General features: G+C 37.4%; 14 protein-coding genes and 2 long non-coding RNA genes across 75 annotated transcripts; 7 read left to right on the top strand and 9 right to left on the bottom strand.

Moving 5' to 3' along the window:
• The first annotated feature begins 77,993 nt into the window (after positions 1 to 77,993).
• Positions 77,994 to 153,122, top strand: ADGRL4 (adhesion G protein-coupled receptor L4). 2 transcript variants are annotated; one of them, XM_090146458.1, is made up of 17 exons: positions 77,994 to 78,045; positions 78,642 to 78,702; positions 80,237 to 80,386; positions 116,873 to 117,025; positions 123,226 to 123,381; positions 123,927 to 123,997; positions 126,301 to 126,474; positions 126,555 to 126,738; positions 128,837 to 128,953; positions 130,055 to 130,248; positions 131,484 to 131,654; positions 133,182 to 133,385; positions 134,414 to 134,634; positions 134,734 to 134,800; positions 148,944 to 149,035; positions 150,574 to 150,742; positions 151,251 to 153,122. In XM_090146458.1, the coding sequence occupies exons 2-17, from the start codon at positions 78,681 to 78,683 to the stop codon at positions 151,311 to 151,313; spliced, it is 2,208 nt and encodes a 735-aa protein (XP_090002584.1). In that variant the 5' UTR covers positions 77,994 to 78,045; positions 78,642 to 78,680; the 3' UTR covers positions 151,314 to 153,122. The 2 variants fall into 2 exon arrangements, with proteins under 2 accessions (XP_090002584.1, XP_090002582.1); XM_090146456.1 differs by lacking the exon at positions 77,994 to 78,045 and adding an exon at positions 78,079 to 78,486.
• Positions 153,123 to 185,952: 32,830 nt separating this feature from the next.
• On the top strand, positions 185,953 to 227,689 carry LOC116236214 (vitellogenin-1). The gene is made up of 35 exons (XM_031604782.2): positions 185,953 to 185,992; positions 186,251 to 186,271; positions 186,487 to 186,638; positions 189,104 to 189,355; positions 191,384 to 191,545; positions 192,228 to 192,379; positions 194,676 to 194,826; positions 194,922 to 195,079; positions 195,187 to 195,352; positions 196,430 to 196,552; positions 198,104 to 198,322; positions 200,286 to 200,503; positions 200,589 to 200,686; positions 204,651 to 204,775; positions 204,861 to 204,962; positions 205,049 to 205,168; positions 205,427 to 205,616; positions 205,705 to 205,798; positions 205,911 to 206,096; positions 211,143 to 211,287; positions 212,880 to 213,099; positions 213,974 to 214,143; positions 214,810 to 215,535; positions 215,619 to 215,675; positions 216,489 to 216,719; positions 217,703 to 217,909; positions 218,820 to 218,962; positions 219,481 to 219,619; positions 220,819 to 220,957; positions 221,663 to 221,849; positions 222,256 to 222,353; positions 222,702 to 222,796; positions 222,902 to 223,061; positions 224,237 to 224,398; positions 227,372 to 227,689. The coding sequence occupies exons 1-35, from the start codon at positions 185,953 to 185,955 to the stop codon at positions 227,488 to 227,490; spliced, it is 5,727 nt and encodes a 1,908-aa protein (XP_031460642.2). The 3' UTR covers positions 227,491 to 227,689.
• LOC116236060 (uncharacterized) lies at positions 221,917 to 270,039 on the bottom strand. 2 transcript variants are annotated; one of them, XR_016469285.1, is made up of 4 exons: positions 269,967 to 270,039; positions 239,702 to 239,893; positions 237,836 to 237,913; positions 221,917 to 222,108 (listed from the first exon to the last, which is right to left on the bottom strand). It is a non-coding gene; the product is annotated as an uncharacterized LOC116236060 (long non-coding RNA). The 2 variants fall into 2 exon arrangements; XR_004168480.2 differs by lacking the exon at positions 221,917 to 222,108 and adding an exon at positions 230,388 to 230,585.
• Positions 270,040 to 279,898: 9,859 nt separating this feature from the next.
• On the bottom strand, positions 279,899 to 299,947 carry PTGFR (prostaglandin F receptor). Of its 3 annotated transcripts, none has more exons than XM_090146460.1 (3): positions 299,761 to 299,947; positions 297,877 to 298,403; positions 279,899 to 282,012 (listed from the first exon to the last, which is right to left on the bottom strand). In XM_090146460.1, exons 2-3 carry the CDS (start codon positions 298,342 to 298,344, stop codon positions 281,707 to 281,709), a joined length of 774 nt encoding a protein of 257 aa, XP_090002586.1. In that variant the 5' UTR covers positions 298,345 to 298,403; positions 299,761 to 299,947; the 3' UTR covers positions 279,899 to 281,706. The 3 variants fall into 3 exon arrangements, with proteins under 3 accessions (XP_090002586.1, XP_090002585.1, XP_031460449.1); XM_090146459.1 differs by lacking the exon at positions 299,761 to 299,947 and adding an exon at positions 299,443 to 299,491 and having other exon boundaries at positions 297,556 to 298,403; XM_031604589.2 differs by lacking the exon at positions 299,761 to 299,947 and adding an exon at positions 298,768 to 299,319 and having other exon boundaries at positions 297,556 to 298,403.
• Positions 299,948 to 306,446: 6,499 nt separating this feature from the next.
• Positions 306,447 to 329,957, bottom strand: LOC149916866 (uncharacterized). The gene is made up of 6 exons (XR_016468964.1): positions 329,856 to 329,957; positions 328,208 to 328,426; positions 325,710 to 325,778; positions 320,964 to 321,194; positions 320,182 to 320,305; positions 306,447 to 306,521 (listed from the first exon to the last, which is right to left on the bottom strand). It is a non-coding gene; the product is annotated as an uncharacterized LOC149916866 (long non-coding RNA).
• Positions 329,958 to 377,773: 47,816 nt separating this feature from the next.
• Positions 377,774 to 406,372, bottom strand: GIPC2 (GIPC PDZ domain containing family member 2). Its single transcript, XM_031600566.2, has 6 exons — positions 400,441 to 406,372; positions 393,421 to 393,606; positions 390,085 to 390,265; positions 386,957 to 387,066; positions 386,163 to 386,244; positions 377,774 to 379,017 (listed from the first exon to the last, which is right to left on the bottom strand). The coding sequence occupies exons 1-6, from the start codon at positions 401,080 to 401,082 to the stop codon at positions 378,863 to 378,865; spliced, it is 1,356 nt and encodes a 451-aa protein (XP_031456426.1). The 5' UTR covers positions 401,083 to 406,372; the 3' UTR covers positions 377,774 to 378,862.
• Positions 406,373 to 409,686: 3,314 nt separating this feature from the next.
• On the bottom strand, positions 409,687 to 430,865 carry DNAJB4 (DnaJ heat shock protein family (Hsp40) member B4). Of its 7 annotated transcripts, none has more exons than XM_031600577.2 (6): positions 430,730 to 430,865; positions 416,318 to 416,454; positions 415,785 to 415,976; positions 414,643 to 414,928; positions 411,527 to 412,101; positions 409,687 to 410,016 (listed from the first exon to the last, which is right to left on the bottom strand). In XM_031600577.2, exons 4-6 carry the CDS (start codon positions 414,851 to 414,853, stop codon positions 409,783 to 409,785), a joined length of 1,020 nt encoding a protein of 339 aa, XP_031456437.1. In that variant the 5' UTR covers positions 414,854 to 414,928; positions 415,785 to 415,976; positions 416,318 to 416,454; positions 430,730 to 430,865; the 3' UTR covers positions 409,687 to 409,782. The 7 variants fall into 7 exon arrangements, with proteins under 7 accessions (XP_031456437.1, XP_031456445.1, XP_031456454.1 ...); XM_031600585.2 differs by lacking the exon at positions 430,730 to 430,865 and adding an exon at positions 430,516 to 430,692; XM_031600594.2 differs by lacking the exon at positions 415,785 to 415,976.
• A 36-nt stretch (positions 430,866 to 430,901) lies between these two features.
• On the top strand, positions 430,902 to 467,605 carry FUBP1 (far upstream element binding protein 1). Of its 16 annotated transcripts, XM_090146484.1 has the most exons (24): positions 430,902 to 431,030; positions 431,135 to 431,284; positions 432,207 to 432,297; positions 433,241 to 433,303; positions 434,124 to 434,162; positions 434,510 to 434,549; positions 435,309 to 435,358; positions 435,450 to 435,521; positions 435,743 to 435,800; positions 438,331 to 438,493; positions 438,571 to 438,669; positions 438,753 to 438,854; positions 439,496 to 439,598; positions 439,676 to 439,776; positions 440,321 to 440,465; positions 441,861 to 442,021; positions 442,755 to 442,909; positions 442,996 to 443,075; positions 445,983 to 446,111; positions 447,189 to 447,263; positions 451,422 to 451,567; positions 453,118 to 453,215; positions 454,076 to 454,123; positions 455,011 to 456,670. In XM_090146484.1, the coding sequence occupies exons 1-22, from the start codon at positions 431,004 to 431,006 to the stop codon at positions 453,154 to 453,156; spliced, it is 2,088 nt and encodes a 695-aa protein (XP_090002610.1). In that variant the 5' UTR covers positions 430,902 to 431,003; the 3' UTR covers positions 453,157 to 453,215; positions 454,076 to 454,123; positions 455,011 to 456,670. The 16 variants fall into 16 exon arrangements, with proteins under 16 accessions (XP_090002610.1, XP_090002607.1, XP_031456321.1 ...); XM_090146481.1 differs by lacking the exon at positions 453,118 to 453,215 and adding an exon at positions 467,295 to 467,605 and having other exon boundaries at positions 454,076 to 455,150; XM_031600461.2 differs by lacking the exons at positions 453,118 to 453,215; positions 455,011 to 456,670 and adding an exon at positions 467,295 to 467,605.
• On the bottom strand, positions 455,699 to 484,512 carry NEXN (nexilin F-actin binding protein). 15 transcript variants are annotated; one of them, XM_090146471.1, is made up of 14 exons: positions 484,427 to 484,512; positions 473,779 to 473,860; positions 472,486 to 472,677; positions 472,260 to 472,341; positions 472,026 to 472,174; positions 470,642 to 470,683; positions 469,352 to 469,534; positions 469,099 to 469,272; positions 466,440 to 466,625; positions 462,338 to 462,541; positions 460,973 to 461,194; positions 458,909 to 459,094; positions 458,105 to 458,465; positions 455,699 to 455,787 (listed from the first exon to the last, which is right to left on the bottom strand). In XM_090146471.1, the coding sequence occupies exons 2-14, from the start codon at positions 473,803 to 473,805 to the stop codon at positions 455,759 to 455,761; spliced, it is 2,037 nt and encodes a 678-aa protein (XP_090002597.1). In that variant the 5' UTR covers positions 473,806 to 473,860; positions 484,427 to 484,512; the 3' UTR covers positions 455,699 to 455,758. The 15 variants fall into 15 exon arrangements, with proteins under 15 accessions (XP_090002597.1, XP_090002596.1, XP_031456347.1 ...); XM_090146470.1 differs by lacking the exon at positions 484,427 to 484,512 and adding an exon at positions 482,420 to 482,555; XM_031600487.2 differs by lacking the exon at positions 484,427 to 484,512 and adding an exon at positions 481,937 to 482,072.
• A 2,087-nt stretch (positions 484,513 to 486,599) lies between these two features.
• Positions 486,600 to 520,105, bottom strand: MIGA1 (mitoguardin 1). 3 transcript variants are annotated; one of them, XM_090146494.1, is made up of 17 exons: positions 519,925 to 520,105; positions 519,036 to 519,206; positions 517,567 to 517,744; positions 516,911 to 517,047; positions 515,455 to 515,581; positions 514,880 to 515,016; positions 514,083 to 514,206; positions 496,132 to 496,232; positions 491,395 to 491,513; positions 491,144 to 491,216; positions 490,714 to 490,800; positions 490,490 to 490,588; positions 490,071 to 490,205; positions 488,738 to 488,791; positions 487,346 to 487,462; positions 486,821 to 486,982; positions 486,600 to 486,689 (listed from the first exon to the last, which is right to left on the bottom strand). In XM_090146494.1, the coding sequence occupies exons 2-17, from the start codon at positions 519,132 to 519,134 to the stop codon at positions 486,636 to 486,638; spliced, it is 1,803 nt and encodes a 600-aa protein (XP_090002620.1). In that variant the 5' UTR covers positions 519,135 to 519,206; positions 519,925 to 520,105; the 3' UTR covers positions 486,600 to 486,635. The 3 variants fall into 3 exon arrangements, with proteins under 3 accessions (XP_090002620.1, XP_031456413.2, XP_090002621.1); XM_031600553.2 differs by lacking the exon at positions 486,600 to 486,689 and having other exon boundaries at positions 486,764 to 486,982; XM_090146495.1 differs by lacking the exons at positions 486,600 to 486,689; positions 486,821 to 486,982; positions 487,346 to 487,462 and adding an exon at positions 488,131 to 488,363.
• An 86-nt stretch (positions 520,106 to 520,191) lies between these two features.
• On the top strand, positions 520,192 to 556,451 carry USP33 (ubiquitin specific peptidase 33). Of its 4 annotated transcripts, none has more exons than XM_090146462.1 (25): positions 520,192 to 520,587; positions 523,838 to 523,892; positions 524,424 to 524,536; positions 525,584 to 525,637; positions 527,321 to 527,383; positions 530,031 to 530,180; positions 531,356 to 531,455; positions 533,450 to 533,519; positions 535,295 to 535,408; positions 536,100 to 536,178; positions 538,015 to 538,435; positions 538,852 to 538,992; positions 539,771 to 539,883; positions 541,105 to 541,277; positions 541,389 to 541,483; positions 542,028 to 542,061; positions 542,880 to 542,925; positions 543,642 to 543,822; positions 544,973 to 545,099; positions 546,321 to 546,490; positions 548,189 to 548,270; positions 550,956 to 551,064; positions 552,133 to 552,235; positions 553,001 to 553,069; positions 555,382 to 556,451. In XM_090146462.1, the coding sequence occupies exons 3-25, from the start codon at positions 524,456 to 524,458 to the stop codon at positions 555,537 to 555,539; spliced, it is 2,733 nt and encodes a 910-aa protein (XP_090002588.1). In that variant the 5' UTR covers positions 520,192 to 520,587; positions 523,838 to 523,892; positions 524,424 to 524,455; the 3' UTR covers positions 555,540 to 556,451. The 4 variants fall into 4 exon arrangements, with proteins under 4 accessions (XP_090002588.1, XP_090002590.1, XP_090002587.1 ...); XM_090146464.1 differs by having other exon boundaries at positions 541,413 to 541,483; XM_090146461.1 differs by having other exon boundaries at positions 541,105 to 541,276; positions 541,379 to 541,483.
• A 7,414-nt stretch (positions 556,452 to 563,865) lies between these two features.
• Positions 563,866 to 626,597, top strand: ZZZ3 (zinc finger ZZ-type containing 3). 10 transcript variants are annotated; one of them, XM_031600633.2, is made up of 13 exons: positions 563,867 to 564,123; positions 587,911 to 588,068; positions 589,692 to 591,250; positions 603,051 to 603,189; positions 604,604 to 604,751; positions 604,832 to 604,950; positions 605,237 to 605,308; positions 605,500 to 605,601; positions 608,392 to 608,487; positions 612,930 to 613,082; positions 616,160 to 616,294; positions 618,705 to 618,805; positions 619,177 to 622,159. In XM_031600633.2, the coding sequence occupies exons 3-13, from the start codon at positions 589,743 to 589,745 to the stop codon at positions 619,319 to 619,321; spliced, it is 2,718 nt and encodes a 905-aa protein (XP_031456493.2). In that variant the 5' UTR covers positions 563,867 to 564,123; positions 587,911 to 588,068; positions 589,692 to 589,742; the 3' UTR covers positions 619,322 to 622,159. The 10 variants fall into 10 exon arrangements, with proteins under 10 accessions (XP_090002632.1, XP_031456493.2, XP_090002629.1 ...); XM_090146503.1 differs by having other exon boundaries at positions 604,835 to 604,950; XM_090146500.1 differs by lacking the exon at positions 563,867 to 564,123 and adding an exon at positions 564,255 to 564,513.
• AK5 (adenylate kinase 5) lies at positions 622,570 to 708,977 on the bottom strand. Its single transcript, XM_031600668.2, has 14 exons — positions 708,320 to 708,977; positions 706,594 to 706,780; positions 705,419 to 705,586; positions 699,798 to 699,967; positions 699,557 to 699,670; positions 687,765 to 687,956; positions 665,397 to 665,487; positions 658,962 to 659,038; positions 643,791 to 643,833; positions 642,998 to 643,042; positions 635,707 to 635,870; positions 634,594 to 634,710; positions 631,399 to 631,587; positions 622,570 to 623,758 (listed from the first exon to the last, which is right to left on the bottom strand). The coding sequence occupies exons 1-14, from the start codon at positions 708,377 to 708,379 to the stop codon at positions 623,654 to 623,656; spliced, it is 1,722 nt and encodes a 573-aa protein (XP_031456528.1). The 5' UTR covers positions 708,380 to 708,977; the 3' UTR covers positions 622,570 to 623,653.
• On the top strand, positions 706,423 to 788,906 carry PIGK (phosphatidylinositol glycan anchor biosynthesis class K). Of its 3 annotated transcripts, XM_090146507.1 has the most exons (13): positions 706,423 to 706,513; positions 721,368 to 721,466; positions 724,011 to 724,086; positions 725,459 to 725,512; positions 727,683 to 727,774; positions 729,185 to 729,320; positions 730,303 to 730,414; positions 730,744 to 730,840; positions 731,185 to 731,302; positions 732,377 to 732,487; positions 739,155 to 739,327; positions 767,551 to 767,626; positions 787,867 to 788,906. In XM_090146507.1, the coding sequence occupies exons 2-13, from the start codon at positions 721,384 to 721,386 to the stop codon at positions 787,981 to 787,983; spliced, it is 1,245 nt and encodes a 414-aa protein (XP_090002633.1). In that variant the 5' UTR covers positions 706,423 to 706,513; positions 721,368 to 721,383; the 3' UTR covers positions 787,984 to 788,906. The 3 variants fall into 3 exon arrangements, with proteins under 3 accessions (XP_090002633.1, XP_031456550.1, XP_031456541.1); XM_031600690.2 differs by lacking the exons at positions 706,423 to 706,513; positions 721,368 to 721,466; positions 724,011 to 724,086 and adding an exon at positions 724,242 to 724,371; XM_031600681.2 differs by lacking the exons at positions 706,423 to 706,513; positions 721,368 to 721,466; positions 724,011 to 724,086 and adding an exon at positions 724,530 to 724,974.
• Positions 788,907 to 788,996: 90 nt separating this feature from the next.
• On the top strand, positions 788,997 to 808,984 carry LOC149916867 (uncharacterized). 4 transcript variants are annotated; one of them, XM_090146510.1, is made up of 7 exons: positions 788,997 to 789,150; positions 789,251 to 789,292; positions 790,064 to 790,166; positions 790,906 to 790,952; positions 795,213 to 795,321; positions 797,130 to 797,225; positions 807,905 to 808,984. In XM_090146510.1, the coding sequence occupies exons 3-7, from the start codon at positions 790,067 to 790,069 to the stop codon at positions 807,994 to 807,996; spliced, it is 444 nt and encodes a 147-aa protein (XP_090002636.1). In that variant the 5' UTR covers positions 788,997 to 789,150; positions 789,251 to 789,292; positions 790,064 to 790,066; the 3' UTR covers positions 807,997 to 808,984. The 4 variants fall into 4 exon arrangements, with proteins under 4 accessions (XP_090002636.1, XP_090002635.1, XP_090002638.1 ...); XM_090146509.1 differs by lacking the exon at positions 789,251 to 789,292 and having other exon boundaries at positions 788,997 to 789,218; XM_090146512.1 differs by lacking the exon at positions 797,130 to 797,225 and having other exon boundaries at positions 788,997 to 789,292.
• On the bottom strand, positions 797,220 to 862,034 carry ST6GALNAC5 (ST6 N-acetylgalactosaminide alpha-2,6-sialyltransferase 5). Of its 2 annotated transcripts, none has more exons than XM_031600703.2 (5): positions 861,793 to 862,034; positions 861,013 to 861,246; positions 809,367 to 809,776; positions 805,457 to 805,564; positions 797,220 to 798,245 (listed from the first exon to the last, which is right to left on the bottom strand). In XM_031600703.2, the coding sequence occupies exons 1-5, from the start codon at positions 861,856 to 861,858 to the stop codon at positions 798,014 to 798,016; spliced, it is 1,050 nt and encodes a 349-aa protein (XP_031456563.1). In that variant the 5' UTR covers positions 861,859 to 862,034; the 3' UTR covers positions 797,220 to 798,013. The 2 variants fall into 2 exon arrangements, with proteins under 2 accessions (XP_031456563.1, XP_090002634.1); XM_090146508.1 differs by lacking the exon at positions 861,793 to 862,034 and adding an exon at positions 861,460 to 861,698.
• Positions 862,035 to 921,694: the final 59,660 nt, after the last annotated feature.

Below are 921,694 nucleotides of genomic sequence, written 5' to 3' on the forward strand. Positions count from 1 at the left end.
ATATATATATTAAGCATCCAAACTCTCTAGACACTGAAGGAGAATGCTCCTCACAACTAAGAATAAAAAAAAGTGTAGAAAGAGGCAGTTAATACTTACTGGATGATGTGTTTATTTATTTATAAAATATTCCAGGGCTGATACTGTTCCTACACAATCTCTTAACTGTTTCTTTTCTGTGAGTAATTCTCCTATCCCTGGAGGGAGAGAGAGGACAGTAAAGAGATCCTGAGTCCTTCATCAAAATTTCCTATCACCACTCAGCACTTCACTTGGCTTAAATAAGCTAAATTAATGTGCCATGAGAGACTTGAAAAGCAGCTTCCCCAGAGCCCCCAGGTGTTCCTTCAGCTATAAAAAAAAAAATTTAGCCATGTTTTATCAGCAACATTAATAGTAAATGCTTACTCAGAAATCCTTCCTGGAAGCATATATTTAGTATACTTACTAACATGCTATGATGACTCTGATGGAAAGGTAACTTTTCCTTGATACGGGATCTTAAAAACCCAGATCATTGCTCTTGCTCTTATGGTGGCCTAAAATCAGGTTTACCTGGTAAGATGAGCTGAATTTACAGTATACTTGGACATACATATTCTGTAGCATGTTTCATTTTCAAGAACTATATATAACAACACTTCTTAAAATATATTTTACTTAAGGCTTATTAAATGGAACTGATTTATGGAAATAAGGAAACATCCATCTCCAGAAAGCAAGATTCCCTTGAAATGCATTATTTTGGGTACTGAGATAGTCTCTTCAAATACTTCTTCATTAAGTATCCTAAAATTCTTCTAAAGTATGATATTATTAACTGACCAAAACTTGTGTGATTGTTGGACAGGTTGGAATAGTGTGCACGCTTCTGTATTTCCATTGTAATGTAAGGATAATGGTTTGCAAAAGCTCATTTTTATTTGCTTTTGTATCTATACGCTTTTCAGTCTCACACTGTGGTGCCTGAAATGAGTAGGAGTTTAGAGCATAAACATCAAAACAAACAAAATATATATTGATGTGCATGTGTTCCTACTTTTTCAGGGTTTTTTTTCCATAGAGTTGGTATTTAAACTTTGTATTTTGGACACTGAATTTTTCTAGGAAGTTTATGGAAGTTTCTTTTAAAAATAATGAACTGTGAAATGTTTTTGTTACATAACTGCACCAAGAACACACTTCAGTGATCTACTGCATTTATCAGTGACCCATTTTGAAGAGTGTGAATGAAAGCTGATATCCAGGAATTCAGGAAATCTTAATACTGGATTTTAAGATGGTGTTAATGAGAAGAATCTGGAGAGGGAGAGGGGATTTTTCCCTTGGGACCTAGGCTCCTATGCATCTTTGATGTAGTCTCATCTTTTCTGAAACTAGATACATTGTGCTGAAATTTCTAGAATAGAAGCCAAAGAAAAAGATCTTTAGTATTATGGGCAGTTAGTGTTTCTTCATCATGGAATGATGGCAATCATGAAACAGTCTATCTGGTTAGTATGAAATCTTGGTGTATGACTGATTCTCAGGCAGCAAAATAGTCCTGATGGGTCTTGTACCTTGATGTCATGCTAGATCATCACTTTACCACTTGCCCAAGCAACTAAAAATCTGTTTCTTCTTCTTTTCTTCTTGTTCCAGGTAATTTAAGTGTTTTTAAACTCCTTGTGAAATTTTACTGGAGATAGATGGTTGAGAGAGTGAAGACTGATTATTTTGTTTTGTTTGTTGTTGCTTTGTTTGTTATGCCTCATAGATAATTGCTCTGGGCATTAAAGAATCTTTAAAATTTCATGTTCAAGACAATTACAACCAAGTGTCTGTATGAAATATGATGCCTAGTCTGTCTTGAATTGTCAAATAACAAATACTTGTTCTAAATATTTTAATAGAATTAATTTAAGCATGGTAAGGTAATGTAATTTCATAACAAATTACATTTATTGATACCAAGTGAGAACTTGTCATTAATGCAAAATGACAGGTCTTGTCAGATAACCACTGATTAATATTTGTAACAAGATTTGTGTACTGTTTGAGCAGCGAATATTCCAGATAATATAATTTTCTGATACTGATAGCTTGTCTATTTTAAAATGATATATTCCAAAGCAGTAAACATTCAGGTTTTTTTGTATATTAGGGCACAGAGCTGAGTCCTGTCCTGTAATGAGCTGTTTGCCATAATTTAAAGAGCTTAAGGCACTAAGTAAAGCAGTGCAGTGTTATGGGTAAACATCTCCATGGAAAACTAGGAATTGCGTTGTCTTTGTACAAATATAAGGATAACATCTAGACAATATAAGAATTAATTTACTTTACCAATGCTTCTTAACCAATCTGACTATTTTGACCTTTTATTATTCAAGTGATTCTGGGATCTTCTGAGGAACATCACACACATCATGTGTTCAGTGCCAGACTGCAAGAACTACAAGTTTGTGCTCAAACTGTGACATATAAGACAAATAGTAGAAATAAGCCAATATCTGCTCTGAAGACTTGATCATGCACCTGGCTCTGTGTATTTTGATTTCTCTAAAACTGCCAGGATTAAAACAAATCCTCGTTGGCAAAGACAGCATGGTTTACGTGATGTCTCTCGATATAGCTTTTGTGCATCTGGCACGTGACTCTCTCAGGCTCTAGTCTCTCTTAAATACAAGATAACACTTTTCCTTGTGACAGGTTTCTCATCTCAGGTGCTTTCAGCATAACAGCCCAGAATTTCTCCCTTGCCATTCTTTGAATCAATAACTTTAAAATAATATTGCTGTTCCCATTTGAATTCAGGTCCAAAGCTGCAATCCAATGTAAGATGAATTTCCAGGATGAAAAAGGGTAAAAGAAGGAGCTAACAATCATCAGATTAGTTCACTGAAATTGTAACCTGCATGTCTTTTTTATAATTTAAAAATGCAGGTGAATACAAAGTACAACCATTGCTATATAAGAGGCATTATAAAAGGTGAAGGGGAAAGTGAAACTTTTGCTTTGGATGTTTACAGAAATCTTTTAATCCCTTTCTCAGACTTCCTTTCTTGGGCAATTCCTTTGTTTTGGGACACTTTGTGCTCATTTGCTCCAAATAAATAAATAAAAGTTAAAAAAAATATATATATATAGGAAGTTCCCAGTAAGTTTACTTGTGAATAGTGTCCTCTTGGAAAAAATTGCCCTATCTGTGTGCATCTTCTGGAATTTTTGGACAGGGAGAAGGGGGAAGAAAAACAAGAAACAAAGACACTCTTTACTGATATATGGATGTCTTTCATCTGAAGTCAATGGAGTTTGATTTCATTAACTGAATAATTAACCCCCATGCCATAACAGGAAGGTCTATTTGTATGGCTATCATCTCATCTATCTATTGATGAGAGAGATTGAGAGAGACAGTGTGTTAAAAATCTGTGTTGTGTGACCTGTTTTTATTGAGATATCTCAGAGAAAGCTGTCTGGAGATGAGAGATGGAGTAAACCACAGTAATGAATCAAAATGTTGTCTAACCCTCATTCCTGCAATATGTCCAGTACTACCCTGCCTGGCAGTTCTGTTCCTGTTGTGGGGATGGGATGCAAATCCATGGAACCAGAACTGGCACTAGCCTGCAGTTTGAAACAGCCACAACTTCAGCTACCTAGACTATAATTTAACACTGGGGAAATAATGTCAAATCACAAGTATGGCCCAGCAAGTGACAGATAAAATACAGTGCTTTCATACTTTCTTAACATAAAGACTATGAGAAGCTGGTTCTGGTCTCAGTGCTCTGAGTTAGGGCAAGAAGGGCTGTACACATCTCAATTGCACCTGTCCTTAAGACTGCTTGGGAGGCAACAGATACAGACACAGATGGGGGTAGCTGCCAACAAACAAAACACAGTTTATTTCAGATACACCTTTGGTCCGTTGGATGTACCTGTGGGTGAAGGAGTGGCCAGGAGTGAGGTATGTCAGTGCTATTTCTACAGTAACTTTCTCAAGTGTGACAGATTTACACCTACCCTGTATTACTGCAGAAATCAGTATCTGTCCTAAAACATATTCCTGCTAGAATATGTTAGAAAGGGCAAATAAGTTACTGAACAATGATGTTGTAGTCATTACAAGAATATAATAGCCTGTTTCTGAAATGTACCTTTTAGTTTTAGCTTATTTCAGGTTAACTGGTTTAGCTCTTTACTTCTGAGGCCATTAGAGGAAAGCAGCAATTTACAGCAATAGAGTGTAACCAAATACCATTTTCTAAATTACTCATATTAAACACAGTTGGGCTAGGTTAGTGGGAAGAGAGAGAGATGAGCTTGGAATTGGTGACATTGATAGAAATCATGGAACCCCTTTATGTGAACAAAAGAAGTGAAGGACACAGTTTTAATTTGAAGTCTTCCAGATAGTAAACTGTAGTAAGATGTGACATCTAAGTGAAAAAGTGACTTCTACTGCAGCTGAAATGCATGCCATGCCACTGCACTGTGTCTTTTTATTGGAGATATAATTTGATATAACCATACATCAGAATCCCTCATCTGATTATATTTGGTAATGTTCTCTGTGATGGGTGAACCTCTGATAGATCAGCAAAGCTTAATCCTAAACTGTTTTACTAATTACAAGAACCCTTTGAGTTTCTTCTTCTGCCCATCTCATTGCAATGCCCTCTAGAAATTTGAGGTTTTGTCCCTCCCTTCTACTCGCCTAATCCTTCCAGTCACCATTATTTCCAGCTTCTTACAGTAAGCATTATCTGCCTACCTACATTCCTAAACAAGGCGGTTATCCCCTTTCACTGTACCTATCTATACTGTGTTGGATGCTGCTTTTTTTCTTGATTTTCTTTCCATCGCTCTCTTTGGTAATTCTTGAGAAAAGAAAGGTGCTACAGTTAGTTAAGATTATGGTTCTTGAAAAGGAACAAGCACAAGTCATAAATGTTTTAGTATGAAATGTTGGCTGAGAGGAGCAAATAATGGATCGTGTCAGAAAACTGAAGGTGAAAATTATACTGAACAAGAATAGATGCAGAAGAGAATAGTTGTATAGAAAGATGTGTAAGGAAAAGGTTTAAGAGGTACAAGGAACAAAGAATTGGAAAAGTGTCAGCAGGGATAGGCACTTTTTTGTGTGAACTAGAACTGGATTAATTATGTAGTCTAACATGCAGGCCATGGTGGACAACTGTCTTTGCACGTTATATTTACAAATACATTGCTTTAAAGTAAACATTAGCAGTTCTAGTAAAAAAAAAAAAAAAAAAAAAAAAAAAAAAAAAAAAAAAAACAGTTGTCTAGCAGAACCTGTAGGGCAAATGTTGTTTTGTTAGAGCAGAGGAAAGATCTGAGGCTCTTGAACTATGAAATTCCTGATTAACAGTATGACCACAGTTCTCTACATAAGGCACAATTAATCATTTTAATGATAATAAACTTAGCATAGCCAGTGCTCAAGACAAAGGCAATCACTTTCTAATAGTGACACTTTAGTGCTAAGTCTCTTGAATTACAACATAGTGAAAACATGCTTGTGGTTTGAAAAGGATGCCTTTGGGTTTGGGAGTTTTGTTTGCCACTTCATATTTTCTTTTTCTGTTATAAAAGAGAAGGTGAGACTTTGACCAATGTGGTATGACAAGTATTTGCTATCACATTTCACTGTCCTGCAATCGTAGTTCAAATGAAATCCAAGCTTTCTAGGCTCAGCCCACCCAGGCTGAACACTTCCATCTGTGACATCCTTCCAGTGTAGTCAGAATGATGCATCAGAAGAGTTGGTATATATGTAAGAAGAGCCAGGTTTTTGTAAAGGAGTCTTGAATTTTCAGTTAAGGATATCTGACATTCCCCCACATGGCTAACCTGAGCTCAGAACCGCATCATGGAATACATTTTTTCCAAGTCAAAGTAAACATAAGCAAACTTTGTTGAATCTAAGCATTTGAGATGGGTATCCAAATTCTTTTGTTTTCTGTTTTTCTTCCTCTGTCACAAGCAGAAAATGATTGCTACATGACAGGTAGTCTCACTAGCAGAAACACAATAAGAAATATTAAAGAAAAGTTTTGACTGTCTGTCAGTGTGTCCCCTTAGGAAAAACTGACACATAATAGCTGACACTGGTCCTAGCTCCACATATCTATGCCATTTGATTTGATGTGTAGCACAGTGAGTTGCAGCTGGCAGATATTATTGCAATATTGAAGTATTTTAGAGTAATGGTATACACAGACAGCATGGCATATTCGTAACAGTTTCTGTGTACTTTCAGTTCAACAGCATAATTGTGTATACAGATACTGAAGTGCTGTCTGTATTTAATTGACAAGATCTCCACAGTGATATACAGTACAGCATGTTACTGTACTTACCACTACTCAGGTAAACTGACAAGAGAAATATAATGAGTTTAAATTACAGACCACACATAAACCATATCAAAATCTTCAGAAGTGTATGGAGTAAGCTTAAAAGCTTGACACTTCATGAAAGGTTCATATAATCATTCAGGTTGGAAAAGACTTTCAAGACGATAAAATAAAGCTACCCACCTAACACTACGGTCTCCCACTAACCCATGTCCTTAAGTCCTCATCCACATATCAATTAAGTATTTCCAGAGATGAGGACATCACCACCTCCCTGGGCAGCCAATTCAAATGCCTAATCACCATACCCATGAGGAAATTATGTCTAATATCCAATCTAAGCCTTCCCTTCTGGAATGTGAGACCATCACTTTGCATCTCACTTGTCAGTCAAGAAGAGACTGGTATTCTCCTTGCCTGCAGAGCATAGACAAATGGGTAATACCTTCCCTTCTCCCACTAGCTGCACTATTTCTCACAGAAGCCAGGATGCCACTGGCTTTCTCAGCCATACGGCCATGCTACTGGCTTGTGTTCAGCCAGCCAGCTGCTGACCAGAGTCCCTAGGTCAGCCTATTTCTCCAGGCTGTGGTAAACACTATCAAACACATTGTTTAAACCTCAAGTAAACAGCACCCACTTAGTGGACCTTGTCACACTATCATAAAAGTAGATCAGGTAAATTAGGAAGGACCTGCCTTTCATAAACATGAACTGTCTGGGCCTGATCACCTGACTGTCCTGTAAGTGTCACATGATAGCACTCTTATTTTCTCTACGACCTTTCCTGGTATTGGGCCCAGACTGACCAGATAATACCCCAAATCCTCTTTCCTAACATTATTGTAGATGGTATCATATTCACTGCTTCCAGTCTCCAATTAGCCAGGGCTTTTTACTAAGTTATTGGAAGCAAATGGGAAAGCACCTCTTCTAGCTCCTTCAGCACCCTTGAACAGATCCCATCCAGCCTGAGAATGTTCTTGAAAATTTTCTGAGTAGGATCAGGACATAACTGTCTGGCACACAGACTTCAGCAATATTTCAATATTTCAACTTTTAGTTTTGGAAGAAAACAGAGATGGCAAAGCCAAAGATAAATGAAGCTTTAAAAACCTTGTCTTGATGTGGTTCTTTGCACACATTAATTCTTACAGCAAATGGTTCATCTTTGACCTATTTTTGTTTTTGTTTTTTTAATTTAGAGTGCTGCTAAGCTGCAGACCATTACCAAGGAGCACTATACTTCTTGTTTCTCTTATTAAGTGTTTAAAAGAGTGTTTGGCACACTCCAGCTCATTTTAAACTTTGCTATATAAATTATTCAGAAAAGTTGACTTATTCTAGTCTTCCAGACTAGAATATTTGAGAAAGCTGTCTCAAAATATGAGTCAACATAGTAGAGCTTAAGGTGTTTTTTTCCATTGAATTGTTCTTAATTTGTTCAGAGCAGTCCATTTCATTGCTCAAAGCAGACAGTATCATGTACCCAGCAAAAAAGCCTTGCTACTGAGGAAGTATTCTAAAGATGTCAAGTATAGTGGCTTTCAAGGGTCAAACTTCAACGGCGCTTATTCCATTCTACTGTTTGGAAACAGAAATAAAATGCTACTATTATTATGAACCAACATCTAATCAGATTGTTCTTTCAGCATTCATGCAGTGTTTGTTTTGGTAAGCTACTTCCCAAGCCTGAAAGCCAGAAAACCTGAGAGAAATGAAAGGAATGAGGAATCTAGAGATTACCAAAAGGTCAATAATTTTTCTTATGTTAAGAGGCCATGGGAGTGGGATGCTTTTGGCATTTGTGGAGGGGTAGGAGGAGGAATTAAAAGAAAATTACTTATTTGTACCTTCCTGAAGCCTGAAGTTTTGAATATTTCACACAGTGAGAGGTGTATTAGGGGAACAGTATAGCTAAATGTAAGAATACGTTGCTAGCTTGGCCAGGATGAAATAACAGCTGCAGGCTCGCTGTACATCAGTTTTTCCTAGTTTCTTTACTAGCTAAAACTTCCCTGAAATTTTCATGTTTGTGTTCATTGAAACATTAGAAAAAAGAATATAAATTTTAAAAAATAGGCACAAAATGAAGTGGTTTTTCTTTACCTCTTTTTACATTAAAACAAGTTGAAATACTTCCTCAACAAGTTGTTTCAATAATAATCCATCAAAAATTTAGAAAGGATCAATGTACGGCTGTGAAAAGTTTCAATTTTATCAAATCATCATTTTCTGTTGGAAAGACTGTTCCAGTAGAAAAAAACTTCTGCAAGCTTCAGTAGAAAAATCCCTGGACAATTATGCAGTCCAATAGCTCAGCAAGAGTCTCTCTCCTGCCATTTTATATTCTTTTGATGAAAGCTTCTGCCTCCTGTGGTTTTTGCAGTTTATTCTTCTACTTCTGCAGTGTGTCTGGTCAATAGAAGAACTGTTCTCTCTAAACACAAGAGAATACTCCAAAAAGAGAAATCTATGGGTATCTGTTTCAATTGTGCATGAAGTCTCTTTGGGCTAGCACCTTTCTTTGTGTTATCCTATTGGAAAGCAAGTTTTAAGGCTAAATATTCATGGAAAGGAAGTTTATAAATCACATGGGAAAGTGTTTTTAGGGAGAGTACGTATTCACTCCCTTCCTCACTGAACCGAGCAGACCCCTGACAAGCTGAGCAACCACAGCTAACCAATCCTGCTGAGATTCAATATATATTGTCATATTTTTGTGTAAACAGTTTGCTATTAGACTGTAGAAGAGGAAAAACAACTTGAATAAATCAAGGAAAACTCACATGGTCTCAGAAAGTGAGAGAAAAATACCCAATACTATATTGAATTTGTCAGGTAAACAAATCATTATAAACTATTTGCTCACGTCTGAAACTTTTCTAAATGTGGAGGGTGTTTGTTAAGGGTGTTCAGACTTCTTAAAGCCAACTTTACATAGAAGTTAGTAGTTAACTCTACAGTTAATATTGTGATTTATGTTTGTCAAGTGCTAACATGCCTTCTCACGCTAAAAATAATCACAGCACTTTTATTTAAACCTAGGAAATAAAAGCAGTTAACAATTTTGTTCATTAATTGTTAGTTCAGTTGATTTATCTTTATGTCTGTAAGGGGAGGATGTTTTTGTGTTTTTTTTTAAATGCAGAGCTTGTTAGATTACCTTCTCCAAATATTCTCTAAGTACTTTTCTGTTTATCTGACTTTTTCAGCAGAAGTAAATATCCTAATGAATATGAAAATCTATGTTACAAATGGCTTTTTTGACAGTAAATGAGTGAAAACTAGAATATCTGAAGCCCCTTAACCTAGTAGAGAAAGTTACTACTGAATAGAGTCTCATGAATGTCACAATCTTTAAGCTTAGGTCTATATCATTTTGGTTAGTGACTCTAATTTCATTCTCAATAACTCAACATTACTGCTCTGCTCTGTTCCAGTTTCTCTAGATAGTTACCTGTTGGAGAATAAATTAAGGAAGGAACTGACTCTGTAACCATGCATGGGGCATAGACCAACTCACTAGGAAGCCTGCTCTGGTGTCTTTACCATACAGGTGGTTAGACATTTTTTCCAGTCTGAACCTTCCCAGCACATTTCTGTGTCATTCCTGTGTCAGTGGTGACCAGGGAGGAGAGTCTGGCACCTCCCTTTGCTTTCCTTCCTCAGGGAGTTTCAGAGAGCAATGAGGTCACTTCTTGGCTTCCTTTTCTTAAGACAATCTAAGTGTCTGCATAGTGTGTGGATGTCCAAACCTCTAGATGCAGATATTCATGAAGAACAAATGCCACTCACCAAGGGAAGCCTTCTCATTCATAAGGGCAAACTGCATTAGGAAATGCAGGTTCACAAATGATGATTTGCTGGGTGGGAAAGCTAGGATGCTGAGGTCCTGCTGTTCAGGCCAAGCAGGACAACCAGCCTGGGGCACCACTTAAAGAAGTGGGAGCAGCTGGAAAGCTTTGAAACCAGTGAATATCATATCAAATAAAATCAAATCTCACCAGCCTCCAAGCAGGAAAAAGAGATAAAAATTAAATCCCTACTACTAAATGTGAACCTGCTGAAGCAGTCTGGCCTTGGGCTGTGGAGTGTGCAGCAAGGATTTACAAACCATGTAGCTTTCTCAGGGCTTCTTCTTCCCACTCCTTGTCTACTTGTACTATAGAACAGAGAGAATATTAACTAGTGTGTATCACTATACAGTTGTGAACATTTTCTGTGTAATAGTGCTGTCTATCAAAAGGAAAACTGACAGGTACTAGAGAGATATTCTGGAGATTATGTATTCAAGGCTGTTACTGTCAGCAGTGACGAGCACAGAAAAGTCAACAAATATGGTAACTACGTGTCCCACCCAAAGCACCTGGGCAAAGTCTTGAAAACAGCAGTGATTGCAGGGAAATAGGCTTCTAGAGTCAATGAAAATTTGCTGATGTCCATGGGGATTACAAGCCTGCATGTGTTTGAAGAGAACTACCTTTTTTCTCAAATTATTCACCCTGGGTTTGACTAAACTCAAGGGTAAGAATGGCCTCCTTTAAAAAGTGTAAGCTCCTAATTTTCTGATCAAAAAGCAAGAAAATGTCTGGAGAGAAAGTTAAGGTGTTGACTCTAGTCTTCGCAGAAGCATATACGTTTTCTTCCCTGACTCCCAGATGAATAAAGCACTTGCTACTGGGATATCTTACGATTTGCTATTTGGTCAGACAAAATTCACATTGAGTGCTTTTATAGCAATTGTGACGTACTGCAAACAGTCATAAAATTATAGGGAGCATATAAGCTTAGTATGCTTGAACTGAGAAATATATGAATAATGCGATATGTAGTGGCTTGTATTTTCAGTGAAGAATGATTATAACAATCTACTACCTATATTTGGATTCATGGGAACTGCACATATGTGCGCTGCTGCCTCCATAAACACTGGCCTGGCTTGCACTTCAGTGAGGAGGACTGTAAGAACAGACCTACTTTATTATTTCATTGATAGTACTGCAAGGCACTTTTGTAGAATGAGTTAAAGGATGCTTGGCAATTACAGCTGATCCCACATGTTTACTTTTCGTCCCTCAGTCCTTCCTAGATAATATCTAATTGTGTTTGAATTATCCTGTTTAACCTCAACAAGATGCTAGTGTTGATTGTGCAGGTTTACTATGTTGCTCAGTTCAGCTGTCAGGCTTATGACAGCAAAGAGGAATTAAAACCAAAAAAAAAAAAAAAAAAGAAAGGAAAAGGAAAAAAAGGTCTAATACATTTGCCTCACGAAGTGGGGATGTGAGTGATTCTACTGGGCAACCAAATGCCCAAGCTGTTCTGTTTATGCCTTCCATCATCCCCAGGAAATTGTCCCCATTTGGCCACATAGCTTATAGATGCACACGAAGAGGCAGATTTTGTTCTGTAGAAGAAGGATAAGACAATGGAATTTCTTTTTAAATTATTCTTCTGACAATAACTTAAAAAATAAAAGTAATAATAATTAAAAAAAAAAAACAACAACTGAGAGAACTAAATCCTTTTGATAAGAAAAATCACTATGATTTTATATCAGTATGTAACAGGCAACTAGGAAATTATTACTATTTCTGATTGTTTAAGGTGAGTTATCCCATAGGGTTTTGGCTCAGTTCTTTTGGAATTGTGCAATATTCTCTTGTAACAGAAGTTTGTAACTTGTATTTGAAGCCTCAGGAAAGTTCCAGTTGCGTTTCCTGTCCTGGAGATTGTGTGCATTGCTAAATTTTCCAAATGATCTGTGGGGCAAATATTTCTGTCAGCTTACTTCATACATCTAGTGAAATAAATGCGTGAGAAGAGAGAAATCATTTCTGATTTCTTTATTTCCACACTTGCATATAGCCATTAATCCTTACCTCGTGACTGCTTACAGTGTGTTATTACCTCACACTTGCTGGCCTGGGGATAGAGGAAGCTAAATTCTATTTTAAAAACAGATGGCTGAAACCATATACTTAGTAAAATATTAAGCAGAAGTCAATACCAATCTACCATCCCAACAGCTTTACCTTCTTGCTCTAATGGGATCTTTCCCTCTTGTGTATATTGCAGATACTGTATTGAGTACCATATGGAGGGTCCTCACTGTTCTTTCCTTCTTCCTTTTCAAAAGACTTTGCAGAGTTAGGGGATTTTGTTATGGTTGCAGCCTAGGCAGTCCTCTCCACAAGAGATCGTTTGCTTTTCAAGCCTAATATTTTCAATTCTGAAATGTTAATATTGCTGATTGATTAGCTAAAAAGGCTCCACAAACAAGAATAAATTGTTTATTTATAGAATAAATAAACAAGAATAAAAAGAATAAAACAAGCACTTCTAAGGTAAAAGTGAGTTTCTCTAAAGAGTATGTTTGGACAACATTTAAGGCAATTGTTGGATTGCTAATTTCTGTCCTTTGGCAGGAATGAACTCAGTATACAGTTCAGATGTGTGGCTATGCTTTATAGGAAAATACTACATAATGTATAAATTTGGCCATGAGGGAATAACTCTTTTGTAGTCCTTAAAGATGTTTATAAACATTACTTTATTATTTCTACTCTTTTGTATGGGCAAATTCTATGGATTCATAATCCCTGCAGAAAAGTCAGCCCCATCTCATCAGGTTCATCTTCTGTGGTTTCTCTTCCAGCCATTTTTTCTTCAAACTGTTTTGCTTTCAGACGTATTCAGGTTTTATAACTGTCAGTGAAAAGGAAAAAATGAATACGTTGTGGGGGGGAAATGGTTTGGAGGAAACCTAAGAGTGAAATATTTGCTAATAGGCAGTGACTTGGCAGCTCCGGAGCCAAGGAACATCAGTCTGAAAGCAAGCAAATAGCATGTCTATGAATATAGAAAGTAGAAGCCTGAAAGAGAAAAGAGGGACCCAGTCATGACAGCAAAGAGCAGAACCGAGAACAATTGATCTAATTTAATATTTTTTTCCTCTTGCATTTTCAAAGCTTGTCTTGAGCTAGAATGTGCAATTTCTTTCTCAGCACTTCTACACTTTTTCCTCCTTTAAAAGAAAGCCATGAAGTTCGAAGAAGAGGAGATGATAACAATCTCAAATGTTGTTAAAAGTGAGCACTTATTAATATTTTAAATAACTGAATATATTGCAAGTTCTGAAGAATTAAAATTAGTTTTAAGGCTCTACAGATCAAATTAATTTCTTGAGTAGAACTAGAAGTGTCCCTTTCAGGATAAGAAACCACTGAAAAATCTCCTTGATACTTTTCTAATTCTCCTCAATACTTTTCTTATTCTTCTCTTTCACTGAAGGAGATTTATCTTTTATTTAAATTGCACTAGATATGTTTCACATAGAAAACTAACTTCAAAAGTACCCAGCTTTCTTCTTAGCATCAATTATTAGAGCCCTCCAGGTGTTTAGTCTATGAATTTTTTTTTAGAAGAACTTGATCAGATTATTTTTTTTTAATAGATTCAGAAGGGTTTGGATAGCCAAGAAATTCACTTCCAAACTCAAAAGATCTATCTGCTCTATAGCAAACTGATTTCCAGCCATCCTCCTCCTCCTCTGTAAAGATCTCAAAAAAAAAAAAAAAAAAAAAATCACCAAAAACCAAAACATCATTATTGACATACTTTCCTGAAATCATGCCACAAACATAAAACTCTTGCAAATGGCAAATGTAAGGAATTTCATTATCATTAAAGGGAAGAGTGTGTGGGGTGTGCCACCCTGATCACAACCAGACCAGGGATGACTGATGCTTGATGTGCACACAGGGACAGCCTGGCTAAATGCTGGGGGAGTAAATAGAGGTGGTTTCAGTGAGATGAGTGCTTGTAGCACTGCTGCAGACACAACACCTCTGAAAATCAATTTGGACTTGTATTCTTTTTCTATTCTATTTCTTTCTGAGATTTATTTCAGCTGAATGGCTGCCAGTACTCTCTTTATTACCGTCCCTTGGAGCCTACAGCAACTTTAGTCAACCAGCCCTATCTAACCCTGTCTTCAGTGTGTTTTGAAGTTGTTTTGGCTGAAGGAGGAACCAATGATTATAGAAGAAAACTCTTTCTCTCCAATCCGATACTGGCCTTTAAATTTTCTAACGCTGGACTCAGATCAGAAAAGGGGAATGAGGGAGCACCCCAAAGCCATTTTCTGACACTTCTCTTCCTCCACCCCCATCACAGCTTGTTTGTGAATATGAGATTCTCTGAGATGCCACAGCTTCCCAACTAATGCCAGCAGGATCTGTAGAGTCCTGGCAGAAGCATGCTAATGTCTTTGGGATAGTTACTTTATGTTCATTTAAAATGCAATTAAACAGAACAAATACTGTGAGGAAATGGACAAGATTTTACATTTGCATACAGAAATTAGGGGGAAGATCTTTTCATCACATTATGAATTTTATATAAACATTTTGGAAAGGAAATATGTGGCGATAATGTAGACTGATATAATGAAATAACTGGAATGATAGTACAGTTGTCCACGGGGTCAAATGTTCTAGGAAAGAATTAATAATTTATGGAAGTATTTATCCCTGTAATTAAATATTGGAATTTGGAAGCACTTCCTGCTATGTTGTTTTAGTCTACAAAAATTTGTTCTAAACTCCAGAAAGAGAAATTTGAGTGGAAAAGTTCCTTTGGGATGTTATTGAATTTTCTGTCTAAAAGGAAGGTTCCTTTGCTCTTATTTGGAATGGGAGGCTTATTTTCACACAAACTCTGGATGCGAGTGAAGGAGAAAATGAAACTCATCATGAAAAGAGAATTGGAAACGAGGATCAGGTCTATGTTTTTATATTTCTAGTGTACTTGTATTTAAGGATAATAACATCTCTTTACAAATTTAAGGTCTGTAATGACACTTTGGCATTTCAAACACACCTCTCCAGCTATTAATACTCATGACAAAGTTCCTGGTTAGGTCCTTAATGAGCTTGAACGAGATACTTTCAGCACAAAGTTACAGAACTAAATTGTAATGGGAGGATATAATATTGAATAGCGTGTTCTAGGGACATCTTTTAAGCCAGTATCACCTATGTAGCTCTTTAAATAAGCCATGAGTTTAATTCTAATCCAAAGTAAAGGGCTGAATTCTCATTTCAATGAACTTTAGTTGAATGCAAAAGCAGAGGCTTAGCTTTTGGCAGGCTACCTCTCATATTTTTTTCTACCTAATGTTAATGAGTTTGATATTAGCATAATATAACCAGTGCATTTAATTTCTAACTTAAATAATTAAAAAAATAATGAAAGGAACAAAAGCTGGAGGCAGAACGATAACGGAGAAAGGGGAAAATGGCTTGAAATACAATTGCCATGACTTCAGCTCTTGGGAACTAATATTTCTTGGAAAGATGAATGTGCTGAGTTTGTTTGTGTGGTTGAACGTGTAGCACAGAACAGGTAAGCTGGGGCTGAAAATATGAATTCCCCCTTGCCATTGAGCCATTGGCCAAGCAGGTCAGCCCTACAATTCCTTATGCCCCATAAATCTACACAAAGGTAGGCACAGGGGAGAAATTATTTCTCAGGTAGCTGAGAAATATAGTAAGAGAGCCTGAAAATGCTGTATGCCTATGGGAGTAATGGGAAAAAAAAAAAAAAAAAAAAAAAAAAAAAAAAAAAAACTAAAGGACTGAATTCCTCACACTGTCTGTAGGTCTGGAAGACCATGGAGATGCATATGATACTGTAGGAGCCACAATTACTCAGGTGTGATCCATACAGATCACTGATATATATGGATATTAAGTCACGTCCTTCTTCATTACTGCTTCAGAAACACATTATTAGAAGTGCTGCAGATACAGACTATTAAAATTTTCTTTTTGTCCAGCAAGCACTGACTAAAACATAGCAATGTGTTCAGCATAGAAAATCCATTATTTTGAGTAGCGTAACACTTAAAGGCCAGCATGTACATTAACTATTTTAATTGTCAACTACAACAGCACTGTGGTGTAACATTAAAGGTGCTCTAGAGTTTGCTGTTTGCTGACAGTGCATGACAATTTTGCAGACCATAACACTTTCACAAATGTTACCTCAGATAGGCTACATATCTATATCTATATCTATATATATATACACACACATATATATATAGAATTAACACAATTTTGAGAGAAGATAAGATGGCTGGATTGCCTTTACTTCCATACACACACAATACTCATGTAGAAGGAATGTGAATTTAACTACTGAAAAATAAGAATTAGTCTTTTAAAAAATAACAATAATAATCTGATTCCACCAATTGGTTAAAACATTATTTTTATTTAATTTGATTGAAATTTCATAGAAACTACACTTGGTTCATTTTGTAATTGACCACTCCCCTTCCCTATAACCAGTCATGTTAGGTGTCACTCTCCTTATCTGCCTTTGGCCTTTTTCCTGAATGTCATATTTTGGAATCCCCTTTACCCTTAAAGATAGAATTTGTTGAGAACCTGCGTGGTTGTGTTCCTGCCCTCAGGTAATGACCCGCCTCTCACTCCACTACTTCACCACCCAGCACAACACAAAGTACCCTTGCTTTCTTTAAAACACGGAGTAAACCCTAACAGTGAATTTTTCTCTCTAAACGCAACCATTGTCCTTTGAGGTAGCATTCCGTCTTCACACAGGTCTTTCTGATTCTCTCTTTTAAATTTTGCAAACCTGTACTCAGATTTCTTGAGGTTTTAAATATTGTTACAAAATCATGCTGGCCAGTCAGTGTTTGCTAAGCCTGCAGGCTGTTCCTGCAGTCAGATCTAGCCTTCTGTCACCAGTGTCTTATAAAAGCCCTTTCTCATTGGTGGTAGCATCTGAATTCAGAGGTTGTTCTGTAGTTTTTTAGTGCTGATGAGATTATGGAAGAGATTTTCAAAGGCGTAAATCAGACTTGCATGTCCAAATCCCATTGGTTTTCAGTGGGAATGGTGGGTGCCAGAAAGTTTTTTGTCCTTGACAATCTTCCCCTATTTCTTAAATAAAGGTGGTACAAATGAAAGCTTCTTTCATTTTAGAGGAATTTGTAGAGATCATAAATTAAGGCTTAGATAGATAAACAATTTAAACCCAGTATACTTTGTAGTGGAACTGTGCCCCAGAGTGTACTGTGTACTAAGACCCAGAGCATACACAATGTAGCAGGGGCCTCTGCTGATGTACTGCCAGAAGTGCAGTCCCATGAGGATATCCTAATGCAGAGAGAGGCTGAGCAAAGAGTTAGCTGAGGTAGGACAGAGGACTGGCGAAGGACTCAGGGGTGGCAGGTGTCCAGTATCAGGAAATGAAATTTTTCTTGAGAAACCAGATGGAGTGAAGATCTCTATTCTTCTCTTGCTTCTCTCTTAATTTGAGGAAGTCTCTCTTTCTACGTTACTGTGTGATACAGAATTTGGCAGTTGTGGTGTGAGGAGACTGCAAAAAATATCAAACTTCTAGTATGTGAAAAAGCAATAGCATATGAGCTACCCGATCAGTTTTCTATACCTCTCACCTCAGCAGATTGAAGTACTTAGCCATATACTCTTTGCTAAGTAACATTCCACTGCTGAATTCAGTTTATCAGGTGAAGAGATGACTTTTTTTTTTTTTTTTTTTTTGTTACTGTTCCAATTAATTGGTGTTTCCTGTGCACTTGGGAAGAATTGCTAAGCTTTGATTCATCACAGTGAGTCCCCTGCTGCTGCAGATAATGGTGGAGTGGGGGTGGGTTTGGCTGACTAGTATGCCATAAATGCCATCTGGGCTATAAGCTCTCGAGCCATAATGATTTTTAGGTAGTCTGTCATGTGTCATAATGTCACATCACATAAGGTAAATATGACTCATGTAAACCAGTTTGATATGTTGCTATTAGAATATGCTGAATGTTTTTTTTTTTGTTTGTTTTTAATGCAGTAGAATAACCCATGTGAAGTGTTTTCCCCCTATGTTTTGTGCCTCCCATAGGAAAATTTTCAGGAAAGCTACCAGTTCTTCCTGTTAGCGTCAGACAGAAGAATCTCAAGAGCCTTTTCAGAGTCCCATGACATGTCCAAGTATTGCATGGTTAAAATGACTACTGAAAGCAGTATAGAAGTGGCAAGTTTTGACCCTCAGAAAGACAAAAGTATAGCTATTTTAAGAGAGAGAATCTCTTAAATCCCTCTAGTAAACAGCAGGAGTTGCAGTCTGTCAGCGTCTTGAAGTCTCTAAAATCTGCTGAACCATTTGGCACTGCTTCAGAGTTGGAAATATTTTTCTTCTTTGTATGATAATAGGAAAAGAGGGATATTATTGGGGTTCTTGGGTCTTTCTCTCTCTCTTTTATATTATTATTTAATGTCAAGGAGACACCTTACAGCATTAAGGAGTTGTTTCACATAGACATATTTTCCCCTTCCTCTTGCCAGGTAAACACAGTGGTTGTTTGTTGTTCTAGCTAACGGGAGGTAAATAGGGAAACAAGGAGGCATTTCAGTGAGGAGGTCACTGCTGTCTCTTAAAAGTGGTGGCCAAAAAAAGGGGGGGGAAGGAAAAGAAGCGAAGGCAGTAAGGCAGTACTTGCATAAACTTCTGGAACAATAGAGAGATTGCTATTTCCTCACCCACTCTGGAGGGGGTGGAGCCGCTGAGATGGAGCTGATACGGCAGCGGCAGGGCAGTGTGGCATTGCACAAACAACGGAGAACAGGCTGTGCTTTCCAAGGGGAGCCTTTTAATTGTTTGGAGTCCACCAGGAAGTCAACTCTGCCCTGATTTCCGACATGATTCAATAGACTATTTTCCAGAGATGTCTGGAGCCAGAACGCAACCAGCCTGATAGGGCCATGGAGAATATTCCCATGATTATAAAACCACGGAGGGACTAGTTGTTTTGAGGTGCACTGACAACTACCGATAAAACAGTGTATGTGTTAGCAGCAGATACTGTGTTCTTAAATAAAATGCTGATAATGCCCGGGCACATGGGGCTGCTTTCTACTTGCTGCTGTAAAGGGGCCACTCCTCCTGACTTCAAACAGCAGCATGTAATTCAGAAGAGAAACTCAAAGTTTTTCCCCTGAGCTTTATTTATTACAAATTTTCTCTCTGCTCTCCGCTCTTCAAACCTCACTGAATTCTTTGAGCTGGACTGTAGCCCTGTGCACTCCAAAGAATGGGTACAGTGTGAAGAGCTTTAGTGCCAAAATGCAATCTGATGTAGTTACAGGGGAGAGGATCTTCTGGCATCGGGCTTCCCATAGTGGAACAGGAAGCCACCAAGCATTGGAGCTGCCTGCCCTGCCCCTTCTGTCAGGGGCCCGATGTCACACAGGGTGGTCACAGTGTCCCCTCTCACTCCCTCTGCAGTCTTGGAAATTCCCACTGACCTGTGAATATCTGGGGTATTCATGACTGAGCTTTTTTCTTTTCCCTAGTGTTTATTTCTTTCATCTCTAATGCTTCCTGCCAGCTACACGTTATTAAAAGTAAAAGGCTTTTTAGGTATGAATACCTCGCCCTTGCCCATACTGACTTTACTTGCAGCCATTGTTATGGAGGCAACTGGATATGAATAGATCCATCTGACTCAAGTGTAGCAGTCTCAGTTCCTTCTACTTTGTTCACCTAAGTAGCTCCACTAAGTACTGCTCATAAAGTGCTGCTCCTTCAGACTGATGCTAATAGAATGAGGCTAAGTATGTAATACATTTTCCTTGTGGAGGTATTAATATATGCTGAAGCCCTGCTCCTTCCCACTTTGGGCACGAAAGAACTTAACCACTGCAGAAGTACTTTGTCTCTTCTGTACAGAATGGCTAAGAGAATAACAGGGATGCCAGAATATTTAGGAATGCTTCATCCAGAGAATAGGATTTAATGATATTTTTTACAACAATGCTGCACAGGAATATCAAGGATATTCAGTTCATCTGGTTATTTGGAGAGAATTCTTTGCAGCAGGATGGACTAGGATTACTTAGGTCACTGGAATATGAATTAGTGATTAGTATCCCTAAAATAAACTACTGGCAAAAAAAAAAAAAAAAAAAAAGAAAGAAAAGAAAGAAAAAAAAAGATTGTTCTGTCAAGGACATCTGCACAGCTCCAATTCAGAGTAGTAGTTATGGAAAGAAAATGAGAGTCTGGGCCAATGATGTCCATTATTGTGTGTGGTACTGAACAAAGGACAAAGCACAGGATTTTTTCTAACTAAAGCAAATTACATGATTCTGGTAGACATGTGGCAGGTATTGCATTCATTGTTTTTAATGTTTCTTTATTTCTCTATACATTTTAGCAAATCATTTTTTCAGCAAAATGTTAAGCAGTTTTGCACTGTCAGATTTTAATTGGGAGAATTTGATCAGCACTCATTAGTTCTAAGAACTGTTGATAGGGGTTTAAAAACTTGTCTGTTACCTCTGCCAAATACTTTTTAGAGGGTGGGGTGAAGAGGGGGAGAAAACCTGCTTCTGTTCTCACTGAAAGCAGTGGAAATCAGAGCAGTTCTGAAATCAATTTACTGTCTTTTGCAAAGATGATCAGCAGCAGAGCAAGTGGCTTTTAAAAAGACTGCTGGCGTATGGGCAGCACAAAGAAAGCTGCACGTTGTGACACTCCTAAAGAAAAAGAGGCGAGAGATTCAATGGTTGCTTTCCAGATCTCACAGCTGGACCACTGAGGTAGGAAACATAAGCAAGCTATCATGTCACTTTTACAGGAGTGGAGAAAAGCTTTTCTTCTTGTGTAGAGAAGCTGAAATGCTGCAGTAGTTTTTCTAATCTATGCACATCATGTATGGTGTTTGTGAGCTGAGCTTTGGCTTTAAAAATAAATAATAAAAAAAAATCTCAGATTCACAAAAATGCAATGTATTGCAGTGTGTATCTATATATATGTTTGGATAACAAAAGAATTTTTAGATGCCTGTTTTCTGCCAGCACACAACCTTGCTGCTGTGCAGCTTTAAAGGAGAAAAATAAAAAGGTTGCTGAAGGGTTTAAAAATTAAAAACCATGGTAAAATCTTCCATAACTAGACAACAGTTTTAGGCCTTGGTGCTCACATCTTTTCTGATTCTATGCTATAATGCAAATATGTAAGTGCTATACTTTCAGTGCAGAAGGGTGGGAGGTGGAACACCGTGGAACATGTCAGGAGAGTGATTAGTAGTAGAAATTAGTTAAATGTTGTGTTGTGAAAACTCTGAACTATTTCCATACTTGAGCAGAAGAATCTTTTGCTGTTATTTCCTTGGTATGATCGTGATCAATCTCAGCTGCACTATGCTGAGTGATAGAGATATAGAAGCAGTTGCAAACACTACTGTCTATTTTGTAGGAAGTTTCTGGAGGAGTTTTTATACCATATAGTGAGAAATGTTATGTACAGAATGTCGTTTTGTTCTTGTGCAATCTGTGAACAGAGAACACTCTCCATTATCAGTTCTGAGGATAAGTGTGTGTAGACTCAAGTACACGTACATACTTCTCTCAGGCCGACTGGTAATGTACTGTACAATTAAAATGCTTCACTTCTAAATTACTGGATGTCACTTCAGCAGAGTCTTCTTGTGACTCTGTGTTTTCATTCAGAATATTAGTAATGCCTTAGAAACTGTGAAAAACAAACAATTTGGCATTTATGATTTTCTTATTTGAAATGGGATTTATTTCTTAAAATTAGACATGGATTTGATCTTTTTTTCATGAAGACACAAAATGTGTAAGAAGGAAAAAATACTTTAGATGTTGCCTCAAACCTCCCTTCATGGTATCTTTCACAGATTTATTTTTCAGAGGCTTGTTTTTACTAAACAAATACAAAAAGCCATGTTAAAGAAGCCTAATCCTAGTACTCATTTTGTGTCTCTGAATGCTAAAAATTAATTATGCCCAGGATTCCAGGATTTAACAAACATCCACCTACAAAGGTAGCAGTCAGCCTGAACCTAAGTTAATCTACAATAAACATACAGAACTAATGGATATGAACAAAATAATTGCTTCTCCATACTTAAAATATAGCATAAACAGACTTAGTAACTTTGGTGTAGGTCAATTTTTAAATATGTACATACCAATCAGATATGTCACAGAAATTATGTCCCTATGAGACCTAAGTCTTGTAGTCAACTGAACTCAAGATACAGAATACGAAGTATAATTTTCAAATCTGATCAGAGTAGATGCATGTTCATGTTAGAAGCACATAGACAGAAATACTTATCAAGAAATGAGTCAAAATATTGACTTGAAAGTTAAATGAAAAGCAATAGCATTAATTTGTCTCTAGTTGACCTTAAAGGTCTGTGAGAAAGAGAGAGAAAATCTCCCAGTATAGGAATGTTTGTGCAGAAGGATTGAGGGGAAGGAAGTTCCGGATGAGGTGAATTAAGTGTTGAAACCAAAGAAAGTAAAACAATTATTTTTAATCACTTATTTTTACCAAATATACTTTCTTTTATAAGAAATCCCATAAATTTAAAGGGTTTGTGATGTTGATGCAAGTGAATCTGTGCTACCAAAGTAATGCTCACTTGGTGAAAATACCTTTTTTCAGCAAGGAAATTAAGCCAAATGTTAATGTAAACAATGTTAAAATGCACTGGATAGAATAAACAGGTCAATTGCAGTTGGGACATTGTGTTTGAGTGTATATGATGATAAAATTGAGTAATGTGTATGGAATAGCTACTGAAAGTCTTCACAGGAGCACAAAAAGCCCTGATTTCTTGAGGGAGAAGAGGATAAAAGTGAAGTTTTCTCCAGCAGATATGAAAACAAAACTTTTATGATAGTTGCATGCAGTGGCAGTTGGGGCAGGGAGCAAGGCTGCAGAAAGAGGCAGAGTGTTGTGTTGTCAGTGCTGAATTGCCTGCATGTCCAATGGAAGTGTTAATGGTTTCCACATCAGCTTGAACTTCTGCAACGTCTTCTGCCAGCCTGTTTGTTTGACACGAGTGTTTTACATGAGCACTTTTACCATCTCCTTTCATACAACTTGTGAATCTATTAGATTACATTCAAGTTTCTTTTGCATCCATACCATACACAGATGGCATGGATAAACTGTGCAAGCCTACATCCTGTTCTCCACATTAATTAAGAAACACAGCAGCTTTTCTTAGCATGCTGGTTATCTGGCTCCCAGTGCCTACCTACCACTTGCTCAGCATCGTGATCTAGTCACAAAGAGAGAACAGCTCTATTAAAAGATACCTTTCCCTAATTGAGGGTGAAGTGTCCCAGCCATAAAGGAAGGACACTACTGTGCAGACTCTCTGCCTCCAGAGCCAGATTATTCAGCAAAGCATTGGTCCCTAGATTTTTTTTTTTTTTTAACTTTGAAATCCTGCACTTATTCAAGAAGCTCAAAGTATTAGGAAAATGCTTCATGTTTCACCAAATGTACAAGAAGTTCAGGGGGCTGGCTACCACATTAAACAGTTACCCTGTGGCCTGTTCTGTAAATGAAGAGGAATAACAGCAGTTATTGAAACTTGTTCTACTTTGTCACAGAGCTATTGGAGCTGCTGGAGCTACGTTGCTTGCTTTTTGGAAACCCTAGAGGAGAATATGACCCAGGAACAATCACACCTTTGTAGTCCAATTGTTCCCATGCTTGCAAAAAAAAAAAAAAAAAAAAAAAAAAAGTGAAAGGAAAATGTGATCAGGGTAGAAATATTGTACAATGTGTCTGTTTTCAAGTTACTCAGAAAGTCTATATTCTGTTACATTGCTTTCAGGCACAATAAAAGTTATTAATCCTGCAATTATCCAGTCTTATCACCACTATCCACACAGGCTGGCTGGACTTCTAGATGATATTGTTTTCATTAGCACGATGAAAGAAAAAATTAATTAGAGACCCATCTCTCAAATAGACAAGTGAAAAATATAAGGATTAAGGAATTTATCCTAATACTTTAATTACATTAAGATATTTTGTCACTCTGAATGGTTGGGTTTTTTTTTTTATTGCTGTTGTTGTGATCAACTTTTCTATCAATTCATTTTTGTGGATTCAGAGCATTATTAATGGGAAGTGGGGAAAATGCTGTTCAAGACATCAAAAAGCATATCCTTCCTGTCAACTCTGAACATGGAACAGGAATATCTAATCAAAAGGGTTTGCTCTGGATCATATCAGTTCCTGATCACAAACTCTAAATCCACATTATAGGAGCAAGACAAAATGATCTACAGGTAACATAAATGGAAAAAATGAATTGACAGGGAGATCAGACTGTGACTAAATGAAAGCAGGGAGGCTGAAAGGCAGCATTTTAATAAGGAAAACTTTTGCATGGTTTTTCAGGTACAATTGAGCAGATTTGTATAAAACAATTTTATCCAGGAGACCATTTAAGTTTCATTGATAAGAATGCACTTCATTGCCTCATTTAGAAACTTCCACTGTGGGTTTTTTCCCCTGATTTGGATAAAAATAAGAACCATCTGTAGGAAGGAAAAAAAAAACATTAAAAAATCCACACAGCACACATCTTGTTTGCTTTGCTGTTGTTGCCTAGTTTTCTAGGAAACAGATGCATGTTTTTCATTTGGGGAAAGTATGCATCTGTTCTGCTGAATTCTCTCCAGAAATCCTTAATTTTCCACAAAGAGCTTATTCAATTACATTTGAAAATAAGAAACTTTCCCTTCTTCATCTTGTGTACACACAGGCCTGCATTAAAAGGAAAAACAATCATTTTGACATAGTGAGGTATTTTTCTCAGCCCATCCATAAGAGTTTGCAAAATGTTATAGTAATTTCTGTTAGAGGAATAAAAGAGAAAGTAACAAACTTACTTCTGTTCTGTGAAAGGTTATCTGCAAAATTGGAGCTATTATTATTACTGAGTGTGTCATTCAAGTGTGGAGTACAATTTAATAGGGATGAAACCAATAAAATTGTATAGAAATCCCTGTGTAAGATTTAGTAAAGGTAGAATTTCTGTCCACAGGTTATTTAAAATCATTCAGTGGAATTTGTAACAGGGATGTTGTTCTCTCTTATATTCTATGGGATGGCTTAAATATTTTATATGAAAGTTATCATTCTTTATTAAATTCATGGGTCTTCACCATGAGGGGGAAAGAGAAGCTCATTTTAAACGTTCTGAATATTAATCAACTTCAGGATTTTACAACAAAAATTACGTACATGGTTTACTACTTCTATTGCTTCTTATTTTGAAAAGAAACAAAATCTGTATTGTAATAGCAAACCCCATCCATATGTACCCATTTTAGGGTTCATACTGAAGTATCTTCCATTAAGGCATCTTCCTTTGACTGTGGGATTTTTATCTTCGGCTTAGGGATAGAAAATGAAGAAATTGTATAGCCAGTAGTCAAATCTCAGTGCAAAAGGGATCTAAGAGTATATCAAGTAGAGTAAACCTATTAATTTCTTCCCCTTCAGGGAAAAGATCCATCAGTAGAGATACATTTTGGAAATAATTTTGAAGCAGGTGGACAGAGCAGCAGGAGGGGTAGTATCAGGCTAATGCAGCAGGAGGGCAACACCAGGCAGTTAGAAAAAATGAATTGCATGGATTGTAGGGGATTACATATTAGAATTGCCAAGCTGAATATTTCCTATTGCATATCCTAAATAAATTAAACCTGTACAGAATATAGCTCCCCACATGACACGAATTGCAATGTAAATGAAAGTTGCCCATGTGTGCTTCAGTAAAATTCTGGAACTTCAGGTGGGGTGTCATTTGAATCCCACTTAAGCCTATTGCCATAAGCTAGGACTCTGGATAGATGTAAACATCCCTCTTGGTAATTTTCAATGATACTACTGGTGTTGTCTACACAGCAGTGAATATATTTCTTTGTGACACACAGCTCCCTCTGCTTTATTCCTTTCTAAACTAGATCTGGTATTCTCAGTAGGTGATGGTGGAGACAGATCTGCAGGAGCTGTGGTTGGGTCAGTCCAGCCAAGGGACTCTGCTACTGCTTGAGCAGGAGATTCTAACTTTGAGTTAAAAATGAGCACTTAGATGGGACTTGGGATCTTTCATGACCAGTGCCAGCCTAAGCATGAAATGTAGGTTAGCCACCCTGCATTACACATACAACATCCTGGCTGTGCACTTACTACCCTCAATGCCACCTAGAGCAGGATATGCCCAGTCTCTTTTAGCTTTAATCTTGCTAGAAGCTGCTCCCTTGGTCTGCCACACTAGCTAGTGTGTACCTGCTCGCATTAAATTGCATCAATTTGCATTTTACTATGCCTCTGCTGTTTTGCCTGTAGAGGTCTGTGATGTTGGCTCGTACTCCTTGGGAACCATTGTAATGCTTCCTGGATGTTTCCCACCTGCTTCTCTGTCCATAAATGACTAATATTTCACCTGCTGTCTCACTGGCTGTATCCTTTCTCTCTTCTGCATTAGCTGGCCTGGTTGTAGGTTCATTTGTTGCATGCACTCTTTTTCCTTCCCTGACTGCGTAGCTCTGGCTACAAATTGCACTCTGAATTTTTTGTTCCACAAGGGTGCTAAGTAAAGCATGTTGAACACAGCAGAAATCTCCTGCTGGCATCAATGAGACACTGAATCATATCCTAAATCACTGATGCTGCAGGGTTCACCAAGGAGTTTAACTCTGTACTCAAAATACAGTACTTCTGGGAATAGTTTCTATAAATTACTTTTTCCTAGAAAGGTCCCTGCTCCCTGTAATATTGAGGTTTCATGACATTTCTGATCATAGGCCTCATGTCCTCCTCTTTGCAGTACTGTTCATGAGAATGTCCTTCACAATTTCAGCCTGATGAATACTCCTAAAAGTTTCCTGGTCTACATTTCACTTTATTGTTTTTTCAGTGCAAAGGTTTTCTGCTTCTGAGGGAAATGTTCTTCCAAAGAAGACATCTTTCCTTTAGTCTCCCACTCATCTGAATTTTTTGAAAGAGCAAACTTTTCTATCAGACCTTTTGAAAGAGCTATTGGAGTTTGCAGACTCCTCTGGGGACTCTTGTCTGTCTTTCCAGTATATTAACAACTGACCAATGAGTTACTCAGCGTTTTTCACTCTTTTTCTGCTTTACTTCAGTGTGCCACAAAGGAACTCAAGGTATTGTAGAAATTTGTCCAGTTGGAATCCTAGGGGGGGAAGAGGTCTGTTGAAAGTACTGTTTAAATCATCGCAGGATTTTATTATTTAATCTTGCACCATATGTGTTGTCATGGTGGCCTTTTGATGAATTTCTTTCTGCTTTAATTAGCAGAGCATCAACATTTGTCTTCTACTCATGACTTCAGGAGAGGTTTAACACTGTTATAAAACATAATTTGAAAACTGACAGATTTTTAGTCAAGAAACATTTCTAAAACTTCAGTTAGCTTTGATTAGATTAAAAGAGGATAGCAATAGAGACTTCGTATAACTTTAGGTGTTTATTTTTTATTTCAATAAGGAAAAGAAGGTATGATCTAGGTTAATCAATCATAATAACAGTCTTGGGATTGTAGGGACATACCTTGTTGAGGCTCCTTGTGCATAGGAAAGAGTTAACACTGAGTATCTAATAAAACAATGTTTGTGTTGCATTGTGTTGGTGTAACTCATTTTTGCCATCTTCTTAAAGCAGGCAGCTGACCTTTTCTGTGCCCAGCTCAATGGGATCATTTTATCCCAGTAAATTCAGCTCAGCTATCTGCAATTTCCTTCTCTTCCTCCTGCCTCATGTTAGCTCTTCCAGCAGTGGTTTTTGGGATTTACTTTCTCTGGTAGTATAGTACTCTGCACAGGACCCTCCTTCTTGCACATAAATGTGGATGAAACAAACACTTTTGAAGGCATCTTAACATCTGCACCATGTATGCAAAGTAATCACAAGGGAAGAGGACATGAATACATTGCCATGATGATCTGGCTACTTGGCCAAATATGCAGGGAGAAGCAGCTTTGTAATGCTTATACTACGCAGAGACTTCAGCTCATCACATCCTTGCAACTCCACAGTTCACGCAGCAAGCAACAATGCCTGCAAAATAGAGGTAATTTAATTGCAGTCTTAACTGCAAGGACTTTGCTTCCTGGAAGCCTCTGTTCTCATACCAACTAAGCAATAAAAGAATTTGCTTAAATAGAGAAAGACAGATCTAATTTGTAATGTAGTCTGAGTCTTTTGGTTTCTCCAAGTAAGAAAATACCTAAAAATTGAACGTAAAAGAGATTATCTACCATAAATCAATTTTCTGTTCTTAAAAGCCATTCATTGACAGTGATCACTGATCATTGACCTTCCAGCACAAAAAAAAAAAAAAAAAGAAAAGAAAAAGGCATGAAGTTTTGTCTACCTCTCCACTACCTGCTTTATTTCTTTTAGGGTACGTACCTTTTTTTCTTTTTTTTTTAAAGATATTCAAATGATTGTTGCTCATGAAGCCTAGTTGCCAAAGTGTCCCAATTGGTCAATATTCATTTAATGATACGGTGCTAAAATAGATTTTGTTGCTGTTATTGATTTGTTGGGCGGGTGTGATCTAGACAGTAAAAGGATGTGTTTACTGCTCACTACCTAAAAAAGAGGCTTGCACTTTTCATACTTAAAGGAAGTTCTGCAGTGCGTGCAACTTCCTTTGTAGGTTAAATGATTTCTATGTTTTTTTCAGTATCTTTACTCACGGTATCTTTACTCGTAATACTGAGTAAATTGCTGGAAATGGTTTATTCTTTAATTTATTCCATTTCAACAGGACTAACTTGGTTAGCATGCAGGACTGAGTATATTATCTAGGAAGCAGAAAGTCAACTCTGCCAGTATTGTGAAAGAGCGTTGTTGGAAATAATGTGGATACAAGCTCCAGTTCATCTATGCCAGTCAAAAGAGCAATTTGGTACACTCACAAGAATAGACTAAGGAAATAGGATGAAAATGAAAGAGTTGGAATAAAAATCACCAAGTTAAACTCAACAAAACCGAAAAACTCAGATGAAGTAGGACTTTCTGTTTTTCAGAGTTCCTAAGATATAATGGATTAATAAAGGGTAGAAATCTAAAGTCCCTTTCTTCATCTGCAGATTGACTTCATCACTTGAAAAATATCCAAAGTTCATTGCATTTGGATTTAGATTAAAAATGCATGACATGCATATGCTAACATAGAAATTGAGCTTTTTATATCTAATATTTTTATTTTTCTTAAAAAAAAAAAAACAACAAACATCTTTAATAATTATTGATTCACTACTTTGAGAAGAATACAGAATTCTAAAAAGGTAAACAACATCAAATGTTATTTTTAACCTATTTTATTTTTTTTTTTCTAGATATTCTTACAATGACATAAGAAAACAGAAGTGCATGTAGTACTGTCACTGAATGAGAAAAAAAAATCACAAGTAGGGCACAGAGTTTATGAAAAATTTACCTTCTTCACCTGACACTTTATTATTGACTTTATCTATTTCTGTTATGATTGTTTTCCACATTAATAATATACAGTATCAGTAACTGAAAGCAGCACAAATTGAGTGCAAACAACATGAAAAGAGAAAGTCACCAGTCCAGTTAGTCAATAAAGATCACAGTTTTCAAGGAACATGCTTGAATCACTGCTATTAATCAGACTCCCAATTTATAACAGATGATATTCTGCAGTCGGTGACTGAAAATCCTTTTGGATGTAATGTATGTTCTTCTTTGAACCATGAAGACAGTTTGTGTTTGAGAACTCATAGATTGGTTAGCTCCACAGTTCACCAGCTGCCCAAATTACATTATATATATGTGTGTGTGTGTGTGCTTGAAGGAGGGGGGAACCAATTTGTGATATTTCTCTGCTCTGCTCTTTTTTCTTTCCATTTGGTACAGAGGTGAATTTGCAACACATTGAACATAAGCGTAAGAGCTATTAGAAGCAATTGTTCTATAATAAAACATAATGTTGCTAGAGCACAAACATCTGTCACTCAAGCAGACATCATCCTGTAAACCCATCTAACTAACTCCATTTTCTTTTCTGATTGTATCAGGGTAGCTTGCGGCGTGACAGTGATTTGAGTGACAGACGTCCAACCTGGAACAGTGCTATGCATACTTATGTTTGTTTATAGGGTGTCATCGTTCTTGTAGGATGTAAATTTTTAAATTTGTTTTTATTGGGAAAAGGAACAATGAGGAAAAGGTTGTTATCTTGGTGTGCAAAGTCAAAGTTATTGTAGGGCTCTAGCTTTCATAAAAATTTTACCAAGTTTTTAAATCATCTTTTTGCTTTTCTAATGAAAAAGAACATGAATAATTTAAACGTAGACTGCATTTTTTTATTAGCACCATACTATACCGATTCAACAAAAGAGACAACGCTCGAGATACAGCTTACCTTAATCCTTCTCCTCACAGACTTTGATTACAATCTTCAGGACAGCTATAGATCAGTAATAGTAATAAATGCAGGTTTTTTCTATCTTCCTATTAAATTACAGTTAAATTTCTGGAATGCAATCTTAATAAGTTTAATCAATGAAAATTTAATTTTTTAATGTATCTTTAGAACCATAACAAATAACGGCTAATTACTTAAAAATTCCAGTTAGAACACCAGAGATTTTTGCATTAAGATATAAGAAACCTTCTCCATGCAATTTTTGTGTTATGCATCTATTATAACAAATCAATTCCCAATTCTGACATGCCTGTAGAGAAACAGCATTGTTTGTGGTACAAGTATGACAATCCAAACACTCATACTTTCATTTCAGTCCTTTTTGACCATATCTTTAGTTTCTTTGTAGTGTACCAAACATAATGGGTCATATATCCTGTATAAACAAAGCTTTCAACCATGAGATCTGCAATGTAGGCGAAATATGTTCCCTCGCCAATAAAACCATGCTCTCTGTTTAATGATACCAATCTGTAAGTTGGCATTTTGCATTATGTGCTTATTTGTCAAGCAATAAATTGATTTGTTCAACTGGGAAAGAGAATAATGTGCAACCTAATAATCTTGAACTACTGTAGTGTACTACAAAAAGGTTTAGGTGCTTATTTTCCAAAGGTCATGCTCTCATTTCAAATCTCTGCTCTTTGACCTGAAATAAAAAAGAAAGGGAAAGAAAGGTAATTTCTACCTGATCACTGTTTCCCTATCCTGGGTGTTCTAATCTCATGTCCATCAGGCAATTGGCATGGTCAGATGACTTTTTTTTTTTTCAAAACAGCACTCATTTTCCATTTCTTGCTCATGATTATCTGCAGAAATATCCTGTATAGACCAGAGAAAGGTACACAAAGTATTGGTGAAATATTTTGCAAGGTATCTCTTTATGGAATTCTTTTTTTTTTTTTTTTTTTTTTCCCTAACGCAAAAGAGAATGCTGTCTTAAAGTTACTAAAAGTGAAAAATTTAATGGAATTACAGTTATGTTTAAACTATTTTAACCATTTGTTTTAAATTAGAGATGCAGTCTTTACATGACAGTATTTCATCTTAAACTTTTATCCAGGATTTTGGACCAACAGATATTTGTAACTACATATGACAATACTTTTTTTGTGACAACTACTGATGTTGTGGTGAGTGTTCCTTTTCACAGAAATAAGAAGCTTTTATCTTAAACAGTTATTTATTTTTAAGTCTATGTTACCTTAAATCAGGTATTAAATGACTAGTATTTGATTTTCCAGAGTAGTAATAACCCAGCCTTTCCCAGTGGCTCCTTCCTCCCCAAATCCCACTGATTTATGGACAATTCTAAAGCATGGATGTCTGCCATGTCTATTACTTATTTCTTTTATGTTATTGTAATTGTTGTGATAGAGCACAACGTATCTTGTAAACCCAACAGGCACTGGTTAAGAAAAGAAAACACCATCCTTTCCCTGACAAGTTTAAAATGACTCCATCTGAAGATAGAAACTATGTGAGGAAAACTAAAACCATAGTGAGAAATAACAACATAATAGTGGAATGATTATGCTTCCCATCAGAAAAGTAGTCCAAAATGTGAAATGTCATCAAGTATCTTGCGAAAGATTTTTTTTTTAAATTGCAGTCAGATCTACAGTCCAGCCAACAAAAGTGGAAAAATGAGTTATATTCTGACTTGTGCAGAGAAGAATAGCAGTCTCTTAACTGTTTTCTAGTCTGACAGGGAAAATATGGAACTGCAATTTTGTGATGGAATTAAAACATCCAATTTCCTATTTTTTTTTTCAAACTTTATCAGAGGAATAGCTAAATGTTTCTTTATTAGTCCTCATCTGAATCTTTATCTCAGGAGACTTTTAACATAATGAGTGTTAATTCTACAAAATTAATTGAGAAGTTGTTATTTTCATCTCTAAATGATCTTTGATTGACTGGTCAATGACAAGTCTCTTCTCATTTTTCCACTATAATAAGGCTATGAAAAGGAAAAGAAGTAGAATAGTTGGCCAATTAAGTTATACAATAATGACAAGGTCAGGCCAAAGAGAGTATATTGTGGTAGTTTACAAATTACTAAGACATTTGGATTTATCATGTTCCTGACAGAAATTGTAATGAAAATAGAAAGTGACACATGAATCCATTTATATGACAGCACAATAAAAGGGAGGAGAAATAATTTTAAGCATACAAGTATACATCAAAATAATTTGAAGGGATCAGAAACAAACCCACAAGAGAATTGTGATTCTTTCCAAAATAAGATGGTATGCCACAGAGAACATACATTTACCATTTCCTCCATGTCTTCCCTATGTCTTCCCTAGTTTTCTGTCTTTCAGGAAAGCTTTTTTTGTTTCTATCTCTTCAATCTGCTCTGTCTCTAAGTAAGTGCTTTGAGTAGTGTAATGATGGTTCAATTTATTGGAATCTTGTAATGTTGGTTCCTTGTGCTCTGATGAATTTGTTTCTTCGCTAAGGAAAGAGCAGCTCTCATCATCAAAATGTGTGAAGTTGTGCCAGTAAAAAGTGACATGTTTATAAGTAAGGAACAATGTAGTCGTATTGAACCTGTGTCTGCAAACATCCTGCATGTTACATCATTCTGGTTGGACTGCTTTACCCTATGGTCTTGTGGGACTTCTTTGCTGAAAGAGGAAAAATGGGGCTCCTGTCTTAAAATTTAGCAGAAATAAAATGTACTAGAAGAGATCTTTTCCAGTAGCTATTTCCAGTGTTTCCTATGGCTAAGGTACAATTATACATTGTGTTAATATAATTTTTTTTTTTTTTTTTTTTTTTTTTTTTTTTGAAGAATGCAACCATTATTTCATCTGAACATGCTATATAATGATGACCTCTTGGAACATCTGAGGGGTATTCTAGGTTTTCTAACAATAGTATTTCCTGCAACTGCATAGACAGTGATGTCGCCATGAATGTGTTAAGTGCATGGCCAAAAAAAGGAGAATGTGGGTGTCATGCTGACTTTCCCTATGATCCTTGTTAGAAATGAAGATGATCCCTAAAACATATAGCAAAATTAAGGGATCTTTTAAATTATACTACATGGGAGAAATTCTTCCAAACCTGCTGTGCTGGACTAGCATAGTTCTCTCTGTACCTAACCACTGGGCTCACCTTGTAAAGTTTCCAGAGATTATGGGAAAAGTGGAAGTCATAGTACTATCTACTATCTATCAAAGAAATCTTGTTGTCCTGTTAAAATTCTTCATCCTCTTGGCTCTGATGGCACAGTACAAGGGAGACAGCCAGGGTCTGACTTCAAGCGTACATTGAAGATATTTTCATGCTAGTGCTTATCTTATACTAGTATAGCAGCTTTTGTCTGAGGACCTTAGGTGATTCTGAAAAAAACAAAACAACAACAAAAAACCCACAAAAGCAAAACAAACAAAAAAATTGTGAGAGCAAAACAAAAACAAACTGCTTTAATTGTAGGTTTTGGCTCAATCTGATGCAATGAAATGCTGCTCAAGATGGTGTTTCACAAGGCCTTTTTATGGTTTGTTCTTGCCAGAGAATCTGTATGGTCTTCCAGACAACACAGCCATTGCTCCAACAGACAGTTGCTCCAGCCTGGTATAATTGCTTTCCTAGCAGCAGTGCTCTCTCTTGTTGCCTTATTTAAATATCTGTTGCCTGAGTGGTGAGCTAACCTTGCTGGTACTGTTGCAGGGTTTGAAAATAATAGGATGCATGGCTTTCTGCAAGCTGATTTTGGAACACATCCCATATGGGATGACACATTAGAGTGTCGGGTTTGAGACTGTTCTTGTGATAGCAGATTTTGTGGGATTTTGACACCTTGTCTTTTGCTGCCTCTCTATCTCTCATCCTTTCTAGCCTTATGGGAATGAAGTGGAAACTTTCAAACCCATGTCTCTGAGTAGATCACAGCAGATCTTTGAGACAGTCCCTCAACACAACTCATGAGAATTTTCTACACAGGAAGAACAATGAAATGTGGACTTTTTTTTTCCTGGTTTAATATTAAAAGAGCAATACATCTATTTATGTATCATCAGCAAAAGTCTTCATCCAGATTTTGTCTGTTTTTACTCACTTTGTGACCCCAAAGAGTGTCTGATAATCAGTTCTTTTAGTATATGCCTTTACCTCTATGGAAAGGATATTTATGTGCTGTCGTGTCTCATTATGATTTTAAGGATCTATGATTTCAGGGTAAAGACCATAAAGCATGATCAAAGTCTGCAGCTGCATTAAATCTAATTCTTTCTCCTAGGAGATTTTTGGAAAGTTTTCAAAAATGCATAGTAAACTCTGATCTCTAGATTACAGAACACTTGAGGTGGACAGAGACTTCTGAAGATTTGCTCAGAGCAGGGTCAGCTGAGCAGTTTCCTCAGGGAGAGGATGTTGTCTTACGTTTGAACAGAACTTCCTGTATTTAGGTTTGTGCCCATTGTCACTTGTCCTGTCACTAGGTACCGCCAAGAGTAATTTGGCTCCATCATCTTTATATTCTCCCATCAGATATGGCTTGTGGGGATTTTACCTGTGTATATTACATCTCTTCTTCAGGCTGAATGTTCCTGACTATTTTAACTTCTCCTCATTCAGGATGCCCCATCAGTCAAATTCATGGACCTTCACAGATATTTATAAAAGCAATAGGTTTATGTTACCATATTAGATACCAGTTAAGATTACATCCCTGACCGTTTATGCCTTTATCTGAGGAGAATGTGGCATCCAGAAAGGTTTAGGTTGCAGAGGATCAAATTTTTGCATTAGAATGAGGAATCTTTTTCTCCTAACAATCTCCATGTAAATACTGTACTCACAAAACTATGATCTCTACTTTGATAAGTGAATTCACTCATGCTTCCCCTAGAGTAGAGAGGCACAAATTAATATTTGTACCAATGCCTTATTTGATGATATTTTACATGTAAGAAAATACATTTTTTTTCCCTCCAAATAGTAGAAGAACGAAGAGCTGGATCATTGAGTCAGCATGAAGGGGTAAAACAAGCTTCAGCTGACAAAAGAGTTGGTCTGCAGTGTTCTTATCCAAGAACATATCCATATAATGATGGCAATAATGACCTATCACAACACATATCTTCAGAGTAATTTCCCTCTATACTCATCCAAACATTAAGAACCAAACACGGAAAGGAAAGGCAGAATCATTTATACAACCCAGGCTTTCTGACCCTCTCTTCCTGCTGAACACTGTCCTCTTCTAGGCATTCTTTGAATTATTTTTTCATAAATAATGTTTGTTAGATGCCTACTGAATACTCAATTGTGTTTTCATAGCTACTGGACTGCAGTAAAGAATGTTCTTTCTCCCAGGCAAGGCTGATAAAGAATGCAAAAAGGCAGCACCTCTCAATTCTCTGTCACTGCTGGCTTTCTGAGCGTGAGCTGACACACACCACGGACTTTGAAGATATAATGATTGAATCTGTGCAGAGTGGAGGGAAAGGATGTTGGAATTCTATAATCTATCATTGTCCTTAGCACTGGCTAATACAGGATATTAAAATTCACCATGTGTGAGAACTCGTGGTTAAATATATTATTTTATAAAATGTGTTTTGTGAGGTTCTGTTTATACAAAATAGAATTAGACATAAAACAATGTATCAGCCCGCTATCACTATATAGTGTGAAGTAGAATTGATGCACTGTGACAGAGAAGGCAAAAAGAATGCCAAAGGATAAATTTCTCACTAAACTGACTAATAGCACAGAAAAAGCTACAGGGAAAAAAAAAAATGGAAACACTGCTAACGATAGATATTTTCTGTATATTCAAATATGCTGCCATTGTGTACTCAGTAAGTCTAACACAGGGAATATTTGCAAAAAACATCTGCTTCTCCCATCCTTCATCTCAGTATTTTCCATAGATATTTTCTTATCCTCCACACATTTAATAATTTTAATTATTTCCATTATTGTGTACTCCATTAAGAATTTAGTTTCAGTAGATTAGGTTGAATCTAGTTTTCTTTCACTATTTTATATTTGTTCCACTTACAGCAAATTGTTCTCTTTGGTTCTTATTATTTTCCATTAAGCTCTTTGAATTCTATGGATCCTTTATTGAAATACCCAGCAATGCACATATATCAACTATGTCTTTTTTCACCAGTTATTTTATGCCTTTAGTTTTCACAAGGGAAAAACACAACCACAAAACAACACAACCCAAATGACAACATGGTTTAATTCCTCTGTTCTGTAAGCTAAAAACTAGTTGCTATTTTCCTGAAACATCACTTGAGGGGGAGGAAGAGGGTGGTGTGTAGCTGCCTACCATCCTTTTGCAACTGTTCCACTATATATATATTTTTTTCTTCTGCTTTGGTACAATAAGAATTTTTACATGAATTTGTATGTGCCTCATCTTGTTCCCTTAGCAGGTAATTGCAGTCAGGTTTTTGGACCCTAATCTAAAAGGCAATAGAAGACCCTCTAGGAAAGTAATATCACTTCTGAACCCACCATGTGACACATCCAACAATGTAGAAACAGAGATCCTCTGTTTTTCTCCAAGTATCTGAGATATCTGTGGTTGTCATCTTCTGTCAGATGATTCTTTTCTGAGTCCTGCTACAAAAAATGGCTATGTCTATACAGCTTCCTCTGTCTGCTGATAAAATAGTGGGCTGTTGTGCACCTGCTGCCTACCTGCAAGTCTCTATCTCAAAAAACTCTGATTTCCAGAGTTTGATGTCTTCTCTTGAACTAGCTTCAAGACAAGGTTCCTGGCAGCCCACCTGCCTCATAAAATGTAGCTGTAACTCCAGACCTCTTCAAGCAGGAGTCTTTCCTGGCCAGCCTGTTTTCACATGAGAGTTGATCCATGAATCAGATGTGTATAAACAAATGACTCCACTAACTATTGCAGCTTACTTGCCAATCTAATGAAATTCATCCTAGAAGGATTTTTTTTTCTGTAGCAGAACTGATTTTTCAGTCCGTTTATCATAGGCTTTGCATCTACTACTTAAAACAGAATTTAAAATACACAGATTATTAGCTTCTAAAATGCATTCTATAAATGTGGGTCCAGAGGGGCACTGATGATATGACAATACTGCTTATTCTCATTTGCCAAACACTGAAAGTTTCTGCAAAGCTACTGTACCTGTCATGAGTTTCTAGAGTGCCACACAATGATAATGTAGTATTTGTAGTGAAAAATAAGAGGAAAGGATGCAGGGTATGTACACTTAGTTAAAAATTCCTCAAAAATAACGGGTTTAAGTGATTAAAGAGTTTGAAAAAGTACAGTATGAACGCATGGCTTCATCTTGCTTCAGAACAGAGATAGGATTGACTGACTGCAGTACGCACAGCACAAGTCATCTTTGCAGATAATTTTTAATGGTGGCATTCATTATTTATCTTGTATGAGGCAGTCAACAAAGTATGAGTGGAAATTAAGTGTAATAAAATGGAAGAGAGCAGATTTAAGAGCAGAGTGGCATTTCTATGCAGATATTGCTAATGGTTTAATGTGAGATCATTCAAGCAAAAGGTACTAGGTGTGCCAGTAACGATTCAGCTCTCACCTGTTCATATCACACTGCAAAATGAGGTCGTTTGAAACAGAAAACAGACAAATGCAAAAACATCCTTGCAAATAACCAGTATATCTTGATTATACTGTTGGCTCAAAGCACATTCAGTCATGCATCAGAATTTTGGTAATGCATATGTAGAGTAAATACATGATTTCATACCAGTTTGATGTATCACAAAATGAAATAGGTTCGAAAGGACCATAAAAATCATCTAGTTCCAGCCCCCCCTGCTATGGGCAGGGTTGCCAATCACCAGATAAGGCTGCCCAGAATCCCATCTAACGTGACCTTGAACACTTCCAGGTGTTGGGCATCCATAACCTCTCAAAGCATTGAGGTCTTATCTAAGCCTTCTCTTCTCCAAACAAAACAAGCACAAATCCCTCAAAACTTCCTTCATAGGAGAGATGCTCCTGCGATCTGATCACCTTTGCTTTTCATCCACCAAAGCCCACATATCCTTCTCATTAGGGTTCTGAGCGAGTTTTTCTCCCAGCCTGTACGCATATATAGAATTGCCTCAACCCAAGTGCAACACTTACACTTGATCTTGTTAAACCTTGTTAGGTTTGTGTGGGCACACTTTTGAAACCTGTTCATGTCTTTTATTGGTCTGGTCCCTCATTTTAACCTAAAGCTCTCAATCTGGTCCTGGCTCTTTCTCAGCTGTAGCTCTTCATGTCTATCTTCTTCTTCATGTAGAAGCCAACTCCCCTTCCTGTCTTGAGCTGCCTTTCCCTTCTAAAAATCTTGTAGTCCTCAATCATATTAACCCTGTTGTGCAATTTGTCTCATCGTGTTTCTGTAATAGCAAGTACTTTATAGTTCCCTAAGTACACCATGGTTTCCATCTCATCCTGCTTATTTCTCATGTTTCATGCCTTGGTGTAGAGGCATTTCACATTATATTCTTGAAGGAGCCCTCCCAGATTCTTCTGGGAAATACCTGAGGTTTTCCTATGCTGTTTCCTAAGATATCTTAGCATTATATTGGTATTCTGTAGTTAATGTTAGAAAGAAGCTCTAAAATTTTGAGGATAAAATACTGTGCTTGTTCAAATGTGCTACTGATATTTTTTCCTGTGCTTCTATCTTGAAGGCCTGCTGTTACTGTTTCATGATATCAGTTTCATTGGATTCAAATTCTGGGTGTTCAAGGGTATAGCATCTAACTTCAAAATTCCTAATTACAACAGAACAATAACATCATCATAATATAGCAAAAACTGACAAACTGTAAATAGAACTGTCTCACAAATTTGCATCACTTCTTGCAGAAATTATTTCTATGTTAAGAGCAGCTTGCACAGCACAGAAACCAACCAGAACAGGTTTGCTCTATAAGGTATGTTATTGTACTGCAATAAAGTGTTATTAGGGGGAAGTAAATGGATCTGTGCTGTTTGAAGGACCAGACATAAACATTAACCTGTAAATTTTCTAAGTAAGCCAAAAAAGCTTGTGATGGGCTAATTTACAAATGTGAGTTTCTGACAAGACATTCAATTTATGTTCCATAGACTGTGCCACTTGGCAAGAAGAGAAATAGATTAGAAAGAGCAGAAGGGAATGTTCAAGTTTCCATGTCTCTTTAAAGGATAGGAAAGGGCAATATAACTTTGAGAGTGTGCTAAGAGGGTTAATTCAGGAGAAGTTCTGCAATTTATTCTCCTTCTCAGTAATGTTGGACCTTAGGGCTTAATGTAATGGAATGTGATTTAGAGTTCTGAATGTGCTAATTTTGTAATTCAGGTGTCCTGTGGAGAGGCTGTGTTCGTGCCAGCTGTCTGGGGAATTAAATGCAGCTGATTTGTGTTGGGGGAAAATGTGTGGTTTGCTTCAGGCCAAAATTGTTGTAAAACTCAAACCAATGTATTTTTCTCTCTCTTTAATTTAAAGTATGGGATACAGGTGGCCCTGGGGGGAATTACCAAGGGCTCCATGTACTTCCTGGTATTATGTATAGAAAATTCTCAGATTGTTAAAATGCACATGATAACAGTATAAACTAGTTTTAGTTACAACATTGCAATTCTATTTTCCCTTGGTTTTGCCTTGCTTTGGGGGTACTGTCTTCATCAAACACTAATTACAGTAGAATTTTGACTCATGCTCTCTGCAAGAACAAGGCATGTTAATCCAGTGCCTAATGTCACAAGAAACCCTAAATTTAAGTGTAAAGTATTCATTTAATTTTTTTCCAAAAGAGAGATCTGGGTTGGAGAAATGGTTTCCATGATATTCATGGAACAACAAACGTTTGTTGATATTGCTGTGAAATTGTGAGCTAAGAGTATCTGTCTGCTCTAAGGAGTGATGTGTTTGAGCATTAGCTTAGCAAAGAAAGTGGAGTTTTCCAGGTGAAGGGCGCAGCACACATTTATTTATTTATTTCAGCCCATATCCTCAGGATATTATGAAATGTGGTTCTGAGAAATAAAGAACCATGTCTTCAGCTTATGTAAATCAGAATTGCTCCATTTGCTTCGGTGAAACTATGCTGATTTTTGCCAGGAAAAGAGGTAGACCAACGTTCCTTAGGCTATAAAAATGCTTGTTGCTTTACAAATTACTCTGCATCTAAATGACATTATCGCACCATAACACCTGACCTGAGAGGTGGAATCAGTTACTTTTATTGAAATCAAAACAATTGTATTTCTATCTTCACTGGTTTCCTTCAGCTGCCTTGGGAAAACATTTTAAGAAAGAAGGAAAGCAAAATTTTCCTTGTATCCATTCTTGTAAGAGTACTGCCTTTTTAAAATATGGTGAAATACTCTTAAACAGAAATGTTTGTAAGCAGCAAATGAAAGGTGCTCGGTTTGTTTTCCTTCTTTGTCCCTCTACTGCATCTTTACAGAAATATGTGTAGGCAATTTATTTCAGGTCTGTTAATATTAAAAATAAAATGCTGGGAGGACAGAAAGCTTGGAGATGTTAATAGCATAGCACAGTGAATAAAAGCAGTCACTAAAAATAGCTTAAAAATATGACAGTTCAGCCACTCAATACATTACCTATGTCCCTCAGGCATATTTTATGACCCATGTGTAGCAATATTCTGTCTTTGTTGATTTTGCTGGAGGTGAAATTCCAAAGGAAGAGCAATATGGAAGCAATGTATGTGCTTCAAAGTAATATATTAAAATTAATTTCTGTTAGACTCAGAATAGATATAAAATCAATTTATTCTCTTTAAGCATGGCCTAAATTATTTTCTTCACAAAACCATTTTGATCACATCTGTATGCATGTGATCTGAGAATGTGGATACTTACTAATACTCCACTAATATCTGACAGATAAAATTTCTGAAAGGGCGATGCCTGACAGTGATACAAACAGCTCTTTCATAGTAGAGAAAATAGAGGATGGCAGATGGAAATCGAAATAAAAATTGTTTAAAATTGAAAAATGATCACTCTCTGACTCAAGTATAGTTCACAGAATTGCATGCCCACATATTTAGTCCCTGTCTTTAATTTTATTCCAAGTTCAAGAAACTTGTGATAATTCATCTACTTATTTCTGTACTGCCCATGGCTGGAGAACTTACTAATAGAGTAAACTGGATGTTGTTCTCTTGTTGCCACCTTCTAGACAAATTATCCAGTTAATAGATAAAGCAGGTAGGTGATGTGGCATTGATCATTCTCTGGGTGATTCTTGCACAGCCTGGAACTGTATACTTTTTTTTTTTTTTTTTTTTTTGCTGAATTTTTTGTCTTCCAGAGTTGTAAATTCAATCCAAATGTTTGACAAACTCATTTTCTGTGTTCAGAGAACAGAAGAGTACTAAGAATGCTGTGTCATTTCATTTTGACTTTGAAAATAAAGTATCAACATGCTGGAGTGAAAAAATATTAAAAAAGAAAATTCTGAATGATTACTGCCATTTCAATAGAAACAAAATGTTTTCTTCATCCTATAACAATTTCACTTTTTTGCTCATAAGTATGTGTTTGGCCAATGAAATTAGGACTTCAGATTTTGTTGTTATTCTCAATAACAAAAAGTAGATCTCATCAAAGTGTGACCATGAACGTAATAAAAATTTCTTCACATCCCACATTTGTAATGAACACTTTTTCTGTATCAAAAATGTCACTGAAACACTTCCACAGAAGTGAGATTACTATCAATCAACCACTAGTGGATGAGAGTTTATCTACGTGATTACCAGAAAATTAATCTGAATTATCCATTAAAATAGTGGAGCTAAATTACTTGCTTTGTCGACACTCGTATTTAAAGCTAAATTGGTATTAATTTGATTTGATTTTCTTTACTTCACAGTATGATAACACTTTTTTATGCCACTTTCTACTGTAATTCTATCAAGCATTCTAAATGGGCATAGAAATATGCTCCATTAAATGGTACTGGTTATTCAATGAGCACAATTTCAATATTTGGTTACTGTTAAATTAAAGCTATAGAAAACTATTTGGGATAATAAGCTATTGAGTGGGATTTGTAATGTAAAACATGAAATTGAGGTCTTGACCATTTTGCATAAAAGTGTGTATGGATTGTATCTTCTAACTGCTGTGGATGTTACCACTGGAGAATAATCTTCCCACCTGTTTATATTTAGAGGGTTGTTTCTGAGTTCCACACCAGGGACAGTTTTATTTCAGTTTGTAATTATCCTTCCTTTTCCTTTTTTTCCTTTTCCTTTTTTTCCTTTTCCTTTTTTTCCTTTTCCTTTTTTTCCTTTTCCTTTTTTTCCTTTTCCTTTTTTTCCTTTTCCTTTTTTTCCTTTTCCTTTTTTTCCTTTTCCTTTTTTTCCTTTTCCTTTTTTTCCTTTTCCTTTTTTTCCTTTTCCTTTTTTTCCTTTTCCTTTTTTTCCTTTTCCTTATGAAGTATGTATCTTTGTAAGACATTCTGGTGTCCTCAGAACAAAATAGCTATGAAAGTGCTATCTTCTTCCAGAAAGGACAGAGGGTGTCATGACCAAGATAATCTGATAACAGGAAGGATTTCTGCTTCTGACACGTGAGTTCATCAGAATGTATTTGTGTCATATGCTTCACATGCAAATCAGATCATAGTCTTAATTCAAGCCTTCTTATAAGAACTAACACATTTTGCCTTGAACCAGAAATTTACTGCTGCTACCATTGGTTATGCCCAAAGATTATTAATATTTGGCATCAAGGTCCATTTTATTCACTGGCTGTAGCAAAGATCAACCTTGTTTGATCACTTGCTTTTTCTTTGGGTAAATTAATTCCAAATGATGCAGCTGGATTGAAGAACTGAGAATGTAAATTTATCTTCTCTGTTGGGTAAAAGGGGATGTATATTTATAACACAAATAACAAACACTGTACATCCTGGCTTTCCGTATTTTATTACTTGCTGCAAGTACTTCAAGCTCCCAGCAACAGAATTTCCAGAGTTTGCCTTTTTGGTGGGTTGTTTTGCTTTTTTTAACTGACATATACTAGATTTAATACTCTAGTCCCAGAATTGATAAGGACATATTTTCTGCTTCTAAGATGAATTTCATAGTTAACTTGAATTGTATCATAAACAAGTGGAAAAAGACGTGCATTTTTTCCCATTATTTCTCTGTTCTTCCTGACATGTCAAAAGCATGTCCAGATTGTTTAAATGTAGTTCATGTACTGTTTGCTTTGTATGGTCAAGTATTGAAACTGACCTCCTTTCTCCATCTCCTTGAGAGCTTCAAATGAAAAAATACAACAATAAAAATTAGGTAGTAATATAATTATCACCTAATTTGGCCTGGAATATTAAGATTTATTTGTTCAAGTCTTATACAACATTCGTCACCTGAAGACTTTTTTCTTGTAAACTTCTCTTCTCTTCTGAGGTTACTTTGTCCATCTAGATTCATGTTTTCTTTCCTACAATTCCCATATTCAAGGTAGTAATAGCTATAAATAGCAGAAAGCAAAGTTCCCCACCACAACTGGACAGAAATACCTTGAGTATCTCCTGGGGCATGACTGTTCTGGTCTCCCACCCATGGGTGATCATAAATAGAGCTAGTAAAGGATGTAATTCCTACAAGTTCACTTACCTGGAAACAGACAGAAGAAGAAAAACTTCATCCTGGTGTGTTCTGGAAGTTGGTAAAGGGACTGTGTTTACCACCAACTGCCTGAGCAGACACTTTGCTTTTGTCCTAAATTCAGCAAATGCAATGTTCAGTCCTGTGCTGACATACCAGCAGTCAATACTAGTAATGATTTTAGGGACATCGTTGTTACTATTGATTAGAATAGTTTCTGCCACCTTTCCTCTCCTGGCAGCAGCATGGGGAGGAATGTATGGTTATTTAGAGGCCTTTTGACACTGTGCTTTTACAAAACATTCAGGCATTTTGAACACTTGACCCCAATCATCCATTTTTTCTGCATACACAGACTATTTTGGTCAGAACTACAAAACACTTTAGAAGTCTATAAAATCAATAGGACATTAAAGTGACAGGTTTCCAAGGTGTCTTTTTATTACTATGCTATGTCAGCCATGGACATGCCCACTACATTGTATAACTGTTGAGAAGATCTGCCTTAATGATGATGTTTTTATAAAAAGCATTTTGGATTTAGAATAATAACCACAATCTGCTGCAAGACAAATGTTGATGAAAAAAGGATGCCAGAAACAGAAAATGTAACAGAGCTGGAATTTCTAGCAGCAAAGCTGTTTACAGCAACGTTATTCACACTTTGAAATGCAATCTCCCTTGGATAGAACTGCCTTCTGATATGCAATATGGGCTTGATCCAAAGCCCGTTTAAGTCAGTGGACTGATTCCTGATGACTTTAATGGGCTTTGGATTACACCCTAATTGCAGTGATGTTCCCTTTACTAAAGCTTAGTTATAATGAAGTTCAACAATGCTCTGTTTGTTTTTTCCTCAGTTCCAGGTGCTAATATTTTCTCTCTTTCTACCTCAGTGAAGCCTCAATTATTAGGGAGGTGAAGAAAAAGCCCAAATCTTTCACCAACTGCAGTGATCTGCTGCACATAGTCCTCTAATGCTCAGTGCTGAGTCACAGCAAGCATGATGATGATCATCATATAAAGGCAGCTAATAAAAGCAAAAGCGCAGTGGCATTTCAAGCCTGATTTGACAATAAATGTCTCCATGCATGAATGGCCCACTCTAGTGAGAGAACGAATAATACCTATGAAATAGGAAACTACGGAATATCAAATGGGACCAAAGTTCAGTGGGAGGAAAGGTCTTGGATCAGTGATGGGTTTTTTCTTTTGCTGTAAAACCATAAAGAAAACAATTCTCAGTTCACAGGAACATTGGCAGTTTTTAGAACTTTTCTCTTAAAAGCATAAACAGCAAAAAAACCTGACTTGGTACATCTTTGAGGAGGCTTTCCAGCTGCTGGAGAAAAGAGCACTTCACCAGCAGGCGGTTCCATGGGATATGATTATATATCCATTTACTGTGAACAAAAGGTAGAAAGAATGCCTTCTTACCATGATTCAAGGAAGGATTTCTGAAATTTTACATCATTGAATTCTCACTTCATCTGATGAACAAAAATCAGCCTCCCACCAGTCCCTGGCTGCATTGGCTACTTTAGGAAGATAGGATAGTCCTGTGACAGCTATTTGCTAACTAAGCATATTGACAGAAGCTGTCTATAAATTAATTAGCTGCTTAACCAAATTAAGCAGATGGGAAATGGGGAATTGGTTTTGAGAGATGGATGGACAAATGGATTCAAACACACACCACCAAACCCTTTTCCTCTACAATCTCTCTAAGTCTTTTTTTTTCTTTTCTTTTTTTTTTTTTTTTAGGAGAGAATAGAGAAGATTCTAATTTTTGCTCGTCCAATAAACAAATAGAAACTGATAGAGTCCAGTGAAAGTGGGTGGCCCAATACCATACTACTAATTTTAGATTCTGACCATAGCTAATTACATGTAAGTGTAAATTTAACAGCAAATGAAAAATTACTGGAAAAGTATAATTCCAGGAAGACTAAAAAACAAAAAAAAATCTCTTTCTTTTTTCCTTACATTAAGCAAAAAAATTGCTTTTGTGCCCTCCTTCTAGATTATTTAATGTGTTATTCATTTGAATTAGTTTCAAAATAAAAATTCAGAAAGGTTAGTTTAGAAAAAGTGAAAGTGAAAGTTTTTGGCATTTCCAAAATAGAACATTTCAGTTTCAGAAGTGTCAAAATAAAATCGATAATTATTTGGCTAAAACTATTTCTGTAACAGTTTGAATTTCTTAACGGGGTCTCTTCTCCTACTCAGGATGTGATTTTTTGTTTTTTAGTAAATTTATTTTTCAACACTTCTTTCAACTCCAGATTTGATTCCATGTGTGTAATTGTTGCATAATATTATAATACTGTAATACTATTTTCCATACCAAGAGAGCATTTAAACAGGAGAGGGAACAGGTGTTTATGAGATTGATAGGACAAGGGTGGATGGTTTTAAACTGAGAGAGGGGAGGTTTAGGTCAAATATTAGGAGGAATTTTTTCACTCAGAGGATGGTGAAGCGCTGGAACAGGTCTTCCAAGTAAATTGTGAATGCCCTGTGCCTGGATGCATGGAAGGGCAGGATGGATGTGACTCTGGGTAGCCTGGTCTAGTGGTTGGTGACCCTGTCCATGGCAGGGGGTTGAAACTAGATGATCACTGTTGTTCTTTTCAACCCAGGCCATTCTATGGTTCTATTTTTCTTAGAGCAAATATGCTATCCGAATTTAGTAAACTTGATCTGAAAAAGCCAATAGGTGAGATGGGCAAACCAAATTTTTTTATTATCAAAGTATAAACAAAACCCATTTTACCTATAATGCCAAACAATTTATTCTTTGACCTGATTAAATTTCCATCTCTTAGTTCAGAATTTGCTCACAAAAGTTGACTGTATTGCACACACTATTTCTACCTCACAGACTCTATAACATGCTACTGTTTTGTAGTGCAAAAGGTAAAGTATTTGGAAAGCATTAGAAAAATAATAAATTACAATTTTCTCAAATAACCCTGGCAGTTGAAATAATTCATGAAAATTTACATCTTCAGAATCTCCACCTTGCAAAAATTAGCGGTGAAGCATTGTCCAGTAGCTTAGGATGACTCTTTGAACCCCTGATATTATTTCATTATGGTTGTTCTTAGAGGAGGAAGATGAATTAGGCTTTTCTGTGAGTCACCTGCTTTCACTTCCATGACCTACAGCTCTTCATTGTCATTTGCATTCACAGTGTGCACTTGTGGTGTCTCTTGTACAGTCATTTAGGGCTCCTGGATGGGTAATTAATACATTACTCATTTGCTTTATTGTTGGCCTGGAAGCTTTTTTAATTCTTTTGTATCAGTGGAAGCTAAGATGAGAAATTGAAGACTTTGTAGATTAGAGATAACTGATATCTGAACATTTCTATTTGATTTTAAAAGCATAAAAATGTTTAGTTTAGTTAAAATTGACAAACTATATTCCCAGTAACGCAGAAAGGAGTAAAGGGCTCATGGTGGATCACACAGTTAGTATGTTTTTTGTTTGATCTTGGCCATAGATGTATTACTATTTTGTTCTAAAGTGTAAGTGTAATTCATTTGTCAGGTTGAATGGTCAGAGAAAAAGTTGTTCACTGACCTGAAGAAATGTATAGTGTCTCCATGATGATGAAGAACATAAAAGACTCTTCTTCTTGGAAATATTAGAGTTGATAGGGAGTGTTTGAAGGAGAATGTGTCAAAGAGACTGACAGCAACATGAACAAAAGGAGGAAGGGAAATAGAAGATGAGAGGCTGAATTCATTCTCTTTGGGATTTCACGTTTAGGAATGTTAACAAAGAAAGGGTCATTATCTGGGCAGCATAACTTCCTGAACCTGGCTTTTATCTCTTCTTGTCCTTTTATGTAACTGAAAAAAAAGGGGCCTTTCACACAGAAGAACACTGGAGGAACTGCAGGAAACACGATGAACACTGGGGAAAATCCCTCAGTGCATGCTTTTTCAGTGCTTCTTCTCATGGGGTAGGATGTGGCAACATCTTCCTTGCACCCCAGGTTCGCTGTTCTTTGGAGGCTGATTACCTCTCTCTGAAGTTGTGAACTGTTTATTGTTGTCTTAAATGTTCCTCTCATTTTCTGCCAGTTGCTACACTTCTTAAGAACTGCACTAAGTCTTTCCATGAGCTCTTTGATCCAAATCTGCTCCTTTACTAATCCAGCTCTACTTAATCAAAGGGAAATTCCACCCTTCACTTATAATCCAATTATAATATTATGTGTTAAGCCAAATATTCTCTATACTGTATGGAATCCATCCATATATATATATGTATGTATATATAATTTATTTATTTATTCTCCATGGATGGGATTATTAGATTGGACACCCCCCTAAAGCAAGCTGTGAAAGGCAAATCAGCTTGGAAGTTACTTAATATTCTGCTGATGTATTATTTGTTCTTTCTTTCCCTGGCCTCATCCTTAAACCTCCCCACTATAAATCATAGGTTTCTTAATGTAGCCTAACACAACTCCTCACCTTTTGCCTGACTTGAGTCTGGAGGTTTCTAGCTTAATTCAAAGGAAACAACCCACATCACAGCGACAAAGCTCTTTGGGTAGGAACTGTTCTTCGGTAGGGAATTTGCCTATTGAAATAAAGAAGGGGAGTAACCGAAGGAGTTATGATGCTAAAAGCAGGTCTGTAAAGAACAGTGTCACAGCAGGCATGAAAGAACTTCATAATTGTCTCAGATTTTATCCAATTGTAGAAACAACTTTTTTAGTCCTTATGATTAGCTGTGGGTCAGCTTTCTAATTCTGTCACCCTGATATGCATCTGTACAAGAAAACAGTGTTATTTTCTTGTAACAGTTATGATTGCTCCATTTTTATGGATCAAAGCAGGCAGTTATAAAAACACACTATTCTAACACCAAGCTTTAATACAAAAATAATACTACATATGTGAAGAGCTGCTCAGCTCTGCACAGAAAAAAAAAAAAAAAACTGGAAAAAAAAAAAAAAAAAACTGGAAAAAAAAACCCAAAAACCAGAACTAGTGAACCCAGAAGAAAAAGAAATTATCTTCATCAGAAAAAAAGAGCCAGGATGAAGGGTGTCCTCTAAGTACAGCTAAAGTAGATTAGTTAGTTTAGGAAAACATCTGTTCATAATTCAGTATTTCTAGAATGGTCCATGTTGACCATACATTAGCCGGTAATAGACAAATATATGCACTATATATGTGCAGTTTGTTGGGACTGACAACTGTAAAACACAAGAAAATGACACAAAAGAAAAGCTGTTTCCTTTGCAATTTTCCTTTGCAAATATTTAATAACTGTGTAGTAAATATTTACTAAAGAATATAACAAGGAAAATTCTTCTCTGACGTTTGCTGTGCCAAATTTAGAGACTGCTCAACCATTAAAGTATGAAACAAGGGGATTTCAGCCTTGATTTAAATGCAAATCTCATTGCCAATCTTAACTCAGGAAACATTAGCAACACATGTTGTAAAAGAAACCATTCAGTATATTTACAGTGCTCATTTTTCCTACTATCCTTTGTCTTGGAATGTGCCATTCAGAAGGAAGGAAAGTTTTCTTGATAAGGTGCTGGTTAGAAGATGCTACTGGCCAAAACCCAATCTCAACATTCATGTCAGGTTTTATGACAAATTCTCCCACTTCTTCTGATAGATTTATTTTAACTGCTATATATATATTTGAAAACAAAATTTATGCTGGCAAGTATGGAGCAGTTATGTCTATTTTGTAACTTTAGAATTGCCAATATTTGTGCAAAAATATATCAGTTTTTGGTGTGAAATGCAAGTTGTATTTGTTACAACACATAACAGTTAAAAAATATTCATGACAGATGCTTCGCTCTTTCTTTTGTCTGAGGTTTTTGCTATGGATTGTTTCAGGACAGTATTTCAATGTTTGGCTGACTATTTAAATTTAACTGCTCAGTGCTGAGAAATCCATGCAGTTTAGATTCAGCTTCAAGTAAACAAGATGTGTAAGCATTCCTCTGACTTTCAGTACTGCATTTACAGATCTTTTTTTCTCATCTTAGCTGATCAATGAAGTGCAAACTCTTCTGATTGATTGTAAGTTTCTATTTGTATGACAGTCCGTTATACTGTTTCTTAGGGTCTTGACAACTGCTGTAGGTCAATCCAGGTGTAAAGCCAGATAGCACGAATTCAAGACTTTAAATGTAGATTTTTCTGTTTAATGCTCAATTAATTTCATGTGACAGTCTAATGGACTGTCCTGTAGTTTTTAGTGGATAGAGAAGCAGTTTCAAAAACTGCTCATGAAATGAAAAAGAAATACTTTAATGTGCTATGTGAGAAAGGAAAGAACTCAGTCAACCAATTACATGTTCCAGACCTGACGTGATGTACATGAATATACAAAAACTCATGGGGCTGTATTCTCTCTTACAAGGAGCTAAATTTAGTATCAAAGAGGGATGGTCCAAGGCAAGACAAGTGTAAGCACTTAACCTCACACTCAGTTTAATTCCTGGGATTCAGCTTCTGTGAGTTCAGAAGTAATATTCATTGGAAACACTGATATAAAGTAATTCAGTTTCCCAGGCTACTGGGCTGAAGTTAAGTTTCTAGAAGAGATAACAGTATTAGTATCTATCTGTCGTATTATATATCTATGTATGTATATATGCACATATAAAAGGAAAAAATAACAGGTTTATCATTATTTCAGTAGTACTAAGAATAGTTGTTAGCTGAGTTATATAGAAATCTAAGCTAAATGCTTGTGTTGCTCATACATTGCCTGCACTGAATGTAGATTTATTTAAGCTTCCTTTACGGACAGATTCATTACTTGAACACATTTATTCAGTTTTAATCAGTGTGTTTCATTTTAAAATACCTTTATGCTTTCCCTACATGCCAACACTTTATACTTTATTTACAAGTGAGTGATATAAGTGAATATCTGATTATGGAAACACACTGCAAAACACTGCCTGCCTACTCATTGTAAAAGCAGATCAAATATACAAACATGATTTTTAATAAAAGTTTGAGATCAAAAAGCATAGTGGCTATGTTCTTTGTGAAACAGCAAAGAATCCTTATTTTAATGTATTTGAATAGGGTAGATGTCACTAACAAATTACATTACGGTCCTGGGTAATGCAACAAGGAAAATAAGCAATAAAATATAGCTTGTTTGAACACACTGCTACAGTGAATGGTTGGCTTTGCTTTAAAAGCTTTGTCCTTGTCAATGCATTGTATTAAAGACAAAAATTGCTTGGCACCTGCTTGCAGCTTATGACCTTTTCTTTACAAATAAGAATTTTGTTTCTGTGATTCCAGCCTTAGTTTCTGCAAGGAACCAATGGATAGCTGTGTCTTAGCTAAATCATAGGCAAGCTACTGTGTACAGAAGCCTGCCTACATAGCAAGGTTTCCAAGCAGGGATGAGATAATAGGTTCTGGGTTCTCATTGGCTCCTGAGTTTCATCAAGGTTTGAATTTTTATCTATAGAGTTCCAGAAAATTTTGAATATTTCTAATTTCAAAATTCAATTTCCACTCCATCACAGCCATCACTGTGATCAGTGCAGTCACCACCTGCATCCCCAGAAGTTTGAATAGAGATGGCTGTGAGTGGAGCAGGCTAGGGAAAGAGGAAATCACTCTGGGACAGAAAATCCTGACGGCACACAAATGGAACATCTAGGGAAATGACAGAAGGTCAGTGGATAGTGTCTGAAGAGAGACAAGCTTGTTGTGAGCTAGCTTCATGATATGGATGGAAATCGGTTTCATTTTTTATGTAGGCAGGGTTCTTCTGAGCAACTGAAGTAAAAGATTATTTAGCTATTTCTGATTGTTGTTTGTGCCAAGGCTTAAGACTTTTTATGTTCTGGAGAGACAATGGATCCAGATAATTGTAGTAAATTACTGCTGACTGAGGGAGAATGGGAGAAAGAATGCCAGAATTTTATGTCATTACCATAGGTTTTTATGGAAATATTAATGTGTAATAGTTACATAAAATTCACTCACATATGCAAGATAAAAATATGCTACAAAAACAGTGAGCTATAAAAATAAATAAATAGAGATCAGCAAAATTGCACTTGATAAAAATGAACTGAAGCCAGAAAAATCTAACTTGACTCAAAGCCAAAATACTTCTTTACTTTGGATTCAGTTCCTAAATGAAGACAAAGGTAAAACAGATGCTAGAAATGTCAATTTAACACATTTTTCAATCTGTTTTTTATAATCTCTACCTCTTCATACGTGGGCAGACTTCTGCTTTTCAAATTATTACTATGCTTTCTTTTCTTTTCTTCTTTTCTTTTTTTTTTTGGTAAAGAATTATGTTACTTCCACAGAGCATGACTATGTTTAGCATGTTCTCATATGCTTGTTTTGCATGTTGTTTTCCATCCTTTAATAATTTGTTCAAAAAAAAAACCCAGTTATATTTTGTAAACAGTTCCACAGTGGGTAGTGCAAATTATTTCTACCACTACTGATAACCTACTTGCTTCTGTTTTATAAATATGAATTATGGAGTCTGATCCTGCAGTATCTGTTATGCAGACTCTTTGCAAGACAAGAACCTGAGGAAAAATACCTGAGAGACTTCAAAAATGTTATTTACTTTTCACTGTTTATTCTGTTTATTTCCTGTCTTCTTGGCCTGAACTATATTATCTGAGAATTCTGGCTTGTGTTCACTTCTCTGTTATACATTTCTTCTGAGAAAGTTTTGTGAAAGTTTTCTCAGGAATTTATACATCAAAACCTCAGAAAATTGGTTTGTTTGCTTTTTTTTTTTTTTTTTTTTTTTAGGAAAGACCTTTTGCAAAGTGTAAATCAGGAACTATATTTGATCTTTTCACTTGGCATTTTCTTTAGTTAAAGGAAAATTTATTTCTTAAGTAGAATGGCTTGATATGTTTGATGTTCAACATTTTTATAATAGCTGTGTACAAATGTAGTTGATTTCAGCACTTCTATACCATATAATGGGAACAGTGTATGTCTGGGTTGCTAAAAGAAGGGGAGGATAGAATGCACCTCCCTCTTTCCACCTCTCCTGTCAAGGAAAATGTACTGTAGAGTCCCATAGTGATCCACTCCAATATCTTGTAGCTCTGGGGAAAATTGGCCTAGGCCATCCAACTATTATTTGCAACTTGACTATTCACAGCTGGAATAGCTATGGTCTTGTTATTTGTAAAACATCCATGAATTTCACTGCAGGCCTTTCTAGCAATATTGAAGCATCTGTGAATCAAACTGTTCCCCAGCTGTTCATTCGCTACCTGCCGATTCCTCCAGCACCACTTCCCTATTAAGGCTGATGGTTACACTGCACTCCTGGTGAGCTCCTGCCACACTGCTCCACTCTAACTGCAGTTAGAGGCATTCATTTCCAACAAGAAGATGAGTGTTATTTCTTTCAATAAAAACTTGCCAATGATTGGAGTTCTAGCCAATATTTCACTGGCAGGCATCCATGTTTAAATTTCAACCATTTTTTGTTTCCATCTTTGTAAGCCAGTCAGAAGTACTCAAGGTGATTTCCTACCTTAAAAAAAAAAAAAAAAAAAAAAAAGTGTGTATTTCCACTAAGAGGGGAAAAAATTATTTAGAGGCTGTGGAGAATATAATAAATACCCACAAGTGTTGTTCTGGAGCTTATCTTCAAAAGAGCTAATCATCTCAGAAGTTCTTAATAAATGTATTTATCAACCTCAGAAATTATAATTTCTTTTTACAGTGAGAATACTGTTACAATTTTAATTAAAAGTTATTAGTGATGTTAAACTATTGTAATCAGTTATATTTTTTAGTTTATTTTTTAAAGAAATGCATCAAACTTCTAGATTGATTTAAAAAAGCCAAAAAACTATTTGAACCTTAGTTGGTTCTACAGTTAGATGAGGTTCTAGTTGGTTCTTTGTTAGATGAGGGCAGAGGAGACAGAACAGAGAGAAACATGTCTCTTCAGACTTGAACAGAATTCCTTAGCTTTTCAAATGCACATATAGTCATGTGAAACTACTAGCACATGATATCTGATGTTCAAGATGCTCAGATTACGCTTCAGAGTCTCTAGAAGCTTTCCCAAATATTACTAACCACACCTAAGGCTGTATTTTATTGCTAAATGTCCATTGTTATTGTATGCTTCATCCTGAAAGACACAGGAAAGTTTTAGCTTTATTTTAGAAAGCTTAAATTTAATTAGTCTATGTTGATCAGGGAAATATATGGCCTTCCTCTACAAGATGGAGTTCTAGAACCTCTGAGTATTGAAACAGAAACTTGCAATTTTATGACTCCCACTGTGCCTGAAGTGTAATGGAGTCACATTGACTTTAATGAAAGTTTTGCATTCAGCCATGATGGAATCATCATTTTCTTTGTTCTCAAGAGATCTGCAGGCTTTTTTAAGAAAAGACCTCACACCCTATATGCTAATTCATAATTTTAAGATACCTAAATCAGCCAAAATGTAAAAGTAATTAGTGAATTGAAAAAAGGTGAAATTGCTTTTTCATGTATGTATATGTAAATATATGTGTATATACATATATATATATTCAATCTTGCTTTCTATCTAATTAATTTTCTCAGGGGAGGTACCCACATCCTCTTGCTATTCATCTATATATCTGATGGGCAGAAAAGTGGAGATAACATATACATCTTGTCTGATACATCTTAAGATGTGTGATTATTTTCTTTTGCATGTGATCAAGTTTTAATTACTATTACCATTGCTGTTACTATTACTATTTCTATTGCTTATTACTACTACTTATTATATTACTACTACAGTAGTTTTTACTTACACTTATTCTGGAGGTATAAATTCACACAAATACTATGCCAATCATTTTATTCTGGGCAGTTAGCTTTGCGATGTCATTAAGGAGACTTAATACAGGGTCTTCACAGAGCTCTCTAAAATGTATTGATTTTTTTACTTCTTAAGACATATCCCCAACTGTTTTTGCTATAAACATTTGATATCTTCAGGAAGCACCATTATTTTAGGGGAAAAAAAAAAAATTGTGTTGTCTTTCTGGACTTCAATTCCCAGCGATAACTTACTACTAGAGAGGCTTCAGTTCTTAACATTCCATAAGAAAGAAATAACTAGCTGACAAAATCTGCCATATCTCAATTTTGGTTTTGATTTCTTGTTCTTGTTGTCACTAAAAATTGACTCAATCCTAATTATTTTGGTCTAGTTCTGCTGTAATCATACCTAGCTGATACTCTGCACTCAGATGATCTAACAAGTGGACTTACTTAGTTTGAAGTGGTCATTTGTTCACTTTTCAATTCTTTATGTTCTGACCTTCCACAGATGAAGTTGCCAGATGTTTTAGCTTAAGTTCTCCAGGAATTTTTTATATCATTTTTTATATCATAAGTAATTTCAGTGAATTCAAATCACTTCACTTTTGCTTCAGATTTTTAGCAAGTTAAATATTGCAATCATAAAAAACCAACTGGGATTCATGTAGTATTTTTCTTTTCTGTAACATTTCTGCTAAATCAAAACTTGTACAAAAATTGTAGCAAAACATATTCATGCAAGTTTCATCCATAGCTGCCTGGCATCACCTCTCTAATGCTGCACCCCCATCCACACCCTGCTGCTAGACCAGCGCTGCAGCAGTCTGTGCATGCCCCAAGGCCCCTTTCCAGGCTCAGTTAACAAGTATTAATGGCTATGCTAAGCTGAGTGTCTGCAGTGCTTAAGATAGCATCTTGGAAAAGTTCTTCATTTTTCAAAATGAATTAGTGAGATTTTTGTTCACTCTGTTTAGAAGTTGAAGATTAAGAGGTGCATCATACTGTAGGTATTATTAGACAAAAACGATGGATATTAAGCCATTATTTGTACATTAGCGAGATTTCCCCAGGTAGGTTTTATCACTTCAAGACATTTTGTTTTGTGGAGTTCCTTTTTTGTCTAATCACCTCTAAAATTATGAACACTCCAAGAATAAAACATCCTGAATAGCAAAGCGGCTTGAAATATTCATAACTAAGAATGCAACTGGTAATGCTCATAAACAAAGTTGTTTGGAGACCCCTTTATTAATTTTTAATTTATTTTCAGTCAATTCCTTATTACTTCCAAATTCCTGTAGGGGATTCTGTTAATTAATCATGTGTAAAATATTCATTAAAAACAGCTTCCTATTTTCTTCTTTTATTGCAAATTTACATTTCTAATCTCATAACCAAAATAAACGCCATTGGGTAGAGAGACCACATTAATTTTGATCAGCTTCTTGAAATAGAAACCAGAGAACAAAAGATATGGTAATAAAATTATGGTTACACTGTGATACCAACATGCTAGAAACAGGTATGAGTATTTCAGACTGTTGTCTACTTGTAATATAAGCAGCAGGAGTTTCAAATTATTTTTGATTTTTTCCCCTTCTCTAAAAATAAGATCAGTTTTCCATTGTCACTTTCCATGTGTATTTACCCTTCTGAATGTTATAGGTCTTGTTATTAAAAAAAAAAAAAAATGTTACTACTTTTGAAAGCTGGCCCAAACAATGGAGGCAAAAAGGTTTCCAAACAAACTGCAATTAAGTTTTTCTTCAATCTCACTCTTTATCTAATGACTAAATAGAGGAAGTGTGCTCTTGTGGTTCAGTTGAATGACTGGGTCTCAGCAGTCTGAATTCAATTTTACTTCTAATATACAATCACTTCCTGGAAAGTCATTTAATATCTCTGGACTTCATTTCTCTCTGTAAACCCTGACTCATATTTCTTGCCTTGTGAATTCTTTGGACTTACACTCAACCTTAGCTATCTTATGAGCCTAGTGGAAAAGCGTGATCTCTGTTAGTAGAAAGTTAATATATGCACAAATACTTTTGGGTCAGAATCTTTGAACTATCTGCTCTCAAGGGTAGTAGATGTTTCTGTCTTTTAGCTGTGTCAAGAAATGTGGAACATCACCATATTTGGAACTTATCAACTCTACCATGACACATTCTCTTGTAATATCATGTTTATAATGCAATTCCATTTTTGACTATGTATTATAATATAGGTCCCATCTATGTAGGTATGGCTAGAATAATATTTCTTCCCTTTCTCGCCTGCCTTGGTATTTATCAGCATAAGCATACAGGAAATATTCAGCCAAACCCTTAAGCATCAATAAAATTGGCAAATAAGAAGCCAAGCCTGTTGCCTGGAAAAGAACTCCATAAAATCAGGGGCTATTCTTTTCTCTCAACAGGGCACATCTCCCACTGATGTCAGGCATATGGTTAATTTTCTAAAATAAAGCCAGCTTGGCTTCTTTTTCTTTTATTGCCAGGATGGCAGACACTCCAAAAGAAAATGTTATTCTTTTCCATATTTCTGAAGAGAAAACACTAAAGAAATCAGGGAGAAATACCTCTGAAAATGTTACTTACTGTCATGCAAGCAACCTCTGAGGATATAGTTCATGGCAAAATATTGACCAAAGTCACAGTGTTTACTCTTTAATCTCTTTTTTACATTAAATACAGACAGGTTGTTGTGGTTTCCTGTCATGCAGAGAATACTGGAAAAAGTTAAAATGCATCCTGTTACAGGGATGGGAAAACAAAAGTCTGCATATCCAATGGAAAAAATCATGCCAACATAAAACAAAAATAAATATTCTAGTTCCAGCATTGGAACCAGATTAATTGATTTCTGATTGAACATATGGAGGCCCATCAGCATGATTTTTCTCCTGCCAGCATTTCCAGTTTTGAGAGGTTCTTCCCCCACCAAACTGATTCAGTTCTAAGATAGCAGGGCCACGAGAGATAGTAGGGCCTGTAGAGAAGCATCTGACAGCCAGAATAGCTGGAACATCCTTCAACTTTATGAGAAGAAAACTTTCCCCTATACTAGTATTAATTAATTATTTCATTCTCCAACTAACTATATACCTTAGTCTTTACTAAATACCAGCCCAGGATTGTAACGGTGGATTTAGGATGGATCTATATGGAATATTGTGATATTGTGATATTGTCAGGAAAAGTAGAGCATTTGTAGAGTTGCTCCGGAGAAGGATGGTTCAATTCCATCTAAACTAGGGAAATCTGCATTTTGTGTTAAATTTCCATTTCATGAAATGCATCTCCTTTTGTAAAGTCATTTACAAATACTTCCACTTGGACATAAAATTCACACTTTGTGGTTTTCTAAATGTAATAGCTTCAGAACCGCTCTGAAGCTTCTCTCTTAATCAGAAATGTTGTTGATCTAATTCTCCCACTCCGTATCGCAAGCAGTCTGTTGCACTCCAGAATTTGTTCAGAAGTTGCCAATGCTCCTATTTGGTAGGATTTTGTACTCAGTTCAAAGAGGTATGGATTGCTAGACAATAAATATGAGATATGTACCCAAGTATACATTGCAGGAGAAACCTGGCTTTTCAGTGGCCTTTTTATGTGCATTATTCCCCTTCTTTATCCACTGTTTTTTCTCCCTTCAATATCTTTGTAATCATTTTCTAAATAACGCTTAAAAATTGGTCTATAAATTGTGATTCACCCCCTCTCCTATTCCTTGACATAAGAGCTCATATAAATGCTGCTCAGTGGAGATCCAGAGTTCTCCTCAGAACCATTTAATGTACATAATATGAGCTCTAAGGAAATAATTATTTATTGCTGCTTCCAATTCCAACAGCAGATTTCATCAAGACCAAATTAATCACTGCCTTAAAATCATTAGAGATTATGTAGTACAGTGCTGGCTAGCTGAACCATGACTCAGCCTGATAATACTCTATCTTAAAACTAATCACCATCCACAACATCATCATCTTAAGCCAGCAATTCATCTTCATTATCTCAGTGGCTTTTCTGATTGTAACTGGATCAAAACATCTTGCTGAAGTCCAGATTAATTCTAACTTATCCTTTTTTTGCCCAATTTAGTATGTGGAAAAAGTCAATCAGTAACGTTAGCCTGAGATCAGCAAACTCAGGCCAGCCCCAGTGAGGTGCTTTCCACTCCATCAGTTCTCATAAATTAATTCCTCTGTGATCCTTTCAAGTTCTTCACCTGAAACAAAAGCTGGGTTAAAAGTTTATGTATCCAGGTCACTCATCCTTTCTTTACTGTTTAAACTGGAGTTCTACAATTTGTTCAACAAACTGGTAGTTGAGCCTGGCCTACAAAATCTGTGTGATGCTCCGGCTAACAACTCTGCTAGATTTTTTCCCCCAAGGACCACATCCTTTCAGAGCTCTTTTGTTACCTTTTCTTAAGTGTATGTGTACATTTTCTTTACTGAAGATTAATTTAAATTTTTTACTTTGGTTTCTTGAGTTTTGTTCCCAGTACACCTCTGCTTTCTTTTTAGTAGAAAAGAATTTACATGGAAATTTTCCATGTCTAAGTCCTCGGTGATTGTTTCTCTTCTGTTAGCCAGAAATCTTAATCTTGATTTTTTCTTCCCTGAATATTTTTGAAAATTCTCTTATCTTATTCATTTATTGATTTTACTTGTCTACTATTACAACACACAGGAGTTCATTATATTTTTAAGCATCTCATTTTTTTCCCTCACTTTTTGTCTTTTAGCTTGTATTTCAGTTGTATTAGGGATATTTTTAATCACATTCCCTCTATCTTTAGAAGTCTTACCCAAATCTGCTCTGTACTTAATATACTTGTGTTATGAATAAGGGTTTTAATGTTTTAGTTGAAATTCTTCACATAAAAAATCCACAATACTAAAATGTTAAATAAAATGAAAAGTGTTTGTGACTTCATATCAGAACAGAAATTTTAACAGGGGACTTCCAGCAGTCTCAAGGAAATAACTAAAGAAGAAACCATTAAATATACTATTCCTAAAGCAAAATTACAAAGTCTGTCTGTTTTGAGGCATTGTGTCATGTATTCACAGGGGAACTGGGATGATTTCTAATTAGACCTGTATTTTGATTCTTTTTCCTCACTGATCTTATAGACCAACATAGAGAAAAGCTGGTAGGGATGAGTGTAAGAATGTTTTCCTTAATTGTCTGATTGGGGTTTCTTTGGTGAATATTTTCATTCATTTTCATGCTTCCTGCACGTTACTGGTACCTTTTACCTACCTTCTTATTCACTATTGATTTCTAGGAGTACTAGGAAAATAATCGTGCAAGGAATTTCATGCAAAATGCATTATTTTATTTCTTATTCAGAGGTACTGTGCACGTGCTGTAGGCTATAATGGTTTTTTTTATTTGTTTGTTTGGTTGTTTTTTTTTGGAAGATTTCACTGAATCAGAATACTTAGATTCAAAATGATATGATATCATGCCCTCTAGAACTCCCAAGATGTATATGTAGATCCTGCCTTGCCAAAGGCTTACAATGTAAACTTAGCCTCTTCCTTCATCTGACTGTGGGTTCCCAGCTAAACTTTATTAGGACAGAAACACTCCCATCTTTCATTTTTCTTGGATAGACATGTTAAGTCTTTCGCTTGATTTTTCCCCAGAATGGTCATCTTAACTTAGTGGGGTTCACTCAATACATGAAAATGCTATCAAAGGCTCTGATTCTTTTTTCTAGCAATACAACTCATCGGCTGTTAAAAAAAAGTATATAGAGCTTTAAAGAAAATAATTTTAATGCTATTTGAATTATGATGTCTTCAGGAAGAAATTAAGCATGTTTGTAACTAGTATGTCATAATTATGAAGCTGCAATTAAATGAAATTATGCTCTGAAAAGGGACTAATCTGAAAATTTTCTCCTGCTTTGTACGAAAGGCATAAAATTTGAACTTTTCCCCTCTAAGCTTAATTCCTCTCATTTCGCCCCTAAGATCACTACCCAGTTGTTTTCTTTCAAAAGCGTATTTCCCTCTTATGAGAAGACATGTTATTTTTATCTGAAGAGCTTAATGTACCATATTGTTAAAACTTTCCCAAAACAGTCAATCTTCTGTCTTAAAGGTTATTTCACTTTATTGTGTAATATACCACAATTTCTGCTGCATTTGATCTATTTGAGCTGTGGAACTGGTAACATTATACTTGGTTTATACTGCATGGATTTTTAATGTTTCACACATTAGCATTTAAAAATTGTCTTCATATCCCTTATATTGATTTTTGTGGATCCCAACATAAAGAACTTGCGAATAGCTTTGCCATACCCTCCTGATGAAAAGAAGATATAAGAATCCCCAGTGGGGGCAAAGACAACCACAGATTAAAAAAAACCTGGCATCCAGTTGACCATTTTTCTTAAGCTTCATTGTAAGCTCTTTTTTTCCCTTTTTATGATGGCATGCACAGTATAACTGCCTAAGGGCATGCTTATTATAGACTGTATTTTGAAGCTGATTAAAAATAAATTCTTCATGCCTGTCTGAAACATATTCCACAGAGAATCTTGTTTTATATCAGACGAGTAAAAGGATCTGTTGCTTAGTTAACTAGGTTCACCTTTTACCTCAGCATATATTTAAAAACTCATATCAAATTTCCATTACACTTCATTTATTATCCAGTCTCTCTACTTTCATCAGAGAAAGCATTATAATGACTGTGACTTTGAAAAGTTTTATAACTATTGTATGTGTATATATATATTTATACATATTATATTTTATTTATAATCCGTATAAAAATTAGGCTATCGAGTCTGACAGGAAGATCTCTGTACCATAATAAACAGACTTGTCTTCACAATCACTCTGCGGTGCACAGGACTTGGCACACAGTCAGATGGAAGGATGGAGAAGTAAAGCGCAGAATCTGCAAATTCTGGCCCTGCACGTGGGAATAGGTTCTGGGCTTTCCAAGAACTCGTGGAGAAAATGAAACTTGGCAGGATCCGTGCAGAAATTCATTTCATCTGTTTTCATTTTACACTGTCTGTCATCTAGTTTTTGATCACTAAATGAAAAAGAAAAATGAAATTCTGCCATATGCATTCTATAAATTTCAATTTAGCTATCAGGTGTCACACCTGCCACAACTTTGCTTTTTGCTGTGTTTCAGACGTCAGACATAGTCGTTTGTTTGCGTTACCAATGTTGGTTTGGGAAAGTTTATTTATGGTCGTATTTGCAGTAAATCTGCTAGCTTCCAGCCATCGCTGTATAAACCTATCACTTGAAAGATAGACAGTTATGTCAGCTTGTATAGGAAACATATTGTATAATGTTAATTAAATGGCAATATTTATACTTTCTGCTTCTCTGCAGAAAAGCTCAGCCCTGAAAATGACTGCTCCAACATTTTGAGCGAAATCGCACTGTGCAGGTTTAAGGATGTGATTCCCCTACACAGGGAGGCACAGCCCACGTGTCCCATTTTTGGCTTGTGTCCCTCCTAGTACAGCCAGCTCTGTTGTGATGACCTTTCCGCAGGGTTCAGAAGCTGCAGGGTTCCACTACAAAATATTCCTCTGGACAAGGGCAGGGATGGGCTGGCTGCCTGGCTATCTGAAAATTTCATGTTGCTGTGGATGCTTTGGCAATGATGCTCTGGCTGGGACCAGTTCCTTCCCATGAGGGCTTTGATTTTTGCTCTCCCATGCAGCATCAACACCTTCCCTGCACCCACAAACTCCCAATACTGGCATGATAACAAGCCACTTTTTACTTAATCTCTCCAAAATTCACTCAGAAAGAGAACAGAGCATGGGGCAAATTTTCGCTGTTATTAGCCAAGAGGATTAACAGCAGCAAGTTATCTCTCCATGAGATGTCAAATATATTTATGCTGTTACTTCTTCCCCGGTCTTTTTTTTTCTAGAACATAAAAAATAAACTTGAAAAATGAGTGAAGAAATTAATCTTCTCACAAAGTGTCAGGAGAAAGCTAGAGGTAGGTCAGTTTTTGTTGGAAAACACAGATGCGGAGACAATGAATTTTTCCTTGGTTCCATTTCAATTTCTCTGAATTGTCTGTGTCAAGAATAGATGGATGGAAATTAAAATAAAAACAGAACCAGAAATCAAAATGCTCTGCTCTGATGCAATATCTTGATATTTCAGTACTTTAAATTGAAATTATTTTTCTATCTGAAGATTTTTTTCCTTACTATTCTAATTCTTAAAATGATAATATTCTGTTTTCAGTCAGCTCATGCTTTCTCATTTTGACTCAGGTTTTTTGGAACAGTTTCAGGCTTTTTGGAATGGCTGGAAAATCAGAAAAGCTTCTTGTGGTTATACACAAAGTACAAACATAAGCCTATAGATTTACCCTTTTTTATTTCCTCATTTCATATTCCCTCCTTTAAAGAATAAATCTCTGAGCTATAATGTGAGACCAGGTATGCAACAAAAAATGCGAACATAATCTATTAAATGTTTTTCCAGTAATAAAACATCACATGGCAGTCATATTAATGAATCAGCACAATATAAAGTATCGTGCTACATACCTGATTTTTGTTATTTCGTATTACAGGATTATGAAGTCTTTTTTTTTTTTTTTTTTTTTTTCCATGAGGGTTTCTTTTCGCCCCTTTTATTGGAGGTAGAGGGAAGATTCACAAATGCATTCTACATTCTAGTGCAATTTTAATTTGTTACCATAATTTTCAATAATATTTCACTGCAAGATTTTTTTACTTGCCCTTGGATAGGTAAGGATTTCATAAGCTTTCCATTAATTACTGTAATTTTGAAAAGTTCCAATACATGCTCTAATAAATGCTGGTCCAAGATTTGAGAAAAATATAATCTGCTTGAAGGAAAGAAGGGAGGGGATTTATAAGTTGGAAGTGAACATCTATAGAGGGACTGGATACAATTTTTGAAAATAATCTACTTGGGTTATAATGAGAAAACAGCTGTGGGGGAAACTGTCACGTTGCATACTGATAAGCATGTACAGATGGACCAGTGTTCTCCCTGCATACACCCGTACATTGTCATACCAATTGGAAGGTGAGTGTATAACTCAGAGTGTGATTCATAAATGTGTTAGCTTCCCAAGGCTGAGAAAGAAAATGTCATCATGTTAGTGCTAAAACTAATTTGTCAAAGAAATTAAAGCAACAATTAGCTTGAAGTAATATCCCCCACCCCTGAAGGCATTCAAGGCCAGGTTGGATGGGGCTCTGGGCAGCCTGTTCTGGTAGGTGGCAGCCCTGCCAATGGCAATGGGGTTGAAACTGGGTGGATTTTGAGGTCCCTTCCAAGCCAAGCCATTCTGTGATTCAGTGATAATTGTATGATACGTTTTATTGTAATTTCTTCTGTAGAATTGTGTCAGATCTCTCTACTTCAATGATATTCAGCTGCTGCCAGTCCAGCCTCTTTCTGTTGTGTGTTTTTATTGCCCCCAAAATTTAACAATGCTGATGCATCATTGCCAGGCATGTACCAGCTCTGTTTGTGAACCCCATGCCCTCCTTGCATGCCTTTCTTAGGAAATCCACTTCAGTGAAAAAATATAGTGTATTATACTTGCATCTCTGAGGATGCCAAAGTACCCTATACCTGTTAATAAAACTGTTGAGAGTCAAGTATATCAGAGCATGCATCTCCAGCTTTTTTAGACTCTGACTGATTTAATCAATTAAACTCCAACACTCTATTCATAGCTCAAATGTTTTATGGTACAGAGATTTGCATTCCAATTAGCACTTGCAAAGACATTTTTCATGTTAACCTGATCAGTAGTATTTCCCCCTCCTCCATGTCTATCTTATTCCATTGAGACAGCAACAATGTGTCAGGAAGAGCCTCTCTGTTACCTTATGATTGAACAAAACTCTCTTAGGCTTCCTTTGAAATCTTGAGGACTTGTCACTTGAGATGTTATTTTTTTAAGCATGAACAAATCTTGTCAGCCTAAGCTGAAAAATCAGCTGTATTTTATCAGCACTTTGGGATCGAACTTCACATTTGGTATTCCACACCGGGTGCTGTTTGTGAGACAAAACAAAGGGTTACAGTCTGCTTTAGGGAGACCATCTCAGGTGGCAAAGGATCAGTTTCTTACTGTTCACAAAAAATAGCTCAGATATTTCCATTATTGTAATGTATGAAGTGCTTAATATCTTACAACACTTGGTTATTTATGTAGGCCCATTATGTTGAATTAACTCCAGCTTCTTTGACTTAAAGTGCCTCGAATCCACATGCAACTTTTTAAAGAGAATTAATTGGCATCATAGGTCTATTGTAATTAATCCTCCTTAAGGCTGAGGTAATGCTGCTTTGCAGCAGGTCTATCATTTACCCAATTACACACTGATTGCTGCTCTCCCTAGTCTTCCATCTGGACATCTGCAGAGCTCTGGGAGTCAAAGAACTGGATGCTCAGTCCCATCTGGAGGACTGTCACTAATGCAAGCATCGACAAGATGCTTTTGAAGTAAATAAAAGAGATGGTTATTCCCACTTCTCCCAGTGCCATGTCAAAAGAAAAATGTTCAATGATAGTGGCTGAAGGCGGGGCAGGACCAAGCCTTAGTGCATGCTCCTACCACTTGCCCATCTTCATGAGAAACAGGGAGCATTTCAGCACACCTTTCTATCTGTGCATGTAGTGTGTCAAGAAATTTCTCACTATTGCTTTGATCTGACAGGCACCCAGTAAAAGGTTGCAGGTTTCCAAGGTACCATAAGGAATAGAAAAACAACCTTTCTATGTATATGCCGAAGTCTGGCCAGGAGGAGACTTATAATAACAATCACAAATTATATGACCTTGCAGGCAGGCAGGAGCACTTTGTGCAGGCATCCACAAGCTGTGCTGCAGAGCTTGTGAAAATCAAGCTGTGTCCCAGTATTGAGCTACAGATTCTGCAGTGGTGCAGAGGGAAAGCTGGGGCAGAGTCATTGCATTCCTGTCCCCTAGTTTGTGCTTTAGAATTGCTTCTCCTCTCCTTGCTCAGCAGATATCTCCTGTTATTCCCAGTTTGTCTGGAACAAGAGGCATGTCACAAGCTGACTGCCCTCCATTTCTGGGGGGGGGGGGGCAGGCTGTCCTCCAGAATTGCTGCCCTGTTTTGAACAAAATCTTTTTAACTTTAGATAAGAAAAGGAAAATCAGAATATATAGGTGTGGGCACAAATAGGCTAATGTTTGGTTTAGGAACAACCATTAACAAATCGTAATAATTGTTGAATATACTTGGTACTTTGAATGTGAAGTGAGATCTGTGGATGTTGTGAAGGAGCTCTTATGAAAAAGCAAATGGTTTGCTAGAGCACAGTGATTTCAAGACAGATTTTATCTTTAGACTTGTTCCTCTACCCAGGTTCACTTCCATTCCTAAGGAGGATCACTTCTCACCCAGTAGCAGGACTGTATAGTACAGGATGGTCTGAATTTGCCTAATGCCTGCTGGGAATATTCAAACCACACAGTACATTCCCTGCTTGCTGCTGCTGCCTTTCAAGTTTTTCCTCATTTGGTATTGTAGGCAATGAGGGTATTCCACTGCTTCAAGATCTGGAAAGAAAAGGGGTTTTCATGTGGATGTTCTATCACCTCAAATGAGTGCCAAGTGGCTTAGCAGGATTGTCACCTTCTCCATCATTAAATTCTTCAGCACTGCCTTTTTTCCCAGGATTGCATCCTACCAGGCATTCACAGCCCACCAAGTAAAGAAGCAGTGATGCACTTCATGAAAACATTTGCAGAGAAATGCCTCCAAGGGGAAAAAATAAAACAAAAAAGCAAACAAAAAAAAAACCAAACTGCTTTTTACTTCATCCTCCAGATTTCCTTCTCCAGAAACCATAATGCAACTCCTCCAGAGCTACAAAGCCAAATCCATCTGACTGTGTGAGTGCCAATACAAGACATTATCCTGTTTATATTAAAGACTGCTATAAGTGAGCAGTGTGTCTTCCAGGCTGCTCTCATGGCAGTTTAGAAATGGAGCTGGCAAAACACAGCTGAGTTATGGGAGAAAAATCGTGGCAGTTTAATACAGCAAGTCTCAGGCCTCCTGCCAGTTGTGGGAAGCATCTCATAAAGCACTGTGAGGAAAAATCACGGAGCTGTCACACGGAAGTTTGCACTGGGTTTCTGGCCAAAATTGCCAGCTATGAAGTCAAACAAACAGAATCTGCAACTCAAATGGTTAACATGGGAATTTCTGTACATCAGCATGAGGAAGTGGTGTGGAAGCACTTACTTCCATTTAATATACTTACTTCTTTTGCTCATTTTAAAGTCCTCAAGTACCAAGTTACCTTAAAGTTAAAAAGACTTTGTTTTAATCCAGAGTAGCTGAAATCAACTTATTTTGGCCTTTATACATCGTGTCAGAGAACAAGAAATATTGAACACTTCATATTTCAACTAGCATCTTGAGTACGTAATTTAAATAAATGCTCAAAACATATTTTTCTCATGATGTAGATCTGTTGAGAACTGAGAAAAGAATAAGTTACAAGCATGCTGAAAAACCACCTGCCAGTTTAAAAATCATGCAATGGCTAAGCATGAAGGGGATTGTTAAGGCATTATATGTGGAAGCAGTAACTCTAAAATTTGTATTAGTCTTAGTTTAAGTCCAGCTATTATCATTGTTTTTATATTCTGTTGAATAACAATTTGTCCACATCCTGGCTTTTATTGAAAGAACTGCTAATGCAGCATTTGTGCTGGCAATAATCTCTACTGCGGTTATGGTCACTTAATTAAACAATTTGGAAGTTTACTTCAGGTGACATTTAAAATTGAAATTTCAAGTGTGTTATTCTATGACGTTCTCTCTTGGTATTGTTCAGTAAAATGCTATATTCAGGGAAATCCATGAAATTACAATTGAAAGACTGTGATAGGAGTGGATTAGTTTTGTACCATTTTTAGCTCTTATTACACTTTTTGTTGCAATATAAGTCTACAGATTGAGTATAAAGTATATCAGGCTTTAAATTCAGCGATAAGTCATTGTCAGGACAGAGAATTTTGTGATAACACAGGCAGAAGATTAATCCACTCTGATGACAGCCTTACAAGTCTATGAGGAACAGAACACGGAGCAAGATTTATCCACCGTATTGACAAGGACAGCAAGGGGAATGGAAAATGGAACAAAATGAGTCTATTTGCATGACAACCTAAGACTATAATCATATGGTTCCACTCAAATCCTACAGTAATGGACCATAAAGAAAAAAGCATAAACAAGGCACATCATTTAAAACTATATTGTACTCATCAACCTTTCCAATGTCTGTAGAAAATATAATCAGGGAAGAAAAATTAATTTCAGTCTGCTAAATTACACTGCAAATGCAGAGGGGATACAACAGAATTGTTCAAACATAGTTATTCATGTGGCTTTCATAAGTTTGAATAAATTCATTCTGCTCTATATTCACAAAGATGAGACTATCAAACTAGATCCTCAGCTTGCATAAAGCAGCATAGTTCTTTTGACTTCAGTGAGCTCAAAATCTTCTCAAATCTCCAAGGAAACCCTCTTCTTGATAGTAAGGCTTTGAAAATACTGAAATAAAAGATAATTTGAGATACCTAGGGGAGAATTTTAAAGGATGGTGACTAGCAAACAATGTGAGATATAGAGGACTAAATTTACATGTGCATCTTTCACATCCCTCTAGTTTCCTGAAACATGCTGGAACACACATGTCCTTATGTGTACCCAGATATTTCCAGGGTCCTGCAATGCTGTAAGAATGGGATTTTTGCTCTGAAATCCAGCATATCACTGTTTGAAATAAAACAACTACAATGTATTGTAACTTATACAGTGTATCATGCATATACTATAAATCTACATTTGTTTTATTCATTAGGTAATTTAAACAATGTAAACTAAGGTATAGGCACCAAGGATATATGAAGTCATTATTGGAAAGTTCTTAACTGCTTTTTCTAAAGGTCAAATGCAGAATTACATTAATTTAGTTGTGAACTCTGCACTTTCTCATCTAAACAATGGAATCCCATTTTAATTTCCTTTAGCTTTAAATGCAGGTATTTCTGTGAAGGAAATTGCATATAAATTTCTGCACGTCTTCTCTCCTGCAACGTTATGAAAAAAGTTGTTGTATGGTATAGTAACGACTGACTATGCCACATACATACAGCAGTGGTCTTTGAAAATAGTATTTGCTTAAAATAGTTCATTCAAACACCCAAAATACTAAGTGAAGACTTCAGTGTACAAGTTCTAACAGTGCATAAATAGCTTCATTGTATTTCAGTCCTTTTAAAGAACAAGTCCTATGCCCATGCATAAGCAAAATTTCTGCTAACTTTAACTTGCAGACAGGAATTTATTTAGGAACTGCCTTGGCATACATAGGCATTTACATACTGAACTGTATGTATATATATTTCTTGCTGCTTTTTGAACATCGAAGACTGTATTCTGTTCTGTTTTCATCATTATACTGAAGTTCAAAACTGATCTCAGAACTATTTAAGCTAATCACCCAAAAGGCCAGTGGTTGTCTGAGTGTGTGTGTGGGTGGGTGAGGGCTTTGGCATTGCATTCAAGCAGAGCTTAGTGTGGAGCACAGATTTGAATCTGCTGAAGAGACTGAAGAGTCTTCTTGTCCTTATAGATGCACTTAATACTGTATCAGTGCTACTTAAAAATACTAAGGCAGAAAGGATGATGAAAATCAAAACAGCTCACCAGCTACCTCCATTCAACCTCTTCTTGGTGTACAGAAGTCAAGTCAATTTGATCCCTCTGTTACAGCAATGTTTCCCATGCATCGTGTCACACTGTTGCATATTATCTTCCTTATTCACAGGCTTTGCTTCTCTATTTTGCCTTTCTATCATCTTCATGGCTTTCAAAGATAACCTTGATCTAAGTTAGTGCTGCTGTGCAATACATAACAGAATCAGTAACAGGATGGACTTGTTCTTAACCACTATTATAAAATATCTCATTCTTTTATGACCTTGATTTATGGCAAATCTGACAATATTTTAGAAATATACAGGTTCACATTTAAAAAGCAACTGTGCCTCATGCAAGCAGAGCAGTCTCAGCTATCTGGATGAGATCAGTAGGGCTGATGTGCTGGCTGTGTAACTGCAGCAGAGGGGCAGTGTGCAACAGCCTGTACGACATAGCATCCATATAACCAAGCCCTCTGAGACTCCGTAATCCCTAACTAGATGGGATTTAACCAGAATGCTAGGACACATAGAATTGTCAATCTGTAAACCAAAATAGCTGGAAATATGGGATTGGTCAGGAGCCATTACAGACAGCAATGAAGAGCCACAGGACCACAAGTCTCTGCTTGGCATTGGGTCAGAGTGGATACAGATGGCAAATGGGATGTCTGCAATGCTATTCTCTCCTTACCCATCTTGTGTCAGATTGTCTCAGCACAACAAGAGAAGGGGTTGTCTAAACATACTGTTAGCTTAAGAGGCTATGCCCCTAACTAGAGATATCCCTTCTCTCCCTGAAAGGTGAGCTTTGCCTGTAAAAATACAGGTTGGAGGGATTATTTGTATACAGAAGAAAAACATGAATTTCTTGCATGCATTTGCACTAGTAAATCTTTAGAGCTCAACTGTTTGCAGAAAGTGAACAAGGAATAGTCACGAATGCTGTCAAAATGGAATTTGCTTTTAACTTCAAATGAATATTCATGAATAATTTCCTACGCTATTTGCTCACCACACATATTTAATGGTATGGGAAATGGGATGAATAACAAGGTACTGAAATTTGCTGACAATACATGATTATTTAAGTTAATGTAAAGCAGGGAGCCAAGTAAGTAATTTCAGGAAGAACTAATAAAACCTGAGTGACTGAGTAACAAGATGCCAGATTAAGTTCAGTGCAGATGAGTGCAAGATAATGAACATTGGAAAAAATCATGTACTTGTACATATTGATGGGGATGAATTAGCTCTAACCTATTTGAGAGAGATCCAGGTGTTTAGGATGGACACACTACCCAGAAGCAGCAAGCAAGGAAAAGGGCTGCAGCCTGCTTCTGGAGAAGGGTGAGTCTGAATCTGAAGGACCAGCTCAGTCTTACCTCAGACATAAGTGAAGCTAATGTCAGAGAGAAATAGAGACCTCTAGGCCTCTATGCAACCGAGGAAAGAACTCACTATATTTTTTAACTGAATTTACTTTCTCATATTGAGGACTGAATTAGACCCAGTTAAGCTAAAAGGCAACATTGAAATGACACAATAAAAACAAAAAAGCCCAAAGAAAAGGCAAACACGTGAAATATGACCAGAAAGATACAAGTTAAACAAACTGCTTACTTTCAGAGTCAAAAGAGCATCAGCAATGTACAAAATAATATGCAAATCTGTGGTGGGCATAATTTGATTTCCTTCAAGACATCCCACAGTCCAGCAGGAATTAGAGAACAAACTGAAAGGTTTAGCAGTGAATAATTAGGTTTAAATTAAGATGCTAAGCTTTTCATTAAAGTGACTGAAGCAAATTGTCTCAGTGGTGGTGTCTAGCAGAGGGTCAAACCAGCATAGTACAGCAATTTAATTTTACCTACTTCAACAGGACTCGCCAGAACTCAACCATCAGTGCATTAACACTGTAGAAACATGAAACTATCACATGAAGTGTGTGAGAATACAGCTCTATATCACCATCCTGTCAGCAGCGAAGACTGAAGTATTCTGCTGCTGCTATCAACTCTCTACTGTGCAGTACTGGGGTCAGGAGACCCTTTCTGGAGTCAATCCACATAAACAGCATGGCTTGCCAGGTGACCTGGATGCTAGAAAAATAATCAGGATAATAATAGCAGGGATTCATAAGGACCTGTTCCTCCCATTCCTTCTGCTCCATCAAAGCATCTTCTGTGTCTTCACTGAGTGGGATGACTAGTGCTTTGTGGGCTAGTGCTAAGTTTCCTTCTAATCTTTCAGCTTGTCAGTGAACTATGGTCCTGAAGCTTTGAATGAAGATGATGTAACAAAGTAATACTACAGGATAAGTAGTGTCATGTTACATGCATCACAGAGAGCCTTCTTCCTACGCAAAAATCAGTGATGGTACAGTTATTTTTAATGCAAGTGTTTGGTTTTTTTATTTCAACTTGTAGCACTCTTGGCAGTTCATAGAATGAACTTTCCACTCTAATGCCTAAATGATCATCCAATATTTTCCTCTTCTGAGTATTATTTTGTCCCCCAGCTGCGGTCGTGAAGCATTTTTCCTTCTGTGAGTGTTCTCAGATAGGAAATGCACAAATTCCTGAGGAGTCGCTGAGAAAAGCAAGGAAGTGATGCAGCAGGGCTGGGGGGAGGGGGAGCAACACAGGATTGAGGTCAGGGGAAAAGGGCTCTTGCCAAGACAGGACACTGAGAATGGGCACACACGGCTGAAAAGCAGCAAAAAGTCAGGCTACCAAGACATTAGTAACCTTGAGGAGCTGAGAAGATGAAAAAGATCATCTTCTCTTCCAGCACTGTGCATACTTCATCTGACCATGACCACCTCAATTGCTACTCCTCTGTAAGATATAGCCCCACAGAACATGAAGATTCCTGAGGAGTGTAGGAGCAAATCCCAACATCCTTGCTTAGGATCTACTCACTCCTCAGAAGACATTGAAGTTAATTACAAGAATGACTGAAACTCATATTATAAGGTAACCATGTTTAGCAATCTGTTACCCAAGGAGTAAAAAGACAAGGTGGTTTTGTAGGATATTGGCCTGTGTGGAATACTGACCTGTGTGTTTAGAAGGTAACAACCTGGGCACATTAAGACAGCAGCAGTCGGTACTTCGTGTCTAAGACTGTGTGTTAGAATAACAAGAATTCTCAGAATTCTTATTCCATGTAATAAAATAAAGAAGAGGAAATTGTGATCTTCTAGGAGCTAGTTTGGTTATCTCATGGTTAACATACTAACACCGCATTGTGAGAGGCCTTCATTTCTAGTGCTCTCATATAAAATGCATGTAGATTAAGAGCAACTGCTAATCTGGCATTTCATTGGTGTAATTATTTCTGGGGATCACTCTATTCCTCCTAAAAGAGTTGTGACTACCATTAGCACTACTGTAGAATGGCCAATCCCAGGAGAACATAACTAGACATGAAAACTGAGTTACTTTATCCCTTTTAGCTGTGAGGATCTTTATATCTGGTCTGTACATCTCTTCTGTATTATAGCAGATGGCAGAAACAGTCTCATTTTAGGGTAGTTAATCTGGCTATTAGAAACACTGCATTCACTTTAAATTCATTCATTCCATGACTTCACCTAAGGTAAAACAAAGAACAGCAAGAAACTGATTCTGAACACTAAAGTGTGCAATTTCTTTCAGATGGACATAGCTACACAGATTTAGTAGGATGTGTGCATGCATATGTTTATGTGTGTTTGTGTGTTTATTGCTTCAGAATTGCCTAGAGTTACATCATCCCAAGAGATATATTCAACCCTGGATGCTCAGATGGAATATGATGTTTGCACATAAAATGATAAGGTTTTGTGAGGCATTCAGACAGGAAGGTCAGGTGAAGCAGTTATAAAACAGATGCTAACACTGCTTTTGTGGCAGAGTCCTCCGAGGTAGGTTGCTGTGTGATAGGCTAGTCTGTGTTCTAAAAATATTTACCCTGGATTTTTTATTTGAAAATAACTTTAACCAACCACAAAAATTTGTTTATTTGAGATGACATTAAATACATTTTCAATTGTATGCATATTTTATTAACTAGGAAAATTGTTCTAGTGACTAGGATAAATGAAAGTAGCTTTAAGACCATCTAAATTCTTGCAGTGATTTGGTTTTGAACCAATAAATTAATTTGCTATTTAAAAAAAAAAAAAAAAAAAAGCAATTATCAGAGGGAAAGCTTTATCCAAGACATTTGTGTATCAATCTGTTCTATATCTCATTTTATTTTGGGCAGAAAACCTGGTAATTCAAGTGAACAATCATTTGCCCCCCTCCAAAAAAAAAAAGAAAGAAAGATCAGCATCACATTTTATTATTGGTATTAAACATTCATCACATTCAGTAAAGGATACATATATATGTGCTTATGTGATAATGATAAATGTGTGCTTGTGTGCATGCAAGTGCTTGTGCCTGTTGTGCACAGTCTGAGTGGATTATATTGAAGTACACTGCTGATGGGTTAGATACCAGAGTTGGAGGGATTGAATATAAGTGGAGCTGAATAGCAAGGAGGCTGAAGATATATGAACCTCATTGGATCTTTCAGGATCTCTCAATGCGATACACACTCTCACCATCCCCTCTCAAAATGATTCATAGTGGTCTGGACGTGGGGTCAGCAGCCTTTGGCAGATACATTTGTAAGATGCCCATCAGATGACATCTTTCATCTCTCACTAGGTATCTCGTGGAATACATAACAGATAATTTGAGAAAGAAATATATATACTGGTATACCACATGTTTATTCCCACTGTGATATAAAACTGCAAATGTGTTAATGCTTTTTGTATACATTCACCTAGCAGTCCAAATTTGTTTGCACTAAAGGCATAAATCTGTCTTTAATATAGGAGATCATGCTTATGTTCATTTGAAGAAAATAATACTAGTAAGAAAATAATACCTAGTACTAGCTTTGTTTGCTTTTTTTTCTTTTGTTGGTACTATAGTCAGTTTCGGTTACAAAAGCAGTTGCTTTATTGTTATCTTTTGAAAGCTACCTAAGGCTAAGTTCTGGGAAGTGTTAACTTTCTGCCCTCATCAGCTATCGGTGTTAGTTTCATAGAACAGTCTGCACAATCAGCATCCCAACTACCTTTAAAATCACTGTGAATAAATACATTTCTTCAAGATGCAAAGCTTGGAAAGTATCCAGTCATTTCTATGGGCGGATTGATGTCTTCCTGTTAGCTCACCATAAAAACCCAACTTGAGAATTCTACAGTCAGTCTTTTACAATATTTTAATCATGGTGATCAGTAATCAAAAACGTGTGGTTTGAAGTCAAGAATGTTAACCTGTGCATATTCACTTACTTATGCCCTCCTAACACAGACTTTTAAAGACAAATGGGCCCATTTATAAAATGAACTCCACATTTAAGTACGGGATTGGGGCTGTTTCCACTGCGTAATAATGAAAAAGCTTTTTTTTTTTTTTTTTTTTTTTTTTTTGAGTGTTTCCACAAAAACATTTATTTTTAATGCTTCTTTGTTTTAGTCAAACAGAGATAGGTTCTGCATTAGTGTCATTCAATGTTCTTGTGCCCATTTCATTTAGTTTTGACATATTCTCCAGTCTTCCAGGAATATGCATGTTTGTGCATGTTCCTCCTCCCTGCCTGTAAAGACAGGCACCCATCAATACTTCAGTTTTATGACACCTCAATATTTTTTTCTCAGTATATTTTGAAAACTTTGACAGCACAAATTTGAAAGTGTCTGCTTTCTCATGTGTTCACCTGCTCATCTCTTCTTGTTTAACTCCTTATCCTTATATGCCAATAGATAATATCAGTAAATCCCCGTGGTTTAATCTCCAAAATGTCTCAAAAATCTCCTCTTTCCTTTTCATTCTCCTCATAAAATCTTTGTCAAATCCATCCTTCTCCACATCCATGCTTACTGCGACCTTGCTGTCTTCAGCCTCTAACTGACACTCACATTAGCCAGTTTTTAAAGTAGTCTAATGCAAAAGTAATCCACTGCTCCCAGTATTGAGATCTCATTAAGATATTCCTAAATCCCCCTTCTTCGCTGTCTCCCTATTGCCTTCCAAATCTGATCGAAGCTCCTTTTATCACCCAGAGTTCCTCTTGACCTAACCTTCCTTGTTCTGTCCTTCTTGTACTGTTCTTCCTCATCTTCCGTCTTTGCATGCTTCCTCCTCACCCATTGCCAGCTACAATACAAACCATTTGCCAATTAGACTTGTGCACCTCATTTCACTTTGTCCACTGCACCCAAGAATAGGGTAGGTCAATAGTACTGTTCCAGATCACATATCCTAATGAAAGATTTGTACCTTTGACTGTCAAAAAGTGAGTTACCCCGCATTTTTCCAGCAAAAAATAAAAGAAGTTTTTTGCCTTCTTACAGTGAAGTTTTGTCCATCATCCACAATTTCTCCAATGTGCTTAGGCCTTGAATCAGAAAATGAATTCAAGTTCTCCCTATAAACATACCAACGCTATGATTCAAGAGACTGGTTTCCAACCCATTGATCTGAACATTACTTGCAGAAAGCCGCTGTCTAGGTGAAACTGAAACTTCCATCTCTGACTTTTCACATTTTCAACTCTTAAGACCTGAACCTTAAGTTGTAACTTTTTTCTGTCACTGCTTGCATGTTATTAAACACTTCTTAAACTGATCTGGGGAGTAAAGGGATAAATAGATGCAGTTCCTGCATTACAGGATTTCCAAACCCAGCCTTATGAGTCAGCTGAAATTCAGCAGCAAGAGTGGCAAGTTAGGACTAGCCAAGCTCTTGACAGAGCACATGCCGGCACAGAGGACAGGACATGCAGATCAAAGCTCCACTCAGTTTATCTGACTTTCTGTTCCTCTGTTTCTCAGTGCATCAGATTCCGGGAAAACTTAAGAAAACAAACTCCTAGTCCCTTCCTCTCTTCAAGTCCTCCCCAGTCCCAGCAAATAAATCAAAAAAGAGAAAAACATTCCTCTTACACCTGGACCCTTTGTTCATTATTCTGTGGTTCGTAGAAAACTAACATCCGGTTACTGGAGCTTCCTCTCTCCTTACCAAGGTGTGACATGAGTGCTTTGTGCCAACCAGACAAATACGTGCTATTTCTACATGCTTCACTCTTCCCTGGTCAGAGCAGAGGTTAACCCCATTGACTCTAGTGAGAAGTGATCATGAGGATGCTGGAAAACAATGAAAAGAAAACAGTTCATAACTGGCTTAGAAAAAATGTTGCCACACTCACAACTATGAATAATTTCTATAAGAACACTGATGCCTCCTCTTACCAAAATCAGTTCTCTACCAAAATTTCAACTTGAAAAATTAGTAATTATACCTGAGGTATTTTGGCAACTCTGACCATGGCAAGGAGATTGGAGCCATTGTATGATTCTATGATACTGTGATTTTAGTAACAATGACATTCTACAGCCCATATCCATTTTGTTTATCAGGTAGTTCTCTGGTCTTCCAGGACCATGTCCCTTTTTTTGCATCTCCCTCTGCTTTCCTCTATGAAGACTGACATACATCAATGCTGAAGTTTTACAGTGTTTCATTACATGAGATGTCCTTCCCAAGAAGCTGAGATAACTGGATTGTATACTGCCACGTCCATGGATAATATAAGCACATCCCAAAATCTCAGTTATTAGGATGCTATGAGGAGGATACAGTAGCTCACACATTTAGCACAGATGTGCCAAATGCTTTATCAAATTTGTTGTATCATAAAATCATAGAATTACAGAATGGGTTAGGTTGGAGGGGACCTTAAAGATCAGCTTGTTCTATCCCTGCTATGGTCAGGGCTGCTGACCAATTGATCAGGCAAATCATTAAATAAATGGATTAAATATGTCCTTTTATGCGACACCCTGCTTCATTCCCACTAATCCACAGAAACAGTCTCCTTCAGCTCCTGAGATTCCTGGCCATACAATTGCCTTCCTGTGCCTTTCCTCCCAGCCTGTATGTCTTTGTTTTTCTCACAAAGCACAGCTCAGTGGATTTCCTGTACCACCTCACAGGCCATCGCCCTTAAAGCAACACTGCTTGTCTGCAGTAAGGATCTATCTCCAACACAAAGAAAGCAGTTTGAAAATTGCAGTTATCCAGGGCTGCCTCCAAAAAAATGGCTCTTGGGGCTCATGTGTTCTCATCTCATTAGAAAAAGGTGGAAGGAAGCATGTAACCCATTACCTCTGAGCTCTGGCCAGTTACTAATCTCTTCCACACCTTCCTCATACTCCCTGATCTGCTCCACCATCCAGCAAGCTCTATTTCACTCTTTCCATCCTCATCCTCCCCCTTCCCTGAGCACTCTCCAAGCAGTTCCTTTAACCCATCCTCCTCTAACCCACTCATCCCTGCACCTTCTCTGATAACTCCTGTGAGACTTGACTGCAGCTTCTCTTTCATTTTCTCATTTATTCCCTTTTCGTTTATTCCCTACTGGCCAGAAGACCAGGTTCTCAGCCCCTCCCAGCCCTCCACGTTCTGCTTGTGAGTCTCAGGATCTTTTGGGAACGCAAAGCTTGGGAGAAAGGGCATTGTCAGGGCAGCGCCTATACCAGGACTTTGCTTTCCTAATAGGCATGTGCACATATTTTGCACATGATCATACATTTTAAGGCAGGAAGATTTTTTCTGTGACACAGGGGCTCAGCACCAGGCGCCACACAGCAACAGCATCACCAATGAAACTGCTGCCATTCCTAGGTAGGTAAAATCTTCTTCCCAGGGGAGCAATGGCAAGTGGGAAGGGAGCGGGGTCTAGCAAACAACCTATGGGGACAGAGATATGGGGCTGGAGAGAACGAGTGTGTTGAAGTTAATGGAAAACAACTGATACGAGGACTTAAAGTCCACACAGCTGTGACTTGTGCTGCTGGTTACAGGATTGAGAAGTCCCACTGTTAGGTTTGCCCTAAAACTGAATCCTAGAAATAACAATCTTTATTTTATTGTGGGTTTTATTCCATATAGACAGATTTATTATGGGTTTTGGTGTTTCCTTTTTTTTTTTTTTTAATTCCCACTGTCTCTCTGAGAGATTTTTAGATTTCACTTGTTAAGAACAATAAAGTGACAACAGACTCCTACAGGTTTCTGTTTTAATCTCTATGAGATGGTCTCCTTTCTTAAAAACAGAGAAGGTGAAACTTGATGATACATAAATTGGTTTGGATTATATGTAATTGTTAAAATTTGTGTGTAAGTTGTAGCCTTTTGAATTTTTCATATTTTTTTTTGTGTGTGTGTGTGAAAAAAATACACCTCGGTGAGATTTCATGAAGCAATGAAACCTATAATTGTAACACAAGACTAGCAAATATCCAAAATAATATCTGAGTAGGGAAAAGCAGAACTGCAGGGAAAGACAGGATCAAGAAGGAGCTTTGTGTTCTGCAACTTTCATTATGTCTAGCTAACCATTTATACAGTACAAATTCAGAAACTTACTTTCCTTTCTGAGTTAACTGCCTCTATTTCTAACCCATTATAGGGTGTGTATAATTATTCAGTGAGCTGTTAGTTTTCTCACAGGGAGAGGTTCTTTTTCTTCTTATGTGCTATACACATTCATACAATGGGAAAGTAGTTATATCATGTGGGATTTGTTCAGTGGATGGAAAAAAAGAGTACAGTATATTCATAACATGGAAATGGTATTTTAAGAGATTATTTTTAAATAATTTGGAGAAGATTTTAAAACCCTAATGCCACAATGTTGTAAATACCATGACATGTCAATTTAATCTCTCAGACCATGCGTGTGTATTAGCTGCATATGTATGGAAGTGCTTATAAAAATAAAAAATCTGATCTAGGGAATCCTCTGCGGTATTTTTCACTTGATATGTGTAGGGCAGTTTGGATTACACTCCATACATAATTCAGAGTGCAAATAAAAGTCTGTGCTTTATTGGAAAGTACTAGAAAGCTCTGAAAGCCTTTCAAATGTTTTCCCTAGATCACTGAGTAATTTCTACATTGCTTACTAGTTTGATATTGGTTGAATGTGTACACAGGTTCTCATCTCTAGTGTCTGCTATTTCTAGCTCCTGAGTGGTTTTACCAAAGAATATGCAGCAGCTGGTGGCCATCACCCCATTGTGCAATGCTGCTGACTCTGCGATAATATTGTGTTTACTGGGATATCCCAATTTCAAGGATACTTTTCACCCAGGTCTGATTTTAGAGCACATTATGAATTTTTTAAGTAAATAAATATGTTTTTTCTTTGTTCCAGTTTTGGTTTCCAGTCTGCTGGACTATGGCTATACTACAGGAAGCTGCAACATGACATGCCACAAAGATGCACGGTGTGAAGTTCAGGGTGGGACACAAGGCTGCTATTGCTCCCAAGGATACACGGGAAATGGCATTACCTTCTGTTACGGTAAACAGATTTTCCTTATGTGCATTTCTGATATCTGTTTTCTTGAAAAAATTATTCAAGAACCAATTAACTCAATGACTAAATTCTGTTACAACACCTTATGCTAATACACTCTCAATGCCAAACATTAAGAACTTGGCAGTTTCCAAGAAATTCTACAACTCAGCTTCAAACAAAGCTTCTCTCAATTGTACATAAACTGTTTTCCAGCTTTAGTCTTGGTGCATAGAGTCCTTTTCTACAGAAACGCTGAAACATCATCTCTGTTTTAGCTTCAGCAATTTCCTTTATGACTTTGGTCTTCTGAAGCTTGGGATTGGCACAACCACTACTTTACTACTCTCACAACTCATTCACACACACATAGCACTAGGCCACTCTTCTCAGCCTCTAATCATGATCAAAAAAATATAGCTCCTGAGATACTCTGGAAAACTGAGGAGGTGTGTGTACCATAGGGAAATGGTACGTGTGAAGCCAATATTCATTTTGTTTCACTACAGCTACAAGACAAGGAAATATGCTAGAAATCCTACACAGAGGTTGCTTCTGGATGCCTTTATGTTCCATCCAAAGAAAAGGCTATCTTCTCTGCCTTCAGTTTTGAGTTGTCCTATACTATGTGTAGTTCTAATACTTATCCGCACTATTAAATGTAGCTATGCTCAACTGCAGGCAGGCAGAAAAGTATATGACTTATGCTAGCTTTTAGTGTCCTGAGAAGTAGTTATGAATATTAACCAGCCATTTAGTCAGTTTTTGTGTTTCATGCATCTTGGTAAATTAAGTAATAACAAGCACATCAGTTTCATATAAGTGTAGACAAGCTGCCCACCTTTACTGTGGGTTTTTATGCTTCTTTTACCATGATCTACTTGGAAGTGTATTTGTTTTAGGGAAATTTAGAATGCAAAGACTTTCTGTCTGACAAACCTTTTATAAACTGGGAATGTTTAGGGAGAAACATTGCTGTTTAAAATAATAAGCAATGAAGAATCAAAAATTATAGGATAGTTTGAGAGAGAGCTCTGGAGGTCATGTGCTCTAGCTCTCACTCAAAGCAAGCCCTACTTAGAGAAGGCTTCTCAGGGTCTTGACCAAGTTTCAGTTATCTCCAAAGATGAAGATTACAGATCTCTCTGGGCACTCACTCTAGTGTTTGGCTACCACAATTTTATTTTTTATATTCCGATATCTAGTTGGAGGTTTTCTTGTTCTATCTTGTAGTTGCCTCTTCTGTGCTCTTTTCACTTACTGCAGTTCTAAGAATAGCTTATCTTCATCTTCTCTAGAAACTCCAGAACCATTAGGTAGCTATAGAAGGCAGTAAGATTTCTCCTTGATCTTCTCTTCTGTAGCCTGAACAATCCCAGTTTTCTCAACCTGTTCTTTGCATCATCATGTGTTGTGCAGTCACTAAATATGTTACTTGAATGTAATGCAAACCTTGCCATACGTATAGGTCGTTATTTGTGTATAGAGCTGGCCAAATTAAAATAAGAAGAAATGGCCTTTACCTCAATACTGTATTATTATCCATTGTATTTGGACTAATTTAATTTTACTACTATGAGTAAGCTTCTTGACTTGAATGTTAACTGCATATTTGCAAAATGCCTACACTTGTGAATAACACAGAGAAATAAGAAAACCAAGTGAATTTTTTTTTGCAGTAGTACCTGGAACAACTCAAACTAACACTTCCTGATGTTGTCCTTCACTGATATTACTGACATGATTAAATCCATACATTGTGCATGCCTTCTAAGGTGTTATTAAAGGATGGTGTCATATAGGGATGGATTTATCTTACCTTACATGTTTTTTTTTTCTCATGTGGTATCTTTTCCTCAATTTCATTTTTTCCCTTATTTTCTTAGGGAAATCTGCACTGAAAATCATAAAAACACTTATTGGTCATTTAAAGAAAAATTCAGTATGGCGAAACAGGCATGTTTGTTAATTACAAAGTTTATGAATCAACTAATTGTTTATTAATAATTGTACTAAATGTTTGGAAACTCAATCTTTAAAAACAAAATTTCCAATATTAGTCCAAGCATACCACTACTAGATTTATTTTTGGTGCTTTGCATTTCAGTGGCAATGCTTTGAAGCAAGCCTCAGTTCAGCAGATCAAATTTTTTTCTGGTAAAATACCTCAACAACAACCAAAGTCACTTACCCTACAGCTATGTAGCAAAGCTTGTATCAGAACAATATGGCTGTTGTCCCTGAAAGAAAGCCTATGTTTCTCTAGGGCAGTATGTTATACAGCACATTATTAATACTGTGCAGCAGATCTCTATTAGCATAAACAAGTAACTTGAATTTTAATTTTAATTGGGTAGCCTCTATAAAGGATCAGAAATATAGGCTGAACCCTATCATAAACACTTTAAAGCAATGAAAATGTAAAGTAAAGCCTCAGTTATTTAATGATGTATTAGATTTCACTGTTCTGTATGGAGAATGCTGCAGGTGTATTTGCTGTTCTACAGATAGCTACCCATTTTTCTTCAGTTAATAATCTTAGGCTTTTATAATGATAGTCCAGTCACCTTCAAAGGAGATCATCAATTATGTGCTAATACAGGCATTTTCTAAAGAGTATTTATGGCTTGCTATGTTTACTTTTGCCCTTTTTGTTATTTACATAGGTTGCAAGAGTCATAATTACTTTCATCAATGTTAATAATTCTACACAGTGTAGAACCATCTTCTTCACTGTAGGCAGCTAAACCACATAAGTGGTTGTTTAGAGAGTTTCTACTAAAAACAAAATTCTTTCTCCTTGTAAAAATGTTGAGCAAAAGAATTGCTAGTTTTCAGCTTATACAGCTGAAAAAGTGTCCCCTTTTATTTATAGAGACATTCTCAAAGTATTTAAAAGGTTTTTTCTACTTTTTCTCTATTTTTTGCTTGCTCATAACACCTCTTAAATGTTTGTAAAAGTTATTTCTTTACTAGCTCTGTCTTTTCAATGTGATACACATTTTCCCTTGAGTTTACTGTGCTGCAAAAGGCAATAATGCCCTGTTACATTTATTTCCTAGCACCATTATTGATGAATCATGAATCACTGATGTCAGCATACCTCAGGAATGGGGTTTGTTAGTTTTTACTTTGCTCCCTTTGCCAGCTGGCTAAGTGATTGCAGAGAGCTCAAGATTATTGGATTTGTTGTGTATAGATAAAGACACATAGATATGAATTTAATTTCCTGGTGTCAAAGTCATGGCTTTTAAAATAATTATCCTCTTACAGTCTTTCCCACAAGATTTCAACCACTTTAAATTAGGTGATGTTTTGGACTTTCTGAAGACATCCTTTGGACAGAGTAACAAAAAGCTAATCCTCTGTCGTTGTCTTCTCTAAGAATGTGTGCAGGAATGCACATAATCAGGAGAATAACTGATTGTAGGATCTGGCTTCTTGAGTGTATTGGAATTATGACCTACATAGCAATAAATTCCTTCTGTACAACATCTTCCAGAAAGCAATAAATGAGTCACCTTGTCAAGCTTTACACCTCTGAGGTAGAAAATACCATCCCATTCTTCTTTTGTATTTATATTTCTTCTTTTATGTAACATAAGACAAGAGAATGGCCTCTGAAAACTGTTTTCCTTTTAGGGTTCAGTTTTTGTGCAGATGTGTATTTTAAATGTAATTCATGAGGTTTTAACTTCATATTATCATGTATCAAATTGAAGTTAAACAGCTAAAGGTCTTGGCAAAAAAATAAAATATATCCAAACAGTACTGATTTCTAGATACGTTAACTTCCTCTTGTGTGAAAATGCCACAGATTTTGTACTAGCAAATAGCATATATTTGCCACTTCTGTAAAGTTATTCATGTGAAAAGTCAGCTGTATAAATTAGGTGTTGCCAAAATCCCAGTGTTCTTCCAAAACAACAAAATTAAAAGGAAACAAACAAAATTTCAGATCATACATAAAACTTTAAAGAAGCTCATATTTTATTTTTTAAACAGAAGGAAGAATGAGTTGGCATCTTTGATGCTTTCCCAAGCAGCTCTGCTGTTTCAATACTGGCTGCTTCTTGATTGCTGACTGCCAATTTGCTGATTTGCTGGCACACTGCAGGAAATTAAAGTAAACAGTGTGATCACAGTGTTTACTTTAACTTTGTAAAATATGGAAGGAAAATGAAGCAATGTTGTTTGTTCCAGGAGGGTAGGCAGGCAAGCAGGAAAAGTCTGAACACAATATTCCTCCCAAATAACCCTGAACAATTTTCCCTTGTAAATGCCACTTGCACACCATACTACAAAAATTAATCAGTCTCACTTGTAAAATACTTACAGATCTCCCAGAAATAGTGAGCAGGGACTTAGGCTATCGGGGAAACTTTGCACTGAAGTGGGACACTGACTGTCTTTTGAAGTGCAATGCAGTAGGATTTATGATTTTCCAGAGGCAAAAAAATACATCAGTGCAAAGTGGTATTTTATATCAAAATACAGAATCCCTCTGCGAATGCAGAACAATTTATGTAAACGCAACTGAATCAATTGAAAGCCTACTCCAAGTCTGAATGCAAACATATTTTCTTGTTTTACTGAGGGTCATACTACCAGCTCTCTTCTTTTGGCAGTTCTTAAAGAGGCTTTCTTGTGAGATATCAGCTTCTTGCTTTAAGGTGATGTTAATGCGTCCCACCACTGACTTTTATTGCCGGCACTGAGTTTGTTTTGATTCATCAGTGTCGCCATTCTACAGCATTCACTAGGTATATAATTTTAATGGAATTTCACCTTTCAAATTAACATGATCCTGTAAAACCACTCTATGTAATCACTGCATTCTACCCAGAAGTAGCAAATGATCTAATCCAAATGCTGGCTTACAAGTGGAAGTTTTTTTGTTACCAGCAGGCATACATCACAGGATGTCACTTCTGTGTTTACCAAATAGTCTGAAATCACTGATACGGAAGATCCAACCCACACGCTTCCTAAATTCATTTCACTACTATCAGTTACCACAAGCTATAAAAAGGCAAATTGCAGCTGCTCTAGCATAACACAGCAGGAGAGAGATATGCCTTAGCCAAACGCAAACAACAGGGCTCAGCACAGCGGGTGATAGCTTGGAAACCTTGGGATATGCTACTCAGGAGCCAAAGCAGACTCCTGATTCCCAGCCTGTTTGACATTCTCCCCATAATCTCTGCGAATGTCTCTCACTTTTTCTTATCATTTATCCTTTCCTCCCTCCTCCTGCATCTTCTAATCTCTGTTATTTTACCTCTAAATTCTGTTGCATATTTTCCACAGTTTCAGGTTTCAGTGTGGTAATACCAGAATGCAGGCTGTGTAAAAGGGCAGAAGTCATCTTCAAGTTCAGAATTCCTACTCTTGTGTTTAGGTGTCTGACTTTTTGGTGGTCCCAGGAAGTGTTACAAGGACCCTTCCTGTTGCTTGCTCCTGTAGTTATTATACTTTTTATTAAATCCATCCCTTCAGAGTTCCTCTTCAGGAGGCAGTAACTTTTCTTCCTGTCCGCATCTGCCTGGTCATAATGTAGCTGAGCGCTTTTCATCTTTTCCTGAAGACTGGCTGCTGAGCTTTGAGACATTACACAGCCTATGCATCTCAGTCAGATACTCATCATTAAATTTGTAGGCAAGCAGTTTAGGAAACTGGAAAGCCTGGGAAAATTAGCCTGGAGGATTAGATATTACCTGTCCTGTGCATAAAAGTCTACTTGCCTGGAAACAGATAATGCACAAGTTAATATAGCAAGTTCCTGGCCATTGGAGTCCTGTAGTGTTGGTGGTTCTTCTTGTGGAACTTTTATCTGTGTGTAGTTTCTGTCCTTCCCCTGCAAGACGTTATACTTTTGTGTGCATTAGAGAAGAGTTTAGTGGTTGTGATATATGTAGATGGCTGGAAACTAATTACAGTTGTATGGTTGCCTTTCAGTTGCAAAGAACTGAGATATGTTTATGTTCCAGAAAACAGCCATTCTCTTTAACATACTCAAGTGTTAATCAAATGGTATTTGTAAAGTTGACTTTACTTTTTATAAGTAAGCAAACTTTCTTACTGTAACAAGATACTATTGAAAGTATCTTTTAGTTGAAGCTTTTAAGAGTGGATCAGGAGTTTGAAAAGACAGAGGCTATGCATAATACCATCAGTCAGATGGAAAGCAGTGTAAGATACTGGAAGTAATAAAATGATCTTGCTGATTAAGGGACAGAGGAGGCTATCCTACTCCAGTTGTCTTACCTCCAGAAAATGGCTGTCCATAAATATTGGTCTTGAAAACAGCTTATGCATTCAAAGCAACAAATCCAGCTAGCTAACATCCACGAAGAAATACCTCCCATTTTCTCACTTAATGAGATAGAGAGAAACTTTCCAAGGGGTACCTTCCTACTGTCAGAAAATATAGCTTGCCTGGGAGCAAACTATAGAGCTCTATAGAGCCCAGTATAATCATTTATAAGAGACGAACCCTGACTTTAATAAGCCTTGCACCAAGTCCATGATAGACAGAATCATAAAATTCACAGATTTTAGCATACACACACACACAAAGTAGGAAAAAAAAACTTCAATCTTTTTTCCATGGTTTTTGTTTACATTTTCTTGACATGGTACTGTAAGTATAATGAAAATACAATAATGGACTTTTTGAAGGGGCTACGAAGAAAATGAACTTCTTCTCATTACTTCTTTAATCATATACAGTCTCTCTTTTAAATTAGACCCATTTGCATCTGAAGAGGTTTTAAAATATGTGTACATTATGTGGTAGAAAAAGAGTTAGTTATCTCTCTCAAAAATGTACCCAAACTTTCAAGTTGATTAGCTGCACACAGGCAGTTTCTTATTTGTTTAATTCAAAATGTGTTTTAACCCTTGCCAAATAACACTATCTTGCTTTATTGAGAGAATACTCTTTTCATCTTGTTTTATGGCCCTAGGAATCAATTGATATGTTACATGTTTAGAGGATGTAGGAAAATTCATTTAAAGAGCTTTAAACTTATTGTCTCAAAGTGTGCTTGCTATGTGCCTCCCAGAAACACGATTGACTTCCTGTTTCTCTCACATTTAAAGTAGTCCCAAAAGGTCCAGCAGTAACAATACATTCTTCTAATTTCCTGGTGAAAAGGCAAAAGGACAGAAGATATTTCCAGAACTTGTGTATACTCATATACAAATGTACACAAGAAGATCTATTTCTGTAAATGTATGTGAATAAAAAGCAAGCAGTAGAGCCCACTACAGCTATCGGATTCTGCATCTGTCTTTGGGACTGTGAAGTTAGCATGGGTCTCCTAACAAAGTATTATAAGGAATTACACACCTAACAGAGGTTGATATTACCTCTGTGTAACTATATTGATGTCCATACAGTATCCCACCACTATAGTATACTTATTTGTCTCCATTCAATAAATCATAGAGTTTAATTCCAGAAAAGTGTTCTCTGTAAGACTGTTGTTTTCCCCTGCTCTTCCAGCATAAACTGGCCACAGTGGTGAAGTTGTCTGTAACCTCATTTGAAATGTGTAATTTATCTGGGATGATATACTAGTGCACAATTTTTCTGTATAGGACTGTGAAAAATTGCCATCTGAGCTGCTGGCAGACAGAATATCAAACCCAACTCAATCCCGTATATATAAAAGATTTTAAGAAGGTAATTGACACTTTGGGCCTCTATTTGCCAAAGAAAGAGATAATGACATTCTCCAAGAAGATTAGAATCTAACCAAACACTGTGCTCTAAATATGGAGCACAAAGGCAGGTGATGTTTGTAAAAATGCTTCCTGGCTGCAAGAGGAGGAGGGGGCTGAAGGACTGCAATTTTGCAGTGTATATTTTTTAGGTACACAGATTTAATTTAGAGATTATGGCTTGAAAATGAAATTTACAGTATGTGTGTTTTTGGGTGATAAGAAATTGATTTTTTGACCTTGGTACACACTAATTGAAATATCTGGCACTGTGTTTTGCTAAGGTTAAAGGAAGCCATATATGCCTGGAACCGTATTCTTCTTTCACCTTGAACTGTGCAGTTAATCACAACCATAATCACTGGCAGGAAGGAACTGCCGTTTAGCTGTTCTACGAGGAAGCTGAATAATCTCTGTTCATTGTCTAATGGATAGGTTGTTGTGTGATTACTTCAGGCAAGGTTTAAGAGATTCATGATAACTTCAAAACAGAGACTTCTGGTGGCATTGCCATTTAGTGAGGGGCCAGATCTTCACCCAGAGCAGGGCAGAGTGCAGCACAGCAGGCAGCTCTGCATCGCTTATCCTTGGGGCTGCTCACTAAGCCTGGAACAGCTCTGTCCTGTGCCTTCTGCAAGGAAGTAATTTAGGGAGCAGGCCCGGTCATCCTCTTCTCCACACTGAGTCCAGTGGTGGAGAAGAGAGAGTAGCCCATGGACTGCTCTGTCATTGGACTGGTAGTTCTCAGTATCCCCTACTTTGAAAGGCCTTCTTGTAGCATTAATAGCTCTGCTTTATTTAGTGGAGTTTCTGTCTGAGCTTAGATTTGTACTACTGTGACAGTTAGAGTTGTCTATAAAGCAGTGTGGCAGGGTGTCCCATTATTTTGCTTATTACTTAATGTTACACATTTGTTAGGTTGGCACAGGATCATGTTTTTCAAAAAGGAAAATGAAAGCTCCTGAAAAGCCTTGACAATAAATGGTTATTTGTTCAGAAACAGCCGAGTCCAATCTTTGTTTATGTTAGCAGGCTTCATGTAATGGTGCTGCAATAAAGAAAAATAGCTCTTCAGGATATGTATTGGCTTTTATGTTTTATTTGTAATGAAAGCTATGCACATAGGCAGCAATCTACATAAGTTACATTGAGGGAGAACATAAGCATAGATGGTGACTTGCATGTTTATGTATTTAATATTTATTTGTGGCAAAACATCTGAATCTCAATTTTAAAGAATGTGAAATCAGGCTGAAGTACTGCAGTTTTCATTCCTAGGGAGTTACTGAAGGAAGACCAAGAGAAAAGGTGAGTTCACCACCCACTGGGAGCCTACTGCTTCCCTCCTGCCCATCTGTGCAGAGGAGCTGGAGGTCATAATCACTGCCTCATGTTCTATTTGATCCCAGGTTAGCAGACAGTCCATGGGTTCTGGGGGTTATTATATTGTGATCCTCACTGGTCTCCTAATGTAATAATGGTTTTGGGTTATTCCCAAAGTTCAGTGTAGCCCTGGGTCACAGCTTGTGTCAGGCCAGTAGTTAGTGCTGCAGCTATAGCCACATTGCACAACGAATTTCATCACAGATCTCTGTAACCTCAGGGGCCGTGAACAACTGCTGGAGAAATTCCCCAGTGCAGTTCAGGTACACTGACATGAGCTGAAAGAAGTTAAGTTAAGCTCTGCAGGCCTAAACAGGAGGTCTGAGCTGCTCAAACTTTACGATAGTTCTTTGTGGCAATGGGAAAGGAATAGATAGAAAGTCATGCTACAGTGAAGGCTTTGCCTTACTTTGTCTTGAATAAATCATTTTGGTGGGTAGCATTGATCCTGAGGAAGTTCTGCCTTTTCAAAATCAGCTTGCAAGAAGTTCAGAAGGGAGATTAGTGGAAGCTGGAAGTATACAGGTGAAAAGTTCAGGTCCTTTGTACCTATCCAAAATGTTTCATTATTCAGAGCTATGATGAAGCATGCATCAATTCATAAATATGACCCACTGTGCAATGTAAAAATGTCAATATTTCTATCACATTGTGTAAAGGATATCTGATGCATACAGAGAGAATTTCATCTCCTTAACAACCACAGAGAAAATAGGAAAGGCAAATAGCCTTCAAAAGTGTATTGACTTGAAAGCATAGCTAGAGAGAAGTTTCTAAAACCTAATATAGCTTTTCAGGTGGGCTAATCAAAATAGAAATGACACTAGATTGCACTTGTAAATTATGCTGAACTATGATTTGGCTGCTTTTTTAGGGTTGTGACATACATTACAATGTGCCCTATTGTGGTATGTTGGTTCCACCAAGCTTTCACCATATTCAGCTCTGTGGTTAAAATCGAGGAACTTCTAAGCAAAGCTGTCTTTAGAAGCTGAGGTCACTTTAGGCTTGCATCGCACAATATCGCCATTCTCACAGGAGAAGCTAGATAGATATTCCGCCCTATGTATACTGGGACACAGCAGTGGGCTACACAAGTGTTGGGCCTAGTTTGTATCATTTTGCATATAAGGCCTGGGAATTAGACAGATGTCAAAGGGGAAGCTGAATATTTACACAGCTGTGGACTGTAAAGAGAAAAACTCTTAACCAAACTTTTTGTACCTCCTCTTGAATAAACAGATAGTATGCTAATACTGCTAAATGCTTCTTGTTGGAGGGGTGGGAGGTGCTAAAAGGCCTCTGGGCTGTGTCCTCTGTTCCCAGAGAAAGGTTTTTTAGAGGTTTTATTAGCTGTAAAGTACTCTTGAATTATTACAGGAGTTTTGGCCTTCGATTGATCTACATTTGGAAAACTTAAAACCTTATGATGGCACATTGCCATTATGCAGACAGCAGCATTCACACTGGAGCTCAATATCCAAACTAACGATGGGTCCATGCTTTAGTATAGATATATGGTTTTGAGTGCTGCAACAAAAAATTCAACTGCAGGGTATTACTACTTCTGCTGGCAGTGTGGTAAAAATAGTGTCTTAATATACCTGCTCTTCTATTCTCATTGCAGCAAGCAATGGCAGGAGCACAGATGAGCACAATAACAGATTTTGTTGTACTTTCCTGCAAAAGAGATGATGCTGATGACTTTCCTGCGGTTGACTTCTGTGAGCTACAGTGGCTGTAGGACACAAAATCTCAGTTGGGGATGGATTTTTTCAAGGAAATGTTTGTTGAGAATTTTTGAGCTGTCTGGCTCTGTCTTAGGTGCCTAAAGGAGGACTGAGTTGTTTCAAAAGAATAATCTCAGTAGTGGGTGCTGAGTAATTGAAAATCTGCTCATGAAATGCCTTTTTTTTTTCCTATCTGTTGGCAGCTAGAGCTTTTGATTGGCTTACATTATTTTTTACTGCAAAGATCCTTTAATTAGGGAGGGGAACTATGTGAATGAGTTGGAGCTGCTGGTGGTAGTAGCTCCTTGCCATTGGAGACTGGGTAATTAAATAAGTAGATAACATCCTCCTTATTGAAGAGATTTAGAAAATCATAAGGAATTTGCATTATTACAGTGCTTAACATCAGCAGATGGAAGAAAAAAAAAACATAATGGCAATTTTCATTAGCTGCAATGCAAGTGGAGGGATCTTTTTCTTTCTCTGAACAGCCAAACACTAAACAATTCCTAAATCCCTCCTCATTAATTGTTTTTCTTTTTTGATGGTTAAAAAAACCCATAAAGCAGAAATTGAAGACTGGCTATTAAAATACTTGCTGGCAGCTTCATTCAAAACATCCTTTCAAATACTGATACCACATCCTGATTCATCTGTTATTCTGATATAGCTGCTTCAACAGCAAGTACCTTCCTTCATGGTTAGGGCCCATCTCTTTTCATTGGAAAATTCCTCCTTTAGGCACTTTATTGAATCCTTGCTGTAAACACATCTTTCTCTGGTGTTACACTGTTTGGACTACAGAAAATTTGTAAGCGCTCCCCCTGACCTCCCCAAAGAAAGTACTGTAATAGTTCATTGGGGATAAAAAAAGGAGATGGTCGTGGCAAAAGAAACACCTTTTTTTACCTTCTCACTGGAAAGATCTAAATGCAAATCTTGTGTGCCATTAGAACAAGTCAGGGTTGCTTGCTCAATGCAATCACCACGCATCACTCTGTAAATAGCACGTTGCTGTGCTGAACTGGCACACAGCCTCAGTGCTGTAGGCAGTTCTAAGCACCGACTCTCCCAGGGCCAGGTCTTCTCCTGGCATACAGCAGCACAGCTCAGTCGATGACAACAGTTAGTCAGTTCCCACCAGCTGAAGACTGAACCCAGGAACATCCCAGAGATTAAGTGGTCCCCAGTGAAGCAGGGTGAGTTTCACTCTCTGAGCTTGAAGTTGGAATTATTTACAGTCACTTTAACAGGACAACAGCTGCTCTTTACCTAAAGATGTGCCAATAGTACTGAAAGAATTTGGATCTAAATTGCAGATGGATAGATTTCAATTTGATTTGAGTAGCTGGACTGCATGATGCTGTACTGTAAACTCTCAAAGTCAGAGCTTGAGAGAAAAATGATTAATTTGGAAGCTGATACTCTGAAAGACTTTTATGAAGCAATGTATTTTCATAGCAGACACAGATCAATTTAAAAGTAGTAATCAGGGGCCATGTACTATGTGTTCACAGACAGAAAATGTAGAGAATTCAGCTAGAGCTGGACACTTAACATTCAGAGTAGTGCTGAGGATATTGCCTCTTTGGAAAATAGTATTGTACAGAATTAAAGTGTTGCGAATTTCTGAGATAATCACGATGCTGTGCAGATATAAGACGCTGCCAGAACACCACTGGAGTCAAGCACAACATTTTCTAGGCAAATTTGGGTTTCTCTTCTGTACAAATTTTGGTGGAAAGAAAAGACTGCAAATATTCACAGAAAAAAAAAAAAAAAAAAAGTTGAAATCTTGAGACAAAATAGAAACTTATAATTGGAGAATGTAGTAGAATTTAGTATCTTTCATAGTCATTCTTTAAATTCAAAGTAACTACACCACTTTTCATTAAATAAGACACAGGCTCAGAGGTTTTTCCCTTGCCAGTCCTAAAAATTTTATGAGATGCAACATTCCCTTCAAGAGTAATGCATCCACACAGAACTGTTTTATGTCATGCAAATGACAGCATTGTTCAAAACTGAAATTTATATTTGCTTGGATAATGTTACAACTAAAATCCTTTCGGATATTTTTAACCTTTCTCCTTAGTAGTAGTCTCTTTGGAAATATGTTTACGAAAGCATAGTGGCCACAGGAAGTGATAGATTGTTTCAGAAGGCTGAATCATTTCATCTTTCACAGCAGTCATTGACAGATTCTACCCTATGCCTGAAATCAGATCTTCATGCATTCAACATTCATACTTGTATCTGGCTTTGGTTTTGACACTCTGGCTGAAGTTGTCCTGCGTCATATCTTCAAGCAACCTGAAAGCATCTCTGTGTGAATCACAAACACTAGGTTGCTCTTTCTCCGTTTTCCATATTAGTCTTTACCAGCCAGGGAGGAAGGTGGAGAACAACAAAATACTTAATGAGTGGCTTTATTTTAGCTAAGATTAAAAGGTTGTCTGTGAGAGTGACATTGATATTATATCCTTCTCAATACCATTTGAACTTAGTTGACTTTCACCAAATCAGACAAATAAAAAATGTTAAGTTGAAAGTTTACTGTAAATATTCTCGTTTGAAAAGTTACACTGTAAATTCACAGTGAAGAAATCTTATGAAAGAGTTATTTTACTTCAGATTGAGTCAAGAGAAAATTTGATCTTAAGCTTGCATTTCCCTAGCCACCGAAGTCAGTAATTTCAAGATGTAAAATGGTAGGAAGCCAGTTCTTAACATTTTAAGGTAGTATTCAGTATTCAAAAGTATTCAGAAATATGCAAGTGTTCAGAAACATTTTTATGTGAGATGTTCTTATCTATTTAATTTGATTTAGTTTTGAGTAACATATCTTATCTTAGGAGGAAAAACTTTATTTTAACAGAAAAGCCTGGTTAGACATTGTTTATTTAGATTTTTCTACTACCTTGGCTATAAGGTTCTAGTGAGAGATTCTTTATAAGAACATAAGCATATAAAGACCATATTGTCTAAGTGTGTTTAAAAGGTATTCCTTTAGTCTATTTAACAGATTCAAAGCCTTAATTCATAAAACTTAGATCCATATCTATTTCTTCACATAAATGAGTTCTATAAATGCATAAAAAGGAAATAAATTAAATATGCTGCACATAGTCTCACTAAAAAAGCTAAAAACAATGAACTATTTTCATGGGTTTTTCCACTGCACATAGAACATAGTGTCTTCTTTTTCAATTGTGTAACATGGAATCTATTTAATCAGGTGATGTGAGTAGCTAGAGAATCTGGGGTAAAACAGTTGCTTGTGGAGAGTGAAAACCCTTAAAAAGCTTATTAACTCTGTTAGTTTTACTAGTTTTACTATCACTTCATGTTAATAGTGTAAGTAAGCAAGGTATACAAAAAATGGCAAGACTTTTACTACTGATTTTTCCTTGGTAAAGGAACATAATATACTGATGTAAAAACAGATGACTTTGTGCTATGTGAACATTGCTATCTATTGCTCTATGGCACTCAACCAGACAAAATCTAAAGAACTTCCAAATGTTGAAACTTACTGAGGCTTGAAAATGAGAGTGAAGTCTTTTCTGACTTGTTTTGTAAAAATGTTATAATCAGTAAGCATCTCCTAGCTGTTTTTGTTGTTACTTCTCCAGCCTTTGATAGACCAGATGTAAACTACTTCTGGCTGGTTTGTCAGTGGGTACCCATTATTATCGTTTGGGACATAAAACCCTCCCTCACAGATTTGTATAGGTAAATCTGATCACAGACTCTTCTCATTCCTATCCTCTCTGCCTTCTCTCTTTCTAATATCTCTGTCCTGAGTCATGTTAACAAAAAATAATAATTTAGTATCATCTGTGAATTTAATTCTCAGGCTATTCATCTCTTTTTGCAGAGCATTAATAAACATGTAAAATAAAACTGGGCTTAACACCAATTCCTGTGGCAACCCAACTGGATACCTCTTCACAGCTCAGTGCGGTGCTGTTTGTCATGACTCATTATCCTTTGTTTACATTATTTCAGCCAGTTTTCAATCCACATGACAGTGCCTTTATCCAAGACATTATAAATTATTTTTCTAATAAGATTTTGTGAGCCACTGTGTCAAATATTACAGCCCAGAAATATTGCAGCCACTCTGTTTCCTCCGTACACTAACCCAGCAAACAGTGAAAGAGCAATTATATTTTTTTGGCATGACCTGTTCTTTGAAAATATAAACTTTTTATTGGTCATGGTTCACCTGTTCTTCCAGATGATTTTTAGACTTGTAATATTTATCCAATTATGTCAGAAGAGATTGATAGCAATCATACCAGAAGATATCTGCAAGTTCACTCTCTCTCCCTTTCCTCTTTTCTTTAAAGCCATTCAGAAACAGCTGAGATTCACAGCTAGGATTTTAAGGCAAAAGGGGCAACATATCTCAAAAGTACGTCCTTCAGCAATGAGGAGTCACACATGACAAGTATTGCCAGGGAGGGTATCCTAGAGATGGAAGCAGCTATAATCAAGGGAGGAGAGGACTGCTATGAAGATTTGAAGAGATTAAAGGAGTAGGGAATGTGAGAGACATTCTCAAAATTGGGAGCTGGGGTGATGGGAGTGATTCTCTAGCAAAGGATCCCTATTCTGTCATTCTGGCTCTGACTTTGCTTGTCAAATCAAGGGCCGTGCTTTTCCTATAATCCTTATGATGCTGTTTTCGTGTCACTTGGGGCTTTGGAAAACAATTAAAAAACAACCCAGTTCTTCCATGCATTTTGGATTAGATGATCTTTTAAGGGTCCCTTCCAACTTGAAGAATTCTATGATTCTATGAATTGATGAAGGCACTTTGGATGTGTACTGTGCAGTTTGTATCTGCAGTCCATCTCTTCTCATGCCATCAAGACCACGTGGAATACTGGGGACAGGAGCTTTTGCCCTCATAACCATGTATTTGGGGCTTGAAATACATGGACAGACCTTGCACTGTCTTTACCAAGAGCTGTTCTTTCCTGGGAACAGCAGGATCACACCAAGGATCAAATCCTCTTTGTGGAAGGATTACACTTCCTGCCAAATATGTGACATAGTTCAGTTTCAAGCACATACAGAATAAATCTCTGACAAGACAGACATTTAACAGTGGATTAGTATCCAGGACTGTCGTGGAAGACAGCTCTCAGCATCAGATCTAGTAAGATCTTCTGGTCGATGACTGTATGATCTTGGGATCCTGCCACATAAAAAAAAAAAAAAATGGTAGAGATGGTGTCTAATGAAGTTTTAGTAAAAATGTTTATGTACTGCACTAGTGTGGATTAGTACAGCTAAATTATATGTGGAGCTGATACCTGAGAAGCCACTCTTAAAAAAAACAAGTTTTCCCTTTCTGCCAGCTCTTGTTATTGTTCTTCAACCCTTTCCTGTCTTTCTGTCACTTCTTCTTGGACTTTAAAATTCATTCGTCAAAGAGATAAGAGGTTTTCTTTTGCATATCACTAAAAATTATCCCATGAAAACAATGCTACTAAAAATCTGTGATGGCTGATCTATAAGATGTACATGGACATTTTGTAGATATAACAAAATTTTCAGTCCAACTCCTGAAAGCAAAAAACATAAACTCACTCAGGAGATTCCTGTTTCTTACAGTGCTGAATGCCGTATGCTCTGAAAAAAGAGAAAGCCAAACTTCCTGTCCTGAGGACAATAAGAGAGGCAGGTGCAGTCACTTCCACCCTGGAAACTAAGTACCAAGGTGGTTAATATTCTTTCAGAATGCTTACTTAGGAAAGTATGGGTAATAATTTCTCTTTGTACAGCTTTGCAAAAACAAAAGGAAAGAAAAAAAAGAAACAACGCAAAAACACATGATTAGAAAGTTTCAAACCAGATATGACAGCCTTAATGTTTTTGCATCATCTTCCTGCTCTGGAATTAAAGAATGTTTATAGGGGGCTTACTTGGGCTGCATCAGCATGGCTATATGATCCCAGAATCCAACCCATCCTTCAAGATTGTGCCATCTGGAATAATGCTCTCATGAATAAAATAATGCATGATAAAGTGTTGTTTATGATTTCTTTTCTCAGCAGATTAGCTGTGTACATCTTGTAACACAGGCTGGCTCTGTGGAATATCAAGAATGGCAAGAGACCTGCTAGAAAATGAATTACATTATCCAGCCAAAGCAATATCAGAAATGTCTCAGTCTACACTATCTTAATGTTGATTTAAAATCATATATTCATATTACCTTTTTATGTTTAGTAAAGCAATGTGATGGAGCCTTTCTTTTGCCAAAGTTATATTATCCCATTTCTCTGAGTTAGATAAAATGTAATGTGTCTGCTTTACAGATGGGTAAATTTAGCATAAAGGGAGGGAAGCCATTGTTTTCAGTCAAGAATGCCTAACCACAAGCACTTTCATCTATATTGGCCATCCACAGTGGCAATGGCTCTGCAAATGAGCCTCATTCCATTCATTTCTATGACAGATTATTTTACTTTAAACAATTCTTGGATAAAATACTTTAGGCACCCTGAGGGCAGGAACCTGAAATCAAGACTCCCACACAAAGATGCTTCCTGCCCAGTTGAAGGAATGTGCTCATGGGCTCAGGGTGATTCAATTGCCTATTGCCCGATGGAGTAGTTTCAGCAGGAGGGATGGGTTGCATTTCTGCATAGAGAGAGACAATGGGAATGTTTTTCAGGACCAGAGGACAGCAGGTTAGTTTAGGACTGCCTTAAACTCAAACACACTGAAATTGTTTGTGAAAGGACATTGCTACCAACTCCTTCTCTTTCTCCTTTTCTTCTTGTCTTTTAATAAAATAGCTGCAGCTGAGCTGAGTACAGAGCAGCTTCCCATCGGCATGTTAGACACACTATGACTAGGCCCTGTCTCAGATTATCCCTGGCAGAGCCAAGACTGTCCTAAGCTTTTGCCAAAGTCCTAATTTTGGTGCCAAAATCCGTTTGTTGAATTGGGACTAAGGATGTGGTCACAAAGCAAGGCACTAAATGAGTATCCTCATCAATAGCCAGTTTTTTCCAGCCTGCATTTTAATAAACATTGTATAAATTATAGTATAGGATAAATTATGTGTATATAAATTACAACTTGTAGCATGGAATATTGGACCTGCTGTGGGTTTTAGCCTACATACTATGGAATAGCCAACATACTGTTTCTATCATTTTAATAACCTTTACAGAACAGGTGGCTGTTGCATTTAATACAGCTATCATTTTTCTTTCCTCATGGGATTTGCTGTGATGACAGTTCCATCATTTCATTTTGGGTATTTAAGGCTTTTAGGAAGCATTTTTAAGCAATTATCTAGTATAGGTATTTTCAAGCATGCTTAAAGCATAGAGAGTCACTCCCTTTCACACTGCATATTTCTCAATAGGAATACAACATGCTTTATGTTAATCTGTGGCAAAACTATGGAAAAGATCACCAGCTGTGATAAACTATTTAATTTAGCTAGACGGAGTTATGCCCTTATATCCCAGATGAGGATCAAGCCCAACATTTTGCAATTGCAAAGATTTCAAAGATGTAAACCATTTCTAGGATTATTGCAATATATATTTTGCATTTCAAAGATAAAATACAGAAACCAATATTTCATCAAACCATTTAATTTTCTTCCAAGTTTGAAAGTAAATTGACAAGAGATCAGCAATTGGCAAGAGAACAAATGAAACATATTGAAAGAGCCAATTTGCTAGTATCGAGGGAGGCAGATGTGTCAGTTTTACATCTGCCAAAGCAGAGCCCTTGTTGCTGCTTTTTCCCTCCTTCTTTTAAAACATATACTTCATTACCTAAAGGTTTAATTGTTAGATAATTCAGTAATCCTTTATAATTGACCAAGGTGTAGTCTGTTCATTAAGAAGCCCCTTTCATCACAGTGCTGTGATTCTGGCAATTGCAGTTTGTTTGTGAAAGTTCTGCTTTCTTTTCTCCAAACTCGTCACACCTGACTCACACCAGATTTCAATTGCAGCTGAGTAGCTTCTTGGGCCCCAATACTCTAGATGCCAATTTACTGTGTCTTTCTTGAACTAGCTATTAAAAGAGAAGGAAGCAGAAATAGGACTGAGTTTTCTACTGACAGCCTGCTTTGAGATATAAGCAGAATAAAAAACAGACTTTTCTTTTTTTAAATTTAGACAAAGGTAAGTGCTTCTGTGTTTCACCACCAGCAGGGTGGACATGTATATAGTCATTTTCTCCTGAGAAGCAGGTAGGTAGAAGGGAGATCAATCCATTAGGTATAAAAGCTGTAAGTTGTTATAAGGTATTGTAGCAGCAGTAGTCTAAGAGAACAGATGTAGATAACGAAATGAGTAATTCTGTGCCCTTAGCTTTCCCAGTTAGTATTTGCTGGTTTCTGTTCTTTGTTAGTTTACTATATGTGATATTCTTAGGAGGAGGATTTAAAACTGCATTAGTGAAATGAGGTGGTACAGCTACGTAGCCCTTGATATTTTACTAACTTTCAAGAAGTCTGATATGTGATGTATCCAGGATACATCACACAAACTGGAGAACTAGAGAACTTGATATGACAAATGGTGGTACTTTTTGATTTACAGAGACTGTGTTGTTGTGGGTTATCTTTGTGAATTGGTTTTCATGTATGCATGCAACTTATAGATCAGGAAACTAGAAACAAAAAAAAAAAGGATTTTTTTCTTAAAGTTAAAAAAGAAGGGAATAGACTTTCTCTGTTGCTTGGTGAATGTTATATGTTTTGCTTATTTTTTTCCCTATCTTTTATAACATTTGAGTATTAATGAAATTAATGTGACTTCAAGTGTTAAAGCTTTGAGGACAAAAATACAACAGTTATTGCAGAGATGTCTGTGTCATTTTATGATGACATTAACAAAGCACTGAATACTTCAGCCTTGAGATGCCCATTTATGCTTGAAGACAACAATTCTGCTTAAAATAGACTATTGTAGCCTTCTATTGGTCACAGTTTTTATCTTCAATTCCATGCTAGACAGGATTTATTTTTTATTTTATTTTTAGGGAAGATTTTGGTCTTCCTGAGAGAGGTGCATTACTCTGCAAAGTAATATCTGTTGACCGCACCATGGTTCCTCTAGACCATCTCCTAGTACTCAGCAATGAGAACAGCAATGTGGGGCTTAGGAATAAGTGCATGTAGTGTGTAATTTCTCCAGGGTGTTAAAAGAGTTTTCAAGGTTAAATTTCCCAGTTATCTGAATCCTACCTCTGCTTCTAGCTCTGCCTTCCCAACTATGCAATGTATTGTTATGCAATCCTTCAATCAAAGGGAAAACAATCTGGAGAGCAGAGGAAGTTTCACTTTGCTTTATTTCTTAAGATTCATTATTTGATTTACACTACCCAAACAAATTAAAGGTGCCAAATGAGCTTGTATTGCTACAGAAGCCCTTGTGCCCTTTAGGATTTTGGATTTGTTTTGTTTAAATCAAAACAGACAAGAAATATTTTGTAGATGTGGAACTGAGAAATAGGTAGGTTAAGTGATTGCTCAGGTTTCCAGTCTGTAGTGAAGCTAATAACTGAACATGAAACCTGCAGATCTACCAAGGTTGTCTCTGCAATCTAGCTCACGAGCTCTGCTTCTGGATGTTGGTTCAGGAGTGTGGAAGGAGGTGGAAAGCCAGGAAAGGCAACACTTCTGTAAATGAAAGAGGAGAATGAACAACGCGGAGCAGGAAAAAAATATGGTAGAAGCTAATTTTTTTTTCGTTAACCTGTGTATTAGTGGTATACAGGGTGGGTGGGTGTGATCATTATGCACCTATCAAAATGCCTTGTAGTTTTCCAGAAATGAATATAGAATTACAGAGGTCAAGAATCAGAGAAGCTTGTACTTGCCAGCACATTCATACTTGCCTATTTTGCCCTTTGTTATTGGGCTAGCCACTAAAGATGAGACTTCCTGCTGGGCAGCTGGCTCTTAATTGTGCTGTTCCCACTATCCACCCCCGTATCAATTCTCAGTAGAAACTGGTGTGCTAGAGCACTGCTGAGATGATTAAAAAAAAAAAAAAAAAAGTATGGATGATATCTGCCATGCAGCCCACTGCAGAGGGCAAAGATCTTCCTCATGCTTAATATAGACAGGAGGCGTTTAGTAGCAGTTAGCAAATGTTGAATTATTAAATTGTGTCTACAGCACTTAATATAATTATTGTCCAGATGATAGAACAGTGAGTTAAGTTCAGTGTTGACAAGCAGACTTATCCACCTTCAGAGTTTGGCTACCAGACTTGCTGGTTTGGAATTCAAGAAAAATCTACCCTGTCAGAAAGGATTTAGGAAATCAAATGAGTTTGCAGATTTCTCTGCACGACAGGTTTTTTGTCTGCCTTCAAGGTCTGTATGATCTAACCAAGCATGTGAAAGTAAGATGCATATTTCTGAGTGCTGTAGTAGTTTTTGTTATTGTGGGGAAGTGTTAAATATAAGCATTAGCACTAAATAGTTATTTTAATCTATTAAGTATTTTGAGGATTAATAATAGTGTGTGTGCAGGCTGGAGAACTGCGATAGCTGAAATCATTTTGGGGTGGCTTCTCAATTGGCTATCTGCTCAGGAAATTCACTTTCTGATCTTTTTATCCTCAAGGAAGCAAATGCAGACAAAAGAGATAACTCCACACTTACGTCTTGACTAGAAATAACTACAGCAGAAAGTCTGTTTGCTTCTCTCATCTCTTACTGAGAAAGTGCAATTAGTACACTACTGTATCTGCTAGATGTTTGTAGGCAGTGTTACTGTGAAGGAACACAAGCTGCCACTGCAGTTCTTTTTAAACACACAGTAGAAACAGACAGCTCTGCTATGGTGACAGAAAACATCAAAGCAACAAAACACAGTATTTTATCTGATGGGGGTAACAATATCTCAGCTAATAAAATGGCTGTCATTCTTGCCCATTGTATAGATAAGGAAGCTGAGGACGTTTGGATGCTCTTTGTTGGCATGCCAAGTTGCAATTATCCTATGACAGAGCCCTTCTGGGCTATGATTGATGAAACATTTTCAAGGGGAAAATGCTTCAATAAGTGAATTTCACTGGATTTCATGATGACATTGCTTACACAATGGTTGGCAAAAAAAAAAAAAAAAAAAGAAAAACATTTTAAGCAAAACTCAGACCTAGGAAAACATGGCCTCATTTAATCTGCTAGGGATGTCCTTGCCATGTTCGCTTATTTGTATTGTATGTTGGATGTAAACAGCTCTAATTTTGAAGTTCTTGTGTTGACCTTTTCTGGCATTGAGATCAAAGAACCTTCTGCAATAAAGATGAGAAGACTTTAAAGACTTCACTGGTATGTCAGAGTAGGGTATGTTTAAACAAAAAAATAACAGTGCAGCCTTTGGCTGAAACAAGCACTGAATGAAGTTCTAAAGAAAGTCATTGCTCCTCAAGAAAACCATCATTATCTTGCAGTTTGGCCTAAAAGTGGGCCAGAGTTGAAAACAATTTTTCTTCCTTCTTCTCTGGGCCTTATCTCACACTGATACTGCTAGTTGTTTCTATCATATGTAATATAGATGTCACCAGTAAAGAGGACAAGCGTGCTCTTTCCTTTATTCAAATTCCTAGGTGAATGTGAGGTCTGGTGATGCCTATCTCTGAACAATAGCCTGTAAAATAGATTTTCCAAAGCATGGCATTACCCTTTTTGTGATGCTGTTCTGCTGTCTTATCACTGATGTGCCCTTTTTCCTAGCTCCAGCTGTCCCTTATCCCATATCTTTCAGTGGGCCTCTAGAAGAGGTCCTGGAGGCTGACTTTAAGTGCCTGATTTGGAGCCAAGGCAGCTGCAGTAAGAATTTAAACTCTAATCCAGTATGTTATTTACCAGCTTGACCATGTGAAAATAAATAATTTAAACACTACTTTTTTTTTTTTCTGTCTGTAGTATATATTTACTTTTGGAATATAAACTTAGTCTGAATAAATAGGAGAAATGTTTAATACTTACTACAACATGAAAATCACAACAAATCAAGTACAAAAAAAAAAGTCTTTCCCAACAAACTACTCCAGGATTTCCAGTAACTTGGAGCAAAACTAAGGATATCCTATAGAACTGCCTGTGCAGGTACATCCAGAAACAGGGCAGAGGACAAAAGGCAATGACATTCTTAATGACCAAAACATTTGATACATGATGTAATAGTTTCCCTGTATTAAAAATAAAGTAATAATTTTTACTATTGCTTTTTGCTGAACCAATTTCTTAGCCAGTATTTCTGAGAAGAGAAGCTGGCAGCACTTCTCTGCACGTTTAGAAAAAAAACCAATTTTTATGGTGTAGTGGCCATGCTGCAGAGATATACAAAACTTCCAGTGTCATTGAGTAAATTTGATAATGAAGATGTTTATTCATATTTGAACTTTGATTTAGGCAATTACTTAAGCTTTATTTTAATAAATTAATAACTATTTTTTTTTTTTTAGAGAACAATTTGCAGGGGAAAAAGTATTTAGGATTTCCAACTGTGCGTTTTGCAGTTAAGTAATGCTCACTACACTAGTAGTGAGACTTTCTGCAGCGTCCCCCTCTCTGACATGTCCTCAACACAGCAGTTTGTAGAGATCTGTTTTACACTACTTTATTTGGTATATTGTGGCAATCTTCCTTTTTTGTGGCTTTTTAGTACATAGATTATACCTTCACTTGAATCAGTGGCAACAGTATTTTCTCATTGTTTTGAAACTGAGACTTCCTCACTCAGAGTCTGCTGAGATAACACAACACAGTACTGGATAAGTGATGTCAAGCATCCGCAGCAGTGTGGCTGAGCAGCAAAATACTTCACCCAGGCTAAAAATTTAAATAAAGAGCAGTACTAACACATCATTGCTGCTTGTAGCACAACCTACTTCTGAGCTCCATATAGCCATCCATTGTGGTGCACAGACATATCTCTCTTGGCCAAAAGATACACAGCTTCATATAACACACACTCCCACCTGTCAGTATTTCCAGGCTTGAAATGCATGTAACACCTTATATTCCAGGCTGCATTATAGTAGGAAAACTTTTAAAGTGTTTTAAATTATTTTTGCTACATCTCAATGTTATTCCCTGCCCTATGGTAAGTACTACTTCTTTCCAGTTTAAAGACTTTTTATTTTTTTAATGGAAAAAGCGCTTGTTTTTGCCTACTAGATTGTTTCACATGTTTGGGCTAAGAAAGTCTTTAGCCTCTAAAGTGTGAATAAACACACTCAGGAGAAAATGACAAGGTTATGTAGACAACACTGATCATGAATATATAGAATGTTTCAAATTAGTGCATAATAATGGTGAAGAACAGAGCTGTTGGTATAGTCGCCAAGGGAAATGTCTTTTGAGATTGAGTTAGGATGCTATATATTATTCTCGCATTCAAAACTCATCAAGGGATCTCAGTTCATTAATTTGTACCATTTGAGTTGGGTCCAAAGTTTTCTGAATAGTATGCATCAGAAAGAAGGCTCCAGAAAGAGCTATTAAGACCACCTGGCATGAGGAGACCACAGGTTCTGTCACTGCAAAGCTGTAAGGTTCAGGAAAAAAATGTTGTAAAGGCTGAATTTCCTCTTTCAGACACCTGATTTCTGAAGGTATTGCTTCAGAAAGAATTGCTATGCTTTTCAAATAAACAAATTTCACTAAGCTATTGTATAGGAAAATAAGTGAGTACTCAAATCTGCAGCCTTTTAGCAGTGCCTGAGCAGTAAAATGGACCTGATTCTGCAGTATTTTAAAACCTGTAATTCTACTTGCATCATTATATTTAGCCCTAACTCACATCAGAAGATAAGAAATGAAAGCTGTATGTTTTCATAGTGACTTTTGTTACTGACTGTGGAATGCTGATGGCAGTCATGTTCCAGCAGACTGACAGTAGTTAAGACATTTTCACCATAGAGTTAAATGCTTACAGCATTGACAGTAGCTGGAAATACTTCAGTGGTTATTGTTGAAGTCATTAGTTGAGCTGAAGTAATGTTGGCATGTTTTCCCATTGGGTAGAATTCCTCTGTCTAATTGTCTCTCTCCTTCTTGCCAGACCATATTTGATATCTGTGGGTTTGGAGACTGGATGTTTTCCAGTAATTAATGGCTTTTCTCAGTAATAGATTAAAATGATTTCCTTTCATGAATTAGTCTATTATCCAGTAGTGAAGCTACTGAATTCCAGAGCATTCAAATGGGATAAGTTACAGAGATAATATATTAAACAAAAAACAGTGCCGCTATTTTGGAGGAAAAGTGAGTGAACCATTTTAGAAGATGCTTAGTTCACATGTGATTTTTGCAAGAATGACGGGAGGGGGGGGGGGGGGGGGAAAGAAAGCCATTATGCTACTGGGCTTATTTTCTTTTCATTACAAGAATTTAGTATTTACTTGGAGCAATGTAGTCTGTACATCTCCTAGACTATTATTAGGTCACCCTGTGTAACCCCCTGAATGGCACCAGCAATTAAATTTCATCAAGCTACTCTTGTGAGTACTATAACTTGAGTTTGACAGAAGTACATCATGAACTCAGTGTCTTTGATGCTCAGACTAGACCCCTTAAAGTACTTTGTCCACTCAGAGCATAATTAGTTTGTGGTTTCAGAAATCAATGAATAACGTTCCACAATGGAAAAAAAAATAACTTCTCTTATAGTCACCATTTCATGGCCATCCATATTATTTGAGCTATTATTTCTTTCTTAGAGCATTTTTGCTACATCTTCTATTGTATTCTGCTTTTTTAATCCAAAATAGAACTCAATACAGCTGTAAAAGTAAGGAACAATTTTAACTGTTTCTGATATGTTACAGCAGATTATTTTTCAAACAACAAAATGCATTTAAGATATCATAGCTGGATGACACCTGCATTTTTAACATATTTTAAGTAGCAGATTCAAAGACATGAAGAAGTACTTCCATTTAAATACAATGAGCGCAGGTTTCCTTTCTACATATAGATATGCTCTTGTTAACTAAATAAAGTTTTCCCACTAAAGCTCTTAAATCACATTATCTCATGATTTAGCAAAACTTATTGGTAAAGTTAACTTTCTCTTTTATCTTTGAAAAGTACTACTGAAGTGGTGCGAGAAAACTGGCAGTTTACATCTCCAAGGCTGGGAATGTAGTCTGGCCATGTGAGTCATGGGAACTTCATGTTTATACTGACTTCCAGCCTTATGTTTCACTTTTAGATGAGGTACTTTTGAAGAAGTCAGAGATCAAGAACTCTGAGTGATGACCCTTTTGTAACTGGCCGTAGAAAACATCCATCAAGGAGTCATTGGAAATTAGATATGGACAGAGTAATGCTGTTATAGTTATACTGCTTTTTTTAGACACATTTAACATCTGTTGGATGCAACTCAGATTTGGTGCATGATTATGTACAATCTCTTTGCAGCTACTGGGGAATGATTTCCTTTCAAAGAGTCCAGTTAAAAGTTTCTATTGTGAAATTCAAAAGGAAGTTTGGATTTAGACTAACAACAGAATGTAGAATAGTGAATTTATGTATTTTGACTCAAAAAAAAAAAAAATCTGCTTGTGGGGTTTGCAGAAATGAGTGTGGGAAATAACAAAAATCGGTGCGTTAGGAAGCGAACAGCAATTTTGAGTCCTATTTTCCTGAATGTTGTTATACAGTAGCTAGTGCAGTACTGCAGTGAGGATATGAGTATGCAGTAGAAATCATGGCATTTTTTTATATGAACTGTAAAAAGAGTTAAACAGTATAATCAGGATTTCAACCTCATATTCTGCTACATCTTCTTTCATGATACTGGTATAGAATCACCACTGTGGAAAATTAAATGAGAAGTCTGCAAGAAATTACAATGCAGATACTGTCTGGCTATGATATTATTATTATAGTTTCATTTTCATTTCTGAAACTGAATGTTTTCTTGGGCTGCATATTCAGTTCTATAGAGGCACAGTTATCTTCTGACAAATCCCTGTCCACAGGGAACTGCTGTTCTGCTCACTCAAAACTGTTCTCTGATTGTACGTGTGCTGTTTTACTTTTCAGTTAAAAGATAAGTTTTAGTGAAAGCAATCAAGTTAGCTGTAAAAATGAAAACTGTATTGGGAATGACATAATTTAGTAAAAGGGAAGTTTCAGAAACCCTTCTGCTGATAGCATTGAGAAAAAACACTGATGTCTGTGCACTCTTGGCAGCTTTAATCCAGCATATTCCCATTCAGCTGCTATTCACCTTGTTTAAATGCAGTGTTTCTGATGAAGGCAAACCAAAAAAACTGACAATGCATCTGAGTTGCATTCTGTGTAATCTTCAAGTTTGACACAGGGTGCCTGACAGGATGTTGAGGTTGGGCCCTAGTAATTAGATCTGTGTAGGGTGAGAGAAGGAAAAGCAGTGTGGTTTTCATTCTTCTGCTCTTTGCAACTTTTTCCTCTAAGAGTCTGCTTTTATAAAAGCAAAGCTGTAGGTTAATGGGAGCCATTCCTTTGACACATCAGTGAGCTCGAGGTCAGGCTCTGTTATGGAAGCAGACTTTTCACATGCTTAAGTAAAACATGAATGCGGTGCTGCTGTGCTCACTCACAGATAAGCAGAGAAACCAACCTGTTGTTTGAGGGCCTGCCACCAGAAAGAATGATGGACCAGGTTAGTTGGTAGACATGAACCTGAACTCGCCCTTTAGTTCAAGTCTCCCTGCTCTAGGGAGGAATTCTTCTTTATGTTCACTGCCACATGCTGTCTGTGGAGTGACCTCCTGTGCCTTGCTATGCCCCTGATGTTAGGCACTTGAAGCTGCCCTTGTGCTGTGGTAAGGCTCCAGACCAGGTTGGCAACAGTCCTCTGGCATTCCCAGCCTGGCATGGCAGGAACCCGGCACTGCTGGTGCCAGATGGTGTGTCAGAAGACTCCAAGATCATTCCAGGCCTTAGCCCTGAGTGTCTAATGGATAAATCCATGTCCTGACACAGAAGAGTGTTACTTCTGATCAAAGCTTTTGCTGCGTGCTTGTAGAGTGTTTGGTAAAGCTTATGATATGGTGTTTAATGTCTCTCTGCCTCTCTCAAGTTCTGTTGTCTCTTACTTACCCCCTTTTCCACATCTTATTTTACCATACCATAAGGACAGTGTTTTGCAAATATAAGCTGCAGCGTGGTGATGCATTTCCTGGCTGAGTTCAAAGTCTGGATAAACATCATCTTCTTTTGTACTGGAATCTGGAAAAGTGCTGTGTGGGATATTTTCCCCCCTTAATCAAGTTGTTTGCTGAGTTGTTTTCCCTCACTCTTACATCTTGCTTGGGAACAAAATGTTTAGGTCTGAGTAGCGATGGCATCTCATTCATTCACATCCTGTTGGATGGGAGCCTTGGGTTGTTTCAGTTCACGCTATGGATAACCAGTATGCATATGACTGGTAATTTAGATAGGATTATTGTTTTATCCTACTTAAGTGTCAATAATCCTGTTTTCCAGTGAATTAATCCCGTCATCACTCCTTGTATCCAAAACCAGGCTGAGAACTTCAGCACTTCATCCTTATCATTAATTTTGTCCTGCTTACCTGTAATTACTTTCTGTTTCCGATATTACTCCACTACAGTCTCCTCCTCTTCAGCTGTTTATTTTAACAGTTTGTCTGGCCAGGTGCTCAGCTAGCGAATTCATGTCACTTTCCTGGGGAAGGCAGACAGGGAACCTGAGTGCTTCACATGCAAGGAGGTCACGGTCTGCTTCCCCTAAGAGTGAGTGGCAGTTCCTGATCCCTCGTGCCTAAGTTGTGATGTTGTGGGCTGCGCTCTTCACCCACACCCCTGACAGCTGCCCTGGGACCCTGCTCACCACATCAGCAGGAGATGCTGGACCAGCTCCAAACATTTGTAATAGAAAGGGTTGCGAATTTTCAGAGTGCTTGCAGCCTTTCCTTCCCCGATGTTGTCAGAGAGGAAGTGCAGTGCAGATAATAATTAACAAATGTGGGAGGGGCACACCCAACTTGAAGCTCTCCACTTGCACCAGCACAGCTCTGGAGCTGTTGTACTGAACCTTCTTTGGTCACTGCAGCCCTGAGGTCTCCTCTGGGAGGAGTGGCAGGTCGTGTTATGGCTGTCTGCAATGCACGTGCATTGAGAAGAGGCAGTGATGGCAAAATAGTGCACAGGACCATTAAACAGCTATTTGCCCCCTCTTCCCCAGCTTTTGTTTCCCTCTGTTTCTCTAATTTGAGCACCCTGTTTCTTTCTGTTCTCAAAGTCCTGCAAACGCTTATCTGGGTGAATGTTCTGTTTGCAGTTAACAAGTAGAACTTCAAAAAATATATTTTTTTTCCCCATCTTATTCCTCACATATGAACAATCACAAATTACAAATTTATTGATTGATTTATATTTTGCAAGCATTGAAAAGTTAGGTTGTTCTGTGTGGCTAAAAAAATGGCAATTTCATCACTGACTCCCAATAGAATTTACAAATTAAGCAAAAATACTAATCAGAGATTAGGGAAAGCAGTTAAGTTAATATATTAACCTCTCCAGTTCTTTTTGCTTTCTTTAAGTCTCAATCTGAATGTATTTTTATATGTAGGAACATGACTTTGCTGCTTTTCCAGACCATTCGTCCCTCTTCCTTATAATGAGATTATGGGAGTTTTTTGTTGTAACGACCTTTAGTTCAGCCGGACTTGCAAGAACTGTTGATCTGAAATCATCTTTGCATATACACATAGCTTGTGAAGAATGTGAGAGAGAATGTGTTTGCTGATCCAAAGACTTCTGGGAGCCCAGCTAGCTGCAGAGCCTTTACATCCAAACCAGTTAAAAACCCCTGGCAAGATATGCAAATGTCCCAAGAAGGCATTGTGAAGGGATGTTACAAAGGGGTAGAGAATTATGAAATTCTAGCAAGATGGAGCTTTCAGTGACTAGATTTCCTGTTCAGCAACTGCATGGTCCCATGCCCCACTGTAGGACAAAGATGAATCCGGCCCATTATGAAAGCAATTCATATTTAAATGAGCTTTCCAGCCCAGTTCTGCAGTCTCAAGTGGTTTTTCTAAGCATCTGCTCTTTCATGCTGATTTAGACCAAACTTGAATGCTGAATCTTTGGAGAATCATAAACAAATTGTGTTAAATTACCATTAATGGAAACACATCACAAGGAAGGCAAGGCAAGGCTGTTAATGGTATTGCTGTTCTTAACTCAGGCTGTGATGGCTGTAGACACAGTCCTGCAGCACAGAAGTAATGTATGTAAGATCACCCACTGTTCTGAGACCTCCAGACAAGCTAAGCACAGCAGGGTGAGTAGCACTGGAATTTGTTTTACAGGAAGCCTTTCATTTCCTTGCTTTTGAGGGGTTAAGTGAGGCACTTCAAGTACTGTTCTCCCATGGGGGTTACACTAGGGAAGGGTAGTTTTAGTTTCCCTCAGGGGCTCCATAGCAGTTTTGGCAGCAGAGGCTGCTGTCGACAGAGAACAGCCGGATGCAATGAATCAATGTATTCCCTAGCCACCCCGACTGCATTTCTTTCCTACCCGGGTCTGTCCACTTCTCAGACTGCTGTGTGCAGTACCAGTCCCCAGCCCCATGCTGCCACGGCTGTTCTTGCTGGATAGGTCTTCCCCAGTGACCTCTGACCTCAACTTTTAAAGGTGTGGATTAGGGAGCAAAATTAGGAAGTTCTAATCATTTCTTTTTATGTCATCTGGGAAATGCATGGAATAGAACAGGTTGTGAATATATTGTAGTATATAGTAATGGCCTTGATATGGAGCTCTTTGAGGTCCTTAGTAACATCAAGCGCTCACTGAACATGAAAAATGCTGCTACACTTGCTCAGGTGTGGCTTTGGGAAAAAAATCAAAACCAAATAAATCAAGCCCTGTCAGGAATCTGTTGGCCTGCAACAGCCAGGTTTCAGCTGCCTCTGGAAACCTGTTGCCTCTCTGAACTGCCTGGCTAGGCTATCCATGTAGGAGCCTGCACAAGCATCCTGGCTGCAGCACTGACAGACTGTACTGCTCTGGGAACCAAGAGTAAGGCCTCTGCCGGAGAAGTAGAGGAATGAGAGCCCTGAGTGCTCAGCCCTTATCCAAGACCCCAGTAGAAAGCCTTGGGAAATGTTGATTAACTGGCAGATATTGACCTGAGACTTCTGAGAATTCTAGCTCCTGAAAAACAACAGTGACAACAAGGGAGAATTGATGTCAAAGGCTGTACAGCTCCAGGGCTGCCTTTCCAATGTGATGGGCTCCAAAGCTGCCCTGTTCTGTTGCTATGGGTCATCATGACACAGGAGTTTCATTAGATGACTATTATTACCAGTAAGCAAATTTGGGGTCCAATATTGCCTTTTTTTTTTTTTTTTTTTTCAGTTAGGTCACATCATCGCTTACTGCCATGAGTTTGGCTGCTGTCAACTTAACTCAATACCTGCCAGAGAGATCAGAATATATTCCTGATATGTAGTTTCACTTTTCTAAAAATCTGATTTTACATGGATTGATGAGGACCAAACATGCCCAGCTTACTCTATTTTCAGCCTTGCTTGTTAGTTAATTAAAGGGAGAAATAGTTTTCTTAAATTGATTTTAAAAAAGAAAAAAAAAAAAAACCATTCTGCTGTACAACTGTGAATCAATATCACAGGCTTCACCCCAAAACTAATTCTTCATATTACATGTCATCATATCATCATAACGTCTATCATGGAAAGGTACTCACTGCAATGGTAATCCTTTGAGGCTGTTGGTTTGACAAACTCACTGCCATAAGTTCCCCTTGTGACACTTTTTCATGTAAAATACGTAAACAGCATTACAGAAATCCTATATCTAGAGTTGATAAATCAAAGTGTTCTCTTGTGCTTGTCACAATAATAACAAATGGTGTCATTTTGTAACTGTAGTTGTCCCGGAGTTTTCCTATTGTAGATTGTAATTTTATAACTACCCAGTAATGAAATACTATGTACAAAAGGGTGAAACTTGCATTTTGGGAAAGATGTGGAGTATGATTTCAGTAATTTGCTCCATGCTTTATTCCTAAAAATCTTGTCATAGTTCTCTAGTTTCCAACAGCATCATGGTTTAAAATCCACAAATCATTTTTCCACTTAATTTCATACATTTTTAAATTTCTAAAAGGATGAAATGCTCAGTAAATGCTAACCAGAAATCATACACATTTTATTTTTCAGTGAACAATATTATGTATGTGATGTAAAAGAGGTTTTTTTGTTTTTGTTTTTTGTTTTTCCCCCTCAAACAACAATCCTCTTTGGCTTCCTCTGTGAACAAGAACTTCCATCAATACATGAACTTCCATGTGAGGCTACTTAATCCTAAATCAATTGTGTTCTCATAGTAATTACTCATACACTTTTAATACAGAAATACCAACCTCAGTTCAAAAGTTTGGAAGGAGCATATCACCTTTTCAGATATACGTGTGTACACACACACACACACACACACACACACACACACACACACACACCCCCCTTACTTTTTAGAACCTTCTACATTTTTGAGAGACCAGTAGAGAAATTCTTGCATGCAGCTATCAATTAGTTTGATCTAGCCACATTACACTTATGCAGAGTAAAATACACAGTTGCATTTTCAAGGTGGAATTGGAGAATTAGTTTTATTTTACACTTGTGCTATGTAAGCATCCTACCAACACTTCGGTGCACAGTAATTAACTTTGACATTTGACCAGTCTTGTTTCTAGAAGTCTCTGTTTTCTGTTGTTGTTTTTTTAATCAGAAGAAGAAATAAATAAATCTTTAAAGAAATGTGCGTTCCTTGAGTACTGCCTGCAGTGTTCAGTGGTTGTCTGTGCTGGTTGTGAATGCATATGCCATAATTAAATCACGTAGCAAGAAAGTAGGTGTTGTTGTCATTGAAGCTATACCCTCTCAGTGGAAAAATGTTTGTTAGAAAATTTTCTGTCCATAAATCCTTTCGGATTTTTTTTTTTTTCCTGACTTCCCTTAAATCACAAATCCAATAGTACTGTAAATTCTGTAAAATTTGTAAACTATCTTCAATCCCCTAAGCTTCACGTTAGCTGTTATCTGAAGAAGAAAAAAAAGTTTTGCCTATATCAACAACTAAAATATATTCATCAGTTTTAATGTTGTAAAATATTTTGTGTGAAGTCAGGCAGATTATTTAAATAATTTTTATTTAGTAAAACTGAATATAAAAAGTTTTCCTTGACTTTTTCCCTTGCTTGCCTTTCTCATTAATCTGCTAGTTTTTCATAGTGAGCACCATCCTGGGCCAACTTATGTCAGTGACTTTAATACCATTAATTTCAATGGAAGCAGGATATGGTCAGTAAATTACTCCCCAGCATGGTCTGCTCAGTATTAGATTAGATCATGGGAATAGCAAAAAGAAAACTGCTTATGAACTAAACTCTTTAAAATTTCCATTTCTGTGTTTACAATTTAAGATTCTATTATTCTGTTCAGATGTTCTTGATGTTTCTCAAATTATGTGATAATAAACAAGACCATACGTCCTTGACAGTACGTACAGCTGGTGTCTGGGAATCATGCCATAGTAAAGATGCGCTGGACTTCATTTTCTATAATTTAAGCATCTTATTATTTCTTTCTGAAAATGGAATAAAATTGCTACCCTTTCTGAATGTGGTAGAATTTTCAGTCACTTGATACGTCTCAGTATTTCTTAATAGAAGACTGACTACCTTATTGCATTTGTCTACATATTCCAAATTGAGCAATTCATAGTATGATTTCTAATTGTTGATCTTGTACAGTGTGCATATTTTGTACGTAACCGGAGAAAAAGCCTGTAGCATGAGATGAAACTGTGATCCATGTTCATTAATGAGAATGCTACGAGTACAAGAACATCATGTCCCTCCTCCTCAAAAATCTTAATCCTACCAATTCTCTGGCTTCGAGCCACTGAAGCAGGTAAACATTTCCTTAACTTTTGCCATGTGCGGACTCTGCCCTGTATTTTTCTTTTTTCTGGTACATAAAAGATGTTTCCTTTGCATTCCCACTTCTTTCATCTATACAATTAGACAAGAGGTAGCGGTCATAAGCCGTTGCAGGGGATGTTCATGTTGGATATTAGGAAAATTTTCTTCACAGAATGAGAGGCCAGGCATTGGAACAGGCTGCCCAGGAAGGTGGTGGAGTTACCATCCCTGGAGGTGTTCAAGAAAAGAGTGGATTTTGCATGTAGTGACATGGTCTAGAGCTGTCACAGGCATGGGTTGATGGTTGGTCTAGATGATCTTAGTGTCTTTTCATCCTTAATGATTCTATGATTCTGTTTAGGTTTTAAAAACAAACAAACAAAAAACACAAAAGACTCACAAAATCACTGCATTGAAGAAAAGGCTAAGCGAATATCCTTCTATTTGACATTGATAACACTACATGTAGAGTGACTATGCTAGCTATGCTAGCAGCTATGCTAGCTCTCACCATCAGTGAATAAAGACTGTAAAGCACATCTGGTTCACCCAAGCTTGTGTTGACAAGTGCATCAGACTCGGTTACTGAAAACAACATAGTTTTCTAAGTTAGCTGTAGAACAGACTTGTTTACTCTTAGAAAAGTAAGACAAGCCTATCCCGGAGGTTCTCTCAATAAGTATTCTAAGTCAATTTAGTCACCAATCTTACATATACCCTAAATATTGGGAAAAACAACAATAACCCAGTAAAGTTAATTAAACAGAGTTGTAAATATGATATTGATGATAATCGTGTGTTTCATTTTAATGTTTTCTACAAGTAGTTTGTCACGCTTGAAAAGTAGTAGTGCTGAGTGTGAAGACTTTGATTCTTATATTTGAGATCCTAGGAGACAAATCCAAAAGGGGAGATTTTGCATATATTCTGTACTTCTTATCTCCTCAGCTCTGTTGTTCCCCTACTTTGAGTAAAGACCTGCAGTGATCAGTGTCTCCACTTAGCTTCCACACCTTCTATCCCACAAGCTTTCCAAAGCCAATGCATGTTATTTTCTAGTAAGTATAATGCCTTCCCAATGCCATTTGCCAAACTGGACTTTTCATATTCCCATATACATGGGGATATGTTGGATGAAGCACTTTTCCCTCTATCTTACTTTCACTTAAACTAATTTAGATTTACCATTCCTTCCATCCAAATTATATACCTTCTCTCCTGTGTTTTCATGAATGCCAAAGCTGTAAAATAAATATTGTTGACGTGTTGGCAGAGTCCTTTTATACTTGGATTCCTCATTAAATTACATTCACTTTTAGTTATAATGAGTTTAATCCATTTAATACTGTTGACCCAAATTCCCCTGAGGAAAGCTGCCATTCTGAATTGATATTTGCACCTCTGAGTCAACTGAACAATATTCAAAATTATGTCAGACTTCAGTTCTGAAAAGCGTCCTGTGCCAGGGTTACTCTGGGAGTTGAGACTAAGTTACATTACAGAAATCTATTCCTGTAATGCTTTACAGCTCTTAACGTATGTTAATCTTACTACTTCCCTAACTTACACGACACTACACTTATCTGTATCCTATCTCCGAGAACACCTTGTGAGAACACTGGCCATTGGGAAGCAGAAGCACCTTTCTGAAATTCATCCTTGGGCATCTTTTCTGAAGTCATATTTCTTCTCCCTGTCATGCTCCTTAATCGTTCTTCTTCTGCAATAAATTGTTATTTCTCTCCCTGTTAGAATTCTTTCCTGTCATTCATCATGTTACGAGTACCTTTGACTTGAGAACAGGAACAAAATCCCAGCAGACTTCAGGAAGCCTTTAACTCTTTTACTTTCACAGGATGTAGAAAATAGAGAACTCAGTGTCTTCTTGTTTGAGTTTTGTTTGTTTGCTTCAGAGTTTTGAGGTGCTTGGGGAGAAATGGGCTATTTGGAAAGATATTATTAGTATTGTGAGTATTATTCCCAGTCTGATAAGCAGATGTGAAGATCAAGCCGGGAGTCTTGCTCATTAGTTTGTTAAGATCTTTGGGATAACTAAGAAAAAATGACAGCTCAGTCATCTAGTGGCTGGCAACCTTGCTCACAGTAGGAGTGCTGGAGTCTGATGATCTTTAAGATCCCTTCCAACGTAAGCCATTCTATGATTCAGTCAGTAAGACACACTTTGTAAGCTTGTTGTCTGGTACTGCTGAGAAATACCAAAGATAGTCTTCAACAAACCAGGAAAAAAAAATTCAATTTAGCTATATTGTCTGTTTTAATGTTAATGAATGCAGTGGGTTACTTCTTCCTTAGGGTGATTTTCTACCTGTAGATTTGTGAAGATCATTATGGGTACCAAAAATATTATCAAATCAACTATAGCAGAACATGCACGTGACTCAATCCTTTATTCCAGCTGAATATGCAAGATATTTGTTTCAGTACCCCATTGGTTTTCTCATTTATTAGCTCACTCAGGATGAGGGCAGAGAAGAGCTGCTGAACACCTGATTATATCCTTGGCAATGGGATATCTGTACAAACAGTGCCAGCTCAGCATTCAAACATTATATAAATAAAATACTGAAGGCCAAATTAAGTTTTTACTTCACTGTTTTCTTAAATCTGCAAATGCAAATGTATTTCTCCATAATTTGTGTCTTGACAGATGATAATGAATGTGAAAATGCTACTCAGCCTTGTGGAGAGCATGCCAATTGCACAAACACTGTGGGAAGTTATTTCTGCATGTGTGCACCTGGTTTCAAATCCAGCAATGGTCAAAAAACTTTTGTACCTAATGATGGAACCTCCTGTGTAGGTAAGTTATTAATGTCTTCCAACTAGTTTTACATTGTCACTCTTCTCTTACTGCTTCTGTTAATTATAGAAAACTAGCAAAACACATTTAGATTTGTGAGTGAGTCTGAATGTAAAATTCCAACAATTTGGACTGTTACAAAATTAATATTCTAGTTTTTGGGCAAATGTTTCTTACTGATAATACTGCAGCTGCCAGTGTTTTCAGTAACATTTCAATCTTTATGCAGTGTTCAGTTTTTTTCATCCACTTGTCATAGTTTTAGAAAATAGATATCTAGTTAAGGAGATACAGAAAAATCCAGCCTTTTATGCCACTGTTTGACTGGTCTGTGAGTAAGCTGGTAGTATTCTTAAAACAAAGCATTCTGCATTCAGGTTGCCCTTGACCAACACAATTCCTTACATGTATGACCTACTGTACTCCAAATATCTTTTTGTTTGGGGTCTCTGTTTTGGATATTTTCTGTAATTTTTCAAATCTAACCAAAAGCAATGAAAAAGATCAGTAATCCTACCTCTCATACTATCCATCAGCTTCTGTTTCTATAGCAGTTGAATGGATTGTGTTCAAGATTACAGGGGAAGAAAAGTTCTCCGGAAAAAATGTGGTGTTTGTTTTTTTGTTGTTGTTGTTCTGAACATCTATGCAATCCTTTAGGATTTTCTTTGAATGGAAGAACTATAACTATTTCTCTTTTTTCAAAGTTCTGGTAATTTTCTCTATATGTTGCAACAGTCCTCAGGGAATGGGAAAATGAGAAATAAATCTATTGCCCTTTACACCTTTATGCTGACTGTGTCTCATTCTAGATAGTCTCCTGTGAGCCTGTGAGTGCTGACAACCTCTCTTCTTCTTACTGCTCTTAATAACAGCAGAATGGCTGCATATTAAGCCAGAAAGTGATCTAATCAACATTTCTGGCCCATTGCTCACATCCATCTAAAAGAGCTCTGCTTTACCCAGCCACTATGAATTGTCCGTAAATTAGCTGAGATTGAGACTGTTAGCACATTGAGCTGTAAATATTCTCATGGTTTCTGGTCCACGCTTTGATTTTTACCATTTACAACATTTCCTCAGCTTCAGAACTTTTGTCTTCAGATTTATTTCTCTGACTGTTTTTGTGTCGCTTTTTACCACTAGCTTGCTAATTTCTTTTTCTTTTGCCCTCTTCTCTTTACAGGGCCGACCAACCTGTTTTTATTCTCTACTAAGGGTTAGTTAACTGCTTTCCCTTTTTTTATTTTGAAAATCCGTATGGGAGGAGCTGAAAGCTTCTAAAATTCACACTGAAAAAAAAAATTACCTGTGGGCACCTTTTCTCATTAAATGAGTGTATCAATTACCTTACCAAGCAGGAAGTCCTTAAGACAACCTTTTGATCCACAATTAATTTTCCACTTTATCAGTCAGGGAAGCTCTAATAAGATATTTTGTACCCAACGGACCTGCTGTTATAGGTAGTAGATATGACTTGCAGCTGATAGTAGTGTATCCAGGTTGTTCTATCTGCAGCTGAAGCTTACACCAGGTTGCAGTTCTGATCACAGTGCAAGTTAGTCAGTACAAATCAAAAGGCAAAGCTACCAAATATCCGTCCTACCCAAATAATTTCAGAATCTGTAGAGTCTTAAGTTTCCTTTTTAAAATTTATATCCTCATATAGAATGTATGTGCAAATGACCTTAAAATACAGCAGTGGAATTTTGGAGAGTGCAACATAATGCAACCTATTTGTTTATAGACGAATGCCATTAAACCTGTATGAAGCTCCCAGTGGTAAAAGTTTGTACACCACTGAGTATCTGAGTGCATTTCAGAGCCTACATGCATATACATACATGTGTATTCTTCTTTTCTTCAGATACTGATCTTCCAACTACAAAGCAACTATAAATCTCAAGGTAGTAAATCAAAAGTGAACTTAGGGAAACGTCAGTTCACCAGAATGTTAGGTTTTGTACTGTCAGCACTATTTCATTATGCTATGAGGTAGAATTGGTGAACAGATGACAATAAAGTATACTGACAAAGGAGAAACTGGAGAGTAGGAAGGGAGGGAAAGAAAAAGACAGAGAAGAAGGGAAATGGAGATATATGATATTTGTGAAGACATTTTTCTGTTGTCCTGAATAAGAAATCTATTTACTTTGTAAAAGCCATGTGGTTTTTTTTTTTTCCTTAGATTTCACATTGTATTGAACATTAAGCTTTGGTTAAGGTCTACCTTTTTTTGTCCCAGTCATTAAAGTAAAAACATGAAAATGGCCATATTTAAAATGAAAGTGACATCTGTGCCACTCAGCCTTTTCCAGTAACACACTACTAGGTCTCTTCAGCTTTTTGTCAGCTTCTTCAGAGGCTATTGGAAAGGTAGCCCTTCACCATCACATCCTTTACTGGGACAGGAGAGTTGTAAGGTGGGGGATATGGCATTATACCACGTTGCCAACCTTTCTTTTACCTGAGCCATCGTTAAGCTTTTTCATTTCTACTTTATGTATGATGCTGCCTTCTACAGTATGGAGACATGGGGAGGGACATTTAGTCCTTTGCAAATGGACTTTTCAGTCACTCACAAGCTACTAATAAGCAGAAGGTATAATGTAGACATCAAGCTGTCTTGACTGACTGGTGAAGAATCAAAGCGATGTAGGTACAATCCAGTAATTGGCCAGACTGAACATAATAACTGTTCTCAGTACTTTTAATTTAATTGGAATTTCCTTGCCTGCTGCAGTAAATGAGGAGTGACAAAGCACAGAAATAAAATAAAAGGTTATAAATCTTTTTTCACACTAGCCTAAGTGGTGTTGGTGATATCATTTTCTGATTGGAGCTATTATAAAAGCTTCAAAGTTCAGCTTTGGGATTTGTTTTGAATATTTACTAAAAAGCCAGGGCTTTTTGCAGAGCTATGGCAAATGCTCTTCTGTTTAAAAAGCTGCTATTCTTCAACCTTTGCTCAGGAATGTTGTCTGTGAAGACTGCACACACAAGCCTTGGCAGCCCACTCCAGCTCTTGTAGTAGATCAAGGAGGATGGTTTGAGGTCCTAGCCTGAAAGCTCAGGTGAAAATGAATTGCTGAAAGCACTGGCAAGCTGTTTGTGTGCGATCCAACAATTGCATGCTCTTTAAAAAAAAAAAAAAAAAGGCATAAGTACAAAATATAAAGAAACAAAAACCTAGAACTACAACAGAGTATTTCAAAGCAGGAACTTAAAAGCAACATGGCTGCAATTGTAACAAATTGATTGTCCCTGAAAATCTTATTGATTTAAAAGGAATATGAAGCTGATTACTACCTTTCAAGATCAGGCATATTGCCTTTCAATTTTGTCATCCAGAAGATTTTTTCTCTGGGAAACAGTAAATTAGTTAGGCATGATATGGACTCATTCCATATGGGCAACTGAACTGCAGAAAATCTATTTGCATATACTCAACGGGGTGTCTCTATCAGACTTTAAATAGCCATTCTGTTGCCAGAGATGTGTTTTCGTGCTTGAGTTTCTGCTGTTATTTTGGATAATCCTGCTTTCTCATTAAAATCTCCATTACACTTAATACGTGACATAATTACAAAAAGATGAGTAATTTGTATGAATGCCCAATAATGACAAATAAATGATTTATCAAACTAGATTCATGGAACGGAAATTATCATAATAATTTTGAAACACTTGGAACATTAAATCACATGGCAACCGGATAGCTAGCAATGGCAATCTGGACAGTATTCAAATATTTATATATTTAGAAGTCATTCTAAGTTTTAGCAAAGGTTGTTGTCATTTTCTGGTGTTTTGGAACTGTGTTATTTACTGAATTTCCCATTAAGACATGCATGTCCTTCTTCTTGTAGCTGACAAGGCCAGAGAAATCTTGGGATAAGGCTGATGTGTTTTCTTGTTACTGTTATTGTCGTGTTTTTCACCCTTGGCACTTCAAGTCACTCAAAGTTTGTCTGCCTCACACTGAGTCATGGAGCAGGGAACTGAGTGGCACTTGTTTCAAAAAGGGATTTATAATTTACTGGTGTGAGAAGTTATTTCAATGCCAGGAGTAGGAATTTTAGCCTTTATCTTTAATAACAGCATTTAATTATGTGGTAGCCTATGTGTAACACTGTATCCTATTTTTTCTCCACTTTTCTTCACTTTTCATTGATGTAAAATATAGCTGGCCCCATGATTACAAGTACTGAGGCCACAGGATAATGTGGATAAACAAATTTAGCTCATTAAAGAGAAACATTTGCATCTGGAGGAATTAGCAACCCAAAACCCTAATGCAGATAATAGTAATTTAACCCCATTGTGTAAGTTTCGTGCTTTTTCCCACTCACCCAAACATAGCCTTCTCCATAGCTCTCCCCGGAGGGCAGAGGTGGTTGTGCTGGAGGGGCAGTGGGATCCCAGCATCCTTCTCCTGTGCAGCACAGGCATTTGAGTGGCTCTACAAGGGGAGCATCTGAACTGCTGCTTCAAAATGCAGCCTTAGAGGTGCAAAGCAGGGCTATTGCTCAGTGAGCAAAATAGGGATGTGAAAGCAAGCTGTGGAACCTCAGGAAATCTTGAATGCTAGGGAGAGCTTTATGATTACAAGCAGAAAACGGAGCTGGGGAATTGCATAAAACAAGAAAAAGCATGTGTATATAGGAAATGTTGAGGTATTCCATTAAAAGTTCAAACACAGTTTACAGTTGCCTCATATTAGAAAAAAAAAAACAATAATAAAATCATTCTTCTGATTATAGAGACTCTTTTGCCATTAGTAAAGAATGTCTAAAAGAGAGATTGACAGGTATCTTTCAGACATCTTTTTGTAGTCCCTGGATCCATTCACAGGCATGCACTGTGTTTTTTTATTCTCCCACAATTTCTGATTCTCCAGCAACCTTGTATCACAAACATTATTGCTCATTTTTGTTTTATACCATTTTGAAAACCATCAGCAATTTTAGATCAAAACAAGAGCACAAAAATTGTTCCGGTATACTTGTGGTGCATTTTCAGTCTCCTGTGTCTGTTTTCTGTTGCTTGCTCTTAGAAGCTGTCTCACTGCACAAAGGCCTCCTATTGATTCAGGTATCTATATCCTCCAATAATCAGTTCATCAGTTCTTTTTTTCACCAGTTTCTTACCCAAATTCATCATCATCCTAATTCTTAACTCAGTTTGTCTTCCTCTCCTTGGATATCTCCAGTTCATCTATTTCCCCTTTCCAGCTTTACCTTAAGTTCTCAGCCTCTTCTCACTATGCTCCTTTAAATCTGTTCATGTGTCACTTCTTCATTTTTCAATACTTTTTGTCAAATATACCTGTCCCGAAAGTGCTCACATTTTTCTCCTTTCTAACACAGTATTTCACAGTCCATTACTTCATTCTTGAAAACTATTTGGTGTTGTTCCTACTTTACGTTCTCCAGTGAGTCCATTGAGTTTATTTGATCTCTACTGTCAGCCAGCCAACTAATGCAAAATAATCCCTATAGCAGCCAGCAGCAGCACACAGACCTCCTAAATTGATCAATTCATGGATTCTCTTACCAGAATTCATCAGGTTTGCTCTTGGACAGTGTCCCACCTGTTTATTGAATGTGTCTACCGAGCAGCAAATTATTTAGAAGGGCAAAAACCATGTTAGGCACATGCATTCTACCTTTGGATTAAAAAAAGAAGACCTAGTGAACACTTTAAAGGCACAGAGCTTAGATCTTAGATTAACGAGATAGATAGAGTGATTTTTTGGTAGCATCTTTTTAAAGCCATGACTTAAAACAAAAGACTGATGTTTTCTTTCTCTTTTCTAACTGAATACTAAGGCTGAGAAAATCTGTTTAGTCTAATCTCTGGAAAATGGATTTCAGATAATTTGCATCATGCCGAGTGTTTCGTTATGATAGAATTAACATTTAAGCTCATGGTTTTAAAATATGAACAATGCAGTATTATATAGTAAAACATGTGTGGTATGAAAATATGATCAATTATGATTTATCCTTCTAATCCCTAAGTATTATAATTGGCAGGTGTTTTGTCACTTAGTTTCCCTTTTTAGTTTTCACTTTTTTTTCTTCCATGAAATTTTATTATGAAACTGCTTGCAGTATGCAGGGCTATTATCAACAAAGCAGCAAGGTGTTAGTCTGTAAATACTTAATAAAAAATTCAATTTCTCACAATATTTGCAGATGTAGACGAGTGCAGCAATGAAGGAACTGTTGCCTGTGGAGATCATGCAAAATGTGAAAACGTGGATGGAGGGTTTAACTGCTCCTGTAAGGAAGGTTATCAACCATCCACAGGAAAATTGCAGTTTAAGCCAAATGATGGCACTTCCTGCCAAGGTACATGATATTATAAAGGTTTATGTGTTATTATAGAGCTACATCTTCTGAGAAACCCACCAGTGCCTCTTTATCTTCAGTTAGATTAATCAGCAAGACGTAAAAAAGAGGCAAGGCATTCACATCTACATTTCCTGGGAATAGAATCCTTTATAAATGTATTTTCACTAAACAGTGTTGAAACCCAGTTGAAATAATGGATGTCTCCTTACAGTCATCAAATCTGTATTTCTCTGTATAAATTCAAGCTGTTTTTTAACTTCTCCTGTGGGTGGAAGTCCCAAAGAAAAGGGCCAGACTCTCTTCCAAAGCAAAGCCAAAGCTCAGGGTCCAGCCCATTGCTGCTTTAGTGTTGTGTGAGCAGCAGCTGTGGCCAAGGCCAAGCCTTGGAGGTGGGAGTTTGAGGCTGGGGTGCATGTGAATGGGTTCAGAATGCCAGTGGTTTGGGGAACTACTGAGACAAGAGCTGTTACAGTGTATATTGGATATCAACTGAACTGCAATACATAATTAGATTTGTGTTTGTTTGTTTTTTTAATTTACAGAAAATCCAGAGGCCAAGTGTGAGTTATACAAAGACTGTGTAACAGAACACGTTAATAAAACTTTAGCAGAAGTAAGTAGCATTGGTTTATAGATTAATTTGTAAATCCTTTAATTGTTTCTGTCTGAAACTGTTACATCAAGTGGAATTGTTCTTAAGGAGCTTTCAACAAATGCTTGAAGCATAGAATTGAACTTAAACATGTTTACTGAAGTCTTTTAAATAATTTCAAATTATTTGAACTGAGTTATATGTTTAAATCATGGTAATAACTTGCTGGGAATCTATGTGTTCTGTTTCCAGCAAAGTAAGTCAGGATGCATGAAAAATTGAGAAGTGTGGTAATCACTCAACTCTTTTCTGCAATTTCTGACGATACACATTGCTTTATGTGCTGATGTGCAATTATTTGCTTGTTCAGAGTGGAAGGCAGCAAGATTGCTCACAAAAGTAATGTCAACAAATGACAAAATAGAAAATGGAATCACAGAATCACAGAATTGTAGGGATTGGAAGGGACCTCTAGAGATCAAATCCAATCCCCCTGCAAAGCAGGCCCCCTACAGCAAGCTATACAAGTGGGTCTCTCCAGAGAAGGAGAATCCAAAACCTCCTTGGTCAGCCTGTTCCAGTGTTCCATCACCCTTACTGTGAAGATGTTCCTTCACATACTGGTGAGGAATTTCCTATGCTCCAGTTTATGGCCATTTCTGCCTGTCCTGTCCTCACAGACTGATGAAAAGAGGTTGGCCACATCCCTTTGACTCCCATACTTAAGATGTTTATGAACATTAATAAGATCACCTCTGAGTCTTCTTTTCTCAAGGCTGAACAATAGACCCAGGTTGCTCAACCTTTCCTAGTAAGAGGTGCTCCAGGCCCCTTACCAGCTTTGTGGCCCTCTGCTGGACTCTCTCTGGGAGATCCCTGTCTTTTTGGTACCGGGGAGCACAGAACTGGATATAGTGCTCCAGGTGAGGCCTGACCAGAGCAGAGTAGAAGGGGAGGAGGATTATTACCTTGACTTGCTGGCCACAATCTTTTTAATGCACCCCAAGATCCCTTTGACCTTCTTGGCCACCAGGGCACACTGCTAGCTCATTGCAGACCTTCATCCACAAAAGAGCTATAACATCCTGGTATGCTTGTATATTCGCTCCTCAAAACTTAATATGTAAAGTGGTACAGACTTTATAGAGCCAGACTTAGGACTCTAGAATTTTTTCAGCAGAAACCAAGGTTTCCTGATGCAAATAAAAATGAATAAATAATGAATTAATGAGTCTACAACTATAATAATGTCTGATTTAAAAGGATAAATGAAACGTAAACATGAATAAATTAAAACCAATGATATACTTCCGCATTTTATATTAAGCAATTTGACCAAGTTACCAGAATTAAAAGCTTTTATTTGACTATTTTCTTAAAATGCTTTCTGTTTTAATCTGTGGCATAGTATATTATATTAACATGTTTCCAATGTTTACTTGCAAAGACATGGTGAATGCTAACACCAGGATGTTTCTGTAAGATTTTTTTTAAATACGTAGTTATACTAAAGTCAAAATAAAATAATATCTCTGTTTTATGTAAATAGCTGTACCAGATTTTAGCCTATTTTTTAGCCTGTGTTCTACTTCTGTACAGAGGCAATCAAAGACAAAGCAAATTCCACAAAATCTACTCAACAGCAGAGAATACAGATCTTACCAAATCCCATATTGAGGATTTTTCTTGGATTGATAGCATCTCATTAGATTTCAGTATTGTAGAGTATGAATTCTTTTCTTATTCAACCATGACACTGCAATCTTAATGTACATCTCACCCTCTTAACATATTACTTTTTAAACTAACTGTGTTATGTAAGTATATTTTTGTAGCTCATAAATTCAGTTCCCCTAAACTGCATGTTTTATAATCTGCATTTGGAAAAAAAGCATCACAAAATGCTCAAACACTGCCCATTTGCTCCCACTTCTTCAGGCAAATTTTAACAGAAAAGATTCTTCTTAGTTAACATATCAATTGACATTGAATTATTTGTGCACACTTACTAGTCCACTTTGGAGTATTATGCTAAATAAAACTGAGCTGCAGTTGTAATTAAATAAATAAGGGTGTAGTGATAGGCGATTTTTTTTTTTTTTTTTTTACCATACTTGCTTCTTAATGTTATACCAGTCATAACTTTTTTTTTCTTAGTTTTTCATTGCTTTTTATGTTAAACTCTTGATTCAAGTAGTGCCTCTTTTTATGCCCTTCTGTTCTTGTTAATTCACAAAAATCAGTTATTAGCATTGGGTTTATGTTCTCTCACAGAAATACAACTTTATTTCTCTCATTAATATGTGCCTTCCTGTATTTTTCAGATTAGACGTTTAAAAACACCCCTGGAGATGCTGCAAGAAATTAATAGGAATACTCTGGGACCACTTTTGCCTGTAGATGTGATTTCATATGTTGAAGCATTATCTTATTCATCACTCAATACCATGCAGTACTCAGTTCCTGACAATGAAGCGCTCCGTAACACAACCATTAACGTGAGCAGATCGAGCCTTAAAGCTGTGCTTTTCTCTTTATAAATAGTGTATGAGTCTTTAAAATATCCTTTTACTTACAGGTTTTGGTTAACACTGTGAACAATTTTTTACAAAAAGATAAAATCACCATCTGGGAAGAGCTTCCTGTTGATAACCAAAGACAGAGCCTGACTAAGTTGCTGCATACTGCAGAACAAGCAACACTTCTCGTGCTGCAAAACTTCAAAAAGACGACACAGCTAGATGCTAATGCAAGTGACATAGGTAAGATATAGAAAATTAATCTAAGGTATACTTTAGATGTGAATTACACTGAGGAGTTTTTCAGCACAATTATAGAGATTAGAAATGGTGTTACGTGCAACGCTCAGGTGTTAATTTGTATGAGTTTTATAACTAACACCCCACCTTTGGTGTAAGTATCATAATTTTCAAAGATTGAACATTTGAGCCCAGAAAAAAACTTGAGAGGCTGTAGGAAGCTATCCTTTCAGATTCTCTTTCAGTCTCTCATTATAGTTACACTTTTGTAGTGAATCTGGATTTATCTTATATGCACAAAAATATCTTGTATATCTTAAATTCATAGAAACAGTAGCAAAAGATGAATTTGCTCTTTAAAACTTTGTGTCTCTTTTTGGTTCAGTGAAAGTAATGTAAAAAAAATTGGAATAAAGGTCAGAAGTTAGATCTTGTGTGGCCTTAGTTTCAGAAAATTTCTATTTTAAGAGAAATTTCAGAGTAGTAGTTCCAACTACTATTTTTCTTTCCAACCTTCTCCCTGCCTACTGACTTCTTCATACCGGCTCTTACCCATTTTTCTGTGATTATGGGAGCTTTACTTTTTTTACAGAATAAGAAGCAGACTAAGGCCTTCTGAAGATCTGTAATCAAGTGTTGTTGATTCTTTTGGCAATTATCACTCATGTATTTTTGGTTTCTGGAGTGTACCCAAACTGGATCTGACCAGATTTCTACTCTCTCACCTCTCTGAAACTAAATTAGCAAAAGAGATTTTAAAAAAAGAAAGAAGGAAAGAAAGAAAACAGGAAGACATTTGTTCTATGACATAAGCACTGTGGAAAAAGATTTATGGATATATTTTAGTTTAGAGCACCTTTGGGTGTCCAGCAGATCCATAATGCTGCTGGGAGCTACTTCTAAAGCTCCTCTTCATCCACCACCAGTCTGAGGCACAGGCTCTCTTGTGACCATGGAGCAGAATCCATGAAGATGGAGAGAAGAGAGGAATCGGTTGACACCAGTCAACCAAAGTGACAAAAAGAAGCTAATTAGAAGAATGGAAAGGAATATCTACATTGAAATATGTTGATCATTTTCTAGCTTGCTTTAGTTCCAAAATAGGTAGTTCTGTGAGGTCTTTTCCATATGGGCTGCAAACATTATAATTGTTTTCTATCATATCTCAGCATGAATATGTTTTCTATGAGGCTCGTACACATCTCACACATGTATTTTGGGACCTACAACATTACCTCTCTCTCTCCAACACTTTTTATAGTGAAAGTTCCTGAACTGTATGCTTTTCAAAACTCCAGCAACAACAAAAAAATATTTCTTATGTCCTGACAAACATTTTCTGACAGCTGGTCTATTGAATAGCTCATATTATTTTTGTGTGCTGTGCTATAAGCAATGCAGATGGTTAGCTTAGTGATACTCCTCCATCAGTCAAGTTTTAGATTTGTTTGTTTTTGTTTAGCTCTGTTTTCTATAAAAGGCCTGATTGACTTTTTTTTATTCCCATCCTGGGTGACGGAAACTCAGCACTATAATGAACTGAGTAAAGAGCTCAATGTCCTCTAATGCAGTTTCCATTCTGAGGGGTGATGCTTGTTTGTTTTCTTCTTGACAAAACACATCATTATTTTATGCAATGTGCATTTGGTAGTATGGATAGATAACTATAAAATATATACATTTCAAAAATTGGCTTTTATCAAAACTTACTATTCAGTAGAGAATTTTATGTTTTGCTCTTTATAATTGTGATTTGTGGTTCCTTTCAGAAATGCATTTTTAATAAAGCAATAGCTCTTCCTAAAGTAACCTATATTATTCTTTCCAGTGCCTAATTTAATGCAAGGTAAATAAAAGACTATATTTCTCATGGAAAGAGTAAAAAGTATGAAAGCAAAATGTATGCATAGAAATAACAAAATCAGAAGTCCAAGCAAACATGCTGTATTAATAGCATTTTTTTAAAAATATTTGGTGCAATGATATATTCTTGAAATTTACAGTAATTATACAATTTGGTAGCACATTTATTAATCCAACTGTATATTATCTTAGACGTAATGGATAATGTGATTTTTACAGTATTTTTCTTCTTTTGCAGCACTCAAGGTTTTTGTTTTTGATTCTCACCATGTGAAACACATTCACCCACATGTATACACAGAAGGAGACTACATAAAGATCTCCCCAAAGAAGAAGGAGGAATATCAATCCAACGGTAGGAGACAACAATTAAAGAGCAGGGGTGTTAATAAACTCCTGGAATAGACTGTACCACTAGTAAACAACCAGGTGTGCAGTGTACTAGGACTTAGCTGTAGCCTTAACTACAGAGTCAAGGCACTTTTATCACCATTTCACCTACCCCCTTCTTGTTCTCAATACTGATTTTTCTACCATCATTTACACAATGACTATCTCACAGGGAGGACCAGTAAGTTTTAACACTGATTATTGATATCAGAGACCTGAATTTTATCCCTTTCTAAGCCATAGATCTGCTCTCTGACTTTGGATGATCAGTCCCCAACTCTGTGTCACTCCAAAAGTTAGTGCCACTTTTCTATTTAGAGAGCAGCTCCTTAATGCAAGAACGCATGTTCCCCAGGACCAAAACCAACAAGGTCCTGAATTTGACTTTGGACCTCAGAGCGCTATAGAAATGTCTTATAACTAGCAATAGTCCAGTACTAAAATTAAATGAATGTGGTTAAAAAGCTCCAGAGTTAATGCACCTAAACCAATAAACACACCAAAAAATGCTTTTAAGTCTTAATCTTCCAGCTAATCTGAGACCCACTACCTATCAGCATCCAGAAGTGTAGTTTATTGTGGTACAGGGAAGAAAAGTGTGACTTTTCTGATCAGCACTACATCCCAAAATACGTTTGGTTTCTTTTTCCCATTGCACCTTCCCCCCTTGTTTCCACTGTAATGAAAGTCAAAGCAAGCCACATGCTTTAGAGAGCACCAGGATTTAGCTGTCTTGGTTTATGAGACCTGATAACACACGTGAAGCCAATTGCGGAACAGCAGCACGCATATATTAGTTTAGAAAAAATAGGTATGCGTGCATCTAATTAGAATTTCCAAAGTGAACACATTTTTAATTCTAATGGCGGTTACATTGTTTTAAATAAAGCTATATTTCATTGTCTCTAAAACATTTTTATAAGTATTCCACAAAGATTCCATCTGGTTTGCATATTTTATGCAATAACAGTAATTATGTCTATTGTTTATTGTTTCCTTAATGTCTTCAATTTTGTTCGTCTATAAAAAACCTCAAACTACTAAATATGGTCTGTTTGATTGATAGGCACTGTTGCAGTTGTCTTTCTGCGGTATAGCAATATTGGTTCTTTGCTTTCATCGCCTAAAAACCGCTCCTCGAAAGATAGTTCTGAGCAGAGACAGACAGTAAGCTCATCAGTTATAGCTGTTGCAATTAGCTCAAATCCACCTACGCTGTATGAGCTCGAGAAAATAACATTTACATTAAAGTACACCAAGGTAAGATTTTTTTTTTTTTATGTTATGAACTTCAAAATAAAACAGTAGCTAATTATTGTGTGTGATGTAACCATATCTGCTGTGTATGATATATTCAGACACAATTCTGTTGTTTGCTATTGTTTTGAGTTTACTTCTATCAGAGAAATAAATAATGATCTCAAATATAGCATCTTCAGTGCTGAATATGATACTGCTAGAAAGTTCTACTAAAGTAAAGGCAGCAATGCCATCTTTGTTTGGCTGCAGTATGAATAAAATGCAATTGTCTGAAGCAATATTACTGGTTCCTGATTGTTCTATATTTAGGTTTTTATTTTTTCTTGAAAGTTTATCAGATGGCTACACATATATACTGCAAAAAAAGAAGAAATTAAAGCAAAAATTTAACAATTGCCTAAAAGGTAATAGAAGAACCCATAGCACAGCACCTTTGCTATTTCTGAAATTTGAATATATCATTCTGTAATTGGGATTTTTACTTTTACATAGATTTTGCTAGCTTCAGTTGTATGTAAAGAATCATCTTACATATCGCAAGGCAACAAGAAAATGACTCTGTGCAGGGAGGTGGGAGAAGGGTGAGGTGTTAACCTTGATTATGTAGGTTTTAAATTTGTTACTTGCCTTGTAATATTTGAGATAGAGATCAGCGTTCTATAAATTTGCATATATTTATACAGTATCTAGTACAATGGAGAGCTGATCTTTGACTAGTGTATATATGCACTATCAGTAATAAGTAATATTAATGGTCTTACTCATTGCTGTCATCACACCTGATATACCAAGTGTGATATGACCCTGACTTTCTCTGAGACTGCTTTGTAAAATGCATAGAATAACTTTCAGGTTTTGAGATGCTTATTTGAAAGGGACTACAAGCAATGTGACTGTAACCTTGGGGTTTAGTCCATGTTCAGCAGGTGCAGGGGCATATATAACAGTGTTTCCAGTAGGTAAAAATTCTAACACGTTGCTAAGTGCCAAATGGGTTCAGTAATCTGATTAACCTGCATGTTTGGTGAAGTGCTAACTGTGTGAATAAAGCGCTTCCATTCCAAGCCACATTTTAATTGCTTGGAATAGGCCTTACCAATGTGCTTTTTTGTTTCCCAGCCTTCCAATGGAAACATGGAATTTTTAATGAATTGCAGTGGGTAATGCAAGAGAGGTCTCTTGATGGGAAATATCCTGCTTTTTGCCATCAGTAAAACATCTTGTTTCTGTTCCAGACTGCAGATAAAGATATTAAATGTGCATTTTGGAACTACTCAGCTGACACAATGAATGGCAACTGGGCTACAGAAGGCTGTGAGCTGACGCATTCCAATTCCACTCATATCTCATGCAAATGTAATCATCTGACTCATTTTGCTGTTTTGATGTCCTCAGGTGGCTCTGTTGTAAGTGCCCTTTTAATTTATTGTTTTACTCGATACTTTCTTTTATCTTCATTTGTTATATTTTTATTGCAGTGCAATTTATGTACTTTTTTGCCTTTAGGTTGTTACTTATTTATTCAACAAACACACAATTTATTGTACACTGGGCAAACAAAATTCTTCCCCTATGTGTTTAAATTTCTGTGTGTCCTTTCTGCAGTATTGCCGAGCAGTGATGTAGCAAAGGATCTTGTTCCCAATACACAGTCTGTTGTGCTTATTTTTGGTGCATTGCTTTTAATTTTAAATCACACTTTAAGACTGCCATGGGATTTAACTGGCTTTCATTAGTGGTCATACGACCTACAGTTTCTCTCGAGCAAAGCTTTGCCACCCATTTGTCTAACTTTGGCATCTAAAAATCTCCTTTAAATGCTCTCCTGAGAGTTTGCAACAGCATTATCAGAAGAGCATCATCAACAGTAAAAGGAAGGAAGTTTATGACTATCAAACATAGACGCTCACTACAACAAAACTGTGAGAATGACCACTCAATTTCTATCCTTCTTACATTAAGAAGCCCCATAGATTTCCAGAGTCCACATGGGGATCTGCAGGAGCTTGTGTCCTGTCTCAGAAAGCAACTTTATACAGTATCAGAACTGACAGCAAGCAGAATATTAGCATGAATATACTGTATTGAGATAGTATTCTCACACTGTGAATTTCATGCTGATAGAGGCTGTTTCCTGCTTGCTAAATAGCATCCTAAGCCTTCAGTTCACATTTAAGACCTTTGCCGGTACTTATATGTTATTTGGAAAAGGGAGAATGGGAGGAGGATAATCTTTGGTCCTTTATTTAGTGAAGGAAAAACTTCAATACATTTTCTGGTTAGCTGAATGCTATCCTTATGCTGATGCACAGTCAGGTATTTCAGAGATTCTTTATGTGAATACCAAGCAGCAAACATAACCATGTTCCTATACAAAAATATTCACAACCAATATTAAAATACCCTGTGTTTCTTTAGAGAACATTCCTGTTAGGTATCTGGAAAAGCATTTGTTTGAAATGATTGCTATTTCAGAGTCTTGTTTTGATCATGTTGTAAGTTCAGTAAGATGCTTATTCAATTTTGCTTATCTAAGTCACTGCTGTGATAAGTCCTTTTATATTAGAAAATGTTCATGCCACATTAATATATGTTCTACTGCCAGTGTGTTTGTCATTCACTAAACGATATGATTTTTAAATCATATTACGAGATACTGGTGTTAATAAAGTTTTGCTAAGAAACCAGAAAATATACAGTTCATTATTAATTTCCTTTCATGTTATATCTGCCTCCCCCCACAAAAAAATAAAATAAAATCAAAAACATAATGCTTTTAAGATTATGCAAAGTTTGCATTTGCACTGTAACTCTGCAAACATATTTATTAATATTTTGTTCAAAATAAGAAAAAAACTGTATTATAGAATGCAATTTTTCTTGAGAACATACAAAGCTATTCTTTTTAATATTATATTATAATTTTCCCCCAGGGTGTTACAAATTATAACATTCTTACAAGAATCACTCAGCTAGGAATAATTATTTCGTTGATTTGCCTCTCCATGTGCATTTTTACATTCTGGTTCTTCAGTGAAATTCAAAGCACTAGAACAACAATTCACAAAAACCTCTGCTGCAGCCTTTTCCTGGCAGAACTTATTTTCCTGATTGGAATTAATATGAACAATAATAAGGTGAGTAGTTTCACTTGTGTCTCGAGTTTGTGTTGTAAAGCAAATATACAGTATGAGATACCATCTTCCCTTACTTCCAGTATTTTGTACTATATTTACCAGTATATAGTAGCCTAGTGATACTGACTTCCTGATCAAGTAACAGGAAATATAAAATGATCACCTGGACTTGCTGTAATCTATAGAAATAGAGCTGTCATCTGAGCTGATGCAAGTTGAATTTGGTCCATGAGTTTCATTTAAACTTTCTCACTTTAACTGACTGTGGTCTAAGTGCGCCTGACATTTTCACATCTGTTGAATGCTGTTTAGAGCAATGCTGGTGGCTCTCTGTGATGAAAATTTTTCCTAAAAGCCAGGTCAGAGCTGCAGTTCCAAGGTTGCACTGTTGGTGGGAGGGCCTTTGCTACCTAAATATGAAGTCTTGACTAATCTATGTTACTTTTCGTACAAGTAGGACTGTTGGTTCTTGCATCTCAGAATAGTTTTAGTAAATTAAATCATGCATAAATTATCAAGAAAGCTATATCATAAATTGCTGAATAGGATTTAAAATTACCTGAAAAAAGCATGAACTGCAATCCTTAAGGCTGCACTACAATATTGATTGAGCAATATCATCTTAGGAACATTTCATTGTATAAAGTTCCTTTAGAAATAATTGCTCATAAAGCTTATTTGTGTTGCTATCAAAATTATAAAAATAGGCTTCATCTAAATCAGCAAATTATGTAACCGTGATTTTCAGGTGTAGCAATGGGATCAACCTTGTCAATTTGTTAATGCAGTTTTTCTGGAAAGACATGCATTGATTTTAAGTTGAATGTCATCTTTTTATTTTAGCAGTTGTTATAGAAAACACTAATGAACAAATGTGCTTGTAGGTACAGGCCAAGATCTTGTCAATCAGCCTTACATATGTGCTGCTGTATTGCTTGAATATTGCTAGATTGCTGTGCATGTGCTGCAATATTAAGAGACATATTAATAGAATTGTGACTCTTGCTTTTCTCTGGTTGAATTTCTAGCTCGTCTGTTCAATTACTGCTGGATTACTCCATTATTTCCTTCTAGCTGCATTTGCATGGATGTGCATTGAAGGCATTCACCTCTACCTTATAGTTGTGGGAGTCATCTATAACAAGGGTTTCTTGCACAAGAATTTCTATGTCTTCGGCTATGTAAGTCCAGCTGTGGTAGTTGGCATCTCTGCTGCACTGGGATACAAGTACTACGGCACCACAGAAGTGTAAGTTGCTGTTTTTGGGTTCAAATCAATGTATGTGAGAATGCAATAATCACAACAGCCTTGCACAATTCAAGATGTTTTGTGCTGTTTATTTTTCAGATGTTGGCTCAGCACAAAGAATAACTTTATATGGAGTTTTATAGGACCAGCATGCCTAATAATTCTTGTAAGTATAATTTTCATTTTTATTGTAGTACATAAAACTGATAATAAAAGGTGTTTAATAATCACCCACCCATTGCCAGCATAGCTGTGAGTGCTAATTATAGGGCAGAATTGGCTAATTTAGATCCTTTTATAGTGTCTCTAAATTATTTATATGCTGTACATCTAAATAGCCTGAAAAGTGAATGTTGGACAGAAAAAAAAAAAACCTCACTATAAGATCAGAGCTTCTTTTTTCTCACTCGCTTTCTTCCTTTCAACCCAATGGCTTGAGAAAAGCATTTCTAGTTTGTAAGAAGTAGTATCTTTGTATGTCATTGGCATCTCAGCATGGCTCGGCAGGAGGTGTACACATACACCATCCTAGCAGACAGATAATCTGGTTTTTCAAATGTTGTGTGACTTAATCTCTTATCAGTGATCGGTCATCTTTGTAAGATTAGACTGTCATCTTTATGGTTTTATCACTCGCATGTACCCTGTCATCATCAAAGCTATTTTAAACTAAATTGCGACGTCAGAGAAAAGAACCCGCTATTTCACATGGGCAGACAAGTCAAGTATTGATAGCCCTATTTCAGCTGTGAAGAGGGCCTTTTTAATTCTTATTGGAAGTGGTTTCAAACCTGCAAATTTGGCAGGTATTATATGTTCCATTCTGAATCAAAACATTTTTGGTGCTTCAAGAGCATTTCTAAGTGCTATAAAGTTTAACAAACCATTCCAACTGTAATGGGGCGTTATTGTGTATGACTGGGTAGACAGTGATCGGGCAATAGCTGGAGCTAACAGAAAGAGAAGGTACAGTGGTAAGGCCTTGTGACATCTATGGTCATGTCAGTAATATCCCTTCCTTGCTATTAAAGCTGATGGTGATAAATGTGAGGATATGTAAAAAGAAGTGGCAGGGCCTAACACACACAAGATTATAGTTAAAACAATTTTATTTCAATGCATTAGCCACTTCAAAGCTGAATAAAGTGTTAAATATAACTCAGGCCCAGTTCCATCTCAAGTTCACGTTGTAGACTGGGCAGGCTGGGAAAAACATGTCAGATACAACCCCAGGTGACGCTCCCTACCACACCCGATGAGCATGGAGAGGCATGGTGCTACAGCTCCCTCTGTTCCACGACCCTGACTTCAGATGATATTGACAGGTTAATGCAGTAAAAGAAAATCATGGGGTGAAAGATCAACCTTTACTGGAAATTCTTAAGTTCTTAGGTTCAAGTTGGCAACTTCCTTTGTCCTCTTTGGACCTTATCTTTTTCTTCCAGGAAGGCAGCTTGCAGAGCTGAGATTTTTTCTTGCTGCTTTCCTTCCTATACTCACCTGCCTTCAGATGAAGATTTATGGGCAGTGACATATGTCTGTGCTGTCAGTATAGTATGTTATCAAAATATACAAAACAGAACGAATGTATGCATCTACAGCTTTGTTTTCATCTCCAGCTGACCTGTGCCTTATGCAAGACATTAGGCACACAGCACAGAGGCAGCAGATCAGTGCTTTCAATACAAGCCAGCCACAGAGGCACATCCTGAAAACTGGGTTTTTGCCTTTGCTTGAGCTCTCCACATCTTGCAGCAGGCAACATCCATGAAATAAAAGACAAATGGGAGATGGTAAAGTTGATCCTCTTCGTGAAGATTATGGGAAACGTTGTGCAAAAAGACATTAACTTAAGGAGATGAAGTGGGTGTTAAATGTGTGTTTCATAGGTCACATGCTTACTGCATTACATCTGTTTCATTGCCCATTCTCTCCTGAGTGCACTGCATGGGCACTGTGACAAAGTCTAAACACTTCCCAAAGTAGCAGCAATCAGGAAGTTCCTGTATTTAAAGATGCCTATCTCTTTTCAAGATATCCACTTTCCCCTTAGCTAATTAAAGCAAAATGAAAAAAAAAAAAAAGTTAATATAGTTCTTGGTTCTGGAATAACCAGATAGATCACCATAACCCTTATATGGAAAGCTACAAACTCTAGCAGCTTCAAGCACTCCTTTAATTCTGAGATTCATCTACTAATGAAATGATTCTGTGGATTTTCCAAGGTAGCTTGGAGAGTTTCAATACAAAAACTCTAGAGAACTGCTCATCGCAAATCTGATTCTTGCACAAAAAAATAAATCTTATTGTCAGCACAAAAGCCCACACACCCAAATGGTGCATTCTGTTTCTGTGAATTCTGTGAACCTCAGGAAATTTGTGGTTTGAATTATACTGTAATATACCTTTGAGACAGCATGTAAATGATGAAGAATAGAACTAATTCTGTACCAGTGGGTTTTCTGTCTCTAGGCACATTGTTTCAAATGCATCCTTGGGCTTTAAATCTGCAGTAATAATACAGAAGCATAAGGAGCTCAAGTATTTATCAGAAGTATAAACTAAGTTCTCCTCTTATTGCCTAAGCAGTAGCACTACTTCTGAAGGTGTTTGCTTATTAATATTATGATTCTATTAGAATTCTTAAGTGTAAAGCAATGGCCTTATTGATCCCACCTAAAAATTATTATTATTATTATTATTAGATTGGTGACTGTACATGAAAAGGAGTGGGTCAGAAGCTGTTTAGATGGAGTTAGCAAAGAAAGGGCATTTTAAACCTTTGTAAAGCAAGCTGCAAGCTAAAGATAATTTCCACAACTTATTTCTTTCTCCTAATACTTGTAATCTTTAGAACCACAACCATTTTAGCTAAAACTATGCAGTAGATTAGATCAAAGCATACAAGTGTGGAGAAATTATTTATAACAAGTATTTAAACTTTTTAATAGAAAAGTGAATTTATCACAAGCTTTAAGGGACAAACACTCCCACAAACTACAACCCGTGCCTGATTGAGGAACTTATATTATAAAAATATAAGTTCCAGAGATAAAAGGTAGGAAAATGAAAAAAAGAAAATCCCTAGAACATTTTCTTTTCTTTTGTAATACATTCTTACAATAATAATCTCCCTGTAATAGAAGTGTGTAGAATGGAAATAACCATTTTTCTGCAGGGTAACGCAGCTGCCATTTTAATGATTGTGTAATGTTAACTAAGAACAGACTCCTTGCTGTTGTATGGGGCGTTCTACAGCGCTTTTCCCACCTCTAACATGACAGCATACTCTGTCTTGAGTGGAAGCAGACCCATGTAAGGGCTTTCTTCCACGTCACTGACACTTGTGAGAACTTCATCTTTCAAACACCACAAACATAGGTTATATTCCTCCACTTATACCTACTGAGAGGAACAGCAATAGAGTAGATGTTCAGCTGGTCATAGAAATTAGGCTGCTTAGTAGTGGTATGAAAAGACCATTAATGCTGTACTTACCAAAAGTCTACAAGTCATTAAAAGCAAAATTTGGAAGTGAATCACAACAACTATGAGTGTAGCTGCAGAGGACCCTTTTAACATGCCCCTCTACAAGAACCTTCTCCCATTAAATCTGTTTAGTTGAACCTTGTGCAGCAAGTTTAAGGAGACACATGCTAATATGATTTGCAACTTTGCAGTATGGGCAGAAATGCTCGGACTTGACTATTCCACCCATTGTTTCTGCCACAATAAATTGGCATACTTCTGTGAGGTACCAGGACCCAGAAGTGTGATGTAACATTAACAGGTGTAATTTGCAATTTAACAGTATAAAACTATCAGTATTACTGTTGAGACTACTTCTGTAATGACAAAACACAGACTTGCTTTTCAAGACTGGAAAATTTCCAATATTACACACCATCCAAATAATCTTGCTTGTGGCTTCTATCCAAACATCCTAGCACACTGTGCAGTGAAGGGGTAACTTGTGTATGCTTCTCATTGTTTTACTATGCTAATGTATGTTTTCAGGGGCCTTGAAGGTGTCTGGCTCAGTTTCAAACTCCCATTTCTTGAAACAATTGGTAATTGTAGTGTTTGCAACTACAGAAATGACTTATAAATGGACTCTGCAATTTGCAGAGCGTTTTTGTTGACTTGGAACATACAAACCAAGAATAGTTCTTGGGAGAAGTGTCTTCAGAAAATCCAGATTCTTTTTATTAAGCATTTCTGTATACAATAAATGCAATGAATAATCAACTTTCAAGCAAAAATATTCTAAGAATTGCAGTGATTAATTAACCATACCGTTTTGAACTTCTCATGTATAAATGAATGGGTAAATGAATAAAATATACAGATTGCAGTTATAAAATACAAAAATAGTGACATGTGAGTGATGAAAGCAGGCTAACAGTAGAGTAATGCTTTTCATTAAAGAAATGCCTGCATATTCATTAGGGCTAGTCAATTACTTAAAAAATATATTCACCAGATAATTTATTTGATGAATTTTACTATTATTTGTCAAATAATTTATTCAACAAAAAAGGTAAAATTAATGGAATAGTGCATTCATCAAATCTTATTGGACAGCTCTAATGCTTATTCAGTTCTGTACTTTTAGGTTGATTCAGGATGCTGCAATCAGTGCACAAAACTTTCCTGGCAAATCCATTACTCTGTTTCTTTCTCAAATACTCACAAACTTCATGTACTTAATACTCTAATCTAGGCCATTCAAACTGAACATCTTTCATGTAGAGAAGTAAATATTCAAAGGGAAAAGCTTTACATTTTCCCAGACTTCAATATTGAGCATGATCTGACAGTCCATTATTCCCATTTAAACAAAAAATATAAAAAGAAAGGCTCCCCCAAAGCCAATCACTCCACACTAATGTAATTAGGTACACTGTCTCCTTAGGCTTCTTCACATTATTATTCCCGTTCTCAATGAAGAAGGTTGTATTCATTACTCTTGATATATTTTCATATTCTGCGGAGTATTATTGAAAAACTTGTTTGACCTCTGGCCTTCATCATAACAAATCATATCCAGCATCTCCACATTTTACTGAATATTTAGGCTTTTGAAAGTTCTATGTAGGTTTTCTTTTGTTTTCCTAGGGGTTATTTGAGACAAATACCTCATTATGTTTCTTAGCTAGATGAGGAAAGTATGCTCTGTAGTGTTTAGTGTACACTTTTCAGAAAATAGCCATTTAAAACATTTTTTATATCTACTCTTGTTCCTCAGTCTGCCTTTTTAGTGGAAATAAATTTCCTACTGGGACTAGCAATAGCTTTATTATTCTTTATGAAAAAATAATAGTCCCTTTTCATTAGTCCCTCTGTGGCTTCAGTTAATGTGTCTCCATTGCATTTCTTATGCCATTGTGGATAAAGTGGAAATAATTAATTACACAGTGGCATTAGAGACTGAGTCTGCAACTTTTCTTGAAACAGATTATTTCAAACTGCAGCATTGTTCAGCAACCAGCAATACCTGCTGTGCTAAATAATCACCGAGTCTGAAAGTACTGGCCCTGTTCTGTGGACAGGTGAACCTTAATCTTCAAGCCATAGCTTCTATATTGCCATGCCAATAGATACAATTTCCCAGCAAGGCCAGGATCTTCTAGGGAAAGAGGTTTTTTTCTTCCTTCCTTCTGTCCTACAAAGCTATTATCAAAGTCCATGTTCTGAAGCCCCTTGAAATACCCAAAGATAGGGGGCCATGGCCTATTTAGTCTACAAAATTAACATTATTTTCTCTTATGTCATTACACAGAAACAAACCCATCCTGCTATTCTAATCTATCCATGTATCCAGCTTCTGTGCTTTCAGTGATTATGCTGCTTTTATATAAGCACAATTACCATCAACATATATACTTACCCTAAACTGTTCATTGATTGGACTCAAAAGATTTGCTTTAGAAAGTTAACACAGGCTGATGGTGTCTTCTTAACACTTTCTTAATAATTACATACTGACTATATATACTTTGCATATTTTGTCAGTCAAAGTGCATTTTCTTTCACTCTCCTACTGCCCTTTCATTCATCAGTTGCAGGCATATAGGAAAATAAATTCATATTCACAGTAGCAATTGCATGCGACTGTTCTCCTTGGATGAGATGTGGTCATCGAAGGAGCTTTTTGTGGCTTGGAGTATGACCACAATTTTGTGACTATGTTCACACACAACAGAATCGTATTTGCTTCTAAAAGGCAAAAGGCCAAATCCTTTACAGGGTCCGGTGGGATGCGGAAGGTACCAAATGGCTTTCTGCCCACTCTTTTTATTTCCAAACTGGCAAATGTGTTCAGACTCAATGTCTTGGCCATAATCTTGATGCTGCTTCCATCCTGGTAGTTCTTCCATTCACTGCAGTTATTAGTGCTAAAATATAATATACAACTATTTCACACCTATTTACCAGTGGAAAAATATTTCTCTGGTGCATAGGTCTCCATGTACAGCATAAGACAGGTTTACATTTATGGAGGAAAACCACAAGAGAGGTCTAAGTAAGTCTGAATCTTTATGTACATGGAGTGAACGCATCAAACAGCCTGCTTTATGTCATTAACAGCTTCCAAGAAAAAATCCATCTTTTCACAGCTTCTTGGAAAAGGAGAAAGTGTACCTAATAATTAATTTTACTGGGAGCAAGATAGACCCTTATCCTGCTAGTTGGGCTAGGGTTTATGGCTAAGGTCAGCCACAGTTCTGTATTGGCTCATCCCTCCTCCCCTGGGCTGCAGAACAGAGGCTAAATAAAAATATTTAGGCCAGCATGCATTTAGCTTTTCAATCCAATAAGAAATGACACTGAACCCAGAAGAATGTGAGAAGCTGTTTAATCTGATAAAAAATATAAACCTCCTTTCTATTTCTTATTTATTTATTTAGAGCTTCCTATAACTGTTCTAAAAGCAAAAAGAAAGCTACTTAGTTATTAAATTGAGTCTAAATCTACAGCTGGAGATATGCAAAAGAACAACTCTGAAATATTCATGTATTCATATATAAAGAGCAAGTCTATGTGAAAATTATGTATTTTCTGAGACAAGGTCTGAAATAAACTAATTTAGCTGTGTTTTCACTTTTAAACAAGTGAAAGTATTAAAATCTTAGAATCATAAAATTCTAATCCCTCATTGTTGAAAATATTTCCCCAAAATACAGTCTAGAGTGGCTTTTTTAATGTTTTTGTTATATTTTCTATGTCTAAATAAGACTGCTTTTGTATACCTAAAGCATTCGAGAAGGTATATTAATGGGAGACACGATAATGAGATAAATCAGTCAGGAGACAAATCCAGACTGTTTGACTGCCAGCTTGTGTCCAATTTTATGCAATTAATATGGCATAAATTTTCATTTTGAAGCTTAAACTGTTGTATCATTAATAGCTTAATTTTGTTCTCCTCTGTCTGAAATAACGATGACCCATTGAATGTTGTCATTTTACCCAGACATTAGCCAGACAGACAGATAGAAATGTATTGCTCTCTCTGGCAGAATTCAGACCATCACAAGCTCATTAATTCAAATACTCATAATGAGGGTCATTGTAAAGACTGATACAGATACAGCTGCTCTGAACTTCAGACATTTTTTGAAAGAGCCAAATTCAATATGATATATGTAAAAAATTCAAGTATATGCCTAAGAGAGCAGCAGGAGAAATTTTCTCATTCTTTTTTGTGAGATCTGACATCAGCATATAGATGGTTTCATCAATTATTGAGACAGGGACTAAGAAAGGAAAAGGGAATGATTTGGGGGCTTCATTTTTTGAAGTTTGAATGTAAAGTGCTCAGACTGAATCAGAGCTAGTATGTCTGAATCTTTAGAATTAGCCGCTTCTTTCTTATACTAGCTCTTCTTTGTAACACTAGAAAACCTTAAAGAGCAGGTGTTTAAAGTGTTTTAATAGTTTTTGAAAGGCTGGAGTGTATCTTTTACACAAGAATACTGTACATGAAATAACCAATTCCTTTTTCATTCTATAAATATCTGTGTATTGGAAAGAGTCTCAAAACCTTGGTCTTGTATTAAACAATTACTCTGCTGTTAAAATAGTAATTGTCTTTAGATAGTCCTGGATGCAGAACTGTGGGATGAGGGAGATCCAGGTCTTCCTGCTCCAGTGAATGTTTAATTATCTATATGGCATGGAACAGCGCCAGCAGGGCTAATGGAGTGATAGTGGTGAATAGCTGGTATGGAGGCTGGAGGAACTAAGGGTCATATTATAGTCTGAATATTAAGTACAACAGAAAATTGTGCCTGTGTCTTGTACATCCTGGATAAATGCTCTATCCACAGGGATTTTTTGTTGTTCAGAAATGAATGTCCTTTCTGGTTTTAATCAGAACAATGCTGGTAGTAAGTTTACTTTTGAAAGTATAATCTAAATCAGTAAATATCTTAGTGCTGATGAACTGACTTTTTTTTTTTTTTTTTTTTTTTTTTCCTCAACAAAAATCTGTTGGAGAAAACGTTCTTGAATGCTTATTGTCCCAGTCTTTTATTTTGCAAGTTGTTCAGGTACTAACTGAACCATTAAAGCACCACTCCCCTCTGAGCATTCAAGTGCTCTTTTGTCTTGCTTAAAAAAAGGAGGGAGGAAGGAAAGGAAAAAAGATTTCTCAGTTGCAAAACTTGACAGCTGTCAGCTACCTTGATGGGGCAAAATGATGATATATCGCTTCACTCAGTATCTTACCATTTAATTGTAATTAATTATGAAAGAAACTACAACTCTTCAACATGAGTGCAAATATTTTTATTTGCAGGCAGATGTTTTGCATGCTTTATTGAATTTTGTATATTTCATACCATTCAGTGCTCAACTAAAAATAGCTATCAATCTGTACTTACAAAGAGAGTGTTTCATGCAGTGTGAAGCACTAACATCATATTTATTTGAGGATAGAACATTATGTTACTCTTCCAGTATGTAAAACACGTACATTTAACAGAGGAATTAAGGATCTATTTTAAATATAGCAGTTGCTAAGCAATGTGCTAATAACAGAGCTCCAACAGCTTGGAATATTTAGCATTTTAGGACCTATGTGTTCATTTTTATATTATTACTTAGTTTGCAAAATACAGTAATCAACAGGGAAGTTTGTAATTTGCTTAAGCAATAGACAAAATTGTTTCTCAGTGCTCTTCTGGATCCTCATCTTAATAATATCTACTAGATACTTCTTTATGTTTTGATATGTATACAGCACTATTATTTTCTTCTGCAAACTGTGTATGGGTAAAACGTTACTTTGGTGGTCCCAGAACTGCTAGGAGTGAAAGTCAAAGCAACAGCATCTTGCTCTGCCCATGCCCACTGTTGAGCAGTTTTTCTTCACTACAGAAGCATCAGCAGAGGGAGGAAGGCATCAGCAAAGAGATTTACAGAGCTATCCTAATTCTGGGCAAAGGTGGACTAACACCATACAAAGTGATACCTGTGAATCCCTTAAAATGCCCCTTTCTATCAGTTGTAGAGGAAAGGTCTTGACAACACTGGAAGCAGTGGGAGTTTTGCCATCTAACAGTTCTACCATTGGTATAATGAAGCCAGAAGTTACTCCAAAGTCCTAAATTTTCTTGACTCTTCACACAGATAACTTTCTAAGAAAAGATTCTCTGAGTATTTACCATCCTCTCTTTAAACATAGTAGTGTGTGTACAATAAAACCTACCTTGTGCAGCTCTATGGCTCCCTGGGAATCTTCCTGGGTAAAATAGATACACAAATGTAGTCGCCCATATGTACAAAATCCTAGTTTCAGGATTTCAGTTAAGACTTTTCTCTATTCAATATCTATTTCACATAAATATATTTTAAGTTTCCTACCATTTGCTTATAAATATACCACAACATTTCTAGAATTTAAGCTAAAAGCATTTTTAATACAAATATCTTTAAGGAGAGTTGATTCCCTGAAGATTCTTAGAAAGGAGGCTGCTACTGTATAAGCACTTGTATTTGATTAACCACTTAGAAAAAAAGGAATAGATTAATTATTAAAATGAGTCCTGTAGTGCACCTGAGCACTGAGTGAGTGCTGACTCCCACCAACATCGCAGGGGGGAGGGCTAAGGATGCTCAGCATCCCACAGGATTGGGCTGCAATGAGATAGCCAGAGACTTGTGGTACAATAACTCTGCTGTTTACCCAACAGCATAGAATCATGGAATTTAAACAGCAGTTTGAGGTGGTTTGTTAAAAAATGAAATAGTTCAGTACTGGGCTTGGAATCGCTGCAGTTCCCTTTTCGCCTATTAGCCTTGCCCAGCGGCCCATCTCAGGACATGCAGCAGCTTCTCTGACTGCTCAGCCATGTAATAACACTGAAACAAAGGCACAAGGACTTGCCCTGTCACGCTGTAAAATCGTTATTCACTTGATAAAACTGCAGTAGTGCCACTGTACTTCATGCCTTGGGCTTGCCCAGTGCTGCTGAGTGGCCATACTCATTACCCAGTAACTTCCCTCCTGGAGCAGACATGCAGCAGCCGCAGTCCCCAGGCTGGCCCTGGCCAGGCCTGCGCATCGCCTGCCCCAGCTCAGTGTCACAGCTGCCTGCACACGGTGCTCTGTTCTGCTTTGCTGCCTCTGTGTTTTGCTGTTCTGTTTCCATTCACCTTGCCTGTCACCTCCAGGCAGCTTTAATTATAACATCTTATAAAGCTTAGCCAACAAGAGCTGAAGAGTATGCTTTAATTACAAAAATCTAAAACGTGACTGCAACCAAAACACAATATTTAGCAGTAAGTATCTTCTGGAATCTTTTTTAGATGTTTCAGTGTCTCTTATCCCCAGTTTATTCCAGCCAGAGTATTAGACATCTACGGCTCTTTGTGCCTATCTATGAGGGCTGCTCCAAAAGTAATGCCTCCTATTTTATTACGTTGGCTCACAATGTCATGGGGATGTTGGTAGCCAGGCAATAGAGATTGAAGCTTCCCACCAATATTCCATTACATTTTGTTGCTGTGTGACAGATGGCAGCAGAGGGGCAGTCTGACAAAATGGTGTCTGACACAGACATGCTTTTGAAGCAAAGGTGTGTCATGGAATTCCTCTGTGCGGAAAAAACAGTACGCATTGACATTCAGCAATGCTTGCTAAACATTTATGGAGACCAAACAGTAAATGAGAGCACAGTGAGGTCGTGGATGGTGCATTCTAGCAATGGTAACAGTGATGTGAAAGAGAAGCCAGATGGCAACACAGACTTTTATGAGCACAGCATGCAGGCTCTTGTTCATTAGCACAGCTAATGGTGGTGACTATGCTGAAGTAGTGTTTTGTATCTGAGAACTTGCTCTGTCAAACAGTGTTCTTATGCTGTTTGTATCTATTGTAGTTTCCATGGAAAAAAAATAAAAGGCACTACATTCAGAGTGACCTTCATATATTTTAGAAGCCTTTTGTAGCCTACTACCTGCATTTATTCATTTGAATCTCACTTATTGATAAAAAGGAAAAATGTCTTAAGTGGTCGTATCTTATGCCAGGCAATTTGGGTGTTTCACTTCTCCTTCCATCTGTTGAAACACATATGGCTCTTTGAGGATATTAGATATATGAAGGCCATTTCCCCTTTAGTCCTCTGTCCAGCCATTGAACATGAACTTTTTACTCAGCATTTCCCAGAAATAGCTGTGATTACCAGCATGCCTATGGTAACAAATATGCAGGGTCTTAGGCTGAAGCATAGTGTGTTGAACTTAACATACTTGTTAGAGTACCAGTTTTCTGCACACTTGAATATTATTAGCATTATTAACATTATCTATGTTTCTCTTGGGTTTATGTATGATTTTCTGTTATTGATTTCCCTCAAGTGTTGCTGGATTTTCTGCATTGCAGGACAGTTACAACTACCTTACTGTTACCTATTTGAGGTCCTCCAAAGGACAAAGTGCTGTGCCAGAGTGCTCTAAGTTAGACTGAAAGAAAATTCCCTGAAACCTACTTTTTTGAGGCACTGAAGATTGTATGAAACAGCCTATGCACTTGGCTATGATATTTTTTATTAATGGAGTGCTTCTAAATGGGGTAAAAACGTACTTAAGGCTTTAATAAATCTTGGGAATGAGCGGGTGTTTCAGAAGTTAAGCTCGCTGCCATTACCCTGTAACGATACCTCCTGAGAGGCTACCTGAGACATGTCAGTGCGCTGTGCCTGCACTCTGCAGCTGGCTCTGAGAACTGGTGTTAACCTCTCCCGCTCCCCTGACACATTCAGATTATTCCCATCAGAATGAGTTGATGAATGAAAGGATCATAGTTAATGGGTATTACCTCAACGCAGAGGGCCAAATCCTATTATCCTGTGCTACAGACAATGTAAATAGTATTTGTGTAAAGGAGCCCCACTGGCATGAAGAGAAATGGAGACCTCTACCACGAGGCCCCACATTCCCCCTCCGCAGTCCCATCCTTGCTCAGCAAAACCTCCCCAGTTCTGCAGCTGTTTTCCATGACCAAAGGATAATGGAGTCTGGCTCACAGAGCTTCATAAAGAGCCTATTAGCAGCAATAGGAAGGCTCTCATTGACATCAGTGATGTCAGTGACGGGCCAGCAGGGAGGAGGCTTGGCTGCACGGTCGTGCTGACAGCTTCAGAAGAGGTACTGGGGTGCTTTCTCCGTGCTTGTGGTACTTTGATCACTTTTTTCAGATTACTTTAATAAGTACATTAGGTGGGTTACACAGATTACAGTGTGTGTTCCATGTTATTTGGTATATTATTCACCAACAAATATAAGATAAAAAAGTAAGTCTGCATATAATTACCCATAACTGCTGACTGACTTATAATTAACTTTGAAAAATTGCTGGTTTAGGAGATATTACAGATTACAATTTTAAATACAAAGAGCTTCGGAATAGCTCTCATGATCAGTGAAAGTACAAGGTATTCAGTGAAGGATTAATTCCCTAAACTGCTAATCAGCTCTATCTCCTGTCTTATCAAATTGTAAATACATTATGCTGTATTAAAGTATGAGCATGCAGCTAATTAAAGCAGAGCCTGAATTTAATATCAGATACTCCCACCCGACATAACAAAAATGTTCCAAAGACATACATAACAAGTGCTAACAAATGAAAGCAATTCTTTTAAAAGTGATGCTGTGTTTATATAGCAGGCTTTTGTTTTCATTTTGGAGTGGTATTCTGTGTTGTTTTTATTTTTAAGAGAAAGGAGAGAGGTAAACCACATTGTCTTTCTGGAGAAACAAGTTGGGGAAGACATTAATTCTATTTGGTTTGCAGCTGTAAGCCCACAGCAACCAATCAAAGGATTACAACCAAGGATTTACAAATATACATCCAGATAAAATTTGGTTCAATTATTAACATTGCAAATAGATTCTGATGTTAAATGCTGCAAACCAAAATAAGTGTTCTTTTAAAAAGCAAGAGAGCAAACTCATCTACATTGTTAAAGGAAAGCAATAGAAATTTAAATGAATATTCAGTGAAGCCTATCTGAGCAAGCAGAGGTTCAGAACCATAACTGAGCATCATTTACAAAACTACTTCCTTTAGTTGTTCTTTTGTTTGTTTCAAACTCAAATAAAGCAATATGATTATAAGGAAAGCAGAAAATGTACGCGCGCGCACACACACAGATTGTCCACCAATGAAACAAACATAAAATGGAGGAGAGAATACCCTGCATGGAACCTTTCAGCAAAGTTAGTTTTTTAAAATTTCTTTACATAAGCATCAAATATATTTATACCACTTAAAACTTTTTACACCCAAAAAAGCTCAGAACATACGATGTTATTAATGTGACGTTAATGTATTAATATTATATTTATGTAACAAAGATGTGCATTTTGTCAAAATCGATGCAGTACTGTATCATAGAAAATCCATGGCAGGAATCATCCTCAGGGATCCTCTCCCTCTCTTCTCCCTCTCCTCTCCCTCTCTTCTCCTCCCCATTTGCTTAAACATCTCTACTTACAGAAAAAAAAAATCAGACCATGAAATCAGAGATTTACCAATAAACATTTGCAGACTTTTGGTAGGGATACTATTGAGATAAGATAGCGTTATTACCTTGTTTGATCAATCTTTATTATGGGGCTCATATATTTTTAATGGACGTGGATCAGAAAAGAGTTTCCCTCTCCCCGCTCCATCACTGGATTCTCTAGGTTTTATGTACACAGAAACTTTATCTGACTTGTTCCGTTTAAATGTGTTACTGAAACTCAAAATCACTCCAGTTTGAACTAAAAGTTCTTCTCTTTACTCTCCCCAGGTTAATTTGCTGGCTTTCGGAGTGATTATTTATAAAGTATTTCGACACACTGCAATGTTAAAGCCAGAAGTTAGTTGTTATGAAAATATAAGGTAAGTTTGCCATTTAATACTATTTTAAACTTCTGTTTAAACAGAATAAAGCCAAATGTGAAATTAAGGATTCAAAAACAATAATTTAAACTTCTGGAAGATTTATGGAAATACTGAAGTGGTTTTCTTCTATTGTCATGTATATCTGGAGGTAAACTTTGCAGTCTTTCCTTCTCCTGACCAATGCCTCATGCAGTAACACTGGGCTTACTGGAGATGTATGAAAAACACTACAAGAGATCCATGTCAATCAAAGGGTAAAGGCTGAGGGGAGGGTTAAAGTAGTAATTGTACTTTCTGCAGCCTCTATACAAGTCAAAATATACCCGAATTAGGACCAAAATATTTACCTTGAAGTAACAAGGCGTACAGAAATCCTGTGATAAGAAAATCAGACCATTTTTATTAGTAGTAAAAAGCCCACAGTAGGGCATTGTGCTTCTATGGTGTTGAGGAGTGGGGGCTTCCTCTCCAGGATTTTTACTTTGCATGCTGTTATGATTTTTCCATCAACTCACTCTCTTTAAAACTGATTTATAGGAACCTTGAAAACCGTTTGTGCAGGAAAAGCTGAAGTGTACTACAGGGAACATTGAAAACAACTTACTGTTTGTGTTGCTTAGGAACACTCCTGCAGTTTCAATGCACTGCACTAAATTTATAGTTAGGATTTAGCAATTGTTTGATTGATTACTTTCTCTTATTCCTTACCCTTCATAGCTTCATGTGGTGAGCAGGTTTTAATGAAGTTGAAAATTATTCATTTTCCAAGGAACAGTGCTAAAAATGTCTGTTGTTCAAAGGAAGTCCTGCAATGACTAGGCTGAGAATGAGTAAGAAAGTAATCAGTGGTTTCATTTCCAAGACAACATGCTGCAATTTGCTTGAGCCCGTGAACAGGGCTTTACAGTATGTTGAAAAAAAAAATCATAGCCAATCAGTTCCTGTAATTTTAAAGCATCAATACAGTGACCCAGGAAATATTTGAGAGTATAAATGTTGTAAAAACAAAAATATATTTTTAAAAGGAGAAAGAATGAAAGCAGGAAAGTCTAGGTTTACAGCTGGCACCATCTTCTACAGTGAATCTGAGAGGCAGCCTAAGAACTCTTTGATGTCATGCACATGTACTGACCTAAGAGCATACTGTACATTTTTCTGGGTTATTTTTTGAGGAGGATAAGGGGGAGGAGGAAAAGCGAGAGAATGCTTCATAACAGACATATGTTTTTCCTTGGGGAATTACACTAACAGTAGATTTAAATCAAATCATATGGTGCTGCAGTACACCAGAGAAAACATATCTGAAGATTAAAGAAGCCAGTGTTTTAAGGCCCTCCAGTTTTACTCTTTTGCTCTTCTGCAGTGATTGTGTGAGCTTATTTGTGTCACAGTGCTACAGCACACCCTAAAGAACAACCCATGCATTTGCACTTCTAAGGCCTTCACAGAAAAAAAATAGATTGCCTAGACAGCATTCCCTAAGCCAAGCAGCAAAGGGATACGCAACATGTTTGCATTTGTCTACATTTCCCTAGGTCCTGTGCCCGAGGTGCTCTCGCTCTCCTGTTCCTCCTTGGGGCTACCTGGATCTTTGGGGTCCTCCACGTCGTCCAGGGCTCCGTGGTTACAGCCTATCTGTTTACAATCTTCAATGCATTTCAGGGGATGTTCATCTTCATCTTTCTTTGTGTGCTGTCCAGAAAGGTGAGTGTCCTCATAGGGAGCCACAGGGGCACTCAGGTGTGCCCAGGACAATACCCAGAATTGAAACAAAGTCGTGTGGACGGTTTTTCAAAGCAGGAAGAAACCCTTGTGCCTTTCATGGGAGTGGGAAGGAAAGAGGGGAAATACTGCTGTTGCCTTCTGGGAAGACAGAACATCTCTGTTCTTACCTTTGCACCTATTTTCTTCCTGTTTAAAAAAAAAGAAAAGCTTACAGAAGATTAAAAAATGAACTTGTAAAACTCACCAGTAACCAGATGAAGCAATGCAATGGATACAGTAAAGCTCACTTCCATTCTTTGCAGTTAGTAACAGCATTCACACTCCCCAAACAGTTTTGAGATTATCCAGTGTCCTGTCCTACAGTCACAAGCAGCCCCACCTTAAAATATGTAATGAAGTGATTAATACACAATTAGTTAAAACACATAAAGATACATATATAAAAAATTATCTATTTCATGTTTGGATTCAATATTTTTTTTTTCAGATTCAAGAAGAGTATTATAGGTTGTTCAAAAATGTTCCTTGTTGTTTCGGCTGCTTAAGATAAATAGAAGGAAAATCTGCATGAGCATCTTGGTGGAAAAGGGGAGCAACCTAGATCATGTCATTATGGATATTACAGGAAAAAGCGGTATTGTACAAGCATGAAATGACCCAGAGCAGGCATATTTCTTAAGTGATTTACTGACTGTTTTTGTACATATGTGTGCATTCAGGCAAAGCATTTATATTATGCTGTATACAAACAGTATATGAAACAAACTGGATTGTCGCAGAATATATATTAACGAAGACCAAGGAATAAGAAAATTTCAAAACCAGCTCAGGACTTTTCATGACTTAGGTTTTGTTTCTGGTATTGGAAATATCTTCAGCTCTTGGAAGAGAAATATCAAGAACCAGCTAGCACAGCAGATTTTATTAATTACTTGATAGTGGAATCATACTCATTGTCTGTCTGTAGTAATGAGCTTCTTACATTCAGTTGTGTATGACCATCTGCAGTGAATGGGTTCTATTAAAAAGTCAATAGATAAAGATCTGCTTCAGCACAGACTTTTGAAAACATTTCTTTTAATTTAAAGTAGATTTAAAAAGGAATTTGTTTAATATTATTCTCTTATCACTCTGAAATATATATCTGTATATTAATCAATTCTTTATTTTTATAACTTTCAAAGAATAGTTTAGATCTAAAGGAACTGAGGTCAGATCTGATGCAAGAATGGTATCAGTATGGAACAGCCATTTCATAAGTGAAAGATTATTTTGTGAATACTTTGAAAAAGATCTGGTTCTTGTTTTATTTAATTGCCAAAAAGACTGAGATCTGCTAAACTGGCACTATGATCTGGGAGGCACTGGGAAGGAAATACTTTATGAAGTTTGTCACTTGGTAAGGACACGTGGAATCCAAACCACATAGGATCAAATGGAGGATCAACTGAAAACTAGAGTGGTAGAATTCACCTGTGCAGAAAAGTACAGATTTAAATTCAAGATCATGTGCCTCCATGAAATTGTAATTACAGCAGTTTTCTCTATTTGTAGCACCCTTGAGTCAACCATTTCTCTTCCTCCAATGCTCCTGAATTTAGAACATTTGTCCTGTGTTTATCCTTTAGAGCATACACAGATCTGCTGAAATCAGAGAGAATTTGTTGTGGTGCAAGCTTTGCTGCATCAGGGCATAGATGTGTTACATCAGCATCTCCAGCTGTGCCATCATGCTCATGTTCTTTTTTAAAGTATGCTTTAATTTCATCCTTTTAGCACCTAGTTAATGTGAAGCACTGAGCCTCATTCCACGTTGCCTTCTAAGGAAGTGTCTAGGATCTCAGAAGAAGCCATTTATTTTTACCAGTCAGACACTGTAAATATGTAGTTGTTAATAAATCCCACTGTTGTTTTGTCTGTTAAAATAAAGTACACTCTGAATTTTATTTATATTAAAGGAATTCCTTTTTTACTAACGGTCAGATTTGTTTGGATTTTATCTTTTTTTCCATATACACAAGGCTTTCATTTTATGTACAGCAATGATGTGCTTTATTATGTATATTCCATGTCTCTGTCAAAATTTTGGAAACCTCAAGAGGAATCTCTTCTTTTCTGGAAAAAAAAAAAAGTATTTCAGATGGTCCTTTGAATGTAAAATATGTGAATAAACTGAAATGCTTAGCTTTCACATTTTAACATATTTCCCTTCATTTAAATAAATACAGTGGAAAAGTTCTCATGGTTATATATTATTTGCCCTGAATTATTCGCTGTATTTCCTTTGCTGCTCTGTATGTTCCCCCAGGTTTGCAAAAATGCAAATATTACTCAGCAGAGTCTTTTTAGAAGGATATCTATTAATGCATCATTTTTTAATCTCTTGCAGAAGTCTAACCTATACTAAGACTGGTTGGACAGAGTAGTATCTCTAACATAATGACTTAGTGCAATTGAAAAAAGTTTCCTTGGAAAGAAAATATGTCATGAAGTGTTTAGGTTACAATAGTCTTTTTAATGAAAGAACATCTTTTATAGGAAAACTGTGCACTCCAGTATCTGGGTCAGATCATCGTTGAAACTCTGTTTTCCTTACATGCAAAGATGAGATTTATGTTTTAATACAGAACATAAGAGCAGACAAAATTTGCTTAGATTCATCACCTTTGAGCCTGAAAGATATTGTTATTGTCCTCCCTAAAGCATGCAAATATACTGATGAGAAACAAAAGGGTTTATTTGTCACTGTCCTTACTAACACGAGCCCCAGCCCAGCAGAAAGGGAGGAGAAGAGGTAACCGGCATAAACTGAAAAAACCACGGATTTCAACATGACACCAGAAAAATCTTTTTCAGCATGAAGCTAATTGAGGATTGGAAATGGTGTTCCAGAGAAGTTGTGCAGCTGTGTTAAAATCTTTGGAGTTTTTAGGACTGGATAAAGCCTCTAGCAACCTGATCTCATACCTGACCCTGCTTTGAGCAGGAGAGGGGATGAGATACATTCTGAGGTCCCTTCCAGCCTGAATTATTTTATGAGTTTAGGATATCAAGTATCAAACTGGAAAAATAACAGTTGGGCATCAGTTACAGGCAAAGTAAGGAAACCTGTGCTCAAGTCATCCATCAGCTGAACAAGTTGCTTTCCCAAAAATAAATGTGACCTATTTGTCAGATCAACTGGTAACTAGTTGGCTGGTTTGATGTCTTCAGCATCTTTTCAGACTGCATTCTTTTGAGGGGAATATTACATCTTCAGGTGGGGCCAGCAGGAAAAAAAGACTCAAAACAGTGATTGACAAGACAGATAAAAGTAAAATGTTAAGGTTTCACTCTGAAAGCAAGTGCTTGCTGAAGAGAGAAATTGTTTTCATTAAACCAATCAAAGAGAAATTTGTGTTCAGTGTTGCATTTCGAGATGTGCTTCAGAATATAATAAATAAGGTCTGAATTAAAAATGACTAGTTTATTCTGAAATAATTATTTCTTCAAACAATAGGACGTATATTTCAAGGAAAAGGCAACATTTTAGAGTTAATTATCATCACAGCCTTTGGGGAGTTTCAGCTTGGCAGAGCTGTGCTGATGGCCAGCTGATCTTTACCTTCGATGAGGTAGGTAGGCTCTGACTGCCCGAAGTGGCTTCAGACTTTCCTCTGCTCATCAGTTTTCACAGTCCTCAGGACATGGTGATGCCTTGAAGTCAGGAATTTGTATACTCATGCATCTTTTCAACTAGACATTAAAAGGAATGTTGCACATGATGCCATTAGGCAGAAGGAGCAAATATTTGCAGGGCTGGTTCCAGCAGCTGCATCTCTCTTCACACCAATAATATCACCTTTTACATCTTTGTCATGATATTCCTTTACAGACCAACTCAGAACCACACTCTTGGCAGGTGTTTGTTAGTCACAGAAGTCCAGCATTCTTCTTTGAGAACTTTATAGATAAGATTAAAAACTGAAACTTAACCCATGAAGCAAGTTAAAACTTTTTTTCCTTTGGTAAAACAGGAGGAGGGGGAAGGGCCTCGAGACAACATCCTTCTGTGTTATTCTTTTCTCTCTGTTCTTATGCATTCAGGACACACAGCATTACTGTGCTGTGAAATTACAAAAATGAAGATATTACCTTACCGAAGTCATCCCCCAAAGCTATTTTTATATAAAATTAAGCCTGTAAGACTGATGCAGACTTGGAAACAGCTGGCCATCAGTACAGCAATTGTCCATTTAACCACAACCAAAACATCAAGTGCAAATGTGTGAAAGCATTTTCACAAGTTGCCTGGTTCCCTGCCAGCCCAGCCCTCATAGCCAATGCTGTGAGCAGCCCGACCATACAGACTGCAGCAGAGTGAAAGACCATGGCGCCTTTTTCAGACTCTGAATCTCCATGACAACCCATTGAACAAAACCATACGGAGAACCAAGAGCCCTCGAGCATCCAGGCTTTGCCAGGAGTCAAATACATGGCCACACATGGTACCTGGAGATCCTGGAACTGCTGCTTTAAAACAAGCCTCAAGATGTGACTGTGAGCACCATAATTCTGTCAGCTTTACTGTTACGCAGCACAATTGACAGCAGCAATTTTACTAGGTGGGAAAAAAAAAAAAAAAGACCAGAAACTGAAGGGAAAGAAAAAGAAATAAACAAAAAGTAGCAGTAAAACCAACTGCTGAGAATATACTAATGTTTTGCAATCTGAAGCCAAGGGAAAAGGTAAAAAAAAAAAAAAAAAAAAAAAGGCACAGAAATTATCATGACACTTAAATATGATTATTGACAAATTATATTTATGATAATAAGACCTTATTTTGTTTTTCTTGAGGCCTTAGTTTTACAGTTCACAATGTAGGCCTGTCCTTTTCCAGGAAATCCTTCTCCTGAGCTGTCCCTTTAAATTTGGCAGAAGCTGTGCTTGTATAGAAGTTGTTTTACAGCTCTATGCTTTTTCTCATCTTGCTGGTAAGTACTCAAATTTTATTGTGTTTACTCTTTTGGATTCCCAAGGAAATAGCATATTTTCATCAGGTTTCATAACATAGGGGAGTTTTTCTGTTTTCTGAAGCATTGCTGGATGTTCTAATTAAAACCAGCTCTAAGATTAGCCATCAGTCTTCACTACAATGCAACAGGCACTCCCTCCCATGTAAGCCTTTGTATTTATCATAGCTATTTGTATAAATGCTGTAGTCAGCTCTGAATCCACATAAACCTAACACCATTTAAATTAATTTTGGAAGAGTTTTGCGAGACACTGCTGAATAATTTAGTCAAATCTAAGATGATTACAACCAGTTCTTCTTTATAGTAACTAAGTAAGTTAGAACTCTTATGCAAAAGGTTTTTTTTGTTGCTGATTTTAAGAAGCAATTCTGTTTATATTGTAAAATTTTGTGGGAAGTACTTGGTTGCTAATATCCATAAATCAGTTATATTTTAGTCAGGGTAGGGATGTATTCCTCCTGTGTTAGGCCCATTATTATTGAGACTAATGGATTGAGTTAGAGGCAGCAATCTTCAAAATCCCTTTCCTCTCTCTTTGAATGTTTCTGCAATAAGCAGACTTCTGGCACCACCTTGGCTTCTGATGGGTTTCAGAAATAATTGTTGATGATACAGTAAATTTGTTTTCTATCCCTTGTGCTTAAATCCCAGTCTCACAAACACTCATGCATTTGCTTGGTTTTATGCACGACTAAGTCTTTGGCGTTAATGAGACCGCTCATGTGCATAAAGCTAAGCATATGTGCAAGTGTTGCATGATCAGGGTCTTAGGATGCCAATTTGCAGTAATAACAGATTTGCATAAACTCATGATCCCAAGCACTGTGCTCCCTGCTCGTTATCAATAGTGAAATTCATTTAGCTGTTTCTCATTCAGTGATGTTGCGGGTTTTGTTTATTTTTGCTTTTTTTTTTTTAAGGTGAATTTAAGGATGGTTTTCTTGCCACTAATGAGTTATTGCTGATTTCATCTTTATTTTCTGTCAATACATGGGAGCTGTTCTCCCTGTTTGCATATGTACAAATGCCCACTTTTCCCATGTTATCATCATCTCATTCATGCTAGTGATGAAAGATCAGATCACACTTTTAAAGCTGAAAATATGTTCCTTGCTGGATAAGAAAGGTGCAGAAACACCATGCACAAATTCCCAGCTAGGGCTCATCAAACTCCTGTGAACAAGTCATGGCTTCTGTCATCAAGGGGTTAGGCCCAAAATTAAATTAGTAGCAGCTGTAACCCATTTGGAATAGATGCCAGCCAAGGGAGAGGCAGCTTGAGCACCTCTTCAGCAGGTGGCTTGCATGGAAGCAGAGAAAAGTAAGTTTATCCTCACTGAAACTATAGCATGTGTTCTAGTGAGGGATAATCCTCCTTCTTACTCTCATCTCCAGCTTGTTTTTGTTATGATCTCCACTTAATGCCTATAATATAACTTCTAAAGACTTCAAAGTTCAACTCCTCCTTCTCAGAAGCAGTGGTGCATATAGAGCTTCTCTGAATGGATGGGGCAAGTACCAATGAGAACATACATACCTTTCAGAGAACCTCCCCTCCATGGTATGCCCAGTTCATATGCAGTTGTTTTCCAGCCCCAAGTCTAACCTGCAGAGGCTGGAGTGAGTGCATCATTTGACTTTGCAGTGGGGAATTGATTTTAGTGCTGCAAATGGCAGTGCTTGATGGGTGATAAAACAAAGGCTTGACTGTCTGCTAACTCAAATATGTGAAGTTTTCAAAGGTTGGGAGGGAGAATAGATTTGTGAACAAAATGGATGGCAGAAGAGTGATCATCCAGAGAACCACGCGCTTCTCTGTCTGAACAATTGAACTTGATAAAAAGTGAATAATACAGGGGAAAAGGAGGCAGTGTCATTTTAAGAAGGAGAAAAGAAAGAAAAAAAACAACCCAGATTTATGGATTATTGGGAAAATGAGAGAAGCATCAAATGGTAACAGCTTCCAAGGATGTATCCCCTGAAGCTAAACAAAATTGAAAAGGCATCAACTGAATCTTAAAGCAACTCTCAATGATGTTCTACATGCTACCTTTTTAATGAATGATTTGTATGCAACACTTCTAGGCTACAAATATTATGGGTTAGTGAATCAGACAGCACTATCCTGAAGAAGCATCAGGAAAAAGTTTACAATAATAGAGCAAGAGGGAAAGATCCTGTGGTTCTGCTCAGCTTCCATGAAACCATGTAAGCCTCTGAGATTTATATACACTATCACATGCTTTGAATGATCTTGTTTTTTTCTCTTTGATAAGTATGGCTTTCCTAAAAAAAAAAATAAAATTATATATATATGTAGCGGTACATAGACTGTAAGCCACAAATGAATCATAGAATGGCCTTGGTTGAAAAGGGCCTCAAAGATCATCCCTGCTGTGTGCAGGGTCGCCAACCACTAGACCAGGCTGTCCAGAGTTTCCTTCTGGGTCTGACAGACTTAGGGTACATACATCTCAGATACATCCTTTTCTTCATGTTATCTGCGCTGAGAAAGATGAGCAGGAGTACACTTTGTGCTTATGCATAGTCTACGATAGTAGAATAGTATAAAGCCTTTTTTTTTTTTTTTCTGGTGATCTGTACTTTCATGTTGTCAATGTCATTCCAGCTACTTGAAGGATCAAAGAGTTAGATTCTCTCAACTATGTACTGCCTAAGCCCTATCAGAAATGCTTATATGTTGCATGGTTATTTCATGGCTATTTTAGGCCTCTTCTCACAGATCTTCCCCCAGATCAGCAGTACTGATGGAAGACGTTGCAAGTGACAGTTTTGCTGTGTCTCTTCTGTGTACAAGCGGTGCTGGTGAAGGACTTTATGTAATGACAATGAAGTAATAGTATCTTCTCCAGGTCTTGTATAGTGCCAATACATGCTGACCTTGGAGGCCTTATTTGTCAGGTTCTGCAGATGAATATTAGCGACTGTTTGCCAAAGCAAACATCCTGACCAAGAAATGTCTGTGTTTGGGTCTCCCCTTTCTACAGTAGGAAGAATGGAAGGCAGTCCCAAACAGTGCATGGAGGTAGCAGAAAAATCTGCCTGCTGTTGTGATAAAAGCAATGATTGAGCCAGATTCAGGTTACTTCAGGTGTTTGCTGAGGAAAAAAAAAAAAAGGCTGATAGCAATATAGAATCAGTGTGTGGCTCCAGCCCTGCACAGACGCATGCACCCCTTGAGGCAGGAGGCTGGTGCTGTGCTCTGGAAAGATGGGCAGGACTTGGTCCTGGTGGAGAGCCCTGTCTAGAGGGCTACCAACGTGCCCACTGGGCTGAGAGAACCTGGGCATGCTGTTGCCAAACAGTACAAAGCAACCAGGAGGTCCCAGAGAAGGCTGCACAGGATGGCTGAGATAAAGTGGAGAGGGATAAGAAAAATGATGTTGTTGGTAATAAAGCCTCTTGTTCAGCATTACATGAAAGCATATTGTCTGTGATCTGTACTACTTATGCCTTTAAGAGTACTTCTGCGGATTCCTGAGATTTCACAATGCTTTACTTTAGTAAACCTAAATTTGAAATTGTAACTCCCACATCTGTCACTAATGAGGGCAGCAAAACTTCGGAGATTTCTGAAAGACATCTGGAGCCACAGAGAGCAAATTCTCTGGAGGCCAGCCCGGGAGGAAGGTATTAACCCTCTCAGTGCTTATGGAAAACAAGGAATGCTACTCTTACTAAATAAAAGAGCCTGTACATACCTGAAAGTCTTACTGCAATTATTTTCAGCGTAACACAGCTTCTCCACAAGCCCAGGACCCTTCAAAGTATAATCACAAAGGCAGCACATAAAGAGGTTGCCTTGTCCCTTAGCAGGCTGGAGCAAGCTGCGGCTACTAAGTACGGGGGTGGAAGTGGCAGACCAGAGTCCCGCCGTGTGCTCCATCAGAACGGAGTGACTCCTGCTCCTCAGACAGCTCTGCTCCTTGCATCTGGCTGTCGCAGCGCTCTGGCTTGGCTCCTGTGAAGTAGGCACTTGCGACAGACATGCCCGCTCCTCTACCACTTCTTTGTTTAAATGGGTTCAAAAGTTCTCCGTTTCCTGACAACTTTTTTTCCCTCTTTTGTTTTATACCAATCAGTTAATTTGCTAACATCACCCTCCCTATCTCCCGATCTTAGGCAAGCTGGCTGGGTTTACTGGTGTCTTTATCGTGCATTCCAGCCATCACTGAGGAATGCAGGTCGGGAGGGAAAGAAGGAGGGACGGCTCTTCTGAAACTGGGAAGGGAACGAGGTCAGGGTAGTGGGGCAGGCAGCAAGGGTGGAAGTGCACAGAAGGGAGGTGCTTTAAAAACAAATCCACTAATCCAACTGCTGCTCAGCTTTGTCCTGCTCTGCACTGCTAGAAATCTTTTTTGTTTTCCTTTCTCTTTTTGTTTTTAGTTCTTGTTTTGCCTGTTATAAAATCTTCAGGGCACAATCCTATTGTTCTTACATGCTTTACAAAGTGGTCCAGGTATTCCACACGACATGCTTTCATTAACTTCCTATCAAGGAGTCCATTTAATGGAAACATTAGAACTGCTTGGAAGCGGGAATGTTTTTCAGAAAAGATGATGGTTGTAGTTTTGAGACCACTTCACTTTGTAGGCAGAATTACTGTCCTAACCAACTACAGAGCTTTTTAAGCTCTCTTCCATAAGATTTACTGTTACTCAGATTTACAGGATTGTGAATGAATATAGAATGCAACTTTTGTCTTCATTACAAAAGGAACAGATACTTAGAAAAAAAATACTCATTGAGCAGATTTATTAAAATAAAATATTGTTGTTTTGCTTTGGTATTTTGAGCTTGTTTATATGAGTGAAATAATCAGAGATGCTGATGTTTTGGGGTTTTTTCCACTGCTGTGGATGTCCTACATGAGCAAGACAGTCCTGCTTTATCTCTTATAATATTCTTCCAGATCATGGTTGATCACAGAGGCATGACCATGAGGAAACTTGCCTTTACGTTTGCCAGCTGCATACCAATCGATAGAGAGAAATCCATTTTCTTTCTATCAAGCACTGAAGAAGAAGAAAGGGGCTGTCTTGTGTGCATGTGTCAGACTATACAAAAGTTTAAAGTAAACTCTTTCAACTAACTCTTTTTCCTGGCAGAACTTTCTCTGCCTTCTACTGGCTGAAGGGCATTGTAGCTCATGCTGTAAAAGGGGAAAAGATCTGCTGGCAGAGACTGTTTACTTTAAGCTTCTATTTGTTTTGCCTCCACTCTAGGAAAGAATGCAATATTTCTATGAAACTCTGATTATTGTTGTTCTGTTTTGTTTTGTTTCCCCTTTGACTGACTTGAGCACTGGCAAAGCTCTCAATTGACAAACAGGAAACTGAAGGGATTCTAGTCCCTGTAGGACAGAGACAGCAAGGACTGCTGCTCTGAGCTGATCCTCTGTGAGGGAACGACTGTCACCTGCCAATAACCCGCATGCTTAGGTGCAGATTTTCAAACTGCAGCCACCTAGGCTCAAGCACAGGCATTGAAATCAATGCCCTGACATTCAGGAGTTAGTAACCCACTTCAGCTTCTAATTTTAGAATAGAATAATGTACATAAATGCTGGACTGTGGGTTTAGCCAGCTGATCGCTGCTCTTGGAAATGCTGCAACTAAGCAGTTCCCACTTTGAAGAGCAGTATTTAAGGTTTCCATACCACTGACACCACGCTGACAGAGAGGGTGCATGCCACAACCAGCACCAGCTGAGAGCAGGAACCGAGAGACAGCAGGCCCAGGATGCTGCAGGCCGCAGCTATTGCTGCCTGATGCCATGCCACAATGCAGGCCACTGCTTCTAACTGCCTGCCCTAAAGCAGCTAAAAACTGAGCTTCCAGTTATTTCCTTTGTTATTTACTGTGGACTTTGAATGTGTATGTGCATGCTTTTGCCCTGACTGGATGAGAATGAAGCTGAAGACTTGGAAAGGGTTATTTGGATAAAATGCTCCGTGCAGAGTGGTGCTTTTCGGGGTGATGTGGTATCTGGCATTCTGTACCAGTTTTCCATATATAAGAACAAGTTTAGAAAAGGAGGATCATCTGTCCTATAAGCACAGAGGTGACTGCAGGAAGGCAATCACTGTTGTATGTGTTAGATCTAGTGTTTCTGAAATGTGACTTACATCCAGTTTCTTGATAACAGAGCAAGGGCTGTTTTTCCCTCTTGCTTGTTTTTTGCTGTTGGTTGTTTTATTGTTGTTGCTTGCATTTATATTGTGCTGCCACTAGGGATGAGCAAAAAGAGCAGGAGAATAGAAATGATGAAAGATGAAAAGCTGAGACTTCTCCCCTCCGCTGTATTAGCTGCACATCTCTGCAGCCATAGTCAGGTTCTCTGGTGTTCTCAATTGCAAAGCTGCTTTCTTCTCCTGTCTTCCCCTTCCTAGCTATTTTAGAAGAGTAAAGCTGATACAGTGGTGTTTTTGAGACATTTTGACATAGTGGCCGTAGCTGCTTGCTGGCCTTCCCCTCTGAACTACATTGCAGAGGCCCTGAGCATCACTCAGGCTCTGCATCACAGCAGGCTCAATGTAAAGGCTCTGCTCTATGCAGAGGCTTTAGCAAAGCTGGAGGTACTATATGGCCTTGGATCAGGTGAGAAGATAGCTGGAAAAGATGCTGAGGAGATTTTGGGGTCCTGATTTTGGTGTCTGGCATTTAAAGTTCTCCTTGATATGCCCCAGGCTTCTGTGAGATCTTATCCTAAATATTGATCTGGAAAGTAGTAGATTTATTTTGGCACTGTGAGCTCCATTTCCCAAGATGTACAGGAACATAGATCTTCAGAGCCAGAAGGGATTAAAAACTTCACCTCTTGTGTAACGAAAAACTAAGAGCCTTATCCAAAAATGTCTGCCTCAAGCTCCTAGCTGGTGTTGAGATATAGCAGGTCTCTTGAAATTCCAGGATCTCAAGAATTCTTGCCCATTCAGCCCCTTTTCCTTTCTCAAGTCTGCTGCAGCTCTCAAATAAAAAGCATCCAAAAATATATATGTAAATGTGGGGCATTTTACAACATGCTTGTGAAGCAGGCAAATGGGTTAGGCCTTTGAGGAAGCATGAATAGGTTAGGATTATAATTCATTGTAATGTCATGGCAAGCTACAATTTCAAAGGCGTAAGTCCTCCATTTTGTAGCCAATAAAAAATTTAAAGGGACAAAAACCCAATTTGCTTTATAATCAATAAAATGTACAACTTCTTTATCTTATTAGAAGAGGTTGTCGGTTGCAGTCAACCATTGTCAACAGGCCGTTTGATCTATCAGTGAAACAAATCATTACGAGGAACACAGCTCTGCTGCTGTGGTTTTGCGGTGTTTTTAATGAGGACTGGAAATACTTCTATTCCATTACGGGATTCAAAAGTGAATTTCTGGAGTCACACCCAGGCTCAGGGTAGGAGATTGAGTTTTAAAGTAATTAACTACACTATCCCAAGTACCTCAGTAGATTAAGGATTCATTCAGAATAGAGCTGCTCACTGTCTCTGTGCATGCATTTAAGCTAGGTTGTTATTATGTGCCTGTCTGTTTCAGCCGAACCTTGGAACTGCACAGGATTAGGGAGCACACACAGCTGCTCCCAGAGGGGCTAGCCAAGGGGAACCAAGACTTGGGCACTGCTATGAAGAGAGATAGAAAGGAGGAGAATACGTGACAGTGTGTGAGGGGGTGAGTGGCTGCTTGGCAAGTGCTTTCCACTGTAGCAGTCAGTCCCTTCAGTCAGCGCCACTGGACCCACACGTCTTTTGTGCCTTTGTGTTCTTTAAACTGTTGGGCCATATAGTAGCGTGCTGAAGGTGACTTAGGACAGGCTGAAGCTACAGATGTGGCTCCTTTGAGTGCATTTCCCATTAGGAGCCCCCAGCCCCAGGGCAGTCCCCCTGCAGTAACATGACCCACAAAGTCAAAGCGGGGCTTGGCTTACTTCCAACCCAAGGGGAAATGTGGGTCTCACAGAGGAGGAGTGCCCAGGGGTTCAAACCGATTTGAGCTTGAGATGGGAAAATCAGGATAAAAGCTTCTGTGAAAGATATTGTCTGAATTCAAAGGTGATGCTAATGGCAGGCATACCCTTAGGTCATATAACTCCTGAAATAAACTACAAAGTAGCCCAGTAAGTCAAGGAGAACAGATTTGCAGCTCCTCCTCCACCACAGACGGTGTTTTTGGCACTTAGCTCACAAGAAAAAAATCTCATCCACTTGGCAAAATACAAGGGGCTGGGAAAAACAGCACCTCCCTTGAGACCTCACTTCCTGATGGGGGGCTGCTTTGCAGAGCAGGTAGCAGTGCCTTAGGTAAGCGCTGCGGGGAGGTGGCTGCAGACAGCCAGCCTTGCCCTGGTTCCCCGGAGCACTGACTTTGGGATCCCCTTTGCAGCCTTTGGAGCTGCTTCAGAAGCTGCTTGAAGCTGGATGGGGCCCAGAATTGTCAACAATCTGAGTAGCCTCCCGCTGTCCTGCTGTGAACTGATTATCACATCTAACAAAATAATTTGCTGGAACAAATAACACTTCAGGCTCTGTTGTTTCAGGTGAAACTTAGTCCTAGTAAGTATAAATTTATAATACCAGCCACAGCATTATGAGTTTCCCAACAGTCAAGCTTAATTCAAATGCATATTTCAGATCCTTACGGGGACACTCTCATCTTCGTACATTGGGATTTGGAGATTTACACACATAATTCCCATTAACACTAATAGGAGTTACAGTATGCACATATATTCCCTTCTTGATGCAAAGATTCCCCCTTGAGGATAATAAAGACGTTTTAAATTCTGGTTCTGTGACGGTTTGCTATGATATTACATATGCTCAGACACCAGCCCCTGTTCTTTCCACAAGGGATGTCCCTCACAGTCCTCACAGTCACTGCTGTGTGCCCACCTCGGCTGAGGCATGATTTAGGGGTGGACGGCATGAAAGGGTTCACAGCGGATGCTGCTGATGATTTAAGCATAAGAAGCACCCGTTTGCCTCTATCCCAGGGATGAAAAAGGTGTTTGCAAGCAAACGCTCCATTCTTTGGCTGACAGCTCTGTGCCCCGCAGCCTGCCGGGGCCAGCGGCAGAACCTGAGTGCCACCTGCTGGGGACAGGGCTCCGAAGGAGGGCGGCAGCTGGACGCAGCTGGACAGTGGGTCCTGCACGAGAACCCGAGCCTGAGGGGCATGTAGAGGCGGAGAGAGCAGCGTGAGGTTCGGGGTGGTATAAATAAATGTGTTGGTGATGTAGTGTGAGGGAACGTGACTCTTGGTGGGAAAAGAAAATGCATATTTCCCTCTCAGTCTGAACAGAATTCATTTGAATATTTGGGAGGGGGAGGGGGAAAGAAAGTGAGCTTAAGGTTTCTTTGGATGGTTAGCTGAAAAAGGGAAATAAAATGAGAACTGACTGCGTTTTGTTTCCTGACGTTTATTTTGCAGCCATTAAGTGTACTGCTGAAAAACTTCAGTAAAGTACTCACTTAAACAGGATTTAACCTGATGTTTAAATGAGCTGCCCAATCAAGGCCTGCAGGGTACCAGAATATCCTCTCTGGAAGTGTACTCATTATACTCTGTTGCATTTGCAATGTTTTGCAAATGCCTGCTAGTCTAACAAAATATACTCACATAAAATGCATTTGTAACATAACGGCACTGGGAAAAAAAATGCCATAAATATTGTACCTTGTCTAACCAAAACTTACTCATTGCATTCAGTTCCCTTTTTAGTGAGCGTGAAGTTGACCCTGCTGAAATTAACAGCTTGATACATGTACAAACCATGTGACAGAAAAGTCAGATTATATAGCATTTGAAGGAACAGCTGGTTTTGAGAGGGATTTGAGTGATTGCTTGTTTGGTTGTTTTGTTGTTGGTTTTTTGTGTTTTTTTTTAATGCTGGTAGCTTTGGTGATAGGTGATGTACTGGTAGCTGTGGTAGCTCCTCTGACCACCCCACTGTGTTAGAGTCACAGTGCTCAGTGTAGGAGAGCTGAGGGCAGAGTCTCAGAGAGCCCTGTGCTGTGCCTGAAGCTGAGTTGCCGAGGTACCTCTTGTATATCTTTGCCTGCTGAACTGGTCCTAGCCATGCTTCTTCTACAACCTCAGAACTGCAGTTCTATTGTATGTATGAATTACTAGCAAGAGTTTACCATCATGGTGATTATGAAAGCCAGGATCCAAACCCTTTTCTCCATAGCTGTGTTTTAGGCTAAACTGGACTGTGAAGCCACAACCATTTTGTCATTTTCAGCACCTATGAAGATCTATCTTCAAACAGTTACCAAGTGGTACATGGAAGAGGTGTGTTCTCACATACGCTCACACACCAGATGTTCATCCACTCTTCATGCACTGAGCTTCTCTGCTTCATGTAATCTAACAATTTGGCCTTCTATGTATTTTTGTATCCACAAACAAAAATCTTGTGTTAATAAATCTCTTCTATATGCTGTGAAGTGCTGGAGTATCTCCCAGCTCATTGGAGTTATGTGTATTTTAGATCACAGGGCTGATGGCTTATACTTGGAGGCTCTGCAAAGAGTGTTGCATGCTATGCTAGTGACACAGCTTTGGCTATAAGCCCTGATCCAAAGCCAGTTGCAATCAAACAGTCAAAGGGCATGTCTACACAGCATAAAGAAAGTGTAATTGTAATTTGTCCTAGAATTACCCTTGGTAGTTTAATCCAGCTAGCATTAAAATTAATAACAGAAGCAAATGTATAATAAGGCGCTACCAGAATCCAGGGCTCTTTAATGTGGATTGCTGGTGTCTCCTGGAACCCATCTCCATACACAAGCAAAAACTTCCCAAGTCACATTTGTGGTCAGCACTGGCACTACCAGTGTGCCATGCTGCGTCTGTTCCTTCTTGGCAGCCCCATTCAGGGGAGCAGCAGGACCTCTGGCTACCACTCTGCTCCCAGGGCACCATGGCCACAGCTCCTGCTTCAATCTCCATGAATGACACAAGGCCATGAGTGCCAGAGCTAGTGTCCCAGCTGGCCCTTGTCCCAGGTCAGGATAAGGCTGTCTGCATACAAACTTAAAAAAGCTGACTGTAGGAAACCCAAGGATTGCAGCATGGTGCTAGCTGCAGTGAGAGGGTAGAAAAGCCTAATCTTCAATGCTGGAGGGAGGGAAAAGCTTGGGAACATGAAAAAAGTTTCAGAAAAAAAAAAGAGGTAGGAGGTACTTAAGAATAAAATATGTATTATTCATACTATGTTCATAAATACCTATTATACATGAAAGTATGTATATGTCTGTATACGTGTGCTTAAAAACACATTCAGGTATAATTCAATATGATTATACATATATGTACACTCATATGCATAAAGATGCATACATTGTGTATTACATGTTTATAGAAATATAGTACACTTAAATACTTTGCATGTTTTGTAAGCTCCCCTCCCTGTTTCTAGGCTCTGGATAATTATTTCAAAGCATGGGTCTTGCTTCAACAGCACTGTCTCTCTCCTTCCAATAGTGAGAAGCAGAAAGATAGAACTGGTCTTCTCCTGTTCCAGTGTCCAAACTTTTTGTCCTGGAAGGAAGTTACTTAATACCATTGCTCTAAGTTACTCTTCAGGTTGTATTTATGTTCTTACAGCTGTGGCAACAATCTTTTTATATCATTATGCAAAATCAAGGATATCTTTAAGAAGATAGAGAAAATACAATCTATTTCTGTGATACCTGCCTTAGAAATGAAAGAGCTTTGCCATGAATGCTGTTTGTGAATGCTGTTGGGTCACCCTGAAATTTGAGGGGAAAAAAAGAGAAAGAAAACAAAGAAGAGGAATAAAAGAAAGGAGAAAGAAGCTTTATATTGCTGACCCTTCTTGAAGGCAAACTTTGAGCAGATCACTTTGACCTGTCTCCTGTCTAGCTGTCAAACTGATTATTTGTTTTTTCTCAGTGCCTAGAACAATTGCAGGGTAAAGGTTTATTTACTCTTTTGCATCATATTGAAATCATTTACCTTTATAATTGTAGAAAGTAGTAAAAGGAGAGTTAGAGAAATAGATAGGAGTAAAAATGAGGAGAGCTGGAAAGACAAAGGACTTTTAAGACAGGGCACTGACCAGTTGTAATGCTTGAGATCATGTAACAAATTCTTATTGAACACCACATAACTTCAAATGATGGAAAGTAAATTATTGTTTGAATCAAATCTCTTTCCCACTAAAACAGTAATAACCATGAGCAGATACGTTTATCAATTACCCACACTTCTGTCAGAATCAAAGGCTTGGAGGAGGGAAGTGGTTACTAACAACTCTAGGACATGTATCTGTTTAGTAAATATCTGAACATCTCATTTAACATGCTGTAATCTCTTAGTCCTTTTCCGTGTTCGATCCTATGTAAACTATTGCAAAGCAAAACATAATACCCTGACTGAAATTTAATGTGAATGAGAGCTCTCTTTCAAAATCTCCTCTCCATTTCCCAGAGCTGTTTTCAGGATGCTGCTTTTTTGTTTCCTTTTTTCCCCCTGAGTCTTCCATTATTGTTTTCCATTATTATTTTTTATCATGTTGCATTGTTTTTAGAAGAAAGATGTTTCAAGAACACTAACCAAGTGTTTAGGAATAATGACTGCTGCCTTATGTAGGCACTACTGTTCTTTTCCACAGAGCCACGTGTCCTTTCCGTGGCAGTAAATAATAGAGAATACTTAAGAATGAGCTTAAGTAAAAAGGCAGCATATATATTTTCTCATTGCTGCCACCAGAGGCACTGGGTTTTTTTTGATTGAGGTGTAGTAACTTTGTACAAACCTCAATGGACATCTGTGTAGGAAACTTTCCAATTGCTTTTTTGTCATTACGGAAACTTTCAATGGCCATCCGCCTTGTGAGAAGGAGCCCCAAAGCTTAATAACGCATTCAGTAAAGTGTCTCCATCGTTTTGAAACTGCTACTTGCACTTTCATTTGATTTCCTTGTTTTCTTAAGAACAGTGGAACACGGTGGAAAATTTTTCTATCTAATCTTTCCATAATTAAAAAGTAATCAGATTGGATTGTTTTTTAACAGGAAAAACAGAATTCCCCCATGATACTTAGAGGTATTTTGTCCAGGTAGCTTTTTTTCACAAGTTCCCAAGTAAATTTGTGTTCAGCTGTGATATATACTTCTATTTGAACACCTGTCTTTAATTCTCCTTTAACTTCATCAGAATTGCACGTTGACTAGGAGTCCTGCATCAAAGCACTAAAGTGATTTATGCCAAATTAATCTCAAAAAATTTTTAGTGCTTGTTCTGTTTTGAATTGATTTTCTTTTTGTTTTAGAAACTCCCAGAAGACGGCAGGATTCTGCATTTCATGCACATGCAATGCTGTTTGTCAGTAGCCCCTTCCTTCAAGCTCCCGATGCTCCAATTTCTGGTTAGGCTCTTCAAAACGAATGACAAAAGTCTGCACAAATATTTCATTTACCTTATTTACAGAGCAGGTATATGAGAACACTAAAGCTCCGTGCCCTTATTGATTGGATTTTAGTGAAATCAGAGTAAAAATTCATGTACCAGATGATTTTCAGGCAGCTGCTAGCACAGAACATTTCACTGATGGATGTCACAAAGCAGGAGGTCACGCCGCAGCATATGCACTCGCTTGTGCTGTGGAGTGACTTCATTTGTATGCAGCAAGGACGGCGAAGCATGGGGCTGCCTCTGGAGGGAACAGTCAATCCTGCAAACATTTATGACACTGCAGGCTAGTCTGAGGAAGTTTACCTTGCCCTTGTCCATGTAAAATGTTTTGTCAATCAAGGTTATCTGGTCAGAGCTTTCCTGGAGTCTCAGCACTGCCAGTTTATGGAGTAAAGGGGTAGAGGGGCATTGGGAGACTTTTGCAGTGGAATATTTTTTGTAGAAAAGCCACTGAATCTGGACTTGGGATTTCTGACCTCAGTTTCAAGGGATTGCTTCAGACAAATGAGAAACCTTTAGCCTTTCTGTATCTTTGCCACAGCTTTAAAGCAGGATGCAGATCTCTCTCCATCATGTGGAGCAAGGTCATCTTTCTAATGCTGTTTAGTGTACACGGGATCCTGATCTCAGCTGGGATCTGTGGACATTATTTTGTAACAGGATAAATAATGAACAAGCAATCAAAATCTTGCTTACTATTTGTCTGAACAAATGACATGAGCATAGGAAAAGAGAGCTGAATTAGTGACTGTGCTACAGTGTTGGTAGAGGTGAAATTGCTTTTCTGTATCCTATACTTTGTTCCTGCTCTATTTTGTGAAAGGCATAATCATTACTTGTTCTTTTTCCTCAGTTTTTGCCTAAGTCCCTGTGAATCAAGCTTTTTGTTTTCATGTTCTTATTTTATTTTTTAAAGTCTCTGAGAATGCCTCAAATCAAAGTTAAAAAACAAATTCATATAAAAAATGAAATGTTTTTATTTAACCCCAAGCAATTTTTGTTTCAAATGTGGATAATATTGATAAAGTGAAATAAGAAAAAATAATAATAATAAAAAAAAGATCAGATTCAGGTGGGCATCAATGGTGAATCAGAAAAATCAATTATTTCTACAGATCTTTTCTTAGCTCTTTATTCATATAACCTGTACATCTAACATTCCTTTCTCTGTCTCTTTCATTTCTGTTCTGTTCTTGTACCTTCTCCTTTTCTCCCAGGATCATTTGTAAGTAGAGTCATTTCAGGTTTATATTTTCTGCTGTGCTGCTTGTTATCTTACCATCTGCAAACAAATAAGCATCTTTTATATCTCTTCTATCCCAAAGAGGTCAAGTGCTTAAGAACTGGAGCCACAGCAGCTTCTCTTAAATATACGTTCAGTGACAGGGGAGGGCTACTTATTTAATTCTTCATTTCTTGTTATCCAGAGAAAATAAAGTAACACTTCATTGAGTTTTACTGGGTATTGGTCACCCCCAACATGTTATCTTTAATGAAAGGCATTACATTTGTTTGTTGTTGTAAACCAGTAAAGGATTTTTGTTTTATTTTTGAGTTTGATGTGCAAACCATCAAAATGTATGGCATCAGCCATACAAAGTGAATACATTCTCATGATGAGAATGAACTAGAAAAAGTATCTGATGAAAAGAGCATAGACAAGGAAGTACAGCAGTCTGAAAAATCATAAATAGGTAGCGTGTATCTTTTTGTGTGTCTCTTTTCAAGACTTCCAGTAAATCACAGTTTTAATATAAAATCGATACTAATGAGTAGAAAACCAACCCCATATTTTAGAAGAGATCTCTTGTGTGGTGACATTAGTAACATTTTTCTGCATGCGTAAAGGTGCTCAGGTCCATTAAATCAAAGTGTTAATTTTGCATGAAGTACAGTCAGATTCCAGCCCAGGTGCAGGATGTGAGTGCCTGGATGTGGTCTGTGGCTTACAAAGACAGCAAATTTTACTGGCAGGAATCCACACCAGTCTAAGGTGCATCTACACACATGCATGTGTGGAGACTGAGCAAAAAATAGTCTGGTAAAGGGGGGAAATGCATCTGAGAATGGGTGACCCTCAAGGAAGGAAGGGGCATGCCAGAGGTGGTTTTTACCTCCCACTCAAAGTAATGCACAATGCACTGGGATTAGTTTATCTCTGCAGCAGCTCTCACTTGACAGGGTAGGCTGAAGACCATATATAGATTCCATTTCATACATTTCTGTTTTGTAGGCTCACAGCTACACTAAGTCTGGGCATTTGGATATCTGCTTGTGAGCTTTTTACTCACTTGGGAACAAAAGCACCAGGTTTGCTCATGGAAAGACATGAATGAACTCATTTGCAGGTGTAATCTTAATGTATTCTTAAACTGTTGGCTTGTTAGCCTTTTCCAGTTCAATTTTACAGGGTTTTGGTTTGTTTTAAGTAGTCCAGAGATGTTCCTTAACTAAGATCTTTTTCATCTCCCATAATCTTTCTGAGCTTGACTTGATTTGCCCAATACTTAACAGTGGCAAGGAGAGAGGGACAGAAGAGAAGAAAGTGCAGAGGGACCATTTGACCATTGGCAGTTGGTTCCCAACCACAGATCTGTATTCTTTGTTGTTTCTGGTAATGTAACTTTCCAATCATGTAAAGCACAGCATGCCATGACACACTGTAACAGATAATTTGTTTCTGTGCAGTTCCCAACTGCCAGAAGTCAAGGGAGCAAACAAGAACATAGTGTAAGCTACAGTTCATATGGCTTCAGTGCGCACCACGAAGGTTGCTGATTGATGCAGTGTGAGTTTACCCTCCAGGACACAGCTGAGGTTATTGGTGGGACAAGGAACTGGAGATTGTGTTGCAGCTATTGGCTTCATTCATGAATTGTTAATGCATAAGAATAAAAGAATTCACTCAAGGCAATCAATTCCCCTTTAAAAATACAGAAATTCACCCCCAAAAAGTGAAAGAAGGCTTAAGTGATAAATTGCAGGAATATTGCTTTCACATTTGACATCCATTAGCCCTGTTTTATATTGGGAAAATAGTATCATTAAGCAAAGTAGACAGTGCTTTACAACTATTAGCTTAAGAAAAGATTCAGCTACTACATAAAGATAACTGTTATTAAATAGGAACATTTTGCAAAGCATTTAAAGGATAAGAAGGAAGAAAAGTTGTCTTTGGTAGTACATGTCTTTTTCTACATGCTTTCACCATTTAAAAAAAAAAAAAAAAAAAAAAAAAAAGCATGTCTCACATCTTTAAGACAGAACAATCGGAGCTATTTGAGTTGAGAGGCACTTAATGGGAAGCTAGATTCCCTCAACAATAAATGCATAAGTCTGTATAAACTGAAGGAAGTTGCTGTCCTCCTCCAAAGGCATTGGAGTAGGGTAATTGCTGTGTGATTAATTCCTGTGGTGAAATGGCAGTGCCTATTGTTCTACCACTGAGCAGAAGCAGAGAGATCAGCATGCAGCTTGCCAGGGTGAAGGGCCAGGCATAACTACCCCCTCCATCCTTGCCAACTTTTCAGGCATAATCTGAAACTGCCTTCACCAGCAACCTCCATGCAATAGTCCTTTTCCTCTATAGATCATAAACACTCACTCAGTCTTAAAATACACTATCTTGTAAGCTGTTGAACTAAAAATATGTGACCAAGTTTCAAATCCTCTGCCAAACAACCCTTCCTCCTAATGCCCAGAAATTGCTGTCCTTTCTATCTACATGTCTACTTAGAGGCAGATAAAAACAACTTCTCACTATGCTTTATCCCTCTGTTACATGTCTTCCCACCACATTACACCCTAAAGGCCCTTAGGGAAGGAAAAGAATAAGGCTGATAGAGAGGGGGCAGTTCTTTCTCTAACCTATGCCCTCTCCATTCTGAACAAAAAGCATCTACATCTATTGAAACCATTAGACACCATCCCATGTGTCAGAGAAGCTGCAAAGCACAGCAGTGTTGCAGATGCAGGGATTTGTGAAAGGAAAGGATGAGTAAAAGTAGGATGGTGAGGGCTGCATGAGGCATCAAACAGAGGCACTCAGAAGAAGGGTTAGTTTATGCGTGGACTGCTGGCTAGAAAAAAAAAACTCTCACAGATCTCTTCCTTGCTGTTTCTTATGCTTTGTACCCTGCTTCTGAATTGTGGATATTTAACCCCATAATCAGTTTTCCCCTTAACAATTACCCCCATACTTTGTTTATCTCTGAGGTGAAAACAGCATTTTCTAATCTCCTGAGAAGATCCTATTCTAACTCACTCCACGTTTTTTTCTGGAAATTGCTAAGGATAAGCACTGATCCTTACTGATTCCAAGCAAAAAAAAAAAAAACCTGTCAAGCCTTTGTTCTTGACTTGTTAATGTGGAGAAGGAAATGCCTTTCATACAGCATGTGTGATTAACACAAACCTCTGCCTCTTGTTTGCCTGCACCCTATCTTCTACTTCAGCTCCACTGTTTCAACCACCACTTCCCTTGTTCCAAAAGTGGTCTTCAGGAGCAGATGTTCTTCACCAGAAGCCCACTAAAATACCTTCACCATCCTGTTTGGTTCCACCAGTTCCTTCTTCTTATTGTTTCTCTTACGTCTCTGGTTTATTTCCTTATTTTCCAGCATTCTTCTTCAGCAAACGAGAGCTGTCTGCTCCCAGCCTTGCAACATTGCCATATGCAGGAGAAAAACTGTATTCTGTCTCACATCTGAGTTAAGTTCCAATAACCAGAGCAGGTTGGGAAGAGACAGAAGTATTTGTTTTTATTATTGACTGATATTTTGAATACAGGGATACTTCAGCCTCTCAGTCTAGATAAATGCTCCTTTGAGGTAGATGCTGAGCCTTCACCTAGTGAGAGATATTTCCCTGCCTTACATTTTTATAGTCCAATAGGCATGACACACTACCCACATTTTGTATTAAGAGTGATTTGCTCCAAGAGCAACATGGAACCATAAATTGAAACCAGTTCTTCTCAGGTTTTATCTATTGCCACAACTACAAAACCAAATTTTCTAACTCCTGCAGGCTATTTAGGATTTGGAACTCAGAAATATTTCACAGTCTCTTTTTCTTAGTACCTATAAATTGAGTCTTGCTGAAGCCAAAAAGTTGTTTCCTTCTAGTGATGTTTGTAACTTTGCTGTATTTTGTCATGTTTGAATTCAAGTTCCTACACCACTAAGCATATTTTCCATGTTAGATAAGAATGAATTGAGCATACAAAATCTTGTATTCAAGCTTTACAGTTTTTAGGAAAGATGCTCCTTGGACTTTCAGGTGTCTGGACTTTAATATTGCTTATCTAGGTGATCCAGATTGTATCTTTTAATGTTATAATTGCGCTCAATGTCACCAATCTATTCCTTATGTTCATTCTGGTCACTTATCAAGGGAACAAGCACATTTTCCCCAGCCAAGTATTCATAGTTATGCTGCAAAGTCAAATTCTTACCTATCTCATATTCTCATACATTGTCTCCCAGTATTATTCAAGTTATCCATAGAACAGTTCTTTCCTGATCAAGGGCGTATATTATATTTGCAGTTGCCATTTGATTGGCAGCAGGGATACTATTAGGTGCTAAACAACCTGAAAAGTAGGTCACATAAATTCAGAGTTTAGATTGCTGAAGAACTGCACAGATTTACATATAGCACATTGTATGAACTTCTTTTGAGCATTCTTTTCCCATGTTGTGCTTTCAGAATGATGTGATGGATGGGAATGTTCTTCTAGAAAAACACCTTTCATAGTTTCAATAGGGCTATCCTGTAACGCTCCTTGAAATTTGAGCATGAGTTGGGAAGAGAGCATAGATGGAGGAGTGTTACTTCAGGGCCCATAAATATAGAAAAAAACATGGAAACATATACCAAAAGTGTAAAGAAAAAGAAGTTATTTCAGATTTATTCCTAATTAAGGACAAGCACAAGACCAAACTAAGACCCAGCCTAAGACTGCTGGTATAGCTCCAAAATATCTGGTTATTTAACTAACATGCAATAATCTACAGCCTATGTTACTAAAGCCACTAGTTTAGGAACCATAATGGTCTCTTTTAGCCTGTGATCCTTTGAAATGATCATTCTACTTTTTAAGGAAGACTCTTAAGCATGTTGAGGTCATTGCACTGGGTTACAATTGCAGATATAAAATGACCAGTAGCAAACCAAAAACATCTTTTCCCTTTTCTGAAACTTGCTTCTTATGTTGCAGACACTGCTTCTCTCACTCATTATAGTGAGATCCCTTATTGCCCAGTATTGCACTAACTCTGTCTGGTCTATTGTATTGTGATAACACTCCTTTGTCCATTGTATTAGGTTAGCACCTCCTTGGCTATAATAAGTATGAAAAAAATTCAAGGTTTAACTTGTCAAATGGAACTTTTCAGTGACTTATTAAAAGAACCCCTGCGGTATTACAAAATGCAGGTTTTCTGTCATCTAACTAAAAGATCCCTTTAGAAACCTTCATTTTTTATGTGTGTAAAGACAATTTCTTCTACTGAAACACTTTGATTCTTCTCTGAATGAAATCAAGTGTTTTAAAACTTTTTGAGGTGCCCCAAAGGCTCACTTCTATACTATGGAATGTGAAAGACTGTGAACCTCTCACATAATCGTCACATAGACACTTTGCAGTGTGCTCCTGGAAGCAATCATTCATTACATACTGCAGGCTTTCATAAGGGAAAAAAAAGAACAAAATTGAGGAAGAGAAAACTAGGAACTGTGTCTTTCTTGATCATGAGCATCTGGGGTAAGCAAAGATGGACAGAAAGCAGTTGTCACAGACTGTTAATGAGGTTAGGATTAGCAGCTGCTGGAGAGTTCTTACTTAATGAAATAGAGAACAAAACAGAAATGTGGAGATATCTTCCCTGTTAATATCCTTCAAGCAGACATACCTTGTGTTGTCTCTTGTTCTTCAGAACCAAAGAGCAACATTTATAGTAAAAGGGGCACTTCAAGCACAGACATCAGTGTCCATTCGTCTCCCCTTCCTTCTCTGCTTGGATCTCCTTCCACCCATCACAATATATGAATTATTAATATATATCGGGAAAAGCTGCTGCAAGAGAATCAGGTGCATGGACTTTGTCTTATGTATTTGCTATTTCTCCTTCTCTCTTGATCCATTTTTTTGTACTGGTGAGATGAAGATAGGCTTTTCCTTTTTCAGATTTCCTGAGGGACAACAGCATATTTCTAGGGACCAACATTTACATTTTACTATAGAGCAGCTAACATACATGGTAATTGGTAGAGCATACACACAGGGACAGGGAACATATTATACAAATAGCTCTGCCAATTTTTTTTCTTATGGCAAGCAACACCTGCCATAAACACAAGAACAGCTCTGTGAGACATTTGGGAAAAGAGTACCTCACGCACCTTTGTGTAAGTGCATAAAGCAGGGGAAGGAAGGGACAAGGGCAGAGTGTAAGTTTGTGGCAGGGGTATTGTCACAAACCATAAGAGAAGACAGCAGCACCTGAAGGATGGCTTAGATGGAGCTCCCTTTCCACTCTCCTGAGTTAAGGAGTACTTATAGTTCTATTCAGTCTTCTTCATAGTTAGTACAGTCCAAGTCCCTGTGAAGCAATGTAAATTACTGAGAGGTTTAGAGAACTACAGCATAGGCTGCTGTAGAGATCAAGGACCCATCTGAGGGCCATTGTTATACTGGGCTCCTTATTCAGCTTTGAGTTTGGGAAACACTACTATGCCTGTAATGCCACAAAGCAAGAGAGAGGCTGAAAATGGTGAGAAAGAATAACTTTTCCAGATAAGAAAGAAAAGCCAACTGAGAAAAGCAGAATATATGAAATTCAGGGGTCTTCCAGAAGTGCAAGATTAAGAAAAAGAAAACACCTGAAGCTCTCTTATATTGTTCTGAAGGATCCAGGAAGGGATCAAAGAGAAAAAATTTATTCTTGGTTCCTGTTTTTTCTGCATTTTACACTTGCTCCTGGCTTCAGATAAGAGACTGGAGTAGACACCTTTTCCAGCCTTCTCATCTGAAGAATTTTAAATGGGCTTCAGAATGGAAAGGTAGAATTTTCTATATATAGCGATCTTTTTTACTGTGTAGTTTCAAATTATTCTCAGTTGTTTCTAGTCATTTTTGGTGTGCATTTAAACTCTTTGAAATCTCTCTATTTTCTTTTGTTTACAAGGACAAATCCAAATCATTTTTTCTAAAGACCGAGAGCAAAAAATAAACTACTTAACACTGAGCTAATAAAACAGACAAAATACTACACGTTTCAATTGAAATACCTTTTCTCCCCATATTTTTTTTCAAACTGCCTATGAGGAGACTGAAGAATCTCTCTGTAAAAATAGTAGGTTTCCGATTAAACATAATTAGTGTGACAAAAACACCTGTCCTGGGTCAAAGACCTTAAAAGTCTCCAGAGCAAAATGAGTGACAATTAATGCAAAGTGCTAGAGCAAGAAATTGAACAACTCCCTCTCTGGGAAGACCAGAATCTCTTTCCCTACCTCCAAATAAATTTGAAGCTGTTGTCAGCTTCTGGTGAGTTTCCTACTCTTCAATGATGTGCACATCTGTTATCCCTCATGGTAGGGAAATCCTTGGAAAAATTTGCCTGCTTCCCTGATTCTGCCCTTTCATGTAGTTACCAAAGTTTTCCCTAAGCCTTCTGTCACCATTCCATTACAGGCGCCTCAGTGACACTTCCTCTCTTTCTGCCCCAATTTGTTATTGGTGGCAACCTTCAGCACCTTATTTCTCTCAGCTAGAGGTCCATGGGCTTAATCCAGGTCCGTTTTGAAAATCTGTCCTCAGGGCTCACCCTTCCTGTAAGGAAGAGTCAATTTACTGATTAATTGATAACAAACTCCCATTTACTGTACCTTCAGGGTGAAAAGACATGTTGTTTCAAGCCCGTATCTGAACTGCTGCTTGAAGACAAAGAAATGTCTCTAGAAATACCTTTAATGCTCTTTTTATATACTTTGATCCCTGTGCTTCAGTAATTACCTTCTTCAATGTTCAGATAGGCCCATGTACCTGTGGTTCCACATATACTGTAGACAGTTTTATAATTTCAGAGCCTATTAACCACTAACTTGTGAGTTTATGGTAGTTTTATTTCGTGAATGCTTTGTGAGGCTTGAGCTGATAGCCTATTTGCTTGTTTTCCCTTTTTTCTTGTTTCCCAGGTGACCGGCCTGGCTTTTCAACTGTACTCTGAGATCAGTTTCTTTTCCATGGTTCATTAAAACAGAGCATTTGTTTCTCTCTCTTCAGACATTGCCTAAGTCGTGGTACATGCACTGCTGTCACTCCCTTTTATCTTTTCCTATATGTTTCCCAATGTGTTGGGAAAGTGGAAATTTACAGATGCAGCTGCTGATGTGCTTTCATGTAGAGCATATTTTCTTTTACAGCTGTATGTCTCATATTTTAATTTCCCTTTGTTGTTACCAGCAGTTACTTTTATGCCTGGAAGCCAAACTGTTCCCACGCTCCTCCATAGCTTCTCCTGGCAACATTCCTTTGTAGATTGGTTGGTGAGGAGAGCTGAAAGGTTACAGGGATGCTACCTTCCAGAAACACTCTGAATTATTTAGTACCAACACTTCTACCTAAAATGATAGTTTCTTTAGACTCCAAGTTCAACAACAGCACTACGATAATCCATTAGAACAATGACTTGAGAGTGCTGCTACTACAGAAAACCCAAGAGCTTTTTCTAGAATCTAAACATGGCCAGATTTTTAAAAATCTTTGATGCTTATGGGTGTTAGTCTCACTGACAAAAGGATCTGAGCTTTGTATAGGTAGTCTGTGTTAAGGTTTTGGTTGTGTTAATAGTCAGTTCTGTTTTAATTATATGCGAGATGGCAACCACAGGCAACTGCATTGTAGAGTAGTTATTAATGTTGGGGTAAACTAAGCTAATTCCATGCATTGTGACTGAGCTGCTTAAGTGTATCACAGAAGAAACTTGGCCTGTGAATGAACGAATCACAAATAAATTGCTAGAGGATAAAGAGAAGCTAACCAAAACTGCAGAAAACATCCACTGAATATCTCCATATGACTTTATTCCCTTGCCTTCCCCGAAGAATTAAAAAAATTATCAAATTTCAAGCCAACATTGTTCAGTGATCAGTGCAAGAATTTCTCGAGAATTAAATGATACACCAAGAAAAGTAATAATCTTCCTAGTGTTCTCTTTAAAAAGTAAGATGATCAAAAGGAAGTGAATTTAGGTATTACTGTAAATACATAAATAAATATTTATTGAGCATTTAAGAAACAACATGGTTTTTGACATAAAATCTTAAAAGAACTTACAAGAACAGTCTGAGAGGTGCCTATGATAATGCAGATTTTTCAAACCCTACTCCAGTTGAGAACAGTTTTATTCCTTGAATGTTTGCACGGAAGTTTCAGAGATTGCTCTATGAGTAAATCCGTGTCGGTGTATAGTAGCTCCAGCTAAATTCAGTGAAAATCTTCATTGTGGAGTGGGAAGCATAGCCAGCCAACAGAATCTGTCTTTAATTGTTGCCTGTTTTCAGACTAAAAAGCTTTGAAAACAGTTTGAGCACCTACACACTCATTAAACCTGCACATGCCTTGCTGGAAAACAGAATTTGTAGCATTTTGATCATGTTAAATGCCTCTTGCAGCAAAAGGTGGTCTTTATCACAATAAATTATATTTGTGCCCAGTCATATGTGTAAGAAATTTTCTGCAGGAAAGGTAAAAATGCAATTGTTTAAGAGCATAAGGCACTGGCCAGCTAAAAATGGCAGACCCAAATCAGTGATGGGATCCCACATCTCCTGGATGTAGGAACTTGCTCAGTTTTCATTGTTTATATTGAAATGAAGAATTAAATTCTTCAGAGTCTTGTCCGAGGTGTGTCCAAGTATTGGTTCATCCTCTTGATATAGGCTGGTTTGTTTAGCAATAGGGATGTTTATAGGAAATGTGTACTTTTGAGGGTCCATACTTGCTTAATAAGATCAGAACATCAGTGTTCCATTTAGTGTTTTAAACTGTAACAGCTTTCTACAGAGATCAGAATTATGATTAATATATGCTATACAGGGAATAATAATATAGCTACTTTTCTTTCAAAGTAATGAAACATATGGTGCTCATTTTATTACTGAATTAACTTTCTCATTAACTTAAATTCAAAACTATGTTGTTATTGTTTGTATATCTAGACACTTTGTAAGGATAAACTCTGTAATCTTTGGGAGTCAGTCACCGATCAAATACTGGTAGGTGATTTTGCTCTGTTTTTTGTTTTTTTTTTTCAATGTGAGAGCAAAGCCAACGCCTGTTATTTGAACTGGCAAAGTATTATCTGCTCCTTCCTTGGGAACAATACACTACTTATCTTATCTGACCCATGACCTAATGTCACAGTGACCCTGTGCTGTGAACCTATGGTATCACACTCATATATTCTGTACAGAGATTAAGTTCTTATTGAGTTTCCTCCTGACATCATAAACTTACCTGACACTCTTAACACTAGAAAGTGATGATCCAGATCCATCATATTCTTGTAGCAGCTCTGTGGTGTGTGGGAATATGTCGCTAATGTGCAGGTCTAAAAACCAGAAAAATAGTCATCATTATTCCTGAGAATGTTTCCTCTTTTGTTTTTTTTCTTAAATAATAAAGTACTTTGGGGCAGAATCACAAAGTAAGTAACAATTTTCAGAATTCACTATGTATTGGTACAACTCTTCACTTGAAAATAATAAACCCACTTCCTTTCTTGTAGTCTGAATTTTTGCAGCCCTAATATGGCTTGGTTTAAAGACACAGAAAGGCTTGATATTTTTGTTTTCCTAAGACTCCCACAAATGGCTCAGGTCATATGCTTCAGAGAACAGAAAAGATTCCTCATAAAAGATTACAGAGGATAACGGGCCTTTTTCTGAAGTGACAATCTGTCTATAGTTCAGAGAACCTCCTGCAAAAGAGTTGCTGCAAGTCACTGCTAGGCCAGGTTAGGCTCCATCTTCCTGCAGTCCATCCTAAGGCACACAGGATAGTCTGGGTCTCCCTTACCTTATCTTGTAGTGACCTTTTATACAGACAGTATGTTGAAGTAAAGATTCCAGAGGTACTTTTTCCCTCTGGAAAAGGTATTTGCCATGGTAGCTCTAACCAAGCACACAATTGCAATCAGTAAGTACCCCAGCCTATAGGAGACTATTCAGTGCAGGGCACAGAGATCTCCGGTGTTCAATTTATGCAGTCACCATTTCATCCCTCAAATGACTGAGGTGGAGACATGATAAGGCTAAATTTCAGGGCTACCTGATTTCTCATCTGTACCAATGCCACAGAAGGTAATCATTGTGTGACCGTGAAGTCTAAATTAGGGTTAAGATAAACTTGGAGAAGTTATCTTCTAGTGCAATAGAATTACATAGCAAACACCAGTCCTCAGATATGCTGTGACTCAAATCTCAGATGACAAGTGGTCTGACATTTAATGCTACTGAATGACTTAGGAAATGGTATATACAGAAAGGGAGGGAAAGAATCCCCTAGCTACTTTATCAGTATGCAGTTGTTAAGTCAATGATGATAGCAATGACAGTGGACTGTTAGGCTTCAGAATCTGTTTTTTGTGTTTGAATGAAAATAAAACCTTTTGAACATCGTAGTTAAACTATGTTGTATCAAAACAGTTTGTTTTCAGGTTGAGAACACCATAGTTTGATTCCACGCTTCCTCTTTTTCTCACTTTCATTCTTTGTTGTGGAAATTACAGGTAAATCCAGGCTAGACATGAAGAACAATCCCTGAATTGTGCATTTCAATGATCTGCGAGTTCATTGAAATGCACAAAAGCGTGGCTTGGGTTTAACAGCATATATTAATGAAAAAATTATATATGAAAAAATAATTTACAGATATTTTATAGATCTAGATCAGCTGCATGTTTCAAACCCCAACAACTAGACATAATACAAATAGCATTTCTGCCTCTCATTTTGCAAACATCATATCTGATTCCCAAAGTTATCACTCCACTGGTAGTGTGCCAGCATCAAACTGGGATAACAGCAGGGAATTAGGCCTGTTGGTTTCTTTCTAGTAAAAGGCATGGAATTTTAAAAAAGAACAAAAAACCCACACTAAAAAACTGACAACAAAACAAAAAAAAAAGCACCATTTAAAGCAAGGTAGTGTAATAAAATCCCTTTGTGAATGTACTTGAATCAGCATATGGCAATTTTAGCCCAGCCCAGAACACATTCTTATTCATTAGACACTGTCCAGAGTCTCCAGAGAGAATATCAAGCATTATCTTGGAGGCTATGTGACAATAGCAAATCCTGAATATTATGAAAAAGTAAAATAAAATCAAGGAATGAATGTTAAATTTGAAACAGGTGGGAATTTTCTATTTTCATATTTTTAAGTAAGATTTCTTCATGTGTAGAAATAAGAGAAACTGAAAGGTAAAAATCACTTAGCTTAGCAACTGATTATGTCTATTTTAACCTGCTATGGTTGCTTGGGAGCTGTTTTGCTAATCCCTGCTTTGTCAGTAGGTTATATATTAGCAGGATGGAAATGGCATCTCTGCACCATAATTCAGCTACATGAATACAGAACAAGGAGAGAGCAGAGCTATCGGCAGCAGTACAACAGCAGATAATAAGACACTGTTATCCAAGCAGAATGTGTTATGTAAAGACAATTGCAGTGTAGAAGCAATAGCTCTAATCAGGTTAATTAGGCTGTATTCATGTTTCGTTTCTGGTGCAAGTGCCCTGTAAATTCAAAGCAGCCTACCTCATCTTGCAGCTCTTATACAGACATCATTCTCTGTCTACTGCTCAGTGTCGTATACACTCTTCTTTAAAAATAAAAAAATAAAGAAATCACAAGATATTTCCCTTTACTCTTTGAGAATTTATTTTCTTCATTTTTTATAGCTAAAAAAAATAAAATGCAGGTTTTGTATAAAGCACATGGCCATATTAAAGTTTCTTCCTCTTCAGCTAAATTAGACACATAGAATTTCCTTGTGGGAGGCCAGTTTAATAGTGTTCTATTTATTTATTTATTTATTTATTTATTTATTATTTCATTTCTCACTATCACAATATGTGGAATGTGTAAGAAAACATATTGGCTTTTAAAAGTGCGGCTCTCACCTTTCCTCCTTTGATCCTTTTTGTTAAAGTGATAGATGGCCTCTTTATTCTTTCAGCACCAGCTGGAAGGTTGTGTCTCCTTTTGAAAAAGGATTAGAGCCCAGTGCTGTGACCCTCAGATGATGCTAGCTGTGTCTTCTCCACTTACTGAATTTATTAGGTTGTCCCTTTAAAGTAATAATGGGCACAACAATTTTGAGACCATTTTCTCCTAGCCCTGAGTTCTAAAAGGTAGGTAGGAAGGGGCTATTCAAAAGGAAGAAGACATTGCAGATATCAGCACAGTAGCCTGCACAGTATTATTTTAGCTGTCTGGCAATCGGGTGTTTACATGCTAATTGCAAGCTCAGTCTCCTTCAATAGTTTCCATTAAAAAAAGAAATGTGGTATTTTCAGTATCCATGTAGAACAAATCTATTCATGTTATATCTTAATTAAAAAGCTTTTTATTAAAAAATTGAAAAATGTTATAGCTCTATATTAAATGTATGCTTGTCCCTTAGTCATTATTTCAATATGGTGTTAATAAACTCGTTTAGATTAATAGCCTCCTTTACATCATTTCTTTGCTCTATAAATGTGCCAGCCCAGTGCTGTGCAGGGGCCAAGCAGCAGTGCAGTGGGTAGCACTGAAAAGCAGGGCAGTGAGGCAGGGAGCAGGGCATAATGCCACTGACAGCCCTGCAGTGCTGTGCTGCATTTCCTTCCGCAGCACAGCTAGTTATAAGGCATTTCTGACTAGGTTTGATGGTGCATTTATGCCAGCCAAGATATGCTGGTGAATTTCATAGGGCCTGCAAGCTCTGTGCATCTCACTGTTTCTCACCCACTGGGACTCAAGGCTGTTAGTTAGCACCCTGAAGGAAAATATAGGGGAAAAGCCATCTGCATTTAATTTTTCACCATCCAAACCCACAGACAACAAATGCACCAATTATTAATCTCTAGTAACAGTTCATATATTTATCATATATTTTTCAATATTTTATTAGACACACATTCCATTCCACAGAAGACCTGACTACTCATCAAGATAGATGTCTTTCCCCTCATGGAAGAGAGCTACTGCACAGAAACTCTCAGGATTTTTGGAGGTGTGGGCAGCAAAGGCCCCAGTTGAGGCTGCCCTCATTCCTCTGATGACTGCCCCCCACTGTGCCCACCAGCATGGCCTGGCCAACCAGGTGCCCAGCGTAGCTGTCACCTTCCACCATAAACCAAGCTCAGGTGTGCTGACTCTGCAGTAATGAACTGCATTATTCCTTAGTCAGGTGGAATCACTCCAAGCAAATGAAGTAATTCAGTTAAGAGACTTTTGGATGGGGCCAACGGTAAGAGTATTCTCAGGCCTTGATGGTGGAAGCCTCAGGACCCGAGCTCTGATTTCACCCTTCTCCTTTCTGATGAATAGCAACAACAAATAAAGCCTTCCTCTCTTCTGGGAGGATAGAGTTCAGCTATGCCTGGCAATGTGCATTACTGGCACAGATGTTGTACTTTCCACAGCCTCAAGAAAATACCAGATACGCATTCCTGAACTATCTTTCCTGACCCTTCAATAACCCCTTTCATCCAGGTGGGCTGTATTTGATATTTAATTTACCATTTGAGCAAAAGACAAGCTTAAATTCTAACTAATATTAAACATTTAAAAGAAATATGTATAACTGAAGTTAGAGAGTGAACTTGCTACTGAATTAGTTTTGCTAAGGATTGGTCTAAATATTAGAAGTGAGAAATTCTGGGTACATCTTCCCCAGCAGCAAAAACCAGCTGAGAAGTCGCTGAGAAGAATGTGAGGCTCCCACCTCCCTGAGATCCTTCTGGAACTATAACTTTATTGCATTGTTTTCATAAATGCAGAAATTAATTTCTCTCCTGTTGTCAAAGAACATTCTTTGACCAGTAGCCAGAAACAAATGTGGAGATCACACTTCCCAGGTGTGGGCAGGAAGAAATGCATGCAAAGAGAACCCTGAAGGAAAGCATGGAAAGACAACTTCTCATTGCATGACTATGAGGTTAGTGCTATCTCAATCTTAAGTATGTAAAATCAATTACAAATTCTTCTCTAAAAGCAGAGTTGTGATGTGACAAAGCAATGAGTATCTTCAAAGATGTGATTTTGACTTGTTAGCAAGTTAAAATTATTAGGTCAAAAAAGGTACAACTAGAGAAAAGTTCAATTAATAGTGTTATTGTTAAGGTACTTTATTATTTAACTTTATATTTTAATGATAGTTTTACTTTATGGCTACATGTAGGGAAACTGGAAAAAAGTAGAAAGCAAGATATTTCAAAAGCAAAATTTCTATTTCACATAGAAAGTTGAAATCACCTCGTGATTTGAAGTTGTCAGCATCTATGCCCTCAGGAATGTTTGTTTTTTGATTGATCAATACCCATTCTAAAATGCATTTATTTGTCAAACCAACATGCCAAAAGGGACATGTGATAGCACATGCCTTTATAAAAGGGAAATCAGCATGTTCAATTCTACTTTATCCCCACCATGAGGGGCTTAACGTTAGCCCTGGTTGTAACCCTGGTGGGTAAGTAACTTATCTGTTTTAATAAACTTTATATGACAGTTTCAGGAGAATGTTTCAGAATCTCAGTATAATTTGCTTACAAAAGTTGTTTAGTAAAAGATACTTTTGGGTACATGTTGAATTACAAGTAAAGTTAATTGGAAAGACTTATGCCATATGTACAAGATGATATACAGCCTTTTACACTAAAATACATTAACATTTGGAATTATTTTTGCTTTGTCATTTATTGCTTCTTTTTCCCTCCTTCTCTTTCAGGGAGCCAGCATCTTAATTACCGTAAGTAATTTTCCTATCAGCCACTATAATTATAATGAGTGAAATTCAAAATAGAATCTGAAAAGTATATCAATGTTTAATACAATTTTACAGCAGCTAATTTTCCTCAGGTGCAATATAAAAATGAACAGATTTATCATTTTTGTTCTACATATTCTAATACAGGTATTTTAATATGTTCTCTATAATGTTTTATGAAAAACATTTCTTTGCAGGGCTTGATTTTGGTGAAAGTAAGTTTTATAGATACAATCATGAAAGCATATTTCTCAGTGGAATTCCAGAGAAAGGACTTGCAAGAGCTGGAATAAGGATAAGAAGTGAAGTGGAAATTAGTGGTATTGGACCAAAACTTTGTCTTATTAGGGTAAGAAAATTTATTCAATTTGAAAGGTAAAATTCTCTTGATACCAGTTTGTTTGTTTTTTTTTTAAGCTTTTGGGAAGTAATTAAGTTTCATCATATGTTGTGCTTACTCAGGCAGAATGTAACTAACACTACTGTTTTTTTATTCAGTGCTCTAAATTCTATTTGCACTTTGCCAGGTAATTCTCAGCTCAAGCCAACCTTGGGCTTGAAGGATTTCTTCTGCTTTGTGGCTAGGGAGACAATGGAATGTAATTTGAAATACACAATAATTTGTTATTGGATCAATCCAATTGTTCCAAACTGTACAACCTAGGATTATTTAATCAACTGATTTCGTAGCCAGCAAACGAAAGGCAATAAAACATACGACAGTAGCTGGATGTGATTCAATATTTAGCATAATTAATGTAATCTGGTGGCTTCTTTTTCTGCAGGGTCCCAGATGACATCCTTTGTCATCCTCAATTGTATATTTTTATTGCATGCTGAGTAATTGCTAAGAGTTCTGATTATGTGAAAAATGTTTTTGACTTTAACAGAAGCCTATATGAGTTTCTAATGAATGGATTGAAAAGCACCCCTCAATTGCTTTACACAAACTCAGTCTTCTATGCATGTGGAAGAAAAATGATCTTTTTAAAAGCTTTTATTTGGCAAATTGAAAAAATGCAGATTAAAAAGACTGGTGAATGTCTGATAAATGCCTGTACATTCTCTAGCCTTTCAGCCTGCATTAGCCTTCTGGGACTAGGTATTTCTATAAGTTCAAATTATAATAGAGCTAGACAGGACACATTGCTTTTCCATGACCTTTGCAAATGGCTGGATTTTTTTTTTTTTTTTCCAAAAAAAACCCCAAGGAAATAAAAGTCACAAATCTGTACTGGTGAGTAGAAGACTTCCTTGCCACAGCGGGGACAGAATTTTTGTCTTCGCCCCCTGTCCTCCATGTTAAAATGATTCTCAGTATGCTGAGTCTTCCCCCAAAATTGACTCCTGCTCCCTAAAACCTTCCAACAATGCTTCACCTGCCCCAGTAAACTTGTGAAAATATTTGTTTCAAATCTAAATACTTTTGGGGAAGAAAAGGATGAGAAAACAAAAAAAAGTCACAAGATTTTGGGGCAAGTTCTAAGTGAAAGGTAACAATACATTTTATTCCCGTCTGCTCCCAGTGCAGTTTACTTTGCTGCTGTTATATTTAAATTAGACTGTTAGTAGGGACAGTTCAGGGAATTAATCTTTCATCCGTAGCCTACTAGTTCTCATTTAGCCCAAGTAAAAAGCTGTGGTACCTGGTCCCAGCTGACAATTTTTTCATCACAAACACACAAGTAAGAATTGCCAGCTGTGTTCAAAACCAAGTAGACAACATAAGGCCTGCTTGGGCCCTGAGGGCTGGGAAAAACTGCCTTGCACTGACCCTGCAGAGCAGTCCCAGATCTGCCCGAATGCAACATGCCGGAAGCATGTCCAAGAGGCAACATAAGAGATTTACTCCGTAACAGCCTCCTCTGTAAGCTTCAGTTACTGGAGTTGGCAGTGATCTCCACCAACAATAACAAAAATAAATATGAAAGTGCAGTCTCCAGTGACTTACTGTATGAAGATTTAGTTTGTGTGGCTTTCTGAGAAATTAATCCATGGCTTGAATCACATTGCCTGCCTAAGGTGTCAGAGAAAAGCCTCTTTAAATTGTCAAAACATATAGGAGTGAAGGGTCCTCTGAGACACTAAGCTAAACATGCCCTGTTCCCATGGGGCAGAAATCATTTGAGTTATGCACAGTTTAGTACAACTTTCTACTTGCCTGGATGTGCCGCAGGTTGAGGCTAGAGTATGAAGTGTGGAGCAGGGCTGGAGCCAGTGCCTAAGCCTTTGGCTCTGCCACACCACTGCAAAACATGTAAGGAAGGACAATTTTTGTAATCTGCTCTCTGCTACTCTAACTAATTATGACTATCTGGCTGGCCCACCAGCCATGTTGTTATTAGTTTCTGACTGCTGTCTGTGCTCTGTGACCCCAACAAGAGAGATGACAGAGTTCACAACAGGAGTTAATGATGCTTTATGCAACATTAACTTTTTCCTGCGTTTTCCTGCAGATCTTCTGTACTACTTTGAGTAGCAACCTGCTTCTCTGGTTTATTTCTTCATATGAGTTGACCTTTGGCAATATGGATTATCACTGCAAAAAAGTAGAGTGTCATGAATTTGGAAATATAACAGTTATTTAAATTACTCTCTTCTATATCCTTGTAAATTCTATATCCTTTTAAATATGGAAATATGTATGTTTATATCAATTACTCTAAATGACATCCTCAGGTTTTCCATTTGTAGAGCCTTTATGTTATTTAAAAGTGTATTTTTGAAGCAAGTAAAACTTCAGCTGCTTACATGGATTGGCAAAAGACTAAATGAAAAATTTTAAAAGAAACTATATTTACCCTGTTTTTCTAGATTCACTCCATTGAAGCAGCAGAGTACAATGGCATCTGGCCTACAAGCTCATTCTCTCGATCACTCAAACTGACTCAGGCACTAACTGGACAACTTAGTCATCCTATAAAGTTTGAGTATAGCAATGGCCACATTGGAAACCTTATGGCTCCTGATTCTGTCTCGAATGATGGTCTGAACATCTACAGAGGAATTCTCAATATGCTGGAGCTCAGTATGAAGAAGATGCAGCATTCATACAGTTTACAGGAGGTGAGCATTTCGTCTTAGCCATTGTGGTTGCTGTATGAATAGATAAAATATCAGATTCTTCTATTTTATTTTCTAAATTCAGGTGTAAACTTCTATAAGAAGAAACATCTAAGCTTGGGTAATCAGCATTAGGTTACTCTCATGGAACAATATTTGATGGAGCTGTAGCTAAACAGGACAACAGAAGAGCAGATTTTTAATTTGTTTGGTGAAAGTATTTCAGTAAATGCATTTGCAGCATTAGAATCTTAGAAAATCTGGCTTGTGATTCCGAAAGTTTATTACTTTGAAAGCTGAAGCTTACATAAAATTTGAATACAGTATTAAACATACAATGCAAAATTCAAGCTAAAAACAGTTATTTGACTTTTTAACCAATCATATATACTTTAATCTCTTCTAGCTCCTCTATTAGGAGGGAAACAGAATATGCACTATGATATTACTATAATAGCTTTGACAGCTTCAGTTGGTACTCTGTTGGAATTTCCAGTCTTTTTCAGATTTTTATATCTTAGTCAAGATAAACCATCCAATATTGCTGTTCACTATAAAAATTGCAATGTGTTTAGTTTTTCTAAAACCATATTTTAACATTGATTAGACTTCATGTGATTCAGAGATCAGCAGAAAAGCTTGAAATTACTATCCTCTCATGTTGTCCTTATTGAAAATGCAGACCAGAATAGCTAACTTTTAAAGAAATGTATCTTCATATGGATAGAGGTTTTTTTCTGGAAAATGAGGTACATGACTTAATATCTTCACACTGCTTGTTGCACATTAAAAAAAATCCTGCAGTGCTACTTTCCCATATCTAGTTCTACATCTTCATTATTTTTAATTCAGGTAGCAATACGTCCTTCTCTCATAGCTGAACAGTATATGTGAGTTCACTTCCTAAAATAGTTTCCAAATGTTCTTTGTTTTTCTTGAACAGCAACTGATTAATGAGCATTGGCACCCTCACTTGACAATCTCAAGTCACACTGGAAAGGAAGAGAAACATTATTAGTCCCAAAAAATAAGTTGCAGACTGGTTTAAAGGACTATGCTGGGCAATTCTACTTCACAGCCTACAGTGTGTAGGGCAAGTGTATCTGTGCTGCCCTAGAAATCCTGTAATACATGAGTCTTAATTCATCCCACCAAGATCTATGGGCTGCATGTCCTCGTTAAAAGTTATATCTCTCTACTTCAGCTTGCAGTCTGCAGGGGAGCCCCACACTTGTATTTGCAGTCTCAAACCTTTTGGAAAGATTGACTCTGTGTCCTAGCCTTTCCTAAAGCCACTTTTTTTTCAGGAATGTTGCTAAATTAAAGATAGAGTGGGTATGTCTTGCCTTGCAACCAGCACGTGACCATTTTGCTGTTCTGACATAGCCCTGAGCTGCTCTCTGGAGTCCCTAAGCTATCAATAACAATAAAAAAATCATGAAAATAACCCTTCCTTCTAAAATGCAATCAAATATTTCCCTCTCCAAAACCCCTGCTCTGACTGAGGTGATTTAAGAGCTCTTATAAATATATATGCTTGAAATATTATTGAAAGTCTGAACTAAAACTGCAAACTCAAGAAAATCTACAATCAAAACTCTGCTATCCTGAAATTCTTTTTAATTCTTGCTGTTCATATTGTGACAGATGATCTGATATTCCAAGGCCTGTTCCATAGGCATTTATAAACTGTCTATAAAAGCAAATTTTAAGGGAAGAATGTCATCTCTATCTTTAAAATACTTTGCTGTTGCGATTTTTATTCTGAATGATCACATTATTCTGGCACTTTTTATTAATATTCCTCAAATCATATTTCATAATCAACAGCTCTAACTGGAAATCACTACCTATCTTTTCTGAGGCTCCAAATCTCATATAAATGAAATATAAAAAAAATAAAGAAATAAAAAGTATGCATTTCCATCAGGAATTGTGAAAATTCTGAATTAAGCAAGAGAGTCTACGTGAAGAATTGATGGAACTTTGTGGAGGTGTAAACTTCTCTGATCACATTCTTATTTTTGACAGGCTGGGATCGGAGGTATTTGTAACACAACATATGCAATTCAGGAAAACAAGAAAGCAAACCTAGTCTATGTGACCAAATCCAAGGATCTGAACAGTTGTGAAGAGAAAGTCCAAGTGGTCACAGGTTCAGCATACACTCAGCCATGCCAGACCTGTCAGCAGGTATTTTGTTCGCATATTTTATATTCTTATACAGAGGGTAATTTGACATCTGCTTTCTAATACCTAGACTGAGAGAAGGTATCAGATCAGATCTGTTCCATCTAGTAACTGGCATTTTTTTCGGTATGAAAATGAAATCCACAGGACAGCAGAGGTCCATGCTACAGATTGTTGTGTACTATAGGCATAACTCAACTGAGTTTAGCGGGCTGGCTTGGAAACCATTAATTATCAGCATGAGTTAATTTACCTCTTCTGTTAGGACAAAAAAAAAAAAAGAAAAGCTAAGCATGGTGTGCAGTTTCTACTATTCAAGATAGGTACTTCTGCACCTTATTAAAATTCTCTCTTTGATGTAAGAAATTGTGTAAATTTTTCCGCTGCTCTGCTCAGAAAATATGTCTGTTTCCCAAGGGAATAGTGACTGACTTACATTTGGGAAAGGAAAGAAAGCAGCTAACACTTAGTGGTAAAAATGAATGATCCAAGCAGCGTGCCTGACCTCTCCCGTAGAAGTGTGCAGGCACTGAGTTGTCACTGAGCAAAACAGCAGTGGAAAATAAGTGGCTTGAAATGGGTGATGATGTAATAGCTTCTAGGCATAGAATTTAGAAGATAAACAATTTTCTATGTTCTTTATTGTTGTTGATGTTGTTTTGTCTGTTGTTTGTTTGTTATAAAGAGAAACAAGAATTCCCGGGCAACTGCTACTTATAATTACAAAATTAAATACGCTCGTAATGAAGCTGTAATCACACAAGCTAATGTCGAGGAAATCCACCAGTTTGCACCTTTCAATGAGATGACAGGAGGAAATGTTATGGTGGAAGCAAGGTACTGTACATATGCCTTTAATTCAGCAGCTAACTCAGCATCTCAGTAGTCTGGTCAAACTCCATAACTGTAATAAAACCTTTACTTCTGTGTCCTATTGTTTGCTAGTATTTAATTACATGAAACCCCGAACAGTTCATAAAAACAACCTTCACTCTTTGTTGTAAATCTGAAACATGCACATCACTATCCAAACTTTGTTAGCTAAACTTGGCAGAGTTTGACTATTTTATTTCTCAGGGATATTTGATTTATGTCATAAAAGCCAAAACAAATGTAATTCCATCTGAAAAACTGTGAACTAATATATTTGTAGTAAAATACTTTGAAAGACAGTTACTCACTAAAACAGAGTTCCCTAGAAAATAATAATGCAGTAAGAGACCCTGGAGACTAGTTCACAAGAAAGCTAGATAGGACTTTGGATTCTGAAATACTTCTTAAGTACTGTGGCAGCTTGCAAAATTTCCATCAAAACTATTTATTAATAGGAAATTGTATTTTATTGCAAAAAGATTGAGAACACGAAGTGTAATATGTATTTGCTTTTCCACAGCAAATTTTGCATAGTTCTTGAACAGGTTTGAGGCAAAATGAGAAAGAATATTGTTGTCTGAAATTGAAACCTTTGCTAATTTTTAGCTCAAGCCCCTAGATTTTTGGTGTTTGACTTTGTTGATTTAAGGTCACTCTGTAAGCCTGCATAGACTGTCATCCTATTCTTCTTGAGGTTCAGAGCATCCAGAAAGGGTAGTACCTTTACTCTTCCACCTTTTCTCTGGCTTTCCTGTATTGCCTACCAGAAGGAGCCAAATATAAGGTAGCTCAGAAGATATTGATTTGTCACGTAGGTTTTCAGAAGTTAATTTTGCAATGCACTCTGTGTAAAATAAGTAAAGAGAGAAATCATCAAGGATTTAAAACACTTGGAGCTGATTTTTCTGTCCACTTCAGCATAAGACTCTTCAGCATCATTTTAAGCCTATCTTTAGTATTCGTTTGCTCTTCCCTTCAGTGTCTAACATTTTCCCATCTATTCTATGAAGATATATCTCTTCCCAAAACAGTAAAGATGGAGACATAACAGATTCATCATGCTTTTGAAGGGGGAGTTAATTCTGTCAATATGTACCTGATATTATACTTTCTAATCCAAATGCCCATTGAACAATATTGTGTAAAACTTCAACAGAGAGAAAAATATCTGCTGATTCTGTAGTGATTTCTATTCAAATTCTAGTGGCTTGTCTGCAAAATGGTTCTCTGATGTTTTCGGCAGCATTTCTCTGTAATCCATATGGAAGAAGTAGATAGAAATGATACAGAAGATCATTGTAGAGATTCTAAGATAAACAAGCCAATTTTCTAGAGATTTTGAAATGCTGCATAGTACGATAATATTGCTTTTGGAATATTTTCAGTTGTTAAATACAAATGCTTAACATCATTATTGTGTCCTAAATGACCTATTTTAAACATAATTGATGTGATAGAACACGTATTTAGTTGAAAATTCAGCACAGATAGGAACTGTTTACAAAGATATTCTCTCATCAGAATTATATTTAATTAAGAAAAAATTTATGGTACTCTGAAAAATTTCCAGAAACTTGAGTATTTTTCTAGAAAGTAATCCTGAATACATCTGGCCCTCTTCAAGTAGGAAATCCAATTGTGAACTTCATGAGAACCTTTTATCTTCTGTGATCCCCAGGGCATTCAGCTTTCCAGGCAAAGTGAAGAGAGAATTGGGAGAGTGCAAGTAAAAAGACTAATATTTCTTCTTGTTTCTAACTATTTTTAATTTGCTTTGGAGTTTCTAGGAGGCACATATATGTGAAAACTTTTATGAACTTCTTAAAAGGTTTAAACTGAGTTATAATTAAAGAAGATCTTTCTCATCAGTCATTTTTATTTATTTACTCATTAGGTCTCAACACACAATTCCTATGATCTTGTTCAGGCCACAGTTTCTCACCTCGCACATTTTCCTTAAATTCTCAGGCCATGTAATTCCCAAAGGAAGGCAAAAGCTGGCTCTGATCTGAGCCCTGTTGAGTAAAAGCACACTTTCTCAGAAAAGTTTTGAGCACTGTATACTAATTCATCAGCTTGTAAATAACTTTACCCCTCAATAATAAAACCATTCAGAAAAAAAAAAAAAAAAAGAAAGAAAAAAGGAAGGAAAAAAAAAAAAAACAGCCGCATGGCAGTGCAGAGAGGCAGAAACAATGTGTTCTTTAGGATTGGTACTCAACATCTTCATAGGTTCTCTCTCTGGTTTCCTCTATTTCAGGCAGAAACTTACATTGATTGACGTGCAAAAGCGAGTGGCAGAAATTCCATCAAAAGAATTCCAGAAACGTGGACCACTTCAGTACCAGTTTGACAGTGAATTGCTTCAGTTTCCTGTCCACTTACTCAAAATAAAAGATGTTGGAAGCCAGGTAAAGTTTAGCCACAGAGAGAATTTTGGCTGGAGATTAGAGTCAGTAAATGTGGGGAAAAAATATAAGTTTAATGCAGTTGAATCCTCCCACAGATAGAGGAAAGCCTGCGAGACTTAGTAGAGACTACATATGAACAGCTTCCCAGTGATGCACCAGCAAAAGCCCTCAAGCTTATTCACCTCTTCCGTGCTGCAAATGAAGAGAATTATGAGTCGATATGGAAACAGTTCTCAAATCAGCTAGCATACAGGTACAAAGAATAAAAGTGGTTATTCTTCTGCTGGGAAACTTTGTTGGAAGCCATCTGGAATGATTGTGTTCAAATGTAAATCTGGAAAATTGCTTTTCCCATTCCAGGAACTACATTTTGGATTTTCTTCATGCAGCAGCCAGTCACCGTTCACTGAGATTCTTGAGGCATAAAATGGAAAGGCAAGAGCTCACCAACTGGGAAATGGCTCAGACAGTGCTTATAGCTTTCCATTCAAGCTCACCAACTCAAGACGTGATGGAAGAAGCTACGGTACGATTCTTTAAACACTCTCAAATCACACTGATTTTAGCATCTGCTATATTTATTCCTTTGACAAGATTGCAAGGGCTTTGAAAATACAAAGGTTTTATATCCTCTGGTGAGGTTGAAAGGAGTTTATTTCCTGAGTGTCTCAGGGGAAGGAGAATGCAAACCAAGAGGGCAAAAATTAATCCAGAATAAAACAGAAAAGAGAGTAAAATACCTTCCTGTGACAGAGGTGGTTGTTGTAAGCTGATCTCTAGTCTTCATTTGTTCAAATGTGCTTTGTAGTTACATCAGATTGGATCTCTCTTGGAGTGTTTACAAAGACTAGGGAGTAAGAAATACATATTTGTCATAAACATGGATTTGTCCTAACTGACCTAGCAGGATGGATATAAATCAGAGCAGATCTGTGGAAATCAAGGGAATTATGCCAATATAGAGCCTACATCAGAGAAGTTTAGTCATTTTTTCAATTTTTCCCTCTTCTGCCATGTCTAATTCTGCCCGCAAAAGCAGGTATTTATCTACACTGAGAATCATGGTTTTTACCTAGGTTAGAGTTTTGCCTGCTGTAAAAGCTATGACATCCTGGGCATAGCTGTGTGGTAATGCTATGCTTTTCACTCAAAGAGGTAGTATGTTGTTGCTTCCTGCCATCTCCATGATTTAAATGAAATATTCATGGTAGCCCAAACTACTAGGTCCATCCACAATTGACTGCAATGTTTGTATCTATTGGTGAGGCTTATGTAGATACATCTATGAAGAACATTTTTTTGACTAATGTGTGCCCAATTAACAATCCACTCATTTCATAACTGGCTGATTTTATCCCTTTGGATTATGGTCCATTCCAATTTTATATTTAAAACACTGTAAAAGCAACAGATCTGCCTTTCAGAAGTTACTTGGAATTACTTTACAACTGCATTGTCAAACATAACACTATTCACTAATTGACTATAAATTCATAGATACGAAAATCTAAAAACGCTGGTATTGTCTTGTATTTGGAAGAAACAGTTTCTAATGCTGTTACCCTTCACTACTGGTGGTGACAAACTATTAATTTCTCCCCAGCTCATTGTGAAAAAACATTGTCCACGCTCAAGTAGTGTACTCGGAAAGGTTTGCCACCTCAGCTATGCATCACTGTGCCACAAACAGTGCTCTTCATCAGACTCCTGCTCTGAATGTCTCCAGGTAACCGGATTTTTATGTATCATTTAAAAGAAAAATTAAGCCTTGAGTACTTTCTTCGTTATTCAGAAATCTTATTTCACTTCAGTGCAGTGTTTCCTTGGGGGAAAAGAACCCCAGTTGGTTAAATACAGCATTTTTATCTTTAGATTAACACACGAAAGAAAGTGAGAAGAAGCAGCATATAATTCATGGCACTTTCTGAGTATCTCTGCTTTATTGCTGACTATTAATGAAGTCCCACAGCACCGCTCTGAAATACTGCTAAATATAGATGCTTAACAGATATATCAACTAAATGACACGAAAGCCCAGGGTTTTGTCCAAAGCTGTGTAGCCCAGATATTTTTCAGCCAGAAACAGTGCCTAGTAATCCAGGTAGAGTGTAAGGTTTTAATAACAGGAATATCATTCCTGTTCTGCACTACTTTTAGTTAACATGCCTGAAAACAGTTTAAATAGACAATAAATATCATTTCCGCATTAGAGATGTACATTATGCTTTACAGTGGTTGTCCACCTGGCCAGGAAAAGGGAAATAGGTATCCTCACTCTTGGTTACTGACAAGTCCCCCACCCTCAGTACAAGCAGGGCATTCCCAAAATATTCTGTCTCCCATTAATTTTTCCTGTAGTACACAGGCACGGCTGCTGTTCCTATGTCCATACCCTGTGTTATGGTTGCCACCAATCCTCTTGAGTTAATAAAATCGCAGAAACCTTGTGCCAGGAAGTGGAAATTCTTTCCCAAAGTGAATGATTGTGTAGGCTTATTCAACACATTTCATAATTTCATTAGATTAATAATATCAAATGCACTGTTTCTGCACTGCCAATGAATCTCAAATGTGATATTTTATAGCACAGGACCATGTTTAAAATATTCTACAATATCTTGTGCTTCTTTCCTAGAGATGGTTTTTATGTGGGTTTTATTTTTGTTTGCTTGTTTTTTGGTTTGATTTTTTTTTAATTGCTTTGCATTGCAAAAGCTTTCTGCTAGGATATAGTTATTTTCCCATAATCAGAACATACAGACAACTATTTCTAATCTTACCTTGTAAATACAAGTGTGATCCAGTTGTGCATGAGAATCCCAGCTATTACTGCACACTAAAAGGTTGTTGTTAGAGCTACATTGAAGAACACCACCCCTGACACATCCTGAGGAATCTTCTTTAAAGATCTGGAGGACTAAACTGTATACACATTTTTGCAGCTATCCTCTAGCAATAGGCAGAGATATTCAAACAACGTTCAACTCACTCTCAAAGGAAGTAGGAATTATGTCCTCTCCATTAATTTTGTCCTTAAAAATGTTACTCAATAACTTTAAGGCACAGTGATGAAAAAGCAGTTCGTAGCAACTTTCTTGGCTATATTTCCATGAATAAAATGTCCAGTTCATGAGGGAAAAAAAGAATTTGGGGAAAAACATGGAAATAAGCATATTGAACAAGCTGAAATTATCAAAGTCAAACTTCAAACATACTTGCAATCGGAGTGTAGATAAGAGCTGGAATTGGACTCAACAGATGTGTGGTTTTTTTTCAGCTACTCCATGGCTTTGCAGGAGAGGCACTGAGCAAATCTAACATAGAAGAAATCTTGCTGGCCTTGAAAGCCCTTGGAAATGTAGGACATCCAGCCAGCATGAAGCACATCAGGAAATTTTTGCCCGGCTATGCGGCTGGTGCCTCAGATCTGCCCCTCAAGGTCCATGCAACTGCTGTGATGGCCCTAAAAAGCATAGGCATGAGAGATCCAAAAATGGTAAGAAAACAAAGCTGTTTCCTTTGCACTTATGATAAGTCAATACATTGAAGCTAATCGATGACAGAAGAAGAGAGGAAAACAGTGGATTTATTTTCATATATAGCTGTAACATTGTGCATTTTTAAAAATCTTTCATCATTCCTGAGCTGTCATGTTTTATTCATTTTGACATTAACCTCTAGTGTTTCAGAAAGCGGCAGAAATCCTATTAAAGTCTTCATTATCCTATTTTTGAAGACAAACCAGTGTTTCCATTGCAAACCTTTATTTTACAAGGACATTAGACAGAAAGCTGAATTATTGACCAAAATGTGTTTAGTGCTACTTCAACTTTGGTATGTGAGAGAACCACAAAACAAGGTTTTCTGAAAATTGACACTTAATACTGAGTGTCACATTTAATCGTAATTCAAGACAGATCTTATTGAAAATAGATACTAGAAGTTTGCATCTTAATTACAAATTTACAGACATTGTGTGGGTTTAAGTCATAAACAGAGCATTTACTAAATGTGACTTTTGTCCCTGAATGAGGTAATGATTAGACATCACATACAATGGTTACATGGGCATAATCTCATACACCACAGACATCACTACAATCATTTTTCACCCTAAAGCAAGCCACTTTTAAAAGAAAACCTTACATCTTTTTCCCTGTTATATTTTTTTATGAGACCATTCTTAACATGAAAAGTAAAATTAAAAGCTTTAATTAACTATTCTGCTGTACTAATTTTTTCATTGTATTAATTTTTGCATATGATTGCCAGCTTGATTCCACATATTGATCCATAGACAACAGTGTGCTGGTTTATGCTTTTAAGCAACAGAATATAGAAACAATTTACTAGAGTGCAGGAGCTAGATGGGAAAAAGGGAGTGGGAGGGTGGAGAGACAGTAAGTGTAGAAATTAGGTTATTTGCTGGGGAAGGGAAAAGCTGATCTGGTGTTTGAAAACAATGCTGCATCTCTGCTTGTCCTTTGGCCTAGCTTTCCACATGTGACCCAGACTGCTGTTTAGTTCCATTTTCTATGCATTTGCTTTAGAGAAAATTGATCTGGAGCAGGTTAATGACTTTGACTGGATTTTGCATTGTTCAAAAAACAGTCAGTTTAATCCCTGGTTTGCAGCTAGCTACACACCCATATTTGCATTAAACAGACTTAATGCATGGCCTGTCATTTCTATTCTTTAATTTAAAAAAGCAGTTGCATTTAGAAAGAGGCTACTGCAGAAAAATACATAAAGCTTTCTCAATCATACTTTATATTAAAAGGCGTAGACATTAGAAGCAGAACAGGATTGTCCGGAGGATTGTGCCAAAATGGTTTTACTCCATTCCCAATCAGTTTGAAGCTGCAAACATTTTAGTTCCTCTCATGTAAGCTGGAAAGGTTCCAATAAAAAATTAGTCTCGATACTAAATACTGTACAGATCAAACACATTAGTTACAAGTAGTACTGTGAAAATTACATTTCTCGCATAACATTACAATTTTAAATTACCTACGTGGTAAAGAGATTTTCAGAAGTAAACTGTTTGTTATTCGAGTAGAATGGGTGCCAGAAAATCAAATGGCTTGAGTTAAGGCATATCTTTATGGGTGATCACTGAATTTATTTCTCTGGTATGCGACAGGTTCTTGAAATCACTTTTATCTAGATTTTGTCTTGGTTATGTTGCAGGTATCTTTTGCTATAGCTTAACAAGGGAAAGTAGATTTGATGTAGAGGTTATTCAGTGAGTTTTCTTGGCTTTGATTGCTTAAGAATCAGTATTACCATAATACTCCTTCCAGCCATCAAACTCTGAAACCAGGAACATTGTTGCCATAATAATTAAATAATACAAATTTTTACTGTACTAGTGATTAAGAGATCATTCATTGGTTATGAAAGGTTATTAGCAAAATGTTCAAATACAGATTAAGTCTGAAAGTACCAATTATTTTCAGGTCCAGGCTATTACCCTTGAGATTTTCCTGAATCACAAAATTCATCCTCAAAGCCGAATGTTAGCTGCAGTGGTTTTGCTTGAAACTAAGCCAGGTCTTCCAATCCTGATGACATTAGCTGATGCTGTGCTGAAGGATCCTAGCATGCAAGTGGCAAGTTTCATTTACTCTCACCTGAGGGCCCTGGGCAGAAGCACAGCTCCAGATCTTCAAATGATGTAAGGAAAATCTACTTCCCTTCCCTAGATGAGGAACTTGTTACAAACAAATTGAGGTGTTAATGAGCTTGCTGAATTTTTTCAGGGCTTCTGCCTGCAGAATGGCTGTCAGAGCATTAAGTCCCAAATTTGACAGATCTGGATACCAGTTCAGCAAAGTTTTCCGCTTCAGTATGTTTAAAGGTAAGGTACATACTCCTCCTTCCCTCCTATAGTAATCATCTGAAGATTTTTGGGGGAAATATAGTTAATTTCTATCTGTATATATATAGATATATATCACAGAGTAGGAGAGTCCAGTTGCACATAGCCAGCAGCCTCTATGTTCTCCTGCATTTAGTGGAAAACAAAAAAATAACTAAATCTTGTGCTCCCCATTTTTAGAGCATTTATGTCCCTGTGTATATTTTGCACTGTATGCTGCCAGTATGAAATTACCAGAGGGCTTGTGGGGCTCTAACCCTTCATTTTCATTAGCCAGTGCAGCACATATTCCTGTATAAAATGCCATAGTCTCAGTGATGCTTAACAATTTCCTAACACTGTTCAGCACCAAACAGGAGGGACCTAAGTTACTACTAAGTAGATAAATTTCTAATGGTGATTAACACATACAACTCTTGCTGAATTAAAATATGATGCTAAATTCTCTTCACCCAACAATAGGGCACAGTGAAACATAAAACTCTGCAAATGGTCAGCTGTGACAATTCATTGCATCCATGAGCAGCTAACTCAGGTTTGTTGTCTGAAGGTTTTTCCTATACCTTCTTACTAGGGTTATTTACTGGCATGCACAGATCCATGTGAGGGATTTTGAGACACATCAGTTACATCTCTGGGAATCACATATAAAAATCAAGAACACTGGTAGGTAGAGTAAAGAGGACGAGATTAGAAGACAGCCCTTGCTGGGTCAAATTGTAGCTATTTCCAGTTTCCATTTATGTAATTCTTCCCGGTAGGGATTTTTTCAGCAACTGCATGTAAATGACCATGACAGCCTCAGTGATTTGGCATATGTAGCTGACAGACTAGGGAGATTATATCTACAAACAGAGCCTCCTTACACATGCTGTTTATCTAAAGGACATAGATGTATTTCGCACTTTTGTTATCCACTGGTACACATAAAGATTCTTTTCAAAGTTATGAATAGAAAAAGAGACTTAAATGTCTGAAACCTGCAGTGCTAAGTGTGCAAGTACTTTTGCTTTCTTTTGGGGATGGGAGGGGGTTTCAGAAGACTTTTACAGATTTTATTGTTGCCTTTCTTGTTTCATGTTTTTTATATGACCATTTAGTTGAGTCTATAATAAAAATATGTATAATACATACCACAGCAGCCACAATGCCACATGCTTGTTGCTTAAGAGATGGCAACAGAGAGTGTCCAAAGAAATACAGTAGATAATGCACATCTTGTGAACTTTTGTACCATTAAAATGCATACACAGAGAGATACATTTTCCAGTAATAAGCAGATATGTGTTTCAGGGCTTAGATACTCATTTTCTTCTCTTATTTTTGCTTTTAAAATGGAGCTGCCTGATTTTTTTTGAACAGTGAGAAAGAAATGAGCAGTATAGATGAGGGTAGCTGGCAGGGGGCTGTGTAAAATGCATTATTTTGTTCTGACTGTACCCCTGAAATGCAACAGATGAATGAATTGTTAATTCTTAGTACCAGTATAAGAAATTTGGATACTACTTAAATAGGATGTTTAAGCCTCTCATCCTGAAGACTAAGGAACAAGACCACTTTCTAGACATGCTAGGCTTAGAGCTGGATAGTTCAGTTGGCTAAATGAAGTCCATTCTCCATCACACTTGTGTGGGAGGAGGCTCCAACTTTCTGATATGATTTGTTACCTCTAGCCACAGGTGAAATGTGTTTCAGTGAGTCCATTCTTGCGGAGTTACCATAGTGACAGCAGTAATGCTGTACCTATTTCCTTGCTAAAAACAAAAATATGCCCTCAGCTTCACAGTTTTTTGTGGTGGTACTAGGTGCTGAATTTTTAATGACAGTCACTAACGTCAGATGAATATGCTTCTAATTGACAATCTGTTATACATGGCCACCACGGATGGTGTTTCACAGTCTACATACTACCACTGAAATCAGCCCAGGTACTGCTCAATATAGAGACTGACAGAATCTGACTCTCAACATGCACATTTTTTTTTACAAATTTATGTTATAAAAATATGTGTACTAATATTCATAGGTACGAAAGGCTGCTTTCTTTGATCACTTTATTTTTGCTTTCCATCTTCCCTGAGGCAAGACATTTATTCAGATACATGCAGGTGCCCTCACATTCTCACACTGAAGCGGCTATAGTGTACCATCTGACCCTTTTAGTAGAATTCTTCTTTGGTAAATATTTTCTTACAGCACTAGAGCTGCATAACGTCTGAAGTATGGAAAACACCCCCTTTGTCTTCAAGCTGATGAATTTTATATAATCATTTATTAGCAACACTTCTTACTTAATATCAAGAAATATGTTTTTTCTTAACTAACATTTCTTGAGTTAGAACACAAACACACACAGATACACTCCTCCCCCCCCCAAAAAAACAAAAAACAAACAAACAAAAAAAAAACACAGAAAAACCTTTTAATGAATTTGCTATAAGTATCATATTTCATTGCAGTGGCCAATCCATGTAACACCCAGAACTGTTCTAGATAAGCTTATTTAGAGAAAAGCTGGAATCTGTCCTGAGAAATTAGAATTTAAAATTAGTCCCAGTAATCTGATAATAAACAACATAGTGTAAGAATAAAGAAGAGCCAATCCCAGCCTCGGTTGGCATGCATGAATTCATAAGAAAATAGTAGTTATTGACACACGCATGAGATTTTTTCTGAAATACAGAAAGTGGCACCAGAAAAATCACATGGGCCTGAGTGTTCATAAGATCCCACATTTGTGAACAAAAATAGACTTGTCTTTAAATTTTGGCTAAGTAATTTAATGGAATGTAGTCATTCCTTTTCTGGAAAGAGGCCAAGGTCTTACTCTCTCTCATAATGAATCCAGGAGTTGGACTTGATGATCCCCATGGGTTACCTCCAACTCAATATTCTATGATTCTGTGAACACTTGAAAACATATTTCCTACATTTCAATCATTTCTATACAGGTTATGAAATTAGAGGTCTACTTTTTCCAGGGCTCTGAAGTTATCCTGAATTTTGAAAGCTGATTTTGGTTGTGCTGTAATTCTAGGGCCAATTTAATCAGTATATGGTGACTATGTCTAATATAAGGATAAAAGAAACTTAACATAGGGAATCCTCAAATACTTCACTGTTCTCTGACTTGTGTTGGAAGAAGGAGGAGCACTGGAAGAAAGGAAGTGCAACAGATATACCTGCATACTGTGTTGCCCTTGCTCCTTTTGAAATCTAAGGAAAATTAGAAAAGCCTTGGGATTACTTTAATTCAGATAACAGAACTGTATAAAGCTGTGCCAAGTCCAGGAAGAATATGTAACTATCCTTTCCACTGATTATCTGTTCCTAAGAACATTATAGATGATAAATCTAAAGTAGAGAAAATAGATAAAAATTACCTTTGTTCTGAGTTTACACAATAGTTAACAATTACTTAACAATTAGTGCATTTTATGTAAAGAGTTACAGCATGTGGAATGAGACACATTAAATTGCCTCTGAGTCATCTGAGAAAGAAATCTACACCACCTCACCATCTGTACTTACAGGACATCTGTACCATTTTTCCTATAATGTTAGCAAAGGATGGTAAATCTGTTTTCATTTCTGACCCCCCCTCTTTTGTCAAGTTGCCTTAAACAATGTCTTGTAAAAGCATTTCATAGGTTGATATTATAGAATCTGACTGAATGTAAATTATATAGTAGAGGCAATTAGAAAAATAGCATAGTCACTGCATATTGAGCAGTGGACTTACAATTTTGCCAATTAATAGTTCAAAAAGGCAGAATATTCTGTTTATGGCTGTTTTATAATATTGGTTTTGTGGCTGATTTTTCTAGCCTTTCTCATATCATCTTGTATCAGTTGTGTTACACAATTAGTAAATTGTGTATCAATCTGCAAATGTGGCTTTAAAAACTGACTGGGCTGTGTTTTACTGCCTGTTTCTATACAGAGTTCCTTATGAGTGGACTGGCAGCTAAATATTTGGTACTGAATAATGCAGGAAGCTTAATTCCAACAATGGCAGTGTCCCAAATGCGGACACATTTCCTTGGAAGAGTTGCTGATCCCATAGAGGTAACTGGATGAATCTGCAGTTTGCTTCTCACACCTTTCTATAATCTTTATCCAACTGGCATTTCAATTTTACTTTGTCTCACAGGTGGGAATAGCAGTTGAAGGACTTCAGGAAATGTTTGTTAGAGGTTACTCTCCTGACAAGGACTGGGAGACTAAATATGACTTCAGGAAAATCCTAAAAAAGGTAAATTCTGGGGGAAGATAAAATCTGTCAAGTGTGGTTTCCCCAAATGTTATGAAGAAACAGATTTTCTTCCTCTTCTCATGCAGCTATCAGACTGGAAGGCACTCCCCACTGACAAACCCTTTGCATCGGGTTACTTGAAGATGTTTGGCCAAGAGTTGTTCTTTGACAGACTCGATAAAAACACCATCCAAAATATATTGCAGGTATCATTTCAGAAACACCACATAAGTATCAAAAGTATTAAAATGCTATTTCTTCTGCATTTTCCTTCCCTTCTCCTTAACTTTTTATTTCAAGAGATGTTTTTTGTCTTTAGTATTAATCAAGGCAAATAAATTCAAAATTTGATCAGGATTAGCTATAATCATTGTTCGCAGACATCCCCCTGAGGCACAGTTAATGACACGGATCATGATATTCAAGTTCTGCTTATTTAGACAAGTTGAACTCTGTAATTGCAGGCATGGTATGGACCTGATGAAAAAATCCCTTCAATTAGGAGATTAATCAGTAGCCTTCAAAGTGGCATAGGAAGGCAATGGACCAAGGCTTTACTATCCTCTGAGATTCGTCGTATCGTGCCTACCTGTATTGGATTCCCAATGGAGACCAGCTTCTATTACTCTTCTGTCACAAAAGTGGCAGGAAATGGTAATGTATTTCAAGACCTGAGCAATACATATATGATTATAAAGATTGGGCAGAATTTTTAACACTTTGCTTACTTTCTTTCTAATAGTTCAAGTGCAAGTTACACCTTCTCCAAGGTCTGATTTCAGACTGACTGAGTTATTAAATTCCAACATTAGGCTGCGTTCCAAAATGAGTCTGAGGTAAATATTTTGGGTAAATTAAAAAAATATTTTAAAGTGACAAAAGCCACAAAAAATTCAACAACTGTTTACTTTATGTATGTAATCTTACTCTCGCATTCTAATTTTTCAGCATGGCTAAACATATGACCTTTGTAATTGGGATCAACACAAACATGATCCAGGCAGGGTTGGAAGCACACACCAAGGTAAATGCTCATGTACCTGTGAATGTTGTTGCCACTGTCCAAATGAAGGAAAGAAGTATCAAAGCTGAAATTCCACCATGTAAAGAAGAGACTAATTTAATTACTGTAAGGTAAGCCACAACACTTATCTTTCTTTGTAGTCATATTGACTCTTTCTGAATTAAACAAAACATTTGCTTAGGGAGCTTGCCTTTGACTGACAGCTCGGGTAACTGGCAGTGATCAGTGTAGATTAATTTAAAAGAAAGGTATGTACGAAAGCTTTGTTTGAAAATATGTTTTATTTCCTGTGGTCTTGACCAGAAAATCACAATTTTTCAGACATGAGACTCATAAACTATTTGAAACTCATATGGCATAAAATTTCTACCCTAACACACACATTTATGTTGAAGACACTGGAGAAGATATGAGACAACTGGCTTCTATTATTTTTAAAAGATAACCCATCCATTTGGTGCCTGTAACCATAGAGGACTTGGTGTAACTTGTGCTTTTACTTTGTTTCCTGTGGCTGCCATTTGGTTTTCTTGCCTGTTAGGTATACTTGATTTATTATCAGTGTATGCAATTACAATACACTCTGGAAAACAATTGTAGCCAGATGCCAAACAAATGAAAACAGATGGAAATACAAGCACAAAGAGTGGGAGGAAACAGAAAGAATATGTCCAAGGAATCAAAGCAGTAGACCAAAGCCTTGAAAACCTTCATATACACATGAAAAAACAATGAGAAAGACAAGCTAAAAATTCATAACACAGGAAAAAGCACCCCTGACAACAAAAATCAGCTACTATACAAGCTGCAGAAATGTTAACAAGTTTCTGCTCTAGGAGTACAGCCATAACAAAAGAGCTCAGTTGCTTGATCCAGCTGCAATTAGCATTCATGGCTGCAGGCCCAGAGAAGCTCTGCAGGTCTCATCAGTTTAGCCACCACAAAGGCTAATCATTATTCTCCCTTGCTCTTCAGTGGTCACAGACCAGACTATTAGGCATTTGACATCACATCCTCCTCCCTAATATGATTCCTCAGATCCATCAATTCTGATTGTAATCAGGTTCTCCACGCAGAGGAGGGAGTGTTTCAGCAGTTCACAGAGAATCAATTTTCTGTGTGTAAGCTGCTGTGGCACGCAAACCAAACTATTTTGTTCATTTTCTTATGAAGACCAGGACAATTCACTCTCAAAGTCATCAGGGACAATAGGCACCTCTTCTCCCTAGCTCTTACTGCTGGATTGGGCAAAGTGGATATTAATGAAGTCAATAAGGATGTTGAACTGGAATGAGGATATTGAAGATAGTGATGGGAGTTTAGGGCCTCAAGGTGAGCTACAACTGTTGGCAGAAGGATCCTTCTGGCAAATCAAAATAATAAATATTTTTCCTCCTTTGAATGAAGACGGAATCAAATAAGAAACAAAGGTGTTAAATGCATTGAATAAGGCAAGACAGTATAAAAAATAGGGGATCACAGCCAAGGAGTCCATGAGTTCCTGCCCAAGCTCTCCTGTAGACCCTGCAGCATTATCATTTATAAAGTGAAGTAGTCAGCTGAAAATAGCTCTATAATGCCAAGTATATGAGAAAGCTAATGCTCACTGGCTAACTTCTAGCACTATCAATTTTTCTCCAAAAAGCATTCCTGTTCACTCTTACAAAACAAATGCTTGGTGGGAATCACACAGAGCAATGAAACAGCAATGAGTGCAAGTGAAGACAAAGCAATAACTAGAGAATGTAACACTGAAGTATGTCATTGAGAAGGTCAAAGAACAAGCAAAGTAAAATCTTAAAGCTATGAAGAGAAACAAGGAGGCATAAGGTGTTGAGAGAAAGTGCATGTATGTTCTAAATAGAATGAGTCCAAAATCGTAGTTTAATATAGACTTTCTCTTCCTTTGCCCAGTTCCACTAAAAAATAAGGAACCTATTGCATACAATATTTTAGAGGTATTCTGACACCTTCCTGTGTTAGCTTTAAGTGTTCTATTGAAAGAAATGATTCTAGAAAACCATTGCTCTTACAGTTGCTTGTAAACTCCGTTCAAAACATTTTAGTATTAAGCATTTTGTCTTGATGGTCACTGAGTTACCGTCTATACTACCATGTCATTACAGCTGGTCAGGATGTAATATTATTTTCCTTTTCATCTCTCACACCCAGACACAAGTAGTAAACAGTTTTCAATAGCATTTAGTTCAGTTATATTCTACATGCTGTACAGGTTATAACCTGTCACAGCTGTGGGATTTATATAAATTTCCAGGAGTGGAAGAGAAACTCAAGTGAGCAATCACAGACTTAAATAAAAAAATCCCAAAAACTTTGGTGACAGAGATTGCACACAGAGGACCCACCTTTCTTTATAGTAAAAATCAGAACACAATAATTAATCATACCATGGAGAGAATATATAACATGTGTTTCAATTCAATCCTATCAAAGTTAAATTTAATTAAAATAATAGTTATTTTTAAGGCTCTTTTAACATAATTATTTGGTATACTGCAGATGGTTGCTAAAACAGACTTTTAAACAAAATTTACAGGAAGAAGTAAAAATCAAATAAATTTCAGGGGAAATTAAAGCCCTGTGATTAAAGTACAAATATGGAGAGTTGCCAAAGAATTTGCACTTTGCATATATATCACATATTCATAATGATAGGCTACTGAAGTATCTACATAATCTTAAATAGAGCTCTTACCATGGGGCTTTTTCACTTGTTTTAACTGTAGGATAAGCAGAAATTGCTTCACATGGGCATCTTGTAAGATGAATTATAAAATTAAAATGCTGTATACAACATGTAATGAAAACTGCAGAAAAGTAAGTGTTTGTGTGTAGTATATGAGCTTTATGAGCTTTCCACACTCCTTGTCTGGGGAAAGAGGAGGGCAATGACTCGTGCTTCGAGCCTCTGTTATCATGACACCTTTGCACCAAGGTCAGAAGGATATGTGGTATTTCATTTCACCATAGATTAAAGGGAGCTAAAGATCTGGTTGTAGAATTGCCTCTTACTTCTCATTTCTTTAGATATGATGTCATGCTGTGCTTTAAAAACCAGAAAAATAGTTTTGAATGATCTTTTTGGTTATCAGTTTTGTTTTAAACAGACATTGAGCTCTTCTGTCTCCGTATTAGAGGGTACGTGTAAGGCCACATAACCCAAAATCAGTGGGCCCAACACAGCTGAATTGCTTGTCCCCTACCCCTGCAGTGAATCTGACTTATACTATAGCACAGCTTCTTCTCTCATCCAAAAAATACACTAATACATATTGGAAAATCTCCCTTTTATTTTCTTCTCCCTTGTGTGGGATCAGAGAGAACACATTCTTTCATACCATAGCTTTAGGCCTTCTTTGTGACTGTTTTTCTTGTTAAAGGACCAGAGCTGGCTCTTGCAGCCTATTTTTACAGTACTGTGTGATTCTGCAGACATTGACATGTGTCACCTGTGATGCAGCTACATTTGTCGGCTCTCTGTGCTCAACAGGGAGGAATCGATCCTCTACTTTCATTAGGTGGCAGGAGTAGACTATTGGCATAAAAAATACTAAAAAAAAAAATTGGAAAAGAAACCCCAGGGCTTTCTGCTTGGAGACCCAGACTGCTGTTCAGTGGTCATTTGAATTATTGAATGGGATTAAAATAAAAGCCATTTCCTTTTTTGTCCCTATACTCAGATGAACCATCTGAAATGCAAGTTGATTTGTATTTTCTTTTATCCCCTCAGCTTGTTAGGGAGAATATTTTATTTCAGATTCCATTCTTCAAGGTTCTCCTCTCACCCAGCGTGGAGCGTTGCTGTCATGTCCTTATCTTAAAAAAAAAGAGAGAGATGGAAAAGAAAACAAAGCCCACAGGTGACATACGTTTTATTGAGGTGTTCCACATGAAGTGCAATTGTGTGCTTTACAGTGCACACAGCACGGTAGGAGCCTTCAAGAGGAAGAGAGTTCTATCAAATGAATACAAATTCATCTTTCATATAGGTTAGATTGGAATTGCTCAGGTTAGTACAGTGTGGACCATATTAAAATAGAGACCATTTTGCAGACTATCTTTCCATTTATTGTCACAAAGGCCACCTTCATTGGTGGACCACAAAAGCCTAAGGGAAGGAGATCTTCATACATGAGAAACAGCATGTACAGAATTCTGAGTTGGATGTTAGCTCTGATAAATGACTAATAAGGTAGAGTTAGCTCAATGTTAAAAGCTCAGAGAAATAGGTTTTAATCTGTCAAAAGTATTCAATAGTCAAGACACTTCTCTGACCCAAACCAAAACTCATGGTTCTTGCAGCACTGAAACAACATACACAAAGATTATAGAGTATGAAATAAAGGGGTCAGGGTATGTGGCCACAAGAGTCTCATACCACTTATATCATTTGTTCTCTTAGCACCTTATATCTCTTGTCCTTGATTCTGACTAACACTTCTAAGCCCCACAGCACTGTAAACAAATTATGAAATACATATATGTAAGTAGGTAGTAGGTTCTTCACCTTCCAACAAATCTCCCCATGATATCTTTCTAACGCATGTGGATATACGAGTGCAGTTAGACAAAACTAGGAACATTTATTTAATTGTCCAAGGCTAAAAATATTGCACAGGAAATAGAATTTAGTGGCCACCAATCCCCTGCATTATTTTTTTTTTTTCCTGAATTATGGCAGTATGGTAGCTAAAGGACGTGAAAACCAAGTTTAGCAGTGAATGCACAAAATGCTTTAAGAATTAAAAAAAAAAAAAAGAAAGAGATTCAAAAATTTAATATTTATATTAAATAATATATTTATATTAAATAATTTAACCTATAGCCAGATTTCTAAGCAGGCTGTTCTTCAAGGCATTAGGCTTATGCAGATCCCATAGAGTACAGTTCTTTTAACTGATACCTGTGATTGTGAAAGCCTAACTGCAAGCTCTCTGGACTGAGATCAGTCAATGTATTTATTCAGTTTAAGCAGTCCTTGGAAATAAAGCTAGCAGGAAAGATGCTGTAAATATCTACAAAGCAATTTGCAATGTATGATACTTATTGCTGAGTACGTGCTATGTGGCATTATTCAGGTCTTTTCCTCAGCAGTGCTTTATCAATACAGGTTCCCTCTAATGTTTATTCTGCAGTTCTAAGACGTTTGCTGTTACACGAAATATTGAAGATTTGGCTGCTAGTAAGATGACTCCAGTTCTTCTACCTGAAGCAGTGCCTGACATAATGAAGATGTCCTTTGACTCGGATTCTGCATCAGGCGAGACTGATAACATCAGGGTAACTGATGTACTGTTTGACTATTTTTTGGCTTTTAATCAGGAGAAAACCATTTTTTTTCCCCATAGGAAAATGTACAATTCATCTCTGACCAGTGTTACCTTGCACAGAATAAGTCACATTCAATCTAATAACACAAATAGCCCTGTAGTAACATTATTTTAAGGTCTGGATTGTAATCACATCAGACTTACAACACTTTTTCAAAAGCAAGAACACTTGCTTTAGTAATTAATTTTACACTGCCATCTACAGGATAGGCCCACAATCTTTAAAACACTTTGCAGCCATAATACAATCATTACATTCTGGGACAGGCAATACTCCACAAGATGTTCCAGTATTCAGCTTGTAGAGCTAAATTTACTGCCTCTAGTTACCTTGATTCAAGGATGGATGGCAATTTGTGTGTCAAGTAAATGACTTCCTAAACTAAAGTTTTCCATAAAAGCAACTACAGGCTTTCTGTGATGGGCAGCATTGTGAAGGCCTCACCATAACATTTCCTTCAATGGAAAACTGACAGAGATGAGGAACATATTGTGCTGTTCTGGTTTCCTTGTTATCCTGCAACTCTGAAGTTTTTCAGATAAAATAAGAGATGAGGGTGAGTACAGCACTCTCCTATGGAAAAGTTGATGGGTAAACATATTGTCAGCTGGAACAATTTCCAGTATCCTGGAACAAGCAAAGATCTTTTTGCCTACATGCTCATTATGAACATTTATCACTCTGCAGTTATTCTTGAATGAGCAATAACTGAAAAATGGCACAAACGTGACCATTTCCCATTATCATTAGCATTCCCTTTGGAAAGAAAGGATTAGCATAAAAATTCCAGTTTTTCAGTGCTGTACATACAAGTTTGGAATTTTGTGAGATATGATGAACTGACTAAAAAATTAACTGCAAAATATGAAAAGAAAACTTACGGTCATGTTTCTTTTGCCATTTGCTTTATTTCTCATTTCATGGATTTGATTCTAATTTTTATTAATTTCAATCCACTCTTCCAAAAGCATCACTTAGTACATGTACCTGGTACACTTTTGAGTGAAAATTTCCAAGATCTGATATGCTGTGGACATCTAGGAAATTCCTGTGATCTTCTAGTTGATATATTCTCGCATCCAAGTCACATCACAAGTGAGACAGAATTTGCATAGGTATAGATGAAGGTTCTGTAGTTCTACCAAATTATAAAGCAAAGAAAAGAACTTCAGTCAGTCTAGAGCCACACTCACATTGATCGTGAATCTGTTAATGTAGTCTAATACTCTAGGAAAGCAAAATAAAATAATTACAATTATTTTGTGATGTAGTTTTCCACTCTTATGGACTCAAGCACTTTTTTTTCTTTTTCTTTTTTTCTTTTTTTTTTTTTTTTTTGCTCTAGATAGTCTAATTGAGCCATTTAGCTGATAATTTTGTCCAATTGAAAGCCAGGATGTTCTACATCACAGCCTTGCTATCTCAAACTGGTTAATACCTTCTGTAGAATAAATGCATGTATGACTGAAACAGAATTGATAGTATGTAACCACTTCTCTTATTGTTGCCTAGTTTTACTTGACAAGTGTATTATCTAACAGGACAGACCGTCTGTAGAAGATGTTTCATCAGGAAATTCCTTCTCCTTTGGACATTCTTCTTCCTGGAAGAAGCCATTTGTTCAGTCCATGTGCTCCAACGCAAGTACATTTGGGGTTCAAGTGTGCGTTGAGAAGAAAAGTGTACATGCAGCATTTATCAAAAATGTGCCTCTTTATTACCTTATTGGAGAACATGCCCTTAGAATGAGCTTAAAGCCAGGTAAATACAATTGTGCAAAAAAAAAAAAAAAGAAAGAAAGAAAGCGATGGATGAGTAGATGAATTGTTGTTGGTGTATACATATATATTTTTATACATACATATGTATGTCTTTTGTACCTCAAGCACTACTAAAACTACCATTAGAAATTTCAGCCTTGCCAATATTGTCAGCAAACTCCATTGCAGCATGAATCCACCTCTCCCCTCTCTGCCTGAGCAGCGATTCCCAGCTCTCCCAGAGAGTGGCCATGCAGTGCAGTGCCTCTCAGCATGGCCAGCATCACACAGAGCTGATCTGTACCTGCAGAGCGTGTCTGATGTGTCCTGAATCGTTGGATTTGGGATGCAAGCACAGATCAATTGGACATGGGCAACAGATCTAACACAGTGTCCTGTAGCTACAGTTTAAAAGCCCAGAATCTTAAAGGGAATTATGGATTAACCCTGCCTGGATCTAGTCCTAAATATCTTAATCCATGATCATAAGAATTGAAAGCACAGCAGGCCACTGAATTTAGGTCTGGCCTAACTATTGGGCCATTCTTTATAATTCAAGAGGAAAGCCCTCGATTCTGGTGCCTAACTCCCGTTCCTGTAGTGTTATTTAGCTAAGCAATCCAATTCACTGGATTTCAATCTTAGATTATTTTGTTTACTAACATGAAAAGATCCTACTATCATACTAACATTATAAAATTTTATTCTTGCTAGCATGTATTTTACCTGTTACTGAAATATTTTTTAAAAGTTACTCAATATGCAAACATTTCAGTAAATAATAGCAAAAAAAAAAAAAAAAAAAAAAAAAAAAGGCTTATTCCATTATTCAATTATTGCTATTAACAATAATACTAATTGTTGTAAAATTTCAGTCTATACAGATGTACCTATTGAAAAAATACAAGTCACAATTCAAGCAGGAGATCAAGCTCCTACAAAAATGGTACGTTTAGTGACATTTGAAGATCCAGAGACTCAAAGATCTTCCAGCAAAGAAGTGATCAAAAAAATGAAGAAAATCCTTGATGACACCGATAACCAGGTACTGCTGTAAAAACCCACTTCTAGGTTTATGGAAGGCTGCACACAAAGCTTAGTTATTCATATTTCTTTTACTTAGTAGCCTCCCTTTTTTAGATAGTAAACAAGAGTTGGAAAATCGAATCAGGCTTTCAGTGGGTCTTTTGCTTGAATTCATCTCTTTTGCAGTAGATGTGGTAAAGGACTTTAGGGAGAGCAGGTTGGTTTGATAGGTTTCTCTGAAGATCAGCCATGTAAGATCCAAAATAGATGTTGTGGGCCCAGAAGATAGCTAGCAGCTTCCAGTTACTACAACTGGAAAGGTATGACATCTTCCTACCAACCCAGCTTGCTCTGAGGTAAGCATAGTTACAGCCCTATCACTACGAACACTAGTCACATGTAACTGTATGATCAATAATATCTGCACAGGGATTTGGAGTATTGTTTTACTTATTTGTGTTCTTGGTACGTTATTATGTGTTGGCCTTACTGCAGTGTATTGCAAGGATGCTATCTCAGGCTTACATCTTGTCTTTTAAGGCAGCAGAGAAATTCATAGCTCTCTGTATCTATTTTGCCTACAGGCTTCTGCAGGGACAGAGAAAAAAAAAAAAAAAAAAAAAAAAAAAAGCTTTCTATTTCCAATGGTTTCTAATGGTTTTCATAATGGTTTCCAATTGACTAGGCAACAAGAAATTCCAGAAGCTCCTCATCCATTGCCAGCAGCATCAGTGAGAGCACTGAGAGTACGACGAGCACCCCCTCCAGCAGTGACTCTGACAACAGAGCATCACAGATTAATCTGAAATCAAGGCGATCCAAAGCCAAAGAAAAGAAATTCTATCCATTTGGGGACAGCAGTAGTAGCAGCAGCAGCAGTAGTAGCAGCAGCAGCAGCAGTAGCAGCAGCAGCAGTAGTAGCAGTAGCAGCAGCAGTAGCAGCAGCAGCAGCAGCAGTAGTAGCAGCAGCGATAGTAGCAGCAGTAGTAGTAGTAGCAGCAGCAAGAGCAAAAGCAGTAGCAGAAGTAGTAAAACCAATAGTGGTGGCAGCAGTAGCAATAGCAAAGGCAGCAGCAGCAGTAGTAGTAGTAGCAAAAGCAACAGTAAGGGCAGCAGGAGTAGTAGCAAAGCATCTGGTACAAGACAGAATGCTAAGAAGCAGTCCAAGACCACATCATTTCCACGTGCCAGCGCGGCTGAAGGAGAAAGAAGTATCCACGAGCAGAAACAGAAAACACAGAGTAGCAGCAGTAGCAGCCGAAGAGCCAGCAGCAGCAGCAGGAGCACCAGCAGCAGCAGTGAAAGCTCTGGTGTTTCTCATCGCCAGTGGAAACAGGACAGACAAGCTGAGACTAAACGTGTCAAGTCTCAGTTTAACAGTCACAGTAGTTACTACGTTTCTAATGAATGGGTAACATTTTTTAATGCTTTGACTTCTACTAGGAGGTTATCTTCACTGAGCTGTAGGTAATAGCTTCTTTTGGAATTTTGCAGGAAACATACCTGCCAAAAGTATACCGGCTCCGCTTCAGGTCTGCTCACACCCACTGGGTAGGTGCCTAATTCAATTGCACATTGCTATGGTGGCTGGAGCTGATATGATCAAGCATATTGCTGGAAGGCTTTGGTTCATTTCACTTGACCATTCCATATTGTCTAATAATATCACTCACTACTGACAAAATAAAAATAATTATCACTAAAATACTAGCTATTGTACTGCATCCCTCTGTTGCAGCTCTAGCAGCTTTTTGGTGAGGATACCTTTCAGCTAGGTGCTGTACAATACTCACCTAACAAAGACCATGAGAGAATTATAAAATATCAGGGCCTTCCTGTAGGATTAACTGCTTCTGTATTTTTTTAGGGAGTCATAGTAGAAGGACAAAATCATTTTGTATCAGAAGCCAGGTTCAGTATGCATTACTGCACAGGAGTGTGTTAAAGTACATCTAAGGATGTTAATGAAATGAATTTTGTAGGTGTTACCTGCAAAGTTATTATGCGTCCTGCTTATGAAAGAGAAAGATGATCTTTAGTGTTTTTAATTAAATATTAATATCTTTTTAAAATTTTTTCTAAATAATCACTTATGAAGTTCAAGTTTAGTTTTCCTTGTCATTAGAACTGGACAATACAATGTCACCATTTACAATCACTGTCTGTATGGCATTCCTATTTGCAGAGAGGTACAGGTGGATATAAGGAACACCCCTACCCAATTTCATGTCTGCTTTGTGAAAAAAGTCACATGCTGTCTATGTATAAGTTGCCTGTACAAGGAGGCTTATAGCTCTGATTATGATGTCTACACTAAAATTAGAGGTTATGCCATGGCTTTTTTAACCTATTTGTGTTTCATAGCATTCAGGCCACGGGACGTCAAGCAGCTCATCGTCATCTTCCTCTGAGTATGGAAGCAGCCACAGCAACAGCAGCAGCAGTGACAGCAGCAGCAGGAAAAGCCATATGAGCAGCTCCAGCAGCAGCAGCAGTCACCGTCATGGGGAAAAAGGTGCCCACAGCTCAAGGAGAAGCCCTGTGAGCAGAGGAGCCAGCACTCACCACAGGCATGAATCCAGCCTGACACACGAGGTAGTATCTCAGAAGTTGCAGACAGTCTCTAACCAGTTGAGCCAGGAGCACCAGGAAGTAGTCAAGTTTGTAAACTGGAAAGTAGAGTGCACTGAGATTCACTTTCTCCCTATAAAAGATTTTTTCCAAATTCCTTTCACCTTGGAGTTTTGTTTCTTGATTTCTGTATTGCATTGTCCTTCATTTCTAAAGGCATTAGGTGTATGTGAAAGCCCGGAGCAGAAAATGATTGAAGAAAATAAAGAGAAAGGGGATATAAATTAAAGGGGAAAAAAAAAGTTCTTTTCTTATGAAACTCCACAGTTCAAAAAAACTTAGAATCTAGGTAAAAATGCAAGTTAGAAGGATATAAGATTTATTTAAAGAATTAAAAATAAACAAGCAAAAAGCCCACCAACTTAATTTATCCTAGTTGTCATGAGTGCTTGCTGAGTATAAATAAAATCATAATGCCCATGGTCATTGCTGATTTAGGAAATTTAAAGTCCCATTAGGCAGTGATCATTCTTATCTTTAATACACACTTGATATTCTGGAACTGTATTGCAAATGCAGAAAATGTCTATGGGAACTCTGCCACAACAAAGAATTTCAGAATAATTTCATTGAAGAAGCGGTTGTATAGTAGAATACACTGTGAATGTGTATAATTCTATGAAGGTATCCAGTATGTACGTAGACAGCTATTCTGAATATCAAAATAATGCACAAAATCTTAAGAAGTGTAAAAAGATTGTATAGAAGATTCTTGGATCCTGTATGATAACAATCACATCCTTGAAAATTTCTCTTGTTAATGAAATGTCTAAGACTGAAACCAAAATTATTCGTAATTATTGGAGATAAAGATAAGATATACCATAAACTAAACTGCTGAAGGTTGAAGGATGCTACTTGCTATCAGCATACGTAAACTGGACTGTAGGCTCTTCAGTGAATACACTGAAATACTTAAGCACAGATGGTTGGGGGTTGTTTTTCAGCGCAACTTCCTGGGAGACATAATTCCACCTGGCATTACGATTGTGGCACAGGCAGTAAGAAGTGACAACAGAAATCAAGGTTATCAAGCTACAGCATATGTTCGTTCCGATGCTGCCAAAGTTGATGTGCAACTAGTTGTGGTTCAGCTGGCTGAAACCAATTGGAAAGCATGTGCTGATGCTGTAATACTGCCTCTGAAAGCACAGGTAAGTACACAGGCAGCTTTGCCAAGCGAGACATCTAAAAGGCCCACATTTTTTTAAACAGGCACAGTGCACCTGCTGGTTAGAAAGTCCAAACAGGGAATACATAAGTATTTTGAAATGTGCTCCAATTTTAGTAAAAAATCAGAAAATATTCATAAATTTCACTCTCCTTTTGAATTAAAACAAAAACAACACAAAATAAAAAACAGCCACTTCAAAATCTGACTCCCCCCAAATTTTTATCTTCAAGATGCATGAAAATGTTATTTAGAGAAGTATTTTAAAAGTTTGAAAATCTACTTATTATTTCTCATTCAATACAAGTTTGCTTTTCTGAAAATCTAACTGTTTTTCTCTATGTAACTCATTTCATAAGATCAATTACTCAAAGGCATTTGAAACATTCTATTTCTTGGGATTTACATGAGATAACAGAAAAATTAAGGTTAGATAATTGGTTGACACCTATGAAAACACAGATGAAATTATAGGTCTTTTCTTTTTTCACTCCTTCCTATGCTATGCTTCCAATGCACCTATAGAGGAAACAAGTCTTTGGATAACAATTTACAAAATTCTACGTTTTGCAGCAGCAGTTAACTAATTCATCCTGTCATTTCAGCATTAAAAACATAGAGGTTCAATACAGGAAGTACTGCAGAAGACTAATAGACATTTTAGTCCGATCTTCTTCTAGAACAAAATGTATACTGACTATTAGCTTACCAAATTTAAGGAAATCTCAGGAAATTACAACAAACCTTAGCCTCTCTAAGACTGAAAGAAAGACATGGAAACATAAAAGATCAATATGAAATTTCAGGAAAGAAGAAAAACGTATATTTTGAAATTACTAATGATGTTTCTGCGATTCTTTTCTGAAATTGGGTGTCTTTTCCTGTGTGTAAAGGCTAGAATGAGATGGGGCAAGGAGTGCCGAGACTACAGGATAGCAGCCTTGGCTACCACAGGCCAACTCGCAAGGAAGCCAGCCATGCAGCTGAAGGTGCAATGGGGAAATGTTCCTTCCTGGATAAAAAAGACAAGTACAGTGTACGTAATTTGTTCTTCCCTAAACTGTTGTGTTGCCTTTTTTATATTAGTTGGCATTATAAAAGCACTGAAAGAACTAGATGATTTTTTGAACATAGAAATTTTTGGAGAAAACACAACTTCCGGGGTACAACAATATTCTTTGAATGTCTTCTAGTTCCCCCACATGTTTCATATTAAAAGGCATCCTCCAAATATTTAAAATTTGACATGCTTAATTTCATTTCCCTTATTAAATGATTAGATATTTGAGTTCAAAATGCATTTTTGTTTTGAAATGTCCTTCTATTCAGTATTTAAAAAAAAAAAAACAACCCATAACTGTTAAAATGATAAAAATAAAAACAATGTGTTTCCTTAAGATAAAATCAACCATTTAGTTTTACCCAAAGCACTTTTTCTTTGACTTCAGTTTCCCCTTTTTTTCCTCCGATTTTTCAGAAATGCCAGCAATCTTCACCCTCCAATATCTGTCTTTGCTCACAGAGCTGAGTTTGTCTCATCTTATTTATCTCTAGATTCATGCAGTATGTTCCTGGTGTGGCACTCATGTTGGGCTTCTCTGAAGCACATCAGAGAAACCCATCTCGTGAACTTATTGTACGGGCAGCTGCAACATCTCCGCGAACAATTGATACAGTAATTAAAGTTCCTGGGGTATGTGTCAATTTTATTTTCTTTTTCCTTACAGTGAATGGATTTTCAACTTATTTGTTTTGATATTTACATATTAAAAAATAAAAAATAATCATATATTTTTAGAGGAGTTGTTATATACCTGATAACAAGAGTATTGAAATATGTGGTCTTTGATTTTGTACTGCTTTGGTGAAATAGGACAATAAGCAAAAGTAGAAAACTGTATAGCGAAATACTTTATTTCCATGCTGAGAACAGTGGTTAGGCCCAGACTGCTTCAAATATGACTGCTTTACACTTACAGCTTTTTTTTTAATCCTATGTGACAGTTTTGTGAAATGTATATGGGCCTGAGAGCAGATAATGGAGACTTTGAGAACATCCTGCACACCGCAACAGCCAAGTGCAGCATCTAATTATGTTTGTGCTTCAGTCCCACAGCTGCAGTTGACCACACTCTGTGAGACAGGTCTGAGCAAGTTACGACAGCCACATATAATTCTGTGGCTTTAACTCAGCTTTAACTAAACCGAAGCAGTTAGTTACACTCTCAGAGCAGATTGCACAGGCTGGATCTGCAGAATCCTACTGATTAATTGGTCCTTGTCCACCAAATCCCTGTGCACTGCTTTGAAAGTTTCCCCCTATGGATCTGTGGTAAATTAATAACAGCTCACTATTCATAAACAGAGAAATTAGTGTGTCTTTAACCTTCCGTTGTGCTTCAGAATTGCAGGATCTTTATTGCATGATAATGAAGAAGTAGGAACATTAGGCATTAAGTTGATGCTCTTGGTAAATGGCTTTTGTATCTAGAAAAGTAAGAAATCTTACCACCATGGCACATCATGCTATTTTTCAGCCTTTAATGGATGATGTTCACTTTGCCAAACACATCCATCAGATTAGTTACTTAAATTTTTAAATCGTTTTTTTTCAAAAGTCACATAATTATCATTTAAACTTCATCTACATAGGTTACTTTCTAATGTTCTTAACAATTTCTCATAAAAGTCAGGAATTGAGACCAGAAGAGAAAGTGATTGCTAAGAAAAGCCTGAGATATTTAGGCATATCCTAGAGAAACTAACACAACTACAGTTGTGTATCTTCAAGATATTTTTTGAGGATGTCTTTTTTGTTCGTCTCTTTGCAGTGATATCACAAGCAATATGGCTCAATATATCTTAATGTTTTTTTCATTTCTACTTTTTCAGGCAACACTTTACTATCAGGGATTCCGAGTGCCATTCACTTTGCCCTTAGGGCCATCATCTTCATCATATGAGACTAGAGATATCACTGCCTGGAATTTCCTTCCTGAAATAGCTTCACAAATAGCACAAGAAGATCAATGTAAGTACTACTTGTATGACTGTCTCATGAGGAAGCAATGTTTGTAGATCCATCCTCTGAGACGACTAGGACTTGTCCTTCCCCATATTGTTCTTCTAGAGGGAAGCTTAGTGTCTCCAACTCTGCTTTCTCAGCAGTTCATTTTATCACTTACATTTACTAGCAGGTGGATGAAGAGACTTTAAACTGATGTAAATCTTCAGAGTTCAGGAATCATTCCTATCTGCAAGCTGTAGAGGTCATCTTTTGCCCCTTCTAAGAAGGTGCTATCTCTGTGTTGAGAGGCATCATCTGATGGGTGTAAGACAAATAATTAATTTTCTGCCATGTTTATTATTTTATTTTAAAAAAAAATTATATGAGTTTTAAGTGATTGGTGTCTAACATTTCTGTGTTAGTTTCTGTAATGGTTACTACTTCTAGTTTCTGAAGACATTAGTAAGTTTTAGTCACTATACTGTCTTGAGTTTTGCTTTTAGCATGTCATCAAAATCAATACTAATATAGTCTACATCTGTTAGCAATTCTGTGGTGATATCCTATTCTTAGAGACTGGCAGCATCAAAAGATTCTGCCAAAGAGATGTTGAAGTTCTTTTTCTATTTGCTGTGTAGTCCAATCTCACAGAAGCAGTCTTCAGTACTTTGCAGCAATGCACCATGCCATTATCACATCTGCCATTTCTTTTCTGGTTTTGTTTTGCAGCCACATGTGAAGTCAGAGAGGAAGATTTCAAAACATTTGATCGCATGAGCTTTACATGTTCTTTCAATAAAAGCTGCAATGTGATAGTGGCCCAAGACTGTACCGAACATCCAAAATTCATCATTACTACCAGAAAAGTTGATCATCAGTCTTTGTCAAGAGAGGTTCACATAAATACAAGTTCAGTGTAAGTGTGGTTTATACTGAACACTCAATAATTAGATACAAAACTTCAGGGAGTTAGTCTGGGAAGGGAGATGTCTAGTTTGGGTGCAACTAGTTTACAGTCATATATTTGAAGATTTAGAGACTTCTCATCTGACAGTTTTTGTTTTCATTTTCCTCATATTCAGTGTTGCAGTCAGGATCTTATAACCTGCTCCATAAGTTCCCACACTGTCTTTTCTTCAGAGGTTGAATCTCAGCATCCAAAGTTCCAACACATTCTGCATTTTGAAATGAGAGCAGCTCAGTCACTCATTCACAATCCAAATGTTCAAATTAACTTTCTGCAAGCTTTGGCCACAAATATCTCTGCCTTACGTTTTAAATTAACTACTAGTTTCTTCTTTTTTTTCCTTTTTTTCCTATAGGAACATCACAATCTGTCCTGCAGCAGATTCATCTCTGCTCGTGATATGCAATAAAGAATCAGTACTATCAGGCAGTGGAGTTTCTGTGTATGAAAAAGGTGAGCTTTCATACCCACATTTCTAGGACTGATTCAGAAACCAAGTATCTTCAAGACTGTTTTTATAAGCTTCACAGAAACATCACAATGTTAAGAAATGTCTATTAAATCTTGAAATGAAAATGACTGGATACGGAAGTAAGTTCCAACTATAGGAAACCACAGTAGAACATTTTCACAAATAAACTGAATATTTCTTCTCTTTTTGATGTCTCCACAAAACAAAACATCAACAATTCCAAACCTTCTGATATACAAGAACAGTGGTAATTGTGAAGGAAAATGATGTACTTTGTGCTACTTATTTTCTCCATTACTTTAAAATTACGATTAACTATCTTTTTACAGACAATATTAAAATTTATAAAAATGGAACAAGAGTTATTGTGGAAGCACCAACACATGGACTGAAGAACGTGAATTTTGATGGTGAGATCCTTAAGGTATGGTGCTTTCTTTCAAAGTTACTGCCTTCCATCTGTTTAGTGCCTTGGCAATATAACAGATCATGACTTCAGTATTCACTAAAAGGATGCACTGTTTTACAGGTTACTGTTACTTCATGGATGAGAGGAAAGACCTGTGGAGTCTGTGGAAATAATGACAGAGAAAAGCACAATGAACTCCTAATGCCAAATCATAAGCAGGCACACAGCTGTTCCGCTTTTGTTCATTCGTGGGTATTGCTAGAAGAAACCTGCTCTGGTGGTGAGTAGATCTGAAAACAATTTATGCTTGGAGAGAATACAATTTCAGATTTCCTCTGCCAATAGCTGGAAATATTTTTTTCTTTTAAAAGCAATATTTTACCTAAAATGACAATAGTAGTATATATACATTTTAACTTCATTAACCACTGCCTGTGAACATAGAGATAATACAATACTGCAAGTCTTTGTCTCATATGCAATTCGATGTTAAATAATTGATTCTAACATAGTTTCTTACACTGAATAGCTTACTTCTTTGAGAGGCAAACTCAGACCTAAACTGACCTAACTGAAGTCAGTTTGATTTTTACTGCTGAGACAAAGCAGTTGTAGCTACTGTCTGTAGGCTTAATTTAATGAAACATTACATACTACGAATGTAGTGGGTCAAGTCTGAAGTAGATGCAAATTTTCAGAGTGCACAAAATTTGTTTTTGTCCTGCATCATCTGAGGGTGCAATTTCAGGAAAATGTTTAGAAATACAACTAAGGTAAAAGTTTCCTCTCACATGGAGCTGGAAGAATAATGATGGTCTCCCGTAACATCAATACAGTTTTGTTTTGTACATCTCCATTTACCTTGGACCTGAGACAACTTTATTGAAGTTAATGGCTGCTTTCTCCTTGACTTCAGTGGCAGCAGACTTGTACTTATCTGTATGTCAGGAAGCAGAGTCATAGCTGGGATCCCGTTAAGTTACATTATACCTTTCTAGTGAGATAATTACAGCATTATAAAAAACATCCAATACAAAAATTATCCTTGATGTTATTATATAAATGCTGCCTTTTTTTTTTTCTATCCATTCACTACAGTTGACATTTTTCCTAATGCAATGAAGTAGCCATTGTGCCTGCAGTATCTATTCTTAATAGCTTCCAGATATGAGAGGCTATTTTCTGTGTATTATATAGTTTTAAAAAACTAGGTATACACAGTTCCATTTGGGTTATATTGTGCAATTAGATTTTAAATATAGCTCCCCTTATAGAATCTTTCTTCAGTCCCCCAACTTATTATCATCCTATCTCGATAACCTTGCTACTGTGAAAATGGTTTGTCAGGGACCTGTGTTTTAATAAAAGCTGAAGAGAAAATATGGACTTTTATTATTGCAAGGATCGATTGGGATTTATTTCTACAATTTTAACTACCTTTCCTTTTCCTCTTAGGGTGCAAACTGCAGCACAGTTATGTGAAGCTGAATCGAAATCCTACTATTGATGGAGAGGAATCTACATGCTATTCTGTTGACCCAGTACTGAAATGTATGAAAGACTGTACTCCAATCGAAAAAACTTCTGTTAAGGTTGGCTTCCACTGTTTCCCAAAAGGTAAGATATTTTTCTTTCTGTGTCATGTACTGTAGGATCTCTGTCAGAGCACTCGAAAGAACAAAACACAGCACAGCCATACACAGAACTGCATGGCTCCAGCTCCTCTCTGAGCTGCTGTTTTAATCCCATTAGTATTTGCTATAAACACTGACAGCACTGGCTAGCTAAGAGCTAGTTTAGATGATGGCAGGTAGCGTCATCTGAGAAAAACATCTGAGGTGGTAAAAGGGGAAGAGGAGATCAATAAAATTTTTTTCACGTTTTCAGGATCTCCATAAAGTCATGATAAGCAACAGTAAGTCCTTTTATGCACATTACAGCCTGCAATTTTGTGTAGGCCAGGGCAAGCAAGGCAATTGAAAGTCAGTCAAGTAGTGTGACATGACTGCTGTGATTAGGCTGCCATGCTACGCCACTATGCAATACATCAGCAAAAAACACATTGCTGAAATGTTCTCTAGATTGCTCCAAAAATTGGTTTGTTTTTCAAAGGTATTTTATATACACAGCTTGTACTCAATATTTTTAAAAATACTGAGTCTTTCTCCTTTCATTTATATGAATTTGCCATGACTGTAATGCATGATTGCAAAATGCAGCTATACAGTACAGTCATACAAGTTTGAGAGGAGAATCCAGGCTTGAATCTGTAGGTATTTCTGGTACATTCCTTCCTAAATCTTTTTAATGGATCACTCAGTACATAGATACCATAGAAAGAAACCACCACTTGAGAATATCTGCTAAATTGATCTGTTCTCCATGCTAACCATTATTAGCCAAAACCACAGCTGGGATAATGCAGAGTAGTTTCTCTGAAACCAGTGAATTTCTATATTGAGTAATACTAGAGAGAAACACTATTATATTTCTGATTTAAAACATCTATCCAGAACTTTGCATTTTTTTGCTCATGTTATTAATATCTTCTATGTGCTGAATCAACCCCCAAAAGCAATGAATATCTTTCTATAATAGTCAACATTCTACTAGTCTATTTAACAAAGTGCTAATAGTTTTCTGACAACTCCCTGAGAAGTGAATAGATGCATCCTTTTAATAAAAGAACACACTTTCAACAACAGCAACAACAACAAAAAAAACTCTCCCCAAACCTTGTCATATCCATGCTTCACAGATTTCTTTTGTGCATCCAAGTCTATATCTCTGAAATGTCATCACCCCAGGCCACTCACTGCCTCAGAATATTAGGCTGTAATAAAGCTGTCTCATTCCCTCACAAAAATGTGTTAGAAAAAAAGAAAAACAGGAAAAAAAAAAAAAAAAAAGTTAGTTGCCACAGCACCTGCAGACTTCTCTGGTTCATTTACTGAACCAGAGTCTGGGAAGTGTGCTAACAGCACTTATAATCAAGGAGCTTATTTCCTCTATCTGGAAGAGGAGGAGGAAAGAAAGGAGGGAAGGAGAATAGTTGCTGTGTGAGGTTTTGTTTGTTTGTTTGTTTCTTAAACCAAGACTATTGTTTTTTCTCAAGCAAGAGATCAGTAGGATACAAGACCAACCCTTAAAAGCTGTTCTTTTTCTTTCTTTGTTCAATGATTTGGAGAATAAGCAGTAATCCCCATCTTTCCCAAGCAGTAAACATGTATTTGCATGCACAAAACAAAAACCTTTCCTCAGCTTTTTGTATGGGAACTCAGACCTGATAATCTACTGTCTCAAAAGACAAGGGCCCCTTCACTGTCACCAGTAAGGAAAGGACATATTATGAAGGACATGTCATAGTGTTATGAAGTTCAAGGCTACAGAAGAGCCCCCTATTGTCCTCATATCCATGAACTTATAGTCTTAGGATCTTGACTGCAGCAGACTTTACACCTTGCTTAAGTCGTCCATATGCCAGTTTACATGCCAAACATGCCACCAGTACTATCCATGTGGATGATAGCTTTCAGCCACAATCCAGTTTGCCCAGGGAACTATTTCCTATGTGGATAGACCCACAGCTTACCTTCATGCATAACAAGAATTAATGCTTATAAAAAACAGAACTCAGACTTCTATAGCAGATCTTATTTCACAGCTTGAAAATATGATGTTCTTTTAAAAAAGCATCTCAAGCATCTTTCTGGGAAATATTTGGCATCAAGATAATTATGAAAAAAATAACTGTGCTTTGGGTTGGACAGTAATTCACCAAGGAGAGTGCCAGCATTTCAGCAGATAAGTGACCAATATAGCCCAAACACAGCAGTCTCCAGCTTTTCCTGTGATGAAAGATGGCATGTTTTTAAATGTTTTGTCCAACTGAGGGATAAAAAAAAATTGGAAGTAAAACTATGAAAGCCTTACCCATTCTCATTATGCAAACTTAATCTAAATGGATGTCCTAATATTCTTCCAGATGCAATGATAAACCTCTAACTATCTAAGAATATTTATTGGGAGGATGAGTAGTATTATTCCATTTAGATTATTTCAGCATTAAGGGATATGGCTTATTCAAGCTGTTGATAAAGCAGTGTGGTAAGGTTAATACTGCAACTGGCAATGCTCTGTCAGATTTCACAATATATGGGAAACTTTAATTAGAAGTTTATGAACCTCTGAAAATTCTCCAAAGGGCTTATCCTTCAGGATGAACTTCAACAAATAGTCAGCTGAAATATGCAGTGATATGCAGCAATAACATTAAAAGAGATTGCTCATGTGTATCAGGACATGGTGGTCTTACTTTGAAAGTGGCTACCTCCAGCACTTTTACTGGCTCCTGCCTGTTGTCATTGTGCTTCATGAAATACTATTCATTTGGGTTTTAGGGAATTATTATAGTAATTGTATCATGGATGAAAATCCTGCTCCAAGTCAATGAGTCAGTGAGATGTCAGTTGTGGGGGTAGGATTTCTTTCTTTACTTGATGAGGGAGTTGACAGCCATCAAAACAGGAGTTCCTTGAAATGTATTAATTTGCTTGATGTTCGTTAACAATAGCTTCTCTCTTCTGACAGATACTGCTGTAAGCCTGTTGGAATGGCAGAGGAGCAGTGATAAGAAATCTGCATCTGAGGATGTTGTGGAGTCTGTGGATGCTGACATTGATTGTACCTGCACTGGTGACTGTAGTTAAGCTAAATTCTTTAGTGTTGTGCTATAGACATACTACAGAAATAATTGAATAGCTGGACAGATAAGAAGGAATGTGATAGCTGTAGTAAAATACTAAGAAATGTGCTTGAAGAAAGTAAGATTTCTCTAATGCATTTGACTTTGGATGCAATATGTACAGTCTGCACAGCTTAATAAATATGTTGTTCATTAAATAAGTATTCAAGTGGTCTCCCTCTTTATTTTTCCCTATCAACAAAACAATCAGACCAACTATAATATTATCCAGAAATTCTGCTTCTTTTTATCTGAAATATAATTATAGCAGTCCTCTCTTAAAATTATGTTCACTAGGTGATGAAAGGAAAACATGATTACAGCTACTGCTAACATTCCATTGTGTAAAGAATTTCATATTTAGCATACTAAAGACACAGTAAGCATTTGTTTTCTTTTATGTTTTTCGGGTAAAGAGAAAAGTCTGTTCTTGGAACCATTCTGCAAAAAATACATTTTACTCCCAGCAAGACCATTAGCCTTAGTACATTCTACAAAGGAATGAATTGGACTGCTAGACTCCCACTGTAGCTTTCCAGAGAGCTATAGTGTGTGACACAGTCCTCATTTTGATTTAAATTTCAATGGATGTGCTGTTACTTCGTGAGCTCAAAGTATGAATAGGATTTTTTTTTTTGGTTTACCATTTCTATTGTACGTCTATGAAAATGATGCCTTCAAAAAACTTCAGAGAACAATAATATATCCAAATACTCCAAAAAAATAATATATAGAAATTTATAAGATCAATAGCATCATAAAGCTAAAATAAAGGAGGAAAGAGCTAAAATAAAGGAGGAAAGTCATACTGTGTTTAACCAGTAGACTGTCAATCTGCTAGCTTTCACTAGGCCTACACAGAAAGGCAATTCCCTCCCACCCCAGGGGAGCAGGATTAGGTGGCATCTCCACACTTCATGCAGTGGCACAATATTCCTTCCCCTGTAGAGGAATCAGCCATGCAGTGAGCCGTGAGATGTGCTCCATAGCAGGCAACAGCAGCCACCAGCCAAGTGCCTAAGTATGGGCAAGGCAGTGTTGAACCCAAATGCTGCCAGGAAACTGTCATTAAAGAAAATACTTCTCTAAGTATAAACTGAGCTATCAGAAAGAGAAGAACTGAAGACTAAATAGCTGAACAATTACAGAATAACATTTCTCAAGGCTTTTTGTTCAGAATCAGAAACATACTCTTACTTTCTCTCACTAGCTTGAAACTAACTTGGAATTGGATAAGATCCACTCTTCCTCAGTGCATCACACCTACTTAACAACTAAATGAAGAAAATAAGCCATTATGAGTTTGTCCAAGCCCAGAGCCCCATGGGCTGAGCTCTGACACAGGGTGAATGCCCTATGGCAATCTGCTTGCTTCAGCAGCTCTCACCTCTCTGGAGAATAGAGAGCAGAGCAGGGCTACAGTATGCACAGAAGGATTACCAGTCTCTTCACACAGCCTTTACTTAATCTCTATGTTATATTTTAGAACCTTCATTATGCACTGACCCTTCAGTCAGATAGCCAGTACTCTACTAAACAGCTTTTTTTTTTTTTTTGCTCAAGGATGTTTATACTCAGGCCAATAGCATGTGTTTTTACACTGTGTTTTCATTTGTAATAAAGCATTCATAAATTCCCTATACAAAAGCTGTGTTTTGCTAACTCACTAGAAATGCTCCACTTCAGAAAAGGCAGCTGCAAACAAGAGGGAGATGATGCATTCCACCTTCCTTTAAAATCACACTAATATTGCACCTGGAGAGCCCTTTTCTTGCTGGCATTGTTTTCACTGTGGCTTATGGGAGATTTGCCATTGACTTTCATAGGATCAGACTGTGGTCTGTCATCTTTAATCCAATACCTTTCCCTTTAATCTGCTTGTTTATAAAAGAGAAACTTTTGCCAGTCAACCGCTCCAGATAAGTCAAAGGTAGTGAAGAAATGCAGTGAGGGAAGAAAAAGGAACTTTCACGCTCAATGAGTAGAATAGGAATTTAGTAGCAGCAAAGAGCCATTAGTAAGAGAAGTAATTCTGCTCACTGTAAAACACAGAGGCATGACACTAATTAACAATGATCAAACCAGAATGTACAGTACAACAAATACAAGCAGCTCGTAAAGTCAAATGTCTTCTCTCAGAAATTATTTACAAATTGTTAAAATCATTGGAAAAAAAAACTTCAGAGAGACTGATCAGTGGTTTTACATTAGCTTCTCCACACAGTGATGATATATAATAACAACAAATCCTGTGCAGTGTTAAAAGCTGCAGTGTGCCATGTCACACCTATCCCTGGTGAAGCACACCACTTTAGGTCCTGCTCTGGCACAAAGGCCACTCCAGCAACCCAGCCTCTAGAAGAGCAAATTCACTTCTGCTAATGGCAGAAAAAGGTGACTTCCTCATTGTACACCCCCACACATGCCTCTCACCCCCGCAGAAGCTACTCTGTTCACACTGGCTTTGCTTTTCACAAGAAGCAGATCTCCCACCAGCAGGATGCTGCCTGTGATAGCTTGAGACCAGCAATCCTAAAGAAAAGTCTGTTCATGCACTGTCCCAGATGCAAGGAAGAAAAAACAAACATGCCCCTCTACAGCAGAACACGAGCAGTGAATTCACAATCCATTTCCTTACTAACACAGCCAGGGCTTGGGAGGAGGCCCAGCCCAAGAAAGGCCAGGCACACATCTTTGCCTAGTGTTCAAGCCATGCATTAGACACAACTCTTCTTGCTTCCATCACCAAGGAGCAGCTTTCTTCTCTGTCCCATTCCAATTTGTTGGTGCCCTGTTGCTGAGGCAGATGGATACCTGTGTCTGACTCCACTCATGTTCCAGCTGTAAAATCCAAACTTAACAAAAGTTAGCAAAACCTGAGTTTGGCACCAGGCACTGAGAACTGGCCCATTTTGCCAATAGAATAAAGAGCAATAGCAGTATGAGTGCAAAAAAGCCCTTCTGGAGTGTCTAATGCACCACATAGACGTTTCCAATCCATCTGGGAGGATATCTGGACTCCAGATTTAAACCTCATTTGGAAGTCACGCCTGTCCTGTCCTATAAAGCAAACCACAGTTATGTTGCCTACCAAGTATTAAAATGCATATTTCACAGTCTGATCTCTTATATACTCAACTTTTCACTTCAAGTACTTCTCAATGACATGAACTAATGAACTTTGCTGTAGTAATCAAGGAAAATGACCACACAACTGTAACACTCCAGTGTTGTTTAAAAAAAAAAAATTGTCAGAAAAATGATGCAGGTTTAAATATGGGCCACACTCAAGTCCTAACCCTGCCTCTGTGGCTCTGCAATCTGGTTTTGCAAAGGATTGGAGTCTTCTGTGCCTTATTTTCTGTATCAGAATGATATGACTACTTACCTACTTGATGTAGTCAGAAATGCTTATGAATTTATAGTCCTGTAAGCCTTTCGCAAGTTCTTTGGTGATTCTAGAGATGAAAAATAATTTTTCCACTAGATCTCATAACCACAAATATATTCTATTGCTAGATGGAAGATGTTTATTTTCTGATTCATACAATAGTATAATAATGATACATTTGGAAAAAAATCAAAACAATGTACTTCATTTGTTCAAGGTCAGTTTTGGTTAAATGTTATTAGATTAATCATAAAAGCATAGAATTGGATCCTGCTATTACAGTGGAACATGCAAAAGGCTGCTGGAGCCTAGACAAAGGCAACCAACCTTTTGTCCATCAGACCGGGCTCTTTTGATTCACTAATTTTGAATGACACAGCGACTCTCAGCAAAGCATGGCTGTTGTGCTCCAGAGAAAGGAGCTGCGGTGTGAGAGGAAAGGATAAAGCCACTAATATCAGACCCCTCCTGGAAACGAAATGCCTGCTCCCCAGTACGAGCATCAAAAAAATAACTCATACAATTCTAACCCTACTGAATGAAGTCTGTGGTTAAACTCACCAGAGCCAGGCTTTTACTCAGCATGTTCAAATGAGTTATTAAATGAACTTTAGTTGTCCCTAAAAATAAATGTACTGTGCAGATCTAAGTGCAGCTCATGAATAAGAAACCTCGGGAATCTAGCAAATTCAGTAGCTAGGGCTAAACCCGGAGACAACACAGGCGGTTGCAGATGAGAGGAGCTATTAGCAGTCATCTGAGCTGGATGCTGAATACAAGGTCTCCTATGCCATCTACTGGCTTTTTTATTTACTAACAACGGTTTGAATCTCCAGGGTTTATTTATAGGTCTGGTACATTCCAGGCACTTTAATATAAATTCTAATCAAGGTTTGAGGTATTTTTTTTCGCCTCTATCCTCCATACTTGATTACTACATGTGGGGTTTCTTTTCCTGTAAGTACATTACAATTCTGTATCCAAGTACCATTTCACATTGTCTCTGGAGGAAAAAGACACTGCAAAACATATTCTCATTTCTGATATTTCTGGATAGGCAGTAATTATACTGCAAGGCTGAGAGAGCAGTTTGCTAAGAAAATCCAAAGATGTTCAAAAAGTACTTCCGGTCCTTCCTAAAGGAGTCTGAAAGGTTGTTATTACGGTACCTGAAAATACCATAACACAAAAAAACATCTTTCTTTCTCTTGCAGTTCACTTAGCTGCAATTCACATTGAACAAGCATGTCCTAACACAATTAAGTTAACTTTCAGATGGATTTTGAGAAGTAGCAATCATATACACATACAGATGGATACAATCACAGCATTCCCTTCATCATCTGTAGTGCATTTCTTCCTTCCATCCCTTTCTTTCCCCACTTACCATTGCCCAGTGGCCCATTCAGATTCTGTAAGCGGGACAAATGCGGGCATGCCAGCAATCTTCTGCCCAACCTATAGAAACAAGCCTCCAGAGGAGCAACCAGCTCAGCACCTCAGCTGGAAGTTACTCAGGCAGCCTCAAAATTCAGAAATCTGTGAAAACAGCCTTCTGGAGTTCTACAGACTTTCTTCTCACTGTTCTTTCACTATGTAGCTTCCACTCACCTGTGATTACAAACCAACTTAGGGCCCAGGACATTTTTTACACTAATCACAGTAAAGGTAAATTACTTTTGGCACAAATGGAGTTCAGGGCACATGAGGTGTTTGAATATCCAAGGACTCTATAGATTATCTTAAATACTCCAACTGCTGTCGACATAATCGAGGCTAACTTAAACCAAAATCTTGCCAGTAGCAGCTAACAGGGACTCATGATATGGCGCATAAGTCAGCTTTTGTCTTGTTATTAGATAGCCAAATTCTCTATCACCTTTGATACCCTTTGTCTTTATGTAAATTCTGTGCTTTGAAGATAGAACAATCCTTGGAGAGTCACTCCTAATTCCTGCATGAATTCTGCTAGGGTTACTATAACAAATACAGTGCTAAACTGGGGTACTGATATAACGACCCACTGGCTTTTGATATATCCATGCTTTATCTCACCAGGGAAATGGGTCAGTCTCTCTCAGTTCTGTGGTTTTAAGGCACCTCTATAACTCCTAAAATCTTCTGGGTAATAAAATTAATTTCAAAATATGGTAAGTAATAACAAACACACAAAATGCAGTGACTAGAACACAAACTAACCTCTTTTTTTTTCAGATTATTTTCTCTACATACCATCTTAATCTTTGCAAGTATAAATAATATCTATAAAGAATGTCGGGTTACATGAAAATATTAAAGTGCCTTGTTTAACAATGGTCATATTTGTCTCTCATATGGTAGAAAATTTACTCTAGCAAGAGATGCTTTGTTTTCTCACCAGCTGATAAAAAGACAATTATATCAAAAGAAATACAGTCAGGAATTTAAGCAAAATAATCTAACACTTATTCCTGGATTCCTGCTTATATGTTCAAAACAGAACTATTAATAATCAAAATTTGTTCTTGAGCATGAGATTTTGGGACTGATATACAGATCTGTGAGAAGACTGACGTAGACACAGGGTGGGGCAGGAACCAGCAGTGAAATGTTTACCTTGCCATGATCTCTATACATTACCTCAGACTCACTGCAGATATATTCATAACCATTAAACTTTGTAATATGGTTGGACCATTTCCATTTGATCCTAATTTGGATGTCTCCACAACATGCTCCATAGAACACCAATTGTTTCTTAGGACTTGCTGTATTACGTGTTGGAAATTTGTGTCTGAACACAGCTACAATTTGGGTTTCACATCTCAGGTGACTGTTCAATCCATTCATCATTGTAAGCAAATAGGTGGGAACTGTTGTATCACTAACTGTAATCACAGATCCTGCATTTTTTGTGGGTGTCACTAAATTAAAGGTACAGAGAGAAGAACCTTGAGTCTCCTCATCTGTCTTGTATATGAGACAGGGCTAAGGCCTGTAGCTATTACAGCACTTCTGAGCAGATGCAAGGATGATCTTTACTACTTTGTTAGAAGTTGAGAAAAATCAGGCAGTTACAGACTTTGCTATTAAGAGGTATAGGAGGGACTATTTGGGATTTCAACCTTGAGTATAAGCACCTACACTGTATCCAGATTTTTTACTTTCATCTGTGAAGGTAGGCATAGTTCTTTACAATGCTACTGCTTCACACTAAAAAATCTTGATACAACCAAACTGAAATGCTCCAGAGGAATTAATTGGTGACCTTGCCTGACAGACCAAAATAAATCTGGCAGGCAGGTTGCCCCTTTTGCCAAGTGCTCAGATCCCCAGCTGCAACTGCATGAATTACAGAGCTCCCAGGGCCAGGTAAGGCTGCCAGATCCCATCCAGCTCAGAGCCAGCTCCCGTGCTGCCTCCTGCCTTTAGTTTGGCTTTGCAGGCTCCTAAGCATGCCCAGGGCCAGCTGGTTAGCACCAGGCAAACAGGGAACCTGGCATTCTCCCCACCTTTGGGCCAGGTGGTAGATCAACAAAATGGATTGCTCCACTCATGAGAAATGCTGTGATGCTGACATCCCCCTCCTGCACAGAGGGAGAGGCAGAGTGACAACCCCAAGCCCCTGGGAGAGTTCCCTTGTGCAGAGATCACAAGTCACTCTCTGTTTCAGTCTTTTCACTTGTGCAGGGGACCGTGGAGCTTTTTCTGTACAGTGTTGTGGAGCTCCTATGATTCTACGATTCTACTTCATTTATTTTTATGAAGAGATCTGAGGCTAGCTATTTTTTTACATAATTCTGCATCCCTGTTAGTTCTCTAGTTATGGGTAAGCACAGACTAGCTAGGTTTAGGTACCAGCAGTGGCAAAACTCAGCGCTCTGTGGGACACACAGTCCTACCAAATCTGTATACTTACACAAAAAATACCTACAGAAAAAATCCTGGTCTGAAGTATTGATTTGTAAGATGATAACATACAGATCATAGAACCATTAAGGTCGGAAAAGGCCTTTAAATCATCTAGTCCACCTATTCAGCTTCTACCAATATTGCCCAGTAACCATGTCCCTCAGTACCACATCTACACAGTTCTTGAACAAATGTAATTGAGAAGAATTTCTCTGCTCTTTTAAGCTTCTAACACCAATTCTAAGGCTAAGTAATTTGTGGTGCAAATGCTTGAGTACCACTTTCATTCACCCAGACAGACATGCTGCATGTTTTCAGCACTCCAGTGAAGAGTGGTTGATAAATGGATATTTTTGCTTCCCTCAAAACCCTGCTTTACTGTTGGCATTGTTTTGGACATCATTCAGAGAATCACCTTGCCTAAAACCTAACACAAATGCTATACCTAAGCCCCATATTCACATGTTTGTCTGCTTATTTGTTCTTCTAATACTTTATAATGGAACTGGTTCATTTTAAGATCAGCTACCCAGGACAGTATGCCTGAACTGCCACATATATTGGCAATATAAATTTCTTTTGTGATTTTATCCACCCCTGCAGCATTGTTCCAGTCACCAGTTCTGTTTTAACTGCAGCTCTGTATCAAGTACTACTAGCTGCAATTGTAGTTGTGTATAACTAAAGTGCCAAAACTCATATTTTAGCTCTGGAAATCTTTCATCCAATAAGGCTGTCATTACACTCCCACAATTCAACAAGCACTTCATCCTAAGGCAGTTTGAAACTAACTGCCACAAGTCATTGGTTGTTTTGAATACAGATGAAGTGCAATCATCCGCAGCCAGCCCCCTCAGGAAGACACTTGATAATTTCCACATAACCCCATTCTTGAATTTCACTCTTTTCCTCAATATTTGCATTAACACCACCAAAATCATTGAGCTTCATCATTTTTCTCTACATTGGCATATTTCAAGAAAAAAATTTAAATAAATAAAAACTAAGCAAACGTGGGTAAATCATTTACAAAATCATATGAGAAACATAATACATAGCATAGTCTGCCATACCATGCCTCACATTTGAGAATGGCAGTATTTCTCCGGGTGAGAGACTGAGAGGCTGTTTTCTGGTTTATCACATGGCTATTTCACAGCTACTGGGTTTAATTACCTCCTTCTGTTCCCAAAAGATTTTTTTCATGTGAAAAGACCTCTCAGTTTTAGTCCAACTTTATGTTCTACTCTGTCTTAATTCCTGAGTATATTATTTGTAGGACTTTTTTTCTCTTGTTGTAATGCAGGGTTGTAATGAAAGAGCTTCATAATCGAGCGTGCTTCAACCAGCTGAATGTATTCATACACCAAAACCCCAGGGAACCTAACTGCAGCCTTCACTACTCCTACCAACAGCTGTTGGGTTTATCTCATAGACTAGAGAATTGCTGGACTCCTCTCTGCTTCCCTGCAGTGCAGCAAGGAAAGCAGGCTTGCTCAGACTTCACCCGACCTCTAGGTGAGAAAGTGTCCTGTCTGAACAGTTACACGCTCACAGTAGATGCTGATAAATAGACTGAATCATGAATCAGACAAGAGTGAAATGAAATCCATTAGCTATGTTCCCCACAGAGTGCCCTTCTTGCACTGCCTTCTGGGAGTCCACAGTTTGCAAATTTTGTACCACTAGAGGGCAAACTTGACCAAGCCATTACAAAATAAGTTTCTGTACATTAAGATATAATCAGTTTTAATTATGACTTAAAGTATGAGAAGAAGCTTTTTCATCTACCAGTACCTTTGGAGAAGATACAGTAACTGTATCATAGACCTTACATCAGCCATACTGAAAGTATTCACAGTTGTAGTTATGCTAAAACACATTGTCACTTCATTACATGTGACCCTAAAAATTTTATAAATAAAATTCAGCATTTTCCTCAGATATTCAGGTAAGTTCTGGTACATGCTGTGATAAGATTCAAACCAATACAGGTGAAAACAAACCAGATACATAACGATTTTGAAAGATATATTCCTAGTAATCAGTTTACCAGAAAATTGTTAGGAATTTTTGATTAAAGAAGTGGTACAATGGAAATGCACTTCTATAAATCTCTTGCCAGATTTCAACTCATTCTGAGTGAGCACACTGGCAGTTCAAGTCTGGTTCAATAGCTATTTACAGTGGTTTCAGAATCTGTTTCTGGAGCTAGATGTTATCACATAACATGGACACTTAGCTATACAGGAGGCAAGTTTTAGTGCAATAAAGGGAAAGGAAGAAAGCAAAAAGGATACAAAATGCATAGAGAATAACTCAATATGTCATTCAAACTACTAGGAGGAAGTAATGTGTTAGTTTTTTATATGCATAATTTCTTGACAAGTTTGCACAGGTGATTCTCCTAATGGAAAGAAATTACAGTTTTGGAAAGATCCTGCTGCCTTATTTAAGACTACAGAACTGGTATCAAAGCTCAAAAGAGGGCAACTCTCTTCTCCCTACACATAAAGAAGGCAACATATTTCATCAAAGGGAGGTCCAGCTTCAAAACTACAAGATGCAACTCTACTGATATCTCCGGAGTTGCATCTGCTTGTGGTAGCAGTAAATGTGACCCCCTCCAGTGCCAGGATTTTATAAAGATTAGGCCAGGAAGCACATAAAATATCAAAAGCTACAGGAAATTTTCAGCATTTTCCTTCAGCTCCTCAGAAGGGAAGTTGTCAAAGTAGCTGTCTGCTAAGCATATCATCTGCCTCACTATAGAAAAAAGGATGTCAACACTGCATGTCAAATCCAACCCTGAGATGTATTTTTTAATGGGCAGGATCTGATTTAGACTGATCCCAAATCTCTCTGCAATTACCTGCATCCGCAGGAAAGGCACAAAAGGATTTATCTTAAGGAGCTCTCAAACTGTTTTCCAGTCTTGCTTTTTGTGACAGAAGCAAAGTAAAAATCTTAGGAAAATATTTTCAGAAGCATTGTTTGAGGACATCATACATTTCAGTTGCTCCCATACCTTCATGCCACCAGCAGTGCCATACAGGTGCAAGAGGGGTGAAGGTTCTGACCAAGGATCACTTGCCCTCATCCCTACCTGCAGGTAAGAGAAATCACACTGGGTAGTTACGAGAGTCACCACATTTCATAGCTAGTTATTCTGCTGCTGCAGATGGTCACTTCAGTGTTGTATCCAGCCCATGTAGTTAATTAATTACTCTGTATTAGCCTGAGAGCTAGTATGCAGACAAAAATCAGTAATTACAGCAGTTTAGGATTGTGACATCTGACCCCTCACAGACTTCATCTCTTATTTACACCTACACAAAGTGCATGCAGAGCCCTAATATAGCTATTTACAAAAACATTGTGAACTCTCATTAATAAAATAATTGGAGAACCAAGCCGTTATGGTTAAAGGATATTTTTGCCTCATAACTAATCTCTTTTCACCCCTGAGTTGGGATTGCTGAGCATATAGTAAACGGGCTTAGGTCACCCATGAAAGTAAATAACTGGATAGGATTTTGTAAAGGCCCTTGTGTGTTCTCAGACAAGGAGTACCAAAGAACTGTTCACAGTAAAGCCAGCAGCTTGCCATCTTGAAAAGATGGGATGGCACATCAGCCACTTAGCTGGCACACACTGTTCCTTGTTATCGTCTCCCTTCTCCTCTCAGAAACCGGTAGGTTTAAAAGGATATGTATGATTTCAGTGCATCTTAAATTTTAAGAAAGGGAAAAAAAAGTCTTTGAATTATCATATTAACGTTTTCAGAGCATGTTGAAATGGGACACAAGTATGGCAGAAATGGAGTACCCCTACTTCTCAGCTGCTGTGCTCATGCATGTGGCCAGAGCACTTTCCTCAAAAGAAGAGAACATTTCCTTCCTTTAGAGGAAAGGACATTCTGTTGCTAAACAAATGGGCAACTTTCTAGGATCAATTCCCCAGACTGCCTCCCTGCAATTGCTTCTGATTGAAGATAGCACAAGAATTCTGTTTTGCACAAAGGCATTAGGTAGAAAGGCTTTAATTATTAAAAGAGTGTAAATTAAGCAGATACTGTGCTGCACCTACAGTGTCTTGGTGAGAAGGGGCTCTGTAAACAGAATTATTATTTCATCAACACAGTAGACTCCTCACTTAATGGCTCACTAACTGGGCCAGAGATGAGATTCGAGGCGAAGAAATCAATGACTCAAAGCAAGAGATTCGGCAAATATGAAACACCTAGTGCTTAGCTCTTAGGATTGCATATTGTCTCCAATGGAAGTGACTCGTATCATGCAGGGAGAAAATAACAGTCCTGCTGCTGTGCCCAACTGTATCCATAGGAGATAACACTGAACTGGTGCTTGCTAGCATTAGACTCCCATACTTTAGGTGTATTTTATTTGATTTTTGGTGTTCTCCTTCTGTGCTGTAGCTGCTAAATAAATAAGCATTGCTACTTCATTTTTCCAAAATGTTCTTAGTGTTATTGCCTTGGCTTTTCTTTTCTTTCTTTTTTTTTTTTTTTTTTTTTTTTTTGTAACTCATTACATTCAAGTCAGTGTGTTTCTTAGTAGTTGTAGCCTTATTTTGGCATCTGTCAGATGTATACACCAATCAGGTTGCTGCTCCTGTACTGCATGGTAGAAGCACTAACGGGCATCCTGCAAAATTAAACGGTGAGAATAATGCACTCCTTTGCAATTCCTCTCTGTTCTAACCATTATAACAACTCAAGAGAGCAGAGAAAAAATTTCTAACACTGCTATGGGTGCATGACTCTTCTTCAGACAGCTGGCCAGAGGGTAAATGGCAAGAGCAGCAAGTATCTCTATCCTCCCCAGGAGTGAGCACAATTCATGGAGGAAGAATACTTTATTTTTCTACTCACCAGCATACTAATGCTTTGCTGTGAAATTACTTCCTAAGTTTTCCTCTTCTCTCTGGCTCACTTTTCATTGAAGCAATCTCAGTTTCTCTTCCAGATTCCTGGGGACAATCTCAGCTTCATATTCATCAGTTCCTAATGCAAATCACTGAACCTGATTCTGCACAGAAACATTCTTGGTGTGATCAGGAGTATCTGCACAAAGAGGGAGTTAAATTGCACAGGATATCCTTCATTAGGAGTGCTAAAGGACTATACAGAACCTAAATAACTCTCTGAAGGAAGAAAGAATTAATATCCCATTTTACAGAGGGGAAGTGAGATACACTGCAGCTTCAGTTCTTCATTCCTACCAGTGGAGAGCTGGATTTGGCCAGAATCTCTATGTATGTGGTACTTTTATTTTTGTAGCTACAGAGGGAACAGTCCTTTTTTTTTTTTTTTTTTTTTTAATCAATCCAGTTGTTTAGAATGTACTGTTTCTTCTAGTTTGTACTTCTTTTCCCCCTATCATACATCTTTACTAAATAGGGCCATTAACAGTTAACGTGACAGGAAAAATTATAAATGACACAGAACATTGTTGAAATGAGACTGACACTTCGCATGTGTTTTTGAGGATAACCTGTCTTTCTGACACACTTCTTTGGCTGCTTTTGTTACTGGGGGGAATAAGGCAGCACAAAAATACACTGTTGAAAAATGGCAGCTTCCAATGCCTTTCTCAAAAAAACCCCAAAACAATAACCTTTTTCTACAAATAATTGCTCCAAATTCAACAAGAGCACATAATGGACAGGAATACAAAATGAATCACAGCATTACTATATGAAACAGCTGTTCCATGAACTGGCCAAGACGAATTTTGACTATATGACTGCAACTGCAGTTTGGAAACAATTAGCCAGAAGCAATTATTTATCTTGAGTTGTCATGCTTATTTTATCAGCTCTTTAGGGGGTTCTCAAAGAACTCGCAGAGCTGAAAAAGCACGATTTCCCTGCACCATTTGGACCAAGAAATAAAATGCAAATGAATGACAGCGAGTTTAAATAAAATTTCTACAATCTGATTTCATCCATCATTTTCCTCCTTTCTTGTTAAGAAAAAAATATTACATGCTCTCAAACGCTCAAGAGATCTCAAAATATATTTAGTACTCATGCCAGTATACAGGATTCGGAAGAATGCAAATAAATCCCATCCTTCATTGCCTTATACTTTCCACTCCTCTAATTTGCAGTGGTAAATTTGAAATCCGAATAGTCTCATTTTTCAGAAAGCACTGAGCACTCCCCAGTCTCTTCTGCAGCCACTGGGACACGCAGCTGTGACATTCAACACCTATGCAAATCTGGGCTGAGTTATCCGTAGTGAGACAACTAATGCAGCTGAGAAAAAGAGTTTCTTTGCCATCTCACAAGGGAATTGAAATCTCTATAGTGGTCTGCTGGTGCTGTTAGAGGTAACTGAACAACATTACAATAATGTAAGCAGCCTTAGGAATAGACTAAAAGTCATTAGGAGGTCGGTTTTCAGAGCATATCAGGAGATGACATATAGCAACATCATGCATTCCAGAAATCGCATTCAGGGTTTTATAAACCACAAATGCAAATAAGGCCTGGCAAGCCTTATACTGTGAACACATGAATAGATACAGCATATGTAAGACATTGTGTAGCTCAACTGGAGAATAAGTGCTGCTGAGGAGATGTCAATGTAATAACTTTCAGAGTAGATTGGGGTAATCATTGGCTGGGACAGTAATGTCAAGCTTTCTAATCACACATTTCTGAAACAGGAACCAAGGCACTCCTTACAGAAATGTCTTACTTATGCTATTCACAATAATCATCATTTTGCAGGACATCCATAATTGCACAAAAGTACCTGGCTGCTTAGATATTGTCCCCAGTCTCTATAGTTAAGTTCTTTGGGTATGCTTGGTTTTCAAATAAGAAGCACCCCTGCTTGGGAAGCTAGCAAGGTTTGGACTTTAATTGGTTAAGCATTCACTATAAAGCTATTTTCTTTCAGAGCTGAATTCAAACCATGCATTTGTGCTCACAAAACTTTTAAAAATTAACTTTTTAAATTTTATCTACAAGCTTTTTTCCTCTTTTTCTTACCTAGCGTGATTTTGAGCACACAAGTGTAGTAGGGATCTGGTCATGCTCTCTGTCAAAACAGCAGACTTCTGTGCTGAATCCTGACTCGCTACAACCCGCATGCTGCCAGGCCCATGCCCTCAAACTGCTAGAGCACTGGTCCTGCTTCCACTCTCTCTCCCTTAAGGGCACAAAACCTTTTGTAGAAGTTGGCTCTGCAGCCCAGGCACTGTAGGTGCACAGGACAGGCAAACAAGCTGAATAACACCTCATTCTGAATGCCAGACATGAATGCTCTGCCTCACAGCCCAGAGAGTAATGAAAACTGAAGACACAAAGGGATTTTGGACTAGATTTCAGAAAAATCCGAGCTGAGCTGACAATCTAAGCACTTCTCTGTCAACAAAGGCTGTTTGGGATTTACAAACTAGCTGTCCCTCCTAAAGATCCTGATTTATTTGGTGTGCTTTGAGCAACCTTAATGCAAGCCAAGTTTTGATTCACAGCCATAGCATTCTGCATAATACCCAAGTAGAGTATTTGCTTAGGAAGTAGTAGACCTGGATTCCAAGCTTTTCCCTGCTGAAAAGGGCTCAAACCATGGCTCCCACCTCCTGCAGGAAAACACAGAGGAATGGGGCCAGGCAGAGACTATTAATACTCTGTATCTGAGTAGAAGAGACCTGTGACAAGGTTTCTGCACCCTGAGGCTTCAAACATCTAATATTAGATGACATCTGGATTAAAAAACAAATACAAGCCAGAAATAATCAAGGACAGAGACTGTAACCAAGAATACATTGCTCTTGGTCAAGCACCATAATCACTACATTGAACAGTGATGCCAATCCTCTTGCAGACCTTATCTACAATGTGCTGAAGCAACTGTACTTTAGTGCTACATCAGCTTGATGCCCCTGGATATGCATCTCTGTGTTGGCCCTCCTCTGCACAGTTCAGGCACACCGTCCTCTTTTCTACTGAAGAGGCTTGGTACAAATTACCTCTCTGACTGAGGAAGTGGTAAGAAGTAACAATAGGTAACATTTTTATTACTATTGCTTCTTATGAATTTCTAAATTGGGATTGTATCCTTGGTATCCATGGCACAACCTGCTCTTGGAGCAAGAATCCATTCAAGAACATGCCATGGTTACAGCAGGCATCCATTTGATAGGGACACCATTCCCCCATTTCAAGTAATGTTTAATTTAGCTGTGGAAGAAGGAAAAAAAAAAACAGGAATCCCCTACCCAGAAATGAATACCCCAGTGTCATGAGGATTTTAGAGCAAAGGTGATTTGACAAGGAATAGTAAGATATTACAGTTCATCTGCCCATGTCTTTATTAACACAGCCATGACTGGCAATAGCAAGGTAACCATGGGCACTGTTCTTAACAAAGAAGAAGTAAAAAGTGACTTCCTAGTATTCTGAGGAAAGAAAAAAAGCTATCTACAGACACCTTCCCTTGTCCAATGCCACACTTTCTAGCAGTTACAGTAATATTGCCATAGTTTTAACTGTGGTGCTTAGGAACAGCAGCAGGTAGGTCAGAGCACTACCAGATCGGAATCCTTGTCATAATAGCTCAGCGTCACAACAACAATGAACAATACAGTAACAACAAAAACAACAAACACAATACCTAAAAAGAAAATTGATAATTAAAACTCATTGGATCCATCACTCCTGTACAAGCAAAGCTACATCCATGTCTTCACTACTAACCTGTTGCAATAGATTTAAATTTTGAATAAATATTTTAAATAAGAGTTTTTATAAAGATTGATCATAGAACAGAATGTTTGCTGATGTTTTTATTGTCTGAAAAAGCCTTATGAGTTCTGAAATCCTAGCAAATTGCATTCCTGTAAGAACACGCTTTATCTGTATATTTTCCAAGCTACATTTCTTTCTGCTCTTCGCATGAATGTCATAAACTGGTATTTGAGTTGACCCAACTCAAACCATCTGTTGGGTTTCTTCTTTGAATTACTTTCATGTCCTGCTTGTACCCTTTACCTTTCCCCATACTGACAGCTTTGCTAGAATAAATCTTTGCCATTCAGCCTGATGTGAAAATAGTCTGTTACCAAGGTTAGTGCCCTTTTTTGGTCAGGTATGCCTAGCACAGATTACACTAGTCAGGGCTTTGTATCAGACTGTTTTCGTATTTCTAATTCCGTGCTACCAAAACTTGAATTACTTGTAAACAAGCCAAAATTTTGATACTGATGCTATCAAATAAACCTGTATATGGCACTATGTATATACTTTGTGTTAAAGGTGTACAGCATCATCTCCCTTCAGTCGCAGATAATCCACACACAGGCAGAATAAAAATCCTAAAAGCCAATAACCTGTGGCTCACTGTGGTCCACAGAGCACTTCCTAGCACTTGAAGTGGCATCTGTGGCAATGCTGAGAGCTGCAGTTTGAGTTTACACCTGGAAATGAAGAACTATGGAGGAATTAGGAATTATGACCTTCACTGCCAAGAGAATGTTTTAATTCCCAATATCAGAGTCTTTTGAAAGTTCACCACCTAGCCTGCAGATGGAGAGAGAGGGCTGTGCTTAATGCACACTCATTGGTGTTCCCCAGGGTGCCTGAACATGGTCCAAACCCAGCCCTTCAGTTTTCACAGAGAAAGTAGAACATAGGCAAATGTATAACTGAATAAATATGTCCAAAGGAAATCTAGGCTTAGCCATACACCTTTAACTTGAGAGCATGCTTATGAACCTCTGTATATATTGACAAGAATGTTAGACCAAGGACTTTGTGCAAAGTATAAACTCCCAAGTGTTCATGCCATTGAACAAAGGAAGTCAGAAACAATGATATTTTCTTCTGTTTAGTGACTAATATTGCTCCACTGTTTTTATAAATCTGAAAGCCTGTTCAGCATCTCTGATAGTTCTGTTATTTCTAATGCCAGAGACAGCAGATGAGACATGCTGGTTAAAATAAACTAATTTTAAATTCATTTTTCTGATCACTTACAATTTTGATCACAAATATTGGTCAAAAAAAGAAATGATTAAAAGAAAGCAAACAACAATAGGAAAGGATTTACATACTAAACCTTCAAATTATTTTTTCCAAGAGAACTACTTGACTAAGTGTGTACTTATATATAGAAAGGAGGCAATAAACAATAAGGTTTGGTATTCTGACCCAAACAATCACTTTTATAGAGTGATTACATTATAGGTAACAGAAAAAGTTGAACTCAATGCACTCATAGACAAAGATGAGCAACAAGCCATGTTTGTTAAACTTTTCTTTATATTACACTCAGAGGGGAAAAAAAAAGGAAAGCACTGCTTTGAACTGAGGACTTAAGTCTCCAGTGGAGTTAACAAAATTCTCCTGCTGGGATCAGAAATTCATCTTACAAACACCAAAGTGACTACATCTGCAGTCAGCCCCTTTATTTTGTTATCACTTCACAATATGAGTGCGTGACACAAGCATGAGAGGGTAGCTGGATGTTTATAGTGCTCCTTCTGCTGACACTGTGCTATTGCATAGCTTAGACTTTTTAAATAAAGATATTACCTATTTTGTAATAAACCACATGCAATAATAAATTATCTCAGGCTATATAAGAAAACATTAGTTACATCGCTAAGAACACCCAATAAGAAACAACTGATTTCTATGTATTAATATTACCCAATATATCTAGAATGCAGATATTTCCTTTACAGGTTAATTAATACCTCACTGCTGTAGAAATAGTGGTAAGCATAACATCTTGGAAGTCTAGAGTCCCTCAGGAGGATGGAGGGAGAAACCTTATCCATTCAGACTTCACTTGCCACACAGAAGAGGACAGTATCTGCACACCAACTTGCTTGATACTGACAAATCTGTAAACATGTGCATTAAACACTGATGTGGCAATCAAGCTGCTCACAGCTCTCAATGTTCTGCTGCCCTTGTGTCCTCATTAATAGGTTCATCTTCTTCCATGCCCTCTGCCAGAGCTCTGTTCCCATAAAACGACAACTGTTGTTAACAGGAATCAGAGAAGAGATCACACACCTTTGTCTCCCCAAATTAATGTTTGAAGTGAGAAATAACAGGAAAGCCAGAAGTAGGAAAAGAAAAACAACACTTCAAGCAAATGCAGTCTGTGGAATTCACTGCCACAGGACATCAACAACTGAAATATTGCTGATAGTTTTACTGCTCGCACACCGTGCAAGCAAAAGCTAATCAGAACTCATGCCAAGCAATGCAAAATATCAGAGGTGAGAAAATGAACGTTTTCTGTATTGTGATGGTAAGTGCAGCAGTCCATGCAAGAAAGCTGCTTAACCTGAAGTGCCCTGTAGTGGTCACCTCCCAAAGATGTCACCAGGTTCATGGTTAGAACATGCACAGTGGTTCCTACTGCTCTGACCAACAGTTCTCAAAGAAAAATACACCACTGATTTAAGGAACAAACATTTGTAATGTAAAATTTAAGATTTGCTTTAATTTTCACTATCATGCCTATGATTCATCATCCCAGAATTTACCAGTACATTGCAGACTGTACTCCGTATTTCTAGTGCTTCATTTTTGGAATACATTTCAAATTCATGAAAGTAACTCAGCAAATAATACATTATAAACTACTAATACTATCATCAGTTTAAGAAGTAGGGAAAAATGCAATTTTTTTTTTTTTTTTTTAAGGTTTCACTAATCCACTTATATGCATCATTAGAAAGAATGAAGTCACACCCAGCATCTTTTAACAAAATGACTTAGAATTCTTCTAGTTCTTACTAATAAAAAAAAGAAAAATGGGGAGAATTATGAGTTAAAATATGTTTATTGTCTTCAATGCATTATTATTTTGTTTAGGTAACTTTGTGCCCTGAAGCTGAAATCTCCATTTTACAGTTTTCTCCCTGTGCTCCCATATTTTTTCTTGAGGTTTAGGTCATACCCTTCCTCCTTCTACTTCAGCTTTGATTTTGCCTAGGGACAGCTTTGTTCAGCAGCAAGCAGGCTGTCATTTTTATCTCTATACTCCTCCCTACCCCCACTTCTCAATTAGTATTTTACAGATATAAAGGAAACACCTTAGGTGAGTTGAGACACTATTCACAAGATCCTTCAGCCCACCCCCACTCCAATAACAATAATCAGAGACAAGGTGTCCTTGTTCTTTCCTTGCTACTAGAACATTCAGGATTGACAACTCTATATGGAGTTGCTCCGTTAATCATACATGTTCTGGTGGAAATTACCACCTTTATTACAAAGCCTTGTATAGATAGAGCTAAATGCCCATCTTTTCAATAAAGAATGTGCTCTTGTGTAAAATAATTACTCCATTATCAGATGTGCTTTAAGTATTGTGAAGTTGCTAGTCATTTTTCCTGTTCTGTAAGGATTATAAAAAAGAACTTGAATTTCCAAAGTACAGGATTTAAGACTATCAATTATTTCTTTCACAGGTCCCTCCCTTCCCAAAAGAAAATAATCTCCTCTGAAGAAGGTGTCATTCTTATGACAACAGAGGGAGTGCAATATCACACATTCAGTGAGAACTTCAGACCTGATTCAAAGCCCAGAATTCGAAGTACATGGAAAATATCCTATTAACATCAGCAAGCTGTTCATAAGATTCCCTGAATAAAAGCTTCCACTCAATGCCTTGCTGATAGCTGTCTCAAAAAGTTTTGACACCCTGGTTCCAGTTACATCAGCCTTTGTTTTATTGCTCTTCTCTACTGGTTACATATGCAGTTTGGGTAACTAGGGATAGGACAAGAGCTAATGGCTTTAAGTTGTGCCAGGGGGACGCAACTTAAGGGAAGGTTCAGGTTGGATATTAGAAAACATCTCTTGGAAAGAGTGGTGTTGCATTGGCACAGGCTGCCCAGGGAGATGGTGGGGTCATCATCCTTGGAGGTGGAGGTGTCCACGAATCATGGGGATATGGCACTGAAGGACATGATGAGTGGGAATGGTGGGGATGGATTGGGGTTGGACTGGGTGATCTCAGTGATCTTTTCCAACTTTAATGATCCTATGATTCTATGCAAGTCCTTGCTTCAGAGGCATGATTAGTAAAGTTAGCTTTTGGTAGTTACCTTTGCTTATTAAAATAACAAGCATCATAAGGACCATGCCAAAAATAATACAAAAAACAAAGTAATGTCCTTTTTTAAATGCTTAGATTTTTGGAATTGAAGAGTTTCCCTCATGTCTTGCAATCCATGTGATACTAAAACTTGAAAGAAATTGTGTAATTATCATTTCCTGCAAAAGACAATGACTAAAATAACTTCCAACACTGAATATTATATGTAGCTGAACTCATTTATGCTGTCAGAATCATCAGGAAGTTCTTTGATTTGATAAACACTTTTGAGAACTGATGGGCTAAACAAGACTTCCCTGCCAGGTGTCCTCTTTCATGAAATAAAGCATCACAGGAGCAAGTAGAGAAAAAACATAATTAAGACACTTATGAGCACCAGGTGTAGACAGAAGAGAAATGAATATCACAGGCAAGTACACAAAACAGGAAATCCAGGCAGGAAAATGACAGTTAATAACAGACCTTTCAAGTACAGCAGATAAAAGAAAGAAAAAGAGAATAACATATGTAAGACATCACGAAGGTGTCTTACATCCACTCTCGCAATCCAACTTTTTTTTTTTTTTTTTTTTTTTTTTTTTTGATTCAGAACCATCAGAGTAAAGGTTGCCATAGAAATAGAAGCTGCAATGGAAGCACAGCAGAAAAGAGAACTGCACTGGAAAATATTGCAGTTCAACTGAGTACTGAATATTTATCCCCAGAGGAGAAAGAGGCCCTATTCAAGACTAGTCCAAAACCCACAAACACTCAATCCTTTCTGCTAAAAGAAAACAAGCAGCAATAATTAACCTGCATGATCCAAGGCTGAAATATTTTCTCTGCCTGTGCCCCAAAAGAATTACAGTAAGAGATATGCAGCATTTTCCACTGGGGACTGATTTTTTAATTACTACCATTACATTCATAATGTAATGTTTGTAATACTGCTGCAAACTTCTCCCCACCACCCTCATACTCTACAGAAATGCAGTAAAAGTCAGGGGAAAGCAGGTAACTGCAGCTAAACTCAGTAAAGTCAAGCTGTAAAGGTAGCAAAAGCTATATTGTCCCCTCATTTTCATCACCAAAATAGGCCTGTTGAACCTGTCAATGTGTTGGATTAGACCATACTATCATGGCTGGACTGTTTCCATTTCTTTTGTTTCCTGGTGCTGCACTGAGATGTATTGTAATATTTTGGTATGGTATTGCAGTCATCAGAAAACACTTGTGCTTTGGAGCAAGGTGTCTTTCTGGACACATCAGCAATAGCATTCTCTGGATGGTCATCATTATTTTGAAGGACGTGGAGGTATTTTCATCCCAGATGAATGCATTCTTCCCCAGCTCATTAATGCCAATCTCTTCTACAATAAATAAGCTCAGTAGCTGGTCTTCACTGGCCTTCCCTAGATGATTTATGTCATCAGCTTGCAATAAGTCATGTTGAAGTTTCCCTGCCCTAGATTCTCTCCAACACTGTAACTAGTTTGGTGACTTCTCTCCAGTCTTTTATATCCATTATTCAGCAAGCTGGTGCTGATGATGCACTTTCAGCTAGGTTGCTTTCATCTTTCATTTTGTTAAATGCAAATTGGATTTGAAAACGAAGGTAGACACTGTTGTAATCATACTGGCAAGTAACAGTGTTATTCAGCTGTCAACAGAATTCAGCCTAAATAGATTGTGGCACAAGAAAGTAACTGTATCAATGACTTTGCTTTGCTTGTTTTTAAATATTACATCAAACCTACACTGTCACAGGGGACAAAGGGGGAGTGCAAATTGCAAACATAGCATTCTTATTCCACATCCTCTCTTTCCCCTTTCTCCTGCTCCTTAGCAAATCCAAAGGGAGTTCTTACAGAGATAAATTTGTGCATTGTTTGCCAAAAAGGTAGCAGGATGATAACAAACCATGCAGCACCAGTGCCACAGGGTCCTGTTTTGTGACTGGTTTCAATAAGCCAATTAATATGCATAGTCTTAAATAAGAGGGTTACAAGTATATTACTAGAAAATGCTACATATACTTGCCAATGGTATCAATTCTTGGTCAGTATGTCATTTATAATAGATAACAATGGTCTGTTTTTCTTAAAGTAACTATTAATTATTAATCAATTTCTGAACTATACATAATCATGTGCTTGACATAGAAAATGAGCAAGTTGTGGCATAAATTTCACTACACCCTGTTGATGGAAGCCCTCTTTGTCAGATACACAGATTGCTTTGAAAGTAATATCTCCTATTTATTTCCATGGATACTATAATAGGTACAGAGCATAAGAACATTATTTGACAAACCAAATTCTCAGCTACAAAAAACTATTCTTCAAAGTCACTGCCACCAACTATGCATTTCTGTAAGCAATGAAACACCTTTGTTTAATCTGCACTTCCATGTCAGAGGTCAATTTTCTAACTGCCACATTGCTACCATCTGTCATACAGCAACAAAATGTAATGAGATATTGATGGGAGGCTTCAACCTCTACTGCCATACCACCAACAACCGCATTACTTTTAGCAGCATTTCTTTCAGAGCAGCCCTCAAACACGACAGGACAAACTGTTCTTGTGACTGCCACTGACTTCACGAATCAAATAAATTAGCTTTCTTCTGAGAGTATTCCTTCACCAATTTAAAAGCACAACAAATTCATCAAGTTCCAGACATGCCCTCTTCAGTGTTTTTTTCTAAAATTGTGTAAATTCCTAGAATTGTGTGATCAAATTTAAGAGAGTGGCAATATGTGGTTTACTCATTTGGTTAACTCCATTTCTGATAAAAACACTATGTTTTGATAAAATTCCTTCTAGATTGCAGATGCTTAGGGGAAAAAAATATATCCCTATTTACTCAATAATATTTTTAAAATACAGGTGAGTGCTAACCAAATTTTTTTTTTTTTTTAATTCATTCAATAGGGCCTGGTTTCTGAATTGGACAGTGCTCATCTTGACTAAGTTTGGTAAGATTTTAATACTAAGGAACAAGTTCAATATTCTTTGTTATTAATACACGAATACACTAAGGCTTTACTTACAGAGGCTAGCAGACAGATTGTTGGCTGCATATTTTTGCAAAGGATTGATAATTCCCTACAAGGGGGAAGCAGTGTAGCTGTAGTTCCCACACAGAGCAATCCCTCTGAAACATCATGGTACAAGCTACAACATTTAGCACAAGCATGGATGGAAAAAAAAAATCTTGTTATTAAAATCACTTAAGAAAAATACAATTGGTAATGCAGTAAATAAAACCCCTACATACACAAGACTCAGAGGTTATTCTTTCCCATCTGTTCCCTCTGACTTTAGCTCCAGAAAACAAAACTTGTTCTTGCTGAGTTTCAGCATCCTAAGTGGTTCTCCCATCTAGGGAGCGCTGTCTTCAGCTAAGCCCCCATGTCTGTGCATTCCAGACATTTTTCTCATTGTGAGTTTGAATGGAAAACTCAGATTGGTAAAGTGGCAGACCCAGAAAACTCAAAATCATGGGATGGAGGGCTGAACATGTGCCCTCAGGTGGGGCAAGATGCATCCAGAGCTTTGGGTTTGATGATCTTTAAGGTCTTTCCCAACCTGAGCTATTCTATGATTCTGTTGTGTCAGAACCACTCTTTACATCTCTCATTAATATCTCATTATAGAAATGATAATAAATATTATTTATTAGCAGCCTTCCCACCCACTGAAGTGCTTAATTTTGCATTCTCACCATTCACTACAAATGCAATCAGAGACAATAACAAGCGCAAGAAATACTTAAATACTGACACTCTTTCTATTGAATCAATAAAACAGAAAGACAAATGTTTCTGCTGGTGCAACCAGTCTTTTGTCCTTCCTTTCACTTGGCCAAGGCAGAATATGCAGTGGCATCTGTCATGCACAGTCCCTCATAGCTAAAGGGTTTCAGAAGTGACGCTTCCATACACAGGGCCACTGCTTCCCCATTCCTCTGCTCAGGTTCCTTCCATCTGCTGGAGAAAAGTTCAACAAAGCAATAGGCAAATTCAGCATGAAGCCAAGTCCTGCACACTGCCCATGCACTCCAATGTCTTCACATCTTCAAGAAAGGAGAACTTTGTCAAAATGCCCCTGCTAGTTCCTACATGCACCTACAGTGAGTCCCAGGAGAGTTTGGAAGCAGTGTTTTGCAGTTAGAGGGATTTGATTGTTTCAGCAACAAAGCGAGGAAGCAATAGGACTTCGTATTTGTGTATGTGTGTGTACATATATATATATATCTTTCATTTGACCAAAAAAACAATATTGGAATCCATTCAAACCTGAAATTCTTCATGATCCCCATTTTATATTTTACTAGGACATTCAGGTATGCTGTGACCAATAGCTGTATACATGCATAGTGCACTTTCCACCAGACTGTGTATACCAAGTGTCAGATGAAGCCTCAGAGTTTCAGTGTCACAAGAAAACTTATGAATATCCCTAATAAGGACTAATACTTCCGTACTCCAACAGAGGAAAAAACAATCTTGGATTTTTGAAAGAATTCTTAAGTACCCTATAACACCACAAATCACTCAGCTCACAATCTCCTAACTGTACCAGGGATTTCTTTGCTCAAACTTCAGTCTTTGGGGCTGAACTAATGAGAACAGTTCCCCAGCTGATTTACATCAGGCAGAGCTCTGTTTTGATTTAAACCACGTCTCAGCAGCAGAGGGCACTGTGAAAGCACCAGAAGCTACATACAGACCTGCACAGAAAAAGCTGGAGAGAGCGATGGGAGATTCTACCCAGGGAACACGTGTTTATCTTATTTCCACTCCTGAAAGGTGACAGAAGTTTCTCCTCTTCGGTGCCTGCTCAGAGGGAGGCTCTTTTATGCTCCTAACAGCTGAGTCTTAACTGTACAGCTGATGATGATGAGATCATCTTCCAAGTGATATCTGTCTGAGATAGCTGAGATAGATGAGTAAAGAGAGCCCATCTCTCCAGACACCACAGCTAGTAGTACCACTAGGAAGATGGACAGAAAGCTATGGAACTGGGAGCTGGGAATCAAAGTGCACTGTAACCGTGAATGACCGGTGGCTGTACCACTGAAGACCTGTGGATACACTTACTCCATAAAATCTGCTTGGGACTTCGCTAACTTTCTAACATCCCTTAGGAGAGTCAACATTGTTAAATTGGGGGTTTTATAAATCACTTACTTTCACTTGGAAGTTGAAGACAGCTCTCCCTGCTTTCCTTTTACTTTCTGCACTAAAAGTCATTCCCAAGAACCCTACGAAGAGGCTAAGCCTGCAGACCAGAAACATTAGCAGCAGCGCTCATCGTGCAACATCTCTGAATCTATAAACAGCCCCTTGCAGGGGGAACCAGCCCTCTCTTTCTTCCTCTGCACAACTATTTCAGTTTTAAAGAACACTTTTAGAAATAAAATCAACTATTGCAGAGCCATTAAAAGAATTAAATAATCCATAAGCAGCAATAAAAATGGTACAATAAGGAACATTCAGTGTCATTAAAAAAAAAGTCAGTTTTGTGCAGGCAAAGGCTGACTGACAAATGAGAAAAGTATTCGCTATCATGGATCCATCACCGCTCCAGAGCCAACTGTACCAGATGATGGGACTGGTTTTTGTAAGTACTCCTCTAGAACCAAAGAAGCCCTATTAATCAACCATTGACAATGGCCCTATAAGCTGAGCAAAACTTTGCCTGGTAAGTGCTGTTGGCTCCCATCAGGTAAGAGTTTCTTTAAACTCTTGATCCTGGATTCTTCAGGAAGCATCTGGGTTCACTGGGAAGCCCTCCTAGAAAGGGAAAATGTAGTAATTCTAACTGTGGACTAGATGATGCAGAAAAGATCATATTCAACTTTCCATGTCTGAGATGGAAAACACATTTGATTTGCATAGACAGGCTTTGCTTTTATTTTAATAGCTTTGGTATTTCAGCCAGAACAGAGGCACACAGAGCTACAGCTATGCAGATAAGAGAATGGCCTCACACAGAGTAGGTTTGTTGGATGATAACCTTGAAAAAAGATACTGATTCTTTTAGTACTATTTTACAATTGCTAATAGCGTTCTTCACTCTAGCACTGTTGTGGTATTTAATCTGTGGAATTCAAAGAACTTTTCTACAACTTAAAGGGTGAAATAACTTTCCAAAACAAATAGGCATCAAATATTCATCAAGGGGAAGCTCTGACTGCAGCTCTTAGCCTGCAAAAACCTTCCCAACTCTTAAAATGCATGAATTCCTTATCAACTTAGCATCACAACTAACCCTGCTGTGATCACATGAGGATTAATGACCCAGCTAACAACCAACAGCAGCACAGCTTCATCAGAATAAAACTTCTAACAGCTGCAGCGTAGCTGACAGTATCTTCAGGTACTGTAAAAATATCCGGGAATATTTTTTTCCTCCTACATACAGAGAAAAAACTTCCTCTGACCACAAGATGGCCCCCATAGTATATCATCTGTGCTAAGGCATACCACTTCGCTGATTTATGATTCATAGATTGTAATAATTTGGCTTCACTTTTTTTTTTTTTTTTTTTTAAATAAAGTTTCTTTGTCTACAGACATCTTTTGCTGGTAGAAGGGAAAACAGGAAGGCTGAGTCTGTCAATTAATTCCCAGCCCCTGGGTGAGCGACATTGCCCTGGGCTGGACTTGCAGCATGTTGTCCCAAAACATGTGACTTCACGCTTTGAACCCAGACTGCCCTGGATGCATGTTGTCCCTGCACTCTGCGACCTCCACACAGCCCCAGTGTCACCTCTGAACAATTACAGCTAGTGTGAAAGAGGCAGTCTTGTGTTTCTGGAGAAAACTCTTCCCAGCACCTTGATCATGTATGATTTGATACAGTGAAAATCTTATGCAAAGTATTAGAGAAGTCCCAGTAACAATTCAGTTCTGGGAAAGATGAAAGAGACATCCCTAAGCAGGTCCAGAAAATTCAGCAAAAACATTAAGACATGGTGAAAAGATTATTGTGTGATTATTACCCAAACACAACTTGTATACAAAAGGAAAACACTACTGCATTAAAGAGCAAAAAAAATTGTCTCTGTAATGACAGAAATGGTTCTTTGTGGATTGATAACCTCTCAAAACAAGTTAAAGCTATGTAGTACAGTTATCCAGTGCTAAAGGAAAGGATGTAATAAAAATACACGTGTATATAGATTCATCATCATATTCTGGCTTCAGAGCATAGTTCTTTGTAGGCAACTATGGCAGGAAAGGCTGGGCCCTCACCCCACAGCACACCCAGCCTTGCAGAAAAGTCATTTTGACAGAGCCACCCCGAATGAGCTGCAAGTGAGGTGCCCTATGATCTTATAGCATGTGAAGCCAAAATTAAACCCTGGGAAATACCTGCATCTCTATGGAAAAAAAAAAAAAAGCGACAACTTCAATATTCCAGCAGCATCTATATCTATCAGTTACTTCCTTACTCTATGCCTTAAAAACCACAACCTTGAAGCTTAGCTGCAATCCTGACACCATTTTTTTCTATTTTACTGAACTTTTTTTTTTTTTTTTTTTTTTTACTCCAGTGCATCTGTTATTCTCCAGTGCTGTCATAGTTGCTGGCTGGTAACAGACCATGTTTTGCTCTTGCTTTGATGCTACTGGTGCATCAGAATGGATTATGTATTTTTCTAGGAGCAAAATTTGACCTGCTAAGAACCCATTACTAGTAAAGAAATAGAGAACAAGATTTTCTCCTGCCAAAAATGTACTTGCTAGGCTGGCAATTATAGGAAAAACAAAATTCTTTTTCATTTATATACTGAAGATTTTTGTCCTTAGCTCCTGGCACACAATATGAATAAATCCCTGAAACACATCTGAGATTGAAATTTGCCTTAACACAGTCAAACCATGGGGAAAAACCTTAGGCTTCAGTATTTCAAAGGAATCTTTCCTAAATTGCAATATATGTCCTTACTCTCTAGTCAGAGTAACCCTCAGAGGTCTCACACAAACCTGTTTAACTCCCTCTCAGACATGAGTAGGTAAATGGCATCAGTTTTTTCTTGAATATTTGATTAAACTGACTTCTCGGGCAATCCCCTATGCTAAGCAATTCATATAAGCAGAGGATTAAACCCTGTACAGTTCAGGGTGCAAAGACAACACATTCTGCTTCACCAAAGCAGGTCTCTCTAGGATATACTAAATATATCCTAATATCAGAAATCCAAAGTGTCCCTGCATAGCATATGACCTGTGAAGGAAATGTGCCAGAATAAAAATAAAAATTAACGTGCCACATAAAAATATTCTCCTTGCCAAACACAAGGTGGGGATTCAGACTGTTTCTTATTCCATTCAATAACTTCATAGTTAGAAGACTCAGAGAAACTAAACCTGAGCAAGGCATCAGAGAGATGCATCATGCTAAAAATGGGAGAAAGGATGTATCAATCACATTAAGAAAGTTCAGTGGAAGCCTCAGTGCTGCTATTTTCTTTGCTAGAATCCAGTATTCACAGAAAAATGTAAAGCATTGTTCTTCTTTAGGAAGTTTCTCACTTTTTTCAGAAATATAACTTAACTATGCCAAAAAAAGCTAACCACTTTCTGAAAATCAAACAGTTTGAAATATACACGTATGCTATTTTCTGTTCTGGCTTCTTTAGAGACAAGAACTTTGGGATCTTTAAATCCCAGAGTTCTGCAGAGAAATATTTTATGGTCATTATTTAGAGAAGCATGTACTTCTTTGCTCCTTCATTCATTTTGAGGTATATTGTATTATTTCTCACAGCTAAAAAGATGCCCAGAATGAGCCATTGTTACATCTATTTAATCACTGCTTTCAAAAACTTATCTTTTTCTTGGTGTCTTACGATGTAAAGAACTTCAGAATGCTGTAAAAGCTCACATAAGCTGTATTTTTTAAAAAAACATTCATCATCAATGCCCCAACTTTATGGTGTGTCACAGGCATGAGTTTCCCTCTGTAGCTACTCTCTTAAACCATTACTACATTACAGTGTTAATCGCAGCAAGTTCTTTTTCCTCTACAGAGAGACAGAATCACCAGGGTTGAAAGGGACCTCAAGGATCATGAATATCCAACCCCCCTGCCACATGCAGGGCCACCAACCTCCCCATTTAATGCTAAACCAGGCTGCCCAGGGCCCTATCCAATCTGGCCTTGAACACCTCCAAGGACAGGGCATCCACAGCCTCTGTGCAGCCTGTTCCAGTACCTTACCACTCCCTCCGTAAAGAATTTACCTCTGACATCCAACCTAAATCTCCCCTTCCTCAACTTAAAACCATTTTCCCTCATCTTGCAGTTATTAACCCTTTCAAAGAGTTGATTCCCCTCCCCTCTGTAGGCTCTACCTTAAACTCTTTCTTTTTCCTCATTGCATCTCTTTGTGGTGACCTCCCTGAGGTCAACCACTGTGTCCCCTGCTCCACGGGGGGGGGGAGGGGAAAAAAAAGAACAGCCCTCCTCCCAGCTCTGCATACATGGAGCACTGCAGAGATTTCTGTTACTTTCTAGCTCAGAGACAAGAAAGAGCCCATTTACCCTTGCTGCTCAAAGTGCATAGGGGAAATACTCAGTTGAGGCTGAGATGCTCTCATCATTTCAGTGTGATAAGCCATGGTTGTTTCCTTTTTTTCCTCTTTCAAGCATTTTAAGGAAGGCCAGAGGTCAGATTAAGATCTTTTTCTTTGGAAATGCTCAAATTTTTACAGAAAGCCTAATGGTTCACATGACTTAGTTCTGCCTCACAAATTAACAAATAAATGATCAGAGTAGCTGAATAGCTTTCCAGTGACCAAACCAATTCTTTTACCAGGCAGGGTCTAACTTATGAAGTTTTCTTTTGTGTATGGAAAGAAAAAGCATTTTTCTTTGTTAATTTAACAGGGAAACTCACCATTTCCAGGTTGTTACTGAGACTGTAATTACATGCTTTAGATTTAGGGCAGTGTTCTTAGTACTGTGAAGTTAACCTACCTCTGAATCTCCCCCATTTTCCTAGGATGAATCAAAAGGAAAAAAAAGAAACAGGAACATCATTCATTGGGAACTTTAAGGTTTTAACATTTGTTCTTGACAAACCTCCTCTAGGAAAAAGAGATTCATAACATTCTGGCAATAATACATTCACATAAAGTAGAAGAGACCCACACTTGATGTCCTGCTCTGTACTGGGATCTTGTTCTTTCATAAGCTCTATAGCTGTCCCCATTAGAGGACTTCTGACATCTTTCTGTACTATAAAAATTGTGCAGTGTTCTTAAGAAGACTTCCATGGAAAATATTCCTAAAATTGATGTGCACACTGAAAATGAAGTTATATAAGTGCAAAAATGTTTTAAAAAAACTACTTTTAAAGAAGGGGGGTGGGGGGAAGGACTTGCTGGCACACTGAATGCTTTTAATTGAAAATTTGGCAAAAACTAGAACAAAAGTACAGTTCCAGATGATTCTGCTCTTCCTATGTCTTGTCTGGGAGTGAGCCAACATGAAAAGGAAATATGAAAAGTAATGTAACTACATGTTTCCCACAATACAGGTCACAATAAAATTGACTGTGTTTCCTGATAATAGATGTACCCTGATTATGTAAAGTCCTCCCAGGAGGGAAGACTGAAAGAAGGAAGATTTCACAGGGCCCTACCCACTGCCAAAAAGAGCATCTAAAAAACAAAGAACTACAAAACAGATGTTAGAAAATTGTGTTTTATTTTTGAAATGCATCATTTGGGACCAACATGTCCTATGAGTTTTGAAGAATAGAGATATAAAGAAAATTGTATTAACATTAAGAAATATCAAGTTCTGTCATATTTTTCCTCTATCTCAGCATAGAAGAGGTAGATGAATGTTTTTAAGGTATAGTCATTTGCCTCAGTTCCTCTATAAGAGGCAGAATATCACATCTTAGTTGACATTAGAAGTTACAGTAATCTAACAGAAATATATTTAATCCAAATAGAGTATATGCTGTCTGTAAAAAGCTAACAGGTGTTAAAATAATTTGAGATCTGTACATTTAGGTAGCTCTGTATAGATTACTCATCTGGGCTATATTCCTTTTTCAGGAAGTATAACAACTGAACAGAAATGTTTATAGATGTGCATAACAAGTATACATTATAGGTGAAAAATAATCTCATTATAGTGGATTTTACTCTATAGTTGAGGGCAGAGTCCCCCCTATGCAGCCTATTTATGAGTTTAATTTATATCAGTCAGCAATACAGAGATGCAAAGATAAAAAAGCAACTCAAGTTACTCAGAACTGTGAGGTGAATGTTTTAAGGCATGTGATAGCACAGGATGCAGAGACAATCCCCAACCATTTCACACATTCAAAGAGTGAATCTTTGAATCATAAAATGATTTCAGTTGGAAGTGACCTTAAAGATCACTTGCTTCTAACCCCAGTGGAAAAAGTATTTGAACTAAAGTTTCCATACATCAGACTTGGCACTTTCAATGACAAGTACATTAAACTGCAATACCATAAGATGTACTTCCTCAAATAACAATAATGATAAGCCTCAGAGCAGGAAAGATTGAAATGGTTACCAGCCTGGAATATGGAGCTCCAAAGCACGCAGTTATGATTAATAATTTTCTGGGAATCGCCATTTTGCTAGGAATTCAATACCTATATTGAAGTCTTAAATATGTACTGAAGAAACAATTGTCAGTATTTGGGGAAATGGGTTGTATTGTGGAAGTCCTGACTATAAAGACAAGCTGAAAATAAGCTTTCTTTTATTATTAAAAAAAGGTAAGTCTAGCTTTTCTTGATCAAGAAACTTGAGCTGAAAATACAAGAGAAAAAAGCCTTACTCATTTTTCCTTTTTAGCAAGCTACTTTTGCTCTTTTGTGTCAGTGTAATTTCCTGGCTCATTAGAAGGTTTAAACTGCCTCATTTTTTCACGCTCCATTCTGTGCCACTGAAATGTGGTGTTCAGACATTCACTCCAGTGCAGAATCCAATTACCAAAGCAGGGAAAATGAAGGCTAAAACACTTGAAATGTATGAAAGTTGGATTCAACCTTGACTACATGATGTAACACCATACCTAGGGGAAAAACACTGCAAGATTTTCTTTCCTTGCAAACTACATACACAGTTGATGTGCGATGTGAACACAGTTCTGAAATATTTTCAGTCAAACCTTTGATCCCAAGCAAGACTACGTGCAGCAGATCAGTTTGCTTCTCCAGCAAAAAAGGCAGAAAAAAATGAAAACTGATTAAGAGTTGGAGATAGCACTGCAGCTGTCAGAAATAAGAGGAGATGGATCAGACTTGTACCCATCTGGTTGCAATGGTAAAGAAAACATTACAGATGTTCTCTCAAAGGCTTCTCCATTAAGCTGAACATTTAACACTCCATTAGTTCGGGCAGTAAAAAACACCATAAGACGTTTGAAAGTCCAACAGCTTCAGTTTTTTTGTTTTGTGAGAAATAAGTGTTTCACTGGCCACATTAGGCCAAGTATATCTGGAACTATCAGTACACTGAGAGCCTTTCACCACTGTGTTGTCCTGCAGTCAGTGTTGGCCCAGCAACAGTGTGAGTGAAGGGGACTATGAACAGTATTTGTGCCAACTGCGAGTCCAAATGTTACCACCTGTTAGTCATATGCCTCCAGTTGGGGAAAAGGAAAGAAAATCAGTACTGATTTTAAGAACTCACATGGAAGGACAAGATTAACACAGAAAAGCACAAAAAGAAACCCCAACTTTTTGGACATAAATAGCAGCCACTGAAAGACAGTAAATACCAATATTTTATGATCTCATCTCACTATTTTTCTTCTCTGTACCGCATCTCTGAAGTACCATGTTGAGTTTAAGAAGAGTCTCAGAACTGTTTTTGTATTAGCACTTTAGGGTAAAAAGCTATTTGGAGGACGAACACCAAAACATGAAACAAACCATTTTATTAGGAATTAAAAAGTTAGAAAAATATAACATCTCACATGGGTTCCTCTGTTAAGTAAATTACTTTTCTGGAAACAGTTCTTAAAAGCACAGCTCCAAGAAATGCTGACCATAAAAAACTATTTTATAAATATCAGAAACAATTCATTGTAAATAAGTACAGCCATGAGAATTAATAGGAATATTATTTCAGTCAAAGAATTCTGTGGCTAATGGTTTCAAGGTTTTTAAAAGGTTCAGTAACTGTTCAGAACATCTTGTGGTATGGAAGTGATCAAAGTTGTGATCACAACATAGACAAATCAAAGTCCAGAAGAGATGTCAGCAACATCTTCTTCCTGAAAACAGCAAAATCCGCAGCTATTCCCAACATGAAGGAAAAGTAAGCACAGCCAAAATGGACAAAGAGCAAAGTAAAGGGTGACCTTGACTTTTGCTTATAATGATAGCAGTGAGCAGAATATAAACCAAGACACACAGGAACAAGGAAGTTTTCAGACTCCTATCCACATGGCAATGAAACAGAAAGATCATTCGATACTAGTGTTACCACTTAAACACACACTTCAAATAGGTTTCTAAAATCATTTTCAGGTTTAAAAGGAAGTTCCTACCCAAGTCATGAATGAGATGTCACTGGCATGTCAATTCACTGACATTCAGACATTAGAAAGCAGGACTTTGTTTCTAAAGATCAAGTTCAGTGATAATATCACCCCCAGAAAAGAACTGGCCACTACAGCAGCCATATAACAAGTCTGTCTCAGGAATATTCTAGAGTCAGAGGTGATGCCAATATGTTTATTCCTTATTCCTTACATCATTTACCATTCCATTGCATGAAGCACTTGGCATCATTTGGCAGTACAACAGACACTCCCAGTACCATGACCAGGTTACTGCTTCCACCTTTAGAAATAAGGATTTAAAACAAAAAGAGACAGAATCTATAATCAAATTCTTTGGCCCTGTCTGTATGCAGACCGCCGTTCTGAATGGAATAGAAAGAAGAGTCAGGTCCCTGAAAAATATCACTAGTCATTGGGCCTAGCTACCAAACACCAGATGTGAAAATGTCACCAAGCCAGCAGGAGTGAGAGAGGTGATCATGCCTGTCTGTACTACATAACTATAAATTACCTGTGCATTTAAACAGCAGTCAGGTAAAATAAATAAAAAAGCCACATAACATATTTCCTATGAAAATCAGAGCAGGAAACAGCTCCCACAGAGGCTCACGCTTAATGGAGAGGAAAATCAGAGATGCTGCATTACACAGCCCATTCTCTAAGGAAGTCCCATGCGTGCTATTACACCAGCTACCACCAGAACTGAGGGTTTAGATCTCTCCTTCGCAATTATGTGACAATACTGCCACAGTGCTCACTAACAGTGACATGCAAATGCAGCATAACAAGCATAGCTGGCTTCCAATATATTAGTAAATAAACACTTTTGGAGAAATTCCTGACACTATTGTGTTAATATTTGAAATCATCTTTGGATACGTTTTTTTTTTTTTTTTTTTTTTTTTACATTTCACCTTACCTTTAAAGAAATAGTAAGAAACAGAAAAGCCATCAGATTAACTCTGAGGGGGTTTAACAAGGGCTTTAATAGCATATGAAGATGCAGGAGCTATTGGATTTCTGTTGTTTCTCTAAAGATCTTCCTAAGGCTTCGCACAGATGCCTGGAAAAATCTTTCCACTCCATCTTTATATAATGACAGTGTAGCAAAGAAAAGGGGAATGTTCTGTCATCCTCCTTCCTGAGGATGCACATCAAACAAGATAGCTTTCCTGTTCACAATCTATTTCTCAATTTTCAGAATTAACAACATCTGGGTTTCCCATGTCAACTCATAACATTTTAAAACTATTCTGAAATAAATGATCATTTTTCTACTGTTGAATATTCTGACCAAGGCCAAAGAGTAATTTCACAGTAATTGGAAACAAAACATTATTGATCGAGGAAAAAAATAGGAATTCAAAATTGAATTTTTTATTAAGTCAAAATGGATTTTGGTTTCAGTAATGTTACCAGAAAAGGTCAGCCTTCTCAGCGTAACTGGACTATTTCTGCCCAGGGCATGGTCCTATTTCTTACTTGCACTTCAGTCTCTTTCTGTAGATCACAAATGCAGGATTGGAAAGGACATTGTGATAAGCAGGTGAAAAATTACTTTATCACCTCTTAGTCTAATTCTTACAATTAAGGACAGAATAATTGGTTCAGTCTTTCTGATCATTCAGTTTTGATAGGTGAAATTGGTTTATCTTCATGGCTTTATTAAATGGACCACTTTGAAATTAACATCTAATAAATAAAAGCGTATTCTTACAGAAGCATAAAGCTTGTGTGTATGGCTTTATACCACAGGCTTCACAAATATTAGGCAGAACACCTAATTTAATCTATATCCATCCAGTTTGTTCAGAAATGAGACATGTGAACCTCATTATCTCAGCTCACTGAGTGGAAGCATCTCCAGCCTTAATAAATCTAGCTTTCATTTCTCAAGACAGTAATAAAGCACAGATCTCAGTAAACGAACCTTGTTTCATTAGCACAAATCCTTTGAATCCAGTGAAATTCTACCATTTTAAGGTTTTCCTCATGCAGAAATAACCTGAAACCAACGTTGCACAAATAGGAATGTTTCTCAATGTACAAACAGGAAGAAAAAAAAAATCATATCAGCTGCAGCAACTGCTACTTCACCAATAAGATATTTTTTCCAAAAATTATTTGAAACTGTTTTTCTCCTACTCTGATCCTGGTGAAAATGTGAAAAGTTATATCCTCCATCTGGATATCTCTTCTGAAATGATTTGCTATTGAATTACAGCCATCTTTGAAATTTTCTGATAAAATCAGATTTTTTTTAAATGAAAAAGAGGTTGCTCCTTTAGATTTCAGTAAGCAAGAGATACAGAAATTATAATGTTGCTATCAGGGCTTAGAAGAGTCCTTCATCAGTTTCGTATAAATGCTGTGCTTCCTTCTATGTTTTTGCTTCGGAACATAGAAAGCTACATTAAATTTCATTGTGACTTTTAAAAAGAAGTGTACAAAGATTTAGACAAATATTTCTCTACTTGAATTTCAGGGGGAAAAATAAGCATAAACATTCATCTGTATCCAAAACAACTCAGAATAAATGATACCACACAAGCTGTCACTAGTCCCTAAAACACCTCCAGACAACTCTTTTCTTTACAAAATCTGTAACAAAATGCAGAAATATCAGATGGTTACCAAGAATCAGATGCAATGTTTCTTAAAGATTCAAGCAGAATTGGAGCATAGTGGTCTTCTGATGGGCATTACCATTACTGGCAGTGCTTCACTTTCCTGGAAGCAAACTCTGGATACTTAATCTTTGTGAGAGCTAAGGAGTACCAAAGCTTTCAGTCAAAAATATATACCACAAATTATGTGAGAACTATTTTAGTAGGGATACAGGTAGTACAACAGACAAGATTCCACCCTTGTTCAAAATTACTATGCATAGAATGATGCATCATTTCATAAACAAGAAACTAAATGGACATAATACAGCATATAACTGTGTGCTAGCATCATAAGACATCAAAGCTAAAGTCTACATCTCCTACTCAGCCAGTAGTCATCACTGTGACTACTGAATGTGGACCATTCATGTACCAAGAGAATAAATAATCAACGAGAGCAAACAGAAAATAGTCACTGTATATGATAGCAAGAACTGACAATCCCACCTTCACTTCAAAAAGAGAATCTGAGCACAAAGTTGGTGTATTAAACACAAGTGTGATATCAAAACACCAAAAGGTTGCTAAGTCTGCTGTATCTGTGTAACATGTATTATATACAAATTTATATAAACATGTTTTTAGTGAAAAATTACCACATCTTTCTTCTGTTGCTTCTTTGGTCCTGAAGGACAATGCCTTCTACTCTAACACTGAAAAAGAGGAGCTGAAAACAAAGCAGGGAAGAGGTGAGAGAGCAAAGAGTAGGTAGGAAAGAGGAATGAGAAAAGAGAATAAGACAAAGTGAAATGGAGAGGGAAGAAGATAACTTGTCTTGATGTTTTCATCACTGCTGTTTCACTTCATTCTGGCTCCTAGCATAAATAACAAAATTGCTAGCTTTGAAGAGGAGGGAGGATGGTATGTTCACAGATGATTTGAAGAAGCTTTAGCCAGTTTTAGATTAGACAGAGGAGCAAACATGTAACTGAGCCTGCAAAACTAAGCCCTAGTGATAGAAGGTACACAGTAGAACTGTTGGCACATAGGACCTCTCAAAAAATCTATGAATACACTTACACAAAATAGAAAACCTATCACCATAACAAATAAAACAAAAGGTAATTATTCCATACACCTGTGTTCTGCTCATTAATTCACTGATTACACCCATGTGATTCAGTTTCGTTAGAAACCTGATACTCTCCATGACATCAGATATTTCCTGGCAAAACATTCACACTCAAGCGTGCTGAAATGTTGTTTTCTAATGCACGAATACATATGGAATAAATTTAGAATTTGAGCTTTGTGCCTTTGCTGCTGCTGTTCAAGGCCATGTTTTTGCTTCAAACTCAGGAATCAAGTAAATATAGACTCTGATTTCCTATTGGGTTTGCTTTATTATGGTTTTACTAATGCATTTTGTGCTGTAAGCACTTTCAAAGATGCATCTGACAACCTGTTCTACAGCAGAAGGTCCATTTATATGCCTTTCCTCAACAGTAGATTATTTGTGCTGAGGATGGCTTGCTCAAGGCGGATGTCTGCTCCTCTTTGTGAGGAGCAGTTTACAAATACTTAGGCTGGTATAAATTTGTATTTTAAAGGCCAGCTTCTCTGCTAATCTGTCAACTTGTGCCACTCCATCTCCTCTGTATGCTGAATGAATCAGAAAATAAAAGAGAACAACCAAACAGGAATTACATGTTGGCAAGCAGAAGTTAGTTTAATTTGAAGACTGAATGGTATCCCAACAACAAAAAACAACACAAAAAATTACAAATAATGAGGGAGATAAATACAGAAATGTGAATTTCAAACTTTAAGTCTGCAAAGCAAAACATAAGGGTAAAATATCACTAAACAAATCCCAGCTTTCAGGGAAAGATGCAAGAACTTCAAAGGATTCTATCGTTTTGCAAGAATTTGGGTATATCAACAGAGGTTTCACAGCATAAACAGAAGGGATAACAAGAGGACCAGTAACTCCAAGGAATTTTTCAGAGAAATGAAGAATAATATTAGAGCAGAAGATGAAAAGATAACATCTGAAAAGCAGTACAACTTATAAGTTTAAAGGCACACATTCTTGGCTTGACATTATAGAATACTCTAACACCCAAGCCAAGGGAGTAGTCAAAAGTGCCAAGAAGTTCCCAGATTGTAGCTGTGTTTTTCACATTTCTGCCACCTCTGGTTTTCTGGAATTCATAGTACTGTTGCTGTACAACAGATTTAAGCAACAAAGCTGTCCACTGATGCTTTTTAACAGTTCTTTTAAAAACTAAGTCTTAGTTAAAAGCAGATTCAAACTGGGAAATTGATAGTTTCAGCTATCTGCTCCCCAGCAATAAAAAAAAAAGGCAGCAGGAATGGGAATGTTAACTCTGAAGAATATATTACCTAAGATAACAGATTTAAACAAAGATCAAATATTATTTCTATGGGAATCCAAATGGTGCCATGGTTAAAGCACATAAGCAAGCATAAAAACACAATTCTTAAGAGAAAAAGAAAAAAGAAAAAGAAAAAAAAGGTAATAAGTCCTATATTATTTTTCCTTTACCCCCCAAAAAACAAATCAGAAATACACTACAACTAAGTGCTTGCCAGATATTATAGAACATCATGCAGTGGCATAATATTAAGCAGTTTTCATCAAAACATGGTTTAAGACAAATTTCTCCAGGTTATCTTTGACAGAGTTGATTGAATCACCTCTATGAACACACTAAAACATGCAGCATTACAAACTGCAAAGCTTAGTCCTAAAGTAAATACTGTCATTCGCTAAATCCTGATTTAACTGAAATCTCAAGTTAGGAATGCACTGTTTGCAAAGACTGGTAAAATTCCTGAGAAAATGCAAATGCAGAGGAAAGCAAAAATAAAACCCAAATAATGGGTGTCTGCACTTTAATGCTACTGTAGTACTCTATTTATTATACAACAGCAAACACTATCAGCGCAGATGGTAACAAAAGTTCGGCATTCCAGATAGATACAGAATTAATATATCCCTAAAACTGAGGAAGGATGAAGAAACATCAGTTTGAGAGTTGTGATCTCAAATGAGGACTAGCATACAGCATACTTAGCTGAGCAGAAAATCTAGAGGATTTATTTTCTCCTGACAGCTCTGAGGCTGTTTTAGGAACACCCCAGTTCCTCCCATGAGACGGGCATCACAGACAGTAACAGTCCATTAACTGGTAATTCAGGTAATGGAGTGCTTGTAAGCATTGTTAGCATTATGTGAGGAAATGCTCCCTTAAAATGCTGCTGGAGGGGAGCTGTGGAGTTGGCTATGATGGAAGGATACGCACACTAGCTCAATAATTTTTTTTTTACAGAAATTATCCTCCATAATGTCAGACTTGAACAGGTACACGATCAGTGAAGTTTTAAGTATTAAACCACTACCCATATTTTGTACACCAGGAACATTACTATACAGATACGTCACACAGACAACATTGTACTGGATACATACTTTCCAGGCTATGTAAAAGAATCCTAAAATAAAGTCAGGCCAAAAAAAATTCACCTTGGAGTTTCCCATTCCTTTTCAAAAAGGAAAAAAGTATTTCCTTCCAGCTGTCCTGTACAACTGCTTGCACAGTACATTAAGTTTCCAAACATCTCTTCTGTTAATTTGTTGACACAATGGCCAGCAAGATATTCTGAATCATTAACCAGGCCTAAACACTGTTTCTGTTTTATTTTACATAAACAAGTGGTTGGATGGTTTTATTTAATTCAGACACTCTAGAAATTATATGCTGTGCTTAAAGCATACTTGAGGGCAATTACATGAGACAGGATTTTCCTATTCTATGTTAAATCTATGGATCAGATGGAAAGCATGACCAGCTGCTTGTTTTCTTGTTCTGCTCTAGACCATGCCAGTCTTTTGAAAAAGAATTTTTCATTTTCCCCTTTCAAATATCTGAGGAACAGAGCATCTCTAGCTGTTACTGACATCACTCAGGCAGACATCAGCTGCTCCTCCCCACATGGGGAATATTACCATTGAAGCAAAATAAACCAGATGAACCAATGGCCCCACCAGAGCAGCATTTTGTGATTCCATCTTCCTTCATGGGTAACAGTTACCCATCAGGTGCTAGCTTCATAAACCCTTATGTCTCCATTGTACAGAGCTAGACTTTAAGCACTCTGTCATCATTTCAAAATTTAACAGATAAAGTGATTAGTTTGTACTGACTCCATCTGTTCATCTATGAACTTCTTCCTGCCAGGCTCGTAAAGCAGATGGGCAAGAACATTATACTCAATTGTTTTGGATTTTTCTACTGTTTTCTTAAAAACACCCAAAGCAAGCAGTAAAATTCATGCTGTTTACATCAAATACATGGGAGAGAATCCACTTATCCACTTACGATAATCTTGGAATGCAAAATTTGAAAAGGAAAATAGTGTAAGCCATTAGCAGATAAAAGCTATAATAAATATATAGTGAGTAAAATCTAAAGATATCACCTATCATAAACATACGTTCTAAGTAACTTTTTACTGTGCTTCCTCATGTCTTCAGAGGAAGTCCTTTAGATTTCATAAACAAAAGAAGTTCAGACATTGATGAAAGAGAAGTATTTGTTAGTATGACAAGCCCATTATTTAAAATGGCTCAGTTAATATTGAGCTCATAAGAATTCCTCCCCCACTTTCTCCCTCAGCAGGTTTTAACACGCATTAAGAAAACTGACTAAATCCCACAAATAATTTATCAATTCCTGTAATTTTGAAACATTAATAGAACTTTTACTCAATTAGCAATACCAATTCCTTTCACTGTGAATATAAATCAGTTTCAGTCACAATGCAAACCAAACATCAGGAATGTACTTTTTAATACATTTTTAAGCATAACTAATAAAACACACATAGTCCATCATATAAACATAAGTATCCAATACGAAACACCCCTTTAGGTCATCTTGATTACACAGCAATCTCAAGGATCTCCAGGCACACACAAAGGGAAGAAGAGAATGGCAGCTTCAACTCAAAGTTCTCCTATGTGGCTAGGGTAAACAGTTTGGGAGCAAAAATCATTTTATTGGAGCAGAACAGGAAGGAAGACCAGCAAACAGGCTCTCTGTAAAGTGCTTCCACCTATGAAAAGATGCCCTCTGGGCAGAGACTGCCTACTGGTCTGTCTGCAATCAGTACATCTCCCGTGAACTTAATGGGGTAAATGACACCAAACAGACTGGCATTCGTCAATAGCTCATACCTCTGCTTTCCATTGCTTGGGAGTGTGTAAATCTAGCCAAGAACTCTGTCTGCTTTAGAAAGTTGTATCTACTTTTACCCCTGACTTCATAGAGATCCACACTACCTTGTTTCACAACAAGCAGAATTTCCTCCACACCACATTTATGCTTTCTCCCATAAGTTTTTCCCATAGGACCTTCATAAGATTTTCCTTTATCACAGTCACAAATGCATTGTCATTCCAGCAAAAATTCTGCTTGGGTGCAAGCCTATGAAAGTCACTAGCTTATAGACACCTTTTCAGCTTACTTCTAATTGCATTTCATACTACATTTTTATGAGAGCAATGAAACCAAGGGCAAGCTCCTCTATTCCATCTATAAAAAATAAAAACTTTCATTAAAGACATAAAGTTTGTAAGGTTAAGCACTTAGAAGTTTGGGAACATTGAATTGATGCTTCCTTTACAGCCACAGCTTACATTGCACGTACATACACACTACAAAGCAACCTTGTAACAATTGGATAGATTAACATGATAGGAAAAGCTTTACAACAAAGCTGTGATGACAGAAAGACCAGCCTAATAGAAAGGTGCTACAAAGAAAAGGAAAAAGGTTACTCACTCATACTAGAAGATTCTGCATTCACAAGAGAAATCTTCACCAAGGAGGTATCTCCAGAAAGAGAAGCTTCCCCACTGGCAGTCAACCCTTAAAATGAGATCTGAGAGGTACAGCCAGATTCCATCCCTTCCAATCACACTGATGAATTGCCTACACCTGTGCTCCCAGGGTTGACAGGGTCCTTTCCCCAGGTGCTCAATCAGTGGTTCAGGCTATGACTCAACAGTTCCTGTACAAACCTTTAGCTATTCTTTCCACTGGCTTTGAGCCAAACGACATATCAATCTCCATCCCATCTCTACAGACAGCTGAGATGCTTCAGCTGAATTTTTCCAAAGAAAAACCCCCCACTGGAAGCCATTCAACATTATTTTTTCAAGTAAAAGATTAATATTTCAAACTCGCTTTAAAGCAAATGCAATTGGTTGTGCTTTGAGTTCTCTTAGATAGTCCCATTAAAAATCCTTTTACCTATTGTAAATATGTATGTAGACAACAAACTTTGCTGAGGATTCAAAGATACAGGAGTCATTAGGAGAAGAGGAAAAAACCAACAGCCAACATTTGCATACAGAAAACTAATAAAGGAAGGCATAAGAGCCACAAAGTTATTTCAGGACTAAAAGAGATCCTGCGGTATTTCTGATCCACATAGCTGCTCCTGATACCCACTTGAACAACCGTTACCCTAACTAATCATTTCTGGGATTTGCTTCAGATGCTGCAAATTCCCATTTAGCAGTGCTGACCCAATCCATGGTGTCCTGTTTCCTCTTCGAACTCAAGACAGAATACACTTACTTGCCCAGCAGGCCTGACTACCACCCATTTCTAATCTGTATTTCTGTTTTCTATTTTTCTTCCAGGCTAGGCATTCAACATAATACAACTGTTTCAGATTCACAGCAAAATAATAACCAGAGACAGGCATGTTTCTTCAGCTTTTTGGCCTAGGAACACGATCTAAATTCCTGCTCCATGTAACGCAATCTAGCAAGAGGTCTGTATTAAATTACACGAGAAGGATTTGCAAGAAAATCTCTCTTCTACAATTATTAAATCTACTACTAACTAATGTGATTGCAATATTATTTACATGACACAACTTTGACGTGTGATTACATAAAACTTTAGTATTTTAATTCCACTAATTGACCAGATTTTGAGTACACTTTTTCTTTCCATGTTCATTTCAACCAGACATATCAGTTCTGAGACAATTTCTTGAATTCAAGACCATCTACTGAATTCCATTTACAATACATGTGCTTACCTTACAAAGCCCTACTCTGCATTTACACTGCTTCTAGTACTTCTAATCTATTTGCAGTTAGATATCACTCCAGTTCACACTGCAGCATCAAGAGCTGGCATATCCTTAAACTATTGGGTTTTGATTTTTTTCCATTAAATGCTTTTATTTTCATCATTCTGAAAATAGAATCAAACCCACTAATCTTCCTGCAGATTTAATCATGCTTCCTTAGTTTCAATCATAATTTAAAATCATTCTAATACCTAATACATATCTTCCCAAAGAAAACCAATTTTTTTTGTCTTCAACATATCACAAAGGAGATTAAAAAAATTACCCTGCTTTATCAATCACAGCTACAGCTGAGGTACATATAGGCATCTGACAACAGTCAGACAGTATTTTGTTAATGGCTTCCAGGTAGCACATCCTTTTCCAGTTCCTTGTGGATTTTACAATTTGAACTCTGAGTTTATATAAACTGCTGTCATACAAACTGTTCGCCTCCTACCAAGAAACCACAACTTCAGTAATTGAAATACAGGTCTGAAATATATTCATCAATTTTATCTTTCAGTAAATAATGCTCTAATCACCATACAAATTCATTTCCTAACATGCAATTTCTTGTGAAAGCAACAGGGAGGTTAACTTCCTTTGAAAGAAGCTGGATTTAGCCTTCAGAGCCCTGTCATTCTCTGAGGTTCTTTGCATTTCAACTGCAAAACTTCACAGGGCTTTTTTAAGGCTAAGCTTAAATTATAGTGAAAAAATTAAAACAACATGAGCCTCTTTGTCTGTTTTAGCTTTATATCATTAAACATCTGTAGATTCATTATTGGTTTTACTGAGATACAGTTGAAGGTGGATTCCTTTGTCTTCTCATCAAGAATAATTATGTTAAGCTGAGATGCTCATCATTAAAACCTATCTGCATGGCTTCAGTGCTCAAAAATACTTCTGAACATTCAAGTGATTCAGAAGTGTTTATTTGCTCATAAAAATAAAATCAAATAAATATAAAATGTAAAAAAAAAAGAATGGCATCAATACAGAAGACAGTGCTTGAGTTTCCATTGTGGAGAATGCAGGTAAGATGCAGCAAAGTTGATATCAATCTCTTGGCCAAAGAGAAAGAAAGCCTTCCCTGTGATGAAAGTGATGATGCAGTTGTTATTTATGTCTCCCCCAGCAGAGAGCTATTTCTGTTCAGTATAGCCTTCCAATTGGTGGATGCCCCATCCTTAGAGACACTCAAGGTCAGGCTGGGCCTGACTCTAAGCACCTGTTCAAGCTGCAGGTGTTCCTGTTCGTTGCAGAGGAGTAAGACAAGTTGGCCTTTAAGAGTCCTTTCCAACTCAATGATTCTATGATACCTCAGTTTCTTCAAACACTTTTACCTTTCAACAGCAAATGATGAAGGTCTGGAGGTGAAACAGCTGATGAGACTGGGTACTGCTATATTCAAAACTGCTGACCAAACTGCAGTTTTACTGTCCTAAAGTACCCCAGGGCAGGAAATACCAGCATCTCAAGTAAATGAAGAACTCCTTATCTTCTGAGACCTGTAGCTACCTTCCACACTTGTTTGAGAGATTTGCCTGTTCTGACTGCTCAGAGTCAATAATGCCTGAGCTAACAGAAAAAAATTAGTTATTCCTCTCAGGTGGCCTTTAGCAACAAGGGTCACAAGAGGCATACCCTATTCTAATTGCCCTCTGGGTAGCATATTCTCATAGAGTTGTGTTTCAGGTGAAAAGATTCATTATTAAAATAAAAATTACTACATCAGAATTTTGTATCCTTCTTCACAATTAGAAGAACTCATATAAAATGCACCACCGCCACTTCAGAGCCACCTGTCAGAGCATAAACAAAAGATTTTGCCTACCTCAGAAATTGTGTAGTTGATCTACTGATGCTGGAGGCTTGCAGGGTTTTCATTTGCTCCATCCAGCCCAGTAGCTCTTCTCCCACTGGGGACAAAGCACATCATGCATTGCATGGCTGCTTAGCTTGACAGTGTCATCCTCTATAGAGCTTCCATGGTCCAGCCACTGGCACTCCCAGAGCATCACATCCTGGCCGCAGCAGTGTCCACAAGAGGAACATGAGAACTGACAAGCAGAACTTGCCTGGGGTCCTTCCAGAGCAATCTGCAGCATGAAGAAGATGGGGAAGAATTGCCATATTGCCTTGTGTCCTTGTGAGAGCAAAATCATGACTGGTGACTCTTGTGGTTTGAATTCTGCTGGCATGTGGATGACAACTATCATTTAACCTACTTTATACATTTTATCTCTAGCCAAGTTTTGTCCTTGTTTGGAGATGTGGATTAAGATATGGGGATATGCACCAGGCTCATCCATTCAGGCTGTGGTTCTGGACTTCGCTGAAAGCCATTTTGAAATCCAAGAAGACCACAACTGTAACATTATCCATCTGTTCTTTGCATTATTTCCCCAGGGTTAAGTGTGCTAGATGACATCACACTCAAGATTTTTACCTTTTATGAAGTTATGTTGGCTTGGTTTTATCATCCAGTATTATTCCATATGGTTCATGACCTCACTTCTTGTTAACTTACTCAGGATCTGAGCTTAGCACTAGCATTGAGATCATTCAGACATGTACTTACAACAGCCCAAGATCACTCTTGATTTATTTTTTATTTACATCTTCCAAGCTTCTCCTATGGAAGGAAATAAAAAATGCATGCAAATAATAATTTTTAATATCATCAGCTGTACCAGTTGATCTCACTGAAATGACTGCTTTATTACATTTCACTGCTCAATGTAACAGCAAGATGGCTGTAATTCTATATTTCTATGGAAAATATGAGTTGCACTGACACATATGTATTAGTTCTAGTCCCTGCTACTGACTCTATAACTCCAAAATTAGTAACTTTTCTCATTTTCATAGCTGAGAAAGTGAAATGATCTAAGCCAGTTGTGGCAGTATATATGACTGCACAACACTAATTACTGTACTGACAGGAACCACTGCCCCTTCCACCACAGTTCAGTTACCTTTAACATTTCCACAGCATTACACATAGTCTCTGGGGAATAAAACAAACCAAAAATATAAACAAAAACCAAACCACAAAACAGTCATTACTTATATTTCTGTGTAACCTTAAAAATACTTTGTCTCAAAATGTTATTTTTCTGCAACACCTGAAAATCAGTCCCTTCTGATGAACCACTGATATTTTGGCACTACCAGAACTATTTACAGCACAAGCTGTATAGAGCAAATAGTACATAGATGTAGTAAGTGACTTTTCCATCATCATGATGTCAGTTTCACAATATTTGGTGTTCTTGTTTGTTTGTTTCATCAAATTAGCATCCTTCTGAATTAGTTACAGTGACAAGAATAATTCTTAATAAGGAAAAAGTATGCGAGGTAGAAGAATAATTACTGCTTAAAGTAGTAAAACTTAGTAAAAATCTGCTGAAACTTAGTAAAAAGTCTAGTTTCTGCTTGATGATCTGAAGTGTCTTTAAAAGGAAAGCAACATTTTTATATATGAATAATGCTAACTTTCACTTGACAGTTGCCTCTTCTTACTTAGAAAACACAAATACTTTAAGATTATGAAAGTTCCTGTGAGAAATCCATTTCTCCTGCATTTACTGGCACACCATCACTTGCATTAATTTCAGATCACTGAATGCATATCAACTTTTCTTGGAAAATCAGTTATTTCCCAAGATTTCATGTAAGCAGAAACACACCTGCTAAACATGGAAGTGAGATGAAGCAGCGAGAGATATTTATTGACATCTACCTGTGTCAAGTTGCAACTTACTTAGTAGAAGGAAGTCATTTAAGCATATATTAATATTTTTTCAAACACAGAATGATTTACTGTAGCTCTGTTGAACTTTCTGGTACTGAAAACTTCCATCAAAGATATTACAAACTCAGCCACTGAATTTGAGAGGAACAAGATTGCAGTTAGCACTCCAAATAAAATGTGTGATTAAACATTACAAACACTTTAAAAATCACTTCACTGTTCCTGTTAAAACAAACCAATAAAACACTCCAGCCTAAAAATGTCAGTGTCTCACTGAAGTGGCTTAATGGTTTCTTGGAAGAAAAGATTACCGAAAGGATACACAAAAAGACTAATATTTCTGTAAAAAAAATAAAAGTATTTCTTGCATGAAATACATACATGAGAATAGTTTATCCAGCTTTGAATACTAAATAATCTAAACCACTATGCTTTATTCTGGTCATTAGCTCTTACTTATACACAATAGAAAGCTTACCCAAAAAGCAGGTGCACAGGCAATGTTGATATGACACAAAAAAGCATTGCCCTGCAACTATAATTCTTTGATCTTGCAGATTTCAAACAGCAGAAAATAATTAAAAGAGGTCATTTCTTTTGTGTAGTTTATTTTAAAATTTTTATTTTAATCTAAATAATTTTACTTTAACAGTTATTGCATTTTTTCTTGTAGATTTTTGTACAGTGCCCAAGATCTCTTTCCATTTGCATAATGTGAGGCCTTGCATGTTTCTGCAAAAGTGGAGGCAGGGGATCACTGCAATAATAAGGTGCTATTTACATCTTGTCAGGTTTAGACACCTCCAATTCTTTAAATGAAATGCTAAAGGACTATTTTATAAAGATCTCAGTGAGAAGGCAAGTTGCAGTTTTTACCATTGCCTTTCCAAGCACTACTAGTCTGCTGGTTTATGATTCTACTGACCATAACATAACAGTAGGAATTAAACATATTCACCAAGAAACACATAAAATGTGGGCACATTTGGAAGAGATAAATCTGAAGAAAGTTATTGTACTTTATAACAAATAAAATTGCCATCATGCTCCCTTAAAAAATATGCCTCATTTTCTGGAAGATGAGGCAAAATCATAAATAATGATTCTAGTGGCCTCTGTTATGTTTTAAGAACCTGGATGTGCAATCAAAAAAGATATTGGCTTTGGATCATCTAAAACTGATAATAAAAGGGATACCGGCTGATCTTCCACAGTAGTCTATTGGCTGGAAGAATAAGACATCAGATCTTTATGGAGTGCACCAACTTTTTTGTCAGAAGTAACAAATCTGTTGACAGAGTAAAACCAGCAACTCCAGATCCCATTTCATCAGACATATACATAGATGAAAGGATAAGCTGTACTGATGATGGACCTGACTTGGGACATACAGCTGAGAATATGTGCAAAAAGCATGAAATAGTGTAAGTTAGGAGTGATCCTGGTGGTCAACATGTCCACCTCCCAACTCAGAGCAAGCTTTTAAGCACTTTGTGCTTTTAAAACTTCATGGTATTCTGGAATTAAACACCATGGCAAAAGTGTCCTCCACTGGTAAGAGACAAGATGGAACAAGCAAGGGTGTCTGGTGTAGTGCAAGAATATCAGAGAGCAAAAGGAGCAAATAAGAAGGTCAAAGCACATGAATGCATCAAGACCTCACATTCACCAGTGGATTTGGTTGACATGAGATAAGTAACAAATGGACCCTAGGGCTCAGCACAGTTTTCTGTTGAGGGGTGAGCACTCCAGCCATGCATTACAGAGCCATGTTCCTTCCTTGCTCTGGGCTCAGTCACACTGGTTTTGGCAGATCAGAACATCTTCAACACAGATATTGGATTGTCATTTTAGGAAGTGGGTGTTGAATCAGTTCAGATCATGGATTAAAGTTCTGCCTTTCTCATTTTCTCTTCATTGTAAACGTGACTGTTTACAATTCCAGGCACTTGGGGAACTTAATGGTTGAAAATTAAGGCACCTTAAAAATTACAAGTCATTATTGGTAGGTATTATAAAAAAGAAAAAAAAGGAACCTTGATATGGAATTTAGACCTTATCAATTATATAGGTCATTTTGCAAAAAAATCACTATAGAATCCTGGCTGTTTTGGCATGATAGTTTTCCTGTTGGAGCCGTCACTTCTACACAGCTGTCGTCAGTGCATCTGAAGGAAAAATACTACTGCAACATGTACTGCAAGGATTTTTTTTCAGATTAATATTAATTTATAGCTGATGATAATAGAACTTAAAGTATTTTTCTTATGCTGGTTTCAGAAGAAAGTAAAACCACAAAAAAACATTTGCTGGGAATTATAGCTATTTGGTAGGGATGCTTTTCTGATAACAAATTTTAGCCTGAAGTATCTTAACTTGTCAAACTACTACTGGCAGTAGTTTAAAAAAAAAAAGAAGAAGAAGAAAAATAAAGAAAGAAATGGAATTATCTTTGCAAACTTCTGTAGCTAGTATTTATTTTGCAACCATGGTGCTGAAATTAAACAGCTAGACAGATACATGTTTATGTTCCTGAAATCACAAGACATTTTTCTTAAAAAAAAAAAAAAAAAAAAAAAAAAAAAAGACTCCATTGCAGTTTTACTAAGAAGAAAAACTCTGATTGTATCTGTAACACTTTATAACTCACCATAACTGCATACACTTTTTTAAAAAAATGCATCTGAAATTATATTTCTCATATTTAACCATTGTTCTATCACTTCAGACATCACACTGTTTACAGCAGACAATGGAAAAAAAGGAAGAAGTGAGGTACATAAATACATTCTCAAAGTCTCATCATCTGAAGTTGGTGAAACGTCCACCAGGAGTCTTCTTCCCCACAGGAAGATCAAATTTATTCTGACATGTTTGCAAAGCAATTGTAATTGACTAGATGCTTGGTATTTGTGTGTTTTTAATGTTGTTTGTTTTCTCATTTCTTATGAACAGATTGTACTGAGAAAGACTTAATGTTTTAAGTTTTGCAAAATATTCAGGCTCTACAATCAGGTCCCTGGGTTTCCATCAGGCATATACAGGTATATTCCTCAACTGCACCACCTACCCCTTCTAAATAGAAATCAGCTCTAAAAAAATTTCAGGCTATGAGCTCAGTAGCTCAGATCTCAGAAAGGGAATCCTGCTAGTAACAATTTGTATTCATCCATAACATTTAAGTTACCTAAATACAAAAGTGTGGGCCATGCATGTATGCTTATGCTCTGTATAAAAATGGAGCACAAGCTGTACTAGGGATCAGATATCTTTTCAATTCAGTAGACACTATTAAAGAGACAAAATGTAATAAAAAATACAGGTTACTACTTACCAAGGAAGTTTGGTGCTAGATGGCTTTGCTCTAACATTGCTGCTCTATCTCTCTTGCTCCTCAAGAGGCTGGGGTGAATAAAATGTGGTGAAAAAATCTAACAAGTTCATATAAGGACACAGAAATCGTGCACCAACTACTTTCATGGCCAAAACTCTCAGCATAAGGGGGATTAATATGACTTATTATCAGATAACTGTCTAGAGCAGTGAGAAACTAAAATCAAACTGAAATCATCTTTTGGACAATGGGTATTGGAACTCATAGTGACCTTTTTTCCTTGTAGTCATTCCATATCCCAAAGTGGTGGTTTCACAGTTATCAAGAAAAAAGGATGCAACTATTAATAAAATAACCCCTCCTTCCTCCATCTTTGTAACAGCATTATATTGTCAGCATTTAGGAGTTCTTAGCAAGTATTAAAATTAACTCATTCCTAAATTTACTAAAGTAAATATATGTATATATTTTAATCTACAAATACCTAAAAAAGAAAAAAGAAAACCAGAAAAAAAAAAAAAACCCACACAAGTAGTAGAAAGATGGACACTTTGTCTCAAGAATCAGATTTTTAAAAAACAATGTTGAACCTTGTTTTCTTTCTTTGCATAGAGGTAACAAACCACAGGTCATTGCCTAATCCCATGATGTGCAACTTGTTACTGAGGCCTTCTTTGCTTCAGCAGGCAGTTTCAGACTAGGCTGGGACCTTGTTTTAGGATAACTTGCTTTATTATACAGCCTGTCCTTTCTTAAGCTCCCTATTAGATTATAATATTTTCCCATTCTCCCACCCTGAAGATTTCCTCAGTCATTAATCAGAAACGAGATTCACTTTCAACTCACCAGACTGCTCCTGCCTGCTCTGGAGGCACTAATTGCTGCCCAGCAGCGAGCAGGCAGCCAGCCCCTGCAGAGCTCAGTGGCATAGCACAAGGCAGCCTGCCCTGTTCTTCCTGCCTGAGCATGCTTGGATCCTACTGGGAAGGTGTCCTGGTTTTTGTTGTTGTTTTTTTTCTATAATCTTATATTCTATAAAACATATAATTTGCAAGTCATACAACACAGCACATCTCCTATGAGACCAAACACAATGGTAATCAAATCACTTTCAGAGGTAACAGACTCATGGGTGGCTGCATCCTGAGCTGCCAATGGACAAGACAAAGTAGTAATAGCAAAACGAACATATTTTTTTCAGGACTTGCAGTGCATGTGAAACTAATCAGTATCTGTGTAACATGTTGGCAGCTGAATACAAACACTTCTACTTGCATTTTCTAAGCATGGATCATCAGAATTTGACCTCGTCAGCCTTAGGCCGCTGATTACATAGGGCTCTGAACATTCAGACCTATTATCTGTATCCTCACTGTCCTCCTTACTACCTTCACATTGCTGTCATGGTTCTGAATGGCACTGGTCAGTTTGAATTCAGGGGGGTTGTAATAAGGCTTACTTTAGCAACTTAGGTTCCCTTCTGCCGTACAAAAATATCATAACTCTCATGACATGGTTTAATAACTTTAATGAAGCTCTGCAATTTACAGTAGTTGCAATAGTTCACAAAATATTAGAAATCACATATACATATAAACTTTTTCTGTTTTACAAGTCGACCAGTATGAACTACACAAGCTACATTTACTCACATAACAAAATGAAACATTGATGAGCTTCATTCACTGATCAAACACCTCAACAATTTATAGACCAACATTTTTCTGCAGCTGCTAAAACAAAAACAAATAAGTTATGTCAACAGATACACTGACATCACATTCTACAAAATGAAAAGGCCAAATTGAGCGCTGACTGAATGCTCCCAGATTTCTGTGGAACTCACAAGAAATTACAGTGCTGAGCTTATACCAGCATCAAATACATACACATTTTGTAGTTTCTGTGATTGGCAAAATAAATCACAGAAAAAATCCTTAGGGTAAACGAAAGCATTTCATTTCATTATAAGCTTATTTAACCCATTAATTTTCTAGCCACTTTAAAACAAAAAATTGAAATATTTAAACTTCTTGAGTTTTTTTATTTTCCAACTCAAACTGTTCTCACAAACAATATGAATTGGTACTTTGCAAGCAGTTATGGTTTCTCAGACTGCCTTCCCAGTGAATCAATTTTTAACTATTTAATCCAAATGTGCTAACATTTCACTCATTATTTGAAGTTAAATAGGTAAAAATAAAATAGTTATATCTTAAAATAATCCTTCTCATTTTTGCTTCTAAACAAAGTACATTCACAAAAGCCAATGCTTCTTTTAGCAGCAATAGAGGTGAAGGGCCTCTTGTATAAAGTCCTTGAAATTTTTGTACACCTTCAGATATACTGCATGTACTCAGCGCTTCAGTCATGGATGCTGCAAATATCAAGTATGCAGTTTGTTTTCACAAATAAAAACCACACACACAGTGCAGTTCCCTACAACTGTTATACATGAGACTTGTGTGACCTTTTACAAATTGAGCACAGGTACCTTAGGAGTGTTTCTGTTTATTAACTACGGAAACCCTTCAAGGAATTTTCTTCAGTGTGGGGATAAAAAATAAAATAAAATAAGCCATACTGTTTATACAGACTAACCACAGCTTTATGTCTGTTAATTTCAATAAAATTTACTGAAAAGACTAACAACTCACCAATAGGTATAAAATGTAACTGTAAGCAAGCTGAGCTCATCTGCTTCTAACTGTGTTCCCACAGGGAACCTACTATTTTATCAGGGATTGGAAGGGACATATATGCTGATGAAGTTTGAGCTCTCCCAAAAATTCACGCAGTAATTAACTGAGAGTTCAAGTCAATGAACCAAACAAACTAGATTACTTAGTAAGCTAGCCACAAATAAAACATCTTTTATACATCCAATGGGAAAATGAATTGCCTAGAAGCAAAGAACATCCTTAGGGAAAGGATGGTGGATTTTATCCTAGGAAGCAATGACTTTGCAAAAGCTTTGGGAGTACTGGAATAGATGCAGCTACCCCTTTTAAAAAACTTAGAGATCATTTTCTCATCTGTATGTTTTTTTAAGAATCCTGCTAAGGTAAAGGATTTGGAACCCTGTTCTCTTCAGTATCTAGGAGAAATCTACAGAGATTTATCATTCTACAGCCAGTTTTGGCAGGGATATACACTAAAGTGAATTAAAACATTCAAATGCATCTTCTGGAGTAGCAATATCAAACTGATAACCAACAGGAGAAAATCATTCACAATTAAAAACAAATGCCAAACCACTGACCCTTAGAATTCATTGTAAAGTATTGCCCGTCTATGAGCATTGCTTCCATCATCTCTTCATATGCTGCGTCTGATTTTATTGCCCTGTCGTGCTGAGCGGCTGTAGATTTATTTGTTTGGAACTTACTGGTGACTCAGATATTGCTGCAACCTTTAAAGAATTCTTGATGGAGCTGAGTTCCCACATGTGTAAATTTATGATGTGCATGCCACAACATCCCCTTGTGATCTTGTACAGGTTTTTAAGTACGGCTTTCCGGAGAAGAATATACACCCAGGGATCTAAAATCTGATTCCATGTTGCCATTCTGAGAGCGAAAAGTATTGTTTCACAGTTCTCCTTTGAATGACTTGCATTTATCCCAATTCTGGCCATTGACACCTGAAAATTGAACGTTAAAATTATGCATCAAAAAATACAGCAAGAGAGCATGTAAATGAGTGAAATTTTTCAACAGTATCATTAAGCATTACATCTTCAAAGCATCAGTGTATCTCCATTGTGAAGTTAATACTTTCATGCATGTAACAGCTACTGTTCTATAAATTCTCTCATGTCTTACATAGGATGAATACATGTTTCTGCTGAACTACTGTGAAACTTAAATGAATGATGGTGACCAGACAGAGAAGAGCCTCCAAAAACAGAAACTGATTTGAGCAAGGAGTGAAAAATTAACCAGAACCTAAGCCAATAAGGCATGACAAAACTATTCCAGAGCTGCATTTTTTAAAGGACAGAGCACATCATTAGAACAAAACAATTTTACAAAGAATATTTACTTTTCATACCTTCAACGTGAAAGTCTGCATAAAGAACGTTTTAACACAAGGAATGCAACAGAATATGATTTATTTACCCTAGAGATATAAGATGGATTAGAGGTTAAGTTTCTAGGAAAATTTAAGCCACAGTGACATAGGCCACCAATATCCTTCCTCTTGCAAGCACAGCTGCTGAGAGTCTTCCTCACCTGCAAGGATGAAGGAAATACTGCACATGGACAGTTTCTCAGTCCAGCATAGCAGGATTACTTCTGGCAGAGGACACTCAATGGGCACACAAGCCCAACACAGCTCTATAAGATGTGGCTGGCCTCCAGCCTTGCAGGGCTGCAATCTAAGCGTTGAATCACCAGCCCAGCTGAAACATACAGTGTTGGAGTTCCTGCCCTGCAGAGACCTCTGTAGGCTTTCCGCCACTGAGGTTTTGTAACCTGAGTTCCTGTGTGAAGAAAGCCCAACTGTGTAAAGCCAGGAATGTGACAGAGGATGGTAAATTATCTCTCTCTATTATTAATGTTAAAAGCACATGAAGACTTTTTTGGTAGTAGGATGAAACACTGTACAGCTTTCAGTTCCAAAGCATTTAAAGTGATACAGTTAAGTAACTAAGAAACGAGATATTTTGCAACTGATGCTATGAGTACACTGATTTATTGACCGATGAGAGGTAGGGTCAGTCTGTACAAGAGCAGAGTCCTATTTTCACAAAGATACATTGTAAATAACCAACCAACCAAACAAACAAAAAAACTAAAAAAAAAAAAAAAAATGAATGAAGAGAAAAAAGCTACTGGTCAAGATTCTAGCAAACCCATTTTACTTCTTAAAGATAATTCTCAGTACTGCTAGGCCTGGTCTGCATCTTGCACGTCACCACTCCTGGGGATAAATTTCCATACAAAAGAGAGTGAATGCATAAAAGGAGACTGTATTTGCTTGGTTAGGCATTTGGTTAAGAGTTTCTGCATGGATAACTGTGGGAGCAGAGAGGAGAGCCCACAGGAACATTCCTAGGGAAGCTGGTAAGACTGGCAGAAGCACAGCTGGGAACCAGTGCGCGGAGGGGGAGGAATGTCTGAGCACCATGCCAATACAAATAACTACAAGTCAGTTTACTGAATCTGCCTTTCACCCCACAACTGTTGGGTGCATTCCTCTCTGACATCAGCAGCCCACCCAAACTTAGACAAGTCCTTTGACTTTTGCACTGAACGTTTTCTCAAGACAGTCCAACATTTTATTTATTAGAGATCCAGTACAAGCCAAATTCAGATGGAGTACTCCTTATTCGTGTAAGTAGAACTGGCAGCAAAGGACAACACAACATAGTTCAGACTAACATTCTTATCTGATATATAGCATGTTTGGCTTAATACAGATATACAGCTTCCTAATTTGCTTCTTGATGTTTCTCTGAGTACTTCAAAATTCCATTTGTTCTTCTCTCTCATTCTGCAAAGTTAATAAATGCCAAATCCAAATGAATTCTATGCCCAGAATAAAAGGCAGCAGAGGTGGTCACTTAAGAAGAGTAGCTGCATCTGCATTTTGAAAAAAAATATCATTTTCTTGCATGTCTAGCAAACTTGAGATTCCTTTCTATTTAGTATTAATAAATTCTAAGTGAATAAACTCATTTGTTGTTCAACTTGCTACCTAAACACTAAGTAACTCTGTCTGGATAATGGCTGTCCTTAAAACACTATCTAACAATCAGGAAATGTGATACATAATTTTACAGATTTTGATACTTGGATAAGCTTCATCTGGGACATTTAAGTTATGTCTTATGAACACTGGATGTACATAGAATAATGCATTTGAGTACAGGTAGTAAAGAGAAGATACAGCTTGTGCATGTAGCTCAATGCTTAAGCAAGTCAGCTGTGAATCCCAATATTGGAAGTATTGAGATAAAATATTATCTACAGATTTTGTTTCATAAAATAAGAATTTTCTTAAATTATTTAGGAGTATTATTCAAAAATAAGAAACTATATAAGAAACTATTTGGGGGGGAGGGGAGGCATAACTAACGCCATCATAAAGCAATATACCAACTTTTTGAAGATCTGTGGGGCTGGGAATTCTATATAGGCCTGGAGTAAGAATCTCAGTCCAGCTCCAAGCACAAGATAATCCTAAGTATTTTTATCCTAAAACACACGTGGCAGAATAGCAGCAGTGACAGAGTATTCTAGGTATGAATTGAAATAAATCCACCCCTCTAAACAGTTGGCACTGCTCAGGGAGCTCTTTTGTACATAAGACAACATGTAAGAAGGCTTCAGACATACCAACAGAGGATAAAGAGAAGAAATAAAGAGAAGAACATAGACTAAGTTCATTATAAATTATTACTATCACTTTAATATTCATCCTTATTTAATTTTAAATTCAAATCATTTTGAAATCATAAACAGTTAGAAGGCCTCATGCACTACCATCCCTTAAAGTTTTCAGTTGAATCAAAATCACAGTCTGTTTTTGCTCCATAGTTATGAGAAAGTCATACTGCTCAATAATTAGGTCCAAGCTGAGAAACCAATTTAAAGAACAATGTGCTTTTTTCCTTTCCTGCAGGACTATCAGGTTAATATTATTAAGGAATTCTGTTGCCTGTAGCCAGGAAGGAAGAGGGAAATGCAACATGTTTGGAATGGATGATCTTGTAGGTCTTTTCCAACCTTGATGATTCTGTGATTGTATCCTATCTGGTTGCCTTTGATCTATACAACTGATTTTAACAGTCATGCAAATTCAGCAGCATGACTCAAAAAATTAATTCCCAGCTGGTAAATAAGAAATGTAACTCATGACATTTTCTAACATATTTAGTAGTCTGAAAATCCAAAAAGTATTTTGCTGAGTTACACAATGCTTTTATGGTTACAGCTGTAATATGTCTCCCTGGCTTATGAAAAAATGGAAGTATTACTTGATATAACCAATACAATTCAAATGTTCTTTAGGAAAATAACTCTAAAAGCATTAGTTAAAAACACTGACTTTTTAAACAAAGTTTCTCTGACTCATGTGCTGGTTTGAATTATGACCAAAGAGCTCCCTGTACCCCAGAATAAATACAGACAAGTCCAAACTTGTGTCAAGTACAAACTTGACAGAATGCATTAAACTTCTCCATTATTTTTTTTCCAATTTTAGGTTTCTACTGCAAATAAAGCTTACTTTCCAAAATTCAAAATGTCACATGAAAAAGTTTTTAGAACATTTTGAAATTGTAGTCTTCTGCAACTGCATCTTTCATTTAGTACTAGAGAATTGGTATTTCCCTTAGGTACAGAGCTCAGTACAAGAAAATGGAAAAAAAAAAAAAGAAAAAAAAGAAAGAAAAAAAAAAAGCAGCTCCAGAGCTTCACACCACTTTCCAAATATAAACAGCATGTCTTTAATTTCCCTTTCAATTGGATCTCAATTATATGAGAATAACTAACAAGTTAAATGGCAGCGCTGATCGGTTACATTCCTGTGAAGCCTGAAGGACAGTCAGTCAAAACAAGAAGCAGACTCTAAAGCTAGTTAAGAAATAAGACAAACTTTAGTATTATTTTGATGCATTTCAGCTTGTAAACTCTAAAAACAGGTTCTATCCTTATCCTTCAGGAAACCAGATAAAAGCCCGTCACCAAAAGATTGGTATGGGAAGAGCAGACAGGCAAATTCTGTTGTTTGTAAACAAATATCAGAAATTGTCTTCCGCTGCAGGTCAACCTTAGTCTCCATTTCTTTGTAGGAGCCTTAGAAACCTTCCTAAACTTCTTTAGGATTCCATTGAAAGAATTTATGAGAATTTTCATCAAGGTAAGTCCATGTTTTTTTCAGTACTTGCAGTGTTGTTATATTTTGCCACTGTCACGGATGCCTATGTTGAATCCAACATGCAAATCCCCTCCTTCTAAACCACACTAGACACAGGGTAGCATTCCATGAACTGTGTTGCTCTCTATGGGTACGAAAAATATATATCTATTTCATTTTCTTTTAACTTCTGGAAGTTTTTGAAACTTCCATTGTTCAAGTACACTTCAAAGAAGTTGCAGTTTGCTGTAGGTAAGATCTGATTAAAAGACAATAATTTATAATATTCTCTATAATATTCTCTAAAGACAAACTAAAGAAAATAAATGCAAAGGAGAGGAAGAGAGAGAGTAGGAAATCAAAATTCCATGTACATTTGATGTACAATTTTGTATCACCTAAAAACAGGAAGAAACACTGAGAGCAGATTGCATACATAGTTTCATAAATACTGCAGTATATCAACTGAGTATTTGTTGCAACAAAGCTGAGTATGCTTCACTTTATTTTTGCCTCCATGTGTACAGTTTTGCAAAATCAGCTCTTCACAAGCAGAATTAAAATAAGAGATTCTCCTTTTCTGCCATACTTTCTGTAAAAAAAAAATAATAATAATAATATCATTTTAAATTAACAAAATGGATCTACTGGCTCACTATTCAGCTCAGGGAAAATCTGTGTCTACTTCTTGAAATCAAGTTCCAATCTATCACACATAAATCAAGAAAGGTGACAACTACCTGCCATATTACACATCCTTAACCATTCCTATTTATTTAATATTCCATTAAACGAGTCCAAGACATCTTCCCTGCCAGAGTCACAATCCTCTGTGGGAAAGACAGGACACAAACGAGGAGGAGACAGAATCTGAAAAGATTTGGACCAGAGGTAGCTGAAGTTGCAAAACCACCTGTGGCTGCTTATTTAGCCTCTGTGTGCTCCATGTATTTGTCATCTATAACACAGATCTATGTAAGCCTTATAGGTATTGTGAAGGAAAATACACTCAGAGCTCAGAATCTGCTTTAGCAGTGGGGGCTGGATTCGATTATCTTGAGACATCCCTTCCAATCCCTATGATTCTGTCATTCTGCAAAACATAATGCAACATTTTGTATGAAGCCTGTGAACATAATTTCAAATCTTTTTTTCTCAAACTCAGTTGATCCTATAATCAGTTAATTCTTCAAAAGTCAATGACACTGCCTCATGAATGTGAGTATCTCTTCTTCAGGCAAGATCAAAACCACTCTTGAAAACTGGTAGGTCAGACCTCACCTCAACTAAACAGCAAAGGACCACAGCCTGGCAGCATACAGACACCACCTGACCTTGCCTGATAACTACTCCTCGCTGAGGCCAATCAGCTCTTCTTGGCTTTCTGCTCTCCTCAAGCAGGCTCAGGTCTGCAGAGGACTTACAGTCTATTGCACTCTATTACTGTGCCACTAGAGCCAGGGGGATATTTTCACCATTTTGTTTTTACAGCTCCGGGCAAAATATTTATGCATGATAATATACTTTCTGAACAAACATTTAGAAGCATCATTTGAAATGACATTTTTATGTATGCAAGAATTTATCAAAATTACTGAATAAAATGTAGAGTGCCATAACATTATACTCACCATTTATATCCTAACTGCCTCTGGCATTATCATGCTCTCTGTAAGGCAGAAATGCAATGTTTTTGGTGTGCACATACTAGCAAATATTAGCTAAAACTAAAACCAGAGCTTTTATTTTCTGTCAGCTTTCCACTTGAAGAGTATCTACAATAACCTATATTCAGCTTGGCCTTGAATAAAACATTCCAGTCCGTTTCTCTTTGTTTCTTCAAAAGAATACAGATTTTTCAATATTAGACTGATGGTCTTTTTTCCCTTCTCTTCTCTCCCTCAAAATTACACATACTTTTGTTCAGCTAGCTGACAATATAATTACTCTAGCAGTTTAATTGATTAACTTACTTGAACTGAAAGAACAATGGATATGGATAGAGAAGAGTTTAGCATTGAAAACAGTAGATGACTCACTTCATACTGAAAATGCATAGACTGTGTTGCTGCCTAACAAGGCATATAGCAAAAATTTAGCATGGAAAATTAATTTTACAGATAAAATGAAAATATTTTTTACACAACAATGCTGAAACTTGAAGAACAACTGTGAGATCTCTCAGGACCGGAAAACAATAGAGTATTTATAAGGACTATCCTGAGAAACACAATATAGCAAAATAAGTGTTTAAAGATGTATGAGCTATACATATTCAGGATCCATCCCCTCTTCCAAGAGAGACAGCTGGTAAAACCTTCATAGCCAGGAATTAGTATATCACTTCTTTTGTATTGGATTTGCTTGCACACTTTCACAATCACTTGGAAAATAATCATATCTTTAATTGATTAAATAAATACTCTCACTGATTTACACAGAAGCCATATAACTTCACTGACTCATACAAATGCCCAAATAAAGAATCACAAGAAACAGAATACTGGGAAAAGGCAAACAACTGTGAGAATGGAGAAAGAAGAGACTACATACAGACAATCTGGAAGAGGAGAAAGGAGCTGCAAAGGTCCATAACTACACAATGAACTCAGCATTTACTGTTATGCAAGAGATCAAATGAATGCCTTAGAAGTAGATTGCCTTTCCAATTACCATCACATTCATGCCACTTCATTACTAAAGTTATCCTCCACTGGATTTACACATATGAGGAAAGATGCAATATAGATTCAGCACCTATTACCAACTAGAGGCAAACCTCTCACTTCTTCAAGAGCAGAAAAATGTGATCCTATAAAGGCTGCAGGCATTGCTGGTTGTCATGTTTATCATTCTCTCAGATTTCATAAGTCTAGGCTGAATTCTCCAAGGATTTCTTGGAGTAATCACTCCTTAAATTCAAAAATGCAGGCTTTTGCAGGTTTTCAAGGCAGATACAACTGAAATGACAGATACCTATACACAGTAGAAGCAGGAAAAAAAGGGAGAAGAATTCCACTCTGAGTATGTCATGACACATAGTAGCCTCTTCACCTCTTCTAGAATGCAGATGGCATTGATGTGCAACATGCCCACAAGGCCTCAAGTAATGACAGGTCTAAAAAAAGTAATGAACCTATTATCTATCAAAGGAGTCAGATCTCCTATTTAATGTTCTGAGAAACTATAGGCCTGATGACATGAGCATAGGAAAAAAAAAAATGTTAATCTGTAGTTATATTTTATGTTTATGTTTATGTTTATGTTTATGTTCACTATACATATAATTATATAATAAAGAAAAATGAGAACATTTTAAAATATGGACTGAAATGCTAGTTACTTCATGACTTCATGCTATCTGCTTTGCTGTATTTACAGATCTGGCTGGAGGAAAAGTAAGGTGTAAAGCATTCCCTTTCTAAAGTAACTTATTCTATATATCACTTGGGAGAAGTGCACTCAGAAGCTACGAACTGAACTACCAGAGCTAATAAATTTAAATTACATTTACAAAATTGGAATATTTAATTTAAAATATTTTTATTTCTAAGGTTGGCAAATAAATTAGAAGGGACTGCTATGCAGTTGGATAACCTTTTAGGTGAAGAAGAAACTAAAAATCAAATCTCCACTTAAGAGTGATTTATTTCCCAGTGCTTCTGCAATCCCACACTCCTGGTAAACATAAGTGACTATTACATAGATTCGCTTTTATTTCTAATACACTAACACACTGTAAATCGTACAACAAATTACTATCACTTGTATGGACTGTTTTAACACCATTTTATGCAGTCAGGTAGATGGGAGTGCTGGCAGCACACAGGTCTGAGATGGCAAGCTGAAGATCAGCCATTAACTTCTTGTTCTCCAATAAGAAAGTAATTCTTGGTTTCTGGGAGTTTAGTATTCAGCCTCCTATAGGCAATCATGCAGAAACAGTTCCAATGCTGAAACCTGCAGTTTGACACACACAGGTCTTCACACAGCTCACTAAGAGGATCTTGTAAGAAAAAAGCTTACTCTCTACCTCTCTCCTGCTCTGTCTCTGGTACATAAGAAGTATCCTTCAGCAAGAAGTGGTGTACTGCCTACAGCAGAACTCAGGTTCTCCTTAGTTATTTAATCTCATCCAATACAAGAATGAATCTGAAAAAATAAACTGCATTTACCAAAACTTCACCATAACTGTTGTGCAATGTCATTTTGGCAACATTCTGCTACCTGATCATTATGATTTCTAAGAGCAGCATTCACAGATCCCAGTATGGTGATGTGCTCCTGTTCTGCTCCACACTGTACATGCACACAATAAGCAGAACTTCCCCTTTCTGCAGGAGTTTATAATACAAGTAAACAGCTGTAATTCCTCATTTCCTGATTATTTAAATGTAAAATTTAAGTCTTAAAAGCAGGTGAAACAAGAATGGAAAGAACTGAATTAGAATTGCTCTATTTTAAACAGACTATTTCCCAAACATGGAACCAAAGTACTCTCTCAGACATTAACAGATTCTGCACTACAGGGATAAGTAACTTCTGCTAAAAAGTAGTATTTTTCATAGTGATTATAAATAAGAATTAACACCATAATAACACAATGATCATCTTACAAAATATATGAATGTGTATTGCACACAGAAGTCTGTCCTGTAAAACCTGGTGAGTTTCTGGAGTTACTCCATGTGGGTGTATTTGTCCCTGAGACTTTTCCACGAGAAGTTTACCATTTAAAGGCTTCTGATAGACAGAAAAAAGATCTTTCCTAAAATAACAATCCAAAAATGGTTATGCAGTGTATGACATTTTCCAAAAACGGTTATGCAGTGCACGATATTTTCAAGCAAAAAAGGCCTGAATAAGTGTCATACCTAGGCAACAGGGAGAGTCCACTCCTATTAAACAAAATTGGAAAGCACCTCTATATCTTTCTATATCTATCACAGCATGCCAATTGAACAAAGAAGAGGAGGTTAAGGATAGTAACTTAGTTAAGGTTTTCAGAATATGAATGGTAAATTCAAAGTTGAAAAAAAAAATCAAAATTTTCTGTGATAGCCACTGACATTATCTGGAATTAAATATTGTTTCAATTTATAGACTATTATGGCTTAATTCTGTAGTTAAAATTCAAATTTAAAAATTAAGTGGCAAGCAATTTTGAAAGAAAAGTGAAGTAGCGCATTATTTTGAAAATGCAGTGTTTTCACATGGTTGGAATTCTGCCTACCCTACTTAATCTCTCCAAAGCAAAGTCAAGTCATTGCATCCTGATGGCACTGCATTTTCAGAAAAACGCTTTACATAAGTTTTTCTAAACAGCACAAGTGAACATAAATAACAAAAACTATAATTATGCTTCTTCCAGTCTTTACTGGTAGAGGACAACCTGTCAGCCTTAGATCTTTCTTTCCTAGTTCCCATCCCTACCGCAGGACAACATGCTGACTACTGTTCATTTCTTCTTTACTGTTGAGAACTGCTCAACTGCCTGACTTCTGTGAGAGGGAGGCAAACATTTACATTTGCATTACAAACAGCCACATTTAATAGAGACTTTCTAAGTAGTCTATGATAAACTAAGTCCTGGCCCACAGTAAAAAACATTTTTAAAAAATGAATCATATTTCTCAGAAAGGCAAAGACATTAAGAGCTCTACAAACTGCAAAAGGTGAAAACATGAAGGAATGATTCTGAACACTATAAGAGTGTCTTTGAAATTCAATATTATTTTAGGTGGGCTTACTCATTTGAGCACTACTCACCCCAAATCAGTGTTCTTTTCCTCCCAGTCTCACTAATCTCTAAAGTCTGCAATTTATTTCACAGTATCTTTCAGCCTACAGTGAATGTTAGGAATGGCATAGCAACAGTTCAGCAATGCAACCCTGAGTGTCAGTTGTGGGTGCCCTATCTCTGGAGGTGCCCAAGGCCAGGCTGGATGGGGTACTGGGCAGCCTGATATTGTGGGGGGCACCCAGCCCATGACAGAGGGTTGGAATAGGTCTTTAAGATCCCTTCCAACCTAAGTAATTAATTCCATGATTCTAAGATTCATAGTGCCTGTGCAGCAAGCAAGCTCATGTAGGCTGCAGCTTTGACTGGCAACACCTATTAGCATAAGGAGCCACCCAGGAGAGCCAGGAGGCTGCCCTGCATTCAACTACAAGGGCCCCACTAGTGAGATATGGACCAGCATCCTGGGACTTATGTCTGCTGCATTTTCCAACTATGAAAATCACCAGCCAGAGAGCACAAGAGAACTTTTAAGTAACTTAAGTTCTTTAGTAGCCAACAAAACTTGAAGGCAAACAAACAGCACTAATAAAGCAATGAGCCCATATAAATGATCCCCCTTACTCATATAAGCATAACATTAGTATAAAGGAAAATCAGACAGCTTATAAAAGAACATGTTAAGACTCTTCAAGTGCAACTCGGGTATAAACTCCTGGCAAAGTATTGTTGTGCATGTATATATGTGAGTACACACACAAAAACATGAAAACGACACGCACAGAGGATTGCCTTCAACAGAAGAGTGCCTTCTATTATATGCAACAACATGGCCTAGAATTTAGTTACTGTAAAGCCTGCAATCCACCAACCTCCTTTATCACATACCAACCGTGAGCTTGCCTCAGTACCTGAAATATCCAGTGGTGGATCAGAGGCCAGGGTAAGGATATTGCACCGAGAGCCACCCCTTCAACACAGCACTTCCCTCCCTCACCTCCAGCAGTGTTTCCACTGGAGGACCACTAAGACTGGAATTCTGGTTGGACTGATTCAACAATCTGGAAACTGAGTGCAGCCCTAGACGCATAAAAAGCAACCACTGAACCTCTTTGCATTCGGAGGACACCAAGTCAGAGTTCAGACACAATTAGAATAACAAATTGGAAAGGGAACGGATGACATGAGATGCGACTGCTAGAAATTAACCTAGGTAGTAAAAATAGCAGCTGAACAACAGTGGATTTAATTATATGAAATAAACAACTGAGATTTAAAAAAAAAAAAAAAAGAAGAAGAAGAAGAAAGAAAGACAGAAGAAGAAGAAAAACAGAAGTGGCTATTTTCTGCAGTAAAGGGGAGGTGAAACCAGAATGAGAGGATTCGGATAACTGTATGGAAAAAAGATCTTAAGAAGAATAATTTAAATGTAACAGTATTTTTTGCATGCTAAGACACATTTCACACATGAAAAGAATTAGACTTTTCTCCATATCATAATTTGTTCTTGTAGACAAATTCTCTGTGAAATAAATCCCTCCTGTCCATAATTACAGGAAGTTCACTTTGCTTTCACAGAAATAGAATTTAAAATGTGTCTATCCCTTGAGCCCCAGAGAACCTGATGTACTGAAGTCAGGATCTGCTCAAATGAACATAGCTCCAGAGCCAAGCTGTTTCACGGCAGGCCAACTTTATAAAACAATTTATGTCATCAGAAGTGCTTGTCACAAAATGCTCCAGCTCAGCTATTTGCTTTGAGAATCCAAGCCCTCGGGACCAAATTTATCCAACAAAATTCACATATCCTAAGACAAGCAAGGATAAAAAACGATGACTTATTACACATGGAAGTCGATGTTACTATCTTTGGAACATATATTCCTGGAATTATCCATCACAAAACAAAATGATTTGGATTGTAAGAATAAATGTGCCTCTGTGAATCACTGACCACACAGATTATTGGAAAACTCATGAATTTCACTTGTCCTTTTGTGTCAGTTTTCTCACCCTTTCAGCTCCTCAAAAGAATATAAATGTTTCCTCATAAAGGAATAAGCAGGTTGTAAACTCCCAGCCAACATAACCCTTGCTGTCCATAATTAAGAATTATGGAAAAATTTAAGGAATAACATTCCTTAAATGATAAATTCCTTCTTCCTCTCACTCTCCAGTGGAAGGATTCCTACACAGTTGCAAAGAACTTGAGAAAGTTGCCCATTTTTGAGAAGCAAACAAGATAAAAGAGAGCCTCAAAAAAGAAATCAGAGGAAAGTCCCTGTCAAACAGTCCCAGCCAAACAGGCTCTGTTTCTGCAAAACGTTTCAGATCTCCAGGTGTCTTAATATGGGGATGGTGACATTATAATATTATGTATTTTTTGTATACACACCTGTTTCTGCAAGCTCATTTCCACACTGGGCACTGTGAAGGGTGATGTGTCTAATGCCATTTAAAGAGATTTTAAGAAAGGACAGTGACATAACTCCACTTCATATATATATATATATATATATATATATATATATATATGTAGAAATTCAGCAAAAAGTAAATCTGCACCAGACTACAATATTGGATAGACTTTTGTTATCCACGCATGTATGACAATTGAAGTAACACCAGACTAGATTGAAAACAGAAGAAAAATAAACAAAATAAACCCCTGTCGGATGGCGAATCACTTTGAATAAATTCCAACCCCAGTATTTGCAAACCACAAGTGGCATAAACTATCTCACCTTCCTCTGCTTTCTCTTCAAAATGTTTGTTTGGTTTCTAATTGTTTTGGTTTGGACAAGGGTGAGTCACTTTCAAATAACATTTTATCATATACGCCCGAAGGTCAGAGGGCATGGGCAAAATTCCCACTTTTGCAGACTGACACTGACTTCTAGATTTCACCTTAAGAAAAAATTAAACAAGCAAATGAATGCAAAACAATCATGTAATTAGATATTTTGTCAAATAATTTCATTTATGGATGCCTGAATATATTTATTTCAAGATAAACTTTTGTAGGTATACAAAACTGCCTAAACTATGAAATCTAAACTATTAATTTCACAAATTAAAAGCCCTGAGAGGTTTCAGATTTGAATCAGCAATTCACCATAAATCATACACCTTGATAAATTCTGGATCTCTTCGTTGCAGCACTTTAGCAGTACGTTCTTAGCAAAACTTTATTCCACTCAATCTGCATGCTTCACTGCTGTTCAATGAAGCTTGCTACATTAACACAGTACTTACAATTCTCTTCGTGATTTCCGAGCAGAATGCTTTCAAAGCGAAGAGAAAGTTGGTAATTTAGATCATTAATTTTGATGTATATTCTGCAATCCCAATAGCTAAGTCTACACCAAGAATCAGGTTTTGCTGCACTTCCCAAACTCTCTGCCTAACACACTAATTGTTCGCTTCCTTGAAACTTACTTCCAAGAAGTAAATCCTATCTTACACAGAATTTTTAAACTTCTCATTTCTCACATTTATTTGCTCATAGTGGAAAACTCTTTTCCATACTGATGGGCTGATTTTTGTGATAGTTTGGTGCACCTCAGTTCAAACAATGTAGGAGCAAAACACTGAGAGCTCGCAATGCACAGAAAGCATGAGACATTTACGCCATGAAATTTATACAGCACCTGATGAATAGACCAGAATTGGTCGTGCATCACCCTTCTATGCAACCCATTCTCAAAAACTACCAAGTACCAAATTTAAGGAAGAAACTATTCACTGTCTATATCACCAGGTGATGAGACCACCATGCTCTAAAAAGGCTCTGGAAAAAAAATCCTGCTGAAATAATAATTCACTGTAAACTACAGCCTAGATGAAGGTCAATATTTATAAGAAAAGTAGCTCTGTGATTTTATTAAAGATTGTCAACATTTAAAAAAATGGTTTTATAAATGAAAATTGAAAAGTATAAGAAATCACCCAAGCTACCAAGAGCAAACAGAATAGTTGCAACTCAGTGTTCCTTCAAATGCTGGATAAACACCTCTTTAAATGAAAAATACCCATAGCTCTTTTGACAAGCAACTGCAGCCTTTAAGGAAAGTTACTTTGTACGAAAATGAATGTCAGAGAAGGACAAAATATTGTTTACCCATGAAAATTAAAACTATCCTTTCTGTTGCTCTTCTTGATAACCATTCTTTGTCTTGTCCCAAATTAATTTTTGAAGTGTTGGAAGTTACTGGAAGTAAGGTCACTACATGAGCTTGCTGGACTGCTCTGATGACTTTATTTATGCTACATATTCAGCAATCAGGACACTGACAAAAGCTAACATGAATTTCAACTATGTGGTAGAGCAAGTCTAGAAAAATCAGTAGAGAAGCAGGGAAAATTCTGTCACAGTTGAACACAAGTGGCAGTTTTTGTGCCTTTCAGCGAGGCATAGGCATATCACTGCACTCTCCCTCATGTCTGTGACAGCGGGTTAATTGGCTGTTATCTGCCAGATGTACCTAACTGCTGCAGCCGTTGGAATCCTATTTAGAAGCAGTTCAGGTACCTCCACACTATACCAAAGCCAGTGAGAAGATGAGATATGACTGGATCCGATTCAGATCTCAGATTTAAATTTCTATTTTTGTAAACTCTAACCAAATTCAGTCCTTGTTCACGTCAGAGAAAAACTATCAGACGCTGTATCTAGGATACAAATTGAGCTTTAGTATTAATTGTTACTTAACCTCTCTCACCCTAGCAAAAAATTAAAACAGCTTCAGTTGGGTTTACATCATTAAACACCTTCAAAAAGCCATCATAACACAGGAGCCGTCAAATTCTTTGCCATATCGTAATCCCATTTCCATTGACACCACTCACTGACAGCACACAGTACCCTGAGCACCACTGACTGCTTTGGAAGAGTCACAGCACTTAATAGCACGGAGCCCTAAGTTACAGCCCGCACAGCTGAGAAAGCCCTGAGCGCACAGAGCAGCTTTGCTAGAGATCTGTCTGGATTACAAACACCGCTTGATCAGGTCTGAACCAAATTTTTACATTAACCTACTGCCAACTGCTGGTTTTTTTTACATAACTCTAAAGCAAAGCCTTTAATACCCTGCTAATGGAATGGAGAATTTTTATGTTCTTAACTGTTATCTTCTGTAGCATAGTTCGCAAGTAGCAGTAAACTGTAATAATAACAAAGAACAGGCTAGCATAAATAAAAACTGACAGGAACCACAGTACAGACTAAATAGAATTGCCACTCCAAGATTTCAGTGAATTTTTGGACGAGGTCAATATTTGTTTTAAATTATTCCACTACCCCTCTGCTACCACTGCCTGCTTCACAGCACCGGTATTCACATTCCCTACACATTTTATTTGCTCAGTGTACTTCACTTGTGACCAGAGGTAAAGAATAATTAGTAATTTTGATATAGAAGCAAATGTACATACATCACAGGCAACATTCTGTAAAATAAATACATTAAAATATGACTGGAGCTATTATAGCAGCTAAATCACCTTTAAACCTGGAGATAAAAAGTATAAGTTTTATACAGTGACATGCATTAAAAATTGGCAAACACATTAGGCTCTTACCAGGAATGGACTCCAGCAAATGCAAGAAACACACATTATAGCCAAGAGCTGAATGATCATTTCAAAATGATGCGATCTGCCTTGTCTTTGTTGACTTTTAAATTTGACCCTTAAGAGGGTAATTCCTGTGACAGCATTGCACAAGAATGAAATAGCAAGGGCCAGTAACCCAAGGCAAGAAAAAAGTAAGAGATAAAATCTGTCTTCCCAGTCCTCAACATGTTCTGTTTTATAGAAGCACCAGGTCCTCGATGCTTGAATTTGATAGGCTCTAAACCTAAGAATAGGCAGCAAAGCTATAAGAACAGCAAACAGACATACCATAGTCAACATCATTTTCACATGTTTAGAAGTCATTTTTGTGGAGTGAAATATTGGCTTGGTGACTCCAATGCAACGTTCAACAGCCATCACGCTGCCCAGGAAAAGTGGGCACAAACCAAAGAAAACCATGCAGATGCCAAAAACACTGCAAAGAATGTTGGACTGGTTAAACCGAATCCAGTCTTTGTCCGATGCATACACAAACACTGCGATGGCTCCGTTGATGAGGTGGCCAAAGAGATCGGTGATAACCAAGCCACTAGCAAGAAGCAAAAAAGAGGCTTTGGACTTCTGTCTAAATCTCTGATACGCTTTCATGAGAATTGCTATTGCGAGACTGTTGGACAAAATTCCCACCGTCATGAAAATTATTGAAAAGAAAACGGAAATCTTCTTCTCCGTGTGGCAGGTTGTGTTTTTTAAGATTCCAAATCCAGCCAGCCCTGGTGATTTTGAACTGTTCATGGTTAGGAGATGAGAAGCAGTGCTCAACACATTTCAGCAGCCTTGCAAGCAGAAGGCATCTGTAATTTAAAAATAATAATAATAAGACATACATAGTGCAAAAAGCATACTACCGTTCAAAAGACACCTGAAACAGAAATCCCATAATGTTTGTCTGTGGTACAAATCTAATTTTCCTATTCTCTGAGTGCTATGATATGGCATCATATTATAGAATAGCAGCCACAGGATAAAGTAATTGTCTGCATGCATTATTCAATACACGTATTTTACAGTACCTTGATACTTTCTGCAAGTATAATATATAATATACGTAATGTACACATACATCTGATCAGAGAAATAAGTATATTCTTACAGTTCAACTACATATATGAACAAATGTTTTTGTAACGTACTCTTAGAATGAAAGTATTCACCAACCTGAATGCAGTCAAAAATGAAATACTGGACTGGGAATGTTCTGAGATGATAATCACACTGTTTTTCTTCCCTCACTTTAAGCACTTACTTTCAAAACAATGTCCCAACATCTTCCAAGTCATTCTCCTCTCACAAGCCGATATTTTAAAGCTTTAACGCAACCGGCAGTGAAGCCTCCAGAGAATTTGTACCCTCCCTGAACTTGGACTTGAAGCGATCACTATAGAGTAGCCAATTCTGCGAGTTACTCTACACTTTATCTCTCATCTGAGGACATTCCTGATGGCAAAAACTCCCCATGCAGAAAGAACCAGTAGGTTTTAAAAGCGCATAACACAAAGAGGCAGTGAAGTGGCTCGGTTACTGAAACAGATCCGATGAAAGCAGCTGAGCCCACGCCAGCGGTATTACAAGCGTTAAGGACCGCCGACGGGGAGCGCAGCCGGCACGCACCCGAACCGAGTACCGTCCCCCCCCCACTTCCTTGCCCAAGGCTGCCAGCGCGGCAGCTCCGGCACCGCGAGGCTCCGAGCGCCCGGCACGTGGAGGGCAGCGGTGCCGCGGGGAAGCGCAACCGAGCAGCGCCCTTAAGAGTGCGGCGCCGCCGGGGGCGGAGCGCCCCACCACGCCGGCACGAGTGCCACCGCCGCTCCGCCACCGCCGCCCCCCGCTCACCTCCGTTCCGCCGCGCCGGGAGAGGCGCGGCGGCGCAGCGCGGTCCCCCGCCGGCCGCCGCCGCCCGGTCCGCAGCCACCGCCTCCCCCCGGCGACCGCCCGGCGCCGCCCGCCTCCCGTCCGCCTCCGCCTTCCCTCCCGGCCTCCCTCTCCGCCCGTCGCTGCCGGACCCGGAGAGGGCGATATCGGTGGTGCCGCCGACCGGGCGTGCAGCACCTGCCCCAGCCCAGCGTCGCCTTTTCCCAGCCCTCTTCGCCAATTCGGGCCTCGAAGACGCTGAGCATAGGCCCTACCTCTATGGCTCGAGACCGAACCCACCGACCGGAGAGATGCGGGAGAGTATCTCTCGCATGCCAGCCCAGAGCAGGTGCCGCCTTGCTGTGCCTGCGTGCAGATAGTGGTCCCTGGTAATGGGAGAGCCACATTGCCTCTTCACACTATAGCATCAGGCAACAATATCACTTGGTAGGATGAGCTGCTGCCCACGGCATTGCATCTGCAACTGCACAGCTCTTGTGGCAACTGAGAACCTGCATCTGTTGACTGCCAGATGCCCCTTTACTTTTCATCACTTCTGCACAACCATCCCTTCACAGTAGAGAGGGGGCTCAGGAACAGACAGCCCAGGGAATGTTGCATGGGATGCACATGTGCACATCTCTAGATGCATCCCTTGCACCTAACAGATCACTCAGTGCTAACAGTGTTGTGTAGGACATTTCCCCACTGGAGCAACAGGACAACAGCGTGGCCAGATGAGGGGCTAATTCTGTGACAAATAAGGCAGGAAAATCAAAGTGTTCCTGGAGTCCCAACAAATTCTCAGGTTGAATTTACAGATAATTTCTGAGTTCACTTTCATCCATCAGTGTGCAGGACTGAGTGGGAATTTTATTAAAAAAAAAAAACTCTTACTATAAAAATATGCCTAAATATAAAATGAAATTGTAAAATATTACAGAATTTGTCGTAAGGATGATGGAGAACTTGTATTTACTTACACTGAGAGACAGCATTCATTTATACTACTACCAGCACTATTTCAAAAGAAAATTTAAAAATGAAAATCCACTAACGTTATAGTTCTGCTTAGCTTCATGTTTTGAATATTGTAGATACAATTCACCTCTCCCTGATTCACCAGTGAGGTAATACGGGCCAGCTAAATCCTTTCATTCAAACAGTACCTGAAGTCAAATACCAAAAGAATTAAAAGTTCTCTGCACTGACCTTCTTCTGCTTGTCAGATTTAGGCATATTATCACACAACAAAAAAAAATGACCATTTTTTCCTGATGATACCTATAATTTCCCAAAAAAATTTTTAAAGATCACAGTAAAATATAAAAAATCTCAAAACATATTATTGTCATTAAAGTTCAGAGAAAATGGATTTATATTATGTTTCCTCCTCCAGAAGTAAAAGGAGACAGAGATTTTAACTACAAGCAGCTTGTGCCATGCCTTTCCTTTTTAGCTGGATGTCTTCACCCATCTTCCTCCTGAAATGAGGGGCAGTTCTGCTGGAAAGGAAGCAATGAATTCAAGGCCCTGATCCTGGCAGGCAGGAGTTACTGGGCAGCTCAAGCCAAAGAGAAAAGTCAGGAGAAGTGTCTCAGCGCATGGGTTAGAGTACGGAGGAAAAACGCAGGCTTGGAGAGTGCATACTAAGAAAAGCATTGGTCTGCCAAAAGGAGGCAGCGTGAAATTTCAGCATGAAATGGTGGAAAAGGATAAGAATTAGTGTTGGGAAAGTAAGTACATAAACAATCAAGTCTTTTTTTTTTTTCAGACAGCAGGCATAGAAGATAGCCCCTTCTTCTGCACAGCATGAGGAGCAGAAACTGCCACTACAAATTTAAGCATTTTTGTACTGATGAGGATCAGCTTTCCTCATTTCCTATTACTAATCAAACAAGTGACCAAAACTGCTGCACCTCAGCCCCTGCCATCAGACCTGGGGAAGCTTCTGCATCCCTGGGGAGCAGTCCCTGTCCAAGTTCTATTACAGAGCCACGTTGTGAGGATGGAGAGGAAGGGGTCACTGCATTCATAGAATCATAAAAGTTGGAAAAGACCACTAGGATCATCCAGTAGAAGTTGTGATATATCTCTTTAAAAATGTGGTCTCGGAATCATGGGTTTGCTCTGTTTTTGAAGGAAGCAGATAAAATACATGCAGTCAGTATCCTAGCATGTTCAAAATACTCATTTTAAAATATGTTAATACATTTCTATTAAAAAAGAAAAAAGTGTGGTTCATCAGAATGTACTGATCAGCTCAGATATGGCTTTGTCATTCAGTTAAATGCCACTCAGCCTTTTTTGTTTCACCATTAAGAAGTTGATAAAGCAGTCACAAATTATGGCTGAAGTGTTGCCTGAATTGAGACATTGTCCAGTGCAGTTAAAGGAGGAAATTCTTAGGTAGCTAAATATAAACCAACAGTGTTTTGTAACAAGCCCTGAATCGGCCCAGGAGGTTAGAAACACCAACATCCCAGCAGACATTCACTATCAGAGTGGAATAAAAACAAGAAGGGTCATCAGGAATCATAACAACTGTGCATCCTTCTGCTGACATTTCCACCCGCCGACATCTAAAAAAGGACTGTTTGCTCTTACTGGAAGTACAACTGTGGATAACGATATTTTCTAAACATTCCTATCAGCAAGGAAGTTCTATTATTTTCTTCTTGATAACAAGACGTGTCTCGTCAACTGCTGAATGAGGTGAGTGTTGCTTTGGATAGAAAAAAAGAGGAAAATTCTGTTTCTCTTGTGAAGTTTGAAGGGGGTGGCGTGGGGGATAGAGGTTTGCTACAATTTGGAACACTCATATTTGTATTGTGGATCTTTTCACCATGAGCAAAGACAGATTTTCTATCTTCATGTAGATCTTGATCCTGTCACAAGAAGTAGCCAAGAAGTCCATTCAGAGGCACTCCCTTCGCCAAAGAATTTGGCCTTCAAATGGATGATGAGCCTATTGATACCAAATAAACAGATTGTTACTGAGATACCAGCAGGCCTGCAAAGCAATTACTTAATGAGGTGACATTACACATGAGCTGAGGTGAATTCAACCACACTATCGCAGCCAGATTGCATTGACACAGAAGGACGAGCTCAAGCATCTATCATCAGCAGTCTAACACACAGACAAAACTTCAAGTGGAAAAAAATATCTAAACCCTGAAGTTTTGAGCCCAAGCCAGATTATGGAACACAAAATGAATAAATAAATAATTGATTATTTCCAGTCTTACTCACATTTGTTCTTAGTAACAATTGCATAAACATACAAATGAAGATGCTAGTTACTGATCAAATGATTCACCAGCAGATCATGCCAGCCAATGCAAAATATTACAATTGGCTACTGAAATTCATTACACTAATTTATTGATTTACATTCATTCCCACCTAGAGACAGATTTTTATCTTAATCATATACTGACAGCCTAAAATTATTTGATTACTATAGACAGTACCTAACTTGCTTATAACTGGAAGAACTGAGGGATATAATTCTCTTTCTTCTTCATTTGCATACCTTGTGTATCTGGTACTTTATTGACACCTTTTCTATTATATCATTGCATATATGTGCAATGATGCAAATCCTACTGTATGTAGTTCTTCCATATAGTTTTATGTGTTACTTTGTACAAGTCTTGCTCTTAGAAATGAGGCAAGAAGAACAAAGTAACAGCAAGGTGATCATAGAGCATGTCTGCCACTGAAACATTTTTTAACTACTTTTTAAAAATTGGCTACAGAAATAATCTGAGAGTGTAGTTCCTAAAAATCAATGAATTTTGAAGCATTCCATTGAAGAATATCTTGGAAGCTGGTGTGCATTTGGCTTGCTTTAATCAATATTAAATTTAACAATAGGAAAAATATTTTTTTGAGGTCCAGTATGACAATTCAGTCATAATAGAGGGATGTCTTCTTTATGATTGTATGAATTATTGACTTTTCTGTGGTTCCACAGACGCGCATCCTTCCATGGCCAGGGGAGACACACATCACCACTACCAAAATGACTCTTTACTCTTGAGGCTGGTGTAATTTGTAATGAGTGGGCTTAATCAAGTCTGGAACTACTGTTCTACTCATAACAGCAGCCTCATTTTCTTTTGTCCATCTTAAATATGGGGGACAAAATGTTCTCTCTTATGAGTCACCTCTTTAATATTCTGACACATAAGAATAAACAGCCTACAAAGCGATACAAAATACTGAACCATATTAACTCATTTTCTCTTCTTTTCTCCAGAATGGAGACAATGCAACACCATCCCAAAGAGATCTTTCGTCAAGAATTCTCTTCAATCATTCTGCTCAGGTCAAATTAAATAAAGAAATCATTTCCTTCAAATTGTCCTAACCTATTTTATTTATGCCATGTGACTTAATGGTCAAAGTAAGTCCATTACATAAATAAATCTCATTAGGGATATGCCAGCTGCATGCCTTCAAGATATGTGGTACTATTTATTTAGTTTCTTTGCTTGTTCAAGGACATAATAGGTGATGTTTTGACAGATTAAATATTTCTAATAATATTCTGAAATGAAAGATTCACATTTTTTCTGTCAGTTTCAAAAATAATTTCCACTATGAACTTAGAAGAAATAAAATACTGGAAATCAAAGACCCATAGTCATTAAGAGTTCCATAAGAGGTCCAGTAGTCATGCTGCTTATCCACCATTTAGTTTCTGGTCTAGACAACAGATAGAGAACTCTCTCTTCAGACATTACCAGGTTCATAAACAAGTTTTAAAAATTTGCATTCTCTCAATAAATAGTTGCAGTATGCTACACACTGCATGCACAGTTATGACCAGCTGTTTTAAAGAGACGTTCCTTTTTCTAAACCTGTGATTCTGAATGCCTTTGGGAAATGTGGTCTACGTATCACTTTTGTACAAAAAAAAAAAAAAAAGTGAAATTATGTTTAAATGGATCAAGCTTTCATCTAAAGCTTATGGTAAAGGGTGATATTATTGATAAAGGTAATTCAACAGAATAGCTATTAATCGAGGATAATTCAGATTAAGTTAATCAAGAAGAGAAGCACATATTTAAAACGCTATTCTGTAGGTTTTTTTTTTTTTTTTTTTTTTTTTTTTTAAGGAGTAATTCCTTTAAAACCACTTTTTTTTTTGCAATTTTTCTCCACTAACCAGCTATAATGGGTACCTGACATATCACTAAAACTTCGCTACCTAGAGAGCTGGATTCATTTTTCCTCTTCTCCAGGAGTCAATTCCACCCCAACAGGGCTGATTTATGAAAAAGTTTATGAAAATTAATGAGAAGAATGCTTCTATTTTCCTTCAGAACTAATTAGCTTCATGTTATCAGTGTCATATCTCCCTCATCCAACACAGAGAAAGACTCTTCCATCCTGTTTTTCTTACTATTTATGATAAATGTAGCCCATTAATTTTGTTAAAAGGGTGGAAACAAAATCTCAGCACTTACTGCTGGGCAGGTTCAGTGGTGTGCAGCACTTTTACAAGGGTTTCAGCAGTCTCAGCCCTACAGAAGGTACAGCTGAAGATCCATATGACTCCACAACATCCTTAATCCTGTTCCATAACAATTTGCACATGAAACAGTTTATATATTGTAAGCTGTGTAGTACCCCATATAAAACTTGTTGCTTCTTGCTAGTCAATGAAAAGCTAAAGAGTTTGGAGAAGATATAGGAGGAATGCAGATAACAAGAAAAAGCTTATCAGCTTATTTCACAGCAGTGCATGATCAGAATGGTAGGAACAGTAGAACTGGCCTCACTCCTGAAGAGTTTGCAATCTACATGAATAAATTGATAGAAGAGGCTGAAGCGATCTTCTCGGAAGCTTAAAAGCAGTCCTTGCACTTGACTCACTGTCAAGTGTCATCATCCGCTATGCCATGCTGAGTCCTGACAAGCTGAGCATCTCTCAGGCAATTAGGATGAAATATGATGCTCTCAGTTTCAGATACATCTATTCCAATTCGTGCAAGAATAAAAAAATATTTGAAACTTATAACTCACAAAGAAATAAAAAATGTCATCTCTCATTTCATGTGAGCAGATATTCATAGGCAATCAAAGCCATGACTGAGTTAAATCCTTCCTTTCTGGTTAATTACATGTAATTAATGCTGCTGTTTGTAAACTACGCATGATTTTCTAATTTCCAATTCCGTTACAAAGTCACAAACAGCACAGTTGCATTTAATAAAAAGAATCAAAAGCATCTTTTTAACATATAATTCTTTTGCATTTGCAAATGTGAAAGGAGATAAACAGATGGAGTTCTGTGGGTTAATAATATAAATTGTTTAACAGTTTCCTAATTGTATATTTTTTCATCTATGAAGATTTTCCAGCTTTTACATCTGCTGTCTTTGATCCTGGAATCCTGCAATTTCTATTTCTAACTTTGAGTTACTGCTCTAGAAATATGTCATCATTTCTTCTACATCAAAAACAGAGAAATCAAATTTTGGCAGAAATAAAATTTAATACATAAGTATAGAGAAGAGTTAAATAATTCTTGTAATCATTAATCCACAAAATGATATTTTTTCACCTTAGAGATATAATGGAAATCTGATAGTTACAAAATTAATACTGCCAGTTAAATAATCCTTTCTTATTAGTAATCTGTGTAACATAATGAGTAATATAATGAGTTAAAATAAAGCAGTAAGAAACAAGCATTTCTGAAGATGGCTGTCCACTTGTAAAGTTACTTTCCAGATAGAAAAAATAAAATTGGGATCACAACAGGAAAATTCCTATAAAAGTCAGTAAAAATGATGGAAGAGAGTTACTTGGAAACAGTCATCATTGTAACCTTTACATTTTTATATCATTAGATTTTTTTTATCCTCTTTCTTCCAAAATTCAATTTTAACAAATGTTTGGAGTGGTAGAGAAGTTATTTATGTTTTAATAATGAGGGGGAAAAAAAGGATCTATGAAGGTGATTATTACCCATCTGTTTTACATCGCAGAGTATTGAGCTTCCTGGCAGTTCACGCTTGGCAAAACTCTGCAGTGTCTCCAAGCTGTAGTCAAAGAAAATTAGACAACATTACTTTCCTCAAGAAAACAGAAAGATGTTAACAAATCAAAAATAGGATTTTGTAACTGATGTAAGTTCTCACCAAGACAATTCTCATCAAACTATGCAGTAGTATTTTTGTGTATTTTTATTAAAGATGTTAATATAATTCTTTCAATTACAAAATAAACTCAGCATTCAGGGTGCTGTCATTTAATGTTTCCCATGTAGTGAAATACTCAAACATTCTTATGTAACACATTGTAAAGCATGTATTTCACTACAAATCACAGAATATTTTGAAGAACAGTTAATTATCAATGGAATTTCCCCAAACCAGAACATATAATTACAAGTAGGTGGCTTATTTTTATTTTTGGATTCACTTTTTTTTCAACCAGATTCTCCTCTAAGCATTTTTCATATTTTTAAGAAAAAATATTTCTGTACTATTTTCATCAGAAAATAAAAATCCAAAATTCATTAAAAAGCGATGGGAAAATTTCCATTAACTTCAGGGAGCTTTGGGTTGCAAGCAATACAAATGCAACCTGATTAGCACAAAACACAATCTCACAGTGGATAAACATTACATTTGAGAGATGCATTTCTCTCTGAGCCATGCTACCACAGCTGCACTTCAACAGAAATGCAGGAATACATGGTTGCTACAGACAAATGATAAAAATGTATCCCCCACACTTTATCATCAAAAAATGTTGAGAAATATTTTTTTGTTTGCATATACCAAAGTAAACAGAAAGAAATTAAAATAAAGCAATAACATAGACATGCAGATTTAATTTTGGTAAGGGCTTTATATTTCCACAATCTTTTTTTCCTAAAATTACTGGTATCTTAAAGCAAAGTGTGATTTTTAAACTTTAGACTCAACAACAAACCACAGTCCTATGCAGGAACTCAGCCTCAAGGTTTCCAACCAAATGAAAGTGGTTGGGTTTCCTGGCAGAATGTAACGTTGGATGGAGAAATAGATTCCTCTTAATGAAAGTGAAAAACACTCAGTTATGATGTGGAGAAATCTCTCCGTAGAGATATTTAATTAAGAATGATCTAATTTTATTATGAGCAATTCTCACAGTGTTGGCTTACCTCGAGTAATATCTGTGCTGAAAGATTGTGGCAAACACGTTTATATCTTTAATTAGAAGAAATTTCATTTTCATTGTGATAGACAGCCACGTAGCCCATAAGCTCTTACTGAATTAATAGAATCTGTATAGATATAGCCATAAGCCAAGCAGATAATTTATCTCTGAAAACTCAATAAACCAGTCACACCTGATAACTAGCAGGGTTTGATAAAGAGCAAGCTAATGAGAGATCATATTTCCATAATTCCACTGCTGGAGTTCCACTGGAGAAAAGAGAGAAGAATGCATTTGGAGAGGGACTAGACTACCAAGTTCTGAGAGAATGTTATAAAAGAAGTCTTAAAGAGAAATTACATCTACTACAAGTCCTTGCACTGATTTTCTGCAGCTTACTTTGTTGAGAAGTAGAGGGTTGGATGTGTTAGACAGACAAGGAAAGCATTCAAGTTTACTAACAGACCTCTGCAAGACTGCATTGTCCAAAACAGTCTCAAATGCAGGGATTTAATAATCAGATGGGCACCTGTGCCTCATAGGACAATGAGGTAATAGTAATAGAGAAAAAACATCTGCTAATTACAGTTTTGCAATCACACTTTCCATGTACTTATGCTTGATGACAAAGTTTAGCTTTACCTATTCAGAATAGAAGCATGTCCAGACGTGTCATAAAGGACCTTAAAGGCTAGCCACATGCATTTGTATATAAAGATGTGACCTGATAGATGCCATAGCTACATATCTTTCTGTGCAAGCATGGAAAGAGCAAGTCTGACTTCTGGTGTTTAAAGGCTAAAAAACTGGACTTTCTCCATCAGCTTGTGACTCCATTAGTAATGCTACAAGTTGTTAAAAAAATAAAAATAAAAAAATCCAGCCTCACCTTGTCACTACTTATGATTGAATTTGACCAGCTTTTACCTCAGGATGGAGTACTTCTGAAAAGAATTTCCATGTATAAGAAACAGCAATTGAATTTAAAATAGGTTGAACTGGACTCACAATAGCACATAAAGAAGAAAACATCTGGCATACAGCTGGTCGAAGAAAAGTTGAATGTTCTTAGAAATGTGAAATGAACCCAAATCAAAACATGTTATGGATTTTTTCAATTCGTTACACTAATCAGTAACAAAAGCATTAGTAGCATTTAAACATTCTGATTGCCTGAAGTTATAGTTAGTTAATGATAAACCCAGGAAACTGTATGAGACTTCTATTTTCTAGCCTGGGAAGTAGCAGCAGGAATAGAGCTATTTACTGAGTACAAGTAAAACAGGTGAGAAATGAAATAAATAGAAAAATGGGTACAAAATAAATACTAGCACTATGCAGCACAGCAATAAAAACAAGACAGACCTTAAGTAACCTGATTTCAGACAGAAAAGTGCTGAACAAGGATGGGTCTGTACTACACAGTTACTGTAAAACTTTGACTAACCCTGATCAAATATCGGGACATTTATGTGACACTACTTCTCATCCAGAATAATGGCTTTGATCCCTTCATTTTCATTTTGAACATTAAGTATTTGGGCAGTGTGATGTGTGGTGTATTCTCTTATGGGAAATACTTAGTCCTTAGGATGAAGGCCAAACTTCTAGCTTTCATCACGTCAGGCCTTAGTGCATTTGATCTGTACTTAAGTAGTGAAATCTGCCAGCAAGTTCCCATTTTGAATGGCTTGTAGCCCTTTCATTTCTTTTTCAAGAGGATCTGCCTTTGCAACTATTTTTTGTTAGTTTTCATAGTTAACTATCCGCTCTCTTCTGACATCCTCTAAAGAGCTTATAAAAGCTGATTGGCAGAGGAATTACCTAGGAAAATATGTTACAATTTCCTCACTGATGACACTGTGGCTGGAAAAATACTGATTGCTATACCTTACTACAAAAAAAATCCAAGAGCTTTGAATGAAGTAAATAAAATGATTATGGGAATGGAATAACAAATAGGCATTTTGAGGAAATACTATAATGGGTAAATTAATTGGCTAACAAAAATAAAGTGGGATTATCTTCTGCAGAAGTGTAAGTACCAAAGAAAGAGGAAAAGGAACAGTTTAGGGTGAAGCCCAAGGAGACATAACTGACATGCTGTAGTAAATTGAGCAATGGAAAGTTTCAGAAGAATGCACTAAAGGTGAGAGGTGAATGTTTGTGAAGTGTTCTCGTAAAGGCACTGATGCAACCCTGCACAGGAATGCCAAGTCTGACAGCCTAGGTCAGTGAAGTTTATTCAGTAGATTTCTTTTTTTGTTTTTTTTTTCTTTTTAAACAATGTTTGAAGAGGTTTTTTGTTTTTTGATTCATTTTTCTTTGCCATTATGTCATTGTTTTCATTTAAATGTCAGATCTTCAGCTCAAGTGTCCATCAAAGTCAACAACGAGGTCTAGACTTCGATCGTGAACTGATATTCAGTAGATTAGATAAGGCATAATCTACAAAAGTAGACTTTTGGAATCCCCAGAACATCTTGCAGTGAAATAAAAAATGAATAGTGAGTGCAGGCAAGATTTGCACGAGTAGATTTTTCTATGTATGAGAATAGCGGGTAACATTTGTAGAAATACAGTCAGATTCATGAATATAACACAGACAAATAGGGTTTTTGGAAAGATACTAGCAAGCTATAAAAGACAAGACAAGAAACTTCAGCTCTTGAATACAGAAGAAAAAGTGGCAGATTTTTACTTCACATTTCCCTCTTTCTAATGCTAAGTTATCCATTTTTTAGAGATTTACATGTTAAGCAGTAACATCCACAACCTAAATATAAAGTACAGTGCATACATGAGCATAAATAGAGCTCTATTTGGAACATAAAAATCAATAACAGCAGTACAACTCTGTAAAATTGATTAGAGAACAGTTATTTTTTTCTGAGAGAGCATAAATATAAAACTATTTATTGTTTATTAAGTGTATTATGTGTCATATATTTTTCAGCAGCTCTACATTTCAAATGTATTGATTGAAATAAGCTATGTGGGTGGACAGGGGAGGTGTTTATGAGACTGTACATCCATACCAACAGCATCATAATTTATACAGCTACATGTTCAATAATTTCTTTTAAAAATTCCATATCCAAATGAAAAAAAAAAAAAAAAGAAAAAGAAAAATGAGAAAAAACAGCTGTATTAAATCTCTGCTTCATGACAACTTCAGAGTTGAATGGCCAGGAATAGTTACAGTTTTCCAATCTCATGTTTCCAGGTTTCATTTTGAAAATATTTTTTTCATAGTGTGAATATGAAAACAGCATATCCCAGCAACCCAGTAACTGCAGTAAATGTCAGAGGCAGTGTAGCACATATCATAAGCAATATACAATATTAGAAAAGAATAGGTCAAAGTGACTCAGGATTTTGTAAGAGTACTAAACACAGAATCCTTTCTTCGCCAGTGTCTACAGTGTGATCTGATATTTATCCTTCGTTTTGTACAGCAAGTGGATTTTAAACTTTTGGTCAAGCACTCTGTCTTACACTGACAACAGCATAACAAACTGGAGCTGAGTTGCTGAGGACCTATTTAGCTAGACAGTAATTTAGCAATATTCAGGGTTACCTGTGAATGCAATGTGTGAGTACCTGTGAAATGTTAGTATCTCTGTAAGACGTCTGTTATTTTTCTTGGGAATACATAAACTGCAACGGAATTCAAAAAGAGGAATAAGTTTTTGTAACTGACGAAGTAAAAATAAATAAATAAATAAATAAATAAATAAATAAATAAATAAATAAATAAATAGAGTAACAGGTAAAGGGACAACCCTCTTCCTAAAGAATTCAGATAGAAAAAGTTAAGAAAATACTAATGGTCCTACAACATATTGCTCATGCTCTTGCTTCATATTTTGCAAACAGCAAATTAATCTGCATATTCTTCAGACAATCATAGAATCATAGGATGGCCTGGGTTGAAAAGGACATCAAAGATCATCTAGTTTCAACCCCCCTGCCACGGGCAGGGTCACCAATGGCTAGACCAGGCTGCCCAGAGCCACATCCAGTCTTGAGCAATGCCCACAGCTGAACAACAGCATTCGTCCTGAGGCCTTTGAGCTATCAAGTATCAACATGCTTGTTCTGTGCATGGCACAGGTCTCTTGTTTGCAAACCATCAAACTATTGCACTGCTAACCACCTTGGTTTTAAAAAATGCTAACAGGAAGGAAAGAAGAAAAATACGAAAAATATGAAAATCTGTTAAAGGGTCAATTTCCTCATAATTAGTCATTCTGATTCAGAGAAAAACAAGTTACAGATCAGAACATGGGAAATAACCATGCAACATCTTCGCCATTGATTTAGGTTTTGTCAACTAAGTCATTACATAATTTATCTTTGCATAACTCAGCCCTCTCCAAAATTATAGCACATTTCACCAGAATGTATTGGGACAAACTGTACCCAAGAGTTTTGCTGGTGCAGAAAGTAGAAGAATCAATACTTTAATTTTTTTTCATTGAAACACTTGTGAGGAAGTTAGCCACTACTAAATTTCAGGTATGCATACAGACAATGAAACAAAGTATACAGAAATAATTTGGTTTCACAACACAGGACATCAACAACTGTTTAGCAACACCAGATCATTCACATTAAACAGTAAGTCAGCAAAGAAAAAAATTAAAGCTTATAGTTTATACAGAATTCATCTACCTGACCAGAATTTCTCATTTAAAAGTTCCATTATTTTTCATTTCTGCAAATAATTATTTGGCATAGTAAATTGCTTGGAATTTAATTGACTGTCCTCTACATAATCCTGCCCTAAGCTAATTTAATTTCTCTTGTCTAATTAAAATGATTCAGTAGGAAAGCAAATACTTTCTCACAATTTTTCACTATTGTGCATAACCACAATGAAGTCTACCTCACAGTGCCCTGATAAAACACAGAATCACAGAAAATAGTTTGGTGGGTTTTTTTGCTAAATTTCGAGCGAGTGCTTCCCCAGAGACAATGTGCCAGCACTGCAGCTCAAATGACCCTTCTCTCAGCTTAGTCACAGGCCTCAGCCAATGCTTTTCCTTGCATCAGATAGGTTTCACCCTACCACCAGTTCCATAACTTGTTCCAACTCTCATTTATTGATAAGAGCATTTTTTAATCTTGTCCTTTTATGGCTAGAAAAAGAAAACTTGTCTACCTGCTATGCAGCATAAAAATACTTTGGAATATTTCCTAGGGCAGGAAACTTCAGGAACAGAAAATCATGAGTGATATGAGCAAGAGAACCACACACTCCTGTTTGCTTGACTGCCTACAGTCAAACACGATCCTGTGCAGGCATTGTCTAGAACACCTCTGTCACATTTATCTATAAACTCACATGTGTTCCTATAGGTTGTAAATTCTTGCAATCTGAAATGTTTCTTCTGGTGTAGTTCACATTCTCCCAGGTGACCTAATTAAAGCAGATGTGCAAGCTACAAAGCCTAGGTAATTATAATACTGACAAACAATTTGTTCTTAGTTAAGCATGAGAGTTCAAGCTAAAAAATCAGAAGAAAAAAATATTTAAATCACTTAAAAGAATAAATATATAAAAATCCTCCTAAAATCTATCTAAAATTATAGGAAACACTGTATACAATATTACCTGCTTTACTAAACTATAAACACCCACTACTCATGAAAGATCATACCAAAATCAGCTAATAATGTTTGCAATTACACTGAAATGTAGTTAAGCTCAGATTCATACTGCTACATACTTGTCCCATGTGTATGATTTTGACAGGAGCATATCTGCATCAGAAATTGAATTTGTCTTTTTTTTTCCAAGTGGGCCTGCATTTGAATGAGTAATTCAGTCAGGAAGGAAGAAATCAGAATTCCAACACAATCTTGCTGCAACCAGTCACTGTTACTAATTTATATTTCATACTCCATTTTTCCTTCATGAAATTTATTTCTCTTACACTTCTACATTAAACTAAATCTGCAGACTGCAAAGAATATAAACACTTGAATCACATTCAGTATATTGTGAATTAGGTGCTCAGCAACACACCATTAATGAATTTAACCAAGTGTAGTTCCAGCAGCTTTGAATAGCGATATTTTACATCTAACCCTCTTACACTAAGTTTTGAAATGTAAAAAGTACATGATCTTTGGTGTTCTGAACTGATTATAAAATTAACCTCCATGCGGGTTTACAAGATAGCAGGCTGTAGCTTTTGCAATCAGAACTACTACACTGTAATAAGCCAAATAGTGCTTTTATTAAAACTCAAAGTCTGCCGTATGAGTAACTGGCATTACTATAAATGTCTGATTATCCCAGGTATGGAGAGGTTTTAGGTCTCCTTCACAAAAAACTAACTGCAAAATTGACTTGGTTATCTTCAGTCCCACAGTTTTAATCGAGCTTAGTTAAAGCATGTATTTGTCACCAAAGTGTGAAAGAAGTTGTTCCCATAAGTACAGAAATTAAAGTGCTGAAAGGTCTTGCCTTTGTTCTTCTTTAAATCTGGACTTAGCATATATAATAATCTGTAAACATAAATGGTTCTTTTGAGTCCTAAATATAAGGAACAGCAGGCTCCCAGATCAAATAAGATGGTCTGTTTCTGTCCCTTCTGCAGAGAAAGAACTTACGTCCAATGCTCTACCTCAGCTGCAGACTAACAGATTGCAGTTTCTATGGACATCTGACTCATGTTAGTTTGTTTTTGTGTTTAAAACTCTATATTGCCTACCTGTGGTCCAGTTTCTTTCACATTGGGAAATCTTTTGAATTTATACTGTGTCCCCCACTTACAAATTTCCTTTAATTTTTTGTTACAGCCTAATATTAGGCACGGAATCCATTTTTACCAAATTTAATTTTTTTCTTTGGAAATTTGTCCACTTGATAGTAGTAACAATCAAATGGTGAGGCATGAAGCAACTCCTGATTTCACGCGAATTACTATTTGAGTGAATGTTAAATGATTCACAAGACTGCACTCCTACTGAAGTCATTATCACCACGGGATCGAGCTGGTCAGTTGAATCCTATGGAAGTTAAAATATCACTTTAAAATAATGGATGTCTCTTATGGATTTCCCAACCAGCCTGTGTTCTGGGAGATCCTGATTGATTAGCTATGAACGCAATATAATTTCTATCATACCCGAGCAGAATCTCTATTTCTACATCCACATTACACCAAGCACCAAAGAAAACACACAAAATTTCCATACCAGTCTTACCAGAAAAATGAAAATCTCATTTTCAAAACTACTTGAGTAGACTGAGGACCTGACTTTTATCATAATAGCAATAAAGCAGCAAACTCATTTAAACACTTGAAAAATCCTACTGTTTTTCCAGTTCCACTCCAAGAGGTCAGCCATATCTACTTATCAAAATGAAGTTTCAGTATGTGCCTACATTCATGCTATCCCCCTTCTAAGAAGCAAAATTGCAATGCATTGCATGGGAATCCACAGAAATAAAAAGTACCAGATGGCACAGTCTGCTCTCCAATAAAAATTGCAGGTGTTCAGTTCCTGCCCAACTTGTTTGCAGTCAGTGTTGTTATACAGCTTTCCTTGCCACAGAGCACAATCTTTGTATGACCTGAAATATCCTACAACAACTGAAAAAAATTCTGCATTACAACATCAGCATCATAGTTGATAATTAATCTTTGCAATAAGCACTACTTTTGCCCTTAACAATCAAGATAAAGATCTGATATAAGAAAAAGGATTGAGACTTGACGCATTTTTTCATTACTTTTTTTTCCCCACTGATGAGGAAACATCATTTCTACTCAGAAAATAAAATTATCACCTTTAAACACAGCAGAACGCTCATCTTGGAAGACAAAGCAGATCTACAAACTGAGATTTGTACAAAACCAAGATTGATATAAAACAAGATGTTGGATAAAACTGAAAAATTACATTCTTGTATTGGAGCCTATTTTACTCTTGGAGATTGATGATGCATGTCTAGAACTCGTCTTCTTTTTTTTTAAGGGCTGAGAGAAAGAAATAGTTCAAGTACTAAAACTATACATAAGAAAACAAGGAAAAATAGCTGGACTAGAATAATCACCACCTACCTGCTAAAAAACAAAATAGTGTCCACATTGGTCTGATGCATCATCCTGCCTTCCTCAAAGTAGCTGTGAGAACAGCTTTAGGATATTATTCCCCTGTAATACATCCTGTCAGGTGTATTTAATGGGTCAGGACACGTTAAAAAAAATGACTATGGAGTCAAAAGCCTGGCAAAGACAAAAAATTATAACCAGAGAAAACAGAAAAGGATGTTAAGAGAAGAGCAAGTGAATGCACTAATATGGTGGGAGGAATCATATTGCCTTTGGTATTTAATTGAAGAGTAACAGGAACCAGGAAGTACACAGAAATATGTTGGAATGTAAAGGCAGTAAACTAGCAACAGAGTCAAAACTCCTTATGCTGTGAGTGAAAAGTTAGTGCAGCTAGGAAAAAAAAATGTTACAAATAAGTGAAAAGGTAGGAAACATTTTAAAAGAGTGGAGATATAAGATGATACCTGAAGTGTATTTCTACCTAGAAAAATATAAGAGAGAAGTTGAGAGTATCTATGCAGTTACCATATGTAAACCACAACCTAACTCATGTTCCAGGACATCTAATAGACACAAATAGAAGAGTCATTTGTCCTGGAGCTGATGTACAGAACACACTGTCACCCTGAAAATGAAAATCATCACTAAAGAGTTCAGAAGGTGGTAAAAAATACTTAGAATCTAATATGGATCCGTAAGACACTGCATAAAGTTTTCCTTTCCTTGCTTTAAAGGTACAGTTCTTTACCACCGATGACTTGAGCAACATACTTTTCAGAGGATAGGTTTTAGAAAGAACTGAGAAATGAAGGAAATGAGTAAAAATTTTAACACTGGCAGATTGTTTGCCTTTATGTAAACAGCCCCAGGGACTTGATGAGACACAGTATTCAAACAGCAGATTTTATTTCATAATAAATAAGCTTTAAAACTATTCTGGCATATTCAACCTCACAAACAAGTTTTTTACTAATACAGAAAAAGTTCTCAGAGTTTTATCAATTATTTTTTCTTGCAACATAATTTAACCTCATTCATCTCCTCAGATAACTCTTATTTGCCTCTTTCCTTAATCTTGCCATCTCATTTTCATCTTTAACCAATCCTGTCATTAGGATTTAGAGATTTATTAATCATTTCACTGTAATCATGGTGATGTATTTGTGATGTATTGAATTTAGCCTGTTTTGTTTTGAAGAAATATAAACGAAAGGGACTAGTTCTCTCATCTAATGCAATTTAGCAGTAGAAACTCCCACAGAGGGGAAATGAATTCTCCCATGGATGGCATATTTGTCTGGAACTCAAAAATTTCTGGTTTAGTTCCCTGTTCTGCTGCAGACTTCCTGGGTGTCCTTATGTGAATTTCTCTGTGCTTCTGATCTCCACGCATAAAGTGAAAAAATACCTGTTTCCTGATAACAGATGAAGAAAAATGAAACTAAACTGTAACAAGATTAATACCTATTAGCTCAGTTGACCCACTCTTATTCAGATTTTGTGTATGCTCACACTGTCACCTCATCTCTGTGTGCAGCTTTCTTGTATGAACTAGCCTTTAACCTTCTGCCTTTTTTGTTCCCTCAGTAGCCTTTTTGTCTCTTCTGTCTGTACTCTATACATCCTTGACTGCCTCATCCTTGACCACTGCATGTGTCTTCTTTCATCCCTAAACAAGCACCCATCATGGATAACCATTTTCAGGTACAAAAACAGGTAATTTTATAGTCTAATAAAGGAAAATGGTTCACTGTTTCTCTTCATGAGCTTCTGGGAACTATAATAAACACAAGACAAAACCAAATCTTTTAAACTAATTTCGTAAATTCAACTTAACCTAGCACACACTTCATCCTTCATTATGTAGTAATCAAATGTAAGGTGATTCTTTATAAATCCAATCACTTTTCATTCAGAGTTTACAAGGGAAACAAAACAGATTCTCCAACACCTTTTCTGTAAAAGTCAAATAGAAATCCAGACACAAGAGATGCATTTTTTTTCTACAGCAGACTTTGATCTATGTCCATGTATGACTGGTATTGCGTATGTTCTTTCACATTCTTAATCCCAGCTTCAAAGCTGTTGTATCTGTCAGAACTGTTGGCCAAGTATGCAAGGGCTCCAGGTATGCTTGCTGCCAATGGAGGTAATTCAAAATCATAGTGGAAAATGATGACTCAAACCCACAGCTAACATTTCTAACAATTCTATCAGATTAGATTAACATATTCTTATTTTATTTCAGAATGATCAGATTATTTTTACAATATATTCTTGATTATAAAAATCCAGAGAGATCTTAAGAATAATGCCTTCTGGAGTCTCAACTAGTACATTTTGAGGTGTGAACAAAAGTACCTTACCAAGAGTCTGGTAGAGTATTATGACTATTATTTGCTTGTAGTGTATGTAAGGACACTGAGTTTTCATGTTACATTTTCCATAAATAGTTGCATATGTATTAATTCTGCATTTTTATTTTCAAGGCATAAGTATTAATTTATTGTACGTCATCACTCACCCTCTTTTTGGTGATGTGACTCAGTGTGCAAAAAAAAACCCAACAAGCCAAAGGCTACTAAATTAAGATGATCATTAAATATCAGAAAGAATAACCTCAACTTCTTTATTTCCTGTGATTAAATACACACAAAAACACCCCGATTATTCCTTCTGCAAAGAGACATCAGTTCTGTTATTAATCTCTCGATTTTCTGACGAAAAACCCAAAATGTATATATTGTGCAAGGATCACTATATTATGAACGATTGCTCCACTCAAAGAAAAAAAATATGCTTAGTTTATTCTTTAGTGTAAATTAAAATTTCGCTGCAAGAGATAAAGATTTTAGGGGAAACTATTCAAGTTAAATTAAAAATATTAGGCAATTCTTTATATTGCTTGTCTTTCAAAATATTACCAGTCTCCTGCTTAGAGAAACTATGAAGCCTGAGTATTACTCTGTTTTCTACACACTGAGAATAAAATCTACTTACAAAATGGACAAATTATGCTTGAATAGTCAGATTATTTTCTTTATCTTTTGTGGAAAATATCAGAGCACTTAAAGAAAAGATATTGTATCGTCCCTTCAGCCCATCACTTCCTATGCATTATATTTTACCATACTTTATAATTATGGCTGTAACTGATCTGGAAATCCCATTTGAAGTCACCAAAGGTCGTACTGGCTTGGAAGTTGTAACTCTGATTCTGACTTAAAATATGAACCCCTAATCCAAAAAGCTATGCTGATATTTCAGAAGTTTAAAATTTGTCACAAAGTTTAAATCTAAACCTGCTGCTCACATTTTTTAATTCTGAGCCAGAGTAGGTCCATCACCTAAAAACAGATTAGTTTTAAAATCAAGAATGGATGTTGTAGTACTATGTCTATATATGATTAAAACAAACTCTGACTCTCAAGTAATATTGACTTTTAAAGCACTCTGATATGAATCCAGGTTGAATTCAATTGTATCAGAAAGAAATACTAAATAAACAAACTACCCTCACTTCTCTACTCTGGGATATTATTTGAGCTTGCTTTGGTTTTGATCTCTGGCTTCACATTTCACACTGGATTTCAGGTTCACACAAAGGCCTCTGCTATCCAGTTCTTCTGCAGCTGATGTTAAAACTGAAGCTATTTAAATAATTGATTTTTTTTGGTTCAGTAGTCAACAGGAAAAAAGAGTTAGTGGTTGTTGCTTTGGATCCAGCCCAAACTAAAATGTTTCCATGTACTCAGCCAATTAAAACAGATCATTTGAAATTGAACAAAACATTTAATTCAAGTAAGAACAAATCAAACATACTTAATAATGTCAACAAGCTAGAGTCAAAAAGCAATCATAAAAATAAAAAAGCTTTATGCCCCTGAGCCTTGTACTAGAGGTGGTGGTCCTATTGCAGTTGGGTTAGAATCAATTTGTAGACAGTCCAAGGGCCATTCTGTGCCAGCCCATGGTACATGAGGCTGGCTTTAAAGGAACAGCACTAGCTGCATGCACTGGACCCTTCTCTAGTAGAAGAAAGCAGCCAACATGGCCAACATTGCTTGCCTGGATTGGTGACAAGTGACATGTTCAGCCTCAGGGCACTGTTGTCAGATCCTGCCTGTGAAGTTCTTTCAGTTTCCTCTCCTCAGCTTTTGAGTTACAGCATTTTCACCTCTGATTGTGTGAAATATGCGGCTTAGCTCACAACAACAGCGAGTTTTGCCACTCCAACTATTGGGAAAATCATCCAAAATATGAGTGAGCTGAGAGTCAATACCGCCCAATTCATCCCAAGAAGAAATTTAAGCCTTGGTCATCATTCCATGGGTAAACCAGAACACCACAAGAACAAACCCTGTACACCAGACCTCATACTCAAAGTTATTGTTAAACAAGTTTAGAAATTAAATGTTACTTTTTGCATATATCATAGTCTCCTTCTCTGGAGATATTCAAGACCCGCCTGGACGCCTACCTGTGCGACCTGGTGTAGGGATCCTGCTTTGACAGGGGGGTTGGACTCGATGATCTCTGGAGGTCCCTTCCAACACCTACGATTCTGTGATTCTGTGAACATACTTTTCTTCATCCTGCGTTGTCTGAAATAGTGTGTTTTGAGAAGTAAACTGTTTTCCAAAAAGCAAAAAAAAACCCAAACAAACAAAAAAAACCCACATCAGTCAAGGATATTTTTAAAAAAATCACAAAAATCTTTAATTTTTTGTGATTTGAAGTTAACTAAAATGTGATAGCCCAGGTTTGCACAAATACTTCTCAGATGCTATTTAAATTTACTAATATTTTCATGAAGTTTAGTTCATAAAAATTTAGTTCTAGGGTTTTTCAAAAAGTTTGGCTGATCTTGCTGAACCCCCCACCCTCCAAAAGGAAAAAGCAGTCTCTTAGCCTAAGTCTGAGATTGATCTTTTTTTAAATTTCCTATGCCGCTGTTCCTTGAGAAAGTAAGCATTGAATTTGAAGCAATAAATAAACACATCAAGACCAGAAATGGAACCACCACCCGCAAGAGGTGAAGTTTGCAAGCCACAAAAAAAAAAAAAAAAAGCTACGAAGGAGAAAGGTTAGTACATCTATTTTCTCAGTGCAATAAAAGACATCACTCTTTCTCGGTCACTCCTTTTAGAAGTATTTTTGACGGCCAAGTTTTGTCAACTGTTGAGTTCGATACAACTGGAAGAAAATGGCATTTTCAAAGTTTGCTTATTTCTCAAAAAGAAACACAGATGTTCAACTCACCACAAATATCAACATTTTGTTTATTTTACAAAGAGCGTGAGGAATTCGTGTCTCTTTTCTGGAGTCACATTGCACTCTCCTTTCTGAGACAACACCCACTGATGTCAAACTCTCCTGGCTTGTGAGCTTGGCTAGCCGCTAACTGCACTGCACTAACTCAGAGAAGGGTTGTGCAGTTGCGGCGCTGTGAATAAGACAAGGTACATCTTCATGTCCACAGATAGCACTTTCCTAAAAAAGTAACAGCAGGGAAAGAAAATAAAGAATTAGGAGCTCAGCAGGAGATTAATTTTTTTGATGGCATAAAAAAAAAGATCATTTTTTTTGGCTTCCAAAATAAGTTTCAGAAGAAATTCAGAGTTATTATTAGAATTACCCATTATTAGTTTAGGTCAAAAGGCACAAAAAAAGGTGGAAGCTGTAAAAAAAAAAAAAAAAAAAAAAAAAAAGGCAGGCAAATCTGCCATGGCATTTCATCTATCAGAGACTTTTTGCCTCTTTTCTCCTATAGCTTTCCTCTCAAAGCTCTGTTGCAAATCACTGTAGGTAAAAACAGGTCCTAGTCCTTCCTTTGGACTAACAGCTAATGTCCTGAGGCCAGAAGTATATCAAAGGAGTACTGCAGTTATTTTATTTATTCCCCTTGTCTATCCTTCAGCCCAGAACCTTGAGCAACAAAATGTAAATTCTAAATAAAACAAAAATGCGAATGGAATTTTCATCATTAAGAATAAACGAATGATCTAGTCCATGGTCAGGAAAGCCTTCAACTATCTCAAGTAATTTTGCACTGGTTGAATACTGGGTGCTGTTCCTGCTGAGATGTACAAGCTAAGTTATTAAAGTAAGAGCACCACTTCACTACTGGGAAGATCAATTTCCAGAATAAGGTTCCTAATTCACATTCACCTTATAAAGGAGATGAGAATGAAACAGTCTAAGAACAGACATGTAGTTACAGGCAGCAAGTAAATGCATGCTGTAACATTACCAGATTTTGATTTTGCTTCCCACATAATGGAAATATTGCTTAAGAGTTGTTGAGCAATCTCCTGTAAGGAAATTCCCAATTATGAGAAACCTTTTCCTAAGGGATTGTCTATGTTTTGGAAGATGTTATGCACTGATTTGTGAGGTGTTTGAACTTGACATGTTTGGGGGTCGTAGTTAAGACTCTTGGTTTCAGTGCTTGTTTTTTTCATAGTTTTGTTGTTTGGGAGATTTCCTGCATTGTAAGCCCAATAAATGGTCATTTTCCTAAATTTCTTTTCCCCAAAGAGAGGTACTTCTGTTTTCTTATTGCCTCCTTGGTTGCACTGACAATTCAAAACTCAACACAAGGTGCATATTTGTACATTGTACAATTTCATGCACTCTTGGGATGCCACCACACTGCAGCCAATTCAGAAGCAAATGAAATCAAATGCCCTCATGGGGCTTTGGAAATGCTTGCAAGAATCATTTTATTAACCTAGTAAATCCCCCTGGGAAAACTGAAAGAACAGGAAATTAAAACACTCAGGTATTAAGATTGCACATTTCATTTCATAAGGATACTAGAAATAATGACATGTTCCCTATTAAAACAACTTACAAAGTAAAGGGTAAGGAAACATACCTTAGTCATTCTTCCTGGTCCTCTCTCCAGTTCCTCACCTCTGGGGAATTTTTCATTCATTTATTTATTTTTTTGTAATGTTATTTTAAGGCTAATCTCCATCTGGGAATTGTCTTACATGAAGGTATTTAAAAATACATAGCTCTGCCTTGTCTGACAGGTGTCTTCTTTCAGTGTGGTTTGCTCTTTGCTTACCACATCTTAGAGTGTCCAATTAAGGGCAGTCCAACTAAGGCATTGAGATAGCAGCCACATTTATACAACAGTAGTGAAGTTTATTCAACCTCTCACATTGTTTTCATTACTTCTTTTCCTCTAGCATTTTTCCTTTTCTATAACACAGCATAGCTGATAAAATAGTAAATAAAAACACTCACTAGTTCACCTAGAAGAAAAAAATCATTGAAGTGCTACAAATTTTGGTTTCAATCTACAGTAACTGCCATCAATTAGAGGTTGTCTTCTAAAACAAAGACAGGACTAAAGTATTCTCAAGACATTCAGGAGTTTAATGTTATAAAAAGAATTACCTAAATGAATACAAATTCATAAACATTTTCTCTTAGTCACTAAAACTTCAGGAACAAGCTCAGTGTATTTGCATAAAGAAGTATAGAAAGGAATGGCCTAGAAAACAATCTCAGGACCTTGAAATCAAACAACAGATTTTCATTTTTTTAATTGAAAACTCATCACTAGATTATTTGTGATCCTTGTGTTTGCATTCCATTCTTCACCTTAGTAAACTTCTGTACTTTAACATTCCCATAAATACAATTGTATTTTATGAAGCATTCAACAACCTATCTTTAAACTGTTTGGGACTAAACATTCACTCACAGGCTTGATTTACTAAAAGACTTGAATGCTGAGTACACTGATCCATTCAAGTGAAATGGCAACATGTGGGTGGGGTTAGAGACGAAGGAGAGAGAATAAGCACATGTTTCCCATGGGCTTTGCCTCTACGTCAGAATAATTACTAAAACTGCAATCAGTGCTCCAGCTTTCTGAGTCTGTAAATACATCCACAGCTGTTTCATTTTGGACACGATAACACAATCTATGCAAAGAATACTGTTTACAAACAATCTAGCAGCTAAACAAGTTAATCTCCCAAATTATCATGCTAGCTGGGGTGTTTCAGGAAGCGTTCAGGAAGACGTACACAACACTACTTATTTTTCCTAATTTCAGTAAGAAATCAAAATGAGAACCTCCTATTTTTTGGCAGTCCTTTGATAAGCAGCAGAAGAGATAAAAAACAGAAATTATTGTAAAAAAGATGTGATCCCGTGGGATTCTGTGATCATTCCCCTAATTCACAATATCTACACTAGAATTTCAAGATACAAGTTCTTTCCTGCTAAAGATGCAGAATATTTTCACTTAGAATTTACCCATACTGACCCTCCAGCTACCCATCAGGAAGCTTTTGATTCACCTAGAAAAGACATGTATATGTAGTACTTGCATCCTAGCTACCTAGTTAAGAAAATATTGATATCAGGTGCAAACATAGTCACTTCATACATCCTTTACAGCCAAAACTAGCAGAGGAAAAGCAAATTAATATCATTCAGTTCAGAAATGCATACCTCTCACCCACTTGTTTCCTTACTGAAAGAAACAACAGTCAAATTATTTTGATAAAAGCATCTGTAAAGAGAAGGATGTAGGGAAGAGAGGGAAAAAACATAAAACATTCTATAAATGTTAGTAGTATCAAAAAAAATCAGTCTTGTGTCTTACTGAAATATATCTAGTTTCAGCTAATAGAAAATTGGCAAGAATCAGAGCTTGGGAGGACTACAGGCTGTCGGCTAGAACTTAACCCTGTGCACTAGTTCCATGGTGAATGAAAGTACTGTGTCTCCTCATGCACTTCCTTAGCATGTCCTGAATTGAATAGTTGCTTCCTAAAGATAGCCTTGTCATGAACTAATTAGTTCTGCCATTTCTTTTAAAATATTTTCAGCTGAAGTATTGTTCTATAAAGAGCAGAATTTCAGACATGAACCGAATTATACCTACCACTTTCAGCTTCTACATCTTTTGAAAGATGAGGGCCGATGTCTAGAAATTAGTTATGTCAGAAAAAAAAAAAAAAAAAACAGAAATGAAACTCTGAGAACACTAGTATGAACAGCATGTAGTCCTTCCACAGAGACAAAGTTGTTTCTTGTGTCAGCTTCATAGCATGGGAGGGTTTTTACATAATGCTGTAAGCAAGCTATGGTGACAAATTCAAAATCACAGTGAACTCCTCTGTCTCTAAAGGATGCCATTAATAGGGGACTATGAGAGAAAATGGAAAGAAATGAAATGACAAAACAGAAATAAACCTTGCAAAACAGAGAAGGGAATATGGAAAAACATTATTGTCTGAAGGGGAAGTATTTTGTATTAGGATATCATGTTTGCTCCCACTTGCTTCTGAGCAAAGCAAGATCATCTGTACTCGTTGGCAAGAGTGCTGCAGAACTGCAGTGCTGCTGTCAGAACTGGGCTCTTTGGTGCTGTTCAGTGTTTTGGGTGTAGAAGAGAAAGGAAGGTTGTGCGTGAGCATCCTGCACTACAACAATCCAAAGTTTATGAGCAACCCCAAGCTGCCTAAGATTTGGCTGCTCCCTGTTCTTAATCTAAGACAAAAGATTACAGAAGCCTCTGGAGCAGAGTACTAACAATCATAAACACAAAGATTTTACTATTACAACATGGGATTATTCCTTGTCTTCCAAAAGCACATTTGGGGCTACTACTCTCTTGTGTGCACTCTCAGCATTGTGTAGCAGGCTTCACTGGCAATACACTTGGAGAGGAAAATCACTCCTAACGTGGAGCATTGCTCAACAGAATTCCACTTCTGTGGTAGTGATCAGATGCCAGTTATGTATCGTTGACTATTGTGTTTGGATAGTAAATCGGTCAGGCTCAGCTAAAATAACACAGCTTGTTTTACTAAGTCTTTATGTAAATAAAACCATTGTACGGTTCTGATTCCATACTCATTGCTTCTCCCTATGGGCCAGATTCTGCTTTTCTTCTACTGGTAAAAACCAATTTCACAAGTTTTTCATTAGTTTCACAATATATATTTCACAATATACAATACTCACAAATCTGACCTTTCTCCAGTTGTTTCCTGCAAAACTTCACTCATTTCCTGAGATACAGCCATTTCTTCATCACTTTCCCTAAAGGTAGAATAAAAAAGACATCCATCCTATGTCATTCATTTCCAAATGTACACAATATTTTCCTAACTAAATACAGTGTCATGATACATCAAGTTGGTGTCGTGGACTATTAAAGCACAAATGGAGTTCAAAGTCAGCACGAACTGTGCATACATGGTGCACCAAGCAACTCCATAAATGAACAAGTGCAGATCAATGGAAAATGAAATACAAATTAATTTAAATTAAGAAGTCACACACTAGGAACTATTACCAAACCAAGAAGATTCCCCTGCATTCCCAAAATGTAACAGAATTGTATATCTAATTCATTGCTAACCTCCTTCTCTAAATCTGAAAAAGCTGAAAAGGCAACGAAGCTGGGATTTTGTTGTTGTTGTTGTTTGTTTGGTTTGGTTTTTTGTGTGTTTTTTGTTTGTTTGTTTGTTTGTTTTTGTAAGGTCTACCTTTATTTACAGAGGTCACTGGCAAGATCAAGTGTACAGTGTACAGACTATACCTTTTGAACAGAAGATTTTCCTGTCAGATTTCAGTATGTACAGCAAGCAATCAGTTAAGAGAATATACAATATCTTGAAGGCTTATGAATGTCTTCAACACAGCATAATGAAATCTAACATTGAAAACAGCATGACTCGAATCACAAAGTTTGCACATCTAATAATCATAAGTTAGATGCAAGAAAAAAATACATATCTCAAAAATATTTGTTGAAGAGACGTACAGAAGGTTACCAAACACGTAGCTATATAGCAGTTTTGATAACTGCCCATTTGTGTACACTTCTGTGGCACTAGATCTATATAGACTATATAGACACAAATTTCCCAAGTAGGAATTTGCTCTGAGCAGTTCATCAATAGAGGTGCAGGAGGCTGATCACAAAACACACAGTAAAATCCTGTATCACAGCAGTAAGCTCAAAATCGCAAATGAAGTGACCATTCTAGGAAATGAATGGCACTTGGCAAGAGTGGTATTTGTAGCTGTGAAGCAGAAGACCTCAGTCAGTCTCTGCTTTATATCAAGAACCTCTTGTCCTATTTGTCTGCTGACAAAAATCAAACATCAACATTGCATTAGGCTCCCTCAATCTACTGAAGCAACCACTTTTAGTTAAAATATTTATGAATTGAAGGGGCTGTTGGGATAACTACAGTAGACACTTGGATGTATTTTTCAAGCAGTAATGTGGACATACTATACAAATATCATTAGTTAACAGTAGTGGAAAAAAAAACCCTAATTTTTCAATAAGTAGAGTCAGTCAGTCTCATTGCAAATGCAAGCAGAAGAGAATTAATGACAAAAGTAAATGTCCATATGCTTTAAAATATCTATTCCAAAGTCATTATGCATTAATTCAGATTAACCATTACCCAGATTAATTGTAAAGTGACTTTAATTCCTATTCCTGTCTGTTCAAATAGTTTCCCCTTTCCTGACAACTAAATCTCCAGTAATTTTACTTTCACGATCTTTCATATAATTTATTTCCCATATAATTCATTTTTAGCTTCTATTTACCACTTACAAGTCTTTGATTTCCTCTGACAGTGTTTCTCCTGTGTTTTGCCTTAGGTAACAAAAAAATTGCTATACTATGCCACTTGCAAAAGAGTAAATTCCTTATCTGAATGCAATTTGAGAAAAACAAAAAATTATCAGCACCTTTTAGAAATAACCTTTCTGACAGAACTTTCTTTCTTAAGAGAAATTCTCATTATGAGTCAGGTCTTTAGTTCTCAGTCAAATTATGTAGATATGTGACTCTCTTCAAATTTATATCGTGTGCATCTTATCCTGGTGCATTTTTGCTTCAATTTTTGTATAATCATTAATACAGATATATGAAGTTTAATGATCCTCAATTTTATTTATGTTGTGTAAGGCAGAGAATCTTCTGGATACCTGCTCACAGTCCTATAGCAATTACAGTGGGTCATACAGAGCAATGTGTGAAGTAATGGAAAGTATTCTTAATGTTATTAAGCAGTTTGGAAATATTAAATCACATATTTCCAGATCATTCTGGAGATTTAATTCTAATTTCCTCTTGAAACTTCAGATTCTCTCATGCTTATATTTAGTTTTTCTAGCAGTTCAGATAAAAACAATTCACTTTAAAATATGATATTTCTGAGTTCTTGACATTACATGACAATCTGAAACACATGAAAGTAGAATATATGTTTTTGACAGAATTTGGGTGATGTCTTGAGAAGAGTAAATCTTTTGAAATCTTTTTCATAGACAAAAAAGAAAATGGTTATTCCAAACTGCAGGATGAAAAATAAGAAAAAATAAGACAAAGGTCAGATTTAAATGAATTTAAACTCAAAATAAATTTTAGCAATCATTTGAGTCTTGTGGATATAAGTGACAAAGACAGCATAACTGAATATTCTTTCTCTGAAAATACTCACCCGTAGGGGCAGGAATTACACCATTTCCTAACACAGCATCCTGGGCAGCTGCTGTATTTCCATGGACCTCAGTGGCACAGTTTCTTGTAGAGAAGCTGGCTGTTGCTGATCACATTTCTTACAAATCTTTTGGCCAATGCACTCTGGAAGTGGAGGTTGAATATATGATGTTGGTAACTTTGCCAATGTGTCGGTTCTGAGGTAAGGCATTTATACTCCCTGTGAAGGATATTGTGAAGATGTTTTAGCTTATGGTGGTAAAGCAGTTGAACTGGAAAGCAGTAAAACAGTGCAAAGCATTATTATATTGCCCAAATTCCAGGGAGGTTTACTGAGTTTCTAAACTGACATTGGTGAAAATCTCCTGTGGTAAACCTAGGTAAAAATCCCATTAGTGTTTGGAAAGAATATCTGTTTTCATTTTGTTTAACAACTGTAGTCCTCCTGCACTGTTTTGTTGTAATGTGCAAATGAAGCCTGTGAAGCAGGAGGCCCTTTTCATTATGAAATATGGAAAACATCCATCCGAAAAGAAGTCATTCAGTCAGCATAGTCAAAATTTCAAGAAACAAAGAAGAAATTAAAGACTAACAAGAATATCTAGCATCTTCACGTTTAGAGTATCTACTAAATATATATAACATTAAAATGCATATAATATTAAAATATATTAGTAGTGACTTATTAACTGCATGTGGAAAAACTTTTTTTTTTTTTTTTTTTTGAGTCAAAGCATTTGTATACCAAATCCCAGACTCAGCAAAAACATCCATCTGGATCCCGCATTGCACAAGGCTGAAGCTGGAAGTTCGTGGTTGTGTAGGTTTCTGCAGAACAGACAATAGTACCAGGCAGAAACTGTATCCCTGAATTGGCCCTTTCAAATTAGACATTTGCTTCTAATCACAGTTGTCAAGTTGCAATAAAAGAAGAAAAATATGAGACTTTAAACAATGCAACGTAGCTGTGTAAAAGTTTTCTTTTACTTCATAGAACCTTACCCTCCATTCCTCTCTGATAAGGAAAAGGCAGAACAACCAGTTGTGTAATTTTTTTTTTTTTTACTATAAAAGTCATTTTTTAATCTCTGCCTCTGGTCCCAAACTGTAACATTTTCACACAGTATCTGTGACAGATCTGAAGAATTTCATTAACTTTGTATTCTTGTGAAATAAACTTGAACAAGAAAAAAAAAGGGGGGGAGCAACTTGAGAGCATCAAGCACTACCCATACCCAGAAAGAAGAGCATGCAAAAGTAAATGAAGTTCTTTCTACATATGGCCGTGAAGAAGTATAATAGATTTGCAGAGTCACAGAATCATTAAGGTTGGAAAAGTCCTCTAGGATCAAGTCCAACCATTAACCCATTTCCAGCATGCCGCTAAAGCACGTCCCCAGTCCAACTAAAAGGAAATGAAAACGTTGGACCGTGCTACTCTTTTTCTTTGCTCTTTTCTTACAACAGCAGCGGTTTTGGACCTAGCAGGGAAAAAAAAAAAAAAAATTGTATGTGTAGTGCAACATTATCTAAAGGTAACACAAACGTGAGATGCAAGACTAAGACCACCATGATATTTGTTCAGAAAAGCAACTGTAGCAGAGAAGAAATCAGATGACAGTTCATTTGCTCCGCCTTGTGTTGCTTACTTCTGCTATCTCATGAAGTGGTAGAAGAATTCATTGCACCAGCACACATCCTAGTGCACACAGCTTCTCACAGTATCCTCACTGCAACTACCTGGGGAATAAGTAAAAACTGACTTGAACACAGAACAATTGTAAATTAACATAGAGTAGACAAGCACAGCACTAACATGCTAATCACTGTCTGTTCCCCTGCCCCAGTTACTGAATTCCTGAGGGAAAGCAAAATAGCTTACAGCTGATGAGGTCTGAAGGCCACATATGAATCATTTCTTGTCTCTTGAGCATCCTGAGTCATTGTCATTGTGAACAAAACAATGTTATTTATTTATCACCCATCACTGTTAGCATCTGGGTGCCAAGCAGAGTTTAAAATCTTTATGTTGGCAGGCAGAGCAGTACAGCCCAAGCTCTAGATCATGTCCTATGGTTATTAGATGTCATTGTTGTTAACAGCAGCTTTTTCCTTTACTCTGTCTTCTGCTGCTGCTGTCACTCTGGCACTTACAGCAAATTGCCTTTCTTCTGCCATTGTCTGAGACTTTGGAATAAGGCAATCACAGAATCGCCAGGGTTGGAAGGGACCTCAAGGATCATGAATCTCCAACCCCCCTGCCACATGCAGGGCCACCAACCTCCTCATTTAATACCAGTCCAGGCTGCCCAGGGCCCCATCCAATCTGGCCTTGAACACCTCCAGGGACAGGGCATCCACAACCTCTCTGGGCAGCCTGTTCCAGCACCTCACCACTCTCTCAGTAAAGAATTTCCCCCTGACATCCAACCTAAATCTCCCCTCCCTCAACTTAAGACCATTTCCCCTTGTCCTGCAGTTATTAACCCTTTCAAAGAGTTGATTCCCCTCCTCTCTATAGGCTCCCTAAGGCAATGACTGTGCAGAGCTGAGAGCTGAGCCTAGGAGATAAGCAGAAAGCAAGAGCTGGGGGATTTGTTGTTAATGTATTTAGAAGTGCTGCCATGTTATCACCATTTTCTTACTGTCAGTCAGTTGCCACTGTCTATTGTTTTTATACTTATCATTCACAAGTATTTTAAATAAAGCTGAGTTTTTGCTCAGTGATTACCAATCCATTTACCTTTCACCTCATTTACACACTTAGTCATTCATATGATTAGTTGGAGAGCTGTTTTTTTTGTCTCAACAAGTCGTGCATTTCCTTTGGCAATGATTCCTCCTACATTAACAATGAAAACCATGTAGAGAGCATTTTACCTGTGTTAAAAAAAAATGACAAAAAAGCAACAGAGCATATCGAGAAATACCTATTTCATGAGATTTTCTAAATTTGTTATCTTATTAATCTGTATTTGTTGGATTTAAGCTTCTCAGCTTTCAGGTCAGTTAAGATGTTTGCCTCAAAGATGCTTTTAAAAGATGTGTTAAGTATCTGCAAAAAGCAGACCCAAAGAACAAAAGGACAGGCAATATTTCTGCTTCTAGGGAGTCTGAAACATGATAATCTCACCAGCCTTCATTAGCTCACTCACTTGGGTGTATATGACTTTTGGAGTGCTCTACTTGAATATTTATGGTTGGTTGTTGTTTTTTTTCCCCAGAACTTTTCAGTCCTGCTGAGTTTAATGGAAATCTATGAGTAGGTGTTATGTTCTTATATGTCAACAGATTTCCCACTAAAAAAACCAACAAAAAAAAAAAAACCACATCATAAGCATTAGCATGTTTGGAAGACAGTCAAAAAATTTGGACCTAAGTTATACAGTCCTCAGAAAAGACACTGACAACCCACAAATATGAGGCCTTTGGAAATGCTCTATATGCAAATCATTCCTCACACAGAAAATACAAGATAAATTAGTAACTATTCAGTCAGATTTTTAAGCCTTGAAGTCAAACAACCATTTGGCAAAACCAGAATTTCAGCAACAAAAGAAAGAATCCTGGGATTCTTACTTTACTTGCACGTAGAATGACCCTCATTCTCAAGTTTTAATTACAGATACCTAAAACTCAGAAGTTAAGAGCATTAAAAGAGCACCCAGAAAACTCACAGCTGAAGGAGCTGAGATGCCTGTGGGGAAATGTCAGCAATTTGTAACAACACTGCACTGGCAGAGAGTTGCAATCACATCTCTAATTTCAATTCCCACATGCATGTATCATTGTTCGATTTCTCTCACAGAGAGGAGCACAGGGCCCTGGTTGTAAGATTTATTTGTTTTTAACAACTGCTTCTGTCTGTATTTAATTACACTGGCACAGAAATTGCACTGTCACCTGAAGCTACTGTCACACCATCTATTGGTCCTAAAGGCAACGCAGGATAACTGGCTGTGAACAATGCTTCTGTAACAAGCTATTAGGCAAGGACATCAGGAATTGAGATTTCTCAAGAATTCAGTTATATTACACAGTTTCTTCCATCCACTGATCAGTGTGAGTATAGTAACTTCATCACAAAACACAGTAGAAAATTGTATATGATCTCTTTACTTAAGATGCAACCATTTTCATGTTATTCCAAAGGGTATCCAGGAATTAGGGAAAATGGAACAAATTAGTATGGTGACAGGAAATATGTGTAAAAGAGGATTAGGCCGCATATTCTCTGATGATTCCAACTAAATCCATTATTACCTTCTTTCTATACACTAGATGCCCAGTAGTAGATAACAAATCCTCTGCAAATCTCCATCCATCCAAAATAAATAAATAAATAATAAAAAATAATTTTAAGAATTTACCTCATTATTGCATAAAAAAGGGGAAAAAAATCTGCTGCGGGTATAAACGAACTCAACCAAAGGCAGAGACAGGGAAAACTAATGTAATAAGATATTGGTTAAAAATCCAGATAATCCTGTAGTTTTTATTGACTGTCAGCACATCTTACTGATAAGAGGTGAATTTTGTAGTGAAGATTTATTGTGAAGGTTACCCATGAAAATTTTCCCCGGGCAAGGAAAGGCAAGGTATTAATGTTAACTTGTGATAACATACCCATGTTTGACAAGAAAGGTAAATTTCCAGCCATGCGGAACACCTGAAGTATTTTGAAAGACGACAATGTTTTAATGGTTTATGTTGATCTAAAATTTTAATTTTATTTTGATCTATATTTTGTAATATAGATCTTCTTTGACAAAAACAAATCTAGAACTTCCACTTCAAAAATGTTGAAAATGCAAGCAACTGGTTTGCAGCCTCATTTCATGTTGACTGCCACTGGATTATTAATTGCATGTAAGTATGTGCAAAAATGCCTCATTATTAACATCTCAGTACAAAATATGTGGTTTCTCAGATGGTGCATGCGTGACAACTGTGCATGGAAATGATCAGAGAGCTAAACAGCTCTGCAGTAGGGTGCTCAATTACTCACCAGGAAAGCGTGATATAAATCGGGCTGCATGAGCCACGTGTACCAAGAGCTTGGCTCAGACCACAACTCCCATTCGGGCACTGTTTGTACTGAAACATAATTAGTTTGTTATATTACTGGTCTTCTAAACACTGTGTCCGTTACAGAGTTATACCCTCTACACTCAATGTTCTCTTATCTCTTGTTCTTTATTACCAAGTCCTGAGTACTCTATTCCGTCTGTCAACATGGAATATTATTTGCATTATTTAAACCATAACAGCAGGTTCAGCCCTTTCTGCATTCACCCTGTAATCTACAAGATTCACTCAGAAATAAATTACCACTGATTGTTTAAAAGGTTGTTGCCATAGCACCTGTGATGCCTTTCAGGGTCTTCATGGATATCAGATACATAAAATGCAAACTTACACATTATGGTAAATCACATAAGTAATGAAGAAAAAAAGGAATTTAGAGGAAATATATTCTAATATTAAAAAAAAAAAAAAAAAGAATATAAACAGGCTATTTACATTTTAGCAATTAGTGAACACAATAAAAAAAATTCAAGCATATGTTACTGGAAGCGTACCATACATGGAATTTTATTACTTTATGTATAATATCATATTATGTACATATGTCTGCCACTCCAAATTGTTTAGGAAGTTTAAGAGATATATTTTTTAAATACTGCATAATTCAAAATTATTTTCTTTTGCTTTGCTTTCATTTAAAAAGATAATTTTGACAACACATTAAAAGTTGGGTGAGGTTGGAGACCTGAATAATGTGAGGGATAGAATGCTTAGGAGTTTGCAATTCTTCTTTAACAGTACAGAACTGAAAACACAACAGATCACCTTCAGCAAAACCTCAGAAAACAAAACAGACTAACAGGTATAGACAAAAGGTAGTACAAGGTTTTTTCCTTGTATTACTCCTTATGTATTCAGACTCTCTTTAAAGTCACTTGACCTGGAATTAACAAGGTAACGCATGGTCACTTGATAGCACAGAAACTAAGTAGGTTAGCACTGGTAGTATTGTGAAAAGAAGTTGTAAAATACTGTCAGCCTTTGTTATGTGTTCTTAAAAGAGAATTATAGAAAACCAGGTAGGTCAGAAAAAGAGCCAACCCTGCCTGTTAGAACCCAACAGAAATGTCTATAATGCTTCATCAGCCTCAATCACACAGGAACTGTGCTACCAGGGAAGAGTTGTCAGTGTTACTAAATAAATAAATGTATCACTGTGTAAGACTGTCCAACAGCATCTATTCAGACATCTGCTAATAAAAAATAAGCAATCATGAGAAGATACTGCAAGGATATTTACAAAATTTGCTTGAAGCCGGTTCTTCAATAACTGAGGTGACAAAGGCAATTGAGAAAGCAGTGGAAAAGGCAGTGAATAAGTTTAGAAAATATACTGAAATTAAAATGGTTAATTAAAATTCTGGATCTTCTCTCTAGGCATCCTAATTCAGCCATATGAATTTGTAACAAAGCACACTCTTCTGTATTACTGTTTCTTGGCAGCAAAAAGTTCTAAGTAACACTGTGATACTGTTGTATGCCCTCTGCTTCATTCTTCATTGGCATTCCACTTTAAACAGCCAAGTCATTACTATGTGCAGTAGTAATAAAAAAAAAAAAAAGGTCTCTAAAGTAAGTTCCCCTTTAAAAGAAAGAAAATACCAGCAGATTGCATTGCCAGCCAGCTGTCCTGCAGCACCTCTCCAGAAACTCAGCACAACTTGATCCTACATATGTTGGGTGATTACTGATTAACTCATTTTCTGCTGATGAAAATGGCTCAGCAGGCACCATCCCAAAAATGCTTGTGTCAGGAGAAAGAGACCAAGGTCTCATTTTTGTGCTAACATTCTTCCATTGCCATATCAAGTGTCCATGTTATTTGAAGTTCAATGTGCACCCATTCCCACACTGCTGGAGGCTGCGACATCCCTTCACCAAGTCTTTCCCCATTCCCTGTTCCCCACATTCTGGCACTACCACGTCAGACACAAGACTGACTTGATTAGCCAAATCCACTTGTGATCCAAGTTTCCCAGGTTTTGGGCTCACTTCACTGTGAGGGTGGTGAGGTGCTGGAACAGGTTGCCCAAAGAGGCTATAGATGCCCAGTTCTGGAGGTGTTCAAGACCAGATTGGATGGGGCCCAGAGCAGCCTGGTCTGGTACTTAATCTAGCAGTTGGCAAACCTGCCTGTGGCAGGGGAATTGGAACCTGGCAATCCTTGAGGTCTTTTCCAACCCAAGCCATTCTATGATTCTATGGTTTCTCTATCTGGTTCAAGGCTTTGTGAAAGAATTCAAGCTAGTGAAAGTGAAACATTTGTCTCTGTTTTGTTACTGCCAACCCAGTATAAGCAGCAATAAGGAAAATGCAAAGGACTGTCAGACCAGCCTTTCTGTAGAAGCAAGCAGCTGTTTGCAGACAAGCCAGCGCTGACTGTTAGGATGGCCAGATAATTAGACACAGCTGAGATGAATATCCCCAAGACGCCTGTGAAGATAGCTGCATGCACAGAAGAATGAACCTACAGCTGAGAATCCAGTGTAGGACTTTTAACGGCACCCAATGACTCCCAGTTCCCACTGCTATTAGGACCAGCCTGGTGTATCTGACAGGATGCCTATAGCATTATACAGCTCTACCGACCACTCTCATTCTGTGAGGACTTTTCCCTCACAAGTACTAACCCACAGCCAAACATTTCAATTTGGAAAGCCCTTTGAAAGTATTTTAACCACAGAGGATGAACAATTACAGACTTCTTGGCCATTCATATTATTCTGCATCCAGGAATTCTCTACAGGAATAGATGGTTTCAGACAGTGTTTTCATAAATAAGACTGAACACAACAAGAAAAGAAAAACTAACCCACATACTAGAGGGAAATCCTTTTCTAGCTTAAAAATTGTCTCAAATTGGTTGTTAAAGCTTCTTTTCAGAACTTCTAGTATATTTTTCAAAGAAAACAGTTATCTTGTCCTATAAGCAGAAGAAGAAAGCAACCTCTTTCAATTAGTTTGGAGCAGAGTACATTTATTTAGCTTGTTCTAACATCTTTGAAAAGAGCTGAGTGAACGCCAAGGTGCTTGCTAACAAAAGGTAATTTTGTGCTGTATTCTGTACATAAAGCTTCATTTTAATTGGAGTAAATATTTCCAGTGAAGATATTAACTTTTACAGAATCTTTTCAAACAGTTTCAGTGATTGCATGTCAGTGGTCTGTTATAGGCTTGAAGTTTTCTTTCTTGACTTGAGGCGATATGATCTCTCCCCAGCTTTCAGTGCTGGTTTATGGAACTTGCAATATTTCCTAAGAGTACTCACACTATTTTTTTTCCAGAAATGCATAACTTCATGCCAAATCAAAAACAGAATCATTGAGGGACTAAGCCAACTTTGAATATAAATTTCTCCACTGGCACCAATTTATATAGCACCTGCTCCTAATCATGTCAGAAGGGAAAAGCTGCTTAAATGCAGAGAGATAGGCGGCATAATTGGTGCTGCACCAAGTCATAGCAACAGCCCAATGAAAAAGTTAAAGATGGACTTTTACTTTCTCTCAAATTCATCTGGCCCAGAATAAGAGAAAACCACCCCAGCTGTGCAGCGTAGTGTTGGAGCAAGAGGTCTGTTGTGGGACAGAAACTTCTGGGTACTTCATAGTTAGTTTCAAGGAAAATTTTCAGTTGTTAGAGTTACCTGGGCAGGTTTGCTTCAGTAAAATGAGACAGCAGTCACATTACCCAATCCGATGGCAGAGAAGTCAAAACAAGAATGAAGAGATAGAGGCTGAAGAGTTCTTTTACTGTAACAGTCAGACCAAAAAAAGAAGACTGTCTTCTGTAGTACTAGAGGTGCCTTCAATCCCTTCAGCATATGCTTCTGTTGATTAGATAATAAATCAAATCTAACTTAATCTTTGTTAGAATTACTCAATCTAAGTGCCACATTTCTGAAGATACAGCCACAAAGAGACATCAACATGTGCTGTCCACCCTGAGAAAAAATAAGCTCTTTGAGAGTACAGAATACATGACCTTGGTACTGCCATGTGACATAGGACAGGTTACCACATCTCTGTTCTTATTTTGTAATCTCTGTAATTAGACATAGCCACTTTGTGTACACAATGCCTTTTTACCTCACACCATTGTTTTACTGGGTACACATTCCCTCATATCTGCGGTCACACTGTCTGAAGCAGTCACAGAGTCTTGTAGTCTTTCCTTGTTGCATATTACAGCTCCTAGATACACTCCTAGTGTTATTAACATTGCCTCTGCTAACAAGCAGAAAGATGGAAAGCATTTGCAGGATGAGTAAGGCCAGAACAAAATGACAAAGCTGTTTACTGTTATTGGCTGTATTTGCTTGTGCAAAAAGATAATTGCCTGATCCAATCACGGGATGTCACTGACTTATTTTATCCACAAGCTGTGGATGTCAGAACACTGAAGAGTCTAGCAAACCACAACCAGAGCTACTGCCTGATTAGAGCAGCTTAGTCCCTAAAGATGACTTACTTCACACTTGGAAAAAAAGAGATTAAAAAAAAAGGAAAGGATTTTACGAATCCCATTTTGATTCCATCAACAAGACTTTTAAATAATAAATTCAACTTCCACCTTCAAATAGTATTTTGAAAATGGAACAGGTGTTGTTTTACCTGTATATAATGGATTTGGGAGAAGGACAGTAGCAGAGATTATTTGAACAGATGCTGCCCTCCATAACAGAAGGGCAATGATAGGATTTTAATCACTAGGCTAGTATATATTCCATGAAGTTTATTACCAGTATAGAAATCTGTAGGAGCACTGCACTGATTTCTGGAATGGGTTGTTACATCCATACTCACCTTTATTAACAATAATAGAGCTACACATAAACCATAGAGAGAATTCAGCATCGGAGAAACATGACATGTTGTATTTCATCTTTCTAGCAATATCATCCAGCATTTCTCATTCTTTCCTCGTTTTTCCAGTTGATTATTTTCATCTTCTGGCAAATTGACTGTCTAGGTACAAATCAGGCTACATCTGTCTTCCACATTAGGTTCCTGTGCGCTGTCAGAAGGAGAATATTTCCCTCTAAAATGCTCTCAAGAGTATCTACTTTGAAAACACAAATATTTCAGCCTTTTAGAGAAACATTTTTAATGCCTGAAAATTCATGTCATACGACGCAGAGCCCAGCTTTGCCCAACAAATCTTTGTTCTGAAAGTAAGTCTTACAAAACTGACACTAAGAAAATGCCAAATATTATTAATTTCTACAACTATTGGGTCAATGAGTTGCAGAAAAAATAACATTCACATAAGGTCATGAACTTCAGCACACTACCAGTAAGCTCCCCATAAGGCACTGTGACTCAGAGGTACACATGTGACACATAATTAGTATCACCTCCTTTCATTTCTTTCATACAGGCACATGTCAACTTTCAGCCCATCATGATCATCCTGCATTTTCTCTATTCTATGGGAAGTAAATTGAAGGACAGAAGGCAAAACTAAAAATGCTCTCATTAACCATGCCATCAGCCAAATGACTGGACATTTAACTGTATAGCATGCATGACATGTAAGAAGAAAAAGTTTTATCACTCCTTCTTGCACATAAATATGCGAACAGCTATTGGACAACTGTTCCCAAGTTCCTTTTTCTGACACAATATCTGACAGAATAAATTATTCCTCTGGTCATCACACCTCCTTTTAGGCATACAGCCTATTAATTACTTTAATCCTTCAGTACTGAGTTTGGCAGTTTAGAACCAGTCCCTATTTATTTTCTCCACACCATTCAAAATTGTATGACCTCTATCATATCCGCTGAGCATATGCGTCATACAAGTCAAAGTCCAGCCTTTTACAAGAAAATGTGTTTTTTAATTAACACCAGCCCTGGAAACTCAGCTCACATCCCTCAAAGGCAGCTGTGTTCTTTAGACCATACATCACTGAATTAAAGTGTTAATAGAACAAATACTAAGCATTATAAAGATACCACCAAATTTAGCAGGATAGTGTCCATTGGTCTAATTGGATTTTGGGTGCAATCTGTGAAACAAATACAGTAACTCGGTGCTACGTATGGTAGAATATAAAGCCAGTGCAATTACACTGGGGTACAGAAATCAGTGAATAAATCTTCTCAGAAGTGTACAGTGCTATGGGAGCTGTTCCACAACCCAGAATGGGATTCGTTCTGCAAGGCCAGTGGTGCTTAAACACACTAAAACAAGCATCTCTACCGGGGAATACCCACAGCAAGTTGAAACATTTGGGACTCATTTCATCCAAGTACTCTTCAGTGATGTAAATGTATGGACTCTGTGCTCTAATTCTATTCTTACACAGCTGTACTCTACAGTATTTTCACATTTCTGGGAAAATCTATACCTACTATGGTAACAGAGGTATATCTTGTGACTCTTCCTAGCTTCATAGATTTTCTTTCTTTAATCTCTGAGAAAAGGTTTTTTGGCTAAACACAACTAATGTCTGAAATGGTTGAAATGGCGCCTTCTTGTTGATTCGAATCATAGAATCATTTGAGCTGGAAGAGACCTTTAAAGTCCATACAGTCCCAACTTCCCTGCAATGAACAAGGACACTTACAGCTTGAACATGTTGATCAAGGTCCAGCCTGACCTTAAACATCTCCAAGGATGGGGTATTGACCACCTCTCTGGGCAACCTGTTCCAGTGCCTCACCACCTTACTGCAAAAAACTTCCTTTTTATACTCAACCTAAATCTCCCCCTTTAAGTTTGAAACCATTTCCCCTGTTCTATCACAACAGACCCTGCTAAAATGTCTGTCCCCTTCTTTCTTTCAATTCCTTTTGGATACTGAAAGGCTGTTTGCTTTTTTCAACTTCTGTTCTTGAGTGTATGCAAAAATGATCATTTTCCTCTTCAGAGGTTCATACAGTTATTATATGTCCAGAGTAAATTAGGCAATGTTATGTGACACACAAATTCAGGATTCAAAAATGCAATTTCCAATACGTTAAGGGATAGAATCATGGAATCATAGAGTTGTTCAGGTTGGAAAAGACCTTAAAGATCATAGAGACGAACCACAACCTAACCAAACTACCTAACTCTAATAACTCTCTGCTAAATCATGTTCCTGAGCATCACATCCAAACAGTTTTTAAATACATTCAGGGATGATGAGTCAACCACCTCCTTGGGGAGCCTATTCCAGTGCTTAACAATCCTTGCTATAACGAAGTTTTTCCTGATATCCAACCTAAACTTACCCTGGTGCAACTTGAGGCCATTTCCCCTCACCCTCTCACCTGTCACCAGTGAGAAGAGATCAACCCCACTCTCGCTGTAAGCAGCTTTCAGATATTGGAAGAGAGCAATAAGGTCTCCCATCAGCCTCCTTTTCCTCAGACTAAACAGCCCCAGTTCCTTCAGTCACTTCTCATAGGACATATTCTCCAAGCCCTTCACAAGCCTTGTTGCCATTCTTTGGACCTGCTCCAGCACTTCAGTATCCTTTCTGTACTGAGGTGCCCAGAACTGAACACAGTACTCGAGGTGAGGCCTCACCAGTGCCGAGTATAGGGGCAGGATTTCTTCCCTAGTCCTGCTCACCACACCATTCCTGATACAAGCCAGGATGCCATTGGCCTTCTTGGCCACCTGGGCACACTGCTGGCTCATATTCAGCTGTCTGTCCATCAGTATACCAAGGTTCCCTTCCATCAGGCAGCTTTCCAGCTACTCCTCCCCAAGCCAGTAGGGTTACCTGGGGTTGTTGAGACCAAAATGCAGGACCAGACACTTGGCCCTATTGAAACTCATACAGTTTACCTTGGCCCATCGATCCAGTCTATCCAGGTTCCTCTGCAATGCCTTTCTCCCCTCTGGCAGATGAGCACTCCCTCTCAAGTTGGTGTTTTCTGCAAGCTTACTGAGGGTGCACTCAGTCCCCTCATCAAGATCATTAATAAAGATGTTAAATAGAAGTGGCCCCAGTACTGAGCCCTGGGAAACACCACTCTCTTTTCTTCAAAAGGTCTTACTCTAGGTAAATTGAGCATCTACATTTCTCCCCTCCCTGACACTTTTGATGCTCTGGAAAAATACACTATGGAAAGTTCGCCATCACTTATTTTTATAGCCTGGTCTTCTCCTGTGTCTGCTTTTTCTTTTGTTCTATCAATACTTCTTTTCATAGATCTTTCTTGTTTCAACCTTCCTGGCTTGAGATCTTAGCATATCTTGCATACTACAAGCTGGAAACTTTTTCTTCCACACTCCCATCCCCTTCCGGCCTCAATCCCACTCCAACTCAGTGTTAAGAGTGGAATAAAGCAACTAGGTAACACATGAGAGTTAAGCATGTGATTAAAAGCCATTAAGAGATTTCAGTTGGCTTTCTTCCCAGTTTTTAAACAGTAAATCATTATACTTTAATTATGAAAATAATATATTGCCATTTTATAAGACAAATGCTTAGCTTTTAAAAGAGAAATGCTTTTTATAACCAAAAATCATAGCCACAAGGATATTAAACACACCTACTTATTTGACTTTGTACATCATATTTTTAATTCATAAAAACTGTCATACCATGAAAAGGGCAGTAGTCCAATAACACAAGAAATCCTAATAAGGTCTTTTGTGTTGAAGCTTGGATGCTAAGATTTGTTTGATCATTATGTATAACAAAAAATGTAACATACCACTTTATTTTTAGATATGTATATTTTTCTAAATATTTTTTTCCTCTGAGACACTGGAAAACTGACAGACTAAAAAGTGAAGACCAACATTAATGAAAACATTAACATGAAAGGACTCAGCCTTATTAGTTGCATTAGTACTTAATGTCTTAAGACACTGCTTTGAAACTTCCATTTTGGCAGGGCTCTCTGGCTATTTTGATAACAATAAATAAAATAAGGATCAGAAAAGAGACATTAAGCCCTAACCCACAAACACATGCACTGTTGAACTCTTGGCACACTCCCTGGCAGAGTTTGGACACTCAAAAATTAAGAACTCATGTTCCCAGACAGAACGTTAGTCCAGTACTTGCCACAGCCCACACTGAGGGCCACTACCAATGCACATTTTGGATGCCATCTTCCTGTTTACAAGAACACAATACCATCTGTGCTGCTTCAGGTCATCTAAGAGAATGGCTGAAATTTCCTTCCTGGAAAGACAACCTGTTGTGGTAGGTGAGTAACATACACAGACCAAGATTGCCAAGACAATTTACAACTTAAATACAGACACTTGAGAATCAATTAAGAGGGGAAAAAAAATTAATCTCCCATTTTAATAACCTCCTCATTCTTGGTCCAATGTTTTAGGCACTGCTACCCTCTTTGATCTGACTAATACTTTAAATTCCTTGCAACTCTGTCAACACACAAGATTTTCCAATTAACAGTGAGGCTTTTACATTTTTATGCATATAGTTTGATCCAAACAACCTCTTTTATATTTTATTTATATGTGCTTGGTCTTACCAAGTGCAAATAAAAAAAAATTGCTATGAAATCAGGGTCATTGCAAAATATCAGTGTCAAATGAAACAAAATCTAAGCTTCTTAATTTTTGTTAGCTCTTCAATTCTCTACTTAAGCACTCTTTCAGCATCAGCAGGATGAAGTGTGCAGGCTCAGAAGAGGCAAGTCAGTAACTCAAGCAGCATTTGCATATGTATTTAATTGAAATTCTGCACAAATCTTGAACAAAAACTGACATTTAAAAGAAAACCGCCTTGATTCTGCTAGCTTTTCTCATTTTAGAATGTCACCTATATGGTTAGCTTATTTTTATGATATAATAATAACATCCTTAAATTAAATCAGAAGCAGGTTAAAGTGAAATATGCTGTACATGGAAAACTAAAAGAATATATTTATTATCAGAGATTGCAAGAATAGACAGCTGTAAAGATAGATTAAAATAGTACCTTTCTTAAAGAAAAAAATAACTGAGGTCATAAAACTTAGACAAGTAAGGAGCAAAATTCTCTGACTGAGAAGGCAAAAAAACCTAGTGAATTTCACAGTAAAAGCATAACAAATGCAATTTTGAACCACTGCAATTACTGTAGATAATGAAATAAAGGATTGCAGCTATATTCTCTTAAGTAAAATTGCAGCTTAAATCAGCAGAAATTTTCTCTGGGGAAGATCTTGCAGTATTGGAACAAATTGAGAACATACTTTTGAAAAGCTCATCATGAAAGCAAGAAGAAATTGTTTTTTATATCAAAGTACCAAAAAAATCCTTAAACAGATCTGTTTTGAAATTGTTTTGAAATTGTTTCCAAATTACTGTTTTTATCCCTCCATCTTCACTTAATTAGTCATTATGGCCTTGATTTTGCTAAATCCGTACGCAAACTCTGCATGGAGAAAAAACAGGCCTCAGAAGCACTTATCCCCCATGCTAGATAGAATTTCAAAATAAGGACTAACATCTGAATTCAAGTGTTGTTAAGGCAAAGTGAGAGTCACTCCCTTGAAGTAAAAACTTAAAATAAATTCATCCCTGAAATAGTTGCCAAAGTAAATTTAGTATTTCTGTGAATTTGAGATCCATCCATACTCCGAGGAAAGTGGCTGTTATCTATCTATGTCAGAAAAGAATTAACTATAAGCAGTTACACATTCATCTCTACTTTACCCTTTCCTCCCACTAGGCCATCACGTCCTCTGACGGACCAGCTGTGCTTCTTTCAGCTTCCATACTGGAAATTTCCATTTCTTAAGATGCACAGTTTGTGAGAAACGAATATTTGCCATACATGGCTACAGGAAACTGCAGAAAGGAGGAGCTTTCTCGCTTCTTTAAGCTTTATTTTTTTGACCTGCATATAACTCCAGTGATGACTAAATCTGTTACATTCCGTCCTAAAAGGTCCCATTATTTACATCTTTTGTACAGCCTTTTATCCACTCACAACAACAATGCTCAAGATAGAATTCCCAATTTATTACAAAAAAACAGTTTTGTCTCCTTTTCTTTTATGGCTTGATCTCTAAGAAAAATCACTAAGGCCTTAATACTGCAAAAGAACAGAACAGCACAATCATTTTTTGTGTGGCATCAGGTCCCAGATTCCAATTTTTGAGGAAAAGCAACAAAATGAACACTAGATGTCTCACACTAATCTATTTTTGAATGCTCAGGAAATCTAACAAAGAAAAATGTTACATATTAATATCTTACTCAAAACTTTCTGTCTTCTCCAAGTAAACACTGCCATAAATCAGAGTAAATCCAAACCTAAATGACTGCAAACAACAAGTTTGGTCAATGAAATAAACATACTGTTGAAGGAAAAGCAAAAGAGATACCTTGCAAGAGTAAAATAGGCTGTTATAGGATATGTAATGCAGAGAATCTGTCTCTGACTTGCTGCTACTCATAGCCTAATGAGAAATGAGCTCCAACTTTTATACAAAATAATTGTGTGGTGTGTAACTAACCTCATTAATCATAAATATAAAGAGATAAGTAAGGCATACTAATACTAATAAGGTACATGATGAGAAAGTTTCGAGAATAGCCACAGTCTAAGAGAATAAAACAATTTCAAACTCATTGCTAAGTCATCAAGGCATACCTCAAATGAAATCTCCAGTGTGCAGCACTTTACTGCGCTCTGTCAGAGACAAGATCATCAGGCAGGCAGATTATTAACCTCGCTGGATATGGTAGAGGTTGCTCTAGCTTTGTTTCACATCTTCTACAATCTCAAGCTGATTTATATATCTTATCCACCAAAGACACTAAGATGAAGTCAAATGACATAGAGGTGAGTAAAGGCATTGCAATTCTATAAATGTGCATCTTTCTGATAAAGCAAGATTATTAATTTAAACTTGAACTAGAAGTGACCAACAAAGACTCCAATAGCATTCAGTCTGTGTTGCTGTTACTTACATGCACATGACTTTCTTACAGCAGCTCAGTTTGAAGAAACCATGACTTTTCATCTGCTTTAATAAATCAGGATTTGTATTGAAATCTTTACTGTTCTTACATTTAGAACCCCATGGAAAAAAACTGTAAGTACATTTACAAACTCATTCATCTTCAAGCTAGTAAAATCTGTTCCCATGTGCCTGATGTTAAATGCGTATAAAATATTTGAAACATTAGGGATTTAGGGAACAGTTGGATAACTGTAAAAATAGTGTTAGCACATAGTAAAAGTGAGCTTTAGCAGCAGAGTGAAAAGGAGCAGCCTAGATAATGGCTTGCTATTATGAAAAAAAGGTGATAATTCCCATTATCACTTAACAAGGTAAAGATCTGATTTTTGAGAGCATAAGCCTCACATTCTAAATTTACATCATAAAACCTCAGCACTGTACCTGAGAATTTGCTTTGACTTCATTTCTATTTCCATAGTATCTTTTTTAAAGAGAAGATTCTTATTACATCAAGATGTCTATTATTTTAAAACCATTTTAGATCATGTTAAACACAGGACTTTATCTTTTACATTTTCTGTGAAGCTACAATTTGATAGGAACAGATTTTTTTCTCCTGACACTTGTCAGAACTATCAGTGGATACAATTCCTGAATTATTTAAGGATTTAGTAAATGCTCTGTTAACTTTCTTTTTTTTAGTGGTGATCTGCCCAGACTGTCTGCTCCAACTGAGACAAATGGCATCTTCTCAGTCTAGCATTGGTTGTAAAACTATATACACAGTAATTAAGGAATGAATTAAAAATGCTTGTGCCAATTTAAAAAAATCTGATAGCTTTATCCAGATACATTAATTATGCACATACATCTACAATTAAAACATACTTTTGTAGCCAGTGCTAAAAGTACATCTGTTAATGGAACTAGATAAAACAACTGAGAATACTGTGCTGAGCTAGTCTCTCACTGAGAATCTCCTGCAATAGCAGGTTGCTTCCCTATAAAGAAACCACAGCTTAAGCACACCAAGCTTTACAGACCAACAAAAGCAGATTTCGGCAAAGCCAAAATGACAAGCTTTTCACACAATCCCCTTTCCGTGGTCTAGTTAATAAGTGTGGTGATCACCATCTGGGTGTTTCATACCACAGCAGATGCCTCTAAGCAATTGTTTTTTGTAGTTCCCTTTTGCAAATTTACACCAAGATGCTGTAGTAACTGCAGCAGCTATAATTTAAGTCTTCTATTTTTCCATTGAAAATCTGTGGATAAGTATTTAGTTCAGTTTAATATTTTCCAGCCTTTTTCCAGTCTAGTCTAGCATATTCAAAAACAAAACTGACACTAAATCAGAAAATATACACAAACATTGCTTTTCCTTAGGACAACGTGGTCCTCAGCGTTGTTCTGTCTTTTCAGACTGCTTCTTCCTGAACCCTTGAAATGTCCTCTGTGATATCTCTAAAATTATACTTACAAGTTATTACTATTCTTAGTTTGTATGAATTTGTATGGCTTTTACTTGGGTACTTTCTCACTTCTTAGGAACATTTCTTCAGTTGTAGCTGACCAAGGTCCCACAGTTGAGTTGTGCTGAACCCTCAGACTGAGGGTGAAGGAGCTGGGAAGTAGACCCAGCTTTATAGGAGGAAGCCTGAAATTTAGTCCAGATCTCTGAAATATTCATGTCACATTTGTTTGCAATACCGTATGGATATTTATCATAGATGAAGAGATAGGAAAAGTGAGGAACAAGATAAAATTCAAAACATTTTTCAATACTGATAATAGCTGCAGGTTCAACATTTTATAGTAAGCAGTGGTATAGCAGTAAAAATCACATACAGTAGAAAAACAAGCAATACACGTTTCTCTGCAAAACAGAGAAAGATCTTTGGAAAGAAGATCTAAGTGTGTCAGAAAGATGCTTCCCTTCAATGAAGCAGTCTGAGTTCCAGAATACACAGACCACAACTGCAGGCCTGATCCAGCCAGAAGTATATAATTAATAGTCCCAGTAATAACTGTATCATTCAATTTCTTTTCTCCATGCAATTTTTATAACTAATAAGAATGTTGTCCTTTACAAATGCCAAATAGCCTGTAGAGAATTTATTAAGTTCCAACTGGAACTGGAGTCTGATAATATTTTAGATAATGCTAGTAATAATGCTTCTTATTCTCTTGTAAAAACTGAAAGTTGATGTTTTTTCTTTTCTCAGCCACAGAGGCAAGGCTCAAGTCTTTCAATTATTCCACAAACAAAAAGTAATACTCTCTAATGCTAGTTGTATCTACTCCAAAGCCTCAGTGCTTGTCCCAGTTTTGTAGCTCTCTCCTCCTTTCTCACTCATCCCACCTAGTACCTGAGCTGCCTTGCTGTGGCTGAACAAGTGCAGGAAATCAGAGACAGCTTAATTTACACACAGAACATCCCTCAGCATAGGAGCAGAGGCAATAAAAGATGCCCAGACAACCCTGAGAAATAAATAAACACAGCAGGCAAGGGATCAAATCTGGTCTAACAAAGATAATACATGCTTTCGTGGGCCTCTACCCATCAAAGCATCAAATGTGTATTCATTTTAAGACACAGTCAGAATTAATAATGCGCTTGAATGCTTTGCACATAAAACAACTCTGGAACACTGACCCCAAGTTAGGTGTCAAAGAGCCTTACACAATCACGGAAAGAATGAGGCCCATCAGAGTGGATCCAAAACAACCAAATGGAGAAAGGAGCTTCTTGTGTAGCCAGGAGGAGTTCCAGGAATAGCAAACTCAAAGGAAAGTGCCTCCAGAAATCCTCCTTACACATGGGCTGTGTAATAAAATCCATTCAAAGGAGAGGAATTCCTAGGAACTGATGATACCAGGGGCCAGGAAGGAATAATCTTCTTAAGGAAGCAGAGACTGTCACAGCTGAGTACAACAAGAACAGGAGGTTCAGCAGGCAAAGGCAGATGACACTTCTGATCCAATGAGAAGAGCATGCAAGATGTGTATGTTCCTTCTATGCTAACAGCTTTCTGTCAGACATCAGCTTTGGTAAATTCTCTCAGAAGCTACCCTAAATCAAATTCCTGGACACATCAGTAATGTCCTACACTCGATGCAGCCAAGATCCTTTGGAACCATGCCCTGAAGTTACTCCACATGTTATCTATCGACTTGCGTATCCTGGATAAGAAACAGTGCTGCTTTATCTGTGCCTAATCAAACAAATTTGGTCCCAAAATGGATTTAGCACAGAATGACTATTGCCTCCTGCCTGATCAATAAACCTGTGAGAGGAGGGAATTAAAAGATGCAGATGTAGACATCTGCAGAGTTCTGAAATAGGAACCTAGATTCCATCTCAGTCCTGTTTTAGGATGACAGATTTTTCTCGGACTCACTCATATTGTGTAAAAACTAGTCATTAAACTTGTACAATATTCCCTCCAGCACCAGCTGACTCAGTAGGAGAGTTCAGTCAAATTTCTTCCAAAGACCAGCCATCTCCTTTTGGCAGCATGAAAATTATGCAGATGTTTGTGTAGTCTTCCCTCCAAATCAGTACTTTGAAAATCCAGGTGGCATATGAGCCTTGTTCAGAAGTGTGAAAGTATTAGCTGTTTGACACTACATCATAACTTCTGCTTCCTCAACCACACTTTTTAAAAACATTTTCTTTCAGCAGAGCTGAGATATAAGCTGACTGCACCAGGACAACATACATTCCATCTTGGGAATGGTTTCCAGGAGGCTATGCTCTGGTTCTCAATGAAAATACCAGAAACATGATCGTACTTCTCAAAGAAAGTAGAATCATGATCTTTAAACACTATTTTAAACTAAAAGGCTCTAAGGGAAAACTTTCCAGAAATCCTTTAACGGAACATCAAAAGTTTTCATGTGCAAACATACACATTACTTGTAATAGGAACCAACATTATAGCTTCTTGGAGCTCACCCAGGCTCACTCAAACACCAGACCACAGCAGCTCTGTGCACTCACAGTAACTCATGGACTAAATCAAATTCCAGCAACACTGAGCTTCTCTGATTACAGTGTGGTGGCTAAAATAATGTATCATTTCACATTGTTCCAGGAAGCCAGGGATTGTCCTATTTAGTTACTCAACATTTTGGCTAAGCTGCTCTTCCCCACACTACATTAATTTTTCCCTACCTCTCAGATGAACTATATCACCTAAGATAATATTGGGGAAGGAGGGATGTTACTGCAGACATGTTGTGACATTGCAGAGGTGAAAAATGACAGGAATTCATTTGTTCATCTAAGTTCTTTGTGCATATTGTATTAAGACATAAAGAGATCAACTTATGCTACCCTATTCCTCTTTTGGATGATGTAACAAGTCTTATTATCAGGGACAGCTATGGACAAAACACTGACTTTTGTCAAGCCACTCTTCATTGTTTCTGAAAAGTCATGGCTGTTAAGTAAAGTCCCTGGTGACTGGAAAGGGTAACATCACTCCCATATTTAAGAAAGGAAGAAAAGAAGAACTAAGGGATTACAGGCTAGTGAGCCTCATGTCTGTTCCTGGGAGGTGCATGAAGTGGATTACCCTGAAACATATGTTGAGGCACATGCAAGATGAGGACATGATCTGAAAGAGCCAGCATGACATAACCAAGTGCAAATTGTGACCAACATGGTGGCAACAGTAGACAAAAGAAAAACTGATGTATTCTACCTGGACTTGTACAAGGCCTTTGACATGGTCCTACACCACATTCTTACCTCTAAACTGAAAAAATATGGATTTGAAGGCTGTACTATTCAGTGGATGAAAAATTGGTTGGATGGTCATAGCCAGAAGGCCGTCATAATAGTTCTATGTTCAGATCAAGGCTGTCATGAGTGGTATCCCCCAGAGTTTCTGTCTTGGGACTGGTCAATTCCAGCATCTTTATCAATGATGTGACCAAATGCACCCTTAGCAGATTGCTGATGACATTAAACTGAGTGATTGCAGCTGACACAATAGAAGGGAGGAACATCATCCAGAAGGACCTGGGCAAGTTGAAAAAGTGGGCAAACAAGAATTTAATGAGGTTCAAGAAGGCCAAGTGCAAGGTTTTGCACTCAGGTCAGGGCAATTACAGATATGCGCAGGCTAGATCTGTAATTAACTCTATCATCCATGGATTTGCCATTCTACACCAGAATCAAACTAACAGGACCTCAATAGTCTTACACCTCTGGATGTCTGCCTGCCACAACAATTAAACACTGCAAAATAAAGCAGAGGAAACATCACTTCTTGAAAGACCATTCCCCAAAGCTCATTAAAGCATTTCACTTCATCTCAAGACAACATAATTTGTTACTTTTGACATAATCACAGTTCATAGCAAAAAAGGAGAAATGTTAAAGAAAGGATAAAAAATAAAAGCCATGATTCTGAAGGATTAGTTGTTCATAGTTAACTAATTAAGTATAGGGAGTTTTACATGAAAGTGAGAAGCCTTTAAGCGATGTACTGTCTTCTGTCCTATTTAAGGAAAAAAGCATTCTGGCACGCTTAGCATCACCCCAGTGAAATTCAAGCTGCTGAAACACAGAGGGCAGCCCTCACAAAATCAGATGAAAAGCCAAATACCTGTTATGCAGAGCAGCTGTGCAGTACCAACACCTAAAAGCTGTGTGAGTTCCTTTTAGGTTTTGAAAACAAATAAATAAATAAAAGGAAAGGAGGAAGAAGAATTCCATTAAAAGAAAAATAATTCCCTGTTCTTATTTGCTCTGTATGTCCATCTGTATTTGCACTGGTTGTTTCTTGGCAGCTGACAGTCTTCAAAATATTTATCCCCTCTGATGATTAACTGGAGGTGCCAAAAGAGATCTTAAATATAACACCCAGCAAGAATGTAAAAGAAACAAGAAGTAGCAGAATATTTTCCTCTCAAGAATAATGTTACTTTTCCATGACTATGGAAATAGAAGACCTCTATCTTCCAATGTTCACTAAACAGATAGAAAATCTCTTTCCCGCAGTGATACTGAAAATCGAGAGGAATCCCCCCACTCATGAAGCCGCAGCACTGACTTCACCACAGCCTTCAGCTCCACCGAGCTCTTCCCCAGAGCCTGCTGGCTGGACACAGCCCTCAGGAGCAGGGGGAAAAATTCCTGAGAACAGGATTCTGGGACAGACCTGTGCAAAAACAGAAATCCTGAAGACAGAGTTGGTCCCTGCAGTATAAAAGGAAAGGCTTACCCTTATGGTTACACTTTCTGCAAGTTGTTCTCTAGCTGAATAACGTGAAGCAGAAAACTTGCCCTTTTCATCCTTCCCAGCTCAATGAATATATCAACAACCTAATGTATTTCACGTTTCTGATCTGTTTTTTCTTAAGAGAAAGTAAAAGGCACATACTGTGGCTTTCAGGAACAAAGGAAGCTGTCAGTAATCAACCATGCACAGTATTATATCCAAGGATTAGCCCATTTCAGGCTTTATCAGGAAACTACACAACAATTAATTGGCCCATAGTACTGAGTTTTTAAACAAGGTTCAGGTCATGTTACAAGAAGAAAAACAGAGAAAGAACTTACTCCAGAGACCACTTAAGTCAGTAGGAGACTTTAGATCCTTATTCCTTTAACATAAAACTGACTTCCCACAAGTTTAATATAAAGACTGTTAACGTGAAATCAGTGGCCAGACAGTATTTATATGTAACACTGATATTTTCCAGATCTAAACTTTTATATTCCCAAAAAAACCAAAAGCCAGTTAATTTGAGGGATCCTCAAAGTAAACCTCAGTGCAGTTTATTCTCTAATGTTGTATTCTTTTTGGCAATGCTAACTTCAACACATAAACAATAGGGTTGTATCCCAGTGTGCCCTCAACCACAACTAAAAGCAATAGGAGCAGCGCATGCAGAGCACCTGGCAGAAAAAGTCCTTAATTAGCACCACTTGGAAAGCCATAGCATGAGATCACTCACTCTTGGCTCTTATGAAAAAATATGAGGTGGTCCAGAATGGAAAATTTACCCAAATCAAATACATGTGTGGATGCATACCATCACCCTGCTGATTTAAATAGAAAAGAGTTTATTCCTGAAACCATTCTAGAACTATCCTGTAACTTATAATTTATGTTCATCCTTAAGCACAGATTCTGTGCAGTTCAGAACCATGATAAAAATTCATAACTAGGTTTTATTCTAAAAAAGCCATGATGAATTTGACACAACTGTCCTTTTGAAGTTAATGGCACTGTTCATGCTTTTAAGCATATAAGTGCTAGAAATACAGAATCCTCTGCAGAGTCATTCTTTACATAAATGGAACTACCCTTTCTTGTCAAATAGAAAAAAAATAACTTAAAAGGAAGAAACAATGTAAGTGTTTGCTGTCCAATTCTCCTAAACAGGAAACAGATGCATTGAATTCAACATATTAATGCAGGTATTTTGTATGAAGGAAAAAATATTTTTTCAAAGTTAAGAAAACCTACATGCACTCATTCTAAAATAATGGAATATAAGTAACATGGGAACAAACTGCCGCTAAAAAGTTGGTCTGCTATACCTGTTAATAATGACATCTTTCACTAACATGGGAAGCAGTCAAATAACAAGTTGTACACAGGTCTTACAAATTACATTTTCTAAAAGGAAATAGAAGACAAAACTGTCTCTATTTACAGTTTTGACTCCCTCAAGCCTTCAATACAATTCCATTTTGATGTTACTGCATTCTACAGCGATGACCATCATTTTCCTCTATGCACTAGAATACTGCTGTACACTTGAAGTTATGTGATAACGTTTTCATTATGCTACTTACTTTGACTGAAAGATATAGATGACTCAGTTTCTTTGTAGTCTACATGGTGAACAGTTTCGTTTTCTGCAACAATTAAATGATTCACTATGCCTCTCATCCTGTACATGCTTAATTAAAAAGAAAGAAGAAAAGAAGGAAAGAAGGAACATTACCAAAATATATTTTCCTATGCCAAACACTGTTTCATTTTAACGACTTAGAATTAGAAATCTGGCAATTGGCCAGCCTGACTAGATGCAGCCAAATTTTCCTGTTTAGGAATATTCTCTTACAACTTTACACGCTACAAAGAAGCACAATTCAACCTCACGCCCAAGTTTTCATCAGCTTTTCTTATTGATGTTTTCCAGTGTCCATTATAGTGCTAACACCATGAAAAGGAAATGTAAATGCATGCAAGATCTTCCTTTAGAATAAAAATGCACATAAGCATAAATTATTTTAGCAAAGCATAATTTCAAAGTCTAAAATGTAGCAATCTTAAGAAGCATCTTGCTTCTTCAAAGCCCTAAATCCAATCAACTAATGACTTAATGTCATTAGTTAAGATCCACTCCTATTCAGAAGGCTTTTTGTAGTAACGATTTGTATTTGATTTCTGAAAAATATGATCAACAGCCAAATATGGTATGATCAGTTAGGTATTCTGTTGCCTACTGCATCAAACGCTACAAAAGGGAAAAATAAAGTAGGACTCTCAACACCATCATCACCACTACCTTGGAAATACTGCTTCCTTGGATACTACCATAGGCTAGTTATAGACTTAAGAGCCATTTAATACTGAACATCCTGTGAGACAGAACAGACATACCAGATTAAATTCTGAAGGCTACGTAAGGAGGAAGAAAAGGAAGAGAATGGTAAATAACAGAACATATAACATGAAAGAAAACAGTTTCCAGATCTAAAATTGGTCTTACTAGAGAAGCAAGGATATACTATATTCATTTAATCTCTACCTCAAGTTGTGTGGGGGGATCAGGGAAAAAAAACATAGAACGTAGAAAAAATGTAAAAATTCTTCACATTACTCTTGAATTAAGAAAAAAAAAAAGAGTGGCTGGTAGAATAGCTGTGAGCAGTAGAGAAGCTTTACATATTAAAGTTATGCTGCTGGACAAGTGTGACTCATCCAGGATCCACCAGGCGATATAATGAAAAAGTCATTAAGTGCTGTTAATTTTCATCTTTCCAATATAACACAGGGAGGAAACTGTGCACTGGGTAGATTTAGTCCTCTCTACCCCACTTCCATTAGTGTTTAATTACATGACCCATGCAGTCCTGACATTATCGTCATGGTAGAGTTCTACCAACCCCACACAAGGATCTCCCTAGATTGTTTCCACATTTGCTCACAGTAGTCTGCTCTCAGTCATTGCAACGGCACTCTTCCCAGTATGAAAAGAGAGAATTCTCTCACCATGAGATCATGGCTGAGCAGCCACAATCAGTGCCAGTACTCTTCCATGGTTATGACAGCTGAAGTTCAGATGGATGTTTCAGATTTCAGAACTATGGGTACTCAAGTCAAATGTCCAGATGTTTCACGATTCCTTTTGGATAAGCTCCCAGATCAAACTTAGCCTGAAAGAAGAAACTTTAAAAAAAAAAAAAAAAAAGAGTGGAATGTCCTTTACTACCATATCCCTTCTCTCTCACTGACTTTCTGATTATAAAGATGCCTGGTTGTAGTGCATGGCTTAAAGCATTCCAACAATTTTAACCAAGCTGAAATTTATGAGGATTTACTGCAAAGCTGGCCTATATTTGCATTGACAAAGTAGTTATTGACCAGCCTTCTGAGACGTAAGATGTGCGAAATAATTCTTTGACTATGTGTTTAGTGGCCACATTTGGTTTTTCTCCAGTCTCAGACACAAAATAGTGGGAGAAAGCACAGCAATGAAGACTCCTCAAGGGCAGAATGAAAGAATTTGCACTTCATTGTTTACATGGATGTTCTTCTTTCAAAGTAAAGATGTCACACACAGTCAGGAGAGCAGGTAGAGAAAGAATGGAGCTCAGAGGAGTGTTTTTTTTTTCCTAAAGTTTCCAAAGTTTTGATCTGGACAATACTGTCCATCAAACTTATGTGTGACAGAGCAGAAATACATCCTAATGACCTCAGTAAAATTTCCTCTGGTTTTAGAGAGTGTGCATGTGAGACAGAAACATGTTTGCAATAAGATGTTAAAATAGATTGTGTATAGTAACATTAAAAATACAGATTAGTCAACAAACTGCAAAGATACCACAAACAGAGACATTCCCCCAAACCAGTATTGCTAATAATTGTAATACCTAGTTTTTCATACAAATTTCCTTGAGATGTGAAAGTATCTTAAAATGAGAATTAATTTACTAACAATTTATACTTTTGTTCTTAAGTGACAGAGAAATAGGCATAATGTAGATTATCAAGCTAATTATATATATCTTAGGACATAATTGACAGAACTAGAAGTGTCATTGTATGCCTGAAACACAAGGTTTTTAGAAATAATTTTTATAAATGCTGCTTTCTATAATCCAAAACACATATCCCCACTTCAGCCTCATTTATAATTTAAACAACTTGATGTCTTTTGTGTAGCTCACCAAAGATTCTTTTCCTGTTTTCCAGTCCCAGTTTGAATTAATCTTGCTTAAGCAATAATTCTAAAAGAAGCAGATACTGTGATGGATGATGTCTTAACTGACAAGTACAACAAACTCTGATATTTCCTTGCCTTCACCAGTAATATACCGTCCTTAGTATTTCCAAGAAAGACTTTTGCACTTCATGGCTGTTCTCCATTCTTAGGTGAGTCACTCTGTGAGTGAGGAATAGTCAAGTTTTCCTTTTCCTCCAGCATGAGTGTGTCCAGCTATTCCCACTTTATAAAGGAAAACTAAGCACACAAACTTTGGCTTTGCTCTATTGGATTTCTTTCTGTCATTATCGCCTCCACACTCGAGGTCACCCAGTTCTTTTTGATAGTATTATAGTACTCTCTTATATGACTAAGACCTCACAAATTTGCACTAGCAATAAACTTCACTGACTTATTTACTTATTTCTTCTTTTTAAAGTTGTTAACAAAACATTGTATAAAACTAGTTGCCCTTCAGTCACTTTCAGATCCTTGTAAACAATCACTACATTATCTTTCTTCAATTCAATCATTTCATGTTCATATCACGCCCTACTGAAATTTATCAGAACTAACATGTTTTCCTTTATACCATGAAAATAAAATCTAGCTCTGTATATAGAATTGACACCTTGCTTAAAGGTGCCTTAGTATCTGTGCTCTATTTTTGTTTTTATCAACTGAATTCACCTTTTTGGCAGTACTAATGTTAATATGCCATCTTTGTGAATTATAACTGACTATTAACTACGTTGATCACAACCAAAGTGAATTAAAACAAAGCAACTAGTATAAAGCCATGACTGATAGCAAGCTCTATGTAGGACAGGACACTGCAGCTGATCTCCTCAAAAACTCAAGTAATAGCAATCAAGTCCTCACACTCTGCACTTTGCTGTCACAGAAAATATAAATGAATTGTAGATCTCAGCTCTTCTATGGTATGTACTCAGTCTCTCAAGACAGCTCAAGTGTGAAACTACTAAACATCTTTGGAAAAACGTTTGAAAACTGTTACTCTGGCTCCTCATTTTAAGATAATCCTTAGGGAGAAATGATGCCTTCTTAAGGAAAGCCTGGAAGCTGGAACTGAAATCTCTCACAAAATTCGCCATCCTTCACTTCAATGCAAAGTGTATATCTCCAGTCCAGGTCTCTAAAAACACTCCGCAAATGTTACATTAAATATCCCCAAGAGGGTGGCTGGAGAGAAAGAAGAAAACTACACAACAGTCTAGAAATTTCATTTAGCATGCTACTAGAAGTGTTTAGTTACATTGGTAGAACACATAATTAAATACACAGTTAAAATGAGTCATTGTTCTTCCTCGAAAGGATGTATCCAAATCTAAGTGCATATGCACAAAATTAGCTTCATCATTATGTACAACAGTGATACATTCCAAACCACTTAAAGCCGAAGGCAAGGCTCCTATTCATTTCAGTCAATTAAACTTGTCCCTGAAATTCTGAAGTTTGGAAGGGATTGGAATACAAGTTGTGGATACAAATCATATGGTGATACCAAGTAGACTTCCAAGTAAAAATAAAGAACTACCTGTGAGTAATGAAAAGCAACGATCTTTTTTGGAAACTGGTGGTTCGAAAATAGTGGGAAAAGTATCTGGGGCATTAGAAAAAGAACAGCCTAAGCAGACTTAGGAAATCTGTTTTTTTTAGACCAAGAATGCCAGAGAGTTTACAAATCTTTCAATGCCATTTTCACATAGGACTACTAGTGCACACTAAGAATTTTGGTTTGATTTTGGTTGTGTTTTCTTGTTGTTTGTTTACTACAGGCAGTTTAAGAAAAGCTTTCTCTCACTGTATTTTACTGAATAAAGATTGAACAATTCTTACTAATGTGTCACTGCATAGTAATTCAGCAAGAAATGAGTAATTTCGTACATACAGTGAGAAAACTTAATTCACATTACAAACATGTAAAGTAACATAGCTGTGAAGAAATTATGGGGTATATTCTTAGTGAGGCCACCTTCTTTGAGAAGCAACTCAACCAATAGATACTGTCTCCAAAAAGAATCCTGCATGACATAGGCTAAATCCATTCCTTGTCCTAGCCCACTTCTCTAGCTTTCATTTCCAAGTACAACATTACTACTAACAGCTAGTTAGCTTCAGACAAGGTAGAGGCTCAGTATTTTGTTTGAAATTAGGCAAGAGTGAAGTCAGAAAGTTTCAAATATCAGTACTGCAATCTATACAAATGAAAATTCAGACTTACTTTAACTTACATTTAAGTTTCAGAACAAGTTGGTTAACAGAAACATCAAGACAGAAGGCAGCCAGGAAGAATGGAAGGAAGACAGGAAATACAAAATTGATAGATGTGAAAGAGGACAATATAGACACAAGAATTTTATGCTAGATGTTATTGTAACTTACTATTTCATTAATTCAGTTAGATTTACTGAAAAGCACCCTAAACTTCATTTGGGATAAGTCCCTGTTGGGTGACAGTTATATTCTAGGTTCAGTGACTAAAGAAGATGAGCTACATGAAGAAGGAAAAGCATTACTGAGGTTACAAAACCAAACTCTCAAAAGTTAAGAAATGCCAGATTTAATGTTGCCTAATAGAGTTTTAAACACGTAATGACATTTTTTCCCTAAACCTCAAGCACACATAGGATGGATAGTTCTTCTGTCAGAAGCTCCTCAGTACTGTGTTTTATAGAATTTTTTTTTCCAAGATGTTAACTCATGACTTTACTCTATTATAAGGCCTTTGAACATTTCATGAAATAATTTTTATCACATTCAAAAAGGAGATATATCATTTTACAGCAACAGGCACATTAGCAAGGGAAAGCAGAAAGATTAAACAGTAAGGGTCAGACCCACAAAAGTAATTTCAGTGATTAAAATAAGAAAGAATTTAGGTGAATAGTCAAACCAAAATTAAATTAGAAAATTAAAAAAAAATAAAAGCCTGGCTTGCAGGTATACTAGAGACATTACACAGACCTTCATTTAACTAGAGACTTTAACTAGAGACCATATTTCCTTCTTCCTCCATTCTCTACTGATCATAAACTAAGAATGAAAATGATTGTGCTTGCTGAATTCATTAATGAATCAAAACCTGGAAACTTGAAACATGAAAGCTGAAGTCTGCTTGACTATGCTTTTGCTAAAGGTGATTTATTCTAGCATGATTCTGGAGGAGATGACATGTTCTTTCATTTTCTTTCTTTTTTTTCATGGAAGAGCTGCCTTCCCAGCAGGATTCAGTTCATCATAATTATATCAATCTGTGAGCTGTTTCTAAGGACTGCTTCCCTTCTGTTTTGTTGGAAGTGTGATGCATCTGAAGTAGCAGGCAAGATCAACACATGCTTTTTGGCAGGCCAAACGGCCCTGTGATCAAACAGAAGACATTCTATTACTGAGATTTTGAATTTCCTTCCTTTCTTTTCCTAGTGGTCAAATGTATCTTGAACAGCGTTTTGTACCTTCAACATTTAAATGTCTTTGTCTTTAAAAGATGAAGGAAGGAGAAGCAAACGGAACCAGTATTAGTCATTTGTTGGTATAGTGCTTCTAGGTGAGCACAGCCCAGCTGACCAAAGACAGCTGCAGAAAGCAGAGCAAGAGCAAATGAGGATGCAGCAGCATCTGCCTCTTGAAAAAGCACTTTATAGCCTGTCCCCATCTATCACTTTGAGATCCATTTTGCTTTTCAATTTTTAAAGCTTAGCAGAAGCAATTAAACACTACTATGTTAAGCATTTGCAGCGGGGGGGGGGGGAAAAACAACATTGCAGATGGATGAACTTTCTTAAATTTCTGATCTTTTCGCTGGTCATGCAAGGTGAATTTATGAAAGAAGTTGGTGTTCTTGGAAAGATAAATGCTCATTTACCCTTCTCAGTAGATGCTCTCACATATTCATTTTTATTTATTTTTTTCCATTCTAAAAACTTTATATCATATTAATATATCAAGTGAATGGAAGAAGGTAAGAAAATGTAATAGGGAAAAATATAACTTGGAGCCATATCAGACTATTATTTGTAGGTATGCTGTGCTCTGCCATTGCAGTACTGTAGACATGGGAAAGAGAGGGAGTTCTCCTGTTCAAAACATTCAGTGGTTCAATTATTTACTGTTTGATCAGTTGACTGAGTGAGAGCCAAGGAAGACTAGAAGGATGATGCTGCACTGTGATGGCAGGAAAACAATGTACTTTCCAGCCACGAGATCAAAGAGACTGCTGGCCATTTTTTCCAGGATCTGAAATGTGCCACCCTGTATCACTTCAATTACTTAAACTATAAATAATTATTTTTATTTTCCCTTCAAATATTGCTCAGTATTTGAACACCTGACTAAACAGAAAGGTCTGATTTATTGACTGTGTTGCTACATAAATATGTAGTACCATTACAGGAGAGAACTAAGAAAGTTAACAACAAGAAAATAAGAGCTGTGATTAGACCAAGGAAGTTTCAGAGATATGTGCAAGGCCATATTCTTTGCAGCAGCAAATTTTGTGCTGTACTTCAAGAATGTAACATTATGATTCAATATCATTGCCAAATTGAAATAATGTGTGAATCACCCACTGCAAAACAATTCCTACTTACCTTGAAATGGAGGAAAGAATAGAAATCTAAAAATATAAGGACATGTGGTTTCCTGTTTTTTGTTTTGTTTTGTTTTTTTGTTTTTTGTTTTTTGTTTTTTTTAATGCAATGCATTGCCACACAAATGGCAAAGCACAGAACTGAACACCGTGTAGGGGCACTAAATTTCAAATGCAGAGGGTGAAAAGCCAGTCGGTTATAAGCCAGGATTCATATCTAACATCCCTGTTTCTACTGAGTTAGACTCCCTACATGCATTCTTAAAAGCTGAGACAACAATTAAAGTAACTCTTTCTTCTTAATAAAACCACATTCACCTTCTAACAGGAAAAAAAAAATCAGAAATGAAAATCCATTCTAAGATACACTGTAAGTGGCTTTGAAAGATTCCACTTCTTTAGAGACCAACCTCCTTGAGACAGGATGGGGTGTTCATTTTTTTTCCTTTTTTTTTTTTTCAGAGAATAAATATAGCTCAACTCTGTTTTCATATTACACATACAAAGGCATGGATAAATTATCCTTACATCTACTTGAAAATTCATTTTCAGTTCTTGAAGGTAATTGATTTTTTTTTCCCCTTTATTAACTGAAAATAATAAGAAATCCAGCTGCCAGAAAGGAAATCTACCCAAATGTTTACCACATCAAAATAAAAACATTGAGTAAAATGATTTATGGTAAAACCTAAGCACAGCTGAATACAAAGGCAACACAAAGATGAACAAAACTCTATAATGATAAATACAAAGAATTGTAGGTGAGGAGAACTTCTCTCAATTACTTTGACACATTCTTAAGTTCTATACTGGTCATTGGTGCATAGGCAGAATATCATGACAAAACTGTACACAGTTTAAAGTATTTTTTCAAATTTTACCAGGCTGAAAAGGAAAAAAAAAAAAAAAAAAAAATGGATAGAGTCCATACAAAGTGAGATAACAAATACTTTTTAAAAATATTATAATGCTGCTCCTTAAACTCTTCCTACTGATTATATAGATGACATTTGAAATACTAAGAGGTATTGCCATTTAGCATCTGAGTTGGATTGCTCAGATTAGAAGATCAAGCTGTTTCAAAAAGGTCAGAGAAATCAGAAAAATTAATAAACAAAAGTTCTTTTTATTTCAGTGACATTGGGACCAAGACAAAGAGATGGAGGAGTGGCAATTAATTGATAGAGAATGGAAGGAACATCTGTTGATTCCTATCCCAAACCAAATTCCCCTCTTGATCTTTATTGATTTCTCACACAGAAGTTGCACATTGCTTCTCAGAAACCAGCACAGAGCAAGGTATGGCATTTGTCTGATCCAATACATTGACTTTGTTCCACGTGAGTCCATTCTACTCATAATTTACATTTTTAACCCATATTCAAGACTAGAACTTTTATCTGAGCTTTCGTTTTTGATCAGTGTGTCTTTATTTCCTGCATCTACCCAGAGATGCAGGAATACAGAAATATTGAAAAAAGGTTATTCCCATAGATAGCTGTTGGAAAATGCAATGTAGAGGGAGAAGAAAGCTTGAGGGAATAGCCTTTAACTTGAGGGAATAGTCTTTAAAGGATTTTAAGCTGCTGCTCCATTCCCCCAAAAGAAAGCACATATCAAGAACACATCCACATACCAACGCCTCTGCCAATTTGGTCAAGTCAGAAAATTCTCTAAGAAAATCAGTGCAGAGATTGGCATACCATCTCCTTCAGTGAGAAGATGAAAAACAAACCAAATAAACAAAACAAAACAAAGATAGCAGTTCCAGCACAAGTGGTAACAGCAAAAGGCTTCAAACTCACCTTTTCATTTCTGGATATTATATGCTTTCTGATCAAAATTATTTTTCAATTCTCTATAAATCAACATTGAATATTGCACAATGTTCTTCAAATGTGTTTTGTCAGAGGTAAGAAGTCTCAAAAAGATCAATGAACAGCACATTATTGCTATTTTCTTACCTTCTCCATCTCAAAAAAACAAGCAAGTTTCACATTGCTCAAATTGAATCTTCACTCCGATTTTTTTTTTAAACATTATAATCTGCAAGATACAAATGAAATTCAGCATTCCTTTCAATTGTGAACAAATCATTGCAAACAATTTTACTGAGCTCTTTCACCCTCATGTTTTTCTTTTGTTTGTTTTTAATGCCTAACAGCTCTTATTTAATGCACCTCTTCAGCTGCTGTGCTCTTCATGACTTCACTTCTTTTCACTCAAAGCTAAGTTTAAGCATATATATGACAATCACTCTCTCTAAGCAAAGGACCAAATGGAAGGTTCTACACTGTTAGCATTAAACACTCAGTACTGACCCAGTCTATTTCCAGAACATACTGCTTCCTAAAATTAGTGACATTCAATCCACATTTCACATTACCTCATCTCACTAAAGAGGCACACAATCATTTTTATTGAGAACAAAACCTTCTACAAGAGGTCAGGAATTAATTTTCCCTTCCTATTACCACATAATTGCCTTAAGATGTATGTGCAGCATTAAAGAACATTATCATCTACTGGATTTATTAACTAATTCACATGAACAACAATAAAAATAAATTGTGAACGTTTTTAGAAATTTAAAGTTGGGATCCCTGTTGCTTTTCAGTATGAAAACTGGAGTCACAGATTGAAGAAGGATCAAAATACCTATACTTGTGCCATAGATGTGGTATCAGGAATAATCCCTTCAGGGAGAATGGTGAGGCATTGGAACAGACTGCTCAGGGAGGTGGTCCTCATCCTTGGAAGTACTGAAGAGAAATGTAGATGTGGCACATGGGGACTTGTTTAGGAGTGAACTTACAACACTAGGTTGGTTGCACTTGATGATCTTAAGGGTTTTCTTTACAATCTAAATGAAGCTATGATTCTAATGTATTAAAACTAACAAGCCTCATCTCTGCTCGTCTCATCTGAACTACCTTGCAAGAACTGTCATGGTTTCCACAGTTCTAAGCAAGTTTCTTTAAATACAATTGTCATCATCATCATTTGAACTCTGATAGCACACCTTTTTTTTTTTCTAGCAGTGATCTTGTTTATGTATTTCAACAGAGCACAGAAACAGATCAGAGAGGAGCAGTGATGCACTAAGGAAGGGCAAGCTCCTGCACACATTTGCATTCTGTTAGATAACCCAGCACAGGAACCTCTACCTTTGCTTAGCAGTGCCTGGAAGATGCTTGCTACTGGAAAAACACATAGGAACACAATGAATCTCACAAATCAGCTGTATGAAGCTACATTAGTATTGCCTTCAGTCAAAAGCACAAAAATTCTGCTGACGTGGATTTTTAAAATTGTAAAATGAATCTAGTAACTGCCTTTTTCATTCTTGCTTCATAATGTCTCAAGATCTACGAACAGCATTAAACGTGTTATTAGCTCTTAGAATTATGAACTGATTCAGTGATGTAAAAACAAGAGTTGGAGCCACTGTCATTGTTTAGTACAGATAGAAAGACTAGAATCACAGAAGAAAAATTGAGAGCTATCTGTATAATTGATATATTTAGAGTTTGCGAAAGAAATAATCATTTTACATAGAAAAAGTCCACAGACCAACCACTGAGAAATTCTGCACAATAGAAGGATGGAATGGATTGTAACAATCTTCCCGTCTGACCTCTTGAATAAAATGTGCCATAGGATTTTTTCTGGATTCATCTTGTTAGAATTGGAGCTTTTCCTTCAGAAAAGCATGCAGTTCAGATTTTAAGATGTCCAGTAAGGGGGAATTTATTACAATCTTCATTAAATCATTCCATTGGCAAATTACCCACGCTATTTGTGTCTGCTTGGAATCGAAATTGCCTAACTTGAATCGCACTGTGTGGTTCTCATTATACCTCTGCCAGCCAGATAGGAGAGATGCTATTATCAGATCACTGATTCATATATGGTCAAAATGATCTTTAATCTTCTCCTTAATAAACTTCACTGGATCTCATGACATGGCAAAGGTTCCAAATCTCAGAGTTCCTCTCTTAGACCTCCCTGATTCATAAACTTCCAAACCTGCATGTGATATTCCAGTAACTGCTGTACTGTGGATAATTCTGAGTTGAATTACAGAGGAAGAAAAAAAAAACAAAAAAAAAAACCAAAAAGAACCACCTTTACAGTATTGTGCTGGGAGCTTCCACCCCACCCCCCAGAGTCCTTTTCTGAGTCACTGCTTCCAAAGACAGCCTTCCCTCATAGAAAAACATTTACTTGGATGGTTCCAGAAGCATAATCTTAGCTTAACCATATTAAAAAGCATGTTGTTAGTTATATCCAGGGCAAGACACGTTTATTATGTGTAAAAATAGTCCTGGTTGTATAGTCAGGCAGACATCCCCCTGTAACTGTGTGCACAGCATGAATTGGAAGCTTCTCAGCAAAGCCATGCAATCAGACATCCATGTCACCAAAGAGTCCCCACCAACCAAATATCCACGGTCCTCAGTTCACACTTTACCTTTAGTCTTTGTGTTACCTCTGTTCATTATTTGTAATTTTTTCTTCCCAGTCACTAATGGAAGTGTGAGAACAAAGGACTAAGAAGAAACTTCTTTGGAATCACATGGCTGTTCCATGAGAGCAACCCACCAACAGGCTCATACTGGGAGCAACCAGCTTTCTATCTCCTCATTCGTGCTATACTGATTTTCTCTTTTAGCTCCTGCAGAAGCCTGGCTATGTTAAATCAGTAGATGTAAATCTATTAAGCAAGTAAAGCAAGGAATACACCAAAAATGAGTTGAAAAGCATCGTCTGACAATTTGTCAGTGCTATTTCAGGTCCACAACTTCCTAACTCTGCATCCAGGAACACATCAGCATCAGGAGTGCAGAGAGAGTAGGAAAGCAGCAGGCGGTCATTGGCCATGGAAAACACTTGTCCTGGTCCTTTCCCAGACACCTGGCAGAAGGGAAAGTTCAGAGGTTTGGAAATCTCTCTCATGACCATAATAACCAAGATGAATGTGATTCATTTTTGGAAAAAAGAGAAGCGCTTCCTTGTATCTTATACAATGCTTCCTAAGCAGAAGTTATTGTCCTATCAGTGTCATACAAACGATTTAGAAAAAGCTCCAAGTGGTTATTACATATAAAGCCAAAACAAATAATTAACTAAAGCATGAGCTCACCAAGATTTGTTCTCAGAACTACAGTCCTTAAAATGTTGTAGTCAAATGAAAAACAGTTCTTCAAACTGGAAAATATTCATGGGAGGTTGAAAGAAAGAATTTGGAAGGAAAGCATTTTCATCTTGGATATTAGATGGCAGTCTTTTCCAAGTATACTGATTCTGAGATTCTATAAAATTGAAGCATCTACTGTCTGTTTAGAAAATATTTACAAATTCTCAACTTAAATTACTTATTTCAGAGTTTGAAATTTGTTCTGATTAATAAGTAAGCACAAAGACCAAAATTTTGTATTCATGAAATACTTATATACTCAATAATACTCAATATTTATTCTTCCAGTTTAATTAATCAGCAGTATACTTAGTACTAAGTATAAAACTCTACTGAACATTAATGTATTTACTTACTGTTTTGCCTATAAACATATATTTTTTAAAGGATAAGTAGTTTGAAAATAGGAAATAAAAGATTTTTTTTTCCTTACCATTAAAAAGGAATATATAAGATGGTCTTCTGAAGCAGAGATTTCTGTTGATTAAAATGCCAAGAACATGAAAAATCTCTCTTTATCTCTTTCCCCTATAATTTAAATTAAACAAGTCTTCATTATCTGGTAGGTATCGACAACATAATTAATGCTTGACAGATAGTGAGACCTAAAGTTCTTCATAAGTAATGGAAATTTTTCAGTGGGATAAAAATGCAACTGTAGTAATAACTTTACTGCTTCTTAAGTGCCAATTCTGAGAAAAAAATAATAATGGACAAAGCCTATTGTATTTCCATTAATTTACAAACATAGTCTTGGAAAAAATAACATGACTATGCACATCTTTGAATATTTCTTCTGGGAAAAAAAAAAAAAAAAGGACTGAAGGTCATGGACACTCACATCAACAGCAAGCAGAACAGCCTCAGCCTTCACTTGAACTCTTCCAAGACATAAGAGCTGCTCTCCAGAGGAATACATTGACATGTTGCTGTAAGCAAGGAGAACGATTTACTCAAGATCAGCTGCTGCTGAGCAGCCACCACTGAATGAAAAGCTTACTTTAAGGACCACTTGGCAGGTTTCTTTCTGATTTTCTTTAAGTTCAGATTCAAGTTTTTTTGAGTAGTACATCTGATCTTACTTCATTTAAAGAAGACCAAGAGTAAAGGCACAATCTATGCAGTAATGTAGATGTAATTAGATGTAACTAGAAATATTCAAAACACATGCTCTGGTGAAAGCAGCTGTAGTTATACTTCTGGGATACAGGAACTGATATACATAAATGTAAGACACTAATGTAGTATCACTATTAATTTTAAATAATGAGACATTAGCATATGTAGGAAGATAAAACAGGAAGAAAATTCTTGTAACAGAAAAATGCTCAAGGAGGATTACGTTTAGAAGTTGTATTTAAGCAGTCAAGAAATTGAACTTTATTTTCTCTTTTTAAATTATGAAGAGAATTAACTACTTGAAGTGTCTTACTTGGCAATGAAGTAGTTTCTTCATCTCCTGAAGCCTTTTAAATCCTACCCATATATTTCAGAGAGATGCTATGAGCTCAGCCAGAAATTATGGGATTGCTGCAGGAAGTGCCAGATAAGTACTAAAGTATGGAAGAGGCAAGAATTAACCAACTTTAAAAAATGATTTAAAGTAATTTTATTGCTGACTGGACCTGTTGATAGTGTTACTCTGAAGTTAGCACATTCAGTGAAACAACTCAGAAAAATGGACCTTCTTTCTATTTCTCGTCTTCAAATTTTGGCTGTCTCCGCTCTAATAAGAACCATACTTCATCATTTTTTCTTTTTTTTTATTTTTTAAACAAGCCTCTCTGTCTCATAGGCCAATACAGATTATTCTGCAAGACAGTTGTTCAGCTTATTCAGCCCTGTTATTGAATTTGTACGTGGTACACTTTCACACATTTGACAGCTTGCCCTTTTCCAGAGCACATTTTTCTGACCATGCTTTGTGTTTTTGATGCTTCGTATCTTTCTAATCTTTCTCTTATTTTTCTTTCCACTGTCAGTGGCTATTGTCCCAGCCTCTGGCTGCAGTACGTTCCCAATGGTGTTTCTCGGAAGACATCCTGATATACTTCTGGGCATTTGCCCACATAATCTGCCCAAATGGTTTTGCAACCAGATCTGGGTGTGAAAATGTGTCCAAAAAAAAAAGGAAAGAAAATCAACATTTTAATAGCAGTTCTACTTAAAATAAAAACAAGCCCAATATCTGGTAAGGGAAATATTCACACATTCTCCAAAATAAAATAAACTCATAGAATGGCTTCAGTTGGAGGCCTTAAAGATTACCTAATTCTAACCTCATGCTGTGGGGAGGGTAAATAAAGTTGCTGTAGTCTACCTGCTGAGGGGCATAATCGCTAGGCTCTCTTTTCTGTGACTATTATGATTAAAAAAATGAGGCTTATTAAGTGTAAATCCGAGGTAACTAGGCCTTCCAGGTAACTGAGCTATCCTGCTTTTTACAAGTAGTACAATATTTATTTCATCCAACTGACTATACCTCTCACTATGCAGTGACTGGCTGTCCCTTGGATGAAGGAGTGCTGACTCCCTTTACAACCAGAGTATCTCTAGCCAGCCATTCAAACAAAAAGGTTCTAGGAAAAGTTTTGACTTTGACAATCAGATTATTCTGCTTGAAGAAAAAAGACCATCAGACCAGATTTATCAAAAAGAACTCATCTGGTTTATCTATAGCCACCTCAGTCACTATCATTTCAGACAGAAAAGCACTTATCACACACCTTTTGAAATAGACACTGCCACACAAGAACATGGTGAATTTCACACGCACTACACTGGAGAAGTAGGAGAAGATGAGGCTCATGGGCCTCCTTACCACTTTCTATGATACCCTGAAAGGAGACTGTGATGGGATGAGTGTTAACCTCTTCTCTCAGGTAACAGTGATAGGGCAAACGGTAATGGCTTTAAGTTGCACCAACAGAAGTTCAGGTTGGATATTACGAACAATTTCTTCTCTGAAAAGGTGGGGAGACACAGGCTGCTCAGGGATGTGGTGGGGTCACCATCCCTAGAAGTGTTCAAGAACCATAGGGATGTGGCTCTGAGAACATGGTCAGTGGGCGTGGGGGGGTGGGTTGGGGTTGGACTGGGTGATCTTAGAGGTTTTTTCCAACAAAAATGATTCTATGATTCTATACACTAGGTATCCACATGCATTTTAAATATCCTGTTGCATTCACATGAGCGCTTGCAATCTATTCACAGCTCACTGCATTTTCCTCTTTGTAGCAATATATCCTTTATTTGTCACTAAGAATGTTTTACCTGCATAGAACAGAAGTAACTTTGCTCTGAGTCAGCAATTGTTCTGGTGAGGCTGTTAGCAGATATTTACTCCATGACCTTCTCAGCTGCACAATGTGGAGAGTGGTGATAACACTATTACAAAGCACTTCGAGATTTAACAGAGAAAAACATTTTAGAGGGCAAATTTTACAGAATGTGAATTTACATAATCCAGTGCTAATTAATGTTTTTGTGTATGGTTTGTGAAATACCTCATGGATATTGGGCCTCTTCCCATCACCTGCTGCTTTGGCTGCTGAGTCCTGGCTTGCATGGCCCTTGCCCAGCTCTCGGGTGCTGCTGAATCACAACCCAACCAGACCCCCCAGCACTGACCTTCCAGTCCCAGCTTCCTGTCCAGCTGGCTTTGGCCTCCAGACACGATGGACTCACTGCAGGAACTTGGCTGCACTGCCCTAAGTGCAGATGTCCCTTTCCCCAGATGCTCCGGATAGGATGTTCAATGTTACCTCATGCTCCTCAGGCCACCTGAGAGCTGCAAACATGTTTTTCCAGAGTTCCCATGCACAAGAAAAAAAGAGTTCCAAAAGATCTCTGTTGAGCAGATATAACCTGTTACAAGACCCAAGTTTAGTTGTGGGATTTTCCTCACGCAGAAAAACAAGTGTTACTGGCTTTTCAGTTTCATCATCTGTATTTAAAATAGCTTAGGGTAAAGAGGTGAAAGAAAACGTGCCCATGAGAGCATGAACTCTTAAAAAAAATTAATAGATAAAAATAAATCCATAAACTTCAAGAGGAACTAACGCCAATTAAGGGCAATCAAATGGCAAACAGGGCAGTGTGAAGCACTGATGGCTCTTGCACTGAGACTGAAGCTCAGAGGAAACAGTACTATTCAGTATTTGAGCCATTTTGGTACTTTGTCATACACACACCAGAAAAAGAAGGGTCTATTACTTTTTTTTTTTTTCTTTCTGCGTTTAATAATGCAGCTTGACTCCTTTGCTCTGCCTGGAAGCAAGACCAGTCTGCTGTGGTAAAAATGACATTAAAAAAAAGTGACATATGGGATTGAGGTTGAAACAAACAGGGCCAGGAGATGTCAATAGAGACACCAGCCAAGAGATAACTGCAGATTGGCTCTAATTAGATTTTTTTTTTCTTGTGGGGTGTGAGTTACTCCATGAGTCAAAGGAATATTTTTAAGTGACAAATTAAATGCAGCACAGGAATTAATTGTTGCATTCTTAACTGCTGATTAGTCATAAATATCACAATATGTGGCTGAGTGATGTCATCTCTCAAATTCTCATCTCAAACAAACATAACAAGAAGGTAATTACATGAAGTTGGCTGGAAGTCATCTAAGGGAAGAAGCACAAAGCAGAAACTGCTGAAAAGGTTATTCTAGCCTTGATCAGGCATGATTTTCAAGGAGAAATTATTTTACTTGCATCTCCATGAACTCTGACAAAGCAGTTCACTTCTTTGTTCCCATGTTTGTGAACAAATAGCATTTTTTCCTCATAAATCATAGTGAGTAATGAGAGTTGATCATACATTGCAGAGGAAAAATGGATTCTACGAAGAAAAACACCAGTGAGTGGAGATGAGAGCTGTGCTGATTGCTGTCCTGCTGTGCTGTGAGGGAAGCAAAATGGTGGAAATCATCATTCCCTGCAGAACTTGGATAACATTTACCATTAACATGCAGTTTTCAGTTCCCTAGTTAATTTGCATTATACTTTTGTCTAAATATAACTAGTCTTGGCTTAGTTTACACCATTCTCAGGACAGATCCTTAAGTATAGATTTATGCAGTCACTCTGACAACAGAGTCCTAGTAAGAAATCCCAGGTTTCCTACATTATAAACAAGAAAGAAGAGAATTTTGGCAGATAAAGTAAATAAATTTCCATTCTATACTCTGCTTAAATAGCAATATATATATATTTTCTGCTTGCTTAAGCTTTTCTGCTTACTATCAGTAATCATTGCCACTTTTATAAGTAATTCAATATGATGGGCTATAGAAAAAAAACTTCTAAAATTCATAAAATCTGCATTCATTGTATACTTAAATGTATCACAGGACCCATTTTCAATCTGCACATTTTCCATAGCAGTTACATATATAAATTTGGGTTTTTCATTGCTTTCAAGGCAGTTGCCATGGACCTTAAAGGATGTTCTGTGATTGTTTTTGAGGCTAATGTTTTACAGAACTATTTATGACAGTTGATGGTCTCCCATATCCATTCCCCACTCCAGACAAGCTCAGCTTTTTATCTATTTTTTTCACATGATAACATTTAAGAAGATAATCTCAGAACATTCATAAAGAAACAATATGAAATCTTATATCAGGGCATCCTGGAAGTGAGATCATGAGATGGACTATCACTGGCAAAAAAAAAGACAAGATTGCAATGCTGTTATCAAGTTTATAATATAAATGGTTCATTCATTCAAGTGTTCTCAGTAACAGAAGATTCAACTCTCTCTCTGCAGTAAAACAACTCACTAAAAGAAGTTTAGCACCAAGAGTAAAATGGTTGAATGATACCCATAGTAATGTCTGTCTCATACTAATCCTAGCAATCTTTTTGTGTGTGTGCTTTTAGGCTTTAATACTCACTGCAAGTATGGGAACGAAGATTTAATAAAGCACTTCCCAAAGTACTACTTGCCTTGGAGCTGAAACAATGGTATTTATTTTTTAAATCAGCTAATGTCTATGCTCTGATATTATCACCTACAAGGAATTCCAGACTTGAAAAAGCAGCATAAGACCATTCTTTCAGACTCACTGGCAGGAACACAGAAACCCTGATTAAAAGAAAGTTAGAAGGAATAGAAAAATAGGCTGCAGTGCAAAGCCTGAAAAAAATATAAGTTGCGGACAGAGACTCCTTTATTGTTCAGTGTTTTTTGGCAAGCCTATGGGCACAAACAAATGGAATGAATGCTATAAGCAAAAGAAAGTAAGACATGGTTGTGATATGGAGCAAAGATGCAGAATATAAAGCATGTTGGAAAAAAAACAGTTTGAAAACAATAAGCAAAAGAAATAAGCAAAAAGAAAATAAGAAAACTAACCACAGTCATCAAAATAAATCAGAAATTTATACTACCACAGCAAGGCTGTGAATATGTATTCAGGCCCCTCTGAATGCACGTTCTTGCTGAAACCAGCACAATCTGCAGGTGTTTCCATCAAGCTTATAAAGCTGTATTGTTATGCAATGAAGATTGTTGTCATCTAGAAATATGGATAGCTGATTATCACACATTCCACCTGTAAGTAATAAAGCAGCATGTCTGCAAATGCAGTCTCACATATCCAAAAGTCGTATAAAGGAGACATTTTGAAAAATATTCTCTTCCCTATAAATACTATTGAGACAGGCTATTTTCTTGCTTATGTATTAATGCATTTAATTGAAAACCCAAGGCAGCTGTTACACTGAGATTCATTTCATTATGGTCATAAAAACAACGGATGTTCAACACAGAGCTGAATACAGATTGCAGCCAAAGCTATTTACTAATTCCTTTTTCCCTGATTGTTGAGAACTAACCACAGATTTGAAAGGCCAAAAACACAAAGGAGAAAAACATCACAGTGAGTTTAGCAGGTACAAGCCTAAGTCATTTTTACTAGAGACTAGCAATCAAGAGAACACAGAAATTGGTCATCCAATCAACAGGCCACAGCACAAGCAATGGACACTGCATGGTCTGTTCTCTTTCTTCATTCAATCACAGCTAGAAGCTAAGCAGATCTTGGATCTTCATCTCATACAGCCTGGGTAATTCAGAATCTACCCCAGATGGCTGATCAGCACTAAAGCTGTTTTTGGAAATAAGATGAAGCTTCACCTGCTTCTGGAAAGAGGTCATATTTGTACATTTTAAGATTTGTTCTTATAATAGTTATACCCTTTATTTCCCCATTCTCCTTGAAAACATATCTACATTAAAACATGCTGCTTTGATTTTGATAACATAGAAAGAACAAGGTCCATTTCTGCTTTTGCAGCCTTCCATATAGACTTTGATCACTATTGAGTTTGGTCAAGCTAATGGCAAGTAGCCATTGGGCATTTCAGATATCCTTAGCAATAAATCCAAACTTTATTATTCTCTTGATCTGCTTCTGTTAACCAGAAGTTTAACTTGCCTAGAGATACCTCAAAAAAAGATGCACTGATCTCAAAGCCTAAGCTCATCAATTGAAATTACATGTAAAAATAGCCAATGGATTGTCATTTTGAAAACAAGGATGTGTGAGTGGTTTTGATAGAGATTCCAATACCATGAATGCCTAGAGAACACAAGTTGCAATGGATTTTACCATGCTCTCTTTTCTGTTTCAAGACTGAGACTGTTCTATGTATGAATAAAAAAAAAAGTTGCCAATTAAAGGAGTAAAAAAATCCCTTGTAGATCATCTAGGTTACAAGCACAACTTGTAATCATAAGTTTGTCATTAAAAGTTTTTTCCATTAAACTAAAAATTTAATCCCACACTTAGCCATTCACCATTCTGCAAGCCTAATTCCTTATTAAAAAAAAAACAAACAGACAAAAAATTCAGGAATACTTAGTTAAAACAATGTTTTTAGTAAACAGAGACTTGTCTGAGATATTACTTAAGTATTATGGTGTAACATGTTTCTCCAATTATAGTTCATCTTAAATTCAAATACCATCTTTCATTTAAGACATTAATTAATGCGGTTCATGCTCTAAGAAGAAACATTATTAGTAAGTATTTCGCTGAAGAAACATTATTAGTAAGTATTTAGCAGTTCATTCCCAAAAGAAGACCAGAAAAAAAGTAAATATGAAGAATATTCAGGAATTAAAAATTAGAACTTCATAATGAATCTCATTGTCATTCTCTCTGCCTCCATGAAAAGTTCACTCAGACGTGCAGTGCCTTCAGAAACAAAACAGAAAACCCACAGGGACCATTGTTTACAACCCTCAGGTTCAGTCAAACTTTTGTACAACAAGAAAATAAATTACACTTCCAAGATTAAAAAAAAAAAAGCTTACCACACATCAGGCATTTATTCATTAATTTACATTAGATTCATGAGCCCTCACTGGCAAACACTAACAGGGCAGGATACTGGGTACATCTCAGCAATTGGTCAGGGAACCATAGAAATATGTCTGCAGTGCAGAATCATTGCGGCTGAGAACCCAGCATTCGCATTAATCCTGCAACCAGCTCTTTGATTTAGAGCTGGTCTGACCTGTAGGCTCAACCCTTTTAGGGACTGCTCTGTGTGGTAAAGTTCTTTTCCACCCTGCCTACACTGCTGTAAGACCCATATAGTTCATGTATCAATTTCCAGAAACCAAGCTTGGGACACAAGTCTAGGACATCAAGTAAATTAAGTTAGATAAAGATTTAGAAAGAAAGATTTGGATTAATGCCTGTGGTCATTTTCTTCATCTGAAGTGTCAGGAAACACCTAATGTGGGCCACAAGCTGGGGCCACCAGGTGAACCTTTGAATATTCATTACTCTTTTTTCACACTGCTGAGTTCTGAACACTCTCCAGAGCATTCTTCTTACACACCGCAACAGAAATTACTAAGAAGTGGAACTGGTAGATACCCCCCTATTTCAAAGAATAAACATTTATTTCTCACTAATTTTTCCTCTTTCAAATACTGTATAGTAAAATTAAGTTTATGACAATTAGGAAATTTTTACTTGAGATTTTGCTACAAAGCCAATTGCTACAGAAACAACATGCAAAATTTTGTGAAAGAGCCTAGGCAGCAATAGAGATTCAACCTGCCACTATTTAAAGAAAACTGGAAAAGCTGCTTACAGCCTCTCTATGATTGCTTGCTACAAGCTAGTTACAAGCAGTTGGAGAGAGATCAGCCTAAATGCCTCAGGAGATTGCTTCTTGTCACTATACAGATCTTGTCCCATTCAGATTAAAGCCATTTCATGTTTCAGTGAAAAAAAAAAAAAAAGAAAAATGAAAGACACCTCCTGTCTCAATCTTCTTAATTTTCACTCCCTGAAACTCACACAACCAAATATATTTTTCCTGAGAAAGAAGCCTGTACTGCAGACTGCATGTTTTTTAATTATAGACTGTTATTATTTACAAGCTCCTTACAGAAACCAATAGGTGAAGAATATCTTAGCCTTTAAAGTCTGTAAATTTGCTTATACTCTTGTAAACTAAGTCACGGATCTTTCAGAAACTTGTGACATTTAAAGCAGATGTCTTAAAAACCATAGAGAGTCAAACAAAATGAAAACTGAATATAAATAATTGATTTAATCCAATTTAAGATGTTTTGAAGTTCACAGCAAGCATGCAGTAGGTTTCAGAGGGGCAGTTAACTCCCTGACATCAAACAATTCTCACGAGACATTCTCATGAAAAACAATATACAACACAAAAATCACAAGTTCACATTAAAAAACCTGCAATTTGCTTTTTTGTACTTTGCATATAATGCTTGAAAAGCTTTTCATTCTGTATTACATATTGCGTGATAGCTTTTCCTTAATAAGGTATTATACATTATTTTGACTTATTAATTTTTGACTCATTATTTGATCAATATTTTATTTTCAAATACAAAGGACAAAATTTTCAAAGTTTTATGATATCACAAAAACAAAAAAAGGAAATACGGAAATTGTGTAGAGTTACAAATTTGAATCCCAGACAAGATTTTCACAAATGCACAATTATACTAATAGCTATTTAAATACCCACAGCACTATGAATAGGGTTGCATAGAATCAATTCTGTAGCCAAAGTAACATCTGGCATACGCTAAAGGTGTCTCAAAAGATGTATGAGTAATTTTCAAAATTAGCTCATTTAAAATCCTGAAATATTCATTGCTGACTGTGTTTTTAAACTAATGAGCTCAGAACTTTATCATTTTATGAAATCCTATTTCTGCATCTAAAATCTATTGCTGATAGAGAAAAGTAGGGTGTAATTTCCATCATCTTGAATACAGCAGCATGCTGAAAGTAAAACCACAAAAAATTGCATCTATCTGCCAGCTGCCTGCAGACTGTGCACCGTATTATGAGAATTAGTTACTTTTCAAACAGCATTGAAGGCTGAGTTACTGTCTTCTCTCATTCCACTTCAGATTCTGGGAGAAAAAGATGAAGGCAGAAAGGACTATTTAGCATCTATCCAGTTATTATGGTTGGATTTGATGATCCTGAAGGTTTTTTCTGTCCTAGATAACTCGATGATTCTATATACTAAGAGCCAGATGCTTACACTGCTATTCTGATTAGTACTTATGTTGACTAGAACTTCAAATGAATTTGAGAAATTTTGGTAGCTACACGTAATGATATTTTCACCCTACAAAGCATACAAATAATTTATCATTGTTATTGACTGAGTTTTGGATGATCTGCAGGCTGTATATAATTAGTAAAACAACATCAATTTCCTACAGAAATAATTACAAAGAGCAAAAGTTATTTGCCATACTTTAGAACATAATGTGATTTTCACATGACATCTTACTCATCCATAACTGAAAAACGCAAGCAAACTATTAAATTTGGTACTGGTGTCATTATGCCATACGTGCTGGAAATAGTGCATGCACAAATATGAACTCAAAAAAATTAAGATATATCAGCATACTTTACTACAGTAAGTGTTGGTACAATTGCAATCACTATTTAAATCTCAGTTCTGCAATAAACTCCACAGATGATATGAGAGGTCAGTGCTTCAGAAATTGTGTTTCAGAAATTATCTTCCTATTTCAATAAATGTAATATTACAAATTATGGTTTAAGGATATAATTCTTGAGCATTAATTTTTCAAAATAAAATGAATAGCCAAAACACATGATGAGTTATCTGCTATAGATAATATTTTATGTATTATTTTGTAATACAATTCTACATAGTCCATTGCTCTTTAAGAAGGAATTCTTTAGGTTTTGTAATGAATACCATATTGATTATGGTTATTAATGTATATAAACTTCTTCAAACATTTTCACAGAGTTTGAAGTTTATGTAAAATAATTTAAATTTCACACAGAAGTAACACAAAATTTTAGCATTCAATTCTTGACAATTCAATTTTGTTCTTCACCTAAAAGAAGCTTACAGAATGATATGGTCCACAATACTTAAATGCTTCATTACCAAAAGTACCTTAGTTAGAGGAGTCCTGTGCAAGAAAGAGAGTGCTCAACTGCAACAGAAGATTGAGAGATCAGATTCACTGTTATTAAATATAGACAAAAGCTATTCAACCTGTACACTTTTCCCTAAAATTGCGCTTTTCAAAATAATATTCCCTTGTGGTCCCATTTCAGCAATGGGATATAAGGAAAATCACCTGTTTAGCAAGTTTCTTTATTTTCCTTTTAATGACAAATTTTCTAGTAAAACTATTTATACTTACTTCTCATAACCTGAGAATTGCCTGATTTTTTTCCAGCAATAGTGTATGTGTTACTATAGAAATTCATAATTATCACATGTACTTAAAGATACATGCATATTACATCCCTGGTAACACTGGTTATACAAGGCACCTGTACAATGCAATTTTGACACCTATGAACTTTCTAAAATACAATAAAATATCTGATCTCCATATGTCTTTGTAGTACTCATTTCATAAAAATGAACATCTATATTATACAAAAGCTTATCCTTAAATTAGAGATAGAGGAACAGAACACTCACAATGGTGTTTATAAAATTGATGACAATCCCCTTGAAGAGCATTACAAGACCTCAAATCAGGCACCATATTTTCGTTCAATTTCATTTTCAAGGATACTCATTGTGTTATTTGGCTAAAATGTAAATTGCATATATTTTTTCAAAAAATCAGAATTGCTACAAGTATCTCTTGAAAATTACATTTTCTACATAAATGAGCAAGTATGTCTTGATTACAACCTAACACAGTAATAACTGAAAAAGAATACACTTATAAATAAAAACAAAACACTGCTCTTCATTAAATATAGAGTGAACAAGAGGATAAATGCAGACATAGCAGATGTGTTAAGAGAGAGTTAATTTTTTAACAATCCAAGATTTATTAGTAAAACATTATCAGTTAAGATAAACATCTATGTACAGTATAATTTGAAATCCTAAAGTATAAAATGATATTAATTGAAGTTTTAGACATTCATTTTCATCCAAACTGCAGTTGTGATCATACTACTACATCTGCTGATTCTGAGCACCTTCTTAAATATCTCTACATTGCCATTCTGAAAAAAACAACAGACAAGATAAAGGGGGAACTTCACAGGATTTCAGCAAGGTGTTTATTACAAGCAAAGATAGGTGAAGCATTTAGTCAAGTATTACAGACTCCTCTGCCAGATCACAGATATTATCTAAATATGTGAATATTAATCAAAATTAACATTTGTTTCTTATTATGCAGTAGCGATTGTGATAATATGGCATCTGAATAAAGCAACAGATTCCTGCTCTAGGCATTTCTACTAAATCATTTCAGAAATACCTACTAGGCAGTGTGTGTTATGACCAAAAATGAGAGCAAGTTCATTTTAAAGTCATAGTTATTGGTTTGTTTTTTTTTTTTTTTTTCCCCCAGAGGAATTTACTTTTTCCTGAACATGGGTTCTCCAGAGGCAGGGTGGCTTCTTCTCATCTTTGTCTACTGAAAAGTCTACATCCAGGACAAACAGTACAGCTCTTGGCCTACTTGAATACTTAAGAACCAGCAGATCAGAGAACTGCAATGTGTTGATTATTTTTTAAAAATCAAGTTTATAAATCTTTCTTTAAAAAAAAAAAAAAGATAATCCAAAAAATTTTGCATATATCTATTACTTCTCAAAATAGATACCAAAGCACATAAAATGCATGTATAAATACATCTACTTGACCCTTCTCCTCTCAGTGATTTCCACCTTTGAATCAAATATTCATTCTACATGTGCAGTTGTTAGACCTTTGAGTTTATCTTTATTTCTTAGAAACTTCCCTTTGTAAAATAAAGTTTCTGATAAGAATACTTTTATAGAGCACCCCAGATTTATATCAATAAAAATATTAGTATTCTGACATACATATTTCAAAGTCACCTTATATTTTTGAATTGAGAATGATAAACTTCACAATTCTCATTCCAGTCGTCCTTGCTTAGCATCTCCTATTGCTCCCCATACATCAAAGACAAACTCATCTGGAAATGCAAAGTCTCCAAGAGTTTCATCCAATGCCACTGCAAATTCATCTGGGTTTTTCTTGTCTCTTCCTGCTTCCACCATTGTTGCAGCTGAAAACAAACAAACAGAAAGTAAAAAAATTATTCTCATAGAAGTAACAACTAACATTCGTCCAAGATATTTCTTGAGAGTTTTCAGAATCCAGTAATGTTAAGGGGATCTAAAGCTTACCTACTGAATCCTGAATTCATTAATATTTGTGTTCCCTTTCCCACAGTAGATACATTATGTTTTGCTAAATGGGAGAGCTTCCTTGGAGTGTTCATTATATATTCTTTTAATTGTTTGGGGATGTTAATTCAACCAGAGTTCATTTCTCTCTAACTAAACTATATTCACCATTCATTACTACACATGAAGCATGGGTCTAAAGGCAAGGTACAGGAAATTCCTGTGATAACAAGCCCCATGCTAATGCACAACCAATTTCAGTGAGTTTGATGTAGGCTCACTTATCTAAAAGGCATATTCAAATGCTTTTTTCCCCTCTAAACAACAAATAAAAGATCCCAGCAAGTCAGAGTTTAAAATAGCCAAATTTGTTGGGTTTTTTTGTTTGTTTTTTTTACAAAAAGTTTGAACATGGGAAAATGTTCCTATCTACCTATACAGTAGATACATGCAACCAAATTAGTATGGGTTTGCCAGAAACAGCTTCTAAGTTTGTGTTATAACCTGTATTTGGAAAAGAGCAATGATAAAAAAGTATAGAGAAAACACTTGAATACTTCAGGAAAAAAGGATTCAAATATTATGCACAGTCAAAAAAATCCATAAAAAAAGAGCAGAATGCCATTTGTTAGCAAACAGAAATAAACCGATATCTTGTTCATCCAGCAATTTCTCCTGTTTAACACATGAGAATCAATCTTTATCAAGTTTCAGACTCCAGTTTGGAAGCTGCTTTAGCCACTGGACAACTCCTCAGATTCCAGGACAAATTACAAGTCTATCACAAACAGCGCTCAACAGTGGCTGTAGGGGCATTAGTGCAAAGGAAAGCTGTGAGGGCTCAAAGCTCTCTCTCTCACAGCACCTGCACCTCCTGAAAAGATGAAAGATGTCAGCTCAGGAGAGACCAGCAAAGCTAAGCTAAGCCAGTAGGCTATCTTCATTTGAGGGGTGCAGAAGACTGTAAAACAGACTCAGCACAAAAGAACTGCTGAGTGAGTTTATCTTCTTAGCTGTACCTCTGCTCCACAGCCTCTGTTCATATTAACAACAACAAAAAAAGATTATATTGTACAATAGATTAAATCCTAAATCAAACTCTGATTTACTTCATTGTCATCTTTTACACCTGCCTTAAACTGCAAGATGATGTATAACAGAAGATGAAGAACAAGTAACCACCACCTTCTTCACGAATATATTAAATGCTAATGTCACATGTGAAGGATTTAATAACTCCTAGTCTTTTTTTTAGAGGGATAATTGAGTAGAAAAACATGTATTACAGTGCCTGAGAAAGGGAAGGAAATCCTGAAATCACATAAGACCATTTTCAGTAGGACAGTCTACTGCATACTTGCTATGTAATGCATGCAGTACATGGTATTGAAATGGCAAAATCTCACTGATAAATGTAAAATAAGCTTTCCCTGTTCTAATGTGTATTTAATATTATTTTATTAACCTGAAATTGTTTATTGATAGTTGGAACTGTCTGGAAAATAGAGCTGGTTATTATGCAAACTTTTAACAAGCTGAGAGCAAACTGGAGCCACATGCCACACTGTAGACGTCAGCAACAGCAACTCTGAAGAAATTCGATGTTTCAGTTTTAACTACATTCAGACGTGAGACTGCAAACAGGATCTCCATGCCAAACACCACAAAGAAGCCCAAAGTCTGACAAACAAACTGCTGTGCTCAAGAAAGCTTAAGCTTTACCCAGACTTCTGGCAACAGTACAGGATCTCAAGGACTCAAGATGTCTTTCCCTGCCAGAAGTAACCTATCGTTGTTGTGTGGATTCTTTCTGCATCCCCCATGGAGTCCCTGGGATACTGACTCAGAGCAGTCTAAAAGGGAAATGAGGTGAAGGACTTAATTTAACCTTTGCAGTCCTCCTGATATGAATGAGGATGTGAAGCTGCTCCATATAGACACTGAAACAAGGCTGGAGAGAGAGAAGGTGTGCAAGGTAAAAGACAATTTAGACATGAAAAGTATGCCTGGATACATTTCCTTAAGATATTAAAAAGAAGGTAGTCATCAAAAGAGTGAGAATCTAGACAAGTATTCCAGTGGAAAAAGTGGTAGAGCAAGTTCTGGACATAAACTGATACATGAAAGAGCCATATGATAACACATTCTTATATTAAAGTTCAACCGTCCTAGTTAAAACTTCGGAATTACACAGTCATTAACCAAAATGCTACTTCAAATATAAGGCTTTTTAAATATTGAGCTTCCCAAATTATGAAGTGACAATAAATCAAAATGTCACAGCCATTTGAGAGCAGCAGCCTCAAATAAAAACCTTTACAACCATATTGAACAATTGCAATCAGCACTACCACTACACTTAATGAGCTACGCTTGTTAATGCACACTCCCCTTCCCTAATTCATCTGGTTCAATAGAATACATTTACACAGAAAGTGCGAGATCTTTCTGTCTCCTGCATACCTTTTCAGTAGCATGGTGCTGACCTCTAGTGCCAGCAGCATTATATTACCGTTCAGCAAACGGCAACGTGAGATGCAAGCAATCCCTACTGGTGTTGGCACACTAATTCTTACCACCGATGCATACGAACAGACAAAGATGAACCCTGTATTCCACTAGTTTCATACACACAGAAGCACTAAGACAGAGTAGTTTCTCTATCATGCAGTGTACACGTTCTTACCCCCCTGGTTCTTACCCACGTGCATGTGTGGCATCCATGACCTCAGAAGCACAGCTGTAAAATTCTGTGCAGAATATGCATGCTTACATGGTGACAACTGCAATGCATAATTCCCAAGACAAATCAAAAAGTGCTTAGTTCAAGGGTATTTGGTAGATATGTGGCAATTGGAAGAGAACTTTACTGGCTCTCAGAGGACAACATCTCCATGTCAAATTAGCTCCACTCCCCTCTTTCTCCCACTGCTTCTCATGACAGCTACACAATAAGTGATTGCATAAATTTTATTCTAATACAGAGAATATTTTTCTTGACAATCCAGATAGTCCCATTGTCTTCAGAAATTTGTTTTAAAATCCCACTGCTAGCAATGCTCATACTTGAGAAAATTTCATAAAAAATGTGAGAAGTTCAGTGAACTCAAAAGCAACAGAAGAAATTTTCTTCTCAGCTTTAACCAAAGCAGCTCACTATCAGACTTCCCAGAACACAACCACCTTACATAGCAGTTTTTGCCACCTATTTCATCTTCTGTCACTTTCAGAAAAAAAAAAAAAAATCAGAAGCCTTAACAGACATTTCAGTTATTTATTTAGCTGTAATGATATCAGAAGTTTTGCTTTCATCAAAAGGTAACAAATATTAGTCTAGCCTAATAATTTAAAAGAGCTAAAATTATCATCCACACTCCTTATCAATATGACAGAAAACAAAGCATGCCATTAGAGTTTTCAGTGTTTAATACACCTTGGTGTTAGCTTCGTGTTGAACATTGTTACAAATTAATCAGTTTGAAGGGCACAGAACAAAAACTGGAGAAATACAATCCTTTGAAGAATTAAGTTTGGTGACAAGAGAAGAAAGCAACAGATTTGAGGAAAATGCCACTTCATTCAAAGCATTTCGAAATACAAATATCTATCCAGCATTGCTGGGATGTACAGATGATTAAAGAATAAAAGCTTAAGTGAGGAAAAGATTAAACTATATGGAATATAGTCATATTTTGAGTATATGGAAAGCTGGAAAAATAAAACCAGAAATTGAAAAGTAGATCTGAATTCTTCTAAACAGAATTGAGAATATGCTAAGGTATGTAATATCTGACAACATTAAGGGAACATCTGCAAGGAAACAATCATCCAAAAGCATAAAAATAGAACAAAATATTTATGAGTGAAGAGTAGCCAGAAGATGCTGGAACATCTCAACTTGGACAGGAAACTCTTTTGCAAAAGTTTTCCATTGATAGCATTCTGGGGTTGAGTACTGTAGATACAGGCTTTCTCCCATCCACAACCTTTGATGTCAAATAGAGCTTATCTCAATTCACTGATTTAAAAATAAATGCCATAAGAATTCTTCACTAACACTGCTTTCTGAAACATTCCAGTTAATCAGCTGTTCATGTTCCTGTATCAGAAAACACTGACAAGATTTAAAATAATCTTCAGCAGACCTCACTAATGCATTTGTATTTTAAAGAAAGCTGAAATCTTCATCCAATTTCTAACATGTGCATGAAGCTGAGGAGTACATTTCCAGAGCCAAATGCATCTCCTATGAATTAAGCCATTTTTCCCTAGTAAAATAGAGAGGTAGAAGTGCATTCATGAAGCAGATATGTAAATTTCAGTGTTTAGATACCTGAAAATAACCATGTTGCCACCCATCCAAAAAAAAATATATATGATGTTCAATTAAACAATTTAAAAGCTTTTCCTCCAACTCAGGGGCTCGTGTATATTTAGTCAGCCATTCTTGAAACTGCCAAGATACTTAGCAATTCAAAAATTAAGGGCTTTATCTCATTTTTAATTCTGTCTATAATTTTACATTATTTTTCTTTCTCTTCTTTCTAACTTCTGGCTCAAAATTAGGGCACTGTTTCAGAATTCAATCTCACTATGAAAGTGTCATTTTAGTGGAGATGAAAAAGCAATATTAACTGACAACCAGAGCTTCTGACAAACAGAATTGCATGGGAGTGAGCAATGATTGAGATCTTAATCACTTGTCGGCTGTCGCATTGTGATGACTTGCATTTTCAACTAATCTGGCTTGAGTAATGAGTGAAATTTCTAGCTGAGCAGTGATTGGCATTCTCTGAATGAATCCTTTCCTCATATTTCATCTTCATGGATGACTGATCACATCTAGTATATAAAAAAAACTGACATATGTTAATTGAACAGATTTGTGACAAGTGATTAGCTCTCCTTTCCTAAAGAGATCAAGAGCTGTTCAATTATTTAAAAGTGATAAAACTTTTTTTTTTTTTTTTTTTTTTTTTAACCATTATTGGCCCCTGACTAAGATTTGAACTTCAAGAAACAGCTTCAAGGATGCAAACTAGAGCTAGGTAAACCTGTTATCTTTGATTCATGACAATTTCTCTTTGTTTAACAGTCCTCTGGAGAGGAAGAGAAGAAAGAGGCAAAAGGCAAACCAACAACCCAGTTGGGAAGCACAGAGTAGCTTTGAGGACAAAGACCTGTCCATTCTTTGAGCATTTTTTAAAGGCATTCTTTAGGACTATCCAAGGTACATACTGAAAGATGCAATGACATTAGATCTGTTAAAAATATCAAGGAATTCATAGGACTATCAAGTGCTTGGCAATCATCAGAGCCAAGCTTTCACTACAAACTGAACTCTTCAGTCAATTGTACAAGAACCACCCAGTTATGGTAGTGAGAGTCAAAGAAAGGTAGCAATAGTTCCCACAGGAACTCTCGATCCTGTCACACAGCAAAGCACAGCATATCCTGAAGATCCAAAAAAACAAGCTCTAGCCTACAATCTCAGGAACCTGGGCTACAGATACCAAAACAAGAGCTGCCTGTTTTTATGGGGCAGGAGGCCTGGAGACCTTGGATGTAACTAACAAGGACAGAAGCCTTCAGAAGATTGGATCAAGCTGGAGTTTGCAGCAGCTGCAGGACAAAAACAGCTCCAGAAGGGGTGACTGGCACGAGACTCGGAAGCTTTGAAGTCTGAGCCAGAGGCTGTTTACAGTAAACCTAAACAGAGGGTCAGACTGCACCACCCAGGGCTCCTGAGAATGTATTGCATGTCAAAGGTATCACATACTAGAGTTGCTGGGAATAGAATTTTTAAGAACTGTTAGTTTCCTTAGAACTGGGAGGTTAATATCTGCAAAACAGCACTATCCAGTTCTATGCAGCTTCACTCTCGCTTCCGTGCCAGGAAGCCCACCTTTACCTTAGGCTGAGAGACAAATAGTAATTCGCCTACAATTTTTCCTGTGAAGAAATGTGTAGAACTGCCAATAAGATGCTTGCCAGTAGCAGCAGCTGGCAAAAGTCTTTTGGGTATTCAGATTATTTTCTATTGTTCTTATTCCTGCCTGCTAACTGCTGACTGTCCAAGCATTCTGCTTTACCCTTAGCTACATGCCAGACTTATCACCTCTATTGCTTTGCCTCTGCCACTTCTCTCATATAAAGGCTTTCTTTCAGTATTGTTTTCCACTTAGTTTGTCCTTTCCTAATTGTCTGATTTTTGATATTGCGATAACAAATAACTTCTGCCTTTGTTTCGGTGTTAATGATATCATATGAGGACTGCACCTAGCCACTGCTCCCACACTGGCAATTCTTAGTCAGCTAGACCACAAAACATGAACAGCTTCTTCCCTTACAAATGGAAATTCATATTTACGTGGTGTGAAATAAACAGAGAAACAACAGCTGCAGGAGCAAGTTTAGTGCAGTTTTAAGGAACTAATAATACTGATTTTCAACAGTTTCTTTCACTACAAATTGATTATTTTAAAGCTAGCAAATATAATGGAAAATTTCCCACATTCAGTAAACCAGCTTTAAAGAATTTGATAAACCTGCAATTACTCTATCAGTCCTGTTGCTAAATAGTTACTCCTTCACGGGAAAAGATCTGACTCTAACTTTATAATGATCTCCTTTAAAGCATTTAAGCCAAGGGATGAGAGAGAGGGAGAGGAAAAATGGCAAATAGACATGCTTGACCTTAACAATCCCCCAACTTCACATACTAGCTCTGGTAGAAAATATATGCCATAAAGAATGGCAATGACAGTTAATGGCAAATAATTAAATAAATTATTCAGTGGTGTATAAATAGTGGGCAGAAAGAAGATTAATTACATCATAAGGATTGTAGTGAGAAATTCTCCCCTTTATCAAACAGATATTTGGAAAAACATAGGCAAGGTTTTTGGTTTACATTCTAGATAGGTTTTGTTTTGTTTACACACACAGACTGAAACTATAAGTTATAGGCTAGACAGAATGAGAAATTACTGAATCATGTAGTAAAGCATTTGTTAAAACTCACCTAATTCAATATCTCTTATCCCCATGTATGTTTCAAGAAGTTCATCCACTTTTTTTACTGCTTTTTCTTCAACTTCAGACAGCTTTATTGAAATAAAGGTAGAAAAAGTGCAAAAGTATTACTATATCCTACACAGACTTTAAAACAACAAGAAATTGCCTACTGCTTATCCTCACTCTCATTAGCTGCTTAGACTTACAAAACCTAAAAGTAAATCATGTTATCCCTCCCTATTCCCTTGTTTTCACAAACTAAAATCATCCTACAAACTAAAAACCACATAACTTTTACACTGACCAAATAAAACACAGGCCTTTCAACAGATCTTTATCAAAGTCTCATCAGCTTTAGAGGATCCTGAAATAAGAAAAATTTCTTCTTCCAAACACTACTCCTGGTTTTACACACATTCATGTCAGCATAAGTTATTAGCCTCTTGTAACAACCATGCTTAAACTAGCTAAGTACACTTTGTGGTGTCAGATACAAAACTACATCTTCAGCCATTCCTTCTATTTTCTTTCCTTCTTTTCAATGCTCTTTGGTCTAATGCACTTTAACATCATCCATCTAGGTAAAGGTTCTCCATTTCCAAATTCTTGAGCCCCATCCTATCTTTCCTAGCCTTCAACTTTGCGTAAACATTTCTCCTTACAGAAAACAGTCTTCATCATAAGTCCCACAAGCTTTGTAATGTGGATTTTCCCTCCCTGCTTTACCTTCAAAACCTTGGGGAAGACTAAAAATCGGGTGCTAGAAGGTTGAACTATTGAAAAGCCACAAAATAACCTTACCATTTCCTCCACAGTGGCAGGGCCTTTATTTCTCAGTCGAAGTGTTTCTCTCCCTCTAGAGATTTTAGCCTCTGTCAGAGTCCCACCTTTGGACCTTGCTGCCACCTTTTCTAAAGTAAAAAAGAAAACAAACAAACAACAAAGCTAAGTATATACTATGTATACAATGCATCTGCTTCGCTGTTACATTACCTTCCGTTTTAATTCTAATCAAAAGCCAATAGGCATCTAAAACTTTAACCACAAATTAACTACATACCCCACATAGCTTTGCTGACAATTTCTTTTCTTCAAACTTTGATAAGCACTTTGACTATTGTTGAAGCTGGGATATCTATTGACAAATATATCTGTTGAAGCCTATTGCATTCAGTATTACATGTGCATTTCATATAATTTTACTTTCATGTTCTACAAAAACCACAAGTACTTATCAGATGATGTCTGAAGTCATCACCCAAATGCTGACTTTACCCTGCCCTTCATAGGCAGACTATATGGTAGCTGTAGTTTTGCAACATTTTCATCCTTCACCGAGGCTATGATGAAAACATCATTTCAAAATGTGTGATAACGAGCCACACAGTGGTGAATAAGTCCAACTGTTTCATGCTAAGCTATTTGATTACTATCAGTCACTCAGATGAAACTGTCTATAAGTAGTCCTGTGGGAGTTTTTCCACAGGTTTCAAGAAGGTCAGGATTTCACATCTAATAAGTCCCTGAAGAGAATGTCTGGTTTTATTTTCTTTACCTGAATTCAGTTTTCCTTGTTTATTATATTAGTAAATTGAGTATGAAATCATATAAGATATGTCCTAGAACATAAAGGCTGAGATGAGCCATAATTTCACATTCAGGATTGGCGAGGATTTAATTTACTTACTAACTCAGTAGTTAACTACTTAACTTGGAAAGTACCAGAAAGAATTTTGTAGAATTGTTTTCACTGTGCTATTTTATCCTCCAGACTATTCCTAGTTTTAGAAGAACTTATGCTGTATGCCTAGATTATTCTGCTAAAAAATCTTGAAATGTGAACTTTAATGAAATTTAATATATAGGTATTTGTTAATTTGTCCCAAAATATGTAATATGCATATTTTTCCAGTTCTGCCACCACTAGAAACTTAAACTATGACATAACCTTCACATGAAAGTGCTCTGGCTAACGCAGGAACTACTCCTTTTACATTTAAATTTATAGTCTGCCTTATGCTGTCTTTGCTTTGTTTCTATTAATTTTTCACCAATTCACTGAAGCCTAGCTTAAGATTGGCAAGGACAATTCTTATTCAGAGAAGTCTTCAATTTTGTACTTTAAGCCTTGCCTAGGGCAGCTAGTGCAGCATCTGCACACAAGATAGGAAGATATCCAACCAGTAAATTACAGTTGCATTTGCTTTCCACTAATAGGAAGGAAAATAAAAGCTGGTAATTTGACAGAGACTTGTCCCTCATTCCTACACTTTTACAAACATAAAGTAACCAGGTTTTGTTGAAATTAACAGGCATCCTGCATCTACTTATCCAGTAGGATCTGGATCTTGTCATCTCCTCTGTGGCTATTCTTGGCATACTGCAGCATAAACAATCTCACACAAATTTATGCCAAAATCTCAACTACCCCTAAGGCAAAAGCCAGGGTATTCTTAACCTGTCTCATATTGGACACCGGGAGTTTTAAGCCCATTTCTGTAGAATAAAAAATACATGCAGCTTTCAAAAATCTGTCCAATAAGCTCTACTTCACTCTTAATTTAATGTGAGATAAAAGGTATTGCCATGGAATTACCAAGTTTCCTTCTCTACATCATCAGCAGACAAAGAGGTAACTTAATCATCTTTGGAAAATAACTGCTATTAGATAATAGTTTAAGTCATCAAACGATGATTTACCCCACTCTTTACAAACAGACTAAGTAATAGGCTTAGCCCTGAATGCCCATATTAAAAAGATATTATTATATTGCTAATTGCAACACTGTACGTATGTACATTACAACACGAGTATTAACTTATGTCTCTAATATCACTGGATATATCACATTCTGTGCATATCACATTCACCAAAAGCAATCTTCAAATTTCTGTTTCAATTTCTGCTGTTATTCTGACACCAAGTGTCAAGATTGGTGTATGACAGCAGTTGTAAACTGCTAACAGAAAGAAAAAAAAAAGAAAAAAAATCAAATATTTTCCACTGTGGTGAAGAGACTGTGCACATGAAGTCATACATACTTAAAATGCAAAAGTATTTTGTACTTGTTAAAGAAAAATAATGCATGGATCAGGGGGAGAAACAAATCAAAACCTGAGAGAATAAAAATCAAAATTCAATCTCTATTTTAGCTTCCTAAGCTAACACAACATATTTTTATGTATTTTTACTGCATTGATAAAATTAATTTACATATGGATTAGCAGGAGGTATACATTTGTCCTATATAAGTATCACTTTCACACAGCAGTCAGGCACCAGGTAGACACAAGCTTTGTCTAACTCATTTCCTTCATTTGTAAGTATACCTGCTGTATAATAAAAGAATGAACAAAATGTTGGGGATAGCAGCCAAGGATATGCTCTGGGGAATCCTAGACTCTTCTCTGCTTTATTCTTCTGCATTAGATAGCTCAGTCCCACCTAAAGCTCACAAATAGAAAAATCTGATACACAGACGAACAGGATTCATATACAAGAGATGTAAAGGAAAGGAAGCTTTGGGGATCAGTGAAATGATTCATGCTTTAAAACCATGCCTATGAAACTTGTACATGTTCTGCATTGCCATGTGGTAGCAAAGAAATCAAGCAACTGAGACTCAGTGCTGAGTCAGCCCATACCAGGATAACTGCTGGAGAAAGCAGATGGAAGAAAATTTCTTCCTAAAATTCCCCACTCCAAGAAAAATATATATTATATATACATACATACACACACACACACACACACACACAAACAGACACACACACACACACATATATATATATGTATCTATTCTGTACATAGAACATTCCTCTCTTTTTGCAGCAGTTACATTACCTTGCCTGAAAACAAATTTATAGTGGAGTGCAATGTCAGGAGTTCAATATCCAGGGAACAAGGCAAACAGCCAAGCAACACTCACCAAATGACTTCATAGGCTCTATCAGCTTCAGCTTAAACACCCGACCTTTCTCCAGATCTTTTAGCATTTTGGCAACTTCATAATGCCGAAGATCTGACACATCTTTTCCATTTATAGACTCTATGTGATCACCAACGCAGATCATTTTGGTTTGGTCCATAAGGCTCCCTTCTCTGATTCGCTGTTGTTTAAAAAACAGAAAATAATTAGAAACATTTTTTTGAAATGGTAAGGAGGTGACAGATTCAAGAATGTCAGTTAAAAATATCAATAGCACTGAGTTTGTTTTGCCAGCAGGACATTTTGACTTTAAAATTTATGCCATAAAAGACATTTTAGAAAATTATTTTTAAACAAAGTACTTTAATATACATACATTGTATATAAAATCAACAATAGAAAAAAATGCAATCGTACTTCAGAAGTTAAGGCTTCTGAATAAGCTAATGTTTTGGGGGTTTAGGGGGGGAGGGGGAGCAGGTGGGGGGTTGTTTTGTTTTGTTTTTTGCTTTAAAACTGTACCCAATGTGCCAATAACGTGAATGTCTTCTTGACTTTTGATTTTATACTCTGACAAGCATAGGTACCAAACTTCTCTTGTATAGTCCTGGGACATACAAAAAAATGTGACATACTAAAAAATGAGGTACTATGTAAGTCTAAGCTTGCTAAGATTCATCTATACTGAGTAAACTTCTACAATTTTCCTCACTTAACTATATATGGTAAGTTATTTCCTGTGAAATAACAATGAAGGGCAATAAATGCTTCCAAATGTTATTTCAGGGAATACAAGTGGCATAGAAGCAGAGGTCATAAAATGAAACTGAATTTAGTATTCATAGTTTTTCCAAAGTTCAATTTAAAGTGAGGAAAAAACAATCATTAAAAGATCTCTATGATTTATCAAGTCAATTAAAGAACAATTAAGATTTCAGTGATTCAGTTTATTGTTGTTAAACACTGTCATATTTATCACGCTCCAGTCATGAAAGCCACTATCCTATTTAATATAAAAGCCATGACATTCTAAAATGTCTTCTATTTTTCAGAGACACAGATATCATTGAAAATCTTCCTAAATAATGTACATTTCAATAAAGACTGAGGCTGATTTCAGGCTGGCTTTGAGTTTACAACAAGACAAGGGAGATAAACATACTTCCACTTAATACTGTAGCACTTATCCTAGCTGCTAACTATCTTAAAAACCTGTTTCTAGTTTATGTGCACATGTCTAAGCCCACATATGTGCCTCTATCTGAGAGAGTAAGTGGGAAGTGTGATAGTGCTCACTGTCCTATAAGACACTGCAACAATTTTTAGCTTCACACAGAGCTTAACTCATTCTAGCACTTTTTGTTATTGCTGTTTAACCTAGATTAAAAACAAAGACTTCTGGTAAAAAAAGAGAGGCAAATTGTATACAAACAAGAAATCAGGTTCCAAATGCATTTCTATTGTCAGGGTTCAAAATTGTGTCCACCACACTTCATGTTTAGTTTAAGCATTGAATTCTTTCTACCTTTTCTTCTTCATTTGGATCCTACTACCAAGACTTTTGACTAAGTAGTATCACCTGATAATACCATTTGTGCAGCATTCAAACAATTTTTTCTTTCTTTTTTTTATTGAGACAGAGCACTCCAAGTTAACTGACTCAAGACAGTCAAACTATAATGTCATAGTAGTTAAGATGCAATTGCTATGCTTGTATTTCAAGTGCTCTAGAAAATGTGTAGAAGCTAGAATCCTTATTTCCTATGAAAATATAAGGAAATAATTCCAAACTATTTTTTAAGTAAAGTCAGTTTCTGCTTAGTGATGTAGCTAGCCAACTAAATATATAATATACACAGCTTTTATTTTTGCGTACATATATACATTCTGCTGTTTAATATTAGCCATGAGTTAAATATGCAACAGTAACAACCTTGCAGAAAATCTTTTAAACTGATGTGGAATTGCCTTTCCATGAAGACCACATCAGTTACACCTATTACTAGACCAATAGAGTGACAACATTACATGTAGTCAGACAATTCCTATACAATTTCCTGGAAACTGCAGCTTACTGATGTAGTGAGGGTTTTCCAGTCCACTCAAATTATACTGCAGTTAATGCAATTGCTGTTTTCCTCTTCCCCTATTACCAACCATGGACAGAGAAACTCATGCTTTACACAGTGCTGCACAAGTGAACTTGAAGCACTGCTTTCAATGTCTTCTTTTAAAATGCAACATAAGTAGCAGCGTGACAGAGTGTTATGGGCTGCATTAATACTACCACTGAAAATTCAAAGTTTCCTATCTATAAACATAAAAATGAGGATACAGTTTTGCCAGACTGCTTGCTGAAGCCTCCACTGCATTTCAATTTTGTCAAGAGCAATTTTTTTTTTTTTTTTTTTTTTTTTTTTTTTTTACAACAAGCAAGCCTACTTTTTATATCCATGGTAGCTAAGAAATAAATAGAGAATACAACCTCTACGTACAAGAAGCTCTGTTAATAATAGTAATAACGTGAACATTTGAGACAGCAATAATCAAAGGTAATTTCCAGTGTCTCACTAGTAACAGTTAATTGCAGTAGATTAAAGCAATGCACCTAGAAAGGCTGGAAAAATGGGGCAAGGTTCCTAATACCTAGTTTAGGAGGAAAGGTGCCATAATTTCCTCCATCTTTACTTGTCTCAAAACAAATGGCCTGGAGGTCATACAGCTGGTGAGGAGGAGAGCAGTTATGATTAACATTTTGTACGCGCTACTACCTATATTTTCTATGCAAGCTAATTGGGGTGAAGTCTGTTAATCCATCTCCTTGCCACCTTTTAATCCATCTTACTTAAGGCAATGCCAGTATTGGAAAGCTGAAAGCGCTCTGTACTTGCAGCTGCTCTTACAGAGCACGCAGGATTTTACCCCATGAACGCTTTAAGACTGAAAGAATACAGCTTGTTACAATGAATGACAGGTGTGCTATAAGGATCTAACCAATGATGTCAGAAAACTCACTAAAAAAAAGAGGAAGCAGACATAAGCAGTATGCAACACTTATCTTGGGATTGGTTACAGAAAAATGATCATATCATAAAGCCCATACACATCATGGAAGCAACAAACAAATGATCTAATTTAAAAATGACATGCAGTACAGAAATAGCTGAACTAATTTCAAATGATAAATCTAAGGAAAAGCAACTTTTTCTGGTAATTGCCATATGCTAAATGGCTTGATAGTTCCAGAGGGTCATTAAAGTAATAATAAACCTACCACAGTAACAGAAACTTCTACCAAAAAAAAAAAAAAAGCATTTAATTGGAAAATAAATTTACCTTTATAAAGGGACAGCCAGCTCCATTGTCTGTAACAGTAAGCCCAAGCAAATCATCAGATTTAAGAACTTCCACTTCTTTTCGTTGTCCTTTAACGTGGGCAAATATAAAATCTTCAAGGCCAATCTGTGCACCTAACAGCTTGTCCATATCAACTTTATGAGTGTTCAAAGTACAAAACATGATCTGTGCAGGAAGGAAAGAAACACATTACCTTGAAGTTTAACAGTTTATTAGGTTTGGTGAATTTGACAGGCTGATGGGCTCTTTTAAGGAGAGCATAATACCAGCCTCTGACAGATCCATAACTGACATGATAAAAACTCACTTTCTCCAGCTCCCTGCCCCAGGAGAAGTGACACTCTCCATCCACAAAAATGACAAGAAGCATCAATAGCTCAGACAGCATATATGAGATTGCAGGGAACAAAGGAAAGGGACGCATCTGTGCAAGCAGCCTCTCACAGTCTGCCACAGGGCACCAAACCCAGACACCAGCAGCATCAGCTGAACAGCTTAAGGGGGCTGAGCATACCACCTCAAGAGCAGCCATGATTTTGTTCTTTGTCATTTACCAACCTCCAACTTGTGGTATTGCTCGTGAACAGACAAGGGGTCTGCCCACCACAGCACTGTATGGAGGAATCAGGCCAGCCTAGGCAGGTGTTAGGCATTCTGATGTAGCACATGCTCAGAGGGAAAATAGTCTAGCCAAGAAAATACGAAACAAATCCCCCGTTCCATCTCACAGCTAGGGCAATTTCATCTGCAGGCTGCTTGTCAAGTTGAAGCCAGGCAAGAACAAGGCCTGAGGGCGGCCCACACAGCTTCCTCCCAGGCAGTGCCAGAGAGTACAGGGGTACAGGCCAGAGAAACTCCATCCCTAAGATCTATGTCTAAGGCAAATGATTCCCTCAAGACCATATTTCAAGTAGAAATGAAAGCAGGAGAAGAGGAGGAGGCAGCTTTATATTGCATTTGGCCTCTGTCACAGGTGCAAGCCACTGGCAAGGGACGTCATCATGTTACGTCTGCATTGCTGCCAGCAGGATGCATCTGACAGAAACAGCAGTGGGATGTCACAGTGTCCTACAGCTCTGCTACGGCTCTAGTGGCAGCCATATGTGAGGTCTAGCATGCTAGCCTAACTGCTCCTAGTCATAAGAATAAATCAGCACCTGCAGAACCCCTGGTGCTCTGATGGAAATGCAGGCTTCCCTTCTTTTCCCATTACATCTACAAAAGTTATGTGGATTTCAGCCTCAGAATGCTTCAAATGCCTTTTTCTTCACTCTAGTGCCACTGGATGATGGCAGGAAAAAAATGAAAGCAACCAAGCTATTCAGTTCTGTCCTAGAACAAATGAGGGTAAAATGTTTTTCCTAATGTATTTCAAAGAGAGCATTTTGTTTTCCTCATTTATATAGAATGTGGGGTCTATATAAATGTGTCTTTGCACCTTTGAAAAATGAAAGCTTAGAAGTGAGATGGAGATTCCGGGTTGGTGGAGTCTTCAGTTATTTCTTTACAAAAAAAAAAAAAAAAAGAACTAAAACAGTCTAATTACTTATCTGATAATCCAAACAAACACTCCAACCTAATGCTTTAATAACAACAGTCACAACAGCACTTAACAGACATCAGTTTTATTCTCTCAAGTAAGGCAAAAGTTTTTCAAGCTAATAAGCACTTACAAAATAATATAACCTAGAGAAATTCATATTGCTATAATCAGAATAATATATTTTATTTTATTAATAAAAATCACACCTAATCATTGACTTTTTTTTTACATGAAAAAGTTTCAATCTGAACAGATTATATAAAATCCATATATACACTCAGCTTTCTTGCAAGCTACGTAACTTGGCCAGTTTACAACTGCAACTTAGCTCTATTTCTTGCAATGAACAACAAGCCCTATGGCTTTACACTTTAGACATTAATATCCTTCATCTGACCTTGTCAAATAGACAATCATCTAGTAATCACTGTCACACCTTTGAAAAGATAAAACTGGCAACAGAGTAGAAATGTGATATTTAGAAACTTGATCCAGAGTTTCTCTTTTTAGACCTTCATCTGGATGGTATTCCCCACTACAGCCTATAAGTCTCCAGAATTCTCAGTGAGTCAGTTCCATACTAACCACAAGGCTGAGAGAACATCAACCAGTCAAAAATAACACTTAAATCATCCTTTATCCTCTTTAGAGAACAACTGCTTTTTCTCAGAACAGATATCTTCAAAGTGTAATGCACTAAAGATGCATCCACCCAGGATAATATACAGTTACACCATCAGTTATAGCATAGCTTTATTTGTACATGACTGAGGACTGCCAATGGAAAATTTATATTTTTTAAGTTTTATGTTAATATAGGTATCTCATAATAGCTTATATATCTAATTGAAGTGTACTACAGTAGCTGTTGTTTTGCCATCCACTCAAAACTCTGAGTATGAAATATAATTTTTAAATAGTAATTTTTTTACCCGGAAAAGAAACAAGAGAAAAATCAATGAGTAATTTTCATCTTAAAGTCCTTTCTTTCACCCTTAACCTTCATGTGCATTTGATCTTCAGCTCAGTGTAACAGTGCTGTGACATTTCATGCCAACTGTGGCAAGGTATTATAAATCATAGCTGCTGCACCAGTCCTGAAATATCTAGGATACCTCCTTCACTGAGTTATCTCACACAGCAGACAGAAGAAGGAAATTCCATTTGGCTGGCAGAGACCTCGTAAAATAGATTCATCAGATAAGATTACTAACAAATTATTTCCTGCATCCATATTTTCAATAGTAAGAGACACCAGTCAACAAAAAATGGGGTTATACTCTGTTATACAAAGTAAGAAACTGCATTAGATAAGGAAGTGGGTTATGCTATGTGTTATATAAAGTACCTATGTGGTAACGTATTGCGTATGCTTTATTAATCACCTTCTTAACTTCCATTAAGCCTAAACCTTAAAAGATTTCAAAAATAAGTTGATTGAGTGATAACATGATCATAAGCTATTAAAAGCACTTTTTGACTCAGTAGAGCTCGTATACCATTACAAAGGACATCATAATCATGTTACTTAAGAAGCTGAGGACTTCTACTTTTGAGCAAAATATAACACCCACTGACATATTTCCCTCTATACGTAGGTGTCATCTATATCAAGAAACCACCAACATGTTTTCTAGCTACCTTACTCATTTCATTCTCCCTGGGGAAAATGCGGGAGCCTCAACTTGTTGCAGCAACAAGAAGAGCAACCACATCTTCTTGGTTTCAGTGTGGTTTTGGTACTCTATCAAGAAGGCAACTTTGTCTCCCCAGATATATTCATAGTACTATAAAATAAGCTTTCAGTATTTTATTGTTTAAAAAAAAAAAAAAACAACTCCAGAACTTACAAGAAATAGAGCAAGTTTCTCCCTACAGCTACAAAAATACAGCTAAAAAGCATCTGAGAAGCAGATCATCAATGCAGCAAGCATCAGATGCACCATGGTATCAAATACAAGCACCTCAGGGAACAGCAATAAACAATTGTTGCCTATGGTTTGAAAGGAGGTGGTTTGGAGGCAGTGTCATCTTTGATCATTCAAATTTGCTTTGCTTCAATCTTTAGGCAAGATTGAGAGAATTCATTTCAATAGATGAGTACTCAAACTCCAGATATTTTAATAAATGTCACAAACTGATCCTTTTCTCTAATGTTCTAAACTATGTTTTAGCTTTTTTTTCCTCTTTTAAAAAAAAGTCACTTACTGAAGTTGCTTCAACACTATTGTTCAGTTTTGGCTGTTTTTCAGCAATTTCACAAAAGTTTAAATTGAACAGGTTTAAATCAAATACATCTATGAAAGTTTAATGTGGCTGAGCCTTACCGTATACTTAACTGTTTAGCATCAAGAGGCAGTACCACGGAACAGCAGCCTGGGCACAAGCTCAGCAGCCAAGTTCCTATTGCTGGAAGAGAGAGGCAGCTGCATTTCTACTCTTGGTGCTACTGGAAAGGCTTCCCTGTTCTTCTGTTCCCCTTATGATGTAGAAGTCCTTTCACCACATTAGATATCTCAGCCTTTAAGGCATTTGTTAGACGCACCCACCAAGCATTCAGTTCACCTCACCTTACAAAGCAAACAAAATAATCAGAAGTGTGAGCTATGAGTACACAAACTGAAAGCTTGTATAGCTATCATTTACCAGTCCCTTCCATCTGAAGAAGTAGTCGTCTCGCTACAGTTAGATTTTAATATTCATTTTCAAGTGCCTGGTTAGCCATTTTGAATAATTAAAAGCCCTACAATATACTGTCACAGGAGCACACCAGCAAATGCTTTAACAGATCCACATTGTCCTTTAGTCAGTGCTCATTTCTTTGCCATACAGGCTGCACTTCTCCTCCCCTGTGCAAAGAATCAGCTGATTTGAACCAAAAAAAAAAAAAAAAAGAAAATAGGCATGGCAAAACTGAGCAAGGTGAGCAGGAATGTAGGCCAAAAGCCAGGTTCAAAAGGGACAATAGGGATGTTATATCTTCAGGTGATGGATGAAGAATAAAATAACTGGACAAGAAGAGGTGAATATTGGGAAAGCCTCAGGAAACCACTGTTGGGGATCCTGTGAAGGATTGAACAGCTCCTTTGAATCTAGGCTGGTGTTGTCCAATACTCATCCTACCCTACTTTCAATCAAGGTCTGCACAAAAGTTTCTGTCACTCTGCACTGATTCTTCAGTGTCTGTCCAAGAAAAACTGTATTTTACATCAGGTTTGCTCACAGAGGCTGGAAAGGATTGTCCAGCAGAACTAAATGCAGCTTGTCCTGAAGGACACAAAGATACAAAGAGGAAACGAGGTCCTGCAACCATGCTGAGTCAAGAGAAGTGACAGCTTACAAGTATAGCTCATCCTGCACTGTGCCGAAATGCTTAAGTAGGAACTTATCCAAGAATCCATTCGCTTGCCTACATTGCAGTAAACTCACATGCCATGTTAAATGTATTAATTTCAGCGGTGGTTTGCCAACTGCTCTCCACACTGAGCTCCTCCCCTCACTCCTCTCCGTCTATTTTCCACCTTGGTGACTGCAGGGCAGAGATCTCTGTGATAGTGCCTGTTTCCAAAGGCATTCAGGTATCACACTGTCGGGCTTCAGGGCACCTGGGTCACTGAAACTTTCCTAGACAGATAACACCTGCAAGTGGCATTTGAGTATCTCAGTCTTTCAGCTTGAGGAAGTGTTGTTTCAGGCATTATGCTTTACACTAGACTATACAAAAGTAGCATTAATTAGTAGATAATACTATTTAAAATGTTTGGTATCCCCTTATTTCCAGCAAGTTTAGCAGCTGTCACAAATCCTTATGTTTTAAGGCAACACTTGCCACAAATCCATCCTACTTTTTCCTATCAGAATTTTGTCACATTAATCAGGTTCAGATTCTTCACTCAGTTCTGCCAACAAGAAATCATTTTTATTACTATTTTTGTTTCATTCAACATTGTTTCTTGAAGCCAGCTGAATTTCTTGAGTTAAAAACAAAAGTGTTAAGCATTGGAACAGATTGCCCAGAGAGGCAGTGGGTGCCCCATCCCTGGACACACTCAAGGTCAGGACAGACAGGGCCCTGAGCACCTGATGAAGCTGTAGGTGTCCCTATTCACTGCAGGGGAGTTGGACTAGATGACCTTTAGAGGTTTCTTCCAACTGAAGTGATTCTGTGATTCTAAGTTCAGTGTTGTTAGCACTATTTCCCCATCTGTTTTTACCAATAAACCACATTAAAAAAAAAAAAAAAAAAACCACAAAGAACATATAAGAGTGGGACAGTGAAGACAGAAAGAAAAAAGAAATTTCCAGTTTAGACTCTATTTAGTTTAATAAAGCCTGTAGAAGTGCCAGATTATCCACCTAGAAGGAGAAATGGGAAAAGCACCGTTCCTCCAGAACTGAATTTCCTGGTGAATGCTATTATTTGGAGTCAGCAGAGCCATGAGATTGGTAACAGAAGTTCATTAAGAACACAATTAAAACAGAAGCCAATCTGACAATTAGAGAACATTAGAGTTAAAGGTACAACTAGAGATTGAACAGAGAACAAAAGGGAACAGAAGCTCAGTATGGAAAGAAAACAGAGAAGCAGAAGGTCAGAGCAGCTGGGAAGGTACTGCTTAATTACTTAATGCAACAGTGACTGGTTAAACTGTATTCACTGTTACTGACACTTCTGTAATTTACTGTGTGAAATGCTGCTGGGTCAGAGCAGCCAGCCCCAGAATAAAGTCTGCAGCAGTCTATGGCACTTCAGAAGCAGCAGCCACACTGACACACGGGGACCTCTGGACACTTAAGCATTCTCTTTCGATTTGCCTCTCAGAAGTAAAGGTTCACAGAACCACGTAGGCACGGCGGAAGAACCTGATACGGCCACTGCCTTCCAGCTAAGGGAAAACAATGCGGCCGCAAACAAGTGAATCACAATCTAAACAAGTGTTCAAAGCTTAGATCGGATTAAAAATAAAACTTAAAAAATAAAACAAAACTTTAAAAGGCTTCAGAGTAAAAATTAAAATAAATTCTTATTACGAGTTTAAATAACCGCAATTAAAAGGACGCTGTTTAACGACCCGGCAAAGACTTCCCAGCCGTCGCCGCAGTTGCTCTCAGAGGCTGCGGGCTCCCAGCCCGGCACTCTGTGTCACCCCGCTGCCTCTCTGCAGGCACGGACCCCAGCAGCCCGCTGGTTTGTCCTCGATTGCGGCAAGAACGGCCGCAGCCAACAACCCCTCGCTGGAAAGAATTAATCCACCGCTCTCCGGCACGACCCAGCGCTGCGGAGCCGTGCTAGCAGCGGGCCGACGGGAAGTTCATCGTGACGGCAGACAGACCGAAGGGACCGTTTTTTTTTCCGCGTAGAAGTTAAACGCCCTTTCGCACGTGTAAACGCTCGCTCGGAAAGAGCAGTTTCGCCCGTAAGGGAACGCGAAGCCGCCCTCCCGCCGGGGCCCTACCTCGGTAGGGGCGATGCCGAACACCTCGGCGATCTTGGCGTACAGCTCGCGGGCGCTGCTGAAGCCCTCCACGCGGCCCGTGGGGCTGCCGTGCGCCAGCTGCGTGTGGAACTGCAGCCGCGAGGCGCTCGCCGCCGGGGCCGGAGCCTCCGCCGCGGGCGGTGGGGCCGCAGCCTCGCTGTCCACCAGCTTGGAGGTCTCCTTGGACTTGCCCTTCTTCCTGGTCCCCAGCCCCAGGGGCATCTTCCGCTCCTGCAGCGGGCTCCGGCCGCCGGGTGCTTGCGCTGGACTCTGCCCCCGGCGCCGCCCCGGCCCGGTGCGGCCATGCCGCCTCCAGGTGAGGCCCGGGCCTCCCGCCCCGCCCCGCCGGGCCGGGCCCTCCCGCCCCGCTCCCGGGGGGAGAAGCACCGCTGGAAGCGCCAGGGAGGGTAGCGACACCGGGAGCCCCCGGGCCGCAGCCCACGCGAAAGCAAAGTAACACGGACCCGGGACGAGAGCTATTCCTATCCATAAACAACGCTTCCTGTCCACAGGATTGATTAGGAAGGGTTTTTTTAGTAGAGCGCTTTCGGTAAGATCACACCAATGACAGCCACTCAGCCAAAGACGGTTCATGTTCCCTATACTGGCCAGCACAGACATCTTTTCATTTCGTCTGTTTGGATATTAAAAAGCATGTGCTATGAAATCTATTTATACATACCTTTAAAGTCTCTAATTTATACACAAAGCCATTTTGTAAGACTACCATCTTTCCAATGAATAGGCTCATGAATTTCAACATAGGAATGATTTCAATCATAGGAAGAAAGATGTGCTAAATATTGATCACACAGGTTTATATTCAGGTTATAGAAAAAACACAAAGTAGGTAAGGGCTTCTGCCAACTCTTTTCTACCTTTTTACCACAACTTGGTGTACTATAAACCTCCAGGAATTAACGCTGCTACAGCCATATAGGCAAGGTTTAAAGACACTGCTGTAATGGACAACAGCTTTGCAGTATTGAGATTTAACATGTTAGAAAACTATATTTTTCTAATATTTAGTGGATTTGAAGTGTTTCCATCACCCAGAACAGATAAATATATTCCATATAAGGACTTAGATACCACAGAAGACCTCTGCTGTGCTCCAGCATAGCTACACTCACCTCAGTGGAATAACTTCATTTTCAGTGGTACACTTACTCCACATCATGAATGGTCAAGATGTGAAGAGAGGAAGATTCCTGAAACAGCATCCAGCACTTCCACAGGAATCTGCTGTAAAGTTGCAGAGAGAAGCAGCACTGCTTTGCTTAATCTTCCACATCTTAGAAAACACAAAACACCCAGAAGAAACAGAAATGGATTCTGGTGTACGGAATGAGAGCAGATAGGTAGACTGAAGAAGATGATGAAGAGGCAGTCTGTAGTGAAATTCTAGAATAATTGTTTGGAGAGTATCTAGTGCTTATCAGAAAATAAATAAGATAGTTAAAATTCTGTTACTCGGGAAAGATAAAGGTTTTGAAGTCAGCTGGATTCGGGTCTTGCCAGATAGCACGTGATATCTTTAATTGAATAATCAAACACGTCTAACTTTTATCCAGTAAATTGAAGGTACTATTTTTCCAGCAATTCCCACCAGTAAAATACAGCAGAGAATAAACTTACCCATCACACTTTAATTGACCTTCCAAGACCAGTTTGAAACCAGAAAACTGAAAATTCAAGATTACTTTGAACCTACAAAACCGTATGAACCTTCCTTTCCAATACTGGAATAAAACTGAGAGCACATTAGCATAAACTGAGATTGTAGCGAGAAAAAGTTAAAAGACAGTACCAAACGGTTCATGTCCAAACATCCTGATATTTTGTTTTTTCACTGTTATGCTATTTTTCAATAAGGTATTTCTTATAAAACATGCCTTTGTCCACTTGCTAAAGTGTCAATGTCACTAATTCTTTTGTAACACAATTCTTGTCCCCACCGATCTTGATCTCTTCTAACTCATTCCTTATCTTCTGAAACCATAATTGAATCAATGTTAAAAATCAATTTCATTATTGATGTTAGCAATTCAGTTAAATGGAAACCACAGCAGAAGATGAGCAGATTTATATCACAAGCCTATGGACACTGATGTAGCCCTAATTTAGGAATGTTGCAAAACCTCCTCTCACTGAAATGTTATGCTTCCATGCATTGATCTATCTATAAAGGACAGACAGAAATAGGCAGCTAAACTTGTACCAGAATTAAGTTGATCCCACTTGGAAGAACAGCATCAGCTTTTAACCACAGAAAGAAAAAGCAATGAGAAACCAGCACAGCTGACCAAGTAAACTGAAGATCATATTGCACTGTTAATACAAATATGGAACATATATATACTATCATTATTTACATAAGAAGTAAAATTAAAGTGTTGAGTGCTTTTTGGTTCTTATTTTTTTCCCTTAAATCAGAAAAAAAAAGTACACATACGCTATGTTTTTCTTTAAAGCCAAATCTAGGACAATGTCTACGTTGTTACCATTAGCAGTTTCCAGCTTTGGCAAGAAATCATGAGGAAACATTCAACAGCTTCAGTTTCGCATGTGCTGCATGTACTTGTTTTTTGATGAGCTACAAATGCTACTTACTGATATCATTCTGATCATGAATTAGGAGCTTCAATCACTCAGATTTAACCAGTGTAATAGTGTGGACTGAGTGATCTGTGGACCTAGAAATGAGTCAGACTGCTGAGCACCTCAAAGAAAAAGAAAGCCTATAATGGGCACAAGACATTTTCTCCAACTACAAGCAGTTCTTTTCTCAGGCTTCTTCAAATATGTACCCACCAGGAAAATATCTGCCCACAGTAAGTAACACACATCATAACTAGGTCATGAATTCAAATAAGCTTTCAGCAGTTCAGGAAAGTTGAGATCCAAAAAGAACTTAAATTGCATTTTTAGTGACACTACAGAAAGTTAATCATTTAAAGTAAAATGTTACTCATTACTTGCAATAGTTTTATAGAAAGTAAAATCTCACACCAGGAAGAGAATTGGTTATATACCTTTTATCACATTCCTCAGCAAAAGTATTTTGGATGCAAGAACTATAGCATGCAAAAGCCATGTCTGTCAAGAAAGTGCTGGGAACAGAGCTGAGTCACACTACTAAGGATGAAATGCAACAGTGTTCTAATGCAATGTACCATCAGTGTATACAAAACTTGTGTTTCACCACAAATGATATATATGAAACTGTGACTTGAGGAGCGCTTATCTGCAAAAAAATCTTGTTTTTTTCTGGTCATTTACATTCCAAAAGTAAGAGCTTAAAAGGATTCTGACTACAGAACAAAGAACCTGTTTTATAAGATATTACAGGACCATGTCTTGCTTAGTTTAATGAAAATTAAGTTGAAAGAAAACAGAACTGTTCTAAGTGCTAGTACCTTGAGATCTGCTATTTAAATTTTAAAAAGTTATAATAGAAATGAAACTGAAGTTTCCTAGTCATGCTACAAAACAAGGCCTTTTGAGAAAACAGAGGATGAAATACAATTTTTAAGCCAGGAGCTTGAACAGGATTTCTTCTGTGACAGAAAGGGAATGAACTCCATTACCAGATTTTACTAACCTTCTGAGAGTATGGCCATAATGCATCAAATATTCATATTTTAGCTTTGGCATGTGAAAAACTGCAACTAGATGAGAGCATTTGTGAAAGTCCACATCACAGCAACAAACTCATTTTGTGCGCTGACTTCAAGTTTCAAACCGTGACTTAACAGAGGAAAAGAGCAGATCCCCAGAATTTGATCTCCACTACCTATCACTAAAGATTAATTTGGTGGTGCATGAACAAAATAAAAATATATGTAGTGCTCTTGGTTAGCACTGTTTTTCTTGGTCCATATTAGACTTACACCTAAGTCTTCTTTCATGGACTACTTCTCATCTAACTCATTCTCTCATCTCTTCTTTAAAGAAGAATATGCACAATTCAGACACTTTTGGAACGTTCCATTTGGTACATACACGGAAATGCAAGGTATTTCAAGAACTGGTTCGGTGCATATTGATTTTTTTAATTATGTAGGGCAGTAAGTGTGAAGATAGCTTGTCCTTGATAAAGAAATCAGGCATGACTAACAAGATTGTTGCTTGGGTAGGCTAGCACTTACAGTGGAACAAAACAAGCGACAGAGTTGCTAGACACAAGGGAGTAACAGTAGCCCTCTACTTTCAGTATTTACATAATGAAAGAATCTTATAAACACCAAGTCACTACAAAGTAGCAAAAACATCTTAAGACTTAAAGGTTTTTGGAATTAAAACATTTTGCCTATGTCTACTGAGTGCTTCAAAGAAGAAGAGAGGATGTAGATAAGTATAAGGACATACAATCTCAGTAAAGAGGAAGGAAAACAACCTTTGGAAACTACTATTGTTTTTCTCTTACCTCAAAATGTACGTCAGCCAGTTTGTCTCAAGATATTATTAACACAAAGCATGAGTAATTAATAAGGTAAATTTGTTTTACACAGGCATGGTGCTAGTGGCACTTAGCAAGAAGCAGAACTCACTCTTGGCAAAGTACATCACCACCATCTAGGGTGGTGATTTTATTTTTGTACAGATCCTACAAAAAAAGTTAATCCACAACTAATGGCAGATTATCCAAAAGACAACTGGATCAAGTTGGTGACATTCTCTCCTCCAACATCTAAGCAAAACTATGCAAGATTGAGAGTTTTAGGTGCACAGCTCAACCAGTGTTTTTATAATCAAGCCAGCTATAGAGTATTTCCTCATATGTGCTTTGGCTCATCAGCATTGAAGATGCAACCATTTTCAGATCTTTATTTATTCACTGTACTATGCATCAATCTTAGAGAGTCTCCCTATGCCTGAATTTTTGAGCACCCACTAAAAATACCAGAACTATCACACCTGAGACTCAAAACACTGCTAACCTATTTCACCAATTATCACAATACATATTGCCCATTTTCAGCATTGTTTGTAACGTTTGGATTGATGGCCATATTTAAAGTAGGTGGTGAATTATAAAAGAGGACACACAAATGAAGTCTACTTACACTTCATAAAAAATAAATAGGAGTAAGCATCCACAAAGTTAAAAGATAAAGGTGGAAAAAAATAATAGCAGAGACCCAACCCCAGCTACAAAGCATGTTACTTCCCTAAACAAGAAAATGGGTCATTATTCAAAACCATCCCCAAACCACAGCACTTTCTCAACACACCACAAACAGGCTTTACATAGTCTTCAATTATACAAGGAATACTGCAATAAAACAATGGAATGCTAATGTTCTTATGACATCAGAAAGCCTAAGAATGAACTTCTCTGAACTAACCAAATGGCTTTTGCTGTGTATGGCACTTAAACAACCTTCAGGATATTAAAAATATCATTGTCCTCCCAACTTTATGAATGTCGATTTATTTCCATGTATTTTAGTAGTTAAAGATATAGCAGGTGACTGAGTATTTGCCTCTGTCCTCCCACATAGCCTGTACTTAAAATAATCAAGCGGTTTTTAAAACATAACTTCTAATATTTCACTATTAAAAGTATCCTTCTTTCTTGCAAATCCTAGATTAATGCCCTCTCTCATATTTTGAAGTAATTTCATGTGCTATTTTTTGAAATGCATGCTTTGTTATCTCTCCATTAAAAAAAAAAATGGAAATTCATACCAATTCTACAGTTGTTCTGAATTTTGAGCATGAAAACAATTAGGAAAAAAAAACTTTTCTGTACATATGCCTCTAAATGCACAGGATACTGCAAATCCTGAATTGAACACTACTTTTAGTAGTACAGTAGTTACAAGAGATAACGTGCTGCAAGTGAGGGGGTTTTCTTCGTGTTTTTTTTTTTTTTTTTTTTTTTTTTTTTTTTTTTTTACAAGTTAGACTACAGTTACAAGATCCTGGATTACAAAATTTCAATTCCATTAACTTTTAAAGTAACATACACATATTTTAGGATGATACACTTCTTAAGTTATATAGATTTCAGCATCTGCCAACACAACAAAAGATGAGAGAAAATGAAAAAAACAACTTTACACTTTTTACTTAAAAACCACATAAGAAATGCAATACAGTACATATTGGGAACTTTTTCAACAAACAATATATAGTGTTAACAATACGCAGAAACATTAAGCAGTTAAGTTTGCCCTTTGCGATACTGCTCCAGCAATTGTTTCACTCCTTGTAGATCTACTGCAGTTGTAGGACTACAACTGACAACATACAAAGAGATCAGCAGTTGAAAAATTATTTGAACAGTATCTCCCAGAAGTTCTATTTCTTTGAGTAACAAAAATGGAATTTTTTTGTGCTCATTAAAAAGCTATTGTAAATTGAATCCCAACTTCCATATTATTTACTTTCCCACAGAAAAGCATTTATATGAAGTTAATACTGCTATTTCTTAAGCTACCTAACAAAGCAGGTAACTACTGAGTTTCCACAGTCAAAAGGCTAACAGCAAGTCCTATATATTTTCTTCTTATGAAGAAAAGCATTCTCTGAAACTGTTGCTAAAGCACTCTATTATATTTTAAACTCAAGTAACAAGAACAAATCTGCAAGGCATTTCTTCCACCAAAATGAAGGGAACCAGCCCTATTACAATATTACAAAACTAGACTATTACAGAGGGCTTTCCTTTTCCCTATGCACCTTTCAACTCTAAAGATAAGTAAGTCATATTTATATTCAGAAATTACTCAATGCAAGCATGTAGAAGTTTGTGGGCAACACCTATTTCATGTCTTTAGCAGACTTCTTACATTGGACCTGGGATTCTCCTTCTTTAAATTAAAATCTGCATTATTTTCAAGGTCTGAACTTGATGTCAACATGATCTTTAAATATCTGCTCTCCCGTGCACTTCTACAGTGTTCTTTATACATCTTTCCACCCAAAAACCTACTCCCTATGGATTCAAGCTGTCACATCAGCATCACCTATCTTTGGACTAAGCCTCATTTACAGAGCATGGTCCTTAACACTGTCTATTGAAAAAGGTTCCTAAGTCAGCGTACACAGAATCTTTTAGGTTGGAAGGAACCTCTGGTGATCACCCAAATCTCCTCTCTAGCCAGCTAGACCAGGCTACCCAGGACTGTGTCCAGTTTGGTTTTGAGCATCTCCAGGGATGGATACTCCACAGTCTTTTTCTGTGACCATCCTCACAGTATTAAAAAAAAATGTGTTAAGTTATCCCCATGCCTTTTGTCCCGATACTGGGTGATACTGAGAAGAGTCTGGCTCCCTCCTCATTCCCTCCTTCCAAATACTTGTACACATTTATAAGAACCCTCTGAGCTTTCTGTATTCCAGACTGAAGAGTTTTAGTTCTCTCAGTCTCTCATAGACTTGTTCCATCAAGCCACTGTCTTCCTTCTACTGGGGAGACTACAACAGGACATAGTATGACAGATGCACTAGTGAGTGCATCCACTAGTGAGGAACAGGGAAGGATTACCTCCCTCAATCTGTTCGCAAAGCTTCCCAGTGCAACCCAGGATACCATCAGCCTGTTTTGCTGCAAGGACATATTGCTAGTTCATGGTCAGTTTGTTGTCTGCCAGAAACTCAAAGCCCTTTCTCAGCAAAATTGCTTTCCAGACAGTGAGCCCCAAGACTGTACTGGCACCTGACTAATACTTCAGGGAGCAAGATTTTTACTCACTGAACTCTACGTTTTTTTCTCTGTACAGTTTTTTTGGACAACCAAAGCCCCTATTAAGGCCAGCACAATCAACACAGTGTTATTGGCCACTCCTCACAGTTCTGTATGATACGCAAACTTGCAAATGTCCATTCCATTCTACAGGTTTTTAACAAAGATGTTGAATATTACTGGCCACAGTATTGAGCATTTGCATACACCACTAATGACTTACCTCCAAGTGGACTTTGTAGCACTGATAACAAAACCTCTGTGCCCACTCATTGTCACTTTTTAATTCATCTCAATGTCCACTTATCTATCCTGTACTCTGTCAATTCGCCCACTGAAGTTGAGGTAAAGAACACAGACTGTTTTTCCATTATCCACCAAGCTAATCACCACACTGTAGAATGAAATCAAGTTGGTCAACCATGATTTCTCCTCTGTAAATCTATTCTGACTTTAAATCACATTACTGTCTTCCACATGTTTGAAAATGCTTTCTGGGAGGATATTCCTTCTCGCCTTCCCAGGGACTGCATTAAGGCTGACTTGCTGGTAATTCCTCATAACTTCTCTCTAGCTTTTCTTGAAGACAGGTTTCTACAGACTGGTAGGAAGCAAATATCACTCCTTTCTCAAATCAAAAGATAATTGAGAGGTCTTGCAAAGGCATTAGCTAGATTCCTCAACACTTCTGTATGCAACCTGTCAGGTGTCATGGACTTCTGCATATCTAGTTTAAATTCACCTCTATGGTGGTTCACCACCACTGAGGTTACCTCTTCCTTGTTTCAGGATTCCCTTCTGGTTTCAGGGGGCTGACTCCTGGTCAAGACTGTTTTACTGGTAAAGATTGAGGCAAAGAAGGCACTGAGTACCTCAGCCTTCTCTACATTATTTGTCACCCAATTTCCCTGTCCCATGTGACAGCAGGCCCTCACTTGCTGTATATGTACTTGTACAATCCTTTCTCGCTGTTCTGCCCGAAGCACGAGGAACCACTCAAACGGCTACTTTCTCTTCAAGATACATGCCCTTTCCTAGACTTGTAATGCAGATCCCTTACATTCTGATGAAATAAATACTTTCATTTCAATGGGGGGCAATTTAGGAGTCCAAGCTAATTCTCCCAGTCTATGCTTTGTGCAGTGGAAAGCAACATGCCAAATAGTATCCTTACTGTTTTGTAATTTAAAGTATTCGCATGTGTATATTTCTACTACCACATCCAATTTCTGTTTAAACTGTTTATGATAGATAGAGCAGGGATATAAGAAATAAAGTACTTGGTGGCTTGAGTACTTTATCAGAAATATGCATTGGCTTTGTAAAAACTGACTACGCTTTATATTAAGCAAAATACTGAATAAGGTTTTCTGATTAGGAAGATCTAATATAAAATATGAGTGGTTTTCCCTGTAAATTATACTGCAGAAGTCATCTGTATGACTCGTATTTAACTCTTTTCTTCTCATGCAGCATTACAATATTTCCCCCCACCCAACCCACAAACAAACAAAAAAAAAAAACAAATATTCCACTAGTTGTTACACATTGCACTTTTAAAGCACAGACTTGCCAGTCTTCTGCATTTCCAGTGTCCTGCTTAAACAGTTGACATAGTCCTCATTTTATGAAACTGGAAGATTTCGCCTAAGTACTTCTTTTGATGCTGGAGAAATGTTATCTGGGAAAATTACTTCAAACTCTATAATTAAGTCTCCACGTTGGTCAGGATTTTTGGGAAATGGCAAACCGTATCCTATAATTCTTCTTCTCATCCCAGGCTTTACAACTTCATTTACTGTCATGGGTATGGTTCTTCCTTCTATTGTTGGCACATTGATAGAGCTGCCACACAATGCCTAGAGAAAGATTGTATCATAAGAAAAATAGATTGGTCAGAACATTGTTTGTACCTACAATTGAATTTTATTTAGAAAAGACTAGCATTGTAAACAGAATACTTCCATTGTGAAGTGCAGAGATTTAGTATTAGTAAGTCTATTTGAATTTTGACAAGATATACTAATCTTCTGCAATACGTACTGAAGAGTGAGTTTATATATCCTTCCATAACTTTATCAAGTAGTATGGTAATTGACCCCAGGGCAAACACACTCTCCAATAGCAAATCTCTAGATACTTTACAATTTCTATTGGTAATTTAGAATCCTGTTAAATTTTTTGTTCACACTGCACAGGGATTTACTCTAATACTTCCATTAGCATATGTTACATCAAATAATACAACATTTAAATGTCTTTAAGTAGAGACAATCAAATTTAATAGTTGTCTTAGGAGAGCATTTGTGATGGTCAAAGAAAAACAAACACTATTTTAGAGTATCAAAATTAAAACATCATCAGGAAGATCGGGTTTCCTCCTGCTTTACTCAGTGGTTTGTTCTCATTACTAAGATTTCTCAAAGACTCTTCCAGCTTCACCTGGTCCTGTATACTTGGTCTATACTGATAGATGTTCAGTAATACATAACAGTGCAATAAATCCACATGGAATTTATCCATGAAGAAACTGAATTACCACATCATTAATTAGTTCTCTCCCTCCTTTACCCTGTTTTAAGAGTTTCATTTTACTTTAAATGTATTTTTAGATAGGAATCCTCTCAGAAGGGAGCTCATAATATGCACAAAGAGCTCAAAATGTATGTAAAAACTCATTCCTTCACCTAATACTAATTGAAAGAAAACACAAAACACACTCAGCTATGTTAATTTTTAAATTATGTCCACCGCACAGCTTCAGATTCTGAAAAACTCTTTTGAAAGCCAGTGTGTTTTGTTCTTGGAACAGAATTAAAAAAAAGCTATAGCATTTTTGTTGTTATATATAGCTCCTATAACACCTGTTCTCAATAATTTATCCTCATGAAATCAATCTCTACCTACTTCGAAATCACACTGAAATAACGTATGACATAAAAAGGCAGGCTTAGAATTTGCTGGCACTGAAAATAGTTAAGAAATTTCTACTTTGTCCCGTGGAAGCAATCACATCACACAATAAATGAGCATACTATATTGAATGTATTTATTGATTTAGCCTAACATTTTTATGTAGAAAGGTAAAGTACAAAGATTTAAGCCATATCAACTTTTACTTTCACTCTTCCATCCTCATTCTCTTCCACCTCCTCCATGGTAAACAGCTTGAAATAGTACTCCATTTATATCAAAACAGCTAGTGCTTCCACTATAAATAACTACATTCTGTAGTCACATTTTTATGAGAAATGCTTTCTTTAGAACAGAAGAAAACACTTCACCACTGTCATTTAGTTTTTGCTGTACAGCTATTGTACCACATTATAATAAGGTTGAACAATGAGTTCTACTAAAAGAGAAACTTACCTCCCTTAAACTGATCTTAACAGGATAGACAATATTTGATCCATCTCTCTTGAAATGAGAATGAGGTTTATCTTTTATGATAAAAACAATGTCAGCTGGAATTGTGTTGGGTGTTTCATCACCTTCTTTTGGAAAAGTGATTTTGGTGCCTTCTTTCCATCCTCTTTTTATTTCAATAGTGAGAATTTTGTCTTCTGTTCGGACACTTCTACCATCTGGGTTCAGCCTTTTACGCGAAATCCTCATCCTTTTTGTGCAGCCATGATATATCTCTTCCAATGACACCTTAAGCTCATGAATTACAGGGGGATCTTGTTTACGACGTAACTGGCTACCTACTGTATTCCTTTCTCTTGGAAAGCCATTCATACTGAAACTAGTGAACGATCCAAACGGATCACCATCCACCTCCATGTCTTCAGTGTCTCTACCACCAGGCATCCTCCTTCCAAAGAAGATCTCAAAAGGATTTGTGCCACCAAAGAAAGCTGCAAACGTAGCATGTGGGTCACCATGGAAGGAATACCGGAAGGTACCACCCTGTCCATCAGGTCCTCCAGCTCCTCCTTTCAGACCTAAAAAAGACAAATATGCAAAATTTTATACAAGAAAGCTTATTCTAATATTCCACTTATCAAAGAGTGGAAGAATAGATACCAGAATTGGCAAAGTGAAAAGGTCTTTGGGGTAGAGTGGAAGGACTCCTCCTCAATGAGGAAATACCATACTAAGTATCAACTATTAATTCAAATAATATTTCTCTCATTCTCCATTGTTCAACTCCAATCTATTGTTGATAAGCTTTACTTCTGTTTTCCTGCAATGAATTTTGAGAATAAAGGAACAGGACAACATCCAAGCAGCCATACTGCTTTAACATTCAGAGCAAAATCTCAAATTTATGATAGAAAAGGGAAGAAACTTGGGAGTATAATTCTATCCAGCCACAAAAAAAAACCCTCAGAAGTTCTTAAGACTTATTTGTGTATGAAAATCTTCTATAAACTGTCATTGTCTCTGTACAAAACAAACAAAAAAACCCCACAACCCACATTGTTCTCAAATAACTCTTCTCTACCTCTATCTTCCCTAGGAAAATATCTACATTTAATGTCTTCCTGGTAAGACTTCCCTTACGATTCTCACTGGCTGGTCCTTTGCACTTCCTGACTGGGTTTGCAGTAAGTTCTAAATGCTTTCTCAACTCCTACTAGTTTTTTGCTTTGATGCACTGACAGTTTCAGAATACCATCTCAGACCTCTAAGAAAAAAAATTGAAAAGTTTTTGTAGGACACTTAGTTCAAAACTCACAATGTCCAATTCTTTTTTTTGTTTGAAAAACCGTTTGAAACAGGTTTGGTGGTTTTTTTTTTTTTTTTTTTTTTTTTTTTTGTTCTATTTTGCTTAGAACTTCTATGCATAAGCCTAATACCAGTTACCAGCAGTAACTAAGAAAGACATCAGAATAAGGACAACTTCCTCCATCTCCATACCATGCCATTAAAAAGTACTTTACAAAGTGCAGTGCTATCCATGTAGCGCAGAACTGTTAATGGTAAACAATCTGATCAGTAGATCTATGAATCTATGATAATCTGTGGTAACAAAATGACACGTCCTGGAATAGCTGGTCAGAAGTTTTTATTGAAGGCACATCAAGGTTCTTCACTGTAAAAAACAATGATGTTTCCTGCTTCCTATATCCCACCTCCTCACCTTTTCCTCAGAACTACTAATTACACTCTGAAGCAATGGAAAAGCTTAGAGAACAACTGAGTCATCAAAAGGTATTTCAAGAGTCACCACTGCTACCTTTAACGTTTCACCCAAAATAAACAAACGTATGTTTTGAATCTTTAGACTCAAGTATATATGCTAGAACACAAAAGGCTACATGCTTTACTTCTGGGAAAAATAACAAAAAAATGCATCTTTGGGAAAGCCATTTGAGATGAGCTACTGTACAGAAATAAAAAAATCTCAAATAATTGCAAGGTAAGTAGTTTTATAATCATATACAGAAAAGAGGTGTGGAAAATGGGAAGAAATGCAAGGAGACAGAAGACCAAGAGGCAACGAAGGCCTCTGGTATCTAAAACTTTTTCCTAGAATGTTTCCAAAAAAAGCACTGAAGATTCTGGACACCCGCAGTAAAACAAAACAAAAAACACTGCACCATGTGCAGAAGCTAAAGGCCTTGAATTTATAACAAGTTTTTAACAAATTCATTAAGCCCCACAGATGACAGAGAGTCAAATTTCATATAAGAACTTGCAACTTCCTGCACAAAATAATGCTAGGTGTCCTTTCTTGCTCTCTCGAAAAAAGAGAGATGGAAGGTTTTGAATGAATGGCAATGAATGAGTGGACATACTTATTAAAACAGAAATCATGACTTCATCTGGAATTTCTGATAGTATAACTTTAAGGGAAGGGTTGTTAACGTCCTCCTCTGTTGTTCAATCATAAGACTGAGGCAAGTCATGTTGGTCAAAAATAAATTTAAAAAAAAATCCTCTCCAGATAACCATTTTAGGATAAATATGACATTTCTGAGGCCTCATTCTCTTGGCATGTTATCACTGTTTACAATTAAAGCTAAAAAAATGTTCTGGTATTTCATGACATCAGCCAAATTCTTTCCTCCCTAGGCAAGAAGCCAAGGACAACTACAGACTGGACACCTGGGCTTCTGCTCAGGACTGCCATGCTGAGATCAAGCAGAGTGCCCTTTAACAAAATCTTAAAACAGAATTCATCTCTGACTGCATCTCAAAAAGTGCTAGAGTAAGGGAAGGCAGCAGTAAGACGAGATCCCAGAAAGCTATTTATGGGTCATACAGACTTTTCCAGTCCAATGACTTTCTGCCTGTGAAGTAAGTATTTGGGACTTTAAAACATACAAACATTAACAGAAGAAATTAAAACTAGACCATCATTAAACCTGTGCAATACATTTTACATTATAAGTCTAATAGAAATGAGACAAAAATCAAAGTGGTACAGACATATTGCCTAAAACCAATACATGCTTCTATGCATCATCCGTGCTTATTTTGTTTCTTCCACCATAACGAAAGTGGCCCCTCACAAACTGTAACAGAGATATACATACCTTCTTCCCCAAACTGATCATAAATGTCTCTCTTTTTGGGATCACTCAGCACTTCATAAGCTTCTGCAATCTCCTTGAATTTTTCCTCTGCATGAGCAGACTTGTTCTTATCCGGATGCCATTTAAGCGCTTGTTTTCTGTAAGCCTTTTTGATATCCTCTTCAGAAGCCCCTTTTTCAATTCCCAGAATAGAATAATAATCCTTCCCCATCCTCAGTGTTACAGGAATTTAGACTTTCCTTGTTATAAAGAAACCAGTATCCAATGTCTCAGCAACACAGAGAAGCTAGAGAAGGAAAAATAAAGATCAAATTTGGAAATTAAGTAAACAGAACAAGAATTTTAAAAAAAATCAACAAACTCTGATACGCTAGAGAAACGTTAGACAGCTTATCTGCATTTCATTCCTTCCGCTATTGCTCATTTATAAATAATTATACACACAGGACAGGACACAGCCCTCTTCAGAGTCCTCCCATCTAAACTACGTGTCTCCGGCTCTTTCTAGAATGACAAATACTACAGGGCGTCACTTCCCCTGCTGAACAGTCTGCACAGTTCATTTGCTCTCAAGCACACACACACACAAACTGTTGAACTATTTCCTCCCTCCTCTAGCAACTAGAAAGTTCAAGCATTTAACAGTGCAATGCAGCGCCTTTCACCAGCACGGATGAACCCAACCATGTCTAAAAGACATAACCACTTCAACAGCAATTCAGTAGCTCATATGAAATAATTATAGCATTTTACTTCACAGCTTCTGTAGACACAACTGTACATACAATTGCTTTCTGAACATATAATCAACATGGGTTTGTACACTGTCCAGCAAAAACTGCAAAGTATTTGACACCAAAGCTAACAACAAAGCTTCAGAAAGACTAACTGCATTTCTTTAAAAATAAAATTAACTCCCTCTCAACTGCAGTTGACTGCAGCTGTACCATTAAGCAGTAAATCAAACATGAAAGAAGCCTTAAAAAAACAAACCACTAGAAGCAGATTAAATGTGTAGGGTATTTTTTTCTTCTTTTCCCCCTTTACCTCTCATTCTGTAGTGGCAGTATCAAGCCAATGCAAATATTGCAACATATCCAGACAGTATTAGTGTTGTCATATGAAAGCTAACAGAAAAGTACCTGATTCCTGCACATTTCTTTTACAACATGGAGTTCAAATTTTAATATTTAAGGTTTTCTAATACTCAGCAGAGGAAATGGTATCAAGTTTCAGACTGTTTGATTTCTTTCAGTTGTTATGAAATTATCCTTGTTTATCAGGATTGTAATAAACTTCAAAACTGATTAGCGCAGCTTGAAAAATGCTCCTTCCTTGAAAAAAAAGGATTAAAATATGCTAATTTTAGTCATATCTGGAACTTACTCATGAGAAAGCACCTCTCAGGCTCAAACTATCTTCCCTGTAGCATTGCAAAGTTTAAGAGGGTATAAATCAGATAAAGGACCCTCAAACTCAAGAAGAAAATGCTAATCTTTAGATTAACTGATTTTGTTCCTTTAAAGAAAACAGTTTCTGAAGTTGTTCTCCAGATTCTGCTCCAACTTCAAAGGAGACGAAATAGAGAAGATTGAAAATTTCTTCTAAAACAGAGAGTACTATAAAAAGAGATATCTCACCCCTCTATGTCATCACCCTATTCCCCACATCTTACCTGTTCTTTCTCACTGCGCTAGATTTGACCAGATTCCCTCAATGCATCTGGGATTTGCTTAGGCTTTTTTCTAATCTCCTTGGAATAGTAATAGGGATGAAAGATGACATTTCATCACAGCCATGGATTTTGCATACCTGTAATTAATATTCCAAAACCAACAGAGGTGAAAGGGCATTAGAAGAAAAATCTGATTTGTTTATCACTGAATCTCTCAGGACTGATTTAAGTTTCTGAAACACTGGGAGCCACAAGGTTACAGAATCAATTCTCTTCACAGCTGAAGGAATAAGTTGTTGTTGAGTTCTACGTGGAATAAAGCTAGTCTTGTACTAATTACCCTTTTCTCCCTATCTTTCTTTAAAAAACACTCGCTTTGTTAATTTACTCTTCCAGATAACATCTTGTAGATCCATGTCCTAAGTTGAGGATTTTTTCTGCTATCTAATCCCTAAGGCAAGAGGGGTATAACAGGATGAATTAAAACAACACTGATTTCATTCGAAACACACTACTGCTCCCTAAGAAGCAACTTATGTATGTTTTAGCGGGCAGCTTTAACTTTATTATGCTCAGGAAATAGCTGTGAATATGACAAATCATCATCCAAACTCAGCAGTCACAGTTACTCTGAATAACAATAGCAAGCAAACTTCATCACTATTGACAAAAACAAAATTCAGCACAGCCTAAAGTCCTCTTGCAAAACTAACAGTACAAGGAGTCACCATGCTCAGCTGTGCTGCCATTGCAGTGTCAAAGCCAGAACAGCGGGGTCACACCTTATATCACTTGCACTGTGATATAGTGCACTGAATAGGACCACACACCATTTGTGTGACCATGGTGATACATCATAGAATGTACAGAACAGCAGTACCTCAGACTAGCTGCAGGTTTGTCTTTCATTAAGTTTTGCAAAACCTCTGGTCAAAATGCAAGTGGTAGAGTATGCATACACTAGATTTAAAAGCAAAGTATAAAACCTTTCTCCCTGTTGAGAACATTATATTAAATAGTTACATCATTTAATTATCACAAGAATACCTAAGGAGTCACCATAAGCATGGCTTACACTGCCCCCCGCCATTTTGTAAGACACAGTAATTAATTTCGCAGGTTTCATTAAAAGATACAATAGTCAGGATTTCTCCTTAAATCAAAAGCTTCTTCCACCCAGGCATCAGAACTTAAGAAGTCACAATGAGAAATTTTGCTGACAATCACAGTGAGTAACTGTTCAGGCATCCTTTCTGTAGAGGGCCTACAGAGTTAAACACGCTCTTCCAGCCCTAGTGCCAAGTCATACTCTAATTAGGTAAGTTATTCTCTAAAATTAATAATAATGTAACAGTGAAGACTGAGTGAAATACACAGCAATGACTATTGCTACTTCTACTTCCTGCCTACTTTAAGGGACAACTGAAACACAAGGTTCTATAAATTATGTTCCTTCTTTCTCTCCATGCTTTTTATCTTTTTTATATAATTAGAGACCTTTTGTTGTTTTACTTATGTTCCCCCTTCAGTGTTGTTAAGAAGAAAATCCTCTGGGTAGTGTCCATAACATGAACTTCTGGCACCACATCTCCTTCAAATAAACACAGGTGAACAGAAAAGAAAACAGCTATTGAAAAGCCTCCTATAGATTATAGCATGAAAAACAAATATAAGTTTTTTTTTAATGCCTGAAGGAATATCCTGTGATCACTTAGGGTGGGACAGATGAATTCATTTATGGGATCATTTAGTTCTTTACAAGTATCGGCCTTTCTACTTCAAAAACTCTCTTCTGCAGTAGTATTTAGGACCATCACTAAGCATTCTGTCAGCAAGTGCTTCCCAGAGTCCTTGCATTAGGGTAACACAAAAGTGTTCTGAGGTTGGTGTTTGGGTTGGAATACCAGGAGGTACCTACCCTGCTTACATACCTGCCCGTGCCCACTATGTGCAGCACACCGGAATGCCAGCTCACCATATTCAGACTTTTAACTGAATTTTGCTTAGGGAGCAGTACCAGCACACAACCTAGTAGAACTTATGTAGCCAAGACTGGCCTCAGCTCCCTGTATGCGAGAAGTTAGCAGTACTTCATCCTGCAACTCAATGATGCCTCCCATAAGCAAGTCACTAAGCTAGGCAGCTATTAAAAAAAAAAAAAAAAAGAAAAACAGAAAAACTACCACCTAATGCTTTGATTCAGAATGCTCATGAACAAGCACCAAGCAAATTCTGAAACATACATCTCCAATAACACACTTGTCTATGATACCACCTCATACGCACAATACCATCTGCCAATTAGCTACCATTCTTCCTCATTCTACCATATCAACATTTCTGAATGCTAACCACCAAAACAAAAAGCTGATGGTTGATTCTTTACACAGCCAGATACAATAGATATGACAGTGACTGAATACAGCAAGTAGCATTTATGAAACAGCGCTTAGTCAATTCTGGAAAACCATTTTCTGCCAAACTATGCTCAATGATCACAATACTACAAGAAATATCAACGTTAATTGCCAAGTTTAGATCCTGGTAGAATCTCCTCTTTCTTCCAAGTGCCTCATTCCACGGTGGACTAAAAATAATGAAATGTTTCAAATGCCTGTGCAGCATGTGAAAATTGAAATACTGAAGAAGCACCTGAAACAGCTTGTGTGATGAATCCCAATTGTTAGAAAGTTGTAGTCTGTCCACTTTACATCCACATACTTTCAGGCAGCACATCACTTGGCAGACAAGAATGAAAGTAAGTTCTGAAACAATGCTCAGCATGAAAAGGCATACTTCCGTAGCAGAAGTTTTCTAAGCATTCATATATACGTAGGTTCTTCAGACATCCTCTACCCAAATAGTCCTATTAGCTTTTACTCTGAAGTATTATGTATACAGATTAGGTATTAACAATGCTTGACCACATGCTGCCATTAACATTGAATGAAGTCAGCTTCTGATGCTGTGTATATCACACTGAAGTACTAAAACGTCAAGCAGAGCAAGAATTTTATCCACAAGATATACATAATAAAAATCAGATCTCTTCTTTACAGTATATCACCACAAATGTTAGGTTTAATTTTCAAATAAAGTCTGTAGATATTTTTCCAGTTTTCCTAAATTCTAGTAGATCTAAAAGGTCTGATTGCTAAAAGCAGTAGTTCTCAAGGCTTGTTAGCTGATAACCAAGTATTCAGAAAGAGCAGTTCCCAGAAAACATCTCCTCCAATTCTTACAAGTCACATCAGGGAACTCAAATTCCAGATCAGTCATAAATTAGTACCAGTGTAAGTTTTGCTTAAGGAAAAGCTCCTAAGCAGAACTGTATCGTTCCTTGAAATAGCTGAAGTTGAACAAAAATGCTCATATCTCCTTTCAATTAAGGCTTTTAAAAATAAATTAAAAAATAAATTCCTCACATGTTAAAAGCTCAGACAAAACTGCAAGACAGGACTAGATCCAGAACAAGTTGAAGAGCAAATAAAACCACAAAGGCAAATTCCAGACAGATCACAACTATAAATATACATGTACACATAAATGTCAAAGCAGACGAGCCAAATCTCTACCCAGAAAAAACTTTCACAATTAAGTAGTATCGCATTGGAAAACTCACAAGAATGAATGCAATAAATTACCATCTGTTTAAAAGGGTTTGAAGAAAGCAGATCTATATATAATAGTAAGTTTTCTTTAAGACCATACATTATCTTCCAAGATAAAAGCATTCTGACAGTGACTTTTCTCCTCACCACCTCTAACAGCACGTAGCCATTCTCTGAGCTATGTTTATGCTTTGGGACTGTGCATAAAACCTTAGACAAGAATGAAAGACATACAGCCACATTCACAAATGCATTAAATAGTGTTTCACCACAGAAGCATTCAGTAGTTGGTCTCATCTACAGAAATAAACTTCAGTGTCTGTAACAGAAGAAACAGTAGATACATGTAACGAAACGTGACGGAGTGTAAACAGTTCTTTCTAACTAGTCAAAGGCCGCAGCTTCATTTAGTCATTCACATCACATCCAAGTAACTGCCCAGAAATTTCTTGGAATGAATCACAGAACATCTTGGGACCTCAAAAATCATCTAGCTCCAATGCCCGGCTGTCACCCACTGGATCCGGCTACTCAGACCTCATCGAGAGTGGCCTTGAATGCCTCCAGGGATGGAGTACCCACAGCTCTCTGAGCAACCTGGACAAAATTTAATAGTTTTACTTCTTTTCACTGCAGAAATACGTTGCTACTGTGATTTAAGTAGAAAGCTCACTGTAGATGTAAAATCAAACCCTGGTATCCTTATCTAAGTAATTATAAGAGAAAGCAAAGCACTGCACAGAAAATTTAAACTATTCATAGAATTACAAAGCTGCCATAGATAGTAATAGCATACTTTAGTAATGGCACACTCATTTTATATTTTTGTAGCCATAGATGGTGCCTTCAAAATACTCTGTTCAGAAAGAATTCAAAATGAAATGCACCAAGCAGCATTAACCATAGTTTAATGGGAAAGCAGGAGGGGAGTTGACCTAAGACTCAAGTAGATTTTACACCAAACATGGTTGCAATGAACACCAAAAGCACGAGCAGGCCGCTAATCATACACGTACCGATTCTTCACAACATAGCCAACTTGTAGGTCATTAACAAAGAATTGCTTTCTCATGCCTGATACTTGCCTAAGTTACAATCTCTACTACAGCTGAAAACCAAAAATACACTTGGAAGAATTTTCCAAGTTTCACCTCCCACTGCTGTGAAGGAACAGTCAACATCTTAAAGCAGGCAAAGTTCTTAGAACTCAGTTATGATGCATTATTTTGGCTGGAACTCAACCAACTAGGCTTACTTCAGAATGGCATGATTAACCACATCAGGCAAATGCACTTGGAAAAAAAAAAACAAAAGGAGAATCTCAAGTACGGTTGCAGAAGACAGGAAGTATTTTCATCTACAAATTAAGGATTCCCTAAATTCTTTTCAGATCCTTACAGACAATAATCATTTCAGCTTCCACTCACACAGAAGCGTGTGAACAAGGCCTCTTCTCCAAACACAAGTTGATAGATCAAGAACTAAAATAGCCAGTGATAAAAAACATTTCACAGATTCCTTCACATTACTAACAACACATTTATCACACACAGTTACAGGCTTCAGTGGATTATGATGTCATTGTCATGCCTTTATAAATATCTACGCAGAAAAATGCTCTGTGTTGGTAAGGAAAAATATTTTTAGTCTCCTTACTGTTGTTAAGGAGAAAAAAAAGGAAGCTAAAGTTATACTTCACTCAAGAAAAATGTTACATTTTGACAAATTCCACACAATCTACTACAAAGCTTATCAATTAACAGAAAGCAGAAAAATCCAGTAGTCAGAGATATGAAGATGTTCCCACATGAGAAACAACTGAGAAGACTTGTGGTCTTTGGTCTTTAAAAAAAAAAAAAAAAAAAAGATGTAAAGAAATCAGAGGTCTACAGAACAATGGAGAGTGCAGGAGGGTGAATAAACTGAGCTGTTCTTGACCTACTCTAACCTAAGCCAGAGCCACTAGGTGAAGCCAGCAGAAGACAGTTCCAAAAACAAAATTAAGAACTCCTGTAAGTGGTAGAATTCTCTGCCAAAGGACAGTGTAAACTCAAAAACAACAACAACAACAACAAAAAACAACCCATAAGGAGATGGAGATACCAGAGAGAAAAACAAAAACCACCACAACCACAGAAGAGATCCGGCCCAAGTTAATCAACAGAGAAGCCATGCAGGAATTCTCTGCAACAGGAAAGTGGAAAAGAAAAACAATCAGGTGCTTGCTTTATTCTCACTTCACCTAAAGCAACTAGTTAAGATCACTTCTGAATGCAAATCACTGGAATAAACAGACTGTTTAATGCAGTTCAGCATTCTCAGTATGAACAAACTCATTAAATTCATGAAAGTCTCAGTGCAATGTAATTCAGTGACTTCTATGCAAGAAATAAAGACTTTCCAGATCAAAAGCTTGAGTTGCAAGCATTGGCACTTTGCAATCAATCTCAGTTTCATATATATAATTGCTGTCAAAACATATGAGTTCAGCTGGGCACTAAAATTCTGCTCCAACTAATGTATTAGTAGAAAGAAATGTGTTTGGGTACTCTATATTATAAGAAAGCATGCTAGAATAACTATAGCATAGTTCTGTATGAGCAGTAACCTCATATCTATGTATACTTATTTATATTTCTTCAAAAGTACATATACCAGAGCACATTGTTTAAAACCTACTGGAAATTAATAAATTTGAGTACAACCAGCAACCACACTGCTTCCACCTTCTCACCCACCACCTTTCTATCTGTTCCTAAAAAACAACACATCAATTGCCTACAAGCTTTCAATCAACTCACAAAAACACATACAAGACCTTTAAGAGGTATGCAAGTAGAAAAATGAAAGTACAAATCTATCTGAATATGTTTATTATGCAAATGTTGGAAAATAATCAATTTATATTGTTTTCCACCTAAGTGAAGTGTTAAGGGGTGTTGTTTCTGATATCATTTGGGAAGAAAAAACAACGAGACATTCAGTTAGACTAAATAAAGATATCTCACTATTAATATTTTCAAGAAAAGTAAGGCTTAAGGTAACAGTGTGATCATTGGATTAAATCCTATTCTTGCAGCACAGAAGAAACAGAAGTTACCCTAAAACCATAGAAACAGATCAGTCAACTCATACACAACTCCTTCTGTAGTCTAGCATTCACCCCAGGGATTAGAGCCAGCTGGCACAAGCCAAAGTAACGCTTGCTTTGGGCCAGGCTGAGACTGGACAAGAGGCCAACCAGCTCAGAGGCCCTGGGAACCATGACTGGCTCTCTGCTAGTTCTTTCACCAAATGAGTCCTGGGGCAGGAGAACTGACCTAATCACAGTGGTATGTACTGATCAACAGGAAAAGAACAATGGAAAAACAGTGCTAATTTCCACAGTACCCCTAGCCGATTTTCCTTTAAGAAATTAGAATGGACAAAAAAATCTGAGAAAAAGGCATTTAAAGTAGATTTCAATAACCTACATATAGTTATCCCAACTACCTTATCACCCAGGAAACATTAGGATGAGTAGGCTGGCTCAATTAGAGATTCTCCATTTCAATGGCAGGAGTATACAACAGCTGGTAGTTTAGTCTTTATCTACAGTACATATACAAGCTGTAACAACCTCCTCATGTCCATATTAACTATGGCAACAGTTCTGTCTGTCAAAGAAAAACAGTCCTAAGGGGTCTCTTCCATCAAACAATAACCATTAACAAACTGTTGTCTCAACAAGGCAGCAAGTAGCAGAGAATTCAGGGCACCTAGTGAATATACAGTCCTTACATGTTTGCTTTCACTAAAAGTCTTCAGGAAGGTGGTACTGGCACAACTAGGATCTGGGTTTTGCTTTTGAATGGTTATCAGCCTATCACAAAAAAACCATGGTCAATTTGGAATACTTATTAGTGGAACTAATAGCTTATACATTATAGAAATATTTCCTTAAGTGAAGAAGATGCTCTACAGCTTTAAACTGAAGACTGTCAGGCACATCTAGTGTAGTCTACTACTAGTTCAGTAACGTTCCACCGCTAAGGAACAGAGAGAAGCTAAGTCTGCAAGTCATTTTTTCCTCTTACAAAAGCATCAGATAGTTGTTTTCTGGCATATCTAAAAAGTTATCATTAAACGAACAGCTGGAAGAAGAACACTGAACAGACAACACAAATCATACTTACATGTCACATGTGAGAAGGGGAAGGGGGAAAGGTAAATAGAAGTTGTGCCTGCACAACTATTTGGGAACTTTTTCCTGCAATAATAATTTTTAAAAAAATAAAAATCACAGAATAGTAGAATTGTTAGAGTTGGAAGGGACTTTTAGAGATCATCTAGTCCAACTCCTCTGCAGTGAATAGGGACACCCACAGCACAATCACATTGCTCAGAGCCCCATCCAGCTTGATCTTGAATGTCTCCACAGCCCTCAAAGCATCCACTACCTCTCTGGGCAACCTGTGCCACTGCCTCACTACCTTTATCGTAAAACAAACAAACAAACAAAACAAAAAAAACCACAAACAAACAAACAAAAAACCCTTTTTTCTTATATCCAACTCAAATCTCCCCTCTTCTAGTTTGAAACAATTTCCCCTTGTCATATCACAACAGATCCTGAAGAGTCTGTCCCCTTCTTTCTTATATCCACCCTTTGGCACTGAAAGGTTGCTATCAGGTCTCCCCAGAACCTTCTCTGCTTCAGACTAAACAGCCTCAACTCTCTCAGCCTGTCTTCACAATGGAGGTGACTTAGAGTTTTGTCCCCACTGGAACAGTACTATTTATTAATTTCTCCAGACCTCAGTAGGAATGGGAGTAAGTTTCCTGTGTTACACTTGAATCAGAGTTCAACTTAACTTTCATTTCACATCCTTGTTGCAATTGCAACACTTAATGTCAGAGGAAAAAAAACATTACATATTAAAAAAGACAATTAGATATTGTTTTGGGTTTTTTTCCTTTTTCTTTAGGAGGGTGGAGGGGTGGTAAAATTTTAGTCTCAGTGAAGAGAGAAACTGCAGGACAAATAAATCCACTTGAAAACAAGAGTCTCTGCTACACTGTATCGTTTTTTGATTGCTGTAAACAACCTTCATCTTGTTTGGCTGCAATGCTTCACCAAATAAGGAACTACAAGCATCTTAGCATTTTTTCTTTTTTGCCATAGACATGAGATCCTGCTGTTCTTACATAAGCAAAAGGAGATGGTCACACTAAATACTTTTTCCAGAATGTGTTTGTCATGATCCCACCCAGCTGCTCTGATTCATGCAGTTAGTTCCACATGTGAGGCTGAAATAGTTGTATAAAGACAAGAATTTGATAAAGAGACATCAAGAAGAATTTTGTTTCATTTGAAAGGAGAATATATGCCAGCATATTTAAAGTGACTTGATTTAAATTAAAACACTAAGAATATCCTGTTCACCTACAGGAGACAAAGACAGCCTGAGTTATATTTATCATAGTTTGCTGTAAGAGAAGTCAAAATAGCTGTTCATTGTCCTTCAAATATTTCTAACATCCAATTGCTCAAATCAGGTTTCTTAGTTGCTCTCCACCCACCTTCCAAGCTGAACCTAGAAGTTCTGGGAAAAGGAGGAAGGGACAAGTTTGATAGTCCTACTTTCAGTTCTCTCTTATAAGGCTTTACTTCTTCAGATGAACAAGTGCGTGCTGGCCTAAGAAGAAGAGACGATACAACATAGTAAGATGAACAATTAGGTAAGAAAATGTCTGGATGGAGTGGATTTTAAAAAGATGCAAATTCCAGCATCTGGTCTACTAACAGACTAGAAATTAATGAAAGTTATCAAACTAAACCAACAATGGAGGATTGAACTATCTTTCTAGGACGTGCTACTCTAGAAAGCATATTTTCTGAATATATAGTGCACCTGAATCTTTTATATCTTTTACTACCTTTATAGGTGCCTGAATGCACTTTCTTCAGAGTTCTGTTGATAGAAGAAAACATGAGACACTTCTGTCCCCTACAGCTACTACTGTATTAATTTTATCTTCCCTTTAGAAGTCCATCCCCAGTCTCCATCTCTGCCCTTCCTAATCCCCCTGTTCATATGCAATTTCCGTACCTAGCTTTACCAACCAATCTATTATATGCAAAGCCTTTCTCACTTCACCCCTCCTGGAAGAAGTTTTGCAGATATTAACAACAAGCAAATGCTCTGGGCTCTCAAAGCTTCTCTTCCCATGACATCCACAGAAAAACATGCAGGCCTGCAAACAGAGTAGGACACTGATGACCACGCTACCATGCTGACTAACATTATCCAGCAGCCTCTCTGCACTGCATTGTGCAGAGATCACTATATGATGATCTGTCTCATTGCATGCTTCAGCTGCATTTAAGGAAGAACTGCATGTTCTCTGATTTATCCTTCCATATTCGTTACACATCAAACACACTGGTGGCCAAATGCCATTTGGCTGCCTCCCGCTTGGTTTCAGTAGCAAGGCAACATTAATCTTTTGCTGCTAAACTATCTTCAACCCCAGAACTGGAGTTGGCTGGTAGACCTTAACTCCTTATCTTAAGGCAAAGAACTATTTTTCCCTTTTAAGTTTTTTTTTTTTTTTAAATTAGATTTCCTTTCATCTGCCTCATCCCACTTATAATCTTAATCAAAGACACATGAAGTAAGATTCAAAGAGTAAAATGTGTAAGATATGCTCTACAGCATCTACAATATCTACACAGCTTTTATTTAAATGCTTCATGTCATAAAACATTTTTGCTAAGAAAAACAGCACAACCAAATATAAGACAAAAAAAAATGAAGACTTTCAAGCTATTCTGAAGCTTACACTATTTTTGGTAGATACACAGGGACCAGATGTGGACTTAGGGAATAAGTTCACTCTTCCAACCAGAAGCCAAGAAGAAAGCTGATATCACTAAGTGAAGACAAATGGGTTCTGCTTTCACCAAGCTGCAGCAGAGCAGGTTGCCCTTCCCCTTCCATATTTCCTATCTGTTCTTTTTTTTTTTTTCCTTCCCATCCCATCAAATTCCTGAGAAAAAAACCCATGCCTCTGTACTTGTCTGGAATGAAGCACTACAGGAATATTTGCTGAATAGGAAGACACGTTGACTATCTGTTAGATCCTCCTGAGCATGCTGGGTAAGCAAATTCTGCACAGATTTCTATTTCCATCCTAAAAACTGTTCCTCTTCATCTCTCTTAAAAGAGAACTTAATCATGAGCACTGAAAAGATTTTGTAGTCAATGCTTTAGTTTTATCCACCACATTCTCTTTTAGGTGCAACTTGTGACTCTGAAATTCATAATTATTAATTCATTGCATACGTGGTAAGCATGAAAGCTCATGACAACGTGAACTGTTGTTTGGATGCAGAGCACATGCTGCAACTCCTCTCAGAAGTCACATAGGGAGTATTCTACTGATAGCACTGCAGATCCTGAATACCTTTCGCTAGAGCAGGAACACCAGCTGATAGTTAGGATTTGAGTCAGTTCACTTGAATCTCCTAAAGTACTGAAATCAGTAGAAACCAAATGCAAACTTCGCCAGATGAGCAATGATTTGAAGAAAGCGAAGTGGGTAAAACTAGCACAATGACTTAGAGACTATCATAATTTTAGCATACTTAGGCAAAGTTAAACAAATTTGTTCCTGAAGAGCAACAGGAACAAATATACAAGAAATTTAATTATTTAGCTTATGAGAGGAGTCCTATGTCCTTCTTTCAGGACTACCATATCCTTAGATCTGGTCACCATGGACCAGCAGAGTTGAAACACATTGTTTAAAAAGAAAAAACTTAGAACAGAAGCTAATGGAAGCATGCACTCAAGCACCCTACCATATGCAGAGAATTTCATACTATAATTCTACAAAACTGAACTATCTGATTTAGAACTTCCTCAAGTAGGTTTTTGTAGAAATAAGGACTCTTTCACACAGAAAATATTTGATTCGAGTTTCAGAACTCTCCAGTACTCAAGTTTGACTATCTATACTACTGTAAGTTTTCTGACTTGTCACTATTATTAATTGTTCACTATGTTCTAGACTGACGACTACTTTAAAAAAAAAAAGAGATACCTTTGGCCCAAATAGCATGAGATGTCATTAAGAAGCTTAGGAAACACACCTTCCTCCAACCTCCAAAAGAAATACTGATGGACATTTTTAAAGCTCCACATTATCTGTTACCTCTTATGTTATCTACTATCCATTAAAATTTCAAAGTGGTAGATTTCTCAACCACACAACCTTTCTTAGCAGTAGAACAAGTTACTGTAGAATAAAAGCTTATTTTACATGGCAAAACAGAAGTTCTCTTGCTCTAGAAGCACCATGCAAATATTTGTTTACCCATCTACTTTATTTCTTAGAAGACAGATTTTGAGAAAACACAGTAATTCTGCAAGTGACAAAACCATCACAGCTGTACATTACAATATCAAGTCAGGAAGGAAACTGAAAGAATGTTGCAGTTGGCACTGTTCAGGGTTAGCCTTCCCAAAAATGAGGACAAAAATTAATCCCACAGTGGTAATTATCTCAACAGAAGTGATATTTAACAAGGGAAAACAGAGGAAAGTGTGCTTCAGATGTATGGGTTTCAAGGAGATCAGAACTAAGTGTCATCAGGGGAAACAGAAACAACTCTAGCTATTGATCAAGTCATCAAATCAAGAATGATGAAAAAAGAGTCTAATACTTGTACAGAATAACACTTAAGATAGTATTCCTCTCTGATTGGCTAAGTTTAATCTTCTGGCTGTCTGAAAGGTCCAAGACTAAGAAATATACTGCCTTCAAGTATGTGAAAGACTGAAAACTCACATATACGTTAAGCATCTCTCCATTTTCACACGCACCACCTCAAACATTACCAAAAAAATTGGTAAAAAATTCCAAAATTAGCACTCACTTATCTTTAGCTGATCACAAACAGAACTAGAAGAGCACAATACTACACAAGTGTTTCCATTAGCCCAAGGCATTATACTCACTTTGTAGTCATTAGTGTTACATGCTACTGGCTTGTCCTACAGCTTAACAAAGAGTCATTATCCCATTTTATAATAAAAAGCCATTAAGGACACAGACATTTCACATCTTCAAAGAAGTGACAAAGACATGAAAGACATAGCCTGTAGTAACTTCAACACAACACAGTCAACAAGTATTAATTAACTTATTTATTTCAATAGCTGGCTGGTACACCTAGCCAACTTCTCAATAACAAAGGAAATAGAAAAAAAAAATAGTTCAAGCTCCAACCACTGTTTCAAAAGAACAAAGAGTTAAGCATGAAAACAAAGCTTACATTTTTCCCAAGCAATTTTACTTTTCCTCCTCCCCCAGTTAACAGAACTAAATTAACAGAAAGCATGTGCTAAATCTCGCAAACAGATCTTTTCCTTTAGAAAGTTTCACCTCACTCTAATTATACAGTGCCATTTACCTAGAAGCATACAGAAATTTCAACTTTGTGGAAACTAAATGCATTAGTCTTAAAACTCTTTTAAATTCCAAAGAGCTATATAGAGGAAAAAAACTAGCACGTGCTTTCAGTTTCCTTTGGTGGAGTTATTTGGATGGGAGACACAGGATAATCCGCCCTCAGCAGCAGCACTGTACCTCAAGGTGTTTCCGCAGACTTTCCTATTGCCTATTCTCATCATACTGCAAGGATCCTAATTATAAACAGCCCAACTGAAGGGACCAATGATAAACCTGGAACTTCTTAAGGCAGCATGGAACTACAAGGCAAGGAACAAGAGACAACAGCAGGGCACAGTTTCTGATGCAGCTCGTTCAGAGTTGCAGAGCTCAATGGATTCCCCCTCCCCACACACAGCCCAAAGCCAGGCCAAGCCCAAATCAACCATTCCTCAAATAAAGAGCTTATCCACATAAATACCATCACTTAAGGCTGAAAGAATCCAACCATCCCTCAGCTTAAAAGCACAGATTATTTTTTTAAGCACTGAGTTAACACAGTCTGTGAAGAAGGCAGTTTGATGGATATAGAGTAGAGCAAAGTGATCCCTTAGATGCTGCTGTACTGCTTAGCTTCCCTTTAGTCCCTAAGCTACAGTAGGTAAACAGACATTCTATGACCTTATCTAGAGGCGAAGCCTTTCCAGCACCGTCATCCATACTCAGCGTGTCAGTTCATTCCCAACTCGGTCACAAGACCCAAACAGGGCCCAGACAAAGCCCCGCTAACTCCCATTTTCCCTCATTAAAGCTTATGCTTGCTCAGCCACGAAAAACAAGTCCCCTCGCCCCTCACTTATCAAAACCGTGCAGCAACAGCGAGCCGTACAAGAACCGCTCAGAAATAGCCGCAGGAAGAGAACCGAGCGGCGGAAGAGAAAAGCCCGCCCCGCGGTGCCGTTACTCGGCACAGCCCCGCAGCCGTTCCGCCGAGTGACGCACCGCGCTGAACGGCTCGCAGCCCGGTATCGCAGCCCAGCTGGGATCCCTCCTACCGCCACCGGACCCCGAGGCTTCTCCCCCAGAATAAGTTTTTATTATTCTACACAGCTGCCCCGCCGCGAACGCACCGAACGACCGCGCACCGACCCGGCGAGCAGCACCAGAGCTCGGGGTTGAGGAAGGCACCGCCGCCACCCGCACCGCCCGCTCCTTCGACAGCCAGGAAACCCGTCGGGAAGGAACCGAGGCGCCAGGGCGCTGAACGTCTCCCCAGGCGCTGCCTAACGCTGGCGGACTGCCAAGCCGCAGAGCCGCCCGTCGCCCTCCAACCCCCCCCCCGCCACCTCCCTCACGCACTCACCAGTGACGCCGCCTCAACCACTCCCGGCCCTGCCCTGCCCTGCTCCCAGGGACCTCCGCGCGCCGCTCTTACTCGCGAGCCCGCGACGAAATCACGCGAGAGTCGCCCACGGCGCAGCTGTTACCACGTGACGCTTCTAGCCCTATCGCCGCGCGCCTGTTAAACCTCGCGTCGCTCTGGAAACATCACGGGCTCTTCGCCCGGCCGCCGCTGCTGAAGGGCACCCCCTGGAGGCCCCGCCGGCGGTTCGGAAGAGTAAGGCCGCACGCCTCCGATGAAATCTCGCCCTTCCCCGCCCCAGGTCTCGCGAGGTTCTCCCGCTCTTCCTCCCCCCTCCCCGAGCACGATGCAGCGCAGGAATGTGAAAGGCTCCCGCCCGCCGCCATTTTCTTTCTTTCTTGGCAGGCAGCGAGCGGGGCAGGAAGCGGTGGCGGAGCGAGTATGGCGGACTATTCTACGGTGCCCCCTCCTGCTTCGGGCGCGCCCGGGGGAGGCGGCGGTGGAGGTGGAGGAGTGAACGATGCCTTTAAAGACGCGCTGCAGAGAGCTAGGCAGGTGCGTGAGGAACGCGGCTGTGCAATCAATGGGCGCCCAGGGCAGCTCCCGGCCGGGCCTCGGCGCCTGAGCGCGGGGGGGCGGTGAGGAGGGGCGCTCCGCCGGCTCCTCAGCGTGGTGGGGGGTGGGGGAGCGGCGTCGTCCCGTGCCCGCGCCTCCCTCCGCGCCGCCAGTCCGCCTTCCTCGGGGTGGCGGAAGGTTTCCCGGCCAGCCTTCGGCCGCCTCCGCTCCGCCATTGCTCGCGGGGCTCCGCGCCGCCGCAGGGCCTGAGGGGAGGCGAAATCTCGGCGGGCGCGGCGCCTTATCGCGGCCCGGGCTCGGCGCGGGAGGGCGGCTCCGTTCTCGGCCCCGTATTGTGTCCCCCGAGGCGCCCGCGCTGCCCGCCGACCTGCTCAGACCGGTTGGGAAGGCGCGGACTGAGGGCTGCGATTCGGAAATTCTTCAGCCCGAAGTTCCCTTTGTAGTTGTTGCGCTACGGGCGATGCTTTCATGATTTCTCAGGCAAAATTTTCGCCTCGTCCGGTAATAACCGATCGCGGTTTGGGCAACGTTTGAAGAGCTGGCGTAGTCGGGACTGGCTCCAGCAGTCGAGCTCTCCGACGTGCCGCAGTGTTTCTTGAAGAACGGGCAGGAAAGGAAAAGCCCCTTTTAGGAGGGGAAAAAAAAAAAAAAAAAAAGTTATTTGAAGAGTAGGGGTTGTTTAACCGATTAAATAATATAGAAAGCTTTGACATTAAAGGATGACCGCGGTCTCCTGGAATACACTAAAAAAATTAACCTCTCTTTGCCAGAGCTGTTTTAGCAGCAGCCTTCCATTTACTTGTTTTGGGTCGTCGTAGTTGTATCATCTGAAGAGCTTAATGTTGTTCAGAAGATCTGCTTCTTGTTGTTGTTTTTTCCCTCATATCTGCCTTTTGTTTAGATTGCAGCAAAAATTGGAGGAGATGCTGGTACATCCATGAATTCCAATGACTACGGTTATGGAGGACAAAAAAGACCTCTTGAGGATGGAGGTATGCACTCCTTACTGCTGCATTTATTTTTGCTCAGTGTGGTCAGGGTGCCAGAAAGATTTCAGGTGCTGTTTTTTGTTTTGTTTTCCATAGCACAATACAAAAGCATTTTGTTCCCTTTATAGATCATGACATGCTTTTTCATTTTCAGTTCAATGGGGAAACTTCTTTTAAACCACTGCTTTAAAATACTTTAAACTGTGGCTTAAAATTATTAAGAAAAAAAATGTGTGCTGGGGAGGGGGGCAGATAATTTTGTGGCTGAGAAACGCTTGTTACAGGTATGTCATTGAAGTCTTCTGTTTCTTACATCCAACAGATTGCAGTTTCCGAATGGTAATTAGAATGAGAAGTGGCCATTCTTTGGGTTATTTCATATACTTTATTATCACACAGGTTCAATTAATAGTATTAATGAATTTTATTGTAAAAGCATAGGACTCTAAAAAAAGACAGGAAGGTAAATTTTCTACTTTGTAGACATTTTCACTTAGTCTAATATTAAAGTATATAATACATACGAGATCATAGTTAAGTCTCCTAGTTTGTTGCAGGTTTTTGGATTTCCTTTATACTGTAATAAAGATTTCTCCTGAAGTGTGTGTGTGTGTCCTCTTCTGTCTCTTACTAAGCAGCCAGTTTTAACTGAACAGGGTTTGATATGTTTAGTAAACTCTCAAAATCCTGGCTAAAATATGGAAAGAAATCTCTGAACTTGTTGAAATGTTCTCGTAGGTCTTACAAAAGGGCAATGCTTTTTTTTTTTTCCTTTGAGAGGATTGAAACTCAGTCTACAGAATGTAACTAAGGCTTTATATCAGGAGTTCTTGTGTCCTGTAATAAAGTTTTTTTTTCTATTGATGGTGAGGTTTTTAATATACAAAAATGAGCTAATGATGCTTCAGATGATATATGTAATGTATTCTTTTTATTTTATGTGTAGATGGCTCTTGGACAAGTCCGAGCAGTACAACACACTGGGAGGGAATGCCCTCTCCTTTTAAAGGCAGGAATTTTTATTTATTACCTGTGTTTAGTATGTAAACATGACATAAACTAGTGGATCTTTCTGGATAGACACAAATATTTCTTGGAATATGTGTCTTGAATTTTTGCTGCACATAAATTATGGTGGTTCATATAACCTATATTTTGGGGTGGGAAGGAAGCATCTGAAGTCTGTCCTTTCAGATAAAGGTTAATTATGCCTTTTATTCCTTTATTGTACAAAAAGGATTTGGATGGTAGTGATGTAGTTGCTTTGAATCTGCTTTTTTTTATTTTTGAAGTTTTATGCTATGAAATGCTTGGTATTTGGATAGGAGTTTTGTTCCAACATTCAGGTTGAGATTGCATTGCTATGTGATACTATTGCATTTTCAAATGTTTGATCTAGACTTGTAGCCATTGTCAGAATTTTTTCTTTAAATTGTTGTTAGTTTTTGTATGGATTTTTTTAAACTATAGAAGCATCATTAGCTTGAGCAACCAATAGACCTAAACTTTGTTCCTTGTCTTAGTTAAGTTTCAGTGACTGGGTATCTGAGTGATCTACTGTGTGTTCTAAAATCTCCACCTTTTGTTTAACTACTGAATAGATATGCAGAAAAACCTAACATCTTTTCAGCTGTACTAACCAAGTGCTGAGTGCTCGTGAGATTCTTTCTTCTATTCAGATGATCAACTCCCTGAAATTGGAGAAAAATAAAAAAGGAAAAATAAAAAAAGGGGGACTAAAATACACTGGAAAGTTGCACTTCACACTAAAAGGTGTTAACAGTTCTTGAATTTCTTGGCAAAATATTTAAAAAATCTTAATTTTGCAGATCAACCAGATGCTAAGAAAGTTGCTCCTCAGAATGACTGTAAGTAGTTTTTATTTTGTTGGAAAAAAAAAATCCTAAACAAATGTAGTATTTTCAGAATGACAGTTTCAAACTGTGTTCTGGTAGGTGCTATTTTAATCAGTGAGATCAAAAGAATGGCTGGGGGGTTATGCCTTCCTTCTTTCAAGCTGTGCAGATCTGCTTGGTGAAACTGAAAAGGATATGTTAGCAACAATTGAGAATGTTTTTGTTACATTTTTAAACTTCTTGATAAGACTTCTTAAAAAGACAGTTTGGACAGACGTCTGTGCGGATGAATTTTATCAAACAAAAAGCTGTGAGATATAGCATTTTCTGGAATTTAATTTTCAAAACTTGCTTTATAGCTTTTGGAAATCAGCTACCACCAATGCATCAACAACAAAGGTAAGAGTTAACGCTACGTCTTATGTAAACCTTTCCACTGTACTGAAAGAAAGCAGTTTCAAGAAATTCTTTTGGAAAAGTGATATCAATGCATGAAACAGTTACTCCATGTTTGTGTCATACATTGAAATTTAGCTGCAGAATTCCCACGCCAAACCTTTAAAATGCATCTGGTAATATCTTGTTGTCTGTCTTTTCTTGGCAGTCAATGCTGTGCATCTAAAATAGTAGGAGGAAAATGAATTGCTTTTCCTTAGTAGTGTTATCAAAAGTTGGAAGTAGATCTAAAGAGAAAGGAACTTGGTGCTGTCCTAGTAATAGATTAAAGCGGTAGATTTTAGGGGTAGAGTTAACACAGTTTATCATTCAGTCAGCTACTTTTGGTACAACTTAAGTTTTTGTTACTTGTCTGTAAACAAATGCATCCAAAGTATTCTGTCCTTTGCTGTTGAGGGACACATAGATGAAACTATTTTAATAATACACTGGCCTTTTCTATATTCCATGCCAGTTAATAAAAAGAATAAAGGAAAGAATCAACTGATTCATGTTAAATTTGTTTTGGTCACATTTGAATATTCTTAGTTTGCTTGCCACTATGCTTGTGTGTGACTTTTAAAGTTAGCGAGAGGCATGAATGCCAAGTCAATGGCTGGGGCACTGACTTCCTTCCTCTAGTTTAATGGGATGTTATCTCTGAATTTAGTGCTTTGGTGTCTGTATGCTCATTGTCTTTGTTTGATTTAACCTTCTGTACAGGTCTGTGATGACAGAGGAGTACAAAGTTCCAGATGGAATGGTTGGATTCAGTAAGTAGACTGACTATAGTATTGAGTTATAGTGAGGGATTTTAGCAGATGCCGTTAATACAAATATTTTTCTCTATTTTCTTTCTCCAAGTCATTGGCAGAGGTGGAGAGCAGATCTCACGCATACAGCAAGAGTCAGGATGTAAAATACAGATTGCACCTGGTAATTATTTGTTTGCTTTTTTTTTTGTCTGGTTGCCTTCATACATACCTTCATTTAAGGTACATTTTAATTCATGTGCTAATCACAGTTATCACAGATTAAAGAAGCACAAAGTAATGTAGTAGAAAGAACTCTACTTCAGTGACCTTCTGGTTTATGTATTATGTCTAGCTTCATCAACTCTTACTGACTGCTAAATTCATTTTATTTCATAACCCTAGATAGTGGGGGCCTGCCTGAAAGATCATGCATGTTAACTGGAACCCCAGAATCTGTTCAGTAAGTAAAATTCCTGATATTCATACTTAAATATGCAGTACATTTCATTTTTTAGATCTAAATGTAATGTTTAGGTACTGTTTGTTTCCATTCAAGAGGCTAACTATGTACAAAATCCCTGATACTGCAGTCAGGTCCCTCAGTATATTTGTGGCTTTAAGACAAGAGTATGTATATAATTACCAAACTTAAATTTCTAAGTCCAAAACATGTTTTTGGTAGTGTTTATCTAACTGTTACTTCTTGAGGATGAAATGCACAACTGAGTGATTAAAAAATAAAAATCTAATGTGCAAAAAATGAAACTCAATTGCAATTCAAAAGATTAAGGAGGAGAGTAATGTTTAAGAGAAGGGGTTACTCAAAGTGCGGTTTCACAGTTCTGAAGTATGTATTTGGTGTAAACTGTGTAACCAGAGGTACAAAAGTAATGCCAATCAGTAAAATACACTTCAGCTTTCCTGTGTTGAGAGGAGAAGGTGATAGTGAAATCATTTTTTTACTGGGACAGAAGTTTTATGCTTACTTGAAGACTTGCTTATCTTGGCTTAGCTAGGAATGATCTTAGCTGCCTTGGTGTACTTGGTAGTGCCTCATTAGCTGCTCCCACTTTATAGTTTCAGGTAAGGCCTACAGCTACATGTTGTTCCATTGTTAAAGTAGCATGGCATTCACCTTGTACCTTGCAGCTAAGTATGACGCTGTTCATAATGTCATTCCTTTATGGGAGTTTCCTTTCTAATTATAGTCTATTCGGCTCACGTGTTACAAGGAAGAGTTTGTAAGTGGTGTTAGTGCTGTAATAATGATTTTACTTTGGCACTTGATGATATGTGAGGTGTCTGCTTTTCTTGTAATGGTTAGAAGTGCCAATATCCTTACATTTCATGCAGAATTGAAAAGCAACTAAGACTGTACTGGATATTAATGCTAGGTTTATTATAGTCTTTTTTTAATTTCTTTTACCTTGTTTGTAAGTGTTAGTATCAAATACTCTAAAACTAGCTGCTTGTAGGTGAAAGAAAAAGTTCTCACACTCGGTTGCCCAAATTAATTAAGTAATTAATTAAGAGTAAAGTTAGAATAAGCTTTTGTTTTTTGTGATTTTCTTGCACTGGGCAAGAATAAACAGTGGCTATGTCAACTCCTCAATTAACAGTGAAAGTTTTAATAATATTTTTAAGGATGAGGTTTCCATCTTTTTTTCCTGAATTAAGTTTTCTCTGTGTAATTCTGGCAAAATAGTCATGTTTGAGGGGGCAACATTTACTTCTGTATTTGGTAAAGGAACACTATCTTGGGATGTTGGGGTGCTTTTAGGCCTACCGCATTACTTTGTCATTAGTTTCTTAGGATTCTGGTAATAAATTTACTGAGTTTTTCCTTATTTCTTAGGGTGAAAGTGATTATGCTTCCCCTGCAGAAATTTTTTGGCTGATGATAATTTTACAGAGAGCCTTTTGACATTCCTGGTGTTTCTCAGATTAGCTGCACATTGTGCAGTCTAGATTTATTTATTTTTTTTTTTGCACAGCCATGTATGTTGTTGTTCAGTACGACAAACAAACAAAACCCTGTGGATTTGATGACTTGAATCCTTGTAATTTACAGACCCTTCTGTGCTTGTCCTGATCAAGCAGAATGAAAGAATTAGTTGATGTGGATGAGTTGATATTTCAGCCTGTGAGCAGTTCAGGATACATCTGCGCATGTACAATTACTGCAGATATATAACTATAACTAAAAGACAGTCCTTTCAGTCTAGCTGTTGTTTGATGCATTGGAATGTTTTCCTAAGAAACTGCCCTCTCTCTGATCATCCTCTGGACCCACTTCAACAGATCCATGTCTCCAGCACTGAATTCAATACCTTGTGTGGGGTCTTGTGAGAGCAGAACAGAGGGGAAGAATCACATCCCTCATCCTGCTCATCGTGGTTCTTTTGATGCAGCCCAGGATGTGCTTGCAGCTTAAAAAGCCACCTGTGTATGCCTGACTCATTGAGTTTTAACATCAACCAATACTCTTCAGAACTTCTTCCAGTCCATTCTCCACCTTGCCTGTGTTTGTGCTTGGGATTTCCCTAACCCAGCTGGTTAGGAGATAGTGATCTTAATGATGGTTAATTTCCACAAACTTGGCAAAAATCATTGTCCAGCAGAGATACAATACCATTAATTGTTAAAGAAGCTGTTAGGTGTGTTCGACATTTTGATGCTAGAATACACACTGGAAAGAAACCTGGGAAAAGGATTAAAAACACTTTCCTTAGGAGAGCTGCGTCATGGTTGATACCAGATTACTTCTTTTTTTTCTTTCAAGGTCTTAAAGGAAGTTACAGAGGGGGTGCACTTGATGTCTTGTGAAGTATATGTTTATGAAGCAGCAGGTGTCGTTGATGCATTTCTGAAACTTAAGTGCATAAAGGGGTCTAAGATCTTTTAATTTGATTTCTTCTAAGGAGAACAGACATGAGCAACTGATAATTGCGGGACTAAGTGTGTTTATAAGCATGTATGTTCCTTCACAGATCAGCAAAAAGGTTACTTGATCAAATAGTTGAAAAGGGAAGACCTGCACCTGGCTTTCATCATGGTGATGGACCTGGAAATGCAGTCCAAGAAATTATGATTCCAGCAAGTAAAGCAGGATTAGTTATTGGTAAAGGTGGAGAGACAATTAAGCAATTACAGGTATGTATGTATCTGTTTTTTAAATGTGTGGTAGTATTAGATCTGGAGTGAGTATTAACCTCCCTTTTGTTGAATAGGAGCGAGCAGGTGTCAAAATGGTCATGATTCAAGATGGTCCACAGAACACTGGTGCTGACAAGCCCCTTAGAATAACTGGAGACCCTTATAAAGTTCAAGTAAGGAATCTTTCAGAATTCGGAGGATTTTAAAATCTGTGCTGATGTTGCAGTACCTAAATGAACTTTCTTTGTGTTTTTAGCAAGCCAAGGAAATGGTGCTGGAGTTAATTCGTGATCAAGGTGGCTTTAGAGAGGTGCGCAACGAATATGGGTCACGAATAGGAGGAAATGAAGGGATAGACGTAAGCATGGTTGAAAAACTTGTTCACTGTATTTTGAGATGTTAATGTTAAAATGTTAAAGTGATTAATATTGTTGAAAATTTTTGAATAGAAAGTAACTGTAGTTTGTAAGTGTTTGCTAATTGCTTAAGTTTTGCCTTTAAATGGTGTGCAGTATTCATTTTATTACCAACAGTTCTGAAGAACCTCAGTTAACTGGAGAATTTAAGTCTTGTAAATGAAAGCAAGTAAGTTTTATGGCTAAGTATATAATGGTATATAATGATGGATGTCATTACAGAAATTGGAGTTTAGACATTAGAATATTTAATTCCACCTGTTATGGAAGTTTTGAACTCATAACTTTATCAGAGGTGAAGTTGAAAGTTACACCTACTGACATCTGGTATTTAGGCCTATTAGAACTTCATGTTCTTTGCTTATGGAAAGTGTACTATCCACTGCAATTTCTGCCGTTATAAGAATGTGCAGTGCAGAGGATTTGCTTCTCTTTGATGTTTTCTTCCATTATTTATTGAGCTTGTGGCTTGATAGTTGATATTAAAAAATAAAGTAAAAAATCACTCTTCAAAAAGCCTGAAGTGGAATAGGTCCTGCCTTAGTTTACCATTCTAATACATTAACCTTTAATTTTGTTTAAGGTTCCAATACCACGGTTTGCTGTAGGTATTGTAATTGGAAGAAATGGAGAGATGATAAAAAAGATACAGAATGATGCTGGTGTTAGGATCCAATTTAAGCCAGGTTGGTAATAAATCTGTATGCTTTTGTGAATAAATTTTATGGATTACATATACTGGAATCGTTCATTTTTATTCTAGATGATGGAACAACTCCTGATAGAATAGCCCAAATCACAGGGCCTCCTGACAGATGTCAACATGCTGCAGAAATTATTACAGATCTCCTTCGAAGTGTTCAGGTTGGGTAATACTTAATGTTATTTCAAATCTGCTATTCAGCTTTTAGAAACCCTCTGTTAAAAGTAGTGTGTAACAAGAAAAATTGTAATGGTATCATCTGAATTTCCTTCAAAGTTAAGTCTGGGATATGAATGTTTGCTTTTACAGCTGCAGTTTTGGTAATCAAGTTGGCACTGGTAATACTGATTCAAAGACAGAACAGCAGTCGATCTCTGTTTTAGACTTGCTTTGTTTGTTGTTTTCTTAGTAGCCAGTATGCTGTTACCTTTAATTGAAATTAGTGCTTAAAAACAGTTTTTCATGAGATAGGCCTCGCCACTACATTGTTGGAAATTATATCTTTGTATATTTGAAACTTCTTGCTATTTTAGTTTATCCTTTCTATTTCAAAGATGAGGGATCTTTGATATGCAGAGTTGTGTAAAACAATTCAAGTGTTTTGTAAGAACTTGGTAAAACATCAGATCATTACTGAACAAATGATGTGATTATTCCAAGCAGTTAATCAGCTGGCATTAGTGATTTGTTTCTTTTTGTTTTTAGGCTGGTAACCCTGGTGGACCAGGAGGACCTGGTGGTAGAGGAAGGGGTAGAGGTCAAGGCAACTGGAACATGGGTCCCCCTGGTGGATTACAGGAGTTCAATTTTATTGTTCCCACTGGCAAAACTGGATTAATCATTGGCAAAGGCAATGTATCTTTATATATATGTGCATCTGTGTGTTTTTAAAAAAAAAAAATCATTTTTTCTTTCTGTTTCTATAAATAGCCATACCAAAGAGGTGCTTCAAGAAAAGCCTCTGCGTATGGTTCTGTATATAGCATAGCAATGCAGTCCTGCTGAATTGCAGCACTTGTAATATTCTTTTCATAGAATGGCTTGATTTGGAAAGAACTTTAAAGATCATGCACTTCAACTCCCTGACGTGAGCATGGTTGCCAGCTACTAGATCAGGCTGCCCAGTGCCCCATCCAGCCTGGCTGTGAATACCTCCAGGCATTCAGGATGAGGCATCCAGAACTTCATTGGGCAGCCTGTGCCAGTGCCTCACCATCCTCTGAGTTTTAAAGAAAAATAATAATAAAAAATTTCTTCTAACATCTAATCTAAATCTCCCCTCTTAGTTTAAAACCATTACCCCTTGTCCTAACACTATCAGGCTTTGGGTAAGAAAGATTCTCTTCAGCAGAACACACCTCAGTAGCTAAAAGCAATCAATTTCTCTAACTCACATATTTAACAGTGATAAATACTAAGCTACATTTGTAGTGTTTGCTAGATTCTTAAACATGTATTCTACTTAATTTGCATTTGAATTTGTTTCATCAGCCTAGTGTTACTGCATCTGTAAACAACTCTAAAACTGATTTTCAGACATGGTGAAGATCTTTTGCAGTGGAATCCTTTGACAGTTTCTTTGGTGTTTATTAAAATTATCACTTCTCATAGAATTTCATTTTTTAAGTTAGTGTATGCTTGTAAATGGTCATCTTCTTTTGTAGTTCAGTTCTTGACCTAGCAGGTTGATTTATTTTATTTGTTTTTAATGCCAAAGGACGTGTTTTGAAACTTTTGTTTCTACTAATGATACAGGTATCTTCTCGGGATTCTCTAACGGGAAGAGCTGGTTTAGGGGTGTTTGTATTTCTGTTGGTAGCGCACTGCAGAAAACACAAACATTGCCATATGTTCATTTACTAGGGAGTTTTGTAATGTAATACTGCTTTATGGTTGTACTCAATGATGACTGCAGGTATTGTTTGCTATTTGTGACTAATGTTATGTCTTTACATGAGTGGAAAAAGAAGTAAGCAATATAGTAAAAGTTCTTTGCTGTTTTTTGTTGTTTTTTTAAGTAACGATATTGTCTTAAATCATATTTTACTCATTTATTGCAATCAATAGTCTAGGTACAGTGAAGAGACTTTTATGTGCTCATAAAGTGCTCTTATACAACTCATGCATAAGTGACTTCTCAGTTCTTTTATTTTTAATTTCCTTACAGATGATTTTTCTCTGTTTTGATTGAATCTTAGTATTTTCACTTACTGCATTAATGTTAAAGTTGTCTGTTTCATTATAGGTGGTGAAACTATTAAAAGCATAAGCCAACAGTCTGGTGCTAGAATAGAACTTCAAAGAAATCCTCCTCCTAATGCAGATCCAAACATGAAGATGTTTACTATCCGTGGAACGCCCCAGCAAATAGATTATGCACGGCAACTTATAGAAGAAAAGATTGGAGTGAGTGTTCAAGTATATTTTGTTTTATAAGTGGTCTCTTGTGAGACTTTTTTCCTTTTATTTCACTTCAAATTACTTTATCAGATATTTAGTTGGTTGACAATGAGTTGTGTCTGTGTTGACAGTTAAGTTTATTTTTGTAATGGTAAGTTGTTGAATATGCCTGCTTTGTGCATACTTGATAACTTCAAAGATATCCTTCATTTTCTTAAAACTAGTAAACTCCTTGTTTAGTATTCTACTCTTTTATATATAGCCTTGGTATATTCAGTTACAGTTCTAATTCTTAAATGACACTGTATTTTTGGATGTCTGTATGTGCATGTAAAAAAGTTTACTGCCTGGTTTTTGTACCTGATCTTACAAATGTGTTGTTTTATTGTGATAGCCAGATTGAGATGCATCAGTATTTTAAAACACTGATGGTCTTGCTTTGTTGTTGGTGTTGTGCTTTTTTTTTTTTAATTCAACTTGTGGAAAAATCAGTGCTTTTCAGAAATTCTTCATCAAGAGAACTGAAATAAATGCAACTTAAAGCAGCTGTGGAAGTAATAATTTAACTCTATTTGTTAACCTAATTAGATGTTACCAAAACGAGCATGTTCTCCAAGGAAATTTAAAAGCCATCAGACCTTTTAGATTCCATTCTTAAATTGTTCATATTTATACATCTAAACTGCAGAAAAGTCCTTATTCTGGGTTTATTTTCATCAATGTGCTATTTCTCTTACAGGGTCCGGTAAATCCATTGGGTCCACCTGTTCCCCATGGACCCCATGGTGTTGTTCCTGGCCCACATGGACCTCCTGGGCCACCAGGCCCTGGTGCTCCCATGGGACCATATAACCCAGCTCCTTATAATCCAGGGCCTCCTGGCCCAGCACCTCAGTAAGTATTGCTTCAACGAACTTTCTTCTTTGTAGTGTGATCCTGAGTCTGGTTCTCAATTTATTCTATTACTTTGTCTTTTCTAGTGGTCCTCCAGCTCCGTATGCTCCTCAAGGATGGGGAAATGCTTATCCGCACTGGCAGCCACCAAATCCACCAGATCCAGGTAGGGAATGGAGCACAGTTTACTGTAGTGTGGTAATCTTCGAGTGTGTTTGTTTTGTCCTTATAAGTATCTGCATTCTTAATACATGTGTTTCACTGGTAAATCTGAAAGGTTTTCTTTACAGATGGTCAGTTTATGTATGACTTATACTTTCCCAGTTTCTTGAGATGTTGAAATGTGGTTGTTAGAGCTGCAATGTGCTTCTTCATTAAATGTTATTGATCTTGCATCCTGGTTTATGATACTTCTTGTGAGGTGCTTGGTTATCTGATTTTGTGCAAATCCATCCATTTTTTCTTGTAATGGAATATGATTAGCTTTTATGTTGTTACATAAAGTTCTTTGAGAATATGTTTTCTTTTTCAGTTCTCAATGAGTTCTTATTTTATTTTAAACAGCCTTCCTGATCCTGACTTTGAACAGTATGCTGTATTGTGTATTTCTAGCTTTTGTTGACCTATATGAGATTGCTCTTCAGAGTCTGGTACAAATATATTTTGTTCCGTTGTTTTTGAGGAATAAAACTTCTGTTGCACTGTTTTTAGTACAGTAAAAGTACATAGGATTATGTATTTTGAGGCTTTGCTATAATAGTTTTGTATTTTCTTTGAAATGCATCTTTGTAGGATCTGTTTTTTCTATTTCTGTTTATCTTTGTCAAAATCAGGAGTTTTTTCTTAATTACAACTTCCTGAAGTTTTAGTCTCCTGCTTTTAAGTTACATCCTTTGGTTGGACTAAAGCAAGTGGGGAATCTCAACTGCAGTCACAGAAGGCATGGTAAGGCTAGATGCTTGAGTCACTTGTACCTCATTTGTTTGAGGCAGGCATTCTTCGGAACTTCAACTGAAAGATTTCAGTTTCCTTTTTTGTTAAAATGGAATACATCATTTTCTGATAGCCACTGATCCTGGAACGAGTGGAAAAAGATAGGACTTACGATGTTACCAGCTAGAGTTTCGTTTGCATTGAAGTCTTTTATATAGCTACTCTTGGCAAAGAACCATCTGTAGATTCAGTTCCTAAACTTATATGGTAATTTTGCATGCATTCTGTTTTGTATTTAAAAATGCCTGTTGCCATACTTTAAAGTAGAATGATTCAGGATGACTTCACTTGAAGTCTCAGCCTACCAGTTGTCATTTAATTCAAAACCACTGCCAAAAAGTTGGTCTTATCATTACCACATTTTTATGGCTGTATTAAGAAAAATGGTAAATACTTGTCTGGATAATTTTATTGCTGTTTTTCAGGTAAATACTTGACTTATCTAATGAGGTTTTCATTGGTGCAGTGTTTCTTTTGACTAGCTTCTACTTGAACAATTTCTATACAGGTGTCGACAGTCACTCATTTCAACACAATAAATGGGTCATTTTTTTGGTGTTGTCTTTTTTTTTCCCCTCAGATTCTTTTTCCATGCCATGCTATTATTGTTGCACGGTATGGAGCTAGTTACTACAGTCAGATTCTTTGGAAATTCAGTGAACCGCATATTGTGTTCTTCTGTTCTGGAGCTATAAAAGGCGAGGGGTGGGGGGTGGAACCAAGCAATCGCTTATTTGCTATTTCCAGGTAACCTTAGAATCCTACACATTAGCTCTGTGTTAAATGAGGCTGTGTAGTATTGGCTACATCTGTCATGAGTATACTGTTCTGTGTTTATCCATGCAAGCTGTTTGATAGATGTGGTTCCTTCTGCTTTTACGTTCAGTAACATGTTAAGCTGAGTATGCAACTCCTCTCTTGTGTGGAAGCTTTTCTGCAGTGAACATGTGGTAGGTTTTCCTTTGACAGTCTCCTCAGAAAAGTTAAGCACAGCACTGCTTAAATCCACAGTTGTCAAAGCTAGCAGTGTAGTTTAAAAGGGGAAAAGCCAACTGTTAACTTCGCTTTTTATATGCTGATACTACTGTATGCATATTGACTGGTTACATCTGACTGTTTAATGCAATACTGCATGAAATTTGTTGTGTTCTGGTTTTCATGTCTGATGTTTTTTCTCAGGGAATTTCTTCTTTGTCTTCAGTCAGGCACTTGCTTACCTATTTTTGTTTGGGGAAAACATATTTTCATTCCCATAGTAGTTCTCCTAAAATGTCGTTTGTATATGTGTTCTTATGTGAAATTTTTCATCATTTGGCCCCAGTTATTTGCAGATATTTATGTTCTTCAAGGATGCAAATCATACTAAAGGAAGCTGGTTGTGTTATAGAACATCATGGTTTCTAATAACAGATACAAAATTTTTGCGGATTGCCAGTGTGTTAATGTAATCAATCTCTGTGTGATTCAGCAAGAAGAATAACCGTTCCTACAGGCTATATGTGAGAAACGTTAGAGAAATAAGACTCTAGGAAGCAACATCATTGGCCTACCTAGATGTAGTTAAAAATAAGGGAAGCATGGAAATAGCCACAGAAGATGCGAATGTTGCAATCATTTGTTTTACTAAAAAGCTGTAAGTAAACAGTGATGCTTTATAGCCACGTATGGGAATCCAGGTTCTTAAAAATACTGTGTTTCTGTATTTTACTGTTTAAAAAAAACATTGCATTTGCCTTATTTTTGCCAATATTGTGGGTACAAGGCTATTATGAGAGTGAAACCATTAAAGTTTGGTAATAGAATGATTGATTGTGGCAGCTGTTTAGTAACATGACTGCTTAATAATTTTTAATATGTTTCTGCTTAAAAAAATTAATACATGGTGTTGTAGCAGTCTTGTGAAAGTATGCTTTATACAATGCACTTATACAAAACCCAATAGAAAGCTTGTGCTAGAAAGGAAAAATAGAAGGCTGACATGATTAATTAGATGGATTTTTCTTTGGAGGAAAGTAGAGGTGCCTAGGGCAGAGTTAATTGAGAGCACTGTTTTCATAAGTGCTTGTATTTCCTTTCATAGGTAAGCCAGGAACAGATCCTAATTCAGCGGCATGGGCAGCTTACTATGCTCACTATTATCAGCAGCAAGCACAGCCACCACCTGCAGCCCCTCCTGGTGGACCAGCTACAACCCAAACCAACGGACAAGGTAGCTGCTCAGTAAAGTGGATAAGTTTCTCATTGCTGTGGGTGTAGATGTGCTATAATGTTCTATTTATATGTTGGGTAACGTTACTGTAAGGTAAATTACCTCCCCTATAAGGACAGGCTGAGGGAGCTGGGCTTGTTCAGCCTGGAGAAAAGAAGGCTGCGGGGTGACCTCAGTGCAGCATTTCAGTACCTGAAGGGAGCCTGCAGAGGGAAGGGGAATCAACTCTTTGAAAGGGTAGATAACTGCAGGAGGAGGGGAAATAGTTTTAAGTTGAGGGAGTGGAGATTTAGGTTGGATGTCAGGGGAAGTTCTTTACAGAGAGAGTGGTGAGGTGCTGGAACAGGCTGCCCAGAGAGGTTGTGGATGCCCTGTCCCTGGAAGTGTTCAAGGCCAGATTGGATGGGGCCCTGGGCAGCCTGGTCTAGCATTAAATGAGGAGGTTGGTGGCCCTGCATGTGGCAGAGGGGTTGGAGTTTTATGATCCTTGAGGTCCCTTTCAGCCCTGGCCATTCTGTGATTCTGTAAGTTGTTTTCTTAGAAGAATATTGTTTACAGCTTTCAGTGTTGCTGTTCCTTATGTCAGCTTTAATGAAGGTAGTCTTTTCTGTCTTGTAATGTAACTCCAAACACATAATTTTCCTGCTACTTAGGCTAGTTTAATTTGCATCTTCATAGTGTGGTCAGTCAGAAGTAAAAATGGAATGAGCCAGTTAATTGCCATTTGCTTGAACAGTTGCCTCGCTTCCTGTGGTTTTAAGAAAATTATAGTTGTAGTATTAAGTTGTGTATTTCAATAGTTAGAGGCTTGATGCATTTTAATTAGCATTAATTAGCATGTACTGTGAGTGATGTATGCTTTTCTGAATTTTGATTGCATGCTGAATACTTTACATAATTCTTGGTTTCTTTTAGTTATTGTTTGCATTTATAGCAGCTTATTTCACATAGGCTTTTAGTGAAGCATTTGAGTAATATTGAGATTATTGCTTAAAAAATTCATCTGATTATAAACTGTTATATAAAACCAAAATTAGTCATTTTATTTAAACCTTTATTTCTTGTTGCTCAATTCAGGAGATCAGCCAAACCCAGCCCCAGCAGGGCAGGTTGACTATACAAAGGCATGGGAGGAATACTACAAAAAAATGGGTATGTGTGAATATTTTTCTTGTTTTGTGGTAGGATGTTGTAGGAGATCTGCATGTCTCATTTGATCTATTTTTCTTAGTTAGAAAAATGCATTATGGACTTCTCCCCTAAACTGTAGCACTAAAATCCTGAACCTTGGAAGAAAAGCAGAGAATAATAGTGAAGGCATTTAATTGTATTAATTCCAGTAATGAGCTTTGGAAAAAAACCTTCTGCTTAAAGATGTCTGTACTTGATCACTGGGAAACAATCATTTTTAGGTGCTTAAAATTTTGAGTATTTAGAATATTTTCAAGTACATTTTGGAGGTCTAGTTTATTTTTTAATGAAAATGTTGGTTTTTGGTGTTCAGTAGATTTGCTGTATATGCTTTCAGTTATCTTCCATCTGCTTGTTCTGCTTTCTGTGACTTTCTGTGATCAAGGTATTAAAGTAATACCTAGCTTTCATTTATGTGATGTGTTTTTTTAATAGTATTTGCTTTGCAGCATTTAAGTGTTGTGCTTTCAGCTGAAGTTTATGTATTGTTGCAAGCTTCTTGAAAATGGTTTGATCAGCCTGACTTCTAAGAAGCAAAGTGTATTTACATTTACAGTTTAAGGTTCCATCACTAACTAATTAAAGAGAGAATATGTGATATTTTGCATTGGCAGAAAGTGCTATCTTTTTAATCATGGTAAAGTCTTGTATGTAAATGTTTAGACTGTACTGATCCCTCATGTTTATTATACATGATGTAGATTTGTATAAGAGGATATCTGATTTATTTGTTGGTTTTTCATTTGTTGGGGGTTCTTTTGTTTGTTTAATTTTACTGGGACAGGTTTTTTTTTGTATTCTTTTCTCCCCTCTTTGTATGGCACCCCCTTCTCTTCAGTAAAATATTTTAAAAGCTTTGGAGTTAGGAGTAATAACATGCTTAGTTCCTCCTACCACTGTGCAACTAACTTGATCTCAACTTGTCAAGACATAACTTTTATTCTTATTTTGGTGTAGCATATTTAAATGAAACTAAAGATTGATGTTATTTCAAGAACTGTGTATCAAACTGTAAAAATTGAACTTTGAAATATGTGGTTTTTAAGAGGTAATGAACATTCTTTCTCTTCCAGTTTGATTTAACTAGTTTTTTTTATTGTTTGGTTTGGTTTTGGTGGTGGTTAATTGTTTTCTAAATTTGCTGTCTCAGTTACTACAGCTCACATGGTCAGTGCAAGGTACCAGAGCTTTTTTATTGCCCTTAAATTAAGAGTAATTTAATTTGTTAGCAGGAACTCTGCCATCTTTTTGATTTGTTACCTCTGAAAAGCAAAGTGAGGATTGCAGTAGTCTTGCACTTGCTCTAGCTAAATACTGGCTAGAAAGGTGGTGGGTAGCTCTGGGGAGCAAGTCAAAAAAGGAGTCTTAACTTTAAGAAGACGACATTAGGAAATGTAAAGAATTGTTCTTAAAGTTCAAAATGGATAAATTCTAACAAAAATCAAGTAAGAGGTAAAACATGCAGTTCTGATCTTTTTTTTTTTCCTCGTCTTTGCCTGAGTTTGCAAATCATAAAAGCCTTCTGCTTTTCAGAATTGTGGGTCATTCTTGGATTCCATTTCAGATTTCTCACAGCACAGATTATTACATAGTTGATGTTAAAAAAAAAAATTGTACATATGCTGTTTCAGGTAATAGAACTGAAACATGGGTGCAGAGCCCAAATAATTTCAGTTCTGCTACTGGAGAAGACTACATTGATAAGCCAGTGATAAACCCATGGTGGTGCTAAGCTGAACAAGTTTCATGTGATACTGCAACTAATGCTATGGATTTTTCTCATATAGTGACCTGAAAACTAAAGTGCTCTGAATATTGGAATGAAAACTGGAATGCTGTTTTACTAAGTGACTTTCTACTTGTTTAATAGGACACAGCTAATCACAGAGAGCATGTGTTTTGCCTATGATTTTTAAGCATGTACTAACAGTGGCTTGAAAGTTACATGTTACCAACTCACAAACATAGTGGCAAGGTGCGTCCTGTTTTTCAGACCCTTGTTTTGCTCAGAAACTATTGCTTGAGTAGCAAATACAATTAAAAGTAAGACTGAAGAGGTAATGAAATTGCTTATGCACACCGGTAAGTTACTGTATGTGTGTCTTGTAGGTGGCTCAAGCCTTCTGCCTCCTAGTGCCCTAAGTCTTACATTTAAAAACTTGTTTTAAACTTCAAGTTAACAGGACGGCAGTTTAATGCTTGAAGGGCATATTGATGCTGTTGTCTTGAACAGAAGATGTACTATTTTTCTTCCTCTCTGCTAGAGTTCAAGTAAACATTTAACTACATAAGTAAAAATCTTCCAAGGATAATGGTTCCCAAGAAACACGAAGTCACATTTCACTAAAAGATCTGTATGTCATTGTAGGAGTTAATGCATATATTGCTTTGGAAACTTGGAAGAAGTGTATCCTGGCATGGTTTGTAGCCACATTTTCAAGATAGCTTTGGTTAAACTTGTTGATCAGAAGCATAAATTGTAATTTATGTTAGGGTATAAATGTAAACAGCAACATGTGGTTCCAGTTCAAAGTTTTCAGTAAATATAGGTTAGTTTTTCTAGGAAAACTTGTGTTACTGTATAATTAAAAAAAAAAATGGAGAGGTTTTTTGTTTTTTTTTTTAATGATACCAACAGCATAAGTGGAAAAACTTACATATTCTGTATGGTTAGAGAATGGAAGTCTGTAATTTGTAGGCATTTGAGATAGCACAGTGTCAGATATTCATATTTTCTGTTCACACTTTTTATTCCTGAGGAGTTTGGGATTAAAAACAAAAGGATAAAAACAAACAAACAAAAACATCTTTCTATCTGATATTGTAGAAAGCAGTTTATTAGAATCCTTGATACTTGTATTCCCCAGAAGACTGCTCTGTGGTCTTGTAGTTGAGTAAAAAGTGAGTTGATGTGGACAGTATTGAAAATTCCCAGCCTTCATCCTTTGGAAGCTCCCCCTTGTTAGCAGAAGATCAGATTAGGGGCACTGTCTTAAAATTGTAAAGAATGGAAGCTTGCATTTTACTTAGATTTGTTTGATGTAGTGTGGTAGGATAAGGTTTGATTTGGTAACGGTTTGGTTGGGGCAGTGGATGTGGGTCATATTCCAGTAGTAGTGTTTCAGTGGTAGTAATGCAGTCCTGACTTTTTTTTTCTAAATGGAAATATTCTGATCTCTTAAGAATGTGTATTAGTGTAGGAAGAATTGCTCTGTTTCGGAAGTTTAAGAAAATATATATGGACCCCTTCTGTCTGGCTGCGTGCAAGCAGTGGTTGAATAGAGAAGGTTGTTGTGTTCATAGTCAGGTATCTTCTTCACTGGTGATGAGCAAAGAATTTTTGAGATAAAAAATCTGTGAAGAACATAGTGGTAATAACTGGAGTGGTTTTGCTCTTTCTGAAATAAGGGGAAAGGAAGCAAATATGTTTGCTACAAACCTTCCTTGAAATAGTAGTATGGCTTAGGACTTGAGTTTGGCAGTAACATTTTTGAAGGAGTCAATGTATTAGTCTTATCACCTTTATAAAAATGTTTTAAAGTTATTTGATTTTGTTGGAAAGATTGATTGTTCTTAGCTGCATGTCTGTGTATACTTACATCACTTGTGCCTTGAGCAGTGGTTGAAAAGTTTCAGGGCTATACTCTTGTGGAATAAAGGTTTACAAAAATTAATGCTCTTTTGAAAAAAAAGATAACTTGCAGAAATCCGGAAATCACACTGAGAAAACCAAAATTGGGAGAATGAACAAATGAGGTTCTGACAAATTAAGTATTGCAGCCCGTACAGTATGAGATAAAGTCAGTCTAGGTAGGTGACAGAAAGTTCTCTCTCCTGCTAGCTTGTATTTGGTTTAAACTGGTTGGTCAGACCAGTTTAGACTGGTTGTTATAAGTCCTTATATTTTGGACTGTGGTTTAAGAGTTGGAAAAGCCTGTCTTAATGGTTCCTCAGTGAAAATCTCTGCATTAAAATAATAGAATGAGTGGTAAGGTAAGAAGGAGCAGCCACAAGGTTGTTCAGAAGTGTAAGCGAAGTGATGTTTGTTAAGTAGTGAGATTTTGAAATTGTTTCGCTTCTGTTGTAGCAGCAAAGCTATATAACTTGAATCACTTGTAGGTCAAGCAGTTCCTGCACCTGCTGGAGCTCCGCCAGGTGGTCAGCCGGATTACAGCGCAGCATGGGCTGAGTACTACAGGCAGCAGGCAGCATATTATGCCCAGACAAGTCCCCAGGGAATGCCACAACATCCTCCAGCACCACAGGTATAAACTTGCTTCAGTGTGTTTTTTTGGCTGGCTTCTGTTTCACTGGTTATAGATGGTTTTTTGCATGTCTCCTGCTTTGCTACCTTTGGAGTATGCATCTTTTTTTTTTCTAGCACAGTAACTATTATCAGAATAAGTAATAGATGATGTTGTTTACGTGATAACTTGATTTCTGTATATATCTGTGTGTTTGGTGATTTTAATTTAAAAAAAAAAAAAAGAAAAAAACTTTCTCCTCCCAGGGTTTTGAAAACCATGCAAGAAGCCACCACCATTTACATTAACCAATTTTTCTTTCTTAAAGGCTTCACTCCTGAGTTAGCTCGATTTAAAGGATTTTCTTTAACTTGTTGTGTATCTCTTATGTATCTCTTCTGCACAGGGCCAATAATAAGAAGTGGACAATACAGTATTTGCTTCATTGTGTGGGGGAAAATACCTTTGTTAAATGTATGGATGCAGACGCCTTGATGAAGATCTTAATTTTGTTTGGTTTAAAAAAAAAAAATAGTGTTTTTGAAAATGTACAAAATATCTATCACTACTGATAGGAGGTAATATTTCTGTGTAGAAATGAAAAATGGTTTGTTTTTAGTATTAGTGTAGATGTACACATTCCAGCAAATGTATTTGCAATTATGTGGTCAATGCTTTGTGATATAAATGTACTTTTTCAATGTATTCTTTATCACTTTTAAAATGCCTGTTTTGTGCTTTACAATAAATGATATGAAACCTCCTGTGTCGGTAAGTTGGATATGTGGGTATTTAAAGAATTATAGGATTGACTTACAACGCTGAATCAAGGTACCTGTACACAAATGAGATTTTTTTTCCCCTTGGAACTTTGTTGAGTTTAAACAGTTGTCATTAGCATGTTTTTCCCCTCTCGCAGAATAGTTGTAGATGGAGGATCTCTTTCATTCATTGTATTTTGCTGCCTAGCAACAGTAATCTTGATATCTTAATTTTCTTTCTATTTGATTAAAACTGCATGTGTTTAAGGTGATCTTTTGGCATACTTCCATTGCATTAACAGTGAAATTTCCTTTTACATGTGACCACTGTTTCAGACCTGTGCAGCTGTTACAACAGATGACTTTTGTTTTTAATTGAATACTTCAAACCTGTTCCTGCATAACTATTTAAGGATTTTTTCAGGCTAGTTATAAAAGTTATTTTAAGTCTAATGTGCTTAAGCCTTCAGTTAAAAGTAGTCCAGTTCAAAATTCAGTGTAGAAAAGTCAATGTGGTATGCATAGTAGTTACAGAAATTGCATCTGTCCTTGAAACGCTGTTTTGTTTGAGTGATGGGGAGTGGTTGAGAACTTCCTGCAGAGCAGATAACTTCTATTTTCGTAAATACTCAAGTACTTGAATCGATTGATTTTTATTTTTTTTAATATACTTGAAATTTCTTATTGCTCTAATGCTCATACTAAAAATCTGATTCTCTTGAAATCCTGTTTGCTCTTTGCATATTTATTGGCTCTTTGCATATATTAGAGAACATGCAATACAGTCTGTCTTGCCATTGTCTGTTGAAGTGCAGGTTTGATCCAGCCAGTATAGAACTAGCTCTGTAGGGGTGAGGAGGACTGTGCTGTGTATCATCCTTGATTGTTCCTTCAAGGAGCATTGCACTGTAAGTACATCAGAATGACAAATTGATGAACTGCAACAGTATCTTTTTGTCAATGTTCCACATAATGAAAATGCCATACTTGTGTGAATATTATGTTGGAATACAGTGCTGATATCTTAGGAAATCGTAATTGCTTCTTAATTCAGAAACATAGGTTTGCGTATATACATATTACATACACATAATGTGAGCTTTGTGGGTAAGTATTCCTGAATGGTATAGCAATAGCAAAAAAAAAAAAGAATTATGTTGCTGTTTATCTGAGTAATAGTATTTTCTTTAGTTGAGACAGCTGTATCATTCAGTGTATTAAAGTATGCATATCGTAACATTGAAGTTTTTGGAACCACTTGATAGACAGAAGTTGTTTTTGTCGTCAGATAGTTTGCAGATATGTAGTGATGTAGGTATGTTTTAATTCTATAACTGTTACTTTATCTTCTTGGAACGACGTATTGTTGCTTTGAGAATAATTTTTTTTTAGGGTGGCTGCACAGAGAAGTAAAAGTTGAGGCTTGAAATTTAAAGTAGTTTATTCAGGTAATTAGCAATATATGTACTGTGCTGTAGAAATGGAAGGAATTATTTTTTTCCCTTTAACAATTAGGAATTATTCTGGTACCTTATAAAGGATAGGAGGGTATTTGCTATCTTTAGTGTAGGGTATGAAGTATAATAGTTCAGATATCTTGCATGGTATTTTGTAGATAAAGAATGGTGCATTTGTTATGTACTGAACTGAGCAAAATTGAATTCACTGGATTCTTTATCATTCACAAAATGGAGGCTGTTGATTTTGATTCATTTAAGGTATAAAATCTTTATTAATTGCAAACAGTGCAATTATTTATACTTCACAGTGCCTTCCCAGACCTTCCACCTTAGGTTCTGCTGCAAAAAAGCAACAGGTAAGCACAACCTAAGGAAGTATATAAATTTAAATATTTCAGTACATTAATGTTGTCCCTGTGAGATCTTTGTGGTTGTGTATTGAAAAGCAATCTTCTGCTTACCCAAATGCATTGTTACTCACGGTTCCATTTCAGTGGAAAGTCTTTAAGTTTTTAAACAACTGTTTATATTTCTAGGTAAATATGTATCTTTTTTTTTTTTTTAAGAAAAGATGAGTAGATTGCAGTAATTGAAGTCAAGCAGAATAAGTAGTCATTTTTGTTCTTTTTCCTCAAATAGCTACTTGTTGCAATTAAAGAATCAAAATCTTTACAATATGCAGGAATAACTTGTGATAGAAATGTCAACAGCCTTCACAAATGTTTTTTATAGTAGGGCACTGTTCTCACTCAACCCATAAGACGTAAATACAAAGAATATAACTTTTTGTTGCCGCTGAACTTGATGACTTGTCTTACAGTTGCAGTGTGTTAGTGGCATTTTTAGATAACTTAGTTTGCTAATTCATACTTGACATAGTAGGAAAATAGAATCTGGAGTTTCACAGATTAGTATGTTTTACTTGGAAAAGCATGTGCACCAATTAAATGTTAACTATACAGCAAATAATATTTTATCCATATATCAGTCAGTGTATCTTGTTTCTTGATACTTTAACTGAATTGCTGTATATTTTGATAGTTTAAAATGTTTGTATGTCTTATAGATGGTCTGGTACAGGTTTTTCTTTTTTTTTTTTTAGCTTAATATAAAGCAGCATCTGTTTGTTTTTTTGTTGTTGATTATTCTGTTTCTGAAATGTGCTGCTCCTCTTTCAAAAGTCCTGCTTATCTGTACATTCAAGAAAAATATTCAAAAATACTGCCTTCATTTTCACACACAGTGCTGAAGATGCTGCAAGCACCAAATCATAGCTCATAGAATCAGGTCCTGAGATAGTTACTACCAGTAAAGAGGAATCCTTTGAGTGTATGCCATTGGTGAGCCGATGAGCATGGACCGTAGAAGGGCTCCATGTAGAAGGTAAAATTGGCAAAAGCATAACAGATTTGAAATGTATCCCATGGTGTAGGGTATGATTTTTGTTTTGATCACTTTTCATTCTTTAAAGTATTATTTGTTTGACCATAAATGTTCCATGATCTGTTTTTTTTTTTAAACTGTGATTTAATAATATTAAACAAGCAATTTTAATTTATATTCTTCTATATGGTCAAGCTTAGATATCTTGACTTTTTGAACTGAATCAATAGTTGTTGTTTAGTTTCTCAAGCTACTTAATATTTGATTATCTGTAGTGTAATATGTAATTTGACTTCATTTTTGACACAAGAAAAAGTTAGGTGTGTACCATTTGGATTTTGATACTGTGAATTTAGTGTTGGGGTGAGTCATTTCTTCACTTCCTTTTATGTGGTACTTTTTTCTTATAACTGTCATTCCTAAAATATTATTAACAATATTTCAATTGGTAAGTTTAGCCAGTGGGAGGAAGTAAGGAAGAAAGCCAGTTTATTGGAATGTTGCTGGGGTGTGGAAGATAAGTTTCTTACCTCAGCGTATAGCACTTGAGGTGTATTGACTGTCACTGCAGAGCTTACAGGCATGCTGTTTTCTACTAAATGTAGTGGTTATTTTTCAACTCTCCAAATTCGCAGTTCTTAGGAGAATTTTAAAAAGGGGGAAAAAAAACAAAACCAACATTATTGGAGTTACTCTGATGGCAGAAGATAACTAGACTTAAAAATGTAATGAACTTGTCCATAAGCTGTGTTTATATGGTTCTTTTTTTTTCCTTGCCCTTGAAGTCTTAACAAATTAGGTAGAGTTTAAAGAATATGAAAGTTCTGTAAGGGAAGCATGTTTGAGGTAGGGGAAAGATTTTCATATACCTTTCTACAGCCTAGACTGTAGTAGGACATGAAATAAAATGTCAGGTGGATAATCTTCAGTCTAGCATGATCACAGGTCATCTATTTTGTTCAAGTTGAGCAGGCAGACAGGATCGTTATTCACTTGCACAGCCTATCTTAACATTTTTCATCGTTTTACCAGTAGTATTTTATTGTATCAGATGACAGAAAATGTTTCTCCCCTGTTCTCTTCCAAAGTAATTTTAAGTTTTCCATTGCATGCTAAGAGCTTCTATTTTGCTTTTGTCTGAAAGTGGGGGGAGGAAGGGAGGACCGGGCCTTTCAGAAAGCCTGCAGTTGACAGGATTCCTTCTTCCCTAGTAATAGCTCATAAAACTCGTATGTATGCACAAATATTTCTCTTGCGTGCATGTGAAATGCATTTTCGTCCTGAGAAAAGTGTTCTCTGCAGAAACTACCCGTGTGTAAAAAGAAGATTGGCTTTAAAAGGCAACTGTGATGGAAACAGTGTCTTAGGGAGATGCAGCTTGGACTTGAGGTAAATTGAATGCTTTACAAAAATGTGGTTTTGAGCTTGCATTGACATTGTATGTAATATGGGTACACGTTAACTGTATAATGTTTTTTGTATGGTTTTTCTCAATAAATGTAAACTGATGGATAATAATAGCAATGTTTTTGTCTTTCTTATGCTCCTACCCTGACTTCGTTAGTTTGAAATCACAGCTCTAGAGGAAAGATACCGCAACAAAGAACTCATGTGAATGAACATCACCCACATGAAAGTCTATTTATATGGCTATTAAAATACTCACTGAAAACATCATGCAACTTACAATGTTTTTCAAGATTTCTCTGAATTTTACAACTATTTTATTGAGGCAAAAGAGTGATTTCCATAGGTAACTATACTAATGGCAGTCAGCATGTTTACCATAGTAAAATTTCTTAATAATTTTAAAATGATTCCATAAACTTAAACTACTCTAGCTTATCATGTCTTGTGCTAAGGCTCTGCATGTACTCTTCAGTTGAAAATGTGGCTTATTTGTAAAATAACTCTAAAAGAAGCTTATGCTAAAAAATTCAGATGGGTTTAGCACAGTGACTTTAGCAGTGATACCAAAGAGGTCTTACTGAAAAATAAACTACACCTCAAGCAGGTGTCGTTTACAGAGATGCAGCAGTAAATTCATTGCATCAAAAGAAAATGAAATTTTCTGATACATTGAAAAATGATGTACATCCTGAAAATATTTGTTTCCTTCCTATCAACTTAACTGTTGGCTCATATCTCGTTGCCAGCTGATTCTCTGTCTTTTAAGAAATGAAAAAGTAGAATTTTTTACAAGCAAATGTTGATGTTGTAATGATAACTACAAGCCTTACTGAGATTATTTTTACTATTTGGATTACCAACTGCATGGGTTGATAAGAGCTTAAAAGTTCAAATGCAAATCTATTTAAAAAAACACGACCACCAAACTAATTCTCTTAAACCACAGAACAATGAAAGTGAGCAGTTATGTTATCTTTTATTGTTTAAAAATAATACACTGAATTCTTGAAAAATTGATAAGTATTTCCTTTTGCCAGTTCTATGCCTCTGGGATAAAGTAAGACAGCTTAAATATTTAGTGCTCATGCAAAACTATACCAGTAGATTTACACTACTACAAAAGTTTCCAGATTGTGTATTTAGCTTTATACTATTACACAACAGTTGGTCTTCAAATAAGGGAGCGCTACTATCATTCAGTTTTTCCTTTTAGTTGATCTTTCACACATTGATTCCTTCTTTTTAGCCTGCAATACTAAATTCTGTACTGAGCAAGGAACCTGGACACACAACTTGAAGGTTATTCATATCTGATGCAGGAATGACAATGCATATCCTTGCTTTCTTTAGTTGGCCCCATCAGAAAAAAGAGATGATGCAGTAAGAAAGTTTTGAGGGGAAGAAAGATTCCAGCTAAAGTAGAGCATTAGTAGTCATCAGCTAGAAAATAAAAAGGTTAAGAGAGAGATTAATAGATTTTTCATAATAGGAAAGATACAAGAAGAGCATTTGAGATTTAGGCAAATTAAAATACTAACTCTTACTTTCAATGGTGAGAATGCAGGTGCTAGCAGATGTGCCTCTGTTGTTGACTGCTTTACACATATATTCACCTTCATCTTCTGGGAAGGTTTCGGGCAAATAAAGGCAATAGGTTTCTCCTCTTTCAATATATTGATAGTCCTCAGAGTCTTGCAACATTTCCCCCTCAAACCACCATGTGACTTGAGGTTTTGGTTCTCCAGTAATTTTAACTGTAAATCTCACTGGCTCACCATCAACAACCGATGTGTTTTTCAGTGACTTCTTGAACCAGGGAGCTCCAGATCGAGCTTGATCTTCCTCATCTTCACAAGTAGAACCATTAATAACGCTTCCTTCATCATCATCATCTTCTTCTCTTTTCTGTTTTAAAATAATCCAGTTTAGAATTTTCAGAGTAGCAATAGCAGCATGACTGCTAGTAACATGTAGTTGATTAGAGAAAAGCTGTTCGTTTAAGAAGGGGAGATGCCTATCCATACTAGAAAACAATGTTCTGAATGTGGAACAAGCAGTAAATGCTATCTAAACTTTGTTTAATGAAGCTGGTATGGTTGGTGTCTTAGGGGAAAGTATAGGCATGAATAGTGATTCCATTTTCAGAATATTCAAAGGAAACTGCAGGTTCCTTCCAATCTATTTATCATGCTCTTCAAAATATTAACTCAAAAGCAATTACACAAATGCAGTAATTTATATAAGTATAATGCTCCTTTTATACTGATGGCAACAATGCCAGAAGTGGTAATGAGAAGCCAAGTTAAATGACATTGAGGACTGAAGAAAAGGTACTTTGTAATCTCTACCTTCTGTAATGCAGCATCAATTTCTTTTTGTTCAAACTGCATGCGGAGTAATTTTTGTTCTTCAATTCTCCTCTGTTCTTCTTCTTCCCTAGCCCTTGCCATTTGCTCAAAACGTGCCTTCATATTTACTTTATGAGTAAATGGAGCCTCAGATTTCTTGGCTGGTCTCACATCTACCTCATCATCCTTGGGAAAAAAAAAAAAAAGTTACTCATGTTTTACTTTTTAATTGTTCACAGCAATAGTACTAGTTTAATACATCAGTAATTTTTAACTGCAAAGCCACCCTGAGTCCTCTTGGTTATTTTTCTCCCCACAGATTTGTTAATGTTGGATTTAAAATGAAATCTCTTAATTTCTCAGGATCTGAGATGGGTTTTTTCCCCCCTGAAAAGTACCAAAAATATTTCATTTGATGAACCTAATATTTCAATTAGAAGTTTTTCTAAAAAAAAAATTTGTTTACTGAGTCTGCAAGGTGTGGATTCAAGAAACACTGTATTGTACAGGTAGGAGTCTACTATGAATTCGGATGTTTCCTATGATGTCCCACTTGATGGTACTTTATTAGCAGTATGTTGTAGTAACACAGTAGAAACAACTTTGGCTACAGCTGTAGCTCTGGATTAGAGATGGTAAACTATTAAGCTAAGGTAAGGAAAAGAAAAATGCAGTTTTTGAAAAATATATTTACTGGTTCTTTAAGGACAGTTGTAAAGCATTGAAGTGAATTGTTACTGCAGTCTTAGGATATACATTTTTACACTGTAAATGTAAATGTGCTTTGTGGCCCTACTAAGTACGTGTCCTTTCTTGTTTTGAGAAGAGACAGTGATTTTTATTAGGTTTCTTTCCTCAAAAAGAATACTCGGACATTTTTGCAACTGCCTGTGCTTGGGTTTTTTTGTTTGTTTGTGGGTTTTTGCTTGTTTGTTTGTTTATTTATTTATTTATTTATTGGGTGCATTTTAGTTGATTTTTGGTTTGTTTTCCCTACGGCTAATTTTACAGAGAATTTAATTTTTTTCACCTCAGATGAGGGGAGTAAATTCTATTGGGCCTATCCTGTAATTCTCCATATTCCTTTCCAAGGAAAAATCCTATTTTCTTAAGAATCTGTGAAGTGTAGAAATGATAACTGGAATACTTGCTTGCTCTTACTGTCACATACTAGAGATATGAAACCTTTCTTTGCATTGCACATAGCTGGTATCTTAGAAGTCACTGCTGATTTGTTGTACAAGTTCTTTTTTTATTTGTGCTATTGGCCTTTTTATTTGCGGCCTTGAAAAGCAGGCCTTCCCAATTAAATCGTCTACTCTGTGGGCTGTTTTTTAGCTGGGCATGTGCTCCATTTTTTGGAAAATAAACAACTTAATGATCACAGAAAATTACTGTAGAGTAAATGAGGGAAGGGAGAAGATTAGAGATAGAAATACAAAATATTTGCAAAAGTAATTTCAAGTGAAAAAAATATTTTCTAAAGATTTTACTTTGCTGTGTAAGTTGCATACCCTCTTGGGGCAATGATAAGTGCTTAGTCACTTAACTTTCATGTCATGGTGTTCTGGCTTCAACACTTAAGCAGGTTGTTGACCTTACAGAAATGTTAGTGTCACTCGTTAAATGAAAAGTTTAAAAATAAAAAGTTCTGAACTGATACTGAAGTGAATGAATGATTGCAGATATTAAAGCCTCAGTGTGGGGCTTTAATTTATGTAGTAGAGAACGAATTAGAGTTCAGAAGGAGCAGCAACTTGCATGACCATTAATAGAACAGACTCAAAAATCAGCATGTTTCAGCACCTCAGGCCAGCAGGTTGTTAAAGCACTGAATTGAAGTATGAGCAGAAAAACAGATCTGTGCTTGAGTGCAAGAGATTGATGATAAACTGGTGCAGTTTCTCTTAGAGATGCCACAATCATACATCCAAAGAAGGGAACAGAGAAGTAAGGACAGAATCATGTTGGGAATACAGCAAATTTTGGTGAAAGCAGTAGTATTGCCCAATACTATCAGTTGTGCTAGTTAAGTAAATCATTACCATCCAGAACACAAATTACCTCTTGAAACTTCTCAGCTTCCCTTTCTCTTATTTCTTCATCCATTGCTCTTCTTTTGGCTCGTTCTTCTTCAATCTTCTTCTGTATTTCTTCTTGAGATAATTGTCCTATTTTCTCAAACTTGCTTTTCAGATTCTTCGCTTGAATAGAACCACTTCTTTTTAGCTTTATTAATTCTTCATATTCTTTGCTTAGCTCAAAAGTTTCAGACTCCTCTTCCAGCTGTTTAGAAATAACAGAACAGATAAGACAGAAAATATATCCTGGTTATTTTCACTACCTCTTCTCCCCACAGATTGGTGTAGCTTTAAGTACTTGAACAATTCTTTTAGCTTGGATTTATTTCAAGTTGAAGACCTTTTCCCTCCAATAGCTTTTCTCTCAGTGTGATCTGGATTCTACTGAGTGTATAGCATCTTTAAGCTTTAATTTTAAAATACCTTTTCTCTGGTTTTACAGAAAAAAAAAACACAAATGAGATTTCAGAATATCACAGCTGGAAAAGAAGTGACATTTCTGGATACTGTAGTCAAACTATGTCTGCTGCTGTAATTGTTTATATTCTGCTCTATCACTTCATGGCCTCTGATGGCAGTAAGAGAATACATTTCACTTGTCTGTCTTCTTCCCCAGCATGCAAAATGTACTTGCAAAGCCCACAAGCTGCAGCCTTTATTACTCGCTCTAGCTTTGCTTACAAAAAGAAAAAAGTCATTCTCTAATATTCAAAAGGGAATCATATTCTGAAAATTACCACCCACAACCAAATCAAATTGGTGTATGCTTCGTGAATGTGATGTTCTAGTCATCTGGTATGCAAGGCGAATTCTGTGTGTGATTCTTAAAATCAGCTGTGACAGCCTTCAAATCCTTGATACACTCACTAGAAACAACTTGAGGTCACTGTAATTCTCTCCAAATTATTTAACACAGCATTTCCCTGAACAGGGCAGGAATTTTGCTTTTTTTTTTTTTTTTTTTTTTTTTTTTTTTTTTTCCCCATTTTCATTTCTTAATTTTGAATCTAGGTGTTTCTATTTTCCTAGGATTGGAAAGCTAGTGTATTCAATTTATTAACACAGTAGAATTTGCAGGTAACTAAAGTAAAACGCTAAAAGGACAAATTTGAAATTGTTTTTACTTTAAGAGTAGCAAGGGGATACAAGTTTTTTAGTAGGTAGATTAGTAATTAAATGAATGCAACATTATAAAAAGATTTTTGATTTTCATTCTTTTCACATAGTACAGGAAGTATTGACTTTAAAATCCCTTAAAAAGGAACTCCCAGTTAAAATCATAAACTCTGAACTTTGAATATTGTATTTTTCTTCAGGGCATGCTTTACGCATCTTTTGATATACAAACCTCTCCCATTTCTTGTCTTAACTGTTGGAATTCTTGCTTTTCCATTTCCAACTTTTGCCTACGCTCCTCTTCCGTGCGTCTCTTTTCTTCTTCCATCTTTTGTCTCAGCATCTCCTCAAAATTGATTTCCAGTTTACCAGGGATGAGAGATTCTTGAGAAAATGTTTTAAACATTTCTGGTGATTCATCATCATCCAGCACCTGCTGGAAATTCAGATTGTTAATGGTGAAGGTACTTGGGAGGAAATATCCAAGTGTTCTGCCACAGAGCAGTAGGATGCAGTAGAGCAGCACAGGTATTGCTGTCATGTTTTGAGAAGGAATGTGTTTAGGGGTTTTGTTCTTTCTTATTACAACAGTAAACTTTTTATAATGGAGATGAAGGTGTTTGTACAAATGCAGTCTTTTCTACAAGATGATGGGAGAGTATGTCGTCTAAAAGCAGCTTTGGGACTCAAAGCTGTAAATTCCTGTTGATGCTGCAGGGTGTCCTTAAATAAGTATTTGTCCAAATGGCATTGCCCTTAACACTGAAATATCTGTAGTCTTTCCTCTAGGCAAACTGTGTTATATTTCTTTGATACCCACATTGCTAATATGTATAATTGAGAAGAATTTTCTATGAGAAACTTACGCACAAATGGAATATACTAAATCATGTTGTCAGTTCATTGTAGTATTTCCTTCTTTCCCTGTCCTTTTCTCGGGCTGCACAGCCTGGCTGAGCATTAATGGTCAGTCTGTATGAGGAGATGGCTTCTTTTTCTGACCTATTTATAAAAGGATAGTATGGCCCCAGAAAAGCATTTCTTAATTATTTCCAAAAGCAGGAAATCTAGAAACAAGTATTTGATCTAACTGCACTTGTTAAAGCAGGGCATGAAAGGGGTGATAGCATGGCCATCTGAGTTGCACAGGAAAACAAATTCTAGGTAAAAACCTATGTGAGTCTACTTGTGTGTGTAACTGTGTAAACCTGTCACATTGATAGAGCCTTTCTCAGCAAGAGCAGTCTGTAAGGTGTGAGATGAAGTCAAATACTGATCTAGAACTGCACAAAAATAACAGCTTTTGGCATGATTGAGTCAGTGCATGTTTGAAAAGTCTTGTGGTAACACTGTAGAGCCCCAGTCTGCCTGAAATTCTGGACATTCCTAACAGGAGCCATCATCCAAATTCTAGAAGGGATTAGTGGATCAAAGCTTTCACTTGATAAAGTGTTTTAACTTTATTAAATATATACATAGATGCACATTAAAATGCTTTAGTACTTCCCTTTTTCCTTTATTGCTGCTTACTGCTGTCATAATTTGCACTTTTTACTGCTGCTTTTGCCATCTTTGTTCATACTGCTGTTCTGACCTATTTTGCCTGTTTCTGTTTTTATTTGATCCTTCAATAATTGTTTTGTGGTTTTTTGCTGTTGTTCTTTTTGGCTCAATCAAATACTCTTAGTCACTATAGATTTCCTTCAAATTTTCCCTGTGAGTAAGCTTTCAGTTGGATTTCAGCCCCACCATTCCTTCCATTCTTCATTCGTTTTGCATAATACAAGCATAGTTGTAGAAATTGTGTCATGGAGAAGTGGAGTCAAAAAAATGAAGCTGTAAACTATTTCCTTCAGTGAAAACAATGCAGAGCTGCATATTTTTTAGGAGCTAGCTACAGCTAAGTCGATAAAGAGCTGTGCAAGTCTCTTTCTGATCATGTATGAATTCATATGCTCATGAAGCGAGAAGCATTAATTCAAAATGTATTAACATATTTGTGTATGAACTTAAAAAAAAAAAAAAAAAAAGTGCACATGACCAAACAACTGCATCTGTTTGTATTTTTGAGCCAGTAATGAAAGGATAGTAAGCCAACTTGTTCCTGATTTAAGAGAAAAAAAGAGAAAGGATAATATCAGTTGAATTGTGTGATACACAAAACCCTTGTGGTTAGCTTGGTAAATATTATGTGTGAGACTGTGGCTTGGTCTGGTTTGATTTCTACAAACTGGGTACAGATAGTTGTGGGAAACAGTCCTGTAACAGCAGTGGTGTGCAGCTCTGACAGCCAATTTTCAGGGGGGAAACAGTGATTGATACAAAATAGAACAGCTTTTTGTTCATACTAAGACAGGTTCTTCACATAGTTACTAATGGAAAGCGACTGACAGCAGAGAGAAATGAATGCTTGAGTCTGAAAGGGATCAAGTTGATAGTGGGAGGCATGGAAGTATAAATGTAGCAGAAGAAAGTGTGAAATTGGGGGGTCCTTGCAAAAGGAGATAGAGGTAGGATTTGTGGTTTTCAGCAGCAGTGTTACTACTTCTGTTTGTGTGTATTTTTTCAAAATTGAACTAAAAGCATGAAGAGGTTCTAAAACAACAATTTAAACACTTAAAAATGAACATGAGGTTTTAGTAATTCTGAATGAGATGACTAATGTGTTCTTAAAATGCTAAAAAGCACATCAGTACATTGCTGCTATATTGTGTAGGTGTGGAAAACACTTGTATTTTCTATTCCAAGTAAAGAAAACTACTCTTTCCGGATGCTAATTAACAGAAAATTTTTCAAGCACGTATATGCTGAAAAGATCTTCAGTTAATTTTTTAGACTAGTGAACATCTTTACAGTCTGGTGTTACAGTTGCAGGCTGTGCTGCATCAAATGGATTAAGCCTTGATTAATCAATGAGATTTTTCTTGCCGGAATGCTTAAGCTTTTGTTACACAGAGGCAGAAAAAAAATATTCTGAAGAAAGCAGTAAAAAACAGAAGGCAGTGTGCTGTTTGTGTCTTTGCTTTACTTTCTTTGAATTATCTGCTCACTTTTCATAAAGATTATAATAGCAGAAGTCCAGTAGCATTCCTTTTCCAGGGGCTTAAGGTTCTTTGCTCCCACTTCAGAGGTGTGGACAGACCATAGACATTATTTTCAATATTTGCGTTCCAGTACAAAATCAGGTATAAATTTACATTGTAATTTTGTGGGTAATCTTTCAGAGTAGAGGTCTTGTCTTCAGCCCAATTTTCAGCCACAGGGAGCACTGCTAACAGTACTAAAAGCCATACAAAGTGTAAATTTGCTTCACAAGCATCACTTTGAATTATGAAGAAAAAAAAAATGAATTAGGCATGCAGATGGTCTTTCAGTAGAGCCACACCGGGGAATGAAGGAAGAGATTGCCAGATATGTGCGTTATTCCCCAGGTTTTTGTGGTATGTCTTGCTCTTTGTTTTGAAGAATACTATACTTGCATTTTAGTTGGTATTAGACTAATTTAACACTGTATTTCCTAACATCCACCAAAAAGTAGTTGGCTTATATCCAAAAGCCTGCTGAAACTTGAACTTCTTGGAATATGCAGTGAAAGACTATGCTATTTTGTGTACAAACTACTGCTCCCGCTCTCTGATGTTAGGCATCTGTCTCTCCTTCCAAATAATATCACTGTGTCAGTCTTTGCTCCCTGAAAATTTATCTTTGATATAATCTTAATTCAAATTTTATCATCACGTATCACAGGGAGCCGTTCCAGATCAATGTTCTGTATAAAGAATCGTAACAGTAAATTCCACAAGTTGCCTTTTCTGTTTCTCCGAACAAGTAATGAAATACAATAAAAACATCAATTAGCTGGCTTCAGCTTCTTCATTTTTTCCTTCCTCACGGGCCACAGATGACCTCAGAATATGCACTTGCAGTGAGCATTCTTCTAGTATGGCATTAATTACACTTAAGTGAGTAAGAAGTGTAGGGAGATTAACTTGGAAAACTGCAGCTAAAGAGACAGGAATTTCTTCCTTGCACCCAGCCAAAACCAAAAACTTCCTTCTGAAGATACTTTGCTTTCCATGTTTGTTGCACCTAGCACAGCATTAGCAGTTGGAAACAGTATCTTTTCATTTGAGATCTTTTCTAGGTTTGTTGTGAGGAAGGATAATTTCATGATAATTTTTTATGGAGAACCTTGATTAGTTTACCTTCTAATATGTTGTAGGGTAAACAAATAAATGAACTTGAAGCATATACCTGATTGTATTTAAAACTTTTCCCTTTCATTGTGGAGACTGAGGGAAAATAATAAACTAAATACTGACAAAGTATCATACCATGTTCTTCCGTGCTTCAGCAAATGCCCTTTTCTCTTCTTCTATGCGTCGTCTTGCATCTTGTTCTGCTCTCCTCTTTTCCTCTTCTCTCCTCAGTCTTTCCATCTCCTCAAAACTAAGCCTAAGTTTACCAGGACGGAATTCTCTACCAGAATTTTCAGATTCTTCATGGCCACCTTCATTTATCTTTAGAGAAAATGGAGAGGGAAATATATATATATATAATGCTTAGTTGTTTTGTTGTTTTGTGTTTTTTTTTTCAAGTGTATCCATTCTGAATAATAAATATATACTCCATTAATTCCTTTCTGATTCTTTATAATTGCTTTTTTCTCCTGGAGAAAAAATAGAGATTTTCAAGGTGAGGCTGGATCAGGCCCTGGGCAGACTGATGTAGCTGTGGTGTCCCTGTTCATTGCAGGGGAGTTGGACTAGACGGCCTTCAGAGGCCCCTTCCAACTCCAAGGATTCTATGATTCTATATTGATGATTTGGTTCCTATAAGAAACTTTTTAAACTTCATTTTAACCAGCAGAGAGAGAGGAAATATATTTCAGAATCCCATACTGAACTTCTATATTTATTTAAATCACTTCAAAGTGTAATTTGAAGCAGGATGTCTTATCAGGAAAAGGATAAACAACTAAGTATCTGTTTCATAGTTTCAGGGTTGGATTGTTTCCTGTAAACAAGTACTCCCTATTCACTTTCTTCACATCATTTCCATTGACTTTCATACCACTGAGTTATCACCAACGCACTTAGCAGTTTGAAAGAAGGCTGTAGTTTTATAGCAAAACTAAAGTAACATCTTTAATTAATCTAGACTGACATTTGTGTTTCTTTTCTTTTTAGACATTCAATCATCATTGAAGAAAGGGAAGTGAGATATTTCATTATTTCTTATCTCCAGTAAACATTTTCTGCTAAGAGAAACCTATTGTTTGCAAACTGCAGTGAAGAACAAATGAATGAACCATCTTCAGAGCATATCATGGAGTACCTCATTTGTTAATGGTGGAAATTGACTGGGAACTGTCAAGAGTATTAATACTCCAGCTATCTGCGTACTGTAAGCAAGCCTGGTATGTTGGGTAGACAGCTGAGGGAATTACAGAGGTCTTTTATTTGGAACTCATAAGGGAAAAAAAAAAAAAAAAAAAGAATCTAAGGAGCTGAACTGCTGAACTCTTCCTTTAAGGAAACTTTTTACTCAAAATTTTGACCACTACTGATACCAGTTATAACTGCATAGTAGAAAAAGACCACAGGGGTGACTTGTTTTACTTTTGAATTTGTAAATTAAATTGTTACACTTTTATCTTACTTGGTTAATAAATATAGGTATATTAGAGTGGGAGATGTGAAGAAAACTTCAATTAGAATGGCTACAGTGACTTCACAAATTTCCCTCTCCTTCATTTTCTTTTCTCTTTCACTTATATCCCTACTCCAAAAGAAAAACAAAAATGAGTATTATTGACATAATGCTAAGATTATTGTTATGAAATGGTTAGGTGATTTTTTTCAAGGGTAGAGGAAAGACAAGAGGTGGGATGAGGGGTGTATTAACTTCAGTTTTGGCATCTGCCTGAGCCTCAAACCTTCCCAGTTTGGACCAATTGGGAATTTCAGAAGTTCAGCTTTCTGGAGGTTCTGTGCTGTGCTTGTTTTTGGTTTGTTTTGTTTTCCCCTCGTAGCAATTTGGTTTTGAAATATTGTCAATATAATGATTTTGTTTGTTTGAGAATGGTAATTTATGTTTACACTGTTCTTTTAAAGTTAAAATTAGCAAATTCCTAGAAATAATATGTTTAAAGTTCTCATGAAATATGAAAAAACAAGACTCATTAAACTTCTTTGTATGTGAATGAACAAAGTCACAATGTTTGAGATTGTATAGAGGAAGGATATTTACTTAGAGAACTTCAAAATAAAGCTTTTGCAAATAGAGTATAGCAAAATAGAAAATACAGTACTGAAGTATCTGCTGTATCTTATGCTAGTGCTAAGTGCGTGATTCCTTTAGTGTGACTGAAGAACAAACTATAGTGAGGTCTGTTTATAGTTATAGACTAAAATAAGTCTGGCTTATGATAATGGAAATAGTTTTGCAAGTAATATAAAGCAGGAGTTGTGAGTGACATTTTGGTGTTGAATCTTGTAATCTGTAGTACACTGTTATTTACACTGCTATCTACAAGACAGCCAACCTGTCTTTCCTTTTCTTCATAAAAACAAATTAAAAAAACCATAATATATTGTATTTATAAAATAATTGTGGGAATAAGAAGTAGCATTTTTCTATTACAGAATGTTTTCATAAAAACTGGTTACCGAAACAAATGAATTTCGTGATCAAAACAGAAATTTTCTTCTTGAGGATATACAGCTTAAGGTACTACAAAGTGCAGATATGACAATTAATATTGACAACAAATTTAAAACACAAAATGTCCTCGTTTTATTAAAATAAGAGAGTTATGCCTATATGGTTATTGAGTTAGAACCAAAATGTGAAGCGTCTATTCAAAACTTAGTGGTGACAGAATTTTCTGCTTGAAATCAAGCTAAGCAATAAGAATCAGGTTTAGGAGTGGATGTAAAGGCATATCCTCTATCAAAATTCTGTAGCAACATGCACAAAACATGTACTTACCATTTGCTGTCTAGCTTCTTCAAAGGCACGTTTTTCCTCTTCTAAACGCTGCTTTGCTTCTACCTCTGCTTGCCGCCTTTGGTTTTCCTGTCTTTGTCTTTCAAGTTCTTCAAAAGTTACTTTCAGCTTACCGGGTGACAGAGATGCTTGTGTTTCATTGTCCTGATTTTCGCCCTGTATAAGAAAAATGAAAATAGTTATCTTTTAAATAATACACGTGTATTGCTTAGATATTTTTAGATGAGCGGTTTACCGTGAGAAATGAAAGGCACTTGGTTTCCTTAAGGAATTGGTTTTGTTCCTCGTATTTAAGCTTCATTTCTTCATCCGGTTCTGCTCTTTCTTTTCCTGTGTTATCAAAGTTTATTTTCATCTTCCCAGGTATTTTGCTGGGTTTTACAGGCACTACCGTAACCAGTAGCGAATCATCCCCTTCCTGTCCAAAAAGATATTTATTATATTTTCATAAAGCTTGACTTCTAGGTAACTTAATTCTTAAACTGTTTTTTTTTTTACCCATGTGCACCAAAAGTTCCAAAATAATTACTTGTACTGAGTATTAATAAGAATAAATCTATCTGCCTCTGACAGTCACTAATTTTCTTGTAATATCTGGAAGCATCAAGACTGAATTATACTTTAAACATAACTGCTGGCAAGGTGTCATTTCTTTACATATTTTCATTAACTATTTCTTATAAGTATTCATTATTTGGATAAGATAAGAACAGGTGGAATTTTGAATGTGTAGAAATTGTAGTGGCAGTCTACTTCTTACTATGTAAGAGATGGTTGGAATAAAGTAGTATTTCTAGAAGTTTGTTCTTTGTCAAGCAGATTCATTTGCTTTAGAAGGATGTCTCTGCTTCAAAATTATTTTCATAAAGTATTTGCCAAAATATGCTTCACCCATTATTTTTTTTTTAATTAGATACCATAACAAGGACACTCAAATAACTTAAAAGAAATAGGTTTTGGTGGTGTGTTGTTTTCTATTTTAACTGTAATAGGAATGTGATTTTGTATTGGTGACAGATGATTGGACCTTCAAGTCTAGATTTTTGAAATTATATATTTGTTTGCAAGATTTAAAATAGAAACCCATATGTTAAATGTGTTTATTTGAGGGAAAAAAAAATTACCAAGAAGTTGAGACCACTGTTCAAACATCAGTATATTGACAGAACCCCCTTTTAATGACAAGCTTAAGGCAAAGAGCTTTATGATGATACTTTCCAAAGCCAGAGGATTTAGAGTATCATTGTCAGTATGCCTCAAATCATTGTGGTGGCTTTGAATATTTGTATTTGAGGTGTTCTGAACCCTTCAACATATTATTCATGCTTCAGACTCTAAAACTTAAATAAATTGAGTTTTAAGTGCAGATAAACACTTTTGCATGCTTTAAAAAATTCTTAGGTCCTTGGTTGATCTGTAGTGAAATACTTGTGCCCTTTTGGAACTTCTCCCAGCCCATATTACAATAATAAAGCAAAGTGAATAAAAATGTAGGTGAACATTTCTTTAAAAAAAAGCTGATTACCTCTGCTGCTGATTCAGTTCCCGTATTGTTAAAGTCATCAATCTATTAAATAAGAATTTCATAGGATTACATTAATTTGGCTCTTTGCCTTAGATTTTCAAACAAAGAACTGGATTTTTTTTTTTTTTTTTTTTTTTTTTTTTTTTTTGTGTCAGTGATATGTATGTAGCACTTAAATTCACAGAGATGGTAATGACTGAACCTTTGGTGGAATATTTTGGATAGGTTAGCAAGTTGAGGAACAGGAAATGTGACACTGTACACAAAGCATGCTTCAGCATTCTTAACACTTCAGTGATGAACCGAGAAAAGTGCTTTAGGTGTTCATTCTTCATGTGAGCATTCCATAATTGTATTTAAAAACAAACAAACAAAAAAACCATGAAAGCAAAAGTATTTCTGATCTTAGTGACATTGTCTTCCCCTCAACTGCCTGCAAAAAGTCTGTTGTATTTGGTGTTTTAATAGTGTTAGTTTTATACACTAATATTCTTTCTAAAAGAATTCTGTCTTTCAAAGTAAATTAAATATTTGCTGGATAAAACTTTTAGCAGAAAATGTAACAATGTTGAAAGTAGAAAAGACTATATAAGTTCTTATTGAGAACTGAGTTCTCCTGCAGTACTGTTTCTCTTCTCTTACAAAAAGCCAAACCACTTTTCATACAAAAAAACCCCAACCTAAATTAAATATTCCTAACTTTTTGTAAAATAAATAAATCTTATGGACCTAGCCTGTCATCTCAATGTTTACTTGCACTGTAGTATTTGCAGCACTGAAGAAAACTTACAAATGGAATTTAATATGATGCCCCAGTGCAAGACAAGATGCCCCAGACAAGATTTTCTCTATTGGCACAGTTAGAGTCTATTTACTTATCGATGCAGTAACAGCTCAGAAAGTGACGAAGGAATAAAACATGACTTCAATTATCATGATTTTTAGTTTATTTGTACCTTCATATATTTGCCTGATGAGGTCATTTTCCTACTTCTTCCTTGCCTCAATTACTCTATCACTGAACTGCACTCACTAATTTATGAGCAAAAATTGCCTAAAGTAAAGGTTCGTAAATAAAAGCAGTATTTCAGATTAATTTAGTAAATACTATAAACGCTTACAAACCCCAGCTTGTGCCTGGTTTCTACTCTTCCCAATTTTTTGTCTGCCTGCTTTTGTCTGTAACTCAAGCTTAAAAAAATGATTACCCTAAAAATTATTTAGAGAATATTTATCTTCACTTTCTTCCCAAGTTCCATCCTATTCAGTATCTCCCATGTAAACCACTTACTATCAGAAATCTTAAAGCCAAATACTTTTGCTGAATACAAAACTTTTTCTGATTTGTTTACAATTATACCTTATTTTGATCAGATCACCATACCTCCTGTGCTTTTTTGGCTAATTCTCTTTGAATTTTCCTTTTCTCAATCATATCCTGCTCAATTCTGCGCTTTCTTTCTTCTTCTGTTCTTTTCCTTTCTTCTTCTTGTCTTTGCTTCTCCATTTCTGCAAACTTGCCTTTAACAGTTCCTGTGATATGAAACACACAATTCAGTAATGAGATCTAATACCTATGTAGTGGGTTATGTGGCCTTTAAACTTTGGCCTCTCTTACCTATTAGCTTTGGAACATAACCTTTGTCTGTCTTAGATGACTTTGCATCATCATCTTCATCAGATGCAAGCAGTTCTTTCATCTGGTTGACGAAATACAGGAAAAGTAAACAGTTTTTACACCTTAAATAAAATTCCAATAATATTGTCTTAAAATAACATGAAAATACTTTCACGTGCAATACTGAATATTAAAATAACATAAAATATTTGCAAAGAAAAGTAACCTCCTGCTTTCTCCTGTTCCATTCTCTCTCTCTAACATATTGTTCTTTTCTTCTTTGCTTTTCATCTCTAGATCTCCTTTGATTTCTTTCTTCCCTTGCTTTCTGCATAGCTTCAAATTTATCCTTTACATCACCCTTGTGAAGCTTGGGCACATAGGACTTTTGGACGGGTTTAGATGAAGAAAGCAGAATCTTGATGAAGATATAGAAGAAATGAAGATAAGAAAAAGAAAGTTGAAACAGATGAACAGAAGCAGACTGGATTAGAAAGAATGTAAGAACATAAAAGTACATTTGGGATTATGAACTTTGTGCCACTAGCCATCATCTATTAAGTATTTGTTCATAACTAAACAGTAATAAATACAGAAATATCCTAAACAAGTTTTGGCATTGTGTTAAACTTAAAAACTGATGAGTGCCACATTACTAAGTATATGAGCAATACAAATGCACACTTTTTTTTTTATTATTTCTATGGGCCTAAATATTATATATAGATTTCTATTGTTGCATTGAAATCATAAACACTCAAAGAGGTCCTACACCCCTAACGCTGCATTTAAAATAAATGTAAATAGGCAGACGTGTAGTAGAACACGTCTGTGTTCTGCAACTCTTCCACATCTGTAAATGGTACTACTAGTTCATTTAAAACTTCCAATATATTATATACTTATTTCTTTTCTTAATATTCAGAGAAAATCATCCAGTGATTTTATGGTGTAAAGGGTCAAGATCCCGGCTTGCAGGAATCTGATACTGATAAAGGTAATGAACACATCTTTGCCAATACTTAAGTAAGAGAAGTACCTACTTTGCAGTATTACGTTTTCCATCTTTTTACTGCAGTGACTGCTGAAATGTTGTCAATACAGTTATGCTGAGAAAACTGGCTGAAAGAAAGTTTGTTTCATATTTTCCACCTAAACCAACAGCAGATACTGTAATGATGTTTTGCTTTTGTTCCTGCCACTCATGGTATCATGGCACAAGAAGAAATATTTTAAGTAGCCTGAATTTCTACCAACATGAAGTTTCTTCATATTTTGTTAACTTAGTTTTGCATTGTTCATTCATTTTTAATACCAATAAGAACATTTCCCACATTTCATCAAATCAGTTGATCTTCCTTAAACTACTCTCAAGTATGCTTCGATTGTCTTAAAGTAAAATCAATAATAGCCAGACTTGCAGTACAATTGTATTTTACAATTGTTTTTAACTGCCCTGTTAACAAGCATCAGTTATAAATTCCTATATTACATCAACTACTTTAAAATTGGTACATACCTCAGTTTTCTGTGCAATGTCATTCATGGTTACGGTATTCTGCTCTGCACCTGGTATGTTTAAGATTGCTTTCAGTTTCTACCTGAAAGAAACAGTTCTAGTTATATTCCTTTCTTTTCCTTTTAAATGATGCTTTGACCATCTTCCTGTAAATAAGTTTGCATGGGCTGAAACTGTATCACAATTTCATTTGGTCCTTTGAGGTTCACGAAGCAATGAATAGGTTCTAAGTATGCAATAGTAATTAAAAGAACAAGCTTATGATTCACTATTCATGCTCATACCCCCCTACATAGTCCCAGATATTGGTTTTTAATTTCCATTTTAAAAAGAAAGTCCGAGCTCTCAGCCAAGCTCTGGCTGCCCTGGCTGGCTGTTACGAAACTGTTTTTCTCAATACTGTGCTAGCAGAAAGGAATGTGCTCTGCACCTCTGCTGCTCTGCTTCAGGCTGAGGTCTGAGCCAGCAAGCTCAGGTTGCAAGAAGTCTGCAGAACGCTTGGGCCAAACACAGCCTGCTGGAGATGCTGCCTTGCCTTTGTATGGCTTTGGAAGAGAAGCAGTGTTTTTTTCCTACTGCTGTTGAGGGTGCAAGAGAATGAAGGTAGGCTTCAGCTAGGTCTTGCATCTTGACTTACCTTGTGAGGTTACTTGTACAAATCTGTAAGAGGGGAAAAATCACAGCCAAAACCCTTTTTTTTTGTTTGCCCCATGCCACATGTATGCATTCTGAGGGGACCAAATGTGGGATGTGATCATTCAGATAGAAGAATTCCCCATGAAAACTATTAAGTAAGAGAAACATTTCAGAAGCAACTAAAAATTATCTGGTACTATAGATAGTGTAAGTGCCATGTCACACAAGGATGTGACCAAAAATGGCAGCATTCCCTGTTCTGGAGGCCAAATCATCACTTTATGAATGAACTGAATGTGACTGGGGTGTAATGAGAGCAGACAAGTTATATTGTGGTTTTATTCAAACCTAAAAGAAGAGTCTTAGCCCATGGATAGTAGTCATTTAGTAATCCTATTTATAGCTGTGATTCTAGGAAGTGAATCTTTACAAAACTGTGCTTTGATTCTGTCAGATCTCAGACTCTGTAGTTACTTCTTGGAAAAAACAAACAAACGTGTTCTGTGTGAGCTGATGTAAACCTTTTTCACTTAGTGTTCTTCCAGCAAAAGTTATAAAACAGAAGTCTTTCAGTAGGCACTACACTGACTTTAAAGTTTTGTAGTTAAGACTTAAAGATTTCTGGCAAAACTATAAGCAAGCAATTCCTAGCAGACACTTGGTTTCCTGAATCAAGGTGATCATCATGGCTGATGTCTAAAAATCAAATTTATTTGAATAGAACCATAATGATTATTATCACAAGAAATGTGCTAATGGCTCAATTCACCTTCAGTATTTTTTGGCTGTGTGGAACTGAATCTGCTTTGCTTTAATGTATGACAGCTTATTCCTGACTCCCTTTCTCCTGCTATATATATCAAGGAAAGCCCCAACTTTGCAATGAGGTCAGTATGAGTTCCAAACTCCTCCTATGCACAGTACATTGAGGAACTGACATCCCCCACCAGCCAGTGTTAGGCACATACAAGACTTTAAAATATTACAATTTTATGAAATAATTACAAAAACACTTTGTCACATAAGTATGATCTGAATTTAGATACGTTGATGTAGAAACGACACTTCATTGAAAAATTAAAAAGAGTGCATTTTATAATCTTTTCATAATCTTTGTCTGTAGTATCTTTGGGGGGGGAAGGGGGAAGGAGGAAAAAAAAAAGAGAAAAAGCTCAAAATGAGCCAGGCAAGATGTTCATTTTTCCAAAAGAAGATGGAGAAATATGCAAAACAGAAAATACATTGCAATCCTAATGATGTAAGGAATGAAGGCACTCTGATTCTTTTTTTGTTACGTTTTTCCCCTTAAAATAAGACAGGAATGGCAAGGTATGTTATGTTTAATTAAACAGGCTTTAAGCTCTCTCATTCTTAATTACGAACGGACTACAAATGTGGGAATTTTTATTTGGCATTAATAATAATGAGCGTTAGGAATTGTCTTCATGTAAGCTCTTCAAAAATACACAAAAGGCATCCACAGTGGTTGGTGCTGCTTTAGCTATACAGATCGAATGAGATTCTTAGATATCCCGAGATATCTAAGCCAGAGCAGTCACAATATATGAAAGAGGAGTGTTTGGCTACCACACCCTGCCCTGACTGACAAATCCCGACTTCTGGAAATTCAGCTTCAACATCTAGCTTCTCATTTTCAAACAAGTATGTAAAGTCATTGCCCAAATTGGACTGACAAATATGTTTTTGTAAAGATCTTTGTAGAGTGATATGTATAGAATGCATTTCTGTTTGTCACTTGTGAACAAGAAGTGCTAAACGTAAGTTCCTATTTAATTTCAGATAAGCGATAGCATATTACAATTCTGTTGCGTCTAGAAAGACAGATAACTTTAAAAGCATTCTTGGTCTAAAGATCCCTATATGCCATGGATGTCCAACCTTTTGCTTGCCTGGGCTGCACTGAGTGAAGAGGGAATTGTCATGGCCCAGATATATGTTGGTTGTTCCAAAGGTAATGCCTCCTATTTAACTCCATGAAAAAGAGAACCAATACAAAAAGCACTATAGCAGTTTGAGAGAACAAATTCTCAGCTACAGAATGCTATTTTTCAATATAATCACCACCATTAGCTGTGCAACTTTACCCTGCATGCTGCAGTCATAAAAATCTGCACCAGTAGAGTTGATCCATTACAACCACTGCTGAAACACACCATCCATCACTTCACTGTGCCAGCATCCACTGTTTGCATCAACATTCAACTAGTGTCAATGAGTGCCATTTTTTCCACATGGAGGAATACAGTTACACACATTGACCTGGAAATGTGCATGAAGCCAGAGGCCATTTGGTCAGACTGCCCCTCTGCTGCCATCTGTCACGCAGCAACATGTTACAGAATACTGGTGGGAAGCTTCAGCCTCTACTGCCATCCCTCCAATGTCTGCCTCTGATGTCATGGGACAGTGTAATAAAATAGGAGGCATTATTTTCCGAGCAGTCCTCATAGAATATATATTTAATATATATAAAGTAACAAACCTTAATTGTTCAATGCTTTTTATTAAAACATATAAAAAAGAGAGCTACAAAACTATAAAACTAATGAGATATGTGACCTTGTTTTTGTGAAACTAATGCGTCAGTCTGGTTTGATAGCAGTGGTTGCAATTCTTAGTGAGCTCTCAAGGTGTTCATCAGAGCTGTGTTTCATCCTTCAGTTGTTCACAAATGTACATCCAGCCTAAAAGCAATGGCATGAGGAAGGCATGACTGAAGCAAGGGGTATCTCCCTCTTGTAAGAGAGGGCTTATAAAAGTCTGGTAAAGTGACATGATCAAATTTTTTATTGCAACTCTATACATTACTTGGGAATTTTCAAATGGAATATATTTATATTGACTGAAAATGGACTCACAAATAAAAAAAAAATTGATATATATATAATTTTTTTTTGCAATCTTGAAACCTCTTCTCAAATTCCTGTATCAAAATGGAAAGCACAGCTGCATATTTTTTGAGGTTCACAGGACTGTGTTCAGCCAGTGTATCAAAATCCATAAACATATCTGTCATAATGTGAGCTGGCTGCACCCCATGCCCTGATTCCAGCCCAGGACAGCAGGTTGGACGTGCCTGCTACATGCTTTAACGTACATTTGTCTATTGTGCTGTCAAGTTTGGGTGTTTTAAGTGTTTATCTTACTTCACGTATGTGATAGCCCATAATAATCAGTATGACTTAAAATTAAGACCTTTTGACTTTCTCATTCTTCTATACAGGTCTGAGAGAAGCCTTAATACAAGGCTGGAGAGGAAAAGTAAGTCCCAAAGTTAATCTCTCATGAGGAACGACTCCATTTCACTTAAAGTACTCTAAGCGATGTCCAAATGCTCACTGAACTCCATCAGGTTTGGGGCCATGCCCACAGCCCCCTTGGTGCAGACCCTTTCCCTAACCCTCAGCTGCTCCTCCCCTGACACAGCTCCATGCTGTTCCCTTGGGCCCTGTTGCTGTCACAGAGCAGAGCTCAGAACTGCCCTCTGCTCCCTGTGGGGAGCTTCATGCCATGAGGCCTCTCCTCACTCTGCACTGAACAAACCACAGGACCTCAGTTGCTCCTCATATATCTTGCCCTGCAGACCCTTCACTATCTTCACAAAGCTCCTTTGGATGCTCTCTAATTGTTTTACATCCTTATATTGTGATGACCAAACAAGCATGTGGTGCTTGAGATGAGGAGAAGAGTGGGACAATCCCTTCCTTCACCAGCTGTCAGTGCTGGGCCTGGTGCACCACACCCTTGTAAATTCCTGCTCTTTGAACTTTCAAAAATGTGCTAGTCTAACTTGTTGTGGGCCTTCAAGATGGTAGATACATCTCTGCCATTTGGAATACTGCCACATCTCCTCTTACTTTAGGTCACTTTCCAATCCTTTGGCATCACCTAACTGTTAATGTGCTTGAAGGTTAGCCAGCTGGCTCCAACACATTTTGCAGCTGTAAGTCATCCTGCCTCCACCTCTGATGCTAATAGATATGGATGTAAAGCAGTAGGTCCTCACTGCATATGATACAGCCCATGTTTGCCCCCTCATCCCTCTTCATGCCAGTTACACCTCAAACATGAACAGCAGCAGGACCTTGCTTCAGGGACCACTTGAGTGGTTTCCTTCAAGGTCAGGAAGCCCTAAAGCCTACAAATTGTGGAAGAATAATTCCTTCATCATCTACCGATAGCTTTGCAGAAAGCATGTGCTGATTTTCCAATCCAAGAAACTTTGACATTTTGCTATTTTCTAACAATAGCAACTTTTAAGTAAGATATTATTTAATACAAGCAATGCTTATTCTTCAGGGCAGCAAGGGTCTACATGTGTGTGTACTTAGTTCAGAAGACATTTGTCCTTCTATTATGAAGTTGTCAAGAACTTAAGATTTACTCTAGTCTTTTATTTCCTGAAACCATCATATCAGAGGAAAAGTCATAGGAGCTCCTCAACAAAGATTTGCACTCTGAAAATCCCAAGATTACAATATTGAACATAAATGACCAAAAAGTGAAGGCTTTTCTTTTCCTATCCAATCTCATCACCTTAGCACTCACATCACACTGTTCATATCATTTTTTTCTCACATTTTACCTCCCTAAGCTTAAGATATATCTCAGGAAATGTTAAGTCTGGCATTTTCATATTTGTACTGAAACATCTTTAGAAGAGGTATACATCAGGATTTTTCTAGAAGGAAAATTTAACCTCCAACATTAGACCAATGGTCTTACATTTGGAGCTGTGTGTTAGAGAAAGCGCCATTGTGCACATGGCTTGACTGGCTGCAATGCAAAGACATCTCTCAAAAGTTTCAAGTCAAAATGTAGTACAAATCCAATAATGTGCAGAAAATGAGGCAACAAATCAGAAATACTCTGGGTATAGGTACTTCATAGAGAAAACGAATGTGTCTGTTTTCAAGCATGTTATTTGCATGCTCTTAATGGTTATGTCATCAGCTCTGGTGATATGTCTCAATTTGTTATGATTGTTGCACTTCAGCTTTTCACACAGACTTCCTAAAACCTTACTCTAGGGAAAACATCCTAAAACTGAACAAATTAAAACCATTAAGGGGATGCAAGAAGTTTGATAGCTCCTAAGTCCAAAATCTACCTACTTAAATATAACTTATTTTTATTTCAGCGGAGTAATTAACATCCTCACGTGAGAGATGCAGAGAAATACAAATGTTTTCCTACTCTTTACAAATAGGAGTACAAAGCCAGGACTTAAAATAACCGTCGAGTTGCTCTGTGATTTCTCCTTTCAGGAGGCCCCCCTGCCGTCTTCCTGGCTACTGTGAGTTATAAATAAGCCCTCTGCAGCACGGTCTAAGTTACGGTTACCATCTGTCTCTCTTTGTGATCCACTTGCAGGGAAGACTCCATTATATAAGAAAACCATATTGTGAGTCTTGGAAACTTACCACTTGCAGCCAAAGCACTTAAGAGAGGAAAACACAGTCCGTAATGCTAAAGTATTTAAAGAAGGATTAAGTAGAACTGGAAAGAGGAGGAGAAGGTGAGCAACGCTCACCATTTCTGTCCCTTCTGCAACTTCTCTGGTATGACACTACCAGTTGTTGTACTAAATTACAGATACTAAAGAAGATTCTAAAATTATCAGGCACGGGGGAAGGTCCTGAGCTGGTATAAACTGTCAGCTCCTCTGCAGCCAATGAGCAATGACAATTAACACCAGCTGCCCAGCCATTACTTTTTGTAGAATACAAAACTACTTCCACTCAGTTGTATTTAATTCACGAAGTCTTTACGATTAAAGACTTATTAATAAGGACCTACCAAAAACTGACTCAGGTAGCTCAACTTCATCTACAATCTTATCCTCCCTCTTAGAATTATTGCACTTTGAGTCTTCTGTTACAGCAGAATGGCCTTTGCAGATATTATGCTGTTTATTAAAATCTACTTAGTAGAAGCTATTTTGAATATGTTTATACAACTCCGAATACACTTAATGTGACAATGCCATGCAGCCCAGCTGCTATGTTAGAAAAATAAAATCCCCCCTCTCTGTGGAAGAGATCTGCCCCTTAATTCCTTGGTCCCTTCAGGTGCTATTATGGGTAAGCATACTCCAGAAAAACTGGGGCCCAGGGAAGTGCTGTTGAGATATTCAGGCCCACGATTCCATGTTCCAAACATCTGCTGATCCTGATTACGAGGCGCAGTAAATTGTGAAGTCAGATCCCCAAGAGAAAAATGCATATTTTGCCCCATGCCACAGTTCCTCCAGCCCCTGCTGTGTCCCAGAAGCTGAAGAGAAACCCTAACATTTCAGCTCAACTCCTGCTGTCGTCACTGGCAGACTTGGAAAGCGGGCACAGAAATGTGGGACAAAACGCTGCGCGTGAGGTACGGCTGCAGTTTGCCTCTTCCCATCTCAGATGCCAGCACACAGCCTACGTGCTGCTTCTCTGACACACGGATCCTTCACCGCATGGAGTGAGCTCCATTGACCATCTCCACTCTACTGAGCGCTGGGCCAATGTCTGAGGGCAGTGCCTTTGCCAAGGACACCAGAGCACAGCAGGGCTCACCCTGAGCTCACCTCAGCTTTCCTCATCTCGTTCCCAGCTCAGCTGCGGCACCATTCCTTGCTGAGAGAGCTACAAGGTGGAATGTCCATGTCTTGTAAGTTATGGACTATCTGACAGAGGAAAACACCCCTGTATGGCATTCCAGACACGGCCAGAGAAAGCGTTTCTTGGGGATGTGTCCTGAACTGTCTGCCCAGTTCTTGTATTTCGCTGAGGGTTTTCTGCACATACCAGATGTGTTCCCATGTTGGTGTGCATTCCTTAATGCGCGTGGCCCGCCAATAGGACTAATTATCATCTCATAATTTCGTTTCACAAGGCATTTTTCTAAGAGACCTGAGGGCAGCAGCACTGCTCTGTAACACACAGCCCCCGGCTGGCTCCAGAACGGTGCTGCGTTCCGCTCAGCTTTTTCTTCGCGAATGTTCATTGTACCGACAGAAGCTCTTACACACTCAGGCCAAAACCGCTAACAAATCGTTGGTAAGCTGTCGGAGGACCGCACCGTTTCTCCCGAGCCACGCTGCCCTACAGCGGCAGAAGCACGGCAGCCACTAACAAACAGCACTGCGCTCAAAAGCAAACGAGCAGCACGGCGCTCACGAACAGCTCGGCGCTCACAGACGCGCAGCCCGGCGCTGGCAGCTCCCGGTGCGCTCGCGCGGAGCCACGCGTCTCACGGCCGCGCGGGATTTCTGAGCGCTCCGCTCCGCGGGAAGCAGCCCCGCATCGCGACCCCGTGCCGCCTCGGAGCTCCTTCCGCGGGGCGCTCAGCCCCTTCCATAGCCCTCCGCCCCTCACCCCCCAGAGGCGTCCCGGGGCCCCGCGGTGCCCGGCGCCGCTCTGCGGAACCCACCGCCCCACCGCCGCCCCTCTCAGAGGGGACGCAGCGAACCCCGCCCCGGCGAGGGGTCCGGCCCGACGGGAGCCCCTCCGCTCCTTACCTGGGAGCGCTGCCCCGCCGCTGCGTCTCGGCGTAATCCCGGCGGAGCGGGCGGGAGCGGTGGCGGCTGCGGAGCGCCCCTTGGCTGCGGCCGCCGCTCCGCCGCTGCAACTTTCCATAAAAGTCGCGGCGCGCGGCCGGCGCCCGCATTCCAGGCGAGCCCCGCGGCGCGGCAGCTGTCCCGCCTCAGCCTCAGCCCCGGCCCGTGGCGGCTCGGCGTGCCCGGCCCCTCGGCGCGGCGGGGGGCTCATCCCGGCCGCCCCGTCAGCTCACCCCCCCCCCGCCCCTCACCCCGCACAGCCGTCCCCGGCCGACGGGGGGGTTTATTTTGGGCCGGAGGCACCACGGAGCTATAAATAACCCGAGAGGGGGGCTGCGCATTCCTGGCCGCGGGGCAGCGGCAGAGCCCCGGGGCCGGCAGCGTTTCGGTCCCTGTCCCGGATCCCCGCCGCAGGGAGCCCCGAGTCCCGCACGGCACACTCACCCCCGGCTCTGCTCCCGGCTGCGGAGCGCTGCTGGCAGCGGCTGCCTCATGCTCCGCTTGCGGGGCGGCTTTATAACCTGCCGCCGTCAGCTCCGCGGTCGCTTTATGGCACACGCGAAGCAATCGCCTAATAATAGTGCTGTGACAGTTAGCTGATGGAGCGGACAGGAATCCGGCCCGTGCCAGAACCCAGAGCGCGTTCAGCCTAAAGCAGCGCCTTGCTCTGGAAACTTCACTAAGCACAGGCAGGAGCGTGGTCTTGTTACATCTGAACGCATTCCTTTTCCCCCTTGTTTCCTACCTTTCCAATTGCACGGTCCCCAGCGCAGCAGAACGTCCTCCTTTCTATCTCCCTTGTATTTTGTCTGCCGGACTGGAGCCAAGGGGCAGCCGGAATCACAGGCACGGGGCTGATAACCACACGCCCTCAGCCTTTGCCAATCTGAACAACAGATACCAATGCTAAAACACAGTATGTATTTCAAAGGACAGCACAGAACTTTTCCCTCGTGCCATGCTCAGAAGAATTGTACTGCTAAAGTCAAGGCACGAGCGCTAAGGGCAGGCATTCAGTTAGCAGCTTTCAGCAGACATACTGAAATTTGCAGAAATTTGCTCATATCAAAACATATATGCACTGCTGTTGTGCATCAGTGAGGACAGGACACCATCCTTAAGTTCTACATTTCATTACCTGCCCCCCCCAGGGAAGCCTTAGTTCACAGCCTGAGCTCACGGTAGTGGGACTATTTGGAAATAAACCTGAAAACAAAACAGAACAAAACAAAAAAACAGCTCCTAAAACCAAGAAAAGAGATAACAACTTGACAGAAATAGAAGAATGCAATTAAACTATACTGATTAGGCAGAGATCTCAGCAGCAGACCAGCCGCTGCCTTTGTCACACCTCTGATACCTGCTGTGTCTGCAGCACGACAACCATCCTTCGGGCAGGATTCTCTTCCTTTATGAAGATGTCTGCCTGAGTCACCTGTTTGACTTCCAGGGCTAAAAATTCCACTCTTCAGCTTTTGGTGGACTGCTGGCCAATGTGTTGAAAATTGATCACTGCTTTGTACAGTAGAAGCAGAATGAAACAGATCTACAAAATCAATTTAAACTGGACAGCTGACCCCATTCCATTCTTTTTTCTCATATGTTCAACATTGTCATATTTTTGTTAGATTCTAAGAAGCAAATTTAAATTTCAATTTAGATAGCTAACTGGTATTAAAACTGCTTCCATATTAAATATTTTTACATTAGATGTCAAGAATTGTGCAAACTCAAGTTTTAGACAGTTATCCAAACAAAAAAGTCACGGTATTATTTTATTTAGTAACACAACTGCAGTTCATTTCGGCAATGGGAAGTTCACAGATATGCTTACTCAAGCACTTGATTTGACACATTTAGTTTGACAGAAACTGAAGACTACAAAAGAGAAGTATAATAACCATTAAGAATGCATTAAAAGTGAGATGATTATAACAACAAAATGGTAAATGATATAAATACTTTATTCTTCTATGGTCCTTACACGTTCAACATTCCTGACCTTAGCTTTAGTTATGACAGAACAGGATGGCTTTTAAATTTAGCTTGCTCTTATTAGCACAGAAAGTAGCATTCAAAACTATTTAAAAAGAGGTTATGAACTAAATTCTTACTTCTTAGTTATGAATTCAGTAAAGCCACACCATACCATCACTGCTTTGGTGCAGCTCTAGCATTTGAGTTTTCAAAGGTGGCAGAGTTGGAATTCTTCAGCTGTGTGGCAGTTATCAACAGACAGTCCGTACGTCCTCTCAAGCTCAGTTGTATAAACCTCAGCAAGAAGGCAGCTCCCTCCCACTTAAATTCACAGCTCTTCTTTTGGAGTTGGGAAGGGCAGAATATGCAAATACTTTTGGGAGAAGGTCCAAAAGGTCCCAAAGGTATCTGTACATGTACATTTCTCTGTTCCCCATTTTTCCCCCCTCCCTCCCTTCTTCTCTCTCTCCTTACCTATTTCTTTCTTCCTTAATTTCTTTTTCTTTTTTTCTTTTTTTATTTTTTCCCATAAAGTTCACATAATCAGAAGCCAAAGTCTGAAAGAAATATCTGTTGTTGATACCTCTGCAACCAGATGCTGTAACTCCTATTCTGAATGGGAAACATCAGCCTCATTTCTGACCTGATTCTACGGACTTCTGAGAGCTCTGTGATGTCATGGAAGCATTCCTGACCTAAAGGGATACATTGTTGAACCAAAAATATCAGGTACTTAACCATTTTCTAAATATTTTGGCCCAGCATATTGGTTTTTGTTTTAAATCCTTTCATTTCTGACAGAAAACCATAGAATTAAATCCTTTGAAAACAGCCTCACATCAGCACTATTGAATAACATTTGGGTTGTACTCTCTCGAGGAGTATTTTATAAATACAAGAATTGGTCACTTAGGTATTTACTTCTGTAAAAATATGCATTTCTGCTTTGCTGTGACGAATGCTAAGGTATCATTTTCTCAACATTTTATTAGACCAGACAAACCACAGCTTCCTGTGCCACTCTAAGTGCCCAGGTGGTATTTGATGTGAAATATGCCATTTACTCTCTTATTGATTCTGAATCCAGTTTGACACCTTATAGTTCAATATAATTCCATTCACAGACTGCAGAAAGCTGCCATAATACAGGAATTTCTGAGCACTACAGTAAGAGGAGATAAGTATGCTTAAGATAAATGAGAAGGGTGACACAAACTTCACATTCTGGTATTGCAGATATTATCAACTGAGAACAAAAGTATAGCAGAGTGCCAAGTTCAGCAACCTGAATGGTGGAAACAGTGCAACAGCAGCATTTGGAACTTCTATTTTATTACACATAGAATTATAGTCCTTTTTTTTTTTTTTTTTTTTTTTTAAATATAATCAGTTGGCATTTCACACAAGTCATATGACACTTTTTCATAATCTTTATCAAATGAACACGACAAAATGTTGGCTTCAGTAAAACCTATGGAAAGACACAGGTCCTCATCTTCAAGTACCATCAGTTTCGGCTATTTGTGCAACAATAGTTGAAATGTTTCTAATAAGAGTTTGCTTCAATATGTTACATTACAACAACATGCTCCTGAATATCTGAACGTTTAGAATTAGTCTGTAATTAGTCTTATTACTTACTTAACACAGGCTGGATTCTTGTAGGCTGGCTTTCTGTGGCCAAGAATACATCAACGTAGTTTAAAAGCTCACTAGAAAACACTGTGTCAGTTTAAAGGAATTCAAGACTATAGCTCATTATTAGCTTTAACACAGTCAAAATGTTGCTGCAAGTTTTCTCATGCCTCATTACAGTATTGCCTCCTAACCAAAGTTAAGGTTTCCATATCCTGAGCCACCACACTTTTGCATGTTAACGTTTATGGCCAAAATCACCACATTTCCTTCCAAATAGGTAATTGACTTCCTTACAAGGAAGGCAGGAAGACATAAATGCTTTTAATTACAAAACAATGCCCTTGATTCTGTTTCATGATTAAAAAATTATCATGATTTAAAAACGTATTTTGAAATGCTACATAAGAACTAAGGATTATATCCATCACCACCTTTTAACGTCTTTGCAGATTTAAAAAAGAAAAAAAATATTGGTGAAACTAGCATAGCTGTTTGGATATAAAAAGTGGTCTCATACAAACACCTTCATGATTATTAGATTTTGCACAAAAAAATAAAGCAAAAAATGCATACTGGAAGTCATTACTGCCCAAATGGTGCCTGCATCATTCTTATTATACTGCAGTACAAAATGAATGCTTACATCCACACAAATGCAACTTCAGGGCAGTGGCAACATGTTCAGTTTTGTGACTGTGATTACTTCATTGCACGTGTCACATGAATCAGAGACTGTGTAACTGTTTATACCTCCAGTGAAACACCTCCTTGGCCTAGACACATCATGACTTTGAGACTCCGTAGTGAACATTCTGTACTATAAGCCTTTACATGAGACACATCCATCAGCTCCACTTACAAATTATCTGTGGCAAAAGTACGGTATTTCATAAATAAACTTTACCAAAATATTACAGAAAAAAAGCTTTGGGATACATTAAATATAAATATGATGTCAGCTGAGCTGCACATTTAATTTAGATATGTACAACAGTATGCTCACCAGTTCTTTTTGTAGATGTGTATCCTCCCTGAGTCCTTTTCCTTACTTAGCAACATGGTACATTTTCAGATGTTTGCTCATTAACAGCAATGAAAGCTTTGGGGTTAGAAAGAAAGGTGGGAAGGAGCATGTCAAAGTGCACTCCATTTCATATTTCATGGATTTTAAGCTTACTGAACCTTTGCTTCTAAGAGCCCACTGGTCATCACATGCCCGTGACCACTTACACAAGCACTGGCATGTTTCAATGAATCTGCTCCAAGATAGGCCATCAAAAGTTCAGTGCGTCGGATTAATAATTGCATAAGGTCTTCAGCCAAACTCTCCATAGTTGAGTATCGTACCTTTTCAAAGTCAAAGATGTCTTTGAGGAAGAAAAGCACTTGATCCTAGTGGGGGGGATTAAAAAAAAAAAAAAAAAAGGAAAAATGTGTGTTTATTTACAAGAAGAAAAAAGAAAAAGCATGCAATGTTACCTATTTCTTGTGCACATTTCACAAAGCCATCCATTTACGTCTTCTTCCAGTGCAGAGATACAAGTGCACTAAAATATACTTCATAGAACAGTTCTAGGCCTAAAAAGCTTAGTCAATACGATAGTAAATATTTTCATCATTTTTTACTGTTTGCTTTAATTTTAGGAAAATACAAATGTGTGCCTATAAGCAAGATCCTCATTTCTTTTCTTCCATGTGATTGATTTTTATTTTTTTTTAATTAAGATAAGGGGTAATGAAGAAGAAGGAACACACCTTGAAGAAGCAGCATAAGTCATAAAGGGAATTTCTAGGACCCAAAAAACCCCAGGCCAAAACAGGGCTGATATGTTCACATATAGCATAGAAATGAGCAAAAAATCCATCAGGTACCTGGGGATGTAAAAATCGGAGACAAAAGTTACACAGTACATTTAAAATAAAACCCTGTTACATAAAGTTGTGTTTAAAGAAGCCAATGGATTTTTAATCCACCACTGCAGAGTTGTGGCAACCTGAACTCATTTAAATAATAGGTAAGTCTATCAAGCAATTCTTGCTTTAGAAAAGTGGTGTTGTTGGTTTTGTTTGTTTGTTTGTTTATTTTAAACTTCTCTGGTATTTTGTATTATTAGGAATAAGGCAAAAAGAGTTCATGGCCAACCTACTCTGATTCTCTCACATGGCAGATCAGATAAGTTTATTCAGTTACTCCTGTTTGAGATCCTATGCTGTGTATGGCTGAATCTTGTAAAAAGTAAGAAAACTGCATTTGAAGCAGTCAAGAAATTAAAGCACCTCCTCACAATTCCATTCTAAAAGTTAACTAACTTCTGCTATTGGAAGTCAGGAATCAAGTACAGATCTAAATACCCATTCCAGTTATCCCCTTCTCCACAATGTTAAAAGCTTTGCTAATATTAGGCTCTTCCTCTACAGACACTCAAATACAACAGTTTAATTGTTTCCTGATTTTCTTTTCCATCCTTTTTGTCCAGGCATGCAGTTTTGAATCACTAAAGTTGGGCTTCTTCAGCTGTGGTATGCAAAATCACTTCCAATGGCTATGGCTGCCCAGCAGTAAAGCTCAACTTCACTTATGAACTGGATATTAGAGATGGGGCATTTGCCTTCAGGTCTCATAAAAGCCCCTAAAAGCAATCAAAAAGTGGAGCTGCTGGCGCAGAGGAGTACTGCTTCACAATCTGCAGAGTTTCTTCCATGAAAGCCAGGATGCCAAAGGGCACTGAGGGAGGCTGCAGCACAGATCCGGCAGTCCTTGAGGGCAGCGCAGCTTCAGGTAAGTAAAGAAATGAGACTGACTTATAGTTAGCTGTGGAGATGGTGCAGAGACATAGGGTTGAGAATATCCCTAATTAGTGACCTTGGTCTACAAAAATCTGAAGTACACGTGTAGACCCAGAAATCAGAGATTCTACTGTCAACTGTTTTTTGGCCTAAACTGGTTTGACAATTTTTCAGGTAAGACTTTTTGCTAAAAAATTCGTATTAGAGCCCCACAAGCTAAACTTCTTCAAGTGATAGACTTGTTTAAAATAATATGTCTACAGGAGTAAGGGTTGATCTGTAATTAATTTTTCCAAAACAAGGGAGAACTTCATATTCTTTGGAGTAACTCTGGTACGTATAATTTGCGAAGCAACTTACCTTCATTTGCTGTCTTTTCTGCTTCAGTACTGACCAACAGCTTGAAGCCACAGCCTAAATGTAAAAAAAAAAAAAAAAAAAAAAAGAAAGAAAAAAAAAAAAAAAAAAATTTAAAGTGTCCAAAACCATTAATAATTATAAAAATCTTCATCTAAAAAGCACTGATGTGCAGAATGTTATATTTCTTTATGTTCTTTGAGTTTCAATCTTGTGATAACACAGAATTTTCAACTACATCAGCTGATGCAAACAACTAATTTTATAAAGTGTTCATATTTGTTCATATTTTGAAATCTTTCTTTGTTACGCTTTCCTTAGATTAATTAAAATGTGATTTGGCAATCCTGACTGTTTTTTTTTGTTGCTGTTGTTTTTTACAGTCGAATAGTTAGCAACATCTACACAGTTTAACTGAGGATCAGTCCATTATATACCAGAAAGTGTGCTCAGACATCAGTAGCTATTTTAGATACTAAATAGCATGTGAACACATCGTAATGTCCTTTTTACTTTTAGCAAAAACATTCCTGCAATAGCTTCAGATTCAGCGAAGTAGTTTTGTCCAAATATGGCTCTGTATAACACAATATACCCATATCAGAACTCCTTTTTCCCCCCTCATAGCTTCTAACAGAATTCTATCCTCATCTGATTCTCCATGCATACTTGAAGATAATTTACTATTCTCAAAACTCTGTTATTGCATACTTACAATGTGTGTGTGTGCGTGTGGGATGGTACTGTGTTCATTTACTTGTACCTGGAACTGTTCGTGTCTTATCGCTAGCACTCTAGTTTATGTATCAAAATCTGGATCTAATATCTAAGATGGGGCTAACAGAAAATTCCCTTGTAAAATTTTACTAAGAGCAAACGCATTTTTGCAGGTCAGGTTAAAGTATTTTCTCCAGTATACTCAATCATCCTATATATTTTTGGCAGAGTGGTAGCTTTTAACCTATGATTACAAAAAAAAAGTGATAATACAATATTTTTTTTTCTGCTGAAGATACCTCAGTTATATATTCAATATATATAATTGTAGTGGAAGCTGAATTAATCTTTACACTGAAGGAGCATGTAGATTCTTTATTTCAAAATTAAATGCTTTTATCAAGATTATATACATAGTCTTTATTATGGAGTTGATGGATTTATTTTCATTCTTGAGAATCCACTCTAATAACATAAAGCACAGATCACCAGAAGAATAATTTCAAGATAAACAGAATCTTATATCAGAATGCTCACACCAATGTTATATTCATCATAGCATCTACTTATAGTAATGTACCACAACAACACCATGATTATGAAAATAACAAATACTTACTGTTTCTTTAAAAGAGGAATTTAGCCAGCGGTTGTTTACTACGTTCTGTATAGATATCGGTGGATTTTCTAAATCTTCAAATGAATCCATCAATATGAAGTCCAGAACAACATCATAAAAATTCAAGTTTTTTACCTATATTAAATCAGAACATGGTCTAAGTAACTCAGTTTCTCTTTCAGCATCAGAAGTCAACATGCATCCTATTCTAACTTTTAACATACAGATGTAAAGAGTAGCAGAAAAAAATGTAAATGCTTTCTGGTACTAAAGTATACTGGTGGATGCCATTTCTCTAAGTCAGGAATATTAGGCATGACAGAGTTGACTTTCCCACAATTCTGAACTATAAAGAATTATTTTTGGCTGCTACAGTTGGCATAATTGAGGGTAAAAACACTTCAAAAAGTCACACTCACTCCTCTAGCAGCAAGTTCCATTTCAGTATTATCCCAGTGATCCGTTTGTTCCAAGAAATAAATCATTTCATCAAAGACATCTTCAAATTTCTTTGGATTCTGCAAAGTAAAAGCAATGAATGTCAAGCAAACCTAACACAAGAGATGGTTTATTTACATTGGAAAATGAATTATGGTAGAAGTTACTTTAGAAGAGAAACATTAGTTAAAAAAAAGGCTTTTACCTTTCGTGCTCTCACAATTAGGGCAGATAAAATTTTTCTTCCACTTTCAGCAAGAAATATTCTGTTTGCTGTTTCTGAAAGAATTATCTAGAAAAGGTTTTAGAAAACATAGACATATTCATTCACAGATTATAGCAAGTGATCTTTAATTACGTCAACCAAATTTAATGAAGTTTTCTTCATTACAACCACTAGTATAGCAGGCAAGTTCCCAAGAAGTCTTTGGTGCAAATATTCCAAATTTTGTTAATCATAAGATTGGGATGCCCCAATTTAGAATTACAGAAATATAGAAATTACAGGAATAACTAAGAATATGCTTAATTACAGGATATATTATTAAAACATTTGCATGAGTACTGCACAGATAGTGGCACTTCAATGTCACGTCTTAAGTTTAAGAAGGCAGATGACTTTGCTTTCTGCTTACCTGGAAAGCTTGTCGAATACAATGAAGCTTAGCAAGGAAGTCACTGTCTCCAAGACATTCAAACATTTCAGTCCTATGAAAAATTAAAAAAAAAAAAAAAAAAAAAAAATCAAAAACATCAAGTAAAGAAGCACAAGAAAATTCAACTACAAAATACCCCGTATGAGAATCCTGTATTCTGCACAGAATATTTAATTTTATTGCTTTCTTTTCTTGCAGATTATTAAGTAGACAAATCAATACATTAATACCTTAATACTCGTGAATAAACTTTGCCTTCTTCTGCTAAGTGCATTGCTTCTTCATACAGTGGACAATGGCAAAGGGAATCTAGACCATAGGTATTACGAACTTCTCTATGCTCTGTAAGCTGGGGGGAAAAAAAAGTAACATTCAATATTAAAGAACTTGCCATAGTTTTCCTGAACTTCTAAGAAAGTTGTATCCATTTCTGTACCAGCTTTAAAAAAAAATAGAAAAAAAGAAAAGAGGAGGCAACACTGAGCTAGTAAACCAAAGTGGGGCACTGTGCTATTAATAGGGCTGTAATTTCATGCCTTTTAAAATCTGAAATCGGCAGCTTCAGGTTTTGATTTTTAAAAGTTTAATAAACTTGCACCTGTTTTGATTTTCACTAGTTAGATCTGATGAGTCTCAATGCGGTTCAAAGAAAGCAAACTAAGAAAGTTGTAAAGACACTGAAAATACAGAATAATTACATTATGAATATCTTCAGGAAGGTGGAAGTGATAACTTTCTCCCACAGCTGTTCTTGTTTCCCTGGTCAATATATCTTCAAAACTCTAAAGCCCACAACGATAGCTTGTGTCTCAATGCTCTGTGCTGCACAACAGCTTCTGAAGTTCACAATGTACGTTGTTCAATGTATGCTGTAAGGTGTTCAGACACCAACCTATTTTCTACAGACAGTTTGGCTTTAAGACTGTACTTATTAGTGATGAGTTGATGAAATAAATGTAAAATATCAAAACCCTGGAACTTGCAATAGCTTTTAAACTCAGTATTTCTTAACTGCTTTGGTCTAACAAACAGACTCAGTGCTTTTGTTTGCCAACCACAAGTTGTTTCTTAATAAATAGAAAAAATTCTCAGCTGTGCAGAAAGATCTTTTTGACTACCAAAATAACCACCTACGTGAAAGTACCAAAAATATGCAGTGCTAGCACTTTTAGGAATTCTTGCTTGCTCCCTGTAATAAAAAGGTCAATTTACTGGTGCAGTCAGCTTTCCTTGCATTCCGAGAAATGATGCTTATCCTGTATTAAAAAGATCAATGAGTTATTTCTCTGGATATCTGCATCTTTAAAAAAAATTTTCTTTTATATATTAATTCTTCCCTCCCTTTCTCCATATGTTTTATGAAGTTGTTAAAATACATAGCTCCTCATGGTTTTGCATGCAAAGCATGCTAGACTGCAAGACATGTTCTGAGATAAAGCAGTAATCCATATGAAATTGGGTGGACTAAATGAACACGTGAGGAGTGACCACAATGAGAATGATGAGTCCTGAAAGATCAGATTAGCAATAATAGTCGCAATTCTGAAGTCAGTCAGAAAACAGGAAAGCACATCTTGAATCTTTGTAATGAAAAAGGAAAAGAAAACTCATTAATAAATGCTATAGGAATATACATTGCTATTATTTGCTAACACCATTCCCTCTGGTATTCTCTATTTTAGGAAAGAAATAAAACTTCTGTTGGGAAAGCAGGAAAAAGGCAGCACTACTTTTCAGTGATAGAGCACTTCTGGAGCATGTTCTGAATCTAAAATTCTGTCTTAGACATTTTGAAGGTTTCTGTATCATTTGTAAATAGGTTCAGACCTATGGAAACTGGTATTCTTTCCCTGTTATCAAAGCCTGTTGCTTCCTGCACTACTTTGTTTTTAACAGATTTGAAGTGAAGAAGACAATCTTCATAAAATAATTATGTAGGGAGTGGACAGGAAAGGACAGCTAAGGATTTTCTCACAAGTCTTAAACATTTCCTAAGCTCAAGGATGAGCTAACATTTCCACAAACAAAGCAAAGTTTATTTTCTAACAGAACTACAAATTGAGTTGTAATCAGCATAAGGAAGTAAGACATCAAAAACACAAGTGTACCAACAACACAGAGGCAGCAATGAAATTCACTGTCAGGGAGACAGGAAAAGAAGAAAAATGGAAAAGAAGCCAGAAAAGGTGGAGACCTTTTTCTGGCACACTCACTGTTGTATACTTGCCAAAGGAGGCAGCTATTTTGATCATGCAGTAGGTGAGAGCAGAAGAGCATGAAAAGGATCTAACTCTCATAAATGCAAGCTGGTAGCAGATGGTCTCAAATAAGGATGGAAACACCATTATTTATCACAGTAAGTAAACAGTATCAATAACTTAAGGCAAATAGTTATGCCTACTGTTCCTTCTGCAGTGCTTCAGAGAGGCCTATATGTGTTTTGTAAGAGAATCTGGCTGGGATTGGGGATGGTATCTTTATGAGGATTTGAGCACCTGTATATTGTGCCAATCTGGACACCTGCAATTCTCTATGAGAAGTCATCAAAGCCATGATCCTCAGGATCCTCTTGAATATCAGTCATAGCCAAGATGAAATTTTAACGTACCCTACTGCTACTAACGTGTTCATCAAAAGGGGATGTGATTTAATCCTTGCCAACTGTTCCAGTTTTGTACATTTCTTTTACTGAAAACTATCCTCCTGTGTTTAGTCCCAATATGATGCAGCACAATACGCTGTTACCTCCTAAGCAGTGTGCATATCAATTTGCATCATATCTACCTGCGGCTTGTTTTAGGATTCCCCATCTCTTTGTTTGTATTCCTACTGAGGGCAGTGAACTACATCTGACTTGTGTCAGCACAGAAACATGGAAATAGCTTCCAGTCTTTAAAATTAGAGCCATAGAAAATACTTAGTACTGCTACTTTGGACAGGATGCAATGGAGAAAGAAAATGAGTAACTGTTAATACAGCCTGTGGCATGATGTGACCAGAAAAAATTCTACTACTATTCTACTTCACCCAGAAGGTGAAATTACTAATGTTTCCAGTAAGGCAAAAATGTACATGCACTTATTACTGTCTATGAATTTCAGATAAACATTTCTATTGGCAAAAGCAGTTTGGAATGGTTGCTAAAATTGTAACTGCAATCATGGAGCATAGGATGAAAGAACAAATGTCCATTCGCCACAGAAACATTGAAAGCTGAAAGAAACTCAGCCCCTTAACCTGAAACATTTCACTTCTTTGCATCTGCAGGAACAATACATGAGAAGTTGTTAAGCAAGATGAACCTGTAGGACACCATCATGTCTAGAATAAAAAATCTGGTATATCAGTACTAATCCAGTTACTTCTAAGTGATCACTGTTCTCTACCACTAGCCAAAATACTCTGAGAAGCAGTAGTTATCCCTTCTGATTGCAGCAGTTATTTTCAGTGCTAATTTTAAACATATTTCTTGCCCAGGACAAGCAAAATTTTACATTGAGGTAACATATTCCTAAGAGAAGATAGCTAGCACTAACTTACAACTTAGTTTTACTATGCAACGATGCCCCATTGTGCTGCTACTATTACAGAGCCAACCAGCTCTGTAGCTCAAGCTCAGAGGCCCATATTTAATCCAGGAGTTTGGTGGTGTTCCAGTTTGAACAGTTCATTTATGGTTTTGTTAATCTTCAGGATTCCTCCTAGCAGCTGAAGACCTTTTAAAATCCTTCAGTAAAATCTGACAAAGGACATCAGTGAGCATGTTATATTAGTAAAGGCTAGAACAGCTGAAAAGGAAGGAACATGGTAATAACTTTCTTCTGATAACAAATAGTTGATGGAAGAGGCTTTGAGGTAACAAATTATGGAGACTATTTTCAGGACAACTGAAGACGAGAAAGGTGTAAGGCTGTTGCAAATTTTAACTCAATTGTTTCTTTAGCAAATACTGACACAATTCAACTTCTGGATAGGATGATCATTCCCTGAAAGTGATGCATCCTATTTTTTTTATTGTTAAGTAAAGCAATATAAATGAGTATAGTGGATTGTTCTCATCTTCACATACCTGCAAAAATAATTGCAAAGCATGTGTATGCAATCTTCTCTCTTTTTTACAACTGAGTTTAGTAGCTTATTTGTAGTGCATATACGATAGTAATATCTAGCACAGAATATACCCAGAGACCAATTGCGTTCCCTGTAATTTGGAGAAGAGCACTATTCAAAATCACTTCAGCTCATGAGAGACTATAAAGTGAGATGTTCCTCATTCAATACTATATATTAAATTATTTCAAATACTCCAAGGGAGCTGTAGCACATTGGAGCTAACAGGCAATATCCTCTTATCCAAAGATTATTTCTTTATGTATCCTTTGCAGTCTTATCCGAGAAGACGAGGGGCAATCAGATGAAGAATACAGCATACTGAAATAATATCTATCAACTATTAATAATTTCTTATAAGAAGAAAAAAAAAGACTTCAAAGAAGGCAAAGACAGCTTCATACCTAATTCATATTATCTATGAAAGTAAAAGAAAATAGAAAAACATAATTCATGGAAAGAGGATCTACTATAGCCTCCAATTGGTTATGCCTCTCTAATCACAAAAATCTGAGATACTTTTAAAAGCAACTACTTTTTAGAAGGATTTATGAAAACATACTGCCAGGTAACCACATTTCTTCCTTCTTTTTCCAACCTCCTCCTCCCCACCCCCCTTGTCTCCCCCCCCAAAAAGCCACCAAAAAAACAGATAATTAGCAGACTGATTCCAATTTCATTACTCCAACTAATAGGAAGCTGGTTACAAGTAAGCAAGATAAGGATTGTTTACTTGTTTTTTCTTTCTCCATAAGAGAAAAATCCTTTTCTTGCAGTAATTTGAAAAAAAATAAGATTCTTTTCACCGTTCAAATAAATCCATTAATCTTTCAAGAATCTATCTTTGAGAGTCTTACCTCAGCTGTGGAAACAAAAGAGTCCGTCGATGCAATGCTTAATGTATCTCGAAGGCAAAAATCATCCGTGTTATCCTTTACAGTAATGTCTGTATTTTTATCTTTAAAAGAAATTAAAAAAGAAGAAAAGATAAATAGAATTTTCTGATAGCTTAATAGCTTCAAGCCTTTTAAGTATACTTCATGTACGTTTTCATTTAGTACTTCTTTTGGAAGGCACAACATCGTATTACTATCAGAATACACACTTCTTTGACCTGCTAATATACATGTATGAGTGCATTTTTTTCTGTCTTTAAAGTGGACTTAGAAACACCATCTGCATGAACAGGTAGAGAAAAAAAGTTGCAGGTTTTTTTTTTGTTTTTTTTTAATTATTTTTTTATAAACCTCCAAAGACCTTTCTACCTAAATATTCTGCTTTGCTATATTGATCTAAATCCTTTGTTGAGGTTTTAACTTGGCTGCAACATGTAACAAAGGCTCTGTGTTTTAGTATCAGAAAGAACTATTAAAACAAAAAAGCTATTAATAAAAAAAAACAGGTTTCAGCTTCACTTAAATTTTGTTTCATTGTCTAGTTCTCACGCCATTTTCTACTTGATGGTTTTCCTGCAGAGCCATAGAAGTTTTTAATCTTCACTGTATCCCCTTTTCCCTCTTTTCCACTGCAACAACATATCCAGCTGCACTTCCTATAGCACTAGAACTCTTGCCTTGAAAATAACTGATGTTTTATGCTTAAATTGACCTGCAAAAAAGTTTCTCTCAGTTTTCCTTTATTTTATTCCCAGATGTCAACTGCAGCACATCTTGCTAGCACACATGGCTTTGTTTTCTATATAGAAACACTTTCACTGAAGGATTAAATTCATGAGCCAGTAAGTCAGACTTTGGCTTGATGTGCCCTGTGCTGCATTCTCAGTAGAGCACAGGCATTTATTTTGGGTTACTTTACCTTCAGACATTACACATGTGTTGCTAAAAGTCTGTTTTATTTCCAGCAGTCAACAGCAACCAGCTACCCAATGTCATCCAGATCTGTTGCTATGGCAGTACTTTATAAAAAATGCTATTACATCGCAAGTGGCCTCATGCCAACTTACTGGAATGGTTTACTCATCAATTGAAGTGCTACAATCCACATATCTTAACTGTTATTTCAGTGGTTGTTATGGTTTTATTTGCTATGGACTTGGAATGACAGGTCAAAAAGTGTACATAACAGTAAGTATCTGTCTTTGAGACTATTCACCAAGGGGAAAAATTGGTAAAGGTCTGGGCAAAGACTTCACTAGATGCTGTTGCACTACACTGAGTTAAGAAGACTCTGACTTGTAATCACAACTTCACTAACTTTCATTTGAATATCTTTGATTCTCAAATCCTTCTTAACAGTTTAGTCCCTCTTCTGATCTTTTAAAACAAAGAGGAAAAGTACAGCAGCATCCGAGTTCATTGAGAGTCAGTGGAATCTGAAAAGCTGGAACAGAAAACCAAACTGTGGTCTGTAAAGCATTTGCCTGCTGTCTGGTAAGAGCAGATGGGTAAAATGATGTTTCCTCCTCATTTCTACCCATAACTTGCTTAATATCCCTCTGATAATATTAAATGCTTTTCTATACCTCTCTTTCACATTAGCAGTTGCTGAAATTGCAATAATACTTTTAAACACAGGGTTGCACAGAGCTATACAGCCTGGCCATGGATTTTTCCACTAAGCCTCTCATTTTGGCTAAGATGATCTCCATAATAAATTTGCAATTAAAACAAGAATTTCTACATCTCATAACTAGAAAAGCTTTCTAACACTTGGTTCAAGTGCAATCCAAAGAAATACTGTTTTCCTGACATTTCCAGCCTATAAGCAACATGCAACACTTACTTCATGAGAAGTAAACAGCTCTATTCATAAGTAGCAACATAAATTACAAACTCTTATGAGATTAATGCACATGTGATATTGTTAATGATGTTACTGATGGCTTTAATCAAGATGTTAAGATAAGGACCCAGGCTCTTATGTACAGGAAGAGCAGCTGTCAAGCAGTCTCATGTGTCAACCCAGTCTCAATCCCATGAAGTCTCTGCCACCCTCATAGGGAAGACCCAAGTCCCAGCTACAGTTAAGTTTCATACCAATTTTATACCATACAGTGGCCAGAAATGTAAAGCACATCATGTTAGAAGAATGGAAGAAAACAGCCTATGTCAGTGAGGGATTAGATTCCTGATATGGTTTTGGTCAGTCTAAGAAGATGACCAAAAGCATATCTAACTCCAAGCTGATTCGTTACCCTAATCAGAAGGATGCAGTAATGGGGAAACAGGATGAGTAAAAGGAAAAAACAAGAATTACTCTACAATTTTTACTCTAGTGAACATTTTTTATTAACTTTTTTAACTAAGGCTGTATAACTGACTGTGGTAACGTTAGGCTGTTTGGCTTTTTTATTTAAAATCAGAATATAAATAATTTACATTTGCTGAAGGAGTCATAATTCCAATTTTCCTAATATGGGTCTAAAACTTTCACCTAGCCAAAATCTTTTTAAATGTTTGCTGAATATGGATAATTTTTCCTCCCACACACATACAAAAAATCTTTGTTACAAAAAGGCACAAAATTTGCAGGCTCTGATCAAATATTTATTCTTAAAAGTTTGCAAATAATACTGATACTTGGAAAAGTGATATGCCTGTATAAACACATGTTTAACCAAAACAAACAAACAAACAGTCCTGGTCAGCTACTGATGGCTACCACAGCTCCAATACTGTAAAATACCCTTAGCCTTGCAGGTGCTCATTGAAACCCACACTGCACAGAAAACACACCATTGTGAAAACAGTGATGTGAAAATTCAGTTGCAGCTGGAGTACATACCATACAAGCAGCAGGAGAACATTCTTAGACACAAGAACATGAAAAAAAGAGACAGCAGCACAATGAGAATCCTGGAATGAACAGCTGCAGGAGGAACCCACCCACCCGTGGCTGCATCTGCTGGTACAGTCATCCCAAGTTCTTACGTAGACTAGTAGCTGAAAGAAAGGAATACTAGCAACTCTGTGAGCTTCAAATATACTTCACTTATTTGAGAAGCCAGGGAGTTATTTAGGGTTCGCTTATATTTGTAAAGAGGATGAAATGGAATTTCAGATGTGTTACTGACAACAGTAATTGCCATAAAGAATCTAAGCTGCAGTGCTTTAAAATACCTAACTGCCTCTAAAGTTGGATTACAGGGAGTCCAAAATGCTAAGAATACAGAGTATGGCAAAAACTTGTAAAATTAACCCCAGCTTTATAAGATTATGCAATCAAAGGTAATGATAACAATAAATAATAATATTAAAAAAAATAATGATATAAAAAACTCAAACCAAAAAGCCACCATCACATAACAAATAAACAAGAATAAAAAACACAAAAAAACCCAACCACTTCATACCTATAAGGTACTACTCTGGGATACTTCTTTCTTTGTTGCCAAGCCCTGAGAGACCAAAAAATTAAATACCTCAACTTTCAAAACAGCATTTGACCTTAGAGATGGAACTGCACAGAAATCAGCTATTTAGCATTCATTTGTGAAGAATTCACCTCCAAATAACATTTTCAATTCTGAAAAGTGTATACATGTTACCTTCTCTATTAACCCAAGTGAATAGTAATGTGAGTTTGCAAGTGAGCTTTGCACTTGCATGCAGCAGCTAAAAAAGGAAAGCACTTATCTGCTGACAAAGAATTCACCGAGAGTTAAGGAATCTCGTTCTGAATGCCAGTAAAGCCACGGCTTCCTATTGTCCCCAACCACTCGCTTCAGCAGAACACGATGGGTGGGAAAGCAGGATGGGGAAGAAAAACCCTTTCTATGAAATAATTACAGCCAGCTCCTGGGATAGACTCTGGAAAGGAGAAAACTTCACAGAGAAATTCACCTATGAAAAGTCAGGGTACACCAAAAGTAACACCTTCCTTCTGCTCTGTTGGGCTACCCCAGACAGCTACTGTGTTTTGCAAAAGTCAGATCCCTTGGGTGCATGGCTTCACGACTAAGCAAAGGAATTACAATAATCAAGTAGAGAGAGCACAGCAGCATGAATTACACACAATTCAATTTCAGAAGAATGTGTTGCTGTCTTCTAGCTAGGTCATATGCAGCAGTGTTTTGTCAGCACTGTGTCTGAAGCATGCAGAAGCAGCTTTATTTACATTTATAAATAGTCATAACGCTGACAGTGTTAACTGAATATTCTTTAAAAAGTCATCAGTCCTACCAAATAGTTACTAATTTATTATTATTACATGAATTATTTCATGTAATAATAATGAAATAGTATTACATGAAGTCTTTCAGGATGCACCTAGAAAGCAGTGGATTTTCTACTCATTTTAAAAACATGACGGGAAGTAATCTCTACCTTCAGATGGGACTGTCTGATGTCTGTCATACAGCAGTAGTTAAAGTTAAAGTTAGAGTAGGGTGACCACAGACCACACTTGACTGAACACCTATCATTAGGTTACTCATTTACATTCACCAGTAACACAGATATCTGTGTTCGAAGCGGCTGATAGTTGGGGGCATTTCACTTTACTGTATATAAACAAAGCAGCTATTGCCTAAAACATCTGCCTAGGTGCAGTCACCATCCCTGGAGGTGTTCAAGAGATCTGGAGATATGGCAGTGAGACACACAGCAAGTGGGCATGGCGGGGCAGGGTTGATGGTTGGACTAGATGTTCTCAGTGGTCTTTTCCAAACTTCTCTTCCAAACGTAATGGTTCTATAACTATATATTAGATCAGAGTTTTCTGAAAATATCTAACCAACTCCTGTACCCTGCCAGTATGTCAGCATGCATCAGCAAAACATTTTTCGCCATGTTTTTGACAGGATTGCTTTGATGCAGACCCAAGCACGCTAGGCAAGAGCTAATCAGAGATCCATTTAAAAGAAAAAAGTAAAAAATATCATACTCTAGTGCTGATGGCTGCCCAGTTAGACTGCTGGTTTGTGCCTCCACCTCCAGCAAGGCTCTGTGGTGAACATACAACTTCTGCCTGCCAGTGCCTGACAAGGAGCTCAGCCACCAGAGCAGTGGTTCAGTGGAAGGGAACAACTCAGACATAGGACAGCACTGACTACTGAACATTCACAATTTCACTTTTGTTCTCGTACTCATAGATCTACACAGACTTTTAAAGGCAATCTTTGGTCAAGCTAACTAGTCATCTGATTATACCCTTCTTAACAAATGCCTCAGTAGTTTTCAAGCAGACAACTGTCTGGAAAAAGATGAAACTTGCCTAAAATAACCTTGTAATCTTTAAGAGATTTTCCACATATTTCAGAAAGAAATAAAAGCAATTTCCAGAATGTTTGAAATAATTTGGTTATTTTCAAAGCTTTGTGTTACTGACTTTGTCCATGAAGTTCTATTATCTGCTGACAATCACATGCTTACTGATGTATAAAACAGAGCAAGTTGGCTGCTGCTTGTACATTCTAAAACAGTAAAAATCAAGTACCTTGAATGTTCTCATCTAGCAAAGGAAAACACAGCACAAAACGCTTGTCCGAAAGTAACTATTTCAGTCTAAGTAAACATCAAGTGTACCTAAGACAAGAATGTAAGTATGGTTTATTTCCTGTCTGTCAGACACAGCTACCTTATCATGGGTCTGATGTTCTGAATTGCTGGTAAATGAAATTATTCTTTCAAAATTTAGATTTGTTAAACAAGCCTTCCACAAATTTCATAACTGAATATTTTCTGACAGTTCTTTTTTTTTTTTTTTTTTGAAAGGTCAGAAATTAATCCAATTTCTTGTTGTAAAAAATGTGAAATGAGAAAACTTTCTGAATCATTGTGGCATGCTTTATTTTAAAACCAAAATCTCAAACTAGAAAGCCTTCACAGCGTTAGAAGCTCTGCAAGTCTCAAAGAAGAGGCAAGATAAACACACTTGGTGCTAAATTGCTCAAATCTGAACTTTAAGAAAATATAGAAGTACCTAATGTGTACTTGATAACCTGAACTAATGCATCATATATGCTGACAGCTCAGAAATCAGTTTAGTAAACATAAAACAAATGCTTTCTCTCTCTAATTCTAATTCGCTGCCTAAAGTGAATCTAAGAGTCTGAAACAAATCTGAGATTTATATTCTGTATAAACTACATCTCACTGTTAAGTCTCCCTCCATAAAACATTTTTTTTTCATTACTTTGAAAATGTAGACTTTGAAAATGCAAAACAAAGTTGTCACCACATCCCCTTCATAGGAGCACTCTGCTCTCCTGTAGTTCAGAAGGCGTAACATCTATTCTGGCCATAGCAAAGTCTAGTCTGAATTCACATGATGCTTATTTTAAAACGTGGGCTGTCCACTGGAGATTTATAGCACAGCACTGTGAAGATTGCCAGATGCCTTAGTCATCAGATTTGAACGTCACTGCCTTTTCTTAGTTCTTCACATCTTAAAAACAAGCACAACCTGCCACTATTTTTGCACATGCACTTTCTGCTGACAATAGAATGGTCTGTTCAGTAACATACAGTGTGATAGCACATTAACTCACTGTGATGCAGAGCAGATTCAAAATGCAGCACCATGTTTAAAGGAAAAGGAAATACAATGCTAACTTTGAGGTTTATACATATAGAATCAGTTCATTTAATACGTTTCCTACATCAGAGGCATCCATAAGCAGGTTAGGTAGAAAAGCCTTCTCACCAGACTTGAAAGAAGCCTCAACTGTAAATGAACTTGTCCCTTTGGCCTCTGTCCTAATGTACCTGGGTAAATCTGACAAAATTCTAAAGAAGAAAAACCACAAAAAGATATCTGAACAAGTTTATTTCTAGTGGTACCTCTCACTCCTTTTCCTGGCTGAAACTTTGAAACGGTCTGCCTTATGACATTCTTTAAATAGCTTTATATATATATTTTGTATACTAGAATATAGACTATTTTGCTGATCAGTCTAAGAGTATGGGATCATCCACCATGTTCTCTTTGAAGTGACATTTTAAACACAAGATTGCTGGAAAGGTTTTTCTTTAGCCAGAGTATTATGCTTCAGGGATATTTGCATTTCAAAGTGAGAGAGACAGACTGACAAAAGGAACCCACATATTCATTTGTTCTTACATTGAAAGAAAAGTGTACTGTCTAGCAGTTGCTAATAAAAATGTATTTTAAAAGTACAGAACACTTTACTCCTGAAATGTGATCACGTTAACATGCACATGATCAGCTTGCAGGACTGAAGGCAGTAATAAGAAAGATAGGTGGGTACGTTTTTATCCCAGTAATAGGCATTAAGTTAGGAAGACAGAACCAATTGTTGCTGGCACTCAGTCAAGTAATCGTCAATAAAAATATGTAAATATATATTTTTTTATTTGGACTAACAAATTCTGTATTAAAAAGCAGACTACCTCAGGGCAGAAAAATGTTATAGTATTGTGCAGACTGCAGTGAATCTCTTGTGGAACCCAACTGGCTTCTGCCAACCCAGTTTCACACAGCATTCACTTTAGGAACCTAAATTAGCAAGATACATGTCTAACTTTAAACACTAAGATTTAAATAATATCTTAAGTGCCCTATGGACTAGGGCCTGTTTGTATTCCTCTTGCCCTGGACAATAAGAAAGAATTAGACAAGTATCCTTTAAAGTTAATACTGAATAAAAAGTTCTTCCACTGAATTACTGAGATTGTTAAATGCATTAGTAATGACACATTAATACCTGGATTATATTTAACAATCAGTGCACCCAGCCTGTGACACTCAACACTGCTAATCAGCTACTCCAGCATATGTAGTTCAAGTTGCAAACTAGTCAATATATTATTTATTCATCATTAATTAAAAATAAAGTCTAAATTACATCTGTTCTTTGCGATCTGGAAATACTTACATGTTTGCCTTTAAACATTTGCAGGCATTTCAGCATGTAGAACAAGGACAGCTTTAAATAGCAGTAGAGAGAACAAAGCCTCGTGTGATCAGCACGTGCTCTTGAATCAGATACTCCTGAATCAGATACTCCACAGCACTTCGCTACAAACAGGATTATTAGGTAAGATGGGACATTGGGTACAGACCAGACATACCATTAAGTAAGACTGACTGATTTCCCTTTTGATAGTTCAATCTCAAAACCACAGTTAGTCCCATAAGTTCTTGTAGCTGAGCGCATAAGCAGATGCGTAACTGAAAACCGATACAAAACTAACAGACTTTATTCGCCTTGTTGTAGCAAAAATTGCTGTGAACAACTTTTCAGAAAAGTAGGTATACCCACACATACAGGTTCAACTTTGATAAGAATTAAAGTTGAGACAAAGGTTGAAAGAAAATTCTAAAAATGCCTTTAGGAAAAGAAATGGTCTCTGACTTAACGGGCAGCGAGACTCAAACACAGCAGGCACAGGGGGTAAGAAAAATAGTTTGCTCTTGCACGTGTGCATACAGTGTTTTCATTGCAATCCCCTGAACATAAACTGAAGGTAAATTTGATTTATTTTAGCATCAAGTACCTATTGTATTGATAAAGGAGCTATAGTGCTGAGAGCTAAATTTGTTGATTTTGTATGATTCTTGATATTCCACGTTTTTAAGATTAAGCCACCAAACTAACAGATCCGAAGTCTTCTTAAACACTGAAGTATCATTCTGTCTGTATCTCTCTTGCCCCATCCCTCCTTTCATTTTCCCCAATAATGTTTCAGACGAGCCTCTCTTAAAATAGAATTTAATGCAACAATAAATTACTCCTAGTTGAAGTTCTGAAGCAGGAATTAGGCCTATGGGCCAAAACGTGTTCTTGATCATCAGTTTATATAACCTCACACTGCAGTACTCAGCCAGAAAAATAAACACTTCTCCCACCCCCACAGCTTGCCATTTGTCTGGTATAATTTTTCCTGCCTCTGGAACATTTATATTCAGAATGTATATAAACACACAGACTTTAAGTGTATATACATCCTCTTTAGTAAGAAAAAGAATTTGTAAATTCTTAACTTGTTAAGAACATCCCAGAAGAAAAGTGGTATAAAAAAAAGGAATAAAAATAATAATAAAAACAACCAACAATGTGACTTCCTGCCTTTGGAAGGCTGTTTCCACTTATTCCATATTTACCACTCTTCAGAAGTATTCAAAGTGAAGGCTAGATTTAAGAAATCCAGTCCTGATGTGGGGTGGAAATGATCACCTTCCTTAAGCAAAGAGTAGGTAGATATGTGTGAAAAGGTGAAAAACAAATACAAACACAAAAAGTAACCAGAGAAGCTACAGATTTGAACTAAGCAGGAGAATGGCCAACAAATAAAACGTAAGAGAAACAGGCAACACATAAAGGCATTGCAGACAATGAGTTTTCAAAAAAAAGATAAAGTATGAAAGTGATGAACTACTGTGTGTTGTTCATAGATTTTCACAACAGCTGGTGACACAAACTAAAGGCAGCTTAATGTAAACTATTAGTAAGGGCTCCATTGCTATCTAACTACAGGCAGCAGGTATGAATCCTGCAACAAACAACTGATGAAGAATATAATAAAGAATTATGATCTATTGGAGATTGCCAGTGAGTCCAGAGAAACATGAGAAACACACTCCACCTTTAAAAAGTAAGTGCAGTTTTCCTCAAATAATCAATCAGCTTGTGGAAAAGTGATTTAATTAATATAATAATTTAATTAATTTAATTATTATTTAATAATAATAAAAAAAGAAAAGTAAGAATTTATGGAAGGATTCCCACAAAAATGTGGGTTGAGATACAGGGCCACATTTTCATTAAAATAAATTCACAGATTTAAAAAAAAATTGGAAAAAACTAAGGGATAGCAAGGGAACAAAGTTCACTACAGAAGCAAGATACTTAAGCCAGCGGATTTTAAGTTTGAACAAAACGAGTCACAGAAGAAGCTTATTAAGTGCCTAATTTATTTCACCACTTGATTAGCCATTTAGTAACAGCAAATGAATGCACAGGAACAACCTGAGCTACAAGAACCCAACAATAGGAACAGCTCAAAAAAAAAGATGTGCAGTGAAGTGACTGTTCTTTGGTCATATTGTAGAAAACACAACCAGAATGCCAGAAGTTATCAGGAGATAGAAATTATGTCACTATAAGCCCCTGTTTTGTCTGCATCATATGAACTTTATATAATAAATTTTGGCCAAAATATTCAGAAAGAGTAAAAACTGAAGCTTGGAAAGCTATGCAGAAAGCTATCCAGTATAAACACAAGTATGCAACAGCTTTCACACACGGAGAGATGCGAGGTACTAGAGTTCAACTGAAATGTGAAGCAATAAGTAACAGTCACAAGGATTTTTTGTATGCACAAGAAGGTTGAAAAGAGAAGAGAGTAAGGAACATATCAAGAGATTTAATTATAAATAGCAGGGAGAAAGATTTATTGTATTTCACAGCAACTGCCCTGTTCTTACCAGGTGGATTTTTTTTCCTCTCATTATTTTAAAATGATAAAGATGTGGTAAGTCATAGCTGTAAGACACTACGAAAGCTGAAAGCAAAAAATAATTCAAAGAGATGTTCAGAGGTCTGATCTGAAAACAGATGGTCAGAGGTAAACTTGGCTATGGCAGCCTCTAGCCATAGTCTGGAAGCCAAGAGTTCTGCTAAAGGAAGGCTCTTTTATACACAGTCTATTCTTAAACTCCTTTCAAATCTACTGCCAACCACTATTGGAAAGTGAGTATTAGACTACACGTACCTATCATCTGACCCGTTCAGCTGTTTTGATGTTCTGCCTTGAATTGTAACACTCTCCTTACTGTTCAGCAGTAAGTACTTACCTTAAAAGCAACGCCACACCGTTCCACACTGTGTGTTTCCATCAAGGAATATTTATACATTTATATAACCTTTTCAGCAGGTTGTGGGTTTTAATTTAAACTTCAGTACTGGGTGGATGAAGAACTTTGCCCTGCCACAAACCAGCTTTTAATTTTCAATATCCTTCTGTTTATCATCATCTCATTTCTGTCTATGAAACAATATATAGTCTAATCCTTGACAATACAAATTGTGGTCAGTCATCAGTGACTTTCATGGTTTACTCTTCTTGCAAAATGAAAGGAAACACCAAATAACACCTAACTAAATATTAAAAATATTTTGTCCCGATATTTGTAAAAAGCCCATCTAAGCTTTGTTTTGAGGTTTACTTTAATTTATTTATTATTTAATTATGCTCTTCATTAATTACAAGCTGATTTGTAATTTCATTAATATGTTCTGAATGAAAATGAAAGATTATGAGTGATGAAGCGCTGCCTGGATAACCAGAAGGAGGCAGGAAGCTCATGTTAAGAGGAAACACTGGGAAAGAAATGATTGCAGCTGCTCTCATGTTGTCAGGAAGAAGGAGAAACAATGGAGAAATTGTAGACAGACTTTGTATTTGGAGGACTGTGAAGGGAAACATGGGATCAGCCAGTAGAACAAAGTTCAGGAATTTAAATCAGGTAGTGGGATCGTGGCACAGTTATCAGTAGCTTTTAGAGATAGAAGGAGGAAGAAATTTGCTTTTCACTTGAAGAGAAGCTCTTGAAGGGACTCCTTAGTGGCAGAAATGGTCACAAAAGAAAAAAAAGAACAGAGATAATTTTTATAAACAACGGTTAAGTCCATTTGAGAGAAGCAAATTTTAAATGGACAAGGTAAGGCATGAGAACACAATAAGATTCATGAAGTGAGAGTGATGAGGGTTTAAGTAGGAGTTTTGTTGTGGACAGAAAGGAGGCGGGTTTCAGAGATACCGCTTGCAGAAAAGCAGCAAGGCATACAAACACCGCTTGCTCTGATCTAGAAAGCACTGCTGGGGGGCATGTGCTAACAGACACTTTCTGATCTTATTTGAAGTGTTTTCAGAAGTTTCTAGCCACATCACCCCAAGCTAACATACAATAAGTGATCTCCAATGCTGGCTCTGGTACAGCAAGAAAGATTATTCTGAGCCACTGCTGAGAAGATTGCAACTAATATATTTACTGTGCAGTGAAAAGGCATCTGAGCTTCAGCTTTTAAAAGAAGCACAAGCATATACTCCAGGTTATCAAATATCAACACAGAAATACAGATTATCCAACACTAACCTTTTCAGTACTGATAACTTCTGTGCAGGCCCATTCAAAACTGTTCTGACTTTCAAGCATTATACTGCTAAAACTGACAGAATATTGCTGAGAAAACCAAGCATTATGATCCTTTGATTCATTTCAAGCTTGCTTAGAAATACTTTTGCTTACAGTTTTAAATTGAACCTTTAACTACCAGTTTCACCATCTCAGCCTTTAGGGACCTTTGGGCAAAGAATTTTGCCAAATGCTATTTGGAGAGGAAGTGTTACTACACTGGCCAACTATGCCTTTAGAGCAAAGTTTAAGATATTACATCCTCTACAATTCAGATAACTGTGATTTCATGCATCTGAAATGACAATTTGGTTGCAGCACTGAATTGTAATACAGGAGACACCACAGCAAAACGCAGCAAGCTTCAGCAGTTTTTGAACTTCCACAAACTATGAGTGCTAAGTTAAATTCAAAATCTGCATTTTTTAAGAAATAGGATTTTAGTAACTTTTCTGGGCTTGCTCAAACTTAGTAATATTACTTTCATTTATAAAAGATTTCTTGGGAAGAATGTTTCTCCATACTTAAAAATCTGTTTTTCTTTTGCTTCAAATCCCCACATCCCAATTCTGCTTCAGCCACTAGAAAAAATATTTGTATTTCTCCAAGAAATCATGTAATATAAATTTATCTTCAGGGAACACGAAGCAAACAAAATGTTCAACTGGTGATAAAAAGTGAAACCTTGGAAATTATTTTATGGTATGTGCTACTAGACAGCACAACTAAGTGAACTGATAAAAACTGCTGACCTTCTAATTGGTGCCTATCTGAGAATTAGAAACAGAAATATTTCTTGTGTGCAACCAAATGAAGCATGGTACCCTCAAACTAAATATTTTCCATTTATGCCTTATAAGCAGGAAGGAAAAAACAGGGCTCACGGATTCACTAACAGCAAAATATTATAGAAGTTTGTGCTGATTAAATACATAAAAATGATCTTTCAATAGCTTTGTCAATTATGCAAAGGCTTTCCTGTTTAAGAGCAGCTAGAGAAAAGGTTTCTAATATGCAGGTTCTCCCAAGCGTTTTGTCACTAGGTTAAAGGCTGTGCTCATTCTGTCCCAAATGCCAGGCATATCTTGGAGCGTGAGGGGAAAATTAAAAAAAGAAACAGACATACCTATCATCCAACAACACAGACCTTCACGACAGATCTTTTATTTGTTGTAAATGGTATCAACAAAAAATTAAATAAGCAAATATTTTTACGTTAAAGTGTAATTATTAATAAAAATATATATATTACCAAAAAGTTTAGGGGACAGTATACATACAAGTCACCATTAGCTTGAATGTCAGCATTTCTTTTCGCAGTTAAAATCAAAATAATAATTTTAAGAATTAGGAATTAAGTACTGACAAGGAGCAATACGATGGTGTGAGTTTTCTGTGAATTGCCTTCTTCCTGATTCAGAGTAGCTTATGCTTCCCCCAGGAAAGGCTGTTTCTGGGCCTCCTAGTCCTAGGCTTCGTTCCTAAGAGAATCAAGCAGCACAAAACCAACAGCAGCTTCGCTCTACGTATTTCTTTTAATTTCACATCCAGAAATCCTTGTGCTTTAGAAATCATTTTTAGCTTGCTGGTTTCTATGATAATTCTAAAAGTCCAGTAGGGAGTGTGATAACAATGAACACAATTACGTTCCGTTATTTTATCTTTTTAAAATGCAAATCTTTTCCAGGACTGTATTCATTTCTAACTCAATAATAGGTTACTGAGTTGAAAGAGATGATTTGCAATTAATAACAACAGCAATAACAATCTGGCAGAATTCTACTCACAAGAGTTATTTAGCAGGTGTAAAGTTGAATATTCGACTAGAGCATGCAACCACTTCAAGTGATGATTGCTTGCTCTGACAAGCCATTTTTACCTGTCACAGCAAGCAGCAGAGAAGCACTTCAGCCACATCACGAAAGAGACTAGTTGCAGTGACAAGTGATTGTATTCTAACAGTATCCCAGGTAACTTGCTCCTGATTCTCCCACGTAACACATTACCAATAGCTTCCTCCAGAAGTCTGTCTCTCAAAGCACGTTGGCAAATTGTTTATCATGTCAAACAACTTCAACTAGCAAATGGGATCACAAAAAGAAAAGCAAGCTTGTGGTCTGAGACAGATGTCAGCAGTGTGTCCCTGCTTGCAGCACTCATTCCTCAGTCTTCCACAGTGAAATGTGCTGATGGTATGCAGAGCTACACTAAGTCAAAGTATTGGGCTTGGAAAGTAAGGAGCCAAGAATTTAGAAGTACGTCAGTCAACAACAGCACTAACTTCTTACTTAGAGAAAATTAGACCCTGGGAAGAACAACATTTAAAGATCTTGAAAGGAGCAACATCTCTCATGAGAAAACAAGTAGGGGGGAGAGTGGTTTCAGGAGTCCCAGAGGTTTGGCCAAATGTTTTACAGAGAAAACTGAAAAATTAAAAAACAATAGGTGATTTTAACTTGAAAATTTCCCTCCTGGCTGAATTTGGAGCTCACTATAACTGAAGCTTTTGTAATAAGGAAAGTCAGATGTTTCATAGCAAGTCTTTTGATAACACTTGATAGCATCTGCCCCATTGCCAGAGCTCTGTCTCCAGCTGTGGTTAATCACAAGTGCTAAAAATGGAGAAAACTGAAGAAAAATTCATGAAATATATCTAACCAGAAGGGAGAAAAATACAACCAAGCAAACCAATACAGCAAAGCATTTTCTGGTTACCTATTATTTTTATATATATTTTATATTAAAGAGAACAAAAGCTTTTTCTCAGAGGTCGATGAAAGAATAAGAAGTAGCAGTCGTAATGCTGGACACTCAAATGCCAGAAAGATTACAATGACCATCTATGCCCCACACCTATCCCTCAAAAGGACATAAATCTTCCCTCAAAACACCATTAAATAATAATAATAACAATAAAAGAATAACAAAACATCTTTATCTAAAACTCTGGAATACCCTCAACACATTTTAAGACAAGCTTAATTCAGAATTTGTTTCACTTGAACAAGCAGAAACTGGATATACTTACGACGTTGTCAACTAGATCTAAATATTGCCCACTATCACATAACTTTTCCATGTGTAAGTAGCTATTCAGAAGAAGCAAGTCCCCTCTCAGTATATTCTTCAGTGAAGAGCTAAACACACACAACTTAAAGCTCATATGAGCTTGTTTCTTCAAAACACGCATCATTTATATGGCTTGTTTTGAGCTGTCTAGTATTTCCAGATCTTCTAAGTATGAAAACAGAACTGGTACACAGTATCCTAAAACTACATAGAAACAAAATTGTATCTCTGCAAATACGCTGATCTGTCCTTGTCACATAGTCAAAGATTAGTAGTGTTTGTGGGTTTTTTTTTCCCCCTACAGCACTGTGCTGGTAACTTACATTGTCTGTGAGGCATAATTTTCCTATTTATTTTTTAAAATCTCCCATATCTGTGTGCAATCTATACTTGCATGTATTTAAACACAAAAAGATAATTCATATCAGTATTACTAACCCTTCTTTTTCATTGCTCAATGCTTTTTAATGCCCTAAATGATTATTTTTCATTAGATTCAAGTCACGTGAACAATTTTATCATCAACTACATAGTTAATAAAATTACAGTGTTTGACCACAAATTGTCCTAAAATACTCTTCTACAAATCTTCCGCTTCATAGTGGAGCAGATCATCAACAAACAAGTTCAAGTCAGCAAGCTAATTCTTATCATCTAATGCACGCGATATCGCTTCTCAAAATTGCACATCTCTCAAAAAAACCTACAGTTTGAAAAAAGCTAATTCCCAAGAAATCATATCGACTGGCACTAATTACAGCTTTTATCATCTGAGGTAACAGAACAGTGAATTATTACCTCCATTATTTCATCGGTGTGACATTTTGGTTTGTACCTTTTCTTTCACCAGCCCCCTCCCCCTTTTTTTTCTTCCTCATTCGTAACCCTATTGGCAATTTCACCATCGTTTGCAACATCTTCCTCTTTCCAAAACAGATGATCAGTAAATGATAGATTAGGGTGCTTTCTTTATCCAGCTTCTTTCATAAGTTTTAGATGTGAATTATCCAGGACTACCATTTCATAAGAGAGTTATACAAAGCTTTGAAGAGAAGCGAAATAAAATGAGTATTATATGTTAACATATACATTTTAGAGGGTGTAAGGCAGATCTTTTGAGAGCTCCTTTCATTTCCTTTCACTGGGTTACCAAGTAAAAATTATAGGAAAAACAAAAACATAAGAAAGCTTTGTCAATTCTCCCAAACACATTTTTCTATCTTTTCCCAGAAAAGTTACCAAAAAACACTGATCTCAGAAATACCCTTCTTCAAACATTCACACATCATATCTAATAATCTATTTATTTTACAGGAAAGTAAATTATCTGTCCAACTGTGAGTGAATAAATGTTTCTATATCTAACAAATATGGGACAAAAACATCCTCTGTATTAAATCTTTTAAGCGCCACAATGTTTGATGAGATAATGTTCTTCTGTTTACATCCTAAAATAACTTTCTGCAAAAGTGATGCATGTTATGCTATTATACTTGCTGTTCAAGTCATGAATTTACAGTAATGATGAAAAACCCAAATCCAGAACAGTGAAGCACTGCTCACTAAACAGATTCTTTACTTTTCTGCCCTTACACACGCAGGCCAGCACAATTCTTCATTTCTTCACAATGAAGAAACTGATGACATCTACTCAAGAGATCACAAATGATTTCTATTTAAGAACATTTGAAAATAACTGAATGGCCAGAATGTTCATGGTAAGAATAAAATTATCACATCTTAAAAAAAAAAAAACAAAACAATTTAAAATACTTCCAGGGAAACACAACAAATCAACAACTGAATACACTGAGCCTCTTGAATTCTATTTTATTAATCTTGCCCGAGGACAAAAGCTACAAATAAGTTTCTATTTAAAAAAGTATAAACGCTGCAACTTTATTTATGGCTTATGGCTTCAGACATCAAAATAAAACATCCAAACGCTTTTCTGCTTATGTATGTTTGCAAGTGTACACAGTCATAGCAGAAAGCCAGCTTTGACCTAATTCTCACCTTACTCAGATCTGTATTTAGAAGTTGCAGAATGATGTGAAGGCTAAGATATGAGAGCACTGCCACCTTGTGCCAGCCAAACCAAAGCTGAAGCCTAACAGACAAGACTACAATCTAAGGCTAATCCCAGAAATCCCCTAATCCAAGGGAGCTCAGGTGTAAACAATGCACTTGAGTAACCGGAAGGGGTGAAGACAGGATCAACTCCTTCCCAGACCTCATTTAAGGGTTGGCAGTGGAGGCAAGTGTATCTCTTGTAGGAGATCACTGCTATTATCACTGTACTTTCCATCCTATTATAGCATTACAATGTATGAAGCTTTCTTTTGAAATGCTCTCGTACAACCATGCTGTAAGAAGAGGGATGTGTATTTTTACTACATAAGTTTTTAAATACCTGAGTCAAGATAAACTTCAGAAAGTTGAGAAGAATTCTGAAAATACTTATACATACTTACAATCTATGAGGGGGGAAAAAAATCCTCTCAGCAGTTCATTCTTATTTAAAATATAAATACTGTTTCAAGCTTTAAATAATAATGTGAAAGACCTGGAATTTATTCTGTTTATTGATAAAATATAGCTCTACTCAGTGGATATTTCCATGAGTTCCCTTCACAAGAGGCATTAATACAAACAATAAAAACAAAATAGTAGTACTCACCAATATCATTAGCCAGAGAAGCTGGATCAGAGGTCCCAAGGGTGGCCTCAAACTCCTCCTGGAGACGATAAGCTCTTTGAAGCAGGGATTCAAGCTTATGGATGAATTCAGCACTAATAATATCCTGCAAGAAGACATTAGATTTTCCATTTATTTACAGCCTATATTCTTGGATTTAACAAAGAAATCTTACTCAGTCTTTAAAGAGCTCACTGTGCTACACTAGTTTCCTATGAGCAGCACAAGGACTCTGTCAGATGAACACTGCAATATCCATAGTACACATGAATTTCTAGAGATACATATATTTGATTTAGTATAATAAAAATAAAATTTAAATCTTTAAAATTTTTTACGCTTACTGTGCCAGAGTGAAAGCTGTACAGGTGTAGGTTTATTTCAAAATATTTAATCATTTAGTTCATGAGAACAAAGAGATACAGATAAAGTTCATACATACTATTTGTTAATATTCACAAATAATCTTTTCCAAGACTAGTATTTTTGCTAAGCAAATATCCTCTCACAGCTGTATAAGAAAGATGATCCATGAGAGAGAACTAGTTAAAGAAATGCTTGGTAACCTGACAACAGTATTACTATCCAGAAGCAAACATTGATGCAGCAGCAAATGAAAGAAATAAAGCTACTTTTTTTCCCCAACACTAATAAAAGGGGAAAAAATGTATGTTCTTTGAAACTGCTTAGTTTTGGTGAATGCATTAGAAGTTTATAAGAATCAGGTAGCAAAAGGCAATGAATTGTTTGGACAGCAAATGTAGATTAAATATACTCACTTCTACACTTTCTTCTGCAATTGCATCTCCTGCTCCCAGTTTGATGGAACTACAGCTTGCTTCATCTTCCACTTGCCTGTTACGGAAAGTTAATGCCTGCTCCCATCGACGCAGTGCTTCTTCAAAGAGCTCCATACCTAGGGGAAGATCAGGAATGCCTCCATTCCATCAGACACACAGCTTTGGTATGTATTCATATTTTAGAGTCACAGGAAACTATATAGATAACATGCATGATTACAGCAGAAATGCAAGCTTTTAAAACAGCCATCTGACTTTTTAAGATGAAGAAACTCACAATATGGTAAAATCAACAAGGCTGTAGTATTTTTTCCTATTTACATTTAAAAACAAACTTATACCTTACTACCACAAATACAGGTTTTGAAAATACAGAATTTTGATTCCTAACACTAGATTAAGTAGGTTTTCATTAATTTATGGAAATGCTCTTAGGTACCCACAGGACACTGAAAAAAAATACTACAGTAATATTATGCAGGTGCCACTTTGTCATAAAAACAATTATTTACTTTCATTACTGGTAGATGCTGAATATTCTGATGATAACCTACCCATCAAATATAAGTTTTCAGGTGTAGTCACTGGAATATTAACAAGCTTAATATCCTCTTCATCTGCTTTATCCCAGGAATTAGAATTGGCACAAGCACAACTGTGACAGGAGGTGGCACTCTGAACCTAAAAATAAATATAGTGTAAAAACAACAAGATTTAGAAGCATTGTTATACAGAGTATCCTTAAGATTATGTTCCTACTGGAGTACATTATGGTCCAAGTCTTATCTACAGATTACCTCTTAAAAGATTTTAGGAAAGTGTAGTTATTAACAGGGCATGTATAATTGTTTGGAAAAACACACCCTAGTATTAACAGCAATGTTTTGGAAGTCTGCACTGCTCTTTTTCTAAAATATGAAAGTAATAATTGATTTACAATATTGTTCACCAAGTAAATCTGACTGTAGATTATTAAAAAATCGGAAAGAGTCTCAAAAATAACTGTCTAGAGTGATGTAAACCCACTTCCTAGGTACAACATTAAGAAATTACGCTGTATTAAACTTCTTGCTCTGTAAAGAGTTTCTAATTAGAGCTGCTGATCACTGAAACAAAGATCATCTGCACCCTGAAGAAGCCACACCACGGCATCTACAATGTAGCAGAGGTGCACAAGGAACCTTCATTTATTTTAGTATTCTGACTAGGGATTCAGTGGTTCTCACCTCCGTTCTTCTTTCTATCACCTTTGAACTGTACTAAGCCCTCTTTCCTATGGCATTTGTGCTAGTGAGTTTTATAACTCTAGAAGTTTTTAAGCATCTTTGGGACCTGTTGTTCCAGACTGCAAGTCTAGGAGGAGCTAATGTGGCTGAGAAGGTCTTACTACCTCTCTACATTCAGGTTTTTCTGGTACTCGTGTCAATTCTAATGTTTGGAGATTCAATCCAACTCACTAACCTAACAAGAAAGCATTCAATCTTGATTTATTACAAGTGATTTTACTGCCAAGTCAGTAAGCTCACTTGACTCTCTAAAAGGTCTAAAATGCATCAAAGCTGTGTGTGTATATTTATACTACATTTATATACGTATACACACATATATACGTACACACACATATACATAGGAATGTGTAACTGAGTGCGAGATACAAGGGGAATCCTGCTTTCAGCTGAATTGAGTAGCATAGTTTTGGCTCACTCCATCTCACGAAACTGGATTCTTATGAAGTTGTTTAGACACAAGACAGGGAAGGTCAGAGGGACAGAATCAATGGGCTGTCCCATTTACTTTACAGTTGCATAAAATCTCTGACAAAAACTATTTCCACACTGTAGAAAGTATAATAGCTTCTTCCACAAAGAGGTCATCTGCTCAGTCAGCCCCTCTATCCTTCAGAGGCAGTGTATACAGCTTATTCAGAAAAGTTGTTTCAGCTCAATGAAACCTTTAGGAGTGACCCCAATACAGGTTGACACTGAAATGCCTTAAAACACTTCTACTTACCGAGACCAGACTCTGAACTGAGCCAGAGTATTTACTGAAAAGCCCTCCATTTGCATAGATACATGACTGTGATCCTTTTTCCTTGGCAGAGCTCAGAGAAAGAGTCAAGTTTTGTCGGCTACTGGAACAACTTGAACCTATTAGATAGAACATTTTCAGTTTGTAGAAGCTTTAAAACTAGCAGATCTTATGTTAGCAAGAACTAGCAAGAATTAGCAAGAACTGTTTCCAATCATTTCAATTCTTTCACTTATGCTTCTATGTCAGAAGTTACAAATTAGAATAGTCCACATCCCTGACAATAAGCATGCATTTTAAGCATAGTTATTTTTCCATTCCATAAAGTTTAGATTTGCTTTTGTTACCTTTGATGTACATCCCCAAGAACTGCATATCCAATTGTTATTCGATTGTTGATGAAATTATTGATGAAATATACTTTGTTTCAAATTTAAAGTTAAAACATTAAAATCAAGAAGATGACTAGCTAACTTATAAAACAATAACTCTGTTTCTAACAATTTCTACTTCAACTGTTCAAACCTCCTCAACATTAAAGGAAAATGGCTTCATTATATTGTTACATACACTAACCCCTTCACATCCCTTTCCTCCCACCAAGGCAAACAAAAAGACTTTGGAGCTCCTTCATGTACCTTTCTCCGATGCAGATGCCTTGGTACATTCTAATAGTAGATGACCTGGCTCCCACTGGGACACTTGCTTGTTTTTCCTTCCACGTTTTCTTTTGAAATGATGGGCCAGAAAAATGACAGATATTGCACTCACTGCTGTGACTGTGAACAGCTTCTTTAAACCAGGTGAAAGTTTTATCTGAAAGTTAAAGAATGTGACTTCATTGGAAATCCATGCTTCTTCACTCTGGACTCCTTTTGGTGTGCTCAACCTGGGTAACTAAGGAACTAAGAGATTCTGTTCTCACATACCCTGAGAAACAATTATTATTATTGACAAATTGCTTCTCAAATTTTGTGATGGCCAAGTGAGAGCCAAAGGGATTGGTAGGACATCTGCACTGAGAGCCAAACTGTATATCACAAATCCTTTTCAGTTATTTGCCACATGAATAATAGAAAAAAAATCATTTTTGAGCCATATTTTGCAAAGCCAAATAGAAGCCTTTTTTACTCCTTTCTGTGTATTACAACAAGAGAACGTGGCTCACCCTTAAATATGCTTATTCTCTGAGGGACATAACTGCAGTGTTAGTATTTTCAAGTAATTCTGATGTTTTTCACTCTATCACTTATCAAACATGGTTACAGGCAACTAGCACCTCTTTTCTCTGAATCTCTATAACTAATGACAGCAACTCCCCCCTGCCTGTGTCTTGAGGGTGCTCCAGGGACACGTCTTATATTCCCTGCATACAAGGAGCGTCAGCTTCACAACACTCACAGCCTACCAACCTGAAAACAAAGGTCAGAATGACCATACTCTTTACTCAGACGTGAGGGACTGCTATCCACACTGCTATTTATACAGCAGTATATCAAGGAAATAAATCACACAAGGTCCATTTACGAAAGAAAATTCTGTAATTAATAGAGCCTTAATATTATATTTGACAATCTTTCCATGCATAAAACAAACACAAACAGCAAAAAAAAAAAAAGAATCTGGTTCTATTTTTTATAAGAATCACTGCCTCATTTTAGTAATTTGTCACTCATTTAATCAAGCAGAAGTGACTCAGTAGCAAGAAGTACACTATTTGATTTCTGATTAAGAGTAATCATTTAGATTAACTTGGAGAGTGGTACTGCCAGTCTTCGAGACTGCACTCCATACTGTTTCCCAAGATTTAACCAACTGCTATGTTTAGTTTTTAACCACCTAGAATTTCTACAGAAAGGATAGCTCAAGTATTTTGATTATACAAAATGAAGACACACAAACATTGCAGAAAAAGCCATCTGCTTAGTCTGATATATGATGATACACCATCAGCAGGAAAAGATAAATGAAAGTTACTCTAGCTACTAAGGCCAAGATGCTCCTCACAAATTTAGCTCATATTAAGATCAGAAGAGCAAGTACAATATTACAATTAAACTTTAAAAATGTATCACAAGTCACAATACTCAGATAACGTGTGCATTACCTGTGTGAGAGAGTGATACCAGGACACGGGAAGGTGAAATGCCCGTAGAGCCACTGTCTTCAGAGAAAAGCGTGCCTCGGTAACAGCCTCCTCTGACATGGCTCCTTCTCTCCCATAACCTCTTTAAGTGGAATTACGTCAAAAACATCAGTCACAGATGTCCTGTGAATACTGTCAAACAAAGGATGAAGAATTATGCAATGCAAGCCCAGGACAACTTTCTTCTACAGGCCTGCTGTCCTCAGATAACAGGTACCTGACTCGTCTGAGCGATGCTCGTGCAGAGGGATTCCTGCTTAATGAAAAAGGAGTGCGTTGCTGGCTCGGCTCCAGCCCGTTGAAACTGTTTTCTGCAAAGGGCTGTGTGTCTAAGGAAGGACCTACAGAGGGCCGTCTGCTTTATTACCCAAAAACTCACTGCTTATATCCTCCACAATACACACAAGACAGCTCTATGATGGCTACTGTCAGCAGACCACACGCACCAGCTCAAAGAGTTCAGCGGCAGACAGGAAGGTTCTCACTAAGAGATTCAGCGTATCTACAGACACGCGATAAGGAATAAATACCACAGCCTGACGTAACCTCACTCTGTGAGAGACCACCACCCTCCCCCGATGCTGAACACGGCGCAAACCTCCAACCGCACCTCAGCGCAGGGTGACAGCGAGGGCCAAGCCGCGCGCGCAGAAGCGGGAGCCGCGCCCGAGGCGTCCCCGCAGGGCAGCTCTCTGCCCGGACAGGCAGCCCGGGAGCTCCGGGCAGGGACGCCGAGCCGTGCGGCGCTCCGCCGGCCCGAGCGGGTGGCACCCGGCTCCCGCGCTCCTCGGCACCCAGCCCAAATCCCGGCTACGAGCCGAGTCCCGCTGCGGGTGCCGCCCTCGGTTACCTGTAGCAGCAGCCACGAGCCTCCTCCGGGCGGCTCCCTCCCCGCTCCCGCCGCTGCTAGGAGACGGAGCGGATCCGCTTCCGGGCCGGCGCGGAGCGGGCCGAGGTCGGTCGGGAGGCGGCTTCTATCACGTGAGGACGACCCGCGCCGGCCATCTTTTCGCAGGGCAGCCTTCCCCTGCAAGCGGCCGGGCGGGGCGGGGCGAGAGCCTGCGGCCGCCATCTTTGTGCGGGGCGCGCCCGGAGCGGCCGCATCCGGTGGGTGGCCGTCCGCCTGCGCGTAGGGGGCGCTGTGCCCGCGGCCCGGCTGCGGCGCCGTTGCGGTCACCTCTTCGCCGCGGCCTGCGGGGTGGCGGAGCGGCGTCCCCGGGGCCTGAGGCGCGGCCTCAGCGGGGGCGGGGCGGCCGCGGCCCGGTTCGGCTGTGGGCTCGGTGCGCTCTCACAGTAAGAGGAGGAACGGGGGCGGTTTCGGCGCCCTGAGGGGATAGGAGGCGGGCGGGCGGTGGCTGCGTCCGGACTCGGAGTGCGAGGCGGCCCGGCCCCAGCCATCGCTGTGCCCAGCAGGCCGGGCCGGGCCTTCCTGGTGGGCTCGGTGTCTGAGGGCTGTCTGCTGGGTGGTGTGGGAAAGAAGGTGTGGGTTGAGGGCTTTAGAAGGCAACGTAACGTAAGTATTGTGTAACCTCGTAAGCGGGTTAACTCTCGGTTCGAGCTTTTTTTAATGTCCTTTCGGCGATTTAGCACTCCGGTATTCAGTTCATCAGTTATGACTTATCGTTTTCAGTGTAACCTTTGCACTCTGTCATTTGTCCGCCTGCTTTCAAGCTTAATTCTAAAGATACGCTTCCCAAAGAAAAACTGACTTTTTAAACTGTCGTAGGTGGAATTGTAGAATCGTGTAATCAGGGTTCTAAGAATCATGTTAAAAATGATGTTTATCTATCTATCTATTTTTATATGTTCAGGTCCTTGGTTAAATCGTAGGCCATAACCATGTGCGAGATAGCGCAGTGTGTAAGTGTAGGCACACATTTTTCTTTCCTATATTTCAGATTTAGTATTGGTTGTGTATTACAAAAAATTTCTTCTCCGTAAAAGCGGTGATGCGCTTGCACAGCTGCCCAGGGAGGTGGTGGGGTCACCATCCCTGCGGGTGTTCCAGATCTGTGGGGATGTGGCTCTGAGTATTGGTGGTAGATTAGTCTGACATAATGACCTTAGAGGTCTTTTCCAACCTTAATGATTTTATGAAACAATACGAGGGCAAACATCTAATGAAAGTGACTCAGTAACATCGTGTCTTGCTTGGTGAGTAGCTCTTGTTGCCTGGATCCAGGCACCAGGTCTTAAAAATATGGACTGAGTAACAGAGTAGAAAGGAATAGGATGTGAAACTAAGGAGTGGTCTTCCTTTGGTCCTTTTGATTACCTTTGTTTTATTACCAAACTTTTTCAAGTTTAATAAAAAATAAGATTTTTTTTGTTTTTCATGCATTGTTGTTGTGGAGTTATAGGCTGTCACAGAGTTCTTTAAAATGTTGATTAAAAAATGTACATCTTAAACATCTGAATACATACATCTGAGGCATAGGGCGTGTGCAGTTTGCAGTGAATGTTGGTGTTGTGGTTTTTTTTTCTGAGCATGAAGAATATTTGTGCAGTAATTAATTACTGAAAGCTACAGAGCTCTTTACTATTTAAGTCATTAAACACCCAGATACAGAATCGCATCCCTGCGCCACTCTTTCTTGGTTATTGATACTGAAAGAGAAAATAAACACGACTGTTCCAGTGTGTCAGTAGTGGAATAACTCAAGTGTAGATGGAGAATCCTGAGTTTAGTGCTAACTGGCTAAATACACTGTTATTCAGAGCTGTATGGTCGAAGTAATTAAAGCCTATAATGAAGATACAGTTACTGCTTGAAGCAGCTGTTGTCTTCAGAATAATCCTTTTGTTCTTAGTCTTCCTCCAGCATTCCGCAATTGAGTTCTGTTTTTGTTTTGTGCACAAAACTTGAAATTTATTTGACTGGGATTTATGCAAGATTAGCTTTTTATAATTATATTTCAATTTCTCAAATTATTTCATTTAGACGTGTTCATAGGGCAGGTATTCAAGTGTGTGGGAGCAGCCCTGTAAAATGATCTGATTAAAGGGCTCTGGGGACATCAGCTGAATGAAAATATTTGTTTATTTCAACATCTGTTGAAATGTTAACTGCCACGATTAGATGAATGGAAACATTGATTTTTAGCTTTTATTAAAAAATTAGAAACCAACAGAAGCAACTATTTAAAATCTACCATGTTTTTTAAGAAATATTTTGGTAAGCTTTCAATGTTACCTGAACTCTTAGTGTTTAATATTTTTTCTGTGTGCATATACAGGCCTTCTCTGGTGTGTACCACAAAAGTCTTATAATGCCATGGAATTCTGCTGAATAATTAATAACTTGTTGGTAATGATGCTTTAAAATATTGTTCATGCTTTTGTGATGGTTTATATGAGGTTTTTTTGTTTGTTTCTTTGTGTTGGTTTTGCAGTCCCAATGGTGAGCAATAGTTATTAAGTAAATATCTGGCAGAATGAGTTGAAGTTCATCCTACATTCATTGCTTTTTATTGCTTGGAATATTTCATTCAGAAATGCACTTTTGTAAAGTAACTAAGCCTAAGGTAAAGTAAGTAAGCCATTATACCAAGCCTTAAATCAGCTTTAATTCACAGTGACAACTTCTAAGATAAGGTTTTATTTGAAACTCACTCATCCATTTTTAACATTTGTGTAGACATTGCAAAATGTACGAGACAAAACGTGCATAAATCCTTCTGTTTCCTTTCTGGAAAGGAACTTTACATTTCAAACCAGAATTTCCAGTATGACAAAGTTGATGAGTTTTTGCCTGAAAAACTGTTGTTTTTGTATTTGAAGTCTTTCAGCAATACTGCAAACAGACACAAGCTGAGAAAATATTTTTCCTTCTGCAACCTATATTCAAGAATAATGCTCTTTAAAGGTTCTTTCATTGATCAGGGAAGAGAATTTAGACATAATTTGGTCAAAAATCCCAAATTATTTACTGTTGTGTTTCTAGTCTCGTGGCCTTAGGTCTTTTATCGTAAAGCTGTTGACATGCAAAAAGATTGAAAGATACACGTGCATGCTTGAATGTGTGTGTTCATGTCATATATATCTATAAATATTTCTATTAAAATATTTTATACATTCATATGTAGATGTGTGTGTATATATATATATGGATGAGACAAATCTTCATATGCCTTATGTTATTTTTATAGGTATAGTATATAATTGCAATATATAAAGCATTTATATAGTATGGTAAGAACACATTAAAAAAACATCTTCAGTAATCGGAGGAAACTGGAATGACAAATGTCTTATTACAGGACAGCAGAAATGAAGACAAAGTCAAAGATAAAAAGCTGGAAGTTTACTAGGAAGTGTGTATGAGATGCTTACTAGACAAAGTTTTCTTCCCAGTCTCCCAGAGCCTTGGATTACTCAGTACTGAAAGCAGTGGTTGGTCATGCAGGGGAAGAAGCAAGTCTAGAGCTGCCAAAGCAAACAAGAGAAGTGGAAAGACAGTGCCAACGATTGCAAACAGTTAGAAGAAAGTGCATTGCTGAGTTAGGTTGGAAGTTTACTTGCGTGCGTTGGTAAAGGAAAGTGAGATTGGATGGATAATTGGGCAGTGAAGGCTTTAAGGCTTCTTGGGCTTCAGAGATCAGGGTATCAATAGCAATTGTTTAAGTGGCAAAACTGGAGCGAAAGTCACCTGAGTACTTATGTGAACATAATGTAGCCAAGTTCAGTTTTTTAAATTGAAATAATGATGGAAAAGTGAATGTATTTAGCATCTCTTATTTCTGATGTTTCTGTGTCTGCACCAGGGTTGTTGGAAGAACTCGAGCAATAGAGAAGTTTGCTGGGCATTCAGTACTACACGTGAGTTATGAGTTTCAGCTTGCTTTTGGTATATCATGTGCCTGCTATCTAATATGTGTCTTTGTAAATAAATAAAAGCAAGATAAAGTTTCATTCTGCCTTGAAAAGCGGGTCATGTGGCTTTAGCACACTTCAGCAGTATTGTTTAATAACACTTTCCGTAACACACAATCTTGAGTAGGCTTGAAAGCTGCCACTTTCTTTTTTTGCCTTTTGAGTGCCATGGTGGAAGCCAGGAAGATGAGTAGTTCAGTCAAATGGCTTTGCTCCACTCATTTAGGTTTATGTCCTAAAACTCAGAAAAATAGAGGATTGCATTTTTTTTTTTAGAACTCAGCTATATTAGCTATATTTAATTTGGATTGTTGGTTCCCTTACTTTTAATGAGTTATTTATTTTAATATTTTTAAAAGGCACATTCTTGTAAAGATTGTATATTAGATTTCTACTATTGCTGCATACTGTAAGGAATTGGGTTTTACTCATTCTCAGTCCTGTTGAAATGTGCCTTCTTGGTCTTGGGAATTCCAGCTTCTGGATCTAGGAAAATAAAGCGTCTGAAAATGGCATCGCTCAGCAGCAATTGCCCACACCTGGAATCTGTTGGCGAGATAACAAAAGAGGAACTGATACAGAAGTCTCATGTGAGTTGTAGCACATTCCTTCCTTCCTATCTCAGCTAAATCTCCTCCTGAATTTAGTTGCACAGCTCATCATGTATTGCTGGGCATAAAATGCAAAAAAAAAAAAAAAAAAAAAAAAAAGCTAAATATGGATTAAAATCTTTTTGTGTTGCTGTAATAAGGTTTAAACTAAATGTGGTACAAATAATGGACTTTAAAGGTGAAAGTCTTTTTTTCATGCTTAATGTTTAAGAGTATATTTCCCATCAGTGTTTTTTGAAAGCAAGTGATGTTTTAATGGAAATATCACTTAAAAGAGATACGCAAAACTTCATTGGATGCTGCTGTTGTGGAAGTGCAGTTACTTAGAATGTGGAAGTGTAACTATAGAATAGGTAGTATAACTGATGTTTTGAGTGGAAATTGTAATGGAGAAATGATTTTTGTTGGATCACAGTTTATTTTCTATGGAGGAGCCACAGGTTGAAAACCTGTCTGAACTCTTGCTAGTATTAATAAAGAGAACAAAAGATTTTGTAACTTGTTTTAATAACTGGGAAATGATGAAAAGTCAACCCTTTTCTCTCCACAGTATTTCTTTGTAGAAGTGGAGCAGTTGTTTGCTGCTGAGGGGAGTAGCTTTTCTCCAGTGTCGTATCTTCTTTGTAAAACTTTGCAGGGAGTGTTGAATGTATGGAAATAGGAATGTGCAAGTGTTACAAGTTCTATTTTCGTTTCTCTTGATGTTAAATTGATAAGCAAGACTAATTTTGATGATAATGTAACATGAAATATATTTATGCTTTATTTAGAGGAACGTTTCTTCAGATGAAATCTCAGAGCTATAGGATTTCACTAGAAATACATGAAGCTTAAAACTGGTTTAAGAGAAACAAAAGTTGAGCTAGTATCAACACATTTCTTTTTTTCTATATTAAAGATTAGTTGATGGTTGAAATTCAGTTGATAGTTGGTCTTACGGTATTTTCTCTTAGTTTTTCTTGAGGTTGTGGTTTACTGATGACAGTGAATAAAAATCAATCTTTGCTTGTGTGTTTAACTGAACAGGGCACTTGTCAGGACTGTAAAGTTAGAGGACCCAACCTTTGGGCATGCTTGGAGGTAAGTGGCTCAATTGTAATCTTTTGCTGGAAGGCTACAGATAGAAGTTGGTAGTGTTTTTTGTTGATGGAAGGAACAACTACACTGAAGTTCTCTTTCTTGCAACTTACTGTGTTTGAAATGAGATTTTTTACAAGAAACCAGCATATTAAGATTTCTTCCTGTTTTATAGCTTAAAGAAAAAAAGTAAATCTTTCCATCGTGTCTGTAGATAATAAGATAAGATATTGTTCCTGAATAAATTAAGCTACTTTTTCTAACCTCTTACAATTTTTAATAACAGCACCTAGCAGTAAATGCTGGCTTCGTAAGACTATCAAAACAGATACTCTGAATTTTGATTCTTAAAAATAAGTAGTACTCTCCCCCTTTTTTAAACATGTAGAAACATCCTTCAAACTGAATTTTGTACTGTATTTACGCTATATATAGTTCTATCTAAAATATATTGTTATCTTTTTCTTTCTGTCTGCCAAAAAAAAAATAAAATTAGTATATTTAAATAAAAAAGATAGGAAGGAAAAACAGCCACGTTTAATGTCTTTTTCTTTGATTTGAAGTTTAATTACATATAAAAATCCTCTTGGCGATAGCAAGACAAGTAGGAAGAAGTGTTGAGGGATGCATGAACCTGGCAGGTGGGGAAATGCTGTGAAGCTTAAAGCTTGTTTTTTATTTCTCACTTAGAACTCTTGGACTCTTATTGAAAAACTTAATTTCATACCAACATTTCCAGTTGACTTTTCTGATTACAGTAGTACATTTAAAGTTTCATGCTGTGATACATCTCTTGGATGAATTAGCATCTTGTCTTCACCTTTTGTGCATAGAAAAACAGCGAGCACATGGTGAGATCCCAGCATGTTAACTGTCTGTAACCTAACCAACACCTGTGATTATTTAATGTAGAAATTTGACTGTCCAGCTGCAATTTGATTGCATAAATTAACATGCTTAGAGCACTATACAGATAACATGCTGCACCCTCTTAAAGAATTGTCTTGACTCATGCAAATGAGGAATTAATGAAAACTGCTTGAAGATTGACAACTGTGAGATTTCATATCCAACTCAGCCAAATATGTTTTGCAATTAACAAAATTAAACTCAACAATTGAAGTTAACAACTGCTTTGGATCTTTTAATTAAAATGTAGTGAGCACCTAGCCATACAGTGCCAGAAACTTTTAAATAAAGGTAAAGAATCAGTGAGTAGTGAGACAATTCTATGACAAATAGGCCTTGTATATAAGGGTATAAGTGTATAAATGCATTTTTATATAAATGTCATGCTTCTGTTTTGTAGTGCATTAGTGTTTTTGACACTGAGCTAACTTAATATTTTCTGTCACAGTCTCTATCAAATAAGGAGATGTAAAAAGATATTTTGACTTCAATTTGAACTAAAATATCAAAATGGCAAAAAAAAAAAAAAAAATCCAGAAATACTAACTGTCTGATGCTCTCCACCAGTGTAAAGAGTTGAGTTAAATCTTGCAGCATTCTTATTTAGCTTCAGGTAATATTTATTTTAACACTTACTCTGCATGTCTCTTGATTTCTGTAAGAACCTGCAAGTTTGAAATGGTACTGCATTTAAAATGGACTGGCAGTGTGCTCCTATTCTGTAAACCTGTTTGATGCCACTTTTTAATTCTGTATACTTTATATCTTATTCAACAGAACAGATGTACGTATGTTGGCTGTGGTGAATCCCATGTCGATCACAGTACCACCCATTCCCAGGTAAGTGTATTTGCTAGTAACACAGTAGCTTGAAATAATGAAGAATAATCACAGAACTTTCTTACCCTGTTTAATGAAGTCAATAATATATGTTGGCATAACACTTTATTTTTGTTTTTTCACTTATAGGATCACTTTTTACTGGCTAAGGGATGTGTGAAAAAAATCTTTGTGCAGCTGCATAATTATTTATGTAATTCTGAACGTAGAGCTCCTATAAAGACTTTGGTGAATATTAAAAGGAATAGTAAAATAAGCACAAAAAAAAAAACCCACCCACATAAACAGTGATACTTTTCAAGATCTGTAGACTTCTTGAGTACTTCAAGTTTTATGCTGTGCTTTCATCTGCCTTCATGGGATTATGGTTGCCTGATGAATGAGAGGAGGGAAGTTGTATTAACGAAGATAGAGTAAAACAGATGTTAAAAGCAGTGATTCTTAATTCATGAAACTGGTGCTTTGTTTCTGTGCTATGGTCCCTGTTATAGTGGCTTCAGATAAAAACCCTGTAAATCAAGCTGAACACGTCCTCTCCTGCTAGATTTTGATTTTTAGATCCAGGTTGGTAGGAACAGTGGTGTGTGTGCTGTATGTTTGCCAGCATGCTGAGTTCTGGCTGGGCTGACCAGCTTGAGTGCATCTGTTTGGATCTTAAATTTGTGGTTTCTTCAGTGCACATACATGTGTGACTGGAGCCTTTGCCAAAATTAAGCAAATAAGCTACATCACTTTTTCTTAACAAATAGGAGAAGGATTTGGGGATCCTGATAGATGAAAAGCTGGATGTGAGCCAGCAGTGTGCTCCTGCAGCCTCGAAGGCCAGCTGTACCCTGGGCTGCATCAACAGAGGGGTGGCCAGAAGGGTGAGAGGTGTTTGTCCCCCTGTGCTCTGCCCTTATGAGGCCCCATCTGGAGTACTGTGTCTGGGCTGGGGCCCCCAGCACAGGAGGGATATGGAACTGTTGGAGTGGATCCACAGGAAAGCCATGGAGCAGCTTTCTTGTGAAGGAAGATTAAAGGAGTTTGACTTGTTTAGCTTGGAGAAGGCTCCAGGGAGACTTGTTGCAGCCTTCCAGTACTTGAAGGGAGCTTACAAATTGGAGTGGGACCAACTTTTTACATGATTAGACTGATAGGACAAGGGGGAATAGATTCAAACTAAAAGAGGGGAGATTTAGGTTAGATGTTAGAAATTTTTTACTTAGAGGGTGATAAGCCACTGAAAGAGTTTGCCTAGAGAGGTTGTGGATGCCCCATCTCTGGAGGCATTCAAGGCCAGGTTGGATGGGATCCTGGGCAGCCTGATCTAGTGGTGAGCAGCCTTGCCATGGCAGGGAAGCTGTAACTAGATGACCTTTAAGGTCCCCTCCAAACTAAGCCATTTTATGAATATGCTGAGGTTGTTTTATTAACATATCCTACTCACTGGCTTTCTGATTAAATGAAATTCATGCCACCAATTTACAATTCATCTGTTGCGGAAAATAAATTGAGGGCTGCACACTGTAAAATTTTTGGTTTCTAATAATACTGAGGAAGAAAACAAGCAACCAAAAAAATTCCTTAACTCTACAACTGATGAATATTAATGAACAAATAGTGTGCTTGCTTCTAAAAGTATGTTTTGATTGCATTTTACCCCCACTTCCGGCTTTTTTTTTCTGACGCAGAGTCTACTGCGTGTCTATAGACATCAGTATTGGATTAATATAAATCAACATACAAGTGTACCTCTTTAACAAGCTTTTTAAGCTGAATCATAGTTCTTTATATAAAGTCTTATAAAGAAGTCACTTATTGTGCAATTGGAGGGCTACTTAATAAAACTATAGTCCACATTTAATATTAAGAAACATCATTATTTTACAAGACCATATTAAGAAATGGAACTTGGAAGTCAGGCATCCTTGTAGCTGCAGTATTATTTTCCTAATTTGTAGAAAATCTTCATCTAAAAGCTGGTCAGTGCTGCCATGTACACTGAAGGGTGATGAAAATCTTTGGAGTTTAATAGCAGTTGTGTGTGATCTTACAGTAAGAAAAGAAGTTCATGAAAGAAAGGTGAAAGTTACAACAGTGAAAATATTCTCCATCAAAATTTTGTGTCCATAATATGAAGCTGTCATATGAAGAAATAATTGAGTCTAGAATTAGTGTTTGTTTTGATAAGAGCAGTTCTTACTGTAAATGGACTAAAAATCTTGTATTACTCTTCTAATTGCTTGTTAATTGACCAGTGGCCTGAATTTTATACAGCAAATCAGTAGACTAAAACATCATCCTTACAGTGTGGGAGGAGATTGCTGTTATGACCAATAGCAGACATACTTGGAAAATGAGTTTACTGCAAAATGTAATTCTTCTGACTACAGTCAGTTTTCTTGATTTTATAATTATAAAAAGAAGTATATAACACGTGTGATGGTGGCTTGGAGACTGATTGTATGTTGTTTCTAATTTGAGTGGCTTATGCTAATAATGTATTGCAGCATGTTCTAAAATTGTACTAACCAAGTTGCTATAAATATTAAATATCTTAACATGGACATTTATTTCATTATTGAAAGATCCAGTATTTTAATACTTCTGTTATTTAATTATGCTAAATCTGTGAATCATATTCTTGTTTTTTTGCCTGTTTCAGGAGACAAAACACTGTCTAACTGTCAACCTTACTACGCTCCGTGTTTGGTGTTATGCCTGTAGTAAGGAAGTGTTCCTGGATAGAAAATTAGGATCTCATTCTCCATTGCCCAATGCAAGACTGACTCAGACACAAGAAAATAGTGTGCAGGTATTTTTTTTTTAACCCAGTGAAATGGACAGCTGTAGCTTTGCAATAAACTTTGTGACTTCTCTTGTGAGACTGACTTTTCTTAATTCTTGTGACTATACTTTCTGCTCATTTCTCTCCATTTTTATAATTTTTTTTCTGAGGAGACAGTGCCAACCTTATATGTTTAGACTCTGTAATCTGTGCTTCCTAAGAACGCTGTTTTCATCTTATAGCCTGATCATTTATTAAAGTAAAATAACTCTTAAGATACAGAAAAAGTACTGGGTTAAATTTAAGGCTGCGAGATGGGAATGGTTCACCTATGCTTCCAATTCTTTCATCTCTTTTAAATGTATAGTTGTTCAGCATATATCTGGAAAATGGGTGTTATTTCTTTATTGTGTTTAATGTGCTTACATAAAACTGATAAAAGTGCTGTATTTCTAACAATATCTTGTTTGGGGAATAGAGTTTTGGGAAAGATGATATGTAAGTTGTGTGCAGTGTTTTACTATTGAAGATGGAAGTGGGACAGAAAGATGAGTCGTTTTTTCAGTACATGCCAGTGTCTCAATTGGAGTTGTACCATTGGATTTTTTTGTAACATCTGCTAACTAGAATTTGTAGTGACTTGATATAAAGCAAAGTCTAGACTTCTGAACTTCTGCACTGTGACACTTAACCTGGTTTAGTCTGCCAAAGAAATAGGTACGATATGCAGAGAAATCAGCAGGACTTCGTCTATCTCACGCTTTGTGTAGAATTTCTATGTGCTCACAAAAAGAGCCTGTCAGGCAGTAATTGTTTGCCTGATAATCTATTTATGTGTTTGTATATTTTTGTTTCTAGCAGTTTAATTTGTCTTAAATGTAGTGAGCCATCTGGTGGCATATCAAAATCACAAACTGTAGCCTTGATGTGATAGCTTCTGTCAAGGAAAGAAAACACTACAGCTTGCTTTGTTTCTGTCCTTCAGCTATTGTCATAAAATCATGCAATACTGTAGCTGCTAATATGAAAACAAAGATGTATTATTTCATGGTAAAATCTATTAATTGTGCAATCCTGGTATGCTCACTTCATGGACAGTAAGATTTTGAAATTCCTTCAAGTTGTTTTAGTTACTAATTAGCAAAGTTAACAGGGAAGGATAAATACAAATACATACACTTTTTTCTTTTTCTCCTCATAAGGATTTTAAAATACCCAGTATTCCCACACTGAAGATTCCATTATCAGCAGTATTTGATGACCTTGATATCGAAGTGGAAGAAGATGAGTTAAAGACTAGAGGTGATGAAAGTAAAATCCAACACTTTATTGATCTTTACTGCACGTGTCCATTTCCAAGTCTGTTCTCCAGTTATATATTAGTTCTGTTCTAACTGGAATTGTTTCATTACATTGAACTGGTATCACAAAGGATATGCGTATTTGTTAGAAAGTATTTCTAACTGTCATTTTCTTAGTAATGCCTGACCAGTAGTAATTTTCCTAGTAATACCTGACGTAGACTTTTAAGGTGTCGCTTTTGAGAATCTAATGCATGTGTGAAGGCAGTTTGTTTTCCTTTAGAGACAGTAAGAGTTCTGATATACAGATCTCGAATTTGTCATTTACTCATGTGCTGTTGTTGTTCTCCCCGGCAAGTCTGCTGGCATTGACCGAAAAGCCTACTTTGCCCCTTCTGTTGTCTGGCACAGTCTTTATGGATATATCACCACCCCACTAATTTGCCATCTGCCCTAAACTCATTAAACCATGTGTTTTATTCCTAGTTATTTTCTTTCCTGCCAATGTGTATATATGAGTTTTTTATTATCCTATGAGTATTTCTGGGAATGTAAATTGTATGGAAGTAATGTACAAATAGAATTGTGCTATACTTCCTAGTAACATTGATGTGATTATGTCCATACACCTCAAATTTGAAGAAAAAAGCTAAAAATTCTTTCTGTATGTTTTTGATGAAATAAGCATTGAAATATTTCATCGTGAGGAAAGAAATCTCTTCAAAAACTTCACTTCTAACATTGCAGGCTGTTGTCTTATTTCTTTTAAATAGCTGCAGGTATTTCAACAGTCATAGTTCAGGATTATTATTACTTTCACATTTAAGAAAGAATGACCTCCTTTCTGTAGTGAGTCTTGGAAGGGACTAAGAGTATACAGGCTCAGATGTGGGACACAGGACTGTATTTCTACACAGACAGAAACCTTTTACAGTGAGAAAATCCCTTTAATTAAAAAAAAAGTGTACTTTTCAGTTGAACTTTCTAATATACGTAAATCCATTAAGTTTTACTTTTCTGTTATGGACCAGATGAGGGTTAGCCTTATATTTAAAGGATTCTGTTAGAATCAGTGATGTTGATTGCTAAATGTAACTTTATCTGTCTTACTGATTCTGTATTGGTGTTATTATTTTCCCACACAGCAGCAAATTTATTTTGAGGTGAATTAGTTTATTAATTTTATGCTTCAGTAGCCCTGAATAGCAAGTGGTTCAGATGAATTTTTCCCTGAATTGAGATTGTATGATAATTATGACTTCTTTGAATAGCCCCTCCTCAAATTAGAGAGCATTTCTGCTTGCCTCTGCAATCACTGAAAGAATATGTTAGTTGTAGCTTTTATGTGTGTGGGAAAACTATATGTGAATATCAGTCAAGAAAGTAAACAAACTGGGCTTGAAAATAAATTCTTTGTGGTAATCTAAATTAAGCAGTCTGTGTATAACAATAAGGGTATGTAATTGGCAGAGAAAAAGACTGGTTCTAATTTAATTATGGCTCTGGTAATGGGTAGTCACATGGCAAGTACATTTTGAGTGTTTACTATCATATTTAAATGTTAACATGAACTTGACGAAAGAGTTAAATCTTCATTTTGATTATTTTGGTAGTATGACTAACTATTTTGAACGCAGCATAGAAACAATTTAACTGAATGTGCAAATCATGCAAGTCCTACTAAAGTGTGTTTGACAACTATTTTAAAATGACACTCTGCAACTGTCATAAAACAGGAAGAATTAAGATGAAACATAATCTGCTTTTCTGAAGTGTTTTACCCACTACCAAAATGCTAATTACTTTTTCTATATAGTAATCTAGACACAGGGCTTAGGAGTCCTGTGTTTCTTTTAGTTAAAACTCTGCATTATAATGGGCTTTGTAACTGTGACACAAGCATTTTAATTAGCACATATTTACTATGAGATGTTTTTCTGAGTGTGCTTTAGATTAGCATGAATATCTTGCTGAATATCTTTTTTTTTTTTCCAGGTCTAACAGGATTAAAAAATATTGGTAACACTTGTTACATGAATGCAGCTTTACAGGCTCTTTCCAACTGGTAAGCAGAATGGTTGTAAATGAGATTTTCTATTTGCTTGTGCACATATTTTCTCAAGGTTGAAGTATTTTGATGGGTTAGACTACTGTAGAAGAAAATATGTATTTGTTAATTCTCAATCTTGCATACTACAAGCAGTTGTGTCATTAATAGAAAAATATTTTGTGATATATGAACTAGTCTGTTTTTTACTTGTTTGATTCTAATTCCTAACTATCCTAAATAAAAATATGTGGCTCTAGAAATCAGAAGAAAAATCTGATGAAAGCTATTCTTTTTTTTTCTTTTCCTATGGAAGAAATCATATGAAACAAATATGAGTGAGCTCTAATTGAAAAAAGAAATGTTAAGATCAAAAAGTCCAAATTTTATCCTTACAAAGAATATATGTAACATTCTATTCTAAATCATTTTAGAAATGGCTGGAATACAATATCTTCTCATTCCAAAGGGGTACCAGTTGACAACAGAAATCTACAAAAACTGAAAAGAGAAACTTTAACTCTGAAGTTTCTTGCACTAGGAATGGTTAGGCTAGCACAGTATTTAAGCTTGTATCATATGCTTTCTGTGTGCATCTGCTGTTGGCTGCCAAGATAGGTCACAGGGTTAACTGGGCCTTACTAAGAAGCTCTATAAGGGAGGGGAGAACAAAGGGAAATCTCTCTAGGAGGTAAAGAGCAGACTAGGCATCTAATCATGAGGAAATGATTCTTTTAAGAAATAGCAAAGTTAACATGTACACAGCAGTATCTGCTTTGTTGGCTAAAAATAGATCCAGTCCGTGTGAGAGACATCCAAAAAGTATGGAGGGAGAAAAGTTAGAATATATGAGATAGTGACATAGCATGAATTAAACAGATAAATTGTTCTTTATATAGATATTAAGGCCAAGTGCAAGGTCCTGCATCTGGTTTGAGTTAATCCCAAACGTGAATGCAGTCTGGGGAATTGATGGACAAAAAAACTGAATGTAAGCTGGTGATGTGCACTTGCAGCCCAGAAGTGTAGCTAGCAGGTCAGGGGAGATGATTCTCCCCCTCTGTGCTGCTCTCCTGAGACTCCACCTGGAGTACTGCATTCAGTTCTGGGGCCCCCAGCTTGAGAAGGATGTAAAACTTTTTCAGTGGGTCCAGGAAGAGGCCATGAAGATGATGGAGAGCTGGAGCTCTTATCCTATGGAGACAGGCTGGGAGAGTTGATTGTTCAGCCTAGAGAAGAGAAGATCTGGGGGAATCTTAGCAGCTTTTGCATTACTTCAGGGATTCCTACAGGAAAGACTGAAGGAGACTCTTTATGTGAGGGATAATAATGACAGGATAAGGGAATAGTTTTAACCTAAAAAAGGGGAGCTTTAAGTCAGATTTTAGAAGGAAATTCTTTACTCAGAGGGTGGTGAAGCACTGGAAGGGTTGCCTAGCTAAGGAGAATGTTTGATCTAGATGATCTTTAAGGTCCTTTCTAGCCCAAGCTATTCTGTAATCACTGTTGTAGTGGTACATATGTATTTGTCATTGCTAGTAAACATTGCCATGTATTTGAATCCCAATGGTAAATTCTGGTGCTTCGATAAATGTCAGAATGCATTAGAAGTGCTGCTGTATTTCTGAAGTTGTGCTATTAGGAAATGCTTGGCTGAAGCATTTAAGACTGTAGGATATTGAATTGTTCAATTACATAGTAATATTGCTCTTCTTTTAATAGTCTTTTATGAAATGTGTCTTTACTCTTCTATTTCAATGTAAAAAAATTTTTTTCTCATCTTTTTAAATCAGCCCACCTTTGACACATTTCTTTCTTGACTGTGGAGGCTTAGCCCGAACAGATAAAAAACCAGCAATTTGTAAAAGTTACCTCAAGCTGATGACAGAACTCTGGCACAAAAACAGGTATTGCAACACTTTCATGATAAAATGGTTATAAATAAATTCTGAAGTCATAAGGGCGCATTTAAGTTTTATTTTGTAAATATCACAGAGTTATTCTCCTAAAGTAAGGAACTCTATCCTGCATGATTTTTACCATTCTTACAGGCAGTTATCAATATCTACCAATGAAAGGACAAAAATCGATGTAATTTGCAGTAAGGAAGATATGACAAGAAACAAGCAATATGCTCTATAAAAAAGCGGCATTGAACTTTTAATAATAGTTTACATCTGTCTGAAATGCATCTAAAATATTTCTAATTTCTCTGTCCTTAAATCTCTATCAAATACCAGTTGCTTCAAACTCCTTACGTGGTAATTTCTGTTATCTTCATCTAAGAAAATACAGGTATGCATAGAATGTTAAAGAAATAATTGCACATAGTGTCAAGACTATGTGTGATCCAACATCTGATTCTCTTACAAGAAATGTAGTATAAAAGGCCTGATACAGTCTTTGTCAGTTTTCTTTTTGTATAGTTAATTTTGAACTAAATTTGTGTTTAGTTAAGATTAACATTATTGATGTTGTACATATCATAGTTCAGTTGCGGATTAAGCTATTATCCCAGGAAATTTGGAAAATTCTACCTGAATGCAGGCTTTAAAAAATAGGTATTTATCTAATTTAAACTTTTTTTCTTTTTTTTAGGCCTGGTTCTGTTGTTCCAACTGGTTTATTTCAAGGAATTAAAAGTGTTAATCCAACTTTTCGAGGCTACTCTCAACAGGTAAAACTTTCTTATGTGTTTTATGTCACCAAAGCTATAAAATTGTCTTTTTTAATTTAAAGCTTGAAATACCATACTTTTTATATCTTTTTAAAGCAAATTCAAACTATACATTAATTCACCTACAAGTTACATTTTCTTAATTTGAATTTTCATTTAATAATTAAAAAAAAAATACAGTATATTTTACAAGTAGCCCTGTGGGAACTGTAAGTTGGTAACCTATTGAACAGGTATGGATTATTTTATAACAAAAGGCGTTCTTCAGTTGATCCTTCAGATAGTATCTTGCTTCACTGATACTGTTTGTAGTACTTTATTAAAAACATCTGGGCTAGAGGAGAGATTTAACTCCTGTAGTTAGAAAATCTTACTAACATCTTCACCAGATATCAGGAACCAGCTATTACTCAAAGGAGATTTTCTGTTTCAGTTATCATGTATTGGTGAGAGGATGAGAGAATTAGAATGTGTTTTGATGTCCAAATGCTTTGTGGAGCTTTAAAGTAAATGTTTAAAGAGTAATATCAGTGTTTTTTAATTTACATACTTCTTTTTTTTTTTTTTTAAGAGTTGCATGAGTTCCTGGAAAAGTAGAAAGTCAGTCTTGGTAGCTGACATAAAGGAATCTATAGGGAAGCTTAATTCTTGCAGCTTTGAATGCTGAGGAGAATCTTTTTATGTGGGTATCAGTGCTTAAAGAGAGATTTTTAGGTTCTGCCTAGATCACACTATAACTTTACTTTAATAGGTTTCATGGCAACAATTAAAGCTAGATAGTTCTTAACTGACCAGCACTCTTCTACTGTTCATCCTCACAAGTTGGGTAAACAGTGATTTTGCTAAAGGAAGAGTGGTTGTCAGTTGATCTCCATTTAATGTTTTGAGTCTTGTTTTATTTATTTATTGGTAGTGGAAAAAAATACCTAATGCTGTAATTCTTAAGAAAATAACAAAATTTGCTTTATACCAAAAATCAGTGAAAGAATGTTTTCTGGTCAGCAGCTGTGAGCTTAATAATTAATTGCTCTGATGGGTGGCAACGATGATTGTTATGAAAATGATTATTATGAAATATAACAGGAAAAATGCAACCAGTTGTAGTTGCCAGGAAAAAGAGGCTTTCTCCTGTGGTTACCTTTATTAGATATTCTCTACTGTCAGGAACCAAGCTATTGCACAGATTTTTGAGATTTAGTGGTTTTTAAAGTAGCATTTCCAAACACGGATTAGGCTTGTGGTAATACTTGACAGCTCTTTGTGGAAACAGTGATGGTTCTTGAGGAGTCCTGCCTAGGCTTGAGAAGAAAAATTAAGCTCTTACTGACAGTTTGATGAAATTGGAAAGATGTGCTAAGCATGTTGTAAAACCTCTATTAAAATGCTTCCTTGCCCAGTGAAAGCAAGGCACTAATTACTCTGCTGAAGGCACAGCATAAAAAAACTATCCTAAAACATTCCATTACCAGTAAAGCTGGAACCTGACCATACTGTTGGTAGTTACTTGAATTATATTAATTGTACATAAAAACTATGAAAGTATTTTTGTTAAAAGTTGCTGAAATAAGTTTTCTTTTCAATTGGAGTGTTTTGGAGGCAATTTGTATTACGAGAGTCTTTGTGATGTGCAAGAAATGAATATAGGAAGCAAATATGTGGTCTGGAAATGAAATTTCTTATGAACACCAGAACTCCAAAGGAGTTTACCTTATTCTTTTAATTTTTTTTAGGCCAGCAGTCAGTTTTGTTCTCGTTAATCAGTATCCTTTCATAATTCAACATAAATATTTTCCAAATATAATGGAATAATATTGTAAAACTTGTTTAAAATCCCAGGATGCACAAGAATTTTTGCGTTGCCTAATGGATTTGCTTCATGAAGAACTTAAAGAACCCATTGTAGAAGTGGAAGATGCACAGACTACGAGTGTTGAAGAGAGTATGGAAGTAGACAAGAGCCAGTCAGATGTAGGCTTTCAGCCATGTGAATCCTGTGGTACCTGTGATAAAATAGAAAATGATGCTGTTTTCAAACCTGTCTTGGAGGATCCTGCAGAGACAACCATGTTAATTCAGGATGATGAGAACAACTCAATCACATCCAAAGACTGGCAGAAAGAAAAAATATCAAGCAACAAACTTAACAGAGCAAGTTCTATGGAAGATTTGGAAAAAGACACAAACAGTACTTCAGAAGCAAATGAATTTTTAAATAATCAAGGAACTGTCAAAGTACAGATACACAGCAGATTCTCAGGTAATGCATTACTAATGTGTAATAGTCAAATTCTTAGCTGGAATACCTGCACAAGTGGAAAAGAGTTGGAGAATACGGTAGAGAGACATAGGTCAAGCAAGCTGGCTGGATTTGTTTGTAAGCAGTGCACTTTCTTAATTTATTTTTTTCGGTATACATATCCTGAATTCAATTTGAATTCCCCTGGAAAGCTAAAGATTTGTACTATTTGTACTGGATAAGGTCTCAGGTAACTCAGAGTGGAGGTTTTTTTTGTTTTGTTTTGACTTCAAGATGTGTGGATTGAAATTGTTTCATTCCTAAATGTCCTATGACCTGACAGTGTGGTTAAATAAATTACATACCTATTGTGTGAGTTCATTCTGCAGTGACTTTTTTTGCTAGAATTTATGAAATAGTGCAAATCTGAATTGCAGAGTATATCAATGATGTCCACATGAATGATGTATCTGGAGCCCAAACCCTGTCATCAAATGAAGGGATGAACACACGTCTGTCAAGCAGTCCTCCAAAATCATGCACATCATGCTCTTCATCGACACCAATCCACAAAAAAGGTAAATGCCCTTTTTTCCCCTTCTTTCCTTGTGTCAAACTGCTGTATTTTGCAGTTTTCATTTTGTTTTTTATATCTTTACAGCAGACTTCCAGCCTTGGAAGATTTTACTCTGATTTCACATTACTGTATAGCAATGCAGTGTTGCTCATAATGGTTGTAGAGTTTGATCAGAGGTCTGGAGGTCTAAGCAAAGAGGCTGAGAGAGTTGGGGTTGTTTGGCCCTGCTGAAGTCTTGAAGTGGCATTCAAGTACCTAAAGGGGGGCTATGAGAAAGCTAGAGAGGGATCTTTATTGGGGATTGTAGTGGTACGGTGAGCATTAAAAGCTTTAAACTTTATTAGTTATGTGGAGATACGGAGATTTAGATACTGGTAGAAACTCTTTATGGTGAGGCACTGTCACAGGCTACCCAGAGAAGTTGTTGCTGCCACATCCCTGGAAGTGTTCAAGGCAAGGTTGGGTGGGTCTTTGGGCAAACTGATCTAGTGAAAGGTGTTCCTGCCTATGACAGAGGCATTGAAGCTTGTGATCTTTGACTTGCTTTTCAACACAAACCATTCAATGATTCTAACTGCTTGAAGAACCTATGTGAATTGTCAGGTAGTAACAGTAATTTGGTTGTGTCATTTCTATGAAGCAGTTAGTAAATAGAAATGGAGCCTTAGCCCGAAATCTAATCCTAAATAGATGTTGCTTTTGATTATGTTGTTCAAAGTCAAAGGGAAGTAGAATCAGTGTTCTTGCATTAATTTCCTTATTTTATTTCTGTTCTACAGTCTCAACTGTATCATCACCAAAGAGGAAGAAGTGCAAGAAGTACAGGAGTGTTATCTCTGATATATTTGATGGGACTATAATAAGCTCGGTACAGTGCTTGACTTGTGATCGGGTGAGTAAGAAGGGGAGGGGGAATTTCTTTAATGTTTTTGTTTTGTTCTCAATACACACAGCTATGATTTTACAGATGCAGCTGTTTTGTGGTAACTATTCTCTTGTGGCAGACATTCCTGAGGATAAGACTGTTCATGTTTGTTTACTTGAATACTAATAGCTGCTACCATGAGGACCTTTTGTGCAACTCTCTTTCGTTGAACTGGAGATTTACTTAGAGCGAAATAATAACATTCTGAGAATTGGTTTACAGCAAAGATGAAGTAAAAACTTCAGCAAGTTTGTTTAGATATGATTTGTTCCCAATTAAGTTCTGAATATGCTAATAATAGTCATACTTGCTGTTGTGGTAACTTCACAAGCATCATGATAAAAATAAAAGGCAGTAGTTCAGTCATGTTGCTTTAAGTCTTACTGACAGATTGAGGCTGAAAAAATTTGTCTGTGGTAAAATCTAAGTAAAGACATATACATGTAATATGGGTCACTAACTGCTTTTTGCAGTTGTCTTCTACTGCAAGATGTGTATTAGAAGAACAGCTGGTTTTCTTGCATTATTTGCTTATAAAATCATTTGGAACAGCACAGATGATCACTTAAAAATAATTATTAAAAATAATCAGTTACCTTAAGATGTATAGTGGGCTTCTTTAGTTTCAAAGTAGTAGCACCAAATAGTGGATAGCCAAATCTTTGCATTGAGGGCAAGTTTCTCGGACACTGGAACAGGATCCCCAGGGCCATGATGGCAGCACCAGCAGCTGCTAGTCAAGGAGCATTTGGGCAATACTCTCAGAAATCTGAGAGTATTTTATAAAAAAAAAAATTTTTTGGATGTCCTGAGTGTAGCCACAAGTTGGATTCTGATCCTTGTGGTTCCGTTCCAGCTCAGGATATTCTATGAATGTTTTGTTTAAACCTCACTCTAATGCACTTTCATGTCCTTAAGACTTTGGTTGAGCAAATTCAACAACAAAGTATTGTTTGTGTATAGTTGATGCTTTTACTCTGTGACTATATAATTGTTAAATCCAGAATGCTATTTTCTACCTTTTTTTTTTTTTTTTTTTTAAATGAACTCCTCCTTTAAGTGGTTAACTTGCCACCAAGAGTAATCTGCGTCTATACAATGATTTAGTTACTGATAATCTTTATGGAATGTAATCGCTGTTTCTGTTAAATCTTAACTCTGTTTTATTCTATTTGTTTTTTCCTTTAGTTGTCTGTAACCTTGGAGACTTTTCAGGATCTGTCCTTGCCAATTCCAGGTAAGGAAGATCTTGCTAAACTCCATTCTGCAAGTCATCAGACATCTCTAGTCAAAACAGGGTCATGTGGAGAAGCATATGCCCCCCAGGGCTGGATAGCTTTTTTTATGGAATATTTCAAAAGGTAAATGATTCTTACCTTGTTTTACTTATTTATTTATTTTGAAATCCCTGTTTCTGCTCTTCCAGCAGAACATTTGTTGGTTTTCTTTCTTTTCTGTCAATGATGTTTCAGGTTTGTTGTCTCATGTGTTCCTAGCTGGTTTTGGGGTCCAGTTGTAACCTTACAAGATTGTCTTGCTGCCTTTTTCGCCAGAGATGAGCTGAAGGGTAAGAGGTTAATTACATGAACATGCTGCTTTTTTCTCCAGTTGTGATTTAAAATAAAAAAGATTAGTATATTCTTTGCTTTATCCAGTTAAGCAGAGGCTACCTATTAAAATCTAATGCAGTCATGCCTTTCTCTGATGCGGTCAAGGTAAGCTTCTCATTCATTGGAATATTTAGGCTCCCATGAAAGCTGCTTTAGAAATGTGAAGTGAATCTCAATTTGATACGATTAAGTGATATCAACTGAAAGTTCATCAGTATTTCAAAAAACACTATGTTGTCATTCTTATAAGTTAGTTTGGTCTGAGCAAATTCTTTTCCTTTTAAATAATATAGCATCATCTCTTCAGACAGCTTATGCTGTGTTGCTTTATAGTTAAAAGCATAAAATGTAGAACCTTTCTATTTAATTGATGTGTCAACACTCTTACAGCAGTAAAGACAAATTCTCTTGAAGCTTTTATGTGTCCGATGTTTGCACTTGAGGGATAGACATTTGGATTTAGAGAGTAATGGCTGTTTTTCTCCTATCTGATGTTTGCAGGTGATAACATGTACAGCTGTGGAAGGTGTAAAAAGTAAGCTAGCTTTTATCTCTGTTTAACTTGTTTTAATTTGAGTGCTTTATTGCTTCTGTTAATCAAAAGAAATTTATTTTCTTCGGTTATGTCACAGCACTTCTGATCTTTTTATATTATTTTGTTCTGCCAGAAGTTTAGTATTACAAGGGTGCTGTAGCTGGAAAGCAACAATTCACTGTACTGTGTTGCAAACCAGTCTGGTAAATTCATTTTTGTTTCTTATGACTCTAGATCAATCTAATGACCAGTCTGATTTTTTTTTTTTTTTTTGCTTGATAAAATAAAAAGCTTTTAGCTCTTTATTACTGACAAGCTTGCATTGAGATACAGTAGGTCTCTTCAGTGTGTGTGTGTGTGTGTGTGTGTGTGTGTGATAGTAAATGAATATCTGTATTGATAGAAATATACACATGCACTTTAAGTGATCCAAAGGCTGCTCAGATTCCTGTATGGAAAAGGAGCACTATTCCTTGCTATGTAACTGGTGGTCTGCTGTATAACCTCTTAAAAATAAACTTAGTGTTTCTTTTTTTTTCCTTTTGCTGAAGTTTGAAGTTCTTTTCCTTATGCTAAGACAAACTGTTAGATGCAATTTGGTTATTTGTAGTTACTGCTTTGAATTTTTCAGCAGTACAGATTGTCCTTTTCTTCTGAAGCATTGTTGTTTATATCATTTTGGCTATTTCATGTCTAGCATACAGTCTAGAAATATTTTGTTTTACTAATGCTCAGCTTAGATTGTGTCTTCTGCTGATCTAATACACACGCACAAAAAACCTCAGAACTAAGTGTGGATTAATCTTTTCTTTACCTAGGTTAAGAAATGGAGTAAAATTCTGCAAAGTGCAAAAATTTCCTGAGGTACTGTTACTACTTTAAAATGCTTTTTCTGCATGATTGGGAATGTAGTAAGACTAATGAGTTGCATATAGAAAATTTTATTATATGACATGATGGAAGTGTATCTTCGTGTTGGCTTTTTTTTAAGAAGTGAGAAACATTATGTTGTTCACCTTGAAAGAATGTGAACCTGGTGCATAAAAAATAAATTTGCTAGAAGATGTGTTGGGTTTTTTTCCTCTGTTGTCAGCCTGCAGAACTTAATACTCCGATCTGTTCTGGCTGTGCTATTTAACTTATGCTGTAGAAGTCTTTTTCAAAAAGTCATACTTGTAATTTTATGTACTAAAAATAATCCAATCTTATACCTAAAAACAAGAGTTAATGGCTGCAGTAGTCAAGAAGAATTAACATCTCTCATGGTGAAATTGAAAATATGCCCATTAAGGAAAAGGTATGTCTTTCACTGCTGCATCAATGTAAATATCAGTTCAGGACTATCACATTATACTGTAGTAAAATAAGCCTTCAATAAAATTACAAATTCCTTTTAAATTTCTTGAGCTTCAGTTGATTAAAATAACGTATCTGTGAAATACAGAGCTTGAGATAACTTTCTCAGACCACAGAGAAAAGGAATCCTTTGGGGACAATAAAAGAAAGAGATGACATGTTAAATTATAGTTATTAAAAATCAGATAGCAGTGAGTGAGTGATTCTGTTGATCCGCCTTGCAGATATTGTGCATTCATCTCAAAAGATTTAGACATGAACTTATGTTTTCCACGAAAATTGGAACCCATGTGTCCTTTCCATTGGAAGGCCTTGATCTTCAGCCTTTCCTTGCGAAGGACAGTCCAGCTCAGATAGTGACTTATGATCTCCTATCTGTCATCTGCCATCATGGAACTGCCAGCAGTAAGTATAACGTTAATTGTTTTGCGTTTATTATTCACATCAGCACTTTTTGTTTAAAAATAATGTTTATGTACTGAAGAGTCAAATAGTTGAGAGTGGTTAATTTTAATGTTGGAGTTAAATTCTGTAATAAAAAAAAAGAAAGAAAAAGTTTCTGAAGTAGTACATACAAAACTGTATATCCTATTGAAAGTGAACAGTATAAATAATGATAGATCCCAGCAGTTACTTGGCTAGCTGTTCCACATAACTGTTGTTTGTCTAGAGATTTTGATGCTTTGTATACCTTGCTTTATTTGAAATTAATTTTCCAAAGCACCACTAAGATAACCATTCTTTTGGATGATCTCTGTCGTTAACCTCACAATAGGAAGTGGATTGTGATGAGAGTAGCATTAACTTCTTAATGCTTTCTATTGGGTTCATTTCTGCCTTAGCGCTTACAGCATCTTTAAGATACAGAAAATTGGAGAAAGAAAAGGTTAAAGCTGGAAGCCTTAAACTTCATAGGTTTTCATAAAAGTTACCTAATCCCTTCTGTTCCCCAGTGTTGAGGTATTCATTTTCTAGTGATGTTGCTTTGCCACTGTTCTTTCAGGGATACTATTTCATTTTCGATTTGGAGGTTGGTGAAGGATACTTCTGTTAATCAGTTTAGTTGGTATCTAATTATTGGCAGTGGGATACGTATTTTAAAATTATAGTACTTTAAAATGTATTATGAACAGTATTCAAAACAATACATGATCTTGGTATCATATAGGAGTTACACATCCGTGGTAATTTCTAATAAAATTATAAGATATAAAGAGTTCATTGTGGAATTGTTTGACAGCCCCATTCTGATTTGAATGTTGTGGCTTAGGAATATGCGAGATGACAGCTTGCTTGAAGAGTTCAAGCAAGAGTCTTTGTTGCTTCAGTATGCCGAAAACATTGTCTGACTTTCTGCTGACTGATAGAAATGCAGCAGGAAGAAAGACTGCTCCTGAACTTGAGAAAATGTAATATTCAGGTTCTGACTTGATAACAAGTTGGTATTTCTCTCATTCAGAAGACTGGTCTTTTTGTAGTTAATCTGCTTGCATGAAAATGAAGTAAAATGGCAGCTTTACACACTAACTAGTAACTCTTGGTTCTAATGCTCTAGGTGGACATTATATAGCTTACTGCCGAAACAATTTAAATAATTTGTGGTATGAATTTGATGACCAAAGTGTCACAGAGGTTTCAGAATCCACAGTGCAAAATGCGGAAGCCTATGTGCTCTTCTACAGGTAAGAAATTAAAAACATGATGATATAAATATTAGTCAGGTATGTAAAGAATTTTTTAAGCAATAAAGACTTTTCATTCAGCTTTCAGAAATTAGCTGCTCTCCAAGAATTATTAGAGAAGAATTAGACTGATTAGAAAAGCCTGTATTTGGAGAGAAACATAATTGTTCAGTTGTGTCCTTAACACTTGCTCAGTGACTGCTAGAACATGTATACAAGTTAAAATGAAAACCAAATCTGTATAAATAAATAAAATATGATGACTAGGAAGGGCTCTATGTAATTCATCACTAGTTCTAAGAACTGCATAGTTTTCAGTTAGCAGAAAAGAGCTCTGCATTAGAAATTTAGCACACAGTCTCTGACTGTTAGAGCTCTAAAGGGAGTCATGGAAACTTTAGCAGATGGGATATGGAACAACAGGGATTTTACTGTGTTGTAATTTAATTTCAGGGAATTTATAGGTTAGTATTTTCCTGAAAGTCAAAATGAAAGGCAAGAAGTCATGTTATTATCATCTTCATTGTAGGGAATTTTTGTACTTAAGCTAATAAAAGCAACTTACCAGAAATTTAGAATTTGAAAACTGAGTTATTCGCATCAAATTTCTCTGAAAAGTTGACTGCAAAAAAAGCTTGTGTCAGAGTTGTAGAAGAAATAAGATGCGTTCTGATAATGTTTCTACTGAGATCATGCAAGCCTACCACCATCTACGCCTTTGAGTCTGACTCAGAAGGTCTTCTAAAAGGAATGTAGAAGTCATGTTGCATTGCCAAGAGAGAACACTGAACTCAATTGCGGGCAAATATATTAAAATAACAGAATGAAAGAACACTGTTCTTAAAGTTTGGTTTTAAAAAAGAATGAAGCCACAAAATACTGCCACACATTCGAAATAGCAGAGTGCTGAAAGAATATCTAAAAAGCTTGTTGGCAGTATGTATACATTTTTAAGTTACATCTGGAAAGTACTTGTGGCATTTAATTCTGTAATGTGACCCTCTAAGTTCTTTGTGATGTGTTTTGGTGGTGGCTTTAACTACACAGGAAAAGTATGAGAGATTTTTCAAGTAAAGTAAACTAAATCATACTCGTAATACCGTGATGTACATCTATAGCCCTGGTAATTTACTTGAAAGTCTGTTTTTCTTTATCCACGAAGTAAACTGTCTGCACTTTACACAAGAATGTATCTTTATGTAATGATTATTTCTGCAATAGAAAGAGTAATGAAGAAGCTCAACGAGAGAGACGAAGAATATCAAGTCTACTGAATATGATGGAACCAAGTCTTCTGCAGTTTTATATTTCAAGACAGTGGTTAAATAAATTCAAGACTTTTGCAGAGCCAGGACCAATTTCAAATAATGACTTCCTTTGTATTCATGGAGGTGAGACCATAACAGTATCATTTAAGAAGAATATGCCTGTCAGTTTGTAGCCGTATTGGGATATAGATTTGTTTTAATTAAGTAAATTATCATATAATGGCTTGGGTTGGAAGGGACCTCAAGGATCATCAAGCTCCAACCCCCCTGCCACAGGCAGGGCCACAACCTCCACATTTAATACTAGACCAGGCTGCCCAGGGCCCCATCCAACCTGGCCTTGAACACCTCCAGGGACAGATCGTCCACTGCCTCTCTGGGCAGCCTGTTCCAGCACCTCACCACTCTCTTTGTAAAGAACTTCTCCCTGATATCCAACATAAATCTTCCCTCCTTCAACTTAAAACCATTTCCATGTGTCCTGCCGTTATCTACTTTTGTAAAGAGTTGAGTCCCCTCCTGTTTGTAAGCTTCCTTTGTGTACTAGAAGGCTGCAATGAGGTCACCCCACCAATACCAAATCATGTAATTAAGTAATTTAGCAAGTTTACATTGTAGCTACTTATTCGTAACTTCTAGGTAACTTTTATTTCTATTTTTTTTTTGTAGTTGTCTAATTGGAAATCATCCTATATGAAGTCCTCCTATTTTTTTTTTTTTCTCTACACACTTCATTTTGTATTTAAGCATTTTGTATGTAAGCTTTTCTGTTCCTTTTGGAGAGGAACAAATTGCCTTATCTGCTTTTTTTTTTTTTTTTTTTTAAATAAACAGTTATATTCCCACTTTAAAAATCCTGTCATTTTGTCATCATCCATAGTGCTTAGGTCTGCCAATATTTTTCTTAGCTATGTGCTAGAAGCAACGGAAAGGTTTTAAATTGATCTGTTGGAGAGTGTCCAGAAAATAGAAGTGTTGTAAATAGAGTAGTAGATGTTCTGTTTTGTATGGGAGCATAAAAATTTTATTTTGTGCTAAGTCCTAATAAAAATTAAATATTACAACAAAACCTATCTTATTCTTATACCTATTCTCTAATATAAAATGCACCTGTATTAGAATAGTATTCAGAGATGCTTCACCTGCTGCTGAACCAAATTTTAACATTGTGCCCCTGTAGCCATTCATAGTATATGTATGTGGGAGCCATTGTGGCTGTGCTTTTCCTTCTGCGTGGTTACAGCAGATGACTCTTCTTGTACTAATGCTATAGCTACTAGAATTTCCCCTAATCAAAGAATCCTGTTGCTGCTTACCATATGCTTTAGCTCAACATTTCTGATTCTGCAAGCCCCTCTATTTCTTCCCCCCTCAGCATTTCAGTGCTTTCAAGAATTCGTATTGTTTGAAGTAATTAAAAAAAAATGCCTATAGCAAGTAAATTTTGAGAAGACGCTCATGTAACTTGTTTACTTGCAGAGACAGTAATTCAGAACTAGTACCATTGTAACTGTGTACCTTAAGAAGCATTTTCCAATCAGTGTTATAAAAAGGATTCTAGCCTTTTAATTTCTCTTGTAGTTTGCTTCTGCTTCTTTTATAAACTTCCTAACCTCATAAAAAAAAAAAAACCTATAGTTAGAGTGGTGTTACTGAGTGCAGTAATGTTTCAGTATGATGCAACTTTTTTCACACCATTTCTTTGATTTCTTTGAGTTCATTGAAAGCAGGTATTGATTTAGTAAGCTGTACTGTAAACTCTCTCCCAAAATGTCTTAATGTGGAATTTGTAAAAATTCTCTTTCTTTTCTGCGTCTGCAGGTGTTCCTCCCCACAAAGCTAGCTTCATAGAGGACCTGGTTGTAATGCTTCCTCAAAATATATGGGATAATCTGTATAGCAGGTAAGTTTTGCAGTGCAACTGAAAAAATCAGTGATGCGGTTTGAGAGAAAATACATGCCAAACAGCAAGGTAAAAGTTCTATGTTCAGTGCAATTAGTATCTCAGGGAAACTTGTGGACCCATCAGTGTAGCTTTAGTCAAAATGTATTCTTCAGAGATGCAGTCTTAGTTTAAGAGCAAATATGTTCCACACAGCACAATCAGACTTCTAGAGTTAGTGACTGAGAAAAATACACGTACTCTGAGCACAAAGCTAAGTGAAGGGATGGCAAAGTGCCAGTTTATATAATTTGCTTGTGCAAGGTAATTCTAGAAGTCGACATAGAGTAGAGTGGTACTGGGATAATGCTTGAGCATTAAACTAATAAACATGTATGGTATGTGCAAAATGATTCAAAGTAGGTCAGAAGAAGTATGCTTTCAAGAGGTATTCTGAAAGAACTCTCTGTATCAGCTTCCTGTTCTCTTATTGGCTGGAACCAACTTTTATTTTATGTTGGCTTTGAATGTATAGCTTCAGCTGCCAGCACTGCTTCAAAATAACTTGGATATAAACGTTCTATATTAATACTCCATGCTTTTTCATCTAGGTCAGGTGTAAGTGCTTGCTTATAAATGAGGGGTTCTTAAGATACACATCCTTTTAATGTAACAGAAAGCTGCAGAAGAGCTTTGCTAATAACCTGCAATACAGGCCTCTGTATTGCACCTGCACTAAGTAAACTTGGTTGCTAATTTCTGACCATGTAAGCACTATAGCTCAAGTTGTTTGTGCTTTGGTAAACACAAGTGGAGAAACAGAAGCAGTATTTTGTTCAGCTTATTTCCACTTTTCTAGACTACTAAATTTTTCCTCCAACTAACTGACAATTTCAGAATTTTCTTGGTAAACTCTGATGTCAAACTTAAACCATTTGAAAGGTCTAAGTCCCAAAGACAGCAGGGTACCCAAGATTTTGAGAGTAACCTAGTAGGTAGAGAAAAGACATAAATGTTTAGCAAAAATAATTCATCCTTTTTGTCTGGTCTCCTGACTAGCACATGTACTCTTCAAAACAGAATAGCTCTGAAGAAACTATATTTTGCTTTTTCTCATATTGTTATCTGGGAATATAGAAGAGTGTGTGCCATGTCCACAGTGGGTAAGAAGAATTTACTGTGGAGAAAATAAACGTGATGAAAGCTGACTTTTACTTAGACTTTCATACAAGATGCCAATCAGTACAAGCCCAGACACATTTATTTTGCTGCTCATCTGGCAAAATACACTTGTTCAGTTACAAAATCTTTGGAAATAGAATTGCTTCAACGTGAAATAGTATAATCTATACTGGACCTATTTCAGTTAAGATTTGTGGACTTACCTACAAGACTTATGACTTCAATCTGAAGTCACTGTTGTCTCCAGAAATGCAATCTAAGTGGTAGGTGAGTATTTTAATGAACAAGTTACTAAAATATACATCGTTATTAAGATTATTTAGTGGGCTGAAGAAAACAATTGTTTATATACAAGTGCTATTGGACTCAATTAATGCTTTCGTTTTCAGTTAAGATACAAGGATCCTGTATTCAAGAAAAACAGCATTCCAGATTATTTTTGATTGTTGAACTGTAGTTCAGAAGGTGTGTGTAGGTTGGAGGAAAGGCATGTTTAGAACTTCTAAATTAAATTATATTTAAATCCAGTGCCTTCATGGCAGATTGTTTAATTTTATTTACTAGGTAAATGTAGTTATTTTCATTCTTACTCAAAAAATACTCATATTTCAAAAAATACTCAGCTTCACGCCGAGTGCTATTTTATGTAATGTAAGGTTTTTTTGAAGTAGAATCTAAAGTTTTTAAGAGAAGCACAATGAGAAGAGAGCATGACTGACAAAAAAGAAATCAAATAAGATGGCTAACGTAGAATATTCTTATCTCCACAAGTTTTTCATTGTAACCTTTGTGCTGAAGAAATGCATCTCTTAATGCTGCTAGACATTCGTGGGTATTTTCTGCATCAGACTTGTAGTTTCCAGACCAGCCAATGCTGCCTGTGTTCCTAATGGTGCATGGTGCATATATACATACATTTATATACTCTGTGCTTCTGTGGAGCAGTGGCCCTAAAAACTTTCATGTATGCAGAAGCGCACAAAAAAAAATAAAAGGAGGAAAGATGCATGGAGAATAACTTCTTAAGAACAGAACTAAAAAAATGTTAGAGACCAGTGTTGGGATAGTAGTGAACTGATGAAGAGCTTGTCTTGGAAAAGAGAAATGGCCTATGTCCATAAGCAGTTTCTTAGAGGTTTTTAATAAAATCACACATGGTTTGTGTATATGTATAAAACAGAATACTTGCTCACCAATGTTTTTTTTTGCATAGTAATACCTTTTTAAATGTATGATACGCCAAGATCTTGAGATGGTTTAACTGGCTTAGGTAGTAAGAAATTGGAATACGATTATGTCTTAGGATTAAGTACAAAATAGTACTAGGAAGATAAATGATGACAACTGTAGCATCACTGGTGTGTATCAGACTTCAAATACATGTTGTAAGAAGCTGACGCTGCTTTGATGTTTACAACTACATGAACCTTTTTACATAATCTTTTCTGCAATGTTAATGTTGTTTTCTTGTTTGGTGTTTTTTTGTAATTAATTTATTTTTACTGTCGCTGCCTACTGTCGCAGGTATGGAGGAGGACCAGCTGTTAACCATCTGTATGTTTGTCATACCTGCCAAATAGAGTCTGAAAGACTTGAAAAAAGAAGGAAAAATGAATTGGAGATGTTTATTCGGGTAAAAAAGTAAACAATTCTTATTCTTTCCACTTTTCAACATCACCTGATATTCATCACTTGACACAAGGAGTTACCAAAATAAGCAATTTCTGTAACAAATGGACTTTACTAAACGTGTGTATACCTGTACAGAATCCTTTCCTTTCTCTTAATAACAATGTTCTTATGCTTTCCCACACAATTGTTTATAGAGAAATACAGTTTAATAAAAAAAAAAAGCAACTTAAGAAACACGAAGCATTTTCTCAATAGCATGTATACTGAGTGTAGCCTCATAAGCTACTTTCCTTCATATGCCGCCAGTGATCTGTCCTATGCAAGAAAATGTTCTGTAGTTTCTTTAAAAAAAAAAAAAAAAAAAAGACTTTAGGAAATGTGAGGCTCTAAGAAATATTTTTTTGTTAAAGAAACATTTTTTCCACTGATGCAGTGAAGTCTGAGGCTTTGTCTATAGCTGTTTTCTGTGATGTTGCCTTTCAAGAGAAACTTAACTCAAACTGATATTTATTTATTTATTTATTTACTTTAATTGGAATAAAGATCTCAACATGTTTTAATCTAAAGCAAGTAAAGTTATGAAAAGTCCTAGTGCATGAGCTCATTGGGCCTGCTCAGAGTATTAGGAGAAAAACAAACATGAAAATATTGTTTATCACATAAAAAACCTTAAATAAAACTGATAAGCAAATCTTCAAAAACACTTTTATATTACAAAATTAATTTTTTCAGCTTTCTTCTGCTGTGTGAAAGTTTGACCTTTACAGTAATACAGTAATTATCCAATAGCATTTAACTGGTAAGTGCTTGTGCATAAGAACCAGCCTGTTATTGTTGCTCTCAGGAGAAAGAAAGTTCTTGAGTAGAGAACAAATAATTTTTTTTTCAGATGAAGGCTACCACTGCATCAGTCTCACCTCAGGAATTCACCACAGACTTACTGTCCTGATGGCCTGTCGTTCTTCAAAATGTTCTGTAGCAGTATAATACTATGTTGTTAGTAGTTAGAATGGTTGAAAGAGTTTAAAGAAAAAGAAGCTAGAAAAACAAAGCTCCTTTTTCCTTCCAGCTTTATAGGGCATTCCAAGAAGAAGAATCATCTTCAACATTTTACTGCATCAGTATGCAGTGGTTCAGAGAATGGGAAGGATTTGTAAAAGGCAAAGACAGTGGTAAGCTGTGCTTCATTTCAAAATACCAGTTCTATTCTTATTTCTTTCTACACAGTGGTAATATTTTTACAGGTTGTTTCTACTTTGGTAGAGAGATGGAGGAAGTAATAGCAAGAGAAGGCAACAAAAGTTCTTAGAGCAAGCATCATTGGTTTCGTGGGTTGTAAACGTAACCAGGAATCAAATTACAAAGTACAGTCAAATGTTGGTTATTCACAGGAGTGGATAATGGGATAGCAGTGGAAAGAGCATTGTATGTTGGTGCTGGTATGGAGGGTGGTGGTTGTTGGCAGCAGCAGGGATACAAATATGAGGGAGGATGTATTTTGCAGTACAAACTGATAAATAATGCTGCAGCTTCTGCAGGAAAGGTGATCTCACAGCAAAAACCTATAGATAACTGAGTAACAACCCTAACAATACAACTTCAGTATTCTTCAAGTGTCTCTAAAGATTTGAAATGAAAATGTTGATAAAATGTTCTACAATCTTATCTGAGTCTCCTTTAGAACAATTTTACTAGGGGTGAAAGTGAGGATTAATTTGTGTTTGTTGCTTGAAGACTTACTGTAATCATGAATGTTTTGGAAAACTTCCTCTTAATTAAAGTTCTGGTTATCTGTTAACAACTTAAAACATACTGTGAGGCAGTACAAAAAGCAAGCAGTAGACAAACGAGCTTTTTTTCCTTCCATTTGAAAATGAAAACTCCAATCTGCCTTTTGTTTTTTGCACTGTTCCTAACCATCCTTTCCATCACAATAGATCCCCCCGGTCCTATTGATAATGCTAAAATTGCAATAACAAAATGTGGAAATGCTGTGCTAAAACAAGGTAGGTGTTTGATACTACTGCAATGTTGGGCTCCTTGTGATATATTTGCTCAAGTAAATTTGCTTCAGTAAACCTATTACAAGTTCTTATCTTAAACTGTTACAGTGAAATGGTGATACCCAATGAATCTGTATTCTGTTCGTTTTCAGAACTAAAAACTAAATTAGGACTGCAGTTGAGAAACTGGCAGTTATTCAAAGGTTCATTTTTTGAGCGAGAAATACGCTCTCAAAGAATTAATACCTCTAATAGGCTAATCCAAGCACAGATGAGAGTTTAAAAGGAGATGCACAATAACTTTAAAGTGGGCAAACTGTGCTTTTGGCTCTGTATTGCTTTGTTTTTGTTGGGTTTCTTGTCTCAGAGTTAGAGTTGCTTGGCTTTTAGATTGTCATTTATCTGTGTGTAGTTGTTTGAATCTTGAAATTAATTTGAAATGAGAGCTGCTTCTGATAGAAGGCAATCATACTTAAATGTTGTTGCTCTTTTTTTTTGCTTTTTTTGCAAGTTACCGCTGTGTATTACAAATGTTCTCTAGCATGCAAAGATACGTTTTCTTATTTATTCTTCAGTCAAATGATTAAAACCAACCATCTATTTGAAAAACTGTGGGTACAGAGAAAAAAATCTAATGTGGTCTTCTTTATGAAGATTTCAGACTTCCTGTGGAAGCATAATATCATTATATTATGTATAATATTTAAATTGCTGAACTTATTGCAGTGTTAAAATTGAGGAAAAAAGCCAGCTACTGAGTAAAAGTCAATTTAACTTAATGCTTCAGCATACTGAAGGGACCTACAGGTGGCAGTCACTGGAGATCAGTAGGTTCAACATGAATCTTGCCGATTGTGAAATGTAAAGAGCATATTGGAAACAGAATGAATTCTTGCACCCATGAGTTTTTGTAGTTCATCTTAATGGTTCAAGCTCTTAACACAGAAATTAAGTCTTCAAACATCTGACTGATGTTTAGTAGCAACATAAAATCACATTAGCATTCATACTAAAATAGGCAGTCATCAACTCTGAACTTCAGCTATTTTGGTTCAGATTAGGTAGGACTAGGGTAGAGATTACAAGGAGTAGGCTGTGGAAAAATTCTAAGTTGTGAGGGAAAAGAGAGGAGCGCCACTAAACAGTATTCTGTGATCCTGTGGTCCTGACCCCAATTCTAATGAGTTGATGTTTGCTGTGCCTGTTCAATTGCACTTGACTGCGGGAAGCTTTATAAGGGAATGAACTACTCCTGTGCCTGCAGAGGCAGACTTGTTTTTTGAGTACCTGAAAAATGGAAAATTCAAACATAACTTCGTTAATACTGGCATAAGATCTGCAACATGACTTCCGTATGAAGCTAAGTAGATGTGGATAAACAAACTTAAGCTCTTTGCACCTTTTATTTTTGGAAATTTATTAGATGTTTGTCACAGCAGGAGGCCTGCTAGAGCAGGTGGCAAGGAGAGAAAATATAGGAGACAGGGAGAGAAGCCTTGCTGTTGCTTTTTTTTTTTTTTTAAAGTAGAAATTAGGCTCATTGAAACTTTCTAATAGTAGTAACAAAAGGATATTGGGAGAAAATTGCCGTAGTGCAAGTTTTTAATGAGTTGCCTAAAGAAAAGGTATCTATTCAGGTAGAACAGAAGTTTGTTCTCTTGTTATCTAGGTTAATGTGAAGAATACACTACAATTTTATCAGACAGGATTACTCTGGTAAAACATAGAGGGGTAATATGCTGATATTCCCTTGCTCTTCTGAAACTTTTGGAGAATCAGAAAAGACTGTTGGATGCTGACCTGGGACGGCAGAGAAACCTCTAGCCAGAAGAAAGAGATGATAAACAGAGACTTAAACAAACAAAAAGAAGTCAGGCTGACTCATTAAACTGCCACATACTTTTATTCTTTATGATCACATTTATTTGACACACAAACCTTGAATCCTTGCAGTTTACACAGTAATGGATGGGAATTTTTGTTAATATAAATCCTTCCATACCAGGAAGCAGCCCCACAATTCTAAGACCTATCAGTTGTTAGCTTAATGGATGCATCTCAGATAAAATGCATCATGCGTTTCGTATTTGGGGTGTGTTAAGTACTGGATAGTTTTGAGAGCAGGTAAGTTGTAAGAATAAAGAAATATAGTGTTAATACAAAAAAGTCCTTGGGTTTGGTAGCTGGCGTAGGAAAAAGTGCAAATTAGATTATTGTTAAATTTGAAATATATTTTTCTTTCTTTTTGTATCTGTTCAAAGAGTCATGGAAAGAACTGTTTTAAATAGTAATGAAAACTTTTTAAATGTTTGCAGGTGCAGATTCTGGACAGATATCTGAAGAAACATGGAATTTTCTTCAGTCAATCTATGGTGGAGGCCCAGAGATTATACACAGACCACCTGCTCCTACAGCAGAACCTGATATCTTGCAAACAGAAGAGAAGATTGAATTAGAAACTCATTGTCTGTAGCTACTGAGGAAAAGACGAATTTGTAAGGAATCCAGCTTCCTTACATAATGCCCAAAATACATTCCTAAATGTTTTATTCTCTTGTCTATTGGAGGCACATCTCACTGGGCATTCATTAACTACCGAAGTGTAAGTTGAAATATATATTGCAATATATTTAAATGAAGACTGTTTCTGTTTTGGAAAGTGTGTAGTTTGTTCTTGGAGTGTTTGGTCAGTGGAAAACACTGTCATTTCTGGACTTTTCAGTGTGAGTCAAAATCCTGTTATATCCTTAAACTTGAAAAATGGGAGCAAAGTTCTAGAGATGTTATGTAACCTTCCTGATTGGGCTTCTGATGCCTACAAACTTCTGCCTTCTTAATTGTAAAGTCTTGACAATGGTAGGTATAAGGAGAGTATATTCTAAATGGATTGTAATCAATGATAAAGAAAAAGGATTTTAATTTCTTAAATGCTCAGGAAAAAAATTCTCACTTATTTTGCACTGTAAGTATATAAAATGAGTAACATCCAAATACTTAACATATTGGAATGGATCAAACATCAACGTAGATTGAATATTATTTTAGTCAGTGAATGTCATAAGTTATTACCTGCTCAATTTTGCATCTTTAGGCTTCTGTAAGTCTACAAAACCTGCTAGCATTAATAATATTTGTGAGAAAAAGATGTAGTCTTCTGTAGGGTAATGTTTGAGAGCATGAAATGTGAAATGTAAAATGATTATGGACATGAGTGATATAAATTTCGGAAGTTAAATTGTCTGGTCTCTTGAATTATATTCACAGATAGTTGCTTTTGAAGAATTTTATTGTATTGTTCATTGGCATGATGACCTATAATGTGAAAAGCTGGATAAAATGTATATATTGCAAAACTTTACTAAATGAGTCAGATCGGAATGCAGAATGGCACTCTTTTCTTGGCCTGATAGTTACCAAATAAGCAGTGTTATTCAAGGCTACTTGTTTGGTTTTTTTTTGGGGGGGGAAAAGGAGGTGGAGGGAGAAAAACAACCTTAACGTGGGGGGGTTGGAAGCTTTCTCAAATGTTTTTCATTTGTTACATCAGTATGAAAACTTTGGAGTAATACTGTGATATTGTTCCCACACACATACATTTCCTGGCTACTTTATACTGAGGCAATGACGTGGACAGTTGTATAGCTTGAGTGAAAAATACTGATGTAACATTCTTCTGGCTAGTTGTATATCTAGTATAAAATGAAACTTGTGTTGTACTTCATGAAGTATTTAAAGCTATTGTGGTTAAAAAGCCACCTGTAAGAGTCCCAGGGTCCTATAACCTAAACTACTTGACCATGTTGCTGATGTGTTGTATAGGAGGTTCTGTCTGAAATCCCATCTATAAATCCCAGTGTTTTCCTCAGCCTACCTAAGAAGAAGCAGAGCTAAAACCAGAACACAGTAGGGTGAATGAGAGGGTAGATGAACAGCAGTACAAAGCCAATTATTATATCTCTAGTACATGAGGAAAACATTTCTCAATTTTAAACTTTATTAAACTTTATCATGGATATCAGTTGGCCAGCCCATGAAATGTCTGGATAAATAGAACAGACTGCCCCAGTAAAATCTGCAAAGGAAGAAAGGCTTGATGCTGGGGACATTAGCTTGTCCAAGGCATGAAGCAGTTCTGTGTCAAATATTCTGGGTATTACAGCAGATCAGACAAAGAGTCAAAATCCAATTGTAGCAAAAAAAACCAACCAAACAAACAAACAAAAAAAAAAACAACAACAAAAACCCACCAAGAACCTCAAAAACTGGGTAACAGTAACAAAAACATCAGATGCAAGGCACAGGAGGTAATTATTCTGCCCTACTTGGTGTTGTGCTTGATTGTGAGATTTCATATGTACTGCTCCCAGTTTTTTTAGATGAGTAGGAATATCTGCCTCAATTTCAGTTGACTCAGGTTTAGATAGAAATCTAGAAATATTTCTAATAGTCTAGCAGTTCTGCAGAAATTTTTTCCACTGCAGTCCTGAACTGTGGTGTGCATAAACCACTAATGAGATGCTTCAAACTAGCTGAGTTGTGAAGTTCCTCTGTCACCTCAGTGACAGGCATCCTCACACTACAACTAGTTGTCATGCTAACAAAAAAGGAAATTCCCAAGTTTGCAGGGATGAAATGTTTGTGTTTAAGATGGTTCCAAAAAGATGACTGCCTTGTTTTTAGCACTTTGAGGACTTTATGAAGGATTTTATGCCACAGAAATGGAAATAGCCTTTTAAAATAAGATAGTGTGGGAGAACTCCAGATGGATTGCTTGTGTATAGTGGAAGGCAGGCAGCACTGCAGTGCTTAAAGGAGAAAAACCTGCACTGTGAAGAGAGATCTGATTAATAGCAGAGGAAGAATGTATCTCAGAAATGGGCCATGGAAATGATTTTTCTCCATAAGCCTTTAACCAGTCTTCTTAGATTGTTTGTCCACTTGCTTCCAGTTGAGGAAAGACAGCAGTGTGTTTGGATGCCAGGGAAGCTGTCATTTCAAGAAGAGAAAATTCAGTGGAGGCCTTATTTGAGGCTTGGGAGTCTAGATTTGAGCTATTAAAAACCTGCTGTTCAGTCTGGTCACTTTAATTCTCTCTTCTGGAGAAAACTGCCTGGGGAGTTGGGTAGCTAAAAGTTTGCTCTCTCTACGTTTTTCAGGGTTTGTTGTTGTTGTCTATTTATTGCAAGTAGTTTAGCTAAGTGTTTATTGGAACCTCCAGGATCCAGAAGGATGCTTCAGATATTGTGTAAAGTAAGTGAACAGTATAATTGGGGGGAAAAAGATGAACCAAAGAGCTGTTGAATTAATAGCAAAACATGGCACTTCTACTTGAGAGCTCAGAGCTAAGTAGTATGCTTAATGAAGCAAGTTAGTTGTAAAATTATTCCTTGTCACTGGGATGTTTTACTGACTTAAAAGCCAGTCTTCTCCTTCTTGTTTCTGGAATATTAGGAAATGGAGGAAGTTCTAGAGATGATTATGATAAGAATTCATTTTTTTGTTCAGCAAACTGTTTCTGTAGGCTGAATCTATATTAGTCCTATGTCTAATGATGGTGATGTGTGTGTATCAATTTATATTTGAAATGCACAGTCTATTTCTTCTGCTCCTTAATTGGCTGGAAGCACTACTCTAGTTCTGCTCTGGAATAGTGATCTTGAGTAGATGCATCAGATAAAGGTTTATGTTTTTAAACAGATAAATGACTCTGGGATGCTTTAACGGGTGTCAGTCTGTCAGCCTGAAAGCTTGCTAAGAAAGTCAGAGATTCAATACACTATTCAGTAACTCTATCAAGAGAAGATTAAATGGAGCAAAAAAGCATTTTTACTAATTCGTATCAGACAAGATCACAATCAATTTTGGTAACTGTGTATTTTGAATAGTGTTGTCATTGTCAGCTGTTGAAATGCCTGAATGCAGCAAAAACATGTTTGTATGCATCTAACAAAAATTGCTGTAGGGTAACATCTCTGTGGTATGAAATCTGCCAAATCTGAATTCAAGAGAGAACAGATACACCCTTTGTTGCCACACGTCCCTGGCTGTGATAAGGAGATCTTGGTTTAGAACTTTACTGCTCTATCTAGATGCTGTACTGTGACTTGCAATCTACTATATGCATTTGTGTGGAAGCTTTTTTTTTTTTTTTTTTTTAATTTAATCTCTTTTTCCCCCACAAAACTGTATTTCATATGGAAGTTCTAGTCTTTTTTGCTATGCCTGGGAATTCTGACTGCCCTACCAATAGAACTATGCTGCTTGGAGTTACCTTCTGTCCAGGCTATCAAAGTGGAGATGTCTGAAGATTGGAGCCAACAAGTAGTAGTGTTAGTCCCTAATTTGGAGGCACAGAATACTCAAAGAAGTCTGTCCTTTCAGCATAGCACAAGATTCAGTGATATGTGAAAGAACTTAGATTTAGAGCCTTCTGTGAGTGTGTATGATCCTGTATTTTTTCAACCGTAGAGCAGGGTAGTTTCATATAACTAGCTGTTCAGTTAGCAGCTTGTCCTACTGGCAGTGGGATATCAGCAAAAAGAGTAGGAAATGTGCTTGGCTAGAGAATACATTAAGTGGATGTAACAATTTTCATTTGTGGAGCAGAAGTTAAATATGGCTGACTTTTTCTTATGAAATCTGGTGTAATCTAATGCGCAATGCTAATGCATTATGTAAGAATTCTGCTTTTCAGATTCAAAGCTCATAAAGTAACTAGTTTTTAGTAACACAAGATATCCTGTGATTTCTCAAAAGGACTAAATGCAAGGAGCTTCTTTCCATTTAGTATTACAGACAATTGTTTCTAATCAATATTCATCACATAAGCTAATTTTGAAAAGCAAACCTGAGATTTGGAAAATGTACAAAAATTTTTCAGATTATCTGATTGAAGAAACAAGCAGATTCTTCTTACTTGCCATACAACCATTTTACACCAAACTAAGAAAATCCTGTTCCATTTATTCCTTTTGAATTCCCTGCGTACATCTGGCTTAGTGCAGTCTAAGCAGTTTTCTCACTGAAAACCTTTCAGCTCTTCATTTTGCCCAGGAAATGAGTAAAACAACTAGGCTTTTTCATTCTTCCAAACAGATGGCTTTTCTGGCTTCCCTCTATACTTAAGCCATCCAGAGCTGACAATTAGTAGCAGGAAGCAAAGTAAGAATTCTGGACTTCTGAAGCATCACAAAGAAGGACAAATCACTTTCAACATTATTTCACCCAAATTATCTATTTACAAATTCAATTTATCTTATTGGATAAAAAAAAATCCTTTTGGAGTTGGGGTTGAAAAAAAGAGGAAAAACAACTTATTTTCTTGCATACAATCTGTAATAGTTATTGCTATTTAAAACACGTGGCTGGTCTTAAGTTAATAGCTTCAGCCTAGCTTTCAGTGATTCAACAAGGAGATAAAGCTTTTATCCTCTATAAATGTGTGAGCACTGCCACATCGTAAGATAAAAGTCTCCCTGTTTATAAGGCACCTAAAATTACAGGTGTTTGCTTACAATAGCTGAGTCATACTTTTCATTAAAAAGCTGGTATTATCACAAAATTTTTCTCCTAAAGGTGTGTCAGCTGAGTTATGCAGATTAAAAAAAAAAGTCCATTTTTGAGAAACAGATGACTCATAGGTTTTGTGGATTCTTGTGAGACTATATGCCAAATCATTGGTTTTGAGTAGATTTAAGCAACGGGATCTTGATACTTCAATATGAAACTCATAAGCTGAATAAATAAGGTTTTCTGATTTGTTTAAGACTGAGTTGTGCTGAGCTAGCTCTCATCCATTTCAGGATGGTTTATTAGGTTTGGGCTCAGCTGGCTTCAGGTAGAGTCTCTGCTCTTGACCAGGACTTACTGTGTAGCCACCAAAGCAATTTCCCACAAACCAGTCAGTCCAATACAGCTCTCTTGAAAAAGAGCAGATAAGCCTGAGCTGAACTCCAGAAAAGAATTCAACTGTAATCTCCCTCCTGCATGACAGTGTGGAGCCAGCATAGATCTTGGAGCAGTGGCTGAGACTGTAAACCCTGTGTTGAATAGCAGCATCGGGTAGGCAAATGCCCTTCCTGGAGCATACTGGAAAAATGCCAGAACTAACCAAGCTGTCCTTCAGATCAGTTTCTCAATTGCACTGAATTGTGCAGAGTGAGTTTTGTTTTGATAAATGTTAGAAAATAAAAAACAAAACAAAACAAAACATTTGCTTTAATAATGGAAAAGCAGTTATGCTGTTTGTTGATGTTAAAATAGGTGGAAACAGTGATGCTACCGCTGAAAGCATGAGCCCTGTAACAGCTCTGTCAGTGCTGGACCTTATGGTCTCAGGCATCTCTGTGCACAAATATGAGCTGGGGCTCCAGTGAAATGGTGGGGATAAGACAGCTCATTTTGTAGTTAATAGTGACTTTACATGTGGGGCTGACCTCTTTTTTAGCTTGTCCCACTGTAACGTGAGGAGCTGCCATTAACACGGTTTTCCCTTGATTAGAATGTTTTTGTTTTGTTTTTTACTACCACCAGTGGCAAGGCCAGAAAGGTTGCTACTGCAATATGAATTACTTGAGGCTGCCCACAACAAAATGTAGTTACCGGTTATTGGTGTATGGCATAACTTGCTGACAGATAAAATGGTTGTGCCAAGGCTTATGGTTTATAGGTTATATGAGTAGCTGGGGAAGGGAAAATGTGTTACAGAAATGCGATGGTGCTGGGCAGGACCATATTCCTATAGGCTTAGGAATTATTTAGAAGCTACTACAGCCTCCTGCAGGGTAGGAGCTGCCAGGTAGCATGAACAAATGGAAAAAGTTTGAATTGTGGGGACAAAAGAGTCAAAGTAGAACCCCATCCAACCAGCTTCAAACAAAGCAGATTTCTCAGGGTTTAAATGTAAATTTTCTTGGGTGGAGACAATAAATATAATAAGAATAAGCATAGTAAGTATGCTTGATCTCCTTACTCTGCATGGCTTGTTTTTTTCCTCTTTGCATATAGTTATTTTCCTCTAGTAGGCTTGCTGAGCCAAACTGCCCTGTGGGTACGCAATTGCTGGATTCATTCCAGTGAAAGCAGGAGCATACAGAGGTGGAGCACAGCCCAGGAGCATCTCCTTCATTAACAGGAGCCATTACCAAAAGCACGGTGCCATTAACAACAGTTGCTCTGTTATCATCCCATCGCTAGATATTATTGCTTCTTAAGGAAGATAGCAGAGCTTAGTGTTCAGGCACTCCTCAGTGAATTCAAAGCGAATCCTGGTCTGGGGTGTGGTTAGGCAATATGGTTGGACTGGTTCAAACTTGTTGCCAAAAAGTATCTTCTGCCAAGAGAGAATAGTCCTGCTCCTCCCCACTGCTGGCAACACCTTTGCCCCAACTTCTCACATGCTGCCTCTATTGTCCGTCATCCAAAGCAGTTTATTTCATAGCTGAAAATTAACACCCCAGAAATGGGAACAGCTCCTCGGTGTCTTAGAAGGTCTGATTTACTGGGTGTTCAGATGGGCACCGCTGTAGTTAGGGGGGGAGGGCGTGGGGAAAGGGTGCTGCTTTGTGTCAGCAGGCTGTCAGATCAGCTCTGCTGTATTGCTCAACTGCGCCCTTCGGCAGCCATGGGAACTTGAACAAAATACAATAGATTTTGCTGTGAGAACACTCAGTTCGACTGTGAAAGCGCTAGCACTTGGCTGCAATGCAATAATGTCTTCAACTGCTGCAGCTGTTGAGCTGAGCAAACATATTTCTGCACTGATCGCAGTCAGTGCTTACAGGTGCTTCTGCAATAACAACACAAAAGGCTCCGTTGCTCTTTAAGATTTGGGCGCACAGACAGAAGGCTACATGAAAACAGCAGCAGAGTCAACAACAACGAAAATTTCCTTCTGCCTCTTGTGGGATTTCTGTTGTTTTGAAGCCCTTTGCAGGATTTCCGAGTCAACAAGAAGAAGGGAAAAGTGGAAACCACTTGGGAAAGTAGAAAAGCGACTGAGGTTTTTATGCAGACTGCAGGACTGCATGGCCAGACTAGTAATCGGGGCAATTACGGTGTTGTTACACGCTGTCCTTTCCGTACAGAAGCACAATCAGTCTGACCACCGCAGCACCTGCCCTTAAAGGAATTTGAAAATAATTTCTCTCTAGGTAATCTTCTATTTTTTATTTAGTTTAGGATTTTCCAGTGATTTGCAGAGTTGCTAGGGGTTCTTATTATTATGTTTTTATTGCCTTTCGTAAGCATTTACATAGAAAACTTGAATGTTTTAATCCTTGTTACCTGAAGCTCACCAAATAGAAAAAAGAAAGAAAGAAAAAGAAAGAAAACAAAAAACAACAAAAAAAAAACCGCAGAACAGTGCGGTTAGAGGAGAACGAGAGTTACACGGTAGATCATCTGCCTTTGGGAAAAGGCACCGGTAAATAAAGTCCCGCCACATAAACAGGCTGACTCGCAGGGAACGAGGAGGGTGCCAGAAAAAAACGTGAACGGTTGATTTTCAGCCACCGTCCGGAGAGCGCAGGACGCGGATCCGCGGAGCGGCGCTTTCTGTGCCGAGAAGGGGAAGGGCTCTCCCGGCAGCACGGCCTCCGCCGCGAGCTCTGGGAAGCGTTGCCCGCCGGCAGCCCGCCGCCCGCAGCGATCTCGCCGCGCCCCGGCCGCTGCCGCCTCAGCCGCACGCGTGAGCGGCGCCGCGCCCCCCCCCCCGCCCCTCAGGGCGCCCCGCCGGGCACCCGCCCCCCGCACGGGCCACCTCTCGGGGCCGCCCAGCGCGCGGCCTCGCCCGCCGCAGCCCCCCGCCCGGGGGCAGCGGGCAGGCCGTGCCGCCGCCCCCGCCCTCTGCCAGCAGGCGGAGCTGCAGGGAGCGGGTCCCCGCCGCAGTGGCTGGAGGGGGAGGGGAAGGAAGCGGAAGGAGCCGCCGCCGCCGAGCCGAGGGGAGCAGGCGCTGTGCGGAGCCGCCGCCGCCGCCGCCGCCTGGTGCGGGCAGCACGGAGGGAGCGAGCCGCGCGCCGGGCTGCGCGGGGCCGGCCGCGCCGAGGAGCGGGCGTCAGGTGAGGGCTCGGGCCCGGGCCCAGCCCCGGGGAACGGGGGACCCGGATGGTGCCGAGTTCGGAACCCGCGAGGGGAGGGGGAAGACGGAGGAGGAGGAGGAGGAGGAGGAGGGAAGGAGCGGGGGGAAGCCCCCACGTGACCACCGCGTGCGGGAGGAGGTGGCGGCTCGCGCGCCCCGTTCGAATCAGCTGGCCGGCAGCGGCGCCTCCTGCGCGTGCGCGGCGGCTCCGCCTCCCCCCTCCCTCATTCCCTCCCTCCTTCCCTCCCCGTGACCCCCCTTCCCAGGCGTTACGTGCGTGCATGGGTGTCCGTGCGCGCGCCCCGTCTGACACTGCGCGGCTGAGGACACGTGCGCGGCGCCGCGGCCGCCATGTTGGGTCTGAGCGAGCGTGCGTGTGCGCGCGGGGCCGGGCCGGGTCGCGGGGCGGGGATGGAAGAGAAGGAGGGAAAGGGGGGGGGGAAGGGAGTGGGGAGAGGAAATCTCGCGAGGTCGCGCGGTTCCTGCGGGAGCGGGCCGGCTGCGGGATGGCGGCGCAGCGCTGGGCGTGCTGGGTAATGGTAACGGGGGCCCGGGGGGCGGGGACCCTGCGATCAGCCTCCTCCCCGCCGGCGTGCCCCGGGCCGCGCGGGAAGCGGGGCGGGGTCGGGCGCCCCGGGGAAGCGCTACTGGCTCCGCTCCCGGCCCTCCCTCCCTTCCCCCGCCCCGGCCCGGCCCCGCCTCACCTCAGCTCACCTCGCGCTGCCCGGGCCGCGCTTCGCTCCTCAGAGCGGCGCCCGCCCCGCCCCGCCGGTGGGGCCTCGGGCCGCCTCTGGGCCGAACCTGCGGCAGCGCCTGGGGACGGGGCCCGGGCTGCCGGCCAGCCTGGAGGGGCCGAGGAACCTCCGGCTCCGGTTCGCCTCTCGGCCCTTCCTGACCGAGGCTGTTTGCAGCCGCGGGTCCCCCAGCCTCTCGTGGCCCGGCCGCGCACGGACGCCGCGCGGTGCTGGCACGGCCCGCTGGCAGGCGCGCCCGTTGTGCCGCTCTGCGCCCAGCCCTGGCTGTTGGACGCCCGCAGCTCCTGTCGCAGAGCTCACGAGACATCGCAGATCCGATCTCTGTGTGTCCCAAGCTTGTGAAATACTTCTCGGTCTCCTGTTCCACTTGGAGCAGTGATTCCCGTAGTGCCCGTGTGTCCCTTTGTCACCCAGCCCTGATAGCAATGGGAGAACATATGGTTCTGTGTCATCCTTATGGTGTCTTGTGTTCTCTCCCTCATTACCCCAGAGTGCTGACAGGGGCTTTGGTCTTGGGGTTAAACTCTTCTTGTTACTAATTTAGACTCAGGCTGATGCATAACGATAACAAAACTTTCATAAAAGAAATCTGAACGCTCAGGTGTTCTGGGCATTCAGATTTCCAGCTGTTACTCAGCAGTATGTTTGCAGTCATTATTAGATGCGCTATAATAGCTACTTGGTGGTGGTTGTAGATGTATTTGTGTTTTCCATTGATATTGCCGTTACTACTAAACTAATAACATGTAGAGATCAAAACTTGAAGTGTACTCCATGTTTTGTGTTAATCATTAACTTGCACAACCCTTAAGGATGTGTCTTTTCCATGTATTTCTGCCTTACGTTTAATTACAGCACTTTCCCCCCTTGCTGTTGCAAGGACTGGAAAAACGTTGGTTGAAGAAAAAGTGGTCTGGAGGAGACAAACTCAATTATTTTAAGGAAAAGTGTACGCAGTAAAATGTTAGTGTTAATTGGGTGAAGTTTTCACTCAGTTGAAGCCATTCATGAAACTCCCTTGCTGTAGAAGGGGTTAGTCAGCAGTTTTCTTCAGCATGTGGCTTCTAAGAAGTCATTCAGAATGTGAGCAACTTCAAGTGCTGGTTTTCTGTTTTCATAGAAACATGGTATGTCCTGAAATTACAGTAAAGGCTTTTTGTGAAGGATTGTTTCACAGTGGGGCCATGTGTGTCAATTAGGAGCAGCGATTATGACCTGAAACTGAAATTCTGATGTGTCTGTTTGTTCTGTTGTCCAGTAATGGAACTTCCTGCAGTTTTCAGTTGTACCACTGTAAACTATGATGATTTTTCTTTGCATTATATACTACAAATGTCTAATTAAGAAGAGGCAGTATTAAGTAGCTTATTTACTGAGCTTTTTAGTGATGAAGTTCAATCGTTGTTTTATCTCTGGAAAATGAGAACTAGTAAATGGGATTTTTGAACTCAGTAGTACACTCAGTACATACATTTAGTATGCAGAAATAACTAGGTCTGTTTCACAAAGTTTAGGAGGATATCCTATGGCCTTCTGTTCTGTTGCGAAACAGTGCCTGGCTGCCTTGACGTTTATTGGTGTTTCCAGTGTAGTGTGATGTCGGATCCCCTCTGCTGTCTGCCATGTACAGAATGGAGACTTTCCTCTCCCAGAATTTCCGATAGACTGAAGGAAATGTTGGGTTCTGGTTCTTACAGACCATTCTGGGTACTGGGAGTAGATTGGCATCTTGTCACTGATAGTTGTCTGGTGGCTGCAAGGTGATAAGACTTCCACTTTGCTCTTCTTTGCTACTTATCCACCGTGTTGGATAAGTGAAATAGGGGACAGTTTCTTCATGTTTCAAAATGTACTCAGCGAGTTGGAATAAAAGTCTTGGCAGTCTGTCCCACTTCAGTTGTTTATTATCATTTTTTAAAAATAAGTTTTTCACATTTGAAAAGCTCTCTTTCAAGTCTTTGCAGCTTATCTGTCAGTGGTTGCTTTCTTCGGGCTTTCCCCAAAATGGAAGTCTTTGCATTTTGCAGGAACTGTTGCTACAGGTCTCTTCAGTCGTAAAGAACCTGATTTGCATGAGGGAGCTTGCTTTGCAGGTATTTAGCATTTGCCTATATCCATAGCTTTACGTTGTACTGACATAAATTCTGGAACTGCAGAACTGGGAGACCTATTGTTCCCTTTCTTTGGGGTTGGTTTAAATATACTTGGATTAAATATACATGGATTACCCCAGGCAGATATTTGTAGAAGTTGTCCTTAAAATCTTGGAACGAAAAAAAAATCTTCCACCTCTGTAGGCGGGAGAGAAGGTACAGAAAGGGGAAACTTTCACACTTCTGGAGTGAGAAAGTTCTTAGTTTCCAAATTAAGTGTACTTTGCTGGAAATCAGGCTGCTTTTTATAAAAACTTGCTTCTGATAAACATTACACTTAAGTCTAATATTGTTCTAGCTATAACAACACCATAAACGTGGCTTGTGCTTTGAAAACTGCCTTTGGTGTAGAAAAACTTTTCTAAGCATTTATTTTAGTTTTGTGAAAACCTGTTGAAATACTATTTGGAAATGCAGAGGTAAGCATTTAATAGCACTTTCTTCTTGGACATCGTTCTTTAAACAAAAGGCCTTTAAAAAGGTTATGTGCATTTTCATAATCAAAGCAAAATACTCAGTTTTAGTTTTGTAGCATAATAGGCTGATAGATGCTGTTTGTTTCTCAGTCCTGTGTATTAGTTACAGGCTTGTGTTTAATTACTGCTGCTTATACAGACAGTTATTATAGAGGAGGCTTTTATATCTTCAGACCAAAAGCTTAAATTACAGCAACTGTTCTTGAAAACTACTTTAAGCTTTTAATGCTTATAATGAATTCAGCTAAATGTGGACATGCCAAAAGATCAGCTGTTCCAATCCTCGGCCCTTTGGAAATACAGCAGGACAGTTCTCTCTGATGACCAAGTTCCTTTTTGGTTGCTTGTTTCAGCAGCTCAGGGGCCCTTGGTTAAAGTTTTACTTGATACTCTATTTAAATATTTTTGCTTTGCATTAAGCTGATAGCTTTCTATCTTGTTGCTTCTGAGAACAGCTGACTCCCCTTGTAACAATGTTTTCTCTGTTCCATTTGCTGCTCTCCCTTTCTGTTTCTGTGTATCAAACTTCATCATAAGACATTAGAAAATGAATGTTGGCAAGATAGAAAATTTAGTTGTCCAGGATTCTAAAGGTGTTTTTACTAGTTCAGTTAACAGTATTTAAACACAAATATTTGCTTTGATTAATTGGGTGCATATATGCCAGACAAACTGCTGTAAGAAGGATCAGAGCAACAGCTTCCCCCTCAGAGAATCCTGGCCGGTAGCAGAGCAGTGGGATTTTGTCTTTTCCAGCTCCATCCTGAGACGTGTCTGATTCTATCCTTAAAGTGCAGTGATTTGACCTTGATTTATAACACTTGGTAAGAAAATATAAATATTCAAAAGCAACTGTGTTTTCTCGACAGTTTTAATGTTGATGCATAAATGGTAACATCCTGCTTTTTGGTTTTGCCTTTTTTTTTATTATTATTGGTTCACTGGTTCACATATGTACTTATATATCTGATCTGAATTTTTCAGAGCTAGAGATTTCTTGGGGTGAATGTGCCATTGTAGTATCTCTGTTACAGGCAAGAAAAACAGGAATGTGGCCCAAATTCAGAAGAGCTGTGCAACTAGGTTACTTTGCCACTAACGCTTTAAAGGGGGAAGAGAGAGCTGGAGGCCTCCCCTGTGTGTTTGTGTATGAAGGTTTTCCAGCAGAGTGACAAAGCACAGTAGTGCTGAAGTTAGAAGTTTTATCTCTGCAGATAAAGAATTCAGAAACGCCAAAAATAGAAACTGTCAGAGAAGATTTGCCATGCTGGTTTGTACTTGTTAATTAAATGCTCTAAGGATGTTTCAAATTGAAAGAGTGCAGCGAGTGGGATTCAGCAGGTGTGTTTTGTGAGTTTAATCCTGTTTAGTCTTTCAGTTTGTGACTTGGATGATAGAACAGAGATTTACTAATTGCTACGGTAGAGCTCAGGGTGGGGAGAATACGGGCACTGCAGTGTGAAATGATCTCAACAAATTGGACAGATGATCTGAAGGAAATACATGGGATGCATTTCAGCAAAGGGAAATGTAAAATAATATGTTTGGCTAGCAACAATAAACTTAAAATGAGAAACAACTGGTAGGGCAACAGATCTGCAAATAAGTAGCTGTATCACAAAATGAACACAAATGAGTCATGTCAGCTTTAAAAACAGACACCGGGAGTCACTCTGGGATATAGGAGCTGGATTGTTGTGTGTAAGATGCGAATTTCTTCTGCGGCACTCAGCGTTAGGCCTCAGATGATGCACTGTCTCTGCTTTTATTCCTGTGCTTCAAACAGAATTGGACCAGTCGAAGAGTATTTTAGGAAGGTTGCAGTAATGGCTTCTGAGGAAGGACCAGAAGGACTAAAACTATTTAGACTGTAGCTGAGATGGGAGGCATAATAACAGGCTTTAAGTATGGGAAGGATCACTGCAGAGAGGAATGCAATGAACTGTTCTCTCCTGGTAGGATAAGAAATAATGGTCCTAAATAGCACAAAAGAAGGTTTCCAGCTCTGTGGATAGATAAAAACAGGTTGAATGTCTGAGGGGAGGTAATAGGATATCTGTTGCTGAAAATGCTCTAGAAAAGATTAAATAGCCTTCTTTTAGAGGTGATTTGGGTGTAGTTGGCCTGTCCTTGGCACAGGGGGTGGGGTGATTTGTCAGCATAAGTTCTCCACATTTTTATGATTTTTATAACGTTGCTGGCCATGAGTAAACCAAACAAATGAAAAACCAAAACCAAACCAAACAAAAAATGTGGACCGTGTGGTACAGAAAATTCTGATGTGACAGTCTGTAAGATTTAGTCCAAAAAGATGCCTCATGTTCATTAAAGTGTTGCTTTATAAAGCATTTATTTAAGACCTATGTAAAGTAATATTGAAAATTGCTCGAATAGGCATCCTTTTTTATCTTTTGACTTCCTTCTGTGTGGTAGTTTATTGTTTGTGTTTACTTTTTATTTATGAACCATCGGAAATAAACTGAGCTGGAGTCAAAGTCTTTCAGAAAACATCACTGACAAAAAGCAAAATTAAAAAGATTAATCCTAGGGAGCAAGGGAATTGGATATATTGTAGGCTTTAAAACAGAGCAGATCATGCAGCTTCTACTTCTCACTGTGAAACAGAGATAACAGCTGTTATCTGAGAGATGTATATTGAGTGATAATCAGCACAGACAAAGATCTTCAAGTTCTCAGAGTTTATTATGTAAGTAGTGTTCTTCAAAATTGGTTTGTGTTCCTTAAATTAGGACTAGATTTTAGTCTTTCATCCACTTTGCTGTGTAATAGTAATAACATTGAAGAGGCTGAATAGAAATGCATGCTTTCTGTTACATAGGCTATTTCTAAACAAAATCTCTCCTTTGAGGATTTTTTAGGTAATTTGAAAACCTTTGATTAAATGAAGGAACTACCTTTGTAACAGAAGTGTTATTAGAGCTTTTAGGATTAGAAGTACCAGACAGTTTGACAGAACTATGTTTTGAACCAAATCCATTTTAATAATTTATTCTGAAAATTTTCACCTAAGTACTTTTCCTGTGACCTTGTTCAAGCTCTTCTAATTCTTAAAATTTGACAAAGCTGTCTTGGGCTTAATGAATAATGAAGGCCAATCTGTGTGTTGCATAGGTCTATGCTCTGCAATTAGAAAAAGGGTTCAGTAAATTCTTCAACATTCTTGGCATTTAAAGAGAGTTGAGGACTGAGATGAAATAATCTTTTTGGTCCAGTTCTTCCTAATTGTAATTAGGCTTCTGTTGCATTTTTCCATCAGACCAGGGGTATGAATTAAACTTTATATACACTTCAGCTCTACAGGATATCATCATTCTGTTTGTTCTGGTTGGTGGGAAATTGCTCATTAGATCACTGAGGAACAAGGTTTTGGTCACGGATGTGGCACTGGTTTTAGGTGCTGATGTGATATTTGGACAAGGTGAAAGTTAATTCTGAGGGTTTCTTATAACTTAGTTAAATAAAAATGTCCTCAAAGCTGTTACTGCTTTTCTAAAAATGGGTAAAGGAAGAAAGAAAGCAGTGTCTGCTATATTAGAATGATATAAAGTGGGAATTTATTACTTCCCTCAAGTATTTTAAGTCTTCCATGGATTTTTTCGTATATGTATCACTACAGAACAGAGGCTTTCTTGTAGAGTGTTGTGAAGGGGTCACGGTGTCTCGGAGTAAGGGCACAGAGGCTTAAGTCTTGGGCAGAGACAAATGCACCTATTCCTTAAGCTCCACCTGATGAGCGAGCTGCTACTGAGAAGGACTGCCAGACAGCTGAATGGCTGGGGGGGAGAAAGCTGTTCTTACTGGGGGTTTGGAGAGGTTGTAGAGTGGTCTGGGGGACCATGGAGGCTGTGACTGACTGAAGGATTTGTAGTGGGAAACCATTAACATTATGACAGATTGTTGCTGATTTATTTCTGCTTGGTGGTGGGTTTTTTTGTTTTGTTTTTCCCCATTTCCAAGTGTATAGAATGTCTTTGGCAACTTTTGAAATTGTATTTTGCAAATCATTCTAAAGTTAGAATGTATTGGTACGTGTTTTCCGCCTACTGCCTCGTTATTTACTTGCACTTTCTCTGTGTATCTGTCTCTGAAAGTCAGAGTGTAACGAGCAGCAAGTCTTACTTGTTATTTATACATGATTAGATTGCTTTTGATAGTAACTGCTCTATCTAAATTGCCCCTTGAAGAGATCTGACAAGGTGTCTGTGTTTTGCTAAGCTGCCAGCACTGTTCTCTGGGTGTTTCCTAAAAAGCAAAGTTCTGGGAAAAAGGAAGCTCATCAGAACTTCTCTGTTCTTTCCAGTCTGCATCTTGTCTGCAAATGTTTTGTCCTTTAGAGAAAAGTAGGCAAAGTGGAAAGCTGCTGCAGCTCATAAATATGTTTTTTAAATTAATTTTCTGATTTTAGCAAATTCATGGTCTCCATTGCATCAGTTTTCTGGAAGTTTTGCTATGTCCCATGCATTGCAAAAAATGCCAGAAGGCTGAAAAATTATTATTCAAAGTATCAGTATAGAATCTGCAATAATGTGATTACATTTCCTATATGCTTGCATAGTTTTAAGTCTATCTGGGAGAAAATAGGTTTCTAACAGAACAGAGTGTAGTTTTCTCATTTCTCTTCACTGAGATCAGCTGTAAATTTCTCTGGATCATGTAATTGGGAATCTGCTGATCCTTTGTTAAGAGGATTCCTGAGATACTTTAGATAGAAAAGGTTCCTCTCGTAGTTGCTGCCATCTCAGAGCTTGTGCTGGAAAGGACAATAAGAAACAGACTCTTTGTATCATGTCTGAATTCATATAAGCTTTCCTCCATCCCAAAGTGAAGCCTTTTCAGAGTTTTTTTTTTCCTACTTCATGTTTTGTTTCAAGACATTTTTGTTGCTGTTTCTTATAATGGTGAGGTTATTGACCCGTAGTGTGATTTGTCTTCGTGTTGAAACAAAGAGGATCTTGCAAATCCTCAAGAATCCTCGGTATTTATTCTCATAAAAGGATTGCTGTATGGAGAAGCCCATTTTGCTGTCGGGACCTTCCAAATTCTCCAGGTTTTTAAAGGAATTGATTTCCTGCTTTTAAGATCTAGACTTCTTTTTCTTTCCATTTTTATTCACCTGCTCCCTCCACCAGAAATCACCCAACCCACCAGCATTATGGGTTATTTATTTCTTGTTGATATTTGTGATTTTCAGTTATAAGCTGAAAATATCCCTGGTTAATTACAACCCAGAAGTGATTTTATTGAAGCTTCCTATATTATATGAGGATTGTTGTGTTTTTTTTTTCTGCTGTCAGAATTCTGAATGTAGAGAGGAAATATTTGACCTGAGAAGTTCTCGTAAAAAAGAGTCAGGGGATGCTCTGGGAGGGCTTAGTCTGTAATGTTCTTGGTACCCTTTTCAAGCTTGGTTCATGTGTCACTATGGCTTTCTTATATGATGTGTACCAGGTGATCATGTGGACATTTCTTCTTGTCCTGTCTGTTCTCTCAGCAGGCCTGATTTGCAGAAGTAATATGAGCTGAAATATAAGGTTTCTACCTATCCTCCCTCAAATGGCTCCTTTACTGCATACAAGCAAGCAATCCCTGCAGCTTCCTTAGCGGATTAGCTGGCGTTACTGCTTTGAAATAACATTTGTTTTTCTTACACTTCTACTGTTGTACTACTTCTGTGTGAAGTCTGATGGCTGTTTCATTTCGACTCTCACCAACTATTTTCCATAATGAAAAGATGTTGAAAAGAGCCCAAGGGTTTGAATCAGTTACATATAAGAATGCAGAAAGACTTATTTCTTTTTCTCTATTGCCTTCTTCATGTACCTCAGGTTCTGTCAGTGAAGACATGCGTCAACTGAATTTTAGTTAAGTTTTCAAAATAATTTTAACAGTTTTGTATTCAAACCAGTTGTAAAGTAGAATGAGAATAAAGTGAAGTAAAGCAGATTCTGTGACCCCTGCTTGGCAGAAGCAGATGTGGAGAACACTTCCCCCCAGGGAGTTCTCAACTCCAGTATAATGTAGGCTATAGCTGGTCAATTCAGATAGAAACCATAAGGTTGTTGAGTTGCTTTCTGTGCATCAGTTATCAAATATTTGTATCCTCATCATGGAAACTTTCAATTCTGAGTTGAACGAAGTAACTGTGCTTCTTACTTGTAAAGAGCCAAGGATAAGGGGCAGCCTTGAGTAGGGCTTCACATTACAGCTAACCTGATCCAGTGGCTGTCTGTCACCAACATACGTAGGTCTGGCCCCTGCTTTCTGGTAGCACCTGTGCTTGTCTGACCATTACTGTAAGCCTGTTCAGGGAGCTAAACCAGCAGAAAAATAATGGCTCTTTTGTAGGGTTTCTGTTTTCTAAATCAGCTCATTGTGAGATCAAATTGAATACTAAGGCAAATGCATAGGAAAAATCAGGATGGTGCGTCAGGGTCATGGAGAGTGGGACTGCCTCTGTTTGTAGATTAAATCACTTGACTGTAAAATGAAACCTCACCTGGGAAGTCTTGTTGAAAAATTAAATAGAGAATGACCGAAGGCTCACCAGAGTATGTGTCTGCTCTTTTGGTAAGGAGTGAGATGATAGGTGGGTGCAGCATTGTGTGCTGTTTTAGGAAGATAGTGGGGAAGTGGAGACCAGGATACTGCAAAGTGGAGACCAGGATACAGCAATAAACTAGGAAAATGCTCTTTGGAACAGCATCTAAGGAGATACAGGTGCAGCAGGGGTAGAAAAAGAGAGTTACATTAATTCAGATACAGAATCCTCATGGAAGTGTGTTTGCATTGAATCATAGCGTCCTCTGTTGATGAAAATGCCATCTTCAGTGTAGTCTCCTGGACTGGCCAGATGTGTTTTTAATTATTCTGCTAACTTGCACGTATGCTTACAGTTTTATTTCTTCAGTTTAAATCATAGATGCCATAGTGTTGCTCTTCCTCTTGACTAAGAGTAAATAAAAATGTTTCCTGTGTTTCCTCAATTAAGCAAGGGCAATCCAAACAGTCTGCATATAGCATTCCTAGGAGGAAGCAGCACCCGCCTCACCTGGCAAATGCAGGGGGATTTGTCAGTCACGGGAATTGAAATTTATCAACAGTCCAAAATTTTACAAACCTGCTGGGCAAAGTTTTTCATTAATTTCATTGCAAATAGTGATTTGAAATTTTAATGTCAACGTTTAATCTGTGACTCGTTGAACTGATTATATGTGCTCTTCTGTAGTTCCCGTAGACATAATTGTAAAAAGGAGAATTTAACCTGTGCTTTCTTTGGAGAGTGCGTGTGTTCCTTTGGACAGTGCATTAAATGTTTTCATGATGGCATTAAAGGTTTTTTTCTTTTTTGTGCTGTACGAAGTCTGCAGGTGTTTGAAGCGTTAGCATACGGTTAGAATTATTCAATCGAATACTTCTAGAGCAGTGATATGTTGATAACATTATTTCAGTGATGACAGAAAAAAACCCTGATAATAATCTAGAGCTGATATAAGTCTGATGACTTGATTTCATCACTGTCTAGAGGCAGAGTTATAGAAGGATCTCACAGAACTGAATGGGGGATAAAATAGAAGCAGAATCTCATTTTCAGAAATGTAAGGTAATGCATAAGAGTGAAAAGAAGACCTCCCTGACTTTAAGTCAGCTATTACTGCTCCAAAAAGTGTTCTCGTAGATGCTGTTGTAAAAACATAATTCAGTTTTCACAAGCTGTCAAAAAAAAGTAAGTAGTCTTGACTGTTACTGGGGAGGGTTCATAACATAAAACATTACTGTTCTGTGGTAAAAAATAAAAATAAAAAATCCATGGCATATAATATAGCCCATTCTTTGAATGTTTTATTCAGCACTGATCCATCTGCCAGGCTTAGCGTGGAAAAGTGCAGCAAGAATGATCAGAGGTTTGGGACAGATTCTCAGTGCAGAACAGCAGGGCGGTAAGCCAAATAAAATATACATTAATTCTGCAAACAAACAGCAGGTAAATCCTCAGCTCTACTATGCCCTGTATGATCACTGTATTTCAGTACCTCTTGTGTTTCTAGGTACAGTAAAACTAGTTATTAAAGGTCTGGGATTTTCACACTTTTTCTTCTCATGTTATCAAGAAAAGAGTGTAATTAATTGCTTATTGCCATAGGAGAGAATATGTCACTGAGTTATGAGCACCTTGTGTATTCAAGGTATAGCAAAAGCTGCTCTTAGGAGCTATATTCTTCCTGTGTTTCTGTTTCCTCTTTTATGGTTGCAGCATTATGCTGTAGGTAATACAGTTATTCATAGAGAAGTGCTTTAGTATTAGACAATAATTGTAGATGTTCTGTAAGAACTGGCAGTCAGGGTTTTGGTAATATTTTAAATCATAAAGCTAAGCAGTTTTATGGATGGCATGTAAATTAAATTTGTCAGGTTAATCCTTGCTTAATACTTGATGTCAGCTCTTCAGAGGCACTAAGAAAGGAATAAGCATAGCACTTGGTTTGACATAGCTCTCTTAAATTTCTTACAGTAGTTTGAAAAACGCTATTCTTTAGAAAGGATCAGAAGGGCTTTTCTGGGACATCTCTGGCAAATAATAAACTGTAAGCAGTTTATTATTAAAAGAGAGCAACATGGTCTTCTGCTTGATATCTTTTCTATGTAAATGCAAATGTGAATATGTATGTCAAATTGAATGAAAGTGACTTCTGGCTTTGTTATTGAGTGTTTTCAAATTCATACTGTAAAGATTCCAAGCTGTGTGTGGCAGATTCAGAGAGCTGCTGATCACATTGTTTTCAGTCTTGTAAGAAATAAGCATTTTAACTAATTGAATGTGTGTAACTGAATGATTCACTGGGAGAACAATAAGAAAATTTCCTCTTTACAACATCTTTGTACAAGCTAATTTAAGTTCAACATAAATGATTTCCTTGTTTAGTCTAAGATTTCTGCAGTTTCTTAAGACGGGGTTTTCAGTGCACAATGTGAGACGGTCAAGTGTGTGTAGGGCTGTACGTGAGAGCAGGAACTTAATTGCAAGCACACATCTGTGTTGGTGTGATGGATTAGACATTTAGGCAAGGTATCTGAACTCTGACAATCCGTTTTACCTTTGCTTAGGATAGGTATGGAAACTATATAATTCACACTCTTTCACCTGGCTGCTGACAGTCCTTCCTGTTGCCTGAGTCTGATAAAATATGCTGAAGGTTGACTGGAGCTCTTCCCCTTTGTTGTGCTTTGAGAAACTCTCTAGTGGCTGAATCTGGAACTTGAATCGCCTTTTTATATTTCTTCAGGCATTTTACCTGCTGTTACATGGTAATTGTGAGGAACGGTAGGATGAACATCATCTTTCTTTCTCACAAACTCGTATTATTAACAACTGTAGACAGTATATTCAGACATACTTCTATATAAGGTTAAATTCTTGAATTGTTATCTTACTGGAGTGTGATCATAATTTGCACAGTACAATTGAATTAAAAATTCATGAAATAGGAAAATAATAAAATACTACTCTAGTCATAAGTTTTGTCATCTTGAGACAAAGGCTGAAAGTCAAACCTGGCAGAAATGAGTTTCAGGAAAATACAGTGAGAAAAGTCAAGGTGTCATTTAAACCTTGAGGTCTTGCTTTCTATTAGAAGAGGTAAAACCAAAAGCGTAAAATAAAATCACTGGTACTCACTGCTTTCATTTGAAACATCTGTGCCATTGTAGCATATGTATACTTTGTTTATGCAGCAGCTTTCCATCCTTGATAATACTATGGATCTTCTTTATTCCTGAAAAAATTTATACAGATGAAGTCAAAAAGTGAAACTGATGGTAAAACTGAGTAAAACAGAAAAGTGTCATTCCTGTATGTTAAAATGGAAATTGTCATGAGAGTGCCTGTATTGGATATCTAGTCTTTCATCATTACTTTTCTTTTTGCCAGATTATGGATCTTGATATCCATTAAAAAAAAAAAAAAAAAGAAAGAAACATCAGATTTCTCTTTTGCAAACACATCTGGTGTGTTTGCTTGAATGCTAACAAATTATGGGAGCTCAAGGAAAGACAGGGAAAACTTGCGGAAGAGAAATGCACTGAAATTTATTACACAGGCAGAAATGACACGTGGCGTGGGAGGACTCTGAACTGACAGTAGTTGGAAGTGGGAAAGGCGTTGTGTTTTCGGTTCTTCCTTAGGCCTCTGCTTACACCTGTTGCTGGAGACAAGGTACTGACTGCACAGACCCTTGATCAATTTCAGTGTGAGGAAAGATGTTTGAAATGAAAAAAGTTTAAAAGAATAGACGTGCTTCTAAAGAAGTGAAGTTTTCAAAGTGGGTAGTCAATTAACATAAAAGTGAACTGGATACCTGTGCACAGATAACAGATATGGTCATGTGCTTAGGCAGTAACAGGCAAGTCTTTTTTGCTCTGTATATGTAGTACAGTTTCTCAGTATATGAAACGTGGTGTGTATTTAGAAAGTGCATGATAAAGTATTTAAAGTATTTATAAAGTGGGAAGGAATAATACAGTTGGGAGGAATTTGGCACTTTGTAGGCAGTCTTTCATTTTATGCTTGAGCAATGAGCAGAATTTTGAAAGTGAATTCCTCTTTGCAGGTACAGGAAATAACAAATCGGGCAAAGCAAAATAACTCTGGAGAACAATAATAATTAAAGCAAAATACCTGGGTATTCCTTGTATCACAAAGTTGAGAAAAGGAAACGGGAAGAACATTGAGGGAAAAAACTGTATTTCGGAAACATGTTGGCAATTTAATGGTAGGTTTAGAAAAACAGTATAACACCTTAGGCTTAGAAATGCATTTTTTAATCTATAAAATGTATCTATATTGCAAGTTAATAAGCTACCAGGGGAAAAAAAAACAGCTGATAAATGGTTGTATTGTGCAGAAACTTTATTCTTTTGGCTGAGCCTTTCATGGTAGCTGATTTCATACTGAGATTGAAGCTAAACAAAAAGACTGAGTTGTTAAATGTGAGTGCATTCCAGACAAACTTTTTATGTGTTTCCAATTAATACTATGAACAGAGTCAAGGCAGAACACAGAAAATTCAGGAAATTAAATACTGTGTGTTATTCATCAGTTGAATGTACTGGTCTACCAAGACTTTGAGCAGAGCAAGAGAAAGCAAAATTGCAGTCAAGCTAAACAAAATTACACTACTCATAGTTCTATTGAAGTTATGTATGTTAGAATAAAAAAGGAAAATAGACTTCTATTGTACAATTAAATCAAGGAAATTCTGACTAGCTATGCTACCTGGAAGCAGTTGGATGTAGACAGAAGCAGCTAAACTAAGTAATGTACTAGCTGAACTGGAACCATTCCTGTTTTGTGTGTGTGTGTGTGTGTGTGTGTAAAATCAAGACCAATTCAGAATTGAGAAGATATGTAATGTTCATACCGAAAGGTTTTTCTGTGACCAGATGTGGAGCAACAATGAAACAAGAAGTGATTGGTTACTGTAAGAGCTTTAAAAATGCAATTACTAATGCATTTAAAATACCTTCATATTCTTTTTAGTGAAAATTTCAGGAATCCGTGTAGACTGAAATACACACAGTGGTCTTATTCAAGAGGCTTGTGTTGAGACCTGAGCAAGAATGAGGATGTCAAACTGTAGATGGCTATGCAACCTTTCTGCTTAATAAACTAATTGTCGTTGCAAAACAGGATTTCATCAGAATTTAAGAGTAAGATGCTATTTATAAGTGCTGGTATCTGTCAGGATGCTTGGGCACTGAGAGAAAATGTCTTTGCTTTGTGGCACTCTTGGGGCTACTGAAGTGAGCCTTGTTCTCAGGTGAGGCTTGTTCTCAGGGTAACTGATAGATTCAGCTCATGAAGAATGTTACTTTGAAAGACTATTTGCAAAGGCAAAGCTGTCGTATTTAGTTAAGTGTAGCCAGCCGTTACAATTTGTATTAGACCAAACAACAGGAGGCAATGAAAGTAAATTCTGTTCTGTCTGTAAGGATAGAGTAAAAGATTTTTTGCTACAAATCACTGTTTTGAGAACTGTAGCAGTGGCAAGGTTCTAGCACAGAGACGTATCAGTAAAGTGTTTGAGCAGATGCATTGTCTCAGACTGTTTCTGCAGAAAACAGACATTTCTGTGCTTACTGTGCGCCACGGACTTTGTGTATTTGATTGCACTCTATAATTTGCTTAATCATAGAGTAGAATCGTGGAATCACTGAATGTTTTGGGTTGGAAGGGACCTCAGAGACCATTGAGTTCCAACACCCTGCCATGGTCAGGGACACCCTGCCAGCTCAGGCTGCCCAGGGCCTCATCCAACCTAGCTTTGAGCACCTCCAAGGTTGTGGCACCCACAGCTTCTATTGGCAGTATGAGCCAGTGCCTGTTTGCCCTCATAGTGAAGAATTTGTTCTTATATCTAGTCCAAATCTTCCTTCTTTTAGTTTAAAGGCATTATCTTCAATCCTTTTACTACATGGTCCTGTAAAAAGCCATTCTCCAGCTTTCTTGAAGACCCTTTAGGTTGCATGCCTTGTGCTCTCATTTTCCAAATATTCAGGTTTGGTATTTGCCTTAACATTTATTGCAGTGCCACTTCAATCACAACACATGGAGAATATCTGATTGTGAGTATGTATAACTGCTCTGTCTTGTACTTCTGTCTTTGTCATTATGGTAGCTTTCTGAGGCTTATGTAGCTGATGCTGTAATAGTCTGTATTAAAAAAGATATATTTACAAATGTGTGTCAAATACATGCCTTTGACTGAAAATCGTTTGGGATAAAAATACACAATTTTGTGCAGTACAAGCATTACAGAATACTTCATAGGGTAGCATGCTTGCAATTTTGAAAATGAATCAGAGTGGCATTTCTAATGTAGTACTGTATACATATAAGCAGTGGTGCTACAACTTGCCTTGGGGCTTTTAAGGAAGTCAGACAGCACTATTTTCCTTCAACTTCCTTTTCATAAATAAACTATTAGCTCTGTTATTAATTTCTTGATGATTTCTGTCAATAGCAGGGAAATTTGGGAAATAATATCTTGTTATGTGATTAGTATTTTTTGTGTATTATAGGAATAACAGAAAATAAAACACATTTTTCTATTTGCTTTATTGATATGTAAATATGTGGTTAAGAAATTCAGTACTATTGGAGTCTATTTTACTAGAATAATATTTTGATAAAAGGTTATTATAACCAAGTTACTGCTACTGATTTTTTTTTAAAGAGCTGCTTTCCAAAAACCTGTTTAATTTATTGTCTCTGAGATATTAATCACATAGGTGGTTTTCTTTGGGTAACAGCAAATTTATTTAGCAGCTGAAAGGTTTCACAAGAAAAGCAGTGAGTTTCATTGGGATGATATTGTGGAATAGATAGATGGAGTGGGAAGGATATTCAGTGATAACCAAGAAATGTGGTTAAGTATATGATTTTTTTAAGTGGTACATTGAAGTTAATGGTGTAGTCTGTTTTTAATTTTCTGCAGTTAATGGTATTAGCAATTACTGAACTTACCAATCAATAAAGTAAGAATGTTTAGTTAAGGCTACTATCCTTAATCATGCTGAATGCAATTTTTTATTAATTTGCAAATTTGTATTAAATGACTTTATAGTAGTTGAACTTTTTGTGCATTTTTCCTGTAAATTAAAATGAATCAGTAGTAGGTGTATTATTGTTCCTGTGGCTTTGGTAGCACCTCACAGAGCTCACATCTTCATTTTATCCATTTAGACACATCTGAAAAGATAAAAGGGAAGTTGATGCTTTCATCTTTGAGCTATTATTAGATTCGTTTCATAATACAGTTCTACAATTATTTGTGTTTACAGAAAATATGTGGCAGATCCTCGGGGTGACATGCTGAGGTGCTGTGTGTGCAGCTGTGAGTGGGTGAGCTCCCAGGTTCTGGGAGGCCTCCTCGTTTGCTCCCAGTTAGTCCCACTTCTGGTTTCTTTCCCGCTCTGTTGTAAGCTTTCTGTCTTCTATAAGTTCTTGGTGATTTCCAGTCCCTTCCTTCCCCCGGTTGTCAATATTGACTTGCTTTGTTGATCTAACTGCTCTCCTTCCCTTTAACATTCCCCTTAGCTTACTTTCATCCCACTTCCACCAAGCATGGAGATAGACAAATTCCTTGGACAAAAGGTCAGCAGTCTCTTAACCAGTAGGAGGGTTGGTTTGTGCTTGTTTGTTTTTTCTTCTGTATTTGTGCACAGAAATGACTAATTATTTTGACTGAAAATTGAGGTGAAAGGCAGCAGGGTGGGAATAGCAATCCAAGGCAGATGAGGCATCTCATCTCAGTGTATGATTTCAGCTCAAAATCTAATTTGGCCAAGATACAAGAAACTGAAAGCAGTTTAGGGCTTGTCTATAAGGAGAAGAAATCTGATAGAGTGCTTTCTTGAGTTCTGCTGTGTAATTACACCTGCATAATTTATACTTACTTTTATATAAATTGGCAACCTTATCTTAGAATTTGCCTAGGAAAGGGATTATGCCTTTGTCATATCTGTCCTCACTAATGCGGATAGCTGCCTTTAGATAAACTACTGCAGACTGGAAGAATTACAAAGGGACAGATGGGCATTGCTAGTCATTCACATATAACTTGCTGTTTTGACCTTTCTCTTTATTTTGTGGTTTAAAAATGAAGGTTTAATGTAAAACGGTGCAAAAAAAAAAAAGCTGCTTATATGGTAGAGAAGAGAAGGTTAAGCTCTTGTTTGTTTTCGCGCATTCTGTAATATAAATACAAGATGCAGCTCACTCTTCTTCAATATAGTTTGTTTTCAGAAAGAACTGTAAACATTTTTTTCAGTAAGACTCTTCCTAATGATTTCTTTTTTCAGTCTCGTCTAAGAATAGGTTTGTCTGTCCTGGTGACCCCTTCTATTCTGAGAAAGAAAATGAGCATATTCATCTATTCACTAGTTGGTTCCTAGTTTAGGGTGTTTTTGGTAAGACTCTCCCCTGCTGGTTTGAAGTGAGACAAGGTTGTTATGTTTTTTTACACTTGTAAGTTTTCTTGTTTTTTTTTCTTTATTTCATTTTGCTGTCCTGCTACGGGGTATGAGTAAATAGAAGTGGGCCTATTCTCACAAATGTTATTTGACCATACGTAATGTAATTTTGTGTCAGATGGCTGACATCTGAGAATAATTCCAAACTGTGAGGCCTCATGACATGTATTTATTTTTACTCTTGCTTCTTTTAGACTTACATTATAGCTTTATGCATCTTATTGTTATATATTATCTGTGGGTGTAGATTGTTTGCTTGTGTTTGATACAGTGTAAATCAGAAAAATATAATGAGTTCTTCTGAAAACTAATTTCTTATTAATGTAGTTATGTGTGGGAAGAGATGCTGGTATACTTAGTTTTGATAGACTGGTGAATATAATTTGTTAAGTGGAACTGATCCCTAATTTGATAATACTGCTTTGCTAGGAGGTGAAAAGCTTTATTTTTGAAGAGAAATTGAAGTCCTGATAATCTGAGGTCAGTGAAGGTTCTCTTCTGTTCAAGATGGTTTTTGTCTTGGGCAAATACTTCTGTAAGTGATTAGATTCTGTTTACATGAATAGCTCCTGTGGTTTTCATATGATACAATAAACTTCATTTTTAAAAATGTTCTAAATAACGCTGCTGCTTTACAGGGAATTTAAGAGCTGCTGTTTTATAGCACAGAGATGCTGCAGTTGTATTTATTAGTTTAGGTGATCCTTTAGTATTCTCCTGAGATGCGCTGTATGTCAGCTGTGCTATGCAAGCTTAAAATTTATAGTCTGATTGCTTTTTCTTTCTCAGAATCTGTGTTTTGGAATGTGTAGATGATGAGGCGAAGGCAGATGGTGTAATCGTGGAGAACATGTAGCCAGTGAAAACACAAAAGCCTATTCAGGATGCCTTTCTGTGGAAAATGCAAAATCATAAGATGTAACAGCCCTCCTCCCACAAACAAATACTGAGTCCTGCTACTAGTGGTTAAAGATTGTGTGCATCTGTAAAGCATGGGTACAGCAGTTGGTTAACAATTTCTAACGTGCATGTAATTGACAGTACTCACAGAAATTCTTGATACATGTTATGCTTTTTTAAACCACTTTAGTGTAGAAGACTGAGACACGCTTGGTCTGATTAAACTTAGCTTTTGTCAATTCTGTTTTGTATCTTGACGGAAGATTTAGGAATGAGATTTGTGAAAGGCCACTTCTGGCAACCAGTTTCATATCATTGCTGCGATACACCAGTGGAAAGCTCTCGGTGTATTGCTCTGTCCTAAAGTGTGAATAGTGGCCAGTGATTCAGAGCGATTTCTGAGAGATTCTGAAGAAAATAGACAACATTTATAGGTTGAGAAATGTGGCAGACTTTTCTTTACACTTGTGTAAAAGTCACTTATTTTAATAGTTTTGTACACTGTAGCAGCATGCTAAAAAAAATATTAGGTCAATGGAAGTAGCATTTGAAAATTAGGGACGTAGATTGGGATGAGATACAGAATTATCAAGTGGACGTTGTGTCAAACTCGCTAAGTTATACACGGTCTTAAACTCTGAAGTCACACCATATTACTTTCATTGGTGTGGATTTTTTCATTTTCTTTTCCTTCCCAGAAAATGTTCTGCATTTTGGTATTAAAGAGATATGTTCCAAGGGGATGCTTCTTCTGAAGTGTTAGAAACTGCAAAAGATAATGTAAAATCTGGCAGTTTTTTTTTTTTTTTTTTTATATTAAAATACAATGCTTTGAAAAAGGATATGCATTAAGGACTCCCAGGTTCCGATGACAGAAAGAAATGTGATCAAAGGGTCTTAGAACTGAAATAGAAAATTCTGCAGTCTTCCTTTGAGGCAGTGGCAGGCAAGATCCCACACATCTGGAGCAGAAGGAAACTGAAACAGGAGAGGATGGTTATGTATATGTCACATTTGTTCCTGTAAATGGTAATTAAACAAATAATGGATTTTGTTTCTGAAGTCATTTTGGGATTTACTGCGGCGTGGGACATGAGAGCCCTGCTGCTAGTAGGAATCCACAGTTGTAATATCCAAGCTGTTGAAAAAGTTTTGATCTTTATCACCATGCATGCAGTACTATGGTTGTGCAACTGTTACAGCTTTTTGTTATGCTCTGCCACCCAGGCATGAGTTGTCTAGTTCTTTGCTTTTTAAGATGTTGTATATAATGTTAGTGTATCCAAATATATAAAGCACCACCACACAATAATTGTAGGAGCTTATGTTGTTTTGCTCCTTTTTGGGCCTGTTTGCTGATGTAGCCCATGTGTTCTCATATTGACCTCTTTTCATTTATATTGCTTTTCTTGCTTATGTCTACATTGAACGTACTTTCTCTAACTGTGTATGTGTTTCTTAGTTCTTGGGTTTCCTTTAAACTATTAACTTGTACTAGGATCCCACATTCCAAGTACTGGTGTTACCCAGTTAGGAAATGGTTTATTCTACATATTTAGGAAGAAGTTTCTTCATTCTGCTTTCCTGAGCTGTCAGTATCCATCTGTGTATAAATTTGTGTCTTCTGTTGCTGGAGGTTTTCATACACACAGCTTGCACCTTTATTAAATAGGATTCTGGTTAATTTAAATAATAATGATCTAACTAGAATTTGTATCAGTGGAGTCCACATAAGTCTGTGTAACACTTCCAAGGTTTTCAAATATTAAAACACATATCCTGAAATGCCATTCTGTGTTCTTATCAAATCGTTAATTGTATATAAAGTATTAATTTCTGTAAGCAAATTAGAGTCCTGCTGTGTCCAAGTGCCGCACTGGTTAATGTATGACCATTCCTTGTGAGGTTTCAGTAGCAGCACTTGTTGTCTGACTTCTTACCCATCCTTCCCACTAAGGGACAAATTCAGTCTTTTTCTTACTTCAAAGCCTTGTCTCCCTCTTCATGATATTCCACATTCATCTGTGATTTCTCACTCCTTCAGACTAGACTGCACATACCAGACTGTGCTGTTTCTTAGCTGATTCTCAGTCTTTAGAGTTTGAGTCTTCGTTGCGATATTCCCTTCATTAAAAATTGATTTCACTCTCTGAAGCAAAGCTTGAACCAAAATCATATTAAATTTCTCTTTCCACACATTTTTCCAAGAGTGGTGTCCAAAACATTAAATTATGATTCCATCAAATTTGTAGCCATGGAGTAGATAGCTGTTCAAGGTGAAAAAGAAGTTATTCTGTTTATGAAAGATCAATAATTTATCTTCAAGTCATTTTTTTGTTTTCTAGTTTTTAAGCACTAATTGAGGTGCAGCCATTTCAGAGTGCCTTGCCTGTTGAAAATTTTACGTCCTGCCACCCCCAGGAGATTTAAAAAAAAATAATAAAAAATCCCAACTGAGTAAAAACTTTTTTGTTCCCCACGGTTTTTCCTCATGTGATATTTGTGTTCTTTTTGCTGTTCAAAAAATTCTCTTTTCCTCCCCAAGACAACAAGGCACAGCAGGGATGGTTTCTTCCTGCAGTGAGTAAAACAGGGTTGTTTTAGAGGAAAGTAAATTGGAGGGGATATGAAGTATGCTAATCTGTGGAAAGCCTCGTGTTGCTTGTTCAGCCATTCCTGAAACAAATTACACAAATCTGTGGACTGGTAATTATGTTTTTTGAGATCAGGCCTTCTTCTGTTTGAGTCAACAGTTGTGTGTTGTCTCATGCTTTTCCTGTATTTTGTTTTTTACCAAACTTAGTGAGCTATGGGATTTTTGTTGGGGTATGATTGTTTTTTTGTAAGTCTGCCAAAACCTGTCTGCACTTTTGGTATTTGGGTGTCTTTCCAGTCACTTAAATGGATCTATGGAAGGACATGTATGTTGGCTTAAGTAACCAAGAATATCAAGCAATATAAAAAATAGAAGAAACTTGACAAAGAAGGAGGCAAAAAAATAGTCTGCAGTCAGTGTGTAGTAGAGGTCCTGATGGGGTTCATCTTGACTGTTCTGGATATGTTCCTGCTATTTTAGGTTAGGTGGCAACTGTTCCTTTTTGCTCATTCCTTTCAGTAATCTGCCTATTGTGTTTTTAAATATTTTTCCTTGCTGTCTTGTTTCTCCATTCTGTATTTGTCTTTTGTTTTGACAGTTCCCTACTATTTGTTAAATTCAGAAGTTCAACTGAATAATTGAAATCTCATTTGATTTCGTTATCTAGATAGAAGAATTGGTGATACTTATGTAACATCACTGTAGAAGTATCTTTCATTATTTAATTTCGCTGTAACTAGAAACAATTCTGTATATATAAATAGATACTCATTTTTATTTGTATATACAAATAGATTCTCTTCTGCACTTCCTTTGATAAATTTGTTTTGAATTGTCAACTTCATAGGAATTTATTTTATACTCTGACCAACAGAAATCATAATTAGGCTCAAAATAACAAGTCAATTTCACAAGGCTTTGTACATTTATAATCCAGGTGTAATAATGGTGTAGAAAGAAAAATGTGGAGCAGCTTGTCAGCTTGTGGTTTGCACCGTGAAGTTTCTGGTTTGTATGAAAAGAAATTTACTCTTATGAAATGAATAGAATATGAAGAAAAATTCAGTAATCTCTGTTCTATAGTGAGTTATAGCATCTCCATAGTACTAGATTTTCTTAGAATTCCAGGTTTTTTTACTCAGTAGTAGTTGTTGGGCATTGGCACTGGTGCCCAAATCTGAGAAAACCCAAAGTGCCAGGAATTTTTTGGATTATTAGATTTAGTTCTGTCTTTCACTATCAGAATTGGTTTACTTCTACTATTAAGAAGGTAGTATATGGTGGTATTTTCCTTGTGAGAAAAATAAGTTCAGTGTGAACTCTGGGAAACTGTTCAGTTGTAGTGTGCCTATTAAGGGTAATTCTGGGATTTAAAGTCATTGTAGATTTTGATTTTCTGCTCAGCTGATAAAAGTTAAATAGCAGAAATAATTATTTTTCACTATGTGTCTAGTTATATTTGAATATATATTTCAGAATTCATTACAGTAAACTATATTTTTTACTACTTGCTTTCTTGAGTCTCTAGAAGTGTGTTTTGAAGTTTTAACACACTAATGTGAGGCTCTGTTGTGAATTCATTTTCTTGCACATCTTCGGCAAGCAATACTGAATCACTTAATCCAAGAAAGATATTTTACATTTGAAACTTGAATGAGTGTTTCACATTCTTAATTACTTTATAACATACTGTTCTGTATGTGGGACACTCTTAAAGATAGTAATTGCTTCTTAAAAAAAAGAGCTCCTACTCTCTATTAAATACTGTGGCATCTTTTTCTTAATTTTAATGAAGTAATTTACATGTTTTATTGATGTCCTTTGTCCTTTTCTCAACAGTTCTCAAAATCTTGCTAATATGATGGCGTAAACTAGTAAAAAAGGCATTTGGATAACATCATGGATGTCATCAATTGTGTGTGATATTACTGAGGTGGCACAGTGAGAGTCTGCTCTGTGAAACATCAGAGGTTCATATTTCTTCTAGTTTTGCAATGGTAAGATTTTTTTTTGTTGTAAGTAACAGATTGTTCTGTAAGGTTTATTTCTTTTAGAAAGTAACAGCAAAACAATATTTTTGTCTTGTCAGAAATTAGAAACAATATACAAGTTTGGCAGTAAATACTTGCCAAAATGTACATTGGCATTTTATTTATTGTACTATAATACTATCATACTATTTTTTTTTTATTTATTTACTTTATTTATTATACTATTATACTATAATGGTATCCATTTTGAACATCAGTTACTAATCCTCGAGTATACTGGTAGAGCAATGTAGGTGGAGTGAAATATCTAAATGACCTTCTCTTTCATGTTTGTGTTTGTCTGCAAATGTGAATGCACTCTAGAAAGCGACAAGTTTGTATGTTAAATGGGAGTATATAAGGACTAGTTCATGCATATGAAGAATAAGCATGAATCAGCATTGTAGACACAATAGAAACACCAAGCAGACAACATTGTTAATTAAGTGTCAAACTTAATTGCTTAGGAGGTGTACCCTTCTTGTCCTGTTCTCTCTTTTCTGCTCTAAGAATACATGACAATAAGTAGTAGAATTTATACACTCACTTATGTCTCTTCATGAGACATAAGTCATTTCTGAAACACAAATAACTTCATGAAACAGTTTTCCTTCATTTGTCATTTTAAGCCTTTCTAAAAAAACATATAGAAGATTTGATTCTGTACTTACAATTTTAAGTTTGCACATCATATGACAACTGAGCAGGTTTCTAAAGTCCGTAATTTGGCTATATGGAGAAGGGATGCACTACCATTATGCACAAATGTGAATCTACTGATGATCATGTGTATTATGACAGATTTGTGGTGAAGTGCTGTTTGATATGTTGACTTTTTAAAGATGAAATGAACAGAAGAGGTATAAGACTAAACTGATGCTTATGAAAAACGTTATTTTGAGTTTGGGCAAATTGAGTACTCCCACTTTTCACCCTGACGGCTCAAATACGGACACTCTCAAACTGGTTGTTTTTAATTTAGCATTGAATCTGAATTTACTTCAGCGTTGGTAATGATTCATCCAACCAATTGCATGACAAGTTAAAAATGGAGAGAACTTGGCAGATAGCGTTCTAGTACCTTAGGGGAAATTACTGACAGTATAGCCAGGCTTTTCATTGGTGTAAATGGTGCAAAAACTGGAGACAGTGATCATAAATTGAAACAGAGAAGGCCTGACCTATATGTGAGAAAAAATATTTTCTTTGTAAGGACAAACACTGGAACGGGTTACCCAGAAAAGCCATGGAATATCTGTACTTAGTGGTTTTCAAGACCCAACTGGATGTAGTCTTATGTAACCTCATTTGAATTTTATTTGAACAGGAGGTTACACTGTGTTGCTTCTCAAAGTCCCTGCCAACCAGTGAATGATTTTATGATTCTGATTCTGACATTAATGAGAGTAACTATTTTTTTACAGGTTTTATTTCTTGGCACATAAGAGTTATTAATACATAGCATAGAAATGTTCATTTTGACACTAGATAGATGTGATAATATATTCTTCAGAATTGCTTTTTCTACAGATGTTCTTTGTAATTTTTTTCATTGTTCTGTTTTCTTTCTTTCTTTTTTTTTTTTTTAAGGTTTCCCAATGAGTGGATCAGGATGAACATACTTTAGGGACTTGCCATAGTATGGCTACTTCTCGATCTACTCGTGTTACAAGATCAACAGTGGGTTTAAATGGCTTGGATGAAAACTTTTGTGGTCGAACATTAAGAAATCGTAGTATTGCTCATCCAGAGGAGGTTTCACCCCATCCTCAAGTACGGTCAAGGTCACCAAAGAAGAGGCCAGATTCTGTTCAAACTCAGAAGGGAAGTAATGGTGGAAGAACTACTGATTTGAAACAACAAAGCGCTCGGGAATCGTGGGTGAGCCCTAGAAAGAGAGGACTCTCTACTTCAGAAAAAGACAATGTTGATAAACAAACTGTGGACAATTGTGAGAAAAGACAAGGAGAACCTGTATCACCAGTTTTGAAAAGAATTAAACGCTGTCTACGTTCAGAGGTACCCAACAGTTCAGAAGAAGACTTGCCTACTAAAACAGAGAAGGAATCTTTGGAGCGTAAAAGCTTAGTGTCGGACAATGATGCAGTCTCTCCTGGGACTAAGAGAGCTTGTCGATGTCTTATATTGGATGATTGTGACAAAAGGGAAGTTAAAAAGGTGAATATCTGTGCAGAGGGATTTAATAATTCTGCAATAGTTGAAGAAATTACAGGCTATCAGACTGTCAATGGAGTTGGTGAGAGAGACTCAAATTCTCTAAGCTGTGATGACTGTCAGTTTGATGGGAACTCTAAGCAAAACAGTGCTGGCTCCTGTATACCCAAGGACAAAACAGTAGCAGAAAATGGAAACTCATTTGCCCATTCTTCATTGTTGCTTAATAGCAGCAAGGAGGACGGTGTTGTAGACCATTATGTGCCTTGCACAAACTCTCAAGAACAGGTAAAGTTAGAGGACCACAAAATAATAAGTGACTGTTTGCCTGAGGAGCATGCTAATCAGGCAGATGAGCCAGCTACTGGGTCCTTTTCTGAAATCCAGTCATCTTTGTTGAGGGATTCTGAGGAGGAAGTAGACGTAGTAGGGGATAGCAGTGCCTCTAAGGAACAGTGTGCTGAAAACATCAACAACAACCCGAATACTCATCGTGACAGTACATCAATCTCAGGTGAACCTGAACCACATTCTTCATTGCTGGACTGTGTTTCAGCTCAAATGACATCTATTTCAGAACTTCAAGAACACAGATACACATTGAGAACTTCACCACGAAGGGCTGCTCCTGCCAGAAGTAGCCCTACTAAAAATAACTCTCCTTGTAGAGAAAATGGACAGGTTGAGGAAAATAATCTTAGTCCCACTGAAAAGAATGTACCTGTAGGTATTAATAATATCAATGGATCTCCCAAAAATTCTGAAGAAATTAAACAGAATGAAAAAGAGAGAAATTGTAATACAGATAATGGGAGTGACGGACTAAGAAAGCCACTTTCGGAGGCTAGGCTTGTTGCTGGATATGTACCATCTGCCAAAGAGAGTGCCAACAACCACACTGCAGAGGATGAGGAGGAAGAGCCTGATGTGTATTACTTTGAGTCAGATCATGTGGCATTGAAACACAACAAAGAGTATGTGTAACTATGGTAACCATGAATTCTGCTTTTGTCTTATAAAAATACATAATAAGTATTTAAAGTACTTTCAGAAAAACTTAACTGCTTTATAATTTTCATATTCTTCAGTATTCATTTTTCTGTCTTGCTTCTACTTCAAACAAAATTAAACTATTTAATATGCAGTATGGTACAGCAATGTGGTTTATACATTTCTCATGATGAGAGTTCTTTGGAGAGAAAATGTTTTTGGAAACACATCTGTTATTTCTTTTCTGTAGAAAACTAGGTGGAAGCAAAACCAAAGGATTAATAACTCTTTCTAATTAAAGAGTTCAGTTACGTATCAGTGCCTCTGATGGAGAGCACAGACAGTTTGAAGATTTGTCATTCTATTGTACGTAGAATTTAAGGGTAGATACCTTGTTTGGCTACTTGTTGTTCAGAGGGGCAAATAGTTTGTGAGAACTGGTCAGGGGCCTTTTGAAGTTGGAAGTTTATGTAGACTGCCTGCAACTTGGCCCTGCTACTAACTTGCTGTTCAAATGCCTATTTTCTAAAGAAAGTGCTGTGGTTTTTATCTTATATTTAATTGATTTTGGTGAAAAAAGTGAAATATAGAAGTCTCTTCTAGATAAAAAATCTCTAGTTTTTACTTTTCAAAAGGGTAGCATGCTTTTGAAGGTAGTGTTACTTAGCTGGGTATTCTTTTTCCTTTAAAAAAATGTTACAAATGCTGGAAAATTTTGGATGGAAATGTGCTGTTTCGTTCTTTTTTTAATATGGGGTAGAGGTTATATTTGTAAGAAAATAAGTCTAGTATTCTAGTGGTTTCTCTTGATAATATGATCATATGAAAGATCGGAAGTCTATATTGGCATTTTTGAGTGCCTTATCAAAATAAATTATCTTTTATCTGGAACTTCATAGTTCAATAATTAATAAAATACAGTGCAATGCATTCATTTCCAGATCTAGAAGTAAGTTTTCACTACAGGCTACTCTTAATTTACATATTCTGGCTTTTCGGTAGTGTGTTGGATTATTCCTGTTCAGTCTCACTTGATACTTATTTTTGAAAACATTAAATTAAAAAGTGATAGCAGAAGTGTTTTCTTAGATTAGTGAGGTGCAAGAGAAATGCTGGTGTTTCTGTGCTGTCAGGTAAAGGCGATATTCATTTTGACTTCAATATTTTTAGCTTAGCAAAGTGTTCGCTGGTCTTAGGTTTATTAGATGTGCAAATGGCATACCATTTTGTTTTTCTGTCTTTTGTTAGTTTCTGATTAAACTTGTCTTTATGGATGATACTTCCTCTGGCTTATGTTTCTGTTCAATTTTGAAAATTTGGAGAGAGAGTAACATTTTGACTAGGATCAGGAGGTAGATTTTGCAAGACAGTAGTATTGTTCTTCACATCCTCCATACAGGGTAAAAAAAGGCTCTGTTCCTCCATACTGAAGAATCAATTTATGTCTGTAGACTTAAATTAGTTCCAATTTTATTACATAGCTTGATTACATACATGGTCATTCAGCTGATTTTCACTCTCCAAGGTACTGTTGCAACATTGATAAAACATCAATATAGCAAAATCTCCAATAGCTAGCGGTATGGCTTGCTATATGGAAAAGCATCTTGTGATACTCTTGTATCTATTGTTCTTTCAGTGTTGTCATCTTTAAGCAATGTTCATACATTCATATTTTTAGACAACTGATGATGCATTAGGAAAAATAATCACAGAAATCAAAGTATGGAATATTATTATTCTGAGAGCAGGTCAAAGTGGTGGGAGCTCCACAACCCTCTAACAGGATGTATCCATCCTACAAAGAAGGATCTAGGATCTCTAAGCGTAAAATTTATTGCAATATTGGATGTTTGTATCAACACTGACAGGGCTGGTTTAAAGGCTTGTGTAATTGTAAAGTACTCTTAATGTTAATTTTCCTGTTATTACATGCCCAGTTTGAATTCTTGTGTATTGTTGTAATCAAAAAAATTGTTGTTGCAGAAAAAATATGGTTTGGTGAATATTTGAGAACTTATATTTTCTAGCTCAGAAGGGTTTGTATTTTCTCTTGAGATACTTTCATAAAACCAGAATTTTTTATTTAATTTTGCATTGCTGAATTTTATATGCTGTGCTTAGTGTTTTGCATGTGCCTTTTATCAATAGCATCTAAATTTTTTTTCTCTTTTTACATTTTAATTTTCTCTTATAGTACAAAAGCTTACTTTAATTTTCTGTCTTTGCATTAACTTCTGAGTCTGTTTTCCCCTTTGTTATGTATTTGTTTCATTTAAGTTTCATTTAATGTTCTTTTTTTTCTTTTTCCTCTCTACTTACTGTTTTTGGAGATTTGTATTGATTGGCAAGCATTAGGGTTGTATGAGGGGAACGAATTCTGCTCAACACTTTTCTCTGGAGCTACTGAAGACTTTTGGTGAAAATGTGATTGAGGAATTGAGTTTCCATGTACATATAAGGCATTGTGCAATGTGTTCTAAGATCATGTAATTGGTGGTTAGCTTTACAGGGAGGGGATTGCTTAGGCCTGTAGATACAGGCTCAATACAAGAATTGTGCATGAACACTTGCCTGCAAGCATTAAGTTGCAAGGGCCAGTTCATTGTGCTTGTTTGGTAAATAAATATTCTCATATTTGTTTTTATTGCTTTGTAATATTTAAAATTACAATAGTTGTACCAGTATTTAATCTGAAGTCAGACAGATTAGAATGAATTAGTTTAATACATCTCTTAAAACCCCATTTTATGAATTCTTACTGTGGATTTTATTGTTGCAGAAACCTGGAAAGACAGAAAGGAATATGTTGGATATTCCAGTAAGATCTGATATTTAATTGACCACTCGTAGAAACATTGTTGATTTATTTGAATGTGTTTAACTTCCAAAAGAAGCATCTCTGGCATCTTTTCCTATGTTACAAATTCTGTATTTTATTCAGTTGGTCACAAATGTTTCAACCTAATAAATCACATTTTAGAAGTTCTCTGTAGAATTTCATCTCATTGCACTTGCTAGAATGCAGTCTGGTGCATCTTGGTATGGTAATTGTTTATTTGTTATTACCAGTTCTTCTTGAAGTACAACTCTAATTTAATTCTTCAGCAGCATTTTTCACTAATATCCATGCACTACCTTTTTTTTTTTCCTTAACTGGATGAGTATTAAAAATCAGACTACTTTGCATTGATAAGTTTTATGATAAAAGCTTCATATCTATCTTTATATTTACACATTATTTAAGAATAAGTATATTACAACAGTATTTATCTCTGTATTTTCAGATATGTTCAGGTATGTATGTCAGAGGATAGATCAAATTTATCACACAGTATGGATTAATCTCAGTGTGCAGATAAGATTGTGTAACATTCCTTGTAGTGAGGATTTGTAGCTATGAGTAGCCAGAACTGCAGGATGAATTATTCTTCTCAGTTATTTTTCAGGACACCTTTATCTCATTTTCCTCTGCAGCATGCATGTAGTTTTATTGTGAGGAGACTGGTTGGTAGACTTTCAACATCTTCAGGAATACAACAAATTGGTGCAAATAAAAACTCAAGTTACTTTTCAGTGGCTGGTTTTTTCCTTACTGAGGTGGACAATATTAGAAGAAAAGAAAGCAGTTATTTTGTAAATATGTAACCTCTGCTGATTTCTTAATAGAAAAGTATTTTTCAGCATTGATAAAGTATAAATTTTAGTGTTGGAGAATAATAAAGTTAACAGCTAATTTTTTTATTCTAAAGGCATATGTGCCATATGCATTAGATTGGAATGTGTTTTGATTCTTGCTTAGTCTGCTCCATGACATAGTAACATGGCATCAAGTGATATATTTTTCTTACATTACATACTAATGTAAAATTTAAGCATAGTTTTTTTCACGGAGCAGGTTCTTTTCTTTGATAGATAGATCCATATTCTCAGTAAGTACCAAAATATTGGCTTTAAGTAAAAATCTCATTTAATGTAGATCTTGAATGCTGCAGCATTCATCTGCAAAGCAGAAAAATAAGAGAAATCAATTAGAAACTCGTAATAGGAGTTTCTGATCAATTGCAGATTGTAGTGCAGATAATTGCGTTACTAAATCATGTTGTGCTACTGTAATGGGCATACCATCAGATCTATTAATTCAGTCCTAATTACGTTTTACACCGGTGTAAGATAGTTAGGATTTTGATTTTTTTTTTTTTAATTTTTACTTCTTGCATTATTATTTTTTTATGATGTACTTACTCTATACTTATCAATGAAAAAGTAGTAAGTGATATAAATTATTGCAAGATCAAAGCAAGGTTTAGTAAGAGTATTTTCATAATCATAGAACATGTTTTATAATTACATAAACTATCCAATAAACATGAAATAATAGAGCTCTTAATTTGCAAGAGGCAATGTCTTGGGCCTGTGCTGTATCTGCTTTTTTCTCATTAGTAATAGGTTTATTCTGAGAACTATGAAATGTCAAATACATTTGTCAAATTCATTTTTCTGTCTCTGAATATATTTATCTTGCTGTCAGCCACAGTACTATCCTAGTGAGCAGCACTATCAACCACAGAGCAATCCTCATTTACATAATGCATCTTGTTGAAAACTGTGTCCTTTGCTCCTTGAATTCTCTTCCGTTCTGATTTGCCTGGTTTTTATTTTTTTCCTTTTTTCTTTCTACATTCTTCCAAGAAACCTCCGTTGTCACTTCCTGACCTGGAAGAGAGCACAAGCTCCGTGGTGGTGCAGACAGTAATCGTGATCTCTCCCACTTCCAAACTGCCAGATAGAGAACATTCAGGAACTCATTTATCTTTCAAACTTCCTTGATCACCATGGTTCAGAAGTCACAGAGAAAAAAATGTATAAATTAAAAACAAAATGCCCACCAACTTACTATTTTAATACAGAAAAATGGTAGAAAATTTTTTCCCATCTGGTCATAAAAAACACTAAAAATTCCTGAAGGATCCTCTTAGCAATCAGGTCCTGATTTAAAAAAAAAAAAAAAAAAAAAGAGAGATTAATTTATAAACTGAGCACAACTGTTGTTCTGGTTGTGTTTTTGGTTGTGCACGAGTGATACTTTTCACAAAAGCAGAAGTATATATGATGACATCTAAAAGTTTTGTTAAGACAAGCACAATCTGTGTTTGTCCATGGTTTTATTTTCACAGTGGATGTTAATAAAAAGTATGTTTTGCTTTTATTCCATCCTTCTCTTTCCTCCTTTACCAAAAAATGTACGTTCTGTTCCTACAGCAAGAACATGCATCTAAATGGGGGTTTTCTTTGTCATATTTTAGTGAAAACCTGCATAGGTTAACAATGAGTTGAATGAGTTAATAATCAGTACTGCCAGCTTTCTCAGATTTGATTTTTTTTTTTTTTTAATGAGATGGGGTTTCTGTTCAGCTGGTCAAGTCTTGTGGTAACAGGGGATGCTCATATTCTGTCTCTGTAAGAAAGCTCCTTGGCTGCTTTCCCATTATCTTTTAAGAGAAGAATATCCAAGGGGAAATAATGAAGAAATCAAAGTGGCATTTTCCTTCAGTGAAGGAATTGGAACTGTTTTCATTACAGATGAGAAGGAAGGAGTAATAGTTGAGGGTGTGCTGTTGGTATTCCCTTCCATGCCTCTTGTGAGAAAAACAGTTCTTCTGCAGTTTCTGCATGCCACTTCAAGCCTTGAAAAATAGAGGAATGACAGAGACTTACAGCATCTTCACCACTCTCATGACTTTTCCACAAATACTTTTATATGAAAGGAAGATCAGCAGGCTATATTAATGTGTTAACTTGGGGAGGGCTAATGTTTGATGTTTTAACCTCTCATGTTGACAAAACTGCAATAAGTTACACATTCATTCGGAGGCATAAAGATATAAGTGCTACTAAAAAGGTTTGAAAACTAGCTGGAAATGCAGTTATTTGCTAAGGATGGTTTGGTATGGCTAATACTAATTGTTGAGTGTGGTGGACAGCTCTTGACAAGAACAAAGCCTACAGAAATACATAGGTGTAGATGTTCTGTTTCTGAGCCACAGATAAAGACTTGAGAAAGAAAGGGACATCACAGGTTCAGAACCAACAAAAAATTGTTCAAATGCTTAAAAATAGGAAGCCAGGAAGTTAGAAGGAGCATGTAACTGTTTCCTTGGGCTGCCTTTGAAATAAGGGTGAAATGGTGTTCCTTTAGCATCCAGGTAAAAGGCTGCAAAAGGGTTTTTTGGTTTAGTGATGGTGGTTGTGTTTTGTTGTGTATCTGTTGTGGTTGTTTTTTTTTGGTTTTTTTTTTTAAGTCTTCCTTTAAATATAATTATTTTATTGTACTTCTTGACTGTATATTGTTTTAATTGAGTGCTTATTACAACTTCATCCTGGCGTTCAGAAATTGCAATTTTTATTGTTACCAGCAGGGTAAATATGGAGAACTGGCTTTGTGTGTGTAGGTTTTGTTGTTGTTTTTTCTTACATAAAATGGAAATATGGATTAATTATTATTTATCTCAGAAGTCTTTTAAATGCCCTGAAATAGAAATATTATTTATGGATATAGAAAGTACAATAAATTACTGTACATATAAATAAATCAGGTTGTAGAAGAAGAAAAAATTAATTATGGATTGCAAAGTTGGCCATAAGTCATTTACCTTAGTCATAGTATCATAGCATTAGTAAGAAAAAACCTACCATGTGCTGCTTTATTTAGGTAAAGATGCTTTGTCCTGACAGGAGTTGATGTATGCCCATATTGATTATGTGCTTTTCTGTTTTTGAAGGGCTGTCAGAGAAGGGCCACTCTTCATCAGTCTCCTTTGCTTCCATGTTGCTGTCAGGTGTGTTCTACAAGTCTTGCACTCACTTGGGAATCCCAGCACTCTTCCCCACTGTAGTAATGGATTTTTAAAAATCTCTGCTGGGCATTAGAATAATTCGTGAGGAAAAAGTACATTGTTTAAATTTCTATGTTATGGCCCTGGCAAAGATTTCAGATGAAGCTTAAAAGCTGGGTGCTTTGTCTGATGTTTCTGAACTAAACTTCAAGCAACAACAACAAAAACCCACCGTTTTTAATTTTTATTTTTTAAAGAGAAGATTCTGTTTGATCTGATTGGAAAATTTCTTAGGAAGCTGCCTTGGGTTAAATTGGAAATTCTAAATATATTTTCAAGAACTTTAGACTAACACTAGAGTACGCTTGCTTTTTCTGCATTAGTTTTCAGTCCTCTAATGCAACCTGATTAATATACCAATCCTTTCTTAGGTTAGCATCTGATAAGGATTTTTTTTCTGAACTGCTGATACTTTGCCAAAATCTGCAGTGATTAACTGAATAGAGCGTTTTATCCATTTTGCTAGAGTGCCAGTAGATGGCACTAAAACAAAGACTTACTCAAAGCCTCCCAATGAATGATAGATAACTGATAGTTCTTGAAAATACGAGTTTCAAATACTGCATATGTTTGCAGTAATAGCCTAACAATGATAAATATATCTAAACAGTAAGGAGGTAACTTTGAGATGACATCTGAAGTGTTTAAAATCCACAATTGATTGTACTGAAAACAAGTGGTAAGCGATAAGTGCTCACCTCTGTGTCTGTAAGATAGCCTGTCTGAATGCTGTGAAACTGGACTGATCAAAGTTACATCTGCTTATAGAGATAAGCAAATGTGAGAATATTTATTGTATCACTGAGGGTGTTACGTAGTCATCAAATGTTGAAAAAGATAAAGTAGTTCATATTAGGAAATAGGGACTAAAACTTGGAATTGAAGAGATTTCATTCTATAAGTTCCATTTATTTTCATGAGGGGAGAATGGATGTAATACATCTGTCTCCACTTTAAAGATGAGAAAATGCCTTAAAATTATGTTTCAGTATTTCATGATGAAAACTCAGCAGATAGTGCATTGTAGCGTACTGAGTTAATGTGTAAATTTACTTTGGATAAAGATACTTGAAATAAAACTTCCTTTATCTGTATGAGACAATACCTGTATGTGGCTCGCAGTTTTCTCAAGTGTTCCTAAATGAACACTTTGTAGAGAGTTTGTTTTCAGTGAAAGCTTTGCCAATCTTTTACATCTGTCCCTTACATTGTCTAACAGGACAAAACTGATGCTTCACATTTCTTTAATATCATTTAACTGAAAAGCCTCACTCATTAATTTCATCCAGTTTGCAGATGTGAATCAGATTAGTTAAAATCTGCATTTCATGCTATCTGTTTCTCAGAGAACTCATTCACTTAATTAAGACCTAGAGTATATTTTCCTCTCAAGAAATGTTCAGAAACCAGAAACTAGCATCTTACTCTTAGTGCAACTCTGACATGAGTTTGTTTAAATATGCTGAATGACACGGCCTCTTGTATAGGCTGCTGCTAAGCCATTTCATGTATGAGTTGTGGAAGTACATTGTGTGGGATGAAAATTTTCCTGCAAAGTAAACTGTGCTTCAGGCTTACATCCTAAAAATTTAGTAATTTCAACTGAGTGTAAGTGTAACTTCCATCAGAGTAGGTGTTAGACTGACTGCACTTTTCTCTAGGTAACGGATATTTAGTCATATGACTTTGTTTTGTTTTGGCAGAGAATGTGGGATCATTTTCCATCATAATTCCTCATGGATTTTGTAGAAAATTACATGGCTGCAGCCGGGCAGTTCTGAGATGGTGGCTGTGTGGTTGCCTCTCTGGCTGTGCCGCAGTTCTGCAGCAGAGTGGAGACACAGGTTGCAGTAACTTTCTCCTTTCTGGGCCCCATGCCTTTTTATTCTCTGGGCTTTTTAGATTTTGGAGGATGGTGGCTCACAACTTCAGGAAGTAGTTTGAGTCATAATTGTTGTGTTTATTTACAAAAAAGAAAATCCTGCAAAATGTATGATAAAATTGTTACTACTTTTTTGTTGTTGTTTGGAACTGTCATGGAAATTATGTGCATGCACTGTTTTTTGGTAACATGGTAGAAGTACTGTGCCAGAACAGACAGACTTCAAGAAAATGCTGACTGTGTGTTATTTCACTTAGTATTTTTGCAGAGAAATGCTTGGCTCCTTTGAGGTTGTGTGGGATCATAGAACTAAAAGCCTGCACAAACATATGAAAACAGTAGTGATTTGAAATGTAAAGGACTCGTGCACTATTATACAGTTGGTTAAAAACTTGTGTTGGAATTTAAAAGGATGGCTCAGTACTTAGCAAATATGACGTACCTCAGTGTGGAAAATGTTGATTATTTTCAGTGTTTTCTTTGGAAAATAAGACCCCAAGATGTACGTTTTCCCTCATTTAAACAGTTCTGATACTCACATAATAAACCTGCACTCCTATTCCAGTGCTTCAGAAAATAACGTAATAGAAGTTGGAGTAGCTTGAAGTAGATTCTTTTCTTTAGCAGAAGTATTAAAAAGTACTGTGAACTATGTTTACTCAAAATCCTGTTCTCTCCTGAAGTATTTTATAAAAGTGCTATATTATGGCAGATCAGCATCATGTGAAATGCTTCTGATTGATTCTGACGTTGTAGCATTTTATATATTTCCACAAAGACTACTGGGATCATTTGTGAGCCATTGAACTTCTCATCAGTGATAACTGAAGTCACCTGAATGCTTTAAGAAGAAGTAGTAGTTAGCTTTCAGTATTCTTGTTTTGTTTGTTACTTCTAAGTGCAATTTCTTCTTGCATTCAGACTTAATTATTGAAGGCCGCCTCATTTAGATGATTTCTTCCATGCCATGTGAATCTTCTTTAAAACCAGCATTTGTAAAATGTATTTGATTGCCTTTTGCCTTGTATATATGTAACTATGCTGAATATAATGATTGTTTTCTTTCCATTCAATTCTGAAAGCAATCAAATACAATTTGAATAAATAAGGAAATTAAATGTCTGCCTTTCTTTTCTTGAGCCACTGTAACAACATATTAAGTGCAAATTTTTACGAGTCTCCATTGCTACAACTGGAGTTAACTCCAAAGGTTGAGCAGAAGTTGAATTACTTGATGATAGAGAAAAGGCTTTTTGTTGTCCTTCATCTCCTTGAATATTTTTATTAGCCTGCTTTTCTTTCGCTTCTCTGGAGCATACAGGGCAGTCTTCTGCATGACAAGTACTGTCAGTGCACCTGAGATGGACGGAGGTGGCCCAGCACAAAGATAAGCAGTAATCAGAAGTTACTGGTAAAAACTTAAGTGAAAGTTTTGTGATCACTTCTGTGAGCCCATAACAACTTGAGCTGTGATGTTGTCTCAGGCCAATCTTGACGTGTACCATTACAAAATTTATTTCTGAAATCATTTTGCATGTTCAAGAATAACATCGCTAGTTACTTAATGAGCATTTCAGGTGTCAATTAAATGTAACCTGAATATGTGAGGACTAATTTAAATAAGAAACCCATAAGCGATTTGTATCATGCTGTTTTTAAATAAACTCAGCACATTAGTTTCAAGCTGAAAAGCTTGTGGCTGTAGTTTGCGTTTTCAGCTATTACACAGAAGTGGAAAGAAAATTACCTTCTCTGGGGTGATGCAGTGTCTGGGTAGAAACTGATACACTTGATGGTATGAAGGGGGTATTTTGCCTTGAAGCTGTTTACTTCTGTCCACTTAAAGCCTTACCCAGCTACCTATGTAGTGGATTGAAAATCTTGCATTAGCTCTGAAACCTCTGGATCCTTTTTATAGTATGTGTGGAAATGATTGTGTTAAGATTCTTTTTACTTTAGCAGTAAGGGAACAGAAAGAAGATTTTACTGAAATAGTTTAGTAATAAATAGATCTTACCTGATTTTAGTACGCACTAGATTGCATTTTGCATTGAACTAAAATGTAGTTGTAATACTAAATGTCAGAAAGCATTTTCCTGAAAGCATTGATATGTAGTGACTTGGAACAGCAGGGGCCACAGGTATCACAGGTTTGTGATCTGAAGTGGACAACCATACCTATAAAGCTAATAAAGGGAATTATTCATTTATTGTAAGGCTGTGTTATTGTATGGTGTGATTTCCTGCCCCAAGTTAGCTTTACAGACAACAGTCTGGGCAGCCTCCATTACTGAGTGCAGATGTGAGAGTCATATAAGTGATCTTTAGCATACCTGTTAAATAGAAAATCAGATTTGCATGAGGGTCAAGCATAGTGTATTTGAGGGAACACTGACATTTCAATTAACTTCTGTATTCTTAGAGAAACCTCTCCTGTATGTATTTATTTTGTAAATTTCTTTCTGTGGTTTATTGTCATGTTTGCAAATGGTTATTCTATTCTCTGAAATGAAGTTTCTCTGAAATGTTTAGCTGCAGAGTTTTTAAGAGTCATTCTTATGCATTCTGTAGGTGGTTGAGTGCAATGTTGAATTTTTGCAGTAGAGTCATTTGTGGTTTATTTTGGAGTGAGTGAAATTGCATCATTCTGTTGTTTTATTTTTTTCCTTGTAAGTGAAGAATATAGAGCATAACTGTTGAGAATATGAGAAGTGTGTCCCTGGTAGCATTGTTTTAGCTAGTATAGGATTTAGGTTTAAAAAAAACTCAATGTATTAGTAGTAATAGTAATACTGTTTTTTTTTTTTTTTACTGGTTTATATAAATTCATCTACTTAAAATAATTTTGATACAATTATTTATATAATTCAGTAAAAATGCCAATCATCTGTTTCAGATAAGCTACGAAATCTGTTAGATACTAGGAGATAATCATGGCTAGTATTTAGATTTGGGGGTTCATTCTTAAAGACAAATTTAGTGAGATGTTTTCCTTTGTCTCTGTAGTTATCAGAGACTGTTACAGACGATTGCTGTACTCGAGGCTCAACGTACTCAAGCAGTTCAAGACCTTGAAAGTTTAGGCAGACACCAGAGAGAAGCACTGAAAGATCCTATTGGATTTGTGGAAAGACTCCAGAAGAAGGTATTTCAATGGGCATTTCTTAAGTCTTACTCAGATTTTTTTTTTTTTAATAACTAGTGATTCATCATCTGTAGAAATTGGAATTCTTTATAAACTTGCATTAGGAGTTTAAACCCTTTTCTCTGCTGAGCAAAAAATGGCCCGTTGTTTGCTTATTAAATCTGTAAGAGAGAGCACTTCAAATATTTAATTAGATATATTTCCTTTTTTTCTTATGTAGAAATGTAACTTTTAAATTTCTAATTGTAATATGAGTATTTTAAAGCAACCTGAAATCTACAAGTCATAAACTTCAGATCAAGAATTTGGGACTTTTATTATTAGAGAAATAAAGTCTTGTACTGTGAGTGAATTTGGTAGCGTAACTTTTAAAGAGCAGGAAATACAGTTCATAAAACAGAGTTCATTTTATGAACTCTGGAAAATATGTCTAGAAGAATGCTAGAACAACATAACTGTCTGAGAGAGGAGAATGAATTTTGATAAGTAAGGATCTTCTTTTCAAGTGAAAAGAAAAAAAGAACAAAAACACCGACAGAGATGTTAAAAAAGGTTTAAAGGTTGAATATTTTTTCACTCCTACATCTGCCAGTGACAAATGCCTCCCCTTCTTGTCTGGCAGCAATATTCTGTATTTCAGTGAAAAATGAAATAGGTACCTTACGATGCCCTTACCTTATGCTTGTAGAGACGTAGATTTAGAGAGGTCTGCTCTAAGCCCATTGGTTTCAGTGGTTATTATCCATTACATTTTGAGATGAGTTTATAGCATGCAAGACTTAATAGGTTGCATTTGATAATGGTTGTATCATGTAGGAAGTAGTAATGCTAGCTGAAAGCATCTGGTGCATGAGTGTCTGAACCCAAGGAAATAGATACTCTTAAGCTTGACCGTCAAATAAATTGGTGACCCTTGCAACAGTTGTGTTCTATATAGAAGACAGCAAAATCAGTGTAAAACATATGTTGAATTCCTTGATGGAATGTGTTTAGGTTTATCAGATGATAAAACTTGAAGTCCTGTGGTTTCCTGTGTTTTCTTAATCCTGAGAAAGGTACAGATCCTAGGCAAAAAGTATGTCTGAACAAAAGTCAGATAGACAGCAACAAGGAATTGAAGTCAGGAACTCCTTATTTCAACTGTGAAACACACATTTTCAAGTCTTATGCTTAATAAGCCATCATTGTCCGTGCCGCTGCATATTTTATATGCACTGTTGTGTATTGCTCTTGAAAGATACCTTCTCCTTAAAAAACTGTGTGCTGCATGGCACTTCAAAAATACTGATTTTCAATTTTGCTGTTAGCTAAAAGGCAGCATCAGGTTTTCGTGACTTTTTAGGATTTGTAGCTATTTGTTTGGATATTCAACTAAATTAAATATTGCTTTTCAATGCTTACTTTCTTTTTTCAGGTTGATATGGGTCTTCCATATCCTCAGAGAGTTGTTCAACTCCCTGAGATTGCCTGGGACCAATACACCACTAGCCTTGGAAACTTTGAGAGAGAATTCAAAAACCGAAAACGTAACAGTAGAAGAGCAAAGCTGATTTTTGACAAAGGTAAAAGAGAAAAGACTTACGTTACAAAAAGTAAGAGATGAGATGGAGATTTAGTAAACCCTTTCCTTTGTTCCCTCCAGTAGGTATACCTGCAAGACCAAAAAGTCCTTTGGATCCCAAGAAGGATGGAGAGTCAATTTCTTATTCTGTCTTGCCTTTAAGTGATGGTCCAGAAGGTTCTACAAGCAGTCGTCCACAGGTAGTTATCACAAAAGGAAATTTTTATAAAATAGTAACTTTTTAAAATACTGTGAGAGTGTGAATATTTTAAACTTTTGCCTCAAATGCTAAAATTGGTCATGAAATTCATGCATGTATTGAAATCTGTTTGCTTTTTTTTTTTATTATTTACGCAAAACTCATTTCAAATTTCCCAACATTTATTTGGTCTGTATTTCTTTTTACTTAGGTAGAAAGAGGATCAGAGTATCCTAGCTGTATATTTTCTAAACACCTTTTCCATTTTATGTACTTTGTTTGAACAGATGATAAGAGGGCGACTCTGCGATGAGACCAAACCTGAAACTTTTAACCAACTGTGGACTGTAGAGGAACAGGTAATGAGAAACCTTTCTATTTATTTTATAGCAGTGTTAACATGATAATAATAAAAACAAACTGTGTAGTAATATTAGTAATTAGAACTTAAAGTCACATATATGTGTATGTAGATACTTGTACTTTGACAACTTGTGCCTATATTGTAATTGTTTTATTTTTGCTAACTCTTGATTTTTGTTTGATTTAGAAAAAACTCGAGCAGTTGCTTCTGAAGTATCCACCAGAGGAAGTAGAGTCCCGAAGGTGGCAAAAGATAGCTGATGAACTGGGAAATAGAACAGCTAAGCAGGTAACAAGTAAAACACTTTGAGAAGTAATCCCTCTCATTGATAATAATTTTAATTACTTGATAAGAATTTGTATCTGGATTTATTCTCACCTCTTGAAACATTTATTTCCCGTCTTAATAATTGGCAGACATTTTAATACTTGCATATCAAAGAATTGGTTCTATATTTGTGTCCACATCCACAAAGGAAGCCAAAAGTGGAGACACTGAGTGTTTCTGTATCTGACTTTTAGGAGCTTTTTCAGTAAAACAGCATAATTTCTCCAGTTTGACCAGGAGAAAAAATGCTGATGTCTTGTTTTTATAGCATTTTAATTTCTTCTGTTTAGCTAGTGTGCTTTCATATAAAGGAATATTAAGTATTTCAGTATAAAACATTACTTCATTTCTAGTGATAATCTGTATTTATATGTATGTTTTTCCATAGTGGCAAATTAAAATGTATGAAGCTCATTTCATAAATAAAATGTGGAAGTACTTTCTGTATGGTACCAATGTATAATTTATGTGTTACTGTTTACTGTTAAGACAGAAAAAGTTTAACTTCAGCAGTTAAGAAGTTGCTCAAGTTCTTTATCACTGTTTTTGATAGATTTCCTTGTGTACTTTTGAACAAGATGATTTTTCTACTATGAAAGCCTTCAAACTGTCTGGAAATAGGGCAAATGTAGCATTACAGGATCACACAGAATCACAGAATCACAGAATGACCTGGGTTGGAGGGGACCTCAAGGATCATGTAGTTCCAACCCCCCTGCCTAGCAGGGCCACCAAACATACACCTTTACTAGATCAGGTTGCCCAGAGCCTCGTCCAACCTGGTCTTGAACACCTCCAAGGACGGGGCATCCACAACATCCCTGGGCAGCCTGTTCCAGGACCTAACCACCCTCCTAGTAAAAAACTTCCCCCTAACATCCAACCTAAATCTTCCCTCTTTTAACTTAAGACCATTTCCCCGTGTCCTGCTATTATCAGCCCTTATGAAGAGTTTACTCCCCTCCTGGGAGTAAGTTCCCTTCAGATATTGAAAGGCTGCAATGAGGTCGCCCCGCAACCTTCTCTTCTCCAGGCTGAACAAACCCAACTCCCTCAGCCTGTCCTCATAGGGGAGGTGCTCCAGCCCCCTGATCATCTTCGTGGCCCTCCTCTGGACCCTTTCCAAAATCTCCATGTCTTTTTTGTACTGAGGGCTCCACACCTGAACACAGTACTCCAGATGGGGCCTCACAAGAGCAGAGTAGAGAGGGACAATCACCTCCCTATCCCTGCTGACCACCCCTCTCCTGATGGAGCCCAGGATCCCATTTGCTTTCCGGGCTGCCAGAGCGCACTGCTGGCTCATGTTAAGTTTCTCATCTATCAGGACCCCTAGGTCTTTCTCTGCCGAGCTGCTCTCAAGGACAACTCCCCCCAGCCTGTACAGGTGCCTGGGGTTCTTCCGGCCCAAATGCAAAACCTTGCACTTTGCCTTATTGAACCTCATTAGGTTCACCCGAGCCCAGCTTTCAAGCCTGTCAAGGTCCCTCTGAATGGCCTCCATTCCCTCCACCGTATCGACTGCACCACTCAGCTTGGTGTCATCAGCAAACTTGCTGAGGGTGCACTCCATTCCCTCATCGATGTCATTAATAAAGATGTTAAAGAGCACCGGTCCCAAGACAGACCCTTGAGGGACACCGCTCGTTACCGGCCTCCACCTGGACATAGAGCCATTGACCACCACCCTCTGTCTGCGGCCTTTCAACCAATTGCTTATCCATCTAGTTGTCCACCCGTCAAATCCACTTCCCTCCAGTTTGGAGATGAGGATGTGATGGGGGACCATGTCAAAGGCCTTGCTCAGGTCCAGGTAAATGACATCAGTTGCCTTCCCTTCGTCCACCAATGCCGTCACTCCATCATAGAAGGCCACAAGATTAGTTAAGCATGACCTTCCCCTGGTGAAGCCATGCTGGCTATCTAGGATCACGTGCTCGTTCTTTATGTGATCAAGCATATTGTCCAGGAGGATCTGTTCCATAATCTTCCCAGGCACGGAGGTGAGACTCACCGGCCTGTAGTTACCCGGGTCCTCCCTGCTCCCCTTCTTGTAAATGGGAGTGACGTGACCCTTCCTCCAATCGTCCGGGACCTCACCTGACAGCCACGACTTCTCAAATATGATGGAGAGCGGCTCAGCAACCACCTCAGCCAGCTCCTTCAGGACCCTGGGATGCACGCCATCTGGCCCCATAGACTTATACTCATTCAGTCTAAGGAGGCACTCTCGGACTTGCTCAACCCTTACAGTGGGGAGGGATTTACCTCCTTGGTCCCCACATAGAGGTATGGGGGTGCAAGACTTAGGGACATGAAAAAGACTAGAATCCTGGCCACCAGTGAAGACCGAGGTGAAGAACTCATTCAGCACCTCAGCTTTCTCTTCATCTGTTGAAGCCATTTCTCCTTTTAAATTTACCAAAGTAGGTACGCCCGTTTTGGCCTGTCTCTTCTGGCCAATGTACCTGTAGAAGGTTTTCTTATTGTTTTTCACGTCCCTGGCCAAGTTCAGTTCTGCCTGCGCCTTGGCTTTCCTGATCCCACGTCTGCAAGTCCGGACGGCATCCCTGTATTCTTCCCAGGTGACACAGCCTTGTTTCCAGAGCTTGTACATAACAGTTGCAGTGTTGGAAGTGATAGTTTGGAGTCTTTATATTGTGAGCCAGTGTAATGATACTGGCAAAAATTTGATGTGAAATCCTGTCATATTTCATTTGACATTCAATTGTTGCATGTTCTTTTTTTTAGGTTGCCAGTAGAGTGCAAAAATATTTTATTAAACTGACTAAAGCTGGTATTCCAGTTCCAGGAAGAACTCCAAATTTATATTTATACTCAAAAAAGGTGAGACAGAAATTTCATTTTATTGTTACATTGAAACTTTATTAATATTTCAATGGATTTAATTAGTCTTGATTACAACTTTCTTACTCGCAAGCTCCACCAATGTATTTCTTAATCTATTATTTTGACAATAGCAATGTAGAGTGAATTGGGTGTTATTCCAATTTCATTTCAACACCTGTTAATTGAATAATCGTGGGGAGATGAAGTGTCAGAAAAGAGAACACTGCATTGAGATTGCAGACAGAGCTAACGGGGCCAAAGACCCATTGGTCTTGGGTGTATTTTTTCCTTATTTGTAAGTTTACTGAAATTAATCTAGAAGAGGATAATGAGAATTATACTGGAAGAAGGAGCCAAGTACTTCATATTGTACAGTCATCTTTTAATTAACAAAACCATAGAAAATTAAGTAGAATAGCACACTAAACTAGCACACGCATAGACTTAATTCTTAATTGCTGTGTTTCATTGTGATTTGTGGTGTGTCCCCATTAAAATAGAAAGCTAATAGAAATTATCATTAAAATGTAGTTCTCTTCCTGACATTGGAAGGGGTGAGAAAATACAATTCTGAGAAATCTTCTTAATTTGTGAAATAAAAGAGAAGGCCCTAGATCTTTTGTGCTGACCAGTTATATATTTTCATGTAAGTCATGTAGTTTTCTTGGGTGCTAATGAGAACTCTACAGATGTTTGAAGAGGGCAGTCTCAGTGTATGTGTTTTGTTTTTGTTATGTTTAAAGAGGTTGTTTACAATTGAGAGGTTGTGTCACAATGGCATTTTGTAGAGTAACATTACTTTTTTTTTCTTTTTGCATTGATGTCTCTGTAATGTTTTCTGATAATGAATAGAGTAAGCTCCACATTGTTTCTGAAAAACAAACATTTACAAACTTAATTCCTTGAAAGTTTGGGACCTGAAGTTGCTGTCAGACAAGCCTGATAGGAAGATCTGCCACTGCGTATCTATAGTGATTTAAAATGTTGCACACACCCAATTATCTCCTAGTTTTCTCTGAAGTTGTTGCAAAGAAGGAGTGCTTTTATCAGAAACTTTCCAGCGTGCCATCTAACATGGTAATGCCATTTTACATTCACCAGGAGTTTAATCTACTATTCTACTCTATAAACAGAGGCAGGGAACATGCAGACATGATTCTGCTGCTTCATCTCTTGGAAAATTGCATTCTGATAGGAGAACAAAAAAAAAAAAATCCAGCTGCAAATGCTGATACCTTAAATCTTAGTGAGATTCGTGTACTACTTGTGCATTACTTGTACAATTTACTGTACTGGGGGGCTAATTTCAAAAGGGTGAAAATTTCCTTCTGAAAACAATCTTTTTTGTTCTATGTGTCACCTTACCATTTTAAATAATCTTAGTCCCACCCCTTTTTTTCTTTCCTCTTAATTTTATTTGGAAAGACTGTTATTACTGAACATGAGAAATGCTGCAGGGCAGCAGATCACTGTGTTTGCTGAATAATAGGAGCACTTAATCAGTACACGTGTGACTCTTAACTGTATTTTTCACTAATTCGAACAGCAATCCATAAAGTTCTTTATGCTGTTCTGCTTACATACACAGCACAGTAAAAACAGAAACCATATTTTATCAAATTCTTAACATTTGCAAACTACAATAGCAACACTGCCAACTTAAATTTTTCTTAAGCTTATATGTAGAACAACTCTAACACTTATGTCTCCTTTTGCAATGTAAGTAATACCTTTATTCTTATGACTGAATTGTAAGAATAAGGTCACTGTACCCTGATTTGTAGCAAGATAGCTTCTCCATTTTCCATTTGAAACCCACATTAAAAAGAAAATATAATTACACAACAGATGAAAAAATGTAACAAACAATGTATGTGGGGGATTTGATTTCTCAGTCTGCTAACATAGCTGACTACTTACAATACAGATTGTATCAGACTGTAGTTATTCCTGGTAGAGAATAAGATTGTGGCAGAAAGGAAGTGCAAGGGGTATTGAAAGCCTGGATTGTGCTTATGCTGTGCTCATGTTTATTTTGATTCTGAGTATATACATACACTATAAATGGCAGTATCTGCTTTACTGCAAGTAATTGATGTGTAAATATTGGATGCTGATTTGTAAAGTACGCATTTCTGAGGGACTAAAAAACGTTGTTATATTTAATGTAAATACTGGTGTTGGAAGAGATTCTTCACACGAGGAAGTTTCTCCATAGGGATCACCTCATCTGCTTTTTTGAAATGGTTACTGGGGAGATGAGAATCCTTGTTCATTCTTTAACATCTTGTTGAACTTACTTATATGACGTAACATCTCTTGAGATAAATAATACATGAAGTTATGCAGGATACTCCAGTTTATTGTTTAACTGTTGCCAGCCACTAGTAAAAACAATGCATAACCAGTGATTTAACACTCCAGTATTCATCAGTTATGACTTATTAATTTTAATGTAAAGCTTGTACTCTGTCATTAGTTCATCTTCTTTTAAGCTTAATCCTGAAGATACACTTCAGGGAAAAATAATTTTTTTAACTGTCTGCTCATAGGTAGTATTGTAGAAGCATATTAAAAAGCAGAATGATGTTAAAAAAAGAATTCAAATCCTTGGTTAAATTGTAGGCCATAACCATGTGTGAGATAGTGCAAGTGTGTAAGCACAGACATACATTTTTCTTTCTTACATTTCAGATTTAGTACTGGTTGTGCATTACAAAAAATTTCTCCACAAAAGCAGTGATGCACTGGCACAGCTGCCCAGGGAGGTGGTGGGGTCACCAACCCTGCAGTTGTTCCAGATCCATGGGGATGTGGCACTGAGGGACACAGTTTAAGGGACAGTATTGGTGGCAGATTACAGTCTGACATAATTATCTTAGAGGTCTTTTCCATCCTTAATGACTCTCTGATTCTATGTATGCAGATCTTTTTCCTTATATTAACAGAATATTTAAATAATTGTGTCAGCTCAAACTGAGATACAGCCTAACTTTACAGATGGAATTGTTCTGGCACATATCTTAAAGGAAACCTAAAAGGAAGCAAAACATAGGAAGCCAGTGATCTTAAGGCAGGTGGAAAAATTCAGCACAAGTGATTCAACATCAGTCTTAAAACAAAATATTCATTTTTATTCTGTGCATTGTAATTCTCCTGCATAAACGAGGTACCAGTTTCCAACCATTATTACTTCATATCTTTCCTTACAAGTAAATGGGGCTAGACTCAGTTCCTTTGGTATTTTTGTCTGTGTAGCTATATTTCATCCAATATAATTGCTTTGCCTTTTTAAACTATACACAATTTTAAAATAATGTTACATGTTGAATCCCTCTACAAATAAATGGTTTTGTAACTGGTTTTAGGAATCTCTGGGATACAAATTCTTGATAAAAGAGAAAGTAATAACTATGTTAAATATTTATTATGCTTTATCTATATGACAGAACCTAGACAGAGAGCAAGATAGTCCTCTCTTGTATATTTACAAAACAAACAAACAAATGCTTTTTGTGCTTAGAGTTTTTGATTCACACTGTTTGTTTTAAACTATGGAATATATTCAAGATGCTTAAAAGGTAGTCTGGAAAGAAGCTAAGTAAAAAGTTGAGTCAGTTTCATTCACTAAATATTCTTCTATTTGGTATTAAATATTCCTCCATGGGGAATATGTAATAAGGGCTAAGTGCCTTTAAGTAATCTACTTTCAAATTGCTGTGCACTCTACACCTTCAGACAGCATTACAGTTGAAAGGTTTCAGATGCGCGCTAATGGAGTAATTTATCTCTTCTGACATTTCTTGGGTTCCTTTTCCAGTCAGTGGCAATGAAAAAGAACCTTTGGAGAGTGCTTATTCCTAACTTGTAGAAGTGTCTTTTGTGGTGGAACGAACTGCTTTTAGGAATAGCTTTTTCTCTCCCTAGACCAAAAAAAGAAATCTGAACAAAATTAGTCTAGACTTGTATTAATTGGGTTCTTGGAATATCTAAGAATTTGATGATGTGTCAAGTGTGGGGATGTGTGCAAAAGCATGTAGTTGTTTAGTCCCACACTAGCAGTGTCCATTGAGATTTGGAAGTCATTAATATCTTTGCACTTCAGTTCTCAGTCTTTAAAATCATGGCAGTTTTATTTTCTGTTTTTCTGTTATCTCATTTGTTTAGACGGTTGGGTTTTTATGATGTGAGCACTTTCTTGATAGGTTTTTATTAGAGCAGTGGTCCACTGTTTGTCTGTTTCACTTTCTATTGGGAAAAAACTCCACAATATGAGACTATACAAAGCTCTGATACAGAGATATAAGTAAACATAACGGGAAAGATGACGCAGTGTTGTTCAGTGCAGGAAGGACTTTTTGACAAGGTTGTATTTGATAAGGATTGTTTAAATGGTAACCAAGTAATGTCTTTTAAAATGTACCATTTTTCCACTGTAGTCATCGAGTAGACGGCAGCACCCTTTAAATAAACATCTTTTCAAACCTTCAACTTTTATGACATCGCATGAGCCTCCAGTTTATATGGATGAAGATGATGACAGATCCAGTTTTCACAGCCATATGGATATTGCAGCAGAAGAGGAAGTATCGGTATGTCATTTAAATCAGTCAGAGAATATATTCTTTACTGTCATCTAAACTTTTCAAATGAATAATATGAGGATTAAGCATCTGTCATAAAATGAATATCACGTAAGTATTATAGTCAGATTCATGAGGCATTTTGAATTGCAAACACATTACTATAAAGGTCCACAATTGCAGGAAATTTAGACCAAGTCAGAAAGGAAGAAAAGGAAGTAATAAAGAGTTCTGTGGTGAAACAGCTTCTAAATTGTTTTAGTTATATAGTTTCAAAAAGTTGTCTGACATAAGATCAGTCTTAAAATAACATAAACTGTATAGATGTGATTCTAGTTAATGCTGTGTTGCATTGCATACAGTCCTGGTAAAATTTGAATTCTGTTCGCATCACTGCTTTTTGCCTTCTTTCACTGGCAGAATTAATTATGGATTTTTTTTCAATCTGCTTCAAAGCATAAACAGACTTGAGTCCTCAAGCAGCAGACTCCGGTAGATATCCTATCCCAGTGTGTCATTACATCATGCAGTGTTCCAGTTTCCTAATTTATCATATGTAATAAGTCATGTCTAAATTCTTGTAGTTTTACATACCTTCATAGAGTGGTGGAGTATCCTACTGCTAAGATGTTTGACAAGGTTCACAGCTGGTGTGAATCACTGCAGCTTTACTGTGCTTAGACCAAAGAACATGACTTGTAACATTTTTTTTTGTGAGCCTAGTGCCATCTTGTGTGTGAAAAACCTGTTGCATAATAGAAGTATTAAGACCACCCAGGATAAGTCCATTCTTTTACTTTGCTGACTTTTTTTCTTATGTGCACTGCAGAGTCTTCTTTAAATTCTTAAATTTCCTTATCTATTGCTCAGTCTTAAATTGCATCTTCGCTCATATTCTGTCTTCTCTCTGTGATGGTCTTTTTGTCTACAGGTATTTCCAGTATTTTTTTTTATTTCAATATGTATCTTAAAAGGCATGGGAAGAAAAGTGCAGATTAGAAGAGCTGCAGATCACTATTATTTTTATTACTGTTATTAATCTCAATTGAACAGTTTTTGATCAAACAGTCCTTTGTCCTGTATTATTTTTTTTAATAGTTATTCTCTCTATTCCTAATGTTTTCCTAAAACATTTTGTTTTTTTTCCTGTGGTATCCTAACACTAGTAAATAGGGGGCAACTAAGATTTTTTTTTTCATTGTTTTGATAGAAATTGCTGTGTTACTTTTTTGCAGTGATAATGGTGGATGTGTGCCCACTCTCCCTGGTTTCTTTTTTTCCACTTTCTTTTTTTTTCCCTCCAAATTTGGCTTAATCTTTTCTTTCTTCACTAGTGCAGCATTTCCAGATGGATATATTTCTGGCTTGCAGTAATGTAGAAAGACACAGGTGAGCTCAGTTATCAGAAAGATCCCTGTTGTCAATGCAAAACAAAAACAACTTAGAAGGAAAAAAAGATCATGAACTGTAATCAAAGTGAATATACTGGAGTCTGCTTTAATCCAAGTTGGAAGGGATCCTCAGGGATCATCAAGTCCAACAAATCAGGTCTTTTAGTGACAGCTGGTATCTCAGGGAGAAATACTATACTGTGCATTAACATGGTCAAGAAGATATTTAGTGTAGCTGGAAAATTATAGGAAAAGTTTTCTCTGAGTTCTTCATAAAGGAAGTACCAGGTAGCGTTTCCTTGTAAAAACAGAAGATTTTGTCTGGGCATTACCAGTTGATTGGCATAACCGTTCCTCAAACATCATTGTAGTATGAATTAATTATTCTCAAGTGAAGATCCTCTGTTCTCAAAAGAGAGAATTTAACGTTCAATTATAACCACAATTATAACAGTCTAATTATTCTAGAATACAATGTACTAATCCAGAATCAAGTGTCCACACGAGGAGCTGTTGTAGCATATTTTATTCAATATATGATTATATTATTCCAGGCTTTTTTTTTGTAATAACTTATTTGCATAAGTGGTGATTTTTTTTTAATAGGAAAAAAGTGGAGCTTATCACAACAAAATGTGTCATTTAACCTTGTTGGTTTTTTTTTTTTTTTCAGAGTATTTGCAGTCTAGTCCTCTAAATATTTTCAGAATTACAATTAAATATTTTATATGGCTGTTAGAAAAATACTTAACACTAAAGAGCGTTCCATTTTCCCTCTTTTCCTTCGGTAAACTTATTAAATAATGCAGACATTTCAAGCTTCACAGATTTTTAAAAGGGAATTGAGATAAGGCTACATTCAGAGAATGATTACTTGTAATTCTTTTTCATAACTGAATGTGCCTACCAGTATAGCCCATACAGACTTTGCATCTTTGAAGACTTCTGACATCTACCAAGTACAGCTGCTGCAATTAAATCTTGAATTAGGCCTCTGAATTAGAGTGAGAATTTCTGTCTTCTCATAACATACAGGTCTTCAATCTTTGTTGAAGAAAATTGAATGAGAAAAATCAGAAATTGTGTTTTTTATTTGAAAAGAGAATTACGTGTTATAAGTCTTTGTCAAAGTTGTATGCACCTGTCTGTAGGGATGCAAACTTTTATTCTAATTTAGGGAAAATAGAAATCCATTTTCTCAAGCTATTAAAAGGCAGCCTGAAGTTAAGGGAATTAGGGGTGGTCAGAAGATGAAGTTTGAAACTTCCGCTCTTAAAAACATGGAATGATATTTCTCACCCCTTTTTTTCTTACAGTTAAAGGTGAGAATCTAATACTGTTAAAATTGACTTTATTGATTGAGAAGTACATATAAGGACTTAACAATATAAATATAGAACTTAAAGTTAGGCACTGCTGTCTTCTTCACCTGATAGCAAAGCTATTCACCAGAAGAAACTTGTTAGCATGGTGAAGTTTTGGTATAATGCAAATAATAAATTATTAATAGCACAAAGTAAAATATAAGTTAGTTGTGTGTACTTTTTTGCTGTGTTTTTAATTTCCAAATTTGTCTCAGAATATATTACGAACTTTTTCTCAGAAGATAGTTACACTTAGTGATTTGTGAAATAATATCTATTACTAGCTATATTCCTAAAGTAAGTAGTAATTTCTCTTTTTAACCATGAACAGGATGAAGAGAGTATTCCAATAACATATCGTGAGTTACCTGAATACAAAGAACTGTTAGAGTTTAAAAAATTGAAGAGACAGAAACTACAGCAGATGCATGCAGAGAGTGGATTTGTGCAGCATGTGGGATTCAAGGTAAGCTGACCCTCTGCACTCTGCTGAGTAATAGGAGAAGTCTTCAAAGATAACACGGTTGGAATTTCCTAAAAAGGCTTTGTTTAGTACGCCAACTGTGGTTTCATAATTCTTGTTCACAGTGTCTGCTTTTCCTCATCTTTAATCAGAACAACCCAGGTAATTCACTCTTTCCAGTACCTCAAGTTTCACAGAATGTGTGGAATGCTGCTTGAAAATTAATGAGCATGCAAAGTTTTCTTCATTCATAGTATGAAAATAAAATTCTAGAGCTAGGTTATATCACCACAGAATTCTATTTTGGCATTACACTCTGTCTTGCCAATGATTCCCTGATAATAATTCTCTGATTTTTGGAGTTCTTTTTCCTGCACCTTAGACCAACAAAAGGACCGTATGAGAGTGACTCTTTTATTTGTTTTTCACTACAGAGAGAAAAGGTAGCAGCTTCTTATTCCTTTCAAATAATCCTTGCAGAAGTTGAAACAGTTCTGTAAAACAATGTTTATATGAAATTAAGAAAATAAACTTGGAGTTAAAATAGCGTGTTGTCCCAGTGTCAGCCATGTCATAAACTGTATGAAAGAAAAGATTCTCTAAATTAGGTTTTCTGGTTTGCAAAATATTTTTGTTGTGACTGTTTGCTATGTTGGAACAGCTTCTTTGCCTTGTGAAAAGTATTAGGCAGCTACATTTATATACCATCCATATAAGAATGCAAAAACATACAGTTTAAAGTTCAGTTCAAAATAACTGGAAGATTGAGATAGTCTCATTAGTTGACACCAATAGGTTTAATCATGGTAGGTTGTCAAGGCTTCCTCCTGTCTCCTCTCTCCTTCAAATTAGTGGTTTTGTTCAAAAAAAAAATCAAAATTTTGATCAGGTAGAGCAGCCTTCTAGAAAACAAAATAAGTACTTTGTTCTGCATAGTATTATTTCATATAAAACATTGAAAAGTAAATTGGCATTATATATACTGCTAAGCATTAAAAGTTTGAAAGTTTCTTTGCAACTCCAATTTGATTTTATTATGCATTATAATCTATGAAATTACATGATTATATACAGCTTTCCCTCAAGAGTGCTGCCTTGCTTAGTGCACAGTCTGGACAATAGTCACCTAATAAGCATCTCTTCAGAACATTTAGTTCTGCATGGCCTTCAGCCTCAATTAGTACACATTATTCAATTTCTACTTTGAATATTGAATTATTGAATCACACGTGGGCTTTTTATGGCTTTCATTGCTTTAATATCAAAATACTTTGCAAATACTATTTTTTTAATAAAATGAAAGGTATGGTATTATTTCTGATTCACAGAGGAGCAGGAAGCTGGAGCACAGGAGGGTTAAGGGTTTCCATTATTTTTGGCTCTGATACTGGATTTTTTATTATAATATAGTATTATATTGAATTCTGTATGTTCAGAGAAAAGTCTTAAGTATGCTTACAACTTCCTCCTTACCAGCCCTCACACTCTGAAAGCTGTCATTGTGAAAGCATGGGATACAGTTGTGACAGTTTCTTAGTAAGGTGTTTGTAACCCCGAGTTGATCGTTTGTGCTCAAGAGCAAATTACTCTGTGAATGAGTTTCACAGATGGTACCAAAGCTCTCTCAGAGCACTTCATGTCCTAAATGAAGGAGAATAAGCTAAGTGAGCACAAGATTGTTTCCACATTTTTCTTTCCTTTTCTGTCCTGTCCCTGCAGCACTCTTCCTGGTTTAGATTTTGAAAAGTTCTTGCCTCAAAGTCTTTTTTTCTAAGTTTTATCTTTTTTAAAATCAAATCTCTTTGCATTTCTGCTCCTGCTCTCCAAAGTCATGAACTTTTCATTCACTCTTCTTGTTCCATTTGTAGTTTTTCTTTTCTTCTTCCATTTCGCTGCAGTTAATGTGGGCAATTCCTCTGAGAGGAATAGTTCTTACTTTCTCATTCAGCTTAAGGTTCAGGCTTCTCTTTCTTTATCTGAACCTGTTGTCCAACTTGCTTTCCAACCACCGCTGCTTTCTTCTGTCTTGGAAATTGAATCTGTGTTAAGATATTTCACGTGGTTGAACTTAAGCTACAGAAACATCTTTCAGCAGTACGAGGATAAGCAGTGACTACAGGCAGGACTGGGTGTGGTTTTGTTGAGCAGGAGAACGATGTCAATGTGTGGAGCGTTCAGGTAGTGGGAAACAAAGCCAAGAGAAAGGCTGATCAGTCCTCAGGGAGAAGGACGTGTCTCCGCTGTGAGGACTTCCTTATCCATGAACACATTATGGTCTGCGAGGAGAAGAATTCAGCTGTGCATGCAAGCAGTAATCAGCCCACATCTTCATATATGGCATATTGATATATACTGTTACTGGCTGAAGTGAATGCAGTTGGTTTTCTTCAGTACTCTTCAATCTGCTTCACAGTGTGATAACTGCGGAATTGAACCTATTCAGGGTGTTCGGTGGCACTGCCAAGACTGTCCTCAAGAAATGTCCTTGGATTTCTGTGATTCTTGTTCTGACTGGTGAGTAGTATTCTTCTCTACTTGTTATTTGTTATTAACATGAGTATATGTGTGGCTTAATTGCAGTGGCTGCTGGGTATCTACTCAAGCAGAAAGATACATATCCCATGTTGAGTGAAGTGAAAGATTCCTTAGCATATATTTGTGGGAGATACTCATCTAGGACATGCTTAAGAAATATTTAAAAAAAATAACAATGCAGTGGACAGATTCAGTTTAGTACTGTTAAGTAATGGGGGAAATTGTATTTTGTGAAATAATTTTTCAGTGTCAAATTTGGTATGACCCTGTTAATGTGATCAGTATTTCTGAAAGTTAAAAAGAAGAAAGTATTTAACTTTTAAACTGTTATCTTTTTCTTTCCCTTGCAGTCTGCATGAAACAGAGATTCATAAGGAGGATCATCAGTTAGAACCTATTTACAGAGCAGAGACGTTTTTAGACAGAGACTACTGCATGTCCCAGGGCACCAGTTACAATTATCTTGACCCAAACTACTTTCCAGCAAATAGATGACATGGGAAGCAGATCTACAATCTTGGGTTTACTATACTATTTGAAAAATAACAATGGCACCATTGTTAATACTGTGCACATTTTGGAAAGACTGTCTGCTTTCCCTGAAATGTCGCTCACAGCATGACAGCTTCCTGGGTGTACTTGTCAAACTACAGCTTTGAGCTGTCATGGTCCTAGATCACTGAACAGCAGCTGAACATTCCTAGTGTGCAGAAGGTTTCACTGGGAGACTTTTCTTTCACCACATTAGTCATTTTTAGGTGGTGAATCTAAACACAAAAGAAAAACATACAAAAGGGTGAGCCAGAAATGGGAGCACACATTGAAGATAGAGTAAATTCCAAAGGCATTGAAGAACTCGGTTATAATGAGATCCAGAGGAGATGAAGTATTTATATAAAAAACAGTTTAGTAGCTTGCAGTTTTGTTGTGAAATAGTTTTCAGCACAGTAACTGACTTCTTTAGGCAAGGTTTTAACCAATGACAGTGTTTGCTTCTAGGATGTACTCTAAAAAATGCTCACTGTCTCAGCGATGGTTGGTTACAGGCCTTTATTAAATCGGAGCTGCTTAATCACATTGACTTTCAATTTTTTTTTACTTTTTATTTTTAAACCACGATGAACTCTATTTACCAACAGTGAAGCACTATAGGAGGCAACTGTGGCATTGCTTCCTTAACCAGCTCATGGTGTGTGAATGTTATAAAATTATCACTCAGATATATTTTTTAAATGTAATGTTATATAAGATGATCATGTGATGTGTACAAAATATGGTGAAAAGTGCCAGTGGTAGTAACTGTGTAAAGTCTCTAATACTCAACATTAACTCCTTTAAAATAAAATACACAGCCTTCTGCCTCTGTATTTGGAGTTGTTAGTGCAACTCATCAAAGAAAACTGCCTAATATAAATCATATATATGGTAATAATTTTTCCTCTTTTGTAGTCTGCACAAGATCCATGAAAGATTGTATTTTTATTACTATTTAAACAGTGATTAAATTTAGCCTGAGCAGTGAGCAAGGGTTCACATGCATTCTTTTATACTGCTGGATTTTGTTGTGCATCATTTAAAACATTTTGTATGTTTCTTCTTATCTGTGTATACAGTATGTTCTTAAATAATGTTCAATTGTCAGGAGAACTGTGAGAAATAAACTATGTGGATACAGTCTGTTTATATATAGAATGCTTGCTGTGACTTCCTTTCTGTGTAGTTTTTGACTTTTTAATCAGAATTGAGAACGTGAAAAGGACACATATTCACTATGCAGACCTGCAAGATGACAGCACCTTCCTCTGCTGTGAGTTCAGTGGGAACCGGTGGTGTTCTGCGCCCACTGAACTGTGCTTTGCCTTTTGCAGCATTAGCATTTTAGTTTTCTCCTGTCTTATTCATACTTGGTTCTTTCAGATTTCAGCAAATCAGACTTACGTAGCTTTGGTACACTGTATACCATCATCAGAGCTTTGTAATTACTGTGACATATTTTTAGTTAATATATTTTTTATTGAAATGTATAGCTGGTGATTCAGAAATACTTGATTATTTTATAACTGTAGTAGACTTCCAGTTGCTTTAAAACTTGAATATTTCGAGTAATTAGCTATAAAGGAAAGTAATTTGACTTAAAAATGGCAATAAGAAGGGTAATTGGCCGGCTGCACCTAAGAACTTTAATTATAGCCTGATCAGTGTTAACTTTCGCAGTGACATGTGGGTGTAGTCATTTTCTGCCTCAGAGAAAAGTAAGTTTAAGCATTTAATCTATTTAGAAGGTAATAGAGTACGGTTACTAGAACACTGAGCAAGCATCCTGTGTAAACATCTCACATATCTTGTACACTTAGATAAATTTAATAAACCTTAGAAATACAACAGAAACATTCACGAGATGTATTTCAGTTTCCTCTCTAATTCAGAAGAAGCTCTGAAAATCTCTCATGCAATGAGGGAATGTGAGAGACCATTTATGCTGTCGGTAAGGTGGAGATGTATTATCAGGGAGAGAATCTGTGACAGTCTGTTTGTTTTCTGTTGATATCCTGAAAAAATAATTGGAAGGAAGTAGCAGAAATTAGTGAGCATGTGATTAAATGCAAATATCCAGGCATTGATTTAGATAGCTTTGGAGGAAAAAAATCTGTATTGTGTTTTGAATGAGATTGGAAGCAGAAGGTGAATTTGAAATCTGAATCACTTAACAAAGAAGCATCTTGGATAAGTCCTTTTCTAATTGAATGTGTATAAATATTTATATTTCCATATGCATGTGTATACAGCTATTTCTCTTGCATACATTATGGGCAAATGCAAGTAGATTTCTAACGCACATATGCCCGATCGAGCATGGGATTCTTTGGGGTTGGTTTTTTTTTTCCCAAAAAAAAGACCAGAAAAAGCAGAAAGAAGTAAACTGAAACTGTATGTTAAATAATGTTCCTTTTTTATTTATTTTTAATTAGCAGCTGATTCTTGCTTTTATTCCTATCCTGGCAATAATGATACTCCACATGTTTCAACCTGTGTTGTCGTTACAAGTAACAAAATAATTACTCCAAAAAGCTACCCAGGTGAATTTGCAGCTTCAGGGTAACTGCAGATTTTTTAATCTTATTTTTTCTTAAGTACTGCACAATACAGCTGCTGGTGCTTCGAGGCTCGTTGTAGAAAAACCTGCCTTTTTCCAACTGGTGAATTATGAAAGTCACTTGCTTAAAGCTGTTGTACTGGAGATGTTACTGGTCACGTAATGCCACTGTTCTGGAACTGGAAAAGCACTTCCTAGAGCATCAGAGGTAAATGTAGTCTATAAAAGGACCCAGGGAAGGAGGAACATCCTGGATGTGAAGGATAAGAACATATCTAATACACTCCTTTGAAAAATAATTGAATTAGCATTTACAGGGCAAATGCAAGGAAACGAAAGAAAACAGAAGAACCTGCCCTGAGTGGAAAAAGGACATACTTTGTAAGCATGCTAATTTGAGCTATATTTTCAAGTTATGTACTGTGCTTTAAAAAGGATTAAACCCACATAAATTATAACAAATGATCACTTCTCATTTTTGTATGTTTTATTTGTATTATGTCCTCATTACAAGAAAAGTAATTTTAAAAATACAAATCTGCCGCATCAAGTACAACTTTGACAGAGAGCAGTCATGCAACCCGCTTCAACTGAACGTGTCCAGCGGTTCCAGTAAAGGGTGCAACTTGACAGGAATGTCAAACAAGCTTTTATTTAGTTATCATTAAACCAAAGAAATGCTACAATATTTCAGTTAACTTAATGGAAATACAATAGGATATTTACAGATTATTTTTTTTTTTTGCACATTTTATGGATATAGCCTACTAAAAAAGCAAGCAAGATGAATCAAATAATCCCCGATCCCTGAATTACTTTTTTTTTTTTCTCTGTCATTTTCAAAGTTTTGGCAATATCAATACAGGACAACAGATGATGATCTGAATTTTGCATGTGTAATCTTTTTGTAGATTAAGAGTGTCTTCATACACTGGTTCACGGTAAACTTTCTATGTACACTTCAATATATTAAAACTCTGTTATTGTGAATATTTACCAAATTGCACATTTAATGACGCTATGCAATCATTATTCTCAACTCAGTCTACAAAATTAGGAAGTCATCATTCATAACACCCTGCAGTTTCTCACAGAAGATGGGGCTGTCTCGAACATGGTGTCTGCTCTGTGGCAGTGGATCAACGGACTGACACCATATTCAGTTCTATCTTCATTTTCATTATTTTTTTTTCTACTCCTGTTATAACAGTGTTCTGGGGATGGCTGGAAACTGTTTTTAAACATCCAGCTTGACTAACTCCAGCTGTCTTACAGTGGGATGGAACAGAGAACAGATTTCAGTCACTAGAAACCAAGAACAAGCTAAGTGATACCACAAAAATTTAATACTGTTAGTTAATAACCGATGAGAAAATTGTATGCAGCATTCTTGCTGTACAATACAGTGAGTAAGAGGTTGAAGAGCTCGCTGCTGATCAGGCAACGTGTCTGACTTCCCATCAAATATACAAGATGATGAAATACAAACCAGAGCTCCGTTCACCATGCTGCTTTTAGCCCGTGAAGAGCAAACAACCAATGAAATGTACAATTCTTAGTGCAAGTTAGCATACAGGCTGCTTCCTATTAAATGTGTTGTCTGAACAGAGGAGAAGATTTCATCCAAAATAACATACCACATGCACAAATTCCAGATACCTCCCAAAAAAGCAGTACTGCTTTGAGGAGCATTTTATTCATGGCTGCCACGTGCACATGTAGTGTACACACCACTATTGTGTTTCTGTTGAAAATGCTGCTTCTTCCTTGTTCAGAAAAGAGTCAATTGACTTGCAGACTTCCAGAAAAACATCCTCTGCTGTTCCTTCTGCATCAACCTGTCAAGGAGACAAAAAGCAATACTTTTGATTAAGGAAAGGAAAAAAAAAAGAAAAAATAAAAAACCAAAAAAAAACCTGCAGGTCCAGTATAAAAGAGAAGTTCTGTTTCATGTTATAAACAGTGTAGAGGAACAACTTCCATAAATATCAGCGACCAGTTCCACAGATTGACATGAGAAGAATCTGAAAGTGCTCTTGTTTGGAGCGAAGTGCACTGATGAAATGAGGGAGCTTATGCTTGCTATCCAGAGTACTCATTTTAAAGTAAAATGACACCTTTGATACACAGAAAGCTTTCAGAGATCATCACGAACTATTTTAAAGTGTACTACCCTCCAAAAGAACCTTAATAGAATAACTTTGAAGCTATACCATTAATTAAATGAATAGTATTGACTTGTTAATTTATTTCTTGTCCTCTGAAGCGTCAGAGTCTGAGATGCTGTGTCTGACCCAAGGACAGTGAGCTGCCATGGGTCTGTTTCTGGGTCTCTGTATTTTCAAGTTTGCTGAATTGGCTCTGGTTCTCTTAGGCCTTCGGGCGCGTTTTACAGCAGCAGCGTTTTGTTGTATGACCATGACTTTTGTTGAAATTGCTTGGTTTTTTTTATAATGCAAAGATTTTGTTTTTACTTGAAGTTCTCCAGGACATTGATGTTATTTTCTTGTGTACTGAGCCCAACAAAAACAAGGCCAAATTGTTATTTCGTTCAGAGGAACAGCATACTGCTCTGTAGTGACAGGGAACATCACTTGCAGCCATTAATGCTTCTGTGTGCTACCTACAAAACATAACGTTGCATCAGGATTTTTGAGCAATGAGTTTCATGCCTGTCCTATGCAAGTAATTAGTGCTTAGGGAAGGTGAACTTTCATCTTCACCATTGTGGCAAAAGCAGCTTTCCTGCTGGCTGTGAACATCATACCCATTGCACCCGGTTGGTGTTCAGTTTCTCCCACATGGAACAGTTCCTCCCTGGTGAGGGTCTGGCAATTCTGTACCCAAAATTTTGTTTCCTCTCTGCTTTGTTGTGCGTGGTGTTCCACGCATGCATGCCGTAATTTGCACACATTCTAATTAGATCCACGACAAGTTTCCTGAAGCCTGTTTTTCTGAGCTATGTGCTGCATTTTTATCTCCAAGGTGCCAACTAGGATGCCAGACAACTGTCGTGTTTGAAGAGAACATTCCGGCCCATCGTGCTTTCTGCCACCTCTTTGTTCTGCAGGGAAAAGGAACTTCAAACTCCAAGGAGAGTATTTTTGAAATAGGCAATGAAATTCCCCTCAGACACAGTGTTGTCTTGCAGCCAGCTCCTTTATAGCCTGTCTACACTCAACCCACATGCTTCTGGTCTGATGACAACCAGGTGAAACTAATCCTCTGAGGGCAGTGTGAACCTGATGGCAGACAGCCTGTTCCCTGCCAGTCTAACCAGGTCAGCCTGGGCAGATACTTTGTTCCTGTTCAGCTCAGTCACACCTGTGTAGGTAGCACAGCAAAATGGAACTGCCGTACAGTTGGATGAAGCACGTGGGATTATGGCTTGATAACTGGTACATTAGGCAGACATTCTTCAAGATGTTATCTCCATGTCCGTTGAAATGGCTGCCCTCCTCTTCCTCTGATTCCTCCTGGAAAACTGACATAATGGGGCTGTGACTTGCAGGGAATTAAACAGCACTATGTGAATGCTGCCTTGAACAGACAGCTCTGAGCCCGAGGCAGTAAAAAATGTGAACGTATTTTCTACAGCTCCTGCAAGTAATGGTTATCTGTGCTGGAGCTGCAGGATGTGTGCCAGCCTGTTGTGAGCATTTGGCGGCTCCTCCTGTACAGCTCCGATAGTGAAGAAAAATGCAGAAAAGTGTTTAGTAATAAATGTGATACTTCACTTATATTATATCTGGGCTTATATAGATTATCAAATACACTCACATATATACATACAATTTCTGTATATACTTACATTTTTGTATATAAACATGTGTATTTGATGAATATATGCATCCTTTCCTCTCTTAATATGTTGGTTTCTTTTTTAATCTTTATTCCATAAGTACAGCTGAATTGGATAACCAATTTAGTCTCATCAGTGCAGCTGCCTTGCCACAGGTGTCTCAGTGCCCTTTTCTAGAACTGGGATTGATACTCAGGTCTAGGTCTAAGCAGCTGTGGGGAAGAATCAGATTTATGAGCTTGGAAATTGCTGCCTTTTTATGACTGACTGGAATGCTGCCTTCCTAACAGTCACAGTAGAATATGGACAAGTTTGATGGCAGCCTGGTGCTTCCTGTGATGGCCTCCCAAATAACAAAAGTCCAATTCATAAAGCTAACATAACATTGCCGTACAAAACTAACTTAATGTGGCACTACTTCACAGCCAGTACAGCATCAGTGGCACTCTGCAGTTCCAGGAGAGAAAAGTGTATTCTTCAGATTATAAGACAACTCATGAACCATGACTGTTTTCAGAGTTATTCAAGGCTATGTTCTTATGTTAAAAGCAAGATCTAGATACAGTTTTATATAGTGCTTCTTGTTCTGAAATATCAGTATGGCTCTAGATAAATTCTGATATGGAACAATGTAATGGCTTATATGAAATGATTAAAATAATCCTCTTCATAATACAATGTTGCTCATTCTAGGATTAAAATCAGCTAATTACATTAACTGTCATCAAATCTCCACTTGTCGTAGGTTTGGGAGTCTAGAACCCTACATATATACTGCCACTGAGAAGAAACTGCCTGAGGAGAGGATGGCTGAGGACTGTGATTGTCACAAAGTCAGACCAAGACTGGAATAAACTCAGTGGTTAGAAACTTCATGTTGCAGTTAGTCAAGGTCAGCTGTGTTGTTGCTAACATTTTTATTCTGTCATTAAGTAAGAAATCCAGGGGAGACCTGCTGCCCCGATTCATGTTTGGGGTGAACTTACCTCTAACTATTATCTGTAACCCTACTACTGATGTTTCTGATACACTTTTCCACACTGGTTTATCATCTTATGGGACAAACCACCAAGGGGAGTGACAAAGAAATGCATGTTCTTTTGTTCCTCAAGTATTTATCTGCTAGGGTTAATGACTTTGACAACCTTTCAAAAGATGGAACTAAATTACACATTTACTGTCACTATAACCATTGATCATCCCTTCTCTAAAGGGAAGATTACACATTAGTCCCTCCCTGGAGGAACTTCTATTAGGGGATATTAACATGAGAAGGTTCAGAAATGGAAGGCCATGAGGTGGTGGGTGTTTGCTGATTCAGTGTGGCCATCTGCTTACAGTTGTGTTTGTTTCATAATAGTTACAGGAAATGTTTGTGATAAGACTTGAATAGTTTCTACTTAGCCAGTATGTAGTTTCACCTGATTTTAGAAAAAATAAAAACCCAACACTGTAACAACACTATAAGGAAGAAGGACAAAAGAAGGAGAAAAAAAGAAAAAGAGAAAGAGAAAGGGGAAAAAATGAAGAAAAAGAAAGAAGAAAAGAAAAATAAGAAGACAAAGAGGAGGAGAAAAGGGAATGCATTTTGACTTGAATCTACTACAGTGTTGTCCAATCTGAAATAATTAAGGTTTTCGGACATCCTTGAAAACCTGCTCTGGGATTTGCTTGTTTCTTATAGTAATATTCCTTTTCCTCAGATGACTGTTTGAATTGGAAACTTGTATTTAAGACACCTTCTATTTTGATGTTAGGTACATAAAGATCGGTCTTGTCTTGCTTGACTAGCAAAGCATTGCTCTCCTGTATTACTTATTACCCTCCTACCTACTGTCACTTGAGAAAAGCTTTGAAGTATGAGTCAAACATTAAAAGCAATCTTTTTATTTCCTTTCTTCTCAATTGACATTCAAAGATATTTAAATCTAGGCATGTTAAAACACAAGTACATGCTTACTAAATTTTCAAACACACTTTTCTGTCCAGCTGCCTTTGAAGTTACTGAGAAATAAATTTTAAAACAACAATATCTACCTGCCTCCTACAGCTGTCAGAATACAGTTCATCCATCTGAAACATCTGCTTCCCACACAATTAGGTAACTTGCAACTGTTGTTTTTGTGAGCAATGCTTTCAGCACTCAGATTCCCAGCAAGCTCCTTGTTAAAAAGCATCTACCTGTCATTAGCAACAGGTGGATGTTCTGTAACTGACCATAAAAGCAATTATGAAAAATGAAACTATATCTCCTCAACATGATTACTTTTTAAATTAATTGGAAATATCCTAACTCATAGTTACAACTACTTTGCCTTCCAGAACATTGTTTAGAATCTTGATGCTTCAGCAGAAAAGGGCGCAGAGGACACTGTCTTTGCCAGTTTTGTCAGATCCCCCTCTCCGTGTAAATACATCCTGTGACCTGTGATCACAGGTCTTCCTGCTGGAAGATCCACCAGTGTTCATTCCTGTCATGTTCACAGATATTTCATCTGCATACAAAGGTTCCACCTTTTGTGCATACCTTGTACTTGCATTGCTGTGTAGAAACACTGACAGGTAATCTTGGACAAAGGGAAATTTGAAATTTGATCTTCTGGTAGCTTTGTCAGGTCACCGTTATTGTTCAGAGATCGGCAGAATGGAAAAATGCTCCATTTCCATGTATCAGATTAGTTATTTATTGTGACTCAATGCACAATAACTCTGGGTTTAGAGAATGTCATAAAATTCTCATTGCTTAAAATGAGAATGCTGTTGCAACCACATACCTTTGTCTTTTTCATGTAAATAAAGCAAAGAGACAGCAGACTGCAGACAAAGCTCAGTCAGACCTGAATTTTTTTGTCTGCAGTGGGTTGAAGAGGCTCCTGCCACTCATGTGTAAGGCCATTTCACATGCAAGGAAAGAGCAAACTAATCTGACAGCATGGTCTCAAGCACACCTTGATGCAGCACAACAAATGAGTCCCTCCATTGAGTGCATATCAAGCCTTTAATTTCCACATCAAACCCTTTTCTGGCCTTATGCCCAGGTCTGAATTTTACAATTGCATATTTAATTTCCTGCCTGTTTCAGGACTGAAAACTTCTAGGCTGGATTGGACAAGTTAAACACATACCACCATTGCCATGTGCCACATACCACCAATCCATGGAAAACTGCCCAACTCTAAATACACTTAAAATGGAGCAATCAAATCATACCAATATGCCAGAACAATTTTCTCGTTAATTAAATCTATTTAACAATTGTGACTTTCTCCTCTGTGACAAAGCAGGGACTGACTGCTATAATTAAGCCCTACAAGACAAAAAAACACCACTTCAGTTAGAATTATTACTGTGCTTAGTCACACATTGCACTAAGGTGGCTACAAAAGGTTGATGCTGAATTTCAATGGCAACTAGGTGGGATTTAGGCTCTTAAGATTCCTCTAAAAATCTCAACATCTTCTCCAATGGATTCCTAAGAAAGACCCTGACTGGAATCTCCAGGGACACACAGCTCACAGAGGACCTCCACAAAGGCAGGGCAGTGGAAGGATGCCACTACACCCAACACAGTTTGACTTGTGTGACTGACCAAGTCAGGCTGTATGAGTAAACTATCTGGAATCTCTTATCCATGAAAATTATCAAGCAGGATTTCTTATACAAGCATTCCTTCAAGAAGAAAATTGCTTTGTTTCAAAATATTTGGTGCATTTCCAAAATTGAAGAATAGTCTGGGAGGACTGATTTTAGAAGCTGACTTTTGCTGAATATTTTTGCAATGTTCTCCAAATGCTGATAAATAGCTGAACATATACTTGTTCACATCATAAGGGTTTGGTGTGTGGGGGGGTCTCTCTACTTACATTTAAAATGGATGCACATCTTTGATAGCAGATGTGTATTTTTCAGTTTAGTAAAAAGGGGATGAGGTAGACATATCTATATGGAGTACCTGTGTTCAAGAAAATATAACACATTTTTCAACCTTAAAAGGACATTTTACATGATGATGTTTATAAAGTTGATTTTACTGAGCTTTCATACTACATAGTTCCACACTCAGAGAATGGAGGTATGCTAAACACCTACATTCATCAGAAGGAAGTACAGACACTGTGCAGACACTGTAAGAAAAAAACAGTGTATGCACTGTTCAGGCAAAGCATGATTACTTTTTGACATGCAAACACATGATGTCACTTCCCACAAAAGTAATGGTAGAAGAGTGCAAAGAACACATCCAGTTCTGTCCCATAGACTAGATAAGTCCCTTGAGGACTTGTAGGAAAAGAGTGCATGTTTTGTCATTGCATAGATTGCATAAGATATAAAGAAGGAACATACAGTAGAAGTATTAAGGAATTCCAACGAGAATTCATATCAAGTGAAATAAGGTAGAACGTGAATGCAAAAATCTATGTGTTAAGTGTTTAATGTAGATTCATTCTTTTGGGGGCTGTCAATTGCTTAAGGCTTCAAGAAATAGAAACATGGTAGGTACAGCTCGCTATAGTAAGATTTTGGAGATAAATAGAGCTCCAGTTTCCTTTTAAATTGCACTATGTTAGTATATTGTGCATTATACCAAATTCTTAATTAAAAGCAGCCTTGCAATGTTGGCAAGGTAGTTCATAAGGAAAGAAAATAGAAATAAAACTAGATAATAACGTTCTTGAGTTTTAATAATTATGTGGATTTTTTCTTCCTCTCTGCCTTCTGGGCACTTCTTAGAGGGTTAGCAAAGGACACCAAACAGGACTTTCCCTTTAGTAATCAGTTCTGTTTTTCTCATGACAATATTGTTTACTCTCTCCTCAGGTCAGGATGTGGGTGCACGAATTAACTGCATGTTTATTGTTTGGATACTTTGCAGAGGAGAATGGTTTGGGATTGGTGACTTGCATATTTGCTACATCCTTTAGAAAAAAGCTTCCATAATATTTCAAGTATTTTTGGCTTCTGTACATTTCAAGACAAGAAGAATCAGCAGGACTAGTTTTTTCCAGTTGACCATAAGGGACATTTGCTGTGATGGAGCAGGGAAATATATAAAAATAAATGTAGACTTCCCATATAAATGAGATTACAGATGTGCCAACATATCCATCAGTTAATTGCACTGGTGTAAGCTTTCTTGCTTCTCTGCGAAGTATTGATTAGAGAATATAAAAATGCTTTAAATATCACATTCTCAGCAGCGTAAACTGAAATAATTAACTGAAATTAATATAACTGTCATTTATTCCAGCTGAAAGGTATTATGCGCAGGTCTGTTTTATTTCAGGATATACAGTTGTGTAAATGTAACTAAGGGGCTTTAGATTAACATAATCTTTTAACCTAATCATGAGAGCCTTTATAGAGGAACAAATCCTAATACCTAAAGAAAAGCTTTCAGCATTAATGTTAAGTAAGAGATTCTATACAGATGAGGTAGCGATTCGGGATGCAAGGTCAGGTACAGGATAAAGCTGTCTTTTTATTCTTTCAAGTTGTACCACGAAACTCAGAAATTTGCAGAAGTTGCAAACAAACCATGGAGGTGAAAGGTGAGATCAAAGTGGAAAGTGCAAAAACTAATACAGTTCATAAATGGTGTGCCAGTTGTTTCCTGAATACTGCTTAGATAATGGAAGAAAGAAGCAGTAATTTAATTCAAAATTTCAATCAACTTACCTTGCATAACTGTGTTTTTCTCTCATAGTATGCAGTCAGAGGTTTTGCTGCTTGGTAATAGCCTTCAATTCCTTCCTTGATGGTTTCAGCACTATCAAAGTGCTGACTGGTCTGATTTCTCATCAAAGAGCAACTATTCATGCTTTCTGCAGAGCAGTCCAGACAGAACACGAGTTTTGGTTCCCCAATCTAGAAACAAAGAAAAAAAATAAGTCTTCAAACCAGTGATCTGGCAAAACCTATTTTATTTGGAAATTCTACCAAAAGAGACTTCAAGAAAATTATTAGCAAATTATTTATTAGTGTAGGCAGAAATAATGCTTATTAACACCTCTTATTGTAGCAGCATTTAGAGATCCTAGTTTTCAGGATCAAGACTTGATTGGGCTGTAGGCACACAGAGAAAAAGAGATATGATCTGAAAATTCTAGCTGCTTGTCTTGAAGCTCATCAGTATGTTCATTATTTGCAGTTGTTTGATAAAAGCTGGACTCACGGTCGGGAGTTGGACTCTGTGATCTTTAAGAGTCACTTCCAACTCAGGATATTCTGATTGTATTTGATTTGTATGATTGTATTGGGATTTGATATATTACTTTGCATTTTCAAATAGGTTAATCATTTCCAAATTCTATGAGAAGCCAACCACTTAGTGTTTTATGGCTAGTGTCAGACTCATCCTGAAAGAAAGTCTGCCTTTTTCTAGATAAACAACATAAGTAAAGATTTATTTATTTTTATTCCCAAGCCTTGGCAAAACCAGAACTGTCTCTATCTACATTTGATAGTATATGCCTTCAGTACTTTATGGATGAAAAATAACTTGCAGGAAAGAACAATACATTCCTGATAACATTTTAGGAGACAGCCAAAAGCTCTAAACACAAATCTCTATCATTCTTTCTCTAAGCAGATAAAAAATATGGATATCATTTAGAATAAATCTTGCAGTACATTCTGACATGCCCTGCTCAAGCACAGCTCTGTCTGACACAAGATTTTATCTGAGCAACAACTGTTGGCCTGAGTGTACAGCGATAAACTCCACTCAAGCAAGTAAAACAAAGGTGTTATAGGATTGGAGATAAGTCACATAATAATTTTTCTGTGCAGATATGTATTGAAGATTTCAGTTATGCTTTCAGGCTTTTTCTCACTCCTTCCAGCAGGGATTGGAGAACAATTAGGAAAAACTGAGAAAGTCTGTAGAAAAAATGACTATTTTTCCCCTAATGACCATTAGAAATTCATGTTCTTTCCATGGTTACAGCAAAGTAAATCTCAATTACTGATGCATGGAAATCATTGTCACTAACCCAGTTTGTATTTCATAAAAGAAGAAATACTCTAAAGGTAAATATTTCATGTTAGGATTTGACTGAGGATGGCTGGATTGCATTGACCTTTCTACTACCGTAATGTCTTTCTAAGAGACAGCTGATTTGAAGGGATTATTTTGAACAGTTCAATGACAGGCTTTTTTCCAAGCATTTTTTTTCCACACAGCTCAGAAAACATTAATTTCATTAGCATTAGCAGCAGCAGTATTGGGTTTGGGGATTTAAAAAGCAAGCAAGGCAGTTTTAGCAGTGCAGAGATTTGAACTGAGAAGTTAAAGAGAGATGTGGGCTTAATCAATGATTTCAACAAATGCCCTTTTGTCTAATTAGTGGGAATTTATTTCCCCCCAACTCCTTATAAAGAATTTCATGATCTTGTCTAATTTATAATGATATAAATGAGTAATAATAGTGTCTTGTTTGACTGACTGATTTGCTATTGAAAAACCTGTGTGGTTCTCGTGAAGGTTTCAATACTTGTATTTTCTTGATTTCAACACATTACAGAAACATCATTCTTAAGTGTTAAAAATTGCAAAAGGTAGAAGTAATGTCCCTATCGAATTTATAGCATTTTTAATTACTTTTTTTTTTTTTTAAGAAGCTACTCAGCCTGGTAATGTGGAACTTGTATTTAATAGTTTTTTCTATTTCTCATATATACTAGAAAGATTGAGGAGGGAACAAAGGATTGCAAACTTTTGCTTCTCTAGAATTATAGCTAGTAAAAAAAAAATATATTTATTTCTTAGAAAGGCACTGAGCAGAACTTATGAGAGAATAAGCTGTTTCTGCATAGCTAATTCTAATTAGAGCTGTCAAGCTTATAAGTAGAAGCACTATTTCCAAAGTCTTCTAAATAGAATATCTCTTTGTTAACAATTAAGATGCTTTTTGCACATCATGTCGATATGTAGCATTATTCATACGCACTTTGACACCATTAATATATGAAGCTCCAACTAATTTCATTCAATTATAGCGTAGGAAGAGTTTCTGACCACTCTTCAGAAAGAGCTGCAGAGCATTATCTCAGTAATGACTCATTTAAAAAACTTTGTAGAATTTCTGAGCAGGCAAATTTACCCTGTGAAGACTGAAGTGAATGCATTGATTCAAAACAGGTATGACAGCATATTCAACGATAAACTTTGGGGCCTCTGTATTTTACCAAAAATATTGAAGAATGCTTAGGACTGTGGAATCTTTTGCTATGTCCCAGTGTCTATTGGAACTGGTAAGCAGCTAAATAAAGCAGATGTTTTTGAGAAGAAAATAGATGATTCATTCAGGAGGCTCATATAGAGTATTCTCTGCAGATTTAGAAATGGACAGCTGAGATTTCTAAGTAAGTCTTTGCACATTCTGAGGAAATCAATAACTCTCTGAATTGCCACACAGCCACTTGCAAAGCATTCTTTCTATGGCTGTTACCTGTTACTCATCACAAAAACTTTATTAGCGTTTGCTGATTCAAAGTGGCAGCAAGCTTTAGCAGAGGTCACTCAATGGCAGGAAATTAACTGTGGTGACACAGACTTTCATGTGTCTTTCACGAGAACAGAAGCCCCCGTCCACTAGAAGTAGAAAATGGATGCTAAAAATCATAATTTCAACTATATGAGAATTGCTCTTTGTTTTTATTATATCTAGTTAAAATTAGCCATCTGCTGTAGGCAAGCAAAAAAGCCCTAGTCACTGTATTGGTGATATGATCAGCATCAAAACTATTCTTTGGGCTATTGGATTGGCTCTTTACAAGTCCCCACTGCAATCAATTGAAGGTGGTTTCCCAAGCAGAACCAGGAGCATAGTTGTATCTTAACAAGTAACAGAACTATGAATACACATTCACCTTGCTCTCAAACTCTTCTGCTTCTTTCAGCTCACGGGGATAACCATCAATCAGAAATCCTTTTGTGTCTCCTAAACTGGTGATCATGGCTTCTTTCAGTAGCTCTAGGACAATATCCTGCATTGGAAAGAAAGGGAGTTACTTGATTAATTGATTCATAAGAGTAGCTGGTATCTTTATTTGCTACACTGACTTAGTGCCCTTAAGAATCACTCTGATCTGATTTGCTAAAACCACATCCTGTGATTGCAGGTGTTTTTCTTTGGTACCTGCACATGTTTTGTAATCCTAGCATTGCAACCTATCCTTGAGCTTCCAAAGTATCCTCTAAGTAATTGGGGATATTTTGTAGTTTCAAAATTAATTTTAGTATCTGCGAAACTTTGCGGGCACTGCCGCATTTTCTAATCTAATTGCATTTGCTATGTCATTGTTATAATTATATTACATGGAAAGTGTTAAGAGACCCCATCTGATCAATCTCACTGAGGAGCAAAGCAATCAAAATCAAGCCTCAGCATAGCTTTTAGTTTCCCCTGAGCAGCACTTCCCAATTTCTTTCATTAGTAAACACACTCTACAATCTAACTGCACTTGCTGAAGACCCATCAAGAGTTCAGGCTGCAGACCTGCTATGTAAAAGTCAAGTCCGGCTAAGAACAACACTGTCTTCATGGTCTCCATTAAACTGCAGTCCAGCTGCTCTGGGATATCAGCCAGCCAGCTCTGCAGGGAACCACTGCAGGTATTGTAAATCAGAATAGCTGCTAGAAGTACCAGCTCTGAATCTGAAATGCAAAGTTATAAAATGTACATAAAGTTTCCGTTTCCTGTACTTATTCTTACATATTGCAGTGCATAGCACAGCATCTGTCTCACTGTATTTCATGATTCATTTATATGGTGTATGGAACTCAAATGTAAATTACTCCAGGCACAGAAGAAGGAAACAAGTACCACATATCTGGCAACGAAGAAGATTCTCTCTCAAGTGGCAGATTCCTTTTCCTTTAATAGGAATAATCTCTTATTCTCTTATTTCTACCCTTTTAGACAATCTACATACTACTGCCTTTGTAAACTGTTAGGACTCCAAACAAAATTGTATCTTACTCCAGGCACAGGTTCACCACATTCCATGATGTCTTTGATAAATTTACTTCTCTCTGATAGTGATGATAACTCATTTTGGAGGAGGTCAGCAGTGGACAGATGAGTAAATCCATATTTCTTGGCTAACTGTTCACATTGGCTGCTTTTGCCAGACCCAGGGCCACCTTTGTGAGGAAAAATATCAAGAATTACAAAGGAATAAATATCTTCCTTTTCTCAATTTATAGCAGCTAAGAAAATTGAAAGAAATTGGTGCCTGCCTACTTTGCTTTTATTTTTTTTTTATTTTTATTTTTTTTAAGCACAGAGACACTACACTGGAACAAGTCATATATTTCCCTTCTGATACCCCACAACGCTGACTCAGAAAGTTTGTAGTGAAATCAAGGAGTCAAAACAATGAAATGTTTTGCAGAAGAGAACTTGTTCCTGAAGCACAATTACCACATCATTGAAAACCATTAAACAGACAGGGAGCAGAGTTTGATTCAGTACACATTCAGGCTTGCTCGTTACAACAAACATTAGCAAGCTGATCTTGCTAATGTTGCAAAACATAGTAAAATCCCTGCAAGGAAAATATTTTGCCCCCACTTGTGGAATGGAAAGATATAAACAGAGTTGGTGACACTTGTCTGCGTTACAGGACACACACGTGGAAGTGGAGCAACCAAACCCATTTGCACTGTGGCAAATGCAAGAGTAAGGCTTCACTGTGTTCGCTGCCTTTCCCTTCAGTTAGATGGCTCCCCCCGAAGCAGCTGAATGAGGGTGGAGGCCTCGTCCTACTGCCCCTGCAGTTGCAGATTTGTCTTGCTCTTTGTGCACGCTGCAGGGTGGTATGAGGGCCCGGTGCTCTGCATGGCACCTTGTCACCGCTCATTCTGCTTGTATTTAGCTGAGAACTGGAAAACCACCTTGAGTCAGAGCAGACTCCATTACTCCGGTGAAGCTGTGGAGATGATTCTTCCCCTGGCTGAAGGGAAGCCACCTGCTGCTCAGCACAGCTGTGGGCTGGGCACTCCTGTTCCCCCTCCCCTCCCCTCCCCCCAGAGGCCCACAGGTGACACAAACGTGATCTGGGTAGGTGCTGCTGCTGAAATAAATATCTCAGCAGATGCACCTGTGTCCTCCAGCAGGACAGCTGCCATTGCACTAACAGTTCTCAAACAGCACCTCTTTGGCAAGTGTCCATTCTGGGGTCTGCTCGTAGATGCCTCATGCTGTATGTGCTGGCACTGCCCCATCCCATCTCCTCACGGGAGGTGGCTGCTCCTCTTCCCTCACTATGTTGCCCACTCAGTGAAAGGCTCGGCACGTTCTTAGCTGCCTGCTGACCAGCCGCAGCTGCCTCACTCCTCAACAAAATGGAGGAAAGTTATTTCTCCTGGATCCTGCTCCTGTGGTGGTGACCTCTAGAGCTGCCGGAGGAGCTGAGGTGAGTACCTGTGGGGGAGCAGAGGGGCCATGTGGGCGACCAGGGTGGGGGTGGGGGGTAGCGTGGAGGGTGAATTCATATTAGGAGGTAGAGATTGTGGGGAGAAGTGATCTGGGTGTGTGGCAGTTGGAAGTGCTTTTATGACCTTTGATGGATTTATTCAGAAGAACTGCTGCAGTAGGAGGTAATTGTACCCTTGCAGGTAGACAGGGCTCAAAATCAAGAGGTAGAGCTAAGACTGAAGAACAAAACAAAAGGTAAAAGTGTGCTTTACTATTTAGTTGTGGGTTTTTTTAAGCATATGACTTGTGTGTTTTTTGAGACTCAGAACTATGGCTATTTGGGTCCACTGTGTGGACTTAAGGTACTAGAAAATATGTGATGCTAAGCAACATGATTTTCCTTTTTTATCTTTCTGTGAATGAACGTAGAATTAATGCTTCTGCCATGCAGTGAATTTGGCATCATCTAATCCTGACCAGAAAGTTTTAACTTTGGCATTCAATTTAAGAAATAACTGCACTGAGAATATATTCTGCAGAGATGTTACAGTACTGTAGCTGAGAATAAAATTTGGGTCATAAGGCAATAACAAGGAAGGAACAGTTTTGTCTAGAGTAAGCTACAGTCTGCTACTTCAGATTCACAAATGTAATTATCAGCTTGTGGTGTGAGATTCACACTTGCACTATGATTTTATCTAGAAGTGTCTTTGTCACAGTTATTTCAGTGTAGGTTACATGTTGTTTTTCTGTTGCTTTAAGATGAAGAAAAATTTTCTTTTGTAAAAGCAGTCATTGGAAGAAAATAAGGTCCGTGTAAAATTAGGTATAGAGAAATACATATGGAGCCATAGTGGGCAAATCACCTGTAAGTGTCTGTAATGATAAATTATTTCTGGTCTTTTTTTAGATTAGTAAGTTTGTGTGTGCATGTGCTTGATTACATATTCTGTCTTCTGGCTTTAATTCACTAACAGAGCAGTCGTTACATGCTACCTATTTAGTGTACACCCACTATTAAGTTTTTTTAAAAAAAAAGTTACTTTATTCTGCTTCTTATGTAACTTCTTCAGTGTCTCTTCACATACTAAATAAAACTAGATTCCTTGCAGAGATGACAATGCGAGAGCAATTTTAGGTTGTTTAGCTTGAAGATAAATACTTATAAAAGCTAGTACGTTTCTGTAATACCTCTTTCTTTTTAGTATTTTAAAATAGAATGCTATCGAACATGCAGGACATATGCCAAAATAAGCATTACTATTCTGCCAAAACATTCAAGTTTATTTTTCATGGTTTATTTTCATAGAAAAATTCCAGCACAGCTGAGATTAAAATGCTGAGCCCTTTAAAGAGCAAAAGATGCATTAAATAACAACTGTGTGGTGAAAGTGATAATGTTTATGGCCACTCTTAATTTTGCATCATTTGATGAGTAGCAAAGCATCCTATTGCTTGACAAATGTATGTGACCCACTTCACATATTCTTGTGTTTTTCATAGTGACAAATGAGCTCAGAACTCTTGTTTTCTCTGATTTGAGAAGAGATTTGAATGCCTCCAGGCATTTCCTCATTCTTGAGGTCTGAACACGTACTCAGTGCTTATGCCAGCATTAATTTATCTAGCTGAAATTCAAGTATTAGTTAACATCTTAACTCCCCCTGAAGGCTGGAATGTAATGTGACTGCAGAAGAGCTATCAAGGTGGGAAAGGATGGCAGAGAGCATTTCCTTACTAATTAGTCTTTTCTTCCTGCTCAGGGTATGTGCTTAAAGGAGTGCTATGTATGTAGCTTCAACAACACAAACTCTACAATTGAGGCTTACCAACCTGTAGTATTGCACTTCATTCTTTCAGAAGATCTTTTTCATTAAATCTATGCATCTTTCTAAGAAATTTGAGAAAAATAATCTAATTTATGAAAATCTATAATGAACAACAGCTGCATAGTATGTGTAACAAAAGCTATTACAAAGATGAGAAGCCTTCACTAGAACTTATTACACTGTTTTTCAAACATTAAAAAAAACTTGAGGTGGTGAAATTTCCACAATAGCTCAGCTGTCCAAAAGAGGAAAATAGGCCCACGTTTTTGTTATGAAGGCATATGACTCTTTGTGAACACTACCAATTTTCTGGTATGTTGTCATCTTTTACTCTGCCTGCATCTATTTTGGACAAAGCTGGTGTTAACCTGTGACAGACTGATTCACAGTAGCTTGCTATTCAGAGTTAGTCATGTTCTTTTCTGATTTCCAAATATGACATGAATTTAGAAGAGGAAAAGTGTAGAAAATACCTAGAGAAACTGAATGTGCTATGACCTGTAGGAAAATGTGGAATTAGTATGTGAGTTTGAACTTGAGTTGTGGTGGGCTTTGGCACAGTTCCTATAAGCAACTGACCATGGGGAACTAATGACCAACAGTGACCCAACTCCTCCTTGTGAAGACCTGAAGTTGCCAGGCCTGCGATGACCTGGGTAGACCTTGATGAGGTAATGGATGGCTTTCACTAGCTCTTAATTTTCCTGGTCAGGGTCACAGCTGTGTTAGTGCAGCAGGGGAGCTCTGTTGGCTGCATGGCAGCCAGGAGTGCTCTGTAAGCTCCTGCTGGAGCTGACTACACAGCTTTCTCCTCAAAAGCAAGACAGTGGGAAAATGGAGCATGTGTGAGCTGCTGCACTGAGGGACTTGAGGCATTCCTTGAGCCAAAGACATAACTGCAATGGCCAAAACAAACACATGTTATTACTGAGTTTGCACTCAGGATGTGTTTTATTAATACCAAAACTGCAAACCACTTTTTGTTGGCCTTTACTTACAGAATCCAACTACTAGCAGTTCTTCAATGCTAGCATGTCTATTGTTATTACTGCTGCGTACTATACATATTGCTTTAAAGCTCATTTATGAACTTAATTTAAAAAAATCATAAATTCAGAAATTAAGAAGATGGCATCAGTCAGTGAGATTAACCTTGGAATCTTCTGTATCTCTCTGCACTCTCTGATACGAAAAGTGAGCAAATACTCAGAACTAGGGCGCTACACTGAGCATAAACTTACATGTCATTCTGCATATTGTTCTTCCTATAGACAAGGTTATGATTTAAAGGTCTGCACGCCATCTTAGCACAGGTTTCTGTTCCATATTATATTGATTCAACTGTGAAATTGTCTAAGATGATCTTCGGATAAATAACTTTCTGGCAGCACTGCTGACTTAGGTGGTCACCTTTCCCAATTTAATTATTGGCTGCAGAAGTGCTTCATGGAGAGTTGTTCAAAGGCAGAAAAAGAGATCTCAGTGGGTGGGGAGAGATGACAGCTGCCTGAGCAGCACTTCTGAATTTTTAACTGCAACCTGCACTAGATCTGTGAAAGATCTCAGTTTAAGAAGTCAAGCCTTACACTCGCTCTACCTCAGGCCCTCATCACCCCTAAACTATGAAAGACTGCAATTCCAGGCTTGCAATTCAAGTGCAATTGGAGCACAAGATCACAAACATGAATTGATGGTAGAGGGAGCTGGGACTGCTGCAGGGAGCAAGCAGGGTCACGAATAAGCAACATGAGCCATTTGTGAGCTGGCTTTGCTGTCAGAAGCATTAGCAAAGCAGAACTGTCATACAGACAGCCTGGGATGTCTCTGTTTTATGCTTGCTAGATCTTATGAGTTTATTGTATACCAAATAGTATGGGCACTTACATAAAATGCCAACAGCAGGATTTACAGGAATATCAAAATTTATTTTTAAATGTTTTAATTTCTAGACCTTGTTTTTGTAATGAGTATAATCTTTGTAAGATGGGAAAGTGCAGGTGAAACTTAGCAGTACAGTGGAGCTCAGAAGTCAGAACTGAAAGTAAAAGAATCTGTCAAAATATTCTTATGTTCAGGCTATGATTTTGGGGGGCCTTGATCAATTTGGCAATGCTACCTGTATTATTTATACAAATACAGAAATCTTAGCTACAGAACATCTGTTGCTCAGGTATGATTTTAGTCTGAGTGAAACCACATAGGAATGATACTGCATTAAAAAATAAATAAAATCGTTTTTTTCTGAAAAATTATTTTAACCAGAAGACATCCTGGAGTGCATGCTGGCAGTGATGTGATGTCCTGGGGACATGACCCACGACATCACTGAGGTTTTTCTCTTAGAGAAAACATACAGGTTCTCCTTATGTGGAAAGTCAGAGAAAGCATCTTTCATCCCTTTCCACAGCTGGCACTTTGACTGATTTGGGTTTAAATTGTCAGCACTGCTCATGCTCTGCCTGACTGATTGTAGAAGGACCTTTTAATACAAGTATTGTAGAATAATTTAGGTTGGATGGGACTTCATCTGGTAAGTTAGATAAGGTTGTTCAAGGTCTTTGGACAGCGATATATCTTGGACAAATAGTGTTTTGTTGTTGTGCTTCCCCCTCTCCCCTGTATGCAGAAGCTAGTGTTTGCAGCTGATAATACTTTATTTGCAACTGTAGGTGGGGATAATGTCTTCAGAATGCCAGCTGGAAAGCTGGTCCTATTTATCCTTACCTTAAAACACTAAGTTTAAGAGTAAGTGGGGAGTTTGCCTCTGATGCAGTAAGATTCCTGGAAATGTTCTGCTTAGGTTTCAGCTTCAGCCAAAGTCAAATGTGGCTGTCTTACAAAATTCCTGTGAGAGGATGGGGAGGGATAATGTACCCACTAATGCTGTTAGGAAAGACAATTTTCTAGATGTGCTATTGTGTATTGCGTTAGCTAAGTATGATAAAGTCATGAACTGATCACTGTGGTTAAGTCTACTTTTCATGTTGCTCTGATGAAAGAGTGTTCTTGTTAGAAGAACTCTGCTTAATTTTAAAGGAAGCACTGTTTCTTTCCAAGTAACTAGTACTAAGCTTTCAGTTAGGACTTGTTAATCTTCTAGTTTAATGTGCTTTTTCAAAGATTCTTCCATGTGTTTGTGACTTATTTTAGTCCTGTTTGTATGATATTGATCATTAATATGGTGTTCTTCCTCAGTGAACTTCCAGAAAACAGGTATATTGTAGACCTTGAGTGTGCAAAGGCTCAGTGCAAGCTAAGCACTGTGCAGGGCAATGGCATGTTAATGGCACGCTAAGGAAATGCATGAGTGAAATCTGTGTTTACAAAAGATGTTTCACAAAGACCTTATTTTTCACCTGAAGTTATGAATAACATCTTAACTAAAGCTGGTGAGTCAGCTTTGGCATGAGGTCACCCAGCAGTGCTGTAACTGCACAAGAACTATGATTGTTTTGCATTAGTTCACACTTTGATGTATCTCCTGCTCCGAACTTCACAGGGTGATTGTTAGCGTGATCACTCACAGTTTAAGAACGTGATATTATATCCTGCTTCCTTTTCTAAAGACTGAACAACTGTGGTTGAATATGAGCAAGTGTTGTGCCCAGGTGGTCAAGAAGGCCAGCGTATGCAGCCAGCAGGAGCAGGGAGGTGACTGTCCCTCTGTGCTTGGTGCTGGTGGGGCTGCACCTGGAGTGCTGTGTTCTGGGTTCTCACTACAAGAAAAGACACAGAGGCCCTGGAGCGTGTCCAGAGAGGGGCAATAGGGCTGTGAAATGTCTGGAGGAGTGGCTGAGGGAACTGGGAGCTTGTGGGTGAGGTTAGTGGGCACGGTGGTGCTGAGTTGGCTGTTGAACTAGATGACCTTCCAGGCCTTTTCCAATCTTACTGATTCTATAATTGCACTGTAGATACTCAGCTAAATAATTATGCTAATCTTTAGAAGAAATCACATACTTATAATCAAAGCTTAAGAAAAACCACAGATTTTTAAATTCAGTAAGATAAAAAAATCTACTTACCAACTATAAAAAAGATGTTTGATTTCTTCAGGTCTTCTGAAAAATCTAAGATAAAAAATGAAAATCATTCTATTGGCAACACCTATTCATATCAGTCTTGCTGACATTCCACACAGTGAAGTGATCTATTTTTTTTAACTGGATTTGCTTTCTGCTCTGCACTGCGGAAGAAACTATCACCCTGTTCATTTATCTCCCACCTTTGTAGCTGTTACTGAAAATATGATTTTAAGAAAAAAAAAACTTGAAAGCTAGACCTTGCGTATATAAATCATCTTTTTTTTAAAAAAAAAAAAAGCACATGCACAATGATGTAGTAATTTGCCTTCCAGCCCATTGTATCTTTCTCTGAATATATAATTAGGTCATGGCTGGTACAGAAATTGGTTCACACTATTCAGATGTTATTTGGTGTACTACATCAGAGGTATAGCCTTAAATTCCTCTGAATCTCAAATTCAGCCTAATAATAATAATCTCAATTGAAATCCAGGCATCTGCTAGTTTAGTTCCTACCAGAATTCTGGTGCTACAGCACTACCTTTTGCTTAAACTGTTGGGTGTCTTTTTTGTTTGTTTCTGGCCAGCTCCCAGTCACTACCCTGTTTATACCAAGGTAGAGGGTGGTCCTGCACCGTGTGTATCTGCTGGAAGTCTGTCTTTGAGTTAATTACTTGCAACACACACTCATTTACCTCATTTAATTTTGTTTCTTATGCTGCACAGAAGCATCTACATCTCCTGTTATGTATTTTTGTTAAATTTAAAACATTTAAAAGGTAAATAAACTCACCTCCCGTGCTTTCATAACCAGAAAAACTTGACTGATCCTCCTCCTGTTAATTAAGCAATTGACAAATTAAAATGGATTTTTCTTGCAGAGTAGTTTGCATTTCTTCTTCTATTTACTTATCTCTATGTTTGTCTTCTCTGTTTTCTAACCTCTGAGCCTTAATCTATGTTGAGAGATGGTTTACAATGTCACTGGAATGCTGTTTGAGTCTGTAGAATGTCAACCTGGAGAACCCAAGGTAAATGGGGAATTCACTGGCCCCCTATCTTTTTTTTTGTAAAGAACACCTTCGTGTGTTCCAGTTTCCAGCTGTGCAGTTCCAGTCTATCATGTAAGCAGTTCAGGTGCATGCTGGATGGATTTTGAAGTGATAATGATAAGCTATAAGTGATGGAAAGGCAACACTGGAGCAGTGGTAGAAGTGAACTACAATGAAAAGACAAAATTAGTCTTTGGTCTGAAACAGTTTGAATTTGTTGACCTTCAGAATACACTGCAAGATGCAACTTGTTACAGGGGCTGCTGAACTGCAAAGAGGGATCAGGCAAGGTAAATGGAGAACTTGGTATGGTTTTGGTTTTTTTCCTTATGCTCAATCATCTGGAATTATTTTGCCATGTACTGTATATATAACCACTGAAGAATTATGGATACTGACCAGCAAGAGAGTCAGAGCAAGAATTGTTTGCTGTTCTTATAAATAAGAACTATATCCATATATGCAGGACATAGGCTGGGTTATGTAGTGTCAATACATTAACATAATCACTGTCATAATACAGTCCATAAAATAATCATAACCTTGACAATAACATGCATATCTGACAAGATCGATGTCTAATATCAGCACAGTACACATTATGCTGATTCTCTGAAAATAAACATTAATTTAGAGTGGACAAGGTTATGTCCAACACTAGTATGGAGTTAACAGGCTGTAGTCGTTTGGAGTTCTGCAGCAGTATAGTGTCAGAAATAGCCACCAGCAGAAATGTGTGTTGCTGCATGAACAGATGAAGTGGAATGAGCAGTATGGTGATCAGAAAGGACAAACTCCTGGCTGCTCTAAATGGGGCTCCTGCACTGCACTTGTGGATTTCTCCCTGTCTTCCCATTATCACTGAAAAACAAGCACTCTTGATTAGGCTGAAGAGCCATTACATTGACCACATTGAATGCTTTCATTCTGTGATTCTCAGCCTATTACACTGCAGCAGAACTGCTTTAACTTTGCCTTTCTAAAACATACTACTAATAAAAGAAAGTTTGGAGGGGAATGCTTTGGGAAAATAAAGTAAAAATAAAAGATTAATTTCTTCCCTGCAATTCAAGTGACAGTATTAACCATGCATGCTTTTTCTTTGAAGTAATAATACAATAATACTTTAGACCTTGCAGAGGACATATTACATACAGAAAGCCTGGTTTGAGATTCAGCCTTTTTATCATGCCTTTGAAGTTTATGAATGCAAATAGTTTTAGGCACAAAGTTTAAAGTTTCTTTAAAAATCAAGATTGCAGTCGCAAGTTCACCCTACAGTCAAATGAATGAGGAAGTACACCTTGCAAGTAATGCAGTTTCAAATCATGTATTTCGTTCTACCCTATAATTGCAGAAAGGAACTGTCTCAGTAACCCACTGGGCTGCTCAGCACAGGTGGTGATAATAAAGGTCTGGACTCTGGGAGTCAACTCAGCACGCAGCCTGGTGTGAGTGGAGCCACTGGCCTGGGACAGAGCAAGCTCCCCATATTCAGAGAATAAGTCACTATCAAAACTTTGTCTTCACAGAGATTTCAGTGGCACCCAACTCAGAGTGGAAAGAGGTCATGACAGCTTGTCTCCTGGGGAGCTGTGAAAAAAGTCAGGAGGAAGAAGAGTAAGGCCACAGTTAATCTGGCTCTGATTATAAGGTATTCCTCCACATCTGAGAACCATCTATCCCCTTTCTTCCCAGTCTCCCCAGAAGTACAGCCACTGCCTGTGTGAAGAGAGCATACTGCCTTCATAGCCTTTAGTTCTTTTTAGACAGTGGCAGAGGCTGGTTAATCCCAGTCTGCTTGTGTTGCGTTTGACAAGATCTAATTGTGTGTTTCCAGCAGTAGGTCTCTAACTTGTGAACAAGTTCATCTCTGTTGGCTTGAAAGCACTGTTCTGTCTAGTTGCCAAAGTGGTATGGAAAAGAGCTGTTGGATTTAGTTAGTGTCACCAGTTCCTAAAATAGAAATTGGCTATTGCTATCAGAAATATAGTGACAGATTATCAGAACAGTTTCAGTATTCTCAGCATAGCTGTTTGTGTTTAATTGAAAGCCAGGTGAGGAACAGAACTTTTGCTAATGAGCTCTGGAGAAAAGTGTAACTTCAGCTACCTTTATAGCCAGGTAAAATTTACAAATGCTATCTGGAAACATATCAGTCAGTGGGGCACAGCTGGTCACATAACTGCTTTGTTAGTGTAAACAGTATATTGGATTCTATACAGCCAGCAGACTTCTCCATCTGTCTCTAGCTGATATTTGCCTTCAGAGTTGGAAAATGGAGGCCTCTGGCTTGTCATGTAACTTGTTATCAGTAAATAACTGAATGGCAGTGGGTATATACAGGTTAATGAGTATAAATTGTGCCTATCATTGCTGGATATGAGGTTATTTCCATAATAAAATGAACTGATAGAAAGTCACAGTTTGCAGCAAAGAGATGATGCAGAATTCTCCAAATCTTTAAGTCTTGCTATTAGTGAACTTGGACACTTACAAAATATCACTTCAGAGAAAGCAGTAAAACATTTTTTTTTCCTAATGGGACTTTTTTGTTGGGATTTAAATATGATTGCTGTGAATGTTCGTTGCCTGAGGTGAGAGGTTTTCTGTTTTAGTCTCTGTTCCAGTCTTTTTTTTTTTCCCACCCACATTAAGTTCTTATTGCCCTATTGTTGCTGCATGCTTTGTGAAAATAGTGGTGTAAAGTTTCTGATACATTTTATTCAATTTTCAACAAATATAGCAGAGTTCCTCCTAGAAACTTTAAAAAGTGCACAAATAACCATGGGTTAATGAGAACAGAGGCAAAGAAACAAAACAATTATGATTAAATATTCAATTTGCATCAGGGAAAACCTTCAGAAAAGAAAATGCTATGAGTAGTATAACGGAGAAAGGGAGAGAAGTTGCTTTCATTAGTCAGTGCTAAACAGAATTATTCAGAGACACTTAACAAACCTACCTTAACAACACAATAGTATAGAAAGCTCTATATCAATAAAAGCAGTGACATTTCAGGGAAAAGCACTTATGTAGCTCCTTTACAGCACTGCATCAGTTCTCAGAAAAGAATTTATCTTTAGGCAAACCAGTTCAGGAGGAATGTGACCAAAGTTTATAAGAAATTCCATGGCCAATTTTATTTTTAAGAACTGGGTGTATGCTATCAGGTAGAGTTTGGTCAGTCATTTTTAGAAGTCGCTTTGGATATAATGATATTTTGAAGTGATGAGTCTTACACAGGGAGAAGAAGAAGCTTGTGTGAATAACTTTTGAAATGTGCAAAAGGTGGGCATTTATACTATCTTTCCCATGGTATAAAGCATTATGGCTGTATGAATCAAGTGACGTGTAGCTACAGGGGGATAAGCTCCACAGGGTCAGCTAATAAAGCAGTGTTCAGTGAAATAAAGACAGTACACATTAAAATTTCAAACAGGAATGTATCTGTACATACCAAGAAGAATTCAACTGAGAACTGACAGCCAAAGTTACCAAGGGCAAAAATAAACTAAGATTAAAAAGGAGGCTAAGCTATGTATGGATATGTATGGAAAGATCAGTTCCAATCATTGCTGATAGCAAATTCTGAAAGAAATACTCCATCTGATGCTTCAGCATGTTAACTAATCTGTATTACAGATCTAGATAATGTTGAACGTGGAAATAACTTTGTTTTTCTTCAGTGAGATTTTTCCACCTCTCCTTCTGAGTCATTTGGCAGGAGATTTTAAAAAATAAATAGCGGCAGGACCCTAAATAAGGCTGATCTGAGTCTGAAGGCAATCTGTATGTTATTAGCTGAATATTTTCCAGAGGTGCATCTGTCATACTCATGCAATACTGGCAGTTCAGTGAGCAAATCCAAATCTATGCTCAAAAAGGGGGGGGGGGAGTGGTGCGGGGGAAGACCTATCTATCTATCTATATATATGTATATATGTGTGTGTGTATGTATGTATACATAGACCTTTTCAAATAAACCATTCTACACCTTTGACTTTGTAAGTTTCAAAGACAATTGAAAAATATATTTGAAGTCCTTGGAGAAGAGAATGAACATTCAGTGTTTCTATAACACATTGATATATTTCAATCAAATTCAAGCACAACTAACTCAAAATATGTTACAGACTAAGAGAATAGCAGTAAATGCATGCTGCTTCTGTATCCCATTGCTTATTTTCCTCAGTTTTGAACACCTTATATTCTCTTTTTATCTACAAACTCAATTTGGCAATAGAGTGAGACTGAACTGAAATTGCATCATGACTTGTGCCTAAAATTACACATAATTTTAAAGATTAAGAATGTAAATATTTAATGGAACGTATCAGGCACAAATCCTTTAAACAAATGAAAACAGCGTGTTTCTCTGCATAGGAAATATTTGTTGAGAGTAAAACTTAAGATGTGAGTAAAGAAAAGAGAATAATACAAGTATAACTAATACAAATAATATCATGTGTGCAATCCAAGCAAGAACTGAGCATGTGGCTTTATTAAAGTCATCTCAGCATTCTTTCAATGGGGATGTAGGCGTACATAACCATCAATTTTTCAGCATGCTGTAGATCTCCTTTTGCTATGTTATGAGTACATTTTTGCATCCGTAGCATTTTACTTTTTCAAGGAACGCTGTGATTCCACATAAATCTTCCCTAGGATTCCTTTAGGTAAGGGCATTATCTGCATTTCAGCAGAGATATTAGGTGACTTATCAATAAGAACACAACTATATATGGAAGAAAAGACAGATCTAGGACTTAGATTTTCACTTTCACCTGTTTAAATTTGTAGTACATTAGATAGAGTATATTTGCTTTGAATTCTTAGTCCTTAATAACATAATATGAAATTCAGTTTCAGATGTTTGCAAATGATGCTTCTACATCTAGTACCTTAAAATCAACAAGCTGTCAATTAAGTAAACTTACTGATTAAGGGTGGTCAAGAGAATCAGAAAGCAGTGTAAGGTGTCTGTCAAGCATCATCTGGGTATAAAACTTTTCTGCTTGAGTCCAGTCCAGTCTGTCACCATCTGTGTGGTTTTAGTTTGACATGTGTTTGTAACCAAGCTTAATAGGCATGTGCCTAATCCTAGGGGATTAGATGTATGCAGTCTCTGCTTGTCAAAATTGGAATGGGCCCTTATAGATGCAGTTCATCTGCATTCAGATCACAAAATGTGAAGACTCCGAGCAAGCATTAGCTGGGTGAAGCTGAGCATCAGAAGAAATTGGGTGCAGTCAGCACTGAGCTGCGGAATTTGTTTTTTAAATTCCTGTTTTCCTGTAAGAGCAAATGTTTGGTTTTGATGAGATATGCTGGGTTAGTTGCAAGTTTTATGTATGGGCAATGGTCCCCGGGAGCTGATTTTATGAGCTGTATTGTTCCTTGCCTTTAAATTTGATTTAAGACTCAAATAGCTTTTTGAAGCTGAGCTGCTTTCTGCACGCTTTGTGTTGAAATATGGCTCTGGAAAGAAGGGGCTGCTGTGCTCTGACCTCCCCTGGTCCAGAACTAATGAATGTGTGTAAATGAGATACAGTATGAATACATCCCAACTTCGAGGTTTTTCTTCCCCCAAAGGTGTATTTTCTTACACAGTTCATACTGCTCATTGGAGTGGAGTTACTTGTGGCAACAGAGATGAATAGTAATTAAGAGAGAACAGTGCTAATGTTATCTGAGGTGATTTTTGTTTGTTTGTCGTGCATGCAACCAGGAAGTGCAGACCAAATAGTTTTTTGTAATAACATCTACAGAATGTGTTTCCCTTTTGCCTCTGGGATTTTAGCAAAGACAAGCATTTCTATGCTACCTTCCTCGTAAAATAAACCTTATAATACCTATCAGTAATGTTAAAACAAATTGATTTCCACCTGCAAACTGAGATCATATATATCTTGATTTAAAGAACATGCAAGACATAAAATATGTGTGATTATTAGGCAAGAAAAATGTATTAGCTTCATATTGATTTCTGGACACAATCATGATAGAAAAAAGAATCACAGTAATGAACTTTAAAAGGGCAAACCTAGGGTTTAGGGTGAGAACACAGTTTCCAGGAAGGTAGCAGCACTTGGCATTATCAGAGCAGTGTGAGAGTATTCTGGTAAACTGGACTCTGAATTTGGGTTGAAAATCTGACTTGAAGAACTGAGGCTTTTTCAATGTGTCTTTGTGAATTGAATGCAATGGCAACACTTGGTGCCCACGTTTTCTGTGCATAGTTATTATCTATTGCACATTTTAAAATACTGTATTGCATACAGGTTTGTTACTCTTCAGTAGGTCTATTGTTACGAAAGTTCCCTGTACCTGCAAAGTTATTCCCAGAAATTATTACTTTTTTTTCTTTTAGCATGGTTCTTTTCTGTATCTTGCCATCACTCTTAAAATGATCCTTCTATGTGTGGAGTATTTATGCTCCTTGGGGCACTTAAGGCTCCCATGGGGGAGCTTAAATTTACATTAGGCCACTGCAGCAGGGAAAAGTATGGCAGGAAACCTTCCAATGCATTTCAACTGCATCCTCAGTGCTGCTCAGCTCCTACTCCCAGGCTGCTAATGACACTGCTAACAAAAGGGTCTCTCACACTGCACACTGTTGGCACTATCTGCAGAGCTGGAAGGCAGTTCTATTTGCTTTTTAGTTTAGAGGACAAATCTCAAATTTCCAGTAAGATTGTGATACAAATATATAAATGCTTTGTCAAGAAACATATGAAGTGGAATTCAGTAATTGCTTCTTTTGGAAGAACTAAAACTTCATGAGTTAATTTCCACAGATAAACTACTAGATGTTATACTTCTGATTGCATTCATCATCTTTACCACTCATTTATTTTGTTAGCATCAGCTCTATTACTTTATGAAAATGAAACTCCAAGACAGGTGAGGTAAGCTGTAAAAAGTAACTTGTCTTTAGACTTAAAAATGTTGCAGCAATTCAAACTGTCTTTTAAGAACAAAGACAGCAAAGAGCAGAGGGCAGAACATGCCTTTCATTTGTAATCTCCTGAGTTTTCTGAGGACACTTCGTTTTCATTTCCTTTGTATCATTCTTTAAGATGAAAGTATTTGTCCTTTGCTAGCGATGTCTACAACAGGCAGTATGCTCAGAAATGTCTTTTCTCTTGCTCCCTGCTAAGTTTTTTCTAACCCACACACAGTGTCACCTGCTGCAGCACTTGTCCAAGATGCACAGTAATACATTTCGCTATAAAGCTCTGTTCTTCAAACTGGCAGTCATAATTCAGTACTGCGTGGTGGGGGAGAGGCAGTTTTATTTCAGGATAGCACTGCAAAAGTTAGCAGGCATCTTTCCCTTGTGTGGCAGGTGATCAGGTCTGGAGGCAGTGAGTGTTGCTATGCCTTCGTTACATCTGCCATTTACAGAAAAGCAGATGTATGCACAGACACACAGCATGCAGAATTACAGCAGGGAGAAAGAGGGAAGAAATGTAGACCCAGGAAGTGTAGCTAATGAGAACAGACCTTTTAAAATATGGAAGTAGAGTGTTGTCTGGAAGAACTTGGCATGGAGAAGGACGTGAACAGGGTGTTGTAAAATAAGAGCAGCCTGTGGCCTCGAATCTATGATTTGCTGCTACTGAGATATAAGTTGACAGCTGTGCTCAATTTTTTTTCTCTGTCAAAAACCTTTGAGACCAGCTGAAGTTTTGACCAGACCTGTTGTAGGTTTATTGGAACAACCATTTATGTTTTATTAGGTACTTTATAGCTTTAAAAAAGAATTTTCTACAGAATTCATAAAGAACTAATCTGTTGAGAAGAATTTTAACTTTAAGAACTCCAAAGATCCAAGATGCTCTATTATGAAGGAACTGTAAAAATAGGTCAGTTCTTCCTTTTTACAACCAGTATGTAAGCCCAAATTACTAAAGATGACTGCATAATCATTGGGTACATAAGGAGAAAAAAATAAACTAAATAGGAAATACATGGTTTCAAGAGGGTACACTGAGGATTTCTAAGTATTGCTTCTGTACCCAGGGAAGCCATTCTGCTGCTTCAAAATAATGCAAATAAGTTATTTAAAGAGCAGTTCTGATCCATTAAAGCAAAATAGAATCCTTGTAATCACTGCAATTTAAAACACAAAAGTAAAAATGAGATTAGTAAGTATTTTCTACAAAAAAAAAATGTGCTGCTGCTTCAATGCTTTAAAGCACAGGAATTGCTGCTGAAATACTTTGAAGGAAGGGCTTTGGTGGAGGTCTCCTGGGGTGCTGGATGACGTGAACAGAACCTGCCCACAGCCCTGACTGATGTGCCTAAATATAGGAGAATTTAGAAACATCTGTTTGTTTCTTTATCAGCTTTAGGAGCAATGTGAAATGTAAAGGTAGGCATGTAATGGGTAGCACTCATAAATTCAGCTGCAAAGTTGTTTGTGCGTGGAAGGAGAAGGCCCCTAGATTTGCCAGCAGAAGCAAGCTAGTATGAGGAAAAAAAGGTATGTTATCCTGATGCTATTTCCAGGAAAATGCGGGTGAAATATGGTAAACTGTAATGCCTTGTTCTACAGGCATCTTGCGCAAGTCACAGAGCTGCCTGAGTTGCTGCAGAAGTATTCAGTAGAGCATAAATGTGGCACATCTTGAACAATGCTGTCAATGTGTTTAAATCTCCAGTAACTCACATGAGCTCACCCTCCTTGTAACCCTGTCCTCACTGAGGGGTAGCCATGCCCTGTCTGACCACAGTGGCAGGGAACTGCTTTGGGTTCAAATGCAGAAAAGAAACGGAGACACAAAGATTTCATCTGTCCTGAGCAGATGCATATGCCACACTCCAGAACACATGCAGCATCAGAAAGTAAAGCTAAATTTCTTCAAAAGGAAGAACAACTATTTCCAGATTAAATGCAAATTGAATTCATGGCAATATTTCTTGCCAATTTTGCTATGGTTTGCACAGGGGGAAAAGCAAGTGCTTGGCTTTTTTTCTTGTGCCTTTAGTACAGTGCGGCATGAAGGTTTCTGTCTTTCAAAATCACCAAGCTAACCAAATGATACAGAAGCACGAAATACACTTAGTTTGAGCTTATTAAGGGAGCACTTTGTAACAGGCAAACAGTAATACTTTGTTTCTAAAGCTGATTTTTTTTTTAACATTTAATAGGGTAGTTTCCATGACAACTTGAACTGAACAGATTGTTCATTGACTTCAGTACATTTCTATTAAGCATCTTTTCTCTGTAGTTAGGCCTGCCTGTCCAGCTCTTTCATCTCTCTGGATGCTTTTGCATTATCACTGTTTTGTAGATATCCCTAAAGATTAGACTCTGCCTTTCTCTGCTCTTTATCAAAAACAAACATTGAAGGACAGAGTTTCTCAATTGTCCTCTAAGTTTTCCAGAGTCCATTTTCTTTTCTGTGCCACACTCCAGTTTTTAAACAGCTTCTCTGTAAAACAAGATGTAATTCAACTTGATTCCTCTGTCTACTAGTAAAGAGAAATACACACAGCTGATATTCAACATTAGAAACCCAGAGGGTTTCTAGATACTTATGATCATTTTACTCAGATGTGCAATGATTAGTGCAGTATTATACATATGAATAAAGCTGCTGTTATACCAGATGTTCCCTATATTCTCAAAGAGAAAGCAGATGATTAATATAGTATACTGTAGGTCTGGCTGTTTTAAATAATTTCATCAGTGTTTGCCCAATTTTGAAATGCAGCAGTACCAATCAAAATGACCCCTGCTAATGTGGATGTGCCATTTGCTCTTTGTCATGTATTAATGGAACTGCTTGGAGCACTGTAACTGTATCTTGGGTTGGGTATTCAAGATGCAGAGAAAATGGAATCAAAATGCTGGTACAAAACATAGTGAATGCTGCACGATGACGTTCTGGTTTAATCCAGAATGTTTTAATTAAAATGAGCTTCAAATGTGCTGTTGCTCATCCATTTTAGGAATATTTGATTTTTGCTTCTGCATAAGCTTCTAGGGTGTTTTCATCACCCCTGAATTTAGGTTTTGTGCTCTGATAGTCAGTCAGGCTGGAAATATTGTTATAGTCTTGGTAGCAACAGAGTCTGCTTTTCTTCAGTGTGACCAAAGCTTTCTGTTCCCAGCAGCCCGGATTTGTATATGTGCTCTGGGAAGTGACAGCAAGCTGCAAGCAGAATTGTCACTGCATGGCAACAACTTTTAATCGAGAGCTTGTTTCCTCTCATCATGAGAGTAAATCTCTTTGAGGGCCTTTTTTCCCTCCATTAAACTTTGGTTTTGCTTGTTGCTTTTCAAGTGAGCTGTCACATTTTCTAATTATAAAACATTCTGTATTTGCAGCAAAGATTGGGCTATGCAATTTACTTAATTCAATAGATTGCTTATCACTGCTGATCAGAAAGTTCTTTATTATCTTTCAGGCTTTTTTACATCTACTTTTCCTAGATTTTTGACATACCAGAGTGGGGTGGGGGTAGGCAATCTTTTCTTTGCATATGCTGCTGCATTTACCGAAGCGTGGTCTAACACTGGAAGGTATGGAAGAAATACTTTGGTTATGAACTTGTAGTTTCCATTGAGGCAAAAAAAAAAAAACGTGTTCATGTTTTGCAGATCTGAGATATACTTCTCTTCCAAACCAAGCCATTGTATGATTCAACAAAAACCTTAGAAGAAGCTAAGTATATTTTAAAAGAATTAACTTGAAGCTTACCAGCTGTTATTACATCTTATAGGTATCAGTTTAATAATGACTTGTTCAGGGATGTATTTGCTTCACAGTCATGTAACCTCTTCATTAATTAGTTTAAGTATTCCTCAGACTAGCTAAGGCTGTCTCGAAAGCGTTGTTTTCACAAGAAAATAATTGGATGCTCTTTTGTTCTGTAAGTCTTTGATAGGATTCACTGAAGCCAATTTTTCAATACTCCCTCTTAGCCTGAATGCACTCAAAATATGCCAAATGGTAGGTTTCTAATTAAAAACCCAATTCTTAAAGATAAGGCTTGTCTGATCGCTGGAAATAAGTGGTGTTATATTAACAGTCTCTCTGGCAAAGCTGAGCAATTGAATGACAAATATAAAAGAATGCCATGGTGAGCAGTGAGAACCTGTATCACACTTGAGAGCATTCCAGCAATGAAAGGTGATTGTTATTAGACCAAACAGAGAATTGTCACAACAACAAGTGCTGTAAACTGAGAATATTCTGTAAAGCCTAGCCCTTTAGAAGCTATGATGTAGCACCCAAAAATGAGTGGCTAAAAGAATATTTCCTGAGTCTTAGTACACATGAAAATATCTGAGACTTATCAGCTTACTGTACTTTGATTTTTAATTGAGTCGTGAGTGGTATAATTGCTGTTCCAACAAAGGCTAAGGAGAGCACGACCATGTGAAACTTTGGTAGGTTCTTCTACAAGGCATTCTCACCAAGAAGTACTGATGGCCTTTTTTTTTTTTTTAAAGACTGTTTTTGGTCTGTCATTCTAAATAGCTAGCTTATTCATTCTTTAATAGAGTATTTGCCTGCTATTGATCTGAGAAGAAAAAGAAAAATAGTTATTAGTGATTTGAAATGATTGGCTTTTATTTAAAAAATAAAAAAATAAAAATTCAGTATTTCCCTCTTACCTTATAGTGCTGTAGGGAATGAATGACTACAAGCATTCGGTTCCTGAAGCATTCATGAATAGTCAGCGGGAAATAATCACATTGTTTTCAATTGTTACATGAATTCAATTGAAAAATAACTCAGAAAAAGCTTGAGCTATGTATTATATATTTTATAGGTGAATGTTCAATGTCCCCTACGCTCTCTTCAAGAAAAGTAAGATCTTAACTTGCAGTAGTACTGCTTTGCACTGTTTCAGCGATAGGTACAGAGCGTTTCTCAAAGCACTTGCCTGTGTTTTGGAGCACTCCTCGTTGAGGTGATGAGTGTGTAGGCAGGTGGAACCACACCACTTGTTGGCCTTGTTCCTGCCTGCTAGCAAGAAAGGTTACTTTGGAAGTTGTGTATGTCTGAAGAATTCAGGTGATTCTTCATTGGCTTAGTTTACACTGCAGATTTTCCTACCTTATTCCAAGAATAAATAAATGCAAAGGTAACTGTGTACACCTGCTTCAATTATGTTGAGTGCTACTCATCCCCAGCAATGTCTTAGCCTTCAGTACATGCTGTGTACTGCTGTAACCTCCAGCTCCTCTTGTTCAGTGACTACCAAGATGTTCTGCTAAAAAAAACATTTTTAGCAGCTCAGCTGTGTAAGGTTGCTTAGGAACAAGCCTTTTTCGCCCCCACATTCTCATGACAGATTTCCTATTCAATAACATCACTGCATGACACATTTGTATCCAGACAAGCATTCCTTTCCTGCTTGAAATTCTCATTGTAAAGGTTGTTGATGCTTCACACAATTCGTAAACAGCATGTGGTAAATAGCTGGAGTATTAAATCACTGCCACAATCAAAACGAGCTTAAGTTTTGAGTGTAAGCAGTTCTTCACTCCTGAATTGAGTTATTGATCTTTTCTTCCTGAGAATAATTTCTAATTTTGTTTTTTACACTGGGTAACTGGGATGACTCCATGGTAATTTCTCCCTTCTCTTCTCCTGTATAGAATATTTCTTTGTATCATATCAAAATTTAGATCCTACTGGCATGTTTGTGATTGCTTTCTCCTTTATGTTTTCTAAGTATTTGTATAAAACAGCTCATATTAACTGGGTATAAAGTATTAATAATACAAATATTTACATATTTTAAGTCATTAGTAAGTATCAATTATTTCTACTTTCAGATGAAGATGACTATTATCATTATGCTACTTCATATTTGCCTATCTCTTCATGACTGAAAGGTTTTTAGCACCGTTTACTTAATTTCTCCTTCTCTGCTTAATAATGGTACTACACTCTTTCCAGAATGATGATGTGCAGGTCTGATAAAATAACAAAAAAAATCTAACAGCCACGTCTGGCAGAAAGAATAATTGCTATTGATGAAGATAACAAGGTCCCATCATTGTCGTCCTCTTTGGCCTCATGTAAGAACAACATACAACCTCTTCAGTGCTTTTAAGGACTGTGCAGTGTATCATCAGGGAAACATATAGCTGGAAACTATAAATTAGCACAATTTTCATATCTGTATCCGTTAATGTTATCTTGTAACTATAAAAATTCCTTGTTCATGTTGTTGTAACACATTTCAAACATTATGAAACAAGAGTATAATTTCTTACGAATTCATAATCTACTACAAGGCTTCGCCATTGAATATGCCAGATTTAATGTCAGCATAATCCAAACTTTCCTGGGATAGAGAATGTTTCATGAAGGATTTATGAAAGAATAGGATTTAAATCAGGATTAGGAGACAAAGGCATGCTACCTAATTGACAAAAAGCCAAACTGAAATAACTGAGCCAAAACATGCAGTAGAAGGATCGTAAATTAAAAAGAATCAATAGGGCTAGAATATGCAATATGTTGCAGGTGAGAATACAGTGAAAGGAAACTGATGAATGGATGGATGATAGTGGATGAAAATGCAGTTTTCTTGGTCCTAATTTTGTCACTTGCTTTAAAATTTCACAAGAAAAGTTACTGTTCCCAAATAATGGGGAAAGTGTAGGAGAACACTTTGACAAATGGTAACAGAAACACAAAATAAAATTATTTGTCAAGTTGTTTAAAAATCTTGGTGGCGTTTGTTAAGAAAATGCAAAAGTAGTCAAAAATTGAAAGCCAGAGCCCCAAACCTACAAAACCATCACCCTTAGCAGTGTGATAGGCAGATGGCTTTAAAAAGGAATTCTTCTTAATTAAGCCAGTCTTTAATATTATAGTCAGTCTATAATATTGTTTCTGTGCTGTTAAAGCAACACTTACTCTTAACATAGTATCCAAGCCATACTTAACACTCATGCAGTTTTATTTTAATTCTAGTACAGATCTGTATTTTTGATTGGCCACAGAATCACCAAATGGTTGAGATTGCAAGGATTGGAAGGCTCCAGTGCCCAGCCATCCTCACAGAAAAACTGTTTTCTGATGTTCGGACTGAACCTTCTGTGTTCCAATTTGTGCACTTCACCTACTGTCCTGGCACTGGACACCACTGATGAGAGCCTGTCTCTGTTGTATCTGTATCCCCTCTTTCAGACTTTTGTACACACTGAAGAAATTTCCTCTGAGCCTTCTACAGGATGAACAGTACCACCTCTCTCAACCTTTCCTCCTAGGAGAAATGCTCTAGTTCATTAACCATCTTAGTGGCCCTTTGCTGGATTCTCTATTCTTTTTTTTTACATATACCTTGGGATATGATACTCTTTTCTGCCTACTTTTTTTCTTGCTATATATGAGGAAGTTATATATACATATATATATGTATGTATGTATATAAAAAAAAAAAAAACTTAGTTTTTGGCTGTGGAAGGAATGGAATTGGTAGAAAAGCTGGTTTCAACACACTGTAAGTTTTGAGTTGTTTTTTTTTCCCGATTTTATGTAGACTTTTTCAAGGGAAGAGTGCTTGGTTTTAGTTATTTTGTATTTTGTAATTTCATTCCTCTTTTTTCAAAATTGTATTATCCCCTGTTCTTAAATATAGAGTAGTCTTGCAGTGCACTCCAACAATCATTTGGCAACACTTTAAATTTCATGAAGGAACGTCAGCAGTGTATAGTAATGGGAAATATAAGATCTTAATAAATATTCATTCTTTTCTCATAATCAGAAAGCAACCTTTGTGGATCACAAATTTACTTATTGCCCTTAAAAGCACTTATGCTAAGCTATGCTTAAAGTTCAGAGATCAGCCACTCTGCTCAAATTGTATAGCACAGAATATACATAATCTAGAAAATTGTCTAGAAAGAGATCATATATATATAAAATTACCTGGTCTTCAAAGTCAAATTCTGTATAAGCAGTATCTCCAGAATCCATAATCAGATTGCAATCAAGTTCATTTGTCCCTAAAATAGGAAAGAAAATTAGACTTCAGAAATGTTGAAAATCTTCAATTCATGTGATAGGACTCTGTAGTATTTCCAATTGTCTCTATGTATGCAAGAACTTTGATCCAAAGAATCATTCATATGTGCTAAAAATACCTGAATGAAATGTATTCTGTTAACAAGCCTTCAAAAAAGCTTCCACAAATCTTCAGTAATGGTTACACTAAACAGTGAAAATTGTAAATTTTTTGGACAAGGTGTTCTGTGTGCTGTGACTTGCAATTGTAAAACTGACATAAGAATCTTAACTTGGAGTACATGAGTCACAGTTTGGAAAGAGAAAGGAAATACTAATTAGTGATTAGCAGATATGGATCTGGAGAGATGCTGATGGGAGCCAAAGCAGCATGCTTCCGGCAGCAACAGTCCTTGTTCCTCTCCCATCCCTTTCCTAAATGACAGTGTGACTCTGTCCCTTACCCTTGTGTCAGGTTTAGCAAGTTGTGAGCCTCTTCCACTGGGAATGACAAAGTTCAGTTGCTGAGAAGTCTTGGGCTGGCTGAGCTTTATAAAATTAGTTTAAGCTGAAGGTGCAGGATAACAGAAAATCAGGCTAGGGATTTTGAGGAGTCATGTGGGTGGGTGGTGACGACTAAGCAAAGATTCTTCAACATTCTTCTAAGTATAGCAAAGATATAGCATGGACATCACCATCGTTTTATGGAATCACCACCTCATTTAGATTATCTCACTCCTGGGCAGGGAGAAAGAAAACAGTCTCCTGTGCTTTCCAGATATGCAGCCTTAAACCAAGTCCTAAAAGTATTCACACTGAAAAATAGGCATGTGACTACAGGAGAATATTTCACAGCATTATTGAAACTATGTAAGAAAATACTGTAAGGGCATACATGGTTCAAAACATTGCAGCCACAGGTGAGCCCAGTCACTTGTCTTCCCAAAGGAAGCAACAGGGAGCACCAAGGGGTATGTATACAGGGTGTGCTTAGTGCTGTGTATGTAGATTGCCTGAAGAAGGGTCCATGGAGACCTGATAGCAGCCTTTCAGTATCGAAAAAGAGGTCTGTATTTAAAAAAAAAAAAAAAAAAAGGGGTTTATTGTGATGGGACAAGGGGAAAACACTTCAGACTAAAACGGAGAAGATTTAGATTGGATACGATAATGGTTTTTTTTTAAGATAAGGGTAGTGATGCACTGGAACAGGTTGCCCAGAAATGTGGTGGATGTCCTGTCCTTGGAGACACTCAAGGTCAGGCTGGACCTGGCTCTGAGCACCTGATTGAGCCATGGGTGTGTCTGCTCATTGCTAGGGAGTTGGACTAGATGGCCTTTAGAGGTCCCTTCCAACACAAATGATTCTATGATTAAATGGTGAGCTAAACATCACTATGACAGAAAACAGCAAAGAAAAACTGGATGTCATTCTGACTTAAAGCTGTAACTCCTTGACAGAGATGATTCTAGAGTGTCCTGATTTGCAATCCATATTAGAACTGCTGCCAAATTCATCTTTGATGCAACTATTCAGACTAAGTAAGAGACACAAAGGAAAGTCTTGGACATACCATCTGCTGGTGCTTTATTTCTTTTTCCCCTCCTAATGTTCATATATACTTCAACAGATTGTTACAGAAAACCCAAAAACAAAATAGAAAGGGGTAATATTTTTCTATCATTGATTGCTGCGTATACATAGGCAGCACATTCTCTGGCATATACACTTTATGATCTTCTGAAAATACCTGTCTGTAAAAGATATATGCAAGCAAATAGAATTACAGCTACCAAGAGAAGCTTAATTTTTTGATTTATTTTACACAGCTGGCACCTTGCTCTTAATATTATCATTGTTGATAATATGATTTAAGTAAGACAGAACTGCTACTAGTACTGGCTTACCTGAACTCATCAATCACTCTTAAAAGCACTTATGTGCAAGTATTTGATTAACTGCCACGTAGCTACCACGAGTGGTATGCGTCCCCAGCTAGGAAAGTTAATATGAAATATGATGCTGGAGACTTAAATGATCAGGCTGAAAATGAGTACTCATACATAATGTATCTTAAGTGACAAAAGCCATAATGGTTATACAATTTTAATGTTGTCAAGCATCTTAAGGGACTGTTTCTTGAACTAGGACACCGATTTCCTTGGGGAAGCATAACTCTTCCAGAGAATATCAAGGAAGGTCAGGAAACTTGAAAATATGTCTCTTCTTTCCTGGTTTAATGAAATCTAACGAAAACCATAACCATTTGTCACTGACCAGAGTATAGAATGTCCCATTCCACTCAACCTGCCAAAATGCAATCCTAACAGAAATGCATTGAAGCAAATGGCTCCCAGGGCAAGATAAAGCAGAGGGGGGACATGCCTGCGATACTCCCGTATGTGTAAGCATGAATTGCTTGCTGCCTTCCAGCTCAGTTTTTTTGTTGGATGGACTATATTTTGTTGAGTTAACAAGGCTTTGATGGGAGGAAAGCAGGCTCACTAGCCAACCAGTGCTACAAGTGGCAGCATAAGTGTACCAGATAGCCTCTTGGCAACAAATTGGAAGACTCCAGTCCAAAGACAAAACTACTGCCAAGACTAAGGCTGAGAGGAGAATGTTAGGAAAAGTGGATAACTCAAAACTCAGCTCAGCAAAAGCTTATGTAGTGGCCAACAAAGGAGAAACAGAAAATGCTGGCTAAGAAGAGGCTTTGTTAAAGCCTTTCTAAGTGAACACCCCCTGTGGTTTTAAATGAGTCTGCATGCTGCAGATCTTGCAGTCCTGCAACAAAACAGATGATCAGAAGTAAGTTTCGTTGTGCTTTCTGTGTAAGTTGTTTTTCCTTTGATAGTTTCATAGACTGGAAACTAGGCTATGAAAAAAGCCTCAACACTTGTTTAGCACTAAGAGGAAAGTATTGTAGTCCAAGGTGTCCTAATTCCTTTTGGATGGATGTTCCATTACATATAATAACCTCAGCTGCGATTAATTTAGAGCTTTTGTGTGCTTGTATGAAGTGATCACAAATGATGAGCCACTATCGGTTTTTTGAAAGAGGAAACTCAACAGTTAACAATAAATAAAATGCATGAAAGCTCCACTGCCGGAGAGCAATAACTTGCAAGCGTCTGATCTGAAAAGACAGGTTTGTGACTTGAAATACACTTCCCCAGTTTCAGTGCATGAATAAAGTGGATGTAAGGCCAACCTGGTAATTATGTGCTCCGTGTTTTCCTTAGGGAAAAAACAGAGGATTTTATTATGTACAGTACAGCACAATTAAAAAATGAATCAGTTGGAAGTTTTTATTAAATCCCTGTTAACTGAATAATCAACTCTCCAGGGAGAAGGGGGCCACTGAAAAAGAAACAGCACATTAGCTAAAATGCACTCCCTTTTTTTTTTTTTTGCTGTTTTGCATTTGACACTGAAGGTATCATTCATAAAGATTTCTCTTGCTAGGAACCCAACAAGATGTAGAAAGACAGCAGTGGAAGAACAGCTGAATTAGTGAGTGTCTGCAGTTGTACCAGGGTGTACTGACAGGCACTGCCCTGCCAGGTCTGAAAGGCAGGGAGAATACATCCCCTGCCCTCAGGAGGGGTGTAGGATGCTGCTCAGTTGCTTCATTCACCGCAAGATTGTACTTCTGAATTTGTTGCTGTGTTTCCTGATTGCTTCTTACACCCAAATGGAATTGTACAGGATTGGTAATGTTAAACTAAGAGGATATGGTTGTTATGGGCTGCTGTGTGCCTCCTACCAAAAGAAAATGTACCCCAGAACCCAGAGCCGTAGTAGTCATAAATGTCTCTTGTCCCAGAAAATCTGTCAGTGCTCTGAAACTGTGTGTCACTTTCTCCAACAGCATATTCACTCCTAAGTTTTCACAAATACGAACATCAGGCATTGTTTTTTCACAGTTCACTAAATTAATTTTTACAAAGCTTAATTGAACTGAACTGTCTATATTTAACAGCAGTTGATTTAACTTCTCATTACAAGCTAGCTATGTGCCATCATGTAAAGTAATTATGCTCCTTGAACCATTTGTGATTTGGCAAATCAGTTAGTGTATTTCCAATCCTTGCTTAAATCTGTTACTTACATGAGGTCCTAGTAGCAGTAGTAGTCAGTATGGTTCACTGGCTCTAATATTCCCATACTTGTGTTCTAATAACTACAGTATTTGCATTGTCTAATGCTATCATAAGTTAAGATTATCCTGTGAAATGTCTTTTTATGTTATGGAGCATGCTCTGAAGCACTAATAACTTAGTTAATATATGTGATATGTAAGCCCTTGATCAAAGACATGATTGGAAGATAAATTCTCGGTGTGATAGAATACAAATGATTTACTAAAGGACTGATTAGCATTAGAATGATTACAATGTTATTTGGCTCAGTAAGGTGCTTCTAATACCAATTTTAATGCAACCTTACTGTGTTGAATTTCATGTCAGGTTGTTGCTATTAGCAACAGTCTTAATATGTCATAGGAAGCCACAATGAGAAAAATTGTATTGTAATCCATAAAAACAGTTGTTTTCTTTCAGTGTATATTCTTACGTGGTTTCAACTAGTTCTTACCAGAATATGAATTAAAGTGATGCAGATATATTAAAATATTATATTATGTCTCCATTAGCTACCAGGAATCAAAAGGATTAAAAGACAGAAAGTAATTAAGAGAATTCTGAAATTGTCCTTTAGAAATTAGATACCTGGTCTCATACTAGAAATCCTGCTTTGAATCTTTTAACCATTATTGATGCTTAGCTTGAGAACTAACTAAATGATTGTGGCATGGTTTCTGTCTCCTGCTTGGTAAGGACTTAAGCAGATCAGACTTCCAAGGAACTGACATCACAGTCTAGTGGAAATAGTTTAGCTTTTGCCATTCTGTTTGTCAGTGTAACGCCCTTATGTCATGTCTTTCCTCTTATTGTCGTTGAATGTGTAGCATATTTTATTAGGAAATCTCTAGTTAATTATCAATTAACAATTAATAATTGTTAATAATTCTACACAGTGGGAATGTCATTTTAGCTTTGCAATCAACCTTTTCTCTCTAGGAAAAAGGCTTGTACAAAAAGGTATGTGTGCTGCTTAACAGAGAGAACTAGTGGCCTTTAATTTCCTGTTCATCATATCTTGCAGATTACCACTAGAAACCTGTAGGTTAGGTAATGCACTTTTCTCAATCTTTTTCACCCTTCATTGATGATTACTTTTTATCTCTTTTTGAACATCATCAAAATCAGCTTTCTGGGTGGGCTTTGTAGGTTGACTAGCTTGGAACCCATTTTCACATCATCAAAATATGAGCTAATCTTTCTGCCTAAAGCAACTACTCTTCACACGTGTCCTGTTAGTACATAAGAAGTAATCTCCCCTTTGTCAAAAAAAGCACCTTGGTAGATCTCAGATGATTGTTCATGAATGCAAATGACTGAAGCTATCTTGTCTGTCAATTTAAGGTAGATGAGTTTTCCCTTAGAGATCACATAGATGGATGTAGTAGAGAAAATCATATAATATTTTAATAATAACACAAGTATATTTTACAAAAAAGCATTTTGCCTACAATTTCTTTTCTCTTTTGTGTGTGCTCTTTTGCAAGACAACATTTCTGACATCTACCTATATAACCCTCAAAATCTACTTGGAGGAGGCCAGACATGCTATCTGTAGGAAAAGTTGTGAAGTTACCAAGAAACACTTTCCTGTAAGCCTCAAACAAAATATTTCTGACAGTTGTCATGGATTTTTAATGCTTTGATTTTCAGCTGCTGTTTCTTCTTGTCTTTTTTTTCCAGTTCTTTGTACCCCACAGGCTTTTTCTCTGAGGATGTTCAAGCCTCAGTAAGCACAAATAATAAAAGTAATAGTAGCAATAAACCTTATTTAAAAAAAAAAAAAAAAAAAAAAGAAGAAGAAACTCTGCTGTCTTATGCTTGCACACAGTTTCCAAATTAGTACCAATTTTTAGGGAGGATGTACGATCGTTAATCTCTAAGGCTTTCAGGTGACATTGAGATATCATCTGTAATTCAAACAGATGTATCTGGCAATTGGAATCAATCAACATATACAATTTTTTATTAATGATATAGTTGTATAAGGTACTATAGATAATCCACTGAAGTGAGCTTGTAGAAAAGCAGGATGATAGCTGGGTTGTATGAGGTTACCAAGTGTAAAGAGATTTACTCTTGGTTGTGGAGATATTTGAATTGGGCAAATATTTTGCTACAATACATATACTTGTACCTGAGGAATATGAAGAAAGTGTCCCACCATTGTCAGATGCAGTAGAAAAAATGTGGTTCTTTAATCTTGCATTAACTCACCTGCTGCAGCCTCTTTGTTAGCAAATAGCTTATTGTCAACTGCTGAACTTATATCAGAGAACACTTCTTCTTCATCTCTGTCTGCATCAAACTATTAAGAAAAAGAGAAGGTGGCAATCAGATTCTACTCACTACTTGGCTGATCATCAGTGTGTAATCTCAAGCCTTCTTAATTCATTAGGAATCTAATATTCATCTTAATTTTGACTAAACCATTTTGTCAATTTCCAGTTCCTTGTCGGGAACAAACTATAGTAAAATTAACTAGGTCTCAGAAAATGAAATTTCAAAGCAAAAAAGCAATACTTGTAATGTCTTTTACACGTTTTAGATAATGGAGAAAAAAAAAAAAAAGACAGTGTAGTGACCATTTATTTTCACCTCTTTTCAGAGGTAGTGCAATTAACTATGTATGATTTACAAGAAAAAAAAGTTTCAGGAACCTCTGAATTATCAGGCAGCAATTTGTGTAATATGTGTGTTTTCAAGTAGTTATGCAAAATTCTCATGCAAAGGTGAAGTATTTTTGAAAGCGCATCTGTTATATAGAAAAGAAAGCTTTCCTTGCTTTAGCTCTAGCACAGAGTGTACTGGCTTAGTTATAAATTAGGGAGAAAATGACAAATAATTAATTGAATTAATTTAAATTTTGAATTCTTTTCATTTATCCTGTCTCTTGGTAGTCTGATGCTGTATCTCCCAAGTATTCTTTCAGCTCTCTCCTTTCAGTAGGTGTTCTCGTGGCCAGGTGACACTGTTTGTCAGTTTGGGCTTTTTTTCTGGTTTGTTAGTTTTTTTTTTCCTTAAAATATTTAACAAAATTCATTCATTGTTTGCTGAGCTTTACTGGAGGAAAAACTAAGTACTTTTTATTACTCTTGCTTTTAAATTTTTCTTATTTCTTGAAACTGAGGCCAGTTACATGACTATGGGAAAGGGGAATCCCATAACCTCCTGTAACTGGAGCAACCAAATAATGCCATGTGAGATGCCTCTCATTCATGCATGCCCCCTGTATAAGAGTTGCTATTTTCAGGCACTTTGTATCTTTAGTGTAACATATCTTAAGATGAAGAAATGAAGGGGGCAAAAAGCATCATGTTACTGGTTGCAGATTGGTGAACTTTGGTGCATTCATTCTTCCAAGTCTGAAATTGTTGAGCACCTTTTCAGATATCTCACCCGTACCTATCTGTCTCATGGTTTAAAAAAAAAAAAAAAAAAAAAAAAAAACACAGACAAGGAAAGGCTCTGGAGAGAGAAATTCAAATTCATACCCCATTAGAATCTTCATAGGCATTAAGTATTTTTCCCAATACCTATTACAAAGTATGGCACAATAGATACACAATTCAGTATCTCTATCATCTACTTATTAACACCCACCATCGTCAAACCAGCATCAGTCTTTTCATTATATTTTATGATGACTTATGTGGTATCTATACTACTTAATTAAGCTGGTCTGTCACTGGCTAGTCAAATTTGCTTTCTTACAGAATTTTCCACCGCATCTCAAGGTAAATCTGGAAACAGATCGGCCCAGGATTCAGATTATTATTATTGGAGTTATTATTTAGAGTGGTAGATGTCAGAAATAGTCCAAAAAATATGGAAAGAACATTAAAGAGACAAAGACTGATTCTACAGACTAGAGGTGTGTGAATGAAAGAAAATAGAAATTTGTGGGAAGCCAGAGTATATTAGAGAGAGACAACTGTTATAAAACATTTGCTGCCAACAGGCTTAACTCTCAAAACCTAAGTACTCAAACGGGTACTAGCTCTGTTTTGAATCTTTAATATCTTACTAGATCTATGCTTAGCTCAGCCCAACAAGTTGTTTCTATCATAGATGAGCCTGCTTTTATTGTCAATATATGGAATTTTCAGATTGCTTTTTTAAATTGATTTTGTGGCTCTGACCCCGAGGACCATTCAGAAAGTTCATCTTGTGATGAAGCATGGTTGTCCACCTGTCTGGACAGACATATACCTAATTTTGAGGAGGAGTTTTGCCATCTTGTTTAGTGTTAATTGAAGCACAAAGTGTTATTGCTTATTTAAACTTGCTTGCATTTTCCTATTGGATTTCATCTTTTGTGTAAAAACTGTGGAAGAAGAGGTCTTAAGTGAAATGTTAAGCTGCTGTTGGGCAATTTATTGTCAATGCAGAAAGTGCATCTTAAGAATTTCCTCTTTCATAATGGTATCATCTCTGTGAATTCTTTTGTACTGGCTTTCTCTAAGGAAGCACGGGGGTATGCATTTGTCTCTTCTCAGTTTAAAAAAAAAAAACAAAAACCAACCATGCATTTTGTTAAATATGCTAGGGAAGATAAGTCGTATAACATCTGTTGGTATGTATAGGCACAAAACCCAGTACATTGTAATCAGGTTGTTTGATCCTTACTGTGTAGGTCACATCACACTTGAAGAGATGACTGGCTTACTTTCTCATTAGTAGCATTCCTTTGAGTAATTCAGTTCACCATGAAAAAAAGTATGATCAATCTCAGTATGTTCCGAAGGTTCCTAGAACTTGAAACGTCAACTTCCCCATTCAAAGAACACCAGCTGTGCACCAGCACTTTTTAAAATCTGAGCTTTGTAATGAAATCCTATATTGTGACCTAAAGAAAACCAATTATTTGAAGCTTGCACATAGGCTCATTTTTCTGCTTGCAAAATAAGAATTGTAATACCCCAAGCCACAGGAAGGCAAGGTAGCTTTCACAGAAAAAATGTTTTTGAAAGAAAATAAGTAACCGTGTGAGTTCTGTACTTCATTGACTTGCTAAACATTTTAAAATGAAATCCTTTGATAATTATTGGAGCCCTGAATAAAACATAAAAGGTACTCAAACAACACTATTCACAAAGAACAAACAGCAGCAAAACTCTTTATTTTTAATGGAACATGTCTAAATCAATAGGTTGATTTCCTTACTGAAAACAAAATCCTACCTGCTTCAAAACACAGCTCTTCGCAGAAAAAAAAAAAAAAAAATTATCTACTGGGATCTTTATGGATGGCTTTTCTTTCTTCTCTGTGAAGTCGATGGAGTTTGAAGTCTGGTTTCAGTCTACAAGTTTTCCCCTCGATAAGGCACTAATGAGGTTTCTGTACCTATATGTTATGCTGGGGCAGGAAAGGAGGGAGGGGCTCAGAGGACAGGAGAATCACATCTGTTTTAAAGACCTGGCCAAAAATCTGAGCCAACAGGATTTTTCTGAAAAATTTCCAAAGCATGTTCAGTGACTGTACTTGATAAGAACCTAGAGAAGTATTTTCTCCATACTAACACACACACACAGGTAGGAGCTGCAGGGTAGCAATCTCCACATCACTTCTACAGAGCGGTCTTGCTTCCAAGATGTATCTCCCTGTGATTAAGGACAGTATGAGAGGCTTTCTCTACCTGTCTCCATCATTTCAGTATTGTTGTACAACCTCTTCTTCCCATTCCTTTCAAAACAAAGCTAGCAATCCTATCACAGAAATACTATTATTTGGTAGAATACATTTGGTAGTTTACATTTACATCTAGATTTTAAATAACTGGTCTAGGAAAAGAGGTTTGTATATGCTGCTCTCAGAGCCTAAATGGTTAGTGTTTCTAAATCCAGGCCATCAGAAGGAGCCTCCCAGGAAAACTGTCAGAGCTGTTGAATGCTGTGAGTTGCACTAGTCAAGGATAAATAGTGTTGAGCTAAAGAAAAAAGTTTACAGGTTACCAGGGGTTAAGCCTTGGTAGTACTGGTATGCGAAGGCAAAGCCATTCCATTCAGTATGTCACTGGCTCCTGTGGACTGATTCACCAGAAGTGACAGTTTATTGAAATAACAGCCCCCCCCCCCCCCCCCTGAAAAAAAGAGGAAGATCATAACAGCCTTTCATATTGCAGTAGAGGAAAACTAGTTGCAGGCAATTCTGGTTTGTGCACTTTCAAATAATGTTAGAAATTGGGAAAACATAAAACAAATCAAGGTAGTTAAATAACATTTGTGACAGTAGATGAAAATCTGTTCTATTTTAGAACATGACAGATGTCGGTGAGAAGAAAATAAGCCATGTTCCAATTAAAATAATAACATCATGCTAATTGCTCTGTGGCAATATTCCCATCCACCTCAAAAAGAATTTCAGGAGTTGGATGATGAATGCTTTATTGGATTGTCTTATAGGCAGGCAACCTCTCCAACAAAAATACAATTCATACATGCCTGAGCTTTTTCTCAGTCCTTGGAACATGTATTATGTTACTTGAAGAAGTACTTGAAAATATTAAACATTTCAAGGTACTAGTGATCTTATTATTAAACCTAGCTGCTGCAAGTAAGATAGTATTCATGTGTACTCTTCTTGATCTTGCCCCAGTAGGGAGCTATTCATCACATGTCTTCAAGAGCAGGAGTGAGTACAGAGTGACAAGCCTCTGATCAATGTGGTTAGTGTTGGTCAGGAGAGGAAAAAAAAACAAAAGATCCAGGTAGTTTGAGTTGTTCTTTTAAGACATATCCTCACGTACAGTCATAATATTAGTTAGAAAGTGGATTTTTTCTCAGTTAAAGCAAACTCAGAAGGGAGATTTTTAGTGAACAGTTAAGAAAACAGGACTCAAGTTGTGCTGGTTAGTCATAGAGTATAATTACATATATGTATGCACAGGCACGTAAGTCTGGAGGTGACATCACATCTTGATGTTTGGTTCAGAAGTGATTGCTTTAGGATGCCATGTGCTGGGCTGGAATCCCCAGCTGCTGAACTGGAGGGGCTTCCAGATGGGCAATGAGAATGATGACTTGACTGTTGTGTGACTTGGCTGTACATAAACACTGCAAGTACTACAAAAGGCAGTCTTTAGTTTTATTGTTCTTAAATTGAATTTCCAATATTCCAAGCTAAACTTGAGAGTGTAGTGCTATGGCACACGAAAAGTGTGAGATGTTCTGACAGTTCAATTGCTTTCACAGTAAAATTATGCGAAGCCAGGATCCATGTGTATAATATGGAACAGCAGAATGCCAAGTAAATGGTACGTCTTATTTGAAGACAATTAACAATTAGCAGGAATAATATCCTATCTTTACAGGTTTATTCAGAGTAATGGTTTTTGATAGACAGGAAAAAAGGGAGAAATCCTGTCTTTTTGCTGTGATTATGTTGTGCACCATTGTGACTTCTATTCATTTTTATGTTTGAGCAGATACTTGAGCAGTGGCTCGTTATTTACTTATATTTTTTTAACCAGTAGTGGTATGATTGCTAGTCACTGTTATGTGAAAAGCAAAGCTATTGCTGCTTTATTTCTGAAATTATTTTTGCATCATGCACTATTGTAGTAATTTTCACTACTTATTTAATTTAAAGGAAACTGCCCTTATAGAGGCAAATAGTGCTCAAAAAGACCAAACAGTGTTGTCCAGCATAAAGACAGTCTGCTACTGAAGAGCTTGAATGGAAAACTGAATAAAAGTCTGAGTTAGGAGATGCTCCGTGTTACTGTGTCTCTATAGAACTCAGGAAAACATTCAGCCTGAGGGTTGAACTAAGAAAAACCTTAGTTTTGCCTCCACTGGGTCTAGAAGAAAATTGTATTTTTACTTTTTACTAAAAGTAATTGTACTTTTAGGGTTAGGTGCTGTACTGCACCTAACCCTAAAGGAAGGGACAAACTGGATTACAGATTCAAGTGTGGTCAAATGCTGTCCAAATTTCCACAGCATTAATAACTTGTTATTTCTTAATATAAAGTACTCTTTTTTTTACCTCTTACAGTACAGGATTTCATAGTGATACTGTAAATTCTGCATTATTCTGCAGTATTTTGAAACCTAGAAAAAGGCCAGAGCTGTACAAACAAGTTGTGTGAAGCCCAGTCAACAGCAGCTGTTGTTGGCGGTTTGGTATGTACATCTCAGTGACATTACAGGAAGATCTAGAATCACTTGACTCTTCTCCAAATACCTCCCATGCTGCTTTAGACAAATACTTCAGTGTTCCCATTCCCACAGCCCCCAGCTCAGAAAAATAGCTCTTATTACAAATATGTGATTTCCTAGAAAAAGTCATATACTCAACAACTGTAAATCACATAAGGCGATTAAAACAAATTTCAAAAAAATTCAGAGAAATAAAATACGTTCCTTCCCAGAAACGTATCTTCTTCCAATGATACTTTGCTTCAGTGAAAAGCATTGGTATTGCTGCTAAATGCCTCAAATATTTCCCTTTCAAGATCAACAGCATTTCTTCTGTTGGCTTTTGTAGCAGAGATTCTGAATGAAACTACTAAAATACTGCAGACTGGTCTTTCTGCATTAAATAATCTCAAAACTGCTATTATCAAAATATAATTTTTTGCCTGCACGTTGTCAGATCTTTCTAAGAAGAGATGCTACCAAATGAAAGCTAACATGAGAAGTCCTCCTTAATCTCAACTGCATACTAAAATATGAGAAATAGACTCAATCCGAGGACAAGCATGGGATCTACCATAAGCCTAAAAATTAGCTGATAAAGTTTTTTAATATGTTAAATCTGTATTTAATTGGTGAAATTTCTTGAAGTTTGTAGGTGTCACTTCCCAAAACATTGGGAAGTATAGATGGTTTGATCCAGAGTTGTTCAAGGCCTTGCTGGATGGGGCAAGCTAGTTAGTATCTGATTTAGTGGTTGGCAATGCTGTCCAGGGCAGCAGGGTTGGAACTTTGAGGCCCCTTCCAACTCAAGCCATTCTGTGATTCTATGATTCCAGGTGGAATTTCAGATTGCAAGAACTGTAGAACATTTGAATGTTACTAACTTTTCCTTGGAAGAAAAAAGAAAAAGCTACTTCTCAGCCAAATGTTTCCTGTGTGTGTAAATAAATTCTGATCTAGGATAAACAGCATTTCCAGTGGTGATCTCTATACCAATCAACATCATAAAATCATTGGAATTATTGACTGTAAGTCTTTCCCTATTGTTCTTGAGTTGAAGAGCATTACATTTTGATCAAGTGTTATTGTTTGTCTCTAGGAACATGACTTGTACCAAATTTGGGATAATGGGCAAATGTCAGTTTGAGTTTAGGATTGGCTTGTAAAACCAGCTTCCGATTGTGCTGCCTCAGGAAGGACGTGAATTTGTTTCCTGCAGCAAGAAGCGAGCCTACTGCTATTTTAATTTCTGTACCAGAAAGTTCTGTTTAGTTGTCTAAATTATTGGAGCATGTTGTTTCAGAGCACTAAGGAGACTATTTGATTCATAAATAAAAGCTGGCAAGCTATGGAAATAAAGGCAAACGACTGTTTTAATCATCATGGAATGTGACATTCTTCCATATTGTATGCATTTTTTGAAAATGAATGTGGAACAAAATCCCACACGATTATGTAGGTTGAAAGCATTTTTTTTTAAATACCATAACTAGAAAAGTGGACAAAGTGGACCTGAATGACATAATTTGGCTTTTCAAAAGCTTATGACTCAGAGGCTATGAAATGAAACAATTGTAGGGAAACAGTAATTAATATCATGAATTTAAAAGTGAGAAAGACAACGTGACAAATGTGAGAGATGCCTTGTCAACAAGGTAGCAGGCAGAATGGCCACTGCTTTGATCAAGGAAACAGAAAACACAAATTAGAAAACTAGAGCAGCTCACTTACTTCGGGTAGGAAAATGAAGTCTGTGAAGAGATACTGGCAAGAAAAGCATGTTAATCTGGCTATAGGGTAAGCCAACAGAGAAAGATGAAAAATTATGTAGGCTTCATTTGAGTCTTTCTAATGTAATTTCTTATCTTTTGGGGGGCAGTCATTTGAACTAAGTGAATTATAGCATACAGAAATATATAATACAAAACTCTAGCACTTGAGATATAATACCATAGGTTAATAGATTGCGATATAGCTTATTGCAGAAAAAACAAGCCAAGTGACCTATACAGTGTATTTATACATCATTTATACATCACAACTCTCTCTTTCTTTGGTTTAGACAGAAAATTATAACTTTTGATGTACTAAAGGAGCATCTACTGCCTTCCTCTTTGTAAAAATTAATCACGGAGTTAACTAGATCAATCTATACCTGTGACAGGGATTTATGCCTGTGACAGGGGGCAGTAGGCCCCTGCTCACCCCCACTGCCCCGTGGCCCCACAAAATGGGAAGGAAGGAAGGGAGGAAAAAAACAGTGGCAACAATCTATGGAGAAAAACTTGTTTTACTAACTATGATATTGGAATGCAAGATAGCACAATATAATACAATCTAATTGAAATTTAGACTAATAAATCAAATAAGATAGGAGAGACAGTTCCTGAGACAGAGTCAAACCTGAAAAGCTTGGAATGGCTAGGAAAGCACCTCCAGCACCCACTGCCAGGCAGTAAGAGACCGCCCCACCCGGAAGGGTCAGATCCCATGACTTCTGTAATGTATAGGGATAGGTACCTGGAATTGGAGCATCAACACTTTAATTCCAGTACATGATGTTTTGATGTGGAACACTGAAAACCAAAAAACATAAAACCGTGACAGCTTTGGGTCTTCTACAATGGCTTCTGGATAGCATTCACTGTCAGTACAGCTACTTTACCACTGCTGTATTTTTCTGTTGGATGATACTACATCATGGAGTTTCTTACACTGTAGTTGATGTCACTGTCATCTGGTGAAATGGCAGATGAAGGACTATCTGTGAAGCCTCTAACTTTTCATTTTCTAAGGGCTTTTTTTTTTTTTCCTGGCTGTTTCTTTAAAACTGTTTAAGTAGAATAATTTCAGTCACTCAGCTGTGCAGTGATATTCATTTCTACTGGGACTCAGAAAAAAACATGGGCAGCAAACCACAGAATCAGAAGCGTTATCTGAGAATAGAGTCTGTTTCTGTTGTATTTCATCTCAGAGTTCATGAAAGGCATCTCTTCCCTTTAGCCTTCGCTATTGTTATAGTACTGACTTCAATTCAAATGCTGACAGGAAATAATGGCTATTTATAACATTTAAAAATTATCCTTTGCTTTTGATTTCTTTTCCTTTATTATTAAAATTGTTATTAATAAAATTATTATTAAAATGGTTCATGTTATCCAGAAATGGCATGAGCTCTGGCATGCTTATGGACCCTGAAAAACAGGATAGGGTTGGATGCAGTTTAGGCTTTGGGAGAAATCCTTAATTGTATTTTGTGCTAATAAATACTTGACAAACAGCTGTACAATTATAACTATGAATTAATGCATGTTTATGTTAGCAATTGAAAGCAATAACAATTGAAAACAATTGCAAAACTTCAGTGCAAGCTTAGGGAAGCACTGTGAAAGCAATTCAAAGTGAAAATGGGTATTTCTGCATGCTTCTGAGATAAAGGACGTTATATGAAATGAGATGTATAAGATGAATTCTAAATTATCTGTTTCTTATATTGCCAAGATTTTTTGAAAAGTAGCAATGTGAATGGGTATAAACAGTTTAGTCTTTATTTTGAATACATTCAGTAGTGAAAAGAATATTAAGATGCAAATCATATGAGTAGAACAAGCTTACTATTAGGTTGTGTGATGGTTAGAATCAATTCATTTGATACTAAGCTCAAAGATATTTGCTTTTTTTTTTTTTTTTCTTTTTTGGAAAAAATTCCAATGAAACAAGACATTCAAAGAAATGAAGATTTCTTTATCTTTGCAGTGAAATTACTTGGAATGTAGAAAAAAAATTTAAAAAATCACAATAATTAACAAATAAACATTAATACAGTTCCAATTCCACCCTTTTGCATGTGATAAATATTACTAAATCTCACAGCTTTTATGGAGTATAATATCAAAGACTATAAAAAAAAAAGTTCATTCTAATGGTCATGTTATGCTATATATGATAAATGTTAAGCAGTGTCAATCGTGACTCACTCTAAAAGTAAACTTGTGATAATTTGCAGATCAAAGACAAGATTTGTGAAGTTTTCCAGAAAGTTTAGATTCTAGTTGTTAAAAGTAGGTGTCCAAGTCTTACATTGAAACAACAGATCTCTGTATGTATAACAATATCTGATTGTAGTCCCTTAGAGAGGAAGATATGCTTGGTGATAAAAAACATCTTCAGGCTCTTCTGAAGTTGTCTTTCTGGATGTCTGGCTTTAGTATGTGTTTCCACACAATTTCTTTGTCTTCAGAAAATTCAGATAGGGGAAAAAAATGGAAACTGACTGTAGGATGACTATATTATCCTCTTTGGGTCTGAGCAAGAGCGGCATTTTCATTCAAAAGATGTTTCCAATTACTACTAACATTTAGGTAATGTGAATCAACTATTTCTTCCTTGTCTGTACCTCTATGTTATTGCATAAGCATTGTGAAGCCTAAATTACATATTTCACTGCCAATCCGTAGACATTGTTTTTGGACACCTGGTGCATATGTTTGCTCTGAGCAATATTAGTGGCAGTACTCTACTGCCAATGGTGAGAAAGCAAAAATCAATTTTATACCTTTCTGAGGATGTACGCATCTCATTTTTCTCTTTGCGGAATTGCCCTGATGTGAACAAATTATAATGTATTCCTTTTTCTATGACAAACAGATTAGGAACTGAATGCTTCACATTTTATTATTACTGTTTTTGTCCTGAGTACGAAATCCACCTCAAATAAGCTTTTTGAAATTTTGTAGGATGCTGTTTTAATTTACATTCTTGCAAACACCAGAAGTATCAACAAAAGGGAAACAATAATGTAAAAGAATGAAAGAAGAAATATTGTCTTTGCAAAGCATGCTGCTTTTTCTCATCACTTTTCCTCAAACATTCCTGGCTTACTTTGGCACAAGACATTTGACTCATAAATAATGCGAGTGACAAATTTTCCTCATACACCCTTCATAGAAGTGTGTTGTGTTGTTGCAAATGAATAAATCTAGTAAGTTTCAACTGTGAAAATCCTATTAGAATCAATGAATAGTATCAATTTACACCAGTTTATGATCCGAGCATTTAATGTAGAAGGGCACTTTTCTCTATGATTGAGTTTTTAACTAAAATAAGAAAGAAATTTAACTAATTGTTTCAATGATTCCTCACTGCCTGAGCAAGCAATTACAATATAGAAACTCTAGAAAAATCTAAATCAAAACGTTGGATAGTGAGCTTCAAAATCCAGCCATAAATTCATGAGTAAGATAAAAGTAATGATCCCTGCCCTTATAACTTGATACAATTCTGTGTATTTTAAATTCATTTGACTGGGAAAGCCAATAGTTGTCATAACAAATCCGCAAGGAGGCAAACAAGCTTTAGGATTATTATATTGCCTTCAAAAAATCACTGACAACTGTGTAAAAATGAACCACCTCAACGATGCAGAATAAAAACTTAGATTAATCAATGTTAAGGTTGGAAGAGAAGACTACAATCCTTTAGCCTGTCCTTTTTGGGTAATGTCGACAAAACAATTTGCCAATAGTGTATGCATAAAGCAAACTGTTGTTCTGAGCTGTAAGCTTGATTTCTAGAATAATACCCACTGCTGAGGTAAATGACTGGGAATAACAGTAGATGTGCCTATGAAATCTTGGCTCTCCAATGTTTAGTCCACGTTTATTTTACCTCAATTTTCAGCTAATGGGATTGAAGCTCCCAGCAGATTTTGTAAACAATTAACTGGTCTCATGTGTATACTGTGAGAAGTGGCACATGCACAAGCCAGCAGCAATGACACTGCAAATGGCAATCTGGCCACTCCCTTCTTAAAAAAGAGCATTGGCAACTACACTAATGGGCAGGTGTATAATCAGAATTCTTTGTTTTCATTGTGATTTTTTTAATGTATGTAGCTATGCATTAAAAGCCTTTCAGTTAGTAACTTTGAAGTGTGCTGCAGCACCTTGCGTCAGTGGATTTCAGTAGGAGATAATGTGAATATCAGACCACTGAGTTTTTATCACCTGTTTTTCATAACGTCAACATGGAAGTTCTAAAATCAGGCCATTAGTTAATTTCATGCTCTTTTTTTTTTCTGCTATGAAATTGTAATTCAGTAAATAAGTTATGAAAAACAGGTTCTGACAACTGTATACATCTGAACATAACGTTCATAATGTTTGTCCTGACTCAAACACCACCAGAGATGATGAAGGCCCTTTGTTCTTATTCTTCCTGCTTGTGACTTGTCTAATTGTCATCACTTCATAAGCTTGCTCAGTTAAATACAAATTCTCATTGTAAAACATAGCACTGCATTCAATCTAAAGAGTAAACAATTTATATTTCCAAATGGAAAAAAAAAATCAACTAGAAGGGTATCTTTGTGCAGTTAACCTCATGTAGCAGCAATATTTCTAACAGAAGTTCACTTTCTTTTCGTGGATTGAAGGGTATGGTGTGGGACGTGTCAGATATTTTTGTTTTCAGGTGTTTTTTGAAGGCATTGTTGCAGTGACTGGAACTGGTGATTGCATTCCATACTGTCATTATTGTCAAGGAAGAAAGCCTGTAATTTTTATTAGCTTGGACTCCAGTGATTTAGCTCCCAGTAACTTTTGAAACTCACTGTCCCAACTTCCAGAGAGCTGTAATCTCTTACTCAATTCTAGGAGATCTGGGGCTGGTCTATACTCTAAAACAAGAGGATCCTAATTATTTGTAAAGCTTACTCTGTATTAAAATTACACCAGGGAAATAGGAGAGCTAACTAAATATATATTTCCTGACAAAGGAAATTCTGCATGGTCCTATTAACACTAACCAATTTCCAACTTCCATTAATAGCCCTCCATCTGGCATGTTGACTTCTGCCTTCTTCCAGTGCAGAAAGCAAGAACCTGCAGAGAGCCCCTTTATCTATGTTCCCTGTGCAAGCAATTGATTTTGCACACCAGCTGATTTTTAACAGATTCCCTGATGTGAACTCAAGCACTCTTTTACCTTAAATAGTAAGGAGCCTGGACACTTGCCTATGATTTATTTTGCAGAAGGTTTCCTACATACTCTTCTCTCAGAGCTGTACCATTTTTATAAATACATAAATTATAAGTATGTTACCAGGGAGGGGTTACAACAAATTGTTTTGCACCCTTAATGATAAGCTATCAAATAAATTCCACTGAAAGTTATTTCTAGCACAGCTGCCTGTTGAACTGAGGGTCAAAGATCATCTGAGCATCTGTCAAAAAAAATAGTGGCATTGTTTCTGTTACCAAGTCCTATCCTAAACTATGAGAGAATATCTACATCTGTACAAATTATTCTGTATATCTTCTTCTGTATCATAACTCTCATTCTACAAAATTTAGTGCTTTTCTAAGAGATACTCTCCTGTATGTAGTTAAAGATGTAACAAATGGTTCTCAGAACCAAAACCAATCTGACTTCAGAATTCACATGGCTCCTGACCCTCTTTCTAAATTCAAGAGATATGAGAGAGTAAGAATTGTAATAGATAAAGAAAAGCTTCTGTTCGCACTACAGGTCTTGATCTCATTAGTGTCTTGCATCCGTGAGGGGGATCAAAGTTGAAAGCTAATGTACCCACAAAACCCTTGGTGGCCATTACAGCAGTTGCAGCAGGCTGAGGCAACACACATAGCTTGAAGAAGAAAAGAAAATTGTGATAATGTTCTTGTAAAAAGAAAACAAAAACCAGATATAAGCAGTACTGAATATAAGTGAAATAGCTAGAATATTTCTAGCAAAACTTGTGGGATAAGACTTTGGGATATAAAGAGGGTTATTGAAATTATTTTCAGTGTATTTAAATTCAGAAATTTAATAAGCAACTTGAACGTAAACTGCATTACCCACATTCTAGGTTCCCTCTCTGTAAGGACTCGGCGCTTACACAGAATTTTGTTCATTTCAGTAGAGAAGGCCAAAAGAGCACAGAAGGTGGAATGCAATAGGAAACTAGCGAAAAGAGTATTTTTACATTGCCTAATTGGCCTCTTGCAGTGGTAGGAGATGGAGATGACACAGGCATTATAAAAGGTATATAATTAATGAAACACAGTGGATAGTAAAAAGCAGGAAATGGCCTGACAGGACAGAAAATTATGAAGTGCTAGTCTTCAAAATGTGGATGTAAAATTTTAATTTGACTTTGTGGTCAAAAGTGGGTGGGGAAATCCAGTGGAAAACGTAAAGAAACTATTTTAAGATCTGCCTAAAAAATATTTTTAGCAGAACAAATTAAGGGGTAATTTATTTATTAAAAAAAAAAATCCTTGATATATAATTAACAGATGATAGCAAGACTACTGTCCTCACACTAGCACTGTCTTGTGCATTGTGTTCCCTGAGTCAGACACTATGTGAGTAGCTGTTCAGCTTTCTTAGTTCTTCACGAACACTGTAGCTGTATCTAACCATTGTTGAACCTAAATGCTGAAATAAGACTTGAGAATGCTAGAGAAAAAAGCAACAGTGGTCCAGAACATTACCTGCATCACTTTTTGCTGACAATCTGAGCATCTCCTTCATTTTGACACTTTCCTGAGCATTCACAAATGTTAATAAATTTACCTTTACAATGCATTAAAAAATGAGAAGGGGAAATCTTTTGTATGGTTTTGATGTAGTGAATCTACAGAAAAAAAATAAAGAAAAGGAGGACCAGAAAAATGCTCCAACAATCAGGATAATATTAGATGGCATGATGAGAGGCCAGTCTACTCAGTTTCGCTTCACCCATTTGAATCCAGACTATGATTGGTATCAGATCAAACATTCCATTGCCCAGTGCATAAAGAAATAGAGATATTAAACAGCAGCTAAAGTTACTAGTTTAAGATTCAGGAAATATCACCAGAATATCACCTAACGTAGTTATGTTTTATCAGAGCTGTGAGACTGAGAGCTTGCTGGAGAGATGAAAGACCACTTCTGTTGATGTAGTAACTTACATAAGCTGGTATGTGAAATTCTTTCATCAATCAAATGTCAGAAAAAGGATTTGGCATAAAATCAGGAAATCATTGGATATAAAGTTTTCATGGAGAAGATCCACCAGCAGTAATCAGAACTAAAAATCACTTATAATTTTTTGGTCTATTTTGGGATTTTAACATAAAAAGCATAACTGAAATGGGGGTTCTGGTTCTTCTGCTAGGTCCTCACAAGATCAGGTGCAGTTTAATATAGGAAAGTTTGCTCATTGATGCCAAATAATCTTGATCCAATGCAAAAAGTCTTTCCAGAGATTAAGTACTTTTTCTAAGCTGATTTCTTAGCATGAGGGTCTTCTAAATAAAAAAAATAATAATAAAAAAAGAGAATCTTCTGTAAAATCTCACTTTAGCTTTTAATTTCCTACTTGTAGTTAATATTCACCCAAAGTACTCAGATTAATTACCTTAAGATGAACAGTTTAAAATGACTTGAAGAGTATATAGAGCATGATATTTTAAATATCTCTTGCAGTTCATTTCTCTGCATGAAATCTTGGCTTCATCACTTAGCTTTAGCTCCAGATCTGTAAAAACAGCCCTGTTAATTTTAAACATGTATTGGTATTCACAGTGCCAGAAATGGATAAAATCTGGGACAGTGTGCCTGTCAGAAACAGCATTCCTCTCTCTTGTATTCCTACATCAGTTTTGGACCATGTACTCATCTATGACCAACTATACAGACAGAATTTGTATTTATTTCTTCTTCTTTTTATTTTACATCTACTTTTTTTTTTTTTTTTTCCTGCTGTAGTTATCAGGGCTTAAAGGGCAGATTTCAGAAAGCTTGTATTTATTTAAATCATCACACTTTCAAAGTTAGAAAATAATGTAGTGCTGTAGCAATTCTGTTCAGCAAAGAATTACCAACTTGAAGGTTTTTCTGCACACATGCATACAAACAAATGGCAGCTTTCCAAGCCTGGCCACTCTCTGGCAGACATTAGTATTTCGATATGCTGAATTTGCTAACATAAATCATATAATCAGAATATTTTGAAGCTTTGGAAGTGTACACAGTGCACATGGTTCTGCATATACACAAATTAATCATCTCCCTCATATACAATGTGTATATATTTATAAACAGTTTTCTTAGGAATATTTCTACATATATTTCATTCATATACATACTTTGGTACGTATTTCAAAATATCTTGCTAAGTAGTAATACATGAATAGTGCTGAGACACCATGTAAGACCTAGCAGTGATGACAGCATGTATATACATGCTCTAGTTCTGCAGTTCCACAGGAAACAGCAGTTATGGAGACAGGCTTGCTCTTTTGTCCCAGTTTTTCTGCAGAAGAGCAATCAAATATAGCAGAGATGCACTGACCCTTAATTAGCAGTGGCAGCTGGGTGACTGTCCATGTCTGCTGAGGCCTGGTTACCTGTTCTAAGCTTCAGCTTCTCTTTCATTGCTTTGAATCACCAAAAAGAATGAAAGTGATTGTAATTATTTCCTATCCAACATCTCATTCCTCTTGCATAGAATTTTTTTTTATGATTATATAAGCATAAACATTCAGGAAACTACAAAAAGATTTAGGAACTATGCAGTAAACCACAAGATGACTCCAGAGCTACAAACAAAACCCGTTGTCTTAAGGTTCCCGCAGACAGGTGCCTACATTCTTTGTTTGAATTGAGAGGTTCCAAAAATAATAGAATTTGGCTGACTCTCTTCTCACCACCAAGAAACAAGAAGTATCCTGAAAAGCCAGTATGGTAATCACAGTGAAAGCACACCTAACGTGCTCCTGCAGGACTGCACTTTGACTACTGTATTTTTTAAACAATTGAGAGATAATTGAGAACATATTGGTTCACTGGGGCAGCCAATGGAAAACCTCAGCTCAATGTCCTCTGTAAAGCAAAACTCATATTTCTGACATGTGGAAAAGGGCTATGCTGAGATATGGGCAGATCTAGGTTTGAGTGAAACTATCTGTAATATTAGATTTTGTATTACTTTCCTGCAAAAAAATGCAAGATGTGAGGCATCAGATGGCATATAAATGAGTTCCTGAGCCTCTGGTGGAGAACTGAGATCATGCAGGGGAGGTGATGGCTAGCAGTCCCTATTCCTGGAATTATTTCAGGGAAGGGAGCATGGGACTTTTAAAAATTATTTAATGTGAAACTGCATGGAGAAGTACAACTACCACAAAACCAAGTGCAATGAATCAGTCTGCTTTCTGCCTTCAAATGCCTTCAATGAGGAGAAGATTCTCAGAGCTGGACTGTTGTTTGGGAGAGGTGCCCAGCAGTGGCTCCCATCAGGCAAGCAGGGTGGAGGTTCATATCAGACATTTGCTTACCTCTTCCTATCAGTAAGATCTGCATTGACCCTGAGAGCTACTGGCAGGACCACAGGACCCACACTTCTCAGAGGGAAGCAGGGCAACTTAAAGGGAATGAGTAACTGAAAGTCCTTTGAACTCAAAATTCAAAGCTAACAAAAGAAGGAAAACAAAAGGCCTAAACCAAAATTTGAAGTTGGACAACTATATGATAGCACAGAAACTTTAGAAATGGATTATAACTTATACTTTCACTAGTGTATTGGTAAATCACAGCCTGGAGCTTAAGTTCATGTCAGTGTGCAGTGCTATTGAAAAACATTTTTTATAACTAAGTCAAGAGAAAAATTTATATAATGCTGTTCCACGGGGAATTTTTCTATGACAGTTGACAGCCATTAGGCTTGTTTGATGCTAATGAGGGCAGACAGCTCTATAAGCTATTTCCCTCACCCGCAACTATTTCACTTCTAAATTTGTGCTCAAAAGCTTGTTTCCAGCTTTAGCTACTTTTTTTCATTTTTCTTCATTTCTCTGCCTAGTCTGAAAGTCATTTTAATGTTTTGCATAGCCGTAATAGATTCCCTAAACAGACAAGTGAGATACAAAGACATTGGTAAAAACAACATTTTCCAAGATAGGATGCTGTCCTGTCTTGACTGTTTAAATAAGGTCCTCAGCCTTCTTTTAATGCATAATGTTTCTCTCTCATTAAAGACAGTCTTTTTTTTTTTTTTTTTTTAAGAACACACACACACTTACTAACATAACAAGGTTGACACTGAAGCACTAGACTTACACAGATTTTTTACAAATAATGGTATTATATCCATTATATCCATGCCAGATAAAATTCCAGTTAAAGTGATGTGATGACTTAATCATCCTTCAGAAAATAACTAGTAGTTGGGTGATAGCTGTCACTGGAGTAGGAATAGCAGAGATTTAAAATACATGTCTGAATAAGGCAAAGTAAAGATCTAGCCTCTCCTCTATCCTACCATCTTCCCACAGTTAGCACTGGTGTAGTACAAATCGCTAGTTTCTAAAATACAGGTTCTTCCAACTTCCCTGCAGTAGGGTGAATTATGTCCAATGGGATGTATGTGAAAAAAAGTTTCCTAGTTAGGATAATTTTACATCATAGTAATTTATTCAAAGGTTATTTGAACCTTATGCTAGAGTTCTTAAGAGCTAAGTAGTTCACTGCAGAAGTCTAATGATGATGAAATATCGTTATAATGTCCAGAAAAGAAATACATCTTAACACTAAGAAACCATTTTCAGCTGAATTTTTCAAATGATTCTTAAGGAACTCATTTAATAGATATCTAACAGCAAGCTCTAAGCAGACAGCACTGATGTGCTGGTCTAGACCTTCAGTTAACCCGTATCAGCTTTATCCTGGAGTGCCAGAGGTGAAGGGAAGAAGGATTAACCTTTTATTATTTGTAACAAGAAAAGTATTTTTTCAGAGCATGGTAGTTGTAAGGACAGCAACCACATTAAAAGCATTAGAACATATTAGTCCCATAGTGTTTAGGATTGTATTTTTTCCCCTCAAGTTATTTTATTTACATATTCCATCTCCAATATTGTGGTATTTATTACTATTTTCTTGTTATTCTTCAGAAGTGGCAATCAGTAAAGTCAGGTTTTGATGGTATATCTGCTAACACATTGCTAAACAGAATTTTAAACACAGGTTATATGTAGTTGTGAAAATAGAAGATATTTTCTACTTAATTATAATGCAATTTACAGATCTGTTAAATCTGAGCTAAAATCCAAAATGTTGGATATTCCAACTTTATTGTTCCAAAGAAGGACTTTTTCAGAAGGAACAGGTATGCCTTCCCATTTCTTAGAAGCACTCTAGGTGGGGCCCTCATTTCCTTCCATGAAAACAGAAATCGGGATCAGCCTCTGAGATTAGGGATAGCATGCCTTATCTGAAAAGATAAAGCATAGAGAGCAGCGAAGAAGTATGAGATACATATTATATAATATTATCACAGAATTACTAAGGTTGGAAAAGACCTATAAGATCATCCAGTCCAACCATCCACCTATCACCAGTGGTTCTTGCTAAACCATATCCCTCAACACAACATCCAAACGTTCCTTGAACACCTCCAGGGAAGGGGATTCCACCACCTCCCTGGGCAGCCCATTCCAGTGCCTGACCACCCTTTCAGAGAAGTAGTATTTCCTAATATCCAGCCTGAATCTTCCCTGGCGCAGCTTGAAACCATTCCCTCTAGTCCTATCACCGGTTATCAAAGGCCAAGGGCAGGGTGGGGAGATATGGGGAAAGAATTACACCTGAGCAACACAACCAATAAGATCTGAAACTAGAAGAATGTGGTTTTCTATTAACTTGACCAAAATATGTCAATTATAGTGTGAAATATCTGATGGAGCAATCTTTCTTTTTTTCTGGTTGACCTTGCCTCAAGGATTCATTCCTTCAGAAATTAGGCTAGTGTAATTCTATTTTATGCTTTTCAAGTTCTTACACTGCTCTCATCCTCAAAATATTTCAGTGCCTTGCAGGTTCAACATTATAATCAGATGGATGAATGTGATACTCTATCTTGCTTCCTTTTCCTGTAAGGAAATAGAGTTTGCAGGTGTCTCAAATGTAGGTAGAAATGCTAGTATTACATGTTTATTATACAGATACATACTAATAAAGGCAAGCTGAAGATATAAGACATCCACTAGGAGAAGGTGATGAGTCCTTCACTGGTATTGGTTGGAACCCAGAGCTTTGAAAAAAAACTGTATTTTCCACTGATGAAAAGCTATGAAAAAATTTATAGATTTTTTTCTTTTTTTTTTTTTTTCAAAACGAAAACAATGATCAAGTTCATCAGCAAAGAAGGAAGTAGGATTTTTGAGTGAGAGCAAACATGAGGCAGAATAAGAAAACATCTGTTGTGTCCACTGATGTTTGATTAAAGGAATAGGACAGGAAGTTGGCAGAAACACAAATAGATTTCCCATTGGGCAAAATAATTTCCAACAAAACGAACACATTAAAAGTAACTGTTGTCAAAACTCAATAAATAATGCTGGTCTGTAAATTGAGAAAAGGAACAAATGATGACAAAATAACCATTTTTTAATGTTGAAGTTTCAAACTTTCTGTGGAGGTGTGTAGTTTTTTATGTGGGCTTAGAATATGTCTCCTCTGTTTAAAAGTCACATGGTTTTAAAAATACATTTTTGTAGGAATTTTTACTTGCTTACTTGTTCTGGAGTATGCATGCTTAATCTATTTCTTAATCAATTTTCTATTTTTACTTCTTTCCCGGGTACTCCTTTTTCTCATTTATTCCCTTCCTACTTGTTCTGCCCTAAGCATCTGCAAAGTCTGTTTTCCATACGCAATGAAATCTTATAGAGATGAGATATGCCTTATGTATTCTTTATCATCTACAGGAAAATATATCCTCATCTTCTGGCCATAAAACTAGTATTGCATCTAAATCCCAAGGCTCAGCTTCGCCACTGCATCCTGTTTTGCGACAAGGGAAAAGCAGCTGCCCTGGAGCAGCTCTAATAAGACATGTGAACTACAGTTTCAATTCCAATTCTAGCCAAATGCCCCACATGCTTTCTCAACAACAGACTCATCTTCCCTTAAGAACTACACAGGCTTTCTGTAGGAAGAGCACTTGAAAAGGCTATAGAAATATTACAAAACACATACTCCCCTAATAATTTAAAGCAACTCCCAAGACCTCCAGTCTTCTGGAGTCCTCCTCTCCAGTGTTAATGACAATCCTCAAATAGAACAGATATTCTCTGGAGAAGACAATTGAAGTATTTCTTGGGATTTTCATTCCAAAATTCCAAAAGGTATTGAATTGCATTATTGGGACTACCAACACCATTAGATGACTTAGAGTTAAAGACACTCTGACCAGTGATGTGTGATATTTTCCATGAGGACAATGTACCTTAATTATTTAGGCTATTATAAGAAACAGAGGCCAACTGTGCTCTTATAGTACCATACATACTACAAGTTCCACACACTGGTACAAAAAGACTCAGCTTGTAATTTAGAGCTTGCCACTAATTCAACTATTGTCAACTGCTCATTGAATTAGACACAATTAAGCACTTATGTACTTCAGGAGCACTCAGTAGCCCTACTTCTATTGTCCTCATCTAGCTTTATTTATGCATGCAGCTTCTGGTTTGTTTTGTGGTTAGAGGTAGTCTTTCTTACACTGAGTACTGCAAAAGTCTGTATTCTTACTAATTTCCAAGTGGTCTGTTTACATCCCAATATTCTCATCACCAAAATTTTAACTTAAAATGTTAACGTTTCTAGGACACCACATAATAAGGCATATTAAAATCATGATAAGATAATCTATGGACTTTTTAGTTACTGGTATATTTATATTTTCTTACTATATATATGATGTGTATATATATTGTGTATATAGTTAGGTGTAAATATTATATGCATCTTACAACTCCATGCAACAAATATATATTAACTTCTTTGACAACCTGTATTAAGTTACTCCAGACTGAGATCTGCTTGCCTTTAGGCTTTATTTTTTTCTGCTTTCCTCACTTCCCAAGACAAGCATCCAGAAATTACATAACTATTTGAAAGACAATGAGACTGCTGCACTGAAATAAATAAAGGAGTATAGAATTCATAGTGGCCTAAGCCAGTCTGAAGGTTTCACAACCTTTTATCTCCCCACCTTCAGAAAGTGTAAAATGAATGGCTAAATCTGGTAACACCATCTTGGAAATACACAGTTAGGAAGACAGTATAAGTCCTTGCCAATGTTCTCTCTCATACATACTTATATATACCTACAAGCACACACCCTTTTATTCTCATGTACTATTCTTAGCATAGCAGTTGAAAAATGTCATGGATTCTACAGAACAACAATGTAAAGAAAACCATATTATATTAAAGTACACCTTCACTTCATAGCTACAGTCAGAACATAAAGGTTTGCTTTCAGTCAACACGGTTATTTAGGTATCTAAAGCATAATTTGAGTCATTTAGCCTATCTTAAAACAAAAAGAAAACCAAAGAAATCAAACGTAACCACAACAGTTTTCAGAGGTATATACTAGAAGACTTACTGTGACAATTAGCCCTTTCTCCTGGAAATATTTAACCAGTGGAACAGCATTTTGCTTGAAATTCATTAGTCTTCTTTGAGTAGCTTTCAGGTTATCATCAGGTCTCCCTTGCTGTTCAGCGCGCTTCAGTAACCTTTCTTTAAGCCTTTGATTGGAACATGCCAAGAACACCACCAAATCTGGGGTACAGATCTGTGGAAAAAAAAGCAATTCAAGAAGCCTGTGAATAAGCTGACTGCTCTGAAATACAGGACTCAGCAAATCCATTACTAGATAAGACTCAGCTATGCAACATTTGCATAAAGTGGATCTTAATTAAGTACTTTCAATTTTGCGGAGGGTAAGAATTCATAGGCTTGAGGAAAAGCTACTTTTTCTTATTTGAAGGCCTGCCTATTTGTCTTATGTGAAATTATAAGGAAAATTTTGAAGGAGATTTTTTACTTTGCTCTAGAAAAAACTTGTTTAGTCTTACCTGCTGTTTTCATTACCAGAAGGTTCTCTTAGCTAAAATTCAGATCTTTATAAAGAGCAAAATACAAATGCCCTGTATTCTGAAGGGAACTGTATGGTTTCTGTTTCTGGAAGGTTTCTTTTCAGTAAGGTAGCATTTAAAACCCAGCAGCTACGATGAAGCTGACAGATGCCTAGGATTAGGGGAAAACAGACCTGTTCCAAGATCAGCTGTGAGCTTTTGCCTGCACTCTGGTATGGCTCACTTTTTCCTTTTTAATGAATGTTTTATAATTCTACCTGTACCTTGTTAGAATATATTTTCATTTTGGCTGCCCTAGGTGGGTTGTAGAGTCCCCTTCTCTGGAGATACACAAGACACACCTGGATGCCTACCTGTGCAACCTGGTCTAGGGAGCCGGCTTTGGCAGGGAAGTTGGATTAGATGAACTCTAGAGGTCCCTTCCAGCCCCTGCAATTCTGTGATTCAGTTCAAGTATTACATAAATGTTGCCTGGACCTCTTAGTATTATAGCATTTATTTTCCTGTAAGACTTTCTCCATTCCTGTAAATTTTGCTGAAGTCGGTGCACTTCTCAAGAGGTTGGGTGGCAGTTAAGAGGATTTTAATTTCTCCTATCCTTTTTGGTTAGTGTGGCAAGTTCTGTTTCAGCCCCACTTAGTAATTCTGCTTAATGTTCACAGGCAGTCGTCAGAGGTCACTGCAACTTAGTACACATGGTTGAAGAAACAGAAGTCAGTCAGAAATGTGAACTCAAAGAATTTTACAATTTACGAGTGTTTATTGATCACATTCATGAGATCTGATTTTGTTCTTCTAATTTATTGTTTTTACAAATAAATATCCGTCCCTTGAAAGACACACTTAAAAAATCTTTTTCTCGTTAAGACTGCCTTTTAAAATGTATTATGATTCTCTGTATGATAAAAATAAACCCTATTGTACTGTGCATATTTTAATCTCATTACAGATTAGAAAGGGTTTATTGGTTCTCACACACAAGCATGAAGTCATTTCTGCAGTCCATACTTATATAAAAAAAAGTCTTTTTCATATTAGTGAATCAAATTAGCTTACTATTCTTGAAATGACGTAATCTAATTACATTAAAAATTATGGTGGATGACCAAGAGAACCAAATACACATGCTTTGCATGGTGTTTCCAATTTATAGAATAGATTTCTTTGTTCTTTTGTTGATTTGAAGCATACAAGTATATCACCAAAACATCTACATGTGTTCTAAAGGAATAAAGAAGGCATTTCTCTCTTTATGTTCTTTACACAAGTTGTTACCAATATATTACTGTTGAGGGCCAGAACAAAAACGTGTTTCTTAATATGCTTTCTATCTAGATCCCTCTATCCAAAGATGTCCAATTGCCTAAGAATAGCCATATACTAGACTGAATAGTCAAGACTGGCAGGATTTCTGTCATTTGAAGGAATACAACACGAAGTACATGGCCTTTTCTATTGGCAGTGTAGGCATACAAAGGCTCTCCTGGAGTAAAAAAAAAAACCCACAAATACAACTTTTCAAAATTGGAGTGATGGTCATTAGCTCTTGCTTGCAAAGTAGTTCACTAAAAGAGAGGATATGGAGGAGATAGAAAGCAGAGCCATTTTCCAACCACAAAGGACATTCTGATAAGCAGCAGTAGCAAGAAGAATGGTGGCCTCTTTACCATTATTAAAACTAAATGAGATCTCAAAGAAAATCAATTTATATTTTATTCACATTGTGGATGATTGGAGACATGAGGACAGAAACTAAAACCTAAACCCCAAAATAGAAATCTCATATTTTTTTTCTGAGTATATATCAGATTTTGGAACAACCAACCTTGAACTTTGATTTTTCTTTTTTAAATTATTGTGATTGAGAGAGAAGCTGTGTCCAAAACAGGTACTTCAACTTTTAAAAATAAATAAATAAATATCGTCTCTGTCTTTTTAGCCTGTTTTAATTGACAGGGTTATTTCATCCTTTTATGGGATGAATTAATTATGACAGTTAATCTTATTACCATGCAGTAGCTTTAGGGTTACATAGTTATTCATGTGGAAGACTATGAAAGTAAGCTTCCGTGTTTGACTTTTATGCAACACAGACTTATTACAGTGAAGAGCTTTATTTAGGATTTCCATTTCAGCAGATTCCAACAGCCATGAGGAAAGATGGTAAGAAATCTTCAGTTGAAGCTGTAGCTTCAAGCTATAGCTGGCCTTCTTCCTACTTTCAACACTTACTCCCAAATACCTTCAGGACTACCACCTACCACATCCTCAGTTCTATGAAGTCTCACTAGACCTCCTCTGGTGTAGAACCTAAGGTCTTGCTTATCCCATAACTTCTCTTACAGCATCAAACCTTACACAGAGGACTTAAAATAAATAGATCTCCTGTTAAATAAGTAGCCCCAAAAGAAAAAGAAACAAAGGAAATGTCTCTTCTTTGACACAAACCTGAGACTGCAGCTTTCCACAGGCAGCCTCAGTTCTTTAAAGAAACCGTGGCTGAGTAATTGCAACCTCACAGTGAGGGAAGGATCTGAAAGTCATCGTGACCCATCAGGTGTGTCAGTTCTCATCTGCTTAAATCCAGCAAACAAGACAGAAGGCAGCAGACAGTTCTTTTCTAAGAAAATGGGAAAGCATACTCTGGGCCTATTTTTTAAAGTTTCTAACTGTAAAATTAAGATAATAATGAGGTGCAACATAGTAATTGCTGTGGAAAATTAATTAATTAGGCTTTAATTATTCCCTATCGCTTTTTAAAATGGTAAGTTCTCTATAGGAACTAAGTATTGTTCTTAATTTTCTGATTAGTAACAGTAACAATACAAAAGGCAGTACCAGAATCCAGAGAACTAAAACTATTTATTCTGACAGTCTGGCTTTTGTTATTTGAAATACATTTCATTCACTGAAATAAAATGTCACCAAGAACAATGGCTTAAAATTCTTAGTTCATAAAGCCTAGTTTAAATGAAGTATTGTCCAAAACTTTTTTGGAAGTGGAAAAAAAAAGGTAATTCAAGCCCGTTTGAGATAGGAATACAAAATAGAGTCTGATTATACGATGCCTTCATGAATTCCTCTGACTTGTAGAATACTCATCTTCATCATCAGAAAATTGCTGGAAATCATTTAATAAATACATCTCTGCTTGGTTTTTGATGCATGAAATAGTAATTTCTATATCCGTATGGAAACAGACTTAACAGCATTTACTATATTTCTCCTGCATGCATTTATAACCTTCAGGATAAACCCTTGAAAGACTACTGATATTTCATTTTTGTTTTCATAAAATGCTCTGCTTCCATTTACCTCAACTGCACCCATTTGCAAAAAATGCTTATAAATAAAGTGGAATGTAACAGAGTAGTGTGAATATATGAACATCTAAGCTTACTTCTCTGGTAGTACAGCTAGCTCTCTATAAATGTGAGGATAAAACTAGCTTTTTTTTCTTTTTTTTTTCTAACAAAGAACTTTTTATGACTCAAGTGAAAACAAAGCTAATTCAGAATTAATCACTGTTGAGTATTTTGACTAGCAATACAGTTTATTCTTAGACTGAGCTTACAGAAATGGTCCTCTGTGTATAGATTCAGCAGAGGTAGGAGAACTGCATTCCTTCATGCTGATTTCCCCTAACACACTCATCTTATATTGAAGGTAGATAGTGTTACTCACATCCAGGGGAACCAAATTTAACTACTTACAAATCGGGATTTGGCAGAAGGGAAAAATCTTGGTTTATGAGAACAGATAAGTTTCTGGTTATTCACAACTTTCTGAATTTTAACTGATACAAAGAACATATGGCAGTAACTTAAAATATCACTGGTAAGAAATGTTCAGTCCTCTCATTCTTTTAGAATAGTATTTGCTAGTAAGTAAATCATACTCTCTTTGGTTTTAAATCTCCTTCCTTAAAGTGGTACAAAGAGTAAGTTGAGAGTATTCCATTCAAGTCAGTAATTGATATAAAGCAGTATGAGTAGAAAGATGGTAATTTCTCTTGGGATATTTTCTACTTCTCCTCTTGTTGGTGAAAGTAGAGTGGTTGTTTGCTAGAAATTAGATGATTACACTCTCTGTTGTTGTTTCTCATTAGGCAAGAGATGAAAGTACTTTGCTTGTTAATTTCTAGTATGTTCCATTAGACACTCATGAGAAACTTAACCTACAGCTCATGAAAAATCATCATTAATTCAGCAGTGCATTTTATTTCAGTTGGCAAAAGTTCCTAGCAAGTACATTTATGCCAATTCTAAGGATGCTCTCACTTCTAATTACTAATTTTATTTTATAGTTCCATCTCTGCTGGGTTACCAGACTACATAGTTTCTTCTTGTTTTAGAAAAGCAAAATCATGAATCTTCTTGTCAAAGAATGGATTCCTAGGATAGAATTCTTTCTGGCAAATGCTTTTGAGCCATACTCATGTTGCCTGACAATAACTTCCAGCAAATTTCCGAGAGTAGGTGATAAGGCTAATTGGTAATTGATTAAGAGAGCCAGGTGCCTTTAGGGGGGACTAATACAGATTTTTCTCTGTGTTGAAGAGCTAACCAGTTGAAATCCCTAGCTGTAAATACAGTACTTCTACAAAGAAGCCTATGCAGACCTTGAGTTCAGAATTGCTCAGCAGGCATCTTAAGCCTTTCTGAACACAGACTGTTAGGTTATTTCCTCAGAGATAAGGATCAGCAATGGATGAGTTTTCCTTTGGAAAGCACGGAAAAGTCTTTGCACAGAAAAAGAGAAAATGTGAGGTCTTACCCAGCAGAAACTTGAATCACTGCTTGTTTTTCTCAGGAGTGCTTTAGCTACCCGGGGAGAAGACAGACAATAATAAAGCCATTCTACAGGCTTCCTGTTCTTGCTTGCCTTTAAAAAAGCAATTTATAACTCACAGGGCCAATGAGAATTAATGAGAGAAACCTAGTAATGCGACCTTATGTTGTGGTATGTTGCTACTCCTCATACAAATGACTGGTTATATATATCCATCATCACAGACTATCTGTGAAGCTTCTCAGACTAGGACAGTGAAGTGGAAATGTGGGGGAAGGGAGATAGACACTGAGGAAGGAATGAAATGAAGAGTATATAAAGACAGTGGCGCAGAGAAATAGCTTTACTGTAACAAGAATTCTGTAACTGTATTCTTTACTATTGCAAAGAATAGATTCTTCCCCCTTCAGTGGATTATCAGAAGGATTGCATTCATTTTATTAGTTGTTCTGGAGCTCACATTATTGATGGAGCAGGTTTTCCATGGGAAGCTCTTTGCGGACTATGATCTTAGCAGTCGGACTGCCACAGGAGAGTTGGCCATTAACACCTCTGTCAAGCTTATGAAAGGACTGCAGGTATCACTTCTGCTTGGAGGTTTAAGCATCAGACTGTTTTCTTGGCACTGTGAGAGGAGGTCAGCTCTTCCTCAACAGCCCATACTGTCCTTTCTGCATGGCCTGCTTTACTTTAGCACAATTAATTTACACAGAATTTTCCATAAGGAATGTATCTGGGAGATAAAAAGTAAACTTGAATCACAGCTGAGATGAATTAGTTATTCTTTGTAGATGTAGTACATTTATGAATAACATATTTAAGGACATTTTAAACTAATAATCAGATAATTTAAGTAACAGAAGTAGTAAATTTTAACATTTTACATCTTCAAATATATCCTTGTCACCCAAGCCATATGAAACAAAAATATTTATAAGAGTACATTCTTTTAGAAATTAATTCTCTTTATCAAGGTGTTAAATGATATTCATTAATGAGTATCCATTAATTCTAATAATTGTTCCCCATTTCATTTTACAATTAATGAAACAAAGAATTTTAAACAAACTTCATCAGTACTTAATGAAATTAAAAGTGTTAATATTGGTAAGGAAGTTGCTGAAATCGGAAGGAAAGTTACGCATAAATAACTGAAAAAGGGAGGAGGGAAAAAAAAATTCCGACGCAGTAAGTGAAATTAACTGGTAAATAACAACATGATAAATTGTTTCTCCTGGGAAGGGTAAGAATATATTGCCAGATGAGTGAGAGACTGCACACAAAGTCAAACTGCAGTTTCTTCTTCACAAGTCATTTAAGTTCAGTACACCAGTCAGAGCATTTCACTGCAGTGTTAGTGGAGATGAAGATATTTAGAATGCTTGAGCATGCTGGTACTCTAGGTGACTTGCTGAATTTCAAACTGACAGGTTAATGGTAAGTAAACCATTTTCTCCTTGGCATTTTTGAAAGCGTGCTTTGAATCTAAACACCTTTCTTGTATTTGCACTCAGCAGAGATAAAGGATACCTTAGAAATTTCTGCTTTAGGGCTACTATATGTCTGTGACTGAGAAGCTAAATAAAGGAGTACTGAAGCATCATGCTGCCAATCAGAAGGAATTTTAAAATTACCAAATCCAGAAATAATCAGATATTTAAAATAAGTATGTAAACTGGAAGTTCTGTTTGCTTTTAATCTATTAAAATTCATCTCCTCATTTTTTTCTCTATAACCATGAGTACTTGAAACTTAGTTTGCTTTATAGTGAGAGCTGACATTCTCATAATCATGGGACTGAAGGAAATATTCGTAGAATAGAATATTCTGAGTAGGGAGGGACCCGTAAGTATCATTGAGTCCAACTCCTACAGTCTTCAAAGGCAGAATAAAAAAGAAAAAATATAGGCTTTATTTCAACTCCAATAAGAAGTTCCCAGAAAACTGACTGACTTCTCCAGTACTCGCAGCTATGAGGTCTGACAAGTTGAAATGAATAACTGACCATTAAGAAATTAAGCTGGTGTAACTAAGTGACCAGAATGGCAGAGTTACTGCTGGCCTGTAAGCACTGATGAAAATCTGCAAATATCTCTGATGACATCTTAAGACTTCTTTCCTTCTCAAAACATATGGATGACAAGAACAGTAATATTACAATGTTCAAAGTAATTAAAAAAAAAGTTTGAATTCTAATTTAAAATTCCTCATATCTGTAAAGTGCTTTTCATCCACTTACTCCATACTGACAACATTGCTTGGAAACAGAGTGAGTTCCTTCTGGCTTTGAGATCTGAGCAGGAAGAGAAACTGTGATTCTGTGAGTGTTGCAAATGATACACTGACTTATCTTAGGCACTTTAGTCACTGATATGTGATGTGTTCTAATACAGTTCTGCCTAGCAACACTTTGAGTACTTACTGTCCACATCAGAGCCTAGCAACATAATAAGAAAGATGTCGTAATTTTTTTTTAATGATACCTATCTCTGGGAATGTTAGCATAAGCTGTGGTATGCCTTGGCTTGTTTACTAACATTTTTACTAGAGAAGGGTTTGGCTTCTGGATTAGATAATGGGATGAAAGCGTGCAAGAGCAATTACAAGTGAAGTTCAACGAGAGTTTTTTAACATTGTGTATTTTGTATTTCTGTACCATATGTTATATAGGATGGCTATATTAACCAGAGTTCAGACATATATGTATTCATTTAACTTTTTTACAAAATAAAGAAATAATGAAAACAAAAATGATGTCAGGTTTCAGTAACAGCTGTGTCAGCCATAAGACCAACAGAATTATTTTACATAGATAACTTATTTTAAAGCTATCTGCAGATGCAGCACAGTTAGATTCTATGTGTGCTTGCAAAAGAAACCAGGTGCCTTAGCTGACTTTATCCTTTTCCACTAGCTATTAATATGTTGAACCACTTCCAATATAAATTAGTTTATCTTTGCAATAACTCAGTGCATTTCTTAACAGTGAGAGCAATCTACTAACGTATATAAAAATGTTTGGTAAGCAGAGTTCAAGGAATTAGTGTTTTTGGGAACAGTTCAGATTTTATACCTTCCAGTTCGTTAGCATCCATAATATGCAGAGGCAGAGAAAGGGGAGATTGTGTGGCTTAGATTAAAATTATATAAAGGATATGGATAACAAAACAATATAGACTTCCTTTGATTAATAAAGACCAGGTATGCTTGCTTGGTCTGTAATTACTCTTGTTTTTTGCAGCCTGCTTTGTTTGTAGACCTCTTCTTCTCCTTACATTTGTTCAGCCTGTGTTTGAACCTTAGCTATTCTCTCAGTATCTTGTATTACTCACCTCTAGTTCCATACAGTTTAGTAATTTGTCCTTCACATTCTCCCCTGCAATTTATTTTTGGTATTATTAAACATATGCTTGGAGTGTTTTTTCTATCTATGTAAATAAGGGCAAAAGAGAAAGGCTATACAGTGGAAAATGCTAATGGTAAAAAGAATGCTTCTTTGCTTATTTAAAGCTTTTATGGCATAACAGATAAATATACATCCCAGTACACTCAAAGGATGAAAGTAAACTAATAGTCACCCTTGTCTGCTTCATAGAACAAAGAAAACTGTAAAGTCACTGTTCTAAAGGATATGATTTTATTTTAGAACATTCTAATGAAAACAATTAGCTACAGTGAAGAGATCGTGTAATAAGGGAAAACAATTATACAGATAATTCAAGTATCTCTTGACAGTTCCCCTAAAAGTAACCTTTATAATGGCTTGTGTCTTATAAAATGTTCTTTTTCTCAGTTATATAAACATGAAATGGTCCTAAAGTGGCTACTGGAGTGTATTGGATGGTCTTAAAGTTACCATCCTTAAAATAAGTATTAGTCCCTAAGTAAGTTGATGGTAACAAGAAAAGAAGTGATTTTTATTCAGAACTTTTTATCAATACATTTCAGTATTCTACAGGTGAAGTCTTTGTACGAATAGGGTATATAATTACTCAGTAATGTGGTCTGTCTGTTTGTGTTTTGTGGGATTTCGCTATTTTCTTCCCAAGGATTTTCCACTGCTTAATAGGTCTTCTAATTAGAAAGAGTCCTACTATTTAATCAAAACTTTCTTTCCTGAAATTTCCATTAATTATTTCTCATATTGTCAGTTTTGGATAATGAGAAAAATTCTGCTTCTTTCTCATTATAAATTACAAAAACACACCGCGAGCAAGAAAGCGATAACATTTCTAAGCTGTGGAAAACACCTGCTGCAGCTTTAATTGCAGACCTACACAAATCATCACAACACTTAATCACTGAATCCTCCACAACTCAATTACACTTCTCATTGAGGGATCTCTGAGTTGTTTAAAAATGTTAACGTGTTTAACGTAAATAATTTGACACGCCATGGATTACTGTCAGCCCCGTTGTGTGAGGAAAGACGAGTACCATGTCTGCTGGTAGTTCTCTTCCCTTATCACAAGACCATCCGTATGTGAGCAAGATTATGGTGTACTAAAGAGAGGATTTTGAAGAACAGCAAACATTTTATTTTTGTAAAATATGAAGTCAAAATGAAACACTGAACATATTCCACTGGATTAAAAAAGTGTATGTTGAAATATGTATTTCCTTTTTCTGTATTTACTTCTATGGCCTTAGATATATTCATATACAAGGTCAGCTGCAAGGATAGATTAAATCAGAGGATAGCCTAAGTTTTCTTTCCTTCCCCATATTGATCTCAGAGCAGGTAAGATTGAAAGGTGACCCTTTATGAAGTGCTGTGGAATTTTTTTTAGAGAGACTCAGTCATCTATCTTTCAGGCAGAATCAGACCTTGAGGAGGATGATTTAGCAAATCCCATTAGACTAAAAATGAACAAACTATCTGAGAATATAATCAAGTCTAAAATGACTACATGCATTCTCTCTTGTCTCTAGAAAAATAAGACCAATCTACAGCATCCTTGAAGAAATGGAACATACTAAAAAGAAGCAAAAGTGAGGGTTTTTATCTTTCTATCAGTATTTTATCAAGTTGTCTTATATAATCAACAAGGGCTAACCAAATCTGTAGAGAGGAATCTTACAAATTAAATTAGGAAATACTGGAAAAGCATGTTTGAATGATTCAGTGAGAGTCTAAGCATACATTAAATAGTTTTGATCTTTCTCCCCTTCCATGGTGTGGTTTGCCAGAGCTTTTTCTAATACATCCTGGATTCCATTTGTTAGTTGGTTTTCTAATGGATCCTATGATGGATGCTCAAGTGATGTTTAACTGGTTTTCCTTTGTAAAGGATGAATTTAATAACCTGAAGCACTTAATAATTTAGATCCTGTCAGTTCTTCCACTTTCATTCCTCCCCCTTGTTCTTTCATCAACCATAACATCAGCACAAAATTAGAGTACCAAGAAATACACTTAAGTCGTGCTATCACAAAATATACTGGAGATAAAAATGAGACAAGGAAGTGCCTAAATTTATGCTCTATGTTTCATTTATAAAATAATCAATCATCTCTTTCATTAATTATAAGGAGATATAGCTGGCAGTCATTGGCTCTTTTCTATAATAACTATTTTATGTATTTCCTTTAATTTTCTCAAACCAGTCTTCTACATTTTGCCCAGAATGCTACCTTATAAAAGCACACTAATGAAATGCCTCATTAACTGCTTCCTTTGTTACTTCTGTCTTGGCAATGCCACTTAGAATTCAAAGTACAGAACTGGTGGTAGGCTAGCAATTGTGAAGTACTTTGAAATGCTCTGCTTGAAAGGCACTCTGAAAATGCAGCACTGAAACTGCAACCATTACTTGTGACCATAACCGTTACGTTAACAGCACTTGGTAAGAAAATGACATAGCCTGTTTTTTCTCCACTGAATTTAAGTATTTTTAGATGAGCTTAAAATATACATATAAAAATAACATCTGAATAGAATTCACAAATACACTTTCAGCTGACTAAATCCTAGGAGTGTAATTTATAATAACCAAAGTGACTTAAAAAAAAAATACATCAGTTCTGGTTCAGAAAACCTGCAAAACAGGCAATTTTATTCCAGTCTTTTCAATGCACAGTAGTAATATGAGATTAAATGCATTGTGAATATATGCATTGATTTAAGTGTATTTCTCTTAAGGTAGATTAAATTGAACATTTAGATATGGAAATACATTTTCCCCCTTTCTAAATCACTGATGTGTATAAAAAAATTAATTATTAAATTTTATGCAATTTTCTACATCACGAGAAGATTTTAATTACTGAGGCAGGAGACTTGGATTATTGGTTATGTTATTACACCTTCTTTTTACAAATACAAAAACTTTGTCTTCATGTCTATAGTATAAACCAAAAGAATGACCTTTTAGTCTGTAATTACATACTTGCAAAGATTTAAGGAGCAATGCTAAATTAGAAATAACAACTAGTCTTTTCTGGAATTTCAAGGAGCTTAACTGTTAAAGAAACACCAATAAAATAAACAAAAACAATCTCTTACTTGGTCCTCAAAGGAGATTGCCTGGGCAACGTCTCTGGGAAATCCATCGATCACTATACCCTCTTCATCAGGGATCTGCATTAATCTCTGTTTGATCTCAGTTATGGTTGTTTCCTTTCACAGAGAAAATAAGTTTACTCAGTACTGTGAAGTAGGTTTCCTTGATGGTGCACATTAAGACAGCACGTACAAATCCTTAGAAAGTAGACATTAACAAAGGATAGGCTTAACTCTGCTGTACCTGGGGGGCTAGTTCTCCAGTAGTAATTATTTTAGCAATTAGACTCCATTTTCTATTGCTGCTTGTGCTGTGGATCTTCTTCCTTAACAATTCACCAACTGATATGTAGTTAAATCCATAGCGTTCTGCTATTTTCAAACTCTGTGTTCCTTTACCACTTCCTGGGCCACCTATTGTTAAGAATAAGCAAAGCATTAAATTAAACCGTCACCCGAAGTACTCGGTCATATGAGAAATCTCTGCTGTAAGCACCAATCCTCCAGTACCAGAACACACCTTGCAGTTGCATGGTTTGTTACCAGTCATTAGAAAGGGGTCTCATCTACTCACTTATAAAGGTTACAGTTTTTAAAACTACAAAGGAATGCAAATTACTTATGAAGAAAAAATAAATATCTTCTTCTGGGCTTGACCTTATTCTAAAACTGTTCCTGCAAAGGAATTTTTCCTGATTTGTGGTAAGGGAGAGACAAATGAATAAGTCTCCTCTGAACTCTTTGAATCCAAAGGTAGATTCAAATAGCCTTGTTTACTCATGGCAGAATCATACCTGTTTAAATAAAGCAGTGAAGTCAATGGACTACTCAAGAAGTTGAACTAATAAAATCTGCTCCTAAATATGAGTTTCTGAGGTTTTGTAATTTTAAAATACAGAAAAATATTAAATAATCAGCTGTTTCCACAGTAATTTGGTAGATGGCTTCTAATTGAACCATGCATACTTATGGTATTGATGCTTGAACCATCTGATAGAGAAGCAATTTGTTGGGTTCAGCTTGCTGGACAACTTGAAGAATAAAGAGACCCTTTAGTAGAGCATAGGCAGAATAGATATCAAAATCACAGCCACATTAGACAACAGGGAATGCTGAGGTGAGGTTCACTTGGACAGAGAAGCAAGAATACATGTATAAAAAAGTCAGAACAGATCTGAATTAATAGAACGTGATAAGATGGGAAGAACATTGAAACTGGAACCCAGCTTGTAAAAATAGGGAATGGTTTTCATAGAAATAAATACTTACTTACAGAAAGATGCATATTACAAAATAGCACACAAAATCAAAACCAAAACAAATGTTTTGATATTAACTCCCAACACTAACTAGCTATTTTGGGAGCATTTTTTGCATGAGAGCATTGAGTTTTAGTTTAACAGACAAGGAATTAGTCTTATTACAAATATACTACACGTTTTCCCTGAACATTAAAAAAATGCAGCAATGTGATAAAAGTAAATATGGATACAATGAGCTGCCTTCTAGTAATAATAGAACTCTTTCTTATCACTGTCTGCATAATTCCCATAAAGAGGTTTTAGATATTTATATAATTAACACAGATCTGGCTGTAGAATAAGATTTCCAAGATTTCTTCCTACACAGTTGTGACACTCTGTATACCCAGGCTCAAACCTGTTCTGTAGCATTACATGGCAGAGAGCTTTCAGTGCCACCAGCAGTTATGAGCAATGTTTCTGCACCCTGTCTATGCTGGTTACTCTGCCTTGCTGTTGAAACTCAAATCAGGTACTTCTCTCGCCTAACAAGGCACAAGCTTTCTCTCTTCTTTTTGTAGATTAAATTAGGTTTTACAGCTATTCTTGAATGTCAAGTGTTCTAGGTGATCTGTTTTTTTTTTTCAGCTATCCTCTTTGTTAGAATAAAGAACGTTTCCCTTTTGAGATATACAAGCATTTGTTATACCAAGAATCAGTAACAATCCACCCAAGTGGCTACAAAGCAGCTCTGCTTTGGCTCTCTTCATTTCCTTCTGATGGCACGCTCAGCCTTCCCCATGACATCTACATTTCACCACTCCTTATGCTCTGTTTTGCTCCTGTATCAATACACGATACAGATGTTCTAACAAGATAATACTGTATTGTTTACAATTTATTACAGGCTCTTGGTAATGTGGAACAATAGTGGGTTTGCAGTAGTGGATTCCCAGCTTTTCCTTAGGTAGATGAAAAGCACAGCACAGAAAAGTGCTGCTAATTTCCAGCTGATTGCTGCTGGTTTGCATGGAGTAGATATTGCCAGGTGAATAAGTACATCTATTCTTAACTACAAGAATGTCTACTCACTCTGTGTAAAGATTTCTGTAAGCTATATATATAAAGCCACATACTGCAACCTAATGTGCATAACATAAATAATGTATACAATATTTTCTATATATTGTATTATGTGTTCGTTCAAGTGTACCAGTTATTTGTATTAATTTATGTGGCTTTTTTTTTTTTTTTCAATAATACTAGCTACCAGATATAAGCAGCAGTAGGTTGTGACTGCCTTGAAACAAAGGGTTTGTAAAACAGACTGAATCCAATGGTGTGCATAATCCTTGCAGATATAAAAGTTTCTTTCAAAGATGGAAATTCAGTTTATTTCCCTGAGGATGCTAGACCAGTTTGAAACAAACCATCTTGCACCTCAGAAAAAGAAAGATTGAAAACAGAATTTTAAAATTTTATATCTAAGAAAATTAGAAACAGTAGAAAATTTGAGAGCAAGGAAGATAATTACAGTAGAGTTAAAAAAGATGCCAGAAAAAGAGAAATTGTTTCTTGAAAAAGAATCAGTCTTTGTAAAAACCTAAAAGAGCTGGAAAAAAAATTAGTAGAACTTTTTGAAACCAAGTAGATCTCACGTTTCTGTAAGGGAGAGATTTCCTTTGTCATTAAAGAGAAGCAGAAAAAAGGTGTAGACTGACACTTCTTTCAATTCAAATTTGCAAGCATAAAAAAAAAAGAGAAAAGATTTGCTTTAATGTTCATAAACCTCTCACAAATCACATTTTTTACAATCCAAAAGAATATTCCTTCAGAGCAAACTGGGGTTATCCATTTACAACCTAATGGGAAACAGGTTATAAAAGAAAAGTGATCGGACAAAATTAATTTTCACAGTAAATCATTATAACTTCCATTTTTCACTCAAATAAATCATACTGGCAAACTGTACACTAGAAAAGAAAATCAAATCATTTTTTCTTTTCCATTATTTCCGGTTATTCTGAGATTATACATTATTAAGGAAAAGCATGACTATTTCTTAGATGTCTAGACCAGGGAACATTTGTTGCATCTAAGATTATGTTTGCTAATTGGTTTAAAGTGATGCTTATTATGCCCAAAAAGTTTTACTAAGGCAGTTGTTTTAATGTGATGGAAGCTCAGACTTTTGACCTTGCTTACATTGTTGCACATTCAAATTAAACTCATGTACTTAAGATTCCTGACAAGGTTTGTGATTTTAAAATCAAGCTGTGGACTGAATTTAACATATGAAAGTGCACAATGTAGCTAATAACATCAGAGAAATTTTTAAGGTATCCAGACTGTATCAATAGTAAAAACTTATTCCTCAAAATACATTAGGATGCACATTTTTAAAACACAATCTTGTTTCCTACTGCTATAATGTTTTAGAAACTTAATTTTCCATTACTTTAGATGCATACCATCCTGGCTGATTCTACCTGATTTTTCACATACTCGATTTGCAGCTTTACATTTCATCAGCAGACTTTTCTGCAATGTAAAAAAAGAACCAAAATCCCACTGATATGGGCTACTTGCTGCATGACATACATGATAAATTTCATAAAGTGAAGAAGCTGTAAAAACCTTCATAGAAGCATTAAGATCTTGCGTTAATGCATTATTACAGTTCACTAATATGTGAAGCAGAAGACAGTTCCTTAAGTTTTGTTGTTTCAGTCTCCAACAATGAATGGAACAAGTGTCAAGTAGCTAGGCAGTAAGGTAAATTAAGTCTAGTTAGTCAGAAATAGATTGCTTAACTGGAACTTTAGTGGGCATTTTATGCAAACTGAGAAGTATGCAAGACATTTTTTTATGTACAACTTTTGTCTCTTGAAATACATAGTGGCCTTTTTTTTTTTTTCATTTTCTTTCTTTTATACTTTCCATTTATGTTTTTATGTCCTTTCTGAATAGAAAGTTGAATTTGGGAGAAATTTTCTTGATACTGTATAAAATTGGACAGTAGCTGTTAAGCTTCATCTATTATTGTGTTGCTGTCAGATCACACTATAATAGGCAGATTCAGAGAAAACTCAATTGGAAAATAAACCTGAAATAGCCTTTGTGGGATGTTTACAATGCTCTCTATGTAACAGGGGGAAAACAAAAGCTCTGCAAAATCCATGCTCTGCTTACTATATACGGGTGTTCAAGGATTTCGCTTTAAATACTCCTGCACTCAGTTCCAGAGGTGAAAGCCAATCTCTTTCTTTTGTCTAGATCAAATCTTCATTCACTGCTCTACTGTAATGGAACGATGCAAATTCCAGTGCATAAGAGACTTTTGTGGTCATTGAAAAAGAGACAGCTTTTCTCCCTATTAAAAGGAAGGCTAGCTAATTAATTAAGATGAATGAAGGGCATGTGGTCTTTCTCTATCTAACGTAAACTTGATAGTTCAGTGGTGCATGGAGAGATTTGCCTGTTGTGATTTGTCACTCAGAAACAAAATATGAGGGCAGTATAAATGCCTAAGCCATTCTTTTGACATACCACAAATATTTAGAAAAATGCCTGCTTTTCTGTTTGCAGTATATTTGACTGTCACATTTCTGAGGACTGCTGGCTACAGACCCTGGAGCACATTCTGTTCCTAGAGATCTCACTTTATAATGCAGACACTTCTCTTTTGTTTTTTGCTGTTCTTTGTTACTGAGAAAATCTCTCTTTTTAGTATAAATAAGGACTTATAGACAAAAATGTGATCCTCTATCTCCTGATACCTGTGCTTGTACCTATTTAAACAGTGCAGAAAGACGACCACCCCAGATGACAAAGAAACTAATTCAAACAACTAAAATTCAACCAAAGAAGAAAATGTTGATTTAGCCTTAAACTGCAGTTATCTCTTAATAAGCAGCATGATTGTTTGAGGCTGGAAAATAGGAGTTGCTTAGAAAGGGCACTAAACAGCACACGAGAGAGAACCTAGAAAGAGCACAATTAACTCTTTCAGGGCTCTCTCTCTCTGAAGTTGGCTTAAGATTCACTTGTTAATAGATCTAGAGATTACTTTATGAATGCTATGCACTGGAGATAGTATACACTCAGCCCAGATGGGCCTGATGATCAGTTTTTAAGGTTCTAAATATAGAGGACAACATTTCCTATCACCTATTTGAACTGGCTTATCCATTATTTTAAATAGTCCCTTTTTTTTTGTGAGCAGCTTTGGGTACATCTACATCAGGTGTTTCAGTTCACATCCAAAGGAAGAGCACTTTGATTCACATAGGGACCTGTCATGAAATGGATGCATTTTAGGTTAAACTGTACCAGCAGATACGCTCCAAAAGTAAACCATAGGCATCCAACCACTAATGGACACTGAAGCAAGTGTCCTATAGAATAGGACCAGAAGTGCTCGTGGTAACTCCATTACAATACTAGCAGTTGGATGTCCTCAAGGCTAACAATTTCTCTTTCTGATTCACTCTAATTGGGCTGCACCACTTGCTGGAACAGACAGAATACCTGCATTTAAATACACGCAGGCTGTGTTTGCAGAACAAGTAAAAAGTCAAAGCAGGGAAGACAAAATGTTGTCAAAATGAGTCTGTGTTCATACCTATGACAAGGATAATTTTTGGTCGAGGTCTTGCAGGATCAAACACATCATATTCCTCAATTAGCTCAGCAGTTTCAGAAAGATCGGTGTCACTTTCTATAGAAAACTGTTGGATTGGAGGGAGTCGGTCATACCGTCGGTAAGGGAAGTTAGAATTATCAGGCATCACTGTAAAATAGTAAGATAAACTGGGAATCGTGCAAATATACAGAAAATTGAAAACTTATTCTGTACACAGATTTAAATACAATAAATAAGCGTAAGGCATAAAGACTAGCTTTACTGTAGTAAAAAATGTAGTATCTTCTAATTTTACAATGTGCTTGCTGTTACTGTATTCCTTGCCTCTGGTTATCTGATTTATTACACTGGAACCACGAAGAGTCCATTCTCCTTGGTGTTTCCTTAAATTTACAAACACTTCAGCTTTTCTGTGAAAATCTGTTCATAGCACCCAGAGTTTGGCAGTGGCCTCTGAGAAGAGGAAGCTTGTGTTGTGCAGACAGCCTGTACTGCTAAGCAGAACTCCTCTGGTGATACATGTTGTACACAGAGATAGAATAGTATTCTTGCTAATTAGTTTAATGAACTGCTGGATGGCAAGGAAGAATAACTATGGCAACTGAAAGACAAGCTAACTACTCCTTGTTAACATTACAAATAAAATAATTAAAAGTAATGACATTTGCTTGGCTTTATGAGAAGCATCTTTTTCTAAGAATTTGTAGTTTGCATCATATTTAGTACATTCTGCATATAGCTTCAATATAAATTAGGCAAAAAAAAAGTGTAAATGCAGTGAAGTTGATACATATGTTACCCATAAGGACCAACCAAAAACATAAGCCAAATGCATTAAGAGAGCTTTGATCTTGTTTTTGCAAATATTTTAAAGAAGGTACGAGAAACCTCTCCACTAATGTGTTAAGCATTTACACAGCAAACATGCATTATCAGGCTGCAAAATGATTACAACTTCCTCTCTCACATAACATTTGTTACAGGAGGAGAAACCCAAATGTGAAAACCCAAGTGAAAAGAAAACTTAATCCTTTGCCTAAGGAAGATCAGAATGAGGCTCGGTCTGCTATAGATGTGAGTATAAAATAATTCAATAGTGGATGTAAAACCATTCATAACAGAAAATATAAATATTTTCATACTTAATACATTACCATTTCTGAAAAAAGATCTCCTCGATTGTCCTCCATTGAGTGGAGGCAGAGTCTTCTTTTCTGGGCTGACAAAAGTGTCCCATTTCACTTTTTCTGCTCCTCCAAGCTCTTTCACCTTCTGCAAGCAGCTTTCCAAATATTCAATAGGGTCGTCAGGTTTGTAACACATTAATCCATTCAACAGACTCTGTAATGTCAGATCAGAAATACATACAATAATGATAGATGATAGGAAGAAAAAAGCACTTAGACTTTGAATTTGACCTTGCACAGAGAAATCCTGTATTTCTTATATATTTAGACTTCCCATTCAATCCAATGCATGGGACTGAGGCCTGCATAAATTACATGATTTGAGCTTGTTGGTGTCACAAAAAATGATTCAGAACAGGCCCTTATGGCTATGTCTTTATACTTGTCTATTTGCATCAAAATGGAAATGGGAAAACAGTTTTTAAAATAATGTCCTTAAATTTTCTTAGACCTGCCACTGGCAAATATATGTACAGCAATGCATGAGCCAAAAAAAAACCATTTATGTACACTGTGTATTCTGTTAAATCACTAAAATGTATATTTTTGTTAAAGATGAGTTCAGCCACAATATGTATATTCCTGAGTTAACAGTTTAACAAATAATTTAAAAAGATTTTTTAAGATGATGAGAATTGCCCACTTATCATCTTGGTAAGTATTGGAGAAAAAACCCAAGCCCAAAGTTCACAAGTGGTTCCAGATATAACCGAGTGGAAATTCCCCACCATTAGAGAATCCCTGTCTGTGCCATTCATTCCACACTCACTGTACCAACAAGCATTGTGGAGTGTGTGGAAGAAGGAATGCTAGGCCCTCCTCTGACGCATGGGAATTGATTTTCCTTGACAAAGTGATACATAGGTCACCATCTCACCTCTCTGTAAGACAACTGCATCCAACCTGCTCCAAACAATAAATGTTACAGGGTGGTTTCTCTTCCTTTGTGTTTTTCCCAACCTGTGTGCACATGCTCTGAGGGTCATAGTTGATGCTAGTCATAAAGAGCTCTGATTCAGGATCTGCTCAGTTATTACCTACGGTTCATACAATGAGTGAGTGCTACTTACATAGGTTTGTGGTTATAAAATAGGGTACAATGTATATGGATCTGGGCATTATTTGGCTTAACTGACCACAGCAACTAGCCATGTATTTTTGCAGATGTGCACCATTACTGTAAATTGCTAGCACCAGCCTTACGCCTGTATAGAAAAACAGTTTGATCTGCATCTCTTGCTAGAGCATTCACATTTTCAGTGTGTCTGCAAAATGTAAGCATGCTCTGCACCCTGTCATTTCCAAACATACAGAGAACAATGTCTTGCTTCGGAACAGACTATGGAAAAGGCATACGTGTGCGTTTTATACAGAAGGCGGGATGCCTGCTTCTGAAAAAATACAGATATATACATATATAAATCCATACTGCATAGAGAAGAAGTAATCACCGACCATTAGCAGCAGGTAACTTGCAAGAAGCCAGAGTTTGCTCCCTCCCGAGGGGCTGAACGAGGGCAGCCGCTGCCCCCCACCCCGTGCCGGGGGGCGCTGCGGGGCTGCCGCCTTCATACCTACCGCCCGGCAGCCTCGCGCCCCGGGGTGGGGGTCCAGCCCGCAGCGGTGCGGCTCCGTCCTTCCAGCCACCTTCAGCCCCCCGCCTCCAGTAAACATCCAGCCCCGCCGTTCCTACCTCGAAAAGCTGCGGGATCTCCCTGCGGGCAAGATACTCCTTCGCCTCACCGGCGCTCATACCGGCGGCAGGGGAGCAGGGGCACGGCGGTGCAATGCGGGAGCCTCTCGGTGAGGCTTCGGCGGGCGGGCGAACCGGGGCGGGGGGAGGAGGGAAGGCAGGCTGCCCGCCTCTCCGTCCCCGCTGCACGGAGGGAGAGGGAGAGCGGTTCTGTCCCCCCCCTTTTCCCCCAAAGGCGGGAGGAAGGCGGGCGCAGGATGCCGGGGAAAGTTTCAGGGGATGCCTGCGGAGAGGCGGAGGTGGGAACGGGCTGAGCACCGCTGGCGCTCGGACTGCTACAAGCCCGTGAGCTGTGATCGTTCATAAGCATTGTGATCGTTAGATCACAGGGACGGTCCTGACAAGGTCTCTGGTCCAACCTTCAGCTCAGAGCAGGGCTAGCTCTGAGTCTCGCCCTGCAAACCTCCAGGGGCTGCACAACCTCTCTGGGCAGCCTGTGCTCGGTTGGTGTTGTGGTTTTCTTCCATTCCATTACAGCCTGCTTTGCCTCAGCCTGTCTCATGTCTACCATTGCACGCCCCATTGTGAAGTACTTGGCCCCACTTGCATGGCAGCCTCCTAAAAGCAGTGGAGAGCTGCTATACACCCTGTAAGCTGTCCCCAGGCTAATCCAGCCTAATTCCCTCAGGTTTTATAAGAGCAAGTACTATCGTAGAATCATTAAGGTTGGAAAAGACCCCTAAAATCATCTAATCCAATCACCAACCCAATTCTACAATGCCCACTAACCACATCCTTCAGTGCCACATTTCCATGGTTCTTGAATATCTCCAGGGGTGGTGACTCCACCTTCTTGAGCAGCCTGTTCCAAAGCTCTTTCTGAGAAGAAAATTTTCCTAATATCCAACCTGAATCTCCCTGGTGCAACTGAAAGCCATTGCCTCTTGCCCTGTTCCTGGCCAGCTTTGTGGATGTCCACTGATCTCACTCATTTACCAACATCTTTTGTCTACAGGGAATCAGTAGTAGATTCTACATGTGCTCTGATTAATGCTGTTGAGAGTGTATCTTCTGTGGCACACTGGAAATTAGAGTAGATTATTTCAATTGTTTAGTTGCCAATAGCAAGTTTGATGTTCTAATTGGCTCTATTTGTTTGATGATGTTGATTTTTTTCTAAAACAAACAACATCCATGTAGTTTCAGTGATGCACACACCCTAACAGGACTAGATAGCTAACTTCAAGGTGTGCATTTCTTTCTGTAGCTCTGTACTGTTCCTACAGTGGATAGGTCTTCTCAGGAGTCTTTCAAGAAGCTTCTCCTCTTGTATGTGGATTTATTGTGTATTAATATCAATTTGACACGTTGCTCCCTCTCATAGCAGCCATATTCCTTGTCTTACAGGCTCTGTAGTTAAATTGCACCCTTCTTCCTTTGCCCTACTTCCATCCTTTTCTATAGACACTTCCCTTCCCTTCCCTTCCCTTCCCTTCCCTTCCCTTCCCTTCCCTTCCCTTCCCTTCCCTTCCCTTCCCTTCCCTTCCCTTCCCTTCCCTTCCCTTCCCTTCCCTTCCCTTCCCTTCCCTTCCCTTCCCTTCCCTTCCTTCTCTTTCTCCTGTAGAGGCTTCCAGTCCGCCAGTGGCAGATCCATTATCTTCTTCAAACAAGACTGGAAGGTTTTCGAAGTGTTCAACCATCCAGTTACTCCAAGTGGCTTCCACTTGAAGGGGATCCAAGAGCATCCCTTTGCATTACTCCATCAATGATGGCCTGTGCTTCCCATCAGCTGAAGTATCTCTGGAAAGAAGCTTGGATAAGACAATGTCAAATCCTTCCCAGCTCCATTTTCTATGAACCCAATGGCACCCTCTTGAGAAATTTGCAGTGATGTCATAGAAGTACATTAAGTACGTGGCTTTAACTCTTCTTTCTATAAGTAAGATTTGAATACATCCAAATGTAAATTCATTGAAAAGTATCTTATTTTTTCTTTAGTGAGTAAAAAGTAGCCTCCAATGTCCTAATTAAAAGATACAAGATTGTTTTTAGAAGACCTTAAATGTAGATTGACAAGAAGAAGAATGAATTAGATTAAATAGATTTTTTAAAAAATGAATTCTGATCTAAGGGTGGGCTAATTGAAGATGCCATCCTATTTAGGAAAACAGAGCTGTAGTTTTGGCATTCTGTGGTTTTAAAATTTATTTTTAGTTTATGCCAAAAAGTCTATCTCTACTATTATTGTCCCAGACAAATTCCATTTATAAGATTTCAGCATATCTATATTTATATGTTCAGCTTTTATGGGTATATAGCTATCCCATCCGATGTCCTGGAATAACTTTTCCTTTCACATGCTTTTCATATTGTTGCATGTACCATGACATCTTTCTCAGGAATGGGATTTGTGTGTGTGTGTGTTAATTCTTGTCTGACATGTTTATTTTCTTTCGTACATTACCCTGCATTTTGCTCAATTAGATCATACTACCAGGAAAAAAAAAATCTGACTTTCTGCCATTAAATTCTTACCGTTATGCACATCTAAGTTATTATTATAAAAAAAAAAAAAAAAAAAAAAAGAGGGATTTTTAGCTTATCTGCTTTTTGTTACACAAAATCAAAATCTATGTTACAGAAATTACCAACTCAGAAAAAGCGTGGCTGTTTAGGAAACCTGTCAGACTGAATATGTCAAACATATCCGGAAAGTATACTTTTTGATCTAACAATATGGCACCTCCTTCTAGAAGTAATTTGTTATGCATTTGCCTGTGGCAAAATCCCCATATTGAAGCAGGGTCACGGATCAGTGCTTCTCAAAGGCTCTGAAGAACATCAGCAACAAAGAATACATTAATTAAGTGTACACACCAAGCTGAGTTATTTATCGTTTCAGGTACGTACGTGTAGCTGCTCGAAAGCTAGCTGGTTGTCTTTTAACAGCATCTAATCAAGACTGTGGATGGTGTTGAAGTGGTTTTACTGCTTCAGAAAATAACACAGGATGCAAAAGAAGTAGGAAGAAATGGGAACACGAATTTAAATTCCAGAGCAGTGTCCACTTCTGAAGGCACAGGCAGCCCTTCACAGGACTGCGGTGAGACAGAATTACCAGTAATACTTCTACCACTTCCTACTTCTTCTGCAGGCCAAGAAGCCGCAGAAGAACAACATTTTATTATCAAAATGGTAATTCAAAAGTTCTGGAAATTCATCTCGAAGCTTCTAATGGATCCTACATCACCGGGCTGATTCCATTTCCATCCTTGTTAATTTCTCCAGTAAATAAATGAAGCTGAACTAATATGAAATTAGCATCGGATCAGCTGGGATATGCTGTTCTGGGCCATCTCTTCTCCTTCCTGATTAAGACAATTATATAACACCCAGAGCCTTCAGTGATAACTTAATAGGTGCTGTTTTCAAAAATCACTTCAGAATCTCCCAGTGTTTTCTGAGTCTTCTCATTTTCTCACCTAGTGCCCATTCAAGCCTTAGTGGCTGTCATTTTTTCAAATAACCTGCAGCTCTTCTAGATGTCTTTATTAGATCATAACTGATGTCCTTGGGTTGACGTACTTTATACAGGCTGGTGCAATACATGTGGACAGTTTGAATTTGTAGATTCTGCAAGTAAGACAATTATGTGCAACATTTTAAATCCAATATGCTGAATTGTATGCTTCTGATCCAGAAATAGTATGCATTTTAAAGTAAATACAGAACTTTCTTACAGCCCCCTACTGCATGTAGACTATCAGTGTGGTGTAAATTAATCCAAGATTACTAAACTCATATTTTCATTTTCATGACAAACTTGTTTCTGCACTGTACTGTTTCCTTACAGTGCTGTTAACATGACTTCTTTTTTAACTTCCTGTTATTCCTCATATTTATTTTCTATTTTGCTAAATCTTTTTTTTCTTCTTTTTCTTTTTCTTTTTTTTCCTATGAATACCTAAACAGACTACTTAAGTGAGCTACACCACTAATTGAAAGGTAGGGAGAATTCTACCTGACAAAATGTAGTTTCTGGATGTAATTTTCACCAAGTCCCAGAACTGCCATTTTTTGTAACTTTAGTGGACATAAAAATGAATAAAACCTGGGAGGGAACAAAGAAAGTTGTGCTGCTTTAAAATTTGAAAATGAAGGCTTCAATATGATGAGAAAAAAAAATAAAAATTATAGGCTATGATCACGTCACTCCTTAGACTTCTTTTTGATAAGCTAAATACATGTGGATTTGACTTTCCCATTAAAGCGTAGTCATTACTCTGACCCTTCTCTGAACTCTTTCCAGTTTAGCAATAGGCTTCTTCTGCAAAGGCATCAACCAGAACACACTGTTCCAGAACCAGTCACGTCAGCGCCAGGTTCTGATGTGATTCAACCTGCCTCTAACATCGTAACACTTTTCTTTCCACACTGATGGATTGAAATGGTGCACTGGCCTCTGTGTGTTGCAATGTGGTTCATCCTTGGCTGGTTATCTAGCAGGCTCCTAGCAGCTCTGCTTTCTACACTGCTGCATTCCCACATAGATTCCTCATTTCTAGAATAAACACCTGTTCCTTATCCTTAGATGTATAACATTACACATTTGCTTGCAGCCCGTTTACCAGATTACCCAGTACCAACACCCTCTTTGTGAGTTACTACTTCCCTTGTCTTTGCTGTCTTCCAGTATTTCGGTGTTATTACCAGTGATTTTGTCTTTGTTTTTGTTTTGTTTTGTTTTTTGTTTGCTTTGTCAATAAGACAGTTATACAGCACATGGCCAAAACACAGTGCCCATGGGACAAAATTCACTTAACATTTCACATTTAAATTTCAGTTGGTCTTACTTTTAAGTTCTGGTAATGAATGCAAAGATTTCAAGGGTTCATACAGTCCTCAAAATGTCTTTTCCAGATGCTTTAAAACTCTAATACAAGTTATCCAGATATGCAGATTTACTCAGTTGTTGTTAGTGGCTATAATTTATAATACTTATCTGGCTACATTGTAATGGAGAATGTTTCATCATAGCCCTATGATATAATTACATCATCTGATTATTTCTCCATATACTGAACAGAAGTAGGTAGTGAAAGCTTCCAGTTGCTTTTGTTATATCTGTGCAATCAAATTCAATCTCGCTAGGATCCTTTTCATTCTTCTATATGGAAAAAACAGCTCTTTTAATCCTGTTTCACCTGTCTGACCATTGGTCTTTATGTCATTTTGTTTCCATTCTTGTTTTTTACAGTTTTTAAATCTCTGTCATATTTCTTGAAGTTTCCAGTATTTGTTATGAATGCTTTTCTTATTCTTAAGTATCTTAATTTTCATGCTAAATTGCATATTTTTCAATTTAAGTACTAAAAACTGATCTGACTCTTAATAATTAGATACTATGAGGATATTGTAGAGACATTATGTAGCTTAATAAATTCAAGGTTGCCACCTGAGGTAGTCCTCAAGTCTTTAGCAAGGTGGAAAGCATGAGATCCTGTAGAAGTTTTCTCTGTTCTTAACTTGATTCCTATGACTGCTGGTCTCTATTGCTGAGATCACAGTGAACTTAAACAGACCTTCACTCTTATTCATTATGGCTTCTTCATGCCTTTTGCTTTTATTTTATGGTACTTAAACTGGAAATTTCCAACCAATATACAGAAATCACTTTTTAGAAGACTATTTGTTTTCCTCAGTTACCATTCTTCAGTATACTGAATTTTCAATGACTTAAAAAGGATCGGATGCTTTTTTTTTTTTTTTTAATCCAGCAAAATCTTTGTTACTGAAAATGAAGTCATTTTAGCTTGTTTTGTTTCCTTTATATGAACTAAGGAAATCTAGGTAGCTATAGGGAAAAAAAAAAAGAAAGAAAGAAAGAAAAAAAACCCACAAAGACCACACAAGTCAGTTAATAAAATAGGCATAATAGGCATGAACCTGGGGAGATGGAAAGAAAAGAATTCAGCCACAGCTATTAGACTTCATTCTGGAGACTCAAAAGAGTATAAGATTGTTAGAAAGTACGATTTCCTGCTACTTATCGTTTGGGTTTTATTTGAGTGGTAGAGTGGTATAATGCACTTATTTGTATAACCAGTTATTCAACCATATGGTGAAAATCTTCCCTACTTGAAAATCAACATGATAGAAAGTACAACTTTTGAAAAGAGAAGCCTTTTTTTTTTTTTTTTTTTTTAAATAGGAAGCTAAATGAATGGAAAGTAGTGACAACTTCCAATTTGAAGGGCTTAGAAGAGTCATATGATATGATATGATGATATGATTGCTCTTATTGAGAAACTTTCAGCAATTCTTCACAGTGATGTCTTTACAATGGCTCATCATACTGTGATGTCAAGTAAGGGGGAAAAAGGTGCAAGTTAGATTGATACAATGTTTTTACCTAGAGTCAAGAAGGATTCTAGACTGAGCTTTTTCCAATAGGATAAAGCCCATAGGACATTTATATTTATAGGTTTTTATTTCAATATAGAAAACCCAAAGTACTATTAATTTTGGACAAGCTGTACATGTAAACAGAAACTATTTTGTCACAGTATATTTATTGTAATTAGGGTTCATAATGGAATAACATTGGCATGTGCTCTTGTTGAGACTGATCACTGCAATAAATAGTGTTCTGGAAAAACTGAAGAGCCACCTATTGCCATACTCGGTATTCATCACAGAGCAGTAGCTGTCAAGATTCAGGTTAGCCACTGGTATCTGTTGTTTCATCGTTAAAGAACTTAATTCATTTAGAGTTAAAGCTTTGTTTGCTCTTCAGATTTCATTATAAAGTGGAAGATGGCTATCCAAACCCTCCTTTATAAACCTAGGAAGGTTGTAACTTAGGAAGGTGTTGGCTCACAACTCTCAATTTTATTTTAGGAGCAAATATTTTGTGGACAGAATTTAAGTTTTGATTAAGCTAAGCCCCTTCTGAATGAGCTAAGGTTCTTGAATTCATCTATTTAACTTTTTGTTCTTGCATTGCAATGAATAGAAACTAATTTATAGAGCCTAAAATGTGCACGCTGCATAATAATTAGATGAAAATCAGAACACAAAACAAGAAGATTAAAAAAAAAAAATAATCTCAAGATGCAATGAGCTGTGTGGAGAGACAACATGAGAGGAATTGGCAAAAGTTTTAACCATGGAAATGTTTTAATTTTAATTCAAAATTCATCCTGACTTTCTGCTGATGTACAAGAACATTGAATTTAGTCACTGACTTCAATGAATGCTTTCTTGACATTATAACAAATGAGAATTGGATCAAATGCCTGTTTTCAGTAGAAGATGACACCCTGCCAGATGGCTTATTAGCAGAGGTAACAGAACAGTTGATGAAACTGTAATATGCTGGTTGAACCTGAACTCAGAACAACAAAGCATGGGTTGAAAACTATTGGCTAAATGGAAGAAATGTATGGCTTGATACACAATAGAATGAGATACTGAATAACATTTTTAACATTTGAAATTACTAAAAATACTCAACACTTATTTTGTCACCAAGTCCTCTCCTATCCAATAAAATTAAGTAGTTGTTCAGCCTCAATTCCTAACAGGGCCCCTTATATTCCTAAAGAAATCAAACTGTTCTGGATAGCAAACATGACCTGACTGGGTGTTAGTGTCATGACACAAAGCAGCTATCAAGAGAAGACTGTTAGCTGTTTTCTGGAGAACTTCTTACAAAGTTCTGCTTCTCCCTGAACATGTTTCAAGAGGCAGGTTGCTACAAATCTGTACAGCTGGACAAGCGACAGGCTCTCTGCAGCTTTCATATTTATTCATAAATGTTCAGGAAAAACAAAAAAACAAAAACCCACGTTGCTTTAAACAGTATTTTGATACGCATTTGAAAAAGTGATCGCCTGCTTCACATGTTTTTCCTTGAATATTCTGGATCTTATTGAGCTCATGATGTTAATATGTTCCATTTCATTATTCAAGTTATCTTATAAAACTTCAATCACTAGCGTGTTCCATATCTCCATTTATTCAAAAATTAGAAAACACGACTGCCTGGGAGTCTGCAGTTTTAAGAATGTCTTTTACAGCCCCCTGACTACAGTGGGCCAGTAAGAAACTAAATCATTAACTTTACCATGGATTTTGAATTCCTCTCCTCTCCTCTCCTCTCCTCTCCTCTCCTCTCCTCTCCTCTCCTCTCCTCTCCTCTCCTCTCCTCTCCTCTCCTCTCCTCTCCTCTCCTCTCCTCTCCTCTCCTCTCCTCTCCTTTCCTCTCCTGTTTCATTCATTCAGTCTCTAGGTTAGAAGAATTATGACTTGTAGAGCTAGCTTTCCTATCTGACTTTTATTATGGAAAAAAAATGTTATGAGCAATTTCTGGAAAAGAGCTGGATTTACCACTCAATATTACTAATGCAAACACAGACATATTTCTCTTCCAAAATACATTTTTCATTTGTGACCATAAAAAGATCTCCTCTGAGAAAGTACATTTTCTTTCTAGAATTCTAAGCAGATAAATAGCCTAATGGATAAACTTATTTCAGAAAAGGTTTTGAAAACCAATCTGACAATTTTAGATTATCGTAACTAGATACAGAATTACTGAAGGAAATGGAAAAGAGAGTTTATGCTGTTCTGGTTGCTAAATGAGGATATAAGGGAGACAAAATATGTCAAGCCCCCTTAATTTTAAATACTCTTGTGATAAAAATCCATCCATGGAAGAGGATTTGTGTTAAAAATGCTTCCCATAACATCATGATATATAACAACCTCCCAAAAATGAAATCATTTTCCTCATATTCTGGAAATATGCAGGTAAACCTAATCAAATGAAACAGTGAAAATTAATACATAGTAACAACATCCAAAAATATTGAATAAGTTTTGCAGTTTCCTGGTTTCAAGATATCATGAAATTAACACTGAATGCTTTGATATCCTTGGGTAGGTACTGCTGGACAGATGGAAAGTGTTTATTGTTTTTATAACTATAAAGTCAAATTATAAGCAACTGTTATTTCTTCAGATATATGATCATTTAGCTAATAGACCTTATAAATAACATGTATTTGAAATGCTTAAACACCGGACCTTTTATTGAAAGCTTGATTTGAATGATTTTCAAGCTCCAAAAAGGTTTTTCTTTATTCTTTTTTCCCCCAATACTATTAATCAGTTGTCAGACTGTCGTATCTTCCAGAGCACTCAGCTAATAATTTGTTAAAAAATGAAGAGAGTGTGTCACAGAAAACAGGTTTGAATCACCTTTATAGTCTCTGCAATTGAAGCAAGGCATATATTCAGTTAATACCTGACTGTTGACTTGGATTGTGCTGTTTGAGTTTTTGGGTCTCTGAGGAGTATGGCCATTTCACTAATGTGTCGTAATGGTAAGACAAAAGCCTGCTAGAATTATCACACTGAATGTTCTATGAAACTGGGACATGTATCAGGCTCTGTGCTTTAAATCTTTCATATATACACACACACAATGATTATTCTTTGTTTTTATTTTTTTCCAAGTGCAAGACAAAATATAAATTTTTCAGCACTTTATAATGAGAGAATTTCTGTTTAAGGAAATCTTTGCTAGCTCTCAGAGAGTTACAGTTCAGGAAGATGACTGTCACTGAGAAAATATTTTTACAAATTTTCCATTAAGATACTGACTAGTTGAAAGTGATTGACTGATTGCTGTCTTTTCTACATATAAAAATAATTCACCTTGAATTAATGTGTAAATTCAAATGCTTGTCTTAAAAATATAAAAGATCATTAACCACAGTAAACATAGGTTTTAATTTCTCATGTAATATATATTTAATAGCTGAAATAATTTATTCAGGTCATAAAACAGGACAAATACATAGAATCAACAGATGTATTAATGTGTTGCTAATTACTGTTATTACTATGACTTCTTCTTGACAGTATCTTTCAGTTTCTAGAGTATAAAAATCTCATTAGGATACACTCCTCCTCACAATTATTATTAGAGGTGAAAAGAAAGCCTTTAGTTTTTTTTTATTCATGAGAAGACTGCAGAACAATATAGAAAAAACTTTCATAGAATTCATAACCAACTGCATTCTCATCTCAGCAATTCTCCTCAGCTTGCACAATACCCTGATCAATTTACACCACAGAATTTGGCTTTTAAGAAATGAAGTATCTGGAGGATTGCCTAGCCACCAGTTCACTTTCTTGCTGAATTGGTTATTTGGTTTCATCTACGCTCTTGCTTACATAAGATCCCATTCCATTTTTTAAGTAAAATTCCACTTGGCATTGAGTGCCAGCACTTCAATGGTGAAAACGCATTTAACTGACCTACTGCACAGAAGGAAATTCCAACAATGCTGCATTTTTATAACTCACAGCAAAATCTGGCTCCCAAGTATTATCATTTCAATTGATTAAGTCATTCTGGCATTTTTACTTGGAAACTGCTTCCAGTAAATACGCTCAAAGAAATGAGTACTTTTAATTCCAAATAGCATTAAGTATAATGGAGTTAGAAACTGTAATATGTTGAAGGATATTCCATGCTTAGTTCAGCACGAATGCTTTCCATCTGACCTACAGCAACTTCTAGAGTACCCTGCTATAAGTAGCTGAGAAGGGAGCCAGACGTTTTTTACGTTGTTTGAACAGTCTGGGGAATTATTAAGGTTTGTTGACCTATTGCTACTTTTGTTTCCAGCTTACCAACTACTCTAAAACGTTCAAGCAATCTTTTGTCTAAAAAATGTTTTGACTCTTGACCCATTCTACCACAGAATACCTGGGAAAACAAAAATAATTGTTCATATTTATGGTGGCTTTTTTTTTTTTTTTTTTTTTTTTAATATATTAAATCATTCCATCTGTTAAGAATATTTCTGTGAATATCTCATAGGCCTGTTTTTGAATTTGCCTTAAATTTTGCCTTTCGGTTTTTCAGCGCAGTCTTCCACCAATCAGTTCTAGTAACTCATAACAATGCGATCTACATAACCTTTGCTGACAATTGACTAGAGTCAGTATACTCACTGTTCAAATATTTAACATTAATCAACACTGTTGTACTTGGTGTCTGAGTAACCTTCTTCAAAGTTGACTCTATTCACTGTCTACTTCTATTACATTTTTCATAATATTAAGTCTTTTTTTTTTTTCAGGTACTGCTTATGTGCATTCAGCCTGGAATTCTCAAAACTTTGTGCTTGTTTTCTCATTTAGCTCATGAGTAGTTCTCAACAGAGTAAAATAAAACATTGCTTTCAAATGAAGAAGGTTACTTGTAAGACAAAAGGATAAATTTAGATTGCAGGCTGTAGAGTAATTTAAGAATACACAGGACAGCTTTAAGTAACGGTAAGGGAGCTAAAATCGGTTCATCAGCAATATAATAGCACTTTACTTGAGTTAATTTAACCAGCTAAGCAGAGAAAACTTCAGCTCATTCACTAGGAGGAGGTCTTTCCACCTCATGGTGTGGAACAGCAATGAAAAATCATGAATCCATGACACCTGAGACACTCCAATACTTGGCATGTTTCAGACGTGTGACAGACTTAGCACAGAGATGTCAGAACTAGAGTGGAATAAAAATTATGACTTCTTAAGGATTCTCAAGCATGATGTGTTATATCCTCTGCTTGAAGTTAAGAGTAGAACTGTGATTTTAAATTTAGCTTTACTCAGAGCAATTTAAATAAGATTCATATCTTGTTCCTAAATAAAAAGCCCATAAGTTTTCCATTTGAGAATGAATCCCTTAGAAATATCAACGGAAAAAATGCAAAGAAGGGGATGATTTAAAAAAGATGAAGGCATTCTTTTATTGCTCCATTTTTCACATATTTTGTTACCTTAATAAAAGAGAATGATTGATAAAAGTTTTCAGCATTGATTTCTATTGAGAAAAAGTATTGTTCCACTAGACCAAATGTAATTTTTGATGACTGCTATTATACCTAACAAACAATGTAAGGTACCACTTCTTTTTATATTTTGTTTTCTCATATTTTACTTATGTTACTTACAGGATAAGCCATTGGCACTGTGTGTAACCCAATGTCTTCTGAACATGAAATACTGGATTATTGCACAATTCAACATAATGGAAACTACACACTTGATTAGATTTGAGTCATTAATTACAAAGCAGCACTAATGACACAGTAGTTAATTCATTAAGAACAAATATCAACTGAATTTCATTCTAGTGTCCAAGATTTTTGTCTGAGCTCCAATTTGGCCTCAAAAAGCACGGTGCAAAATTATTCCCGTAATTTCACTTTGTAAATAAGAGTGAAAAACATTGTTCAGTTTGATTCTGAGCTAGACATAAGCAGCTGGATTCTAAGAACAAAAATGCAGTTTCTGATATGTTTAACCAGTGTACAAAATGGATATATTAAAACATACAGTCCAGTAAAATTGTTTCAACTTTATAATTTTAGAAGAAAGATGTCTGTGCAGTTATTTTCCTTTGGAAGTTCTGTATTGATTACTACGATAACACTGTTGCATATTTTTTATCAGAATTACCTTGCTATTGTATATCTTCTGAATTATAACATTCTGTAGAAAAGCCATTCTCCCACAAAAAGAAATTAAAAAAAAAAAAACAAAACAAAACAAAAAGAACACTTAAAACAAACAAAATAATCCCACGCAAACAACAAACAAATTAATAAAATCACTCATTAAAATGATTACTTTTTCTCCATCCAGGTTCCATAATTGGAGGCAGCAATTTTATCAGCTCAGGCACCAAACTTTAGCAGACTCATTTGTTGGCTACAAAACCCAGAAGCAATATAAAAATGGGAGATATTCAGGGACTTTTCTGAATTTTCACACGTACCGTTCTGACAGTCAAAATGAAGAAAGTAATAAATCTGCATTTTTTTTTAGTGATAATACAGTTGACCTATTACTGATGATTCCTTAAAAATCTGTCTTGTTGACATATTTCATTGCAAGAGTTCCTTTTCATTTTTCTTTTGGAAGAACAATAAATGAGCTAATTTTTTTTTTCTTTATCTTATTTTTACTGTAGAAAATTATTGGGCAATATGTACAAGTCTGATAAGAACAGCAGAAGAAACACTGGGCCGGGATCAAGAGTACACAAGAAAGAAGAGATGCTAAGATATATGTAGGTAATATAATTGAGGATAATACTAGCAAAAATCAAGATATTTAATTGGTATTATATATATATATATAATATATATATAAAAAATACACAAAAGGTATTTTATATATATATAAAATACACAAAAGGTATTTTATATATATATAAAAGCACAATAACTCACTTTGTGGCCAAAAATTTTGAGATAAACCCTAGCAGGCACAAATTCTTGTTTTAGTAGCTTGCAGGTTACATTTGCAATTGCAGCCCCTCCTCAGAGGAAGGGCAGGCACCATGCTGGGCAGGAGGAACTGACAGATGGCTATAAGAGGGCAGTTTCAAGAGGGAAGAATTTGGAAAGACACCAAGAAGTGCACCAATGTGAATACCAGCTGCAGCTACAGCAGCTTTTTAAAGAGTTGTTTTAATTACAAATCATTTTGGAATACAAATTTGGTGTCCTTTCTAATTACTCAGCATGAGGTACAAGAAGCATGGTGGCAAAGGTCAATCTAAAAAGACTCTGAGCATGAAAAATACTGTGATTAGCATGAAAACAAAGCAGAATGAAATGAGAAGCAGATAGCATAGAGCTTTATTCTAGACAGAAACTCCTCTACAGGCATGGAAGGAAACACCACATTTGTACTGAGAGCTGCCTACAGGTCATAGAGATGAAAAAAAATAATGGCAAAGCTTTTTTTTTTTTTTAACTATCTTACTGGGAAAAAAATAACAAATGATGCCACCTCCAGGAATAATGCCTGAAGCACTGGGGTGTTCCTGTGTGACTGATGAATACTAAAGCCTATAAAAGGCAGACTGTACAGAAATAAAATTCATAAGTATCATAAGTAGAAGAAGGAAGAGATCCACTACAAAATACACTTGAATGGGCTAATGGAATCTAGAAGGCAAAAAATGCTAAAAAGCTGAACTGCACTTTATAACAGAGCATAGAAATTTGGAGACCATTCCTTTGGTCTCCAAAGTGCTTGTGAAACTGAACTTGCTGTATGACAGCACTGTTTCCACTCTGGGAAGGGAAGGCATCAATATGACCTGAATGCTTAGAATAAAAGAGTGATACTTGCAGTGTTGCTGCAGATGATCTGAACACTGCTCACGTGCTGCAGCAGACAGCATGTGACACAAGTGATGAATTTGCAGCTATGCTTTTACATCAAGAGCCAATTGAACCTTACTGTATGTTGCCACATACTGTCATGACAAATAACAGCAATATTGACAAGTGCGCTTAAACTGTTCTGTCTGTGAAACCCAGTATCTGAAATGTCTCATCCCCTGCAAGTGATATTTCAGATCTCAATTGCTCAGTACAAGTAGTAGATGTCTGCAGAGTCCAAAAGTGAAAAATTATGTTTACATCATTCCAGTGCTGTCAGATTCATGACAGAAATGTTCTTTCCTTTTTTTCTTACGTAGCAAATCATATCAATATTACTAAAACTGTAGTCAAATATTTCAAAGAATGCCATGATTAAGGTTCCTTGTGAAGCACATTTTAGAAGGTTCAGGAGTTTTTAAGTGAATTTGATGTGGTTTTTTTTTTTTTTTTTTTTTAAGTTTTATTAAGAAAACAAAAAAATGTTAATTACTTCTTGTGCCAGGAAAGATTTCTTGTAAGGAGAAGTTCTTTCTATTGGTAACATTTGACTTAACTTTTCATTCAGTATGGATCACAGATTCAGAGAATGGCTTAAGTTGGAAGGGACCTTAAAGATCACTTCCAACTCTCTGCTGTGGGCAGGGTGCCACCCACCAGACAAGACTGCCCACACAGGAGCTAAAAGGTAGTGAAGGACCCCAAGTCAAAGAACACAAAATCAGCTCGCCAGCTTATAAAACTGGATGAGGACATGCTCTGAAAGATAGCTGCCTATCCTTTGGGATCAGTGATGCATCTTGAATACATCTGAGAACGATAACATCTGAAAGGCAAGGAGAAATCTTATACTTGGTCCCATTTTAAATTCATGTAGCATTCTGGAGCAAGTAGATTCATAATGTGGCTCACAGGTAGGGACAAACAGCCACAGCAGTTCTCAGTGTTCGTAGTAAGCTCACACAGGAGATGTGCTCAAGCAGAGCAGGAGCTGGTGACTGTGCTCTTTGAAAGGAAAAAGTTCACTGGCTGCAGGCACAAACTGATCTAATCACAGGTGATTATGTTTATCATGAGGAAACCAGTCATGATTTCCAACAGCAAACGTAACATTACTGAAATTCCAACATCAGTATATGAAAATATGCTCCTGTCTGAGAAGTCATTACTGATGACAAATACACGGAGCAGGAAACAGCTTCCACAGTTCAGGGCATTCTGCACCTTGTAAGGGAGGCATCAGACAACTGAGCAAAGACACTGAAAGGGTGAGTTAGTGGAAATTAAAAAACCATACCAAATGGTTTGATAGATTGTATTACAAACCTTTCATTGGCTCTGACGGGTGAGCCATGTGTCCTAAAAGCAAGGCTATAGCAACACATCTCGACATAAGATCGGCTCTCATTCCTCTCCCTCCCTCTGCTCCTTTCCCCCAGGCCCCCAGAAGCTGCTCCGCTCTGCATCCTGCCCTCGCCGTGCCTCCCAACACCCAGCGACTCGAGCTCACTTCTGGTACGTAACAAGCGCACGTAAACCCGCGCTTCAAGCCTGCGAACACTTGGCGCGGCTCGGAGCCGCTCCCGTTCTCCCCGCGCAGCCACGCGGAGCAGCAGCCGCGCCTCTCCCGCCGGGGCGGCACCGCGGAGCATGCGCAGAGGCCGCTTCGCCCCTTCCGGCAGCGCAGCGGAGCGGGGCAACATGGCGGCCGCCGCGCCCGCCGCCCGCTGGGCCAGCGCTGCCGCCGCAGCGGCGTTGCTCCTGGGCTGCTGCGGCGCGGTGCTCGCCGGCGGCATCCAGGTACGAGGGCTGGAAGGAGAGCGGTGACGGGGACAGAGGGCGAGCGGCGCCGCAGGCTCCGTGCTGCTACCTGGGCGCTGCTTCCTTCATCTTGCCGGCGCTCGGCGGAGCGCGCAGCCCGGCCTGCCCCTCGTGGGGTGGAGCCCCGCCTCGCTCCGCCCCAACGCGGCTGCGGTGCCGCTGCCTCGGTGCTGGGCTCTGGTGCAGCAGTGCGAGCACGTGCGGCTTGCTTAGAGAGCGAAAAGAGTTGTTCAGAAACCCTCCTTTCTTTTAATACGTTTGCAGCCTCCTGAAATGCAGTTTTGCTATGGTGATGCAGTGTAACTTTCAGTTGCGCAGGCTCTCTTTGCCTTTCCGGACGTTTGCAAAGCCGCGTGTGAATAAAGGGTTCCCCCGGCCTTCGTGCTGCAGTTCTGCCCGCTGTGAGCGAGTCTGCGGGCCGCATCGCCCGCTGCGCTGATGCCTTGTGTCAGCAACGTGCTTTTTGCACAGTGCACGCGCTGCTCCTGGGGCTCCGGCCCCGCTCGGTGTCCTGATGCGTGCAACCTGCTTGGAAAGGGCCCCGTGCCCTGCAAAGCCTGCGGGGAGCCGCGATTGATTGAGGTGATGGATTGCCATTGTCCTGGCTCCTTGTTTCTAAACGTAGGGCTTAAAACTGTAGGTTGACTTCTCTGCTAGAAACGAGACTAAAGACTTTTTCTGGAGAAACAAAAGGAACAATAAAATAGAACTTCACCCACGTCCCTTACCTCGCTAAGGAAGAAACTGTCAGTAAATTAATGTATTTTGTTCTCGGAGCATACTGTGGTATAGACATGCGTGGGCTTTCCTTGTTAACTAAGCTGAAAGTGACTAATGGATCTTTTTGTTTGTTGTTTAGCAAGTTTGGAGGAAACATTAGTTACAGTTAACTTGGGTAGAATGTGTGACATGGAACAAGAAAAATCTCTGGCTTTGAGGCTTTGGTAAATTTTATTTTAGGTATGGCAAGTGCAAGAATACAAACATTCTTTGTTTTGTGGAAAGAAAAGTAGAAATGGTCATTTCTTTCTGCTGAAAAACATCTAATATTGTCTTCATCTCTCAGGATCAAGCAGAACAGTTCTTCAAAAGTGGACATACAAATAACTGGGCAGTTCTGGTAAGTCTGGTTCTGGAAAATTCTAGAAAAAAAGGTTTTCAACTTTTCATTATGTGCTCTATGTGCAACAGTTGTGCAATAATTCTGTTCATTTGAAAGAGATGGAATGGAAGGATAAAGACTTGGAAATAAATTTGAAGTGATCCCTGCAAATCTATTAACTGTAATAAAATTATCTGTTCCATGTAATTACACATCAAGCACTCAGAACGTAAAGTTACCTGGCAGATTTCATTAAAGTAAAGTTCAACAGCATTAAAACAGTTAAATTATCACAGTGCATATTGAACCAGCATGTAGTTGACGTATCAGAGAGGTATGTCTCTTTGACCAGGAAGGTATAATTTGTTTCTGATTTGTGTGTCCTTAGTCAATCTGTTAACTTGTGATAACAGGCTTAGAATAAAATAAATTAAGGAGACATAATGTTTAAATCAACTGTTGTTAATTTTTTGCCATGAATCTTTTATTAACTTTGAATCATACTGCAGAATTGGTTCTTAATCACAGCTCAGGTCTTAATGACTAATTTGTTTCAGAACACTATCATGATTACTCAGTAGCAGATGTTTGTTTTACAGATACTAAAATTTAGCAACATAAAATGAAAGTAAATAGCAATGAATCGAATTAGAAGGAATAATTTCTATATTCTATGAAGTACAAACTAGGAACTATTAAACACCAAGTATTACTTTAAATACTATTAACAAATAAACACTTTTGTTAGAATGCTTAAAAAAAACAAAAGTGGAATGTTCTGTCTGAGGAACAATACTTTCTATCCTCAACAGATTCTCTGCACATTATATTTTAAACAGTTCACGATTTGTCTTTATAACAATTATTACAGATTTTTTAAGCAATAAAATAGTGAGGATTTGGCTGCCATCAATGGCTTCGAGCCTGGGCATGTTTTCTACTGTGTTGTAAGAGGTAATGGAGGAGATGATGATGTCTTGCAAAGTCACAGCTGTATTTGCCGGGGTTAGTTTTTAGAGCTGTGAGTCTTGCTGAAAAGCAAATGTACACATGGGAGTTTTTGAAATTTGTAACTGAATGGATTTGAAAATCCTTTCAGACTGAATTTGGATTTTGATTTAAGTTTCTTTAAGTACAGAAAAAAAAAAGATGTTCGATAGCAGAAGTTTGCTTAAAGATATTTAATTTATTAATAATTTTAATGAATTAAATATTAATATTTAATTTGAAGAATTTAAAAAATTGTCTGAAATGCTATGGTCATTCCTTCTTTTCTATTTTTCTGCTTTTAAAATCAGACCTTTATTAAGCTTTTTTCTTCATCTGTCTGAAAGATTGGTAAAGCAAAAGGAAATTTGTCTGCAAAGGGAAGTTGCTGTTGGTGTAGAACAAACGAAAAGTAGTGAACTTGATGTAAACACAAGGACAGAGATGAGGCCAGCAAGGAACTGCAGCAGATTGCCTCTCAAAATTTTGGAATCTCATTGGTTTGGAGTTTTTGAGGACAGATTAAATAATATCTCACCTGGGGAATAGGTCTCTTCCAACCTTAATGATTCTATGAATGACTCATCCTCAACCCTTCACCCTGTTAATATAACTGAACTCCTTTGAAATTTTTTGAGACTTTGTATTCAGATTTTGGTTAGAGCTTATGTAGCTCTTTATTATGTTTGACTCCTTAAATGCAAAGTACTCTCATTGTATTTTCCCCAGTGTGGTTTCTGCATGAATTCACTTATGCTTTTATGCAATAGTGTTCCCAGGACGGGTTTGCAATAGAGATGAAAACTCTTCCTTAGATTTTTCTTTTATTGGATATGGAGACAGTAAGAGGAAATAGAATAGCTTATCTGCTCACTGTTCTTGCTTGTTTATTCCCTAGAATGGCATTTTCTATACTTAGTTGGGTTTTATGTCAATTTTGTCATGAGCAAACACGTAAAGAGCATTTATTTTTTTAACATTTATTTTCCACATTTATTTCTTTGGTACACCTTTGGTATAAACAAAGGTTTATATTCATATAGCTTACATCATGACTTTCTTGGTGTTGCTGTTTTCTTTCTGATTTGTTACTTTGTTAAATACCTGTAATCAGTGTCTTCTGATGAATAAGCCAGGCCTATTTGTATATTTTACACTACTTAATGTGGTGTTGGTTTTTCTCTTTCCTTAAAAATTCAAGGTGTGTACATCTCGATTCTGGTTTAATTACCGTCACGTGGCAAACACTCTTTCAGTATACAGAAGTGTCAAGAGATTGGGCATTCCTGACAGGTGAGGGGATCTTGGTGAATGCAATTCCTTTCAAATGTGCTATTAAAATCTTTTTGCTGTCTGAAGCAGTATGAAAATACATTTTTCAGGTTTAGGTAACTTAGAAATAAATGTTTATCACAATTCTTAGGTGTGCTCTTTTATGTTGGGGTTGGTTGGTTTGTTTTGAAAGGATTTGTTCCTTGTTTTAAATGGAACTGTATCTGTCTGGTGGTTTAAATTACTTGTCATCTAAGAGAATGATTCATTGGGAAAGTGGTTTGTGCTTCCATGAATATAGGTTGCTCTGATTTGCTGATGTTTGGGCGCAATGATTCAGTTTGTAAAGAAAGTTCTGCTAGGATAAAACTAAACCTAAATGAATTAAGGAATAGTTTTTGATTGTTGGAATCATTATGTAGTTTAAGTTTTACAATATGGGAATAGCAGCAACATACATGATTGGACTACTTTAGTTTAACAGTTAACTGGCAAACTAACACCAGAGTTGTTTTGCTGGAGGTATGGACAGTGTGTTTTTTAAGAATGCATATGGTGCATGTTTGTGTTCAACTGTCTGCATTTTATTCCAAATGAAGTAATTTACTTTGGTTATTTTTGAGGATCTGTGCTTCAGTTATTTTGGGTAGCATTTATCTTTTTAGCATGTGTGGAGTGTATCAGCACTTAAGAGTAATTTTGTCCTTCATTAAAATACTCATGTAGACATACAGGTGGTGACATAGGTAAACAAACAGTGACTACTTGGTATTTCATCTGTTGACCAAATCCTGACCTGCCAGATGTAGATGTCTGGCTGCATGCAGGTTGGTACAGTGTTATAATAGTCATTCAAGTGCTTTTCTTTTTTTTCATGTTACTGTGAATAAGACAAAATCTGTCAGCTGTCAACTCATATGTGTTCCATAGAAGAATTTCCTGTTAATACTACTGACCATGCAGTGGTGTTTCAGATGTGGTGTTGTAGTTTGAAGAATGTTTGTGAGCTCCTCAGATTTAATGAACAAAATAATTTTCATTATGTTTTTAATTGATCTGTTTGAAAGGGCACAGACAGGCTGGGATTTCTTCTATGGAACTGTATGAAGTGATTTAGCCTTGTTTTGTCACCTAGGTCTATGGGAGTCTGTACCATAGAGTTGCTAGTGTTAACTGCCTGCATATTCAGATTTGGCCTGAGTGAAACCTGTTGCTAGATAGCAGCAAGCTGCATCTCCCTCTGTGACAACTCTCTGTCAGTGAGCATGTTCATAAGGAAATACCATGTAACTAAGCAAATCTTCACCTACAATGACAGGCATCTTCTTGATGTTACAAGCTACTGTTTTAATCATGGGATGATTTTATTGTAATTTCCTTTAGATTTATGTGTAACCAGAATGTCTGAAAGGTCTTCCTTGTATTTCACAGTCACATTGTCCTGATGCTGGCAGATGATATGGCATGTAATCCCAGGAATCCTAAACCAGCTACTGTGTTTAGTCATAAAAACATGGAGCTAAATGTCTATGGAGATGATGTGGAAGTGGATTACAGAAGCTATGAGGTAGCCATGCCTTAAATTATTGGATCTATGTTTTTATATCTCATCTTGCAAACGCTTAACACCAATGTGAAACTTTCAGTGTGCAAATGAAATGTGCTTTAGCAAGGGCTATTTATGTTTCTAATCTTAAGCTTAGCTTTTATTAAAAAAAATACCAAATGCCATAAACTACTTATTTTTGTAAAATAGTTACTATATAGAAATTTGTGTTCTATTACCTTTTTATTTTGTGTAATATTCTTTCAAACAGTTTACCAGGAGATCTTAAAGCAGACAACAAATAAATGATTTAATAGTGCTGATCTCCTTTGATAAAAGTTTATAGGAGCATCTAAATGCATACATAAGATGTGAAGCTTTTTTGAGATGAAGATACTATACCAAAATAGAAATATGTTGTTTTTTTATTATGTTCTTTCCTGAGTATGGACTTTTGCTAGCATTTGTGCTGCGTATGTCTGCATGGACAGCAAATGAAGTTTTATAGGAGGTTTTACAATCACCATCCTGATGATATCTGATCACACCAAGACTTATGTAACTGAAATTGATCTTGTTTTTCCTCTCCTGAGTTGCAGAAGTAATTTAAACTTTTATTTTTCCATGGCAACACACAGTAATGTTGGTGCATTTTGTGAGTACATGAGCAGCTTTGGCAGAACAAAGGTATACACTGACAGATTTTCAAATCAATGAGAAATGTATTTAGAAATTACAATGATAGCAGTCTTATTGGATATAGTAGAACACCAGGCTGATATTAGTGAGATATAATAAGAGATGCTGTGTAATTGTGAGCCTGACTGCAGTAAAAATCTTGAACAGAAGATGTCTGTTGATACATTTATACCATGCAGTATTGCATCTTACTAGGTACACTGCATGTTGTATTGTTCCATGATATTTTTTAAGGTAATCCAACCTAGTGTTAACCCATATTTTTATCTCTAGAAAGTTACTTTATGTATGCTTCTATACCTAGGTTACTGTGGAAAATTTCTTGCGTGTATTAACAGGAAGAATCCCACCAAGCACTCCCCGATCTAAACGTCTTCTTTCTGATGACAGAAGCAATATTTTAATATATATGACAGGTAATTAGAGTTTTGTGTACAGTTTTACTGACATTTATTGTTCAGTTGGATGGATCTATATGAAAGCATGAATTCCCTTAAAGAGCCCCCCCCCAAAAAAAGGATTGGCAAATGATTTTTTTCCTTAACATGTCATACTAACAAAGAAAACCTGTAAGACTGTACTTATTAAATAAAGTTTCCAGTCTAAATTATATTTTTACTGTCCTTGTGCTGAAGTTTTATTGGAGCAAAACAGTTGTTTGTTTATTTTTTGAGAAAGATGATCACCCAGACTAAATATCTTCCCTTAACCTGCATGCTTGCCTAACTTGTGTTTTTTCTATCAGGCCATGGTGGGAATGGTTTCCTAAAATTTCAAGATTCTGAAGAAATTACAAATGTAGAACTTGCTGATGCCTTTGAACAAATGTGGCAGAAAAGAAGGTAATAAGAAAGTATTGTGTAGAGGTTAAATACTGTATTTCATTAACACACCTGAAATCTTACTGGTAGGCCTAACTGAACTTTCAACAGCGATGCTGTTTGTTGTCCATAGAATTAGGTGAAAATTTACATTCAGAAAGAAGAGTTTCAAATTTCATTTTCAGCTCCCTATTGTGAGAACTGCTCCTACAATTGACTTGGCTGAACTTGCCATCTTAAAATCAATCAGTGTGAAGTCTTCTGTTCCTTAGGTTGCTAGTAGCTATCCTGGTGACTAAAAAAGCAAAGTTCCTGTATTTCAATCTGGAGAAAATTGAGTAAGAGGGTTGTTTTGTTTCTTTTAGGTACAATGAATTGTTGTTTATTATTGATACTTGTCAAGGAGCATCCATGTATGAACGATTTTATTCACCTAATATAATTGCCTTGGCTAGCAGCCAAGTAGGAGAAGATTCTTTATCAGTAAGTACATTTTTGTGGTCCTAAAGACAATTTTCAGAATATCTGAGTGAGTTAAAAGTACAGCCATTGCTGCTGGTTTTTTTTTTTTTATAACTAAAATTTCCTTTCTAATTGTGTACTGTATAATGTGTTTAGCTATAAAGTGCAGCTTTGACAAAACTCTAAGATATATCTTCCTGCTTTTGTGGGCTGTCACAAAGAAATGGGCTAATATGTTTTATTTTTTTTTGATGTTTTCTGTCACAGAAATAATGGCAAAAATCATTTCATAGTATATTTTATAAATGCAAAAGAACAGAAAATTATAATTGACAATGCAAAAGGTATCATACGTGTAAGGAAGAGAATGACTCCCCTCTTCCTTTGTCTACATGTTGATTTTTAGCTATGCCTATCAACACTAGTTTTTATTTGTGTATCTTTGGCTGACACTATCTTGTTCAGTTCCAGTTCAGTTCTAAAAAGTTTTCAAAGACTTGGAAAGGTTTACAGGAATTCTGAGGGCCTACGTGTCCAGTGAAAAGGAAGAGGCAAATCATCTTCAGCTAATTGCTGATAGTTAAAGGTGGTGATAGAATTCTGTGCTTCCTGGTTAATATATATGTTACCTAGATTGGGCAAAAGTCTTGTGGAAAGACTAATGAGAGATCTGAGAGAGGAATATTCAGTCTAGTGTTTCTTACACTTGGTATATGAAAAAAAATAACCAATGCTTATACCCCATTGACATTACAGAAGGAATGATGGGAAAGAGATTCAAGCCAAACTGAAAATAACCTGTCTTTCTTAGCTCTGTTTTCCAAGCCCTAAGAAGCTTGGGATGGTACATAAATTCACTGGACTTTTAAGAAGGGAGTTCCCAGCTTACTGTCTGTATGTAGTCTAGAAAAATGAAAATAATCCATATATTACGTAGTTCACCGACAGTATGTTTCTTTGCTTTGTGTAACTTTCCTAGGAACAAATAACACATTACACTTAACATTTGTAACATGCTGTTATGTGCTGTTCCCTTCTCTAAATACTGAGTTCTGTTCTGCAAACGCCCAGTAACTGTTTCATATTATTTTGTAGCATCAACCTGATCTTGGGATTGGTGTTCATCTTATGGACAGATACACATTTTACATGTTAGAATTCTTGGAAGAAGTTCATCCAGCCAGTCAGACAAATATGAATGACCTTGTAAGTAGGATCTCAATACTCAGTAATTTATTTTTTGGTGTTCTCCAAATGCTTTCTGCATAACTACTGTTTGTCTCAGAAGTAGCTTTGTGGGAAGGGCCTTTTTACCATTATTAAGCAAAACAGTAGTGTAACATTTAGAGGATTGTCCTTTGTGTGAAAGTGGCTTGTTGGCTACAGAAAAATTTAACCAAAACTAGCCATTAAAAAAAAAAATCATTGAAAAATAAATAAAATCCGTTAAATATTTAAATAAATGATTGCGCATAAAAAACAATAGTTGGAAACTTCTGGAATAAGTAAAATCAACTTAATGGATAACAGACACTTTGTGGATATGGAAAGGCAACCACTGATAGTATTTTGCAAAATTGATGAAATAGTTAAAATTCTGTTTGTGCACTCACAGATGCCTATGGAGACTGATTTCTCCACTTAGCTTCCAGACCAAGAGTTATCTAAATCTGTCTGTGTTTGGAGTATATTATATCTTAGGTGAATACTAAACAAAGCTTTCAGTTAAGAAGCAGGGAAAAAAAAAAAAAAATCAACAACCACCAGATAATCTAAGATAAAATGTATGCAAATGCCCTTGTAACAATTAGACATATGTACTGATAAAATTGCATAAAAAGTAGCCATCTTTTTTATTTACTTTATTAATCACACTAAAGCCTTCATGCCTGTTCCAAGGCTAATTTTACTATAGTGATATGTTCTGCTGTGTTGCTTTGTAGCTGTAAATCCTGATGCCATGGGTGTATCAATGATCTAGGAGCACCGCTGACTGTGCACACTGTGTTTGATTCATTTGTGTAAATGGAGCATCCTTTTGTCTACAGAGGCTTGTCCTAGCCTGGCTGTCAGATCCATAGTAGAATTCAGTCTAAACAGCCCCCACTTAACAGATTTTATGTTGATATAGAATTGATTCACTTGACTAAGATTCAGGATTCCTTTACTGGAATGAGAATGAAACTGGCTTGTAATTTAATACCTGTCTGATCATAAGATACAAAAACTTCAAAATCAATCTTTTTAAAGAAGAATATGCAAGTTTTTTATTGACAGCACTTCTGCTTCTACCTCGTTCGTTCAAACGGCATTCTAGAATTCTGTTTTCTAAACTAGAAAATGAATTGATAGTAAAAAAAAAAAAGAAAAAAAAGATAAATATTAGTTCAGGTATTGTCAACAGTACAGAAAATGTTTAGGTGGTCAAGTAGCTTACATTTTGGGCTCTTTTGAGAAGATATCTCTCTGCTGTGCATTTTTTTTGTACATTGTATGCCAAATAAGTAGGAAGACCATGGAAACCTACACAGATAAATTACGTACATCGTGTAAGACATCACAGCACGAATCTCTTTATTGCTGCTCTGGGAAGGGGAGGGAACAGAACCAATTATGTGGGATGGCTTGAAAAAGTACTGAATCATGATATACACATATTTCAGCAATTGTGTTATAGGACTCATATAGGTATATTTGGCACTGGAATATAATGTTAGTATTGTTCTAGGTTAAGAACAAAGAGCTAATGCTTATGCAAGCCTGATTTTTAAAACTGACACGTGCGAAGTCTGGGCAGTATATTAAGTGGCTCACTAACTAGTTCACTCATAGCTAAAGTGTAGTTGTTGACCAATCTTCTTTGTCTGATGTCTACTCCTTCAGAAGAAAGTATTTTTTTTTATGTGGTGTCCATCGTATCATCTATGTAATTTTCTCCAGCCACTCTTTAAAAAGCTTCACTTCACATCCACCAAAGGTTTGGATATTGCATTCCTGTGAAGAATGAGGCATCTTTCCTCCACCTACTTCCCACCTGCTCCATCTGTGTTGCTAAGGGGATAGCAAAAAGCTGTGCAAATGACTGATTTTCAGTTTGATTGCAATTCCGAAAAAGTAAAAAGTAATGTGCCACACATTCAAACTTTCAAAATCAGATTCATGTATGTTCTACATGAGGCCTAATTTGTCATAAGATAACTTCAAAATGTGGCAAGAAAATTTCAAGATAACAGTTTCCATTTGTGGAAATCAGATGATTTTATTTAATTAGTATCTTAATTAAAAAGTTTGGAAACAGCAGTGCATCAAGAAATGTGTTTCATTTAGCCAGTTTCTTGTTCTTTTTTTTTTTTTCCTCCTTTAAAGACCCTAGTTATCAAAGTGCTAGTCTGTAATTGCTTTGCAGTCCTTTATTAACACAGGTACTGGGTAGTTGGATTGTTAATACTGGAATCCTCTTTTTCTCAGTGCCATTAGAGATTTTTGTTACAAATTTGTCTCAAAATTGTCCTATGGTAGTAAACGGCTGTGGGACAGGTTACAAACACTTGTAGCTGGTATCTGTTTCACACTTTCAGAGCTGATGCAGTTGTTTTGGAATATGTACATGTATTCTAAGAGCTTAGAAGAGAGAAGAGAGATATTACACTTGATGTGACCAATTATATCATCCCAGCACAAAGCAGCTTTGAGTAGAAAATGAACTCAAAATAGGAACAGTTATGGCAGAGTTATTGAGTCAGAGCCACTAAGCTCTGCTGACTGTGCTGTGCTAATTAATCTGTACAGCTTTTCTTCTGCTTACGGAGTGACATTTTTGCAATGATGTGATCCATTTTTTTCCATCTTGTATTATGTTATTTTTCTTCTCCTATCAAAAACTTTATCTAAATGCATCTTTTTTAATTGGAGACAGATATTTTTCCCTTTTTTCAGTGATGCTCGGTATTAAATAATGCTAGAGCCATTAGTTCTGTCTTCTGTGTTACGGTTAACATATTTAACATGCATTATAATTAATTTCACTTAGTGAGAGTTTAAAAAGAAAATGTATATAAGTTGAATAAATTAGGATCTCAGGATGTCTGCTTTCAGTTCTTTCTCTATTAACAAATACTGTATTTCAACAAGGAGCATGGTTATCTTCTGAATGTTTATATGTGATCTGGAACTCTACCACCCAGGAAGATAAATTTGGTGTTTAGTTGTATTTGGGTTTTGACTGCCACAAAGAACAGAAGCACATTGCAGGGTGCTGCTATGCTTCAGAACTCATGCTTTCTAATAGGTTTTTAAGGAGCAGTCAGTTATGTATAGAAAATCTACAAGGGACACCAGACGTTTTATGTAATGATATTTTAAGCTTTTTTCCAACCTGGAAAATAGCATGGAAGGTAACAGCTTTTCTGCATCAAAATGACAGCTCTGATTTATTTGAGTGACTTTTTTTTTTTTTTAACAAAATTGTTGTAGTTTAGGTGAAAGAATTGCCATCTGTGTCTGTATGTTGCTGTCCAAAAGAAGTTTACATTTGAAATACATCAAGGTAGATTATGAGACGCAATGATAAATACACTAGCTTTGATCTGAAATCTGTTTGCTTTTAAGGTAGATTGAATACTTTACTTTCAAATTATAAACTTACAGATCATTGTCTTACTGCATTGATTTATGTCTTTAATAATTTTTGTTGTTGCTTTTTGTTTGTTTTAAAATGCCATGAGCTTTTTATCATCCTGTAGTGCTTTCTTGAGAGTTGTAAAAGGCAGGTGGAAGAAATGCAAGCAGTTCCAGGTGCAGGAACAATTGGTGAGACTGGTGCTGCCCTCCTTCAAGAGTTAGATGATGATAATTGTGTGTGAGAAATAAGTGGCTGAAAAACACTAAGCTTCCAACAAGCTATTTAGTGTGTCCATTGAGTTAAACTTAAATAAATGATTAAATCATCTGATATAATATCCTGCATGCTCTTGTTAAAAGGCTATTGTAATTCTACTTAGAAATGTGGTGTTTTGTTCTTTTTTTCTTTTTTTTTTTTTTGACCAGAAAAGCATTCAGTTTCTCTATGAAAGCATAGAAGTATTCCACTGAAATTTTATTTTAGTGGTCTGGTCGGACAGCTTTACAGATAAACCTGTGCTTGTAATTTTTTCTGCAGAGGTGGGCATGTGATGAGATTCACTTTGCCTATGAGGATGGTGCTGTTATGCAATGTCATGTAGTCTATACGTGTGATATTCTCCCAGCTGAGTCCAGTGGAGGGGAATTGAAGGCTCTGAAGAGCACTGATTAGATCCTTTCTCTATACATGATTACTGCAATGATTTTGCAGATCTCACTCTTAAAATGCATTTGTTGAGGGCAAGAAAGATGTTTTTTTGAAGTCTGTGTTTTAGAAAGGAAATGGAAATATTTGCTGTGACCAGCAAGGCAAAAGTTCAGTGGGCCCTCAGATAAAAAGAGCACTGGGCTCATGTTCCTTTAGTAGCTAACATAAAGCAGAATTGTGAAGCAGCTCTTTCTTTGATGTCTTTGAAGCTATTTGCAATGGTTGCCTATGATCAATAAACTTTTGACTTGCTGTTGGGAGTCTGTTTGGGGCTGATAGAAGGCAGCTGCGTTGAAAGATCATTCATAATTTGTTGAGTCATTCGTTCTCATCATATATTCTTATCCTGGTGTTAACAGTACAAGAATATAAAAGCACTGTAGTTCTTACAATGTTTTGTAGCCTTTCTAGCCATTACCCTGACATAAAAATATAGCTGCAGCAAAGATTAATCATTACATTAAAAAAAATAAAAAATGTATCAAACAGAGGGATCAAAATAAATATTTAGCTTATGTAGCTTACTTTGGAGATAGGTTTTATGTTTGTGCCCTTAGTTGGTGCAAGTTGGAGAAAATGTATTGTCTTTTGATGAAACCACGAAATGGATGTGTATGTGCACTGGCAAGTGTCTTCTGCATGTACAGGAAGCATGATGCTGGTCAGTCTGGTTCATTTCCACTTCACATGGAGGATAGCAAAGATCTTGTTCAGGAGACTTGATACTCTGCAAACAAGATAAGTGGGAATTACTGAAAAACAGCTCAGTGGATCTATGTGCGTGTATCCATTGGTTAGGGTAAAGGTTAATGTGAGCTGAAGCCTCCTTGGATTTACAAGCTTAGACTGTAAGACCAGGTATAAAAGAGAAGTTGTAGGTGCAGAAGGGAAGAACAGTGACACAGAATCTGTCTGTAGTGGAACCAGGTACATTGCTTTCTCTCTGAGAAACTTTTTAAGAGAAGGTTTCTGCTGTCCTAAAAAAAGCCATACAAACCTGTCTATTTTGTGTTGGGCTGTGCAAAGCTTTTCTGCTAGGAGGTATGGAACTGAAACTTACAGGTTTCATCAGTCATCATCTGTGATAATTCAGGCTGCGTCTGCACTGTGCTAACTAGGACCTGTGATACTCCCTGAGAGTGCAACCAGCTGACTCATGACAGAATCAGGTATATAAGATCTATATCATGTAACCAATGGACCTGTTTGTGAAAATCACTTGGAAAATGTCATTTTAGGAAGATAAGTGTACTTGGTAGTCCTGTGCATGAATGTGCTCTGTTAAGTATTCTTTGTTGCTGGAACACACAAGGACTTGCATAACAAACAGTGTTACCACACAGCCTGCAGGCTGCCTGTGAGGCAGCTCAGTGGGCAGCATCATTTGGTCAAGAAGCTGTTCGAGGTGCTGTAGACCTTTCACCTTACCTTAGAGGTTGTTTGTCTCTGCCTGTGTTTGGTGGGGTTGTGTGTTTAGTTATGAAATGCTTTCTGTGGACTGAGACACGAACTCAGCTTTCCCAGCTCAGAGGCCAGGAAGTGGGGCCCTGATTGACTTTCATGGCTACACAGTTTGAAGTCGTGTAATGTTACTAATTAAACTACAAGCTGTGTGCTCTAGGAGGTACCCTGGAATCTGTCTGGATGGAAAATGCTAGAGACTTCTGTGAGCAGTGTGTTAGGACCTGTGCAAAAATCCCCCAATCCAAAATTTTGCATTTGAAATTCTCTGGTTTTGCCTTGAATAACTTCTGGATTTGTAACAATTTTACTGCTTAATAGGCATGCTACTTAGTCAGATATTTTAAGTATTACAACTAATCTGTCATCATTGTATCTGCTTATTCAGTATAAAGATACATTTGCAGAAAATGAGTCCATTTAAACAAATTTAATTTGTTAGTGTTGGTTTTGCTTTCCCTCTGTTGGAATTTGTGGAAGTAGTGGAACTGATAGGTACATAAAATTAATAGAGAAGTAGATAACTAATTTATAGGTGCTACAGACATGTCAGTGTGAACTTAATGTGCATAGTACACCTTTGATATTTTAAGATCCTCATTGAGTATTAATTCATAGGCTGTAAACCAGAAATAAGGATAAGGATTTTTTTTTTCCTGTTAAAAATTTAAATTCTTGATTCAATCTTAAAGCCTTCACAGCTAAATACTTGTCATGGCTTGTGAAGCTTGCCTGCCTCCCTTTGGTAAGCATGAAGAATTTATACCACCTTCTGCTTTTTGGAAGGTACAGTAGTGTTGGTGCTTCTGTGTTCAGAAATGCATTTTCACATTTAATCAGTCAGTTGTAGTTGGCTTTCACAAAAGCATTTCTACGCTCATATTGATAGCTGAGGATTAAGGTTTTCTGTTTATGCTTTTTAATGTTTTATTTCAGTCCCTTTTTTTTGGCTGTGGAGCTCGAATGAAAATTAATGGTTCTACCAAAATGTATGTATGGTATTTGTCTAATTTTATAATAATTTCATTTTGAAAACTATCGATCAATGAGGGGCATGATATGACTTTCCATATTTGTTTCCAGTTTCAGGTCTGTCCAAAGAGTTTGTGTGTTTCAACTCCTGGGCATCGAACCGATCTCTTCCAGCGAGACCCTCAAAATGTTCTGATAACAGACTTCTTTGGCAGTGTAAGAAAAGTGGAAATTACGACAGAGACAATTTCTTTGGACCGTAATTTAGCTGGCTTTGAAAGCGAGTGAGTAGTCATTATCTATTATATTTGGTATATTATTTTGTTTTGTTGAGCAGAATCAAAACTGCCTTATAATTGTCAAGGGAAGAAGAACTTTGTTTTCTGAAAGGACCAAGGAGTCAGTATGGACTATTGATAAAACTGAGATTTGTCAGCTGCAAGCATTCTGTTTAAAAAAAATTCCCTCTCCCTCATTCCATCTTGCAAGTAAATACTTCTAAAGACCAAGGTGTGGCTATCATCATCAACAACAAAGAAAGTAGTCTAAAGTTTTCTTTCTTCTTTGATAGTTTAATGTGCAAAGACATTTTAATTCCTTTTTATAGTAGTTTACTTCTTCGGATAAGCTCTGAGTTCAAAGCATGGGTTGTTTCATTAATGTTTTCTTAATAAATGCTGTGTTTCTATTGTGCAAATTCTCTGCCTTTTGGCTTTAACTGTCCAGAGAATTTTAGTTGCAGAGATGTAATGATTTACATGAATAACACTGCTGGTGCAAATTTGCTGGTAGAGTTAACAGGGATTCTGTTTCTTTGTGAATGAAGAAGGAATTATAAACTCCTTTGTATTTTTGGTATTCTGTTGCCACCTATTGGAAACATGTAAAGGAAGATGTGCTCGTGCAGCAGTTTATTTGGCATTGTACTGCCATTTCTGATGCATTTTTTTTAGCTTTGACAATACTTTCCTCTAGGAGGGAAGAAAGAAAAAATTGTCAACTCTGACCAAGATTGTAAGATTTTTCAACTCATAAATTTATGTGAATTAATATTAACTATCACTCAGATAAATTGTTAGTGGATATCAGGTTCATTAATTTTAAAGATAATGCTAGCTCGGGCTCTTGTAATTAATACAATCCTACACTAAGTCCAATGTATTTTATAATTTAGTTTCATATTGTGCTTTTAACTATATTGTGCGTGCTAGTACTAGCCATATACAAATTAAATAATTCTTTGCTTCATTTAGAACAATTTAATGAAACTAGATTTTCTTTTCTTTATTTCTCTGGAAAAAAAAAAAGAAAGTTTTTGCTAGGACACCATGTGGGATTCTTGTTTGTGGAAAATTTAAAGGAGAATCAGGTTTCAGACTTATTAATTTCAGAGCTGCAAAGTATATACACCCTCCTTTTCAATTAAATCTCACAGTGAGATACATTTCTAGTTACAAAATCTTCTGGTTAAGGCTCTAATTAAATATTATTTTGCTTTTAGTATACTAATAGTAAGTGAACTTTTTGTAAGCTTACCTAGTTGCCTACCAGAATGCTGAACTATGAATTGTACAGGATGCTTTCTTGAACCACCTCAATACCTTATTTGCTATTTTTTCCTATGCAGCTTTCAGAATGAGCTGGGATGTTTTGCTGTTAGGATTAAAGCTTGTTGGTTTTTTTCTTTTTTTTTTTTTTCTTTTTTCTTCAGTGTATAGTGAAGATATTATTTTCATTTTATTTTATAGTGATGCCAAATGTTAAAATAAACTTTTTAATGAGTTTTCATCTTACTCAACAAAGACCAGAATTTAATAATCTTTCCAAACCAGTCATCAATAATCTTGTTTAATAGTGTTTCTAAAAACTTTTGTGAAGAGCAGAAAAGTTGCATAGAATGGAACTTGCACTCCTTAGGAATTTGCCTTAAAATAAACACGTGTATTTGCCAGGAAATGTCTGATACAGAAATCTGTGCCCCCTAATACAAATGTTGATGTGTTACACAGGTCACTGTAAATCTGTGCATGCTGCTCTTATTCTGAGAAAATCTGTGCAGCATTTTGAATCTTTTCCTTGTTCTGTATTGTATTTGTTATGTTTTTTGTTTAAAAGATATTTTGCAGTGTTATTTTAACATTTGATATGTTCTGTTTTGTTCCTTCTTTTTTGAATCATTTTCTCTCCGTTTCAAGCTTTTTCCTTCTGTTCTTACATATTGGTGGCAGTAGAGTGCTACAAAATATTTGTGTTAGGGAGAAAAACAGGGAAACAAAGTAGGGACCCCAGCTCTGATCCAGTCTTAGTGAATGTTAGATGGGAATTGTTTTTGTTATGAAGTTGCAAGGGTCAATGTGTGCAACTAAGCATACTGTTTCAAACACAACAACTGAACAAAGCCACTGACTGCACAGATAATGGGTAGAGAAGATGCTGTTGTGGGATATGACCGTGCCTTTGAATTGAGCTGTTTACAGACAGGGCAAGGTTTCACCTAACTCAGTGTTTGACTTTGCCAGATCTTTCCATAGATCTCATTTCTTCTGTTGCACCATTCTTTAGCAATTACTTTGCAGCGCGGCTCACGCAAGCTCAGCGCAAGCAGTTCTGCACTGCGAGGTCAGTGTCTGATTGTGATACCAGCTCTGGTAGTCCCAGTGCAGCCTTAGGAGTTTCCTTTGCTTGAGCTGAGCTCATACAAAGAAACAACTAAATAACCAAAAGGGGAAGCTTTCTTTCTGTCTAGTAGTTGGAGACTATTTCAGTCTAAAAGCTTTAAAACTGATGGGGGGGAAAAAAAGGAATCCCCTGTTGTTTCCTTTCTTCATTGTAGTTTCAGTCTAAGCTATGTTCACTTCAGAGGGTTTCTTCCTGACCTGGGCTGTAGCTGCCACCTTCAAAACCTGGATGACATTCATGGACCCTGGGGCTCTGGCTGTTACTGTGTGTGTCTAAATCACTGTAAGAGCATAACATGAACATGAATGTGATGGTGAGTCTTGCAGACAGGTCTGTGTGGAGCTGAGCACTGCTGATCAGTGCGGGGTGTCTCAGCCTCAGATTGTGGCTGTACAGCATGTTAGATCACTTTCTCCTGCTGCTCCTGTCATGAGGAAGAGTTGTGTAACAGAGAAAACACTGGGAAAAATGAGGGCTTAATGTTTCCCTAGAGAGTAGTAGAAGGTGAATTAAAGGCAGCATCATATAAAACCATCCTAGTTTCATTGCTTTTGAAGTTTGGGCTTCAGGTTTATTAATTGTGCTGGGCTGAACTGTGCACTACTCTCAGGGGCTGTTGTCCTAAAACTGAAGAGTTTTAACTGAGCCACTTGGCTTAAGAAGGGTGCTTGTGTGATAGAAAATAATTGTGAGTGATTGGTTTATTTGCAGTACACTACTACTAATGCTGTCTCCCATCCATTTTTTGATAGTAACTCCTTATTTCTGTTTCCTGTTCTTCTTTTCTACTGGCTATTCTCAGTTTTATGTGCTTGATGGATGAAGCTGCTGTTGTGTATTCCTGAACACAAAGGGATCCAGTTTGTGAACAAATATGTAATTTGATTTGGCCGGTAGATGTTGCTCAGCGCAGTGGACTTTTCCTAAAGTAGCAGAAGCTGTGTTTGTTCAGAGATTGCTGTTAATTTTTGACCAGGTGCCTCAGTTAGTTTGGAGATCACCATTAATTTCTGATTAGGTGCTCGCAGAGGCGGGTGGGCGCCGGGAGGTGGCAGCAGCGCTAAGGCAGCCGGGCTGGGATGGCAGCAGCTTTGGGTTGGGTTTCTCTTCCCCTTTATTCGATCAGCTTTAGAGTGAAATTAGATGAGGAGAGGAAGGAGGAGTTGAATAATAATAATAATAATAATAATAATAATAATTATTATTATTATTATTTATTCAGAGTAAATTCTGGAGAGGCTCTGTTTTTATTTTACACTTGTTGTACATCAGCACACATGAAGCATGCTCAGCAGTTATGCATGTGGTATACTTTCCCTTAATGCTTTACCATTATAACAAAATGAATTCATAATTGTGGATGTTTTTAATCCGTAAGTGCTTTAATAGTCACAACTAATTTGGAGAGTTTGAAGAAGTAATAGGCAGTTAAATATTACTGCTGTATTTCTTAAAGTATTTTGTAAATACATTTATTTTTTTGTCTGCTTGGCTGGAAAAAGATAAATGTATGTGTATATATGTGCATGTACACACAGTACTGTGTTTGCAAAAGTAAAAGATAAATTCAAGGTAAGATGACTGCAATAGCAGTAGTAGAAGAAATTCAATGGAAAGGCTGCTGCAAAAATAATGCTTCCTATATTATTCTTTTGACCTGTGACATCACAGGTGGGTTTTGGTGGCACGGCAGTAGAGGTTGAACCTTCCCACCACTATTCCATTACATTTTAATGCTGTGCAACAGATGGCAGCAGAGGGGAAGTCTGACAGAATGGTGACTTCCATTGTGTATTAGGATACATTTTCACTAGTGTAACATGACTATAGAATAAAAAAGGATGACTGCTAATATCAAAAGGGACTGCTAGTTATAAATCGTGTTGCGAAAAACTTAAAAACACACAAATATTATGCTTGGTTATTGTGTTCCCTGTTTAGCAATAAAAAGCAGAATTGAGTAATAGATTTTTTTTTTTTTTTTTACTAATTTAAAATACTTTTTTGATGATAATTTTTGCCAGAGATTTTTGTTGTTCATAAGAAAATGTTTTGTTGCAAAACTGTAGCTTAACTCAAGTTTTCTTTAATCTTGGATGCATTTTCCCTTCTTCTACCTTTAGTGGAGTTTATAAGGCATCCTGTATTTGTTCTGTGACAAAGCTTTAATTATTACTACTTGGCTTTGCTGCAGTCGTTTTGTGCATTTTCAGTTGAATACCACTCTGCTGAACCTACATACATAGAGTTTAAATAGGAATTGACACACAAAAAAAGAAAACTGTTGGTCTGCAGAGGTGCTGTGTATTGTGAATGCCCCACAAAGTTCACTTTAGATAAAGACTAAAGTACATAACAGTCAATGGCAGTCTTTCTATTAACTTCAGACTTGTTCTTTGTAAGTGACTTTCATCTGCAAATTGACTTATGTATTATAATAGTTTAGGTACTAGACAGGTAATGACTAAATTAGTTGAATGTCCTTCAGTAAATTCAGCAGATTTTAACAATCTAAATAGCTGAGAATATCTAGGAATCGCAGGATCTTCAGTCTAGATTATTTTTCATTGTTTATCTATTCCTTTTTACATCTTTATATGTAGCATTCTTGGGTTTTTTTCTTTCTCAATATTTCTTCACCTTTTCTCCCTCGTGTGATCTTTACCTGCTATTATTTTTACAGTTGACTGGGCTGCTTTCTAATTCTAGTCCCCTAATGTGCTCTTTAGACTTTCTACTGCTCTTCATGTGGAGATAATGATTTGATTTTCTTGCTTTGCTGTCCACTCACAAAATTCAAATTAATGTCTATTCAATGAGGTACTTCTATAGTTACGTTCTACATTTTGCCACTCAGGAATACCATGCAATCAACTGTAATGTTTGTCCTGTATCTGACCAGAAAGTATTTCCACGTATGTATTTCTTCAGGGCTTTGAGACAGCATTATAATTTCAATAAAATTATATCAGTTGTTATTGTTATTATTATCATCATTTTCATATCAAAAATACCAGAGCAACTGTTGATCTTTCTTAGGTGTAATGTTTGTTGTGTACTTTTTTTGTGATTTCAGAAGAAAATTTCAAGGGAAAGGAAAAAAATAGGGGAAAAAGCAAAGAGGCATCTTGAAACAATTATTATGGAACTGTTATGTCTTTGGAATTCAGTGGCCAAGCATATGTTAGCATTCTTTATGCCCCAGAAATGAATCTGGGCACATAGCAATTAAGTCTCCAGGGCTCAAATAACACTGCTATTTTTTTTTATATGGTATTAAAGCATATGCACGAGCTCTTAGTCTTTCTCTGTTTTGATATTGTGAAAAAGCTTACACTTGTTTTTTGAGTGCCTGAGGGATTACCTTCCAGATGGCCAGAGATTTATGCCACTGAAAATTTACATCTTGTCCAAAGCTGTGGGGGGGAAGGGGCATTTTGCCTTCACAACACATTTATATAACTGATGGCTAAAAGACCGTGAAATGATCTCTATCTGCAATTCCCAGCCCTTCCAATGGGAGATGCATTCCTCAAATCAAGTGTTTGGTGGACTAAAGTTTTTGCTATAGGGCTGTTAAATTTCTTACTTAGGTCCTTGAAGTCTTATTATTGATTTCAGTAAGCTGCAAGATGATCTCTTTGATAGAAAAAAGTTTCTCTGCACTGCTTATTTCTGAAGACTCTATTACACTCAAAGAAGTTACACTTCACAGTAAACCTTCTAGGGGCTTTAGTTCTTCAGTGGGAAAAAAAAAAAAAAAAAAAAAAAGAAAGGAAAACTATAAATGTATATTGTGGGAGGAGAAGAAGAGCTGAAATCCATAAAAAGCATCACATTATTACTAGGCATCTCTTTTCAGTCCAGTTAGCTGCTTGAATAGACAACTGGAAATTTCAGACAAGGAGAGAGAAGGGAAGCCACAATTGCATCAAAGGATGGAAAGAAAAATGGAGGTGATTACAAAAGTAGATCTGATCATATAAGAAGTGGGTTTACAGATGGCTTGCTGAGCACCATGTAATATTACTTTACAAAGTGATATTGTTTTATATGCTTGGTCAGGGGTATCAGAAATCTATACAGAGTGTGGGAGGAGAAACAACAGATGTTGAATATGTCTACCAAGTGCTCAAGCTACTGCTAAGATTATTGTATGAAATCTGTTGGACAGCAGAATATTAACTGTGTGGCAAGATTGATCTTACAGGAAAAAAAAATGCTGTAGCTAAAGAACTTACTGCAAAATAGAATTTATTCAGCTTTTTTCAAAGGCAGTAGACTGTAATTGCATGAAGGATAGATATTGGTAAACAGTAGGAGAAATGAACAAAAAGTAATGAAACATAGCAAAGTGTTTTGAATGTCCTGAGGAAAAAAAAGTAAATACAGCAGGAGGAATACAAAGATAGTTGGAGCAATTGCTATTTAGAGATTGGATACGATGTAGTATTTTTTTGGATCCTAGCTAAGTCACTTCAGTGGGCTCCAGTTACTATTCAGTAGTAATTATGGATGTTCAGCTTTCATAGAATGGTGATGCCCATCTTTGTTGTGCCAGGTACTGTTAAAAGGGCAAGACTAAATTGGACACAACTTCACGTAATATTAAAAGAGAATTGAAAAGCATGAAAACCCTTTAATCATCTGGATCTGACCTCTAAATCTAAATCTAGTTTGGAACATAAAGACAGGCAGGATTTCTCTTTCATAGGGTGAACTGAAAGATCCTACCTAATATGTATGTTTGTTTACACTCATGTTCCTATTTTGTAATACAGTATCAGAATTAGTACAGTTGAAGGCAATATGTTCCTGTGTCATCAACAGAACTAACATATTTTGATTGCGAACTGAAATTGCTAGGCTTTTGCGAAGTCAAACTGTATTTATGTTTCTTGTGGATATAGGAATAGGTATCACTGGACTTCCAAAAATATAAATTGAACCAACCTGCATTGTTTGGGGAATTCCACTTTCATTCCGCATGTATGATAGGGAATTAGTGAGAATGCAGTGTCACCTACATAGTATTTTGGAAGCTGGCAGGAATTAGGATTTGGGAGCAAATGGAAGGGCAGGATGTCCCCTTCCTGAACCCTGAGGATTCAAACTCCATTTCATTCCAGTAGTTTCCAAGAGAGGACAAGAACACAGTGGAGACTGGATTTTCCTTTACTATGGGGAAGGGAAGAATAAATGCTGAGCATTGATATTCACAGACGCTTTAGCATAAGCTCTTTGAATTACATGATAGCTATTTGAAGTTTCTATTCCTACTGGTTAAAAAAAAAAAAATGGTGCTGAAGTCTAGGTGACATACAAATTTGTTCCAATATTGAGAGAATGCTTGATTAGAAATCAAAACACTTAACAGTGTTGCATCATCCTCCTGACACCCGTTGGCAGATTTTCAATTTTATAGTTATATTTTCCATGTGATTTCTCATATATTGATATGTGAAAGATACAAAATCAATCCTACAGGGACCAGATATGGAGGAAAAGATGGAATGACATAGACTATCTGTTGATACATTTTTAGGCACTCAGAAGGATAACAAAATTTTTTTTTTGTTAATCTCTAAGAATAATCTTCAACAGATTATAGTCTTTATCTTGACTGAGTGTATATTTTCACTCTGATGCTCATCACTTTAATATACTTTTGTAAATGTTGATGAATTAGATTATTGGTTTTCCAGTGACAGATGGTGGATGACAAATGTTTGGACTCATGCAGTTTCAAAAGGTGTGTGGAAGGGTACTTTGTGAAAGTGGGCTACCTCTTATTCTGCAAAAAGTTTAAGTACATATTTAGCATTACATTTAACGGGGCCACAAAGGTGATGAGAGACCTCTTATGAGGAAGGGCTGGGAGACTTGGGACTGTTTGGTCTGGAGAAGACTGAGAGGGGATCTTATCAATGCTAATAAATATTTACAGGGTCAAGTGGATGGGGCAGGCTCGTTTCAGTGGCTCACAGCAACAGGAGAAGGGGCAACAGGCACAAGCTGGAACACAAGAAGTTCCATGAACATGAAGAAAAACTTTATTTTGAGGGTACCAGAGCACTAGAATAGGCTACCTGGAGAGGTTGTGGGGTCTCCTTTTCTGAAGATATTCAGAACCTGTCTGAATGCTTTCCTGTGCAACCTTCTCTATGGGACTTGCTTTAGCAGTGGGTTGGACTTGGGGATCTCCAGAGGTCCCTTCCAACTCCTAAGATTCTTTGACTAGGAATCTGAATAGCTCCATCCAATTAACCAGTTCTAAATGTGTATTTATTGGTGTGGTGCATCACATGTTCTTAAGCCAATGCTGGGCTTGTTTATTCTGCTTGGAATAACCAAATTGGCTATCAGAATAAACAACTAAAATGCATGTTTTCTGTAGTCCAGCTGATCCCAGATAGTTAGTCTGTATAATTTATACTCCACTGGCACAGCAGAGCTGCTGCCCTTGCGGGGAAGGAGATTATCCGCAAGGAGCGAGCAGATGGTCTTTGTGCTTCCTGCTGAGGGCACTGTATCATGGAGAGGGCAGAGCCAGTCCGTGGCTAGGAGTCACTAGCTTGGCTAGCCAGAGCAGCCAAAGGCATCCTGCTGGCTGCTGCTCCTTGCTTTGCAGTTTGTGCAGAGCCCATATGGGCTCTTAAGAGGACAGGAGGTTGGGGGTTGTGATATGCCAATCTTTTCCCCATGGCTGACTTCCTGGAACTACAGTCCAGGGCTATGGTTCTGCTGGCAAAAGCTTTCCAAAACTAGGGACAAATCTGCCTTGCAGATTATACATCTAAATTTCCTTTTGCACAGCACAGTGCTCTGAAGGATAGGAGTGGACAGATTTTCAATGCAATAGGAAAGATTATTTGAGTGCAAACTGTGTGAAAGAAGCACATGAGGGTATTTTTTCCTGTAGATCCACTGTAGTTGTTTACATTTTACAGGTGGGATACTGTATATTGTATTATATAAAGTAATTCGGATGAGATAAAAATCAGAGTTACTTGTATTCCTGCATGATTTCTGGTCCTGTGTTACCTGCAAATGAGACATGTTGCCATAGGCACGTTTTAGCTGCTCTAAAATTTTAATATTATTTTGCTGTTTGAAATAGTAGGACAAAAGCTACATCTCTACATATTTAGCAGTTTATGACTCAGTTTGTGAAAAGAGAATAATGAACCTAGTAGCTATTAAAAGGTTTATCTCAATTTAAGTACAGCATAATATTTAAACATCATAGTTCCCCACTGAGTAGCTTTTTTTTTTCTTCCTGTTGGTTACTTAAGAGTCTGAACCATGACTACCCGCTAGAATAAAATAGGAATGAAGACTGCTTGCTGTAGGTCTAAATTTTATCTGGGGAATTGGAGCAGAACAGCCACTAAGTGAAACTGCTCTGCATCTCAGCTATAGAGGACATAACCTCTCTTGCTTCCTTAGCTGTCAGATAGTGCCCTACTTCATTTTTCTTTTGTGTGTGGTTTCCCTCTGATACAGTTTTACTAATGGATAATTTATTACAAAATACTTTAAGCTGACTTCTATCTTATTAGATGATTAGGAGCTTTTATAAATATCTTCATAAAAAATATGCATCTGTAAAATAGGTAAATCCACACAGTATTGTAACTTCTTAAAAGTAAAAGCTTTGTATAGGCACAAAAAATGTGATTAGGTGGGAAAAAAAAATCCTTGAAACAGTATATTTCTACGTGGTTTGTGAATCTAATGGTACTACTGAAAAATATTAGATTCCATAGGAATCTGCAATGTATGAAGTAATTTAGGAAGGACAGAAGAAATTGCTCTTGCTGTGGCAGCTAGAATTTCTGTGCCATGTATTCGAGGTGGCTTAGGTTAGTGGTCACTCTGTTGTTGTTGTATTTTAAATGATGTGTAATTATTCAGTTTCTGATGAGCGAACATCTAGGAAGCACCTTGAAAGCAACTTCTCCCATTGCTGTTTCCAGTAACACTGGTGACTGCTGAAAGGCTATGGAGAGGGACGTACTTCCAGTCTGGTGATGGAGTGGGCATAAATTGTGGTAGTGGGGTACATGTTCTGCTAACAGAGGCTAACATTAGTCGCAAAATCCATATTGCATTGGATTATCAGGGTTTTATGCAAACATAATTATTTCTTTAACACCAAGAGGGAGTATACGAGTCATTTGGTAATTATGTGCCAAATTATGACTGTTGTTAAATCATCTAATTCTAAATATAAAGCATTTTAAATTACAGTGCAGATCTTAAAAGATTATCATTATCGCTGTGTTGAATTTGTGTACACATACATGAGTTTTATGGCAGGTAATAATAGATGCAAAAGATGTATTAGAATAATAGTGATTAGTAGTCTGACATGTAATTTATGTGTGATAGTATGGCACCCAAAGCGTACTTGGTTGAGTTTGTAGATATTCTAGATAATTGTCTCTTACTAGTTTCAAGCTGTTTCTTCCCTCTTTCTCTAGATGTGAAATGAAGACTAAAATAGCTGTCCTTTACAAGATATTCTGAGACTAGGGGAAAAAAGGGAGATGGTAGGGGGAGGCTCATTTTACGTCTAAATGATTATATTAAAAAATGCAGGTATGGAGCAGACATAATCTTAGTGTGACTGTTGCCTCTATCTAGCTGAGCATAAGAGAAAAAGCTACAGAAACTATGGCTAATAAAGATATTGTTATAAAGAAACTCCCACCTACAGAGGAAATCCTATATTCTTTTAATGTGCCAATTGTATATGCAACCTGCACACTGTAGCAAACTGAAGTCTCAGTAAAGATGGTGTAATATAAATTGAAACAGGAATTAATTAATGTATTAATGCATTTTGTGCCTACTGTGCTCATCTGGTGATCAGATTATTTTGCTAAATGCAATCAGAATTGTACAAAAGAATATTTATATAATAAAGCTTAATTAACTAGAAATTTAAGATGAAAAAATTATGGGAATGGAGTGAAGGAAATTGTAGAATGTTGTCATCAATAGCTGTCTTTGTGAAGTAAAAATATAATTTCTGGGTATGATTCTCTTCAAACTGAATTGGAAAAAAAATAGCAAGAGAGGAGCAAGTCATGAAGTCTGTAATCAGAAATAGCAGCAATTTACTGGTTGCTAAGTCAAAAAACCATAAACTGTTTTTGATTTCAGAAGGATCATCTTCCTATCCATAATCTGTGATAAAAAGACAAACTGTTTGGGCAAATGAATATTGAATGCAACTCACCCCCAAACAAACTAATGAAGAGTTGTTCTTAGTGCCAGATTCTTCGATGTAGTAACTTTCTTAGTTTGTAAATCCTTCATATATTTTGCTAGTATTTTTGATTGTGCTTAAGAGGACAACAGTATTAAAAGCAGATTATTCTGTCTCTGTTGCAGTTTTCAAACTGTTTTCAAACATCAGAGTTCCAAAGAGGATAAAAACTTCCTTGCTAACTTGGATCTTATCATTTATTTTTTAAATTATGCCTAAGCGCATGGCCCACAGTTATGGCAGCTGCAGAAGTGTGGTAACTGAGGAGGCTAATTGGAGACCTGCATTACATATTGAGCAGGTCTGCAGTCCTCTGCTTCTCCAGATGTCAAACACAGAACCAGTTTGATGCTCTAGCTGTGCAACTGGGTGTGTTTCATGGGAGGTTATCGCTTGGTTTGAAAAGATGGACAAGAGAGCAAGACAGCAGAGGGTGACACTGCTATGCTGCCTGAGGTTGTGGAATGGCTGGATTGTGAAAGTCTGCCCCAAGAGTGGCTGGGAGATGATGGGATGGGCTGAAAAAGCAGTTTTGGTCAAACCAAGCTCAGCTCAACAGAGAGAGGGAAGCAGGGTTAAGAGCCATTGGTTACAAGAGGTCGTTTCCATAGCCTACTCTTGTCAACTGGACCTAGCTGTCTCCAGCACAGCACTGCCTGTATATATATTCAGGAGCAACATTAAGGGCCAGATGTCCACATCGGATTAAAACTTTAGAGATGAATGCTACTTTTGGAACTGAGTTAATGAGTGAGGTAGTTAATCTGTTTATTGTTAATAGCTTGGTGTGGATTTATATTTTTAGTGTTCAGTCATGTAGATTGAATAAATCTTCGGTAGCTTAATCAGCCCAGGGTTTGTCTGAATACTTGTATTTGAGTTACTTTTCATGAGTAGAGGGGCAAACACTCGTGAGAGGTGCTTCCTGTGTGGAGTAGAAAAATATGACATTGTCCTACAGGAAATATCAAACGAGCATCTCCTATGCATTCAGGAAAAGCCAAAACCTCAAGAAAAACAAACAAACAAAAAACCCCAAAGAATTTAGTCCTGAACTTATATAACCATGGAAAAATAAATGTAAGAATCTGAGTGAAAAGCATTTGGAGATGGCTCAAGCATTACCATGTACTTCATCTGTTTGCTGGCATATGCAGTTTGTTTCTTGTATGTTCTAGACCAACTTGAGAACAGACTACGTTCTAACGTGAAGGGAGAGTTTCTGAAAGTGACAGGAAACTCTTCCTATATGAAAGAGTGATCTGAACTGATGTTGATCTGCAGTGGTAATGCAGCACTTAAGCACATTTAGCAGTTTCAAGAAAAAAAATCGCTCAATGCTCATTGTCTTTATTTGTGTTCTGCCTAATCTACTTAAAACAACGGTGGCCAGTTTTCTTTAAAAAACAAAACAAAAAAGATGCCAAAACCCAACTTCTTTTAGGAAGTTCCACACAAGTTTCTTAAACATTACTATTTTTAAAAATTGCTTTGTCCTACGTATACTAGTCTCTGAATTAGTGTATTTTACGTGAATAGATTTCAGATTAAAATAAGTAAGTAATTGTACTCAGACATTAAAAAAAAAAAAAGCTTCGATTGCTAGCTTTCGAAAAGTAGTAAAGCGTAAGTCTTTATTTCCAGTTACGAATGTGAAATAGCCAGATTCTCATCAGTACACTGTACAGCACTTTAGTCAAGGAACTATTGTTATTGAGCAGATAAGATTAAAAAAAAAAATCATTGGGTTTGATGAAAACCTGCATGAACAGTGGGGGGAAAAAAAAAGCCGAAGTTACCATAGCAACCACCAGGGCTTTAGACAGAAGCTAAGTAAATAGTGGAGAAATGTAACAGAAAATGTGAGGGCCATTTGATAAAGCATTAAAAAATGAAAATGAAATTTTAAGGCAAACATGATTAATACTGAGCTTTTATCCCTTCAAAATCCCTAATCAGCAGCTGATTGCCCTTAAAATAAAAATAAGAGGACTGTTATCAATAAAGTTTTAGTGTTGGAATCCATTAGACTCTATTAAAGAGACATTTTTGTGAATTTCATGAAGAACGGGTGACAGTTGTATGAGATGCTTCTGCTTATTTTCTTCTCAACAGAGTTTAAGGCTACGATGTTCACTTATGGCTGATAAAGCTCTAAGAATGCCTCTCCTGATACAAACAACGGTTAGACTGAAAGTTTGCCTGATGAAAGTTTACCTGATGGTAGAAATACCGTGAGTTCTCTGTGGGATTTTGTTAGGTCAACTGACTGCATAGGATTGGCATAGGCAGCTTTTAAGTTCTTGGGCAGAATTTCATGAATGGACAATGTTGGTAAGCTGAAGGGGGGCAGGATGTCCTGTATAAAACAGGTTTATGCAGTCTGCACAGTCACTTTCCCATGCCTTTGTGTCTGAGCCTGTTCTCTTTAATTTACATGCCATGCTTTGCTTTTTGTCTTTTTAAATGCAGTTCTTCATTCTGTGTATTAAACTTAGTGTTTTGCCTATATGTTGCTTCACAGTTGGGCAGAATTAGTTATGTAGGTTAATATCAAATGCACATGTGATAAGATTGCAAGCATCCTTTCTTTCCTACTTTTCCAGCTATTAAATCTGAAATTTGGTTTTAGTACTCACAGAGTGGTCCAGATTGAAATCTTAGGTAAATAAGAAAACTTTGAAAGTGGAACATGCACTTTAATGTTCCATCTTCAAAGAGTGTGAACATTGAAGCATTCTGAATGTTTAAGTTCAACAAAAGAAGCAAAAAATACTTTGTCCTTTCTTTAAAATACTGTCTGACTTGCTTCTTGTTTTCAGGACTGTGTTAGCACCTGCTTGGTTGCTGCTTGTGTTACAGTGTGCTGGCATGGTACAAGTGGTTGGTACCAGCTATCCATGCCGTGCCCTGGGGCTTTGCCTGTGTCAGTGCAATTCTTAACTGGTGTCTGTTTCTTCTGTTCTTCTGATTCTGAAGTATTGTTTCTGAAGAGCCAGTGATTACAAATATATGTCTATGTTAAAGTAGGAACTTAAACTGGTAAAGTTCAGCGTGGCTGGGCTTCAAGTGATGAAAGTTCTGTGTCAGAGCAGTGGGTTATGAGGGTGCCAACTTAGCACTGGGGCAGTGTGGGGGCTTGGTTGCTGCTGCACTCAGAACTATTGCAGGTGGTTGTTGCTCCCAGATCCTTCCTGCAGCCAGAGCGCTTTGCTCAGTGTGCCCACCTCCTCCAGAGGTCTGATCCAAAAGCCCTGCAGAATCAAATTACAGCATGAAGCCTTATTATCTCACAATGCAGTCTGTTAGGGCTGTTGAGGTTTTTTGTTGTATTGGTGTACACTTGAGATAAGAAAACTCATAAACATTACATTGTGAAGTAGTTTTGTGTGACGACTCGGTTAAGTTCCTGCTGAACATGTTTAGCACGACTAAAACAGGAATGGTTTTCTAGCACTTTTTTTTTAATATGCTTTTATAGATGTGTGGAAATCCAGAAATGTGGTGCTGTGGTGGGTCATGCAGGCTTGAGATACTGAGCACATTGTGAGAAACACGGTCTGTCTGTCACTGGTGTCATGAGGCAGGAGCACGGCCAAACCCTGCATTTTTGTCAGATGAAACTCAACCCCACTAGATGGTGCAAGCAAATAAATCACCTTGCAAAATACTTCTTGCCAGATTAGTAAGCTTGGGGGAAATGTGTATTTTACTAAATTAAAACACATTCTTTATTTATTTTTACCTCTGTAATTATGTGTGTGTGTATATATATATGTATATTAATTATTAAGAGTGTCATAGAACTTCTCTTTCCACATGCAAGAAAAAAGGTGCGTTCTGCTCTTTGCTGAGATGTGTATCTGCCTTTTGGATACTGTAGGCTGACAGCAGGGTGCTGTGCTCACAGCTGAGATTGTGACCTGCAGAGGAAGTGGAAAAGCTTGTAGTGTTTGTGTGCTGGCAGAAGGGCCTGCTGATATCCTTTGAGAGCCTTTCCAGAGAGTCAACCATGCCTTGCCTGGCCCTCAGAATCTCTTAAGATTTATCCTTTGCCAGTTGCACTTGGGATTTGCTTACCTTTGCAGCAATATCATGTACATGCAGTTAGATAATATATTTACAAGAAAAGCAGGTTTCAGATGGTAAGTTAAAATACCACACCATCAAGTTATTGTCCTGAACAGTTAAGTGTATAAAATTCCAGTAGAAATTCACCTTTGAGATGTAACGTATACAGCTGGTCTGTAATGGTCACTGTGCTATATTGGCTCTATTACACGTTAATGAACAACAGAAAGAAAACCACTCAAACCTGGAAACACACTTCTATTGTGCTCCTGGACGTCATTGTAACATGACATTATGCTGTACTAGGTTTACCATTGTGTTGAATTTAGACCATAATTTCTCAATAATTCAATCTTTTACTAGATTATCTCTTCCTCCTCCTTCCTGTGAAAAGCCCTCTTGTTGAATAGCAGTTTTGCTAAAGATAAGCTGGACAGTAGTTGATCAACAGCTTTTCATAGCCGCAAGCCATTAGCAAAAGTATTTAAATTCTAACAAAGTGCATTCTTGAGATAAGCAGAAATTCCTAGGTCCTTCCATTTATGGAGAGCCATCAGCATTGTCGATTTTTTTTGTCATAAGTCCTAATTTATTCAGAGTTCGTATGGCTTCCCAGTGGAACCCAGGCTGCCAGCTCTCCAGGAAGGTGATGGCATCGTGGCACTGCCGTGATGCTGAAGCAGCCCCTGCCTGCACTGCTGGATGAGTGCTGCAGCGAATGTGTTGTCAGCTGCTTAGCAGTCAGTGTGAGACAGCAAGTGTTCTTCTGTGGTGCTGTTTTCCCCTCTTATATCTGTCTTTCAGGCCTTTATTTCACAAGGAGTGCAGTGTGTTCATAAATGCTTTATTATCATGTTTCAGACTAGGGCTCTGTAATAAGACAACGACTGCAGTTCTGTAGTGAAAGTTGAGTACTTTTCAGTGCTGCATATTTACTGAAATGGAAATTTTTCATTTCAAAGTGACTTAAATATTCACTATTGAAGATGGGTGTGTTTGCTGCATTTGTCCTAGCCCCTGTAAATGCAGGGTATGTTTGTGTTGCTGCTGTTGTTATGGGCTTGTTTTCTTAATAAATAAGGCAGGGAGACATTCAAGTATAAAAAGTAAACCCAGCAATATTTGGCATAAAACGCTGCACATCTAGCCTGCACCCCATGAAATCTCAATTGACCAACAGTCAATACATGTGCTAGTTATAAATAGTAAACATGCACTCAAAGTTTTACAGCAAGATTTTATTAGAATGGTAGGGTAGGTCTTTAGGGTAGACAGAAAAATTGCAGCAGAGATGTTGTATTTAAAATGCAGAAATAAGTTTTTTTTTTTTTGCTTAGTTTTGCTGTGGTAGGGGACCCACATGCTCAATTATCATATGCTTTTGGCTTTTATTAACTCCAGAATTAGAGTAGAATTTGTATTTGTACTATGAGTGAGGTGGAAGGATTTCATATATTAAAGCACTTTGATATTCATACTGAAAGGAGTGGTGCTTGCGATAACAAGTTAAAAGTTGCATGACAGAATCTGAACTCTTTACTTTCTCCATATATTTGATAATATATAGCATGCAAAATTTCTTTTGACTCTTGCTTGTGTTTGTGCTTTCCTCACCGTAGATTTTTTTTTTTTTTTCCTGAGCATATTACTGTGCAGTTGGAAAGGTTCTACTGTTTCTGTAACCTTTAGTTATTCCATATGCAGATAGTAAAGGAGAAATCTGGCCTCATTATCTGTAATAAATGAACCAAGAAACTAAATTCTTACCTCAGTTTCATATTTGTTCTTTATGTATACGTGCCTATGTACAGACATGTGTATTGCAAAGGTCCTGAGCAGCATTGAGGGCTTCATTCTTTTACATAAGGCATCTTGAGAGGTTGAAATTTCTAAGTTGTGACAGGTTGGCATTGCAATGTTTTCTGCTGTATGGAGTCTGTTGCTCGTAGTATCTACTTTGTAGATTGTAAACATTAGCAGGAAATAACTTTTAGATAATGGAGAAAATAATGCTGAGATTAGGTTAATAAACCTTGCTGAACACAGGCACAGCCAGTGAGATGTGTGGCTGGAGAGCGTGTTCTAAATACTGAAGGTTGGATTTTAAAAGTTCAAATCCAATTTTCACAAATAACTATTTACTATCAGTGTTCTGAAGACACTTTTTAGCATAATAATTCTGCTGACAAGTTATTTATTTACTTATTTTACCCCGTGCAAGGACCAACCCATGCAAATGTTCTTGAAAAATGTGCTGCTTAATTTTTTAGGAAATAAAAACATCTCATGCAACTGGTTTTTGCTAAATTATTTTGTAAAGAAAATCTTGGATGATTGTGTAACATTGTTTAATATGTACAGCGTTGTTGATTAAGATCATTCCAAGATTTTTATAAACTAAAATTCATATAAACATGGGTATGGAAAAAAACTGAGATTTCTTTTAAAAAACCTTTTTGTATTAAATGTTTTTAGCTCTTTGCTGTTTTAGTAAACCAAGTAAGACACTACAGAAAATCTAAGGTAACTGAGAAGGAAATATGAGGAGGGATATGGTTGTACCTCACTCAGAGCTGATTCTGTTCCTGCTTTAGCCTTGTCCCTTGAAGACTGCAAAGAGAAAGGGAGCTTATAGCTTGTGGCATGCTCAGAGCTACTGCATCTGTCTTTTCCCAGCAAGAGGAGAGTGAGGTAATCAGAAAACTGGATTTGGCAAGTGTCTGAGATACTGGATTTTGTGTCAGGTATTTGGATTAGAAACCACTTTGGAACATTAGAAGCCTGGGTTGTCCAGCCTGCTGTTCAGCTTTGCAGCCAGGGATAACTTACAAATCCAGGAATGTCTCTTGTGTGAGTATATCTGGCAGATAATGATAGTACTACAGCACTGAATTGATTGGAAGGCGATAGTGTCCCTATGTCTGTCCCATATACTTTGGACTTACTGGCTTACCTTGACAAGTGGCTTGCCTTGCTGCTGCTGTTTCTGTTCCTAGGAATAGAATACCAAAATAATTCTAGCTGCAAAATGTGTACAGTCAGAGAACTTAATATAGGGTGCTCTGTTTAATATGCAGTGGTCTGCAGTGGACAGGAGCGGAGTCCTTTCTGGTCCTAATACTAGAACCAGGATATAAGGGAGGATGGAGATACAAATCATGAAATACCAATGCAAATTAAAAGGTTGTCTGCTTTCAGGTCACACAGTCATCGATTCCTTGTTCAACATCAGCAGACTCCATAGCCTGCAGTACCTTGACCTCAAAGAATGTAATGTAGCTAAGTGTTAGGATTTGAACATGAGGTTTCACCTGCCATTAACAAAAACAAACAGAACCAAAATCATGACAAAAATGGTACAAGCTGCCTGTAAAAACAAAACAAAAAGGAAATAATGCTCTAGAAGATTAGACAGAAAAAGCTTAAGAGCTGTATGTGTTCTGTGCAGCTAATGTGAAGAAAAGCCCTCTAATGTGCTTAATAGTATACTGTTACCTAGACACGTGTGCTGACAGGAGAGCCATCGGATCTCCTAAAGCATTTATTGCTGGCAGTCGGCCGATTTGGAACGCTGCTCAGTTCTGCCATGGCTGCTCAGAGCCAGCTGCAGAGAGAGGAACAAAGGAGGAAACCCAACTGGTGAAAGAAGAGAAAATGGTTAAGTTATGTAGTGTATTGTTTTGTTGTCCATTGTGTATATCTGTTTTCTGCTTTGTACAAATGTGTTACTGATGATGCTGTATCCAAAGAGAAAATGCAACATTTAGTGTCTAGGGGGGAGCTGATTGCACAGCAAATCACTTCTTGAAAACCCATAACTGTAATTTTTAAGATGAATATTCTGAGTGCCCAGGATATAGCGTGTTCAAACTTAGTCTATTATTGGTATCAGTATATGCTCTTTTCTGTGTAGAAATGCTTAAGTTCCGTTTTTGTTGTTTGGTTTTTTTTTTTTGTTATTTTGTACCAGCAGAGGCTGGAAGCTGGCAGGCTGATTAGCAGCCCTTCTATAAAGAATCTGAGGAGCTGTGGTGGACATGAAGTTGTGTAGAAACCAACAGCAGCCTGTCATCATCAGTAAGGCAAACTGCCTGCTGAGGTACATGAGATTGTTAGCAGATTGAGCAGTGTTACTACTATTTCTCCTTTGATCAGTGCTAGTGGAGTCTCACCTGAAATACTCTGCCTGACTTTTGGCCTTCCCCTTCAAGAAAGGTGCTGAGATCCAGGAGAGGGGTCAGTAGAGGTTGGGCCAAGATGCTGAGGACCTTAAGCACCCAGCCTTGAAAGGTGATTGAGGAAACTGGGCTTGCTTAGGCTTGTAAAGACAGGAATTGTAGTGGCAAACTACAGCAGCTTGAAATGCAGTTAGAGATGGTAAACTCTCTTCTAACCAGGGGATGTTGGCTGTAGGTTGCAGCTTGGAAGGTTCAGGTTTATCATTAAGAGAAAAGTTCTCCTCTTTGAAAAACATGTGGAGAGGTTGGTGAGGTTTTGAAGGCAGCTGGTGAGGCTGTGACTGACCTAGTCTGGTATTGGGAGGTCTAACTGAATGATCTGCAAAAGCTTCTTAGAAACAATATTTCTTTAATTCCAGGTGACTGTCTACATTGAATTTGAGTGAAAAGGCAAAGAAAAAAGTGAAGTAGGAAGCTTCAACTGCAGGGAGTATGGTAGAAGAAGGCCTGATGGTAATGTCAGACAGGAAACAGACATTGCCACTGTTTGACAGATTCTTGTAGTGAACTGAATATTCTCATTAGAAATTATAGCTGGATGGTACATTACATGACTCATGAACTGAAAAAACAAAAATACATTCTGTAGGTGTAGAAATATTGGGATTTAAAAACCCTGCACATTTTAGAAAGTGCTTGTCGAAAAGCGTAACAATTTAGACAAATGCAGATACGTTCTCTTGAATTTAAACATGCGGAAAGGAACGGTGAAATGAAACAAAATATGAATTTAACTGTAGTGGCTGCAAAATAATGGAACTGCTGTGTTGGCATGCTACCATGTTAATTGTTTGTTTTAAAAATATATTCCCACTGATTTTTCTGATGTTTCATGTGCTGGCAGGTGTTGTTAGAGCCTCAGCTACTATGCATAGCAGAAACACACTTCGAACAAAATTGAACTTTTGCTCAGCTTGGTGGGAGATAGTCTTTTCTGGCTGGTCTGGATCATCAGTAAAAGCTCCTCTAATATTGCTAGACTTGTCCATATGACATGGCCCGAGTCTGGGAAAATTCATGGAGTCTCTTGTTCTCTTTTCTCCCCCACAAACTCTGCATGCTGTGGAGATGAAAAGTAAAGCAAAGGGAAGCTACTTTTTTTCTGTGGACTCAGATGGTGATATTCAATGATAAAGGAGAGACTTAGCAGGTCTTTTATCTCCTTTTTTTTTTTTATTAGCATTTTGTGCTTCAGCAGCATCATCATGTTGAAGTTTAAATTAATTCAAGACAGATTTTCTAATTTACCTAAAATGTGGAATATTTGAGATAACAGAATAAGCCCTCCAGGTCATGTGTTTTCCAGTAGCAGCAAAGACAGTTCTGCTTAGTTAAGCTAATATTCTTTCAAATTCCTTTCCTGTGTCTTGCCTAAGTGTAAAAATAGGAGCAGGAAGAACAGAGAGTCCCTTCAGTGTCTAAACATATTTTAACAAAAGTCATTGGCCAGAAGAGAGAAGAGTAAGTATTGGTCAACCTGTGTATTTGGCTGAAACACAATACAGATTTCCATCACCTCTTTTTAGGATCTTGGGATGGTTAAGTATATGTAGCTTGGCAGAAGTTAATCACTTGAGATTCTTCAGATGAGAAATTATATCTGGATCACAGAAAGGCAGAGGAACCATTTGTTACAGTCTAGTTTTATACAGTTTATGAAGCAACAGATTAAAGCTGAAATGTGTCTGGCAGACTCTGGAAATGGTAACAGACCTTTTATGATAGCATCCAACAGAAATCACCACGCGCTCAGAGACTCCGGGATTAAAGCTGTGCAACTAGTTTGGGTCAAAATTACTGACGCTTATTTGAAAGAAATGAACAGATTGCAGAAAGTATTTGCATTTCCAAACAATAAGATGTTTTGCTTCTTCATTCTACATAAGTGAGGCCAAGTAGAGGTCAAGTTAAGTAAGTTTACTGCAGCAAGATATTTTTTGTTTTCAATAAAAGTCAGCAATACTGCTTGCTTCTCCAGATAATAAATCCAGGAGTGTCTAATGTTGATTTAATTTTTCATTGCATCAGAGATCATTTTTTTTTCTTTTTTTTTTTTCATGTTATATTGTTCATTTTTCTTTTTTAGCCTGAGTAGGCTACCTGCTGGATTAGTTTCTGCAGACATCATGAAGTGCAGGTTACTGCATTCATCTACCCAAGGATCTTGGTGTGCTTGGCAGAAATTGTGAAATACTTGCATATTTCCACTACAGACATATCTCCTTCTCTTCATCTTTGAATATACAATAACTCATCTGTTGACTTCCAGACTTCACAATAGTGAACTGCAAAAGGTGCACGTTAGCATTCTTCTGGACAGTCACACAAAGTCACACTAGGTAAGCTGCCAGCTCTCTGGCTAACCAGAGCTCAGTAGAGTGGAAATGAGTGAAGTTGTTTGCATTATTATGCATATCAGATTCTTACAGGGTACATCCATACATTTCTGAGCAAAGGTGGTGGCAGCAAAGTTTCTGCTGAACATTCTGCTAAATAGTCAAAAGGCTTATTTTGATTATTTAATAGGAGAAATTGATACCATAAAGGAGATGTCATGAAGACATTCCTTGGGATGATGATTACTTTTGAGTGTTTGTTTCTCTTACATGTGACTGTCAGCATGGTGGACATGCCTATAGGTAAATCTTGCATGCCCTTCAAAAGAGAAGAAAAGGATGTATTTGCACATTTTTTGAGGAAAAGCAAAATTAACAATGTTCTTTTCTGGCATTTTCCATGTATTTTAGTGCTTCTGTTGGTTAAATGTACCTTATTCTTAAATACACATGAAGTTAGGACTTAGCAGGTAGATCAAGTACCTGGCATTGATCCAAGGTCTAATTCTTAATCTTCTGTAGTATGGCTATGGTAGATGAATTTCTTAATGGCCAATTTTAAAAACTATTCACTCAAACCTGACATAGACCATTTCAGTCTCTCTTTAATAGGAAACCTAATAACTTTTTCTGATGTGGTGCATAAAGCTTTGGTGTTCTGTTTTCTTTTTACTGCCAGATGCAAGCACGTTCGTGTATTTACAGTCAATAAAGCTATCAGTGCTATACATGGACTTAAATTAGGAATTTCAGCCTTTTAGTTTGGGATATCAGATTTAGGCCACTGCTGTGTTATTTGCATCCTTTGATGACATGTTGACTGTCTGACCAGTTGCAGCATTTCTGCTTTCAAGCCGCTTTTAGAAATGGGACAACCTGTTGCAGTATCTTCATTCACAGTTTTCAGAAGTTATCTGGTTAACAAATGAGGCTGTGGTTTGTGAGCTGTGCAAGGCTCTTCTTCCTTAATGTATTTTTTGTCTCTGATTGCCTCTTCTCTTTACCCTGACTTAACAGTCTGACTTTAATCTTGTGTAGTTTCTAAGAGGAGTGGTTATGTGTTAGGACTTACTTTTCAGAATCATTAGCTTCAAAGAGGTGCAATATTACTTGTGCTCAGTCATATATGGGTCATATATGTGAAAGAATGTGCTCTTTTCAAGCCAGTATATCTAGAGACTGTATAGGCCTTAGCCCTACTACCTCATGTAATTAATGGATGTTTACATTGCCTAGTAAGCCAGGCTTTATGGCTGTGTTGGTGCAGGTTGTCCTAGTTATCAAGTCTTTTCTCTTTCCTGAAGTGTCCTAACAGCACATTTCTGCCGTGAGCAAACCAGGTAGTAGATCACATGCTGCTCTTTTTTCTTGTATTTTTACAATACTTGCATGAGATAAAATATATCTATGCCCTAAAGCCATTGCAGCTATTCTGTGTCTTGTGGCACTTGTGGCAGAATATACCACTTCTTGATTGTAAGGGTTTGTACTTCAGCACTCATTGGGTCTCTCAGGAATTTTCCCATAAGAAAGAGCATGTAAATATAAATAACAAATAAGATTTTTCACTAAATATCTTGACACATTTTACTGGATTTAGATTCACTTTCCAGAGTTTCTGTTTTATGCTTACTTTCCTCCATCTGAGAACACTCACAGCGGCGGTATAAAAATAACTTCCAAATTGAATTTTTTGGGATCCTCCTCTTTTGCTGTCTCTTACTGCTTCCCACATCTCTTCTGATTTTTCTGTTTCTTTCTAGTCTTCTTTACGAAAATCAAGATCTCCTTATGCTTTGCTTACCAGCTAGCTGTCAGGCGTGATGCAGTGTATGCTGATATGCTGCTGTGTTAGCTTGCTTTGCCACTGTTGGCAGCACTCTGCTGTCATGCTCAATTGAGACAGAAAGGAGCATTTCTCACAGGAAAATTAATTCATGAAAGATGACTTTTGTTTTTATAGTAGAATTGTTTTGAAAGACATCAAGCATATAAGAAAATATTTATTACAACAAATTAGCTCATAATTGTATAAAGGTTTAAGTGTCAAATATCAACGAAGTAAAAAGTGAGGCCAAATGTTTTTGTGAATTTACAGCCTCAAATTACCTCGTGATTTGAGCACAAATTCCATCCACTGAGAAAGTCATTTTCTGTATTTTTTTCCTGACATAACTGTTCTTTAACAAGAAAGAATGCAATCCAAGGCACCTGGAAATTCTGTAAGCAAAATAAGCAACTTCCTTGTGTCCGTCTGAAAGAGAAAAGCAAGGTCAGAAACATGGCAATGGATATGATCTTTTTTCCTGACCTGTTCTTCTTCCACCCTACAAAACACAGGAGAAAATAGAACGTCCTCCGTGTTGACCTTTTTCTCCTTTCTAGTTATGGCCTTTCCGTCCTTTATGCTTTCAGAAGAGGATTGTCTTTTACAGGTAATTCATCCAGCCTGTGAGACCCAGCTACCGTGGGGCTCGTGTAGGATTCAGTCACAGTTTTGCAGTAGGTTTTCCCATAATTCTTTATACTGACTGTCCTAATTGTTGCTTTTTTTTTTCTTTGATTGCAAAGCTGACCACGCTAACTAACGTAATTCTCTTGATGGAGTATGACACTGTTCTGTGCTTATAAATTAGACAGACGTATGTACTGTATTGCAGTTCTGTGGTGTTTATCTGTCAGTATAGCCCCTGATGCAAGTTTTTCTCACTACAACTAGTGCTGTCCCAACGTTTGCACGTGGCTCAGGCTATATGGGGTGCCTAAAGTAGCCAGTTTTGGATGCAGCTGCTGTTTTGGGGAAGGGAGGTATGTGGTGTTGCTTGATCTTACTGGCAATGAGCTGTGTTTGTTCTATATTTAGAAGACATGCTTATAAATATAGGCAAAAAAACAATAATAATTTATGTTCAGTGAGAGCTTGATGTTTTTGGTTGGCTCAGTGATCTGCATATCTTCTTCACAGCTGATTTTTCTTAGAGTGAGCTGAGCATTTGGTGGTAGGAGGTGGTGGTCTGTTCATTCTCTTGACAAAATGCCCTGCTGTAACTTTAGATGATAGCACTGCAACATCATAATAATGAATACCATGCTACTGTTGTCAAATTTACAAATGCCACTTACTGTGAGTTATTCTTGCACCTTAGCCCATAACCTCAAATGCCCAAAGTTTATTGATACAGTGCTTTATCATACCTGCTAGCTCAAGTTAATGACTTGCTCCAAGTAAAGGACATTCTTTGGCAATATTTCATACAGCTTTTTTGTCACTTTTTTGAGCTTCTATGCTTTAATGTATGCAGTTTAATATTAAAGATTGAGATACATGCTCATCCAGTTGAGGAGGCAGGAGAGAAGAATCAAAGCTCTTTTGTTGTCTTGACAGCTAGTAAATCACTGAGTACAGAACTTTGGAGAGAACAGTTCTGAATTCATCTGAATTACATCTGTATGTGTATGTAATTAGTGTACATATGTATATGTGTGTACATATATAATAATTTGTCTATCTAAATCTTGTAATTAGTATACTACACTACATTGTATATTTTATACTACACTAAATTGTATATTTTATAAAATATACAATGTAGTGTAGTTCAATTGGCTTGTTTTTTTTTTTTTCCTGAAAATAGATTAGAAAAAAACAAAAAAAATCTTTCTTGAAGTTGAAATTCCCCTGTCAGCTTAATTTTAATGTAAATCTAACTTTACTTTAAAATACGCATATATATGTTTATACTATTCTTTCCTCTCTCCCTGTTTTTTCAGTAAAGCTTCCTAAGGCTCAGAATTATCTTGATAATTTTTCTCTTTTTAATCCATTGACATTTAAAGAGAGGTCTTTTTCTGCAGTTGATGAGGAGGTTGTTTGACTATGCAAAGGATGCTGACTCTGTCTAGACAGAAAACACTGCCAAACGTTCAAAGTCCTTGATGGAACAGACAAGGTTTTTTATTTCCTGCTAACATTCAGTTTAGAGTAATCTTAGCTGTTACTCGCAGCTTCGAATCTTCAATTTTGGGATTTGAGATGCAGTTTCCCCCCCAACTTTTGTGTTGTCCTTTTAAAGACTGCAGAAATAAGTATTCAAGATATTAATGAGTATTATGTTCTGTGTACAATGTTTTAATATGCAGAACTGTGGCTAAGAAGTGCATCTATGTGACTGATATTCATAAATCAGAGTAATGTATCGACTAATGGGCTCAAATTCACATCAGATATGGTATGTCTCATGTTGTACTAAAAAAGGAATTTATTTCTTACTATGTATCTTCTGGATTACGTATGTAATTCTTATGTATTTTTTTTAATTGGGAGGAAAGAAAAAAGAAAAAAAATACATGCTTTTTAGAAAGAATTAATGCCACCACCAGTCAGCTGAACCAGCAGAGAACTTGAGACTATTTTAAAACAGCTCAAAAAAGATGTGGCTACTTTGTGAGGAAAACAGTTGGATGCAAGTTCTCCTGTGGAAAGAAAAAACTGAAAAATCTTTTCAGAATTGGTGATAGTTTTTACTGGTATTTCTACAGAAAACAGTGAAATAAATAATTAGCTTGTTCAGTGCTGACCTCCTTGGAGCTCCAATCGTTACTACTGAAGTTTGGAAAGTGGCAGTTTGTGAGTACAAATTCATCATTGCCATTAGCAGTCCCTTGTAAAAACCTTGTAAGTAAATCAGCTGTTTCAGTAGACCAAATTCAGTAGCTAACAGCTTGCTTATTTAATTTTCTTTCCTTCAGCCTCTTACGTGAAACTTAAAAGCGCTCCAAACCACAGCAAAAATTCAGAAGTTGAAAAGGCAATAGATGTGCATTTATGATTTTCTCTTTTATCATTGCAGAGACAGTCTGTAGTTTTCTGTCTTGTGCCTGGCAGCCAGTCTGCAGGTAAAATAACCCTGCAAGCCCACATAACAGCTTTGAATTAAATGAGTATAAGTTAGTAACCTGAGCTTGCAAAAGAGCATTTTGGCCATTGTTTTTGTCTGAAAGTAATTCCAATTTAATTTTGTAGAAAGGGCTTTGTTTTGTAGAGATCATTTTTCCTGCATTTCTTCTCATATTGCTGAAATTCCTCCACTTAGAGCTCTTTAAAAAAGAACTGATAAAACCTTGAATGATATTTTAAAAATGTAGCAAATGCTGTGGGTTTCAGTTGAAGAAAGCACTATGATTAAAGGGTTTAAAACATATTTTTGTACTCGTTTACTCTCATTTAAATATTCTTTTGAGAACATGCATATCGATCCTGCATTTTGATTTGTAGCTGTGGTTTATTTGAAACTTAGAGATATATGATGCATTTTGTTGGTGAAGTATTCTGCTCCTGAAGTTGATGTTCTTTGACTTGTTTGAAATCGATAACATACGTTACTCGGCTCTCTAATGCAGAAACGTTTGTGTTGTTTAAGCCATCAGCTGGATACTGATATGCACTTGCAGGAAAAGGAGAAGAGTAAATAAACTCGCTTGCTTTTTGAGGTGGTCATATTTGAGTTATGTTGGCAGGACAGAGTGAAGAATCTTGTGTTATTAACAGTCCCAAATCTGCTTTGTGAACTCATAAGGCTTCTTGCCTGTGGGATTTTCAATCCAGTTTTCACCAACGCTTTGTTCATTTGATACTAAACTGAGAGATTTTTGTGGATTTCAGCTACTAAATTGGTGATTTATCTGCTTTTGTTGGGAAAAAAATCCACAACAATATTAACATTCGTTTATAGTAAACATTATTTTACTCAGCTATGTACGAATATCCTTTTGCTTCGTTTTAAGCAAAACTGTATCACTTCTAGAAGTTTGGTATCTGGGCTATACCTGAAACTCTTAAATTTCAGTAATTTCATTTAGCAAACATTTTTTTGACTTTGATAAATGTTAACTTCATTTCTTCCCAGGCTGCCAAAGGATGTGTTGGCAACAGAACCACTTAAATATGCTGATCAACTTCCTGTGGCTCAGATAATACACCAGGTAAGCCTTTCTATTTTGAGGAATTTCTTTGAGAATAAACAACATCTGTAATATTCTAACTGCTTTTCTAGGTCACGCAAAATCAATGAGCTCGTGCTAGAAGTATGTAAAAACAACACACTCTTGTTCAGATGACAACCATTAAATTATAAAAGGCTTATTCAGAACATGGCAATGAAATGATAACTTGCTGTATGACACAGTTGTCACTTCAGAGGTTACTGTTAAAATTGTTGTATGTACTAATGTTAAAGAAAAAAATCCATGAATTTTGTCTAATTTGCATATTTTCCCAAATCATACTCCTACTTCTCAAAAAAGCAGACAAATTATAGAATCACTGTCGTGGAATTATGAAATGTTGAGAGGGGAAAATAAAGTCCCCTTCTGAATGAGGTGCTTGCAGTATTTCTGCTTCCAACTACAGCAGTTTCATCATCCTTTCTGCTTTGCACAGGCCTTTGTTTGCTTTTTGTTTTTCACAACAGAAAACAGAGATTGAGATTTTGCCTAGATTGTGCCTACTGTGTCCTTACTTCAAATCAATGCTTTTCCATTGATTCGGATACTCTAATGAGGGAGTTGGGGCTGGAATTGAAAAGCAGGCTACGTTTTTAATTATAGCATGTCTAATTTTAGTTAACTTATGGCAAGAAGGAGGAAGAGATCTTTCTTCTGCAGAAGATTCTATAATCCCTTCTTGCTCTTTTCTCAAAGTTCAAGGTCTGACACACAGTCCATCCTTCTGATAGATGAGATGCACAGCCTTTATTCATGTGTCTTCTGAAGCCTGATTGCTGGCTGTTAGCCACAGTGGGCTCTGCCTACTTTGTGGAAAGAGTAATGACTAAGTAACATCCATAAAACTTGTGACGTACTGTAAAGCCTGAATACTGAGACTTCTTGGTGATGTTTGAAAGAAAGCAAAAAGACCTATTCAGTTGCAGTCATTTGGAATTTTCTCTCAGAATTTTATTTTTGAACTTTGTAGATGCTAGTCCTGCTTCAGGGACAGACAGTTTCGATTTCCCTAACTTAATAGGTCGGATTACTGCTTTCCTAATAGTATCTCAGCAGTGTGGAATCTTTCAAGTAATCAGGTATACAATGAAAATAGACCTGAAAGCTGGGGAACATTATGACAGTTCCCCATAGGAGTAAAAAAAATGGTACAGTCCACCAACTCTTTTGAGACAACAAAAACTTTCATCCCGGAAACTGGGAGATGATATTGATCAGGATAGTAATAAGTCAGATCAGCAGTGTTAAATAAAGCTGTGATGTCATCCTGGGCTGGCTTTGAACACGTGAGAATCATCAGGAAGAAGTATCCAAATGTTGAAGTTGCTAATAATTATTATTGTAGATCTTTCCAAATACCTTTGTCAGTTGGTATTTATGAGCAGTTGTGTTGCATGCTGCAGGCAATGCTGGTTTTACCTTGAAGGAAACACAAGCTCTATTTTAAAACTTTAAAATGTACAGGTCTTTTCTGCAAGATGTAAGCACAAGGGATTTTAAAACTTTTGGCTGAAATCTGCACCTCTGGGAGGAATATCTGATGTGTTCAGAACATGGAAGATTGGAAATCAGGACCAGTTTGTATGTCAGGAACTCCCTGGTGTTGTCAGGGCTTCAAATGACCCAACAGCCTGCAAATGTCACATTTAAAATTCTGCCTTCATGCCTGACTCTCAGCATAAATGAATTAAACAGCAGAGCAAGCAGCCAGTCAATATGCTCTTAACAGTGAGAGTGAGCAATGAAACAGTTTGGGGGTTGTTTGGAATCAGTAAATAGAAACTGCACAGAATATCTCACCTAGAGAAAAATCTCAAATATGAAACAGAATTAACCTTTTAAGACGGTTGACCAGATGAAATGTCATAGTAATATTTTTACAATATTAGGTGGGTAATAACCAAGGAAGGGTTCATTTAGCTACTGTGTATTATACTGCAATAATAGAATATTACGCTCTGGAAAGGCAAAAATGTGCTTTTATATATTCTTGTCTGCTATAACAAATTTACCAGTAATGTAGGTCCAATCCACACAAAGCAGCAAGTCAGTCCTAACGTAACTAGAAATGTCTTTGATGTAAAGAAATGTAATAAAATGACCATTGTTATCATGTCAGGAATCAGGCATCATGTCCTGGTTTTATTTGTTGTTGCTGCCCTTTTTGAGCCTCTTAGCTGTAGTCAGCTAAGCATACTCTTCTCCAGTGCAAGTGAATTAGCATTTCTAAGTTATAATGTATTGTTTCAGAGGGGCCTTTGATAATTGGAACATAATGCAAGGACCATGTTCAGTTTATAAGAACAAATATTTCTGTTTTACTTTGAAAGTAAAAGAGATAGCATGAGTAAAAGCAGTGAATGCTGTTTGTGGTGTTAATCTTTATCTGAAGTTAATCACTGTGTTAATTCTGGGCCGTTTTTCTTGTTAACCTGTCTGTATCTTACCACTAGCTAGGAATAGCAGTGAAGATTGCAAATGATTCTGTTGCATAAATCAGGATTTGTATGATGGCATAAATACATATTAAAGCTTCCCAAAGAGAGACAGTTATCCTAAATCCATGTAATGCCAAGGTGTGTTTTATTTATGTAGCAGCCAACATGGCCACTAATTTTATCCAAATTCTACTGTTAATTCATGCTCTTGAACATTAGTAAAACCCTACACAGTTTCCTTGGGAATTTACACGTGATTTCTAACTTTTTCTTCAGTACTTAATGTCTGGTATTTTAAAAAGTACTATATTAGCCAAGAGAAATTACTTTTGTGATCTGTCAATTCCACAAGAAAAAATTAGACGTATTAAATCCTAAAATACTTAACGAAAGGAAAACAATAATCTGATTTGGAGTTTGATCTTAAACTTTATGGTACTAGTAATTATTACTGTAAGCAGCATAAAAACAAAAGAATGAAAACCCCATAAAATTCCCAGTTCCAAATCTCTAACAAATGTTAATGTCTAATGTAGTCAGACCACGGTCAATTAGAAAGACAAATGTGAAGAAAAGAAATTAAAGAGTAGAATGAAAACAAATAGTAACATTTAAGCCACTTTTAGGCTTGTACCAAAATTAGACATTTGTAAACAAAATAAATAGTTTTCATTATTTTGGAAGGAAAATAAAAAAAGGAAAAAGATGTGTATTTAACTGAAGTTAAATATATATATATACACACATACACACACCAGGTGAGGAATATAGTCATTAATATATACTTCAAAAATAAGAAAAGTTAAGCTTTCAGAGGAGTACCCACCTAGGGTAGCCTTTTAAAATGAGATTCTTTGTGTACAATGTGTAATGTGTGCAATGCAGCTGCATAGGATGAGTTTGTGAAAAGGCCAAAAGCAGGAGAAAAAAAGAGAGCAATTCATTCTGCGTTTGACTTTAGTGAAAACGGGTCTATTGAAAGAATAAGCAAAACTACATTTGAGAAGATTGTTTTTATATATCATTAAGGATATTCATTGCTGAGCCTCCAATTCAGCATGGTATTTTAATAAAAGTACTTAACTTCAGTGACAGTGCTCATGCTATGAATGTCACTATGCAGTAATATCTTTTGCCTAACTGAGATTTAGGATATAGAAGAGATTTAAATTGTTACAGGTGTCTTACTGATGGAAGAATGTTTTATTGATGAAAGGCATATTTCAGTGGATAAGTGCCAGATTTTTCTGATGTTATAATTGAAAACAAAATGAAACAGCAAATTCAGAATAGAATTAGCTTGTATGCATATTTATTATAGTCCATAGTAAAATATTAAACAGATAAATTAATATGCTGTTAAAACAGGGTGGTATTTTAGGAAAGCAACTTCTTATTTTTGGCAGGGATTAAAAATTGACCTGGCTTACAGTTCCAGATTTACATAAAATAAAGGGTTTCTGGATGTTTTCTCATGTGGGGAAATGCATGAGAAAATGTTGTGAAGATTTTCCAATGAAATTAGATCAAATTTCCTTTAGGTGGCTCATGTTTAAGTTTGTTTTGTAACATTTTTTACCAATGCATTACTGTAGCCTCTCTCTGTAGAAGCTGCAATGAAAAATGCCTTTTGTGTAATCTCAGGAGATAACCATAAGAGCATGCTAACCCTGTGTGTTGATTGTAGAATCATGGAACTGTAGGGATTGGAAGGGACCTCTAGAGATCGTTGAGTCCAATGCCCTTACTAAAGTAGGTTCCCTTCAGCAAGTTGCACAGGTGGGTGTCCAGGCGGATCTTAAATATTTCCAGACTCCGCAACCTCTCTGTGCATCCTGTGCTTTTTTATTACACATCCCAGTTGAGCAAAACGTATGAGCACCCTTTGGAACTGTACCATTTAGCTTCGCTCAGTTTAGACTCAAAGGGCATTAGGAACTTGCCCCATCAAGTCCAGATCGGGGATATTGACTGGGATCCACAACGAGGGAAATGAGATAAGAAATTCAAGAAAAAAGATGGGAAAGGAATATTCAGAGTTACAGACAGGCTGATGGCCATCAGAAATGACTGCACTTCTGTACTGAGTCTTCCAAGAAGGTTTAAGTTTCCATAGTTTCGGGGGTTCTGTAAATAGCATGCTAAAAAATCCTTTTGGCTTGGAATATAGTGTTTATTCATTCTTGGGACCTTGTTCTCTTATAGTAGAGCGGTGTAAGTTTATTGCATTCATCAGTGTTACTACTGTTTCATGCTGGTTTAATTGGGAGAGATTTTCTATAGCAACATTTGGCAGAAATTGTTGAAACAATATTAGGAGAATGTATAAATTTTGAAGTATTTTTGATTGCCTATAACACAACAATTTTAGCTCTGTATCAAATATATTCGCAACCATGAATTTAAGTTGTTGTCACTGTCTTTGAGAAATTAACCCATTACATGCTGATACATTGTCATTAAAGCACAAATTTAATGTTCTGGGGTCACACTGATGCCTTCCCCTATCCCATTGCTGCCCTTTGACAGTTGTTACGTTTCAAGGAGAGGCCTTACACTCAGCCTGGATCTGTCCTGTTGGGGGACTTTTGGTTCCTGTTTGTGCTTTATGGAGACTATGAGGGATGTTTGGAACTGTAGTCAAGCATCCATCTCTTAGGACAGTCACGGGACTTCTCAGGAAAGCTTTTCTTTCTGAGAACTGATTTTTGGGAAGATGATTAAAAAAACAAATTTTTCATAGTATAGATTCAAAATCCAATTTCATTTTAATGAAATATGGGGTTAGCCAACATAGGGAGACTTTGACTCCATTTCATTAGGTAGGCAAAAGCTTTGCATCGCGTTGCCTTAACTCTGGGGCACCTGTCTGGTTTAGGTTTTACCTTTGTAGTTTGGAGCAGCACCAGCAGTATGCTTAGTGTGGTGCTGTGCTCTTACCACTGCTGCTTCCTATGGCCTTCTCGGAGTATGCCAAGAGCAGCAATGTGTTCTGATGTTCATGTCTCTCAGCAGTGGACTAGAGGTGAAAAAAGATGTTTCTGATGCATGTCAGGAAAGTCTGTGGATGTCTTCTTCCTCACCAGCCGACCTGAGCTCCCTTCAGGGCTCAGCTGTTCTGACTCCATTCATGCACAGAACTAAGTCCAGCTGTGTTACACATCTTTTGCTGAACCAGTCCTTCATCTCTGGCTCTTGGAGTGTGTTGAAGTTAGAAGATAGTGTGTCTTAATATGATTTTTTTGCAGTAGTTTTCTTTCTCATCTATGTTAAATAAGTTTGTGAATTCTGTAACCTACTGGTAGTTTGCCTGCATTTTACAGCTCTCATGGATGTGGTCTGAAGTGGAATCATAACTGGATGTTACCTAGTAAATAAGAACTTGCTTTTTTCCCCCATTTGAGATACATGATGTGGATTAAATTTTTCTCAGTTTTGCAGTTATTTAAATTTGTTTTGGCTTCATTTAATGCTACTTTGGATAAAACTGTCTGCTCAGAAGGAGCAAAACAAACCTGTCAGAAGCTGTTACTGTACATTTTTGCCAGCCACCAAATCAGGGCACAAAGGCCTTCCTGTCAGCACTGTGCAGTGTGATACATGGAGGTGCATGGATATTTACTCCCCAGTGCTTCTTCTAATGTTAAGGCTGATTAAAAAACTTAGAGTAGCAGAGTTGTGCTGTATGTGAGCCGTGCAGTGTATGTAATGTGTACCCTTAATTCTAGAGTGTGTGTGTAATTATTTTAATAGTACTGTTTTCTATTAATAATTTACAGAAATAAACAAAATAACTAAGAATGGAATAGTTTTCTCTGGCTCATCCCAAGAAATCACCAAACACATTCTTGACTTGGTTATAACTGTTACAGATCTTCAGTGGCAAAGCATTAAACCAGCAATGTTTTCAGGCAGTTCTTCATCTAGAATTACTGCAGCACCAGTGATGATGCTCAGTATCCTCAGTGTAAGCCATTAGTACACACAAGCAAGGTCGATACTCTTTTTACCCTCAGTCAGAAGTCTCATAAGCAGTGTCAGAGTACTCCTGAAACAGAGCATATTTCTAAGTGTAGTATAAAGTATTTTTGTTTAAAAAAAAAAAAAAATTGAAATATACTTTTTTTTTTTTTTATGTGCTGCTGTTCTTCTCATCTGTTCTTCCTGATCACAGTATACAATGATACAGAGTTAGCATAAATCAGTGATGATCTGCTTTTATAGGCAAGGCTCAGCTACCTCTGTTTTGTTGTTTTTCACCTGAACATGATGGGAAACATTCTGGAAATTGAGACACAGTATAAAGCTGTCTCTTTTCTTCCCTCTTCCCATTAAAGGAGTGCTGCAGGTGATCACTCTCTGCCTATCCAGAATGATTATTTTTCTGTTTCTCAACTGCAGTCTTGAAGTTTTACTTCTTTATCTCTTAATTAAGTTGAAGTATTAAGTGGAATCTCTCAGTCTTCGAGACATGATAAAGATAACTATTTTGGAATTATTTTTCTTTCAGATGCTGCTTTCTAAATCTTAAAAAATTTAGCAGTAATTATGAGGAACTTCATTTCCATAGGGATTGACTACCAAAATATTCATGCATGGGGAATTCTTCTTTTGTCTGCACACAACACTGCTTGTTAGAGCCAGAGAGAAAGTGCTAGTTTTTTTTGTTGCTGACCGAGCATTACAGGGGAACTGAATGTAGTATTAAATTCTTCCAATTACAGCTGAATACAATGGATTGAATGGGTAAATGCACTGAAAGGTAACTTGAATGAGGCACCTAACTGTCAGTTGTGGGTTTCTTGCTTTTAACTGTTTCCTGGTAGAAATACAGCACTGAATGTTTTCTGTATGCCAGGGAGGGGTGACTTTGCCATGACCTGTCCCAGCTGCCCAGAAACACTGGAGATTGAGAATGGTTGTTTTTTTTCTTGCCGTAAGTATTGCAAGACATGCTTCAGCCTGGCTTGACTGTAGAATTTCTGAGGCCATCTAAAATAGGTGGTATAAGCCAAAACTGGTAAAGCATATATTATATTCCTTGCAAATGTTTGTCTATGAGTAGGTGAGAGAGAAACTAATTGTTACTCTGCGTAGTGGGAATGGCAAAAATTAAAGACTTCCGCGCATATTATGGGAGTGCTTGGTTTGCGCTTGAGAATACTGGTAATATGAGGCATTATGTGTGAATGTGGTGTCATTCATTTAACGTATTGGGCTTATGAGACATCACTTTCATACAACCAGCATGCAGAACTGTCAGACGTACTATTAAAAATATATGAAAAGATACCCAGGCACTCAAGTAGCTACAATTGTTAGAGGTGCCATGTTGGAGCTGCAGCTTCTTTAAGATGTAATTTCTGAAATAATTTACTTCTGAAGCATTACCTAAGATTTAAAATGAAGGAAGAGGTTCAGAAGTGACTGTAACATGTCAGGCTTCAGAGAGTGCTATGTATCCTCGTGGTTTATTCATCTGAACTACAGGTGACTGCATCTGGAGGGTCATTAGTAGCTGTATGACCATAAACTCTAAGAACTGTTAAATTTCCTACGTGTCTGATTCAGAAAATATGTAAGTTATTTTTCTGTATGTGTTTCACGATCCTGTATGCACAAACCTTTCAATACATTATATCAATCTTTATACATTTTATCTTGGCTTTTGTCTTGATCATGTCATGATTGCCTTTTATTGCACTTTAGAGCCTGCCCACAGCTATGACTTTAAGACAGTGGTTACTGTTTGTACTGTGCTGTAAATATGCTTAGAGTTTTACAGAAAGAGACAGGTTCAAAATTGCTTACAGCTTAAAGTAAACTTCATATAGCATGTTGGCAAAAAGCAAAATAAAGTTAACAGTGAGAGATTTTATTTGTAGACTAGAGCCATAAAGGACTGTTATGTTAATCTGTCCTGACTTTCTGCACAAAGTGCATCAGTGCTTTGTTTGTATTCTCCCCTTGTTGTGGCTGTAGTAAGGTCAGGAAGAATGACAGAAAAAGCAAGCGAGTAGAGTTGTTAGATGTTTAATCAAAATACTTTAATTATATGGGGAATATAAATTTGGAGGACAGTAACTACATCTTAGTACATGTTTGTGATTATTGTGAAGCATGCATGATATTGCAGCTGTTATGGAAGGAGCAATGTGTGTCCCAGGGGTCTCAGTTGTTAACGTCGTGTGAATTGTTGAGCAGTGCTACAGATAAATATCAGTACCTATCTTGCTCTGTTTTGGGCAGCTGATATTAAAACTGCTGCTGTTGCTGACAATGTAGGGAAGTTATTTTTAAGTGAATTCTGTGAATTGAGGCTCTTTACCCACCTTTGTGCTTGTAATAAGCTTGGGTGACATCAGAGCTTTCTTAGAAAAACTTTCTCTAGTCACTTTCACTCACAGCATTATAGTCCTCTGTTAAGCTTATAATTTACATTTTTCACCACTCATTGCTTCCATGTGATTTTTCTTTTCTTTTCTTTTTTTTTTTCTTTTTGGTCATACGCTGATCTCCATTCATTATCATTGGTCATTCATAAGCCCGGATTCTTGGATGTTCAGAGTCTTTTTGGATTTATCTGCACTAGGTTCCATTTATTTGGTATTCCTTCAAATATTGGGAAAGTGAATACTATTTAGGTCACTGTGGAGTGTTGTCTCTACTGGGGATAACTGAATAGGTTTTCAGTGCATAATGGTATGCAAATAATATACTTCTGACTCACATGGGAATAGACTAAATATATGCACAGGCTTTCTGTGACCTTAATAGATTTGTAGGCATCATAACACACCATGTGCTGCTGCAGTATAGCATCTGATGTGCCAATATATGAACTGTGGTGGAGGGTAAAGAAAATTATGAAATAACTCTGTAAATTTAGTATGTGATCCACACACCTTATTGTATCTGGAAGTGCATGCCAGCAATATATTAGATTTACTTTGTAACATAAGCAGTAAGCATAATAATAATCACTGCTAATAAAACAAAGTTCTTATGTTTAGAACACACTAATTCGTTATGCTGATAAAGCTTCTTCACGTGTGATAAGATGAAACTGAAAACATGTAGGAAAATGATAAGTAAGGTATTCCATTAGGTGGTTTTTTACATTTATGGTGTTCACAAGGGAAAATACCTTTTATAAATCTTCCTTCGTATTAGTTTATTTTGGTTCTAGAGCAGCTCAGGAAACAGATGCTTTAAGAAAGCTTTCTTTTAGTGAAGCTTTCTGTGCAAGAGAATTCATTCTTCCTAAAACTTCATTTCACTTAAATTAACTTGTATTTCCACTGAGGATGGCTTATATGAAGCACAAAGGGAGGCTTAGCAGTTTAGACTTCCATCAAATAAACTGCATAACTAAAAAGAGAAGATGCCAAGCCTCATACTCTTGTACTTGAAAGTATTGTGTTCCCGCTTGTGGGAACTTGAGATTAGTAAAATTATAAAGGCTTTGCATTAAAAACAGGGAGATAGAATTAATTTTTGCTTAAGCAGGGAAGTGTCAAAAGCCTATTATGGTAATTTTTCAATTTTGTCTTAACTGTTCACACATTTTAAAATAGTTGTACAATTGAGTAGAGACATAATTGATGTGTTGTGGTTTCTTTTTTATTTCTTGTCCTTGGGCCATCATAAAACATAGCTGAGGTGCACTTAGAGGCTTGGGAGAAGTAGGTGTGCTAATTAAGCAGTTGACAGTTTTCATATCGTAGTGAGAAAATTTGCCTAATGGATTGAAATAGTTTTATAAGAGTGGTTCCCCTATTCTAAATTACATCCAAGTACAAAATATTGATATTAGATGAAGAAACTGTAGAAACTGTCATGCTCACTACCATCATGGTCAGCAGCAGCAATAAACATCTGTATGAAAAAACATTACTTTAATAACTTGATTCATTGCCTTTTAATATAAGCATTGATTCTATTAAAGATGCTGAAAATATCAAAGAATGCAGAGCTATTGCACTTATTTTGTTAATCATTATGGAATTTAATTATCAATCTTGTCTGTATCGTAACACCTAATGGTACAGCTAATGGTAGTGACTGTTGAAAAGAGTGTTTTGCAGCTGAAAATCTGCTCTATTGAATTTGTTTTTGCACTCTTTGCATCAGTTGTAGTTTCCATGGAAATAAATAGGAGGCAGTACTTCCAGAGCAGCCTCTGTAGATGAGGCCCTACACAATTCCTCTTCACTCTGCAGCCCAGGCAAGCCAAAAGGTGGAGGAGGGGACCTTGTTAGATCCACGGGCAAAGGGCAAAGTGTTTGTTAAAACGATTGCTTACTCTTGATGGCACTGGATATAAAAATATTGTTAGTGTGTTTTTTGTGGAGGCATTTGCAATTTGAGCCCCAGACTACATTCTGTGCTTTGTTTTACTTGTCACTAAAAATCTGCAGGATCAGAACATTTCTACAGGAAACAGATTACTGAAGTTACAGTAGGTTGTCCAAGATGCAAAATTTAATTTCAGTTTTCTGGTGTCACTTCAGTGCTCTGTAATGCTTCAGTTTCTCACATAACCTTGTATGTTTTTTTTAATCATTACTTTTTTACTGTTTACACATGGAAGTTTCTCTGCTAGACAGTGTTTATTTCAGTGAATAGTAAAATTAACAGTAACAGTTTTCCATTTTTTTCATTCTATCTGCTATATTTCTTCTGAGCATATGCAGGATAAGAAGTAGCTGTTAGAATAAGCTCACATTGGTAAGGACAGAATATGAATGTTATCAATTTTAGCTTGACATATTTTGTAGAGCTGCCTGTGATGGTAGATACTTTGCTGAACATTTTTCCTCAGGTGATGGCACTGTTAGCTCCAAATATATTCACACATTTATCCCACTTAACCATGTAAGCTCAGTGAGGTGTTGGTGGTGGTATTTTGTGTTAAGTTAATTATAGTTTGTTTACCCCTCAGTAGCGTGCTGTGAGGAGCATGGCAGTGTAGCTCACAAGCTCTTGACAGGACTGATGAATGGCTGGAGATAGAGATATTGGCAGGCTGCTCTCTGGTGCTCTGTCTGGAATTGTTTTCCTAAATAATTCAGAGAGTTGAAATTTGATGAAATCATTTCCATTTTAAGAATGAGTGGAAGGGGTAAATGAATGAAGACTCCAGGAATGGGAGAGCTCTGATTATATTGTTGAGCAGATAGGACAGCATCCTTTCTCATTGTTCTCCTAGAAATCCTTTGTGTATGTGTGCAGTTCAGCTTCATGCAGGCAGACACTTCTGTCGTGCTTTAACTGCCCTCAGCTGCTCTGCTCCCAGCAGCCTTTCCCCACATGTTGACTTTTCTCTCTTACGACTCAGAATTCCTGGAGAAACCCAGCTCCAGCGGAGGGACACGTTGTGCTGGAGAGGGATGTCGTGTTTTTAGGAGGATTGCGTGGGAAGAGTTCTGAAAGTCCATCTACAAACAAAGGGCTATCAGACCATTAGTACTTACATGGGACTGAGTGACAGCGTGGCACCAGTAAGGCAGTAACCAGTGGTTACTGGTGGGAGGAAGCTAAAAGGGAACTGGTTTGCTGTTAGATATGAAGATCTGTAGTTTCATCTTTTTAAAGGACTTACCTTTCAGAGCAGTGCTGGTGTTGCACATGCTGCATGTGTTTATCTGTGGGGGTACATGTTCAGCTATACTCATTCATTCTTCCAGAAAGATGGACTGCTGAGCCCCAGGTAGCATCTGACTGATGAACTGGTGTCATGCAAATGATATGGGGGAACAGGAGCACTGAATATTTATGACACCATAAATCTGCCATTCTTTCTCAATGGCAGCTGCCAACAAAAACTCTTTACAGGAATGAATCTGCTCTCAGGGTCTCTTTGTTCTTTGACACATCAGTGTAACATAAATGGCTTTCTGGTGTAGGTCTAATTATGTGCAACCAGTAGGTAAGTTCCTGTATTGCTTTCATGTTTTATGATTTGTTGTCAAGGTTGTATAGCAGCTAGAACTGCCAAAAGTTTTGAGTTGATATATCAGAATAGTTTGTACTCCTTTTGCTTTTTTTTTTTTTTTTTCCTTCTGCTCACAGGGAGAGTATATGCAACATAAACTTGGGTGAGAATACTTGTCTGGCACAGAAGTGCAAAAGCACTGCAGACAACAATTGCTTTTAAAAGCAGGGTGGTGATGGGTTTATCAGCAGCTGTGGTACCCTGATTTCTCACTGAAAATGAAAACGTGTGGCAGTAGAAACACATCTGTGTTCGATCTTGCTGATATAAATGTGGGGCAGTGTTTGCCTCAGTCCTTCTTCTCCTATCCATTTTTTTCTCATGCCTTCCTCATAACTATAATGCAGTTTTGAGTTGTGCAAGCCACAGCTAGAAAAACCTGCACAGGTATAATGTCACACAGAGCTCAGGGCAAAGGAGAACTTTCAAAATTGTAGTTGTAGAGATCCCAGAGACATTTAAAAAATGAGCAGTGAAAAGTACGCTAATAGAGAATATTGATTTGGATTCCAGTTTCTTTAAATGTAGCTGTTAAGATGTTTGATTAGATTTTGGACTCAGTATGACATATTGAGTATAAGATCTAATGTTGTCTAACATCTGTTGTTAATATTGCCTGCCACCTGGAAATGAATGAAGAGTTACTCGTGGGATATCCAGGAAAAAAAAGCGTGGTTAGAACCGTCACTGCTACTTTGAAAGGAGTAGTTCAGTAATTTATGAACATCATGGTTTCTCCACATAAACAGATAAAACTTCATTTGAATGTGAGTGATCAAAATTCTGCTTCATAATGGAAGTTTTGAGGCATGCAATTAATTTTATGAGATTAAGGAGGAAAAAAAAACACCTTCAGAGCCCATTGATTTACAGGTACTTAGAAGGGTTCACCCTGAGGCGGTGACACCATGGGAAATCCATGTGCGGCTCCCCGACAGGAGGCAGGGGTGCCCAGTGTGCATCTTCCAGATGGGGACAGGATGAGGCCTCTTCTCCATAGAGCTGGGCTATTGGTTCTGGTTCTGCTCCCACTGGCTTTGAGTTGCTGTAGCAACAACATCTGCCCTATAGAAGACTTTGAGATAAAGCTTCTCTAGGGGAAAGTGGGCAGTGTATGCTGCTCCAAAAATAGAGTTGTGAGAGTGGGTCGGCACGCTTTTCACCTTTCTAGCAAATATAAATACAAGATAACTTCACCCCATGAGCAGCCTCTACAGACCCTTTTCACAACTTTTGTTCTTTTGCAACAGCCTTTTCTGTCTGCTTAACCCAACATTTGGGTTGCAGCAGGTGAGTCACTTTTACATCTGATCATTTTTGGAGGTCCTGGCCATGGAGCTGCAGCCAACTAGTGCACAATCCCTAGTTTCTCACCTCCAGTCAAGAAAGTTTATCACCATGTGCTGAATGTCTTTAGTCTTCTTGTTGCTAATAATCTTCTTGTTTAAATTAATTACAAACATTTTTGAGAAAGATGCTTCTTGAAGTAATGGTGGCCAACTTTTAATATCAAGTCTGTCTAATTACTCTGCTTATCTTCTATTTTTGCATGTTTCAGTTGGCATGAAGCTCAGTGTTTGCAAATCTATTTCATATATCTGATCTGGATTTAAGTGCTCTTTTATGAAAATTATGATCATGGCTTCCTAGAAGTATATGAATGAATATGAATTTAAATATAATTTGCTTAGTAGATCTTAAATAGATGTGATTTTATATATATATATATTTATAGTTTTTCTTCATCTCCATCCTTCAGTGTATGTATACTTCTAAGTGTCACAATGACACTCGTAACTGAGCAGGTAAGAGCTCAGCCCTCTTACTTCAGCAGAGTTAAGAGTTCTGCAGTGCTAGTCTGCCAGATGTGAATCGTTACAGCTGCCAGTGCAGAGCTGTGTTTGTTGGCTTTGGTTGTATCAAATCACACATCTTGGTTTGGAGGGCCCTTTAGCACAATCCCTGTTTGCCAGGCATCGTTCGTAGGAGCGCTAGCTTGTCTGGAATTGAGCTGCACTGGGTCTCAGGTGCTGGGAAGGCTCCCTTTGATTAGAAGAAGTATATTATGTATTGTGTCAGAGGTGGGAAGATTAATGAATAACTGTTAAACCACTGAAAGCACTTTAAAGTGCTATATAATGCTGAGAGATAACACTGAAAGTAGAAAATAGTAAGTGAGCAGCCATTTTTGAAGTAGAGAATCATTTCTAATAAGCCCTACAGATTACATATTTTAGAAGGAAATGAAAAACTAAAGCTATTATAACAGTATTTGTTTTATGGTGACTGTAAAATTTTCAAAGTACATATTTAAAATGCAGATGTTGGTAATGACATATTAATTTACTTTAGTTGCTGCTTTTGTTTTCCTCATGTTGTCCATGAGTTTTTGTTGAGGAATGAACTTTCCTCAACATTTTATTAACACTGGAGATATCAGTAATCACGGCACTGTGGTTAATAAATACAAACTAGGAGATTAGACAAAAGGGTTTTAAATTATTTTGCAGATTTACAGGAACTGCTTGTGTTGGAGTTCTCTTATGACTTTAATCTTGCTGTGGGCACAAAAGAGGATTAAACTATTACTAGATGGCTGGAATTATTTGATTTCCCACTGTGGGGACCAGAAATCAAAACGGTAACCAATAAATTAGAAGTGCATACTTAAACAAAAAGCTCTGAGGATATGTTTTGTGCTGTGATTTAATTGTGATGCATGTAAATTTGTTCTGAAATTAAACTTTGTTGTCTGTTTTCCTACAAGAATTACAACGATTATGTGGTCTGAAATTTTAAATTGCAAGTAAACCTGAATTTGTATGGAGCGTCTCTGAGAAATACATAAAGGGCTCCTGACATGGTGTGCTGGGTGGCCAGCAGGGACAGGGAGATGATTGTTCCCTCTACTCTGCTCTTGTGAGGCCCATCTGGAGTACTGCGTCCAAGTCTGGAGCCCCCAGTACAAAAAAGACAGGGAGCTGTTGGACAGGGTCCAGAGGAGGCCATGAAGATGATCAGGGGACTGGAGCACCTCCCCTATGCAGACAGGCTGAGGGAGCTGGGCTTGTTCAGCCTGGAGAAAAGAAGGCTGCGGGGTGACCTCAGTGCAGCCTTTCAGTACCTACAGGGAGCCTACAGACAGGAGGGGAATCAACTCTTTGAAAGGGTTGATAACTGCAGGACGAGGGGAAATGGTTTTAAGTTGAAGGAGGGAAGATTTAGGTTGGATGTCTGGGGAAAGTTCTTTACAGACAGTGGTGAGGTGCTGGAACAGGCTGCCCAGAGAGGCTGTGGGTGCCCTGTCCATCCCTGGAAGTGTTCAAGGCCAGATTGGATGGGGCCCTGGGCAGCCTGGTCTAGCATTAAATGGTGGCCCTGCATGTGGCAGGGGGGTTGGAGATTCATGATCCTTGAGGTCCCTTCCAACCCTGGCCATTCTGTGATTCTGTGAATTTGGCTCCTCCATATCCTTTGGCCTGAGATCAGTACTTTTCCTGAGTTGAGAAGCAGGTGAACTGTTTCAGCCATAGGTCTGAGGTCAGCCTTGGATTTCAAAGACCTCTTTTTTTTTTCTTCAGATTTCGGTAATGGTCTTTAACACAGCCCATAACATAAAATTAGGTATCTTGATTTTAGTATTGTAATGTGAAAGAAATAGAAATATTCATTCAAATGGAGAATGACTTTTAAATCTGCACCCTAAAATACGTAGCATTTACCCCAATGATCTGATAATGATGCAGGACACTGCACTGGCAAGCAGCACACGTGATTTATTTCCCGCTACTGCCTGCTGACCTCCAAGACTGATAGAGGTGGAGAAATCTACAGAGAGAGATGCACAGAGCTTCCCCTAGTAGCTGCTGCTCCTGCCAGAAAGCCCCAGGATCCGAGATGGTGTTTTATATCACCTGTGCTGCAATAAATAGACCAAAACTGGGCTTAGGACACTTTGAAACTCCACTTTCTCTCTTGAAGCCCCATACAGAACAAGCTGTTGGTATAGACAGAAGCGTTGGCCTGTCCTTTTCTTGTCTGGGAATGACTGCATTCCTAGCTGTAATACTGCTATGTTTGTACCATGTGCATTGCTTTATCTACTGCTGCCATCCAAATATGAGCTCTGAGCTTAACTTTTCTATACCAGTATTTTACTGGACACTGATACAAAGTTGAGTTCTGCTGGAAGTGAACTGTAGGGTTAAATCATAATGGTATTTATCAAAGTGTTTTCCATGTGGTGTTTTAAATCTTATTTCTGTTCTGATCTAACATTATAAATTTAAACCATTCTTAATTTAATTACTACTTCAGCTTTAATACTTTTTATTTCTTAAATAAAACTAATTTTTAATTGCAATAGCAAGTACTGTATGTTTTACAAAACACTTTCAATGAAAATCTTGGATACTTTTCACTATGGTCCCTGTAGACCCATCCAGTTTGAAAATACGCTGTTTTATCCTCTCCTTAATTACAGTACTTGGAGCAACTTTCTGTTAACTGTTTCTTAAGTTCCCAGAATAATGAGTCTACCAGAACTAAAGAGAGTGCAGCAGAAAACTGTTCACAGGAGGAAGCTTGCTGTTGCTTAGCTACCTATCTTCTTAATTTGGAATCTCCAGCAATTCAATAACAACTGGCCCTTAAGCTGCTGAATGTATTTGTTCGTGACGCATTGTGCCATTTCTGTGTGCATTTCACCTGTGTGTTACAGCTATTATTGTGGGGAGGAAGGGGGTGTTTATAATGGGGTTGTATTGTAGCAGAAATCACAAAAGCTAAATATAAGCAGTCCTTAGTAAAGTTCATATGTGGGTACTGCTACACTGAAATTCAGAATAATCTGAGCCAACACTGCTCGAGAGAAGTCCCAAATAAGAGAAAGTTATGCAGAAATTTGAAGCAGTGAAACCTGCAGTCTTCTAGTAATACACATTCTCACATCAGTTTGGGCATAGTAAAGGTACATAATTAGTTGCAAATTAAAGTACTGAAACACTTAATATTTTTTTGTCCATTTAGCATTTTATTGCAAGTGAGAAAATGCCTGACTTTCAAAAATTGCCTTTCAGAGAAATTTGCTAGAATAAGATGCTGAATTAGGCCATGTTCATATGTTAAATATTGATTTATGATTGTAATTTAAGAATCTAGAAGAAACCTTGTATTCACTTACGCTTTCTAATTCATGCATAGTGACAGTTTATCTAGGGATTGCTTATGGCCGCAGTACTGATATTCCTCCAGCTCTTGCAGGTATGCTTTAATGGTTTAGTATGAATCTGTGTAACCCCTTTTCAGGTATTCATAAGGTTTTGATGTCTGCATGTTGCCAATGGAAAACACTGGCATATTTCAGTATAATTTTTTGCTCAATTAACTTCGCTATTGACTTACAGATGTACAACAGAGTTGCATTTCTTTGCCCTTTTATTGTGGTTAAGTATTTACATGCAATTACCAGTCTTCAGTTAGCAGTCTGTAAAAACTTTTTTGTTCAGATAATTTATTTTTAAGATGACCAAGCTCTTGTATAGCTTCAGATGCTTCCTGGGGTACTTTCATGTTTTAAACAGTAACATATCCTTCATGATTTAGCCCTGCATCACATGGCTTTAAGCTGATTATTTCTATGCCCTTGATGTCCCTGTGTAGAGACATGACTGCACTAGCCTTTGTTTCCTTGTGGAATTTCCTGGAGCAGCCTTCAGCACATGGTGTGACAGAATGTAAAACCATACCCATAGATCACCTTATAAATATTTATTCATATAAATTCTTTAAAGAAATTAAATTACGTGATCTATACAAAATAGGAGAGAGAGGCTTTTAGTGTCACTGACTGCAAATTGAAGTCATTTGTCTAGAAGGGTCAGGTGCCACTTTGTGGTAAGGAATTTGTCTGAGATCCAAGAAGGGGAAGATTGATAGTACAAAGAGATTGATGAAACGGGCACTGCAATATGCATATGAAGTTATGGGTTAATTAGGAGGATTTAAACAAGAAAGTTCCTCTGTGTGGAGAAGTGTCGTGTGCTGTTACCTGCAGAAGTGAGGTGTGCTGGCAGCCTGTTTGAACATTCAGAGTTGATTTCCTGAGATCTCTGTGTGGGGATGCGTGGCTGTGAATAGCAGTGAGGTGGCAGAGTAGCAGTAGCGCATTTGCTGCAGGTGATGAGTGCTTCTTAGGAAACAGTGTATGTTGTCTTTGCTTATAACCTTAGGTTTGTTGTTACAAATGTAAATTATAATGCCTGTTTCAGAGGAAATGAGATCTCGAATATTTCTGGGTATCAGCTCCTTCAGGTGCCTGAGGAGACAAGGCCACTTGTGCCACTTGCTAAGTGCAAGCACGGTACTTAAGCAAAAATCTTAACGTTACATCTATGGAGCTTAGCAGATGGAAGCTGAGCAATACACAAACGTTGTTTTCTTCTTGGTAGAAGAGATGTTTTGAAAGAACAGATGCTGCAAAATGCTCCTTATTGCCTTCAAGTTCACCAGCCACCTGGTATGTTTACTGGAGACCGACAAGGCAAGCTTCTGTAAGCAAATTTGTGCAGAAATTGAAGCAGTACCAGCTCTTGTAAGCTATTCACATTGCTGGAAGAGGATTTTGAATTTGACTTAAAGGTGATGAAACCAAAATACGCTGTGTGCCCCTTGTGCCTCTTTCTGTTTAAGGATGGGAATAGTGCAAATCTTTCAGCAAGGCAGAGTAAAATAACTCAGCACTCACTTCAGTATTTATTATTGTAAATCATCTCTGTCTGCATAGAAGATGTGTAAAGCATAGCTGCTGAGGGCAAGAGTTGACATAGGCATGACAGGCTGAATTATACCTCTAAATACCATAATTCTGATACTTTTGTCACGATATTTTTGACTAAAATTTTGCATTCATATGGATTCACCTGAGACTTAGAGAGGCAGATCTTGGGGCATGCAGCAGCAGCTCTTATCTTCTGCAATCCATTTCTCATAGTATGTGGAATATCTGAAACTTTCACAAATATGAGAAGAGGACGAAGGAGACAGACGAGTTTTATCTTGCCTTACTGTTAAGTGTGTGATAGAAAAAAGAAAAAAGCAGACTGCAGTGTATTGCTTTTTACCAAAGATGAAAAAATTGTTGAAGGGACAGGTATTTGAATTGCAGAATATATTTCTCCATTAGGGAAAAGCAGTTAGACTCAATGAGGCCTCTGGGAAATGTGACTGACATTAAAAACAATCCTATTTTGTGTTATGATACTCCTTTAATAATGAATCTGAGCTTTTTATGTGTTTAGGTATGTTTATTTAAATAACTGTGTACAGAAGGAGCTGTAGAAAACATTCAAGGTAATGGAAAAACAACACCTCTTCTCTCATATTTTCAATTCCTGGAACTGTTTTTCATACTTGCAACATTCTTCTCTTATATTAACATGAGACCAGATAGGAGAAGTTCTGTCCGAACAAATGAGTTTGGACGTGTCCTACCACACTGATACCATCAGTATCACCATCAAAGTGTGTCTCAGACACAGTTCTGGTGGCTTTCTGTGGTGCTTTGTCTCCCTGCCTGAGCATCAGCTTGCTTCCCATCAACATTTACACCATGTCAAGAAGATGCTTCTTCATGAAGAAATACAGCTTGTGTTTTTCTCTGCAGCCAGGGTTTTATTTTTTTTCAGTTGATGAAGCACAGTGCCTGTTTCAAATGAAGATGAAAATACTAATTGTGTTTCTCTTTTTGTTTTTTTCTTTCTTTCTTTTTCTTTTTTTTTTTCCAGAAACCAAAACCAAAGGACTGGCATCCTCCTGGAGGATTTATTCTAGGACTGTGGGCACTGATTATCATGGTTTTCTTCAAGACATATGGAATCAAACACATGAAGCACATCTTCTGAATTTGAGCAAGATGATTGCATTGACTGCTACTTTGGAGTCACTGGTGTCATCTGAGTTCTCTTTATGTATATTATGATTGTAGTGAAAAACAGAGTTGGCATCTCACTTCTAAGTGTTCTTTTGACATCATGTCTTCTCCCCTTTTTCTGAAGTCTAACGAATGGTTATTATACTAGACAAATCTTTTTTTTTTTTTCCTTTTTTTTTTTTTTCCTTTTTTTTTTTTTCTATGCTTTCTTTTTGACCATCTTCTCTTTCTGGTTAAATTTAAAAAAAGAAGGTGAACCTAGACATCTTAGCAGACTTTCTGAGGTAATAATCTAGAAAAATATATATTTTTTCCTGCTCTGTTAAATACAACCCTTAGGTCAGTCCTTGTACCCTAGGCGAGTTTGGATTTAGGATTCTGAGCTGGTACAAGTAAAACAAAAATATGATTACCTCACTGAATCTACTTAAAAGAAATGCCAAAAAGAGTGAAACTGTGAGAACACCGTGTCCACCAAGAGCATGTCATAGATGTCATCTTTTTATTCCATGTGACCTGGATTTGGACGTTTCGGGGTTTTCAGTGCACTGGATTTTTGCATAAAGCAAAACTGACTCTAAGATCAGGATGAAAAATGTTATAAATGGTATTCTTGTATTCAGTAATTTCTGAGCGCTTGGAAGATGAGATTTATAATTTAGGTTTTGTAAATTCCGTTCAGGCATATTGATTTGTTCTTCTTGGACATGTAATGATGAATGCATGCTAACTGTGTTTTGGCCGGGTAATACACAGATACTAATAAAGAGAAGAGCAAATTTCTGCATGTATAAAAACAGTAAGTACCAAGTAGGTGATGCTCTTGCAGTATGCATTTGAAATCTGTTCTCTCCCCTAATCATAATAAAGCTGATGCATACGTGGTTTAAAGTTCCTAGGTGTTATCTGTAAACACACTATATCAAAGCCAATAGTGTTATCTTAGAATAGGGTGTTGAGCATTTTCCTGTTGCATAGAACATACAAATCTGAGTTCTTACACATTTTTATTGTTTTTTGCTCTCCTTCTCTTTCAGTATGGCTGTGGCATCATAACCTCATGTAAGAGGTAGCAGACTTGTCAGAGACCTGTGTGTATGCAGTGACTGGAAAGGATACAGAGAGGGCAGCCACTGAGGTTCAGCTGTTTCTTGGGTTGGATGCTGGAGAGCAATAAGCAACAGAAGTGTAGCTCATCTCCTGAGTGTAAAAACCCTTTTTCTCCCTGTATCTTCTAGGCTTGGAGAGGATAAAAGTACCAAAAGAGCCATTTTCGGGAGGTGAATACTTGCTTGCTACACCTTGACCTCACAATAAAGTTGTGGTACTTAGAACCTTGTGGTATTTTTTGCTGAACAGCAGGAATTGCTATCAGCATTTGCTGAGCTCCAAGAACAGCAAGTAAGCTGTATTGAAAACACCAGTGTCCTTATAATTTTATAAACTGTTCTTCTGTGGAAAATATTAGTGATTTCTTCCCACTTTGCCACTGAGAAGTTTTTATATAACTGAAGCAGCTTAATCTGAAAGATGAAAGCTTTGTTCGCTTCTTCAGAGAAGGTGGAGGTGAGAAGCTCTGTGAAGCAGGAGGAATGGATGTCTTTGTGATGTACTGGTTTGGTGTTTTTTTTGTTTTTGGGGGTAGGATCTTTCACAATCAGTAGGTTCATATTCAAAACATGATGTCAGGGTGACTTCTCTTAAAATGCAAAAAGCTATACATTCTCATACAACAACCTACTGAGATCTGTTGTAGACTGCTGCAGAAATACAGAGACGTAGAAATGTGTAGATACTGTAGAAAAATGAATCCTGCAGAATTTGTTCTTAGAGGATTTGCTTGCATTCCCTTTTTTAATCCAGCCTTTGATCCTCTTTTTCTATTGTAATGAATATTTTTAATCAAATATTTATTTTATGGGCTGGCTTTGTCACATATTAAAAAATGGCTAAAGTGAAATTGATAGAGCTTTCTGCCTTGCTTCAGTTTGAATTAGACTTACTGGGAGCCTTCAGCCCTTGCTGAATTCTTTTTCTGCCATCTTTTGCAGGAAATGGTGGGTAGAGATGTCAGCAGAGCTCAGCAAGAAGCAGAAGATACCAAAGTTTCTGTCTTTTTAAAGCTTACCTGCTTAGGGAAAAGGAGGCAATTAGGTAGGTTATTAAAATGCAATTTAGAAATAGAAGCACTCGGTAAATGTGCCCATGAAGGTGATTAAACTGAAGTGAGAACAACAATTATACTAAAATGCGACAAACTACACTGTGGGCTTTTCTAATGTTTTTATAAGCACAAAGTAAGGGGTTGAAATACATGTTTCTCAGAATTACCATAAAGTTGCCTGTACTACATGTGTGACGCATTATTTTTTATACAATGTGTTTTATTCTTTGAGTTTTTTAGCCTGAAAACAACTCTAGAAATACCTCCTTATTGTCTGTAAATGTGTTTGTGCAAGTATATATTTATTTCTTTCAAGTTGGTAATCTTTTTCGCTGACAGCCCTTCAAACTCACTTGGGATCTGGACTCCAGGAACAAATGAGGACATTCTTATATACCATTTGTGTTTTACAGGCCAGAAAATATGCTTGTGCAGTGCAGATGCTTTCAGCGTTGTGCACAGATGATCTCTGTAATGGAATTGAGAAAATAGGCAAGTTGACAGCTCCTTTATGTTTCCTTGCATAGAAACTTACAGAGCAGAATTAATTTTGGTATTTTGAGTCTGTATAGGTAGGTCTGTGAACCAAACACACTCATGCTTGCAATACTTCGTATGTGTATGCCTGCATCTTTCACTGTGTAACTGGACTGATCTGTCTGCAGTGGGTTTTGTAGATGTTGTTTACAACACTGGTGGCTCATAAAAATAATTATTTCAGTATTTCAGCTCTCTTTCAGAATCATGTACTGAAACTGTACTCAACTGAAGAAATGGTAAGTTAACTAGTCTTATACTCATATATGCATTCTCCTATGACTCTGCACTTCCTTTCATTTTTAAATTGTCTTTTAAGTATTGTATGCATTTGAGAGCAGTTTCGTATGACCATGTCCAAACGTTTACATAAATGCAGAATTTAAACCATGCTTCTGTAATAGACTGAAAAGTAAGATTCCCTCACAAGTCAGTGGAGAAGGAAGTCTGAGAAGTGATGACACAGTTGGTATTTAATTCGTCTCAACCAGCCAAATATTTTTATTTTTTATCTGAACATCACCAAAAAATGCTGTCATCCTGGCATAAGCAAAGGTAACAGTCATCAGAAGTATTTTTACAATAGTATAGCATAGAGTATATAGAGTGTAACTCTTCTAGATAGTGGTCTGTCCCTCCACCTTCACTAAAAAATGGTCTCCATTATTGATTATAGGAAAGCAAATGAGTGCAATGAGAAATGAGATTGAATCCATTTTGTTCAGCAGTCAGGGATTTCCATTCTCTGTGGAATGGAATAGAAACATGAACTGGAAGTGAACAAATCTCATGGCCTAATGCCCTTCAGATGGGCATTGGTATGTGCTAAAGCAGGGCTGAGTTGTACATAACACTAACCCAGTGGTGTGTGAAAAAGCAAGGACCAGACTCAACTATGAATTTATCATGAGTAGAGAGGACCTGCATGGTGATAGGGACAGGAAGGTGTTGTATATAGGACAATTTGGGGACAAAGCTTGGGAGCATCAGAAAACTCAGTCTACCTGTGTATGGGTCTACCAACTCTGTCTGTCAGAGAGCTCTTTGTGACCTGGGAGAATTATGCTTTCTGGATGAATTCGCCTCTGGACTGAAGACAAGCATAAAATATCTCACCCAAGAGACTAATAGAACCATAAAGTTATGAACTACAGAAAATAGTGTACATAATGAAAGTGTCTCATCAACCGTAACTTCAGCACTTCTTTACAATAATGAGCATAATGGAGTTTTTGTATTTTTTAGGTGTTGAAAAGCAATTTTTTATTTTAAAAAATAAAAAGGAGAAATGTTTCTTTTGGAAGATATCTTCTGCTGTGTACTCCACTGTTCTCTCTGCGTTATCTCTTTCCATTAACTTCTAAAAATAACATGCTGTAGGGAAACATGTCTTGAAAGTATTGAGGTTTTATGATGAAAACTTGAATATGCTGTGTAATGTGCTCTGAAATCAGCATTTCATAGCACTGATTTCACTTGCAAGTTATTTTAAATAAGTCACTTTTTCTCCTTAATGAGGATTTCTGCCTTATTTGATGATTAAATTGATAGCGTTTAAGGTTTCAGTTCAAAGTTTATAAACACATACAGCTCTTAATGTTTAGTTCTGCTGTGTTTCCCTATCCATGCAAATTTTAGAATATTGTTTTTGTTGCTTATTTTGTATATACAGACAGTGCACTTGTCAGTACAGGCATGTCATTTTTGCTGCTCTGGCCAACAGGCTTACTAGAGGCGTGGATTGTATCAACACAAGTTATTTTGGTAGCATTGTTTGCAGGAGTCCCTTCAACAAAATAAGCACTACCAGAAACAGGCTGTCTCTGCAGAGTAAGAGCAGTGCTGGCAAAGCTCTAGCATAGATACTTGTTCTTTTAAGGTTTTTTTTCACACTGCTCAGTGAATCATTTCTTTGGTGACACAACTGCTGGGATGTATTTTGTTGGGGAGGTTTGTGGCATGTCACGCTTGCTCCTATGTCAAAATCAACTAATTTGAACTAGGAAATGTATTTCTTTCCTTACCTGCAAAATGGCATGCTGGAATAACGCTGTCATACCTTACATGTTTATTTGTTCCACTGGTTTTGCATGTAGTGGGCATTTAAAGTTTAGACCCCGTGCTTTCTTCACCTTTCATTCTAATATGCTGATACTTCCTTCCTTTGTCAAATGCTTTGATATTTACCAGTGAAGAACACCACCACTAAGTATTAGGTATTGCTGTTTGCTTTTTGTTAGTTGCTTACTATTTTTGTGCTGTTCTGCCTGTCCAGGTGTAGCTCAAAATACTGTGGCTCAAATTGTAATGATTTTAGATTCCCGTGGTCTTTATAATGCAAGAGGAGCAATGAGCAGAATCATCAGTATATTGTGACAATGTATGTTAGTATTTTGTTCAGCTCTTCTGCATAGCCTCTTTCACACTTGTCCCATCTTCTGCACTTGCTTTTACTGCTTATTTCTGTGTAGCTGCTTCTTGTCTGCAACAGGATTTGCAACTAAGTGACCAGGGGAAGCCTTTTAGTGTATCATATACTCCTTGTCTAGAGATGTATAGCTGTATTAAAGAAAAAAAAGCTGCAGTGGGAAATATTCCAGTTTTGTCCTACACAGATGAACAACACACTGAATACTGGTCACATCTTCTGGTTTTGGCATTGTGTGCACTTGATTAGGGCAGAGATGGAATGAGGGAAACACATCCCCACGGAAACCTAACCAAAGCTCTTCCCTTAGACTCACGTAGTGATTTGGATCATGTTGTGTGTTTGGATTATAACTAATAGCTCTAGCTTGATCTGATGGCCAAAGCGAAGTCAGCAAATTCCTAACACCTTATATCCTGCTAAATATGCATTATTCCCTTTATCTTCTCTGTGCTTTAGGAAGTATTTTGTGTCCTAAAAGCCACTGATGTTATCTTAATGGCTGTCTTGGTTGTGTAAAGAAGCTGACAGACTTAAATATCACTGTGCATCTCCTAAAGGAGATAAATCTGCTCTGAGAAATGAGAAATGATTAAGATAGCTTTCCTTGACTGTTAAGTAGGGTCCAGTCTTGCTCTCTATTTGAGCTAGATGCTTTGACATTGCTTTCAGTAAAATGAACATGCAGTTACTGTTGGATCTTATGGCTGCCTGGCGTGTGCCACTGCTCTGCGTCGTGAGCATGGCAAGACTGTGACTGAGCTTTAGCATATGAGTTAATGTTCGTCCTGTACAGAACTTCTGTGTTTTTTCTTTAAATTTAGATAGAGTCTTGCCCCAATGTACTGTGTCGAGGAGTGACCTATGATAGATGTCAAGGAAACAGTTCACAAAAGCAGCACGAATATATTGTGACATTTTCCTATAGAATTCTGCTTGTAACCTTATCTTGATGGGAAATCGGAGGATGTATTCTCTTAACTTTTGTTTCCTGTGTTCAGATGGGATCCTTGGGTGAAGATCTCTGTGCTGTAGTACCACAGTTTCTTTGCAACCCCTTGAAGTGCAGCCTTGCAAAACCAGTTGTGGAGCTCCAGGTGGACTCATCACCCAGTTCTTGTCTACTTGCTTCAGAAAACTTGACACTCTTTGACACCCATTAAGGCTCTGAATGGAAGGTTGTTTATTTTGTAGCATGATGCTGTTAGCTGGGCATCTGGCATCTCTTGTGCCAAAATAACAGAAACCAGTGGTAATTTTTTTCCCGTTCTTAGTTTCTTTAGCAACTGATCTCAATTCCAGCTGTCCATGGTATGGCATAACAGCTATGGTTCTATGAGACGAAAAACAGCTGCTCAGATTAAACCCAGCATAAAAAGCTATGGCATGCTGAAAGTTCAGAGATAAAGTAACACAGCTCTTAGAACTGCTCTACAGTGTGTAAACACTGTTTTACAATAATTTTTAATATGAAAAATGATGCATAATGAAGATCATGAATCAGTCAAATTATAGTGATGAGTGTAAGATGACAGCGTAAACTAGAGAAGGGCAGCAGCTTCTGGTTGCACTACTTACCCTTGGCCTGGATAAAGCTAAAAAGTAGCAGGATATGCTACAGTTCAATATATTGCTTTTTACAAATTACTCATGTATTTCTGTATAATTAAAATTGCAGCATTTTAAAAAGTTTACCTATTTATTTGCCATCCTATAACAACTTACACATTTTGGACTGGATTTACGTTCCCTATAAGTCTGTGTGATCAATTTTTTTTAAAAAAATTGCTGCCTTCTTGGCTTCATCAAATTCCTTTTACAGTAAGTTGTTTTATCCATGTGGGCGTGACTTAGAAAATACACCTTCATACTTTCCATAATCTGGTGAATGCTGAACTGTCAGAGGAAGCTGATGAGACTGAGTTTGGGGTTTTTTGTCCTTTAAAAAGACTGGAAATGTACTGATAATAACTATTTACAGAAACTGAAGAAGGAATATTTACAACCGTTAGTTTTACTCTGTTGAAAGTCAGGCGATCTAATATCAGTTTCTCCTGCTTTTCTTCTTCAGATTCTTAATAGCTCACCTGATCTAATCTGTACTGACCAGTCATTCAGGCAGAGACATGCACATGGAGCACAGCGCAGTCTTGCAAGTCCTGCAAGTCCTGCTGAATACTGTAAGTAGATCACTGTAATCTATTTTAAAATAATCTATTTTTAACAGAAACATCACAATCTAAACATTTAGAATGTAGGTCCTGCAGCCCTCAGTTAATAGGAGAACTAAAAGCTTACTTTATGATAAGATCTTTTTATTATATCACTAATAAAATAACGTAAGGGTTGTGGCATCGCAGTACCTACTGTGATCTGCACCATCTCTTGCAGTCATATTAGAAATGATCTGTAAATCAATTTGACGGAGTTCATCAACTCAAGTAATACATGTTGGATACATGCCCCAGTACACATGCTGAAAGGGATGTGCAAATTACTATCAGTTCAAAACCCATTCTGTTCTTCGTAGAATTTTGTGAAATGAAGTGGAAGGGATAAAACATAATCACTGAATGAGGGAGAGTTAGAGATCAGCTGGTGAGAGATGGGTTACAAGTAATTGGCAGAAGCAGAGATTTGTATTAATTTTGTGTGGTGAATGATGTATACCAGGAAAAGCAATAAAAGAAAAGTTCCAAGGCAAAATAGGTTGTACTTTATTTCTTACCTTGTGATAGTGGGGAGTGCTGCAGCAAGGAAGGGACCTGTTGGAGAGGGTCCAGAGAAGGGCCACAAAGATGGTCAGAGGTCTGAAGCAATTCACTTATGAAGACAGGCTGAGGGAGCTGGGCTTGTTCAGCCTGGAGAAAGGAAGGCTGCGGGGTGACCTCACTGCAGCCTTTCAGTACCTACAGGGAGCCTACAAACAGGAGGGGAATCAACTCTTTGAAAGGGTAGATAACTGCAGGACAAGGGGAAATGGTTTTAAGTTGAAGGAGGGAAGATTTAGGTTGGATGTCAGGGGAAAGTTCTTTACAGAGAGTGGTGAGGTGCTGGAACAGGCTGCCCAGAGAGGCTGTGGATGCCCCATCCCTGGGCGTTCAAGGCCAGACTGGATGGGGCCCTGGGCAGCCTGGTCTGGTATTAAATGAGGAGGTTGGTGGCCCTGCCTGTGGCAGGGGATTGGAGCTTGATGATCCTTGAGGTCCCTTCCAACCTTGGTCATTCTATGAAGGAAAGTGGTTCTCTTACGTCTACGCAGCATTACGGGGTAACACTGTTCTACCTCTGACAAGGTGCTTTACTGCAATTTGTCCTTAGAGAACTAGGGCATCTGTTGGGCAGCTGCAGCTATGACATGTTGGGTAGAGGAAGTCATAATATGTCTTAACTGAGTTTAAATGGCACTGATTTTGGTTCCAATTCCATTGACTGAGCTCTGAGAGTTGAGCTCATTGGGTTTAGAGGCTTCAGTACCTTTGTTCTAGCTTTACTATTTGGCCAATGAGAGACACCTTTGTCAGTGTGTTTCATGCAATAATTTCTTTAAAATAATCAACAGGAGAAGTTAGAGATTTCGTATTTGTGAGGCAAAAGGAGAAATAATAGCATAAATGAAATTTTCTTTATTCACAAGCCAAGTGTAACCCAGTAAGACACAGTGTGAGCTTCCACATGCAGAACTAGCATCGTCAACTCCTTGTGTTTGCCAGGCTTGCGTATGTCACACAGATACTGCCAGGTGTAACTTTGCTGCTCTCAGGGAGACAATTTCATGGAAACCTTTCTGCATCCCAGCTTCGGTGCAGTCCAGGATCTCTGAGGTCAGTGGTGGTCTTGGAACAGTGGAAGGCATGGATTATACAGGTGCAACATTACCATCTTTTTGGCTGGTACTGTAGTACACTGTAGCACAGCTTCCTGGTTTTAGAAATTTGGTTGTGTTGTTGAAAGCCGTTGTTACAAACTGTTGTTGCTTGTTCTGCAGATTGTTGCCTCAGGAAAGCTGCTCCTTCAGCCTTCTGCAGGACCACAACAGGCAAAGCAAAACACAACCCCTCAGCTGTAGTTGGACTCTTCTGTGGTGAGGACATGGTGCTATAAACTGATTTCTTTCTTTGGGATGAACTCTGCCTTCCTTCCCCACCTCTGGATTAAAATAGAGCAGTTTGATAGCACAGCAGCAAATTCACATTAATATCAAACAGAATTTCCACTACCGTTTTCATATTAACATGAGATGCCAGAATGTAAAGTTAGCTAGATCTGCACATGGGACCATTCTTGCTGTTAAAGGCTTTAGGCTGGAATGGAGCCCAAAATTTTTAAAAGAAATGAAACATTTCCAGATCAAATATTAATTACATGCTATATAGAATCATATTTTTCAAACGAATTTTATAAATAAAAAGCTAGGCCTTTCAAACCATCAGCAATATTAATTTTGGATTTGAAAGATTATGAAAGATCAACAACCACAGAACTGTGAACTAGAAAAATACTGGCCTAGGTTGCATAAAAACCTCCATTAAATAAATACTGTCAGTTTTCACTATGAAAATTCCGTGGTGTTGTACTTTAAAAAACCATAATGAATTACCCATCCCGTTAATGATACCAAGTTGCTTTTCACAAATCACACACACGTACAGGAAGTCAGATGGCCAAAAAGGCAATATACTGGATTAACACACAGTTCAAAAGAAAGTACTCTCGATACACTCCTTCATCGGAACTCCCTGACTTGCTGCAGTTATCAGCTGCAAATCCTGTTACCCTTTTGCTGTCAGTTGCCTTGCTGTCCCAAAAGGTCCAACACCCTGATGGCTGATGCAGTCGGTGATTGTGGTTGCAGTCTTATGCATTCATCCTTCAGACCGCTGCTTTAATCTCGGGGTGATTTACAGTAAGTGGTTCTGGTTTCCAGTCTGGTTGGAAGAAGTGAATATTGAATGTCCTCGCCCAGTTCTCAAACACTCGTTTCTCTGTGATGAAACGATGATGGCTGCCCTTTCGTCCCCGCTCGTGAGAAATGTACATTGTGCATTCATCAGGTCCCAGAGGTTCGTAATAATGATAAGGTACTGAAAGATGATTAGGATCCCTGTGGGGAAAAAAAAAACAGATGGAAGCCCTAGATGTTCTATTTTACTGATTGAAAAGATGCTATCTTTAATAAGCTGATGGGCTCAAATCTACTTTTACTCCCAGTTAAACTGCATTTTCAGGTATCTGCATTTTCCCTGAATATTTAACACATCAGAATGTGGCAAAGGTTTTTTCTTTGCTCCTTCCTTTAATCTCCTCCTCTCGGTTAAATAAAGGACAGCAGTAGCTCAGAAATAAGGGAGAGTGCTGCAGGGCTGTGCTACTACTCTGAAATTTGAAGCAAACTGCTTAAGAGATTTATATCTAGATAGTGATTTGTAAAAAGCTTTGCAGAGGTATTTACTGGAATAGGGAAAGAAAGGGAAAAGAAAGACAGAGGGGCAGTGGTTATCTGTGTCACAGCAGCTCAGCTGAACACTCCCAGCTTGGTGCACATGGGTGTGAGTGCACAACTTCAGTGAGCACGTCTGCACGCCAGGTCAGCGATACAGCCCGCTGGTGCTGGCTCTATATCAAAGATCTAATGCATGAGTGAGTTGTTTGCTATTTTAAAATGGCAACTTTCACGTATGTATGTGAGCTGAAAATTCAGGCCACTCACACTGACCTTGTGAGCCCATCAGCATTAACCAGCAGTTACTGGTGTCACACAGGATGTGCCAAAGACTCATTAAATATTTAGGATAGAGATCATTTACACAGTTTTAACGTCAATGTTTTGATGTTGCATTTTGTAAGAGACACGTGTATTGTGTTTGTAATGTAATAAGCTATAGTGGTTCACTCTCCTTTTATTCTCTACATTAAACTATACCCATTATGTTTTTTGCTTTGAGCACAGACTAACAAGAGCTTGTACAGCTGTCTCTGTCCTGAATTCAAGGAGAGATAACTGTCCTAGACAGAATAACCCAATTGTACAGTGCTCCACAGTTAATACCAACAAACTATTTTGTAGTGGCAGAAAAAGTAGCAGAAAGTTGATTGATTGAAATACTGCCATTTAGTAAAGCCTTGGAACTGCTCTATATGAAAACATGAGCAGAGTAAGGATTGCATGACAGAGCAAGAAATCTCACACAGATTCAGGGCTGTCAGCTCTAATATTGAGTTGATTATTTTCATTTTGAAGAGCTAATATTTAAGCTCAAATTCAATTGAATGCATCCACAATCTGTCACTATTCTGTCTCGGTCATTATTTTTACTATGTAATTCTGTCACCTACGCAATTCTCTAATTCTTCTTATTTTACCATTATCCATATTGTAGTTATGTTGTATCAGAGGTAATGTATGATATCACTGCTGCTTTCCATTTGTACTGTAAATTAACATTTTAATTCAATCAGTCTAGCTCCCCAGTAACACAACAGGGTGATCAATCTTACCACACCAGAATAACAATAATACTGTGTTTCCAGAACAAGATGGATTCTAAATGTTCTGTACGTATTCTCACTGGAATACATAAGAGAGTAAAAAGAAATCTTTTAATTTCTCGCCTACAGAAGGTGTGTTTTTAATGTAAAACATACCCTTTCCTATACATTTTTTCTAGGTACAACTATTGGATCTCAATCTTCAATTATGTTTTCATATACTTTTTTAAGACATTGGACTTTTTATTACAATCTCTAAAATGAATCATTTGTATGATTACTGTAAATATAATAGAAAACACTTCTACGTTTTCTTATAACTTCTAAACGCACAGACACCTGCCTCTCATTTACTTCTTTTCTTCACTCTAGATGGATTTTACTCTTGTGTTCTCGAGGGTAAACCTATGTTGCGTGATGGAAATTTACTGCTTTAAAATTATAATTAGTAAAGTGGAAATCTTATCTCCAGCAGTCTTTGAATAAACGCAGTCACAGAGGAACTAAGTTAACTGCTCAGGCCCAGTACTGCACCATGAGCCAATCAGGCTGCTGTGCTGATAGCAGATCTGGTTAGCATCCTCCTGCCTTGTTTTCTTTTGACATTCTGAGGCTTAGAAGTCCAAATGCGTTTTAGGTTTAGGAACACTGAAAGGCAGTTCGATACCTACCACTTTTTGTCTGAAGTCTTTTTCCTTTTGTGGCAGTTCTGGATTCCCCCAGATATCATGCTGTTAAGGTTTGGATTGGAATTCTGGCCTGAGCAACTACAGCATAACTGAAATTAACTGTACTGTTATCTTCTAAGTCTGCAATTAGCTTGTGTCACCAGCAAATGAAATGCATGAGTAATTTCTATGCGGAAATTGCTTGCCACCTCATTTATTAACATTAAAACAGATGCTGTTTTATCACTGACTGATACTGGACATTAATCAGTATTTTGTCAGGCTTCGCATGCATATTAATATCACAGCTGGGAGGAATCTAGAGAAGATCCTTTGTAAAATATACTCTACTTCCTGCCTAATCGCCTGCCAGCGCAGCAACAGCGTAAGTGCTTGTACCCAATGTCAGTCATCTACTGTTTGCCACTTCAATGCACATTTTCCCACAGATGGTATCCACCCACAGCAAAAGCTGAAAATACTGCAAGCAGTGTTTGTCTCAAAAGAAACGAGACAGAAAAACATGGCCACCCCATCCCGTGTTCTGGTCAACCTCTCCCTTTACAAACAGGGCTGTTATAAAGCAACCCACTGAAACTACAGGTGCTTGACTTGCTTTGTCAAACAATTCATACTTGAAGGGTGAATAAAACATAATTAAAATGTTGAGTGATGGGCAACATGCTGCGCCAGGCCGCTTTAAGTTTTTTGGATAATTTTGTTGCCTTCTATTCCCAGGAGCTCATTTCCTTGGCATGCATTCTAGCCCAGTTTTCCAAACCATCAAAGCATTTTGTTATTAAGTTAGTAAGGTAATGAAGTGAGATTTGGGTATAAGGAACTAAAGGGCACAGTTATCTCCCATACAGTTTACATAATCATCTACGTGCATCAAGTCCTCCGTGCACCCCAGCAAATGTAAGCAGCAACAACTGCTTCTTTGCAGTTGATTTAAAGCAATTGAAAGTGGAGAGAGGAGGTAAAAAAAAAAAAAAAAAAAAAAAAAAAAAGAACTCTAGATTTAAAAGCAGTGCCCAAAGGAATAAATTAAAGGATTTCAAATGCCAATTTTCAGGCAAATTATCACAGATGGGAAATGGCCTGGCAGTCAAATGAGGATTCTTCATAGGAAGATGATCTGACTCCATAATTGGAGCAAAAATTATTCATATCAGTTAAAATAAGGCTCAGAATTAAGCTCTAAGTTTCTTTGAGTTCCAGAAGGCCCATGAAGGGGGGAAGGGAGAGAAAGAAGAAGGGGGAAGTTAAAGGGATCTCTTCAACACCTTGAATTTTCCTTGCATGTGTGAGAACACAGAGATACCTGTAAAAACCAACCTTTCACTGCTGCAGGGAATCCAACAGACAGGAACTGGTGTTAAGACAAACTGCATTAAGCTTTGTCTCTGTCCTCTGCAGATGCTGCTGAGCAGCAACAAAGAAAAGCAGCAGCACTGCAGCTTCTGCAGGAGTTGTGGTGCTATCTGTGCTCTGCAATCTGGCTGCTGGTGTAGGGAAACAAGAGGAAAATCCTTGATATCCATCGCAGGCAGCAGTAAGTCCCTGCGTGTGCATGTGGCAGACTGCTTAAGGCTGCTCAGAGAGGGCAGTGCTTCCTTCCTGCTCGGCTAGGCTCAGACTGGATCCCTGGACACTAACGAGGACAGCAAGATGACTTGTTTTGTGACAGAAGAGGGAGAGATGCACACTCTCTCCAAAAAGCTTCGTAACGTGCATGCAAGCACAGGCTTTCATCTTATTCCAGAATGTGCAAGACAGACATATCTAACAGCGTGAAAGCAATATCAAAGCCATTAACCCTTAGCACAGCAGAAATCTGAAGCCAAGCAAAAGGCATTTGGTATTATATATAGCTTTGCTTTGTGCTACCAGAAATTTATAATAATCAGGTTGCCAATTCCAGTTAAACTATCAAATCAATGTCCAGTGAAAGTAAACAGAAATGAATCTAAAACATGTTGTAGCTATTAAATAGTTGCAAATCTTTTTAGTCGGTAGTGCAGACTACTTCACTGGACTATTTTTCCTCCTGCATGGGTTGCAAGCAATTTGGTTAATGATCTTAAGCTAATAATTTGTAGCAGAATCAACTGTATAATGTTCATGATACCTTTGAGGTGTCCTTCATGTTACGGATATGATACTAATTCAGTTCCATGACAGTGATCACCCACACTCATTACTTCCTCCACAGATTAATACTTAACAAATAATGAATATTTGCTGGAGTTCTACATTTGGTGATATTCCATTTGAATAGTATTAAGAATATTAATATATCTATATATTTAAATCTTAATGATTCCTTAGTTACACAGCAAGTAAAATACTCTTGTACCTATACCTTCTCATGCATACATGAGAGGTAGGGTGGGTTGTGTTGGTTTCTCTTAGTTTTGTGAAATGGTAGTTTTGTTGTTTGTCTGACTGGAAACCAGAGAAATCTGCCTTAAATTACATTTGTTCACAGAACATTTCTTTCTTTATCATTTTCTATTTTGCTTATTTCTCTGAAAGGATGCACTGTTTAAACTAATGAGTGGCTGAAGAGCAAAGTAAGTTTGACTTCATTCATGGCAGCTGATGCATTTCACAGATCTTAATGGCTAGCTTCTCCTAGGAATGGAACTATAGTTTTCCCCTTCATAGTTTGTTAAATAAGCCTTAAGACATTTTATATTATTTTGGTTAAGAAATGACCTTCTTCCTCTTCTATGGCCAGGTAAGTGCATCTTTGTTATGCAAGCTGTAAGCATTATTACATTTACTGACAGCAGGATTTATTACAGCATTTTTTTTTGTGTTATAATTTAATATTACATCCATTTGATTCCAGTGTATCATTTCTGTGAAAGCCTTTCATATGGTCTCAGTTACCATTTTACCCTCTCAATATTTTTGTATGTTTTTTGCTGTTTTGGGGGGGGGGTTGCTTTTTTTTTTTTTTTTTTTGTAAATATATGTACCTAAGTTTATCTGACTTTAATAAGGAACCCGGCCTAAAAAATTAGGATTGAGCATTGTTATCTTCTGCATTTCACATAATCACAGAATGACTTAGGTTGGAAGAGACATTAAAGACCATCCAGTTCCAACCTGCTGCCACGATCTGGCTGCCCCCCCACCAGCTCAGGGATTAGCTGTGCCAGGGCCTCACTGCCCCCTGAGTAAAGATTTTCTTTCTACCATCTGACCTAAATCCTCCTTCTTTTAGTTTATGCCATTCGCTCTTGTTCTATCACTATCAGACAGTGTAAAAAGTCCATCCCTCACCTGTTTGTAAGCTCCCTTCGAACACTGGAAGGCCACAACGAGGTCTCCCTGTAGCCTCCTCTTCTCTGGGCTGAAGAAGCCCATCTCCCTCAACCTTTCTTCACAAGAGAGATGCTCCAGGCCTCTGAGTATCTTTGGGGCCTCCTCTGGACCCGCTCCAACAGTTTGCTTCCCTCCTGTGGGGGCCCCAGGCCTGGACACGGTGCTCCAGATGGGGCCTAACAAGGGCAGAGCAGAGGGGGACGGTCCCTTCTCTCTCCCTGTTGCCAGCCCTGTTGATGCAGCCCAGGATACAGCTGGCCTTCTGGGCTGCAGGAGCCCACTGCTGGCTCATGTCCAGCTTCTTGCCCATCAGGACCCCGAAGCTTGTCCATCTCCACTGGATTTTTAGATGAGAAAGACAGACCAGCCACTTACAGTGATGACAGGGACATAACCATTTCAGAACAGGAACTGAAGAAATGTGTCTTTGCCAACTGAAGTGACAAGGGAACGAAACACTGTGCTAGCAAAGGTATTTATCTTGCCTGAAATATCTGATCTAGTTTGTTGTTTTCCTTGGAGAATTCATGATGAAATCTGGCAGTACATCACAGCATTTATCAGTGGGGCTTTGTTATAATTTGTAAAAATTCTCACAAAGTGGGATTTAATGTTGACATTTTATACTATAATTTCTTCAGGGATTTTTACTGTTTTGTGCCCAGGATAAATGCAGATTTTTGAATGATCCTTTTTAGTGCTCATAAGAAAGTCAAAGCAGTCGTATTCTCTATGACAGATGGGCTAACCTGTCGCTGCAGCGTTGCTCCCCATGCCCCTGAAATGTATCTTGTATTAGCCAAGGAACCAGACTTCAGTCAGATCACTTCAGCTGCTCTTGCTGAGAGGAATTCAGGAGCAGGGGATGAAACATTTCATACTGTGCATACCAGCTCTGTGCATTACTGGATCACCTGACAGTGCAAATGGATCACAACTAGGTGTGCAGATGTTAAGCACACATTTCAGAAGGCCTGAGTGCTAGGTCTGGTTATGGCAGACATGATATTTAACTGCATAAAAAGACCATTGATGTAAAAAGCATTTGCACGAGTTTATACCACAACTACCAAGTCTTGAAGTCAGTTTCCCAGTACCTTGGGTCCACCACAGGAAACCCTCACCAACACCTCAGGTCTGAGGCCTGTATAGTGCTGGGGCATCACAGAGTTGTGAAATGGACAAAGCTGTTACTTTATAAACCAACATCAATATGTCACACAGCTTCCACTGAGAGAATGTGTCTGCTCTTTCTACCATATGTACCCACACTCTGCAGGACCAAAGTGAGTGAATAGAGGACCAAATGTATCTAGTCTGCAGATCCAAATTCTGTGGAGTTTTTGGTGGGGCTTATTTAGGAAACCAGTTTACTGGAAGATTGGTATTTATGTGACAGCAATACTACAATCTTAACTTTATTTGCATAGGAAGTTAATTTAGAAGCTAGTCACTGTAAGAACTGCTTTTCTCTATTAATTGTGGGGGCAACCTTTAAAAACAAATTCAAAGTAATATTTTCTAGTGCTCTTTTTCAGATTAATTTCATGCCAATTACTGCTTTACTTTTAGCTGATAAATATTCAGGGACTAAAAGAAACCAACAACATAGATTAATTCTCCCACACTACAAACAAAAATTTTTAATATTTTATACGACATAATTAAATGCTGTTTGTTGCTTTCAGAAACAGATCTTGGGACATGTTAATTAATTGCTTTAAGAGGATGGAAGACATTTCAGAGAGAAAATTCAAGATTCAGATATTTATCTGTGATGTTCAACCTTGTTGGCTAATAATGGTTCCAAAATAAATCCTACCTGCAGAAATCCGGTGGCACCATGCCATAAACATTTATCCTGTCACACAGCTCCAATGCGATAGTCATTGTGAACCAGCCCGTGCTAAGCCAAGTGTTGGATATCTTCCTGAAAGCAAAAACATAATTAAGTTTCTAGTTTGACAAATAATTCTTAAAATATCTGAAACAATTCCTGGGAGTTTTTTTCATTTCTAAGAAAGGTTATGATTTTTTTTTTCATTTTTATGAGAGGTTATGAAAATTGAGCAACCAAGATGACTTTGCTCATTCATCTTTTAACAAGTTTTACTAATGTCTTCTGTCAGTCAACTAATCTGTGCAGAAATACTCTGTCTGTAATTAATTTTGGATACAGCAGAGTTAACATTAGCTGACCTTTTGTAAAGTTTACCTTAAGTGAGTGAAACTTCATGTCCTGTACATACATACTCCTGCTAGTAATGAGCTGGATAAATAGCACCCATCTGTAATCACTTAATGGAACTTGTAACTAAATAATCAAGACGACACATCACAGGGAAGAGGGCTATTTAAAATGCAACCAACAGCATACAGAGGAGCCTGTCTGGTAGAGAAAGAGATGAGACCAAGTACTTGTCTCATCGTCTGCCTTCACACCTTGATCCACAAATCTAGAAGCTCTCAGCTATGCCCTGTGACTGCTGGTAGGAAGCTTGGTTAGGTGCAGCCACCTGGAAAGCTTTCCCGTAAACCCCAACCCTCTGCTTGCTCTAAATCCCTTTCCTGCCTGGTGGCACCTTTGAATATGACCTATGAGTCCTGCAAGGGCACCCTGCATGGCTGCTCCTTTCCTGGCCTTTTTCTGCAGAAGTTCTCAAAGAAGCACAACTGATCCAGCATTATTTATGCAGAATTAGTAGATATCATCCTGTAACCTCACAAATTGAAGAGATTTAAAACCTGTGCTTAAATTGTGCTCTGTCACAGACTCTTACCTACAAAATGGCAACAGTAATGTTTTCTCATTCTAGCACTTGTTTGTCACTGCTGTTTTGTGGTTAAGAGCTGGCAACTAACTGTAATGGTCACTGGTTGCCTGGCACATGGGCTGGAAGTCCCAGTTCTGTGTCAAGCTCACGCACTATGCCTTTGCCTGGGAAGAGCTGGCTGTCTTGGAACAAGAGGAACAAGACATGCTGGTGAGAAGCAAGTCTTAAAGCTGTAACTGTATATTTAGGACAGCCATGCAAGACCAAGTCAGGCACCAATCCTGGAAGAAGGGGGTCAAAACTACAACAGCCACTATAAGCAAGTGCTGTCATCACTAATACAGGAATTCAGCAGACAGGGGCACGCTATACAGCTTCCCCAGTGAGTGCTGTGTTGGCTCCAAGTAGGTTATCTGCAGGACAGTAAGACAGAAGTCCTGAACGCTGTCAGACTGAGGAATGCCTGGTACTGAGGTCTCCTGTTTCCTCAACGAATAGTGAAACTATAGCAAGAAAACAGCAAATAATTTCTGGCTTAGAATTATTAGGGAAAGGAAGGATAGGAAAAAGTCCCAACAACTGCTTTCCTGCTGACTCACGAGGTAATTTAGGCTTAGAGTGGTCCATGCCTAAGACCTTGCATCCAAAACCAAGAGACCAATTGTGCAGAACCCAGGTCATGGTCTTAGTACATGTCAGGAAACCGAGCAGGCTGTCTGCTGGGTTACTTTCCTTTTTGCTTACACAGACTTAGTTTGCAATGCAGTGTTTTCAGTAAATCAGAGAAGAACTGATTTTGAATAAACAAGCTTAAGCGCCAAACAATGGAACAAAGATTTAAAAACTTATTCAAGTACTGCTTTGGCCTCTTTAAATACCATGTCTGTAGGACAGCAGTGTAGAAACAGGGTTACAACGTTTTGCCTTTTCATAAAAGATCTGAACAAAACTCTAACAAAAGAATCCTGTTTTTATACCTAATCAGCTGTAATGAAAGAATATGAAGAACTGTCATGTGCTTATTAGGGAAAATTATCAGATATTCTTTTATACTATGAACTAACACACTGTGCTGATAATTCTGTAGTGCACACTAAATTACAATTAAAGGCCTTTCTGCTCCACCAAAATCTCATTTATAATCTCTATGGAAATTCTCTTCCTGCAGTTATTTCATTTATGCTTCCTTTATCTAATTACTGTAATATTGGTTCTGAATCATATTTTCTTAATGTACCCTTATTCAATTATAAAGTTATTTTCAAGTACAGTTACTTTATAATACCAAGGATACTGCTCTGTAGCCTTTGTCATTCACCATACTATTTAACTGACAGCGTTTTCTGAAGGTTCCCCTTCATTTCAGAATCAGCTTTTTTTTGTAAATCACAATGCATCCAATTACCTTTTTCCTCATCATTTTCAAGACAGAAAGGAATGGTTTGATTACTGCAACCTCGCAGTCACACTTCTCTCTCCTTTGTTTCTTTTTGCAGGGACTGATGTCGAGAGCTCAGCAGAAACCTCCCGGGGAATGGCATCATTCCGGGCTGTACAATGCACTGCTTCTGCTCCCACAGCTACATAACTGTTCTTCCCTTACAATGCCTAGCTGTGTTTCTTTTCATCTTTCCTCTTTTTTCCATCCTGCCTATTCATTTATTTTCACCTCCCTTTTTAATCTTTTAGTCCTTCATGTGTGCTGCATGTGCCCTACTAAGCAGTGGTTCCTGCAAAGCCTGCAGCTGCCTCAATGCAACAGGACCTGTACATGAATGAGGCTGCATTCTGCTGGGATCCACATGCCACTGATTCATGCTGGGAGTTCAGAGTTTCTGTGACCGAGTACACTATGAACTTGTTATAATGTTATTAATGTCTCAGACTCCTTGAGAATATTTTGGGAATCAAGATGGCCTGGTGTTAATGTGAATCAGTCAAGTAGTGTGATGCTTAGTTTGCTCCACGGTAACTGAACTCTGAAAGAAAAGCAGATGGGGTACCACAGACACCAAGCTAAGATGCAGTCACCACCAGCTACTGGGATACAGGAATTTCCATGCTGCTGGCTCTGCCCAAAAGACAAATCTGGTTCTCAAGTCTTCTCTGTCCGCATAGGACCAAGCCCAGCATATGTACAGTATTTGTAAAATTAAAGAATTTCACCATGAGTTATTGTGCAATGGAAGCCACCTCTTCATTTGAACCTCAGTAGAGACCCTATTCAATTTTTTACAGCTACATATTTAATATATAAAAAATCCGAGTTCATTAAAAATAAATGTATTTCTCTCTAGGAAGTCTTTGGCTTAAATGCCCATTTTTCAAACATTATATGTGAAAATGCTCGAGTCCTGCAGTGGGTCACCGATTAAAATTTTGATTTGAAGATCAGCCTACAAGTCATAAACAGTCTCATAAAGATGTAACTATCATAACTTTCCTTTTCCCAGTTGGAGCTGTAAGGTGAATGCTTCTGAAGCACCTAATGTATGACTAATGTTTGTTTGTTTTACAAGAAGCTTTACAGCTGCAGTGTTCCAAGAATGCTTAAATTCAATAAACAGCTATTATAATTCAGAGAATGGTAGCATTTCCTCTGTAAGCAAACATAACCTATCCATCCTGATTTTTCAGAATCAGTAAAAAACTTTTGGGTATATAACCTCAAAAGTGAGATTTAAACAGCTCCTACCTCCTTGGCTATGTAAACAGTACAGCCAGATGCTGGCATTCTAAATTGATGAGGCAATACTCCATACAGATTATTTAGAGGCATACTTTTTACTTACATTGCAAGTGATGTTATTTGGCGTATTATACCATACCACAACTCATGCAGCAGAGGATTTAATAGGTGTGATGGTCTCTCTGAGCAGACCTCAAATTGGTACATACAAACTACATTATTTTACTACTGTATGACTTCCCCAAATGTATGCCCATAAATTTTCTCACCTGTCTTTCCCAGTTTCCCGTTTAAAAAGGTCATCAAATTGAAGCATCTTGTGGCGAGAAATCATGTATGCTTTTAATTGAGGCAGTATCTGATTCATCAGCTGCAGGTTGTTGTACACCAAGCCTTTACCATCTCTCCTCATGTAGCTGCTAGGACCCCAGAAGATGAACACAGCACCATGGCTCATATTTAAGAGTTCGTTGCGATTTCGCAAAATCCTCTGAATACTGGAGTGTGCAATGACTCGAAGGCTTGTTTTGTTCCCAACATCCTGTCCATAACCTCGAGTAGGTGCATCATTCATTCGTATTACACACTCCGTCTCGTCGATTCTGTCACCTTGTTTACTTCCCAGAAGGTGTCCAGAACTGGTTACCAATGCACAGCTCTTGCAGTGCATTTTTAAAGGCTGCAAAAGACAAATATTTCAAGATCAACTGTGAACACCTCCCCATGCACTAGGTATAACTCATGTTTTACATATACATTGCATATTTTACAGAAAAAAAACTCAGAGTTTTGCACAAATCTCTCTCAGCATTCTTCCCAAATAACTGGGGATATATTACCTATACCTTTAATAGACGGAGAAGATCGTGTGTAGCCCTTAAAATTCCTCCATGGAGTTGAATCTACTGTTTAAATCCTCCTTCCCACTGTGGCTTAATAATCTTCATATTCAGTAATCACAACAGCTTCTATATCGTTCACAGCTGCACAGCGTTGTTCTTCTTCCACTTGTTATAAAGGAGTTCTAATTGGAATATTTCTGATTCCCCTTCTTCCAATTTCTGCAGGAACTAATCATTTTTTAAGTCTCCATAAGCACAAGCGTGAATAGCTTTTCAACCTTGGGGTCAGGACATTTTGCACAGGGAAGAGAATTATATCTTGGTCGAATCCTTCCACGCCATTTCCAAGTCAGTGCCACGACCACGGCAGTCTCTCATGCCTCCACTGTGGCTCAACAGTCAGAGCTGCTCATTAACGTCTGCATATCTCTTACATGACAGCAAGTTAGAGCACTGAACTTTTTCTAGCTTGTCAGGTCATGCTTGAAAGTTACACAATAAAATGAAATAGGCGGTGCCTGTTCAGGCAGTGCCTGACCTGATAGAGCTGGGAGAATAAAACAAGCTTTCAGGAAAATGAAAATGCTTTGCAAATCATTCTACTGACATTTGTCACCAACACGTATATAAACAATAGGCGTATGTATGCTCATCTGCTGCTCAGTCTGACAACTGGAAAGGGGCAAAGGGCTAAAGACCATCCCCAAAGTGCTGATTTCCAACAACAATACAGCAAACTGGGAGGCCTGTTTGAGGGAGGGTGTACCCTTCTGTATATTGCAGCATCTAAGATCAGCAACACTACATTACAGACCATAGATCTGTATCTGGCATATCCTACACGGGGAGGAGGAGGCAGGCGGAGCTGCTATCCTGACACTGGCATGCTGGTCTTCCCCAGAAGAGGCCAAAAAACTCCCAAAATAAAACACAATAAACTGAACTGTAGTTGCCCCCGTTTGAGATTCTGAAGGTAGCAAAAAGTGGTTGCTGTCTGAATTTGTTTTCTGCAAGAATGGCTAACGAATAACTGCTTGTTAAATTAAAACAAAAAAATAACTAAACTATACAATTTGTGCAATGACAGAAGCAGCAAACTTCGTGTCTTCATCTCCCCCCAAAAAGAGAAGTCCTTTTTCTCTCATGTGTTTGGACTGCACTCCAGAGCTAATGATATGAGTAGCAATGTTTGTGCTCTTGTACTGAAGGTTCCTAATTCAGTATTTACATGTATTTTCCTTTAAGCTTTTTTCTGGCACTTTGATGAATTACCTAGCAAAAAGCTTTAAGGTGAACTAGCTTCTCCACCATCATGCTTGGGAAAGCAAGATGAAGTGCTAATGAGGTTAAAGGAAATGTAGTCAGCACCAATGTTAACTCACATGGGTTCGAATACCCACGCTGCAAGACATTTTCACCTACAACAATCTCTGCTGATTTCTGGCCTACTGAGCTACAAGTACTTATTTTAAATGTCTGCCAGAGGATCCATCACCAGTGAGGAAACAAGGGCAACCATCAGTGGGGCAGGGAGGGAAATGTCATCATCTGCTAGGTGATACACATTAATACTCCCACAACATCTGTCCTGTAGCTTGCTAGAAAATGGTTCCCTTTGGAAAAAAGTCTGCTGCCTGAAACATGCAAGTATTACCCAACTAATTCTTCAGTGATGTGTGGGGGCCGAGCAGCTGTACCCGCTCCGGGCCAATCGCTGACGTTCACCTCAGAGTCTTTCTGCACAGATCTACAAATCTCACACCTAAAACCGTCAGAGGAATTCACAGCCAACAGCCACAACATTCTCATACCAGCTGTTTCTAATGCCTCGACAATATTGAAAGCAAGGGGAAAAAAAACCTACTGCTGTAATATTAGCTGGCCAGGAGGCAGTGGTTGCACCAGAAATGTCATCTACTTAAGCAATAATAATGGAGTCACAAAGCGTTTCTTTGGGATTGATGACCAGCTAGGAAAAGTTGATGGCCTGAGAATAACCAGGGGCCATTAAGCCAGAAGAACATTAAGTTCACAGAAAGCTCTCTGCTAATGTAATTATTACAGTGATATGTGGGGAAAAAAAGCAAACTAAAAAAAGCGAACCCGTGACATGCGAGTTATATTTTAGGTAGGCAATGCAACCCACACTCCATTCGTCTTGCTTCAAAATGCCCAAAAAAGGCACAGGGTGAGAGGTAGGTGACTTTTATGGTACCTGTGCCAGCTACCTTGAAACATAACCAGAGAGTACATAAACCTGCTGATGTTTAACAACGGCCATTGATACCCACTGCGTTCACCCAGTGAATTTGGCCATTTCCCTGCTAGATGGGCCGTCCCAGGGAAGGGAAGGGAGCAGGAAAACTTGCCCGGTTCTGGGACACCCCACAGCAGCACGCTGGTGGATGTAACAAATGTGCACAACCTGGCACAGCGTTAAGTACCATGTGCTGAAATGCTGCCGGCAGCTGTCACTGCCACGTGTTATAGCGCAGTAACTACTGCTGCTCTATCAACGTCTTCTGGTTTGTTAATAACAGACCAACAAGCAAATGGCAATGAAAAAGCATTGCCACAGTTGTTCCTGTATTTTCCAATTTAAGCAATCCCTGCTCTGTTATTGACTTCAAAATCTATGTCGTCCAATGACAGAAAGATGTTATTTTCAGACACTTTATTGCTCAAAAAAAAAATCAATAGAATGTTATTACTGATTCAAACTATGTTACTCTTAGATAAAATTATTTTCTTTGTGATGAAATAAAATGCCTTCTTCATTATTTTTTTTTTCTGCTTATCACAGTCCTTTGATTTTAAAGGCAAGATTTTAAAGGACAAGACAATTCCTGCCAGTAAAACCAGCAGCACTGGGAAGCATGATGCTTCCTCCCGAGCACTTAATGACCTACTTGCAAGACCCCTGGGTTTGGATCATTCCACTATCAGTAGTATAAAAGTTTTCTTTCTATAAATAAATATAAAAAAGCATATTTTATCTTAGCAATGATGATGTGGCCAAAAAAAACCCCGAACAATGCAGAACACCTCATTACTGAGCTCAGCAGAAAACGAGCACCTGTTAGTTCGTTAACACCAACATTCCTAGTAGATAATGCTGGACATAGTGCAGATGAATCCCAAACATACTGAGAGAAGGCAAGAAGCAAAGCAGACAAAAAAAATCCTTTTGGATATGTGATCTTAAACCAAACGTTTGAGACCGAAAGTGCAAAATGCCAATGATTCTGTGAAAATAATGCCTGCTCCCCGATATTTTTTGCTTTGTAATATATCAGTGTTGGAACAGGGCACGTGAAAAGAACTAAAGATGAAATAAACATACAAGCACAATGAGTTTGCTTTAGTGCCATGCACACAACACACTGCAACAATGCCCTCCAATCAGTCTTCTCTGAAAAGTGAAAATGAGCCCGCTGCACACTGGGATATTTTGAGCAATATTTTGCTGTACAGGAAGGAAAAGTAGAGTGGAAAAAGCACATAGAGACTTTTTTACCTCAATCAACTTAAGTTTTCTGAGGTATTCAGGTCTCTGTGAGCTCTGGTTTCACGGTGCCGAGTTCTGATCTAAGACATGGTCTTGGTTTGACCACAGACTTCTCTCACACACGTTTGGTTGGGGAACATAGCTTATTTTCTACACTATGCCAGCTCTGATTTTCCACTGAAGTTCTGTAACTTTTCATTCTTTAGCCCATACGTCAGCAAGTACAGAAAGGTCTTAATGAGGAAGAAAAATCCCCTGAGCAAATGCATTTGTAATTTTTGTTGAACTAGACTTTTGGAGCATTAGACACTCTGCCACGAAAACAAGCTGCATTATCTACTGAAATAAAAGCACCGATTGCTTCAAGAACTGTTACCCCAGTGACCGATAGCACAAGTAAATAGAAAGGGTTAGGAGATACCACTTCCCCAACACTGCTAATCCTTATGCAAATCCCCATAACAAGCATCCACAGCAAAACTTTGCAATTCAAAAAAGGTCTGGCAAATCTGTTTAGGAAGATAAATGCGTGGCTGCTTAAAAAGATAAAAGATAAAACAAATGAATTTCTTATTACTTCTCTTTGTTTCTCGGGCTGTAGAGCTTGAATATGCAGACTTTGTGGAAACATTAGCATCCTCATTTCCTATTGATTCTTCAAGAGTTAATTATATAACTGGACTCTGCCTTCAGATGTTTGTTGAACAGCAACAGTGCAACAGCCGAACTTCAGCACCTGCATTCATCACGCCGGTGATCACAGTGCCCTGGGTTTTATTTCTCCAAGGAGCAGAATATTTTTGTCTGCCATGATATGATGCTGATGGGCATCTGCAAAACTTGTAGTAAAAATACAATAAAATTCTATTTTCAAACGGTCCTTAGGCGAATCTACTTCAATTTCTAAACATGAGGCTGGATTACGAAAGGCAAAATAAAAAAAAAAAAAACAAATGCACTCCATAAAGCTTTCACTGGGATAATTTTCTTAGAAAAAGTACCGTTCAGCACATTAGTCACTGAAGAGTTTTGTGCTCGTGTGAAGTGTTTTCCGGCACATTAACTCTTTTTCAGAGACCTGCCTGCTAGTCAAAGCTTCCATTAGATTAATTAAAATATGGCTCCTCTCACTGGAAAGAAAAGGCATGAGTTTGGTTACAGGACATTGACCACGTCCAGAAAGCAAACCTTTCCCAGTCACATGAAGAACGAGCAGAAGCTGTGCAGGAGATGGAACAACCAGAAAACTTCTGGTGTACAGAGCACATTTCTTTTCTTATTTGGAAGCATGATTACATGGTGCTGATGTTTTCCCCTAAGCCAACTGAAGTGAATATAAGGTGCAACCTTGCAAATTGCCAGTGCGTATAAAGCTAAGATTTAGAGAGTAGTTCCCAACCCGCATCCTATAAATGTGTCCCATGTGGAAGATTAGTATCAATCATAGGCTTATTGGAGGGGGAGATAGGATACAAAGATAACGTGGAGCTATCCACTAGAGTAATGGTCTAAGAAGAAAAAGCAATCAGAGAAAGAAAAGAGTATCTTCAATGAGAGACAGCACTGGAAAATCAGGCAGGAATGCATCACGTTGATGAACATGAGCTGTTATACAAGAGAGAGAATCATACGAACAATATGCAGCCTCAAAAGAAATGGTTATTGCCTAATGTTTATCTTAAAAGCAGTGCAAATAGACATCCATATTACATCAAACCGCCTCACTTTTGTGCTGCTGTTTGAGTACTTGCACTGAAATGCATAAAGCAACAAGCACGGTGTCTTAACTAACTATGCAAACAGTTATCAATGGCATTTTAGAAAAACGGAAACTATTTCAACAGTTGGACAGCTTGGATTTTTGCTTTGGAAAGCATTCACATCAACTCCTCCAATCCGCCCTGGCATGTTTTGGCAATTCTTCCTTGTTTAAATCCTTCAGGGAAATACACCCTGAGCTGCTCCCTCTGCACCTGCCATGGCCATGCAAGATTTTTTATCTAGCTTTAAAGGTGAATACCACTGATCCTTAAAGACTGTTTTCAACTGAGAGCACTTGGGTCTTTCTGTGACACTCTCTGCCTCTTCCAAATACATCTAAACTAGAGCCGTATCTCCAAAAGGCAATTATGGGATAGCACTGGCAAGGAACAAGGGTTTAAGCCCCTCCAATGCAGCCAGCTTTCACACAGCTTCAGCATCACATATTTAGTCCAGAAGAAGCTTAAGATCAAATGTCTGATTAGAGTTACCCACCCCACAGAGAATTTCCACTAACACATATCTCGTCTTGTATTTCTCTACCTTGTTGAAGCTGACTCTAACAAAAAAGCACAGCTCCTTATTGCTTTCAAAGGTCTTTGTTTCAATAACTGTCAGAAATATCTAACCTCACCATGTCCACCAAGACCTTTTGATTTTTATGGGCTAGCTTCACGTAATCTTCACCAGTTTATTTTGTATTAACCCCAACTGCTCTGTATGTTCCTCCTTCTGTTCCTCTACACTAAGACTACATAAGAAATCAGAGAAACAAAAACAGATTTAGAGTTCTGTTTTTCTCTGTCAGATGACACTACTTCTGGGTTTTACATGTTTCTCTGAGGACGTTCCAGGCTCAGTTACACGCAACACTGTACCACCTGCAGAGCAGGATCCCATAGCAGCTTCTGCAGTAAGATCACTGAGGACAGAAACTGGTACTGGTGCTGAAACTGGTGATGCTGCTCATTACATCCACTGCATTCAACAGCTACCGGACGTAGATCGTCACTGGGACTTTCTCCCATGCATGTATGTAGACAGGAAAAAGGGTGTGTTTGGGGCTAAAATATTTGCATCTTTATTTTTGGACTAAGAACAGATGACAAGAAAACATCCCAAAGACAGCTACTTAAAAATCTGCAGTTGAAACTATTCAACTTCCGAGTTTTTAACTTTTGGGGAAGCTACAGCCAAATCTGAATTTAGGGGTTGGCTTTGGGTACTTTGAAAAGGGTCCCAAGTATTCCTTACGCATCTCTCCAACTAATTGGTTCCCATTATCAAGTCCTGATCCGGAGACAAACATAAACATATTTATCCCACTGGGATGTCTGTACTGAGCCTATCTGCCAGAATGTATGTTAATATGAAATTAAACACTCATTGGATGGAAACATTTTGCACTGAAATGCTTCTATCACTGAGGGTTAATTAGACAATCAAGTAAAAGAGATGGCACTGTCTGACAACGTGGATTTCCCAAGGAGATGAGATGATTTTAATTTATAGCAGGCACATCAAAGCTATCTTCTGACTAAGTCAGGGGTAAGTTAGCTCAATGGAAAAGTCTGAGGTTAGCTGGTATCTCTGGAGGAAGCAGAGAAAAAGCCTGACTGGAAAGAAAGGAAGGGATCTCCCCAACAAAGGCACCCTGATCTGCAGGGCAAATGAGAAGAGAACCCTCGAGAAAATGCGCCAGGGAAAAGCTGATAGCAAGTCAGCTAATTATGGGGAGAGAGGGTGTCTGACCTTGCTAGAAGTAGAGTTAAGTATATTTCCATATCTATGTATTTCACAGACATTTATAACTGTGCATCTCTTGGGGCCGTGGCACTTAAGTGCTTTTATTTATGTTTTACTGTCAGCTGATGTGAGTGAAGAATGATTCCCAGGCACTTGGCTAACACTCTTCAGTAATATTCCTTGCTTCAAGATGTAGCTTATCTACACGCTGGGGAATGGTACTACTTACATCCACTGACCCAGCACGTCAGGCCGAGGTGTTTGAAGCACAGAAGGGCGTGCCACCGAGAGGAGGAGGGAGGCAGCTGTACCAACAGATGCTACAGAAATCAGGAAAAAAGAACCATCTCTCAGCATGCAGCAGCAGACAGGAGCCTCCCCAGAAAGAGGTGAGGTGCAGAGTACAAGCCCCAAGGGATTTTGGAGTGCTTTAGACTTCTCTGCTTCTTATTTTACCTTAATAGACCTAAATTGCACTCCTTTACCACGACGCATGTGTCATTTGAAGTGCTTTTTACCTGCTAGTGACATTAAGCTCTTCCTGCTCACTTCTGTACTCCTTCTCACTCCTGTATTTTTTGAGGGGAGTATACCTCTTGAATCGGCCTTCAGATCCATTTCACCATGGGAACAGCAGGCCAAGAGAAGTAAAAACAAGTCAGAAATAAACAACAACAAAGAAAAAGAAGAGAGACAGATGGAATATCTTTCTATAGTGACGCTGACCGGACATAAAATTCAGCCCAAAATGCCACAAGAAGGGTAATGGTGGTGGGGAAAGAATGAAAAGGAATAACAACAGTATGACCAACTACTGCCAGACTGCAGAGGACTACCAAAATCTCTCAATCTTTCAAATCCCCATTACCAAATGCTTTAAGATCTGATACGTATCAACAGGAAATCTGAAGCTGTGTGATGGCGCTTACTTTGCGGGTTGCTGTGCCATGCCTGGCTGCACCTGAAACTCCTGGCTCATGGCAACAAATTTCTGCTAAACAGAGCATTATTTGCATTCTAAGTTTTCCAGCATTGGACACGTAGGTCATCGTTCCTTCCTTACAGCCCCAAACAGTGCCTAGCAACTAACCAGTACTTCTGAGAAATCCAGACCTCTCCAGAGCCACTATTTCAGGAGAGACAGAGCGCCTTTTCTTCTTTTGGGGCAGACACACTGATATACCAACAGCTTTCAGTATGGAAATCTTTCAGCAGGGATTCAAAAAGAGCAAAAGCTTCCCCTGAGAGATGTAGGCACTGCACTGAGCAGAGATGCATGCAGGTGCTTCCTCCTGTCTGTAGAGCCCAGCCCTCGGCTGCATGCTGTCCCTGACCTGGTGAGCCCAGCTGAAGGCACCCCTAGATGGGTGCCCACACACTCATGACGGATGTCTCCTGAGGACATCCAGCACCCCAACACCCTACAAGACACTGAATTTCACCTTCAGGATGCCAATGCCTGTATGTCACAGCTGTGCCTGTTTGTGCATCCAAGGGAAAACCACCCCATCCTGCCAGAAGTGCTGCCTCCGCAGCGCGCACGGCCAGGGGAGCCTCTGTCCTGGGAATGCACCCTGGAGGCAAAGAGCAGCCAAACTCACACATGTCCCCATTTAGGTACAGCTGCAGTGTGGGTAATGCCTTTCTGCCACGCGTTCTGCTTCTCAAAACACCAAAAACTGCAACCATGCAGAATTTCTACCCTCAAAAAAATAATAATCACAACACAGCTCTACTCTAATTAAATAGAAATTAATTACATCCTATACAACAGGACAGGTTCTGAAGGCTTAACTAGTTTCCTTTTTAATTATTGTATAACTTTGTGAACACAGCACAAATCTTCTTTTTAACATTCTAAACACAGTGGAGGGTTTTGTTTGCTTTAAAAGACTGCAATGGATGCCACGTTTGCATTTAATTAAAAAAAAATAAGTTATTAAACTAGTTTATTTTGGTTCAATGTGTATTTGTTCAGCTTGGGACGATTTTACATCAGAAATCAGATCTTTTTTTTCCAGTTAGTATTGAGCAACAGACATCTGGGAAAGCAAATAAAAAGAACAGATCGATGTATTTTCAAGGGAATGCTTGTTAATACAAAAGCATTTGGTCTTGTCACAACTAGATTATTTTTGAATATTCATTGTTTCCAAAGGAATCAATCCATATCCTGAAAGTTAAACTTTTTTTTGGCAGGAACAAAACAGCACACTACAAACCAGAACACACGCAGAAACCTGGTGCTCCAATAGGAACTGCCCTCTGGTCAAGGGCAATGGGAAGGAACGGAATCACCGTCCCCGGATGGCTCAAGGAAAGGCACTGAGAGACACGGTTCAGCAGGCATGGTGGAGATGTGCTGGTGGTTGGACGAGATGATCTTAGTGGTCTTTTCCAACCTTAATGATTCTGTGAATGATATCCATGTGTTTGGTGGGGTGAGGCTGTGGGATGAGTGCAGTAGGGCTGTGGCCCAGGAACAGAGCCGGCAGAAAGTTTCTCCTTTCCGTATCCTGAGCAGCTTTATGCAGAAGGCAGGCAAAGCTGCTGGCAGGTGCAGAAAAAGAATGGTGGCACATGAAATTCAGATGAGGAAACAGCCCTCTGGTTTACGTATTTCCAGGGCTAGGCAGCAGCTAAGCTAAGATTCTTCTAAACTGCAATTTTACATTTGGGTTTAGGAGCTTTAGTCAGGCTAAGTCCTGCTTTAGACACCAAAGCTCTTCATAGGATCTAACTCTCTGCCTTTGTATTAAATAAAAGTCCTAGGGAACCACTTCTTCACAGTCACATACCTGATTCATCACACTTTGAAAGCCTACAATAAATCTGTCATGGAAGCCTACTAATTGCTAGTAAATCACCAAAGCTGGAAGTGTCACAAGCACATGCAAAAAGAGCGAAAGCGAGGAGCACAGCATTCAAAGAGCTCTGGGGTGAAATCCTGTCCTGTTCTCGTAATCTATGTGAAAATAAATGATGGATAACAATTACTAACTTTGAAATCAAATCTTCACATGGGGACAATTCAATAAGGTTAGGTGATTATAGGACTATGCAGCAGCATCAATTATGGAACCAGAAATAGCGTCACGGCCCTCAGAGGCTAGAAAGGCTTCACAATGCTTTGTTCAGCAACATCAGAGGGCACCCAAACAATCTGGGGGTTCTCATTTGGAATAAAAGAAAGAAAGAAAGAACAAATGAGCTGAAGGCACAAGCCCAGAAATGACTGGCAATGATCCTAACTTATCATCTGAGCCACCATTTGCTCTGCCAATGCCAATTGATGGGAAATGAAGTGTGATCAATTCTAGCCGATCGTACATTGTTCCCCCTGACTGACCTGCCAAATCTTTGATTGAATAATTAGTTAAGATGTGAATATCACACATTTTGCAGAATTCACAAGTCAAAGCCCTACTATCATACAATGGAAAATTACCATATTATCTTTGACTTTACATCTTTCACCTAAGCCTCAATATTGCAAAAATCTGGAATAAAAATGTAACAGTACATAAGAAGTAGTAAAATCCGAAAGCATGAAATCTTGGAGGTCAGTGTAACTCCTCCAGTAATACTACACAGGTTTTTAATCCTACATATGGATAATATGCCATATCAGAAGGGATTAAATCCATGTTCCTCATTTACAATAGCTCATTTCTAGCAGCACCTGTCCATTTGCCCATCTCAATACCAGGGGAAGCAGCTCCATCCCCAGTGCTGACATCAAGGCTGACATTTTAATAGCAGCTACTGTTTAAGAGCAGTATCACCATCCTGCGATTCCTAGACAAGATTTAATCAACTTTTGATACAGCAAAGCTCTCTAAAGCAGACAACCAGCTTATAGGGTTCATAAAGAGGTGGGGGCTTCTTCACTGATCACAGTGACCAAAGACACTGTGTACTGTTTTATCTCATACACTAATGGTGTCAGCTGTGAATACAAAGCAGTTATTAGTGCAAAACTTAGTCTGACTTGCCAACTGGACCCTTTACGTGCACCTTGGCATTTTTACACTTGGCTCATAGGTGGATGCAGTGCCATAGCACCACAGAGATGTCAGAAGACAACAGCTCCCTCAAACCATTCCGCTGTAGTCTTGGCTGCACTCAGCAGTTCTCTCTTTTTCTCTCCTGCTTATTCCCTTCTCACCTGCTAATAGATAGCAAAACCAAAATGAGAAATGTATAAACTGGAAACAAAAGCATCACCTAAAATACAGAAATGTGCCAGTGGCTTAGAAAGCAGAATTGGAGAAACCACGAGAAAGAGAAAATATCCTACTCTGCATTACAGGTGACTGATTTCTTCCCACCCTACACTGTAATACATCTCAGCCTTTGCTAACACGAATAGGAAAGCTCTTTCCCAGAGCTAATAAAAACATGCCCTGATTAGTGCTCGCTCAGTGTGCTCCAATGGAAGGCGTTTCTGGTTTGCCCAGCAGCAGCACCTCAGATAATCCAAGAAAAACAGGTTCAGCTTTCCTTCTGGGCTGACAGCACACCGAAAACGTAATGCTACAGCTTTGTGTCCACAAAAGGCTTCCTTTGGACTTTACACCGACTCTACCCCTGATCATTTTAAACTGACAGAAATTACCATACCAGTGTAATCCCAACGCTTGCTGGAAGATTGTTTTTCTGATTCCCCAGCCCAGCAGGTGCGTGAATAGCAGGGACACACTGCAGTGTACTTCTATGGATGCTTCTGTAGTGCAGCAGTTTGCATAACACTTTGAAGTGAGTACTTCTTAAGAGAGGAAATCTGCATAACTGAGGCAGCACATGTACTGCACACAAACTATATATATATATTCAAATTCAACCCTTGTCTTTACATGTCAAACCAGCTTTCCCGTATCAGTGGGATTTGCAGATTATGGAAGTGACGTGGGTCAGACTGATTGCCACACCGTATTTGCCTGTGACGTCCACATGCACACTTTGTGCGTCAAGCAGACACATATTAGGGAAATGAGAATTACATATTTACTGCATGCAGGCTGCTAAAAAGAATGGGATGAGTAACACAAGCTCAGAGAAAGACAAAATGCTGGCATTCCACCCTCCCCAGAAATAACAGCTCACCTCCTGTGGTTATTTATCCACGGCCATCTGGGTCGCAGTGGTTCCTCAGCCACTCTTCTTTTCAAGAGCAAAAACTTTATCTGCGGTTTTCTACAGGGCTTAGCTCTGGTGAGCATTAATTAAGCACTGAATCACTGCAGAAAATTGCCTCCTTTCTGCCTGCTGGCAAGAGTTGTTAGCAGGGGGTATATAAAATATGAAATAAAATATTCTGCCCTTTCCAGATTAGCCCAAAGCACAAACAAGTACTAGCATTCTCTTTGTTCTTCTTACTCAGAGCGAATGGTGCATCAGGTTTGAGTAAGACAGTTGCATCTCGAGCAAATTGGCTCCAGGAATCAATCAATGCACCCCAGCCAAGGAGCTGGGATGTCTAGACGTGCACACTTGTGGAAATGGTTACCAGGCATGCGGTAATAACGGCAACATGATGGGCTGACAAGATTTCATTTCCCTTTGAGATTGGAAAATTCTGATTCTGTTTGACAATAAATGTAAATTATTTACAGCACAAAGATTGGGTAGAGACTGCATGTACAGGGCACGATGTGGGTGTGGGCAATTCTTATATACAAAATAAGAGCACTGTACACACACTGATAAAGTGAAAGAGGACTAAAGGCAGAATATTTCTATCTTAGATAATTTTCCACATATTAACTATTTATCTTAATACCACATCCTTTCATATCTGATTATCTTATTAACGGTAGTTTTTTATTCAGCTAAAGCTTACTGAAGAAAAACTTGGAATTGTTCAGCAGGTCAGGTTAAAAGTGGCATCAAAGCCTCAGTACCACATAAGATGCCAACGCCCTCCAAAATAACAGTTAGTAAATAGATTTTCACAAGCACCAATCTCTATTTACTAAAGCAGTAAAATCAGCCTTGCAGTATCTAAAAGAATTAACTGTTCTCTGTGAAAATTAGCCATACAGCATCACAGGAGGTTCCCCTTTACTCAGCATCAGTTCAATTTCACTGTCTCTAAGAAGGAGATTATATTTCCCCTTTACAACTCAGTTGCCAACTGTCTTAACACACTTCAGCAAGCTCTCAAAGGCAGGCTGACATCAGCCAATTCCTTCTCGGATCCAGGCTGCTTCCCTTGCTCCAAGCTGCTTCTCTCACCGCTTTTTCAGTTCTTTTCCCTTTCTTTCCTAGTTGCAAAGTCCCCAGCACATCTTTACTGTCTAGGATAAAATCTCCGTGCCACATACATGCCACTGCAATCATGCAACGTAAATGATGCACATCTGGTAAATTAAGAACTCATTTGAAACATCCCTGAAATGCATTCTGAAGGATGAAGGGAGCACATCAAAAATTTAGGATGTTACAGGATGTGAATTTTGGAATGTGCTGGAAATCAGCTGGGCATACTACAGATTTCAGACTTTATTTTTTGTTTCTATTGTATTTGCTGCCTGCATAAGGTTATCAAAGACTTTGTATGGATAACATGGAGCCTACAGATTGCTTATAAAATGCATTTCTGTATGTATTTATCATTTATTACAGACTTATGTAGTTGTTACTTTAATAAAATATATTTTGGTATTTATTTACAAGTTCGGGGTTTACATTCCAGTTTTTTTTTTTTTTTCCCCCCTCAGGAATAAAGCGGAGGTGGCTTACAACTAGAATGTGCAAATTAACAGCTTTTCTGGATCTTAGTAAACAACTTTTTTTTCTGGCAACCACATAGGGCTTTCCTAGAATCAGGCATCACAAAGAGAAAAGGATGAATTACTGCATATAGCAGTTTTAGACTGAGGATCTGATTCCTCTCGTTATCAGACTGCCCACTGTTAAAATCTTATTATATATTTCATAATATTGCATGTTTTATTAAATCTCCAGCTCCAAGACTGGTGAGATTACAAGAGAATACATTTCTCAGAGTAGCCGAGAATCTGTATGCACACAAATTTCAAAAGCAAATGAAAAACTCCAAACGTAATACCAATGTTTAAAGCCCATGATATTTCAACTAATATATTTGTTGGACATGGTTTCTGGTTGTCTGACTTGGATTGGCCACAGTTGTCATATAGAAGGGTAGGAAGGAAGAATCAGGAAAGATTATGGAGCAGATCATCTTGAAGGCTCTAAGTGGGAAGTGCTGCATAATATTCTAATCTTGAACCTTGTTAGCATTCCCATCAGGGGCCTGGAAAACAGTGCTCCAGGTGCTATGTCTAAGGCATTCCTCTGTTTTAATTCAATATGTTCTCCTCTCCAGTATCAGTTCTGCACCTGTACACAGTCTTTTAACGGTAACAGGCCTTCAGCATCACAGCAAATCCCCTCTGTTGGCCACCCCATTGCTGTACTCCCAGACAAGCCACATACTTTCCAGCACATCTATTCCTACTCCTCCCTAATAGAAGCACTAGTGCCTACGTTTGCCTTACTCTTCACACTTCAGTAAAAGACTCCATTGTGCTGCTTCTCCTCCACTCCTCCTTCTGAAGAACAGGCCACTAAGGAGTCACCTGCTATATGTCCTGGTAAAAAAGTAAGACCACTCTTTTCCTCTATGCTTTTGCCTTTACCCTGAGGAAAAGTCAGCAACTCTTCAACACCATTTTAAAGGTGAAATTTTTGCTCACCCTGGGAGAGGAAATTTATTGAGTTTCAATCTCTGTCCAGTTCTCAGTACTCGTATGCAGCTCTCAGAGCAATAATGTGAATGAGAAAATTTCTTTTCTTTAAATTTGAGTGAGACTGTAACCAGCTCATTCAAACACTCAGCAAAATCCTTCATGCAAAGTGAGGGAGATGTTACAAGTTGCCTTAAAAATTGATCCCAAATGAATGAGTCACCTTCTTACTAAGTAAGACTTGGCAGGACTGATTTCCATCACAAAGCTACCGCTGCCTTCCAGCATCCTGATGGCACTGTCAGTGACAAAGTCAAAGACTGAATGGGTACAGATACAGATTAGAATTACTCCTAGGGCATGCTTTAACTGCAGAGTTGCAGAACTGTAACTACTACTCCCTAAAACACTTTCCTGCCCACAGAGGAACATTTATGATGTCTCAGAGGGCGCTTTCAACACTGAGGAAAGTATGCTTGGGCCCTATTCCAGCTGCTTTCAGGCAACACATGGGCCCAGCAATCCACGTGCTGCTGGTTCCTGAGCCTTACAGACTGTGCAGCTGGGATGTGAGGCTGCTGTTCTCTGGCACAAATCCCAAACTTGCTACAGAAAACTGCGATCATCAATAATTTTTGGAGCAAAAAGATACACCTTGAGAAGATACCATGGCTTTTTTCTATGTACCCGTATTTTGGCAGAAAATAAACTTCTAAAAAAACTCTTTTGGTTAGTGGTAAATACACAATATGGTAATTTATCACTAACAATCCTACTATTACACTGAAACTAACTACATTTAAAGGATGCCCACCCTCTTAATGGTTTCAGGTAAGTCCTGGTGAATTTCCATGCCTAGATACGTCAATCAAGTCAGCTTCTTCAGCAGCAGAAATACTCCATCATGAGAATAATAACTGTAGTTACCAAACGTATGTAAATAAATTAGACTAACAAAGTACCAGTTTAAAAGCAACACCCAAACCTATTTGTATTTATCTGCATTGAACAGTCTTGACACATCCCCGTTGTTTCACAGAAGACAAACTGGAAGAGTGCGATTCTTTCACAGCCAGTAATCCTGCCGAGCATCACCTTTTACCCCAGTCTCTTCTCAAAATTCATTCCAACTGCTGAGTGTGACAGGTATGCAGCAATACACACTTGGCGATGAGCAATTCTGACAACATTTAAGTTGACCTAGTTTTCAAGGTAGTTCATACAGCTTAGTGAGAAGAAAAAAAAATCTGTATCAATAAATGGGATAGGAATGCTATTATAAAATTCTTGTCTATACAGACCCCTCCCAAAGAGGAGAGACACTCCCTCTCCAGCCTTTTTTATTCTTAGGTTACTTTTCTTTAAGAGGGACATTACTGTCAGAGCAAACAAGTATACTTTGTAAAAAAATAAAAAGGTGGTCAAAGAAGGGATGAAGCTGTAGGATAAAGAAGTGCACTGTACAAGACAAGTTGCATCACATCCTCCAGTCAAGGCAAATTCTACCAGATACGTGGGAACAAACACTTCTACGTTCCAGTCTCTTCAAGAACAACTGTGCCACTCTGTGATCACACCTACTCTCCTCTCTCACTACCTACAGGTCTCCTAAGCATAAATCTGCTTTCTCATTTCCTCCCTTCAATGCCAGAAGTAGCACTGATAAAGTTATTCCTGTTAAGATGCCAACAGCCCCCACTGCCATTTGGACAAGGCATTCCCTTCACAAGCTCTAGAAATTCCTACTTCTTGAGCTTTTCTTTTTGACAAACAGAAAACTACCCCAAGTCCTCCCATTACCAACTACAAAATCAAACTGACCAAAAGTTTTCTACCAGACTGCCTCTCCTCTTCTCATTTCTCTGTTTAAGATCACATTCACCACAGCCTTGGATGCTGACTACTAAGTGCTTTTACAAGCAAGAATAATGGTACTTTGTTCTTCTCAAGTATTCAGTGGTCAAAACCTTCCTTCATCTCTTCCGTGTAAGATTTATTTTAAAAAGGCAGTTTCGGTTTTCTTCCACCTAACACCCAGCACCAAATACCAAGCATAGTTTTTTCTCATCTCATAAAGAATAACTCAGTACTGTTTGCTGGTTCGCAACGTGGCTGAGGAGGAGTAAGGCAGAAAAATTCAAAGTTTAAGATTCCTTTCCATCACTTATTGCAGAAATCAAAGCAAAGGAATATCTAATATGAACAACAAGAAGAAATGGTAAGCAGAGACTGTAGAGCATGCTTGCCCAAAGGCTAAAGAAGTTATCAGGTGCTCTAAGGAATTTCATGAATTGTACATGAAATGGTCATTGGATAACATACAGAAAGACAAGCAGGGGCTGAAGCCCTGCTCCCCCCAACATTCAGCTCTCAGCACTGCTTGCGCCTCTCAGTTCTTTGTGCCTAGAGGCACAGTTGTAACAAAAGTAAAATGTGCTCTGACCCTTAAGTTAGTTTGTTGTTTGGAGATTAGGGTCATATACCCTCAGAGAAGAGCTGTAAATCACCTTGGGCCAAGACGACATTAGGGTTTTGCCTTCTACATTCTTGATAAGCATTCCAACCACCAGGCTACATTTCAGGGCAAAGCACAGGATCCTCTTGTTTGGTGGAGGATTACATGTGTTTTTTGCAAAAGTGACCTTGATCTCTGATTTTTTAAGAAAAGGGCTCAGGAGGTTATTTCAGGATCAGGACTTAGATAAGCATGAAGGAAGGTGTGTTCCTTCAGAGGCATGAATAAATTTGAAGATATGAGACATATCTCCTCCCTCATTGTTTCTTATTACCTCCCAGTTTTTCTTTCTGTTTTTGTCTTTTTGCTTGTTTTTGTCCAGGTAATTGTATATCACCCAAAACATCTGTCAGTGAGTAGATATTTACTGAGTAGTGCATAAAGTATACAGATTTTGCATTTTATGTGCATATACAGATATACCTCCAAGGCCTAAGCAGTATCTGCTGAAATATTTAGCATCTTCAAAAGCATCATTGTATTTTACACATTTGATTCTATGACACTCCTGAATTAAGACAAATTTGTATTTTCAATAAAGAACAGATGTTATTTCCTGAAATATAAGCCAAGTAAAAAACATTTCTGAGGTTATGTAACATGTTTTCATACTCCTTTCTTACATCTTTACCTGCATCACTAGTTTTGTAATTTCACGTAAATCCCTAGGCATATCTCCTGTGAGAATACAAAACACCTTATTCCCTTCACACTTACAGGGAAGCACAGATACTGCATTGTTTTTCCTCAACATAGATTTAAGCGTGTTCTTGACAGAGAAGCGTCCACCTTATTAATTCAAACAATATCTGAAAGGCATGAAATCTGTGGCAATACTTCAGCTGCTGCCATGAATCATAAACTCTTTTTTCAGCACATTTGAACTGGGACCTTACTGCTGTGAACACTGGTTTATCAATACAGTTATCTGACATTGTAATTTCAGAGCAAAATCACATCAGTGACTTAATACCAGGTTCTAGATGAGAGTCTAATTCTTTGCTGATTACTTAGAAGGTGCAGCCTAAACAGCCCTGTACAAGGATAAAATAACTAACCTATAGAAAATAAGGTGAATAACCTTACTGGAGAGATGAACTCTTGAGATTTTAATTCTGCTTCACTCCTGCTTAGCAGAAGTTCATTAAACTCCTACATCATGAGTCTGACCTAGAAAAGTAAATAAGTACTCTGTTATTCCCTTTAGAGCCCTGAGTTACTAATAAGGAATTATAAATCTCCAGTCACTTTGTCAAGCAGCCAAATACATCCCAAGTGAAACACAACTGCAAAGTTCATAAAAATGAGACCGACGGAAATACAAGACTAAAAAATGTGATTTTGTTTTATAGACCATGAATTAATACCACACTGTTTCCGCCTTTCTGAGCTACAAATATGGACAACTAGGAATGAAGAGAATACAGCTACATTCACTGACCTAGTCAGCTCTTTTACTGGCCCTTATTTGTCTCCTCCTTAAAAACATAAAGAGAATGCACTTATATAGCACTATCCATCATAGATATTTAAGCTTTTTACGAAGACAGATTGGCAGTTTAGATGTGGAGAGACTCCGGAGCAAACAATCATAAACATTCACATGTGACTTAGCCAAAGTCACCGAGCAAGCCAGTGATGGATTTGGTAATAGGACCACAGTGCCCCGGCTCACCCCTTCCAGCTCTAAAGATGACAGCATCTCGTGGGCACTGATCCAGCAGAATGCTAAGTATATCTAATACTAGAAATGCATGAATAATCAAACTGAAGATGTTTTCTGAAACAAAGCTACGGTTCTCCTACTCAAACAATGAAATCCCGGCTCTGCTGAAAAACCTGACTCATTTTGGCTTCAGTAGGTCTAACAATTTCCATTCCTTTCTCAATCTTTTTTGAATATCTGATTTATATTTGTTAATCTGTTTGCTGGATGACCTCAGTTATAATATCCAGGCTATGTTAAATATAGTTGCTTGAATTGTCATTACCTACAGCGATTAAGCCTATAATTAGATCCCCTTCAATGTCTTCTTGACTTGCAAATGCAACCCTCCAACCTTCCCCAATTCTGTTTTACCATTTGACCCTGAAATATCTGATTGCTTTCCACATGCAATAGCTCTGAAGTCCTCTTTGAAGTAATCCAGAAAAGAAGCTGAACACTGCTTTTAAAAAATCTAGTGAGAATTATTTATAATGAAGATTCCTGTGTCAAACTATAAAAGACCTAAGGCTCATTTACAAACCATCTTACTACAGATCATCCAACTGCTTTTGCAGCTGTCAGTCAGAACACAGTTTTGCCTTTAGAGCATTCTGCCTTCTGAAACTTCAAAATACACAATTAGCCATGTAAACATTGTGTTTGGTAGGAATTCAGAGATATTTATAATCCTGGTGTATGCTCAACCCATCCATCACCTTGTGAGGCTTCCTCAGTCTGTGAAGAAACCCTTCTAAAGAGCCATAGAAGTTCTACAGTCCTACAGATACGCCTTTTTTTACAAGATTCATCTTCTGTTCATGAGTCAGATGCTGTCTACTTAGCTGCTGCTTTCCCAGGACAGAGTGGTCTGTACACTGTACATTCTGCATAGGGACTCTGCACAACAATAATTAACACACCTTCACAATTTGAATTGTATCTGATGTATTTATCACGGTGATTTTTAATTCTCCATCCACCTCTTAAGTTGAGATGGCACCATTAATTACATAGCTGAAATACTTTACCTTTATAAAAATGTGAATGAAATCACTAAATTAAGATCGCCTTCATGAAATCATTGCTTTCTCTCATTAGCAATACAAAAGTGTAGTAATTGAAATGCATACCTGCAGCTATTTATTCAACTGGCCAAGAAACTTGACAGTTAGTGAAGGCAATCTTAATTTAAACAAAGAGAGGGTTAATTAGAGATATGCAAATAATTTGTTGTCTTGTATTTCAAACTAGGAAATTCCTAGTGTTCCATTCAAATAGATGATTGGGAGACAGTGGATCCTCTGAAAGACTACAGTGAGATGTGAAACACAGAATCATAGAACCACCAAAGTTGGAAAAGACCCCCAAGATCACCCAGTCCAACTGTCCACCTGCCACCAATATTTCCCCATGAAATGATGTCACTTAGTACAACACCTAAACGTTTCATGAACGCCTCCAGAGATGGTGACTCAACCACCTCCCTGGGCAGCCCATTCCAGAGTCTGACCACTGTTATAATTTTTTTCCTAACATCCAGTCTGAACTTCTCTCCCTCAGTGCAACTTGAGGTCATTACCTCTAGTCCTATCGCTAGTTACATGAGAGAAGAGGCCAATCTCCACCCCACCACAGCCTTCTTTCAGGGAGCTGTAGAGAGCAATAAGCTCTCCCCTGAGCCTCCCCCTTCTCCAGATCAAACAATCTCAGTTCCTTCAGCTGCTCCCCGTAAGACTTGTGCTCCAGACACCTCATCAGCTTCACTGCCCTTCTCTGGACACTCCAGGGCTTCAATGTCATTGTAGGCAAGGTGTTAGAAAGAATCAACTGTATGTAAATACAATGTATTAGGAAAACAAAAAACAAAATATTGCATATTTGGTCCAATTTTCACTTATTTCAGTATCCCACTGAGGAAATAAACATGTTTTATAATTACTGACAACCTCAGTTCAAATTCAGAGACCTACTCTCTGAGGGGGTTGAGTTTTCTGGCCGTACACCTGATGTTTCAAAGACAACACGTCATAGTTTTTCCAGCTCTGATGGAAAGAGACAGACATGGCTTTGGGCTGTGAGAGAGATGATGCTACCTGGGTAAACCAAATAAAAATTCTCCAACTGTTTTGTAAACTGAAGAGCAATGCGAGCAACTGGTCATTTTGTGTCTCCACTGCAGGCAATTTAATATCTCCTATCTTTTATTTTTCTTCTCTCTATATTCCATAAAACGCCAATAAATCCTCCTTTTCTTTAATCTAAGCTTAATTGGGTTTTTGGCTGTTATCTGGGGAAATTACTTTTGCACATTCCTGAGGGAAACAGAGCAGCGTCCTCAGGAGAGCGGAACACAACCATCCGGTCAAGGGCATGGGAAAAATGTTATCTTCTTTCAAGGAACTGCCTCAGAGGGGTCAGTGAACACATTATGAACACAGAAAAGGCTAAATGACTAGAGGATACTATGCACCATCAGGGACTTAGATCCATGTAATAGACTACAGTTAGTGAGAGGTAGGATTATACACAAACATGTTAGGAATAAGATGGATATCTTCACAAATATTTCATAGGCAACGTGTTCACTGAAATACAGTGATGCAAAAGTCACAACACTTTAATTATGAAAGCAAATCAAAATAATAAAATGTCTCAGCATGAATGCAGACAGAGGTATGAAGGTGTTTATTCCATGATAAGCTAGTCTTAAAGAATAAAGAGCATGTCTGGGATAAAGCATCTTAACACGGTATCTATGCTCATGGAAGAAGATGAATACAAGAAAGGCAGATAGTAGGGTTCTTTATATTTAAAATATGTGTGTGTATATATATATAAAAACTTTTGTTCGCTTATCAAAGGAACCACATTATCATCAAAAAGGAAACTTTTCCTCACTGATGTCCCCAACAGGAATTTCACATACAGACTTCCTGCTAATAGTTCACAGCATCATATAATTACAGAAGATAAAAACAGACCAACTGTTATGAGGTACTTTCAATGGAATTATCACTTTGCAAGTCCGAGCTTAGCATTTTTATTATTTTTGCTGCTTTGTATCCCTGTGCTGTTTAGAATATTTATTCAGAGCATTTGTATTCCAAGTATTTCCATTTTCAGAATACAATTTAACGTATAGACACAGCAGCAGACTGCTTCCTGACAGTGCTGATAAAAAATCCCAACGTTTACAATGTAAAATTCTGAGAAGGAAAGCAAGAGACCTCTGCAGGACAAGCGCTCAGACAAGAGTATCTAGTGGTAAATCTGAAACATGGCACACTGACAGAGCCATCCTTCTTTCCTGCTACCCAGAAAGAAATGTTCCTCTGAAATGCCAAAATGAGTACAATCAAAACTATTCTCAATGTAAAATTACTACATCTCCACCTGCCATGACCAGATATACATTGAACATGAACATATTTGGAACATTTTGCTGTATACCAGCAAACATAGATTTTTTTCTGCCTAGCTCAAACAGGATGCTACTGAATAGTCTGTGATGTGCTAGGACAAACATATTCATAGAATATGAAAACTTGCAACCTTTGTGCTGTCCCTAGCACTGAGTACTGTTATCTTCAGCTGCACTCTTTGGCACTGCTTCCTGCAATCACAGCCTGCAGTCACAACCCACTATCCCACTGTCTAGTACCAAGTTTCTGTAGCCCAAGGAATCTGCCAAAAGACCACAGCATCTGTAATTCTACTTGGCTACACTGTGAGAGGGATAGGGAGGAAATGAACAGCCCTGAAACAAACAGCTCTATGAATTATTCTGATGCAAATTTGTACTCTAAAACATTTGTGTGCGTGCTAGGAGAAAAGAATGTAAGTGACAGAATATATTTTTATATATTTGAATTTACCATTATGAAAAAAATGATTAATTCTAACAAACCTCCAAACAAATTTAAATGTTAGGTCAAAAGTACAGCAGTGATGGCCAGCTAACCAATTTATTCACCCAAGACAGACTCACAGTCAAAAGATGCTAATTTTCATTGTTCTTATTTAATGTTGTGGATTCTAAAACATTTTAACCTAGATCTTTAAAACATACAGACACATCTTTCTGAAATGAATGAGAATTTTCATCTAACCACTTTTGAAGAACTGAGCCTCTGGATTTCCCAGGGCATTATCATCACAGTTAATGCATTCATACAGAAGTGAAATTGGCTTAGTCACACAATCCATCAGGTGAGCTTTGGAGCACCCTCCTCACTGAAGAAAGTAATTTCCTATCAGACTTTAGAATGTTTTCAAGCTGCTTCAAGCAGCAATATTGTTTCGCGCAGCCTGATCCTCTCCTACTATTGATGGCTAACACGTTAACATCACCACAAGATCAGGATCCTAAATCAATGAAATAGTGAACTGTACTGGAATTACTCAGTGCCTACTATAGCAGGCTGTGGCTCCCCAGGGGCTCCCCACAAAGCCTGGGCCTGGCTCAGCAGAGCAGGCCTGGACTGGTGCCATGGCAAAGCTGGAGACCAGCACTTCTGTGGTGCTGGTTTCAATGTCAACAGACAAGATCTGACAGCCTCAGGCAGGGCTGAAATGGGACCCACAGCAAACAGAGCTGTGTTGATGGGGAAGCTCTTCACATCCCTCCCCAAAGCAAAAGCAGAGTTTTATAAAAGTTGAGCAAAGAGTACCTGTAGGTTCTGAGGGAAACGCAGGTGAAGAAGACAACTCTACTGGGAAAGTCCTGTCAGGTTAGGGAGGAAGGTCCCAGCACCTATTTGTGCTGGAGTACCAAGTCCACAGAAACATCAGTCACAAATATTTGCTGGTGCATAAAGGAGATCTAACAAAGTCAGGCATCGGAGAAGAGATAGGCAGGTCAAAAAGTAATTACAGCTATAATAGTCAGAGGTAGGATTCATAGTAATATAGGGGTAGAAGTGGTATGAGACATATGACATTGCCCATCACTCCCAGTTACAATGATTACACAGCATGGCTAGATCAAGTCAAACTAAGTGTGATCATTTACAGTTTTACCAGTCTAAGGCATATCACGGTAAGGCATCAGCATATGATCTTTCTCCCATACGTATTACTCTGATAAATTTTACAAAATACCAAATTATGAACCTGATGTCATTATTCTACAACAAAGAGTTCAAATCTTTCATTTAAGAGTCCTAAACATGCTCAATCCCCAAAGCAGTCAACTGCTATCAATTTAGGGCAACTCATGTCCATCCAACCAACAGTTTATTGCAAACAACCTTTCTTTACCTTCAAATAACAACTTGTAGCCAGTCTATCATAAAAGTCACTGTCAAACACGCTTTGGACAATCTCATTTTTCCCCAATGCAACTTTAAATTAATGTGTTCAATAAAGCAGGAAACACTCCAGCTCTAACAGCCAGAATCAGGCTTGATCCTCGTTTTATCTTAGCTGGAAATAATCACTTGTTACTAATGTTGAGTGCTAAAGACATTCCAGAATTTCAGTGAATTATTATTAAAGAGATTTTGATTCAGATCACTCGGTACAGCTATAGATGTCAGTTTACTTTGTAGTTTCCTGCTTGCAGGCAAAGGTTTGCAAACCTTGACTACACTTTCAAGTAAATCCACAGACTTCAGAACCAATCCCATAATCTGATACAAACAAGTAATTGCATCACTTGGTTTGCACAAATCCTTCTCAAATAGAAAAATGCATACTTGTTTTGCTGAACCATTTTATGTATTTATTACAGATGGAAGATCCGAATAGGGTATCGTACGTGTCATACATCAGCTACGTAGCAAGTAGTCGCTGCTTTTTTGTGGGGGTGTGTTACACAAGCTGTCAATAGAGTTTGTCAAGCAGTACTTTGAAATTCAGTTATATCTCACTGGATGACTGGCTAATTTTATGGAGTCTAGACAGAAAGTCTGAAAATTAACAGGCATAAATTTGAATCAATCATTTCTCTGCATTTAGCACTCCCTGCACTACTGATATCTATGGGAAAATGACCAAAGCTGTCTGGAATATCAATAAGAAACCCTCCAGGTGGTTACTGTCAACAAGCACTGAAGTATCTATATAGTGACAATACAACTATGTTTGAAAGGAGATACAGTTTCTCTAAATGAGGTGATCATGTCCTTAGCAGCTTATTAGCATTAAGTAGTGGTCACTCATGGTGGAAAATCTGCTGGATTCAGACTTAGTATGTACAGCACTGCGTTCTGCATCACTTGTGCAAAGACTGGCTAGGTTTCCACTAATCAGTTCTCAGTGTCAAAGGCTCACTGATTGTTTCATCAACTCAGGTTTATTCCAAGGACAGCTCATCAAATTACAACAGCCGGACAGACACTGAAGTACCGTACAGCATTACACAGCTGATGAGCACAGTGTCACGAGATTAAACTGAAAAGAGGCAGGGCAGAATTTTTCTTTCAAAACATATTCTACTAAATATTAAGCTTCTTCCTTCAAAGTATGCTTTGAAAAAAATTAACTGTGTCATGACAAAAAGCTTTAATATTGGCATGCCACTACTTAACCGCACACTCCAAAACACCCTACTTTTACTGTGTGTCTGCAGTGACGCTTCTGTGCACATTGCAGTAATATGACGAATGTGGCCTTTTGTGTTCTTAATGGATCAGAACCAATACAAGGACACGAGTTGGTTGATCTGAGAAAGCAACAGGCAGACAGACATTAATTCAACAATGTACCTGATATATGAGGTAATCCCCATAGTGGATGTTTCACATGCATCAGATATGCTGCTTTGATATTAAAGCTCCAAAGAAATATTTCAGCCTTCCTCTGCAGTCTAGTAAGTAGTTAATAATCTTAATCTTGTCTAGTATATCTTTAAGCACTGTAAAACATTTTGTTCTGTTGTATCTAGCACACATATGCAGCAGAACCAGGAGCGATACTGAAAAGCATATATCCTCAGTCTGGTACTGGGACACACGCTTTTACTATCAGATAGATCATTTTGGATCATAGGAGTTTAGGGCCTCTGAAACATTTTGCAGTACCACAGGAACCTTTCACTGCAGCAGCATCTACAAGAAGCACAGACATCTGTAGGTAATTCAGTTACTACCTTTATCCAGTAGAATCTCAACATTCTTCTCGTTTTTCTGTTGTTTAATATAGTTATCTAGATTAGCCTGTAATTACAGGAATATGAAGTAAACAGTACCTAACAGACTTTCACTGAGCACTAACAAAAACTTCTCATAGTTCAGATTGAAGCATACTACAGCAGTAACTTGACAGTTGCATTACTTTGCATCTTCTTGCTTTAACTATTGCCTTCCATCTTAGTCTTCAGCAATTAGAGGTCTGGGATGATCTATTTATTATATGTTTGTATGATTCCAGGCATGTTTGGGCTTGGTCCCCTACTTGTTTCTTAAATAAGTCGTAGTAACAGAAAAGGTCCTCTGCTGCAATTTCCTAAAGACACTACTCACTCCCAACACCTCAGTGCTCATTTCTTTCTGGTTCCCAGACCAAAGCAATGTAGACTCGCATATTCTACTCACAGGAAAGTACTGCATCTAAGAAAGGGCTGACCTATACAGCCAAATGTAGTAAGCAGGACATGACTCTCTTCAAAAACAAAACAAAACAAAACCCCACCTCTCTAATCTACACTTTGTAGGACTTGTAGTGTATACTAACTTGCACAGAATGACAACTGAACTATCCTGTAGAACCAATAAATACTGTCCTCCTTTATTCTGATCTTTTTTCAAACATAATCTGGCTATCAATGCTGATCAATATCTGACTATCAATCCATGTATTTTCATATTGCTAAGGTACAACATTAGAAAAAAGGCTGGAGAACAAGAGTTCTTCCTATGCCACAGGCTTCAGTTCTGGATCTAAAAGCACTATTACTCTTATGGATGACATCATGTTAACAGTAACTAATGACAAGCCACCCATGAGCAGATTTAAGTAGCCACATATTCTTAAAAGAGATTGCATTCCTTCGTGATGACATTCACAAGCACCAGGGGAAGTCAACGCTGGTTTGGAATCAGCCAAGGATAATCCAGAGTCCAGCACTAATTGCTGCAGCCTCAACTCAGCAAGACAGTTAAGCATGTGCTTAAACATTAAATTATTCTCAGTAAAGTAACAGAAGAAATCACATGCCTAAGTAATCTACTGAATTATAGCTGTAATTATGGACTATTCTTCCTGCCAGTATCTTTCAACGTCACTGAAGACGGATTCTTCAAAGTATGTGGACATTTCTAGAATGAGATCAGCTGCTCAGACAAGTAGGACGTCAGCAGCAAAGTCATTCAGTAATTTCTCAGCAAAATTGCAGTGAGTACTCACATCTGGTCTATCTCAAATATTAGATATCTGTAAGTTTAAGAGAGTCAACACAGCGATGCTTCTAAAATACAGTACTATGCATTATCCGACAAAGCTCTGCTCCTCCCCAAGGGCTTGTGAAGCAATAGAAAGTGGGTTAGGCATTAAATAGCATTAAAACTGATTCTGAGGCCCCCTTTCTGAAAATCTTCTATACTGAATAAAAAAAATAAAATCTTCATCCTCTTAAATAATTCATGATAAACATAATCCTGGGAATTTGAACACATAATTAAATGCTGCAATCATTAAACATTTATAAAGTTTGACAAGTATGGGACTTGTCAAAAAAAAAAGTTGAAATACCAGATACGTTAGTTACAGAGAAATATGACTTGCCCTGATTATTCACTGAATCCCTGACATGCAGTAACACACAGCACTAATCTTAGAACTTGGCACTCGAACCACTGCATTCAATGTTTGCTCATTACAGATATTCACAGACTATAAGGGAAGTTGTTTGTCTGTTTGTTTCCAGATTTTGCTTTCTTCGAAGAAGCAGAAGTTGTATAGTGAAGGTATTACGGGAGGAGAACTGGAGGGCAGGAATCAGATGAGTCCTGGCCTGAAATTACGGATGTAGGTATTTATTTCAGTTATGTTTTTAATGATCAAGCTCACAGAGACATTGGAGCACTGTGAAAGGCAGAGTGATCTGGTAGGATAAATACAAGATCTTAATGGCACATCTTTACCTCCCAAAAGATTATCCCTTCATAATCATTTCTTCTAAAGCAATCAGTTAGTAAAGCAAAGTACTGATCACAGTCATAATTTGACCACAGATTCTCTCTACAGAAAACCTCTCTAAACCCTTACTTTGAAGACTGTAAACATTAGAAAACTTAGTTTCCTGAAAAGTTGTTTTTTCTCCCCTTTAGTTTCAGGTTTACTCAGTTTTACTGAGTGTCTTTTTCAAATGCAACATATTTTTCAAGATATATATTTTTCCATATATCAAATTATATTAACATAAAATACGTAAATCTGTTTTCAAAATACTTAAAATGAAAAACAAAAACATGTTTGTTTGTTTGTTTTATCTTTCTGGTAAGTTCTCCCAGAAAAAAAAAAGACACAGATGCTGATATCAATGTATCTTTTCATAGAAGTTGGTCCCTTTATATACAACACAAAGAATAATGAAAGAAACATATCCTCTCATTGCTATTATAATACAGTTCACTGATAGACATATACCAGTAGATGAACTGCATGCAACACTTTCAAAACCACTCCATTCACTTAAAAACAACTACAGAAATATTCTTGCTATGCAAATTATTTGATATTAAATCAGTAATTAAAATAAGTTTAATTTCCCTTGGGATTCTTTTTTATCTTAGAGCAAAATAAGTAAATAGATCCTATTTGTTTTCTTGTTTATGCCTTCTTTGATCTTCAAAATACAGGGAAATATACTGTTTTTAAAATAATTTTGTATATTCAGTATCATTAATTCCCACTAACAAAGTCTCTAAACCACAGCCTTATTCTAGAACAGCATACAGCAATGCTCAGAAGGAAGATTTACCTCTCTCCCATAGGTTATTTATGAATGCCCATTAAAAAGTGCAAAGATGCAAGCTATTAATTTCTCCAGTAAAAAGCTGAAGTAATGGCTGGTATATCCTGCAATGCTGAGCACTGTTAGGTTTTTAAAAGGCAAGTTTTATTCTCATACATAAGAAACAAGAATGTTCACAATCATCAGAACATTATCTACCCCGATGCATAATAATAAAGAATTTTATACTTCCAAATAAATGACCATATAGGATGGCTTTGATTTAGCAACCAATATAAGGTTTGGGTGCCTAATGTCAAATTAAACTTCACTTTTACTGCAGTGTAGTTTGGGGAGGTAATTAACCACAAATTTGTTCAATGCTTAAATTCACACCATCTTATTTTTTTTTAGGATTAACACTTTCTATGACAAAATAAAATGCATCTGCAGGAGCACAACTTAAAGATGAAGCTGCTTAATTAAACACTACTGGGAAATTTTGCTCTGCTCCAGGCAGAATTCCTGACTGGAATTACTCCAAAGTGGCATGACTTTTTTGAATTTTAAGGAAATCTGTAAAGCATTTGGCAGTGGTTGTTACCCAAATCCCCAGCTGTTTCTGAACAGGTAAGCTGTCTGCGTTTGTTTGACTATGGACATGATGTGCATTAGCTAAAGCTATGGAGCTCAAGCTTAATTGCTCTGTAAGGAGAAGGAAGTCTGAAGTGGAACCAAGCTGAGGTATTGATCCTTATCATATGGAATAGGCAGAACACGTATCGTGAGCCCTGAGTAATATTACAAACGTCCAACATACACATAGTGCAAATATATATGTGAAGCTTAAGAAAATCAAAATGCAGAAGTAAAACAAATCATAAAATATGACTGACTATGCAAGCAGAAATTAGAAAGATAGAAAGCAAAGAAGGTTAAAAGCAAAAAAAAGTGAAATTTCATAGAGCATTACACTGTTATTAAGAAAGCAGAACACTACACTTATAGAGTAGATGAATCTTTATGTATAAAGTCTAAAGGAGAGCACTATAAAGGATAACAACATGGGATTCTTTTGAAAGAAGAAGCCTTCAGTGAGAACGAACACAACTCCTGTCATCACAAGCACTCTCCCCCATCAGCCAGCCAGGTGGTACAGTGGGAAACAGGCAATGCACCATGTGTTTAATCAATTCACTTAGAAGCTGGGTGTACATGGTGTATGAATAAGTTTTTAATTCAAGAACCCTTGTGCTAAAGCATTAAGATTCACAGCACAGGTTCCTCTGTATTTCAGGTTTTCTCATCTTACAAGAACCAAAATAGTTTCCATGTGCAAATTGCAATAATGTATTATACGACTATATATATATATATATATATATATATATATGCATATATATATAATATGCATACCCCCATATAGATCTCTGGTGAGAACAAATTCTACCACAGATATCAGTTCTTTTATAGCTCAAACTACTGCAACTCAGTCCTTTAGTTCCAACTGCAGCATCCTTTGGTTCTGAATCTGTTGTTCTCTGGTACAAGCCAATGATGTCTATCACATACATAACTAAATAAAGTACCAATACAACTGTTTGCACAGCATAACATCTGAACTTACGCATATATGTCAGGAGAACAGCAGGGCTTTCAATTCTCAATAACTAGAGGTTCTTGGCAAATGAAACTAAAGGAAACACATCTCACTAAAGCAAGAGACTGCAAGAACTATTAAAAAAAAAAAGAGAGAGAGAGAGAGAGAGAATGGAGAACTACCACAGAATATATTTCAGTATTACTATCCCTTAAGATAGCCCCTAGAAGTCACTGATGGATTTGGTATTGACTCCAGGATGTCAGAATCCAATTCAAACCATGTTCATTTAATAAATTCTAACAAAGTACAAGATGAAAGTGCTGTCTGCATTTCTGGAATGCCTAATGTTACGTTCACCACATCAGACCACCTGACATTCAGGCTGATAACCCTGAGGAAGAAGCAGTCATTAACATTCCAGAACACATCACTGCTACTGAAAGAGTGGGTAGCTTCGAAAAGCACTGAATTTTAGAGAATCATCTTACAAGAGATACAGCAAGGAATATGGATCCATATGCATGCCTACCTGGAGGTGAACAACTAAACTACCTACAGGCCAACAGGTTTTCAAGGAGTCACAAGATAAGGCTTTGCAAATGGGCTAGGAGAAAAAGCAGGTTTAAGACTAATTCATCAAGTGATGATTTAGTTTTCTATAACCTCATAGACACGCTAAATTCAAGAAAGTATTAAAAATCATTAATGCTATATAATCCTAGCATTACTGATTATCCAATTGTTTGTTGCTCTGTCGTACCTTCTACCATAAATCACTTAGATGAGACATGTTAAATCCTATGGAATGCCGCTTCACTACTTACAGCAGTACTGAGTTATTTCCTACACTAAGACTCAAAGTTAGTAGAATAAACTTATGGCAGTACACACAGGCCACCCCATCATCATAACCCTCTATAAACATAGAGATGCTTTATATATGTATGTTATACATCAGGACAAAATGAGGGACAGGAAGGGAAGGGAAGACATGACACAACACATGATGTACCTACCTGAAACGCTCCTACAGCAAATCATTTAATTCTGAGTACTAATTTACCTGCAGTTTTAAGGGTAACTGCAGTACGCACAAAAATATGTTTCTGGTAATAAATGCTTAGCAGCTCTAAATAACTAAAGCATTACAACAAATGAGCATGGTGAATAGTCAAATATCCATTTCTCACCGATTTCAATGGGACTCAATGCACTGTATCTGATAAATTGTACTGCCCAGCTAACACAACACAGATGGCACTACATGAATAATAATGGATATTTCTTTAAAGAAAGAAAACAACTCATAATTCTATAAAAAGTACTTTGTGTTTCATATTGATTTTAGGGTGCACATAATACATTCTGTCCCATTAGAATCAATGAGGGGTGAAAATACAATTACTGAAAATAATTTTGATTAAGATAAATATGATTGACCTTTTAGCCTTTTTCCAAGTTTTCAACAAAACAGGCTGAGAAATAAATTTAAGATGACATATTACATTTAAATGTAGCACAAAGAGGTAAGAAGACTTGTGACATCACAGACAAGGCATGGACCTACAAACCAGAGAGAGAAACCACTCAGGTGAATAACAAATACATGAAGAGTCGATCTGACATGTATATCTTACTACTTGCTTCTCGTCTGTCCCCCGTCAAGCTTAGTTTTCTATCTAAATCAAACACTGAAATCATCATCATTTTTCTCCCAAAAACTGGAACTTAGATTCTATTGCATTTGCTTAATCTTCTGGAAAACAGCATTAACAGAAGCAAAGGCAATTATATCAGAATATCACATAGATGGATTTAACAGACTCTTGCAAAAACTATATAGATGAACTCATCAATCAAATTTAAACGCTTGAGTAAAATGATAATGCTACTTATAAACATGCCCAGGAAGAGCTGACAGACTCTGTAGTGAGTAGCAACACACACCTGAGAATAACTGCAAACAGCACAGCTAAAAACAAAACAAGAGTCATAAACTTCACTCAGAGAGTGGGAAGACGAACAGCATGAAGAATACTGACAGAAAGGCAAATTACAAACAGTAAAAATCATCAACATATTGTTTTGTAGTTATATCACGAATATAGTAATGCAAACTACTAAGTTCCTTCATGCAGGACACAGGGAAATTAATTTTCAAAAGCAGAGTCTTCCATTGTCTTCCAGAAGGCAAATACTGAACAACTGCAACTGTTCTGTTACCTCCAAAGAAGTATTTTCTTTCCTATTTCTACAAACTTAATCATGTCTCCTCTGCTTCTTGCTTTTTTAAAGCGCCCCAGCGCTGTGGGGTGGTTCTTTCAAACTAATGAGATTAGAGACTTTCATTATCACTGCCTACTAGTAAAAAGGGAAAATGTGTCTCACCAGACTTCAGAGCTGAGATTTTCAGCATTATGTATCTTGATGGTATATTCCAATTGAGTGCACAGCAACAGACTGCACTGAGATGCAACGAGATGAGAAAATGACACAGAAAAGATTTTTTTTTCTAAAAAGTCACATTGAAATGATATAGAATATGCAATTGGCATTTTTGAACCTATTGTTCTCCCAGTACAGGATTTAATCTTTACTGAAAAAAAAAAAAAAACCAAAAAAACATCTCACATCTCTGTCTTCAAAACAAACGTTGCATTGTGTTCCACTTCAGTATTGGCATCACCAAATAATTTGAGGTAAACACAGCTGCAATATGACTAAGAGATGATTTATATTTTCAGCACTGGGCTTCAAATCACAACCTTTTTCTTTCTGCACACCAGATTTATCATGTATCACAAACTGCACATGAATTACATATCACATCTGTACCCCATCCCACATCCCATCACCATCTATTCATGTATTCTCACATTTACAGCAAGTAACAAGATGAACTACTCTGAAAACCAAATCTGAACAGGCACATCTGAGCCATTCCAAAAACTTTATCATGGAGAAAATACTGAACCTAGCATCCCCTTCTCCGAGATCTTCAAAACTGGTGAATTCATCACTGGATTAAATGGCAATGGAGGTAAAGGATGTCTGCTACTTTTGCTGTTAGATCTGCTATATGGAGTAAAATCGAAACTGACACCACTGAGTTATTCTACAAAAAGAAATAAGGCAATCACATGCGAAATACAGACACTTGGTTGTGACGTTCTCCAGTTTCCCAGAGATAAGAATGCTTTCCCTGCTGGGTTTAGTGCCTACGTTCAGTTAGGCAACTTTGTATAACATCCTTGACAGAAAAATGATAACATCTCATTTATTTCACTAGCCTATTTCATGGCTGTAAGTTAGTCTCCTTAAACAAGTAAGAATTTGCTGCCTTCCACTGAACAGGCAAAACAGTCAGGCAGCAGGTCCAGCAAGTGTGGGTACAGACATAAAAGGAATTCACATCTGTTCATGTCTGTTCCAGCTAGTCAGATTGTACCTTTCAGTGACCTACTGGGGTCCTCCTGGTCAGCCACTGGCCAAGAAACAGAAAACTCCCAAGCAAACAGTGTGGGTTGCCTTTCAGCACTGTGGATCATTATGGATACACAGGCTGCCTAGCTTATAATGAAATTATCACTTCAAATTTCATTTTTCAGCTTTAAAATGAGAGTCATCACATCGATTCATTTTTCTCCTGAAGAGCTCAAAGCACTTTAGGAAGAGTCAGCAAGTGCTCAAGTACATCGCACTGAAGGAATAATCAATAGCATGGGACTGTCTCCTTGTCCTATGTTTGAAAGTACCTGGCACCCCAGAGCCTGCTTTAAGAACGCTCGAAGGAATAACGTTGACATAAATGAACACCAAATTGCGTAACTGTGTCCTGTGTGCAATGCCCTCAGAGCCAATCAGTTCACCACCAGGAACAACAGCACGGGTTGTTTGTAGCAGTCTATTTCTTGCATGGCCTTGAATAAACAAGTTCTCACAGAATCATACTGTTTTCATATTTTATTGAGAAAGCAAAACATCACTCTCTAAAGCCAAATTATAACTTGCCTTCTTTAAATGCTGTTTTTAATACAAAGGATACATAGGAGAGAAAAAAGCTGGGGACAGCATGGAGCTGCTCTAACTCTCCCCAGCATCCAAGAGTGACAGAGTCCCATTCCAGAAGCATTTGGCTGTTTCAGTCTCCCTCTGTCTCAACTAAACCTAAACTCATCTTCAGTGTTGTAGAACTTACAAATAGAATACTTGAAATACCGTATCTCTCAAAAAAGCATACGGAAGTATAGCAAGACAGTGCACTTCTGCATTCATAAAAGGTTTCTCCAACTACATCTCTGGTTTCAAGTTGAGTGACACACCTTCAAACTCATCAGACAAATAGTACTTTTAGTTGTTTTCTCAGCCTTTTTATTTTATACAAGTGCTTTTCTCATTTCCTGAGATTTGGAATAACATATTTAAAAGGCATTCAGGACTCACATTAACATCTAACCAGCAGCAAAAACTGTCACTTCTATTTTAGCCCTCTTAGCTCCCCAATTACGAAGTTCTATTAACTGAAAGTCAGCACCAGTTCACAAAGATAATCAAGACAAAAGGTCAGTGATCTACGAAAGGTAGTTCTGGCCTTTCGGGGCACTGCTGGGACTTGAGTTTCAAGAAAAGGCAGAGTGCTCCTCATTAATATAATCCTACCACCACTCATAAAACTATACAGATTTCCTCACATCTGAGGATGCCCCATGAAACATCAGCCCTCCAGGGGGAATTCCATATAAATGATCACTGCACAGATATCCAGCTACTATCAGAATAACATACTGCAATCATCACTGCCAACATCTGTACTTTAATAAAACCTAGAACTGTTAATAGAATAACAAATGTCATTTTCTACTGCTGCCACCCTGTAACATAGGAAATCCTAAAGCAATGTTTTAAAATAGCACTGTTATATTCCCCATGCCTGTTCAGTATTAGTACCAACGCTGCAGTTTCTGCTGTTAGCATTCGGAGTGTTTGTGCTCCTGTAACAAGGAGACCTACAAGCAAACATGTTTAGAAGGATTCAGGAGGTACTGGGGACTTAAAACTTACTAGCCCAACTCTTCAGCCTCCCACTTGTTTCCCTAAGCAGCATGAATCTGACAGAGGAGTGGACTTTGCATCAATATTTACCATTCTGTCTTCAAATTGTATCAATCTACAGATTTCAGCACTACAGAGCAGACTTAGGAGATAGCCTATGCACCACTGTAAGAGAGGCACTCTGGTGACCAGCAGCTGGTGCTGGGCTATCAGGTCTGAGCCCACAGCACCGGCAGCTTTGCTGAGAACAATCGATTGGGCAGCAAACTCGGGTGCTAACCCTGCTTCTGCTGATTTCCAGGGGAGAATTCCACAAAGTCTTAGCAGAAACATGACTGGGCTCTTTCAATAATGACATTTCATTTCATAGCGTTTTCTGGCCTTGTGTGCCTCTTCCCCACTCTGCACAGCAGCACGTGGGAACCATTCAATACTATGCTTCTGCTCTCCTAAGAAATGCAGAGATTGAAAGTAACAAGAGTATCTATACATGTGTGACCATTAAGAGGTGCACAAGAAGTGATGGATTACAACAAAGAAAAAAAAAGTTGTTTGAGGCTGCCTTCCCCGACACAGTCTCAACATCACTTGATGGATTATTTGTCAGAGTTCACCATTTGTGAGTCGTGTAAATAGCCTAAGCTACAAGGCTGTGGCAGGAATATGTGTATTTCAGCATCTAATCAGAATGGCCTGGTTCGTACACCTTTACTCTGAAAGCAGCACAGTGTAGCTTTTATTGCAGTTTTATTATCCATGATAACAGAATTCACTACTTGAAATTCTTTCCTCCAACATTCCTATTTTGAATGAGAAGATCAGAATTGTCTTATCTTCATTTTCACCCACAGAAAGGGAAGAGAAAAATATTTACACCTAATCCACAGAAGGCAAAGAAAACTGAGATCACTCTGACTTCAGCTGCTTAACATTACACCTGAGAAAAGACTTGAATTTTTTTTTTCCAAAGATGATACTTTCTAAATCCCACATTTCTGTACCAAGTATCTCACCCCAGCTATGCAGAGAATACTTACACTTTTCATATCTGTATTCTTGTACTTGTAACCCATTGTACTTGCTCTTTACACCCTGTAAACGTTAGGACAGGAAACTGAGGGCTATCTAAACACTGAGCCTTTGGTGGATGTTCTCCTTTACCACTTTCATTTACAACATCAAGCACTCCACAAGCAATATATCTGCAATTCCACATCTTGGGAAACTCTGGATTAGCATTCATACAGAGGTCAAGGACTGAGCTGGCAATATAAAGATTGCTTCTAATTTTGATCTTAAAGAAGATCTATACAGGCATACTGCAAGAATTTTTCTGTTCTTCCCAAATTGTTCCTGCTTCATAGGATTGTGATAGACTCCAGACTCTAATACTGTCAGTCAGGTACTTTATGCAATCACAGTATTTATATTCAGCTATGTTTCAAATCACCCTCTTTGTTGGTTTTCTGCAGTTGTGCAAGATTTTGTTTTTCTTTACACTAAAAGATGAAAGGATTACTTGAATATGCAAAGAGTAAATGTTTAACAATCTGAGATATGTGCTGTCATAACTCTTCTTCCCAACACTGAAATTTACTTATTTGATCATTAAACATAATGTATCTTGATATAACGTCATATAATAGTTCCCAAATCCACAATATAAAATATATACCAAATATTTTTAAGGTGTATGATATTAACAAACTTTGTAGAAACAGCTGGTATTGATCTGATGAATATGTTGCCTCCCAAAGGACCTCAGTCAAAGAACCAAGGGTGCCTATATTTGCACACCCTATTAAGTTTATTACAGCCCAAAATACTGTGCAGCCGTGCTGCACACATCAAATACCATGCTCAAGGAGTTAACCTGCCTGAAGTCACTACAGTTGTTGCCAAACACGTATGGTTCAACATGCTCTGAAAATCAGGTCATTTATTTACATGCTCACGTAGTAATGTGGAGTGAGGGCTCAGCATCACACAGACAACACCTTGGCAGCATATGAAAGCTTAAACCAAAAAGCATGGTCTTCAAAAGCCTTGTTCAGCTATTATCTAAACCCGTGCCCAAGCCATGCTTCCTGCATAAGTGACCACAACCCAGAAGTGAGCAGTTCGCGCTGCTTCCTGGAACAGCTGACATAGCCACACACAATGAAGGAGCTGGAGGGGGCTGAGGGAGATAATTTGATGAAATACATGAGGAGGCCTCTTTAGAAAACTACAAAGTAACGCCATAATCTTTTTAAAACACATACTTCAATAGCTTCCGAAACTGGAACTCATAACCCATCGCAGTCATCCCCAGCTCAAGACTACAATTGCTTTCTCTTCAGTTATTGTTTACCTGGACTAAGCCATCCTCCATCATGATCCCGACAAAAAAAATCTGCACTGAAATTGCACTTCAGTACTTTTCTGCTGGCAGTTCTCAGGTAGAACAGGTATTTTGAATCCATTTTCAGGTGCATAACTCTTCCAATCCACTGTATATATTCTCCGAGCTATATAGAACAAGGTCTGAAATTTCAGTTCCAAGTCAAGCATGACAGTCTGGTGTCTCACATGATTACTGTGGACCTATTCTGAGGTTGAGCCCCCGCAGTTTTCAACACTTGAGCACTTTTCAAACTCCTGTCTGAAATTCCTATCTGGACACTCAAAGGTCAAAACTATGGTTTGAACTTTTTTATGTTTCACTATCCCCATATGTAATAAGGAATTAATACTTCCATACTTTAAAGCAGAAGTTTCCATTTAATGTTTCTATGGCACTTGGAGATCCTAGAAGGAAGGCAGTATAAGCACAAAGTATTATTATTTAATGAGTTAAGGGACAGAACCTCTTGTTTCGGAAAGTGGGAAGGTTGTATGTGTGTAAAATACAAAAACAGCCACTAGAAACTATATTTGAAGAAGAACGACACAGAAAATTCTCACTTGTTGAGGGTTTCTTTTGCTATTATTTCTAAAAACATAGCCTGATTAGCAAAATCCTATTTAGGCAGCTACCACAATTAAAAGCCTATCTGTAGCAATTTTAGCAAATGCTTCAACGTTCAACCTGTATCACATCATTGGATGACTCTAATACATCTTTTAAGGATTATGTGCACGTGCACAAATTGCACTATAAGGCTATTTTGAGATAATTACTTTAAGAATTCCTCTTCCTAAGTTTTGGCTAACACAACACTACAGTACATAAATCCACAGCGAAATCTAAACATTCAATCCCTACAACACAATAGTGTGACTACTAAGAGCCAGTTTTATACCTTGCTTAACATCCAGCTTCACCACTCTTTTCATATACTTTCATTCAAGTTTAGATATGCTGCAACTACAGCACATTTCTTCTTTTGAGACTTAATGTTGTAATTTGAAAAGAAAATGTAAGAGTAATTACTGATGTAATAAAACATGAACATACTGTAGACAACTCAACAGAATTTTAATTAGGAAATGCAGGTTCACACAGTTTCCCTTGTCCTCCTTTCAATGAGCTTTCACCCATCTTATTTTCATGAATTTAGTATTTTGAACACTGTCAACTTTGTCTTCATATTTCACAAGCATAAACACAAAGCAAATTATGATGCTGCTAAATAAGGGCTTCAAATGCAAGCTTCTTATGGAAACATGTATGCCTAACACAGCTTCTCTTTCTACTGATTGATTGCTCTGTGTGAAAATATGAAGGCGTAAATACTAGGAGAGTTGATTCTTTTTAATTTTTTTGCACTTAGACATGGCCTCAGTCTAAAGAAGGATCTAACCAGAGCCTGACAGTTAAAGATTAACAGTTGTGCCATACCAGCAGGCTTGACAAAGGAGCTTAACTTAATCCTTAAGGCAGTATAAGATGTCTTACGTGTATTACTGGGTAGGAGCACAGCTTTAATAAACACAGTGTAAGGTAATTGTCAGTACTTTTACTGATGTAAAATATGAAACAAAACAACAAGAAAAAAGACACATGTATTTGTTTTCCAAGGGAAACAAAAAGGAGCTAGATTTGATTTTTTTTTTTTTTTTTTAAGATTACTTGTTTTGAATTTCGAAGTCTCAGTGCTCTGCATAGACTGGCACACAAAAAGCAACTCCTATAAAGAAGACAAGCAGATGCAGCTCATCATCCACAGTCAAGAGGCAATGGGACAGCAATTGTTGCTAAACTGGCTTACACACTGACTGTCACAGCTGTCCTTAGTTTTCACCTCTGATCTCAGCCACAAGGTTTTCATGCACTTCCTATGAGCAATGCACTCGATTTTAAAGTTTGGAGGATTTAAATAACAAAGTCCCTGGACTTCGCATGACACGGATGAAATCACCTCCTGCACCTCCAAGTGGAATAAATCTTCTTTTGTAATTAGCTACTGAGTGAAAATAACCATCATAGTTCAAACGTTAAGACACTAATAATCATTTTAAAACATTTTTTTTTTCCACATTACGCACTACAAATATTCACAACACACTGAAAAATATCCCTAGGAAGAGGTATATTTATAAAAAGTCATTTCTGAGAAGCTTTAATGAAGCTGGTGCATGTTACCACCTAGATACATCTGAGAGCACCAATATGAGCATTACATCTCTGTCACTGTTTTTAGTGTAAGTCCTGTTTTTATAGTTCTCTTAACACAGCAGTTCTGCTGTATGCCACATCAACACAAAACCTGAAAAGCTTTCAAGTCCTGTGAATTGTCTCAAATCTAGACTTGATCTAAAGGTATGTGTTAGCATAGGTTATATGCAGATACATATATATGTATGTATATTTTCATATCCCACCTGGTGAGCTCTGACACAAAGACTGAGAGCCAGCTGCACCTTCTGCTGAAGCCCAAGGTGCAGTGCATTCATTGTCTTTCACAGGAGCAGAATTAGGAGCCTTGGGCTTGCAGCTGAGTAACAAGCTGTGCAAAGTTTTAAATCAACACAGCTGGGAGTGAGAGGTGATTCTAAAGCCTCATTTCACTTTCCAGGCCAAAATGTCGACAGGCATAATTAAAGATACCCTGAAAGCTGCTCTGTATTGCACAAATTGCTGCAGATCAAAAGGGATCACTGTGCTGGCAGAAATCAGACACATTAATACTGGAGATACCCTCCTGGCCCTGATATCCCTCCTCCACATCTACCAGCTGCACAAAGTACCTCATTTATGCCCTTAAACCATCAGGGACACACCAACACTGTCACTGAGAACGAATATTCAGCATATCTGTAACTAGCTCCGGTGCTTTTTCTGTGCTGCTACTGAGACATAAAGCAGATTCAGGGAAGAGGAAGAATTTAGCTCTTGTTTCAATTCTACTTTTCAAAAAACATAGCTTTTGGCTACTCATAAAAATTAAAAGCGAAGTCAAAATTAAATCTATGAATATGAAAATTAGCAACAGGAAGAGTAACATTAAGACTCAGCAGTCTTATGTCAGATAGTGAAGACATGATTAAATATCCTACCATCTTCAAAAATTCTTCACCAATTGAAATTAAGGTGCAGTTGTCAGCATTTCCAAATATACATAGTAGGAACACCAGAAAACATGCTGCAAATGAGATGCCCTGTCTTTGTATAGAGAAATGACTACACACAGACAAACAGAAAAATCTTTAGCCTGATCTTCAAACACCGTTTCCTGAAGTAACACAATTAAAGTCATTCCTTTGACAAGTACACACCCAGCAAAAATAGCAAAATTTTCCTCAGTGGAGACTTAGATGAGTAAGTAGTGCTCTGTGAACCTAACTTAGGGCGTCACATCAGTTTGAAAACCTGACGCACAATGTCATCTATCCTGTTGTACAACAGACCATGCTCTGCCTGTAGGTCAAGGCTGTAGGATGCACAGAAGCTCTACAGTGCAAGCCACACAACCACACTTAAATATGCTGCTGAGTCCAGCAGACCTTTCCTTCCAGTCAAGCTTATTAGTTCTGGCTTAGCAACGTGCTCACTGCAGCTATTCAGCTGCCAGAGCAGAGCCGATGCATCTCCAAGCAGCTCAAAGGGAGGGCAAAGCACACTCTCGTCTGCTGGCAAAATCCCATACAGACATATGCTTAGACATCATGTCAGCTGGCACTCAGCAAGATGGGGAAGCCCTTACTGAAGGACCGGTTATTTCACATAGTCCCATTCACGTCGGAGGTGGTTCTCATGGATAACACGAACAATATTGTAACCAACTGACTCAGTCTTCATCAGACTCATGAATCAGTATTGAAAACAGACAGAAATCCAGAGCAGCGTTACAAAGAGCATACACAAGTAGATGAATGAGTGGAAATAGCAGTGATTTTGCTGTAGGTTTTTAATCAGTAAAATGTATTTTGGAGAGTCATCAGTAATAATGATTATTTTAAAGAATATAAGTGTTAAGAAAGAAACTATCTCAATAAAATATAAAGAGCTTTGGTTTGCTTTGATTTTTTAGAAAAGGAGTTCACCTACAAATGTCCAGGCACAGGACTGAGAAAGGACAGGCAATATTAATTCCTCATCACTCTGACAGCTGCAGCCAGACCACTGGCTGTATTTTTCGATTTTATGTTCCTATTTTAGAGTCAACCAATATGCTGAGATATGTAGAACTAACCCTTTTATAGTAGCATTAGGAATAAAGTGGAGAGCAACAAAATTTAGGAGCACATTTGTCATTATTTTAATCTCCAGGGATGAAATTTAGCCAAGTATCTCAAGGACTGACCCAAGGAAGGCATACTGTAAACTACAGTGGTGCAGGGAAGGGACAGTGTGTGTTGTTGTACAACTTCTGCTGCCTGGAAGCTTCCATGTTTTGCACAAAGGTTGGGAGAGGAGTGCCTCCACATAGACAGCCAGAAGATTTCTCATAAGGACTATTTTACAGATTTTGGAAATCGTGTTTTTTAAACATATTTCTGGCCAAGTATTCAATCTCTGCAAAATACAAGATGGTTCTTGTTAGCAGGGCTAAAGTTAAGGAACAGCTAATATTGCAAATGCAGTTACGGTCCCAGGCACTGCTCCTGAGAATTGTTCAGAAATGTTTTGGACCTGTCTGTAAACCCGTTCCCCAGACACCCCACACAGCCTCAGCCCATCCTGACCCTGACTGCACAGAGCAGCACAGCCCCGCTCCAGAAGAGACACAGCTGCCAAAGGTCAGCACTTATTTGCTCAGGTACAGACAAATCTGATTCCAAACTCGAGCTAACAAGCCTGTCTCCAACTACACTATGCAGACTTACTGACCCAGCCTGCTCTAGCTTTGGGAATCTCTACATCTCACTTTATTACCCCATAATGATGTGCCACCTTCCTATCAGTTGCCTCAGTTATGTACTTCCTCAGATGTTTACATTTTGTGCAAGTCACACGGGTGAATTTCACTGATACAGAATAAAGATGTCTGTCCACAGAGAATGCAATGCAGGCAAGAAAGTTTAGACCGTAACAAGTTTGAATTTACTATCATGTCACCGTCTGCAAAACTTGTCCTGCCATCTCAAAGTGGAACAAAAGGTATTAAATTCCATGCAGGTGAACTGGCCAACAGCGTGCGCCTGGTGATAAACGCAGTCTCCTGAAGCCTATTTCTCACTGAGCCATTTCTTAAGCATAAACACCATTCTTTCAACTTTCCTGTGCACAAAGCTTGATACAGATGTACATTTGTACAAACTTTCACTGTTGAATTTTCTCTTTTCCTTAGAGATAAGTCTTAGACTGATGCTCTTCTGAGTGTTATTACATCTACTCTTGTGACCTGCTATAGCTGAGGGCAAGACATACTCTAATTTAATACTGTCTAACAGAATAAACTTTATAGAATATTTTGTTTCTGCAATGTTAATGCCAAGACAGTATCTAAGGAGGCTAATAACATACCAAAACAAATATGTAATATTTGCTAAATAAAAATGTATATTACAATTGCACAGACTGTTTAGTGAGAAATATCTTCCTCCTCTTTTCCAGGTTATGTCTTACCAAGTCATCCGTTCTGTAATGGAATTTTTTCCACAGCTGCAATTAAGTCTTAATGTGTTCTATTAGAGGATGAAGCACATATTTATATATTTTTGTTCTGCATTACAACAGTCCAGACTATTAAATCCAAATTAAGAAAACCTGATCTACAGTGCCTGTATGCCACGTACACTCAGTACTGATCTCTTGTTTTGAACAACAAACATTTTCCATTTTTTTGGAAAAAAACCCCACACTCCAGTAATCTATTAGTTTGCCCCCTCAATGGTGTAAGATAATCTGTTCTTTTTCTGAAGTTTTCTTACACTGCAGTAAGAATCCAGTGTTTATTACTGTACTTAATGTACACATGGTACCCCCATGAGTACAGTCCAGGCACTAACAGCACGGCCAGATTTGCCTGACCTCCATTCTGATGTACATTCCCTGTAGGAATGTAATATGGTTTTGAGCCCAACTCTGTCTTTTATAGAACACCACTGGGGCACCTCAGAGCTTCACATTTGCATTTTACACTCTTCCATTGCAAAGAACTCTCTGAAGGTAGATGTTACAGCTTTGATTTCTCCCTTCCCATGCTTTGAGGCTCTCATTTTTAACTTTATTTGGATATTTTTAGAATGACAACAAAGAACAATTAATATCAGTGTCTAAGCTGAAAATATTTGCTTTTCCAGCTGAGAGCAGATTTCAGTAATTAACCTGGTCTGAACACTTCTAGCTGTGATGGCTGGAGCAAAAGAGTGATGAGATTGCTTAGGGGTGAGGCAAAACAGGATGAGGTGAGGCATCATGATGCTTCACCTCACCTTCAAAGTGGCTTTTGTGCTGTCACATCTGCTTATATCAGCACCAAACGACTGCTGATTTGATCATAATTGCCCTAATTAGAAGTTAAATTAATACACCGAGTTCTTCAGTATCAATGCCACCTCAGCATCAAGGATGTGCATACAGAGCACTGCTGAGCAATACAGGTTAAATGAATAAAGAAGGTCACAGAGAAAAGGAAACTACTTGCAGCCTATTGTTCTGAAGATATCACATAGTTAGGACGACACTCAATATCCACATATGCCCCAGGGCAAGCAGAAAGGGGAAACTTAAGGAACTCTATTGAGAGATATCCATCAGTTCTGAACAAAAATTACATTTCCTGTCATTGAAAATCTCATTTAGTTCAGACTTGCTTCCACTAAGGATTAAAACCCTTCAAAAGAACACTTTGTCTTTATGGGAAGATGAAAATAGCCTAAAATGCTCACAGTGAAAGTTGGTGTGCAAGAAGTGGATAATATGGTAAAATTAAATGGTTATCAAATATAATATACTTCAGCACGTACTGGAAATATAAATGTGGTCATTGAAATTAATGATGAAAATGAAAAGAAAAAAAATTAACTGTTTTTTCATGAGAGATGCGCAAATCTCCCTAGCAGACTAAGTGTCAGCAATTCCCTGTCCAGAAGTATTTTGCATATCCACAAAATGAGGAAATTTTTCATGTCCAAAAAAGATGGTAGGGAAGGAGACAGGAAACAGGCCCTTTGCACTTATTAAAGCATGATGCATAGGAGATGCATAGCAGGGAACTGTGTATTTACTCAGCCTTCACTTCTCATGATTCAGATTAAAAGCTATAATTCAGAACCAAGTAAAAACAAGACGCACAAAATAAATAAAAACGTCTCCAAGTTTTTGCATTTTTTCTTCTGCAAAGAAAAAAAGTAAGAACCTGATCTTAATCAGATGTAAAAAGAAGCTAAGTATGGCCAATGTCACGGTATTGGATATTGCTGAGAACTGACTTTTTCAAAATGTAAGAAAATTAAAACACATTTCTGCATTAACTGTCTTCATCTGACCATCTACCGACTACCTATGCTTGTTCTGAAATCAGTCACCAAGATTTTGTGATACAGTCTCTGAAATATCTTTTTGTTTCAGCTCATACGAAAATAAAGCTACATCACAATCTGGGATAATGTTGCAAATTACACAAGACAAGATCTTCATCTGGTACAAACTCCAGTACTTTCTGTGTCCCTGGTATAATGGCAGCGATTTACCCTGCTTTACTTCCTGAACAACGAGAACACAGCTAGTTTGTGGCTGGTAGGTTATGCACAGCATTACATTAATCCACGTAAAACTAGCAATATTAGATATTGAACATCAGGGGCACATGAATGACTCCTTTCAGATATCTCTTTCCAGCAACAGACACTGACCTCAACCTGGAGTCATCCCCTCTACTAGATTCCATCTTCAGTGGTACTATTTTAGAAAGAATTAGGCAATAGTCAGAACTGTAAAATATTGCTCTGTTTTATCGCTCTGATAGCAAACGTTCTTGATCTATCTCAAGCAAGCACCAAAGTCAGAATTCTACAGAAAAATCGTTACAACTACAAAGTATGTCCCCTTCCAAAAAATTCAATAAAAAAGATGCATAAGCTGCCCAAGAAACTGATGCCTCTACATAAATAATATTTCAAAATATTGCAAATAGGAACAGTGCCAAGCTAGGACTACTGGCTCTTTGCAGCAGTGCCAAGCAACTTGAAGAACAGAAAAATGTGCCATCATTTCCCATCACTGTTGTGTACTCCGTACTGCACACTAAGTGCACATACACACGCTGCTAAAGATTTCAGACAAGGATTGTCAGAATGAATGAATCCAGTATTTTGATTTGTTAGGCTGAAAAAGTAGGCTAACACAGTAGACTCAAAAGCAGGAAAACTTAAAGCAAAAAATAGCAGTATTCAAATGCTGGGTGCATCTAGTAAATTGTAATTGTCTCTGCCCTGCACATTAGTATGTTCAGTCCATTCTCCTATTGTAGTCCTTTGTCTATTCCATTACAAAGGCTTTAATGACCTTACAGCTTAACAAGAAGGAAACGTAAGTATCCTACCTCAAAACAAACAGCCCAAGAAACCAACAAGACACTGCCCAAGGGGCTCTATGGCCTCACGCCTTGCTCACGTTTATGACAGATGTGTCCCTCAAGAAGGTTATTCCAGAATGAAGTCTCCCCCTTGTGGATCTCTCTCAAATAAAAGCTCCATCAAATAATTCGCTGTAAAGCCTGAGCTCCTTCCTTTACAGGTAAGACTATCAGAGGCAAATAAGAGCACGTAATCAAATTATGAAAAGCATTCCTTGACTTGACTCAGTGGGTTTGATCTCACCTCAGGAAAGAGGAGCTGTTTTGTCCTAAGACCTCTCACAATTCTGTGCAAAATTAATTTCAAAGAAACTAAAAATCTCTTCCCCTGCCATCTCCACATAGGGTAACTGTGAAAATTGGTTTAATGAACCCCCTCAAACTTCAACCCAAAAACATCAGTAGTTTAACTATTTAGGTAAAATTCAAATTCCAAACTGCTTCTATCTGAGTGAACATAAAACACATCGTGATTTTCCCCCAACTCTAAGTGGAAAAAGTTCCCACTTTCATCTGAGAACACATTCTTGTGTCTCAGAAATGATGGAGCTACAGAACTCTTTGCAGAATGACTTCCTCAAAGACTACATTAACTATGCCACTCTCTGATCTGCATTAATTTGAAGGGATCACAAAGATTCCTTTGCATATGATAATTCACATTATCATAAATTAAGAAAACATTGTGATCTGTTTCATTATCACGCTGGTCCTCATGCTCTGCTATGGCATTTAAGCATAGCTCTAGGAACTCGTACATTTTGTCCATAAGATTGATTTTTTTTTTTATTTTCTAAGAAGCAAAATGGCTTGAAATATTATTTAATTATGTATGTGACAAACTCATATTTTATTCGTAGTACCAACTGTTGAGTCGATACTGGGTAAAAAGCTTTTTAACTACTCAGAAATTGTTCTCATATTCATTTCAGAACAGTAATAGAATGGTTAAATATTTATTTCTTGCAAGTTTTGGAATTACACTATGTTTCCTACTTTCATTAGCAGTCTCTTATTTGTATGCAGTAATTGCTTTAAAAATATAAGCACTGTAATTTCTTGCCATCACTGTGGTAAATCAGAAAGTCTTATCCCCATTCCCCCACAGAAGAGCATAACTCTGCTTCCCTTGACACCGATGACAAAACATCTTTAATTTTAGGATTACACTCAAACAATTAATGAAAGATGCTCATTGGACAGTCTGGAACTCTTGTCCTTTCTAACAGCAGATGCAAAAGCTTAGCAGTGCTACTTTGCCAAAGCGCCTCTGCAGGCAGTGACAGCTATTCCAACTGCAAGGGCGGCTGCTTCATCTCAGCCATCAGCAAACCATGCTTTCTTCTCCAAATAAGAGAGTTTTTAGGATATAAGTATTAGGATATTATTAAGAAAAAGGGTATCATTGATCCATTTCAATCATCCATCAATAGTGATTGTGAGCTGCTCTTGGACTGAGACATGCTGTGGTGAGATGCCAAGAACCCATCCCTGAACCTGGTGCTGCTTTAAACGTTCTTAAGAGTTCAATTTAACAAAACAAAGTTTGCAGTCCTAAGCAGCAAAAGGCTGCAAAATAGATTCTGATCTCTGCTCTTCCATTCAGGGAACAAGGCTTGCAAAAATCATAAAGACAAAACACTAAAGAACAAACGACTACAAACCTGACCAAGCGACACGAGACTCCTGCAGAAAGGCTCTTCAAGCCCCTAAAAAGAATTTTCCGTACTTTAGTCATATTCTCAGACTGCCTGCTTATCTTGGCAGGACAGATGAGAAACTCTAGTTCTCAATGAATGTGCAATAAAAGGAGGCAAATAATTGCTAATTACAGTATTGGAAGCTATATTTTAAAGTCATTGGTACTTTACTAAGTACTTTGATTTTCTGGGAAACGGTCTCCGTATGTGATCACTACTAAACGAGCTGTACTGCCAGTAGTGACAGACATATGTAATTTGTGATGTACAATGAGATGAACAATTGTTAATTATTTTTCCTGAAGAGAAATGTCTATATGACTGTATAACATGGCCTCTGTACGTGACAACATTCATGCTGCAATTCTGGATTAACAGCTACCACCTAGCATATAGCTTCAATGCGCATACTTAACTCTCATTAAACACAACCAAAGGGATGTAACACCACAAACACTAAACTAGGTTGTCCTATTAAAGCACACTATGGGAACCAGCAAAATTCATTCTAACACTGTGAACGTGTTTCAGCTCCTAGATCTGAGTTCAACATTTACTCTACTACTGCCAACAGTCAAGACTACATGGACACACAGAGAGGGTGAACTTTGTACAATGGTCATTCAGCTCTTTGACAGACAGTACGAAGATTCTATATGGGAAACTAATAGAGCTGTTCTATGAAAAATCTACCATCCTTTGTGATTTTATGCTGTTACCTCTTTGCCATCAAAATAACACATACCATTGCTGAAGTCATTCTCCTCTCCTTACCTTGCCAAGCCTGTATGTTGCCATACATCAAGTGCTTTTTATCTCCTTCCAGACCTGCTATCTAAAGTATCACATCCTCCCCACAGCAACTGAAGTTTATCATACTCTCCTCCTGCAGCTCTCCTAATGCTCCTTAAATCTCTCCAGTTCCTCCATTTGCTCTCGCTCCGTGTTGGACTTTCATGCTAATTGTTATCCAAGCTGTCTCCTCTGCAGTCTCAGCTGTCCCACCCTAAGAACACCTTCTCTGAACACTGTTCACCCTTTTTCACTTTTGTGACCTCTCTTTTCCCCCTTCTCTCATCATCACTAATCCTGCTCCCTTCTTTTTCCAAGCTATTACTGCCCGTGATTTTTGAGTTCTCCATTTTTCATTCTGCCAGAACTGAGATATTCTGGAATTCTAAATCCACGTTAAATATCTGGGTCTTTTAAATTACCAAAACAGGTACAAAACAGTTAAGAGTCAAATCCGAGCTCTGCTCTTCTCTATTATCTCCCCATGGTAATACAGAGTCCTCACTGCTTTGTGTACCACAGTGGCACAGCTCTCTGCATGATCTCATGCATTAAAATAAGAGAAAGCATGCCAGGAACACATCAGGGACTGCATGATTTTTTTTTTATTTTTTTTTTTTTTTGAACCAGAGAACTTATGTGGAAAAGTTATTAAAGCTTCAGCAGATTATGAGTGTGAGACACGAGCGACATGAAATAAAATTTAGAAATGGAGTATCTATGTGTTTAGGGCCGTACTACAATATGCTGAAAAGTCGGAGGAGCAGCTTGTCCCAAGACACAGGAAAACATTAAAACTACCTTGAAAGGTAATACACATAGAAGACTAATTTTAAATATATTTTAATGAGGAGTGTTTCAGAGACAGAACCATTGGTTGTGCACATGGATGGCTTAAAAAGCCCCACAGATACCTTTTCAATGATTACTGCTTGCAGACATCACGTGCCTACATACCCACACCACATCATGATGCTCATGTTCAGGAAGGACAAAAGAATTGCAGAGAAACACACCATTGGTGTACACACATTAGGAAGCCCCCATAGCCAGTTATTTTTTCTACAGCCAGCAAACATCACGTTTGAGAACTTTCAAAGAATTGTGTAAAAAAGCGAAAAACACCTCAAAGGGACCGACAGGAGCTATTCTTCCTGTGTTAGGAGCATTACAGGTAACATAGAAAGTGAAGCCAGAAGGAACAATAAAATTCCATGTATATCAAGGTCACTAATCCTCACACAGTACCTCTAAACTGAGGCCAGTAACCTGTTTGACAACACATCTTTCAGAAAGATAATAGTCTTGATGTCACAACACGAGAAAGTTGGGAATCTTTGATCGTTTTTCTCATCCTTACTACTTGAAACCTTGCATACTAAACATTATCTGGGAGTTTGGTAGAGATGGATCTTCGGAGCTCGAAAAGCAAGAAACTGAACACTGTGAGTGGCAGAGGAATCTGCCTTCTGAGAAAATTACTGAATATCAAGTATCTCTTCACTGGATGTGCCACCCTGCTGTCATTAGGGCTGTCCTCTGAGATATCAAAGCTCCTTATGCCTACCTTCAATGAACGGGTATCACAGCCTGGCAACCCAGCCTTGTAATTCCTGTATCAGGGGGAGGGACATCATTTTGTTCACCATTAGAGGTGCCCCAATTTCTAGAACAGAAACCACGGCTGACAACTTCTGCTTCTCAGGAAAAGGATGAAAAGGTCATTTGTACAGGAAATACAGTTCTCTTCAGTTTCCCAAGACTGAATGAGCTAAGAATGAACACCTACCCATTGACTTTCCTTTGAGTAGGTAAACTTACTTTAACCCTTCCTTGATGCTAGAGGTAGCAGACCCCAGCGTTCAGCACCAGAAACAAAACAGTATCTCCTGCTGGGCAAGGGAGGAGAAAACCAACACCCCACAGATGCCCAACCACTGGGATGGACACAGGGCTAAGAGTCGGCAACAGAAGGCTGCAGAAGGCAGACCCAGCAGCGAGGCTGCAGAGCACCCCGAGCACGGCACAGCCGGGAGGAAGGTGAGCTCCGCGGTACGGGGTCGGGGTTCCCCCCGGGAGGCCGAGGCAGCGCCGGACTCCACAGGGAGAGAACGGGCCCCGCGGCAGCGGCTCACCTTATGCTCCAGGACGCTGATGTAGCCCTCCAGGAGTCCGGCCCCGACGGGGAGCGCCGGCCGGTGCTGGCCGCGTCCCGGCGGGCTGCTGGGCACCGCCGCCACCTGCTGCTGCTGCTGCTGCCGCCGCCGAGGCTCCGGGCGGCCCCCGCCGCCGCCTCCGATGCCGCCGTACATGAGCAACAAGCTGGTGCACATGGTGGTGAGCGCCAAGCAGACGGCCAGCCCGTGGCGCTGCGGGGGGCAGAGAGAGGCGGCTGAGAGCCCCGGGGACAGCGGCCGGCCCCGCTCCCCAAGTTTCACGCCGCGGGAGCCCCGGCAAAACTGTGCCGAAGGTTCGGGACCCCCCTCGTCCACGCACCGCCGCCCCCCCGCCCACCCCCAGCCCGGCTCCTCCGGCTCCCCCACACCTCTCCTTCCCGCCCCGTCCCCGTCCGGACACCTCACCCGTGCATTTCAACGAGTGCTGGGCACGATCGCGCTCTCCTCCCTCCCACCCCCAACCTCCAGCCTCGTCCTTTTCGCAGCTCGTCTTCCCATCCGCGTCTCACGACGCACACACACAAAATCCCCGAACCCCGAGCAACACGAATAAAAGAAAGCATGCGGAAAGTTCGCCGCCGCCGCCGCCCGGCTCGCGCTCGCCCTCCCGCACCCCGGAGAGCCGCGAGGACGCGGCCGGGGCAGGCGGGTGCGCGTGCGCCCAGCCCGGGGCAGCCCCGCGCCGCTCTTCTCCTCCCGCCGCCGGGCCGAGCCGAGCCGAGCCAGCGCCGCACTCACCATCAGGGTCTTCATTTTGTGCGCCTCCCGGGCGCCGCTCCGCCCGCTCCCCGCTAGGCTCGGCATGGCGGGGGAGCCGCGGCCATGGCTCGGCCGGGGAAGCGCCGCCGTGCAGGGGATTAGGGGGGAATTACAGCCGGCCGGACCCTCGGAGCTCTGCCAGAGCCGGGTCCTCGGCCGCCCCGCCTGCCTCCGCCTCCTCCTCCGCCTCCTCCCGGCGGCGCGGCGGCGGCTTTAGGGCAGGTGGAAGTTAACTTCTGCCGCCCCTCGGGCGCGCTGCTCCGCCGCCGGCGGGGACGCGGCGGGCACGCGGCCCCGGCTGCCGGCCAGCGGGGAGCCTCGCGGCGCGACCCTCACGTGGAGCCGCGCCGGGTTTTCCCCGGCGGAGAATCCGTGGCTCTCCCCCGCCCGCCGTGCTGGCTGAAGCCGGCGGCGTTCAGGCAGCGCTTGAAATTCGCGTTCGTAAAAAAAATCGACGCCCTCAACTCCTTGTGCGGCGCTAACGCCGCCCTCCTTCATGCAGCCCTTCCCCAAAGCGGTATCAAAGCCTTTTGATAGAAGCTCTCCTCTTTTTTTTGTTTTGCTCCCCGTGCCATCTTTGCAGCGGCTGAAGGTGGGCATTTCTCCCCCTTCTTTTACAAGCAGCCTTCCAAAGTTTTTTTGTATTTTTTTTTTTTTTTATTGTTTCCTTCTCCGTGCTGATGGTTCAGACATAAAAACTTTATGAAGGGACCTCAAATTACACAGATCTCTTACTCTGGCAGTCCCACGTATTAGGACGTGCCCCTTCAAAACAAGCCATTCTAAAGTTGATGTCTTATGAAGTTATTAAAATGAAAGCGTAGCATTTAAAAAAATAATCCATCTCCTAATCATGATGATTTCTCTTGAAATTACTCGTGGAAATAATAGGTCTAATATATGCTTTCACATCTAACCTATAGCTATATAACATTAAAGATTACATTAAGGAGAAAACGATCAGCAGGCTAACTCAACCATGGGCACAATAGCAGCTTTCTCAAGGCTGAAATTGTCATTGAAATCCATTTTTTATCTTCACTAATTCATTGGGGGACTAACAGTGAAACAAATGCCATCTCGAGCACTGGCACAGAGCGCAGCATTTACCGCCTTTTAAGAAAGTGAAAAGAAAGCAGAATGTATGGGTACATCAGTGGATAAGATGGTAAACACGCTTTATCATTTCAAGGAAGAATGTCCTCATCGCGCGCACCCTTGCTATTTATTCAGTTGGTGGGTTTGGTTTCAATGCACCAGTTGTTAAGACAAACGAAGCAATATAAGAAGAATCTTATCAGGTCTTGGTAATTCGTTATTATGTGGTTGCACTTGACACTCAAATTAGTGAAACAAAGGGCCAAGCTGATGAATCATTGAAAGCAAATTATCTGTGGCTCTCCAAGGCTTCCTGCTATAGACTGCAAGAGGCAGCTCATGCATTTTGCAGTGCTGTTTCTCAACTATCAGCAAGCAGGTTGGTAGTGACTGACCCTTCTAATATATTTTGCCATGCCAAACTGAAGCGTCATTTTTATGATTTAGGCTCGTGGCTCCATGTTAGACATCTGTTACCCAGTATACGGCCAACCAAAGTCATTAAACTTGTGGGTTTGGGTAGAAGAGACTGATTCAAAAATCTTCTGATAAAGGAGGCAAACTAAATTTTCTAATGTAATGCTGAGCTGGACTTGAATAATGTCCAGCTTTCTGCTCCTCAAATATTTAATTAGATTGCTGTGATGGTCACAGGCAGCATTCTTGGCAGCCAAACGCACACTGAAACAAATACAGTAGCGTGATGTAAATCCTACGGAGGCATTTATGTGTAAGCATGGGAACTTTAGAAATCATCTGGAAAACAGCCCAGCCATTTAATTTTAAATTCCTATGAATTAATAGTTTTAGCTATTGGGACGCTTGCTTTTTAGTAGTATTTGAATGCACATACACGTGCAGGTAAGCATCTGAATAGTCAACAGTTAGATTTGAGAAGAGTAGAAGAGCACAGGCTGTACGCATAAGCATTTAATCAACTTGGAAACAAGTCAATGAAGAAGGTATCTTAAAGTGCATCTGACTTCCCACTTCAAGCAATTTATTTTCAATGTGCAGCCAATACTGAGCTGGATTTCTGGCTGGTCAACACTTTGCTGTAGTTCTGTATACCCAAGGCATTGCAGGTGCTTTTTCTCATCCATCAACAGTTTTGTTTGTAACTTTTGGCTGACACGTTTCTCCATGGTTTGACACTCAGTGGGATACAAAGCACAGGCAAAGACTGTGTTCTTTACACAAGGATACCGCTCTTCACAGCGCTGGTTATGTCACCATGCATGTAATTGTCTTCCTACCTAAGAGCCAGGGGTAAGGACAGAATAAAACACAACAGCCGCTTTTCCTAGCCCAGGAGGAAAAAAAGTGGCAGGGTCATTTTGTAGATTTTTCAACAAAGCCTGACTGAAGAGAACTTCCCATCTGCATGGAAGGGACTGGGCTGTCCCCTCCCCATTTGACCCTGTTCATTGTCACCTTTCAGGTAGCTGCGTGCTGACAGAAGAGTCACATGAAATGAAAATCTGCTTGTGGCAGCTTCGGGAGAACCTAAGATACTAATGACAAATAAAAATCCATGCAGTGTGAGAAATCCATGTAAGAAGTAGTGATGCAGATAGAGACAAACTTCTCAAAATTGACAGCTTATTTGGAGCAAGAGAGCTCTTTCACCAATTGCTCAATAATACTGCTCAAACAGTAACTTTCCCTGAGCTGCTGGGATGAATGAAATATCTATCCCTTTATCACACGTTGTTTAGCTTGTCCTCCACAGATTTCCCTGTGCAGATATAGTATATATCTAGATATTGGACAACATCTGTATAGATAGAGTATATGTATTTCCCTGTGTAGATTTCCTTGTAGAGACATAAAACATCCTTTTAAAGAAACAATGACTGATTTCTCATGAAGTTCATAAAAAGACAACAAAGCATAATCTACACCTTAATATCATGCAGAATTCTAAGCATGTTTTCCATGTTATGGGTGGCCTGGAATGAATACTTGATACTCATCATTCATGCCATAGCTTCTCATCAACTAGTTGCCGAAATATTGAGTACAAGTTAGGACGAGAGCAAAGACTAGAATTTCTGCTGATGACCCTGATGTTGTGTGCCAGGACGTTTCTCCTGAGCACCCTGGCTGCCATCTATGTGACTCCAGCAGTCTCCAGCTCTGGACTCTGCTGTCCCTCTCTCCTTTTCACCTACTTGAAGGCTGTAGGTGGGTATACAGCATGCCTCCAAACTGGAAGCTGCAGCTACTTTTCAGCCCTTCTCAGAATGAAAGCCCAGACAGTCTTAAATGTTTGATTGCTTTGTGACTCATTAATGGCAGTGTCTGCTTTCCTGAAAAAAAAAGAAAGAAAGAAAAAAAAAGACAAAATAATTTAGCTCTATGCCCAACTTGAAAGGGAGTAAGAAAATGTTTTTTTTTGTTTATCTCTCATCCTTCACAAAAGACTGAGAAAAAGAGGGATCTGGTGTGATATAAGTAGGTAAGCTCTAGGTGAGTCCAGCATATTACTTGGCAGGAGTGCTGAAAGCACTTTAATATATTCCCATCATGTGTATGAAGATGTTTTTCAGAAAGATATTGGTACTGGAAGTGCTTAAAATAGATTGGAGGGGGGAGGTTGATTGGATCGGGACCAATTTGTGCCTCTGAAATTAAGAATCTGAGTTACTAAGATTCTATACATGGCTAAGCACGAGAAAATATTTGTTAAAAATATAAAATTAATCTAAAAGCGACTCTATTAAAAGTTGTATCACTTTGTCATTTCCACTGTATTCTGTTGTCTGTGAAGCCTTGGATCTGCCTCTTCAAGAGGAAAATCCTGGCCCCACTGAAATTAACTCCTATACATCTTTTATCCCTCTGCTTGCTGGGGCAAGGAGCTCACTAGCAAGTACAAAGCTCCCACTTCCAGCTCTGCAGGCTCATGAGATATGAGCTTAAACCCTGATCACTAGCGTAGAACAGAATATTGCTTCTCCTGGGCCTCAAGCCAGTGACATTTGGGAAAATGGCTTTGAGTGCCACATTTCAAGGGGGGAGAAGTGAGCACTGTTTGACTGACTAGCTAGAAAAATGAGCCTGAAGGTGCTAAGGAGGTTGCAAGATGATGAAAGTTTGTGTGGATTAATGGACAAAGGGGCAGTCAAAGGTACATAGGAAATGAAATAAATCACATGGATATCACCTCCAGATGTTGTTTTATTATTTATGTATATATGAAATTTTAACTTCTTTTTCCTGAGAGGAAGGGCTGCATTTTTGCATCGCAAACACAACCAATGGAAAATATTCAGCAGCCAGCAAAGTAATGAGCTTACAGTATAGATTTTTCAAACTGCCCAGTGATTCATGAAATGCTTTCCAAAACTAGAAATATGCATTGAGGATTGGTCAAAAAAAGGTAGAAACAATAATACAGCTCAGTCAATACTGTCCCTCCTTTATGAAAGCAAACTGCCTTTGAACTTCTGACAGAAGCAAACTGTGATAGATGGATAAAAAAAATGAAATATTGCATAGAAATAGAAGTGCAAATGAAAACAGAAAGGGGAAAATAGCAAGATAAGACCTGCTGAATCTGCTGTTTTTTTTTCTTTTCTATTTCTTACTTTTATCCTCCATCTTGGAAACATAAATAAAGATACTGAATACTTCAGAAACAATCTGTCTAGCTCAACCAAGAGGATCCATCTACTTTAAGAACACATGAAATGCTGCATTGATCTAATCACATTTTTGGGGGGAAAGTTAAACAAGGCACATCCTAGAATATACTACACACCAGTTGCTTACATGTGTTTATAATAGTTCAAAATTTCAAGTAGAAAAGCCTTGGAAGAAATTAGCACTAGTGTTCACAGATAGAGGCTACCCAATATGTAACATAGAAGCCAAAAGGCCCAACTAGTGAGTGTTTTGCATGGCCTTTTGTGTTATTGTTCAGTGTAGAACAAAAGAAGGAAAACATACGTAACCTCTATGCATACAGAACAGTTTTAACATATGGACTTAAGCAACTGAAGACATCATTACCATAACTGAATGAGAAACTGGGTACACTGGATATATTCTGGGGTACCTTTGCTGTAATATAGGTGATCTCAATAGGATCCTGAATGACTGAGCTTTCTGTGTGTTTGTGTTGCTGATAGGAAGTCAAAGTGTTAAAAGAAGCAGAATTTCTAAACTTAAAAAAAAAATTACCAAGCAAATATCAGACATGAAGCATTACAGCAAAAAAAAGGAAGCAAAGAAGGATAAGAGCTCATTATGGATTGCTTTGCAGTTCTTTATGTATTATTAGAGAGTCGATATAAAACTCTCCTGCTATTACTAACACAAACACAAACATCACTTACGATGACAGGCTGAACAACTATGGCAACAAAGGGATCCATTACCATCAAAGTGAAAAGGCACAGTCACAGTGTCAAGTAAAGCCCCTCACTAGTCAAGATATAAATACCCAAGTTTGGTAATAGCTATTGTTTTCATCTACAGATTTACAGAAACCTTCCTCACTATTTCACATAGTATATAACAATATAAGCACACATATAAATTCAGATTAATAAATCAGTGAACATAACAGTGTGAGAATAGCTTCCCCTGACTCCTGTCACAGCTCTGCAATTTCATGCTTGGGTCCCATGTGCTTCTATTTAAAAAAAAGTATTTCCTATGTGCCTGTGCTCTGTAAAAATTTTGTTTCCTTCCTCAGCTTTGCAAGACAAAATAGACAGTACATTTAATTCAGAGTTCTTAGGTTGAAATTATGTAGTGACTTTCTGTGTTATGTAAGAATTTCTTTTGTTACCCAGAATACTCAAGTTACCTAAAGGACAAAAGTCTTGGAAAGTTGAACTTAGTGCGAAGGGATCCTGAACACTCCTGTTTCCCAGGGAAGATGACAAGAACTGAAAGAGGTTCTCTGCATTCAAATGAGATGCCTGTTCAAAATAGTGTTGGTTCTAGCTGCCTGCAGATACCAGTGGTGATATTTCTACCAGGAGATAGTAGAGAGCATGAGTCCAAGGTGCAGTCATTTGAAGGAATGGACACAGTGTCCTCGTTTATGTAACTTTGTAATTAATTGCAGTTGAACACAGAATGTGGACCTACAAGAGAGCACATAATGGCTATGAAATTATCTCCTATGTCAAGGCCAAACCATCCTAGATAACTTTTCCAGCCAAGATGAATAAGCGTTGCAGGAAGTAGTCTGAAACAGTGGGAGAATTTATTCACTGCCATAGGTATCTAACTGAATGTTTCAAACCAGCTGCCAGAACAAATGATTGTCTTCCTTTGTGACGTGCTGTGTCCTTGTTTAAACGTTTCTGTCACATTATTGATATTCGTCACAAATACAGAAAACAAGGCTTCTCTCTATTTCATAGAGGATAGATACCTTGGGTGTCTACAGGCATGCTCAAATTGTGGCTTGGAGCAATCCATGGCTGCATACGCTCATTTTTCTCTCTTACGCTTCAGGGCAGAGGACCAAGTCCAGCTCAGCTGTAGAGCTGGATCCAACACTTCTTGCAGCAGCTGTACCTTTCTTCCTTTGAATGGCTATTAATATTTGTTACCTCGTTCCCTAGCCTTTAGCATCACCACCTGCCTCATGCTTTTCATTCAAGTAACAGAACTTTACAAACTCATGTATTTTTCTAATCACAGTAAATATTTTATTCAATACGACAGTCACATACGTAGTCTCTCCAATAAACTACAGTGCCAGGAACATACTGGCTTGAGTTTTGCCACAGTACTTTTACTGCCTTCTGATTAATTCCTTGGTGGGAATTGCGTTTGGCCTTTTGTTTTTCAAATTTCTTCAGGGACAAAAGCATTCTAATTAACATCCCATTTATCTAATTGCTTTGTTTTTCCTTTTAGTTTAGGATTTATTTCAGTTTAGAAGTGATTATTATGATGCCTTCTTTTTATTTCTCTAGAACAGCTTTTGTTTTTATGGTAAGCATCTAATTTTAGTCTTTACCAAAAGCCCCCAAATTCTCTAAGGCTTGTTCAATTTTCCCTGTAATCAGTACTTGAAGTGTGAAGCTGAGCTCTGCAGGGCAGGTGTTGTTTCTGTCCTGAGTTCAAATAAATGAGGCCTTAGGCCATTTATGGTTTAGCCCATAAATTCAGATGTCAAAGGAACAGGTGGTAACGTGACACAAGCTGTTCTTGCTCGTTGTCTGAGTTTCCTCTGCTCAGTCTCCTACAGCTTCATCTCTGTCAAAGTCCCGAATCACTCTCCAACATGGCTACTCCATTTTGGCAGGTTCTGCTTCTGTCCATTGATAAATGAGAGCTGCTCTGCTTCTAAGTAATATCAGTCTGGAAAAGCGTGGAGCTTGGAATCTGAGAGCAGCTCTATATTGGCACAGTAACTCAGGCACAGCACTGCATTACTGTGACTAAAGCCTTCTGGGATAAACTGGCTCGCATCTGCCTGGCTTGGAGCTGGTGCAGAGGAGCTTGGGTCCATCTGTGCATCAGCTCTAACTGACTGGCAGCCTGCTAGGCTGAACCACTAGGGGTTGTGGTTCAAAAACCTGCACACAGAGGAACAAAATCTTACCAGAAAAGTGAAAACAATAGGCATGATGTATTGATGAAACGTAATAGTTGTTCAGTGCTTGTCCAGTCACTAATTTGGGAGGTATTTTTTTGTTCATAATTTAATATGCTACTAATGAACAAGTGTGGATGGTGTTAGACTTTCTAACACCATCCACAGGATAGGAAGAGTTATCTGTAAGTCTTACTTGTGTAGCTGACTCAATCATTTTGATCAAAGAAACTACTAACTTTGGCAATTTCTTTAGGATCCTCAAAAACGTTATCCTAAGCACTATTAATTTTCAAGCACTATCTACACAAAAACTACCCTCCCAGAAACCATGTGCAGTCATCACTATTTACAGAAGATACTTGCATAGTGAAAGTAAAAAATGCTGCTGACTCCAGCTGCCATCTTATAATTATTACCCTGTTCCTCCAACACTGATTGTCCCAATTCATTACACCTGCAACCAGCACCTGACACAAAAAGCTTTCCCACATTCTCCACCCTCAACTACAATCACCTGTGCTTTCCCCCCCTCCTCCAACTGACCCTTGCTCACTCATGCAGCAGCTGGACTGGCTCCTCCCTTGCTCACAATCTTTCTTGCCATATCCTCAACCCATGCAGAGCTCCATGATGTAACTGGCTAAGCATGGTTCTGCTCTGCAAGTTGCTTTTCAGCAGAGCAGTGAGTGATTGGTTGCACATCTACTTATCTGTAGCTGTATTATTACAGCATGTCTTTTTGATTAATTAAAAACAGTACTATACGTTTGAGTTTCACAGTCAGGGTATTATTAACTAACATGCAAAAGAAAGAGTGCACTGTTGGCAGTTTTCTGGATCTGAAGTGAGACAGAAAGGATTAGAGTAGGGTGGAAGGAGTATAAGCAATACAGGTAGTTACAGAGCAGGATGAAAAACCATATAAGGGGTTCTTAAGGGGCATACTGGGAATAAACAAGACCCTATGCCTCATTACAGAGGGTCAAGGAGTCAAAAGAGATATTAATAGAAGTCTGAGCTGCTGTTTCACTCACACAAACAGAAATCTGTGGGACCTGAAGGCTGCCACGCACTGCTGAAATTTCAAGCCAGGCAATTAGGATTTAGCAAAGCAAGTGGAAGATGGCATGCAGGGTATGCAATGTCAGCTCTCTGACCATACCAAATGGAAGCATCATTTCCAAATCTTAACGGAGAGGTGATTTAAAACAACAGCTCTGCTTCACCTTGCGTGAAGCTCAAGATCCATGAAGGCAGAAATGGTGTATTCAGACTTTGGTGATTAAAGTATATTCCTGAATCCAAACGCATATAAGTGTGTTACTTTTCAGCACGCTGTATAGTCCTGAAAAAAAAACAGTTCTAGATCCAAGCTGAATCTTTGTCTTACCTTTCATCTCACCCAAAGCTGCTTAGCCTTTGTGCACGTGTGGGCTAACCTTTCCCTTTTCTGGTCTGTTGCTACTGAATTGCTCATAAATCTTGTGATCATTAGGTAAGGTTAGCCCTCACATTTCAAAAAGGGAACATCCTTTTTGCAAGCTGATGTTAGCTGGTGGGATGTCTCTGTAGCACTAGATTATGTGAACCAGGTGCTGACCAGCAGATACATTGTAGATGGCAGTGCACTGATTTTGGCAGCATTGAACCAGTCAAAAACATATAGCAATATAGGTTATGTAGATCCATTTTATTCCTAAATGTAGGTATTAACAAATTGGCAAAGTCATTGGCCAATTGACTCGAAGTATAAGCATTAAAATAATTCATCCTGAACAATGTGTGGTTTTATTTTATGTTTAGTACAGTAGGCTTACCTGCATGAATTTGCTGTGCTTATTTAATATCCTCTTTAAGATGAAAAATGATGCCAGTCCTATGGTAATAGCATCTTTTGACGCTGAGAAAGCATTTTCACTGGATTGAATGGCAGTTTCTCTTTACTATGATGGAAATCTAAAAATTTGCTCTAAATGTATTGCATCAGCTACACTCATACAAGGATACATGCTAATGTCACAATACAATTTTGACTTTTGAGGGGGACTAGTCAAGGGTGCCCACTTTCAGGGCTATTTTTGCTAGTAGAAGGAAACCGGTCTTCAAAAGACTAGGGAGACTGGGTGGATACTCCAAAACAGAATGCATTAGAGCTGGGAGGTTGTATTTGCAGAACTGCCCTGAAAACGTTGCCCAATTTTGTTATACAATAGCAATCCTTTGGAGACTCTAAAACAGATTTTCTGATGAAAGAATTCTTGAGAAGTATTAGTGACTGTTCTCCCTATGGTCACTGGAGAGATACGAGGAAGAATCATCTCTTCCCTTTGTGATCACGCACATCACCATGAAGAAAAAAAGGAAGATCCTTATGAAATCTCAAGAGGTGTACAATTTCAAAATTATTTTTCCTTGGTATCTTGACAAAGTTAAACAGAAAGACGTCAGCAGTATTAGAATGATTAAGTCTCCAGAGGGCAAATAAGATATGAATGAACATACATTCAGGCAAACCAACCATCACATAAGCATCTGAGACACAAGCTCCTCTGCCACTTCTTGGCTTTCATCTTTCCCTACCTGAAACACAGGAAGCATCAGAACATTCTTCTGTAATATTTTAGAGATTTCTGGTACATTATGTTCACATGCATAACATGGAGGGAATATCCTCCCATATTGCTGCTCCCCAGTATGCACCAACCCTTTAAGTCTTTCCCAACCCTGGTTTTTGTTGCTGTTGTCTCCAGCACCAGACAAGCTTGGATCTTCTTGCAGACAGGTGTTGGCAAAGTTCCTCCCACTGTCAGCTTACATACAGCTGAAACCTGCAATCTCTATACCAGCCTCCCTGCTACAGATTTGGGAAACTGGAATTAGTCCCTATGGCAACAGAGAAATCAGCAAAGTACAGGTGAAATGTTGTGAGGTACCTGATGAAACTAAGTAAATAGTTGGTTCCAATTTATCACAGGCTTCTGTGATCAAGTGTAATCAGACCATCATTTCCACTATGAAGAAGACTGGAGATAAGACTGCATGGCCAAGGAAATACATTCCTTAGGTAGAGCACTGTAGCATAGGGGAGTCACAAAAGATGATGGGACATTTAATTGCTCCTAAAATCAATAGTGTCCTACAGCCACTATTTTTTAGCAAGCCTTGTCTTTCAGTAACATGGTAGACAGAGGGAAATCTATAGAGGGAAAAGAAATCTAAAGTAGCTAAAAACTGATTCTCCATTCTCGCATCACAAAAGATGTTGCTGAAGAAAATTCTTCCAAATTCATTACTTTTAATCTCTTGTTATTTGTATTTATGGAACGATAGCAGTTTTAAATATATGGTGATGCAAACTAAATACACATTTCAAACGTTTAGGGACAACGTCAAATAGTTACAGAAATTGAGATTTCACTGAGCGCTTAGAAGTTCAGTACAAAATTAGTAAATAAAGTTTAACAAAGGTAAATTGAAAGGCGAAATGAACTCACTCTGATGAGTTAATGTAATTCCCTTATGTAATGCTAGTTTCCCTTCAATAATTAATTTTAAACACTAAACCAGTATGTCGGTTTCTTGATAATTATAAAAATGCATTCATCCATGGCCTTGCAAATTATTAATATTTATCATAAGGAATATCCTGTAGACATTAAGAATCAAGGGAGACAGACTTTTCAGAAAATTCTTGCACAGCTTTACTAAAACAGTAATGGAGTTTTAAATACCTGGGACTGCAAACCAAAGAGAGGGATGGGGCTAAATCCTCAAGTCCTCTTCCCACAGTCTTCCTTACAAATCACTCAAGCAAAACTTGAATTAAACCTCAAAATCAAAGATTTCAGGACTGCAAGTGTGTGATACAAGTATCCTACATACTCAGTTCATTTTTGTTTCACTCCAAGGAGGCAAGAGTATCAATGGTTATAAAGGGATGAGGCCATAATGATGTTATAAAAAGATGATGAAAGCCCCTGTAATTCTCTTCCATTTGAGGGATAACTTCAGTGATAAGGAAACTGCACCACGACACTTTTGAGTTACTTCTCTAACAATTCAGCAACACTGATTATCAGTAGTCTCCTCATGGATATTCTTAAGCCTCTCAGCACATTTGAACATTAAGATTTCACACTTGTAGGAACCCTAACTCATCTTCAGTAGCAAGAAGCTTCCCCTTAAGTCAGCATCCATCAATGGGGGTTTTGCTTGTACAGAATCTGCTGGATCAGATGCATGTGATCTAGTCATGCTTTGGTTTACTGATTACAATAAATGTGAAAAGCAGAAACTAGAGCCAAATATGAAGCAAAGCATTTTGCAGTTTCAAAAAAGTTACATTCTATCTAACTTTCTTTCTGTAATAACAGGGTAAAACCAAAATTTACAGAACTCGCTACTTTCTGAACAAGAATTTGACTACAGCATGTTTTCAGTCCTATCCAGAGGCGGGAAGCAGAGCAGTTTTATGGAGTATTCTACCACATTCAGGATCCCAGAATCACAAAATGGTTGATGTTGGAAAAGACCTCTGAGTCTGTCTGGTCCAACGCCTCCTCAGGCAGGACCACCTAGAGCAGATTGCCCAGGACCATGCTCAGATTTGAAGATCTTCAAGGAGAAAGACTCCACAACCTTTCTCGGCAACCTGTTCCTGTCCTCAGTCACATCACAGTAAAGAAAAAAGTAAAGAATACTGATAGAGATATACATATATGTATTCTTATATATGAATTTGTGTGTGTGTCCGCAAGATAAAGAGAGCACATACAAATTAAAATGTTCTTGGTTGATAGCTTAGATCTACAATTTTGGGTAATTTTTTTCACCCACACTAGCAGCAAGGACTACAACAGCTGTCATTAAAAATTATTGTACCCTTCCAAAATTATAGGCAAACATCCGTTTATATTTTCATGAATTAGTGGACAACCAGTGTCATCTGCACATTAGGCAAGGGAGCTGAACCTTGGTGGTGATATCAAGAGATCTTTGAGACCTTTCTGTGACTACTTCCCCAAAAAACTGTAGGAGCTGGGTTTTAAGAAGATACCTGGAGTTTTTCCTTTTCATTTTGCTGAAGTAAAGCAGCTCAGCACTGTTTGTGATGGGGACTGTGAAACCACAAAGGAGCAGATGAGACAGAGCTAGATAAGAAAAGACAGAAGTGTATTCCTTGTCCTATCTCTACTTGATAAGTAGAGGAAGCAGAGCCAAAGCAATGTCTGTACAGACAGATATACATTTTCCCTGCACACAGGGATGATGCAGCAACCTGCATTCCAACAATGCAAATTAACTTCCTGCTTTTTCACATACCAATAGAAAGACTTAAACCAACAAGTTAGCTAACATGCTGAATATAGATATAGGCTGAGAAAATAAAATATTAGATTCGTTTTGACTCATCAGAGTCACACAAGACACCCAACCATGTTGTTGTAAGACAGATAGCTAATATGTTCTAAGGATGAATAGTTCTTGGCTCTGAAAGTGAAATGTTGTAACTGGTTTGCTCTCTCTTGCTGTGATTCCCAATTTTGCTCACCTTGGTGACCATGAGAGAGGGGTGCAAAAAAGATTTAGTGTGTGTGATTGTAGAGTGCTATTTTTTTATGTCAGTGTTCTTCATTACTGAGTTGGCTGTTTATGCTGCTGATGCATAATCTGAAGCAGATGAGCTGATAAAGTATGAAGGGTATTCTATAACCTGCGCTGTACTTTCAATTACCTTACAGGAACTTAGAATTCAGAAAGGCCACTCTGAACAAAATCAAAATACAAGAAGATAAACTCCATTAGGAACTGAAGAGCTCTGGCTGTTGTTGAAAATGGTCTAATTAACAGTTATTGCATCAAACTCACACAGCAGTTGCAGTAATGACACTGATGATATTGATGGCATTGAAGATGGGCTTTAATTCTGAGTGGAAATGAGTAGAGTATTTGTCTGTCAACTGCATATTGCTGCAGGCAGTGGAAGGCCTTAGAGCTTCTTTATTTTGTTGTTCAGTTGGTTTGCTTTGGTAGTGTAGCTCCAGGTGATTAATATCTATTTACATAAGACAGAGTGTGTTATTTCACTGGGGCCCTATGCCTAACACTTGGCCATGCCTGAATGATAAGCATTTATTGGTTTTTATTCCTGCTGTTTGGTTTTTCAGTGACAGATACATGTAGGTGAATAGTTATGTAAGTGGGACTCTCAAATTTTTTGTAACTTTTATAAAACATTTCCCTTTCTTCTTTGGTTTGTGAAAGCTGTTGGCAACAGATAATGCCAACTCCTGCATCCTGAGATAAGGTTTCATTCTCATCAGTATTTGGTTTCCATTCAGACTCCTGTTGATACATTTTCTTTCTTTTGGTTTTTACTGATGTATCCGTTTGGCTTGTGTTATTGTTCAGAAATAAACATGTCACAAAGCCTTCCTGTAACCAAGCTGACTTCTGTAGGTAGATAAGGTCTTCATCAAATGTGAGGATTGCTAAAGCTCACATCTGCTCTTATACTAATGCCCTCTGTCTCACAAACACCATTTATTAAAATGAAATGTCAAATTCCTCAACTGGAACAGAAATCATTGCATAGTACCAAAAGCTAAGGGAATGCAGGGCTTACAATATACCCACAGTATATTCTCCACAGTAACTGGTGCCTTTAACATTGGCACCTCAATCCTGAATAGGTCACACAACAAAGCTGAAGATGGCCCTGTGATAAAAAGCAGTCAGCATTATATACTCTGGCTCAGATCTTTTTTCCAATCTCACTGAATTTGATGGTAAAATTACACCTGACTTCAGCAGACAAAAAGATTTATTTCCTTGCCTCTATGCAGACTTGATTCACACTGTCATGTAGATTTCAAGGCTGCAATCCCAGGTGGGACAAAGGTGAAGCCTGGCATCCTAGTAGGTTGCTCAGGTAAGCAACTCTCAAATCTACAGGTGGGCAAAAGTTTATCAGACAGAAAAAAAAAAAGAAAAAAAAGAAAAAAAAAGTGCCTCAGGCCTCCAGACACATTAGGGCACACTTTCAGAGAAGCACTTAATATTTCTAAGCCTTTCTCAATAGCTCCTTCAGCATAAGGCAGCTGTAGCACTTGTTCAGCTGGTTACCTGTAGGTTCTGCTAATTCTCTGGTGATGGTGTGGTATAATGTTTCTAAACCAATTCCTTCAGAAGAAACTATTAAGAAAAGAGGATCCACTCTGAATATCTCTCTGGCTTGAAGAACGTTCACTTGTGACTATGGGCCAGTTTTTGGCTGCGTTCCTTTCTTTCTGCCTCCCCCAGCATCAATAAAATGCTGGGTCACTCAATGTCAGAACTTCCCCAAGTGAATCTTAGTTGTTGCCTTAGGAGCAGACTTACTGCTTGCTTTCTTTATATTTTAATTTACTTTCCCTAAAGATAACACTTCAAACCAGCAACTAATGTTCTGTAACCTTTTTATTGATCCATCTTAACACCTGTTCATCCATTTACAAAGAGAAATTCTCTGTGAAGGAGGAAGAATGGAATTAGAGGAAACATTGTAGAGGCTTGTACATATTCCCAGGCTTTACTAATATTTGTGTGTTTGGCATTAAAAAAAAAATTGAGGGTTTCAGACATTATAGGTGTGAATTAATGTCATATCTTACATTGTGCAACTAGTTCTCCCTGATGCTGCGTATCATAAAAATATTATCTTTTAATCTAGAGCTGCCAATAACACAGCTAGCTGCTCTGTTTGACCAGGTATACATGCCACACAGCTTGTAAATTCACCTTTCTCAGGACCTTCCTCTGCCAGTCCCTGGCCTTCATCGTGAAAATTTTTCTATTCATTTGGAAGGTCTGTCCAACTTTTGGAATGGATGGACAGCAGACAAAGCAGTAGTAGAAGAAAAGCCATGGAAAACACTCATTTCCAAGCAGCCATGATAACCATGGTAACCATGGTCTTCTTGGTGTCCAACCTACAGTTCAAAATTACTGACTACAGGAAAATCTCTACTGCAGAGAATCAACAACTGTCAATCAACTTAAGGCCATCAGCCCCAGAGCTGCTACCCAAGCTAAGTGCAAGAGGATTATGCTCTTTGCTGTCCTCAGAATAGAGGAGGCTTGTATATCATTAGCATTTCTGTCAATACCTTGTCTCACAGCCCATAGTCTTATGCTATGTCAGTCTGTGGTTATTTGTTCGCAATTTGGATTAGGAGTGGCTGGCAGGTGTTCAGTTGAGATTCTCTCATTCCCATTGAGAAAAGGTATCAGTTTCATTGTTCCACTAGATTTGTAGGATTACAGCTGAAATCAGACCTGCGAACAGTGTTCAAACAGAGAGTCCCAAAGCTCATTTATTGGGGAATATCATTTACTATGGGAACAACCAAACAAGGACTCAAGAGATTTCCTTTCAGCTCAACCAAACACTTACTATGTGAGTGGAGACAAATCATCTCACCTGCCTTATATAAACAGGAATTACATTTTATTTGGTACAGGATCTTCAGAATAATAACCTCATAAAGGCCAAGACAAATCTGATAAGCCCAAGAGGTGTCTAACAGATAATGCTAGACCTTTAAAGATCTATGTTCTCCCAAAAGACATGCAGAAGAGGTGCTGAAATTTGGCAACCTGCCCAGGCATGGCATAGCTGAAGGAATCTTCAAGTTCTGTCTTACATGGGACTCAATCGAAGGGAAATACTCTTGCCTTTTTAGCAGAAAGCCTTGTTAAACTCATTTTGTTGAACGGTTACTAAATTGTTTACTCTAATCCTTCCTTTAAATTCTACATCTGCTCTCAACACCATCACGTAGTATTTTACACAGACTTACTTTCTGGTTTTTTCTTTAGCAGATATCCAACCCACCTGAGGCTATTTTGTTGTACACACCTCTGCTTCACTGTTTTTTACCTTTCTATGAACTACAGAATATTTGCAAAATGAGTTTCACAGGCAAGCTGATGCATTCAACAATATTTTCCTCTCTCCTCTGCTATCACAAACAGGATGGCCATTTGTCTGGCCAAAGTAAATGCAGCAAAACTAAGGCTGCCAGCTAGCAATCTGTGCTTTGTTTGGCATTGCTGGAACAAGTTGTGATGTGGCAGGCAGTGTGTGTTACCTACATATTTAGAGTATCCTCTAGGGTCAAAACCTGGCCATTAAAAATCAAGGATGAGTAAGGATCCATGAAAGTTATCCCAAAGTCAAATGCTTCTGAAACTGTAGCAGCTTTAATAAGAAACAGCAGCTCCAGGCACTGCACGCATCTTCTTATACTGTCAAACATAAATGCACGGGAAGGTACAGTGCATGATTAGCAAGTGGAGCCACCAGATCTGCCAAGAAATTTGTGCGCCTTGCCAAATAAATGCCAGTCAGGTTAGACAGCACAGACACTGACTCTGGCCTTGGCATCTCTGAGCAGTAAACATTTGCCTCTCTAATAAATAGTAAAGCACAATGGCATCGTGCTTTACCAACATATGGTCAGGAGCAGCAATATCTCAGCTCCTGAAAAGAGGATTCACTTCCCTTTCTACTTCCCTCTTCTTCTGTGATATTTCCTTGGTTCTCAGAGAAATAATTTTATGTTCTCCTCCCTATCAAGCTGGTAGTATGCTCCTCTGCAACCAGTCATCAGTGATATTCTGTGCACTGGAGTGCATGACCTGTTTTAATGAGCTTTGGCAGAACATCAGAATCATTCCCCCTCCCCCACCTAATTACTGTATGCTATTTGTGCCATTCTGGTTTGGGACCTCTCTGCAGATCTATTAGACCTATTAGACACCTACTTCTAGGGATTTATGTATCAGCAGTTATAAGATACTTAAAAATGACAGAGAACGACATGCAGACACAATATTTTTTGATTCTTTTTATGGCATTTACTCAGTTGTTTTAAGATGCTTTTCAGGTCTAATAGCTCTGAGTAAAGAACAAATTTCTCTGCAATTAACAGATGCTGCAAATTAATTCATTTTTATACTTGAAGGTATTTCATAAACTCCTGTAAAACAATGCAGTGACAAAACCACTTGCAAACTGTCACCTGTGGTTCAAAGCCCTCACTCTGCAAGGACAAATACACACACCTGACTTCCAGTAATTTAGCAGATATGTTTACATCTAAAGGATGGCTGTTGTGCTCAGAGTCAAGCCTGGTGTAAGTCTTCAGCAGATCTAGATCCACAATAACAAGCTGATGCTACTTCCACACCCCATCATTCCCATCCAGCAGTCTAAGCATCTGAAAGACTCCATGGAAAATGGCTCTGTATCACTTTACCTTTCCAGTGCAAAATACGTCCCCAGGTCACTGTACATGAAATTATTGTCATCTTAAAGTAAGTAGCTCAATTAGCTAGTTTAATTGTCATGTCAATGCAAAAAAAAAAAAAAAAAAAAAAAAAAAAAACCAAAAAACACAGTAGCTCATTTATTTCCTGTTACACCAAGAGTATACAATACAGATAGTAGTCTCTTTTTATTTTTATGCATGGAATTATCAATATAGAAAAATGATAATATGAAAAATGTGGCGTAATAGAGGTCATAAACACAGAGTAATTTTTGTTATTGTGAGTTTACCTCACTCTATACAACTATTTAGAGTAGTCTTTAGCTTATTTTTTTGTTTATTATATTTTCCATTTTCAGTTCTGAATGCTGTATGTTAAGGCTTAGGAGCTGACTTTGTCAGCTTTCACCCCCTATCTCCCCTTTTGTCGCACACAGCTCTCTGGTTGCATTACCTGCAACATATTTCTCAAGAGTTACTTTAAAGATGGATGATGGGATATAAAGTCCTTGTTTCCCTCACCCAGCACACATGGATATGGCAGTATCTATCCTGTTTACCAGCCTTTCTACACTTTTGTAAATGATGACTGTAGTAGACTTTGTAGTTTTCCCTTTTTATGCCTATTTACATTTCTACTGCTTAGTAATTTCCTTAAGACAAAAGATTTAAGGGGCATTTTCAAGGCTGACAAATTCAAAGTATGACTACTGTCCTACAAGTGAAAGTTATGATGGCTAGAAAATCAAAATTTCCAGAAGTACTATTTGTATTACAATTGCAGATAGTGGTATAATACTGAAGAGAAACATGGTGGGAAGTGCATAAGTAGCTCTGTTATTGAATTTTTGTAATTAAGTAGAGAAGCTTTATTTACCTGCATCTACCCATGACTGCATCAGTTCTTAACAACATATACTTCTGTATCTTCCTTTTTTTGCCTGTCTAGCTGCCTGTATTCTCATGGATCCCTAGGGCAACTAAAAACTTTACTCTCTAAACTGCTCAGTCATGAACTTCTGTATTTATACAGTCCCAACAAATTCCAGATTTTATTAGCTGGCATTGCTGTGTCCTGTTTTTTTGCAGAGCTGACTGACATTGTTTTATTAAAGGGACTGCAGGTGCTACAAAGGTGGTATTTCAAAACAAAGTTAGGAATGACATTCAGGATCTGTCGGTTTTGCCAGGCTTCATTTTTCAGTTTCATTACAATTAACTGTAAAAGCACCTGCTGCTTGTTGTGGGGACAGAGGTAGGATCCGCAGTGGCCACATTCAATTAAAAACTTTTGTTGTATTTAATTTAATTCCATCTTCAGGTATTTTAAGTCTCGATAATTGGAAACAGCATAAGGCATATTGATGTATCACCACTTTGTGACTGTCAATTAGGGCTCCCATAAACCTGGGATTTGCCACAAGCCTTTATGACTTTAAGCATGACATTTACCTGACACTCAATTTTCCTATTTAGAAAGAAATAACAGTGGCTTCATGGGAATGGTGTATAGGCAGACGTTTAATGGCTGTGAGATGCTTGATTACTGTTGAGAAGCGGCCACAGAAGAAATCAGGTTAAATCTGTAATAGAGTTAGTTGTCCAGCGAGGGTAACAGTAACCACATAGATAAATGTTACAAGCTCCCTCAAAACCTTCTTTTTACAGAGATAATATTCCTAAGGGTTGGCTGAATATACACATGCATATTCCTGAATATACATAGAAGGCTATGTTGGGCCTTTCTATTTGCAAGGCAGCAAAAATAATTTAAGAACTGGCCTCATGGACTTTAACTCAATCTGAAAATTAAATTACTAAAAGGACAACTTAATGGTTCACAAAAGCAAAGATTCTAGACCAAGAGTGTTCATCATGGATTTAACTTTCATTACTACGATTTTTCATCTTACAAACTCATTTCAAATAATAAGGGTGCTGCCTAGCGGTGCTGGTTTAGTCCCTTGGTGTTTGCTAGGGAATGGATTCACGGAGAGGTAAATTCTGAAGTTCAAGGATGCTTTCTTATACAAAAATACAAGAAGCCCACAGACTCCTGAAAGGCCTCAGAACACAAGATAATCCTGCTGGTAAAGGACAGGGAATGCCAAGCAGCCCGTGCAGCTTTCCAGATGTCTACTCACAGACTGGAGGACAGTGGAAATTGAGAGAATTTCATATACAGGAGAATAGCTGCACAAAGATAGAATCACAGAATCACACACAAAATGGCCAGGGTTGGAAGGGACCTCAAGGATCATGAGTCTCTAACCCCTGCCACATGCAGGGCCACCAACCTCCCCATTTAATATCAGACCAGGCTGCCCAGGGCCCCATCCAATCTGGCCGTGAACACCTCCAGGGACGGGGCATCCCCACAACCTCTCTGGGCAGCCTGTTTTAGTACCTCACCACTCTCTGTAAAGAATTTCCCCCTGACATCCAACCTAAATCTCCCCTCCCTCAACTTAAAACCATTTCCCCTCGTCCTGCAGTTATTAACCCTTTCAAAGAGTTGATTTCCCTCCTGTCTGTAGGCTCCCTTTAGGTACCGAAAGGCTGCACTGAGGTCACCCCGCAGCCTTCTTTCCTCCAGGCTGAACAAGCCCAGCTCCCTCAGCCTGTCTTCACAGGGGAGGTGCTCCAGTCCCCTGATCATCTTTGTGGCCCTCTTCTGGACCCTCTCCAACAGCTCTCTGACTTTCTTGTACTGGGGCTCCAGGCCTGGACACAGTACTTCAGATGGGGCCTCACAAGAGCAGGGTAGAGGGAGACAATCACCTCCCTGTCCCTGCTGGCCACCCCTCTTCTGATGGAGCCCAGGATACCATTTGCTTTCCGAGCTGCAAAAGCTCAGATAAAAGCAATAAAATGTGCACTGAGGTAACTTTAACCAAAGAAGAAGCAGTGAATAAAAGAATATTTCCAAAGACTTTGAGAAGAACAGATACATTAATCAGCTAAGTAGAAAAGAAAGCTGACAGCTCAGGTACCCAAAACTTTCAGCTGCACTCCCCTATGGCAGACTCACCTGGAGGCAGGCATGTTTTCCCCAGTCTGCCTTTGCTTCAGGGAAAGTTTGCAGAATCCAGAAAGTTCTGATGAACTGATGTTGTCAATGAGATCTGTCCTCATTGCATTTTTACAACAAACTCCACTAGGATTTGCAAGAGAGGTCCTGAGCCTGACTGGGGCACAAAATGAGGAGTTTGTTTCAAATCAGACTTCTCTGACAGTTTGTATTGATTTGATTCTGGAAGGTAGAAATGCACTGAGACACATGAAGATAGAGCCAGGCAAAGCCTTAGGCGGAGTTCATGATCTGAGACAGAATTGGGAAAGCCTATTTTCCTTTTCTCAAAACCTTATGGGAAAAGCTTGCACAGCTTCCAGAGGCAGCCAGTTCCCATCCCCACACTTGTCTCACCTGCCATTTTTTTAAACCCTATTTCACTTTCACAGTCAAGAGTGAAATGCTCATCCTACCAGACACAGAAAATACACCTGTGGGACTCCACATGTTACATCTTCAGTGTTCTGTGTTCCAATATAGAACTTGCAAAGACTTTGCAAAACACGCCGCACAAATTCATGTTAAAAATGTATTTAGATTATCTTGGATATGAACTCTGTCTTAGAAAAAAGACGCAAGAAAAAATGCTGTGAACAGGAGAGCAGTGTGCTTGAACTAAACCAGTGACAATTTAAAGAAAGTAGAAAAAACATATTTTACCTGTTTCATATCATAATAAATTTGGCCCTTTTACAAGATAGAGAAATCATACACAGAGATCTTAAACATTAGATATAACAGTAAAAATAATATGAAATTCTTCCCCAAAAATTAAAGTCATGCTGTGTTATGTTTCAAAGCACTGCTATTCTACAGAGAGAACATACTGAAAAGTGCAAAGGAACAGCCAAGCATAGCAAATTGTAGCTTATAGTGAAAGGCTGAGGCAGCCAAAACAGCAGCCAGCTCCAGGATGTAGAAGAGCTGTATCACAGCCCAAGGAGGTGATCACTGTCGTCCTTGTGGCGTTGGTGAGACTACACAGAGAATTCTGTACATTTAGAACTCTAATACTGGAAGGATGACAGCGAACTAAACATAAATCAGAAAAAAATCCTGCGGGAAGATGTGTAGATTAGAGAAAATGCTTTTGAAGAAGGATTAAAATAACTAAATTAAGATTTACTAAGAAATGACTACAGGGAATACTGTAACATCTACAAGTATTTGACAAGGAAGAAGTAGAATATTTCAGAGTTATACAATGGATCTTAATAATGAGTTGCAAAATGAAGGTAAAAAAGCAGATATAACCGGAATATTGGGAGAAGCTTCCACGTTCCATGGCCAAGGTACGTTTCTTCTGGGAGTGAAATGAAAATTGCCTGAGAAGCTCCATGAAAACCAGGAAAGGGATGCAATCTTAATGAACTTTCTGAGCATATGACACAGTGTTATCTAACTTTTGTCTAACTTTCTATCTTACTTAACCATATAGGAAACTGTAGTCTAGATTAAATTTGGAGCATGGATTTTGAAAAATAGGATCTCTTAGCAAACCTTTCCAGAAGGCAGTGAAAGATGAACAAGTCAGGCAAAACTGCTATTAAAGATGTCTCTCAGACTTAATGAATAATAATTTCTTGCTTCTGTCAAGGGGAAAATGAGATATTTAGTTCTACTTTTGTCAGAGCAGCTGACTAGTGGAGAAAGTTACTAAAAGTAAAAAAAGGAGTGTCCTGGTCACAGGGATGACAAGATGAGATTAGACACGGATAGACTGCTGGGAATGACAGACAGATCAGAGCCTTTCTTACATGACTTGCACAGCTCCATTCAGGACTCCGTTTTTTAAATTTCACTAAAAAGTCCTCTGAATTATATTTATAGCTCCACATTATTCCCCTTCCTCCAAAAGCAATCTTGCCTTATATATACTGCCATGCACATGCTGTATATTCTGATAACCACTATGTGATTATTGCGCCCTGAGTGCATCAGGGACCTTGCAAACAAACAAGGGGACAAGTCCTGAGAAATGACAAGCTAAATGGGTTCCAGGTGCTAACATGATCCTTGGTGAAGCAGTTGGAGGAGCTAAGTTGAGACTTAGGCCACAGCTGATATAACACAACAGAGACCAGCTTCTGCCATAGTGATTTTAAGATGATTAATAACACACTCTCCATGACCATGCAAATATTTGGTATTCCTGTCATTTTAATCTGGGTAATGCTCACCAGGATTACAAGATTTGTATGTATTCTTTGCCTTTGGATGTAGGCCTTTTGTAAAATAAGTGATTGCTTAAGTAATGGAGGCTCAGAGAATATATGTATACATTTTTTAATTAAATGCACTTGAATCCTTTTCCAATGCAAGAAATCAGTTCCCAGTATTTTCACTGTTTCTACCACAACTTATTTCAAAAGTACTGCCCAAGTCCATTGTCAAAATCTAAATCAGAATACCAAAATCTGTATGTTTTTGTACTTGGATGAACTGCATTCCATGTATATATAGAATCCTAGAATCATTAAGTGAGGAAGAGCCCCTACAATCATCATGTCCAGCCACCAATATATCTACGAATTTATAAAAAAAAAATTCCGAGGACTTTTTTAATAACCACCTCCTGTCTCAGCTCACTGGAAACTCACCCAACCTATTGGTGGATGCTTTCTTTATAATCTATGCATACAGAAAGATTAAGTGCACTGCTGTTTCTGGACTTCAGCAGCCACAGCTGATACAGAAAACAAAATAAAGAATGAAAATAGGGTGTTTTGGTATACAGAGATGCATTACTTTGTACATCATTTTTATTATTCATATAGTGCCCTTTGATACTCACACAATGCATCAAAAAAATTAAGGCATAACTTATCAGCATCTTTTAATCTTTTTAAGAGATTTCAATGAGTTATACTAAATTGTCAACATGAAAATTTGGAGATCACTACCGCTATCTAATAAAGTTATCAAAATCAGATGAAAGAAAGCTGTGCTACAGTTGTTCAGCAGGAAGCTTGGCCAGGTTTTCTGCCATGCTTGCTGACAAAAAATAAGCTACAGCTTGTAGAGAACAATTGAGTATTTCCATGCATTATGCCAGTAATGGCTTTCCCTGTGCAGAAATGTCTCTTGCTTCCAGCTAACAGCAATACTGGCTACCTAAAATCTGACAAATGGACTGTGTTCAAAGTTGACTAATTGGAATCCTGGTACTGTGGGCATGACTTCGGTCACTTAAAGCTATGACAGTTCATCTGCTGCTAGTGGTGACTTAAATAGAAAGCAGAGACTGTGGTTTGTCGTCCATTGCTATATATGCACAAGTGCTCACTTTCAGAATTATAAAAATATTCAAAACAGAATTATTGTGAAAATATTCCTAATGCATTCTTGAACAATTTAAAGCGATTCATAAAAGCCTCTGAAACATGAAGATCAAATAGTACTCTAATGGAGATTCTATGGTATAGTTCTGAAAGCTTGAAAAGAAGATAAAATTAAATCTAATTTTGAAATGTTTAGGATTTGGGATCATCAATCATTTGGATTTATTTTGGACTCAAATAAAAACTAATACAAATTGTAAGATACGGAGGACCCACACTTAATTGCTCCATTTAATAGTATGTTTTCTTCTAAAATATGTGATAAAAGCTGTCAATATCCGATTGTTTACATTGATTTTAGTCTAGGCAAAATGTTCACTCCCCTGACTGCTTTCAGATGGGAATGTTTAAAGTGCAAATTAGCAGACAGCACTGGTTTATGCCGGTTGCACATGACAAGGAATCCTTATTAACACTTGGAAAAGGCATATTCCCAGTTTTTACAGCCCAATAAACACTGAAAAAACCACCAAGAACAGTAATCTGGATTCTGTTCTCACTATTATTTTAATTATTCAGTGTATTTAGGTAGCAGGTAGTTGAAATTTGTATGTAAGCAGTGTCTTTTAAGGGCTCCGTTTGAATGTCTGCAGTTTATTTGCTTATCCAGACTTAAGAGCTAGAAGATGTGGGAACCAGATGTAGGAATCACACAACATTTGGACCTCAAATAGTCTGATCAGTAATGAACTAATAATACGAGAGCATAGGTATGTACGTCAGGGTAAGTATGTTCTCATTGATTAACTCCACTGAAGTCAATAGAGTTAAAGCAACTGGCGGTTTCTTCTCATAGCCTAAGTGGGATAATTTAGCAAAGCTCAGACACCAGTGCAATAAACTGGAAAATAAAAGCAAACAAACAAACAAACAAAAATGCTCCACAAGATTTTATCTAATTTTTAAGACCATTTTAGGGGTTCTGTAAATGAGTTACAGAAGACTTTCAAAGTTTTGGAAAGAAAAGCTGGGATAAACATGGCAAGGGACTCTATTGTCTATTCAAATGGAGCTCCCATTCAAACCTTTCAAATCTTTTTTATAAGTATCATCCAATGCTGTGGCAAATCACTGCAGAATGCATTAACAATTCCAGTAACTGCTTACATACGCAAGTTCTTTTTCATATGACTCATCGTTCACAATATTTCTCAAAAATGAAACAGAATAAAAAGTTGATTTGTAATACATGTCACTTAGAAATAACTTGTTAAAAAAACAGACAATAGAACATTTGAATTTGCCAGAGTCTCAAAAAAAAAAAAAAACCCACCAAAAAAACAAACAACAAACAAACCTTCATCTCCTTCTAAAAAGCATAAGTCAAGTCAAATAAATATTTCATGTTCTAAAGGAATATGAATGTTGAGCATGTTGAGCAGTGACTGGATTAAACAACCCTATTTTACTAAGTCTTCAGTATTTCCTGGCAGTAATTTCCACTGCATGTTCAGCCACCTCTGACTGCAGGACTCGTCAAAAAAAGAAAACCAACCAAGCCATAGATTTTACAAAAAGGGTACAGCACTATATCCTCCAGTTTTTCTGAGATGGCTTGCATCAGTCAGAATTACTATTAGGTTTGAAGGTGACTGAAGACATGACAAAGCAGATCTTTGCATTTCCTTACTGTCCTTGCAGTGAGACGAAGCTAAGACTAAAGACTTGATTTGCTTCCAGAGTAATCCAACTTCCATCATCAGCTCTCCAAAAGCCAACAAATGCTGGTGGTAAAAAGGCTACATGGGGCAAAGCACTGCATCAAGGCAGTTTGCAAGCGTCTTTGAGTCACCTGCCTTATGAGTATTGCAAAACTGAACTGACAAAGCTGCCCAAGATTAGCATAACCTTTGTGCAGCTTGAAGGGTTTATCGTAGCAAAAGTCCTGCATGTATGTATATATGTATGTATGTATGTATGTATGTATGTAGGGATTAACTACAGAGACCACTGGAATAGAGAACACAAATTTATAATAACTGGCCACTCTCTTACAATACGCATCTGTTTTTCCACCCGCAATGCCATGATCTAAAATTAAGGTAAATGAATGTTCTGGGTCTCATTCTATATTTTGCTAAGGTAACTGTAACAGATTTGACCAAGTTATGGGGCTGTAATTGGGTAAATCTCTCTCTTTGTAAAGACTCCTTTTCATTACTTGACAGGTATCCAAGATTTCATGTAAAGAAGGGTCAGAACCCATCAAAAGCCAGGACAGTAATTATTCTGATGAATAATTACCATGATTTCAATGCATGTCAACATCCATGCGGAGATAAATCTACAATGTAATTAAAACAGCTCAGAAATTCAGAAAATTAAACACAGTTGATTCACAGAGAGCCAGAATAGTGTTATTTTTCTCATCTTCAGAAAATCCTGTTTATATTTTTGAAGAAGTGTCTACATAAGCATCTATTCTGTATAGTTCATGAAAATAATAGAGAAATAAGGCCACTTATTAGCAGGTACCTGACAGCATGTTCACGTGTAGTCTTATTTGCATAATAATTCAATTTAACTTCTATGGAACTACAGATATGAACAAGAGACAGATAAAGTTCATATGATTAACCCCTGTCTGTTTTCCTCATTTAATATTGTTAAATTTGACCCGGTGTAACTACATGTGAGTAGTGGGCTGCTTAAGTACAAATGAGGGGCTGATTCTCCTTTACGTAATGGTTTATACTGCAAAACAATCTTTCCTATCTCATAAATACTTTAAAAGTAACATCGCTAGACATGGTATTTTCATTACAGCAAAAATCAAACAAAAAATAAATCCATTTTAAAAAGAAGGAAAGGATCAGTACACAAAGGTTGAATGTCACTGCACTGACTTGGTGAGGTAGTAGAAAAAGCAGTACTTCTCTTTATAGATGTTACTATTCTTCAAGGTAATTTTTTCTATTTATTCTCCCGAACTTTGACTTGAAAATTTGCATCTTTTGTTTTTTTACATCATCTCGAAGAATATCAGATATACATGTCTCCTGCAATGGAGATGCATACAATGTACAGGACTTCCATTTAGCTTTTCTATTTAACTATCACAGAAACATTTTAGCTTTGAATAAAGAATTATATCTCAATGACTTTACAGAATGTCAAGAACAGTTAACATTAAAAAAATTTAGCTGCTTGCTCTTATTCTCCTGTGTATAGCTTTCACTACCCCTATTTTCCTTCATTTGATCATAACACTAGTAATAAAACTTCACTTCACCTTAATAAAATGGAGTCAAATAATCTTATTTCATATATTTCTGTTTTATTCTAAATAGACACTGATTACTGATCTGAAAACATACCATCCTATACTGCTGAACCTTTCTCCCTCATTTTGCCACCTTTCAGCTTATATCCACTGTTGACTGTGATGGAATTATTCTAGAAACACAATATGGTCACAGCCTCAAGAAGATGTTTCTCTGCTGGGTCAAACAATTTGCCATAATGAAAATTGCAAAAAGGAAATAAGTGCATTCACCGAACAGTCAAGAACACTGGCCTTTCCTCTCCATGCATCATGGTAACAGATTGGCCTTGCCAGCTTCCATCACAAAAACACTTTCATCTCTGGGAGATCTTACAATTCTTGTTTTGAGCGATTGCTTTTAAATGACACGATGTAATAAATACGAACTTTATTTTATTTGGTGACCAGTGCAAGCCAACGAGAGCAGCAGAATATTGAATACATAAAATTGCTATTAAAGAAGGTTAAGGCTGTGTCATAAACCATCTAAAATGTTATTGTTATTTCAAGCGCAAACTGATATGTTGGTGCACTGCAGGGAGGAGAAAAAAAGGACACTGCAGCAGGAGTGGAAGAAGTCACGGCCAAAAAAGTCACTGTGATGACTTTGGGATGACTTGAACACAAACAAGCAAATCCAGTTTGGGGTTACAGAGCCTACACCAATGTTACCATAACAAAGTCAACCTCCAAGTTCCAGGAGATTTTTGTCGAATAAAGTCTAGAAGACACAAGGGTTGGCCTCATTTGCAATCAATGCAAAGTGAGCAAGAGCTGTAATTTGAGAACTGAAAATCACTCTACTTTTCTTCTGTCTTTTTTGTCTCCATTACTAACAATTTTACAGCTGGAATCGAGTGGGTGGTGTTCATACCAAACAGAAACCAGAAAGATTCTACTAAGTTCACAGATAGAGTCCACAGCTGTCATGCAACTTTAGCACTCAACAAATGTAATGACTACTTACATATGCACTACTCTGAAGTCGAAGCTGAGTGAAGTACTGCTCCCTGAGTTCCCAGAGATACTCTGGTAATGCAGCTACTGCTGCTTGAAACCTCTCCAGACAACCAGAGTACATAGCCAAATCGACTTGGAATTCACACTTCAAGAACATTTGCAATTTTCTCAAACTTTTCTAGAGATCTCCACTGGAAGATATCTAGTTCACAGGGAATTTACATGGTGAATGTAACAAACAATAATTTCATGAAACACTTCTGAAATCACTGCCTCTTTAACAGCATGAGAAATGTTCAGAAGGATGTGCTCAAAAGTAATGTTGCACGCACCGCATCTTCTTTGTCTTCTCACCACTGGCTAGGATAAAGGCCAATGAAAAAACATATGGTCTTCCTGTGGTCATGGAGTTCTTGCAGCCTACTTTGCTTAGTAGCTTTCTCTGTTACTGCACCTGAATCAGCTTCTGCCACTGTTTCCTGAATCTTCTTTTTAGATAAGTCTCAAAATTAGTATTTTAATCCAAATTTCTGGCAAATTTCCATTGCTCCATACTAAAATACTTTCTTGCAATCCATTCCTTTCAAATGAATTTGTCATCTACCTCACTTCCAACACCTTTCTATTTCAATAGTCTTCTTTTCAAGAGTTAAGTAACATCCACTGTCTACGCTTTGGGCAGCAAGTCAGGGTGCTCATTTCTACTGGCAATAACATGCAAAAAATTTATCTTTTAAAATACTGTATGTTTGAAGCTACACAGTTCTTCAATCAGTTTCTCAGTTAATGTTGATAGACACTGGCTGAAACATTGAAAAATCACTGAAGGAATCAATCAACCACTGAACAGATGATTCCTGCATTATAGTGCTGTTGCAGTCATAATGGTTTGTGGGTGTAAGAGAGAAGTAGATGATACTTGTAATTACTGTAATGAAAAATGTAAGTACGAAATATTTCCAGTGAGTCTGAAATTCAAACTGTATTAATTAAGTTACATGGCTTTCAGAATGACTTATGATTTGTATGTCCTTTATACCTCTAGATAAAATATCTGACATCCACGTTCTGATGATCTGCTGAATGTGAGATGCTCTCTGTTTTGGCTCGGATTGTGAATAAAGAATGTTTCTCACTTTTCTTCCATCCTACGCCCCAAAGAGCTGAAGGCAGGACAAAATTCATTAAATAAGTAATTTCTGCTAGCTGTTCGCTTATGCTAATACTAATCACACTGTAAAATGTGTGTGTCTCCCCCACTCCCCATTTTCCTAGCTGGTGCATTTTTTTTTTCTTTTGTATTTCCCTGAGTTTTACAATCCAGGGATCCTGGAAAGCTCTGTAGCTGTAAAGGAGACACATTAGAAAACTACATCTCTTTTGCTCAAAAAGAATTCCCCACAAAAGAACAGAAGATCTGAATGGCATTTTCAACCCCCTGTCACACTGAGTGCAACTATAACCACGTGGCATACATGGAAGGGACTAATTACCCAATACCTTAGAACTGAAAACATGATTATGAAAAGCAGATAAATGTCATGTACAGAGATATTCTGTGCTAACAACTTTCTACTTTGATAATGATGTAGATTTGAACTGCAGTCTAGAAGTAGAGATTGTGAGTGTTTTTCTTTGCATTCTTCTGTGCAACGTCTACCTCTAAGCAGGAAACACAAAATCATGACCTGTTTTGCTTCTATCTCTGGTGTTCTATGATACAGGAAGGAATTTGGATTTAAAAAAATGTTTCTCTTTTAAATTGTTTAAATAAGGAATTCCATTTTATATAAAGCAAATATTTTCATCACTACACTACATCATTTTTTATTATAATGTATGAGGTGGAAGATATGAAATACTGCGTGTACAAGTATGAATTACTGCAATTTTAGGTTAATCATAGAAAAAAGTTATAGCTTGATAATGAGGTTAAGAATGAAGATGTGGTGTATAGAAAACGTTATGAGATACACATTTCAAATGCAATTTTAATCAACCCCTTATGGATCAGTGTGAAATCTAAGTAATAAAAATGACATACTGACTATGAGAATTCTGAAATGACACGACATTGTGCTCAAAGAAGATCAATGGCTGGATAACCTCCCAAACAGAGCATGGGTTATCAGGAGTGTTAGTATAGTATAGATGTCTCAAAACTATTTTTCATTGTCGTTATAAGAAGACTAATTGAGACCAGATAGTACAACACAAACTATGTCCATCTTGAGTGTCTTATGAAAGAAAGAGGATTAATAATGGTTATGGGCAGAGTGATAATTGAAAGGGCTTTTAGTCATTGTTAATAAATTACATGTCAGGTCCAAATGTAACGTTCAATCAACAAGCCCCCCTAACACAAGAATAAGTAAACTCTGGCATACTTACTAACTTATCTGGAAATGTCAAGTAATGAGGCAAAGGGAAATAGGTAGATCATTTTATTATCACAACTGTAGTTAGCACTAGGAGCTAGGCTTCTTTTACAACAAAGAAAAAGCCCAACAAATTTAACATGACAAAAGATAAAGATAAATCATTGCTCTCAAAAAGCTATTAAGCTGTAAGTGTTAATTTCCCTTAGTTAAATCTTTGCTCCATCACTTTGTTATATATGAATCATTTCATAAAAGTGAAAAAATGGTGCTTCAGAAATATTAAAGTCACAGTTTTATGTCTTCCTGAATAGGTCAGGTTCTTAAACTTTCAGTAAAGGGTACCTAAATGCAGCTATCTTTGAAATAGCTGGGGAAAAAAAAAAGATGACATACATAGTGCAGCGGAGAGAATCAGTGAAAAATCAAGAATACAGACTTATCTCAAATAGATCTCATTGACTTTTAGAAACACTTTGAACAACAGCTGTAGCCACTGGGGTGCTGTAATGACATACCCCATTATAAAATGTAACACTAAGTAAATGTAGGAGTGGAAATTTAACAATTGGACGTTTAATGGCTGCAATTATGGCAAAAGAATAATGAACCTATTAGGCAGAAGAACTGGCAATTACTCTAAGGCTTATTGCAATACAGCTGTGAAAAAAGTTATACAGAAGCATGCTTAAAAATGGTTATTAAAGGGGGATAATGCATTCTGTTTACCTTGACAGAAGCAATTTTTCTTCTGAAATGAAATGGAGCTTTTTCCACTATCAGACACGGGAGCTCAGATGTGATGGATCCCGCTATTTAAAGGTAATGTATTTTCAGATATGCTTTTCTAGGTATAAATGATGTCTACACTAAGCCTATAACAGTTAGATTTATCAGCTAACAAACAGACAGAGGAAGATGTTTAAGAACAGACATAAATGAAAAATAAATAGAATGCAAAAATTTAAGATACCCTATAAGCAGTCTAAGTAGCTATTTTTTATGACTGGTAATATTAAATATTAGTTGTCTCCTATCAACACAGATAAGGTGCCAGACTCATTAGGCAAGATTCCCATGTTGGAATTCAGATATAATTTATTTGGTTTACTTAATTTTCAACTGTACACATCCCAATGAGGGTGGAAACAAATGTAAAGATATAAAACATGATACAGATGCAACGTGGAAGATTGTAGAAGGAAGCCTCAGTAGTGTCATGGGAAAGCATGAAAATTTATTAAAATAGTATGTAATTTTGAAAATTTTAGTTTCCTTTTGGTTGCCAGAGTATGTAAATAAAATAAAAGTGTTAGTAAATGACATAGGATGTGGTTTTTTTTGTCTACATTATTAACAATATGACAGATGTCATATTGTTCAGAGATGTCATATATGTTCAGAGGACAGCCACGTCAGCTCTCCAAGTTCAATGATCTAACTGGTGACTCTAAGTTAAACACTGTGGGAAGTTAAATGTTCCACACCAAGTCATGACAGTGTTCCTAAAATACGTTTGTCACAAGCCTGGATATTAATTGATCTATACTCATCAGCTGTCCACTTCCCTCAGTGTTTCATAAGGGATTTATTAAAATTATTGCAACTGAATTCAAAACTTAAGTATGGTTCTGAATTTGGGTGGCAGTGAGCACAACTGAGAAAGGGCCTCAGGGCTTGTACATTATCATTTGGTGCACACCGTTAAAAAGAAATTAGGACTTGTACTTAAAGAGCAATGAAAACAGCACCAACAACACAAAGAAGACACAAAGCACACTGCCTAACAAATGGATTCATAAGGCCAGGAACTGAAGTAATCAAGAATTTAAGCATTAGTAAAACTCTCATCATGGGCCTTATCCTAAGTTTGCTTGCTTTCATCACAGAAATAAGTTTGTCCAAAACCAGGGTTACTCTTGGCTTAAACAGCACGACAGCTGTGTGCATTTGGTGCAGGTTCTGGGCCTAGCTTTGGGCAGCTGTGCTCCAAACAGCTGGAAAACTGCTATAAGGGGCCATTAAAATGCTCCAGTTTGCTCTAAATTATTCAATAGGTCATTTAGTCCCAGGGCTGTTACACGAACATGGACATGGAAAAGCAGCTTTGAGCTCTGCCTCTCAGCTATTCTCCGCTTCCTGGTATGGGAATTCATTCTGAGAATAAAATGGACAATACTGAAATTTGACTTACTGACTTTAAAAGGTTTCTGATTAAGAGCAACATTAAATGAAAATCCAACTCTTCATCATGCAGACTTTGCACTATGGTACTTTTTCTTACACATTTTGTTTACTCTATCAAACTAACTCATTAACATAAACATTCTCTGTATCCTCTCCAAGCATCCGTTCATGAAATAAGTCCCAGCCCACTGTGAGAGCAGGAAGGCTATCAGTCTAGAAGAAACAGAGGCTTGAAGCTTAGGAGTGGGAATTGTCTAGACTGCAGACAATCACATTACAGAGGCAGAAAGAGAAAAGATCACTAAGGAATTCTGAGGCAAACCCAACGCTGTATTATCCACCCACAGTCATAACTCCACTACTGCTGAAACGCAGGTTGTTTATTTATTCTTAAAATATATAAATATACATGTATTTTACAGATGACTTGTGGGTGCTACAGTGTGGAAATACAGTATAATAATTCTCCTGAAAAAGACATTCTTTTTACTTTAAAAGCATACCCTGAAGTTAGTGACACTTCTGCCATCACTCCTTGAACATGCCTGCCAGACAAAATGTCATGATTCTATAAATGATGTCTCATTTCCCATGTGTACTTCTTCCTAGTTTCCCTTATCTTTGCCCAAAACACTGCTGTAGGGGTTTTAGACCATTACATACATTAGCAGTGTATCGCATCAGCATGCAAATTTCACCTACATCTTTCAGTGTACAAAGGGCTGTTTTACCAGTGTCTAAACCATTAGACTTTTCTTTAGACTGCAGTGATTCACTGGCATCTCTGGTGGGAAGGTTGCATTCTCACACGTTCAAATCAAGCATGGCTGAGAATGGAGCTTTAAAAGCATAACATGATTAGCGTGGATGTACACATCAGAACGTAATCACAAATAAAAAATCAAAGAAGGTGAATATAAAGGAAAGAGGAAAAAACTATGCTATAAAAATACTCATTAATGCAGTATGTTATCCTCAATCATCATCTGCTGAGGATACATTTGTTCACCACGTAATAAATGAACATATCCTCAGATTCTCAGCATTATAAGGTTATTAGGATATTTCACACAGAGGGTGGTGAAGCACTGGGCCAGGCTGCCCAAGGAGGTTGTGGATGCCCCATCCTTGGAGGCATTCAAGGCCAGGCTGGACGTGGCTCTGGGCAGCTGGTCTGATGGTTGGCGACCCTGCACATAGCAGGGGGTTGAAACTAGATGAGCATTGTGGTCATTTTCAACCCATTCTATGGCCATTCTATGATTTTATTTTCAAGGCCATTCTACGATTCTATGATTAGAGAAAAGCACACTGCTTCTATAATCAAATTTAGGCTATCAGTTGGGTTATGGCAACTAGACAGTATTCACTACCAATCACTCAAAGAAGTGATCCTTTGCAGGAGAAGCAGTACTTCAAACTTCCCGGATCATGAGCAATAAGCACATTATGTGGGAACGGGGAAGAATAGTCTGTCTGTGAATAAGTATTAACAAGGAATGCCATCTTGTAAATGCTTTAATTGCTGGTATTCAGCATTTGTATGAGTAAGACAGTCTGTTTCTATCAATTTTCTCTTTTTTGTTAACTTCCTTGCTCTTCAGAAATTGCTGAGAGGAGTTTGTGCTTTTTCTTTACAAGCTGTGCACGTTCATCTGCGTGCCCCTGTGCTGTCTCTTTCATATAGAAAGCTCTTCTTTCTTCTGAAAGTTCTAGAATATGTATGACTACAAAAAAAAAAAAAAAAAAAGCAGAGATACTGTATAGAGGACTCTGGATTGGTTAATTTTCAATGTTCTTGAATGTGGTGAAATTGCCAATAACCTGAATTGTAAAAATTGCCATTCAGGCGGGCAATACACCAGGGACACACACTCAGAATAATGACTACCTTATAAAACCTCCCTTTCATTTTTTATTTTTTTTTTAATTATTATTATTTTTTCACATTTTATTTTTGTGCAACATCAGACCTTTAAAAATGAGTTGTGGATTGTCCTGGTTTGTTTAGCTCCATCTGTCTGCTTCAAATATGGTTTTATTATGTGGTAGACTGCCTGTAAGTACCTTCTTTTTACAGTAACCTTTTAAATTAATTATGTTAGCAGAGCATGAGAACTTTGTAACCCCGTCTTCCCTAGAGTTTCCTCTCAAAGAAAAATTGTCTTTTCACAAAAGAAAACAACCCTCACAGACATTCAGCTTACCACGTTGGGGCGTGTAGTAGCTTTGATGTAAAAGCAGGGTAAGTTTGCTCATTTGGCCCTGTGACCACGCTAAGAATCCCTGTTGCAATACCAAGACACTCAGATGCCTCAGATTCAAAGCATTTTGCATACATTTATGTAGGTGTTCCTGTGCTGTCACATCTCTGTGTTGTAAGACAGTTTGCTAACAACATATCCAAACTTGCATCTGTGAAGACCACGGTGCATCGTGGAAGAAGTGTTTTAACAGTCTGTGTGGAATATTCAGAGCATTCTTGACAGTACCTACTCAGTAGATGAGTGGGAAACCACCTCAAATGCATTGTGTGATGGGCACCCATGTTTGGTCTGTAAGAGGTCAAACATTTCCTGACACCAGACTCTGGCATCAAACACCCAATTGCAGTGACAGAATCTGAACTCTGAATAGTGGGGGGAAATAAATGTGAAAGATTAGCTTTCATATTCTAATGACTGTCTGCTTTTAGCAGACAGTAAAAGGCAACTCTTCATTCTTATACTTTTACAGTTCTTGAGAGTGCAACTAGGCTTTATTATGTATAAGACAATGACATTACTTGCTTGGCTTTTGGAAATCTGTTCTTTAGAGCTGGACTGGAATAGCATAGAGATGACACTTAAAGGCAAAAAAAAAAAAAAAAAACCCACCAAACTCTCCCAAAGACTCATAAACTGGAGCCACATCTGCAAACATCAGAAAATGTTTAGAAAGTTTGCGTAAACTCAAATTTCATACGAATTATTCGTCTCTAATTTGCATGAATGAGTCATATAATTGTCAGTGAGTGATGAAACAAGGAAGCAGGTGGTAATGTCTGTACACAGGATTATGAGCAGAGCTCGGAGGATTTCTGAGACAGGATGCATTTTAGTCTACAAGAGAGTTAGCAGGAAATGTGACAGACTTGGTTCTTTTGGTTACTGGACAAACAGAATAGATCGGAAAGAGCAGGCCAGGAAGATAAATGTCCTGGCCCTGTTAGAAAGGCTGTTATAAGAGATGATTTCTGGGATGACAGATGTGAAAATATTGCAGGCTCAAGAATACAAAACACTCTGAGGGCTGCCTTTATAACTAGCTCGCACAAAGAGAAGAGAATAAGGAAGATCAGAGAAATGTATTTGCATTGAGTAAAAAACACTCACTGACTCACCCTTTGTTTTCTGCCCAATGGCCTCATTAACAACAAAAAACAAACAAACAAACAAATCCTTCTCGTTGTAAAACTGAGATCTGCCATCCATGGCACTCTAGCACAGCCTGCTTTATTTCCTGACATTTGCATATTCCCATCAAATTTATGCTGCTTGCATTTCTTCCTAGCCAGCACTGTGCCACAGAAAGTAAGGTAATAAGTACACAGTACTGCAATATTTTTGGAATAAAGACAAAAAGAAAACATTAATGAAAAACAGCTATATATTCTTTCCAAATATTTTTTGGAAACTGCTAAACTATATAACCAGTGTGCTTCTGGAAGGTATCTAACTACTTGTTTTTACACCCTTCACTTTGGCTGCTCAAAGAACAAAACACCATAGAAAAAAACCCTCAGTTCAGAAATCACGAGCAGTGTGATGACTGGACACGGATACACATGCAGTGTTACTGTAAGGCCTGGAAAGCACTGCACAGTGTTTACAGTGTAAAATTCCCCACCTGCCCTAAGCTAAGCAATCCCATAGGCTTGGTGACAGCCATGCCCCATTTCAGATTACAGTGGGCAGCAAAGTTCTCCTCATTGCTGGGACATCAGTACAGACTGATGAAATTTAGTAGAATCATTACTAACTGCAAAAAACATTCAGGAATATGTTCATTTTGAAAGATGATGGCTCTGTGTTGAAAGCTGAAGGCAAATGTTTTGTCATTGGCTTGTTGCATTCCAAGCTCCATTTAGGACTAAACCATCCGTACTGTGCCAGGAGAGAGAAACCATGTAAACCACTATGAACTTTAGAGTCATTGTGGGACCTCTACTGCATATGCCTCTTCCTCACTGAAATAGAATGTATTTTCCTAGAAGGAAAGGTTTTGAATGGACTCTGCAAAGAAACCTGCATGGGAAGAAAGTGAAATTCTCCAGTGGTTTGCTCTGAAAGATACAGTTTGTCTACCTGAACACTTGGCTTGAGGAGCTGAGAAGTGAAAGTTGTTTGACTATAACCAGTAAGCTGAACTGGCTGGAAGAAGAAAAGGTGGGAGGCATCTATTTTGAGCAAGGGTGCTAAGCAGAATGAGAATCAAAGGTAAAGCAACTTCCATCAAAGGGAATTTCTCATTTTCAGATTGTCAGTGCTGTAAGCTTTTTGAGAGGAAACAGCTCTAGGAGAAAGAAATGCTTTGCCAAACATGCTTTTGTCCTAACACTTGTTGCCTCAGAACCCATAAAAGTACAGAAGTTGCCAGGCTCACTGGTTCTGCCTTGTCTTCCATCGCATTAGCAGATCAGCAAAAGCAAATTAATTGTTCTGTTTTTTACTCTATATATTTTTCTTACATCTCTCACTGTGTAGGTTAAGAGAGCAAACTTATATCCAACAAAGAACGGCATAACAAACACAAGCATTTGTGAAATGTCAAGAAAACGTGTGGGCTCAGAGAATCCAGAGCGTTCTTCTAGACAAAGCAATACATCCAGGCTTGGAAGAGGCGTAGGATCACAACAGCTACAGGCTTTAGGAAAGCAGACAGAAAACCCACGCTCCCATGGTGGTTATAAATTACCAGTACTATAACTGCCAAGCTCACTAGCATTCTTCTGCCATCATTGCTTAATTTATGCACATGTTCATCTGCAGTATAATCTAGACAGAATGTCAGTTCCTATAAAACAGCAGATTACTACTCATTGATGTTCAATCGTATGCTTTGATCCTTTATTTCTGACTCTGTAGATAGACTTCTATGACCAGCCTGCTTAGGTAAAAGCTACTGTAACTGCACGACTGCAGGTAGAGCAGCACTTGGCAAATAAAGCATTCCTTGAGACAGGGTGGTTGCAAAATTTCAGACATTTCTGTACTTCATCACTACTGCTTAGAAATAGTTCTCTTTGGCTAGTTTAATTTCTTAATGATAATCAATTATGACACTTGTTGATGGTTTATATTACATTTTGCAGATTTCCAGTTTTGTGCCAATGAAATGTAAACTTCCTGACCTTCGATACATTAAGCTAATGTACTTGCACATTAATGTAATCAAATGATCACAGCACTTCCCACCATCTGCAATTTACTTTTCCCGTGATTAGTACAGAAGACATCATGTTTCAGTGGTATTGTCCACTATGATAATACTCTTTGTGCTATTTAGTTTTTACTTTATTATGGCTCAGCCCCACTTTCCACAAGACTAGTGATGATAAGAAAATGTAATTTGCTGAATACAGACAGAAGATCAGCTTAGATGGAAAAGGCAGATTTGAGAAATTGGGGAAAGGTGATATCTGTTATACTGAAATAGATAAAGCCTGGGGTGCACAAGGCCAGGCCTTCTTCAGATGAGGGTGGTTTTTTTTCTCCCATAATTATAGTAGCTGTGGAAATAAAGGAGATGACCTCTTCCTGCAACCTTTGCCTTCTCTGCATTATTACGCATCAGAGAAACAATAATTTTTCTTTAATTGTACATAAAATTGAAAACCAAGGGATCTCAAAGTGAGTTGCATCCTTCCTGTACATTAGTGCTTATGCACCTCTGAAACATAAACATTTCTTGAATGAAGACATAGCTGTGCAACACTGGAATTGCAACATAAATATTTGATAGAGAACTTGCTAGAACCAGTAGAGGGAATTAGATTAAAATGCAATGAACACAAAACTGAAAGTTTCACATTTTTCCAAAACTATTCATCACCTTGGTCATTTAGGAGATGAAACCCTGAAGCAGCTTGTTCAGTGATGTCAAATGGCAACAAGCGCTAGCACCAACGCTCTTTAAGCACCAAGGTTTGGTTTGGAGGAACGTGCTCCCTGCAGTAGTGGGGATGGTAGAGCAATGCAAACAAGAAACGCATAATAAATCTGCATACTTTGTAAAACTCATGAGCTTATCTTACAAGCTGGTTACATGATATATTCCCTTTGAAAATGTTATGGATAAACTTACGCCAGCCACAGTCCATCAATTTTATGAAATGATATTTAATGAATGCAGCAGATTCGCACAGCAAAGGAATAACTACAGAACCATCATGAATAATGAACGTAATGCAAGAAATATACCTCCAAGCACAAACTACTGATGACTGCATCATCAGATTAAAAAAAAAAAAGTGACTTAAATAGTTATTTGCAAATATCATTCTGTAAACAAATTTGAATATAAAAGCCACACAGAGTTTGTTGTTCTTCAAATTTGTATAAAGGATTTGTCATCTCTGAAATGACAATCCTTCCAAAGTACAAAGGCAAATGCGCCGAAGGTGCCTGTTTGATATACTAGAAATGCCAGGAAATAGGGCAGAATACAGCTGAGCATAAATTGCTACCTAAAGTTATCCTTAAGTGAGAGATCACCAGAGAGTAAAATGTTTGTGCCTCCATTTCATAGAGAGAGCATGCAACCACAGTTAGCACCACTGCCACCGCATACTAGAAGATGATATTTGGAGAGGTTTATTGCTTCCTTTATTTTACTGTTTCCAAACAGTTATGTATTGGGATCTAAAATGATCCCCACCTTTCCCCAAGCAGAAGTAAAAATACAAAAGAAAAAAAGAACCCTCCAAATCATTCGGAGAGCAGTTTGAAAATGAACATAAATGGATTTTCCTTTTATTTCCTAGTGTACTGAATACCTTTTTCAGGCCAGTATCACACTCTGAAAGATGAGATAGCTGATAGCGAGATCACCTGGCAGTGCTGGCTTGAAAACAGCACTAAAGCCTCTATTTGTAACCAGCTCAATTTGGCCCCACTTAGCAGTGTTCAATCTGAGCCTGAGAAGAGCATGGTTTGTGAATGAACTCTCAAGAGTTATGTCTTCTTGGCAAAATGTAGATTGCTCCTAGCACCCTGCTGCATTTAGCATCTCTGCCTGCTTGTACTCTGCATTAAAGGGGAAAACACTCGCAACAATTACAAAGAAGAAACAAACAGTCCAAATGGGATGGTAGCTTTTAAATTACTTTACAGATAGGGGAGAGAGATTCCCATGGCAGAACATGGGTGAGAGTAAGACCTAACTTCCAGTCCTAAAGCTACCTGCAGCCCTACCCTAGTGTCCATGTAAAGAAGCATGAGGAGAGAGCAGATGAAAGGAATCTGGATTTATCTCCTTCAGCTTCTACACTAAGCACCAGCTTTAGCTCAGTGGGAATCTGGAAATTCATCCCTATGGCATTATAGCACTTTAAATAGCAATTTTCATCACACAAAAAATAATAACCAAAACTGAAAAGGCATCCTTAAAAATGTTTGATTTAAATGTACTTTAGGACCTGATAGAATGGCATGAAGCTGCATGGCGGGATGGGCAGGTTGGGTATAAGGAAAAGGTTCTTCACTGGGAGTGTGGTCAGCCACTGGAAATGGTGCCTAGAGATGGTGGCCGTGGGCCCCCCAAGCTGCCGAGTTCAAGAAGAGTTTGGCCAATGCTCTCAGAAACATGTCTGCAATTTTTGCTGGTCCCGTATGGAACCAGGAGTGCAATGTTACCTCCACTACATGCAGATACGTCTTCTGTTGGCTATAGACATAGTAATGACTTTATTTGGAAGGTATTCTGTGCAGAAGAAGTATTAAAAGGAAGGTATGAATTTATGAGCAACACCAAGATAGAACAAAAAAATTGACAAAATAGTTGAAGGAACATGAAGAGGGCAAGCAGGAGGCAAAGCAGTATTAAATGACAACTGTGGGTGTTAATTTGACTACAGACATTTTCTCCAAATTTTTGGGTGACTAAGATGTGTTTTTAAGGGATCCCAGAACTAATCAGAGGCTTACTCATGCAAAGCAGCAGCATATGTGGGACATAATATCAATAACTTTGCTTCTCCCTGGCTTTTTTAATGTTTCAGGAAACCAATTAAAAAAGCACAATTATAAGCAATCTGGTTATGTCATTGCGTTTCCTGGATGGTGAATCTGTAAAATGGTGCTTGGACTTCGTATAATTGGGCCCACAGATGTCTCCCAGAGGAACTGAAATGTATGTAAAAAAAAGATATATGAGTTTTTGTTTGGGTTCATTTGGAACGAAAAGACACAGCCCTACTGCAAAACATATTTGTGAAGCTGGGAAAAAAAATAAACGTGGTTGTTGCCATCTGGCTCTTTCAAAATGATCTCTGTGGAGATCTATCTCTGTCTATTTATACTGCATGCATTGTCATATCTGACCATCCCATGTGATGGGATTCTGGGCAAGGAGCATGCAGCATGATACACTGAAGATTATGGAGATGATTTTTAGTGAAAAATCAGCATAGCTAGACTAATGAATGAATTACATTACTTATGCCAAGTGAGAATCTGCCCTTACGAATGAACTGCCCATCGTTAAAGAGTTTTAAAAATATACTATATGGTGTGCTCATCCTGCCTCAGAGATAGGAGATAAGTTAAAACGGTTTTTCTGCTTTCCACTTCTGATGAGCATTATGTACAATGAGGGCTTATTTACACTAGTTCATGGACCCTACGAAACAGCTATCTGTGAGTGAATACATCTATGTCATTCTCTGTAAGAAGCAGGGGTAAGAGGAAGTTGGTGGGCACTGGAGAGGGAACAATTAAACATTTGTAAATTAAATACAGCTACTATAGAGTTAGCAATGACAACAGATAGGCAGAATATTACTATTTCATATCCAGTATTCAGGGATACACAAGAAAAGAACATTGTGTGCTTCTAAAGGTTCTTCCCTTTGTAGCTTTTGTCCGTGTATCTCCAGCTGCCCTTTCCCTTTGTGCAGTTGTCTCTCCCTTCTTAAGGCAAAGTAAGCCCTAACAGAACCTAGCAAGCTTCACTTTCTGATTAAAAGCACAGTGGACATCCACTCAAATAACAGGAACAATACCATGCGTTTTAGACATCCATTCACACCATTCAAGTGTTAATTATACACAGTAGAAAGTCAGTGAAGAAACCAGAGAAAATCTGTTAACAACACATTTACAACAAATGTGCTAACTAAAGACCTTTACCTGATTCGGGGAAGGGAGCTGGGTTCAAAAAGTGAAAGGGATACATTCAGCCAACTAGTTTCCCTTTTCCCAAATTCCCAAATATCCCATCCACATTATAAAGCTGTTCAAATACTCGACCAACCAGCGGGGAGAAAAACCACAACGATCAACTCCATTGAGTTTCTTGGTACACCAGAAGTGCTGTGAACACTGTTTTTTTTTTTTTTTTAAATCACTCTTTGTAAAATATATCATTAAGACATTCAAAAATAACCTAGAGATAACAAAATCCAAAGAGCAAACCAAATAACAACAGAAAAATCAAACAAATAAAACAACAAACCCTGACATCATCGTTAAGACTGTACACAGTAACACTACTCACACACAGCCTGAAACCTCCACATCTTGTGCCCCAGAAGGACCTCTCAGAATTTAACTATTTAATGACATCTGACAGCGTTCAGAGTCTTTTTCTGTCTAATATCACAAACCTAGTTACTGCTACTTAAGTATATAAGGACAGCCTGAAAACGTTCAGAAATGAAGAAGCCTCTACAATGACACAATATGAAGAGCTTAATTCTGTTCCTACTGAACACACCTGAGAGAACATAGGCTGGTCTTCAGTGCTTGTTTAGCTTCCCGTGTGCCCCAACCCCTGCTCACCTCTGGCTACGCAGCCCTGAGAGCTGCTTTGGTAAAACTGCCATCCAAGTCCCTACAAAGTACAGGGGCACAGCTGGGTTACTGATGGCTGGGGCTACAAACACCTCAATGTCATGTTGTCACTGCACGCTTCTTGGGCTCCATCTAACAGCTAGCGGCCTGATTCTGATGCACCCTTAGTGTAAAATGGGTACGATGTATAAATTAAGATTAGTTACAATATTTTCCCCCTGTGGCAAATCCACTCAAGCACACTTGATGTAGGAGGTACTCCTAATGTTGGGATTTTCACCAGGATTTTCACCCTAAACACAGCTGTTAGTTCAGAAACCCTAATTTGGGAAGTAAGAAATAAGATCCAGTGACAGCTGTTACAGGTGAATACAAGGTTACTGTTAAGTTGCCACAGAACTTACCCTTGGAAAGGCTGTAAAGATGTTAAAAAAAAAAAAAGGCATCCTTATCTGAGCCTTAATACTTACTACACAGCAAGGCTCCAGTATGTTCACTTCCCTTCAGCATTTTGCTATAAATAACTCTGCTACAGAAGCATGGTAGCTGATTCTTTCCCTACCTTTCAGTCACCTGAAGTGAGAAGAGCTACTTTCCACTCTTTAGGAATCACTTTTATATGTTTTCTTCTAATCACACCTAGTTCCTTTACTAGCAGTTGAATTTCCTTTCACATTTTCTTCTTTAAGAAAAATGTCATTTTCCAGCTACCGCCTTTTGTTCCTTTCTCTTCCAGCCACACACACCCATCATCCTGCAGCTCCCTCTACAAGAGCCCTACGTTACACATAATTAGTCATAGAGCAAAATGGCAGAGAAATGTCCTTCCTATCGTTGTTTTTGAGAGTTTCTGATCACTGTATAATGATCATGTCCTAGTCTGATATGACTTGTATTTTGATCTTGACACAGCAAGCACTTGAAATCAATTTTCATAAACGTTTGCTGTAAAAAGAAGCTTCATGTGCAATTGACCAGCTTGCAGACAGCACCAGAGGCTCAGAAAGAAATTACCTAAGATCCCTGTAGGATTCAGCATTCAGGGACAGAATCCTCTGTTTGGCTTCAATGGAGCAATGCTGATGTACTCCCACACACAATCTGGCCTTGTTCTCTGCAGTGCTGATGCACCTAATACTTAAAAAACAAAACAAACAAACAAAAAAAAACCACAAACCACCAACAACCAAAAAAATAAAAAATAAAAAAAATAAAAGTAAAAATCCACCACAGGTTTGGTTTTGTCCAAAGACTTTTTTTTTTAACATTCAAACAGCCCTTCTTTCTTAAATTAAGAAAAATCAACTCTGTGTTTCAAGGCTTTTAAAAAATGCAACCAAGGCTACATCAGACTGTTGGCTTAACAATTTCCTATTCAGTCTCCATGTGCAAAATCAAAGACCTTCCATTTATGGTGCATCCCCCACAGATGCAAAGTGCTCCTTAGAAACTCCTCCAGAGATGAAGGTGCTGGAATTTCACAGTGTAGGAATGAAATCTCATATTATGTGACATTGAATTTAAGACTCAGAGATTTTCCTTTGGAAATACTGCAGCATTCAAAATATTATCTTCCAACTTCGGTATTTCATTACAAAATGAGGAACTCAGGTGCTACCTGGCAATCTTCAGACAAGCTAGATTGCATCTACGTGAAAGCAACAGCCCAAAAGTAAGACAGCGCTTGCATCCCAGAGACCTGAGTGAAACACCCTCACTGGATTATTGTCCAAAGAAACAGATACGAACTGGAAGGCAAACCCCAGCATTTAGTAAGATGCTCTCACACGTGTCTACACAGAGTCTCCATTAACATTACAGTTGAACTTCTAAAGAGATGGTGAGACATTTTGCACAGCACACCTCCTGGCCCATTACTTACAGTGTTTTATTAGCGTCGACACCAAAATATGACTTACGTAGTAAGAGTTTATGACAGCACAGTGCTGGTATGAGAGGACTGCTCTTCATTAGAACATATTTTCTGACATCGTGTATTCTTCATTAACTTTTAAACATTTTACTAATTAGATTTCACTTTGTGAAATGGACACTAAGTGGGATGGCTTTTATCCTGGCTCCTACTCAGTGAAAAATTATGGGATTGTGGCAGCAAATGTTAATTGAAAATACAGCAGTTGCTGAGTCCTGCCGCTGCCCTTCTCTTCCTGCTGCCCTTTTCAAGACTGAAGGCTGCCATTATTGTTTCATTCCTTCGACCTCTTATAAGGGCAGCACAAAAAGGTCAAGCTGCTCTTTTCTTTCCTCTCCTCCAGATCCTGTGAGGTTCAGACAGAGCAGCAAGCAGCCCTCTCCAAATCTCTTCTCATAGTTTTCTGTTAGTGAATACCTTCCTGGACACTTGTGTTCTTACCTCCAATTTATTTTTCTCCAACTAACACATCCAAAATAAGGCATCTCCAAACCTCCAGGCACTGAGATTACCTCTTAATATCAACTGACTAACAATTCCCATGTAATAACACATCTAAAGCAAAACATGATACAGTCCCACCACAGTTTCACCCAAATTCATCTGCTGCCCCTCAGTCCCTCTATCTCTTTTACACAGAGACAGAAGAGAGGAAGCAAGCAGCCAGTCCTGAAAGTTAACAAAGAGCTTCACAAGAACTGTCTCCATCTTCCCACTTACTGTTGTTTAAGCCTGATAACCTCAATTAATCAAAGCTTGTGTGACCACCAACACGCTGCTCACCTGTGTGTCTGTCTCTGCCTAGTAACTTTGGATTGCACTGGGTAATTTAAAACTAATTTCACTGAAAAGCCAAAGTCTCAGATAGAGGCATACGTTTCATGAAGCTCAGCAGGTAGCTAATAGGAAAGATCCCCTGCTGGCAATTGGAGTGTAGGGAAGGCAGGGATGGATCAAATTATCTCCCTGTTGTTCAGTTTGCCCAGAACCTGGGAGGAAGTAGCAGCATACACGTGAGCCAAGACAGATGTAATAACTGGACTAGAGGTCTGCACATAACTTTAAACCAGACAAAGTACATTCTCTTTCAATCACCTGGCAGGGCAGAGGTTGGTAGAAAATATAGGAAGGAGCTCTGAATCCAGCTTAACTTCAGAAGTTACTACAAAAAGTGCATCCAGGGACATGAGAAATGGAGGTGGATAGTGTAGAAAGAGACAGTGAGAGAGATATCACAGAGCAGGGAGACTTTTAAGGGACATGGCAGAATCTGGAGCTAAGGAATGGAAAAAACGTAGATATTAATGACAGATCCATTGCTAAGTGGACTTCACAGAGAATTAGCAATAGGCTTACGTCCTTTCATTGGCAACAAATACAGAAATCATATCAGAAAGAGCTTCTTGTATGGATTCACTCCCATTATTTAGCTTGCAGTATCAAAATCAACAGCTTCAAGTGAATCTGGAATATGACTGCACGAATAGCCTTCTGGGGCAACAAGTTGTTTAGCTTTTATTGATATCAGTGAAACGAGATCAATAAATGCAATCTCGTCACCTTCAAAAGCTCAGCCAAATCTAGCTAATTCATAATAAATGAGAGCATCACCACTTGCTCCGTTCAGGAGTCAACATTTTTAGGTTGAATTCATATACAGAATTTACTAATAAAATTTTTACTGCATTACCTTTCATATAAGTAACAAGAGTATTTGTCCAGGCTTAACAGAGGTATCTGTGAAAAAAATCCACAGAAATCTCTGCATATAGAATCAAGCCGGTCCTCTACAGCAATGTCCTTATTAATTCAAATAGTTTCTTATTAAGAGATTTAGTACGCTCACTATCGTTAATAGCATGAGAGCAGTATCCTGTTAAGAAGAAATACAGTGTCAGAAGAAAGAATGCTCCAGAGATGAATATTTCCATGGGGTCTAGAGGTCCTTGGGACAGGATTCCAATGAGAGAGACTTCTGTGCCTCAGAAGTTGCCTTTCTTTGTCCACAGAAGAAACATGGCTGACTCTGAGTTCAATTAAATACAGTCCTTAAGCTCAATTTGCATAAGCAAAGAGCTTGATGCTAATTATCCCTCATGCATTAGGAATAGAGGGTTGTACTGTTTTTTGTATAACTCGGATGTGGGTTGGAAAAACCCAAAGCAAACATGTTGTATGGGTTTCTTAAGTATCTGAATACAACTTGAAAATTTGTTAGGCAGCAACTGAAAAATTTGGATTAAAATTCTGAAATTATTATAGACTACTCACTTGCTCATCTTTGTGTTAAGACATTTTGAGGCAGAATAATATGGAGTTTAATTATGTAAGTAAATCTGGGTTGCTAAAGTAAGCTCAATCTAAGCTGAAACATCTTTTTATTCCAATAAGGAAACCTTACTTTCTTTTTGTTCCCATATGGAGACCATACATTCAGCAACCAGCATACTGGGGGCTGATGCCACCTCTTCTAGCATCTGATGTGCCCATACTGGTTATGCTCCTATGAAACATGATTTTAGGCACAGTAATGTGTGGCATATGAGGAATTACACTGCTTCTTTCATGTCTTCACAGCTAATACTTAATATGTAGACTGATCACAGAAGGAACATTTTAATAGCTGGTGACTTGTCATGCTGGGGCCTTCAACTGTTTCAAGTAGTGGATTATTTTCAGACAGTTGCTGCTGTTCAATTATGCATTTTTGTTTTGTGATGCATATAACCTGTCACCATATTCACAAATTCAAGAATTCCCAGTGGGAAAAGTCTTAAAGATAGGACTTCTACTGCTTTCATGACTTATCAAAATGGAGGCAAGCAGCACATGTGTTCAGCAACAAATACCTTGGGAAATACACTGAGTTTAATCCTATAGTGCTCAGAAATTTTAGTATCTGCTGTTATCACTATAATAATGGTTTAAGGCAGCATGCTAAGCCCAGGTCTATTCTGTGTTCCAGACAGCAAATCATTTGGAGGAATGGAAAACAACACAGGAGGGCTATCAAATTCCAGAATAAAAGGGTAATGCATATCAGAAAACTTCCTCAAAAGAACAAACATTCATTTCTTTGGCTTACGCATTATCAACCATCTTTGTGAAACCAAACAAACAAACCAAAAATCAAACCAGCAACAGAACTACATAACCTAAGCAGTAAAAAAGCCACTTTCTTTCAAAACAGAAGAAGTTGCCATTTTTGCAGCTGTTCCTTATAGCATCTGCCTGCAACACAGCCCATTAGCAGTAACTGCAGGCACACAGAATTATTGCATGTCCTTCCGAAACACTACTGACCTTGGTGCCTGCCAGGCCTCCCTTTGCCTGTGACAAGTCTTTCACACGTCACATGAAGTAAAAAGGAGACCACATGCAGACAGTCTACTCAGATTTGCCCCATTCCACCAGGATTCTTTTCATATGTTAAAAATAGAAATGCATTAAGTCACTGACAGACTGAGTCATAGTTCTTGATATGGAGATGTACAATAACATAACATCACAAAAGTGGATACAAACCACAGCCTCTTAACTTGCTAGATGATATCAAGATATTAAGCCTTACAAAAACTAAAGGTCAGGAACATCAAAATGCAGATCCAAGCTCTGTCTCGTACACTCACTTCTATTAGTAGTGTGTGGAAGGGAGGAGGATGAGGCTCGTCTTTGTCAAGATGCCAAAGACAAGCCAGCTTTGCTTATGTGTTTTTGTCCAGAGAAGAAGGATATCAGCACAGCTTTCATATTTCAAAACTTTGTTTGTTTAACATCAAAGTTACTTTCAGAAACCCCAGTGAGAATTAAGACATCATTACTCTGAGTGCCGAGTAGACAGTTGGTATATCATCTGATTCTGGCCTGAAGATTTCTGCATTCCCAGGCAACATATAGATAGCCAGCTTTGACAACAACATTTCATGCACTTCTTTTTGATTAAAAATGTGCTCAGAAAACAGTCCATTAAAACTGAATGAAAGGTCAAGTCTCCATTTGGGTAATTATCTTGTTTTCAAGAGCGATCAGAGAGAACCATGGCAACATATTGTGGATTAGTATCTGCCACCATATGGCACTTCAAAATGACAAATAGAAACAATACATATACTTTGTTAAAGAAGCAAATTGTAAGCAATTTAAAAGACCGTTTTACAAAACCAGCCTTTGGTATTAAATACAGGAAACCTGTACAATATTTTGTTGTGCACACTGGTGTCAGGTACAAAAATCCAAAACCTGGATTTTTTTTCATTTTTTTATTTCAAACCTTCTAATTGTTTCAGCCATTTTCATTTCTAATGAGAAATCTGTAAGATATCTTTAGCCCTAAGGACTTGATTTGCATAAATATATGATTAAAAGGCAAAACATAGACACTCCAATACAAAGGTTAAGTACTTAGCCCTACTAAAATCTAAAGAAAATGAGAAATCCCACAGAATTTAATGGGGCAGAAATGTCATGTCAGGACTGCTGACTGTAAAACCAAAAAAATAATAATAATAATAATAATAATAATAATAAAAAAAAAATTCCTCCACTTCATTTCCCCTCTCCTCACATCGTGAGGTGGCCTTAAAAATAAAAAATACAAGAATATAAACCTATATATATATATTTTACCTTTTGCTTGCTTTCAAACCGCTGACATGCGCAAAGATCACTTCTGAGATTCTTCTGAAAGATGTACAGCATTTTTTTCCTCTTAAAGAGAGTTCCAACATGAGCCAGGTCATTAGGAAGAAGTCAGGCGCAGGGCTGGCAGCACGCACAGCACACCAGCCTGAGGAACAAGTCTTGCAAGGGTGCCAAGTCCTGCATGCAGGGAAGGGCAGAAAGCTGCCCAGGGCAATGGGGAGCCTCAGCCTGCAGTCCTATGCACAGCTCCGTGGTAGAAATTGCTGGAAAGTCATCTCCAGAACAACTCTTGCTGCCCTGCAAGCCATAGACACACCTCTAGCAGGCCTCAGGCATCACAGAGCCCAAGTCAGACTCCAGGAGTCTGTTAGAGCAGGGTTAAAACCATTGCAACCCCTGACCACCACGACCTCCATCTTGTCTCCTCCTGTAAGAAGCACATGGGGAGCACATGGGGGACAGCCAATCTTTTGTCTTGCTTGGAGAGTGACATTCCACTTCTCCAATGAAATCAGCCCATGCCCCGCCCAAAGGGGGCTGCCGGCTGTGGCGGCCATCTTAGTGCTGCTTCACGCCTCAGCTGTGCTGGGAGTGCTTCTCCCATCTTAGTGCTGCTTCACACCTCAGCTGTGCTGGGAGTGCTTCTCCCATCTTAGTGCTGCTTCACACCTCAGCTGTGCTGGGAGTGCTTCTCCCATCTTAGTGCTGCTTCACACCTCAGCTGTGCTGGGAGTGCTTCTCCCATCTTAGTGCTGCTTCACACCTCAGCTGTGCTGGGAATGCTTCTCCCTGCTCGGAGGTCCTGATGTGCAGGTGCAAACCTCCCCCAGCACACAACAAGCAGAGACATTGCAATAAAAATCTGTGGCAACAAGCGCTAAGAACAATCACAGGGACACTGTGCAATCCTACCTTATCATTCCAATTACATTCTCCTAATCTACAAAATTGAAAGGTAATGAGCAGTATTTCCTTAAACCGCATTAAATAACACTGTCAAAATGCAAATTTATTCATTAAGTATAAATGAGTATGTTAAATATTCATGAATTGTTGCTTGCAGTATATAATTAATCCCATGTTCTGTGTGTCCAAAAGCATTTAGGAGATAAAGAGTTGAGAAAACGCTGCTGTAGAATGATAACATTAAAAACATGTTTTTAAAAGCAGAGGTCATCAGCCCTTTGGATCCTAAACTATTACCAGTGCTTATAATTCAGTGTAGTACCTCTTCAGTATGTATACACACTTTCGTGATTCAGGGCTTGTATCCTCAACCCTTGCTGTCTGATAATCTATGCAAGGAACGAAATACTTGAGAGTGGAAGGTGCTATTAAATTATCCCATTCACTACCAACGCGCTGAAATTAATGCTCTGCTTTAAAATTTTCAAGAATTGCAAAGCTGCTCTTGAAAAGTGATGCAGTTTGACTTCCTGGCTCTCCTTTTTCTGAAAAACTGCATTCTGACACTTGAAACATCTCTAAGTGTGGTTGCCATTTCAAATGTCATGAAAGATAAAAACAAAGGTTTTAGCACCAGAAAAAGGCTGGCCTCTATTTTCTGTTCTTTATGGCCACTTGCAGGTCATGGAAAATCCTGAATTGAAAAGGACTCATAAAGGTAATCAAGTCCAACACCTGGCTTCGTACAGTACCACCCAAAAATCAGACCATATGATTGAAAGAGTTGTTCAGACTCCTTGAACTCCAGCAAGCTTGGTACCATGACCATTGCCCTGGAGAGCCTGTTCCAGTGCCTGTCCACCCTCTCAGTGAAGAACCTTTTTTTGATTTCCAACCAAAACATCTCCTGTTGCAACTTCATGTTAAACTCTTGCTATTGTTAAACTTTGTGCTGTTGGTGGTTGGCAGAATCTCTGTGCAAGGCCTTCCCATCCTTGACAGAGTGAACAGCTCCTCCTAATTTCGTATCACCAGCAAACTTGCTCAAAAATAACATCTAGTCCTATATCCAAGTCATTTATGAAAACGTTAAAGAGAACTGGCTCTAAAATGAAGCCCTGGGGAATCCCTCAAATGATTGGCCACCAGTCTAATGTAACCCCATTTACAAAAACCCTTCCGGCCCAATCTATCAGCAATTGCTCACTTATCACATTGTATCTTTGTCTAGCTGTATGCTGGATATTTTGTCCAGAAGGACTGTGGCATGCCATCCCGTAGTTTGTCACCGGTGGGCCTGATTTCATTTCTTTCCCCCTTCAAATCTAATTTAAAGCTCTATCAATCAGCACAAAAATCCTTTTTTTTCTCCCTCTGAGAAAGGGGTATCTCTTCAGGCACCAGTAGACCTGATGCGTAGATCTTCCTATGATCATGAAACCAAAAATTTTACTGGTTACAACAGCCTCGTATCAACCTCCTGAGTATGCCTCTCTGCTACAGAAAAAAGAAAAGAAATAAATACCTGTAAACTCTCCCACAAATTGATGTGCCATATCCTGACTGATGCTCCATGCCCTGTTGGCCTGCTCTGTCTGTTGCACTCCTGGTTGCAGTCAGATAGGAAGAACAAGTCTTGAGTCTAATATTAAGCTTTGAGTACATTCCATTATTGGTGCCAATGAGAAATACAGCAAAAAAGAGCTGGGATGCTGTGGCTCAATGTCCTTAGCTTAAATATTCACTCTTTCCTCTGCCTTTCTTATATTGCTGCTGCTTCTTTCTACACAATTGAAGTTGAGCATTCAGAAACTCTTCTCTTTGTCAGTCTATTTCATACTTTTTGGAAAGAATCTTTAAGGTACTGATGAAAAGAACTGTTTTTTTAAAGATAGCATTAAGAAATACCAAAAAATAAAATCATCATAGCAATTACCACCACAATTACTTTATCTCAGTGCTTACTATATACAGCTTTCAGCTAGCTAGGCAAGTTAAATCTGCAGTCTCCCATTATTTCTACATTTTCAGAAAAAAAAATGTACATGGCAGCAACGTGATCTATGACCTTTTAGTGCATGAAATTCTTAGAATGTCAGAGAGAGAGAGGGAGAGAGAATTAATCAACACAATACCAAAAGTGATTCATAATTCCATGTAACTCAACCTGCCATCTGCAGTACAGGCTATAGGAATTAGACAGTTAAGAAGAGGTATGAGGCTATGATCTGTCAACCTGCTTCATGTTTTCCCTTGCAAAAATGTAACAAATGCTGTATTGTTTGCATACCAACCTGTTCTGTTAATTCAGAGCCAGCAAGAGTATATAGCAAGGGATTATGCTATAACATGAAGGCATAGTCTGTAAAGTTAAATATTAGAGCATTTTCAGTTCTACTGCTACAGTATCTTCAGGGGACAAGTGTTTATAGCTGTTCTCCTTGTACCAATACATGGGACAAGGAAGCAGTCAGACTTCATGCTAGGTGACATCACTGTACATCAAGTGCCTTCATGCCTTTCTTCAGGCATGTCACTGGGATGATGAAGAAATGCAGCTTGCATAGCATCAGATCTGAGCATGTTTTTTTGAAGTGCTGGCAAAAAAAAAAAAAAGTCAATGTGTTGTGGGATCAAATGATTTAATAGCTTGATTTCATTGCCTGAGTAGCCTTCTTGAACTATAGACACTGCAAGAATGAGTTGAAGGCAAAGTTGGTCACAGAATGCATGGCAATGTTTTATCACATCTATTAAACAGATAAGTCATCAAACCCCACAGCCAAGCATCTGCAGCCCAAACACTGTTGATACTGAGTTTACAAGACATTTGTGATAAATGCTTTTGTTGTAATTAAAAAGCTGTGTAAGTCTACCCAGATGTGTTGTAACCAGTACCTTATCTGCTCTGCCAAGATGAGGACAGACCTCACCTGTCAAAGCCAATTAATTTAGATAGCTCTTCCCTGGACAGGAGAAGAGTTAATCAGCAATTCTCTGGTAGAATGTTTTGCTTTTTCCAGTGAAGAATGCTAATTGGTTGTCATTTAAATCTCCCATAGAAAGGTACAGAACTTGATCAATCTTCTGACAAAACAAGTCCGTTCTTAATGTTTCATTTTTTGACAGCTCCTCTGCTCGCTTTATACACTAGCTGAGAGCCTAGACTTTATAGTTCTCAAATTCTGACAGAGGAGAGATGGAAGCTGCTAGCCCTGAGACCAGGATGTCCAACTCTGACTTTTAGGTACAACAGTAAAATGAAGTACCCAGGCGGGTGTATTAGAACAGATTACATTTTCATCTGAATACAGGATAACTGACCCTATTTCCCATTCCCCACTCCAAATTTTGGAATCATCCAGAGATGGAAGCTGCTTTTCATAAAAAGGTAGTTAATGATAACATGTAGCCAAACCAATGTGGGGAAAGACTGCTTTGTGAAGGAAAAATAGATAAAAGTACAGCATTCTTGCAGCCTGGATTCAAGGGAACCCTGCATGTTGCTAAAGAAGAAGAATATCTGCAAAATCCTCTAGGATATTATCCTTGCCTGGCAAATAAAGGAAGACAGGATACAATGAAATAATTCTGAACATCTGTCTTTTGTGTCAGGAGAAAGGATGGTGTAGTTTGGGTTGTCTCCTGTTCGGTGAAAAGGCAAACAGCATGTGAGGGAAGAGGTTGAAAATGAGTGCAGGAGAACAGAAGCAAAACAAAAAATCCTCATTCAGCATGAAACCAAGATGGTAAAAGTAAAATTATTCAAGGATGAGTAGATTTTCTAAAAAGCAGTACTGAAGAGTCTGGGTAAAAAAAGGGAAAGGAAACAGAATTACCTAATTTTTAATTAAGTGTAGCTGGTATTACTGAAAACAGATGGGAAGAACTGCATAAGCGGAACTTAAGAATCAATGGTTATAACTTGTTTTGGAAAGATCAAGAAGGGAAAAGGGAAAGAAGTGCTGAACTCTACAGTAAAAAAGATATAGTCTGTTTTCAGGACACTGACAGCTCAGAAGCAAATGATTTTGCATGCAATGGATCAGTATTCTTAACACATAAAAACCAAAATGGAATAGTAGCTGCTGTCTGCAAATCACCAAATCATAGAAGAGAGTAGGATGACTGGGTGCCTTAGCACCTTCTCTAATGTGTAGGAGCAAAAAGCTGTGCTATCATCTGAGATTTCAGTCTGCCTGACATATGCTTAAAGTTTCATGATGTTGGTACTTCTCTGTAGAATTTTTGAACATTATATATGAACGTTTCTTAAACCAAAAGTGAAAATCTCCAAAAAGGTGGACTTATTGTGAGACCAGAGAGCTTGATGAAAGAACTACTAGCTGTCTCAATGATAGCTTCATTGCTCTTCAAAAAGAGGCATAAAAAGAATGAAACCCAACAGTAATATGGATGGTGCAATCATTTTACCAAACTGAAAATGATTATAAAGGAGAATCAGCTGGAAGAGAGAACTGATCAATAATTGGAAAATACAAATATTTTATTAAGTATCTGAAAAAATTAGGAAAGAAAGCTGTATGCATTAAAAAAAAAAAAAAGGTATATTGCAAAAGGTTAATGAAAGTCTCTGTGTAATTGTAAATCAATGCAATGAAGAAAAGAAGTTGTTAACACTGAACATAGAGTAGAAGTAGGGAACTATATAAATAATTCCTCTGATAAGGAAAGACAAGTTGTAAGAAGAAATTTACGGTCAGAGGATTAAGGACAATATTTTTCAAATACCTTAGGAATCCTGACAGTGGTACCAGATCTTTATCAGATTAACTTGGAAGATTTGTTAAGAATAATGAAGGCAAGAAAATAGAGTTCAATAAGTATTTGTGTTTGGTATTTAAGGAAAAGACAGACAATTAGTAATGCTCTATGAGGATGATGATGAATTACCATGCAAAAAAATACATGGAAAAGCAAGGATGGAAGCTACTAAAATGAGATTTGTGTAGGAAACTTCAGATTTCTTTCATCCAAGTGATTTTAAAGAACTGACTGAAGAATCTGTGCTGTTATTACTGTTTTGTCGGTTTTGTTTCTTTTTTTTCCTAAGTCTTGGAATAATTGGGAAAGTTCCAGAAAGGTGGGGAAAACTTATGTTGTGTTAATGTTTAAGAAGGATAAACTTACTGACCTAGATAATTACAGTCCTGTCAGGCTGAAATTGATCTGGAGCAAAGTAATAGAATGGCTGACAGGGGACTGAATAACTAACTAATTAAAGAAGAGAAATACGTTAAATACAATATAAATACAATATGGAAAATACTATCAGACACATTTGTTGTCTTTTTTTTTTTTCCCCAGTTGTGACTACAAGCAAAACACAACACTATTGAGATATTTTGATTCTATATGACGTTTGATGTAGTATTCATGACATTTGAGTTAAGAAACCATGATAATACAAAACTGACATGCCACACATTAAGTGAGCTAAAAATTGGTTAACTGACATTTCAAAATGTAAATTTAGAAGGAGAATGGTCACAGAATAGCTATCCAGTTGGAATAGCTTTCTGGACACACTCTAGTTAATATTTTTATCAACAATTAGGAAGAAAAATGAAATATTTGCAGAAGACTCGGTCATCAAGGGGATTGGTCAGGAATAAAAAGAACACATCACTGACTCTAGTTAACAAAAGATTAGTGGGACATCTGGCATGAACAAATGAAGTAACATCCATTTGTAAAGCCACAGGAACAAAAACTTCAGGCATATGGGCTGGCTATTCCATAACAGTTGGAAAATATCTAATAGGAATAATTCAATTATTACACAATTCTTTACCTGAGTATCTGGTTCAATGACAAACAATTCAATAAATTATTATTCTCATTCTATGCCACTACTGTTAGTTATGAATGTACTTCAAGAGCAACACAGAAAACCAACTGTCCTACATAGTAAAAGGTTGAAATGGATCCCTCATACTATTAGTACACATCCACAGCTCACATCGAAATTGTTCTGAAGGGACCATTACAGTATATTCAGAGAGTCTATCTGGAAAATAATACACAACTTCTTCATAAGGCCCGTGGCAGTGTATCAAATTGGAAGGACCCTCAAAGCTGAGCACATGAACGGCATTTCTTCCCTTTATTTAATTTCAATCTTACCACAAAAATTTTCTTCCTTCCCCTCATTGTGGTGGCTTATGAAATAGCACAGTTTCTGAAAGAAACACATTTTTATGCCATATCTTCTATGTTAGGATTGAAATTGAGCACCAGAATCAAGCCTCAGATTAGATGGCCACGATTGCTGCATTACACATGCCAGTGCTAGTAGAAGTATGTTGAGCACGTAGTGGTTGTCCATCAAGGGTTTGAATGACTTGACTTCTCAAAGTGCTTCAGTCTGAGCAAGTGCTCAGAGGATGTACTCTCTAGGGATGGGATCTAATGCACTTCTACACACAGAAGTGAAAACACAAGTTCTTACATTTGTAGGTTGTGTTTCCCAGAATTACTAGATTTTTTTTTGGGACAGATGTCAAAGGCATAATTCATGTTCTCATGCAGCGGATTATTTGGGAACTTCTCTAAAAGTATTGTGGATGTCAGCACGGTGAGGCAGTGAGTGTTGCATTTCAGCAGTGGCAGCAGTGACAGAAGGCCATTTCCATAAAGATTTTTACAAGCACAGCCCATCTCGGACAAAAATGCACAGCTAATGGTGGTGACTAAGTTGAGGAGTAGTGTTTTGTAGCTGAGAATTTTCTCTATCAAATACTTATTATTCTCTTGTAGCTGTTGCAGTTTCCAGAGAAATAAATAGGATGCATAACTTTTAGAGCAACCTACATAATACTTTCTAGAACAAAGGTCTTGGTTTCTCTGAGTTCAGAGTCAGGTATGATTGCAATGGCATACAAATCAGTGAGAATAAAAGTGCTTAGCACAAAACGGTACGTATATTATGTCAGATAAAAGATCAAAATATCCAACAGGAGGGATTGGAAAATTGTGTCCATTTATTTGTATTTTAGAATATTCCAGGCACAATTTTCAAGTACATAGAAGCACATTCTCCAAATGGGAGCAAAAAACTAAGTGTCACATAGCAGGAAAACAATTAAAATAAGTATAAGCAGTATGAAATCTTTCTAAGTTTACAGTGCTACCTACTATGAATGCTCTCTTTAGCACTACAAAAAGACAACCGAAAACCACATGTAATAAGTAGCATAAAAAGAACCTCCCAGTCAGTTTGTCAGGAACATATAGTAGCAACTGTGTAACAACAGAAAAATGCTTGTATCCTGTATGTACATGCACATATACACACATATACTTACGTAACTGCAAGGCCACAAGAAAAAAAAATCTGGGAAAATTTACGAAGGGAATTTGAGGGGAGTGCAGTATATTAAAAAATAAAAAAGGATACTTACTAATCAACAAGTGGAATCAGGACTGATTCTTCATCAAACTTTCCCTGTTGCATCCAGACTGGGATACACAGTCCTATACCATGTTCCTGGCTTGGATGCTACCTTGGGAGGAGTCAGGAGCTCTCATCTCACATGATCTCATCTTTCAAAGGAAAATGCATATGAGTAGAGGGAATCCATGGAATGCCTAAGGGGGCTGGAGGAGGTGGGAAGGGCTTTGATTTAGCTGAAAGATGGAATTGTAGGACCTTCACTTTCCTGTGGGGCAGTTCACTGTAGTGGCATCACTTTATAAGGTTTGCTTTACATCATGGAGTGGTCATCAGAATGTGGGTTTGATTTCCATTAAACTAAAAGCTGTGCTCCAGTCAGGTTGCATTCAGCCCGTAGGAACAAACTGTATGGTGTGGGCATCAAGTACTTAACACTAGCAGTTTCGGGCTACAGAACTTATCCAGCTGAGCTCATTTCTCACTAATATAGACACAGGCTTTGAAAATATACAAACTAACATGAAACAACAAGTACTATAGCTTATATTTGCCATGTAAGAGATTAGTCTTCTTTGTTCTGTCTCACCACTGTCTGGAAAAAAGGCTTTCCCTGTAGACACTCTTCATGTTTGCGGATCTATGAGTGTCTGTGTGAGGAGGGAATAGATGAAAAGTCAAAAGAACTGTGAACACATTTTTTTTCTCTCTGTGCGTCTCCAGAACTACTATTTTCAGCAGCATTATGAAAGAACTACAGGCTTCTTAGTTACTCTTGTGCATGTACAGTTACTGTTAGAGACTTGCCATAGATGCCCCAAATCTGTAATTGCTGCTCTGCCAACACCTCAGTGCTAGCCATGTAAATAAAGTCATTTGGTTACACTTAGACATGAGGTTTTTCTTATAGCAGAACACAAAATTGTGGCTGTGAGCAGTGTAGTACGTTCATAAAAGCAAGTTTAACTATTTCTGATATTTTAATAGTAAGTATTTCCTGACTGGCTTCAACAATTTGTATGCTGCCAGCCACTAATGGCACTCACAGAGCTCCAGCAAAGTGCTCTGGATGACACATGATATGAAAAAAAAAAAATCACAAAAACAATAATAACAACAAAAAAAAACCCTACTTTTGCTGCTTAAACTAAGTCTACACACAACTTACATTATTCATTATAGTGCTGGAATAAAATACATAACATGCTGTCATGCATAATACATGGTAAGAACATGCATTAGTTCAACTTTACAGTATAGGGCTATTAAATCAGGACAGCAGTGGCAGGTGCTGACAGCTGCATATCTGCCTGAATTCCCAGAAACAGCAGCAAGAAAAAAAAAAAAAAAAGTAAAAAAAAAAAAAAAAAAAAAAAAGTAAAATCAGCTGTTTAAAACACTCATGAAATGGTGACTCCTTTTGAGTTAACCTTGCAAAAAACTAACAAAACCCAGTGATCTCTTTCCCACCTAGTTTAAAGAAACTGAGTTCAGCACCTGAGTTGAGATTGTGCCCCAAGCAAGGTGATGCTGCTAACTTGACAAAGCCTGCTGCTCCTCAGTCCTGGGTCAGCACCAGCCCTCTGCCATTCCCACAGAACGTGAGGACAGAGCAAACTTCATGCTGTGCAAATCAGCTGGAGAATGCATGTCATGCAGTGGGACTGGATGAGCCTACAAAAGCTGGGTGAGAGAAGCCAGGGATGCCACACAGATTATTGTTTTCCACAGAAGCCTTATCTTTCACTG

The sequence above is a fragment of the Phasianus colchicus genome, chromosome 9 (genome assembly GCF_987193195.1).
Source record: "Phasianus colchicus chromosome 9, bPhaCol1.hap1.1, whole genome shotgun sequence".
Lineage (NCBI taxonomy): Eukaryota > Metazoa > Chordata > Aves > Galliformes > Phasianidae > Phasianus > Phasianus colchicus.

Excerpts from the sequence above, each read along its gene's own strand:
- ADGRL4 (XM_090146458.1), top strand. The coding sequence starts at position 78,681 with ATGAAACTGCTGCCATTCCTAG. Across the intron at positions 123,382-123,926 it reads TGATGGCACTTCCTGCCAAG|AAAATCCAGAGGCCAAGTGT; the intron begins GTACATGATATT and ends TTTAATTTACAG. Across the intron at positions 149,036-150,573 it reads AGTTGTTATGAAAATATAAG|GTCCTGTGCCCGAGGTGCTC; the intron begins GTAAGTTTGCCA and ends ACATTTCCCTAG.
- LOC116236214 (XM_031604782.2), top strand. The coding sequence starts at position 185,953 with ATGAGGGGCTTAACGTTAGCCCTGGTTGTAACCCTGGTGG. Across the intron at positions 215,536-215,618 it reads ACTACGTTTCTAATGAATGG|GAAACATACCTGCCAAAAGT; the intron begins GTAACATTTTTT and ends GGAATTTTGCAG. Across the intron at positions 223,062-224,236 it reads AGAAGAAACCTGCTCTGGTG|GGTGCAAACTGCAGCACAGT; the intron begins GTGAGTAGATCT and ends TTTTCCTCTTAG.
- PTGFR (XM_090146459.1), bottom strand. The coding sequence starts at position 298,344 with ATGAACAGTTCAAAATCACCAGGGCTGGCTGGATTTGGAATCTTAAAA. Across the intron at positions 282,013-297,555 it reads TTTGCTGGAGTCCATTCCTG|GTGTCAATGGCCAGAATTGG; the intron begins GTAAGAGCCTAA and ends TTCAATTTTCAG.
- GIPC2 (XM_031600566.2), bottom strand. The coding sequence starts at position 401,082 with ATGTCTGTGCTGGCCAGTATAGGGAACATGAACCGTCTTTGGCTGAGT. Across the intron at positions 393,607-400,440 it reads TCGGCATCGCCCCTACCGAG|ATCATGTTTTGTACTTTGAA; the intron begins GTAGGGCCCCGG and ends CTTCCTGCACAG. Across the intron at positions 379,018-386,162 it reads GATAAGAGATATTGAATTAG|CTGCAACAATGGTGGAAGCA; the intron begins GTGAGTTTTAAC and ends GTTTGTTTTCAG.
- DNAJB4 (XM_031600594.2), bottom strand. The coding sequence starts at position 414,853 with ATGGGGAAGGATTATTATTCTATTCTGGGAATTGAAAAAGGGGCTTCT. Across the intron at positions 412,102-414,642 it reads TGATCAGTTTGGGGAAGAAG|GTCTGAAAGGAGGAGCTGGA; the intron begins GTATGTATATCT and ends TGTCTTTTTTAG. Across the intron at positions 410,017-411,526 it reads TTAAGATCAGTTTAAGGGAG|GCATTGTGTGGCAGCTCTAT; the intron begins GTAAGTTTCTCT and ends ATCTTTCTCTAG.
- FUBP1 (XM_031600461.2), top strand. The coding sequence starts at position 431,004 with ATGAAATCTCGCCCTTCCCCGCCCCAG. Across the intron at positions 432,298-433,240 it reads AAGACCTCTTGAGGATGGAG|ATGGCTCTTGGACAAGTCCG; the intron begins GTATGCACTCCT and ends TTTTATGTGTAG. Across the intron at positions 439,599-439,675 it reads TAGGATCCAATTTAAGCCAG|ATGATGGAACAACTCCTGAT; the intron begins GTTGGTAATAAA and ends TTTTTATTCTAG.
- NEXN (XM_090146466.1), bottom strand. The coding sequence starts at position 481,250 with ATGCACACCAACATGGGAACACATCTG. Across the intron at positions 466,626-469,098 it reads AAGAAGCTAGACAGCAAATG|ATAAATGAAGGTGGCCATGA; the intron begins GTAAGTACATGT and ends TTTTCTCTAAAG. Across the intron at positions 459,095-460,972 it reads AAGCTGAGAAGTTTCAAGAG|GATGATGAGGTAGATGTGAG; the intron begins GTAATTTGTGTT and ends TTTTTTCCCAAG.
- MIGA1 (XM_031600553.2), bottom strand. The coding sequence starts at position 519,134 with ATGTCAGAGGAGGCTGTTACCGAGGCACGCTTTTCTCTGAAGACAGTG. Across the intron at positions 517,048-517,566 it reads GGCATCTGCATCGGAGAAAG|GTTCAAGTTGTTCCAGTAGC; the intron begins GTACATGAAGGA and ends TCTATCTAATAG. Across the intron at positions 490,801-491,143 it reads GTATTCGACAAGCTTTCCAG|ATAATTCTTTCAGAAACAGC; the intron begins GTAAGCAGAAAG and ends AACCTTTTCTAG.
- USP33 (XM_090146461.1), top strand. The coding sequence starts at position 524,456 with ATGGCATCGCTCAGCAGCAATTGCCCACACCTGGAATCTGTTGGCGAG. Across the intron at positions 524,537-525,583 it reads AACTGATACAGAAGTCTCAT|GGCACTTGTCAGGACTGTAA; the intron begins GTGAGTTGTAGC and ends TTAACTGAACAG. Across the intron at positions 548,271-550,955 it reads TGGGATAATCTGTATAGCAG|GTATGGAGGAGGACCAGCTG; the intron begins GTAAGTTTTGCA and ends CTACTGTCGCAG.
- ZZZ3 (XM_031600633.2), top strand. The coding sequence starts at position 589,743 with ATGGCTACTTCTCGATCTACTCGTGTTACAAGATCAACAGTGGGTTTA. Across the intron at positions 605,602-608,391 it reads GAAATAGAACAGCTAAGCAG|GTTGCCAGTAGAGTGCAAAA; the intron begins GTAACAAGTAAA and ends TCTTTTTTTTAG. Across the intron at positions 616,295-618,704 it reads TGCAGCATGTGGGATTCAAG|TGTGATAACTGCGGAATTGA; the intron begins GTAAGCTGACCC and ends TCTGCTTCACAG.
- AK5 (XM_031600668.2), bottom strand. The coding sequence starts at position 708,379 with ATGAGCGCCGGTGAGGCGAAGGAGTATCTTGCCCGCAGGGAGATCCCG. Across the intron at positions 706,781-708,319 it reads AGATCCCGCAGCTTTTCGAG|AGTCTGTTGAATGGATTAAT; the intron begins GTAGGAACGGCG and ends CTGACATTACAG. Across the intron at positions 699,968-705,418 it reads AAAAATTATCCTTGTCATAG|GTGGCCCAGGAAGTGGTAAA; the intron begins GTATGAACACAG and ends TCTTAACAATAG.
- PIGK (XM_090146507.1), top strand. The coding sequence starts at position 721,384 with ATGTACAAGTCTGATAAGAACAGCAGAAGAAACACTGGGCCGGGATCA. Across the intron at positions 724,087-725,458 it reads GCGACTCGAGCTCACTTCTG|GATCAAGCAGAACAGTTCTT; the intron begins GTACGTAACAAG and ends TTCATCTCTCAG. Across the intron at positions 730,415-730,743 it reads TATTTTAATATATATGACAG|GCCATGGTGGGAATGGTTTC; the intron begins GTAATTAGAGTT and ends TTTTTCTATCAG.
- LOC149916867 (XM_090146509.1), top strand. The coding sequence starts at position 790,067 with ATGGTGGGTAGAGATGTCAGCAGAGCTCAGCAAGAAGCAGAAGATACC. Across the intron at positions 790,953-795,212 it reads TGTACTCAACTGAAGAAATG|ATTCTTAATAGCTCACCTGA; the intron begins GTAAGTTAACTA and ends TTTCTTCTTCAG. Across the intron at positions 797,226-807,904 it reads TGTAGTTGGACTCTTCTGTG|GGACTGATGTCGAGAGCTCA; the intron begins GTGAGGACATGG and ends TTCTTTTTGCAG.
- ST6GALNAC5 (XM_031600703.2), bottom strand. The coding sequence starts at position 861,858 with ATGCCGAGCCTAGCGGGGAGCGGGCGGAGCGGCGCCCGGGAGGCGCAC. Across the intron at positions 805,565-809,366 it reads CGGGAAACTGGGAAAGACAG|GAAGATATCCAACACTTGGC; the intron begins GTGAGAAAATTT and ends TTTTGCTTTCAG. Across the intron at positions 798,246-805,456 it reads GTGCCACCGGATTTCTGCAG|GGATCCTAATCATCTTTCAG; the intron begins GTAGGATTTATT and ends TTTTCCCCACAG.